Source organism: Leguminivora glycinivorella, chromosome 7, assembly GCF_023078275.1.
Source record: "Leguminivora glycinivorella isolate SPB_JAAS2020 chromosome 7, LegGlyc_1.1, whole genome shotgun sequence".
NCBI lineage: Eukaryota > Metazoa > Arthropoda > Insecta > Lepidoptera > Tortricidae > Leguminivora > Leguminivora glycinivorella.
The window spans coordinates 3,216,409-4,349,655 of NC_062977.1; the positions used below are offsets into that span (position 1 = coordinate 3,216,409).

At 38.0% G+C, this 1,133,247-nt stretch overlaps 29 protein-coding genes, 3 long non-coding RNA genes and 2 other non-coding genes across 52 annotated transcripts; 21 read left to right on the top strand and 13 right to left on the bottom strand.

The window, feature by feature from the left end:
- Positions 1-472: 472 nt before the first annotated feature.
- LOC125228321 (CD63 antigen-like) lies at positions 473-9,581 on the top strand. Its single transcript, XM_048132835.1, has 5 exons — positions 473-659; positions 5,529-5,717; positions 6,591-6,761; positions 7,884-8,141; positions 9,024-9,581. Exons 1-5 carry the CDS (start codon positions 582-584, stop codon positions 9,210-9,212), a joined length of 885 nt encoding a protein of 294 aa, XP_047988792.1. The 5' UTR covers positions 473-581; the 3' UTR covers positions 9,213-9,581.
- Positions 9,582-11,037: 1,456 nt separating this feature from the next.
- On the top strand, positions 11,038-26,230 carry LOC125228070 (CD81 antigen-like). 2 transcript variants are annotated; one of them, XM_048132519.1, is made up of 6 exons: positions 11,038-11,185; positions 12,129-12,272; positions 23,194-23,391; positions 24,220-24,381; positions 24,762-25,019; positions 25,820-26,230. In XM_048132519.1, the coding sequence occupies exons 2-6, from the start codon at positions 12,147-12,149 to the stop codon at positions 26,003-26,005; spliced, it is 930 nt and encodes a 309-aa protein (XP_047988476.1). In that variant the 5' UTR covers positions 11,038-11,185; positions 12,129-12,146; the 3' UTR covers positions 26,006-26,230. The 2 variants fall into 2 exon arrangements, with proteins under 2 accessions (XP_047988476.1, XP_047988475.1); XM_048132518.1 differs by lacking the exon at positions 11,038-11,185 and having other exon boundaries at positions 11,868-12,272.
- Positions 26,231-28,405: 2,175 nt separating this feature from the next.
- Positions 28,406-30,792, bottom strand: LOC125228072 (alpha-ketoglutarate-dependent dioxygenase alkB homolog 4). 2 transcript variants are annotated; one of them, XM_048132521.1, is made up of 2 exons: positions 30,211-30,792; positions 28,406-29,540 (listed from the first exon to the last, which is right to left on the bottom strand). In XM_048132521.1, the coding sequence occupies exons 1-2, from the start codon at positions 30,621-30,623 to the stop codon at positions 29,330-29,332; spliced, it is 624 nt and encodes a 207-aa protein (XP_047988478.1). In that variant the 5' UTR covers positions 30,624-30,792; the 3' UTR covers positions 28,406-29,329. The 2 variants fall into 2 exon arrangements, with proteins under 2 accessions (XP_047988478.1, XP_047988477.1); XM_048132520.1 differs by having other exon boundaries at positions 29,869-30,792.
- A 3,371-nt stretch (positions 30,793-34,163) lies between these two features.
- Positions 34,164-46,737, top strand: LOC125228311 (zinc finger matrin-type protein 3-like). The gene is made up of 11 exons (XM_048132822.1): positions 34,164-34,276; positions 34,421-34,535; positions 34,621-34,922; positions 35,918-36,028; positions 36,634-36,722; positions 37,159-37,259; positions 39,683-39,748; positions 41,467-41,581; positions 43,158-43,254; positions 44,213-44,269; positions 45,626-46,737. Exons 2-11 carry the CDS (start codon positions 34,429-34,431, stop codon positions 45,694-45,696), a joined length of 1,116 nt encoding a protein of 371 aa, XP_047988779.1. The 5' UTR covers positions 34,164-34,276; positions 34,421-34,428; the 3' UTR covers positions 45,697-46,737.
- A 3,105-nt stretch (positions 46,738-49,842) lies between these two features.
- On the bottom strand, positions 49,843-106,593 carry LOC125228175 (echinoderm microtubule-associated protein-like CG42247). 2 transcript variants are annotated; one of them, XM_048132634.1, is made up of 19 exons: positions 106,096-106,593; positions 72,801-72,992; positions 68,107-68,223; positions 67,232-67,362; positions 66,628-66,761; positions 66,062-66,200; positions 65,447-65,596; positions 64,093-64,264; positions 63,371-63,466; positions 57,427-57,564; positions 56,231-56,362; positions 55,651-55,779; positions 55,143-55,271; positions 54,555-54,683; positions 53,369-53,531; positions 52,692-52,874; positions 52,292-52,387; positions 52,094-52,208; positions 49,843-51,594 (listed from the first exon to the last, which is right to left on the bottom strand). In XM_048132634.1, exons 1-19 carry the CDS (start codon positions 106,591-106,593, stop codon positions 51,441-51,443), a joined length of 2,997 nt encoding a protein of 998 aa, XP_047988591.1. In that variant the 3' UTR covers positions 49,843-51,440. The 2 variants fall into 2 exon arrangements, with proteins under 2 accessions (XP_047988591.1, XP_047988592.1); XM_048132635.1 differs by lacking the exon at positions 65,447-65,596 and having other exon boundaries at positions 106,096-106,298.
- Positions 106,594-131,959: 25,366 nt separating this feature from the next.
- On the bottom strand, positions 131,960-150,265 carry LOC125228320 (28S rRNA (cytosine-C(5))-methyltransferase-like). Its single transcript, XM_048132834.1, has 7 exons — positions 150,076-150,265; positions 149,745-150,000; positions 148,320-148,486; positions 135,908-136,003; positions 135,267-135,380; positions 133,908-134,082; positions 131,960-133,061 (listed from the first exon to the last, which is right to left on the bottom strand). Exons 1-7 carry the CDS (start codon positions 150,232-150,234, stop codon positions 131,998-132,000), a joined length of 2,031 nt encoding a protein of 676 aa, XP_047988791.1. The 5' UTR covers positions 150,235-150,265; the 3' UTR covers positions 131,960-131,997.
- Positions 150,266-150,429: 164 nt separating this feature from the next.
- On the top strand, positions 150,430-189,049 carry LOC125227741 (phosphatidylinositol 4,5-bisphosphate 3-kinase catalytic subunit delta isoform). Of its 2 annotated transcripts, XM_048132052.1 has the most exons (19): positions 150,430-150,714; positions 150,890-151,138; positions 151,926-152,154; positions 153,936-154,165; positions 162,062-162,320; positions 168,848-169,026; positions 170,887-171,117; positions 172,077-172,276; positions 172,955-173,137; positions 174,704-174,910; positions 175,538-175,681; positions 176,428-176,552; positions 181,937-182,087; positions 182,816-183,004; positions 183,198-183,340; positions 184,013-184,164; positions 186,599-186,778; positions 187,675-187,794; positions 188,614-189,049. In XM_048132052.1, exons 2-19 carry the CDS (start codon positions 150,992-150,994, stop codon positions 188,734-188,736), a joined length of 3,192 nt encoding a protein of 1,063 aa, XP_047988009.1. In that variant the 5' UTR covers positions 150,430-150,714; positions 150,890-150,991; the 3' UTR covers positions 188,737-189,049. The 2 variants fall into 2 exon arrangements, with proteins under 2 accessions (XP_047988009.1, XP_047988010.1); XM_048132053.1 differs by lacking the exons at positions 150,430-150,714; positions 150,890-151,138; positions 151,926-152,154; positions 153,936-154,165; positions 162,062-162,320 and adding an exon at positions 168,305-168,546.
- LOC125227742 (UDP-glycosyltransferase UGT4-like) lies at positions 163,793-167,306 on the bottom strand. Its single transcript, XM_048132054.1, has 4 exons — positions 166,310-167,306; positions 165,913-166,135; positions 165,152-165,368; positions 163,793-164,494 (listed from the first exon to the last, which is right to left on the bottom strand). Exons 1-4 carry the CDS (start codon positions 167,150-167,152, stop codon positions 164,200-164,202), a joined length of 1,578 nt encoding a protein of 525 aa, XP_047988011.1. The 5' UTR covers positions 167,153-167,306; the 3' UTR covers positions 163,793-164,199.
- Positions 189,050-196,482: 7,433 nt separating the features above from the next.
- On the top strand, positions 196,483-219,699 carry LOC125227925 (protein white-like). The gene is made up of 13 exons (XM_048132330.1): positions 196,483-196,723; positions 207,432-207,654; positions 208,845-209,083; positions 209,928-209,999; positions 210,607-210,786; positions 211,448-211,605; positions 211,859-212,039; positions 212,300-212,473; positions 212,824-212,955; positions 214,163-214,391; positions 217,417-217,522; positions 217,988-218,159; positions 218,665-219,699. The coding sequence occupies exons 1-13, from the start codon at positions 196,640-196,642 to the stop codon at positions 218,764-218,766; spliced, it is 2,052 nt and encodes a 683-aa protein (XP_047988287.1). The 5' UTR covers positions 196,483-196,639; the 3' UTR covers positions 218,767-219,699.
- A 6,635-nt stretch (positions 219,700-226,334) lies between these two features.
- On the top strand, positions 226,335-246,187 carry LOC125227926 (protein scarlet-like). Its single transcript, XM_048132331.1, has 14 exons — positions 226,335-226,567; positions 231,664-231,853; positions 231,981-232,029; positions 233,811-233,860; positions 235,854-235,990; positions 238,439-238,609; positions 239,195-239,433; positions 241,177-241,372; positions 241,835-241,969; positions 242,276-242,503; positions 243,048-243,183; positions 243,735-243,840; positions 244,221-244,321; positions 245,943-246,187. The coding sequence occupies exons 1-14, from the start codon at positions 226,460-226,462 to the stop codon at positions 246,116-246,118; spliced, it is 2,022 nt and encodes a 673-aa protein (XP_047988288.1). The 5' UTR covers positions 226,335-226,459; the 3' UTR covers positions 246,119-246,187.
- Positions 246,188-255,389: 9,202 nt separating this feature from the next.
- LOC125228144 lies at positions 255,390-258,555 on the top strand. The gene is made up of 4 exons (XR_007177254.1): positions 255,390-255,937; positions 256,399-256,536; positions 256,998-257,140; positions 257,879-258,555. It is a non-coding gene; the product is annotated as an uncharacterized LOC125228144 (long non-coding RNA).
- A 16,224-nt stretch (positions 258,556-274,779) lies between these two features.
- LOC125228142 lies at positions 274,780-276,384 on the bottom strand. The gene is made up of 2 exons (XR_007177252.1): positions 275,542-276,384; positions 274,780-275,102 (listed from the first exon to the last, which is right to left on the bottom strand). It is a non-coding gene; the product is annotated as an uncharacterized LOC125228142 (long non-coding RNA).
- Positions 276,385-281,175: 4,791 nt separating this feature from the next.
- LOC125228347 lies at positions 281,176-286,410 on the top strand. Its single transcript, XM_048132881.1, has 4 exons — positions 281,176-281,278; positions 281,513-281,709; positions 282,617-282,729; positions 286,112-286,410. Exons 2-4 carry the CDS (start codon positions 281,533-281,535, stop codon positions 286,122-286,124), a joined length of 303 nt encoding a protein of 100 aa, XP_047988838.1. The 5' UTR covers positions 281,176-281,278; positions 281,513-281,532; the 3' UTR covers positions 286,125-286,410.
- Positions 286,411-288,036: 1,626 nt separating this feature from the next.
- LOC125227882 (rho GTPase-activating protein 21) lies at positions 288,037-827,877 on the top strand. Of its 10 annotated transcripts, XM_048132274.1 has the most exons (26): positions 341,598-341,763; positions 345,866-345,995; positions 405,695-406,053; positions 722,103-722,276; positions 723,122-723,385; positions 723,819-724,057; positions 724,483-725,034; positions 725,323-725,537; positions 726,477-726,581; positions 726,814-726,894; positions 727,355-727,564; positions 728,081-728,134; positions 728,692-728,803; positions 729,819-729,908; positions 733,519-733,621; positions 733,994-734,077; positions 819,692-819,847; positions 820,233-820,389; positions 820,653-820,864; positions 821,183-821,393; positions 822,006-822,265; positions 822,380-822,506; positions 822,933-823,173; positions 823,406-823,494; positions 823,784-823,845; positions 824,380-824,516. In XM_048132274.1, the coding sequence occupies exons 2-25, from the start codon at positions 345,953-345,955 to the stop codon at positions 823,795-823,797; spliced, it is 4,152 nt and encodes a 1,383-aa protein (XP_047988231.1). In that variant the 5' UTR covers positions 341,598-341,763; positions 345,866-345,952; the 3' UTR covers positions 823,798-823,845; positions 824,380-824,516. The 10 variants fall into 10 exon arrangements, with proteins under 10 accessions (XP_047988224.1, XP_047988231.1, XP_047988221.1 ...); XM_048132264.1 differs by lacking the exon at positions 823,784-823,845 and having other exon boundaries at positions 824,380-827,877; XM_048132265.1 differs by lacking the exon at positions 823,784-823,845 and having other exon boundaries at positions 728,695-728,803; positions 824,380-827,877.
- Positions 509,355-510,736, top strand: LOC125227883. Its single transcript, XM_048132275.1, has 2 exons — positions 509,355-510,338; positions 510,713-510,736. Exons 1-2 carry the CDS (start codon positions 509,388-509,390, stop codon positions 510,716-510,718), a joined length of 957 nt encoding a protein of 318 aa, XP_047988232.1. The 5' UTR covers positions 509,355-509,387; the 3' UTR covers positions 510,719-510,736.
- On the bottom strand, positions 754,499-758,303 carry LOC125227884. Of its 2 annotated transcripts, none has more exons than XM_048132276.1 (2): positions 757,421-758,303; positions 754,499-754,612 (listed from the first exon to the last, which is right to left on the bottom strand). In XM_048132276.1, the coding sequence occupies exons 1-2, from the start codon at positions 758,184-758,186 to the stop codon at positions 754,599-754,601; spliced, it is 780 nt and encodes a 259-aa protein (XP_047988233.1). In that variant the 5' UTR covers positions 758,187-758,303; the 3' UTR covers positions 754,499-754,598. The 2 variants fall into 2 exon arrangements, with proteins under 2 accessions (XP_047988233.1, XP_047988234.1); XM_048132277.1 differs by having other exon boundaries at positions 754,522-754,603.
- An 11,153-nt stretch (positions 827,878-839,030) lies between the features above and the next one.
- On the bottom strand, positions 839,031-858,415 carry LOC125228000 (E3 ubiquitin-protein ligase TRIM37-like). The gene is made up of 15 exons (XM_048132436.1): positions 858,190-858,415; positions 857,862-858,121; positions 857,173-857,383; positions 855,771-855,979; positions 854,780-854,887; positions 850,791-851,000; positions 849,607-849,786; positions 849,045-849,159; positions 848,710-848,903; positions 848,587-848,639; positions 848,190-848,310; positions 847,118-847,269; positions 846,263-846,432; positions 841,327-841,432; positions 839,031-839,983 (listed from the first exon to the last, which is right to left on the bottom strand). The coding sequence occupies exons 1-15, from the start codon at positions 858,241-858,243 to the stop codon at positions 839,850-839,852; spliced, it is 2,277 nt and encodes a 758-aa protein (XP_047988393.1). The 5' UTR covers positions 858,244-858,415; the 3' UTR covers positions 839,031-839,849.
- Trnak-cuu lies at positions 852,930-853,002 on the top strand. Its single transcript has one exon. It is a non-coding gene; the product is annotated as a tRNA-Lys (tRNA).
- On the top strand, positions 853,359-853,431 carry Trnak-cuu. Its single transcript has one exon. It is a non-coding gene; the product is annotated as a tRNA-Lys (tRNA).
- A 1,052-nt stretch (positions 858,416-859,467) lies between the features above and the next one.
- On the top strand, positions 859,468-867,057 carry LOC125227851 (protoheme IX farnesyltransferase, mitochondrial). Its single transcript, XM_048132229.1, is given in 9 exon segments — positions 859,468-859,624; positions 859,865-859,988; positions 860,752-860,893; positions 860,896-860,958; positions 862,443-862,638; positions 863,636-863,811; positions 864,485-864,664; positions 865,109-865,243; positions 866,380-867,057. Coding segments are annotated over 8 exon segments (1,221 nt in total). The 5' UTR covers positions 859,468-859,624; positions 859,865-859,898; the 3' UTR covers positions 866,619-867,057.
- Positions 867,058-867,110: 53 nt separating this feature from the next.
- LOC125227845 (FACT complex subunit spt16) lies at positions 867,111-881,960 on the bottom strand. The gene is given in 18 exon segments (XM_048132219.1): positions 867,111-867,314; positions 868,130-868,291; positions 868,737-869,016; positions 869,387-869,522; positions 870,111-870,258; positions 871,141-871,395; positions 871,918-872,131; positions 872,737-872,850; positions 872,853-873,133; positions 873,514-873,712; positions 874,772-875,011; positions 876,913-877,072; positions 878,227-878,371; positions 878,669-879,084; positions 879,343-879,642; positions 879,892-880,053; positions 881,595-881,705; positions 881,777-881,960. Coding segments are annotated over 18 exon segments (3,396 nt in total). The 5' UTR covers positions 881,843-881,960; the 3' UTR covers positions 867,111-867,307.
- A 206-nt stretch (positions 881,961-882,166) lies between these two features.
- Positions 882,167-883,896, top strand: LOC125227853 (DNA repair protein RAD51 homolog 4). Its single transcript, XM_048132231.1, is given in 6 exon segments — positions 882,167-882,484; positions 882,558-882,768; positions 882,844-882,952; positions 882,955-883,020; positions 883,179-883,301; positions 883,394-883,896. Coding segments are annotated over 6 exon segments (1,014 nt in total). The 5' UTR covers positions 882,167-882,221; the 3' UTR covers positions 883,636-883,896.
- Positions 883,897-884,097: 201 nt separating this feature from the next.
- LOC125227848 (TRPL translocation defect protein 14) lies at positions 884,098-936,392 on the top strand. 3 transcript variants are annotated; one of them, XM_048132224.1, is made up of 9 exons: positions 884,098-884,293; positions 884,505-884,572; positions 885,093-885,130; positions 886,024-886,061; positions 925,498-925,626; positions 931,255-931,391; positions 932,866-933,413; positions 933,679-933,843; positions 935,041-935,181. In XM_048132224.1, exons 1-9 carry the CDS (start codon positions 884,230-884,232, stop codon positions 935,048-935,050), a joined length of 1,197 nt encoding a protein of 398 aa, XP_047988181.1. In that variant the 5' UTR covers positions 884,098-884,229; the 3' UTR covers positions 935,051-935,181. The 3 variants fall into 3 exon arrangements, with proteins under 3 accessions (XP_047988181.1, XP_047988179.1, XP_047988180.1); XM_048132222.1 differs by having other exon boundaries at positions 884,099-884,293; positions 933,679-933,884; positions 935,041-936,392; XM_048132223.1 differs by lacking the exon at positions 885,093-885,130 and having other exon boundaries at positions 884,222-884,293; positions 933,679-933,884; positions 935,041-936,392.
- A 2,757-nt stretch (positions 936,393-939,149) lies between these two features.
- On the bottom strand, positions 939,150-941,113 carry LOC125227862. Its single transcript, XM_048132242.1, has 4 exons — positions 940,923-941,113; positions 940,641-940,779; positions 940,234-940,383; positions 939,150-939,986 (listed from the first exon to the last, which is right to left on the bottom strand). Exons 1-4 carry the CDS (start codon positions 940,997-940,999, stop codon positions 939,774-939,776), a joined length of 579 nt encoding a protein of 192 aa, XP_047988199.1. The 5' UTR covers positions 941,000-941,113; the 3' UTR covers positions 939,150-939,773.
- A 7,386-nt stretch (positions 941,114-948,499) lies between these two features.
- On the top strand, positions 948,500-949,432 carry LOC125227864. The gene is made up of 3 exons (XR_007177227.1): positions 948,500-948,674; positions 949,098-949,168; positions 949,385-949,432. It is a non-coding gene; the product is annotated as an uncharacterized LOC125227864 (long non-coding RNA).
- A 2,854-nt stretch (positions 949,433-952,286) lies between these two features.
- On the top strand, positions 952,287-975,728 carry LOC125227842 (chromodomain-helicase-DNA-binding protein Mi-2 homolog). Its single transcript, XM_048132215.1, is given in 19 exon segments — positions 952,287-952,374; positions 955,770-955,915; positions 956,283-956,456; positions 957,455-957,631; positions 959,150-959,338; positions 959,924-959,992; positions 959,995-960,048; positions 961,474-961,649; positions 965,016-965,139; positions 965,746-965,895; positions 966,216-966,385; positions 967,407-967,581; positions 967,709-970,876; positions 971,428-971,715; positions 972,046-972,240; positions 973,865-974,027; positions 974,621-974,763; positions 975,267-975,318; positions 975,447-975,728. Coding segments are annotated over 18 exon segments (5,655 nt in total). The 5' UTR covers positions 952,287-952,289; the 3' UTR covers positions 975,276-975,318; positions 975,447-975,728.
- A 462-nt stretch (positions 975,729-976,190) lies between these two features.
- LOC125227847 (protein downstream neighbor of son homolog) lies at positions 976,191-984,626 on the bottom strand. Its single transcript, XM_048132221.1, has 10 exons — positions 984,406-984,626; positions 984,120-984,235; positions 983,300-983,492; positions 982,516-982,649; positions 981,824-982,049; positions 981,142-981,292; positions 980,597-980,820; positions 979,679-979,882; positions 979,135-979,324; positions 976,191-976,523 (listed from the first exon to the last, which is right to left on the bottom strand). Exons 1-10 carry the CDS (start codon positions 984,487-984,489, stop codon positions 976,345-976,347), a joined length of 1,701 nt encoding a protein of 566 aa, XP_047988178.1. The 5' UTR covers positions 984,490-984,626; the 3' UTR covers positions 976,191-976,344.
- Positions 984,627-986,368: 1,742 nt separating this feature from the next.
- LOC125228001 (NADPH oxidase 4-like) lies at positions 986,369-1,033,809 on the top strand (the record flags this gene model as incomplete). The annotated part of the gene is made up of 12 exons (XM_048132438.1): positions 986,369-986,401; positions 993,454-993,549; positions 993,766-993,964; positions 998,690-998,787; positions 1,000,568-1,000,746; positions 1,001,434-1,001,548; positions 1,003,529-1,003,624; positions 1,026,504-1,026,638; positions 1,026,926-1,027,032; positions 1,032,441-1,032,563; positions 1,033,111-1,033,551; positions 1,033,652-1,033,809. Coding segments are annotated over 12 exons (1,743 nt in total), but the record flags the coding sequence as incomplete, so codon positions are not given.
- LOC125227843 lies at positions 1,008,205-1,024,179 on the bottom strand. The gene is made up of 3 exons (XM_048132217.1): positions 1,022,365-1,024,179; positions 1,010,401-1,011,214; positions 1,008,205-1,009,670 (listed from the first exon to the last, which is right to left on the bottom strand). The coding sequence occupies exons 1-3, from the start codon at positions 1,024,054-1,024,056 to the stop codon at positions 1,008,412-1,008,414; spliced, it is 3,765 nt and encodes a 1,254-aa protein (XP_047988174.1). The 5' UTR covers positions 1,024,057-1,024,179; the 3' UTR covers positions 1,008,205-1,008,411.
- A 274-nt stretch (positions 1,033,810-1,034,083) lies between the features above and the next one.
- On the top strand, positions 1,034,084-1,035,800 carry LOC125227852 (odorant receptor 30a-like). The gene is made up of 5 exons (XM_048132230.1): positions 1,034,084-1,034,796; positions 1,034,872-1,034,971; positions 1,035,151-1,035,258; positions 1,035,369-1,035,524; positions 1,035,747-1,035,800. Exons 1-5 carry the CDS (start codon positions 1,034,084-1,034,086, stop codon positions 1,035,798-1,035,800), a joined length of 1,131 nt encoding a protein of 376 aa, XP_047988187.1.
- Positions 1,035,801-1,038,999: 3,199 nt separating this feature from the next.
- On the top strand, positions 1,039,000-1,048,760 carry LOC125227854 (15-hydroxyprostaglandin dehydrogenase [NAD(+)]-like). The gene is made up of 5 exons (XM_048132232.1): positions 1,039,000-1,039,176; positions 1,044,307-1,044,546; positions 1,045,119-1,045,292; positions 1,045,593-1,045,750; positions 1,048,236-1,048,760. The coding sequence occupies exons 1-5, from the start codon at positions 1,039,015-1,039,017 to the stop codon at positions 1,048,378-1,048,380; spliced, it is 879 nt and encodes a 292-aa protein (XP_047988189.1). The 5' UTR covers positions 1,039,000-1,039,014; the 3' UTR covers positions 1,048,381-1,048,760.
- A 607-nt stretch (positions 1,048,761-1,049,367) lies between these two features.
- On the bottom strand, positions 1,049,368-1,052,949 carry LOC125227860 (vesicle transport protein SEC20). The gene is made up of 5 exons (XM_048132240.1): positions 1,052,695-1,052,949; positions 1,052,340-1,052,512; positions 1,052,105-1,052,262; positions 1,051,241-1,051,344; positions 1,049,368-1,050,174 (listed from the first exon to the last, which is right to left on the bottom strand). The coding sequence occupies exons 1-5, from the start codon at positions 1,052,839-1,052,841 to the stop codon at positions 1,050,010-1,050,012; spliced, it is 747 nt and encodes a 248-aa protein (XP_047988197.1). The 5' UTR covers positions 1,052,842-1,052,949; the 3' UTR covers positions 1,049,368-1,050,009.
- Positions 1,052,950-1,054,708: 1,759 nt separating this feature from the next.
- LOC125227850 (annexin B9-like) lies at positions 1,054,709-1,073,264 on the top strand. 3 transcript variants are annotated; one of them, XM_048132225.1, is made up of 9 exons: positions 1,054,709-1,054,901; positions 1,055,030-1,055,527; positions 1,060,913-1,061,089; positions 1,064,542-1,064,746; positions 1,069,227-1,069,306; positions 1,070,723-1,070,795; positions 1,071,130-1,071,303; positions 1,071,999-1,072,180; positions 1,073,109-1,073,264. In XM_048132225.1, exons 1-9 carry the CDS (start codon positions 1,054,884-1,054,886, stop codon positions 1,073,163-1,073,165), a joined length of 1,464 nt encoding a protein of 487 aa, XP_047988182.1. In that variant the 5' UTR covers positions 1,054,709-1,054,883; the 3' UTR covers positions 1,073,166-1,073,264. The 3 variants fall into 3 exon arrangements, with proteins under 3 accessions (XP_047988182.1, XP_047988184.1, XP_047988183.1); XM_048132227.1 differs by lacking the exon at positions 1,055,030-1,055,527 and having other exon boundaries at positions 1,054,710-1,054,901; XM_048132226.1 differs by lacking the exons at positions 1,054,709-1,054,901; positions 1,055,030-1,055,527 and adding an exon at positions 1,056,533-1,056,721.
- A 28,797-nt stretch (positions 1,073,265-1,102,061) lies between these two features.
- On the bottom strand, positions 1,102,062-1,103,518 carry LOC125227863. The gene is made up of 2 exons (XM_048132243.1): positions 1,102,836-1,103,518; positions 1,102,062-1,102,407 (listed from the first exon to the last, which is right to left on the bottom strand). Coding segments are annotated over exons 1-2 (579 nt in total). The 5' UTR covers positions 1,103,413-1,103,518; the 3' UTR covers positions 1,102,062-1,102,405.
- Between the last annotated feature and the right edge of the window lie 29,729 nt (positions 1,103,519-1,133,247).

The following is a 1,133,247-nucleotide window of genomic DNA, read 5'->3' on the forward strand; positions in this document are numbered from 1 at the left end:
TACTTAGTTACCTATTATTTTTCGGAGGAGTTGTCGAGAGTTAGTCCGATTCAGATTTAAAAACTAGTTAAAGTTTTGAAATGATTCTGACACGACATAACGGAAGCTCCACTGCGATTAGTGTGCTAATTACCAAGACTATCGTCAAGGTGTAATCAAAATCAGTTAAACGTATAACATGTTTCAAAATCTGAATCAGAAATATGATAGGATAGGATATGATAGAGAAAATACGACACTAATTATTCGCCAACATAAAACAGGAAAAAATTGCACTTATATCAAATGAGAACAGTCATTTGAAAACATCCTAATTAAATATATTCCTCTCTTTCGTACTTATTAGAAAACGTAATCATAAGTAAGAGACGCAAACACCTAAAACTCCCACGGTTATGTCAAGTTTTGCACCATAAAAGGATTTTCCATCGCCGCGCGGATCACCACATTTTCCATTCGTTTTCCTCGCGTTAGTCGTTCGTCGCTGCCCGACCCAACCGGCCGATAATACCTTATCAGCAACTGATAACAACACTCAGTGACAGTATTCGTGCACCTGTGGACTAGGACAGTGCGCCAAAATGGTGGCTCAAAACAGTTTGGAAGTGGGCATGAAGTGCATAAAGTATATGCTGTTTTGTGTCACTGCAATTTTTGTGGTAAGTACCTGGTTTATTTACTAAGGGAAGGGGCTATTTTGCATGGTAGGAAGTGTGTCTAAACAGTGACGTCACAAGGTTGATGATCGTTACTAATTTAATGCCTAAGCTTAACTACATATGTAAATTAACTTCTAATATAAGTAGAAAATACTTGTGTTGTGAAGACGATCAAGTTCACGTTTCATAACTTACATTACCACGAAAAGTAGGTATTAGTATTATATTCTACAAAACTTTAGGTACTTACTTACCTTTCTTAAGGTATCTAAATACTATAGACGAAAGAGACTTTAGTTTTAATTTAAACGTGTCGTAATATTAAGACTGTTCTATATTTACATTGCCGCATTTCCGATTAGTTCCTACCATGTCGCTTTAATGTCACGGTGAATTCCTTAGTTACTTGCTGCATTATGCTAATTCGACAAGGTACTAAAACCCTATTGAAAACACGTGATTCCGCTCATTTCTGTTAGAAAATTGCCTGTTGTTACTAATGGCCATTTAAAGATAAGATGACAAAAGAAGTAAGTAGGTACTTACATGATTTTATCTTCAACAGTAAAATCACGTTAGCTCAATGGTGAACATACCTATTGTAATTATCAGTGTAAGCTACAGCGGGGCAAATCCCGACGGGGGGGCAATTGTGACTGATCGATTTTTCCATTATTACACTATTAAGTTGAGTTCCACATGTATCCACTAAACACGCGTCCCATATTTAACCGGTGCACACTCTATTTAATAATACAAACAATGAAATACATGAAAAAAATGAACCAGTTGCAATTGCCTCCCAGTTGAAATTGCCCCGCTGTACCTTAAATGTCGCATCGTCAGCGGAAGAGCTATTTTATGTCATCGTTGCTGAATTGCTGATTCTGATAATTTGATGAACATTTGAATCAAAAGGGATTAGCCGTCACCTTTCCAATACTAGTAGGTACAGTCAATCAATTGGATCCCTAGGTCACTTACAACCATGTCAAAATGACAAGCAGTAAGAGATTTCTTACAATCTGATTTATAACGTCACTATGACATAGTTCTACAGTGGCCTAGGGTTCCAATTTGTTGACTGTACTTTCAGTTACATTAGAATAGATTTAGATACTTACATGTAGTATCTATCTACACTCTACAGGCCTCTATAGGCCAAATTAGGCCCTGTAGACTCTGTAGGGTAATTTAAATTTCCTGCAATAGAACTAACTGTTCCAAAAAGTCTACATCTACACAATCTTGTAGGTGAGGAACTGTCCGTATTGCAAAATAACTTCCTATTCTTACTTAGCTAGACTAGATTCTAGAAAAAAAATGCCATGGAACACATTGCAGTTACGAGGTAATGTCAGTAAGAACAGTATTTTCCTGTACGATACAAGATTGCGAAAAAACATAATTTATAGGTGTTTCACAAGAACAAGTAATACCTTGAGCAGAGAAAATGTGGACGGTGATAAGAAAACTTGATCGGAAACACTAATTTTATGACTAATTCAATATCAAGGAATTTACATGTGAAACCTGCGTCATTACATCCGTAAATAATATTTACAGGAAAAGTATTAGATATAGCGAGGTCACTGAGGTCAGTTTACTAAGAGTTCATTGCGTACATAGGTAGGGTAAACACGCCTCATTCGGTGACACGTCTAATTCGGTGAAACAACCAAAAATCGTCTTTCGGAATAGTGCTTCAAAGCTTGTATCACCGAATTAGGCGAGTTTACCCTACATATACATGCCGATCCCGCGTCGATAGGTTTGGGGACCATTAGCCCCTCGTATACAGCCTGTCAATATTGGTCTTGAAGTAGTGACCTTGAGATTTAAAATATTAGATTCAAATTCACAAGCACGGATCCGTGTCTAAGCATAAGAGGGGTTAATCATATTGATGACTTTTTAGCTATTACGTGCTTAGCTAATAGAACATTTTGTTTAGATTTTGAGAAACACTCTCCTAGTATATTTTAAGGAGTTACCTAGAGCACAGACTACTTAAGACTAGAGTCGTAAATCAGGCAATAATAGGGCTTATAATTTGTACCTGAGTACTTACGTAAAGCGTCAATAATTTGGCTTCCTTCCCATCAATCGCGTTTGAAACGTCTAGAGCCTTCTAACAGGCTTAAACGATGAGAGCTCATTACATCAGACTGAATACACATACGAGCACATACTTACGCCACGTGCTCGATTTACAACGTGGGCGGACTAGACGTAATGTGGTAAACAAAAACATTATTACCATAAAGTGTACAATGGATTTCACTAGTACCTACGAACTAAGTAGTTAAGTCATCAATAGAGTATGGTAAAACAAATCAATTGACACTACACTACACTAGTTTTAAGGCTATGACGTGTAATATGTATATTTTATATTTACCAATAAAGTCTGTATATCTGTACTTTTTGTATAGAGGAATAAGTAAGGGAAGAGTGGTAACTCCATACATCAGTAAATGCGGGTTATTTGTAAAGGCATAGTTAAGTGACATCTAGCGACAATCACGCGTCAAATAGCGTGAAAAAGGTTATATTAGTGAGTAAAAAAGGTTATATTTTGTGGGGAGTTATTGTTTTATCAAGAGACATATTAACGTAGCAGACTATAAGACCTTAGATTGTTCGGTCGACTAGGTACTTATAATTGTATCTACTAGCGTTTTCCTTTACTGCACCTAATATTGTTCAATACTGACAGTACGCTATGTCACATGTCTAAAAGCAACGTGCTCTAAAGAATCCAAAATACAATCAGAACACAATTTCTGCTAATAACAGCCATTAACGGCATTCAAATCAAGACAATGACCAACACAAACAAACGAAACACGTACACGTAAACGTAATGAAGCAAGGTCACCCCTACAATGGTGTATGAACTTATATTTATGGCTTTTCACTCATTATTTATGCAGGCACTAGCGCTTGCTTGCGAAAATCGATAGCATTCTACTCGGCATGCCTAAAGCCTCTAGACACCTTACTACTTTTACTTTAAATGCTAAGTAAGTAACTTTATCATATTGGAATTTAATAACCTAAGCGCAAAATTATAAAATTTTGAAAAAAACCCCGACATAGTGGACCGATTCTCATGAAACATGGCTAAGAGCACTCCCGACTAACATTCAAAGAAAAAAAAAACGAAATCTAAATCGGTTCATCCGTTCGGAAGCTACGACGCCACAGACAGATACACACACAGACAGACAGACAAAAAAGTCAAACTTATAACACCCCGTCGTTTTTGCGTCGGGGGTTAAAAAGGGTGCTGGAGCTGCAATTAAAATTATATACCTAAGCATACATTAACTGTTTGTATTTTTTTTGACGAAGACCAATATTTAAAGCCTAGTTAACCTAGTTTACTCCGTGGGTTAGAAGACAGTCGCTGATCGTAAATATTATTGTCATTGCCAAATCTTGAGAGAAATTGCTACGCGGACCCTAGCCTAGGGCTATAAGCTGTATCAATATTCCTGACAAACTATTATAATATTGTATAGTGTACCTGTTTAAAAGTGAAAACGTATTCGACTTTAGGAAGCTATGTACGTTACTCTACTCGATAATACGGCCGGCTAAACTAAAAATACACGAAGGTCAGTGTCGGGTAGAGCCTTCGAGGATAACCCCGCATTATGATGTGACGCAACACTTGTTTAGAATTTTAGACTACAACACGTACCTACCTACATACCTACTTAAATTAATCTAGGTTATCAAACCCACGACGTACATCTATCGTTCGCTTCACATAGGGGCCTACATCTAATTATCTATCTATCTATATTATATAATGTGCAATGTTTAAATGAGCAATTATAGGCTACTTGCCTCCTAGTCAAATCAGCTTCTTTTTCAGAACTGTCAAAACGAATTTGAACGATTTGTTAATATGAAATTTATAAGAAATAGAATTAAGCGACGTCGCGGTCAATTCAGTTACTTTATATATTTCTACCTGACTTATTAAATAGAAATGGGATTTAAACATAACTTCTGTCCATATTTTTCTTATAATTATCTGATGCTTTATTTCGTGCATCGTATAAAATATTTTATTTTTACTACAGTCAAGTTCCCTATTGTATCCATACATATTTATTTACATATACCGGCAATCTCAGAAACCGCTCCAACGATTTCGCTGAAATTTGTTATCTACCTAGGTGTTTTCGGGGGTGAAAAATCGATCTTAGTTTTAGGTCCCGGAAAACTCGAATTTTCGAGTTTTCGAACTCCGAGTAATTATCAAATAGGTTCTTTTAAAATATACTATTACTACTAATATACTATTACTTATTATTTTTATACAGATTTTACTTGTTTTTAGCATTTTGATGGCCGACTTTATTAAACAAAAAAAAGAACATAAATATAACTGGGACCGAATCGATAGAGACACGTCCGGATAAGATAACATATTTATGTGGAAAGTTATCAAGAGATATCGCGTTTAAAGACAAAAGCTTTGTAAAATCATGCGTCACATTTGATATCCATTGAAAATCTTTACGATGACACAATGTTTAATTGTCATACCGATACCAAGCACAAATAATTGTCATACAGAAATCGTTAGTACTGAGATAGGGATTTTCCTGAAATTTCCACCTTTTGTTAAGATTGTAGGTGCCTAATACCTACGCAAAAACAACTAGAATAAGTTACATGTTGGTTCGGTAGGAAAATGAGCGAACTACGTAATGTACCTAGTGGAGTAGCAAAACTTGTCGAAAGCCTGTGGCGTAGATTCATTTTCATTTCAACAACCAAAGCATATAGCATAATATTGAACTTGGCTCTCATTTCACACTTATGTTTTTGATGGGATTTACTTTTCAGATCACATCAGCCCTCATAATCTCAGTGGGCACCACGATCTACGCGATCTACCATGATGTGTCCTTCTTCCTGGACCCCCATTTCTTCTCGCCAGCCACGCTGGTCATCGTCATTGGGGTCATGATGCTGTTTATCTCCATGTTTGGATGCGTTGGGGCGTGGAGGGAGAGCACTTGCTTGGTTAACATTGTAAGTATTCTCACTTGATATAATAAGGATAGATTCCTCTTAAATACCTAATAAAACCAGATCACATCAGCCCTCATAATCTCAGTGGGCACCACGATCTACGCGATCTACCATGATGTGTATTTCTTCCTGGATACCCACTTCTTCTCGCCAGCCACGCTGGTCATGGCCATTGGGGTCATGATGCTGTTTATCTCCATGTTTAGATGCATTGGAGCGTGGAGAGCACTAAAAAAAGTGAGAGGCGTGGGTACCAGCATGATTTGATTGACTGTTTTTGACTCAGTTCAACAACACTTGCTTGGTTAACATTCTAAGTATATCTTGTTATGATTTATGATCATGATCTTCGAGTCTTGGAATCTAGCAAGCCAACGGAAGTCTTCGTCCGACTTTATGATCATTTTAACTATCAAATGTAGAATATGTGTTTGTAGATCATCTCCTAGTAAACATGTAGCGCTGCTACGATCGCTACGACTGGTAGCGATACACTTTATTAAACTACTTCTATCGGTTCTATTCGAACATTAAGATATGTAAAATATTAGCTCTAGGTTCGACATGGATCGGATATGTCAGTATACTTAAGTGCGTTTTCACATTATCCGATCCGATATCGGATGTAGGACCGATATCCTATACATTTAAGCCGTCATGTTTGACTTTTGCCTTTTCCTTCCTACATCCGATATCGCATCGGATTATGTGAAAACGCAGTAATATAACAACATTTGAAATGACTTTTGACAAATTAATCAAAAAAATATTCAGTGCCTGTCCATAAGCATTGCGAACCTTCACCTCTTCTACGCATTCCCATATTTTCTCTCAGGTTTAACCTAGCTCTTATTCACTCGTATATTCCATCAGTTCGCAGTAATCCTGAGTCTGGTGTTCATCCTGGAGGTGGCAGCAGCCATTGCCGCCTACAGCCTACGCTCGCAAGTCATCGACATGCTCGATGACCGTCTGCGCATCGCCTTGCCTTACTATTATGACAACCAAGAGGTCACCGATGCCTTCGACTTCATTCAGAACAGGGTAAGAAGATTTTGATAGAATTATAATAGCGAATAGTGTTCGTTGAAATCTATCTTAGATCCTTGAAGCCTTTACAAAATACTTGAGTTAGCATTTCAATTGATTCAATCGAATTTAAAGTGTGTGTCATATCATTCGGTTTAACTCGATGTAATTTTGGCACTAAACGGAGATCTAGGTTGTCCCCAAAATTCTAGTGCTAAAATGAGTAATACCGTATTTATGGCTCATGGTGATTGTTGTTGTCCTAAGGCACCTCAGATGTCTAAAAGGCCTTCACGAGTTCGCACCAGGCCTTCCTATCTTCCGCGGCCCTGGCCCTTGTAGTCTCACTCCAGCCCAGCTCAATCCGGCAACTTATCTCCGACGAACCATTTCTATGAATACAGGACAACCTATAGTGCTACTTATCGCTTCAATATTGTTGTTTCCAGCTGAAAGCTATTGTTGCATTATTTCTGTGTTATTATTTTTTATTGATTGACCTTTACGGCAACGCTACATAAATATTAAACTAAATAACAAGTTAACAACCAAAACGGATGCAATAGAATGTTCAAGAAAACTCGAAAAACAATGTTTCAGTCGTATATATTACCTGCCTGCCAATATCCTCGTAATCGCAAAGTCACGCTGATCGATAATGAGCAAAAACTGATAACGTAAAAGGTTTCTTATCATAATGGATGTATTTCTAACATATAGGGATATAATGCCTATTAATCTGTGTACAAAGCGGATTCAGGATTTGGACGCGGATATAATTCATCTTTCTACTTTACTCATCCGCAAGTATTTTCCTTAAAATAACTCACCGTGTGAAAGTGAAAACCATGTTTCTATTTTTTTTTTGAAAATCGTACGCCTTTCTGTTCTGCTCTAATACGCATAAAGCCCCATATTAATTTATGATACGATATTTTTTTCTCGTATTCGATAATCGTACGTCGGAGGTGAGAAACTCGTACCATCTAAATGGGCCTTAAAAATACAAATGTACCTTCATCAGCACATCACTAATAAGGAGAATGATAAACCGATTTTTCTTGATACATTTTTTTCATTTTCTATTTTTTTTCCGGAATATTGGACCAATATTTATTCAATCTTTTCCCATTCCAGCTGAACTGCTGCGGCGTCGACACATATTTCGACTGGCATGCAGTGGAACCACCACAGGGCACCAACGGCATCGTCGTCTCCAACATCACCGTACCCAACTCTTGCTGCGCTGAGTCCCACTACACCGTGGTCGAAGATGTTACCGTTGCTGAGTGTACTAAGCTGTTCGCCAATGGATGTCTCCCGAGGGTCATATATCTGGTGTATCAGAGCGCTGGGTTGTTGGGCGCTGGCGCTATGACCATCGCTTTCATCCAGGTTATTATGACTAATTTCGGTCAGAAGCAGCTACCCACGAGAGCCATCAAATATGACCGTAATCAACTCTTGTTCCGCTGAGTCCCACTACACCGTGGTGGGAAATGTGACTGTAGCTGAGTACACCAAGCTGTTCGCCAATGGGTGCCTCCCGAGGGTCATTATCTGATGATGTATCAGAGCGCTGGAGATATGACCATCGCTTTCATCCAGGTTTGTATGACTAATTTCGGTCAGAGGCAGCTACCCACAAGAGCCATAAAATATGACCGTAAACTCTTGTTCCACTGAGTCTCACTACACCGTGGTGGGAGATGTGTCTGTAGCTGAGTGCACCAAGCTGTTCGCCAATGGGTGCTTGCCAAGGGTCATATATCTGGTGTATCAGAACGCTGGGTTGTTGGGCGCTGGAGCTTTCATCCAGGTTTGTATGGCTTAGATAAATAAGCAGTTACTAATGAGAGTGATGTAACACCACCATACCCAACTCTTGCTGTGCTGAGTCTCAGTACTTCAGTTAGTTTATTTGAGTGCATCAATCTTTTTATTTGGTATGACAGAGCGCTGGTCTTTTGGGTGCTGGAGAACTGGAGGTATACCATAGCATTAATCAAGTTTTGTATCTAGTGATAAACGTGTCAAACTCCTGCTGTGCTGGAGGAATTCAGCAGCCTGGTTTTTTATAACCGTAATCTATCGGTCTGGCAATGAAAAATATATACTTAATTCATTTTTCATGCTGATTATGAGTCCCTATCGTTGTTTTATCTTAGTTAATACTTTGATAATACCGAAGTATTATAAATAAAAAAAGCTGATGTCGCGCTGTATGCTCTGATAAGCAAATATTACCTACTAATTGTGCTTTGTTTCTAATTTCAGTTGATTGGCATCATATTCTCCTTCTCACTGGGCAGCGCTATCCGCAAAGCTAAGACCGAACGCGAACGCAGGCGTCAAGAGATCCAGAGCAGCGTTATCAACTCGCACACCTCTCTCAACCCTGACGGAGAAAAAATCAAGCCGATTGTCTATGTCCCGTTCTACGGACAAACAGAGACCGCCGCGTAATGGCTGAATGAAAAGTTTCCTTTGTTTTATCGATATTTTTTTTAAAAGGTTTATTTTTCTTTGTGTAACATTCCGTCCTTTAAAACAAATATCGCTAAAATAAATTAGTCTATTTTTAATGTAAGGTTTTAATTAATTCACATTTTATTATATGTATTAAACTATTGCCATAGGATATAATTTGTGAATGAGCTATTGTAATAATAATAGCATTGGAAATGAATCAAATCAAATTTGAATCGAGGCCAAAGTATTTGTGAGAAGAGACATCATAATATCAATTGTAATTATCAAGACACATATTTAAATAATTATCTAATTAAGATTACAAATCATCACTTATTTTTATTAAATAAAATACCTAGTCAAGCCGTTTTATTTTTGTGTGACCAACCTGCCAATGTAATACCTATACTTACAATAGGAGTACCAATTGCAATAGGCTACTTGCCTCTTAGTCAAATCAGCTTCTTTTTAAGAACTGTCAAAACGAATTTGAACGACTTGCTAATATGGAATTTATATGAAATTGAATTGAGTGACGTCACGGTCAACTCAGTTACTTTATATATTTCTACCTGACTTATTAAATAGAAATTTTTATGCAATACAGCTAGCATATATGTATTTATTTAATTGATGGTCTTATCTTATGCATTTGAACTTAGCAGCCCCGAGGTGAGCGGGCGCAAATAGAAATTGGATTTAAAAATAACTTCTGTCCATGTTTTTCTTATAATAAAATTATCTGATGCTTTTGTCGTGCATGGTATAAAATATTTTATTTTAGCTACAGTCAAGTTCCCTATTCTATCTTGAATTCCTAATACATGCACATCTCCTGTCCTGTTCTAAATATGAAAAGCGTACCCAACTATACGTTATTGAAAGTAATCATGTATTATGTCCACCTGTTATCACAGTTATAGATTATGTTATCACCGATGAGTGCCACAAAGGTGAGTTTTCCTGAGCAAAATGGCTTTATAGCAGTAATGAAGCGATATGTTATCTCCAGGGGTTTACATGAACTTATCAGGCTAAACCTTTTGTGGTGAAACTAAGTATGTTTGTACTTTATATGGGGCAGTCTGAGTACATATAAACAAACATACACGTGTATTAACAAGAGATAGGAGAGCACATGCAACTGCTCAAGTTTCAGTGTCGCTTTTAACAATTACGTGTTGAAAGAAACCGAAATTGTGATATTGCAGTGATAGGTTACTGGCCCATCGCCCACATCACAATTGAACCTAAATAAGAGTCGACTTCTACGACACGCGTGGGAGGAAAGGGGGGTGGTGAATTTTTTTGCCATCACCACACGGGGCTGACGAGTACACATACTACTATTACGACGTATCTTAACAAAATTATCATAAAGCACGAATTGCGCCGTTAGAATCGTTCACTGCCTTGGGCACTTATAAAACCAATAGGTAGGTGCATAAAAGTAGATATAAAGCCAGATCTAAAATATCACCAATCTACTTGGTCATGCGATGCTGAAAAATAAAGGCCGCGTGTGGCTTTACTTTCCCCAAAGGGTTCTTATAAGTACTTCAAGTGCAATAAGGTCCTTTTCATCCGAAATTAAAAAATAAATTCTGATAAAAGAGGACCTTATTACTCATGCAGCATAATTAAGGGCCCTTCAGGCAAGTACCGCCACATTATGCACTGCCGTCGCCGTCATAAATATTTAATTGTCACTAACACGACTATATTGGTTAATATTTTTAAATCAATAACGTACAGTCAGAGGTCGTAGCGGTCTAGCGGCAGTAAGGCAGTTCAGGGTCGCGTTGAAATAGTCGTTGGCCCATAGTGCACAGTCGACTCGAGGACAGAACTATCGTGCGCGAAGAAAAAAAAAACAAATTGTTTGTGATCTACGACTTGTTTTTTTAATAGACATTTGGAGGTGTTGTGTTGCGTCTTAAAAAACTGTAGTCGTGGAAAGATAAAAGGTGCGAACTGATAGGTTACCCAGTCAGTGCACTTGCACTAAAGTTTTGTTTTGAATAATAATGCAAGTGGCACTGACAACCAATATTGAATAAAATTATAGAATAAACTCTGTAGGTATATGCATTCTTTTCTTTAGGGTGCTAGAGGAAAGGATACCTATAGTTTTATTAGTTCTTATTTACTGACAGACTTGTTTGACAAAGTATAGATCCTGGGCAGTAAGAGAATTGTAAAATATGTATTCTACTAATGGGTTCCCTACACTTAAGAGTTTAGACTAATCTAGCAATTGGTGCAAACATTTTAATATTTAATGCTGCTGGTTAGCCATAGGAATACATTTTCTTTCAAAGACACACCGAAATTATAGAAGCAGCGCAATATCCTTGACCTCGAAAGGAATTAAAAAAAGAGTTAATCTTGTTTATTTATTGCTGCGAAGTAGAATTCAAATATTTCAAATATCGAACGCCATTAACTGCACTAATGAACTGGAACATTTCTCACTAAACTGTGACGAAGCGTACACTCAGTTGGTAGCCATTGAATTTTTCTTGAGCATTAGTAATTTGAATATTCTGTGTAAGTGGCTATTATCTATTGTTTCTCATTGACAAAAGCGTTGACTGACTCGTATTACTACGATTCTAAAGATTAATTTCGTTAAATCCACTTGCCTTCGTGTCATACAACACTGTCGTATATTTCAGTACTTGCACTGGCGATTCGATTTGAGTGGTAGCGAAATCCAGTTTAAAGTGATCTATGAATATGTGGTAACTCTGTGCTATCAAATCCAGCTCTTAAACTGGTTATTCTGAGCTATCACTTCGCCTGTAGTAGACAGTAAATTGTAATAGCAACACAGCCCGCAAAGCGCCACTTTATGTCCTTATCAGTACTGCCAGGACATTATCACCTCGATATCGTTTCCTAAAACAGGTGCCGTTCAGTGTAGTGATGCAAATGAACAGTAAAACGATACAAGGCGCAAATATGCAAAATATGAAGTTTACGAAGACGGAGGCGGAGTATAACCTGAAGTCGATTAGGTTTCTGCTGCTTACCATCACAACTATGTTTATCGTGAGTATTATGTTGTTATTTAACCTCTTGTCCGTGTATGATAAGAATAATGATCCAGTAGTCATCTGTTTTCATCTTTTTAGAAGTTTTTTGGGCTATACCTATAGCACAACCCAACATTTACTTAACCCTAGATTTTTGGTCACCACAATAAATTAATACCTACTCGTAGCCTTTACATTAATTTTGTTAACACTGTAGTTATTCTTCCTTGCGTTATCTCTGCATTTTGCCCCAGCTCATAAAGTGCCTAAGGTCCGATTTGGCAATTAATCCCAAGATTTGGCATACACATTTTACAAAAGTGACTCCCATTTGACCATCCAAGTGATGTTTTCCTTAACCGAATAAGAACGTTTGGTAAACATCAAATAACATTCATGTTACACTTTAAGTTCTCGCGCTTTGTACACATATTTAAAGTCACACACAGGTCGAACGCGATTAATTAACATTATTTTTACCTTTTTTCCCGAACGACACACAGCACTCACAACATCCATCCATCGTCATTGTGAGTGCTGTGTGTCGTGCGGTGGGAAATAAACAATAACTAAAAGCGGGTAGATTATATTTATTTGTCTACCCCGAACATTTATATAAATTAACATCGGGTAGTTTTGTGTTGTTTACATCTCCGGTGACACTTTGCTGGGACGTCAGTCTTCCGCGACCACGGCCAGTGCAACCTGGCCGAAACGTTGGGAAAAAAGGTAAAAATAATGTTAATTAATCGCGTTCGACCTGTGTGTGACTTTAAATATGTAAACATTCATATTGTTTCTTTCAATATTATATGAAGTGGGATTTTCCTGTAACTGCCTACAGAAGTAAGGTAAATATGTAGGTAAGTACTTGTAGAGTTTATAAATGCACAAAGTGAAACAATACCCGAGTCGACGAGTAAATAGAGACAAGATAACGATCGTGGCGATTAAGAGGATACGGTAGCGAAAATGCTAAAATGGAAAGGCTTTCAACTTGGGAATTTTAGTTAAATATACAAGTGTTATTATTATTAACTAGATTTATCGAAAAAAATTGTCCATCAAAAACAACTGTCAAAAGATATTTCAAAAAAAAATTTAAAATCGAGGTTCCGCTCTCGACTCTTTCCTCCTTCAAAACTTAATCAATCGGAACGAAATTTGAGAATCTGAATAACAATGAAATAATCTATGTCGGACCGTTTAGCTTTTTTGGTTAATTGTTACCAATCTTGAGTATCACCACAGAATATATTATTTGTGCCGTTTGTATATCCGAGGTCTTTATAGAGAGTACGTCGTAGACGTCGCATCGGACCGGTAGATGGCGCCATCGTTCGTTGTAAGTCGCTCCGGCGTCACACCGCCGCGATGTTGGTAGTCCCGTTTTTCCCCACCTGCAACACAAGGCTCCCCGCGCCCCGACCCGCCACCAGCCACCCTCATTGTTTCGTCGAACGCCGAAGTGACCGGTTGTCGCGTATTCCGTTCGAACATTTTTACAGCATGGTGTCTCGAAATTAATCTTTTAGTTTCTATTTCCTTGTTATTTCTGGTCAAACCAGAGTTATTCGTGTTTTTATTTAAAAAAGTGGCTTATAATGTTTCGGAATTATGAAATTTTTCAATTTCATCCGTCAATTCTTTCTTCCCTTTTAATTTACGCTCGTTCGTCTTGAATAATGAGATATATTATGCCTCGCTAGCGATCATTATTCGTCTTTCGAGGTTCTCACTATAGAAATGAACGAGCGGTGCTTTATGATTCTACCCACTTTTTTGTAAGAAAGTTCCATGCTGCAAAAATCGTTACCGTTAATCAGTTTTCTTTTTAAACTATTCGCATTTCCGAGACTAAAGTAGGAAGTGTTATCCGCGTATTAAAAGTTTCGCGCTAGAATATAAGCGGTAACGTAGGTAAGTTGCTCCGCCGGGGACCACGTGCTCCGGGGACCACGTGCTTCGCGACCGCGGGCTGCGCGACCTGCGGGCTGCGGCGGCGGCGGCGGCGGCGGAGGGCGCGGTGGAGGAATACCGCGCTCCAAGGAGGTTTGAATTTCTCCGACGAATGGGTGAGCAGATTCATATTATTTTAGAAAGAACATGTTCGGTTTCCGATTCGGTGCGGAGGCCCCAAGCCACGTGTCGGCGCCGAAACTTACTGTAGCGCTGCGATAGCGCCGCTGACCGCGGCAGTGTTGTCCGCCGCGTCGGCGCCGCCGAGGTTGCGTAGAAGTTGCCTCCTCGTTAACGATGGCCATCTCTGCGGTGCCGCCGAACAACGTTGTGGCCGCCGCATAGGCGCCGCGTGCGACGCTGTAAGTATGTCTGCTGCTGCCCCGACGCGAGCGCCGTGCCGTTAGTGATCAGTCGTCAATAAGCAGGCTACCAGCGCGGCCACCTTCTGCCCCCGCCACAACGCCGCGAGCCTGCTGAAGCTGTCCACCAATATCGCTGGCCACCACGCTTATGCTGGCGCCTCGATGGTGATGCAGAGCGTGCGTCTGCCTTGACAACGCCGCGAGCCTGCTGAAGCTGTCCACCAGTATCGCTGGCCGCCACGCTTATGCTGGCGCCTCGATGGCGATGCAGAGCGTTCGTCTGCCGTGACAACGCCGCGATCCTGCTGAAGCTGTCCACCAGTATCGCTGGCCGCCACGCTTATGCTGGCGCCTCGATGGTGATGCAGAGCGTTCGTCTGCCGTGACAACGCCGCGACCTGCTGAAGCTGTCCACCAGTATCGCTGGCCGCCACGCTTATGCTGGCGCCTCGATGGTGATGCAGAGCGTGCGTCTGCCTTGACAACGCCGCGAGCCTGCTGAAGCTGTCCACCAATATCGCTGGCCGCCACGCTTATGCTGGCGCCTCGATGGCGATGCAGAGCGTTCGTCTGCCGTGACAACGCCGCGATCCTGCTGACTGTCCACCTGCTGTAGCTGTCCACCAGTATCGCTGGCCGCCACGCTTATGCTGGCGCCTCGATGGTGATGCAGAGCGTTCGTCTGCCGTGACAACGCCGCGATCCTGCTGACTGTCCACCTGCTGTAGCTGTCCACCAGTATCGCTGGCCGCCACGCTTATGCTGGCGCCTCGATGGTGATGCAGCGTGCTCATCTGCCGTGACAACGCCGCGATCCTGCTGAAGCTGTCCACCAGTATCGCTGGCCGCCACGCTTATGCTGGCGCCTCGATGGTGATGCAGAGCGTTCGTCTGCCGTGACAACGCCGCGATCCTGCTGAAGCTGTCCACCAGTATCGCTGGCCGCCACGCTTATGCTGGCGCCTCGATGGTGATGCAGAGCGTTCGTCTGCCGTGACAACGCCGCGATCCTGCTGAAGCTGTCCACCAGTATCGCTGGCCGCCACGCTTATGCTGGCGCCTCGATGGTGATGCAGAGCGTGCGTCTGCCTTGACAACGCCGCGAGCCTGCTGAAGCTGTCCACCAATATCGCTGGCCGCCACGCTTATGCTGGCGCCTCGATGGCGATGCAGAGCGTTCGTCTGCCGTGACAACGCCGCGATCCTGCTGACTGTCCACCTGCTGTAGCTGTCCACCAGTATCGCTGGCCGCCACGCTTATGCTGGCGCCTCGATGGTGATGCAGCGAGCTCATCTGCCATGACAACGCCGCGATCCTGCTGAAGCTGTCCACCAGTATTGCTGGGCGCCACGCTTATGCTGGCGCTTCAGTGGTGATGCGGAGCGTAATACTGTTAACCGCTGCACAGGCGTCGCAATCCTTCTGCTGCGTCTGCCGTGACAACGCCGCAAGCTACCTGAAGTTTTCCACCGGTGTCGACGGCCGACACGCTGATGCTGGCGCCTTGATGTCGCCTCGATCGCACGAGGTAAGATTGCAGACGCGGCGACCTTCATCGCGCCACCGAGCGCAATACTGCGGCTGCCGCGAAGGCGTCGCTAATTTTCCTGCCGCGTTTGCCGTGACGACGCCGCGAACTCTGTTGATGCTGTTCACCGATGTAGCTGACTGCCACGCTGGCGCCGGTGCCTCCCGCGCTGACGGCGGCGACCTCGAGAGGGCCACTGAGCACGATACTGCGTGACGCGACAGGGCATCGAGACGCCTTTCGAGCTGACGACGGCCGTCTCAATCTCACCGCCGAACATAACAGCGTCTGCTGCAGTGACAAGCTGGTAAGATTGCTGATGTGGGTCCTTGGTGCTGCTAGCCGCCACGCTGATAACGCCCGTCGCGCCTAAGATGTCACGCTCACCGCGAACACTGTCTTCCCCTACAATGGTGCTACGACCACGACTATCCAGGCTCCGTCTGCTACGGTATCGCTGCTGACCAGGCTGATACTACCCTCCAATGTGACGCCGGGCGCCGCTATCAGCTGACATCCCGTACACTATGGTATCCACTCTTCTCTTTCCAGTTCCCGTGAAGTACGACAGTATTTACACTCTATTTTGACCAAGGACTCCTCCGTCGCCGAAGTGAGAACAGATAAATTCTAAAGATGCTACGTCCTAACGTGGTTTGGACACCCATAGTGGAACGAGGTAAGACGTCAATAACCGGACGAGGAGCCGCACTGCTGCGAGGGTGTCCTGACGATGTTCGCGAGCTATCTAATCGGAGAGGCGCCTCGCGAGACGACCCTGTGATTCCTGTACATCGCTCATTGTGTAGGTCAAAGACATCGTAAAGGTTTGCGGAATTAAAAAAAAAAAAAAAAAAAAAAAATCTCTTTCAGAATGTCCAGATCTGAATTCGAGCCAGCGTCCTGCATCCTGAGCGTGCGTCTGTTTACCGGGTGGACACCAAAACCGATCGGTAATCTGGCCGCGGGGGTTCCAAGTACACGACGATTTCCCGGAGGCTTGTGGCGCCCACTGTCCATTCGAGAGATTAACTTATTCGCCGAGCCTCTAATAAACAAATTGGGAAAAATAAACCCGCTTCGCCTTAGTGAACTTGAGATTCCAGCTCAAAGCGAAAGGGGCCAGGAACTCAGGAGGACTTCAGTAGTTATCATCTGGCTCGACTATACTGAATTAATATAGTGCTTGATTCGATCGTTGAACCTGATTTCATCAATTTCACAACTTTCGTAGTCTACAGAGGAAGGTTGCACCGCTGCAGTTTCCAGCATTACCTCGTACAGCTGCCGATAGCTGTAGGCCAATCGCCCCTGTTTTGCTTGCATCTGCAGCCCGATAAGACCTTCAATAATCGGAACATTGTACGAAGTAAAGCTCTTCCGATGGAAAATAATCTTCAACAGGCGGTGGCGCTAGCGACTGAAGTGACATGCAGCCGGATTAAGGTTCGCATAGCACTATATGCTATGCACAGTTCGGTTGTATGTTATGTTATGCTGTACGATGGCAGGATTACATCTCTTCTGTTACGAGTAACTACGACAGTAACTGCTGACTCCAACAGACTGTCGTACGAGGTCAGTATGCACCCCCTGGGAGCCAAGTAAGTGACCTTCGGTGACCTCGCCTTCTTCTGCTTCGCCCGTCATCGTACCTCTTCGTCTGCGAGAGCCCTGCATTACGTCGTACAACGGTACGTATTAAGCCTCCGCCACACATAGCGCTAACGCTACGCTATCAGCGCGCTGAATGCGCGTGCATTCCGCTCGTGTCCCGCGCGCGTTGCGCTCGCAATCAGCGCTCGTTAGTTCCCGCTAGCGCCCACTGGGCGCAACGCCAGCGTTTGTGCGGTGCACCGCCATTATTGCGCTCCGCCTACGCTCTTAAAGCGCGCATGTGTGGCGGTGTTTTAATTCACCCCTTGACCTGCTACCACGACGTGTTCAGCAACCACCAGCGATGCGACACGGACGTCTCCACCTCTCAGTCTACTCTGTCGACCTTCATTGCACGAAGTAGAAATCCGTCGCATCGGGTTTTGGATTAGGTAATGGATTACCCTAAGAGTCAATGACTGACTTGAAGAAATCGACTGATACCTCCGTCCAGTGTAGTAGCAATCGACAGCGCTCGTACTTTTCATCTTCTAGGCTAGTTTTACCGAGCGATCGGTATCCTCAAATGCCCTCACTAAAAAGAGTTCAGAGTTCAGGAGTCTCGCTTGCAACCGCGCTCGCTTGACGCGAAATAGTCTGATCGAAAATACCAGTATTGTAACAAATAGCCCTTGGGCGCGTGAGTGATGACCTTTTTCTGTGTTTGATATGGACGTAAGACGTTGGACTTTAAATAGTCATATCAAAGCTAATATTGATTTAGAAAATTTTTACGAAGGGTTGACAAAAGCAGTATCAATTACGTTACCCTGCTACAGTACAGATAGTTACACTACTTTTACAGTTAATTTCCACACTCTGTGTCTGAAATTGGGTTTATAACCTGATAAAATAACGTGTCTGTTAATAATAATAGTGTATCTAAGGTTTTTGTATCTTGTTCAAGTCAGCCTCGCCTACATCTTTTTTGGTTTTGATCTGCGATGTATAATAATGTCATTTCTCTAACTATTCGCTGACTAAAGCTAAACGTCATCACGAAAATCTCTTTAGGCGTTTCTGGCACCGAGATATTCGCGGATCGAAGGCTATTTCGACTGATACATCTGTCAAATCGGTTCAACAACTGATTCACTTATTCTTCTATGCTATGCCAATAGGGCTACCAAAGGCTTGCGCGCCAGCTGACTCGCCACCAGGAGATAATAAACAGGTCTCTATAAAGACCTCGGATATACAAACGGCACAAATAATATAATAATTTTACCTTCCAATAAAATTGTTATTATTTTGCCTGGTATATCCGAGGTCTGAGTGATGCCTTCCTGGTAGGCTTAATTTACCGTCGGCACTTCTCCTCAACAATGAGGGTGGCTGGTGGCGGGTCGGGGCGCGGGGAGCCTTGTGTTGCAGGTGGGGAAAAACGGGACTACCAACATCGCGGCGGTGTGACGCCGGAGCGACTTACAACGAACGATGGCGCCATCTACCGGTCCGATGCGACGTCTACGACGTACTCTCTATAAAGACCTCGGATATACCAGGCAAAATAATAACAATTTTATTGGAAGGTAAAATTATTATATAATAGTACAAGTACAGAAGGCCCACTGCCACAGTATAAAACCAGTAATAACTCTTCTTACAAACTTCACGCCGCGCGGTGTGTCCCCCTCCCTCCCCTCGCATGCGGCGAAAACATGCGAAACTGGTGATTATTGGGCTGGACAGTCGGGGCCGCGTTTGCGCGCTGTGTTGACGTGTTGAGTTCGGGAGAAAATGACGTCAGCACCGAAGACATATTTTCGTTACTGTAGTGTTTATGGGTGTATGGAAAGTTCTCAAAATGCGGAAATGTCATTCTTTAGAATTCCTAGACACCCAGAAAAGTAAGTGGTTGTTATATATTTGCAGTGTTAGGTACATTATTGCTTACGTAAATGGCGTAAAAGTGAGATTTAAAGCTAGAATGACACATTAAAATCAATAAGGATTTATCTGTAACGACATTTAGGTAGATGCTGCGATCTATCTAGCTCGAAAGTTTGGTACCTACTTAAATATTGTGCAAACATCTATTCAAACATTTTATGTAAATATGATTTCGTCAGTATTTAAGAAACAAATACGTACTTGAATCTTTATTAGATAAAAAGGTAGAAAGAGCGTTGGTACTAGCATAGCGCCATACACAGTTACTAATACGAGTAGGACAGTAGGTACCTACGTTTCTAGTTCAAACGAATCTTTTTTTTATTGTGATGGATTGGGTGTATTCTAGAGAAAACATATAAAATGAACACTTAAATTAACGCTTTTGCAATTATTGTTACACAATCTACTATTGCGCGTATGAGAGTAATATATTTATAATGATTTTTTGTGTCTTCAATACTGACTAATGTGGTGTCATGACGTGGTATTGTTATACTAAAACCTACTTACAGTTAATAGTACCTATTAGATTTACAACAACTTACATTGTACGAAGTCGATTATAGTAACGTTGTACATGTACAACCCTGCGTGACCTTGCGCAGTAGTAACGACCGCGCCGCCGCTGCCGGAGATTAACTACTGATATATCCTTATACTGTGCCACTGCTTTGATGTTCACGAAATGCCGCTTTTTAAAATGCCTACAAAATTCTAACAAAGAAACGAGCCGCACGTGCGCAGCGTCGGACGGTAGGGTTGCCTATAGATTAAAACGAATTAATATTTACAAAAAATGTTATACTATTATATTCATGTCTTGGGTACTTTCAAGGTATATATACAGCATTTATATATTTTTGTTTGTCCCAACATCACAAGCCTTATTGAACTTTTCCGTGGGACTCAATCAATATATAGTAGATCTATGTAAAATTGTGCTATTTTATTCATGATGTCTATTTAACTAAGCTTTATTAGCCATTCCACACGCGGACATCGCATATGAAACTTAAAAAAAACTCGCGACGTAAAGTAACAATTAGAATGTGCGAACGTGCGTTCCATGAGAATGCGCGCCACCCCTGAGTAGGCCGCGAACTCGCGGCCGCCGGCATGTACCTGTAGCGCGGCGATAGGATCGCGGAGTGAGCCGCCCCTGGTATCACACCTTTTTTTGCGGTACAATGAAAAAGGCCGTTTTTGGAAATTTTTGATTGGCTCTAGAGTTTAAAAAGCAGAATATCAAAAAAATCAAAACGGTCCGACACAAATAAAAATAATAACAATGTGTGTTGAAAAAAATCATTGCTCTATCTTCAAAAACCAGGGAGGAAATAGTCGAGAGCGTTTGTATGGAGAATTGACCCCTACCGTATCGTCTTAACGATGGTAAATAGGTGAATTAGACCATGAAACCTCTGATGATGACATTGACATTGACATGCGACGTAATACCTAATTGCAGAATGTAGGAATTTATACGGTTCTTTCCCTGTAAAAAGGAAATCTGTAAACAATAGAATAACCTTGTAATAAAAGCGTTACCTGTTTAATAAATACCTTTTATATGATAAGCTATTATGATCATTAAGTAGATACTTAATGAGTTGAGTCTTAAGTTTTAGAATTAAATAATACTTATTTAAACAGATGTCTAAGATATGGAAATTATATTTCGCAAAGTACCAATTAAATTTTCTTGACACTTTGTACTCGTACTTCAAAGTCCTGGTGGCCTAGCGGTAAGAGCGTGCTTTCAATCTGGAGGTCGCGAGTTCAAACCCGCCTCATACTCGTACCAATGAGTTTTTCGTAGCATAATTATCTATGTCATTTGATATTATTTGCCAGTTGATTTTCGGCAAAGGGTAATCCTAATTCCCCGAAAGGGCCTGTTTGTCCTCTGGGTTGGAAGGTCAGCAGACGCGCGCTTTCCTAAAGACTAGTGTCTACTTGGACTACTTGCTAATAGTGGACCCCAAGCTCTTATTAGCCCAGAATATCGATAGGAAGAAAAAAAAATGGCCCATTTCGCCAAAAAATCACATACCGAAAAAAGACATTGAGTTTCAGTAGCAACAGGTAAACTTACTACTTAAGTACTTAACATACCTTATCATCGATTTATTATATTTATTTTATTCAAACTTATTTAAGTAGGTATATCAACTAACTATTTACTCTCCACAATCTTAATCGAAATATTGTATTATATTATAACATTTTAGTTAATAGGTAGGTCGTTCTTATTTCAATCGAATTCATATTTAATTATTACTCAATACCTAAATCAATAAAGATTCTAGGTCAGCGGAAACTGTTCCTTATGTGTTGATGAATTGTATTGTATCTAACGTGTTAAACATGTAGCCTAATACCTACATAAGCCTTTATCTTTGGATAAGATAGAATGAAACAAAACCCGTAGCCTGTTACGCTCCTTGTAGATATTAGAAGAAAGACCCCATTTTATTAGGTAGGTAGATACCTACCTAGTTTATTAGTAGCTAAACTGGCGAGCCCGGTGCGCAAGCCATGATGATGTACCCAGTACCTGCACCCTCTTATACATTAAATAGACAGGTCAGACTGAAACAAGATGTCAATAAGAACATTCTATAAGGGCCGGTTGCATCAAACCGTCTGTCACCGTTAAAGCGTTCGTTAAATGTTATTGTATGGGAAGTTCCATAGATATCTGCTGCGTGACGATGATGTGTCTGTCAAATGTGGTTGATGCAACTGGTCCTTAAAGAGGCAGAAAAAAACCTGAAAAACACTGTATACAACAAATACTTACCTAAATGTAAAACTGCTTTAATTTGGCTCTCTTATACCAGACTCGTACTCGTCCATTCATTATCATATTTTTTGTCGATCTCTCATTAGGTACTCGTACCTACTGAGGGCGACCGTGACTACACTACCAGTTTATTAGCAGCCCCCGTCATGTGTCACCATCGATCTCGATCTCCTGTAGCCCTCATTGCCTCCACTCAATTGAAATTGAAATTGAAATTTCTTTACTTATTGCCACAGAAACGAATTAACAAATTAGCAAGTAGGTACAAAAAAAACTTAACTAAATACTAAATTAAATCCAAGTACTAAATTTAGACTAAAGTTTAGTCTTAGTTTCTTATATAATTATGTAAATATGTTAAAAAACTAAATTAAATGTAGCTATTATTATATCTTATATTGAAGGAAAATGTGGCAAATGGTTTTGGCGTCAGCATGATGCTGAGAATGCCAGCCCACATGGGTAACACTTTAGCGCTTCAGCGCAATTGTTATTTGTTCCAAATTTTTCAATGGACTCTATTATTAAGTAAAATAAGGGCCCATTTCTCGAAGCTACATGTTACAATTTACAAGTGGTTGTCAATGTCTAATATGACAAGTTGGAAAGTGACTTCCGCTTGTAACTTGTAACTTTCAGTTTTGAGAAATGGGCCCCAGACAGATTAACTAGAGCTACCAAAAGCAACTGACTGGTTAAAATCTAATTAAGTAATTATATTTCCAGATAGTAGCAGGTCTGATGGTGGTCCTCGGCTTCTCCGTATATTCCGAATACCACGACTTCTCCTTCTTCTACGGAGCGAAGGGCGGTCGCTTCGTCACCCTATCAGCGCTGTCGGTTTTCATCGGCATGGTGCTGCTGGTCGTCACTTCCTTCGGCTTCTTCGGCAGTCTTAAGCAGAGCACGTTGTTGGTCAATTTGGTAAGTCATTTTGAGCAAAATAGTTACTCTGCCAGCGCTCTATGGTGTAGACTGTAGGTAATTGCAATAGTCAATTGATGGTCACGTGTTGTTTGGCAGACAAGCAGACCACGAGCTTGGCTAATTAAATAAACAATTGGTGACAATTATGCAGCTACGACACGATGCAACAATTAGACAATTATTGAATCGACCTCAACCTGCAGTGAATGTGTTAACATTGTACACCTTTTCTAAGGTGACTATGTTTAGCTTAGCGGTAAAACATTATTTGCTATAGGTCTATTCTAGGTGGCCTTAAACATTCAATACTCATCTAATATTCTACAACGACGCCATCACGCGACACGTGTTAATATTGAGCATAGGCCGCTATAGGTATATTTATTATATACTCGTAGTTGACAATACGAATCATGGAAATCAAAGCAAACGACCATTATTCAACATTGACATAATTATTCCGGAGACATGGATCGAGTTTGTTCTTCATCATTTACCTACAGTACTGAATTGTTCTTTTCTAGATCACCTATAAACAAATGGACACTAAAACTAGGGACCTACATATCATAACTATTCAAGTAGATTCCCCAGGCTCTTCGATAGATCCTGAAAATGAAAATTCCACCAACAGAGAATAAAGTAATCAACGTTTTTTTCACTACGTTGGGGAACTATGTTAGACATGAGAACACCCTCGATTTTCAAAGTGGTTAACAAAATGCTCCTAATCACTTTATATAACTCTGCATGACCCATACTGGCTCTTCTAATCCTATGGTTTCGGACGAGGTTTCTAACGAAATTTTACCATGTTCATTCCAGTACGCGTTCTTCCTGAGTCTGATCCTCATCGTGATGCTAGTGGTGGTGATCCTGGCCTGTACCCTGGACTCTGCAGTCGTGATGAAATACTTCTCCATCCCCATATCCGAGTACACTGCTGACGCAGAGATCCAGGCTGAGATTGACTCGCTGCAGTATTCAGTAAGTTTGACATCTTATTACTTCCTTCAGACCTCAATCATCACGGTCATCACACTTTGTTAGGGACTTTGAGTATGAGGCCCGGATCTAGCAAGAGCGAGCCAGGGCCCTTGCTCTAGGCGCGAAATTCGAACTTCGTCAAGTTCAATAATCCTGCGATTAATTTTACATGATGATAACTACAGAAAATTGCTTTTTTTAAGTTCTGAAAATTAAAGATACCGACTAAAACTAAATTTACACCTTCCAAATAATCTGGCAGTCTTTTGATTTCCTGTAAGGCGTCTTCAACCTTCATTCAATCATGTTTAGGTAATTTTAAGGAAGATCTTCATAGACCGGTTTTTTAGCAAATTTTAACACTATTCCCAATTTTCCAGCTAAACTGCTGCGGCAGCGACTCCTATCTCGACTACCTGAACACAGAGTTTACCAGCAACCACTCCACCGTCATCACCACCAAGGAAACAGATGGCGACATTGTCACTATGGTCGTCCCTGCCTCTTGCTGCTCCAGTGCCGTGGATGTCATCTGCACGAGACTTAGGACTACTAGCTGCAAGGATGCTCTTGTCAACATGGTTATACAGAACTCGACTGTCATTGGAGTTCTTGGTGTTTCCGTGATGTTTATCAAGGTAAGCCTTAAAATCTATAGGGATCACGCCCGAAGGAGTTAAAGATATCGTCACCATAGTCGTCCCTGGTTCTTGCTGCTCCAGTGCCTCGGATGTCATCCGCACGAGACTTAGGACTATTAACTGCAAGGATGCTCTCGTTAAGATGGTTATACAGAACTCGACTGTCATTGGAGTACTTGGTGTTTCTGTGATGTTTATCAAGGTAAGGCTAAGAATCTAGCAGTCTTCCAGGTCCAAAGGGTTAAATATTCATTGACTATGGTGCCCATGAATTGAATATGGTGACCACTCAGCTCTAAGGAGTTAGAGATAAACATTGTCACCGTAGTCGTCCCTGCCTCTTTACTGTTCCAGTGATGTTCATGTCATCTTCATGAGACTTAGGACTACTAACTGCAAGGATGCTCTTATTAACATGGTCAAGGTCATTGAAATTTCTGTAATGTTTATACGACTATGGGCCATTAATTATTCAGGCAATACCTAAACTCTTAAATTTACTGTCTGTCCCGAAGTCTTTATGTCCCTATTTATTTTCAGGAACATAAATGATGTCACAAATTTCGTTTGTCATGAACTCTAATTGCCACTGACTCGCCCACAGGTACTTAGAGGTCTATATCGGATGTCGGAAAAATTTCAATGGAAAAAACCCAAGATGGTGTCTGTAATGTATGGGATATCGGTCCTACATCCGATATTACATATCAGATAATGTGAAAGTGCACTAAGTTAGCCTGTATCATTTGACAGAGTTTCTGAAGTTAGTATTCTAATAATCACTTACCTTCCTCCAGCTCCTCGGCATCATCTTCGCTCTCCTTCTGGCCCGCTGCATCCGCAAGAGTAAGAGCGAGCGCGCGCTAATCCAGTGGAAGATCCGCGAACAGATGATTCTCGCGCGTCAGCACACTGATGAATTAAAGGCGGGTCATACGGGCGTGACCGTGTCTTTGGAGCAACCCACTTCTAGCAACGCGTAAACTTAGTCACCAAAAGTGATGCATCTGGGCCATTTTTTAGGGTTCCGTACCAAAATGGTACAAAAGGAACCCTTATTGGTGCCGCCCTGTCCGTCTGTCATTTTCAAAGTTGTTCACCCCACTTTTTTTGTAACATGGGTATTGTTTCCCCGTGTGGTGACGGGTTAAGAATTTCACCACCCCCTTTTTTCCCGTGGGTGTCGTAGAAGGCGACTGTGGGATATGGGGTAAATTGTGGCGTAGGCGAGAGGCTGGCAACCTGTCACTGCAATGTCACAGTTTCGTTTTTCATTCAACCCCTTGTTTGCCAAAAGTGGCAATGTAACTTTAGCAGTTTCATGTGCTCTGCCTACCCCTTTATGGGAAACAGGTGTGATTGTATGATGATTGTATGATGGGTATTTTTTCCGCGATTAATACTCAGAATCGCGAGGTCTTTCCCTCCTGATAGAAGAAAAAAATGTCCCTAGATTTCCATACATTTTTCGAACCTTCCATTCCGTTACCGCCACACAAAATGTATGAAAAAATGGTAACGGAATCGGAAAAAAACGTTGGGATACTTTTTTCTCCTATTGAAATTGAAAGAGCTCGCGATTCTGAGTGGAAACCACATAAAAATTACCCAATCCAAAAAAAGTGGAGTGGACAACTTTGAAAAAAAATGGCCCATCTAACTCTGCTATTGCTTGTAGGTCACCAACCACTATCAGTGGCCCATTTCTCAACACTGAAAGTTACAAGCGGAAGTCTCTTTCCAACTTGTCATATTAGACATTGATTACCACTTGTAAATTGTAACGTAGCTTCGAGAAATTGGCTCCGGGTGCTGTCTCTAAAATAATTATTATTTATTATATTTTTTTTTATTATTTATTATATTATTATTTATTATATTTTATAATAAAAAAAATATATATATATAATAATTATTATACTTAGAATGCAAATAAGTATTTACAGGTCCTTTTAAAACTGTAACCTCAATACACGGGTGTACTGAACCCCGGCATTGCTATGGTCCCATCCTTGATTGTTGTTCGATCGGATGGTGGGTGGTGGTCTACCGTATCTATGTCTATTAAGTAGGTACGCTACAATATGTGAGTGATGCAGAAATACGCTAACCGGTATAATGTTGCGATCCAGTTCATCCGTATAAAGCTCATTTAACGCCGCTCCGCCTTGAACGTGAAAATGCACCAATAAATATATTATTCACATACTTATTTCTTATATTTAGTTGTTTGGCACAATCTACTTACAACTAGAGCAAGACATTGTTTGTATTAGATTTAATGAACTATAAAAATGTTCTCGTAGCAATATAAAACACTGTGGTTTCTTTAATGTGATAGCAAAGGGTAATTTGAAAGTAACGGCATTGTAAATAGTATGTCAATAAGTCCCAACATAATCCTTTATTGTAAAATGAGCTTATAGGTAATTCCACTGAGGTTGAAGTGAATGATAACACACACAGCTAAATGAATATTAGTACTGATCATGTACTGATTGCAAAAAAATGAATGAATGAAATGAGTGAGTGAATGTAAAAAAACGATTAATATATTTTTGAAAAACATTATTATTTATTGATATACTTATCATTAATGGTATTAAAAGCAGTAAAAAATAATGAACAAATCCTTTCACAAACCACCGTCACTTGGCATATCTTCATCTGATTCGTTAGGATTGATTATAAGGTTTTGGTTTTCGGTTAAATCATCTATCATAGGTTCCCTTTCCCTATATCTTTCTTCGTTTTCTTGGGTTTTTCTGAAAATACTGTGAAACGTTTCTTTATCAAGTGCTGCTATTTCTTCGTTTAATTTTCTCATGACGCTATTCAATGTGAACTCAGTATTACTAGCTGGAAGTCGCGGTGGCACGTATAAAATTTTGCTAAGGACAAACAATATTATTTTATTAAATTAAATTATCCGGTGAACTTTATAGCTCGTATGAAATTTCACTTCCAAATAAGTATTCAGCTACTTATCGATGTATTTTATATCGGAAGGATGTCCCTATGTTAATTAACATTATTGCTACTGCGACTTCTATGTCTGCTAATAAGTAATGAAAAAATAGGTAAACACCATTTTAACAGCTACGATGATAAAATAAGGCAATTTATTACATACAAGATATTTTATTTTCTGTTTTGTTTGAAATTTGTTCTATAGACGTAATTCTTAACAAAATAGTAAATAGAAACTTTTTGGTCTTTCTTGCAATTTACTGTTGAATCTGCAGTCGGTATACACGGTAAGAACACTAATTTCAAAATCTCGTTGTCATTACATGACAGTGTTATAGTGTGCGTGGCCTCAACTGAGTTGAAACTACCTATACCAAGGGGCCAGCGTAACATATAGTACGGAATTGGGGTTGTATTTTATTGGTATTTTTATGTATATAGAGTAAAATATTTATTAGTTTAATATTAGCGTAATACTGGTGTATATCATTATAAATCACCTACATTCCATTTATTCTACAAATTTATTGACTTTCATAATATGCATCACATCATTTAAAAATGTAGCGTAATTTATTGGTTCTAGAAACAATAAAATGAACTAAATTAAAATGTTTTTAATTTATTTACTTACCTATTACGATAAGATGATTAAGGTAGACATTTCTCAGATAAGATAATCCTGACTCATAAAATAATACCCACTTGTTAGTTTCTCAATAAATTATAAATTGATTTCATTTCAATTATATTACAACTTACAAAAGTCACTGGAATAAAATATCACTAGTTATAGCCAGACTTAATAAGATCATGTACCTGGGCATTTTCAGAATTTAGGCCCCCCCAATTAGCTTAAGTTGTTAACAAAAATTAACTCACTGTCAGTTTTGTGACGACAATTAAGCATAAAATCTGTCTAAAAATTTACTTTTTTCACACAGTTTATTGCTTACAGTTTATGTATTTAACACAAAAACAATATTTTTATTGAAATTTCATGCTTAATTATCATCACAAAACTGACAGTGAGTTAATTTTTGTTAACAACTCACAACAAACAACTTACTAATTGGGGGGTCCCAAATTCTGAAAATGCCCATCTACACCCTACACCACAGTAAATGGGGAACATTATCTAAGAGAATGGACCGGCAATACCCAGATTAACATAAATAATTAAATATGTAGTATGCACTATGCACCAACATAGCAGTAAAATATACAATACAAAATGTCAAAATTTCATGATTCTATGTTTTTATACTTGCAAAGTTGCAAGTTCTCACAGATCTCTTAGTAAGTTGGTGCAAGGTTATAAAATAAACTCTTTCATCTTATGTTTGAATTTGATACTTCACTTTGTGATCCCAAAATGTCTTAGCCTGCCTAATTAGGTTGCCTGCCTCTTCATGGCAGCCATTTTGCATGTACGGTGGTGTGAACTCTCTGTACGCTATACATACCCGGCGAGATGAGATGTCCTCACGCAGTACACAGTGCTCCCAGTGGTATCTTGGCTCACCGTAGAACACTAGGAGTGATCTCCTGTAATAAAGAAATAAGAAATTACTGGTATAGTAATACTGCATGCATGTAACTAAATTATTTTGGCAGTAAGATTATGTTGCTTGACATGCAATATTATTGATAATAAAAAGAGCCCAAGTAATCAGTGCTTGTAGTTTGAAACTGAAGATTATTTTGAAAGTTTCCAATTAAAATTTAATTTTCAACAAAGATGTGAAGAAATTCACTTGATATCTACTAGTAGCTTTATGATAAATATTAAGTGAGGAACAACAGCTATTTGTATAAAAAAATGTCTTTTACTATCAAAAAATATATATATATAATACCAAAGCAGTATATTTACCTAGGCATTGGTATTCTGATAACAACATCCAAATCATCTTGTGATTTACTTGCTTCATAAGCCGTTTTATCAAGGTCACTACATTCCAAATTAATACTGCCATCAGGTTTAACTATCGGACAGTATTGTTCTGCACAATGCAGGTTATATTTCTTAGTATCTCCCTGATATCTAGTCATAGTCAACACAGAATCAGACAAACAGTTCACAGTGATTATCCTTTCACCCCAAATCCAACAATCATCTATATGAGGATCTATGGAAGCTCCTTTACTAGGGTCATACTCTAAAGAGCACTGCTCTATCACATCATAACCTTTCAACAAAGGAACAGACTCGAACCTATCTTGCAGAAACTTGGAGAATGCTGGAAACCCATCAAAACTGCCAGCATTGATTTTCATTTTCTTGAAATTCGTTTTAGGTCCATAGTTTTGCTTACGTCTGCCGCTCTGTGATATGTCCCAAGGTACCTCGTCTATGTTTTTCATCAACACATTTTCTTCTTCCTCTGTTATAAAGTCCAATTGAATGTAAACGCCGGGATATTCGATTGGTGTTCCATTGTGATTGGGATGTTGTTTATAGATATCAGCGTCCCAACCCGGCCATGCCTTGTTGCAAAACGGGCAATAAACATAGCTTTTAGTCTTGTCGAACTCTAATTGAATCTTGTACTTGTCTGCCCCGTACTGAGTTTCGCAAATGAGGCATGTTCTGCAACCTTTACATCCGCAGGGTCGCGGCTGTGTCATTTTACAGTACTGGAGTAAATTGGGATTTACAAACAGCAGATCGAAATGAACGTGTATAGATTTATTGCACAAAATACAAAACAACTATGATTCGGTGGCGAGATTATTCGATCCCTCGAAAATTAAACACAACACATATTCAACTCAACATTTCATTGACATTGGCGCACGGAAGTATAAGTTTATAACTAAAGCAAAAGTGACATTGACAATGACATGTGATCATAGATTTAGAATTATTAAACTAGATTGTGTAGTTAGGTCAAAAAGTGTGTCCACATGAGAGGTCATTGTTTGGGCTGGTGTCCCTCTCGCACTTACTGACAATGTCAACATTATTCAGTGACGTCATCACTGTCATACATTGGGGATACCAGTCAATTTTCAAAGTTACTACCAAATCTACTAATACCCATTTGAAAGTATTTTTTAATTATACAAATCTTTGATTTATTGGCATCAAAATAATTACATTATAATTATTTTCCAATTCTTTGTAATATATCGAAACCCTAGTTTGAATATAACACTAAAATAATATAAGAAGTTATAAAGTCAGGTAATATACAGATAAAAATACTACTACTATGGTAACCTCATTAACACTGGTCACACGTGCGAGAGGGACACCAGCCCAAAAAATGCCCTCTCATGTGGACCGTTGTCGCTAGTCTGATACGATCAACTTTCTCTCTCGGTGATAAGGTTCAATTTAGTATGGCAAAAAATGTGATTGAGCTGTCCCCTGTAAAGGTCTTTGCATGTGATAGTCTGCAACTGACAGCAGAGAAGTCGTTTTCTGTTTTCTTAAAGCCTCTACTACACAGATGTTTTCTGCCAATTCCAGCCAGACTAAATTTTCTATACGGTAAGAACAGAAAGGTATGAACGCTAAAGTACAACATTTCTAGAGCGACGTCCCTTTTACATCTGTAATTTTGTTAGGAATACGAATGAAAATTTCGTACAGTGTCTGTATTGGTCTGTATTGGTCTGTATGTTTTGTCTCCGGTCTGTGTATTTGATGTTATCTGTTAAGGCCCGCGCAGACGGGCGACAAAGTCGCTCGACGATTTTTTTACCCGACTTAAAAAAAAGGAGGAGGTTCTCAATTCGACTAAATGTTTTTTTTGTATGTATGTCGATATCTCCGAGAGTCATGGAACGGTTTTCATTCTTTTTTCAATCGTTCAGGTATAACCCCGAGATGGTCCGATGTCCCATTGACAACAAGTCGGGGTCTGATGATGGGATCTTGGAGAAATCGAGAGAACTCTTCAAATGTAATGTGCGCACACGGGAACGACAGTGACGCAACCACACACTACTAAGAAGGTACTACAGACGCAACTTTTTCTTGTTTCATGAAATTTAGAGCCTATCCGAATTATTATATTAGAATGTGTGATTAAAAATTTTGATGAACTGTAGGGCAATCATGGTCGCGCGATAGATGATAAAACATTGGGCCGTCCCTATCGCACTTACAAATAGTGCGATAGGGACGGCCTGCTATTTTATCATTTATCACGCGTCCATAATTTCCTGCCAGTTTAGAATTTTACAACCTGGCATCGTTTTTCTCTATATTATCGGAATATTCTTTTAAAGTCTTGTCATATAAAGTCGGTCTTTCCTCTACTTCTTCAATTAAAAGACAGATATCAATGTCGACTTCAACGATCGGCATTTAAAATTATATTTTTTTCGAATATTAACATACGTTCGCCCAAGCGGTTGAGTGATAATTGTCAAAATGACAACGACCGGCGACTATTTTGTCGGCGTGTGAGAGTTGACAGTTGCGTCGCAGGCTTATCGCTAGTATCTTCTGAGTAGTTTGTGCTTATCGCCGAACCCGCAGACAAAAAAGTTGAGTCGCAACGTGTGCGCACTTTCATACTAGCCCATAGACCGATCGCCGCAGACAAAAAAGTTGCGTCCCCCGTCTGCGCGGGCCCTAAAAAATAAAAAATAAAAAAGTGACGTGCCACCATCATTGGCACCAGGGAGAATAGAGGTAAGGAGGAAAATCTGTCGAAGTAGAAAAGTAGCAAAAATGACCGGCTGAGACCCTTTAATTGCAGTTACAAATCTCTCCGCTTGGAGCGCATGTCTCGCTCAATGATCAACGACGTGACATGACATTAGACTTTCTTTTCTCTAGGCTGATTTCGTCCAAATGAGCAAGTCAAGACGTAGTCCCGGTGGTAGTGCGCCGGCTTCGTATGCAGATGTTCTCAGGTTCGATCCTGACAGCGACCCTTTTGTTTTTTGTTTTTTATTTTAATTTTGTTTTTGTGTATTTTAATTGTGTTTAGTTATTGTTTTATTTATACATATATGCCAATTTAAGCCCTTTTGACATTGTTTGCCCCATCTTAGGATTCTTAGGTAATGTTGCAAGTCTTGCAAATTAATTTTCGAAAAATTCTATCAAAAGAAGCTTTTTGGATATAAAAAATAAAATAATTCAGGAAAAAATATTAGTAGAAAAAAAAATAAAAAAGCTCTCATCAGGACAGGGCCGGATTAAGGGTAGAGCGAGTGGAGCGGCCGCTCTAGGCGCCGAATGGTAAGGGGGCGCCAAAATCGTCATTGCGTGGGCGCACAAATAGCCCAGAATGGCGAAAGGAGCCGGAAATTAATTTTATTCAGCTATTGAAAATCTAGATTTGTGATTGTGATGCAGATTATCTGAAAAGTAGCACCATGTACAGCATTCATAAGGTGGGAGCTGTTGCTAGGGCGCCGTGAAAGATGTTTCTAGCTCTAGACGAACCACATTGTTGCGAGACTTGTGAGGCTGAACTACAAACTCAAAGTTACGGCGCTATCCCAACGCTTAGTGTTTATCCACAATCCAAAGCGGAGTTCCTCTTAAAGTCAAAATCTGGGCATTGCTTTTCTTTCCCATGCCTTGCCTTGGCCCTGAACTGAAGCTCAAATCCTACTGTTCTTGGTCTGCCAGAGCTTGGTCTTTGACCTCTTTTGTTTCATCACAGTCATTTATTCTTGTTCTAGTGAACACCTCAATAAATACGCAGCGCAGAAAAGCTTTAACCTCGCATACGTTTTGCCTATGAAAGATAAGGGCTTATATAGATCCCCCTCCTCCTCCCCCATAAATAATAGGAAAAAAATTTCGCGCTCGCTTCGCTCGCGTTCACTACTTCCATCTACTACGAATACATGTGATATATTTTAGTTAAATACTTAGCCAAATGGTTGTGAGGTGTCAGACGGACACAGAGAATCTATAAGGATGGCGTTTTGGCTTCGGACCCCAAAAAAAATTAAACAAGGGGGCGCCAAAACAGTATCTCGCTCTACCCTGATCGAGTGCGCGGGCCGGCGCTGCATCAGGATTTGAACCCGGGACTTCTTGCTCCGTAGGCGGGGTCACTACCGAGAAGGATAAGAGATTGTCAAACCCTTATGTACCTGCAATTGCAGCGCCACCTATCTTTTCTTTTATATGTGCACTTCTGATACTTCAAGATTTCGCTCCTTACCTCTAATCTCCATAATTGGCACCACTGGCAGTACTGGCACCATTCGTTCGTTTCGTGCCATTGCCGATTTCCGACTAACGCCGACGCCGACACGGTGTAGCATAATCAATAAATTAATAAATAACTATATTTTTCCAGGTAAATACTGCAAATTTATTACAAAATTCAATACATATCTGAAACAATGCATCCAATTTCATATCCACAAATACTAAAATACTTAATAAACCTATTTATTGTTGATGGAGCACTCCATTCCCTTAATTTTTTCTTATTTTACAGTTGAAACAATGGGAGATCGTAATTTTGTGGAAGATGTGGACTTCGGAAACGGCAACGGTTTCGCGATAAACAAGCCAATGCGACCGATAAGACCGCCAAGACGTGGAATGCCCAAGTAACCATTCTAAGTCTAATATTTACAAGTTTAATAAGAAGTAGTGAAATAGTAATTTTTACGCCTTTACAAATTCTCTTTCCAGCCATGACCGCTACAACAATGCTTATGGAAGCTACCGTGGTGGATACGGGCCAGGTGGTGGCTTTGGGTTTGGACCAAGGGGTCCTCCTATGGACGGGCCTATGGGTCCACCACCAATGGGCCCACCACCTATGGGCCGACCCATGGGCCCACCCATGGGCCCGCCCATGCGTCCAATGGGCCCTCGTGGGCCGCGCGGCCCGCCACCACCCACAGTGATGTATGGACGAGGTTTTGGACCAGGCGCTTCGCCTATGCCCCGCAAAGTTGGTCCAGAGACTCAAGCTTACAGATATCTTTTACGTGAGTACACTATGTTAATTCTCTCTTAGATGATTCTGTTTCTTTGTTTCAACTATTTGTTCATATTCTATCCCGGTTCAGTCCCATCAGGCAGCTATTTGCATACTAGAAGAATATAAGCAAATATGCTTATCCTATTATGGAAATACAACATTGTCCCTGTATTTACTACAATCCAAAATTAAAAATCGATGGAATCAGGCGTTACTTTGCGGAAATCCATGTTAATCGTAAACTTTCTAGTTTACTTTCTAGTTTATTCCTTGCGAAACCTGCGAATTGTTAACGTGCAAGTCAATCAGTGCTAACCCGTTATACTTACTTACGTATTTTTTACATGCAATTAATTTTCCCACCCTCCCACCGCACAAATAATACGCAAATAAATATAACAACCCACCACCAAAAATACAAAACTCGACACTTGTTTCGCCTCTACGAGGCATCCTCAGGATGGAGCTGATGTTGACTTTTCAAAGTTCTGCAACTCAGTCAGTCAGTTGTCAGTTGCGGAACTTCGGACTTCGGAGTGTATGGGACACTCAATTTTGAATTACATTTGCCTAAATTTATTAAGGTGACATTTAATTTTTTAGGCTAGCTCCCTGGGGAGCCGTCAGGGCTTGAAAGATTAAGTGGGTTTACAATGATGATCGTTGTGAGGAGATTGCCTTGTAGAACTGCACTCTCTGTGAATCCGGCTCATTGTCCAAATAGTGTATAAAATAACCTGAAATAAAGCTTTCACTGCAGATAAAACATTCTGTGGCTGTGGTAAAATTGTTTTGTTCCATAAGAGAGGAATTCCTTGCCAGTGGCTATATTTCTGAACTCATATAACCCGGCAACCCTCAAATCTAGGGTGAACAGGCATGTTCTGGGTGATCTCATGCCATCATAGGCTACGTCTTTGCATTTGGCTAGTCTGTGGCCAAGACTCTCATTTATAGAAAAAAATATTAAAGGTGCTAAGACTAATCTTGTTTAAATTACAGGGTGTGGTATCGCTCAGGAGACCCTCAAGGACATTCCCAAGAAGCTGCTGAAGCTTATGGAGGCTCACCACTGCGGAGTTTGCGGGTTGGACTTCGACTCGTTCACTATGTGTAAGTTACAACTAAAAAGTTATGATTTTGAAGAGCTTCTGCATGTTTCACATTTTTGGACTTTTGGGATCTGAATGTGAATGTAGAACTACATACTAGTGATGATACTCAGTAGTGAGACAGTGAGGTAGAGTTGTGCCTGCTCGTTCACTGAAAAGATCGCTACCAACTAGTACGATCTCCGAAGTGTACTAGTTCATTCTTTTAGGACATTTAGGACAGTAGTACACCGAGAGAGCGAAAGACAAATTGTGCATATGACGTACAGTAACGCTCGCTCGTACTAGCCGAGAGCTGATCGGCCGTTTTCGCGCGCTCTCGGTCGGATCACACGGATCGCTTTGCTGTCATTGTCACTCCTCGGCTCTTCGCTCCTTTCGCTCCCATTCGTTGCGCGTGTGTGAGTGTACTAAATGTACTAGAGAGCAGAATCATTTGGGAGTAGTTCGGTCTAGTACAGTGCAGGGAATCGTGTCTTTTGTACTATTAGTACATGTCCTACACAAGCCTACAGTAAGGTGATAGTGCCCCAATCAGTAAAAAAAATGATGTATCTTGTTTGGCTGCTATGTTTGCATATGTTAAAGAGTCTCTCTCTTTTGCAGCGCGTATGCATTACACTTCGCGCAATCATCAAAAGAACCAAAAGAAATGGCAGTTGCAGAACTCTGCGAAACCAACTCCTGGGAAACAGGTAACTTGATGCTTGATAGTCTTGAAATAAAAGGGATTTCGTAAGATAACATAGACAGAAATAGAAGTAGATTAAAGAGATCAGAGATTTAATACAGTAAATGCATCAACAGGCATTTTAAAAATTATTTTGTGTATAAGGCACCCAGACTGAAGTATTCTTTTTTAATATTTATAAGTACATTTTATTTGAATATTAAGTATTAATTTGTGGCAGCAATAAAGTAGTTTTTCATTAAATCAATAAATCAAGTCAAGTTACTCCGAAAAGCCTCATATCCACAGCATTTTTCCAAATTGATCTAATAATTGTTGTATATCTAACCCGCTGTCCTATTTCTACTACCCCGCTAACTTCTTTAAATCTGAAGGAGTGAGCAGGGTTTCAGACATAGGACAGTCTAATGAAACCTTTTTATGTACAATTATTTTTCTAGATTCCGCTAAAGTCGCGCGACTTGTACTGTGAACTGTGTGACGTAACTATAACGTCCACGGTTCACGCCGATTCGCACTATTCGGGAAAACCGCATCGAGCGTAAGATATACTGTTTTCCATTTTCTGTGGTGATTCTTTGTTTGTTTCTTACGCTGTGTTCACCCAATGAACTACAGCTAGTATAGTATGTATGTAAGATGTGCTAGTGTGCTTTGAGAGCTTAAAAATGAATATTATTAAAGTTGTACATTTAAACTGAGAATATATGGCCCCTAATTCATAAAATATACAAAGGTATTACATATGAGTACAATTAAAATCTCAAACAATTATACATTGTTTTACCTTACGGAGTAAGGATTATCAAAGGTAAACATGTGTATATATGGTGTGTATTCATGTCAATTTCAATGCTTTATTGCAGCGGTTCTCAAACTTATTTTCACATGGAACCTTTTTAGAAATCAAAATATCTGACGGAGCCCTTAAACTATATAAATACAAAAAATGTTTATTGCAATCTTTATTTTAATAAGTGATCATAATAGTAAAATTTAATCATTACATTTTAAAGTGAGGTATTACATGAACATGTTTTTTATTTCTTAACAATTGGTGAATATTTTTTTTTATGGAAGAGAGGTGAAGTTGCATATCAGGTAACGAAAATTCACACGGAGCCCCCAGAGAGGCTTTGCGGAGCCCTAGGGATCCGCGGAGCACACTTTGAGTATGGCTGCTTTATTTCAATTCATGTGTACACATAATGATCTTAGGCTAAGTACAGTCTCAACATGTCATGACTGTCTCGCATTAAAAATTTAAGGACACTGTCTCACTCCATAATATTCTTTAACCTTTAATAAGTATCATCTTTAAGTTTCAAATTCTTAGTTAAATGCTGGACCACGCCATTCAATACGAGTAGTCGATGCGACCGTGTTGTATGACGGTTACGCATTTTCTTCTAGAAATGTACACTAGCACTTACCATTTCTGTACGAATATTTACATCAATGAAGTTACCAAAGATGTTAAATAGTTGACCTACCGCCCGTATAAATACCGTCTATTATTCTAAGCATTCCGAGTCACTCGAGGTGCGTACAGAATTGGAATTGATGTAAGAAACAATCAAATGATCACATCAATCATATTTAAATGTTGTATTATTCTGATAGTGAACGCTATACACATATATACATTATTTCACCTTATTTCAATGAAGTAAGGTGCAAAAATCTATACATGTTTATAATCTTTACTTTCAGACTGAATGTGAACAGTTAAAGCTATACACATTTATACATTTTTTTGCCTTTATGGAACCCAGGTATTCCATAAGGTGAAAAATTATATAAATGTTAATAGCTTTGACTAACATTTTAACAGTGAAGGTCATAAACAAGTACATTTTTTTTGCTTTATTTATTCAAATAAAGTATAAAATTATATCCGTGTTTATGACCTCACCTGTTAAACTTGACTTGACCAGTCACTTTCATACACATACATACATTTTTTTACCTTATCCCTGTATGTGGCATAAAGTGCTAAATCGTATACATGTTTATGAATGTGACTGTTTCTTATTTATTTATGTTAGAATAGCCACTACTATGATAAATGTAATTTAAGAAGAAAAAACAAAGATTCATCTGTCTTGCTTTGGAGACCTATAATTTATTTTGGGTATTATATGTATACCTTTGAGACACACTGGTGGGAGACTTCCGAGGATAGGGATACATGGAAGAGTAAGAGGGAGCCTTTGCCCAGCAGTGGGACAATGTGGGCTAATAATAATAATTATATGTAATCGGACCAATCGCTGATTTAATAGAAAATCAAGTTTATATACCTACCTACCAACCTACTGTTACAGAGGCATTACAGGTTACCTGGAAATAAATAGTACTAGCTTTTGTCCGCCGCTTCGCTCGCGTTAGAAAGAGATAAAAAGTAGTCTATGTCACTCTCCATCCCTTCAACTATCTCCAATTAAAAAATCACGACAATTCGTCGCTCCGTTTTGCCGTGAAAGATAGACAAACAAACAGACACACACACTTTCCCATTTATAATATTAAGTATGGATTAAAATGAAAAATTATTGATAGGTAAACTATTAGTTATTAGGGAAGTAGGTCCAACAAGGGAATTCGTAAATATCCAATTGAGGACCGAGTATTGGTATACATAAACTTTATAAACAACGTTCGCTGTTGCGTATTCTGCATCTTAGTCTCAGAATTTTGGTTTATTCCATATTTTTGTAAAACTTCTTGTTGCGCTAGTTAGATAATGCTTCGGGAATGAATAAAAGCAACACTCAGAACATCATTTGGTGATAATTTTTTCGCGTCGATAGAGATGGTTATAAAATTATATTTATGTATGTTTCGCTTTCAAATTGTAGACATTTCTTTTATACATTGCGTATCATGGAACAATGATACGGCCTATTTAATCTCTTGCTTTTAATTACTATTTGTTTATTTATATGATAATGAATATTTTAGGATTGTGGAAGGAAAGAAGAAGCCGAAAAACCCGTATCTACTCCAAAAAGGAATGGAGGGTCGCACGTAAGTATCTCAAACTTAATTTACAATAAGTCTTAGTCAGTTGATACCTGTGGATAATAATACAAATCGCTTATCATGCGAAAATAAAAAGTTTTACTCACCACTTTCAAGCAACGTGTTATAAATGCCACCGTCCTACGCATACACCTACAACGAACAGGGCCAGCTTTACTGCGCACAGTGCGACCGGATATTTAAGACCAAGTTCGGATTCGCGAGCCATATACGTGCTCATCAGAGGAAAATGTAAAGGTCGCCGTTGTCGGATACGACATGGAGGACTATATATATATATATAAATGCCAGCATTCAATTTTGGCCAGCACTGCGTCTAGCAAAGCAACAGCCATTTAAATAAGAATAAGAATCATTTATTGAAAAACCTTATTGCTAATGTTACATTTATGCGTTTACTTATATTACGTGCATTGTTACGTGCGCCCGAACTAGGAAAATAATCCTGTATCTCGGGCAAAGAGATAATGTCCTAGTTTAAAACACAATTTGATGTAAACAAATTAAAATCATGATACATGTACTGTATAAAAGGTATTAACCCTTAAATGCATATTGTTGCCATTTGGCTACAATGCATGTATTTTTTAATAAACTAGCCAAAATATAAGCTGGACTTTTTTATTTATTTTTCTTAGATCTGTAGGATCATCATCCAGTTTTTTCACACTTTTCCGCCATTTTTTCTTAAATGGTTGGAAATAATGTTTTTATTTAAGAAAAAATGGCGGAAAAGTGTGAAAAAACTGGATGATGGTGATTTTTAGTACATGATCATTCAGGCAGATTTTTTCAGAGTTAGTAACTATTTTATGTTTAATCATTTTATCATAGGGGTTTCTCAAATAGTGTACCTTTTTAATAGTAGTAAAAGTTTTCTTATAAATTTTACTAGTAATTATATATTTATATAAGTAAGATTTAGCCTATTTTACTTCTAACACTGATTTAGTATTAAAATCGATGTTAAATATTTTTATATTATTTTTCCTAGAGTCAGAAAACCATTGTCTATCACATTGACATAAATATTATTGTACCTCTTATATGTTTGCATGCCTAATTATAATTATCATTATTGACGATCATAATGTAAATTCATATAGGTTAACGTAGATTAATTTATACTGTAATTTATCATTATGTAATAAATAAACTAAACTAAACTAAACTAAACATTATTAATTTCTAGTTAAAAGAAAAAAATCATGCATTTAAGGGTTAAAAGTAAATAAATTACACTAAAATGACAGAAAATACAAAAATAAATATAGTGAATGACAGAAGGCTGATGCTAGTAAAAGGTCTCTATAATTAACAACACGTTGAATTTCGGTGTAAATGTATGACTATTGACGGCTATGGGGAAATTGAGGAATCCTACACAAACCTACTTTGAGCATTTGCGCCTGTGAATGCTTAAGCATTGTTTTAAATATGCTATATGCGCAGACTCAAACTGATATGACGCTCAAAAACTTTAGTGTGGGGTGGTTCAACGACGTTTTAAAACACAAATAGTAAAAATGTAAAAAAATGCGCTACTCTTTATTTGAAAACCAAGCCTACTTATAAACATTCACTAAAGTTATCAAGCCGATAAAAAATAGATTGTCCCTCCGACGTATTGGTGTGATAGAAAGGGACAAACAATTTTCGATTATGAATAAGGGGGTATGTATTAAAAGTTGTGTTTGTTTCAGTGAGCAGCTGATTAACCGTGAGAAGCAACATTTGCCGGAGATCACCGAGACCAAGCCCGTCCTGGGTGAGGACAGCAAGGCTCCGCATGGCGATCTCTACTGCGATATATGCAAGGTATAATCACCCTTCGATAGCTTCAGCGTGGCAAAAAAGTGTAGAATAGAAATTTAACTATTTCTTTTATCATAGCAACACTTTTTTCCTCCGTCTTGGCTTTTACTCCTCGCTAATTTAAGCAAGGTGAATTCTGCCTATGTCGAGGTGAAGACTTTGGACTTTTTTAAACGAGAGTGTTTGGTGAAATTTTGATATAATTTTCGGAAGGATTAGCAACACTTAACTGTTCTCATAGAAAAGTGTCAAAATCTTTCAAAATTGTTGCCACGTGCAAAACGGCTGGCATAGACGGTGGCTCCCCTATTATGTTCCACTCTTTTTTGCCAGGCTGTTAGCTAGTTTATGCACTGTTTGACCGCGAAAAATTGAATGAGGGGAGTCGGCATTAGCAGCGGCTGGTCCATACAAGCCGATTCCCACAGGCTTGCCTAAATTGTCTACTAGTAAAAGTACCTAGTGTTAAGGTAGGTTTCTTTTTGCTCAGTATTGCCTAGCAGAAATTTTCACCAGTTGCCACTGGTCGGCATTTAATTTACAAATATCGTTTGAAAACTTATTATTATTAGCTCGGTCCACACGAGGCAAGTTGCTCGGCCGTGCAAAACGTACGTGCTACCTTGGAAAACGTCTACATTGAACGATTCTCGCGCGAGCACATTGCCTCGCGACAAGCCTACTTCCCTAAGCTATGCGGACCCAGCTATTTATGAAAATGTAACGGATGCATTTGATGATAATGAAAATTATATCCTGTTCTCCCTCATCAGGGGCATAGGGCCCTTAGGAAGGATTTCCACTGTTCCCGGTCCGATGCGGCCTCCTCCAGGCGCGCCCAGCCGAGGCTCACTGAGCCAGGATGCATTTATATCAACAATATTAAGGGCCAGCTGCATCAATCACATTTGACAGACACATCATCGTCACGCAGACGACTACGGAACTTCCCATACAATAAAATTTAAAGAACGTTTTAACGATGACAGACGGTTTGATGAAACCGGACCTAAGAACCTTAACAAAGGACCCGCCAGGAGACGTGAATTTTGCACAGATGCCGGACATCCCGCTGGTCGGGTAGTCGCCATACAAGCGGGCGGATATAGATTACGACCGGTTCCTGACGTAATAGTGCGCCATTTTTTGTCTGGTAGTGAATATGTTGTTAATTATTGCTTATAATTATCAGTTGTTTTTTGTGTCTTGTTTCCACTACCCAAAGGTTGTTCGGAAGAGATCGCTCTTTAGCGATAAGACCGCCTGTTGTCTACCATAGTTAAAGTTACGTACTTATTTTTTTTTGATGTCATCTTGTTATATTGGTGAGCAATAAAGAATATTTATATTATGTAGTGTATAGACATTAATACTGCCCTGCATAGCCGAGTGGCGCTATCTCAAAACCAAATGATTTTGAAAATGGAACAGTCAGCTATAGATACTTAAGTATAAGTTAGCTATGGATTTTTGTTTGAGATAGCGCTTTTTAGCTTAGGAGGGCAGAATAAACATTTCAAACTCAAACTTTGTCCATGAAATAAGAAAACAATTTCATAAAATAAAACATTGTTTGCAGACCTCCATGACTAACTCGGAGCAGATGACGATGCACCTGAACGGCAAGAAGCATCTGTCGAAGGAGAAGCAGCACATCATTCGTGTGATGAATGCACGTAAGTTGGTGAAGCAGTGACATAAAGGTCTTAAGCAGCAATATCTTCTCATCCACATGTTCCTTGCGTTATCCCGGCATTCGTCTCATGAGAGTCTACGGTCCGCTTTGACAATTAACGCCAAAAGTTGGTGTAGACACTAGTTTCACGAAAGCGACTGTCATCTGACCTTTCAACCCGTAGGGTAACTAACTAGGCCTTATTGGAATTAGTCCGGTTTCCCCACGACGTTTTCCTTCACCGAAAAGCGACTGGCAAGAGCGGCAAGTATCAAATGATCAGGCACTAATACTTATATATAGAGATGGGACGAATACGGACTTTGCCGAATACGAATATTCGGCCGAACATTCGGTTCAGCTGTTACCGAACCGAACATTCGGCCGATAATCGGTTCCGCCATATTTTAAATCCTGGCTTAGATTCAAAAACTTCTCAATTATTGGTAATGGGTACATACTAAGGCTCTTAATGTTCCTATAATTTAGTGCATAAGTAAATTTCGGTTTTTGTTTCTTAAGCTATGTTATTTTTTACTTTTTTTTACAAAATTATTGTATTTATATTTTAACGAATCTTTAACTCCCTTTGGTAGGTAGTTCTGATGCTGAAATAGGAGTATGTAGGAAGTCATTATCCGATGAATTACGAAACAACTTATTCTATTTATTTACTTTGTTTATTCGGTAAATGTTCGGCAATGTAACCGAACTATTCGGCCGAATACGAACATTTAAAAACTTGCCGAATATGCCGAATACCGAATATTTACCGAATATTCGGCCCATCTCTACTTATATATTTGAATTGACTGTGATAAGGACTCGACGAACTAAGTCTTTACTTTTGCTTTTCCTAATCATATTGTGAGGCCTAACAAGTCACAGAATATTACATTATTTATGATATATTGTATTAGTTATGGGTTTTGAATAACATGGATGACACATCTTTTCAGAGTCGCAGAACAACAGCAACGATGCCACAGTCAAACAAGAACCGCAGGACGCTCCTGGTAATTAACAACTACTATTGTTATTCAACTAGGGAACAAATCAAATCATTTTATTGATTTTTTTTCTGATTTGTTCTTTTTTCAAGTAGTCACACTACTATATATAAATTATAAATTGAAATAGATATCATACACGAAAGAAAAAACGACAAGGCCCACTCGTGGCCGAGCCGGGAATCGAACCCGAACCTTCAGCTTACGCGGCTAACGTCTTTACCACTAGACCACCCGCGGCGGCAGACTAACCGCGGGCGGGTTAGCCGCGTAAGCAGAAGACCCGGGTTCGATTCCCGGTTCGGCCACCAGTGTGCCTTGTCGTTTTTAGGGTTCCGTAGTCAACTAGGAACCCTTATAGTTTCGCCATGTCTGTCCGTCCGTCCGTCCGTCCGTCCGTCCGCGGATAATCTCAGTAACCGTAAGCACTATAAAGCTGAAATTTGGTACCAATATGTATATCAATCACGCCAATAAAGTGCAAAAATAAAAAATGGAAAAAAATGTTTTGTTAGGGTACCCCCCCTACATGTAAAGTGGGGGCTGATATTTTTTTTCATTCCAACCCCAACGTGTGATATATTGTTGGATAGGTATTTAAAAATGAATAAGGGTTTACTAAGATCGTTTTTTGACAATATTGATATTTTCGGAAATAATCGCTCCTAAAGGAAAAAAAGTGCGTCCCCCCCCCCTCTAACTTTTGAACCATATGTTTAAAAAATATGAAAAAAATCACAAAAGTAGAACTTTATAAAGACTTTCTAGGAAAATTGTTATGAATTTGATAGGTTCAGTAGTTTTTGAGAAAAATACGAAAAACTACGGAACCCTGCACTGAGCGTGGCCCGACACGCTCTTGGCCGGTTTTTTTCTTTCGTGTATGATATCTATTTCAATTTAGGGCCGGTTGTATCAAACCATCTGTCATCGTTAAAGCGTTCGTAAAATTTTATTGTATGGGAAGTTCCATAGACGTCTGCTGCGTGACGATGATGTATCTGTCAAATGTGGTTGTTGCAACTGGCCCTTACTATTGTTATTGTTTTTACACAGCCATAAACAAGTGAAAATAGCCTTCCTAAGATTTGTGCAAAAATAATTTGCTTTGCTACTTTGACCGTCTCATTTAAAACATAATCAGATAATACAATCGTTTTAAGCTAGTACTAGAAATGAAGGTACAGTAAACTGATTACAATCCTAGGCCACTCTAGAACCTTGTCGTATTGACACCGTGCTTTAAATGCTATAGAAGTCAGTTTGATTTTTACTCTCAAAGGGTTCTACAGTGGCCTAGGATTCAGATTGGTTTACTGTACAAAAATTCTCTGCATTTCCTCATTGACTTTATCTTTGTAGCCGAGCAACCGGAAGGCAATGGCAACGATGGCGGCGACTGGGGAAATGGATCTGGTACCTGGGAAGAATAAGGGTACATTATTATATTTGATCAATATTTTAATTTTTAAAACATGACTAGTTTGAGTAGTACTATAAGTTCGATCAAGTCACGGAGTCACAGATGTCCTTGTTTTTATGTTGAAGTGTGATTTTGAGAAACCTCACCTTTGATTATGCGATATCATATCAGAACCTATCTGAAATTATATAATGTTTATCCTTAAGGCTACGTTCACATGGGGCGTTTTTTTCCATATACCGTGTACGAGATTTATAAAATATCGTAGTGACAGTAAAATTTGTATGGCAACTCTGTAAATCGATCACACGATATCCATGCGAGAAAATATCATATTCGAGACATATTTTTTATCGTCTACCGTAGGGTCTTGCCGCCGGAGATGCGAGATTCTCGAAACGACTTTATCGAATGCGATGCTCAGTGGCGCTTATGTTTACGTTGATTCGTTCACGCGGACACACTGGTTTCTCGTACACATTGTTGTTGTGATGTCGTTGGCGAAGGTCTGATAGAGGACGGTTTGCCGATTGCATACGGGAATAATCCGAATGGATCGTGTACAGTAAAACCGTATACGAGAAAATATCGAATCGAATAGTCGGCGTGTGAACGTCTCCTTACCTATTGTGTCAAATTACTAATCCCTTTATTCATAAACGTTTGCTAAAGTTAATAAGTCACTAATAAAGATTTTTCGGGTTCTCAACTGGCGTAAAGGCGTTCAGACTAAGTTCGATCAAGGTATGATCTTGTCAAACGTCGCCTCTGATTATGCAATATAACTGTATCATATAGGTACCAGAGTACGTAGCCGAATGGCACAGACGCTCACGAAACGAAGCGCTCGTAGATAATTATATATCTCTATCGCTCTTGCTCTTGTATTGGCGCAACAGAGCCAGACTACCTTTCGCGGCGTTTCGTTTTCGTTTCGCGTCGCAGAAATGCCATTCGGCTACGGCACCAGTACAGATCAGTAATCAGAAAAAGTTTATCCTTATTGTTTCAAATGATTTCTCTTTATGATTGAATTCTTTACTCGTGTATCTTAACCTATCAATTTACGATAGTTAAAGTTTAATTCTATTTTATTTTTGAAGTGTAAATTGAAGTATTCTGCACAATAAATTATTCTACAAATCAAATGAGGTTTTATTGGATATACAATAAAAAAAAAATCAACCCTATTCTTGCTAACACGTGAAATATCTAAACTCATAATAAGGGATATCATAGTCGGCATTAGATTATCCAAGCGGCCAAGTTACCCTAAAGTATTTGAACTCATTTTACCGACTGACAGTAAGCTTGTAAGTAAGCTTGTTCTTATAGTGAGGAATTTACTTACTGACTTGGCTAGCGCGATAACCCAAGATGCGTTGGCCTCCGCCGCTTTGCTCGGTCTTGAGTGGTATCGCGCCAGCTTTCGCCGACGCCACAAGTTAGAATTTCACTTTGTCATTAAGATAATTTAATGGTACATTAAATCAAACACAAGAAAATGTCAAATGGTTTGCTTTATTATTCAAGTTTACCAATTGTTCTTCTTAATACTATAGTGTACATTTTATGCCGATTATTTTAATTTATTATTTTTAAGTGCACTTCAATTTAGAATTTATTTTTATGCATCTTAATCTTAGGAAATAAGGAAGTAATATTATGATTTTCTATGGGATAATTTTTTGTTGGTTTAAAACCATGAAACTTCGTCAAAATACCGTATTATTACCTAGGTACTTATAATACGTGTGGTACAAAAAATATTCGAATTATTTTTGGGTAAGACAAGAAATGTTAAATATATTATCAGTTTAATATCCATATTATTGTGCAATGCACATCGAGCTTTGACATATGTTTGCGCGAAAGACATTTCACATTGCACGATCCGATATCGGATGTCGGATAGAACTAAGAGTTAAAAAAATACATAAGTAGTATTATTTTTATACGTGGTAGTTCTACAGTTTTTTTGAAACCCGTTATGGTATGGCATAGTATACATCGTATACATTTTCTTTTACAATTATTTTTTGCAAAATAATAACGGAATAATAACGGACTTAAAAAGAAACGTGTAAATATTTATTAATAGTATTAATACCTTTTTTAAGTTTAGCAACGGTTCAATTTAGGTAATCTATAATCAACAAACAAGGACTTGATTACTGATTACATAAGTTAATTACTGCTTTTCTCTAAAGAGAATTCGACACCCGATATCGGATCGGAGAATGTGAAATCGCTCTTAATGTTACACACGTTCTGAGGAAGCTGAATGAAATCATAGATTATTTTATTTTCGTTTTAATGTTTTATAAAGTACAGTTAAATTGACATTAACAGCTACAACTACGTAAAAATGTGTGAAATTACTGTAAAATGTGATTTGGTCATTCCGACATTATTTTAATTGCTCATTATTTAATAATAAGGAAATTTATTTATATCAAGTTACCTCTTTCTATAAGACATTGCTTCATAAGTTTCATAACACAATGTGTAAGGTATTATATCATTTAAGGTAGATGACACACGTACCTTCTAGAGTGCCTACCTACACTAATGCGACCAAATTCTTCATTTCGAAAACCCACGGCACTTACGTAGGTGTGGGTATGTAACCCAACACTACTATACATAATTATTAATATCATGTGTCAACAACCTTTAATGTCTACGCTTACCCCCTAATTCATAAACGTACACTAAAGTTATCAAGCCGATAAAGTTCGTTTGTCCCTTTCTATTACACCAATACGCCGGAAAGGGACAAACGAACTTTATCGGCTTGATAAGTTTAGTGAACGTTTATGAATAACGGGGTTAGGGTTTATCTATGAGGTCTTACATATTCAAGTCATTGAAAGGAGGAATCTTATCGAATTTATGTTTGCTTTAGCCCCCTCATATATATATTTTCTAATTATTAGTTTAGACTTTTTATTTATGTAATCGTTCTGAGAGTAACAATTGAATTTGTGTCATGTAACACTACGTATTCTTTTATTCGTGATAACTGCAAGAATATTCCTTCGCCTAAGTAATTGTGTCTGAAATTCTCTACTGATGTTTAATATAACTGACAATAACTTTTAAATTTAATAAACTATATTTGCGTGAAGTATAATCACTGTTATTTTTTACAGTGAAAAAGCATGAAAACGTACAAAAAGTTGATTATAACGATTTATAGTGGCCTGCCACGTTTTGGAAGAATTAAGTATTCAAACCTTTACAATTAATCATTTGGTCCGATATCTTTTCATGGCGGATTTTAGGATGTATTTTTGTAACGAAGTAAGTACAGATGCAGGTAGTGATACACGATTTTCCTTCGTATTTTCCTAAATTTTACGAACGTGTCATGCCATTTCAGTCAGTTTCAGATCGAAAAATAGGTACTCTGACGTTTACGGAACTAATATGGTAAATACGTTGCAAAGAAAATACAATAAAAAACTATCTACACCTGTAAGTACCTATTTACTTAGTTAATAATACACTAAAAAAACTCGAGAGTTAGGCTCCGCGCACACGGGCGACAAAACTGTTTTGTCTCCGTCGCTCGGTCTATGGGCTAGTATGAAGGTGCGCACACGAGGCGACGCAACTTTTCATACAAATACGACGGAGATAAAACAGTTTTGTCTCCCGTTTGTGGGGGGCCTTAGATGTTCGACTAAAAAATCAGTCGGGGCGTATGCTTGTGCAATGCCACCGATGTTTTAATATAAAATATAAGTGGAGGTTTTTCTAAAATCCGCCATGGAAAAGGGCCACATATGCACATACAGATATATATCATACACTTATACATTAGGATAAATAGCATACCTAAGAAACGCACAAAATAGTCAAAGTATTTCGTTTTTTTAAATTAGGTATAACTTTATCACCATTCTCAGTACGAGTATCAGACAGGAGAAAAATGCAAGTCATGCAAGACAAACACGCTTGCATATAGTCAAATAGTCATCAACGAGAATGTGAAACGTGGTGTCCTTGTCGTAGAATAGATTTTATAGTCCTATAGGCAGGTAAGGCCTAGATGTCCTAGATATTGTACTATCAGCTGCAAAAGTGCATGGCAAATTTATCAATGAATTCATTCATATTTTCTCCATGCAATTTGGCAGCTCACTGTACCTATGTCCTAAACTCAATGCTGCATAGATCGTTTCACGAAAGGTGCACGAATGGAGCTACCATTTTATTAGTAATAATAATAATTTTATTAGTTAATCTGTCAGACGCGCGTACAGATGCAGTGCGAAAAGGGTTAAGGGTTTAATTTATCCGGTAACGTTCGTATTTGCCACGCTAGTTCAGTCAATGTGAGTACATCTTGTACTGAGACTGACTGAAATAGCATGACACGTTCGTTCGTTTCTGTAACAATACTAAGGCAAATCTGTTCGCACTGAATCTGTATTTTCATTCACTTATTCGTTCCATGGATTAAATTGTGGCGTAGGCGAGAGACTGGCAACCTGTCACTGCAATGTCACAATTTGGATTTCTTTCAACCCCTTTTTGCCAAGAGTGGCGCTGAAACTTAGTAGTTCATGTGCTCTGCCTACCCCTTTATGGGATACAGGCGTGATTATATGTATGTATAGTATTCGTTCCATTCGTGCCAGCTCTTCTCAACTGTAGTTCTAGACTACGTACATATTTCAAGACAATTTGACTGTCAATAAATAGTATCCTACAACTTCAATTGAATCAAGGTTTAGAATCGGACCAAGCTAATTCTGCATGGCGTTTATGATGAAACAATATGGCGGTGTCATCATAAATTTCACTAGCAAAGTACGACGTTTACAATGTCACGATACTTCGTTTGTCAGGGGCTGCAGAATTAGCTTAGACATATTCGAATCAAATATATAATATTTTTGAAATTTATACTAAAGTTATTTTTTGAAGATTGCTTCATTTACCTACACGTTATTCCATAGTTTAATGCAATTTAGAAATGGCAGTGACTTATGTAGGTAAATACATTCATTTCATAATAGATAAAATCTCCCCAATACTAGGGTATGTCATGAATTTCAATTTTTCATGAAATTCAATTCCATTTCAATACAATTCATAATAGGTAACATTAAGAGTTCTCGTACAATTCCAGATTGCAAGTGTCATAAAGTAGTGAAAATCATTATTGTGTCAAACCAGGACAACTTCGGTCACTAGCAATGGGTGCCAGTGTGTTAGCGCCTAGCGCCTTAAATAGCTAATCGTGAATTCAATATTAGTAGTTACCACTTTTGTAAGTTACAAAGACCCTTTTCCGATTTCAAGCAAAAGAGTTTCAAATGGTATGATGGCCGAAATAAATTCGTGCCGAACAGCCCATTTACTAGAAAGGGCCCAAAGACAAAAAGTCAGTTTTACCAAGATTGCTTGTTATCAAAATCTCGATGTAACTTATTTGTGGTATTTTTCGGTTCATCAGAACCCAGATCTAGAATCGTGTTCAACATAAGGAAACATGTTCCATCTGTAAAGTGCTTGAGAATTTCATTTATCATCCGTATAGCAGACGTGAGGTGTTTGAGACTTCATTTGTCCGTTCTTGTGAGCATCTATAAGGTGCTTGAGACTGCCATCCGTACTACAGAGACGTTTATTCCCTCAATCGAGTTCATCAAAATCCAGCACCCTGAAGGTGGACCTCTGCAGCGGCGGGGAGGGGGTGGGGGGCGCGACCACGACGGCGGGTGGCCGGAGCGCCTCGTGCTAGTCGTCCACCAGCTCCCACAGCATGAGGGCCGCGTCGGAGCCCCCGGCCGTGACGAGGCAGCGGTCGTTGAAGAGGAAACGGGCGCAGTACACGGAGCCGCTGTACACTTTCATCTCGTTGTATTCCGCTTTGGGGCTGGCGCAGGGGTATCTGTTGACGTGAGGACTGATGAGTGCAAGATATTATCCGGTTTAACTTCAGTAGGTAAATAAATTGGGGTGGCTATTATTTCCGATCAGTAAGGGCCGAGTACCTAATTAATCCGTCAAGCGTTTGCAGAAGATTTTTAAAGCTGTTGGCGTCCACTTACGCGGAATCGAGCCGCGTCGAATCGAGTCCTCCATACGTTTAGGTAATATTTTTTTTACATGTAAAATGCTAAAATGGTGCAATAAAGAATATTTACTTACTTACTATGAACGGTGAATTCGATTCGATGCGTCGCCAATGGACGCCGTTTAGAAATAAATGCAGAAGGCAAACTAATGAGATTCGACTGCGAGCCTAAGTCTAAGTCTTCTTGGTAGATGTGTCAATTTCTTTTAGGTATATCTTTTGCTAACAGACCAATTTAAAATATGAAATCTTGTACAGAGACACGCTTTACAATTGTAACAAAATTCAAACTTCGCAGAAATATAAGGATTACCTGAACAATCGAAGATATCCGTCGGAATCTCCGCTGATCAGCAGGTCGTGCGCAGCTGATCGACTCGCAGTCGATATCAGTGACGTCATCGGGTAGAATCTGTTGTTCCACATTCCTGAAAACACACAACTCGTTCAAACAAACCGATTTTTACGAGATACTAGATGTAGACAAAATTACGAGTGGTACAAATCTTACCGGAAACCAAGAAGCCGACAGTAGAGTTAAAAGTGGACCACTTGACATCTTTCATTGCGATCGGGCTCTTTTCTGGAGACAACGACTTTATGTCCCCTGAAAAAACGAAAACACTAAGTACTTATTAGAGAAATAATGTGTCGAAGCGGAGTGCAATATAGAAACCGCGATAGGGAAATCAAAATAGAGTGTCAGTAGGAGTTCTGCGTTTTTTAGATCTCTTCGTTTCAGCCTTGCGGATGGATCCAGGCTAGCAACCTGCTCTTACCGTTATTTCTCGAAAATACATCAGAAGAATTTAAGGCCACACCCAGGAGGATGACCACACCCGCAACACGTGAGAGTTGAAAACTCTGTTAATAATCAATGGGAAGCCATTAAAACAAGGTTGGGTACATACAGAAAGCCAAGTCATAGTCTGCCGTGACAGTCTGCAGGTAGTTGCCATCCAAACTCCAGTCCAGTTGCACTAGAGGTTGCGCCCCGCGGATTTTGTTGGACTTCTTGTAGGAGAAGCCGTCGCGGGAGACGCGGAATAGGTAGATGCTGCCGTTTTGGGAGCCGATGGCGAGTAGGTCTCCAGCTGAAATTGAATTATACTTCGGCAAATTCTTTCATCGCACATACAGTTAATTTCGGAACCTTGGCAGGCAAGAATGGTTGCTTGATGAACGATATAACATCAGGCCGTCCTTTTCGAACTATTTGGAAGTGCGATGTGCGATAAGGACGCACGCACCAACGCAATAAAGTTTATCGAACTAGTACGCTGATTGTCAATTATAGGTATTATAACTGATAAATGCAAATGTGATAAACAGGTCTGTCGAATCCAATCCTCAACTATAGGTAGGCATTAGAGTCCCTTGCCCTTGTCAAGAATTGTGATAGAGAGAGCCCGCCCACTACTGACTCCATGCCCGAGATCCCCTGAACAGAGTTTGTGTTGGCTTCAGCCAATATCCTTGTCCCTATTTAGATAGGTTACCTGAATACATCATCAAGAGATTTTCCTCGTTATTGCCGGCTGCTAGCGCCTCTCCACCTACTTGTCAAGTCCGGGACACGCATTCATACCGGAGTTATACATCAAGCAGTTAAGTGGCGATCCGCAGACGCGTAGAGTGGCTACATGCGCACCGGCATCAGCATTCAAGACCACCAGATGACCCTCTGTACTGCCGGCCGCTAGCGCCCCTCCACCAGGATGCCAGGCGAGAGATACGCATTCGTATCCAACCTGGAACATGATTAGGATTATATAAGATCGATATTCATGAAAAAATGTTTTGGACTATGCTTATGTGAATGGTCTCGTTATCAACTACTCCTCAGGCATAATGGCGGTAAATCAGCTCGCAGTCTACACCGATGTATACCGTGTAGTCTTACATTGAATTACACAAAGAAGTGACGAGGCCGACAGATTAGGAGAGCGCATCCGTCCAGACGGACCGTCTTGAAATCATCACTAAAGCACAGTATAATAAAGAGTACTATCGTATAGTATGGCCACTCCCGCTCCCCGCTGAAAGTGCCGCCCACCCTCTCTCGGTTACCTCACAGTTACCGCTTGTCAAAAACGCGAATAGTCGACCTGTCATATGTCACTCATACAAGCATAGTACTCGTTCACCTACACGAGCTTAGACTGTGTGCTAGGCACGCGCCTCTTTCATATATTTGATCGCCAGTGCCCGAGGTGTGACTAAAGCTAGGAACATACTACGCGGACATCCGTCGTCGCGCGACCGCGGACGCGGATCTGGACAATGAATATACGATTACCGTGCAAACTATCGGTCGACGGTCGTGGACGTGGCCTTGAGCGCATGGACGTCCGATCGAAATCTGGCTCGCTGGATGTTTTGGTCAGCCGAAGCCACGTCCCGAAGACCGTGCACACTGATCGGTCGCGGTCGCGGTCGCTCGACGGCGGACGTCCGCGTAGTATGTACATACATACATACATACAATTACGCCTGTATCCCATAAAGGGGTAGGCAGAACACGTGAAACTACTAAAGCTTCAGTGCCTGCACTCTTGGCAAATAAGTTGACAGTTTCGTTTTCTTTCAACCCCTTATTTGCCAAGACTGGCACTGAAGCTTTAGTAGTTTCATGTGTTCTGCCTACCCCGCGTAGTATGTTCCTAGCTTTATTTATGCCGGTGACTGTATTAGCTATAACATGTTCGAAATTGAACAGTAGCGGTAGTTCATCCCGATTCCCAGTTGTGGACCACAGTATAATTTAAACTTACCTGAGTAGCAAACACGAGTTTGTGTCCTCTCCACAGGGCGATGTTCTTATCATGTCCGGCTGTCGCGAACATTTCGTCGTCAGGGTGGACGGCTAAGCCCATGAGCTGCTTGTGGTGCCCAAAAATAACCTGCAAATTAATAGTTAAGTTTTAAATAAGTTATTTTTTTTCTTCTGGGTTCGACTAATATTAGGTATTAGGATTTTCTACAAGTTTCTGTTGGCATTTGTAAGACGAGATTTAACCTCGGATGTTTCACTGCTGAGTAAAAGCGGAGGCGCTTTATTCTTCGAAGTTCCCAAGTTTTTGTTTAAGGAGTCTAGCTCGTCCCGAAATCTCCAAGAGACCTACCGTGTGTATTACGATTTTGAAGTCAGTGTTTCGTTGGTACCTGACTGGTAAGCTAACCGCTGGTGACCGATGGCTTAGCGGTATAAAAGCTTGGATCTTTCAATCTAAAGATCGCGGCTTCAAACTCCGCCTCGCACCAATGATGTTTTTTTTAACTGTCGCTTTTCGGTAAAGAAAATTCCAGGCTGTCGTGAGCTGTGACAAAACGGCGGGATAACACAAAAAGAAGGTATTTACCTGATTGAATCGTCTCTGTAATGATCCCTCCATGATGTTATTGCGAGTGGTTCCAACGTATAGGTTGCCATCGTTGCGACCCGGCCTCTGAGGGTAGATGCTGCGTACTCCGCCAGCGGATTCTGGCAGCTGGTTATTAAAAGTTAAAAAAAAAATGGTTATAGGTTACTTTAGGTACATAATTATATTATATCCGTATAATAATTATATTATTTACATTCAATCTAACTGACGGACTAAACAGATTGGCATTCTTTTATGTAGTCGTCATCCCTAATAGGGATGATCGTCCAAAAATACTAAACACATATTTTTTCGCTTTTTCTAATTAATGGAAAAATACAAAGATATAGAGCATAAAAGTTCCGGAGTGGGGGTTTGTAACGTCACTTCTAAGTAAAAATTGTACCCAGGCGTTTACGAGAAAAAAGAAAAAATACGTTTTGTGTATTTTTTTTAATATTATAACGGTAAGATATTAAACATTGGTTAGATAGAAGATTCTTACCTTAGTCTCAGTTATCCTCTTGTAATTTTGCAGAGAATCCCAAGCGGCTATCTTTCTGTCCTTCTCTCCTCCAGAAATGAGCGTTCCTTCCGATAGCATCACTAGGGAGCTGATGCCCTTAATGTGAGCCTAGGAGAATAATATTAATGGTTGAGAATAAACACATACTGGTTCAAAAACTAATACTAAACATAAATTCTTGTCTGTGTTGCCAAGATGGGTAGGCAGAGAATATGAATCTGTTCATGTTTCAATTACAATTAAGGGGTTGATAGAAAACGAAATCGTGATATTACAGTGACAGGTTGCTAATGTTGCTATACTACACCACAGGTTTTACAATAAAACCCATATCCTACAGTCTACTTTGCCCAGTCTTCGGCATCCTGAGGTGAGAGATTGTTCTCTTCCATGTCCGCTGTCAGGACGTCCAGCCAGCGCTTCTTAGGCCTACCGCGGCCGCGTGACCTAGGGCCTTGGACGGTGAGGTTGAGGCATCTGTTTCCAAGATTCACTTTAGATCATTCCGCTAAAATAGTTAGTTAATAGAGATGATGTGGACTATGATGACTGATGTTACCTCAAACTCCATCCTCACAAAATATGCCCCGTCACTGTCGACGCTATACACAGTGATGAACCCGTCACTATCAGCTGTGACCACGTCGCCGTCTTGCTCAAACTGCAGTGCTGTCACGTGTGTGCGAGAGGGCTGGAAGACAGAAAAGCGTATCACGTTAGCTATTCGTTGGTAAAAGTTGGAATGGTATTCACTTAGAATTACCAAGAGCTGTGCAACTTCAAGATTGGAGATTCAGGAATATTGACAACTGAAGTCACTCCTCTTCACTTCTAAAAAAAAACATTGTTCTAGACCTCAGACAGATATAAAAACATCGAGTTATCATCGAGAGGATGCTGTGTCAACTTATACTTAGCTCTTCTAATATGTCGTACCTTACAAGGACTAAGACCCCTAGCTACCAGTTTTATAATATCAGGCCCCGTAGCCGAATGGCATTTCTCCGACGCCAAACGAAAGCGATACGCCGCTGGCTCTGTCGCGCCAATACGCAAGCGCGATAGAGATAGATATCTACTAGCGCTTCGTTTCGTGAGCGTTTCGTGAGCGATTGTGCCATTCGGCTAGCCACCATAACCACATAGTCCTCTCGAAAAGATGGAAAGCGGCACTTTTTAATACCTAGTATTTTTTATTAGGTACAAAGACTACTATTTACCAATTCCGGAACGCCAGGGTACGTAGCCGAATGGCACAAACGCTCACGAAACGAAACGCAGATATCTATCTGTATCGCTCTTGCGTATTGGCGCGACAGAGCCATACTACCTTTGGCGGCGCTTCGTTTTCGTTTCCAATTCCGCTTGTAATGAGGAGGTTGTCGCCAAGAGAATGGAAACTGATACCTTTTAGCTCCTGTCTGAGTGTCTTTAAAAAGTTAATTCACCATTTTATATGGAATTTGACAGATGACAGCCCACTAACCCTAAGTGGTTGATGCAAGTGGGTCTTAGTGCGTTTTCACATTATCCGATCCGATATCGGATGTAGGAAGGATTTCAAAGGCGAAAATCAAAGATGGCGGCTTAAATATATGGGATATCGGTCCCACATCCGATATCGGATCGGACAATGTGAAAACGCACTTAGGGCCACTTGCACCAACGAAAATGGAGGGTTAACCCACCATTTTATATGGAATTTGACAGATGTCAGCCCACTAACCCTGAGTTAAGTGGTTGGTGCAGTCTTACCGGTTTAATAATATCAGTCCGCTCGAAGAAGCCGTCTTTCCGCCGGTTCCAGAAGGCTAGGTGTCCTTTGCCGTGTGTGATGAGAAGATTGTCGTCCAGGGGGTGGAAAGCAGCGCCGGTTAGCTCTTCTTGTAGTGTCTGGATATGAAACAAAATAGTGCAAGTTAGTGCTAATACACTATAATACTCTCTTTAGGGTTCCGTAGTCAATTAAATGAACCCTTATATGTAGTTTAGCCATGTCTGTCTGTCCGTCCTTCCGTCCGTCCGCGGATAATCTCAGTGACCGTTAGCACTAGAAAGCTGAAATTTAGTACCAATAGGTATGTATATCAATCACGCCGACAAAGTGGTAAAATAAAAAATGGAAAAAAATATTTTATTAGGATAACCCCCCGCACGTAAAGTGGCGTGTGATTTTTTTTTCATTTCAACTCTAACCGTGTGATAAATTGTTGGATAGGCATTTAAAAATGAATAGAGGTTTACCACAACCATTTTTTGACATTGTTAATATTTTAGGAAATAATCGCTCCAAAAGTAAAAAAAAAAATGTGCCCCCCGTCTAACTTTTAACCATAAGTTTAAAAATATGAAAAAAAACATAAAAGTAGAACTTTATAAAGACTCTAGGAAAATTATTTAGAACTTCATAAGGATGAAGAGTTTTGAAAAAAATACGGGAAACTGCGGAATCCTGCACTGAGCGTGGCCCGACACGCTCTTGGCCGGTTTTTCTTCTATTTTCATCCATCCCTACTAGGGTTTTAGACTTAAAAAAGTACTGAATGGAATCATTGACATATATATTTAAATTATGCTACAATTATCTTCAAAGCAGTGGCCGCGGCTATCAGTACATAAATCTCTGTATTTGTCAACGTTATCTGTGGCGTGCCGTGCCTGCCGCCTTCTGTCCGCGACTGTACTCAATGATTTGTGACGCGACGCCGTTAGAAATTATGAACGCGAGCGTACGGCTTGAGTGGGGTGCTTTTTTGTTTAATTCTTTCTGATTTCATGATAAAAGTGTGGATGAACTAAATAAAACATCTCTTGATTTAGAATTAGAATATCTAACACGTATCTTATCATGCCAACGGAATATTTATTAGCTTTAAAAAAAATTATAATCTAGCAACACCCTTACAACCCTTCTGATATTGCGAATTGATGAAAGGTAATCGCTAACTATCATTAGGTCGCTTATGGTAATAGACTTTAAGGGTTTTTATTAGGTTTGAAATCGAAAAGAAGCGCTGGTAGCCTAGCGGTAAGTATGTGCGACTTTCGTTCCGGAGGTCGCAGGTTCGAACCCCGGCTCGCACCAATGAGTTTTTCGGAATTTATGTGCGAAATGTCATTTGATATTTGCCAGTCGCATTTCGGTGAAGGAAAACATCGTGAGGAAACCGGACTAATTCCAATAAGGTCTAGTTTACCCTTCGGGTTGGAAGGTCAGATGGCAGTCGCTTTCGTAAAAACTAGTGCCTACGCCAAATCTTGGGATTTGTTGTCAAAGCGGAGCCCAGGCTCCCATGAGCCGTGCCAAAAATGCCGGGATAACGCAAGGATGATGATTAGGTTTGAAATCGAAACTTGGTTATTGATGCTATAAGACCAAAGGCCGCTGTTGCTATGCGCAAGTTCTGCGTCATAGCAAGAACGATTTAATACCGGACTGACAAAGCCCATACAAAACAGCGTACCCCTGAAATGCATGAGCCTTTTAGGCTTAAAACTAGATGGCGCTGTTTCGCAGCCTGAAAGTGGCCAAAATCATATTTTCCCCAAATATTTCTGCGTGTTTTTATTGTTTATAAGAACAAATTACATATTTCTTTATTTTAATCATGATATCACGTCAATACACATTAAAAAAAAATAATTTGTAGTTATGATAGTATTTAATAGGTGGCGCTAAAAAACGGAGGTAAAATATATAAAATAATCCTTGGTCATAGCAAAGTTGGCAACGGCAAAATATATCATTAAACAAAATATTCAGTTTTAAATGTCTAAATACTCAGTATTAGCAAATACAATCTCAACAATTATTTTCCTCAGTTAATAGCTTTGAAAAACTTAATGACGAATATAATAAATGTTGCCTAATTATTACAGCAACAATTATAAACCACGCGACACCAAAAAACTATGCCAACAACAAACACATAAAACTGATCCCTATTTTTCACTGCGTAAGGTATTCTTGGCTATGGATTTCGTAGCACGTAGCGAGCTACGAGTTGCTACGGCGCGGCGTAGAGGGGCGTGGCCTCACTGGGGGTGTGTTGAACTCATCCAATGTCGTATATTAATGCTCTTGTCAGTTGTTTTGCAGATAGGAATATACCTACAATTGAGTTGTTAGAAGGTAATGTGATTTTAAGTGCAATTAAAGGAATTTTGATCCGAGTTTGAAATAGATATGTTCCGTCAGAGTTAAAAGTGGTTGAAAATAATAAATTTAAAAAAATACGCCTCCAGTATTTTAACACTTTCGCTACCAAGAACCCGACTGTCGGGCACACCGTTCGTAGAAGCGTAGCCGATTACATGGGGAAACCCGTATGTAGCGAAATTGTCGTAGCGCCGCGTAGAGCCCGGTTTCGAAAGTGTTAATTAACCCAATCAGTGCTAATAACGACTCCTCGTATTGCCTCTACAAGTTACAACCCATTTTCGCTACATACGGAGAAATTCATGTTATCGGCTACGACGTAGCGCTACGACCGTAGCCTAGCGGTGAACGTGTAAAGTTAATACAATACAATACAATACAAATACTCTTTATTGCACACCTCAATACAGGAAACAATATAGTAAGTCTACACAACAACTTAAGAGGTAAAACAAGAGGCGGTCTTATCGCTAGAGTACAAAATCAGAAAAAAAATCGGTTTAATAGTACAGTCACCGGCATAAATATTAGGGTGGATCAAAAAAACACTTTTTTTGAATTAGCAAACCTAATAGTTATCAATCAATGAACCTTAGTCTATGAAGCCTTTGTGCAAAATTTCAGCTTTTTTAATCAACATCTTCAGCCCCCGCATTAGGTTTGAAATTTTGAAAATCTCATACAAACCTGAAAATTCAACTTTCAGATTAAAAAAAACTTTCGGCAGTATTATGTTCAGTATACATTATTGATACATATTATTACAAGAAACTACCAAAAGCTGCGAAAATAGCGTTAAAAATCGCAAATTTTCGGTATTTTAGCGGCTATTTCGGCAAATGTACCAAAACTAGGCGAACTTTCGCGATTTTTGATGCTATTTTCGCAATTTTTGGTAGTTTCTTATATTGATATGTATCAATAACATATACTTAACATAATACAGCCGATTTTTTTTTTAATATGAAAGTTGAATTTTCAGGTTTGTATGAGATTTTCAAAATTTCAAACCTAATGCGGGGGCTGAAGATGTTGATTAAAAAAGCTGAAATTTTGCACAAAGGCTTCATAGACTAAGGTTCATTGATTGATAACTATTAGGTTTGCTAATTCCAAAAAAGTGTTTTTTTGATCCACCCTAATAAATATGTGATGATTTCTATACCTTGTCACGTTAACGTCTTGTTTGAAATGTCATACGAAATTGTCACACGATATAAAGCGATAAGGTACAGAAATCATCACTTATTTATGCCGGTGACTGTACACAAATGACATGTATTTAATTTTACATGTATTTTTCATGATGATGATCGATGGGGCCGGCTAGTATTGCTGTGGAGATCTAGATGGGAAGACGAGGTGGCGGGAAACCACGAGCCAGATGGTCGGACGACATCAAAAAGACGGTAGGGCCGACCTGGCACAGAACCGCCGCATATAGAACGGAATCGAAATCCATGAAAGAGGCATATGTTCTGCAGTGGACGCGAATTATGAAGAGAAGATGTATTTCAAAAAATATAGTGGACTTGTCATTGCTATTAGGTACTCTTGTATTAGGGTCGGTTGCACCATACCGTCTGTCAAGCGTTCGTTAAATTGTATAGTATGAGAAGTTCCATAGACGTCTGTTGCGTGACGATGATATGTCTGTCAAATGTGGTTGATGCAACTGGCCCTTAGTCTGCCTTTGCTATCCTCGTAAGTCCCAGGCCAATTTTCCGATTTTGAATTTGGCACTTAAGAGTTCAAAACTCGAATTTAATTTGTACTTATATAAGTACGTGGGGACTTAAGGCGCTAAAAGGTCAGCTCTCAATCTCACATTAAGTACTGTCGGAAATTCAAAACTTCACTTCACTTTAAAAAAACCAGTCTGTGAATGAATTTTATAATTGTAACCAAAATATTCTTACATTAAATTATTTTAGGAAATCACGAAATCAACTTAATTCATAAAATTTTAAAAATAGTTTTGCCGTCGTTCTTACGAAATGTTATAAATATTCGATTGTTACCACCACAAAAAAGGGACCGTAATCAGATCAAAACAACTCGACAGTGTTTAAAATGGGTCGTCCACACCGTCCAACTTATTAAAATACGTCTTTACTTCGCTAGAAACGAGTGGCCAGCACGAACCCCTATCCGCCATCTTAATGTGTCCCTTGACCTAGAAACTTGACAACGTTCAGGACTTACGATCCAGACGAATTATATTCTGTATTATATTACGTCTGAAGTACAGCGGGGCAAATCTCGACTGGGGGACAAATGTAACTGATCCATTTTTCCATGTTTTACATAATGCAAACAGCATTATTAAATAAAGTGTCCACCAGTCTAGATTTGTCCCGCTGTACCTTATTTCTATCGTCCACAATGACGTGGGAGTTATAGAGGATGTATAATTGTATATAGATATTTTTTATTCAAAAATGTGAATAAATAAGCGTAAGTATACCATACTAAATACGCCTTGCTTTTACTAGAAAAAAATCACACGCACACATTTTTGTCTGTCGTTATTATCATATTTATGTGTCCCTAGATAATTTGAGTAGGTAAACAAACAGATTAACATAGATTATTTATTTGAAATGAAGTAGAAAAAAGTTAAATATAATAAATATTTATTGTAATTAATAATTCGTTCGTATTTATTTTAATCATTAGTTAAAATAACTACATTCAAATATGTTCAAATTTTGAACGTTATTTTTCAATCTGACTGCACTAACTTCTGTTAGTCTTGTCTTTAATACGATATGTACCTACCTAAAAAGTTTAGGTCAGCGATCTATTGTTTTGTTAACAATTGTTGGTATAACCATTGACATCCACAAAAAAAAATATCTGCGTTTATGAACATTGTTTAATCTTAATTTAAAAATTCTGGCCTGATGACCACCCTGTATGTACTGTAGTTCTACTATGTACAATATCACAGGCAGTTCTTAAATCATATTTCAAAGACACAAGGTCCACAAAAACTCAAATAAGAGCGTTATAAGTTCGCGTGACCAAAGTACCGTATTCGTCGGTGCTTAAAGCTAGGTTTACATGCTGTATTCATTTATTTACGGGCGAGCTGGTTTGTGTGGGGCTTATATCGCGGCGGCTGGTGCTAAGAATCTGTTTTACATATTTTGATGTATACAAAGTTGGAAACAAAGGAAACACTAGTAAACATTGTAAGTTATGGATTATGGTTTCATTTAGTATGTGGTATTATGTTAGCTAAATACAGTAGGTGTACTAATTTCGTGATTTTTATTTATGAAAATAAAGGCTACAATTAGGCTACAATTTGCAAGTTTAACGCACGAGATATTCAACATTGTTTTAGCACAAGTTTATTAATACATATTATTAAGAAAATTACTTGTCCGTTTCGAACACATTTGTTGCAGATGAAAATAAAAACATAATTAGGATGATTACTTCGGTAGTGTGTCTGAGTTTTTTTGATAGTGAAGTCGGTTAAAATGGTGTTGTCTGTGGCTACATTATAATATCAGTAGTAAAGTTACTTACCGCAACTTTTCCCAGCAGATGTCCCCATTGCCACTGCCAGACTGACAGGATACTTTCGCGGCCTGCATCCACGGCCAACACGTAGCTGCCTCCGTTCTGTTCAAACAATTCAAATTTCAGTTCGAGTCTAAAGTAATAGGAATATTGATGTTTCCATCAGCGTACGGTACAAAATAATTTGTAAGAAAGGGACGTTACGGACGGACAGTACCAGTTGTGAAAAGGCAACAGTAGACAGCTGGCTTCAAAGTTGACCATCCTAAATCCATATGTGTAGTGACTGTAAGTGCGTTTTCACATTATCCGATCCGATATCGGATGTCGGAAGGATTTCAAAGGCAAAAATCCAAGACGGCGCCTTAAATGTACGGGTTAGGTCCTACTTCCGATATCGGATCGGATAATGTGAAAACGCACTAAAGTGTCCGTGCTTCAGATACCGACATGGACCTGTGCGGCGACCAGACCTAGGCCAAACAGCTCATCGCTAGTTTACACGATTTGGAGTTCCATACATAATAGTCGATTTTAAAGTAGGTACTAACCAGTTGTGAAAATGAGACGGCGGATATCCCAAAAACGTGTAGTGTCTGCTAAGTATCGGTGCTCCAGATTCGAAAGTGGGCCTGTGCGCGAGGGCCACTCATTGGCCACTTGTCTAGCTCACGGGAGGGATACATTCTTATGCTGGGTAAAGAGAAAATATGGAAAATAATACTAACCAGTTGTGAAAATGCGACGGCAGACACGCCGGCCTCAAACTCAGCCATCCCAAATACGTGTAGTGTCTGTAGAGTGTCGGTGCTCCAGATTCGAACGTGAGCCTGTGCGCGGCGACCACGACCGGCGCGCTGGCCGCTCGCTACTAGTTCACGCGAAGGATGAAGTTCCATGCTGGATAAGAAAATAAGAATCAATAAAGTCGCACAAAAAAAAGGAGGATAGACAATAGATTTTTCCCCTCACTAGCTGGAAACACGTATACCTTGACCTTGAATAAAGTCAAATTAACTGCTTTAAAATTGATAAAAGTAGGTGAATCTAGTAATAAAGATGATTTACCACCTGTGGAACTACTGGAAGCAGTGATAATTGTGATAAACGCATTTTTTGCGTTGTAGTTTCCTCGCTATAGTGAGGGAAAAAGTTTTGTGTTACACTCGGGTGCAAATGTATTTTACTTCTCGTATGTTAAAAAACTCGCAAGTTCAGGTTTCTATTCTCGAACCACTCGCTTCGCTCGTGGTTCAACTATAGAATCCTTTCACTTGCTCGTTTTTCAATTCCACACTCGGCGTTAAAATACAACTTTGCCCCCTTGTATAACAAATAACTATTGTTTTGCTTTTGGTACAATAAAATTGAAGATTGCTACTGTGATTATTTCTGGAGCGATATGAAGGAGGTGGTTCTGCGCGAACATCGACAATTTGCAAAAAGCAGAAAAGGATGGCCCTGAAGCTTTAGTAGTTTCATGTGCTCTGCCTACCCCTTTATGGGATACAGGCGTGATTGTATGTATGTATGTATGTAGAAAAGGATCAAATAAACTATTTTGTGTCGCAGATCAAGTCACTAAGCCAATGAACTTACTTATTTTAGTGAAATTTTTGTACTTCGTCATTTTTATGACAAAAACAATGATGACGATGGTGAAAAGGTATTCAAAACTTCTAAACATTTTTGCTTTATTTTGCTCATCGATTACGCACACCGCTCACACGCTTCTAATTTTAGTAGTACTTTATTGTGTACAACAGATTTATATACAGGTTACAGGAGCAGAGGTACAAAGGCGTACGTATAACTAAATTTTAATGAGGAACTATCGTGAAAATGTTGTTTTCAGGTAGCATCTTGACAATCGATATGATCATTAACGTATTAAGTTGAGGTACCTAATATTTACTTACCTCTGTATATCCTCAATATGCCCCGTATAATACCGCTGCGACTCCTCATCACTAGCGACGTAGTACAGGAGCTCTCCAGTGAGCAGCACCCGGAGGTTGCGTCGACAGTCGAAGCCTCGGTAACCGTAGCTGATGGAAGAAGAGGCTTAGTTCAATAACTTACCACTGTATATCCTCAGTGTGCCCCGTATAATGCCGCTGCGACTCCTCATCGCGGTCGTACATTATGGCTACAGCCGCGACGTAGTACAGGAGCTCTCCAGTGGGCAGCACCCAGAGGTTGCGGCGACAGTCGGATCCTCGGTAACCGTAGCTGATGAAAAAATAGAATAGAAGATGGTTTGTTCAGAAACGCTTGATTGAAACTATACTAATAACACTGACTGACCAGTATTTTTATGAGGTGTAATGTAACTGAAAAGATTTCCATTCGTTTTCGTGTCAAAGGACCCTGAATGACCTTGACGCTGGACTTCCTTGGTGACCCTTCCGAGAAATAGTGTATTTATCCGATCATCATATCTTTTGTAACACGCGTAGCATTACGTATTTAAATTACGACGGGATGATATTGCCATTGGTGTTCTTTGTCCGCTCCTATAAATTATTGGGCTAAATTATCAAAACTGAGGTTTAAAAATTTTAAGCCTGTGTCGATAGATGGCAGTCTATGCACTGTGATTACATATTTTACTTTGACAGTAACTTTCTATAATACTCGGTCCTCTTTGTTCAAGGTTGTGTTGGTTTATATTATTTTTACTTAAAAAAAACTTACACCCATTCTAGTGCAAGCTTCTTCTCTGGTGGCGTGTTGTCAATAGGTGCATGATGGATCGGCGGGTAGAATGTGCGTCTGAGACCGCGGATGGTTACGCGGATCGGTTCTTCTTTCAGCACTTCCAGTAGGGTATAATCTGGATGGAAACAATGGCCAGTGTTAATCATGGCGTGATTCAGTTGCATACGAAAATCAGCATAAAGGAGCCACTGACTATCAGTTCGGCAGGCGGCAACGGCCTGTCAATCGGTGCTGTCTCTTTTCTTTTGTTTTTTTTTCTGACTGCCCCAGACCGTCCGGATTGATAGTCATCAGTAAGATGATAGGAGATAGGAGCCTTAAGATAGGAGCCAAGAATTTTTTAGTCCAAAGTGTTTTCGATGTCCGTCGATTATGGTGAGACATCTATGAATTGAATTTTCAGGAATGTTGACTCCATAAAATCAAGCATAAAAAAAAACAAATTTCTAGAAAAAATGAAACAAATAGCACAAACTCCATCACTAAACGCCCACAAAGCGGTGTTAAATGAGAAGGATATTTGATTATACGAATTAACATACCTGAATTACGAACGATCTCTCCCTCAGGCGCGTACAGCACCCTCGGCCGGCTTTTGCTGCGCGCGCGCCGGCCGCGCACCGACACTGCGTCATCTGAAACTGGGGCTGCCGCCACGTTGCCTCGGGATCGAGATCTACGAATAAATTTTAAGCTATGATGAATAATTAATAATGCATGAAACGAGTATTATTTGTGTTGAAGTCTAATGAAAGGCCCATTTTGCCGCTTAGGCACCTACTGACTATAAACACGAGATTTGTTTGGTATATTGTGTCTATTTATATAATGGCTACATCTTTTCATTTGCCCAGGGGGGGTCACGTGGTAAAGGCCCTATTTGTATGGCCAACCTAGGCTCCAGGAGGGGGGGGTGGGGTCATCCCCCTGGATCCGCGCATGGATTCGGCCGGATTTTGGACGTAATCCGGTCGGCGTGTCTCTTCATAAAAAAATAAAGTGTCAATGCATCATAATTACACGTCACAGCAACAAGTTTTCAGGTTTTTTTTTCAGGGTTCCTGGAAAATTTTGTTTCTGCTCTGCAGTGTGTATTTTTGTCAGTTTAGTCACAACATTCTCAAGGGACCTTCAAGGAAATTTCACCTTCTCATAGGAGACTCGACTGGCAGCGGCGCGCTGACTCCGGGACTCAGGGCCGGTGCCACCATCACTGTGCCCAGGTAGAAGGTCTCCACGTCCGCAAACTCGTTGCGGAGTTGGGAGAAACTTCTCACCTGTACCAAAAAAGCCGATTTTCATCAAACACGGCTAAAAACACTCCCGACGAATCCACCTTTCAAAAAAAAAAACTATATCTAAATCAGTTCATCCATTCGAAAGCTACGATGGCACAGACAGACACACACACAGACGGACAGAGAAACACGTCAAACACGTCGTCGTCGTTGTCGATCTACCTTTCATTCGCACGAAGAGGTTTGCCTCTTCTTTCCTAATGCGAACTGCTAAGGAATGGAACATGCTCCCCTCTTCTGTATTCCCGGGCGAATACAATCTGGGTGAATTCAAGTCAAGAGTGAATAGGCTGTTACTGAACCAGTGAGCTACAACCTCGGCCTTGTCGTCACTTTCCATCAGGTGCGACTAAGGTCAATCACTGGCCAGTTTATAATAAAAAAAAAAAAAAAAAAAAACATAGGTATAACACCCTGTCGTTTCGTCTGGGGTTAAAAATGGAGCTGGTCAAAAAATAGAGATATTTATTTTACACCCTTGAAAAAAATAGCAAGTTAAAAATACAAATACCTAATTACAGAAACTCAAACAAAAACGAACATTTAAATTAACTCATTAGGACCTAACCCACCCAAAGGAACACACCATTTTTCTAATACCCAACGTACAACGCGCAGTAATGGGTTAAACATACTGAATATGATATCGTTTTCATTGGTCTCATTGTAACAGAGCTTAATGTTTATAATAATATTACATGTTATAAAAGTCATAGAAAATACCTCTTGTCCAGTAATTGTGTACATTCGTTTAGCTCCACTCATTTTGAGTACTTGTCCTAAGTCTTCCAGGACCTCCTCGAAAGGTTGTGTAGTTCGCAGGTTTAACAAAACACGGCACTGCAATGAGAAAATATATTTAAAACACATTTGGAAAACTCAGTTTTATCAAGTTAAAGAGAGGCCGATTCTAATGTACCATTTTGTTACGGTTTCAATCGTATGATATTATTACCTATATTGACGTTATATCTCGCGCACACCAATAGCGTAAGCAAATTATGACATGTACCTATAAGTACTATAAATTGGAAGTGGAAGCTACTTGCTTCAAGTAGTTTCAAGCAAGCCATCGAGTGTAATTAGTTATTGTTATTTTCATGTTTTTTTTTCATATAGGTATAGATTGAAATTTGTTAGAATTTGGATAATTACATACATACATACATACAATCACGCCTGTATCCCATAAAGGGGTAGGCAGAGCACATGAACTACTCAAGTTTCAGTGCCACTCTCGGCAAAAAGGGGTTGAAAGAAAACGAAATTGTGACATTGCAGTGACAGGTTGCCAGCCTCTCGCCTACGCCACAATTTAACCCATATCCCACAGTCGACTTCTACGACACCCACGGGGTAAAAGGGGATGGTGAAATTCTTAACCCGTCACTACACGGGTATCAGAAAGGCCAGAAGGTTTCCACAAATACGGAAATAAGATCTGAATATAATTAAATTAGAAAAGTTTATAAGAAAATAAATACTATCAAAGAAGTAGCATATTTTCGGCTACATTTGGCGCTACGCAATATGTAGCTAAGTATTTTAGTAGGTTCTGCAAGGTTAGATGCACTATGCAGTTACATGTAATACCCCTTTAGGTAGATTGGGGTCATTTACAGCGTAGTTCTACTTTATCACGAGTGCTTTGGTTACACGTGCCTTGTAAGGCAGGCTATTGAAAGTAATATTATGGTATTAGCATAATGTATTGCATGCATTCGAACGCAGCTTTTATCGACATCACTTATACGGGGTAGCTTATAAACATGGGTTACAAAGTCAATGTAACATTAGTATTTTTTTATGCACGGAAAATTGTGCCCACTGTGCGCAATACAACCAGTCACCGGGCGTAGCACAATCGCGTCGGTGCTTCCCTAATGCTCTTAAGAATCGTACGAAAAGGACGTATTGACCTGATACGCTTTATCACGCAACTATGCTTAGCCACCTGCGGGCATAGCACATCTAAATATATAAAAGAAGAAGCTGACTGACTGACTGACATATCAACGCACAGCCGAAACCGCTGGTCCTAGAGATTTCAAATTTGGCACGTAGGTTCCTTATATAGTGTAAAGGAGCACTAAGAAAGGATTTTCCAAAATTCACCTCCTAAGGGGGTCAAATGGGGGTTCAAAGTTTGTATGGGGAAACAAGATTAGTTTGACTATTTTATACGAAACTTCACAGGAAGATTCCTTAAGACATATAACTGAATACGTGTTTCAGGTTTTTTGAAAATTTAACCCCTAAAAGGGTAAAAAGGGGGTGATAAAGTAAAAAAATCAATATGGGTATCGTTTTTATGGTTTATCGGGTCGCTGATCACGATAAATACAACGTTTTTAAAATCTAACGAGGCGGAAGTGAAATACCTTCTCCCCTGCTGTGGTGCAATGGGGTTTAAATATCAAAAAAATATATAAAAGAAGATATTGACTGACTGACTGACATATCAATGCACAGCCGAAACCGCTGGTCCTAGAGATGTCAAATTTGGCACGTAGGTTCCTCATATAGTGTAGAGGAGCACTAAGAATGGATTTTTCAAAATTCGCTTCCTAAGGGGGTCAAATGGGGGTTCAAAGTTTGTATGGGGTAACAATCTAACAATGTTAGTTTCACTGTTTTATTCGAAACTTCACAGGAGGGATCCTAAAAACATATGACTAAAGACGTGTTTCAGGTTTTTTGAAAATTTAATCTCTAAAAGGGTGAAAAGGGGGTGATAAAGTCAAAAAACTAATATGGGTATCGTTTTTACGGTTTATTGGGTCGCTGATCACGATAAATACAACGTTTTTAAAATCTAACGAGGCGGAAATGAAATACCTTCTTCCCTGTTGTGGTGCAATGGGGTTAAAATATCAAAAAATATATATAAAAGAAGAAACTGACTGACTGACTGACATATCAACGCACAGCCAAAACCGCTGGTCTTAGAGATTTCAAATTTGGCACATATGTTCCTTATATAGTGTAGAGGAGCACTAAGAAAGGATGTTTCAAAATTCTCCTCTTAAAAGGGTGAAATGGGGGTTCAAAGTTTGTATGGGGAAACAAGATTAGTTTGACTATTTTATTCGAAACTTCACAGGAGGATTTCTAAAGACATATGACTAAATACATGTTTCAGGTTTTTTTGAAAATTTTACCCCTAAAGGGGTGCAAAGGGGGTAAAGTCAAAAACACAATATGGGTATCGTTTTTATGGTTTATCGGGTCGCTGATCACGATAAATACAACGATTTTAAAATCTAATGAGGTGGAAAAGAAATTTTCTCCCCTGTTGTTGTGCAATGGGGTTAAAATATCCAAAATAGCCATAAGTATAGGTTTAGTTTTTATCTTTACTTCTGGTTCAAGAGATTTCAAATTGACACGGAAGTTCCAGGAGAACTAAGAAAGGATTTTTCAAAGTTCACCTCCTATTAGCATGATAATTTGACAGGGGCAAGGACAGGGACAGGGACAGGGACAGGGACAGGGACGGGACGGGGCGGGACGGGACGGGACGGTATAGGGTTAGGGATAGGGATAGGGAAGGGATAGGGATTGGGATAGGGATGGGGATGGGGATGGGGATGGGGATGGGGATGGGGATGGGGATGGGGATGGGGATAGGGATAGGGATAGGGATAGGGATAGGGATAGGGATAGGGATAGGGATAGGGGACGGGGACGGGGACGGGGACGGGGACGGGGTTGGGACGGGGACGGGGACGGGGACAAGGATAGAGATAGGGACAGGGATAAATATAGGGATTGGGGTCGGAATAATCGGTCGGCAATCGATATCTAGGCAGTGTAAAATGCAGGTGGCTCAGTGGGAAGGGATTAGTAAGTAGGCATCGGCGAGTATCCTGCATCTGTAGACTGTAATAACTATTACATTCAATGTGCTGTAAGAAGATCGTTGTTTGCTTGCCTTTTATATGTTTACGTTTGCAATAAGTATAAGCAAAATGGAAAAAATTGTAAGCGATAATGCAAGAAAGTACTTTTTACCCTACCGACCATAGCGTCGAGATACTGGCTATGTGGGTTGTATAAAGTTTCCCCAGTATAAATATTCATATAGGTAAAATACATACATATTCGTACCTACTACCTACGCTGTGGTCGCTGTGTAACAATTCTACAATCATTGCAAGAATTTCTTTTAAAACAATAGTAATATGTGTAAGGTACAGTCGGCCAAAAAAGTGGTTTACCACTTTTCGATCAATAGAGTCGAAAAGTGGTAAACCACTTTCTTGGCTGACCGTACAGCAAATAGATCAGTTACAATGGCAGTCGAGAATTGCCCCGCTTTACCTTAATCGAAATAATCGCGGACAGATGTACCTACTTACAAAGAAACCTACGGATCCAAATGAAAATCTTATTTTTTGTAAACGTTTCAATAAGAATACTTTTATTACGCGGGCGAAGCCGCGGGTAAAAGCTAGTTAGTGTGATAAACCGTATCGCGTCGGTACGTCCCTATCACACTTACAAATAGTGTGAAAAGGACGGCCTGACGCGATACGCTTTATCGCGCTACCAATACCATGCTTGCCCGCCTGCAGTCATTAAGCTGTACTTTAACCCTTAAATTCATAGTGATGTATATATGCATCATATATTAAATAAAACACAACCGTATCACCACAACAAGCTTCAAACTTTAACCCAACCTTGTCGCAAGACGAACCTTACTAACTATAAGTGGTAGAATACAGCCCCTTACTGAATATGAATCATAAATATCGTAGCCTCGAGCACTTACGCGATTGAATCCATAGGTTTACGTCCAAGGTCTTGGCAAAGCTACTTATTAAAGCGATCCGCGAAATAAATTGTATTTACGGTAATTACAGGCACCTTTACCCTTGGTGGCGGATAAAAGACTGTTTGAAGTAATCAGTGTGACCGTTTCATTTCAACTGGTTTCAGTTGATTTGCTTTTAATTAAGGGTATGAAAAAATCAGGGAATGAGGTCAGGGCGTATACTGAAAACGTTCATAGAAAAGGTTTACTTAGCTAAAATTTTGTGAAGGCAATTAGCTGTTTGACTTGTGATTCATCTGTCAGTCAACACAGGTCGTGATTTATTTTGTAGAGCTTCCGGTACAAGCATGGAATGGCTACAAGTTTCACCTATACAATAAATACAATACGGCTTATATTAACTTGCAATGGGAGTTTACATCGGACTTCTTGCAGGTTCCAGCGCGCGACCCAATGCTACACATTCAAGTCACTTATCTTAGTGGTCCATGTTATTTATAATCCGTATACACACCGTACCTACGTAGGTACACGGCCAGAAGTCGGTTTGCCGCCGCCAGGCGGAGGTGCGTCCGACTCCGCGACGGATAGCTTGCTTGCCGGGTCGCAGTCACTATCTATACATATCACAAGTCACCTGTATAGAGTGGTCCATGTTGTTGATAATCCGTATAACGCGGCCAGAGGTCGGTTTGCCGCCGCCCGGCGGAGGCGCGTCCGACTCCGCGACGGATTGTTTGCGGGTTCCGGCACGTGACCAGCCGCTCGGGGCGGGTGCGGGCGTTGTACCACCGTACCACATGCCGTTCTTTTTGCCGTAACTTGCTGCCTGTTTGTAAAAGATGTCATTAGTTTACATGGTATCATTTTAAGTATATGGTATATCGATGGTTGTTTGTACCTTCAATATTTTGTCATCGATACGTGAGCGTCTTTTGTTCTTGTATTGAGTTTTTAGTTATATTATTTGATCTGTGTAGGAACTAAAAGATTCCAGCTTTTCTATCAAAATTATTAAAGGGGATTCTTCGGACCGGCTTAAGTCCTTCATGTGCATGCTCTCTTTGCTAACATAATAACTAATAGTCTCCTATTTATTCAGAGGCACCTAATTATCGCAGACATTTAGTAGCCTAAATATACGTAGAACAACTATAATGAAACACCTCAACTAAACGTAAAACAAGTAGAAAACTTCGCTATCTCGGCAATAAAATTTCGCTCTAAAATTTGCCACACATTCCTTCCTACTCTAACTACCCAATAAAACCCTTTTTACTGCCCTGCAAAATAAAATGCAATTAAGTATTCGTAATGCACAATTTCCTTTCAGCACTAGCATTGCTAGTAGCAATTTAGCCAAGCCCTAGCGTTCAATTGTTTCCGCGGGACCCTGACCCGGTTGTTTGATAAATGCACTGAGGCAAACATCGCCGAATTTGTGTGCATACAATAGTTGCAATTTAGTATAGAGGCTATATAGGGAAGATAGATAAGGCTACTGATGTGCCGACGGAAAGTTTCTAAAATTCTGAAATGTTCACATAGGAAAACTTCGGACACTTTCCATACTTTGTATGGACACTTGTGTGGATGGAAACTTTCCATTTCATAAATTAAAATCCTTTATTTTTCTTGAAAGTTTCGTGAATTTTTCAAGAAATTTAAGATTTTTTGGAAAGTTTCCGCAACTTGCACTAGGTAAGGCAAAGTAAATATATTTTAAGTATGTTTACAGCTAATTGTTCAGAATTGAATTATATGACATAGAACTCAAAACTATATGCATATGCATATACAGCAGAATGAGATAACATTTCACCCGTTTTAGTGGGCTATCAAGTTTATAATCGCACTGTGTTTGTTGTCCGATTCTGGATCTTGACAAAAAGGAATGGTAGACTGTAAAAAAATTGAAGTAGAGTGCCACTTATTATTACAGAACGTGTTATTAAAACAACATGTGTAGGTTGTGTGCCTACTTTAAGGTTGGTTATTAAAATAATGATCTATTTAATTTTACTTCAGAACCGCTGAGGAATTTGAATTGTATCTAATACGTGGCATCGAAAGCGGCAACAAGTTTAAAAATAAAAGTTATGATTATGATGTGACGGGTTAATCTTCTAATATAAGTAGAATTGGAATTTTGCGCATTTTTCTACTGACAAAGCAGGTTTGCCAGAGTATTGAGAATCGTTCTGCAGAAAATCAAGTATTTTTATGTAGCTACCTGTTTCTTTTCATTTGCATATAAGACCTCAATAATATAATGCACTTTTACTCTGCTGCTACGTTTGTGGTTAACTACAGTTTCATTTAAACGAACTAGAATTTATTCGAGAATTCCTCGTCTTTACGAGGGAATGCTGCCCAGTTCCGACCCGATGTTTTTTCACGTATTATATGCGAAGCAATGCATTAACCTACTTTACATTATTGGGGGCGGCAGCCATTTTATTGTTTAACGGTCGTTGATATGCATAAGAATTTTAATTTGAATGTTAGAATTTCTTACTAATTTAGTCACGTATCTATATTTGAATTAGGTCATTTGTATTTTGACAATTAATATTTTTAAATGAAAATATAACTACAGAGATAACGCTCTCTTATAAAACAAGGGCCATTTGTGCGTATTTCGTTTATATTGGAATTTTACAAAAGAATGTTTTTATTTGAAAGATTATTTTAAAAATATCCTGTTGTTTTGTCGTTTGATTTAATCAAATATAAATATATATTTTTTAATTCTATTAATTAAATATCCATACTTGCTCACTAACCATAACACTGATCCTCAAGTCCTCCGCACTTTTCGCGTAATACCGTATCCTGATTCGCGATATCTTGCCGCGAGCACACCTCGGACAATGGCGATCAAATATATGAAAGAGGCGCGTTCCTACGCACACAGTCCAAGCTTGTGTAGGTGAACGCGTACCATGCCTGTATGAGTGGGATATGACAGGCCAACAACTTTATTATACTGTGCCGCGGGCGCGCTCCGTGCCGCCCAACACAACACTGTAAACACGCTTGTTTCGACCACCGAAAGTCCTTGGCAGGTGGACTGACCGTCTGTCAAGGACGGTGCGTGCCACCAGCGTGACCTTCGCGAATACTGATAAAGTAAGGTGTAACGATCTCGTGCGGTTCGCGAGTTTGGCGCGAAAACTGTTTCAAAAGTTAATTAACTTCGTTTTCAAAATTAATAGTAGTACTACATACACAAGAAGGCATTCTTTGATTAGAATTAGAATGCAATTCAATTTATCAATTGTATATTTTACGAAATATATGTTTTAAAAAGAGTTTTAGACTTTTATCATAACATTTTTCAGCGTTTTAGGACAATTCTTCGTTCGTACCTACTATTATTTGGCTTAAATATGTAATTGGTTTTATGTAGAAAATATTTTGGCAAGATTCCAAACATGTATATGTAATATTACAGTCAGGACTTCAATCATAAAAATAAATCTATCACGTAAGTTCATCTTTGTGTATTACAAAACCTTTATTTGGCCATTTCATTCGTGAATTCTGAAGTGAAGACAAACAAAAGAACTAGCATTTGGGAAAATATTATCTCTCATACCACATTAAGCTCAAATTTAACTGGTCACCGTTTTTCGGCCAGTCATCGTGTAAGCGAGGCCGTCTCAGAAAATTGCTGCATAGCAAGTGGACTGCGGTGAATTAATACGGCGAAAATGTTGGACATTTTCATGTGAAACCACATTGTCGCTTACCGTGGACGAAATTTGCTAATATTTTTATACTAATTACCTGCAGGGCTAGCACATGATTGGCGCTAGACGCTAGAGTATGTTGTCGCGAGATAGACTACCCCCTTGTCATTAATTAAATTAGAATAAGACGTCGCGGCATACTCACGCGCCAATAATGTGCTAAACCCTGCTGCCGGCTTAGCCGAAATGACAATCGTTGACGACGCTGATCGAAATGCAGGCTCTGCTGTCGCGCCAATACGGAAGAGCGAGAAGCTAGAGAACTATAGCTACGCGACATTTTTGTAAGCGTTTGTGCATTTGGCTACGTACCCTGTTAACACTAATTCTATCGAGTGTACTTGTGCTTAAAGCGGTAATGGCCCCTTTTGCTTGAGAACGGCACAAATGTTGGACATTTTGTCGTTTAGCGGGTAATTGGTATCGGGCGCATTTATTCGTTAGCGAGGTGATTTTGTAACGTTGAAACGTTGTGTGGATTTTTTTAAATATAATAGAAGGTTTTATAGCATGGAAACCGTGAAGTTACTGCTCGGACGCTTTAAATTAGGACATCCTTAAACAAGCGGCTAGACAGTCTATCAGCAAAAACACTAAATATATCTTAACGCGTCAACTTGTTACCATAGAAATGAAGATGTGGTCCGGTTTAATTGGCACTTAAGCTTCCACAGTCTATACGATGCTGACTGTGGAAGGTTCAAACACAAAATCCCTTGTGCCATCGTGATTCGCCTTAATCACTATTGGCAAAAACCTTAGCCATTACACTACCTATATACACCTACTTCAACGCTTCTTTACGTCCAAATATTTTTACATACATATTTCATTTAAATTCATTAGCGTAGAAACTCTAGGTCCATGGGGTCCCAGCGTGAACAAGTTGTTCACAGAAATCGCGAAGCGTCTGGTTGAGGTAACTGGTGACCGAAGAGCTGGCGACTTCCTCGCACAACGTATCAGCATTGCGATACAGCGAAGAAATGTCGCCAGTATCCTTGGTACAGTCGACTACAAAGAGATGTATCCACTTTTTCACCTTAATGCATTGTAATAAAATAAGGTAAAAAAGTGGATACATCTCTTTGTAGTATTGATGAGTAGGATATTGAATAAAAATAAAGAGCCAGGTCCTAACTGAATGGTACACTACTCACCTCACTCACGAATTTCACTGTAAGTAAATTTTCGTCGTGAATTTTATTACGTCCGGCGTCCTGCATGTTCAACGGAATTTTATAACGACGTGGTATTTTACGAAAATACACTACTGGACTGGTGAAAAACCGAGAAAAACCTTCGGCCATTTGTTCATTTCTTTTACCATTAACTCTTACCTACTTTCACACTCATTACCGTATGTACCCGACGCACTGGCCACTCCACACGCAAAAGTCTTGAATATTTATAAGAAAAACATTAGGTTACATAATTTTCCGTATAAATTACACATTAGACGTCCTTTTGTTCACGTTAATTACCAAGAAACTATACAAATACTAGTAAACTAGCGAGTAATAAATATGCAAACGAATGTGAATTTTATTCGGCTCACACAAAGTTGTAATATAAAGTTTGGCTTGTTCAGCCTTGAGAAATGAGCGGTTGTATGTGGTAAGTAACTGTCCGGAAGGATTAGGAGCTAGATAAGGCCGCGTCCTGTAAATACTGAACTTATTAACTTGCAAAAGTATGGGACAAAGGCGGTAAAGTTGGCTTGGGGTTAGAGTATGGTCACGGTCAAATATTGGTGTCGGTGTTATTAGGAAAACTTGTTATCGGGAAGCTTTCCTACTAGTATTAATATATACTTAAGTAGATACTAGATTTAACAGTTTTTATAAAGCAAACTCTAAAAGTGGGTTCACGAAACGGCGCGGCGAGAAAAAATATATCGAATGACGAAGTTCTGATATCACTGCTTCAGCAGTGTAGTAGTTCTGTGAGTTCTGTCTAAGTAGCCACACGTATCTAATTAGCTAAGTACTTAGTGTGCTACAATTGAGCCTAATGGTAAAGACATAAGAAATACATTACTAGAAGAAACTATAGACAGATATTGAAGAACGTCTTCCTCTTCGTTGATGACACGATTGGGTACAAAGTTTAGATAGGTATTTAGCAGCAGCGGCTGGTCCATACAAGCCGATTCCCACCGGCTTGCCTAAAATTGATTACTAGTAAAGTACCTAATGTTAAGGTAGGTTTCTTTATGCTCAGTGTTGCCTAGCAGAAATTTTCACCAGCCGCCACTGGACTATTTAGATGCAGAATCACCGGTGAAACTTAGGCTCATCGAGCATAGAGTCAGCTTCTACCCTACGGAATCTGCTTAGTCACTTTGATGTCCTTCTCTAGCGTGCATGTGTGTATGTGTGTGTGACAGAGAGAGACTTACAGGAGGCTCAGGCACGGAGACAGGGAGGGACACGACGACGAACGAGTCCTCGCTATCCAGCATGGAGTCAGCTGCCAGCCAACGGAACCTGCTTGAACACTGTCCTTCTCTAAAGTATGAGGTGTGAGAGAGACTTACAGGATGCTCAGGCACGGAGACGGGGAGGGACACGACAACGAACGAGTCCTCGCTATCTAGCATGGAGTCAGCTGCCAGCCAGCGGAATCTGCTTGGACACTGTCCTTCTCTAGAGTATGAGGTGTGAGAGAGACTCACAGGAGGCTCAGGCACGGAGACAGGGAGGGACACGACAACGAACGAGTCCTCGCTATCCAGCATGGAGTCAGCTGCCAGCCAACGGAATCTGCTTGGGCCCCACACTTTGATGCACTTTTAAGTCTTATACGTGTAATTGGTTCGACCTAAGATTTTGCGGTTTACGGTACGGCCATGTTCGCTAATATTAGGTATTTTTAGTATCATAAAACCATTAGGTATTTTTAGTATCATAAAACCATAGTACATATTCCAATGAGTCAAAATAGGACGAGGAATATCGGTTTTAATCAATATTTACCTACACAGAAACCTTACACAACTTAGGGCCACTTGCACCAACGAAAATGGAGGGTTAACCCACCATTTTATATGGAATTTGACAGACGATAGCCCACTAACCCTGAATTAAAAGTGGTTGGTGCAAGTGGGCTTTAAAGGTGTTAGGTGAGACAAACCCCTAAAAATTATTAACTTTTATTGAAACTCGTCATTAAAAATGTGTGTTCTTGAACTTTAGAGGTAAGTAGAAACCTGAAATCTAATTTTCTACCGGTACTTATATGTATGAGATTATTATAATGAGGAAAGCGAGCGCTCACTTCTCTGTCGTTAGTGGGCATTTTCAGAATTTGGGTCCAATTAGCGTAAGTCGTTAACAAAAATTAACTCGCTGTCAGTTTTGTGACGACAATTAAGCATAAAATATGTCTAAAAATTTACTTTTGTGACATTCTGGATGTAGATTATCGCTTGAAGTTTATGTAACTAACACAAAACACAATATTTTTATTGAAATTTCATGCTTAGTTATCGTCACAAAACTGACAGTGAGTTAATTTTTGGTAACAACTTACGCTAATTGGGGGGTCCCAAATTCTGAAAATGACCTAATAACAGAGGAGTGGAAAGAAATAAGTAATCAATGATAATCACCAAAAATTAAAATTTTTATTTTCTTTTAAGACCTATAACTAGAGTTGTAAAGACTTTTAACTAGAGTTCATTCCGCACTAAATGTCAGTCGCGTTCACAGTGCAGCCAAGTTCAAGTACCTGCCGGCACTATCTCGGCATGCGGACGCTTAGCATATGCCGGCGTGACGTACTTCCCCCGTCCCATGCATTAGCATATGCTTAAAGCATGACTGGGGAGTTTAATAGACAAGTCGCTTACTGACGTATTTGGCTGATGTTTAAGATCAAGTAGTGTAGTTGTTGAACGATGATCCGCCCAAAATGAAAAAAAAAAAAAATTGCAGTCAGTGTGAAATGAGGCGAAAAACAATAAATCTTGATATTTCACAGACGTTTGGTATTAGATTGTAGTTGTAGGTGAAATATAATAAAGGAAATGTGTACCTTACAATAAAGATACCTTTGCATCCAAAATTTAAGGGATAAGTAGATATGTAAAGCCAAATGAAAAATGTTACAAATGCAAAAATTGGCATTTTACATACTAGGCTATATTATTATACTTTACACAGGTACATCCTTTACAAGTCAATGTTTAAATACCGTATCCTGACCCAGATTTGGAACACATTGTGTACAATGTATCTTAGTAATACTGAATATTTTTTTATATATAAGTATACGATAGTGTAACTCACACATGAAAATTAAATAAAGGTAAGAAGTAAACTGGATGCTGATACGCAATAATGTGTGATCCCACATGAATTTTGCAATAAAATGTCAACTCTGAGTTGACATCTTATTGCGAAATGCATGTGGGATCACACATTATTGCGTATCAGCATTCAACTATGGAATTGCAAATATAGAGGTGTTTTAATCTTTCAATCTTCGTTCGTTTTAATCTCGCCGCGGGATTGACTTTCCGTCATTATGTCATAAATTTAATACCATTATGTGATCTAAATATGTCTCGGCGAGATACAGTCAGTAAAAATAACATTAGATTTTTAACCCCCGACGCAAAAACGACGGGGTGTTATAAGTTTGACGTGTCCGTCTGTCTGTCTGTTTGTTCGCTCCCGAATGGATGAACCGATTTTGATTTAGTTTTTTTTTGTTTGAAAGCTGAATTAGTCGGGAGTGTTCTTAGCCATGTTTCATGAAAATCGGTCCATTACGTAGTGGGTTTTTTCAAAATTTTAATTTTTTGGTTATGCTTTTTCTATTCTAATTCTAATTCTACCAAAAGACGTGGACAAGTGTGACCCAGCCTAAGTGTTACAATTGTCGTAAAACCCCGCATAGTAAAGAAAGTACTTGATTTCTAATTAATTGTAAGTAGGACGCGTTTCTTTGGCTGTCGGCAGTTACCATGCGATGTTGGCACGTATGTAATGTATATGATTAATTATTGCATATGTGACGGATGGTGAAGAGTTACGTGTGGGGTAAGTATGTTAATTACCTACTTTATGAACAAAGAACTGTGACTTCAACAAAGAGTCATAGTTCTAGGTCTTAATTAAATTCTTTGATTACGAACATAATTTAGGTCGGTAATAACCAGGGCCCGTAACTTTCATGCTGATGACATCAATTTGGCGTCACGGTGCACATAGAACGATTCAAATAGTTTTATTGTAATAATTAATCATTATTCAAAAAACTTCAAAAGTAAGCTATTCATACGTGGAATAATTAATTCTGACTTGATACGGGAAAAGAAAAGAAAATAATTTGTTTTTATAATTTATTGAAATATGGTAACAAAACTACAGTCACGGACAGTGAAAACGGGTCACTTTCCATACAATGTGACCAGTATTTACTGTCCGCGAGTGTATTCAATAAAATGTATGCTTAAAAATAAACGAAAAACTTTTCACGAATCAAGTAGATATTAATTATTTCACGTATGAATATATTAGTTTTGCAGGCATGACTAAAATGATTGAGGAATAATTATTAAATAAAACTCTTGAATCATTGTATATGCAGCGTGACGTCAAATTTATGTCATCGGCATGAAAGTTCCGGCCTTGGTAATAATTGTACGTATGTATGCTTGTATGTAATAAGTCTGTAAACAGTTAAGCGTGCGCTTTCAAACAACGTTTATTAAGATGTAATACCGACATGATACTGCCAAAACGTGTCAAAACGTTACTTTAAGTGTCACATTTTACTTCGCAAAAATGTTACTTCGAAGTCTCTAAAATGAGTTTTTGACGCAATAGTAGGTACTTGTAAATTCTGACCAGAAATATATGACTATTGTCAGGAGGGCGCTGTTATTCTGATGTATGGGGTGACAGTTCAGTTTAGTATGTAGAAAATAGTTCTAATGAAATTCCGCAACATGGTGCGTAGTCATATCGTCACTACTTTTAAAAAAACTTGTATCTTCGTCTGTCAATGAAAAGAAAATTGTAGTAAGTATGTATGGAATGCATATAGACTTACTGCGTTTTAACTTTGAGGAACAGCGTGAGATACGAGATTTTTTTAAAGTAGTGACGATATATTTCTGGTCAGGCTTTGTTCGCATGTATTTATACAGGTTGTTTTTATTACTAATTTACAGTAAATAATATTCTTCATAAATGTAGTTGTAGAACCCTCTTCGCTTTATGAACGAGTGCTACGACGGCGTAGCACGTAGCACTTAAACCGTAGACTTTATATTGGGCCATATAACTATGAAGTTACATGAACATGACAAAGTCGACTTTTCCGTATATTAAAGGGGTCAACTCATGTAAACGTTATTATATGTATTTGTACACTAAAGTAATATTTAAGTAAATACAATAAGGCCCACTTGCACCAACCACTTAACTCAGGGTTAGTGGGCTGTCATCTGTCAATTTCCATATAAAATGGTGGGATAACCCTCGGGTTAACCCTCCATTTTTGTTGTTGCAAGTGGCCCTAAGAAAAACAAAAATGAACGGTCAAAAATTTGTCGTAGTTACTCAAAAAACAAATGTTAGGATTTTTTTTCATCAAATGAGGTAATCCTATGACGTATGAACTTTTCAAAGAGAAAAGTGTATGGATTTTATACGATGTCAGCGGGAGACAAGCTTACGGTCCGGTAGCAAGTTGTTACCGTAGTCTACGGGCGCCTGAAATCCCAGAGGCTTTACACACGCGTTGCCAACCGTTCAAAAATATAAACACTTCTCTTTCGAATCACCATAATATATACTGAACAAATACAGTCTGTAAGTAATTATTAAGTATGCCCCTCTAGAAAAACTAGGCTAGCTTATTTCAAGCCGGGACGTCGACGGGAGGAAATTCCTCCGCATAGTGCGCTCGATTCAACAGGATTGTAAAACTGAATTGTGGCCTACATCGCAAATTTTCGTGTCCCTATTGGCCTTTAAAGAATCTAAACAGCACGTTTGAAGCGCAATTTTTCAATTACAGTAATTACGGTAATAGTAACCGTATGCTAATATGCCGTGACCGCTTTCCGATAAGTAAATAACCACGAATTAGCGAACATGGACGGACGAACCATAACCTTAAGAAAATATCACTTTTTAAACACACTAAGGATACCTATGCACTTGGGTTTTGAAATTAGGTTTGTTTACATTAACACGGGACGGAAAGGCACGTCTTTGGTCTCAGACACCAAAGCGGGTACTAGACCCCACTATTGCAACAAACAGCTGGCTCATTTGCAGCACTAGCAAAACAATAGTGTCCCGCGCCATCGTCAGCGCAACCGACGATACCACAACGAGCCAGTGTAGATTTTTTTCCTCAATGCACTAAGGTTTAGAAGGGCTTGATGCACAACTCCGCTTACGACGGTTGGATGTGGCAGACTACTCGAAATTTAATACGGCGGTGGAACCAGGGGTGGGCAAGGTCACTCTCGGTCCACGCAACCAAGCAACTCGACTTTGTACGCGATATGTATCGGTCTCAACGCACGGCCAATTATTACTGAGATTGCTTGGACACGCGACCCGATAACACCTAATTTGGGAATACGCTAAAAGCCCAAGGACCTTGGGCCAGTTAAATCCCATAAACGCTCCGGATTGGGCGTCAACGCGAAGCTTAATGAAACTGAATTATTTCTGGAAACTGTGTCAAGTTTGGCTCTTATAGTTGTAATTTACAACGTTTATTTGTTCGTAGATTAGTTTTGTGCTTATGGAATAGACGATTGCGTAAATAAATAGCGTGCCAACTTACCAGATCTGAGACGTCTGGCTCTGATAAGGAGTAATCACGTAAAGGGTCGTAACATTCAAAACCAATAAGTCTTAAATCTAACCTTAATCTAATTTAGTATTTAGGTGGAATGTTCTAAACGGTGACCTCATTAAGGCTTGGATGGTAATTATTAGGTTTCTAAGTACAAAATATTAAATTACCTATACTTACCTAAACACAATCCATTTTGATAGCGTTCAATTTTCAGCTTGACGACAACAATTCATTTATATAATAGTATTTTATGCAATAGGCGTTTAAAGGAGGTCAAAAAAGACGAGTGGCGTGGGTAACAATTTGAGGCGAAGCCGAAAATTGTTATTAAGACGCCACGAGTATTTTTTGACTCAGTTAAACACCGTTGCATACAATACTTTTTCTACGACCATGCACTTAGTTTTTCATTGTTTTTTTGAATAATTTTCGTGAAATTCACACTGTTTCCTGTATTTTGACGCAAAGGTTTGTACTGTCAGCTCAGCTGCCGCAGTATCGTTATAACAATGCGTTGCCATGGTTACAGAGCCAAACAATGCGTTTTCAGTTTTTTCGATACTGCGCGCATGCGCTGAAAGCCGTCGGACGCTGGCTTTGGGAATAGACTTTTATGTAGGGTTTTAAAGATGTATGTACGACCCTGTAAATGACGAATAACAGTTCGGGAGTAGAAAAATACTTTTAATCAATCAAAAAGTTATTTACTGCAAATAGCTTAATTTAGAACCATTTTTTTCTTATTAGCGAATTTATCTTCGTCCATTTACTGAAAACAATTTTAAAACTTTTCTCCCATGGGCATTTTCAGGGTCCCCCCAATTAGCGTAAGTCGTTAACAAAAATTAACTCGCTGTCAGTTTTGTGACGACAATTAAGCATAAAATATGTCTAAGAATTTACTTTTTTGACATTCTGGATGTAGATCATCGCTTAAAGTTTATGTAACTAACACAAACACAATATTTTTATTGAAATTTCATGCTTAGTTATCGTCACAAAACTGACAGCGATCAGAATCAGCTGATTCGATCCCGACGATAAAAAAAATTGTCCCAAATTTTCCATACAAAATTCGAGTTTCCAATACGTTACGCTTGCAGTAAGTTCATACTAAAATCGTGACGTAAAGGAAAAAAAAATAGGACACATTTTTTTATCATCGGGATCGAATCAGTTTGTGATTCTGAGAAGAATGAGCCCAAACACGTCCAGATCTGGTGAAACTCGATATTCGGGATTTAATTTGGAAAACGCCCACTTCCCCCTTGCTGCCGATTCTTTGTGCCACCGTCTTTTTCAAAACGTTATCTCAGTAAGCTTCAACTATTGGTCAATATGGAACGTATGTAAATCTAGAGCATCCTAGACACTTCACCATGAGTATAACCTAAATACAAATATTTAGCCCGGCCTCGGCAAGCCCGTACGCCTTTACATTTAAAACTAACGTTACAATCGGCAATTTGTTGCCTGACCTAAATCCCCAATTTCGACAGCCGCTGATGCAGTGTACACGTTTGAAAAATGCATGCTTTAAGGAATTTAACATATTGCAGTGTTGAAAGTTGGATAACATCTTTTGAAAGTGTATAGCTTCGGCAATCTATGAAACATCTGGAAGTATAAAGTTTTTGGCAGTGCTTTTTCAAAGAAAATATTCATAGTTCTGTGTAGTTTTATACCTATTTATTTATCGTATGGCAATTTAAACTACAGTACACTGTATATACATGATTAGCCAGCTTATAATCTAAATTTGCATTCCTCCAAGCCAAGTAGGCAATTGGCTGCGCTCGTTGTGTTTTTAAAATCTTCCACTGGGCCATGGTACTTTGTCAGTGGGCACTCGAGGACCTATTATATCTATTAAAATCATGGATGAAATTGTTTCCTAGGGATGGACAGAAAGGAATTTTCTGAGAGTACTACGCCATGCTGGGATTTATCGAGTTTTGCACTTCAACTTTTCGGTGTTGTCATGCATCAACAGCTATGAGTGTCAAAACCAAAGGAATTGTAATTCGCGAAATGCAGCCCAAGCTGTGTTAAACATGTACTAAATAATACAAATATTTAATTACCGTGAAAAATAATAATGTACAAAAAATGTTATTTTTTCTTCTTTATTCTTAGTTTGTTTTGAATAAGCTGTATAATAATGTATTTAAAATTACAAAAACGAAAACATACTTTGCATGAAAAAACAGACAGACAGACGGACAGAGCGTCGCCATAAGGGTTCCTTTTGTACCTTTTTGGTACGGAACCTTAAAACTATTTTCCCGTTTTACATGGCAAGCTAGGATGCATTTGCATTTGAGATTATTACATCTAACCGACGTCATGTTCAGAACAAAAACGTAGTAACTATTTTACAAAACAACTCAATATAAAACCTTATCCCTTTGTAACAGGGCTTTTAAAAGATCAGTTAGTTCTGTCGAATGGCAAGATTGGCAAGGGACTTTTACATATGCATTTTTCTTGAAGGAAAAAAGTCTTAGCGTGCTTGTGGCCCTAGAAATATGTCATAAATCTAGGTATTACAAGCCGTTTGCACTTATAATGTTACTCCGCACGAATGCTATGGAAATAGGCAATGCAACACTTAACTAAAAGTACCTACAACAATCTGTATATCCAAGACCGAGAGTTAAATGTTTAAAAATACTGAAAAAATAATGTCATGAAAATAAGTTAACAAAATATACTTATAACAATCTTTCGTTAATACTGTTTTCTTTGGGCTAGGGTATAAAATTGTCACTGTTGTGAAATAGGCCACAGAGTGGCAAATGCCATATTTATTCATTTAAATGCTTAAATGTATCACTGCGATGGGATATCAAATTATCTGTGACAGTCACTATTTTTAAACAAACTTCATTTTGACACTAATGTGATCGTATTTAAATCGACTATTTGATCTGTATAAAAGGTCGAATCGGGCCGTGTGCCGTGTGGTACTATCGCGCACAAAACTAACAGACACTAGATAGTATAAGTACTATGTAAAGTAGAGGAATAGTCAGAAATGAGTTATTTAATTCCAATATGACATGCATCTCTATACATACATACATACATACAATCACGCCTGTGTCCCATGAAGGGGTAGGCAGAGCACATGAAACTACTCAGGTTTCAGTGCTACTCTTGGCAAATAAGGGGTTGAAAGAAAACGAAACTGTGACATTGCAGTGACAGGTTGCCAGCCTCTCGCCTGCGCCACAATTTAACCCATATCCCACAGTCGCCTTCTACGACACCCACGGGAAGAAAGGGGGTGGTGAAATTCATACATGTCATTTTATTCATAATTTCTGGGGTATTGGGGTGCGTAAAATTGTGGCGTAGGCGAGAGGCTGGCAACCTGTCACTGCAATGTCACAGTTTCGTTTTCTTTCGACCCCTTATTTGCCAAGAGTGGCACTGAAGCTTTAGTAGTTTCATGTGTTCTGCCTACCCCTTTATGGGATACAGGCGTGATTGTATGTATGTATGTAGGGTATAAAATTAAAAAGATAAACGTTGATGAAAGAGACGCCAATCGAAACTTCAATAATTCACATATACACGTCTTAAAACCCTCGCAACGCTCAAGATTCCACTTCTCGAATCACTCGCTAGACTCGCGGTTCAACAGTCGAATCTTTCGCTTGCTCGGGTAGTATCAATTTTAAGCTGTCTGGTAGATTTTACCTATAAATGATGATTTTGAATCATAAATCCATACTAATATTATAAATGGGACACACACTGTTTGTTTGTCCGTCTTTCATGGCCAAACGGAGCGACGAATTGACGTCATTTTTTAAGTGGAGATAGTTGAAGGGATGGAGAGTGACATAGTGACATAGGCTATGTTTTGTTTCTTTCTAACGCGTCCGAAGCCGCGGGCAAAACTAGTATTAAATAAATCAATGGATTTGATTTAGTTTGATGTTTTACAGTCAATACTTTGTTCGTGTTGGTGTGGTGAAAAATTTTGTGTTTCACTCGGTGGCAAAGTTTGTTTAGGAATCTCGGACTTAACGGAACGACAATTTTGCCCCCTTGTAAAACAAATAACTATACCTAGTTTCAAGAGACGATGCCACTTCCAACAGCTCACAAAACTTTCAACGCGCTATGTATTCAGACTTAACGCCAAGTTCATAGGTTCTGAATAAATGAATACAAATCGGCCCAGTGATTGCGGCAGTCGTTAAGGGCTTCGTTATGGTTCATTTTATAAATTGTGTACGCGACCCCTATGGCGATACGACTGCGTCGATAATTGTTTGTCAGAGATCTTAACTACTTGAAATAAAAGCATTTCAAATAGAAATACAAAATACCTATTTTGTATTTGGTATTTTGAATACTTTTATCGAAAACTATTTTGTATTTTATTTGAAATACTTTTTAGTACAAGTATTTTGCATTTTCTACCACTTCAAAATACAAAATGCTTTTTGTCACTTTTTGACGTAAGATAGATGGTACCGAGCGCGTATTCTATTTTTTTTGTCTGCCTAAGTTATGTAGGTGACCGGGACAACACGTTCGGAAGCGCTTAATTTAATGTTTTACAAAAACACACTTATTTTCAGTGCTGCCAACATAGTGGTTCCTATAATAATTAAGGTTGCAAAGCACCCTGACCGTGAACATCGATAAATCGGGGACAATCCATATCGATTTGTATACCTTAATAATACCTTATACAGCTGTAATTTATGCTTAATTAATATTAAGTACCCAGTATTATTTTAGGATTTTTTTTTCATATTTCATACATGCAATGTAACTCTTTCATTCGATTAGGTAAAAGACATGGAGACATTGGAGACAGTCCATTTTGGCTTCACTTTTTATCGTGTTAATTTTATAGATCCAGGAAGGAGCCAGGTTTCTGGGCTTTCTGGTGATTCTGTGTTTTAAACACATCTTTAAAATAAAAGCTTTACCTTATGTCAAAAAAGTATTTTATTCGAAGAAAGGTATTTTGAAAATACCTATTTTGCATTTTGTATTTCAAATACCTTTTTGTAAAACTATTTTGTATTTTTATTTGAATTAGCTGAGACTGTCCAATTGTCACGAATACCTAGATTGTAAGTTAAATTTCCTTGTATTGTATAGGTTACATATAATTTTAAGATATATCATAAGGTATAGATTGTAACGACCATGTTGTGACAATAAATCATTTATCTATCTATCTATCTAAAAAACCAAAGTATTTGCATTTTGTATTTAAATACATTGCACTACCTATTTTTTAACATCTCTGTTGTTTGTTAACAATTTATATTCAATTTATGCAAAAGAGGTCAAAAACATGCACAAAGTTTGACAGCTTGAAAAAACATGTCTATGGTTCACATGTTTTTTCTGGGTTGTTAAGTTGGTAGCAATGTAAGGTAAGTTAAAATCCAAAAACACACTGCTATAAATTCGTTTCTGGGGAATAGACTATGGACTTATTTTGACATCTTTTTATGTAGGATTTTAAAGATCAATGCGCGACCCTGTAAATGCCGAATAACGGTACGGGAGTAGACAAAAAATAAAAGAGCTGCTTGATATACCCCAGAAATTATGAATAAAATGACATGTATAGAGATGCATGTCATATTGGAACAAAATAACTCATTTATGACTATTCCTCTACTTTACATAGTACTTATACTATCTAGTGTCTGTTAGTTTTGTGCGCGATAGTACCACACGGCACACGGCCCGATTCGACCTTTTATACAGATCAAATAGTCGATTTAAATACGATCATATTAGTGTCAAAATGAAATTCGTTTAATAGTTATTTGTTATACAAGGGGGCAAAGTTGTATTTTAACGCCGAGTGTGGAATTGAAAAACGAGCAAGTGAAAGGATTCTATAGTTGAATCACGAGCGAAGCGAGTGGTTCGAGAATAGAATCCTGAACTTGCGAGTTTTTTAACACACGAGAAGTAAAATACATTTGCACCCGAGTGTAACACAAAACTTTTCCCCTCACTATAGCGAGGAAACTACAATGCGAAAAATGCGTTTATCACTGCTTCCAGTAGTTTCACAGGTGGTAAACCATCTTAATTACTAGATTCACCTACTTTTATCAATTTTAAAGCAGTTAATTTGACTTTATTCAAGGTCAAATTACTTTACCCACTAGTGGATAAAATGCGTTTTTACCCGTTGGTATTAAAGGACAAAACACGTGTTTCCGAGCTAGTGAGGGGAAAAAATAGTGACTGCCACAGATAGTTCGATATCATATCGCAGTGATGCATTTAAGCACTTAAATGAATAAATATGGCATTTGCCACTCTGTGGCCTATTTCACAACAGTGACAATTGTCGCCCGATTCACTTCGCCGTACATTGCCTGTTCGAGAAGGAAATATTGACTCTGAGTACTTATCAAACTAGAAATAGGCACCGAATTGTCAGTGTCAAGTGTAATTGTAGTAACAACCCCCTGGTCTAATAATCTATCATTTCGCTTTGCCACATTAATATAAAAAATAACAGCAAAATAAAGAGCTAAGTAAACTTTTAATTTATTATCGCCAAGATGGATGGCTTTCCGAAGGTCTAGCTTCTAGATTAAGTGTGTATTTTCCATAACGTCGCCTTATCTGGTTATTTATTACTTCCGCTATTATAGGTTTTGACAGGCTGAGATAGGCTGATGACTGCAGTGTTTGCAGTAGAAGGGGTTGACTTGGTGATTGGTAGCGAGACTAGCGAGTAATATTAAAAGCAATAATTAACGATGTGATTTAATCCTATTATTTGTATAAGAATTACAAAATATAACAACAATTATAAGGGAACAATTAATATATCCCAAATAAAAATAGAAAAGTTTAGGTAGCACAAATATTTTTTAATCCTGTTACGGCAAATTAAACCGAAAAAAATTAGGAATTTTTAATACAAATCATTGAAATCAGTCAATATTTTTTCATATTTTTAAGTGCTGATTTTTTAATTTTATCTTAGATTGTTTGATACTAACTCCAATCCAATAGCATAATAGTACATTGTGCAACAAGGGAGGTAAGGGGGTCATTAAATACGAGTGTCCTGATATATTCACGACAGCCGTAGACACGCGAGTATTTAATATCCTTACCTCCTGAGTTAGGTATACACAATGTTTTTCATCACATTTGAGAGAAAAATACAAAAAAAAAAATCATAAGGCAAGACCTTCAACGCAACGACGGCGCAAAGACCAGTAGTGTATCTTCATCTATATCAGATGATTCACATTAAATTCCATTGTTTTTGATAACAATCACATTTTGAACGAAAACAAACACGAAAATCCTGCATATAAATTAAATGCAATGTTCAAAAAAGCATATAAATCATATAATTGAACTAAATTTTTATTCATTCATTCATTCATTTTGATCTGTTGTTCTCTCCGTTGCTAGGCAACGGTGGGCGCCTCGCGCTGGCACGCGGTCAAGCGCGAGTCGAGAGCATATTGTCAGATTGTAAATTATAACGATTTATCCGAGTTAAATTTACGAAATAAATGCAAAACACACTGAAATAATTCTAAAACATAAATAAATTGCATTTTTCATACCGTATAATATCTTTTGTAGCTTAAATAGTCAAATTTTGGTTGTGCAACCAAAATCCTTGGCTGATTGAAACATCCTTTGCCTGAAGTATTGTACGGATTGTATTAATTTTTAAAACATAATCCATTATTCCCTTGGGAATAAAATAGTACATTATGCTTCAGTACACGTAGACGCAATGAGACCTTTAAACAGCAAATGTGATGAAAAATTAACATATTGATTAAGTATAAACTTAGTCATCATTTTGAACCCCTACCAACTATGAACCGGTTTTTGTTTTTTTACTTGAGAATACTATTTTTTCCGAACTTCATAAAAATGGACTACCTACAATTTCTTTAGTAACTAACGTTTAGTTTTTTTAAACTATTTGACAGAACTAAATTGAATTAAAATAAGAAAGTTCAACTCATACACTTGATAACATCGATTCTATAATTTTATTCTGTAGTACAGTCAAGTGCAAAAATACGTATCGATTTTATCCGCTCAAAAATATGTACCGAGACCTTATTCCGCCGACATAAAGTGCTATGGGACATATTTTTGATAAGTTGTACGCACCCATATTTTTACACTTGACGTACCTGTCACTGCAATGTCACAGTTTCGTTTTCTATCAACCCCTTATTTACCAAGAGTGGCACTGAAACTTGAGTAGTTTTATGTGCTCTGCTTACCCCTTCATGGGATACAGGCGTGATTGTATGTATGTATGTATTCTGTAGTATCTTCTTCAAACGGTTGAATTCAAAGATTCATAAAAGGCATTTCAGCAAGTCCTTGCCCGCATATTAAGTGCAAGGTGGTGCAATGCCCCCGTGTCGCTGCTGACCCGCCATGATATTCCTATAGCGAAATAAACATTCGTTTCAACCTAACCAGTATTTGATGACCGCTACAGGTGCAAAAAAAAAGTTTTTTTTTTAGTACGAGTAGGTAGACGTTAGACCACGATCACACCTGATGGTAAGTGATGATGTAAAAAAAAAGAGAAATCAATATGGCGCCAACTGATGGAATCATTATTTAACCCTTCTTGTTCTTCCTACCCTTATCCCACGTTATGTGGGGTTGGTACCGGTATTTTACCCGTTGCATATACTTATAAATGGTTGTAGCAAAAATGTTTACGATTATAACTTAAATGTACTACATTTTTTTTTTACAAATCATTGACTTATTCGTGATAAACAGGATACAAACACATTTCATACAATACAATATAAACACATAATTTAAAATTTAAAGAAAAATATATAAGGTACAGCGGAGCTATTCTCGACTGGGGGGCAATTATAACTAATCAATTTTTTCCATTATTACACTATGATGTTGAGTTCTACATGTATCCACTGAACACGCCTACCATATATAACCGGTGGACACTCTATTTAATAATGCAAACACTGTAAAACATGGAAAAAATGGTCCAGTTACATTTATTTGCCCCCCAGTCGAGATTTTCCCCGCTGTACCTTAACTATAATTTAGGATCCGTTTATGAGACGGCATTGATCGTACATAGTCTAGAGTCGTTATAGCCCATAGAGCATATTTAAACGTTGGCATTGGAGTCATTGTTGTACGAAACTGGGTAAAATGTATTAAAATTTTGCAAATGACAGGCGTTTTTCTGTTTTTGTTAAGAGATATCTAATGTAAAAACGCATACATAATAATTAATAACGAAGCTTTTATCCGCAAATGAGCAAACTCTAGCTCGCTTATGTCGAAAAGTGATACGCCGTGTCTTGCGTGTTGCGCGACCGTCGCCGTCGCGTCTCATCGCATCGCCTACTTCCATATCGATAAGGTTTGATGTCGTATGCGTCGCATCGCCGTCGCGCGACCGTCGCCCACGCAAGCCACGGCGATAGAATTAGGTGTACCTATCTACTGTACTGGGGACGCTATTGCTATGTCTTGTATGGGAACCCTGCATTTTATGATTAAGCACTGAGACTTGGCACAGTTGTTCATTGGGTGGCCTTGAGTAGATAAAGATCGGGAGGCATCGAGAGCCCCCCTTAATTTAGGAGGGAGGAGGGGGGGAAGGCTGGCGCCTCCGCGCTTCCTTTGAAACCATATTTCTCTAAAACTATACAAAATAGGGCATGCGATATATCATTTTCGGATAAATGAAGGACGAGGAATTCATTTTTGGAACAAAAAAGATGTATTTTAGAACAAAAATACAAAATAAAATGGGAAAATCTGAAAACGAGATTTTTTTTTATACATATTATTGCACATTTTATGAAAACTGTAATGGTTTTTTCTAAATAAAAAATAATATTGAATAGCTACATTTATCTAGTTTTAGAAAATGTATAATTTATTATAGAAATATATTATACGACGAGTGATAAAAAATAATTTACATCGCCCGATAGGGTGATTTGAATGCTCATTTCAATAAGTTTTGTCAATGATTTCAGGTATAATCACTATTTTTAACACACGAAAGCCGTAATCATTGTATTTTATGGCTATTTTAGTGATTAATGTACTTAAAATAAAAAAATACAAATAAAAAATAAAAAAAAATAATTGTGATAACTTTTTTATAACATTATCCTATTATGTTCTTTCTATACAATATATATCTAAAAGCAATAAATATGAATGAAAAGCCACATTTATTTAGTTTATAAAAATATATAGTTTGTTATATAAATATATTACGAAACGCGAGATAAAAAATAATGAAAGTGACGTGGCAGGGCGATCTTGATGTACGGTACGGGTCAGCTTGTATGAATCGATGAGGTGAGGTAAAGGTACTCAAAGCTCTCAAAAAGTGTAGTTATTTAGAGTACTTCAAATTAAAGAACATACTCCTATATAGTCTGAATTTAACTATTTATATTACATGAAATGATCGATTGATATGATAGGTCAGATATATACATCTGATCCTAATACATCTTGTGAAATAGTAGTTATCTATATGATTTGCATAATTTATGGATAATTCTTACTTGACATATTTATTATTCCAGATCTGCGTCCTGTACTTTGGTTAACGAGTGCCAAAAATAGTTATTAACCAAAAAAGAACGACAAATTAACAGCATTTCACCGACAAAAGCTGCCTTGCACCATTTTTGTAAGGGTTATAGGTATATCAAGGTGTCCATTTATGGGGTCAACTAAACCCAATTCAAAATTTGCCATTATTTGCTACTTGTGGCTGGACGAAAGTCTGTAACAATTGGGATTTGGGAGCCTACTTGCCCGCAACGTTGCCTGTTGCTGCAGAAACATGCCTCGAAATTGTCGGATGCAGGTGTAAAAAACAGTGCCGCGTAAGGTGCAATCGTAAAAAAATACTTTTTAAATTAAATGTTCGGAGCTGATGTGCTTATGCAGTGGATGTTGTGATATATACATAATTAAATTCAGACTATTCATGTTGTTTTATTTGAATAACTCAAAATAGCTACACTTTTTGAGAGCCTTGAGTACTAGCCCCGATACACATTTTTCGTCTAGTCAGACCATTTTTTGAGGTTCTCCTTTGTACAAAAGCAATGTCTTAGTTCAAAAATCATTAATGTTTAATGCTAATACGAATCTAGTTTATTTTTTATGGCACTATTGCGCAATAACTAACTATCATTGATACTGAAAGGAAGAATATGACGATTTTTATTTTATCTTTTATGGATGGGTAAAACCGATTTAAGGGGGTCCAAAGGAAGTAACTAAATTCTGCTAGTAAACTAAAAAATCTTCAAGCCTATGCATGCAGAACTGCTTTAGGAGAGGAGAACGTGATTAAGACATTTTTTTTGCAATATTTAAGTCACATGCAATTTTATTTTACAATCAAAATAAACTATATTATAGGACTTTTACAATTTTCTGTACTGGGTCGTGATATACCTACATGTGTAAACGTTATTAGAATAAGTATATTTCTGTATTACTAGACGAACTCCACTGCATAGCGGGTAGTACCTTTACCTCACCTCATCGAATAATGCAAGCTGACCCGTACATTAAAATTTTCATTTTCATTATTTTTTATCTCGCGTTTCGTAATATATTTATAATTATAACAAACTATATATTTTTATAAACTGCATAAATGTGGCTTTTTATTGATATTTATTGCTTTTAGATATATATTGTGTAGAAAGAACCAAATAGGATAATGTTAAAAAAAATAATCACATTTTTAATATTTAAAAAAAAAATTGTATTTTATTTTATTTTAAGTTCATTAATCACTAAAATAGCCATAAACTACAATGATTACGGCTTTCGTGTGTTAAAAATAGTGATTATACCTGAAATCATTGACAAAACTTATTGAAATGAGCATTCAAATCACCCTATCGGGCGATGTAAATTATTTTTTATCACTCGTCCTATAATATATTTCTATAACAAATTATACATTTTCTAAAACTATATAAATGTAGCTATTCAATATTATTTTTTATTTAGAAAAAACCATTACAGTTTTCATAAAATGTGAAATAATATGTATAAAAAAAATCTCGTTTTCAGATTTTCCCATTTTATTTTGTATTTTTGTTCTAAAATACATTTTTTTTGTTCCAAAAATGAATTCCTCGTCCTTCATTTATCCGAAAATGATATATCGCATGCCCTATTTTGTATAGTTTTGGAGAAATATGGTTTCAAAGGAAGCGCGGCGGCGCCAGCCTTCCCCCCTCTTCCCTCCTAAATTAAGGGGGGCTCTCGATGCCTCCCGATCTTTATCTACTCAGGGCCACCCAAGGAACAACCTGTGCCAAGTCTCAGTGCTTAATCATAAAATGCAGGGTGTTGTGCAATAGCGTCCCCAGTAATATCAATTTTGTAGCAGGAATTCCGTAGAAATAAAATTTAGTCGAATTTCATCGTACACTGGTTCAGTCGAGGCGGAAAGCGATGAGTTCTCCGGAGTCACGAGAACAAATGACCTGTATTTACAGTATTTGTATGTGGTGTTGGCACTTGCCCGGAATTGCGTTTTTACCCGACTGCGACGGTGCAAGAAAGTGGGGTTTTGTATGGTAAAGTTTTTCGTCTAAGGATTTAGGCATAATTACTAATACCGCTCCTTCCATATCTGGGAGAGTGAAAAATAACTAAGTATCTAGAAGTGTGGAATCTTTGAACTTGGATAGACACACTGCCGCATGTTTTGATATACAATACAATATGTACAACATTTTTACACTGTCATAATTCATCATATATTCGTAACAAACCAGTAAAGCCGCCGTCAACAGAACTTGCGAACAATGTAAACAAACCTTGTATTCAAAATGCCTTTAATTTCCATTCTGACTAATCAAATATTGGCTTAAATATGTGTTATTCAGTCAAATCATATCACCCCATGATCCTAGACCATTAAAACAATAAAAGAGTGTTGGAATATGGGTATTTCATTCATTCAGTTTGTTTACATTGTTCGTAATTTCTATTGACGGCGACTTTAGGTTCCCCCTTTTCCTGCATTAAGTCTATATTACTGTTGTTGCTTTACCGCTAATCTACGTTTTAATTACTAGACCAAACAACGTATGTACGTAAATATCCTAGCGATAATTACAATGTACTAGGACGTCTAGACTAACTAGGTCTTAATTTTGAAAGGGGTTACTATTTGCATGTTGATGTAAAGAATCTAGAGCATATACTGAATGTAAATGTTGGAATTAATTTCTTTCTAAATACTTAATGTAATGTGGGTGGTCATGCGAGTTGCCAAAAATGATTCAAATGCTGAAATATTTTGCGTTTGTAAATAAAACGGAAGTCTCAAAACCGTTACCGTCATTAAGAAGATTGTGGAATAATCATTTCATATTTCCCAACCTTTTAGCCATGTTTTGTTTAGTGTAGGTTTTTACAATGAAATAAAAACCAATACCTACACAATATCGATATATTTTAATACTAGTTTAATTAATTCAACGTCAATTATAGTTAGTTTACAACCTCGCTTGCGATATATCTTAATTTTTAACCACCGACGCAAAAACGACGGGATGTTATAAGTTTGACGTGTCTGTGTCTGTCTCCTGAACGGATGAACCGATTTAGATTTAGTTTTCTTTTGTTTGAAAGCTGTTAGTCGGGAGTGTTCTTAGCCATGTTTCATGAAAATCGGTCCACAATGTTGCGGCCGGGGGTTTTTTCAACATTTTGTGGTTAGGTTATATGACAGAAAAACAAGGAACAGTCAATTTCTAATTGGATTTAAGTGTGTTCTACTCGTAAATCTCGTAATTAGGTGATTTGTAAATTAAAATAAAATGTAGACGCATCCTTATGTCTACGAATTTTCATACGTTTATTTACTTGTAGGTAAGGTTTTATTAGGGCCACTTGCACCACCCGCTTAACTCAAGGTTATCAACTGTCTAATTCCATATAAAATGGAGGGTTAACCCCGAGGTTAACCCTCCATTTTCGGTGGTGCAAGTGACCCTTACAAAAATATAAAATACCACTACCATCACAGAAACGTCAAAAACTAACTACTACCTTCATTTAAATATTCCTTGACAATCCCATTAATTTCCTGCCCATGCGTGCGCTCAAGAAACAAAAAATAAAATCAAAGCCTTAATAGCCAGTATTTCCCGGAGAAGCCCGCACAATAGTATTTACGTAATTTTCTTGCAATTAGCCGTCTTATCGATAAGTATGAGGTAAAACAAAAATTCGGTTACATGTAATCAGCATGCAAATAGGTGCGTGCTTATCCGATGGCCCACATCTGAAGCCACACTGCCCAGGGGTATGATGTACTAAAGCGATCAGTTTAGGTCGAGAGAAAAGGACACAGCTATACCAGTTATATAGCTCCGTCCCTCTCTCTACCTAAACTGAAAAGCTTTAGTACTTCTTGGTAACCCCTCAGTGGGTAGTGGCAAGGCCGCGGCCTCGGGCCGGAGTTTATTGCAGATGACTTTATGGAAATTGGTGAGATGGTAATTTTTGAGTTACGCTTAGCTTGTGTAAAGATCATGTGGGTAAATAAGAGCGATAATACTTAGCCAGGTAAGTAAAGAGTGACACGCACTGCGCTATAAAATCCAAGGAGTGGTGTTTCTAAAACGACATACATTTGGTATATTAACGAATATATGAATATTTAAAGGTATAAATTAATAATTATTCTAAATACAAAAATTCCTATACATAGAAAGAATAAAAAACTAAACCTATGTAAACTAAATCTAAAAAAGGTCCCCGCGGCAAGGTGCCGCAGATGCTGGCTGCGTTACCTCGCTGGACTGCCAAACTGATTCGTTGAGCGAGGTAACTGCCAGCTCTACGGTCGCCAGTTGTATCCCTGAGTCTCTTTGAAAGTTTTCCAAACGACATTAGAATTTCATGACATAAACATCGATGTTTGGTACTAGCACATCTCGGACACTGGCGATCAAAGATATGAAAGAGGCGCGTTCCTAGCACACAGTCTAAGCTCGTGTAGGTAAACGCGTACTATGCTTGTATGCCAGTTGCTTGTTGCTTGGAGCCAGATTCTGTTTTGACAATTTTGATATGACTTCGGATTTTGACAAGACTTTGCAAGTTTTGCAACTAAGGTTGTTTTGATTGAGGTAAGTAATACCACACCTCGGACACTCGCGATATATGAGAATGGCGCGTTCCTAACACACAGTCTAAGTTCGTGTAGGTGAACGCGTACTATGCTTGTGTGAGTGAAATATGACAGGCGGTAACTGTGAGGTAACCGAGAGGGGGTGGGCGGCACTTTCAGCGGGGAGCGGGAGTGGCCATACTGTACGATAGTATTCTTTATTATACCAGGGGCGGCTCACTCCGCGATCCTTTCACCGCGCTACAAGTACATGCCGGCGGCCGCGAGTTCGTGGCCCATTCACTGGCGACGACCTTGGCGCGGCGCAATAGAATTCAATGTCGTCTGCACGCTTGCGGTCCGTTTGTTAATGTAGGTAAGAATTTAGAATGGCGGCGTTTTGTGAACATCAAAGGAGTGAGCCTTCTGTACTTGTACTATTATATATTCTGTGATTATACTGTGGTACTAGTTTTGTGTTGACAGGAGAACTCGAACCACAGATATAAGAAGGAAGGAGATCGCACTTGCCGGGCTGTTTGTATTGAATACGCTTGTCGCAAGTTCTTAAACCCACACAAAACAAGCGCACTTGTAGGGTACCTTTTCACCAGAGATGTGCTACGTGAATGTGTTAGGGTATTTTTTTTCAAAGTTTTTTTTGTAACATGGGTAAAGCGATTTTAAGCGATTAATACTCAAAATCGCGCGTTCTTTCGATCCTGATAGGAGAAAAAAAATGTCCCAAGATTTCCATACGTTTTTTCGAACCTTCCATTCTGTTACCGCCTTACAAAATGAATGAAAAAATGGTAACGGAATGGGGAAAAACCTTGGGACACTTTTTTACTCCTATTAGAATTGAAAGAGCTCGCGATTCTGAGTGGAAACCACACAAAACTATCAAATCCAAAAAAAAGTGGCGTGGACAACTTTAAAAAAAGGGCCCACCAATCAGATTAGTCGAACCGATTAGCTTAGCGCTGGTCGGAACGGGCTCGACGCAGCTGATTGGTGGATATCAAACACATCCACGTAGCTCACCTCTGGTGGAAAGGCACCCTGAGCCTCGAACCTACAAGGTCTTGGCCAAAGTTACATCAATGTTTGCTTAAGTTTTATGTTCTTAAAACAGTCGAATCACAAATCAAAGCGATAAAAAAATAGCCATTTCTGCGACAAAAGGTCAAATGAGGTCTCATGAAAGTGAAATAGGTTCTTAAAAGAACGATGACCTACGGATGTTTGACCCCTATTAATTAAACTTAATGGACCCCTAAAAATACTTAATACGAATTTGCTATAAAGTACAGCAGGGTAAATCTCAACTGGGGGCAATTGTAACTAATAAATTTTTCCATTATTATTATTATTTCCTTTATTTATCTTCCTTCTTAAGTTAGGTTTTGTACAATATGAGTATAAAAGTAAAATAAAAATAACACTTACAAAACAATATAAAACATATAAACACATTATAAAAAACCTAAGAACCTAGGGTGCCGCCAGCAGCGGGGCAGGGCCCAAGCTGCCGGTGGTTAGGGCTGCAGAGAGAGGAACCGTCGGACTATCCGCGCCGTGTCCAAGATCACCGCCTTCTGCATCTGGCCCTTGATCCATCCACCTAGCGAGAGTCTCTTAAGATGGTGGTCGAGACTCTTCGCTATGAGACCGTTCGCTGAAACGACTATCGGAACAATGATCGTTGAATCAACATCCCACATGGCGGTTATCTCGTGAGCCAAGTCTAGGTACTTACTGGACTTGTCCTTCTCGGCTTTCACGAGATTCTCATCATGGGGGATGGTGATGTCAACGAGCACGGCCCGGCGTTGCAGTCGATCTATTATCACAATGTTATTATTATTCCTTTATTTATCTTTTTTCTTATGCTAGGTTTTTTACAATATGAATATAAAAGTAAAATAAAAAAAACACTTACAAAACAATATAAAAACATATAAACATATTATAAAAAACCTAACCTAGGGTGCCGCCAGCAGCGGGGCAGGGCCCAAGCTGCCGGTGGTTAGGGCTGCAGAGAGAGGAACCGTCGAACTATCCGCGCTGTGTCCAAGATCACCGCCTTCTGCATCTGGCCCTTGATCCAGCCACCTAGCGAGAGTCTCTTAAGATGTTGGTCGAGACTCTTCGCTATGAGACCGTTCGCTGAAACGACTATCGGAACAATGATCGTTGATTCAACATCCCACATGGCGGTTATCTCGTGAGCCAAGTCTAGGTACTTACTGGACTTGTCCTTCTCGGCTTTCACGAGATTCTCATCATGGGGGATTATTCATTCATTATTCATTATTCATTCTCATTATTATTATTTATTATTATTTATTTAATAAAACATCTTACATAGAAACTTAAATGTAAATACAATGTCCCCCAAAACTGTTTACGCAGTTTGACTGTGGGATCTGGGTGAGTCTAACTAAAGGTACATAATTATAATTAGTTGTCATGGTAATGAATACAGATCTACATAAGTATATTGCCAAAGATGGTTAGGTAGTTCACAAATAAATGAGGCATCTAAATTTTGTCTAGGTAGTGTTTGAACAAAGCCCTCATGATGTTGAGTTCTACATGTATCCACTGAACACGCCTACCATATATAACCGGTGGACACTCTATTTAGTTAATAATGCAAACATTGTAATACATGGAAAAAATTGGACCAGTTATTTTTGTCCCGCCAGTCGAGATCTGCCCCGCTGTACCTTAACTAAATACAAATTTCTTACTCAATTAACAATAGGGTAAATTTCCAGTTACTGACCAGTGTCCAATTACTGGTCACTCTTTAGGTAGGTACTTAAAATGAATTCTCTTTTTACCTATAAACAAAGTTAATTTTTACATCAAATTCCTATTACTTTCAGTGCCAAAATGAATTCAGATTACCATTATAAAGAGTTCATTTTTAGTACAAGGTGGCCAGTTATTGAAAGGGGGCCAGCTACTGGCAATAGGCTAGTTTCATATACTTAAAATAAAATATTTTATGCAGTGCACAAAATAAAGCACCACATAATTAAAAGAAAAATATGGACAGTGGTTATGTTTAAACATAGTTTCTATTTAATAAGTCAAAGATAAAGATATAAAGTAAAGGAATTGACCGTGACGTCACTTCACAGTATTTCATAGTAATTCCATATTAGCAAATCGTTTTGACAGTTCTTAAAAAGAAGCTGATTTGACTAGTAGGAAACTAGCCTATTTACCTAGGTAGTTCAGTTTCAGTTCAGTTCGCACCAGGACCGGCAGCAACCTAAGAGTGAGCCTCGGGAGGTCAATAGACAATAAAGACATTCATTGTATTTACGAAATGACAAGATTTAACTTTAATGGAAATTTCTATTTCAATTGAAACTAGCTTTTGCCCGCGGCTTCCCTCGCGTTAGAAAGAGACAAAAAGTAGCCTATGTCACTCTCCATCCCTTCAACTATCTCCACCTAAAAAAATCACGTCAATTCGTCGCACCGTTTTGCCGTGAAAGATGGACAAACAAACAGACACACTCACCTTCCCATTTATAATATTATTGTTACGTCTATAACCCCGATATTTATTTTTCCCTTTGATGTTTGATTCTATTGGGCAATGAAAAAGAGCCAAAGTTTTTACCTTAATGTAAATGTCATGGTTTTTGAGATATAAGCCGTTAAATTTCTAAAAATCCCTTTTCATTTTGGCGTTGGGTTTAAAGACACCCGATATGATAACAGTAACGTCATGTTCAGATATGTATATCAACAATAGGCTAGATTCCTACTAGTCAAATCCGCTTCTTTTTATGAACTGTCAAAACGATTTGATAATATGGAATTACTATGAAATACTGAGGAGTCACACGGTCAATTCATTTACTTTATATCTTTCACTTTGACTTATTAAATATAAATTATGTTTAAACATAACTGCTGTCCATATTTTTTTTTAATTATGTGGTGCTTTATTTCGTGCAATGTATACAATATTTTATTTTAAGTATGGGAAACTAGCCTGTTCTCAAAAAGTTTGTACATAGCCACGTCAGCAAATTTTAATTGATCCTATTTTGTTACCAACATTTAGTGATATAAGTCGACTTTCGTAAGATATATACAGGATAATTATTATAATTAAGAAAATATAGATAGAAAATAGAGACTAGAGAACCTTAATGGAAATAAAAAAGGAATAAAAAAAAAACAAATTTAACTTTTTCCTTAATTTTTGTACCTACCAACTTTTCGAGAACTGCTGATATATTGAACCTGGCTGTTACGTTGTATCACAAAACTGCCATTTGTCACATTTTTCAAAGGTATATTATAGCAAAAGCTGCACTAGTATATAAAATACGAACACGCGACAGCTTTTTGCCTTTATTCGTCACACGCAAAAACAAACGACGTTCTATCCCTTTCACACGCCATCGCTAAGTATATAATAGAGCGAGACGCGACAAATATGCATGTGGCACGCAGCCATGAGCATATTGAGAATCGCGGAATATAATACCAATTTGATAAAAAAATGTGCTTACAAATATAAATGTGTGAAATAATATGACTAAAAGTATAACAAAAACTAAATTGAACATAAATCTAAATCTAATAAACACGATACAAAAAAAGAATCTTAAGCTAAGAACACTCCTGACTAAATAAGCTTTTAAAATAAATCTAAATCCGTTAATCTGCTCGGGAGCTATGATGCCATAGACAGACACACCACACACACAGACAGGCAGACAGTCGTCACGTCGTTTTTGCGTTGGGGGTTAAAAATATAGCTACACTTGATTTTAATCAAATCTTAAAGGCCGGCACCGCACCTCCAACACTTCTTGTGTTTCGGCGGGTGTCCATGGGCTACAGTGATCGCCTACCATCAGACGACCTGTCTGCTCATTTGCCTCCTATCTCATAAAAAAAATCCGTCACATGCACTCACCCAAAATTAATTAATTAATGTGTAAGCGTGATGGCGTGAAGGAACTACTTTGATTTTTTTTATGAAATAGGCAGCAAACGAGCACGCGGGCCGCCTGATGGGAAGCAGTCATCGCCACCCATGGACATAATTAAGCAACATCAGGAGAGCCAATTATACGTAGCCGACCTTTGAAAATTTATTTGATGTTATTGATTATTTACATATTGGATTTTCTAACTCATTCTGATACGATCTTGAAGATGGCTGACCCATCAGATTATGCAACCTAAATTAACGCCATCAATGTGCGTAGCCGATTGCACAAACGCTCACGAAACGCTTACGATAATATCTCTTTCGTAGCTATCTATCTCTATCGCTCTTGCCTGACTACATTTTTGCGGCGTTTTGCGTCGCAGAAATGACATTCGGCTACGGGGCCTGTCCCGTTGACCCGGCGTATGATAGACGAGATGACCGTCTGTCAGTTAGATCATCAAAAAATTTTGGACACATATTTTTTCTTTTTTCTCGTAAACGTAAAATTACGACAGTACAGCGCGTTGAAGTTTTGCGTGACGTCACGCATAGGTACAATTTTTACCTAACTGTGACGTCACAAGCCCCCACTCCGGAAATTTGATGCCCTGTATCTTTGTATTTTTTCATTCATTGGATAAAGCGAAAAATATGTATTCAGTATTTTAGACGCTCTAACTGACGGACTAAACAGAATGCCATTTTTTTAATGTAGTCGTCATCCCTATTGTCTGTTCGTAGGCGGTTTTCACGATGTAGGTGCTACGCATTTTCCTTTGTAATCGACTACGCTTGTAGAGCGAAGCACGCGCGTGTGAAGTGACAATCGTGCTTGAGAGTTGAGATGCACGCCAATCCACGAAGTCATTGTAAAGAGAGTGTCAAATTGAGTTAGAAACTAAATCCAACTGTCAAATATTAATCGGCCGTTTTATCAATATACGACTGTCAAAAATGTATGTTTTGATTACTAATTTTGATTATCTTGAGAATTATACATAGTTGAGACCCTGTTATCAATGGACTTTATTTAATACACTGAGAGAAAATACAACCAGTTTTCATGTTCGTTCAACAAGTTTTTTGGTTAAAATAGCGCCTACGTGCTCTTTGGTTCAAACAACAAGCTACTTGTCATTTGAATCGGCAATATATTTGAATCAACAAGTCGATTTTATAAAAACAACCTGACACATATTGTTTTAAACATACGTTTGGCTGATTCAAACGGATAAACAGCAACAAGTAGAACTTGTTAAATTCACAATGCAAATTTCTCTCAGTGTAGAATCCTGACTTGTTGACAATTTTGACTCGTTCGATGACGTACCTATGTAGGTCTAAAACACAGTGGAGTTTATTAATTTTCGGTTTAATGGTTTGTTTATTTGTTACTAGCGACCCGCCCCGGCTTCACACAGGTATAACATAATATAAATATACATATTATAAATCTTCTTCAATCTATAGGTATCTAAAAAACTTGTACAAAGTCCGTTTGAGTAGTTTTAAAGATCTAAGCATACATTAATACATAGATACAGACAGCGGAAAGCGACTTTGTAATGTCATGTAAACGCGTTTTACTAACAAATAAAATAAAATAAATACATGACATTGAATTGAGTTCATATTATAGCCTATCTGAATACGCCCCCCGTCTGCGCCATATCGCCTGGTCACTTGCCCTACATTAATTTCCCTCCGTTTCATATTCTATTTGGTCCTTTCATACTTCACTGGGTCACGCAATCACTAACCTTACTTAACCTCACTTCATGTCGGATTATGTTTGAGCTTTTCTTTTAAGATTTAAATGCAAATAGGAGCATGCACAGGATCATTATTTGTAAGTAGCTAGCAAGTTAGGTATTTAAATTTTGTTTAAGAATAGGTAGGTAAGTATGCATGACGTCACGAATGTGTCATGCTAGGTACTATAACGATTTTAGTAAGAGAAAACTTTGGTTTCGAGTTTGCGTATAAATAACGCTACTACATAAATTTATCGTTGTAAATATTAATAGTGGTCTTAGAATAAAATCTATTTTAATTCATGATTTGTTTGAAAATGGTAAAGTATAAAAGTACCTAATAACGACAAAAATCATGGAACGAAACGTAATGCGTTTGAGAAGATTTATACACAGAAAGGCATTTATGTTAACAAATAATAGTTTATTCTTACCTTGAAAGTTTTGTATGAAGACACCACGTATGAAGCGCCATCTTCAAGCTCCTCCAGTCTATACTTCCTATCGCCGTCCATTCCAAATATGAACCTCGCGCCTCTCGGCAGCTCCAATCTCTCCGATAATCTGTCCAGCAAAGCATCCATCGACGCCAGATCTCTTCCCGGCTTGAAACGGAACTCCACGCCAGGATGGAACGGGTCCCCATTTCTATAGAAAGTTACTCGTCTAGCCTTCCAAAAGTTGAGGTTAGCGTATCGGCTAGCCGGCTCGTTCCTAGGACGCGCTGTCGCTTCGGAAGCCTCAGAGATGTCGTCAGGACGCTGCGGCGGTGAAGCCGGGCGCGAGGGCCGCCAGTCGCCGGGTTCCCTCTCGTCGTCGGACGGCGCCTGAGGCTCCGGCTCCGCCGCCGGCACGGGCTCCGCTGGCACGGGCTCCGCTGCCGCCTGCGAACGAGAACGTCTCTGACGCGGCCGGAGCAACCGACGCGACATACCGCGCGACCGCCGCTCGCAGACTGCCGCGCGCCCCCTCACACACTTTCAATCAACTACTTATCTATATCAAGATGACCCATTCATGAATGAGACACGTGTGTAGCGGAGGGGTTGTCGACGGCAGTCAATTTGCGTTGCGAGCGAAATGTTTACCGTCTGAAGGCTTAGACGTAAATGGTTCTACAGTCTACGCTGAAACGCTACGTGACTTCATAGTTTCGTAAATGAGGTGTAATTTTCTAATGATTTGTCATACGAAAACTGGCTAGTCATCGATGAAATGTTTTGATAAGGTCTAACGACGAAATACAGTCATGTTTATAATAAAAAAAACATTTTTTCAGGCACTTATGATTGATGGTAAAAGTTGTTAAGACTGCATTATAATCATTATGCGCTAGGTTTTGCGTTATTTGGATACCATTTGAAATTACTCATGAAGTGAACTCATTTTATGTGTTAAGTGCACAAAAAGCTTAAGTCATGGTAATAAGATTTAGAATAATAAACTTTATGATTATTTGTTTTAAAATTGATAGTACATATTTTGTACAAAGAACATGGTTGAAACTTTTATTACAGTTGGTCATTTTACTTTGATTCGTGGCACAAAATTTTATGTAGGAATATAAGGCTTCATAAAAATGCCTTTATAGCTTCACAAATGTTTTTCACACCTAAAAGGAATAAATTGTTTACCTACCCTATTTATCTACACTACATGTGACTCTTCAGACTTGTTTAGATAAGTTATCATTGATGACCTATTGAAAATAGTATAATATATGCATCTGCATTCAATTACCTATTTAGTTTCATGAGTATATTCCAGGCATTTTAGGGTCACTCTAATAAATGGGTACATGCCCAAGTAAATATATAGGTAATATTACTATAACTATGTTATATAGAACTAGACGTAGGTCTTTGCAGCCTACATTAATTGTAAAATAATGAGAGAATTCAAACATAAGGCATTGAAATGGGTATAGAGTACCTATTCCTATTTTTTAGAACTTCCACTTTCTGTACAATTTTCTCAAACACTAAGCATTCAATTAATGCTCAAATTAAAAAAAATCGTACTCACAACAACAGCAGCCGCCATATTCTCCTCCGATGCCATCAATCACCGCATGAGCACACACAAAAACAAACGTCAATCGCGATTCCAAATTCGAATTTCAAAAACTGAAAACGCGCGAAAACCGTTTCGCGACTGTGATAAAACGTTAGTTTTAGTGAATATGTTACTGATTAGTTTTAGTTTATAGTTTCAGTGGATTTTAATATGTAAATGGTAAGGATGGAGTCGTCCGGTTATGTTTTGTGAACGGAACCGAGTGAGCAAAGGACGAGGGGTAGCGGCCAGCGCTCCCGAGCGCGTCACGCTAGCAAGGGTAGTTGGGGTGGTTGAGAAGTGTGTCAGTTGTGTTCATGGGTTGATGATTGTGGAAGGAAAATAACCTTTTAACCCGTCGCCTCATATCTCAAGAAGGACGGTTATCAAGTCGTCTGTATGTTTTTTTTAATTTAATTTTAAATTTTTTTTAATGTTTGTTCCTCGATATCTCCGTCGTTACTGGACCGATTTTGAAAAAAATTTTTTTAATTGAATGTATATGCATACAGATTGGTCCCATTTTTCTCAAAACCCAGTTCTGATGATGGGATCCTGGAGAAATCGAGGGAACTCCTCGAATCTGAAAGGCATACATATGGTGATTTTTGTGTTTTTAAAGGAACAGCATTCATTTAGGTACGGAACAGTGACATTTGGTGCAGTGGAACTGCTGATGATGGCCAGAACGGAACTCTTCAAATCTGAACGGCACGCTTATAGTGACTTTGGTATTTTTATAAGAACAGCATGCACTTACGTCCAGAACAGTGACATTTGGTGCAGTGGAATTGCTGATGATGGTCAGAACCGAACTCCTCAAATCTGAACGGCACGCTTATAGTGACCTTGGTATTTTTATAATAACAGCATGCACTTTCGTCCAGAACAGTGACATTTGGTGCAGTGGAACTGCTGATGATGGCCAGAACCAAACTCCTCAAATCTGAACGGCACGCTTATAGTGACTTTGCCATTTTTATAAGAACAGCATGCGCTTTACGTCTAGAACAGTGACATTTGGTACAGTGGAACTGCTGATGATGGTCAGAACCGAACTCCTCAAATCTGAACGGCACGCTTATAGTGACTTTGGTATTTTTATAGGAACAGCATGCACTTACGTCCAGAACAGTGACATTTGGTGCAGTGGAACTGCTGATGATAGTCAGAACCGTACTCCTCAAATCTGAACGGCACACTCATAAGTGACTTTGGTATTTTTGTAAGAAAAACATGCATTTAAGTTCAGAACAGTGACATTTATATAGTTATGTTTGTTAAGCATATTGAGTTTTCAAGTCAAAGTTTGTCAAGCTTCGATTTCTTATAATATAATATATCGGATTCATGAGGAATTGAGGAAACTCCTCAAACCTTAACGTTATACGTATATTCATTTGTGTTGCCATCTAATAATTAAAGCATTAAAAGCAGTTTTAAAAAATACCTACACATTTCTACATAATCCAACATTCGCAAGTAACTTTCACCAGAACCCGAAAGGCGACGGTTTTTTTTTCTTAAAAATTATTTCTTAAGAAATTGTGAAAATCGAAAACTTTACGACTAAAGTAAACAAAAGTGCAATTATATTTGTTATGTTCAATCGGTCAGTTCGACACTTTAGACAGTTATAAATAAATAGAAATGCACTTTTAAAGTATTTACTTTTATTGGAATAAATGAAGGCTACGACGCGCCTACGCCGTAGCACTTGTGAGATTGCGTTGCCATGATTGTTGGTTTATGTCTTTTAATCTTCTTCTAAACTCTTGAGTTTAATGAGTCGTAGACATAAGATGAAAAAAATATTTTTCAGTAGATTTTATCAATTTAGGTTAGGCTTTTACTTAATTTGATTATTTGCTTAGATGGCAAAATTCTCCAAACTTCGTTTTTAAACAAGGCATGCAAGACAATTTTAAAATCGTAGATCCCAGTTCAATTAGAATTATAATGATTTTGTGTAAGTTTGATATAAGCACAGTATGTGTTATTAGTAGAAGTTACGAACCTATTTTTATTTTTTAGACGCGTAATCTGAAGACCCGGGTTCGATTCTTAACTCGGCCACTAGTGGCCTTTGTCGTTTTTTCTTTTGTGTATGATATCTATTTCAGTTTGCAAAATTTACTCAATCTGCTGCTGCTGCTACCGCATTAACGCACGCCAGGCGTTCGCCGGTCAACAAAGCATAGTTGGCATGACTATGTAAAGCATGTAATAGATGTAGATGTAGGCTAAGGCTGTATTTTTTCGCTCTCGGCCGTGTTTGCCTTTTTACTGCTTCCAATTACCACGCGGTTTTATGCTGGGAAACGGGGTTTTGTAAAATAATTAAAGGGTCGTATATTATGAAGATAATTGGTATGTTTTTTAATAAGTTGAATTTACTACATTTTTATTCATGGGGACTTCCTGCGCCGCCATATAGGACTCGTATTTTAAAATATATTTTTATGTTTGATTAAGATTACACTTTATATGTGTCAGTTTACAGCAAAACGTCCCACTTTGCAAGCAAACATCGTCCGTATGGTAACCGACAAAGTGGGACGTTTCACTAAACATCTACACATACGTTCAGTCGTGCTCATAAATATGTGTACATTTTTCACCTTATTGCAACGAGTTAGGGTGAATAAATGTACACATATTTATGAACTGTACAGCGTTGTGTAGCGTTCACGTGTAAATGTGTCGCACTTGTAGATGGACATGATTCATTCAAGTAGCAATTTTCTCCCTTTATAAGAAAAAAAAACTTGTGTAACTATACTGTGTCAAACAAGTCTGTCAGTAAATAAGAACAAAGAAAAATATATGCATCCTTTTCTTTAGGGTGCAATAAATCAAAAGGATACCTATAGATAGATAGATCAAGAGTATAAAACCTTAATCATAATCGATAAGTAACTACTTAAATTTCATTCGTCAAACATATTTGTGTACTGTGCCAATACAAAATCGATATGCCGGTGCTCAGCAGGTTTCCGTGCTGGCTGTAATAAAGCGACGGGCTGTAAATCCTGGACGTGAAGTAGAGCGTAGATACCTCAACGGGCAGTTGAGATACATATAATTATTGGTAGGTTTTAGGCTGGAAGTAGCCTTTCTGGTCTTGCTGCAATAACGGACACTGGTTTCTTGAAAGGCTCTTTGTGGAAAAAGCCTTTCTGGTCTTGCTGCGATAACGCACACTGGTTTCTTAAAAAAAGTGATGACAAATTCAATAGAAACATGTAAGGTCAATATGGGTAAGTGTAAAATATAAATATAAATATTGGGGACACCTTACAACAGATCGACTTAGCCCCAAACTAAGCAGTGCTAAGCGACGATATACATACTGAAATAGATAACATTACATACATACATACAATCACGCCTGTATCCCATAAAGGGGTAGGCAGAACACATGAAACTACTAAAGCTTCAGTGCCACTCTTGGCAAATAAGGGGTTGAAAGAAAACGAAACTGTGACATTGCAGTGCCAGGTTGCCAGCCTCTCGCCTACGCCACAATTTAACCCATATCCCATAGTCGCCTTCTACGACACCCACGGGAAGAAAGGGGGTGGTGAAATTCTTAACCCGTCATCACACAGGGTAAATATATAAATACATACTTATATACATAGAAAACATCCACTGTGCTCATCACACAAATAAATGCCCTTAACGGGATTCGAACCCAGGACCGCGGCTTAGCAGGCAGGGTCACTACCGATTGAGTCAGACCGGTCGTCAAGTGTGTCATAAGAGAAAGTGTGTCTGGCCTTCAAATTTGGCCTGTTTAAACCAATGATCAGTGTTTATTGAGAGTTCATACGTTTAGCACTAATCGTGAGTAGCAAGTAGCAAAAGTATGAACTCGCAAAAACACCTGGAACTATGAGTAAAAAACCCGGCCAAGAGCGTGTCGGGCCACGCTCAGTGTAGGGTTCCGTAGTTTTCCGTATTTTTCTCAAAAACTACTGAACCTATCAAGTTCAAAATAATTTTCCTAGAAAGTCTTTATAAAGTTCTACTTTTGTGATTTTTTTCATATTTTTTAAACATATGGTTTAAAAGTTAGAGGGGGGGGGGGACACACTTTTTTTTCCTTAGGAGCGATTATTTTCGAAAATATTAATATTATCAAAAAACATAAACCCTTATTCATTTTTAAATACCTATCCAACAATATATCACACGTTGGGGTTGGAATGAAAAAAAAAACCAGTCCCCACTTTACATGTAGGGGGGGGGGGTACCCTAACAAAACATTTTTTTCTACTTTTTATTTTACCACTTTGTCGGCGTGATTGATATACATATTGGTACCAAATTTCAGCTTTCTAGTGCTAACGGTTACTGAGATTATCCGCGGACGGACGGACGGACAGACAGACATCGCGAAACTATAAGGGTTCCTATAGTTGACTACGGAACCCTAAAAAGGTCAAATGTGAAGGCCAGACAAACTTCTCCTTATGACACACTTATCCGTATTGACCTTAGGGTCCCCCCACATCTAGCGTCTCGCGAACGTCGTCGCCTCTCCAACGCCCGCGCGGCGTCGACGCCGCGCTCCCGCAGCGCCGACGCGACGTTGCGGCGCCTCTCGAACGACGACGTCGCAGTGGCGTCCGCGCGGCGTCGACGCCGCGCCAACGCCGCGCCCGCGCAGCGCCGCCGCGATGCCAGCGGCTACCAACGTCCAGCTAGGGCTTCCAATACCGGGATCCCAGTATCTCGGGATTTTTGGGGTAGATTTCAAAACCGATATTTAATTTTGTAATCGGAATCCCGGTATTTTTAGTAACTAACAAATTATGGCAAATAAACGTAAACTACTAATCAAAAACCTTAAATTTCTGCATCACGACGGTCGCTAGACGCGTAAATATTGCTTTTTGCTCTCGTTTCTTCGACAGATTCTCTGTTTAGTGTTTTTACAATATTTCTATGAAATGACAGTTTTTCCGATGAAGAGGAAGCAATACGTCAAACGTAGTTGATACAACACAGGCCACAGACCCTCTGTAAACGAGTTGATGCACCTACATTATAGAAATAACCTTTCAAAAAATTGGTTAAGGCATACGAACTAACGTATAAGCTACTTTTGATTTACTGCCACTGACGTCGAGGAGGCGCGGCGCTAACGCGGCGTCGACGCCGCGCGGACGTCACTGCGACGTCGACGTTTGAGAGGCGCCGCAACGTCGCGTCGGCGCTGCGGAAGCGCGGCGTCGACGCCGCGCAGGCGTTGGAGAGGCGACGACGTTCGCGAGACGCTAGATGTGGGGGGACCCTTACCCAAGAGTAAATTACGTTTTGTATGTTTTACGACTTGCTAAAATATTTGCGTTCTAGGGTATGAGTCTATAGGTACATCTAGCACGACTTCAAGTATGAAGTAATTTTTAATTTTGGAGTAGGTACCAGTGGCGGAGCGTCGATGCAACTCGATTCCCAACGGGTTCCCTAAAATTCTCTAGTATCTGTAGAAATCCATACAAAACAGATTCCAAAAACCCCTCCGGCTTTCCCAACGAAAATTTTCACGCCCGCCACTGGTAGGTACACTATAAATTCGACACTGTTCTATGTTTTTTTTTTTTTAAATTAAAAATGGGCTTACTGTTGGATACAGGCTAGTCAAAGGCAAAGACGTGAAGGACTACGAATAGTGAGCTCGCCCAGAAGATGCCTGTTCACCTTGATTACTGCTTCTAAGAAGCTTTTTTATTAAGAATTCAAAATACATTGCCATTATCCTTATGCGCAACCAATTTCAGTTAGCCATTTTAAGGCGATAACCATCATTTTACATTTAAATTCTTACTGGGTACGTGGGTAAGTCAAAACATGTCACTTGTAATCATGAGCAGGTACTCAAAATGGTAACTTCATTGTAATCACTGCCCTATATAAGTACAGTCAGCAACAAAGCTATGAATACAGCCAACGCCAAAAATATAACTTTATTGCCTGTACATTAAGGCGTGTATACACCGTGTTTTTTGTTTTCCGTTAATTTCGACACGTAGCTAGGTTCATTATCAGGAACCACCCTGTATATCACTTTTAGATACATTCACACAAAAAATTTTATCATCATTTTCATACATAATAAATGAATTTATTTGTATGAGAGACCATTAAGAATAACATTCAAGTAAGTGTCAAGTGATTGACGGCACATGTCAAAACAAATAACATTAGGAATTGGTAAAGGCTGTCACACACATGTCCAGTATCTAATTTTTTTATTTTTTCAATAACTCAATAACCGTAAAAGTTAAGACGCTAGTTTTTAGAGGAATTAATTGGATTTGATCTAAAGAATTTTCCCTTAAAGTTAACGGAATTCAATAAAAACAGGTTGTAGATATTTTTGGCACTTTGTATTCACAGCTTGGTTGCTGACTGTAGGTACCTACATATACTAATGACAAACATTTGTATGCAACAAGCGCATATTAAACTGAATTTACAGCATTAGGGCTTAACGAGAATTTTAATGATCTCTTTAAGGTTTACCTTGTTCGAAGAAATATGAATATCATTTTAAAATAATCCTTAATACTACTTCATAAAGTGTATAAGATTTTGAAACAGAAATAAACGCTGTATTTTACACTAACCTCGATATGTGGTAAGTTAAAACAATGCTTTAAATGGTCAATTATTTGGTCATTAGGAATTTTGCGAAAATGCACTGGTATACTTATATTGAATTAAAGTAACACACTAAAAAATCAAGGCAAGGTAACACATATAGGTACACAACTACCTATATATAGATATATGTCACATATGCTTCTGATTTGATGAGATATTTGTCGTGTAAATATTTTTACAGGCTTTGAGATCAATTGAAATGTAATTGTATAGGTAATAGCCCGTTAATTTCATGACTGAGTTTGTTCAATATGAGTAGTAGTACCAATGGGAACATACTTAAAATTAGTTTCGAACTTTTTTTGACGATTTCTCAAAAGTGCAATTTTAGATTGTGTAAATTTGATGTTTTTTTTTATTATGGGACTTAGGGTCATGATTTTTTGTATTAGATAGCCTATTTAACGTAGATTTAGGATCTGTGCTTAACTCAATACCTGCCATAAGGGCCCTTTAGCCATGGACGGTCACAAATTGTCTTTTTCATACGCGCCTATATTGTAAATTTCATCGAAATCGCGACAGATTATTTTTTTAATTATTGAAATGAGTATGCAAATGGGTACAAAAAATATGATAGATTATTTTCCGCGACTGTACATGCTCGTCGGTTTTGATTATTTCTGGCGCGCCCTTTCTGTTATACCCTCTCTTTGTTAATCTCTTATCATCCATCCTGTCTGACTAGGGCTGCCATCTCGAATTTCACCAAACCCGGACAAAATTTCAAAAAAAACTCGGACATTTGGCGTAAATCGCATGTTTTCCCCGGACGGGTCCGAAAATATGTTTTGAGCCTTTAATTTTCATCCATTATATTTTTAAATTTCACACAATGTGTAATTTCCAACAATCAATACAAAACAAAACAATTTTTCTAACAAAAACTTAAATTTGTCTCATTTTAGGGTTCCGTACCACAGAGTCCACAGAGGTACAAAAGGAACCCTTGTGGTGCGACTCTGTCCAACTGTCACATTACTAAATATCTCGAGAACTACTTATGCTATCTATTTGAAATTTGGAACAGTTATGAACATTGTTAACCGCTATAAATTGGAAGTATTACTTATAGAAATCTGCAATATCACAGTTTCGTTTTCTTTCAACCCCTTATTTGCCAAGAGTGGCACTGAAACCCGAGTAGTTTCATGTGCTCTGCCTACCCCTTCATGGGACACAGGCGTGATTGTATGTATGTATGTAATTATAGAAAATGGCCAAACTAAATGGGGGCCAAACTGTAAATTTCAAGTTAAGACGCTACAGGAGCGAAAATGGAAAGGAGTCCCCTTTTCAATTTGGGAATTTTAGTTTAATATACTAGTGTTATTAACTAGATTTATCGAAAAAAAAAATGTCCATTAAGAACAACTCAGTTAAAGATATTGCGAAAAAATCTTTAAAATCGAGGTTTCGCCCTCGACTATTTCCTCCTTCGAAACTTAATCAATCGAAATAAAATTTGAGAATCTGAATAACAATGAAATAATCTGTATCGGACCGTTAAGTTTTTTGGCTAATTGTTACCAATCTTGAGTATCACATATTTTTTTGTGCCATAATGTAAAAGGCCGTTTTTGGACATTTTTGATTGGCTCTAGCATCTTTAAAAATAAAAATATCAAAAAAATCAAAACGGTCCGATACAGATAAAAATAATAATAATCTGTGTTGAAGAAATAATTGCTCTATCTTCAAAAACCAGGGAGGAAATAGTCGAGAGCGTTTGTATGGAGAATTGTCCCCTCCTGTATCGTCTTAATAGGTCAAGTGGGGTATCGTTAGAAAGAGCTCAAATTGTGCATATCAAAACTATTTCTTATATTTGTTTTGTTGAAGAAAAAAAAGATTTTTGAAGGAAAGTGAAAAAACCCTTTTTTTGTTGTCTTCTCTGTTTGGCCTAAAGGTTGACTGGTAGAGAATGCCATGTAGCATTAAGTCCGCCTTTTGTAACTGTATATTTTTAATGTGCAATAAAGTTTAAAGAAATAAATAAATAAAAAACTGTTTTCCTCCGCCCCCGTTATCTACGAAGTACACCAACGAAAAATTGTGAAACTTTTACGAAACATTGGTTATATGCTAAATATTACAGGAAAAATAAAATCGAGTCTGTATCTTGGAAACTTTTTTTTAATAGATTAAAAACTTTTCAATTTTACCAACCTTGCGTATATACATATTATACATCCATATCGTATTTCAAAATTGTACGAGATTGTACCTAAAACATTCTCTTTCAAATAAAGTGAAAACTGTCGGTTAACATTATAAAGAATTATCCCTGAAAAACTATCATACTATACAGGTCGCGCAAATTGGTTAGAGAATTCACCAAGAGATGGCACTAGGCTATACACAATAATGCCCATTAGTACCTATACTGCTCAAGTCAAGTAATTAGACTTAATTATATGAGAGACATTTTTTTTTACCATTAAAAGTTTGTACGAATACGGAACCCTCGGTGGGCGAGCCCGAGTCGCACTTGTCCGGTTTTTTTATTATGTAAATAGATATTAGTTAGTCAACTTAAATTCGCTGATAAATACTAATTCAATGGGGTGCTTCCTTACATGAAAAGTGTCCGGGTTTTCCCCGGACGCTTCTTGAAACCCCGCCCGGACGGCCTCCAAACTAGGACAAATCCGGGGAAACCCGGACGGATGGCAGCCCTATGTCTGACATACCCTTATAAGTTATCTTAATATACCCATCTCAATATTCTCAATCTTTGTCACTACATCTACATCCACTCTGCGCCTCTCTCTTATCTTATCCTGTATAGTACAGTCACCGTCATAAATGTGATGATTTCTGTACCTTGTCGCTTTTAATTGCTTGCCAATTTCGTATGACATTTCAAACACGACGTTAAACGACGTTAGTTTACCTGTATCGGTTGAGGGCTGCCAGGAACCGTCCGGTATCGCCCAGCTGTTCGCGCGGAGATTCCAGGTGAGTCCCCTGGCCGCTGAGAGTGTGCTCGATACGGAAACTAGTCACGACGCTGAGATCATTGAATTTACACGTGAGGACGTCTCAAAAGTCATACTGAGTATGAAACGTGGTAAATCACCGGGACACGATGGGCTCAGTATCGAGCACATACTCTGGGCCAGCGACAAGATCTTTGTACATTTATGCCGATTATTTAATCTATGTATTAAATATTGTTACTTACCAAAGGCTTTGATGCGCACTACTGTTGTACCAATTGTAAAGAACAAAACGGGTGACCTGAGTTCTGCGTCGAATTATCGGCCTATCTCGTTAGGTACTATCCTAGCTAAAATATTAGAGCGCCTCCTTCATCCTGAACTGCTCAAGAACATTGATATTGATGACGCGCAATTTGGTTTTCGGACCGGTCTTTCGACGGATGACGCTATATTTAGCCTCAAAAACACAATCAGCCACTACACGTCTCGCAAAACAACGATCTATGCATGTTTTTTAGACCTCAGCCGCGCATTTGATCTTGTCAATTACGACATCTTGTGGGCGAAGTTACGTGCTTCTCGAGTGCCTAATAGAGTGATTAATTTGCTGAGGTACTGGTACGGAAACCAAATAAACGTTGTGAAATGGGGCGACGCAACCTCTAGCGAATTTAGGCTAGAATGTGGAGTTCGTCAAGGCGGGGTTACGTCTCCGGACCTGTTTAACCTGTATGTGAATGGCCTCATTGAGGAGCTGAGAAGCACCAAGATCGGCTGTCATGTGGGAAATGTTTGCGTGAATAACCTGAGTTATGCGGACGATATGGTGCTGCTCAGCCCCTCAATCAAGGGTATGAGGAGGCTTCTTTCGGTCTGTGAGCATTATGCTAATGCACACGGCCTGAAATATAATGTTTCCAAGACCGAGATGATGGTATTCGCGTCGGGTTCTGGACCGGACAACGTACCTCCGGTGTATCTGAACGGAGTGAAGATCAATGTTGTTGAGCGGTTCAAGTATTTAGGACATTTGTTGACGGAACGGCTGCATGACGACGAAGATATCGAACGCGAGCGGAGGGCTCTTGCTGTCAGAGGTAACATGCTCGCTAGACGCTTTTCTAAGTGTAGCAAAGATGTAAAGACCACACTCTTTAAGGCGTACTGCCTAGGTATGTACACCTCCCAGCTGTGGGTAACGTTTACAAAAAAGGCAATGAGCCGAATAAGAGTTCAGTATAATGACGCATTCCGAGCTCTTATGCGGCTGCCCAGATGCTGCAGTGCGTCGAGCATGTTCGCAGACGCGGGAGTTCCCGACTTTTTCGCGATAATTAGAACCCGCGTTGCCTCCTTCTGGAGAAGACTGCGCCACTCTAGCAACAAAATACTTGTGGTTGTCTCTGACGATATAAGAAGTCCGGTGTTTAAATACTGGAATTCCATTCACATGGACCAGAACAAAAAATGACACAGCACTGATCTAGTGCTATATTATTATTAATTTTATTTTTTAAATGAGTGGCACCCCTTTACAGTGTCAAGACACTTAATTTGATTCTTCTATTATATTTAGTTTTAAGCTAGTTGTAACCTATGGGATCATTATGCCTGAAATAAAAGCTTTTTATCTTATTTATTTATTTTTAAAGTGACAAGGTACAGAAATCATCACTTATTTATGCCGGTGACTGTACCTACCTATGTATGACCCCTATACTAAGTCAAGCATCCCTGAATATAAATTAATTGAATAATACATCAGAAGCTTAGCCATTTTTCTTCGCGTGAAATGTCGCAGACGCCAGTTAAGTGATTAGCATTGTTCAAGAAAACTGTTTAAAAATGATTCATGGCACCAATTTTATGCATGCCGCGTCTTCCCAGGTAGCATTTATACGTCTTTATGACGTCCGTTTACGGTACTGCTCGACGTAAGAGACGTCATTTCTTGACGTCGGGGGGTCCCAGCAGATGACGTCAATTTGTCACAGCCTCAAGACGTCAGTTTACAGACCTAAGAGAGACGTCATATACAGAGTTCATGGGGACGTCACTGGGCCGTACATATTAGGGCAGTCACTGACGTTGGAGTGACGTCATATACTGAATTAATAGGGACGTTACTGGGACGTCCCGTATGTACGTACATATTAAGGCAGCCAAGACGTTGGAGTGACGTCATATACTGACTTCATAGGGACGTTACTGGGCCGTACATATTAGGGCAGCCACTGACGTTGGAGAGACGTCATATACTAAGTTCATGAGGACGTTACACGGACGTACATATTAAGGCAGCCAAGACGTTGGAGTGACGTCATATACTGACTTCATAGGGACGTTACTAGGCCGTACATATTAGGGCAGTCACTGACGTTGGAGTGACGTCATATACTGAATTAATAGGGACGTTACTGGGACGTCCCGTATGTACGTACATATTAAGGCAGCCAAGACGTTGGAGTGACGTCATATACTGACTTCATAGGGACGTTACTGGGCCGTACATATTAGGGCAGCCACTGACGTTGGAGAGACGTCATATACTAAGTTCATGAGGACGTTACACGGACGTACATATTAAGGCAGCCAAGACGTTGGAGTGACGTCATATACTGACTTCATAGGGACGTTACTAGGCCGTACATATTAGGGCAGCCACTGACGTTGGAGAGACGTCATATACTAAGTTCATGAGGACGTTACACGGACGTACATATTAAGGCAGCCAAGACGTTGGAGTGACGTCATATACTGACTTCATAGGGACGTTACTAGGCCGTACATATTAGGGCAGCCACTGACGTTGGAGTGACGTCATATACTAAGTTCATGGGGACGTTACTGGATCGTACAGATTAGGGCAGCCACTGACGTCGGAGTGACGTCATATACTGAATTCATAGGGACGTTACTGGGCCGAAAATATTAGGGCGGCCGCTTTTTAACCTTTTGAACACCAGACGATGAAGAAATATGCCGTTGCCCTGATGTCACGCTATCGCATTTTTTGTTGAGCGCAATTGAACTTTGCGGAATCCCCGTAGGTGTCTATTACATTAACAAAGCTGACGTCCTTAGCCATCGTTGGCGTCCACAGCACGATTTTCCGATGTAAGTCACAACCGTCTTTGGCGCTCAAAAGGTTAAGTAAGTTATGTTAAGAGGAAAAATGTCATTTGTTTTGGATACTAAATAAAACCAATGACTTTTTAAATTTCTTTTTATTACATGTTTAAAATCTTTAAGTTTCTTTGAAACATTCAGCTCAACAGATACAAACGAGGCACAAACAAGTTTACACATTTTATAAAACAGTTGCGACTCCCACCCCGCCCCACCCAATGTGCGTTCCCATTGAGGGTCCACGTTGGAATTTCGAGCTTTTAAATGTGTCTTTAGTAAAAGTTCTCAAATGATTGTAAATTCAACCAATAATTTGTAAAAGTAAGCACTCAAAAGTTATATTCGGTTAAAGGTGGACCCTCAGTCGTGCATGTCAGGTATCCATATTTCATAATCCACTTCAAATTTACAACTTTTGTAAATGACTACTCTTAGTAAAAAAATTATAAAACTAATTTCATTAATTGTGACTCCTTTCTGCTAACTCAATACGACAAAATGGCATGCAGAATGTGGTCCCTCAATCGATCGCGATAAGTTCACATTAAGAGAGAACAATAGTATTATTTAAAATATAGGTGTGACTGAGAGTTAGTAAAAGTAGCTACTCGAAGAATTGTAAATTCAAGCTTTAGTTTCTAAAAGATGCCATTCAAAAGTTTCAATCGATTAAAGGTGGTCCCTCAATTGAAACGTTTGTCATAAAACTGAATCAATTTACGTAACAGTTGGTTGTTAAATAGACAATTGCTATAGTCTACTTGTTAGTAAAAAATATTAATTAACTATTTCTCCATAGATCAGTAAAAACAGATGTAACGTTTTACTTAAAATAATAATCATACGCCTGAGAAGAAATACTATGGAGTCTATGGACCAGGTGACCACACATTAGGAATTTGTTGGATAATTAAATAATAGTACATTACGTCAGATGCTGCGAAAGAAGGGCTTATAGGGACCATCCACACTCATGAGTTGCGGCGGAGTTGCGGCGCGCGCCATGTCTCCGCCACGCCACCTGAATGTAATTCAAAAAACATCGCGTAAGATGCGCCCCCAGGAGGCGCGGCGGAGTTGCAGTGCGCGTCACAACTTACGTCCTTCCTATACAAAATGTACCGAGGAGACGTTTTTTGAATTACATTCAGGCGGCGCGGCGGAGACGTGGCGCGCGCCGCAACTCATGAGTGTGGATAGTCCCTTACAGACTGAAGCCGAAACAGAACCAAGTCTTAAACGTAAAAGGCAAAAAAGATATATTTCTAGCAGCAGTGACGAAGATAAACACATAAGGCCACCACCGTTAAAAAATAAATTACAACCACTTCAAGCTGCTGACAATGAAGGAGATTATGGAGGTGGGTTTTATGGTCAACACTGTATGAATATGTAGTAATTTGGTTGATATAAATAACAGTCGAATCTCGGCAGCGACGAGCCAGCAACGCCATCGAGAAGAAAATTAGATATAAGTAGGTATTTTAAAGAAATTTTAAAATAATAACTTTTTATTAGGTAGCTTTAACTTTTATTTAAATTATTGAAACGTAAATGAGCCCGCTTTTAACTTTTTCAGATTTATTACTCACCATAGTTTACTCAAAATTTTCCTTAATGTTTATGGCAGAGCTGCTTTTCATAAGTACTTAAAGTCATCAAAATTATCATTATTATAAATATTATGAATACAATGCGCTCCTACTAATATTAGGTACATGGCACATACAGATACCTACGTGACGAATTAGCATTCATTTTACTCGTACTTGACATGATGATGATGGTCTCGATTTGAAGTCAGAAAAAATAAACAAACACAGAATAATATAAGTGGAATGACGACTCCATGTCTATGTCCTAATGCTACTCTCGTTGCACGCTGATAACATTGATAATGTGTGTCATAAGTAATAATAATAAAAAAAAAAAAAAAAAAAAAAAACCGCTGACACTGACGGACGTGTCTTTGGATAAATTTTCACAATTTTATTTATTTTTATAGTATTTTTATCGCCGTTCTTGGTTTTTGTGGTCCAGTTTTTGTGTATTTTCTTACGCTATATTAAATCATGTATACTAACGAACATGCAACGAATGCAATCTAAATACACGGATATCAACATGGACTGTCAAACGGCGATAAGTGCATTGTGAAAATGTTAACAAGGTCACGCACCAAAGCGGCACAAGGAAACGCACGCCCACCACCCTCGCCCGCCTCGTCCAGCTCCCCGTCCGCATCCTCGTCGGGCGACGAGTTCGCCACGGCGCCCGACACCGACGGATCCAGCGACGAGAGCGGGCCGCCGCCGCCGCCGCCGCCACCACCTGCGCGACGAGGGCGGCCACCGCTGCCGGCACGCTTGGGGCCTGCGGGACATCCTGCCCCGCCCACGGCTCCCGCTGCCGGTGGTGTAGTGCGTCGCATGACATGGACTCGAGAAATAAACGAGAATGTCATGCGCGCCTATTACGGGGCCACAGAGGGGGGAACCCGGCTATCCGCGTACCGTTCTAGAATGCTGCCTCTGTTTCAGGCACTCGAGCCATCCACCACCGTATCGGAGCAGCGTCTATCGGATCAGGTGCGCGTCATTCAGCGGTCAAAGCGGTTGGATGACGCCACACTTGATCGGCTTCGCCAGGAGGCTCTCGCTGCTCGCGCGGACCCCGCCTCGGGGCGGGATTTGCCCGCCATGTCGCCGGACCCGGTGCCCGAACCCGACCTAGCACCGGAGGCGCCGCGGGTTGATTCCGGTAACGACGGCGGGGACTTCGCGAGTCAGAGCGTGAGTGAGCCTGCTAATGAGCAACTGAGGAGGTCTTTGGAAGAGGCGATTACGCAGTATCGCTCCACAAACAATCCTAGGCCACGATTACCACGTCTGCCTATGAATAGACGCAATCTAGCGTTAATGGGAGCCTTAAACGCTTTACTAGAGCCATTTATACGGACTAGTAAAGATCTAGATGATACACACTCGATCATGTACTGCGGAGCCATCGCGGCGTGCCGTGTTGCTCGAGTCAAGTTTCCGGACGCTGACCGTGCAACTAGGACCGTCGGAGGTGTCCCTGCATGGCAAGTACGGATCGAGCGTCGTATCAACTCGTTTAGGACTCTCATTGCAAAGCTGATCTGCTTCAGAGGGGGTAATAATCGCCCCCGAGTAATGCGCTTTGTGAACCAGGCGTTCGCGGGGACGGACATCAGGCCCCGCGACTATTTAGCCAATGTCACAGAGCGCATCGACTTCCTGAAGCAGAAAGTCTATGCATGGGCAAGCCGTATTCGCCGCTACAGAAAGCGTGTGGACCGATTCCAGCAGAATCGTCTTTTTCAAAGCGACCAAAGGAAAGTATACCGAAGGTGGGAGGAAACCGACCCTCGTGTGTCTGACGTGCGGCTGCCGGATGCTACTGCCATGTCTAATTTCTGGCGTAGCATCTGGTCGGTGCCCGTCGAACACACGGAGGGTGAGTGGATGACCGTTGTCGAACGCGAGTGCGAGAACATCGAACCTATGGAGGCTATCACCATCAGCCCCGACGACGTAAGTTGTGCTACCCGTACGGCCCAGAACTGGAAAAGTCCTGGACCGGACGGATTGCACAACTTCTGGCTAAAATGGTTTCGATGCTCGCACTCGCGTTTGGCAACGCAATTTCAACAAACCCTCGATCTTGGTTCTCTCCCACCTTCCCTAACAACTGGTGTTACTTTCCTGCTCTATAAGTCCGGTAGTACCACGGAAGCAAAAAACTACAGACCCATTACGTGCTTGCCTACACTTTACAAGCTCCTTACATCCATTTTGAGAACAAAAATTAACGCGCATATTGTCGCTAACAACATTCTGGCTCCCGCTCAAAATGGATGTAGGGTTGGGTCCCGTGGTACTAAAGAGCTCCTCCTCATAGACATGACCATCTGCCAACAAGTTCGGCGGAACAGGGGGCCATCTCGGCCGCTTGGATTGACTATAAGAAGGCCTATGATTCGGTGCCTCATTCATGGCTGAGAAGGGTATTGGAGCTGTATAAACTTGATGCAGCTTTAATATCCTTCCTGGCTGCATGTATGAGGCAGTGGACCACAGTCCTTCGTCAACCAGGAGGCAGGGATGACCCCCTGGCCCGCAGGACTTCATAAGGATTGAGCGAGGAATATTCCAGGGTGACAGTTTGAGTCCATTATGGTTCTGCCTAGCTCTGAATCCCCTCAGCACGCTGCTGAAGGATTCTGGGCTAGGTTGCCGGCTTCGGAGAGAGGGTGAAGTCATCTCTCACCTTCTGTACATGGACGATCTCAAACTATTTGCACCGAACACCCAAGACCTGATGGTGCTATTGAAAACCACAGAAGTTTTCAGTACCGCCATCAGAATGGAGTTTGGTGTCGATAAGTGTGCGGTCATGCATGTACAGCGGGGGAGGTTGTAAATTCAGAAAATTTACAACTTTCTGAGACGATGTCGTTCAGATCTATCTCTGAATCAGAAACCTATAAGTACCTTGGTATGTCACAGTCGTTGGGTATTGAGGATGTTGGCATTAGACGGTCGGTGAAGGAGCGCTTTTTCAGTCGGCTCACAAAAGTCCTTAACAGTCTTTTGTCAGGAGGCAACAAAGTGCGCGCCTTTAACGCCTGGGTAATGCCTCTACTCACATACTCCTTTGGCATACTAAGGTGGACCCAGACTGAACTGGACGCCTTGGATCGGAGGGTCCGCTCACTGCTTACCACACACCGTATGTTACACCCGCGCTCGTCTGTTATGAGATTGTACATCCCACGGAAGTGCGGAGGTCGAGGCTTCCTAAACGCCAAAGATCTTCACAACCGTGAGGTGTACAATCTCAGGAATTACTTCCTTAACAACGAGTGTGGGATGCATCGTGATGTGGTGGCAGTGGACGGAAACCTCACGCCGCTCTCCTTGGCGAAACAGAACTGGCGCAAACCTGTGGTACTAAGTACTGCGGACCGCAAGGCGGTATGGGAGAGCAAGCAGCTACACGGGCGGTTCTACAAGGCCCTCACGGGACCCGATGTAGATCTGCTCGCATCGGTGAACTGGTTACGATTCGGGGACCTCTTCGGAGAAACCGAGGGTTTTGCCTGTGCAATTGCTGACGAAGTTATGATGACGAACAACTACCGGAAATATATCCTGAAGGACGGTACGGTCGACATTTGTCGGGCATGCCGCCGTCCCGGAGAGTCACTCAGGCATATCATTTCCGGTTGTTCTCATCTAGCTAACGGCGAGTACTTGCACAGACATAATCTCGTAGCCAGGATCATTCACCAGCAACTTGCTCTTCAATACGGCCTTGTGGACCGCGAAGTACCGTACTACAAGTACTTACCTGCGCCAGTTCTCGAAAATGGTCGTGCCACGCTCTATTGGGATCGATCTATTATCACTGACAGGACTATTGTAGCCAATAAGCCTGACATTGTGATAATAGATCGACTGCAACGCCGGGCAGTGCTCGTTGACATCACCATCCCCCATGATGAGAATCTCGTGAAAGCCGAGAAGGACAAGTCCAGTAAGTACCTAGACTTGGCTCACGAGATAACCGCCATGTGGGATGTTGAATCAACGATCATTGTTCCGATAGTCGTTTCAGCGAACGGTCTCATAGCGAAGAGTCTCGACCAACATCTTAAGAGACTCTCGCTAGGTGGCTGGATCAAGGGCCAGATGCAGAAGGCGGTGATCTTGGACACAGCGCGGATAGTCCGACGGTTCCTCTCTCTGCAGCCCTAACCACCGGCAGCTTGGGCCCTGCCCCGCTGCTGGCGGCACCCTAGGTTAGGTTTTTTATAATGTGTTTATATATTTTGTATTGTTTTGTATGTGGTTTTGTATTTTACTTTTATAATCATATTATAAAACCTAGCCTAAGAATTAAAATGAATAAAGAGAAATAAATAATAAATAAATATTATAGGACATTCTTACACAGATTGACTGAGGCCCACGGTAAGCTCAAGAAGGCTTGTGTTGTGGGTACTCAGACAACGATATATATAATATATAAATACTTATATACGTAGAAAACATCCATGACTCAGAAACAAATATCTGTGCTCATCACACAAATAAATGCCCTTACCGGGATTCGAACCCGGGACCGCGGCATAGCAGGCAGGGTCACTACCGACTGCGCCAGACCGGTCGTCAAAACAAATAAGTGTCATAACGTACAACCGCTTAAAAATCGCGCGCACGGGGGATGACTGCGGGGGGAGCATGAGGGGAAAGCGCGGGTTGCGGGGTGCAATCAGCGCATTTCCGATTTTATTGTTCATCGCTTTCTCGCCTTAATACATATATTATAAGTATCTACTTATAAGTAGGTACAGTCAACCAATTGGAACCCTAGGCCACTCTACAACCATGTCAAAATGACAAGCAGTAAGAGATTTCTTACAATCTGATTTATAACGTCACTGTGACATAGTTCTGGCCTAGGGTTCCAATTGGTTGACTGTACATACGGTATATTATTTTTCTTTTCTTGCATAATGTTTTTCTATGTCTAACCTTAATTACTTTTTAATAGCCCAACAATTAAGTAAATAAATACGGTACACCTACATAACTAATTAGTCTCTAAAAATACCTAAGTACAGTCGAGTTGATAAATATGTGTACATTTCTTCAACTTAACTCATTGCAATAAGGTGAAAAATGTACACGTAATAATTATGAAGTAGACTGTTCCTAAAGTAAACCAAGCGAAACAGACTGACTTAGTGCTAAATCTCAACCTAGATCTAAAGTCGGCTAAATTGGCTACAACTATGTGGCTAACTTTTACAATTCACTTACAATGTGACGTAGCAGTTCGTAGACCCTCTACGAGGTGCTACTATGTGGATTTTTAGATTGTTTTTTAATGTTATTTTGCCAGGGACATTTCCAAAACTTGGGACATAACATTAGTGAAAGTTCTTAACAAAAATTAACTCGATGGCAGTTTTGTGACGAAAATTAAGCATGAAATTTCGATAAAAATATTGCTTTTGTGTTAATTACATAAACTATACGCAATAATCTATATTTAGAATATGAAAAAAGTTGGTTTTGAGAAAAAATAAATTCTTAATTGTCTTCATGACTATTAACCGCTGTATCTACATTTAAATGAGAGATTTTTTTCTGAAATAATTCGAAAAATTAACATTTGAATAGAATCCATATTGTCGAAATAATTCGCATTTAGTACGTAGGTAGTTATATCAATCAATCAATTCGATTCTAAGCGATATATTTATTCACGAGTAGGTATATATAATTATTATTACTATGCAATTTTAACAATTTGGACCTGAAGTTGTTATATTACCAAAGAAGTAGTGGATACCCCCCTCCCAACTGAGGGGAGACTGAAATCTTCTCGAGGCTGAGGCATAGGGTTAGAGCCGGCGTAGCTTTATTTGACGTTCATATGCGCATTGTAATATAGGTACCTACTTGAAAAATAAATATTTCATTTTCATTTTCACTAACATAATTAATTATTGCAGAAGGTATTTTTAGCGTATTTGACCATAATTAAGTACGACAAATAATACATAAAACCTAGCCTTATTATCCAACTCGTTGCCACGCAACGCATCTGGGCGTGTCCACGGGGCGTTCATCCACCAATCGGCCGGATGCGCCTGTTATGACAACGTGTCAACTGTCATCGCGACAACACGCGTTCGATGTTCAACTTAGAAACAAATGAATAGCGTCGATGTTCGGCCGGGGGAGGAGATAGTGGGGTTTCCGCTATTGGCTGGTAATGATGACGTGATGAGCATTATGGCCAATCATGAGTAAGTATGGTTGGATTAGTTTGTTTTTATTGTCGTTAGGTGTTAAGTAGGTATGTACAATTTAGAGGTATGTAGATTTACTTTTATTTAAGTAATTAGGTATATACTTACTTTTATTGTGGGAATAGTGGTTAAAAATATATAATTGGATCGTTTTGTTAGTTAACTGAAAGTTACGACAATAGAACCTTGCTAAATAAACGTCATAATTTCTTAGACGAAAGACTTCTAAAATAACCCTTGCAGAGTTAGTGACATAAAAACGTTGCAAACTAAGCTTGGTCCGACTCTGCCAACCTTCGTCTATGGATTAACACAATATAAAAATATTACAAAATATTATTCAAACTTACCAAACTTAAGGCGGAAGCACGCAATATTTCTTATTTTATCGCCAACCTTGATCCGATTAGGAACAGCGCCTTAGATCCGTATGCCCATTCGTTACGCTTAAAAATAAGTTTTCCAAAAAGGTAATAAGTATATGAATATTTCATGGCACTTACCACCTTTTACTTCTGTGCACCGATATCGAACACTAGTACCATAACCGCCTTCAAGTTTGCCCTTTATCTCACTTTTCACGCATTCCATTTTCAACCCCCTGGAAAGAGTGTTAAGATTCACCGTCGATTTATTATTACTATGGAATTTGAACGAACTTAGTTTCGAGAATTCGTTATATTGCGTCGCTTAATGTAATAGTTAAGGGTAAATTGGGCTGAAAACTGTGTCAATGGCTCTTAGCACCATGGAGGGAATTGCAGGGACACATGCAAAAGCCGTAGGAATGTGAATTGCCTTTAAATACATCGTAAAAATATTGTGTGTTAGAAAAAGAAATTGTTTGAAAAATCGCATATTGGCTCAGGCATTGAGTTATATATTACTTGGTAAGGACGTGCGAGAATGCAAGTCAAATGTGCTGTCTATGCGACCAATCCCGTGCATGATGCGGACTCATCAATCAAACGCAAGTTGGTAATAGCGTACCACCAAGGCGGTTCAAATAGTGTTCAGTCGATTTTATATGAATTGCCTTATCCTTACTTTTCAAATATTTGGCTTTAGGTAAAGTTCACCTACTGAACGTTATAAATATTTTCGTGCAATAAAGATTAAATAAAAAAGTGAATAAATAAGAACCTAAGTAATTTTGCGCCTGAAATAGAAGTCATGAATTTATTAACCTTTTATGGCAGCGTTCCCACTTATGCGTCGCGTCGCTTGGCGGCGCGCCTTAAGTCCTTCCTATACAAAATGTACTGAGGAGACGTTTTTTGAATTACACTTAAGCGGCGTGGCGCGGACGCCCCTTGCGCGCCCCGAGACACGCGACGCATAAGTGGGAACGCTGCCTATGAACTATTAGCCCTATTAGGCACGGGAATATGTTTGAGATGGGACGACGTCACGAAATTAGGTAAGTAGGCGAATTATTTTTCATAGTATATTAGTGCGACCAAGCAAATTAAGTTACTATGTAGTGATTTATACAGCCCAGCTTGTGCAAATGTTAAGTACCTAAACAATGTAAATATCATATCTACAATTTCATAGAACTTTGATGTAAACCGTACCATAGGTACTTTTGAACGCGAATTGTACAAAGTAGATATTCGACTTGTAGATATAGGTACCCAATTAACATCCTAGGGCCAATAAATACTGTGTGCATTCTACTATACCCGGTGCTCGGTAATTAATGGACAACCTTTTAACCACCAAGAGGGCACCTTATACTGGTCCAGAAAATCGACATTAAGGTTTAGTAAAAGTCGATTTTCTGGACCAGTATAAGGTGCCCTCTTGGTGGTTAAAAGGTTGTCCATTAATTAGGTACCGGGCACCATGTATACATACATCTAGCTAATATAGTTTGGAATCGTATGCACATAGGAAGCTCTAAAATTAAAATTCGTCTGAAAAATATGACGTCATCAGGTACAGCGTAAGTAGGCATTACTGTTTTCTTGTTTTTCATACTGACTGACCTACCTAAATTTTTATTAACATTCACTGCCAGACAAAAAATACGCACTAGGTACTCCAGAAAACGATCGTTATCTTGAATAGCGACCACTCTAGCGGGTTGTCCGGCATCTGAGCAAAGTTGAAAAGCCCAACATGCGGATTTTTAGCGATGATTGTGTTAATTCGTTTACAAAGAGCAAAATCTGCCAAACCTATTTTCCCATCGACCTGACTGACCAAATTGAATTCCACGTGGCAAAAATATGAACGCACGAACTTCGTGACAGAATAGCGTGTGAGCCACGCTACGACAACTCTCTATCCGATACCATCATCTACAGTCAAGGTATAAATATAGATGCTGACAAACTGCCAAAAATATGTATATACAACCCTAAAATGTAAGCATTAAAGAGGTGTATACATCTTTTTGGAATTTTTTCCGCATCCATATATCTAAATAACGTTCAAAATGAACTAGAAACAGTGTTCAACCGGTAAAATTGAATGTGAACTTACTAAGGTTGTTCGTAGGTTGAAAATAGTGTGGCGCGGTGTTGATAAAACTTATGGTGTCAAAGTATATCAAGTTCTGAGAAAGGCTAGACGAATTAAGTGTCGTTTGCGATGTTTGCCCTACTTGTGTTGAGGATTTATGAGTGGGGTTTGGGATTTTAATTTTGTAATTAAATCATAGACTACCTACTGTATTATTTATAATGCGTATTTTAAATAATCGCTGTTATCAATTGTTATGTTGTTACTGAAACTGTCTGTAAATGAAATATGTAATTATGTTTTTTGATTTTGTTTTAGATTGATTGATCAAGTTCTATTTGCGCACTGCGGTTACTTTTTTTTTTTAAGATATCAGATGTAGAAAAAGATGTCGCCTTTAATATAAAGGATATCAGTCCTACATCCGATATCAGACCCTTTAGCAGAACTTGCCTTTTCGCGCGCGAGTCCATACCTACATCAAGCGCGACTTCAAGTATGGACTCGCGCGCGGCAAGGCAAGTTGTGCCAGAGGGGCAGATCGGATAATGTCAAAATGCACTAAAGGAGTCAGTATGTATTACGGCAGATCTCTTAAATGTTATATAAGATCGGGTGAAAGGGGCAATATTATTACGCTGTCTCTGTCACAGGATGTTAGAGGTATATACATAACGGCCTTATTCATAAACGTACTCTAAAGTTATCAAGCCGATAAAGTTCGTTTTCATCACACCCGCACTTTAAATGTGCTATTGCGCGCAGGCGGAGCGTGAGTTATAGAAAAATCGTTCTCCCAAGGGAATAATGAAATTTCTTGTACCGTACTTAACTTTTTTACATCTATTTACATATTTTTTACATTGTGAGTGTGATGAAAAACATTGTGTGTAACTCGGGGAGTATGAATATTACTAACTCGAGTCTTTAAATCGCTCCAGCAAGCCGTCGCGATTTAACTTACTCTCGTTAGTAATATTCAACTTCCTCCCCTTGTTGCACAATGTACTATTGTCCTTTTCTATCACATAACACTAATACGTCGGAATCAGCTTGATAACTTTAGAGTACGTTTATAAATAAGAGGGTAAGTATTTTTAATGTGGGAGCACCGTTGTTTTATCTGAGCCTCAGTACAGGCAAAGAAGTAGGTACTAAATAAATACACAAAATGGAAAAAAAGTTATTTTATTTTCAAAATGCTACAACCATGTTTATCTAACTTTATCCTTTTTCTTCTTTTTTTTCTTTTCTTTAACTTCTTCTCCAACGTCACCATCTTCTAGTTCTTCAATAGCTCCATTGGTTTCATCTTTATGTTTACCTTTTTTCTTTTTCTTCGGCATTTTATCAGTATTTTCCGTTTCAATCATTATTTCAGATACATTGACAGATTCGTCAACTTCTCTATTTTTATGTTTTTTCTTCTTTTTCTTTATTCCATCCTCATTGCCATCTGTATTTACCGTTATTTCGGATTCATTAATAACGGTGCCATTGTTCTCCTCATAGTTTATATCACCCTCAGATTTCCGTTTCTTTTTTTTCTTGGGAACATCTTCATTATTGTCTACATTTGCTGTAGTTTCAGATTCATTGACAATATTATCATTGTTTTGATCATTTTCAGACTTCTCATGTTTCCGCTTTTTCTTTTTCTTCGGAATATCTTCATTTTCCATATTTGTTGTAATTTCACATTCATTATTATAATTGTTTTGCTCACTGTTTTCAAGGCTTTCCACTGTTTTCTTCTTTTTCTTTTTTACTTTGTTAGAAGCAATTTCGCTATTATCTTCATTTGCCAGATCTGCTTTCTTATTTTTCTTATGTTTCTTTTCATTCACTTCTTCAGCCTCACTATCATTTTCATTATTTACGCCGTTTTCTGTACCTTCCTTTTCTTTATTAGCTCTCCTCTCAAGTTCCTTTTGATCTCTATCCAGCACAGCTAAGAAAAAGCCAGTAGTGTAATCTGTATCAGGTCTAGCATACAAACACCTGGTACCCATGCTTCCATACATACCAGAGCCAAAGTTGTTCCACTGGCCTTTTAATAGCTCCTTTACATCTTGCACTCTCCATTTAGATCTCGAAGCTGTCACCACATTAGTGACGACTCTTTCGTTCTCTTCGGGAAAGAGGGAGCAAGTGCTATAGACTATCCTTTTTGCGTTGGGAAAAGCGTTCATGGCATGCTTTAGGAATTTCTCTTGTAGGGATGTCAGTTTGGCTAGACGGGCTGCATCGAAGTAGTTGTGTACAGAGAGCTCCATGCCTGGAATTAGACGTTTTTGGATAAAATGCTGCTCTAATGAAAAATCAAACTAGTTACAAGTAGCGGCACCTACGTATAGCGAGGATCGTTATTGCGCAGAAGTCAAAAACAGGTGTCTCAGGGGATTACAGGGGGCTAAGGGTATGCGTCCCCATGCCCAGCTATCCCCTCCACATTTCACTCAGAGCTAAACTTACGTGCCGCTACTTGTTCACTAAACTTTTCAATAAACCAAATAATCTTTAGTGACTAGTCTACATTATAAAGAATAATATACATAATCTACCATAAAACCATTAAAAACATTTGCTTCAGAATGTCTTACTTTTAAATTTAAAGATATGTTAAGTCACAATTGGATGTATCGAAGTAGTCAACTTTCCTATAGAGTGCACCAGTTATGCCCGGTATAATATTTTTTGGATACTTTTGCGTAGACAGTTTATTCGTAATTTCAATAACGCTTTCAGTTTATTTGTAAATATTTTATGAATGAATTAACAACTGACATACTGCGCCTATTCTTTTTTTTTTAGTTAAATAGCTGCACTTTACTGTTTCTGCTCTCTTCCTTCTGAACTCTTTCGGAATTAAGTCTAGCATTTGTACATACTTTATTTGTTTCAATGAAGTTTAAATAAAAATACTAACTAAACATACCAGCACGATCTTCACTCATATTATTAAATTAAAACGGGACTTAATCGCGTGAAACTTACGTTTTATATTTTTGAGTCTACCCGTGACCACGGACGTAATGTCATGTCCGAAAGGTCGGGTTAAATATAAAACGTAAGTTTTACGCGATTAAGTCCCGTTTTAATTTAATAATATGAGTAAACATACCAGATCCAGAACAGCTAGGGTCCAGCAAGATATACTCGACGTCATCGTAGTCTCCCCTCTTCAGTGCCAGGGAGTCCTGATTGAGGGTCTGTACGCATTTGGACCCGGTCTTCTGTACGAAGTCGCAGAGAGTCCTGTATCTTTGCTCGCTTTGTTCTACTGCGTAGATTTTACCCTAGAATAAGGGGAATTTTATAATCGACTGATTATTTTACTCACTCCTTCTCCGCTCACATAAAAGACGGGGGGCATTGCAAACTTTATTAGGTGTAAACAATTGTGATAGCAGTGATGGCACCTACAGACAGTGATATTACTGACATATGTAAGAGTTTTGAATGATTCACGGTTGTTTTCATTAGACTTAATTGACCGGGATATAGACCGTGATTACCTTTTTGATTTTTGTCGAGCTCCCGATATTTCGACGCAGTTGCATGCATCATGATCACGGAAAACCGACGAAGGCGGGTGGATGTTAAAGTTGCATAGACAAAAAAGTAATCACGGTCTATATCCCGGTCAATATAAGTCTACTGACATATATGTTGCTACTCCGCAACCTAGTGAGGGTGCTTACAGGGCACTGCCACCTGAACAAGCACATGCACACTATCGGGAAACGTGCGAACGGGCATTGCAGATTCTGCTTAGAGTCTGAAGAAACGCCCCTGCACATCCTGGCAGAGTGCCCCTCTCTAATGCGTATACGTAACATGATTCTGGGCCGCTATCTAATACACGTCTTTGAATTTGTTGATCGAGAGTTGTAGTAGGTGGCGATCACAATAGATCAGAAATGGTCGCAGTGATACATAATTGACGACCGGTCTGGCGCAGTCGGTAGTGACCCTGCCTGCTGCGCCGCGGTCCCGGGTTTATTTGTGTGATGAGCACAGATATTTGTTCCTGAGTCATGGATGTTTTCTATGTATATAAGTATTTATATATTATATATATCGTTGTCTGAGTACCCACAACACTTGTACCCACAAGGCTTGCCTTCTTGAGCTTACTGTAGGCCTCAGTCAATCTGTGTAAGAATGTCCTACAATATTTATATTTATTTATATTATATATATTTATATAATACAGCATAAATGCACATCTAATGTGATGTGAGGATGAAATGTTGGCCACGATTTTTCATATCCTATGCTTCATTTTATACTAGTAATAGACTCAATTAGATTGAGATGATTATGGGTGTAAGGATTCAAGAATCTCATAGGTCTACTAGTAAAAAGCACTTATCCTATGCTTCATTTTATACTAGTAATAGACTCAATTAGATTGAGATGATTATGGGTGTAAGGATTCAAGAATCTCATAGGTCTACTAATAACAAGCACTACATACTTCGTTCCTCATATAGGCAGCGAGCTGCGTCGTCTTCATGCCTGGCGCTGCGCACATGTCTAACGCTATGCTGCCGGGGGGAGGGGCCAGTAGATGCACGGCGAGTGCTGTAGCCTGAGAAACAGTTTATACGTTAGGTACTATCATTTCCGCAGCAGTAAATATCAAGTCTCACTGTTATCTTTATATTTAGGTAGGTAGGGTAAGAACACTAAACTTAAAGTACTTTAGTAAAAAAAAATTGCAAAAACTGCATTTTTCGCACACGCATTTTAAAAGCGTACTTTTCTTTTAACAGTCACTCAATGGTGATACGAAATTTTACAGAGTTCTTATGGCCACCTTTCTGTTCCTTCATCAGATCAGCTACATGACACCTACCCTTTACACGTGATTTACACGTGTGCAAAATTTCAGCTTAATCGGAAACCGAGAAGTGGGTCAAATTTAACTTTTAGGTTTTGATTACAGACAGGCAACGGGTCAGGTGAAAGTAAATAAAAGCTTGTAAAATAAGGGCCAAAAACTAGGGTGAAAGCGGGTACAGTGGTTCATTGGTAACAATGGCTCAGTTCACGTTTTAACCGTATTGAATACTGCGAAATTGAGGTAATTTTTCATTATCTAAAACGACATGTTACCTTATCTTGCAGTATAATCTTGTTCTCCGTATACAGCTCATGTTCATGCAGTTTGGTCCCCGATGAAAACACGAACACTGTCTTCACATGATAGTCCTGTAAGCCAATAAATCATTTTACAATACATTTAGGTAAGGCTTCAATGCATTTTGCCATCTTACTCTCTGAAAACCAGCGCCCGTCTATTAGACACGGTGTACGCTGATTGGCATTAGCATGGTGTACTAGTTTAGTAATTACTTGTTGTTTTGTATTATGTATCTTTATGCCAAATAAAAAAAAAACTTTATCTTTCTCCGCAGAACATGTAAAAAGTAAATGAATGAGGGGGAGAGAAATGAGCCAAAGATGTTCGAATTGTTCGAATCATATACATATACAACAACAAAGCTTTTACTTTGTCTCAGTATAAATTGAATGGTTAATTTTTGTAGACATAATGGAATGCACCTTGTGCATATGAGAAGTCAACGCAATAGACTGTGAAGTTCCCACATAAGTTGCAGTCCATTCTGTCTGTAACCATATGGCCCCTGTACACACATGGCCAACAGTTCCACCAACCCCCTTGGCCATGTGTGTAGAGGGCTACTTGGCCGTAAGTTGGCAGTTGGCGCTTGCGCTTGCCGGCCAACCGATTCGTGTCGGTTTTTTGTCCACACATCAAAGGATCTTGGCGCCAATGGCCAACTGCGTTTACACGTTGGCGCTTCATTCAGTTGGTCGTCAGCCGTCAGAGAGGACAGTAGTGATATATTTACGAAAATAATAAGTTTATCTATGCCAATAATAGTGTAGATTTTAGGAAATAAAATAACCTTGCAAATGTTTAATGTATTTCCTAAAAAAGATAAATGTTCTTATCAGAATATTCAAAAAATTGTTAATATTGCAAATAATTTAATTTTACTACGGGGTTATTATTTTTTAATATTTTTTTTCTGACAACGTCTATGACCAAGAATTTCCTAGATTTTTTCATTCCACGTCCATCTTTCATGAAGAGCCAATGCCAAGTGATTGGTTCGCCAATGTGTAAACAGCGGCTCTTATCTTGGCCAAGGGGTTTCACAAAAGGCTGGTGGAACCGTTGGCCATGTGTGTACAGGGGCCAATAGATTAAATATAAGAGGATCATACCATCACACGAGTTCGCGGCCTAATCAGGGGTGGCGCGCGTTCTCACGGAATGCACGTTCGCACTTTCTATTGTTACTTTACGTCGCGAGTTTTTTTAAAGGTTCATATGCGATGTTCACGTGTGGAATGGCTAATAATGCATAGTTAAATAGACATCATGAATAAAATAGGACAATCTTACACAGATCTTTTTGATTAAGTCCCACGGAAAAGTTCAATAAGGCTTGTGATTAGAGTTTGCATTATCCGACGGATTTTTAATATTCGAATAATTCGGATAATACAATTTTTATTATTCGAATATTCGAATAATTCGGATAATTTCGGATAATTTATTAAATGGAACAAAATTAATGTTACAGGTGCGTATAAGCGTGGAATTGATAACGGCTGAGATAGATGAGCGCCATAATGCGAAATTTACCTACATTTTTATTTATTTTTTGCGTAAATCAGCAAACTGTAGAAATTAAAACACACCTAGCTCTCTATCTTTAGTTCTATGACTAGAATCTTGCAATCAGATAGTGAGCTTGAGTTATTTTTTAACATAATAATGGTAAAATTTTTTGAATATTGTATAACTAGCTTTATTAATAGTGTGTGAACCTGCCTTAGAAATCTATATTATTTGTGGTCATGGTTCGTTAATATTTCTTGTATGTGGGTAGCTTTTGCACATTTTAATTTTTCCTCAGTCACCCGTTGACCACGAACGCTGTAAAGAGTTCGAAACGTTGGGATGTATTTTAAATTCATTATACGCGATTTAATCCGTTTCCATAGTTTTATTTCATGAGTAACTATCGCGGTAACCGAAGACAACATTAGATAGTGAGCTGTCGATATAAGACAGTTAGTAGTAGTGATTAGTTAGGTGTTAGGTATAACGAGAAGTTTTTCTGACAACACCTTTACCTTGGAAATGGATGGTAGAGAGGATGGCTTGTGTAGAGTGGAACGTGAGACATCATTGGATATGATGATGGTTATAGGCGATACAGCGTTGTCATATTATCCGTTCCGATATCGGATATAGGAAGGATGTCAAAGGCAAAAATCAAAGATGGCGCCTTGAATGATTTCGAGAATGTATAGGAGTCGGTTAGGGTTTGAGATCCGGATATCCGGATATCCGTATTATCCGGATATCCGTTGAATTTGAGATCCGGATCCGAGGTCTCATAGGATCCGGATAAAACGGATAATACGGATCCGTTAAATATGGGTATCTATCCACGCCAGAAAGAATTTTCGTATGAAATTGATGAATTATTTCCTGTATTTTGTCGCCTAAAATGTTTATTCACATTTATTTAATTCAAATACTCCAGAATATCAAGCTAGGTTAGGTTTGGTACATTACGCCATGCGATGAATCCGTAAAACTATATGTTAACAAACTAAATAAAATGAACAGTAAATCATTGTTTTTAAAACTGGATGCATCCCGCAGGAATAACGATAAGTTATTAATTTTCTATAAAGCAGAAACGATTGCCATGGATGTTTTTCAGCTTAATGATGAATTAGAGATCATGGAAGTAATTAATATAATTATATACGTAATTATTTTAATTATAAGCTGAATTCAGATCCATTTTTTTTTGTATTTAATAAGATGGGAGGCAAACTAGCAGACAGATCGCCTGATGGTAAGCGATCGCTCCCGCTTATGGACACCCAAAACACCAGAAGGATTGGAGGTGCGCTGCCAGCCTTAGAGCTTCACTGAAAAGCGACTGGCAAATATCAAATGACATTTCGCACATAAGCTCAGAAAAACAATTGAAAATGGTACATGATAACTAAATATGTGTAACATATTTTACAGGTCTAATACGTGTAATGCAATAAAATTATATTATTTTACCTTTTTTCCTATATCTGCAATTTCGCATGGATGTATTTATTGGCTGTGGTTACGGATAGACGCCTCAGTAAAACGGAAGTATTAGTGAACAACACTAAATTACCCTGCATTAGCTTATGTATGTTAAACAAAAATATTGGCCTACTGTTTAATGTTATATGCTGTACTGTACAATGGGAGTGATATTAATTGTGTCGCTTAACTTCGAACTCGAGTAAATCCATTCTGCTTTTTTTGTATAATCATCCTTAAAACCGAATCGATTTACGCGAGTTTGAAGTTAAACGACACAATTGTATGTTAAAAGTTCGTCTAAAAAGTGAATGAAGCAATAATAGACTATATTTATGTCGTTTTGTGAGGTTAAATTATTTTATTTCAGTAACAGCAGCTTTGATTTGACGAAACCCTTATAAAAAGTGACCTTTTCAACACGGATCCGTTTTATCCGAAATATCCGGATATCCGGATCCGGCAAATCTTAAGATCCGAAATATCCGGATCCGAAAAATCGGCGGATCTTGCAAACCCTAGAGTCGGTCCTTCGCTCGATCGGATCGGATACTCATCTTATCTTAAATCTGCGGGGCCCTTCCGGATACACTTCGACCCATCGGGATCTTTTGTGCAATTACCCCCTTAGATCTTAAGATCCTTCAGCTATTCAGGAGCTTCTCGACCATCTCCACGTATCGGATGATGAGGCTCATGGGTAGCTCTCTGATGTCCTTTGGTACTAGGTAGCCTGCTCCAAAGTTCTTCATTCTTTGTCTGGCGAGGGCGTGACATTTACACATTAGATGTCTGACGGTCTCTTCCTCTTCGCCGCACATGCGACAATCTGTGTAGTCAGCGTGTCCCATCTTGGCCAACATTCCTTTGATCCCGTAATGGCCTGTAAACACCCCCGTTATAATTTGGAGTTGTCTTTTGCCTAGCTTTCCTAGCTTTTTGCTCCATCCAGATTCTACCCTTCGCATAAAGAGCTTTGAATGCTTCAGACCTACCAGGGCATCCCACTCTTTTTGGTGATTAGCCTTTGTATGGTCCTTCATAGCCGTTTTAATGGTTCCTTGTGACGTTGTCTTCAGACCTGGCTTTGGCAAGTTCATCAGCATTTTCATTGCCAATGAAGCCTTCGTGCCCCGGTATCCATACCAGTTGCACCTTGTTTTGCCTTCCAAGCTTGTTAAGAGCTTAGATGCCGTTTAATACCAGTCAAGAGTCTGCACCTCTGGGCGATGTGAAGGCTTTGAGTTCCGCCTGACTGTCGCTGAGTATATAGATATTCTTTCCTTGGGTTTGTCTAACTATATTCTTATGTACACAAGTAATTATTGCGTATGTCTCGGCTTAAAAGACAGTGACATAATTGCCCATGCTGATACTACCACTGTAGTCACTAGTCATTTGCATAAATGCCTACGCCCGTACCAGATGCCATCTTGGACCGGATCGGATACTTAATATAAAAAGTTGAAAACTCTTTTTATAGGCTCTAAACAAAAGCGTCCAGGTTAGGGTCTTAGAACAGGAATGAGCAACTGAGCATAGGTACTCGTTCAAAACAGAATAACCAAAAAAAGAGAAGAGCAATTAGTCGAAGACACTTCCTATCCAGGTGTGGATCATTTTAGACCTTAGTTGCACAGTGGCTGGTACCAAAGTACCAATGGAAGGGGAGAGGTGATAAATAAGTAAGTAAATTCTTTATTGTACCACCAACACAACATAAAATATACAAGACATAAAATTTAAAAAAATGAAGAAGGAGGAGGTACAAAGCAGGGACCGGACAACCCCTTCCGCGCTACAAGCCTTTCATTGGGAATCCCTAACGTAAGGACGACCCAATCGAGAGACTCTCCCTTTCGAACTGCAAGCCCATTCATTTGACTAGCCCTTACAAAAAACTAAGCAAAACAATAAAGCTAGCCCTGTGCATTGGCTTAGCGCTATCCGATACGGCTTGCAAGCCTTTAATAAGGGTTACCCTTATTTTAAGCGCTATTTATAAGGCTTTCCCTTTTGTTAAAGCGTAGTCGAGCCTTGCGTAAAAGAGACAGGATTATGAATCTAAGCTATTGTAAGAACAGGAAGGAAAATGCGCTGTTGCCACTCCGCACTATGCGCCCCATTTTTAATTTTACAACGAAACATGTTTTCGTTGGATAAAAGTAGAACACGGCTAGAAATTATTTTTAATGAACTGGGAGACAAGGAAGTGATGGATCGCCTGATGGTAAATGATCATCGCCGCCCATAGATCAGTATGTACGTTCGTACGTATGAATGTATGTAGGTATGTATGAATGTATGTAGGTATGTATGTATGAATATAATTATGTAAATATGTATGTATGCATGTAAATATACAGTGTTGGCCGAAAATCAATACAATTAACCATTAACATTACACATTGAAAACGTTAATTGCCAACATAAAAACAAGCCGTTTTCGTCATCCAACTCGCCTTGATGAGTTAATTGGGTGAGCAGTTCCTAAGATAGAGCTGATGCTGAACCCTGGCTTTTCCCAGGGGAACGCGGGTTTGGTTTAACATAGGCAAGCGCTGTTTTCGTCATCGGACTTGTTTTGATGAGTACTTGAGTGAGCAGTAACCAAGGTAGAGCTGATGCTGAACCCTGGCTATTCCTAGGGGAACGCGCGGGTTTGGAGTAACATAGGCAAGCGCTGTTTTCGTCATCGGACTTGTCTTGATGAGTACTTGTGTGAGCAGTAACCAAGGTAGAGCTGATGCTGAACCCTGACTACTCCTAAGGGAACTCGGGTTTCGTGCAACATAGGCAAACGCTGTTTTCTTCATCGGACTTGTATTGATGAGTACTTGAGTGAGCAGTAACCAAGGTAGAGCTGATGCTGAACCCTGGCTTTTCCCAGGGGAACGCGGGTTTGGAGTAACATAGGCAAACGCTGTTTTCTTCACCGGACTTGTCTTGGTGAGTACTTGAGTGAGCAGTAACCAAGGTAGAGCTGATGCTGAACCCTGGCTTTTCCCAGGGGAACGCGGGTTTGGAGTAACATAGGCAAGCGCTGTTTTCTTCACCGGACTTGTCTTGGTGAGTACTTGTGTGAGCAGTAACCAAGGTAGAGCTGATGCTGAACCCTGGCTATTCCTAGGGGAACGCGGGTTTGGAGTAACATAGGCAAGCGCCGTTTTCGTCATCGGACTTGTCTTGATGAGTACTTGAGTGAGCAGTAACTAGGGTGTGCAAACCGGTTAACCGGTTAACCGAAAACCCGGTTAACCGAGACTTTTTGGCCTCTGTTAAAAACCGGTTTTTATAGTCTCTAACCGGTTAATAACCGAAACTGTATTTATTTCTCAAGATTTGGAAAATTAGCCATAATAAGGTTCAAAAATACGTAATTATTAAATGTTTTGTATTAATAAAGATTTATTAATTACTTTTCATTGACAACATTATTATCTGTAATGATTTGATTTTAAAAATAAGTCCCGAGTCTACTCAATTATACATTTTATACAATACAGTAGAGTCGGTTAGTTTATTACGACGACTCCGCATAGACCTAACGTCCAACCTCTTACAACGACATAAGCACAGGTATTTATTTGGTTTTCGTATGTGATAGTATGAAAGTACATCCGTTTATTACGACTCCGATTTTAACGACCAGCCGCTTTTTACGACATATTTTACACAGAATCCGTCCGTCAAGTCCGGTTGCAACGACGAGCGACAACGTTTTTAGTTTTACTAGTAAATTGAGGAAACAAAGCTACTTTCACCCGAGCACGGCTTCCTGTCTTGCCTACAACAAGTAGCAAGATTACATTGTGGCCATGTAACTTTTTGGAGTTTTGCTTTTAAAATTTTAACAATTTGTTCGCCTCGGGTCTAATCTTATAAGCTAAATAGAACCCAGTTTGTATTTTTCGATTGTGTATAAACTAGCTTTACTTACAAATGATGAGCAAGCACACATACTAAAATGACTTTTTCTAACTAAACTAGTCACAATAAAATAAGGTATTAATACTATGATAATAATACCCTGTAAATAAAGCTATTGATTAACCTATTAAAAGAAATGAAATTCGTTTTGTACGACATCCGGTCAGTATGACGTAATATCAGCTATCCCTTGAGCGTCGTTGTAACCAGAGTGTACCGTATATTTCAAACTATATTTTTTAAAAGAAAGGTAAAATGGAGATCTTGGTTTTCTTACATCAATTGCTTGTATTACTAGCTAGGGGCTCTGGGAGCTGTAGAACTTCGCCACATGCCTAGAAAATGCAAAACTGACGTCACATTCAAACCACACAAGCCTTTTTTGCAATTTCCTCATTTTACAAAATTTCCAAAAACTGGATAAAAATGATCTTCATCGTGCAAGTAATACCTGCTACGATATCATCAACATCAGAATTCTTAAAGGTAATAGTAATTATTGCGTAGTACGGCCATTTACTAAAAATCCTCAATCCTCACCGGTTAATAACCGGTTAACCGGTTTTGGAGGAAAAGTCTCGGTTATTAACCGGTTTTTTTAGTTAACCGGTTTTTGCAAACCCTAGCAGTAACCAAGGTAGAGCTGATGCTGAACCCTGACTATTCCTAAGGGAACTCGGGTTTCGTGCAACATAGGCAAACGCTGTTTTCGTCATCGGACTTGTCTTGATGAGTACTTGAGTGAGCAGTAACCAAGGTAGAGCTGATGCTGAACCCTGGCTTTTCCCAGGGGAACGCGGGTTTGGTGTAACATAGGCAAGCGCTGTTTTCGTCATCGGACTTGTTTTGATGAGTACTTGAGTGAGCAGTAACCAGGGTAGAGCTGATGCTGAACCCTGGCTATTCCTAGGGGAACTCGGGTTTCGTGCAACATAGGCAAACGCTGTTTTCGTCATCGGATTTGTCTTGATGAGTACTTGAGTGAGCAGTAACCAAGGTAGAGCTGATGCTGAACCCTGGCTATTCCTAGGGGAACTCGGGTTTCGTGCAACATAGGTAAATGCTGTTTTTGTCAGCGGACTTGTCTTGATGAGTACTGGTAAAGCTGATATTGAACTCTGGCTGTACCTAGGGGAACTTAGGTTTGGTGCAACATAGACAAACCCGGTTTCCGTTATAGGCCCTGCCTTTATGAGGACTTGGGTGCGCAGTACCCAAGCCACTGCTGTAGCTGAGACCTGGTGGTACCTAGAGGAACTCAGGTTCGGTGCAATATAAATTAACGCTGTTTTCTGTTCATAGTATGTTTCGTGTGAAATATCTTAGACTCGTCTTTATGACTGGTACTTGGTTGAGTTGAGTAGTACCATAGAATCTGTCAAACTATTTCTGTTGATTGTTGTGAATTCTATGAAGATCGTTTGAAACAGAAATACTTTTCTGGTGGCAATCAAGCATACAGCCCGTCTGATAGTAAATAGTTACCGCAGTCTATGGACGCTTGGAACTCCAGTATTCTCTTTATTCCCTGTGTTACTATTAGTGAAATCGACTGTACTTAATTTTGATATTCAAATGGATATACATACGTATTTTTTTAGATATAAATAAAGTGTTTTATGTATGGCAAATTAATAAATTTGTTCTAACTACTTGATGTTAATATTCACTTCTGGTAGGATTTTTGTTCAGTTAATATTATGTTTTATGCCTAACTTGACATTGCATGAAATATTTCTATATTATAATGCACCGAAACCAGAGTTGCCCTAGATACCGCCAGGGCTCAGCTACAACGCTGTCTTGGCTATTGCGCACCCAAGTCCTCGTCGATGACGAAAACAGCGTTTGCCTGTGTTACACTAAACCCGAGTTCCCCTAGGCGCAGCCAGGGTTCAGCATCAGCTGGACTTTGGGTATTGCTCACTCGAGTAGTCATCAAGACAAGTCAAGAAAACAGCGTTTGCCTGTGTTACACTAAACCGGAGTTCCCCTAGGTGCAGCCAGGGTTCTGCATCAGCTGGACTTTGGGTATTGCTCACTCGAGTACTGATCAAGACAAGTCCGATGACGAAAACAGCGTTTGCCTGTGTTACACTAAACCCGAGTTCCCCTAGGTGCAGCCAGGGTTCAGCATCAACTGGACTTCGGGTACTGCTCACTCGAGTACTCATCAAGACAAGTCCGATGACGAAAACAGCGTTTGCCTGTGTTACACTAAACCCGAGTTCCCATAAGTGCAGCCAGGGTTCAGCATCAGCTGGAATTTGGGTACTGCTCACTCGAGTACTCATCAAGACAAGTCCGATGACGAAAACAGCGTTTGCCTGTGTTACACTAAACCCGAGTTCCCCTAGATGCAGCCAGGGTTCAGCATCAGCTGGTCTTCGGGTACTGCTCACTCGAGTACTCATCAAGACAAGTCCGATGACGAAAACAGCGTTTGCCTGTGTTACACTAAACCCGAGTTCCCCTAGGTGCAAACAGAGTTCAGCATCAGCTACACTTCGGGTACTGCTCACTCAAGTACTCATAAAGACGAGTTCCCCTAGGTGCAGCCAAGGTTCAGCATCAGCTGGAATTCGGGTACTGCTCACTCGAGTACTCATCAAGACAAGTCCGATGACGAAAACAGCGTTTGCCTGTGTTACACTAAACCCGAGTTCCCCTAGATGCAGCCAGGGTTCAGCATCAGCTGGACTTCGGGTACTGCTCACTCGAGTACTCATCAAGACAAGTCCGATGACGAAAACAGCGTTTGCCTGTGTTACACTAAGCCCGAGTTCCCCTAGATGCAGCCAGGGTTCAGCATCAGCTGGACTTCGGGTAGTGCTCACTCGAGTACTCATCAAGACAAGTCCGATGACGAAAACAGCGTTTGCCTGTGTTTCACTAAACCCGAGTTCCCCTAGGTGCAGCCAAGGTTCAGCATCAGCTGGAATTCGGGTACTGCTCACTCGAGTACTCATCAAGACAAGTCCGATGACGAAAACAGCGTTTGCCTGTGTTACACTAAACCCGAGTTCCCCTAGGTGCATCCAGGGTTCAGCATCAGCTGGACTTCGGGTACTGCTCACTAGAGTACTCATCAAGACAAGTGCGATGTCGAAACCAGCGTTTGCCTGTGTTACACTAAACCCGAGTTCCCCTAGGTACAGCCAGGGTTCAGCATCAGCTGGACTTCGGGTACTGCTCACTCGAGTACTCATCAAGACAAGTCCGATGACGAAAACAGCGTTTGCCTGTATTACACTAAACCCGAGTTCCCCTAGGTGCAGCCAGGGTTCAGCATCAGCTAGACTTCGGGTACTCATCAAGACAAGTCCGATAAAAAAAACCGGCCAAGAGCGTGTCGGGCCACGCTCAGTGTAGGGTTCCGAAGTTTTCCATATGTTTCTCAAAAACTACTGAACCTATCAAGTTCAAAACAATTTTCCTAGAAAGTCTTTACAAAGTTCTACTTTTGTGATTTTTTCATATTTTTTAAACTTGTGGTTCAAAAGTTAGAGAGGGGGGGGGCGCACTTTTTTTTCCTTTAGGAGCGATTTTTTCCGAAAATATTAATATTATCAAAAAGGAATCTTAGTAAAGCCTTTATTCATTCTTAAATACCTATCCAACAATATATCACACGTTGGGGTTGGAATGAAAAATATTATCAGCCCCCATTTTACATGTAGGGGGGGTACCCTAATAATTTTTATTTTTATTTTTACACTCTGTTGGCGTGATTGATATACATATTGGGACCAAATTTCAGCTTTCTAGTGCTAACGGTTACTGAGATTATCCGCGGACGGACGGACGGACGGACAGACAGACATGGCGAAACTATAAGGGTTCCTAGTTGACTACGGAACCCTAAAAAGCAGCGTTTGCCTGTGTTACACCTGAGCAAAGAAGGAGCTTATCATAACTATAAGTATTTGGTATTGAAAATTGAACCTTATTTTATCTACAGCCGTTTCCATCAAACAGAAACGCGCAAATATCACACACAGTGCCGCCGTAGGTAACGATCGTATGTTATTTCGTTCGGAGTAATGTGTGCTTTATGAGCGAGGTACAGGATTTAAACTCGCACGATATGCTATAAGGGAAAGCAAATAAAACCCAATATAAGGCTTACCCTTATGGCGTTAGGCTGACCCGATGATAAGGGTTTTGAAAGGTTATTGGGCTATTTTAGGTAAGCGCTTTCGTTAGGGCTTTAAAAGCAAAATGAAAGGGTATCGCGTCAAAAGGGTAGGGTAAGTTAAGCCTAACGAAATACCCATACAAAACCCCGTATAAGGGATAGCGGGCCGGTCCCTGGTACAAAGGCGAACTTATTTAAATATTCAAATCCAAAACGCCTCAAATTGCTCGGCAGCAATTTGATGGGTTTTAGTTTCCAAGCTGATCAGTAGATCGACTAAGATTTCAAAGTATAAGTAGTAATTAGACCGATTTTTGTGTATGAATGTAACTAAGGACTTAAAAGGAAAATGCCTTATATTTCTTAGTGAAGTGGAGGGAATTCTGGCGTACTAAATTGCCATGGAACTGATAACAGCTAAATTCGGAGTGAGGCGCTAAATTTCAATTTCAAAAAAACAAGGGACCAGGAAATCTAGGTATAAATCTCCCTTATTAAGTACGGTTTTACAGATAACTTCACGTTAGCTATTAGCAGTAATGAAAGTAGGTTGGGGTAACGTTTTCATATTAAAAAATAATACTTGAACGTTTTTCTGTTTTTTTAAATCATCCAATTAATCGAATATTTGATAATAGCTGAGTGCGTGGCGTGAGGCATTCTGCTTACTTCTTGTCCACGAATGCTTTCTTTGTTTTGTAAATATTAGTTTGATTTTGAAGATAAATAGGTGTTAACTTGTTAGCAATAACATTGTCCGTATTAAGAATTGATCGAAATTGGTTTCAGTGACGTCTATCTATTAAATATATCTTAAAATAAAAAATAATGTTTATAGAAATTATCCGTTTATCCGGATAATTTCACTTGAATTATTCGAATATTTTCGGATAAAAATATTGGCGGATATTCGAATAATTCGGATATTCGAATATCCGGATTGCAAACCCTACTTGTGATGCTGAAGGCTTAAACAAAAATATATAAATACTGTATATATACCTAGAAAGTACCCAAGACATATATGTCTACTATATGTAGTATAACATTTTATCTGAGAATTAATTGGTTTTAATCCATAGGCAACCCTAACATCCGACGCTGCGCACGTGCGGCTCGTTTCTTTGTTAGAATTTTGTAGGCATTTAAAAAGGCGGCATTTCGTGAACATCAAAGCAGTGGGCCTTCTGTACTTGTACTATTATATATTCTGTGCCATCACATACATTAAAACGTGCCTAAGAACGCGCATACACTACACCACACATAGATGGCGCCACCAAAAAATAAAATAACATTTATTAAAAGGATAAACAAACCTGCGTAAAGTCGTATTCCCCCAAGTTCTTTATCTGTTCCAGGTAGTCATTGTAAGAGCCCGACGTACATCTCACAAAGCGGTACTCCTCATCTTGAAAGGCCCTTATGGCGTCAGAGGTCGTCAGGAGATTTGTATTGATCCGAACATAACGTGGCCTGCGGACAGCTTGTAGAAAAAAAATAGCTTGAGGCTTTTGGAGGATTTTAGAAATAAATTATAAGTAGAAAATTCACTGTGTTGTATGATATGAACTCACGAAATGTTATCACTATATGTGAATAACTGTAAACAATAATAATAAATTAAAAAACATGGTACCCTAGCCCAGTGCTCTTCTATCTGAAGTACCAAGACACCATCCAACACAGTGCACAATCTAATCTTAATAGTGTCATTTGCTGACATTTCTGCTTGATGCAAAATTAATTTGAACCTTACAAAGTTTTGATATTAGGGCAGGTTGGAATGAGTGCTACTCGAAAGGATGTAACGGTGTGGCTAGATTTGTTTGTTTGCTATTTTTATTTTATTTTTAAATAGTACATAACACTCATACATGTTGATCTAGCTTTTAATCAATATCCCTATTAATAAAGAAAGTATATTTAATATTTTACATTTGTATCAAATGAAACATTGAAATGTATTTGTTTCATTATAATGCCAAATAACATATATTTCCATAGTTATGTCTTAAATACATATTTAAAAAGTTTAAGTAGGTATAGTTTAATTTTGCAGCATTTAATTTATTTCACACACATGATTGTGTATTTGTTCCAACAAAAACATATCTTCCAATCATTTAGATCACCATTAAGGTGTTCGAAAAGGTGTTCAAATTTCAAAGGGCTATGGTTATCTTTCGTATTTTCAATGAAACACAGATGTACAACACAGTTATTTAATGTACTAAGCCTCGCTACATTTATATTAAAGCAGCTTATCAAAATAGGTATCAATCATTAAACTAAAATACTTTCTTTCAGCAAAAAGGAATGTTCATGAACACATCATCAGTCCTGTTTAAGATTTAAACTGCTCTTTTCAGTCTCCGCACCAGCATCTTTATATGAATGTTGGTCTATTTCATTGCCATGCTCATCATACTCCTTCTCATGATAAGCTTGGTAAGCATACACTACTATGATCAGGTTGACCACCACCACTGCAGACACTACAGACCACACTGTCCGTGTAAAGCTGTCCACCGGGTAGTAATCAGTCAGGACATGTCGCATCCCAAAGAATGCAATGAATGGCAGGGTAAACATGGCAACACTGTACAGAAACAGATTGGCTAAAGCCAGCGCTGCCAGTTTTGTGTGCTTAGGAATAAGCGGACCCTGGTCAGATGTGTCAGCCATTGATGGAGCTTATGAGGTGATCTTAATCAATCTGAAAATAAAAAAGTAAAAATTACCTTCTGTTTTTGGATCTTCAGGATGATCAGCATTGTAATTTTCGAATTTCTCTTTGTATGACAGAATAGTTTGTTCGGGCTTGCTTTTCCCTGGGAGAGTCTTTTTGCCAAACAACAACTCAGTCGTTAACACTTTCGCTAGCCAAGGGTCTAGGCGCGGCTCATTTGTGATAAGGCCACTACTCTCAAACAATTTGTCAATGTCAGCAGCATGTTTGATTGTTTCTGTTATTAGTGCGTACAGCACATTGACTCTCTGCAAACATCACACATATTAAACTCTTCACTCATTCCAAAAACTACGAAATGAAAAGAGATGTTCTATACTCACAAAGTGACGAAGTTTCTCGTCATACAATAATGTTTTGACGCTACCGCCTTCAGTTGAAACTTTCTTAACAATATTAGCAGCAACCTTGTAATGTCTCGGTACTCTAACAGAATGGTCAAACATTTTCAAAATGTGGCAAAAAACATTGCATGATTGCATTGCTCAACTATCATCACGAGACCAATCACAATGTCATTCTTGCTCATGCTGTCAAGTTTGAGGTTGTAAACTATTTAAGCTTTAAAGAAAGCTGCTTATTTTAGTTTATGCATAATGGTCGAAAATGGATATGGATAGCTACACCAATTGAAAATGTAATGAAATTTTGAAATAATGTAATTTTGGTTGTATGTCATTATAATAATCAATACATTCATTTTTTATAGCTTTAAAATAACCATATATATAATATTTGTGCCGTCTTCTTGAACTTTGGAAGATGGTAAATCAAAACAACGGGTCTTGGCCTCCACTACTTGCAATAATATAAAAAAAACCATCAGTACCATAAACAATTTACTACTGTAGTTTATTGGTTGCACGTAATCCTTATTTACAATTTCTCAAAAACATAATTTGTGTTCGGTTCTTAGTTCACAGTTGAAGAATAAGTAAATTATGTAAAAGTTTTATGTCTAGGTAATGATAAAAATGTCGTTTATTATTTGTGTGTCAATGTTGTTTGTGTAATAATCATTGACAGTTTCATTTCGAATGGCGATTTGTCCCTCATAAAAATACCAGGAAACGCTATGATTCAACAGTGCCGCGGTTTCAATAATAATGACTAATGTGTTAAATGTAATATTTTCAGTTGAAGGAAGCGACTCGGTCGCTATGTGAGCATGTTATGAGTGAAAGGTTCTGAAATGTCGTGGGGGTAATTTGGACAATTTGGTTGTAATCAATCAAAACAATGGTTCCTGCACCGAGCTGCCCCAATACCTGGGACTACTGGACGACGTCCCCGTCCTATATCGTGGACTTGACATGTCTGCTGCCCAACTCTGTTTACATTCCTATCACACCAAATTGGGACGCAACACTGCATGACGTGAAGGAGGTTAGTACGTTAGGGAGCACCCTGGCTCCGAGTGACTCATTCGTGGTCCAAAGACCGCCTTTGAGCAGCCAGAGTTCGTTAAAGTAGGTCAAACTGTTGAGTAATATGTCTAGAGATAGCTGTGATTTTTAGAAAGTAGATCACATTGTTTACTTGTCTGTGCACTCGTTTTGAGCGTGTAGGCTGAGTAATTGCAATCTCGGTAAACAACGCATACCTACATTTTAATGATATTGATGAAAAACAAGTTTTTAGCTACTATTGAAAATGAAATCACTGATACTATATTATCTGTTGTAGAATCAAATCATGATCATTATGTTTTTTTAGAATGAAAACAAAATAACATTTTGTTATTGATGCTAGTGTGTAATAATAGAAAAATATGAAGTATTTATAAATCATATCATTCTATTTTTATTTTACTTGAACATTAAACACTTGATTGTATATTATAAAAATCAAATGTTCCTTTTAAATATTTGATGATTTTCTGTTTCAATGATTGTTATAAAATAAAATGAAATAATAATCTCATTAAATTCTTAAGATAAAGTGTGAAAGAGCCTACTACAATTATTTTGCAATAGATTTTGTAGTCACATACTTACTGATTTGAAATCAAACCTTCAAGTGGTGTAGTCTTTTATAATCAACTAATATTTTATTTTAAAATCTTATACAAACTATATGCTATAGAAATGATTCTTTACTTATAGTATTGGAAATACTTAAAAAACAAAACTTTAATTGAGAATTAAACTATAACTACAAATTTACTTTTCAGGAGCTATGGATGAAAGCAGCGAGATATCCCCTATTTGGGATGCTGCACGAGATGTCCGACTATGTGTTCCAATTCATAAACTCATTGGCGGTTCTCGAGGAGGTGAACGACGAGAACAAACGCCTCCGAGACATCAAACCCACCTTCGGGGTGCTCAAGATCGTGGAACGGTCTATGAGGCCCGGGGAACAGTTCCTTAATATGCAAATAAGTCATTTAATTGGAAAAGGTGAGTTATTATTCTATAGTTAGTTTAGATAAGATTTTCTTTGGTTACTGCGATAGTTACTCATGAAATAAAACCATGGGAACAGATTATATAGCATAATATAATGAATTTACAAGTCATCCCGATGTTTCAAACACTACAGCATTCATGGTCAACCATTTGCATAGTTTTATTTCATAGTTTAGATAAGCTTAACGTTTTCTATGAAGTGTCAAGTTGACAAATATTGTTCATACTTTTGATCACATAGATGCCAGGAGCTGGTCTTCTGTTCACAACAGCTTTTGTGTATTGACCTAGATTTATCTACTTCATATGAAACTATAAACCAATGCTAGTAAAATCCACAAGGAAACCAATATAATCTCAAAACGATTTGGGGTCCCCCCACATCTAGCGTCTCGCGAGCGTAGCGTCGGGCCAACTGTATGGAAAAAGACGCGGCGTCAGACTTTGCCATAAAGTTGGCCCGACGCCACGCTCGCGAGACGCTAAATGTGGGAGGACCCTTAATGGATTTCCTGCTAAATCCCACCCAGAAAAAGTTGCGTTTTAGTAGGTACTGTATACAGCTGAAAAGTCTAATAATAACTGAACTAATGGATACGGTTATTAGGCAGGCGTGCGGTTTTTTATCCCATAGCCCAGTATTTAGTCCATCACTTTCATCCAATAGTCCAGTTCATCTGATTCCGTTAATTCAACTGGTCCTTACACCCTGGTGGGTGTTGCCTCTGAGTGTGTCCCATGATGCGGGCACGGGTACCCCTTACATTTCATTAAAGTATCAAAAGAGCCTCTTCGCGTTGGCTGCGGCCCCGTGCACGCGTGATGGGAAAGACTAAATTAAGTGTCATGTATATTTTCCTGTTGAGGTTAGTCATAGGTGAAAGTGAATGTGCTCATACCAGGACACTTGCATAACAAGTGGGCATGTATTGTGAATATTATTATAGTAGGTAGCTTTTTTACTCTGTACTTTTAGGTACTTAAAAAAAACGTAAACTAATAGTTTGTATATGCTCGTAGCTACATTGTGGTTGACCAACCAAATACAAAACCATGTGGATCTCTGAGCAGCCTGTCTTTAACCAATTTATTTTGTTGTGTAATGTTTTCATTTAGACACAAAAGACTGTTGAAGCACCCTCGCTTAAACAATCTGTGGGTAGATTTTGTTTACATTGGTAACAGACTATGGGTAATATGGGTTACTTGTCACAATGTAAAATGGTCTGACTTTATTAATTTGTATGGTTGCTATGAGCAAAGAGGATCAAGTATCATAGAGAGTTACTGTCAAAGTAAAATGTGTAATCAGTAATCACAGTGCATAGACTGCCATCTCTCGACGCAAGTTTAAAACTTTTGAACCATTTGAATTTGGCCCATATTGTTAGCTTTATACAACAACATACAATCACGCCTGTATCCCATGAAGGGGTAGGCAGAGCACATAAAACTACTTAAGTTTCAGTGCCACTCTTGGCAAATAAGGGGTTGACAGAAAACGAAACTGTTAGCTTTATATGTGCTAAAATGGCAAATATTAATATTAGCGCCATCTAGCCGAGCGTTCCGCAAAGGTGTAACGCCATCTAGGCCACTGTACCTTTTTCTCTACGGCTTTGAGGTACGTGTTTTACTTAGACCTTATCCGTCTATACGGAGTTACAAGCAGTAGATCGAACTTATGCAGTTTCTAGTGTAAATATCAAATGACGAAAGAAAAAGGTGCTTAAAAAATTATGATTATTTACCTATTTTGTCTCTTGTCCCAGGTCTAAACGAGTTCGACAACCTCCGAAGTTCAGAAGTGAATGACTTTCGGACCCGAACCCGATACATAGCAGAAGAGAGTCTTGTAAAGCGCGCCAGAGCAACCCCACTAGAGAGGCTACGGTACCAGTGTCCGCCGAGGCTAGCCAAGAGTCACGTCGTGCATCGGACGTTGCAGAGTCATCTTAAGAGCAACAAGTTCTTTATGAGTACCACCTTCGTTGATATAGACGTGAGTAAAACCTAGAAACGCTTAAAATGTTTATAAAGTAAACTCTCTAAAGTATTTTTATATAAATATAAAATTAAAGAAATATCTAATGGGTCTAAATAACGCTACGTTTACCATCAGACTGGCTAGTATTTTTTCTATAGACGGTATAAAGTTTTGCATAACTATTAAAGGCTCAATGAAATGCAGTTATGGTGCCTTTGGTTACCTTTTTTTTACCGAACGCTCAAATGAGGCTAGTTTATTTTCTTACTTGCCAGTTTGGCGCCCATTCTATAGTATGGCGCCTATAGCCCACTTGGTCTACCCTAGATGCATGCAAACAGTTTTCCCTATGGTTATCCCGACGTCAGAGCACCGGTCTACAGCTACAGCTAACATCTAAAATCTGTAAAACGCTACCTTTTTCACTACATTAATACAAAATTATACTAGTAAAGTAGGCGTTACCTTTACATTTTCTGTGGTAAGCCCTCTTTTCTAATAGCGTATGTGGTTTTCTCTGTTCCCGCTCTAGAAATTTCCGGCGCTCGCCATACAAAAGCAATTTTCCCGTATATTCCCTGTGCGTCATCCAGGAATGCATAATCGCGTGGGGCATCCCTCGTTAGCATGAGGAAAAGATTAGTGAACTTATCAAGGTTTACACATTGTTGTTAAGAGGAAACAGTTCTATTCGTTCTGGCTTGTGCAGATTATGCAGGATGGGAAAATTAATTGCATAATTATTTTGAACCTCGAGGGGTTTAGGCCTCCGCCACACAAAGCGTTTTGATAGCCGAGCGGAATGTGCGCGCATTCGTCCGACGCACCGCTATTAAATATTGCACTCCGCTAACTCCGCTCCGCTCTTAAAACGCGCATGCGTGATTGTGTGGCCGAGCTTTTAGATAGGTGCACGACTGCTTCTGCTTTGTAGGCTTTTCTATTATGTTTCATGGAGTCAATTTAGTTCCAGCGGCCGCCGCTAGCATTAATGTTTGGCATGGCCATTAGATTACGAGTATTTGTGACAAGTGACAATCTGCGCTCCTGTTGATATAAGAAATTACAGTTACTACATGTTTTGTAGCAAAACATGTGTTATTACTACAAAACATTAGAAAGATAGTAGTTGTTATTGTAACATTGTATTATAATATTAGTAACTAGTTTTGCCCGCGGCTTCGCTCGCGTTAAATTCGAAAATTGCGGAATGGTCCATACAAATTTCCACCCCCCATGTTAGGAAAGTGGGGGGTTAGAAAGAGACAAAAAGTAGCCTATGTCACTCTCCGTCCCTTCAACTATCTTCTCTTCAAAAATCACGACACCTATGGATACAAGTGTGTACTAGAAAACAGATAGCTCGTTAGAAACAAAAACAACAGATCTATAATCACTAGATCCCTTGCTCATTTATTGTCACCTCCAAGTTTAGTTTGAACAATTGGATTTGTAGGTCAGATGCTCTAACGTAAGCATCCGTAAGTAACTATGTTTTGACCGCATTAAACACGCTAAAACGTCTATTATTTCTCCTTTAAATCTTGATTAACATCCCGAGAATTGTCTTCTTGAGGTCTACCAATACAGAGATAACTACACCCCGCATATAAATGAACACTTTCGCAACCAAGAAGCCGCCTGGTAAGCACTCGTGAACTTTGCTCCGATGCCGGACAACCCTCTGAGCCATACAAGTAGCGGTTATAGAACTTATAAGATAGGTAACGTCCGGATTCTGACGTATTGCGCAATTTTTTGTCGGGTAGTGAATGTGTCAATTTATAGATAATGAAGTGAACTAGCTTTTGGTCGTCTCTCGGCCGTCACTATATGCTTGACGTTGACTTTATTAGGTCCCTTTACAAACTTAGTAAGTACATTACGCGAAGTCTAATGTGCATGATCTGCGTTTCAAAATCTACGAGAATCTTGTTTATCAAATACTGGGACATTAGATAACGTCTGCACGTGTATTTTTCAATATAAATAGAATAAATATTAATCGGTTCTTTTAATCTGTTTCTATTTCTTGCACACGATACATTTGTGTTACATGTAACTTCGAAACTAATTTATTTGAAATGTTTCCCTTGCCAAGATTTTCCATGTTCTCAATATGTGAAGTGGGTTTTGATCATAAACATGTATTTTTTAATTCTTGTTGCATTTTTTATCGGACAGATTTAGAGCATAATCCTTTAGCATCGTATTTTTTTACGCGAACGTACAGTCGAGTTCATAAATATGTGTATGTACATTTTTTTACCTTATTAGAATGGGATGGAAATGAACACATATTTATGAATTCGACTGTACGAACGTGTCATGCTATTTCAGTGAATCTCAGTTCAAAAACTACTAACGTTTCCGAGATAATACGATGGTTACTGATTGTTCACTTGCACTACATCGTAGGTTACCTCTATATCAACATATGAAAGCAGGTGTGTTGCAATACCTCTGTATAGGCACACTTCGGGCACTGGCGATCAAATATATGAAAGAGGCGCGTTTCTAGCACACAGTCTAAGCTCGTGTAGGTGAACGCGTACTATGCTTGTATGAGTGAAATATGACAGGTCGAATGTTCGTGTTTTTGACAGGCGGTAACTGTGAGGTAACCGAGCGGGGGTGGGCGGAACTTTCAGCGGGGAGCGGGAGTGGCCATACTGTACGATAGTACTCTTTATTATACTGTGATATAGGTGTATAACTAATAAGCGTTAATTTCGCTGTATGTAGAAATTTTGAGGAAAATACCATTTTCTATATGAATAATAATTATTTATTTATGGTTCCCGGTTACGATTAATGTACAATAACAACAATACAGTTTTTGTGTAGTCAGCACCAATATACAACACGAACAATATATATAGTTGTGTAGAAGCGAATGAAAAAAGGTGCCAAAGGCCACCTTGACAAATGTAGGTAACATTTCTCAATAGAGATATTAGAGATATACCTAAGCTCACCAAGGAAGACGTTTTCACGTAAGATTTTTCGTATGACCCGCTTGTTGTTGGCCAGTTAATGTGGCGCGATCGTGACGTTGCGATGCGGCAAAATGTACTAAAATACTTGTAAAATCGTCTTTTTGAGAATGTATGATTGTACTCTTCATTAAATGCCTTAGCTCTGTAGCTACGAATACAATAGTTGACGTTCACTGACTCTGTCGCACCAATAGAAGAGTGATAGAGACAGACCGATACAATACGGAGCGTCAATTGTACTCTTCACTGGAGGCCCTGCTGGCATAGCCGAAATGACAATCGTTGACGCTAGACGCCGATCGAAACGCAGTCTGGCTCTGTCGCGCCAATACAGAGCGATAGGGATATTAGCTACGATAACGATATTATCGGAAGCGTTTGTGCATTTTCTCAAACATGGTATGAAATATTGATGGTTAAGACAAGGGTCGATAATGGAATTTCATACAAACATTGAAAGATTTGAAAGCCTGGGCAAAGTCCTCTTTTCTGATTTCCAGTCAGTGATATTTGTGACATACGTCTAGGTATTTGGCCATTTAAAAAAAAAACTATAAGAGGCTTTACAGACGTGCCGACTGCAACTGGTACAAGGCCTCGGCAATATTTGATTTTTGGTGCGTTTTGTTACAATTTTTTCTTCCTTTTTTTATTTTTATTTTTTAATTTTCTGTTTTTTATTGTTCTGTTCGGGGTTGTTAAGAGGGGAACGAAAATTTAATTATTTTTGGGCTACGACGCACCGTTTAGAAGATGCAGCCATTCAAAGTTTTTATTTTCAGTATTTATTTCATACCATGTTTGAAAAAAGCACTATACATACTTCGGCGGGAAATGGGGTTGCCCGCCTCAGACCTATCCATCTATACGTCTTCGGCCGGCAACCCCTTTTGTCCCGGCCTCTGTAGTAATGTACTATTATTAGCTACGTATCAGCTAGTTTTGATGCCGTCTACAGTGCGTAATTTTTAATTATCTTCATGTTCCTCTTGTGCTTCTTCAGGCATCTCTTCTTCATCTTCTTTTCCTTCTTCTAGCCATTGCACCATCAGGTCTTTAGCTTCCGTCCTGAAGCACGAACAATGTTAATACCATAGTCTGCAAGGCAACTGACAAGCATGTGGTGGTCGCCAGTGTCGCCACAGTATCTTGCCTACGATATGGACTATCCTATCCATTAGTACACAGACGCTCTATCGCGCGTGATACAGCAATCGCTTGTAAAACCGACGGGGAAGGGAAAGAACGCGATTTCGTGCGCTGGAACGGGCGCGCAATCGCGTTGTCTTTACACGTACGTTCATTCGCGCGCGCAACATGGCGGACATACGCTCGTGGACTAAAGAATTAGTAGTTGAATTACTTGCTATTTACAAATCGATACTATTAATAACAATAAACAATAATAACGCGGTCTATCGCGCACGATTAGCCTTTACACGCACGCTCTTTCCGTTCTCAAAAACTTCGACGCGCAATCACGAGCGAAAGAACATGAACCTTAATAGTATTTTATACAATTGTGATATAATACAAAGCTTTTTAGTCCAGTACCATGTTTAGGCCACGAAGCTTGCTGAGTGGCCTAATAGTACGGTACGAGAGTGAAAAGCTTAATTATATCACTATTGTATAGAATACTTTTTCTATGAGTCATCATCTTCATCATCAATGGACGAAAAATATCATCATTAGGGTTCCGTAGTCAACTAGGAACCCTTATTCAAGTTAAAATTAATGTTAATAGCGTCGTTCACCGTTGTATATCAACATCGAATTACCTGGCAACCAATTGTTTGTAATAACTGCCTCTGATTGGTCGATAACGCGATAGATAAAAAAAAATGTGTTTCAGATGCAGAAAAATTTGCCAGGTATCGCAAATTATATGAAGAATCAAAAATAGAACTTGTATGAAGTTCTATTTTTGAAAAATTTTCAGTTAACTAAAGTGAAGTGTAATGAAATGATTATAGTTGACTAAGCGTCAAAGACTATCCAACACTGAAAAGTCAGCACGTATAGTTTAGTCTGTGGTGTCCTAATTGACAGATTAAAGTCGACGAGTAGAAAAAAACTAATAACACACAATCGCGCGCGATTGCGCGCACAGGCTTAACCGCGCGCTATCCTGTACGGCATTTCGCTAACATTTTAACTTGGATACCGGCCTCAACCTACGTTCGGCGTTATCTGTACCCTCCACCTACCTACAGACAACCCAGTAGGGATTTGAATAAAGAATAAACTAACCTCTCCTCAGGGCTGACGACTGCCTTGTTGATCCTCTTAAGCCGCGGCAGCGTCGCTAACATTTCAACCCTAATGCCCGCGTCGTCCTCCTCACCCCCGGCTTCGTCATCCCCTGTACCGCCCATAAATGGACAGCCTTTCATTATTAACGTTTGTAGGTTTGGTAACACCTGGAAGAAGGCGAAAGTTAAAAAAATATTCACTTGAAAAAAAAAATATTTTTATTAGGAACCAATATTTTCAATGTGAGGTAGCAACCCCTAAAATGAATCGGAAAATTATGAAAAAAAAAATACAAACTTTTTTATTGGCAGAGAATATTTTTAGGGAGGTGAGACATAGAAGATTTTAATTCGATAAAATAAGCAACACCATTCACATAATCTGATATTTAGTAGCGTTAATGCTACTTCGAATTGTCGACATAAACTCAAGTCGATTGATTGATTAAGGCCGACCGATTTCGGCCATGGAGACCACTTCGACTCATGTTTTGATGCTGATGAGCCTCAAGAGATTTCCCAAAACGCAAGTACGAAAATACCAATATTACCTTCAATTTCTTTACTTGTATTAGCGTCCGCACCTTACATGCCCTTAGATTAATGTATTCCAATTTCTCGTTAGCCTCACTAAACCCAGTTAGTAATTTTATCGGGTTGCCACGAACGTGCAATATCCTCAGGTTCACCAGATTCTCCACACCAACTAGACTTGTAATTTTATTCCCAGCTAAATACAAGCTGTCCAAGTTTGGAAAGTTCAAGTTACTTATATCTTGAATCAAATTATGGCGGAAATCGAGGCATCGAATAGTTGGCATTCTATTTTCGAATTGGATCTTTTCTATCCTATTATCCGCTACTTCTAGAGTGCTTAGTTCTGGTTGGTAGACATCTTGAACCGATTTCAAGTAGTTGCCATTCATTATGATAACTTGAAGATATTTCATTCTTGGCAAAGCAGCGGAGAGGAGTAAATTCCTGTCAGCTTGTATAAGAACAAGGAAGGGGAGGTCTTTTATCACTTCTAGGGCCTGTTGCTGTAGATGGTTGTTGGATACGTCGAGAAACTGAATATGCTTAAAGCTCTTGATGGCGCTCATTTCGGTCAAATTTAGGTTCGTTATAGTAGCCTTTAAGTAGGTGTACCTGTGACAAAGATAATGATATAAATAATGGTATCACGGTGGTATTACCTATATAGACGCCAAAACGTTGCTTGCTTATGATACCTACCTACATTAGTTATAAACCTGACCTCTTTATATTTACCGCGACGTAGTAGGCCGATTTTCATGAAACATGGCTAAGAACACTCCCGACTAACTCAGCTTTCAGACAAAAAAAAAAACTAAATCGGTTCATCCGTTCGGGAGCTATTACGATGCCACAGACAGACAGACAGACGTCGTTTTTGCATCGGGGGTTAAAATGCCTGTTTGCAAAAAATCTATCTTTTTCAACTCTTCAAATACGGGGAAACGAAATATTTCTTTAACTGCATGGGGATCTTGTCTTGTTATATGGGCACCGTAATTCCTTTCTTCCTCTCGCTTCCATATTGTCCAGGCTCGAGTTAATGTTGCCTTTACTTTTACTTTCTTTACTTACCCGTCCCCTTCAGCAGTTTTCCCGAGAAGACTCAGTCTGACGCTGACTTCCGAGCGATTCAGTCGCCTCTCCGCGTATTCTGGGAGACGAAATATGTCTACTTTCTCTTCTGTAGTCTCCTCTTCCCCTACATCTTGTGTTGTGATTGTCTCTGGCTGGGGATACGAATTATATTAATCCCAATGCCTATTACGAAAAAACTGCCAAGGATTTGGAAGATTTTAAAGATTCATCCAGTCTTCTCGGTCACAAAACGCACGCTCTGTGCTTTGCCACCCTGGATACTGATAGGCGATACCTACGCTAGGCGTTAAACTAAAAATATACGGCTATCGGAGTCAACTTTGTGGTAGATTACCGGTAAAATGCAATAACTAAAGGCGATCTATTTATTATTTTATTAAACAGACGTGTATCGGCGAATACGAGTTAAACTAAATTTAGGCATGATAAACCGCTGAAAGGCAAGTGTCTACATGCAAATGTCCTTACCTCGTCCTTTTTGGGATCTGTTAGAGTTAATCGGGATTTCAACATTATTTACGCAAATTCCAAGGCAATAATTGTTTTTGTAATGTTTTGTCCCTTAAAAGTATCAAATGTAAACAACTTTTGGTTTTGGCAGTTGTCGCGTTGACATAACTGTCATGTTAACAAAACAACCTACTTCGTGATGTAAACGTAAAAGAGTTTTGATTTCTTTATAAACACAAAAAGTCTGACCAAAATCGGACAAGTGTGAAAATCATTAAGTAGCAATATTGTAAATAGTGTCGTGTCGTCCCATTTATACTTACCTAATGATATTGCAAAGAAAGAAACTACACTACAGTGCCGCCACTTTTTAATTTTTACGCTTTTGAGTCAGGCTCAGGAGTATGGCTCATTTTATTCCACATCGATGGCAAACAAGCATACTTGCCCTAAATTTTTGACAAATTAAAATAAAGCACACGGAATAAGCCGTCTCCTTAGTCCTTAGTAGTCCCCATTTTAGATTTATTTAAGTATCCCTTTGCTCGAGTAACAATACCTCTCTCTTCCAGTTTACCACAACGACAAACGCGCCAGCGATGTCCACACCAAAACAACACATAGAATACATTCTCCACAAAAAGGTCAAAGAGTACTTCATGCGGCACTCCAGCCAGGACAAGAACAAATACGTACTGAAAGTGGCGGGACGCGAGGAGTACCTCTTGGGAGACCACCCGCTGATACAGTTTCTCTATATACAGGAGACGCTGTTGAGAAACGATGTGCCGCATGTGATGATCGTGAATATTGACAAGCTGTCGTTGTCTGGTAAGTGTTTTTTTTTTATCAAAAACCTAATTTGGTCTTCTGTAGCAGAGAAAGCGTGTTTGGAAAGTCAAGAATGTATTGGACCCATTTCTCGACTCTTGACTTTCCGAACAGTTCTGTATGTAAAGATTTAGATCTCATAGCTCAAAGATAATAGGTTCTGATTATCAGCTTATCTGTCCTGCTAGCAATTTCCCATCAAACAAGTCACAGAAGCGAGTTCACTTGTTGTTTGGATATCCCATCTAGATTAGTCACGTGTTGCTCAGTATGAGAAATGTTTGTTTATCTCGATCTATACTATAGTAAACATCCTAGCGATCTCAATAATGTAGGCAATTCATTCATAGAAAAAATACTCGCGTCTACACATTATCCTCAATAAAAAAGTAATAAAATCTTAAATAACAACCATAATCATTGCGGTATTCGTACTCACGCATCGGATCTCGTGCGGTTTTCCTGTTTATCACAAAGCGCGACAAAAGGAAGTGAAAAACAAACCTTGCAACTACGTACAGTCAACCAATTGCAACCCTAGGCCACTCTACAACCATGTCAAAATGACAAGCAGTAAGAGATTTCTTACAATCTGATTTATAACGTCACTATGGCATAGTTCTACCTAGGGTTCGAATTCGTTGACTATACAGTCACCATCAGATATATCTGAACGGTCGGGGCGCGCAAAAATATCAGAACACGCCTTATCAATAGAGGCGTGTTCGATAATTGCGAGTAGCTTGGGCGCTCCCATACAAATGACAGATTACATCTATCGCAGGTTTTACTACGAATAGACTAGGAGCCCAGAGCCGCCAGACCTTCCTTACTTTCTCAAGGAAACTTTGGGATAATGTAGATTTCGTATCGACATTTAATGCCTGCGTATTACCTAGTTCGGCCCGTCGGCCATTTTTTTGTTATAAGATTTTTTTTAAACACAAATTTTAAAGAAAAACTAAATTTGTTTTTATCATGCAGAAACGTCTGCGAGCGATATTACATATTTTGACTCGGACCTGCGACCTCTGGCCTTGCCGGGGTGGAGGTGTGAATTTTTCCATTTTTCCTTTAATTTAAAAATATTTAAAGAAAAACCTTGTTCGCGATCCCGGTTGCATAATGATTATCAAAAGAAACACAGAGATCGATTGAGTATTTTTTTATTACCTATACTTCACATTATTATTGACAAAACCCACAAATGTTCAAATAAAATATATGTACCGTACTAAATAAGGATCAGGGGACATATTACACGGATTGACTTACCTCCAGATAAAATAAAGCATTAAGTAAAACAATTTAGATCTAGTTACAATTGTACTGGCGTATATCATTGTTGTAAAGGAACCTAATTAAAATTATTATTTGTTTCTGTTTATCTCTAAGCATAATTTCAGTGCATTTTTATATTAAAGGAAAAAATGGAAAAATTTACGCTATATAAACATAAAAACATAAAACATAAAACATATTTATTCAACTTTACAAATTCATATACAATATACACAGACTTTAATTACAGAACTTTGAATTTGAAAAGCAAACCCTTTGTGCCTTACCAATAGTTGGCGTGATTCCTACACTAGGCAATGCCTGTCCCGTAGGAAATCAAATTACAACCGAGTTACCATTACAGGCGCGAATTGCTACAAAAAGAGAATAGATTGACTTATATAATATCTAACGCTTATATACGCTTATATATACGCTTTTATATGATGCGGGTTCAAGTCCCGCCGGAAGCGTAAATTTTTCCATTTTTTTTCCTTTAATATAAAAATGTTTAGAATCGTTAGCAGACGTTTCTGCTTGTTAAAAATATAATTTCAGTGATTTGACAAACAATGATAAAACAATATGTATTTGGATACTACTCTTGTTTCGACTTCTTACACAAAACTTTAGTAATCAATCCCCTTACAAATTGAAATATCGCTTTTAAAATAGCGTAAATCACAAATAAGACTACAAATACTATAGTAACGATCACACAAACTACATCTAGCGGCGAAGTGTTAAACGACGATGTATTCAGCTTCTGTGGTAGCGAGGGCGGCGCGGTGCGATGCCGAGCTACATACTCCGTCCAATAGATGGCGCTGTCCATAACTGGTAGTGGCCGGGCGTGCCAGAGCTGAGAGATGCGCTTGGCGTTTGATTGCATCCTGAAAAAAAAAATACTCAAGTTACCTACCTTTAAGCGTTTCACCTTTAAGTTCCATTTAAACTTCGTTTTGCGACACCGTAATGACTGTCATTCCAGTTTATCTTAGCGGTATTTTATAATTATGTCAGTTTTTATTATAGACTTTGTCCTAAACATATTTTATTCTGAGGCGTAGTCTCGGCTAATGCTACAAAAAGTTTATAAAATGCTTGGTATTTTTTGTAATACTTAAATATTATTGTATATACATACTAGCTTTTGCCCGCGGCTTCGCTCGCATTAGAAAGAGACAAAAAGTATCCAATGTCACTCTCCATCACTTCAACTATCTCCACTTAAAAAATCGATTCATCGCACAGTTTTGCCGTGAAAGACGGACAAACAAACAGACACACACTCACTTTCCCATTTATAATATTAGTATGGATAGTATGGATGTATACAAACGGCGGGGGCGAGGCAGTTTAATCCGTCGTATGTGGCTGTCAAAAAATGTCAGCTACGGTTAGTACGTTTTGTTCTAAGGACTTCAAAGCCTTCATCTCTAATATAAGACATCAATTGGGCACCTACATTCGTACTGTACGTATACTCGTTCAGTCAGATTAACCAGTGTATTGGTTTTCTCTCTCTCACGCTTGTGTGACTACATTACCTCTCCGAAGTCAGTTCTCTAACAGCCGCCTCCAGATTCTCGCCATTTATCTCCTCAAAGAACATGGTAAGTCCCAGCCCGCTCTCCCGCGCCGAAGCCGCGTTGCTGAACTGGTCTCCGAAGAACGGGACCGTCAGCAGCGGCTTGCCGCAATGCGCCGCCTCCGACATGCTTAGCATGCCGCCGTGAGATATGAACGCGAGTACCTTTGGGTGACCTGGAAAAAATTGGATATGTCTAATACTGGTAATATAAATCCGTCGCGCCCGTGTGGTGACGGGTTAGGTTTCACCACCCCCTTTTTTCCAGTGGGTGTCGTAGAAATCGACTATGGGATACGGGTTAAATTGCGGCGTAGGCGAGAGGCTGGCAACCTGTCATTGCAATGAAAAAAATTTGTTTTCTTGCAACCCCTTATTTGCCAAGAGTGACACTGAAACTTGATAAGTTTGATGTGCTCTGCCTACCCATTCGGCATTTTATCAGGAAGGATGTAAGTACTCGTACTATTACTTGCGGTAACCTAATTAAAGACCTCAATGTCGCATTTAGTTATGATAGTATACTTATCAAGTTTGTACCATTACGCGCAGCCGCTTGTTTGTTCATTTGGTAATTGAATTATCTAGGTATGAAATAAAGCAGGAGTAGCTCGTATGCTTAGGGAAATTAATTTCTTATATCAATAAGTATTACGAGAAAAATCTTACACATACACAAATACATAATTCCGAAATCCACAGCAAGCTTAAAGTACTTACATAAAATATCCAATTGCGGAAACCAACTGCCCACAAGTAACTTGTCACTTTTCTCCGGAAAACTTTCGTTCCCCCATTTCCATATAACTTTTTGAGGAATCCTTCCAAATGCTTTGACGAACTGCATTCGCTTGTGATCGGACATGGAGTGTGACCTCAGAAGGGACCCGAAACTGATGTAAATGACGCCGTGTTCTGCTGAGGCCAGAAATTCTTCTATGTCCTAGAAATTTACATATTAAGGGCTATTAGACAATAATCAAACTACTAACAAATAAGATAATATTTAATGAGCGTTTACTATTGAATTATAAAGTCTTGTTACTCTAATCAAAGGATCCACGACAATGAGAAAGAGTACAATATATTTATAGCCTACTTTACCGTCGTAACTAACCTTCGGCATCGGCTTAGGTTTCTGGATATGAATCCCGGCTATCTCCAAGACTTGCGGCGCTAACAACCTCCCTCCCGTTATCGAATGATGCTGATACAAAAACATCATCGCCATTCTTTCCCTCGCTATTTTCTCTAAATCTACAGAAAATCCTGGAAGATGCTTAGCGAATACACCTCTTATACTCTCCTGCAAGTTCCATTTCATATAATTTTGAATCATAAAGTCAGCTACTGTTATCTGAACCCTTTGCCAAAGTGAGGGATTGCTTCCAGCGTTAAAGAAATAGTGCGGATGCGTTCTGACGTCAAACGGTAATCCCATTCGTGAATAATGCATAGGTAACATCACGTGTGAGGTTATCCCTATGATCGGAGAGTCATACATCGCCGCAGCATACGCGAACCCGCAGTCGCTCATAAACTGCTCAACAAATATTACATCGTATTTGTTTTTTTTATCCAAATGCTCCTTAACCTTTTTATGCGTGAAAAGATTTTCGCAATCGTCCGCTGTGCTACCCGGGCTCACTTTAAAATGTCTATATAAGTTATACAGAGGGACGTACCACGAATATAAGCTTTCGTAGTATTCTAAATCAGCTGTCTTAACGGCGCCGGGCTGGTACGCGTTGAGGTCAATGAACTCCAGCCCCGGCGTGGGGTTTTTGTCGGGGAAATTGTTCATGACGGTAACTTTGTGGCCCCTGTGAGCTAGCTCTCTGAATAGGGTGTTTAAGGCCATGTAGTGGCTTGGTATGGGAATGGACACGATCACTAGGACATTTAAAGCGGTGGTCTGTGCCAGCAGGGCGAGTAGCACGAGTGGGATGACGCGTGACATGATTGACGTGTGTGCTCGCCGCAAGCCGGCGATTAACTGAATGGGAATGGCTTTGCGTGTGGCCGCGGACCAAGGTCCCAGTCAACACTTGTAAAATTAACGGGTGGATGACTTGATTGATAAATTTGCGGTGCATGTAACATATTGACGCTGTAAAACAAATTTTAAACTATAATTGGTTTTTAAATTGGTTACTCATCGTTAATTCGCTTCTACTCATTTCCTCAAAGGTTGACTGGAAGAGATCCCATTAAGGGATAAGTCCGCCAACATTGTATATTACTGACTCTGTAACTGTGTCTCTTTTGTTTCCTTTATGTACAATAAAGCTTATACATACATACATACATAATTGGTCTAATTTGATAATTAGCTAATTTGAGCGAATTGTTAGACAAGACTACCTTTCGATTGCTGATGTGATTACTAATTAGAAATTTCAATGCTTGTAATTAATTTTGAGGTGATTTTGAAACCTACAATGTACCTACTCTAAACAAATACATAATAATGTATGTGTTAGGCAATGAGTAATTCCGCAGCACCAACGTAAATAATTCTTCTAATACAATTCATTAGTACATGCCTGTAGTTGCCTATGAATTCCAATAAGCATAAAAATCACCATTATTTCCATCATATATAGATTCCCCTTTCGAAATTACCCGAGCATTTCTGTCATTCGAAATTACCCTTATGCACCTTACCTAGTACATTTTGATTTTTTGAACCTCGTAAGACCATTCATTCATTCATTCATTTATTTATTGATAAAATAATATATTTTACATGTCAATGTTCTTACTTAACTTAATTTTAATTAAGTTTAAATTAGGCACTTATTATTATTAGTGTTTTACATAAGTAGGTAGATACATTATATTTTATTATTTTTTATTTATTTAATTATTATAATAAAAGGTAACAATGGTATAAAATATACAGTGCTCCACAAAACTAAGTTATAAGTTTGACTGTGGAGTCAAGAAATCAAATAATTCTAAGGTTAACAATCAGATATCATCAAAATTCACATTTGAGAAACATTAAAATAACATAAACATAAATAACATAAATATAATATTCTAGTTTTAGGTCATCGACTGCTACCAACAAATTCATCTACATCGTAGCACGCGAGGTTTGTTAAAAAAGATTTAAGTTTGTTTGCGAACAGTCTATCGCTCTGTATTTCTAGTATTTCGGGTGGAATTGAGTCGTATAATTTGGCCCCAATGACACTGAAATACTTCCGAGACTTGGCGAGTTTACATTTTGGAATCAATAAACGATCACGCCTACGAGTACTTCTGGTGTGAGCGCGCGACGCGGTATAGTTATGTAAATTGGCGCGGACGTATTTACAAGCAGATAAGATGTATACTCCCGGCAGTGTAAGTATCTTTGAATCTCTAAACAAGTCCCAATGTACATTACAATGTACATAGTGTTGCAATCTAATTTGAACCTTCCATGAACTGAATAAAGTAGAATATCCATTGTTATATTGATTTTTGAAATAAACGAAAATCTTACCAATTTATTTATAGAATAAGGTTCAAATTCAAAATGGGAAAACTAACTATGGTGGGCCTTACGAGGTTAAATATGAAATAGGTAAATTATTCGACCAGGGTGAAAGTAAGCATTAAATTTAAAGTACCTACATGCATAACCTTACTCTCTTTGTTACAGTGGGCGACTCCCGATACCTAGTAGAATCAAGAGGGCGACTAGCCTCCGAACCTCCGACCGGTACCATGCGAAGGATACGTCAAGAAGAGTACCTCTCCTCATGGAGCGTGGAACAGAACTACACCTGTACAGTCCAGAGCGTGGGAGGACTCAACGTGGACACTAACAAACTCGTCGAGGTAAGTTTCTTTAGTAGTCTGAGCCTCCTACGGGTACCTTGCAAAGGATACGTCAAGAAGGGTACCTCTCATCATGGAGCGTAGAACAAAACTACACCTGTACAGTGCAGAGCGTGGGAGGACTCAACGTGGACGAGGTAAGTTTCTTTAGCATCAGTTACCGAATATAATCAAGATTGAGAGTAGTCTGAGCCTCCTACGGGTACCATGCGGAGGTTACGTCAAGAAGAGTACCTCTCATGGAGCGTAGAACAGAACTACACCTGTACAGTCCAGAGCGTGGGAGGACTCAACGTGGACACGAACAAACTCGTCGAGGTAAGTTTCTTTAGCATCATTTACCGAATAGAATCAAGATTGAGAGTAGTCTGAACCTCCTATGGGTACCATGCGGAGGTTACGTCAAGAAGAATACCTCTCATCATGGAGCGTGGAACAGAACTACACCTGTACAGTGCAGAGCGTGGGAGAACTCAACGTGGACACTAACAAACTCGTCGAGGTAAGTTTATTTAGGCAATAGGCATCTAGAAGACGACCTTTCCTTATGGAAAATAGACCAAACTACGTTACATTTACGCAGATTTTTACTACACTAAAAATGTTTGTCATTTGTAAATCATGTTGGCCGGTTCTAACGAATACCTCTAGAGCATATCAATCTGTAAGAATGTCCTATAATATTAACAATAACGACTTTTTGAATTTGGGTAAAAATAAAATTGTTTCTACTTTTTCCTAAATAGAACACGATACAGAATATGCCTTTGAATAGATTCCCACATTTTGTGCATCACTTCCTGAATTTTATTGTAATACATCTGACATGTATTGCATAATAATAAAATAATTCGTTTTTTTATCATAAAACTGTATTATCTTAGAGTAGAGGTCATTGACTCGAGAAAACAGTGCTGATAATTGTTTATTATGAAATAGATACACAACTATGAATGTTATCCTCCAGTTAAAAGCGACAATGGACCTTAATTTTATTTAAGATAAAACTTAATAATGTGGCACATATATGTATCGGTGTTTCCCGTAGACATTGAAATATGAACTGATGAATATGTTATGCCTACACAAGAATAACACGTAATATCGATATTGAAATTTGAAATCAGTAAACAGGAAAAATGGTAACATAAATAATAGGTATAGGCAAGGACGATATATACCGGGACTGACAAAGCCTACACAAAAAAGTGTACCCCTGAAATGTATGGGCCTTATAGGGATAAAACTAGATGGCGCTGTTTCGCAGTCTGGAAGTGGGAAAAATCATATTTTACGTGTTTTTATTTTTTTATAAGAACAAATGACATATTTCTTTATTTTAATATTACGATATCACGTCAATACACATTTTGAAATAAAAATAAATTTGTAGGCATCATCAGTGTACATGTAGTGCGGAAAGGGTTTCCTTCGTATTTTTTCGGAAACGTTCGTATTTGTCATGCTAGTTCAGTCAATGTCAGTACGTCTTGTACCGAGGTCTGAGACTGACTGAAATAGCATGACACGTTCGTACGTTTCCGTAACAATACGAAAGCAAATCTTTTCGCACTACATCTGTAGTTATGATAGTATTTAATAGGTGGAGCTAAGAAATTGAGATACTATTCTTAGTATGAAGATTGTCAATCTTATATAAATCATCCTTGGTACACGCTACTTGCGAAAATGTTTCACAGTTATAGCGATGTTCTATGAAAACAAATTGTGCCCCTGGCTAGGTCCGAGTATCATTTTCATTCGTATGACACCTGTTTCAAATTAAAACAACTTTCTATATAATGAAAATAAAGTTTTATTATGAAGTATTTTAGTAAAATATATTTATCTACTCCCCAGGTGGTCTGCCAAGCCGGCATCTTCCACGGAGGCAAACCTATCTGCGAACCGCAGAAAACCACAATGGCGCCGGTTTCGAATGAGGGCGTCGCAAAATGGGACCAGGCACTCACCTTCCCGATCAAAGTACTGAATATACCGCGCATGGCGAGACTGTGCTTCGTCATATACTCCACTTCAGAGGTCTACAAGAGTAATAAGAGCAAGAAGGGGAAGAAAGACACTACCAAGGTATGTTATTAAATGTATGTGACCGTTTGAAACCACAATAGCGCCAGTTTCGAACGAAGGTGGCGCAAAATGGGACTAGGCACTCACCTTTCCGATCGAAGTGTTGAACATACCGTGAATGGCGAGGCTGTTTCGTCATATACGTCAGAGGTCTACAAGAGTAATAAGAGCAAGAAGGGGCAAAAGACACTACCAAGGTATGTTATTAAACGTGTGTGACTTTAAAACCACAATGGCGCCAGTTTCGAACGAGGGCGTCGCAAAATGGGACCAGGTGCCGTAGCTGAATGGAATTTCTGCGACGCGAAACGAAAGCGAAACGCCGCGAAAGGTCACCAATACGCAAGAGCGATAGAGATAAATATCTACGAGCGTTTCGTTTCGTGAGCGTTTGTGCCATTCGGCTACGTACCCAGGCACTCACCTTCCCGATCAAAGTGCTGAATATACCGCGCATGGTGAGGCTGTATTTTGTCATATATGTACTCAAGTTCAGAGGTCTAGTAAATACGTACATTCCGACTATTCGGTGTCCAACGAAGCTGAGTTGTAATCAAGAAGAACATAGTTGAAGAAGAAGAAAGTTGGAAGTTGGTTGAGAAGCTCCTGAATAGCTCTCTGAATAGCTGAAGGATCTTAGGATCGTAGGGGCTAATTGCACAAAAGATCCCGATGGGTCGAAGTGTATCCGTAAGGGCCCCGCAGATTTAAGATAAGTTGGTAGTTGGGTCTGTACTCTGTAACGGCTCAGCCACGATATTGGTCTAAGCGCGACAGCGGTGAGCGGCAGCCATACGTACGAATGAAAAGTCCCATCGCTGTGTCTCGCTCCAATGTGTGACCGCCGCTCACCGCTGTCGCGCTTAGACCAATGTAGGGGCTGAGCCATGAGAGCAATAGGGGCACTGGCAATGTATCCAATATATTTTATGTGTTTGTGTAACTGTTTTTTTTTTCAGGACGACATAAACAAATTAGCGTGGGCGAACACGATGATATTCGACTACAAGAACCTCCTCCGGACAGACGGCGTGACGCTCTTCATGTGGACATACGTCGCCGACGAGACGCAAGACGAAATGTTACTACACCCGCTGGGCACCGTTGTGTCCAACCCGAATACGGACTCCTGTGCGGCGCTGCAAGTGCGATTCTCAGAGTGAGTATATCTTAAAATCCTTTAAGGCACACTTGAACCAACCACTTAACTCGGGGTTAGTGGGCTGTCATCTGTCAAATGCTATATAAAATGGTGGGTTAACCCTCCATTTTCGTTGGTGCAAGTGGCCCTAAATGTTTTACGTGAAGCTTTATACCTAGAAGGGTAAAATTCTCAGTTGAACCAATCACGGCTGACGGACTGATCTACGTCATTCAACTACGCAACTACTATTACAACAAAAATATTCTCAGATTTAATTTAATGGTGATAGATGGCATGGTGCCTAAATTTTCTTGACGTCGACATCGCTTCAAACCGTTTTAGGTGCCATCGGCAACACTGTTATCTGTACATTTGTTATCCTTATTACAAGGACATAAAGTCTAGCGACGGTTAGTTAACCCTTAAATGCACAGTGATGTATACAGGGTGCCCGGTAATTAATGGACAACCTTTTAACCACCAAGAGGGCACCGTATACTGGTCCAGAAAATCGACATTAAGGTTTAGTAAAAGTCGCCTGGTTTTCGAGATTTTCATACTTTTAAAATTTTTATAATACCTAAAATTTTAAAAAGTGTGAAAATCTCAAAAACCAGGCGACTAGGGCGAAATAGGTAAGAAATACTAAATAGTCGCTTCATTTCAAAATAAAAATATTATTTTCCTTTCCAGCTATGAATGCCCGTACCAAATAATGTTCCCATCGCCGGACACAGTGCGAGAGCGCGCCGAGTTCCCCGAAAACGGCTCGCCCGAAGTAGTCGCGCGGCTAGCGAGAGACTTGGACTCGCCGCTATACAAGGACCCCCTCTATGAGATGCACGAACTGGAGAAGAAAGACATCTGGGCTTCCAGGTCAGTACTTGCCTGTAGTCTCTACTATTGACGACCGGTCTGGCTCAGTCGGTAGTGACCCTGCCTGCTGAGCCGCGGTCCTGGGTTCGAATCCCGGTATGGGCATTTATTTGTGTTTAACACAGATATTTGTTCCTGAGTCATGGATGTGTTCTATGTATATAAGTATGTATTTAACTATTTAAGTATGTATAATTATCGTCGCTTAGCACCTATAGTACTAGCTTTGCTTAGTTTGGGGCTAAGTTGATCTGTGTAAGGTGTCCCCCAATATTTATTATTTATATTTACTATTGCTGTGTCTGTGGGCAAAAACACTTCGTTGAGTCATTATTAGCTTAAAAAATGTTCAAGTGAAAAACACTTGGGTTCAGTATTACAGTGAGCTCACAATGGTTTTATATGCTATTTGCGCCTAAGATCTTTTGGCTAATTTTCGCTTTAAAATAATTTAAATTCTGAATTGTGATGTGTAGACTGCCTGCAGCAAATTGCCCGAGTAGAGCTGTAAAATTAATGGCGTTCCCTGCGCCAAGGACCTTCGATTTGAATCCATTGATATTATGGTAGTTTCTAAAGCCTATCATATTAACAGCATCGTCTTTAAACAAAATAGTATCTCATAATTACTTCACAGCTCATTGTTTCTGTGGTATTTGGCATAAAAGTTGAACAATTTTAGGGTAAAGAACTGGTTTTTTCGATCATAACTTTTGTTTTAATTACTATAAACTTAAATTCTCTTGAATTTTAAGAAAAGTCAAAGATGTCGATTTTATGTATGTAACACCCTTCACTAAAATCAAATTTCGATAAAAGTTCTTTTTTTAGACCATGTTTAAAAAATTAAAAAAAGGGTTAATTTTTTTTTAAATATGGCTCTTACAAAAAGAGATAAAAGATTGAAGAACCGATGGCCGGCCGTTGGTCTTATAATTCTATCTGTAGTACAAATTTAGGAGTTTCAACTCAAAACTTTTCAAAAATCGATGAAAACCGTGTGGAGCCCCTTAAGCTTACGCTTCTATAAATTACTGAAACTACTATAATATACTCATTTGTAACAGATGTAACAACCTCTTGCTTTGAAAAGCGTTAAATTACGTTAAATAATATTTTCAGTACAGATGGTGTCTTTTTTACGCACTAGTGCGAGAAGTGGTTCATTATATGCCAGGTCGAAACTTCGGAGTGCCATCTGTACTGAAAAACCTCGTACGATACACGTGCGAAAAGGAAATTCGTAACTCGTGTCGATTTAAAACACGATCTCGTTTCGAACTTCCTTTTTTCGCACTTGTATCGTAATGTACTATTATGGTTACCGAGTGGGACCCACGGAACACCGTAGAGGGTGCAGGCCGGGTTTCAGGCAGACCAAAAAAGAGATGGCGGGATGACTTGAACGCATTCTATCCTAGCTGGCAGAATTACGCACATGACAGGTTTGAGTGGAAGAAGCGAGGGGAGGCCTTTGCCCAGCAGTGGGACACTACAACAGGCTAATATAAAAAAAAAATACATTGTTACAATATTATGTGAAATACACTAACTTTTATTCTTCAGACGATACTTCCGCGACGCAGCACCCCAACTCCTGTCCAAACTCCTCGCGTGCGTCGAATGGGGCGAGCAAGTGGACTCTGCGAGCGTCGTCCATATGATGTCGGACTGGCCCATGCTTCCCGTTGAATCTGCGCTGGAACTACTAGACTACGCGTATGCTGACGCGGCCGTGCGCAGCTTCGCCGTCAAGTGCCTCGCCAAGATCACGTCAGTATAAATATGTTGTCTACTGTGCTAGTGCTCTAGCGTATACACATGATGTCGGATTGGTCCATGCTTCCCGTCGAGTCTGCCCTTGAACTCCAGACTACGCGTACGCCGACGCGGCCGTGTGCCGTTTCGCCGTCAAGTGCCTCGGCAAGTCAGTATATACATGTAGTTTACTGTGCTAGTGGCAGTCAGCGTGTACACATGATTCTTCGGTCACGATCACGATCTCTGACACCCCGCGTGATGACGGGCCAAGTTTCGGCACCCCCTTCCTCCCGTATCTCTGATATTGATGCTATGAAAAGTCAGAGACTACCCTAGTAATGCTCAACAATACATTATTCTTAAAATGTGGAGTTTTAGTATACTATAAATGATTGCCGCACAGCCTAAGGATCCTAATGGTTGGTCGGTTAACTTTTTAGTTTTCAATTGCCTATCCTAAAATTACATAACAGGCTATTTGATGATTCAATGCCGGTCCTAGTTCCCATAATATTCACGGACACAAATGACACAATCGTCATTCCTTAACACGCATTATTTGAAGTTTCAATCGATGGGTTTACTAACAACTTATACAACAGTATTTTTGTATTTACTAATTATATATTTCTCCAACAGGGACGAGGAACTGCTCCTGTACCTGTTACAACTTGTGCAAGCGCTGAAACACGAGTCGTACCTGATGTGCGACCTAGCACTATTCCTTCTCCAGCGGGCTTTCAACAACATGACTATTGGACACTACCTCTTCTGGCTTTTAAGGTAGAGAATTAGAGATACCTCAATTTACTAAGGCAATAGCTACATACAGTGTATGCATTATAAGGGAACTCGTGCAAGCGCTCAAACACGAGTCGTACCTGGTTGAATCAACTTTTTCTTGCCTGTTATTGCTATGGTTACCGTTCCGTGAGTCACGCTGGTTTTATGCAAAATTAAACTTGGGTAATACAAGCTATGTAGTTGAACTGCCAAAGATGTGAACTAATCTATCAGTAAACAAATCTATCATTTCCGATGAAACCTTTTTCATGTTTACGATAAAACCTTGACATGAACTCAACAAATGAGTACCTGTCCTTTTTTAGTGAAATCCTAACTGAATGATTATACTCTAAGAAATCTGTTTTACAAAACGAATAACTAAGATGTTGACACAATGTTCTGCCGTTAGATTTCAGCAATATCACACATAATAAACCATAGAGAAACTTATGCATACTGTGCCCAGTTTTTTAGAAGTTTTCATTATGACATTGACGCATCAAAGCGGCTTGTTTACTGATGACCAGCCACGAACCACGTTCCACGTGTAGCTTCCCTGTCACACTGACGTTCGAATTCACAAGATCGACAAAGGGGCAAGATGCCGAATATGGCTCTCAGTAGACCCTCCTCAATGTGTCAGCACTAGCAGCGCCATCTGCGCAGAGTTTACATAATATCCCCTATTGAAGTAATTCTTAGCAATAAACTAATACCAATTTTTCTATTTCCTGTTTATTCAGATCGGAAATGCACGTATCGTCTGTGTCGATACGATTCGGTTTGGTTCTGGAGGCGTACTGCCGCGGCAGCCAAGACCACGTGGACGCGTTACTACGGCAGATCAGCTGTTTGGACAAACTCAAGTGTAAGTAATATCAAGCTGGTTAGATCACAATACTTCTTCTTCGAAGAGGAGGTACTAACAGCGCCAGTATCGCGTTTGAGTGGCGGCCTCAAGGAGGAAAGCGAGCCCGCAATCGCCCCGTACACACCTGGAGGCGGAGCGTAGAGAACGAGCTGCGGGAGTTCGGACTGAGTCGGAACGAGGCCAAGGCGGTGGCTCAAGATAGAAAGGCGTGGGAGGATCTTGTGGAGGCCCTATGCACCTATGGGGTGCCCTAGGATAATCAACAACAACAACACAATACTGACAATAAGTATGTATTTGTAAAGTTACGTTATGTGGGGTCGGTACAACACGTCTTCCTCTTCCATTCCCCTCTATTTCGTCATCTCAACCAGGGACCGGCCCGCTATCCCTTATACGGGGTTTTGTATGGGTATTTCGTTAGGCTTAACTTACCCTACCCTTTTGGCGCGATACCCTTTCATTTTGCTTTTAAAGCCCTAACGAAAGCGCTTACCTAAAATAGCCCAATACCCTTTCAAAACCCTTATCATCGGCTCAGCCTAACGCCATAAGGGTAAGCCTTATATTGGGTTTTATTTGCTCTCCCTTATAGCATATCGTGCGAGTTTAAATCCTGTACCTCGCTCATAAAGCACACATTACTCCGAACGAAATGACATACGATCGTTACCTACGGCGGCACTGTGTGTGATATTTGCGCGTTTCTGTTTGATGGAAACGGCTGTAGATAAAATAAGGTTCAATTTTCAATACCAAATCCGTCCGTCCGTCCGCGAATAATCTCAGTAACCGTTAGCACTAGAAAGCTGAAATTTGGTCCCAATATGTATATCAATCACGCCAACAGAGTGCAAAAATAAAAAATGGAAAAAAATGTTTTATTAGGGTACCCCCTACATGTAAAGTGGGGGCTGATAATTTTTTTCATTCCAACCCCAACGTGTGATATAATTATTGTTGGATAGGTATTTAAGAATGAATAAAGGGTTTACTAAGATTGCATTTTGATAATATTAATATTTTCGGAAATAATCGCTCTTAAAGGAAAAAAAAGTGCGTCCCCCCCCCCTCTAACTTTTGAACCATAAGTTTACAAAATATGAAAAAAATCACAAAAGTAGAACTTTGTAAAGACTTTCTAGGAAAATTGTTTTGAACTTGATAGGTTCAGTAGTTTTTGAGAAAAATATGGAAAACTTCGGAACCCTACACTGAGCGTGGCCCGACACGCTCTTGGCCGGTTTTTTTATCGGACTTGTCTTGATGAGTACCCGAAGTCTAGCTGATGCTGAACCCTGGCTGCACCTAGGGGAACTCGGGTTTAGTTTAACACAGGCAAACGCTGTTTTCGTCATCGGACTTGTCTTGATGAGTATTCGAGTGAGCAGTACTCGAAATTTAGCTGATGCTGAACCCTGGCTGCACCTAGGGGAACTTGGGTTTAGTGTAACCCAGGCAAACGCTGTTTTCGTCATCGAACTTGTCTTGATGAGTACTCGAGCAAGCAGTACCCAAAGTCCAGCTGTTGCTGAACTCTGGCTGCACCTAGGGGAACTCGGGTTTAGTGTAACACAGGCAAACGCTGTTTTCGTCATCGGACTTGTCTTGATGAGCACTCGAGTGAGCAGTACCCGAAGTGTAGCTGATGCTGAACTCTGTTTGCACCTAGGGGAACTCGGGCTTAGTGTAACACAGGCAAACGCTGTTTTCGTCATTGGACTTGTCTTAATGAGTATTTGGGTGAGCTGTACCCAAGATAGAGCTGATGCTGAAACCTGACTGTACCTAGGGTAACTCGGGTTTGGTGTAACATAGGCAAACGCTGTTTGCGTCATCGGACTTGTCTTGACGAGGACTTGGGTACGCAATAGCCAAGACAGCGCTGTAGCTGAGCCCTGGCGGTATCTAGGGCAACTCTAGTTTCGGTGCATTATAATATAGAAATATTTCATGCAATGTCAAGTTAGGCATAAAACATTATATTAACTGTCAAAAATCCTACCAGAAGTGAATATTAATATTAACATCAAGTAGTTATAACAAATTTATTAATTTGCCATATATAAAACACTTTATTTATGTCTAAAAAAATACGTATGTATATCCATTTGAATATCAAAATTAAGTACAGTCGATTTCACTAATAGTAACACAGGGAATAAAGAGAATACTGGAGTTCCAAGCGTCCATAGACTGCGGTAACTATTTACTATCAGACGGGCTGTATGCTTGATTGCCACCAGAAAAGTATTTCTGTTTCAAACGATCTTCATAGAATTCACAACAATCAACAGAAATAGTTTGACAGATTCTATGGTACTACTCAACTCAACCAAGTACCAGTCATAAAGACGAGTCTAAGATATTTTACACAAAACATACTATGAACAGAAAACAGCGTTTATTTATATTGCACCGAACCTGAGTTCCCCTAGGTACCACCAGGTCTCAGCTATAGCGCTGGCTTGGGTACTGCGCACCCAATTCCTCATAAAGGCAGGGCCTATAACGAAAACCGGGTTTGTCTATGTTGCACCAAACCTAAGTTCCCCTAGGTACAGCCAGAGTTCAATATCAGCTCTACCTTGGTTACTGCTCACTCAAGTACTCATCAAGACAAATCCGATGACGAAAACAGCGTTTGCCTATGTTGCACGAAACCCGAGTTCCCCTAGGAATAGCCAGGGTTCAGCATCAGCTCTACCCTGGTTACTGCTCACTCAAGTACTCATCAAAACAAGTCCGATGACGAAAACAGCGCTTGCCTATGTTACACCAAACCCGCGTTCCCCTGGGAAAAGCCAGGGTTCAGCATCAGCTCTACCTTGGTTACTGCTCACTCAAGTACTCATCAAGATAAGTCCGATGACGAAAACAGCGTTTGCCTATGTTGCACGTAACCCGAGTTCCCTTAGGAATAGTCAGGGTTCAGCATCAGCTCTACCTTGGTTACTGCTCACTCAAGTACTCATCAAGACAAGTCCGATGACGAAAACAGCGTTTGCGTATGTTACTCCAAACCCGCGTTCCCCTAGGAATAGCCAGGGTTCAGCATCAGCTCTACCTTGGTTACTGCTCACACAAGTACTCACCAAGACAAGTCCGAGGAAGAAAACAGCGCTTGCCTATGTTACTCCAAACCCGCGTTCCCCTGGGAAAAGCCAGGGTTCAGCATCAGCTCTACCTTGGTTACTGCTCACTCAAGTACTCATCAATACAAGTCCGATGAAGAAAACAGCGTTTGCCTATGTTGCACGAAACCCGAGTTCCCTTAGGAATAGCCAGGGTTCAGCATCAGCTCTACCTTGGTTACTGCTCACACAAGTACTCATCAAGACAAATCCGATGACGAAAACAGCGCTTGCCTATGTTACTCCAAACCCACGTTCCCCTGGGAAAAGCCAGGGTTCAGCATCAGCTCTACTTTGGTTACTGCTCACTCAAGTACTCATCAATACAAGTCCGATGACGAAAACAGCGTTTGCCTATGTTGCACGAAACCCGAGTTCCCTTAGGAATAGCCAGGGTTCAGCATCAGCTCTACCTTGGTTACTGCTCACTCAAGTACTCATCAAAACAAGTCCGATGACGAAAACAGCGCTTGCCTATGTTACTCCAAACCCGCGTTCCCCTGGGAAAAGCCAGGGTTCAGCATCAGCTCTACCTTGGTTACTGCTCACTCAAGTACTCATCAATACAAGTCCGATGACGAAAACAGCGTTTGCCTATGTTGCACGAAACCCGAGTTCCCCTTAGGAATAGCCAGGGTTCAGCATCAGCTCTACCTTGGTTACTGCTCACTCAAGTACTCATCAAAACAAGTCCGATGACGAAAACCGCGCTTGCCTATGTTAAACCAAACCCGCGTTCCCCTGGGAAAAGCCAGGGTTCAGCATCAGCTCTATCTTAGGAACTGCTCACCCAATTAACTCATCAAGGCGAGTTGGATGACGAAAACTGCTTGTTTTTATGTTGGCAATTAACGTTTTCAATGTGTAATGTTAATGGTTAATTGTATTGATTTTCGGCCAACACTGTATATTTACATGCATACATACATATTTACATAATTATATTCATACATACATACCTACATACATTCATACATACCTACATACATTCATACGTACGAACATACATACTGATCTATGGGCGAAGATGATCATTTACCAGCCATCAGTCCCTTGTCTCCCAGTCCATTAAAAATAATTTCTAGCCGTGTTCTACTTTTATCCAACGAAAACATGTTTCGTTGCAAAATTAAAAATGGGGCGCAAAGTGCGGAGTGGCAACAGCGCATTTTCCTTCCTGTTCTTACAATAGCTTAGATTCATAATCCTGTCTCTTTCACGCAAGGCTCGACTACGCTTTAACAAAAGGGAAAGCCTTATAAATAGCGCTTAAAATAAGGGTAACCCTTATTAAAGGATTGCAAGCCGTATCGGATAGCGGTAAGCCAATGCACAGGGCTAGCTTTATTGTTTTGCTAAGTTTTTTGTAAGGGCTAGTCAAATGAATGGGCTTGCAGTTCGAAAGGGAGAGCCTCTCGATTGGGTCGTCCTTACGTTAGGGATTCCCAATGAAAGGCTTGTAGCGCGGAAGGGGTTGTCCGGTCCCTGATCTCAACACTAACATCTTTCTTTCTCATATCCTCTTTCACACAATCCATCCATCGTTGTTTGGGTTTACCCCTCCCTCTCCATCCATCAACATTCATCTCCAACATTCCATGTTTCATCATAATTGTGTAGAGAAGAGTTGGAAAGCGGACCCATTATGCTCGGAAAACGCTAGGTTGAAGAAAAATTATCCGTTGTACAGTCAACCAATTGGAACCCTAGGCCACTGTAGAAGTATGTCATAGTGACGTAATAAATCAGATTGTAAGAAATCTCTTACTGCTCGTCATTTTGACATGGTTGTGGAGTGGCCTAGGGTTCCAATTGGTTGATTGTACAAAGGCCTCCTTAGACAATTTTTCCAATGAATTTTCATTATCATGCATAATAGTTAAACGATCGACCAGACATAGGTCCGGGTTGACCATCACTTAAGAACCCATCAAAGACTATCATCGTATTTTCCAATCGGGCGTGAAATTAAACTTTATTGGTAGTCCGCCTTCCTTACGGCCCAGCCACGACATTGGTCTAAGCGCGACAGCGGTAAGCGGCAGCCACACGTGCGAATGAAAGGTCCCATCGCTGTGTCTCGCTCCAATGTATGGCCGCCGCTCACCGCTGTTGTGCTTAGACCAATGTCGTGGCTGAGGCGTTATGTTTTCTCTCGCCCAAGTTTAGACTTAGCTGGTTTATCAGTATCACTTTTTTTTAAACATGTAAAAATTGTCTAATAATATTAATTGATTTACAAAACAGGGCTAAACAACATGGTGAAAAAGCGCAACAAAGACAGCATAATCAAAGCGCGGGCAGCCACACTGCAGTTGCTCCAAGAGGACCACTGCCGAGAAACCTTGTGCAACTTCGTGTCGCCTCTCAACCCCAGCTTCGTGTGCAAATCTATTCGGTGAGTTAACATTAACAAAGTTCTAACAACAAATTAAATTATTTTCAAAAAAAAAATAACTTGAATTTTTAAGTATGGATGGCAGAGGGCGCCACTGGCCTTCGGAAATGTCTTCGTGTACCGATGACCGAGTGGTTAAGGCATCCGTCCGGTAAAAGGAGTACGCTGGTTCGATTCTAGCTCGGAACACTTGGAGGCTTTGGTCACTTTTTCTTTGTATATGACTTTTATTTCATGTTTATTAACAAAGTTGTTAGAGGGATGTGATTGCTTCCATATCAACCACCTAGAATGGAGAGGAACGCAGAATACCGTATGGAGTGGCGCGAACGTAGCATGGATGTCGCGATTTTTGTGACGGGGCCTGGCTGGCATTCGCTGACCGGAGGCAAAAAATACGACAAGGGTTTTTCGAAAATCTCAGTGTCGCTAATAAACTGTTGATAATGTGTTACGTAGTGGTTGGTTTTACACCATAAATGTTCGCGCCGCTCAATACTAGGCAAGGCCTTAAATCGTCTGCACTAGGCGCAAAGGCCAATGATGATAATGATGAAGACACACTTCTAATATGTACTTATTAGGTTTCATTTTTATTAAAATTGTATTGAAAACACAACTAAAATTTACAAATGGTAAACGTAATAAGTTAAGACACCAGTCAAGGTAGTCACATTTACCGTCTTCAATAAAGATTTCGTTTCATTAAAGAATTCCTTTATTCCCAGGCCAGAGAAGTGTAAAGTCATGGACAGTAAAATGCGCCCCCTGCAGCTCGAGTTCGAGAACATCGAGTCCTGCGGGCCGGATATCCGGATAATCCTCAAGATTGGCGACGACCTGCGGCAGGACATGTTCACGCTGCAGATGCTTAGGATCATGGATAGTCTATGGAAGAATGAGGGATACGATTTCCGGTGAGCCTATATTGTATTGCTTGGATACTCCGTTGACTCATTGACCTATAACGAGACTTGGCTATAATGACACTTTTCTTCATCCTGTGCATCCTGTGAATAGAGGAGAAGGGAAGAGTTGTAACTCCATACGTCCGTAAATGTGGGTTATTTGTATAGGCATAGTTAATGATAAGTCTGTGATTTGTTCTAGATTGAACCCTTACAACTGCATATCGTTAGACAACAACGTAGGCATGATCGAGGTGGTAGACGACGCAGAGACCGTCGCCAACATACAGAAGCTGAAAGCTAAAGTCAACGTTGCTTCCACCATCTCCAAAGCCAATCTATTCCGTAAGTACAAGTTTTTAAACCCCTATAACTGCAATAACTGTATGGCTCGATCGAGCGATCCGCACTGGACTAATAGGCAATTAGGCATATGTCGCACTCCATGGAGCATTTTGCGGGCACGTCAGATGGTAAGGTTCACAAATAAATGAAATACTTTTCCGAGTACTCAGAATTTTCTTTTTCATATTTTTTAAACTTATAGTTCAAAAGTTAGAGGGGGGGACGCATATTTTTAAACTTTTGGAGCGATTATTTCCAAAGTCATTAACAAAATAATTAATTGGGCTTATTATAGAGTAAGTAATGTCTATATCGATTAGCACAAGTCACATTTTTACCTAAAATAGGCATTGAAAAGATTATCCTTGGTAACTCATCATCATCATCATTCGCCTGCCCTTGGCCCAGTCATTTGGGGTCGGCGCAGCTTGTCTTTCTCTTCCATACCTCTCTATCACCCGTCATCTTATCATTCACTTGTTTCCGTCATATCATCTGTCACACAGTCCATCCACCTTTCCTCGGTTTTCCTCTCCCGTTGCTTCCTTCGACATTCATTCGTAATACCTTTCTCGTGACTTTCATCCCTTTGAGTCACATGCCCATACCATGCTAGTCGATTCGCTCTTACTTTTTCTACTATCGGTAACAAACAAAAATACGTTTCCACAGAATGGCTTCGAGAACACAATGCACCGGAATCCAGCTTCAACAAAGCCGTGGAGGAGTTCACGATGAGCTGCGCTGGCTACTGTGTCGCGACTTACGTCATGGGCATCGCTGACCGCCATCCCGACAACATCATGGTCAAAAAGAACGGACAGGTAACTAGAAAACACTAGAACATTCATATCATGTATACAACTGAGCTGACTATTCTAACGCTGGTTTTAGTATCACGCGGACTGACCGCGCGCAGCGATCTGCACCGGACTAATATGTATTAAGTTCAAGGAGCGTAAAGCGGGCTGATAACATAAACTATACACAGTGCTCGTGAGCATTGCGAGAGACTTTAAGAACATATTCCTGATCCCATTTTAAGAATAAAAAGTCATATACACTTTTCTAGATTTCGCCTAGTTTCAGAGTTATGACCAATTGAAAAAAAAAATTCTTATTGATACTCAGTACAAAAAGCTTTTTTACCGATGTTGATGCCATTATGGAGAATTATTCTCACTATCCTCATTGATAGATGTCCGAAAGTACGAAATAAAAGCTTTCAAACATGAGGTTTCTAGAAAAAAATCGTCAAAATAAAGTCAGTAAAAAAATTTTTTTTTTGGCAAAATTTTATTTCCTTTATTTATCTTTTTTCTTATGCTAGGTTTTTTACAATATGAGTATAAAAGTAAAATAAAAAAACACTTACAAAACAATATAAAAACATATAAACATATTATAAAAAACCTAACCTAGGGTGCCGCCAGCAGCGGGGCAGGGCCCAAGCTGGCAAAATTTTATTATTATTATGTTTCTCCGTTTTTAAACTCTCGGGTCTTTCGAGCCCGGTCATTTATAAGGCGTGCGTGGGGATATAGATTATTATTATTATGTTTGTTCTTTACATATCTCGGGACCATGGGGTCCCGGACCTTTGTAAGGCATACGTGGGGCCGAAGCCAACAGCGCAGAGGCCCTTTAGAACAGTTTAATCTAAATGTAATGTAACACTAACCGGCGATTATCCCTGTCCGCACTATAGTAATGCACCCAAGGACAAGCCCCGGTTAGTGTAGAACTATTGTAAGAAAAAGGTACACAAAGAAACCGGGCTATAAGGTTGAGTTGCTAGTGGATTGGTAACCGGTGCTATCGGAAGAACTATGGCACCTGCCTTGCTCATACAAAACATGACAAAATAGGCAGGTGGTGACTCGCCAACTCACTATATGGGTCCCCGAAAACGGCCGCTCGCACGGAGCGACAAGGGCACAACATAGCGTGAGCGGCTCAGGGTGTGGAGAGGTGTGCGCCGCTTTCTACCCAGTCTGTACGAAACAGCCACTGTACCAACTCGCGTCTTATGCATATTTCACTTCCACCCTGCAAGCATATAGCTCTGGCACCCCACTCTGGACGGCCGGTTAAGGCAAGCCAGAGGTGAGAGTCCTGCGGTCCCTGCTCAGTGTTCACTCCGGCCGGCCAGTGAAGGCAAGCCGGAGGGAGGGGCCTGACCGACTTTCGGGGGCATGGGACATTATTATTATTATTATTTGTCTGTCTTTTCCATATCTCGGGACCATGGGGTCCCGGACCTTTGGGAGGCATGCGTGGGGCCGAAGCCAACAGCACAGAGGCCCTTTTAGACATTTTAATCTAAAGGCAAGGGATACACGTGGCGGATACCATCCCCGAGCGCACAATATGATACAACCGGAGATGGTCCCCGCCAGGTGCAAAGACTATTGCAGTGCAGCACTTTTGTGCTGCGATGGGAGCTAAGGTCATGGGTTATTGTTTTGAAAGTTGGATGAACTGGTTAAAGGGCTATGGGAGGAGACTATCGGACACCTGCCGTGACAATTAGTCTCACAATTGTAAAAGGCAGGCGGTGACTCGCCAACTCATTGAGTGGGCCCTGCAAAACGGCCGCACGCACGGTGCGACAACAGAGCAACACTTGAGAGTGGCTAAAAGGTTGTCGAAAGGTGAGTCTGCGGTAGCTTGGTTCCTGGTGTTCCATTCAGCAGGCCGCCGGCGTTATGACATTTTACACTTCCAACCTGGAGCATAGGTCCCGCTCTTGCGAATCCACTCTGGCCGGCCGGTTAAGGCAAGTGCAGAGGCGAGGGCTAGATGGAAGTGCCCTCTGGAATAGGGGTCCGCGGTGTCGCCACTCACCGTCAGCTCGCCACAAGCTGCCCCGCGGGCTTATTATTATTATTATTTATATAATTCAGGCAGGCAGTTGAAAAAACAACTGATATGGCCTGTATCCAATTTTCTTGTGTATTAAAAAAAATCTTTCTTTTAGCCTCAGAAATGCGTGGTTAAAATCTCTCGCAATGCTCACGAGCACCGTGTATATAAATTGGTTTGTCCGCGTAACACTGAAACCAGCCGGCGTATCATGCTGCCAATTTTATCACTTATCCACGTGGATAAAGCATCCGTCACGCTTTAGCAAGTATGTCAGTGTGAGAGTGACAGATGTCTTATCCACGTGGATAAGTGATAAAATTGCCAGCATGATACGCCGGCTGTCTAAATAAAAGCTACGAATAAGATTACATAGTGAATCCTCTTCCACAGCTATTCCACATAGACTTCGGCCACTTCCTGGGGCACTTCAAGCAGAAGTTCGGGTTCAAGCGAGAGCGCGTGCCGTTCGTGTTGACGCACGACTTCATCCACGTCATCAACAAGGGCGAGCGCGGCTCCGGCGTCAACGAGCCGCTGCACTTCAAGATATTCCGCGAGCACTGCGAGACGGTGAGCCACAGATGCCACCATATACACCGTGTTTTTTCACTTATCAGGAACCAGCCTGTATAACACATTTAGTTAAATTCGTAAAAAAATATTTTCGTCGTTTTCACACATAATAAATGATCTAATGAATGTGAGAGACAAGTTAGTGTCAACTGATTGACGGCACATGTCAAAACAAATAACATTGGGAAGTGGTAAAGGCACACACGTGTTCAGTAATTATTTTTCTTTTTTTAATAACTCGATAACCGTAAGAGTTAAGACGCCAGTTTCTTAGAGAAAGTAATTGTATTTGATCTAAAGAACCATCCCTTAAAGTTAACGGAATTAAAAAAAACTGGCTGTATTATAAAAAAACGTCAACGCAACGTCAACGCATACCATGCTCAGGGACCGGCCTGGGATGGTTATGTGGGACTCCCATATAGGCTGATGAGACCCATGGTTTACCCATTGTCGATTATCCACACCAACTATAACTGAATAAAATAATGTGAACTGACCAGTTTCAGTGTTTTAACAAAATTCAGAAGTTGGCTAATGCAATTTGTGCGTGTGTCATTGGAATCATGGGTATTGCACTTGTTTAACATTTTGTCTGTGACTTGTCAAAAATGTATCATTAGTAGCGACTTTGCAGCTGAAATAATCAAATAAATATTTGCGTTTTGACAGATGCTTGATTTATAGGTATTTAAATGAATGTAATCAAAATCTGCCCTCAAAAGGCTCGTTAAACCAGTTCATAGGGGAAAAATTGCACCACCAAATAAGGTGGTTACAAGCAGGTCGCTCGGTGACAGATTTTTTTAAGTATCCAAAAGTACAAAGTATAGATCACGCCATAGACAAAAATAATGTATAGAACCACTTAAAAAAAAATTGTTTTAATACAGGCGTTCAAGATCCTACGGCGGCACGGGCACCTCATCCTGTCACTGTTCTCCATGATGATCTCCACGGGCCTGCCCGAACTCAAGTCTGAGAAGGACCTGCAGTACCTACGAGATACCCTAGTAAGTATCCTGCAGGGCTAAGATAGGCTGTCTATCATTTGTCACCATGTCTGTCACGTTCCAACAAGTATGTAAGTATGAAAGGGACGCACACTTTGGAAAGTGACAAAAACACAACCATGACACGGCCACCGGTCACGCACGACAAAAAATGTAATGGTCCAGATCTAATAGATAAAAAAAGCGTTCTGGCAGGCAAGTATGGTCGTGCGATAGATGATAAAAACATCGGGCCGTCCCTATCGCACTTACAAATGGTGCGATAGGGACGGCCAGATTTATTATTTATCGCGCGATCATACTTGCCTGCCAGAGGGATTGACACTCAGCAATCTGGAAGCTTTCTTGTCTTTACTTTAATTTGAAATGCAAATAGTTTGGATTTGCTTCATCCCATGCGATGTGTATACATTTAGGGATCCTAAAATATAGGTGAATAAGAAACTATTAAGAAGCAGTTTTAGAATTTTCATAATCATTACACCCAAAAAATGACGAAATTCAAAAGTGGCAGGCTTTTTTACAACCTTTGAATACGAATTCACTTTAAGTTACTTTTAGAATCATGAGAAGTGTACTTGCATCAAAATTTTACACATTTTCCGTCATCCGTACCGTTTTCGATTCACAAGACAAAAACTAAAAAAAAGGCAAATTTTTCCTTATTTCTTGGGATAAACAAAGTCAGATTACACGTATTTAAAACCGTATAAATATTTCAAGACGATGTGTACTAGGAAGTAATTCTTCGAAAATTCGACTGGCCTATAATGTTTTCAGATATTAAACATCTCTACAACAACCTCCTTCCACCAACAGGTACTAGACTTATCAGAAGAGAAAGCGCTCGAGCACTTCCGTCTCAAGTTCACCGAGGCCGTCAAGAACACGTGGATGACGTCATTCAACTGGGCCTTCCACAACTTCGACAAGAACAACTGACAGCGGCCCGGCCAGCGCCGCCGCCCGCCGTCCAAGTACTCGCCGCAGACGCTGTAGCGAGGGACTGAATAAGGTTCCAATTGCTGGGGGATTGAGTGCGCATTACAACTTTTTCAAATTAAATTTACCCGCTATTCTTACGTTAAAGTTTTAACTCTGCGAGTAAATGAAGATACACAATTCTCAAGAAGAAGAGCACATGAAACTGCTCAAGTGTTTGTGCCACTTTTAGTAAGTGAGTAAATGATTTAGATTAAAATTCCCAAAAATACATACGACCGTATGCAAAGAGCGTTTCTGGTGTCGCGTTGAGTCTTGTCTTTTCAACTTATGTGTGAAAGACATGTTATCTGAAGCTAGGGCCTGGGAAATGTAGAAAAATAATAAAGAGGCTTAAGAAGAAGATATCGAGTGCGGGTTTTATACTAAAAGTGTTTTGAAAAATCATTTTTAAAATACCTGTTTGTACACTTTAATGATATGTAGTAGATTGTTAAATGCGTGCTCAATTCTCCGCAGTAAACTAGTTAAAGAGCATAATGCTCGCCGCAGTCATACTTAACAGGAGAGAGGATATATAGATAAATATTCAATGTTGAGGATTTGGCTGGTTGCGTTTTTTGCGCAAATAGCCAAGTATGGGTGCGAGGAGAAGTAGACTTTATTTTAATTGTAAGTAACGTTATAATCAATGGACTGGAACTGCGGCGAGCATATCTTTAAGTCTGTTACATGGTTTGTTACGTTCTCGGAAAGACTTCAACTGTATCAAAATATTGCATTTTTAAAGCCAAGTTTGTATGAAGTTCATCACGATTCCGATAACGTAACAGAAGTATATTATGTAGTTATAGGAGCAAGAGGAGCCCGAAAATTTGCTCCAGTCGACCCGTGTAGTGCGAAGTATCGAATTTGTATTGGAGTCGACTCGGGCAGGTCGCAGCGGTCAATAGGCTGTGATAACGACGTGAGATCAGGGGACGAGTTAAAAGCCTGTGCACACCGGATGCGTGCACGTTGTAATGCTCGGACTTTTATAAGAGCCGTCACACCACATGCGTGACTTGTGCGTTAGCTCGCCCACACATGCGCGTTTTGAGAGCGCAGCGTTAGCGGGCCGCAATGATGGTGGTGCGCCGGACGGAGCAGATTGTGAGCGTATTAAAAGCGGATCGGCGACGCATCCGCGCGCATTCTACACATAACATTTTGGAATAGAAAAATTAGCTAAATGGTTAACGCATTCAGCGCGCATTCTGCTCCGATAAGGCTACGCTATCAAAACGCCCTATATTTGGCCGAAGCTTTAATGTTGTAGCTAATGTGGTGCATGTCTACCCACACGCAACCGGTGTGACATGGCCTTAACTAGCGATGTGTTTGGAGTTAGTGTTAGTAGTTGATGTGGCCAATGTAGGCAATGCGGCGAGCAACCAACACCGCGCGGTTTCTATTTAGGTCAAATATCAGATTTAACTTTTAGGTTTAGGAATTTGGATCAAAATTTTCGTTTTTCATGTAGTTATTAAGAGTTTGTGTACTCTAGTGAAATGTTTTCGTGAAAGGAAGGAAAGTGTGGCGATGTACGGACCGCCGCGACCGGGCTCCTCTCGTTGTATATTGTTACTCCATTAACTATATATAAATCATGCATTATAGACGTAATTTTTGCACATACTAGCTTTTTTAAATATGTCCCTGACTAATACAGGGTGATCGCACTGTTAAAACTAAAGATACGAAAAAATTTAGGCCTAGCGGTGTTCACATCCTGTATGTTTTCAAAGGGGATTTATCATAGTTTAGCAGTATTATATCGATCATAATGTAAGTATCGATTTAGGGTGAGAAGCTATTTTTAAGTTTTTTATAACAGGCTACCTCATGGTGTGGTGTACTAAAGCGAACTCACTAATCACTCGCATTATTTCAAGTATCTTAGTTCGCCCCCGTCACATGTATTATTTTACACTACTGTAACTTAAAGGGCCGGTTGCACCAAACAGTTTGTTAGTTGAACATTGTTTCAATAGTGGTGTCATAGCGAAGTCTCAACTAACACCTAGAGAAAGTTTCATCAGATATCGAAAGCGATAATATTAGCCACGGCACGTCGATTCCTCATCATACGGCCCTGACGCTTGCAAAATTCTATAGTTTTCTGTTGTGTGGTATGGATTCGTCAAATGTGTTTGGTGCAACTGGCCCGTAGTGGAAGTGGAGTGACAGTGTATTTTAATTGCTAGACTAATAATTGTTTCGATGACAAGGGTTATTAAGAGGGGCTAACGCAAATTGCAGAAATTTCACAGTAATTGAGATAATAGCTACTCGTAAAACCCATGCGGTAGCGATTTTTACTTCTACTTTCGTAGCTTTACGCTACCCTTATTAGCCGTCAAGCCTAAACACCTAATTGGAAAGGTATAAGGTCCACCGAACATTTAAGAGCGTATTAGTGCTATCCTTGTCATCTAAACGTTTACCTTCTGCCAGAATGTTATATACGATTTGTTCACTAAAACTGACACGTGTTTATAACCTTCTAAGGCTCACCGTACAGACTTAAAGGTTCTACCTAGAGTACAACTTGCAATAATAAATTCTTCAAAGGCCAATGTGACAGGCTCTTGTTAGAATAGACGCATTTATTTTGTTCAAATCAAGGATTATTTATATAGGATTTACGTACTTCATACTAAGAATCGTACCTCGATTTTTTAGCGCCATCTATACTACCATAACTGCACTGAGGATGCCTTCAAATTTATTTTTTTCAAAATTTGTATTGACGTGATATCTTGATTTTAAAATAAAGAAATATGTCATTTTTTCTTATAAAAAATAAAAACTCGCAAAAATATTTGGAGAAAATATGATTTTGGCCACTTCCTGGCTGCGAACAGCGCCATCTAGTTTTAAGCCTGAAAGGTCCATACATTTCAGGGGTACGCTTTTTTGTATGGGCTTTGTCAGTCCGGTATTAAATCGTTCTTGGTTATAATCAACTATATTTGCTAATTTCGACTTTTCTTGTATGGCTGGGTCTTAGGAGTATATAATCAAAGTGAATTAGTGGTATATATACTTCTGATATTTATATCATTAGTTCATTAATTCAAGCCAGTTTGCTACATGGTACTGTATGAGAAATATCTTCGCTTTGTTGTCGATTAATTACAATCTAAACATATTTTTTGGCCGCGTTGAGCTCATATCTCTTTCGGGTTTAATCCAGTTAAAAGTTATATAAAGAAATGTTGCGCGCTATACCTAAAGGATCCTAATATTTCATCTGCACAAAGAAGAGAAGAGAAAGAGAATATAAAATGGAAACATCTGTATTGATTTAGAAGCATCCCTTTAGACATAGAACGCCACAAATAGTCTCACGTTTGATATCTCGCTTTCATATAGTCGAACGAGATATATACCTACCAGTGAATTAGAATGTTTCAAATTCTACATAATCTTAACTAGTGGTGACCAGTTAGCTCAACTTAGATCACTAAATTAATGAAATTTAGCACTGAATGGGACGCCTTAGTTTACTGAACGTCGATTACTGATACGAATATGCCTTACCGATATACAGTGAAACCTGGATAATTGGGATACTTCAATAATGTAAACAAGTGGCCTCTTAGGTCTGTACCACAAATTAAATAATAATACTCTACGTGTGCCCTTGCCCATGATACGGGCAAGGGCAGCATCCGCTCGGTGTACCCCTTACATTTCATTAAAGTGTCAAAAGGGCCTCTACGCGTTGGCTTCAGCCCCGCGCGCGCCTCCCAAAGGTCCAGGACACCATTGTTCGGTGATTGGAAAGACATACAAATAATACTACCATACAGAAAATAAATTTCATACAGAACTGAAGATCGACTACGGTTCAGGGGGCCGATTTTTGAATCTCACGGCGTTCGAATTCAGAAAATTGTCACCGAAATTGCCTACTATTTTCAGTGACAATTTTCTGAATTCGAACGCCGTGAGATTCAAAAATCGGCCCCCTGGGTCCAAACGTGTTGTCCCTTTCCAATGTATTGCTCTATCAACTTTTTAATGTAATAATTTACCTTGTCTGTAACATTATGTTATCTGTAGGCCTAGCACATGATTGCCGCGAGAGTACGTCGCCGCGAGATATATCACACGTCTTCTTCTTAACTGTATTAATCACAATAAGGACGGGTAGTCTATCTGGCGGCGACATATCTCGTGGCAATCATGTGCTAACCCTGCTGCTATGCCAAGAGACGAAATAATTGCTTCGATGATGAGCCAAATGAACTCGAAGCAAACAGTTTCTGATCACTGCCATAACACAAAATTACTTGAGATTACAACTATCCAGGTTTCACTATACTTTAGATTTAAGTTATTACAACACTTAGCAAATTAGCGTTAACGATCAACGTCAGTGTATTTAATTGCTGGATTCGCGGAATATCGCATCGCATTTGGCAATTGTGAACCAATTAGAGGTTCAAAAAATAGCTACCGCATTTACTGTGTGTTAAGGAAACTTTTGTTGATATAGTTGTATTAGCTGAATTACTGTATAAATTATTTTCAAGGGCTATATCATATTCAATTTTAATTTGATGATATTAGAATTATAATCATTTTAATATTTTTAGAACTGGTATAAAATGAAAAATGACCCACAGGTTGCTAGTTTATCAGACAATATCCGCCTGTCATTTGTTTGGCTTTTTTTTTTGCTTTAAAGTGACAGGCCTATATCGTCATCAAAACGATAATGCTTAGACATCTTAAGAAATTATTCTGACTATAAAATCAACTGCAGAAAAAATTCACTGTGTTCATGTTTTAAATGTCATTGCTATTCTGAACCAAACGATAAAAGACAGTAGACACATTCAATCAATATTACCTCAATTTATGATAACATATCAATCTGCGTATAGATTAGTGCTTTGTAAAACTTTTTGCCGACGTCATATTGCCGTGAACAGCGGTATCATAAGAATGGTGTTTTACTGAGTAAGGGTATTATGAACGCCATATTCGTCTCTTGGTATACGTATAAACTTATCCTATTTGACGAAATATATTTTGTTGTCATAATAACCCGTTGGATATGACAGTTACTGGTATATTAGTCTTTTATAATTTGAGAAATCGGTGCCTGAAGTTCAGAGGTCTAAATATACTAACAGAAAAAAATGAAACTGAAGTTAAATTAAAAAAATGTTGTTTATTTGAACAGTGTCAACTTTGATTATTATTTGTAGTTTTTGGCGGTATATCAATGGATGTCAATGGCGTTCATAAAAACAGTGTCTAACGTGTTCATATAAACCTCAATTATTATAAACAGCACAGTATGATAATGTATTAATAATTTCAATCGAATTCACTAAATTATGAAAATAATTGTCAGTGACTAATAATCTTAATCATGCAGAAACGCCTGCAATACCACATATTTTTAAATTAAAGGAAATAAGGGTTCCTAGTTGACTACGGAACCCTAAAAATCATCAGTTGCTATGATCAACTTAGCCAAGAAGGCCTGCTAGATGCTTGCGATTTTTTTCATGCCTTCCATCAATTCCTACACGCCTTAGGGTGGTATATAGCGACATCTACCTTTAATATGCCAGAGCCACCGGCGGTGTGAATTTTTAAATTTTTGCTTTAATTTAAAAATATGTAATGACTAATAATGTTATGTATGATATATGTTTGCGGTGTCGCCGCTATAGACACCGCCTGGCGTCTGGAACGCTTGTAATGAGTACACTGCGGTTGTGGTTACACTAGATCAGTAAACCTTACGGTATCGAACGTGGTACCTATCGGTCGGCTTTTAGACTGGTGCTTTTTGCGTGTATAAGAGATATAAATGTATAAAATCTGCATCAAAAAGTAGAAAAAAGTCAAATAACGTCGATACGCGCAAAAAATAACGCTAGTCTGAAAGTCTTAGCCGGCATTTCGGGGCGCACTTACGACTTTAGTCCTATATTCAAGTTGAAAATACTGTTTAAGCTCAAAATATCTACCATAGCGTAGTAGTCCACTTAACTGCCATTTAGCATCGCATAGTCTGAGCATTCACCTAGAAATAATAATAGCAGTAAGTTATTGCTTTGACAAACAGTTCTCATAATCTGACACTGACTGCAGTAATTATACCAATATGTTATGTTTTGGTGGCGTCAGCAAGCTACGCATTATTCCTAGTATAGTTAGACTGAGAGTTTGCTCTGCATAATATACAAAGTATTGTCACTAAAACATCACAGTTCACTTGTCACGACTAGCCGAGTTATTCAAAGAACATAGGATAAAATATGATAGAATTTATAGCCTATACGAATGACTAAGACTTGAATATTTGTAATTTGAAATGTATTTGAATCGATCACAATTGTGTTATCGGTTTTTCGTGAATTTGTTAGAATAGAAACCAAAAGTCAGAGCAATCCACCGCGTACTTCCGTAATACCATTACCTTCCGTATGTTACAATAGAAGAGCAGCCATGCTATATTTTATAACTGATATTTAACTCGATACGCCACCGTAAGCCTATTTACCGCTAATAAATAAATAAGCAATAATTATAGTGAGATGAACAAAAACTCCAATTCGAACTAGCCTACTCGCCAGATATAGACACTAAACAATAGTATTAGACTAGAATATACATACCATAGTATCTACACCCAGTTACATATAATGCATTAATAAATAATTCCATGAATTTATAGTATAATCTTAAAATATAACGAATAATGCACGTCTTGAGATTATTGGATACGGCAGTCATATAATTACAATAGCTTAGACGGTCCCGAGTCGTAATCGTAGCACCGTCGGTTTAGCCATAGCCTAGGTATTAACAGACTCATAGACTAAAATATAACCCGGAATGCTTCCTATGTAGTGCTAAATATCTCATACGTTTACCTATAGTTTTAACACGATTACAGACATGGGTTTCGTTTGTGCAATGTAAATAATACCGTTATTTTATTTATAAATATGATTAAGCATGGTCGAGATAGCTTTCATTTATGGGTTTGTAAAACTTGGAGCGGAGCGGGGACGGCGCCGCAAACTAGAAAATTATCTATGGTGCCGTTCAGAATTCAAAATAGTACTGAATAATTATTGTAGTGAAATATACAGGGTTTTAAATTCAGACGAGACTAATTATACTATGGTTTTAAGTTTATAAAGCCTTCCCCGCCTCGCGCCACGTAACGATTACTACGAAAATGTGGAGATACTGGGAGAGAATCCCAAGGGTTATTTCATAGTAAGTAATTCACCAAATAATATTATAAATGAATGAATAAATGTTTAACGCAATGTGAAATACCTAGCCAGTAAGTTTAAAATGTAATGAGGAGTATGTTAGCCATATTGCTAAAGCATATTATTGTTAAGGTTCATAAAACATCTCAAGTCTACATACAATAGTTCCTTTGTCATGTGTCATTTATAATCATACGAGTAACGCAGAAAATAAAAAGATATTCATAAAAATATTGTATAAAATAATGTACCGATTAATTATTTGCTATCTCAAATATGATTTTTCTTGAATAAACATTTACATACGAGACTGATTGTTTAATTTGGTGTAATTAGTAAATTTTGTGCAGTTGCATAACGCCATTCTTGTTTGCAAATGTTATCACTAGGTTGTCAGGGTGCCGTGGGGACAAATAGCAGAGCTGTTTGCCCGGAGTTACAGCGCGGCGCTCGCTTGATTAGGCAACGCGCGCGCCACCATTCCGATTCTCCATCGCTCGCGCGCGCTCGCTACCTCAAAAACAAAAATATTGTGAAGTGCTCGTGACATACATTCAGTGATTTTAAAGTTTTTGGATTATTTTAAATTAAAAAAGTTTGGAACAATGACAGCAGGCAGTGAAGAGCATGAGCCCCTGATTTCATCTTCAGCAGAACATCAGCGGGTCACCTACAATGCCTCGCCACAGGTAAATACACTTTGATATATTATCATAATGCACAAACTATAATTAATATATATAAGTTAAAAAAAATGTGGTTAAATAATGTTTATGACAGTATCATATGATCGATAGATCACTGAAATTAGCTTCTTATAAGTATACCTGATAAGGGAGCTAGGAAATTATTTCAGGATTTCAGGGATTGTGTCCATAAAAGTATAATTTGACAAAGTGCACTATTTTAAGATGTTTCTACAAAATGTATAAATTTATATCTACTCATACTCATTGAAAGGGTGACCAACCCCTAAAACTAAAAATGGCAGTTCGAATGTTTGGCTAATGAAAATGAAAATGAATGAAATGAAAATGAAATATTTATTTTTCAAGTAGGCATATTACAATGCGCATATGAACGTCAAGGTGTTAACATAATTATCTTTGTAGTCTAAGTATAAGAAATTATGTATGCTGTTTGTTTTCCTAATCAATAAAATAAAAAAATAAATATTATAGCCACTTCGCTCTTGGCTAACTTTTCCGGTTGGCAGTATAAAAGCCGGTTATTTTTTTATTACAAAATAATCTACCACAAGTACCTACGTATAAGGGCACATAATATTCGTTCATTTATCTCTAAAGTGCGCGAAGGTATTATTTAAATTCAACATTTTCTAAGTCAACAAACGCAACCTACTTAATTCTTTAAACTACGGAAACTTCGGAGAAGTGAAGCAATCGCTAGACACTGGCCGAATTATAAGAAAATATGTTAAAACACGTTTTATATGCACCGGTCCGTCGAGTTTCGGAGCCTTCCGATGCGGCTAGTTGGTGACCTTTATATTTTACTTTGCCTAAAAATAAGTTATAGAAAATGTATGTTTTTTTAGGCCATAACACCGCCTCTTGTTACCTCTGTTCAATTGTTTTTGTTTCTTGTGTATTACTTGTAAACTACTTATATGAGGTGTGCAATAAAGAGAGTTGTATTGTCTTCCTACAACGTATAAGCGGTTAGTTAGTAGATAGTTTTCTTGTAGAACATAATAGGAAATTTTTAAATCTAGTTACGGCAACTATTTTAGTTTTACATGTCCAAATTCATTTAGGCTAGTATTTGACCTCACAAATCACAATGCTACCTCTAGTGAGCAACATATTCATAGCTCGAATCTAATGCCATAGGTACTAATCTTCAATAGGTAAATATTTGTTAGTTGCACTAGGCATTATAATTACCTACTTCTCACTTTTTAGACAGGTAAAACGGTTATGATAAAAAATAAAACGTACTTAGATAAACTGTACTATCTTACTTACGTCTATGTAAATAATTCTACTGTATTAGATACTTAATATGTACATAATACTAAAATGAATAATGATGTAAACATATCTAGGTAGCGTTTCCAACCTATGGTTGAGGTGAACTAAAAAACAAAGTGCTAGCATAAATTCAAAGTGCCTCCCAAGCAATGAATCTCACTGCTATCATAACAACGTACTTATAACCCAATTACTAGAGCTCGAGCCGATATCCTCAGGCCTAAATCCTCACTCCAATTCGATCAATTGCCCCTATTCACTGCAATGGGTCATATCCTGTAACTATGCAGCTAGGATAGATGCTTTATCTACTACGTATCTATCAATCACTTTCTAGAAACGTTTAACTTTCGTAGATGGAAAATAAGAATAGAGTATTAAGTTAGGTACGCATTATTTTTATACTAGGTATGTTGATGGATTGGGCGGGACACGTCTGTCGGATGCATCCGGAGAGATGGGCCAAGGTAGCGACCGAATGGGCGCCACAAATTACCAGAGGCCGAGGTAGACCAAAGATGAGATGGCGGAAAGACCTGGACTCATTTTGTGGCGGCTGGCGAGTACACCGGTCAAATCTTACATGAAAATCGGCTAAAAAAACAAAGTGTGATGTAAAGCTGGATTTTTGGTATGTTATTTAGAGTCCTTGGGGGAATGTAAGACTACATTTTGCAAGCAAAAAAAAAGTGTGCTAACTTCGTAATTTAAAAAAAAAGGAAAAAAATCGGACATTTTTTGATCTTTATTTTTTTATTAAAAAACTATGCGTTTTTGGTCAAAAGTTGCTGTGTAATGTTAAAAGCGCATTAAATTTCAAACAGTTTGACATCTTTTTTATCAATGTCCGTCAAATAGTTTTCGAGATATGAAGCGTCAAAAAAGGTTAATTTTTGACGCATTTATAAAATGTAGCGTTTTGCCAATATTTTTAAACAAATATCTGCAAAATACTTCATGATATGATATATATTGCAATATAACATTGTATAAAATTTATTTTGCTTTAGTTTTAGTGCAAATAAAGGTCAGTAAGACGAATAGTTACTTTGGTAAACAAAAAAAAATCTATAAATAGAGAAGCCAAGAGTCTGGTAGATTGGTTAAGGTAAAATAGTTTACGCTAAAAGTTTTAGGTTGAAAGTGCTATCTATTCGATCTTACTTTCTTTGATATCCGTTTATCTGAAAAAATTGTCTAAGCTAACTTTGCATCGATTTGACTATTACTAATGAAGAAATAAAATACAGTAAAATTTTGAAGTTTAGTAAATTAGAAAAATAAAACAGAATTAGTTACATTTTACTTTTCCTTTTTGAGGGTCCTGGTTCTGCATCTTGATGGCACAACTCCTGTAGTGATAGAAAGTCCACTTGAGTTGTATTTGACCACCAATTGCTGTGGAATAAACTACGGGAACGGAAAGCGCCCACGCCAATTATTAAGATACTGGAGAAGTGGTATTCCCAGCAGAAGAACGTAGTAAGATGGAAGTCAACTCTGTCCACAGCCAGCGGGCTAAACTGTGGCGTGAGACAAGGAGGCAGTATGTCTCCGGCTCTCTTCAGCGTGTACATGGATGGGCTGTCGCAGGCTTTGACCAGTACCGAGGTTGGCTGCTCCATCAATGGACAAATGATAAATCACATCGCATATGCAGACGATATGGTCCTACTAGCACCATCTGTGGGAGCTATGCGTAAGTTACTTGCAGAATGCGAGAGATACGCCAGCCAGCATAACATGAGATACAATCCGGACAAGTCTGAATTTATGCTCATGGAGGCAGCACATATGCCCACACATGTACCACCTCTTTTGCATGATGGAGTTCAATTGCGGAGAGTACACGAAGTCAAATATCTTGGCCACATCTTGTTGTCCAGTTTAAAAGACCAGGAGGACATAGAAAGGCAGAGGCGAGCCACCGCAGTAAGGGCAAACATGTTGGCTAGAAGATTCGCCAAATGTAGTGACAGCGTTAAAAAACAGCTGTTCCTCAGTTTTTGTACAAGCGTGTATACTGTCGAGTTATGGTCCGACTACACCTGCGCGGCTGTGAGAGACCTGCGCGTGCAATACAACACATACTATGTACTGATATTCGGGCACGTCCACGACAACGCTCGTGAGATTACATCGATGTTATTGACCCTCAGTGATATGCTTTAAAAACCAGTCCGTACAAGAACAATTTCGGAACAATCTGATTCAATTACTTAATGAGGGTTTTCTACTCGTAAATATTTTTTTCCGCCAAGCGGCGATCCTGAGGTCTTTCTGACCGTAAACTTAACTTACTAAATAAATGTTGATTTGATATACGCAAATATGTGTCTGAGTAATACTTGAACAGCTCCCAAATAATAATAATTCGTTCTCCGCTACGCCTCCTGTAAATATATGTAAACTATCCCATTTGGTCATTACCATCCACCGATTATTTCTGATCCAGTTATACTAGACTTATGATATAATCCTATTTTTTTAAATAACTGGCACTCTTTTGGTCTTAAATGAAAGCTAGTGAATTTTTCTACATCTTTATTTTACAATTTATGTAATAGACTGAGTTGTTTTGCTGATATCTGTCTCAAAATATTAGCAAAACGAATATTTTCATAGAAAGGGGAAAAATGCTCTTTTTTTGACGCTTCATATCTCAAAAAATTATTGACGGACATTGATAAAAAAGAGGTCAAACTGTTTGGAATTTAATGCGCTTTCAACATTACAAAGCAACTTTTGACCATAAATGCATATCTTTTTAATAAAACGGCAAAAACCAAAAAAAGTCTGATTTTTTTACTTTTTTTTTTAAATTACGAAGTTAGCACATCATTTTTTTGCTTGCAAAATATAGTCCTACATTCCCCCAAGGACCCCAAATAACATACCAAAAATGCAGCTTTACATCACACTTTGTTTTTTTATTTCTCTTTTTGACCAGTGTAGAGAGCATGCACAGAGCCGTGATGAGTGGCGGAAAACAGGGGAGGCCTTTGCCCAGCAGTGGGACACATTTATTTATTTTTTTATTTAATCTTTATTGCACAAAGAAAATACAATTGTACACAAGGCGGACTTAATGCTATAAGGCATTCTCTACCAGTCAACCTTCGGGCAAAACAGAGAAATTGTAGGCTATTAAAAAAAAAAAGGTATGTTGATGCATAGAGTCCGCCTGGTGTTAAGCAGTAACCGTAGCCTATGGGCCGTAGCATATGATAATCGTTGATGCTAGATGCCGACCGAAACGCAGTCTGGCTTTGTCGCGCCAATACGAAAGAGCGACAGACATAGCGTTTGTGCATTTGCTACGTTGTGCGTTGGCTACGTACCCTGAAACTCCATACCTGTGATATCCGTGTTTTTGCTATTTCAATTTTACTGGTAATCCATACTAATATTATAAATGGGAAAGTGTGTGTGTCTGTTTGTTTGTCCGTCTTTCACGGCAAAACGGAGCGACGAATCGACGTGATTTTTTAGGTGGAGATAGTTGAAGGGATAGACAGTGACAGGCTACTTTATGTCTCTTTCTAACGCGAGCGAAGCCGCGGGCAAAAGCTAGTGTAAAATAAGGCTAATTTATAATCTCAAATTAGCCTTTTTCGAATGACAAAATTGATGACGGCGACTATAAGGCCGTTTTCACATTATCCGATCCGATATCGGGTGTCGGACCGACATCCTACACCCGATAAACGCTTCCGATAATGTCGGATGTCGGTCCGATAAAACGCATTGTTCCAAATCAATGAAGTATGATTTTGTATCAAAAAATATTTAAAAAAAAAATTATATTTAATAATTATAAGCACTATATTTCAAATATTTTATTGTAAAATTAAAATAACGAGCATAAAAATACTCAAGTGTGTGCAGGTAAAATAAATAATTGTACATTTAACTATATCTACTAAAACATGAAAAAATTAGTATCCGCAATTCGGACCGATGAATTACAATCTTTTTCTTTCAACAGAAATTCATCATTAACAGCTGTTTAAAGCTAGGAACATACTACGCGGACGTCCGTCGTAAATCGACCGCGGACGGGAATCTGGACAATGAAATTACACATAACCGTGCAAACTATCGGTCGACGGACGTGGACGTGGCCTTGAGCGCATGGACGTCCGATCGAAATCTGGCTCGCTGGATGTTTTGTTCCGTGCACACTGATCGGTCGCGGTCGCGGTCGATTTACGACGGACGTCCGCGTAGTATGTTCCTAGCTTTATAGACGCCATTTTTGTCACGCACACTACTACAAACGTATACCTACATTATATACGCACACATAAGGTAAAATACCCCATAATGGACGGTGATGCCATTATGGACAAAAAAACACAAATCCTTAAAAATAAGTATCTAAAATACGTTTCTAAAAACTGACGGCTATGTACCATAAACTAGAGTTAATTTTGAGTTTAATTTTGAAGTTTCAATTAATTCGGTTATTTCTGAAGGATTTGGAGACAAGATAAAATTCACCAGTTTACTGAAAAAAATATCAAGACGAATTCTTAGTAATGTTGCTAAGAGAGATGAGTTCATGTATAAAATAATAAAAAAATAACGCACGGTGTAATCTTGAATGGGTTTTACTTACTGCATTAAGCATGATATAAGGTATAAAACATACTAGTTTGTTGCTCCAAAGATATAAAGAAATGATGTTATTTTGCAAGTGTCCATTACTGGACCCGAAAAACTGCCTACCTCCTATAATGGACAAGGAACAATTTACAAAACCAAAATTTACAAGAAACAATCCTATGTTAAAATAACCCAAACTAATTGTATTTATGGTGTATAAAATTGACTCATTGCGTATCAGTTGGCTTTAAAAGTAAAATTTTAAACTTATTTCACTGTCCATAATGGGGGATCCATTACTGGAGAACTGCCGTCCATAATTGGAGAAAAAACACCTAGTTTTAATTTGTTAACTATGAAGAAACCAATAGGAATATCTATTCTGCAATACGCTTGAAATGTAGAAGAAGGATAGGACATTCAAGATTTAACACGCTTGGCGGTAGAATTTTTACATTTATCAGTGAAATATCAAAAACTGGCGAATTTTTTTCTTAAACTGTCCATGATTGGGTTCGTCACCTTACAAATATTATCGGCCGACAGCTGGCGGGGGGTCCAGCATGCCAAAAATGTCGGAAGCGTCCTGCCGATATCGGCAGTTCGATGGTGCCTCAGACAAAAACTGTTGTAGGAAAGTGCCATCTGCATTAAATCCGCAATTTTTGCGTTTTATATCGTTTTTTAGTAATAATGATCTATCAAATACATAAATAAAGACCTGGAAGCGCATAAATCTTACATTTTACATCCTTCCTACACCCGATATCGGATCGGATAATGTGAAAACGGCCTAATAATATAATATTAATGTGGAAATATTAGTGTATAGGTATATAGGTATCCTAATAATTAAATTAACCTTAGGTAGTGACTACTTATAAGTAAGCAGCTTAGGTGTATTGCTAAAATTAAGTTTCTAGTTAGGTATTTGCAGGCTTAATCCGGGCTGCGGAAATCTACTTAACACTATTAGGCACATGCTCAAGTGTTAAGTTTTCATTTTACTAAGTTCTAGCCTTCTGGCACTATTTGTAATTACCTATAATTAGATAAGTAAGTACCCACTTACTTAAAACTTGTTGAGTACTTACGTATCTTAACGCTTAACAATTTTTACATATCAGGTTTATACCTTTTAGTTAAGGACACATCAGACTTTATTGTAGTAAATATACTAAATTGATTATGCTCATACATTTATTATCTACTAGCTTTTGCCCCCGGCTTCCCTCGCATTAGAAAGAGACAAAAATTAGTAAACAACACACACAAACAGACACACACACTTTCCCATTTATAATATTATATAAATAAATAATAAATAAATATTATAGGACATTCTTACACAGATTGACTGAGCCTGAGCAAGAAGGCTTGTATTGTGGGTACTCGGACAACGATATATATAATATACAAATACTTATATACATAGAAAATGTCCACGACTCAGGAACAAATATCTGTGATCATCACACAAATAAATGCCCTTACCGGTATTCGAACCCAGGACCGCGGCTCAGCAGGCAGGGTCACTACAGACTGAGCCAGACCGGTCGTCAAATATTAGTATGGATTTGTCTAAGTAAAGTTAGCAACGCTGAAGTGACCACCCTGGGGATAGTGATAAATGAAACTCTTTAGTATGTACAGTCAAGTGCAAAAATAAGTATCGAAAAAATCGACTCAAAAATATGGTACTACGATCTTATTACACCGGACTAAGGTGCTATGGGACATATTTTTGAGTAAGATGTGTACACCCATATTTTTACACTTGACTGTACCTGCTGAAGTTCGTCCGCTTCAGTCCGTTTTCACATTATCCGATCCGATAGGCATCGGATGTCGGAAGGATTTCAATGGAAAAAACCCAGAATGGCGCGATATCGGTTCTATACATCCGATATCGGTTCGGATACTGTGAAAAGTTGAAAACGCACTAACGCGTGTTATCCTACCGTCATAGAATAATTAATATCACCTACGAAAATAGGAAACCGACTTCTATTCCTATAATAGCTCAGTTCTGTCGTAAGTTTTCGGGTCAAAAGTCCCCGCTGCTAGGTAGCTACCGGTATCGCCACCCGATACCGGGCCCGGAACCGAAACCGATACCGGTCTAATCCCATCCGGTAATTAACACCCTATAAATGTTACAAGTGGATTCCTTGCTGGATTCTTGATAGGTGTATGTTTGGTGTTCATTTCTATTTAGCTGAATTGTGATCTTGACTCTTGACGTGTTCATTCATTTCCCTTGACGGATGAGTTCATCGTCATTCGCTTGCCCTAATACCAATTAGGTACTTTGGGGTCGGCGCAGCATGTCTTTTTCTTCCATACATAAGGTGCATTAGGGTAATTCCGAATGACAGAAATGCTTAGGTAATTCCGAAAGAGGAATCTTTATATTATGATGGAAGTAATGGTGATTTTTGTGTGACTTTCGAAATTAGACGACTTTCGGAATTACCCTAATGCACCATACCTTTCTATTGGACGTCATCTCATCATTCGTCACTGCTTTCCTTTCATATCATCTCTCACCCAATCCATCCACAAAATCTGCGGCTTTCCTCTCCCGCTTCCTAAGCACTTCTACAGTAGCTTTATTATCTAACTAAGCCCAAGATTTGGCGTAGGCACCAATTTTACGAAAGCGACTGCCATCTGACCTTCCAACACGAAGGGTAACTAGGCCTTAGGATTAGGATAGGAGCAATATTAATGCTTTTATAAAATACCACACTGAAGTATCTAGCTTAACAGAATTATACAAGATTAAAAATAACGACGGTAGGCAGTAGGTAAGTAGGTACGTAGTACATACTAAGGTAACGGACCCAATCATGGACAGTTTAAGAAACATTTTCGCCTGTTTTTGATATTTCACTCATAAATGTAAAAATTCCACCGCTAAGCGTGTTAAATCTTGAATGTCCTATCCTTCTTTTACATTTCAAGCGTATTGCAGAATGGATACTCCTATTAGTTTCTTCATACTAAACAAATTAAAACTAGGTGTTTTTTCTCCAATTATGGACGGCAGTTCTCCAGTAATGGATCCCCCATTATGGACAGTGAAATAAGTTAAAAATTTTACTTTTAAAGCCAACTGATACTCAATGAGTCAATTTTATATATCATAAATACAATTAGATTGAGTTATTTTAACATAGGATTGTTTCTTGTAAATTTTGGTTTTGTAAATTGTTCCTTGTCCATCATAGGAGGTAGGCAGTTTTTCGATTCCAGTAATGGACACTCGCAAAATAACGCCATTTATTTATATCTTTGGAGTAACAAACTAGTATGTTTTATACCTTATCTCATGCTTAATGCAGTAAGTAAAACACATTCAAGTTTACACCGAGTATTATTTTTTTATTATTTTATACATGAACTCAACTCTCTTAGCAACATTACTAAGAATTCGTCTTGATATTTTTTTCAGTAAACTGATGAATTTTATCTTGTCGCCAAATCCTTCAGAAATAACCGAATTAATTGAAACTTCAAAATGAAACAGCTCTACAACTCTAGTTTATGGTACATAGCCGTCAGTTTTTAGAAACTAATTTTAGATACTAATTTTTAAGGATTTGTGTTTTTTTGTCCATAATGGCATCACCGTCCATTATGGGGTATTTCACCTTACATAAGTATTAAATGTAAAATTATTATTGATACCTAAGCTAAGTACCTAATCCAGGCTATTTCTAATTCCAAAACTTTTTTGGCTTCCTTATTAAGTCACTGGTGGGTTAGATATCCCGCGAGAGGCTTATTTGCGTCTCACCATGTGCTTACGAATATCACACAAAGTTAAATTTCGCTTGATCTACGTTCTTTGTAGGTTGTCCTAAAAGTGTTAGGGCTTATGTAAGGTAGGGAAGCAGTAGCAGATATGCTCTTTTGCCAATGGGTACGTAGCCAAATATACAAAAGCTTACGATAATATCGTAGCTATCTCTGTTGCTTATCCGTATTTGCGCGACAGAGCTAGACTGCGTTTCGATCAGCGTCTAAGCGTCAGCGATTGTCATTTCGGCTAAGCTGGCTGCCAACCCCAGTGGTGTCAAATTCGCGATATCCCCCTGCTTGTTAACGTGGAAAATGCTCATAAGGCAATTTTCTGAACCATGGTGTTGCATAATTCGGTATTTACATATTTTTAAAAAGAGGGGAAGTGCTAAATGTATACCTGAGCGATTTCACACCCAAGATGGCAATAAGACGGATTCAACAAAACTTGTCAAGTGTCAACTATGTAGGTTATTTATTATATATAATCTTATTTATATATATTGTATTTTAAACATGTTGCTACTTTAAAAGTACAAGAATATAGAATAAAACCTATATTATAAACCATAAAGATAATTTCTTATCTTTTCTTGTTTAATGAAGGCTTTTTTTAGAAGAAGCACAAATGGCAATGGACTCAATTCATTTAGAATTGGATCTGAGTCACCGTCACAATTTATTATCACTGTTTGTAAAATCTGTCTATACAATCGTACTAGTAAATCTAAACTCCCTGCAAAACGAAAATGGACTGACAGTATATAGGTACCTACATAGTACGAAATGATTTTTCTTCGTATTTTTACGGAAACGTACGAACGAGTCATGCTATTTCAGTCAGTCTCAGTATAACAAGTACTGAACTGTCTGAACTAGCATGACAAATACCTACGGACGTTTCCGTAAAAAAACGAAGGAAATGCTTTTTGCACTACATGTCATATGTGCTCTACCTCTTACCTTTATAAAATATGTCCTTCACCAGGAATCCAACACACCAGAGCCTCGAATGAGCGGAGGAGAAGTGACCCTGGCCATCCCACAGCGCAACTATGGAGCCATCGGCGGCTTGGAAAAGGTCACCTACACCTGGGCGGACATCAACGCCTTCGCCACAGAAAACAGGTCCAGGAGCAGAAGGTTCTGGAACTTCTGGAAGGGGTCTACTGACCGTATGTTCCAGCAGAGGAAACAGTTATTGAAGAATGGTAGGTTAATCTTCTACCAAAGAATCATACTTTTTAGGGTTCCGTAGTCAACTAGGAACCCTTATAGTTTCGCCATGTCTGTCTGTCCGTCCGTCCGTCCGCGGACAATCTCAGCGAGTGAGTAGCACTAGAAAGCTGAAATTTGGTACCAATATGTAAATCAATCACGCCGACAAAGTTCAAAAATAAAAAGTGGAAAAAAATGTTTTATTAGGGTACCCCCCCCCCTACACGTAAAGTGGGGAGTGTTTTTTTTTTTCACTTTAACCCTAACATGTGATATATTGTTGAATAGGTATTTAAAAATGAATATGGGTTTACTAAAACCATTTTTTGATAATGCTCATATTTTCGGAAATAATCGCTCCTAAAGTAAAAAAAATGTGTCCCCCCCCCCCCTCTAACTTTAAAAAGTTTAAAAAAATCTAACCCATAAGTTTAAAAAATATGAAAAAATCACAAAAGTAGAACTTTATAAAGACTTTCTAGGAAAATTGTTTTGAACTTGATAGGTTCAGTAGTTTTGGAGAAAAATACGGAAAACTACGGGACCCTACACTGAGCGTGGCCCGACACGCTCTTGGCCGGTTTTTGTCCGATACTTTCGCACATCTGGTCGATAAGCTCTTGAGATAGCTATATTTATTAGGTAATCTTTCTCTTTCGCGGGGCGCAGAATCATTTTTGGTGCTAAAGTTATCCATAACCATAGAAAGGGGTAACGCCATAAGTACTGTGGGTACTTTGGCACTAGAAACGATACGGAGCGGGGTTTAATAACTAGTGAGTTTATTTGTAAATATTTATTTTAAGTTACATTTAATTGAATTTTCTTATTTGTCTAGGTGAGTATATTAAATAAATCTTTCTCTTAAAATAATCTTGTGAGATAATCTGAATCTTAATTGATTTAGAACACTATATTAAATAAGATAAATTACATATAAGACACGCATTGATAAGCGAATATCGGGAAACGTACCATTCATAGTATTTAAGTGCTGACAGATGCGTTTCATTTAATTATCGTAAAGCGCAATTACATTTCTCTTCAACGTTTGACCAATGAATGATACCTTGCTTTTAATAATATTAATCACGAGGCAATCAATAAAGTTACTCGTGATCAATAAAATACTTAACTCTAATCTTTAAATAATATCCGATATTGACAATTCAACTGTTTTTAGTAAATGGCGCCGCATACCCTGGCGAGCTTCTTGCTCTCATGGGTTCTTCAGGCGCGGGCAAAACCACACTCCTGAATACACTGACCTTCCGTACTAATGGTGGAGTGGTCTCCAGTGGAACTAGAGCTTTGAATGGGCAGCCAGCTACACCTGAAGCGCTGACGGCGCTGTCAGCATATGTGCAGCAACAGGATCTGTTTATTGGGACGTTGACTGTCAGAGAACATCTAGTCTTTCAGGTAAGATTTAGTAATAAACTGATTAGTAGGTATCGATTCTGGATGTGTCAATAAATTTTTCGAACACCTATCGCACCAATTGGTACCCCTGAAGCGCTGACGGCGCTGTCGGCATAGTTATGTGCAGCAGCAGGATCTGTTTATTGGGACGTTGACTGTCAGAGAACATCTAGTCTTTCAGGTAGGATTTACTATCAAATCGATTAGTAGGTAGGTATAGATTCTGGATACAACGATAACTGTCTCAAACATAGTTACACGTCTTTCGCAATAATGGTCGAGTGGTATCCAGTGGTATGAGAGCTCTAAATAGGACTTTCAAAAGTAACTGGCTATAAAGCCAGTTACCTACTCTTGAAAGTCTTGAAGCGCTTACTCAATAGGATCTATTTTACTCTGACTGTTAAACGAAAATAAATGCATCTTCTAACTCTGATGGACTTATTACACACAGTAGGGTAGAGTTAATGCAGGATTTTTTGTGTACCGCGTGTTTGACTAACATGTGGCGTTTCCGATGAATTACCGTAATAAGTCAGACATTCCACCAGAGGCCCTGGTAGGTAATTATTTACGAGTAGTTTTAAAATTAATCAAAGATCCAACACGTGACTTTAAACTATAAAACTATTAATTAAATCAAAGAGAATCAAGATTAATGAGTAACTTATAAGCGTAGTATTGCATAACATTAGATCGGAGCACAAAATTAATGATTTCTGGCATTTCGTTCTGCTAATGTGAAGCAAAAGACAAAAAATGACGTATTTATATCAACTTGAGACTTTTTCAATGATTAATGAAATGTTGTAATTTATGGTTTTAAATTGTTTTATTTCTACAGGCTTTAGTACGAATGGATCGCCACATACCATATGCGCAGCGGATGCGCAGAGTAGGAGAAGTCATTCAAGAGGTAAGTAATGATACTTTTTAATATTTAGATAGGTACTTTCTCCAAAACATTCTCATATTCAGTTGTTAATTCTCTCCCTCTACAATCCTGCACCAACTGTTTCTGTTTAGCCTAAATGTTATCTAGTGGGGAAAGCCTCAAGACTTGACATAATTATGGTGGGGCCAATATGTATTTTTGTCAAAACTGGAAATTATTAAATTGTGCTTAACAAAACAAATGATTGCGTGCCTCGCAATCTCGGATCTTCATAAGTAAACTCTTCTATGCAATATTATCACGCTTTAAAAAGATTAATTTGATACACCAGAATAATTTTACCTCAAGTTTAGAGATTAGTGAAAACTATTAAGATGCGTTTTGATAGAACCGGTTTGGGCTACGTATTCCGTTACGCGCTTCACTAGTTAACAAAATGGAGATATTATTAGAGCTTTCTTAAATTTTTATTTAATTAGAGGGTTAGTTGATTCTTTCGTTATAACAGCTAGTTTTGGTACAGGCTTTATTATAAACTACTATTTACCTACTCATTCGTCAGTATTTTTACACATGCATCGAAAATATATATCATAACCGTGTGTTATAATGATTGTTTACCTTACAGTTAGTCTTATCAAAATGCCAGAACACCGTGATCGGCATACCAGGGCGCTTAAAGGGCATATCAGGAGGCGAGATGAAACGACTGTCCTTCGCCAGTGAGGTCCTTACGGATCCGCCGCTAATGTTCTGCGACGAACCAACCTCCGGCCTGGATTCTTTCATGGCTCAGAATGTCATACAGGTTTGATATCTTATTGCAATCAAATATTATAATAAATAAATATAAATAAATAATAAATAATAATGTTATAAATGGAAAAGTGTGTGTCTGTTTGTTTGTCCGCCCTTTACGGCAAAACGGAGCGACGAATTGGCGTGATTTTTTAAGTGGAGATAGTCGAAAGGATGGAGAGTGACATAGGCTACTATTTGTCTCTTTCTAATGCGAGCGAAGACGCGGGTGAAAACTAGTATAATATTATAAATGGGAAAGTGTGTGTGTCTGTTTGTTTGTCCGTCTTTCACGGCAAAAAGGAGCGACGAATTGACGTGATTTTTTAAAGTGGAGATAGTTGAAGGGATGGAGAGTGACATAGGCTACTTTTTGTCTCTTTCTAACCTGAGCGAAGCCGCGGGAAAAAGCTAGTAATAAATATTCCCTTCGTCTCGCGAACAAGTTACATTGCAATCGTTGAACTTGGTCAGTCCATTGGATGATGCTGACTGATTTCCGCCACAGCTACTGTATACTATGAATTAGAGATTATTATATTAACAGTGTGTAGCTGTTCCAATCTTTGGTGCGCCTTTAGGAGGCAGTAAATTGTATTCAACAAACATATGAATTCTGTCTCCAGGATGGATCTGGTTCACCTTTTTGACTAAGTTTCTTCTGCGTTCAGGTATTAAAGGGACTGGCACAGAAAGGAAAGACAGTGGTGTGTACGATACACCAGCCGTCTTCGGAGTTATACGCCATGTTCGACAAGTTGCTCATCATGGCCGATGGACGGGTCGCGTTCCTTGGCTCACCAGACCAGGCTACAGACTTCTTTAAGGAGTAAGTATTTTGTGAATGGCTCCAGGGGTATTTTAAACATTTAATGACGTTCAAGAAGACACATGACTCACATGAGACACATGAACTTTGTGCACTTCTTGACATAGGTCTTTTTCGTAGGTAGGTATGAGTTGTCAGTTGAAGTTTACCTAAAACAGGCTATATGTGGAAGAAGATTTGCTATAGGTACACAAATAACCTTGGACAAGTGAAGAAATTGTTGGAAAATATTCATTGGTATTTCGCCCGCCAGGTTAGGAGCAGCCTGTCCAGCCAACTACAACCCCGCAGACCATTTCATCCAAATCCTGGCGGGAGTGCCAGGGAGGGAAGAGGCGACCCGACACACTGTGGACACAGTGTGCACGGCGTTCGCCAAGTCTGAACTAGGGTGCCAAATAGCTGCTGAGGCTGAAAATGCATTGTTGCATCAGGTGAGTTTCCTCTTTCTCAACAAATATTTACAAACCATCAACTTAGTCTCCCAATTCCTATTGCATTTGTCTCGATAAAAACGTGCGTGACTACGTGTATAGTTTTTTGAGCAACTACGAGTACGGGTGTCGTAAGTGACGCTAGAATTCAACATTCGTTCCTTTCTTGTCCATGCTAACAAAACAACCAGTTTTATAAATCGGTCAATGTTGTTAACTTATTCGTTAATGTTATATATTTTTTAAATTTCTTCAAACAGCGCAAAATTACCTCCGGCTGGACGGACTCAGCATGGTCAACACCAAGTTTGCGCTCGCGCCGCTCTCCATACAAAGTGTCATGGTGGGCGCAGTTCAGGGCTGTTCTTTGGCGATCCTGGCTTTCAGTTACTAAGGAACCCATGCTTATCAAAGTGAGGTTTCTACAGACCATTGTAAGTATCTTTGCATTCATGATTTTCTGATGATATAATTTTTATTACGAACATTTTCTACTTAATAACGTTTGTGAAGTTAACTTCTTCTGAGGCTGCTTATTTTACACGACACAACAGATGCCTATGGAGGGACCGAGTCTTCAAAAGAATGACATGGTGTCACGATCCTCAGCAATGAGGGAATGACTGAAGAAGAAGAAGATTTAGAGCTGGATCATTGCTTTTTTTTGCGATTGTTAGAAACATTGTCCTGTAAAATTTATTTATTTCTTGTACATTTTACTGCATTATCTTTCTTGAACTACTTGTTAGATTTGAACGATTCTGACCAGTAAGATTTTGTCCAGATGGTGTCCATACTGATAGGTGTGATCTACTTCGGCCAAAATTTGGACCAGGATGGTGTCATGAATATCAATGGAGCCATTTTCATGTTCCTCACTAACATGACCTTCCAGAACATCTTCGCTGTCATCAATGTAAGTATTGTTACTATTTTTAGCAGTACTCTTGTCACCATTATGATTTTCATCCATATCGTCATCGTCACCTTCATCATCAATACATTCATACAACAGATATTTACTGTCAATTTTATCTTAGGTTTATATACAAATTTACTCTTAATTATAGGTTTCTTGACATATTTTCTTTTTCCACTGCTCTTACCTCTGAAAGCCTGACATACCTACATAAAGGACATTTTTAGTATTTGTGCACACAGCACAATGTCATCGCAATTAGCACCAATTTATCTCTGGCATACTTGATACTTGAATGACGCTGAATTTCTTAATTGCTATCCTATCCCTAATTGCAGCATACCCTACTACGTTAATTACCAAGTTAAATATATCTCAAATGCCAGTGAATGTCTTAAAGTCTATTTTATTTACTTTGTGCAATGATTACTTAAATATCCACTTAAAGAAGCTCAATGCAATTAAAATTCTTTAGCTTTAATTATTATCATTAAGTACCGACACTACCAACTAATCGTTAGCAAGGCTTGGACGTCATATTTTTGGTTGACAGGTTTTATTATGACGCAGTATTCATGTCATTTACAATGACGCACTCCTTGACTCCTAATGACATGTTGCTAAAGATTAGAATTGACGAATTTGCGCGTCGTTGTGGATGAGAAGAATTAAAATAATCTACATAGACATATTTATTTTTAGCTTAGTCTATTGAACTTTCGCTTGGTGAGATTTATAAGTAACACTGCAAAATATACACACGCACGCACACTAATGCAAAAATAGAAACCCGTACATGCCGCTACGTTATTATTTATTTATTTATAGTTATGTAAATGCGAGATGCGAAAAGATTAGCCCGATTAAAAAAATGAAGCATATGTCTGCAAAATGCTACGAAAAATATGGTTATGGAAATGAAGTCATTAATTTCACATGCCTTGCTTCTGTGTGACAAATACGTCTCATATTCTTAATTCTTATTATAAAGTATTTGGATATTTAATGATTAATCGACCAATAACTTATATTTTGCATTTGACGCTCAAACATTTGAAATTTATGTCTATCATTAGATGATTTGTATTGTAAAGTATGTATTTAGGTAAGTAATTCTTCATGATAATGATCAATAAAGCGAGTTTCAATAAGTATTTAGCATAAGCAAACTCTTATTTAGAGGTATATTTCAAACTTCCTTCAGGTATTCTGCTCTGAACTTCCAATCTTCATCCGGGAACACCACAACGGCATGTACCGAGCCGACGTTTACTTCCTATCGAAGACTTTGGCCGAAGCACCAGTGTTTGCGACGATACCTTTGGTTTTCACCACCATCGCGTATTATATGATCGGGTTGAACCCGGCGCCAGAACGATTCTTTATAGCGTCAGGATTGGCGGCGCTTATTACCAACGTTGCGACGTCGTTTGGTAAGTGCTTTAAACCCGACTATTCACTCAGTGTATATTTCCTGTCGAAGACCCTGGTCTAAGTAACAGTGTTTGCGACGATACCTTTGGTGTTTACCACCATTGCGTATTCCATGATCGGGTTGAACCCGGCACCAGAGAGATTCTACATCGCGTCAGGATTGACAGCGCTTATTACCAACGTTGCTACGTCGACCGTTTGGTATTTAAACCCGATCACTCACTCCAGTGTCTATCTTCCGTCGAAGATCCTGGCCGACGCACCAGTGTTTGCTATGATACCTTTGGTGTTTACTACCAAATGTTGGGTTGAACCCTGCCCTGGAGAGATTCTTCATCACGTCAGGATTGGCGGCGCTCATTACCAATGTTGCTACGTCATTTGGTAAGTGTTATAAAATACTAGACTACTCACGTAATTAGAAATCAAACAAATATAACATTATATGAAATGATGGTGCAATGTTGCTGTGGATGAGTCTTATTTTAATAGATTTTTAACTACTTAAATAATGCAGAGAAACCGCTTTACAATAATAATAGGAAAACGCATTAAGTAGGTGATAATCGTAAAAAGTACTTTGTTCCGCTAAATAATTGACGTAAGTAATAACATATTGATTTAAACTAACACGATCTTCACTCATATTATTAAATTAAAACGGGACTTAATCGCGTAAAACTTACGTTTTATATTTAACCCGACGTTTCGGACATGACATTACGTCCGTGGTCACGGGTAGACTGGCTGGGAGTTGTATCAACATCTTCTAGCTGTACGAGTTTTTCGAACTACCCGCACTTGATTGTCATCAGTCACTTTTACGCTAGGGTTGCCACTCTGCCTACATACAACACTCACGACATCCGATGGTATGAGACGGGAAGTTTTCTCACGTTTACACTTGCTAATCACTGGATTCCACGAAGATGAAATCCCTTGCCCTTCATTTTGATTGAAATTACGATGTTTCCTGATTTCAATCGCTTCACGTACTTTCCTGCTATAGTAATGAAGACGTTCAGTTGAAAGGACTTTGGGATTATGCAGTTCAATCCAACCACTGGATTAAGTTTTACGCGATTAAGTCCCGTTTTAATTTAATTATGTAAGTAATAACATTAATAACTCATTTAACTTGTTTGGTGGAAAAATTAAGAGAAAAATTATGATGTTTAAATGTCTTAGGTACAAAATCAAGACATTTGTTTGAGCTGTCGAAATCGAAATAAACGTAGCAGACGATTACGCATCATGCCAAAGATTCCCATAATGAAAATTGATATACCAGGAGCCACATCTTCGTTTCGCTCTATAAAGTACATCTGTCATTCGTCACAATAGGCCTCCGTTAAACAACATTAATAATATCATCAGTATTGAAAACAAATGTCATAATCATTTAACAACAAAGTCTCATTTTCTACAGCACTGTAATTACTTAACATGGGTTTGTTCACATACAACTGAACTGAGGAGCGAATTTCTATTAACCGCAAGAGCTCAAATGTCTTGATACTTTATATCGGCGGCTTGCCCTTTATTCTCGACTTTCCACGGCCGAATGCAATGTCACCTCAGTCAGACAGAACTGGCTAAGACAAGAATTTGGCTTTTAATGCATCAATAACATTTGCATAACTTGATACATTAATTTTGATGGTCTCTAATGTAGGCAAATGTGATATAGTTTTCGTCGATGCAATAAATTAATTGACTCTTGTGACATTTCTTATCTTTCATTCGATCAATTTATTAAACAACTTAATACCTCTCTGTTATTCAAGTTGGCGTTTGTTAAAAACACCATATAAGCTCGCTGCTCTGGGGAAACTCATCAGATACAATAAGAGTCCTTATAATGCAGAAACGTGCAATACGTATACTTGCTGGAGTAAGAGACAGGCACCCTTGCAGAGAGCTCTTTATTTCTCAACGTATAATAACGCACTACGCACAATATATGTTTGATATACTGTTATTTGATAGGCAAAACATATCTCAATTTGCTCGCGTTGCCTGTCCGGGCAAACAGCTTCGAGCTACAGGCCGTCTGAGAACAGTCCCCCGTCGCATGGCACTTTCAAGAAAGAACCCGCGTGTCATCGGCCCTACTTACTACGAACACTTACCTGCCGATCTTAGGAATGAGCCATATGACGAAGCATTTAAGCGCAAATTGAGAAACCTTTTGTTAGATAACCCTCTGTACTCTGTAAATGAGTACATGAGATTGAATTTGTGATAGCATGCATTTGATCACACTGACTTCGGATTTTATTTCATTTCTTAATTTTATTGTGTTTTGTGTATTTCTATTTGTAAATGACGACCCTTATTGGGAGAAAATATTCATTTTATTATTTTCAATTTACACAGTGGGGCCTGTAACAAAGGCGAAGAATTGAACTGTAGGCTATTCTCCTTATACTGATCAACATTTGTTCAGTGACTTTTAAAAATTATGAAGTCTTTAAATTTTTAATTTTTCATACAAAATAAATATTAGCTTCAATGTACGCCATTATTGTTGTCATTGACGTTGTCTGTCACACTTTAGACTTAACAGAATTCGCAATACATTACCTCTTAGAAAAAACTTTCAAGGGTGATAAAAATCAAAATACAAGTTATTTTTAAAAGTCGCCGAACAAATGTTGATCAGTATAAGGAGAATAGCCTAGAGTTCAATTCTTCGCCTTTGTTACAGGCCCCACTCTGTATAATGTAATTTTCGACGATCATGATGAGAAGATAAACATAACTTTGGCATGTAACAAATTTATAGTGTAATTTTTATCATGAAATAAAGAAATCTAATCTAATCTAATCTAAGTTTTGGTGCTTTGTTCTTTTCGTGCAGCAAAATTTCTGTCAAGGGGACAAAACATGTGGGGCAGCTTGACTATTTTATCATCATTCTTGCTATTAGTTGTCCACTGCTGAGCATCTCTTTGTTTAAAAAATATTTTAAGGTTCCCATATAGTTAGAACTTAGTTGTTTATAAGCGTGCTCTTGCGCAGGTTACCTGATCTCGTGTGCAAGCAGCAGCGTAAGCATGGCTGCGTCGGTGGGGCCTCCGATCATCATCCCTTTCATGCTGTTTGGAGGGTTCTTCCTCAACTCAGGGTAAGTCATTAGTGTTGTGAAGAAATCTGAGGAACTTTGTGACTTAATTACTTGTTTTTTGTCTCGAATTAATGTAACAAGACAGTAAGAACCCTTAAACATAAAACTACGGTTCAAAATTAACTGCTAAAAATACTTGAACTAAACCAAAAGGATATTTAAATTATTATATGATACCTACTTAAATTATTTTTGAACTTGTGGACCATAGTTGCAGTACCTATTGGACTATTAATATAGGTAGTTGGGGAGTTTTGTTACGGAACTCAAATTGCATCACATCATGACGAGGCGTGTCTTTGAATACCCAAATCTCCGCGATGGTTGTTTAATCAGATTGTAATGGTCTCGATAATTTTTGTATCATTGGCTTTTCAGACCAGAGGTCACCTTTAAAACTGAAATCAATTTCATCGACTTTCCATTAGTTGCTGAGCCCTGTTCTAATTTTCCCTTCATCCGTAGGTCAGTGCCTCCGTACCTTGGCTGGATATCCTACCTGTCCTGGTTTAGATATGGCAACGAGGCGCTCCTGGTCAACCAGTGGGCCGGCGTGGAAACCATCGCGTGCACGAGGGAAAACTTCACGTGTCCGGCTTCGGGCGAAGTTGTATTGGAGACGCTCAGTTTTTCAGAGGTTAGTCTGTCCACGAGCAGGGCAGTATGCTATACAAGACAAGACAGTGCTGGTAAATTTGGGTAACCAGGTAACCACCCTCAAGTGAAACTAAGGTAAAAATCTACTACATAGTACTATCACGCCTGTATCTCATGAAGGGGTAAGCAGAGCACATGAAACTACTCAAGTTTCAGTGCCACTCTTGGCAAAAAGGGGTTGAAAGAAATTGAAAATGTGACATAAAAAAAAATGTATGAAAAAAAAACGAAAGCAATGTTTCCGCCTGTGTTGTTGAGTTCAGAGTCTTCTGTTGACATTGCTGCTCTAGTACATCGGTCTTCACATTCCATTATTAGCAGATATCGAAGAGGTAGGTGGGTATATTACTCGTGGAATCGAAATAATAGTATTACTTATAGGTTGTAGTTTTTGATAAACAAATTAAAAGTCGTGAAACTAGAAGCTCTAACTGATGATTAACCAACCCTGTTTGAAATGTTTCTCATACTCGTTTCTCCCTCAGGACGACTTCACATTCGACGTGGTCAATATGGTGCTTCTATTCATCGGGTTCCGTCTGCTCGCCTACATCGCTCTTCTTATACGAGCCAGAAGAACGAAGTAAAGTCACACAATACGTTCAGGCTGTAGAATTTGCCAATTATTTAAGAACTAGTAAAGAATTAGAAATAAGGTCATTTTAGTTAAGGGCAAGATTTTGAACGGGGAATGTTTATTTAAAAATTGCTTGAGTTACTCGATCTGAATAAATAAACCATAGAACGTTCAAAGGACAAGACGGAACAACTTAGTTCCGTAGATCCTTCCGTCACCAGCACACCCCACCTCGTTCAGCTCTGGCAGCCTTACTCACCGGCAGGAACACAACACTATGAGTAGGGTCTAGTGCTAATTGGCTGCGGTCTATATTCGGTCGGTATTTTTTGGTTAGGAATGATTGATTATGGAAGGCAAATTTGGTCTTTACCCAGCAGTGAGACAACAATAGACTAGTAAACAAACTAACTGACTAGGTACAGTAAACGGTCATAAAGAATGAACATCTGTTTTTCGTCTTCGTAGAACGTTGTCTCTTTCTTGCTTATGTGACGTTCTTTGTCTCTTTCCAAACACCGATGAGCATTCTACGGTATTTTTTTGTGTTTCAGTAAAATTATCAAAATATTAATTTTTATACACAATAGAATCATAACAGGGATTTTTTTATTTATACAAAACAAATATATAATATAAATACTTTTTAAAGGTGAATTAATATATTTGTGTTAGGTACTTTATTTTATAGTAAGTAGGTACGTATCTGCTAAATACCTCTACAGATACATTATAATAATTGCAAGGATAATTCATTGATATTTACTAAAGCTGTTTAAAAAAACTCAATTTTTGTTTAAAATTTTGCACACCAGTATTTTTGTGTAGGTTTTATATGACTTAATTATATTGCGTAAGATTTTGTACTTGTTTTCATTTGTGTATTTAAGAAAGAGTGTGTATATTTGTTATAAATATTTGTATTAAAGTTTTTCATGAAGAATTTTCTTTTGATATTGACTTCCCCAAGACAAGAAAAGATAGCATGTTTTTATCAAAACCTTTTAAAAATGTAGATTATTTAAGGATTTAAATATTTCTCTGTGAGATAATGAATGATACAAAAAATCATCCGAATCGGTTTAGCGATTTAAGACGAAGCAGGGGGGTAATTTTTCCATACGAACTCGATGTACAAACGCATCGATCTAAACTACGAAGTTTAAATCGATGTACAAACGCCATCTACCCTGGTTTTAAGACCAGGTAAGGTTGTACGATGTTGTACGATGTTTAGATAAAGTATAATAAATAAGTACCTCTTCCCAGTTTCTGTCGAGAGTTGAGAATAAGATAAAATAAACTGGAATACTAAAAAAACTGCTCAGGCCCCGTAGCCGAATGGCATTTCTCCGACGCCAAACGAAAGCGATACGCCGCTGGCTCTGTCGCGCCAATACGCAAGCGCGATAGAGATAGATATCTACTAGCGCTTCGTTTCGTGAGCGTTTCGTGAGCGATTGTGCCATTCGGCTAGCCACCCTGGCGTAATTAGGTAGTACTAGTACCGGCCAGGTTACTCAAAATGATGATCGCTATTAAAGTTACGACAGCGAATCGCTTTCTCTCAATCATTCTTCCACTTTAAATAGTGCGACAGTGGCAGTGTTTCGCTATGGAGTGTTAACCATTGGCGTAGCATTGGCTACGCGGCCTCTCCTTAACGACTGCTAGGCATTCAATGGGTTAAATGATTACATAATGACGGCCATCTTTATACCGATGACACGACACGACTCTTAATTTCTCGATAACATTCATCGCTTATCTAACTTTTTGCATCCGAATAACCAAATTGCATAATATGATTATTGTAATATTTAGCGGATACGGATCATTTTTAATCGCATGTTTAACTTTTTTGTGTATGCTCTGTATATATCGCAGATCTAATCTCGTTTTTCATATTGGTTTCATTTGGATCTTATTATTTAAGTCTGACGTAAAAATAATTTAAAAATCCCAGAAAGATTTTATTAAGGTCAAATTCACTAAGTTAATTCACACCTTTTCATTTTGGCGTTGATTTTATCTAGGCATATCTACTTGTTGTGTAATTTGTATTAAATACATAATATTATATTTTTAAATTATAAGAAAAATGAAAAAATACACACCTCCGGCAAGACATTTTACATATTTTTAACTTAAAGGATATGATATGATAGATAAGATATGATGAATATGTAATATCGCTTGGAGACGTTTCTGTATGATAAAAAACATAATATCATACCTACATTACCTACAAATTAAATTTAGTTTAAGACCAACACTGCAAAAACGAAAATTCTCTTGATCGTTCCTCTTGTAAGTACGAGTAGGTACCTATATCATCACTATCATCATACAATCACGCCTGTATCCCATAAAGGGGTAGACAGGGCACATTAACTACTCAAGTTTCAGTGCCAATCTTGGAAAACGGGTTGAAAGAAAACGGAATTGCGACATTGCAGTGACAGGTTGCCAATGTTGCCATGCCCTCGCCTACGCCACAATTTAACCCATATCCCACAGTCGACTTCTACGACATCCACGGGAAGAAAGGGGGTGGTGAAATTCTTAACCCATCACCACACGGGGAAGTAGGTTTATACCTACTACCCCGTGTGGTGATGGGTGCGGTTTTATAACCGCACCGATAAATGTAGTTTAGTCGTTCCCATAGCAACAAAAAAAATTATAGCTACCTACATCTCCATTTCTTTGTTAGACCAAGAATGTGATAGTGGAATCAGACTTATTGATATAACCTACTAGATTAAACATGAATGAATAATTTAGGCTCGTCTTAGATAAGAAAGGTAACCGAAAACGAGATATAAAGAATAAAATAAACCTGACATATTTGCTCTTCAAGAGGAATTTACAATACATTATGTTTCACCTTGGATGAGTTCGGTGGCACTTCCAAAAATTCTGAATTACGCATACTACTATATTTAAAACCCTGTGTAAGTATTTTGAGTATTTTCAGTTACTGTCAGCTGCAAAGTGCATGGCGAATTTATCAATGAATTCATTCCATGCACTTTTGCAGCTCAATACATGACGTTCATCCAAGTTCCGAATGAACGTCCAGTATGCGTGCGTAGCCGAAAGCACAAACGCTCACGATACTATCTCTTTCGTAACTATCTATCTCTATCGCTCTTGCGTATTGGCGCGACAGAGCCAGACTAAGTACATTTCTCCGGCGTTTCAGTGGCGTTTCGCGTCGCAGAAATGCCATTCGGCTACGCCCTCAGACGCCAAGGCAGGATATGTTGTCAAGTTACGAAAGACTTTTGACGGCCACTGACCGTCGCCGTCAAGTATCTTTAAATTGAATGATTTATCTCCAAATTCGATACCGTCAACAGGACTCAAAGGCGCCATTGATGCAGCAGTCAATGACCTTAAAATAAATCTAGAAGATTTTTATAGTAATAGGTACAGTCGAGTGAATAAATCTGTGTACATTTCTTCACCTTAATTCGTTGGAATAAAGTGAAAAAATGTACACATATTAATGCACTCGACTGTAGAAGGTCAACTAATTTGAATCCTAGGCCACTCTAGAACTCTGTGTTATTGACACCACGATGTATTTGTCATCGAAATTTCGACGTGCTTCGAAGTACGTTTACAGTGGAAAGGTTCTACAATGGCCTAGGATTTCAATTTATTGAATGTACGCCTAAGTAGATGAGGCACAATCAGGAGGACACAGTTCAGATAAGAAAGCACATCAAATATTTTATGTTGTGTAAAAAGTACATATTTAATGACATTGAGATTTATATTATCTTTTTCTTCTGTGACAATTTGATATGTTTTCTCTTAAGAAGAACGACGTATTATTAAATCATAATATAATTTATTGAAATTAATTTTCATAGAGTTCCTACCTAGTCTGTTAACATTTTTTTGATGAATACTTTTGCATGTTAAATTGTATCTTGTTATTTAATGCATGTTAATTATAAGATGTAATGTTTTGACAAGAAGTGGCCCGCCGAGTTTCTTGCCGGTCCCATAGTGGATACCCCCCTCCCAACTGAGGGGGGACTGAAATCTTCTCGAGGCTGAGGCGTAGGGTTAGAGCCGGCGTAGCTTTATTTGACGTTCATATGCGCATTGTAATATGCCTACTTGAAAAATAAATAATATTTCATTTTCAGGATGGCCATTTATTCAGAGTAATGTGATGATGTAGGTAATTAAGTTACTTTCACAGTGGAATTATGAAATTAACGATGTTGTAGCGAAATACGGCACTTAAAATATTTCCAGCAAAAAGAAACGATCATTGATTAAGAGACAGTATTCATTCTACTTCAGGATTCATAGCTTAGATTTAGTAAACTCAAATTGCAAGTCATCATGGAGCCAGGATACCTAGCCAATGTCACGATTGCTTACGCTTCGTAAATCGTATAGCGATAGCTCTCTCTATCGCTCTTTCGAAGAGGCGCGACAGAGCTAGTTTGCCTTTCGATTGCCACGCCACCTATCGTCAACGATTGTCACTTCAACTAGGCCGGCAGGATATCCTTAATTCCTTATAAATAGTTCCCGAATAGACACCTTAAGTAAGTGGATATCAAAAATTTATTTTTTATCATGCAGAAACGTCTGCGAGTACTTTACATATTATTTTTAAATTAAAGGAAAAAATCACACCTCCGGCCGGACTCGAACCTGCGACCTCTGGCTTTGCCGGAGCCAGGCGCGCCCCCAACTCCTCCCAGGCCTCCGTGGCGCAGTTAGGGGAGGGGCTGGCTCCGGAAAAGCCAGAGGTCGCAGGTTCTAGTCCAACCGGAGTTGTGAATTTTTCCATTTTTCCTTTAATTTAAAAATATGTAAGTGGATATCAATTAACTAGCTAGACTAAACGAATCCTTGGCGTCAGAGTTCAGTACTTAAATATAATTAATAAATGATGAGTGATTTTTAAACCTGATTTTTAAAATTTAAGGTAAATTAAACATTAGCTACTACTTTTATGCAAACTAGTATAATTAGACTAATTACATACATACAATCACGCCTGTATCCCGTAAAGGGGTAGGCAGAGCACATGAAACTACTAAAGCTTCAGTGCCACTCTTGGCAAAATAAGGGGTTGAAAGAAAACGAAATCGTGGCATTAATTAGACTAATTAAAACAAATGAAAATTAATGATCAACCCTAATTCATTTTAAATTAGAACAAATCCGAAAAGTAGCATTCATTGAGTTTCACAATTACTTGTATTGATACTAATAACTCTAATGAGTAATAGCACTAATGACTAATAATTTGTCAAATTGTTTGAGTAACCCCATTGACAAAGTATTTATAAGTATGTACCTACAAACTGTCTATTTACCATTGAATATTTAATTTTATTCGTTTGCGGTTATTTGTCTATTGTTTTAAATAGCCCAATTAAATTTGAAAGTTGCGTTCAAAAGCCTCGGTCCGAATAAAAATTGCTTTAATGTCTTAACAAAAACATTTGTCGGCCTATCCAAAGTGACAATCGTTGACGCTAGACGCCGATCGAAACGCAGTCTAGCTCTGTCGTGCCAATCCGAAAGAGCGATAGAGATAGAGCTACGATAACGATAGTCTCGTTGCACTAATACAGACCAACAGAGAGAGCTGCGTATTGTTCGCCAGCACGGAGCCTAAGGAACTAGACACTTGTCGACGTGCCCACATTCCTCTAATTTCTACCAGCCTATGTCCACCTAACATTCCTGAAACCCAATCGCCAACCGCTTTTAACCGAACCACGAAAACCAATACGGCGCTTCAAAATGAGTTCCAAATTCAAGCAGAAACATGGAAACCAATACGGCGCTTCCAAATGAGTTCCAAATTTAAACAGAACCTTGAAAACCAATACTACGCTTCCAAATGAGTTCTAAATTCAAACAGAACCATGGAAACCACTACGGCGCTTCCAAATGAGTTCCAAATTCAAACATTTTGATCCAATTAGGCCTGGGCGTGGATTCGGCTGATTGGCGTACGGGAGGCGGTTGGCAGGCTTCGGTAACTGATACGAGACGGGTCACTGAGCAATGGCGGGTGTCTCCATGCCGTTGACGGGTGTTTGGCAGTTTGGTTATGTAACGGTTCAAATCTAGAACGTATCTGGAAGTTAAGGTGGAGCTTTATAGGAAAAACTAATCGAAATGATGTGTGGAGTTTAAGCGGTTAAAGTGGGACTGGGCTGGACATGTCCGCCGCATGCGCCCGGAAATGTGGGCTAAAATGATTACAGACTGGGACCCGCGAAAGTCGGGAAACCGGCGTAACACCATTGACGGTGCAGGCCGGGATTCGGGCAGACCAAAAAGGAGATGGCGGGATGCTCAGCTGTAGAAAACTAAGAGGTTAAAAATCACGTCAATACGTTGCTCCGTTTTAGGCGAAAAGATGGACAAACAAACAGACACACACTTTCAAATTTAAAATGCATAATTAAGTATGGATGTGGATACTTAAGTTCCTAATACCTTTAAACGAAACATTTGTTATGTGGGGGTATTCATGGGTGAAAAATTGGTCCCGGGAAACGCAAATTCGAGTCTTAGAAACTTCGCTCGGTTCCCCAGGTACTTATAATATATAACCTAACCACAAAATTAAAATAAAAAAAAACCCCCGACTGCGACATAGTAGACCGATTTTCATGAAACATGGCTAAGAACACTCCCGACTAACTCAGCTTTCAGACAAAAAAAACTAAATCTAAATCGGTTCATCCGTTCGGGAGCTACGATGCCACAGACAGACACACACACAGACAGACAGACAAACAGACAGACAGACAGACAGACAGACACGTCAAACTCCGTTTTTGCGTCGGGGGTTAAAAACTGAGCAAATTAATGTTGACATCAAAATAAAACAGTTTTTGTAAAGTATGTAAATATGTACCTACCTACTATTGTATGTCGTATTTTATTGTAAATAACTCGTGCAGTTTTATGTAAATAATTATTTGGCAGACATGTTTACCGTAAGCTCTACTAGTCACTTGCACATGACACTTTGACATTTGCATTTCCTGAAAACCTGAAACTCGTGTCTGCGCATGTTACAAATGTACTTAGCTTGACTATGATAGGTTCAGGATACACTTTTTACAAGATCATCGAGAGAGTCGAAATTGCCTCGCTGTACCTTAAAATTATTTCCACAATATAAGCAAGTACCTATTCTAAATATTAGGTAATGTTTTTACTACGAGGATTTTGGAAGCAAAATCCCCATCGCATTAATCTACCTGAATAAGCTTACCAGTCTAATTTAGAAGATGTCGTGCTTTGATATTTTTGATAACCTTACTAAGACAAAAACCCAGGTTCAATGTTCTTTCATCCTTTCAGCAATGTAGGTTACAAAATTTCTTAAAACTGTGATAAGTATATCAAATATTCTACATCAAATAATCAAACAAAGAATAGCAAACAGACATCAAACTTGATGAAAACACTTTCATAACTAGTTTTCCAACTTCTATTATCACGTTGATAGGCTGCACCAATAAAACTAATCCCGTCTCGCTCTATCACGCTAGTTGTCCTTTTCTAACGCATTGACTAATGTCAAACCTCGATGGTCGGCTGTGCCCGCCGCGCGCACCGTGAAAAGGCGTCAGTAAAATGTTTACGCGCGGGTTCCTAATTTGAAATTGTTTTTTTTTTTTAATAAATGTAAAATGAGCAGAAAGTCTGGAAGTGACGACGGTAAAGTGGCCAGGAGGAACTCTGTGATAGCGACTACTAATAATACGTCGAACCCCTCTTCGCTTGGTGATGATTCCTATGTAAGTACCTACTTATTTTACTTTTCTGCTTATTAGATTAAAAAAGATTATGAAATTTAAATTGTTTTAGGGTAAGAAGTTTAATGAACGTCATTGGCGATTTTAATTCAAAACATTATTTGTTTCATGACATATTTGGACGTAGTTAAGGTAAAAGGATCCAATCCACAAAAAAATGACAATATAATTAATTTTTCCCCTCACTAGCTCGGAAACACGTGTTTTGTCCTTTAATACCAGCGGGTAAAAACGCATTTTATCCACTAGTGGGTAAAGTAATTTGACCTTGAATAAAGTCAAATTAACTGCTTTAAAATTGATAGAAGTAGGTGAATCTAGTAATAAAGATGATTTACCACCTGTGGAACTACTGGAAGCAGTTATAAACTCATTTTTTGCGTTGTAGTTTCCTCGCTATAGTGAGGGGAAAAGTTTTGTGTTACACTCGGGTGCAAATGTATTTTACTTCTCGTGTGTTAAAAAACTCGCAAGTTCAGGATTCTATTCTCGAACCACTCCCTTCGCTCGTGGTTCAACTATAGAATCCTTTCACTTGCTCGTTTTTCAATTCCACACTCGGCGTTAAAATACAACTTTGCCCCCTTGTATAACAAATAACTATTTCATCACACTCGCACACTAAATGTGATTTTGCACGCAGACGGAGCGTGAGTTATAGAAAAATCGTTCTCCCAAGGGAGATGAAATTTCTAGTACCGTATTTAACCTTTTTTCATCTTTTTACATATTTTTATATTGGAAGTGTGATGAAAAACATTGTGTGTAACTCGGGGAGTATGAATATTACAAACTCGAGTCTTTAAATCGCTCCGGAAAGCCGTCGCGATTTAACTTACTCTCGTAGTAATATTCAAGTTCCTCCCCTTGTTGCACAATGTACTATAAACTTTCTGTCAATAGGAAAAGTCATTAATTTCAATGGCATTTTTTACGATTGATCATTTTACATAAACTACGTCCAATTGTGTCGCTTCTTGAACGACATTATTTGACGAATAAATTTAAACCGGTCTTCATAAAGTAGATGCATTTTTACGTTGTCATTTAAAATACAGTCTGTGACTGTGAAAGAAAAGAGTCACACAATATATAGGACCTCATATATTCCACAATTCTTCTCTTTCTGGACAGACTATTCATCATTCTTCTAATACACAGTTATATTCTATTATGAATAATTAAATTCAATTCAATTCAAAATATCTTTATTCATGTAGGCCTAGTTACAAGCTCTTATGAATAGTTCATGAATAAATCTAAAACAGAAACCTAGTGCATAAAGATTAATAAGTCTTATACGTAGATAGGGGAATATAATAATAATATAATAATAATAAATGTTTTATTGCAGGCAAAAAAAAAACCCATACATGTCTTAAGAACTATCTATAAAACTATCTATAAACTAGCTAATATTAGTATTCCAAAATAATAATTCTATTATTATTTCCGATTCTCGTTCTGGTGAACAGATAGCCAATGCCTAAAAATATGACTATTTGGGTTCTCGCAGATTGTCTCTAAAATTTCGTTTTTGGAGTTCCTAATAGCTGTCCAAAATGAGGCAACTCTAGCTCTTAGGATCGCGAAAAAATCAGGTACTCTGGCCGTCGCAAACATGTCTGATGCACTGCAGTATCTAGGCTTTCTCATCAGGATACGATATGCATCATTATATTGTACCCTGATGCTACTGTATGCCCGTCTCGTGTACTTTGTCCACAGCTGACACGTATAAAAACTTTGGCAATATGCTTTAAAAAGCGATATTTTAACCTCATCTGAGCAACGACCAAATTTACGCGCCAGCATGTTACAACGAACGGACAGAGCCCTTCTTTCTCTCTCTATATCGTCGTCATCGTTTAAGGTCCCTGTCAGAATATGACCTAGATATTTGACCGATGTTGCAACCCGAACTGGTTGTCCATCCAAAAACACTGTGGGAATCCTGTCCGGACCCCTTCCACATCTAAAAACCAGTAATTCAGATTTGTTTACGTTATACAGCAATCCATGATTGGCGGCATATCGCTCACAAATCGCTAGTAGGTCACTGATACCATGAATCGAGGGACTCAGAAGCACCATATCGTCAGCATAGCTAAGGTTATTAAAACAAACATTACCTATGTGACAGCCTGTTCTGGCGCCTCTCAGCTCCTCGATCAGGCCATTGACATAGATGTTGAACAGGTCCGGAGAGGTTAGCCCTCCTTGTCGCACGCCACATTCTAACCTATAATCGTTAGATAGTACGTCTCCCCATCTTACATTGTTTGTTTGGTTCTCGTACCAAAATCTCAACAGACTCACGACATTTGATGCTACCCCAGACTCAAGCAGTTTTTTCCAAAGAAGGTTGTAATTAACCAGATCGAAAGCCCTGCTCAGGTCTAGGAAGCACGCGTACACCGATGTACCTCTTTGGGTGTAATAATTTACACAGTGCTTAAGCGCAAATATGGCGGAGTCTGTCGAGAGTTGGGGCCGAAAACCAAACTGTGCATCGCTTATTTTAACATTCTTCATCAGTTCGGGTTGCAACAATTTCTCAAGGATCTTACCTACAACAGTACCAAGAGATATTGGTCGGTAGTTTTTAAGGCTGGATAAATCACCCGTCTTGTTTTTAGGCACTGGCGTCACAACAGTACGCATTAAATCGTTAGGCAGGTAGGAGTACTTAATGCACATGTTAAAAAATACACAAAGTACGTTAAATATTTCATCCCCAGCATAGAGAATGTGCTCCACACTGAGACCATCAAAACCCGGCGATTTCCCATGTTTCATAGATCTCACTGTCTTAAGGATCTGTTTCGGGATGAATTTTAATTCTAAACTCCCACGGGGTTGATCAACAGTGTGGTGCGCATCACAAGATTCACATGCCGTGGGTAAGGGATCGGTTTTAAAGTGTTGAGCAAATAAATTGGCAATTTCAAAAGAATTTTGACACTTCTCTATATTGTTAGGTAGATTCGTTTTCGGATTTAGTTTTTTAACGGCACCCCAAAATTTTACAAAATTTTTATTTTTCTTATGTGTCGCTAAGATGTCTAGTTTTATCCTATCCTCGTTATCCTGACACCATTTTAACTTATTTTTAAATTGCTTGCGACTGTTATACATCTGTTCATACGAAGGTCCAAAGGGTGGCTTACCATTCATTACCCAACATTTAAAGTGGAAACGCGCCATCTCATGTAGTTCTTTAACATGGTAATTCCACCCTGTGACCTGTTTATGTTTAGGCTTACGTGCATCAGAACGAGAACCGGCGCTAGCTATAGCCGCCTGCTTTAAACATGTAACAATCATACTATATAATTTGTCAATAAAAACAAAGTGCTTAGAGCAACTAACATTACATTCTACACAGTGACTAGAATATCTCAGGGTTTTTAAACTATTACAACACAATTGCGCATATTTGTTTATTTGATCCATATCCCTGTTCCCCCATATTACTTTATTCAGTGAGCTCTTTATGTTCGTACTTGGTTCACTACATTTTAAAGCTATAGTACTGATATGAAACCACACTTCCCATTACCACTTTTTGGGCATAAAATGTGTTTTTTCTGCATCATATTATTATGCTCTGTCTACCTACTCTTGCCAGTGTAATTTAAGCAGTCATTTTAGTTCAGGTCCCGTAGCCGAATGGCATTTCTGCGACACGAAACGAAAACGAAACGCCGCGGAAATGTAGTCTGGCTCTGTCGCGCAAATACGCAAGGGCGATAGAGATAGATAGCTACGAAAGAGCTATTATCGTGAGCTTTTGTGCATTCGGCTACGCACACCAGAACACTTTCGAGTTTCGGCACACCTCGGACACTGGCGATCAAATATATTGAAAGAGGCGCATTCCTAGCACACAGTCTTAGCTCGTGTAGGTGAACGCGTACTATGTTTGTATGAGTGAAATATGACAGGTCGACTGTTCGTGTTTTTGACAGGCGGTAACTGTGAGGTAACCGAGAGGGGGTGGGCGGCACTTTCAGCGGGGAGCGGGAGTGGCCATACTGTACGATAGTACTCTGTATTATACTGTGCTTTCGGTAAAGTATTTAGCTTTTAATTTTTCTTTGCTCCTTTAAACTACGCATGCTCAAGAAAAACCAACGAAGTATAACAAAGTGTTAACTCCTTTGAAATAGGGTTTAAATAACGGTCAAAGTGACCGGAAAGTACTGTTCGCTAACGCGACACTGTAACTGATATTATTGATCTTGGTATGAAAGTGTGGACTCTACCGCAGACCTTAAGGGAGCGTTGGCCTAGACATGAATATCTAGACTAGACGGATGTGAGAATCGTGTAATTTCACATTTGGCCGATTCGAATCACGGTGATAGGATACAGCCTAGATTTAATATGTATGTACCGGAATCGCATCGGAATATAAAATGTGAAATGATGAGAATCAAGTGCGACTTTAGGATATAATTGCGTCGTTGTCAACTTTGTCGACAAAATAGGGATTAGGGAGGAATTTAAGTAGGTGTCAAGTTCAAGTTCACTTGGGATGTAACTAAAGTACAGGATTTTATTGGATTAGTTAGATTAGTCTCTAATGTAAGCTTGATAAAGTGCACAGTTAGGTTTTGGTCTTGTATAAAATAAAAAAAAATGATTTTATATGGTTGCTCAGTATGTAATAATTCAACTATAGCTACGTCATTAAATTTTGTCATGATAAAAAGCAAACCTACCGTAACCATTTACATAGAGCAATCCGTAGCATTTTTAGAATTATAACAACTAAGTTAAGGTACAGCGGGGCAAATCTCGACTGGGGGACAGTTGTAACTGATCCATTTTTTCCATTATTACACTATGATGTTGAATTCTACATGTATCCACTGAACACGCCTACCATATATAACCCGTGGACACTCTATTTAATAATGCAAACATTGTAAAACATGGAAAAAATGGACCAGTTACATTTGCTCCCCAGTCACAGCCCCAGTCAAGATTTTCCCCGCTGTACCTTGTATGTTTTTCAATAGGTACTCTGTACTGATTAGTAATAACAATTACCTTAATTTTTTTTTGAACAGGAGCTGACCTCAGCTGACGTCCTGTGTATAGATAATGGGGTCTCCAGATCAAAGTACGAGCCGCTCTTTCCTGAAGTGGAGGCGGTACTGGGGTCTCCACACTCGCCGCCACCGTGCACGCTCGTCTGGCGGGACTTGTACGTGCACACCAAGCTGAAGGATGGCAACCTTAAACGATTAGTCAATAATGGTTTGTATCTTGTTATAAATGTTATAGTTCCTTTTTGAACAGGAACCCCCTCGGGTTAACCCTCCATTTTCGTTGGTACAAGTGGCCTTAAGTATTTTATTTTAACCAAAACTTTATTTCTGTACAGTGAGCGGCATCGCTAAACCAGGCTCGCTAGTGGCATTAATGGGTCCCAGGTAAGTGATCAGTTTCAATTACATCTCGCTTACTATCACTGCCCTAGTTTTCTTGTATTGTCTTAAGATGTAGGTACAAATAGGTAGTCATACATATCTGTATTATATTTCGTTTTTTTTGTTCGACTACTTAGTTATGTCACACTTGAATAAAACGACATGGGGCTACTATTAACCACAGTGAATTGATGACACAGTATGATAACTTGATACTACCAAAAGCTACGTACACAGGACATAGTAATTTTTTTTTAAATAGTAAATTAACAACAATAAATATAACGTAGGTATTTATAGGGTTCTAAATTAAGCAGAAATTAATATGAGACTATGAAACCAAGAGAAAAATATATCACGCGCTTTTTCATACTACGCGTTACGCGTTCAGACCTTCTCGTTTGGTCTTATCCTCCGCTTATTCACCTCTATATCATTGTACTTCTTTGGATGTAACCTGCACCGATATCATGGTCGCGCGATAAATGATAAAACATCAGGCCGTCCCTATCGCACTTACAAATAGTGCGATAGGGACGGCCTGATGTTTTATCATTTATCGCGCGGCCATGCTTGCCTGCCTACTACTGAGACACCCCTGCGTTTCTTTGTCGTCTAAAATAGGCGCAAACGACAATGGTGATGTATGGCTGTAAAAAAAGGTTTTGGTTAAAGTACCTACTGTTAGTTTTAGTTAAAATACCTACCTAGTAGGGTGGTCCACATTTGTATGGAAGAAAAATAAATATGACTAATCCTTTCTCCACATGGTTCCCTTTGTTCTATTATGAATTATTAGTTTATGTACCAAATTTTAACCCATTTGCTCATTATTTACAGGTCGCTCAAGATACATTTAAAATTGGATATCTCCTATAATAAAATAAAAACCGAAATAATAAAAACATTGCAAACTGCCCGGTTCATGTTTTATTTAGCTCTAATGAAATAGGGAAAAATATAATTAAACCATTAAAATACCTCCATGTAAGATTTTTTCTTTAGTCAAGTTCATTTCATACATTTCAGTATGGCATTATTGCTTTATTTTGAGCGACCTCTAAATAAAGTCTGATTGTTCTCAAAATTGGTTGACATGATTTTAATAAGTTTTCGTGTAGAAATAACCATGTGGAGCTCAAACAATAAAAAAAATTTTTTTTTGGACCACCCTACTACCTAGGTACTGTTAGGTTAAAGTACTGTACTGAAATCATTGTGTTAAGCTTCCAGCCAGTAGTGTGGAAACTGAACATTGTATCGGCTGTATAGGGTTTCATGGCTTACCAGCCGTTAGCGAACGATTGATTGACACGCGCGGTTGCCGCTTTCTATAAAGTCGGCCTACGCGAGACTGCGAAATGTGCTTACACTGTATACAATAGAAATAAGTTAATAAATAATTTACATTTCTATACCTATTTTCTATACTTATAAAAATTTGTGATTATTTAATAACCTTTTCACTGTACACATATTTAACATCATCACTTCCAATCGCGTTTTGAAGTTATAGGCATAATAAGCATTTTAGTTGGAATAACTAAAAATCTATAGCTACGAGTACTCTGTAATTTGTATGTCTTTCCCATCACGTAAACGTAAAGGTCCTTTTGACATTTTAATGATAAAGGGGTGCACCAAATTATATATACTTATGCCAACCTAACCTACCATTCTTGGTCCATTAAAATGGCCGTTAGTTACATAATTATATATTTTTTAATATGTATACATATATGTATATCATAATTATGATCATTAAAATTATGAATTTGTTGCAGTGGCGCCGGAAAAACTACATTAATGAGTGCGCTTGCGCACCGGAGTCCAGGTAAATCAAATAATATTAAGTTTCCTACGTTTTATAGGTGTTGAGTTGAGCATCTATCAAAATTACAAGAGGTTAGAAACAGGCTGCATTTCCATTTGCGCTAAAATAGCCTTCAATTTTATTTTTGTAATTTATTTTTTCTTTTTTGACGACCGGTCTGGCGCAGTCGGTAGTGACCCTGCCTGCTGCGCCGCCGTCCCGGGTTCGAATCCCGGTAAGGGCATTTATTTGTGTGATGAGCACAGATATTTGTTCCTGAGTCATGGATGTTTTCTATGTATATAAGTATTTATATATTATATATATCGTTGTGTGAGTACCCACAACACAAGCCTTCTTGAGCTTACCGTGGGCCTCAGTCAATCTGTGTAAAAATGTCTTATAATATTTATTTATTTTCCCCTCACTAGCTCGGAAACACGTGTTTTGTCCTTTAATACCAGCGGGTAAAAACGCATTTTATCCACTAGTGGGTAAAGTAATTTGACCTTGAATAAAGTCAAATTAACTGCTTTAAAATTGATAAAAGTAGGTGAATCTAGTAATAAAGATGATTTACCACCTGTGGAACTACTGGAAGCAGTGGTAAACGCATTTTTTGCGTTGTAGTTTCCTCGCTATAGTGAGGGGAAAAGTTTTATGTTATACTCGGGTGCAAATGTATTTTACTTCTCGTGTGTTAAAAAACTCGCAAGTTCAGGATTCTATTCTCGAACCACTCGCTTCGCTCGTGGTTCAACTACAGAATCCTTTCACTTACTCGTTTTTCAATTCCATACTCGGCGTTAAAATACAACTTTGCCCCCTTGTATAACAAATAACTATTATTTATTTATCTACCCTAATTAGAACTATCATAAGTGTCAAAATAATAGCAATCAGATGTAAGGTGATGCAAGGTATGCTTAATGTTAGGTACACATCTCAACACATTATAATGCAGACCATAAAATACGCCAATGCAAACAAAAAGTATATTTAATATTGTCATATAAATGCAGTTTAATTCAGTTTCAAAGTTTACGATTCATTAATTTATTCTTATTTGCTGAGGTAGGATTTATTACGACTAAATAGTCTTAGTTTCTTATACATATGTATAACTACATAAAAAAAAAAATTGCGAATTTTTATTTGTTAAGTAATTCTAATTTATTAACACACATTAAACACCTACTTACTATAATAGTCTAGCTTGGCGAATATTTTCCGGAGAACCAATAGTTACCATGCCATTTAAAACGTTCTCGTTTTATTTTAGGTTTATTTTAGGCAGACCAATTCTGATTAAACAATTCAATACAATGAATATTACTCACGAACATTGGCGTATGCAAAATTACTCGTAAAGTCGTGCTTAAGATGTGTCGTATCAAAACCAATCAAGACAACATAACAAATTGTTATTGCTGAATCGATCTCCTTGTTCCTCACCCAACGAATTGGCATTGCGATCCAAAGGGGGAACGCAGTTAGCCTTATGGGAACCTTACCGGCGGGTTCAGACCTCGGTGACCTTGCCTAGTTAATAGGTACTTTAAATTTATTTTTATATACCCCTTGCCCTTGCCTTGCTTTTTTGCCCGTGTGGTGACGGGTTAAGAATTTCACCACCCCCTTTCTTCCCGTGGGTGTCGTAGAAGGCGACTGAGGGATATGGGTTAAATTGTGGCGTAGGCGAGAGGCTGGCAACCTGTCACTTTAATGTCACAGTTTCGTTTTCTTTCAACCCCTTATTTGCCAAAAGTGGCACTGAAACTTGAGTAGTTTCATGTGCTCTGCCTACCCCTTCATGGGATACAGGCGTGATTGTATGTATGTATGTATTTTTATATAACAATAATTTTAAAATTTTTAGGTATATATTAGTTTTAGTTTTATTGATATCTCTAAATATAAAGCTCGCGCCCCGCAACGGCTCGACTCCTCTAGAAAGCGACCAATACTTAGCATTGGCATTCGTCTCTAATGGTCAATATATTTCCTCCCACAGTGGGCACAGTTGTCGACGGAGAGATAGCGATGAACGGGCGGCCAGTGGGCGACTTCATGCATCGACACAGCGGATACATGCATCAGGATGAGTTGTTCGTTGACAATTTGACGGTCATCGAGCATCTTAATGTCATGGTAAGAACTTTTTGAATCACTCGCTCAGTTCTTGAGACGATATTTGTCTCGTAAAATCGGCCCCCGAAAGGACTTAATGTTGAGATTAAGAATAGATTTTTCCCCTCACTAGCTCGGAAACACGTGTTTTGTCTTTCAATACCAGCGGGTAAAAACGCATTTTATCCACTAGTGGGTAAAGTAATTTGACCTTGAATAAAGTCAAATTAACTGCATTAAAATTGATAAAAGTAGGTGAATCTAGTAATAAAGATGATTTACCACCTGTGAAACTACTGGAAGCAGTGAAAAACGCATTTTTTGCGTTGTAGTTTCCTCGCTATAATGAGGGGAAAAGTTTTGTGTTACACTCGGGTGCAAATGTATTTTACTTCTCATGTGTTAAAAAACTCGCAAGTTCAGGACTCGCTTCGCTCGTGGTTCAACTATAGAATCCTTTCACTTGCTCGTTTTTCAATTCCACACTCGACGTTAAAATACAACTTTGCCCCCTTGTATAACAAATAACTATTACCTACTTATTAGTCGAAGTAAGTATATCCAAGACAGGGCTAATGATCTTAAATAATTAAGGATAGTAAGAATAAAAGCCTAATAAATAGAATAAACATTGTCTGAGCCACTTTTTATTGCAATGCCAAACAGTGTAATCTGATAAGTGATAACTAAGGCGTAAAAATAGAATAAAAATATTTGCTGTACGCGTACTAGTACTACCGTACGCTTTACTACTATAGGTAAATACACATGAGCATCATCAACAAACCAGTCCTAATTTTAAATACCTACGTAGGTATTTGTACATAAAGTCATTAAATTATAAGCGACAAATCGCATTTTACAAAATAAATGCAATTGGTATCTAATGGTGCTAGCACTGGCTGTTATAAATGTCATATAACATGGTGTGACAGGAACAGCGCGATGACGCGATGGCGCGCTGTCCCTGTCACACAATGTCATATCACATTTATTATAGCCAGTGTCGGAGCACCATAAAACAGCACAGCTAATAAGTTTGCTAATTTAAAAAAAGTATAATTTACTTATAATTAACAATTAAATAATTAATATTATAAAATCCACTTGACCGTCCAGCCCGCGCCGCGCGACCATTTTCCGGTCAACCGTCCGGGTTTTTAAGCGACGCGCGCCAGATATAAAAAAAAATTAAACAAATTCAAAATCAAACACAAACACGCGGGGTTTGACAAGACACTGCCGAATATATTTTTCCATTGACTAAGTGACGAGCGTACACTGCCATATATACTTTTTGTAGCAAACTCTGTAGTTAGGCTACGTTATTGTATTAAGAGAATAAGTAAATAATGCCGCAATATTTCGATAGATGCCACTTTAATCAACTGTTTCTCCATCCCCTCCTTTGGATAGTAAGGTATCTGGGACAGTCTGCTGCATTTTTTTTGGATACTATGCTATCGTAGGACGTTCAAGTGGAAATACTTGCACATTTCATACTGGTTCATAAGAGACGTTGTCTCCTTAACACTGCTTGACCTACTTTATATAAAATTCATACTTAAGAGGTTAATAGGTGACTGATAAGTCAACAAGAATAAAGAGTACACCTTATATCAAATGACTTAACTCTGGAGCTGTCGGGAACTCGCTAAGGTGCCCGTGTGTTTGACACTACTTATGTGTCCACTGTATGATGTCCTTTACAACAAAATAGTCTTATCAGTGCCAAGTATAAAGTCATTATTTACTCTTAAAAAGTAAGCACTTTACAAATAAAAAACATTGTGTATGTAAACTATCTCGATTTTTACAAGTTTTTATTTAACTTGCCTTGTTATAGTAAGCATAAGTAGGTATGTTAGTTTGGGTCAAAACGTAGAAGCTAAATTTGACCCACTTCCCGGTTTCCGATTGAGCTGAAATTTTTGCACACATGTAAATCACGTAACAATGCAATATTATTATTATGGTATCATGGAGCTGGTCTAATGATGGAGCAGAAAGGTGGTCATAGGAACTCTGTCATGAAACGTCGTATCCCCATCGAGTAAGGAGTTTTTAGAAACGTCTCGGAGAGCAGTAGATAACTGTTGAAAGAAAGGTACAGTCAGCTATAAAAGCTTGTGCCAAAATGAAATTTCGTGCAACACGAGTTTAAATCGCACTTACTTCGCTGGCTCTAGGACCCGAAATGGATCTTGACCTCCGACACTAGATTTCGTCATCCGATATGTGCAATCCGATCCGACCCCAGGCTCTCATGAGCCGTGGCAGATGCCGGGATAACGCAAGGATGATGATGATGATGTGTGCGATGCGATGGTATTCAGTCACTTGGAGATCGCACAGATCTTACTGGACATCGTCGATCCCTTGGTACCTAGGTCATTTATTCATATAAATAGCATTAGTCTAAGATTAAACTACTGAGTCGTCATCATCTATCATATCTATTGTTCTCAGGCGCGACTTCGTATGGACCGACGTACTTCCTCCCTCGCTCGGAAACGACGAGTGAATCAACTCCTGCGCCAACTGGCGCTCTATAAGTCACGCTTTACACGCATCGGAGGACTTGATGGAGAGAAAACTTTATCTGGAGGGGAGAGGAAACGACTGTCCTTCGCTACTGAGGTAAGACCCAATACCCAATGTAATATAGTTAGTGTAACTTGCCGTCCAGATGCAGTACTCAAGAGTAGAGGCAGTATGGAAGGTGTTTTAAATTTAGGAAAAAGAAAAATTAGGAAATACTAATGACAACTCTTGTACCAACTGGCACCTGTGGCCTTGATGGACAGAAAATGATGAAACTGAGGTGAAGGTGACAAAATTGCAATGATTTGTCGAACTAGAATTATTCTAGATGCACTATTTATGATCAGTAGGAAATATTGACTTCGCCATTTAGAAGAAAATAAAGTAAATGAGCATTTATTGCTGAAAGAGTTAAGAGTTCAATTGTAAAAGGCAACATATAAGAGCTTTTGTAGTAACACTAGCGGTACTAAAAAGTTTTGTATTTTTTACAAGGAAAATGTAACTAAAGCTGGTTTCGCCGCTTAAACATGTATAATTTAGTATTATTTAATTAGTGCCTAAGTCTTCTACAACCTTGACATTTTGCTTGAGCCTTCTTAGGATATTAGTCAGTAAGTTATTATGCAAATCCACACGTGAGCTTCACTATTCTACAACGCTTGTAATATTGTATTCCAGCTCTTAACAGACCCTGGCCTCCTCTTCTGCGATGAGCCCACCACGGGTCTGGATTCCTTCTCAGCGCAGAAGCTAGTGTCCCTACTGCGAGCCAGTGCTGCCCAGGGCAAGACCGTTATATGCACCATTCACCAGCCTTCTTCAGAGCTGGTAGCACTGTTTGACAAACTAGTGCTGTTAGCGGAAGGAAGAGTGGCTTATGCAGGCAGTGCAAAAGGAGCGCTCACATTTTTTGAAAGGTACGTTTCAATTCAATTGGAGTTCGATTCGAAGTAGAGCTGTTTCCACTGTGAGCTTACAGAGCTGCGCAGGGGAAGACTGTTATATGCACCATCCACCAGCCTTCTTCAGACCTGGTAGCACTGTTTGACAAACTAGTGCAGTTGGTGAGTGAAGAGTGGCGTATGCGGGCAGTGCGAAAGGAGCGCTAACTTTTTTTGAGAGAACAGTTTTTTTATATCTGTTTTTTCTGCAATCATGATTCACCAGTTTCTTATGGGGGTTGGTAGCACTGTTTAAACTGGCGATGCTAGTTGAAGGCCCCTGCTTTCATCTTTTTCGTTGGGGCAAATAAATTTCGGTGTGAATAACACTGATGTTATTTCAGGATATGAAACACTTCAGATAGAATACCTTACTTAAGTTGTTTTTTTTTTTTTTACTGTATAATAATCCTTTATTTGGTCATTTCAAATTTCAAAATAAATACAATAAAAAAAAAACTAAATTAAAACTAAACCCAAAACCCATCCAATAAAAACAAAATAGATCGTGATCAGCAGCGCAGGCTTCGTCAAGTGGACATAAAACAAATCAGCTACAGGCCTAAGTTGTTTGCCTTGATTCTTATTTTTAACATTACGTTTTCTTTCAATCACAAATTCGTAACTTTGATATTCGGTTATATGCAAGAAATAGACATTGAGGCAACACTTTATATGAATAACAGGTATTCTAAAAATGAGATTCTACTTTTTTAGCTATAAAACCAAACTTGTTTACACCTCGTAGTATTTTAGTCTATATCAGAAAGACGAAACACTTAATTATTATGCACCTCACTCTAGTTCGTCAATAGGTCATTATCATTAAATCCGATTCAAGCTAGATTGTAAAACTGGTCTTCTAATTAACATTAAGCTGGATTTTATCTAGATCACATATATTATGCGAAAAACTTTCATATTTTCTATACCCAATAGGCATTTCTGCACAAAAAATGTGTGTACGAAATAGAAAATAAAGATTCATAAGGATAATACCTAAATATAAAGGTATAAATTGCATTTCAAGGCACGTATAAGCCGAATCTTGTCTATCAGAATCCTGATAATAGATCTATGTCTAATACCGTAGTGTAATCGAATACAATTGACTCGATGCATTTAAATGATCTGGACCGACTACTGACCCTAATAGAACATCCTGAGCTCTTGTGAGAAAGCCCTTTACGCTTACAAATGGTTTGAAAGGACTATTGTCGGGTGGAAAGTTTACATTCTTTATGCATTTCGATTAAAAATAATTTAGGTAATAAATTATGTCAACGCTTTGGTGCTTATGTGCCTAATTGAAGCGAACCCGCGCAATACAAGTTTTTTGGACTTGTATGTGTGTAGGTACTGTTAGGCTGAAAATGTTATTTTTCATTTGGCTCGAATTGAATTGTCGTTAGAAGCGTGAGACTTTCTGAAAGCGGTTACTAATTTGTTTCACTTTAAACGCCACCCAGGTTCACCGAGCATCCCAGGACTTAAGATCACGTGTAGTAGTAGGCAGTGGGTTATTCCTACGGACGCAGAATGGTTGAGTGTTATCCCTCACCAGAAAATACGGCTTTCAGATGAGATTTCCATCTTTCACGGTCCAGCGCTGTCTCCTCTAGTCCCAGCTAGGATTGTTCAGAAAATGTCTTCGAACCTTTACACCCAGTCCTTATATTTGTCCTTATGATACTTAATAATCGTGCTTTTAATTTCCAGCCTAGGCTACCACTGTCCCATCACGTACAACCAGACAGACTACTTCATAAAGGTTCTGGCGATGACTCCGGGGTCAGAAGAGGCCTCTCGACAGGCGGTGAAGAGCATATGCGATAGGTTTGCGGTCAGTGACGCCGCTAAAGAATTGGACATGGAGATACATCTGGAGTTTCACCTTATGGACCATGAGGACCAGGTTCGTTAATCAAATCAATACTAATCCATACTAATATTATAAATGGGAAAGTGTGTGTGTCTGTTTGTTTGTCCGTCTTTCACGGCAAAACGGAGCGACGAATTGACGTGATTTTTTAAGTGGAGATAATTAAAGGGATGGAGTGACATGGGCTACTTTTTGTCTCTTTCTAACGCGAGCAAAGCCGCGGGAAAAAGCTAGTATTATAAATGGGAAAGTGTGTGTGTCTGTCTGTTTGTCCGTCTTTCACGACAAAACGGAGCGACGAATTGTCGTGATTTTTTAAGTGGAGATACTTGAAGGGATGGAGAGTGACATAGGCTACTTTTTGTCTCTTTGTAACGCGAGAAAAGCCGCGGGCAAAAGCTAGTAATCTAATAATATAAAGTCAATCAGCAATGTATAATATCAATATACCAGACCAGTAATATCCAATGACCTACTTAAACTGTTTTGTTCCAGGCTAGAAAAAAACTACACAAGGAAAATTACAAGGCACCATTTTTCTTCACGAAAATTATGTGGCTTGTGTACCGATATGCGCTCATCGTCATCCGAGATCCGAGAGTCCAGTTCATACGAATTATACAAAAATTGGTAAGTCAATTTGTTCACGTTGATTTTGAATACCAATGAAATTTCAAGTTCTCTATACGTAAAGACACACAATAAACATAAAGACAACCAAGGCAGGCTCTATCTCAACGTAGGTCCTTAGTCCCTGGGAATATTGAATTTTTATAAATTTTATTAATGGTACCTATAAACATCACACGTGCACTAATGGAATTTTATTCTTGCACATGCTGTTTAAAATTCAAAATTTGTTTGAAGAAAACCGCAACCATCCTACCAGTAAGTACAGATTGCATACATATTTGATTGATCTAAAAATTTTTTCAGGCCATAGCCTTAACTGCCGGCGTATGCTTCCTCGGCACAGCACGCCTCACACAAGCCGGGGTTCAAGACGTGCAGGGTGCCCTCTTCATCATCATAGCAGAGAACACCTTCAGCCCCATGTATTCGGTGCTGCACATGTTTCCTGAGGAGTTCCCGCTGTTCCACAGAGAGATCAGAGCAGGATTGTATTCTACTCCTGAGTATTATGTAGCGAGGATGATTGCGTTGGTAAGTGTCTCTCATATTCAGAAATTCAGACTAATGTAGCTTAATGAATTTCGACGAAAAACTGTGATAACAAATTTATTGCGAGGCAATTTGACAGCATGACACCGGGAACTGGGAACGCCCTTTGTCTAGTGTTGTTAAACGACTGAGGAGAAACTGTTTTTGCGCCAATTTGAGTTACTGAAGAAGCTATGGAGTATGAAGAAATAGCGAAAACCTCTGAATAAATATACACCAGTTTTGTTGAGATTTTCATATCACCAGATAACCTGGCAACCTGTCACTGCAATGTCACAATTTCGTTTTCTTAATTGCCAGGAGTGGCAATGAAACTTGAGTTGTTTAATGTGCTGTGCCTATCCTTCTATGGGATACAGGCGGGATTGTATGTATGTATGTTATGTTTCATATTTCCACAATTTGTCCCATAAATTAAAAAACTACAAAAATCTTCCTTCATCTCATCAAATCTCTTGCTTTTCTCTTCTCATAGTTCTTTCTTGTTTCTATGACGATAGAGTAAATTTTTTATTTATTTTTCCAGTTCCCAGGCTTGGTGGTTGAGCCATCCCTCTTCACGCTGGTGGTGTACTGGATCGCGGGGCTCCGAGCCACGCTGTACGCCTTCGGATTCACCATATTCCTGTCCATACTGGTGCTCAACGTTGCTATTGCTTGTGGTAAGGCACAATACCGATTTTTTTCGTTTTTAAACTGCCATTGCCCCTTACTGATAACTGGGGGCGTAGTCGAATGGCATTTTTGCTATGCGAAATGCCACGCAAATGTAGTTTGGCTCTGTCGATGTCGCGCCAATACGCAAGAGAGTAGAGCTGGAGATAGATTAACTATAAAAGATATATTATCGTGAGCGTTTCGTGAACGTTTGTGCGTTCGGATACGCACACTAAAGTTACTGATTAACTGAGACTAATTAATGGTAATTTTAATGAACATTTCCCAAAAAGATTTGAAGCCGAAATTAGCTTTATTATGATTATTTATGATGTATTGAGAGTTACAGACTTCTGAATAATGCTTTCATTAAAGTTAGAATTTGTCTAGCCGTGACGATCTTGATCAACATTATCCTATGCCCTTTTCGGAACTGAAATATGTTTTCCTTTATTTTGAAAGAGGTTAAATATAGGCAACGTTTCTTGAATGTATACCATCCAAAAGTAATTAAGTTTCTTTATTGAGAAAATATTTTTCAAAATTTCTTTTGCAGGTTCATTCTTCTCATGTGCCTTCGGCTCGATGCCTGTCGCCATAGCTTACCTCGTGCCATTCGACTACTGTCTCATGATGACGTCTGGCATCTTCATCAAACTAAGGTATGCCAGTTTCAGTTCCTTGCAACATTCTAGTTTGAGTAAAAACACCTTCAGCCCAAATGAAAATAAAATGTTAAGTAACTTATTTTCTTTATCTTTTAACATAAATAATTGTTTTTAGTTTCAGTGATAAGTCATGTCAATTGTAAATAAAATATTAAACACTCAATTTCTAGGGTCGGTTGTACCAAAACGTCCGTTACTGAATTTAGCGTTCGTTAATTTGTATGGGAATTTCCATAGACTTCTGCTGCGTGACGCTGATTTGCCTATTACCTAAATGTGTTTGATGCAACTGGCCCTAAGATGGGTTACGTTGATAACGTGCTGGCCCGGCCCGGTCTAACTTGAGTCACCCTTATCTTTTTCTTTTATTTCAGTACATTACCAAAATACATATCCTGGATCCGGCATGTGTCGTGGCTGATGTACTCAAACGAAGCCATGAGCATATTGCAGTGGGACGGCGTCAGCAACATTAGTAAGATCATTTTACTTGACTTTTATTACTCCCATATCATTATATTGTAAGAAGATATAAAATAAACTAAATTATAGAAAAATTTTAACACAAGACTTGATTTTACCAAAGACGGGTCGACATCTATTGATACCTTCGCGTCGGTTTATGTAAAACAGAGATGAAGTTTGTTACCTATAGGTAAATTAAAATTCGACTACTTAATATAGGATTGGATTAAAATAACGCTGTTATAAAAATCACATAAAGTACCTATTTAAATATTAGGATACTGGTAATATTGCTACATACCCAATAACGGATGGCCTACGATATTGGCATCTGGTCCAAGCTTGTATTAGATCCCTATCGTTGCCCTTAATCTTGTAAAAGGAGATATAAATTGTTTTACAACCCAAAAGTAATTGCCTTAACACCAACACAAAAAGCTATCAGCTGTTTAACACCTATGTTATCAGTTGTTTGTTTCCTTTATGAAGGATCAGGTAAAGACGGCGCTAACTTGGGGGTTTCCCGATGGGATGAAATATAACAATGGAACTAATGCAGGTAGTTTGTTTATAAGGAAAAAATGTATTAGGAAAGCATAACCTTATTCTACAGGTTGAAAACTGTTCATATTTAGTATATTGAACCAGCCTATTAAGTAAGCCTAATTTTTTGTACTAACGAGGTACCTCGTTGAATGAAAAAAGTTGGTAAAGAAGAATATAAAATTATAGAGGCGCCACCGTCGATGTATGTGGCAACAATTTTGACGATTTTGCCAATAAACTTTTCAATGAGAACAGTTAAGTGTTGCTATGATAAAAAAATTGTTCTATTTCTACTCTTTTTTGCCAAGCTGTACTCTTATAGTACGGACGTACCATCCTATCTTCGTTGATTATTAATATTCGTATTCATATTCATTCATTCGTAAAATTAAAAAAAATACACGCTTGAGGGAGAGGGGTCTGGATCCTCGCTCTGGGACCTTCCTGATGCAAAGGTTATCCATCGCGGTTCAACGCGGTAATGCGGCAAGCGTTATGAGTACCTTTGCATCGGGAGGCTCACGGGGGGGGCTTGCTAGGTTAGGTTTTATTATGTATCTGTGTATGTTTTTGTGTGTGTGTAATTAGGTTAGATCTAGTTTTTAAGTGCTTGCATGTATTTGCTGATTTTGAATTGTTTTGGCTTTTGGTTTTTTGGTAAATAAAATTTATTAATATTAAAAAAAAAAAAATACATGTCAAAGGTATAATATTAATTAGTACCTAATCTATGTTAATTAAAGTAAAATCATCATGTTCAAAAATGTACACTTACGGGTTAGGGTCGCCCTTAAAATTTGTTTTTGTTAATCCTTTAACCCCTGGAACGCCGATGTTAAAAATTTGCTACTGAATTAATAAACCTTTGACTTGTTAATTAAAGTCCAATATATCTGTGACGGATACGGGACAAGGCATTCGAGGGGTTAAACGATAACATGTGTTGTGTTGTTGTTGAGTTGAGTGATTGTTGTTGGAAAACAAGATTGTTGATATTAGGCTACAAACGTGCATTTACTTACATCATCAATTTTAGTTGACATTGTGCGTTGATCGTATTGTTAATCTAAACCTTCTTGCTTCAGCTTGTGCCCCAACGAACTCCGGTACGCCGTGCCTCAGCACAGGCGACGAGGTCCTCAATGTCTACGACTTCACAACTTCACATTTCTGGACCGACGTCATTGCTTTGGCAGTGCTGTACCTGACTTTCCACCTCCTGGCGTTGCTGGCGTTGAGGCATCGGACGAGGCGGAAATAACCAATAGAACACGTCACGTTTCTAAAAACTCTCGATATATTATTACAACGACATCAATTTTTAGAACTTTATTACCACTTCACATTTCAGGCCTGCTAGCCGAATGGCATTTCTGCGACGCGAAACGAAATCGAAACGCCGCGAAAGGTAGTCTAGCTCTGTCGCGCCAATACGCAAGAGCGATAGAGATAGATATCTACGAGCGTTTCGTTTCCTGAGCGTTTCGTGAGCGTTTGTGCCATTTCCCACTGAGCATGAAACTTACAATAACTTGCAGTAAGTTTACATACCTCACATTTGTAAGTTTCGAATGTAAGGTCGGAGAAATATGACAACAACATTCAACTTATTGGTAATTTGAAACTTTCAGAAAATTAGTAGTGCTATATTATTGTAACATGACAAATGAAAACTAATATTATAATATTGCAAGGATGTTTTGATTACAAGTTATTTAAATGTTCATTTATTACATTGCTGCAACAAGGTATTAGCTATATTACATATGCAACGTTACAGCAACATTAACTTTTAAACATCAAGTTTTCAATGTTACTTCAATGTTTAAACTTAAAGTTTCCCAAATGTTCAAAATCAATATTACTGCAACTGACCACTTGAAATATTGGTTTTATGCAGTTGCTGCAATATCACAAATTAAGATTTACTTCAATAAAACCTTTTGATATAACCGGTATATTTTTTTTGTAACATTACAGATAATTATAAATACAATGTCACAGCAATTGCTTTTTTTAAAGAATTCATTTCTCAATGTTGCACCAATTTGTAATATTTATGTTTATTGAACATTTAACATCAACATTACAGTCATTGACCGTTTTAAATATACGTTTGATAATTTTGCTGCGATATCACAAAATTAGCACTCTTTCAATGAGTCTATTTATAAGGGCATAACATTACGGTAAATTATAAACAGTGTAAATGTTTAAGCTAGATTTTTTTACATTGTTTTTCTACTCCTCTTTTGGTTCATCCTATTCTTTAGGTGCGGTCGCTAGACGGCGGACGCAGATCTGGACAATGAATATACACTTAACCGTGCAAATTATCGGTCGACGGTCGCAGACGTGGCCTTGAGCGCATGGACGTCCGATCGAAATCTGGCTCGCTGGATGTTTTGGTCAGCCGAAGCCACGTCCCGAAGACCGTGCACACTGATCGGTCGCGGTCGCGGTCGCTCGACGGCGGACGTCCGCGTAGTATGTTCCTAGCTGTAATAGTTTTCTGTTCTGAGATTAAAGCTAGGAACATACTACGCGGACGTCCGTCGTCGCGCGACCGTGGACGCGGATCTGGATAATGAATATACACTTAACCGTGCAAACTATCGGTCGAAGGTCGTGGACGTGGCCTTGAGCGCATGGACGTTCGATCGAAATCGGGCTCGCTGGATGTTTTCATCAGCCGAAGCCACGGCGTGATACTCTGCAGCCGTACCACCTCGCTTTATTGTGCTCAGATTACCATGGTGGAATGTACCTCTGACGTACCTCTTGTACCTCGTCGGAAATTAAATGTACTGTACATGTAGTTTACCAGAAATATGGGTTTAAAAGGGGTCCGACTGGGGAGTACTACTCCCCAACTTGAAGTTAGGTTCTGTAGACCCTGATGAATAGGTCAGATGGAAAAGGCGGTATTCCTAGGCATGGCACACATAGTGTACCCTTGTTTCGCCGATAAACTTTTCATCGACAACAAATCATCGAAAATTTAGTTCGAGTAATTTTGTTTCAACTACTATTTATTTGAAATTTTCTTAGGTATTATAAATACTATTCCAGTATTCAACTAATATTTCGTCATCACCCAGCAGCAGATGGTTGCTCAAGACAGAATGGCGTGAAAGAATCTTGTGGGGGCTCTGCACCTCTGGGGTGTCCTTAGGATAGGCAACATAATATATGACTACTACTTTACTTTAATTCCCTCTTCTAAATATTTTATATGTACAAATAAAGGCCTTCTAACACATGTCCCTCATTGACTAAGTTATTTATGATTCAAAAATTAAAGAAAAACAGAAAACCGAGACAAGATTCATGGTTAAATACAGCATTATCAAGTTGTTGGTGAAAGCCAACTATATTGCGACATGTCCTTATTCTCATAAGTAACAATAACAACCAACCTGTCTGGCCTAGTCGGTAATACTCTTTATAATACTGTGTCGGTAGTAACTTAGACTGCTAAGCCACAGTCCTGGGTTTGAATCCTGGTAAGGGCATTTATTTGTGTGATAAGCACAGATATTTGTTCCTGAGTCTTGGATGTCTTCCAAGTGTATAAGAGTTGTATATAAGTACCTACACTACAACACAAGCCTTCTTGAGCTTATCATGGGACTCAGTGAGTCTGAGTAAGAATGTCCTATATTTATTTTTTTAGATCTGGCTGTCCCCGACTTGTGCAATAAGGTTGAAAATAAGGTTGCTTTTAATGATATTGAAAGCCATTTAATCATAAAGTAGTCAGTATATTTAGAACTTTTAAAAGAGATGTTAGAGATGCAATCCTTTATACAAATAAAACTAAAATATATTTAATAAAATATTTAGAATTTATATAGATCCTGTGGTTGAACAATGATGGTACTGAATTTGAAGTCTTCTGTTTGTGATGGTTCTACCTGATTATTACAAATATACTCTTGCCAGGGGAGGCTCACTCAACTTTTCTTTCATACATTCCGGCAGCCGCAAGTCCTGGCTTAGAGTTTGATGACCGTCTCCCTGCACAATAGAACTCAAAGTTGCATGCAGTCCGTTGACAGGTTGATGACAGTGCAGAGCCTTCTGTACTTGTACTTTTATAATTATGTGCTTTTGCTTCTGTCTCAGAACTTGCTTCCTTCAAATGATGGGAGGATCCACTGCAAAATAGAAAAGGTAGATTAACTAACAATAAATAATTATTATATTATTAGACCTGTGGCCCGTCTTTCGAGAAACGGGCCCCTGGTATTTAGCAATATAAACAATTCATACTAAAAGAAAGAATATGGTTTATACTTACATAAGGTTTTCTTTGGTGGACAAACAGGTGTTTCTTTAGCTTTCCAGAATGGTGAATTTACCAATACTGAAACAAGTCTTCTTCTTGTTCTTTGATTCTTTCCACTTCATGTAGGGCTAGGGTCGGCTATCCTAATTCTACGGCGCCAGGACGCTCTGTTCTGGGTTGTCGGGTCGGGCAGGTTTTCCTCTCAGGACATCAAAGAGAATTTATAGGCCGGCAACAGACAGTCATAAAAATGCATAATCTTAGAAAAGATTTGTATGCAAACTGACAATTCAAACTGACACTGACAGATCTGTATAATCACTACATTTTGAGTTACGTTTTGATCCACATAAAATTTCATAATATATTTTAAAAATTATTTTTGTGTCATTAATAATTGTTGTAGAAAGAATATACATTTAAAGTGAATCGATACTAAATACAATGTGATGGTAAAATATGCACTTTAAAATACTTTTTAACATTCTAGAGTGTAAAATCTGAAAATGAGTTATATGGTTTCACATATTCCGTCAATCGAAACGAAACGTCAAGGAGTTTTTGTTATGCTGACAGCACTGTAACGTAATTATAGCACGACCAGTGTTGTCAGTTCAGAGATTTTTCTCCGATTTGCGGAGAATTTGAGCCTCTGGCGGAGATCAGATACAATCGGAGAATTTCGGAGATTATGAAAAGGTCTCTAATTTTTTGAACTTAAACCGCTCGGTAAACCTGAATGCATGAATTAAAGATATCAAAATATTCTCAATGTTCTGTACATTTCTGATATAAAAGCGTTAAGTAATTAAAAGTATTAATTCACTATAAACATTTTTTTTTGTTTAAAGACGGTCAACCAAATCTCGGCAGTAAAAAAGCCGGCAAATTAGAAAAATGTATCCTAAACATTGAAGTTGGATGAACGGAATCATCGAGGAGCCATAACACTTAACATTGACCGTCTCGAAAGCCTGCTGGCGTCCACCGTCTGAAAAATTCATAATCTGAATTTGGATTTGTATGACAGATCTAGTGCACAGATTTCCATACAATTCGCAACTTTCCGTGTTATTTTTTAATATTATGTTTTTTTTTTCAGATCGATCTGACAGATTGCGAATAATCTGAATTTTCATTGCACTCGATCTGATTTCATTTTTTTTATACTACGTCTGTGACAAACAAGCATACGGTCCGCCTGATGGAAAGTGGTTACCGTAACCTATGGATGCCTGCAACTCAAAGAGTGTTACATGCGCGTTGCCACCCCATTAGAAACTTGTACACTCCCCTTTGCTGTGTTAAGTATAAGTACACAGCAAAAAGGAGTGCACAAGTTCAAAGGAGGGTTTGGGTTGCCAACGACTCAAAGGACAATAGACGGAACAAATTATTTCCTTAAGTCCTCCCGTCGTCAGCACCCCGCACCCTCGTTGAGCTCTGGGAGCCTTACTCACCGGCAGGAACACAACACTATGAGTAGGGTCTAGTGCTATTTGGCTGCGGTCTTCTGTAAGGCGGAGGTACTTCCCCAGTTGGGCTCTGCTCTAGATTCGAGCGAGACGATATCCGTGTGCCCTACCACAGAAAGCGGAATATCATTCGCTATGCCCTACCTCCTAGCGATAATATTATGATTTTTTAAGATTATGAAATGAAGACTGTATGCATAACTGACAGTTCAAACGTACACTGACAGATTTGTCAGTGTCAGCATACAAATCTTTTTTCAGATTATGATTTTTTCAGACTGTCTCTTTCAGACTCTGTTGCCGTTCTTAGTGCCCTTAGTGGATGCCAGGCTTAAGGCGGAATCGAACTGTGTCGAATCGAGTTCTCATATGCGATTCGACGCGTCGCTGATGGACGCTGTTTAATAAGAAATGCAGATGAGAGATCGCTCACGAAGCAACGCAACTTTTCATACAAATACGTAAGTTGCCGAGCAACTTCGACGACCGTGGGCGAGCTGCGCACCCTTAACAGATATGTTGTAAATAAAAATAAAAACTAGTTTTTTAAAGGTGCGCGGGGCCCGAGGGCCCCGCGGTGTTCTTTTGTGCTTTGCTTTATTGTTTTTTGCTTTGCTTTATGTTTTTTTGCTTTGCTTGTTTGATTTATTGCTTTGCTTGTTTGCGTTTTTGCTTTAGCCTTTGCGTGCTTGGGAGCACTCTCTGCCCGCAGCTCGGCCTACGGCCTCGCGTGCTTGGAAGCCTGTCAGACACGCTCCAGGCCTTCGGCCCTCCGCGTAATTATAGTGGGCGTTGTAGGGAAGTTGGAGCTTAAACACGACCCAATAGTAAAAGTGTCTTCAGCCTGCGGCCTCCGGCCCGTCGTTTCGCTTCTCTAAGCCGGTCCGCCAGAGAGCCGATCAGGGACGCTCCGGGCCTTCGGCCCTACGCGGAGCTCGACCTTCGGCCTTCGCTGGGTTTCGTTTCGAAGCTCCTCGTCGGGCCTTCGGCCCGCCGCGTCGCTTTTTAGACACTTTGATTATCGTTCTGCTTGGGAGCACAGTCGGTACGCAGCTCGGCCTGCGGCCTTCGCGTGCTTGGGAGCACTCTGCCCGCAGCTCGGCCTGCGGCCTTCGCGTGCTTGGAAGCCTTTCAGGCACGCTCCGGCCTTCGGCCCTCCGCGTAGTTACTGTGAGAGTTGTAGGTAAGTTGGAGCTTAAACACGACCCAATAGTAAAAGTGTCTTGAGAAGCTCACGACGGGCCTGCGGCCTGCGGCCTCCGGCCCGTCGTTTCGCTTCTCTAAGACACTTTTACTATTGGGTCGTGTTTAAACTCCAACTTCCCGGTCCGCCGGCGAGCCGGTCAGGGACGCTCCGGGCCTTCGGCCCTACGCGGAGCTCGGCCTTCGGCCTTCGCTGGGTTTCGAAGCCTCGCGTCGGGCCTTTGGCCCGCCGCTTCGCTTATTTAGATACTTTTTGTTATTGTTTTCTTGGGAGCACAGTCTGCACGCAGCTCGGCCTGCGGCCTTCGCGTACTTGGGAGCCTGTCAGACACGCTCCGGGCCTTCGGCCCTCCGCGTAGTTACCGTGGGGATTGTAAGATTTGTAGGGAAGTTGGACCTCCGGCCCGCCGCGCCGCTTTTTAGACACCTTTACTTATATTTTCTTGCTTGAGTTGCTTGGGAGCACTGTCTGTACGCAGCTCGGAACTTGGACCGGAGCAATGACCGTCGGGCTGTAGAACGCTCCCTCAGGCTGGTAGGGAAATTTGACTTTGTCCCCTCTCGCCGTCGTTTTTGACTTTTCCAAAATTTTTTTTTCTTATTTCTATTTTTGGCCCCCGTTCTTACCAAGTCCCAAACTTGAACGCGCTCGGACAGAAAATAAAAAAAAAAATTTCAAAGTCGGCCATTTTGAAATTTTGTAAATGCCATTCGATGGACCTCAGATAATTGTACAACATTAGTTCAAGCACATTTAACCTTTTTTATACCGTTACGGAGCTATGGGGATTTAAAAAAAACCTCCATACAAACTGGTAGGGAAATTTGACTTTGTCCCCTCTCGCCACCGTTTTTGACTTTTCCAAATTTTTTTTTCTCAATTCTATTTTTGGCCCCCGTTTTTACCACGTGCCAAATTTGAACGCGCTCGGACCGAAAATAAAAATAAAAATTTCAAAGTCGGCCATTTTGAAATTTTATAAATGCCATTCGATGGACCTCAGATAAGTGTACAACATTAGTTCAAGAACTTTTAACCTTTTCCCTACCGTTACGGAGCTATGGGGATTAAAAAAAAAGACCTCCATACAAATTTCAATTGGCCTTCAAAGGGCGCCATTTTGAATTTTTCAAAATTTTCTTTTTGTATACTAATCTTAGGGCAGCTGTCCACCCGTGTGCAAAATTTCAGCGCGCTCGGACCATTTTGAAATTAAAAAAAAAAAAAGTCGGCCATTTTGTTTTTTTTTTAATGCCATTCGATGGACCTCGGGTGACTGTATAACATTTGTTTGAGCACTTTTCACTTTTTTGTACCGTTACGGAGCTATAGAAATTAAAAGAAAAACCTGCATTCAAATTTCAATTGGCCCTCAAAGGCCGCCATTTTGAATTTTTCAAAATTTTCTTTTTGAATACTAATCTTGGGGCGACCTTCCACCCGTGTGCCAAATCTCAGCGCGCTAGGACCATTTTGAAATTTTTCAAAAAAAAAAGTCGGCCATTTTGAATTTTTTTTAATGCAACTTTTTTATACTCGGATACCTGTATGACATTTGGTCGAGCACCCCCCGGCTATCTCTTACGGTTTAAAAGTTGCCATACAAAATAAAAGTGGCCAGTTTTCCCACATTTGAGCATTTTTCAATTTTTTTTTATTTCATTCGAATCAAGGCCGCTTGGAGATTCTATGACCAAAATTTGAGCTCTCTACGACAAACTTGAAAAATCGTCAAAAAAAAAGTCGGCCATTTTGAAAAAAAAAATGGCGGCGTCAAAAACTGCCCAGGGTTCTCTATGACATTTGGTCGAACACTCCCCGGCTAACTCCAGCCGTTTGGCCAGGCCGTCCAACATTTTTTTACCCGGAACCGGTAGACCGACGGTCTGATCTATCCGGGGTCGCAGGACCAACCTCTATACGACAACACCAAACACTGCCACCTGCAAAAACTCCCTCTGCCCATTTTTTGAAAAATGTCAGTCGGGTTGTAGCTTTATATTATATAGAAAATAGAAAATAGAAATTCAGCTCTGTAGGTGACGCATTCATAGCACAGGCACTAGTTTTCATGTAAAACCAATTAAACTTGAACTCATTATTTTTATGACTTAGATACTACAGTGACAGCTTAAAAAAACTACTTGCTAGAAATCTGCCTATTCAGCTGCACGTATTAATTAAGGCACACCACGCCACAGTGTGGAAAAAAAGGTTTTTATGCAACCTTTTTTTTGTATGCAACCTGTCAGTTCAATCTGAAAATTCTGTCAGTATGAGCTGACAGGTTGGATGCAAATCTTTTTTAAGATTATGAATTTCTCAGACTGTCTATGGCGTGCCTAAGACTAGGGAATGCAATAACCGACCAAATTTCATAACCGGTTACAATTTTTTATTATGTGAAGAATAACATTTGTACCCATAGGAACTTGAAAATATTATAGAGAATAGAGAATTTATTTGCATACCTCATTCATTCTGTACACCCATGGGCCCACATACATATGTACATACATGGACCCTGATACGGGTGTAGCAAAGTGTAAATGTGTCACTTATTAATATAAATATCTGGGTGACCGAGCTTCGCTCGGTTCTGTATCGTATCATTGACATGTGTCGCCATCTAGTTCAAACAGCCTTAACAACACAACTACTCCACACGAGATTGCGCGCGTTTCGCCACTAAAACTCAAATAGTGTATTTTTCTATTCATTTTAGCCTTGACCTGTGTCGCCATCTAGTGTTTGCAATAAATAGTACTTACATCGACCGAAAGAATTCTGTCTTAACAGTACAACTACTGCACATGAGATGGCGCGCGAAGAAAAACGCATGAAAACTCGAAAATTCGCGTTTTCCGGGACCTAAGGATAAGTTAGACCGATTTTTCACCCCCAAAAACCCCCACATAACAAATTTCAGCGAAATCGTTAGAGCGGTTTCCGAGATCGTCAGTATAAATAAATATACAAGAATTGCTCGTTTAAAAGTATAAGATTGTATTATATTCCATGTACGGGCAGAAAGTTTCAATTTCTAACTAAATGTAATGTACTCGTATAGCCTTCCCATCAGTTGCTCATACCAAGCGGCAAGCGCCCCAGTCTTATAAGATGTGCTTGAATTTGATATAATTATTATTGTTGCACAGCTCAGCACATAATATGTGCAGTGCAGTGCATTCCAACTTTCATTATCATTTAATATGTTATCTTTTATTCGAGATACCGTTAGTACAAACTCCGTGTTAAAAAAAATTGAATAAATATGAAAAAATTAAAAGTATCAAAACTATTTGTCAGTTATTTCTTAATTGCATTGCATGCATATTTTACGTAAATGAATACTTCTTTAAATATACTTACTAATAAATGAGACTAATTACTAGGAAATCAAATCAAAATAGGCAATTTCGTATTAAATACCACACAAATAAATGAAATAAATACCTCGTTCTCAAAGTATTGCTTTTATACAAAATAGCGATATTTTTATACAATTTATATTGTAGCGAAAACGAAAAAGTAGTGGTAAAACATTTAAGTTGGTAACCCTGACGCCCCTTGTGACGCCACGAACAGCCGCACGCACACCAGTCCGCCATCTTTCTTACCTTTTTGATTGTTGACTTCATGACTTGTAAATTTTGTAATTAGTTTTTGCCGACGTCCACCGTGCCGTTTTTTAAGTAATTTTTGGTATTTTACAAATTGTGTTACTTTAGTGGACACGTGGAGACATGGACGCTGACTGTTGGAAGAATTCGTCAATTCAGACTGGCGCAAAGAGCTATCAGGGGTCGATGCCAGGAATTTCATTGCGAGACAGAATTCGAAATGAGGATATTCGCCAACGCAATAAAGTTACCGACATTGCAAAAAGGATTAACTCAAGTGGGAATGGACCGGCTATATTTTTCGCAGAGATGACGATCAATGGGGTCGCCTAGTATTGCTGTGGAGACCTAGCCTGGGTGGCCGAGGTGGCGGGAAACCACGAGCAGATGGTCGGATGACATCAAAAAAGGGCAGGGCCCACCTGGCACAGAACCGTCACATATAGAACGGAGTGGAAACCCACGGAATGCAGACCAGGATTATATAGTAAGTATTTTGTTTCTTAAGTTTTGTATGGATTCTTTGAATGAAATGAGTTCTATCGAGTTAACTGCACTTTGCGTTAGGCGTCCATGTGTTTTATTCTTAGTGCCAGGCAGGCAAGCATGGGATGGCCTAATGTTTTATCATTTATCGCACGACCATGCTTGCCTGCCAGTTCTGGTTATTTATTGATTTAGGTCGAGTTTGTTTGTTTGGTTTAGTTTTTAGTTATTTAAAAATAAAATGCCCTAGGTATGCTGATCTAGGCCTAATCAAGCCAGCAGCAGCGGGACATGTTGCCCGCTCTAACGTTATCCTGTTAATTAGATTATATGAGATAGATTAGATAGAATAAATTTTATGGTATGAGGAGAAAACCATTCAAATCTAATTGAAACTAACTACTTCTACTTGTGTAAATATATTAATGATGCTGATTTATTCAACTAATTTTATATTTTCAGCTTTAGGTATGAGTTTGTTACTTTTGCTCATAATAACATGGAGTATGTCACAGCTGCTCCACGGGCTGCATTGAGGGGCAACAGGAGCGAAAATGTTAAAATGGAAAGGAGCTCCCCCTTTCAATTAGGGAATCTTAGGTGATATACTATTGTTCTTTATTTGCATACCATATAATTTTTACAATATGTACATATTTGGACCCTGAAAAGGGTATAGCAAAAATCTCTTACTAGTTTGTGTTATTAACTAGATTTATAGTATAAAAATTGAGGTTCCACTCTCAACTGTTTCCTCCTCTAAAACTTAATCAATCAGGATGAAATTTGAGGATTTGAATAATAATGAAATAATCTGTGTTGTACCGTTTGGTTTTTTTGGCTAATTGTTGACCCATTTTGACTATCCTACGACAGTCCGACACATATAAATGATATATCATATATAAATGATAATAAATATAATAATCTGTGTTGAAAAAACCAGGGAGGAAATAGTCGAGAGCTTTTGTATGGAGAATTAACCCCTGCTGTAGTAAATCGCCCGTTTCTGCTGAAGTAATTATGGATTGAATAACACTGACTCTCTTTTCTCTTTTTAGGATATGCTAAGGCAAACAGAAGGAGGCAAGGAACGGGACGGGACTGCATCAATTGCTGTCTGGAACCAATCTTGTGGGATGACTTCTGGACAGGGAAAAAACAATTTCATCATCTACCCTAATACTGACGAATGTTCTAAAACGTAAGTACTTATGAACCTTTCATAAAGGGCAATGTCCATCTTTTATTACAAGCTTTTATTCAACTTGCCTTGTTAGTGTGTTAGTTTGGGTCAAAACGTAGAAGCTAAATTTGACCCACTTCCCGGTTTCCGATTGAGCTGAAATTTTGCATGCATATGTAAATCATGTGACAATGCAATATTATGGTATCATGGCGCTAATCTGATGATGGAGCAGAAAGGTGGTCATAGGAACTTTGTTATGAAACGTCGTATCCCCATTGAGTAAAAGGGGTTTTTAGAAACATCTCGGAGAGCAGTAGACAACTGTTGAAAGAAAGGTACAGTCGGCGATAAAAAAGCTTGTGCCAAAAATGACGTTTTTGCAAAAGACTTATTCATATGCGTTTAGTACAAATTGATTTAAAATACTCTAAGAACAAATTAAATTATTTTCATAGAAAATATTTTAACTTGAACTTGAACTTGTGGAGGTCGAACCATACTGTTCTACCTCAGGGATGGCAGAGGGCGCCACGAGCCTTCGGGAATGTTATATACTTGGAAATTTCGACCCTTGCCTTCGTGCACCGATGGCCGAGTGGTTCAGGCATTCGCCCGGTAAGCGGAGTACGCTGGTTCGATTCCAGCTCGGAACACTGGAGGCCTTGGTCACTTTTTCTTTGTATATGACATTTATTTAATGTTGATTTAAGATAATATATCTAAAGGTTTTCTAACATTTTATAAATTTTACAGGTGCTGTAAGGCAGACATTTCCAAATGTAACGGAGGAAAGTTTCGAGACATGTAATGGTTTCAACACGCTGCTGAGACCCAACTCAAGAGACGTCAGTTTGTACTGTTTAGTCCATTCTCTATTGGGCATGCTTGTATTGAGAGGTATATATATTGGAGTACAGACATGGTGTTTGGTATGAGTATTATATACATCCTCTTGAGTCAAATAGGACCGGTAGCCACTTTGAACTCCGTGTCCGAAAGGGTCAAAGTATGGAGCTCCCGGTACTCAGAAAAAAATTCTGGCCTATTAGTTTTGAACTTTCGAGTCAAGTTTGGTGTCATTTTTATGTAAACTATTCGTTTCGTTTTTAAATTGAAGAAGATTAAAAATCACAGTAATATTATAAAGGCAAAAGTTTGTGAGCATACTGTGTTTGTTACTTCCTCACGCCACGCCCAAGTGCCTTAACAAATATTATTTATAAAATTAAGTATGGAGGAAGTACGATATACCCTAAGTTAACACGTCACTTCTTCTTGATCGTGGGTAACACTCGGGGCGCAGTATAATGATTATTAAAAATCTTTATGCTGTCCCCTATGCTGCGATGGCGATCGTTGCAGTACTTTCAATATTTTTTTTACATCAAATATTAGAATCATCAAAGATTACTAATAAAATAGGCTTTTTAGAAATATTTTTAAAAATCATGATTAGTATAAAAATACGGAAATGAGGATTTGTTTGCATTTCGTGGCTACTAAAAATTCATTTAAATTATTAAATATTGTGCTATATTTTGCTATGGAACCCTAAAAAAGTAGTTACATAAAAATGACACTAAAATTGACTCAAAAGCTCAAACTAATCGGCCAGAATTTTTTCTGAGCAGCAGGAGCTCCATACTTTGACCCCCTCTCCCCCTTCGGACACGGAGTTCAAAGTGGCTACCGGTCTTGTTTGACTCGGGAGGACGTGTATAATACCCATACTAAACGCCAATGCTCTACTCAAAAATTCACCTTTTCCCAATAGAGAACGGACTATGTTAGACAGTGCATGTTGTTACACGGTAAATTTTTCTAGAAGACCAAATTTATAAGTTCCTTAGTTATTCTATTTTTAACTAAATAAGTTCTTGTACTATAAGCAGTGATCGGAATAGGCAGAGTAGATATATTTATTTTTAAACGAAATGACTTCCTTGCGATAGTATTTTTTCAGTACAGATGGTGTTTTTTTTACGCACTAGTGCGAGAAGTGGTTCATTATACGCCAGGTCGAAACTTCGGAGGCTCATCTGTACTGAAAAACGTCGTACGATACACGTGCGAAAAGGAAATTCGTAACTCGTGTCGATTTAAAACACTCCCTTCGGTCGTGTTTTAATTTATCGCTACTCGTTTCGAACTTCCTTTTTACGCACTTGTATCGTAATGTACTATTTTGCCATATTGGAATCTTTCGCTTGCTCGAGTATCAATATTGGCACGTGCAGTTAAACAATAACTTTGCCCCTTGTAAAACAATTAACTATTTTTTCAGTACAGATGGTGGTTTTTTTACGCACTAGTGCGAGAAGTGGTTCATTATATGCCAGGTCGAAACTTCGGACTCCGAAGTTTCGTTCGAGGCTCATCTGTACTGAAAAACGTCGTAAGATACAAGTGCGAAAAGGAAATTCGTAACTCGTGTCGATTTAAAACACTCCCTTCGGTCGTGTTTTAATTTATCGCCACTCGTTTCGATCTTCCTTTTTTACGCACTTGTATCATAATATACTATTTTAACAGCCTATATTGTGTCCCACAGCTGGGCAAAGGCCTCCCCTAGCACACTCAACGAAGCCTACCTCCTAATTCGTGTATAAGCACAGAATATATAATAGTACAAGTACAGAAGGCCCACTGCTTTGATGTTCACGACATGCCGCCTTTTTAAATGCCTACAAAATTCTAACAAAGAAACGAGCCGCACGTGCGCGACGCCCGGCGATAGGGTTCCCTACGGATTAAAACGATTTAATACTCAGATAAAATGTTATACTATTATATTCAAGTCGTGGGTAATTTCTAGGTATAAATATATAGTATTTATAAATTTTTGTTTAAGTTCCAATATCACAAGCCTTATTGAATCTTTTCGGGGCCTTAATCAATAGTAGATCTGTGTAAACATGTCCCATGGTATTTATTTTATTCATGATATCTATTTAACTAAGCATTATTAGCCATTCCACACGCGGACATCGCATATGAACCTTAAAAAAAACTCGCGACGTAAAGTAACATTAGAAAGTGCGAACGTGCGTTCCGTGAGAACGCGCGCCACCCCTGATTAGGCCGCGAACTCGCGGCCGCCGGCATGTACTTGTAGCGCGGCGATAGAATCGCGGAGTGAGCCGCCCTTGGTATAAGCGAATTTTGGTATAATTGTAGGGAATGGTGTCTTAATCCACATTCTCAAAGTACTCGGGGGTTTGGGTGGAGATAACGGGTAGAGGGGGGGTGGAAAAAGTCCCTTTTTTTTTTAGTTTTTCGTGAATACTTCTTAAACTGTGCCACGTAGCAAAAATAGTTTCAAGACACAAGTAATCTTCAGAAAATTCTCTACAAAAAAAATATGTTCACTTTTTATCTGGGATCATGAAATATGGAGAGGAAAAGATGGACAGAGAAGATTTTTTTTTATAATGCAAGTGTGAATGTTTTTACATTGTGCGTAACTCGGGAAGTATGAATATTACTAACTCGACTCTTTAAATCGCTCCAGCAAGCCAACTTACTCTCGTTAGTACAATGTACTATTATTGTCCGTCTTTTCCCCTCCATACCACCATTACCACCCCGACCCAAGAGTACTTTGAGTATGTGAATTAAGACACCATTCTCTACAACTATGCCAAAATTCGCTTATACACGAATTATTTCCCCCGACAGGCAGTTAAAAGTTGGGCGTGCTACCCTGTTTTCCGCCACTCGTCACGGTTTTTAAATTTCTTTCACGGTTTTTTATTTATCTGTTTAAAAGTTAGTGGACTTAGTTTAACAACAAGTGGGATTAGTTTAACAACGTTTTTTTTTATATTTTATTTTCGAGTTAGGTCAGTTTGCAGTGTATTTTGACCTATTTAGAAATTAGAACTATATTAATTACGGTAGGTTCCCGGGACGTTAGTTACGCAAAAAAAAGTAAGGAAGGAAGTCTACTTTTTATATGTTCTACCAAGTGTAGGTAAATGTACTCTGCCTATTCCGATCACTGACTATAAAGCTTATTAAAACTCCATCGAGACTAGACTTCAATCATTTGTAAGAATTAACTTAATTGCGATTATAATAGAGTTTATACTAATAACATTCACTAGGATAATGTGTCATATTTTTATCAAAATGTGCGTGTGTACTGACAAAAATCTTTTTCAGTACAGATGGTGTTTTTATACGCACTAGTGCGAGAAGTGGTTCATTGTATGTCAGGTCGAAACTTCGGATGGCCATCTGTACTGAAAAACGTCGCACGATACACGTGCCAAAAGGAAATTCGTAACTCGTGTCGATTTAAAATACTCCCTTCGGTCGTGTTTTAATTTATCGCCACTCGTTTCGAACTTCCTTTTTACGCACTTGTATCGTAATGTACTATTCTGCGTGTGTTATTTTCTCACCCCCGTGAATTTCGGCAGACTTTTTTGTAAGCAAAGGAGGAGCAGCTTATAAGTAGTATAAAAAGCTATTCGCTAGGTGCATGACTGGTGCTGTTCTCAATTTGTGGGCTTTTCCATATTAAATTAAATTCTATGGTTTAAAGTTAGTTTCAATCCAACGGCCGCTGCTGGCATTGATGTTGGACATGCCCATGATGACGTGTATTTATAACAATCAGCGCCACTCTGTCACGCACGTTGCCAATACTTATTAGGTTATTACGATTTAATAAGCTTGTAATCGTCACTTTTGTGATATAAGCATGTAACGATCAAAGTTTTCCTTCCCTTGTCACATCCCATAACAATTTAATTTTTATTATTATTCTCAGTATTTATTTTCTTTCTTAGGTTAGGTGTTTTACAATATGTAAGTATATAAAAATAAAATATAAAAACATTTACAAAACAATATACAATAAAAACATATAAACACATTATAAAAAACCTAACCTAGGGTGCCGCCAGCAGCGGGGCAGGGCCCAAGCTGCCGGTGGTTAGGGCCGCAGAGAGAGGAACCGTCGAACTATCCGTGTTCTGTCCAAGATCACCGCCTTCTGCATCTGGCCCTTGATCCAGCCACCTAGCGAGAGTCTCTTAAGATGTTGGTCGAGACTCTTCGCTATGAGACCGTTCGCTGAAACGACTATCGGAACAATGATCGTTGAATCAACATCCCACATGGCGGTTATCTCGTGAGCCACCTAGCTTACTGGACTTGTCCTTCTCGGCTTTGACGAGATTCTCATCATGGGGGATGGTGATGTCAACGAGCACGGCCCGGCGTTGCGGTCGATCTATTATCACAATGTCAGGCTTATTGGCTACTATAGTCCTGTCAGTGATAATAGATCGATCCCAATAGAGCGTGGCACGACCATTTTCGAGAACTGGCGCAGGTAAGTACTTGTAGTACGGTACTTCGCGGTTCACAAGGCCGTATTGAAGAGCAAGTTGCTGGTGAATAATCCTGGCTACGAGATTATGTTTGTGCAAGTACTCGCCGTTAGCAAGATGAGAACAACCGGAAATGATATGCCTGAGTGACTCTCCGGGACGGCGGCGTGCCCGACAAATGTCGACCGTACCGTCCTTCAGGATATATTTCCGGTAGTTGTTCGTCATCATAACTTCGTTCGCAATTGCACAGGCAAAACCCTCGGTTTCTCCGAAGAGGTCCCCGAATCGTAACCAGTTCACCGATGCGAGCAGATTCGGGATCGGGTCCCGTGAGGGCCTTGTAGAATCGCCCGTGTAGCTGCTTTCTCTCCCATACCGCCTTGCGGTCCGCAGTACTTAGTACCACAGGTTTGCGCCAGTTCTCTTTCGCCAAGGAGAGCGGCGTGAGGTTTCCGTTTACTGCCACCACATCACGATGCATCCCGCACTCGTTGTTAAGGAAGTAATCCCTGAGATTGTACACCTCACGGTTGTGGAGATCTTTGGCGTTTAGGAAGCCTCGACCTCCGCACTTCCGTGGGATGTACAATCTCATAACAGACGAGCGCGGGTGTAACATACGGTGTGTGATAAGCACTATAAGCAGTGAGCGGACCCTCTGATCCAGGGCGTCCAGCTCAGTCTGTGTCCACCTTAGTATGCCAAAGGAGTAAGTGAGTAGAGGCATTACTCAGGCGTTAAAGGCGCGCACTTTGTTTCCTCCTGACAAAAGACTGTTAAGGACTTTTGTGAGCTGACTGAAAAAGCGCTCCTTCACCGACTGTCTAATGCCAAAATCCTCAATACCCAACGACTGTGACATACCAAGGTACTTATAGGTTTCTGATTCAGAGATAGATATGAACGACATCGTCTCAGAAAGTTGTAAATTTTCGGAATTTACAACCTCTCCTTTTTTATTAGTATTATTAAGTACAGAGACTACATTTCTGTTTTTTGTTTATTTTTGAAGATTATTATAAATTTAAAGTGTACCCAGGTATTGACTGTTGTATTTATTTATATCTGAATGTTTTTCATGTAATGTAATGTAAATGTTTATCATGTATTTCAGTCTGAAAGTTTAAACATATTATTATGTATATTTCATGTGCTGTGGCTAGTGACGTGTATAAGAGCCCTTGTGGCCTACTTGCTGAATAAATGTTTGTATTTTGTATTTATGATTTAAAAAACATGTTTTCATGAAAACTTATGTGCGTATTAGTTAAGAGGAAACAGGAATAGTCATTTCTTCATACAAATATTCTCGACTGTATCTTTCATTGTTTTTTTTTAAGTTAGAGCTTGGTTTTTAGTGCATTCCACGAGAATATCCTTTACGAAATACGTATACATATATCGTATACATACAACTCCAATCAAGTCAGTGAAGCTCGAGAAAATACTCTTAAGTCATGAAAGATGGTCAGGCACAAAATCGCTTTCTTAGCGTTGTCAGAAGTATTAGAATAATTGTATTTTGTAAAGGACATTCTCGTGGAATGCCCCTTTTACCAATACTTCATATTGTGTCTGACTGTTTTGCTTCTTTTGATTTTATTTTGACACAGCTGCAAAGATAGGCGTGGTACCTATTCAAATCTGACATCGACTATCCAAAAAACTAAACAGTCCGACACAGACAATCATTATCATCCAGATTTAAACATTTGATTACGATTGGTTAGGTTTTGGAGAACAAAACCTTGATTTTTTCGATTTTTTAGGCACTAAATAATAGTAGTAGTATTCACGCACACTGTTTTAAAATGTGTTTGTGTGTATTATAATAGAGATGTCATTGTCAATTCAAATATGTAACACCATTAGTATAAATAAGTATTATCATTGTACATTAGCATGGTGCTGGTTTTCTGGTCTGAAGGGTTAAAAGAAAAAAAATGAAATAAATTATGTTGGCTGTATATCCATGTTTTTGTTTTATAAACATCAATAATTTTTGTGTGTGGTATTTTTAAAGTTTGACTTTATTTGTTTCTAGTTATTAAGCTGCACACGAACAGCAGCGAGCCTGGGCGAGCCCGCCCGCCCGCCCAGGCTCGCTGCGGTCCGCACGCAGCTCGCAGAGCACCTTGCGTGCATTTGTATTTGTGACGTCCTATCAACCACAAAAATTAATTTCCCTGCAATATCCCTATGTAATGTTGTGCGAACGATTCACGAGTTACTTACTCATGACGTGCAATTAGCAAGTTCTAGCAATATTATTTTTTGACTAAACTAGTAAGTTGCCAGTGATTTATTGACACAACATACCAAATGGTTTTATACCAGAAACATTATGAGCGCTACTTTTAGGTACATTACAAGTGTAACTTGCAAGGAACTTCACTAGAGTTGTTAAAGCAATGTTACATTTGTAACTTATTAAAAGGTGCCAGTGAAAAATTTATATAACATACAATTTCAAACTTTTTGGTTTATTACAAATGTAACCTTGCCGTAATGAATAGCGTGTAAGTTACGCACAAGTTGCATATGTGCTATTGTTGCAATGTACAAAAATGAACTTCTTAAAAGTTTTCGTCATAACTTTCTAGTAAGTTTATATTTCAATGTATCAGCAACATTGCTATTCAAAGTTATAGAAAGTTGTAAAAATCCGATCTGGGAAACTTACAGGGTTTATCTACAGCGCGGCCGAAAGCGTTTAACATCAATATGGCTCAAACGTTGCTCAAACGTTGCAAGCTTGCAATTGTAAGTTTCAAGCTCCCAGATGTAGCATTGAGCAATGTTACCGCAAGTTCTGCTTGCTTAACGGGTTGGCTACGTACCCTGGACAGGCCCCGTAGCCGAATGACATTTCTGCACTGAGAGAAATTTGCATTGTGAATTTAACAAGTTTGACTTGTTGCGGGTTTATCCGTTTGAAACAAAAGTATTTTAGTAAACGGAATAAATCACAATATTGATGATACAAGTCGGATTTGTTCGAACAACAAGGTCAAACTTGTTAAAAGATATTTGATTGAATCAGCCACACATATGTTTAAAATAATGTGTCATGTTGCTTCTATAAAATCGACTTGTTGATTCAAATATATTTTTGAATCAAATGACGAGTAACTTGTTGAATATACTAGTTACACTTAACAAAATCTAAGTAACTTGTTGTTTGAACTCAAGAGCACATAGAAATTCCATTCGGCTACGGCCTACAGGGCCGACGACATAGCACTTGAAGTGCTATGCCTCACCCACTTACTAGGTGTTGACGAAATGAAATGTTTTGAATCCATTAACTATTGTTTTGTTTTTTATTTTAATGGTGTCTATTAATAATTTTTACTTCAATGTGTGATGTACATAATATATTTAAATATATATGTAATTTGTATAAAAAGTTGCATTTTTGTAGCACAGCGAATCTGAGCTTAAAAACATACCTAGTACCTCCCTACTCCCTACCTCCTTTATAGCTTCGCCTCCTTCGTTGGTAGCACTAACGCCGTGTCTTGCGTGGGCGACGGTCGCGCGACCGTCGCGCGACCGTCGCCGTCGCGTCTCATACTTCCATATCGATAAGGTTTGATTTCGTATGCGTCGCATCGCCGTCGCGCGACCATCGCGCGACCGTCGCCCACGCAAGCCACGGCGTAATACGTACGTAGTACGAGTATAAGTACGTAGATGCGGACGAGGTGCCATGTATCCCCAACCTTAACGAGTAAAAAAAGTCGTGTCCATATTTTGGACAAAGTCCTTATTCATACTATAATATTATAAATGGGAAAGTGTGTGTGTCTGTTTGTTTGTCCGTCTTTCACGGCAAAACGGAGCGACGAATTGACGTGATTTTTTAAGTGGAGATAGTTGAAGGGATGGAGAGTGACATAGGCTACTTTTTGTCTCTTTCTAACGCGAGCGAAGCCGCGGGCAAAAGCTAGTTTTTAATAACTTGACTGTACCTATACATGTCATACATGTGTCTCTTTTAATTTACAACTTGTTACTGCTTTGAACTGAATTTGATACGAATTTGATGATCGTATTGCTGGTGAGGTGCAGCTGTGCGCATCTTATGCAGAACATTCACTTTCTTTTAAAAAGCGCCTATTGGCGTCGAGCGTTTTTGAAGGTCGTGTCAAAATACGATCAAAACCGTTATATAGTTGCTAAATCTGAATCGGGCTCTGTGTTTACATGTATTATGGGGCTACAGCCCACTGAGCATGAAACTTACAATAACTTGCAGTAAGTTTACATACCTCACATTTGTAAGTTTAGAATGTAAGGTCGGAGAAATATGACAACAACATTCAACTTATTGGTAATTTGAAACTTTCAGAAAATTAGTAGTGCTATATTATTGTAACATGACAAATGAAAACTAATATTATAATATTGCAAGGATGTTTTGATTACAAGTTATTTAAATGTTCATTTATTACATTGCTGCAACAAGGTATTAGCTATATTACATATGCAACGTTACAGCAACATTAACTTTTAAACATCAAGTTTTCAATGTTACTTCAATGTCTAAACTTAAAGTTTCCCAAATGTTCAAAATCAATATTACTGCAACTGACCACTTGAAATATTGGTTTTATGCAGTTGCTGCAATATCACAAATTAAGATTTACTTCAATAAAACCTTTTGATATAACCGGTATATTTTTTTTGTAACATTACAGATAATTATAAATACAATGTCACAGCAATTGCTTTTTTTAAAGAATTCATTTCTCAATGTTGCACCAATTTGTAATATTTACGTTTATTGAACATTTCACATCAACATTACAGTCATTGACCGTTTTAAATATACGTTTGATAATTTTGCTGCGATATCACAAAATTAGCACTCTTTCAATGAGTCTATTTATAAGGGCATAACATTACGGTAAATTATAAACAGTGTAAATGTTTAAGCTAGATTTTTTTACATTGTTTTTCTACTCCTCTTTTGGAGATTTCACATTCGGTTATTCTCGAGAAAATTCAAAATTGTTATTTCTTGATTAAACTATAGTCTGTCAAACAAGTCTGTCAATAAATAAGAACAAAGTAAACTATATGCATCCTATTCTTTAGGTGCGGTCGCTAGACGGCGGACGCAGATCTGGACAATGAATATACACTTAACCGTGCAAATTATCGGTCGACGGTCGCAGACGTGGCCTTGAGCGCATGGACGTCCGATCGAAATCTGGCTCGCTGGATGTTTTGGTCAGCCGAAGCCACGTCCCGAAGACCGTGCACACTGATCGGTCGCGGTCGCGGTCGCTCGACGGCGGACGTCCGCGTAGTATGTTCCTAGCTGTAATAGTTTTCTGTTCTGAGATTAAAGCTAGGAACATACTACGCGGACGTCCGTCGTCGCGCGACCGTGGACGCGGATCTGGATAATGAATATACACTTAACCATGCAAACTATCGGTCGAAGGTCGTGGACGTGGCCTTGAGCGCATGGACGTTCGATCGAAATCGGGCTCGCTGGATGTTTTCATCAGCCGAAGCCACGGCGTGATACTCTGCAGCCGTACCACCTCGCTTTATTGTGCTCAGATTACCATGGTGGAATGTACCTCTGACGTACCTCTTGTACCTCGTCGGAAATTAAATGTACTGTACATGTAGTTTACCAGAAATATGGGTTTAAAAGGGGTCCGACTGGGGAGTACTACTCCCCAACTTGAAGTTAGGTTCTGTAGACCCTGATGAATAGGTCAGATGGAAAAGGCGGTATTCCTAGGCATGGCACACATGTACCCTTGTTTCGCCGATAAACTTTTCATCGACAACAAATCATCGAAAATTTAGTTCGAGTAATTTTGTTTCAACTACTATTTATTTGAAATTTTCTTAGGTATTATTAGGTACCTACGAGTATAACGTGCGCATCCCGTACGTAGCGGCGTGTGCATCAGTGGGGTTCGAGCCAAACCACAGACCACATTAATATTATATATATTGTGGAACTGGTAAAGGGTGTGACGGTGTTCCCTTTACTGAGCGCAGACTATTTAGCTTGAGGTTCCCAATAAGTTGGCACTCTTAAAAGACGGTGAAGGGTTCAGGCCTGGCTAATTAGAACAACAGCAATAGGATTCATTAGTAGGTACTATCTAACACTAATACCGTAAGTGGTATATCTGTACACTGTCTTTGCTTACACTGAACTGCACTTTGACTATGGCCGCGACGGCAGCGGGTGGACTGAAAAGGGTCCGATATCGGAGGCAAGACCGATATCGCATACATTACAGGCGCCATCTTGGATTGTTTTCATCGAAATCCTTCCGACATCCGATATCGGATCGGATAATGTGAAAACGGACTTACTAGGAAAGATACAACGTGTGATCGGAATTGCGACCTTACGCCATAGGTACGCTATTAACTAACTGGATCTTATCTTGGGTAGTTAAGAAGCCTTTCCAAGCAAGCGTAACACACGTTTTTGTATGGGATACAATTCATGTAAAGATGGCAAACAGACAATAAAATTTATCAACGTAGCTACTCATAAACTCATTCAACATTAAGTGACTCATAAACTAAAAGAAAATACTTACCTCATAAACTATTTCAGAAGACGTCGCGTCGCGTCGTTCATAAATGTTGGAGATAAGGTAATATAATAGGTGGAAACTTGAATTCGATCTTTTACTTAGAATACATACGATTATATTTAATTTTACACAATAGGATCTACCGAACTACAGATTATTATAAAAATGCACTGCTTTAAAATGATCACAAAATAAATAATCTAAAATCGGTGCTGCTGCTTTTTTTCCGAATCAGTCTTTACACTGGCTCTAAGACCCCTAACCCTCCATAACTGACTCGAGAAAATTTAAATTTCTTAAACTGTTTTACAGTATTCAACTATGGGACTGACAAGAAACTCGCCATACGTATTTCTTTTACATCTTAACACGTTCGCCCCGGTACTGTTTTACTGAATTGCCTATACTATGCCAGTAAACATTATCTTAATCACACATTACAATACATGCTACTGGTATTCTACGAAATTCATAGTCCTATGCCACTAGCATTAAGGCTGGTTTTAGTGTCACGCGGACGGTCCGCGCGACTAATTTGTATGAAGTTGATGTTGTCGTCCGCGCCACTTTATAATGCTCCCTGAACTTCATACATACATATTACATACATACGTACGAGAACTCGCATACGAGTTTTATTACATTGCTGTATTTGATGGCTGTGCATAATTGTATGTAACATCAACAGCCCGCAATGTGATTAAAATCGCATGCGAGTTCGCACGCCGTCTAAATCAGGCCTAACGATAAACTATTTGTTGCTTATTTGGTTTCTATCACTTTCATCATTCGATATCCGTTATCTTATAATATCCATATTACATATAGATTCTAGGATTATTGTCATAAATAAGTAATGTAGTAACCGAAGACAGTATTATAGAGATTATTTGTTGAATTCATTTAGACACAATAAAACTATGGAAACGGATTATATCGCGTATAATGAATTTACCATTCATCCCGACGTTTCGAACACTTTACAGCATTTGTGGTCAACTGAGGAAAAATTACAATGTGCAAAAGCTACCCACATACAAGAAATATTAATGAAGACACAGTTAATAAAGCTAGTTATACAATATTTAACAAATTTTACATTTAGTCAGGGACCAAACGACCTGTTTTACAAAAAGTCGTCGACATCTCTTCTAAATACCTAAAACAGGTATGGATGTGTTCCTCGTTATCTCCAGATTATGAATTGACCTGTTTTAGTTTAAGGAGGGGGGGACGGGTTGAGAAAAAGGGGGGAGAAAGATGGCGGCCGACCATCATAGATATTTATTCACATCTCGAGTCCTATGGCACCAATCTGTTCGTGCAAGGTGTCGTTTGAAAGCTTATTAAACCTACTTTAATTGTTTATAAATAACTATACTCATAAAAGTAACCGTTTATGAAATATTTGAAAATATGTGTTTTTTTATCGCACATGAATTGCACAAGTACTAGAAAAAATGCGTCTAACTCAATAAACAATAACTTTACCGCAATTGATGTTATTATAACATTTTCGCGTCTATTTATGCTCTTTCTAAAAATATAAGTTTCATTGGTATATGATAATATATAACCATGTAATTACGAATTTCGTTTAGCAGAAGTCACTCTGCCCGGTCGCAGAAATGGGCGCTGACCGTAGTAAAGTATTCAATATTTTTGAGGTCCTATTTTACGGATCCATATGCGAGAGGTATCGTTTCAAAGCTAATTAAACCTACTATATTTTTTTATAAATAACTATAATCATAAAGGTAGCTGTTTAGAAAATATTTGAAAATATGTGTTTTATAGACCATGAGTCGCACAAGTACCTACTGGTAAAAAATGCTTCTTAATCAATAAACAACAACTTTTCCGGAATTGATGTTAGTATAAGATTTACACGGAATTTCGTGCGCTTTCTAATAACATAAGTTTTATTGGTGTATAATATTATATAACCAAGTAATTACAAATATGGTTAAGTAGGGGCCACAGCGCCCGGCCACGTATGGATGCTGACCGTCGCCAAATTTTCTATATTTTTCAGATCCTATTTTATTTTACAGGAATCTTTTGAAAGCATATTATGCGTACTATCATTAGTTCTCAATAATTTTAGTTGTAACTGTAGTAGCTAACAAAATATTTGAAAATATGCATTGGAACCGATGTGAGTAAAACATGCTTCTAGCTCAATGAATTATATTTTTTCCGCAATTGATATAATAACAAAATAAACGGCGAAATGTATGACCTTTTCAAATAATAAGTTTTGTCAGTATTGCATGAACAATTAATGTTAATTTATCCATCATACTCACTGCGCACCGTCATATACATGGATGACCATTTTCGTTGCCGTTTTCATAATTTTTAAGATTGTATCTTGGTGCATGACCAATAAACAATAACTTTACCGCAAATAATGTTATGATAAGATTTACAGGACATTTCATATGCTTTCTAAAAATATAAGTTTTATTGATGTATGATATTATACAACCAAGTAATTACGAATTTGGTTTAGCAGGTATCACTGCACCCCCGTGACGTAAATAGGTACTAACCGTCGCCTAATTTTATGTATTTCTCAGATCCTATTTTAGCGATCAATTTGTGAGAGGTATTATTTGAAAGCATATTATGCGTACTATCCTTACTTTTTAATAATTTTAGTCGTAATTGTAGAAGTTTACAAAATGTTTGACAATATGTGTATTTTTACTGTATATGAATAGCATTCGCACTGATACGAGTGAAACATGCTTCTATCTCAATAAATTATATTTTTCCGCAATAGATATAATAACGAAATGAACCGCAAAATGTATGGCCTTTACAAAAAATGAGTTTTGTTAGTTTTGCTTAAACAATTAATGTTAATTTGTCCACCATACCCACTGCGCACGGTCAATCGTCATATAAACGGATGTCCACCGCCGTTGCCTTAATTTTTTCATCATTTTACAGATTTTATTTTACTGATCAATTAAGTATATAAGTAAATTCGATACGTGATAGATTATATTTATTATGAATATACGATTATTGAAATAAAATCTGAAAAATCATGAAAAAAGGCAACGACGGTGGACATCCATTTATATGATGGTGCGCAGTAGGTGAGCTGAACAAATTCAAATTAATTGTTTATGCAATACAAACCAAAATTATTTTTTGTGTAAGTCATACATTTTCCGTTTATTTTGTTATTATTTCAATTGCGGAAAACTATAATTTATTGAGCTAGAAGCGTGTCTTATCAATGCCAATGCTATTCATGCACAGTAAAATATACATATTACTAATCAAATATTTTGTAAACTTCTACAGTTTCGACTTGAAATATTAAAAATAAAGATAGTACGCATAATATGCTTTCAAATGATACCTCTCACAAATTTATCAGTAAAATAGGATCTGAGTAACGTAGAAAATTTGGCGACGGTCAGTCAGCACCCAATATCGTGACAGGGCGCAGTGACCCCTGCTAAACCAAATTCGTAATTACTTGGTCATATATTATCATACACCAATAAAACTTATATTTTTAGAAAGCGCGTGAAATTTCGCGTAAATTTTATAATAACATTAATTGCGGTAAAGTTATGGTTTATTAAGTTAGAAGCATTTTTTATCTGTATATGTGCAACGCGTGCTCGAAAAAAAACTCATGTTTTCAAATATTTTGTAAACAGCTACCTTTATAACTATAGTTATTCAAAAATAATTATAGTAGGTTTAATTTTCTTTCAAATGATACCTCTTACATATGGATCCGTAAAATAAGAACTTAAATATATTAAATACTTTACTACGGTCAGCGCTCATTTTTATGCGACCGGCGGAGTGACCACTACGAAACAAAATTCGTAATTTAATGGTTATATTATCACTTACCAATAAAACTTATATTTTTAGAAAGCTCATGAATAGTCGCGTAAATTTTATAATAACATCAATTGCGGTAACGTTATTGTTAATTGACTTAGAAGCATTTTTACCAGTACTTGTGCGATTCATGCTCGATAAAAAACACATATTTTCAAATATTATGTAAACAGCTACCTTTAATACTATAGTTATGTATAAACAATTATAGTAGGTTTAATTATCTTTCAAACGATACCTCTCACATATGGATCCGTAAAATAAGACCTCAAAAATATTGAATACTTTACTACGGTCAGCGCCCGTTTATGCGACCTGGAGGATAACCCCTGCCAAACAAAATTCTTAATTACATGTTTATATATTATCATATACCAATGAAACTTAAATTTTTAGAAAGAGCATGAATAGACGCAAAAATTTTATAATAACATCAATTGCGGTAAAGTTATTGTTTATTGAGTTAGACGCATTTTTTACTAGTACTTGTGCAATTCATGCGCGATAAAAAAACACATATTTTCAAATATTTCCTAAACGGTTACTTTTATGAGCATAGTTATTTGAAAACAATTAAAGTAGGTTTAATAAGCTTTCAAATGACACCTCGCACGAACAGATTGGTGCCATAGGACTCGAGATGTGAATAAATATCTATGATGGTCGGTCGCCATCTTTCCCCCCTTTTTCTCGACCCGTCCCCCCTCCTTAAACTAAAACAGGTCAATTCGTAATCTGGAGAGAACGAGAAACATATCCATACCTGTTTTAGGTATTTAGAAGAGATGTCGACGAAAATCGTGAAGGAGACGACTTGTGGCCAAATTGGCTCTAGACTAATTACTAGGTATGTAAAAACAATTAATTAGTTAATCTACACAAAATTTGCAAAACCAAATGGCGAATGTCCAACACCATACATTCTGGGTAGATACCGCTTCTCCTTAGCAAGAAACAGCTTATCAAACTTTATAGCGTGATTGACTTTATCCATGACATGTTCAGAGACTGCAGACCTTTGCCAACGGTGCTTGACATCCGCTATGTGTTCCTTCACCCATGTGGAAATACTTCGTTTCGTCTGCCCTACATATGACAGGCCGCACTCACAGTCTAACCTGTACCCTCCTGCATTTTGTAGAGGAGTTTGACACTTCATAGACCTCAGGAATTGTGACATCTTCTTCATGGGCTTCAAATAAGTTTTAATGAAAGTCCGTTTCAAGATGTGACTGATCCTATATGTGACCCCTCTAAGAAAAGGCAAAATAGCAAGCTGGCGCTCGACTGTAGGGATCTTCAAACAGGCCTTCTGCTTGACATGCAGTATCTTGAGCTTTTTCGTCAACAGCGCCTGCCTGGCATGTCGAAGCTCCGCAGCCAAATTCTGGTTGTCACATATCCTCTGAGCTCCCTGAAACAAAGATTTGCCCATAGTAGCTAGTTGACAGGGATGGTGGTGAGATTGGCCATTTATGTACCTATCAGTATGAGTAGGTTTTCTATACACAGTGCAACCTAAGCTATTATCAGGATTCCTCAAAATGAGAACATTCATGAAGGGACGAGAACAGTCTTTATCCATAGTAAATTGTATCGTATGACCATTTAAATTCTATCCATAGTGAACTATGAAGAAAGTTGAAACACTACTTTTAGGAAGCATAGTAAAAGTGCCATCTACATATCTTTTGAATATCTTCGGCTGGACGGCAGCCAATGAGAGTGCTGTCTCCTCGAAGTCCTCCATAAAGATGTCGGCAACTACTGAAGACACAGGAGACCCCATTGTCACGCCATCCACTTGAAGGTAGAATTCATCATTCCATAGCAAGTAGCCCATATGTTCTGCTCTCGCACCCTCTTCTTGACAATTTCATTGCAGTCTTTTATATTCTTGGGGCCTTTGGTTTACTTATTTAGTCTTCACTTCTTCAATGTCATAATTTGGATTTCTTTCCACCCCTTTTTGCCAAGAGTGGCACAGAAACTTAGTAGTTCATGTGCTCTGCCTACCTCTTTATGGGATAGAGGCGTGATATCTTTTTCTAAGGCCCATATTTCCCTCTTGTGCCGTCTTCTCTTCTTCAATGGCCCATTGTAGTTATTCAGTACAATATTTTTCTTCTAAAATTTGCTTCTGGACTTTTCCAACCTGCCTTGGTTTATCTATAACAAAGTAATGTTTCAGAATAGAATTGCATAAAAACAATGGGAAAAAAATTGATAGTATATAAAATAAATATTACTAGCTTTTGCCCGAGGCTTCATATAAGTCACTCTCTGTCTCTTCCACTATTTCCACTTAAAAAATCACATCAATTTGTCACTCCATTTTGCTGTGAAGGACGGACAAACAAACAGATACACACACTTTCCCATTAGTATGGATGGGCCGGACAATGTCTGTCTCATGCACACACAGAGTTGAGCAAAAATTGCCACAATGCGACGAGTCAGAGATTGCTCAAGACCGTGACAAATGGAGATCCATGGGTGAGGCCTTTTCCCAGCAGTGGGACACTATGTAGTCTATTAATATAGCCCGAAGCTTTAAGCAGGGTCACTACACTGGCCAGACATGTCATATTAACATATAATAACTTACATAAAGCGGGATTTCGTCTTGTTCACAATGAGGCCGACTTCCTTTGAGACCATATATTATTTTCATCATCTCAGAACTAACTTCCCTCAATTATCCTGTGGACTGCAAAATACTTAGATGTAGTTTATATTATTAGACCTGAAGTTTAGAATTTTTAGCAGTATGTTTATGATTCATAAGTTAAACTAAAATTATTTTCTTTCTTTGACATTTGCATTACGTTTCATCTTCATCCACATAAAATTTCTTAAAAAAGTTGTATCATTGAACAATGTTGTAGGAAGAATATACATTTAAAGTAATCAATATTAAATACATAATCATGTATAAAATCAATAAAATGTGCAAAATTTCAAAAGGCGTTATAATATGGACCACGTATTCCGTAAATCGAAACGTGAGAAACGTCAATATACAATGTTGCCAGCTGTAACTTACAATTAACGTAGTATCTTCTTAGTAGTTTGTGCAATTAACAAATTGACAATTTTTATTTGGTAAAATAATTTATTGATTAGCTATACTTTAGTAAGACATTGTTAAACAGACCCTAAATATTTTTAACATCGTCAAAAGATTTTAACAGTGTATTCCTGACCACTTTTAGAGACTATAATGTTATGTACTTATACTTTTCTGGATATTGCCTAGCTTCAGAGTTATTACCAATTGAAAAAAGATGTTATTGTTAGTCAGTAAAAAGATCCTTTACGGGAGTTGATGCCACTATGGAGATTATGGTCTCATCGCATCGTCTACTTCCATATCGATAAGATTTGATTTCGTATGCGTCGCATCGCCGTCGCGCGACCATCGCCCACGCAAGCCACGGCGTCACTATCCTCATTGATAAATGTCAAAAAGTAAAAAGTAAAATCTTTCAAGAATGAAGTTTTTAGAAAAAAAAGTTAAAACTCGTTTCAAGTGCTAGTTTTATGAAAAACATTTACTTTTTACGTGAAAATACATTCAGAAACAAAATTCATGTAATATCTTTTTTTTGATTTACACAAAAAATGGGTGGTTAAATAGTATATTTCGGCTTATTCACTCCCACGGTGTATAAAGGGAATTAAGATATACAAGAAGCAAGGCCTTTGACACTGTCTCAGTTACCTTACCATCCTACTCAAAAAGCTAGAACATTGGGGGATTCGGGGGTCGCATTGGATTGGCTTGCTAGCTTACAGGGCGCACACAAATTGGATCACCGATCCTAAAAACCGGCCAAGAGCGTGTCGGGTCACGCTCAGTATAGGGTTCCGTAGTTTCCCGTATATTTTTTTCAAAACCTGTTTAACCTATCAAGTTGAAAATAATTATACTAGAAAGACTTTTTCAAGTTGTTGTTCAAAAGTTAGAGGGGGCACACTTATTTTTTTCTTTTTAGAGCCATTATTTATGAAAATATTAAAAATATTTTTATATTAAAGGAAAAAATGGAAAAATTTACGCTTCCGGCGGGACTTGAACCCGCACCATTAAAAAAAAAAAAAAAAATGTTTAGAATCGTTAGCAGACGTTTCTGCTTAATAAAAATTAATTTAATATTAAAAATGTCAAAAAAAATATTTTTGTAAACCCCTATTCATTTTTAAATACTTATCGAACAATATATCACACGTTAGGATTGAAATGAAAAAAAAAATTCACTCCCCACTTTACATGTACGGGAGGGTATTCTAATATAATTATATTTTTTTTCACTTTTAATTTTACTACATTGTCGGCGTGATTGATATACATATTGGTACCACATTTCAGGTCTCTACTGATAACTTCTCTCGTCTTTAATTTTTTGAGGCCCAAAAAAGGTGTTTGAGGCAACGTGAAAGTAGAGTTCCTCAGAAGTCGCATAGTATTTATTCTAGATCATTTGGCCGGGTCCTTCACCGTGCCAGAACAGTGCAAAGTGGTAAAAAAATAATCCAAAAAAGGTTCTTGAGGCAATTTGTCATTTTTACCAGTAAAAGATGAGGGTCTAAATAGCCATGGAAAAATAATGCCATGACATGAGGTGGGGTCCATACCCAGCCATTCGATCTTGAAAGTCAATTTTTTAGTTTTCCGTAAATAACTCGTAAACGGTGGCCCACAGCAAAAAAATATGGTAAACAGAAAATATCTACATTAAATTGTCTACAAGAAAGGTTATGTACGTTTTTTCGATAGGAACAATATATAAGTGGATAATTTAGTAAGAAAGTTTTTTTTAATCGATTACATGCTCCGTTTTTCGTCAATACCTCGTAAACGGTGGCACACAGCAAAAAACTTTGTTAAACAGAAAATATCTACATAAAATTTCCTATAAGAAAGGTTATTATAAGGGGTTACCCTCATCTGGCAGAATAATTTTAGTCCGAAACACACTTCGCATAACATGTTTCGCAGTAACACTTTCAGTCGAATTGTTTGTTTGTTACAATACAGTAAAACGGAGCTATTTTGCTCCCCCATGGGTAACTTTGCACCACCTTTAAATATGGTTTGATTGCCTCAAGGATCAAAATGTATGGTTGATTAGATGAATTATTCAAATCCACCCTCATACACATATCATAAAAGGGTTACCCTCATCTGGCAGAATAATTTTGGCCAAAAACACACTTAGCATAACATGTTTCGCAGAAAAAACATTCGGTCGAATGGTAATTTCGCAGAAAACTTAGTTGGCATTATTACTACCACGCATAAGATACATTTGGCAGAATATTGTTTTACAGAACATTACTTTGGTCAAATTTGATTTAGCGTGATTGTATGTACCATAATAATCTTATAGCATAATATTACAATAGCAGAATTATTACACGCTATCAAAAAAGAAAAACTGCCCCAGAGTCACTATTAGGTACGACGACGAGCGAAGCGAGGAGGAGTGTTAGGTATCTTGCATCCCAAACACATCCAACTCGCTATCAAATAGCGAATTGCAACTTTATGCCTCCTACATATTATGCACAAATGTTATCTATTTCATGTAATCTATTTCAAAAAACTTACCTACTAAAACATTGATCCTAGCGAAAAATCTTATAGAACCTTTCTTGTAGGAAATATTATGTAGATTAATTCTGTGTAACATCATTTTTGGCTGTGTGCCACCGTTTTTGAGTTATCAACAAAAAACTGCCCATGTAGTCTATTTAAAAATACTTTCCAACTAAAAAATTGATCCTAGCGAAAAAACTTATATAGGTTCACTATTCTCTGGCAGAAACTTTTTACTCATTTGATTCGTATAATAGTTCTTGGCAGAAGTCACGTTTGGCAGAAACACCTTACGCAGAATATGCTTTGGCATAAATCATTTCGCAGATTTTTGTAATACCGAATTGTTTCTTGTCATAATGTTGATGAGCATAATAGTCTTCTAGTCAAACAATACTTTTGCAGATAACATTTTTTTTTTAATGTTTTTATCTCTTTATTTACATGAACATATTTACATAATTATATAAGAAACTAAGACTAAACTTAAAAGCTAGCTAATGTCTAAAATAGGCCCTTGAGGCATTGTACCAAGGATACTGGCGACATTAAATGGGCCGCTTTTTGTTGATCGATTTTGAGATTTGAGTTGAAACTCCTAAATTTGCACTTCAGAAAGAATTATAAGACAAACTTTCCTACTAAAATATTGATCCCAGCGAAAATTCTTATATATCCTTTCTAGTAGGCAATATTATATAGATTATTTCCGGTTATGAGCCACCGTTTTCGAATTATTTACAAAAAGCGGCCCATGTAATCTATTTAAAAATACTTTCCAACTAAAAAATTGATCCTAGCGAAAAAACGTATAGAACCTTTCTTATAGAAAATTTTATTTAAATTTTTTCTCGTGAACATTTTATTTAGCTGTGGGCCACCGTTTACGAGGTATTTACAAAAACGGCCAATGAAATCTATTTAAAAATAATTTCCAACTAATATTGATCCTAGCGAAAACTCTTATAAAACCACCACCACCGTTTTTGAGTTATCAACAAAAAACTTCCCATGCAATCTATTTAAAAATACTTTCAACTAAAATATGTGAGTGTGGACGTGAAAACGTCCCACTTTGTCGATTGCTATAAAGCCACTTTGTCAGTTTAAATGCATAAAAGATACAAGTAAATCTCGCCTTAATGGTAACCGACAAACACACTCACACATTGATCCTAGCGAAAAAATGTATAGGACCTTTCTTGTAGGAAATTTTATGAAGATATTTTCTTGTGAACATTTTATTTAGCTGTGAGCCACCGTTTACGAGGTATTTACAAAAACCGGCCCATGAAATCTATTTAAAAATACTTTCTAACTAAAATATTGATCCTAGCGAAAAATCTTATAGAAACTTTCTTGTAGGAAATATTATGAAGATTAATTATGTATAACATTATTTTTGGCTGTGAGCCTCCGATTTCGAGTTATTAACAAAAAACGTCCTACGTAAGCTATTTAAAAATACTTTCCAACTAAAATTAATCTATTTAAAAAAACTTACCTACTAAAATATTGATCCTAGCGAAAAATCTTATAGAACCTTTCTTGTAGGAAATATTATGTAGATAAATTCCGTGTAACATTATTTTTTTTTAGCTGTGAGCCACCGTTTTTAAGTTATCAACAAAAAACGGCCCATGTAATCTATTTAAAAATACATTCCAACTAAAAAAATGATCCTAGCGAAAAATCTTATATAACCTTTTTTATAGGAAATTTTATGTAGATATTTTCTGTTTAACATAGTTATTTGCTGTGGGCCACCGTTTACGAGGTATGGACGAAAAACGGAGCATTTAATCGATTAAAAAAACTTTCTTACTAAATTATCCTTTTCTATATTGATCCTATCGAAAAAATGTATATAACCTTTCTTGTAGAAAATTTTATGTACATATTTTCTGTTTGACATATTTTTTTGCTGTGGGCTACCGTTTACGAGTTATTTACGAAAAACTAAAAAAAATACTTTCAAGATCGAATGGCAGGGTACAGACCCCACCTCATGTCATGGCATTATTTTTCGATGGCTATTTAGACCCTCATATTTTACTGGTAAAAATGACAGATTGCCGCAAGAACCTTTTTTGGAATTCTTTTTTTACCACTTTGCACTGTTCTGGCTCGGTGAAGGACCCGGCCAAATGATCTGGCATAAATACTATGCGACATCTGAGGAACTCTACTTTCACTTTTTAATAATTCCAGGTTGCCTCAAACACCTTTTATGGGCCCCAAAAAATTAAATCTTTAATAATTCATAGCTCGATAAAGCCCCACTCCCCAGCTGCCAGACTTGCAGACCTGATGTTGGTTATGATCAGAGAAGCATCTGAGCACCTTTACAGGTTGCCTCAAGTACCTACTCCAAAATCCTGCCAGCTCTTGGAAGTCTTGGACCATTAATTGATCATTTCACGTAAATTAATATTTTCTTCTTTAAATACTTATAAATTATATGCCAGAGACTAATTACTAAGAGGGGCCGTTTCTTATCAAATACAACTTATTATACTGTTCGCCCGTATTAGGTTTACACCCTGTATATACCCGTCCTAGCGAAATCACGATATGCATTTTCGCCACTGACGGTAACGGAACTAAATAATATTAAATATAATTTTCCCTCGGTTTCTGAACACGGTTTTAGAGTTGGCAACCCCGGACCGCGACGCGACGCCATCTTTTATTTATTCTATCGTGGTGCGCGTCCTTCTGTGAGTTAGCTGACGGAAATATGGTGAGATTTGCTATTTAATTACCAATTTACAGCCTATGTGGCAGTTAACTGTTAGATAGTTTATTGTGGGACTAGGTTGGTTTGTGTAATATATCATATTACAGAAAAACGGCTCGTCACGTCGCGGGTAGCGCTTACGCCGCCTTCGCGCCCCACTTGAATCGACGACCTACATGTCGCATCCGCGAATTATTTTTAACATTATAAATCAATATATTTTTATACTGTGTTCAGGTTCAGGGTTGTTTTTGCCCATGCCCCATCATCTGCCGCGATCCTGGACAAGTTGGCGATCAACAACAGGATCCGGCCTGCGTGCAATGGCCAGTGAAGTCTATCCCAGTGCCTGTATTATTATCAAGTCATCACGCTGTCGTCGTCGGACTCGTCGGTTACAAATGACGCGGCAGATCTCTCTTAAGCTTAGAAAGGTATGTAGTTGCGCGTTCCATTTATACGTCTACTTTGATTTCCTTTTTGACTTGTGAATATTGTCGTGAGTTCGTGGCATAATAATTAGTGTTACTTAGTATTATCAAAGCTTGTAAAATCGTAAGTGACATACAGTTAATCTAGTACAGTTGTCGGTACGTAATTGCAAAGGTTGTATTTGGTTCTAATTTATCAACACAGAGTTGTTTTCAAGTTTCCAAGTAACTTGTTATTTACATGCATATAAATTTAAAGATAAACTGAATGTTTATGAAAAAAAAATAGTGTTTCTTTGTTCAGTGTCTGCTACTTTATAAAGTTGTAGTTATCCACCTACGTAAATACGTACAGATACAGAATCAGATTTATCGAATCTTTAGTGCCTCCGTCAGACATTTAGGGCCCAGTTAAGCATAAATTCATTTAGGGCCACTTGTACCAACTGCTTAACTCAAGGTTAGTGGGCTATCAACTGTCAAATTCCATATGAAATGGTGGGTTAGCCTCGGGTCAACCCTCCATTTTCGGTGGTGCAAGTGACCCTTAGGTATGTAGTCAGTTGTGATTGCCTGATATTACAACTTGACAATATAAAGCCGTCGAGGGTACAATATTTGTATCTTGTCTACAACATTTATTTTGTGTTTCATTGTGTACCAAGTATAAAAACGTCACGTCACGTAAATAGTCCCACATGACCCTTTGATAGTCCAAGCTCAGTTTAATTAACCCAAGAGATTTGTGTAAATTAAGCATTTGGGTTCATTTAATTGCTAATTATTTGTGTGTGTTCATAAATATTCCTGGGTTTTCTTATTAACTGTTTCTGCACCTCATTAACTAACACTGCATATTTGCTTCTCCCTGTTATTTTCACTTGCTTAGCTCACGCACCGGACATTTCAGATGGTTGTGGCGCAGTGCTCTGCTACTTCGTGCCACAGGCCATTCTCCAACTGCAGATCTACGTGTCAGCGCGACAGTGCACTCACTCACCTTGTTTGGCCCGGTGGAATTTGGTTAGCTTGCACATTTTACCCTTCTCTTCATTAATTTATTTCTGTATTTTCATTCAGTAAATACAAAATGTCAACAATGACAGTAGTGATAACAAGAGCGAGGATATTGACGAAGCAAAACTTAAATAGAAATTTCCTTTAAAAATAATCTGCCATATTTTTAAACCCAATTTCTATTTAAATCTCATTGAAATTTATAATGATCATAGGAGTTGACCGTGACGTCAGTCGACACGTTTTCGTTTAATTTCCATATCAGCAAATCATTCAAATTCGTTTTGAGAGTTCTTAAAAAGAAACTGATTTTACTAGAAGGAAAGTAGCCTATAATAAAAATGTATTGATAAATAATCATCTCAATCTCACATCATTTTTAGAATTCTATAGTCAACTAGCAACCCTTATAGTTTCGCCATGTCTGTCTGTCTGTCTGTCTGTCCGTCCGTCCGTCCGTCCGTCGCGGATAATCTCAGTAACCGTTAGCACTAGAAAGCTGAAATTTGGTGCCAATATGTAATTATGTATATCAATTACGCCGACAAAGTGGTAAAATAAGAAGCGGAAAAAAATGTTTTGTTAGGGTAAAGTGGGGACTGATTTTTTCATTCCAATCCCAACATGTGATATATTGTTGGATAGGTATTTAAAAATCAATACGGGTTTACTAAAATCGTTTTCTGATAATATCAATATTTTCGGAAATAATCGCTCCTAAAGGAAAAAAAGTGTGTCCCCTCTCTAACTTTTGAACCATATGTTTAAAAAAAAAAATACAAATGTAGAACTTCACTCTAAGACCAAATTAAATTATTTCATAGGAAATATAGAATGCCTTGGTCATTTTTTCTTTGTATATGACATTTATTTCAGTTTATAATGTAGAACTTTATAAAGACTTTCTAGGAAAATTGTTTTGAAGTTGATAGGTTCAGTTGTTTTTAATAAAAAATACGGAAAACTACGGAACCCTACACTGAGCGTGGCCCGACACGCTCTAGGCCGGTTATTTTTACACTTTACTATGAATAACAAATCTCATAAGTCGATTAAATTTATTGTAGACTAGGGTGGTCCAAAAAAAATGTTTTTTATTGTTTGAGCTCCACATGGTTATTTCTACACGAAAACTTATTAAAATCATGTCAACCAATTTTGAGAACAATCAGACTTTATTTAGAGGTCGCTCAAAATAAAGCAATAATGCCATACTGAAATGTATGAAATGAACTTGACTAAAGAAAAATCTTACATGGAGGTATTTTAATGGTTTAATTATATTTTTCCCTATTTCATTAGAGCTAAATAAAACATGAACCGGGCAGTTTGCAATGTTTTAATTATTTCGGTTTTTATTTTATTATAGGAGATATCCAATTTTAAATGTATCTTGAGCGACCTGTAAATAATGAGCAAATGGGTTAAAATTTGGTACATAAACTACTAATTCATAATAGAACAAAGGGAACCATGTGGAGAAAGGATTAGTCATATTTATTTTTCTTCCATACAAATGTGGACCACCCTATTGTAGACCATGTTTCAACAAATTTGAGAGCCTTGAATTCGCTTAGGGAACGCACTGACCTGTGGGTCACTCTTATAATATATATAGTTGTCCAAAAACTGGACAGTGTAACTAACGCCGTGTCTTGCGTGGGCGATGCGACGTATACGAAATCAAACCTTATCGATATGGAAGTGTGAGACGCGACGGCGACCGTCGCCCTCGCAAGACACGGCGTCACTAGCAATACTAGCATTAAGTGGAAAGAATAGTCTACTTTCCTTTTAGTCAATTCAGCGTGTGCTACTCTGCGGCGCGGCGGCGGCGGCGGCGCCTTCATAATGAACTTCAACTAACTATATGGTAAAATGATGTACGTAATTACGTATAACGTACAATATGTACGTATGATGTTTATGACTGCACCTATAGGGAGAAACGAAATAATGGGCTTTGATTGTATCAGTACTCATAGATAGAATCTACATTATTTACTTTTTTCTTATGGAAATTGATGTACAAATGTCGTTTATTATGTACGTATTGAAAAAATCATTACTTTCAGTAATTCCGCATTACACCTGAACCTTATGAGCTATTATGCCAGGTGTACAGGTAAGTGAGACGGAGATTTGTTCCTTCCACGCTCAAAGCCCATTATTTCGTTTCCCCCTATACTTAGGAGGCCTAAGCCGAAAAGCGCTATCTCAAACGAAAATCCATAATTAACTTATAAAGTATCTATAGGTATCTGTGGAATAGGTATCGAGACAAACCTTATTGGTTTAACGATACTATGTAAATTAATTAGAGATTTATGTTTGTGATTACCTAAATAAATAATAATATCACTGACGTTTACGTTTCCAAAATCATTTGGTTTTGAGACAGCGCCACTCGGCTTAGCAGGGCAGTATAGGTATAGTCATAAACATCATACGTACATATGCCGCCGCCGCAGAGTAGCACACAAATCAGCTTCTTTTTAAGTTTGCTAATTATGGAAATAGTACGACTTTCGTGTTTAGTGACGTCAACTCATTTAGGGTGCGTTGGGGCAATTTCGAACCACAGAAATGCTCTGGTAATTTCGAAAGGGGAACATTGATATGATGGAAATAATGGTGATTTTTCTGTGACTTTCGAAATTACCCCAATGTACGCTATCAGACATATTCAATAGAAATTTGATTTAAAAATAACTTTTGCCAATGTGTTTCTTATAATTATCTAATGCTTCATTTGTAATTTTGTATGGTATAAAATATTTTAAGTACAGGAAAATTCCATGTACAAAACCACACTGCAAAGTCTCCTCTTGAAGACTTATCAGTTTCTAAGAAATCGTGCAGACGTATTGGAGACTGTGCAGGATGAGAGCAGGCAAATAATAATAATTGGCTAGTCACCGCCTGCCTATTTTTTCATGTTTTTATAACATAATATGATCAAGGCAGGTGCCATAGTCTCCCATAGTACCGGTTACAAGTCCACCAGCAATTCAACCTAATAGCCCGGTTTCTTTTATTTACCTTTTTCTATCAATAGTTCTACACTAACCGGCGCTTGTCCTTGGGTGCATTACTATAGTGCGGACAGGGATAATCGCCGGGTAGTGTCACATTACATTTAGAGTAAATTGTCTAGAAAGCACAGCCGAAGCCAACAGCACAGAGGCCGTGCTGTTGGCTTCGGCCCCACACATGCCTCCCAAATGTCCGGGACCCCATGGTCCCGAGTACTGGAAAGGACAAACAAATAATCAATAAGTTAAATCATACAAAATAATTATCATAAATCCTTCATCTCATCAGCGGCAAACTCATGTTTCATGTGTACAATCAGAATTATAGATTGAATGAATTTATTTTTTTGCAGGTATGTCACTTGAGGCGAGGAGGACTTGAGAAGGTGCGTCTGCGAACGGCCTTAGTGACGCCTCTTCAGCGCGACGGGTGGTCTCCTCAAATATGAGAAGGAGCTCGGGTCCTGCGGGCTCTTAACCGTCGTAGTATTCACGCAGTGTTTTAAAATAGTGTTTGTGTGTATTATGATAACATTTATGTTCAATTCAAATGTCTAACTCTACATAAGTATTCATATCATTTTTCATTAGTATGGTGCTGTTTTTGCGGTCTGAAGAAAAAACTTTAAATAAAATAATTATGTTGTCTGTATATCCATGTTTTTGTTTTACAATCAATGATTTTTGTGTGAGGTATTTTTTAAGTTTGACTTTTTCGTTTATAGTTATTTTGATCATACATAATCATTAAAATTATGCTGGGTAGTATCTGTAAGCTGCGCACGGATCCGAACCTGTCGAGCGTACTCGCGCGCTAGCCTTTGGCTGTCGGCTTTTGGAGAGAATCTAGCTTGTTTCAATAGAATCGCGATCGAATCAAGCGAGTTCTCTTTGAACCGGCAGCTGGCAGCCGCACGAGGCTCGCTCAGGCTCACGCAGCTTGCAGAGCACCTTGCGGGCAGTTATATTTGTGACGTCCTACCAACCACAAAAATCACGTTCCCTGAAATATCCCTATGAAATATTGTGTGAACGGTTCACAAGTAACTTTCACAAAAGTTACCAGTGATTTGTTGACACAACATACCAAATATAATCATTTCCAGAAGTTTCAAATGAAACATTATGAGAGCTACTTTTAGGTACATTACATGCGTAACTTGCAAGGAACTTCATTAGAGTTATTAAAGCAATGTTATATTTGTAACGCATTGAAAGGTATCGGTGAAAAGTCAATACAATATACAACATCAAACTTTTTGGTGTATTATGAATGTAACATTGCCGCAATGAATAGCATGTATGTTACGGACAAGTTGCATAATGTGCTATTGATGCAATGTACAAAAATGAACTTCTTAAAAGTTTTCGTCATAACTTTCTAGTAAGTTTATATTTCAATGTATCAGCAACATTGCTATTCAAAGTTATAGAAAGTTGTAAAAATCCGATCTGGGAAACTTACAGGGTTTATCTACAGCGCGGCCGAAAGCGTTTAACATCAATATGGCTCAAACGTTGCTCAAACGTTTCAAGCTTGCAATTGTAAGTTTCAAGCTCCCAGATGTAGCATTGAGCAATGTTACCGCAAGTTCTGCTTGCTTAACGGGAGGATCAGAATTATTTATTTAATCATAATTATATTACATCAAGCGCGGAGTATTGTAGATTCGGCAATGCACATGTTACACCTCAGGAGTTACAGGTGTCCAGAGGCTACGGAGAGTGCTTACCATTACCATCAGACGTGATGTATGATTATTTGCCAATGACGCGATAATCCTAACGCTCAAGATCCTTCACGATTAAGGTCCTATCTCGATCTCAGACAGGTACCATAAAAGTATGTCAAATGGGGGTCAGAAGGTTACACAGTAACCACCGAATCCTAGTTAACTATCCTGGGATAAATACTGACCATAAGCTTAAGACTTATGTCCATGTTGGAAAGGTTAAGGTGTTGTTAAGACTTAAGTGTTATGTTTATGTTCATACTCCTAAAGTTAAACTCAAACACATGTGCTGCCATCGTGATTCAACATGTGAGATAGTGAGGTGTTACTCGTACAATGTTTACTCGAAGTTGTGCAACCAAGTCGCCATCTGGAACCGTAACTAAGTTATCAGAACCAGTTACCCTCAAGTACTTGCGTCAAGTTCCGGCCTCTATCGTTAGATGGCGTTCGGCGCGCCCGTGTTTTTTTTTTGCTACCTGCCGGGCCGCGATCGGCCGGCGCAACTGGCGCAAGCGTAGTGTAGTTCAAATTCATCCGCCATATTCGTCGTGTCAGGCGGAGTGCAGCGCAGCCGTGACATGTTTTATCGTAAGCTGCACACTACTTATGACATCGAGTCCACACTGGTGCTACTCACGTTCAATAATCAGTACAAATATGCGCTCTGATGGACTCTCAGACGCGTATTCTTTTAGTTTGTTGATTCGTGCATCGAACTGTGTATTGGTGTGTTTATGATAACAGTATCCTCGGCCGTGTATTGTTTTTAGTAAATCCCATGCGATTGCCGGTGCCGAAGCTTTGTGATATTATGCAACGTGACATAACCGTGACCTTGTAGTGTTGTGTTCGTGCTTTAGGTGCTTTTGAGGTTAAAATGCAGCTTGGATTGTGAGCGACTGCGCCGAGTCATACGGTTAGTGAACAGTTTTTAACAGTTACTGATAACAGCTTCGCATTTACTTAGTTGCTTATGTTTATTTAATTTTAGCTATCGATACCCTCAATAATTTGAGTTTATTACCTTGTTACGAGTAGTAAGTTCTAATTGTTTCCAAATACTTCTAAAAACTTTTTATTATATTCTAGTTCACATCATCAAACAACTTAAATTTTAAAATAATAGCCGTAAATTGTTTCCAAAGTCACAGAACTCCTTTAAGTATAAGATGCAGTGTATAAGTTGAAGAAGCGACCGTTGCGCGCCCTGCGCGGGCGCGGGAATGCGAAGCAGGGGATAAATAAAACCAAAACGAGTAAAAACCAAACCAAAGGGCCCGTCCTTCATTACCCAAATCGTTTTGTGTACCAACGCGGTACGTTCTATTGATAATACGGAAGCGAGTAATTTAACATTTATTGGGTTAATGTTGTCGGCTAAACATTCTAAACAATACGAATGTATGCAAATGAGACCGGTTACATGTTGACATTATTAACGGTAGTCATTACAATAGTGAATTGAATGTCGGATGTTTATTGCGGCTAATTTGTGCATTAGTTGTGGATACCGGTCCGATTTATTAAGGAAGAGGATAAACACATATGTTAGGGTTTTAATAGATAAGTTTCAAAACGTCGAATGAGATGGATTGGAGTGCCCTACCGTATTTTTAAAATATGTATTAAAATATAGACAGGTGTTGGATATGAAAGATTAGCTTAATATGTTGAAGTCTTACAAAAACCTCAAAAGTATAAGCCAACCCAAATGAGTATCAAGAACCACGTAATTCTCGAGAGAATAATGCTGTTTTGACGTAACGGTGAGTAGAATACATTCAAGACAAATTAAATATGTAATCAAAAACACTAAAATATCAAAACCTCGATAGCCAGGAGTCAAACTGCACTCTAATTCCCCCGCACTGATAACTCTTCCCTCCTTATCACGGATTGACCTCCATTTCGCCCGGCTAAAACGTTTCCTATCATCGCCCGTTATCATCCCGATAAAACCACTCTAGATACGGTGTTTGGTTTCCAATGACGTCAGGCGAAATAGCGCACCGACCGCAGCTATGCAGCGGTTTTTTGCAACATGATCTCATGACACAGCAAATGATGAATAAATCGATGACGGATACCTATCAGCCGCTGTTGTTTTTATACCTGCCAGGTACGTTGTTTGTTTGATTTGTTGAAAGTAATCAAGAAAGCAGCTGGCTGTGGGTTTTAAAAGAAATGCCTTCATAATCCAGCAAGCCAGGTAGAAGACAATAAATTTTGGAAGGCGTCTCAAACTCTCGAATGACTTGACAAGAAATGTGATTGTTATCCATTTCATGTCCTCCGTTTAGCGCCTTCTCAATATGGAGTTTATGGTGAAATTCCACTTATTCCATGTTCATCAGATCCATGAAAGGCGCAACAGACATAGTCGGACTTAATTCACATAGGCCTCCTCAATAGTATTGGATAATTGCAAATCGGATAGTAAAGAAGTTCACTAATTGATTTATTGTTTCAACATAACCTAGGTTTAATCCAATTAGAAAAATCAAGACACATACCTATCAATATTTACTCATATGAACGAAGTTTAACGCCCAGAAGCTTGCATTACCTTGGCGAGTTACATTCGCCATCAATAACTGTCCAAACATCTCACACGCCCTTCTGACCTCGAGTCACGATATCTACCAATTAATATCGATATGCGTTCCACGTGTTCTACCAGGCATTGAGCTAATACACCTGACATTATTACAGTCGCCAGTTACAGATCTTAAGATTTGTATCAGTGTATTGTCTTTAGGTAACGATGTAAAAAAAATATTAAAATGTCTTGGCCTTGACTCATACTGGCAATTCCAGGATAAGTAGGTTCTTGATGATTACCTAGTAATAGTAACAACGGAATTATTATATATATTTCTTTTGATTCTGTCACCTGATTTCTTCAAAATCCTTTGTGATCCACAAGGATATTTGATACTGAAGTCAATAAGTAGGTACACTAGGTACTTGTGTCTATGGAGTTATTGACTTATGATAATAATCTTTAAATCCTAATGGAAGTGACCATTTTGAAATCTCAATAAACACCATTTAAGTAAACCAGTCAAGTTCCCGTATTTCGAATAATGTCAATTTCAATATGAAGTTCAGTTCACTCAGTCCAATTAAGGCCCTGGTGGGATGGTGCAGGATTTTGCTTAATGAGGCTAGACCAGAGTCTTGTCGGCCGGCGCGACAAGTACGGATACGATTCATTAAATCAGTGCCCGCTTACCTAGATTTCCGTTTTAACCAGTCTAACTAGTATAATTAAGTATAATACTTATCCCGCTGGTGCCCGCGGTGGCGACTGAGTTCAGTGGCGGGGTAAAAAAGGACACTAGTCTTGTAGAACTATCCTTTTTTTAAATACCTTGAGGCAGTCATTCATTTGGTTGTATGTATTTGCGCAATCATATTCGAACGATTTTATTCTGTAAGTAACAAAAATAGCGATAAAAATTTGAGAAGCACTGAAAGAATAATAGTTAATATAATATATTATTTGTTGTTTAGTAAATAAGTCATGTTTACACTACGTATGCTAAGCTACTATTTGATTACAACTTAGGAGTTATCAAACAATATTGTCGTTAGGAACTCGTTATACTTATTGATTCAGAACAGGCAATGGTCAATGTCGGGTGTTCAATGTCAATGTAGTGAAATATGCTCCAAGCTTATTATTTATACATTACTGTTCACAAATGCCAAACACATAAACAAAACAGCGAAATCAATACAGGAAACGTAATTTTAGAAGGTGTTTGAAAATTACAAACAGTCGATAAGATCAGCGAGAACAAAATTTGATTGGGCGATTACTTATCTTCAACCTTGAAGGTAAATTATTACATCCGATTTCTTCACAGGTAAATGGTAGTTTTTAGCTGCATCTCGATTGCGCCATTGCTAATCAGTCTCCGTCGGTGCAAGGTGGTCGGAGATCGAGATTGATCACGACCTGTGCATTCCCGTTACACACAACGCAAAGTTAGGGCGGCCAATGTGAGGTGAACGGCTTTGGGATGTTCACAGCTTGAGGAGTTGAAATTTAGGAGGAAATATTTGAATATCCGATGTCAATGGGTTTTATACTTATACAATGCCTAGGACAATTATCTAAACACTGTAGATAGGCTGCCAGAATACTGAAATGTGTCTATTGTCCGTACCTACATGCCAAGTTACAAAATTATTTTAATTTTTAGATCGGGAAGTTTTAAACTTCTTTGTGTAGGAACAATAAATATTTTATGACTTTTTTACTTTTCAACATGTCACCAGGTCATCAGAGTCACCGACTTTAAATGATCTTGTACTAAATATTAATGCTGATTTTCGATCGAGATAAATAAAATCTATGAATAACTAAGTGTTATTATAAAATTGTAAATTGTATTATTGTAATAGTTGATGTTAATAAGGTTCTTGTCCTATTTTTATTTTATGAATACCTATGATTTTTTTGATCTTCATGTTTTTTGTTTCATTACTTTTGTATGTTGCCTTCCGTGATTTTTCTCACTTAATGGTTTCACCGGAAGACCAGCGCTGGAAGTCGCCAGCAATATGCTGAGGTGAGGCCATTTCGTGGATCTTCATATCCCTATCCGTATGTATCGAAAATTGTTTATTGTCTATGTGCTTACGAATGAACCATTATTCTATTCTATGTTACTGTCTTAAAATAGCATACCCTAGCTCGTAAAAGCGCTTGCCTTTCTTTTTATCACTAACAAGCATTAGGAATTAGGTATCTCGGCTGAGTTCACTACAGAAACATTTGCTGACCATTTCCTGTTTGTCAGTGCCTTAGCTGGCCATTTATAAAAACTGACCGTGAAATTGAGTCATATTCTGCTTGAGCTCTGCTCTAATGACGCTTGACTGTTCAATATGCTTAACTAAACACGCACTCAAGATCTAGTGTTTTCTCAATGCCTATTTGTTCGTCAAGCTAGCTACTCGAGGAAGGAACATGATACATTGAATAATTAGCAGCTTACATTCCATGAAGGTGAAAGGAAATTCTTGCATGATTTTTTTAGTTACGTCCACAATATGTTGTGAATAATTTTGGCTGGCTGCACTCTTCTGACTGAGTCAATTACTATGGCATCGGCAACGGACAAGTGAAAGTATATAATTACCTTAAAATATGATAGTTATAATGATGCGCGACGTCCGGACGTTTTTTGGTCAATTATTCCTCAATCGATCATTAACGGTAGAGCGTTACAAGTCGTTGATAAAAAGTCGTGAGAAGGAACAGAGTGTGGAAGTATTTACTACCAGATTTGGCATGACGCGATGAAAAGTGGAACTGGTTTGATGTCGTTAAGAGTCGCCGCGTTGTCTCACGCAGTGCAACAAAAAGCTGGACCGTTTTTTCCATTAACTTACCAACCAGTTACTTCTTCGCAACTAGTATTATTGTGACCCAGAATTATACTACGACCATGCGTACGCAAAGATCAAATGTAACAAATGGTGTTGGTTTTGTAAGCGATGAAAATAAAGGTAAAGCTCGGACAATACTCGGGATGGCCTGACACTTGAATGCCGATGCACTTTACCCTAGGACGGGCCATGCTTCGTTCGAAGCCAATTTATTGAATCTGACCATAAAATAAACTTTAAATCTCGTAAGAACACGTAGGTACTTTGAGTTAAAAGGTGAAGATCTCACTAAATGCTAACAGTGGTATGCAAGTGTATAATATTAATGTTTAGGTACACTATACTGCTCATGAATTTTACTCATGAGGATATGCATAACAAGAATAATGATGATGGAAATTATAATATGATTACAATAATAGTTATCTGTGCGCACGTCTTTAGTACCTATTTCATAATCATAACATTTATAGGAATTATAGGTACTTGGCCCGGCTATAATTTTCTGAATACGTATAATCGCAAATTGTGTACGTACAACGTAAATTACTATCTTGTTATTTGGCCCACAGAATGGGAAGAGAAACACAAAAGATCTATTGTTTAGTCCCGAAGGTCCAACTGCAAGATAACGCGCACTCGAGGCAATTATTCTTTGTGTGGTTTTTAAAACGGAGGCATTTCGCAAAAGAAAACCGGGCTTTATTCTTAACTTATTATACTTTTGTATTGCGAAATATTTTGCCTTCAAGCCCTTGTGTTTTGATGTAAGATAATATATTCTGGTTTGTTATTTAGATATCGACATGTGCATCCTGCCTGTCCTAACCTACGGTGCTCAAACGTGGTCACTCACCGAGGCGCAAAAGACCAAATTGAAGGTTTGTCAAAGAGCTATGGAGCGTAGCATTTTAGGAGTAAAACGGATTGACCGAATCCGAAACTCTACGCTGCGCTCAAAAACACGCATTATTGATGTTGGAGTCAAGACCGCCAAGCTGAAATGGGACTGGGCAGGCCATGTTTGCCGTATGCATCCACAGAGGTGGGCTAAAGTAGCCACAGTATGGATGCCGCAAAACGGACGAGGATCTGGCAGGCCCAGGCGGAGATGGCGGGATGACCTGGACGTGTATCTCAACAACTGGCCGGAGATCGCCCAGAACCGGGACGAGTGGAAATCTAAGGGGGAGGCCTTTGCCCAGCAGTGGGACACAATATAGGCTTGTAATAATAATAATATATTTAGATATGTCCAACTTTAAAATCTTGCGTGGGTTGAACTTTTGTGCCGTCCACATGTCCACAAAGGTATCACATTGTCGGGCGGCTCTAAGGCCTCTAAGCCTCTTAAAAGTAATTCTTATAAAGAAATTACAGATACGAGAATATGGTACATCGAGAACGCCACATACAATATATGTCATTAAAATAAAAATAATTAGTAACATTAACATCAAGGAAGAGTTTTGGAGTGCCTTATTCTAGTACAGTTCCTTATTAGCTTATGGAGTATTTCTAATAGCACATCTGGCGTTAGTATCCAAAGTTGAAAGCTCTAAACCGTGTAACTTTAGTGCCTTGCTGAAATCACTTCCCCGTATGCTGTATTGGTATTTCAGCACTAGCTATTGTGGCGGGGGGCATCGAACTCTAATTACCCTGCAACGGTGCAGTGCAATGCTCCAGTAAAATTCAGCATAACAAGTCTTTATTGGACCCTCGGCGCCGGTTACGTCATTTCGATGGACTTTAATTTGTGTGTCGAATTCGAACTTGGGGACAAAAAGCCAAGAGTGGAATTTTGTATTAACAGTGATTGGTCTCTTAATTCTGCCCTGATAAGAAGCGGTGGACCGGTTGAAATAGATCACAGGTTGACACCTAAAAGTAAACTTCCACCATGATATTGATTTCGTGATATCTATCATGCCTGTTCTGGACGTTTGCTAATGAAATGGGTGATGGAATTTATTATAATAAGGTAAGAATCAACAAAAATGTGTGCGAGAGAGATCCTCCATTCTGATTGCAGATAGCAGTTGTCAATATTTGGATTGTATGATTTCTGGAGATTGACGGAGAGAAATTCTGGATGATTTTGAACCTCGAAAGGGCCTCTGAGAGTCAAACGGACCCTAACCCAACTTGAGTGAGTGAAACTGCATCCAAATTGCAGTTGGGTTCTAGTCCATTTGAATCTTCTGCGAACTGATCCTTAATGATAAAATAATGATTTGATTCTCAAATGCCAAAAGCACAATAAAGTTTATTAAAGACTGATAATAGTGCGTCTTGCGGACGTAAATGGCGCATTACATGGAGTTATGTATCGTAGTGTAACGCAACCTCGCTAGCCACAGACGAAGCCCGATCGCTATCGAGTGACTCGTGAATCACCGAGTGCAGCCGAAACCTTTTGTGGGCCGTTTAGGGTTCTCGGAGACAGGGGTCTAATGTTGCAATGAGAATCAAGTTTGTATTTACTAAGGGACAGGCAGTTTGACCTTTTCAAGGTTGTATTTTTGTAATCGAAATACTACATAATACATGGGCTTTTCATAGTTATGTTGAATTGCTCTAGAATTACTCTCGCTGATGCTGATGCTACCTGTTTACTCGTTTGCCTCCTGTCTCATAAAAAATAGAAGTTTAAATTTATATCTAAAACAAACTGTCGTAATACATTGCACAAAGTGATAGACTCGTCCTGTGCTTTTTACAAGATCGTCAAACCCGAGCTGGACAGAAACCAGTTGATGAAGATCATCTACTTTAGATGAGACTTAGCCACAAGGAATCGACCCAAGAGAGAGGTAGGAGGAAGGTTAGGAATCGATGATAACACAAACTAGTAAAAATTCGTAATGCAAGTAATATTTGATCTCAAAGGACCCTAAAAAGTGTATGGCCCTGGGTGCACAATCTAGATTCGCACTTGACCGAATCGTAAGTCAGTAAATTGATACGATGGATCGAAGATGATTCACCGGCGATTCCACGAATTGAGATTTTTTATTAATTTTAATTAATTCGCAGGTTTTTGAACCTTATCTTACGTACCTAGTTTTAATCCCGATATCCGTCTGCCTTCTGCTAAACATTACCGCACACTGTTCCAGAAAGTATCTTCTTCAATCTGAGATAAGTAGATAGTTTGATTGGTCTCAAACGAATGTGTGTTTTATAGGACAGTAATGGCACGTTTACGGCCGGCACCGAGTACTCGGTAACGTCGAACAATGTCAGCTAATGCTGCCGCCAATAAATAAAACCTGTTCCATTGTGCTATTGTAGGGTAGGAATAATACAGATCGCGGGTACTAGATGAAACATATCATTGGAATATTCCGATGGCATCCGGTCTGGCGTAGCGCGTAGTGACCCTGCCTGCTGCCGCGATTCGAATCCTGGTAAGGGCATTTATTTGTGTCATGGATGTGTTTAAATTTGATATCATAAAGTCACCATACACAAATTCTTTGCCAACCACCTGTGATAAGTGGTTGTACTTATTTTGATTGGTTTCTCTAAGAGTTTCCATGAGTTCATCACATAAATATGAAAAGCCCTTACCGGGCTTCGAACCTAGCAGCTTAGCAGGAGGGCGTCTTTGATATAACACCAATATTGACCTAGTAAATCCCATAGTAAAATATGAAAACACGGATGCGATGTTTCGGTTAGGTATTATCTTGCTTTTGAGTCAAAAAAATCGTCAAGGACGAAAATTACGAAGGATGATTTAGCTTCCTTTCGTCTAAGAAGTAACTGCTGTAGCTGGTAGAAGTATAAGAGCGCGATCATCGCGATTTGGCGATGCAATAGTTCAGAAACTCTGCAGCATCTAAAGAAGGTGGTCTGTCGGCATTATCGGGAGAGAAATACGTCCTTTCTAACGAGGAAGTGTGAACAAGTAATTGGACCGGGTGAAATTACACGTAAATTAGTTTAGACATTGTATATTTAAGAGGCTGTTACAATGTCTGTCACAACTGTCACGACGCACGAGTTATTTTAGAAACAACCTCCAATGATTTTACTGTACCAATGTGTAATTTAAACAAGAACTATAAAAATTAAAATTATTTCTTAAGTTTTAGAAACACCTATTTACATTTTGATATAGTATTAGGAAGCGAACAAGCCGACAGATTCCCTGGATCTTCTTTATATTAATGGACACCTGAAAGAGATTGTAGGTGCGTTGTCGGCTGATAGGTCCACTTTTCTTTCTTATCCACCCATGTTCTTCTCAATATGGTATAAATATGACGTGCAGATCTAACTTGAAGTAGTGTTCCAGTAAAGTTGTCTACTATTTTGTGACACATCATCAGCATTATAAATAGGTTGCAAGAAACGCATATCTATCTAATAATTTGTCGACACGCCCTTAAACGAACGAACGAGACATCGGACTCGAACATAATCATCCGCCACGTTTGGCGAGCGACGAGCTGCTATAAAAGGCCCGCTTAGTTAATGTGTACCGTTAGCTGAAGCTGTGACACACTCGCTAATATTCGGTCTGAACTGTACTCCGATCACCGCGTAGTGGGGTGGGGATCAGGATATATTTTTTGCTAATCTGTTCGAATAAACTTTATTTACATTAATAATTATATAAGAAACTAAGACTGAACTTAAAAGCTAGCTAATGTCTAAAATAGGCCCTTGAGGCATTGTACCAAGGATATTGGCGACATTTCCTCACTGTATCGCAATGCTGATACGTTGTGCGAGGAAGTCACCAGGGGCCCGTTTCTCGAAAGGTACAAGCCTTGTATTACAAGTGTGTTTCCATGACAACCCATACGATTTGACAGTTCGCGCACTTGTAATACAAGGCACAAACCTTTCGAGAAACGGGCCCCAGCTCTTCGGTCACCATAGTTACCTCGACCAGACGCTTCGCGATTTCTGTGAAGAACTTGTTCGCGCTAGGACCCAGGCCTAAAACCGTTCTTTTAGAACTTGAAAAGACATTCCAAACTGACCTGAGAGTCCTTCCAGACTTATTCCTTAATGCGCTTTGACACGATGTTCTTTATGTAGCGTGTATTCAGGCTTCAGGTTCAATGTGTTGGTTCCTATGCTGTTGTTGATGCTCATGAGAGTCATGAGCTTATGGCGGAGCATCTTCACGCCGCTTGCTGTTCGTTTGCTATCACAAAAAAATCAACATGTTAAACACTCTGAGAATGGTAATTCAGTTCTGGGTAAGCTTTATTAGTACTAGTAGTCGCGTATAATGAACTATCCTTATTCCTTACCTCTGGCATCGGCATGTTGATCTGCCCCTGGGATACAAAAATCTTATCTCGTAGTCGCACGCACACATCACACAAAATACATTAGAGGTCTTTTTTTACTGATTCTTTATTTCGTTCTCATGAATGCATATAAAATTGCATAAAACAGAAATTTTATCTGTATTAATGTAAACAGTTAGTTTCTTCTGGACTTTGACACTTGACATTGACATAATCGTATTTGAACACTATTGGTAACACCTAACCTCCTCTAAGTCTTTAGTACAAAAAAGTTTGGCTAGTAAAGTGCTATTAGAGTGTATTACAGTCTGTTCGAAAGAGAAGAGTCGTGAAATGTATGCGGCCCAGGCCCAATACATTCCACGACTCTTCTGTTTCCGAACTCCGAACAGACTATAAGAATCTAAATTTGTATCTCCTAGCGAGTGTTAATTTTCTTTGATTTGAATTTCGTGTGCGAAAATTTAAATTTCAATAACAAACTTATCACAAAATAGTACATTACGATACAAGTGCGTAAAAAAGGAAGTTCGAAACTAGTGGCGATAAATTAAACCACGACCGAAGGGAGTGTTTTAAATCGACACGAGTTACGAATTTCCTTTTCGCACGTGTATCGTACGACGTTTTTCAGTACAGATGAGCCTCCGAAGTTTTGACCTGGCATATAATGAACCACTTCTCGCACTAGTGCGTATAAAAAACACCATCTGTACTGAAAAATATTTTTCACCTCACTAGCTCGGAAAGGACTTTTTTATTCTTTAAAAACAGATAGCAAAATCGCATTTTATCCCCAAGAGTGCAAAGAATATTTGAAATCCGAACGTGTCATTAGTTACTTTTTTAAATATAATTTCTTGTAAAGGCATGTCCCAGACAGGACAATTTTCTCCCTGTGCTTAAATTGTCTTAACAAATCATGTGATGCGAACGTAAAAATAATTTCATATCGAATTGTATCCGAACTATCCGACTAAAAACATTAAATTCAAACAATTTTATAACATGATTTTACCATAAAACACTTGAAATCGTACAAGAAATTGTATTTTTGACTCTTCCATTGTACTTATTCAGAACGCACCTTAAGTAACATTGCAATCTCAAAACGCGTGAAACGGGACGCACCCAAATAGATTTTTCTTGATTGTTATTGTCTTGTTGACTTGATTCTTAATTTGAAACTTTTGTGGTGTCGGTCGGTGCATCGTGGAAATTGTAATAAACGCAAATTGACTTATTTCTGTGCAATTATGTTCCAGTTGTTTTTATTGCGTGTTTCCTCGCTTTAGTGAGGTGAAAAGTTATGTGTTACACACGGGATGCAAAGTTATTTTACCTCGTGTGTATTGCAACACTCTCTATGCTCAGGATTCTATTTTTGAACTACTCGCTTCGCTCAGGATTCTATTTTCGAACCACTCGCTTCGCTCGTGGTTCAACCATAGAATCCATTCGCTAGCTCGTAGTTCAACCCTAGAATCCATTCGCTTGTTCGTGTTGCAATTCCACACTCGGTTAAAATACAACTTTGCTCCCTTGTATAACAAATAACTATTTAATACTTCGAAGCCTAAAACCATCCATCGTTGACTAGAGTATCCTCATGTCAGCGAAAATTACTAGCAATTAATGCTTATACAGATTTACGTAGCAATTAAGAAGGCCTTATTAAGCATGACTAGCTGCGTATGGTATGCCCCTAAGTAGTTTTAAGCTTTTGATGAGTTAGTATTCATGGTATGAGGACAGACTATTCAGGGTACGCAATGAGGCATGTTAGCTACATACCGTACGTTTCATTTTAACTCGCTAAAATTAAAAATGTTTAAGCATTTGACAGTGCATTATTCGAGTGTTGGTTGGGTGGAGAAAAATCTGTTGCAAAATCTATTGAAGGTAATTTAATTTAAAAATCTTGTGTTGTTTAATTTCAGTAACAATTTCTGACTATGGATATATGTGATCTGCCAATCAACAGGTACGTTTCTGGGAGTTATGTAAGAATAAAGAAATCTCACTGTTGTAATCTGACTTGTAATGTAATTATTTATACTTACCGTAATCGTACGTACAATCAATCGTAATAACAAAGAACTAAGTACATAAATTCCAATGAAAAATAGTAACACAGAAATATGACTAGACTCTCTTATGTCATAGATATACCTAACGAGCCAATCCAAACATACACCGACATCAACGATAGCTGAAAGATGCCCTTCAGTCGCCGTGCGTCTCACTCTCGCCAATGCAGCAACGAGCATGCACGAGCGAAATACACGATATCCGAACAACATTCTAATGTTATCGGTAAGAATTGTCGCGTAAGTCAGTAGTCGCCCGCGCATGTCTGTGCATACAGTAAACAGATATAATTAAGGTCGCAGCGGCCATATTAATGCGCCTGATCAATATTCATGGCAGGGGTCAGATCTGCTATCATTCCATGACCGGGTCAGCTGAGATTGCGCTCCAATCAATTAGAAGCATCTTTTGATAAACAAAACGCAAATGTATCTTAGTTCTTATTTAAACATTATTCACATTCGCTGAGCAATTATGTATGTACTTTAATAAAATAACACAATAGCTGCTGATTATGCTTGAATTGTAGGGTAGTCCAGGGGCTCCAGGCCAGGGTACCTATCCGAAAAGATCATAATAATTTACCACAGTGTGTTTGCCACAGAACTTATGCATCTTGGTTTGGCACCTAGATTATCTAGCCATACTTTAGCATAGGGTACCTAGTAGGTACTACCTACGCTCTATAGCGCGATACACACTTTTGTTCTTTAATACTTGAGTATTTTTCGTCTCAAACCCAATTTACCCAATAGCTTTTGCTTAAAAAGTATTTGAACCGGTTATCCTTGTGAACATGTTCCGGGCATTTTGGCCGTTAATACTCATATTGTACATGAATAGCGTGAGATCTAACTATGCTCCATATTGTAGTCGACTCACGCGCGCCTCAGCCTTGATGCGTATTCGCAAGTGCAATGGAAACATTTTAACCAGTACTTTGGTTTTAGTCTTTCAATAATCGGGACAAAGATTTAAAGATAATTGACGTTAGAAAAGTCAAGCCGGAGCTGAGGCTTCAGAGACTCGGTTTTCTATGATCTCGTAAGTCTAAAGAGTCGGACGCCTTTGCTTGGAGCCATGAATGTCCTTGTTCTAGCGGAGGTCGTCATTTATAGCTAGTAAAAATAAGCCATACGCAATATGTTACGTATATCTTATTTTTATAGTGGCAAAAGGTGTCGTGCTGCCATCGGACTACTAAGCCACTAAAGACGATGTACCGGCACCACACATAAAATCTCTGCAACAATATCCTGCTAAGATGTCGTGGCCAATGATGATGATGAGAATTTTTCTAGTACCCACTGATGATACTTGAGCGGATTAACTAAGATCGTAAATTGTATTGTTTTTTTGTATTCATATTCGTTTAATACGCCAAGTTTTAACTGTGCAAATAAGTGTTAATAAGGTAGCTAAAAGATCAGAGCCTTTACATGAATACAGTCAAAAAGCTGAGTTATTTTAACTGTGACGAGGTTCGCCATGGGCCGTCCGTTATTATTACAAACGTGCCAAGCATCGCCATGTTTTTTGGTAATTACACTTTACATTAAACTCCGTTTATCGGCAGATGGCACCACAATCATTGATTTCTCCTTAATTCGACACGTATTTTATTAATGAGTGTGTGACATTCAGGTTTATTACTTACCTTATGAGGCGTGTGTGTTTTAACGTTGGAGATTTTCACAGACATTTACATTAATACTGAATAAATTAGTTTCACATTTTTGCCATTAACAGGATCGTTATTATGTAGAAACTTTCCAGAATTTAGGGAAACAAGAGATGGATGTTCTGCAACAACCACATTGCTTTACAAAATGCGAACGCAATGATATGAGGAAAACTGTTCCGTGTTCTTCATTCGCATACCTTGCGAAGAAATCACTCGCATACCCCATTGTGATCTAGATGAACCCTTTGATAGTTCGAAAGCTATTTTACCATGAATGAGCTTCATTTGCCTTTTCAATCGCTGCCTTCATCAGTCGACCCACTTCAATATCATTCCACATCCTGGTGGGCTTCGCATTCCGGCTATGTCGACTAGTAAATAAAACATATCAACAAAATTATCTATAGGTAGTCTAAAAAAGTTTAATATATAAAGAGTAATGTACCACTGCATCAAGGTGAATGATCGCCCGTATTCCTAGCGAGGGCCTTTCATCTTTAACACGACAGTACAAAAAAAAGATTAGTATGTAGACTTTTTGTATTATTGTAAATGTTTACGATACCTAAGACAAAACCTTGCTTATCTTTTGCTATAAAGAATGCCGCAGTCGCTGTACCTAAGATGTCAGTAAACAGTACAAAATAAGCATTTTATTTATTTATTTATTATTTATTCACAAGAACGGTTACAGTATACCAGTTACACTTGCTACTAAAAGTAAGATAAACATATTAATAGAATCTAAACAATGAAACTTATTAACAATATTTAGTCTATTAACTATTATACATTTAAGTTTAACAAAAAAATAAAAATCTATACTACTAAAAGTATAATACCTATAAGAAGCATTCATCATCATACGTCACATGTTCATGCACTCTCACAATAGGTGAGGCACCTGGAGATTAAGTTAGGCCACCGATCCATGAAAATATCCATGTGTGGATTCGTGCGCAGGAGCCCATTGAGTGAGTTTATCATATCGCACAACGGTGAGTTTCGGGGCGCAGCGGTAGCGCGCGGGCCTGTACCGTCCCACAGCTGTAGGTATGGTCGCCGACGAGAGTTATTGGGAGGTAAGTACGACTATACAGTTAAGAACATTGTGCAAATGTGCAGTTCTATGCTATCAATTTTGTTGTAAAGCACCTTACACACTGTTACTAACCGCTCGCATCCCCTACGCACCTCCATTGATTTATGTAGATGCATTCACCACGTGTAAGTAGCCCATTTTTTATGTCGATAAAGATTTTTACCAAAATCTTATCTTGAAGTTGCGTAACACTTTTATTGTGTATAGATAGACATATTCGACGTATTTTCGGCAGATTAGTTAGACAAGGCTGAATTCCCGAGACACTTGCTTACATAAATGTACGAAAAAAAATAACTAGGATAAATAAAACTTCAACTACTATTTGCCCGCATTTTATGTAGGTAGAACGCATATGGATTCCAACGTTATCTACGTGTAAACATTCATCGAACACACACTATCGGTGGCTTCGGAACTCATGGCCGGAACTATCGTTGCATTTGTCACGACTCACGACGCATTTTTTAAACCGGCAACAACATTGTTGCAGTTTTAATCTTAATGCAACCCTATTAAGTGTAAAATGGCATTGAGTTATTGAGTCATTTAAAACCCTTTCACACTTGACAGATACATGCGCATGACAAATGCGTAAACTCTTAAATTAGCATTAGAAATCCAGTTGTCATAATCAAATCAATATGACTTGTATAGGGAACTTGACTGTAATTCAAATAAAATATTTCATACCATGTACGAAATAAAGCATTATATAATTATAACATGGAGAGAAGTTACTTTTAAATCCAATTTCTGTTTAATAAGCCAGGTTGAAATATATAAAATACCTAACTGAGTTGACCGTGACGTCACTCAATTCGATTTTATATACATTCCATATTAGCAAGTCGTTCAAATTCGTTTTGACAGTTCTTAAAAAGAAGCTGATTTGACTAGGAGGCAAGAAGTCTATTGTAGCGTGTAACACAGCCTGATCAAAAAGAGTAGAAATTAAAAAGCAACATCGTAGTATATCGTCCCGTTTTCTCACACATATTGATTTGAAGAGGAGGACACTACAGTGTTGCCACTTTTTAATTTGTACTCTTTTTGGTCAGACTGTAACTTTGTATTAAACTTACTGCAGGCCTAGCACATGATGGCCGCGGGAGTATGTCGCCGCGAGATAGACTACCTGTCCTTATGTCATTAATACAATTAGACAAGGACGTGTCATCTATCTCGCGGCGACATACTCCCGCGGCCATCATGTGCTAGGCCTATTGGTGGATGATTGCTTTCTAAAAATTTCTTCAGGCTTAAAGGCAGGTGTGATATAAGTGGAATTTACAATGGTAACTGATTGATAGACTATGCAAGCATGGCAAGCATCAATGGTACTATTATTTGTATGAAATCCAGACGTAAACGCCAATGTTGTCAAGCGAAGAAGATATACTTAACGCTGAAAGCTGCGGTGTTTAAAGAAAACCGTAGCCTTAGTAAGACTGTTGTTGTTAAGTACTTCAATACATTTACGATCATTGCATTTGTATTTACTGATCTAATATTCCTAATAATAACAAAGCTTCAACACGACCGCGAGTCGCTTGCAAACGGTCATTATCTGCACTAAACGCCGTAGTGGAATGTAAATTAGAAATATTTGAAAGATTGCTGGCCTACTGGCGTCGTTGCGTGTTGTTGGATAATCTGTTTACAACCTCAGGGTACATAGCCAACCTTGCAATCGTTTACGAGCCTTATGTATCGTGACTATCTCTCCCTATCGACTTTCTGTAGTGGCGCTGAGCCAGACTGCGATTCGATCGCCACGTAGCGTCAACGATTGAACTAGGCTGGATGCACGGTTGCAAAGACACTGCACCTTGGAATACTTGGTACGTAGCTGAATGGCACAAACGCTCACGAAACGAAACGCTCGTAGATATCTATCTCTATCGCTCTTGCATATTGGCGTGACAGAGCCAGACTAACTTTCGCGGCATTTGGTTTTCGTTTCGCGTCGCAGAAATGCCATTCGGCTACGGCACCAGCTTAGGACCGAATGGTTACTAGATTATCTATTATATTTTATGTTGATGCGATGTTAGCACATTTTATACCACAATTAGTTTTAAATTGAATATATGGGCCTAATTTGAATAACTGCCTCTAAAACTGCATTTTAATGTAAATACGTCGAGTATCATACAGTAATTGTATTTATTACTTCGTTATCATAAAATAAATAGAAATATGGTTACAACCTCTTCAAAGTTTCCTTATTGTATTGTAATCAGAAGAAAACCAATACATTTTATAATTTTGTCCTTGGTGTCCTTATGTCACAACTGTCACACAAACTCCGAATTTCTTTTTGTGGAATGTGTAATGCAATTTCAATAAGATTCCAATTGCATTTTAGTTTTTTTGGAAAAAGTGTCTTGTGATATCGAATAGTTTTGCAGCTGTGTATAATGTTTTTATAACGAAACGAAGAGAGCAGTGAACTCTGTGATTGGAACATTTGGAATCGATTCTGATCTGTATGAAGCTGAGGACGAGGTAAAATTCTATTTTTACTATAAAAACATGCTTAAACAAATTAACAGTCTAAGTAGCAGTCAAAACTACTACTTACTATTGAATAAGGTTAACGAATAAACAAATTATCAATGAATATCATTCACCAAAATGTATACTTAATATTAAGTATCGCTGACGATGATGGTGCTGAAGCATCATTCTTATCTTGCAGTAGCTAATGACACCAGTGATTTCAATCACGTAACAAGTTCAATTTACATACTAGTTCAGCATCATTCAATAAAGTAGAAGGCACCATGCTGAGTTGCCACCATTTCGCCGCATTTTCAATGTTATTATGACATTTATTACCAAGTGTTTATATTTATTACAAATATTTAGAATTTTATTTCTTAATTTCGGCTGGATCGTCTACTATTGAAACGATTCATTCATGGGATCAACGTAGAATGACTTTCTTCCATATATCCCTGTCGTCTTTCATATTATCAAATATTTTAGTATGAATGTCAGTGACAGCTAATAATAAATGGTTTCCTATTTTGTGGCGCAGACAGAAACATGACCGCTTGTTTGTAGTACATATATCTACCTACGAATGAACCACACGTGTACCTACTACCTAAGAACCTACCTACAGTGCGATGCACTGGCATTATCGTACGGCTCGCGTTACCTTCGCATGACCGAGATAGCGATTGCAGTATTTGTACATGGCTAGGAATACATATTAGGCATTGCTAGGTATCTGAGGGTCTGTGAACATCACATCATATAAAATCTTTGTCTTTTACTCATGTTACAACGTAATTAGAGTGACAGATAAAAGTAGCCACAATATGCGCTTATCGGCTTTGTAGTTTGTAGATTGTACGCGGTAGGCCCCAAGGTTGAAAGTAGAAGAGAGGTTGACGGTATGGCGATAAACGTAAATAATAATGCAAGATATCTATTTATGCATAGCTGTAAATTATTTAACCTTATACTTAATGTATATTACCCGTATAATAAAGAGATAAAGTAAATAGCTTGCTTTTTTTCAATGCTTAAAAGGGTGTTATTAGTTTCTAGCTGTGTACTTACATGCCATATACTTATGAAGGCAGCCTATAAAAGATAGGTATGCATAATGTTAATCGTTTTCGTCATATTTATAACTGGATTTAAAGATGGCATGTTTTTAGAGGGGGGGAAATGCATTATGCATACCACCCAGGCGTGGGGACGAGCCTGTAATGGTTATGTGAGGTTCTCTAGGCCAGTGTTTTTCAAACTTTATGGTGCCACGGCCCATTATGACCTCTCAAATTTTTTCGCGACCCCCATACCTCGTTTCTAATATTACCTATAACTTAGTGCTGAACGATGTAATAAATTTTTCAGTACAGATGGTCGTTTTTTTACGCACTAGTTCGAGAAGTGGTTCATTATATGCCAGGTCGAAACTTCGGAGGCTCATCTGTACTGAAAAACGTAGCACGATACACGTGCGAAAAGGAAATTCGTAACTCGTGTCGATTTAAAACACTCCCATCGGTCGTGTTTTAATTTATCGCCACTCGTTTCGAACTTCCTTTTTTACGCACTTTTATCGTAATGTACTATTTCAGTACAGATGGTCGTTTTTTTACGCACTAGTTCGAGAAGTGGTTCATTATATGCCAGGTCGAAACTTCGGAGGCTCATTTGTACTGAAAAACGTAGCACGATACACGTGCGAAAAGGAAATTCGTAACTCGTGTCGATTTAAAACACTCCCTTCGGTCGTGTTTTAATTTATCGCCACTCGTTTCGAGCTTCCTTCTTACGCACTTGTATCGTAATGTACCTACTATTCATACATCTTTCAGCACATCGAATCGAATCGAATTTACAACTTTTATAAATAAAAGTTCGCAAACTCGTCTATTGCGAATAGTATGCGTAGATATGGGTGTACTTTATCACTTATAACTCAGGGGTGAGATGGCTTTCGAGAGGAAGGGTTTTAACACGCGTTATAGAGCTTCAATCAGAATTATTAATATTTTTACAATATTGTTGTTGATTATGTTACGATATTGAAAGTAGCATATCTTGCCGGTATCTTTGACCACTTAAATGTTATGATCGCAAGTCTGCAAAGAAAGGGACGAAAACATAATTAGAGAAAAAGATAAAGTTAACGGATTTCTAGCAAAAATTGAGTTGTGGACTACATTTTAACACAGCATGCAGTTTGCGTATGCGTATGCAGTTTGATTATTTCCCTTGCATGGCTAAAATCATTCAAGAAATATCATCAGATATGGTGGAGAGCTTGCAAAGTTTAAAAAACCAACTCCAAAGTTATTTCTCAACTGAAACATTGATTGGTGAAGTTGGATTTTGAATATTTTTTTAAATATTAAGTCCGTTGAGCTGGCCGATCTCAACGCCTCGTTGAAAGAAGCAGCATTTCAATTGATGCGTTCTGGGTTAAAAGAATGGCTGCATTTAGTAAAAGAAGCCCTTAAAGTTTTGATCCCATTTGCTACTTCATATTTATGCGAGCTGACGTCTTCAACAAATAAACACAATTTATTTATTTATCATAAAAATAGTTTTTTAAGGTTAACCTTTTAATTTTCAAGAATTTGACTTTTTTAAGTTAAAAAAAACGTAACAAGTTTATCATAAAGCTGAACTTCGCGACCCCCTTGGATAGATGCCGCGACCCCCCTGGGGGTCGCGACCCACACTTTGAAAAACACTGCTCTAGGCTGATGAGACCCATGGTTTACCCGCTAAAACCCTTTCATCGCCGTCTCCTTGCTATAGGGCGAGGTTCCACGAACACCAAAGTAGGTACGCTTTCGCAACTTCCTGAACTATTTCTCTATGCTACGGCCAGCAATCCTCCGGACTGGCACCTGACTTTTGGACAAATAATAACTCATTATTGAATTTGTGCCCATCATGAGAACGCTGAACGATGTTTTGTCATAGACTTGAACCGGCAACATCCGCGTCTTACGTCCTTCCTATACAAAATGAACTGAGGAGACGTTTTTTAAATTACACTTGGGCGGCGTGGCGCTGACGTCCGTTCCGCGTCTTAAGACATGCGTCGCCTGAGTGTGGATTGCCGCTGACGATGATGTGTCTGTCAAATGTGGTTGTTGCAAATGGCCCTTAAAGAGAATTCACCAATAATATGCAATGTGCTGAACTATACTTTATATTTTTATTCCTGTTATATTAAATTTGTAGCTCATACTGTTTCAATCCTAACTGAATAAGTACCTACTGATTTTTTATCGATCACTCGTTTTGTACGAGCGAGTCTAGCTCACGATCAGATCCAAAATAGGTCAGTCTTGTTCGCTGTTATCTGATCTGTCATTATTGCCCGTGTCAACGTTAAAAGCTCTATCAGGGCGCGTAGGCAAGAGGACAATCGTTTACGCTGCGTAGTCTCGATGTTCCTTTCTATTCTTTTGAAATTTTCTAAAATAGAGGAGACCGATTTTTACAGATATAATATCAGGTATTTTTGGGGTCGCTGAGCTCAGAATAGTCAAAATTAATAGCGGATTCGATCCTGATAAAATGTCCTATATAATTATTATACTGTATGGGTACTGTAGTTTCCAATAAATCACGCACAGTGGTCCTATCTTCTGACTAAATTGTCAAACATTTTGGGACTTTTTTGAATAGTGGGCCGGGAAGTGCTGTATTGTTTATCTTGAACAAAATTAGCCAAAAAACACCAGGATTTGCGAGATATTTTTATCTGAAAAATTCATTACCTTATTATGGAGCTAGAATGATTGACCTCTTGTCTATGCAGCCTGGGTACATCACGAGGTAACGGTGCCGATACTGGACGCCTTCTGACGTTGCAAGATGCGATCTTGTGGGGGTTTGGGACCATGTAATTGGATCGAAAGTTTTGAACTGTTTGATATTTTTGACCATATAATTAGGTTAGTAGTTATCAGTAGGTATTATTAATTCACCCACGGGCGTAGCAAACTGGCGTGATAAACTTCATCGCATCGGTGCGTCCCTATTGCACTTACGAATAGTGCGAAAAGGACGTCCTGACCGGATAAGTCTGAAATAATTTTACAGACAGACATGCAGTTTTTGCCATATAAAAAAAATCTAACGTAAGACGCCACGGGAGCGAAAATGCTAAAATGGAAAGGAGTCCCCCTTTCAATTTGGAATTTAAGTTAAATATACTAGTGTTATTAACTTTTTTTTTTTTTTATTACAGAAAACACATAACACAAATTAAGATTTAAATCTTCGCCAAACTGCACAGCAGTTTGTTGGCGAAAAGAGACACTCTTTTTACATATTTTAAGTAACTTAGGTATAGCTATTGTTAGTAACATTTAGGTTTTAATTATGCTATGTTAGTGTGTGACCTTAATGACTAAACTATTTTAAAGATAGTACACAAACTCCTACACACACAGACGTGAGGCAAAAACTAAAGGAATAATAAATATTATTAAATGTATGTAACTAGATTTATCGAAAAAAAATGTCCATTAAGAACAACTCAGTTAAAAGATATTGCGAAAAAATCTTTAAAATCGAGGTTCCGCTCTCGACTGTTTCCTCTTTCAAAACTTATTTAAACGGAACGAAATTTGAGAATCTAAATAACAATGAAATAATCTGTGTCGGACCGTTTAGATTTTTTGGCTAATTGTTACTGTTCTTGAGTATCACACCTTTTTTTGAGCCATATTGAAAAAGGCCGTTTTTAGAAATTTTTGATTGGCTCTAGCGTCTTAAAATAAAAATAGAAAAAAATCAAAACGGTCCGACACAGGTAAAAATAATAATAATCTGTGTTAAAAAAATCATTGCTCTATCTTCAAAAACCAGGGAGGAAATAGTCGAGAGCGTTTGTATGGAGAATTGACCTGTATCGTATCGTCTTAATACGCCAATAATTCATATATGTATCTCTTTTGATGAAGCTTACAGATAATATAGATATATTTTTTTTATAAGTAAAACGACAAAATTTAGTAGCGCTTTCTTTTCTTGATAAAGGATTGAAATTAATGTAAGCACTTGGTGGTCGGAAGTTATAAGTAGTTATACTATAAAATGCGAAATACCGACATAAATAACTTTAATTCCGTCTTTAGCTTCAAGTGAAGTTTAAAGAGTCCATTACCGAAAAAAACTTTTTAACAAAAAATAAAACCGCCTTCAAAAATAAGCGCGTTACAAAACACGGAGAAACTAAAAAGCCAAAAATAATAAACCTTTCAATTCAGATTTCTTATCGTATTGCAATAAGCTAAACATCCAAATTATAAACAAATCAATTATTTTTGTAGTCGGTACCAGACCTGTTCGTCGCCTTGCTATTGCCTGTTTGACCCACCCAACCATACACAGGCTGGTACCGACTCCAAAAATAATTGAATTGTTTATAATTTGGATGTTTAGCTTATTGCAATACGATAAGAAATCTGAATTGAAAGGTTTATTATTTTTGGCTTTTTAGTTTCTCCGTGTTTTGTAACGCGCTTATTTTTGAAGGCGGTTTTATTTTTTGTTAAAAAGTTTATTTATTTGTTGATTTTTAGTGGTTCCTAGTGATATTATATGTATCAGTCCGAATACATGTACAGTAGTGAAAGAATTATCCTTTAACTCCTAACCATTGAGGAGTTGACCTTCCATCATCAGCTCAGTTGATTTTTAGTGGTTCCTAGTGATATTATATGTATCAGTCCGAATACATGTACAGTAGTGAAATAATTATCCTTAAACTCCTAACCATTGAGGAGTTGACCTTCCATCATCAGCTCAGCCACATAAAATTATTACCATCAGACGTAAATACTGGTGTACCTTTGAAAAATATACTAAAAACATTACATGTGCCTATAACATTTGAAGAGTTCCCTCGATTTCTCCAGGATCCCATCATCAGACCCTGACTTGGTGCCAATGGGACCATCTCGGGGTTATACCGGTTCGATCAAAAAAAAATTTTGAAAATCGGTTCCCGATTCTCGGAGATATCGAGTAACATACATACAAAAAAATAATAAAAAAAAAAAACATTCAGTCGAATTGAGAACCTCCTCCTTTTTTGAAGTCGGTTAATAAACGATGGATATTTTTTTCACGATTGCGTAAAGTCAACTTTCTACTTTTTGAGAAATGGATGTTCGCTTCGGACACCAAAAGTGGCTTTCCGATACAGAAAGGTGCAACATGGATAAACCAGTTTTAACCACACATTTCTGCGGGCAAAAGAAAGGAAAAGTGTTTTTTTGGTGTATTTTGATATAAACGCCGTTAAAAATGCCTTTTTTACTGAGTAACAATAAGTTTTTTTTTATTGGCTGTAAGTATAATGTTACACCGTGTAGAAAGTAAGGACGTCTTCATCTGAGATTCTACCCGGAATTTGACCTTATTGCAAATGGAGGATAATAATTTTCAAGGATTTTTTTTTGATAACATTTTTTAAACATTTTTATATTAAAGGAAAAAATGGAAAAATTTACGCTTCCGGCGGGACTTGAACCCGCACCATTTTTGCAATCCGTGCAATGCTCTTACCAATTGAGCTACGGAAGCCACGCCGGACTTCGCAAATCTTTCCATGCCTATCCTTTTGTACACACGTCTTGGGCTTGGTCTTGGTCCGTAGCTCAATTGGTAAGAGCATTGCACGGATTGCAAAAATGGTGCGGGTTCAAGTCCCGCCGGAAGCGTAAATTTTTCCATTTTTTCCTTTAATATAAAAATGTTTAGAATCGTTAGCAGACGTTTCTGCTTAATAAAAATTAATTTATAACATTTTTTGTCTATGATTAGTATTTATGATTAATTTTGACTTAGTTTTTTAAGATTATTTTAATTCCTTAATTGTTTTTTATTTTTTATATTTTGACACGTGTTGTTTTTGACATTAAAGCGTTTGAATTGATTTGAATAAGGTTCATTCTCCACTGGAAAGTCACATAACAGTCATTACTAAGTATACGGTTTCATTGTGAGTCGAATATCGGTTTATTACGAGTCGGACCTAAAATGTACTCTTGCGATACAGTTACAGTAAAATTTGCTTATTACCATATTACAAGATAACTTGGAAACTTGAAAGGAGCAATTCTTGTAAATAATATTCAGATATCGGAATTTTATCAGTTGCAATAAAGAAACTTTGAAATGTAGAACTGTGGATTTATCTCAGAGTTCCTTTCCTTCCTTGGTACCATTGAGTCCATTACAAAGTTATGATTTTTTGTGGGAACTGTTGTTTATCTAATCATTGCAATCCCCATTTAGTTTTATCTTAGTTGGATTAAAATTTAAAATGATTGCTGAAATAAAACTATGGAAACGGATTATTTCGCGTAATAATGTATAATCCGTTTTCATAGGTTTATTTCATGAGTAACTATCGCGGTAACCGAAGACAATATGATTGCTATTAATTGGTTTATCTAATCTCCTAACGGAAGTCTATATTTTGAAATATTGTAAGTAAAGATTCCTGATAAAATTGTAAGATAAAATGCAGTGTTAAATGTTTTTTTTTTTATTGTATCTATAGCATCAAATAGTCCAAATAATTGTGGCAAGATACCCTTATACTACCAATCGGCGCATCCTTCCGATGCAATCACACCGATAGCAGATTAGCAGCACAATACCTCCATTTATCGAACGCTCTGAATTGCCCACTTGCGTAGAAAGTCCATACAAATGTCTACTGCTCACTACCATTTATCGTCCCATTACTGTGCTAATCCGTTCCAACTTTAGATGCATGATCTAAGAATAGTTCTCCAATGACTTTATAGTTCGTGATGCGATGTTTAGAAAGTAACGATTTGATACTATTCTCACTAGATCTGATAGTATCTATTGTGTCCATTTTGAGAGTTCGATGACTTCACGTTCATCAAATTGTAATAATTCATCCTTTTAAATGGTCTGTGGTTCACAGCTGGAGTTGGATGGTTTGATTTTAATAGTTTGATTTCTGTTGTGGCTCGTTGAAGACTCTCAACTCAACTGTTTCGGAGTAGTTCTTTGCTTTTACCTCATCTCATAATTTATTCTCGAATAAATTTTATACGCAGCAATTTATTTATTGAGTATAAACAGTAACTAACCGAACCTAGTTCATCTTAGTCTCTGTTACCTATTTCTCATGGTATTTTTTTAAATAAGGTTTTTTTTTTTTCAGTTTTTACCATGGTAAGTTTGGCGCCAAAAACAGAGACCACAGATCTGTAGGGTTAATGACGTAAATTATTATAGCTTCAAATGACTTCGTACTGACACGAAACAACTTTAAACTTAATATTACATTTAAAAAGGATAGGTGTGTACTTGAAGTAGGTACGTGTAGCAGATTTCAGTCAATGTGACGCGCAAAAGTATTTTTTTTTGCAAAATTACAAGTGAGGAGCGATTTTTATACTAAGGGGTCACTGACCTAAAGGGTTAGTAGTTATTATAGCGGATCTAATGACAATACTACAAGTAACTAATGGTCCATTCACACGCCAAAGTTAAAGTATGGGCTCTCGCTTTTCCGATGCGCGTGCGCCTACGACCCGACACCGTGACACGGCCATACAACCAAGGTCGTGTGATTGGTGGTCAGGTTTTCTTTCACTTTTTCACTGTTATTCCCTTAGGGCTTGGCGTGTATTTCGCCTACACTATAGCACAGTATAATAAAGAGTACTATCGTACAGTATGGCCACTCCCACTCCCCGCTGAAAGTGCCTCCCACCCCCTCTCGGTTACCTCACAGTTACCGCCTGTCAAAAACGCGAACTGTCGACCTGTCATATGTCACTCACACAAGCATAGTACGCGTTCACCTACACGAGCTTAGACTGTGTGCTAGGAACGCGCCTCTTTCATATATTTGATCGCTAGTGTCCGAGATGTGACTATAGTGACATTACACACATTATTATTATCGATACATATATGTATAGAGAAATAAATAGGTAAGCCAAGAATGCAAGGGCTCACTCCACGCTAAATACATATTCTTACGACAGTGTCCCCACAAGGGGTAGGCAGAGCACATGAAACAGTTGAAGTTTCAGTGACAATCTTAATCTATTAAGGGGTTGAAAGAAAACGAAGTTGTGACATTGAAATGACAGGTTGCCAGCCTGTCACCTATGCCATGCCTATGGTTCAGGATCCCACAGTCGACTTCCGGTGTTTATCCGGTTACCACCTTGTAAATACATTCTACCATAACTACTAGACTTTGCCATAGACAATCCACTAAGTTCTAAAGGCAACCCAACATTGGGATCGCTCTATGGACGGTAATAAAAATACTATTAATTAGACAGTTTACTGAAATGAAGCCAATTAAAATTTAATGACTTAATGTCTTGATTTTAAGCCACGTGTGATAGGGCTATAATTATTATAGGGAGTGTTAAGTAATAAATAGCTTCAAACCACTACACCGTGCACCAATTTAAGAGATTCTAAAGATAAAATTGTAACAATAAACTAATTATAGAGTCCTTCTATTATAAGTGTCAAGATCTCCTTATAATTAGAATTTTACTATTATCTACACCTATGCAACGGTAAGAACTTTTGAATCTATTCTTTATTTAGTTGATTAAGTAGTACCTACAGATTTAGTGCATAACAGAGTTGGGCAAAAAGTAATGGATTAACGATTAACGATTATAACAAGACAATTAATTAGTTTTAATCGATTAAAAAGGACGATTAATTAGTTGTAATCGAAAATCTTCGGTTAACTTTATTCGCGAATAAATTAATCGTCGACTAATTTTGACGATTAATTTTTTTTAATCGATTAATTTGTCGAATAAAAAACTTAATCGATTAATGCCCATCTCTGGTGCATAATAGTTTTCCATCGTATTATTTTCTCGGAAACGGTCATATTTATCCGTGCTAGTTCGGTCAACAATTGTACTTCTTTTTTTTATGGGATAGGAAGCAAACGAGCAGACAGGTCGTCTGATGGTAAGCGATCACTGCCGCCCATGGACACCCGAAACACCAGACTGTACTGACTCTGGCTGAAATAGGCACGTTCGTGAGTTTCGATGATCATTTCGCACTACATCTGTATACTAGTAGTTACTTTACAAGACTTTATATCTTGTCCTAAATGTATATATTCGTATACTGGTAAATATTGAGACACGGAAGGGCAGACTCAGCCTAGTGTCAAAGTCATATTGAAAAATTGCAGTATTTAATTTAGGTCAAATACGTTAAGCCTAGCGTCCACTAGGTTCACCGAGTCGAATCTCATTAATTCGCCTTCTGCATTTATTATGAAACTGCGTCCATTAGCGACGCGTTGAATCGAATTCACCGTTCATAGTAAATATATGAAGGACGATTCCGCGTAAGTAGACGCTAGGCTTCATAACAATTCTAGTCGTTAATAAATACGAGTATTACCTAAAGCCAGATCTCAGTGTTTGTTTTGACTATAAAAATAATTAAATTAAATTGATATTTATATCTGCGGGGCAGTAGTCAAATGACCCATTAAGTTTGTTTGAACAAATTGATTGGAGGAATGGAATGGATTCTTGTTTATTCATGATAAGAAATGTGGGCAATTGGTATCGTTTTATAATATAAACTGTAATAATTATAACTATCAATTACGGTTATTTTAATAAGATTGCGCTGCGTATTAAAATATACTTAACATGTTTTTCATGGAGTTCGTTTTTAAGATTTATTTTAATTAATTTTGTTTTATTACTTTCAGGTAAGGCTGATTTTTTTTGGGGATTAAGTTCTTTAAAGCTTTATGGCTCACCAAAAGGCCACGGTCTTCTCTCACAAGAAAGTATATTTTAGACATAAAATTCATTTTTTTTTCCATTTACCTAATACTCTTTCACAGTTTTAGGGCCGGTTGCATTAAACCGACTGTCACCGTTAAAGCGTTTGTAAAATTTTATGGTATGGGAAGTTCCATAGTCGTCTGTTGCGTGACGATGATGTGTCTGTCAAATGTCGTTGATACAACTGGCCCTAAAAACGAAGCGTTAATACTGTTAATGCCATAAATGTTTATAAGAGACTGAAAAATGATTATAATACCTAATTGTTTTTTTTTACTAGGAGGCAAAGTTGTTGTTTAACCTGTACGGGAAGCATGGTCGCGCGATAGACGATAAAATATCAGGCCGTCCCTATCGCACTTACAAATAGTGCGATAGGGACGGCCTGCTATTTTATCGTCTATCGCGCGATCATGCTTCCCGTGCTGCAGTGCTTATATTGAAAACCAAGCAAATGAAAGCTTTAAAAAATACTCGTGAGTAGCGATCTGTTTGGAAGTAGAATTTTGAGCGCTGTGTGAATCTAAGGACATGAGGGTTGGACATGGACAACCTTGCCTACCAATAAAACACAAACTTCCACAACGTTGCAAATAATAATACGAAAATTCAAATTAGTGACTATTGGTTATCGCTCTATGGACACCGTAACTAGTCTCTTTAGCTTTATATGTATGTATAGTCAACCAATTGGAACCCTAGGCCACTGTAGAACTATGTCATAGTGCCGTTGTAAATCAGATTATAAGAAATCTCTTACTGCTTGTCATTTTGACATGGTTGTAGAGTGGCCTAGGGTACTGTACCTACTTAATAAAATAAAAATAACCTATTTATATCTCTAACCATATTGGTCTCTGAACTAGTTCTTAAAATGTGGCATGACTAACTCCATGATGCAAATACTCAGGCTAAACTAGTCATACAGAATTGATTTTTATGGCTTAGTAATGTTTGCTGACAAGTCCATTTTTGGTGTTACCAGTTATTGAGACTCGGTCTAGCAAGTGTTAATAGTTTTATACACTTGAGAGCCGTGAAAACGGCATCATTTATTAGATCTTAATAGAATAACCTGTTCAATTGATATATAGGAATATGAAGTAAGGTAAGGTACAGCGGGTCAAATCTCGACTGGGGGGCAAATGTAACTAGTCCATTTTTCCATGTTTTACAATGTTTTCATTATTAAATAGAGTGTCCACCGGTTATATTTGGTAGGCGTAATGTAATAATTGAAAAAAACCGGCCAAGAGCGTGTCGGGCCACGCTCAATGTAGGGTTCCGTAGTTTTCCGTATTTTTCTCAAAAACTACTGAACCTATCAAGTTCAAAACAATTTTCCTAGAAAGTCTTTATAAAGTTCTACTTTTGTGATTTTTTTTCATAATTTTTAAACATATGGTTCAAAAGTTAGAGGGGGGGGACGCACTTTTTTTTCTTTAGGAGCGATTATTTCCGAAAATATTAATATTATCAAAAAACGATCTTAGTAAACCCTTATTCATTTTTTAATACCTATCCAACAATATATCACACGTTGGGGTTGGAATGAAAAAAAAAATCTGCCCTCATTTTACATGTAGGGGGGGTACCCTAATAAAACATTTTTTTTCATTTTTTATTTTTGCACTTTGTTGGCGTGATTGATGTACATATTGGTACCAAATTTCAGCTTTCTAGTGCTATCGGTTACTGAGATTATGCGCGGACGGACGGACGGACAGACGGACAGACAGACATGGCGAAACTATAAGGGTTCCTAGTTGACTACGGAACCCTAAAAATGACCCCCAGTCGAGATTTGTCCCGCTGTACCTTATTTAAAGAAAATCTATCACCACGTGAGAGTTAAATACTTGCAAACATAACGTATTTGGAGTTAATACTCCACATAGTTCGTACACACAATCACACATAATGTCACGCCTGTATTCCCAAAAGGGATAGGTAGTGCATATTAACCTTTTTTTTTTAAAGATGGGAAATGCATTACGCATATCACCCAGGAGCGGGGACGGGCCTGAGATGGTTATGTGGGACTCCCTAAGCTGATGAGACCCAATGGTTTACCCACTAAAACCCCTCTGTCGCCGTCGTCGGCGAGGTCCCAAGCACTCCAAAGTACTCGTCCGCAACCTCGCCAGCAAGCGCATTAACCTGCTCAAGCTTCAATTTATTGCCACTCACAAATTAGGAAACGAAAGGAACGAAACGAAATTGTGATATTAAAGTGACACGTTACTTAGCCTATCCCCCACATCACAACTTTCTTGAACCCATGTCCCACAGACGACTTCAACGACACTCCACATATTATTATAAATGGGATGAAATGAAATTCTTAACCCGTCACCACACGAGGTATCCCAAGTCATCATCATCATCATCCTCCTTGCGTTATCCCGGCATTTGCCACGACTCATGGGAGCCTGGGGTCCGCTTTGACAACTAATCCCAAGATTTGGCGTAAGCACGAGGTATCCCAAGTAATTGGAGTAAATACTTTCTTATGAATCTCGTTCGCTATAAGTTATTCAGTCTTGACGAAAAATAATACCAATCAACAAATGTGGGTTGACAATGTTGACATGCACACCTATGATGCGGTTGGATCAATTTCAAGGCTTCGCGGTTTAAGCACAACTTGTTTTCGGGTATTCGGGTGTTTGACTTTCGCGGCATTTTTAGGCCACGTTTAGGTATCAAATTTCTTAGCTTATGTTGTTAAAATGAGGGATATTCTAAACTAACTTAGGTAAGTAGTAGGTACCAGATAAATGCTTTTTGTGCATGTCCAGCCAGCCACAGATAGGAGCAAAAGTTCCTCGTAAAAAGTTGGATTTTTCAGGAACGTATCAATGGATAATTGAGGAAATCCTTACCTTTAAAATGAAACTTTTCAGCCTAGTTCAAAAATATTACATAGTATGTATGTGATTTTGTTTTAATAGCACAATTTACGAACATTTCTGACTCCATAATCAGTTCATCCATTGCCTTAGACTAAATAGTGATCAACTTTTTATTCGGTGGCGGTTGTTACACGCTTTCCACGAAATGTTATCTAAAGGTCTTGCAAGAAAATTTAAAATTTTATTTATTTACCCTATTCTAATAATAGAGAGACGAGTAACTAAGACTCTTTAAATTAAGTTTCGCCGCAGTTCCTATAATACTTTATTTTTAACGTTCTTTGTTGTTGCAATAGAGCTCCTTCTGATGGTAGCTCAGCGTTTCTCGACACTGTTTCACTTTAACACTTTCGCTACCAAGAACCCGACTGTCGGGCACACCGCTCGTAGAAGCGTAGCCGATTACATGGGTTTCCCCGTATGTAGCGAAAATGTCGTAGCGCCGCGTAGAGCCCGGTTTCGAAAGTGTTAAGTAAGAATTAACGAGTGCAATGTATCGCACACGAAGATGTTTTGTTTGCTTTGTTTTAATTTACAAAGAATGTCGAAACAATGCTTACTGTTCTCGGAAATTAGCGGATTCGATTTACTTGTTGCTTCACTAATTCACGGGTTTCGGCGAAGTTGTATGCATTCGGTCAGGCATTTTCAACGATTTTGCGATGTAGCATAACCATATAGGTACACAGAAATCTTAGTATACTTTATACAAACTACTGAAAGAGAGTGATGACAGGTGGACCAAAATGTTGACTGAATGGTGGCCGCTATCGGATGTAAGAAGCGCCTGGCATCCGTTGGCTCGTTGGGTGGACGACATTCAAAAAACTGCGGGGCACTTCTGGATGAGATTAGCCAAGGACCGGGATAAGTGGCGTACACGAAGGGAGGCCTATGCTCAGCAGTGGGCGATTAATGACTGAAATGATGATGATGATGATGACTGAAAGAGAGGTAGGTGTTTTTGATAATATTTGGATGGTAATCGTAATGTGTTGTTTTACAATGTATGAATTTTATTGTTACCAGAAAAATGTAACATGATTTTTTCAAACCTTTGGATGTTCCAGACAGTCTTTATCTTTGTCTGCATAATTTAGTAAATGTGTGACAACCTTAATTCTCAAAATTAAGATGGCGCGCCGAGAAAGGCACCCGTTAACAAGTCAGTCGTCACCTACATTCTGTAAGACAAGTTTTAACAATAATCTTTAATTTATGTACATTATAATACGTATTATTTCACGTTCAACGTCCCTGGCCGAATTATTTTACCATTATTATTTCTCGGCACATGATTAATATTTTTTTATCGGCTACAATTTAAAAAGCCGCCGAAAATGACTTCATCTTTGACTTGGGTGAGCAATTTGCGAAAAATTTCAACAGGCTCATGTATATTAAAGGCATTATACCAAAAGGAGACCGCATGTCAGCCTTCGCCGAGTTTGGTTTTTGACTCAAATGCTTGTCATCAATGAAATCCAGTTTTTAGCTGACGCTAAAATAATATTAATTAGTTGAGAAGTTTTCTTACACGAAACAAAAAAACAGTCACAGACATCACACATTTAACTTCATTTAAGTAAAATTATAGGTTTTGTGAACATACAGCAACTTTACTATGTAATGAATAAAATTGAAATCATATTATCCATACTAATATTATAAATGGGAAAGTGTGTGTGAGTCTGTTTGTTTGTCCGCCTTTCACGGCAAAACGGAGTGACGAATTGTCTTGATTTTTTAAGTGGAGATAGTTGAAGGGATGGAGAGTGACATAGGCTACTTTTTGTCTATTACTAACGCGAGCGAAGCCGCTGGCAAAAGCTAGTAATATAATAAAAGGACAAAATAAACCAGAAGAGCCATAATAGCCAAAAGGAAAGTAAATTGAAGGTGGTTATGCGTCCCGCTGTGTAAGGACATAAAATTATTAGTAGGTAGGTATAAAACGTATAGTAAATACAATATCCTGTGTGTTAAAACTGTGGTTAGTAACATAATACGTACTAAAAACTCAATAAAATAACACACGTATCAAAGGTAATAAAATAAGCAATAAAGAGAAAACATTATATTTAATTATATTCCAGGACGCCATAGTTATAAATACTTTCAACATCCATATCCATAGATCCATACTAATATTATAAATGGAAAAGTGTGTGTATCTGTTTGTTAGTCCGTCTTTCACGGCAAAACGGGGCGAGGAATTGACATGATTTTTTAAGTGAAGGTTGTTGAAGGGATCTCCCACCTCCCTAAAATGGGGGGTTAAAGTTTGTATAGAGCATTGAATTTAACGCGGGCGAAGCCGCGGGCATAGGCTAGTATTATAATATTTATAATGTACAAATCTAAAGGCCGCTATCGATACATTTATTCCCACAACCTTTGTGGTCCTTCCTTTCTCCACTTTATTTTTACTGTAGTCAAGGTTGATTTTAAAATGTTCGCGTAAGATTCAGTATAGGCTTGAAAAGATATGGGTTTCATATTGTTCATCTAATCGATTAAGTTTAATGCGGGTTTTAATTAGTTAGCAAATGGTGGAACGTATTGATTTGTGCTGTTTTGTTGCTGTTCGGAATGTCTTCAAACACTTTATGATTTAGTAGCTGAAATAGAAGGTACGATAAATACATACAAAGTGACAAGTTCACAAGCGACCAGTGGCCCATTTCACAAAACTGAAAGTTACACGTTACAAGCGGAAGTCTCTTTTCAACTTGTCATATTAGACATTTACAACCACTTGTAAATTGTAACTTGTAGCTTCGAGAAATGGGCCCCGTCGGGAATCGAGCCTGGGTCTTCAGCTGATGCGGCTAACGTCATTACCACAATACCACCCGATCACCGATTAATTATTAGGTACTTTATATTCGATCGAATCAGGCGTTCATTAGCGGAAATCCATGATCATATGCTATTTATGGAAGAGAAAGATGCACCAGGTGTAGATTTTTATACGTAAAATGCAACACAACTCCGGAAATACATTACGATCATATACGATCTCGGTTTCGGGTTCGTCAGCTCATTCAGGTGGTCTAGTGTTGACAATTACAATGTACACTTGTACAGTCAGCCAAAAAAGTGGTTTACCACTTTTCGAATTTGTGTTTAAAAATAGTCGAAAAGTAATATACCACTTTCTTGGCTGACCATACAAAGGATAGTAAATATTGGAAGTACCTACCTACTATAATAAATTGAAGAGAATTGAGATTAAAGTTGAATTCGACAGAAGTTTCGTTTAAAAGAATGTTATTGTCTTAACAATTCAAATAGGTATCTTTATTGAATTCGATGCGTTACAGATGTATGGGTATCCTCTATAAGGGCATTTTCAGAATTTGGGGACCCCCACTTAGCGTAAGTTAACAAAAATTAACTCACTGTCAGGTGCCGTAGCCGAATGGCATTTCTGGAAAGGTAGTCTGGCTACCTACCATAATCTTTAAGCGATAATGTACATCGAGAATACAATACAATGCAATACTCTTGCACACCTCACATAGTTAATGAGAGATTGTGAAAAAAGTAAATTTTTAGACAAATTGTATACTTAATTGTCGTCACAAAACTGACAGCGAGTTAATTTTTTTTACAACTTACGCTAATTGGGGGGACCCGAATTCTGAAAATGCCCATAAAACAGTGTAATAGTAGGCCAGGCCCAGGTCCCAGGCTCAGCTTTGTAACATAAATCGCGGCGCAACTCCCATGAGTTCTGAGTGGAATCTGAATGGTTTCTATGCATATAAATACTTAAGTAGAACCACGCGGTATCAGACTCTTCGGCCCTCCGGGTGGTCTAAACGTTGACAATTACAACATTGCGATTCTTCGGTCTTTGATATCACGCATTCAGATCCAAAGTATGTTTATTCAAATTTGTATTAAATATCTTTCGTTTAATTGTTTTGGGTACGGTTTATTTTACAGAGCTCATTCAAGAGCTATATTCGAAGAAATTGCAACTCATAATGACTAGAATGAATGCAGGGACACGGTGTCCATTAGGTACAATTATAAACAATCGCGATAATCATTGGCCATGAATGTAATGACCAATTTCCTCACAGAAATTAACAAATACAACATAATATCCAATTTATACACGTTAAACTTCCGTGAGACATATTCAAATAATTAATTGAAATACGGTTGTACTCACGTTATTATATCGCTATTGCTGCGACATGTTTCGGGCCAATTCGGAGGCCCCAATAATAGGCAGCAATAGCGATATAATAACGTGAGTACAACCGTATTTCAATTAATTATTTGAATATCCAATTTATTCTGATTATTTTTATAATTTTATTATTTCTTAATCTCACCTATGTAAACATTGACATCCATTATTCTGAATTTTGAATTTGTATAGGTATATAAACTGTAACTGTTGACGTGTAATGTATCTGTGCATTTACGAAATAAATAAAATTATTATATAATATTCTACGACATGCGTCGCCTGCAACATCGGGTGATATGGCGCGCCTTAAATATGTGGCCACCGACGCCGCTGACGAGAGATGACACTTCACGTGACTTTCACACATGACGTGGTACTTTTTGTCCTTCTATCCTTAATACAACATATCCTAGGCTTTATAAATAATTTAATTTCTATTAAACCACTCTACTTCTATTCTATCGTTAATTATATCAGGCAAACGCAAGCGGCGGGCCAACAGCGGCGCACGTAGCCAACTCTGATAATTGATTATTCCGATACATTACACAAATATGGCGCAGGCAATGTTTGTAAATTCCTGGCCCGTTAATAATGTCGGCCTGTTGTTGTGAGGGTTGGGGGTTCCGTCAATATTAATATAATTTAGGATGTGGTCAGTAAAAACTGATAGACACATGGCGCCATAAAGCTAGTAGAAATTATGTTAAATAAAAAAAAACAAGAAACTTACATGTATATGTATGTAAACAGTTTTATTGAAAAATTCGTAGTCATCGATTACTTAGTTGAAGACTCTGTAATTAATACTTTTAAATTACCAAATAAAATAACACAACACATACATTACACACGAATGCACGTTGTTTAGATTTGTTAATATAAAAGTTGGTTAGAAATGTTGGTTATAAAATTACCTCTAGAAAACCTTCGTTGTAATATTATGTGCGTACACCTCACCACAAAAATATTGTATAGAATGGTATACTTAGTTTGATAATACAATAAATAAATGAATTGCTATACTAGTTTACATAATAAAATAAAAAACCTTGTCCAGAATTGCATTAGCAGGAAAATATCCAACGTTAGAATATAACTATAATTTACCTGTTTTGCCTGATCATATTCCATTGTAATCAGTAGGTATTTATTGTTATTGTTACCTGTTGCGTTTTTACCTTCAAGGCCTGTTATTATTTCGCACCGTGGTAACTTGGTAAGTAAATAAAAAATAATTTCTTACTAATATAATGTGTATAAAACTAAGTTTAAAACGTGTTTAAAATGATTAAAATACTTTTGGTATAATTGTGACATCAAAACTTACACCATTATATTTTGAAACTTGAGGCAGTCCACAAATCATAAAATCAAGAACTACCGATTATGTACTTACCTATATAGTAAATAGCTTCATAATTTCATAAGTCGAATCTTTACTGACCTCACATTAATTAGGTACTTAATGTCATATTTGCAAATAATTACAGGTTAACATAATGTCAACTAGCCATAATCCAGAATTCCAGATAGACCAGTCATGTACTGAGCAAGATTTCCTCAGGTCTCGCTCAAGCTAAATAAGCAGCTCAACAAGGTGTGAAGAAAGCTATATCTATCGCATAGATATCGCTGATTAATAAAGTGAAGGCATATGTGGACGAGGCGGGGTGCGCCGCTCTCTCCGGCCCTAAATGGAGAGAAAAGTTTGCGCTGACCGCCCGCTGACCTTTCGCACCTCGACGTATGATGGGCCGCGGGGTTGACGTGTTTAAACGGCTGTGTAATTTGATGTAGGATACAATGTGTGCTTGAATAGTTTATTTTTGGTCCAGAAGTGCTTCAAGTTGAGACAGCGTTCGCGTAGCGAAGTCTCTTGACTTATTTTTAATTCTCACCTGCGGCAGGACTCGGACCTGCGACCTAATGCTTTGTGTGACGCCGTGTCTTGCGTGGCCGACGGTCGCGCGACCGTCGCCGCAGCGTCTCATACTTCCATATCGATAAGGTTTGATTTCGTATGCGTCGCATCGCCGTCGCGCGACCATCGCGCGACCGTCGCCCACGCAAGCCACGGCGTGAGCAGTCACTATGACCAACTTAGGCCTGCTGCACAGTAGGTATAATAAAGAGTACTTACGTGCCTGCTGGGTCCGTGCGAAGGGTGGTTTTGGTTGAGCCTCTGAAAAAACGGTTGCATCCAATAGTTTGAGCTTACAGCAAATAAGTATAGACCATCAATAAACTCAATAAAACTCACATACAACCAGGTAGGCAAGCATGGTCACACGATAAATGATCAGGCCGTCCCATCGCACTTATAAATAGTGCGATAAATAAATAAATATAAATAGTGCAATAGACTTATAAATAGTGCGATAGGGACGACCTGATCATTTATCGTGCGACCATGCTTGCCTACCATGGTTGTATGTGAGTTTTATTGAGTTATTGATGATCTATACTTATTTGCTGTAAGCTCAAATCGTTATATGCAACAGTTTTTTCAGAGGCTCAACCAAAAGAGTAATGGAGAATCATGTGTATCAGCGCTCAATTCTACAGGCTTTATACCAGTCCGTTATTATCATTATTTGTCGTTTCTTAAATTAATCTATTCTCTTTACCTCTGATATTATCTCTTCAAAGTTAGCACTTAAATAAATACCATTCAAAATCTCTTTACAAATCCTTTCTATTACCGAGTCGGTTTTTTATCAACTCCTTGCAGACATAAAGCAGCCATAGCATAACTGTTAACTTTTTACAAATCCAGTTCCCGACTGCTATCTCCTATATTGTATTCTAATAGAATAATAAAACTTAACGGTATACAAAATGGCCGAAACGTGCGGTGTTAAAAAAATAATCGACAACTTTTATAAACGTCACGATTGTGTTATAAACATGTTTTACGATACAAATAAATCGGAATTAGTTGATCGTAAACCGATAGTTTGACAAACTGTTGGGTTTATGGTGTATTTCTTTGAATTCTAAATGTAGTTATATCTTTAAGCAAATACAAATACGTGTGTGTAAATAAACTCACCAGTAGGTTTCATGAATGATTGTAGCTTTGAATATGAATGAAATAACTATATCTTTTTACGTCTTATAATTTATTTTTGGTAAAAGATATAAACCTAACTATGATATGATCAAAACTAAAAATATGTTAATTTTACGAGACTTATCGTAGAGAAAGACCAAATGGTATATGGATTTGACATGGTCGATTTTTATTTGTCAATGTTAGACAACCTGAATGTATGCATGTTATTTAGTTACCTTACTATTATGTACCTATGGCGTGTGTAAATACATACATATATGTTTCAAAGGCGCCATCGCTCAATTGTTCTTAAATCGATGTCTAGATCATAGTCAACACAACACTCGATGGAGACATCGGATCCCGTTGGGCGACTCCAAGAACACTCCAGAAAGGTTGCCCGTAATCTGAGTTCAAACATATGCCATAGGTACCAGCACATAATCTGTCTAGAGCGCAGTTCAAAAATATCTGTACGATTACTAACCATGATCCTTTCTAATAAAGTTGAAAAGTGTTACATATTTGCAATGGAGCATGCAATATTTCCTTTATTCGGTTAAGGACAGATTCTGGTTTGGGCAGATTCTGGTTACGGCAGATTCTTTTTATGGCAGATTCTTGTTTGGGCAGAAATACAATCATCGAAAAAAGTGTCTAGAACCCTAATAGAACTTTTTACAGGACTGCCCAAAAAAAAGGAGTGTATTGTTATTTCATGTGTATAGTGAGCTTACCATGAGTTGTATTCGATTACGACTCTGGCAATCGAAAGTATGCTCGTCTTGCTCCCACCAGTGTGTGCCAGAGTCGCAATCGAATACAAGTCATGGTAAGCACACATAGGTATAAATAAATCAGCGAGAGCTCGGAATCGAGATTTTTTTTAATGAAAAACTGGGACGTACATAAATTAAAAAAAAATTCTACTGCAGCTTTGGCTGGTTAGAGTATACCAACAATTTCTCAACTTATGATTCTGGCACATAATTAATAAAAAAATTTAAATTGACGTATTATATATATCTTTTGTCCCTTGAAATAGCCGATAGCTCATAGTTTACTAGCTCGCGGTGGGACCAGTGCCTAACAGATTTTGGAAAAAACATACAGGGTGCGAGAAAAACATAATTTGTGACAAACTTTTTTTATGCCATTCGATCCTATTTCCATCCAGGATCAAAAGCTAGTATGGAACCAAAAAAAAATTTCCGGTTAGAAAATCCACAAATTGAAGAAAACTTTCCCCATACAATTTGTACGAAAATGAAAAATAAAATTGCATAATGTGATTGTTCTGATCGACTTAAAGTTTTTGGTCGCGACTGCCCAATTTCTGCCCAAACACGAATCTGTCCTAAAAAGAATCTGCCGTAACCAGAATCTGCCCAAACCAGAATCTGTCCTTAACCGAATAAAGGCAATATTTTGCTGGACCGATATACAGGTCAACGCAGCGGGCGATATGCGCTTTCGAATGAGTCCGCAAAGGCGCCAAGGCGTCATAAGTGTAGGCAATAACAACATAGGTAAAATATTTATCATCATGTCTACACAATTTCTATACTTTCGCTAATTTCATGTGTGGGATAAGCCAGAAATATATCGCATTTACTTAATCAATCATACTAATATTTAATAATTAGGTATATAAACAAGGCATCTCAGTATAATGCTAAAAACCACAAAGATAGCGCTGATCTTCGGTTGCCTAATTCTAAACTATGATCTATGTTGCCATAGGTACCTATTAAGCATTTTGTTTGCAGGACCGTCATATGAGTTCTCTCGTATTTGAATACGTCCATTACCTACTTGAGACAGTTGGAAAGGAATAGCTTCCTTTCTTTTATTGTATGGATTTTCTGTGAATTCATTATTTGAAGCAAGAAAGCAAGTATCTAGCAAATCTTTAAACATTACAACACAAGGTTGCGTGCTGTATCGTTTCTTGTATCGTGCATCATTAGTTGTTCGATTAATTTTGCTTTAGGCCACTCGGTCAGGCAAGCGGTGTAAATTATACAATCTATCGCTCTTTACACGATCGCCCCCGACTTACGCGGCACGCGATATTTTAAACTAGTCTGGTGACATTCTCACATTCAATTCAGTCTAATTCTCTAGCCAACCACAGTAAACTGCTACCTTGATATCTGTGACAAGCACGAGTAAAGCCAACTCATACTAGCGTCGTCTGAAAGTCGGTATTTAGTCAGCGCTATGAAAAATGAAGACTGCGCATAGTGCGCATTTGTGCCAGTGTTTCGTCGAGCAGCAGCCTCAAAGTTGACTAAACGCTCGAAATCTAATCGGAATTTGGGAATTGGAAATTTGTTCTATAACTCGACGCCAGTTAGCTTGTCAATAGCGGACAGTGTTATATCAGACCCGGGCCTGTAGACAAAAGGCCAATCGTTCATGTTAATAGTCGTGCTTCAATCAAAATTGTACAAATCTAGAAGAGTGATAGAGAGACACGTTTTTTGTCGAAGCGATAGTGACTTGTTCGGCTGGCAGAAACATGGCGCGTGGTCTGATATAACTCTTAAACTGGTGATATAATTAGAGTGATCTTATGGAAGCATCTAGAATAACACCAGTTTTCTACTTTATCAAACACTGATCTAATTGTACGTGTCTGGATTACAACCTCAGTTATAACCAAATAAGGTTTACCATTCAATGCCACGAAATAGAAATAAAACAGGTGTGAGTAACCAATACTCGCTCTTTATTGCATAAATTAATCGTTATTATTAAATCTCATTGTAAAGTTCACTTGTACGCCCTTGTGACCAAAACGCGTGTCCGATAAGTCAAATAAATAATGTTATTATTTGTTTAATTGATTTCCAGAATGAGTTTAAGGTAGCATTGACAAATCGGTCAGGTCGATTAAAAGTGAATATTACTCGCGTGGAGGTTTGCTATAAATAACTTTATGTTGCGGTTAAGTAATAATATTAAATTCATAATAATTATAGTTATTTTTACACTTCGCTGATGACCAACCGTGCAGCCTTGTGCATTTCATTATTCGCAGATGCTGTTTTTGCTCTTGTATTGACGCAAATATGGGCTTTACGCAAGCAAGTATAAACCTGCAGAAATACAGAAAGTCTAAGGAAGGCAGGGTGAGGGATAGGTCCATATAGGTCATATAGAATTAAATGAAAGCAAGATAGATAGATAAACTATATAAAAAATTGATTGTAGTGAACGCAAAATAATAACACATACCTACAGGAGTTGAAGATTGCATACAGAGATTGGACAGTTTTCTGTCGACTTGCATCGCATGGTATTGTATAGTATACGGTCGATCCCAAGGAGTATCTTTGATTTCTTGAAACCCCTTGTTCCCCCCCACTCTTATTTATACGTCCGGGGCTATATGAAATTCATTGTGATCTACCCTAACTAAAATCCCTGTCCAGCTGTTACATAACATGAGTGCACAAATAAATCTTGTAGGTTTTTACCAGCCTTATCTCTGACCCACTGAGATAGCGTCTCGCAAACAGCTTATCTGTCTCGTCTCGAGTCTCTATCCTACTCTTGCACAAGACACCTTTATCTGTGCGAGCGGGATGCACGTAAGAAATGCAATAAAGCAATTGACAAGTGATAAAGGTTGGTGTATCCGTTGCATTATGTTTACTTATTATGTTGTTCTTTTCAGGTAAGGGCGGATGGTCTTGTGAGGTTTTTTGAAACATACTACGAGTACATAGATGCGATAGAACGTAAGTAAAATACTTCTAATATCTCGAAAACCATGACATTTCATTAAAGTCGTTTACTTTAATGTGATGTCCTTATCACCCTTTTTATCGCAATTTTTTGGCGTTGGTTTTAGGGATACCCGGTATCTGAAAATAACGTAAAAAATATGTAACCAAACGATTCATGCTATGAGTATCTAATATCAGAACAAAACGACTGAAAGCAAGAAAATGAACCAGGCTAAGTAAAATAATACCAATGCGCCAGAAACCTACAAAACCTAGTGTTTAGCGTCCCCTTTATCATTGCCCAGATATTTATGCGACATAATTGCCGGCGTAGTAAATCGCAATTACAATGGCTTCTAAACTGCGAGCAATGAAGTGGAAAAGCTGATAGAGCTGTAACTCCATACTCGTGGAGGAACAATATAACAAAGTGCAGAATGGAGGAGAGGTTGCGCCTCAAACTGACCAGTATAATGTACATTGGTTTTCAGCACGACACTTCTTCAACCTAGCATTTTACCGGCCTAGCACCAGGGCCCGCTTTTCCGTTTAGTCTTCTCCACTTTGCCCGGTCTTCGGTCCTCAGGCGTGATCTTCCAGCACGATACTATTTTCTAAAAAAGCTTTCCATGAAAGAATATTTTTATTTACGTATTTTAACCAGAACGTTCTGACTAAAATCATATATACACACTGCTCATATGCTAGAGGCGAAGACCAAACGTCACGAAAAATGTGGAGTTTTGTGACCTTCAATTCAATGGAAAATGAAAATGAAAATGAAAATGAAATATTTATTTTTCAAGTAGGCATATTACAATGCGCATATGAACGTCAAATAAAGCTACGCCGGCTCTAACCCTACGCCTCAGCCTCGAGAAGATTTCAGTCCCCCCTCAGTTGGGAGGGGGGTATCCACTATGGGACCGGCAAGAAACTCGGCGGGCAACTTCTTTTCAAAACATTACATCTTATAATTAACATGCATTAAATAACAACATACAATTTAACATGCAAAAGTATTCATCAAAGAATATGAACAGACTAGGTACTCTATGGAAATCAATTTCAATAAATTATATTATTGCTTAATAATACGTCGTTCTTCTTCAGAGAAAACATATCAAATTGTCATAGAAGAAAAAGATAATATGAATCTCAATATCATTAAATATGTAATTTACCTACACAACATAAAATATAAAATATTTGATGTGCTTTCTTATCTGAACTGTGTCCTCTATACATAATACAATTATTTTAATTGCTATTCGTTTTTTGTAGTTTCTGGTTCGGGCCATGCATGTTTGTCTGTCAAATAGTCCTCGACTCTGTAATAAGCCTTTAACATCAATGATTTTTTTAAGTAGTTCTTAAGAGCTGGGAGGGGTAATCTCAAAGCAGTGTCAGGTAACTTATTATAAAAATGAATGCATTGCCCAACAAATGACTTCTGTACTTTACGGACACGAAACTTCTTTATGGCAAGCTTATTTTTGTTTCTAGTGTTATAATTATGGATATCAGAATTCTTAGTGAAACAGTCTAAATTCTTAACAACATAAATTATACTATCATAAATGTATTGGGAAGCTACAGTTAAGATATTAATTTCTTTGAAGAGTTCTCTTACTGATTCACGTGTTCCTAAGTTGTAAATAGAACGAATGGCTCTCTTTTGTAATACAAAGATAGTCTGTATGTCAGCTGCTTTGCCCCAAACCAGAATACCGTATGACATTACACTGTGAAAATAACTATGATACACTAGGCGAGCTGTCTCAACATTAGTCAGTTGCCTGATTCTCCTAACGGCGTATGCGGCTGAACTTAATTTGCTTGCTAGTTTCTTTATTTTATTATGGTGTATCAACAATGATTAGAAAGAACCTAACGATTTAGATTCAGTACCTAGTTATTTATATATGCCTTTGTTTCGCTATCATCAGTAATATAACCAAGGAAAATAAAAGAGATGAAAGGAAAGGACGTTAACTGCTTAAGCTGAAGATCCGCGAGGAAAATTCCCGACTAGTCCGCTGCTGGACTTGGTCACTTTTTCTGTAGCCAATCTATACTTACTAATATTATAAAAGGGAAAGTATGTGTCTGTTTGTTTGTACTTCTTTCACGACATACGGAGCGATGAATTGACGTGATTTATTAAGTAGAGATAGTTGAAGTGAAGGGACTCCCCACTCTCCTAAAATGGGGTGTGGAAGTTTAAATATTTAGCATTCCGCAATTTTCGAGTTCAACGCGAGCGAAGTCACGGGCAAAAGCTAGAAATATTCCATTTTATAGCAACATACTGGTCGACCTGAAGCAAACACTCGCCTCGTCTCACCAACAGGAAGAGCAGTCCAGTCTATTTTGAATTGTTTACGGCGTCGCCATTCATGGCTAATAAAGACGCACGCGCATTGTGCCGACGAGGGTGGATGCCCTCGTCTGCCAATCGTGTTTACATTTCCATTGATCCTAACCGTAATTGATTTTCAGGATCTTAATAGGCCACTAGACTCATTATCGAATTTGGCACAATAAATAATTGTCTTCTGTAGTATTTGACATAAAAAAACAATATTTATAGATTATGGGTATTAAATGTCTATGATGACTACGTATTTTCGATTTAAATTGTGTGTAATTTTTTTAATCTATTTTGGCCACCGAAAACGCTGTCAGCGATGTAGTGACGTCATCGAATTCGAACCTTACTGCATGTCAAAACAATCACTGACATATTGAACTTTATGCCTTCATACTTAAAAAGTCAGAAAATGTTGTTTTCGAATAGAATGACCTGATGCACAGGTAATCTATACATTAATATGACTATGTTGTTTTCGCCTGATTACGTAAAAGTATACTTCAAAAATATTTTTTGCTGTTTTTAAGTCATAATAAAATATGGTAATACATATTTTATTTCGGTTAGTTAGTTGCATGTATAGTACTTAATCATATAAGACAGACTTTAAAAAAAGGTCAAGTAGCCTATTAGGCATTTGCTGGTACAATTTAGCGATTTTGAGTGTGAATTCTTTAGGATTTAACTTTCCTGGACCTCTCGTCTGGACATTTTGTGTCTGGTTTAAATAATTATGTTGATAAATAATGTCAGAATTTAATCAGTCAAACTGCACTTAGAAACGTAGGATTAAGTGTTCTAATATTTTTGGCCAATAAAGACAACTATAAAGGATGCCCTCGTCTGGCAATTGTGTTTACATTTCCATTGATTCTGAGAACCGTGATTGATTTTCAGGATCTTAATTATGTCTTTGCGGTAAAGTTTGCCAATTTTTTGTGTGAATTCTTTATGATTAAACTTTCCTGGATCCCTCGTCTGGATATTGTGTAACACGAGGAACGGTTTAAAGTTCATAATGTAAGTATTTTGATGGGATTTTTGGGGGTGACAACAGGTTAATAACACCTATTGTCACCAAAAATCGTAGGATTGTCATCTGTTGGTTGGTGGATTGGTATCTGCTGGTTTCCCTGAGTTTTTCTTCAAGTTTTCTCTGGTAAAGCCCCCCCCCCTCCGTTTCTACGCCACTTTTAGAATTTGTCATTGCAGTACAATATATAAGGTTTACTAATAATCTTTTTTCTGTATACATATACCTCAACCTTTATAGTACAATATAACAAGTATGGACTTGTGATTGTGGCTGACCATTACAAACATCAGTGGGCATAAAAGGGCAGTTGTACCTTTAACGTGGTCATTCCCGGCTTTTATTACCGTACAAGCGAGGGTGGCATTCAATTTCATACATCATGATTTTGATCTTATTTTGACTTAGAATGCATTTCTCTCGCAAATATAATATATTAGTAAGATATGAGCGAGACAAATTTTCAAATTCAGTATTTGGTTAAAACAATAGAAGTTACAAGGACTCAACTAGACGATGTATTGTAAATGAACTTTACGCGTTTGAATTTAAAATGTAGTTACTCGTATTTCAAAGTTCGTCTTCCCACAAACGCGACAAAAATTTCAAATTTGAAACGGCAGTTTGTGTTTCAAATTCTATAACAAAAGGATAATAACATAATCACCACATCAAAGGAAATTTAACAGCTCCGGCAGGCCTCGAACCTGCGACCTAATAGCTTTGCCGGAGCAGTCTATGACCAACTAAGTCACGGAATCCATTTTTCCTTTAATTAAAAAAAAAAGTATGTAGTATCGCCCGCAGACGTTTCTGCATGATAAAAAATAAGTACGAGTAAGTACAGATATAGTGCGAAAAGAATTTCCTTCGTATTTTTACGGAAACGTGCGAACGCCTCATGCTGTTTCAGTCAGTACCTATCAGTAAAAGACGTAGGTACTGACACTGTCTGTTAATTTAATATTTCTTTTTTTTGATGAATACTTTTGCTGATTAAATTGTATCTCGTTTTTTAATGCATGTTAATTATAAGATGTAATGTTTTGAAAAGAAGTGGCCCGCCGAGTTTCTTGCCGGTCCCATAGTGGATACCCCCCTCCAACTGAGGGGGGACTGAAATCTTCTCGAGGCTGAGGCGTAGGGTTAGAGCCGACGTAGCTTTATTTGACGTTCATAAGCGCATTGTAATATGCCTACTTGGAAAATAAATATTTCATTTCATTTCAAAAATATTTCATTTCATTTCAACTAGCATGACAAAAACGAACGTTTCCGGAAAAATACGAAGGAAAAGCTTTTCGCACTACAGCTGTAAAGGTTTTAAAATTGGAATGCAAGTCCAGTTTCTCTGGCGCCGTAAGTAAAGTGAAATGACCCAAATATACGTAAACGGTACAATTTGATGAGATCACGGAGGAAGCGCGCTGAATTGTCCCGCCGACGGGTTCCGCTACAACTGTTATTTACTGCTATTCTGTAATTAGAATTATCTATTGTCCTTACTGAAATGGAACGGACTATTCGTATAGACGATAAACTTTCGTGAGACATATTCAAATATTTTATGAAACCACGGTTGTACGTTATTATATCGCTGCTGCTGCGACATCGCGCCAATTTTGGAGGCCCCTCTTCAGGCATATAGGAGTTCACGCGGCGGCTAGACTCCGTGCACTGAATAAACATGTCACAGCAGTAGCGATATAATAACGCGAGTACAATGTGGTTTCATTAAATAACTATTCGTGTATTCTTTACTAGCTTTTGCCCGCGGCTTCGCTCGCGTCAAATTAGAAAATCGCGGAATACTTCATACAAACTCCACCCCCGTTCTAGGGAAGTGGTGGTTTGAAAGAGAGAAAAAGTAACCTATATTACTCTCCCCGTCTTCAACTATTTCCATAAAAAATTACGTCAATTCGTCGCTCCGTTTTGTTGTGCAAAACGGACAAACAAATGCACACACACTTTCCCATTTAAAATGTTATATTAGAACGGAATTTTTACGATATTGTAGCCACGAGAGCTTAGCCTGATAATGATAAATGCTCAGTAGAAATGGCAAAAAAATTAATATACTTTTAAGAATATATTAAGTAGCAATAAGTGCATATGGAAGTTTTTCTTTACTCCAAAATTTTGAATGACACCAAATAATATAGCGAACTTTTTCATTCCATCGATCTTAAGTGAAACATCGCCTGTTATTAGTTTTATAATAGGAGGAAATCAAAATGAATTTTTTAACGTTCAAAAATATTTATTATTTCACCATACTACAACATTAACCGCATAGCAACATCAGATCTTATCGCATAACCGACAGTTTACACTATTAGTCCGACTGCGATGTTTACATTCGCCTACAACACACTGCCCTACGTAAACAAGTGTAAACACGGCGTCCATCACTGCGATATTCACGTTTCGCTTGTCTACTTCACTGTACAAAAGGCGCTTCTTTATAGTAATAGGTTGGGACCTATGTCCTTTTAGAACTGAACGGACTTTTGTATTCTCAGCACTACAATGGTAAGAAACGGTTGCTAGGAATCAGTAAAGCTGTAATTTTGAGATCTGTAATTCCCATACATAGGTGAATGATAATAAACATCCAATGATGAGGAATCGGAATTACAGACTACAAAAAGTTACAAATATTACCATGCAGTATATGTATATCGCGCGTCTTTTTCATACTGTATGAATGAAATAAGGACTAGTAGTCTATGTCGCGGCGACATGATCGTACTCCAATCATATACTAGCCTTGCATAGGTGCCACTACTTATAGGCACAGAATATATAATAGTACAAGTACAGAAGGCCCACTGCTTTGATGTTCACGAAATGCCGCCTTTTTACAAAAACGCCTACAAAATTCTAACAAAGAAAGGAGCCGCACGTGCGCAGCGTCGGACGATAGGGTTGCCTATGGATTAAAATGAATTAATACTCAGAACATTTTTTATATTCAAGTTTTGGGTACTTTCTAAGTATATATGCTATTTATATATATTTGTTTAAGTCCCAAAATTACAAGCCTTATTGAACTTTTCTGTGGGACTTAATCAATAGTAGATCTGTGTTAGATTGTCCTATTTTATTCATGTCTATTTAACTAAGCATTATTAGCCATTCCACACGCGGACATCGCATATGAACCTTAAAAAAAGACTCGCGACGTAAAGTAACAATAGGAAGTGCGAACGTGCGTTCCGTGAGAACGCGCGCCACCCCTGATTAGGCCGCGAACTCGCGGCCGCCAGCATGTACTTGTAGCGCGGCGATAGAATCGCGGAGTGAGCCGCCCCTGTTATAGGTAATATTGCTACAGTATGAATTTTATGAAATGATCTATTCCCAACTTGCTAAACAAACGGCATTGTTTATTTTGTGCTTCGCTTCATAAAATTCATACTGTAATGCATCTTTAGACCATTTTCCTCAGTTTCTTTAGAAATCATAGGCATCGATCAGGCAAGCATTGCGAACACATTTATGTTTACATGGCGAAGTGAGAATTAAGTTTGTCTGATCTCACGCCAATGATCTGGTACATTTTGCACGAGCTCTGATGAAATGTTTGCTTTCCTCCTTGTTTATTGTTGTTACGTGGTTTAGAAACAATTGAGTGGTAGTGGTACTGTGGTATCTTAATGGAAGTGATATGATCCATTGTGTTCTCTATTTGAAGCAAAGTTATTTTTTTTTTTTTAGTTAATTCACTTATCGCAAGTTATTTTAACTCATTGAGCTGGCGGAGCCTAGTGGGAATGGGAACTCAAATAGCGGTTAGTAAAAAGCATATTTCCGTAGAATTTGTGTTGATATTAATGATAGATAGATACATTTATTGGTACTAATCATACACTGTCAAACATTGTTACAATTATGTAAAAAAAATACAATCATTCAAATAGAATTCCAATAAAATAATATAATCACTGGCAATATTTCCCGGACCTCTGTTACAATTATCTCTCAATAATGACTAAAACCTCTAGTAGGTAAGTACTAAAACTTCCAGCGTAATTTGAGCCTTTTATCTAAGAAAAACCTGTGACGCGCTCTTTCCATGGATGTGAAAATAAAAAATGACAAATGACTTACATAAACCAAGGGCTCATACACGATTGTCAACGAGCACAATGCCTATGACGTCTACCGCAACCAGTCAACCCTTTGTCAACCTTAATACAAGGCATTAAAGTCTCCAAAAGGTTAGTTTTGCATGTCTTCTTCAGTATGGAGTTGGCGTTTTGGCACGAGTTTTGACAATTCCTCGGCCACGGTTGGCCACTTCTCAACGCTCGGATTTATTTTAACAAAGTTTGTGTCAATTGTAGATGTAGATTGTATACGTAGGTATTACAGTGTGTTGTACCTACTCATTGAGAGTTTTAGGAATTGGGTTACGTTTAAGAGTTTTGTATGAGGGCCATTTGTTTCAAAGTTGTCCACCCCACTTTTTTTGGATTTGGAAATTTTTATGTGGCTTCCACTGAGAATCGCGAGCTCTTTCAATCCTAATAGGAGAAAAAAAGTGTTCCAAGGTTTTTTTCCCATTCCGTTAACATTTTTTCATACATTTTGTTCGGCGATAAAGGAATGGAAGGTTTGAAAAATGTATGGAAATCTTGGAACATTTTTTTTCTCCTATCAGGATCGAAAGAGCTCGCGATTCTGAGTATGAATCGCGTAAAGAATACCCATGTTATTAAAAAAGTGGGCTGGACAACTTTGAAATGGCCTATGAATCACGCTTAATAGTTTCGTCTATTTTGCAAAGATATACATCATTTATCCAATACGTATACTTATTATTTATTACACACGTTGACAGCTCTAATAAATTTATCATGAGAGTAATCATCCATTTCTAATACAGTAGGTACTCGTATAATTATAGATGTTGACCATTGAGCCGTTATGACATGACTATGAGTATGACCAATATTAAATAATAGGTATATCTTGTATCGAATTCCTTTGTTCTGTGCTCCAGACATTTAAAGATCTTCATAAGAATTGACAATATTGTTTACGAAGTATGTCATTTTGTTGACACGAGCGATGATGTTCCATCCATCATGTATGACGTTGAAGCGATGTAAGCGTAGACATGTCTATGCCTCACATTGTGCATCAAAACATCCCGTTGTGTCATCATTCATTGCATAGACGTCTAACCTAATATACACTTTACACAGTTATGGCGTGAGTATTAAATACAACTACATATATATATATATATATATATATATATATATATATATATATATATATATATATATATATATATATATATATATATATATATATATATATATATATATGTCAAATATAAGTCTATCTTCAAAAATATTATTTAAACTGTCAGTATCAACGTTGATGTTTGGGCCGTTTGGGGTTGTAAGCGTCCACAGATTCAGTGATCACTGACCATCACTTAATAGCAGGCGACCCGTATGTTTCTCTTTTTCGCCAATTCCGCCAGATGTTGCCTTGCATTCAAACATTACTAAGTGTTACTAACGTACATGCGCTTAAGGGTAGTTACACAAATTGCGCAACGACTCTGGATCTGCTATAATTTTAGCTCTTTACGACCCATAAAGTCTACAATAGAAACCGCCGCCGACAGCTGTTAGTTTCAGGAACTGGAGATGCGAAATGAGTTATCTTTTGCCAGTAGGCCAACGCAACTGTCTGTCAAGTGGCAGACAGGCGCGAGCGGTTCTTTCTTCTATTCCGTAGTTGAGATCACAAACTTCTTTACAAACCAACGTTCCAGATATTGTCAATTTTTTAGAGACGCGTGTATATATTTATGATATGTTGTCTTGTATGTTTGTGAACTCGATTGTTTTGTTCTAATAAAGAAACAGAACTGTAGTCATTCGTTCCTATAGCTCTCTTGATTGTCTGTATAGGGTGATGGAAGGTTTGGGTATGGGTCGCTGAGTAGGTAGTAATTTTTATTGAGTGTCAATAAATGCGCTATAGATTAGATAGTCGCAAAAGCATGCAGCACGTAGCCTTTTGACCTTATAACAGAACAAGATAAATATTATTTAAAAGAGAAGAAATCTCATACGCGATTTAAATCTTTTAGTAGTAGACTAAAACACAGAACAGTTACAGAAATAGCAAGAACAACTAAAGTATAGTTAGAAACGATAGTGCAGAAGATACAGTGGCAATAGATGTCATAAAGGTGGTCGTACTTAAATGCACTTTCTTTATTGAAACAGATGCACATCGCGAGCTAACGGCTATTACGGAAGCGACCGAAAATAACTTTATAGCGACGCTTCGAAATTAAAACATGTCCGTGTCATTTCAAAATTTATGTTATGTTTACTCATCGATGCGAATACTTTGATGTAGTGTCTCTCAAATCGCATTTTAGTCGGACGTCCATTGCTTTAAATTTAGCTGTTGTTTGTCAAGAAACCGAATTGAAAACGCCGTTGCCAAACGTCGAATCTTTTGTTGTACCGGCAAGTGAGTCACGGTGACATTTTTCGAGGATTTTTTTGTAAAGTTACGTTGCTCAAGGCTAGAGGCGTAATGGTTGGCTGTGGACGAAAATTGTTGTTTACTCAAGTCGCGTAATTAGTCATCACTCATGCCGACTGCATGAAAGAAAAACACACGGACAGAGTCGCACCGTAAGCGTTCGTTTTATACCTTTTTGGTACGGAACACTAAAATTTTAGGATGGTAGACTACTAGTATCTTGTAATTCCCGACAAACTCTACGGCCAGTGTAACATATCGGTATTGACGGCTAAACATGTCTAATTGTAAACAAATAGGTACCTAAGTCATGCGACAAAAAGTAGAGATTAGTTATGTACCTCAGCCTTGTGATGATGTTGAAATAGGTGATATTGAGATTCATTGAGTTGCAGTTGCGTATAAATATTTGGTGATCACTCATGCCGATTACAATAAAGTCTTTAATAGTGACCATTAGCGTAATAATCTGATCATTTCAATTTAATAATGAATTATTGAATACCACGCACATTATCAATTGAATGTTTGTAACCTTTTATCATCGCCTCTGCCTAAGAATTTGGAATATAATAACAACTGGCCATATTTCAACATATCCATTAAACCTCTAAGGTCAACTTTGTTCTGGATTTATTACAAAACTAATGAGTAGGCATCGAAACACCACGCCCACGATCGAACTTCGTGTCAACCGTCGACTATATGGCTGTGATATAAAAGAAAATAAAGGATTAGCAACTTCATTGTTCATAGGTCCTTTTGGCTGTGTGTGATATTGTAACGATTAGAGAACATCAAAAACACCTGTTCTGTGTCGCATATTAAAAAAGGCTTACGAGCTTTGGACCGTCCACCGCACGCAGCGTTTTAAAATCATCACGGCGCTCAGGTGGGCGACGGCCAGGGCCGGCGGAAAATATTTCGCGCTCTAATTAGTTAAAAGTATGTTAGGTATTTTAGCTCAGCTTTCTGGAATCTTTGTCAGGTGACACTCAGGTCACAAGATCGGCTATCTTCGCAAACTATAAGTATACGCCCTCAATCTGCCACAATATCCTGTTTCGTCCAAATATCTCTGCAGTGTCAAAGCTATCCACCTGCTCTTTGGTTTAGTTCCCACAAGACTAGAAGTGGTCTAGCATATATCAGTTTCCAGGCAGGAAAGCAAAATCAAAGTGTCCAAGCGTTTAGTCCATCCGGTGTGGCACTTAAGCCGCTAAACCTTACTTCCGGCGCGAGCTGGTGCAGTCATTAGCCGGCATACCACGACGTCGTGCAAATTCTACGACCCCCTGTCTCTGAATTTATAAATAATCCGGGAACGTTTCAGTGGCGGCCGCGGAGCGGCACACCGCGGACGGCGCGGACGCGCTTCCGAAACGCGATCGATATGACGATCTATGGATACATCGATCGATAAACGACGCGAGTGGTCTTGTGATCTAGCGGTGTGCTATGTGATTCTAATCAAGTGCCGGTCGAAACTTTACCATCAACAATCTTAAAAACGTATTACTAATATTTTTATAAAGATTTACTCGTAATAAAGACACTAAGATCTTTACGGTGTCACCCGATTGAGAGCAGACGTGTCACTTTCAATTTAAGAAAATATGAGTTACTGTTCGTGTCGCTTGCGAAATTCCTGTCAAGTGATTTATTTTTGAAATCTCAATTCAGCCTAATGCATGGGCCATCATAACCATTAAGTTTCATATTAACTTTGTATTGTTTACGTTGTGCGTTTATATTTCGCGACGTTTCATGATTTACATTCGGTTAGTGTATTTGAAAGTCTAATTTGGTCTGTCGTTAGTTTCCTGAGTAAAACGAGAAGTACGTACGCAAATACACCGAGACGGTCAAGTATGTCAGTAATGCTGTCTACTGGACAATAAGCGCATGATACGCTGCGAACAATAATCCTATATTTAACAGGGAAGAAAATGACTTGCAAATGGCTAGAAGCACAAGTTTACCCTAATAATTTATAGGTTATAAAAACTTATATATCCACGTAAGTTTTTTAGAAAATTGGCGGGAACATTCGAATTGAAATCACAGTCAAGTAGGTAACTGTGTCAAGCAATATTTCGCGATTAATAAAGAGACAAGTAAAACAAACGCTGTCCATCACAATTCTCTAAGCTTCAATGGCGTCATTCTTCTTTCCATTGATTTCGCAACGTCTTTCATGTGTGGCTAATTTTACTGTACATCGCCGGTGTCTCATTAGTGTCTCCATCACCTTGCCATTGGCGTCTCTTTAATATTCAGACTTCACGGAGAATTTTAACGCACCGTTGCTACCTTTGTCTGTATTATTAATGACGTATTGTTATCATTTACCTATTCCAACAGACGTCGCTTTAAGAGTTATATGAACTTGAAAAGTATCATTTTAATTATGTCCTTTAAAAAGAAAGTGCATCTTTTTATTGGACTTTCCATTTGCGGGATTTAAGACGACATTGAATTATGTATTACCGCTTAAATCCGTACAGTTTTATTGCCATCTTTATTTGTGTTTTTTGTACATGTCACCGAGAGAACTTAATGATGCCGGTCGCATTCAAATTGTCTTGTTGCCTCCATTGAAATATAGTAATGTATCAAAGTAGGCATACAGTGTCTGAAAAACCAACACACAAGATGTCTCGCATGATGAAGACAAACGAGCGTAAATTATGATGACGTTTAATAATTTAAGGTTTTTTTCTTTTATTGAAGAGGTAAAGGAGGTTTTAAGTTTAAAGTGATTTACATAATATTACTTAAAACAGTAGTGTTTCATCCTTATTTTATCAAAGCTTTCAAATAGCTTTATAGTTGAACTAATTGAGTTTTAATCTAATGTGTGTTTGCCCCACGCAATACTCAATCTATCGACCACCTTGTTCAATCAATGCACCGCTTATATCTAAGTAGACTTAATAATAATTACAAGTTTGTGTATCGGCTGTGAGATTAAGATAAAACCATAGACCGCTTACCCGTTAGATTAGATGAAGGATCTAAACGGGTATTATGAACCGACTTCTTTTGTACTTTGATCGTCTCTCCCGAAGCTCCTATGCTTCCTGCTCCTTTAATAATTAAATTTAGAATAGTTGCTCGTTTTGAATCCATCCAGGTTATTTAAATATAATTTTATAAACTTGAAGTCAGTTAGTATTGGGAAAACATCGGTTAAAACTGACCTCCTTTACAACGAAAGATTAAAATTGTAGTTGAGTGTGGTTACGCTAGTAATTACGTTTCAAACTACGGATTCTACAGAAGATAGTCTACAGGTGAAACCTTTCGGGTGCTCCCACACGCACTAATTATTCCTGTTCTATCGTAGGTACGACACGACGTCTTCGACGGTCAGTTCCGTATTTACGCCGCGTGGGCGGTTTTCGACGTATGGTAACAGATGACCTTGTGTTACTATTGTAAAGATAAACCTACATTTTCCATGTGTCGGTATTTTGTAACTTTTCCTTTTTAGACTTTCATGTGCCGCGGGCGTATTATGGTTTTATGGCGTCGCTAACGAAAAGATAAAATAAACGCACGTCTTCTGAGCACCGTAAGAATAAAACGCTATTGTGAAGAGGTCTGCGGACGCACTTTTTCTGCCAGACATTAGCATTGTTAAAAGTGTAAAAACCTAGTTCCAGTTGCGGCTAGACTTTTGGTTTTCTGTCTGTAACTGTGCAACCTAGTTAGACCGAATGTCCGAGTGTAATTGCTAACAAATAGTTACGCAAAACTGATTGATGATAACGATCCGGGCATTTACCGTTACTTCAATTTGGCCACTGTACTGTCTATCCGAAGGTCAAACACCTCGGGCAGTCTGCAGAAGAAGTAGCTAATATAAGCGGGCGAGGTGTCTCGACTGATCTGAATATGGCTTTACTATTGAGTGTAAAACTTGCATGAATCATTTTAAACATAAAATGGACGGACACTACATGATCTGCGGGCCGATTTTTGAGTCTCACGCGTTCGAATTCAGAAAATTGTCACTGAAAATAATAAGCAAGTCACCGTTTTGAACCGGTATTTTAGTGACTAAATCCCGTATGTGAGATTCAAAAATCGCCCCCCAGATGCGTGTTTTATTATTTCAAAATTTACAGTTTGTTTTCGGCTAATCTAATCGAGATATATAAGAATAATGGATTTTAAAAAATATAAGTAGGCGTACCTTTTCGTTGATAAGTTTCTTCTTCCTTTTTGCAATGAATAGCGAACTACTAAAGACGAATTCCTAAAGCAAAAAAAGTACCTCTTTAATATAAGTACGTGGACTAAGCAAGTGGACGTGTAAATCCGACATTTTTAATGAAAACGTAGGTAGATATTGTAAACAAAAGTTTCTTTTTAATTGCAATTGATATAGGCAGGCATCTAAATAAGGTGACGGACCCATTCATGGACAGTTTAAGAATAAAATTCGCCTGTTTTTGATATTTCACTGATAAATGTAAAAATTCTACCGCCAAGCGTGTTAAATTTTGAATGTCCTATCCTTCTTCTACATTTCAAGCGTATTGCAGAATAGATACTCCTATTGGTTTCTTCATAGTTAACAAATTAAAACTAGGTGTTTTTTCTCCAATTATGGACGGCAGTTCTCCAGTAATGGATCCCCTATTATGGACAGTGAAATAAGTTAAAAATTTTACTTTTAAAGCCAACTGATACGCAATGAGTCAATTTTATATACCATAAATACAATTAGTTTGGGTTATTTTAACATAGGATTGTTTCTTGTAAATTTTGGTTTTGTAAATTGTTCCTTGTCCATCATATCATCATATTGTCTTCTCGAGGCTGAGGCGTAGGGTTAGAGCCGGCGTAGCTTTATTTGACGTTCATATGCGCATTGTAATATGCCTACTTGAAAAATAAATATTTCATTTTCATTTTTTCATTTTCATTTTTTCATTTTCATTTTTTCATTTTCATTTTTTCATTTTCATTTTCATAGGAGGTAGGCAGTTTTTCGGGTTCAGTAATGGACACTTGCAAAATAACGTCATTTCTTTATATCTTTGGAGCAACAAACTAGTATGTTTTATACCTTATCTCATGCTTAATGCAGTAAGTAAAACGCATTCAAGATTACACCGTGCGTTATTTTTTATTATTTTATACATGAACTCATCTCTCTTAGCAACATTACTAAGAATTCGTCTTGATATTTTTTTCAGTAAACTGGTGAATTTTATCTTGTCTCCAAATCCTTCAGAAATAACCGAATTAATTGAAACTTCAAAATTAAACAGCTCTACAACTCTAGTTTATGGTACATAGCCGTCAGTTTTTAGAAACTTAGATACTTATTTTTAAGCATTTGTGTTTTTTTGTCCATAATGGCATCACCGTCCATTATGGGGTATTTTACCTTACGACCTTAAAATAAGATAAAACGACAGGTCAATAACAGATGAATGGTATAAATATTGTTTTTGCAACTCGCCTTGACCGTTGAGGACCGGGACAGGTCTGCAGACAGGTGGAACGAATGTATTCGTCCCGCGAACATGCGCGAATGAAACGTTGTCATCATTTAATGTTTAATTGTAACCGTGTGAATAATATAACCTCATTTTAGAATTGGACGTGGAATGCTCGGCCATGGTAGACATGGCTGACTAGTCATTACATGTGTTGTGTTGTGGTGAAGTTATAAGTGATCAAAATGATGCAAGGATTGTTGGATTCGCTGTACAAGATCTATTCAGGTAAGTTTTGGATTATTTTGAGCAGATTTAATCCTTATATGCCTGACATGAAATATCTAAACTGAATACTCACACTACAAAAAAATTACAGTTAAAGTCTATTTAGAACTTCCAATAGGGAAGGAGAGATACCTATATACTTACCATTTGATGCTCGTAATTTTTAATGATTACTGCTAAGGAATAGAATTTGCTTCCATCGTCTGTAATCTTTAACAAGTCTGGTTACCTTTAATGCTATGGATATTTTTTCTGATTAGGTACTTATATTTTATAGTTTAACTTGCTTCCATAGAATCTCATCCCGTCGTAGCTACTCCTAACAAGCAACTCAAACAAACTTGACTGTCTACTTACCATCCGAATGAGGGTGCTCTGAATGATTTCTTCACCTTTCGGCGATATTAAATTGACATTTATTTGATTGGTGGATTTTGCTGTCGAAAACAACGATTCAGAATTGATGAGGCTATGTAGTGATAATTTTAACATTACGCAACTATGGGAACAAATCAAATTATTTTTAACAAATATTCTGATTTGTGTTTTTCTGTAGTCACACTACTATATATAAATTAAAAATCGAAATAAGATGTCATATATTAAAGAAAAAATGACGAGCACCACCAGTGGTGAAGGCCGGATTCGAACCGGCGTCTTTTAGCAATCCGGGCCAAACGCCATCACCCCTAGCCACCCCGCCACCAGGCCAGGCGCGTTTAATTTTAACATTGTTAAAACTTGAAATGATAGCGCAGTATCTGCCAGCAACCGTTCCTACGTGGAGTTCGAAACGTATTTTTTTAACCCATCGACCGCTACTTACTAGCTGAGAGACCAAGATTTATTACCGAGAACCACAGTTTGATCCAACTATCCAATTAAGTGGGTGTGCGCACATAAAGTATCTCAACTATTTTTGCGCATAGAAATTCTCGGTGAATACCTATTTATTTCGTCTAACAGGAACCTGGGTCACGACCGGGCTCCGAGCGGGCGTGGTTCCGTGATGAATTAACGTTTAAGTAATAATTTGCGTTTTTTTCGTCCGCCATTTTGTAGAACTAAACTCTTGGATGAGGGCTTTGACCCCGCTTTTTATGATGAAGGGTATTAAACATTTTACGTAATTACTTTTTAAATTGTATGCCTGTTTTGAGTTTTATGCACGTCATGTCGAATCCTTAATTGGCTTATTTGTTAGGCAATATACTCATATGTATGTTTATTATGATTTATACAATGAATAATTATTTTCTAGTGCGCAAAAAGCTTTTACCTACTAAATGAATAAATACTTCGATTTATTGTAGGTATGAAGATTTCTCTACTATCACATTTTTATTAAATTGCGTAAACTGACAGAGCAGCCCAAGAATTATTTTATTTTACTATGTGAATGTGAGCGGGAATTTCCTAAGCCTTTAAAAATCCAATCGGAACGTGCAGCATATTATCGTGTCTATTTGATTTATATTTAATCGTATGGCGAATACTTGTAGACAATTAACATTATAAGTCGACATCCAGGTTAGGTACGCAACCAACCGTTCGCGTCAGGTGTCAAGTTGGTATAGAGATCCACCGGGCTGCCTTGGAAACGTCTCTTGGGACATCGTTCGACTATGTGCTGGGTAGTTTGATCCTCAAGGCCGCAGTCACATAACGGATTCTCGTTCCATCCCCATTTGTATCGCATGTGATTGTATCTGCCATGGCCTGTGCGAATTCTATTTAGGCGGCACCAGTATTTCCTCGGCAGCGAAAAGGCTTCTGAGTAGGATTTTGGGTACTTTTGTAATGGCCAGTTGCCATCTCCGACCATTCTTCCTTCCATGCCTGCTCTAGCTGGAACCCGGCAGCCCCCAGTTTTCATCCTGCTTCGCTCGTAGGTCGGCGTGATGTATAATATTTGATGCCAACTGTACTCGACTTTTAAATTGATTAAGCACATATTATATCCTTGCCTGAGTATCACTTATACGGTCCGTCGCCTCAAATATCATCACCGAATCTATTGTCTATTCCCAAACCTTATTACAAACAAAACCATACGTGTTAGCTATGTTGTTGTTATTGTTATGTTAGAACCGATTGACATTTACCATTAACACTGGTACGAATTTCGCAACCCATACAACTGCAGCACAATGCAATCGCCGATCTGACCCGGAGGTCAATGTCAAGTTTGGCACAGTCGTGTATTAATAAACGTACATTTTGTAGACCGTCCGTCTTAGAAACAAGGTTGCGTATTGGGCGGATATTTATGACAATTGAATGAGTATCATGCCTAAATGATTCGATGAACGATAATGTTGAGATGGTAAAGGTAGTAAGTTTTTTGTGAATGATTGACTGTATTGGTATTATTTTTCGTAACGAGTATGTTGGTCGTATTTTGAGAATGATTCACGTGTGATATGACTGATATGTTTCTATCTCTAAAACATTATCGGGGCAGATGCGTAAAAAGCGGAGAATATTCCATATCTATTAGGTTTTTAATGTTTTTATTTATAAAAAAAACAGAAAATATGATCAAAAATTCGGAACGGAGCCCACATATTGGGTTGTGTTTCCGACACGTAAGCGTATTCATACTAACAAGCGGTTTTTCGTCGACTAGACCCGATTTCGCGTCTATATTTGGGGAAACCCTTAAAACATAGATATTTGTTCTATATAATTTTTAATCATTTCTCCTTCTATAAACGAATGAACATTAATCACCTAGTTCAATGTTTTATTGACATACTATACCAATATTCCAATTATATGTACAGCCAACCAATTGGAACCCCAGGCCACTGTAGTACTGTCACTGTGACGTTATACTCGTAAATCAGATTGTAAGAAATCTCTTACTGCTTGTCATTTTGACATGGCCTAGGGTTCCAATTGGTTAACTGTACAGCACCTAGTTAAAATTAAGGTCATTTGACTAGTTGTCTTATTATGTGCTACCAAGTGTCTTGCAAAATCTGATAACGATACTATTATTTCAGTTACACAACCAGACAACCACCCTTTCACTATCCGCATGGTTTGACAAATAATGTAATTTTCTATATCTTATCTAATTATTTATTTACTATCAAGGTTATTGTTCTACGCTCGGGTCTAAGCGAATACTTATTATGAGAAATTAAGTGCATATTACCATAATACTCGTATTATACCTACATAGTAAATTGCTGCATTGCCGGTTTATTTATCCATACTATAATATTTATTTAATACCTATTTAATATTAATATTATTTATAAATGAGAAAGTCTGTGTAACAGACTAGGTAGGTAGTAGCAATCCGGGGTCGCGGGTTCGAACTTCGACTCGTAGCAATGAGTTTTACGGAACTTATTTTGCGAAATATCATCCATACTAGTATTTTAAATGGGAAAGTGTGTGTGTCTGTTCTGTTTGTTTGTCCTTCTTTCACGGCAAAACGGAGCGACGAATTGACGTGAAGTTTTAACTTTTAAGTGGAGAAAGTTGAAGGGATGCACGGATGGAGAGTGATATAGGCTAGCTTTTGTCTCTTTCTAACGCGAGCGAAGCTGCGGGCAAAAGCTAGTATAATAATATAAACGGCAGGGGATCGAACTTTACATTCATACATACATACATACAATCACGCCTGTATCCCATAAAGGGGTAGGCAGAGCACATGAAACTACTAAAGCTTCAGTGCCACTCTTGGCAAATAAGGGGTTAAAAGAAAACGAAACTGTGGCATTGCAGTGACAGGTTGCCAGCCTCTCGCCTACACCACAATTTAACCCATATCCTATAGTCGCCTTCTACGACACCCACGGGAAGAAAGGGGGTGGTGAAATTCTTAACCCGTCACCACACTTTACATTCAATTTATATATTTTATTTATTTTAATGACCCTGTAACTAATTATTGAATATCATTTGCTTGGTGATCGTTTCTATTTATAAATTAAAATGTGTTGAAGGTATATGATTTTCTTTTAATTCATATATTAATAATTATCTAAAAAATAACGATTACAGTTTTTAAAGAAAGTAATCGTTTTGACTATTTACTGATTGACCTACTAATCGTTTTCTTAGACGTAATAGATTCTTTTTTAACGCCAAAATAAACAAGAGCCACCATAAACATTATGATTATCAATGTCATATACGTACAAAAACAAAAAGTGACCGATTCGATTCCAGCTCGGCACGGAGAGCCTTGGTCATTTTTTCTTTATATATGACACTGATTTAATGTTTATAATATAATAGTAGTGTGACTACTTAAAAAATAAAGTTGAAGTATTTTCTATGAAAATAATTTAATTTGTTCCTAGAGTGAAAAACCACCATAATCGAATAAGCGATTCGACATTAGATACCTACATTTTTTCGCTCGAGTACTTTTAAACATGTGGTAGATTTTTGGAATCCAAAATTGTACATCACGATACATGTGCGGAAAAGAGGAAGTTCGAAACGAGCGGCGATAAATTAAAACACGACCGACGGGAGTGTTTTAAATCGACACGAGTTACGAATTCCCTTTTCGCACGAGTATCGTACGGCGATTTTTAGTACAGATGGCCCTCCGAAGTCTCGACCTGACAAGAAATAAACCACTTTTCGCACTAGTGTGTAAAAAAACACCATCTGTACTGAAATAAAATTTTAAAAACAAAACTTCAGAACGAAATTAAAACTTTGAAAACGGTTATAAGAATTTTGCACTTTTTTTAAAAGGAATTTACAAGCGCTACCTCGTGTTTAGCCATCTCTTGCAGACTGCAGGCACAGTATAATAAAGAGTACTATCATACAGTATGGCCACTCCCGCTCCCCGCGGAAAGTGTCGCCCACCCCCTCTCGGTTACCTCACAGTTACCGCCTGTCAAAAACGCGAACAGTCGACCTGTCATATTTCACTCATACAAGCATAGTACGCGATCACCTACACGAGCTTAGACTGTGTGCTAGGAACGCGCTTCTTTCATATATTTGATCGCCTGTGTCCGAGATGTGCTGCAGGTGTGCAGAGTCGTGATCTAAGCAGCAAGGTCGGATAAGCGGCAAAACGAGCAAAACCGTGTCTTGTTCTAGAGTTTACTGGTAGGTTTACACGGGCTTAGTAGCTAACTCTTAGTACTTGTCGCTAATCATTGTTACATGCATATTATAAAAATAGCAGAACAGTCTTATTATGAATACAACTGTTAGTGTAATTAGAATAGATTCTGTTTATTAAGCTAGAAGTGCCTACCCCCAGCTGAAAATTACTAAAACTTGTTAGGCAACACGGAAGATCTTGTAACTAGTACTTACGCACCTCCAACTGTTTTTGTGTTTTAGTTGTCCATGATCGGCGGTAAAATTTGCTATCAGGAGACCTGTTATGTTGTTTGCCTCCTATCTAAAAAAAAACGAATACCTAAATACCATTCATACTATGTAAACGACTACTTATTACCAATTGTCAGTCGGTGGTCTAGCACAGCTTGTGTTTTCTCACGCAATTTCAAGTATGTACCCGCGCGCAACTTGCGCTAAAGCCAGGTCTTGGTTATTACCAGTCCCTAATCTTACACTTGTAACATTTGTTAGTTAGTTTTAGTATTTGTCACCAGTGTAAGATCTTTGCGATCCAAAGGGTATCTTAGCCTCCAAAACGAGGGCACACCTCTTATCCCGATCCTGCGCAGCTTCCTGCCAATTATCGGCTTGTAGCTGACGCAGATCCGCTACGACACTGTCTCTCTTAATGACAAATACTAAGCCCGAGTAAACCTAGCATTTAATCGGTAGTTACTGCTGTGCTCAGTGAAGGTGATGCAGAGTGGATGCATTGTGTGAGCAATTAACGTGCCGATACGGGTACACTACCCCATTGTCGGCGAGCGTGGTAATGCGCGGATTGATGTTTGTTCTTGGACTGTGTGAATTGGAGTTTCAACACAGGTACAAATAGGTATGCTTATCTCCTCGTGTAAGCATACCCGCTACAGTAATAAAATGTTACTGTCATTTTTGGAGTTACGGGATTGGTATTGGATTATTTCCGACTTATTACATCATACTATTTGAAGTGACATAAAAAATTGATCGTATAATAATTAATATTTACAATTAAACGTGCCAAAACTCGCAGTTTTGCTCCAAACGTTTAAACCCAATTTTGCACCTAAATAAGTACTTACATTTTTATGAACCATAAATTTTGGATGTTTTCATAATCGTTGCTGATTTAGGAGCTTGATTTTTTGACGTTTTTGACTACGTTACTCAATACTGTAAACGCGTCATTTAGGAGCTTGATTTTTTTACATTTTACTCGTGATTTTTACAGTAACGAGTAACGTAGTCTGTTACTCGATACGTAAACGTCACAAAAGTGTTTGTAATTATTGGGCCTCTTCATACAACCATCAAAATCATTTAATTTTCCGTAACGATATTGGCTAACGTACTCTATTAGACGACCGGTCTGGCGTAGTTGTTGGTTGGTGGCAGTATTTATATCATCACCTAGCACCCATAGTACAAGCTTTGCTTAGTTTAGGGCTAAATTGATCTGTGTTATCTGTCCCTCAAGATTTATTTATTATAAAACGTTCAAAAACGCACGGCCGGTATATGCTCCGGTTGTGTTCCTGCCAATTGACGTCACAAAACGGCCACAAATCAGCCGTAGTGGGACTCTCCTGAGAGTGTTTTGACTCGCGGGAAGTTTAAACAAACCGCTATAACTGCGTGATTTGTTGAGGTGGACCAACAATAGATTTCAGGTCAATATTTCGGAGAGAAATATCGACGTGTTTTAGGTAGACGGTGGAAAAATGGTGGACATAAATTATAAATGGAAGTAATAGTTAGTTGGTGTCAGGCTACGTAGCCAAATGCATAAACTCTTACGATGATATCGCTTCCGTATTGGCGTACAGAGCCAGATTGCGTTTCAAATGTTCCCATCGGCTTCTAGCGTCAACGTTCGTCAATTTTCTGATGATGCTCATAAAAGTTAGATTAGTTTTAATACTTATGGAGGTTATTAAGAAGGAAATAATTTTCTTAATTCTTTCCATATAAACGTTTCTGAGTGATAAGAAATATTTTGTCACACATACAAGACTGCACATTACGTAGAAGATTATACCAGTATCATAATTTTTGCAACAACATTTATTAAAAACATATTAAAAGCCAGTAATAATATTTCTCACGAAACCTCCACGCGTGGCTTTTATCGCTTTCAACGCACTTTATTAATTTAAACAATAAATTATTTGTTTATAAACGCGTCGTTCTTGACCCTTTTATAAGTAAATGACACAGGATATGAGTAATATTATTTAGCTCTTTAATTGCTATGTAAATGAAAGCAAGTTGAGCGTACACCGGCCTTACATGTATGCATGTCTGTATTTATGTATGTATGGTAGTACCGTTGGATGGGATTAATTAAACTGCAACTTTGTCACAGTCTGGTATTGGGGCAATCTCTGCTAAGATTAATGAAGATAAGAAGATTATAAATCAGCTGCGTCTCTTTCGAAAAAGGTTCATTAATGTAATGTATGTAGATCTATGTACTGTTTAATATGTCAGATTAATCATTTTAGATTATATGTGCAATAATCACGAATTTCTCTATAAAAGGCTAGGTGTTCATATTTTGTGGTAATACGAGTACATGCTTAAGGATCCTTATGATTTATCTCCAATAATTAAGGAATTTTCAGATAAAAATGTATACACGTTAAACTTTCGTGAGACATAATAATATTCAAATAATTAATGAATCTACCTTTGTACTCACGTTATTATATCGCTTTATGCCTGAAGAGGGGCCACCGAATTGGCTCGAAACATGTCACACCAATAGCGACATAATAACGTGAGCACAATCGTAGATTCATTAATTATAAAAATGTCCTTATTCAGAAAATATAACCATGAGAGGATGCATGCGCGAATTGCCACATTTTTGGTGCGTTCGGAATATTTGTTGTACTTTTCCTTTGACTAATAATTGTTGACGTTTCGTTACCAACTTGTGTGTTTTTATCACTTTATTTTGGACAGTTGGCAGCGTATCGTAAATACCTTATAGGTTTTTCCTCCGGATTTACTTGTATTTCTTTCTAGTACGATCTGCCGTTCGATAAATAATAGTAATGTATAATTGATATAATTATTTGCAATAAAATTCGATGACCTTACGAGTATCAGTGAGTAATTGTTGTTGAAAATAAATAAGTCCCCATAGTTAGCTTTTTAATGGTTTTTCCTAAGAAATTCATTATTCAAAAATGTTATAAGTATGTTACTAAGTATGTGTATATTTGATAGTTGATAAAATAAATAAAATATAAGTAAAAAAAAACATTACCAGCAATAACAGCAACCTTTCTACACTTGATCTTTGTAGGTACCACGATCTTAACTTAAAAATGACCATTAAGTAGGTACCTTTAAGTGCGTTCCAAGTGTTCAAACAAATATTGCGGGGACACCTTACACAGATCAATGCTGCAATGCTGCTATGCTATGTGTTATGGCTGGTACAACTAGCACTAAGTGGTTAGTCTCTTGTATCACGCATATCTCGTAAATAAGTACAGTCAAGTGGTCAATGACTTTGCAACAAATCTGGAGCATATTAATGCAGCGTAAAGGTCAATATTCAAACTGGCGTAATGCCACGCACGCCATGACATTTGGACAGTCGTGAAGGAAACTGTCGTGCTCCGTTTAGTCGTGATATTTTATCGCAATTACTAGGGTGTTAACATTTGCTCTTGTTTTGGCATTATAGGGTCTAGGGCACTTAAAGAACAACGTTGACAATTGGATGTGTGTATAATTTAAACTAGTAGCAGCATTTAGGTTTTTTTTCGATTAGTGTTTCGCTTCTAAGATATTCCTTTTCTACAATTAAAGCCAGCGATTGTCATATTATAAATAATTCTTCGTCCAGAGATTTTGAGTAGGTAGGTATTTTACAATTGGCTTGAAGAGATTATAACCGGCCAAGAGCGTGTCGGGCCACGCTCAGTGTAGGGTTCCGTAGTTTCCCGTATTTTTCTCAAAAACTACTAAACCTATCAAGGGTACTAATAAAATATTTTTTCCACTTTTTATTTTACCACTTTGTCGGCGTGATAGATATACATATTGGTACCAAATTTCAGCTTTCTAGTGCTAGTCACTGAGTTTATCCGCGGACGGACGGACGGACGGACAGACAGGGCGCAACTATAAGGGTTCCTAGTTGACTATGGAACCCTAAAAAGGGTAAATACCTGCATTTATTGTCAAATAAATAGAAGGTGTAAGACTGTAAGTGCTTCGTAAGGAAAGGTTACTTTGTAATACGATATATAACATATAAAATACATACATATTAATTTCTTATAGTAAATATTAGGCAAAACCTGGATAGAATTACAGAAAACAGCAGTAATCAGTTGCTCTGTACACTTCGTCACTTGTAGGTACACTTGTAATGTCTTATCTAAAGTACAAACAATTCTTTCTTGTACAATAATCAGTAACGCTCCGTCTTGCGTGAGCGACGGGCGACGCGACGCGACGCGACGCGATGCGACGCGATGCGACGGCGATGGCTCAAGGTCATCGCGTATCCATCGCGCAAAACTTCGGCACTAGCATTTTGGTGATTAGAATCACAAGATTCGCCGTCTTTCACAATGTGCAAATGGTCTAGCGGGTTTGACTTCTAGGTGGAATCGTTTGCGCCATGGGTGTCGTGAGTTCGAATCTCGGCTCACGCAATCTTTTTGCATTTTTATTTACTTTTTTCTTTTATGTTCTACTAGCTTTTGCCCGCGGCTTCTCTTGAAAGACGGACAAACAAACAGACACACACACACTTTCCAGTTTAATCAGTATGGATTATTTGATTTTGTTTACCTGCTTATTTCTTTCTCTAAGATTCTACTTTCTTATTTTTTTTAAGAACTCCGGGTTTTATACTAATAAGGAAAGTTTTAAGTAGCACACAATAATACTGCATTTTGTTTTTATTAACTTAATGTTTATTTTAATCCATACTAATATTATAAACGGGAAAGTGTGTGTGTGTCTATTTATTTGTCCGTCCTTCACGGCAAAACTGAGCGACGAATTAACGTATACTATTTACTTATAACGAATGCTATTTACTTAATGTTGAAATGAAAAAATGTCATACAGTGTAACCCAGTGTTTTTTAATGCTGCCATCTAGTGTCGACTGGCATAACCACTACACTAAGAGCCCTTATTCCTTAGAGCGTTCATCAATTTCGTGAAATAGCCATTGATAGATGGCGTTGGCGCTCGGTACGCGATTTGTTAGACCTGTCCGGCTATTATGCTTCCAATTTTATCACTTATCCACGTGGATAAGACATCTGTCACTCTCACACTGACATACTCGCCAGAACGTGACGGATGCTTTATCCACGTGGATATGTGATAAAATTGGAAGCATAATACGCCGGCAGTACCCCAAAAGCATAAAATTGTTGTAGTAATTCACCGAATCGCATTTCACCTTGAATGAAAAAGATATCACTAGATTTTTTTACTTGACGCACTTTTTCGTGTAGCTTTTGACATTAGTAGAATTAAATTGTATTACTTATTACATTTTTTGTATAGTATGTTACCGTAGACGCATTTCGCCGTGATCGACTTTTTCGCGTAGCTTTTGACATTAGTATAATTAAATTGTAGAATTGATTTTTTTGTGTAGTATGTTACCGTAGACGCATTTCGCCGCGATCGATGTTTGTTTGGGACTCTAATTAAATTGATACGTTAATTTACGTTTAATACGTTTTCTGTTGTGTTTTAGTTTAAGTAGCGTAGTAGTAAAGCAGATTTGTATTAGTTTAAGAAGATAATTAGGTTTCTTTTAAGGAGTAATAAAGCAGCTTTGTGTCTTAGATCATTTGTTTTGCTTTCTTTAACGCCAAGTATCCGAAATTAAGAATTACACCCAAGTCTACAGAATCATCAATCTACTCAATCTTCATACTGTTGCGTTGAATCACGTCGCCAATACAATACACGATCGAGGTGAAATGCGACTAAAGTAATTAACGATTGAGTCATAACGCGAAAGTTAAATGCACGGTCGAGGTGAAATGCGACTAAAACTAATAACGACTAAAATAATAAACGATTGAGTCACAACGCGATATTTAAATGCACGATCGAGGTGAAATGCGACTAAAACTTACAGCCACTTGAAAAAAAAACTATTAAGACACAATGCGAAAATTAAATATGAGATCGAGGTGAAATGCGATTCGGTGAATTACTACAACAATTTTATGCTTTTGGGGTACAGGTCTAACAAATCCGGTACGCGAGCCACCGGTAACGCAACACACAGGCAAGAATGATCTTGATAGTTTTGAATTTAATTGCTAGTAACAATTCTTTTGGTTTCATGTGTTAACTTTTGTAAAGTTTACAAGAGATAAGAATATATTATTATTATATGGTACCTACTAATTGTAAGTAACTTAAAATAAACAGTTTCAAAGAGCTGAGCTGTGTGCAAAAAATTACATGTGTTATTGGCCCGGCTAATGAGATCAAACATGGTCGAGTTACGATAAGTAGAATAGCAATTCTGTTATTCATTTCCTTGAGATCGAGATCGACGCTGCTCATCAGCCCAAATGTAATAAGCCCAAACATAGTGGAGTTATTATGAGTAAAATAGCAGTTTTGTTGACCATATCCTGACTCCACCATGAAAACCAGAACCTCATCCTGGGGGCCGGTTTTTGAATCTCACATATGGGATTTGTCACTAAAATACCGGTTGAAAACAGTGAATTGCTTAGTATTTTCAGTGACAATTTTCTGAATTCGAACGCGTGAGACTCAAAAATCGGTCCCCTGGTCCCGAAATATAATAATAATTCAAACTCTCATCAGATTTCAAGTAAAGTTTCTTGGATAAAATTGCATGTGTAAAAATCAGGCGGACCGTATGCCTGTTTGCCACCAACAGGATCAAGATTTGTTTAGTCGCAGTACCTATACAGCACTTCTCAGAACTATCTAGCTGCCTACGCTTACGAGAGCACGGTGCGCCGGACTATCGAACGTAGCTCCACTGTCTATGAGCGCTGGGCGCAGACTGAACTGGCCCCGTAGCCGAATGGCATTTCTCCGACGCCAAACGAAAGCGATACGCCGCTGGCTCTGTCGCGCCAATACGCAAGCGCGATAGAGATAGATATCTACTAGCGCTTCGTTTCGTGAGCGTTTCGTGAGCGATTGTGCCATTCGGCTAGCCACCGGTGGCTAGCCGAATGGCACAATCGCTCACGAAACGAAGCGCTAGTAGATATCTATCTCTATCGCGCTTGCGTATTAGCGCGACAGAGCCAGCGGCGTATCGCTTTCGTTTGGCGTCGGAGAAATGCCATTCGGCTACGGGGCCTGAGCAGTTAGCGGGCCCGTGTCAGCAGTGTATTTTATTCGAATTTTATGTGCTTTAAAATAGTACATTACGATACAAGTGCGTAAAAAAGGAAGTTCGAAACGAGTGGCGATAAATTAAAACACGACCGAAGGGAGTGTTTTAAATCGACACGAGTTGCGAATTTCCTTTTCGCACGTGTATCGTACGACGTTTTTCAGTACAGATGAGCCTCCGAAGTTTCGACCTGGCATATAATGAACCACTTCTCGCACTAGTGCGTAAAAAAACACCATCTGTACTGAAAAATATCTATCGACACAAAGGTATGTCTTATATGTATTTTTTTTTTATATGGCAACAAGAAGTTCTGGTTTAGGATAATATTATTATTTAAGAGTTACAATAAATGCAGGAATCGCAGGAATTACAATGAACGCCCCTTAAAGAGTAGTCTAATTATATTTTTTTTGTATGGGTACCTTTCCTTGTTAGTATAAAAGCCGGAGTTATTAAAAATAAAATAAAAATAAGAATGAAGATTCTTACAGAAAGAAAAAAGTAAACAATCAAATAATAGAAAATAAAAGAAACAAAAATAAAACTGCAAAAGCACGCCTCAGCCGAGGTTCGAACTCACATCGCTGGCGCGGCATCCAGACGTCGAAACCGCTAGGCTACGAGCCCGTTGTAATAACTAGTTAATTTTGTGATCCTATTCACCAAAGTCAAGTGCTAGTAGGTACATATATCGTAAGGTCATCGCACTAGTGTTTCATATTTTTAGTTCACACTTAAATTTTAATATTTTACGCAGACAATCTCGTATCACCGTGCACATAATCAAAGGCTGTCAATACAAGTTGCCAAAGTTGTCATTTCCTTACTTTTTAGACACATTACTCCTTTGGTCAACTTATGTTAATTTGAATATTTTGAATTTTTATTATAAGAAAATATAAAGAATGAAATGTGAGACTAGTAATCAATCGTTATTTCTCTAGTCCGACCTCTCTACGTATTGAATTTGCTTCTAAAAATCAAATAGCTTGATCGCGCGCCCATCGCCATCGCATCGCGTCGCATCGCCGTCGCGGGCCGTCGCGGGCCGTCGCTTACGCAAGACACTCCCATATGAACACAGCGGTTTGATCGCATCGCGTCGCATCGCGTCGCTTAACATTCGCATGTTCATCGCTAGTTCGTCGCGTCGCATCGCCGTCGCGTTCCGTCGCCCACCTAAGACAAGTCCATTGAGATAGAAGGTTTGATTTCGTCGCATCGCATCGCATCGCGTCGCCGTCGCGGGTTCGTCGCTCACGCAAGACGCGGCGTAATCGTGGTCCTACATCCTGAGGTCGCAATACATTAACCACAGATAAAAAAATAAGGAACCTATTGCGAACGCGATCATAAAAATACTGATGACTTAATTTAAAAAGACGTTGAACCCACACGGCCGTATTGCAGAAAAAAATTAAAGCGAGTTTCGCGCCAAAAATTCTCGAGTACTCCTACACAATGTGTGGCGAAGCGTTCTTATTTTAAGTTTTTCGTTTTGATGGGAGCTTGTGCTCCAGTTTTGGACAGTTTGATATTAGTTGGGTAACTCTGGTGGAAATGCTGCTATCAGTTTTGACAATGCTAATTAACACAAGTTAAATTATTAAATCTATTGAAAATATTTCAACTTGTGCTATCTTAAAGTAGTCAACAACACTATATATATAAATTAAAACCGAAATAAATTACACATATGAAAGAAAAAGTGACCAAGGCCCCTGGTGCCTGAGGCTGGAATCGAACCAGCGTACTCTGCAATCGCGGCAGATGCCTGTTTATCCGCTCGGCCATCCAGGTCACAGTTTGCTGAGGTCGAAATTATCTGTTATATGAGTAATCTATACAAGGACTCGTAGCGCCCTCTGACCATCCCTAGGGTAGAACGGTATGGTATGGTATTAGAGGCCTTGGTCACTTTTTCTTTCATATGTGTAATTTATTTCGGTTTTAATTTAGTTTTGGCAATGTTTCATAAAATACGAGACTACGAGTAGTAAAAATGTATCTATTCAATATTTATCTAAAGTATTCGCAAATGAGCGTTATAAGAAACGCTTTTCCTGCATTTTTAACCGTCGCCTCATATCTCAAGAAGGACGGTTATCAAGTCGTCTGTATGTTTTTTATTTTTATTTTTTATGTTTGTTCCTCGATATCTCCGTCGTTACTAGACCGATTTTGAAATTTTTTTTTTGATTGAATGTATATGCATACAGATTGGTCCCATTTTTCAGAAACCCAGTTCTGATGATGGGATCCTGGAGAAATCGAGGGAACTCCTCAAATCTGAAAGGCATACATATGGTGATTTTTGTGTTTTTAAAGGAACAGCATGCATTTAGGTACGGAACAGTGACATTTGGTGCAGTGGAACTGCTGATGATGGCCAGAACGGAACTCTTCAAATCTGAACGGCACGCTTATAGTGACTTTGGTATTTTTATACGAACAGCATGCACTTTCGTCTAGAACAGTGACATTTGGTGCAGTGGAATTTCTGATGATGGTCAGAACCGAACTCCTCAAATCTGAACGGCACGCTTATAGTGACTTTGGTATTTTTATAAGAACAGCATGCACTTTCATCCAGAACAGTGACATTTGGTGCAGTGGAACTGCTGATGATGGCCAGAACCAAACTCCTCAAATCTGAACGGCACGCTTATAGTGACTTTGCCATTTTTATAAGAACAGCATGCACTTTCGTCCAGAACAGTGACATTTGGTGCAGTGGAATTTCTGATGATGGTCAGAACCGAACTCCTCAAATCTGAACGGCACGCTTATAGTGACTTTGGTATTTTTATAAGAACAGCATGCACTTTCGTCCAGAACAGTGACATTTGGTGCAGTGGAACTGCTGATGATGGCCAGAACCAAACTCCTCAAACCTGAACGGCACACTCATAGTGACTTTGGTATTTTTGTAAGAAAAGCATGCATTGAAGTTCAGAACAGTGACATTTATTTAGTTATGTTTGTTAAGCATAAGTTTTGAAGTCAAAGTTTGTCAAGCTTCGATTTCTTATAATATAATCAATCGGATTCATGAGGAATTAAGGAAACTCCTCAAACCTTAACGTTATACGTATATTTCGTGTGTCATTTGTGTTGCCATCTAATAATTAAAGCATTAAAAACAGTTTAAAAAAATACTTACACATTTCTACATAATCCAACATTCGCAAGTAGCTTTCACCAGAACCCGAAAGGCGACGGTTTTTTTTTCTTAAAAATTATATCAGTATTAATTTTATTCGTTGTTTAAGACAGCGTGGTATCTATTTATATTACGAAATCGTTTAACCTCTATGTACCTCGACATTTAAATAAGTGTGCGCTGGAGTGTGAATGTGTAATTTTACTACAATAGCCTCATTAAAGTATTCCATCGCCAAAAACGATAAAAACACTTTTATTTACAACACAAAAGCTGATGTAATATTAAACTATTATCGATGGTGCAAGGTATTAAATATAGATGCAGACAAAGCGCCAAAAGTATGTATACATGTATACACAAGTATGTATGTATGTTGTCGTCTGACTGTCCTCCAAGACTATGCAGGACTGCAGGTACAAGGTCCCAAGATTTTTAACAAACTGCCCAAAGACATTACCTGTATAGAATCTTCGAACCAATTCACACGAGCATTAAAAAAATGGCTTCTCATGCCCATGCTTTTTATGACATGAATTAATTTTATATTTTTTAAATTATTTAATTGACATTCACAAAACATTTTATTCTAATATTATATAATGCTCAATGTTCCTTAATACATGCATTCACGCCTGTATCCCATAAAGGGGTAAGCAGAGCACATAAAACTACAAAAAGTCTCAGTGCCATTCTTGGCAATTAAAGGGTTGAAAAAGGAAACGAAAATTGTGACATTGCAGTGACAGTTCCTTAATGTAATTCAAAAAATGTATTAACATATTTCGACATATCAAACTACGAATACTAATACAATAATTTTAATATACCATATATTAATTATGTCCCTAAATCAATTGTGACGTGTTATATGTAATGATATTATAAATAAATGAGTATGAGTATGAGTACACGACTTTATCGTTAAACTTGTGGATACATACTTTTTAACTCTGTCCGCATCTGCATTTTATACCATGACTGTGTGCGTAACCGAATGCACAAACTCTCACGAAACGCTCACGATAATATCTCTTTCGTAGGTATATCTCTATCGCTCTTGCGTATTGGCGCGACAAAGCCAGACTACATTTCTGCGGCGTTTCGGTGACGTTTCGCATCGCAGAAATGCCATTCGGCTACGGGGCCTGGGTACGTAGCCGAATGGCACAAACGCTCACGAAACGAAACGCTCGTAGATATCTATCTCTATCGCTCGTGCGTATTGGCGCGACACACTGAGAGAAAATACAACCAGTTTTCATGTTCGTTCAACAAGTTTTTTTGGTTAAAATAGCGCCTACGTGCTCTTTGGTTCAAACAACAAGCTACTTGTCATTTGAATCGGCAATATATTTGAATCAACAAGTCGATTTTATAAAAACAACCTGACACATATTGTTTTAAACATACGTTTGGCTGATTCAAACGGATAAACCGCAACAAGTCGAACTTGTTAAATTCACAATGCAAATTTCTCTCAGTGCAGAGCCCGACTATCTTTCGCGTCGCAGAAATGCCATTCGGCTACGGCATGTACAGTAGTTTTTAAATATAACTACGCCACGGGCGAAGTGCCATAACTACGTACACACTACCTTAAGTGCGTTTTCACACTCCGATCCGATATCGAATGTAGGACCGGTATTCCATACCTACATTTAAGCCGCCATCTTTTTGCCTTTGAAATCCTTCCTACATCCGATATCGGATCGGATAATGCGGTAGGAATAAGGTCGTGTATACGTATTTTTGGCAGTTTGTCCGTGTCAGTATTAATAGTTTGACTGTACTTTCAAATAAATATTACGCCACGATATTTTAATTAGGACTGGTGTCTCCATTACTGTCATCGTGATGGACGTAAAGAGCTTGAAGCATCTCCTTGATGTAATTAATAAACAAACGTTTGATATGACTGACATGAAAGGACTTCTCAGTATACGATTTCATAATCATACTCGTAATTATTTAATTAAGTAAATTAAGACATAATCGATAAGACTATAGGTACTTAGCTGTACGTATAACGTTGAAGTTGGATCATCTATGTATGAATGATAATGGTAGGGAGTTAGGTATAGGTTATCCTAGAATGTATTTACCTATATTGTCATTTTGTATTAATTAAATCAACTATGTATCAAGTTCGAAAAAAAATTTAAACTTTGAAAGGCTTGATCTCGTAAACTATTGGTTCTAAAGAGACAACTTTAGTATCAGGTTGTAGCAAATTTAGTCTACTTTAAAACTGTCCTCAAAAAGGCCAACATTTGAAAAGAAACGATTTCTTTGCGGTTTTTTCGATTTTTGACAAAGTTGCGTTCGGCGCTCTAGGTCACAAACTTGGATTAATCATTAGGCCAACATCATAAACAAGTCAGCAAAAAATCAGTACTACCGGATATGACGCATACGGCCCCATGCATTCAGGCGACAAAGTTGCTCTACTATAAATATGGATTTTTTGTATAAAATTCAAAATGATAAGGAAACTAATTGTTGTGAATAGAAATTTAGCGGAAAACGAACGTTTCCGATACTGTGAACTGAACAAATCTGTTCAAATCCTGGAACCCATAACTGTAACGCTTTTACGTTCCGTTCCACAATTTATATGTCTGCCATAATTTAGTGGGCATTTTCGCGTTTACTTTCACAAACTCGTATATCTTTGTATTTTAAATGTAAACTTTGTTGTGCATGATATATGGTTGCTTTTGTTTTAGATTGATTTAGTAATAAGAGTATAAGGAAAGAGCAAAGATTTCAAAAGTAAGGATTAGGTTAAGGACGCTACAATGCTATTGTCTGAGTTCGCATCACGCACGCAATTGTCGCATGGACTGCACGCTTGGCTCGCTTGGCACCGCTGTGAGGGCACTATTTTGGGGCTCGCGTTATTCTAGCCGTACTACACAACATACAAGAAGACAACGAGGAATAAGAAAATGAGACACATCACGCAAACTTTACAGACGCAGCGGCGGAGATGCTGCTGACGGGTCTTCTCACATCATCTATCTTAGAATCAGTTGCACCAATCCGTCTGTCAACGATTTAGCGTTTGTAAAATTGTGTATGGCGTCATCCATATATTACGTCACAGTGTAAGGGGGGGGGGGGTGTCATACTAAATGTGACAATCCCTGTTAAAGGGATACAAAAAAGCGTGACATAGGGGGGGGGGGGGTCCAAAAACCTGAAATTTGGTGTGACGTAATATGTGGATGATCCCTATGGGAATTTCCATAGACTTCTGGTGTGTGACGTTGAATTACCCCCCCCTAAGTGTGCTTTTTGCAAGTTTCATTGTTGTGTGTTCGATACACGTGGCTTTTTGATGCCCCGTCTTTACGATGGAAAGGAGTAGATTTTGGGTTTTTGTTAGCATCGTTCGGCTGTGGAGCGCTCGGGGCGGCGCGTGATGGAATGCTCCAGAAACGATTGCAATTGTTGCAACAGTTGTTGTTGTTACGACAATTGTTGCGGTGATTGTTCCTCTTATGTAGAGTTATGTTACCGTGGTATTTTATGATTGACGACTTGTCTTTCTTGAAATTTGAAAGATTATATATTTACCGCAGAAATGACAGTTTGAAATCAAAAATAATGAAGTAATTAAATCGCATAAAATTTAGTCCATCCTTACTGTATGACAGTAATACAGTAGTATTGGTCAATCTAGATGTTAACAAAATCTTATTTTTTGTTTCAGGTAATTAATTACACATGAATATTTACTCCTAGCCTGGCGAAGCTAACGTAACGTAACGTACACAACAAACTTTATACATAACAACACAGGACTATTTTTATTTGATATTATTATACCTACTTCTCGAACTGGATACTTACAGTAATATTGAAACATAATACACACTTTACTAGTGGTTTGCATCATGAGCAAACACTAAAACGACTCTTACGCACCGTGAGGAGTTGACGAGTCTGACGCATGCGTGGAGAAACAAGGTCGCGCCTCTCGCACGGTAATGCCCTTACACACGAGTGCCGGCCCGCTGTGATTATTGAAAAGTAGATTTAATATTATCCAGTCAATAAAATGATGTTAATTATCAGACATCGTAACTTTTCTTGCAATTTTGGTGCAGCATGTTAAAAAAAAGGATTTCATAGAATTTACCGTTTTCTAGGTAGATGATCACTTAAGGCTCATTTTACTGGTTTTAATCCTAATTAATTATTCCAGCTGGCTTCGGCGGACATTTGTAAATATTCTTTTAACGCGACAATGCTGCACCAACATTTCTGGAAAAGTTACGATGTCTAGATATTATAAATAAACAAATATGAAATAATTCTCGTACAGGCACGAACATTTTCCGTTTCCAAATGAAAGTTTTTTCATTTCCTCTTTAAGACCTGCCAACAACTTCAAACATTACAAAAATATTTTTAAATTTTATTGTTATAGTTGAAACTAGTGGTTTATTCTAAACAAACAGGCTAATTAGATTAACCGACCTAATAAGGTAATAAAAATAACCAACATGCATCTAAGGTACCCTAAACTATCTTCTCCACCAATTTATAGTAGACATGTTTTCGTGAGCCAAACATTATCTTACAAACGTTCTCATTAAACAATCGTGTAAAATACCTCTTAAAACTGGCCTTGTATCAGCCCTTCACGGTTCGACCTGATTTCTGATTTGTGTAGTAGATTAATGCAAGCACATCATTGTTACCAATTCATCATCGTCGAAGTACGCAGTCAATCGTGAGCAGAATGTTATCGCATCGCACTGTTCGTGTGAAGCAGCTCTTAGCGCTGACCTTGTGGTGTCAGCCCTTCGGTTTCGGCCTGATTTGTTTTTAACTAGAGTAATGCAACGTTCCGTTCTACGCATGATTGATGACTTGCTTTTTTAGTTGTCAGATAGATTATAGTATTGTTTTCTTTTATTTAAATTGTAGGTGGGTACTTAGAGAGCGCAGGTGTCTTATAACAAATATTATTTTGCGCTATTTTGATCTTTGTTTTTTTTTGTACTTACTTTTTAATGGATCTAGTTCAGTATTATTTACCTCAATTTTATTACAAATGTGAAAAGTATCGATGCAATAAAAATTACAGTTGATTTTTCGTTTATTATTTTCTGATTTTCCCGCTACCCAAAAGGTGGTCTGGACTGGAAGATATCGCCTTTTAGTGTTAAGACCGCCTGTTGTTACCTAGTTAAGCCTTTACTTTACGGTGTACATGTGCAATAAATAATATTTACTTTAGGTACTATATAAAAGGTTGCACCACAGAGCACTGTATAATAAAGCTTAGGTACATATCATATTATAGTTTGAGAAGTTTTTTTATCATCGGCTAATGTCTATTACTTGATCATTTTCCTAGTTTCTATTTGTATATTCTTTTGAAACTTCAGCATTGTTCCAATTTTCCCGCGGTTTACCTGTCCACGTTAATTTGTCCCACGTCACATTTCACGATGATGGATGGCTTGCATTGTATTAATAGCCAGTTAGTCGGTGGTCGCTCGTTCATTAGCGTTCGAGATCTCTGTTACTAATACGCTACAATCTTTAAGAGGTTGCGTGAAGCCAGGGAATTAGAGAACTAAATGGCGCGTCGCCTGGACGTTGTCACGTAAGACTGGCCACGGTTTTAGAGTCTAACTACATCATGCTGAACGTCACAATTTTCTACGTTTACACACTTGTGCCATCAAACACGGTGTAGAGTTTCATCTGATTCCAGCTATATTTTTCATGGAATTAGTTTTTCAAATCAAGTGTGAACAGGCATCTTCTGGGTGAGCTCACTCCATCGTAGGCCACGTCTTTGCCTTTGGCTAGTCTGTGGCCAGGAGTAAGCCCATTTATAATGATAAAAAAAAACTAAAGAAAAACTGTGTGCGTAGCCGAATGCACAATTTAAAGTCTACTATTTTGCGTTAGCCCCCTCTTAACAATATGAATACTAGCGTTCGAGTTTTAGTTAGTATTCTAGCGGTTTACACAACTTGAGGCCAGGAGCTGAAGGCCGTCGCTGCGATTCTGGGTTGATAACCGATTAATTGGCTGCAGTTTAATTATTGTCTAATTCTATAGTCAATATAAACATGGATAAATAAGGATACGCATTTGGCATCTATTATGTAGGTACTAGAGTAGTGTAATTTGTATGGTAAGGGAAGTACTAGTCAAACTTTGCATAGTAGTTTTACAGAGTAGGTACTTATGTGGACTCGATTTGGTTGTCTAGTAGGTATTTGTTTATAATTATAGTTAAATAAATAAAACCTTATTAGGCATCTTCTTAATTCACTAACTTTGTATATAAAATACTCTGACAGTAAAATTAAAACTTATACTTACATATGACATATTAATCTATAGACTGGATAATAACAAAAGAACATATATTATTCTGAGATTTGTTACTTAAGTATCTATATGGCTGTCACATAATATCACATAAGTATATGCAATGTTTAAATCTCACAAAGTCACACAATAGCTCGTAAGAGTCGTAAGATGTCCACGCTTCGGCTTTGTTTATGTTGGCTTAATAGAACTGGGTGGCTAGCCGAATGGCACAATCGCTCACGAAACGCTCACGAAACGAAGCGCTAGTAGATATCTATCTCTATCGCGCTTGCGTATTGGCGCGACAGAGCCAGCGGCGTATCGCTTTCGTTTGGCGTCGGAGAAATGCCATTCGGCTACGGGGCCTGCTACGCCAATATATGTAGAACGTAACTTACTTAAGTATATTAGTAGCATAGGACCTTTTTGACTGCAAAGAGCTGTAAAGCCTGTAAACCGAGGCTAGATTCAGGTCAAAATCGATTTTCGCGTCTTTGATTTGCAAATTATACATACATATATTCCTGTAGGCCTAGCACATGATGGTCGCGAGAGTATGTCGCCGCGAGATAGATGACACGTCTTCTTCTAACTGTATTAATGACATAAGGACGGGTAGTCTATCTCGCGGCGACATACTCTCGCGGCAATCATGTGCTAACCCTGCTGGGATCATACCGCGAAAGCCGAATTTCGCTCTGTCACTTGTAAGGGAAAGATGCTTTGCAATTTATTCATTTCGTCCTTCGCGGTAAGCCCTCTGATGGACTAGGCGCTTACGCTATGTCACAAATTCTCTTCAAAAAGACGAGATGCAAACTTTGTGCATTATAGTCGGTTTTCATATGAAGCTACAACTAACATAGGCCATTTTTGCCTTGACAGCGTTCTTCATCGTCAGGATATATGAATGCTAGAAAATTTAAACGTTGTCGTTTTTGTATCGAAACCAAACTCGTGGGAAGTTGCTGAGATACGCAAGGTATATAGATATCTATTGTGTTTGTTTGTTTGATGTATGGTCTCGCAAAACAATGGGACGAATGATTTGTGATGTGTTTGATAGGACTGTGATCGCTACTAATCGCTTCTGTGAGTTGTGTTCTGACACTTTTGGTCGTAGGTATACCTTTGATTGTGTTATTGTTATAAAAATTCGTCTCTTTGTTTATATTTTTGACTATTTACTATGGAAGTATAGGATATTTTCCAATAGTTTTCTAGAACTTATGTGGGAAATGAAATGGTTTATATTTATTTACCAATTTCGTTTCGAAAAGGAATAACTTCACTTCCTTAATGTTCCCCTATTTACTCGAATCCGCATTGACATTATATACGCATATACATATAAGAACTAATTGTGCTTTAAATAAGAGTAGGTGTTTATCATTTGCGTTCACCGAAGCAACACAACATCGATCTAAATACAACCGATGATGAAACCCGTACAAAAACAGTTGTTGTCAGTATTCACAATCAACTTTTTATGCAAATCACTTTGGCCAACAATCACGTATGCTTTTGTTGGCGACTGTACTCGCGCCATTGTGCGGATAATTAATGTTTATCTTATAAAAAGTCATTTGGACGTGGCTGTACGTTTGACTTTTTGCTCTGGTTAACTTTGGAGGTCGCTTTGAGAACTGAAATGTAACTAAAATGTTCCACCAAAATGTATAATACCTAATAACTTACGTACATACATATCTAATTCTCGGTTAAAGCTTTTGATTAGTTTTGACACATTCAAGCTAAGGTTTTTAGTTTTTACTATACAAGTTTAGTCTTATAAAATAATCCGTATGCCACTTAGGAAATAAACAGAAATGGAAAGAAAAAATAATCGATTGGTTAAATGTAAATTTCTGAGTACATTTCTGAGGTTGTGCAATAAAGTGGATTTGTATTGTATACATATAGCAAAAGGTGTTGTCGCTAAAGTATCTTACACTTATCAAACAACATTCAAAATGCCGAGAAAAATAAATCGGTCAGAAAAGAAGCAAAAATAAAGTAACCGAGCTATGTGTTAAAACATAATCTGTAGCGTACTGCTCTTAATACTCTCACTAATAAGTAAGAAAGAATATGTTCAGTTCATTTTGAAAATCAGGTAGCTAATGAAAACTGCGAACAGACTCAACCGACATTACCAAGGTGATTTACCAAACCTCATGGCCCAAATTGGAACCGGATTCGAGTTAATCTTGATGCACTATAAACATTCGTCACATACTTCCTGACATTTGACAGCCTTGGCATTGACACCGTTGAGGCCACTCGAGATCCGATAAATTAGCACCTCGTGTGTACACACCTTTATCGACGTTCGTTTGGTTGGCGGTCACTTACCTTTGCGTTGATATATAATATACGGCAAACAAGAGCCACCGAAATGGGTTACTCTGTATAGCAATTGATATTAAAAGTGACCCGTTTTCGATGGTATGTACCTACTCCGTGGATTTTTATGGTATCGGGCCCCTAACAGGTTGATACGGTTGTCATATTCGTATAGCAAGGCGAAAATACCGCTCGCTTCGCTCTACCGGCAATCTCACTCTTTCTATTCCTCTTCACCGTACGGGCTTCATGTCATACTCTTTCGCCATTCAGGTCATCCGCCTCTGGAACGGTCCACCACCTAACATTACGAAATTACCCAACAAATACGTTTTTAAAAAATCTGTGCGCGACTTCTTTGCTGGCAGCTTAAGGTAGAATTGAATGTTATCTTTCTGACAGGTAGTCTTCAGTCTCAGGTCTAGGTTAGTAATATATATATATGAGTACCTATGTATTACATAACCTATCGTTATTTATGTAAAAATAGTATGTAATTGTATGTACGTTAATATATTATATGTCTAAGCTTTTGATTGATATTTCAAAATTGGTCTCTTAATGCACCGCCTACAATCTTCTCTGCTTTGCCCAAAGGTTGACTGGTAGAGAATGCCTCATGGCACTAAGTTCGCCTTTTGTACATTAAGTTGTTCTTTTGTGCAATAAAGTTTAAATAAATAAATAAATAAAATACAAGAAAATATTACTTTAAATATTTTTTCTGGTACCTAGCCAATATTTCTGAAATTAGTAACTTGTTTACTAAATATATTATTAGATTACACTTACCTAGAGTATTCTAAGAATAAACGGAGTTTAAAAAAAAAACACTTATCAGATTTATTACAATTACGTTGAATATTTTACGTAGAATATTTTGTAAATACACTTTTGTTAAAATTGTGTGTGATTTGAACTAGTAAAACTAATCTAGATACTTTACAAGCAACTGGAGTTATTATAGTAGGTACTATGTAGTTGTAACTCAAATCGGGTAGCCAAGCAAAAACATATAATTTAAACATCGCCAAGCAATTACGCCCGCAGGCACGACACGTGGTCCCAGTTTTTATGTTATGATGTCATCCTCGTGACTAAGGCATTAAACACTATTGAAAGTGTCGTTCTTAAGCTAAAGGTACTGTAAGAGGTTTCATATTCGGAATGAAACCTTTTACAGCATTTGATGTTCGGTGACAGTCCCCGATTTGAATTTAGAATAATATTTATATATGTAATATAAACGTCAAGGAGAACGAACACTTGACGGGGCATTGAATAGAAGCAGCGATTGATTGTAGTTGATTATAATTTACCTCCCATGGAATAAAAAAAAATAGTTTAATTATACCATTTGAAGTGTTCTAATGGATGCCCTTCACCGATAGGCCGTCTCTCTTACAGTGCCATGCTTAAGCATGAGGAATACCAAACAGGTCATTCGTATAAATATACGATCAAATTTTGTTTTTATGGTAGGCAAAATTGTGGTACCTTTTAAGTGCGAATGTCAGATGCTTCGTTCGCTGAAGCTTTGATACTTGTAGGATTATCGAACTGTCTGTCAAGCCTTTATTTGTATAAAAAGTCTGAAAGAGGACTGGTTAACACCTTCGATGCGGCAATTAGTATTATTTTTGATTAAGCTCACTTTGATGTAAGTATTGTACCTTTAGTTAGTATATTGATAAAGTATCAAAGGATTGGAAAATACATTTAAATTAGGTTTTGTATAATTTAAAAAAAAAACATTTTACAAAACGAGGGTTACGTTTACTTAAAGAAGAGCTCCAACTTTATTGATTTAAGGTTCTTAAAAAATATTGTATGCTATGCTTATATAAAGCTACATTTTAAATGCAGTTTCCCGGGTCATTAAATTATCAGAGAATCTTGTGCCAGACACAGGTAGGCATCAAATTCTTCTTCACGAGAATCGATTTGCGATTAGATTAGGTGCATTTAGTGGTTCGGAGATGCAATCGATTACTTCCCAACAATGATAACGGAGCAGCGAGCGAGATATGTCGTCTTCCAGGCAGTATAAGGCTTGCCAATGTTTCTGATAATTCTATCTGTATTATTGATTCCATTATCAGGATAGGTTTAGCGGTATATTAATACCGTAATACCTGTTCGTTACCAATCCGTAGTTGACCTTATGCGGTTTTTAGTGCAAGAAGGTTTCTTATGTTTCAAATCCAATAACGTCTTCTCTAGTCGATAAATTAACAAAAATAGGACCAGGGGCCCATTTCTCAAAAATAAAAGTTACAACACTATGGAAACGGATTCCTGACGTATCGAACACTTTCCAGCGTTCATGGTCAACGGGTAGTTTTATTTCATGAGTAACTATCGCGGTAATTAACCGAAGACAATATTATGAATGGTACAAGTTTAGTATCTTTCCAACTTGTCATATTAGACATTGACTTCTTCTTATTTAAGAGCTATGTAGCTCTTGTCAGTGGAGTATGCACAATATTTTCCTTTTCTCCGCTTTCCTCTTTAGTTCTTGATACGACATGACACCGGCCTTCTCCTTGAGCTACCACTTGTAAATTGTAAACTTGTAGCTTGGAGGAGGCATGAAAGCACCACATTTAAAATACATGCGATACAACCGAAAATAGTTTTACGGCTCTATCTAGGTTCTGAGTTGTTTGAACACACGATTTAAAAAACTAGATTCATTCATGCACAAAGTTTGCACTTCGAGTTAGATATTATTAGCTAATAAAAATTGTTTGGCTTGTTAGTATTATTTTTTGTGGAATGCTGTTAATCAATATTTTGCAGTTTTCTTTAACATTTATCACCCTTATACTTATTTGTTTGAAGTGGTGAATAATGCGTTTTTGTTAAAGGTAGTTTTGTTAAAATAGAGATGGGTAGGGGTGAGTAAATACTGAGTATTTACCCGTAATTTACTCAAAGCACCGAGTAAATACTCGTATACTCATTTTACTCATTTGGGTGAGTAGAAACTGTTACCTAAAAATAATTAAAAAAATGAGATTTAAGTACTTAGTCGTGTTTATTTTAACTGTGTGGACATGTTTAAATGAGATTTATATTATTAGAAGCTTATAGGAGTCTTCGTTTATCGAAAAAGAGGCAATCATTGTGAGAAAAAAATAGTGATAATGTTTAGTTAGCAGTTTTGTTTTAAAAAAGCAGGTATTTACAGTAAAAGTATGAGACTTAAATTAAATTGATGTTCTAGATAACGGCATGATGTTCGGAAGTGATTGTTAATGTGGCACTTACGACCTTTTATTAAGGGTTTTCTAAAGAAAACTCAAAAATGGCTCAGCTGATGACGTTTAAAGTACTAGTTTTGTGTTTTGTATTATATGGGCAATAATTTGACGGTTTCTGGATATTTTTCCAACAACGAATTCGAAAGTTATAAAGGTATAAACATTATTTCGGCCTTAATTATCGTTTTATTCCAAAACTGTTCATATTATTAAAAAACTTTTTTAGAAACATTCAATTAATTTTTAAAGACCTATCAGATGATGTATAATACACTGGTAATTTCTGAATTTTATTTTTGTGAAAAATAGTTACATGTATGGAGAGCACGTCTTTAAAATAAAATTCATATAAATTTGATTACTTAACTTAGTAGCCGATAACAAAATACACCAATATTTCTAATTTGTATTTCCATTTCAGCATGCTAAATAGTTTATACCCACCAATTTGAGTAAAAACGAGTAAATACAGGTATTTTGAGTAAATACTGAGTATTTACTCGATATTTACTCTTGAGTATTTACTCACTACCCATCTCTAGATCTCCATAAGTCTTGGTTCCTGAGAACAGCATGTCTCTAGAAAAACCAAAACCGGAATGGTTTACGCTCTAGTCTTCTCCATTTTCATCTAGTCTGAAAAAGGCTGCAACCGCATTGACGTTTTCGAGATGTGGTGCTAGATGAAGATTTTGCAAATATCCTGAATTGCCTTCCGTACAAATGTGTCTATCTTACGCGAATTGAAAATCAACACCAGGTTATCAACCATCTATTTACGTAGAATTTTGGAGTTTTTGGAGGGAAAAAGGCCACAACCTTGAGCAACTAATCATTACTGGCAAGGTTGATGGCTAACGATCCAGAGGTCGCAAGATGGACAGATGAGATCCTTTCTATCCTCTACACCCAACTTCAGAACCGGAACAGAAAGTCAGAATAAAACTGATTATACACTATGTAACATAATTGCCGAAGATAAATCCTAAGCTTATACATTACCTTCTATAGTACCTTTAATTTTCATGGTGTTTATTTAAAAAAAAGGAAGTGGTATTCGTAACCGCTATTCGATACCGGTTATGCTCTTAAATGGATCACCAGCATTAATGTTACATCCTGTATTGGGACTTCACGACCCTCAGCAATGAAGATACCATGGCGAGGAGGAGGGGGTCTTATCTTAAAAGCTAATCAAATATTTAAATAACAATGAGTGAATTAATGGTCTTATCCTTCATTCGGGGTCTAAATTTGGAGTTTATAAACCCAACTGTGGATAGTGAACTGATTATCCACAATCCAAACTTGTTGGTTTTAAAGAAATCAGGTTTTTTTTATCTTGGAACCGACTATGCAGGCACGCACAGTGCAGGCAACAATGCACGGACTCTAGCCGCTGCAAGAGCTCATGCCTGATGATGGATCTCCATACTCTCCATATGCCACGAAACATGTCGGCAGACATATTGTACTTAGGTACGTTTATGAAACGACAACCAGTCATCCCTTTCGCGCGTATTGACTGTCGACGTATTACATTGGGTGAGATATAACAGACATGTTTTCAATACCACAATATATATGTCGCAGTAAGATAGATAAAGCCGTTATATAGTTATAACCCTAGGTATATAATTATATGTCGTAACATAGTTAAACGAAAGCGATTTATTGCTATCTTACTAGGAATATAACTATAATACGTTACTAGTTTAGTCAAATAGTTATATAACTGGATTCAGTTTAGTGAAATGATTGTAGACAGGAGTGCGGCGGTGCGGCGGAGGTATAGTTATAACCCTAGGGATATAATTATATGCGTTAAACAAACAAACCACAGTGAAGAATTGTTTAGGGCAAGAATTCGTTAATTATTTCCAATTCAATGTACTTATTCTCTCTAAACACACAGACGGATGGACAGAGTCGCGACATAAGGGTTCCTTTTGATTTTTTTTTTGGTATAGAACTATAAAGAACCGGGACACCCGGTTCCAGTCCCACTTAGAGACGTATTATAATTATATCCCTAGACTAAGTTTAATCCAGTGATATAATTATATAACTAAACTAGTACCGTATTATAATTATATTCCTAGTAAGATGGTTATGAATCGCTTTTGTTTAGCTATGTTACGGCATATAATTATATCCCTAGGGTTATAACTATACCTCTGCCGCACCGCCACACTCCTGCCTACAATCATTTCACTAGACTGAATCCAGTCATATAACTATTTGACTAAACTAGTAACGTATTATAGTTATATTCCTAGTAAGATAGCAATTAATCGCTTTCGTTTAACTATGTTACGACGTATAATTATATTCCTAGGGTAATAACTATATAACGGTTTTATCTATCTTACTGCGACATATACATACAAAAAATAAACGTTTTCATGTAGAAAACGAATTCTTACTAAATAAAGTGATTACCAGAAGTATCTACAAGTGTTTATTTACGAAGAAACAGCGACAGAAGTGCTTTTTGTAGTAATTTTTAAGTAAATTAAAATTTTGGTAAAAGACCGGTTTTTGAGTATATTTACCGGTAATTTACCGAACCCAAATTTGGCAAAATTACCGGGAAACCGGTAAACCGGTTTACCGGTTTGCATTCCCTATTTGTAAAATACTTCGGAATGTTCATAAACAAAAAGCAATTCTGACCAAAAATCACGAGATCCGGTTTAGAGAAACACGGCTTCAGATGCATGGTCGTTTATAGGTATCGAAACATGTTAAGTATTAAGTTTTTTTTTCACCGACGATCAAAAAATGGAAATAATTAGCTCTTATTGAGAGGTGCGGAATATGGGTCGGGTTATTATTAGTGTTTCCTCAATTTAGCTTATTGCACACATTCTGAAACCCGTTCTGCTATTCCACACATGTATTTTGGTCAAATGGTCATCAGTTTGGCTAAGCCAATGTTATTTCACATGAATTTTAATATACCCAAGGACCGATACAGGCGCAACATGGAATGCAAATGAAGAACTCTAGATAGGTAGGTAATTAAAATTGTGGCGTTTCATTAGACCAATTTCTGAACATAATGTTAAAAGAAGAATCTAAGGAACTTAGTTTGCTCTCCATCTGCCTAAGGCTTGTGCGTTTTCACATTATTTGATCCGATATTGGATCGGAAGATGGCAGCTTAAATGTATGGGATAGGTCCTTCATCCGATATCGGATCGGATAATGTGAAAACGCACTTAAGCTAGAGAAGCGGTAATGCAAATTCAGCTTCGTTTTTCCAGAAGGCCTTTTGCATTTTTATTTCGTTTTTGCCGGTGGTTTTTAAGCTAAAAAAATAATTTATACTGGTAATACCTACGAACGTTTACTCGCCTACTCGAAACGAGCGTATGGAATAGCAAACGCTGAATAGTTTAATGAGCGCGTTTTACAGAGGCAGCAAGTTAACGCTTGACTAACCATTAAATTGTGAGGTGATTGACCTTGCTAACTGTCGTAGGCATATTTGAGATGTAACGTATCGTTAACGAAAAATACATAGGAGGCCATACATATACTGGATGGTCGTTCAAAAATGCGTTGCAGTCTTTTATGTTTGTACCACGCGAAGACCGTGCAGTAAATTGCACTTACATGTCACTCACCTGGACCGTTAAAAAGCACTTACTTGTGATTCTTTTATTTACTTTTATCGTGGCTGACGTAAATTTGGACACGGCATTATTGCTTTGCGATGGACCGCTTGCGTTGTTCGCTTGAGCATTCGAGACTTCGAGTTCACAAACATCTTTACTAGCCAAGATGCCAAAACGATATATACACGAGATACACGTCTCTAAGGCCTTGGTCGTTCTGACCCGTTTCGGCCGTCGTCCGCGGCGTCTGTATGCTAAGTATGTTTGAAAATATTCGGGAACGGTCGTTTGGCCGCTGGACGTCATCCGCGACGGGTAGGGCTTGCAATATCGGACGGTTTTCAATTCCGGAACTGGTTTTCGAGATTGGACTTCAATTCCGGAATTCCGGAACTAGTTCCGGAATTGAAAAAAATTTTTTGGTTTGGTTTTCTGGTGGATTTTTGATGAAATAATACAATTTTAAACTGAAATTTGTTATAAATCGACGTTTTAGACAATAACTCCGTACCTGAAAGGCATATAACACTGAAATTTTGATTTTAGTAATTTTACAGGAAAGCCCATTTTACGTCAAAATCGGTCTTACAAGATATTTCGGACTACAGTTAACGATACAAACGAGGTTTTAGTGCCAGTGTTCTGATAGTGGTCAACGTTAAAGTTATTTTTTTATCCATTGAGAATCGAAATAATATAAAAGTAATAATTTACAAGAATTGCATAACGTTTTGTTCGCATAACGTAATAAATGAAATATTGAATTACCTTTATCAGACTCGAGTAGGGACAAAAGATATCCAAGCTAGTCCAAAAAGACAGATTTTATGATTTATTCCTAGGTACCTACATGTACCTAAACCTTAATTTTTTGTAAAAAAATAAATCATTCTTTTATATACATCATTTTCCATACATTTGCTTCTCAAATCTTTTGATTTTGTGGTAAGTGGTAAGGTAAATAGAGTTTAAGGACTTAGATAGAGTTTAGTAAAATATGCACACGTCTTTGTGAAAAGTGTATAAAGTAACTACGACGTTATGCTTGTGAATGAATGTTATACCAAATACTATGATTTGCTTCTGAACTTAAGACTTTATGCCTAAAATATTCAGTGCTATGAGAAAAGAAGTAAAATTTTGAGTTTATGCCGCTTTAATACTGAATTACCGATTAATTTAGATTATTACTTGATTGAGCAAAAATAACGCCAATAAAATAATAATATTAATAATGTACCTAATATTATTTATTTATGTTTAATTGTCCTTCAGTATTCGAGCATAACACTCAACTCCCGGCTAGTAATTTTAAATTATCACAAAACAAAACTTTCTACAACAAATATTTACTTTAAAATGATTATATATTTCACTTATTAGCTAAAACAATTGAGAGCAAAACCAGAAAGTGACAATGACAATATTAGCGATAATATTAGTAATAGCAATGATATATAATAGCAATATTAGTGATAATATTAGCGGGTTAAAACTACACTATCTCGCTCTAACTATTCCTGGATGCAACCCTTTAGTCATAAAATAGGCACTACTTGAATCCGAGGAGTGTCTAACTTAATGAATTTACATATCTTTTATAGACGCGGTGGTAGTTTTGTAAAATAAACAGGCTGATATTACACGTTTTTGTCCAAAAATATATCTTTTTTCAATTCCGGAATTTTCGAGATTATGTGTTTCAATTCCGGAACTGTAATATCGGAAAAATTGTCCGAAATTCCGGAATTTCGAGATTCCGGAATTCCGGAATGCAAGCCCTAGCGACGGGTCAGAACAGAAGCACCAAAGCCTAAAAAAATGAAAATAAGAACGTGTATACATATATTTGGAATGTTGCTATGTACAGATGTTTGTGGAACTCGACTGAATCCACTTATGTTTACAGCTGTGCCACATCTTGATTGTGTTTTACACGAGGGTCTGTAATCGATGTTTATTGTTGTTCTCATTTAAACAAACAATTTAACAAACACATGCTTTGCACGCATTGCAATGTTGCACATTGTCCCATTACAAAATCGACAATAGAGGTCCAACGAAGATGATATAGTTATTTGTTATACAAGGGGGCAAAGTTGTATTTTAACGCCGAGTGTGGAATTGAAAAACGAGCAAGTGAAAGGATTCTATAGTTGAACCACGAGCGAAGCGAGTGGTTCGAGAATAGAATCCTGAACTTGCGAGTTTTTAAACACACGAGAAGTAAAATACATTTGCACCCGAGTGTAACACAAAACTTTTCCCCTCACTATAGCGAGGAAACTACAACGCAAAAAATGCGTTTATCACTGCTTTCAGTAGTTCCACAGGTGGTAAATCATCTTTATTACTACCTTCACCTACTTTTATCAATTTTAAAGCAGTTAATTTGACTTTATTCAAGGTCAAATTACTTTACCCACTAGTGGATAAAATGCGTTTTTACCCGCTGGTATTAAAGGACAAAACACGTGTTTCCGAGCTAGTGAGGGGAAAAATTATAAATTCTGTCGAATTCATAGTGGCCTAGGCATCGTAACTATTAATATGTACCCATCTGATAACATAGGTTAATATTTATTCATGTTATTAATGTACAACCTATCAAACTAGAGTATTTATTTTATGACCTATCCAATTCATTATAATTGTCTGAGATTCTTTTTTTCACCACCTTTATGAAATGTGATATTTTTGAAAAATAAATATGCTATTTCTACTCAGAATCACTAGCTTTTTCAATCCTAGTAGTTAAAAAAATTGTCCCATACGATTTTTCTTATTTTGTTACCATTTCCGTACTTGTGGTGTGGGGTAACAAAAGAGGAAAGTAACAAAAATGTATGGATATTCTGGGACACTTTTTGTCTCCCAGTACAATTGACCTAAAATTCCCTAAAAAAATCAAAATAAAAAAAATGCCAAAAAAAAAGAAACGCTCACCTCACCTAGATGGTTAGGTAGGTTAAAATACCTCCAATATTTTGTTTTCGTATAACTTTATTAAAATTTTACGTTTAATGCTTAATTAGGTATATTAACATTGGTGGTTTCTTTCTTTTCAGGTAAGTCGTGATGATGGAGATAACGACAGGAACACAATTGTGGTGTGGTGTAAAAATTACATTAGTAATACTTCCGCAAGATAATCTTTCAACGTTTAATTTTATTATTTTCTTATGTTTTTTTTTATGGATTCTCTATTTACCCGTTACCATTGGAGAATTTGATCTTTCACAACCAAGGCTTATTTTCGTTTTCAATCTAAATGTAGCAGCGTTTTCCATCAGGGCCGAGTGTTGCCATCGTAAACGCGAGAGGATCGTATCTGTGCTTTCTCCGCGCGGTCCTAATTGGGCCAAATTGCCAGTTGCGTCTAGCTAGGGTTGCCGGCAGTTATAAAATAACCTAACCACTAAATTAATATTTTGAAAAAACCCCCGACCGCGACATAGTAGACCGATTTTCATGAAACATGGCTAAGAACACTCCCGACTAACTCAGCATTCAGACAAAAAAACTAAATCTAAATCGGTTCATCCCTTCGAGAGCTACGATGCCACAGACCGACACACACACACAGACAGACAGACAAACAGAAAAAAAGACAGACAGACACGTCAAACTTATAACACCCCGTCGTTTTTGCGTTTTTTTTGGAGCTGTTCCAATTATTCTCACATACTTCGACAGATGTAATTTCCGTGGACATATTTGTTTTGATGTTTTGACAAGGTTTGATATTTATTCGCACGATTAGAAAGAATGATCGATTCTAAATAGAACAATAAATCATTAAATTTATTTAAAATTAGTATACTATATTATGATTCTATTTTTTTTTTGTCGTTGAGACTCTGACCGTGCCTATCTACTTTTGGATGGTGATTCCGAATGGTGCCATGTGTGGGGGAAACGAGCGATCCTTTTCCAAGTACTGCACGGGTAGCATGGTCGCGCGATAGACGATAAAATATCAGACCGTCACTATCGCACTATTAGTAAGTGCGATAGGGACGGCCAGATGTTTTATCATTTATCGCGCGACCATAATTGCCTGCCTCGTTTCTAAGTAATAGCTTAGGATCGATACAGACAATTGAATTTCGCGCATTGACTTTTTTTTGGAATAAGTAAATATTTAAAAAGACCGTGTGTTTCGTCCCGGCTTTTGATAACCCTATATCGAGTCTATATCTATTTAATTTATCTAAAGCTTCACAAATAGCGATTCGCGTGATTGGCAACGGGCATTCAACACCCGATTTGGACCATAGTCTACCACTTGATGTTTACTTTGAAATACTGATTTTATTTCAAGTTTATATTTGCACAGGAAATCTTGGTACTTAAAGTGAGCTGATGGATCTCCTAAATATTCATTATATTGTTACTTAAATGAGAGAATACAGGGTTCTCTGGAAGAGATCTCTCTTTAGCCATAAGACCGCCTAGTTATGTGCATTTTTGTGCAAAGAATATTGTCTTAATAACATAACATGATTTTGTCAACTAAGTCTGAAAATCAAGAACAGGAACAGACAGAACGGAAACAGAGATACATTTATGACAATTATGACTTCTCCAAATTTGGTACAAACAAAATCATCAATATCGTAAAACCAGAATGGTTATTTAAAGCGATGTTTTGATGAATTCCTTGATTTGTTTGTTTCGCGTAGGCTCCGACTGTAGGCGGGGTTATTACGAGATCGCGGTTTTCGACCGCATTTCGAGACATCGACTCGTTTCTCTCGACCACAAGGAGTCGTGATCGAAGAAAGAGTGGTTATTAGTTATTATCTTAAACGTTTCTAATATGAGTGGTTTTCTTAGACTTTACTGTCTAACAAAAAAACAATAGCGAAAACATCCATTATGAACCGATTTAAACGATCGAAGTTTTTCTTATAGCCATGACCTCATGACAGCTCGTAGCTTTGTAATTTACAAATTAATGCGTACCTATTTATTTAATAGGTATTTGAGGATGCGATATACCTACTGAATTTTCTATTGGTATTATGACCTGTTCGGCGGTCGTTCCTAGTCACACCTGATGGAAAGTGAAGACACTGAAGACAGAGTCTATGATGGAGCTCACCGGTTCAGTAATAGCCTCTTCACTCTTGCTTTATAGACACCAGGGTACATAGCCGAATGGCACAAACGATCACGAAACGAAACACTCGTATAAATATCTATCTCTATCGCTCTTGCGTATTGGCGCGACAGAGCCAGACTACCTTTCGCGGCGTTTCGTTTTCATTTCGCGTCGCAGAAATGCCATTCGGCTACGGCACCAGGTCATCATTTTTAAGTTTTATTTTTTTATTTAAGATTTTTAAGTATAATATGTACGCATATTACAATACAATACAATACAAATACTCTTTATTGCACACCTCAATACACGAAACAACATAGCAAGTATAAACAACAACTGCTTAACAACATATTACTTAGTGTACTTAGTTTTTTATGGTTGATTGAACTAAGATAAACTTAAAAGCTCTCTAAGTATTTATATATTTGACTCAACCGAGTCAGTAAGTTCGTATCCCCAATAAAGTGGGGTTATAAAGAGTTTTATGAAAATTAAAATGATTACCGATCGGGCACGCATGATGGCTTCATTAGCCCTTGATTAAAATAACTCCTAACTGACGTTCTGTATAGGGTTGGTGCATCTGTTTGGTTCTTAATGAAATTAAAGTCATTAAGTCACAATATAAAACTATATAGTCAGTTTGAAATTTTCATAAACATATATCGCGGACTGATCACATGGACAATAGTAACATACCTCTAGCATTTGAAGTATGGCTACTTTTTAAAATAAATAAATAAAAATATTATGAAAAAAAATATCTCTATAGTCGTAGCCACAGAACTTTATTTATATAGAAGAAACAAGTTCATCTATTTGTATAGGGGCCGAGCGTGTCAAATTTTGTACTGAAGTTGTTTCTTGCCTGTAATTTTAAATATGTCTCAGGCTCTTGATTGTTCATAATTATTGTGTTGTTGCAATTGAATATCACGTAACGAGGCATTTTTTATGTTTTGATTGACTTCAACTTACAAAAATTGACGCCCGAAAGCTGCAAGCTGCGATTAAAGACGGACAACTCAGTGGATTTCACTGAGTTCATTTGACACGCTAAGTAGACACGATTGCTTGATCTATGGTATATATGACATCTGTGGTCGTAGCAGTCTAAACTTTTCTGGATGAATCTTTATTTCCTTTAAATATTGTGGTTGGTACGAGTTTTGTATGATTACGTCTCTATTTTATTAGGGCATTTATTTGTGTGATGAGCACAGCTATTTGTTCCTGAGTCATGGATGTTTTCTGTTTAAGTATATAACTATTTGTATATTATATATATCGTTGTCCGAGTACCTGCAACACAAGCCTTCTTGAGCTTACCGTGGGACTCAGTCAATCTGTGTAAGAATGTCCTATAATATTTATTTATTTATTTATTTTTATTACGTACTTATGTAAGACTAGCTTATGCCCGCGGCTTCGCTCGCGTTAAATTCGAAAATTTCGGAATTCTCCATACAAACGTCCACCCCCCCATTCTAAGGAAGTGGGGGGGTTAGAAAGAACAATAACGTAGCCTATGTCACTCTCCATCCCTTCAACTATCTCCACTTACAAAATCACGTCAATACGTCGCTCCGTTTTGCCGTGAAGGACGGACAAACAAACAGACACACACACTTTCCTATTTATAATATTAGTATGGATAATTGAAACAAACATTCCCTTTCTTGACCATAATATTCTTTGCAAAAAGTGTACGATTTGTACGAATTATCACTTAAAAAACGTGCTCGATTGCCCTTCAATACCAATAAGTCGAAATGCAAATATCTCGCAACAAAATTATTAATTACTCCCCCTTGTTAATTAAGTCGATGAGCGCATCTATCTTGACGACGCCGAGTTGGGCCAACTTGCCCCCTAGTAGGGTTGCGCCCTTGCCAGGATGCACCCTTGCACTGGGGTGCAACGATCGAGAACTATAGTTTCTGGAAGAGACTAGTTGTTTATTCATTGTGTGAAAGATACTTTCCGTTTTCTATTTCAACTACCGAGGCTATATATGTAAAGCAAAGTTTTATTATAAATAATAATAAATATTGGGGACACCTTACACAGATCAACTTAGCCCCAAACTAAGCAAAGCTTGTACTATGGGTGCTAAGCGACGATATACATACTTAAATAGATAAAAACATACTTATATACATAGAATTATCAACCTAATTCAACCTCGGCGAAAATTAATATTGTATCAAATTGCTTATACTTTTAGTTAAGTTCCACAAAATAATTATAAGGTCATCGCAGTCTTCATTTTTATCCCTAAATAAATAGTTATAACCATGGTATTAATACCACCGATGATTTGGCATTATCTTCAAACGTTGATTCAACTAACATGTTTAAATGAAACATCTTTTTCATTTAAAAAAAATTAAAAAAAAATATGTTATTCAAATATTTGGACACAGAATCACGAGTATTTTCTATCTTCGAGAAAAAAAGACTTCTGAGTTCTGACCCGAAATTTCTTTAAGCTTTTTGTTTTTAATAAAAATGTCCCAATTGTGAAAAAAGTTACAATGGACAACTTTAAATAAAATGGCACATGTATATAAATGTATGTATGTCCTAAGTTGGTTTGTCCATATTCTACATTATTTTTACACCAACTGAGTACACACACAGGACAGTCTCTTCCAGAATGCATTAGCAGGTAATGCATTCCTTATTTGGTGCAAGTGCATTTAATGTCCTCAGTGTGAGTCACCCTGTCTTCTTCGATATATACGGCTGGCGTGGGCAAGATAAAGCTTAGACATATAAATCAATGCTAAGTATCATGACTATATTACTTAGAATTTATGACTTTTGATAAGAAAAATGGTAATGAAAAATTTCAAATCTGCTAACCAATATACCATAAAATTTGAATAGACTGTTAGATTCAAATGGCTGATTGGACTTGTTGCCGACTCGCGTTGTATCGAATAAGTAGTATTTTGGCTAACTTTAAAACGTCAATCTCATTGTTTCCTCAAAACTCTGTAAGAATATTAATACCAATACTTTATCGTAGAAAAGCGCTGGTGGCCTAGCGGTAAGAGCGCGCGACTTTCAATCCGGAGGTCGCGGGTTCGAACCCCGGCTCGTACCAATGAGTTTTTCGGAACTTATGTGCGAAATATCATTTGATATTTGCCAGTCGCTTTTCGGTGAAGGAAAACATCGTGAGGAAACCGGTATAATTCCAATATGGCCTAGTTACCCTTTCGGTTGGAAGGTCAGATGGCAGTCGCTTTCGTAAAACTAGTGCCTACGCCAAATCTTGTTATTAGTTATCACAGCGGACCCCAGGCTCCCATGAGCCGCGGCAAATGCCGGGATAACGCAAGGAGGATGATGATGATGACTTTATCGTCGAAGATAGAATAGAAGATATTCTGAAAGTAAATAAATATTTATTAGGATACATTGTATATGGATGTAATGAAAACAAGACATAAAGGGCCCAAAGTAATTCAACGCAGCAAATAAACATAGATATCTGAAATGTTATGTAATCCCACTATCACCGTAGTTACAAACTAAGCCTGTAACTTATACATGCAAATAAGCATTATCTGAGGGGTTCGCCAGGATTACTAGGGAGCCAGCATTGTCACCCCTCGCAACAACGTATTCAAAACCCAGTCAACTGGTAGCTTTCAACCCTTGTTTATAAACCAATAGGTTCAGAATCCAAGAGTGTGGAGACGAGATGGGAGGTTCGGAAAGTAAGATGGGGGGCGCGTGGGCGTCGCATTGTTTGTGTTTGAGTGTACTTGGGAGATTGTCTTGTTTTGCGTATAAAGTGGGCACTTGAGTTCGAGTTGTTCGAGTATGCCACTTATTAAGAATTTTAATAAACAGTATAATAAAAGTTACTAAACATTGAATATGTTTTGGTTTATATTTCAGTTGTAATATTTCGCTGATGGGGTGTAGCACAATACAAATGTATACCATGTTTTTGCACTGATATATCGTACTTAATTATGCCTGTGTTATACATAATGGGAAGTATACTGAGGTGCATGAATGTATTTATTTTTAACGTTTGCTTTAAATATGTCCAAACATCCTGGATAATGAAAATATGATAATAATTTTCATAATCGCTTCCTCGAAAAATTTTAATACTACATCCATGGTGATTGTATAAAAAACTACAAAAACATTTTAGCTTGGAAGTCCCATAGAAACGTAGAAAACGATAGGCATGAATTATTTTGAACGTTTGTCTAATATAAGTAATATAACGGCCCAAACAACACATCTCGGAAAAGAATTCTTTAATTCCTAGCAGATTACTCCAAACAGATTGATACCTAACATATACCGTATGGTCCTAATCTCTGCACCTTTGCACCTTGAAACCGAGGTGCAATCGGATGCGCCTAACGACTCTCATTAAGGCTTACAAGCGTTACAGCTTCATTAGACATCAGTGCTATCTGATTGTTGTACCGGGTTGCACTTAAAGGAGGTATATAGCAGATATTTACTTACGCTCTTTTAGGAGTGGATGGAAGTTGCGCTAGCTTACTGCTGATAGTTCACACTTCACTGTGTTGAACTTCAAGTTCAAACTTTCAAAAGTTTTACATCCAATTTCGGAAATGTCGTGTAATTTAAATACGATAAGTTTTTATTAAAGTTGCTGAACAATAATGGCTGTGTAAAAAAAATATGCTGACGAATTTAAGAGTCATGGCACGTATTTTTGAACATTATTTATACGCATATATTTTTACACTTTACTGTACCTATTTCGGGTATTTATTACTCGATTAAGATTTGGACTGTCGCCTGCATTATTTCTAAACCGATACGATTTTCGCAGATATTGTAGGGGTGGCGATTCACATTGTTTAAAAATTAAAAATAACTCAATAACCCTAATGCATTCTTATTTAATGTACTGTGAAATAGGCTAATTTCTTCCAAGTCAAATCAGCTTCTTTTTAAGAACTGTCAAGACGATTTTGAACGACTTGCTAATATGGAATTAATATAAAATCGAATTGAGTGACGTCACAGTCAACTGATTTACTTTATATATTTCTGTCTAATTTATAAAATATAAATTGGGATTAAAAATAACTTTTGTCCCTGTTTTTCTTATAATTATCTGATGCTTTATGTCGTGCATGGTAATAAATATTTTATTTTGAGTACAGTCAAGTTGACTATTGTGAACTAACCGATGTTAGTTACTCTACTCTAGCCATCGTCTGATCGATGTGCTACATGTAGCGTATTTAGATAGCGATCGGTTTTCAACTCCACTCACTGCCTTTATTGTTCTATTAAAGACGTTACTGACGAACGTGATTTGATCAGTTCATCTCGCAAGAGTACATAATGTTGTTTATAAATAATCGTCTTTTGCTTATAAACGCACAGTTATAATGACAAGATTAAACGAACTTACCTGAAGTGAAGTTCAATCTTGATTATATGAAGTATTTTGTCCTGGATATAATAACATTGTAGTTATCCCGCGCCAGCGCTACAAACCTCGCGAATCGTTTATAGATGCCAAAAAGAAAAGAATTGACACGAACTGTCACCCTGACGTTTCATATAGTTTAGAGTAATCACGCACTAAATGGGAAGTGACCATGGACTCATGGTTACTCGAGGAGGGTGGGACTATCCCCTATCCAGGACAAAATACTTCATATAATCAAGATTGAACTTCACTTCAGGTAAGTTCGTTTAATCTTGTCATTATATTTGTATTTTGTCCTGGATATAATAACATTGTAGATGTTTAGAGGTAATGAAATAATTTACAAAACAATTTATCTCAGAAATCCATTCAAAAAGCCCTACAATCTTGTATTCCTGACAGGCATTATGGTTGTATATAATATATATACATATATCATGATATACAAAATCAAATTGTATCGAAAGTAAACTAAAAAGCAATAGCATTACTTGCTATGTGAAATATTTCAGGTAGAATTGACTCGAAGAAAACAGAGTCTGCAGGGTCTATCCTGCTATTGTAATAGGTCCTTACTAGGAGCAACCTGTGTGTGCAACCCATCTACTGAGTTAAATATCTTAACCTGTATAACAAATATTGATATATAATATAATAGATTGGTAAATTACAGTTATCTGAAGCATCCCATGCGTTACCAAACCTTTTATTCACTGTTAAGCAGTGTCTTCATGACTTTTACCTTAGGTGTTTAATGTGAGACATGATAATTGTAATTTGTAATATGAAAAGAAATAATAGAGATAAATTAATACCTAATCATTTAGTATTAAGTAGTCTATAAAACATACATAAAAAGAAAACACGGGCATTGTGTGCTTGTTACCCTTGTCAATTATTTAATATGTTCGACATAAATGATATATATGAAGTCATAGTTATACCTTGTGTATTTATATTCCATACAAACATAGCCTCTGGGTATCACCCATTGACCTAAGAATATGAAAGGTTTTATTATTACTCTTTATATATATATAATCTTCAGAGGATATCACTGTCCTCGATAAACTTATTTTACCCTACCTACCTACCTATACCTACTAGCCATATATATGAATAAATAAATAAATATTATAGGACATATAATAATAATTCGAGACTATAAGTTTCAAAGTCTTGATTTAATTGTCAATAAGTAGACTGACCTTGTATCTGCTGTATGCAGGTACTAATCGTTGATTGTATATAATATTAATATTCTAAGATGGGAACAAAAATATTTTCCCAGTCCTGGTGCATCCTGAGGCATGTTTGGAGCTGAAAGTCCATCACCTAAACCTCTATTTAAAACCTTTGTCGCTATACGGTGACTTGAGTATTTAGACCAGATAGCCTCTGTTTGGTTTTAAAAAGCATTATTTAAAAGTCGTTAATTAATCACTTAACCAAGCAAAATAGTCCCTTACTTACAAACTATACCAAATAGTTAGTCCGTTACTTCCCAATTAATCCATTAACTTGCTAGCTTGCTACCCTAGCTAAACCTAATTCCATTGTGTTGTATTTATGTAATGTTTATATATATAAGTATATTTAAAAATATGACGTTTTAGGTATTAATCACTATTTTACTTATTTGTTCTAGTATTTCTCACAAAAAAGAAATTTATAACACAATACGAGGAGGTAATCACTAGCAGGACAGCATTATATATAGACCATATAATGTAATTATTTAGGGGCTGTGATAACTTTAACCACACTCTTATGTTGATGTTTTATGCTTATGTCTGCAGTAAGATTAATAAAGATCATAATTAGACAACAAAATGTGCATAAGCTCCTTGAGATTAGCAAATCCTATACAGATATTGTGGAAAACAGTAAATGACAATTCTCATTAAATTTAATAATTACAACTGTATACAATCCCTTCTGTTTCCAATATATTGTCATGTCTGTAAATATGTTCTACTTGAACAGACTAATAAGCTTAGGTTGGACCTTTAATCGATGACTAATAGAAAAGTATCTTAAGTAGATAAACAAAATGATCCCTTATGGATCTTATTAGGTCTAGAATTCAATTATTATTGAGATAAAATAATAAGATAATTAAATTGATTGAAGTAATCAATAAATGAAAGTAGTATATAATAATATATTGCTCATTATGACAAAAACATTTATAGGTATTAAAAAAATCAAATCCTCTTTCCTGGTCTACTATAGATAATTGGGTGGTCACTGGTCACCCACCCAAGAACTGATCTCGCCCGACAATGCTATTTTGGTGATTGAACGAGAACTGCGATAATCCACGTGCAGTGGGTGTTATCTTATCATCATATCAACTTTATCCCCCAACCGTTTAAAGTCGGTATGGTATGGAGTAGTTTCTAAAATAAATTTTGAAGTACATACCAGTTACAGTGCTATTTATTCAAAGACCTCAGGATAGTTAAGACTCTAATAATTAAAATCGAATGATTTCTGCTATATTTGGAAAACAAGTCTGTGTTTGAACCAAGATCTCAATATATATACCTATTTCATACCAACTCAATAGAGTTGACTTAGCTAAATCTTTCTAATTATCAACCTACATACTTTACTTGATCCATTGACCCATTTCTAACTTTATATGACAGCTGAATACAAAATGGTCACTATTGGCATGAGCTTGTGCTGAATCGCACCCTATGATAGCTAAAAAACATTGTGATAGGGCTCTAAACCATTGCGGGGTAGATTGTACCCTTGCCATATGAAGACATACAAGTCTAACATTTAAATGAGAGTTTGAAGCCTTGGGATTGCTAGGTATTTATAATAATTAAATATAATTTTGTATTAATATGAACATCTCACTTAACCAATTTTTGTATGCTTATTCCAATGACTGATTCTGGTTGATCCCAATTCCAGTGTACCTTCTTTACCTATCCTTTTATATTTAAAACAACATATTGAATAATAATTCAAAATTTGAAAACAATAATAAAGTTTTAATCACATTTTATTGACACATTTTTTTTTTTTTTTTTGAAGTAAAAATAAATAAATCAGTAACATTACATCAACTTCACCAAAGCCAGTTGAGCTATAAGATCATAAAATTCCAATGGTCAACTGTCCATTCTAACAATTTTTATCAAAAATTGACATTTAAATATGAATCATGATACATATACTTATGTTAAAGTTAAAATATATGGAGCGAGCAGCTCCTAAGCATATTATGAGGTTAAGTTATGATTGTGACATTTATACTCTTTATGAGGGTGCCAAAATGATTTTGCAGCACTTAGAGAATTTATTTTACCTTATGACATAACACTAACAGTGTATGTCCTCATATAAATATATATCAATTTGTCAAATTGTACAAAGGGATAAATATGAATATTCATCATTGTAATATGATATGAACTAGAACAGAATTTTCCAGAAATTACCTTTTTACGGTAGTATTTTATTCATTTTATTGTATTAATCAGAACGAAATTTTTGTTGTAGAGGAGTTATAAAAATTACCTATACTTATAGTAAATAATTTTCTGACTTAACTGAGCCCAATCTATACATAGATTATAGATGTTCAACATAGGACTTACTGCAGAGACCATTTTAATTGCAACTAGAATACTGTTTTATATGTAAACAGTAAGTATATGAGTATGTACTTAATTAGAATACAATAATGTTTAATGTAGCATGCTTGCCTGAGGACAAAATCTTGATCAGATTGTGCTCTAGTCTAGACATCTATAGATCTAGTACATGTTCTACATGTATATGTAAAAAATTTCTGCAATTAAACATCACTGGCTATAAGAAATTCGTTAGGTATAACTATACCATAACTGTCAGTCATCCCACGGATGAGGAGCATTTCTTGTTCCTTATTATTAGATTTCATTATTGAAAAGTTGGCACACTTGGTTGCCGAACGGGAAAGGCTACACTTGCTAAAACATTTATCCCGTGAATGAGAGTTTACATTTGCTAGCCCCACGGGCTAACAGGAACATTCTTAACTACCCATCGGTAGACTTTATGCCCTTGTAATAAGGATTACAAATGATCAGTTAACAGTCGCCAATAGTACTCTTGCAGCATTGTTGTATATTTGGTAGGCACAGCAGTAGCATGCCTAACACATTAAGTAGCCTCACAGGCATTAGCATGTCTTAACACATTCATCCCACGGATGAGAATTTATTTTTGAATATTTAGCATATCTGATTGCCCCACGGGCTAAAGTTACAATAAGAATTTTATTGGGATCCAAATATCTTCATTCCACGAATGAAGCACAATCCACACGCGAATTGTGATGTCAGATGCGTATACAGAACTCCTTTATTATATTTGTCCAACGACAATTGACGATGAATGTATAAAAAACCTTACCAAATCTCCGTAGAGGTTAGAATGTGAGGTTAAATATAGGTACTAATTAATATATTATACCTCTATGTTTCCCCACGGGAACACTTTTAGTGAATTTGATAAGTTCATAATTCATAACTAAGGAATGTTCTTGTTAAAAATCCAATTGACAAATGTTGTAACTTGCGTTCATCACTCTCATCCCAATATTTATTACATTTCGGTTGCCATGTAAACACCGTACACCACACACATGCTGCACCGTATTTTGCACTGAATAATACCGTTTTAAACATAATTGTATTTATTAAAACTACGAAAAACTTAATAAAAACTCGAAAGCTAATAGTTTGCATCCAACCGCGTGGAGCGCGCGCGAAAATATATGAAACGTCAGGGTGACAGTTCGTGTCAATTCTTTTCTTTTTGGCATCTATAAACGATTCGCGAGGTTTGTAGCGCTGGCGCGGGATAACTACAATGTTATTATATCCAGCACGGGAAGCATGGTCGCGCGATAGATGATAAAATAGCAGGCCGTCCCTATCGCACTATTTGTAAGTGCGATAGGGACGGCCTGATATTTTATCGTCTATCGCGCGACCATGCTTCCCGTGCGGACAAAATACAAATATAATTACACGAAATGTTTCAGTTTATTACAAATACAGATTTATGACGGCCAGTACATGCACATTGAAAACAGCAGGTAGCAAATCTGATAAAATGGAAAATTACCTATAATCGCAATTAGGTTATTTTTTTTTAAATCAGTAAATACTTACCTTGTTCCAAAATCAAAATTATTTTATACATTTTGTAATATATAGTATCGCCTTAGTTGCAAAGAGCATATCGAATTACAGTACAATTTGAATCTTAAAGCCGAACCTTTTCCTTTTTTTTGTGGGGGGCTTTTGCCCCAGCATGATTTCGCTACAATCTCTCTACAGTCTTTTTGGACCCAGGAAATAATTGTGCCCAGCCGCATCATCAGAAACAATAATGAGTACTGCTCCCTGCATTCCTACACTTGCTCCACTGTAACTACGCTACTATCATAAACCATGTTCAGAGCTAGAATTAATAACCACCACAAAGCTGCAGGTGTACTCCATTAGATAGTCCTGCACAAGTTGATAATTGTTTCGCGTCAGCTGTTGTAACGGTAACGGTGCGCGCGCGCCGGTTGGCAAGCCAATTACAACTTGCACTATACGATTAAAACATCTGAAGGATTTCATTCGGATATCGTGCATTTCGCTCGTGTTTGCACGTATATGTATAAGCGCGAGCGAGACGCACGATATCTGAACAGCCGGGTCCACACAGACCGAGGCACGTCACAAAACTCACAAGCCAATGTGCTCACGCGGCAAACCTCCAATGTAGATGTAGCAAAATGCTCGCGCTGCCTTGACCGAGGCACGTCTACAAATCACGTTTGCCGCGCCAGGCGATTGCCTCTCTCTGTGTGGACCCGGCTAACGACATGTTTCAGATATCGTTCTTATGTTTGGTTCTTAAGTTTGAATTGGCTTGTGGTATTCGACCAAGCTGCGATTTAATAAACTGGCAGGAAGAATTCTTAGTTACAAAGCCAGTAAAGGGCAGGTTATGGATCATTTGTGACCATTTCTGATGGAACAATTCGTGTTGTTGAAGTATTGCCTCTACGGTATTTAGTGACATAAAAATACCAGTCATAGTAGTATCAGTGATATCAATATCATACAGTATTTTAAAACTTAAGGTCATCACATCTCGAACACTGAATGACGATCAAATATATGAAAGAGGCGCGTTCCTAGCACACATTCTAAGCTTATGTAGGTGAACGCGTACCAAGCTTGTATGAGTGAGATATGACAGGTCGACTGTTCGCGTTTTTGACAGGCGGTAACTGTGAGGTAACCGAGAGCGGCACTTTCAGAGGGAAGCGGGAGTGGCCATACTGTACGATAGCAAATCTTTATTATACTGTGCTTAAGTATCATACAGTATTTAAGCTTTAAAATTAAATTTGATTTGTTAGGACAAGGAAAAGGATTAGGAAGTTATACGCGGTGGTTACTTCCGAAAGCCCTTTCGCTATTTATTATTAATACCGACTTACCAACTAGTGCCAAGATTTACTTCACTTCTAATTTGAATACACGGCTTCCTACTCCGTAACTAATACAAACAAACGTGACAGAAGAACGATAAACATGCTTTATGAGAAGTCTCGACATGACTCCAGCTTATCTCATCACGATTATTTTTCTACCCACCTCGGGACTAATCAATAGAAACTGCATAAATTTTGCATATTATTTTCATGATTGATTGAACTTCTTGTTTTTGTTGGAATTACAAATTAAACTAGTCATTTGTCAGGCTTTAAATGCGCAACCCTTTCGTTTTAATGCAAATGAGGCTGGGGTTGGGGGCTTTGAAACGTCCTAATCACATAATGTAGTATTTGCTAGGGTTGTCACAAAAGCGTACAGAGTGTTTCCATTGCTATTCATAGACGATGCTTTTAAATAAACCAGTGTAGCTTGTGAGATCTGACCAGCTAAGAGTTGGGTTTTCGTACGCGAACCCGTACTTGAACCCGTGCTAGATGTATGGAATCACGTAAGATTGGTAGAAATCGTCAGGTGCGATAATGGAACTCTTGCTATCTACTCTATTAAGTTATGTATCTTTATCAGGAGCCCAATATACTCTTGTAAGGCTAGGTGATTCACATACAATGGATTCGGCAAGCAATTGTAATATAACTTTAGTTACCGGGCACGTAATGACAGGACATGGTGATTCGGGAGACACGTGGGCCCGTCAGGCCTATTGTTTGAAATAGGGAATAACGAAATGCAAATTTTGTGTAGGCGCTTTTTGACTGTTGCGAAGGTAAATTTGTGGGAAATGGCAAAGAAATGTATGCTGACGAGATGACAGTCCGTGTTTAAATCAGTGCGAAAGCAGCAATAATGATAATTGCTAGGTACTGACTTTTTAAATCTACGAATAACTCGTGAGGTTGGCGATTTTTCGTAAACGCTAAAATTATCCGATTATAATGTCTAACTATGACTGAATTCCGACACAATATTTTTATGATATGCACAACGAATATAACTGGGTGGTGATTGTGTAAATGTGTATGCTTCCCGAGAAATCACCTATACGAGTATTTTAGCTCACCTGGCATTAGAAAATCAGCACCTAGTTGCATTCAGTTTCGTCAGCATTGTTATTCAGTTTCAACACGTCGATATCTAATTTAATACACCTTAACCCACTGATCATGTAGAAATCCGGCAATCAGCAGGGTACCTAGTCTTCGGCACCGCAGGCGGAAGGCAACAATTCTAGCGCTATCTGCAATTCGATCGTACAATCAAATGTCAAAACTTGCAAATTATCCACGTCGTGACTGAACTTTAAGCAATCACTTCAACGCAACGCTCATCAGTACGTGTGCGGAGCCTCGGGTGTTACTTCTCTAATACAGGGTTACGTATTTTGAAATAATCAATTGCTATGAAAATTGCGTTGTATTAAACAAGGAAATGTTTGTAACCTGTGAACTTCAAATGGCACTTGGACATGTAGTTAGGGAAAAAACGCGCAGCAATTTTCTTGTTTGAAGGCAATTTGGGCAATTACGGAAATGCCTCTCTTTACTTTGTACTTTCCTTTGTTCTCTATAAAATACCTACCACTGCCGACATCAGTAGGTAGGTAATGTAGGTATGTATCGTATACCACCGGTACCTGTACTGGTGACGTCTCATCAAATTGATACACGTGTTTCATGTGTTAAATGTAGAATCATGGTACTATAATGATACATATCACTTTTTTATCTGTCTGTTGGTAAGGTATCTAATGTTAAAACTGGCAAGGTTTTCCAATACATTCATGGCCAGCAATTTGTATTCGTACATAGATGAATTTAGATTTAAAGTGCATTTAGTCATTAAGTCATCTTAATGTTCTCCGAACAACAAACATGCAAATACACCTTTCACAATCCCAATCCAATGGTTATTCACAAGTTAATAACTAGTGTAAAGCTAGAGATCACAGATCAGCAACACCTCCAGGTCGTGCCTCAATTACCGGAGACGTGACCGGCATCTGAGGGATCGGATTTGAATAAGTAAATCACGTCGCATCCCGACTTATTTGTTGCTGAGAGAAAGGGCACAGCTTCGATTCTTGGCCGTGCAATCGCTGCATCTACTCAGCGGAATCGTCATGGGATCCCAACGGTTTTGCAATTTCGTTATTTTCGAATAATGGACTGTGGAAAGCGAGAACTGATCTGGGTAATGTTTTCGCGATGAAATGCAGTGCTATGCGGAGCTGTATTAGTCGGAAGTGTGTTTTTGTTTCTGAACCTAACAAATAACTAGTAGAGGTTAGAGACGTCTTTCTCATCTTCATATTTTCAGGTACCTATATGTTGGTTACACAACTCTCAGGATTGATAGTTAGTGATGAAGATCTCGAAAAAGTGTAGGATTTGCTTTCATAGTTGAAGCTCAATGTAAACGCAGACATTTAAACCACTGAAACAACAATATGTTCTAACAATACGAGATAAAACTAGCGAATAAATTGATACTTTGTCGTCTTTACAAGTTTTACAACGTACGCGTTTTGATTTATACAGACCATTTCCACTGTCTAAACAGAGATGGTAGTTTAGACTCAGCCAATGAATAATTCGTAAACCGTAGGTGTTTCCATGATCATAACTGTTTGTCACTGTCGGGTGTTTTAACATAATGCCCAGGACACTCTTGAGAGACATCTGAAGAGAAATATGCTTTTAAAGCAGGTTTACGCCCCTACTTTTACTGCATTATGCATTTCTCTAGACTGAAAGCTGATTCTAGATTCGACTTCCGTCACCTATGTTCACCAAGTTTCACTTGAGTCGTTCATGACCTTAAGTCGACGTGAGCATTTTGGCAAATAGTCCACAACGTTTTGAATTGACTCTAGTAACTACAAAAATAGTAAGGTGGCAAATAGCAACATTTAAAGCATAGTGTCATTCCTTAACTTACTTGATGTTGTCATAATTACAGAAACTGTATATCCAAGCAGTTTCCAACTGTCAGAAATATGTTCAAGTCACAATTAGCCGATTATCAGTTGATAACGGGGAACGGATATTAACAGAGAAGTACCGACCCCAATTGGGACATTATCCTTACGAAGCAGGTATGTCAACGGCAACATAAAAATTTTATCATCTGGAGAAAGCCGAGTATTAAGGTCGTACGTGAATTTTTCGTATCGCATCACGATCACATCGCATTGACGATTTTCACGCGTGGATGTGCCCTTATCTGACCATAATTTGCATCCATATTTGTTTCTCTCTTAGCATATTTTATTTTTATAAAGCTTTGTCTAAATACTTTCTAAAACAAAACAACTGTCAAAATGACGAAGTGACCTCAGCTTCCGGTATTTAAATTTCCACATAATCTGTGATTAATTTAATTTACATAGTTTCTTTGTTCCCGTTAGCTATCATCAATCAAGATTGGGGGCATAATAGGCATAGGTTTTTATTATTTATGAGTTATGTTTGCATGGTAACAATAATATGGATACCGTAACAATGATCCATAATAGAAGCAGTAAGAAATAAGTACCTACGAATTTGGTGGCAGATGGTTGTGATACTTGTGATCTTAAAATTTTAACGGGGAAGGAGCAAAGCATTGCACTCCTATTTCGTGTTACAGGAACCATTCAGACAAGGCAAAACTCGAACTTAAAAAAGAGGCACCTAATTTAAAACATTGTGAAAATGATTTACAAAATCTCGAAAATAATGGTGACCTCACTCTTACAACGAAGCCCAGTATCGCGACATCTGTCGCGCGTGAGATGTTAATATGCCTGACGCGACAGCTTTGTCGCGCCGACTCGGAAGTTTTATCCGCGCCACCATCGATTTCACTTAACGCACTTTAAGTTTACCGTTGTGGGACGACATGCGTTTTTTTCACATGACTGATTAAGATAACATTTGTCATTCATGGTACCGTAAACCTCCCATTAAGCCCAATACAGCAAGACTATAGGTCCACAAGATCAAAAATTGAAGTATCACATTGCCGCTTTTGTAAACTACGACAAACTTCTTCTGGTAGGTATACACGGTGCTCGTAAGCATTGCGAGAGAACTGCATATTCCTGATCCCATTTTAAGAAAAAAATTTTTTTTTCATTTCCTCATCAAAAATAGTTATTTGTTATACAAGGGGGCAAAGTTGTATTTTAACGCCGAGTGTGGAATTGAAAAACGAGCAAGTGAAAGGATTCTATAGTTGAACCACGAGCGAAGCGAGTGGTTCGAGAATAGAATCCTGAACTTGCGAGTTTTTTAACACACGAGAAGTAAAATACATTTGCACCCGAGTGTAACACGAAACTTTTCCCCTCACTATAGCGAGGAAACTACAACGCATTTTTTGCGTTTATCACTGCTTCCAGTAGTTCCACAGGTGGTAAATCATCTTTTTTACTAGATTCACCTACTTTTATAAATTTTAAAGCAGTTAATTTGACTTTATTCAAGGTCAAATTACTTTACCCACTAGTGGATAAAATGCGTTTTTACCCGCTGGTATTAAAGGACAAAACACGTGTTTCCGAGCTAGTGAGGGGAAAAAAATCTTTCTTCTGGCCTCAGAAATGCGTGGTTAAAATCTCTAGCAATGCTCACGAGCACCGTGTATGTAATTAACTACAACATTGTAATTAATAGGCATCGGTACCTGACCGGGAACAAAATTTATATGAGTTAACATCGGACAAAAATTAGGAGCTATCGTATTTATTCTAAAACCGTAAAACCACTCTGAATATGCTTCCCAAATCGTCAGCGATCCTAATTTTATCGAGGATCAACAAATTATATTGTTGGGTACTTATGCACCATTCAAATATTAAATTTGTTGATATGAATCATTTCTTACGCATCAAAAAATAAGTAGCTATGTGTTTTGATTAACTGCTACCGATTCAATAATGGTTTTGTAAACGTGTCGTGTTGGTTTCTCATTCACGAAATTAAATGAGACAGTCACAGGGACTGATTGGGTGATGGTGCGAAAAGTTAATAAAATGGCAAATTGCTTTTTTAGCGTACTCGATAACTGACCATAAATAAACCTTAATGCGAGTAGACAAGGCTTACCAAAGACAAACTGGATGTGTTGCTAGCTTTTTTGTGTACAATAATGTGGGCGCCACATAATAATGCGTTCAGCTTTCGCCTTTTTACCTCTGTTATGAGACGGGGAAAGGCTCCATCAAAATGCAAATCAAAGTTCTCATTCGTAGAGATCGATTTTGCAAAAAAACCTTTCATTGTTGTTAGTGAAAGCCGAACTTCAATAGCGTTTACACCACATATCATTACCGTTTAGAAACGCAAGTATTTGTAAACGACACCATATGTGATTTGTACTCAATGCGAAATTCATCTACACATAATTATTTGCAAAGTCATTTTCCACTATTGTAAGCAAAAAGGAATATCAATCATGCGGTAGACCTGCAGTTGTATAAGTAGTTTAAAGGTGCAAAGCACCGCACTAGCAAAGACAACAGTAAATGTGCCCCCTAACCATCTTTACACGTGGTAAAACATTTCAAAATACATTCACGCACGACGCACCCAATTGACTAAACCTTCTTCTCGTGTCGTCTTTAAATATTCACCGTTAGCAATACATCAACCCTTTGCTGATATGTTATTCACCGCACGTACCACACCGGGGTGGTCCCTACCCTTGCACATAGTCCTTATTATAGTGGCTATAGGATTATTATTGTGGACAGGTTGCGCGTATCTATATACGAGTGTTCATAATTATCTAGGATGTTCGCTCACCTAGCACAAGCATATTCATTCGTAAACTAATATAAATGCACTCTTAGATTACATTTATTTTATACAGAGTTCGAGGTCCTAATACACTGTTTCCATAAAAGTAGGAATGTACAATTGATGCGTGCACGTGATAATGACAGTTTTTGTGCTGTCATTATGTCGCGAAGGGCCGATAATATCTATAAATCTACGTGTGGTGTGTCTGGCATAAATAATTAAGCATATTTCACAGTGCGGTTGGTAGGTGGGTTGGTAGGGAAAGGGCAGGAATTTAAATTATTTGTAGTAAAATACCTACACGTAATTTATTGTACATTTAATAACTCTAACTCAATAATTTATATATTTTTTTATCTTTTGTGTCATTAAAATAATAATCGAAACCAGGAAAAGTTTTTGCATCAGCCAACCGCAAAATGGCAAATAAATTTCGTGGTCGCATAAAAAAACAATAAAATATTTTTATGATATATTCATATCGTAAAATCGCTTTCACACTATTTGTTCAGTTAGTGGTCATTATTATTTTATTGGCGTCCTGAAACTGACACAATTTCATTAAAAAAATATATTGTTACGGACGGTTATCAGTAAAGTACAGCGGGGCAAATCTCGACTGTCGGCCTATTGTAACTAATCCATTTTTTCCATTATTAAACTATGATGTTGAGTTCTACATGTATCCACTGAACATGCTTACCATATATAACCGGTGGTAACCATATTAAATAGAGCGTATTTAATAATGCAAAGATTGTAAAATATGGAAAAAATGGACCAGTTACATTAGTTCCATATCCAAATAATCATCTGCTTGATCTGACCATTTAGCCCGAGTGCAAAAATGACAGTAGTGTAGGAGTCTAGGATTATCCTATAAAACATTATACTTCATTGTATCATAAGAGTGTTTTTAAACACCTTTTGCAATTTCAAATCTGCATGAGAGCCCTTTAAATTTAGAATGCCACATATTAAATATAAACCAAGGTCAAAGGTCTCCGTTCCGTCTCCGATCACGTCAGATTCATGTTGAAAAGGTTACGGCATTTCAAAACGCAGTTCCTTAAGTCTCTTATTCATTTAAAAAAATATGTTTCGAGAAACTGTTACATTTACATAGAACAGTGAAAAAGTTATCTTAATAACATCTTATTAGTCGAAAAAATATAACAACCAAATTTTATTGTTGTGGGAGCGCGTTATTGTATTCAAAATTTATGGCCCATACATTTTTCCGCTTGAATCTGGTTCATTAACAAGTTAACAGTTTTGCGTTTTTGTGGTGCCATTGTCACTTTTTTGCTTGAGATTAAGTTGGTCGAAAGTAGAGTTACGTTAGGAAAACGATAAAAAAGTTGGCAACATTATTGGGAATCTCCAATCTAAATAAGTACTCACATGCGTAGCATAATTTTTCGTCTTGCCAATTTTTTGTTCTATTTGTTTGGAAATTGTGTAAAATATTGTAATCTTAGCTGGGTTCCAAATCGGTTATTTAATAGGAACCCAAAAGTACAAAAAAAAAGTATTTTGTCGTTTATTATAGAATTGTGTTCAGATTTGTATTAAAATTTTGTTTTTATGCAATCATGGTCCATGGTTTAAATTCAGTATTACAAAATTACAGTATTAGAAAATGGAGTCATGTTTATCTTAACTCAATTATGATTTCCAAACCCCAAGGGGACGTCCCTTGTCAAAACCCTCTACCCTACCAGCATTAGATTTTTTTCTATATCTCATTTAAATGCATACAAAATCTTAATTTACAGTCTTTGATCTACCCTTATTTCTTTATCTACAGGGACCAGGATTAACTTTGTCAGAAATTTACCAATCAAAGTTTTGCTTCATCTCCCCAGAATATCTGCGAAAAGTTCATTTTCGAGGCGATACTAAGAAAACTCGTACAAAGAAAATGGGTAACATTTCCCCCTTCGAGCTATATATTCGCGTATACATTTTAATAATAAAGGAAAATTGCTACCGCAGGCTACTATCAGAATCAAATTGCGTGGGGCAGAGCACGCGACCCTAAAGCAGTCGATTTTGTGCAATAACAATACCGAGTTGTATTGTTGAGCCAATAGGTCTCAAATCAGAACGTAGGATTCGTATTAAAAAGGTTGTATACATCTCAGAGCGCATGCGTTCGTTTTGGAGCGAAAAACCGTCCACAGTGTTGTCATAGCAATGACGCATATTGCATCGCGCGAGCTCTTTCTACTTGTAATTTCCTTTGTAATCGATGTGTTTTCTTTGTGATCGTTGTTGTATTGGTTATCGGTTTATAAATTGCCAGTTACATTGTGTTTAAGATCAAAGCCTTTGTTCCATTCAAGTGTGGGCAGTGAGTGAACTCTGCGGGTTATTTACGTTTGAGGTAAATAGTTTATTTGCTGCATCGGTTTTCTTCGACGGTTGTTTTATCGGTTCTGTTATCTTCTGTTTGTTGATCGGAAACGATATCTTTGTACAGTTTGTTTAGGAGTTCATCAGTGGTTCGTCATGGTTGTAAAAGGTTATTCAACTCACACGTAACCGATATATGGAAAATATTCCACTGTTTGACTGATTTTAAACGGATTATTGTTATGGTAGTTTTGTGAATTGTTTTGTTCAGTGACGTGACCAAAGTGAATAATTTTTCGTCGTATTTTCAGTGTGATGTACAGTGCTTACATTTACCTACTCTCAAATATTCTATAAAATACCGCCAACGTACCTGTTATGCACCTGCTTAAAGTACCTATGCAAAGAGGGCAGCACCTTAATCGTCCATATCAGTCAGCCTAACCCGTCTGCCGCCATAAAACACAAAACTAGTTCCAGCAGGGCTGTTAATTAGCACATAATTAATTCCTCCGGCTCAACCTGTCCTTCCAACCCTTCATTCACTACTATTCCTTTAAAAAAGGCATATCCCTTTCGAAATGGGTTACCAGTTATTCCTTTTTGGGTGCATGCATGATTTCCTCCTTGTCGAACAATGTGAGCGGACACTCGGACAGGATAAACAAGCTTTGGCGTTAATTTGTGGAGCCTCGGAATTTGGGATGGAGTTGTCAAATGACATTGATTGAAATGCATTTTCTACTTGACACGAATTTTTTGTCCTAATAAGTCTTTAATGTTTATTTTTCTTTCGGTGTCAACGCTGCAAGTTCTTATTGATTTTAGAATACGGTGTAAAGTACCTAGCATAAATAAAACTATTTAGCACCTCTTGTAAATTTAACAAAATTATATCCTCGAAATAAGTGGGGTGGCAATGGTAAGTGGTAACAATCAAGACCCCTCTAGTAATTTAATTAATATACTTAGTTTAAAACGGGAACAAGGTCCTTAAGGGAAAAGTTTAAATTTGTTTTTACTGAGATCAGAATCTATTGCTTCATGCAAATCCACTAGGGCAGCATGATTTATAAAAACGGCTCTGGGACTAATAGAACTCGCTACGTTAGTTCATGTTTTATTCAATACGAAGGAAGAAGTTGCCCGGATGGGGTGAGTCGTTGCGAAAAGTTGTGTAATCTATGGGAAAACATCTAGTTTTTGGTATTGGACGTAAATTACAATGTTTTTACACATTTTTAATGGCAATCGTATTTGTTAAAAAATACAACAAAACAATATTTGTAACATTCAAGCTTTTGATAACAGTTGGTCAAAATGGTAACAGTTTTAAAGCTCATACAAGCCAATACTGGTTCCTAGAAACAGATTCGCTTAAAAAAATACTACCTATCACTTCTTCATAAGTCTGGCTTAGTTAATTAATAACGGTAGGAACCTTTAGCCACATAACAGGATAACAGAAACCCAAAAAAAGTTCAATAACGGCTAAAATTTGAACCCGTCGAGTTCAAAGCCGCGAGCGATCCGGTTTCCGAAACTGCTCGCAGACGCAGTGTCGCCCGGTGCAGCGCGGGAAACTCGCAGCCACGTGCACGCTCACCGAGTTCCACACCCGATGCATAGATGGCGCTATATGTAATGTACTTAGCTTTAAGGGAAGGGAAAAGCTTTCAATATGTTAGAAGCCGATTTTTAGGCATCTCGTGAAAAATGGAAATCATTTTTTTATTACCTAAGTCGAATCCTCACTCACTCAATAAGAAATACAAGTACTTAGTACTTAGTTACAAGATGAAATGTTAACCACTAGTTAGTAGTTAGTTTAAATCTTCATAACTAGTGAATTTATATGTCATGAAAGCATTATGCTGAAGTGGCGAAAAACAATTTAAAATCAGCGGCATCACATTAGCCCGAATATTTGTTACCTACAAAACGGACAAAAATATTGCTGGTATGGTAGTTAAAATTTCAGCCTGTAAACCAATAAGAATCTGCTAAGTTTACCAAGCAAAGTTATTTTTTTTTTATAAAAACGAAGGCGTGATTTAAAATAAACTATAAACGTTACCCCTCGGTATGGGGATCGCATGATACATCGTTATTTCAACTCAAACAAATACTTGTCAATCGCTCCCTACTTCATTTCAAGTGCCTTGTTTATTCAGTGCTCAAGGGAATGTTTTAATAGCCTAGGTTTTTTTATTATTCACCTGTCAAATCACACACGGCTTTATTGGCATTACACACGCACTTTCTACGTTGAATTGGTCAGTAGTTTAGGTCTAGTTAGGCACTAAAGGTTTAAAAGGAAACTATTAAAGCTTAATGTGAACCTTTCACGCTTTAGGTTATAGGAGCTTTGACCTGTGTGGAAACTTATCGAGACTTTGGATTAGATAGGCAGTGAAAGGTTGGTAGCAAACGGTGGAACTTTAGTTGTATTAGTTAAGTTCAGATAATCTCATCAGGAAAAACTGATTACATATAGGTATTTAGGTAATGAATTAAGATGTTTGACCTTATAAAATTATTACAACAAGACCGTGCGAGCTTTGGTTTTTCAAAACAAGACAATTAAAAAAAAAGCGTAGGTACTATTGCATTTCTAAAAACTCATATAGTTATAGGTATTAATATCTTATACTATTAAACGAGCAATTCTTGTATATTTATTTATTTATTTATTTATTTATTTATTTATTTATTTATATATACCGACGATCTCGGAAACCGCTCTAACGATTTCGCTGAAATTTGTTTTGTGGGGGTTTTCGGGGGTGAAAAATCGATCTAGCGTAGCCTTAGATCCCGGAAAACGCGAATTTTCGAGTTTTCTTGAGTTTTTCTTTCGCATTTGTAAACGTAAAATATGGTCCTTAATTTCGCCGCGCGCGCATCGATTCCGCGTAGCTCAGTCGCACGAGGTCGGTCTAATGTACGCAGATAGATCGTAGGTGTCAGGGTTTCGAATCCCGGCCAGAAATTAAGTTTTTGTTTTTTGTCTTTTTTTTTGTTTTTGTATTTATAAGAGTTTTTTTTTATCTAAAGACGTGATATATTAAAATAGAACCGAGCGAAGCTCGGTCGCCCAGATATTTATTTTATTATCTAGACAGAAACCTACTTCATTTTTCTAATCGTCTATGTTTGTTATAATTAACCATGACTTTCAAAATGTATCAAAAATACTAACCAAAAAACTGTCATTGTCAACAGATTGGCGCGCACCAATGGCCGACGAGGAGGGTCGGTCGCGGCGCGCGCCCGCGCCGCCGCCGCGGCAGCCCGCGCGGCCGCCGGACCCGCGCCCGCGCACCCTGCCCCCCGACACCCTCCCCGCTCCCCCTCGCCTTATCCGCCCCTCCGAGCACCTGGCGCTAGTCGAGTGGTCGGAGCGGAGACCGCATCCTTTATGCCCTACCGTGATCATCCAGGGCCCGAGGCCTACGGTTCCGCCGCCCCCGCCTGTGCATAGGCACGTCGCGCCCCCACAGCCCAGGATGCCGGCTCCTGTGCCTCCAGCTCATGCTAACCAGCAGGTCATGAGGATGCCGCAGCAAAGGAGAGATATTCAGGTAGGCCTAGTTTTTAACCCCCGACGCAAAAACGACGGGGTGTTATAAGTTTGACGTGTCTGTCTGTCTGTCTGTCTGTCTGTCTGTCTGTTTGTCTGTCTGTGTGTGTGTCTGTCTGTGGCATCGTAGCTCCCGAAAAAAAAAAAAAATAACCGTGAATCATTCAAAACTCTTATCGATTTCGATTTAGTTTTTTTTATTTGAAAGCTGTGTTAGTCGGGAGTGTTCTTAGCCATGTTCATGTCCACTAGGTCGCGGTCGGGGGTTTTTTCAAAATTTTAATTTTGTGGTTAGGTTATTCACTTATTAAATTTAGTAATTAGGTTGTCTACTTCCACGGTTCGCTCAATTATCTATGTTGCGAGTATGTATTTATTAAGAAAGTTTGATTTTTGATTATGTGGCTACTTACGTCACCTTTATCGCTGCAATAAGCACACAGGATTTTCCATGTACAGGTATGCCTGCTCTACTCATAATTTTCTCATACCTGTTTCACGCAGACAAATAGAAATACAGGCAAATAGGAAGTATGCAGTAATGCTTCATAACAACAGCCATAAAATAGCGTGAACTTTTTCATATTCGAAAGTTTAGGACCGTTTACTAAAAAATACGAAACGAATGCGGCCATTTCGTAACGTTATTTGCAAAACTTTCATGTCGAGAATCCAACGGGGAGAGGAATAGTCTGTTAAAAGTTAATAACAATGCTGAGCTTTTTTAATGCGAGGGTATAACTTTTCTCGCGTATTTTTATCGCATAAACTGCGTCTACCGGCTTACTGGGTTGTCATTGCGATTGGGCGCATGAGAGTCCAACACTTGAATCAACCAGTGTTTATGAATCTTGTATTTATTAGAAAACATTTGGAATTTATCGAAAGATGCCAAAATGTGTGTAGGAATGAAATCTGCAATTATAGAAAGAAAAAAATAAAACTACTTCAACTGGTGTCGGATCGTTGTAGCAAAGCCTACACTGTAGGTATTACTATTATAGGGTCAGCAATAATGAAAAACTGACTAGCATTTCCATATTTTGTTATTTACAGGCGCAAAACTAGCATTAGAGAATATTAACGGCCCAGCCACGCCACGACATTGGTCTAAGCGCGACAGCGGTGAGCGGCGGCCATATATTGTAGCGAGACACAGCGATGGGACTTTTCATTCGCACGTATGGCTGCCGCTCACCGCTGTCGCGCTTAGACCAATGTCGTGGCTGGGCCGTAATTGCGTGCACAATAGTTTAGCGTTGCCGAGTATTATTTTAAGGACATGCTTTTGTGTGCCAAAAGGCAAAGCATAGTGCAGTGATACCATATTTATAATTTAATCCACCACTGTAAATATGTATACTGTATACTGTTTTACAAATAAACACTTTGAATTTGAACTTGAACTCGACCCAGTTATTGCTAATCAACTGGTAATAAGTAGTTTGAAAATCTTGGTGTAGGAAAGTTCATCGTTATTCTACAAGATTTGTCATTCATTGACAAATTTCACTTTCGTCTATATGACTAAGTATCCGCTGTAAGGATAATTGCACTTTCGTCTATAATGACTAAGTATCCGCTGTAAGGATAATTGCACTTTCGTCTATAATGACTAAGTATCCGCTGTAAGGATAATTGCACTTTCGTCTATAATGACTAAGTATCCGCTGTAAGGATAATTGCACTTTCGTCTATAATGACTAAATATCCGCTGCAAGGATACCCTTGAATCTTATGAAGTATAATAAATACAATTCAAATTGCTACTGCTAGCACTAATTTATAGGTAGCATTCTATATTAAGCATGAAACGTTACCCATCTACCGAATTCGCGCCTTGCAATATTACAATCAATCAGTAAGAAAACTTGCTTTCCGAAAATATAAGCATTTTCAAGATAAGATAAGATGTGATTTATTGTAAAACTGTGTACATGTTTACAATACTACAATTTGAGAACCAACAGTTTATCCATCACGGACAATATTATTTCCTTACTTTAAATTATAACTAATTAACAACATGCAATGCATACCAGGAAACTAACATATCGGTGTTCACGTTCAGTTATGAGTAATCTCTTTGGTAAACCTACAAAACGCGTAAAATAGCCCAAAAGTCACTTAGTCACTTATTATAGGTACCTACTAGGTACATATGTCAATAATTCCTACAAAATGAATTACCTGATTTTCACAATTTTACTGGTTTTGTGTAAATGTTCGATTCTGATCCGCATAACCATTTGGAATAGCACTTCTGGCAGCCACGTTCGTAATACGGTAGCCGGTTTAATTCGTAACGGACATCAGATACACAGCACATGCGCAAAAATGGAGCAAAACCCGCCTCGCCTTTTACGGACGCTTTGAATGCATTTTGATGTTGCCTTACTCACTTTTTGACTTTTTCTTTGCGTTTTAACAATGCTATCTGCTCTCGGTGTCCCATACATCTTGGATTTACCAATTAGCATAATGTTTGATGCTTATTGGGGTTGCCTTTTGTTGGTTGGAATGATGGGGCAAATCGGTCGTGATCTGAATAACGGTTGCTGTATTGCTGTAGCGATTTTGATATCTCAAACTGCGTACGTGCTGCTGCACTTAAACGGAAATCTTCTATATAATTATAGCATTGGGAACTTTTTTTTTTTTTTTTTTTTAATTTATTTATTTACTGTAAGGTTTACTTAAATTACATTTACAAAAAGTGCCACTATTGTAAACCTCTGGGGTTTATGTAATAGTTGGCGAGATCGCGCGGTCCGATCCGCGTTTGCTTAAAACTTAAAACAATTGTTAGGTAGTTACGTTATTTTCCTGTTGAAGCCGTCATTGTATTCTTCACTGTTGTTAATTTATTTAAAGACGGTCTTAAGTGTTATGTATAAGGATCAATTTATAATGACGGCTCTTACAGGTGCATGTGCACTTAACACTCGCACTGTCTGTCTGAGCTATCACTGCTGCTAATTAAATTAGGCTTTCCGCAAACCTATTGTCGCGGAAAATTTTTGGTCGGCGAAAGCGGATTCCGCGTCGATAGGTTTGGGGAGACCATTTTATAACCTTAAAACCCGAACCGAATAGTTACACGCGACGCGGCTTTACACAATAAAATCCATCATTTGTAGGAGAGTTTGTCATTTGCTATAAACTGATGTCAGGGGCATCATTATACACTTTTATATGTATGAATATTGCTTACAGAACTTGCACTAAGTGTATTGCGCGAACATTTCCAGGATGTTTATAGAGCCTTTGTCAAACTTTCGATTGTTTTGACTGCGACACGGCGTGGGCGAGTCCATTCTTCTAACCGCATGTATGCTAATGATCTGTTGACGATGATACGGCATGTTCGCGATCGATACGAAAGCGATAGATGTGACTCACTGTTATACAACACATTGTTCTGGATGTTGTTGCGATTGCTCAAAGGAACCTAAACCTGATTGTTGTTGTCGATCGGCACCGTTGTCTGAGGCGATTGCCTCAAAATCTTACCACAAGCTTATAAAAAATGTAAGCGCTGGTGCTGGTAAGAGCATGCGACTTTGAATCCTGAGGTCACGGCTCGTACCAATGAGTTTTTCGGAACTTATGTGCAAAATGTCATTTGATATTTGCCAGTCGCTTTTCGGTGAAGGGAAACATCGTGAGGAAACCGGACTAATTCCAACAAGGCCTAGTTACCCTTTGGGTTGGAAGGTCAGATGGCAGTCGCTTTCGTAAAACTAGTGCCTACGCCAAAATCTTGGGATTAGTTGTCACAGCGGACCCCAGACTCCCATGAGCTGCTGCAGATTCCGGTATAATGCAAGGAGTGTAAATAAAGCTTATAAAACTTTCGAACGTCACGCGTGACGCCGTCATTAAGCTTTCTAATAACTTTAACGATTTTCTTACGAAAATTTAATTTTTATCCTGTTGCTGTTGTTCGATTTGTTAGGTCGTAAAGAAAGTTTCGTGCTTTTAATATGATAAAAATAATAAAAAGTTAGGAATTTTCAACATCAAAATTTTTATGGACAACTTTCAAGAATACACAATTTATTCCATTCCATTTATTCCAAGTTTCCTAGAATTTGCTAAAAACTCTCTTTTATGGGAGATTTCTGCAATATACACATGTCCTCTTGTCCTATTATTGTTTGATAGATCACAGCAGACTGGTTTGACTAATCATATATATACTTCGACCGCATCCGGCGAGCGTTGTGAACAAATGCGTTGGCGCCACGCGAAAAACGTGTCTTGTAAATCATTATACTTTACACGTGATCGCAAATCTTCTTTGTGAATCATTGTTTTTTTCTTACATATAAATTAGCTGCGTTTCACTTTGACTTATTGTTGTGGCTATAAACAGACGCATACAATTATATTATGTATAGTCCTACGAAAGGCCTATGAAACTCGGATGTCCAAATTATACCAGCATCGAATCCTGGTTTATTTCTGCCATTGACTCTTAAGTCAGACCCTGTTAACACTTCATAATATTTGGAATAACAGAGTGCGATATTATCATCTTTAACTACTTAATGTTATTTTTCATTTCTCACTATTTTGTTCACGTTCAGATAAAATGGTTTCGGAGTTCGGAGTATCTTCGCCAAATTGTCAGTCCATTTTGTGTGAGGTCTGCCCCGTATTCGCTTATCCTGGAATAGCCGACCAACTCAATTACAGAGTAATCTTTCACGCGAAATCTCCGTCATTAAAGCGGCACTAAACATCATGTGTTTGAAATCTGGCTGACCCACATAAAGGGCCCTCCACACACTAATGACGCGGTCAGACAGGGCGGAGTTGGGCCTTGGCCTAAAACCGCTTTGGAGGGATCTGGCTGTTCCCTTTGATGTGCGAGTGCAGGTGAATCAGGGTCAAACTTAAACCTCAATAATAGCAGCGTTTTACCTGAAATAAAACGCATATTAAATACTTACCTCACTGGAAGCTTTATGATTGAGAGAGCATATCCGTTTCCGTCTAATTTTCTATAAATTTTCATACGAATTTGACTAGAATAACCGGCTCAGTGGCGACACCTGGCGGTAGCGCGCCCGAAGTTATTTAAACGATGTCGAGCTACCTTCCGTCATTGGCTCAATTACACCAGGCAGAAATGAAGTGAAAGCTTCCAGTGAGGTAAGTATTTAATATGCGTTTTATTTCAGGTAAAACGCTGCTATTAAATAGCTTGACCGTCACTGGAAGCTTTATGATTGAGACCTGTTTGTTATCGCCTGGTGGAGCCACTCGAGATGAAATCATAAAGAGGAATTTCGCCAATGTGATGTAATAATTTAAATAAGAACACGTCATTTAAAATCAAACAATTTTAATAAAGACAGTCTTAAATTATCTCGATTATGCATATAATATGATTACAAAAGCATTGTTTTATAAATTTTATAATTATTTCAACATTTTAGAATTACAATTCTTTCAATACTTAATTAGCTAAGCTTATTACATGTTCATCGAACAACCTAGGTGATCATCATACTAGTTTCAGGTAGGTAGATACACAATTATATGTTTAAATCATCACTAAGCTAGTAATGGTTATATTATTAAACATTATCACTAAATTAATCGTATCAAATTGGATTGAATAAACTTGATATACCATTTGTATCATTTTCCTTAATTACCTCACGTCTATAAAATCTTTGGAAGGTATTAACTGACTGCCAATTTCCTCGAGCTAAAATATCTTCCAGAGAGTGGTTATTTAGCCAACTTTTTGAAGCTACCGCCGAGCGGGTACTTCCTGGGGCTGCTTCAATACCAGCTTCTTTAAATAGGGTTTTCACCCAACCTGCTATTACTGTGCGGGACGCGGCTCGTGCTTCGCCCCTGACCGTAACAAACAAATTAGACGTTTTGGCTGCGTTACGTCTTTCCTGCAGTAAATTTATTGTTTTTTGTATCCAAAATAGTGGGTCTAGATTATGGTCCTTAGCGTTGGACAATAATTTCCATCCCGATTGTCTATAATTGCTAGTAAGTATCGGTTTTCGACCCAAATTTTGGCCAAAAAACGATATTATCATCTGAGATAATGCAATGGCTAGGATCTGTTGCCAGTAGCGTTAAATCATGAATACGCCGTCCTGAGCAAAGTAACAATAAAATTGCGGTATGCCGCGATGTTTGAAAGGTATTGTTTACATCTATGACGTAATTAGCCAGAAATGACGTCAATTTATTAACATCCCATATAGGTGGTTTCGATAATGACGATTTTGGGTTTTTAATCGCAATTGACTTTAAAATATGTTTTACTAAAACATGTGAACTAAGCTGACTTGACCTTTCAGTGTTACACAAGGTAGACACAACAGATTTGTGCAATAAGACCGTGTTATACGACAGTTTATTAATTAGATGTAAATCTGACAAAAACTGAGCTAATTGGCCGCCGGACGGGTGTTGAAAATCTATACTTTTGGTTTTACACCAGGACATCCAACGCTTCCAAGCTACATCATATGTTTTTAATGTGGATTTACGCCAAGATTTTTTAAGTAAATCTCGCTGCTCATTAGTCCAGGACGCTAACGTCTCGCCCCACCCCCACATTTCCACACTTCGAGGGTGATGTCCTCGACTTTCGAGGGTGGTTGACCCGTCGATGTGTCGATTAGGTGACGATGTAAGCGTTTCAGGGTCATTGGCGCTGCGAGTGCTCTGGCTTTTAGATCGGCGCGCCAAAATACCATCTTCCAACGTGGTACTACCACTAGGAATATACCCGTCGATTGATTCAGATGATTCAAGACTTTTGGAACTAGAAACGGCGGGGGAAACACCCACGCTAAGGGGTAATTCCAAGGTACACTGAACGCGTCGTGAAACAGGGCTTGGCGATCTGTCAGGTCTCGTGTCACATAATTGCTCACTACATGGGCTGTCGCCGATGCGAACAGATCTATCACTGGAACACCCCATTTCATAAACACTTTCTCCACACCGGCTGGTAACAGATGCCACTCCGGAGGTCGGCGGTGGCGTGACAAGTGATCTGCTTGATTGTTGTACCTGCCTGGGAGATACTGTATGTTGAAGTGAATGTGATGCATGTCCAGTAATTCCAGTATTTGATATGTAATATTTATGAGGGCTTGGGATTTTGCACCCCCTTCTTTTCGTAAGTAGGCCACAGCTGTCCTGTTGTCGCACTGTATTAGGATCGTGCTGCGACTCAGCAGGTGAACATGAGCTTGTATGGCATATAGTATCGCTAGCATCTCTTTTTGGTTGCAATGGAGATCTTGTTCCTCTCGTGACCAAAGGCCCGAGATGGCTAGGTCGTCTACTTGTGCACCCCAAGCCAGATCTGACGCATCCGTTGCCAGAAAATGCGTCGGCGGTGGATAGTGCAATGGAGTTGATAATGGACAATTCTGAATCCACCAATTCAGTTCTGTTATGACTTTGGGTGGAATTAGGAATTGTCTCGTCGAAGGATTTGGTATTGTGTTCATGAACATTAACAACTGTCGGTGGTTGAGCCGGCCGCGTGGGACTACAAAGCTGGAAAAGTTTAGGAGACCTATTAACCTTTGCACATCTTTCAAGGTTATTCTCTCTTGTTCGAGCACATGAGTAACTTTCGTGCTTATGGACACGACTTTTTCGCTTGGTAGAGCTTTTGTATTTTCCCAAGAGTTCCACAAAATTCCTAAGAAAATTATGTGCTTTTGTGGACAAAGCACTGATTTTTCGAAATTTATTTCCCATCCTAATCTTTGTAGTGTCTGCACTGTGAGATGTACCTGGTCGCGGAGTGTGTGATAATCTTGATTTACTATCAAAAAATCGTCTAGATAAACCAATATCCTTACGTTCCACCGATCGCGTAATGTTTGCGCCACAAAGTTCGTCAACATGGCAAATGTTTTCGGGCTTGTGGACAGCCCGAACGGAAGACAGGTCATTTGTAGCAATTCCTGATTGTAAACAATTCTTAGAAAGCATCGGTGTGATTTTGCTACTTTTAGGTGAAAATAGGCTTGGGACAGGTCGATTTTGCACATCCAGTCGTTGGGTTGAAGGAAATCGGGCACGCGGTGCATATTTATAAGATGGAAGGGCTCCGTAATCACATATTCGTTTAAAGCTTTGAGATTGAATATTGGTCGGGCTGTCCCGTCGGTCTTTGGTACAAGAAACAGGGGGAGACAAAACTTGGAGATATTTGGACTGCCTGTAGAATATGTTGTGCCTTCATTTTTTGTATGATCGATGTCATTTCTTTTGTGACGGGTGTATGAAACGGACCCTTGGTTAGACTTGGGCGCAAAAGTGGGGGTTTTAGATAAAATGGTATGCGATAACCTTTTATTAATTTTAGGATTATTTTTGGCGCCCCCAATTTCTTCCATGCATGGTAGAACTGCGTTAATCGACCTGCCCGAAACCGCGAGTCATTTTTTATATCTTTTTTGGTTTCCTTTGCCTTTGGGTGCATACGAGCGACCTCGGCTACCTCCACGTTCAGGCCGCGAGCCTCGGTTATGAAAGGTGCCCCTACCAACGGCATGGTAATCAGTTTGACCATTAACTGCTTGATTTTTATATACATGGGCATAGGCAGGGTTATGGTGACCACCCCGCGAGGGTGGGTTGTAATAATTACCATAATTTTGTGGTAACATAAATTGCTCATGATACTGAGGGTAGTTTAGAGTTCCACGCGATGGAACTGTTGGTTTTCGAATGCTTTGCCCCCGCGAGGGGCCGTTATTTATTTGACTCGGCTTCGACTGTTCGGCTTTAGGAGGCCAAAATGCTTTACGAACTCCGCCTGCTTTTTCTATAGCCTCTGTGAAGGGCTCGGATTCAAAAATGTACGTCGTTGAAGGAGGTATTCTATTTATTTTTGCCTTTAATAAAGGATCTTTTATTTGGCTCGAAATTGCTTCTCGACGCATTTCGATTGCCTCGGCTCGATGGCCACAAGCCAATTGCAATAAATCAGAAGTAATTTTAGCTAAATTACCCCTCTGAAATACCTCCTCAACTTTTTCACTCAAATTTTCAACATTTACATTTGTTGTTTTAGCCCAAGATAAGAGACAGCGAATAGCCTCTTGCAGAGTCTCTTTTTGTTTAAGAATGCCGAATGTCAGGGCAGCATAGGATTTGTCAGCGTAAGACAGGTGACGTAAGGAGTCATAATTTTTTACCTCCTCGTTTGTTTCTAACTCAATGAATCCTGGAGTATGATTATACATCTTTTGTGTGTCAGCATATCTTACTTCTGACCAAGCCTTGCTGCCCAAGTGTTGCACCTCATCAAGCATTTTAAGAAATATAACTGGAGTTTTGGGAACAGATGGTTCCTTCAGTTTAGTTTCTATATCAAACGTAAATGAGGCCGGTTCAGATATAGGATCATCTGCAGGCGGTTCCGGTTCGTGAGTCGCCAGGTGTCCGTATAACTCGCCACTAACCCCAGAGCCTATAGATACATTGTCCGGATACTCGGGCTGTACTGTACCACAATTTGAATGCACTTGTTGCCTAAGCTCGGCCATTTCTTTAAGTAATTTGCTCATTATACGGCTAGAATGCTTACGTTTACTTTTCTTTCGGCGATGGCCGCGAGATCGAGCGCTCTTACTCGAGCCCGTGGAGCTCGACGAGCTGCTGCTGGAGGAGGAGCTGCTGCTGCTGCTGCGGCTGCGGCTCCGCTTGCGCTTCTTGCGAGCCATCCCGCTGCGACCCGCCACGGGCTCAGCGGCACCGCCTTCTTTACTATTCATTACTGTAATAACCAATAATATTAGTACATGCACACGTTTAATTTAACCTCATAATTGTAGGTAGTGAACCGAACGGCAAAAACCGTTAAAATAATGTTCACTTAATTCAGTACTACAAATAATTTAATAAGTTACTTACGTGTAACTCGTTCACAATTTGGAATAATGATTCACTTATTTAAACACTTAGTAATTTCTAAGAGTATTAAAATAAAATTCCGCAGGAAAAGAATTCCGTGCGCAGTAGTTACTTCGACGGAATCGAAAACGCCAATGACGGAAGGTAGCTCGACATCGTTTAAATAACTTCGGGCGCGCTACCGCCAGGTGTCGCCACTGAGCCGGTTATTCTAGTCAAATTCGTATGAAAATTTATAGAAAATTAGACGGAAACGGATATGCTCTCTCAATCATAAAGCTTCCAGTGACGGTCAAGCTATTTAATTGAATCATTTAACTTATTCAAATTTCATATTTTGTGCAAAGGAAATAGTTTATATTTCCAAAGAAGGCCGAGTGAATTGACGTTTTCAACAGTTATCTAGCCAATGCCTATTGTGTTAATCCCAGCAATTGAGATGGAACTGCTAACCTAAAATAATTCTTAACAAAAAATTTGCAAAATTATTGCGCATAGGAAGAAAATAGTCACACAATCAGTCAAAAATTTGGCAAATAGAGAAATACCTACACTGAATAGGCCAAGAGTAGAAAAAGTAGTTTTGTATCCCGCGTAACTTCACTGAACGAAAAGTGTATATAGTACAAAAATTGGCATATTTTTATTTCTTCGCTGCACTACTTCACATATGGTTGGACCTACCCCGGAATCGCCTGATTCTTGGAAAAGAGATTGGAATTGTTCTCCCTGGCCCAATTTCGGCCAGTTCCGGCTGTTTTGGTTGTTTTGTTTTGCCAATTTTGAGATACCTTTCTAATACCCATCACGGTTCCTGAATGCAATAACTTGGACGATTAGCAAGATAGGGTTTTTTAGAACAAAAGGTTTTTTATTAACGTGCCAGTTAGTAACTATAATCATATGCTCCAATGGTACTTTGTTCAACTAGGTCTTATGATACTTTTGACTGTTCATCAGGTCATCAGTAGGGATTCAGAATATTATAGTGATATTATATTGATTCACTCATTTCATCATTTATGAGATGCGTGAATCCTTTTCGAATCTCAACATAAAGATAAGACGGGATAAAGGCAAATCCTATGCCATAGAATATAATTACACTTTCAAAACCACATCTATATTTTCGATTTTTATCACCAAATTGCCATCATACTCCACGTGATAAATCGTTTTACTCTCAGCCTATCAATATGGAATCAACAATGCAATCAGTACGAGTTGCTTAATCTCGTCAAAGTTAATTAAAATTTCTATTTAACCTTTTTAATTGGCAGCTCTCGTCTGGCGCTGACTTATCTCTCGATATTGAATCTGTGACCCACATAAGGGCAGGGGCTATTCCATAACCTCACCGATTCTTAGTTCCATTGAACCAAAATACGTCCGATCTAATGCCTTCATTTGTTTATTACGGATCTTGAGATTAAACTTCGTTCATTTTGTACTGGTGAGTGTCGTTAAAGCATTTTTTTGGGAAACTGGAATGTATGGCCTGGACTGCACTAATTTCTCGACCTACTGCGTTGTACAATGTGTAAAAGTACAGTTACGTTCAATATTATTTAAATGAATATTCCTTTTTTTAGAGAATGTTTGGTGAAATTCAACTCAAAAAGCTTTAGAAAGAAATGTCAAACGAAAAGTGGAAGCCTTTTTTGACCATCCACAATCAGAAATATTTTTAGTTTATTACTTTTTAATTTAGCTTAATTTTCCAAGTATTTACTTACAAGTAAAATTTACATGACAACGACACTCCACACCATGAACTGCAAATGAGTTTAAATAAATGAATATCAATGATCATTTGTACCGCAGTGTACCCTGCTCTGCATCTGACAGGCAATCAGATATTCGACGACCGTTTGTCTTGGTTTTATTGCACTGCAATTGTTTGTGAGTAATCGAAGCCTCGATGTACTCGTACTCGCAATACTCGTACCAGGAGTAACGGTGATTTTGTTGGCTGTCTCTAGTACGAGTAAAATCTGAAGTAGTGGGACTTTCGGAGAGTATCTATTGTAATAAAACTACATACGCAGCTGACTTCAGCTTTAACAGTAGCCCGGCAATACCGAATAGGTATTATAATGCACTTTTGTTTGGTATTAACCTGGGCGTGTATGCTCCATAATTTTCCTGCATTTATGCAAAGAGTTTAATTGTCGAAGCATTCGATTGGTATATTCTCCTTGACGTAATACCATTAGTCTTACCTGTAAACGCTAAACTTGAAGAGAACCTAATTTGCTACAAGTTTTAGAAGATATTGCTGTTATTTTCATAATTACCTTTTTTCTCTCAGCCTGTCTTGCGTGTCCCGAAAGTCCCCTCCTTTCTTCCTCCACTCAAGCCTATCGCTTGTACTTTCCCACCAATTCGGATAAGATTTTTTTTAAATATTAAAAAAAACCGTAAGTCAACATGAAGCGACATGTGTTTCTGTACACAGCCTTGCTTTCTGGGCGAATCAACATTTTGACCGACATTTTTGGTGTCTCTGGCGTTACTCAAAATGTCTCTGGAGTTACCAAGAAATCGAACTTCTAATGAACAAAGTTTCAGTTTATTGGATTTAACAGTTAGGGTTATGTTTTAATATACAGGGTAAAGTGAAAAATACCAATAAAATTCATTATTTAAGGGTGAAATTTCACAACTATTTTAGGAATGTGCGGACAGATTTGAGTCGGTCAAAAAGTTGATTCGCCCTTCTAACTGTTAGTCTGACTCTCCTACCTACATGGAAGTAATAAAGAAATTATTTCATAATTAGCAGTTTAATAATTTGTTACGATTATCAAGCTGCCTGGCGAAAGCTACACTTTTCCCGGAGCAATGCCGTCCACAGTAGTGTTTCTGTAACACCCTACTGTGTGTTATTGCTACTGAGTCTTATTTCTGAGCCGAACTTAGAGAAGCACCAAATATAAGAAGCCAATTAAGTACTACCTATGTACGGTCACGGACTTTAATTGTTGATCGACTTCGATCTCATTTTATACTCGACATTTCATAATTAAGCATAGTAAATCTATAAATTTCCAGTATAACAAGAGCTAGAAGTGGATCAAAAATTAATGTCCGCGACTGTACCTAATCAGAGCGGCCAAAGCACACAAAATACCTCAGCGTTCTGCAACGTTTTGATTCTTGAAACAGTGTATAGATACGTATTTGTAAACTGATTGCATTTGTAAGTGTATACTTTATTTTGCAGGAGTTCTTTTAACAATGTTTCGTTAGGCGTGAAACGTGCAATATTTAATGTTTTTCTAATGAACTTCGGCATCTCTCGTCCATTTTTGTCCATCCAATATCGACAAAAGCCTTATCGTCCTACGCTGACTCTTACTTCTACATACCTCTTTTTAATCTGGTTATTTCAAGAATTGGACTCAACTTGCCCGGCTGTTTAGTAAAATGAGTCTGAATAAATTCCCACTAAGTGTACTTGTTGCTGTTAGCACATAATTGCGGTGAGGAATCAGGAGAATCTTTGCCAATTAAAATGCAGGCTACTGTGGGAGCAAATTACACGATGTTGTTCCGTGAATGTAATTGAGGAACCTCAGCTTTACGCTTATTGAAATAATTGTTACTACATTGTCCCGAGGATTGCAACAGTGTCTCTCCCGTGAGATAACCTACCACTTTTTTAGCATTGGATGGGCATATACATCCCTATAATTCAATTTTTTTTTCAGAAGTATAGTGACAGAGAGACAGTAGTCGAAGTTTTACATATCGTGTTTCGCGGTGGGCATTTTGAGACGCAGCCATCAACTTGTGATTTTGTACTTTCCTTGGAGAAAGTCACATGAAAATTAACAAGGGATAACATAACTCACCATTATTATCAGTATTATCATACATCTTACTTAGTAACTTCATTATTTTAGACGAATAAGGCGGCTTAGAATACGGTCCAGAAGTAATATTTCAACTTGGCAACTTATAATTCTTCATTTAAATATGAAACAGACTCCGCGAGGCAACTTATAGGTGGGTCTTTAGTACCCATTTATCATTACTCTTCGCGTCACTGAAATATCACTTTGTCAGCATTTGAATCGAACCGAAGTCGATGTAATGAATTCAAATGGGGCGTATTAATAAGCCTGGCTCACAGAGAACCTCCTATAGAGTAGCAATCTTGTATATTTTGTTCGCGATACGAGTCACCAGTGCCAGGGGTGCGAGAAGCGGGCGGGGAATATGTTAAGCGCGCTGTGATTGGCCATTTCAAGGACGGCGGGCAGTCGCGCCAGATGAAAGGGACTGTCCCTCTACTGACGCGTAATGGCCAATGTAAGTTGACCTATGCCGGCTCTGAATAAATTATAAATATGACTTTTATGTGGAATGTAATGACGTCTGTTTTTAAATTTGAGCTTCTTGTTACCTTTCCACACCATTTCACACTACAGGTGGACATCTTTAAGACATCAAAACACCCTTTTTCAATTTTTTTACTGCGAAAAACACGCGCTGCTTTCCGGTCTGTTACTTGGTCGCTACTGATCGGGCACGGCGAGCGCCCGCGCTTATATCAGTGCAAATACTAGGAAGGCTGGCGACCGTGAGTCGTCTTGTAATGGATGTCTATAGGGGTTGGTCTGTGGCCTGGCTACACCTACGCGGGCACACAATGGATTAGATTGTCGGACTATTGATATTATTTGTTGTTACCATTAGTGGGTGTATTAACCTTTTAAATGTTTGTGTAACCCGTGAGTCCATCTGTTAGAAAAACAAGCGCGTTTTTCAATTGTCAGCCGCCGCGTGCGGTTTGTCACTACATCGCAACAAATGAGACTCGACTTCTACCAGGGGCGGCTCACTCTGCGATTCTATCGCCGCGCTACAAGTACATGCTGGCGGCCGCGAGTTCGCGGCCTAATCAGGGGTGACGCGCATTCTCACGGAATGCACGTTCACACTTTCTATTGTAGCTTTACGTCGCGATTTTTTTTAAGGTTCATATGCGATGTCCGCGTGTGGAATGGCTAATAAAGCTTAGTTAAATAAACATCATGAATAAAATAGGACAATCTTACACAGATCTACTATTGATTAAGTCCCACGGAAAAGTTCAATAAGGCTTGTGATGTTGGGACTTAAACAAAAATATATAAATACTGTATATACTATACCTAGAAAGTACCCAAGACTTTGATATAATAGTACTTATAACATTTTATCTGAGTATTAATTCGTTTTAATCCATAAGCAATTATCGTCCGACGCTGCGCACGTGCGGCTCGTTTCTTTGTCAGAATTTTGTAGGCATTTAAAAAGGCGGCATTTCGTGAACATCAAAGCAGTGGGCCTTCTGTACTTGTACTATTATATATTCTGTGCTTCTACTTGTATCTACTATGGCGAGAGCGCCGAGAGTAACTAAGGCTGCCTTATTTCCAATTTTCTACAGTAGGAGATGAGCAAAATTAAAACGAAGCCGTATTTACCTACAGGAATAAACCACTTGGTTGTAGGTAATTTGTAATCCATCGAAAAAGTGACTGTGTCAATTAGTTGATTCTTGCACTGCTCTTCTCATCTGCACCTAAGTTGGACTTTACATTAACTTTCAAAACGCTTCATCAAAAATATTTGATCACTTTTTTCATAATAATTGGTAATACAGAGATAGCTTATCAATTCAAGATAAAACTTTGCTAAAAAATCTTCCAATATTTTATTATTCAGTCACAAAAGCACCAAATTATTTAAGCACTTATTATATTTTTCACCCAACACACCCATGTGCTTACGCCATCGAATCCCGTCTCACAAACATTGACAGCGAAACTCGCAATGATTTAGTAAAACCCGCGAACAAGGAAGCCCGAGTCGACTCAATTTCGCAACCGCGAAGGCAATCCGAGAAAGGCATCAAATCGCCTGCAATTGAAAAATAGCTTATTACCGCCCAATAAGCTCGTGGTAGAAAGTGCATCGAGATCTTTGCAATTCCCTTTGCAATAATTCGTCGGTTGGATTCTACGGCTGACGGCAGCGGCGTTATCGCTGGGGCGACCAAGCTAGACGTTCTGAGGATTATAAAAAATAAATTATATTTTTATAACAAAAATAAATATACTGGGTGAAATGAAATGGACAAGCCATACTTCGCATAGTGACTTTGGTATGGCTGGCAGGCATGCTAGAATCGTGAAAAAAATTTGGCCTTTGCATAGAAATGAGCAGCAATAGCAGCATCACGTCAGTTAGAATGTATGGAACTGACCATTTTTTCGCGATTTCAGCATTGGTCCTATAATAAAAGCTATCTATTATGACCTCAAAAGTTACTATGCAAAGTTTGGCTGGCCCTTTTTATTTCACCCTGTACACAATATCGAATATATCTCTGATAGCTTTGAATGAATTATTGAAATTGTTGTTTTCGAAATCAGCATGCAGGTGATATTTTCATCGCATTCTGTAATACCCTTACAAACTGATCGCCTAGAAAATTAAGACAGGTATTTCAGATAAGTATCGTAAATAAAAAGTGATCAAAGTAATGTAAAATAAGTTTAATGACACTGATAAAAAGTTACCAAATATATTTATATAAAATATATTTTAAACAGAGACTTAGAAATTACTGTTATACTTTCTTACTTTAGTGCCATCCAAGCTAAATAAAATAAACTCATATGTCAACAATCCGCCACGATTCGTCGTTTGATTCGCGGCGCTAACTGATGTTATGGTAGCCATAATAAATGTTATGGGCCATCCAACGACATTTCACATTACTTTTCGATTTATTGCTACACTTGCGCCAGATTCTACGTTTTTTCTTATTTTTAGCATCACCTTTAATTTATTGCGGGTAGGTAAATTTCCACGAGATATAAAGTGAGCGATGAAATAGTACATTACATCAGAGGCCGGGAAAATGAGGATTTCCGGCCAAGTGGATATATACGAGGCCGCGCGGATAGGGATACGAGGCCGGGAATCCGTTTTCACGCCGAGGCATGTATAGTGCTTTTCTCAAACATACAATGAAATAAAAAAAAATGTTCTAAAGGACCATATTTTATAAAAAAAAGTTACTTTGCAGGCCTAGGCCTAAAAAATAATATGAAATCCCTTTACAGTCCTCTCGAGTTGTTGCGCTCAAAAAGCGATACTTCCCAGCCCATTTTAAGGAACGTAAAGACAATATTTCATTGCATGTTTGAGAAAATGTGATTTTTGCTTCTTCGGTGTTGATTGTTAATGTTGGTCGATTTCTATTAGCACTTTACTAGCAGGACTAATTTGTAATTAGTTCATTTTAGCCCTCAAAAGTTGGCCACAGCATAATACACCGTAGATTTTATTCCAACTGCCGTAAGAGCCACTGACTTATCAGTTGAGACAAACTTTGAATTATTACATAGGTTTACAAATCTTAAGGTCCGGTTACACTGGTTCATCTAAGAACTCAAAGCATCTGCGCTCGTGATACAAATGAGAATACGTACACAACAATCGCCTTCCTTAGGGTTACCATACTGCAAAAATTTTGATGAGATGTCAATAAAACTCTGGAAATACTGTTAGAAACATGTTAGAATAGCAATATAATTTGATGGGATTTGGTATTACCAGGTAAATGTTTGTGACTATATTATGATACATTTCTTTTTCATTGTTAATAATTCATATGCTTAAATATAAACATATATGTAGATTTTTCCTTTTTTGTTGTGAAACGTACTACTTTATAAATCGCAAATTATAAATGCAGACATCAATCGCAATGAAAAAATCAACAGTGATCGACTCTGGCCAACGTGATACTCGAACCTACATCCTTGGATTGCCGTACCGGTCCAATGCGTTAAAAATGGCGCTAGCCGACCGACGAGAAAATAATAGGAGCACCACCGTCTATTTAAACCGTTTTGCATGTGGCAACCATTGAATCACTTTTATATGAGAAAAGTAAGTGTTTCTATGATAAAATAAAAAAAATTGCCAAGCTGCGAGTTGCTGGCGTCATTCTTTGCCATCGAAGTACCAGCAACTTTAAAATAACCCGATAACCTTCAAATCAAGAGTGAATAGGCATCTTCTGGGCGAGCTCACTCCATCGTAGGGCACGTCTTTGCCTTTGGCCAGTCTGTGGCCAAGAGTAACTCCATTTATAATAAAAAAATACTAGTTTCTATGATTTTATGGCAACCCTATTGGTAGTTGTCGCTTTCGCCGAGTCGGGCGGCCGCGGGCGCCTCTGATTTACTGCGCACTGACCGATTCATTATTATCACCTGCTCTCTGCGCGTGCCAACCATTGTGCTAAAGGTAAAAGGGCTAGGAGGGCACATTGGGCTGTTCTAATGGCATAGTTAGACAAAGTTATTGGAAACTAATGCCACTTGTGCTTAAAAATGATGATCATGGAAAAGATCCATGCTTATTAGGTGATTATAACATGGGATGATGCTAACTTGTCACTCTATCACTAAAGTAACACTGATTAAACAAGTGTTTCATATTACCCCTGCAGCCCTGTAAGTCTTCTACCTTTAAAATCCTTCACTTCTTTGATACTTATACCTACACGTTAAACTTTCGTAAGACATACATTCAAATAATTAATGAATCTACGGTTGTACTCACGTTATTATATTATCGCTATTGCTGCGACATGTTTCGGGCCAATTCGGAGGCCCCTCTTCAGGCATATAGGAGTTGACGCGGCGGCTAAATTCCGTTTCTTTGATACTTGCCATTATTGAGGCTATTTTGAACTTTGAACTTTTAGTCTCTGGAATCGTCAGGATTAAATGCCCGTTATTGTGATTGAGGCACATCAAACGAAAATCGTCGTAAAATATTCCTATAACCCTATGTAAATATATTCCCGACACATTCGTGGCCCTAATACTCCAGTGTGTACCATTGTTAGGACTTTCGCTATACCCTTGACATCGTTTCAGGCTCATCTTGATGCACTGCCTGTAAGTATAACGAATTACTCACCAAGCGCAAGCGAGCTGACCATTCATACTAGGCAGCGAAGTTAATTCGCTCTAATTTTTCACTTCTTCTTCTTTAAACTTAAGATGGTCTTGTCGGTGGAGCAATCTCCAACTCGTCCGGTCATCTGCCAACTCTAAATAAGAGTGCATATTTTAGCGACATTTTGCGCACTGAATAAGGTACGTACGAATAGGGTCCAGTGCCTATTGAAAAAAACTGACGCATTTATTTTAAACTAGCTTTTACCCGCGGCTTCGCTCGCGTTAGAAGGAGACAAAAGTAGCCTATGTCACTCTCCATCCCTTCACCTATCTTCACTTAAAAAATCACGACAATTCGTCGCTCCGTTTTGCCGTCAAGGACGGACAAACAAACAGACACACACTTTCCTATTTATAATATTAAGTATGGATTGACACGCTATGTTCTTAGCATGAACTTAGCGTGAACACTGTCTGATTACTAACCTGGTGTAGTGTCCCACTGCTGGGCAAAGGTCTCCCCTAGCTCCTTCCTTTCAACTCTGTCACGTGTGTAATCCTGTCAGTGGATAGAATGCGTCCAAATCATCCCGTCATCATTTTCGGTCTGCCTGAAGCTGAACCCCGGCCTGCACCCTCTACGGTAAAAAAAAATCTGAACAAATCTAGTAAAAAAATAAATTCTAATTTAATAGTTAAGTAAGTCTAAGCTAAGGCAGCTGCTAGGCTTGTGTGGATTGTCTAGGATTCTAAACTTAACAAATAGCTACTGCAGAAGCACACATAAAATGGTTCAGTCGATATCTTGACTTTCTCACCTTAGGAATGCCACCTGAGCATTGTGATGCGAACATAAATTCCAATGGGGAAATAAATGGTTATTACTATTTCTAGTTCGAAATTGCAAGACATGTCTTCGCATTGTATGTAAGATTCTTTGAGGTGAAAATGTTTCTATGGCTGGCATACTTTGCATGTTAAAAACACCTTCGATTCCAATCATTCTCGATAGATCCAGTCTTTAGATCCAAAATGGATCTAACGAAACTTATTTTTCTTCATAGATCCAAATGTTATGTTGAAAGTTAGATACTGGATCTACAGGAAAAATACTTAGTAACGTTAGATCCATTAAGTTCTACTATGATCCAGATGGATCTACAGAGAATGTTTTCATCTCAACATAGACATACAAGCTGACATTAACATTCTATTGAACATACTCGTACCTCACAAAATCTTAGAGAGATTACGGATATTCTCTTAATAATTAATATATAAAAGTTAAAGGTTACAAAAAAACAAATCTATCTTTATTTGTACGTCAAAAAGCGTTCAGGAAACCCAATATTTTCGAAACAGGACACCAGGATTACCGACTACTGGTGGACTTTAAAAATAAACTCGTACGCAACACCACTGTTTAGAAGTGAAACGTCGTAAGTGCCTCGTAGTGAGTGTGGTGGATTTGCTTTTTGGATCTGGGCGTCGGAATAAAGAGTATCGGTTTTCAGTTAAGTAGAGTTACTGAACTCTGTAAACGTAGACGATGAAAAGTGCATTTTATTTTCTAGTAATTATGTTAAGGTTCAGCATTTTTATGAGGACTTAATAATAGATTAACGAAACTCAAAAACAAACCTAAAATTTAACCTGGCTAGTATGACTAGACATGGAAGGCTATACGCTTATACATATCTATAAATAAAAATACATGTATTGAGTAACTAGATAAATAACTATATAAATATTCTGTTCCTTTTCATCATTTTAACTATAACATCCTGATGTCCCTGCAGCTTCCGCTCTCTGCTTCGAATATCAAAGCAGAATACATATATATTATTTCGTCAGAAATATCGACATACGACTAATATACGACCTATTCGATATATATTATGTCACATGACTTTTATCGACCGGGATGTAGACCGTGATTGCCTTTTTGTTTTTTGTCGAGCTCCCGATATTTCGACGCAGTTGCATCACGGAAAACTCCGTGAACGTTTTCCGTCAATATAAGTCTAATTAAAATAACCGTGAGTCATTCAAACCTCTTATTTCAACTCTTATTTTATTTCAAAATTTACGCGGTGGTCAAGGGACGTGATAATGAGCAAAAATGATTGACAAAAAAAGTAAATATAAATTTAATTCAAATTATTTAATCTAAAACTCTTTTACATTTAACTTTTTTAGTTCGGTCTTTTGGATCTTGTCACAAAAATGTCTCTTTCGATTCTGTAACTATCCAACTTTCTCTTCTATTAATCATTAAACGACTACACACATTTCGCGTCTTTATTTAAAATTACCGTACCTTTAGCCCTCGTAGATCCAGCATGAATTAGCACTTTCCATTGGCACGAGCACCGCCCACGCGCCTCCGCCGATTGACAGCTGACGGCGTGCGTGCGCACGTGCATGATCTATGTGTAAACATGTCTATTTTATTACTATATAAATTAATTAGGTTGACCGTTAAACTACTGTATGCAATGAGCGATGGTTCTTAATGAACAAAATGAGTTGTTTATGATTTAATGGCGAATAACGACGAAATAAACGGTGTAATGATCAAGAAATAGTACTCTAAACAAGTATGAGATCTTCATTATTTATTCAAATTGTAATTTTACGTTAGTATAGCGATAATTATTATCTAGTCTTGCAAAATGTTTGAAGCGTTTACACGTGAATGCCTGAATTGTCTATTACATTACTGATAAAAGTTTCACATGAGGGTTTCAGATCGTCCACGCATCAACAGTCATTTGTTTTCCCAAATAACGTTTAATAGGCCATGATGTAATAAATGCATCTTCTTATACATGTTCTAAAATCGCGAAATTACAGCGAATTAGAAAACATGTCATGCACCTAAACCATGTCTTGGGAACTTGATTTTTCATTCTGGAAATAAAAAGTTCTTGCGAAGTAAAAATCTTTTTCCATAGGTGGTTGAAGATATGTAAGTAGTTAAGTACATATGCCCAAATGGGAATTACATAGTTACGTGTAGTCATTTTACGTATCGTCCGTGACAATGGCAACGAGCCTATAATGAACCCCACAGCCGATAATGCTAATGCGACAGTCAACTCTGATCCCGCAAGCCTCGATTAACGCTAAACGCTTTTGTATTATTAGAGGATTTCTCCGTCATCCTCGTCAAGCGTTGATGAAAGTTGTCAATGATGCTTTTCCAAATAATTATACGGTGATATACTAGTGTCGGCAAGCTAGCCAACTTTGCTTCTATAATTAACTAACTTTAAACTCTTGTTAAAATTAAGATAAAATAGTTTTTTTGGTAAAGTTACTTTTATTTTCTCTCGTCAAAAGTATTCAGCCTCGCCATTAAAATTTGCGAAAAGTATGTTAAGACGCTACGGGAGCGAAAATGCTAAAATGGAAAGGAGTCCCTATTTCAACTTGGGAATTTCAGTTAAATATACTAGTGTTATTATTATTTACTTAACCTACCGATTTATCGAAAAAAAAATGTCCATTAAGAACAACTTAGGTAAAAGATAAAGCGAAAAAATCTTTAAAATCGAGGTTCCGCTCTCGACTGTTTCCTCCTTCAAAACTTATTTAAACAAAACGAAATTTGAAAATCTGATTAACAATATTTGAAATAATCTGTGTCGGAATCTTGAGTATCACACCTTTTTTTGAGCGCATATTGAAAAAGGCCGTTTTTAGACATTTTTCATTGGGTCTAGCGTCTTTTAAAATAAAAATAGCAATAAAATCAAATCGGTCCGACACGGATAAGAATAATAATAATCTGTGTTGAAAAAATAATTGCTCTATCTTCAAAAACCAGGGAGGAAATAGTCGAGAGCGTTTGTATGGAGATTTGACCTGTATCGTATCGTCTTAAAGAACTATAAAAAACTGCGTGCGTAGCGGAATGCACAAACGCTCACGAAGCGAAACGCTCGTAGATATCTATCTACCTCTATCGCTCTTGCGTATTGGCGCGACAAAGCCAGACTACCTTTCGCGGCGTTTCGTTTTCGTTTCGCGTCGTAGAAATGCCATTCGGCTACGGAGCCTGATATGCAAATACAGCAAGGCTAATTTGTGCAATGCATGTCGGGGGATATATATAGGTAAAATATTAACTTGCCATTTTGTAGCAAAAACTTCGTGTTCATTGTGGAAATTAAATACAGCTTAATGCATGGGAAAGTGCAAGCGTAGCACGTAGGCGCTTTAGAAATGTAATTTTATCAAATTGGTTATTTTACGATGAAGGTTTATTGTTCAATAATGTTATTTCCAGTCCTATATTTTTAGTGAATTTATTTTATGCATAGTGATGTTTATTTTTCAATAAATTTATAAGAAGATACGATGAATTTGCGTATGATAACATTATGTAGCAAATTTGCATCGTTAAGAAGGCCTACTCAGTGCTGAAGAGAGGCGTAAATTCTAACGCGGAAATCATTAACGTCACTTTATGTCAAAGTTTAACGAGTAAATGCGTAGGTACCTTGAATACGTATTACATGATCTTTCACTATTAACATCATGAATTTATCTTATGTAAATATTTATGACCATAGTTATATTTGCAGAGAAAATCTGAAGTTCAATTCGTGGTTTGCTCAAATAAATACAGCAATGCTCCGATAATAAGAATTGTTCATTTTGAGTCACAATGCAAAGTATGGTTGGTTCTTTTTATTTCAACCTGTATAAAACTCTCAAAAAAGTAGTACCAGGATTTAATCTTCTACGGCTCATTTACTTCATACCCATTCATGCATTTACATACACGATTAAGCAACATCTAAACACCCAAACATACATACTTTCACATGAACATTAGCAGGATTACTCGAGTTGCGATACCCGTTCACGTCGCTCACCATTATTCGCGATCGATAATACAACGCAATTACAATCGAATTAGAAATCGGACGTCGGATCGGATCGAATTATTGGTTCTGTGCGATTTGCTTGCATAATGGGATTAGACGTGAGGTGGTTTGCCAGTAGAAGCAGAGCTAGTATTTCAACACTTACCACTGTTTATTTATAGACAGTAATATTTGTAGGTACTATTTATTCCGTTCTAAAATGAATAATATAATATCATGCATTATCTTAATCCGTTCCACAGGTGTTTAACGCATGGATCGCATGTTAGTTATGAGGAAAAATGAATTACGTGTAGTACCTAACATTCAATATTTCCATTACCAAAGCCTAAAGACCCTTGTAAATTCAACGTTTTATATGCACATTGCCGTCCCTTCAAAAGCAGGTTCACTTTTAAAAAGTGGATTGTAGTCCTTCCAAAAATCCTCGGCAGATTGTATTTCTTAGGCTCCTTCATTCCCTGTAGCAAAGTAGCAAATCCCGTTTTTAGGCCCCAGAGACCCTCAGCATCAGGAATAGTCTCTTTTGAGATGACAAAAAGCGTCATTAGATTCTTACTTATCAGTTCCTTGTTAATACAAAACTATTATTAGTTTTATATCTTACCTTTTGCGAATCTTCTCCATACCTTCAGTGTAGCACAGCCCTACAGAGTTGCCGCTTGATTGCGTTGAGTCACTTCCAATCATGAGGACTTCACTAGTTCGCGCACACGTCTGTGATATCGATACTATCGAATTATATCATTTCTAATTGCATACCCGTGTCATTGGTTGTAGTCGTTTATTTTTTGCGGACTTTTGCGAGTTAATGAACACCGTTTTATTGCTTCCTATTTAATTTAATCTTCGATGTTAGTTCCGATTCTTAGAGTTCAGAGAGCAGGGAGGAGGGAGGGGTAGGAGAGAGCGGGTCTAAAAATGCCAGGGTATTGTTCGGAAACGAAACAAAAGTAAACAAATAAAGCGATTTGAGTTTTGTTCTTCCCGAAATTTAATCAACAGGCAAGACTCCAAAAAATCGTGAATTCAAACCTCATCGTCATCCTGTTGTCTTAAAAAATCTGTGCAAAAAAAAAATACAAAAAAGAATCGTAACGGGTGGTATTTTTTGAGATCAGTATCAGTGCCATATATTTTTTTCCTGTAAATATTCCTTGCATAGAAAACATTCTGTAAGTTGCACATACCTACTAGATAATTAATTAGTCTATAATTTGGTACTATGTCAGTTTCTCTTAAGAAACTTTGAGAAAAAAATTACCAAATTAGAACAAGTTATAGAAATACGTACAGACGCAAATGGTCTACTGATGTCGTAATGAAACACTTTATTTCCGTACGTATTATCGCCTTACGTTTACGATTATTACGATTGGTACATAATCTCTGAAAATGAAACTTGAGACGTTTATGACAATTATTACGAGGGATTTTCTCGAGAAGTCGTAAAGTATTCTCAAGCAACATTTATCCCTTACAGTTTTAAATGTGGAATTAAAATTTAAGCCTGCTTATTCAAATCGGGTTAAAAATGATACTTCTACCTTTAACTGCATTTTATTTTTTGTTATTGTGCAACTGCAGGTAAATATGTAGGTATTTCTTACATCAAACATATTTGAGGTACAAGATAAAATGCATGATATTAAATTTATTTTTTATCATGCAGAAACGTAGGCGAGCGATATTACATATTTTTAAATTAAAGGAAAAATGGAAAAATTCACACCTCCGGCAGGACTCGAACCTGCGACCTCTGGCCTTGCCGGGGCCAGGGGCCCGAGGCCAGAGGTCGCAGGTTCGAGTCCTGCCGGAGGTGTGAATTTTTCAATTTTTCCTTTAATTTAAAAATATGCATGATATTAAATAATCAAAAACGCCAAAGCACTCAAAACAATACAAGAAATTTTGTTATGTCTCTGTCTCTGCAACACTCATTTTATGTTAATCAAATAGCAAAGTAAAAATATAATCAATATTATACCTAGGATAGGTCTATAACTAAACGTTTTCGTATTGTTCTTTATATTATGTCTGGCGAAGTGTCTATGAATGGTTTAATCTAACTTTTGTATTCCGTACGTTAGTACGGTACGAAGCTTTGTGTCCTTTTCATCATTCCTACACAAGTATCGTAGTAAATTGATACTGACAAGCTAAGCGTACTTCCGATTCAATGGGCAGGAAACTCGATGATAAATTTAATGTCATAATTCGATTATGTAAATCGATTCCGATTGAACTTTCGGGTTTGACGCAGTGCGTAAAAAACTGCCGTGTCCGTTATCGTGAGCTACTGAGACAGCTGGTACATTAATCTTACTCAATGTTCAATTTCATTTCATCTGCTATCTTTCCTAGTTTGCAAGTTGTGTGCTCGTAAATAACTAGTTATTGGCAAGTGTGTAGACTGAGCAAAGAAACAATTGATCCTAAACGCAGGAAACTTATAGAATGTTAAATGATTCTGGCTGGAATTAATTTTATTACATAAGACAAGTGTAGGCGTCTAAAAAAAGAAATACGCACCATTAGATTTTCTTTTTTAAAATAATTTTGTGTCACTTTTACGCATAAACGTATGATATGACGTTATCAATTAAAAAGTTGTCAAGAGGAATAAAATTGTCTAAGTACATTACAATGCTGTTATCACAAAAACCGACAATTTCTTCTTTCCTTTATTTTAACCTTGTTGTCTTCTGTTGACCTGTAGTGTAGGGCTCGAATCATATTCCGCTATAGACTTTGTTTGAAGGCAGCTTGCATACGAAATCAAACCTTATTGATATGGATGTATGAGACGCGACGGCGACGGTCGCGCGACGGACGCAAGACACGGCGTCGCCTGGGGCGCGTCTTACGTCCTTTCTATACAAAATGTACTGAGGAGGCGTTTTTAGGGTTCCGTAGTCAACTAGGAACCCTTATAGTTTCGCCATGTCTGTCTGTCCGTCCGTCCGTCCGTCCGTCCGTCCGTCCGTCCGTCCGTCCGCGGATAATCTCAGTAACCGTTAGCACTATAAAGCTGAAATTTGGTACCAATATGTATATCAATCACGCCGACAAAGTGCAAAAATAAAAAATGGAAAAAAATGTTTAATCAGGGTAGGTCCCCTACATGTAAAGTGGGGGCGGATTTTTTTTTTCATTCATCCCCAACGTGTGATATATTGTTGGATAGGTATTTAAAAATGAATAAGGGTTTACTAAGATCGTTTTTTGATAATATTAATATTTTCGGAAATAATCGCTCCTAAAGGAAATAAAAGTGCGTCCCCCTCCCCCCTCTAACCTTTGAACCATATGTTTAAAAAATATGAAAAATATCACAAAAGTAGAACTTTATAAAGACTTTCTAGGAAAATTGTTTTGAACTTGATAGGTTTAGTAGTTTTTGAGAAAAATACGGAAAACTACGGAACCCTACACTGAGCGTGACCCGACACGCTCTTGGCCGGTTTTTTAAATTACACTCGGGCGGCGTGGCGCTGACGTCCGTTCCGCGTCTTAAGACATGCGTCGCCTGAGTGTGGGTTGCCGCTAAGGTGTACGCACAATCGTCCGCCCCGCTGCTCGCCCCGCCGAGCTTCTACTCAGGCCTTACACTACATGACTACAGGTTACAGTCAAGTGCAAAAATACGTATCGATTTTATCCGCTCAAAATATGTACCGAGACCTTATTCCGCCGACATAAAGTGCTATGGGACATATTTTTGATAAGTTGTACGCACCCATATGTTTACACTTGACTGTACCACAACAGGGTACGTAGCCAAATGGCGGATAGTCTCTATCGCTCTTGGGTATTGGCGCAACAGAGCCAGACTACCTGTCGCGGCGTTTCGTTTTCGTTTCGCGTCGCAGAAATGCCATTCGGCTACGCCACCTGGTTCTCCACAAATGCCAAAAATTGCGCTCGCGCAGACCACGATAACGCACGGTCTGCTTTTAACGTGATGGCACGATAATGCCTCCCATCTCGAAATGGGCTTCCTGCACCGAACAATATGTGACGCGAATTATTTGCAATTATCTTTATGGCATTTCGGTGACCACACGTGTTCGGTGTCGACGAGAGAAAAGTATATAAAAAAATATTTTTCGTACTTTTTTGGGATGTTTATCGAATACTTAAGTGAGTAATTATTTATTTGTTTTTAAAATGTGTCTGAAATTGTAAGTAGTTCTTCTTCTTCTTATTTAAGAGCTATGTAGCTCTTGTCGGTGGAATATGCGCCATATTTTCCTGTTCTCCGCTTTCCTCTTTAGTTCTTAATACGACATGACACCGGCCTTCTCCTTGAGCCGGTCAACAAAACTCTTCCTGGGTCTTCCTCGACCTCTTCTTCCTTTTACCTTTTTGGCCCCCGACGCAAAAACGAAGGGGTGTTATAAGTTTGACGTGTCTGTCTGTCCGTCTGTCTGTCTGTCTGTCTGTCTGTCTGTCTGTCTGTCTGTCTGTCTGTCTGTCTGTCTGTCTGTTTGTTTGTCTGTCTGTGTGTGTGTCTGTCTGTGGCATCGTAGCTCTCGAACGGATGAACCGATTTTGATTTAGTTTTTTTTGTCTGAAAGCTGAGTTAGTCGGGAGTGTTCTTAGCCACGTTTCATGAAAATCGGTCCACTATGTCGCGGTCGGGGGTTTTTTCAAAATTTTAATTTTGTGGTTAGGTTATGTCATAAGGGGAAGTGTGTTGTCTCATTTAACCCTTTTACTCATAGTCACAGGTGTTTTTGCTAGTTCATGCTTTTGCTACTTGAATACGGTTTGTGGTAATCGTATGAACTCTCAATAAACACTGATCATTGGTTTAAATAAGCCAAATGTGAAAGCCAGACACACTACCCCTTATGGCTGGCTCACTTACCCATCACCATCATCATATCAGCCCTTTATCGCCCACTGCTGAGCATAGGCCTCTCTTCTAGTACGTCACTTCTCCCTTTCCTTTTTCACTTTTTCAATTTACAAAAACAACAATGAATGGATCGTTTATAAAATCGTTAACGTGTTTTTCTTCATTGCAGACATTAAAATGAGTAAATAATTATGTACTTGTTGAAATAAATATATGATTGAGTTTGAGTTATTATACTTTCCGATTTTTCGTTTTTCTCTACTAGTATGGAAATCTGTCGAAAAATCTTTCCCAAAAAAACTTACCTTTTGGTCACAATATTCCTTTAAGGCCGTTGAGTCATCCGATGATGGTATCGGTTCGGTTATAATCAATAAAAGTATCGATTTTTCAAGCGGAGATTATTATCTTTGTTATGTTTATCGCGTATGTAATGGCCGTGTTTACACAACGGCGGCGCGAAGGAAACGGGTATGCAAAGTGAGTGTTCGTGCCTTAAATGGACATTGGATAGTTTGTAGTATTTTTAATAATCGTAGGCCTGGGTACGTAGCCGAATGGCACAAACGCTCACGACACGAAACGAAACGCTCGTAGATATCTATCTCTATCGTTCTGTGTATTGGCGCGACAGAGCCAGACTACCTTTCGGGGCGTTTCCTTTTCGTTTCGCGTCGCAGACATGCCATTCGGCTTCGGCTTCTGGTTTGGCAGAAGTTAAAATATCGTTTTAAGTTTTAGTTTTGAATACTTAAACATTTATTTCATTTACATTTCATCTCTCGTAGGCTTTCAACAATGAGAAACGTTCTCACACAGTCCACACAGACAAGGCAAAATTACTTTGTCAGTGGTCAGACGAAGCCAGCCTGGAATGGTTCCAAATCGCCTAGATGAATATTTATTAGATCAACCAACCGAACGGATGCAATCTCTCTCAACCCTCTACAACCTATTTATTAATAAACAGAGTCGTTGTGAAATATTGCAGCTTTTCAGAGTTCCATTATGTACTTACAAATCAAACCTTTCGAGCGATCTCTAGAATTCCAAATTCTTTATGTTGAACCGCATCCTATTTATTTATTTCTTGACAGTTTCGGGTTCAGGAATGCTGACAGTAAATCTTGATTAACTCAAACTAGAAAAATAGAGGTTTACAATGTTTACAACTATTCCAAATTTCAAGTTGAATAATATTTATTAATGTGACAGACGGACAGACAGACAGACAGAGTCGCACCATAAGGGTTCCTGTTGTACCTTTTTGGTACGGAACCCTAATAAGACCATTATGGAACTTCAGACTTATGAGTTTTTTTTTTACGAGATAGGAGGCAAACGAGCAGACAGGTCGCCTGATGGTAAGCGATCACTGCTATCCATGGACACCCGAAACACCTGAAGTGATGGAGGTGCGTTGCCGGTCATAAAGTTGGGTGGACTCTCTTTTCTTGGAGGTTTTCTTGAAGGTTAGGAAGTTATTCTTTTTTTCTTGAAACTGAAGACATTGCATCCATATTGTTAGCCGGGTTCTAAACATACCCTACTGACAGCTCTGCTCTGCTGTCAGTGGACGAGAAGGAATCAATGGCCGCCCGAATCACAGAAGCGTTGTCTTACATTTAACGTTGAAATAAATTAATAATTCAAGACCTAGTGCGTTTTACTGTTATTAATATATTACATGCTTTACAATCTTATAAATAATACATTGACGCCTTGAACCAAGCTCCCGCTGGTGTCAATGGTGGTATTAAAATGATGTTTTACAATCCGGATACATAAAGTTTGTTGGTCGCTTCCGAACTTATTTGCATGCTACACTGTAAATACTGTAACACAATGTTGCAAACGGCGACTACTTCAGTTTTACTTCTGTAAAAAATATGGATATTGGGAAATTTTATTTGAATCATTTTGCAATCGGCATGATATCTACTTACATGGTACAGCGTTCAGATACGTTTACATTATACGGGAACAAAACACAACTCTAATATTATGAGCATACTCGTAAAAGCGTGCTCAGATATTTTTGTACGAGAAAGTGTGGAACTGTAAATACATATGAACGCGACTATACTTTGTACTAACAATATTGCACTCTATGGTGTAATATGGCTTATCTCTTATATAGCTAGGTTAATTGAAGTTTATGTATAGAATAGTCCAATGATAGTATTTATTTTAATTACTTAGCGACAGTTGAACTTAGCAAACATGGTTTAAAAGTTTGAAGTACAACTAATTATATTCCTTTTGACTACTAGACTTTGACTACTTTGACTACTTGGTACCTTATACTACTAGTATTCTGGTATTTCTGGATCTTTGCTGTGTAAAATAAAATAATAATTACATTTTGCTATTTTTGACATACATCTATGGTACAATCAAGTTCTGGTGAAGAAATGTACAGATATTTATGAACTCGACTGTATGGTAGTGAGCATAGGATCCCCCACCGCACACATAATAATATTACTTACTTCTCTGTTTCTACATATCAACAAAAAGGTACAACTAAAAATTCTAGTGCAACTTTACCGTAAATGTAAATGCTACCTTAGAAGCTTTAATTAATTCAACCCATAACTAATAAATAGTGGACATTCTTCATACCTCAGTCGCCGCGAGCACCGGACGGGTTAATAGATTTCTTCATCTACGGGCCTATTAAGCGGCATTCTGATTTGAAAGTATGATCTCGATCTGATATTACTCCCTGCGTCGTCGATATGAAATCAATATTTCTGGAGATTAATATCAAATCTATATTGTGTATTGGGAATATGAATGCATCTTTTACGGGACATCCGCGGTGTATAGCATTGGAAATCTTTGTAATTTCCCGTCTAATAAAGAAAGGGTTTATGCACTAAGTAAATTGTTAACTTTTATTTATTTAATTTGAGGTGGAAAAAAAGAGATTTTCACTATTTTTAAATAAGCATACCAACTTAAAAAACACAGCATTTAACCAAAAGATACAAACAATGTTGTAAGACATAGGTAAGAGGTATTCCATACTCACCAAACAGAGTCCAGTACTGCTTGCAAATTCTTTACCCATTTAGATACCTCATGTATCATAAAAAACATATAGTAGAAAGTATATTTATACGAATAGCAATTACACTGACACGCCTCTTGACATTTGAATCCTCGCCAATGAAGACGGAAAACGTATCACAATACAATCCAAATGTTAATTCAATTACAATTACATCTGACAGTGACGAGTGAACCTGATGTGATGTAATCGTCGTGTTAATACTTAAATCATCGGTGGATGTTTGTTTTGTTACACAATGGAGTAAATGGCGTTCGATATCGACTCATGTGTCTGTTGGTAATGATATTTTAATAACCGTGTTTGAATAAAGTTTCTGAGGTATCATTGCGATGCGACACTATTATGTCAGTGTTCAAATTGATGTTAGTTTAGACTTAAAATCACTTTTGGTACTGATAGAATTTAATTGTATCGCAGTGACGAGTTGTAAGAATATTTCGAGATTAATGAAAATGATTTTTTCGTCTGATTTTAGGCGAAAAGATCATTTGAAATTATTCGTAATTTATTACATTACGCAGTCATCAATAATATAGCGTCGTAGCATAATTAGTAGGTATATTTAAACACCTCGTAGATATACCTACATAATTTAAAAAGTAGGGATGACAATAGTCATACAAAATGTAACTATCGTAATACAAACTAGAATAGTAACGTGTACCAATCTCACATGACATGTCCCGGGATCTGGTGAAACATTTAGGTTGCCAAAAAGTTGCCAAACGTTGATTTGGGATCGCTACTTGTCACGCAGGTTAATAATGGCAATAGTTTAGCTGAATGTACCAATATTTTAGCTGAATTTACCAATAGTTTAACTGCATGTACCAATCGTGCCTCCCAACTAGAATTACGCCTTGGCCCATCTCGCATGTCCACAGATCTGTAGAAACATTCCGGTAGCAAAACGTTGATTTGGGATCACCACCTGTTACTCAGCTTAAAGGATATGCTTCTCACAAAAATATAATAATTCAAATAAGGATTGTCAATAGTACTTATGTACCTACCAGTCGTACCAACTAGAAAAGTCACTTCTAGAATTGTAGCAATATCTTATCTAGTGAAACACTCCGGTTGCCAAACGTTGATTTAGGACCACTACAAGCCGTGCAGGTTAAAGGATATGTCCAATTAGTTGCGCTTGATGTATTGAAATGGGGCTCGGGGCTGTTATTTCACAAGTAGCTAATGTAGGGGAGTAATTGTTTTTGAACGTGTAAATATATAATTAGTGTAGGAGTGACGTAAACTGCTTACGGCACTCTAAGAGTCATGCAGTCAATCATAAATACGCAAGGTTCGAGTGGTATTGGGCCGAATAAAGCGAATGCATCCAGATTGATGGGCTAAATTGGCTACTGGTTGGACACCGATTATTAGCCGGGGCAGAGGCAGACCAAAGAAGAATTGGCGGGATGACCTCGACGCATTTTGCAGCGACTGGCCGGAGCAGGCGGCAAATCGTGATAGGTAGCGAAAGAAAGGGGAGGTCTTTTCCCAGCAGTGGGACACAAAAATGGGCTAGAAAAAAGGAGATAATATCGTCACTACTTTTAAATAAACTTGTATCTTCGTCTGTCAATGAAAAGAAAATTGTAGTAAGTATGTATGGAATGCATATAGACTTACTGCGTTTTAACTTTGAGGAACAGCGTGAGATACGAGATTTTTTTAAAGTAGTGACGATATCTAAAATTTACTGAAGTTACTGATGAAGGTGATAAGTACTGCACGCTACGATAACGATAACCCAACCCGGTATTGAAACAAATTATTTATTTCAATTCACCAAGTCTGAATGTCTAAGAATGCCTTCCATAATACTGAAGTTGCCGTGGTCGGTAACGCTACTAATTATCAAATCAATTAGTATCGCTTGCAATCTTAGTCTGGGTGGCTGAGGCGTTTCCGCTCTCGAGAACGGCGCGAGCGATGAGCGATAGCGATTTTCCCTTGTTTTTAACCCCCGACGCAAAAACGACGGGTGTTATAAGGTTGACGCGTCTGGCTGTGTATGTGTCTGTCTGTTTGTCTGTCTGTCTGTGTGTGTGTCTGTCTGTGGCATCGTAGCTCCCGAACAGATAAACCGATTTGGATTTAGTTTTTTTTTTGTCTGAAAGCTGAGAAAGTCGGGAGTGTTCTTAGCCATGTTTCATGAAAATCGGTCTACTATGTCGCGGTCGGGGGTTTTTCAAAATTTTAATTTTGTGGTTATATTATTAGTTTCTTACTTTAATCTCGTCTAGTTCATTATTGTATCTATTACCGAAGTACAATCATAATTACTAATGCAATTTTCAACTAAATTAATTACCTGCTATTTACTTAATTAGACACTATTTCGTAGAATAAAATGAAAAAAAAAAAAAACGTTCGTATATGTTAACGATGGTTATTTTTGGTTTCAGGTAAATAATATCAATCGAAGGACCCCATACTACAGCTCTATGACATATTGTATTATGCTTATTAATGGTAAGTACCTATAAAACTCTAAAAAGTTTGTGTTTTGTACCACAAAGAATTCGCATATTTATTTTGTCGCTTCTACGGTCTGTGCGATGATTTGCTTGAATTTATAATTGCCTTAATGGATTTTGAATGGCTTTTCATTACATGCTGTCTGCCTTTGTAGTCAAGAATATACACTAAATCAAATTTCATGCCATTTAAATACAATATATTTATACTATAAGCTTAAAAGTAGCTTAAGTAGCTGTTAAGAAGCGTTTAACGTGAATGTATTTGCAATTTTGCATTACATTGCGGGCCGAATTATTTTGTATAGATGAAAATTTCATTTTAATTCTAAGTCAATAATATTTAAGCTTTCTTTATTATTAGAAAGAAAGACATACTACAGATTATACTATTAAAATTATACTATACTTAGAAAACTAAAACTAAACCTATCTAAAAAATAAAAATAAAAGTAACAGTAGGACACCCGCTCTTGGCAAGCAGTTGTAACGACCACTGAACTGACACAGTACCCCAATTGCGTTTGCGCAATGTTTGTGTTGTTAATTGACGTAAACCGTTTTTTGGTAAGTAACGATTTTTGTAGATCTAAGATAAAAAAGCACTTGTTTTTGCCTTTTGCTTCTGTAACAATTAATAATCCAGACCGTTTTTATTTCATTTATTGTGAACCATTTTTCTATGGGTACTGGTACAGAATCAAGGCTTCTTGAAACCATGACTTTTAGTCACAAACACCTTATAAAAGATTAATTGGAACTAAATAAAAGCACATCTCGGACACTGGCGATTAAATATATGAAAGAGGCGCGTTCCTAGCACACAGTCTAAGCTCGTGTAGGTGAACGCGTACTATGCTTGTATGAGTGACATATGACAGGTCGACTGTTCGCGTTTTTGACAGACGGTAACTGTGAGGTAACCGAGAGGGGGTGGGCGGCACTTTCAGCGGGGAGCGGGAGTGGCCATACTGTATGATAATACTCTTTATTATACTGCGATAAAAGTCTCTAAAACTGGGGGCGGTGAATATTGCAGTTTGCGGCACCTTCGGCTGTGCTCCCAAAGTTAAATACCACATAATGATTGACAAGCAAGTTTAGTGATGTCAAAACTATTTACATCAAAGACAAAGTTCCAATTGTACTCCAACAAGTCTCACCCTAAACTTGAACAGCGAAAGTCCTTAATTGGCCTGAAACTAGTTGAACTAGTTTCATATCGAGGCGTCATCTTGAGTGACACTGTCTCCTTGTCTTGTCCCCTTGTTCCCTTGTCAGGGTTTCGCTTCATTAGTTCGGCAGTTTTTGCAGATAGTGACCCGGTTATACCGGATTGGCGTGATTCATAGTAATATTAGTCAGTGGAAGAGTAAAAATAATTCAACGGATAGGCTTGCTTTCGCAATATTGATCTGCGTGGGTCCACTGTCCGCAGCTCGGCCTGCGGCCTTCGCGTGCTTAGGACCCTTTCAGACACGCTCCGGGCCTTCGGCTCTCCGCGTAGTTACTGGGGGTTGTTACGGTCCGCCGGCGCGCCTCGCAGGGACGCTCCAGGCCTTCGGCCCTACGCGGAGCTCGGCCTTCGGCCTTCGCTGGGTTTCGAAGCTCCGCGTCTTCTTACAATGTATTAGCCTGTACCTTTAAGGCACGGCCTGCCAGTGCTTCAGTGATATCACTTTTTTGTTCTATTAAGACAGAACGATGCCGTCCGGCAAAGAAAATTTTATTCCTCTTTTGATCAGATACAAACAATGATCATTTGATCAGAAAAGTAAAAATATTAGAAAGAATACTTTCGCTGTATTCTAAAGATAAGTAATAAACCACTTTTGACTTTTACAGTTCTGCACTTCACGTTTTGGTCGCGTCCATTCACAGATTACGATCACAAAAAAAAACGAGCAAACTTTATTTATTCATCAGTGACGACCTAATTCCCATTTTATTTACTATTTAAGCTTCTTCCCGCGGCACCGCCCGCGTACTATTCTAATCTTGATTTCCAATAAAAACTTGGGACTCCCATTTCATCCCTTTAGGAGGTGAATTTTGAAAAATCCTTTCTTAGACCTCTACACGCGTCAAGTTTGGAATCTCTAGAACCAGTGGTTTCTTGTTTATATTTAGATATACATATGTGGATTCAGCTTAGTATGTGAAGCCATAGTACCTAAATAGTTAATTAGAATTCAGTATGCACTACACGGATCTACGTACTAGAGGTCAAACATAAAACATTTAGCCAGACTTCTTAATTGCACTTTAATTATTGCCATTAAAAGAAACCGACCCGGTGTACAATATAATGCTGTCACTTGGTAGAATAACATGCATAAAGAACATAAAGTGTCCACGTCAGCCTGTATTTATCTATTATGTCAACGAGCTTAAGTAATAGCACTGTAAGAATAGGCCACGGATAAAAAATAGTTATAGCGTGCTTAATTTGTTTTACAGCAAAAGGAATTCATCAACTATATAAGACTTTAAGTTCTCGTGTTTTGTACATAGGTCGTACCCGATTAAATTCCATTTTTGTACCTTTTTGACATTTCGGCCAGGTTCCACTGGCCGTGGTTACGGAAGACTTAGACCTGATTTAGACGGCGTGCGAACTCGCATGCGATTTTAGTTACATTGCGTGATGTTGAGGGTACATACAATTTTGCACAGTAATCAAATACCGCAATGTAATAAAACTCGTATGCGAGTTCTCGTACCGTCTAAATAGGCCCTTAGGAAGACGTATGCAGACGGAAGAAGGTCTTTAGCTTTAGCTAGAAGAAGCTTTACTAAGAAGCGTTTGGCCTTCGAAATGAGATATCGCCACCTGTCCCGATCCTGCGCAGCCTCTTGCCAGTCACTGACTTGAAGCTGACGCAGATCCGCCACCACACTGTCCTCCCAGCGATACTTGGGTCTACCCGCCGGACGGCCACCAGCCGGTCGACCCAAGAAGGCTCTCTTGACAGCCCGATCGTTTCCCATTCTAAGTAAGTGACCAAACCAGCGAAGTCTGGGCTTTCGCAATCGTCCAAGTAGCTCGAAAGTAAATACCTCCACTTACTATAATCCCGACTTTCTCAATACAAAGCAGACATTGCGAATGATTTACGCGGTACAACACTATCATCGGTAAAGGTGCGCTTCCGCCCAATCCTGGCATTGCGATCGCGAGACGAGTACGCGTGAGTGTTTGCTCGTAAAAATTTGAAAAATGGTAACAAATTGTAACTTCCCAGAAATGTCCAAATTGACAAAAAAATCGTGCGGCGTAAAAATACCCCGCATAAAAACTGTGGAGTCTGAACATAGTAAAATCAAAATGTATGATAGTTTTTATTGAAAACATTTTTTTTCGAATTTACATAATAGTACATAATCCAATTATGCAAAAGGTGAAAGTTCGTATAAATCAACCTGTTAATTTATGTGTATTAGCTACGTATTTGCGCAAGGCCAAGTTTTAGGTTTTTTTTATTGTGAAACAATATTTTTCTGTCATGGAAAGGTGAAAGTTTCGTATTCTTGAACATGTTAATCAAACTAACATGAAATTAAATTTTCTACATGTAGCTGCTCTCAACTTTGATAATACCTCATCAGAGGTCAAGTTACACTGGTCATTTGTGGCCCAACTGATTCACCCCACCTGGCCTACCAATGGCAACACTCGGGCAGGTTCACGTGTACTATAAATTTAACAGCTCCGATCGACATGCAAATAATGGCTGAGCATCACGATTCCTATGACGTGGGGTCAACCGCAGATATGTTTTTAAATAGATGCCGGCGACTACGAAGTTAACGCTCTATAATTAGTAGAATTGTTGGTAGATTTTTGTTTATGAAATATAAGAAGAACAAGCGTGGTAAGCGACAATATTCCCAATTAACATTATTTTTCTAATTTGTATAACCATGATTGTAAGTATTGTAACAGCCAAATTAAAAATAACACAGAAATATCTTAACGTTATTTGATTACTCTTACAAAACGTTTATATTTAAAAGATTTACAGCAATAAACTTTACTTAAACAGCAATAAATGTTCATCAAAATCTTGCAGTTAGCAAAAGTACCTTAGAAAGTATTATCGTTTGCACATAAACCATTTATCTAGTAGACATTAAATTGGTAAATGTAGTATACCTATTTATAAAAATCACCTCGCAAGTAAGCAATAATAATATCAATAAAATGTAAAAATTAACGCGCATATTGTCGCTAACAACATTCTGGCTCCCGCTCAAAATGGATGTAGGGTTGGGTCCCGTGGTACTAAAGAGCTCCTCCTCATAGACATGACCATCTGCCAACAAGTTCGGCGGAACAAGGGAGCCATCTCGGCCGCTTGGATTGACTATAAGAAGGCCTATGATTCGGTGCCTCATTCATGGCTGAGAAGGGTATTGGAGCTGTATAAACTTGATGCAGCTTTAATATCCTTCCTGGCTGCATGTATGAGGCAGTGGATCACAGTCCTTCGTCAACCAGGAGGCAGGGATGGCCCCCCTGGCCCGCAGGACTTCATAAGGATTGAGCGAGGAATATTCCAGGGTGACAGTTTGAGTCCATTATGGTTCTGCCTAGCTCTGAATCCCCTCAGCACGCTGCTGAAGGATTCTGGGCTAGGTTGCCGGCTTCGGAGAGAGGGTGAAGTCATCTCTCACCTTCTGTACATGGACGATCTCAAACTATTTGCACCGAACACCCAAGACCTGATGGTGCTATTGAAAACCACAGAAGTTTTCAGTACCGCCATCAGAATGGAGTTTGGTGTCGATAAGTGTGCGGTCATGCATGTACAGCGGGGGGAGGTTGTAAATTCAGAAAATTTACAACTTTCTGAGACGATGTCGTTCAGATCTATCTCTGAATCAGAAACCTATAAGTACCTTGGTATGTCACAGTCGTTGGGTATTGAGGATGTTGGCATTAGACGGTCGGTGAAGGAGCGCTTTTTCAGTCGGCTCACAAAAGTCCTTAACAGTCTTTTGTCAGGAGGCAACAAAGTGCGCGCCTTTAACGCCTGGGTAATGCCTCTACTCACATACTCCTTTGGCATACTACGGTGGACCCAGACTGAGCTGGACGCCCTGGATCGGAGGGTCCGTTCACTGCTTACCACACATCGTATGTTACACCCGCGCTCGTCTGTTATGAGATTGTACATCCCACGGAAGTGCGGAGGTCGAGGCTTCCTAAATGCCAAAGATCTCCACAACCGTGAGGTGTACAATCTCAGGAATTACTTCCTTAACAACGAGTGTGGGATGCATCGTGATGTGGTGGCAGTTGACGGAAACCTCACGCCGCTCTCCTTGGCGAAAGAGAACTGGCGCAAACCTGTGGTACTAAGTACTGCGGACCGCAAGGCGGTATGGGAGAGCAAGCAGCTACACGGGCGGTTCTACAAGGCCCTCACGGGACCCGATGTAGACCTGCTCGCATCGGTGAACTGGTTACGATTCGGGGACCTCTTCGGAGAAACCGAGGGTTTTGCCTGTGCAATTGCGGACGAAGTTATGATGACGAACAACTACCGGAAATATATCCTGAAGGACGGTACGGTCGACATTTGTCGGGCATGCCGCCGTCCCGGAGAGTCACTCAGGCATATCATTTCCGGTTGTTCTCATCTTGCTAACGGCGAGTACTTGCACAGACATAATCTCGTAGCCAGGATTATTCACCAGCAACTTGCTCTTCAATACGGCCTTGTGGACCGCGAAGTACCGTACTACAAGTACTTGCCTGCGCCAGTTCTTGAAAATGGTCGTGCCACGCTCTATTGGGATCGATCTATTATCACTGACAGGACTATTGTAGCCAATAAGCCTGACATTGTGATAATAGATCGACCGCAACGCCGGGCCGTGCTCGTTGACATCACCATCCCCCATGATGAGAATCTCGTGAAAGCCGAGAAGGACAAGTCCAGTAAGTACCTAGACTTGGCTCACGAGATAACCGCCATGTGGGATGTTGATTCAACGATCATTGTTCCGATAGTCGTTTCAGCGAACGGTCTCATAGCGAAGAGTCTCGACCAACATCTTAAGAGACTCTCGCTAGGTGGCTGGATCAAGGGCCAGATGCAGAAGGCGGTGATCTTGGACACGGCGCGGATAGTCCGACGGTTCCTCTCTCTGCAGCCCTAACCACCGGCAGCTTGGGCCCTGCCCCGCTGCTGGCGGCACCCTAGGTTAGGTTTTTTATAATATGTTTATATGTTTTTATATTGTTTTGTAAATGTTTTTATATTTTATTTTTATATACATATTGTAAAAAACCTAGTAGCCTAGAGAGTGAAAATAAATACTGAGAATATCAATAATATATTAAACTTCATCAAAGCGTCAAAAGGATCTCTACTTGTTGGCTTTGCTCGACTCCCAACAGCCATATGCCCGTAATGGGAAAGACATTCAATCAATAATTTAAAAAGAAAAATAATTGAGAAATCCTAATATCCTTTATTCAGATATATGTCTGTGGGGTCACCGATTGAGTCGGGGTCTAAATTGGCGTCCGTAACGCGAGCCGCACAGGCGATTTGTCCGCGTCACATTGGTTTACGGTGACCCAGTGGGAATGTCAAATGAGTTTTATGGGATTCGCAATGCTTAAGGCTTAGATTTATTGTTTGCATCTAATTCCCATCTTAAATGCCGGCAACGATTATGTAACACCTTTTGAAAATTCCATACGTGACGGTTATTGCTTATCTTTAGTAAATTTTAATGCACGCTTTCCTCCTAATTCTCAGATGAAAAACTGTGAGTCGTTCATAATAACACAATCATTGGTTTCAACCGTTAAATTACCTAATTTACATGTCATTAGGTTACTACTTAATCCTACAACATATACCTATTTTGGTTCGCATCATTTTAGCTATGTTTTTGGTAAATTTTGATATTCTGAGCGATTAAATTTTTTTTAACGTAGCTAAGGTATGTGCCGCGTCTGTCATTGTAAGTGCCATTTTGGATTTCAAAATTATTGATTGTATGAAAATTAGAACTGTCGCTAAACTAAAATTCTAAGCTATATCATATTTTAGCTTAAAATAATATTCATATTCATTTATTCAATGCAACCATGGTATTTTACAGAGGTGTTTACAGATTGTAGGTACAAACATGGACCCCACTAGGGTGTAGCATTTTTACATATTATAAATAGTACAACGATACAAAACAAAAACAACATGCACTTACAGCTAAGTTTGGTCTCCTAGGAAGTCATGCAAGGAATATGGGCACAAATTCAGTAGATAGGACTTTAGTTTGTTTACTAGATCACCTAACGTATCTAACGTACTCCACTTTCACTACACATCGCTATTTGAAACGACATTGTATGTCAGTTTTGCAGGTAAATAATATCGATTTAGCCAAACCATGTCAGATCAATCAATCAATCAATCAATATTTCTTAGAATGTGGTACATTGTAGGTTGGTAATACATTTTTTGATCAGCACATCCTGCCACATACGGCATAGAAATAATAATGTATGCATGTCATAAAATCAAGTCACTTGCTTATATAAAAAATATTCTCTAAATATCAAAATTATTAATTTTAAATAAAGTGTAATTATATTCAAGTTTTATAATAAATGTATTTTTATAATTAGTTCATATTCATATTATTTACAATTAGGCGGCATCTAAGAACTCTTTAATGGAGTAATAACGTTTTTCAATTAAATATGCAACCAATTGCTTTTTAAATTGATGCAATTGAAGGTTTTTTATTTCAGACGGTATTTTATTGAATATCCTGGGTGCCATTACAAAGAAGCTATTTCGCATTAATGCTGTTTTCATGAGTGGAACATACAACTGACCCTCATATTGAGGACGTATAGGTAGCCTACGTTTCTGTGTTACATAAATAAACAAGTCAGGATTTATTTTTACAAAGAGAGCCACTTCAAGTATGTATATTGAAGTGTTAGAAGTCTTAATGATTTGAAAAGTGGGTGATACACGATGTATGTCATTATCGAGCTCACGCTAGACGTTAAATGTTATGTTGTGTCGCACAAAACATGAAAATTTCTCCTCAGGGTATGTAGCCAAATGTACAAACGCTTCCGATAATATCTTTGTTACTAGTTAGCTATCTCCGTCGCTCTACCGTATTGGGGCGACTGAGCCAGACTGTGTTTCGATCGGCGTCTAGCGTCAACGATTGTCATTTCAGCTGGACCTGGTGTCACAGCATGGCTATATTAGAGAGGTTAGTATTCGAGAAGATTATATGAAAGCTTGTGATATTTCTAATTCGGTCATGAAAGTATTAATTCTTCCTTTTGATACAATACTATTTTGTTAAATTGTTAGAATAACTATCTACACAGATGACGGCTACAGTTATATCTAGTAGTCACAGAAGTTTAAACTATTCCTAACCCATATATGCCCATAGGGTCGTTTCGACCCACTGCTGAAAACACACTACTAATTGAAATAAGTAGGAGAATGAGGTGGTCACCTCAAAAATAGGGAAAAAATATATGTGTTGTGCACATATATAGGCTAAGCATATCTCTTAAGAAATATTTGTACTTTTTCTCAGTAGAAATAATTTGTACAAAGCGTACACAAAATAGCAACATAGCAAATACAGCTTTGATTATCATTATTAGCATGTTCTTGATCAATCGTTTCTCATAAAGAACAATTATTATATTATACCTTTAACCTTGGGATAAGTAACAAAACCTGCTATCTATTTCACTAAATATTATTTCCGAAAGCGGAACTGAATCGTATCTAAACTAGGTACCTAATAATCTTGTATACCTCTATTATAACGTGTAGATAAGTTTGTATCATGACAATGTCACTAGCTGTCATAAAATGGTCCGAATAGGGTCGCAGTGGCTATATTAGGTTAATTTAGCGATAGTGCCGTGATCGATGGCTTAACGCGTGCGCCGGCGCTGCGCTTGTTGTTCCCATTGCTCGTGGAAGTCGTGGAGTAAAAGCTAATCAAAGATTCAGTCAAACTACGATATAAAAAAATCCCGACATAATGGACCGATTTCGTCAAACATGGCTAACAAATTTAACACTCCCGACTAAGTAATTAAGCTTTCAAACAAAAAAAAATCCAAATCGGATCATCCGTTCGGGAGCTACGATGCCACAGACAGACTCATACACACATAGGCAGACATACAGTTAGACAGACAAGTCAAACTATAACACCCGAAAATGACAGTCACAGGCCTGAGGCAGTATTTTCTAGTGACTAAAAGATCAAATTCATCGAATTTCAGACATAAAAAAATTACCGATAACCGGTCATTTGAGTTTCCTAAGATGATGAGATCAAACTAACGTGGTCTACCCGAAGTGTCTACGGCATCGCAAGCAAAGACAACACATGCTGTCAGAGGTTAAACGCCCACTTTGCGCACGATCGCGCGCTATTGATTCAGCGGCCACGACCGGGATATCGGGATATCTCGGACTGTTTGCGTTGACTGATGTTGTGTTGCGGAGATAAGGGTTTCGATTTCACTTGTTTTCGTTTATTTTGTAAGTTCCGTGTTCGATATATACACTACACTAGCTTTTTGCCCGCAGCTTCGCTCGCGTTAAATTCGGATATTGCAGAATGCTCCATTTAAACTTCGGATCCCCATTTTTTTTAGGGATGCGGAGGGGTTAGAAAAAGACAAAAGTAGCCTATCACTCCATCCTTTCAACTATTTCCACTTAAAAAATCACTTGATTCGTGAAAGACGGACAAACAAACAGACACAGACACTTTCCCATTTATAATATTAGTATGGATTGAATAAGATTAAGTATTATTACTGACGCTTGTTGTTGTTATTGCATTTTCCTGGACAGTAGAGATAATAAATCTAAATTTTTTGGTATTAAACTATTTCATCAGGCATTTTTGTGATAGTCATTTCTATAGGAAGCATTTTACTAGAAATATTATAAAAACTCATATTTTTGAATTTGGTAATTACTACCTAAATCACTGTAAATTGTTTATGCTGATCCGACTCATAATCTCATAATATATGTAATTTTATGAATTCTGATACGAAGAATTTATCTAAGAAAACCGTAAAATCTAAGTATAACCACTAAAGTCCGGACCCATTCATCATAACCATTACCTTAGTCCATAAATCTAAGTAAATCAATGTATCTACGTGTAGCGAAATAGAGGAGAAAATCTCGCAAACAAAAGAGCAATGCTCGGAGCGACTGGAGGGTACATTCTCAATTGTCCGATCCGATTAGAAATGCAATTGAAATTGAATTGGCAGTAAGTGTCACTAACACTTGCTTGAACTATTGCCACGCTATATTGCACTGAGTTGGAACTCCTCTTCCATACTGCTCTCTTTACGTTCCTGTATTTAGTTATAGTACAGAAATTGATTTAGATATATATTAAGAAATAAAGGGAAAATAATTTAAGCATTACTTTTGAAATAGGCTACTTGCATCCTAGTCAAATCAGATTCTTTTTAAGACATGGAATTTATATGAAATCGAATTGAGTGACGTCACGGTCAACTCAGTTACTTTATATATTTCTAACTACTTGACTTATTAAATGGAAATTGGATTTAAAAACAACTTCTGTTCAAGTTTTTCTACTAATTATATGATGCTTTATTTCGTGCACGGTATAAAATATTTTATTTTAACTACAGTCAAGTTCCCTATACTCGCGTTAATTTTTTTCTTCTTAAAACAAATGAAACTGGCAGACATGGAGCGCCATATACGCCACATATGACGTAAAAGTCGTTCTAAATGAGAATAACTCCGATTGTACTGTACTGTACTGTATTGGAGAAAATAGGCAGGGCAGCAAGTTTGTCTGCCACTCAAGTTCAGGAAAAATATTGTCAAACTTACCATTCCCACAAGAGTATTATATATTAGATTTCTAGATAGATTTCTTTTATCTTTGTATCTGTTTGCACTTTCTTTATGTATTGATTATAGTTAGTAATAATATGACATTTAGAGACTTTATACATCTCTAATTCTATATCAGTGTATAGCTACTTTGCTTATGATTAATATTTTTAGTTAATATTTCTATTAATTTCATTTGTTTAACTTTAATGAATACTCTGTAATGTCGACATGTAAAAGTGCCCCCGTGGCCTATTTGCTGAATAAATGATTTTGTATTTTGTATTTTGTATAGTACTTTACCTACCGATGGTAATAAAAAAACTTATTTTCATTGAAGTAATTGAATTTGTTTCCGAATGTCCCCGATTCGCGGTCAAGGAATATTTACTTGCGTGGGCGCAGCCGGCAATTTTCTTTATAGCTACATTATCTAATGACGGACACGGCGCATAAAACACTATCTTTCAACGTATGATAAGGAGGAAATTGCTCAAATGAGCCCTAAACACATTACGTCACTTCCGTGTTAAGTGACCATTTTAATGATTAGGTGGGCGAATCAACTTTTTTACAAAAAATGTTTCTGGATTTACAAAGAAATCGAATTTCTAATTAACACATTCTCATTTCATTGGGTTTAACAGTTAGGGCCTTACATTATTTTTTAAAAATATTTTGAGATTTGATAAATCGACTGAAATAGTGACTTCCTAGTCTTATTTTACCTTTTTGTAGTAGGAGTTATTTGCCAAGAGTGGCCCTGAAGCTTTAGTAGTTTCATGTGTTCTGCCTACCCCTTTATGGGATACAGGCGTGATTGTATGTTGTTGTCAAGAAATATAGTTTTGAAAAGAACATCTGTTTTACTGATGTTGATATAAGTAGACTTAGGGCCAATTGCATCAACCACATTTGACAGACACATCTTCGTCACGCAGCAGACGTCTATGGAATTTCCCATACAATAAAATTTAACGAACGCTTTAACGGTGACAGACGGTTTGATGCAACCGGCTCTTAAAAATGGAAAACTGAATATTTTTCCTAAAATATGTAGAAATTTTGTTTACCAAATGATTCCATGATATCTAAAAACATAACAGTTTTATTTCGTGAAAGCCGCAGTGTATTTTAGGCCAATCTAATATAAATGTCTGTCTGTCTTTCTGTCAAAGTTTTGGTGCTAGCAATTATGAGAGAGCTCTGTCTAATTTGATGCAATGCAGCTTTTCAGCCTAAAAACATTACCAGCTAGTTCTGTGAGTGAACAGAGAAAACTTCACCATATAAACTCGTTTAGAAAATTAGATACAAAATTCAATGATGTCGATATACTACATACACAAACTAACGTTACGCCTGTATTGCCACACGTAGTAGGCAGAGCATAAAAAATTGCTCAAGTTTCAGTCTCGTTGAAAGAAAACGAAGTCGTAACTTTCCAATGACAGGTTGCCAACCTGTCGTCCACACAACAATGGAATCCATATCCCACAGTGGACTTCGAAGACACCCCGGGAGAAAAGGTGGTGGTAAAATTCTTAACCCGTCACCACTCGGGGAATGATTTCGATACTAATGTGTCCAAATATGTGCCTTCTTTTCCCACTTAAATTCGCCCATTTGATCGTCAGAAATAACCTTTTATTTATCTTATACTTTTAAACGAGCAATTCTTGTATATTTATTTATTTATTTATTTATTTATACATACCGACGATCTCGGAAACCGCTCTAACGATTTCGCTGAAATTTGTTATGTGGGGGTTTTCGGAGGTGAAAAATCGATCTAACTTATCCTTAGGTCTCGGAAAACGCGAATTTTCGAGTTTTCATGCGTTTTTCTTCGCGCGCCATCTCGTGTGCAGTAGATGTATTGTTAAGACAGAATTATTTCGGTCGATGTAAGTACTATTTATTATAAAGACTAGATGGCGACACAGATCAAGGCGTCGCATACGAAACAACAAACATTAGGTAACTTATAATTCGCGGGCGAGGTGTTATAATATTTTCAAGTCTTTATATTAATGAAAAGAATACTTAACACGAATAGAAAAATTCACTATTTGAGCTTTTGTGGTGTAACGCGCTCCATCTCGTGTGGAGTAGTTGTATTGTTAAGACAGAATTCTTTCGGTCGATGTAAGTACTATTTATGAGAAAACTAGATGGCAACACAGGTCAAGGATACAAAATAACAAACATTGACTAACTTATGAATTTTATGATTCGCGGGTGAAAACACTTACGTATTCATTAAGTGTTTTAATTATTATTACGAATTTTAAGCTTCTTGTATTATCTCAGTACTATTTTAAAACTCAATACTTCAAACAGATGTGCTATTACATTCTAGAATTATCTGGAAATAATAGGCACATACCGCCATCTCTATTTGAGCTTTCGTGGCAAAACGCGCGCCATCTCGTGTGGAGTAGTTGAGTTGTTAAGACAGAATTCTTTCGCTCGATGTAAGTACTATTTATGATAAAACTAGATGGCGACACAGGTCAAGGATACGAAACAACAAACATTGACTAACTTATGAATCTTATGACACGGTGTTTTCAGTCAAAGGAAATAGTAAATCCGATGTACTTTGTATATGTTTAGGAAAATTAACGATAGAGGGCGTGAAAAACAATTTTATGCCGTAGTGCAAGTTGTTCGCTAGATGTCACTGTTACCCCCGCAAACTGGGTAATGATTGTTATCGTAAAATGTATAAGTATTTTTTGATGTCCAAAATTTTCGCTAGATGTCGCTGTACCACCCGCAAACTAGCGAACGGCATTCTATGGCCAATTACATGTATTAAATTGTAAATTTTGTTAATGTCCTGTTTTATTGGCAAATAAGTTAGCGTTCAAATATATACTATTCAATATACTCTATGTCTTATGATTCTCGGGTTATAAAACTTACGTATTCATTAAGTGTTTTAATTATTATTACGAATTTTAAGCTTCTTCCGTTATCTCAGTATTATTTATTTTAAAACTCAATACTTCAAACAGAAGTGCTATTATGCGTTATGTTGATTGTGTAAACTGTCAGATAATTATGTTTAAAGTAAAATAAAGTACCTATACAACTATAGTGTATCAATTATTTGTTTATTTAAGTGATTTACTGTTGATTTTTTCATACAAATTTGTTTGGAAGTGGTAAGTCTGTCATGTAAAAAACACAAGAAGTATAATAAAATAGAACACCGAGCGAAGCTCGGTCGCCCAGGTACTAAACTATTAAATGGATAAGTTATTTCATGACTTTAACCAATCGACGTGCTTTGAATGTACTTGAGTGTAATAATAATATTATGGAGTGCTAGAGTGCTATTTCATAACCATAAGAAGGAAATGTTAATCTTTGTTACCACATCCTCGTTTAACCACGTTTCTATGCTTAAAATTATAAGTACCTACCTATATGTTACTAATTGCCAACATTGTAAATTAAAACGAGTACTGTGTGTTGAATTCTGCGTTCTTTTCGACATGTGGATTTTTATGACCTTATTTCTCAAAAAAATCATCTGACAGTGCTATCCCTGGCTACCAACAAATGAACAAAATCAACCATTATCATTCACTTGCCCTTTTTCCATTATAGTTGGGGTCGGAGCAGTAGATCTGCCATTCCTCTTTATCAGCCGTAATTTCCATACTAACACCTTTCACTCTCATATAAATCTTCACACAGCCCATCCATCTATTCTTAGGCCTTCCACTACCCTTGTATCCATCCACCTTCATATTTACCACTCGTTTTGTAATATTGCTTTCATCCCTCCGTTAATAAATCGAGTGTAATGCAAACGTACTGAGCTAACTAATAGTAGCTCAGTACGTTTGCATACAAACTTCCACAACTTCAGTCTCGTCATAAAAGTGGACTATTTCCAAATATCTGCAACATAGTAGTTAAAACTATTTTATCTTTACCAATAGGCTACTTGACCCTTTTTTAAAGTATGTCTTAGATGATTAAGTACTGTCCAATTAACCGAAATAAAATATCACCATATTTAATTATGACTTAAAAACAGCAAACAATATTTTTAAAGTATACTTTTACGTAATCAGGCGAAAACAACACAGTCATGTTAATCTATAGATTCTGTGCATCAGGTCATTCTACTCGTAAACAACATTTTCTGACTTTTTAAGTATGAAGCTTGCGCCTGTGTGGTGACGGGTTAAGAATTTCACTACCCCCTTTCTTCCCGTGGGTGTCGTAGAAGGCGACAATGGGATAGGGGTTAAATTGTGGTGTAGGCGAGAGGCTGGCAACCTGTCACTGCAATGCCACAGTTTCGTTTTCTTTTAACCCCTTATTTGCCAAGAGTGGCCCTGAAGCTTTAGTAGTTTCATTTTCTCTGCCTACCCCTTTATGGGATACAGGCGTGATTGTATGTATGTATGTATGTATGTATGTATGTATGTATTAAGTATGAAGGCATAAAGTTCAAAATGTCAGTGATTGTTTTGACATGCAGTGAGGGTCGAATTCGATGACGTCACTTCATCGCCGACAGCGTTTTCGGTGGCCAAAATAAATAAAAAAATACACACACTTTTAATCGAAAATACGTAGTCATCATACACCTTTAATATCCAAAATCTATAAATATTGTTTTTTTATGTCAAAGACTACATAAGACAATCATTTATTGTGCCAAATTCGATATGAGTCTAGTAGCCTATTGAAATGCCTCACAAACCCCTTATTCCTCAGCTTGTCCAACGTCCAGCCCTGTCCTATTGTTTCCCGCTCGTATGGCGGTCACCAGATAAACCGAACCTATAAATAACAGTATTATGTCGACTGTAGTCGCTACCGATTTTATATGTACAGCTTTATTTATTACCCCGATCGATATTCCGATTTGCATTGTCGAATCGAAATTTGCTATTGTGATATGTGCAACCGTCGTGTGGTGTTAAATCAATATAATTTATGGGGCATTGACCTCTCAGTGGAACTGGTTAGATAGATTTGAAGGCTGGTTAGATTTATCTATGAAATCGTAGGCCTGAAAAACAATATACGAATTTATAGCCTAAGAGCGGTATAATTATATAGATAATTAATTTCTCAAAATCCAAAATTGTGAAATAAAACTTAGTAAATTAGGACTTTTACAGACTACTGATAGTGATAGGTGCATACTTATTAATTAAAATCAAATAAACCGAAATAAATGTGTCTACTAAAAATACAAATTAAATTATTTTCTATGAGGATAAATTAATTTGTTTTAGGAATAAAATGAAATAGTATTCCCCTTAACTGCTTGAATGGTCAATGCCATTTAAAGACATTTGATGGCTTTGCTGTTGATAATATTTTGCCTGTTGTAAGAAGATGTAGGTATACCATGAGAATACGACAAATATTTGCAAAATATCTTCACCACCAATAACCCCAATCATAAATAGCTCTCTTTCAACAGCATATTTCAATATCTCACTCATTGCGTTCGAACATTAATGTTCCATTCACGTTACCCGTAACTCAGTATTAGTGTAAATACCCCCGTTGTAGGTAAATGCCCCATAGTTTACCGTGTTTGCGTTTCAAGTAAAGACATTAAGCTAGAAATGAAACACGACTTACACATTCAATGAGATTTGCGAACTTAATATAGCTTGAATAAGCGCAAAGGCCTATTATTATTCAATAACAACCATTTGAAATCATATGTAAACGATCTGGGCTAGATTTTATATTTCCTTACGAGATATTAGACTCGGTTCCAATGGGTGGTTTTATTTGTTCGACCACCCCGGTGGCATTATCCGACTTCCTTATGCAAATTATTGCAAATGGTTACTTTCGTCAGCGGAATAAGTATGCGGAGTAGGTGCGCTTGCCAGTGGAATAGTGTTGGTGCACTTAACTTGATAGCGGCTGTTTACCATGATAGAGATAGTGAAGGAAAAATATATTATAAAATATATAAATAATAAAACCCCGGCTAGTACCAATGAGTTTTTCTGAACTTATGTGCGAAATGTCATTTGATATTTGGCCAGTCGCTTTTCGGTGAAGGAAAACATCGTGAGGAAACCGTACTAATTCCAATAAGGCCTAGTTACCCTTCGGGTTGGAAGGTCAGATGGCAGTCGCTTTCGTAGTAATAACTAGTGTTTATGCCAAATCTTGGGATTAGTTGTCAAAGCAGACCCCAGGCTCCCATGAGCTGTGGCAAATGCCGGGATAACGGAAGGAGGATGATGATGTATTAGATCAAGAGCCCAGGCCCGCCAGACCTTCCTCAAATTCTCAAGGATGAATCTTTGGGACAATGTAGAGTTCACATCGGCGTTTAATGTGTGCATATTTTCTAGTTCGGCCCATCGGCCAATTTTTTGCTATCAAGTGATGAAGGTGAAAAAAAAAAGTGCTTACTTTCCTTAAATTCTCAAGGCTGATTTTTATATATGTGTTAGAGCACATTGTTAGAAATTGGTTATCATCAATGCCAGACCGTTTCCGCCGGCCATAACTTTTACCAGACGCGACAAAGTTGGCAAAAAACGACTCTAACTTACCTCATTTTCTCAAGCCTGATTTTGATATATGATACGCAGGGACCTATAACTAGGCCGTTTGTAAGCAGCCAGACCAATCGGATGGACCCAACCATCCGCCAGACCGACTTAAAGTTTCGATATGAGCATTAGTAGAATTGAAATATTCCGGGTCTATAAAAGCTAAAAACTTGAATTTTCTACATTAAGCTACGTGTTATATTGTATACTTGACGTAATAAGCGACTTTCAAAAATTTTACTTCTAAGGAAATAAAAAAATGAAAGTTTATATGTGGTGCAAGATTAATTTTAAGCTATGAATTTTATTTACACTGCGTAAGTACATGTGTATTTTATTATAAATATAACTTTTACCAGACGCGACAAAGTTGGCAAAAAACGACTCTAACTTACCTCATTTTCTCAAGCCTGATTTTGATATATGATACGCAGGGACCTGTAACTAGACCGTTTGTAAGCAGCCAGACCAATCGGATGGACCCAACCATCCGCCAGACCGACTTAAAGTTTCGATATGAGCATTAGTAGAATTGAAATATTCCGGGTCTATAAAAGCTAAAAACTTGAATTTTCTACATTAAGCTACGTGTATATTGTATACTTGACGTAATAAGCGACTTTAAAAAATTTTACTTCTAAGGAAATAAAAAAATGAAAGTTTATATGTGGTGCAAGATTAATTTTAAGCTATGAATTTTATTTACACTGCGTAAGTACATGTGTATTTTATTATAAATAAAACTTTTACCAGACGCGACAAAGTTGGCAAAAAACGACTCTAACTTACCTCATTTTCTCAAGCCTGATTTTGGTATATGATACGCAGGGACCTGTAACCAGACCGTTTGTAAGCAGCTAGACCAATCGGATGGACCCAACCATCCGCCAGACCGACTTAAAGTTTCGATATGAGCATTAGTAGAATTAAAATATTCTGGGTCTATAAAAGCTAAAAACTTGAATTTTCTACATTAAGCTACGTGTATATTGTATACTTGACGTAATAAGCGACTTTCAAAAATTTTACTTCTAAGGAAATAAAAAAATGAAAGTTTATATGTGGTGCTAGATTAATTTTAAGCTATGAATTTTATTTACACTGCGTAAGTACATGTGTATTTTATTATAAATATAACTTTTACCAGACGTGACAAAGTTGGCAAAAAACGACTCTAACTTACCTCATTTTCTCAAGCCTGATTTTGATATATGATACGCAAGGACCTGTAACTAGACCATTTGTAAGCAGCCAGACCAATTGGATGGACCCAACCATCCGCCAGACCGACTTAAAGTTTCGATAATTATGAGCATTAGTAGAATTGAAATATTCCGGGTCTATAAAAGCTAAAAACTTGAATAACGAATTGAATTTTATATTATAAATAACGTAAACAAGGAAAAAACAAATTGGTACAGTGCATTATAAATTAAATATTCAATTCAAAGAAGTAAACAATCAATGTTACAACGGTATATAACTAAACGAATTTCCTTTCTCCTACAAAACATGGTAACATACCTAAGTGACGAACTTTAGAATTACAAGTTTAGGAAGTTTAAACATTTGTACTCAATACGAACATCATCAACCCCGTTATAACCCATGTCGGAGATGCTGAATTTTCAGACACGAATACATTTTTGGCATTCTTCAAATACATGTATGCCGTTATAAAAAGTTTAGAATACTTTACGTGTGTACACAACATATACACTTATACTTTCCACCTCATTTTAACTGAACTTATATAAATGCTTAAATAACTTTTGTAGTATGCGAGGGATTTGACATTATATGCAACATACACATAATGCCTTTATACATAGTGTGAGGTCCCTCGCCCACAAATTAAAAAGGATCGATCTTAAAACTAATTTTAAACCACCTTGTTCGACGACCGAAAAAAAAGTTTAATTTACTTTTCTTCTTTAAATTTATAATAAAATACACATGTACTTACGCAGTGTAAATAAAATTCATAGCTTAAAATTAATCTTGCACTACATATAAACTTTCATTTTTTTATTTCCTTAGAATTAAAATTTTTGAAAGTCGCTTATTACGTCAAGTATACAATATACACGTAGCTTAATGTAGAAAATTCAAGTTTTTAGCTATTATAGACCCAGAATATTTCAATTCTACTAATGCTCATATCGAAACTTTAAGTCGGTCTGGCGGATGGTTGGGTCCATCCGATTGGTCTGGCTGCTTACAAACGGTCTAGTTACAGGTCCCTGCGTATCATATATCAAAATCAGGCTTGAGAAAATGAGGTAAGTTAGAGTCGTTTTTTGCCAACTTTGTCGCGTCTGGTAAAAGTTATATTTATAATAAAATACACATGTACTTACGCAGTGTAAATAAAATTCATAGCTTAAAATTAATCTTGCACCACATATAAACTTTCATTTTTTTATTTCCTTAGAAGTAAAATTTTTGAAAGTCGCTTATTACGTCAAGTATACAATATACACGTAGCTTAATGTAGAAAATTCAAGTTTTTAGCTTTTATAGACCCGGAATATTTCAATTCTACTAATGCTCATATCGAAACTTTAAGTCGGTCTGGCGGATGGTTGGGTCCATCCAATTGGTCTGGCTGCTTACAAACGGTCTAGTTACAGGTCCCTGCGTATCATAATATCAAAATCAGGCTTGAGAAAATGAGGTAAGTTAGAGTCGTTTTTTGCCATCTTTGTCGCGTCTGGTAAAAGTTATATTTATAATAAAATACACATGTACTTACGCAGTGTAAATAAAATTCATAGCTTAAAATTAATCTTGCACCACATATAAACTTCCATTTTTTTATTTCCTTAGAAGTAAAATTTTTGAAAGTCGCTTATTACGTCAAGTATACAATATACACGTAGCTTAATGTAGAAAATTCAAGTTTTTAGCTTTTATAGACCCGGAATATTTCAATTCTACTAATGCTCATATCGAAACTTTAAGTCGGTCTGGCGGATGGTTGGGTCCATCCGATTGGTCTGGCTGCTTACAAACGGTCTAGTTACAGGTCCCTGCGTATCATATATCAAAATCAGGCTTGAGAAAATGAGGTAAGTTAGAGTCGTTTTTTGCCAACTTTGTCGCGTCTGGTAAAAGTTATGGCCGGCGGAAACGGTCTGGCATTGATGATAACCAATTTCTAATAACGTGCTCTAATACATATATAAAAATCAGCCTTGAGAATTTAAGGAAAGTAAGCACTTTTTTTTTTCACCTTCATCACTTGATAGCAAAAAATTGGCCGATGGGCCGAACTAGAAAATATGCACACATTAACCGCCGATATGAACTCTACATTGTCCCAAAGTTTCATCCTTGAGAATTTGAGGAAGGTCTGGCGGGCCTGGGCTCTGGGTCTATATATAAATAATAAAAAAAATCTGCTAAAATACCAAGCAAAATAAAACCCAATAGTAATATGAATTTTCACGCTGAATTCTATGAAGCATCTAACACACTTTTACTTCAAAAAAAATATGAGGATAAACACAGAATCTCTCGTAAGTAACGTGTGTAACTGTGTTCGAAAGTGGCAGTAGGCATTATATCAAATAATTCTTCAGCACAACTGCACAAGCCATTATACAAGCCAATAGGTCAGTTCCAACTGATAGTGAAAACAGATCAGCAATAAAAACAGTCCAGTAAAAGCTGGCGTATTTCCTACGTTATGGTGGTCTCAAATGGGTTCACCGTTGAGGAAGTGAGGCAAGCGTTCGCTAGATATTTTGATAGCTTAAGTGTTAAACGATGTACAGTGATTTAGACGCGATTGTTACTAATTTGGTTGGAGAAAACTATTGTTATCTGTGCCTTACGTTTTACTTAATCTTACTTTCATTGCATTTTGATTTTGTGTAATAGCGTGAATTGCTTTAGCTTTATCATAATCATTTTTGAAAAAGCCTTTGTAAATGTTAAGAATATATGTGCTTATTTTAGGGTTCATAGGTACTGCCTCATTAAATTATTTATACATATTGTTTGACTGGCTGATAATTTTACAATTTCTTTCCGAACAACGAACAAATAAATTATGAGTCAGATCAAGATTTTTTAATATACTTTAAGACTTTGGGTTACTGGTACACTTCATAAATAAACGTAAACCGTAAAATTCAATTATCCTTGCCACTGCCTTATCTACCTGTATATCGAAACGGACCGCGAAACTCAAGTGTTATCTCACGCGGGTAAAACGATCTTCACTCGTTCCGAATTCGCAGTTTCACTAGTGGGTCAAACCGTAAGTACCCGGAACACGTGATGAACATAAATATAAATAACATTTTAAATTTCACTAGTGTTTTTTGTTTATACAGTGAAACCTGGATAAGTGAGACTTTAAGGGACTACAAAATTTATCTCACTTAAAGAGGTATTCCACTTATTCAGGGTCTCAGTTAGATAGGTATAATACAATGTTTGTCTCACTTACATAATATAATACCTATTATGATGGTTAAAGAAAATGGGCGCAGAACATTTTACAAAGAATGTACGTATTTTCTAAATTTGTTTTATCTTTGTGTTTACTGTTTAAGTATACGTAATAATTGGCGAGCTTTCTGGGAATATCTGTAAAGGAAGGACTTGGGTTTTACCAGAGACCATCAGATAAGTGACACACAATAGTCGCCTTCCTTTTCGTTATTATGGTTTGTGTCACTACTATAAGTAGAGTTAGAATGTGTCATTTAACAACTTGAAACTTAGTAACGACAAGTATGGAGCAAAAAAATTTAGGTTTTGTCGCATTTTCTCATAGCTTATGTACATGTACAATACATCAGACAAAATGTTTATAATAAAAGTTCTGATGCTGACCAGTACTGATATAAGGGTAACCGGTTAAAATATGGAGATGGAAAATAATAAAATGCAAAGTAATTTGAGCGTTGTAAATAACTATAATGGTGGAGAAGTTAAGGACAGTTTAAAGTGCCTTGCAAAATAGAGCTAATATATCGTCACTACTTTGAAAAAATCTCGTATCTCACGCTGCTTCTCAAAGTTAAAACGCAGTAAGTCTATATGCATTCCATACATACTTACTACAATATTCTTTTCATTGACTGACGAAGATACAAGTTTTTTTAAAAGTAGTGACGATATGTACGACGCCGATCTGCAACATTGTTGAGGAAGACAGATTTCAAAGGAAACTATTTATTTTATTTGTGTCTCACTACCTACTACGATACGTATCAGTTCTCAGCGCTTTTTGTTATCTGCCCGCCTTTTCTAGTGAGAACTCACTCCTGACCCTATCGCGCTCCCTTTCCCGTTGCCCTTGATGCCAATCTTCGCTACATTCACTTACCATCGTCCGCACCGAAAATATACACCTTCATAAACCTTACACAAAAGACATTAGGTCTACCATTGGTCAGCGAAGCTAGCATTGGTTGCAGCGAAATTCTTGAAAGGAAAATGTATGAAATTATGTATATTGCGACATGCTGTTTATAATCGACTTTCAAATAAGGAATTAAGTATGAAAGATAACGGATTTGAATAAAATAGCGCTTGAGTACAAATACTATCTTAGGTTGGCAGGTCATAACTGGGTACACACCAACCATTTGTTTACGAAATGCTAGTTTAATTTGAGGTAATATGCAACATAAATTTTGCGTTAAGGATTGCATGTTTAGATACCTACAAGACGTACAAAATCGCTTCTGCAGGGTTTTTTTTATTTGATACTGATAAAAGTGTTCAAATGTGAATACGTCATTTTTGACACTCACGTATCGGTTTCGTATACAATCTGTATATTAGCTATTTAAGTTTGAATCGGGCAGCATGTACTCGTATCATGTACAAGAACACTTGTATAAGTATCCGTCTACTTTACGGGTCAGTTGCATCAATCACAGACACGTCCGTGTCACGCAGCAGAAGTCTATGAAAATTTCCATGAAAAAAAAAATGCGAACGTTATATTCGGTGACGTACGGTTTGGTGCGATGTTGTCTACATTGGAACTGCTACCAGTTTCATCAAAAATGTTTCATCCATCAGCAAAGGCAAATCGTTGGCCCAAGCTGCAAGCGCAGTGGTGTGAACATACCTTTACAATTACTCAACCACAGATAAGCTCATCTTGCAAAACACAATACACCTGCTTGCCTAGCCTATGAAAGATTCCATCGTTATCCAACATCGGCGTCCGTATATCAATATCCTCATTTCCGGCTGACATCTAATTAAAGCTCAAAGCTGGGAAAAGGATATATAATATTTTATCTTCTACGGTTGCACGCTACTGCATGTGGGCGTTTGTTATCTTTCATTGATGTATAAAAGGAAGAGCTGAACTCACATAATTTCTAAAATTTCAGTTCTAAGAATCACCCTCTTTAAACCTACTTATCTTATCTTAAATCTGCGGGGGCCCTTACGGATACACTTCGACCCATCGGGATCTTTTGTGCAATTACCCCCTACGGTCCTAAGATCCTTCAGCTATTCAGGAGCTTCTCGACCATCTCCACGTATCGGATGATGAGGCTCATGGGTAGCTCTCTGAAGTCCTTCGGTGCCAGGTAGCCTGCTCCAAAGTTCTTCATTCTTTGTCTGGCGAGGGCGTGACATTCACACATTAAATGTCTGACGGTCTCTTCCTCTTCGCCACACATGCGACAATCAGTGTTGTCGGCGTGTCCCATCTTGGCCAAAATTCCTTTGACCCCGTAATGGCCTGTGAACACCCCCGTTATAATTTGGAGTTGTCTTTTGCCTAGCTTCCCTAGCTTTTTGCTCCATCCAGAGTCTACCCTCTGCATAAAGAGCTTTGAATGCTTCAGACCAACCAGGGCATCCCACTCTTTTTGGTGACTAGCCTTTGTTTGGTCTTTCATAGCCATTCTGATGGTTCCTTGTGAAAGGCCCACATAAGGTTCCGGACCTATGAAGTTGTCTTCAGATCCGGCCTTGGCAAGTTCATCAGCGTTTTCATTGCCAATGAAGCCTTCGTGCCCCGGTATCCATACCAGTTGCACCTTGTTTTGCCTTCCAAGCTTGTTAAGAGCTTGAATGCCGTTTAATACCAGTCTAGAGGTAACTCTGGGCGATGTGAAGGCTTTGAGTGCCGCTTGACTGTCGCTGAGTATATAGATAGTCTTACCTTGGATTTGTCTAACTATATTCTCATGTACACAGGCAATTATTGCATATGTCTCGGCTTGGAAGACCGTGGCATAATTGCCCATGCTGATACTACCACTGTAGTCATTTGCATAAATGCCTGCGCCCGTACCAGATGCCATCTTGGACCCGTCTGTATACCAGATGATGGTGTTGTCATCAGGGGTGGGTGTCTCCAGACCCTCCTTCCATTCGGCTCTAGTATGGACTTTGGTTTTGAAGTTTTTGTGGAAGATGAATTTCGGTTGCATTTTGTCGCAGCCCATACTCATCAGCCTTCCCATAGAATTGTTGTATTCCATGCTTGTGTGTTTAGTCTTCGGCATGCTATCGCTCCAGAGGCCTGTTAAAGCCAGCCGGTGTAGCGATTTCAGTGCCTCAGACTGTATCACTAGATGTAGCGGCGGGAGATCCAATAGTACCTCCAATGCTGCTGTTGGCGTCGTTCTGAACGCACCCGTTATAGCCATGCATGCTGTCCTTTGTACCTTCATGAGGACATCCTTGCATGTGCTCAGTAATGTCCTTGGCCACCAGGCCAGGCTTCCGTACAGGATTATAGGTCTCACCATCATGGTGTAGATCCACCTTAGTACCTTTGGGTTTAAACCCCATGTTTTGCCGTAAGCTGACCTACACATTCCAAACACTCTAAGTGCCTTGGCTGTGGTCAGTTCGACGTGTCTTTTCCAGTTCAGTTCTTTGTCTAGTGTTACCCCTAGATATTTCACTTCATTGGAAAGTTCAAGTACCCTTCCATAGAGCCTTAGTTGCTCCATGCCAGTAAGGGCCCTTTTCCTGGTAAACGGTACTACCACTGTTTTGCCTGGATTGATGGAGAGTTGTTGGTGGTTACACCACCTCTCCACTTGCCTCAGTGCTGTATTCATGATTTCTGACACCGTTCCCGGGAATTTCCCGTTTATGAGTATCACTAAATCATCTGCATAACCCACTGTATATACTGGGCCCTTATTTAGTTCTTCCAAAAGTGAGTTCACTACCAGGCTCCATAGAGTCGGAGAGAGAACCCCACCTTGTGGACAACCTTTTGTTGCTGTGGCTAGTAATTCTTCCCCCATGAGGGAGGACTTAATTAGCCGGCTGTTCAACATATTACCTATCCAGCGGCAGATGGTAGGTTCTATGCCATGTTTGAGTGCAGCATTATTGATTGCACCATATGTGGTGCGATCAAAGGCACCTTCGACATCCAGAAATGCAGCAAGACATAGTTCTTTGTTTTCTATGGCCTGCTCCGCTCTAGTTGTCACCAGGTGTAGTGCTGTCTCCGTGGACTTGCCCGGCTGGTATGCACATTGCAAGCGGTGTAGTGGATGTCTCTTGAGCGGACCATCCCTGATGTGTCTGTCCACCAGTTTCTCCAAAGTTTTAAGGAGAAATGATGATAGACTTATGGGCCTATATGATTTGGCTTCTGTGTAATCCTCTTTGCCTGGTTTGGGCAAGTATGTTACCTTTACTAACCTCCATGCACGTGGTACATGTCCGAAGGCAATACACGCTTTGTACAGTCTACTCAAGTGGGGTATAAGTACGTTAGCGCCTTCTCGTAGTAGTATGGGGTAGATTCCATCTGGCCCCGGGGCTTTATATGGCTGAAATGTCGATAATGCCCATTGTATTTTGTTGTGGTCTACTACCTTTTTCGACGTGTCCCAATTATGCCTGGTCGTGCGAGTGCACTGTTCCGTAGCACTAATTGGTTCATCGTCTGGTACACTCTGATTTATTATCGAGCCTGGAAAATGTGTGGCACACATCACCTTGAGGGTCTCTAGCCCCGTTTCAGTCATTCCACCATCACTCCTTCTAATAGAGGTGAGTGGGACTGACTTCGTTGTGGCTAGTGCCTTCGTGAGTCTCATGCCTTCCGGAATGGAACCGATTTGATCGCAGTGGTTTTTCCACGCTTTCCTTTTCGCTTTCCTCACTGCCTTGCTATACTCTGTGAGTTTTCGCGCGTAGAGCTCAAAATCATTACTTCTTTTGGCATCGTTGAAGACAGCCCTAGTTTCTTTCCTGAGTTTTGCTATCTCCGGATTCCACCAGGGTACCTTCTTCGCCAGGATTTTCTTTTCCGGGCAGTTATTTGTCCAAGCCGTATGGACGGCTTGCCCTATTTTGTCAGCTTCAAGTTCTATGTCAATAATAGAGTTTAGCTTACCATTGGGGTTTCCCAGGTCCGCCTTAAGGTCATCCTTGAACGATAACCAGTTGGTATTCCTGGGATTCCGTTTTAGTATAACTTCTACTTTGATTTTAGTGGTATACCTAAAGCATATATATCTATGGTCCGATAAAGAAATCTCCCCAGAGACATGCCATGAACTAACTTTATTACTTGCGTTGTTGGACGCTAGCGTTATATCGTTACAGTGAAGTTAAACCTACTTACAGTGAAGAAAAAGCGATTAGTCCACTGGTTACACCGGAAATGGAAATTTTGGATCTTCAACTTACAATAATTAGATCACCCGACGACCCACATATTTATAATTTGAAGTGTTCTCTAGTAACTAGTTGCATAAATACCGTTCCTTGATACTATTTTTGAATATACAGTGTGGTTATTTAGGCAGCTATACCATAGATTAAATATAAGAAGATCGTACCATCCCATTCATTAAAATGCGACCGCCTAAGAACGCGCATACTCTACACCACACATAGATGGCGCCACAAAAAAAATCTTGTTACCATCGATTATTTGTAGATTGGCGTTAAGTGTCACTATGGAGCCATAAGTCTATGTCAAAAGTGACACTTAACGCCATCTACAAATATAATCAAAACCTACAAGACATTTTTTGTGGCGCCATCTATGTGTGGTGTAGTGTATGCGCGTTCTTAACCCCGAAATCGAGAAAATAATTAACTGTAACTGGTTCTGTAGCTACGTGATCCCAAGGATCTATTTAAGCTCAATTTCACAATCTATCAATATCATTGAACAGTTAACAAATCCTTTAGCCCATTGACAAGTGTATCGTGAACCGTGGGCGGGCCAGGAAGTCAGCGGGCTCCCACGAGCTTTCATCACCTTGATTCATAACCGCTCGGTTCGTTTAAGATCGTCAGACATGGGGTGCGTGACGGTGGCAAGATATCGCAGATTGTTTGCGAGTGCAAAATGATTAATGTGCTAGTGCCTCGATAAGATTCTTAACACGAAACAAAACGCATTACTATAAACTGTCAAAAGCAACCAACAACAAGTTACTAAACATGAAATGTTTGTAATTTACTTAGTATTTCGTTTTTGATGCAAAGACTTCAATCAATTTTATTTTATTACCAAAGTTTATCTATAAATGTATTCTTAGTACTAACAAAAGATCGGTTAAAATACTTAAACATTTTATTATATTACTTTTATACGCACTTAAAAATTATGTTTACCTCTCCTTAGAATCAGTCCACACAGCAAACCGCAAAACTCAAATCGAAATTTAGTTTTAGCCTCTATCGCGTTTCCCTTTTCGCGCGAGAGACATCAATTTCCTTTTTTGCTGTATGTCTTCAGAATCTAAAATTCGCGCTAAATTAACTATATTTATTGTAAGAATATATTGATGAAGTAAATATCTCTACCAGCACTGTCTGATTCCATTATACATCAGTTCCAAGAACCAATAGGAAGTTCCTACCGACTTTTACTGTGCCCTAGCTCTTCGCTCGGCTGCCTTCGACATTAACCGTTTCCGTTTCTTTGCCATTGTCTGCTGGATTTATGTTAGGCATAGATTTGCATCTAGCTTTTATTTTTCACGCACGCCTTTGGTTTAGCAACTTCGTGTATTTAAAGGGAAATACGTTTTATGGAGGATGCTTTCTAATTATAAATACAATGTGAAGTGAAAACTGAGGGTTTATGACAAATTGTATATTGGCTAGAAACAACGACGTGAATATTAATTATGGTTGATTGGCTATTTAAAAGATTGGATATTTAAATTGGCTATTTAAAAGAAACATCACGTTCTAGTCAAGAGTCCTATTTTGTCTTAACCGACAAGATTTGCTTGTATCATTATAATTATGAATAACCTCTTAAAGCCTCCTTATGGCAAGCGACAAAGTGGTGCTTTTCACTGTAACATAAAAAATTGCTCAAAGGTTAACTGGAAGAGATCCCTTAAAGGGATAAGTTCGCCTTTGTACTAGTGATAGGTAAGCTCTTTTCCTTGTGCGTTGTATTATTTTCTGGTACAATAAAGTGTTTTACTACTACTACTACATAATTGTATAATATGATGTGCTGGCTGGATGTGACAGCTGTCTAAAAAGTTAATAATTGTCAGCATTATAATTTATAATGGTAAGAGTTCCCTGTTCCCATATTTAGCAAAATAAAGGAATTCAGCTTTCAAATGCACCTGCAGGCGCATTAAATCACACTTTGATAAGCTCCCAGTCACAAAAGCTAAATCGCCTTATAAACCGCGTAAAGCGATAGTATCGACCGTATCGATAGACGAATCATCGAGATTATCTACGTGCGTGCCGGCCCGGGGACATTTTTCACCGCGCAATTGAGAAGCGAAATTATAGGGTTTTTACAAGTTAATGCAGCCATAAATAGGCGATAAGCATCGCGGGCTGGAGCGTAGCACGCGCGCGCGACGCGCAAGTCACAAGCAATTTATATGACTTGTTTTTCTACACTCGGCGCCACTTACCCCCAATAGCCCACTTGGCCCGAATAGTTTCCCCTCTGACTTGAAAGGTCATGCGGCAAAAACCTACATACTCGTTTATGTCTGCCTAGGGCATGTTATTGTTCAGTTGATAATTTTTGATGTTCTGGATAATAATTTACATAAAAATATTGATGAAATAAATTTGGTAGTAATAAAGTTATAGAAATTCCAACACTGAAAACAAGAAGCTAAATTATACGTGATGGTAAAACCTCATTTTGGTCTTCCTCAGTAATCGTACATCAAAGAAACCAGAAAGTTTTCCTTACTGAGTGCTAGACCATGCCCCCTTTTCGAGCATTTTTAGGTTCAGTTATCGGCAATAACATCGCACAAAAATATCTGATACAATGTAATTTCTAGAGCCATTAATTAAGACCGTGTCAGATGTTTTTGCAGCCTTCTTTTGTGCGATGTAACTGTCGATGACTGTCCCTATAGATGCACTTTCAAACGTCCTGTGTAAGTAGACGAATGCACAAACGCTCTCAAAACGCTCACGATTGTATCTCTCTCGTATTGGCGCGACAGAGCCAGAGTACATTTCTGCGGCGTTTCGATTTCGTTTCGCGTCGCAGAAATGCCATTCGGCTACGGGGCCTGATGTCCCAATGGATTAATTTACTATTATCCTTTGTCCCCGCTTTCGTCCATGCCTTCAGCCGCGCTAAAGCCCGGTAGCCGCTTTCACCCGCCGTCAGCACGAAATTCGACTAATAGCTTAAATGATTGCCTGCATATAGTGCAGTGAAAGGTTGAGTGCAAATGTGACGCAACCTTTATGAATCATTTGATTACCCATTTCGGGTCAATGACTTGTTTTTGGAACGCTATTAGTTGCATATTTTAATGGTGTTTTAATGTGCGATAGTAAAAAAGACCGCTATCTTGGCGCCAGCACATTTGGCACATAAAAATACATAGGTACACGGCGTATATTTGTGTAAGTGTTAATTGTTTGACTCATTGCTTATTATTATAGATCCCGGTAGGGCATGTGGTGGCCATGTTTATGTATTGGGTTGGTAAGAAAGTAATGAGCGAATCATAACCAATATTGTAATTTTTATTTAATTTTTTATTTTAATCATTTATCAAAAATATAACGGCCTTCGTTATCTACTATTTGTCTCCATCGTTCTGGTAAAGAATGAATAGCATCGGTGAAGAAGTTCTTAGGTTTAGATTCAAAAAACTCAGCTATGTACTGTTGTAGATGGGCTTGATCATCGAACATTTTTTCATTCAAGGCATTGCTTAGCGATCTGAACAATGCGTAATCCATAGGTGCCGAGTCTGGAGAGTACGGTGGATGAGGTATCACTTTCCAACCTAGCTCCAATAGCTTTAGCCGAGTCACTTTTGCAATGTGTGGGCGAGCATTGTCGTGTAAGAAAAAAACTTTAGCATGCTGTGGACGATTCTGACAGATCTTTTGGTTTAAATTTTCAAGCTGATTACAGTATACTGTTGCGGTAACAGTCATTCCACTTGGTAGGAGTGCCCAGTGAATAATACCATGAATATCCCACCAAACGGACAGCATAACTTTTTTCGGGTGAGGCTCTGTTTTTGGTGCCTCTATTCCTTTTTCGTTTGGAGCTAGCCACTGACGTTTGCGTGTGTGATTTATATATAAGACCCATTTTTCATCTCCAGTGATAACATGGTCCAACCAGTTGAATGTGCGGCGAAAAGACAGAAGTTGTATGCAGATATCGGCACGGCGGTTTAGTTGATCTCTATCAAGTTCGTGCGGTATCCAAACACTGTATTTGTAGTTTTTTCCCAACTCGTGTAAATGTGTTTCTATGGTGACATGAGAGCAGCCTAACTCGGTAGCAAGAGTACGACTCGTTAGCCTCGGATCTCCTTCAATTAAGGTTTTTAATTTGGCTACATCAATCTTCACCGGTCGACCAGACTTAGGTTGATCTGATAATGAAAAGTCGCCACTACGAAACCGCTGGAACCATCGTTTCGCCGTGGCCTCAGACACAACTTCAGGAGCAACACGCTGACATATATTACGCACTGCTTCGGCGGCTGAATGGCCAGACTGAAATTCATATAGTAAGCAATGCCTTACATGCACTTTTAATTCGTCCATTTTCTTCCTTATATTAGCTCGGCGACAGCTAGTGAATGACTGACGAGAAACTGTGCGACTCGCCCTTTATATACTTTCGACCATAGAAGATTCTAGAACTCTCTCAAAAATTTTATGTGGAATTCAATCGATCGCTCATTACTTTCTTACCAACCCAATATATCTACATATGTTAGGCTTAGTAAGAGTTAAAATGTTTCTACCAGCTAAAAAGTAGGGCTCTGGATACACGTGATTCACGCCGAACCGTAGCTACGTGATCTTAACACCGGCGGTACTAAGATCACGAATTTCACGAACACGGCAAGGTACGTACCTCGTACGTACGTACGTACGTACTTGCCTTAGCGCCCGGATTCACGTGACACGCCGCGCGCCGTGATACGCCGCCGCCCGAACCTATGTTCGTATGTAGAGCTTCGGGTGTCGGTTCCCTTGGGTACTTATCGTACGTTTTACGTACGCCCGGGAGAAAACCAAATAATGACTACTATTGATTACCACTTAGTACCTATACTTAATACGGGACGAAAGTTTTTTCATGTGAATTAAACTTATATTTATGTTTTGCTTCGATTTTTATACAATACTAGCTTTTACCCGCGGCTTCGCCCGCGTAATAAAAGTATTCTTATTGAAACGTTTACAAAAAATAAGATTTTCATTTGGATCCGTAGGTTTCTTTGTAGGTACATCTGTCCGCGATTATTTCGATTAAGGTAAAGCGGGGCAATTCTCGACTGGGGGGTCATTGTAACTGATCTATTTGCTGTACGGTCAGCCAAGAACCTTACACTGCTTTTTGGCTGACTGTACCTAACACAAATTACTATTGTTTTAAAAGAAATTCTTGCAATGATTGTAGAATTGTTACACAGCGTAGGTAGTAGGTACGAATATGTATGTATTTTACCTATATAAATAATATACTGGGGAAACTTCATACAACCCACATAGCCAGTATCTCGACGCTATGGTCGGTAGGGTAAAAAGTACTTCCTTACATTATCGCTTACAATTTTTTCCATTTTGCTTATACTTATTGCAAACGTAAACATATGAAAGGCAAGCAAACAACGATCTTCTTACAGCATATTGAATGTAATAGTTATTACGGATGCAGGATACTCGCCAATGCCTACTTACTAATCCCTTCCCACTGAGCCACCTGCATTTTACACTGCCTAGATATCGATTGCCGACCGATTATTCCGACCCCAATCCCTATTCTTATCCCCGGCCCTATCTCTATCCTTGTCCCCGACCCCGTCCCCGTCCCGTCCCTGTCCCCGTCCCTCCCCTATCCCTATCCCTATCTCTATCCCTATCCCTATCCCTATCCCTATCCCTTACCTATCCCTATCCCTATCCCTAACCCTAACCCTATCCCGTTCCTGTCACTGTCCCTGTGCCTGACCCTGTCACTGTCCCTGTCCCTGACCCTGTCCCTGTCCTTGCCCCTGTCAAATTATCACGCTAGGAGGTGAACTTTGAAAAATCCTTTCTTAGTGCTCCTCTAAGGAACTTCCGTGTCAATTTGAAATCTCTTGAACCAGAAGTAAAGATAAAAACTAAACCTATACTTATGGCTATTTTGGATATTTTAACCTCGTTGCTCAACAACAGGGGAGAAAATTTCTTTTCCACCTCATTAGATTTTAAAATCGTTGTATTTATCGTGATCAGCGACCCGATAAACCATAAAAACGATACCCATATTGTGTTTTTGACTTAACCCCCTGCACTTTGCACCCCTTTAGGGGTCAAATTTTCAAAAACCCTGAAACATGTATTTAGTCATATGTCTTTAGGAATCCTCCTGTGAAGTTTCGAATAAAATAGTCAAACTAATCTTGTTTCCCCATACAAACTTTGAACCCCCATTTCACCCTTTTAAGAGGAAAATTTTGAAAAATCCTTTCTTAGTGCTCCTCTACGCCATATAAGGAACATATGTGCCAAATTTGAAATTTCTAGGACCAGCGGTTTCGGCTGTGTTGATATAACAGTTAGTCAGTCAGTCAGTTTCTTCTTTTATATATTTTTTGATATTTAAACCCCATTGCACTATAACGGGGAGAAGATATTTCACTTCCGCCTCGATAGATTTTAAAAGCGTTGTATTTATCGTGATCAGCGACCCGATTAATCATAAAAACGATACCCATATTGTTTTTTTACTCTATCACCCCCTTTTCACCCTTTTAGGGGTTAGATTTTCAAAAAACCTGAAACACGTCTTTAGTTATGTGTTTTTAGGATCCCTCCTGTGAAGTTTCGAATAAAACAGTGAAACTAACATTGTTTCCCCATACAAACTTTGAACCCCCATTTCACCCTTTTAAGAGGAGAATTTTGAAAAATCCTTTCTTAGTGCTCCTCTACACTATATAAAAAACCTACGTGCCAAATTTGACATCTCTAGGACCAGCGGTTTCGGCTGTGCGTTAATATGTCAGTCAGTCAGTCAATATCTTCTTTTATATATTTTTTTGATATTTAAACCCCATTGCACCACAACAGGGGAGAAGGTATTTCACTCCCGCCTCGTTAGATTTTAAAAACGTTGTATTTATCGTGATCAGCGACCCGATAAACCATAAAAACGATACCCATATTGATTTTTTTACTTTATCACCCCCTTTTCACCCTTTTAGGGGTGAAATTTTCAAAAAACCTGAAACACGTATTCAGTCATATGTCTTAAGGAATCTTCCTGTGAAGTTTCGAATAAAATAGTCAAACTAATCTTGTTTCCCCATACAAACTTTGAACCCCCATTTGACCCCCTTAGGAGGTGAATTTTGGAAAATCCTTTCTTAGTGCTCCTCTACATTATATAAGGAACCTACGTGCCAAATTTGAAATCTCTAGGACCAGCGGTTTCGTCTGTGCGTTGATATGTCAGTCAGTCAGTCAGTCAGTCAGTCAGTCAGTCAGCTTCTTCTTTTATATATTTAGACATATAACGGCCCTCCCCGGCTACGCAGGGGGATTATCATAAAAATGGTTATAATAAGTTATCAGTAAAAGATAGACATATACCATCGCGGATTTTTTTGTAGACCTATTAGAGAGACACAATTTCCCTATACATTGTTTTGATATAGCTCAAACGATTTGGGCAGCGATTTCGATTAAAGCTCTCAGCCAGCGGGATTCTGTCCGACTCGATTAGAAATTTTCATATTTCAATCAATTCAAACAAAACTTTAACAAATTATATACCTAAACTTTCCTCAAGGATCACTCTATTCATAGGTGAAAACCGCATGAAAACCCGTTCAGTAGTTTTTTTTAGTTTATCACGAACGCACAGACAGACGCGGCAGGGGACTTTGTTTTATAAGGTGTAGAGATAGAGATGATTTTAATTAAGTGATTTATGGCGTTATTCCGTTTTCGATTTTATTGAAATCAAAACTAGCGAACTGCCCGTTGCATTACACCTCCTATATGGTAAATGTCAACCTGTTTTACATCCTAATATTGTTTATTTTGACATGTGCCGTCAGATACTTGACACTAACTTAAAGCCTGACCTGTATGTGGTGACAGTTTATTATAGTATGGAGTAAATAGTATATAAATAGTTTTGATGAAATTCCGCAACATGGCGCGTAGTCATATATTTCTGGTCAGGCTTTATTATGTTATACCCTTTTCACACTTATTATTTCTTATTCTTTCATTTATTAATTTTATTATGTATGAAAATTAAAAAGATTTTTATAAAAAGTTATTTACCTACCAAGTGGATTTAATTAATGAATATTTAAACTTGTTACTATACAAGAATATAACGTAATCTTAAGTGTAAACAAGGCAAACGGCAGTGTAGCTGAACAAAAGAGCAAGTTTCTGCGAATCTTTAGAACGTATGATACTATACTCCAGGCAAAAAAATATGAATACATGTGCGCGGGGCCACGGCTAAGACAAAAAAAATCACACCTGCAGTTCTTATCAGTTTCGGCACATTAAAGAATACTTTTAGGTAGTAATAATTACCATATTCTGTTAACGCACTCTATTGTTTAACGAACGAGGTCAGCTAAGTAAGATATAGTGGTATTTTGTAGATAATAAGTGCAGTTTAACCACGTGGTAATAAAGACTATAAGGTTTACGAGCACTACGAGTAGTCTTTGTACGTGAAGCTGATTGAAGTGAGCGATGTGTTGTTTTTATTTCTTGGGATTTTTTTTTATTTAATCTGGACGGGGCAGTTTAGAATTTTAGTTTATTTCAATTAGTCACTTGTAAGATCCCAGTTGATCAATACTTGAAGCATTACTTTAGCTGTGAATTTCAAAGTTATGGTCGTTGTTGTTTTGTTACTGTTAATGTTTGAATCTCTTAACAATAAAGAGAAGTTTGGTGTGGAGATATGCCACGATAAGATATGTCGTGGTGGCACTACAGGATCTATCGCGAGGCATTTGACATCAGTTAATTTGAAATCTTCTGTCACGAGTGTCACGACATCAAACTAGTACGAGTAAGTCCATTTTTTAAATATAATCAATAATATGTAAAGCAGTGCAAATTATCTTATATATAATAATATGAAAACTTAAGTTTTAAATACATTTCTATGAATGAGACATTGGACAACCTAAGTAATTGTCGAGAAAATATTTTATCGAAATTTAAAATTGTTTTGATGTCACGTTACTTAATAATGGACGACGAAATATTTTATGATATTTTATGACTCAACAACATAGTGGTTATTCAATAATAAGTTGAATTTCGAATTACAACTGTTGAAAACCATGGGTAGAGTAAATAACTGAAATGACTGGAGTTTGTTTTCATAAGAGGTTAATTAAGTTAACTCTACTTATCTGAAACGGTTACTAAATCAAGCAGTTACCCTTACAAAAGGTAACCTACCGATATCGTTGGGGTTTTAATAAGTTTAATAACCACTTCTAAAATAAGCCCATCGAAAACCCCGGATATTTTATAGTTTGGTTATATTTGAATATTCATATTTGAAAAACCATACTATTAAAAATAAAATTTAATTGAAAAATAATTAAGAGCTACGCATAAGAAAACTCACGATACATTTTTATTCATACCTCTCAGAGACTACATCCGATCGTATCTTCACTAAACGCCGCGCCGCTGGCGAACTAATCGGACGTGTCACGTGAATTCGTGTCACGCCTACACGGATCTACACGGATTCACGTACCCTAATTTCACGTGATCTAATTTCACGTGACGAACGAACCAGAAATCCGTTGCCGTGTATCACGGCAACGGACGTACGGCTACGTGTTCACGATACACGGTCACGACCGCGAGCCCTACTAAAAAGAGGGACACTTTTCAATCCTTTGATCACGCAATTAGTAGCACTAACAGGACGTGAGTCTGATTATATTCTTTGAATTCACCACAAACCAAAATTGTACTGTGTGGTCACAGTAAAATTACTAACCCTTTGGACATTACCGAGCCGCAATGAAAAAAACATTTCCTTTTTTAGGGTTCCGTACCTCAAAAGGAAAAAACGGAACCCTTATAGGATCACTTTGTTGTCCGTCTGTCCGTCCGTCCGTCCGTCTGTCAAGACCCTTTTTCTCAGGAACGCGTGGAGGTATGAAGCTGAAATTTATATCAATTACTCAGGTCTACTGTCCCTTGAAGCTGTGAAAAAATCAAACTTCTAAGCCAACGCAATCAAAAGATACAGCCGTTTATGCCGCAAATTTTCGACACTTGCAAGGGAATCAAAACCTACAGGGTGCTTCCCGTGAACTCAGAATCTTGAAATTTGGTACGAAGCAACGTCTTATAGCATAGATAAAGGAAAAATTACGAAAACCATAAATTTTTAGTTACATCACATAATATATTTTTTTTTAATAATTTTAACCTTACTACCCATTTCCTCATAAACGCGTAGAGGTATTAAATTGAAATTCATACCAAATACTCAGGTCTATAATACCTTTAAGCTGTAACAAAATCAAACTTCTATGTCAACGCAATCAAAAGAAACAGCAATTTAAGCTGCATATTTTGAAACTCGCAAGTACTCGCAAGGGAATCAAAACCTAAAGGGTACTTCCAGTCGACCTAGAATCTTGAAATTTGGCATGAAGCAACGTTTTATAGCACACATAAAGGAAAAATTCCGAAAACCTTAAATTTTTAGTTACATTACAAAATATATATTTTTTAATAAATATAAACTTATTACTTTTTTCCTCATGAACGCGTAGAGCTATCAAGTTGAAATTCATATCAAATGCAGGTTTGTACGGAACCCTCGGTGCGCGAGTCCGACTCGCACTTGGCCGGTTTTTTGAATACCCGAAAGAATACAGAGTTTGCTCCAAAAATATATGTACGTTTTTGCATCATATTCCATTGAAAAAAAAAACGGTAAAATATATCCATATTTTTGGAGTGGGAAATACATGCTGATAATAAATAAAACGAGCAGATTTCATAAAAACAAAAGAGAGTGCAATTTGCATTGCCCATTGTTTCCCAATTCGTAATTTCGAATGCGTTTCGGTATTTTTTTTGCATTCCATGTCTTTATTTCGGCGTTAAGTTACAGTGCACTGTGGGATGTGGCATTATACAACGTCTCTGGAGTCTCTGGACATTGACCGGGATCTCAATTTCAGCAATTTAAAAAAAAGGAAAAAAAAAACAAATTTGAGAAACATTTACCTCGGTTTATTTAGGCTCCTTGCGCTTAGGTAGGTACTAGTTTTGTATTAAAGTGACCACCAAAAGGAAGATTCTTTTCTACACATTATTAAAATAAGAAAATGGTTTTCTAACAGGTGGGCTGTATCCACCAGCTATACCGCCAGAGTAAAATATAAAATGATTACATAAATATGACGTATCTTACTCGTATAATGTGTGTGGGTTCTAGATCTTGCCACAGACGTATTCAATACGAAGCATGTTCGATCTCTTTCCTTCTTATTTATTTATTTATCGTATGGCATATATATACACTCAACGTCACTGGATTACAATCATAAAATGGAAACTTAAATAAAATTAAATGTTTGCCGTTGCCAGGTATACGCTACTGCTTCGTCTGACAAGGTTTTAAAGTCGACTATATGACCTGTGTATTTAGTTAGGGGGCATTCCCGAATGATGTGGTTGATAGTCTGATCATGGCCACAGCTGCAGGCAGGAGAGAAATTCCTTCTTATATCTGTGTGACAGATAGATACGACACACAGAACGTGCAGAGTGGTCGAAACAACAGATACATGCAGCTGCGCTGCACTCAAGCTGCAGTTTACCACCTGAACGTCACCTTTATACTTCTTAGCATCGAAAATAATAACAGCCCTGCGGCCCTGTGTCAATATAATTCATCTCGCATGTCCTCAGTGTATGTCACGCCTCACGTGCCACTCATATTGTCATATCGTTTAAGGTTGGATGTGACAGTTCTGCGCGTCAACGTGAATGACGTGAACTGAGGCAATAATTCACACTCGTACACTTACGGGGCGACAAGTAGAAGGCGATATATACTGCAACCAAAGATTTCAAATATAAGGATAATGCGTTAATATAATATCGACTGGACTTTCCAGTTTGATGCGCCCTGGTGGGCTATAACGCAATTAGTTGAAGTGTCGTATCAGGCGATAGGCACTGCGTTAATGCACAGCATCGGTGATACTGGCATCGCACTATTTTAGGTGCCCTTATGCCACGTCCTTGCGTATTAATAAATAAGTCAATAACTGCAACAATGTTGCTAATGTTGGGCCAATTATTTCAACATTTTGATCGAAGTTATTTTTATACCTTAATTAGACTTTTCAATGCCTTAATAAATCGATTACAACCAGCCCTGTAATTTTTGGGAGAAATAAATATGGACACGAAGGTATGTTCTACGCACTGGTTCGTAAATTTTGGATAATTTTAGGTACCCGTTATTGATTTACAATCAATAAATTATTTTAGTGACCTAGACCTATTAAGTACCTACGAGTCGCTCTGTCTTGAGCAATATCAAAATAGGCAAAGTAGGGTGCATTAGGTATGGGTATTCTGTCTCCTTTTGCTAATATGGATACTTTATTATTTTATCTCGTTGGTTCCGATAAGCGCTGCTATTCAGCGATCAACTTTAAAAAAACATCAACTCATCAAATATAACTCGCAATTAATTTCAATAAAGTACCGGTCAATAATCTGACGGAAGCTATTGACTGAAAACATTATGGTTTAAATCACGATATCAACACAGTTACTGTATCGCCCAGTATATTAACTCGTTGATTTATTTAATATTTAGCACTAAGTAACACGTCGTAAAAGACACGATGTCGATATCTATATAAATAGAAAAAAACAACCTTTTGACCCTTTCGACATAATAAGAACACTGAAAGAAATGCATTTTTGATAATTTTAAGTACACGCTTTATTCTGTTGTAAAACGAATCGCATATACACCGAGTAAAAATATAAAACTACCAACAAGTTACATAAAGACTTAAATCTCATAATTGAAAGTATAAATTACTAGCTTTTGCCCCGCGGCTCTGCCCGCGTTAAATTCGAAACTTCCACCTTCCACTTCAGATTTTAGAGAAATGGGGGGTTAAAAAGAGATAAAATATAGCCTATTTCACTCTCCATCCCTTCAACTATCTCCACTTAAAAAATCACGTCAAGTCGTCGCTCCGTTTTGCCGTGAAAGACGGAAAAACAAACAGACACACACACTTTCCCATTTATAATATTAGTATGGATTTTTCATTTTAGTCCATTGCAATTAGTGATGGGTCGTCGGTAAAATACTCGTTACCAGTATTTTTCCATTTGGGAATATTACCAGTAAAATACCAATCTTACCGGTAATATTACCAAAACCCGGTAATATACAAAATTTGCGATTTTTATGAGAGGCGATGGTTATTTTTTTAATTATGTATTACTAAGTCGCCATCATAAAACTTAAAAAAACTCGTAGAGTGCCTCGGGGAGTAAATTACCAATCTTACTAGTAATATTCCCAAAAATACCGAGTAAATTACCAGTCTTACTGGAAACATTCCTTTCCTACATTGTCACCAACTGCAAATATACTTCGTATAATTTTGTGGTATCATGTGGCAGATATATCTAATATTTGAATATTTGGTCCCTGTTCCATAAAATATAAAAACTATTTTATTAAACTTATAACTTTGCACACATCAGGCTAAATAGTAGGAAATTGACAGCTTTGGTTAGAGTGGAACCTACCCAAATTTATTTATTTTGACAAAAATTGTACTCGACGATATTAACGTAATTAGCTAATTACCGTAAACTGGGGTTACTTTGATACTTGGGGTTACATTGATAAAAACTTCGTTTTTTAACGCATAATTCTACATGTCCCAACGCATCTGTCCATTTTTTAACGGCGTTGGCACTATTGATAGTTACTTCCATTAGTTGCTCTAACGCAGCGAAAAAGTATAGTCGTGGGCAGTACAAATCAGGTGTCAAATTATAAGTATAGTTTATCGCTATTTATCATGTTCAAATAAATTCTAAACTAACTTAGTGGGTATTAAAGTAAAAGGTTCACAGTGAATATTAGCTTGCTAGAAATATCATATTTTAGGTATATCATTGTATTGAGTTTCGTGTTAAAGTTCAAACTAGGCATTTTATTACTAATTATTTAATTTGTGGGGTGTCTTTGATCACCTGCATGGGGTAACATTGACCATACTTACACAAAGTTGATTATTGTGTATTATGTCAAGGTACTTATTGAGGCTGATAATTTGATCTCTTTTTGTGATAAATATTGAGACAATCTTACATAAAGTTGATTTTTCGAAGATGGTAATTTATATGTTTGATCAAAGTAACCCCAAAATAGCATTAAACAGTTGTAACTTTTGTACCTGCGAACCGATTTTTATGTTTCCTTGAGATAAAATACTTCTGTACGGGGTTACATTCGATTACCAAAAAAAAACCTAGTTTTAGTTTTTTTTCTCCGTACATTATTTTATTAGCATTTATAGATTTTTAGCAGCGAAAGACTAAAAAAAGTTGATGTTAGAGAAGTTTAAACTTTGAAACTGATCAATGTAACCCCAGTTTACGGTACCTATCTATTGTAATACAATTGCAAGTCTGCATTAGGTACCCAATAACTTTGTGTTAACTATGTGTGTGTACCGAATAGGTAATGTGAAACAAAACCAGCAAAGTTCGAGTAGGACGGCCGATTTTTTTCTCTCTTTTTTACTCTGAGGTAAAGTAAGAAGTGAAACTCCATTATCGGACCATTTTTCTACTATTTACAGTTTAACGAAAATTTGTTAGATGAGATTTAAGCAAACATAAAATACTACCCTATTAATTTTCTATATTTACAATACATAAACTAATCTGTGTGCCTACGGCTGTGTAACCCTGCCTTACCAACTTTCGGTTCTATGGTCCTGGTGATAGGAAATTTGGATATTTGCAGGAAAATTTCTATTATTCCGCCTTCCGGTTCTGCGGCCCTGGTACTACAGGTGATCAAAAATATGGTGTAGCTGGGAAAAATTATAAATGAAAATGTTTATACAGACAGACACGTTGCTACAGATGTAGTGCGAAAGCCGAAAGGCTTTTCTTTCGTATTTTTTACGGAAACGTTCGTATTTGCCATGCTAGTTCAGACATTGTCAGTACGTCTTATACTGAGACTAGCTGAAATAGCATCACACGCTCGTACATTTCCGTAAAAGTATGAAGAAATTTTTTCGCACTAAATTTGTAATCTGTGAGTAGCCTCATTTCTTAAATTATTTCTTAATTAATTAAAAAGTATATATTCTAGTATAAGAAGCTCTTTGACGTGATATGTAAAACAAACTTTCATTTAAAAATCTTTAATTTTTAATTTTTACATTACCTAAAGTGACCCCTATGATAGAAATGTATTAATGTAGGGTAAGGTGGGCAACAGAGAACCAGTGGTACACAAGGAACCAACGGTTTTATTCGAAAATGCGACGTTGCCAAACTGCACTGCGAACATAGGCACGCGCCGCTAAGGTTCCCCCGCTCGCTCCCCAGTCGGCGGCCGGTCCGCGTTGAAATTGCACGTGTAGTGGAGTATTTTGTGATTTTGGACAAGAAAACAAAAAAAAAATAAGTATTTAGTTTTTTTATTTTCTCAGAATGTAGTTATGTTTGATTTATCTAATTAATCAGTTGTGCGGAGTGACTATTTCTCTATCTTTTTGACATTCACTGATGCGGCTATCTTGTGCCGTTTATTTTTTACCGAATTTAAAAAGTGAAAATGTATATATAGCACACATTGAACCACAAGGCTAGAGTACTCAATGAACCAGGAGGTTCTCTAGGTAATTCTCTAGTTAGCCTTTGGAAGGTCTATTTTGTACAACTTTTGCCATGTTTAAGATTTAATATAAATATATCTAATATAACGTTACTATATAGTACAAAAATATATGATAATACATATATTATTTAAGTTTTTTGAAGTGCAAGACTTTATTTTTCATATAACGAAGAATATTGTGACGATTACATTAGTAAACTACTCTTAGTTTAAATAAATAAGCATTTTTGACATTGTAAATGTTGTATTTATTAAATTGCCCCATATTTACCTAAATCAGTTTGTATATTTTGCAATTATTTATCAAAAACTATGCAATTATATAATGGTAGGTTCATTGTGTACTAGGCCGGTTCATTGAATACATAGTACCGGTTCAGTCTGTACCAGAGATTGTACACAATGAGCCATTGTTCATCTTTTAAAAAAACTAAAATATCTCGACTTCTATTCAGTTTTATTAAAAAATAATGATGAAAATTTAGAGCTAGATAAATAACAAATGCACTGCATAAAAAAAATTGAATTTGTACCTATTATGACTGACTTATTAAGATTTAAATTTTTGGTGGCTCATTGTTGGCAACCTCACCCTACGTTACATGTCCGTCTTTGGGTCATAAGGTTACATACGTCTATCAAATTTAAAGTTATTCGAATCCGTAGTTTCGGAGAAAATTGGCTGTGTCTGTGACAGACGGACGGTGATCCTATAAGGGTTCTGTTTTTCCATTTTGAGGTAGGGTGAGGTTGCCAACAATGAGCCACCAAAAATTTAAATCTTAATAAGTCAGTCATAATAGGTCCAAATTCAATTTTTTTTATTCAGTGCATTTGTTATTTATCTAGCTCTAAATTTTCATCATTATTTTTTAATAAAACTGAATAGAAGTCGAGATATTTTAGTTTTTTTAAAAGATGAACAATGGCTCATTGTGTACAATCTCTGGTACAGACTGAACCGGTACTATGTATTCAATGAACCGGCCTAGTACACAATGAACCTACCATTATATAATTGCATAGTTTTTGATAAATAATTGCAAAATATACAAACTGATTTAGGTAAATATGGGGCAATTTAATAAATACAACATTTACAATGTCAAAAATGCTTATTTATTTAAACTAAGAGTAGTTTACTAATGTAATCGTCACAATATTCTTCGTTATATGAAAAATAAAGTCTTGCACTTCAAAAAACTTAAATAATATATGTATTATCATATATTTTTGTACTATGTAGTAACGTTATATTAGATATATTTATATTAACTCTTAAACATGGCAAAAGTTGTACAAAATAGACCTTCCAAAGGCTAACTAGAGAATTACCTAGAGAACCTCCTGGTTCATTGAGTACTCTAGCCTTGTGGTTCAATGTGTGCTAGATATACATTTTCACTTTTTAAATTCGGTAAAAAATAAACGGCACAAGAAAGCCGCATCAGTGAATGTCAAAAAGATGGAGAAATAGTCACTCCGCACAACTGATTAATTAGATAAATCAAACATAACTACATTCTGAGAAAATAAAAAAACGAAATACTTACTTTTTTTTGTTTTCTTGTCCAAAATCACAAAATACTTCACTACACGTGCAATTTCAACGCGGACCGGCCGCCGACTGGGGAGCGAGCGGGGGAACCTTAGCGGCGCATGCCTATGTTCGCAGTGCAGTTTGGCAACGTCGCATTTTCGAATAAAACCGTTGGTTCCTTGTGTACCACTGGTTCTCTGTTGCCCACCTTACCCTACGGAACCCTAATACAACAAATTAAAACTGATTTAACAATTTTTTGTTATATTTTCGCCATATTATTCCTTAATATTATGATTCATTGTAACTTTCATATCATACTACTATAGAAATATTACCAGTAAGATTGGTAAAATACTCGGTAGTATTGGGAATATTACTGGTAATATTGGTAGTTTACTAAATGACGTTAGGTAGGTATTATTTTTTGTTATAATACAGTGCAACATGTCTCCTTTGTATCAATAAACACAAAAGAAATATTTTTTATCTATTTTTATGTCTATATTTCTCTAAATTACCGCTAAGTGGTAATATTACTAGTAACATTACTGGTAAAATACTCGTTTTAGTAATATTACTGGTAATGACCCATCACTAATTGCAATGTTGCGTGCGGACTGCGCAGCGGGTCACATTTCTAATGTGGAACAACCATTGGTTGTGTATACTAGGTAGGGCGGCATGGCTAAAATTTCAACATAAAAGTTAAATTACTGTAAATTAATTGTATTGTGCACTGCATGAAATACTTAACGAAGTATGTAATATTAATAAATCCAGTCACCAGGGCCGTCGTCCATTGTATTTACGACGTAAGTTTTTTGCTCCATTCATGTTTACAATCGAATTTTAATTATCATAGTTATTGATATAGCTTACATATACGTGCGTAATTGCTGTAAATAGCACAAAGAAAATGTTTAAACATTTAATCGTCGAGACTTTTGTATAGTTTTAATTGCAGCTTGTGTAAATAACAGGGTTCATCTTTATATTATTTATGTAACATACAATTTGTACCACCATAATACCACTTTTACAAAATACGTAAAAAAACTGCTGGTTGGTTTTCAAAGTTAAAGAACAAAATCCGTTGCAATTATTTTTACATGTATAATTACGTTCAATTACATCTAGACATTAATACTATTAAAAAATATAGGTACTCGTAATTTTAGAGCCATATTTTGTACGCTTAATTGGTCTTTTTAATTGTTTTGCTGGTGTAATATATGGAACGCGACTGTATATAAGCTGAAGGTTGGAAGAGCTTAGCTTTTTATGGTCTCTAGTTCGCTCCATCGTAGGCCACGTCTTCGCCTCGGCTAGTCTGTGGCCATAATGTAAGCCCATTTATAATTTGAAAAAAAAAAAACGAAACGAAAAATAGACAACTGTTTTTTTTATAAATGTACCGCTTTAAGGTAAAATACAGTGATTGAATCCACTCAGAAACCAGCTACAGTCACCAGCATAAATAAGTGATGATTTCTATACCTTGTATATTAACGTCTTGTTTCAAAAGTCATACAAAATTGTCAAACGATTTAAAGCGTACAAGGTACAAAATTATCACTTCTTTATGCCGGTGACTGTACTAAAGACACAAATATTACAAATACACATTTAATTTAGCGTGTCGTTTTCTCATAACCAGATTGCGTCACTCCTACAATACGCGGCCTATTTTCAGTCGTCCCTATTCCAGCCAATCCCACTCTACCCCACTTTTCTGCCTTGACCGTGTGACCTTGACTCGCCTAGCCGTTTCCCAATTATTGAAGGCTAGCGAATTACCTACAAGTTTTTTTGCGAACCTGTACATTGTGGCCCCTAGAATAGTACCTGACTATTATTTAATTTGTACTTTTCTGGCAAACCAGTTCATCGTGACCTGGAGGATAGTAATGATTTTTAGGGTTCCGTAGACAACTACGAACCCTTATAGTTTCGCCATGTCTGTCTGTCCGTCCGTCCGTCCGTCCGTCCGCGGATAATCTCAGTAACCGTTAGCACTAGAAAGCTGAAATTTGGTACCGATATGTATCTCAATCACGCCAACAAAGTGCAAAAATAAAAAATGGAAAATTTTTGATATTTATTAAAATGAATAAGGGTTTACTAAGATCGTTTTTTGATAATATTAATATTTTCGGAAATAATCGCCCCTAAAGGAAAAAAAGTGCGTCCCCCCCCCCCCCCCCTCTAACTTTTGAGCCATATGTAAAAAATCACAAAAGTAGAACTTTATAAAGACTTTCTAGTAAAATTGTTTTGAACTTGATAGGTTCAGTAGTTTTTGAAAAAAATACGGAAAACTACGGAACCCTACACTGAGCGTGGCCCGACACGCTCTTAGCCGGTTTTTTATATTATGAAGATATAATTATCTACACAAAAACGGTTAACCGAGCTATGAGGTGTCAATGGTGTCATATATAGCTAGTTACCAATTGATTTAATAGAGGAACTGTAATCATTCTGAATTGGGTATGACAGTATGACACTCCATCAAAATGTTAATGGCTCCTGAAAGTGAAAGAAACCTCTGTCCGGGATCTGGGAGTTGAACACACAACACAAGCTTTCCTACACTTACGAATTAAACACCATTACTAATTAGCAATTGTATTCCATTCTGTAAGTAGTTACAGGCCTTAAAGCAAGACCAAATAAAGATTTCCTGAGGGATTACCCTCTTCTTCTGTCTGTTATTACCCTCCGTGAATCTTTCTCACTTGATGGTCTCATCGGAAGATCAGCGCTGGAACTCACCAGCAACACGCTGAGATGAGGCCATTTCGTGGCACTTCATTCCTTTCTGTTTTGTTGTTATTATGTGTATTGTCTTGCCTGTTTTCACGAATGAATGTTTATTCTATTTCGACCTTTATAAGGGCTTCCCCAAATCTATCGACATGGAATCGGCTCTAGCCGATCAAAAATCGCTCGTTTGTATCAAGACGCTTACGGCCCAGCCACGACATTGGTCTAAACGCGGCAGCGGTGAGCGGCAGCCATACGTGCGAATGAAAAGTCCCATCGCTGTGTCTCGCTTCAATGTATGGCCGCCGCTTACCGCTGTCGCGCTTAGACCAATGTCGTGGCTGAGCCGTTACGCGTCGTTGTCGCTGAACGCATTGTCGTCGGTGAAAGCCAATTCCGCGTCGATATTTTGGGGAGATCCTTAATCGTCATATTAAAGTATTGCTTTATCGATTAAATACATTGTATGTCTGTATAATCTTATTTCTGTTTCATTTAAGTCTTATCGCTTAAGCTCTTTAAGCTATTTGCGACGCCCTTGACCTTCGTAATTAACCTTGTGGGATAATTCGGTGCTCTTCAATGATGTATAGACAGTTTGTACAGTATAGTTGTTTAATCAGCTTCCACAAATGCAGATATAGGTACAGAATTCGGTATGTAAAAATAGTAAGTAAGATGCGCTTGATCGGAGCGTCGACAGATCGGTAATGAATGTGAGGTAATTAGATGTAAAAGGTCATATGTGCTCCTCCCGCGCGCCTGACCCCTCGTTCGTCCATTAGCAGGTAAGGGTGAGTGTAGACATCTTCCCCCCCTCGGAAACTGTGGGTTTTCGAGTAGCTTCTTCGCACTCATCGTTAGGTAGGGGGCATAGATTTGTAACAGCGCGGCGAATGAGGCCCTTGGACGTGTTCACATCGGCGACGCGTGCGATGCCGTCGGCTCCTGGATACAGTCGATGGATGCGGCCCATGCGCCATTTGAGTGGTGGTAAGTTGGCCTCCTTGAGTACCACCATATCGCCTTCAGCGAGTTTTCCTTGAGTGATGCGCCACTTCGATCGTTGTTGCAGCTCGTTCAAGTATTCGGTGCGCCATCTCTCCCAGAATTGTTGACGAATCTGCTCAATTTGTTCATATTTTCTGAGACGGTTTGGATTGAGTTCGGTGAGCGCCGGAGATGGCAATGAAGTGAGCGGTTTACCGATCAGGAAGTGCCCGGACACAAGGGATAAAGATCAGTAGGATCGGCTGATAGGGGAGTTATAGGTCGAGAGTTTAAAATTGCCTCGACTTGTGCAAACAAAGACGATAATTGCTCAAAAGTGAGGTTCGTGTTCCCTACCATTCGAGTTATATGATGCTTAGCAGCCTTCACACCGGCTTCACTAAGACCGTTAAAATGCGGTGAGTAAGCAGGTGAGAACTTAAACGTTATGAATTCACCGGCAGCGTAAGACGAGATGGATTCACCGCAAGATTGTAAGAATCTTTTAAATTCATTATTTGCGCCCACAAAATTTCGACCGTTGTCACAATGAATTACGCTGGGCTTTCCTCTGCGAGAGATAAAACGGTTCAAACACATGATAAATGCCTCTGCACTCAAGTCTGATGCAATTTCCAAATGAATTGCTTTGGTTGCAAAACAGACGAATATACATAGATAGCTTTTAATAATTTTGCAACCGCGTCCCTTTCGATCACGAGTTGGAAACGGACCAGCGAAGTCGATGCCGGTAACCTCGAAAGCGAAGCTGGGAGTGACTCGAGCGGAGGGTAAGTTTCCCATTATTGGCATGACAGATTTAGCTTTAAGTATTCTACAGATTCTACAGTTGTTTACAGTAGATTTCGCTAATCTTCTTCCAGCCACAGGCCAGTACAGTTGCCTGACATTAGTCAGTAGTAGCTGTGGACCTCCGTGGCATAGTTTTTTATGTTCGTGGATGAACAGTAGTTTGGTGAAAACATTTTTTGAATCTAATATAATCGGATGCATTTTACTAAATATTTCAGATGAATTTTGAATGCGTCCACCTACTCGGAGGATGCTTTTCTCATCAACGAAAGGTCTGAGAGACAGGATTCGCGATTTTGAAGGTAAGCATTTTTTGTTATTTAATAGATGTAGTTCATGCTCGAAACATTCCTCTTGGTGTTGTCTAACAAGATGATGCAATGATAACTGTAGTTCGTCTGTAGTTAGATGACCGTAGTTTATTATTTGAGTGTCGTATGTTGTGGATAAAACGCAGTGCATAGGCCAAGCTGCGTAATAATATTGTAAATTTAGAGAAATTTTCGATATTTATTAATTTGTCACAAGTTGTAGATGTAGGTACTGTTGTAGTGCATATTATAGGTATAGTAGTTTTAGGTTTAGAATTAGTTTTAATTTCAGGTATGTTGGCACTAGGTTTAATAACCTCTGGCCAGGCCGATGGTCCTTCTAATAGGAAGCAGGGACCATGCCACCATAGGTCAGCATCGGCTACTTGTGCTGGACTGACACCACGGGATGCTAAGTCCGCGGGATTTTGAACACCCGGGACGTGTCTCCAGGATCCATTAGCTGTTAGCTGCTGAATCTCTGCGACACGATTTGATACAAACGTTTTAAGGGTTTGTGAAGGTGAACAGATCCATCCTAGAACTACAGATGAGTCTGTCCAATAATAGATATTTGTGACTGTAAGTCGCAAAGCTTCGATAACCTTTGAGCTCAGACGTGCAGCTAACAAAGCTCCACACAATTCTAGACGCGGGATGGTCTGAGCTTTCACGGAACTTACTTTCGTTTTAGCGCATAATAGGTTCACTGACACGTTACCTGAGCTACTAATTGAACGTAAGTAGACGCATGCTGCATACGCATCTTGAGATGCATCACAGAATGCATGCAATTCGACGATTGCATTGGGATCGTCAGTAAGGACAAATCTGGGTATTTGAAAGTTGGTCAGGCTCTTAAGGCCTTGAACGAAATTAAACCATGCTTTCGACAGTTCTGTGGGAATAGGATCATCCCAGTCTAGCTTGGTTAGCCATAGATTTTTTAGAATGATTTTGGGTACAATAGTACATAAGCTTAACAACCCTAGAGGATCGAACAACCTAGCAGAGTTCGATAAGATTGATCGCTTGGTGGCTACTGACGATTGTTTTATATCGACAGGAAAGTTGAAAGTGTCAGTGCTAGGGTCCCATTTAAGTCCTAGCGCGCTTGATTGTGAACTGAAATCTAGATCTTTCGGTATCAATGAATTAGAGTTGTCTTGGAGGACGGAACCGATGTTAGAACGGAATTTACGCAATGGCAGGTGCGCTGAATGAAGAACTTCCGTTATTGAATTTATTATGTAGCACAAGTCCTCCTTTGAACTGCTCCCTGTGATAACGTCATCTACATAGAAGTCGTGTTTGATTACATCAGCAACTCGTGCATCACTGCACTCATTCGCGAGCTGCACAAGGCACCGCGTACTTAGAAATGGTGCAGAAGAGGTACCGTAGGTAACAGTGTTAAGTTGATATATTTTAATTGGCTGATCAAATTGCTCACGCCATAAAATCATTTGGAGATGACGTTGTTCGGGCTTTACTAATATTTGGCGATACATCTTCTCCACATCGGCTGTTACTACATATTTGTGTTGCCTAAAACGAAGCAATATGGAGAAGAGATCGTCCTGGACTACAGGTCCGACATGTTGTATTTCGTTGAATGACACGCCAGATGACGTTTTTGCTGACGCGTCATAGACAACTCTCAGGCGCGTAGTTTCGCTAGATTCGCGAATTACAGAGTGGTGTGGCAAATAGCACCCACGCTCGGGTTTAGGTACTTCACTCATATGTCCTAGGCGCTCGTACTCTTGCATAAATTTAGTATACTCTTGTTTCAATTCAGGTTTTTGTTTCATTTTACGTTCCATTTGATGAAGTCGCCTTTCGGCTATTTTAAAAGAGTCGCCTAAGACATCTGGTGAATCACGAAGAGGTATTTGTACACAAAATCTGCCATCTTCGTCACGCTGCGTAGTTTCTTGAAAAAGAGCTTCGCAGTATTGGTCGCTATTTGAAGTGGGCTTGTCTTTAGGAACTTCTTCTAGTTCCCAAAACTTTGTAAGTTGTTGTTGTATGTCCTGACTGAAATAGCAATAAGACTTACTAGGACGCTTTGTAATTTTCCAGCTATTGCGGCCACCAAGGATCCATCCAAACTCAGTTTCATGGAGGACTGGTTTATTTGGTCCGAGCTTTATTTGAGAAGTGCCCAGAACGTCCCAGAAGATATCTAAACCTAGAAGTATATCGACATCTCCAGGGAGATGGAAGTCAGGATCAGCTAATTGGATGTGACCAGGGATGTCTAATTCCTCAACTCGTATCTTGTTTTGAGGAACAATCCCGGTTACGACTGGCAAAATATAACATTTGACATTCGTAGTGTATGAGGTATACGTAGACCTAATTTTTATGTTGCAATGTTCGACAATATTTACTGATGCATTTTTAAGACCGTACACGCATTCGTGTTCTTTAATTATAGGGCATCCTAACTTAGCTCGTGCCGCCTCCGTTATAAAAGAAGACTGCGCGCCGTTGTCAAGAAGAGCGCGCAGTTTGACAATGTTGCCATTGTTTGACACCTCAACTATGGCCGTGGAGTGAACACCCAGGCCTGAAGAGCCAGCAGACAGTGTAATTGCCGGACGCGGACAAGAAGATGCGTTGTCAGTGTTGTTGGTAGGTATTTCAACATTAGACACTGAACTGGTAGGCATAGATGTAGACGTAGACGCTTCTACGTTATTTTGTGCATCTTGTCGAAATGATGATGATGATGATTGTGTTTGGTGCGGTTGAGAACCACTGGGTAGGTTGTTTACTTTGTGAAGTAAAGTGTTGTGCTTTCTTTTACAAATGCGGCAACCTGCGAGGCGGCAATGGTATGTCTGGTGGTCACTACGTAAACAATTGCTACATAATTTCCATTGATAAACCTTTGCAATACGTTCTTCCACAGACATTGATTTAAATTTGTTACACTCATATAATTTATGATCTTGTTTACAAGCTAAACAACAACCACGGGGGTGTGAATCGAGCGAAGAAGAAATGAAGGATTTAGACCTATTTAAGGTTTGACGATTTTCAACCTTATTATTATGAGTTTGAGTATTTGAGGTTTTGGCGGCGTAGACTGTTTCTAATACAGTTGCCCTTTTACGAAGAAAGTCGAAAAAATCGTCTAAATTATTAGTCTCTAATTTGCTTCGATGTTCCTCCCAATTTCTCGCGGTTACCGAGTCTAACTTCGATGAGCCTATATAAATAATAAGCGTGCCCCAACTGTCAGTCGGTTCGCCTAATAACTTCAAAGCACTTAAATTTTTTGAAATTGCATCAACTAAGTTGCGTAGGCCCCGGTCGGACTCTTTAGATAGCGCCTCAATTGAAAATAGACATTTAATATGTTCGTTAATTAATAGGCGCTTATTGTTGTACCTGTCGCAGAGCAACGACCAAGCAATTTGATAATTATCACTAGAAACGCTGACCGAATTAATAACCGCCAGAGCGGAACCCTCCAAGTATGATTTTAAATAATGAAATTTGCTTATGTTATCTAAATTGTCATTATTATGAATGAGAGATATGTACATGTCTCGAAACTGAAGCCATTTATTTGTATCACCACTGAAGGAGGAATTTTCAGGGGTGGCAGTTTAACGTGATTCGTAACTGATGTGGAACTGCCACGACATGAAACCTCGTCACTTTGTTTAATTTTGCTATTGGTAAACGCATCTAAATATTCTTGAGCCGTGCCAATCAGCTGGAAGAACTGGTTTTCTGTTTGCTCCCTTTCTTCCATCTGTTTTGACGTATCACTATCTAAAGCCTCAATTTTAGTCTGAATTTCATCGAAAGTGTAACTCAGCTCTTGGAATTTAGACAATCTTAAACTTAATTCGTTGTTTATTAATTTATTACGCTCAGTTACACTATCGAGACTCATTAATGGCGTTAAATATTTTTCAAATAATGTTACGCGGCCTCTAACTGTGGCCCTTTGCTTTAAAAGATCCTTTAATTCGGTCATTTTGTAGGCGAAAATAACGAAGATGTTAGTTATAAATAATTAAATTGAATCCAACCTCGTAAAACGATGAGTAGGTCAGCTTATCGCCGACAACAGCTGTGCACAATAGGTACCGGCCGGGCAATGCAACTCGACACGGTGTGACTCGGCTCCGCTGATGGAAACCGCCGCTGCCAAAATCACTAGTTCTCACCAGCCTATATCCCGATTTTCTCCTGAAATAGTCGGCAATTATGTTTAACTACCTATAAGTACTTGTTTTTATAGCGGGATTAATGTATTTAAGGAAAACTAGTAACTTTAAAGATGGAAGTTGGACACGGTGTTACACTGTGTTAACACACGACTTTTAAGTTGAAATTTATGGAAGATTTAATTAATTTACGGTACCAACACGTATGTAATATTTACTTTAGAAGTATAAAGAAGCTATTTAAATGCTATTTATCGATAAGGAATAGGTAATTATGAAGTTAATTTTATTATTTTGCAAACGGTGGTACCTACTTAGACTTAACTCACAAACCGCACTAATTTGCACGAGAATTATCGCACTTTAAATTAACACAAATCGAAAACAATTATTTTTATAGGAAAGATGAACAGTGATAGGAACGGGCGTACTTCCTTCGGATCCAGTAGGTATTCACTCATTCCGGGATATCTTCGCCTTCCAGTTGCATCATCCACATCACGTCGGGGTCACCATCAATTGTGGGATAATTCGGTGCTCTTCAATGATGTATAGACAGTTTGTACAGTATAGTTGTTTAATCAGCTTCCACAAATGCAGATATAGGTACAGAATTCGGTATGTAAAAATAGTAAGTAAGATGCGCTTGATCGGAGCGTCGACAGATCGGTAATGAATGTGAGGTAATTAGATGTAAAAGGTCATATGTGCTCCTCCCGCGCGCCTGACCCCTCGTTCGTCCATTAGCAGGTAAGGGTGAGTGTAGACAAACCTTCTTGTTTAATAATCCCCCTTTTATGAGAGGGTTGAAGGCTGTCTCGCCTCGCTAAATTGTATGAATATTTAGTGACCCTCTTATAGTAAACTATGGGCATTAATAAAGTAAGAGTATCCTAAAACTAGAAACGATAGCAAATTTAGTTCTTAACAAACATTAGACCTAATTCGAAAAAAAAAACCTGCATTGTAAGACACAAATTTAATTCCTAGATAGAAACTAAACACGAAAAAATTTCCAAAGTACCTACTACCTACCTAATATTTCAAAGCCATTATATTTATTTACTTACGCCTAACAAACATTGGTAAATGCTAAATTACACAAAGTGATGTTGCAAGTGCGAAAATCTATACATGTAGTCTTATAAGACAGCTTTCAGCCGGGTGATATACAATATCCCATATTGTATATCACCAGTTTATTTTAATAAACTTTCGGACAGACCTTAGTCGAGTACCGTCAAATGGGGTGAATAGGGATGCTGAGGTGAATAGGGACGAGGCATAAAATGTGATTTGCCCTCCCATTTCTTTAAAAAAATCTACAGAAATTGTATCATTCAATTGTTATAATACACTTTGTGTTAGTAGGTATTTAGTATATGTCCGGTAAATCACATAATAAGTCTCGTACCTATCCACCCCGCCATCCCTATTCACCCCGGCATCCCTATTCACCCCATTTGATTATAAAGCAAATAATGCACACTGTGCGCACTCTAGTACAATTTACTCGAAGAAACTTCAAAAGTTGCAAAAGTGAACTTCAAAGACAAACCCATTACACATCAAACATTCATATGAACGATAGCACTAACAGTTCAAGAAATCGATTTAATAACTCCAAAGCAACCCTGACAACCCTGTACTTAATATTAGTTTCAGTCCAAAGCAGACCTTAGAGCCAAAACTCTAAGAATTGAAACGAAATAAAGACATATAGTTATATTGATTAGTTGGTAAGCACAGATGTCTAACCATGTAGACAAAGGATATAAGGTAAGTCGTGTTTAAGAGTAGGTATGACTAGGATTACCTAGTCCGATTCTCACGGCTCAGCCACGACATTGGTCTAAGCGCGACAGCGGTGAGCGGCAGCCATACGTGCGAATGAAAAATCCCATCGCTGTGTCTCGCTTCAATGTATGGCCGCCGCTCACCGCTGTCGCGCTTAGACCATTGTCGTGGCTAGGCCGTCATAGGTACTAAGTTGAATTTTAAAAAGATTACCCTAGTGGGTTTCTCTATCAGTTACTTACTCCAGTTATGGAAACATTGGAAACTGTACGTCTTACAACTTGTATACCTCTTACTAGGTGGAAACTTTCCAAGAAAATTGAAATGTTATATAGGTTTTGCAAGAAATATAAGGAAATTCAAATTTAAGAAATCTCCATACAAAAATGAGGGAAGGTTCAGAATTTTACCTATGTTGAAAATTTCAGAATTTTGGAAATTTTCCTTCGGCACATCAGTAGGCTGTGGCGCGACGCGAGACCATACATCAAACACGAATTAAATTATGGACTCGCGCGCGACAGCGCAAGTTATGCTAAACCGCCAGGTACTATTTAGAGGACGCACATGTAGAATCCATAGAGGGTAGTCTATATCGGTAGATATGGCACCTTGAACTTAACCTCGCCCTTGGGGCCAAATGACGCCCTTACGTTTTCCGCGAGTCAAGTTCACACCCGATACTAGGTTGAGGGGTGCTTGACGTGTATACGCGTCACACTCGACGTTCACATTTTTGTTCATTACTATTGGAGTTGGGGATAGATTGCACCAACGGCTTAAAAAGGTAAGGATTATTAGTGATGTAATTTGGACGAAGTTTGTTGCGGATGCTATTTTGTACCTACGCGTTTGACGAAACCTGCGCTGTGAATTTGGATGATGGTTTGTATGTTTTGGATTAATAAATTTTATGTTTTGTAAAAAAAAACATGCTCATATAAAAAATGTAATTAATTTTACTTGAGTTAAGATGATTTAATATTTTTGACATCAGATTTTGACTTCCCTCGCATAGAATTTAGCTTCAAGCCAATAAAGGAACGTCAATATTTTTACTTTTGTACTAGTGTCCGTCTGAAGGAAAAAATACAAAATAATAAAACCTAAGTACAATTTTCAGTTAGACTGAAAAATATAGTAAAAGTGTTTTTAATATTTTCAATTTTAATATTTTGTTTTTATTTGTTTCAGGTAACGATTACGCCAGTAAATATCAAACACACCATCGTAGGCCACGTCTTTGCCTTTGGCTAATAGGTACTCTGTGGCCAAGAGTAAGCCACTTTATTAAAAAAAAAAAAACACCAAACTTCCTAGCAACATTAACGCAATAGTAAGTATTTTTTACCATATCCACTGTCTGTAGATAATGTTATGAATAATGACATGGTATTTTCTCAAGTTTATTTAATGCTTTCTTTTTATTAAGACGTCAGTATAATAATAAATCACCGTGCGCTCCCATTTCTCGCCGCCGTTTCGCACCAGTTCCGCACAATATTCGGCCATTTCCGCGCCGGAACACAGGCCAGTCATTTTAGCCAGTACCTTGACATTTGCAAGCTTTTGACTGCTGGCCCGGGAAATGAAGTTAGAAATATGTTTAGTAACAAAGAGGCTTTATAGATATAGACGCAAATGGCATGAGAACTACAAGCCGGTATGAGAACTAATATAATTGTAATTGTAATAAAATTTTTTTTTGTTTGTAACTCGGTTGTATCGCTTAGGTTTAACGGACGATAAGTTATTGTTTAATATGAACCACAAAATTAAAATTTTGAAAAAACCACCGGCCGCGACGTAGTAGACGGATTTTCATGAAACATGGCTAAGAACACTCCCGACTAACTCAGCTTTTAGACAAAAAAAACTAAATCTAAATCGGTTCATCCCTTCAGGAGCTACGATGCCACAGACAGACACACACAAAAACAGACAGACAGACAGACACGTCAAACTTATAATACCCCATCGTTTTGCGTCGGCGGTTAAAAACTATGGAAACGGATTATATCGCGTATAATGAATTTATAAAATTCATCCCGACGTTTCGAACACTTTATATACAGCGTTCGTTAATCCGTAATCCGTTTCCATAGATTTCATGAGTAACTATCGCGGTAACCGGAGACAATATTATTGTTTCATAGTTTAAAGCATTTTAGTAATCTATATATTATATACGTAACTACTGCTTTATCTCACTTATATATATATTTTAATGTAATATTGGCTATACCTACCCTCAAAGATCAAGTTGCAACTGTATTTCATCATATAATATCCTCTACGACTATAAATGGCTCTGACATATCCCAAAATAGATGTTGCCAATGTTGCATATACCTTTTAGCACACACGACACATCATTGCGAAGATCGCTAATCTCCCTATCTCGAAACAGGCGTGACTATAGTAAAACAAAGGATGCGAATCGCAAATCTGAAATTTGCATAAAGTCAATATACTGATTGTATTGCAAGCTTGTCAGCTTTTGGAGACGCCCACGACAATCTTATGCTTATCTGAGCGGGGCATCGGTTATAACATCATCAACTGTTGACTGACCAGTCCTGAACTCTATTGAAATGGCTTATGGTTGAACGATGAGTTGCGTGTCGTGTTATATAACGCAATCCTCCTGGCTATCGATATCGCAACGAGTCATCTCAGACTTCAGACTGACTGACGTAAAAATCTGGATCTCGACCGCATTTTTTTATCTGGGTCTGAGTTCTGCAACTAACAATTACATTTTAGCACTGATTTTAGCAGAGAAGGGATCGACAATTATATTGTACTTATGTATTTTATGTCGCTTGATTAAATTTATATCTGACATTTATTATTTTGCGAGAAACGTATCCAATAAGTAGTTAAATTACAAGTGAAATCCTTTAAACGCAAACACACGAAAAACATCAAGCGACCAGGTCCACCGGCGATCAAGCCGGGAATCGAACCCAGACATTCAGCTTACAGTTATGTCATTATACACCTAGACCATCCGGCCGCCAGGAACCCTGTCGTAGTTGTTCTTAAAAAATCGGTTATGAGAGGTCACCACCGCACAAAACAAATTTGTCTTCATTTTGATAGGTACTTCGTGGTAAATTTGATCAGAATAAATCTTGATGTTGTTAATTGATAGGCGTTTGTAACAATTAGACAATCAGCTTAATCTGGCATGCCATTAAATTGACCTGCCCCAAATGATCACTCAATTTAGAACCAAGGAAAACGAAATAATTTACAGTTTCGGTTATCCCAAACATTTTATAAGACAAACACGAATCGATTTCACGGATAACGCGATGATTTCCATTCGGGACAAATTAACGGTGTTTCGTTCCTTTACTAAATTGCTACCAGTGTAAATTGGTCTTTTAGTGTCTCCTGAGTTCCCAGTGATCGTTTGAAGGTGACTAGGAGGGTGGTTCTCTGTACGTTGGTTTCGATAATTATGCACAGTACCTACCCACGCCTCCTACGTACTTCCCACCACCATTGTGCCTCCTAGCCTGGGTCAACTTGGAACAATGCTTTCACCACCTCTCCGGTTTAACATTTCTGCTAATTAATGATCGTGCTAAGAAACTGTTGTTCGGGAATAGACGAAACTTATGCAATTAAGCTGTTTATTGGCTGTTACATAATGATGTCAATACTTTTAGGAAGTCGTGTCTCGCTTCGCTCGAACTAGGGTTTGGTGCTGCTAATAGTCTAGAGCCAATTTGGCCACAAGTCGTCTCCTTCACGATTTTCGTCGACATCTCTTCTAAATACCTAAAACAGGTATGGATATGTTCCTCGTTCTTTCCAGATTACGAATTGACCTGTTTTAGTTTAAGGAGGGGGGGACGGGTCGAGAAAAAGGGGGGGAAAGATGGCGACCGACCATCATAGATATTTATTCACATCTCGAGTCCTATGGCACCAATCTGTTCGTGCGAGGTGTCATTTGAAAGCTTATTAAACCTACTTTAATTGTTTTCAAATAACTATGCTCATAAAAGTAACCGTTTAGTAAATATTTGAAAATATGTGTTTTTTTATTGCGCATGAATTGCACAAGTACTAGTAAAAAATGCGTCTAACTCAATAAACAATAACTTTACCGCAATTGATGTTATTATAAAATTTTCGCGTCTATTCATGCTCTTTCTAAAAATATAAGTTTCATTGGTATATGATAATATATAACCATGTAATTAAGAATTTTGTTTGACAGGGGTTATCCTCCAGGTCGCATAAACGGGCGCTGACCGTAGTAAAGTATTCAATATTTTTGAGGTCTTATTTTACGGATCCATATGTGAGAGGTATCGTTTGAAAGATAATTAAACCTACTATAATTGTTTATACATAACTATAGTATTAAAGGTAGCTGTTTACATAATATTTGAAAATATGTGTTTTTTATCGAGCATGAATCGCACAAGTACTGGTAAAAAATGCTTCTAAGTCAATAAACAATAACGTTACCGCAATTGATGTTATTGTAAAATTTACGCGACTATTCATGAGCTTTCTAAAAATATAAGTTTTATTGGTAAGTGATAATATAACCATTAAATTACGAATTTTGTTTCCTAGTGGTCACTCCGCCGGTCGCATAAAAATGAGCGCTGACCGTAGTAAAGTATTCAATATTTTTAAGTTCTTATTTTACGGATCCATATGTAAGAGGTATCATTTGAAAGCAAATTAAACCTACTATAATTACTTTTGAATAACTATAGCTATAAAGGTAGCTGTTTACAAAATATTTGAAAACATGAGTTTTTTTTTCGAGCACGAGTTGCACATATACAGATAAAAAATGCTTCTAACTTAATAAACCATAACTTTACCGCAATTAATGTTATGATAAAATTTACGCGAAATTTCATGCGCTTTCTAAAAATATAAGTTTTATTGGTGTATGATAATATATGACCAAGTAATTACGAATTTGGTTTAGCAGGGGTCACTGCGCCTTGTCACGATATTGGGTGCTGACTGACCGTCGCCAAATTTTCTACGTTACTCAGATCCTATTTTACTGATAAATTTGTGAGAGGTATCATTTGAAAGCATATTATGCGTACTATCTTTATTTCTAATATCTCAAGTCGAAACTGTAGAAGTTTACAAAATATTTGATTAGTAATATGTGTATTTTACTGTGCATGAATAGCATTGGCATTGATAAGACACGCTTCTAGCTCAATAAATTATAGTTTTCCGCAATTTAAATAATAACAAAATAAACGGAAAATGTATGACATACACAAAAAATAAGTTTGGTTTGTATTGCATAAACAATTAATTTGAATTTGTTCAGCTCACCTACTGCGCACCATCATATAAATGAATGTTCACCGTCGTTGCCTTTTTTCATGATTTTTCAGATTTTATTTCACTAATCGTATATTCATAATAAATATAATCTATCACGTATTGAATTTACTTATATACTTAATTGATCAGTAAAATAAAATCTGTAAAATGATGAAAAAATTAAGGCAACGGCGGTGGACATTCGTTTATATGACGATTGACCGTGCGCAGTGGGTATGGTGGACAAATTAACATTAATTGTTTAAGCAAAACTAACAAAACTCATTTTTTGTAAAGGCCATACATTTTGCGGTTCATTTCGTTATTATATCAATTGCGGATAAATATAATTTATTGAGCTAGAAGCATGTTTCACTCGTATCAGTGCGAATGCTATTCATATACAGTAAAAATACACATATTGTCAAATATTTTGTAAACTTCTACAATTACGACTAAAATTATTAAAAAGTAACGATAGTACGCATAATATGCTTTCAAATGATACTTCTCACAAATTGATCGCTAAAATAGGATCTGAGAAATACATAAAATTAGGCGACGGTTAGCACCTATTTACGTCACGGGGACGCAGTGACACCTGCTAAACCAAATTCGTAATTACTTGGTTGTATAATATCATACATCAATAAAACTTATATTTTTAGAAAGCATATGAAATGTCCAGTAAATCTTATCATAACATTATTTGCGGTAAAGTTATTGTTTATTGGTCATGCACCAAGATACAATCTTAAAAATTATGAAAACGGCAACGAAAATGGTCATCCATGTATATGACGGTGCGCAGTGAGTATGATGGATAAATTAACATTAATTGTTTATGCAATACTGACAAAACTTATTATTTGAAAAGGTCATACATTTCGCCGTTTATTTTGTTATTATATCAATTGCGGAAAAAATATAATTCATTGAGCTAGAAGCATGTTTTACTCACATCGGTTCCAATGTATATTTTCAAATATTTTGTTAGCTACTACAGTACAGTTACAACTAAAATTATTGAGAACTAATGATAGTACGCATAATATGCTTTCAAAAGATTCCTGTTAAATAAAATAGGATCTGAAAAATATAGAAAATTTGGCGACGGTCAGCATCCATACGTGGCCGGGCGCTGTGGCCCCTACTTAACCATATTTGTAATTACTTGGTTATATAATATCATACACCAATAAAACTTATGTTATTAGAAAGCGCACAAAATTCCGCGTAAATCTTATACTAACATCAATTCCGGAAAAGTTGTTGTTTATTGATTAAGAAGCATTTTTACCAGTAGGTACTTGTGCGACTCATGGTCTATAAAACACATATTTTCAAATATTTTCTAAACAGCTACCTTTATGATTATAGTTATTTATAAAAAAATATAGTAGGTTTAATTAGCTTTGAAACGATACCTCTCGCATATGGATCCGTAAAATAGTACCTCAAAAATATTGAATACTTTACTACGGTCAGCGCCCATTTCTGCGACCGGGCAGAGTGACTCCTGCTAAACCAAATTCGTAATTACATGGTTATATATTATCATATACCAATGAAACTTATATTTTTAGAAAGAGCATGAATAGACGCAAAAATTTTATAATAACATCAATTGCGGTAAAGTTATTGTTTATTGAGTTAGACGCATTTTTTCTAGTACTTGTGCAAATCACGCGCGATAAAAAAACACATATTTTCAAATATTTCGTAAACGGTTACTTTTATGAGTATAGTTATTTAAAAACAATTAAAGTAGGTTTAATAAGCTTTCAAACGACACCTTGCACGAACAGATTGGTGCCATAGGACTCGAGATGTGAATAAATATCTATGATGGTCGGCCGCCATATTTCTCCCCCCTTTTTCTCAACCCGTCCCCCCCTCCATAAACTAAAACAGGTCAATTCGTAATCTGGAGATAACGAGGAACACATCCATACCTGTTTTAGGTATTTAGAAGAGATGTCGACGACTTTTTGTAAAAGAGGTCGTTTGGTCCCTGACTATAAGTTCAATCGTTCACTGCCGAAAGGGATTGGATAAGCAATCACAAGTCCTGTTATTGAAATCAGTTTTGTTGTTTAGCTACGTAGACTAAAGCGCAATGGATCAGATCATGCAGGGCAAATGATCCGGTTTGGCTCTTCCACCTTGGTATTCTTGATATACTTGATAATTTTTGGTAAATCAGAATCAGAATAAATTCCACTTTGCTATCAAGATTTTCTTCAAGTAATATGTCAGTCCCTGAATTAGTTACATTTTCAGACACTAGTGTCGTAGGTGCTACATATCTAATTGAAGATAACATGATAGATTTTTAATTTTAAGAGAGCAAGTAAAATTGTCGAAATCGCATGGATCTTTCTAAACGTTTTCTACGAACTACTTGAAATCTAAAACTCTTCCAGCCCTACTTGGTAAATGCACTTTGCGAATGTCAATTCGTGTCTGATCCTTGGCAAAACCCTGATTCCATTGTTATTCAAAACAAGCCACTTCCCCAAATAAGTCTTAAATGTATCTTGTTAGAAACAATAAAAGTAATAACTCCTTATATAGAGAGAACGACCCGATTCTAGTTGCGAATGGTATACAAGGAAAAATGACGTGGATGGGAATGGTCGAGGGGAAAAGTTTTTGCGATCATCCGATGATAAATATGGAGATTTGTTTGATCCACAGTAAGGGGTGATAGATTTATTGTATTGTGACCTGAGTATTATCGATAAAATATAGACTTATTGACCTGGATATGGAAAATGATTAGGTAAATATCGGGAGCTCAACAAAAATCATAAAGGTAATCCCAGTCAATGTAAGACTAATAAATCTAACCGTGAATCATTCAAAACTCTTAGATACGCATTGTATTTCACTAACGTATTATTTCACACGCTGTATGTTTTGCTTGGGGGATTAATTCTGTTTGTCACAAATATTCAATATTTTACAGCCTAGGTTTATGCCTATACTTATAATTTAATAACCAATAGCAGATCCTAATCTTAACCATTCATGCTAATGGGGCATGGCTTGATTTCTCTTTTAATTATGATTTCTAATGAATACAGTAAATGGCATAGTCGCTAGAGAATCTTGAGATCGGACAGATAACGAGACGGCTATAAAAGGTTCGATCGCGCTACCAAAGGTCGGCAGGTGAGTTATCTGTACAAATTGACCTGGCACCTACCAACTTGAGCTTCAAATGGTTGGATATTCTCTGAAGCTATATTACTCTCGTGAAAGTGAAACATGGCATCAAAGTTTTTAACCCGCGACGCAAAACGACGGGGTGTTATAATATTTATAAGCCAGAAGCTGTTTGAGATTTAGTAGAATTTATTTGTATGAAGTTGTAGTCAATTGAAGTAAATTGTAGGTACACCTAGTGATACAATTTAGATGCCTCATTTATTTGTGAACTACCTAACCATCTTTGGCAATATACTTATGTAGATCTGTATTCATTACCATGACAACTAATTATAATTATGTACCTTTAGACTCACCCAGATCGCACAGTCAAACTGTGTAAACAGTTTTGGGGGACATTGTATTTACATTTAAGTTTCTATGTAAGATGTTTTTATTAAATAAATAATAATAAAAAAATAATAAGTTTGACGTGTCTGTCTGTGTATGTGTCTGTCTGTCTGTAGCTCCTGAACAGATGAACAGATTCAGATTTAGTTTTTTTTGTTTAAAAGATGAATTAGTCGGGTGTGTTCTTAGCCATGTTTGATGGAAATCGGTCCATTATATCGGGGGTTTTATCAAAATTTATTTTTTTGCCTTTGATTTTTCCAAACTCCTGTGCCATCTACATCGGCTAGATAATGTGAATTTGTCACAATACAAAATAACAAAACTTGTCAGATTTCCTGTGATTGCATATTTATAAGCCAGAAGCTCTTTGAGATTTAGTAGAATTTATTTGTATGAAGTTGTAGTCAATTGAAGTAAATTGTAGGTACACCGTGATACAATTTACATGGACTTGTTCTACCTGTAGTACAGCAAAGCTAATAATTATCAATTGTGAAAGTATCAAGCTTTATAAGCTCCTGTAATTAACTTATTAGTTTATTAGTTTATTAAGTAGCATTTAAAAGTCGTAAAAGTGAACTTGATTTTTGCTGTAATAGTCGTTCGCGTAATTAGCGGTAAAGAAATCTAGTAAATGACATGTGAGGAGGTTGAAATGTCTATAAAATATGAGATGCCCTCAAGATTAACCTGTATTTATATACTAGATTCTTCAATTTTCACTATAGATAAGAAATACAAAGAGCAAATACTACTACGGTTAAAATCATAATCCTCCTTTTGCGTTGCCATAGTCGGGTAAACCTTGCCTATTCCTTATTTTAATAAAAAAAAATATTTTAAATGAAATGTAACTAGGTAGGTACTAGGTATCTGGTACTAGGTATCTAATATTATATAGTAGCTTAAAAGTTTTAATTACATACTCTAATTCTTCTCTAAGTATATTGACAATAATCACAATCAAACAAACATTTGCTGCAATTAAAACCTAAAGTCCTTGGAGCTTAATAATAGCACAAAAACATCATTCGTTAGTTAAAATACCAAGTACAAGGCATTATAATCGTGTCCGATAAAAACATGGGCAATTAAAATAAACACGATTTGGCACGCGTGGTTACTCCGTGCTCAATGATATTTCCACACCATAATTAATCTAAGCGAATAGAGCCCATAGCCAAGTGGCCAATGGCTAACGCTTCGTAGCGATAAGCCAACTGTCTCTGTCGTACTCATAGATGTAGCTGTCATTTACGATGATTCGTATTTGTTCGTATTCGTCAATAACATGACGATTACGAACTAAGGCAAGCGTCTTCGTGATAAAACTATCTATAGGTACATATAGACGTTCAACCAAATCTTTGGCGCTAGAAAAAGGCTTAGTCAGCCAATTGTCTTCCTAAACATTAACGTTGGTGGAATCATTGACAAGCTATAACCTTAAAAACTGATTGAAAATGTAGGGGCGAAGGTTTAAACAGTGCCATAGAAAATTTGAATTTCGCGCCATGTTTTTGCCAAGATTTGGTTGACCATTTATATAAGCGACAGCGATAGACAGAGTTACGCTTCGTACGGTGCTAATCATTTACTATTGGCGACTTGTCTATGGGCCCTGAGTCGATTATGTTTTTACACCCGGAATCAGGCAGGTGTAAAAAGGGGGAAACGCGCTTAGTTTGCCAATTAGTTATTATTTATTACATATTGAAGATTTAAAGCTAGGTTAGGATTACAGTTTTTCACGCATCATTGTAAACGTCTTAATGAGACTTATCTTTCTACCTTTTATATATTTACATTATTTGATTTTTTTTTACAATATGAACTTTCCTCTGCGTATTTTAGAAAATTCGACGTAGTTGCATGCAGCATGATCGCGGGGTGTTTAGATACTATTCGTCCACCTAACGTATGATTTCTCAAGCTTAATTAGATATTAGCTAGCTTTTAAGTTTAGTCTTAGTTTCTTATATAGTTATGTAAATAGAGGTATGTTCATGTAAATGGCCTCATCGGAAGACCAGCGCTGGAAGTCGCCAGCAACATGCTGAGATGAGACCATTTCGTGGCACTTTTCTCTCTTAGCCGTTTGTGTGGATGTATGATTATTTATGTGTCGGTAATTTTTGTGTAAGTATATATTATTGTTATCGTCGTTGTTAAGTGCTTACGAATAAAAATATTTCTATTCTATTCTATTCTATTCTATTCTAAATTAGAAATTTAAACGCGAAAATTACATTTTTGTACCACACAATTTCTCCGTCCCTTCTCACGTTCATATTTATTTGTAACAGCGATCCCTGCCGATGCTCAGCTGCCTGCAGTTGCATTAATTACGGCTGTTTCGCCCACTCGAGAAAGCCCACCTCATCAGAACACGAGGAAGTTGCAAATTGGCTATGAATTATTAGACTTATAGATGAATCAACATTGCTTGTTACATTTAAGGCGGTTTGCGTAACGTGTTTACAGGCCGGCAAGAAATTGTAGAAAACCCACAATGTTCGTCCTGGCGAATATGACTATTGACCCTCTTTTTGTATTTCTTTTCTAATTATTGTTATTTCCTATTAACGGACATGTTTATAAGTGTGGCAACATTGTAGTGTCGTCTCTTTTAAATAAAGAAAACAGACCCATTGTATTTTTAATGACATAGAAGGCAAAGGAGCAGACAAGTCGTCTGATGGTAAGCGATCACTGTCGCCCATGGACACCCGAAACGCCAGAAGTGTTGGAGATGCGTTACCGGCCTTTAAGATGGGTGTACGGTATTAAAGGTTTGAAGGTGGTATCGTGTACCTATACTACAATCCAGCTACTTTTATTTCTTGTGGACTGTAGATCGGGCAATGTACTGTTAATCTGAGGACTCTGAGGAAATAACTAGTCGACAGTAGATGTTGCGTCCGTAAAGTTTCCAAATTTAATGCTTGTTACTTTTAAAATCTTTGATCAAATTAAGTAGCGTGAAATTTATCTATTTACGAAACTGCCTTCTGATTTTTTATGCCTGAATAACTCGCAATTTGTATTTTAATTAGAAGTCGAATATTCATTTTAATTACAATAGTGTTTTACCGAATGCGGCTTTGATAATTTAAGTGTCACAGAACACGCAAAATATTGACTAGGTTAAATAATGAATGGCCGTTTCCCGATCATTACTGTCGATAGCTTTTGATAGAATTATGTAAGAAATTGTGACTGCTTTAATTCATTGCATAAAAGTTTCAATATCGAGCTTTCTACGACTTGATTAAGCCATTACTCGACTATAATATGGTTTAGTCATTATGGTACAACTCTGTAGATAGTATCGGAGCGAATCAAGTGTATCGAGTAATATCGATCAAGTCTATCGATTAAGTCGAGACTATATCGGAGCAGCTCTAGTTTTTGTTGCCTAACTGTATTTACTGCTAATTTAGATACAGATTATAACATATAATGACTCCGAATCGAGGTCGAAAATATATAAACTACTATACGAGAGACTTTTTATAATGATAACAATCGTAAACTTAATTCACCGTGTCTTTTTTGTTTTCCGTTAAATTCGATATATCATTTCATTAAATTCGCAAAAAAAAAATAGTTTTCATACATAATAAATGAATTAATCAGTAAGTATGAGAAACCCTTAAAGATAACATTCAAGTTAGTGTCAAGAGATTGACAGCACATGCTAAAAAAATAACATAAGTAAGTAGTAAAGGCTGTCACACACGTGTTCACTAATTATTGTTATTTTTTTAAGGACTCGGTAACCGCAAGAGTTAAGTTAAGACACTAGTTTCTTAGAGAAATTAAGTAGTAGTAGTAGTAGTAGTAAACACTTTATTGTACAGAACAAATTACATGTACAGAGAATAATTATAACTGTAATAATTAATTGTATTTGATCTAAAGAACCTTCTCTTAAAGTTAACGGAATTCAATAAAGACACGGTGTAGAATAGACGACTGTAATCGATAAAAATAAAATGCATTGTAGCCGTCGGCAAGGCAATATAACTCGTTCTTTAGGTGCCAATGTAATTATTAAATACTATTAAATGATTATGTCTTAATAATATACCACAATGGTCGTTGTTTGATTACGATTAGATACCGGTGGGAGATGAAAAAACTTTCTAACAATTGGAGCTACTTGTTAACACATTCACTGACGGTATGATTTTGTACGAAGATGAACACAAGGTATGTGCTGCTGGCAGTGAATGTGTTAAAATTATTAATTTATTTCCTTCAAGATTATCAACACATATAAATTTGAGATGTTCTTATAAGTGGCTTAAAATCTTAGACATTTCTAGCGATAGTTTATCCAAGATACAATTCAGCGTATAATCACAATGCGATTTTCCGCGTGTAATACGCACTGCATCAAGCTCAGAGCGACGGCTGGACATTTAGCTTTGCGCGAGCGCAGCGCGCGGTAAAGGCGAGAAGTGGCTTAACAAAATAGATATCGATACCTTTGGGTTCAATTGGCGTAAAGGACAAAATGCAGGTTTTCAGGAGAAGCAAAAAACAACTTTTTTTTTAGAAAAATGTTTATATCTTTTTTGTTTTTTGACCTATATTTGTGACGTATATAGAAAAATATGTAGATTTTTAGTATCCTTAACCTAGTGTAGCACCTGTAGTGATAAACTAAACGGTTTAGAAGTTAGATGGTTGTAAAGGACATGTCAAAATGCTATGAACGGCCTTTACACCTGTTATGTGGGTACTCATAATATTGTAGATATACCTTCAGTCTGGAAATAAGCATCAGCTGTGTTAACGTACTCCCGTTGTTTTAATCAAACATCTCATTGGCGACGACGGTGAACAAGTGAAAAGGCTATTTATCGCAATAATAGCTAGTGAAACGCGTGCAAAACAATATAAAATATGTCTATCGGCAAAATTCGCGAGTTCGACATTGAGAATGGCAATTGGGACTTGTACTGTGAACGACTCGAAATGTACTTTAAAGCTAATTCTGTGGACAGTGATAAACAATTATCGACGTTAATTGCTGTGGTTGGTGATCGGTGTTACGAGTTAATGACAAATTTAGCGAGTCCTAAAAAACCGTCGGAGTTATCTTTCACGGAGTTAGTAGCGTTAGTGCAAGGTCATTTAAAACCGAAGCCGTCCATAATGGCGGAGCGATATCGTTTTCGGCTTAGAAGGCAGGCGGCGGGCGAGTCTATATCGCAATATATGGCGGAGCTGAAGAAGTTGGCGCGAACTTGTGATTTTAAAGACAATTTAGCGGACAACCTTAGGGACCAATTTGTATGCGGCGTGAGTGGGGACGTTATACGGCAACGGCTGTTTGCGGAAGAAGATTTAACGTATGCCAAGGCGGTGACCTTGGCGTGTTCGTTGGAGGCGGCAGAGCGTGATGCTGCAATCATGACGGGCGGCGGCGGCGGTCGAGCCTCCGGGGAGCCCGCGGGAGCGGTGCATCGCGTGGCCAGCGCGGGGGGCGGCGCGGGGCGCGGGGCCGGCCGGCGGCCGCCAGCGCAGCGCCAGCAGAAGGAAACAGGTTTTAGTGCGCGGGAAACATCTGGAAGTATAGGCGGTGCAACGCATTGTACTGCCTGTGGCGCCACAGATCATTGTTTTTCTACGTGCAAATTTAAGGAATACATATGTAGTATGTGTCGGGTGCAGGGGCATTTGCGCCGGGTGTGCCCCAAAAGGCTGTCTTACAATGAAAAAGCGGCCCGAGGGCGCAATGGCGGCCGACCACGGGCCTATTTTGTTACCGGAGGAAATAGCGAAGAGGAAACAGACGAGTCAGAGGAAGAGGAGGAAGCGTTATACAGAGTTTCGTTAAGCCAGTACAAGCCGGTGAGTGTACCTATTTGTGTTAATGGACAACAATTAATGATGGAAATTGATACGGGCGCGGCTGGCTCATTTATTAGTAAAGAAACGTACGATTTATATTTTAAAAATGAGACATTAAAAAAACCTAAAAGTGTATTTAGATTTCTGGACCGTACTAAAATGAAAACATATGGTGTAATAACAGTTTCCGTAGCCTATGGTACAATAACAAAGAATTTAGATTTATATGTTGTAAAAAATGGCGAAACCAGTTTACTAGGCAGAGAGTGGTTAGCCGAGTTACGGGTGGAGATACCTATAATGAAGCGTAGCCCTGTCAGCAATGTCAATTCCGTTAGCAGTATTAATAGCGATTTAAATGTAATTCTCGACAGATATAAAGAAGTTTTCGATGGGGGCTCGGGTGCTACAACGGTGGGACGGCGACGCTGCGCGTGCGCGAGGGGCGGCGCCGGTGTACCGGCGCGCGCGACCGCTGCCCTTCGCGCTGCGAGGCCGCGTCGACGCCGAGCTGGACGCCATGCTGCGGAGCGGCGTCATCGAGCCCGTGGACTGCGCCGACTGGGCGACGCCCCTGGTTCCGGTAACTAAGAAGGATGGAGGGTTGAGAGTGTGCGCTGACTTTAAAGTGACGCTTAATCCGGTTCTTATGGTAGATAGGTATCCATTGCCTAAAGTTGAGGAATTATTTGCCAATTTATCAGGGGGGGAGTTATTTACTAAAATAGACTTGTCGCAGGCGTATAATCAGATTTGCTTATCGGAGGAGTCAAAAATGTTAACAGTTATTAATACTCACCGAGGGCTTTTCAAATACAATAGACTTCCGTATGGCTTATCATCAAGTTCGGGAATATTTTGTAGAATTAGTGAGTCAATAGTGAGGGATATTCCTAACGCTCAAAGTTTTTGTGACGACATTTTGATATTTGGGAAAACTCGGAAGGCTCATTTAGCTACGTTAGAGGCTGTATTAAAAAAGTTAAAAGATTTAGGTTTGAAATTAAAGAAATCCAAATGCACGTTTCTTGCCGAAGAGGTCTGTTATTTAGGATTTGTCGTTAGTAAAGACGGGATAAAACCGGATCCTAACAAAGTCGCGGCGGTAGAAAAAATGCCGCCACCATCGTGTGTGACGGAGGTGCGCTCATTTTTAGGTATGGTTAATTTCTATTCTAAATTCATCCCTAACGCGAGCGATATTTTACACCCAATACATAGCTTACTTAAGAAGGGTGCGCGGTGGGATTGGACCACAAGTTGCGAGGAGGCTTTTAAAAAAATAAAATCCTTGTTGATAGGAAAGCGGATACTTGCGCACTTTGACCCCACACGGAGAAAAAAGTCTCGTCCATGATACCTAAATAGTGTAATCTGAACGAGAAAATCTAGTAAATTCTGGGACAATTGTTCACATAGTATAAATAACTAAACCAGTCTGTTTAAATGCGTTGAGCTTAGTGAACTAGTTATCTTGTAATTGCCACACATTAAAATAGCGTGTATTACTAGAATTTTTAGTAATCATAACACGTGGACCGTACAAATAAATAATATTTTCTTGCAGAGCTTAATAAATGAAATGTAAACTTGACAATATATTCTTGTAAAGGTAATATATACATTACGTATCATAAAATAATAATATTATAAGGGTCACACAGTCAAATTGTGTGTATTACTAGATTATTCAGTATTTATAACAAATGGAGTGTCTAAATAAACAAAATAATGTAAACTCCACAAGAAATTCTTGTAAAGGTTATAAAACTTTAGTTAGGCCAATAATAGGTATCGTTAAGAATACAAGTCATCTGATATATATTACATTCTCTTCATTTATGTAAACTTATTAAATGGTTGATAGAACAAGAAAGTTAGTTACAGCAACTGCATTTATGGTACTCTCTAATAAATATACAATTGCGTTAACGTGTTATATTTTTATCGGTACCTATGAATTTGTCTGTGCACTGTATAGACAACTAACATTTCTTGTAAATGTAAAAGGTTTGTTGTCTATACAAGGTGGTTCAGTAGGATTAAAGGCTGAGTCACGCCAGATACGTGTACGTAGACGTGTGCGTGGCGTGCGCGCTGTAAAGTACAAATCTTCAAAAGAGATGATACACCGCTGGACACACACGGGTAACACGTCACACAAGCGGTGTAATCTCTAATGAGGATTCGTCATTTACACCGCGTACGCTACGCGCACGTCTACGTACACGTATCTGGCGTGGCTCAGCCTTTAATCCTACTGTACCACCTTGTATAGACAACAAACCTTTTCTTACATTTACAAGAAATGTTAGTTGTCTAATACAGTGCACAGACAAATTCATAGGTACCTACCGATAAAAATGCAGGTTGCTAGGACCAGTTCCAAGAGACAGAAGCCTAGAGTTGAAACTGGGATCTGGAAACCTGGGTCACCCAGCATATGGAATGGATGCTATGAGCGGTGAAAATTGGTGAATCTGAAAGTAAATAAAATAATTATATAATTTGTTAAAAAATATATTTCAACGATCCTTAGTGCAAGACTTTGTTCATATATTCGTCAGTGTTAATAGAACCGTCCTTTATTTCCTCCAAAATTTATATTTTGCAGAATTTTTCCACTTTTGTTCCACAGTATGGCATGGGTCACAGGAAACTTGCAACCATTGTTAATCATCTGAAAAAGACATTAAAATTTCTATGAATAAATTTTACAATAAGTAATATTCTACGTCCACTTCAGATATATATACTTATTAGTTCAGTATTTAGATTTTGCCCACGTAATGTCGTATGAATTTGTATGCAATGTAAAATGAATACAACATTAAATGCCTTTTTACTCACCATTCTAATTATCTACTAAGTTCTACATGGACGGCACATGACTCACCTGCTTTTGCCAACTCTGCCATCTCCCATCCTTGTAAGAGTTTTTGCACCTCTTCATCCATTTCCTAAAATGGAAACTACCAAACGAATGGATAATACGTAGTGAGTACGTTTAACGATAAATAATATAACCTATTGCGATCCGCGTCCACGCGTAATCTCTCATGACACGTAAATGGCCGCCGACCACGCCGCGAGCGCTATGACATTGCGTTTCGTTACACAATCAAAACATTTATTTATGCGGACAATATTTTTGTTATAACAATTATTTTTCGGTGTATATTACGAGAATTGTTATTTTTTACAAGAGGCGCAAAGTAAAATCAACTATACTGCTATAGCATTCACTAAGATATACAATGGTACTTAAACATGGCGTTTCGTTACAAAAACGAAACACATATTTATAGTAACTAAATACTTTTTCAACAGAACTATTTGTTCACCAGTATACATTACGAGAATATTATTGTCATTATTTACAAGAGCTGCAAAGTAATACCAACTTATAAAACAGTCATATCAACTATACTGCGATGGCATTCGCTACGATACAAATAATAGAGTTGACAGCGATGCGCACATATTTATACAAACTTAATATTTTTAAATATAACTCTTCGTTGAGTTTACATTACAAGAATATTCTTTTTATTTCTTTACGAGAACTACAAAGTAATGGCAACGTATAAAAAAGTTACAGGAAGTATACTGTGATAGTAACCGCAAAGATTAAGATTGTAAAGATAATTTTTATTTTTTTGGCATTACAAGAAGTTTCTTGTTAATAGAATTATCGTAAACTTTATTCAATTAGTTGTAAATAAAACTAGAGTTCTCGTATATGTAATTCAAACAGAACTGTTTAGTGCATATTAATGTTTGCTTAGTTCTATTGAATTCAAGATATAGTAAACGTAACAATACAGTTGTTTTTCTTACGAGATTGTAGTATCAGTTACGATAAATCTATTTTACTAAACGTTCTGGTAGTATTGTTAAAATTTATTTTTTCCGTGCAACAATCACGTGACGCTAACTTGTGACGCCAGCCCGCGCGGGGTCGCTGGCGTGCTCAGCCAGCCCGACGGGCGGGGGCGGGAGCGGCCAGTGGCATATATATCAAGGAAACTCAATGCCGCTGAACAAAATTATTCGCAGATACATCGAGAGGCGCTCGCGATTGTTTATTCGACTCAAAAATTTCATCAGTATTTATATGGCAAGAGGTTTACCTTAGTAACTGACCATAAGCCCTTAATAAGTATTTTTGGTCCGCAAACTGGCGTACCCAGCATGACTTCGAGTCGAATGCAGCGATGGGCATTATTGTTAATGGCTTATGATTTTGACATTCAGTATGTAAACTCAGCGGAAAATTGCGCAGACGCGCTGTCGCGTCTACCAATAGGGCAAAGTAGGGAATTCGATCCCCCGGAGCAGTCTTACTTGCATTTTGCGTCCGATATGTTCTTTTTAGACTGTAATGATATTCGTTTGAAGACAGCAAAAGATCCATTGTTAGGTAGAGTAGTCAATTACATAAAAAACGGTTGGCCGGACAGTTCGGACATTAAGGAAATGCAACCTTATTTCAATAGGCAGAAAGAACTATATTTAGAACTCGATTGTGTCATGTGGGGTCATCGTGTTGTAATTCCGGAAGCGTGCCGCGAGATAGTGGTGCGGGAGCTACACGAGCCTCACATGGGCGTCGTGAAGACCAAGGCCATGGCGCGGAGCTACGTGTGGAGTGGACGAGGCCGTGGAGGCGCGGTGTCGCGCGTGCGAGGCGTGCGCGGCGGTGGCCGCGGCGCCGCCGGCGAGCGCGCCGGTGCCATGGCATTGGCCGTCGCGGGCGTATGAAAGAGTTCACATTGACTTTTTAGGTCCTTTAGATGGTCGTACCTACATGGTATCAATTGATGCACGATCAAAATGGATTGAGGTGTCGTGCATGGCACGTACGACCGCCGATAGTGTAATAAACAAGCTATTGGAATCTTGGTCAAGGTGGGGTATTCCAAAACAAATAGTCTCTGATAATGGCCCGCCATTTTCCAGTAAGCAATTTAATGACTTTTTAGAAAAAAATTGTGTACGTCATACCTTTTCGGCTCCTTATCATCCAGCGTCTAATGGGGCGGTGGAGGGGGCGGTAAAATTGATAAAACGTGTAATTAAAAAAGCCAAGCACGAGAGGGTTAACATTGACAAAGCCATACTGAAATTTCTATTGCACTATCATAATACTCCTCATTGTACCACCGGTGAGACGCCAGCTCGGTTGTTGCAGGGTCGCGACTTACGTATTCGTTTAGATGCCATTAAGCCAGATAGATCCGCTAAAGTCATCAACGAACAATCGAAAGTGGTAGAAAAATCACATAGACCATCTAGGCATTTAGAAATAGGTGAGCCCGTGCAGTACCGAACATTCGGACAGGATGCAAAATGGGCGGATGGTTACGTAGCCAATAGGTTTGGGAAGTCTGATTATACGGTTGCGACAGGTGACGGAACTACACACCATCGACATATAGATCAAATGAAGCGCCGATACTTAAGAAACTCGAACGCTTGTCCTCCATCCAAGAGTGAAACCGAACCAGGGTGTGTCGTGCAGAACGGCCGGCCAGCTAGTGTTGATGGCGCCGTGCCCAGCGTTGACATTATGGCGAAGAGCTCTGGCGTCGACGTAAGGTCTACCGCGGGGCAACCGGCGTCGCCGCCAGCGCCCGCGACGCCTGCGGGGTCTCGCAGCACGCGGGGGACGGGGAGCTCAAGGTAGTCGAGGGGGTGATCCTACACGAGTAAAACGTGTCGACCCACCGTTACCAGTATTAGAAAAAGAATACCTAAACAAGTTAAACGCTACGGATTTGAAATTGATTAAAATGTAATAATAGTCAACAGGTACATCCGTAATGTCATGAATCGTGTCATCATTACCTGAATTGTTCCCTGCCTAATTGTTAATTATTATGTAAATACCTAAACCTATTAAACTAGGTAAGTCCTGGCTTGTCACACATTAGTAGTAGATATTAAAATTTGTTGTTATTTTCTGTTAACCACATAACTCTTTACCCAATGTAATATGCGTTCTAATGTAGGAGCATTACGGTGCATGATATTGTTATGTGCATAACTGTTTACTACTTTTAACTAGCCTAGCCTTGTTACGAACACCGATAATGTGAATATGATTAGGGCACACAACAATGTACAATTTCATACACCTACCTAGCTTAAGTTATTTTTATCATTAGTAAAAAACTAGCGCCGTTTAGACTTAGTGTATGTAGTCGCATTTTTTTAAATGTATAATCTTACTATGTAATATTAGAATAAGTGTTGGGGTGTTATGTGGGTACTCATAATATTGTAGATATACCTTCAGTCTGGAATAAAGCATCAGCTGTGTTAACGTACTCCCGTTGTTTTAATCAAACATCTCAACACCCACGATTTTTTTGAACAATTAGAGTTGATAGGGTCGTAAATGACGGTCTTAGATGATTTTTATACAAATTCGGGGCGTAAATGTAACCGGAATGGTACAAATGGCAACTGTTTTTAGCTTAGTTTACAATTGAAAAACTTGAAAAATGTATCAAAACGTAGTTAATATGCCATAGAATAGCCACAATAGTGTTACAGTGTATATTTATCTAAATATTTAGCAAAGACAAAGAACAAGACTATTTTATACCCAGTTTTGCAATAAAGAAACAACATTTGCTTAAAAACTATCTAGTATTTTGGAAAGTTATTATTTTAGTACTCGCCGCTGTCTCAACTCTCAATAAGTACGCATTCAGTATTTAATTCTAGCAGGGAAACGCTTTCGTAGTTTAAGTAAATATAAAAACACTAATGGTAATCACGTCAACTTTAATCAGCAACTGTGAACAGTAGACTATATTAATACGACAGTAATTTTAAGTCTAAAGTAGAAAGAAGTTCTAAGAATAACTAAGAGTTAAGTACCAATTTATAAACGCAAGTTAGGACGCGTGCGTATACAAACTGTGACCAACTAATAAATAATAGTAACTGTAGTCAAGACTACCTACTATGTTGATTCATATTTTTGATAATTTTAAAACAGAAGATTGTTATTTAGTCTTTAACCTGTTAAATAAGAATAATCTTAATTATGAGTTCAATCCTAGAAATATTATAGTCAATGCTTTAAGTACCTGTGGGTACATAGCCAAGTCACCAATCGCTAACGCTCATTCGCTAGCGAAACGCACCTGTTATTGTCGCACTAAATGTTAGTATAGTCTACTGTTAAAGTTTACTGGCGGCGTAGCTGAATGGCCATCGTCGACGCCAGACGCCGACAAAAATGCAGTCTGATGCAATACGCAAGAGCGATAAAGATATATAACTACGAAATAGATATTATCGTGAGCGTTTGTGCATACGTTGTGGGTACGTACCCTGATTACCATAGTGTTTTTTTTAATTACCTACATGTCGTCGCAGTATAATAATACTACGAAAGCGTTTCCCCGCTAGAATTAAAGGCTGAATGCGTAACCTACTGACTATTCAACAGCGGCGAATACTAAAAAAATAACTTTGAGCTTGTTGCCAAAGTATTAGTAGATCGTTTTTAAGCAAATATTGTTTCTTTATTACAAAACTGGATATAAAATAGTCTTGTTCTTTTTTGTTTCTAAGATAGCTTAGATAAATAATACACTGCATTAAACTAATGTCTATTCTATGCCATATTAAGTACGTTTTGACACATTTTTCCAGTTTTTAATTGTAAACTTAGCACAACATTTGTACCATTTCGGTTACAATTACGCCCCGGTTTTGTATAAAAATCATCTAAGACCGTCATTTACGACCCTATCAAATCATGGGTGTAAAGGACGTTAATAGCTTTTGACGTGTCCTTTACAACCATCTATCTTCTAAATCGTTTAGTTTATCACTACGGTTGTTACACTAGGTTAAAGATACTCGTAATCTGCATATTTTTCTTATACACGTTACAAATATAGGTCAAAAAACCAAAAAAGTGGGTTTATCTTTCTCTTGGAAACCTGCATTATATGTCCTTTACGACAATTGAACCCAATGATATCGATTACAGTTGCGGATAAAATATTTTTGGTGCTGGTCGTAAAGGACGAAGAACAAAAAAACTTGTCCTTTACGCCCAACTTTACCACACTACTATAGAAAGTGATCCTTAAAAAGTCAGGGCTTAAAGGGCAACAATATATATTAAGGTGACTTACGACTATATTTTTATTTGTAGATTTCCTTTACGACACAAATAATAATTTATAATTAATGACTTGATATTTACGCCCCTTCAGAAAAGCTATTTTTGCAAATCCATAGTAGAAAATCTTGGTCGTAAAGGCAACTTTTTAAGAGATATCGAAATTTTAACTACACAGATCGATAGCGCTTGAAATTCTGAACAAAACTGTATATATAACTCATTTTCGCCAAAATGTCCTTTACGCCAATTGAACCCAGAGGTATCGATATATGAAAACAAATCGTAGCATTTACTGTAAGTACTGGTAAAAAATATAAAAAAGGTAAACTAACAATGACCACTAACATTTTATCCCGTCAGGAGGTGCCTGTGCAAGTGCCTAGGCATGTCACTGTCATTCATATGTGAGAGAGAGAAAAATCAACTCAAATCAATCTCGCTCTCACGTATGAAATTCTTTATCTGTGCAATGGACTAATAAGGTGGCGCTATCTGTCATAACCTTTGAGTGTGCCTCCTCATTTTATTGGCATAATGATCGCGCTAAATACTTTCTGACAGTTAAAAGTTAATTCGCAGTCATTTCATAAATATTATAATTTTCCCAATAATTCGCAGTCTTCTGCTTAAATTGTTTTGCCTTGTCGGTATAAAAATAGCTTCTTTAAATAATAATTTTCATAATTAGAATCAAAACACATAGCTATCAATCCTTTTGAGTTATACCTACATTAATATCTATATAGTTTAATATGATGAAATTCTAGCTTTATCACACTAAATGTTACAATGTTGTACTGCAAGCATAACATAGTATTAATTGAAAGGATAGTTCAGGAAATGTTGAGCCGAAGCAGAACATTGGAAGTTTGACCTCCAACCTCAACAGTTTCCCCTAGGACTATCAAATTACACCCAGCCATTAACCCATAACACCATTTTACGACTAGAGTACCTATCTTACTGAAGATAGTAATTGTACTAAAAACAACAATATTGTTGTTGTTGTTGTATGTCCTAAGGCACCCCATAGGTGCATAGGGCCTCCACAAGATCCTTCCACGCCTTTCTATCTTGAGCCACCGCCTTGGCCTCGTTCCAGCTCAGTCCATATTCCCTCAGCTCGTTCTCAACGCTCCGCCTCCAGGTGTGTACGGGGCGTTTGCGGGCCCTCTTTCCTCCTTGAGGCCGCCACTCAAACGCGATACTGGCGCTGTTGGTAGCTCCTCTTCGAAGGGTATGACCGATCCATCTCCATTTCCGCTGAGCCACTTCCTGGGCGATCGGAGGTTATTAACAATATTATTGGTATTTAAATCCGAGTTTGCTTTTGCAGGAACAAAATTTAAATTTGTTTTCAATCGCTTGCAGAGCGCAAGCTCGCAGTAAAAGGTTCCAACGAACCATGGTCAAATTTTACGTAGTTCTACTGCTGGACGCTTTTCTTTGAACTCATGTATAACGGGGAGTGTTTCGAGGAATTGTTCGAATTAATCCCTGCCGTTTCTTTCCGCCATCGCCCTACGCGACAACATTTCCATCTCCATCATTTAGATGGCTGGCAGTCCTCAACTGTGCGTTTCTCCAGAAACTTCCTGCTCCGCACAGCTAAACTGTGGAATGAATTGTCGCCTGCTTATATTTCCGGTCCGATACGACCTTCAAGAAAAGAGCGTACACCCATCTTAAAGGCCGGTAACGCACTTCCATCACTTCTGTTGTTTCGGGTGTCTATGGGCGGCAGTGATCGCTTACCATCAGGCGACCTGTCTGCTCGTTTGCCTCCTATCCCATAAAAAAAATCAAATAATGCCGTACGAAAGAAAACTGTAAAAAGGTAACCTCAGCTTAAAGTATCCAGGGTCTCTGGCCAAGAGTACTATCGTTGCCGCTTCGTGGGGAACGATACGCAACTGGGTGGCTAGCCGAATAGCACATTCGCTCACGAAACGCTCACGAAACGAAGCGCTAGTAGATATCTATCTCTATCGCGCTTGCGTATTGGCGCGACAGAGCCAGCGGCGTATCGCTTTCGTTTGGCGTCGGAGAAATGCCATTCGGCTACGGGGCCTGGCTCTGTCGTACCAATACGGAAGAGATACGTAGCTAATCACATGCTATGGAGCGTCAAGGATCTTAGGTATAGTTGGGAACAGCGTCGACTGTTTTCGTCGTCGTTTTTTCTTTTATCGCACAAATTTTATTCTATTGTGTCACGCATGCGCTGCGCAGTTAAATTACTTAAATCAAAATAATGAAATCATTTTCCAGTGTTGGTTAAATTTTAAAATAACAATGATTTATTCTGTAGTTGCCTTAGCCATATTACACTACACTGGTTCACCCCACAAAACCCAAACTCGCACGCCAGTGGCGAATACTGCGGTCATCCATTTCCGCGCCGTTAGCCGTCAATTTATCGTCGCTGCGCCTACGCAGAACTGATACCCGTGTAAATGCGCCACTATCTCCGTTAAGCCTAATGTACACAGTGTACAGAGTGTCTACTGAAAATCTAGACACGAACTAAGTAGGCATCTTTTCTTTAGTTTTGATAGCTTTGTCACAGATTCTACTTTCATTCACAAATAAATAACTAATTTTACATAGTAGGTAGGTAATTATCTGGGCGACCGAGCATCGCTCGGAGTTTGGAAGCTCGAAGATTCGCGGGACCTAAGACTAAGCTAGATCGATTTTTCACCCCCAATTACTAATTTTCAGCGAAATTGCTTGAACGGTTTCCAAGATCGTCAACATTTGTAATATGTATATAACCTAGGTTTTATACCGTACTTCGGGCTTTTGCAGTAACATAATATATAAAAGAATTGCTGGTTTAAAGGTATTAGATTTGTACTTAATGGAGACAGTTGCGTTCTCCTCCTTATCTGTATCTGCTCGTATCATCAATTTTGCTCCATGCGTATGCGCCACTCAACTTACGTAGATACGTATATGTAGGAGTCGGTTCGATCTAATAATGGTTTTCTGAAGCTAATGAGGTATTACTGGAAATTAAATATGAACTTGTAAAAAAACCTTAAATACAATGTTACACTAAGAGAAAAAAACAACCAGTTTTCATGATCGTTCTACAAGTTTTTTGGTTAAAATAGCGCCTATGTGATCTTTGGTTCAAACAACAAGTTAGATTTTGTTAAGTGTAACTAGTACATTCTACAAGTTACTCGTCATTTGAATCAACAATATATTTGAATCAACAAGTCGATTTTATAAAAGCAACATGACACATATTGTTTTAAACATATGTTTGGCTGATTCAATCAAATATCCTTTAACAGGTTGTTTAACAGGTTTTTAACTCCTTGTTCGAAAAAAATCGACTTGTATCATAAATATTGTGATTTTTTCCATTTACTGAAATACTTTTGTTTCAAACGGATAAACCTGCAACAAGTCGAACTTGTTAAATTCACAATGCTAATTTCTCTCAGTGTACAGGTTGCTATGTTATTATAACCTTAGATGCATCTAAGGGTTAAAACTAAACGTCACAAAATGTCCTTATTGCCATATAACCTTTGCTAATACCACAGTATAATAAAGAGTACTATCGTACAGTATGGCCACTCCCGCTCCCCGCTGAAAATGCCACCCACCCCCTCTCGGTTACCTCACAGTTGCCCCCCTGTCAAAAACGCGAACAGTCGACCTGTCATATCTCACTCATACAAGCAGGTTACGCGTTCACCTACTTTTGTTTCAAACGAGCACACGAGCTTAGAATGTGTGCTAGGAACGCGCCTCTTTCATATATTTGATCGCCAGTGTCCGAGGTGTGCTAATACGATAAGATTCCGCGTCTAAATGCCTGTCGACTTAGGGCGTCCAGGCTAAAACCCTGGAGTTTATTCAAGGAAGACTGCCAGATTGCCATAAATTTTACAGGATAGAATCAGGATGTGCTATGAAAATGCTACATTATGATTGTAGCGGGATACCCACTACCCACTACATACAGAGTATTGCCACGATTCTCACTAATATTAGAGCAGTTCTCAAAAAGTTTTTACATAGCCACGTCAGCAAATTTTAATTGATCCTATTTTGTTACCAACATTTAGTAATAAGTCGACTTTCGTGAAATATATACAGGATAATTGTTATAATTAAGAAAATATAGATACTAGTGAACCTTAATGACGAAATAAAACTTACTAAAATCTCTATTCATCAAAAAAATCTTGGTAACAAAATAGGAATAATAAAAACAAATTTAACTTTTTCCTTAATTTTTGTACAAACTTTTTAAGAACTGCTGATTAACCTTTTTTTAGCTTATAACAGTTGCGCTTACCAAACTTATATGTAGCTAAAACCTCTACATATTATGATTCGATTTATGATTCGCTTTATATTAATAAATCCCACAGCGTTAATGTAACTAATGTTTTGAAGACATCATTTTCGTGTGGTTTACATATATAAGTATTTTGTTTGTATGCATCATTTAAGTTTCAGTTATCATATTATAGCTTTCCACAGCGAAAGAGAAATCTGTTTGCAATCAACCTAGGTACCTAATAAGAGTTAACTCATAAATTTTATCACTCTAAGAAAGTCTCATAAAACCTAAGCAATAACCACAATAAAGATAAACACAGTAAATGAAGTATGAAATATGAAAGCCAAATGTTATTTACATTTTGCATTTTATTGTGATTGCAATAAGATGAAAAATGTAAATATATTTTCACATTACCGTAATCATGCAACCCGTCTAGACTCGTTAGGTATAATAAAATGCAAAAAGTTGCCAAAATACGTCAAGTGAAGCGAAAGCGCGATTTGCCAAGATTATTATAATAAGCCTTTTTTGGTCATTTAGATGTTTATGTAGTTTTGTTACTTATTTTGGAAGATTGTCTTTGCTTGATGGTTACAATCATGCGGTAACACTCTTTATGGGTTATATTATATCAAAGGGGCCACATGCACCACCCGCAACTGTCAAATTCCATATAAAATTGAGGGTTAACCCCGGGGTTAACCCTCCATTTTCGGTAGTGCAAGTGACTCTAAAATTTATTTTTTCTACTCGTCGACTGTAATCTGTCAATTAGGACACCACAGACTAAACTATAAGTGCTAACTTTTCAGTGTTGGATACTCCATGGCAGTTCCGACTCAACTATAATAATATATGTAATCTCATTATAGTTGACTTTAAGTTAACTGTAATAATTTCAAAAATAGAACATCATACAATTTCTATACTAATTTGCGATACCTGGAAAATTTTTCGGCATCTGAAATCTGAAATACATTTTTTTTATTTGTCGCGTTATCGGCCAATCAGAGACGGTTATTACAAACAATTGGTTGCTAGGTAATTCGATGTTGATACAAAGGTGAACGACGCTATTAACATTAATTTTAACTTGCATGAATGATGATATTTCCGTCCATTGATGATGAAGATGATGACTCGTAGAAAAAGTATTGTATACAATAGTGATATAACTAAGCTTTTCACTCTCGTACCGTACTATTAGGCCACTCAGCAAGCTTCGTGGTCTAAACATGGTACTCGACTGAAAAGCTTTGTATTATATCACGATTGTATAAAATAAAATACTATTTATTTAGGTGTCCGTGCCTTCGCTTGAACCACTAATGAGATTAACACCTTCATTTCATAACTCAGCCCTAATCGAGTGAATTCCTCGACTAGTAGCACCATCTGGCGCGCCAATCAAGTACTAGTGTCGCCCGGTTACCAGCGCTCGGCTGATTTTTCCTCAGTACGCTTCACACTGAAGAAATACACTATGATTAGAAAATATGTACTGTGCTACTGTAGTTCTTATTCTCAACGAATGATAATAAGTATGACTATAAATACTACACGAATGAACATTTGTTGTGACATTTAAATATTAAATACCTAATGTTATTAATGTATCCAATTGTTATTCTGATTATTTTTATAATTGTATTATTTCTCATGATTCTACTTATGTAAACATTGACATCCATTATTCTAAATTTTAAATTTGTATATATAAATTTTAACTGTTGACGTGTAATGTACTCGTATCTGTGCATTTACGAAATAAATGAATATGAATATGTTATAATTGACTAACGTCTTGACAATATGAATATTATTTAAACCTTCTGTTACATTAAAAGGTACTTTATTAACCGTGAGAAAATAACTATCAATAAAAAGATGCTTTTCTCTGGAAACGATGAGCAAGCACACATTACTTGAATAGAAGTAAAAAAGGTAATGTGCTAAGCTAATCAATTATTTTTCTCTTAATCGTTAGAAAATACGATAAATTGCGACGAAGATGACACAAGATTAAAGGTTGCCGAGATATTTATTGGTCGTATTGTGAACTGCTATCTCTCTGATAATGAGATGTAATGAGCCAGAATAATTTGGTTCATTTTTGTTGCCGCTTTTTTTGTTTTTTAACCCCCGACGCAAAAACAACGGGGTACCTATTATAAGTTTGATGTGTCTGTCTGTCTATTTATCTGTGTGTGCGTCGGTCTGTGACATCGTAGCTTTCGAAGGGATCAACCGGGTAAGATTTCGTTTTTAGGGTTCCGTAGTCAACTAGGAACCCTTATAGTTTCGCCATGTCTGTCTGTCTGTCCGTCCGTCCGTCCGTCCGTCCGTCCGTCCGTCCGTCCGTCCGTCCGTCCGTCCGTCCGTCCGTCCGTCCGTCCGTCCGTCCGTCCGTCCGTCCGTCCGTCCGCGGATAATCTCAGTAACCGTAAGCACTAGAAAGCTGAAATTTGGTACCAATATGTATATCAATCACGCCAACAAAGTGCAAAAATAAAAAATGAAAAAAAAAGGTTTTATTAGGGTACCCCCCCTACATGTAAAGTGGGGGCTGATATTTTTTTTCATTCCAACCCCAACGTGTGATATATTGTTAGATAGGTATTTAAAAATGAATAAGGGTTTACTAAGATCATTTTTTGATAATATTAATATTTTCGGAAATAATCGCTCCTAAAGGAAAAATAAGTGCGTCCCCCCCCTCTAACTTTTGAACCATATGTTTAAAAAATATGAAAAAAATCACAAAAGTAGAACTTTATAAAGACTTTCTAGGAAAATTGTTTGGAACTTGATAGGTTCAGTAGTTTTTGAGAAAAATACGGAAAACTACGGAACCCTACACTGAGCGTGGCCCGACACGCTCTTGGCCGGTTTTTTTTTGTCTGAAAGCTGAATTAGTCCGGAATGTTCTTAGCCATGTTTGATGGAAGTCGGTCCACTATGTCGGGGTTTTTTTTTTTTTTCAAAATTTAAATTTTGTGGTTAGATTATTAGATATGCTAGCTAACACTCATCACCCTGACTGTGACAAAATGTATCTAATTCATACGTCAAGAGTAAATGTAGATAGTGAAGACCAATGGCAGATAATCATTAATATCGTTCAAGCTGTACATGATATGATATCTATTCACTACTTTTCCGATATCATATCTCTTAAACTTTGTATTATTAGGTACTGAACTATAAGCATTGAATTGCATACAGAAAATTATTAAGTTGATTTGGCTCATAAAAGCTCCAGTAGGTACTAATATTGTATTGATGTTGATCTGCAACGTCCATTTGTCATAGTAAATGTTTAGTTATTAGTCAGTAAGTAGTTTATATTAGGTATCTCTTCTGCATCGGGGCTAGTAGGTACATATTATGATTAAGAATAACTTCTTTAACGTTTTTGTATTCTCTCAGTGTTGTGGCAATAAATGAATCGTCATTCTTTCTTTCTTTCAAAGTGTTAAATTGTGATACGTCAGACATAGTGATATGTTTTGAGGCAGATAATTGCTGTCTAGGATCGGTTGTTTATTGTTGTCTGACGAGGATATTTGGGCCGAGGTCAATATTCTTTGAACTCTCGTCACTGGGTACCGTCAGCAAATAAATATATGAAACTATTACGAGCTCAGTTAATTTTAGTAAAACATAAAGCGACTACTCGTACTTAATGTGACAGGCCAATAAAACATATGTATATTATGTATGTAGTATTTTACCAGAATAATGTCAAATTTAGGTAAGCATTTACATATTGAGTAAATATTTTGAATGTAGAGTTACAATACGAGCATCCAGTTCCTTATTATTAGACAGGTTTGACTCTGTTATGGAAAAGAAGAAAAGGCTCCGTTCTAGAGCTCCTCCTCTTGACTAGCGTTTCACCTGTGACAGATGTGGCAAAAGGTGTCGGGCTGCCATCGGTCTACTAAGCCACCAAAGACGATGTACCGGCACCACACAATAAAATCATGGCAACAATCATCTGCTAAGATGTCGTGGCCAATGATGATGATGAGAGTTACAAATGAACATAATATAAATTACTGTACTGAACGGGAAATCTTGGCCGTCATTTTCAATAAATGTTGTGTAGGTATAACTCACTGGATGGATCGGCTAGGCTGGAATACTTATGAATGGGCAATTGTGCATTCTACGTTCAAATGAACGTAGTAAGGCCACCATTATCGTTCATGATTTTCGCTAGCTTTATCTGCCATAAATCGAATTAAATTGGCATCTTGATGTCATATTTAATACCTTTTCCTGTAATATTAAGAATCTAGAAAGCCAAGCCATCAAACCAACTACCTATAGAATTTCACAAGGCATAAACTAAATCGTAAATCATTCATTGGATTCTTGCTAATTTTATTGCTGCAGTTAATTCGTCTGCTGACGCTACGCGAGTCGAGTTCTTAATACGCTTTCACTCCTTTTGTTCGCTTAAAGGCTTTAATGTCACTTTTTTGCTGAAATACGTACCACGTCTAACAATCGAAGCTGTAGGTATGTTAATTTCTAAGAACTCTTAAGTTGCTAGGAATTTAGTAGAAATCGGAGTTGTTTATTACTCTATAGTGTCTCCAGACAATCACTCGGGTTGATTTCGATCAATGGTCAATGTCTGATTTCATTATATCGTTTTTGTTGATATCCATGTAATATAAAACTGTTGTATAATACAAGTAATTTTAGAATATGTTGTTTAAAATCACGCACCAAGTTTAATATTTTCCCAAACATCACCGCTTATCACCGATATTAAGTGATTAAATATTTTGTTCAAAAGTAAAAGCCACTTCTACTCAGATTCAAAGCTCGATTTAACATTTTGTTCTAAAATATGTCTCTGTTTTAGATGATGAGAGCAAAATCCATGTAAAAAATATTTATGATGATGCAATAAATTTCGCCAAGAAATTTACATTAAAATGTCTTTATTTCCTGTCAAATACATTTATTGCATAGATTACATAAATCGAGCGTGGCAATCTCGTGTCACTGCTTCCTCTCAATACTGGTTTTGGGCAAAATGAAACATGTTTGGTCAAATCGTACATTGCTTAATATTATGTCTAATGTCTCCTACTACGCTTGCTTACTGTGTTTCAAAAACTGTTTATGAAGTGTGTGTCCTTATCTGCTAATTCAAGTCCCAAGATAAAGATTGTTTTGCAAAATTAGTAATGTTCTAAAAGTACGTTAAGTACCTACTTCTTCTGCAAATGGTTGCCATAGGACGTAATATTTGTCGTATTATTGTTCTCAGTCTGTGGCTCAAATCTTCTTCAACCCCACGTAATATTACCACTATTATACTAGTATAAAAGTACAACAGTTGACGCTCCGTATTGTATTGTAGTTATCTCTCTATCGCTTTTCCGTATTGGTGCGACAGAGCCAGTTGCGTATCATTCGCCACAGAGCATTAACAATTGTAATCTTGGCTAAAAGCCCTGAACTTCACACACATCAGTGGTCAAACAAACTCGCTTCAACAACTCGCTAGAAAGCACTCTCGCGTTTCGATGGTACGGGCTGCTTTAATTAATTGATTAATACACTGACAGTAGTACGCGTCTCTTCCGGCGATTAGTTTGCCCATTAATCCACATTCCAGTTTAAAATACATCCATTTTATTTATTTACCCGTTAGGATAGATCCTAACTATTATATAAACGTAAAGTAGGTATTTTAAATCCTTTCTCTCATTAGTGGTTAGAATGATGATGGATTTGCTCAAATTTAGTTTCTAAAGATACAGAGGCTGCAGAAAACATAGGTGTATATTGTGTGTGACAACATTTTAAGTAGGCATTAACCTACTAAAATACTAGTCACTCATATAAAATGATTGTAAAATTTTGAAAGCTTTTTTGAACCGTTATTTAAATTTCTCATATTAAGCTATAACTTCTTTTCACTGATACAAAGTCTTATAGCTTCAAGCGTATGTTTATGAACAGTTACAATCGCCATATTAAAGTTAAATACAAAATACTTAGTGCTCGTAACGATTTTACGATTCATCCAAGACTGTCAACTAACCCCAAAAACAATTCAAGTTAATTCAAACATCTTCGAATCGAATTTTAATTATCCCTTTACATTGTAAAATACCGCATATTTCCCACAAGCCGCAAAGTTCAACGCCGCATTACTGAAATGAATGGACAGCTCGGAGCAGGGTGAAAAGCTGGAGGTATTTACTGGCAACACGAGCCATATACCCTGGCGGACTAGCTGAAGTGACAATTGTTGACGCTAGACGCCGATCGAAACACAGTCTGGCTCTGTCACGCCTATAGAAGAGCGATAGAGAGAGCTAGCTACGATACGCTCGAACCATAAGCGATTGTGACGTTGGTTAAGTACCCTGGCCAGTTAACGCCTGTCGGCAGGGCGAGCTTCTGCCTTGACAGTGGAAAGTTACTTGCTGTATTTGCACGTTTGCTTTGCATGCCAATAGTTTGGATAGGCTAAGACTATTGGTAGGTACACTAATAGGTATAAAATATCTGTTGTGCGTAAGAACGGAAATGTAGGTAACCTGGAGATAATTTCAAATCTTCAGGTTGACTGTCTTGATCTTGACTACTTTTGTTCCAAAATACTGTGTACCTACTTTTTTCGAATATAAAAAATATAGGTACTAAGAATTTTGCGTGCTTAGTAGTTTACGATGTACTTACAGTTCCCGAATGGAAAACTCTCGATGATAAAAATATTATGTTTATTTTATCCTATTATTTTCAAGTAGGTTCAGTATTAAGTAGTACGGCTACTTCTATTTTGACACTAATCTTCACTAGCGTCTGCGTAGGCAGAACTACACACTAATATGCCAGTACGAGCAAGATGCAAAGAAAGTAAGTTACGCACACGTCCAAATATATCAGTGTCAAGCTCATGGTAAGGGTACAGGTGCGTCACATAATTACGCGGTCGTGGTTGTCATTCACATCTGCGAGCCATTTAAATAAGTGTCGTGTTTTTATGGACAATATTTAAATTACACTATTTGCGGGAAAGTCCTATTATGACGGTTTAAGTCAACTATTTGACTAACACAATCACCTTAGAGCTTAAATTGTCGCATTGCCATTAAAGAGGAAATTCTTCGCGAGGACGCTCCGCTTGTGAAATGAGTTCCCTTGAGGTATTCCGAGGGCCTTCAAAAAATGAGTATACAGGTTTTAAAGGGTCGGCAACCCACACCACAATCACCACCCATATAGTTGCAGGCGTCCATAGTATAGGGTGTCTTCTTACTATCAGGCGGGCCATGTGTTTCTTTGCCTTCGACGTAGTATAAAAACATCATGACGACAGCCATTTGACCAGCACATTCACCAACAAGTACAGTGTGACGCAGACCTAACCATGCGCACGCCAGACAATCGATCTGATCGCAGATGGCGATATCGCAGCGATACGATACAGAAACAGGTGCTGCCCATTGTTCGGCCAATTTAAATGTTAGCCGTTTGTCTGCTGACCACTTACTTCTAAATAATACATAGTAAGGAGACCGTTTTGCACGCTGCGCTGCTGCGATAGCATCTATTTCTAATAATTTTGGACGGCGGAACCATGATCAACAACAGACAACTAGCTGCCTGAAAATTAAATAATGCAAGATAGTCCGTGGCGATGTTGACTTGTTGGCCTAAGTATAGATAACTAGAGGTGATCTTGGCGTTTTTAGGCTACAGTTTCATCGTTTCTTTCCAGGACGTGCCGACTTTAGAATAAGTCATTTCTTGAGGTACCTACTCTTTCAATATAGAAGGGATCCTTTGCGCTACACGACACGAGGTCTTGAAGAAGAGACTGTTCAGGGTTTCGAGGATTGTTTACGCATATCTCCTCAGATTAGGCGACGCCGACGTTGCTGCCAATTGCAGTTCGTCTGCTGACTTCCAGAATCCATTTGAGGGAGTCTGTCCATTTAGCAAAGGACACAGCTGATGCTGTAATGCTTTTGTTCAATGCGGGGACAAGTGAGAGTTTCTTGGGTTCTTATCTTCAATTGCATAATGTTTGCATTTAGTAACAAATATGCTAGATATGGAGTTGCGTTCCCTTTCTATGGCGTGCGTAATAAGGTGAGTTTACACTTGTTGTTTATTAGCCAATTTGTTTTTGACAGTATCAGAATCAGCGACGCAATTTGTGACGAGTGTAACTTGCCTTGAAACGTTGAAACTCGATCATTAGTATTGCCGTTAAGATGTGGTTTTCCATCAGACATGTAGTTAACGAGGATCTGTTTGATAATGGATTTGGTGAATGTGTTTTGTTAGTTGACTTCGAAGTTTAAAAAATTCCGTCGCTATTTTTCGACATTCGCGATTGCTATCAACGTCATGACATCACACTGTACCAGTGACCCGAACCACTTCCTCTGTACGAAACAACCATAAATCAGCCCTCATTATATACCTTAAATAACGCAGTAAATTTTATTTAGTGCAATATTACTGGACACATGGTTGAACGCTTATCACACTAAAGTTGTCATCCGAGTGACCCTACTGCTGCGAGTTGCGACCTTGTCATGTGTGTTGTCATCTGTCAATATCTTTGATAAAGTGGGTGACAAATATCGAGCATTTGCTAAACTGGTCGACAAATCTAAATCCTACCACTGTCAGTATTAAAATCACTGCACCATAAGTGTTTCCATGGAACAGTGTGTTTCCGCTGCGATCATATCGCGATTGCTTTCAGCTCCATGACATCATACTGCACCAGTGACCTGAACCACTTCCTCATAAGACATGGCAATAAATCAGCGACCTCATTATAAAGTTTTAATAACGCAGTAAATTTTATACACGATGACAGTATACGAGGTTTCTTAAACGGTTATCTCAACTGCGAGCGCATGGGTCTGTTGCAGCGATGTGTGTTGCCAATATTTTTGATTTGAAAAGTGACAAAATGAACGTCATAACAAATGAAGTTGAAAAAATTGATACTCGTCACTGGAGTTTGCTAGTTGTATATGTTTGTGCCGGTTGGGTAGTGTGGTAATTGGTTCTGTTACAGACTTTCCTTATTAGTTCCTGAAGGCGACCCAGCGAGAGAAACGTTATTCGTTCTTGCTGAGATTGTCTCTTTTCACGCTCAGAATCCGAGAGAATCGTAGATGTAGCTAGAGATCCTAGGATATGGTTACAGATTAAATAGCTTCGATACGTGCTTGCTTGCATCTGCCCATCAAAGACGTTAGCGCTGACGCTGAAGTGAGAGTGACGGATCGACAGTAAACGCGACGGCAATAATGTCACCGCAATATTAATGGGTTTGCATTGTATGAATTGGCTTAACCACATAATTTGTACTATTTTATCATGACAGGTGGTTAGGAGTCATCTTTCAAAGTTTACATTTAGTCTACTATAAAAATACCAGTGCAGTCAAAACCTAAAACTGGCCCGTATTTTGGGCTTTTGTCTGAAATAACATTTGTGTATAAACAAACACACACATAATAAATATAGGAGAGTTTAAAAGAGGCCACGTATGTCACGTCGACTTGGTTAATTAAATGTTGATGGTATCGCATATTGTTTGGGGGTACTTTCGAATTTCGACCAGCCTCGGCGCGAGGTCTCGCCAGCATTGGAACTTTATTTGAGCCTCGTTACTGGGAAACAAATCAAATTATTTTAAAAACATACAGACAAAAGAATACATAGATACTCTCTAGATTTATAGTGCACACCACTTGTTGATGGACGCTCCTATTGGCCGCCTATCTGTGTATTTGCGAATGAGCAGCCATTCATGTCATCACGCACACACACAACGACAATTGTATGCTCAATGAGGAAACTAAAGAACTACAACTGTGACATTCGTCCGCTCTTGTCCGCTCTCTAGTATTATATGCTCTGAGTCCGAGGCTCTCTTTCCGCACAGGGTACATAGCCTAATGGCACAAACGCTTAAGAAACGCTCACAAAACGAAACGCTCTTAGATATCTTACGAATTGGTGCTACAGAGACAGACTACCTTTCGCGGCGTTTCGTTTTCGTTTCGCGTCGCCGAAATGCCATTCGGCTACGGCAGCTTATCGCTAAATTTTCGGCATAAGTTTCGGCACGTATCTAATAAACACGTTAATCGGTTTAGCTTTGTTTATTACCGTTCTACCTAAACAAATTCATTAAGCACCCCTATTCGGCGCAAATTATCTAACACATTTACCTCCGCTCAACAAACAGCGAACAATTTTATTACAATTTGTACCAGCAAATTGAATTTCCCAAAAACAGCTACACGCGAACGTAGAACGTGCGCAAAAACATAATTTGCTTGTAACTTTCCAAACCACGTATCTAACGATTCATTTTCCTTCAATTAACAACTTATAAGTATACACAATAGAGTTTCATTTTCTAAATAATTTCTAAGCGAGATGCAAGATTTCATCAGAGGGTACAGTTTCGTAAGAAGTTTTTGTATACACTTGTAATTTATTACGTGATCCTATTTTCTAGCAGATTGTCTAAGCTTATTAAATTTCGTTTTTGTACAATTATGCTTGTCGCCTGAGGTAATTTTAACTGTGTGACTGGGAAGCTTGACGACTGTAAACACAAATCGTGTCTTAGATATATCTATTATTTAAAGGGTGAATTTCTCAGCGTGATTTTTTTGTGGCGGAGCTGATAATCATTGTGTGGGCTAATTGTTTCCGGGTTTTTATTTTTTTTATGAAAACCCATCCTAAAATACTACCTTCGGCAACATTGCAAATTGTTACAAGTGTTATGTATATTTATTTAAAAATAATTTTCCATCGAAATTCTAATTTTGGTGTAGCGTCCAGAGCCTGTTTTTAGCGGATTATTGCTATGGTAAATCCAGTAAATCCGCAGCTATAAAGAAAACTTGCCATAACTTCATTCTTTATTACATAAAGTATATTTTAAGATGACATAAGTCAATGTTATTATACAATTTGACACTTATAACTGAGCACCATAAGTTGTCCGGGGGAAAGAACCAATTTTGGTGGTAAGTATTGAAATTATTTTTATGGTTAAACGAGACGCAGCAAGACGAACAAACGTGTCGTAACATGACCATTCAGGTTCGTTCTTGCATTTAGACATGACACAAGCCTTGCTGGATTGGTCCGCCCCACACAAAAATATCTAATTTTGGTGGGTCGTAATACTTTTTCCACCAAAATTGCATAAATTTTGGGGGTGAACAAATTGAGGGCAGTAACGTTTTTGTTTCTATTTGAAAAGTATTTATTACATGTTAAAAGTTTATTATTTCAAGTAGAAAATAATAGAAAAATGAATAAAAGGCTTTATTTTTGATTTTATTTTTTATTTTTGTGGGTAGACCAATTTTGGTGGCGACCATGTCATTGAAATCGTAATTTCTCTAAAACGGGTCCATATTGGCTCATATAAAATTATTTGTTATAAAATTATTGTTTATACCGATTTGTGCTCCGAATGATCATTTCTCATAATTTTACTTATCATAATTTTGTTTCATTATTATAAATAGTACTACTATCACTGTTCATAATAATCATTTAGTCGAAAATTTTTAATCATAAATTCTATACAAATATTTAATAACATTCATAATTTTGTGTTTAAGAAAATCATTCATCATAAAATTATTTAAAAAGTTTTGGGGAAGTTCTATGAAAAACTTGTGCCATTTATAGAAGCGCGCTTGAAGCTTTTACAGTGACACATACAATTTACATTAAAAATTCGTTTCTGGTTCGCTCACGGTCAACCTAACACGCTCCTCCTCGCTACGCTCGTCGTCGCACCTAACTGGATTGTCACATGTGATGTCTGTTCTGGTAACAATAATATAACGATAATAGTAGATTATACACCAAGGGAATAAAACACTGTTTTATGTCACGGGCGCGACATTGAATCCTGAACGTAACGAAGGACTGGAGCAGTTTTAATTCCCGAGCGAAGCGAGGGAATTAAGACTGAGTCCTGAGTGCAGTGAGGGATTCAAGCGCCCAAGACAAAAACAGTTTTATTCCCGAGGTATAGGTATACTCTACTTTTCTCACCTTATGCGAGACAAGAAAAAACAGCAAATTCTTGAAATGGAGCTATAAAATGATACCGCCGCAACTTGTCACAACTCGTTTCTGACAGCATTTCAACAAATGAAGATCATGCGTCAAATGAAAATCGAGTCGGTCGCGGCTTCGGTTTTTGAAAATCGAGTTGGCCATGCCCGCCGCGGGCATTACGGCTTAACGAAATTAGACTTTATCGTCATAGCAATAAGGTGCAATTATTTGGCAATTACATTATTGCGCCGTGTGTAATAATGAATTTTCATACAACATTATATCACGGTTGTTGACAAGGGATATAATGTCATGCTTTCCGTGAAGTTCTAATGACATATAATCCGACTTTGTCGAGCATGAGGTGTGAAAATTATATTACTCGCGATCGTTATGATCAATAAGTATATAAACATAAACATTAGTATAAAACGTATTTATGATGAATGACATTATGAAGATACCTAAGTCATTCGAAGTTACGATAGTTATTAACATAAAATTGTTATAAATAATGATCATTATAATGTAAAATTGTATGAGAAACATTTTCGGACTACCAATAAGCTATATAACAATTTTATATGAACTTTGGCGCACCCCTCTAAAACTACTTATTATAATGAAAGGTCATTAATACATAACATTGGTAATAATTAGTTATGTAACATCAGTACAGTCATAATTTCAACAAAAATTACAAAACTAAAAAAATCCACCAAAATTAGGCAAATTTCGAGTATGTTGAAATTCACCCTAAAATAAACCAGTGATAATGCTGATAATTTAGTTAGTTAAGTGTTTAGTGCGCTTATCCTCATTGTAAAAGGTTAAGTAAGATTAGACTGAAGTTCTATATAACTCATTAATATTTAACAATATTTTAAGCGGGTTATTCACGTGTTAAGTCGATATAACGTTCGACATGTTTCGATCCATTTCCGAGGATCTTGACCCCGCCTTTACATGTCGAGAGCACGACGCATACTGCGTGCTGAGTCTTTGTGCTGAGTCTTACGGGAGTTTTATAGTTAAAATAACTCATTTAGTTAAACTTATTAGATGTGTAATATAAATAAATAGTTTGCAAGTTGCATTGTCCGAGTAAGTAGTGACAAAATATTGGGTTACTCAACATAATTATGTCAAACCGATGCCCAGACACGAAGCCCCAATTACTGCAGACAGTGGATCTGTGTCAAACAAGCAGCCGACCCACAGGGGCGCGACATTCTACCTACCTAACTTCAAAAGGCCTTATATCTCTTGGTGACTGCTGGAGATAGGACTTTTTGGAATGACAGGGTAGAATTCATGTCTGTCGTATTAGCGCACGCGCTGCTGCTGTTGCCAACGCGAAACGAGAGCGGGCGAGCTTTCGCCTCAAATGAAGCCGGGGATCTTCTTAGCCAACGTCCAATGGCTATCTCTCCATCGCTCCTTTGTATAGGCTTTGTATAAGGCTATATTTCCATAGCCCTGAAGCATTAAATATTGTGACTGGCTAATTGCTATATAGGTACCTTACAGCTACGCCGTGATTGTATCTTCGATAGGGAAACTGTAACGTTCGGTGGTAGGTTTCAGTTCAAACTTCGCTTTTGCCTTTGGTTCTCCTCTAATTAAATAAACTTAAAATGCTTATAATACAGTAGACTGAACTTATGTGGTGACGATCCTACAATATTGGTAGTCTTTCGTAAACGGAACTCTCGACAGCTCAGCTCCTGCGCAGCGAAACAATAAGCATATTGTGTACATCTGGGTGCCTAGCCGAATGGCACAAACGCTCACGAAACGAAACTCTCGTAGATATCTATCTCTATCCCTCTTGCGTATTGGCGCGACAAAGCCAGACTACCTTTCGCGGCGTTTCGTTTTCGTTTCGCGTCACAGAAATGCCATTCGGCTACGGGGCCTGTTCTCTGAAATGTATTATTAGGTCCAATATTGCACTGAGAGAAATTCGCATTGTGAATTTAACAAGTTCGACTTGTTGCGGGTTTATCTGTTTGAAACAAAAGTAATTTAGTAAATGGAATAAATCACAATATTGATGATACAAGTCGAATTTGTACGAACAAGGTCAGACTTGTTAAAAGATATCTGGTTGAATCAGCCAAACATACGTTTAAAACAATATGTGTCATGTTACTTTTACAAAATCGACTTGTTGATTCAAAAAAACATAAACTTGTAATAATTACAACCTGGTGTCATGTTAAATTAACAATATTGTTTGGTTATTTCAACAGTATCGAATCGAATATCAATTTTGTCACGTGCGGTTAAACAACAACTTTGCCCACTTATAAAACAAATGGGTAACTATTATGACATGAGGGTAGACAATTAAACATATATTATGGTCATTTAAAAGCTCCTGAATTTCACAATCTCGCAAGGAAATGATAGCATCGTATTAATACTCAAGTTCCTCTTAACACGTTTAAACGTTTCAGTAACAGTTAGCAAAAGTAATAGTTATTTGTTATACAAGGGGGCAAAGTTGTATTTTAACGCCGAGTGTGGAATTGAAAAACGAGCAAGTGAAAGGATTCTATAGTTGAACCACGAGCGAAGCGAGTGGTTCGAGAATAGAATCCTGAACTTGCGAGTTTTTTTAACACACGAGAAGTAGGTAAAATACATTTGCACCCGAGTGTAACACAAAACTTTTCCTCTCACTATAGCGAGGAAACTACAACGCAAAAAATGCGTTTATCACTGCTTCCAGTAGTTCCACAGGTGGTAAATCATCTTTATTACTAGATTCACCTACTTTTATCAATTTTAAAGCAGCTAATTTGATTTTATTCAAGGTCAAACTACTTTACCCACTAGTGGATAAAATGCGTTTTTGCCCGCTGGTATTAAAGGACAAAACACGTGTTTCCGAGCTAGTGAGGGGAAAACTATTTTATTGTACAGCCACCGGTGTAAATATGTGATGATTTCTATACGTTCTATACTTTAACGTCTTATTTGAAATGTCACAGAAATCATTACTTATTTATGCCGGTGACTGTGCAACATTCGAAAACAAAATCTTCCACCTGGGGGGGTTACCATGAAGTGCTAAAGCGGTTCAGTTGAGGTTGAGAGAGAAGGGCGGACCTACATAACTGGTATAGCTGTGTCCCTTTCTCTCGGCCTGAACTAACGGCTTTAGCGCTTCATGGTAACCCCCTGAGTGCACTGTTCTCACTTCATCGCCAGCGCACCGCAGCCGTTTGTCACGACCGATATCTCGTGATTTATTCGCGACGACCGGTAGAGGATTTGTCGAGAAGCGAGATGAATAGCGATATATGCTGTGTTGTCTGTCGACTCTTTTATCTATTAAGTACGATGTTGCTTTTTTTCGTACCTAGCGAAATGTTGAATTTGCTAGATGAAAGGGACTGTATTCTCAAATGTAAAACTGGATTTGCGATGAATTAGAGATCGGATTTTTGTGCGTCATCTCATACTAAAAGTCATTAAAATGACGTAAGTCACTAAGAATGTCGCAAATCCGTCCTATCTCTGATTATAACAAAAGATATATTATTATACTATAAGAAAATTCGACTAGTAAACATAATGTATGATCCTAAGATGGTCAAAGTTGAAAAAAAAAAACTAGTCACATTCGTCCCTACACTAATAACCAGGACAATTCGAACAATGTTTTTAGGATGTGATCTGTCAATGTCAAAATTGACATTTATTTACCTAAAAATGTCGCTATTGACTCTGACGCGTTAGTATTATACTGTGACATCTTAAGATGCAAATTTCACTGTAAATAAAAATACCTATTGAACTAGTCTTCACCATTCTAAACACTCATCAGACGATTTATTGTACACCACTATCTGCAAAACATGGATTCTTTGAAACCACCTTTCCCTTTAAATAAAGCCTGTATCTAAGATGCATCTACACAAAACGACAAAAAAATAGTTCCAACGAAAGTACACAAGATTTAAATGCGCCGACTGGTTCTAGAATATGGTCTTATTTCAAGTTTTATTCTTTTTTAACAGAAACTGGGCATCTAGCCAACGTCACAAAATCTTACTTCGTAGTCGTTTCGGAACGAGCTTTCCCTATCGCTCTTCTATTCTATAGTGGCACGATCGAGCCAGACTGCGTTTGATCGCAACGTAGCGTCAACGATTGTCAATTTGCCACTTCGGATAGGCCGGCAGGTACTGAATGCGATATTCATTTGTTGGCAATAAGAACATGCGCACACATACAATTGTAATTGATGGATTCTTAAAATACATATCATAAATATAATTTTATTTTTATTTATTTCTTAGATACTTGTAATTTTCTCGATAAAATACTGATGTGTTCGTTTTTGTTGCAGGTACGTTCCAGTTTTGTCTTCGCTTACGGTATAGTTTGTTATGTAATTATTTTATTGATGGTAAGCGGATAAACATGATTATAGTTATAACTGACAATTTATACTTAAACTGGGTACTTACAATTATGGTTAGTTAACCTAGTTATAAAAACACTCAACAGGTTTAGCACATGATCGACCGACAGCATCTTGCCGGGACTTAGACTACCTGTCCTGTATCTACTTAATATTAGTATACAATGTCGTGTAGTCTAATCTAATACTGTCGTTCTAATCGTGTGCTAGCCCTGCTGAGCTCTTAGACAGACAATTTCTACACACCTACAATATAACGTCATACGTGGTAGTGAGTGTAATGTGCTGTAATCCTCTTGCTTAGCAATCGTAGAATTCTTATTCCCCTCAAATCTTACATTATCTGGGATCAAAATAGTCTGAGTCCCATTTCCATAGCTCTGCGTCTAGACGAAGATTTCTGCATTTCTACTGCATTTCTAGGTGTCATACAGCATACATACACACAATCACGCCTGTATCCCATAAAGGGGTAGGTAGATCACACGAAACTACTCAAGTTTCAGTGCCACTCTTGGCAAAAAAGGAGTTGAAAGAAACGATATTGTGACATTGCAGCTTGGTGCATCGCTAAGCCCTAGGTGTCATATTTTTTATAAGTGCATATAACTATAATTAAAACAAAGAAAGGACATTTTTAGACAACTGCAAAGCAGCTGCATCGCTAGACTGATCAGATAAAATGCAGCCACCCGACATTTTTAAGGTTACACCGGGTCTTTGTCGCATCTGCTTTGGAGGACCTTTTTATAGTTTTTATTATATAATGAAATGAGGATACTGTAGTTGACCTTTGAACATTAATCTTGGTAAATAGGCACGGAATTTTCAGTAAATATACGTAACATATTCTGTAGTTTAAATAAGCAACTTATTTTGGGAAAAAAAACAGGAAAGGGTTCAGTTCACCCTATTTATGTAAGGTAGGTAATATTAAATTTAAAAGTGGAAAATGTCTGCCTTGGGTGAGACTTGAACTCACGGCATCTGGCTTGGTTGAAGTCTTGGTGGCTCAGTTGGCAGAGCGCTGGAGTATCGATCCAGATGCCGTGAGTTCAAGTCTCACCCAAGGCAGACATTTTCCACTTTTAAATTTATTCTAAGCCTAACGGCATCGATTGCAGACGTTTCTGCTAATCAGAAGTTAAAATTTAGCATGGTTAGCGCATCGTAACTGGTGAATTTCCAATATGACTTGGAACTCCGGTTGCCGTTTAAGAAGTTTAACACTCTTACGGTAGATGTCGCTACGGGTCCCATTGACCTTAGTAGTGGAAAATTTCGCTGGCTTGGTTGAAGTCTTGGTGGCTCAGTTGGCAGAGCGCTGGAGTATCGATCCAGATGCCGTGAGTTCAAGTCTCACCCAAGGCAGACATTTTCCACTTTTAAATTTATTCTAAGCCTAACGGCATCGATTGCAGACGTTTCTGCTAATCAGAAGTTAAAATGTAGGTAATATTTTTAAGGACTTACGATTAAAACAAGTTTGTACCTAAAGCTAAAATTCTTTTTTGGGGATGAATTAGATATTTATGTAACAGAACTGTGACATAAATATCTACTACTGTAGTACTGTAACAGTACTCAAAAGAGAACCTCTAATTGGGTCTGTAATTCTATGCAAGTACTTATTCCCTTATTTACTTCCCAGTTTTTTCTAACCCCACCTAACTGTGGCACGTACTATTTTCAACATTCCCAAAAGACCAGGAATTATTTTCAGTCTCGTCGATGTGTAATATAAATAAATAGTTTGCAAGTTGCATTGTCCGAGTAAGTAGTGACAAAATATTGGGTTACTCAACATAATTATGTCAAACCGATGCCCAGACACGAAGCCCCAATTACTGCAGACAGTGGATCTGTGTCAAACAAGCAGCCGACCCACAGGGGCGCGACATTCTACCTACCTAACTTCAAAAGGCCTTATATCTCTTGGTGACTGCTGGAGATAGGACTTTTTGGAATGACAGGGTAGAATTCATGTCTGTCGTATTAGCGCACGCGCTGCTGCTGTTGCCAACGCGAAACGAGAGCGGGCGAGCTTTCGCCTCAAATGAAGCCGGGGATCTTCTTAGCCAACGTCCAATGGCTATCTCTCCATCGCTCCTTTGTATAGGCTTTGTATAAGGCTATATTTCCATAGCCCTGAAGCATTAAATATTGTGACTGGCTAATTGCTATATAGGTACCTTACAGCTACGCCGTGATTGTATCTTCGATAGGGAAACTGTAACGTTCGGTGGTAGGTTTCAGTTCAAACTTCGCTTTTGCCTTTGGTTCTCCTCTAATTAAATAAACTTAAAATGCTTATAATACAGTAGACTGAACTTATGTGGTGACGATCCTACAATATTGGTAGTCTTTCGTAAACGGAACTCTCGACAGCTCAGCTCCTGCGCAGCGAAACAATAAGCATATTGTGTACATCTGGGTGCCTAGCCGAATGGCACAAACGCTCACGAAACGAAACTCTCGTAGATATCTATCTCTATCCCTCTTGCGTATTGGCGCGACAAAGCCAGACTACCTTTCGCGGCGTTTCGTTTTCGTTTCGCGTCACAGAAATGCCATTCGGCTACGGGGCCTGTTCTCTGAAATGTATTATTAGGTCCAATATTGCACTGAGAGAAATTCGCATTGTGAATTTAACAAGTTCGACTTGTTGCGGGTTTATCTGTTTGAAACAAAAGTAATTTAGTAAATGGAATAAATCACAATATTGATGATACAAGTCGAATTTGTACGAACAAGGTCAGACTTGTTAAAAGATATCTGGTTGAATCAGCCAAACATACGTTTAAAACAATATGTGTCATGTTACTTTTACAAAATCGACTTGTTGATTCAAAAAAACATAAACTTGTAATAATTACAACCTGGTGTCATGTTAAATTAACAATATTGTTTGGTTATTTCAACAGTATCGAATCGAATATCAATTTTGTCACGTGCGGTTAAACAACAACTTTGCCCACTTATAAAACAAATGGGTAACTATTATGACATGAGGGTAGACAATTAAACATATATTATGGTCATTTAAAAGCTCCTGAATTTCACAATCTCGCAAGGAAATGATAGCATCGTATTAATACTCAAGTTCCTCTTAACACGTTTAAACGTTTCAGTAACAGTTAGCAAAAGTAATAGTTATTTGTTATACAAGGGGGCAAAGTTGTATTTTAACGCCGAGTGTGGAATTGAAAAACGAGCAAGTGAAAGGATTCTATAGTTGAACCACGAGCGAAGCGAGTGGTTCGAGAATAGAATCCTGAACTTGCGAGTTTTTTTAACACACGAGAAGTAGGTAAAATACATTTGCACCCGAGTGTAACACAAAACTTTTCCTCTCACTATAGCGAGGAAACTACAACGCAAAAAATGCGTTTATCACTGCTTCCAGTAGTTCCACAGGTGGTAAATCATCTTTATTACTAGATTCACCTACTTTTATCAATTTTAAAGCAGCTAATTTGATTTTATTCAAGGTCAAACTACTTTACCCACTAGTGGATAAAATGCGTTTTTGCCCGCTGGTATTAAAGGACAAAACACGTGTTTCCGAGCTAGTGAGGGGAAAACTATTTTATTGTACAGCCACCGGTGTAAATATGTGATGATTTCTATACGTTCTATACTTTAACGTCTTATTTGAAATGTCACAGAAATCATTACTTATTTATGCCGGTGACTGTGCAACATTCGAAAACAAAATCTTCCACCTGGGGGGGTTACCATGAAGTGCTAAAGCGGTTCAGTTGAGGTTGAGAGAGAAGGGCGGACCTACATAACTGGTATAGCTGTGTCCCTTTCTCTCGGCCTGAACTAACGGCTTTAGCGCTTCATGGTAACCCCCTGAGTGCACTGTTCTCACTTCATCGCCAGCGCACCGCAGCCGTTTGTCACGACCGATATCTCGTGATTTATTCGCGACGACCGGTAGAGGATTTGTCGAGAAGCGAGATGAATAGCGATATATGCTGTGTTGTCTGTCGACTCTTTTATCTATTAAGTACGATGTTGCTTTTTTTCGTACCTAGCGAAATGTTGAATTTGCTAGATGAAAGGGACTGTATTCTCAAATGTAAAACTGGATTTGCGATGAATTAGAGATCGGATTTTTGTGCGTCATCTCATACTAAAAGTCATTAAAATGACGTAAGTCACTAAGAATGTCGCAAATCCGTCCTATCTCTGATTATAACAAAAGATATATTATTATACTATAAGAAAATTCGACTAGTAAACATAATGTATGATCCTAAGATGGTCAAAGTTGAAAAAAAAAACTAGTCACATTCGTCCCTACACTAATAACCAGGACAATTCGAACAATGTTTTTAGGATGTGATCTGTCAATGTCAAAACTGACATTTATTTACCTAAAAATGTCGCTATTGACTCTGACGCGTTAGTATTATACTGTGACATCTTAAGATGCAAATTTCACTGTAAATAAAAATACCTATTGAACTAGTCTTCACCATTCTAAACACTCATCAGACGATTTATTGTACACCACTATCTGCAAAACATGGATTCTTTGAAACCACCTTTCCCTTTAAATAAAGCCTGTATCTAAGATGCATCTACACAAAACGACAAAAAAATAGTTCCAACGAAAGTACACAAGATTTAAATGCGCCGACTGGTTCTAGAATATGGTCTTATTTCAAGTTTTATTCTTTTTTAACAGAAACTGGGCATCTAGCCAACGTCACAAAATCTTACTTCGTAGTCGTTTCGGAACGAGCTTTCCCTATCGCTCTTCTATTCTATAGTGGCACGATCGAGCCAGACTGCGTTTGATCGCAACGTAGCGTCAACGATTGTCAATTTGCCACTTCGGATAGGCCGGCAGGTACTGAATGCGATATTCATTTGTTGGCAATAAGAACATGCGCACACATACAATTGTAATTGATGGATTCTTAAAATACATATCATAAATATAATTTTATTTTTATTTATTTCTTAGATACTTGTAATTTTCTCGATAAAATACTGATGTGTTCGTTTTTGTTGCAGGTACGTTCCAGTTTTGTCTTCGCTTACGGTATAGTTTGTTATGTAATTATTTTATTGATGGTAAGCGGATAAACATGATTATAGTTATAACTGACAATTTATACTTAAACTGGGTACTTACAATTATGGTTAGTTAACCTAGTTATAAAAACACTCAACAGGTTTAGCACATGATCGACCGACAGCATCTTGCCGGGACTTAGACTACCTGTCCTGTATCTACTTAATATTAGTATACAATGTCGTGTAGTCTAATCTAATACTGTCGTTCTAATCGTGTGCTAGCCCTGCTGAGCTCTTAGACAGACAATTTCTACACACCTACAATATAACGTCATACGTGGTAGTGAGTGTAATGTGCTGTAATCCTCTTGCTTAGCAATCGTAGAATTCTTATTCCCCTCAAATCTTACATTATCTGGGATCAAAATAGTCTGAGTCCCATTTCCATAGCTCTGCGTCTAGACGAAGATTTCTGCATTTCTACTGCATTTCTAGGTGTCATACAGCATACATACACACAATCACGCCTGTATCCCATAAAGGGGTAGGTAGATCACACGAAACTACTCAAGTTTCAGTGCCACTCTTGGCAAAAAAGGAGTTGAAAGAAACGATATTGTGACATTGCAGCTTGGTGCATCGCTAAGCCCTAGGTGTCATATTTTTTATAAGTGCATATAACTATAATTAAAACAAAGAAAGGACATTTTTAGACAACTGCAAAGCAGCTGCATCGCTAGACTGATCAGATAAAATGCAGCCACCCGACATTTTTAAGGTTACACCGGGTCTTTGTCGCATCTGCTTTGGAGGACCTTTTTATAGTTTTTATTATATAATGAAATGAGGATACTGTAGTTGACCTTTGAACATTAATCTTGGTAAATAAGCACGGAATTTTCAGTAAATATACGTAACATATTCTGTAGTTTAAATAAGCAACTTATTTTGGGAAAAAAAACAGGAAAGGGTTCAGTTCACCCTATTTATGTAAGGTAGGTAATATTAAATTTAAAAGTGGAAAATGTCTGCCTTGGGTGAGACTTGAACTCACGGCATCTGGCTTGGTTGAAGTCTTGGTGGCTCAGTTGGCAGAGCGCTGGAGTATCGATCCAGATGCCGTGAGTTCAAGTCTCACCCAAGGCAGACATTTTCCACTTTTAAATTTATTCTAAGCCTAACGGCATCGATTGCAGACGTTTCTGCTAATCAGAAGTTAAAATTTAGCATGGTTAGCGCATCGTAACTGGTGAATTTCCAATATGACTTGGAACTCCGGTTGCCGTTTAAGAAGTTTAACACTCTTACGGTAGATGTCGCTACGGGTCCCATTGACCTTAGTAGTGGAAAATTTCGCTGGCTTGGTTGAAGTCTTGGTGGCTCAGTTGGCAGAGCGCTGGAGTATCGATCCAGATGCCGTGAGTTCAAGTCTCACCCAAGGCAGACATTTTCCACTTTTAAATTTATTCTAAGCCTAACGGCATCGATTGCAGACGTTTCTGCTAATCAGAAGTTAAAATGTAGGTAATATTTTTAAGGACTTACGATTAAAACAAGTTTGTACCTAAAGCTAAAATTCTTTTTTGGGGATGAATTAGATATTTATGTAACAGAACTGTGACATAAATATCTACTACTGTAGTACTGTAACAGTACTCAAAAGAGAACCTCTAATTGGGTCTGTAATTCTATGCAAGTACTTATTCCCTTATTTACTTCCCAGTTTTTTCTAACCCCACCTAACTGTGGCACGTACTATTTTCAACATTCCCAAAAGACCAGGAATTATTTTCAGTCTCGTCGATGTGTAATATAAATAAATAGTTTGCAAGTTGCATTGTCCGAGTAAGTAGTGACAAAATATTGGGTTACTCAACATAATTATGTCAAACCGATGCCCAGACACGAAGCCCCAATTACTGCAGACAGTGGATCTGTGTCAAACAAGCAGCCGACCCACAGGGGCGCGACATTCTACCTACCTAACTTCAAAAGGCCTTATATCTCTTGGTGACTGCTGGAGATAGGACTTTTTGGAATGACAGGGTAGAATTCATGTCTGTCGTATTAGCGCACGCGCTGCTGCTGTTGCCAACGCGAAACGAGAGCGGGCGAGCTTTCGCCTCAAATGAAGCCGGGGATCTTCTTAGCCAACGTCCAATGGCTATCTCTCCATCGCTCCTTTGTATAGGCTTTGTATAAGGCTATATTTCCATAGCCCTGAAGCATTAAATATTGTGACTGGCTAATTGCTATATAGGTACCTTACAGCTACGCCGTGATTGTATCTTCGATAGGGAAACTGTAACGTTCGGTGGTAGGTTTCAGTTCAAACTTCGCTTTTGCCTTTGGTTCTCCTCTAATTAAATAAACTTAAAATGCTTATAATACAGTAGACTGAACTTATGTGGTGACGATCCTACAATATTGGTAGTCTTTCGTAAACGGAACTCTCGACAGCTCAGCTCCTGCGCAGCGAAACAATAAGCATATTGTGTACATCTGGGTGCCTAGCCGAATGGCACAAACGCTCACGAAACGAAACTCTCGTAGATATCTATCTCTATCCCTCTTGCGTATTGGCGCGACAAAGCCAGACTACCTTTCGCGGCGTTTCGTTTTCGTTTCGCGTCACAGAAATGCCATTCGGCTACGGGGCCTGTTCTCTGAAATGTATTATTAGGTCCAATATTGCACTGAGAGAAATTCGCATTGTGAATTTAACAAGTTCGACTTGTTGCGGGTTTATCTGTTTGAAACAAAAGTAATTTAGTAAATGGAATAAATCACAATATTGATGATACAAGTCGAATTTGTACGAACAAGGTCAGACTTGTTAAAAGATATCTGGTTGAATCAGCCAAACATACGTTTAAAACAATATGTGTCATGTTACTTTTACAAAATCGACTTGTTGATTCAAAAAAACATAAACTTGTAATAATTACAACCTGGTGTCATGTTAAATTAACAATATTGTTTGGTTATTTCAACAGTATCGAATCGAATATCAATTTTGTCACGTGCGGTTAAACAACAACTTTGCCCACTTATAAAACAAATGGGTAACTATTATGACATGAGGGTAGACAATTAAACATATATTATGGTCATTTAAAAGCTCCTGAATTTCACAATCTCGCAAGGAAATGATAGCATCGTATTAATACTCAAGTTCCTCTTAACACGTTTAAACGTTTCAGTAACAGTTAGCAAAAGTAATAGTTATTTGTTATACAAGGGGGCAAAGTTGTATTTTAACGCCGAGTGTGGAATTGAAAAACGAGCAAGTGAAAGGATTCTATAGTTGAACCACGAGCGAAGCGAGTGGTTCGAGAATAGAATCCTGAACTTGCGAGTTTTTTAACACACGAGAAGTAGGTAAAATACATTTGCACCCGAGTGTAACACAAAACTTTTCCCCTCACTATAGCGAGGAAACTACAACGCAAAAAATGCGTTTATCACTGCTTCCAGTAGTTCCACAGGTGGTAAATCATCTTTATTACTAGATTCACCTACTTTTATCAATTTTAAAGCAGCTAATTTGATTTTATTCAAGGTCAAACTACTTTACCCACTAGTGGATAAAATGCGTTTTTGCCCGCTGGTATTAAAGGACAAAACACGTGTTTCCGAGCTAGTGAGGGGAAAACTATTTTATTGTACAGCCACCGGTGTAAATATGTGATGATTTCTATACGTTCTATACTTTAACGTCTTATTTGAAATGTCACAGAAATCATTACTTATTTATGCCGGTGACTGTGCAACATTCGAAAACAAAATCTTCCACCTGGGGGGGGTTACCATGAAGTGCTAAAGCGGTTCAGTTGAGGTTGAGAGAGAAGGGCGGACCTACATAACTGGTATAGCTGTGTCCCTTTCTCTCGGCCTGAACTAACGGCTTTAGCGCTTCATGGTAACCCCCCTGAGTGCACTGTTCTCACTTCATCGCCAGCGCACCGCAGCCGTTTGTCACGACCGATATCTCGTGATTTATTCGCGACGACCGGTAGAGGATTTGTCGAGAAGCGAGATGAATAGCGATATATGCTGTGTTGTCTGTCGACTCTTTTATCTATTAAGTACGATGTTGCTTTTTTTCGTACCTAGCGAAATGTTGAATTTGCTAGATGAAAGGGACTGTATTCTCAAATGTAAAACTGGATTTGCGATGAATTAGAGATCGGATTTTTGTGCGTCATCTCATACTAAAAGTCATTAAAATGACGTAAGTCACTAAGAATGTCGCAAATCCGTCCTATCTCTGATTATAACAAAAGATATATTATTATACTATAAGAAAATTCGACTAGTAAACATAATGTATGATCCTAAGATGGTCAAAGTTGAAAAAAAAAACTAGTCACATTCGTCCCTACACTAATAACCAGGACAATTCGAACAATGTTTTTAGGATGTGATCTGTCAATGTCAAAACTGACATTTATTTACCTAAAAATGTCGCTATTGACTCTGACGCGTTAGTATTATACTGTGACATCTTAAGATGCAAATTTCACTGTAAATAAAAATACCTATTGAACTAGTCTTCACCATTCTAAACACTCATCAGACGATTTATTGTACACCACTATCTGCAAAACATGGATTCTTTGAAACCACCTTTCCCTTTAAATAAAGCCTGTATCTAAGATGCATCTACACAAAACGACAAAAAAATAGTTCCAACGAAAGTACACAAGATTTAAATGCGCCGACTGGTTCTAGAATATGGTCTTATTTCAAGTTTTATTCTTTTTTAACAGAAACTGGGCATCTAGCCAACGTCACAAAATCTTACTTCGTAGTCGTTTCGGAACGAGCTTTCCCTATCGCTCTTCTATTCTATAGTGGCACGATCGAGCCAGACTGCGTTTGATCGCAACGTAGCGTCAACGATTGTCAATTTGCCACTTCGGATAGGCCGGCAGGTACTGAATGCGATATTCATTTGTTGGCAATAAGAACATGCGCACACATACAATTGTAATTGATGGATTCTTAAAATACATATCATAAATATAATTTTATTTTTATTTATTTCTTAGATACTTGTAATTTTCTCGATAAAATACTGATGTGTTCGTTTTTGTTGCAGGTACGTTCCAGTTTTGTCTTCGCTTACGGTATAGTTTGTTATGTAATTATTTTATTGATGGTAAGCGGATAAACATGATTATAGTTATAACTGACAATTTATACTTAAACTGGGTACTTACAATTATGGTTAGTTAACCTAGTTATAAAAACACTCAACAGGTTTAGCACATGATCGACCGACAGCATCTTGCCGGGACTTAGACTACCTGTCCTGTATCTACTTAATATTAGTATACAATGTCGTGTAGTCTAATCTAATACTGTCGTTCTAATCGTGTGCTAGCCCTGCTGAGCTCTTAGACAGACAATTTCTACACACCTACAATATAACGTCATACGTGGTAGTGAGTGTAATGTGCTGTAATCCTCTTGCTTAGCAATCGTAGAATTCTTATTCCCCTCAAATCTTACATTATCTGGGATCAAAATAGTCTGAGTCCCATTTCCATAGCTCTGCGTCTAGACGAAGATTTCTGCATTTCTACTGCATTTCTAGGTGTCATACAGCATACATACACACAATCACGCCTGTATCCCATAAAGGGGTAGGTAGATCACACGAAACTACTCAAGTTTCAGTGCCACTCTTGGCAAAAAAGGAGTTGAAAGAAACGATATTGTGACATTGCAGCTTGGTGCATCGCTAAGCCCTAGGTGTCATATTTTTTATAAGTGCATATAACTATAATTAAAACAAAGAAAGGACATTTTTAGACAACTGCAAAGCAGCTGCATCGCTAGACTGATCAGATAAAATGCAGCCACCCGACATTTTTAAGGTTACACCGGGTCTTTGTCGCATCTGCTTTGGAGGACCTTTTTATAGTTTTTATTATATAATGAAATGAGGATACTGTAGTTGACCTTTGAACATTAATCTTGGTAAATAGGCACGGAATTTTCAGTAAATATACGTAACATATTCTGTAGTTTAAATAAGCAACTTATTTTGGGAAAAAAAACAGGAAAGGGTTCAGTTCACCCTATTTATGTAAGGTAGGTAATATTAAATTTAAAAGTGGAAAATGTCTGCCTTGGGTGAGACTTGAACTCACGGCATCTGGCTTGGTTGAAGTCTTGGTGGCTCAGTTGGCAGAGCGCTGGAGTATCGATCCAGATGCCGTGAGTTCAAGTCTCACCCAAGGCAGACATTTTCCACTTTTAAATTTATTCTAAGCCTAACGGCATCGATTGCAGACGTTTCTGCTAATCAGAAGTTAAAATTTAGCATGGTTAGCGCATCGTAACTGGTGAATTTCCAATATGACTTGGAACTCCGGTTGCCGTTTAAGAAGTTTAACACTCTTACGGTAGATGTCGCTACGGGTCCCATTGACCTTAGTAGTGGAAAATTTCGCTGGCTTGGTTGAAGTCTTGGTGGCTCAGTTGGCAGAGCGCTGGAGTATCGATCCAGATGCCGTGAGTTCAAGTCTCACCCAAGGCAGACATTTTCCACTTTTAAATTTATTCTAAGCCTAACGGCATCGATTGCAGACGTTTCTGCTAATCAGAAGTTAAAATGTAGGTAATATTTTTAAGGACTTACGATTAAAACAAGTTTGTACCTAAAGCTAAAATTCTTTTTTGGGGATGAATTAGATATTTATGTAACAGAACTGTGACATAAATATCTACTACTGTAGTACTGTAACAGTACTCAAAAGAGAACCTCTAATTGGGTCTGTAATTCTATGCAAGTACTTATTCCCTTATTTACTTCCCAGTTTTTTCTAACCCCACCTAACTGTGGCACGTACTATTTTCAACATTCCCAAAAGACCAGGAATTATTTTCAGTCTCAGCTACTAAAAAGGTACTCCTGATTCCTTGATGTAAATTAGTACGTATGTAAAACACATTCACATTTATTTTACATTCTTTATCACAAAAAACTTCCGCGGTAAAATCGAAATAAAAGGGCAGATACAGCAAAAAACAACGTTCGCACTGCGTTCTGCTTGGTCACTTTGGTCAGTCTTGTACAAAATTAGTCTACACATATGCACCTTTTCCCTTTATAATAAGGTTAAAACGTGTACATGACTATAACATGGAGTTAAACCACATCCATTTACTTGACCCATTGTTGCCAGGGTAACGAGAGAAAAAAGGTTTTCGTTGTTCGACGTGTATGCGCTTGCACAATGACCATAAACAAAACACTTTGGTATTCCGATTCGCTCCAATTTTGAATATCGAACGACCGGTTTGTGTTTCGCGCCATTTTAATCCATCTCTTTCGATGGGATTCGTTGAAGACTGGTACTACGAACGGCAGTTTTTTGTACATCACAGAGGGAAAATGCTTCAATAAACTCTATAGATTGATATGTGCTGTCGTTTGTTAAATATACGATTACCTATCGTGTTTGAACGTACTATAATGTTGTAAATTCAGTTATACTCAATAAATCCATACTTATTTCTTATTGCAAATATCTTCTCAACTTTTCCCATCGATACGATTCATAATTCAACACGCTATAACCGTAAATCAAACGATTCTACTTCCAACTCATTAAATGCTTCAGGCATTTTATTAGACAAGTCACTCGGCGCCGTGATTACAGGTTTAATGTACGATAATTAAATTGCATTATCCAATCAAATATATAGACATTTAACTATGTTATCTGATCTAACGTCTGCGGGAGCACTTATTGGGACTTCCGTGTCATGTTAATGGGTCGGTATTGAAGTAAGTCGTGCAAGGTAGCGGCCGAAAAAATAGGTAGGTAGTAGGTACCTACCTACTGATTAGGGTTTTGCAAGAATCTTATTTGTTTTAATATATTACTTATATGCATTCGTGTCTAGTAATATACTCGTTTATAGATAAAATATGTTTTTTTTTCGGGTTCCTAAATATTCATACCATTTAAGTAGTAAGCACGGTAGCTTATACTACTGTAGGTAACTACTGTTACTGTAATTAATGTGGACAGATTTCATTACATTCTCCTGTTTAAATAATATCATCGAAAGTATACCTTTTGACCTTTGCCTCGCCTTGAAGATCAATATCATATCTCATCAAAAACTGCGGTCTAATATGTAAGCAAGGATACAAATATTGAGGTCTTACAAGTCCGCTTTTGTTTTACCAATCGATTCTGCAGCAAATGCCATCCAATTCTGCATGTACCATGAACTTTTTCACCTGCACCGCTGACCTTTGTGAAATAAAACTATTGCGCCGTGTGATTCTATACCTACCTGCCATTGTTCTGAAGATACGAGTATCTATTACATTGTTCTCAGCGGGGTATCGATCAAGTTTTTGCGAAGCATTTGTGGCAAACAACTTTTTACCGATGACAAGATGTTGGCGCCACGGCATATAAGTCACGTATTACAATTGCAAAACAAATAAATACGCAAATAGTAATGAGATTGGTAGAAATTATAGTGTCGCTCTCTGGTTCCTTTGCGAAAGATCATAATAAGCCCAAGTTTCATACAAATATAGGCTCTTTTAGATAAAGACATCAAATTCGTTGCAAGATATCTGAGAACTTACTTTAGCTGGAATTCAGTATAAAGTTTTTCTTAAACACTTAATGAGAATGATTAAGCCATGGGTGATTAGTTGATTAAGTAAATGTAAAAAAAGTATCCAACTATCCACCTAAGCATTCCGGTATTCGGAATTCAAAGAACTGCTGGTAGTGGATCAAATAAGGCACTTCTACAAACGGCCATAAAATTATCGTATCTATTGGATTCAATTAAAGGGATGTCTGGTCTTACCTGTTTTCTTCGTAAAGGTTGAAAAGTGTCGCAACTAACTCGCATAGATATTACGCTATTCATTCAGGAAGCCCTTATTGATACCACAAAGTTTGTAAGAACAAAGCGCTGATTAAAATCTACAGCCGTGAGAAACGCCGTTAAACCTCACTAGGGCTGCCGGAGCAAATCGTCAGTCCTAAATAGGAACCAGTGACATCATGTCCACGCACCTCGAAAGGGCAGTGAAAGCGAAGGCAATCAAATTTTATGATGAATTCAATGCGAAAGCCTACGTTATGGCGTGCATTAGAGTAATGTGACAGGAAATTTAATGTCCAAGCGGACTGCGTTATTAATGCGTTTACATATTACATTAATTTTCACAAAATGTGCATAGAATTTACGTCGGTTTCCTTGTGCTGTATATTCTCTCTGGTTACCTATGTACTTACCTCTATAAACAGGAAACGATCAAATGTATAATATATTTAAATTGAAAATAATTGTCCTTCCCGGTAAGGGCATCTATTTGTGTGATGAGCACAGATGTTTGTTTCTGAGTCATGGATGTTTTCTATGTATTATCTATTTAAGTATGTATATCGTCGCTTAACACCCATAGTACAAGCTTTATACATGTTAACACTATATACACACAGCAATAGCGATATAATACGTAACCGTAGATTCATTAATTAGTACAATACAAGCTTTGATTAGTTTGGGGCTAAGTTGATCTGTGTAAGGTGTTCTCAATATTTATTTATGTATTTTATTTATTTATTTCCTTACCATACCAACATGGTTAAGGTAGAGCTCAAGATTCCAACGAGGAAGCGAGGACCAGGGAGACGCCCTGCCACCTGGCTGATGACAGTTCAGCGAGACCTGAAAGACACTATAGACGTCAATCTTGCACTCAATCGTGCATAATGGAAGAAAAGAAAGGGGACGGCCGAACCCATATTTATTAACGAGCAAGCGACTCGGACTTAGATTTTAGATATTTACCGGTTCAGAACATAATAATAATTATCTGTCTGTGTTTTCAAGTTTTTGACTTTGAAAGCAATGAGGAAAACTATCTTGATAATGCACTTGTCCTGTATGCGGTAAATATTTTTATTTACATTGAAAATATTAAAGCAACAAATTGCACACCAGTACCATATTCACCATAAATCAACTTTCTAGCAAACTTAGTACTTATAATAATCGAAACCATATCAACAGTGCCTCTATATACGGTAGGACCGAAAAGGGCCAGACACGATGCGCGGGAACTATAAGGACAGCGAAAGTGACTCTCACGCACTCTTCAGTACATAATACGCTAAATTAGTTTTGAGATCCTTCGCCAGGTTGCGATATGCTTATACGTCGTTTTAATTAGCTTATTATAAACTACCGCTAACATGTATTTTACGTTATGGCTTTATTGTTTAATGAAATATTGTCAGATAGAAGGTCGTTTGTCGATAAAGGTAGGTAAGTACGAGTATCGTGAGAAAGAAATGAAATTTAATATGTAACTCGAGAAATCCTCGATGCGTTTTGGGCTCTCGTTTAATTCTTTTGATGTATAAGTGAGAAGTGAGGCCAATCACTAATAGGCTGAATTGGTGTATTTTTCTTTTACTATTTTGGCTGACGGCACGGCATCGGATAGCACAGGACAGGAGAGAATGGCGAAATCTAGTGACGGAAGCCAAGGTTAAATTCAGGTATTACATTCAGAATATTCCATCCGACGTCAGAATCACCCCAAAAATACGTGAAACGTAGCGGCTCCCATACAAACGGCAGATGACCGACAGTTGAATCCTGACTTACCTAATATGAAAGTAATGTATTTTCCATGGGCTCGCATTGCGGCCTCGGTCCGACCACCCACCCGAAATTGACTACGCATAATATTACCATCAGTTATTAAAACACACGAGCGGGACATGAAATAAGATGACTTTTAAAGTGATTTTATTATTTATGCCGCGAACGTTTCCGCGTCTGTCGATTTTACTCCTCGATGATATACGGACGTATTGGAGATAGCTTACTGATTGTTTATTGAATTACATGCACTCAAATACGAAGTAACAAAGAACGAGATAATTTATTATGTGTACTGGTCGAATAATTTTATTTCTCTTTCCGTATTGCGCTGTCGCTTTTCATCTTTTATCTCGCGGAAACTGAAAGAGACATCGAATACATATCAATCAAAATATATTTACGAGTAGTTCATAAAACTGAGTTATTGATAATTGTTTCAATACTTACTACATAATATACTACGCTATATTATAGCATATCATTCAAGTTATTATCAAATTATGAATGATCAAATATATGAAAGTGGCGCGTTCCTAGCACACAGTCTAAGCTCGTGTAGGTGAACGCGTACTATGGTTGTATGAGTGAAATATGACAGGTCGACTGTTCGCGTTTTTGACAGGCGGTAACTGTGAGGTAACCGAGAGGGAGTGGGCGGCACTTTCAGCGGGGAGCGGGAGTGGCCATACTGTACGATAGTACTCTTTATTGACTTTATTAAATTATTATACTGTGTCAAAGGACTTTTTAGAAAGTTATAGCACGTCGGGCAGTCTGTCGGGCAAATATGACGTTTTTCGCCTGATTGTTGACAGTTCGTCTGTCTAGACAGTGTTGTGTAAACTATTGAGAATAGACGTGTTCTCTGTTACGATGAAACTTAAATGACTTCGACACAATAACGACCGGCGTTTTCTGAAACTATTAAAACTTTCTTTTCTATTTCTATTGTAAACGTTCGTCACTAATTGCTGTTATGAAATCATCATTTTCACATTCAAACAAAAGCGTATAAGAATGGATAGTATGTTTATTATTTGTGTCGCTTAACTTCAAACCTGAGTAAATCCATTCTGCTTTAAGGTATCTGAAAGATAATCAATCTGATAGCAGAATGGATTTACCCAGTTTTGAAGTTAAGCGACACATTTTAGAAAACATTTAATTGTATTCATACAGTTCTGTAGTACTCTATGTCGTCACGAATAGTTTCCTTGCGTGTGATCTCCGCTCGAGATGAGTTCTCCGAACCAACGATACAGCTGCGGACAGATTCTGTGAACTACGGCTAAGTAGACGAATAAGATTTTTTTAGACCAATTTATTTGCGTAGCGTACAAGTAGAAAGGAATGGCGTTTCCTGTTCGTTAGTATAGGAAATGTATAGAATTTATGAAGAATATTTTGCTAAATTGTATAATATGAATTGTTCTATAGAACTCGAAATTTTACTAACACGGAAGGACTCGGAAGAGTGAGAACACTTTTACCTAAAAGACTTTTAAAAAATTGAGAACTTCGCGAAAAAAGTGGTTTGTCAGGATCGTAGTAGGTAAATGGAAATCCGTGATCTCTGCCTACCCCTCTGAGAAACAGGCGTGAGTGTATGTATGTATGTATGCATGAGATCTTCGAAGGATCCATAGGAATGGTTAAAGCTTAAAGAATATAATATGATCGGTGATAATGTTACTCCAATAATCTCAATAAAATAGATATAAAACAGGACTGAGGACAGAGACCTTTTTCACCTTTCATGCACAATTTTTTTATTTTTTGTATTTCATTACTATACCGATAGATTAAAAAAGTCAATATAATGAATATTAATGTAGGTACGTCAAACACACAACACCGACCATACATCACCATCATACGTCGCCATACGGTGCGCTTGCGCAACCAAGTAGCCAACAATAGTCGAAATAGACACTAGAGTCGTAAACGGCATTTTGTAATGGTTTATTATAGGATATTAACTAAAGCACGGGTTACTTATGGCGAGCTATATAATATATTGTCAAAATGGACGTCTTAGGCACTGGTCTCACCAAAAACGAGTAAGCTACAGTATGGAGTCCTTCAAAAAAGGAGTGTACAAGTTTCTAATGGGTCGGCAACGCGCGCGTGACACCCCTTGAGTTGCGGGCGTCCATAGGTTACGGTGACCGGTTTCCATCAGGCGGGCCGTATACCTCTTTGCCACTTTTTGACACAAATCAAAATAATTTATTCAGCAAATAGGCCACAGGGGCACTTTTACACGTCACATGTACATATTTAGAAAATATTTAAAATTGAATTGAAATTACAATTGATACTTAATTATATACTAATTCTAAGTTCTAACTAAAGTTAACTCTATAGTAGTCTATACAATTAATTAGAGATGTAGAAGGTCTCTAATTGTCGAATTACAACCAAGAACTACACTAAATATAAAAAGTACAAATACAAAAAAAGTCTAAAATTACTTTAGAGGTGCAAATGACTCTAAATGTCACAACTAAAGATAAAATGTATACTTTATCTAATTCTCCTTAGAGATGTATATGGTCTCCAAGAGTCAAAATCATATATATAAAATATTCACTAAAAGAAAGGAAACAAACGACAACCGAACAAAGTGTCCTAATTTAATAAAAATTAGAATTAAAGTTACTAAGTTATAACAGCCCCAGTAAGCTTAAACAGACCGGTCTTCACAGACGGCACCCGGAAATATGTATTGAACAGTCGCGGGCTTAAACGCGAGTAAGCTATGACTGCTATGAGCTATAGGCAATAGAAACAAACAAAAGATAGTCACTTCCGTGTAAATAAATGAGAGAGCGAGCGATTTACAGTTCATCGCTCGGCGACGAACTATAACTTTTATTTACACGGGAGTTACTGTCTTGTGTTCCTTTCTATCGCCTATAGCTCATAGCAGTCATAGCTTACTCGTTTTTGGTGGGACCAGTGCCTTAAAGATGCCAAGTACCTTTTTAAGAGCATTGCGCATGGTATTTTGTCATTGTCAGCAGCGTCCCCACTTAGGCGTCACGTGTCTCGCGGCGCGGAACGGACGTCTCCGCCACGCCGCCTGAATGTAATTAAAAAAACGTCTCCTCAGTACATTTTGTATAGGAAGGACGTAAGACGCGCCCCCAGGCGGCGTGGCGGAGACGTCCGTTGCGCGCCGCAAGACATGCGTCTTATGCATGAGTGTGGATGGTCCCTGACACTTGGACTGATATATTAAAGCTTTCGTTAGTCTGTCTACTGTTGAAAGCCTCGATTTTATTAAAGCGCTAGGTTGCTTTATGTGACCAAAACAGCGATGAACATGGAATCACGAAATGAGGAAATATGACAATGCGCTAACAGCCGCATTCGCCACGTAAACTAATACACGGTATTAATTTTTTTAAATGTAATTTTTCATGCATATTTATATTTTCAACGCCGCTGTGTTGGTCGCTTGAAACAAAAACCGGCCAAGAGCGTGTCGGGCCACGCTCAGTGTAGGGTTCCGTAGTTTTCCGTATTTTTCTCAAAAACTACTGAACCTATCAAGTTCAAAACAATTTTCCTAGAAAGTTTTTATAAAGATCTACTATTGTGATTTTTTTCATATTTTTTGAACATAGGGTTCAAAAGTTAGAGGGGGGGGGACGCACTTTTTTTTCCTTTAGAAGCGATTATTTCCGAAAATATTAATATTATCAAAAAACGATCTTAGTAAACCCTTCTTCATTTTTTAATACCTATCCAACAATATATCACACGTTGGGGTTGGAATGAAAAAAATATCCGCCCCCACTTTACATGTAGGGGGTACCCTAATAAAACATTTTTTTCCATTTTTTATTTTTGCACTTTGTTGGCGTGATTGATATACATATTGGTACCAAATTTCAGCTTTCTAGTGCTTACGGTTACTGAGATTATCCGCGGACGGACGGACGGACGGACGGACGGACGGACGGACGGACAGACAGACATGGCGAAACTATAAGGGTTCCTAGTTGACTACGGAACCCTAAAAACGAGTAATAAGAAAATATTTGATACCTTCATAAATACAATTTCATACGTATACTAACTACGTGGTTGAAAAAACAACCACCTTGTCTAAGCATTCCATCGCCTCTCATTTAAAGGAAGTAATTATCAAACAAAACAATCAAAACGGATACTTATCCTTCAACTGCACAAAGCAACTTAACCGCTCTATAAGTGACGGAGGAGCGATAAACAAAAAGATTGGAAGATAAACTGCCGGCCGAGCCGAAATGACAATCGTTAGCGCTACACGCCGATCAAAACGCAGTCTGGCTCTGTCGCGCCAATACAGAAGAGTGATAGAGATAGCTAACGATAACTATATTATCGTAAGCGTTTGTACATTTGGCTACGTACCCAGAAGATAAACTGGCTCTATTATTAGCGCGAGGTTGAGTAAGGAACGGCCTTAGATTCCACCGTGAAAGCGAAAGTCCGAGGAATGCCAGGCACTCGCATCCTTTTCGGTGGCTGTGTCACGACATTTGGATGGTCCAATCCACTTGACACTGCCTAATAATGTTTAATTTAAGGTTGATAGGTTATTTGGCAGATTGTCAGCTTACAGGATCCCTTAATGTTAAAGACAGATTTTGAAAATACCTACGTCTGTAACATATCTAGTCAAATGTTAAATACATTTTACGGATACCAAAAATACACGCTTGATGGCGGCTTGAGATGCTCCAATCGTGCCATAAGTTATAAGTTCTTTGGTGTCTTTATATCTAACTTCTTGACCAATGCCAAAAATATATATTTTTCTTATAATTTTAAAATATAATAATCTTTTCTACTTCGGCCTTATTTGTCTCTTTGTAAGTTTAATGTACTTAAACACAACCTGCATGATGCTTTTAAAGATTTTACGCTTGGCTGCCCAAGCGTAGGTATAACATCTTTTAAAAGTAACAGTTAAATGCTAATTTTCAAATTTCCTTTTGTTACACAATAGGTATGTTGATTGTAGTAACATTTTCAATTCTAAAACGTATTACAACTTTATTTGTTCTACCATGTGTCTTACCTTGCACTAAGACTTACTGTTACTTACACACTTTGTGTTACCTTGCACTTTAGTTCATTTAGTCGTAATAATTAACTTCCTATTAATGATTACTTGCAGTAGCATAAAGCCCGACTATACTTGCCGGGCCAGAGGACCAGGAGGCACAAATCAATGGCTACCGAACGGCTACAAACAACTATCGCTTTCTTCATGACTTATGACCATCATTCGGCCAGCGGTATCAGTGATTAATACCGAATTGATAACGTTAATAAGCTAAGCGTTTCGCTCAAAGTGGTTGCAATCAATATAACTGGTTTTTGACACAAATATGTATTGAACAGTCGCGGTCTTAAACGTGGGAGCGACATGGTATCAATTTGTCGTCTTGTTCTAATCGGGCGGCGGTGTCATTAACTAATAACTGTGACGATAAGGCTCGGACTATATGCATCCGGATGTCTTGGTCTTGTTGGCCAGTTGTAAAGTAGCCGCGGCTCCAATTCGGCTTGTCGTAGGTCCGGTTTGTGTATACCTAGACAGTTTTTCATTAGTAGTTTAGGTGCTGGCATTAGAAATGTCATTGCGCACGGCTGCGACAAAATTGCTTCTTTATTAAGAAGTAATTTTATCTTTCGAAATTTTTAAAAATCTCGAATACGAGTGCATTAATTTAAGCAATGGCCAAAAAACAGTTTTTGAAATTTAATACACAAGTCCAAAATCGTGCATAATGAAGTTTTATCAGCATGATCCGATAAAGTTTTTATAAATTGTGATTTTAACACATTATCTTAAAATCCTTTTAGGCGGAATACGGTAGCGTATTTGGGCATGATTCTGCCTTGCGGGAAATTTATGTGATGTTTATTTAAATGACACCAGTTTGCATACAATCTCGGTGAAAGCTGACCATTGGTTTAATCAGTCGGGTTTTCGTGCGTGCAGCCGATATCTCAATCGGGCTGAGTTGTATATTGATTTCCTTGACGCTGTTCTATGAACTTGTATTGTCTGTTGTGTAAGAGTGATGGAGGCAAGTGCGTGCCAGAGCGACGCTCGAGGTTGCATAGGCGCGATAAGTCAATACATAACTTGGTTACATTACAATTTATACGCATTGTTTTATGTGTGGTACGTGTAGTAATGTAGAAATTGCAGAACATTCCCAAAAAGCGGAAACCTTCTTGAGAATGTTCGCAGAACATTCCCGCAACATGCAATTTATTATTTAAACAAGAGAATATACTTGAAATAATGTTTAAATGGGCATAATATAAAACTATATGTTATTATAGGTATAATATTGTCTATTACAGTTAGCTATTTTGTTGATAAGTGATAAATTACCTAAATTCTCACTATAAGTTGCTTAAATTCTCACTATACTTCAGGGAACATTTCGACTTTCAGACTTCACAGTTTTAGTCCTGACTTTTTCAAATTAGGTACCGAACTATTATTTCTTGATGCCTGTTTTTGGTCATGCCAATATATGTATATACAAAAAAAAGCAAATAAAATAAAAACAAAAAGATCAATGTCAGGATTGAACCTGAGAACATCGGCATACGAAGCCAGCGCACTACCGCGGGACTACGTCTTGACTTGCTGAGTTCGACGAAATTATGGTATAAACTAGGAAGTTACTAAGTATTCTGATAAATTCTCGTTCTCGAGAACATTCTCAGAAGTTACCGAAAATTCTCATGAGGAATGTTTTGCAACTTTGGAAACTTCTCGACCGTGCATTGCTAGGTACGTGTACACTGTACATGTGAATTATAATATGGGACATTCTTAAAGCATAATTTTATTTAGATAAGTAGATATGTTTAGATAAGTGGTATTTCCAAAATATCCCACTAAACGCACAGTTCAAAATCCTACATGAAATGAAGCTTACAGAAACGACACTATAGAAGCACACCCGGACACTGGCGATCAAATATATGAAAACGCATAAGAGGCGCGTTCCTAGCACACAGTCTAAGCTCGTGTAGGTGAACGCATACTATGCTTGTATGAGTGAAATATGACAGGTCGACTGTTCGCGTTTTTGACAGGCAGTAACTGTGAGGTAACCGAGAGGGGGTAGGCGGCACTTTCAGCGGGGAGCGGGAGTGTCCATACTGTACGATAGTACTCTTTATTATACCGTGCTAGAAGTACTGTAGGTACACGTTTAATTTGTCATCCAACATAAAAATAAACTTAAACCGCAACATACTTTACTGTGAACAACGAGTACAAGACGCATGAATACATTATAAATTAACCTTTAACAATTACACGTTAAATCTTCTCTTTCGATGTAAATACGATGTTCAAGAAATGTCAATAAATTATTCTCTTTAGCGGCGAAATATCATGCTAGTGAATCAGTGGCTGGTGCTCCACGCTGACAGGTCTATCGCTTTTTCTTCGTTTTGTACATGGTGGTTACAACTTTTATTGATGATATTTTATTTTATTTTATTTTATTTTATTTTATTTGTTAGGAAAACTTACAGCTAAAGTTACAATAAGGCTTATAACATAAAAACAATGAGCCAATAACAAGTTTCCACAGATAGAAACTGGGCAAAGTACATGCGTGCAAAGTTACAGAAAATTTTGAAATATATTTGAAGATCTAGTACTACATATGTATCAGTAATATCAGTATTTAAAGTACCTACAGCAGTAATGAGTTTGAGCAATGATTGAAAACAAACAATACTTAAGAGAATAAGAGAAAAAGCAAAAAAAAAAAACATTTATGTGTTATTTGAGAATTAACAGTGGGAGAAGTCATGGATATTTCATATTAAGAAAGTTCCCGATTAAATGTGCTTGTGAAAATACCTATTTATCCGTCAGTATTTTAGTCTAGTCGATATTAACACTAGCCACGAAGCTGAAGGGTTCAGTTTCATCAAAACACTCTCTAGCTAAATTGGCCAATATACCTAGTTAGTTAGTCAGCTGCCTTTGCCTTATTAAGTACATATATCCATAAATACGAACACGTGTGATACTTCAGCAACGCTTAGCTACACGACGACTAGTTACCCGGAAATATTCAGGCGCTGGTCCAAACGGATCCAACGTTCATGCGCGTGTGCAGACGAGTCGATCTGTCCACCTAACCAACGTAATAAGACCTAGTGACAGTAGTGACCTAAATCATCGAGGTATAGTCGGAAAGATGAACTTAATTTTTATTAAATATATTGCTATCGAACAGATTTCGTGACTGCGAAATATTTTTGGTAATCGGAGTACTCCTTACAAGTTTCTTTTGTTTTGTGTTATTATTTTTTAGAACTTTTCCGCCTATTTCCAATAGGCTACTAGACTCTTATCGAATTTGGCACAAGCAATGATTGTTTCCTGAATCCTGTAGTATTTGACATACGAAACCAATTTTTATAGATTTTGGGTATTAAAAGTGTATGGTGGCTACGTATTTTCGATTAAAAATGTGTGTAATATTTATTTTAACTTTGGCCACCGAAAACGCTGTCAGACTGTGTAGTGACGTCATAGAACCTAACTTAAGGCCGAGTCAATCACTGACATGATGAACTTTATGCCTCATAACTTAAATGTCAGAAAATTTTGTGCTCAATTCGATTTACGTCATGCGCAGACAATCTATAGATTAACATGGCTAATGATGTTTTTGCCTAATTAAGTTAAAGTAAACTTTATAAATGTTTTTTGTGGTTTTCAAGTCGTAGTAAAATATGGTAGTATTTTTTTCGGTTAATTGGAAAGTAATAAGTAATATAAAATAGACTTTAAAAAAACCGGCCAAGAGCGTGTCGGGCCACGCTCAGTGTAGGGTTCCGTAGTTTTCCGTATTTTTCACAAAAACTACTGAACCTATCAAGTTCAAAACAATTTTCCTAGAAAGTCTTTATAAAGTTCTACTTTTGTGATTTTTTTCATATTTTTTAAACATATGGTTCGAAAGTTAGAGGGGGGGGACGCACTTTTTTTTCCTTTAGGAGCGATTATTTCCGAAAATATTAATATTATCAAAAAACGATCTTAGTAAACCTATATTCATTTTTAAATACCTATCCAACAATATATCACACGTTGGGGTTGGAATGAAAAAAAATATCAGCCCCCACTTTACATGTAGGGGGGGTACCCTAATAAAACATTTTTTTCCATTTTTTATTTTTGCACTTTGTTGGCGTGATTGATATACATATTGGTACCAAATTTCAGCTTTCTAGTGCTAACGGTTACTGAGATTATCCGCGGACGGACGGACGGACGGACGGACGGACGGACGGACGAACGGACGGACGGACGGACGGACAGACAGACAGACATGGCGAAACTATAAGGGTTCCTAGTTGACTACGGAACCCTAAAAAGGGTCAAGTAGCCTATTCCAACTAACATGTTATTTTGGCTTAAATACATAATTGATACAGTTAAACGTTTGCAAATTTGATGTAAGTTTTGTAAACAATTGGAATAACACCCCAGTGCATCGCGTTTCCTGTTTCCAGCCGATATCATTGCGTTTGCGACGTTACAGTAAATATTGCTACATTTGCTCCGCCAATACCCTTCCGCAATGCAGATACTTCATATCTTTACTTACGTACGCAGTTACGCACATGTTAATATTATACGTTGCAATTATAGTAACATGGTCTTCGGTCGCATTTAGTGGTGTCAATGTCACCCTTGCAACATGCAACATTAAAAATTCAATTAGTAGTGAGATCGCGATGGTAATTTCTGATATGTTGTGGAGTATTGCGGTCTTTTTGCCTTTAAATTATAATACCCCCACAGTCCGCTTGTCCATTACCTAGTACCTCAGGAAACTGTATTTCAAATCAGCCACAGTTAGAATACTTACAATAATATATTTATTGACTGTCCTACGACTTCTCAAGCTTTAGTTTTCAATTTTCTTTAAAATTTTTGATTGCACATAATGTATTTTATTGCTTGTTATCAATTGCAATTCAAATGGAGCCCATATTTCTGTTTTCTTACTTAATAGTTGCAATGATATGGCGCTGTGCTCGTAATGTAAACAAGCTAATTTGTAATGTATTTCTGCAAATTACATTCAGCTGGAACGAGGCACACCCCTTTATGAAAGTTGTGGAACTGGAGTGCAGGTATTGTCCTGCATGTCATCTCTGTTTATGTTAAGGGGTAGTGTGTTGTGTTCCTATAATTTTTAGAAAGATAATTTAATTGATTATCGAAAAGGAATAATACTTGTACTAGGTATGTAACATAGCTACTTCCCAAAAGTACATATGCTCTTTATATATAAATATATATACATAGGTACTCGTATAATCTCGTTTCATATACTGCATGTGCCCCTTTGCGGTGGTAAGTATACATACAGGTGGAAGAGAAAGGGAATAACGTAGTAACCAGCTATATTTCTTAATACATTCATAATATTTTATTTAAAAAGTTACTACAACGGTTTACTTAAAGCGTTTTTGAAATTCGGTTGATATCGCAATTACAGCCAACGATTAACTCTTACTTTTTTTATAGTATTATCATTTTACTCGTTTCGATTTTATTGCTTTGCAAAAATGTACATAATATCCTACGAACATTGCTCACAACCAAAGAGGATCGAGTATTATAGAGAGTCACTGTCAAAGTAAAATGTGTAATCACAGTGCATAGACTGCCATATCTCGACACAAACTTTTGAACCTCAGTTATGACAACTTGGCCAATATTGTTACCTTGATTAGTGTTAAAATATCAAATATTAGATGGCTCTAATATTCATAGCCGATCGTTGCCCAAAGGTGTAACGCCATCTAGGCCACCGTACCTTTTTCTCTAGGGCTTTGAGGTACGTTTTTTTCTTAGACTTTATCCGTCTATACGGAGTTACATATGTCTTTGCTCACAACTAAACGACATAATGCGATTTAGTTCCCGAGTTCCTGGCAATATACGCGAAGCTACCACATAAATATGACTTAGCTATAAGACAGGTACTGAGCGCTCGATGTTGATTTACTGTGCGCCTGAGTTCAGCCGATTAGCGACCACTTAAACTGGGAGACTGGGCTTTGATGCAATTTATTTTAATAGGAGATATTGTATCACGGTTGCATATATTGATTTGGTTGAGTTATAGTTTATATTGTTTAGTGGTCAGATAAATATTTTGAAATATAAATGTTGAACAGTAGGCCTAGCACATGATGGCCGCGGGAGTATGTCGCCGCGAGATAGATGACACGTCTTTGTCTGATTGTATTAATGACATAAGGACAGGTAGTCTATCTCGCGGCGACATACTCTCGCGGCCATCATGTGCTAGGCCTGCTGTTTGGATAAGAAACGGTAGCTGGTTCGTAGGAAATGTGATAAGAAAGGCATAGCATCAAATATACTTACTATCTAATCTACCATCCGCTGTACTTGAAATTCAACAATATTAGGCAAAGTTGACCCTATATATAAATTTTCGTACATAAAGATCCGTTCCTTGTGGTATTCTAAATTATAATACCTAGATATGGGAAGGCATCGAAGTTGGGTTTGATTGTAAATTACATATGTCCTAAAAATAACTAAGAACATGAAGTTTTAAAATAAACGCTTGACCAGTATAGTACGTAGCCTATAACTAAATAATTTACTAAGCATACGATACCATCTGACACAAAGTTGTAGCCGACGTAACATAGTACCAAAACGATCTTTACCGTGAGTTATAGCACCTCCAGTTCGTCAGAGTAACGCGCAAGCATTAATATCTAAAGCTGTCGAAAGGTTACACTGCCTTGAAACGAGAAATGTCGTATCCTCATAGGAATAATGTGCGAGTTACGACCTTTTGTAAGAGAGTTGCGCGAACGCTGGCCCATACAACTATGAATAACGCAGTTTCCGGGTTACTGCTTAAAGACCTGTAAATTGTGCTTACGCAACATGTTGCTTTGCAATTCCGATTTATAGAAAAAAAGTTAGAATTATGTATGTTATAGTAGTCGACGTTGTCGTTTCCTTTTTACCTAGGAGGGAAACAAGCAGGCAGGTCACCTGATGGTAAACGATCACCGCCGCCCATGGACACCTGAAACATCAGAAGAGTTGGAGTTGCAGTGCGGTACGCACTTTTTTTTCTCCTAACCAAAATATTAAAAACCTCTGAAGATCGATCATGCGGTTCTGGGACTGTTTACAATTTTGGTACAATATCTATCTGATGTATCTGGTGTACGTAGGTAGGGTCACTTGGGACTCAACAAATAAGCACTAGTTAAACAGTAATTTTCTCTTACTGCATGCCACCTATCACATTTCCATTCCTATCAGTAACTAAATGAGACATAATAGAAATCTCATTGGAAGTTGCTATTAAGCAAGAAGCTCGTCAATATCGTAAAGCACGAGAGAAAGGCGCAAATGTATTATTCACACGACTGAAATGGCGAAATTGCTCATTAAGAACCCTAGGTTTCACTGTCACTATAATAACGTGAAATGTGCGAACGTGATGCAACGAAAGGGTGAATCGTGGTGATATATTTCCCAATTTTATTGTCCAACTCTGCACTGCAATTCAGCGCTAGGTGGTTTGGCTGTAGGTATATATGCGTACCTTACTTACGATGAAATAATATAATAATCTAGATTGATAGAGATCAGTGGTAGGAAATAGGATATAAATGACGTATAAATGTATTTCTAAAAGGGAGTTTAAACAGTAATTTTACGGTAAATTGTTTTAAGTTTCAGATCAGGCATGATATATGTAACCAGGATTAGGTATAGTTAGTAGGTTAGGTATCCCTATTGCAAACAGGTTGCCTGGTAAAATTGATCGTGTTACACGATTAAAATTGAAGAATTCTTAATAAAAATTGTAACGATTGATCAAGTTATCATTGTAAATTTTCTTTTTCTTTTTGCAGGTACTTACTCCATTTACTCATAGCTGACGTTGATGCTGCAGCAACAAACGTAAGGCATTTTTTATCCTCTTTTCTCTTTGTGTCTTGTTATCTTCTACGTACAAAAATACTTACATTGATATGCATTTAAGTATGTATAAAAGTAGGTTCACATAGTAGGTGTTTTTTTTACAACATTTAAATAAAGACTGCGGTCGAGCTTGAAGGCACTAGCTAACGTGAACACAGAATGTCAACTCATGGCATTGGCTCTTGTAACCCCGAAAACTCACCACTAAATTACGGTTTTATGCTAAACATACATACCGAAGGTATCAATTTCACGCATTCCAACTTGATTGATCTTACCTTAAACAGCTTCAGTAGTTATTCCCATGACATTAATATACATAATTAAAATAAATCATAAATTTGACAGCTGCTTGTTAATAAAAAACTAGTTTCAGTTTCAGTTGCATAAGATAGATAATGTTATTAATACACGGTGGTGAAATCTAGATTCGATTTAAATGCCCGTATCATATTAGGGCTGCATATTGATCGGCTTATAAGTATAAGCTGCAATCTGGTTCCATATCATAATCCTTGCATTTAATTAATGTTAATTTTGTTAGTATTTCGAGCTCACATAATGTATCATTATGTATTATGTGCTTACCTAGTTTTCTATCGAAAATAACTTAAATGCTCGTAGATATGAGCGAAAAGTGGGATTCGCCATCATTGAAAATGTTCATTTTCCCGAAGACATCACACACCCGTGTAAAAGTTATTTATTTATCGTTTATAATTCAACGGAATTTAAATCAAAGGAACTGTTTTTGTCATATGTTGTTAGCTGTCATTGTCATGTGAGTATAAACTATAAACGTTTTCTCAGATTTAATTTAAATCAAAGTTTACATTATTTTTTTCTAATTTAGATATTTCTTCATTAGGTGAAACTGCAGTTTAATACATAGTAGTCACCGACTACCCGATTCCCAGTTAATATGCAATACCGGATAGTTCACTTCATTTCAGCGGCAGATTGAATTTCTAAATGATGTGCAAAACTCATTTGCAAAATGACAAGAGAAATTGCCGCTGCCATTTTGCAGTGCTTTCACGGGCTGCGCAGTGACATTTAAGTTTGTATCTAGATGAGCCCAGATTATCTCTGCTAGCCATCTGTGCAGTACTGGACTCGCTTTTATCTATTTATTTAATGCTTCCTAATGGGTTAGTGGTGTTAAATATAGACAGGACAGAAACTAGTCGGATTCTAGAATCTAGTGACATTTTTAGTTACGAAATGTGAAATGCAATCAGTTAAGTAGGTACTTATGCTCGATGTTTAGACTGGACTTAATGTTATACCTATCGTAAAGTAATTAACATATATTTATCCACAAATAAGGAAGACATGAGTTTAAGGGGAAGCAGGAAAGTGTAATGAAGTAGCTAGAAAAAACAATCACATCCACATAATTTGTTGAAAAGAGCGCTATTGTACCTAAAAAAGTAAAAACATTGAATTTAAAGGCATGGTATAATCTGCCAAAATAAAAATAAGTTACGATGCTTTAATCTTCAGATTGCCGTCGTTTAGATCGCTGATTCTCACGATTAAAATACATTATAATAAGTGAGGATTAGCACTAAAAAGGTACCAATAATTTGCATTCTAATCTAAACTTGCAAATAAACCAGACTAACCCGGACTCTGTAAACATTATCATTACCCGTCACCGTTGTCCCAGTCCGGCAAATGGTCAGTTACGGCCCTATCCCTCCATTAGCAACTTAGTCGCCTAAGTGCTTGGCGCTTCTTAAAACAATTTACATTTAATAGTGTTGTTCATTTGCATATCGAAAGTGGTTTGAGGCGTACTTGTTATCCAAATGTTTATAAACAGTGTGGCCCACGCGTTACGTCAGACTCGTCACGCGTTACGCTTCGAGCCCAGACATGTATCTTGATGACGTTGCATGTATTGACTCATATGTGGACATTTATATGTGACGTCGATTGGACTATGAAGTAATAGGAATATGTCAAACGGTGCTCGGAATTCAGGAGTTTCGCTTATGGATTAAAAACCGTTAAAATTTCCTTTACTAAAATACAAAAACTGCTCACCAGTTTTCTACTGCGGTAAAGCACACACATTCGTTAGTCGTAACGCTAGCAGCTTAGTACTTTTAAGGCTCTGCTTTCCAAGCATGTTGACTTGTTTATCTCAGAAAAATACAATTGGTTTCTATCACATAGGTACTTCTATGGTAAGTAAAGTTGCATCAATGCAATTTGCCTACGTTTAAATTTATCTATCCTCAAGTGTCCCCGCAGCGGCCGCACAAGCTTTGATGTCTCCCAATTTACGATACGACTCGCCGTTTCACGCATCTGACGCACTTCACGCTTCCTTATATCCTATTCTAATTTTAGTATTAATTTGCCCCTCAAATTGAGCTGTAAATTTGTTAGTAGGAAACTATATTTTTCGAAATATTAATGGATTGGATCGGGTTCTTTTATCTGTATTTAGCATGACATGTTTTTCGTGAAACTCGTGTTTTAAAGTGTTAGTAGCTGTAGTTGGATGGAATACTTTATTCTGCGAATGTCATAATTCAAAGCAACGCAAATCGATGTAAAAATAAACAATCCTTTGTAGTTGTGAGAACTTTGAAGCCAGAAATAAACTTGGGCCGCGGTCCGCTAGCAAAACCTGAGATTGTTGATGTGGTTACTTTGAGCAGACCTATTAAACGGAAAGGGCAGTATATTATTCCCACGATAAAGAAATTTATCCAAACAATTAAAACTGCAGATTTTTTTCCTGGGTAGGTATTTCAAATAAGGAAATAAAATTTACGTGAAACCGTGAAAACTTGAGTGAGAATTTTTTATTTTATTAATATTTACTGTAATTATACCTATTTAAAGTACTGTAGCGGGCGTGCGCGCGGGGAGAGAAGGGAAAGCCAAAATAACGTGTACGTGAACTTATATTCACACAGTTTTACAATGATGACGAAGCTGACGCGTTCCCCAACCAGTTAGAGAGAGAGAGAAATGGAGCGGAAGCACGTTTAGACAGACGCTAATTCACTATAGTACGTAGTTCCACAAGGGACTATAGGTAAAAATTGTCTGTACCTACCTATGATTCGATACATAGTAACTTTCAAGCGGCGAGCCTAACCAAATCGTAAAAAATCTTAACACCGCGATCTACAAATTCTATGGGACCTTGACAGCGACATCTAGCCGTAGCTAGTAGCTAGTGTCGCCGCTCGGCGTTAGTCGGTGTAATATTTGGTGATGTTACAGTGCCTAATATCAATATTTTTCTAATGACCTAATTAATATGGTTCTGGGACATAAAATATTATTTATACGTATTAATAGTCTTTGTTTTGTTTTTTAAAGTAAAAAATCATCCAAAATAAACATTACGGTATGTTTTGATTAATTTGAGTAAGTATAAGAAATGTCGTTTTGCATATTCGGTCGGCCTACCTCAGTCAAAATAAATCATACCTATTGAAAACAGTGCAAGTAGGGAGTATACATTGGTTACATTTTTAGGTAACTGTTACATATTATAACGGCAACACATACCGCTTTACTTTTACGTCTAAATGAGACCACACTAACCTATACTTATCTATCGAGGCTGAACTTACGAGTTAGTATGGATAAATATTATGTTCAATGCTTAACTACCTTCACTTTGCATGATAGTCGTAATGGTTTAGCAATCATAGTTATCGAATTTAATGGAAATTATTCATGACACTTATTTGCAAAATTGCAGCATGACAGTAGGTAACTGGGGTATTATTTCATGTTTGTTTGTCCCTCCTACCTTTTTATCGAATAGGAAATAATGGTAAATATTTTGATACAATTCAAGCTCATGAAAACGTAGACGAACATGCGTAATTGTGGTTAAAACAATCGTCTTTTTGCAGCGAGAGAGCTGTTAAACTTTCAAAATTCAGCAATACCTACAATTAAAGCGTTCTAACCTGCAACCCGGCTTTATTTTTCCCACAGTCAAACGCGGTCTAATTCTAATTTGAAACGCTTATAAATTGAACAATCAAGTGTTATTCATCGTATCGACCATCTTCTGCCTTCTATTGAGATAACTCATGAAAAACTTTCATTACTGAGAATACATATACCCTTAACCTTAACACATTCACGGACGGCTAGTTTCGTCATCTGTCATAGGCCAAAGGAAACAAAAGACTACGCGTATGCTATAGCATGCGTGTCCGCGAATGTGTTAACATGTACCTTGATTCTCCACGATTAGCGAACCACTGTTGGTGGCCTTCCCACGCTTCAGCTTCCGCTGGAAAATCTAGTCTACAATATATAAAGATAAGCAAATTAATAGCTCATTTCTCTCATTGCGCACGACATCTGTAAGTGCATATAGCAATATCAATAAAGCAAACAGATTACCTTCATATTAGAACAGCAGTAATGGATTGTAGAAAGCACTCGGTCGGCGATAATCATCGCGCGCAGGGTGCGTAGCCAATGTGCCAGTCGTCTATCGCAGCGAACGAAATGCAACTGTCACTAAAGATGGGAGATAGAGAGACACAAAGCGTTTGGTTATTGTAGCGTCACCTTGCCTATTAGACCGCCATGTCTACGTGTGGCCGCCGATTGTAATTTTTTTTTTTTTTAGTATGAATAGGTAGACGTTTGACCACGATCACACCTGATATAGTAGCTAATAAGTTAATGCAAGTGCTGAAAAGTTCACTCAATATAAAATTTGAACGGTGATCTATACTTGTGGGTATACAAACCTTGACCTTTTTCAGGCAAATTTATTGTTTCTCGTCTTTGCCTTTGGCTAGTCTGTGGTCAAGAGTAAGCCCATTTATAATTTAAAAAAAAAAACTATTAGATAACATTACTTACCTAAAGTTTATGATAGTTTTGAGGCCCGAACGCGAACAAGCTACAAATTTACACGTCGCATTCAAATTATGTAATTGTCTTACTTGCATACTTCCTCGTTAAGAGTACCTCTGTAGTCGCTGCAACTATCGTCTGAAAAGAAGAAATTAATAATAATCAATATCATTTCCATATAAAACAAGGAACTATATCGATAAGAAAAATAATTTGCCTTAAATATATGGGGCACCCGGATCCGATTTAAGGCTCGCCGATAAATCAGAGGAGTCGTTGTTTTGCATACAATATGTAATTATATGAATTCGGCCGAATGCACAACGCAACCATGGCCAGTGGCCAAATGGGGGACTGCAATTCATTCGTGTACCCAATAATGTAAATATACTAACTTATCTGTAAATGCTTACATGCTGTAAAATAAAGAAAAGGTACAGTGGGGTTATTTTAAAAGCGCAGTAAGTTTAAAAATGGCTTGGCTATTAAATTATTTTCTTCATAAATATTTTGATTTTGTGGTTCCTTTAGCTGAGGGTAGCACGACAGGGGGCAACTTTACTGTGATGAGCCCAGAAGGCTTCAAGTTCAGGCTTTTGTCGCCTGAACGGAGTCTGCTGCTATTTTTATTACCGCCCGGAGCCGAGGCCTTAATTGTTCATTTTATTTAAAAACTTATAAGCTTGTAGTGCATTAGCAACTTTGACGCTTCAACAACGCTTACCAGGAGCATTTCATTACTCCGAGCAATTTTCAGAAAATTCCGCGTTTGACGGAACAAATAGTCGACCTATTTCATGGAATGCTCCACCAATGCATCTTGCTTATTGTTGCCTGTATACGGCGACATTTTCAAAATCATCCCTCTTTTGAAGCTATCCATATGGATTTTTATTCCAATTTTACTTTTTATTTTATTTTTTATATATCTACTCGTATATTTGAAATACTTTCGATGACGTCGCTACAAGGTCCGTCTGGGGGATAATTTCGCAATTAGTCTGGATCAAAAGGTGCCGGTGACAAGCAATAACGTCACTCTCGCTGAGTCAGACCGTGGTTACCCCCGTGGGCGAACGCTGGTTCAATTAAAGTGACGCCCACAGGTGGGCTGAAACGGCTACAGAACCGGCTCGGAGAAAACTAAGTTGTGAAAACCATTGTAGACAAAAAGGCTGAATAGCACGAGATGGACGTGAATGGGTGCTACTCTTGTCATCTCAATCTCAATCACAAGTTAATTGTTTTAACAAAATAAATTAAATATTTAAATGTCCTGTATGTATGTCCTGGATGTGCTTTGCGCTGTAATTATTGATGTAGCCGTTTGGCGTGTCGCAAGATTTTTGCGATTATGAATTTTTATTATAAATATTTTGCTTCTTATTAATACGAAACTTGTCTGTGGTAAATATTACATCTCATAGCCGGAATATACCTGGATGTTCATACTTTTACTCTTATTATTATTGGTACTTCAGGCAATGCTTTATTTCCTGTCTTGGTCTGCAATTATTACTACCTACAATTATCTGACGCATTTATTTTATCGTTTCAAAAGATAATAAAAAGCGACATTATCCTGTACCGACATTAAGACATAAATCACAAAACCATAACATCATAAATCTGACGTGCATGCGAAAGAAAAGTGAAATCATCCTCGATACGTCTTGTTTCATGGAACAATGGGGGTACTCGCGGCCTAGCAATTTTTCTGTCAGCGCCCGCCAGCGGGCCTTATATGGACTTTGACGCACGTCATTTTTTTCAGCCTGAATATAGATATATCCACGCTCATTTTCGCAAACGCGTATCTTACCCACTCAACTTAAAAAAGACTAACTACTGCAGCAAATGAAATAAAGTTTATATTCATAGTTACAATGAAAGCGAGATGAGAATAAAAGATGATGAACGAACAATATTCGAATGACGGATCGGGCTAAAGGCCAGCCCGATTATTTTAATCGAGATATTTATCTCGATCTTTATTGTTTTTGAGTTCCGCGGTACAAAGACATCTTAATCGGCGAGCGGTTTTGGAAGCACAATTTATTATCGTTGATCTACGATTGGTGCAAGTGAAGGAAACAATGATTTTGCATGTAGATGTCGATCGAAAATTATACGCTTTGGGTGGGATTACCCATGCAGTGTAAAGAAACACCAAGTCTTTCTTTTTTCCCTTTATTCGTTGTTTTGCGCAGAATGTTTATATTTATACAGCTCAGCGATTCATTTTATGGTGTTGAAGATTGCAAGAAATGTTTGCAAGGTTTTTATTACGAATAACTTGGTTGATTGAATCGTTTCTTTTACGATTCACTGAAAAAAATACAAAAGTCAAACTTGAAGCTTAACAAAAATGCCGCGAATATAACTTGTAATAAGCGTTGTCTGCAAAAAATACGTATTGCTAATATGGAATGTTCAGTTAAGTGTCAGGTAAAAATGTCCACTTTTTGTCACCAATTAAATAGTTATAAACCAGTTTAAGAGAAATCTTTGAGATTTATATTAAAATAACCTGATTTGTGTTATTGCATATTTTGTAAATATGAACGGAAGAATCGTTAAAGTCCAAACTTAAAATTTAAAAACACTAAATTAAGTGAAATTATTTGAACGTCGTCGAGTATAAGCGTTCGGTCGCTTACGTTATTCCAATTATTCAACGTCATAACAAAAAACAATGACAAAGAGAATCGGGTTGAAAATCTACTATCGAAGTAAAATGTATAGTCACAGTGCAAATACATACCTACTATCATCTCTCGACATAGTATCAAAACATTTGAACTCATATCCTTAATTGTCATGTATGTTTAAAATTCGTCAAATATTCATGTTACCGCTATCTATCCTAGAATCAACCAACCGACCTTCAAACCTTCAAGAAAAGAGCGAACACCCATCTTAAAGGCCGGCAACGCACCTCCAACACCTCGGGTGTTTCGGGTGTCCATGGGCGGCAGTGATCGCTTACCATCAGACAACCTGTTTGCTCGTTTGCCTCCTATCCCATAAAAAAAGGGTGTGGTGAGACGCCATCTGAATCAGCATTTATAAATGCATCTTGAATATCTTGATGTTTCCGAGGTATCTGCGTTTTTCTTAGATTTTATTGGTCTTGTACGGACTTTATAATTATGTTTTTAGTATTAATATAAAATATCAGATGAGATGATACTTCACTTTCGCTGTGTCGCCGCAGTAATTTCGCGTTCGCGCCGAAGCGGCGATATGTAGATTTCCACGACTAATTTGATATGGCGCGTGTGCGCATGCTTTCACTCTCGAACCGACCGGTCTGAACTTTGAATAAGGATGAACTACGTACAGTGCGAATGTATTATTATATTATTACAACGGCGATCGGTGACTGAACATTTGGATCGAGTCCATTTTTTTCAGACTGTATTGTTGTAATCGAGTAAAGAAATCCCTATGCAAAGCTTTAGATCTCATTTCAAGCTGTTTCTATAGCTAATAACCACAAAATTAAAATTTTGAAAAAACCCCCGACCGCGACATAGTGGACCGATTTTCATGAAACATGGCTAAGAACACTCCCGACTAACTCAGCTTTCAGACAAAAAAAACTAAATCAAAATCGGTTCATCTGTTCGAGAGCTACGATGCCACAGACAGACACACACACAGACAGACAGACAGACAGACAGACAGACAGACAGACAGGCAGACAGGCAGACAGGCAGACAGGCAGACAGACAGACAGACAGACATACACACAGACAGACACGTCAAACTTATAACACCCCGTCGTTTTTGCATCGGGGGTTAAAAACATACATACATACAATCACGCCTGTGTCCTATGAAGGGGTAGGCAGAGCACATGAAACTACTCAGGTTTCAGTGCCACTCTTGGCAAATAAGGGGTTGAAAGAAAACGAAACTGTGGCATTGCAGTGACAGGTTGCCAGCCTCTCGCCTACGCCACAATTTAACCCATATCCCACAACAAAAAACAAATTGCACTTAAATAAATAAGTAAAATGTTTTAATTACAATTTCATGCAGCAGATTCCGTGGATCGAATTGACCCAATATCAGTAGGTACAAAAATCGCATGAAAATCTTTTTAACCCCCGACGCAAAAACGACGGGGTGTTAAGTTTGACGTGTCTGTCTGTCTGTATGTCTGTCTGTCTGTCCGTCTGTGTGTGTGTCTGTCTGTGGCATCGTAGCTCCCGAACGGATGAACCGATTTAGATTTAGTTTTTTTTGTTTGAAAGCTGAGTTAGTCGGGAATGTTCTTAGCCACGTTTCATGAAAATCGGACCACTATGTCGCGGTCAGGGGTTTTTTTTTTTTCAAAATTTTAATTTTGTGGTTATTAACGTTTAGATTTGAAGCCAATCAAAGATGTGACTTTACATAGGTACTTTGATATTCAAGTAGAGATGAAGCATTAGGTGTACGAATGACCCTTTGGCTTACGCATCGGACGTAATGTGTTAGACGAATTGCCCCTAGGGTTTTCATGTCAGAGAGCAGTGTTTTCCTTTGGCCCTTGTGTTTCGCTTTCATTAGGCCTGTATAACATGACCGGATAATATAATATGTATGTAAATCTTTGACATTTTCCATTATTAATCATTTATATTTATGACAATATAAGATCTTCTCTCAATATTTTTAGCCCCCGACGCAAGCAAAAACGACGGTGTGTTATAAGTTTGACGTATCTGTCTGTCTGTCTGTTTGCCTGTCTGTTTGTCTATCTGTCTGTCTGTCTGTCTGTCTGTCTGTCTGTGTGTGTGTCTGTCTGTGGCATCGTAGCTCCAGAACGGATGAACCGATTTAGATTTAGTTTTTTTTTGTCTTAAAGCTGAGTTAGTCGGGAGTGTTCTAAGCCATGTTTCATGAAAATAGGTCCACTATGTCGCGCTTAGGGGTTTTTTCAAAATTTTAATTTTGTGGTTAGGTTTTTAATAAACATTACTAGGAAACTCTCCATAACCCAGGAAATTCTTCTAAAACGGTGTAGTTATCTAACTGTTATCTCATTTGCACATCGGCAACCGCTAAAGACTTCACATGATAATTAGAGAGGTGGTGAAACTCGTAAGCTAACAACGACATGATAACACAGAATTGACCACAAAATAACACTAGTCCCTACTAATAGCATTGTGTTTCTATCGGTGAGTAAGGTTGCCGGAGCTCAACGAGGGTGCGGAGTGTTAGAATCGTCAACGTACATGTAATACTTCTGGAATTAGAGTCTATAGGCCATAGAAGATGCTTGCGATCAAGCTTACCGTATGCTTACATGACACACATGTAGTAAAAAATCAAGAAATGTTACCCATAGTCAACCTAGCTCATTATAACCATAAGAAAATGTTAGAAAAAATACACACAGCATCATTTTATTTTTATCATTGAAAATTTACATTAAATGTGGGTTAAACAGGCACACAACTGACATAACACAACTCTCTCTCTCTCTCTCTCTCACTCACGCAAATATCACGTGGAATTCTGATTGACAATAATCTCCACATTCTCATACATTGATAAATCATAAATCATAAATCATAAATCATAAATCATAAATCATAAATCATTTATTTGCGTGAATAGGGTCAGATTACAGGTGTTACATAATACAAAATGTTCTCCTTATTCAACCGTCCACAAACAGCATGCAAATATTGTTCTTAAACTAAGTATTCACTACAATACCTAAGTATTATTTTATATACATAAGGTACTCTATAGGTATTTATAATATGTTAGTAAGTTATATTTATATGTATACGTTTTAAGTTCTGACCCCACGTTTGGTTAGTAAACAAAATCCGGTCAACTGCACCGATTTACTTTAGTATATAATTACAAATTTCACTGTACGAGGTCACGGGTCAAATGGACTTTGTCTAAAAGAAAGTATACAATTTAGTTAAATTAAATCAAGATGAACGCAATTACAGTAACCCATCTAGTTAGAATTACAATAATACGAAGATAATAGCAATTTTGAATGCTTATACCAGTACAATAATCATTGTAATAATCTATTCGGCGTTACATAAACGTACAAAACGCAGGCTTCGCTACGGTTTGCCGTACTTTTTACCTAGCCAACGTCACAATTGCTTACGAAGTGTAATGATACAGGCAGCAAACGAGCCTGATGGGAAGCAGTCATCGCCACCCATTGACATAAGCGTCAGGGGAGCCACTAATACTTCGCCAACCTTTGAGAATCCTAAAAGGCCTACTACAGCTAAAACGTAATAATTACCTATTTGTTTTTAGATATATTTTGTTGTTATTTACTGTTCTTGTGTTGTATGTTTTATTTTATGTAGTTAGCAGTGATTTAGTTTCGACTGTTGTGCTGTTAACATGTTTCGTAAATAAAAAATACCTGCTTTTTGATTCTTCAATGAGCTTCTTGATGGGGTTCTCCCCAGCATGTCATAGCGCAAGGGAAACACCTCAGAACGTAGCTCATTCCACAACATGCACTTTCCGGAAAAAAAAACAAGCGAGAGGCCCGTTTGTTCTTAGTTATTGTATCGTGGCTATAATATGTATAGTCGCTATCGCTCTTCCCTAATGGTGAGACAGACTCAGATTGCGTTTCGATTGCCATGTAGCGCTAACGATTGTCACTTTGGCTAGGCCGGCTGATATTGTATGACAGATTGTGTGGGTGATCTTTAATCGATACCGTGTAATCGCATTACCATTCGCGAACTGTTTCAAATTTAAACTTTATCCAATTGACAGATAGTGGGATATCGATAAGCAGATGGTTGTTTTTAAAAATGTTGGTGCAGAACATTAGTCGTGTTGAGTCATAATATTTTGATCGCCGCGAAGTAAACTGAAATAATCGGGACATTTGACTGGAGTCTTACGGTCCCGGAACTGTAAAGAGTAACTTCATGTGAATCTTTATAAAATATTATTAAAATTTGTAACTAGTGCAAAATGCTTCTAAACAGCTGCAAGTAGAACGGGACTTAATCGCGTAAAACTTACGTTTTATATTTAACCCGACGTTTCGGACATGACATTACGTCCGTGGTCACGGGTAGACTGGCTGGGAGTTGTATCAACATCTTCTAGCTGTACGAGTTTTTCGAACTACCCGCACTTGATTGTCATCAGTCACTTTTACGCTAGGGTTGCCACTCTGCCTACATACAACACTCACGACATCCGATGGTATGGGACGGAAAGTTTTCTCATGTTTACACTTGCTAATCACTGGATTCCACGAAGATGAAATCCCTTGCCCTTCATTTTGATTGAAATTACGATGTTTCCTGATTTCAATCGCTTCACGTACTTTCCTGCTATAGTAAAGACGTTCAGTTAAAAGGACTTTAATAATATGAGTGAAGATCGTGTTAGTTTAAATCAATATAGCTGCAAGTAGGTTTAATACAGTGCTCTGTAGCTTCTAAAATAAATAAATATTATAGGACATTCTTACACATATTGACTGAGTCCCACCGGTCCCACGGTAAGCTTAAGAATGTTTGTATTGTACTATTCAGACAACGATATTTATAATATAACTATACATAGAAAATGTCCATGACTCGGGAACAAATATTTGTGCTCATCGTACAAATAAATGCCCTTACCGGGATTCGAACCCGGGACCTCGGCTCAGCAGGTAGGGTCACTACCGATACCGACTGATCCCAGACCGGTCGACTCTAAGACAAAAAATATGTGATCAACTTCGCAGCCGATAACCTACAAAAGGACATCTGTCTCATCGTCTCATCGATTGTAAATTAAATTTCGATAATTTTTCGTAGTTCAAAAAATAAAACGTTTTGGAATTAAGTACTAACCTATGCCGAACTGCCGAATGAGCTTACAATAAATGCTAGTTTTTGTATATTTTTATCTTTATTTTTCCAGAGTTGAGATACGAAAGCTCTAGTTTGTTAGATCAAACATGCAACATCTGAAACCATACCGTACTCTACTAATTTTATTCGACCAACAATTCACTATGAAATTGATATCAAATTATAAAGTAAATCGTAGACGTATTGTCTACGCCGGGTATCGAACCCGGTAGACACGAGGCATGGCGCAAGCGAGCCGTGTGGGCTGCCGCCGTGTCACGCTTAATTTCGATACGGCCCTAAGGTCAGCCGCGATCGGTCAGAAGGATCTATGACAAGAACCTTTGCAGACAAATACTTGGGCAAAATAGGGCAGTTTGCGTACAAACTCGGAAGTGGGTTGTTAGTTCGGTGCGTTAGTTGCTGCAGAATATGCCTCTGTTTATGGTATGTTCTCTGTGTCTCTCGTGCATTGTTTAATTTTTGATTATTTAGGTGTACGTCTAGTGACGGGTCACGAATTTCGCCACTGTGTTTCCTCACTTGGGTGCCGTAGAAGTCTACTGTGAGACAAGAGTTAAATTTTGCTGTGGGCGATAGATACAACATGTCCCTGCAATATTACATTTTTTCAACCCTTTAATTGCTAATAGTGGCACTGAAACTTGATGAGTAGCTGTTGATTAATGTCTGTACGTATTCGTTTGTATTGTAGTGCATTTTCTTACAAAATACTGTCTGTGCTCATGTACCTAATAAACCTACAGCTGGTTTGAAAGTTGAGAATTTGTTATTCTTACCACAAACTTTAAATGAACTTTCATTCAATGCTTGCTAAACTAAACTATCTAACAAAAACACACGGCTCGTAAAAACGCTCATCGATTTCCACGGTTGGAACCAATAACCATAAATCGTGTTACACAACTGGATTCGTATTAATGTTATCAATTGAGTAGCAATTAAAATCGTGGCGGTGCTAACAAAATTAATGTTTCGACTTTCGAGCCACCCGCGCCGCTAGGAAGGACGCGGAACTCCGTCCGTGTTGCCAGGAGGTGTTAAAATCACACTGTTGGCGTCAAACATGCTTATATTTTTACACCTTATTCCTTAGTAACATAGCTCAGAAATGTATACAAGTTTATGATGTCAACAGTACAAATATTCGTGCACAGAAGTTTTTGTGTGGCCCAGTTGGAACGCGACTTCGTTCGCTAGTATTTTTCGCTGTAAATCATATGATTTGAAAGGCGATTGCTCGCTAAAGTTTTTGCCACGGTTATTGCTTTGCGAAAATATTAACTTGTCTATAGTGTGGAGTTCGGAAGAGATTTATAGTAACATGAAGAAACTATTTGACCTAGATACGTGTTTGTTAATTTGGTTGCATTGTAGACGTATTTAACTTTACATTGCCATTAGTCGTACTTAGCTTCTGCCAAATCTTACGCCGGGTCAAATGTGGCCACCTTTGTTACATACATCTTCATTGATTTTCGTAGTTCCTGTATTGTATATAAAATTAGTGGCATATCCTTGGGACTAGCGATACATGGCTGTTGCAAACTTTTTTGTGTCTGTGATCGCAAGTGTCAAATATTTTAAATTTATATTTTTATTGATTCTTTATGTTTTTTCTGTATGTAACTCACTATAAAATAAATGGCGAAACGTTTTGAGATAGTTTTCTTCCGGCTTATATTCTGCTTAGTTTCCTACACATAGCAGTCATCAGATTATCAACCAGAGCGCCGCCAATGGGGGATGTCTGAAAATTTTAAAATCGCCTGATATTTTTTCTGGTGATAGGAATAAGCATTTCTATTTACAGAAAAAAGTTACAGATTTTTTGGTAGCACCATACATTTTATAAAAATAAAAACGTGTTGCTCGACTGCGCGTACGACACACTTCGGCAGTTATGAGATTTGTCTTAGTCTTTAAAAAAATTCCATTTTGAATCTGTGCTGGCCACAGACACTGACAGTTGATTGTCAGCTTGACATTTTTCTCGGAGAATTCATAACCATATCTGGTGAACTATTTATTACTGTTTTCGACTCATTTTCTCTCCCTGGCCTCTGATTTTGCCTCCTTCTACGACTACCTTCGCTCTCGAACCCCGGACGTTGATTTTACTGGCTTAAAACGACGACCTTTGATATTAACCTCTGGACCTGATTCTGCTTGCATTAACGAAGACGTTTGCTTTTAAACACTGGACCTGATCCTGCTGAACTGTTTACGATCCGTTTTGCCTCCCTGACTTCTGATTTTGCTTGATATAAGGACGATCATCGCTTTTAAGTTCCGGACACTATTTGTGTTGCAGACCGCGTCCGCAAAGCTTCCTATCGACGGCTCGAAGTGGAGAGAATGTGCTGGAGCTCGTGCGACTCACTCTTTCGTCCCGGGCCTGTACCTTGAGCTTCGATGTCGTCCTCAGCAATCAACCGTACCGATTATGATTTTGGATTAAACTAACTAAAAAACGAATCAAATCAAATGGTTTATATTTACAAAAATCAACGACTCTAATTTTAACGCGGTTATAAAAATACTCCTAAGCTAATATCCTAACTTGATCCTAACGAAACGCTCGGTACGGACGATACGTCGCGATGCTGTCGTTTTCTGCTGCTGCCGCTACCCGTCGTGGAGGGTGGCTGGCTGCTGGCTGTAGGCTGCTAGCTGCTGGCTGTAGGCTGCTGGCTGCTGGCTGCTGGCTGTAGGCTGCTTGTAGTAGGCTGCTGGCTGCTGGTTTTCCTTGGAGGCTGCTGGTTCTTCTTGTTCCGGTCGAATTCGAATGTCCCATACCGAGCGATCGTTCCTTTTATACCCCTTTTCAGAATGCGCCTACGCTTCACGGAAAGAAACATTTCAATTTATTCGCCCAATCACGACTCGGCTGAGCGCGAGGCTCCGTGCGATAGAGAGGTAAATAATTGCGCCCGATAGGCGACGGATGGCGCGTCGTGATTGGTCGAACGCGTTACGGCGCTCGATTACGTGAATTTAACGCTATCATTTTTCGTTCAAATCCTAATTACTTATAAACTAATTAGGCTATCGCTTCGAAATTACGTAACAATGCACCTGACACTAGGGTCATTCACCTCGAGTGGAATGCACCTGCGTTTGTTTACGTTTTTACACAATAGAAGAGGTGATTAGCCGTCCGGGCCATACAATAGACTGGTTTCTCAGCTTGCCTTGAGCTCCATTGTTATCGATAACGGTATATTACTATGGAAATGTAGGTTATCGTGTTACGTAAGTTCCCAGCTACGTTTTAAAACTATTTACATCTTCATATGTCTTATAGTTATCGAGTTATTGGCTTGGATTCGAGTAATCCTAAGGCAATTTTCGGGTGAAAGGAAAATGATTTCGGAACTTTAAGGAAATATTTTTAGCCAATCAGAGGAGAGTTCGGTTTTCTCGCTCTAAGCCTCTCACGTTAGTGCTTATTGGCTATTAATCGTAGTCCAATGGACAGTCTGAGTTTAGATTGAACTTTGGACTCGGTTTCCGCGACTTGGGAAGGAAGGAATATGGGAATTGCCTGCTATCGAATACATCACATATGAGTCTTATTATCATACTTAATAATCGGAATTGACAAAATTAACTTAACTAACGCAGTTCTACCCGTTTCCTACCTACGAAATAATCTTTATTGCGAATACAGTCTTAATCGAATTCTTATGCTATTTTACATATATTTCGACGCGTCGCTAACATTTTGTCCCCGCAGTCGAAGACTCCTGGTGCATGGGTTGCGACGCGATGACCGCCAGCCTGCAGCTGGGCCTGCGTAGCGTCCCGTGTCTCGTTCTGATGTCAGCGGAGCGGACCCGTCCATCGGGTCCCGGGTAGGTAGTCTCGACGACGCCTCGGGGCCACACGCTGCGTGGACCATTGGGTTCAGCGACGATGACCACATCGCCTGGTTGAAGTTGCCGCCCTCCGTCGTGGGACGACTTCCTCGGTGCCAGTAGAGGAAAGTACTCTTTGGTCCAGCGCCGCCAAAAGTGGTCGGCAAGCGCTTGGGCCATCTTCCATTGCTTCTTCTCGTTCTCGTCGTAAACGCCAATCATCGGTAGGTTAGCGTTATGAAGAAGTAGAAAGTGTGCTGGAGTCAAACTTTCTTCGGAGTCTGGATCGACGTTGACATGTGTAAGTGGTCGTCGGTTGACGATATTCTCTATCTCGGCGAGTAGAGTTTCGAAAACTTCGGGTTTCGGTGCTCGTTCGTTGAAAGTGTAGGACATCGCTATCTTAACTGTCCTTATCATTCGCTCCCACGCGCCCCCGGCCGAAGGATTGCCAGGTGGGATGAATTTCCACTCCATTCGGTTCTGAGTGGCGTAAGTTTGCAGTACAGGCAGCCATTGCCGGTACGCCTCACGTAGTTCCGTCGCCGCCGCCCTGAAGCACGTCGCGTTATCGCTGTACATCGTCCTGGGCCATCCTCTTCTCGCGGCGAATCTTCGTAGTGATAGTAGCGCGCTGTCGGTTGAAAGACTGTGCACGCTTTCAAGGTGAATAGCGCGCGTCACTAGGCACGTGTATAGACACACCCAGCGTTTTTCTCTGCGCCGTCCGATCGTGACGAACATCGGTCCCATGTAGTCTTGTGCGGTGTGAGTGAAGGGACGTTGATACGCCTGTAGTCGCTCGGGCGGGAGATCGCCTAAGGGCTGCGCTCTCGGTGTTGCTCGTCGTAGTGTGCATAGCGCGCAGTTTCGAGCTACAGACTTCACGGTCGGCCGCAGATGTAGTATCCAATATTCTTGTCGCAGTTCGTTGATTACTGCTTCGTTGTGAATGTGCGCTGATCGTCGGTGAGCTCGCAGGATGAGTAGACGGGTGAACGGCTCGCGGCCATCCAGTATTATCGGTTGTAGCGCGGTGTACAATACTGGAGCGCTGCCCAGCCTCGTCTTCATGCGTAACACGCCGTCATCGCCTAGCTCGGGTGCCAGGTCGTATAATCGCGATTTGCGATCGATGAGCCTATTCTGGCTTAAGGCTCGAAGCTCTTCGGGAAAGCTTCGTCGTTGACTGTATTGCAACCACATGTGTTCTGCCTTTCTCAAATGTCTGACTTGTAGCTGCAAGGCTTTATTCTTCGTTCTCGTTTTCTCGATGAATAGCAAGACGTTCGCTGTCGCGTTCAACAGTCTGTCGTAACTGCTAAACCGTCTCACGTCTGGCAGTACGCTCGAAGGGTCTGGCTTCGCTGAGATGATCGCCAGTGATGTCGCGGTTGACGGCCTCGCCTTCCTCTCAGGCAGGTCGTCTGTTCGATTCGATGTGTGACTAGGCCATGATGTCTCGGGTCCATAGAGAAAGCGCGGTCCTTCGTACCACTCGTCCTCGATGCGCACGCTCTGCGCTGGTTGACATCTCGTCGCTCGATCTGCGGGGTTCTGAGCGGTTGGTACATACCTCCACGCGTCTCTATCTGTTTTCTCGGCGATCTCCGCAAGTCGGTGTGACACGTACGGACGATAGTTTCGCGCGTCATCGCGAACCCGTCCGAGAACAACCATGGAATCTGTCCAATACGTCACCTTTGTCACAGGATAACGCTGCTCGCGTAAAATTGTCTCCGCCAGCCGCACGCCGACGACTGCTGCGGTTAATTCGAGCCTGGGAACTGTCATTACCTTTAGCGGGCAAACTCGGCTTTTCGCTATAGCTAAGCTCACTTGCGTTTCCTCCTCGTCGTTCGATACTCGCCAATAGGCCGCCGCGCTGTAGGCCTCGGTCGATGCATCACTGAAAATATGCAGTTCTCTTCTAACTGCACCGGTGGGCGTGGCGTATCGTCGGGGTATTCGCAGCGCGGACACGTCGCTCAGTGCCCTCAGCCACCGGAAAAAGTCCTCCGCTTCCTCCGCCGGCAGCCGCTCGTCCCAGTCCGTGCCCTTTGTCCACACACGTTGGAATATGATCTTAGCGCTTATCATATACTGCGCTATGAGGCCTAATGGGTCGTAAACTGACATTACGGCACTCAAAAGTTCCCTTTTAGTGGGCGATCGCTCATACCTTTTCACGTCGTCTGGCACTCGTAGCATTTTCGTGTTGTACCCCAGCGTATCCGTCTCTGGGTCCCACGTCATTCCGAGGACGGTCTGTTGCTTTTCTCCGAGATGAGAAGGTCCCGTCGCTCGCTCCTCCGGATCGATGTTTCGCATTAACAACTCGCTGTTGCTAGCGTAGCTGCGCAGCCGAAAGCTAGCCTCCGCGTGTGCTAGTCTCACCTGTGTCGCTGTTGATATGAGTTCCCGTTCTGTCTCATATGATGCCACATAATCGTCCATGTAGTGATTATTATGGATATCGTAGACCGCGTCCGGATAGCGATCCTTGTTGTCCGTCGCATTCCTATTCCGCACCGAGTGTGCGAGAAAAGGAGAAGAGATGTTACCGAAACATACCCGGTTTAGCTGGTACGTCCACGGTGTCACGTCACGCCGCGATCCCCTCCAGATGAAGAGCTGACTATGCCGATCCTCTCTTCGCAGCTGTATTTGAAGGAACATTTCCTGTATGTCCGCGGTGACGGCGAATTCCCACTCACGGAATCGAAGTAGTATCCCCAGCAGGCTCTGTAGTAAATCCGGTCCCGCGAGGATGAAATCGTTCAATGCACATCCCTGACTTTTCGCGGCGCAATCGAATACAGCGCGATACTTTCCTTTATTTAAATTGTAGACGCTGAAATGGGGCAGAAACCACATCCGATCTGACTGCGGTGGTTCCATGATGCGCTCTGCGTACCCCTTTTCCAGAAGCTTGTGTATCTGTGCTTGATACTCGTTGGCGAAGTCAGGATCTCTCGACATGCGGGCTTCTAGATTGCGTAATCTCGCCTTCGCCATGTTGAAACTCGGTGGCAGCTTTATGTCGTCGGCAGCCCATAGTTGGCCGACTTCGTATCTCTGTCCTACCTTTTTTACTGTTCGTTCGAATGTATCGATCGCTCGCTGGTCGTCGGGTCGAATGTTGTCCTTTGCCGTTATGCCAAGCGCCTCGACTGCCCAGTGTTTCTTGACCTGCTCCACGAGATCACTGTCGTCACTGTGGCAGTGCATCACGACCTGCTCGTTATTTGGTACATACCTCGGCATTCGCCCGAAGAAAACCCATCCTAACGAGGTTTTAACTGCGCACGGCTCGTCCTCGCCGCCCTGCCTCACCTCCGTCGGGTTTATAAGATGACTGAAGTCTCCGCCTATTAACATCTGCGGCACGCCCATGCCCGTGTAGCACTCGTCGCCCAAGTCCGCCAGATGTTCGTATTCCAATAGACGCTTCTTATTTAATGACTGCGAGCGTATCCCTAGTCCGTCTACCGTTTTTAGGGATATATCGTATGTCAAGCCGCCACGAGCGGGGCTTACTTTAGCCTTGACCGTCTGTGTCACTGAGCTAAGTTTCAACCGCTGAATACCTCTTATGCATAGCGGCTCGTCTTGACCGACCGCGCCGATCTCGTCCGCGACGTCCTGGTCGATCATTGACAAGGTGGATCCATCGTCAAGGAAAGCGAAGATATGCGCCGTTCCCTTTGGACCTGATACGGTTACGGGTAGTACCTTTAGCAGCACGCTGTAGTCCGGTGTTGACGACACGTACACGCGGGCGTCGTTCTCGTCGTCCGCAGCTCGCGGCTCCGTCGTGTCCGCTGGCTCGGCCGATGACGTCACTGCTGACGATGTAGGTACTGACCTGATTTCTTGTGTTAGCACCATAGCCGTATCCTCACGCACTTCCTGCGGCGAGTCCGCATGAAGCAGTCGATGGTGTACGTGAGGACAGCCTGCAACGCCGCACGCTTTGGCCTTGCATTGTGTTTTCATATGCTTCGCGTCGATACAGCGATAGCATATACGATTTAATTTCGCCCACTCCCATCTAGCGCCCACGGATTGGGCGGCTAACTTGCGGCAGTCCGGCGTCAGGTGACCGCCACCGCAGAACAGGCACGTCGTCGAACGGGATGTTGTGGCTTGACGTGTCGCGTACGTCACTTTCTGCACCTCGTGTTGACGTCCTGTGGGAGCTCTCGGCGGGTTGTGCGTTGCGGATATTTTCACGCGAGCGCCGGCTGCGCGCGCGTGCGGCACTGATAACGGCGCCTGCGCTCGCCTCGGGGCGGCGCGGGCGTGACAGAAGGACATCTCCTGTTCGCTCTCCTCCATGAGGAAATCCGCCAACTGCAGAATCTCCGGGTCCTTGCTGTCTCGATGTTTCTTCGCGTAGTCGCACCATCTGCTTCGAAGATGCGGCGACAACCTGTCCGTAACCTCTCTGATGAGCATGGGGTTATCGGCATAGTGCCTTCGATCGATATCCATAACTGTAGATACCACGTTCATTATTTTTATCGCGAAAGTGTTGAGGTCGTTCGCGGTAGGCCCCAACTGCGGCAACTTTCGCAGGTCGTCAATCGCCTTGTCTAACAATACCTCGCTGCGTCCAAACTGCTTTTTCAGTATTCTCACGATCATATCGGGTCTGGTGGCTGTCGATAACACGTGAGACACACACGTCTTTGCGTCCCCGCGTAAAGCCATCCTGAGCCGCGCCACGTTCTCGTAGTCAGTAAACTTATACCGCTTCGATGTCTCTGCGTAGGTATTGTAGAAACTTCTCCACTCGCTGACGTCTCCGTAGAAATGCGGCAGCTCGAATATATCCTTCGGGGCTGGACGGGCCGCCATCTGCATCCTCTCGAACAGGTGCAGCATGGACTCTGCTACAGTACCTTCGGTGGCGCGCGTGTGCGCCGTGTGCGGAGTACGCGCGTCCAGCTGTGGCGACGTCGATCGCTCGCGACGCGCCGGCGGCGTCGTCGATCGCCTGCGTCGCTCCGGTGGCGATATCGATCGCCTACGCGACTCCGACGGTGGCGATATCGATCGCCGATATACCTGGCGGTCCGGTGAGAGGCCTCGAATATGCCGCTCCGCCTGCGCAGGTCGTCTCGGAGTCTCGTACTTGGGTAGAGGTTCGTCGGTTAACCTCTTACAAATGGGTTTTGACGTCGCGTCTCGCGAGTTCTCTAGCCATTCGTCTAATCGATCTTGATTCGAATTTCGCACGCTACCAGCAGATTCGTGCTCGTCTGCGCTATCCGCATTAGCGCGGATCTGCAGTTTTCTGGCGTCTAGCCGTTTACGTACCATGTCCGCTTCTAGCTGCAACTCCCTCCGGGATATCTCCGCTAGCCGTTCGCTGGCCTCGAGCTCCGCCTGAGACAGCTGCGCTTCTATCACAGTGCGACTGCTCGCATGTGATCTGACGGACTGAGCTTTAATAATTGGTTTATTTACCTCCTTGGTAGTTTCCTGCAGCGACTTTCGTTTCTCGGTAGTTCTGTCTATGACGGCAGCCTTGGGATGTCTAGCTGGGATCGGCGTGGGTCTGGAACGACGCCGTAACCGCTTGGCTAAATCCCTTCGCCATAGCAATGTCGTGTCGTAGGACGGTGACCTCGGTGTCTCTACGGTTAATCCATACCTGAGCGTGCTGTTAGCTGTCGCCGCGCCCATCGGTTGCGCGCCGGCGACGCTAAGCCCTTCCGTTACGCCAGCGGGTCCGGAGGGAGGTGAGGGAGGGCGCGCCGCGTCGGCGCCCATCGCCCTCTCAGCGCTTGCGCGTGCGGCCTCTCGTTCGCGGGCCGCCGACGCGCCTTCGTCGAGTAGTTGCTGCCTCTCCTCTTCGCTCGTCACTGACGCAGCTCGGTTGGACCTGGACCTCGTCCTTACCATCCTGTCGTCGCTCATGACAGGTACGTCGCTGTAGACCCGTAGTCCGCACGAAGATCCGGCTCGAAGGACCAGAAACTGTTGCAGACCGCGTCCGCAAAGCTTCCTATCGACGGCTCGAAGTGGAGAGAATGTGCTGGAGCTCGTGCGACTCACTCTTTCGTCCCGGGCCTGTACCTTGAGCTTCGATGTCGTCCTCAGCAATCAACCGTACCGATTATGATTTTGGATTAAACTAACTAAAAAACGAATCAAATCAAATGGTTTATATTTACAAAAATCAACGACTCTAATTTTAACGCGGTTATAAAAATACTCCTAAGCTAATATCCTAACTTGATCCTAACGAAACGCTCGGTACGGACGATACGTCGCGATGCTGTCGTTTTCTGCTGCTGCCGCTACCCGTCGTGGAGGGTGGCTGGCTGCTGGCTGTAGGCTGCTAGCTGCTGGCTGTAGGCTGCTGGCTGCTGGCTGCTGGCTGTAGGCTGCTTGTAGTAGGCTGCTGGCTGCTGGTTTTCCTTGGAGGCTGCTGGTTCTTCTTGTTCCGGTCGAATTCGAATGTCCCATACCGAGCGATCGTTCCTTTTATACCCCTTTTCAGAATGCGCCTACGCTTCACGGAAAGAAACATTTCAATTTATTCGCCCAATCACGACTCGGCTGAGCGCGAGGCTCCGTGCGATAGAGAGGTAAATAATTGCGCCCGATAGGCGACGGATGGCGCGTCGTGATTGGTCGAACGCGTTACGGCGCTCGATTACGTGAATTTAACGCTATCATTTTTCGTTCAAATCCTAATTACTTATAAACTAATTAGGCTATCGCTTCGAAATTACGTAACAATGCACCTGACACTAGGGTCATTCACCTCGAGTGGAATGCACCTGCGTTTGTTTACGTTTTTACACAATAGAAGAGGTGATTAGCCGTCCGGGCCATACAATAGACTGGTTTCTCAGCTTGCCTTGAGCTCCATTGTTATCGATAACGGTATATTACTATGGAAATGTAGGTTATCGTGTTACGTAAGTTCCCAGCTACGTTTTAAAACTATTTACATCTTCATATGTCTTATAGTTATCGAGTTATTGGCTTGGATTCGAGTAATCCTAAGGCAATTTTCGGGTGAAAGGAAAATGATTTCGGAACTTTAAGGAAATATTTTTAGCCAATCAGAGGAGAGTTCGGTTTTCTCGCTCTAAGCCTCTCACGTTAGTGCTTATTGGCTATTAATCGTAGTCCAATGGACAGTCTGAGTTTAGATTGAACTTTGGACTCGGTTTCCGCGACTTGGGAAGGAAGGAATATGGGAATTGCCTGCTATCGAATACATCACATATGAGTCTTATTATCATACTTAATAATCGGAATTGACAAAATTAACTTAACTAACGCAGTTCTACCCGTTTCCTACCTACGAAATAATCTTTATTGCGAATACAGTCTTAATCGAATTCTTATGCTATTTTACATATATTTCGACGCGTCGCTAACATTTTGTTATAATGAATACAAGTACATAAACACGATATAAGGATCCCAAAACATGCTTTATACCAACTTGTTCTAAAACCAACCAGAAAAACCCAGATTTAAAATTGTTCATATTAAGAAAGGAGCTGAAGGAAAGTTGGTGTCAATAGGTTGGCAGGAACTGCCCAACCAGAGTGTGATTTTGCTGTGAAGACCACCTGAGTGTAAGATACCGTGTCTTGTTTACCAACCTTAAAATGCAGTTACACGCTGGCAATAATATCATAAAAAAGAAAGCCATAAATATCTGACACGGTGGCATTTTATAAAATGTGTATTTTGTTGGATAGACCAATAGGAAAAATATGGTAAAATACATTTTTTTTTATAATTTGCAATGTCCTATAATAAAATACAATTGATTTATTTTATTGTGTTGTTTTATTTTACTTCTGAGTTGTAGGTGTGTGTCATGTGTGTCGAGTTACTGTCAAGTTACTATCAAATTCAGTCGGCTATGGCTTTCCATATTCTTCTATGGCCCTCCATACTGTTAAAGCATGATTAACAGCACTATAGTAGATTGTGTTACGAGGGAGCAAAATTGCATATTTATAGCGAGGATATAAATTGAATTGTGAACAAAGTGAAGTATTCTATATGTAATTGAATACTGAGTGTAGTGACTGGGATTCGAAAAGAAAGGGTTATTTTCTTCCCTGCACTGCGAGGAGGGTGCAAAGAGGCACTTTTCCTCTTTGCTATTAGGGACCAAAGTGATACTTTTCCCTTCAAGGACACATTTTTTTTACATGGTTACATAACATACCATTTTTTATGTTCATATAACATATCATTATATATAAATTTCCTAAAAGTTCATATAACATATCATTATATATAAATTTCCTAAAAGTTGATGTTAATATGTGTAGCAAATTTAATTCCACCTTGTGTCTTAACACTTGAATCCCTCACTACGCTCAGGATTAAATTTAAGAATACCTTGCTACACTCAAGATATATATCTCATTTTTCTCCCTTGTTGCACAATCTACTATTGCTACCATTTGACACTTTTTTTTTCATATCATATAAGCAAAATACTAAAATATGAATCAGGTCTGTTGTAAAAATATTATGCACTTAATCGACACAATTTTTTTATACATAATATTAAAATATGTTGCAACATAAAAATGTTCTCATAGCAATATAGGTATTAAGATTTATAAGATTATAAGTATTAAGATTTTTAGTTATTAAGAACTATATTTGCAGTGCCCTTACAGGGTTCATAGCTGTGCTATACCTACTGAAATGTACCAACTTATGTACCTATGATAGCAATAAAGAATTACTGATTACTGATTATTACTTATGTGCAAACACTTTCCGTGGCGTTAATATTTTATACAGGCCAGACAAAGTTATTGAACAGAAAAGTGTCACTTAATTCCCTCCTAACAGGGCCGAAAAGTACCCTTTCTGAATGGGTGATGTGAAAAGCAGTAGGCGTCACATCGCAAACTCATTTCCTTTTTGAGCACTAACTACTTAAAGCAGACAATAAACCAACAATCTAAAGTTATTTGTTTAGGGCACAGGTCCTTCTCTAGTTCTCATCTGTAGGCAGGTGCGCTTATGAATCACTACTAGGAGTTAGCCTGTTTTCACATTACCTGATCCAATATCGGATGTCGGAAGGATTTCAATGGAAAAAATCCAAGACGACGCCTGTAATGTATGGGATATCGGTCCAACATCCGGTATTGGATCGAATAATGTGAAAACGTACTTATGGGTGCTAAAATGAGTAATAATGTTAATATAGATCAAGACAAATTTATGTTTATTACACTCTAATAACATGTAGTTGCACTTTTCAAAATTAATGGGATACACATTCTCTGTCCAAAATATCTCTGCATCTTTCATCAATTTCTTCTTCACAGGCATTGTGTTTGTCGCTGTTCCACATTTTGGCAAATTAGATGAACTAGCTCTTACAAAATCGCTAGTACCTATCCACGTTTTCCCAACTCAATGGGCTTAAAAATTGTAATCAGGTCCGGGGTTCAACGCAAAGGCCGTCGGCAGCAAGCAGGGCAAGCACACGTCTTCGTTAATGCAAGTAGAATCAGGTCCAGGGTTTAAAATCAAAGGTCGTCGTTTTAAGCCAGTAAAATCACGGTCCGGGGTTCGAGAGCGAAGGTAGTCGTAGAAGGAGGCAAAATCAGAGGCCAGGGAGAGAAAATGAGTCGAAAACAGTAATAAATAGTTCACCAGATATGGTTATGAATTCTCCGAGAAAAATGTCAAGCTGACAATCAACTGTCAGTGTCTGTGGCCAGCACAGATTCAAAATGGAATTTTTTTAAAGACTAAGACAAATCTCATAACTGCCGAAGTGTGTCGTACGCGCAGTCGAGCAACACGTTTTTATTTTTATAAAATGTATGGTGCTACCAAAAAATCTGTAACTTTTTTCTGTAAATAGAAATGCTTATTCCTATCACCAGAAAAAATATCAGGCGATTTTAAAATTTTCAGACATCCCCCAATGACGATAACGACGGATCTCGAGCCGTCCGCATGCCGAACATTGCTGCACATTTGACCCCATTTTTAATGGATTCGCATCTCTGTTTTTAACTAGCATTAATAACCAAATACTTACATAAAAAACTAAGTCACCTCTACTTACTATGAAAAACGTATCTTGTAAAGATCTGTGGTATTAACAAAGAATAAGGTATAGGTAAAAAAAATGTATTAGGTAATCCACAAAAGCGTGTAAGTATGGATCCATCTTGATTCCACTACCTACGTACTTACTTTTTAAATTTACAAAAACCCGACATTCTATGGATGCATCCTATGGCTGCTCTAAACATTGTACATATATGTACTACATAAATAATGTTAGATACTACCCATGCCAAAACTAAATCGCGGAGCGCTCATTTCAGGGAAGCGTCACATTCAATCAAACTACTTATTTCACTGTGCAGTTTAGTGCAAATTACCGCCTCAGTTAATTAAATAATCCATTAAAGGTCTGCTGCTATTGATCTACGGTATAAGGCACTTCATGCCCCGCTCTCGTCAGCGGCCGCTATATTTGGAAGAGGAGTACTATTACGTAAGGCTCGGGATAGACAGACGCACCAAAAGTGGCAAAAGTATTGACCGTTACGCCATCGACGTACTGGGAAGGTATTGCCTTAGTTTTGTAAATGGATACAATGTATCATGGCAAATAGTTATGCTAATTAATAGAACTTGAATAGAGAAGAATAAACTTTGTTGGTATTTCCGGGAAGTCGCTGTTGAAATAGGTACTAAAATCATTAATCAGCATGGGAAGCATGGTCGCGCGATAGACGATAAAATATCAGGCTGTCCCTATCGCACTTACAGATAGTGCGATAGGGACGGCCTGCTATTTTATCGTCTATCGCGCGACCATGCTTCCCGTGCAGCACCAATACCATGGTCGCGCAATATACGATAAAACATCTGGTCCCACTCCCACTTACAAATAATGCGAAAGAGACGGCCTGATGTTATATCATTTATCGCGCGACCATACTTGCCTGCCAGGTTAAGAATTTCACCACCCCCTTTTAAATTCCTCCTATGGCCTGTGGGTGTGTTAGAAATAGAATTTCGGATATTGGTTACGTACGTGTTACGTTACGTGGTGCGCGATAAGTAATCTGTGACTGTATCACAATTGAGTTTTATTTCAACCCCTTAACTGCCGCCAAGAGTGGCACTGAAACGGAAACTTACAATTTTATGTGCCCCTGCCCCGTTTGAGAATATAGGCGTTAGTGATCTTCTTATATAAATACCTACAAGTCAAATATAAATAAACATGACATCAAAACAATATCATACATAACATGCCACTTTAACTTGCTGTCATTTCAATATTAGTACGCGCTTGTAAACGTTTAGTTTCATAATCAGGTCAAAAGAAACACAAATTTGATGCCACAAACCTGTACCTGCTAATTATTTTGAACTAGGTAATGAGGCTCGTAATAATTTAAATTGTTATAATAATACACACAGCCAATCACGTTTGACATGAACTTTTTCTTTCTCGGGGACTCGACCAAACCAGAGTGACTCTTTGATTTGTTTTGGCCGAGTGGTCATGCAAGCCCATTACTAACTGGCCGAGATAAACTGTTAATACGAAATCGCCCTTTTGACATGCAACGTTCCAACAATGCTTATTATTTTGCAATAGAACCTGTGGATTTCCAAACGATAGCAAGTAATTGCGGCGCCGAAACAATTCGGCTTTTCTCTCTTTACATTCCCTTTATCTGGCCTCGGATCTTAATAAACTTTGTTCTTTGTGGTGTAACACCATTATTTTATTTGGATCATGAGTCAACCGCAAGATTTCACACATAACGTCTTATTGAACCAAGCTGTATTTCCCACGCGTGCGTCTGCGTACTAGATGATCTTGAAAACAAGTGCAATGACTTTATGTATCTGCATGAAATATTAGCCGGTCTCGGCATTGGGTTTCACTAGGACAATAAAATTGTGGACGAAAATACAGGTAAAATACGTCAGAAACAAATATTGGAAATATCATTCGAAAACATGTATCTATAATGCAGGAAATAATTTCCCTAATAAATTAATATTATTAATAAAGAGGAAGCTGAATACGGAACTAATCAACGGTGTGCCTATTAATCACTGACAAGGAATCATTATTAGAAATTACCGAAAGCGTCACGAACCTTGGTGGAATATGCGAAGGTATAATCGCAGTATTGATTTAATTATAAAACAATTATGGACCTTATTACTCTTTGATTGAGCTTAATTTGTCGTTAGGTATAGCGCCCGATTAAAGAAAGGCGTCTGTAATTAAGTGTCCGATCCGCGGCGGACATCATTGTAAATCACTCATCGCCGCCGACAATGGTTTCATCCGTTCATAAATAATGCGAGCTTTCTACGCTCAGGAGCACAATCCGACGGTGCAGTCATTAGTCCGGTATTACACATTCGTCGTGCGACGATTCCTCACTTTCACTGATAATTCGAGGCCAATTATGCAATTTATTCTAATTCGACGCATTGTTGCGTCAGCGACGTCTCTCCTCTGATGATTTATATTACAACCGGACCCTACACCCGCCGAGCGAAAACATCTCGAAGGCGCTGGCGCTAGCTAACGGAATAAAATTCCTCGCAACACTGTTCCTGTCATGTTGCCGTCTTAGTTACACCCGGCGGGTTATTTTATATCGTTGTCAACCGGGTGCTGTTGGTAATACATTTGCATCCGCGGATCGTGATTCACGCGGCCCAGAGGCTCGGGCGAGGATGAAAGTGCCCGATGCCGGGTGCCGGTGTGTGGTCCGAGGCGCTAATTACTTCTCGTGTCCGGTCAGTGTCGCCGAGATCACCCCGCTGATTTGGGCAAAGGGCGGCCACACACGGTATCGCGAGATCGCGCCGCACGCGATTGGGTAACGAGACCAATTACGGGAAATTGTCGAAAACCGTGAGACTTGATTTATCGACCGAGATGATGGCTCATTGCGGTAATTTGTAACGAGGGGCTACTTAAGACTGATGGATGCCGATTCGAATTACGCTTATCTTTACTCGTAGCCGTAGCATTCGCGGTGTTTTATGAACACGCGAGAGCTAAAAGCATGCATCGTTTGTCGTAATCAATTAAAAACAATAAGAGTTGTGGAGGAGATGGCGGCGCGATGTGCGCCCGCTGGCATATCACGCGACCCCGAGCGTGCGCGCTCTATCAATACTCGGATATCGCGGCTGCAAATTTTACAAAAGCCAATTGTCGCCATATCCGCCAATTAAAATGTATTTGTTTGCAATAAAACAAAGTTAATGGCCCTTTTCTTTACCTTAATCGGGGCCAATCCCATATGATTTTAATATCATAAAACGATTTTAAATATTGCCCTCCAAGTGAGCGGTTCTCGAACAAAAACTTTATAATGGGCACGAGAAGTCCATAAAAAGGCCAATTAAGTATTCAGATTAATCGGTAGTCTTACGCGCGCAGTATGTTTCAGCGAACTGCTCAATAATTTGAGAATGAATTCTTTGCCCATTTAACGTACACAGAAATGCAATTCATCTGTTTACTTTATGTCCAATTGTCCATAGTTAAGTTATTATACTGTTATTGGTTAAAATCCTGTTTCATATAAAGATGTTGAATTTATGGTAAAGGGAATGTAATTTTATTTAAAAGCCCCGTGGAATCTTAGTTCGCAAAATATTTGTTTCGGTTACTCGAAAAGGAATGCGTATTGCAAAATATGAGGCCGCAGCTATTCCCGGTATGTGCATATGTTATTGTTTACCAAAAAAAAGATAGTGTTCCGAACTTTATTATGATCTGTATATTAGAGTCGGTAAAACTCATTTTGGGTTGCTCGTTTTTACTCATCTTAAGTTACAGAGGGACCTTGACCATTATAGTTTGCTTTTCGGCCTGCGACATTTCCATCGGCTATCCTCGAAACCCAGGAATTTTGTCTTGACAACTTTTTTTGCCAACTGTTTTAAACATGGAGTCCGGGCCGAGGGCACATCGGTCGACGTAAATCAAAACTTGAAAATGTCGGATTGGTTTTAAATCGTTTATTCATGAACAATATGGCTGCATGTTTGCTGCTTGGTGCATATTTACATGTGTTTCGAGATGTCTGGGGATTGGAACAATAGCTTCTGGACGTCTTTGTCACTTGTTTATTTGCATAACTATTTTAAATTGTCAACAAGTTTACTTGAAACCATGGTTGTTCCTAACTGTCAAATAGATATTTAAAGGTATTTTCTTATAGTTTTTATTAAAAAAATAGGTTGCAAATATGAAAGGCTCGGTTGTCATCCAAATAGTAAACAAATTATGCTGCTACAATTTCTGACATTTTCATACTTCCCTTAAAACTGTACACACATAATGCCCAATAAGATAAATAATACGCCATAAAAAGTACATTACGGGTCAGTTAACGAGGATCTCGGCTAATTTCGTGCGACCGATGAAATTACGGATATTTATGGATACTTAACCGTAAGTATGGGTTACTGGCGACGTTGATCAATTTGACGTTTGGGTTCCGTGTTCAGTCAATGACACCATGAGTACCAGGGCTCGTCAGCGTCAATCAAAGTTGTCATTGGTGATTAAATATTTAACCTTTTACATTATGTTTATGATATTTGAGATGGATGACTGAAAAGATAACTGACGCTGGCGCATTTTATTCTGTCCGGCCTCCGGCCACTTTATAAAAAAACTTTTTTACGATTTCGTTTTGTTCTTAAAATGGAAAAACGGTCTTGTCATAGTTGTTCGCATTATACCTTCGGTGTAATTCTCTGGATAACATTTTTGCGATGAAATCTGTTCTTGCTTCAAATCAATTCAGGTGATTTTTAATCGTCTCAATGTCAATGCGGTCGCTATCGGTGTGCCCTGATCATTCATATCATGAAATATAAAACTATATGTATAAAAAATGTGCAAATGACATATAGGTATACATATTGCTTCGTAAGGATACAAAGACAAAATCGTCAACCAGTCGCATTGTAGCGTTCCAAGGCGCATAAGCGCAACAGGTACTCTCGTACCCAGTACTTTTTTTTTGTTTTTCGGGTCTTATACGATAGATACTCAATAGAGCACAGCAACACGACTTCTTCTGGCAACATTTTCATGCGGTGTGTGTGGAGTAGGTCATACCGTAAACAAAGTTTCCACCAACTTTGTGCCAGTTGTTCATCAAAATTGATCAACTGATGCTAAACAACAAATGTATACCATAAATACGGGGCTTAATGACAATGTTCAATAAAAATTATATCAATTGTCCAGTCCTTACTTTTGAAATCTTCGCTTCCAGTACTTTGCTTCTGAACATGCGTATTTGCATTTGAATATGGAGCGAGGCGACTCGTGTCCTTCCCACGCAGACAAAACATTTCTGCGTAAATCAAAATACTACACTACTCAAGAATGTTCTGATGCGTAGGTAGTATCATGAAAAAAGTGTAACTTTACACTAGTATTTTACGAGACCCTTGCTGCTAGTTCGTTCAAAAATTTCAATCAACTCATATACAGCAGCCGCAATAACCTTTCTTTAATTAAAATTGGTATCAATAAGTCCGGTTGCATAACATAATAGCTCCTCACCCAAGAATGGGTGGCCAATGACCACACACTTAATTACAATAATTACAGATAAATTATGAATGGATTATCGGTATAAATCAAAATTTGAATTGATTAGAAACGCGAACGCTCTAGATTCGGTTTTGATCAACATGTTATGCAACTTATGCGACATTGTGGAAAATTTAAAGTTATTTTACCGTAACTTTTTACACAAAAATGAATTATGACTTCATATTTGTTTATAAAAATTTTAAATTGAAAGAATTTAATGCAAATTGCCGTAGGGCACTGATGATCAGAAATGATTTGTGGTAATTATCGTAAATCGATATAATGTAAGATAAAAACGATATGATATGTAATTAATATTTATGTGTTTGTTTGCAGGTATGCAAATGGATAATGGATGGCATGGATCTGTTGTGAGTATGCAGTTAGTTTTTCCGTGTGACGAAAGAGTACCTAGTGAATGATTCCACGGTACTCAACTTAGATGTAATTTTCTTTATAACTGAAGTAGAGCAAAAGGCTGGTACAAGGAGCCTTTTGAGGGTAGATTTTGTTTACATTTATTTAACTACCTGAAAATACAGACTATATATATCAGAGCGATTTGAACGCGATCTATCCGGATTGGGGGGAAAGTAAAAACAACAGGGTCTAGTATAGAAAAGGGGAAGCCTATCCCGGGCATTGATCTTCTAAACTAGTCTAATAAAGTCTGTAGGTAAAACCTTACACGCTAAAGCAAGTGACGCATCCATGTTTACGCCAACACAACAGCCAGGAAAAGCATTAGCATAATCCATAAAAAGCATTAAGTAAATACTCTCGCAAACTCGAGTGTGAGTGCTATGATGCCACTTATCGGCAGTTCATATGACTTGCCAAACATCTCGTGGACTGTCAAGTGGCATTCAACTATACAGAAGCATGTGTACCAACGTAAACAAATCTGTAATATGGTTGATATGTACATTCAGCATCAATAGTAGTGAAGGGAGCAACACACCAAAAATATCTGAAATTAGTGGTCAGAAATTTCAAAGTTTAATTATTTTTCGGTATAGGCATAAATAAACACTCATATCTTTGTTGAACTGTTACAGAATGGTAGTTACTTTTAAAGCGTTATTTCATCCGCTAATCTTAATGCTGACTGTACCTGTACAATTTTGAGAACAGTGAACTTTTAAAGGAATTTGTCAAATGAACTCTTATTGTATTATAGGTCACACCTATAATAATATCAACATAGTCTTCTTTGATCTTATTCATGTTCCTCTAAGAAAGGTTGCTTCGAAATTTTCAAAAATATGGCGGCTTAATATTATTTGCTGTTAAGTTCCAGATGTAAAAGCTGACACAGTTGTCAGTAAATTTTTTGGAATGTAAACTGATTATGGTAATTTTCATACTTAACGAGACTCCCAAGTTGTTACGTTAAGCTTCCTATACACGTACCTGTTGAGTGTTGAACACCTTATTTTACATAAATATACGTAGTGTAGGTATGCAATTTTTATTAAATGCAGTTGGTATTTTAACGCCTGCTAGTTTGATCATAAATGGGTCATACTCGATTTTAAACAGACTCTGAAACTATAGTATCGTATAGTTAACAGAACAGGAACACCACAAATATCAATATCTGAAGTACTTAAATCAAAAGAACGTACTAAGCAGGTTTTTTACAATTTTAGGGCTGATATTTATTACTATCTCCCATAAAGATATTAGAAGCTCTTAGCATTTTTTTGCTATATTTTCTTCTTCAGTCACCTCTGTCACCAGCAATAATATGTTACTGTTCGAAAGCCGCAAAAATACCGGACACGATCTTATTCTTAGAGCAGTTTAAGATTCTGTCACATATTTTTGCAGCCTTCGATGAGTAACATAATATAGCCGGTGACTGTAGGTAGGTGTAGGTACCTAAAGGCTGTCCCGGAGAAAACCCTATATAACGTTAAGATCTCCTACTTTACATTAGCTCTGTCTTATAACTTTGATTATTGTGAACTAAAGGGGATTTATATTGTAACTCACTTTTGCTCGCGGCTTCGCTCGCGTTAGAAACAGGCAAAAAGTAGCCTATGTCACTCTCCATCCCTTCAACTATCTCCACTGAAAAAATCACGTCAATTCGTCGCTCCGTTTTGCCGTGAAAGACGGACAAACAGACACACACACACACTTTCCCATTTCAAATTCAAATTATTTATTTATAAGGTACAAACAAACATTTACAAGGTTTTGTGCCTATCCTAAGAATATGTACATTTAATAACAAATGCAGACCACCACAGGTACCACAGGTAAAAAATTTACAGAACCGGTTGCTCTGGTTCCTACACTAGGCTCAGCCTGTCTCGTAGGTAGCCCAGACTCCAATGAGTTAATGTCAAAATTTTAATATTAGTATGGATTTGGACGTTGCCATGAGTGTGTAGCCAGCTTAACCTAAAGACCAATTAGCGGTGACTCAGTTCCGCTCAATCGAAAGTGAGAAACCCGATCCAAGGCCCCAGGTAAATTTTACAGCTTATTTTTAAATTTCTTTGGCGAATAAATTGCTATTTGATTTTATTTTCGTTCAAAATTTATACCGTCTTTATAGTGATTCAGGTTGACTGGTGCAGGATTAATCGTCTCGGTGGTCGTAAGGCTGGTAATATATAGCTCGAGCGTCAAGGGCAGACGTCTAGTGCTCGCAGCTTGAGGCCAGAGTTGTCATATTTGAATGTCTGATAGTGCAGTCTGTGCTCTAACGTAAGCACTTTTCCTGTAGCTTGTAGGAGAGAAGCGGGGTTTCGAATTAACAAATAACCATTTGGCTAGGTATACTTTTGAAAACATAACTTGAACAAGAACAAAAGTTTTCAAAATAATATGTGAGTGTGCACGGGAAAACGTCCCACTTTGTCGATTGCTATAAAGCCGCTTTGTCAGTTTATTCATATAAAGATAAAAGTAAATTTCACCATAATTGTAACCGACAAAGTGGGTCATTTTACTAAACACACTCACATATAGTATTTAGTTGGAAAAATGAAAAGTTTAATTTGATAATTCAGTAAGACCGAACATCAATTGTTTCTTATTAAGCTTTTGAGAACGTAAAGTCAGCTATGCTTTGTAGGATTTTGCAAGACTTTTTTCTACAAGGACCTAACCAAATAAACATACCCAATGTAGTTTTTTTGCTCCTTTGAAATCCCCGTAACTACAGAACGTTTCTTGATTCAAAATGGTTTACCAACAGACCCAACAGTCTGTATGATGTAGATGAGTTTACGACGAGTTCGCGTCAGACAGGCGTATGTAGGCAAATAAGTTGTTACCAACAACAATGTGTTGTTAGGTGTTATAAGGTGTTGTGTTGTTATGTGTTGTTGTTAGTTGTGTTGTTACTGTATACCTAAAAGTCTAACAATTTCACATATGACATTATACTTAGTTGTATAGTAGGCGAAGTGTGGATGCAACATGTTTTAGTGTCCGTACTTTGCTTCAATAAATTTCAAAGATACTCTAGCCAAACCGAGTAAAAAGTCTGCTGTCACAACGGTTTGGTGCGCCCTGCATGCTGTGATATATCGCTCTGCGATAGATAGTAATGTTTGTTTTATTGCAATAAGAAGTAACAAATGTATCCTATGTATGTTAAAATAATACGTACATTTCGGTTTGACTAGCTTGTTGCAGGTTTGGCGTGATATTAATAACTTCATCTTTTCAGTTCTTTTAATTAGGTACTTGTAGTTGTGAGGTTCTTATGGTAATCACTGATTACTAACTTCAAAGAATTAATAATACACATTTTTTTTTTTGCTTTTCTACAAACCATGACAACAACAACCATCTTCATAAACTTTGGTTGCCCTATAAAGAAAAGCCGCTATTACGTCACAGGCGTAACGTGCGCGGGAGCTGTCGTGAGGCACGCTCGGATGCGCCCGGCTCGAGATACGGGCTAATTGGAAAACCGACGCGAAGTTTAATGAAACTAAGAGTTGACGAAATCTTCGTGTCAATGGAAACTTTGGTTGTCCTGGTATCACATAAAGAAAGGGCGCTGTGACGTCACAGGTATGTCTCTAAATTATGAACAATTCTACAGTCATGTGCTAGTATAAGTAAAAAACCGGCCAAGTGCGAGTCGGGCTCGCGCACAAAGGGTTCCGTAGCAGCAAATATAATAAACCAATAACTTAACCAAAATTACAGTTAAATCAACCTATCTCAAAAACTATAAGAGATACTTTGATCAAACCAAAAATCGTTGAAAGAGTTAATTAGCATGCATCACCTCTATTTTTTTTAGAATTTTATACCCCGTAGTTATAAAAATAGAGGGGGGGGGACATACTTTTTACGACTTTGAGAGCTGATATCTCAAAAACCGTTCACTTTAAGAAAAATGTTTTTTAGAAAACTTTATATCATTTTAAAAGACCTTTCCATTGATACCCCACACGGGTATGTACATCGAAAAAAAAATTTTCATCCCTCAGTTACATGTATGGGGGCCCCACCCCCAATTCTTTTTTACTATTTAGTGTCATAATTTTGTAGCGGTTCATACAACACATATTCCCATCAAATTTCATCACTGTAGTACTTATAGTTTCCGAGTAAATCGGCTGTGACAGACGGACAGACGGACAGACGGACAGACGGACAGACGGACATGACGAAACTATAAGGGTTCCGTTTTTGCCATTTTGGCTACGGAACCCTAAAAAATACCAAACCAGCGAAAGAATAATAATTAATAGTCGAATTAGTTTAACTACTTACTTGAATGGAAAAAAAAATAAGTTTATTAATGTAAATGAATGATTAAGTAATGTTAATTTAAAAAAGAAAAAATAAGAAATGTCTTGAACTCTTGATAAATAATATGAAGTCGAAAGTGTCGAAACCAATAAAATACATGCAGGGGATTCAAAAATTAATTGTGCTGCAATATAATTCAAAAAACGAACCACAGCACCGAGAGTAACCTATAAAATGTAATTTTTTTGTGTGTTAGTTGTCAAAAACTTAAAAGGTAAGTGTTCCTTGCATGTTACAGAAAGTACTACTTTAAAACAAGCATACAATTAATACAACTGCATCTCTTAGATCGGAGCAAGCTGCTGTCAATTATGCCTTTATTTACAAGTCGCAGAGGTCACAGAAGCGACCTAATCGTGGGTCCGCATATATTTCCGCGATTCGTTAGTGTATGCAAAATCAATTAGCCGGGGAAATGAATGTTCGCTACTGCGACTTCAGGGGATTTGTTGCAATTGCTTACCAAGTCTGTAATATGATCTGCAGTAAGAACCTCATCATCATCCTCCTTGAGTTATCCCGGCATTTGCCACGGCTCATGGGAGTCTGGGGTCCGCTTTGATAATTAATCCCAAGATTTGGCACTAGTTTTACGAAAGCGACTGCCATCTGACCTTCCAACCCGAAGGGTAACTATATAGGCCTTATTGGAATTAGTTCGGTTTCCTCACGATGTTTTCCTTCACCGAAAAGCGACTGGCAAATATCAAATGACATTTCGCACATAAGTTCCGAAAAACTCATTGGTACGAGCCTGGGTTCGAACCCGCGACCTCCGGATCGAAAGTCGCACGCTCTTACCGCTAGGCCACCAGCGCTTCAGTAAGAAACTAATTATGCATATTTTAGCAAAATTCATGCCTTTAGTTTCCCCAAACCTATCGACGCGGAATCGTCTCTAGCCGATCAAAAATAGCTCGTTAGTATGAATGAAGACGCATCGCGCATACTCGCGTATGTTCATACTAATAAGCAATATTTGTTCGGCGGTAGCCGATTCGGTGTCAATATGTTTGGAGAGACCCTTTTGTTTTTGTAAAGCCTTCAAATGATCTTCATTCAGATAGCAATATTAATTGATCAAAACTATTCAAAACATTAATTAGTAAGTCTGACAATTTGCTTTTGTATATCCAGATGTTTCCTCTTATGCGACCAGATTATGAAATCTCGATCAAAATTCAGATCGACAAAAAAATATGACACATTGATTTGGTAATTTTACCTACTGCGAACTAAACTTATCGCAAGCTCTTCATATAGCTCATAGAGCAATCAGTAATAATAGGTAGCACATACAGGGAGACCATTTGCAAAAAACTCTGCTCTGTTGGCAGACCACCATATCATTTTAACAATAAGTACACCTAGACGTATTCATTAGGTTATTACATGTTTCTGGCCCTAAAAAGCCAAAGAAAGAAGAAAGAAATTAAAGATCAGTTAACAGCAACCACAATTAACATTGTCTATGAAAATTCCCATACGAATAAAACTGCGAATGCTAAATTCGTTAACGGACGGTCGGTGCAACCGACCCTAAGAGAGCTCTTGATTCAAACTTGCTTGTGAATATGCTATGCGCCAGCACAAGCTCTATTAATTGGCGACATTATCACCGCTACGTGATATGCTATTTCCGTTTTGAAAATGGAACTGAGCGACGGTTACGTTTGAAATGTCGTTGCGAAACGTCTAGACTTGCTCTTGTTTCTCTCCGAAGGTTGTGTGTGGGTTTCTTGCAAGTCTTGCAACTAGGCTTTCTTAAAGAATACACTTAATATCTCGTTGGTCTATTTGTAAAGTCGTTGGTAGCTGCTTGAATACAAATCACTTCGCTCCATCTGTATTTTGAAGGTTGAAACGTACTAAGACTTTATGTAAAGATAATATTTGTGCTGCTTTCTTAAGCTCAGTCAGATAAAAGTCCGTTTCATTCTTTCCTATTGAAAGGTTTCATTAATCCGCTGCAGGGTCGTGGAGAAACTTGTTTATGCCTTTGTTAGCGTCTTGGGTTCGATTCCCGCGTCGTGTCGCCGTTGTCAAACGATGCGTGCCCGATAAATCGCGACTCGACACCTCCGATAAAACAATGGGAGAAAGTTACCATCTCACGACAAAAATTGCGTTTTAAAGGGTTTCTGCAACGGTACTGTTTACTTTACAGGGCGCATTGCATGTAAGAGTTACTTTATGTTAATACACCCACTATATACAATGAGCAGTAAGTCCGATAAAATAAGAGGATAAAAATAAAGCGCTTAAATTTTATGCTTCATTACACCAAAGCCTAAGCTGTAAAGTTTTTTCATCAATTAAGTTACCATTCGAATATAGTGGAGCCATATAAAGATCCTATTAAATATGAACAAAAAAACAATCTTATCTAATCACTCAACGTCGCGTCGCGTGGTATTCCGTCATCCATAGTCCATAAAGTAGCTAATAAAGCAATAAAATTTTGAACGAAGAGCGACGAAAGTTCGAGCGAGCATTCGTGTCTCAGCGTAATAAAGCAATAATTGGTCCACACAGAACGTAGCAAACTATGTAACGAGATAGAATACTCTGCATCCACCGAATGCTCCTGCGAGTTCTTCAAACGACATCGCCGCAAGCAACCGGACAAATAAAAACACACCATCACTGCACTAGGACGTTACGAAGTTAAACATCTCCTAATCTGGTCACGTAACCAGTGATTAATACGCGCCGATGTGACCGGGTCCTCTGGATTCCTATTTAATTGTATCTGCTTTCATGCATCTCTCGTCTATGGGAGACATTATCGTTTCAATCGTTTCAAGTCAGACGATGCATTCTGCGCGCTTGGATTCCTCGCCAACATTATAATTAAGATTTCCTTTGGCGTAGCCGATAATCGGTGAATCATAGAGATAAGAAAATTAGCTATTAAATCAAAGACTTGCAATGCTCTTCCTTTTATGGAGTAGGACAAACATCTAATGTTTGCGACGATGTGTTTATTCATGTGGCCTAATTTGTTTAGAAACCTTAATAGTTATCAACCTCCTTCGGTTGTTCTTGAAACCCGGCCGTGTGCTGCGATTATTCAAATAAGCGTCGAGCATGCATATCGTGGCAGACGGCGGGTACCGTTGCTCCTACGTGATCCTAGCGCCTAGCGGCACTGACGCCCGTCATTACCCATCCATTAACTCAGTTTCAGGATGTGGCACACTTTCTCACTTGTAACCTATTCGCTATCGACCTACACCATGATGACGACGTAACGGGAAAATTCTCAAATTACTTCCAAATTCCTCAACGTAACATGCTGATCTCGTGTCAAAAACGATATTCAGGTCATTGACCGATGGTCCACTAATGTGCTTTTACTTTCATGCCACCAGTGACATCTCTCGATAAACCGCTCTTGGATTATCGGCATATTATGTTTAATTACAGTAAGTCTTTGCATTCACGTGAGAATAATCGAATAGATTACTGTTTACGCGTCGTAAAAGGCGTGAATAATTACTTGGGCGACGGAAAAAGCGGTCGGATTCCACGACTAAAACGCAAAGTTGTCCTGCACGGGTTGCAATGTTCATGTTTTTATTGAGGTAAAAAAAATATCTGTGGAAGGAAGCGGCAGGGTTCGGTTGGGGTTGGGAAGATGCTTGGGGCCTGCTGGCCGGGACTGCGGTGATGCGGTCCGTCAGTCTTGCCGTGCTCGGTGCGTACAGCGGTCGTGGAGGGGCGTAGCGCCGCGCGCTCGCGAGTCTTCTGTTGTTCGCGGCTAGCCGTCAAGAGCGCACGTGTTGCCGGCGAGTAATGCTCCGATTCTGACGCGTACACCTGTGACTGCGCAAATATTTGACGTGATGTGAAAGACCATTGTTGGTTCTGTAGTGTTTATCAAGAAGTCAAACCGATTGTGTTAACGTGCTTAGTTTTGTGTGCTTGTGTTGAAGGGATAAACTCTCGTGTTCTGAAGAATTTGTCGGTGCACGCGTTTCGGCGACAGCCAAAGCGTCCGAATCCACAGTTGGATGAACGCCAACATCCCCGCTGCTAAGGTGAGCGAAATCTGAACCCTCGAATGCAAATGTAAATTTACAGGAAACAGCTATAAAACTGATGTTTTTCAGGCTTATCTGCAGCTTTGCCGCTTATCGGGTCGTTCCGTTCCGCCTGCCTGATATTTATGTTATTAGTACGTCTCATTCATATTTTTGCTGCGAATTCACAGCATTATCGGACAGTTATGAATATTCCTGTTTACTGTTATTTATCATATTTATCCGGTTCAAAGGACCAAAAGCATTAAATAAACTTTAACTGACCAATCTAGTACTGCACTGTTAAAATATAATATCTAGATTTTTTTTTCTTTTCTTTTCTAAAAATGTATGTATGTGTTCAAGCTGCGTGACCCAACTAACAAAAATTAGTCTTATAGTGGCTTATAATGCCAAAAATAGTACTCTTATAATAACCTTGTAAACCCTTTACAAGAGGGCATTTGGGCACACCTTATATGGCCAAAAACCTTATATCCCCCTTGTAGTTGCTATATTATTAGCTTTCTTATCTTGTACGTGCTTTATTATGGCATGCAATAAGAAAGTTAACCTTATAATGGCAAGAAAAGTGCTTTTAAAAGGCTAATGTACTAATAAGAATCATATTTAAAGCTTTAATAAAGGCAATTATACTTGTAAGAATCATATTCAAAGCTTTAATAAGGGCAATAGCTCTTGTACACGTTTTGTGATCATCAGATATAAGGGAGTAAAACTCATAACGGCGAAACAGGATGCTGTTTTAAAAGTTTATTGTGCTTTTCGTAGTGATTTATGTGTACATCATCATCAAGTCATCCATTTTGCAAGTTAGTAAACGGTAAGTTAACTTTTACATATTACAATTATTTGCTTATTTATTATGAAAACTGTGTGGGAATCCAATTTCATGGTGAAATGTGATATAAAATGTGTTGTATTATTAATGCGCCCTTGTATTTCAACGGTTTTGTACTAAAAATGCGGTTAATTAATTTTGACATGTCTTGAGCAAGGCTGTTATAAGAGTAAAAGCAGTAAGCACATCATTTACAAATACTCTATAAGAGTAAAAACTTTATAATAGCCACCGGTGTTACTTAAGATTCGCCATTTTATATCTTTAGGGTTCCTTCTCACAATTAGTGAAATCCCGAACCTTACCATCTAGTTAAATATTTGTAACGGATACCAGTTAAAAATTCATAACGTTATAGTTAGAGAGCAGATTTCATGTAGCGATTTAAATATTAATATTATGAATATGACTCGCATACAATATTTATTATTTTTTCTACACACGAAAAAATGTATGGGAACATAAAAGTAAAACCCTTTTTGGATGCTTTTGTGAATATTGGGCAAAAATTATAATGATAATAAATAAAAATAAAAAAAAATTATATTTATTTATACTTATTTCTTTAATATTTCTTCTGTGCATTGCACAGTAAAAACTTCTATTATGGCTCAAAGAATATAAAAATGAAAATAATTCCCTTCTTATATATATTTAAATTGAAAGTCCATTATTTAGAATAAAATACTTTTTTTTTAAATGTAGTTTGTTGAAAAAATAACATTAATTTAATCTAATTATTCAGTGAAGTTTGTGGTGTGCGATGTAGGTAATAATAATAGATTATAAACCACATGACATGTATTTAAAAAATTGCACTAGTCATAGTAGTCATATCCATATTAATATTTAAATCGCTACCTGAAATCCGCTGTCTAGTTATCATGTACTTGGCGCAAACCTTTGAAATTGCATTTTTGTTCGAAAGACCGTTCTTTTTAAACCGGTATTTTGGGGAACGCTTTGATAAAGGTTTGGTTCGATTAACCGGAATAGAACAAAATAAAACCGTGTAGTCCGCAGCATGTCAGGTAATACTGATATTTTCAATATTTCATTAGGAAGTTATACCTAGAATTTTCAATTTAAAACAAACTTGTGCTTCGGAATATTTAATCTTCTGGTGCCTTATTTTATTACTTCCTATTGATTTATTGTAAATGCTGAGTCAAATACTCTATTTGATATTTATTAACTATTATGGTTATTGTTACAGAATCTGTGGATGAGATACATAGTCAGCCGTTTTTAGTGACGTGAAGATGACAACTCTTCTCCTCCTCTTAGTAAGTAAGTGCTATTGAAAACCACAGACGATTTCAGTACCGCCATCACAATGGACTTTGTGTCGATAACTATAAACAGCCTAGCCTAAGACTTCGAATAAATATTTTTTTTTTTTATTACAGATGAACTACAAAACGGCACATATTCTGATGGAGAAAATCAGTCACAATCATTACTTACACCCAAAAATAAGCCAGGAGTGGTGGATCAAAAAACATGCAAAATGGAAGAGGACGCAGGAAATAGTTTAGGTTGTAAGAAAATCACACCAAGCAAAGATGGCGCTGATAATTCAAAACAAGAAAACGAAAATCAATATATCTTTTGTGAATTTGATGAAGACCTCGATAAAAGAAACTACTTATTATTTTGGAAATTTACTGATAGGTTAATTACAATTTCTACCACCGTGTAGGCGCTCTGAAGAATATATTAATATTTTGAAGTATGTAGACTCATTGAAACAGCAACATCGTGAGCAATAGAACTGAAAATATTAATCTTATAAAGTTACTTGTATCGGTTTGGTTTCGTTGCACATAAATAAATATCTTAAAAACAGTGAGTTTGTCTTTATTTGTCCTCAATTTTAATCTGTCTTAGTCCCAAATGGACTACATATAAAATCGGTTTCTTCTTAAAATAGCCGAACATTGTATTCACTTATTCAGATCGTCCAACATTCACAATGATAATCCGCAATAAAAGATTTTTTTTTATTTCAGACCAAAGTCCATAAAGTAAGGAATACACTTTTGGAACTTATTCTAATAAAGTTAATCTTAAAAATTAATATTAGTAGGTACTGATGGATAAAAAAACTAAGTGCCTTGGTAATAGTCTCTTATACGCTCAGTTATGTATAATTGGCTACCTCCGAGTGCATGCTAGTCTGGTATACCCGGTGGACACTCTATTTAATAATGTAAACATTGTAAAACATGGAAACAATGGACCAGTTACATTTGCCCTCCAGTCGAGATCTGCCCCGCGGCCCCGCTGTATATACCTTAACATTTTTCACCGCAGAGCTACAGACACCTTAAATAAGAACAAAAAATATAATTATAGAGCTAAATCCAAACTCAATTCATCATTTAACGATATACCTGTATTACTGTCACTGCTGCTTGCCTGCATATTCTTATAATAATTATTCCATAATGGCATCCTCTACGGAACCACTAATCGATAAGTTGGGATCAGATTGTTCACATTCGCTGGATTTTCAAAATGACGAATCAAGTTTTATAAAAACTTTTAATACGACACTTTCAAGAATAATGCCTTTATAATTATTGTATAAGAGAAAATGTATTGCTTTAATTCTTTTAAACATTTTATAAAATGCTATAATTTGTTTGCTGGATAGACGTTTTATAATATGCTCCTATGAGGCATAAAGCATCATAGTTATCTTATGCATTACTTTTATAAGAATAATTGGCCATAACAAAAGCTTTTATAGTGCTTTGAATATTATACAGAGAAAAGGCATTTTAAATGGCTTCTATAAGAATACATATTTTTAAACCCTTATTGCAGTCATATAAATTGGACTTATTAACGTGTACATGGCCAAGTTATAAGAGTAAATGTACTATTGGCCAAATCCTCTTATAATGAGCTACTATAAGAGTAAATATTTTTAAACCCTTATTGCAGTCATATAATTTGGACTTATTAACGTGTACATGGCCAAGTTATAAGAGTAAATGTACTATTGGCCAAATCCTCTTATAATGAGCTACTATAAGAGTAAATATTTTTAAACCCTTATTGCAGTCATATAAATTGGACTTATTAACGTGTACATGGCCAAGTTATAAGAGTAAATGTACTATTGGCCAAATCCTCTTATAATGAGCTACTATAAGAGTAAATATTTTTAAACCCTTAAAGCAGTCATATAAATTTGACTTATTAACGTGTACATGGCCAAATTATAAGAGTAAATGTACTATTAGGCCAAATTCTCTTATAATGAGCCGCTATAAGGAACTCTGGCATAATGAATGCTATTTTAAAACTACTATGAGTGTTAAGCCCTTATAGATTGATTTTATAAGGATATTTTGTTTGTTGGGGAGTCTATTGTCTTAACTCTCAACAATTGTTTAATTGCCGCTCAATGATATATTATAGTTAAAGTACTTCTCATTCATATCATAACGGTAAATGGACTATAGTTAGAGTTAGATACCTACAAAAATTACAATGATGATTGAAATTTCAATCATTTCAACATTATACATACCTCTAGAACACGCATAGAACGAAGTCATTACCCAAGGCAGAGCCTTATCGCTGCAGAATCGTTTGCCTCGACACGCTATGTCGCTATTTCAGTTTTTTTTTTTTTTTTAAATTAACATCAAATACTAATAAGAAAAAAAGATACCAACTTTTAAAAAATACAATAAAATCATGATTGCACACATTATTTAGATCAGGCTCTGTTCTGAAGTTATCGCAATTAACAGATTGCAACATTCGCGTTTTTTTTCACACAGTAATAATCCTTAATCATTTTTGTGCTGTCTGAGTCAAGGTCAACATAGACGAAGTCTGTTATTATCTATGGCTCGTTATCTCTCAGTTTCAAGGGCACAGTTACAAACTACGAGTTTATCTCGGCGTTGTTTAACTCTTATTACTTATATATCAGCTTGTTAATCCGATACAAAGCGTTTAATTGTTTCGCTCAATGGACGTCAACATCGTACGATGTCGGATGATGCGACCTAAATACAAGTTCTGGGTAATGCTAATTATTAAATGTAATGAGCGAATTGACTGGCTTGGTATGGTCATGTGATGGGAAGGGATGAATGTCATGAAAGATGTTACGAATGAATTTGGAGGGAAGTAACGGAAGAGATACCAAGGAAAAGGTGGATGAACTGTGTAAAAGACGATATGAAACGAAAAGAAGTGAATGATGAGATGACGGGCGATAGAGAGGTATATAGATTTTATGAAGAGGAGAACGTGCTGCGCTGACCCCAAATGTCTGGGATAAGGACAGTCGAATGATGATATACCGTTTAATATTCAATCATCAAAATGCAATTGCCAATTTACAAAGATAATGTTTTTCAAACCTGATATCGAGAATATTACGATATGAAGAACAACGTTATTTTACAAATACCTAACGGGATTTCTTGATAGCTGAATTGCAGTTATAATATAAATGCCTAAATAGAATTTAAACCAAAACTCAATAACTGTGTCGGTTGGGTATGAGACTGTCTGCAATAAGGACCTTTTTATCGGAGTTTCTGTTAGAATTTCAGATATATATAAAACGCTATTGTACTCGAAACATCAGGATTTAAAAAATCTTTATTATTCTCTGCACTAAATGAATTGAATATGTATTGGTTCGAAATACCATAAATTTATTTGCTTAGTGATTTACAAACCACAAATACCTGTACACTCAGCAATTTCTCTTCCTTTAAAAAATATATCACCGCGATATTCATAAGAAATGGGATTAGCTAGAAACGGGAAAAAATATATCTATCTCTCTGTTGACAAATGATAACTCGTAACTCTTGCTGCCGATTAATTCTTATCAGCGATTCCGTCAGACAGCGCGCCGCGTACGTGACTCCCACAAGGGGCCTTTACCTCCCTGGTCACGTCTGACACACTCTCGAACAGGAGCTCCTAAGTCCAAAACAAACCCAACTATTAACGAGTATTTGCTTACATCACTAATACTGAAATACGCCGAGTGCCATCCTTATCTATCAAGTGTATGCATTTCTCTAGCTTCAGTAGCTTTAAACTCTCAAGTGCCGGCGCCACAGACTCAGGGAGTGCTTCAAAAAATCCAACCTCCCCGAAATACTAGATCTAACGTGACTGTCTACCCCTGATGGGTTTTTCGTCTTTGCGAATCGTCACTCATTCAATCGGAGGCGGTTGGCCTTTTGCCAGGACATCACGGATGCCAAGGTTTGATCCACTTTTACAATCGAGCTTGGGGCAGACACGAGTTGTATTTGCAGAATAAAATCGCGTCATTTGCAGTGGCAACGGTGCTTGACCCGGTGTCGGACGCCCATAACACTATATTTATTCTGTTCACATTGCAGTTGCGGTGAAAATAACTTGTTAGCGATTTTATGGTGACACATTACGCATCTGGGAGTTTTGGGCGTGCAAGTAAATCTGCAGACTGCAACCTTGCGGTGTATTTAGGTGCAGCCCCGTGTTCTGGCGCATTTCTCAGCGGTTGCAGCGAGCCGGCTCTCTCGGTGCTGGACTGAAATTAGTTTTACGAGTGACGGCCGCGGCTATGACGCGGGTGCTGCTCGCATCAAACGCGAGGCAACTCATTGTTACGTTTATTAATAGTTTCTATGCGCCGTTTACATTACACTCGTGTGTTATGCTGGTTCTCGTTTCGTTTTCGTAACCCCAGCCTGTATTTTGTAAGCGCATAATTACTCGCACCGTCTAAACAAAAATATTCTCCGACAGTTTCCGATTGGTCAACCGCGTCTTTTGTTAGTTCCGATTTGAAAAGAAATGCATTAAATGGTCTTCGGTCGTCGTCTTGCTAAATCAATATTGACACAATAGAAGAAGCTTCACGAATACGAAGTTCACATTGTGAACAAGGATTTTTATTGATGTCATGAGGCCAGCAGCTGTCGAACAATGCGCTCGCTCTACCAAAATAATGCTTAATTATTCATGTCATGTCGCCAAAAAACTGAAGCGAGAAATTCACGGCGACCGGGCTCGCCGGGCGACCTATTCAGGCTTGACTAATGGCACTAATTAGATACCGATTTGGTTGCACTTTCTGATCCCATATCGAGTCGCAATTTCGCTTAATCCGTGAATAGCCTTGTGTCAGTTTCAGTTTCGGCAAATCAATCTCCCAGCTTTACCACTTTCGGTTTGCGTTGAATAATTATTTGCAATTAATTCGTTTGCCGACTGACAAAAACTATTGAGGTCTCATTTGTTTTGGCTAAAGATTTAATGACTGTAAATATTGGTTAAGAGGTCGGTTATCGGTAAAAACGTCGAACCGACGACAATGCGCACAAGTTAAACAGACAACTTGGCGCTCCTCCGAATAAAATGCACTTAACATTTTAGTGTTGCATTGACACCAAAATGTCACGCAGTGTAGGGCCACGGGCCGGGCGAAAAAGTGGACAAGTGTGATGGTGCTAGAAAATCGGAACAAGACGGTTCGTAAAAGGAAGCAAGAACTGGTCGTTTACCATTGTCGAAGTTGAATAACGGTTCTCATGGGATAAAAAACCGTCCCAGTGTTTCCATCCTGCGTAATTGGCAGGTTTCATTCGGAATGCTGCCTGACGAACACATCCCAAAAGGACAGACAGTGTGCCATATAAGGCCAAACCGATACCCGTATTTTAAACTGTAATTTCAATTAGTCATCAACATAGAGAGGAAAATGCTAATTACTTACTTTAATGCCTTGTCTATTTTATTACTCCAAGGTATTACCTACGTTGGATGTGAACGAAATGACCGTTTTACTAGATTTATTACGATGCTTTAATAGACTAGATTTATTACTATAAATAAATTGATTTGTCAAATGATTTATGAAGGCAGAGTTATTTAGTAATCAGGTTTGCACCGTTGTCTAATATCCACGCCGATCGATCACAGACTAATAACTTTTTAAAAAGGTTTGAAAACGCGTCTAAATCCCTGTCGGTAATGGCGTCGTATCGCGGTCTAGATATTTAAATGTCGTGACATTTATGCCCCAGTCACTTAGGCGGCGTGTTTTAACGGTAAAGTTAATCATAATCCAGGTTCTCGGTAATAACAAGCTGTGGAGTGGAGCCCCTTAAACTGGGAATGTGTGTTAAACGCTTCTAAACCGCTTCCGAGAAAGTCTACCCTGGTTTCTATTACATACATGGTGAAAAAATGTTAAGGGTTTCTAGGCTACTTGACACTCGGCTCTAGTATTATAAATTTAAAGATCTAAACCTACGTACTCCGATGTATTCAAAATTGTTTAGTTTGTTGTATCAATAAAGTTTTATGTGAGAGATCATCAACCTAACGCGGGAACACATTAGAGCAGACGATTAGTGGTTTGTCGCGAACACACAAGCTGTTTGCACAATTGATTGTCTACTGTTATCGTTCTCACCATTCTCAGCTCGTAACTAACGCTCGCAACAATGTAAATAACATTCATCGAGCATTTGTGTAAGTTTACAAACACTCAACTTTCTTTTACTCCAGTCACTCAACATTAGGCTTGTCAATGCTCTTAGTTACTAGAAAGTGTAAGTTAAAGTTTACATTCGCCATTACATTCTAATGTTACTTTCGTTTTTTTGCCATGGTTTTTGATACGGCCGCGAGATTTTATATCGCGATTTTACAATGCAACGCAAAAAGCCGGCTAGTCCAGGTGAGCCGCACGAGCTCTTTTATGGTATCATTGAAAAAACGGCAGCTGGCCCTCCCCATATTAGTGCACTCACGGCGAAAGGTGTCGCAATCTGCACCGCCTTACTAGCATACGGGTAACCCTTGTAAATTAAGTCGAGCTGTAAGATCCTAAGGCAGAAATTAATTTACATGACACATCAACTCGGCCGATTAATTGCACGAGTGGCCTGTATCCGTTTCGGAATAGAGTATGTTTTCGTGTAGTGGTCTAGCGATGTTAGTGCTAAGCAATTAATTAAAAACACATAAAGATTTTTCTACGAACAGATTAGCTGCGAGAAAAGAGAGAAAATCGCTTTTTATGGGGCCGAGCGAACTTCGAGACCGCATTAGCGGAATTCTTGTTACTCTTGCGATGTCGCGATGGATGTTAGCGTTTGTTCGCGAATCGCTTTGCTTTATTGGACACAATGTTTATTAGCCCCTTCTGTAGCTGACATGTTTATAGACCATAAGTCACACACATCTAAATCACAAATCATCGCTTCCTCGATTGCTCATCGCACACCCACAGGCAGGGTTGGAGAAACTTGTGAAATATTGCAGTGCATCCATTATTCATTAATTAACCCAGTACTGCCGACTCCATATCTGGTGCTAGGCAGTGGTTGCGCTCATCACTTAGACGCAGGACATCTAACATTTCCGGAAGCTCTCGCAAGTCGTGTATCGGTTATTTGACACTAGTACTCGTAGTTAGCAATGAATACCGCAGTATCTCAGGGACTAAGTATTTCTAAATGGCAATGTGAAGCTCATTTTGCCTTCCGCATTCTGTGCTCTGTGAAGAAACCGCTTTTATTAACCAAATAATTCATTTTTTTGTTTAAATTCGCATTTCAGGTTTGTTATGCAAACTTACGAACAACAATATTATTCGTTCTAGAAATTTCACAAAACTTTTCCTCTTGAATGAGTCACTGTGTACTTACGTATCTACCACTCTTTGAATTTTAACAAAAAGTCCACCAAGGTTCTAGGAAATGCATGAAGATCATTACCGCGACACTCTGCCCCGATAAAGCAATTAGCGGTATCTCAAAATCAAATGCATTTGAAAATGAAAATGTCATTTAGAAAACTTAAGGTTAATTTAAGGTAAGGTTAATTTTATTTCGGATACCGCCAATTGCCTTATGAGGGAGTCTAGTAATGCGAATGTCATTTAGCGAATTCATCACGTCTCAAGACAAATATAGGATTTATGCTTTTGTTTTGAAACGTTTACGATGCTCTCGTGTTTTGTGACTAAAAGTGCATCTGTGCCAAAATACTTGGAGCTGACCTAAAATTAAACCAGTGTTAAATTCGCTGCACAAACACCTCTGTTGGTGTCGGGGAGGATAAATCAAGACGTTCCCTTAGTTAACTCCTGACTTTTGAACTCGAATACCACGAATCTACGGCCCGGCCGTGTCTTGTGTTCGAACGGCTCGGAACCGTGTAATGATCGCATGAACCGCAAACCCATTTATATCGATGTCGGTGGGTTGTCGTGTCGTGTTGGCTCCGTCGGTCACGACGGCGACACGACACTCTCACGACACTGGCAATTAACACGAGCGCAGCGGGGGGGTGAAACCCGTTGCTGGCTAACAGTGTTGACTTTGACATGGTTATGTTTTGCGACGGTGCTCTAATTTTGGAACTGTCCTTGGGCGACGCCGATGAGTCACAGTCTCACCACGTTTATGTTAGATATTTTATTGACAATTAATTACTGATCTTACCAATATGTTAATTAATTCTCCGTTACTTTTACGATATCTTTCTTAATTATATTGGTCATTAATTAGGAGTTTCACACCGAGACCGTTATATAATGTTGTTATTAATTTTAAGATATTACGTATAAAATGCACCAGAAACACCGATTTCTCTGATCTCTCTTATTTATGTAGATAATGAAATCTTCATTTCATATGTCTTCTTTTCATGTCCTTAAAGTAGATGTTCCTACATGGATCTTTAAGACACCTGAATTTCAGATTTTACATAGATTATTGCATTGCTTGTTAAAAGCTTGTATTTTAAGTACAAGTCAGCTAGACTAGTGTAGCTAGACCACAATGGATTTATAAGATTAGTCGCATGTCGCATGTATAGTCAGGCTCAAAAGTAAAAGCCTATACAATTCGTGTATGAGCCTTTAGCTTATTTTACACAAAAATATCTAAATCGGCTTAAACGAGCAACTGAAATCTAGCAGACAAGGTGGGGTCTTCGCCCTCGGTCAGCAAGTCTGACAGTGACGGCCAGTGACTGACCGGCTAGCGGCTGTCAATTCGATTCGGAAACATTATCGATCAATCAGTTGACGTCTAAGGTGAAATTTAGACCGCCAAGGCGAAGAAAAAGGAATTTCTATGTATACCATGACCTAATATCGAACGCCTCTTAATGATTTCGGAATAAAAAAAATGACATGAATGTTTAAAACTGGGTAGATTTTTGATCTTGACACTTTAGATAAGATGTACCCTTTATAGAACATAGCACCCGTACACAGAATCCCAATAAAGCAAAAGAGGTAACATAGCAACGTAATTGCAAAAGTAATCCTCGACTCTCTGGCGTTGCTCATATCCAGAAGAAGAAGAATGTCCCTGTGCAGCCAATGCACGTACCTTATCGACATCCATCATGGAAATTACAAACGATAACTCGTTATTGAAAACCGATGAAAGTCACGAGGTTCTCTACTCCCAATTATTCAATTCGCTGAATGTCGAGCCGATGACATGCGGGCTCCAAATGATACGGGACCATTTGAATAAACAAATTACCTATCCACTGCCGGCGTAGCCGAAATGGCAATCGTTCACGCTAGCTGGCGATCAAAACGAAGTCTGGCTCTGTCGCGCCACTACAGAAGAGCGATAGGCAGAGCTAGCTACGAAGAATAAGCGATTGTCAAGTTGGCTAGGGACTCATGTTGATTTATAACCCTAGCGCACGCCCGCGGCCTTGCCTATATTCATACAACAATACTGAATCAAGAACTTGGATGACTTCGTTTGAAATGTGACTTCTTGAGTTGTATATTTAGATTGCGTGCCTTATTGCTCTTCATTTTAAGATCGGTATTACTTAAGCTGTGTTGTCAATAGGTTTGTCCTTAAGCGAACCTTGATCCTCGATATTAATGCCTCAATAGGGCTTGCGTGCATTCTAATTTTATAATAAGTGAGTAATAAAAATATAACAAAATTACATCATCTAACCTACTGTGAAATTGTATTCCAAAAACCACGTCGAGTTATGCAGTTAACAGTCAAAGTAGTAACTTGACACCTGTCTCGTTGCAAGACGAACTGACTGCATGCACGTCCAAAGTTACGACAAACTCAGTCACAACATTACTAAAGTTTCATTTAATTAAACTTGTTTTATTAAGATGCTTCAACTTGATAATGTTACTAAGACCCTGCTGCTTTCTGATAAGATTTAGAATCTCCTGCATATGAATTTCTCCCCGAGCGACCCACTTTGCGCATGGGCATTAAAGTTCCTTTGGGTAATGAAATGAATAGAATGAATACAGAGTATGTTTGAATAGCTGTTTAGTTCATCAAGTCTTTTGAAACTAGCTTCTATGGTTTCATATTATATGAGAGTTGGATTTGCAACGTACTTGATTCGCAGTTTGTTCATTTTTATGTTAGGAATTGCTGCTTTGAGGAGCAATGAGTTTGAAAATTGAGTAAAATTTGTTTTTTTGCGATTTTGACCAAGCAACGCCTGATGTGGCTCGGTCAACATCAGAATCAACCTACAAGAGAGATATTATATACGTACCTATCTGAATAACATATTCTTGTAATGTATTCCTGTAATATTTTTTTTTTATATGAGTACTAGGAATTTAGAGCAAAGCTCTATCATATCCACAAATTGGACGCCGGGATGTCCCTTCGGGACATCCCGGGAAAATTCCTGTATTAGTGGCATGGAAGATAGTAAATGACATGGACCGTGGTTTTGAAGATATACTAATTTTGATAGTAAAGCTTTTCATTTGATCACACCTTACTTACTATTACATAGATAAAATGTTTCTGCCACTTAGTCAAGTATTAACGCCACGTCAAACCCACACACTGGACGTTCTTGGACGCTCTCCAAACTTTCAAGGACGTACGAAAACCATGGCAAAAATGGATTATCGCTGGCACGGATTCCCCACTTACATTATATCTTAAGAAGAATAAGTACCTCTCAAAGTACAACACGTTTTAGATGAACAGGTCTTAGCAAATGTAATCCGCTTCCCCGAAACGGTCGTCAACCTTTGGCGACGCAAAAAATGTTCCGTTTTAACCGCATTGCAATTATTCGCGCCTACATCGGGGTAAATTACGCGCCTCGATCCTAAACGCACAGTTTTAGATAGTTGTTTGAACATGTTCGAGATGTTGATCAGAACATTTTTTGTACCCACTTTGTAACATTTGATTGATGACACGTTAGTGCCAATATGTTAATCACCTGAGAATTCATATTACTTTTTAAACAGAAACCTTTTTTGTTCAAGCAACATGTTGAGTCACAATGAAGGCTGTTCAGAGATAGTAAAATTGTATGCACTCCCTGGTCGATGTAAAAAACATACACGCTTGCCCTTTGAATTGGTGATGCGGATCTTTCTTTTTTTCGCTTTTTAAATTGTAGCTATTCACTTCGCTCTCGCTCCTTTTGGAAGTTGTGCTTATTTGAATGCTGGATGCTGAATTCGCCTATTTTTGTTGGAGGTACAGACAGTGATGCATGTCCTAACAAAAAGATTAAAGTGGTTTGGGCTTTTATTTTATGAAAATGTTTTGTTAGGTACTAGTTTCTATTTCGTCTTCACTCTTCTAGGACAATCTTACTGTCAGATGATACGTTGTGTTTTATTTTATCTTTTTCTATAAACGCCAGGCGCCAGTATGTTTTCAAAACATATCAATCATTTTTATCGGCTCTTGCGACTTGTTATGAGAAAATGTTTTTATCATCGGCGCTTATAAAATTATATACTTTGCAAATCCATACAAAGATAAGTGCCGTTTTGTCATTTAAGAATAATTAGTTTATTTTTAAAAGAAAAACTCTGGTTAACAATTAACATTGTTCGATATTGTACGGCTCCACATTAGGTTATGTCTGTCACGTACCTTTATACAAATAAGTACCTAACTACCTTACCTACTGATAGATAAGATGTAATTGTGAGCGTTTAACAATAAGCTACACTTATCAGTTGATAAGATATTATCGAACAATCAGAAATATTAGTTCGTAGAACTTTTTACATAAATACACGAGTATGTAAAGTGTATCTTCCAAATAACGTAATTTTGAGTTCCTATACTTGAAATATATTATGCAATAATATTACTTAGTTGCTTATATTTTTTCACTCTCGTCATTATGTCATTAAAGTAACCGAGGCGTCACTTTATTCCTCCAATTTGTGAGTTTAAAATGGAACAATTGTCGAGCGAGTGAGGTTATTATCTCATCATAATATGTAGGTGAGTGCTCCGTGGACGCGATTCCTCTGCTCGCCGGAGGCAGGTCACGGCTCCTGAGGCCGCCAGACTGATAGTGATGGGTACTGAGAATTTTTGAGGTTAGGAATAAATTGATTCAAAGTGCTGGTGCGCGATTGGCACTAAACGTCTAATTTCAATTTAAAAAGATGTTATTCGGCGTATCTAACACGCCACTATCGGCATGTCATCCTGATCCATCATTGGCACCTTCATCGTAATTACAATCATTGTCATATTAAACGGCATCTACTCAAATAGATGCCAATGATTGGTTATTTTTAATGACAATACACTGGTCAGTAAGTTTTCACTGACCACTAGTCACTCTAGTCAGTGACCATATTTAAATGGCTTACTTGACTTAGTATAGTGAGAGTTACTAAACTGTTACGTGGACAAGTACAAAGCGTTATTGTCAAGGTAAATTTTCCACGGAGTAATCAGTTACGTTTGTTTGACGTCACCTTCACTAAACAGTTACGAAACTGCGCTCATCACTTGTTTTCATTAATAGACAATTGTTTATTTTTCGTTATCTTCACCCGTAGTACTACACTGTTTGAGCTACGGATAAACATGCACGTAGGTAAGGCAGAGTGTTATGATTCAACAAACCTAGTTCTGTTTACATCGACTTTAAGGTTTTGCGGTTAGCTAAGTCATTCAATGGATATTGGTTACGATTTCACCACTAAAATTTGTCAACATATCATCCATACTAATATTATAAATGGGAAAGTGTGTGTCTGTTTGTTTGTCCGTCTTTCACGGCAAAACGGAGCGACGAATTAACGTGATTTTTTAAGTGGAGATAGTTGAAAACTTGAAATGATGGCGATTGACATAGGCAACTTTTTGTCTCTTTCTAACCCCCCACTTCCCTAAAATGGGGGGTGGAAGTTCGTGGAGCATTCCAAAATTTTCGAACTTAACGCGAGTGAAGCCGCAGGCGAAAGCTAGTATAGTATATGTATATGTCGCAGGGAAATGGTCAAAACAGAGATTTCATCAAATCTCTAAGGGATTTGATCAAATCACGCAGTATGTCAAAATGGCGAATCCATTTCATCATTTCTCTAGAAAATTTCAGTCATTTGACTAAATCCCTGACTCTGTTTAGTGAAATCACAAAATCGGCCAATAGACACGCCACGTTTTGTCATTTCACTAGATTTGTTTAGGGATTTGACAAAATCGCTGAACCACGACAGTGAGTTGACGAAACGAACTCAAAAAGTCAACTAGTTTTAACATTTCCCTAAACAAATTTAGGGAAATGATAAAGTCTCAACTGGTGATTTGATCAAATGTCTGAACCGGTTTCGTGAAATGACAAAGCCAAGAATCTAATATATCCAATTAGATTTATTAGACCCTTGCCTTTGTCACTTGATTTGATTGAATCCTTAACTAGATTAGTGAGATGGTAAAATTGAATCCGTTTTTAAGAGTTTTTGGTTTTCTATAAATAAGAAAAAAAAATAGAAAAAGTTTAGAAACAAAGCTAAAAATGTTTCATTTTAAATTATTTTCGTATTTATTGAAACATTTTGTCTTTTCACTGAACTTGTTTAGCGAAATGATAAAACTAGTTGACTTTATAAACTCGTTTCGTCAACTTACTGACGTGGTTCAGGGATTTTATCAAATCCCTAAACAAATCTAGTGAAATGACAAAACGTGGCGTGTCTATTGGTCGATTTTGTGATTTCACTAAACAGAGTAAGGGATTTAGTCAAATGACTGAAATTTTCTAGAGAAATGATAAAATGGATTCGCCATTTTGACATCCTGCGTGATTTGATCATATCCCTTAGTGATTTGATGAAATCTCTGTTTTGCCCATTTCCCTGCGACATATACACTAACGTCACTAACACTTAACAATATGTATTTGAGTCTAACGAGTTACCTACATGTAAGATTTGAGGTTGGTACCTCATATTTACAGTTAGTCAACATTAACCACAGCACTACGCCACGACATTGTTGGCACTTGCTCGATCTGACTCACTGTCTGTTTATGTCCAATCCGATAAACAATTCGATAACTTTCTATAGTAGACAGACTTTATCGATCTAACCTCGTGATTACTGGAGCGCAACCTTACGTTATTACCAAATGATATGTCACATTATTTGTTCATATCTATGATATGAATCACATCACTTTCAAGGTTGCTTAGGTAAATGAGAGTACTCATATCAAAAGTTATTGCTTTTGGTATTTCGTAGATAAGAATCACATACGTTATAGTTATAGTCAATTGGTCTTGTTTGTTATCATTAAATGTCAAAGGTTACTTAAACTTTTGCGTTTGATTATTTTTTTTAAGTAGATACGCTGCGCTCAAAAACTCGAATAGTTGACATAGGGGAAAAGACCGCCAGGCTGAAGTGGGACTGGGCAGGCCACGTCCGCCGCATGCATCAGGCAGGATAGGTGGACTAATATAACCACCAAATGGATGCCGACAAAGAAGCGGGGACATGGCAGGCCTAGGCGAAGATGGCGGGACGACTTGGACACTTTTATGAGTGACTGGCCGAAAAAAGCACATCAGAGTTGTGGAAATCAAGGGGAGAGGCCTTTGCCCAGCAGTGGGACCCTATAACGGGCTAATTAAAAAAAAAACAGATACGTGTTAAAACTGTCAAAAGTATAAAAGCAATTTTGAAAAACTTCGGTGCTCTGTTGGTTAAGACAACTTGGAACCTTTTCTATACGTCAAATCTAGCCTCTAGCTTCCATTTTTCCTTTATTTACAAAAAAATCTTTCGTTATTAGTTTAAAAGCTTGTAAAGTTCTTAAGGGAATATTTGTGAGTGAGCCGGAGACCCACTTGTCGAAGTAGGATAAATATTTGAGCTTCAACCGCCACTGACGACCATTGAAGTCGATTAGGGCCATTGCCATCGCTCACTGACCCAAAGAATTGGCTGCATTTCTGTACTTACCTACATTTAAAGTGACCCAAACATAGTATACATTGCGTAGGGTACATATTAGTATTTTTGTAAATTGTAGATTTTTAAATGCCTGAAGAATGAAATTTACTTTTTAGCGTTATTAATCTGGTGCTTCTTGTTAGGCCAAATCTGTCAATAGAGACCACCCAAAAAAATTTAATAAAAATAAAGATACAAACTAAGAAATCTACTTCTAAGTATGTACTTACGTAAATAATAATAATACAAGTAAGGTGCACCGGGGCAAATCTCTTTAATAATGCAAACATTGTAAAACTGGGAAAAAATGGACCATTCCTTAACACACTACTTACTTAACACAGCAAAAGGGAATGTACAAGTTTCTAATGGGGTGGCAACGCGCATGTGACACTGTTTGAGTTGCAGGCGTCCATAGGTTACGGTGACCGCTTTACATCAGGCGGGCCGTGTACTTGTTTGCCACCGACGTAGTATAAAAAAAAAAAATTACATTTGCCCCCCAGTCGAGATTTTGCCCCCATGTAGGTAATGTACAGACCTTACCTACATGTTAAATTCCGATCGGCCCTTTGGTTGTACAGCAGCAACGCAGTCATGCAGCAAAGATCTGTGGCTAATAATGATGGTGAATAATCTCACCCAAAAAAATGGACTAATATTGTAGCAAGCCTTTACATTTGATTCGGACACTTAGAATTTAATTTATATATAAACTGAACCCATTGTTCTTGAACGTACACTAGTTTTGAAGGCAGCTAACAGTGGCACGGTTACAGTTAGTACAGGATGCGGTTTAATTGCATGCGGATCACGCTTCCGCTGCGCCGGCGCACCGATTAGTGGCCAGAGTGTTCAGCGGGGAATCGAACCCGGAACACGACATCGACTACTTGAAACTGAAGTGAACTAAAATCCTAACCAGGAGCATACCATTAAATTATATACCCTTGTGCACGAACACGATATTTCTGATAATTGGGTGTAGGTAGTTTCGTTTTGTCACATATACAATCGTCAATATATGCACAGAAATGAAATTGTTTCTGCTAAACAACGAATAAAAAAGTCATAACACAGAAATAAAATGCATTATGTACTGGACAGCCCGTGGGATGCTCCATCAATGCATTGGGACCTAGAGCATTATCTTCAGTCACTTCAGTCAGGGAAATGTACAATTAAAAAACACATCAGGTGCATTTAAAAATATTGCATAAGGAAATCAATAAAATTCCCAACCGAAAGTGCTCACCCCTTTTTTTAAAGCTATATTCCGATTGTTATGTTAATTCAAAAGCAAATCGAACATTTCCCCTTTCCCCTCCCGTTGCAATAAATTGCGTCGTCCGTAATGTTCGATATTAAAACTGCATCTCTCTTTATACACGTTAAAAAGTTACATTTGCAGAGCGAAATTTAAAATGTAATAATCCCTTTAACACAATTTAGCCTAATTAATTGAAATACGGTTGTACTCACGTTATTATATCGCTATTGCTGCGACATGTTTCGGGCCAATTCGGAGGCCCCTCTTCAGGCGTATAGGAGTTCACGCGACGGCTAGACTCACCGTCTAGACCGTATTTCAATTAATTATTTGAATATGTCTCACGGAAGTTTAACGTGTACAATTTAGCCTGTAAGACAAAGCAAAGAAGGCTCAATATTAGTTGTGTAAGACTTACGAGCGTGCAACATTTTTCCGTTACAAAGTCTACAGAGGCATAGCAGAATCCCTCTCACGGCAAAGAAGGTATTATAATATTGGTTTTACCTATGTCGATACGCCCTTTTGGAATAAATGTAAAGTTTCGAAATAGGATTTAAATAAAGGGTTGCCTATCCTAGCCATACAGGGTGTCAATTTATTGCCTATTACATTACAATGGCGAAGGAGAATTTATAACGTGGTAACGTCCGCTGGGCCCTTTACGGGCTTGTAATGTGATTTTATAAATCCGGTATTTCAGAGCTGTCGGCGAGGATCAGCTTAAATCATTTTTATTGTAATATTATACAATAACTTGTTGATTTGTTTACTCCAAACAGCTTTGGATATCCTCGTACCTTTTTTACGTATAATCTTCTAGATATAATATTGTCTTCGGTTACCGCGATAGTTACTCATGAAATAAAACTATGGAAACGGATTAAATCGCGTATAATGAATTTAGATAGTTAACCATAATAATTATAATATCCTTTTTATAATAATCCGTTGTCAAAACTAAGAATGAGAGAATACTCTTTCAATAGAACTAGACCTAATCTAAAAAGCCGCTAACCTTTGTGGGCCCCATCCGTACTGACAATGCCATCAGGCGGAGACATTATACCGAATTTTTTGTCGCCTATTTATTTTTAATGTCAATGGCCGCGACTAGACATAAAAACCAGTACCTACCATCTTTACCACAGCATCTTATCTCCCATCTATCGCTCAGAGATAACACATTGTACCTCCAATACAATAACAACCCAGGAGGCCCCCTAAACCAGAGGCCGGAGGGCGGAGGGCCAAAGGGTCGCCACGCGTGCCCGGCACGTGTGTGCAGCGTGTGCTTTATGTGCAACTGATGTGTTTATTAGTGTGCGGAAAATGTGATGCAGATTCTGTGTGAGCGGTTCGTTCCGTGAGAATGAGCTGGGTTTGGGATGAATGAAATGCGGAATCAATGAACTGAGAATCAGAATTTACGATTAGTGCAATTGCATTTTGTGAAATTAAATGCTTCGGTTCACCAACGTTGATCAATTGATCAAATATAATGATTTTGTAAGCAGTGTAATCAAATTAAACACATTCCTCTACATATTTTTTTATTTATTTATTAAAAACAAGAAGTACAACATAATGACAATATTGACAATGCTATGCTCCACAAAACTTAGTTTGATTGTGGAGTCGTTTCAGTATCTTTTTATGAATCTGTACAAAATGAACCGTACAGATACAGTCTACCAATTAGAATCTTAGGCCACTCTAGAACCCTGTCGTATTGAAACCGTGCTTTATTTGCTATAGAAGTCAGTTTGACTTTTACTGTGGGGTTCTACAGTGGCCTAGGATTCAGATTGGTTGACTGTACTCATTACGAGAATACTGCTGAACAGTATGTTCGGAACTATCTAGTCTGGGTAGTTACCTACTTACGCAGACGTTGTAAAGGTTACGTCCAATTGACCCAGATACGTTGAATAATTTTCCCACTAAAAATATAACGCGAAGCAATGACACTTCGACCAGCGATGATTAATTTCGTCACCTCATTGTTGTAGACCATAAAGCGTAACCCAGCCTCTTATTCAATCGTTCTAGACACGACAGCAGTCCCCCTCTCTCCCGCTGTGAGTGACAAAGACAGTGAATCAGGGGCGATTCGTGGGTCAATTGTTTTGTGCAACGGCTTTATTGGAAATAAAAAGTGGAATAAAATATTCTGGTGCCCTGGTTTCAAAGAAGCGTACGCGGTATTTATACAGGGCGACGCTTGAAACGAGGTCAGAAATGAAGAATTAGTATAGACAATACCGTTAAGTTTTTAGGTTAATTCCTACTGCTTACTTCTGAGGATTAGGTATATGGATTTTACTCCCTGGACCCTGTCCTCCTGGACCTCGATCCTGTAAGTAAGATCCTGTAAGTAGAAATGTGCCACAAAACAAAACTCACCAATATAACGGGCGTAGTGCATAGTGTGCTATTTAGTTCGATAAACTTTATCGTATCGGTGCCTCCCTATCGCACTTACAAATATTGCGAAAAGGACGACCTGACATTGTATCGTTTATCGCGCGAACATGCTTGCCTGCTAGGATTAAAATAGAGATCGCAAAGATGTGTTTTCTATGTTATATTTATTATGTTCTATTTTGTTCTAACTGTTATATTAAAAATGGCAAGTTGCTAATAGTCAGCAAAAAACGATTCCTTTAATCACCCTGTTTTGACTGTTTGGTCTTTACGCCATTTTTATTCCGACTGTTGCTATTATGCACCGGTTCAGCGCATGCGTATTGTGCATTGTGCGCGAGGGCGGAGATCAGACGCTCCCCTGATGCGTCTAGTAGGGTTGCCATAGATACGCGGATGACAAGCGGGACAACTTTTTTACGCGACTGGAGGGCAAAATAGACATTTTGCCAGTGGTTGGCTAAATACCTAGTCGAAAGGGACAGTGTCATGCATTAGAAAGGAATAACAGGATTCGATCCCGTGTGCTGTTAAACTTGGTTATTGTAGGATGTATCCTTACTGTACGTTAGACTGATTATTCTGTACTTTCAGCATGACGGTCGTTCGAACAGTAATAGAATATGTAGTTTGCTCTACTGTACTTCGAAGAGTATCTTAGTAATCAATGCTCTGGATATTCGTTACTACCCGCCGATCCGTGCGCCCGGCCCCTTAGCCCCGGCGGTGCTAATAGACGGAGAGCTGGCAGGATTTTGGAGTAGGTCCTTGAGGCAACCTGGAAAGGTGCTCAGATGCTTCTCTGATCATAGCCAACATCAGGTCTGCAAGTCTGGCAGCTGGGGAGCGGGGCTTTATCGAGCTATGAATTTTTAAAGATTTAATTTTTTGAGGCCCAAAAAAGGTGTTTGAGGCAACCTGGAATTATTAAAAAGTGAAAATAGAGTTCCTCAGAAGTCGCATAGTATTTATGCCAGATCATTTGGCCGGGTCCTTCACCGTGCCAGAACGGTACAAAGTGGTAAAAAAAAAAATTCCAAAAAAGGTTCTTGAGGCAGTCTGTCATTTTTACCAGTGAAAGATGAGGGTCTAAATAGCCATGGAAAAATAATGCCATGACATGAGGTGGGGTCCGTACCCTGCCATTCGATCTTGAAAGTCATTTTTTTAGTTTTTCGTAAATAACTCGTAAACGGTGGCCCACAGCAAAAAAATATGTTAAACAGAAAATATCTACATAAAATTTCCTACAAGAAAGGTTATGTACGTTTTTTCGATAGGATCAATATATAAACGGATAATTTAGTAAGAAAGTTTTTTTTAATCGATTACATGCTCCGTTTTTCGTCAATACCTCGTAAACGGTGGCCCACAGCAAAAAATTATGTTAAACAGAAAATATCTACATAAAATTTCCTATAAGAAAGGTTATATAACTTTTTTCGCTAGGATCAATTTTTTAGTTGGAAAGTATTTTTAAATAAATATTTGAGCCGTTTTTTGTTGATAACTCAAAAACGGTGGCTCACAGGCAAAAATAATGTTAGACAGAATTAATCTACATAATATTTTCTACAAGAAAGGTTCTATAAGATTTTTCACTAGGATCAATATCTTAGTTGGAAAGTATTTTTGAATAGATTTCATGGGCCGTTTTTTGTTAATAACTCGAAATCGGTGGCTTACAGCCAAAACTAATGTTTCACAGAATTAATCTTCATAATATTTTCTACAAGAAAGATTCTATAATATTTTTCGCTAGGATCAATATTTTAGTTGGAAAGTATTTTTCCAACTTCCCGGACCGCCGGCGAGTCGATCAGGGACGCTCCGGGCCTTAGGCCCTACGCGGAGCTCGGCCTTCGGCCTTCGCTCGGCTCCGAAGCTCCACCGTCGGGCCTTCGGTAATAAAATGATATAAAATTTTTTTGAAAAATGCTACAAATGTGAAAAAAATTTCCACTTTTTTTGTATGGCAACTTTTAAACCGTAAGAGATAGCCGGGGGGTGCTCGATCAAATGTCATACAGGAGCCCGAGTACAAAAAAGTTGCATCAAAAAAATTCAAAATGGCCGACTTTTTTTTTCAAGTTGGTCCGAGCGCGCTGAAATTTTGCATGCGGAAAGGTATGGGCCCCTAGAATACAAATGTCAAAAATTTTTTATCGAAAATCCAAGATGGCCGCCGTTATGGCAAAATAATTTTTTCTAGTATTTTCGCGAGCCCGAAGGGCGAGCTTCAGGGTGGGAGGCCTAAGGCCGACCCCGCGGAGGGCCGCAGGAACGGAGCTCACCTTTAGGCTCCCACCCGGGCCAAATCCAAGTAATTTCACTGCGGGCATAAAGTGCTCCCATACAATTTCCTTACAAAAGTGTCTTAAACAAGCGTAACCGGCGGGCCGAAGGCCCGACGGTGGAGCTTCGGAGCCGAGCGAAGGCCGAAGGCCGAGCTCCGCGTAGGGCCTAAGGCCCGGAGCGTCCCTGATCGACTCGCCGGCGGTCCGGGAAGTTGGAAAAATACTTTCCAACTAAAATATTGATCCTAGCGAAAAATATTATAGAATCTTTCTTGTAGAAAATATTATGAAGATTAATTCTGTGAAACATTAGTTTTGGCTGTAAGCCACCGATTTCGAGTTATTAACAAAAAACGGCCCATGAAATCTATTCAAAAATACTTTCCAACTAAAATATTGATCCTAGTGAAAAATCTTATAGAACCTTTCTTGTAGAAAATATTATGTAGATTAATTCTGTCTAACATTATTTTTGCCTGTGAGCCACCGTTTTTGAGTTATCAACAAAAAACGGCTCAAATATTTATTTAAAAATACTTTCCAACTAAAAAATTGATCCTAGCGAAAAAAGTTATATAACCTTTCTTATAGGAAATTTTATGTAGATATTTTCTGTTTAACATAATTTTTTGCTGTGGGCCACCGTTTACGAGGTATTGACGAAAAACGGAGCATGTAATCGATTAAAAAAAACTTTCTTACTAAATTATCCGTTTATATATTGATCCTATCGAAAAAACGTACATAACCTTTCTTGTAGGAAATTTTATGTAGATATTTTCTGTTTAACATATTTTTTTGCTGTGGGCCACCGTTTACGAGTTATTTACGAAAAACTAAAAAAATGACTTTCAAGATCGAATGGCAGGGTACGGACCCCACCTCATGTCAAATCGAAAAGATGGACTCGCACCACCAAGTAGATGCGATATACTTCGATTTCAAAAAGGCATTCGACTTGGTCGACAATGACGTACTACTGCAGAAATTTGCAGCACTCGGTTTCACCCCAAAGCTCTTGTCGTTGTTTGCTAATTACTTGAAAGATCGTAGCCAATACGTGCAAATGTCGAACTTCCGGTCTAGAGAATATTATACGCGTTCGGGAGTTAGCCAGGGGAGCAACTTGGGTCCGACACAGTTTCTTATTATGGTAAACGACCTTTGCAGTAGTATTGTTGGGGCGCATTTTCTCCTCTTTGCTGACGATCTCAAGTTAATGTTGCCAATAGATAGTTCCTTGGACTGCGACTTTCTCCAGCAGATGGTGGATACAGTGTCACGGTGGAGCGCTAAGAACAAGCTGGAGCTTAACGCTAAGAAATGTAAAGCCATCACATTTACTAGGTCAAAAAACCCGATCACAGCGAGCTACCATCTTTCTGGCGTTCCGCTGGAGCACGTTTCCGCCATCCAAGATCTTGGTATTGGGTTGGATACTAAGCTCAACATGCACGATCACATCATAAGCATTTGCAAGAAGCCTAACAAGACGTTAGATTTTATCATGAGAACAGCCGCACAATTCAGTGACGTGAAAATTGCCCTACTATTGTATAATGCGTATGTCAGAAGCAAATTAGAGTATAATGCGATATAAACGCGTATAAACGCCCATCTGCTCGCAAGAATATCAACATTAGGTGCCACGTCTAAAAACTCATTCACTATTTGCAGTGCACGAACTAGCGGTTACTTGCGGCAAAACACGGTTCGAGCGGCCGGCACCGCCAGTAGGGGTGCCTACATTCACGAAAAGCATATTTCGTCACAGAGAGAACAAATAGACGGACCAGCTGGGATACTAAAACCGGGCAATCTGACTCCCCCTTCAAAATACCACATGCAACAGACATCAGCACGACATTACGCCTAACTTCTAACGAGAAGAAACCCAACGTCCCCAAAAGGAATTTTGTTGGGTACAAGAATCGGTAATACCCGTACATTTTTTTATAAAAGAAACGCAAAAATGTTTTTTGGACCTTTTCGAGCAGCAGGATGTAGGGCGCTTCATGGGGATTCCAAACGGCTGAGGCTGTCTCAAGCTTACTTCTCACCAGGGTAGTATAAAGAAGCTTTATGTCCCTGGGATTGTCAAATTCTTTGGCGTTGCGGACAACAAACCCAAGCCTGCGGTAACAGTCTGCAGCAAGCATTGTCATGTGCTCATGAAAGTTAAGGTGGGAATCTAAAACATAACCGCACAGTTGTCAACATTGAACTGAAGTTTCAGAAGTTTGTTTACAAGACTCAATTCATAAACCCGATCAATATCACTTTGTAAAGATTGTAAGTCAGAATCTTCCTGGACCCTGTAAATTAGTTTCAGGTCGTCAGCATAGAGTAGGCATTGCGCATGCTTAGGCACCAAGGCAAGATCATTGACCATAACACCAAAGAGCAGAGGACCCAGAATAGAGCCCTGACTGACCCCGGAACGGGTGGGGTAGGCACTCGACACAAAGCATCTGTGCTGCACATATTGCCGTCTATCACGTAGATAACTAGCAAAAAGGCAAAGCAGTTTAGGCGAGAAACCAATGCTGCATAATTTGCTTAAGAGTACGTCGTTATCTACGCGATCAAAGGCTTTTTTTAAATCAAAGTACAGCACGTCCACCTGCATCCCTCTATCTAAGTAGCGCGAAACGGAATCAACCAAGGTTAAGAGGCCTTATTCTTAAAGAAGACCGTTTTTTGCAAAATGTAACATTTTTCATTCAAAACTATAATGAAACTATACTTAAGTGATTATTAAAAAACTGATAATGTTTCTAAAAGAACATATCTTAAGCTAGTTAATCATAATATAATATTTTAAAATATGTTTTTTATACTTAAAACAAATCAGTTTTTTCGGTAGACGTTTTCAAATTTCGTAGTGGGATCACTCGTTTAGAATCGTGATTGTGCTGTTAAATATGTTATTTGGGGTAATAAATGATCACAAATCACAATCCTATTTGTTATATCCAGCACGGGAAGCATGGTCGCGCGATAGACGAAAAAATATCAGGCCGTCCGGATATCGGACTTACAATTAGTGCGATGGACGGCCTGCTATTTTATCGTCTATCGCGCGACCATGCTCCCCGTGCTGTACGAGGTAATCATAGTTTGACATTTTAAGATTTATTTGAAATGGTGGATAAATAACCTTCCGTATCTTCCCCATTTTTTCGATAAAAAGAGGTTTACATTATGTATTTTTCCTGCGATTCCTGCATTTATTGTAACTCTTAAATAATATTATCCTAAACTAGAACTTCTTGTTGACATATAAGAAAAAAATTATACATATAGGACATACCTTTCTGTCGACAGACATTTTTTTAAAGCACCTAAAATTCGAATAAAATACACTGTTGATTCGGGCCCGCTCAGTCTGCGCCGAGCGCTCGTAGACAACGGACTTGCGTTCGATCGTCCGGCGCTCCTTGCTTTCGTAAGTAGCTAGATAGTTCCGAGAAATGCTGTATACTGCGACTTAACAAATCTTGATCCCGTGGGTGGCAAACAGGCATACGGTCTTATATATATAGCTGCAACCCCACTGATTTCTAACCTCTCCCTATATCTGGAGAACGGCTAAACCGATTTCGACGGTCGAAGTGTCTTTGTATAGAGGGAGCGGGGAGACGTGTGGGAAAAATATTGAATTTGGTCTGCGACTCTTGGGTCAAAAAATGTTGGACGGCCTGGCTAAACGGGGGGAGATATTGGGGGGGTGCTCGACCAAATGTCATAGAAGACCCTGGGTAGTTTTTGAAGCCGCCATTTTTTTTTTCAAAATGGCCGACTTTTTTTTTGTCGATTTTTCAAGTTTATCCTAGAGTACTCAGATTTTGGTCATAGAATCTCTCTAGGGTATTTTTTTCCGTTTCGCGCTACTTAGATAGAGGGATGCAGGTGGACGTGCTGTACTTTGATTTAAAAAAAGCCTTTGATCGCGTAGATAACGACGTACTCTTAAGCAAATTATGCAGCATTGGTTTCTCGCCTAAACTGCTTTGCCTTTTTGCTAGTTATCTACGTGATAGACGGCAATATGTGCAGCACAGATGCTTTGTGTCGAGTGCCTACCCCACCCGTTCCGGGGTCAGTCAGGGCTCTATTCTGGGTCCTCTGCTCTTTGGTGTTATGGTCAATGATCTTGCCTTGGTGCCTAAGCATGCGCAATGCCTACTCTATGCTGACGACCTGAAACTAATTTACAGGGTCCAGGAAGATTCTGACTTACAATCTTTACAAAGTGATATATATTGATCGGGTTTATGAATTGAGTCTTGTAAACAAACTTCTGAAACTTCAGTTCAATGTTGACAACTGTGCGGTTATGTTTTAGATTCCCACCTTAACTTTCATGAGCACATGACAATGCTTGCTGCAGACTGTTACCGCAGGCTTGGGTTTGTTGTCCGCAACGCCAAAGAATTTGACAATCCCAGGGACATAAAGCTTCTTTATACTACCCTGGTGAGAAGTAAGCTTGAGACAGCCTCAGCCGTTTGGAATCCCCATGAAGCGCCCTACATCCTGCTGCTCGAAAAGGTCCAAAAAACATTTTTGCGTTTCTTTTATAAAAAAATGTACGGGTATTACCGATTCTTGTACCCAACAAAATTCCTTTTGGGGACGTTGGGTTTCTTCTCGTTAGAAGTTAGGCGTAATGTCGTGCTGATGTCTGTTGCATGTGGTATTTTGAAGGGGAGTCAGATTGCCCGGTTTTAGTATCCCAGCTGGTCCGTCTATTTGTTCTCTCTGTGACGAAATATGCTTTTCGTGAATGTAGGCACCCCCTACTGGCGGTGCCGGCCGCTCGAACCGTGTTTTGCCGCAAGTAACCGCTAGTTCGTGCACTGCAAATAGTGAATGAGTTTTTAGACGTGGCACCTAATGTTGATATTCTTGCGAGCAGATGGGCGTTTATACGCGTTTATATCGCATTATACTCTAATTTGCTTCTGACATACGCATTATACAATAGTAGGGCAATTTTCACGTCACTGAATTGTGCGGCTGTTCTCATGATAAAATCTAACGTCTTGTTAGGCTTCTTGCAAATGCTTATGATGTGATCGTGCATGTTGAGCTTAGTATCCAACCCAATACCAAGATCTTGGATGGCGGAAACGTGCTCCAGCGGAACGCCAGAAAGATGGTAGCTCGCTGTGATCGGGTTTTTTGACCTAGTAAATGTGATGGCTTTACATTTCTTAGCGTTAAGCTCCAGCTTGTTCTTAGCGCTCCACCGTGACACTGTATCCACCATCTGCTGGAGAAAGTCGCAGTCCAAGGAACTATCTATTGGCAACATTAACTTGAGATCGTCAGCAAAGAGGAGAAAATGCGCCCCAACAATACTACTGCAAAGGTCGTTTACCATAATAAGAAACTGTGTCGGACCCAAGTTGCTCCCCTGGCTAACTCCCGAACGCGTATAATATTCTCTAGACCGGAAGTTCGACATTTGCACGTATTGGCTACGATCTTTCAAGTAATTAGCAAACAACGACAAGAGCTTTGGGGTGAAACCGAGTGCTGCAAATTTCTGCAGTAGTACGTCATTGTCGACCAAGTCGAATGCCTTTTTGAAATCGAAGTATATCGCATCTACTTGGTGGTGCGAGTCCATCTTTTCCAACATGTAATCAAAAAAACAGATATGGTTCGTGGCAGTAGACCGGGCTATACGAGCGTCATGTTTTGATTTTGCTGTTTATTTAATATTTAATTTTGTGTTACTTGTTGTAATGTTTATTTAAAATTCACGGTGCTTTAGTTTTGTATACTGTCATACTGTGTAATTTTCTTTGTGTAAATAAATAAATAAATCTATTTAAATATTATTGATCCTAGCGAAAAAACGTACAAAACTTTTATTGTAGCAAATTTTATGTTTGTTATTCCCGTTGAAGATTGATTTAGCTGTGGACCACCGTTTTCGAGTTATTTGCAAAAAACGGCTCGTGTAATCTATTTAAAATACTGTCCTACTAAAATATTGATCCTAATGAAAAATCTTACATAACGTTTCTTGTAGCAAATATTATATAGATTATTTCTGTTTAATATTATTTCTGGTAATGGGGCACCGTTTTTGATGTTATTAACAAAAAGCGGCCCATGTAATCTATTTCAAAATATGTACTTTCCAACTAAAATATTGATCCTAGCGAAAAAACGTATAGAACCTTTCTTAAAGGAAATTTTATGTAGATTTTATTCTCGTGAACATTTTATTTAGCTGTGGGCCACCGTTTACGAGGTATTTACAAAAAACGGCTAACGAAATCTATTTAAAAATATTTTCCAACTAAAATATTGATCCTAGCGAAAAATCTTATAGAACCTTTCTTGTAGGAAATATTATGACGATTAATTCTGTATATCGTTATTTTTTGCTGTGAGCTACCGTTTTTGAGTTATCAACAAAAAGCGGCCCATTTTAAAATACTTTCCAACTAAAATATTGATTCTAGCGAAAAAACGTATACTTAGAACCTTTCTTGTAGGAAATCTTATGTAGATTTTTTTCTCGTGAACATTTTATTTAGCTGTAGGCCACCTTTTACGAGGTATTTACAAAAAACGGCCCATGAAATCTATTAAAAAATACTTCCCAACTAAAATATTGATCCTAGCGAAAAATATTATAGAACCTTTCTTGTAGGAAATATTATGAAGATTAATTCTGTGTAACATTAGTTTTGGCTGTGAGCCACCGATTTCGAGTTATTAACAAAAAACGGCCCATGAAATTTATTTAAAAATAATTTCCAACTAAAATATTGATTCTAGCGAAAAATGTTATAGAACCCTTCTTGTATGAAATATTATGTAGATTAATTTTGTGTAACATTAGTTTTGGCTGTGAGCCACCGATTTCGAGTTATTAACAAAAAACGGCCCATGTAATCTATTTAAAAATACTTTCCAACTAAAATATTGATTCTAGCGAAAAATGTTATAGAACGTTTCTTGTGGGAAATATTATGTAGATTAATTCTGTATAACATTATTTTTGGCTGTGGGCCACCGATTTCGAGTTATTAACAAAAAACTGCCCATGAAAAATATTTAAAAATACTTTTCAACTAAAATATTGATTCTAGCGAAAAAACGTATTAGTTCTTCTAACGTAGTACATTATTTTTGGCTGTGGGCCACCGTTTACGAGGTATTGACGAAAAACGGAGCATGTAATCGATTAAAAAAAACTTTCTTACTAAATTATCCATTTATATATTGATCCTATCGAAAAAACGTACATAACCTTTCTTGTAGGAAATTTTATGTAGATATTTTCTGTTTAACATATTTTTTTGCTGTGGGCCACCGTTTACGAGTTATTTACGAAAAACTAAAAAAATGACTTTCAAGATCGAATGGCAGGGTACGGACCCCACCTCATGTCATGGCATTATTTTTCCATGGCTATTTAGACCCTCATCTTTCACTGGTAAAAATGACAGACTGCCTCAAGAACCTTTTTTGGAATTTTTTTTTTACCACTTTGTACCGTTCTGGCACGGTGAAGGACCCGGCCAAATGATCTGGCATAAATACTATGCGACTTCTGAGAAACTCTATTTTCACTTTTTAATAATTCCAGGTTGCCTCAAACACCTTTTTTGGGCCTCAAAAAATTAAATCTTTAAAAATTCATAGCTCGATAAAGCCCCGCTCCCCAGCTGCCAGACTTGCAGACCTGATGTTGGCTATGATCAGAGAAGCATCTGAGCACCTTTCCAGGTTGCCTCAAGGACCTACTCCAAAATCCTGCCAGCTCTTGGACCATAAGCGTCCGAACTACCCGAACCCGCCGAAGTCCGTTCCCGTGTAGTGCCGTTCGCGCGTGTAGTGCCGAATCAGCGTTCGGGGCCGGACGGCCGGACGCACGGACTTCGGCACCGTTCGGGTATTGAACACACGAGGCGGCCGGCGGACCGATCGACTTATTGCCGTGCCGGTTTGTATTTAAAAAATAGGTGAAATTTAAAATTTATATTAATTTAGCGAACGAATACGAATTGGTTTTATACATACTCGTTTTATTTTGATCAATGACGTGTTAACTATATTTTTTGTACTTGTTCCCGTTACGTTGTAGGCTACTCGTACAGATTAGATAATATGGTGATATTCAATACAAATATTACAAACGTATTCCTATTCCTATAGGTCCATAATTCGCCAGGCACACTAGTAGTCTACTGTTTTTTTTTTACTGTAGGTTAATGGACTTTATTTGTCTCTAGGATAACTAATAGAAGTCTAAACAGGGTATTGGTTTGTGTGAATAATACTATATTAGTTCTATTACTTGATTGTTTTATAATGTTCATGGTGCCTTACTATAGGGACCATACCACCTATAGTATAGTTATATCTATATCTCATAGTTGTAAAATAAATAAATAAATATTGGGGACATTACACAGATCGACTTAGCCCCAAACCAAGCAAAGCTTGTACTATGGGTGCTAAGCGACGATATACATACTTAAATATATAAATACATAACTATGGAAACGGATTATATCGCGTATCCGTAATTTACTATTCATCCCGACGTTTCGAACACTTTACAGCGTCCTTGGTTAACGGGTGACACTCAGTTTCCACAGTTTTATTTTATAAATACCTTTCAAATTAAGGAAATGTATTTGAACTATCGAGTTATTCGTTTTTATCTAAGAAGTTAGTAGAATTAACGTCGCATGAGAAGACAAAGGTAATAATAATGACTTGTGGGCGGCACAATAACCAATAACCGTGGTGTATTTTACTGATAATAATGACACTCAAACCTCACACTCGGCTTCCCTTTGACATGGACAAACCTTTTGTTTGAAAAGTTCTAGATGTAGCCGCGCTGTTTTACAAATACCTAGTTAAGAATGGTATTTTTTTTTTGTTAATTTGGAGGGAACCACTTTGAAGTGAATATGTATCCATAGTCCTGGTTCTTAACTTGAGCTAGTCGGATAGAGTGTGACAAAAAGCATGAGACTTGACATGTATATAGATAACTTACAAACACTTAACAGAAAAAAATAAAAGTACGCAGACGCCGAAGTGTCAATGTTTCCCCTCTTTTCCCTCATTTTTATATCATTATGTTCATTTAAATACCTATGTACATGTGACGTGTAAAAGTGCCCCTGTGGCCTATTTGCTGAATAAATTATTTTGATTTTGATTTTGATTTTGATTTCAGTTTTTTTATATTGTCATGAAAACCGTGAAAGCTATAATCACGATATTTAGGAAAAGTATTATATATTCTCCATAAAATATTCTCCATAAAAATTTTCTACAATACTGTCTTTTAAGGTATATAGCTTTAACTCATCATTTTCAAATTATGCTTAAGTCCTCCGCATAATATTTGTGTTTAACTACTAGTGGGATGAGTAGGGGTAGCACTACCGACTGTTAGTAATATACTTAAAATGGAAATATTGTAGAGAATTTCATGGTACTTCTCCTAGACATATTTCTGGTAAGTACCTACTCGTAATATTTACTTATCAAAACCTTTAATAGTTTTCGTGAAAATTTTAAAACGCTAAAAATGGGATATAATAGTGGGGGGAAGAGATTGACTCCTCGGCGTGTTTCTAGTTTCTACTTCTATTTATTCTTATGAACGTCAAAGCTATGTGCATACCAAGTTTCATGCTTTCTGACATCATAATAATTTAGGCCCCTGATAACGCGTGCCCTATATAATAATACCTAAAATGTAAAACATGGAAAAAAATCGAGTAGTTAAAATTTGTCCCCCAGTCACAATTGCTCCGCTGTCCCTTTCTCGTTTTAGTTATTAAGGTTTTATCATTTTTGGTTCTTTAAACTGATTTTCATATTCGCTTGAACCAAGAACGCGAACGATCATCAAGCATCACTATACGTCGAGAACGGATCGGACCCGCGGGTTTTTAGAGTCCGTCGATCCGGACACACGGACTACACGGGTACCCGGACTTTAATTACACGGTCCCTAATTACCCGTTCCAAACGGGCCAGAAATCCGGATTCGTGTAACACGGGAACGGATACCCGGCAACGGGTACACGAAACACGGACGCGACCGGGAGCCCTAGTACTTACCTCGCTCGCTTAAAGCGAGTCGCTTTCAAACAATCTCACTCGTTACCGGGACATTCACCCCTTCACAGCAATACCGAGACTTAAAACGGGGACATGTCCCGGTGTACCGAAATATATGGTAACCTAAAAGTCGCGCATATTTTATTTTGGATTCTCACGAGCTGAATATTGCACTAAAAAGGAAAATTATACGCATTACAAAATCGACCCAATACTTTTATGGTCCTATTGTGTAGTAACACATGTTCTTCCACACATGTAATTTACACAGAAATGTATGGACAACACATGCCTTATCATTCTTTGGTGTTTGACCTTCACTACAGACATGCTGTGCAAAATGGTACAATCTAAAATACTACATTATCTTAGACTTGACGACGTGCCTATTGTGACTTTTGGCCATGCTTCGGTAGTTGATAGTATAGTATACTGTTTCACAATTGGTTGCAAGCTTCCCTTGTCAGCTATGTGGAACTGTATGTCGCTCTCGCACAGGCTGTTTAGCCACCAAAAGCGATGTTTCTCGGACATTGCACCATAAATCGTCTGAAATAGACGCTTGGGCCAGTAGTTGTATACCTATTTAATGTAGCATTTGTAGTATTAAATTTAAAAAAAAATCAGGTACGAATGGGAAGTTTTTACTGATAACTTAGTTGGCATGATGATCCAAACTGAGTCTCGGCCTGTGACACACGAGCTTGCCATATTTATTGATCTTGAGCAGAGTCGCACCAGCTGTTACCAACACGGGGTTTATGGAGATCTACCTCCACTCTATCCGTCCAGTTTCTGCTCATAGATGATGTAAAAAAACAACTCCGTAAAGAGGTAGTAGAGAATTTAAATATATTCCTAAATATAATACACAACACATAGTATTTGTTTCTGCAAAATGTAATGAAATACTCCTAATGCTTTACAATTAATCTTATTTACCGTACATTTCACGCAACCATTAATCATAAGCAAAACATTGTATAATCAGCTCAGCCCACACCAAACATACTCCCGCTGTTTACCGCATTCCGATATTTGCTTATACAAACTAATTACTGGTTGCAGGATACGTGATTACATTGTGATTTAATTGGTGATTTCATTGTACGCGTGTGAGCTCATCAGTGGTAGCGAGACGTGTTCTGAGCTTCTGAGTTGTGCGATACATGTTTGATTGTTATTTGGTACTTCTGTTGGGCCCTGTTTGACCTTCAAATACTTCAATGTTGGTCCAACACGTATAATAAAACTTACCAATACTACTTACTGTGTTGGCCCTGTCTCGCGATACGAGTAATATGGTACCACCCTAAGTCAGTGTTTTATGCGATTGCAGCAGTCCAATGATCATCTATTTTTAGTGTTTATAAGTATTTAGTTATAAAAAAGCACCATTTTGATGTTTTTTTATTTCAAATATCTTTATCCAACAAGCCCAAAATGTTTCAATTGTCACGAACACGAATAGGTAGGTATTATGTTATGATATACCACAAAAACCTCTGTAAAAAATGACAGACAGTAACTTTATTAACACTTTGCAAATAAATAACGGAGTATTTACCTTTGTATTATTTTGCCTTTTAAATACAACCCCTATTCAGACATTCACTGGTTTTTAACAAAAATAAATTCGTTTATAAATGGGGATAAATCGTATCCTACCGTATTCTATCTTGATATTGGATTTAGCTTCAATATTCCCCATTCGTCACAGAGACTGTCATCCTTAATTGTCCTGATCGCGACACACGGAATGACGTGGGGTAACTTTTTAAGGGATAACTCTCTGTGGGATAGCTTCCGTTATACGGTACCTTCAAAGTTTATGATTATGTTCCGAATCTACACAATCCATATTTACTATACTTACTAATATTATAAATGGGAAAGTGTTTGTCCGTCTTCTACGGCAAAACGGAGCGACGAATTGACGTAATTTTTTAAGTGGCGATGGTTGAAGGGATGGAGAGCGACGTAGGCTATTTTTTGTATCTTTCGCGGGCAAAAGCTAGTGTAGATATACTGATATATTTACTAAAACTATCGAGCTTGAAGTGTAAAGGTCAGAGAGGGATTTTAATTAGAATTTACCACGACAACCCTTCATGTTACATCAAAGCGAATACCTCCACCCGCATGGCATGCCATAGCATAACCTCCCCTGAGGATACAGTCCGCCGCACACCCTACATCTCAGATCTACCTTTAACCCGCTTCAAACACATATGTAAATTCAAAGCAGTACACGCTTACGCTCTTTTCGATAACGGTAACACTGTAACACACTATCGATATGTTGCAGTCGTTACTGCATCGATACAAAGGTTATTATAGCTTGGTTTGGAAGTGGAACCCTCGGTGTTCGAGCACCGTGACTGCACATGCCGCATCACCTGTTGTCAAGTTCCCATGGATCGGTGCGTTTTGAAATAACAGGGACACCGTCAGTAGGGTAAAATGTATACTTTTGTCTGGATGGCATTGTGTGAGTCATCGATTTTATCTTGTTATTATGACGTAATATTTTTTTGCAGTAATTGCGTTAGTTTTGTTTGGTTTCCACGTTTAATCACAACATAAAACATTTGCGATTTTATGTAGCAATGTGTGTCTTCTTGTCATGATAAAAACATTAAAAACGTTTCTCTCTAGACTTATCTGACAATATATTTGGAATACTTTTATTAATAACTGCACCCACTACCTACTAAATACAGGGGTTAGAAAAAAAGCTTCAAAAAGAGGTAACGAGTGTATAGGTCTGGTTAGGTTAACGCTCATATACCTAATCCCTCTGGAGTTGCAAGGCGTTGGCTACGGTCACTGCCTTATGTTTACCATCAAGTCACATGCTTCATAAATCATATACTGGGATTGCTGGGTCATATGCTTGTTTGCCGCCGCGTTATATAAAATAAACTTATCGATTTACTAAACATATCGACTCTTAAATTCTTCATTATGTAAATGTGCCCCCAATTAGAAGCTGATGTTTCCCTCACCCGAAATACGGCAGTTTGCAAACATCCTCGAGCAGCGGCTACGTAAATATTTGGACTGCAACCAGTTAGCATTGAATCGGGTCCAAAAGCGCCCAGTAAACAGCTTGCTTTTAATTGACGGGAAGAGAAACACCTAGGAATCTTTACCTGGTAAATATAGGTTAGCTATTACCTAGTATTTATATTTAAAACGGCGGGTTGCGATACGTATTAGGTTTACATATCAGTCCTGATTTCACTCGCGTTGCTCATCATAGTAAAATAACTATTATTACCAAATAAAGAAACAAAATAAATCCCAGGGGGCAAATTGAAACCTACATTTTGCAATCTTCGTAGTTATTTTCTATATTTTCTAAAAATGTTCGAATAAACATTTAAGTAAATAAATGATATCAAAAAGATGTACATTTTGTGCATCTATTTCGAACTTGATAAAAACAGCGGTTGTTTCTTTCAGAAATCAGCGAGAGCGATAAAATTCAGAGGCATCGTACTTCGCAGACGATCCCGAGCGAAATTACCTAGCTCAGTTTATTCAGTGAAAACGCTATTGCTGCATAAATTGATTCTTTGAATTGTGCCAGTCATTCATAACACCAAGAACCATGTAGGTCAACATTACGTGAGAAGCCACGACTGTCTAACGTCCACTATTGTTCTTTCCTATCAACAAATCTTCCTAGAATCAATATTATCGTCTTCATTCAGCTTTTCCAACGCTACCGTAAACCCGATCTCACGACTAAAGGGTTATTCATAAAATAATAAATTTATAAACCAAATTAATTCTGACCCGCGCTTATGCAAAGTTGGTTCCAACTTGGATCTTTTCTACGCATTGTCTGTTTAGTTAGTCGTCGTTATGAATGGCTATACTGACCATTCCCATAGTTTTCAATTATTATTCCCACGGTACTATTATCCAGCAATTTAAGCGACTAATTGCTGAGACTGCATGCAAGGTTTAAGTATTGCGAAAACTAGCAATCTAGCCAAATCTAGCATTAAAATTCTGACGCTGGCGGCATCGTAATTTTAGGACTTTGATGTAGATCTGAGTTGTGTTGTGACCTAGATTGTTTAGAATAACTTGAACTTTGTAGTTGCATTGTACCTGACTTTTACGTGTACAAGTGTATAGTATCTACATACATAAGTTTACATACATTATGGTCTCTGATGATATTAAGATATGTACTAAAAGTTTAAGATAAGTACTATATTATATATACAGAGGTTTTAAGTCGTGTTGTTTTATTTTATTGCATTATTTTTCTGTGTATCAAAAGCTTCATAAAGAACTTTGTTTCATGTCTCAAAAAATTGTGATGAACCTCCCTAAAACCATAGATGCATTCTATAATATATGAAAGAAGTTCTATTTTAATATTAGTATTTGAGACTGAATCGCTAGCGAAAACCCTTCAAAAATATATAATAAACCTGGTTTAAAGCTTTATTTAAAATATTATTTATGCGTTGAATTAATCAATATTTCGTGTGTTTAGCATTTTCTTGGCAGCTACATTTTAAACTGATCTACTCAACCATATCACCATTCGCGTACTTAATTAATGCTCTAGACAGTTGTCACACGAGACATCCTTTAATAGATCTTCATTTCTGCCTCTCAATTATCTTGGCAATTCGCAACTGCTAATAAACTTTGCATATAAATAGACCAAGTTTAATTATAAGTCTTTGACATTAAGAGGCTCACTGCACCCAGTGGCCTTGAATTAATGTTACTTACGCACTTTTTTAAGGAAAACTGTTTTTGTTTTCATTAGGTATGTTTTAAATAACATAAAATGACTTTAAGCTCTCGCGCTTTGTACACATATTTAAAGTCACACACAGGTCGAACGCGATTAATTAACATTATTTTTACCTTTTTTCCCAACGTTTCGGCCAAGTTGCACTGGCCGTGGTCGCGGAAGACTGACGTCCCAGCAAAATGTCACCGGAGATGTAAACAACACAAAACTACCCGATATTAATTTATATAAATGTTCGGGGTAGACAAATAAATATAATCTACCCGCTTTTAGTTATTGTCTGGCCGAAACGTTGGGAAAAAAGGTAAAAATAATGTTAATTAATCGCGTTCGACCTGTGTGCGACTTTAAATATAAAATGACTTGATTCATGATTGGCTTCTAAGACTTTGTTTTTGATTATGGGTCTGCAATTCTAATCACAATTTTAAAACGTACCCAAAACACACACCTAGTATTTTTATTTTATTTTATTCTGCTACAAATATACACTGTGCACAATTAAGGTAATGTAGCACACTAAGGCCTCAGAAACATTTGTAAAAATTACTTACCTACATAATTAAGGACAGATGAGGAACTCGGTGGAATAAGATGACGATATTCACCTCTCATTCTATAGTAGGTACAGCTGTTCCTACATAAGTGAGTAAAACAAGTCCTTAACAAAGTGTAAGAAGCGTGAACTTGTCCCTCATTACAAAATCGGCCCATCTCGAGCATATGTCACGGTGGCATTAGGGTAACCTTTGTTCCGGATCGCGCAATTTGTAATGATCCGCCATCCCTGGCTGCCTTGACCTAAAATCGTGCGCCGGTCGTTTGCTGCGGCTTCGTGCAACAAAACGTTTAAGGGTTAGCAAACTTTAAAGAAAAATAACTGTTTAAAATTATCATCACTTTTTAGTTCAGTACCTAGCAGTGGCGGCTGGTGAAAATTTCTGCTAAGCAACACTGAGCAAAAAGAAACCTACTTTTACATTAAATAGGTACTTTACTAAGTAATCAATTTTAGGAAAGCCTGTGGGAAACGGCTGGTATGGATCAGCCGCCGCTAGCACCTAGATGAACATTAAACAATTTAAACATCTCAAATCTCAAGTCAGTAAATATTAGTATTTCTTTCATTTCCGAAGACTCATTTGTATTTCAATAAAAGACGCATAAAAATCACGAGTCGAAAACCGAAAGGTGAAAAAGGCAAGGTTTGTGGTATTTTTTGCCTCCTTTGTAGAAAGTAACGTTATTACAATTTTATCATAATTCCTTTTTGGCTTTCATAATGTTGTCGGAAACTAAAGCATTACTACGTTATGAATGTATGAGATGACACTGAAATCTTAAATAACGAAAACAATAAAACTTTCATTGCTATCATTAAGTTTTATCCGAACAGTAGTATATCAAAAAATAAATTATTACATGTTGGCGCCCGAATCGTTTTGGCATAGTAAAACATAACGTAATCTGTATTTACGAATTAATTTTGCTTGGCTATATCTTTGGGCGTATAAGATTTATGCTTTCAGACGTCAGAATATTTATAATATTACGCTTATGCGAGTATTTCACGTAACCCTCCGCTATCAAAATAACCTTTGGCATCCTCGTGGTTTATCACAGCGCATTAATAATCAGACGGAGCACATTACTCGGCCTGCTGAGGTAGATAGCATTGTCAATAACGATCCACTGTCCATTAATTCTCTTACGTCACAACCTTCAGTCACTGTTATGTAAACAGTATCATTTTCGTTTAATAACACCTATCCGTGCATGTTTACAATTGTTTTGTAGCCTTATGAAAATGCGGAACGATGTTGTACCTACACAATAGTTAGCGAATGGTACTGCAAACAACAAAGATGTGAAAGGGTGTGATTAATGCGTGAATAGCAAACGTGCATGTTCAAAGTAACTTTTTATGGTGTATAAGTACAGTGTCAGCAAGGTTATTATTATGATGAAAGTCTCAGCGACAAAATAACAACAGTGCATGCATCAGATTCGCGCTTTTATCATCGTCGACATCAAAGAAACCGAAGCAGCGTGTGTTCTCCGAGCGATCACCCCGCGTCGGGCATGCGAGTGTAACAATTAACGTGTATCTGCGTGACTCACGACTGCTCCTGTGCGGGAGCGTGCCACTACTAATGTATGCAGCATTGCAGAACACAGCTCATATTTTGCATAGAAAGTGTCAAATATGATCCGCGAATCCCGCGACACGTGATAAATAGATTGAAACAGATGGTCCTACTTCTACTCGTACCTAAAGATATTATGGTTTAGTAGATCTATTTCCGAAGTAAATATTGACCCAAAGGAAAATATCGTACGATATCGTACTTTTAGCTATTTTGAAAGAAAGTTTGAATGAATAGTTGCCACGAAAGGTTTGAGGTAAGGAAGTAAAAACGCTGATTTTAAGTTAAACTTTTTGAACTTATCAACTAATGACAAATTATTCAGGGAAGTAAGAGAAAGTTAACCTAATATACTGGTTAATATCGTAACCGTATTACGTTACAGGTCAATTTGCATACTGAACCTAAAGGGTACTATAAAATAAATAAAATACGTGTTTAAGAAACTATAATAACATTGCCACACCTTCAATTATACTTAATTGTATGTACGAAATAAAGAAGTCGTTTTGTTCCGATATAAATGTGTGTAACATTGAACATGACACATCAGTATGTGTCAGTTTCGTGTTACGTGATTAATAAAAACAAATCAATCATTTAGTTGAGACAAGTGAACACAAACATTGCCTAACAAACACACACGGATTGTTAAACACGCATCACAATGGAAAAGGTATTTTGACTCGCTCCAAGACTCCCAGCATTTTCATGGGTAAAATATGCATTCACTTGACCATAAAAATATGCTATTACAATATTCACTAAATAGACTCGTGCCAAAAATACTCTGAAAGTTTGCAGTGAAACTGACAAAGACAAATTACTGTTTTGATGGCTTCTTACATAATGGTCCGTCAACAAGCCCCATAGAAATATAGCCTGATAAGGAACTAGTAGAATGCCAAGAATATCTGGAGCGCCGGTGAGATCTGGTCCGAAGAAAGTTCGACAAGCTTTGTTTACGTAAGCGTAGTTTTATTATCCAATTGAAGAGCAAAGTCATCGGAACCGCGATCGTATCACGAGGTTTCGTAACGTGCTGCATCGAGAAGTGTATCGAGTGGTGCAAGCTGAGCAAATCGTCCAGGTTGTACTGGACGCTAAAGGTGTTCCCGTCCTAGTAGTATAATGCACATTCCACGTGTCCTTTAAAAAATTGATAAGTTTGGTGTCTGATAGTTTCCTAGTAACAGTTTTGAATCCTTCGATTTTTACTAATGATCGTAATAAATTTATTCAACATTCATAATATCAGTTCATAAGAATATTAATAACTCGTCAACCTTCTCAATTACGTAGATAAGCTACACAACATATCAATAGTTCAGTGCGACGGTGTGCACTTTCGAGAACTAATTACTAGAAAAATCTGTAATTGATTATCTCACGTCACGTAAAATGACAATATTTCGTAGTGATCATTACGATTATGGGTTTAGCAATTGAACGTGATTATGATAACAGTATTAATACAATCATAGCTAAATATAGATTCATTGTCGAACTTTTTAATCGAGACATATTGTTTTATCACTAGTTTGTTACTTATCAGGCACTCAAACGCATGTTCGATGCAGTGCTGCTTAAACTGGTGGTGTTTTTATTGAAGTTTTTCATCGCTTATGACTTGTACCTTTCCTGTCCAAAATTGCGGCCATTAAACAATTCTTTTGTACACGGTGACTTGCAGTCGACGTCGCATGCCCGCTGACAATTCGTATATTTGTTTACTCAACATCTCCACATTAATTACTGGGATACTCGCACAATGGTGAGAATTGGATGCATTAGGCTGACATGAATGGTGTCTTTGATAAGTGACTTGACAAAGAAATTTGAGTTTGTATTTAGTATGAATAGCTAAATAAGTTTGAATTAAAAACCCTCACGGGTCTATCGTCCCTACTGTTTAGGGCAATTGACTATTACTCTGTCTCAAGTCTTGCATGAACTTCATTTACATTTTCAATCTCTGCTTTAGGCTCGAAATTATTTTTCTCAACATTGTCTCCTTCATTTTGTAGATCCTTATTTATATAATAACAAAAGTGTGTTGCAATGTCTTTGGTCATTTCAACAGTTTATTTCTATTCATCGAAGGGTCATTACATTACTAAAGCAACAGTCAACACTGTTCTAACTTTAATAATGACCCGCGGTGCATATTTGACAGCAAAATCATTTCAGTCATTGCAAAACGCACCAGAAACAATCGAAAAGCATTATGTTCCGGCAGACAAAATGATTGGAAGTAAAAGTATAATAAGTGATGCAGATTGTATCGCGCTTGGTAAACCGTTATTTGGAATCCTCCGTACGCCACTTACAAAGTCGATTTAAATAAAGTATTCTATGTTCAAACAAAGGTAATTGAAAGTGTTCGCAGAATATTTACTAGTGTTAAAGAAAGGTCACATGTGTTTGCACTAAAAGCTAGCCAAAAAGTAGATACTATGAAGAAGTTTATTTCATTTTTTTTTCTTAAATGGAAGATATATATTATGTTGTTTCCCTATATTCAAACTACAGTCAGTGCATAATTCCAACAAATATGATCTTGAATAATTTTCTTTTAGCTTTGATACACAAATAAATCTGTAATTCTGTATTATACTGCAGAAAAAAATATTTCGTGCCGTCCTGTTATATGCATTCGTAATAGAAACGAGTATTCCTCGTATCAATGATTGGAACTATTAAGATAAATCCTTTGTTCCGAGCTACGTTACTGTCTTTATACATATACTGTGTCACTGCCGAGATAACAATTGTTATCCTTAGATATCTTAGGTATTCTTTCTATTTATAGTGATTGCATCAGCGAATAAGGAAATTCTGGTCACGTTGCGGCCCTTGCGCGAAAATAGATCCTCTGTTCACTATATATTGTGGATTTTCAATAGAAAAGGGTCTTTATGCTTCTAGTACAAAAAAAGACGTTTTTTCTGAAGTTTTAACAGATTTTCGTCCATATTTTTAGATACAAAAGCAGGACCTTTTTCCAATGGCAAGTCACATTGTTGATAGACCGTTGTGATTTAGGAGGCTTGTTCAACTTCTGTGTGTTCAGATTCGTTTAGTTTATGTCGTCGGATTACTAATCTTGGATCTCAATAAATTATCGTTGTCAAAACGAACTACGGCGATGTTTTGACTTACCTCACCCACTCGTAGGATTTCATTCAACATCTATTAAGACTTTTAATCCTGGATATTTATTCGTGTCTGGCACTTCTGGAAGGGCCGCCGCCAAAAGCGTTCCTATGAAATAATATATGTAACTATTTTATTTAGGACTATCGACGATCTATCTACGATTTTTCCTGTCTTGGACTCTTTGACTAGTACAATGTGCTGTCTATACTGTATTTACAATTGGTACTTTTGGCAGAGTGGTCCATTCATGATAACGTTTGCAAGTTGTGCAACTGAACAAATACGATTTTACGCTAAAGTGTCTTAGCCTTATTTGTAAGTTTACAAGACACGGCCCACTGGGTAGGAAGCTGAAGTTTACGCATTGCAAATTGACACTAATCGTCTTAAGTGGCCGCTTAAACAGCGAGTATCGTTATAAACATTACCTCATGTACGTTCTGACACTTCTGACAGAATGCTATTCAGAGTATAAACGTGTGCAAACACTTCTTTAGTCATTGACAATGCTCTGGAGCGTCAGATTTGTCAATAGAAAAAGTCGGGAAATTTCAATAGTTCCGGCCCAAAGAATTACCCCCGGTACAATTTTGAATTTATGCCGGCCTTCTGGTCGAAGATTTGACTTCTTGAAATTTCTTTATCTACTTACGACAAGCAAGCCGATCCAAAATTGTTGTCCAAAACTAAGTTCCTACTTATTATAAATATTATAATGTTCGCTCAGGTATATTCCATAATTTCCATATTCCATTCACGAACAGCGAACTATACCCGTAAAGGTTCATTTACCTATTCATTCATAGAAACGTGCAGTTTACCAACATGTTAATCATTATTAATACACATATCGCAAATATATTATCTCAATTCACTCGTGCAATCTGTGAATTTAAAAAGATTCAAATCCTAATGAATGAATTAGGAATAGACATGTGGTACGTGGATTTCTGTTGCTACCATTTAAGACGCTACGGGACGAAAATGCTAAAATGGAAAGGAGTCCCCCTTTCAATTTGGGAATTTCAGTTAAATATACTAGTTACTGTTATTAACTAGATTTATCGAAAAAAAAATGTCCATTAAGAATAACTCAGTTAAAAGATATTGCGAAAAAATCTTTAAAATCGAGGTTCCGCTTTCGACTGAACCCTCTTTGAAAACTTATTTAAACGGAACGAAATTTCAGAATCTGAATAACAGTGAAATAATCTGTGTCGGACCGTTTGGATTTTTTGGCTAATTGTTACCAACCTCGTATCACACGTTTTTTTAACCATATTGAAAAAGGCCGTTTTTAGACATTTTTGATTGGCTCTAGCGTCTTTTAAAATAAAAATAGCAAAAAAATCAAAACGGTCCGACACAGATAAAACTAATAATAATCTGTGTTGAAAAAAATCATTGGTCTATCTTCAAAAACCAGGGAGGAAATAGTCAAGAGCATTTGTATGGAGAATTGACCTGTATCGTATCGTCTTAAATCCTGAATTAATTCCATTACTAAGCTATCTCGATTCATGTCTAAGTTTAGCAGCTTATTATTACTTCCTACGCCATATCGTCAGATCTACTATATATTTGAAGTTCGAGGAAGATGATGCAATGAATGTGTTTTGTTTTAGAAGCGCAAACATAAACATTTGATTTCATTCATAAAATCCCCGTTTTTGTTTTGTTTGGCAACAATGGGACGAGATAAAAATAATCTCTCTTCAGGTTTCTGACTAGGTATTATCTTGTTTACTGTTAGGAAAAACCCGAGGTTTTGGGATTATCATGTTGAGGAGGTTGTGATTCTCTTGGTTTGTTCCAACATTTTCATTGAGTGATTGTTTTGTTCCAACATAATATTTATTTTTGTGTTTACTTTAAGCATTTTATTTATTACTGTATTTTTTGTTACAGGTACATTATGGCTACATTTCACAAAGTAGTTCACCGCGTCGAAAATTTGAACAATGCAGGTTTGTGAGTCAATTTTTGCACAACTCCGCGTAACGGGGTCGTTGACCCCTCCGCTGCGTGTTGTTGCCAAATGATTACGGAATATTAAAAAGCTGAAGGCAGAGGTTATCAGACCTCTGAAATCAGAAACAATGTCCTTTATCAGATTAAAAAAACGTTTCGTAATGATTTTATTATGCGGTATCGTACAGTACGATCAGAATTTCAATAAACATGAAAGTTGCTTCTTGGCTTTAGGATGTTCGATAAATATCAAGGAAAATTAGCATTTTTTTAATCACAAATTTAACCGCAACCCAAATAGTTGTCCCAGTTACTGTCATTCCTTTGGTTCAGTTTAGGAAGTTAGATTGTATTTATTATTTAGTTGCTTATTGCTCAAGCATCACGGTGCCTAGAAGTATCTTGAATCTTAAAATGTTTATTTGGGTACCTTCTTAATAAACCACTAAACTACTACTCACTGTACTCCAAATATAGTTCATATTTGGGGATTTTTTTATTACATAATATTATGTTGGTTCATGGTTAAAGTATCCACAGTGCCAATATACAAATATATGTATAAAAGTATGTAGAATGTCCATGGTTATAAATATAATATTGCTTCACGTCGACATGTATTACACATGATGAGGCATTTTTATCACCTGATTGCCGACATTTATTTCACGCCTTTGACAAATAATCTCATTCTCTCAGAGACCTTGCATCTTCAAGATTCTCTCCACATTACAAAACACTACGAGGGATTAAGCTACTTACTATATTTAAAATGTCACGCTAAGTTGCATTTATGAGTCACGTTATGTGTCGTTTTATTTTGGGGCATTAGTATTCACCACGAAATCTATTGGCTTGTGAGTCAGGACAGTGGCATTCTTGAATTACGCTGAGCAAAAAGACAAAGTCGTTATTGTTGGTTTGACTGTCGAAAGCTGTATTATTAAAATCAATTACGCAGCATATATATATATGAAGTATATATGGGCATGAACTTTTATAATTTTGATTTTCCAGAACACAGATTATTATTATTTTTCTCTGTGTCGGACCGTTTTGATTTTTTTGAAATTCTTATTTTTAAAGACGCTAGAGCCCACCAAAAAACGGCCTTATTGATGAACACAGGTATTTGTTCTTGAGTCATGGATGTTTTCTATATATATAACTTATATAAGTATGTACCTATCTATCTATATAAGTATTTATATCCTCGCCTAGTACCCATAGTACAAGCTTTGCTTAGTCTGGGGTAGGTGATCTGTATAAGGTGTCCCCCAATATTTATTTATTTTATTTATTCATTATGGTGCAAAAAAAAGTGTGGTATTCAAAATTGGTAACAATTAGCCAAAAAAAACTAAACGGTCCGACACAGATTATTTCATTGTTATTCAGATTCTCAAATTTCGTTACGATTGATTAAGTTTTGAAGGAGGAAACAGTCGAGAGCGGAACCTCGATTTTAAACATTTATTCGCAATAACTTTTAACTGAGTTGTTCTTAATAGACAATTTTGTTTCGATAAATCTAGTTACTGAACTAGAATTCCCTAATTAAAAGGAGGGCTCCTCTCCATTTTAGCATTTTCGCTCCTGTATCGTCTTAACGATCGTCGAATTTGACAAAGACTTCTTCTAGAAAATTTTATAAATAAATTTGCCGTTAAAGACTGACTAAGAAATTGTAGTCCTTAAGTTTCTTATCAGTAGCTTATCTGTTTATCTCGATTTGTTTGTCATATCATTATTGACTTATCTATAAAACTGACGTATTTGCAGAAAATATTTCTTAAAGTCTCTTTTACAAAACTTATGATTTACGATAGCGATTATTTATTCGACGAAAGTGTTTTCATGCAATTCTGAATAGAAGTGTTCAAAGAGCCTTCATGATTAATGGGACTATACAAGTTTTTTTTATCGTTTTTACCTTTTCCTTAAAGGTCGACGATCTGCGATCCCATTGAAAAGCTGCGGTTGAATCGGATAGCGTTTACGCGATTATGATGAATGGCTTCAAGTTCATTGAACCTTTGTTACATTTTCGTTTCTATTCACCTCTACGCACTTTGCGTTGTCGTAAGTGCATAAAGGGAAATATTATTCTTTTTTAATGTCCGACGCATTTAATTTATTACTAGTTCTTATGCATTCAGTAAGTTTGTTCAACTCTTCGTTGCCTAACTTGATGAGTTTTAATTGTTTACTATACGCAATCGTAATCTGTGGATACAATCTCGTTACCAGTGTTGTTAAATCGACCGCTAACAGCGTCGAAATGATTAATTTTCAATCGAGCGAAGCCTCTATTGGTCTGTCGGCCAATTAAAGGTCCCAACACACGGTATTGTGCAACTGGTGTTACGGGGAGTCAGTGCACTGGAGTATCACTATCTTAGACTTATTGTAGAAATGTGTGTAAATAATGTTGATAAACATTAATAAAAACTACAGATTCGGAGACAGGACAAAAGAATATCCTATTTTCTATCAGCAAGACATTGACAACATCAACTCAAAACCATAAACAATCAGATAGAAGATACATAATAATTATCAGCTCCTACTAGGCTACAGTATGACCATTTACGAATGTGTGCAAGAATAAGTCGCGCGAAAGACGTGCCTTGCTTCATGAGCACCCCTTTACGCGTGCTTGCTGCAAAAAGCGAAAATCGCAATCTTCATAATATATTTTTATATCATTGAAAATGATTGAGCAAATTTGAGAGGTAGATATTGGAATTATGACTTTCAGTTTTTACGGTAGGCCATCAGAATATGGCATGGAATATTAAATTTGTCCGGCTGGATATACTCTCGTTGTCCCTGCTTCTATGGTACGAGTAATCAAAGCAGAGTGACTTGGCTCTTTCTTAACGAGATCGACATGATAACCAACGTGTACAGGTGCTGTCTAAACGCCCTTCACATTATACTCTCTAAAAACAAATAATAGCTGCTATGACAATACACGAATATTTTATGCTTATTATATAACTTAATAGCCAGGCTTCCTACTTTTCATATTACGTATTTAAATAAGTATGGAACAACAGTTTGGTTATGATAATACGTACTTGTCCGGTACTTATTCAAACTTTCTTCGGACAATGACATAATGTTTTGGACTAAGAACTCTAAGAAGGTCGCTTTGCTGTTATGACAAAATATTTGACTAGTCTTCATACAAAAGAGTTAGAAATAATCTATATTCAGTTTACCAACTCACCTTTCAACCTGAACGCCCTACAAATTATACCAAACAGTATTTTATAAAGGATAGTGACTTTTACTATTTATACGGGTTACATTAGCATGTTTTAACATTCGGTTCCGAATAACACAAAACAGTTGCGTTTAGCCGTTCGGCTACGCCGTTCAGTTCAGTGTTTTACATAAACATATGTAGGATACAGATACGCTTTCCGTTCGTTGCTCCTACCACATGTTCTGTTCTAGATTTTCTAGTCGGCAAGTAATTTTAGATTATCATTACTATCATTATACAGGAAAGGGGTAGTTTTTTCCCCTCTATCTATTCTCATATGTATTTAAGGATGTCTCATTACCCTTACTCGTATATGGGCTACTACACATGTTAGGGTTTCATCTCTCTAAGGTCATTAAATTAAAAATGGTTTTAGCATTGATCCTATGATAATAGTACAAATCATATTTTTTTCGATATAGTATCACAAAGTAACAGAACTGTTAGTTACCTACATTTTTGAACGATTCACGCTCGGACGAACAAGAAACTATAAAAATGGTAATTACTGTGTATCTAGTAAAACTATTGTTTCACCAATGACATCAGAATTCTATTAATAACTTGAGTCTAACCCCCTTATTCATAAACGTACTCTAAAATTATCAAGCCGATAAAGTTCGTTTGTCCTTTTCTATCACACCAATACGTCGGAAAGGGACAAACGAACTTTATCGGCTTGATAACTTAAGAGTACGATTTGAATAAGGGGGTAAATGTTTACCATTAGTAAGTACTTCTACACATGTGTAGCCTAACCTAACAAAATTACCATTAAAGTGGTCGTGGAAATTTCAACTTCCGCGCGCGGTTCAGCTCTGTTTGACAAGTAGCTAATTATTACGCACCAGCCTTTTTTGTTCTCGTTCTGCCTAATTCTAATTTACAAAACATCAGGGTCGTTGAACTACTTCATCGTACTACCAAATTTGCGCAATTAGTTAACGATTAATTTTACGGTTATGTTAATTCATTAGCACATTTTTTCGTGGGGTAGTGGGGATTTATTAATAAGTATATTTGTAATTTTAGTTTACCTATGTCTATTGTACGTCTGTTTCTCTTGCTACGTTATCCAAATTTGCATCAGTTCCTTTAAAGACTTTGTATTTTTACTGTGTGCTAAAAATAGTGTTCTGTATTTTGTACGAGCATCTCCAAAAAGCAACTTTCTGTAGAATTACTTGTACTACTACAATGCAAATAGGTAGGTACACTTACGATCCCTACCTGTATGTAATATTTTTTCAATACGCGATGGCCACAACACTTGTCATGTTATGATAAGCCGGCACCACAAACGGGCGTGATGGGCACGTTTTCGCGCGTCGTTTGCATCACGCATGACCACGTGTGCGCTCGCCTTATCTATACTCGTGGCTATAATGAGCTCTATGCCAATGTTATAACATCTTTAGCATACGCTTTTTGTGTTGGTCAGCAGGTACCTGATGAATCATTTGACAAACATGGAAACGTAATCGGATGTACGTTTTGAAATCGCCTAAATAATGATATGCCTTTGAAAGGGTAGTGCCCAAACACAGTTTTAAGATACCTATGTGACGAATACTTTTGGTATGGACAACACATGATTTAGCTTTAAACGGAACTGAAATTCTATAAGCGGTACGATTAACTGGGCCTTATGGTTCTCTATAGTCAATTGTTATTACATTAAATAATGTTTCTTTTTATTTTATATTTATTTTTACAAGTGATTTTCAAACTGTCGAATAGGTAATAGAGGTAGATGTCCGTCATTTATAAAACTTTGCTGTTTAAGCCAGCGTTCCCACTTAAGCGTCGCGTGTCTCGGGGCGCGCAACGGACGTCCGCGCCACGCCACCTGAGTGTAATTCAAAAAACGTCTCCTCAGTACATTTTGTATAGGAAGGACGTAAGACGCGCCCCAGGTGGCGTGGCGGCGGCGTGGTGCGCGCCGCGCCGCTTGGCGGCGCGTCTTACGTCCTTCCTATACAAAATGTACTGAGGAGACGTTTTTTAAATTACACTCGGGTGGCGTGGCGCGGACGTCAGTTGCGCGCCCCGAGACACGCGACGCTCTGATGTGGCCGGTCCCTAATAGCGCGATGATTGATCAATCCGGTAATAAAAGTGACAACACTGTTGCATTCATGCATGGGCACATCATCATAAACAATAGATTTTGATTTAGTAAGTCAATGCGTACCACTTTTTGCTTCAGGATTATTGGTAGGAAACTAGAAAATTTCCCTCACAAATGAGTTCCAGGTAAAATACTTGTGTAGCAACTGTTACAGTTTTTTTGTGAATCGAGTGTTTTTACAAGTTTTCTGGTTTTATTTATGTTACCTAATTCGTAATGTTGGCACATTTGTGCTACTTTAGGACAGATATATTTTCTCACAGCTCTAATTATGTCATACTTGTCATAGTCTCATAGTAATTTTAAATTGCAAAACAATACCAGATCACCTTTAACATGTCCATATCGGCACGACAATCGTAAAATGATCACCTTATTATCTGTAATAACGTAAATAATACTTCAATTGAATAAGGCTAAATAATCACATACAAATGTATTCGTGTCCTTTAAGATATAGACAATTTACAACGACGTGTCACCTAAATCCATACTAAACACTTAATCTGAGGCGCCAGACGCTTCCACGCCGCGTTGATGAGAATTAATACTCATATTGCGGACTGAATACCTACAGAATTGTCAGTTCCACCGAATAAGACCTAAAGACCAAGTTTTAAGAGCTTATTGTCAAGAATCTTAAGTTCATTTTATTTTAGCAGTATATCATTATTCCAGTTTCGCGTACAAACTACACATTAATTTTCATTGCGCTCCGCCGATCTATTTTAAGTCCAATTAATAACAATACTGAGTCAATATGTTCTAAAGCAACCTATAAAATATGTCGGTTATCATGTTAAAACGAAGCTTGACTTCGATTATTTCTTGCAAGCCGATCGCAGATACCTGAATAAGTTTTTATAAAATTGGCAGTGCCATTTTTGTTGAGCAAGATATTCCGGTTCAACATTCGTAGCCATATTGCAACATTGTTGCTACTTACTTTGACTACTTTTTTTGGGATGAGCTGATTTACTGCGCCGTGTTAATTAGATAGAATTTTAAAGTTGTATCTATTTAATCTTGGATCTCAGATGTAAGTAGCTTTACAAATCTAGAGGTTACGTCTGAGACGACCGTCCCATGTCCACTACCCAGCAATATATGGTCAGAAGATGTCTAGATAAGTTACGGCATGTTACAAAGTATGTTACAGAGAATTCTGGACATGGAAGATACAATCACTGACGCTCCAGCAGTATTCGTTATAACGATTACTGAGAAAGGTGTTTCTGTACATTTCTAACTAGCTTCATAATCTTTAGTCGGTGCTTTTGAACCCATGTAGAAATTATTTAAGGATATCATCTCTCCTTAGGACTAGCTTAAACATCACACTTTAATGCTATCCTATTATTCTATAATCATCTTTATTACTAAGTAAAGTTGTAAACTTAGATCTGAAATTACTTCTTACACAAGTTTCGGACTTTACTTCTATTAATGTGCAAGTATCAGCGTCACTTTTGAGCATAATATTGATTGTTTTAACACTTTCGAAACCGGGCTCTACGCGGCGCTACGACATTTTCGCTACATACGGGGAAACCCATGTAATCGGCTACGCTTCTACGAGCGGTGTACCCGACAGTCGGGTTCTTGGTAGCGAAAGTGTTAAGTAACGTAGAGCTATTATTATCCTCAGTTTTACCCTCCTTTCTCTATTGAAACGATTAAGCCTGACAACATGAAAAACGTTGTTAACAACGCTCGACTCGGACAAATTTTCTACAGCGTTAACTCTAGCACAATCTCATTGTCCGCGTAATAACGAATGAGCAACAAAGTAAAGTAGTTAATTTAGATAACTGTAATACACTTCACCCGCCATGCTAACCCCGCTTTCACTGATTTTATTGTTGAATATTCAGTGTGCTGTGAAATTGCACCGGTATTATGAAACTTCCTATTTAGATTAATAAATAATAATGCGCTTTCCGTACCTCATTCATAACATCCATAACAATGTAGTATTGAGGTATTACATGTTTAGTAGAAACGTACTTAATTTGCACTTGGGTACTTTTCTGGGATGGTGATAACTAGATTCTGACAATATAATACAAGTCACCACTATAATTTAATCATTTTTCTTTCTTCTGTCTAGGTTTTTAGTAATTATTTAACATCATTGCCGATTTTGAACCTGTCCATTACCTATCTTATACAATTCGTCTATTTCTTTGATTTCTTCGTAATGTCTGTACCTGTACACCTAAAATTTACTAACACCTTTCTTGTTACAACTTTCATCCCCAATTGTATAATACTAATGTACTCATTTAAAATCAAATCAAACACAGTAGCCCAGTCTCACGAAACAAAACGAACGATGATTGACACTGCTGATCTCACCAATTCAGAGCATGACTCACGCCGCACGCGCACACTTCTGTTGTGGAGTTCAGTATCAATGGATCGGTGGGCTCTCGTTGACATGACGTTTAAAGGGTTAATATATAAAGAGAGTGTGAAAAATAAAGCTTTTAATTTCAAATTTGGACGTGAAAGGATTTAGAACACAAACGGTGTTAAATCTTGTAATTATTTGAATCATTTCCAGCAGTAAGTAGAGATATTTCTATTTATGTAGCGAAGAAGACGTCACCCGAATGATCTATTGTTTGTCAAACATGTATTATATTACCTATGTTTTAAACGTCCCACCACTGTAGATACAAAATGGGTTTCTCTTCTGAACTTCCTGACGTCCATTAGTCCTGGGAGATGATCTTCATAGCAAACTGCATATATGTAGCAAAACTGACTGAAATCCTGATTTCGATACCAAAAGTTGATTATCGGCATATCACTTACCTGTCAACTTATGTAAACTATGTCAAGTAACGGATCACCGCAACGGCGCGAACAATTTCATACTCTCGATTAAATTAATCTCCAATTATGAGTGTTATGTTAAGACTAATTACCGCATGCACGTCAATGAAGCCATTTTGCGTGCAATTAGCGGCGCCCGCGCACCTGCTCTTACGCAGCTTTTGACGGCTAATTTGCGTAATCATGTCCGAATTATGAATGGAGTGACAGATCTGTGAAAGTTTATTTTTTCAGGTTTTACGTGTAATTGGCAGCTCCTCAAAAAAATCACAATGCAAGCTGAAGCACGATGGGGTTACGTACTTTAAAATCCAATATAAGCTTAAAATAAGAAAGTAGTTTTCTTAATAAAATAATACAGTCTCGTCAACGTTATAAATTGTTTGGGAAAAAAATGATAAAAGAAAAATAATAAAATAGTTTACCTACACAATTTATACACACACAATTAGTACACATATTGCCATTTAACATAAATATCATATGACTTGAGTACCCGAAAACAATGGACCAACTTTTTAGAATTCGCAGAGCTGTGACGGAAAACGATATTCAATATTAAAAGCAACTTGTCATCCGATCATTTTCGTTCCACGATTCGAATTCTCTGAAAAAGGTTAATCATTAGTCAATATCGATACACAATGAGTTGCGTCAGTAACGGTCGAGAAATTATAAGCGGAATGCCATATAAGTCGACGGGTGGATGGCAAGAAATTCGGATACGTCACTTTATCGGTAGCTCACACCGGCGCCCGGGGGCTTGAAGTGACCGCTTTTATTGAAATTTTATCGGGTACTACTTGTAGGGTCCATAGATAAGAGTTGGTTAAAGTAGTGGTCATAATATGTAGGTACGATTGGAGTATGTTTTATTTTGCAGGCTTAAATTCTTGGTAATTTTAGTTAAAATTTTCTAACTAGGTATATTGGTTGAATAGGTTAGGCTTAAAGCTCCTTTCGTAAATCATGTCTCCTTTTTACTTCATCATAAAGTGGTAATTTTTGTTATTAATCTTATTCAGCCCCATATTTTATATTTGTAAGTAAAACCTTTACATCTAAATCAAATCGTGATAGTGACAAATATAAATCTGTAAATTATTAAATAAGGAATAATGTGCGGGTACGAGTATCTACCTACAGTGTACACGGTACAGTGGTACGGGTGCTATACCTTTTTTAGGGTTCCGTAGTCAACTAGGAACCCGTATAGTTTCGCCATGTCTGTCTGTCCGTCCGTCCGTCCGTCCGTCCGCGGATAATCTCAGTAACCGTTAGCACTAGAAAGCTGAAATTTGGTACCAATATGTATATCAATCACGCCAACAAAGTGCAAAAATAAAAACCGGCCAAGAGCGTGTCGGGCCACGCTCAGTGTAGAGTTCCGTAGTTTTCCGTATTTTTCTCAAAAACTACTGAACCTATCAAGTTCAAAACAATTTTCCTAGAAAGTCTTTATAAAGTACTACTTTTGTGATTTTTTTCATATTTTTTAAACATATGGTTCAAAAGTTAGAGGGGGGGGACACAATTTTTTTTCCTTTAGGAGCGATTATTTCCGAAATTATTAATATTATCAAAAAACGATTTTAGTAAACCCTTATTCATTTTTAAATACCTATCTAACAATATATCACACGTCGGGGTTGGAATGAAAAAAAAAATCAGTCCCCACTTTACATGTAGGGGGGGGGGGGCAGCCGCCCACGTGCAGCTTCTCCGCGGATGCCCAACGGCCCTCCACAATGAGTGCGCCAGGTGACAGGGCGCACCTTCCTCCTCGGCCGCTTATAAGTACAGTGACGGACCCCCTCGAATCCGCCACAAAGAGGCCATGGGCGCCAGAAGAGTTCCGGCGCCCGGCGGTGGAAATGGTCTTTGGTTCCACCGCTAACCAAGTCGGCCGCAAAGGATAGGGTGAACGGCGCACCGTAATACCGGCACTCCTCTTCCCTTGCGGCCCCACCAATGCCGCTACAGCGGAGAGGCCCCGCCAAGGTCGCAGGGGGTAGGGAGAGTGGCGCACCGCTATACCATCACGCCTCTCCCCCTGCGATCCCACCTCGGCTACCGAGGGAGGGCACAGAGCGGCATCCCATACTGCCGGATCTTCCCTCCCACGGCAGTCCTCCCAGAAGCATCTCAAATGGGCTTTAACAAGCCCACTTGGTGCATCCTCCTCGGGCCAGCTCGCCCAGCAACAAGACGGCCCTGGTTGCCTCTTCGCTTCACCGTGGGTGACCAAGCCACGGTTACTAAGCCCCTCCACCACGACAAGGTGAGCAACCTGCGGGGGGACGGGTGCTATACCTGCCTCAACGGTTGGGAATGATTCAAGTGATAGAATCGCAGCAAGGCACGCACCGTTGCACCTGCCGGCAACCGTTTCTTTTATTTGCGTGTAAATCTTTTTTATTACGTGGAGTAGTTACGCACACGGTGCACGGTGTTTAAGGCAAAAACCATTTGTAAAGGTTATGAACAATTCATCGTTTATAAGACAAGTATTTTGTACGCCTCGCAAAAAGTGACGTGAAAAGTTTGGCAGTTTCTTCAGTAAAAATAATTAACTCCAAAAAGTAAAAACAAAACAGGAAATACTGCAGCAGCTGTAACTTTTTCCTTTAGCCGTACTCGAATTTCACGCGCATCGCAGAATTTAATACTTATCATAAATTATAAAAAGTCCCTCGTCATAAATTATAATTGTTTTTATAGCCGCTGCCAGTTTGATGGGCAAACTGAAGTCTCCGTAAGTAGCAATGCACATTGCTATGCAGAAGATGTCACCTGCCACTGCCATCAGGACATCACATCAATTTACTGTAATTTTCTGTAAATTCAACTTATGGCATGCAAAAACTAGGCAATTATAGCGTAGAACATATTAAGTGCATATCAAATGGTATGGTATGGCAAAAATATGACTTTTTGACCATTAGCGCTTATACTTTATTTTATTAATGATCATCCAATAATAAATCGACGGTTGGAGAGGTAAGCGACAATCTCACTAAGTTTCATCTTGTACGTAATATGAATTATACTATGCGACACCCATATCGATTGGTTGCTTGGCAACAGCAGCTCTGACTAAGTACGAAGGTCGGAGACGACCCATTATTATTTATTGCCTTATAAAATAATGCTCTACGAACTGTCGGGCCTTATTACAACGTAATAAAGTTTCCTTCAGCTGTTCCACGAGTACAGAAACATCATTAACTTAGAAGCAGTGAGTCACATTGTGATTGAGTGAGTGTGAACTATGCTTCTATAAATAAGCATTAAGCGATAGTTATTATAATTGTAGCTGACGGTTTCTTCTAACAAGCTTTTATTCGTGTGTGTTTATTTAATATTTATAAATACTTGTCACTACTTAAGTACATAATATTATTCACCTTGAAAACTTTAACTCTTTTTTGAGAGTACAAGAAAAATAAGGGTTCCTTTTGTACCTTTTTGGTACGGAACCCTACTAGTTAAACTATAGGTAGAGCTCTAATAACAGTTTCATGCAGGGGGATTACGAATCTTTGATTTAATGGATAGGCAAAGACAATACAATTTGACTACCAAACCGATAGAAAGCAAAACAACGTAAAACATTTACTTTACGGCGGTCCAATGAGGCGTAGTATGAAACATGAAAAAATCATTTCCTGTTTTGAGTGCTTCCCTACTTAGTTATGATCTAGTAACTGTACATAACGGTGAATACCCGAGATAACCCGCCTGAGAAAAAATAAACCATACATTTTATTAGGTAAAGACATGTTTCATAGGAAATTAATACAGGACAGGTAACTAATACCGAGTAACTATCTGAACGTATATTACAAGTTTTTAATGTGACCCGATTTGGCTATCGCAATTAAAAGCTACTCTCTACTTCTAAATACAAGCAGTGGTTAGACATAGTCCCGATCGGATGATTCCGGGTCCATTCGGCTCACATTGCTACGTAGCAATTAGGGTTGGTTGATATAACTTGACGTCCGTTTGTGTGCGCTACCACGGAAATTGCTTGATTTTTGACAACCCTAAATATTCGAAGGGGATAGAACGATTCTTCTCTGAGCTGCTGTCAGTCATCGTTTTTATAGAAAGTGTCATTTCTGTGCGTTAGATTAGAATTAATTACTATTATTTTATAAGTGCTACAAGCGGTATGTACTTATATAACTCGGTTGTGACGAGAATGGAATTAGCGATGACAGGTTTGCCATAAACATACTACATATGTCAAAGTTTCTATGAACTGACAGCTATCTCAATCCCAAAATCGCTGTTCAGTAATACCTCTTACTGTTAGGTTGGCAGTCCTGTGTTCTTTTTATAAACCACTCCCGGTAAATATCCGTTGTCGGCCATTTTATTTGTAGTTCAGTAATGTGTTGATTGCTGTTCTAATGCGATACAAAAAACAGATGCTCAACTACCACTTCAGAAGGTACTGTTTCGTTTTGGTATTTAAAGGATTTTTCCCCTCACTAGCTCGGAAACACGTGTTTTGTCCTTTATTACCAGCGGGTAAAAATGCATTTTATCCACTAGTGGGTAAAGTAATTTGACCTTGAATAGAGTCAAATTAACTGCTTTAAAATTGATAAAAGTAGGTGAATCTAGTAATAAAGATGATTTACCACCTGTGGAACTACTGAAAGCAGTGATAAACATTTTTTGCGTTGTAGTTTCCTCCCTATAGTGAGGGGAAAAGTTTTGTGTTACACTCGGGTGCAAATGTATTTTACTTCTCGTGTGTTAAAAAACTCGCAAGTTCAGGATTCTATTCTCGAACCACTCGCTTCGCTCGTGGTTCAACTATAGACTCCTTTCACTTGCTCGTTTTTCAATTCCACACTCGGCGTTAAAATACAACTTTGCCCCCTTGTATAACAAATAACTATTTTATCCTAGTTTGTTTAGTTTACTGGAACTGAATTTCGATTTTCTACAGTCTGACCAAAAAGAGCTGAAATTAAAAAGTTGCAACATCGTAGTGTCGTCCCGTCCCGTTTTCCCACAAATATTAATGTCAGACTATATACAGAGTTATTGGCGTTTTAGAAAATGTCACTCGACACCGTAAACATCGCGAAAAGTGTACGTAATATTTTATTAAATGAAAGCAAAAATGGTTGCAAAATCGCAACGATATGAGCTGTGATTAAAAACCGAGTCCTTTTCCACTTCAACACTACGAATACTACGCTACTTAAAGCTTTTAAGTGCCATAATAATAATAAAAGTGTATTAGATACACAATAAAGGCGGCATGGCACAGGAGGCGCACTTTACTGAATGCGTTTCAAGGGTAATATTTAAGGAGGTCTTTACTAAAGGGTGCTGCAGTGTCAAAGGGCCTATTGTGCACCATGGCACTTGTAGGCTCTTATCATATGCCCGTTAGAGGGGAAATGTGCAACATCTTATATCAAAAGCGGGGCATAGGTCCTGTTGATTTTGGGTTTTATATCACAATAGATAATAGTTATATATTATTTATTTATTCAAACATAATTTATACAGTATAACAGACCAAATAACTGTACAATTCAGACTTAAGATACTAGAGTAGATTCACAACACAACACTTTACAAATACAGTTTTACAAAACAGCACTTTTATATTAAAGTACCTACATATTTTAAATAAAATAGAATAAGGTTATGATAATTCCCGTACTGTTTGTTACCTTAAAACAATACAATAATATCTTTCGTAATCGTCAACCCCTTCGATTCCTAAAATTATTACTTAAACTTGAGAAGTTGATGTGCTTTGCCTTTTAAAATCTATATTTAAGAATATTATGTATGTAGTTACAGTAATTACATAAACTACAGCCATTATTAACAATTCGTTTCCCTTAACAAACCTTTTTTTGGCAAAAATTTACATTGCAAATATTCAGTGTGAAAAAAGCTATTGCATTTTTATAACAGACGTCACACTGCTCTAACTTTATAAAGAAATTATCAATTAAATAAATAATCCTATAAAAATTAATGAAGTCATTCACCGGTTTACTGACATTTCTTTAATTAAGATGACGTTTACGCTTCACGATTGGGTAATTAGTTAAAAACTTACCAACTATGTTTTTTACCCAATTAAAAGAGGTTGCCTTTAAGGTTGAAAAAACAACGAGCTTGACTCTCGGACTAGTTAATTGCATTTTTAATTAAGGCACTTGCATATTAATGTCCCTTGCACTGGTGAGGGATACCCACCATTAAGGTTGCTAGTCTGAACAAGGGCTCTTACTTTCGTCTCGAGCTTGCACGGTCTATACAAACATATACGGATTCCACATACTCGTACTTACAAGTCTTACCACACGTTGTTAATGGTATTTGTTTTAGTATTAATTGCATGAGACTAGACTGCACAGCAAGTGCTTAGATAGAAATAGAGGTACAATATATGTTTAAAGGTACCTAGAATAAATAATTACAAAAGTTTCCTGTTAAATGAAATGAATCACTCGTTCTTATATCATTAAATTAAATATTTAATTGATATATCAGACTTTTAAATAATTTGTTACTCCGATTATTACTCGTTTTTCGCTGTAGGTACCAAAGGTTTCTATTTTTAATTAAGGTCTTGTAGCAAAACTCGACTGGGGGGGGGTTAGTAGTAGTTACATTTGCCCCGCTGTACTTTATGTAAGTATTCAAATGTACAAGGCTCTCTACTTTTCTACTTTTATTGCCGAAGTTTTACTACCTACCTTGATTTATTTATTTGCAACATTCTCTTGCCCTATGCTATTATTTCATATATTGTTATCTATACATTATATCACCTGCTGAGATGAAGCATGAGTTATTGCCTTTTATACTTTAATTTATTACGATAATGTACAGTCAGCAACATATGTTTGGATTATTTTTGTACTGTATATCTGATAGTGATAAAGTCTGGACATATTTATGTTGCAGATTGTACATCATACCATCCGGTTCTCTAGGATGAATTGGCTATTAGTTTGTGCACTTTACGGCGTTTAACAGCGATGTACTTAATATGAGCTTCTTCGTTATTATTAAACGATGTCGTAAACATGTGTTGTAAACTAACATGACTATTTATTGAGATGTGGCTTCATCGGCTTCGATACAACAATGTTTTACTGCTAGTACATTTAAATATAATATAAAATACGCTAAGTTTGCCTTTGTACTGAAATTAATAATAATTTTAAATATTATGTATTGCATTCTTTTTTTGTACAATAAAGTGTTTACTTACTTACTTACTAAAATACTGCGACGGCACAAAATTAAGATAAAAACATGTATATTATTTTTCTTAATTTGTCTACCATCACCTATCATCACCTATTTTTATCTAACTATTATACATGTTATACCTATATATTTTCTCTGCACGAAACTCTTTCTCAATTTTCAATAATTGTAGGGGCATCTGTCAAAAATATTTTAGAAAATGATTCACGTCCAGTGTAAGACAAAATTTCAACAACAACAGCCGTACTGCGGACCCATAATAAACAGCTATAAATCCTAAGGGGAATCGTAGACGAAGCTGCAAAATGCATCATTGGCGCGACAGTAGGTATCTGACCGGGACATAGATCACGTCTTTTTCAAATCGTATTCATCACATAAAGACAGGTAGTACATATTTCTTCTTGTGCCAATCATGTGCTAGCCTTGCTTTTCTATAGTGATACACAAAACTCATGGCCATATTTCAACACACCAGGGTGTCGATTGCCTCCCCGTCCCCCCTATGACGCAAATGCCGTAATCTCATTCAGAGGATTAACGACTATTTGTATTGCTGGCCTGTGCACCAAATTGCGCCCATTGTCGATGTTTTAGGTTATCTCTTGAGTGTTATTGTTGAGAGCTCTCCAAAACATGCTCAAATAAACGACATATAATGTCCTGTGTTATCACCGTAAGTGTTAAAACAAAAGTGGTTTGTTTTTGATGATATACAAATAAGGTCCATAAAATCCTTTATGTTTGTCATAAAGGAATGAGTGTTTCTTTTTTCAAGTAGACAATCTTTGTAAAAATAGTTACAAAAAACGTAAAACTTAAAACATTTCTAGTTATTCAATAGGAGCTCCTGTTTAATATTCCAAGTCCTACAGTAAATGCTTCTACACGTCCGAGTAATGACCCAGTCTGACCTGTTCTACTTTCATATCACAAAACATTGATATTATGACTTTTATATTAAAAAAAGACATGTCTCATATCTATTTAGAGCAACAGATTTGACCTCATAAGAGTGCCGTATCGCCTAAAACAACATTACTTGCGTAAGGCTGACATCGCCGAACAATATTTTTATCGCGACCTACGACAAGGCGGGTCGTTGCCCCTCTGCCCACTTGTCGCACCCAGAGACTCCTCAGTGTACCCTAACTTCTGTCACTAACGAGCACATCGCTCCCACACCGATGTAAATGTGACTATTAAATTTTCAGTCTTTATGGAAATCTGAGATCATCTTACACTGTTCTCACTCGAGGTGAAAGCTCGGCAAAATGGAAATAGCAGTTCTCGAGAGATGGCACAAAAGAGCTGGCTGGCGCTCGCGATTCTATTTTTAAAATGATGATGCATTTTTTCACAGTTGCATTTTTAACGAGGAACAGCCAGGGAGCGAAACGTGTCGATTTCGTTTTGCTAGCACTGTAGGCTTTGTAAAGATTTTATATTCATGCAGCTCTGAATATTCGTTACAATACTGTGGATTTTATTTTGGATTCTTTCTTTCTACATTGTTTCTTGGTTTGATTTTGCAAGCATTTTTGAGCTCTTCTGTTATTGTTTTTAATAACAATAATGACTCATTGAAATAGATACACGAAAGAAAAAACGACAAGGCCCACTGGTGCTGGGCGGGTGGTCTAGTGGTAATGACGTTAGCCGCGTAAGCTGAAGACCCGGGTTCGATTCCCGGATCGGCCACCAGTGGGCCATGTCGTTTTTTCTTTCGTGTGTGATATACATTTTAATTTATAATTTATATATAGTAGTGTGACTACTCGAAAAGGAACGAATCAAAAAATATTCAATAAAATAATTTGATTTGTTCCCTAGTTGGACAGTAATGACTGTTAATTCTTCTTGTATAATTATTTCATTGTTATATAATTTGTTTATTGTAAGGAAAATTCATAGTAGTATTTGTAAGCATACAAATGCCATTAAAATGAATAAGACATTAATAACTATGTAAACATGCAGAATTTGAGGATGTTACGTAACGTAAGGTTATAAATGAACAAATATGTAACTGGATCGTTCTGACGGAAGGAAAACACTTAAATTTATATAAATACCACAACTATAAATTTCTTGAATGTAACACCAATAACATTCATCATATAATCATTTAGCAATACAAATTATACAAATCATTTCCATCCGGTGTATATTTCCAGATTCTAGATCTAGTGCCACCGCTTCTATATCTTAAATTATCAAACAGCGGTAAAGAAAACAAATCTGCATACTATTATTAACATCGCAAGCTACCACGCCGGCTTAAGTATAGAGCTTCCGCTCTATTTACACACATTCAATGTACCGGCCACTAATGAATTCACTCCGCATATTGCATCCCATGTCCTAGCATATCCGAGTCTATGTCTCCAGATTAACCAGTATAAAGTGACCTAAGAGCAGCAACGTTTATGGGTAAACCGGGAACCTTATACTAGTTGATCCGACCGAACAGTTTGATCGCGCTCGTCTATAGGAATGACTTCCCTGCACTTGGGAGATCAAAAGATATGCACGTCCATGCCTGGAGCTGCAAAATTCTAAATGCCTTCAAGACACGCTAGAATCAACCATAAAGTACACGCAAGTTAAGTCGAAGAGGACTGCATTTCTTCACAAAATCAATCGATATGTAAATAAAGGCGCTTATGATAACGGAAAATGGAGCTTATGCGGATGCCGAAAGAGCTGGACAGTTTGCATATCCTGTGCTAGAATGTATGTAAATCAGTGGTGCTGGTAGCGGATACTTTATTGCTGTGCGGTTGATTGAAAATAAGCCCTTTCATACTGTTGTAAATCTTCGCCTGGACAGTATAATGCTACAGGTAAAGAGACAGTGTCATAGAAAAAACCTATCCGCGAACCGTGGGCGTATCTACATAAGTCAGATTATATGTGTCATTGAGATTATGGCCTACGTGGAAAACGTATTTCTTAGCTGATATAAATGTTTTGTGCGATACTCAATTAATATTATTATACAGATAAGGAAACCGATAGTCTATAACAGACGTCATTTTGAGAAACGAAAGTTAAAAATATCAGTCTAGAGTTTGTTCTTACAACTGATAGACAACCGACTGTAAATTATCTTTTTTGATCCTGTCCACTAGGAAGTCATCTGATTATGTAACATCAATGCAAAGAAATTATTCAAATGTCGTGAGGGATGACCCGACTCTTCAAAATATAAAACTTACACAAAATTACGTTCAATTATTCACTGGGACTCCCAGACAGCCAACGACCTCCCGGGCAAAAGATATAATATCTTGGGGATCTTAGAGCCAGGTCGCGTGAGGATACGGGCCATAAAGCAGCAATGCGAACCACGTCCCTACTTCCGGAGCGGCGTCTGCCCGCGGCGCGGGGGGTGCTCCGGCACTGACCCTTTCCCACGCGTCTTCAGCAACCTGCTGGATTTTATCTACTCTAAATTATATAATTATTAGCTTTTGCCCGCGGCTTCACTCACGTTAAATTCGAAATTTGCGGAATGCTGCATACAAACTTCCACCCCCCATTTGAGGAAAGTGGGGGATTAGAAAGAGACAAATAGTAGCCTTATGTCACTCTCAATCCCTTAAACTATCTCCACTTGAAAAATCATGTCAATTCGTCGCTCCGTTTTGTCGTCGGACAAACAATTAAACAGACAGACACTTTCCGATTTATAATATTGTTTACAATTCGTTCCAAATATTAATCAACTAAAACCACTGACAAACTCACGTCTAACTGCCATGCCAATTTCTGTCGGGAAAAGAGATCTTTTGAAGACTGGGAAACCCCGACGACGTATATGATCATTCAACTATAATTATTATTTATGTATAAATATTGTTGTTTAAATATTAAACACGAATGACACAACACAATACACTTCTAGAAACAAATTCTAGTAAGACAGTGTTGTCAGTTGTTTCAGTTATTTCAGCATGTATAAGTAGACTTAATCATGTTAGTGGAAGTTACAATAAGCAGATTAAAACGTTTCACTTCGTGTAAACCCAATAATCTTGTTACCTACATATTTAGTTACTTAGAATGATTACAATAATTATGTATTATGCTTGCTGTTGTGAGTCTTCGAGACTGTGTATTTCAGTGTTATTCGTAGTCTCCTAATGATACAAATTGTGTTTTTTAACAATTGCATGTGAACTAATGTCTGTTGTTTGTTTACAGGTAAACGCTAATGGACGACTTGGGAGCTGATGTGCTGAGCGTATGTAGATCGTTATGTATGTGTATTGAATAATTCGGAACAATTCGTCAGCAGTCCATATTTGTAAGCCGTTTTCGCAGCCTTGGTACTTTTCGACCACAGACCACATAGTCTAACAAGGAGTCGCCATAGGCCGGCAACAGACAGTCTTAAATTTCATAATCTTAAAAAATCATAATCTTATGAAATCAGTACGAGTGCACGGATTCCCATACAATTTCTCAACTGTCCACACACAGTCTTATTTTTTAAGATTATGATTTTTTTCAGATTGATCTGACAGATTGCGAATAATTTGAATTTTAACCCTTAATTTGGCAGACATAGAAACATTAAAAATACCGTTTTTTTTTTTGTTGAATACTATTTTTATGGGTCATAAGGAGCCCCGAAAAAATAATGAAAAAAATCATAATCTTTCAGTTTTTCAGGAAAATTATGTTCGGTGTGGCAAGCACTGCCAGCTAATCAAGAATTAAAAGTGTGAAATAATTTGCTATATAAATGTTAAGAAACATACAAATTTTTCGTAGAAAATGAACATAAAAGTATTGTCTACACTTTGTGTGCCCTTTTTGTACTTTGTGACCCCGAAACTAGACCTCCTTCGTAATGTTGACACCGAATATCCCGGTACTCTTGGAGACGGTAAGGGGAATGTCCTGGAATTTAGGTGCTATGTTATGTCAAATGGGGTTTTATATGCGGAAAATGTGCAAAACTTCTCACTGGGGTTCAACTAGACGAGATTATGTTTACTCCACTCGGATACCTGCTCAAGAGAGGCATCGATTTGAGACACAAGTTGCATTCTGCTTTCCAAAACCTGCTCACGATAGGCATTTGCACGACCTGTGTACTGGCTATCATCTGTGCTGTCATCCGCATAGCAATAGATATTGCTAGTTTCTAGCTTATCATTGATATGAAGGATGAACATGGTCGGTGATAGCATAGATCCTTGGGGTACACCTCCGTTAATGGGCCGGATTTCTGCGTATTGATCGTCGATGAAAACTGAAATGCTTCGCCCAGGTAGAAAGCTGGCGATCCACGTGCAAAGCCTTTCTGGGAGCCCGTACGAGGGTAGCTTGGGGAGATGCGTCTTATGATAAACTCTATCAAAAACCTTAGGTAGCGATATCTAGGCTAACTGCCAGTGCCTTTCCCTTGTTCTCAATGGCGGTGGCCCAACTATAAGTATACCAAAAGAACACCAGCGCCACGACCATGGCGGAAGCCGTATTGCCGGTCACTATAATCTGGTGTTCTTTAGGTACGCCAAGAGCTGGTTATTAACCACTTACTTCATTGCCTTGGAGAGAAGAGAGGTTCTCTCATCTGGGCCTCAATAGGCCGACAGTGTGTAGGGTTTGTGCGATCACCCTTCTTTGTGGTTGGATGGACTCAAGCAGTCTTTCAGGATGACGAGCATTTACCTGAGCAGTATGAATGCCAAAAAACGCGAATTAAAACTGGGGTAAGCTCCGCAGCGCACGTTTTCAGCACAATAGCTGGAATACCATCAGGCCCATTGGACTTATTGACAACGAGGGCAAAAAGTGCATGCCTAACTACACTTTGAGTGAAGCGAACTTCGGATGAGAGCATTGTAAATTTTTTACTTGGATATGATGATGGATGAATCTACTCTTAGAAAGTATTTTTGGGGAAGTGGGAAGACTCGTGAGGAAAAGGGGTCTGAATCCTCGCTGTAGGATCTTCCTTATGCACATCCATCGCACTTCAACACGGTAACGCGGCAAGAACAGTGGTAGGTACTTCTGCATCGGGATGTGCGTAATTAGGTTAGAGTTAGCTATTCATTTTTTTTATTTAGACATCATATTAATGTAATTTAATTTACTTTTGTGCTCTTTTGTGAAATAAATATTTTGGTATAAGGTACACCGATAAGTTGGCAATGTTCGTCACACCGAACATGCAACCCTGGAATTCAAACACTGCGTAGCTGGCGGTGTTCGCCACACCGAACATGCAACAAACCTACTATTTCACTGTGAAGATGGCAGTGTTCGGTACCACGAACATGACTTTTTAAGTGTCACTGTCACTAAATTAAGACTTACACTAAACTAGAAACTCTTTAGTACGATTAATTACCTCATTGGTAACCGATAAATGTCGTTTTTATTAATGTGACACCATAAAAATCTAATATAATGTCATAAATAACTTGATGATACTTCGCGGTTGCCGTCTTGCCGCGATTTTGCGTGCACTGCTGACATACGAATATTGTGACAGCAATGAATTAATTTTCTGTGTTTTCTACCAATTAAAATAATACAAAGCTACAATTTGAGTCGAAAGAAATATAAACAAAGATGAAAATGTGACCAGTAGATTTTTTTGAAATGTATGTTCGCCACAGCGAACACTGTCCAATTAAGGGTTAAGAATGTGGGTGGCAAGGCAGTCAATCTTATTTTATAAGATTATGAAAATTAAGATTGTCTGTTGCCGGCCATAGCCGGATACGGTTTGGACGACGATGATGACTTGTCGATTTGTTATTTACATTTAAGTATAATATATTTAGATAACATGCTGGATATTATCCATGGTGTTTTAAAAAAATATCAGCTATGGCAAAACTCACTTATGTGTATCTGTACTCCTCATAGTCATTGTTACATAAAACATAACTGTTAGCACAAAAATACTTTCACGTTATTAGTAAACCTTAGCCCGGATATAAACTACGATTATAGTCACGCAGTGGGAAAATAAAACCATGCAAACAAAACATTTCCAGTTACATTGTATGTTTGAAATTAAATTAAGTACACGAACTAAGTTCAGTAAACTTAATGGTATTTTTGAACAGTTTCCCTCTACTCAAAAGTCCGTGTCTATCGATATAAACATTCGCGCACGCCGCACGCCTCGCGCCGCGGCGTCTGCGCAAGGCCCTATATTTAACATCTCAAGGGTTTCCTGCTCGAAATGTTATTAATTTTGTACCATGTAAAACATTTGTTTACGCGCTGCCACGTGGCCGGGGCAACGAACTCTTGAGGTATTTATGAATTTTCGCTTTTATAAACTTCAGAGAAATGGTTTGTTTAGCACTTTTTAATAGAGTTCGATAAACAATCGCACGTTTTGAAATATGGAATTAAAACCAACCTGCGAACACTAACAGAACCGATTTCTTACGCTAGCGCGGACTTCTCTCCACGGTGTTTGTATTGCATTAATTGGATAATTTAAACCGATATTGACCAAATCCTATTTCAAGGAATAACTTCTTCCGTGCCACTTTCTTTTAAATGATCCCAAGCGGCCAAACTCAACTTACACGTCTAAAACAACCTCCGATGCGTATTCTTATTATCATCTTATTATACATTCAGCAAACCCAATCAAATGGGAATTCTTCCTCTCGGGGTAATCAAGCTATCTGCCTAATGACAGAATATTGGCAGGTGTAAACAAGCCGGCATCGGCTTTGCAAAATGACATAAACTACGATATGTTATCGCCGGTGGCCATATCGTAGGACCTATTAATATTAAGCGGATGTATAAAGAAGTTATAAATGCAAATTAGTAACTCATAACAGTAATAACTAGTATTAGTAGAAGTTGTGTGCCTATTTTTAGAAACACTGGTAATATGCAACTACATATTTATGCAGTGATATTACATAATGATTCCGGGTATCCATAATCCATTGGTGTTCCGTACGTGGGGGCATTTGACTACAGTTTCATCTGATGTTTCATCAAATCAGCAGTTATATGCTCATACTTGTTTATTCGTACAATCCTATGATACTAGTCGCGTCAATTCGTGGGTAGCCGCAGCTAACATGAATAAAAGAAAGTGATTTGTTGCGACACCCCGCCACAAAATTATCCACCGTCATTACCACATACTCTCCCATTGTCGTCGGCCCTAACACAATACACGAAATCGCACCATAATTACATCCACCTCATTCAACTCTGTTATCTGATGCTCTAACAATAAGGGCCACTTTGTGTTGCGTGTTTCACAAAAGTAATTATTTGAAATTCGGTATAGTTCATGGAGTTCGAAAGAGCGTAGCCGTGTTTGCATAGAAAATCGGCCCTTTCGCCAAATGTTCACTGTAATTTTTTTTTTAAAGAGCTCTCATGACAAATATTATTTACTGTAAGTTTGAGGTTTCTATCTTTTTTATTTTCTGAGATATGATTTTTTTATTAATTTACATAATATCCATTTTTTTCAACATTGGCTAATGCGATTTACTTGAACTTTTGGGACAATAATATACATGTAATGACTCACATGTTCTAGCAATAATATTTAATAGTGCCGAAAAAAATCTTGGCTTAAAGTAGGAAACAAATCTTCAGTATTTTTTTTCTCGCTTTTTAGAAAAGCGACACCTATAGTTCTTTGTCAAGTAATTGCTTATATAAAGGCCCGCAATATATATTTTTTTCAAAATAATCCAGGAGGTACTTCATACTAGAAAATGGAATAATAAAGGATACTACCCATACCGCAAACGAGCTACACAGTAAATAGGTGAATTTTAGTCGCAAACCTCTTTATTATTAACAATATTGGTACTGGAAGATTGCATTCATAAAGGTATTACGACTAAAACTAAGGGGTTTTGAAAAGGGAGTATTTATGTGAAATTATTTGCACGAACCGGACATAGTCTTATGTACCTATGAGTTCTTATTGAGTACCTATTGGCTAAGCAGTTATCAATGAGACAATCGAAATTGCATATGCAGAAATACAAGTATGATATGAGGGAGTCATAACATTTCTATTCTCTGATGACGTACAAAAATATGCCTTGATCAAAAGTAACTTCATCCGCTACTTATTACAAAAACAGTACTTTGTTTCCCGTCGTTATGGCAATTGTTACATTATTACATTGCCCATGATTACGTTTAATGTTATTATCACAGTCAACAAATCGTTGTTAATCTATATGGTATTAAAAAACTTCCTTTGTACAGTTTGTTTCTCAGACGATCAAAAACAAAGCACAATTGAGTGATAGCACCGAAGAGATTGATGGGTAAAAAATTACCGAGACATAGCCACAATTTTATTCGCCGCTCATTTATTACAATATCACATTTAAAATGGCGGACATTTGAAAGCTCATTCGATCAATCAAGTCATTGTTCGGGACCGCCAGACAATTTGACGCGTGATGTCACACCTTTTAATGGCCGTTGTATCCGCGTATCAGCGTAGTGGCCAATTATCATTCATTGTCTAAGCATTGTTGGTAATTGTCTCTCATATCATACTCTCTACATAATAAATGTCTACCATAGAAGATAATATAAGCCTATCTCAAATCATAAAAGATTCAAAGGTAGTATTTAACTTATTTCTCTTAAGTACGATGAATAAGTACCTATAAAGAAAGGTATAGCGGAAACTAACAAGACGTATATTAATTAATTTAAAATACCAGTGATCAAAAGCTCCAAACGATCGTGACCGCTAGCCCGAAGTCACGGAACCAACCTTGGACCAACTAGTTGTAAAAAAACCTCGCAAAAACATAAGGGCATGTACCGAAAACATCATTAAAATTGATTAGGTTTTTTATGGTGTTCCTATGTGGCCATTCCGTTTCCAAATGGAGATAAATGAAGATAGTCAGATGGCTATGAATCATGGTAGTAAGGTGTCATTGAACCTAGAGTACAATAGTTTTTACTGGCGAAGCCTCATTGAGTACACCATCGATCTGCTCGAAGAGTGTTTTTTACGAGACAGCAAAAAGTTGTTTTTACGTTCGAGCGTGAGGAATGTTTTTGGAAATGGTATGACACGACACTTTTTTTATATCGGCATTTCGCTAAACCCAGCTCTGCTCTTCACGTACTTAATTAAAATCCTTTAACTCTTGAATAGTAAAATATTGATTTCATGGTTTATAATTATGTAACTGTTATACCTATTGCGAATCGACCTAGGTAGTGAAGCGGTCAGGGAATATCCATCAACCATTTTACATTGATAATACCTAACAAAAAATAAGTAGTCTACGTAAAATGTTTGGCAACGGCATTGTAAAAACATCATAAATATGCGAGCACAATGTTTCACGAATTCCAACACAAGAAGTGGAGCCGAGTAAAAAATAATGGAATTGGTAGTGAAGAACGATTATGCATTGGTTTCGGTCCGACTGTTGTAATTTCGGGGTCCGCTGCGCGCTGTTGACGTAACACGCGGGTCCATCGAATATGTGAGCCGGCTACAATACATAAGCATTATACAGTGTGATTTTGTAGTAAATAGTAGACAAACTTTACATAGTGACTTTTGAACTTTGGTCACAATGAACAACTACTATGGGACCAATGAAAAGAGCGAAATAAAATTAGGCATTACATTTCGACTGATGTGATGCCGCTCATTTCTATGGAACAGCCATTTTTCACGATTTCATCATTGGTCCCATAATAAAAGTTGTGCTAGTAGGTACTTACAAAGTCACCCTGCAGGTATATTTAAGGCGTCAAATTCAGGTTGGAAAGTAGGTACATAGACGGGGGAAAATAGTTAAAGACGAGAGAGAGTTTGATATTGCCATATGTTTATGTTTTTATATTGTTTTGTAAATGTTTTTATATTTTATTTTTATATACATATTGTAAAATACCTAGCCTAAGAAGGAAAATAAATACTGACGATACTCTCGCATTTGGGTTCCCTCTATTTGGCATAAATTTAATTGTCCGAAACGATTTTCGCATAACAGACTTCGCATAATCGATTTTCGCCGAATGTTAATTTGGCAGAAAACTTATTTGTCATAGTCGAAAATAATACGAATAACACATTGTCCGAAAATAAGTTCGCATAATTCTGTTTACGCCGATTGTTTTTATGAATAAAATTAATTCGCATAATTGTATTTGGCATATTTCTTAAAATCAGAATATCCACCCATACTAAATGCTGTTAAGAGAGTCGGTTTGGTTAGGTTAGAATTGCGACCTCAGCAAATAAAACATTTTGTCAAGAATTTCGATTAGGTTAGGTTAGAACTGCAACATTAATATAGTAGTATTACCTATGATAAAAATTCTGCGTAGTAAATTTCCACTAAACCATGTTATGCAGAAATAATTTATGCATAAAAACCATTCGGCGAATAACCTTTATGCATGAAATATATTCGGACAAACAAAAATATGCCTAGACAAATTATGCGTAACTATACTATGCCATAACAGATTATGCGAAAGGTGAATTATGCCAATATAGATTATGCCAAAAAGAATTCTCGATTGTAAAATTATGCCAAAACAAGGGGAGCCCTCGCATTTATTTGTAGCTACACAGTCATTATTCGCTCATGCACTAAATCTCGGGACAGCAGAAGAAAAGCTTTTTCCATGTTGACTGTATTCTTTTGGAAGTAATGTTTTAAGTGTTACCCTTAGCATCATGCATTATTGGAAGCCTACTGGTACCTATTAATAGTCGATCTAATCCGTGCTAGATGCATAATTTAATGGATGACCTTATTTCTCCGTTGTGCACGATGGGCGATCAGACGGAAGTGAAGGTGTGACGGGAGCGATAGCAAATCAATTTCCGGACGTCTCTAGCTGTAGAGACTGTAGAGTCATATCTAGAGTCGTTTGAGAGGGAAGGATGTATCAGCAGGACTGCAGGACGCATTAGCTGGTGGCCTATTATATTGACAGTTTTTGATGGAAAAATGTGGGTTATTTAATATAATCACAATTGTAATCATGGCGAAAGTAGTTGTTAGTTTTTAAAACTTTAGACCGTGTAGTCCCTAAAATATTAAAATACAACTTTTGAAATAGAAAAAATAGAAATATTTTTATTCATGGCAAAATAATACAAAAAAAAAGACACAAATACAGATCAACAACAGAGAATTATTTACACACATAACATCACAAAAAGGTAAGTAGGTACACATAATTGCCATGAAGATGGTCCTGACTCAGCATGGTGTTAGCCTGGGTGGCCAACGCTGATCTTCCGTCAGGGCCATACCGAATGATACCACTACTCCTCAACTAGATAGTAGCTACTCAGTGAGATACTCTTTTTGCTCAACTAGATTTGGATTCCATCTCATAAGTGCTACAATTTTAGTTGCTTTTTATGTTTAGTGGGAAGATATCCCTCATAGAGATAAGCTCGTCTTTAAACTTTTTAATATAGGTAGGTGAGTGTACTTCTGTCACCGTGCAATAAATTTAATCTTACTTTCTAAGTACCTGAACATAGATATTAATAAAACAAATACTCTAAGAAAGCAAGACTAGTGCTGCCCCCGTTCCATTCGCACCGGTTCCTCGACCAACGATAATTGCGCTCGCTAATCGATGCCTTGTTAATTCTCTCTCACAATTTATATGCGCACTGTCACACGCAATTGCGCTAATAAAGCTATTTTTCCGGGCGATTTGGCCGCCGCTATTCGCCTGCAGGCGCCCTTAATAACTCACTAATTGCGTCTGCTTCGCTATCTTTGATCTACCGCCAGGTTATTTCGAAATGCGTATGTAAACAGTTCGAGCCTTCGAACAAATCTTATTAAATCTACCAGTTATAAAGGTTAGATTACCGTGTAGATCCAAAAGGATTCATGAGCTGGCCACGGCAGGTAGTTACGCCTTTGAGCTAGACAGTTTACGTCTCCGCCAATTAGAGTTTGCTAAATAAGCGAATGCGTGCGATAACGATTTGAATGAGCGTAAATTTACTGTTTTATTTATAACCGGCTGTTAATTTCCTCTATGGGATTGGCTTGCGTAATCTCTATATAGAAGATATATTAAGATCTTGCGAAAATCACAAGCGGAAAACAAATAGGTTTCGTCGTTTACGAGTCGCTCGTTTATGGCAAATTCACAGCCGTAAAACAACTGTTTAGTACGCGATAAAGCGTTAATGAATAATGTCTAAACAAAGTTGAATAAGTGATTTACGGTCGATTATGTTTACGATGGGTATCTGCGTCGAAGCTGCGCCACGACACGCATTACGAGATGGGATGATGTTTATCGATAACTACCCACGCTCATCGTCATAACCAAGTACAACACTAAAATTGATTTTATTAGTTTACGTAACTAATGGTTAGTCATAAGCTTTATTATCGCAGACACTTATTATATTCGCGAGAAACTTTGCGAACTTTCTCATAGTAATAAAATGTTCAGATAGCTCCTTATCTGTCTCTAAAATATTTTCCTCATCGTTTCACATAAAAACATACAAACCTAGTGGGTCCGAAGATCGGAAACCGACTGCCCATATAGGGCTGAAGGCACGACATCTGACGCTCTTATCCGACCTACTTTCCAACCACTCTTACAAGTAATAAGAGGAAAGCGATTCAGTGGACGGGATAATGTGGTGAATGTCTTGTAGGCTTGTCGGAGAGAAGAAATCTACTAATAATTACTGCAGAAATAGGGCTGCTTTCGAATACACAAAACCGATCTGAAAACATACTAACAAATTCCAAGGGCAAAATGAATGGCCAAGTTCACTCTACCAGCTTGCAAGCCTTGTATGAATTTATGATTAGGGAGAATCAATACTACAATCTGACTATCAGTAAAGTCGAAATAAAATATTAACAAAAATCTATGACAAGTCGATTCGATTAAACATGCATTGGAAATTGGAAGCAAAGAACATTATTTTATTTAAAATTATATTGTCAAATCAACAGTATCATTACCACGATCATTCACCTCCCATCCGCCGCTCAGATTGTAATCCGACGCCCGCTGCATCTCGTCGCTTTTAATCAAAACATGACATTAGTTGCCACCGTTTGACAACACAGATTAGCTTTCTTTCTGGCCACTCGCTCCACTGGCGTTTGATATACGATAGCACAGATAATTTCCCCTCTGGAGACGAACTTTTTGCTAGCTGAGATGGGTATTGTGTTTCCCATTTATGAATGAAGTTAGATGAATAAGTTTCGACTTGAATACTTCGAGAGTAAACAATGGTTTTTTTTTTTTTTTTGTCAAGGATTCTCTGTGGCCAGTAGTACGAGTTGGAGAACATGTGTTCTTTTGTGTTCATGTCTTCATGAACTGAAGAAGTTTCGTTCTTTTTTCGAAGTCTCGTCTGTTTTTCGTCAAATTATTTTTTGAAAGCTACTTAAGTAGATATACCCCTATAGTATGTTCGTGGGTTAGTTTGAATGGGTTAGTGGATTCAAAGATTGCGGTCAAAGATTAGTTAATAGGATCGACACTACACCCTGAATTGATTACCGACAAAGCCAATACTTGTAGGCCTCACATGTCGAGAAAAGTAAACAGTTTCTCTAGAAATCTATAGGACACCTGGTCTCGCCTCCAGTCTATCCATCAATCAGGCTTGAAGTAAAGTTGCCAATTGCCGGCCACCGGTTTGGCTGTAATAGGCAAACCTGGTGCACTTTACTGACACCTCTATTCCCTCACACATGCGCAGAAAATGCAGCTTTACTACTGACATGTGAAGATTTAGAATAGAATAATGTTGATAGACAGATGGTAATATAATTCTTGTTGACGATAGTACAAATCACGGCTAACACGTGACAATTCACGCTGATCTTACCTTAACTGTGCATCTGTTTTTTTTACGCTGAACATTTATAGTAGTAATGAGGTTTTAAATGGGATAATAATTTATTTGCGCTCCAGACTGTCTTGTTATTTTTTGTATCAATTACGTTTACATTATAAACCTTCAGTTTTGCATCCATTATCCTTATTCATGTTTCATCAAGAGTAGATAGGTATATTTCCTTCCTTCCTTGACCATGTTCATAATCGTAAACATTGCTACTAAATACATGTAAATCTAAAATGCACCTTAGCGTCCTCTTCACACTATCATCTTGCATGTAATCAAATTAAGTGTAGGTAAACAAGAGAAATTCATTACGCGACCACGGCCATAAATCGCCTGTACTTTATGTAACACTCTCCCTGCATGTGTGATAACCGGGCAAGATTGATCGCATATACTCAGCATAATTGAATCGATCTTCAATGAACCGTACAGCAAAGAGATAAGGGTTGCTATTGGTCAGATACGTGTGTTGCAGCTTAATTGACATTATCAGGTGCATCGCGCGCCATTCGTCTTAAGTCTCCGTTAAGACTCTTATGTAATGGGGTTTAAATGTGTCCAATTAATAGGGCTAAATTAATCGTATGTAAATGAGAGCTTATGTAGCATGCAGGCGTGACTAGGGCTGCGACTAAACGAGTTGGGCCAGAAAAGGCGGCTTGCCAAAGGCAATTTGCTACATGATTTCTCTTCGGTCTTCCAAAATTACAAAACAACTGACCTAAATCATTATTTGGAAGTATCAGATATTAAGGAAATACAAGAAATGGAAAGACGGATCCAAAAGTATAAGGTACAGCGGGGCAATTTCGACTGGGGGACAAATGCAACTGATCCATTTTTTCCCTGTTTTGCATTATTAATTAGAGTGTCCACTGGTTATATTTATATGGCACGCGTGTTAAGTGGATACATGTGGAACTCAACTTAATAGTGTAATAATGAAGAATATTTATCAGTTACAATTGCCCCCCAGTCGGGATTTGCCCTGCTGTACCTTATACGAGTAAGATCTTCCTGATTGGTTTGACTTATTTTTTTGATATATCGTATCGTAACATACACCATGAGAGAGACCATTTTACGTCTGACTCGGAACACCGGACGGCAACTAATAAACTTTCCTTGCAAATTCTTAACAAGATTACTGCTACAATTTGAATCCATAAAAATCCAACGAGAAAAATAATACGCATATTAAACATGACATCATCTCCATCAAAACAGCTTAACACTGTATCATTACTTAAGCACAAGAAAAAACATATCAGAATATTTTGTATGATCCCATTAACAATTCATCATTCCGCATTAACATTAAGCCAAATTTATACTCATACGTAAACGACGTATGTCTCTTATATATTCATACGAAAATCACCACTTCGCATTCAAACAATACGAACATTTTTTGCATACGAGACTATGCTAATTTTGCCCTAGTGACTAGCGATAAAATGACACACCTTGCCTAAGGACACCGTTATAGTCCTGTACATGCGACCTTATTGAAATAGATTTTAAATTAGGAACAAAAACTGACAGTTCAAGTTCGCGAGTCAGTGACCCCTTGCGTAAGAGTACCGTAGTGCCTGCTAATCATAGAACACTTACTCGATAGACAGAGCACGTAAGAAGATACGCTTACCACGCATACACGTTTATGGCTCGCTTAGACATAAAAACGAGAACTAAAACACTTGAGTTTTGATATTTAAAAAAAGATTACCTGTCTACTAAAGTAAAAGAAAATACTAAAATACCTTAATGTTCTGAAATTGGATTTTTTTGCTCCAACATGGTGCTTGTTAATAGGTTATTCATAATATTAAAGTTTGAGGCTATTAACTTCTTTTAGTTATTTTTATAGATTACGAACTATGCAAATCGAGACAATATAAATAGGCTGTAGTAAAGTATAAAACAATTGGGATACAAGTAACATATGATGATTTTTCGACTAAAGTTTTAAAAGCCATTCGTCATTAAAATGCATCAGTGACTCCATCACCACTATCACCAGTAACTGTGAAACTTCGTAAGTACCTTTTCCCCTCACTAGCTCGGAAACACGTGTTTTGTCCTTTAATACCAGCGGATAAAAACGCATTTTATCCACTAGTGGGTAAAGTAATTTGACCTTGAATAAAGTCAAATTAACTGCTTTAAAATTGATAAAAGTAGGTGAATCTAGTAATAAAGATGATTTACCGCCTGTGGAAATATTGGAAGCGGTGATAAACGCATTTTTTGCGTTGTAGTTTCCTCGCTATAGTGAGGCGAAAAGTTTTGTGTTTCACTCGGGTGCAAATGTATTTAACTCTCAGTGTGTTAAAAAACTCGCAAGTTCAGGATTCTATTCTCGAACCACTCGCTTCGCTCGTGGTTCAACTATAGAATCCTTTCACTTGCTCGTTTTTCAATTCCACACTCGGCGTTAAAATACAACTTTGCCCCCTTGTATAACAAATAACTATTGTGACTTTTCACTCTATAAAAGCATTACACGAATCATGTGATATTCTTCTCCATGTGTGCAGTCTATGGAAGGTGATCTTTATTACTAATTCAATCAGATACGAACGCCCGCGCACAGTATTAGCATAATAGGCCTTCGATATTATTGTTAAGACATCAATGAATGAGTGTTTGTAATATATTGTGAATATGTTAACATCTTCAGTGTTAGTATATGTTATGGAGAGCGGTAATATAATGTTAGCGATGATCGTAAACATAACATTATCGATTATTTAATAGCTACGCGATAACGGCAGTGTATTGACTCGAACTATGTTGAGAGTGAGCTTACCTATATGCATATATAATACAATCACGCCTGTATCTCATAAAGGTGTAGGCAGAGCACATAAAACTCAGTGCCAATCTTGGTAAATAAGGGGTTCAATGAAAACGAAACCGTGACATTGCAGTGACAGGTTGCCAGCCTGCCGCCTACGCCACAATTTGACCCATAACCACAGAATATATAATAGTACAAGTACAGAAGGCCCACTGCTTTGATGTTCACGACATACCGCCTTTTTAAATACCTAAAAAATTCTAACAAAGAAACGAGCCGCACGTGCGCGACGCCCGGCGATAGGGTTGCCTACGGATTAAAACGATTTAATACTCAGATAAAATGTTATACTATTATATTCAAGTCCTGGGTACTTTCTAGGTATATATGGTATTTATATATTTTTGTTTAAGTTCCAACATCACAAGCCTTATTGAATCTTTTCGGGGGACTTAATCAATAGTAGATCTGTGTAAACATGTCCTATGGTATTTATTTTATTCATGATATCTATTTAACTAAGCATTATTAGCCATTCCACACGCGGACATCGCATATGAACCTTAAAAACAACTCGCGACGTAAAGTAAAATTAGAAAGTGCGAACGTGCGTTTCGTGAGAACACGCGCAACCCCTGATTAGGCCGCGAACTCGCGGCCGCCGGCATGTACCTGTAGCGCGGCGATAGAATCGCAGAGTGAGCCGCCCCTGCCATAACCCACAGTCGACTTCTACGAAACAACGGGAACAAAGGGGGTGGTAAAATGCTTAACCCTCTACCACACGGGCACATTTAACCCTACTGTATAGAAAATATTAAACCAATCTAGGTAATAAATCCGATAGAAACTCCTGCACAAAAACCGTGTTTGCTATTGATACCTTACATACCTACAACTACATGTCGCGCCAATGCCTGTTCTGTGTCAAGTGCACTTGTAACAAGCATTCCGTGCCGCGTAATTTACAACACTACTGGCAGATGCCCTTATACGAGCGGTAGAGATGGGCTGTCTCTTCTCTTAGCATGCACGTATTTTTTTGGTATTGAGATTTACACCTCATTATATTAATTGACGACCTATTTTGCAAAGTCCCTCGAGAAATTTTCGGCAGAAAGGGGATGCAGAAGACTTTCTCATCTTTAAACCGTTTCGTAAAAAATTTCGAAAATTTTATGACATACAATAATAACAAGCAAAAGATGGAATTGATAATATTCATGCAGAAAGTGTTGATGAGGAAAGTATGCGAAATACAATATTTATGTACTGCTTAGGTATTATTTTTATTAAGTAAATATGCTTTTATAACGCTGCACAGCCTATCAAAACAATTCATTCAATTGTGTAGGTACTTAAGATTATAACTTCATATGATGGCACAATTTCTACAAATATATACCTAATCCCACAATAAGCCTAATAAGGCATGATTTTTGGGAAAATACGTCGCAAATCATATTAAAACAGATAGAACCGCCAATTTATTGCACCGCATCCCTACACTTGACCCGATGACGTTGGACGCGTAATGTAGACATTAAAATACTTGCCCTTCTTAGTCTATCTCCACCGGTCGTATTTGATCAGCATACATATTCAACATTTGTTTCCGACGCTTCCAATACGACATATATCGAAAGCGTCGATTACAGTCGCAAGCTCTTATCTCTATTTCAAGAAGACAAAGGAATATGGGATTTAATCGATTAAAATATAAAGTCGCAAACCTTTTGTATCTTTAGGCAAAGCTACGAGGTTTACAGCTTAAACTGATGCGATGTGACTTGTTTGGCGTTTATGCCTTATGGGCCTTGGGGATGAATATGTGGGCTTTCGCGAGCCAGATGGTCTTTAGAGGTTAGATAACCTCCGATACATGCATTACGAGTATTGTTAGATGCCTTTAACGATGCCTGGTGTTATAAAACAATTTATTCTGCACGGGAAGCATGGTCGCGCGATAGACGATAAAATATCAGGCCGTCCCTATCGAACTTACAAATAGTGCGATAGGGACGGCCTGCTATTTTATCGTCTATCGCGCGACCATGTTTCCCGTGCTGATAATGTTTTTCTCGTCAATTCTTGCTGCAAGTGACCTGTTTTAGACAATTATACTTCGCTTACATGTATAGAAGTCAGTTACTGCGAAATCAATGATTAATAAGCTAATACATATCTGTACTATTATTTAAAATGTTAAAATAACAACATATTTGTCAATCTGACCTCTAACCCTTAGGGGTCTGTAAAAAAAAGTTCATCTAAAATGGTTCAGATGTTAGCATCTGAACCATTTTAGATGAACTTTTTTTTACAGACATTTTGCGGCTGGGGAAAGGACGCAGACAAAATCGCGTGGTAGAAACTGCATACGTCCATATATTATACATAAGTGGAGGAAAAATAAGAAGATGGCTCATCGCTTACTCTAAGCTACGGCATAACCTCAGTGCATAAAAATACGACCCCAAGATCTGTAACAACTCTATTAAGTAACAAACACCACAATAAAAGTTCTCTACTTAGAGATTCTCCCTAGTTTCTTTAACTAAAGATACCCACGATCCCAGCTCCTCGCTGGTGGGCCCAGTGACAGCTACATTTCCAGACCGGCGCGTGAATCAGCGTAGACATTTGGCTTGGAGCCGAGCCAGCGGGACGACCTTGGGCCTAACAGCTGATTGACGCCTACTCTTCAACGAATGCTGGGTGATTTTCACTGATATTCCGCTGATAAAATAATTGGATGTTACGTATGCTAACGAGGTGGGATATTTTAAGAGAGGAAGCTATTGCGAATATGGAATACAGTTAACATCCGTCATCTTCATAATGTTACTACCATTTTTCACGAATGACGACCGCACTCATGTAGTCTCTCTTATCCTTTGTCTTTATAATATTTTATAAATTTTCTTTGAAAAAGTGATTTTGGACCGCAACTAAAACACATATGTAAGAAGCAACACCATGATATGTAAGAATCCACAGAAGATCACAGACTATGAAAGACGCTGAGATACCAAGGCATAATACATGCTTTGTTTACCTGCACCAGTTTTAAACGTATCTATACTATCTACTCCTAGTTATATACTAGTATTCTACTTGCAGCCATATCTTATAATTATATTAAATAAATAAATATTCAAGCCGTACACTGAGAGAAATTTGCATTGTGAATTTAAGTTCGATTTGTTGCGGTTTATCCGTTTGAATCAGCCAAACGTATGTTTAAAACAATATGTGTCAGGTTGTTTTTATAAAATCGACTTGTTGATTCAAATATATTGCCGATTCAAATGACAAGTAGCTTGTTGTTTGAACCAAAGAGCACGTAGGCGCTATTTTAACCAAAAAACTTGTTGAACGAACATGAAAACTGGTTGTATTTTCTCTCAGTGTACTTACCCCTCAATGTGCACGGAGTTTCGCCGCAATTGCCGCAAAGATAGGCTACGTTAGCCATCTTCGGGCGCATGAGTGTCAAAATATTGTACGAGTATAGGGGCCGAAGTGGCCGAAATCGGTCGGACTCAATCATATTAAATTGCACTAAAAATACATAAACGTGTACCTATCGATGTCGGGGACAAATAGGACGTCATTCGCACAAATGGCGGATATGCGGTTTTGACAGAATTTTATGTAGGCATAAATCTATTTCGGCAAGCTGTAAATCATTACTAACCTTACCTAATCTCATCTCATGGAATGCGTATCCAGTCGGCCTTTGAAGCTAAGTAGTAATAACTACGCAGTACACGCCTCTGCCTAAAATAATAGGGACACTTGGACTCTTGGTGGCTTCTGCGCAATAAAATAACCTTCAAGCAATTAAACAGACATGTTATTTTCTTCATTCATCAATGTGATCTGAATGAAATATCATTCGTTATTCGACTTAACGTCTTTGGTTTCGTCTTATTCTCAGTTCGTATGAAACTACGACTTATTAGGTTGCACCAAACTGTCTGTCACCGAATTAGCGTTCGTAATTTTTTTTGTATGCGAATTTCCATAGACTTCTGCTGCGTGGTGTTGATGTGTTTGTTAACTGTGATTGATGCAACTGGTCCTTAGAAAAACATTGATAAAATAGCGGACAAGCCCAAAGGTGATGATGCATGACGAATACCGAGATTGCCGAAATAAGAAAGAGGGATTCAAGAAAATTATCAAAGACGACTAAGACTACTGGCGAAAATGATGAATGAGGAATTCTTGACAAAAGCGGAATAAGAACTTGTCAAAAAACTAACGGGACGATCCAAGATAATAAGTATTTATTTGGTCTACATAAAGTTTTTGTTACCTATATTCGCAAAAGTATTACGCTCTGCGCACCTAAATGCGAATGATTAACTTTGAAGCTGTCACGATTAAATTATAAATAACTTTACACAACGAGAAAGCAATTTACGATTATTCATAATTAGATCGACTTTTCAATAATACATTACTGTCACTTAAGTCATTCTCATCAAAGCGCACAATGTTCAGTCACGTCTCTCAACAAAAACAGTGACGAATCGAGCTGTCACATGCAATTGTTTCAGAAGCGTGGTTCGCCGAGGATGTTGAACTCACGCACGATTCAGTTACTCGGACAGCGGTGTGGGGAAAAATGACTTCCGAAGGTAGAATTACACGTGTCCATACTGGACTTATACTCGAGTGTCATCATGCCTTATGAAAAAAGTCATCAACACTCTTTAGTCTCGATAGATCTAGTGTATGAACCACAAAAAATATGATTACGTTAACCGTATTACGAATACGGTTAACGTAATACGTACGTTTTTTTTTTAAGAACGATCTTTGCTGTGAAATTTATCAAAGTTGTTACTGATATGCTATAGAACCTGTGTATTAGAAATAGTTGTGAAATAATAATGAAACTACATAATCGGTAGGTAAATTTTAGAAAGTAACTACGTACTTTCTAAAATTTTTCTCTTTCCGCGCAGATTGTATCTAGTAATTTTTTCTGATGCTTATTCCGACATCGTTTTGACATATGATGTCATAGTACACATTAGTCATGACCCCTAGCACTAGTGAAAAGTTTAATTTCACAATCGAAAAATTCAACAATCGACACGACATCTACAAAGTTTATCGACAAGCTACCTTCAACAAGCTTCGTACCAAATGTCACAAACAACTCGTCAGGTAAACCCGCGTGAAATCAATACCATCAAAATAAAAATCGATTGACGACATCACACACCGCGTCCCACATTACCGCATGTCAACGCCTTTTCGGTCCCATCTTCGTAGTGACATTGACCATTTTAAAGTTCAAGTTACCCCACAGTTGCGTAAGCGTCGTTGATGTTATATTTTATTACGTTACGCGTAATCCCCGGGAATCTGTGCGTAACGCGACACTTCTGTGATGTCTCTCACGCCTCTGATGTTAAGCGATATAGGCTGAATAGATTTATCGTGATTTGTGAGGGTTTTATACTGATGTAAAACGTAGTCAACCGTGGGCCGCGGTTAGTTCGTTGTTATACATTAAAACGTGCATTTAACATGAAATGTTTAGGAGTATGCGCAACACAATAAAAAACTGTCATAAATTACTACTCGATAACATGCAAATTACTTGTTCAGTAATTGAAACGATTTTTATGTACTTATATCACGATAGAAACACTCGTAATTATTAGCTTCTTGCAGTTTAAAAATTATAGTTAAAAAGACAATCTATTTTACTAGGAACTTGATCTTATGTCTCTACCTATTCTACTCGAATATGACTAAGTTCATTTGTAGATGACCTCAGCTTATACCTCTCCACATTAACAAGTTTAGTGTCATGAATTTCTGTGTATATCTTCATTAACAAAGCAATTGGGTGTCATATTACTTTTCTCTCGCGTAAATCGGATTCAATAACGTCTTCAAACGGTGTCGAGTGTTTTATTTGTCGGCCTGTCTTACTCACCATTACAATTAGACTTCTGAAATACATCGAGACTGATTGACGTCAGCTACGGTTGCCGCAATAAAAGACTGTCAGACGCCCTTCGTAGAGGATCCCGTCCTGAAGGTAACGATGTAATAAATACTAACTGTGTGCTCGTTTATGTTGTTCTTAAAGTATTAAAAGAAGCATAAAAACATACGATAAAAGAGCGCTTTAAAAGTCATCCTAAAATTACAAAACTTAACCAATTGCGAAACCATTCTCTTAGCGTAAATCACCGCTTCTTTCAGTAATATTTCACTCGGAGCAACAATGCGAATTAGCGTCATGTCAGAATCTGGAGTAAAGACGGATAATGGCTAGACGCCGTTATTTACGGACTCCGATTCGAAGGGCAGCTAGGATTTTGCTTTCTAAGCTTTAAGTTACGACCATCGCATCGAAGCGTTGTTCTCCAGTCCTTACACAAAAGGCGGTACATCTATTTCAAACTCGTACAATCATACTGCGTTTTTCATTTGGACTGTTAGCGTTCGTGAGTCGATAGGTTCCATTTTCGAAATAGGAACACAGGTGTCGCTTTGTTCGGGATAATGCCCGTCACTTTCTCCTGATTCGTTTACGCAACGTTTTGGTTTTAACAGCGCTAATCCGCCCTAGATTCCTTGCTCGTAACGTTTTACGACTCCTGTATTCGGCTGTAGGTACACGGATTGAGATTTAGTTGACGCCCATTGTAAAGCTATTGTTGGAGTCGGCGTCTTTATTGAATAAAGGGATTGATAACATTTCATAACCTCGTAGGATGTCAAATCGATTCTAACGATCACAGCGTATTAAGGTTCGTTACGCCTTAACGATGGCTCTATACTGGTCAGGCCATATGCCGTATAAAGACCAATCGTGTTGACATGTCGCCGACAGACTGATTGCTTGCCTTCACAACAACAGCTACTAGAAATAAGGGTACTCTTCTTTAGTACTTCTTAATCCATATTGAAGCAATATCGTTTTTTGCAATATCGCTTACAGGTCGTCTCTGCCTAAGTGCCTACCTATGTTACATATCAGCAAGGCAGATATGATTTTCTGTGATCCTAATTGCAATAAATATACATATACTTATAATATTATCTAATTAAAGCACACAGAAAGTTGCAAAATACGGTAGCTCCAATAGGTACACGAATATTAGTAGCGTCTCCTGCGCTTTAGCACAGAAGTAACACAGTAGTCACAGTACTTCAACAATATACCTACTCATAGCCTAAGAGGCGGGTAGTGTTCAACAGTGCCCGCATATGTCGCTGCAATCGTCACTATTCCATTAAGTTGTTAGATGGCGCTGGATCGCGTTGCGACACACGTTGCGCAGACGCTGTCCTGTCTGTGTCGCAAGCCATGACATGCAGCGATCAATCGGACAATAATAGACTATTGGGCCTGATATCATGGGCTATTAAGGGCTCTTGATTGGTAATAGATAAAGGCTATTTCATACAAATCATTGACTCTTCATACCTGTAATAAAAACAAGTACGAGCTTACGAGTTAATGTTCACTGTTTATCCATATTGTGCCAGAAAATCAAGAACAATCATTGTGCTTCGTACAGTAAAGTGGCCCAACTTATATAGATAGGTATTTAGGAACCATGTGGGTTTCGCCATTCAAATTTTTTTGATCTTTCGTTAGTGCACTACACTACGACACAATTATCTCATCGGTAAAAACGAATTTACAATATTCATCACGCTCGAATGAAAATCTGTAGGAAATTACGTACCATCTACGCTGGATTACATATAAAGCTTGCACCACATCCTTAACATATCAACAGGAGCTCCTGCTAAGTGGATAATATCAATTGCCGGGAGTCATTCCGCATTCCACCCGCGAATGGGCTATTTGACATTAATGTAGGGCCATTAATTCATTAAGAAGTGGTGCGTCTGCAACTGAATATGCTGTGTCGCGATTTCAGGTCGTAAGTGACATTACAGTAACTCAGATACAACCTTATGCAAACCCTATTGTAATAAATGTAAAGATCTAATTACTAACGCTCTTTTAAATCTGTTACAATGAAGATACGTCGTTTTAGGCTAGGAATAGTATGAAGGATTGAATGAGCTCAGCGTGGGCGTGTGAATGAACTGTAGGTATCTAGTCTTGTTTTGGATATTACGTCAGTTATGTGCTAGACTGAATTGGACCGTTCATAATGATGAATAACCATTGAAATAGAGAGAATAGTGCATTTAAAAATAATGCATTAACTGTAATGTAAATGATTGTACATTCGACCTGATTTATTTGTAATAGTCACAGGATATGTTTTGTTTATTTGAAATTAATATTTTAAGATTTTTCTTAAAACTAGTTAATCATAATGCGTTACAAACGAGCTTTCAGACACTTTTCAATTACTCAACGCTTATTAAAACTTGAAAATTCTTCAGAACTTACTCCATTGAAATTTGAAATGACGTTGACATCTAGACCTAAATAAATGCCACAAATAATTCCGTTGACCTGAATAGCGAAATGTCGCAGAAATTATGCCGAATGACTTTTCTAAATTTAATTTCTTGAGGTTAGTTTAAAAGCCGGTTTACACTGAGTGAACTAAGTGAATTTCCTTGTAATGCGCTGAGTGTTTATGTGTGTATCCAATTTAATTTAATGTGGGGTAATAAGGTACGTTTTGAGAGCTGGGGGTTTATTCTGCAATCACTGCACTGCAGTTTTCGCCATTAACTAAATAATAGTTATTGAACGTTTATTTTTACTAGTCGGCAAGTGCCGTCCCTTTAGTACTTTGTGATGGACTTGGAGAATTCTCATTCTGACTTTTAAAAAAATTACTTGTACCTATTGTAGTATTTTTTAAGTAGATACCTAATTTGTAAGTAGATAATGAAATGGGAATTGATAAAAACACTCGTATTGGTTATATAGATTAATCTCAGACTTTGTTATATTAACAATAGTATGTAGCAATACACAGTCGTATGTGAACGTTAAAGTGCTGAAATATCGACGTGTTATTTTATGTAACGATGTTTTCATAATATCCCATATCTTACTTATTTCTGGACGTGAGTTTTCTGTTGTTACTTATTCGTATATTTCGTATTACGATGCCGTAAAGTGACAATCGTAAGTTGAACTCAAAGTTGTTTTTATCGGATGTAATGCTTTATTGATTTTATTTAATACGAAATCTTATAATATTATTATAATTATGTAAGTGACATTGAGTGTTGTGTATTTCCTTTTCTGTTGTAAACAGTTTTTTATCATGATGTGGTGCTATTGTTTATAACAACAATAATTATCTTAAATCATGCGTCAAGGTCAATAACAAACCTTAATAACATTAATCATTCTTATTTCATCACGCCCATTATTCGTTCACAACGCCCTAAGTGCCCTTGCGACTGTTCTCTAAAGTTTTGAAGTACAAAGTAGAAGGGTTTGAGAGTACCAAAGTCATTGCAGCTTGCGCTTCTTAAGCGTATATAGCTCTCCCTATCGTTTTTCTGTAGGCGCGACAAAGCCAGACTGCGTTTCGTTCGCCACGTAGCGTCATCTTGTCACTTTGGCTAGGTGAGCTGAGTAGAAGGGTTTGAGAATAGAGGCCGGTAATGTGTGGCCACTGTGGCGCAACGCGCAATTAGCCATTAGCGAGGGCAACGAGGCTGCCCTTTAGTTCGCAGCACTGACTACACACAGTCCAACTGGAACGTGCACCTGACATCAGACCTATATTTGAATCATATTGAAATCAGATAAGTTAGCTGTCATTCGCACGATCAGCTCCCGACATCTATAGACGCCCGCGCACATGATATTTTGAAGTGGTTATGAAGAAAATGATGTCACCACATATGTCACTTGTTATTACGATTAAAAGAGAAGAAGTAAGTTGTATGCTTAGGGATACATGGTTTAGAGCAATAGAATCACCGAACGCTGAGCGAATAAAAACAACTGAACTAGTTGGTGGTTGGTTGCAAAGCAGCCCAAAACGTACTGTTTGTGTATATGTACTTACCTACGTATTTTTACTTTATCCAAGGACTTGTCGTTGTTATGATCGCTTTAAAAACGATGTGATCGGATACCGATCTAGTATGGGTGCGAACACTTATATGTGTGTTGACTGCGATGGTTGTATGTACCCCGCCTCGTACCTGAGGTGTTCTATTCGCAGTTACGCCCTTATTACCCAACACTTCATCCAATTAGCAACTAACGCTGTTGTTCTTGGTTTCAGGTAATTCATCCCGACATTCTTGAGAGACAATGTGGCGCTCGGAACTCGGTGGCACGTTAAGTATAATTGTGTTTTATGAGCTTATTGTGGATAATTTACATGCTTATTCCTTGATTGCGAGTAATATCACTGTGGTAATGTGGTATCCATAGAAACTTGATATTACCTTATCATTGTGTCTGTCGCTATATAGATAAAATCATTTTTTTAATTTCAGCTGACTTTAAACAAACCAGATGTCTCCAAAACCAGAAGCAATTGTTTTGATTTTGAATTTAGAACCTTAACATAATCTATGAAAGTTATGAAAACTGTGAAATATGTACACTCAACATCGAAAATATCGTGATTGCCAAAACCCCAAATATACTGAATGAAACACATCGATATATTTAGCACATTCACTGTCGCAATGTATTTGATGCTGACTGTACAACAATTGGCACCTGGGATCTCAGAATAGTAACACTGCTAAACACGAAACTCTTCAATCTGTTCTTTGTCGCAATAGAATTCGTGTGTTATAAAAACAGTAGACCTATTTGTGGCGTGACGAGGTGTCACGACACTTGTAAAATGTCCAGTGGCAAAAGCTATTACGCACGTAATAGGCGTGAGGTGGACGTGCACTTGGCAAAACGGAGCCTTGGGCTATCATGGAACCATGTCAAATTGGCAAATACCAGTTAAACTCTATAGTTTATTGTGTACGTGGACCATTTCAATAATGGACCAATTATTTCTTCAGAAAACTGTCATTGACTTATCCTCTTCAGTCCAAAAAATGTATGTACGTATTCCTAAATCTATTTTTTTTTATGTAACAAAGGAATCTAAGTTCAAAAACAATTGCTTTCGGGGGCAGGCAATGTCACACTTTCGTTTTCTATCGACGCCTTATTTGCCAAGAGTGGCACTGAAACTTGAGTAGTTTCATGTGCTCTGCCTACCCCTTCATGGGATACAGGCGTGATTGTATGTATGTATGTATGTATGTATAAATCGTTTTATCAACAGATAAAAATGTAAGCTATTTTCCAATATATCTTGCAATGTTAAAGTAGAAAATAAGGAAAAACTTTAGCTCGTTGTGACTCAAAACTAGAGGACATACAGATGTTTTTGTTTGATATAACCTCACATGAGTCCTTTTGCCTCAAAACTTTTCTCACGTCCGAATATAACCGCGCTAATTGCGTTACAGTTCACGCCGGGACCCGAACCCGGGGCGGTATTTCGAGAGTTTACGATCGCTCGATATTGATTCCGAAGTGCTGTTACGCACGAACACACTTTCGTCTCGGTGGCTAGTGATGTGACAAAACTGATACCAGTTTGCCGATTCCATGTTTTTCTGGTGCTTTGATGCTTTAATCCTGTGAAACCAGCGAGTTTAGCAGAGAAAGTGTTAATTGTCAATAATGCACGTGATGGTTCCCGCAGTCTTACGCGTGTATATTCGTAGTGGAAGTGGTTTTGCGCGATAATAAACGTCATCATAATATAATGATAACGATAATGTGGCAGTCTAATGGTTGTAGCCACTATATTAGTGCTATTTCATTCGCTAAATCTATCCGATCTAATTCTAAGGACATTATCGTATCACTTTATTAATATCAGTCTATGACTTTAAGAAATTTCAAACCGATACAGCATAACTGAGCAATTCCCAATATATTTCAAAGTACATTTGGATGGTCTTCGATATTGATTAAAATTGGTAGACTGATAGAGTTCATGATGCTGGTATGCATCTTACCAGCATCATGATATCTGTCAGCCTGCCTTTTTTTTTCAATACATATCTAAGACTTGAGCCAAATGTACAAACGTTTTGGGAACTACTATATAACTCGTACTACTCTGCTAGTCGTGCTACTGTATAGTATGTGACTTGCGTCTGCGCACCCAATGAGAATAAAACACAGGTTCAGTAATAGCACTCATCGTAAACTGCGTACGTCACTCGGAGTCGGCCGTTAACTGAAATTCTATTTACACCGCGAATATTATTTATGTGTGTCAACTTTGGAGTTTGGGTATTTTCGGAGGCGCGAGTGCAGTTGCAGTGCGTGTACTGATGCAATGGGTTAAATGCGGGTGGCCATTTTGAATTCACAGAATATTAAATCATTTGGTGTCTTTAAAGATTTTTTATAATAGATGTAAAACTGTCAACAAATACGGTACGGTAGTTTAAGCCTAGTTACATATCGTCACTACTTTTAAAAAATCTCGTATCTCACGCTGTTCCTCAAAGTTAAAACGCAGTAAGTCTATATGCATTCCATACATACTTACTACAATTTTCTTTTCATTGACAGACGATATGTACGAGTATAGATATCTGATAATAGTTATCATCGAACAAAAAAGAGGTTTCTTATATGCTGCCCTTGAGGAGTGGTCATTATATTTTTTATTTATCTATAACCTAATATTCGGACATACCCAGAGAAGTCGTCGATAAATAAATAGGCTCCTAGGTTCCTTTTTAAACTGACACATATAGATCCTCCTACTGTGGATTATAGCTAGTGATTCATGGGCGGGAAATAGGCGCATTTCTAAATGTTAATGAAGCGCGAAGTTGAAACATCGCCGCGCGTTTATCACTGAGACGCTATCTGCGAATCCATCATGCGCAAGTCGGCGTAGGTAACATCAGCTACAACATTACCTCGCCTTTATCTATTAATGTGCTGTTGCAAATTATGAGATTATTATTAAAACAAATTATTTTCTTATTAAAAAAAATGGAAAATTCCAAAATGTTTTTTTTTTTTCAAAAGGTTACGGTATACGCGAGAGATGTCCGCTTTTGGAGTCTTAATCTCGACTATATTTGTACATGCAATAAAGACACTCAACTCAAAGGTTATTCCAGTTGCGTCCCCTATTTCTGGTTTAAAAATCGTACCTCTGCGCTGTTTGTATAGTTAAATTAACGAACCTAAAGAAGAGAGACCACAAAAATTCATTAAAAGGTGAAGGAACCAACACTTACCAATTCTGTTGACAAAAAAGTATAAATGAACTAATAAGTAATAATGGTCCTATATTTTTATAGTTCTCTTGTGTACTCTTAAATCTGTAGCTCACTGTACTGTAATATTTTGTACCAAAAATATATGACACGTAATAATTCGTATGTATCTGCGAATAAGATATAAGATTGTGTCAGATATGTAATTTGCGTTTCATTGTGCAAGATGCGATTTTCAGGCATATTAAATTACTGTCAACTGTACGAGTAGGTACCTACAGAAACGATGCTCATAATTTAAAGCGAGTCCAGCGAATAATTTATGTTTATAGCAAGGACGTTTTCTAATATTTTATTGTCCATACTAATTGCGACCCCGGAAACTATATTTCATAAGTGAAATACAGTTGTGGTTATTTCATAATCTAAAGTGGGTTTATCCCTTGGCCTTAAATGAATACAAGCAATTCGATGTCAACTGTAATATACTCATATTTGACAGACTAGCACAACTTGCCCTGTCGCGCGCGAGTCCATACATCAATCGCGACTTAAATTACCTATGTACAGTTAGCTGCAGAGAAAAGTAGACCCCCTGCCAGGGGCGGCTCACTCCGCGACCCTTTCGCCGCGCTACAAGTACATGCCGGCGGCCGCGAGTTCGCGGCCCATTCAGTGGCGACGACCTTCGCGCGGCGCAATAGAATTCAATGTCGTTTGCACGCGTGCGGTCCGTTTGTTAATGTAGGTACGAATTTAGAATGGCAGCGTTATGTGAACATCAAAGGAGTGAGCCTTCTGTACTTGTACTATTATATATTCTGTGCCCCTGCATACAAATTCGTATACAAAGGGGGCTACTTTTCTCTGCAGCTGACTGTACTCGCCCGCGTCAAGGCAAGTTGTGCTAAAGGGGCAGAAAAAGCTTTTGCTATTTATTCAGAAACGTTCGTATTTGTTATGCTAGTTCAGACAGTGTCAGTACGTCATTTATTTATTTATTCAAAGAAAATGTTACAACTATATAGCTTATACTGTACTGAGACTGACAGAAATATCATGACAGGTTCGTACGTTTCCACAAAGACATATGTATTAACTCCGTATAGACAGCTACAGTCTAAGAAAAAAACGTACCTCAGAACCATATAGGAAAAGGTACGGTGACCTAGATGGCGTTACACCTTTGGGGGACGCTCGGCTAGATGGCGCTAATATTAATATTTGACATTTTAACACATATGAAGCTAAGAATATAGGCCAAATTGTCAAACTTGAGGTTTAAAAGTTTTAAGCTTGTGTCGAGAGATGGCAGTCTATGCACTGTGATTACATATTTTACTTTGGCAGTAACTCTCTATAATACTCGATCCTCTTTGGTTTCCATAAGAATACGTAGGAAAATCTTTTCGCACTACATCTGCAAAGTCACACGTCGAAGCGATCAAATATCATTATTTCACCTTTTTGCGACGTTTCGGCTAGGTTGCATTGGCCATGGTTACGGAAAAAAGGGAAATAATTATATTTAATCGCGTTCGACCTGTAAGTGACTTAAAATTCTTTGCACACAAGGCGAGAAGTTAAAGTGGAATATTGAAAATACTTGAAATGGTTCGTTGAGAATACATTTTGTAATTTAGCTGTTTTATTGGTCACACGGCGAGTTCTGGTTTATGATATAATTTTGTTTACAAACACTGTCGTATTGTGAAGTTTATCGCCGCATGTTGACAAGCTAGAATGAGAACATTCGTATAATAAAGTATTGTTAGGAACGCTTTCTGATAAATATAATGCCACGACATAATTTAGCAGAAAACATATGAATAAGAACGAGTTATTATTCTGTCTGTCTAAGATTTTTTATTTTTTAAAGGTTAAGGAAATCGTAATTTAGGTAATATATACCTACGTCCAATAATCTAAATTAAAATTTAATTTTTATTTACTGCAAATTCAGTAAATACGCAAAACCCAAACTATATTCTTACCTGCATGTGTGATCGCTGATGCGTTCGTATTTACCGTTCAGCTGTAGGAAAGTCCGACAGGCTCAATCAATTTTGATATAGACCTATGTTTGACATTTTTTTTTTTTTAATAATAAAAAGGTTTACTCATGGTCTCTGAGTAGGCGAGGCGAAGACATGATCTACGATGGATGTATTTACATATATAAAATTCAATAGTAAAATCCAATGTCCGTCATTAACAAATTCATGAATTAACTAAAACCTTAAACGTTCACTGTAACTGCCACTCGCTTCATAACTGTGAGTTGTGACAACTCCCGTGACAGCGCGTATATGGGTCGTCGTCCCTCGCGCGGACAAGTAGAAAGTGTTAACAGAACACATAAATCACCGTGATTGACTGTGACGAGACTGGGCTCAGGCTGACTCGATCTAGGATATGTTACCTCATGAGGTACATAGTGCGAGCCTGCAGTCAGAACTATGGTCAAGACTAACAGGCACAGTCTTCTCAGCTGCCGAATACTGTGCCCCAGTATGGCTGAATAGTGCACATGTTCAGAAAGTGGATACTAAGCTGAATGAAGCCATGCGTTGTGTATCAGGCACAATAAAATCTACGCCCCTTCATTGGCTATCGGTTCTTAGTCATATTGCTCCGCCGCACCTGCGTAGACTACAAGCGCTAAAGAGGGAAGCAGAAAAAATACAAGCGCAGCAGTCTTTGCCTTGCCACCAGTCCTTCTGCCATCCCCCATCCCAACGTCTTAAGTCTCGCCACCCAGCATGCGTTACAGCCCAAAAACTGACTGATTTTGACCTCGAACAGAGTTGGAAATACGAGTGGAGTAAAACTACTGCTGGAACTATACTGCCAACCATGGATCCCATAGCGAAACCAGGTGGTTTTGACTTGCCACGAAAACTCTGGTGTCGAGTGAACAGACTGAGGACTGGTCACGGGCGCTGTAATTACTTCCGCCATAAATGGGGTTGGCGGGACTCTGCGCTCTGCGAGTGTGGTGAAGAGGCTCAAACCATTGAGCACATTATACAGCGCTGCCCTCTGCATGCTTTCCTAGGCCCTCCGGAAGACCTGTTTAAATTAACACCTGACGCAATCTCGTGGCTTGGGACCCTGAATGTGGACTTATAATTCTAGCTACATATTGTTTGAAAGTATATGTAAATGCGCCATACGAATAAATAAATAAATAACTTATAAACAATCAGGTATCAGAACCCAGTTCTGGAGAAATCGAGAGAACTCCTCAAATCTTTAAGGCATACATATGGTGATTTTTTGTGTTTTTATAATCTAAGAACAGCATGCATTTACGTTCAGAACATTGACATTTGGTGCAGTGGAACTGTACAAATCCACTCCCTTGAGCGCATTTATTGCACCTGACTAGTTTATTAGTAGATTGATACTTAAGTAGATTAATCGTAATTACCTACTATCGAAACGAGCTATTTACCTCTTTTTTTGTATCTTTTTAAAAGGATGGAAATTATTGCCGTCTTTACACTACTCTAATTCTGTATCCATTAAATCCATTTCCCTTCTCCCATACAACATTTTATCTAACTAGTAGGCTTTCGTTTTCACTGGCTAATGACAGTTTGGTGTGACCGGGCGTCATTACGCGACTGTCAACTGTCTCTAATGAGATTACGGCCGACGTCGACAGGCTAGCGCGAGATATGGAAACTGGTATGGTTCCTAGATATCACAGATTGCGGTTTACACTGTCCAGATAGTGGTTAATTTGGTTGCACAGTGACGGCAGGGGAGGTTACAGCAGTTGCCGTGGCCGAATCGGCCGTTGTTGAGTTATTATTTTTTGGTTGAATTGTTATTTGAAATTTTAATACACTGTTGATTTTTGTGCTGGATGCAGCCTCATTTATCATGCAACAAACAATTTAAAACTATTTTTTTTTAATTAGCCTTTTTTGTGTCCCACTGCTGGGCAAAGGCCTCCCCTCGCTTTCTCCACTCGATCCTGTTGTCGGCATTTTCCCACCATTTTGGGTACGTAGAATGCGATTTTTGAATCTCACGCGTTCGAATTCAGAAAATTGTCACTGAAAATAATTGGCAAGTCACCATTTTCAACCGGTATTTTAGTGACAGTGAGACTCAAAAATCGGCCCCCAGGTCGTCCCGTCATCTCCTTTTTCAACTAAACATTGATCTAATTTGTGGGGGTTCAAAACACGACGAAATGGAACAAGAAAAGGTAAATGGTGACCTCGCGCTTCGCTTGGCTCGTCTTGGCAAGGGCCCTTCCGTGTCTCCAGATGTTTCCCTCAATCTCACATAGTTGCTTAACCAATCAAATGTACATCGGTTCGGTTATGTTGTAATTTAATTAGTTGTTCTTTTATTTATTCAAACTTAATTACATTGCACACAGTCTTAATTCCATGAGACATTTTCTACCACTCAATCATACGCAGCAGACATTACCTGTTTGTGAGATATATTTCCGTATATATGGCACTTACCAACACACCTATGAGGTTGGCCATAAATCTACTAAACGAAGCACATACATATCCCAGTTGCAGTGTCACAGCAGAATATAACAAGCTCTCGCGTGAGTCGCGTGTAAATGACTGAGGTTTAAAGGAAATTGCCCGCATATTACATGTTACTAGTGTATGTAGTTACAGGAGTGACATGCGGTCAACTCAACGCATGTTTGTCATTCCGAGATCATTACGACTACTCTCGTTATTATAAACACGTTTCACTGATGAATCTACTATCACGCAATCTGTTTCAGTCTTGTAAAAATGTTTTGAAACAAAAATATTTTTATATCGAGACAAACAACAAAAGTTTTGTTCTATATAACAGTGATTTTTAGAATTCCATTCCAAAACGACATTACAGGCTTACGATTGTCTCGTTTGTTTTTTGAAAGATATTTTCTTTCGAATCCATACTAATATTATAAATGGGAAAGTGTGTGTGTCTGTTTGTTTGTCCGTCTTTCACGGCAAAACGGAGCGACGAATTGACGTGATTTTTTTAAGTGGAGATAGTTGAAGGAATGGAGAGTGACATAGGCTACTTTTTGTCTCTTTCTAACGCGAGCGAAGCCGCGGGAAAAAGCTATTATTTTATATTTTGAAGGTCCTGTTCCTCTTATAGGTACATATACTTACCATAGAGACAAATTAGTCTTTGAAAAGGTGTGTATGTTCTAGATATGTTACAGTTAACACAGCTTTGACGATAATATAATACATAAGTGGACATCGTGTAACGGCATGTCCACTTACGTACCCTATCTACGTCCTTACCTACTCGTAATTAATTTTCACTAATAAAATCAATTGCTTTGATAATATTCATTTCATATTGCTCTTGTATGTAAATAGGTACATGTATGTACTCGTATTTGCACCTTACTTCTTGGCCATAAAGTTGTAGTGCATATTTTTGTGACCGCACGTACTAGAAGTAATTGACGTTATCAGATAGTGGTTGCGAGTGGTTAATAAAGTGACCGGCTGTCTCGCTAATAACTTATTTAATCTACGACCCAGACAGAAATCTACATTGATTTGCTGATAAGTTGTCAATTTGGAGCCTGGTACAAGATTCTGTAAGTTAAATATTGTTTCCTTGTAGTGACAATAATGTGTACACTGTGACACGGGATTTAGAGTGTCAAACTATGTAAAATGCTAATCAATGGGTATAAACATAGTGTTCTTAAATAATTTGTTAGTAACTGAAAGTGTTATAAATTACAGAGTAGCGGTAGGATACTTTTACAAGCAAGTTTTTCTATTTTATTTCTAATCTGTTGATAAGGACTGCATCAATAGATTTTTAGGTATTGATTTTACCAAAGTAGCGATTTGTTTACTATCTAAGTAGCACCTTATTTAATTGCAATAAGGAGAATAAATTTAACGTTCGTAATATATTTTGCTATAAATCTGAGACATCATTATTACTGTACAATTTATGATCTAACTACTCACCTACACTGATTGATATGGACATTAAGTGGCATTGAAAATTAAAACTTTCATGGGTTTGAAGCAAAGACATATTATAACTCCGTATAGACAGATAAAGTCTAAGAAAAAAACGTACCTCAGTACCATACAGGAAAAGCTACGGTGGCCTAGATGGCATTACACCTTTGGGGTACGCTCAGCTAGATGGCGCTAATATTAATATTTGACATTTTGACACATATCAAGCTAAGAATATGGGCCAAATTGTCAAAACTGAGGTTCAAAAGTTTTAAGCCTGTCTCAAGAGATGGCAGTCTATGCACTGTGATTACACATTTTACTTCGACAGTAACTCTCTATAATACTCGATCCTCTTTGGTTTGAAGTAAATCTAAGAATGCACATGCATTTATTTTTATCTGTAGAAAATCTCGATTTGCCCGATCGTTAGCCTTACGCTAGTACCTAAAGTGTTCTGTCCATTCAATCTAGGATTGTAATTTGATAATGATAAATATACCTTTAAATATTTCGCGATTTTACACGTTGAAGTTGAATTGAATTGAATTTTTAAAATTAAATGGCCTCAGTCCATTGCACATTGGTGGGACTATTTTGCCAGTGTCAAGGTAATATAAGCAAATTGTTGTTGATTTTGGTACGGTAAGTAAAGTACGACAGTGTTCGGTAGTCGGCATTTGTAAATTGATAGCTAACGTTAAAATACGGTATAAACATATTGCTAAAGATGACAGATATCAGTGGCCTACGACGACCCCAATGAAAAGTGCTAGAGGAGGCCTTTGCCAAGCCGCACACCGAATTAAGAGATACAATACGAGTATACTCTAATTCAGGAAAATAGATAGATCGCTAATCACGTTTTAATTCAGTAAATTAGTCAACGTGTATGAGATTTTATCACATTCAGAATGAGCGAGATCTCGCTCCACATTTGGTGTTCTAACACCCTAATTAAAACCAATCCAGTTCAATCGGCGCGATCGTCACACACGATCGTTCTATAATCAAAATAATAACAGAGCGGCAAATGACAGCCAATCAGCGGTGAGAGCAGACACGGGATTGGTGGAAATCGAAAGTCGCCGGCTGATTATTGGTTTTTACACAAACGCTGTGCGGTCGCCGTTTACGACCGGTAATGATGGAGTGTTCATGGCCAAGTGCAACCGTAGTTTGCTGAGGCCTTTTTTATGGGTAATACCACAGGTAATACAATGTCATTTTGTTTTTGTTGTTATTTAAAATGAAATTGCAATGTATGCACATAAAGCAACAATGTGGCATGATAATGTAATACATAATTTGGTACTCGTAGTAGTTATCATACAATTCGTAATCATCTCAGTTCGGAAAAGGTGAGCTATTTGCCTTATGATTTAAGTTATAACATTTAAAGTCAATTACGATAAATAACATTGTTTTACCTTTTTTCACGACCGTCGTCACGGAAGACTGATGTCCCAGCAAAGTTTCATTGGAGGGGTAAACAACACTAAACTACTCGATATAGTTTTTGTTTAATGGTTATTGACTATAAGAACAGCGTATCTCGTCCGAACTCTGCTAATACGTTAAAAAGGTTAATAAAAAAAAAACCGGCCAAGAGCGTGTCGGGCCACGCTCAGTGTAGGGTTCCGTAGTTTTCCGTATTTTTCTCGAAAACTACTGAACCTATCAAGTTCAAAACAATTTTCCTAGAAAGTGTTTATAAAGTTCTACTTTTGTGATTTTTTTCATATTTTTAAACATATGGTTCAAAAGTTAGAGGGGGGGGGGACGCACTTTTTTTTCCTTTAGCAGCGATTATTTCCGAAAATATTAATATTATCAAAAAACGATTTCAGTAAACCCGTATTCATTTTTAAATACCTATCCAACAATATATCACACTTTGGGGTGGGAATGAAAAAAAAAATCAGCCCCTACTTTACATGTAAGGGGGGTACCCTAACAAAGCATTTTTTTCAACTTTTTATTTTACCACTTTGTCGGCGTGATTGATATACATATTGGTACCAAATTTCAGCTTTCTAGTACTAACGGTCACTGAGATTATCCGCGGACGGACGGACGGACGGACAGACAGACATGGCGAAACTATAAGGGTTCCTAGTTGACTACTGAACCCTAAAAACAGTACCAACCAGTGCTCAACACGCTAACGCCCAGTAGATGAAACCATTCTGTCACATTTATTGACAATGACTTAACGTTGAATGTGGCATCTACTGGTACGCACAGTACTAAATCTAAGTAAAATAACCTGAATCGTTCTAATGATCTATTAGCGCCTTGCCCCAGGGAAAGCCGGGCCATAATTGCAAAACGATTTGCCGAGGCCTGAGGCATCCTTTATTCAAAGGTTCACACGCATTACGCGATTAGCGATATTAAGACGCGCACAACGTGCGTTCATATCCCTAATAGTGCATTTACTCAGCTGGATTCAACACAAGCAAATTACCTTGTGTTCTGGTTCTTACAATGTAATGTGGAGGGGAACAAATAGCAGTAATTCACTAAGAATGTTTCTATTTCGAAGTATGTAGATTCTAAAATTTCTTAGCTGCTTATATTTTATTATCAGTTTGTTTGCCCTTTGCACTTGTCGGGTGTCCCAGCAGCAGGCAAATCAATATCGGGAAAGTGGAAATAGTTTTAGAATATTTTAAGTTCTGTCAACGGAACATCAAGTTCAAATTCGATCCCGATATCCGACAATAGGAACAATATGCTATTACGTTCTTAATATGTGCCCTAGATAGATGCAAATAAATAAACGCGTTGGGTTCTGTCTGAGTATTTATTAGATCTGTCCATAATTTCTGATCTCAGAGAGTTTTAGTAAGTGCCGTTACTTAATTCTACATGTATTTTCGTCAAATGTAGGTTAAATAGGTATATATCGATAACAGTATTTACCGAGAAAATTGCAAATAGTAAAACATTTTTCCACGGTACTTTTAAAGCCCTGCGCCAGCGATCGCAAACCAGATCAATTTAGTGATAAGATCGCTCCCACAGTTATTAACAATCTCTTGTGGAAAACTGTTACCGAGCGGGATTGATTGACGACCGCTGGAGCTACTGGTACGACCAAAGGTTGGTGAAGGGTGTCCTGCCTGAAAAAGAGAACGTAATATTAATATCTTTGAAGAATGTAGGTATACAGAGTGTAACAAAAATGGTGGTGATCCGTTTAAGGGCGTACTCACTACTCAGTATCGTATTCTTATCAGGAAAAAGTAGAAGAAAATTTTTTTTTCGCTAAAAAAATTTTCACTTTTGTATGAGCCGGGCCGCGCGAATTGGTCGAATCTCCATACAAAGATAAAAAAAAATTTTTGCGAAAAAAAATTTTTATCCTACTTTTTCCTGATGAGAATACGATACTGAATACGCCCTTTAACGGATCACCACCATTTTTGTTACACCCGTTGAGCCGTATTTAATAATTTTACTCCGATAATAAATGTTGGAAATTGTAAGAAAATTGGAAAATGGCAACTGGTGTGCACATGACTAGATATGAAAGACAGGGGAAATATTTGTCCAATAGTATATATTATTAGTATATGTAATATTTATTTCTAGAACTCTACCCAAATATGTATCTGGCTAAAAGGTTAAAGTGTCCTAAATTGTTTATAAAGCTATCCGATTTTTCTAAGCGAGATAATTATCGCAGATTTCGGTTTTAATATACGTATTTGTGTAAAAAAAAAAAACAAATTTGTCCGAATTTATGATTAAATCAATCCACGTTTATTGAATAAATAAATACCCAACAGAGTTTATCAAATAAGCTGTAAATCAAACTGCTATAAAAGTTTACGATAACTTCCAGGTTAACGAGTGAACGAGAGGTAATTTGCCAGTTTATCGTGTAACACCTTCCGGATACACATAATATATCATCTTTTTTATTAGCGCTACTGCAATACTAATAACTTTAATATCCTACGCAAATTCGTAATAGGTAAATCATCATTCGCTTGCTCTTATCCCAATTACTTCGGCGCAGCATATCTTTTTCTTCCATACCTCTCTATCGCACGTCATATCATCTACATCATTCACTTGCATTTGTTTCATATCATCTCTCAAACAGTCCATCCACCTTATCTTCGGCTTTCCTCTCCCGCTTCCTTCTTCCGCATTCATCCGTTATACTTAATTGTCTCTAACATGCTGATTTTATTTCATATTTTTTATCTTTATCTTTAATTATTGTAACTCACATGAAGCGCTTACCACCCACTTTCTTCCCGTGGGTGTCGTAGAAGGCGACTATGGGATATGGGTTAAATTGTGGCGTAGGCGAGAGGCTGGCAACCTGTCACTGCAATGTCACAGTTTCGTTTTCTTTCAACCCCTTAGTTGCCAAGAGTGGCACTGAAGCTTTAGTAGTTTCATGTGTTCTGTCTACCCCTTTATGGGATACAGGCGTGATTGTATGTATGTGTATGAAGCGCTTAATTTGCGGCAAGTATACGTTAATTTGCTAAATATGGATACACGCATTGAAACGCATTAGATTTAACATTTTAAAATAAATACAGAGGTAGTATAAATATGTACATATTTAGTATTTCACCGAAAATTCATTTTTTAACGGAAGTCAAATAGTTCCCAAAACGGCCGCCACTTATCGCCACGCATTTCCTTGCACCGATAACATAATTAAATGAAACCGACACCTCATTATCCCCTATTATTTGTTTACCACTCAATAACAGACAGTAAGTGAATGGAAAATGAATATTAAAAGTTAAAACATGCAATACTGAGTAATTGCATTGGAGAACATGTCATCTCTGTGTTTATTGGCGTGTCGATGCCTTGTTAAAGCTTCCGTGGTGTCAGAGACAATGTTGTAATAAAGAATTACATACTGGACTTTAATTGGTTACATTCTTTATCCATGTTTTTAAACAAACTTGCGCAAGATTGGGTATTAATATCCATTATAAAATTGTCTAATATTAAGGCTATCCGAATGATCGTTCGATCGATTTTCAGTGTTCGCGTTCGAAAACAGTTGGTTGACGAAATATCGAGAGCACGACAAAAATCAAAAAGGTAGTAATCACGGTTCACCAATGACCAATCAATGTAAGTCTAATGAAACTGGTTAGTTGAGTAAATCCTTCAGAACTCTTATGTTACGTTTCTAATGGTTGATTTTGGTCATGAATATTAAAATACTAGCTTTTGCCCGCGGTTTCGCACGCGTTAGAAAGAAACAAAAAGTAGCCTATGTCACTCTCCATCCCTTCAACTATCTCCACTCAAAAAATCACGTTAATTCGTCGCTCCGTTTTGCCGTGAGAGACGGACAAACAAACAGATACACACACTTTCCCATTTATAATATTAGTATAATATGGATGTTTTAATATTTTCATTTCAGTATTTGTCTTTGATGATGTATTCTTTATTTACGTTGAAAGTGTAGGTAATTAGCTTGGACCGCCGACGGCTGAAGGTCGGGCTAAGTCCGGGCCTTATAAGGAGTTGCGGTCGGTCAGGCGACACGCTGGCTGTTTTGAAAGAACCTACACTGTATACGCTTTAGACTTTAGAGCAATGAAAATCGACGAACGTATGAATTTTCCATAACTTCTATTTCTTTTAATTTTCATCTAGGGATTGTTATGCCTCTTTTTTTCCCGATTGCATTCAAAATAATATCCGTGCCTTCCCTAATTCTGTTAGTTAGTGTTAAATTTTTACGCATTTACTTAGTTAATTTTTAATAAAGAACACGTTTTAAATAGAAATGTTACACCCCGAACTGCATTTTTTATAGATTTCTTATTTATAACCTTCAATTTACTTCAATTCTCTGCGATAAATTCTAATGTAAATCAGTAATTTCAAAGTTCAAATAAGGCTGTCGTTGGGCGAAGGTCGGGCTAAGTTCGGGCCTTATAAGGAGAAGCAGACGGCGGCGACACGCTGGCTGTTGCGACATTAGACTGTCTAGTCTAGCCTCGTAGAGTATGCTGTGGGGCCTTATTTTTTATAATAAGTAGGTATTACATCTTATTTATTTGTTAGCCTGTTGTTTTCCACTGTTGGACTAATAATTACCTCCCTCTCTTTCTTTCACGTCTCCGTTTAATGACAAAAAAATGTTTACTGAAATGCTTGCTCTGCGTAATAAATTTGAATAGATAAAAAAGACTACTAGATCAGACACTTGTATTGATACAAGTATCAAGAACAAAAAATAATAGGCTCTTCTCCAAAGTAGATACTTGATGTTGTAGGTAGAAAAAAAGTATTATCATCTTTTTTTATCTTTTCAAATTTTATTAAAATGGCATATTACGTCAGTTACCTATTGAATACAAAAGCTAATTGCCTTTATGTAACTTAATAATACCTCATAAAAATTACCAATAGCCATTAACATTATAAGAACTATTATCTCAGCCTAAAATTGTAAGACATACGAGTATGTAATCTTAGTTTATTGCACAAATCAAAATAGGAACAATGGGTTGCACAAAGCTGCAATTTTGCGGCGCAACCATTTTCAAAAGACATGTGCAATGCATTGCTTATACCTATAATAAATATAAGTATATATATGTATATATCTCATTGTCTAGTAAATACAGTCGTACGCTGCATGCACGTTAAAAGAGTAATAAACTGTAGTATTATTAACTATTGGAAGGATTGCCATTTTTTTTCTTGTCTTAGGAAACTAGATTTTGAGCCACTAAGTATTTTAATATGATTTAATGATATCGGATGTATGAAAAAGGACAATGGCAAATTTCAAAAATAGCTCGTTAAATATATAGGATATAGTCCTACCTCCGATATCGGATCGGACAATGTGAAAACGCACAGACTCCCGCGGCACACCTAGCTACTCGTGAGCAAAAGTCAGTAGTAAGCGGGAACAAGTGTCATAATCAGAAGGTATCATTCAACTGAGTTACTTGAAGTGCATATTCTAGTTCCAATTACAATAAAATCTTTTTAGGTCTCGCAACAGAATCACACTATTGCACAAAACTTAGTGCCTCATAATATTTTAACAGCGTGAAATAGCGGCTCAAATGTCACGCCTCAGGCAGTTTAGCGCAGAAGGAAACGTGATATTTTTGAGGTGCTAGCTCACCTGAATAGCGACAGTGACACGTGCCTCAAGGTTGTTCGGTTATTTTAGCGCCGATTTGCGGTGCATGGAGTTGCGTCAATGTTGAGTGTCATTGTTGAGTGCATCTAGTTTTAAAATATCACTCCTGCGCAATACGTTCTAGAGGTGATTAATCGTTGTAGGTTACGTTCAATAATTACATAATAATAATAAAATAACACATGTCAAGTTCAAGTCAATGTAAAACATATTCGCCGAACGCATTTAAACTAAGCAGGTATTTTTATTTTATTGTATCGCAAACGAGACGATTTCTACCGAGCTTAGTATTAATCTCGCTTGCTTTATTAGTAACCAATAAGCAACTAATACCTGTCAGTAATGCCATAATTCCAAGATTATGCCATTAGCTCTAAAACTTAAAACCTAGTCTAGTATCTCGTCGACTAGACCAGGCCAGTACTGTACACGACTAACACAGCTATCAAACCATACGCCGTACATGAACATTTAATTATTGAATTAAATAAATGCACAAAATAACTAATAAGAATAATAAAATTAAAGTACCGCCGCTTGAAATGGTCCTATCACCGCTTGTCAAGTGTTTGTCTGCACATTACTAGGCGTCTGGGCCTTATTAGTTGTGATTTTTGCTCCAAAACTATAACTGTATAATCCACTCTTCCCTATCTCTATGACTTATTAGGTTCACAGGAAGAGAAGAAACAATTTTTTTTAATCAAAATATTTCTTAATTCTAATCAATATACTGGGAGTAAGTTTCACTGCGCCGATAGCATTCCTCGGGTCCTATCACCGCTTGTCCAATTAAAGCAAGTGAATGTTTGTCTGCGCATTACTGGGTCCAGTGGGCCTCCAGTTTCCTGGTGTAAATCAATCCGTCTAACTGCTGGTGATTAGTAGCCGTATCGTGGACTACGCGGATGCTTGGTGTTTTACATTATCGCGTTCGAGGAATCGTAAGGAATAAGGATTTAGATGGATCGTAATAAGGATTCAGTAAATAAAAACTAGAGAAAACCTGACGATGAAAAGGCTACATAAATGAAATCAAACCATCAGGACTGTAAACAGGATATCTTTTTAAATCCAAAAACCTAAGAAGAAGGAGTTTTAAGTTTTAGAATTCTCGTTTCATGACACTACTTATGCCGATCTCCCGGGATAAATCCAAATAAACTTAATTTTTTTTTTCTGTGTCACTCTAATGACGCATTTTTTTAATAAATGCGTCTTAAATATTAATAAAAATGCAAAATAGATCATTTTTTAGAAAATCTTAATAAATTATTGTTAGATGTTTTCAGAGTAAAGTAAAAAATGTCGCGTGAAAAATTACTTGCATTTGGTTGTATTCTGAACGTTTTTTTTTTTTATTATAAATGGGCTTACTCTTGACCACAGACTAGCCAAAGGTTAATGTTAATGTTTACGCTGTTAATCAAACGAAGAACGGTTACCTACTGTTATTGACCAGTGTAAAAACTTCCTAGCAACAATGTGAATACTCACTTGACACTAGAAATAAATAACTAGAGGTGAAATAACGTTTCCTTTCTTAGCTCTAGTTTTTGTGCCTGAACTGAGATTGTTAAGATTACAGACTCTGGAAATTTAGTGGGTGATAAATTTTTACGAGTTCACGCCGAGGGTTGTTACGTTACAATGTTGTAAAACGTAAAATGTTGTCATAACACCAACAATCTGTTTGAGTAATAAAAAAAAAACCGGTCGAGTGCGGTGCATTCATTAAATACAAATTGTCCAAAAATGTAACGGTACATTTTTCTTATAATTTTCAGGACACATTCTAAAGATGTTCTGGCCACTCAACATCAAATGATAGTAGATCATACGCTGAACCTGACTAGCCGAATGACAATCGTTGACGCAAGACGCCAATCGAAACGCAGTCTGGCTCTGTCGCGCCAATACGGAACAGCGATAGAGATAGCATTTGGCTACGTACAGTCAACAACACAGCTGTGAATACACCTTAATTTTATTTTTTTATTTTACTTATTTGGGTCAATGTACAGGCAATAAAGTTCTGTATAAATATTTTTAGCACTTTGTATGTGAAGCTGCGTTGTTGACTGTTCCTTTTGTGTCAACAAGATACGAGACTGCATAAGTATTACCTATCAATTATCCGTGACAACCCTAACTACACAGTTGTAACAAAAAAATTTGTAGGTCGATCGTGCTAAAATGTATGCAATTTCCAGTAGGCGTGTTATTCTGATCCCGTCTAGCTCGAACCACAGTCCTTATCAGCCATTTAGCGTTTTTTCAAGCCCACTGCGCCCGCGGACATACTTAGCATAACCGTTTTACATAATTACCTACGCGGAGGAAAGTTTCTTGGGATGTGATCGCGAAGATATTATCACAGGTAATATTGTTAAGCATTTTATAGTACTTTCGCATTGGAACTGCTGCTGTGTCGTTGGAAATTGTCCCTGCGGGCTAATGTTTGTTTATTGTTTAATTATTCCTAGATGTTCATGTTCACGCAAGCGATTTTACAGTCTTAGCACGATTTCTCACTTAACTCGTAATGCCACATACAATGTTGAAATAATTTCTGAAAGTTATTTTAGTAATACCCTTTGACGAAATCAAAATCTGATGCCACGCTTTTCAATTTCGAGTTCTGAACCTATTTAGACTCAAAGTAAGAGTTCAAACTATGCTTCTGATTAAAATTCATGCCTTTTGATAAAAAAAGGTATTGATTTATTAGAGCCCTTACCAATTAATCAGTCCTACAATAATTGCATCCACCTTTTCCCAAGAGAGAAAGATGTAAACTAATCACACCAATAAAATAAACTTTACGGTCCCGCTCAACAGAAACTAGCCAACTTCACAATCGCTTACGCTTCGTAGATCGTTCTTTTGTAGTAGCGCGACAGGGCCAGGCGCTATTATTGCAATTTTATCACTTATCAACGTGGGTAAGACTCCTGTCACTCTCACACTGACATACTTGGCAGAACGTGACGGATGCTTTATCCACGTAGATAAGTGATAAAAATGCAAGCATCGTAGGCCTAGAGACTGCGTTTCATTTCGATCGCCACCTATCATCACCGATAGTCGCTTCGGCTAGGCCGTCTGTAGACGATGGGCAGTAAATTTAAATACCTATTACTAGTCAAAGGCTGACCCGGACCGCAATTTGTTGTCAAGTTACATGATTTACGAGGTTCCGAACGAGGAAACGGCATACGCGGCCATCGTTACGTTCTATCTGTTATATCTGCATGCTAATGGGAGTTATGCGATTGAAAGGTTGATGTATCCTGTAAGTTACGTCTAATTTTGTAGCTATGTTTTAATAACAAACATTTAAAAAAACCATTAAGACGAATTGATAACCTCCTCCCTTGTGAGCTTAATTTTAAGACATTACATGGCTAGTTTTAGCAATGACCTGTAATTGACTTGCTAGATGTAACGTGTTTTGTTACTTAACCAAATAAAGAAACTTGAGATATGGAAGTCGGTTAAAAATAATCGGTTAGTCGGTTTTTCAGCTCATTGTACGTACTTCTTCTGGTGCTTTATTTTATGAAACAAATGCCAGCCTACTTATCTCAATAGAGACTATTCTAAGGCACTTTCACACTAATTTACGTCTAATGTTTGAAGACAAATTATAAAGAAAGCCTGCCTAAAATTTGAAACACACACGAGGACTAACTTTAACACTCCCTTTATAAACATATTCAACTAAAGTAATATGGTGCAGCCGGGCAAAATTAACCCTCATAAGTTCCACGATATTGAAATTTCAACTTGATTACCAGATGAGACGAACTAACGAACAGACAAAGCAAGTCAACTGAAAAGCTTTTATACGTGTGTATCATTTGCCCTTAATTTTTAATGCCATCCAAAGACAAAAATGGGCACGTGTACGGAGAAGCACTTGTCCACTATCCTCTTAACCGTCAGCCCTGAGCTGCAGCTGTTAAAGGTAACCCCACAAAGCCGGAAAGAGTGAATCTGATCGGCGTAATCGTTGTAACCTGACTCCGCCCGTGCTTTATACGCGATTGTGCGGCTTCGGTGCGTTAACTGGATTTTTATGTCTGTCAGTGGCTTTATTAGGTATAGATGTGGTAATGCGTAGTATACAATTTTTATAGTATTTTATGCCATTTACATCTAATTTCCTGAACATGATTAGTAATTACGGTTTCATGAATTTTAAAATAGCCAATTTGTCATTAAAGTGGTTCAATCATGTTATATTTATTTGTTTTAATTAGGAGATCAGAGCCACTAAAGAAATTAGATTTAGATTTTGGTCGACTATAATTTTTGACCCAAACTAAAAACGTTTTAATCTATCTAAACGTATTCTTTTTAACACAGGATTATGTACAAGCAGGTTGCTATTACTATTCCAGGCAAGGATTTAACTTTCATTTGAAAGCACATGTCAGTTCCTTGTTCTGGCGTATCCGATGCGAGCTGAAGTAGACTTAACGAACTGACAACGTCAAGCCTTATTAAAATAATCCTGATCCTGCCCGTGGTTAATACAGAACTGTCATCGTAAAGGACACTCCATTTCAAAAGTCCTTGCTATGGACGGACACTGGCCCTGTCATGTAAATATTTATAAATAGTCTTTATTGCTGAGGTGTAAAGACCGTGGTTTCTATTTTAAATTGTACGTTTACAGTTCGATTTACTGGGGGGTTACCATGACGTACTAAAGACGTTCAGTTTAGGTTGAGAGAAAGGGACACAGCTATAGCAGTTACATAGCTCCGTCCCTCTCTCTCAACCTAAACTGAACGGCTTTAGCACGTCATGGTAACCCCCCTGATCACACGAATTTAAAAATAGTTATTGTACACAAAAAACGATGTTATAATATATGCAGAGACATCAATACTGGTTTAACTTTCGCGATTATTTACTTAGGGACTTAATCAGTAGTCCAGGGTTCTTTAGTAGACCAGGTGTTTTCTTCTAGACCATGGGGTCAACGCCGTCCCTGAAACATTGGAAGTTAGTTTTAATGTAGGGTTACACGTTTAGTTCCATATCTTTAAAGATAGGTATACATACATATACAGTTATTAGACTCCTCAAAGCTATGTAACTAATTTTCGCTTTATGCGGGGAAATAAGATTACCGTTGAGCAAGTTGCGGAAACTTTCCAAAAACATGAAATTTTCTTGGAGCTTTCATGAAACTGTCACAAGAAATAAAGGAAATTTAAATTTTATAATTGGGAAGTTTCAATCTCCAAACAAAATTGAGGGGAGTTTAAAATTTTTTCCTATGGTAAAAAATTTCGCAATTTTGGAAATTTTCCTTCGGCACTTCAGTAAATAAGATGCAAATGTGTAGAGATATTAAATGTGGTGTACAATCCGCTTCATTACGGCGATTAGCGTCTGATCCGCTATTTATGCGAGCTATCATACGCGTTGACGGGCGTGGGCGTAAAGCCGCGTGCTATTAGGGATGTGGTCTTGTGTGGTCACCGAGGTAAATATTATCATTATAATAGTTGTCACTGGGAGTTAGATTACATACAATTAGTTCATAAATGTAATGTGATATTAAATAAAGCCTTTATATGTCTAATGTCTATGTCTAAATGTTTTGCTAGATAGAATCCATAGAAAAAGCTGATCAATTGCCGGTGACATTATTCATAACTTCACGGTATTTAAGTATATACTATAGACTATACTATATAAATCTTTGTCATTGCTTAAACACCATGAAATTATTAATAATGTCACCGGCAATTGATCAGCTTTTTCTATGGATTCTATCTAGCAAAACATTTAAACCGCGAAAGCTGATGGGGGTACCACCCAAGATCAAGAAAAGTGCTTTGCGTTAAAGGCGAAAAAATCATTTTCGCTTATCGCATTCCAAGTAAGACAAAAACTCCTTACAAACTAATATAAGGGCGTGACATTTCAGACTTTATTGAAAAGCTCAAGATTCTGAACAGCTGTACTTAAGTACAATGTTTAAAAACCAGAAGCTAAGTAAATAATTCGCTCCTGCTCCTACCTGTCAGTTATAGCCTGATTTACAAACATTCCTTCATGAACCCCACAACAGTGCAGTCATAAAACTAGTACATTATATATATCCCTTCGTTACCCAGGGCGTCGTCAGTCTTCCCTCATCAGAATCTGCCAGTAGATTAGTTCGAAAGATGTAACAGCTCTGTATTTATGACATCCGCCATTCGCTTTTCGAATTGTGACTGCCACTGTCACTCCGCGGTAAATTAGTTCCCGTAACTGTTTTGATAAGCTGGTCATGTTATTCCTGCAGCTCTTGCGTACACACTATTCGCTGAAACCATCACAAGTGGTACACGAAGTTGTTCGGGTGTTGGGACCAACTTTACACTGGTTTACTAGACGCGACTGGTCGGAAGGCAAAGGGAACAGCTCAGGACTTGTACCTTCCATTCCAGTGGCACTATTTATGAGACCTATAGAAAGGCAGAAGCGACGTACTTCAAGTACTAACTTATATCGTCTTATACTCGTACAGGAGATGTAGTCCTATTGAGACTGGATGTTGTTTGGCGCCTGTGTAAAGGATTAGTGATGCCTGGATGGATAGGAAGATTTTATGTGCCGACATACAGTTTCCTCTTGGCTTTTACAATTATGTAGCTCCTGGATTCTGGAAGGTGGTGTTTTCAATACATACTTATTGTAAAAAGAGGGCTAAAATTGAATCTGCAACAAAGCCATAGAGCTCTTTTCTATATAAGGTGTTAACAAATTAGTCACAGATATTTTAAGGGAAGTTAATCAACATTAAAACATAATATTGTCTTCAGTTACCGCGATAGGAAGGATGAATCTAGAAGGGATGAATTTTAAATTCATTATACGCGATTTAATCCGTTTCCATAGTTTTATAACATTAAAACAATTAACTTCCACTAGGAATCAAATCTGATAGCCGTAAAAATATCAGTGACTAATTTGTTAACATCCTATATTGTGATGACCTGAAAAAAAATTTGTACCTAATGATGTGCCTATTTTCTAAAAATATCATGAGCAAATTTGACCATGGCTAATTTGTTATCATGCCAAAATATTTGACTGGAAAAACCTCTAAATATTTAACAAAATAATTCCTCAACGGACATTTTATATCATTGTTAGATAACAATACGCGGTTGCGCGCAACGAGGATACAATAGGTTGTTATTGGACCTTTTTTTCACTTGTCCCTAAATAGTTTGTTTTTTATTCAAGGTTCAACTGGCCACGTTGTTTGTGATCTTTGTTGGGCAATTGCGCGTTATATTTATAATGAAAAAGCGTTATGTTTTGCCACGAACTTCGACAAAAACTTGTATTTTATAATTCATCAAATAGCCTTACCTCAATAATAATACCATAACATTTTGACGAACGGTCTGGCTCAGTCGGTAGTGACCCTGCCTGCTGAGCCGCGGTCCTGGGTTCGAATCTCGGAAAGGGCATCTATTTGTGTGATGAGCACAGATATTTGTTCCTGAGTCATGGATGTTTTCTATGTATATGAGTATGTATTTATCTATTTAAGTATATCGTCGCTTAGCACCCATATTACAAGCTTTGCTTAGTTTGGGGCTAAGTTGATTTGTGTAAGGTGTCCCCAATATTTATTTATTTATTTATTATTTTGTAATTCATTTACATAACTGAATTTGTACCCAATACATTTTTATGTCTCTGTCATTACTTCTTGAAATACATGAAGCGAACAGGCGAGCTGGTGTTGTTAAAAAAACACTTTCAATTTGTAGAGGTTAACAATGTTTTTAATGTTAAATCGATAGCGATACTTTTCGAGATGTTTAACGATGTGACAGACATACAGATGGACAGAGTCGTACCATGAATGTTCCTTTTGTACCTTTTAGGTACGGAACCCTAAAATACATACAATGAATGTCGCTGATCTACTATATATGTCGATCAATCGCCGTGAACGGATATTTGCTAATGTTCTTTCCTCAAAAACAAATGCAAATCTATCGAATTCATCAATTAATTTAATTCTTTTTTTGTTCGCAGCCCCCACCCGTCGCGCATCCCCCCCTGGCCCTGCCCGCGCCCACGTCTGCGCCCGCGCCGCCCGCCTCGCTGGCCGCCGCGCCGCGCACCATCGTCATCCAGCGGCCCGACGCTCGCCTCGGCTTCGGGTTCACATTGCGGCATCTCGTCGTCTACCCGCCCGATTCATTGCAGGTTGGTATTCAACAGGTTGCTCAACAAGCAAGAGACACTCCTAGATTGAGTGAGCCAAGCGATATCAACGTACACCTTCGCATCATCAATCAATGTAAAATCTGGGACAAATGTAGATTTGCTGCCTCATCATCATCCTCCTTGCGTTATCCCGGCATTTGCCACGGCTCATGGGAGCCTGGGGTTTGCTTTGACAACTAATCCCAAGATTTGGCGTAGGCACTAGTTTTACGAAAGCGACTGCCATCTGACCTTACAAACCGAAGGGTAACTAGGCCTTATTGAAATTAGTCCGGTTTCCTCGCGATGTTTTCCTTCACCGAAAAGCGACTGGCAAATATCCAATGACATTTCGCACACATGTTCCGAAAAAAATCATTGGTACAAGCCAGGACCTCCGGATCGAAAGTCGCACGTTCTTACCACTAGGCTACCAGCGCTTAGATTAGAGTAGATTTGCTGCCTAACATGAATAAAATAATCCATTCATGAGAGTGTGTTTTCCCTAACTTCTTGATACGGGTTGATACCCAAGGCTTTAAACGCTAAGTCGCTTCAAATTCGTTAACACTTTTTCCAATACCTACCAACCTTCATGGATCAAGGCGCGATGCTGTAGTTTTCCTTGGCTAATCTTGCTGTTGGTCTCCACCCGACCCGTCAATAGTATCGACAGATCGTGATATTGACTCAATACCATACCAAATTCTGCATATAGATAATTTTGTCCCTAACCACTTCCTAAGATATGTATGGTTATGAATGCCAACATTAAGTGGGATAGCCAGAACTTAAAACACTGGAGAAAATTTCGTAGTTAACACAATAATTGTTTCTATTTCCAGGAGTTGTACGAGGATGCGCGCCACCTTGCGGTGGGCGCGGTCGGCGCTCCCATGGACACGATCTTCGTAAGGTCTGTGCGGCCGGGCGGGCCGGCGGCCGCGGCGGGGCTGCGCGCGGGCGACCGCGTGCTGGCCGTCAACGGGGAGCCGGTGGCCTGCGGCCGCAGCCGCGCGCCGTATGCGAGGGTCGTGCAGTTAGCTCAGCGGGAGCCCTTCTCGCTCAGGCTGACGGTTGTGCCGAGAGACCACGATCTCTTGCAGAGGGTGAGTCCACTTGCTGTCTTTGGTACCCTACTTACACTGGGCGATATTGTGCTAGCCGTAAACAGGGAGCCGGTGTCCTGCGGCCGGACCCGCGTGTGATTATTGTCCTGTCCCGGCCGTCAAAATCGTGCGGTCGATGTCGATGAGAATCATCCAGCTAGTCATTTTATCATTCTTATTCTGAATATTAAGATCTGACGTCTGTAAAACTATGCATACTTGTACTGGCTAAATATTTGAAAAAATACTCATGCTTGAGGAGTGTCTTTTCAAAAGGACTTATTTCTATAAGTCGACAGAGGTTATTTTCATCTATGTCTTCCTTATTACCTCTGTTGACTTATAGAAATAAGTCCTTTTGAAAAGACACTCCTCATATAAAATCCTTGGTCAATTTTATTGGTGACAATAATAACGTTTCATTTCTTTTCAGTATTTCAGTGAAGCCGCCTACAACCCCGAATCGAACCAGCGGCACATTGAAATGCCGGCACCCATAACCGAGCACGAGTCTCGCCTGTTCGACGCGTACCGGAGGCCCAGGGCCGCGCTGCCGGCCCCGCAGGCGCCGCGCCGCGAGGACCCGGAGTACGCGAGCGTGGCGTCGCTGGCGCCCTCGCGGTACGACGTGCCAAGGCTACCCACTACACCCCACCATTTGTTGCACGATAGGTAAAGATTTTTCACATGATTCACTAGTAATTACTTACCGGCGGTTGACCCGTATCTACCAAAGTTCTCAAGAAGAGATCTGAGGTTTCTTATACTGATATACTCGAAAAACACCTGGAAATAGATACAAATGGTTTCAATAATAATGGTTTAAATAATGATCGCTTAAATACAATCTGGGTGTATTTACATAAGTCAAGAGTGACTATTAATACTATTATGCTATTACTGAACCAGTCAGCTACAACTTCGGCGTTGTCGTCACTTTCCATCAGGTGCGACTAGACTAAGGTGAATCACTGGTCTGTTTTTAATTTTAAAAAAATCAACCTAGAAATCTCACTCAGCCCCTGAATTGTCGGAATAAGTACCTTTACCAGTATCTTTTAAGACACAAATGTTCATAATCATTATTCTTGTTACAGTAGAAGAGAATCAGACACATCGCTACCATCATCGGCCACAGAAAGCAAAGACAGCCTCGGCTCCTTCGACTCGAACTCAACCCTAACCGGCAGAGAACTAGACGACTCGATTATCCTATCCCGAATACGAAAGAGTCTCGAACAAAAAGAGGCTTTCCTTAGACGACCGAGCCAACCCACCGGTTGGGTCACCCCCGACGTCCCACCGCCCATAAAACAAAAGGAGTTCTACGCGAGGCCACAGAAGCTACAGAAGCCGGCGTGGCCTCCCCCCTCCTCTCCACCTCTCGCGGCATCTCCCCCACCCTCGTTACCCCCTCAAGAAATCAAGAGAGATGATTGCTCCGCGAGCGTCGACAGCGGAACGTATAGCGGCTACGGAGAAGTTAACGGAACTCCAAACGACAAACAGAGGCTAAAACAGGACAAGAGTCAATTTGTGGCAACACTATCGAAGATACAGGAGACGACGCCAAGCAATAATGGGTCGATGAACAATGGATCTTCTCCTGAGTATCAGGAGGCGGCATCGACAAGCAATACGGATAGCAGGTAAAGATCATAGTCATCGTAACATAAACCATTTATTCTAACCATCACATGTCTAATAATTTGGATTGACGTCGTTAATCCTTTTAGTATGTAACTACTTTATTAGATAATACATGGTCCATTCACATAATAAGTCTTGGCCTATCCGTGTGAACATTGTATGTCTGTGACTGTGAATGACTGTAGTTGATCGTCAAGTTGTTGGTCGAAATTCCCTTTATTGCCTAATGAAATCATCATCAGTAGTACTTTTTAACGTCATCTACTTACATGTATTTCTCGTTCCAGATACCCAGTGCCCGAACTCCAGCTAGTAACAGCTCGGACGAGGCAGCTCGAGGAGGCGCGAGGCGGTGGCGAGCGGCGCACAGAGGTCGCTCGCAGCGAGCTGGCTCGTATGTCCGCGACGCGGCTCGAGCCAAGCGTAGCGCTGCGGAGAAAGGAGTTCGAGACTAGGGCGTCCAGGAGAGAAGCCAGGTCGCTCGACGTGCAACCTCAGCAAGGTGAGACATGAAACAATAGTAACATTCAAGTGTAGCGCTGCGGAGAAAGGAGTTCGATACCAGGGGCCCGTTTCTCGAAAGGTACAAGCGTATTACAAGTGCGCAAACTGTGAAATCGTATGGGTTGTCATGGAAACGCACTTGTAATACAAGGCTTGTACCTTTCGAGAAACGGGCCCCAGGACGTCCAAGAGATTAGCCAGGTCGCTAGACGTGCAACCTCAGCAAGGTGAAACTTGGATCAATGAGAAACACGCTCGGACCAGGCACGTTGAGGAGGTGCACGGAGGTAGCTCGCATCGAGCTAGCTCGTAGGTTTGCGACGCAGCTTTGATTTAAATCAATCGGGTTTTGACCGTAACTGCATTTTTAACCCCCGACGTAAAAACGAAGGGGTGTTATAAGTTTGACGTGTCTGTCTGTCTGTCTGTCTGTTTGTCTGTCTGTGTGTGTGTCTGTCTGTGGCATCGTAGCTCCCGAACGGATGAACCGATTTCGATTTAGTTTTTTTTTATTTGAAAGCTGTGTTAGTCGGGAGTGTTCTTAGCCATGTTTCATGAAAATCGGTCCACTAGGTCGCGGTCGGGGGTTTTTTCAAAATTTTAATTTTGTGGTTAGGTTATGACTTACGTGTCAAAAGACATAATGGCGCAGTCGGTAGGATACGAAGCTACATCATGCAGCACTGTAGCTACTAAAATGGGGTACCAATCTTACAATACGAAATGTGTAAATGGTGTCTTATTATGATTATTGGACTTTATACAACATCAATAAAAGTTTTGAATGATTCACGGTTATTTTCATTAGACATACCTATTGACCGGAATATAGACTGTGATGATTAACCTGTTTGATTTTGCCGAACTCCCGATATTGTATTGTTTTGAATGTCTTACAAATTACCAATTCTAAATTATTATTGTTCTTTTTTTTTAGATTTAGAGCATGAGTTACAACTCGGCGGCAGCTTGTCAGGAAACCAGTTGATGATCACCGGCAGTAAATACCTACATTGTCCGCCACCTGAAAAATATGTTCCCGGTAACTACCTTTTTCTAATAATTATTGACTTATTCTTCTTACCATCTGATTTTGGGCGACTTTTTGTCTCTGATGACTACGAATGTCCTCTGGATCCACCTACTAATATTACGAGTGCCAATCATACTGCAACTGTAGCCCTGGTAAAGTTGTTTCTCTTCAGCTGGACCCTTTAAAATGTCGTAAGTCACTATAAAAACCTTTTGAAAGCAACCTCATTTTTATATTTCAGAAACAGAAAAGGTTCAAATGCGAACAAGGTCAAACAGTACAGGCAGTGAAGGATTACCTATTAGAAGACATCATGCCACAGGTAATCTTTACAAAATCATTATTTTCTTTTATAACTTTATTAAAACACAATTTCACTTCACCCTCACTTTTAATTTATGAAACACAATTAGAACGATAATCGTAGGTACTTTTTGTTACCGGTAAGTATATCAATGAAGCGATTATCAAACTTAAAACTATTGTGCTGCGTTTTTCAATGCACTTAACCAAATCATCAGCTTGAGCACATGTGCTACCTTACAAATAAACCTGGAGTGGATCGCCTGTGGGCTATCGCGTATAACTTCTTATCTAACATTCATATTTACGAAACCTCGTGTCCGAGAAGACATCGAAGAAGCCTCGGTATCGCTTCTATGTGGAAGTAGTAGAAATCTCAGCAGGCTTTTCGAGTGTCCAATATCAGTCGCAACAAAAACGCAGCACAAGTACACAACACGCGGCGCTCGAAGCACCTCTAATAGCACTGTTCGCTCAAGATGGCAGTCACGCGAAGAGACGAATGGGGCTGAACCGGGAGCAAATGGAGGCGATGAACCGGGTGTCGCTGCCCGGCGCGGCCGTGCGGCCCACGCAGCTCAGCCTGGCGCCGCGCGCCGCCAGCGCCGCCAGCTCGGCCGCCGCGTCGCCCGCCGACGCCGACGCCGACGCCGACGCCTCGCCCACGCCCAGCACGCCCGCCGACTCAGGTCCCCGCACCCGCTGAGTCTTCTTCTTGGAATGTTCTCGCTCCCTCTGAATCGCTCGCTGGGTCGCATTAACGAACCGTTTTGATCTGATGGCAAGTGTGGTCGGTGCCGCCTGAGATGCATTACCGGACTCGCTTGGCTTCGGCTTGGCATATTCTTCTGATACATAAAACCTTGGGCCTTGCTTATCTTTGGTATTCGTCATACCGTGTCATTCAGTATGTCGATAACCTTTGATACCTAACATTAAAAATGACTTTTATTAACTAACCTACAAACTTACCATCATATCAACAATTTCATGACCGAGCTTCAAAACTGTGTCTTTCTTCCAGACACAGCTTTGAACGCGAGAGGGAGCGACCGGTCTAACCTTCTCTTCGTACTAACGGAATGATGAGTGTGCTTCTAGGTGTGCTACTAATGGCGACTAATCGTTCGTGAACATCGGTGTCTAATGTACTAATGGTGTCGAATGGTGCACGATTTGTCCCTAAACGAGTTTTCCGTCGACAGGTTTTGCTGACGACTTGGTGACAAGGAGACAGAAGAAAGATGCTCAACTTGGTGGTCAGTATTTTCAACAAATAATCCAAAGTAAAATAATGTCTAACGAACAAATATTACTAATCCCGTAAGGAATAATATTGCTATAAGTATGTGCAATGTTTTTCCGCCAGAATGGAGCACAAACACAAAGCGCAAACCATAGCGCTCTAGCGCAACTATGCCATGAACAGATTTTTGACAAGTACCTACTTATTCACGTGGCAACCCCCAAAGCACTGTTTTGCCTGTACGAATTCCCCATTGTAATGTATATTTCCCATTGTTAAATTGCATATTTGACAACATCAGTAATCGCTTGTAGAGTACTACATGTAATCTATGTAAAGATTAGATAATAATTATAAATGATTTAGATAAAGGGCCTCTTACTATTGTTTACATTCAAAGCTACCCTGATTGTTGCTTAAAATAGTAATTTAGCAGGTAAACAATAAATAGCTCCAAAAATAAAAGTAACCTTTTGGATTTGCTTCGATAGGCGGCCTTCTTTTAAACTGTCAAACTTTGAGGTTATATTTATATTTTTACCATACTAATTTGTTTTACTGACTTGCCAGCAGAGGAGGAGCGCGCGATGCGCCGCGTGTCCTACCTGAAGGCCACCTGGGGAGACCGGCTTCACCTGGACAGCGATCCGGAGCCAGACGCCGACCATCACGCTTTGAGAAGGTACGTTCCGATACACGCTCATATTTAGTCTATGGTTACTACCAATGCAAGCGCGCGAAAGAGAGAGAACGTGGTCCTTTCTCTTTCACGCGTAGCGTAGAGTTAAAAGTATCTGAACCGTCCTGGTCAGTGGAGAAGAGAAAGGCGCGAAATTCAAATTTGTCACCTATCTTTATTTAAAAGGCGGCTGTGCCAGTAATTTAAATTTAGGAGGTGTACCAAGTACAAATTCTGTACGATGCCATTACGTTTAGAAAACTTGTAGTATTTTTTTTATTACTAATTTTCTCCTTTTAGTCCTGCAATTTAAATAATTATTTATTTAGATTCTAACATTATGTTAGTGCAAGATGTAGAATTCATTGTCAATGTCCGTCAATAACTTATTGTCCTATTAGTATATGTATGTTATCTTGTAGTTTTTTTTGTAACTACCCTACATTTGATTTGTAGATAGATTTATTGTCCTGTCCATGTTACGTCTTAGAAAGTATATAACAAATATAATAATCCCAGTATAGTATGTAGTAGTATGTACATAACAAAAAACATCATCACTAAAGACTGATTTTGATTTTAAATACAGGACTCGTCTGTTATGTCTGATTATGACTAAGGGCCCATTTAGATGGTACGAGAACTCGCATACGAGTTTTATTACATTGCGGTATTTGATGGCTGTGCAAAATTGTTTGTAACCTCAACATCCCGCAATGTAACCAAAATCGCATGCGAGTTCGCACGCCGTCTAAATCAGGCCTAAGTTTGAAGTTTATTTTATTTCCTGGTTGAAAATCAGTCTAGTGATTCTACAATTTGAAAATAAAACAAGGGAAGTGCGATATCCGAATAAGGAATTACAACGAATTCTACAAACTATTACTTCACAATACTATTTTATCTTATCCAGATTCCTTTTTCGGAAATCGCACTTGTTTAACACAACAAAATCTACAACAGTAAAATAACAACAAATAGGTAAAATAAAATTAAAGTTGGATTCAAACAAAAACAGTGTATACCGCAAGTGGCGTCCTCCTCGCTTCACCGAAGACATTACGCCGCTGCTGCGCATATTCGACCCCCACGCGTCGCTCCCAGTGCGGTACGTCGCATGACACCGCGGTCCCGGCGACCGACACTAGGTGGCGCTTATGACAATGTGTGCATAGTTCACGTTTACAGCAACAGATGGCGCTGCTAGTTGGCATTTTGAGTGAAGATGTGGCCCCATGGATGCTGGGAGCATCCGTATTTTGATCAGGGCCAAGCCTTAGTCTTGTTTAGCGACTCATTAGATAACCAGCAGAAATTAAAGTGAAAATACGCGAAGTATTAATGCTGCCAAGTCACGTAGATACGCTCGGGAATTTTCGTATTCAGTTCCTATAGAAATATTTATTTACGAACACATTGCACAGAGTTTGAAATTAGCTATGCATCAAAAACTCTATAACAATATGTAGTTACATAAATTAGAACTACCTGACCCGCCTGAAAGATTACAGTCAACCGCAAGTTACTAATTTAAAGTGTATTTTCATTTTATTTCAGCCAAAAATTAAAGCCACACACTTAAACATTCTACTCTAACTACCATAAAACAATTTTCAACAAAAACACAACAAATTAATTTAGTACCTGAACACGAACAGCATGAAAAAAAATGTGCGCATGACTGAATGAGTGTACGCTTTTGAGCATTTTGTAGCAAAGTATTACGATGTAGGAATGTGGTACTCGATTTATGGCCCAACACGAAACTTTGGCTATTTTTAATAAAACAGTTATAATGCTGATACGATAAAATTTTAGTTTATGTTTGACACATGGTTCTTATGCATTCGATTATCTATCTACAGAAACATTGTAGATCGGAATAAATATATTTTGATTATGTGAGAGTAATATTACATATATATGAGAACCATCTGTCAATAATATACTGAATTTGAAAATACCTATGTGTTTTAGACAATACACGTGACTGATATACGTATGAAGACTGAGTACTGTGTTTTAGTATTACTTGTGTAGCATGTTCGTTGTGTTATATAATTACTAGCTTTTACCCGCGGCTTCGCCCGCGTAATAAAAGTATTCTTATTGAAACGTTTACAAAAAATAAGATTTTCATTTGGATCCGTAGGTTTCTTTGTAGGTACATCTGTCCGCGATTATTTCGATTAAGGTAAAGCGGGGTAATTCTCGACTGGGGGGCCATTGTAACTGATCTATTTGCTGTACGGTCAGCCAAGACCTTACACTGCTTTTTTGCTGACTGTACCTTACACATATTACTATTGTTTTAAAAGAAATTCTTGCAATGATTGTAGAATTTACACAGCGACCACAGCGTAGGTAGTAGGTACGAATATGTATGTATTTTACCTATATAAATATTTATACTGGGGAAACTTCATACAACCCACATAACCAGTATCTCTATGCTATGATTGGTAGGGTAAAAAGTACTTCCTTGCATTATCGCTTACAATTTTTTCCATTTTGCTTATACTTATTGCAAACATAAACATATAAAAGGCAAGCAAACAACGATCTTCTTACAGCACATTGAATATAATAGTTATCACGTATGCAGGATACTCGCCGATGCCTACTTACTAATCCCTTCCCACTGAGCCACCTGCATTTTACACTGCCTAGGTATCGATTGCCGGCCGATTATTCCGACCCCAATCCCTATCCTTATCCCCGTCCCTATCTCTGTCCTTGTCCTCGTCCCCGTCCCCGTCCCCGTCCCCGTCCCCGTCCCGTCCCTGTCCCTCCCCTATCCCTATCCCCGTCCCCTATTCCTATCCCTATTTCTATCCCTATCTATACCTATCCCTATCCCTATCCTCGTCCCCGTCCCCGTCCCCGTCCCGTCCCTGTCCCTCCCCTATCCCTATCCCCGTCCCCTATTCCTATCCCTATTTCTATCCCTATCTATCCCTATCCCTATCCCTGTCCCCGTCCCTGTCCCCGTCCCCGTCCCCGTCCCCTATCCCTATCCCTATCCCTATCCCTATCCCTATCCCTATCCCTATCCCTATCCCTATCCCTATCCCTATCCCTATCCCTATCCCTATCCCTATCCCTATCCCTATCCCTATCCCTATCCCTATCCCTATCCCTATCCCTATCCCTATCCCTATCCCTATCCCTATCCCTATCCCTATCCCTATCCCTATCCCTATCCCTATCCCTATCCCTATCCCTATCCCTATCCCTATCCCTATCCCTATCCCTATCCCTATCCCTATCCCTATCCCTATCCCTATCCCTATCCCTATCCCTATCTCGTCCCCGTCCCCGTCCCCGTCCCCGTCCCTGTCCCTGTCCCTGTCCTTGCCCCTGTCAAATTATCATGCTAGGAGGTGAACTTTGAAAAATCCTTTCTTAATGCTCCTCTTATGGCTATTTTGGATATTTTAACCCTATTGCACTACAACAGGGGAGAAAATTTCTTTTCCACCTCATTAGATTTTAAAATCGTTGTATTTATCGTAATCAGCGACCCGATAAACCATAAAAACGATACCCATATTGTGTTTTTGACTTTACCCCCTTTGCACCCCTTTAGGGGTCAAATTTTCAAAAAACCTGAAACATGTATTTAGTCATATGTCTTTAGGAATCCTCCTGTGAAGTTTCGTATAAAATAGTCAAACAAATCTTGTTTCCCCATACAAACTTTGAACCCCCATTTGAGTCCCTTAGGAGGCGAATTTTGAAAAATCCTTTCTTAGTGCTCCTCTACACTATATAGGGAACCTACGTGCCAAATTTGACATCTGTAGGACCAGCGGTTTCGGCTGTGCGTTGATATGTCAGTCAGTCAGTCAATATCATCTTTTATATATATTTTTGATATTTAAACCCCATTGCACCACAACAGGGGAGAAGGTATTTCACTTCCGCCTCGTTAGATTTTAAAAACGTTGTATTTATCGTGATCATCGACCCGATAAACCATAAAAACGATACCCATATTGATTTTTTGACTTTATCACCCCCTTTTCACCCTTTTAGGGGTTAAATTTTCAAAAAACCTGAAACACGTATTCAGTCATATGTCTTAAGGAATCTTTCTGTGAAGTTTCGAATAAAATAGTCAAACTAATCTTGTTTCCCCATACAAACTTTGAACACCCATTTGACCCCCTTAGGAGGTGAATTTTGGAAAATCCTTTCTTAGTGCTCCTCTACACTACATAAGGAACCTACGTGCCAAATTTGAAATCTCTAGGACCAGCGGTTTCGGCTGTGCGTTGATATGTCAGTCAGTCAGTCAGTCAGTCAGTCAGTCAGTCAGTCAGTCAGCTTCTTCTTTTATATATTTAGATGTAGTTGTTTTATGTCTAGATATAAACGTAATAACTACAAGCCATATTGTATATATTCAGTTCATTAAAATATATGTTTTTGTCCTATTTGTTAACAACTCCCTTAGAAAATCCTATTAAACCTTAACATATTAATTAATCCCACTATTTACAAAAGGATTAAGCGAGAAAAAACGTACAAAATGTATCAATGCTAAGAAAACTCATACTACCTACTGTAACAAGAGTAAAGTGTAACTATTCAACACTTATTTTATTTCCATTTCTGTCACATATTTTAACAAAAAGTTCATAAGCCTTTACTTCACGCTTCTGAGCATACTTTTCTTTAACACAAATAACAAATATTTGTTTTGTTTGGGGCAGCCCTGAGAAGAAGGGGGAGGGAACTATCGAGAGCGCAGTGGAAGCGATCGAAGGAGACGTGCAAGGAAACGTGCAGATCAAGATGGTAGTCAGCAATGGGAAGGTGAGAACATTATATATCCTTGAATAATATTTTATTTAATAATAAAACTACCGTGAGATACTCGTAGGTAGGTAAGTAACTTCTTCTTCGCAGGTTTTATTACTTGATGATGAATATGAAGAATTAATGAGATTCCTTTATAATTATGTAGGTACTTTTCAAATTCTGTAATAGTATGATACATGGTTCTTTTCTTAATACCGTTAAACAATGAGTAAGTATCTACTCGCTGATGCTAAAAAAAGTCTGCTATTGCTTCAGCTAGACAAAAAACGTTCGTAAAAGTATAACGAAAAACCAATGAATCCCGAATAGTGAAGACATCGACTTTATTTTAAGTTTATCCTTTTATTAAATAAGGATTGTTTTCAGCGCGCGAGCGACCGTTCGTGGAAGCAGGAGTGGGCAGTGCTGCACGGGACCAAGCTATATCTATACAGACATCATCCTAGCCAGGTTAGTGTTTATTCCAGTATTGATGTGGCGTCCAAAAATTACCGAAAAATACCAAATGGGAAATTTTCCAAAGTCTTCTATGAAACTTTCCGAAATTTCCATGATAGTTTCAAATTTTTCAAAGTATAGAACTTATCTAACTTATTGCGCTGCAGTATGTAAAATCTGATCTGTGATCCAAGACTAAGGACAGTAAGCGCTCTTTGGAAAAGTCACGATTCCCAAACACATTTTTTTCACCCAAGTGATTAAAATTTCAAGAGATTCACGGGATTGGCACGGGCTGGCTTCTACCAGCTGCATTTATGATCCATCGAAGTTTTTTTTTTGTAGGTCGAGTAGGGTAAACTCGCCTCATTCGGTGACACGCCTAATTCGGTGAAACAACCAAAAATCGTCTCTCGGAATAGTGCTTCAAAGCTTGTATCACCGAATTAAGCGTGTCACCGAATGAGGCGAGTTTACCCTACGTAAATGCAGGACAGTTTTGGATCAAATCTGTTTATAAAATGGCTGGGTGCGTTGGGAAAACCGAAGACGCAGTGACAGTTTATGTTCCTGAAGCCACTCATTTCTACGACGAAGTTCAAACGAGTAGGTACCTCGTAAAAATCATAATATTTATTAATTGACTCGTAAATAACTACTTAATGATTAGTTTTTATTGCAAAGATATATCATTTTACAAGACTTACAGTGCATTTTTTTCACATGAGACGTAATATAAATCTTTCAGGTAACCAGTCGTAAAATCTTGCGGTTACTGTAGGGTTGTAAAATTATCTGCTTAAAGTTTTCGTCGAAAAGTGGAAATAGCATTGTGGTAGGAAAAGCCATGAATTACGTGCGTCAAACTGTATATCATACCGGCTTATTGTAATGTTTCTTGGATTCTTAAGACTAGGGATTACTCGTGTTCAGATTTTTTTCTAGGAATGAATATGAAGTTTCAATATTAGCTATCTATGTACGAAATGCGTAGTGAGGTGGGGGAACAAAATGCGTCTAAAATGCATAACGTAAGGAAATACATCACTGTAAGCTTAAGCGGCCACTTATCAAGTATCTTAATGTTGAAAATTATAGTTATTTGACTCATCACCACAGCAACGCACACGACACACTAAAATCTGCAACTTGTTTACATATGACAAAGTTTTCCCTATTTACTTTACCTGCTATCCATCCTGAAATATAGCCCATAACAGGTGCCGTAGCCGAATGGCATTTCTGCGACGCGAAATTGAAACGAAACGCCGCTAAAGGTAGTCGAGCTTTGTCGCGCGAATACGCACGAGCGATAAAGATAGATGATAGATATCTACGAGCGTTTCGTTCCGTGAGCGTTTGTGCCATTCGGCTACGCATCCAGTTCGCATAGTTCCTAAATGCAACTTAGGTGAACCTCGGTAATAATAGGGTAAATATTCAATTCCGACTATTGGAGATAAAGGTCATGGAATGTGTAAAAGGCAAATATTTTCAAACCACGGCGCTTTAATGGAAAACTGTTTACGATGCGTAATACGTAGGTAGTACTGTAATATACCTTTACCTATATATTACGCAGTAAAATTTACCTTGCGTAGTAGCTTTCTCGGAATATTTGTAGGTAATTTGTTTTTTTCCTCCACCCATTTGGGCGTAATATCATTAACTATTTAATTAAATTATTATTTCACTACACTGCGTAGATTCGTAAATGGTACGTCCGCATTTTTTTCCTTAATGGATTACATCTTATTTTAGGACTGTTTTTATTGTAAAATGCGTCATTGCATGCCTACGCAAAAATATTCTGAAAATGTTAAGTGTCATAAAAAAATCCTGGCCTATTACTTTGTCGCTTATATAATAAGTTGAACGGTTAACGCCGGTTTAAAAGTACCTACAACTTACCTAACTCTGTGTTTAGCATTTGACCCCGGGCTAATTGCCTAACCCGAATCAGGGTCCAGGCACAGAATACATACTAGTACCTGCAAGTCCAGGCCCCGTAGCCGAATGGCATTTCTCCGACGCCAAACGAAAGCGATACGCCGCTGGCTCTGTCGCGCCAATACGCAAGCGCGATAGAGATAGATATCTACTAGCGCTTCGTTTCGTGAGTGTTTCGTGAGCGATTGTGCCATTCGGCTAGCCACCCAGGCCACGTCGTCCTTCGTGTGGTCAAGGATGATTTATAAAGGATTGACAATCTTCATACTAAGCATCGTACCTCCATTTGTTAACGCCATCTATTAAATACTATCATATCTACAATAATGAGATTGATGAGGCCTATTTTTTTTTCGAAATGTATATTGTATATCACTACAATATACATTTCGATGATATGAAAATAAAATATGTCGTTCGTTCTTAAAATAAATTAGAAAGAGTAAAAAGACGCAAATTGTACACTTCCAGGCTGTGAAACAGCGCCATCTAGTTTTATCCATGAACTGTGGGAGTGTGGGCCGCTTCAGAGGTTAATTTTTTTGTATGAGATTGTGAGTCCCGGTATATATTGTCCTTGGTGTGATCGAAAACATTCCTATGATAAATACATTTCAACAAAGGTTGCTGGGGGGGGGGGGGGGGGGGTATTTATCTCTGTTTACAAAGTGATACACTGCTTACAGATGTAGTGCGAAAAGAGTTGCCTTCGTATTGTTACGGAAACGTTACGAACGTGTCATGCTATTTCAGTCAGTCTCAGTACAAGATGTACTGACATTGACTGAACTAGCATGAAAAATACGAATGTTTCCGGATAAATACGACGAAAACCCTTTTCTCGCTACTGTAGCTACTTACGTCTTTCTGCCTCTCTATACCCGCTGTAAAGTCCGTTGCCAAAGAATTAAAACATAATAGTAAATATCAACGTGACCAGCGTTTTAATTAGGAACCATCCCAATTGTATCGATCTAAGATAAGGCGGCGAGCCATATGCGCCCGCGCACCTGGTCAGTGACGGTGACAAACGGACTTCCTTACGAAAATACCTCGTATCAGATAAGAGGTGTGAAATGAAGGCCGGTATCGCATTGGCTTTTTTAGGGTTCCGTATCTGAAAAGGAAAATCGAACCCTTGTAGGATTAATTTGTTGGCCGGCCGTCGATCCGTCCGTCCGTCTTTCTGACAAGATCTTTTATCTGGGGAACGCGCGGAGGATATCGAATTAAAATGAAAGCGATATAGGGTAAACTCGCCTCATTCCGTGACATGATACAAGCTTTGAAGCACTATTCCGAAAGACGATTTTTGGTTGTTTCGCCGAATTAGGCGTGTCACCGAATGAGGCGAGTTTACCCTAGAGGTCTATTTCCTTGAAACTGTATCAAATCAAACTTTTAAGTTATCTCGAACAAAGACAAAGCGCTTATGTCGATCAAAACGAATGGGGTGGAGGAAAGGGTACTTTCCGCTGACTTGGGAATTGGAAATTTCATAATTTGGCAAATAGTATTTTCTTATACTATACACATATGATTTTTTTTCTGAGCAGGAAAGCGGACCCTGGCCCTATGCGAGGAAAACGTTAAGTTGAAGAGGAAGATAAAATAAAAAAGTAGAAATAAGGTCAATTTGTACGGAATCCTTGGTGGATGGACTCGCGCTTTTTCGGTTTTTAACTGCTAGAAAATGCTTCGAAGCATGTCGAGAACCAGGGTTATGGGCGGAGTGATGTCGGACTTCTTACCTTGTCTATTTTGAGTCATACGAATTATCCACCTAAACCCTGCTGCTAATAAATAATCAAATCACTCCAATTTTGCTTATCAAATAATCAAATGATGCGGTTGATATATCTATATAATATTTGTCCTAAGAAAATAGGTTGACGACGACTGCTTCTTTATTTACCAAATTTCTAATCCTAAAAAAACGAGGTATAATACTCAAACTTTGGTTTCGATAAAGCGCTCATAAGCTAATTTAGTACGTAAATCAACGACGAGTAGCGATTCCTATAATGACTGTATCTCTATCAAGAATTTTTTAGGTACCAAAATAAATAACAATCCAATAATAACACACTATTGGAAGCAGCCATTCATAAAGTTTAAAGTACTTGTCCTAATAATAACATTAGTGGACGTGAATGAAGCCCGCACCGCCCACTCGCGCGTCGACACGCTTATAAAGTTTACAAGCCGTTGTCGCTTTTCATACTTCTCGCACTGTTTACTTGTATAACGAATTGAGCTACCTGTAGTACTTGTTGAAATGAATTTACAATAAGAGTTAAGAATTTCACTACCCCTTTTTCTACCGTGGGTGTCGTAGAAGTCCACTGTAAGATACGGGCTCAATTGAGGTGTAGGCGTCTATAATTACAATATGTATTAAGTTGCTATGCCCTTACAGGGTCTGTATTACCTGCTACATTTATATGTAATGTGTAATATTACTGCAATAAAGATATTTGATTTGATTTGATTTGATTTGTAACCTGTCACTGCAATATCACAATTTCGGAAATACATTTATTTTTAAAAATAATAATAAAAACGGCCAACCTAACACAAGCGGATGCGCGCCTCAAGGATTCCATATAGCGTCGCTTTGTTTTTTCCACCGTTTTTATTGACTATATTGATAGTTTCAAATATTACGGAAATAATCAAATGTACGGTATGGTTCTGAATTGTATTCAATCTTTCTTAGGGCTTCTACAGACCTGCGTTCAGTTACCATAAAACATTGCGTCTCTACGAAAACCCTAAATGTCCGGGAAAAGTCGAGAAAGGTGTGGAAGAGCGATTGCCGCACGCGCACGCGCACGGCGGCCGCAGAAGGCTGTTGCCAACGTCACCCATCCGTTTTCGCGTCAGCCCATAAATCTTGAAGTGATATATTTTCGGCGAGACGGCCTTTCGAAAAAGCCGACGTAAATGTCACGTCGATTGAACGATTAAACTCGAGCGCAAGTTGCGCGTTTTACTCTATATTTTGTGTTTTTCCTTATATGTACCAAAATTAATTTCTTTTATAAGCTTCTTAAAGCAGGTAAATTGCCTATTATCCAATCAGCTTCATTAAAAAAAGTAGCGGTAAAGTCGGTAGCGGAACCCAAGGATCACCACTAACAACCATTTCATTCGAAATGACTTGTAAAGGCGACAATTTCATGAAAAACCGCCTGAAAAGTCAGATGGAAAAGTAGGTGTTTCGTAGGCGTAATCCCGGCCATAATTGATATCAACTATTAAATTAACCGTGCCTACTATCCGTAGCCAAGTATCATAAAAATAAACACGCCTCCGTAGACGCACATTTCCTGCACAATGTATTTCAACCATTAACTATCAAAGGACATGTCTCTTCTGCGAAATACGTCCTACGTCTCTATTAAGTTCATCTATTTCCTCATACTAACGCACTGGCCGATATCCTTTCAGTTTCTGTGAGCAGCCTTGTAGCCAGGGCAGTAAAAATCAAAATAGTATGTAATAGTACATTTACTGCGCTTTCACGAAGCTACGAACCAAATGATACTTTCTTGGAAATGAAGATGTTAGTACTGGAGCATTTATAACATTATGTCAGTCGACTGCAGTTTTAATATTCTCAGATAGGAAGTTACGGGAGACATTCTCTGACATACGCTAATCGGTGACATATTATGTTTGCAAATATTTTCTCCCATTCTAAATCTAGTTTAGCGTCCGTTAATACTTGTAATAAGGAAAACATCATAAATCTGTCATAACCATAACTGAGATATACGTAGTATGAAATTAGAATTAAGAGAGGGCAATCTCAAAGCTCTTTTGTAAATCATGTTGGGAATGGACTGATGTAAAATATATCGGTTAGACATATTACGAGTATATCGAGGAAATGGGCAGTCTGATCGAAATGGAGCTAAATGTCTCGTTTTCTATTTCTGTTTTAATAACAAATTCGATATGGCTAATATATTTATTTATTTAGACTTTATTACACAACATAAAATTGTACAAATGGCGGACTTAATGCCTTAAGGCATTCTCTACCAGAATATATTAGTGTTAAAGCTATTTAAAATGTATGCAGATAGTTTTTATTCATTTAGTTCTAATACTAGTGTTTAGTTTATTGTAGTCCCGCGTGGTAGTACGTAGAGTTTCAATGGACATCACTAAAAGGGCATTTCTCAGAGCGTTTAAATTTTTTTGATTTCGGTGTCAACAGTTTTACATGAATCCTGTAAGAGTCACATGAAATTCTGTCAATTTAAATAGAAGTCGCGGATTTCTACGAGAAACAAAGAAAACTCATGCTACGCTTACGGGGTTCGGGTACTAATGCTGCCACCGAAATCAAAAAAGTTGAAACGCTATGAGAAATGCCCAAAACCGAATAGATTAGCGTTTAGCAATTTTTACTATTTTGAAATAAACGAAGATCATAGCAATTTACTTAGGTACATAAAAATACGGGTTAAATAAAGTTTGTATGGCGAGCCGTAGTGCGTTTCCACATTATCGGATACGATACCGAATATAGGAAGGAACATCCATTATTGGATCGGATAATATGAAGACGCACTTACAAGAGTACAGTGATACAGTTCGCCTCAAAGTACGTTTAATTTACAATATCTTCTCCTTAATGTTGACATCGTTTATTGTTTTCCAGAACCAGCATTAATATTCCACACGTGTTTTTATTTAACCAGCGACAATTGCGCCGAGTTCATACACGAACATATAGGAAGCGAATCGTCTACCACGCCGCTTTATTGGGCACTTCGTTAGTTTGGCAACTTTACAGGCTGACTCATATCAAACATATTTTTCAAGTTTATTTTAAATATTTTTATTGGCCTTAATTGCTTTTAAAACACGTCTTTCATTATTTTGTATAATTATTGAGTGGCTTGAGATTGTACTTTATATGTTTTGTATTAGATATGTTAAACACCGCGTCTATCGTGTACGTCGCATCTACATTTAAGTTTTATATGTTCTATATGTAAATATGTCCTGCATTTTGCAATCAAAAGCTTCGTACTGAACACATCTAGCAACAGATCATGCATTCTACACGAGTAGAACATCACGTTTATAGTAATGCTTTCGCATAAAGCAGAACTGCGTTTGATTCATTTCACCGAAGGCGTTAAATTGAATTGTTAAACACATTCCTATAAACTAGACTTGATTGCAAAATGATGTCGTAATGTTCAACTGGCATACGTATATTATTCGGATCCACGCGATGCGCTCCGCCGGCATTTCCTCGCTTCTTTCGCAATGAATAATCTAAATAAATGTACATTTATAATTTTATTTGCATGCAAGAGTATCGAGTTGTGTACATTTTTTTACTTGAGAATATAACAGAATATAACATACTTAGTAGCACCAACATTCGTAATAATACTAATAATGTAGCTGTCAAACTAGATTAAGTAGTTCGTCAACAATACAATGCATGTACCTCTAGTAATAAAAACTAAACATATTAGCATACATTACCAATTGAAACAAATCAAGCTATTCTTATCAAGTCAGTTTTTCATCAAAGTATAGAGTGCAGTCAATTTACTAGTTTGATTTGCATAATATCAATTAGGTAAATAAAAGCCACGTTACGAATACATATTTATTAACTTGACGCTTGACGAAACGTCTAAGTATCAATAAACATTTATTGCACTTTAAGTCAATCGTTTATTTATTGGCATGTAACTTATTTATCATCTCAATTGATTTATTTACTTCAAGTTATAAGACTTGAGACATTGTGTATTTGTGTTACAGGTGATTGAAAACTGAAAGATAATAAGGCCGCGATTAACGTTACATCACATACCTAAAACTCAATGGTAAACAAAGAGGAGCATATTGAAACGGTCACTGAAACTTGCTTTAAAACGAAGTATAAATATAATATGTAAAACTTATGTCTCAATAGATTGACCCTTTACATATTTTCCACGCTCTTTCTGCAGTACCTCATTTGTTGGCTCTTATGTGTTGGTCATAAATCGCTCAAAAGCTGGTTATCTCCCAACTCCCACACATTGTCCATGCTTCGGCTAGCAGTGCCGGCAACATCGAATCGAAATACGTAGGAAACGGAATTGAAAACGTCCGCCTAGTAAATTATATTGCTGACATATTTTACAATTATGTAGATAAACACCCTATTAAATTGTTGCTGGACACTCACTAGTAGGTATCTGACCAAGAAAAGCCAAGGGAAGCACAAGGGCACTAAGTACCTACCATTCCTTGAAGCATTCCGTCAGTTTTTAACCCAGAGTCTGGGCTCTGGGCCGTACCAGATAATCAAAATTCTCGGGATATGATGCCGAACTCATTAAACACGCTTAATTTCAAATGGCCGTCATATCTTCCTGATATTTCACATTGAGGATAACCTTATCTTTCATTTCAAAGTATACTAGAAAAAAATATTAATTATAAATAAACATTATACATATGCACGCAAATCCCCATTTTGTCGGACATGTTTGTAAATTGCAACAAAATTGATATGTCAGTTCTCGGTTACATTAAATATTTTCAATTTCAGTTTATTCTCGTAGTAGGGAACATACGTTTACAATACAATATGAGTTCTCGCGGGGATCTGACTGAAATTGAAATTCTGTCGAAGGTATTTAATATGATATTCATATTATTTGCATTAAAATTGTTAGTACGAGTGCTCGTATGAGTAGATATTCCTTTTTAACCGTTTGAAAGTTAGTCGTTATGGGACACTAGAATATTTTAATCTGCACAACTATCTTACTTTAAATAAGTTATTATTTTTTCCTATTTTTAAACTAAATCCAACGGGCTGGATTTGGTAGACAATGCTTTGTTAACTTAACAACAGTGATATTCTTAATAATCTATGTAAAACAGTTAGACATTGCCGATTCTGCCATATTTATTTTATGTACAATAAAGAGTTTATACGTAGACACGTATTCCCCATTATTATTGATACCTACTGATGAAACGTAAAACAACCTCTGTATGAAATATTTTTCAGTGCCTATCTTTTTACCCGAACTACGTGCTCACTTTTCTTTGCTACTAAGTGCAGGAACAATTTATTAACAAGTTCTTTATTTTGTAGCCAACTATCGCCTATAAAAAATTATGGCAACAGGTCTTCAAGGTCAGCTGCGGAGCGTCTCGCCTCCGGCTTCGACTAATATATGAAAATTGCACTCGCATACATTTCACCTCCTCACTTTCACATGCCCGTATAAGTAGCACTCGCCGTACTCAAAACTAGACCTTATTTGGAAACGGAAAGATTTATTTTCCAAGGTTAAGGCTGAAGGAAGTAAGAGCTTTCAAAAGTTAGGAGTGGATTTATTACTGCGTTTTGGCTGTCGGTCAAGTATTTTTCATTATCTTAATGCGCATACTGATTTCTAGAGCCGATATTGATTAGTTTGCGAAGCGTTGACGCTCTACGGAAATGGAATAGACGCTTAAATCACCAAGCTTTTACTATGATTCTAGACGATAGGAACATAAATTCTTTGTTTAATATGTTTACGTGCTCAACGCCCGTGTGTACATTTATGACATGATACTTTTAGATAGTCTACGTTGTTATGTAAGAAAAACAGCCCATAAAAATACTGTGGAAATATTTTACAATTACATATGTCGTAGAACAACTCAGTTGTATGGGCCACCTACGTACAAAGTGCAATAAATCTCTTATAATAAATGGCGATTATTGACCCCACAAAACGACACTATATTTTAACTTCGGTCAACCGGCCAGGATATTTTAAGGATATAGTAGTTTGCAGACATTTAAAATGCATGCTCACAGTCACAGCTCTCACACAATAGTATATTGTGCAACAAGGGGAGGAAGTTGAATATTAATAACGAGAGTAAGTTAAATCGCGACGGCTTGCCGAAGCGATTTAAAGACTCGAGTTAGTAATATTCATACTCCCCGAGTTACACACAATGGTTTTCATCACACTTGCAATGTAAAAAATATGTAAATAGATGTAAAAAAGTTAAGTACGGTACAAGAAATTTCATTATTCCCTTGGGAGAACGATTTTTCTATAACTCAGCTCCGCCTGCGTGCAATAGCACATTTAAAGTGCGGGTGTGATGAAAAATATCTTTACCCACGCAAGAACCATTTAATACTGGAATGACAAATACAAAAAAGCGTACCCCTGAAATGGGCCTTTTAGGCTTAACACTAGATGGCGCTATTCGCAGCCTGGAAATGGCCAAAATCAAACAAATGACATATTCCTTTACTTTAAAATCATGTTATAAAGTCAATACACATTAAAAAAAATTGTAGGCATCATCAATCATCAGTGTAGTTATGATAGTATTTAATAGGTGGCGCTAAAAAATCGAGGTACGATTCTATGTGTAGTGATCTTGATTAAAACTCGTGATTCACATTTATAAGAGATATGACAGATATGACATTTATAAGAGTGCGTCCATAAACGTCACTCTGTTACAGTATGAAGTATGTAAATCCTATATTAACAATCCTTGGATAACTTACATGTTGCACCTTATTATAATTAAAACAAGCTTTCGACATATCGTCACTACTTTAAAAAAAACTTGTATCTTCGTCTCTCAACGAAAAGAAAACTGTAGTAAGTATGTATGGAATGCATATATTATAGACTTACTGCGTTTTAACTTTGAGGAGCAGCGTGAGATACGAGATTTTTTCAAAGTAGTGACGATATGTTTGTCATAAACTGTATGGACCTTTAATGGTCCGCTGTACAGTGTAATGCACCGCGCCATCGCCACTCTGATCCAGCCTGATTCTGATTTCAAAACCCAGCACTTCCAGTCACGGTATGGTTGTTGCATTCTTGCTTGCGACATGCATACCTTTGTTACTTTTCATCACACTTGCTCATAAATTGTGGTGTTTCACTCCGGTTTAACAGGAGAAATAGCCAAAATCGCTTATATGTAGAACCATCTGTTAAATTGATAACTATCACAACTAGGGATTGCAATCCGGTCCGGCGGATCCGGTAATCCGGCCGGATCCGGTGCTTTTTTCATGCCACCGGATCCGGTGAAATTCGCCGGATCCGGTACCGGATCCGGTAATGTAACACGATATGTTAAAATAGTGCAAAAATAATAATTTTACGGCAACATTTGAACGTCGCTCAACAGGTGGTTGCATTCCGGTCTGATTTCCAAGCAAAAAATATTTTAGTACGTATGTTCTTTGCATTCGCAGGACGTTTGGAAGTCAAATAATGTGCTCAAGCAACGCGTTACACTTTCCGTTTTGGAATCCGTAGTTGAATCTGTGGGATTGTTTGTTGGGATGCATAATGTGGAGTGACAAATAACCATGGTCTGAGGTCGATCCTTCGCGTTTTCTGGCCAGACACTATCCGAAATCGAGACCTATGGGAGTATATAGCAGCTAACCGCGACACAAAAGGAACATTGATGGCACACTATTCAAAGAGGGGAACGAAATAACGCAACCATTGCTTTCGGCTGAAAACCGCAAAATGCAAGTCGTGGCTCCGAGCGCCCTGGAAACTCATGGAAACGGTCCGTTGAGGATGGACTACGAGCGACCGGGTCGAGCTGGAGCGAGACCACGAGGGTAGCTGAAGATAGGAAAGCGTGGCGCGAGCTCGTGAAGGCCCTTTGCACCTCTGTGGTGACGTAGGACTTCAAGATCAACAACATGTTTTCAGCATAATATGAGAAGTGTGAGAGCATATTGCTACGAGAATAATAAAATTAAAAGCTTAAAAATAAACATTTTTAAAAGGTAACCAGTAAGATTGTTGATTCAGCAATAGCAAATAATACTTACTAAGGTCATTATTCTTGCTGGCTTTAATTTAGTTACTGTAGTTTTTCTTAACCGATACTGGATATTTTTATACAGACTGAGAAAAGGTTACGCTTTTAACGACTTTTAATAGCTATGCTTACTTAATATGATTGTGATACAATTTTTTATTCTTCTTTTCATGTGAGTAAAGTTACCTGTAAAATAACACAATACAGGTTTTTTTTAAATACTGATCTTATACTCATAACACATGTATGTTTGTAGGTATGTTATAATGTCCGCTCTTTATCGTATCTTAAAAGCTCTATAGGTACCTATTACTATTACTGTAAAACGTTACACTAATAATAATTTTGTTATCCTATCAAAGTTTCAAAAGAACGAAATAATTTGATTTGCGACTGATTATTATAGTAAAATTTACTTGTTAACTGGTAAACAAGTTGAATTCTAAGCCTTTAAACTGTTGGTTTATTAATCGTGATGCAAAATACCATCATACTTGTCATATTATGGTGAAAACATTCAAAAAAGGCACTATTTGGGTACCTTTAGTCCTCAAGGCCAATCCGGCCGGATCCGGCCGGATCCGCCGGATTGGGGTCGAAATCCGGCCGGATCCGGCCGGATTGGAAATCAGACCGGATTGCAATCCCTAATCACAACTATAAATAATGTAGATGTTTCTTTCATGTAATATTCATCATATAAATCCTTAGACGAATTTGAGCGAAAAGGAAGGCTAGTTTTCCTTTTTAGGGTTTCGTACAAAAAAGGTGCAAAAGAAACCCTTATGGTGCGACTCTGTTCGTCTGTTTGTCTGTGTGTTTTAACTATAGATAGCTTGACAAACATTCCTGGTGCCGTAGCCGAATGGCATTTCTGCGACGCGAAACGAAAACGAAGCGCCGCGAAAGGTAGTATGGCTCTGTCGCGCCAATACGCAAGAGCGATAGAGATATATATCTACGAGCGTTTCGTTTCGTGAGCGTTTGTGCCATTTGGCTACGTACCCTGAGCGCACCCGATAACATTGTATTTCTAATAATTTTAACCCTTCTCATTTGTCACTCTGAAGTATGAAAAGTTGTAAAATAAAATATCAGTATCAATGTATGTCTCATATTGCTAATCCCCTTTTCACACGCAAGGCTGCGCAGACGCAGGATCGCGATAAACAATCGCGGCTTGTGAGTTACTATCGCGCTTGTAATTGAAAAACTTTGCCTGATCGATGGTCCAGTGGCGTAAAAATAGGTTGGACATTGGTAAACGGTCTCATGTCGCCATTAAAAATCATGGCATAGTAATTGTGGTTTTGACGTTGATATTTAGTTCTTTGTTATTTTTTTTATTTTCAACAGTTTACGGGCATTTAGATTCATAAACATAACGAAATGGGGCGGATATGATACAGTTATTGCAAAAACATAAGTAATTTAGGAATACACGTCTTAATTAAAATTATTTGTGATGTTATCTTTTTAATGACGTCTACAGATACCTATGATGTTCAATACAAAGAAAGAACAAAGAAAAATATTCGCAGACGATATAGGCGGAAAAAATCTTCTTGCTTCATTAAATATTTCAAGTAGCTAATGAAGCGATACTACAAAAAAAGGATGAATTGTTCACCACGGCTTACAGGGAAAGTCCTAAAATGGCAGTGAGTGCGCGGGCGTCGATCAATCGCGTTTCACCGCCAAGTTATCTTAAGTACTGATGGTTTAAAGTAGGCTTTATTTTGATAGAGAGGAGGTAGCAGTCAGCGGCATGGGTATGGTAGTGTACCGATGACGCGTTGATACCTCGATAGCCATCCTGGCAGCCATTGTGTTGCGCGTCATCGGCCAATGCCAGCCAGGTGCAAGGAATTTTGGCGTAGGTACGCGACCTCAGCAGAAATAACCGCTTTGTTACATAGTGGATCCATTGTTGTTGGAAATAAACGCGTCAAAATAACGTTAACTCAATGAAAATAAACTGAAAATAGCTGTGACAAATACGTTTATCATTTAGGAGAAAATACATCTTTTGTCCTTTTGTCTTCGCGGAGAGACTCCGTCTTAATCCGTTCGATTAACCTAAACGGTTATTGGGATTAAAAGTTTGACAAACTCGTACACGCCTGATGCTACCAATCCATTCTATTATAGGTACATGGATGTTTTACCCCATGTCGAATTCAACTAAATAAACATTACAAACGTAAACGTAAACAAATGCCGTGTCCCGCCGAATCCCTAAGCGATAATAGAAAAGTTGACACCGACCGGATTAAAAGTGGAATTGATATTCGCTGTAACATTTTATTATCTGGTGTTTCCACTTCTATTTTTAAACGAGCTTTAGCTGCAGGCGATTTATATTTAAGCGTTGCAGCGCTGTCAAAGCGCTAGCCGGAGTTCAAACGCAAACTGGCAAAACCACCTGACGCTTTAAATTAAAACTGAATTGATGTTTCTCTGGGCATTTCTGTTGCAAACTAGTTACGGTACAAAAATAGCTTTTCATACGTCGGATAGGGGTGAAAGCGCAAAGTTCAAGCTTTGTTACCTTTGATAAACGTTTTCGTAAATGTCTAAAACAGGCCAAATCGAGCGTACAGTACACTGTTATCAGAATGAAATTCAACTTTTGTGTTTAAAATTTGAAATATCCTGTAAGTATTTCACCTGTGCTTGACACACGTTAGCTAGATTATTTGATTCGAAGATCGTTCTGATAACAGTGTCTTTTTGAAATCATATGATAATTTTATTTTTCAGGTATTACGTTAGTTATTTACATATTATTATTCGTACAACCAATGAAAGATAATTGCTAACCTCAGCGGACAATACTGTGCTTTTTATGTCATGTGAATTTTCACATAATTATCCTATTTGACAATTCTATTATAAATGGTGCCGTTTGAACAATGCCACTGACCATACAGGTTAATAAACCCCGATAATGTGTTAGTAAAATTGTTTCTCTGCTAAAGTAAGGTAATAATAACTACTGGTCCTTTAATAAACGAGCCTTACAGACTACACGTGTAGACGTAGCGTCCTATAAAATTAAATTAAGAACAAAAAGAGGCTTACGTCGAGCTAGGACCTGCAGGATGGCCTAAGCCTGAGCGGTGGGGTGGGAATTATTTATAGTGTCCGGCCTTGGAGACACCAACCCGGCACCGCCTCGTCCGCTCTAGAAACAGAAATAAGTCTTCTAATATGTGAACATTGCAACTTGAGAAAAATCTACTTCCTGCTATAAAACATAAATAGATTATCATAATCAATTAACTAGGTGCGAACGAAACGTGACGCGTGGAATATGATATGAAATTCTCGGGGTGAAAAACCGCCGCCGGAAAGTTTACGTCGAACGCCCGACGATTCCTTGTGGGACGACATTCAATCTATTTCGTTTTTCAATCATCTGTAGTTGACAACGAGAGGGCTTTCACCTTCAGTGTCAGGGTGAACGCACCGCGATAACCATCAATGGCTGTCAACTCATAATTCCACAAAATATAAATGTCATTTTAACGAACACGCGATCCGATTTCGAAGATGTGTCAATTAGGACCCGTCGAACTGCATTGGATTATCGATGGTCACTCGGCGCCGTAAACTGTGCAGTTTAAAGTTCAAAATGCCTTTTTGGCCGGCGCCCGTCCATCAGCCCGACAGAATCGCCTGTCACCGGTCAAATTGCTTTATTTTGGAGAACGTGTGAGGCGCGCCCTCTTATTAAACGCGCCGCCTTCGCGGGCCCGCGGCCGGTTCCGACTTCCTGTCATGGCAATTATTAAAATAAACAAGAATCACTTCCTACGGCGTTGAGGCAGGTCGTTAAGCAGTGACGACGGCGGTTGCTTAATTTGAGGGCGGTGTTTCGATTTTGCGTAATCGGCGACGTCGTGTGTGGCGCGGGTGCCATATAGGGTGCGATCGGGGCCCTCGACTTGCCCGAAATACATATATGCCGCGGCCATCAACAAGTAATTGCTACTTTATCTATCAATAATAACACGATTCGCTGTAAATTAAGTGCGTAAAGATTAAATTGGAGTCGTTAAGCAGAGTTTATTGTGTCGTTGGCGGTTTTCGATATTGGCTAGAATCATCGAAGCGGGTTAACGGCGGAGTGTTAAGACAATAGCCTGACCGGAGCATCGCAATACCAGCGACCGCAGCTTTATTAAATTCCTGTGAAAAAATTCTTTCGACGATCGAAGCGATAGCCATTATAAAAGCTTATATAAAACAAGATTAAAATACTTTGAAAAACACACAATGTGGGTCACGGTTCGGATGTATTAACACACTAAGGTAGTCAGATTTCAGTGTCGAGCTATAGTTTATATTTACAACAGACTAGCGGCAAGCTACTTAGTGGCCTGGGTGCGTAGCCGAATGGCACAATCGCTCACGAAACGAAACGCTAGTAGATATCTATCTCTATCGCTCTTGCGTATTGGCGCGACAGAGCCAGACTGCGTTTCGTTTTCGTTTCGCGTCGGAGAAATGCCATTCGGCTACGGGGCCTGTACGACTTAACCCTGTGCGGAACATTGAGAAATGCCCTCCTACATTTTTCCACTTACGCGAAGTGTAGCGATTTGTTAAGGAGACTTGCAACTAAATCACGGCGTTCGACGAATGGACAGGAAGTTTGTAAAGATCTTGCGTACGATAAGAATGTATGTCGTTATTAATTGAGCTTTAATAAGCTGCAAGCGACTCGACTGAAGGCTCGCGACCCAATTTTGAACTCAAGCGCTAAATACTTATTAGGACTTGTTCTTCAGAAGTTTTTGCCGTATAGTTACGAGGAACTAGTGGAGGAAGGTATTAAAATATTAAGCACCTACTCGTAGTCTCGTAGGTATGTAATCATTGGGATATTCGACACTCACTTATATTCCGAGTCTGGATATTAGTTCCATTATTAATACAAGCTATTTTTTAAATATACCTTTATTGTGTATAATTGAATAGTTACTCGTTAATTTCACACAACATTATAAGACATTAAGAACCGAAACGACGAGTGGAGGAACAATCAGTCAGACATGCAAAAACATCTCTGCCCAAACTAAAACCCTTTGAGCTCGCTTAATGAGGCACACGATGGCAGAAATTAATAACACGAGCGCACGTGTGTTCGTGTTATTAATTTTTCACAAGAAATCATTACATCGCCGTTAACAGACCGCAAAGAGGGGTCAAATTCGCGGCCTCAGCGACCCATTTTCAACCGAACGACTCCTCTCGGCCCCGTTTTCTCTGAAATGAGTCGCGCTTCGACACTCCAAAAAGACTTAGGTGCACTGGAGGTTTAACCTACATCACGCTTTTCCAAGCCGTCAAACGACTACCAAATCTTATTTCGGCACGTTATTGTTTATAGAATAAACACTCTCGTCTTAATGGTTTGCAAATTTTGCTTTAATTGGATTGTCCTGGGCACGTTTGTTTCGGATAAGAAAGTAAGGCAAACTTTCGTCAAGTCTTTTATGTTGAAATTTAACTTATTTCTTCGTGTATAAACTTGGTCTTAATGAATCTATTTTTAGAATGTTCTTACTTTGTCCTTTACTTTGATTAATTTAGGTGTCTCGTCTAAAAATTTGGAACACTGTAAAGAAACTTAGTTTAACTTTGCTTGCAATCAGGGACACACACAATATACGAAAAGAGACTCTTTCAAAAGCGTGGCATTATTATTACATTTATACCATATATTAAAATACCCTTTCCTTGATTACATAAATGAAATATTGGTTTCCTTACATACTTCCGTCCATATACGAATTACCATTCCTTGGAATACAACAGGAAAACTGATACAACAACTCCGTGTTATTAATACAGAAGATACAAAACGCACCTTGCAATGCAATTATATAACAATTTACCTATTCCTCGTCGTTAATTTCACGTTGTACGAATATAACACACTGTACGACATTTAAAAATAAAACAAAAGCTTGTGTACAAAATTTAATGGAGTTCGCGTGTCCACCAATTATTCGGAATTCGCTTCGAATACGTATCATTGAATAATGGCAATATGTAACGGACGGAATGGAATGACAAGTCACGGACGAAAATAGCCCGATGGGATGATCGCGTAAGCCATTCATCGAAAATTGCCTTTCTACTTATTATTGTTGAAATGTTTTGATGGAAAAGGGAAAAACAAAATGTTGCGCAAAAAGGTCAATGTGCTTTCAAATCAAGTAGCAGTGGACACGTGCCCTCAACGCCCGTCTCGCACCTTACTAGATAGATAAGTTTAATATTGTCGCGTGAGAAGCAAACTCCTGGTGGTCTAGCACAATTTGCGCTCTCGTCCGCGAGTCGCGCTTGATGTACGAATATGACCTCTCGCGCGAGAACGCAAGTTGTGCTGTGCTAAACCGCCTGGTTCCATCCCATTCAATGCTTAGGAGTTATCATTGAATATAAATTGAAGCAATGCTATAGATCCCTTCAGGTTGACTGTTGAAAGTAAACAAAAAAAATTTCAATTGGATACAGCTCTGTATAAGTTAAATACTTTAGAATTTATTTAAACTTGTATTGTTTATCAAGTGTACCATCAGAATCATTTGTAATTTGTTGTATTTTCCACCGACCCTTGACTAAAGCATTTAAATAAATAATAATAAATAAATAAATATTCTTACACAGATTGACTGAGTCCCACGGTAAGCTCAAGAAGGCTTGTGTTGCAGATACTCAGACAACGATATATGTAATATACAAATACTTATACACATAGAAAACATCCATGACTCAGAAACAAATATCTGTACTCATCACACAAACAAATGCCCTTACCGGGATTCGAACCCGCTCCCGCGGCGTAGCAGGCAGGGTCACTACGCGCTAGGCCAGACCGGTCGTCGATTTGTTCTCCTTCTTATCTTCCTTTGGCAACAACATAGGTTTATATTTTTTATGTAAGCAAAGTATATTTTCCTACGCAAATTCCGGCACATCAAGATGCTTGTGCGAACTAATCTCTTTATCGCTCGAATTTTTCGGGAAACACCGTCTGGAATAGATGTTTCCCACTCCGTTTCTGTGTCACTAGGGTCGTAACGCGTTACACCACTATCTGGGTGGACATGGCATCTACAGGGGTTGTCTCAAATACGTTAATCTGATCGTTTAGTCACCCTCTCCATGCTTTCATGCTTGTTAGCTTCAAATTACGTCCCAAAAGGAACGTTGTTTGCCTTTGTTGGTTTGGAAAGAAAAGCGATAACCTTTTTTTTTTTTTTACTAAATGATATTATCGTTTTGCCTTTACATATACTTTTTTTCACATTAGGTAGCGCTTCGGCCGTAGGTCAGCGTACCAGAAAACTTTTAAATTCTTCGGGCTTGTCACTAACAACTAATATTTTTTCAATCAAAAGCGTCAGCTGTACCTAACAAATCGGTCCGATTTTTTAACCGACTTCTTTACCGAAAATAAAAAACGAAGGATGTTATATATTAGGATTCATGGTTTTTTTTCCTTTTTATGTATTTGACAGTTTAATGATTAGTTATAATGATTGTTCGTATATGGCTGCATGTAGCAATTATAGAATGATAGCGAGTGATTTTCTATAGCTTCAATTTTCTAAAAGAACGCCTTTGTTATACGAACATCAAATTTCCTTACCAGATAAAGCCATTTATTCACGCATCCACACGACGTCCTTAGATCGGAAGACTGTCAACAGATATGCCCCAGATCTGAAGGACGGCCTGGAACGTTTCCACTCGTGTGGCGGACGCGTTTATTGTTTTGTTTTTCATCTTGTTTTTATTTGTTTAGTAGGTTTAATTAATTGGCTTGCCATTGGAGAGCTCAGTATCACGATAAACAACCATACATTGAACACGTTTAGAGTTATTGCATTGACTTTAATAGAAGTAATAGAACAAAGTGAAGGGGTGTTTAATAGTAAACGTAGTAACATTATATTTTCATAGGAATTATGTCTTTTAATTATCTCAGTTGCATTGTGTTGTATTTTGGGTAGGGCACGAGTGAAACAACCGATGGCTATAGACACACTGGTTTATTCGCGTAGCAATGTAAGCGGGGTTGTGCGCGCACGCACACATACATAACAATCCTCCCCGTAGTTTTCAACTAATCTACTTATATAACTAATTACATATTAACTAAAAATAAGGTTTATAATTAACCTTGGGACGGTTTCGTTTGACTCTGTCCTGCCCGACAGCGACCGACGGGTTGGGTACCCCTGGATTCTCGGGCCCTTCTACTGGGGTGTTGTCGTCCGACTTGGCGTCCTCAAAACTGTCCTGGGGGTCGTTGTTGAGATCAACTATTTGACCGTCTTCTCCTTCCCCACTATTTTGCACCTCACTGTCGGTACCATTTAGCACCTCGCTGTCGGTACCATTTTGCAACTCGCTGGTATTCTGTGTCGACGGATGTTTTTGATCCGATGAAAATAAATCTGGTAGAGAGATGTCATCAAGAAACGAACCGTCCCCTTGTGGTCCCTTGTATAACATTAATTGATCTTTATGTTTTTTATGGTTGTCTGAATTTTCACAATCTCTTACTAAATATACAACTTTACCCAACTTTTCTAAAATTATTCCCTTACACCATGTAAACTTATTAATGTTAAAGTTCTTTTTATATAACACTTTATCGCCTATATTGAAGGCTTGTTTATTGTTACCGTTATACGCTTTACTCTGTAAACACTGTTGATTTTTTACATGATTATCCAATGACGTGGGCGAGGGAGACGCCGTTGAAGGGTTAATTAAATCAAGGCGTGTCCGAAGTTTGTGGCCAAACACTAATTGAGCTGGCGAATGGCCCGTGGTGGAATGTATAGAATTCCTATAGTCAAAGAGAAATTTTTGTAACTTATTATTACAATCTTTAATATTGCGGCTATTTATTAAACAGGATTTAATCCCCTTCTTGGAAACTTTTATCATGCTTTCTGCCTGGCCATTGCTGGCCGCGTGGTACGCCGGTGACGTCACCGCAGTTATGCCATTTAACAAACAAAAGTCCTTAAACTCCTGTGACGTAAATGCGCACCCGTTATCACTAGCTATCACTTGCGGTACCCCAAACCTAGCCATAAACTCGTACAACTTTTCGCACACAGCCGACGTACTAGTACCGTTCTTCATACTATACACCTCAATCCATTTACTGTGGGCATCTACAATCACTAAGTAGGCGATACCGTTAATTGGCCCCAAAAAATCCAAATGGATCCTGGCAAAGGGTTCTGCAGGGAATTTCCAAGGGGCTAACGGTGCACGACTGGGAGCGGGCCTCAACTTAATGCACGTCTCACAAGAAGCTATCATTTGTTCAATCTTTTCGTCGATCTTAGGAAACCAAAACCTGGACCTGGCCTCCGCTTTGGTTTTTACTATTCCTAAGTGAGAATGATGTAACTCCGATAACGCGCGGGATTGCAAGGTCGCGGGAATTATGACCTTATGGCCTCTTAGCAAACAGCCGTTTTCATACGATAACTCTAATCTACAATTAAAATACGGTTTTAGCTTATCATCGTTAATTTTCTTAGGCCAGCCTGTACAAACGTAACTTACAATTTTATTTAAATCTGGGTCAATCTTTGTTTGTTTACGTAACTCGTCCATAGTTAACGGTAAGCATCCTTCGATAACAAAATTGATGTACGACGCGCGATCATCTGGTATGAACGGGTCCTGCCCCTCCCCGCGCGCGCGCCCGCTCTGGCCCTCCGCTGTTATCGCTGTTGTCAGGTAAACTAGCTCGAGACAAATAATCTGCACTATTCATTGCACTCCGAATGTACTCAATTTTATAATTATATGCGCTTAAAAAAAGGGCATACCTTTGCAGTCGGTTAGCCGTAATTTCGGGAATGCCTTTATAAGGGCCAAAAATAGAAATTAGAGGTTTATGATCGGTTCGTAAAATAAAGGGCACCGACCTCCCGAATAAATATTGATGATAACGTTTAACTGCGAACACGATTGCCGTAGCTTCTTTTTGAAGTTGTGAGTAATTTTTTTCTGCCGCGTTAAGGGTACGCGAAGCAAACGAAATAGGCCTTTCACTGTTGTCTGGCTGAATTTGACTTAAAATAGCCCCAAGGCCATAGGGTGACGCGTCTACGGTCAAAACTAGGTTAGCGTTTGGGTCAAAATGGGCTAAAACCTGATCCGAAGCCAAGCATTTTTTTATTTTTTCGAATGCTTGGTCATGTTCCTCCCGCCAACACCACTTGACCCCTTTCTTCAACAAATCATACAAAGGTGAAAGTATCATGGACGCCCCTTGCACAAAATTACGGTAGTAATTCACTAACCCTAAAAAGGATTGCAATTTATTAACATTTGTCGGTACCGGGGCTTCCAGGATTGCTTTGACCTTTTCAGGTGATTTGTGAAGGCCGTTCCTGTCGATTATGTAACCTAAATACTGCACTTGGTCTTGGAAAAATACGCATTTTTCTTTTTGCAAAGTTAACCCTGCATTTTCCAACCTTTTTAAAACTGCGTTTAATCTTTGCAAATGTTCCGTGTCGTTTTTCCCCGTTATCAATATATCGTCAAGTAAACACAGTACTCCTTCCATACCACTAAGCAAATTATCAATCGCGCGTTGAAATATAGCTGGGGCACTAGCCAACCCAAACACGAGGCGTGTGTAGAAAAACAACCCCCGGTGCGTATTTATGCAGGTGAGGTGCTGCGACTCCGGCGTCAACTCCAGCTGAGTGTACGCGGAAGATAAGTCTAGTTTTGAGAACGTTTGTCCTCCGTGTAATTTTGCAAACAACTCTTTAATTGTAGGTAGCGGATATTGTTCTACACACAGCTGCTTATTAATGCTGACCGAGTAATCTGCACAAATACGCATGGTGCCATTGTTTTTTAACACCGGAACTATTGGAGATGCGTATTCGGAATATTCAACAGGTTTTAAAACACCTAGATTTATTAAACGGTCTATTTCTTTGTCAACTTTTCCTTTCAGTGCAAAAGCTAATGGTCGCGCCTTAAAAAAAACCGGTTTCGCGTCTGGCTTAAGCTGCAATCCAACCTTATATTTATTAAATAGACCCAAACTATCCGAAAACACTGTTGGATAACTACTTTGTAACATCTCTAGTTCATCCCGCTGTTGTGTACAGTAATTAACTCTATTAACAACTGTCGTCATCTCTAAATTAAATGATGAAATAAAATCGCGGCCTAAAATCGGCGCGCCAGCATTGGGAATAATGTAAACATCGATCAGCTGTGTGCGCCCCGCGTATTCCATAGGCATTGACGCCATACCTACGCAAGCCATATTAGAACCGTTATAAGAAGCTAGATTTTTCTTAGGTGCGCAAATTGTCACATTAGGGAAATGCTTTTTGAAAAACTGTGGTGACATCGCCGTGACCGCCGCCCCGCTATCCATTTCAAACTGCAACGGCACGCCTTGAACGGTGACCCATTCTACCATGGGTTCCCCCTTTACAGAACGAATATTAAACAACTTACCGTCGTCTCCCTCGCTCACGTCATTCGCCATAATGCACTTTACCGTTTTGCACATTCTTTTTAAATGGCCTTTACCGCGGCACTTTTTGCAACGATAATTAGAAAACCGACATTCGGCCGTTTTATGGTTTGAATAACCGCACACTGCACATTTTTCACGGACCGTATCCTTGGTCTCGCCGGTGATCTTGAACAGCTGGTCGCTCGTCGAAGCCACCTGTCCCGCCCCCGCCGACACCTCCCGCGCGCAGCGTACCGCGTTAGCCAACTCCACCGCCTTAGTGAGCGTCAGCTCCTTGAGATCCTGCGTGAAAACCTTGTCCCGTTCCCGTCCCGGCAGCATGCCCATCATAAATCTGTCGCGAAGAACTTCCTCTACATTTGTGAAGTCGCATTCCGCTGACAAACCACGTAGCCTTGCCGCCCATTGGGTATGTGTTTCTCCACTTTGTTGAACGGCCGAATAAAATTTGTACCGCTCACTAAAACCAAACACCTTTGGAACAAAATGGTCTTCCAGCAGCTTTAAAACATCTTCATATGGTACTTCTTCTATCTTCTTAGGCAACGCTAAATCCGCTGCGAGTTTATAAGTACCGTCAATGAGTGTGCTAAGTAATATCGCTCGCCTTTGTTCTCCTCCCGCGTCCGTAGTGTCATTTACTTTATTTGCCACAAACCATTGCAATAAGCGCGATTTAAACGTTTTCCATGTTTGCGAATGGTGATCAAACGTAGGCAAAATTCCAAAATGCGCACTAGACATTTTTAATTTCGCTTGTAAGTGGGTAGATCGCCGCCAATGTTGTATTTTGGGTAGGGCACGAGTGAAACAACCGATGGCTATAGACACACTGGTTTATTCGCGTAGCAATGTAAGCGGGGTTGTGCGCGCACGCACACATACATAACACATTGCAAATGCTATGCAGCTTTGGGACCTACATTGTATCGAATCAAGGTTCAAAAATGTATCTTCTTATTTTCCTCCTTCTGTATATAATTTAAACGAAGTTCAAGAACGTTCCGGAAATATGGATTCTGAATAGAACACTAAATAATTTTCACTATTTGGCAGACCAAATGTTTACACAATCCGTCTAGATTCTGCAAGTGTTTTATTACCGAGAAACAGGAATATTCCAAGTGACGAGACGAGAACAATGATTAAGGAATTGTGTATTACAACTTAATGTTTTCGTATTATCAAAAACATAGTGCTAGTACGTATCCAAAAGTTGGTTTTACTGAAGATAATATGTTATTGCTGGGGCAAAGTTAGCTTATTATATATAATTGCACATTAAGTTCGAAAGTTCCTCAAGCACACCTGCCATAATTAATATGTAGATTGATTAAGTACAAAAATTGTCCTTAAAGACTCATTAGCATACAAACAAAGAGCTTTTAACGTCAAGAAAAACACGGGCACGCAACCTCTGCATAAAATTATCACTTAATATATATTTTGATCTGAGTTGTCATAAGTTTGAGTTATTAAGCGGCTTACGGCGGGCAACCGCATTCCTGAGTGCCCTCATTGCCTTGCCTTTCTTGACTTTCCAGGACGCATATTTGCGTCAGCGACCTATTTATCTCAACATTCTCAACCTATTACTTTAGATTTTGTAACGGATTACTCAATTTCGCGAGAGATTAACGTATCATTTGTTACCTAATTCTAGCGTGTCCGCCTGACAGATCCGGGCGCTTCCCTTGACTTATTTCGCCAAACAAATGACTACATCGCGAAAAGACCTATTTTCTTAGATTTTAACGAGAATTCGATTTTAATTTAAAAGTGGAATCGGATGTTTTACCGTGGAAATATTTTTGCGAAACTGACCTATATTTTAGTAATCCATGCCTCATTCTACTATTATTAATTGCAAAATAATCTCTTTCTGTCAATTGGTCGCTCTAAATCGATTAAAATGACATTCTATATACAAAGTAACTATATTTTTGATCTTGTAAGGTATAGACCTTGATAAAATAGATGGGTTTTTATAAAAGAGTGGGCCCATCAAGTTGTCCGCAAACGAAAACGCGGTCAGTAACAATGACACACAACTGACAGCACGTACTAGTTAAACAGCTACTTACAAAAAAACAACAATAGAAACAAATTAAGTTAATACCTAAGTAGAGAGTGTGTACTTACTACAAAAAATAGTTTGCTCTCACCCAATCACTCTTTGTTAACCTTGAATCGAATCAAGTATTAACGGACCGGGTGTCAAAATAAACACTTAACTTACGAGAGTGGGTCGTCTGACTTAGCATTTGTGTCATACGTACATTTTAAACAGATTTCGAACGTTAACTTTATTCCTAAGGAACAAGGTGTAGAATTATATGAGTTTTGAAAGCACTTGCGGTGATTGTGGGTAGCTTTAGACGTTTCCGCAGCCTACATCGCCGAATCAATCTCGGAAGACCCACTTCGGCGCGTGACACTTTTGTGACTAGAGTACTACTCTGTGGAGAGGGTTGATTTGATTAAAAAAGGATTTTTGCACATACGCTTCTTTTTTTCATAAATACAAATTCAAAAGGAATGACAAAAATATGGCTAAGCACGCTACCTGTTGATTATTAGTGATGACAGTCCAGTCAGAAATAGTGACATGTGTAACAGGAAATAATGTCTGAATAAGGTGGTGCAAGCATTAGACAATTAACGTGCCGCATTTAAATTAAGTAATTAGGTTTACTATTTTTTTAAAACGTGATATCGTGTATGCGAACGTAACACGAGACCATTAGTCCATTATGTTTACTACGCATTTTTCACCATACGCCTGTCCACCCCCGCGGTGCAAGACAAATATTTATCTAGCCCCAAAACCTGGCCACGGCTGACCTAAAATCGGGGTTGTTTACAAAGAAAAGGTCACCCACGAGGGTTACCAGGCTCGACGTAATCGATTTTGGGTCATTGCGTAATAACTCTGAAACCATTAATCAAATCGCAGTGTCCATCGCACTGGCGCAATAGTGTATCAATATAAAAGGGCGTATCGTATGCTACTTGCTATATTCATGGTACCTTTTTCTTTAGGCAATGGATTGATGACGTAAAATCTTGATCGAAACATTAATCTTCAGTGCTCATCACTCCGCGACTGAATTACCGTAGTAAACAATCCATGTCAGCAATGTGTTAATAATACACTCAATATGAATGAAAACGAGTAATTTTTTTATGTAATTTATGTACAAACTAACCCGATTCCATCGCTTGAGAGTTATTTTACAATTGGGTCGAAAGAAGCCGATCCACCAACAATATTAAATCATGCTTTACACTATGCGCCAAAAATCTCATAAAGTGTTTCTATTTCCATAATGGACCAGGAAACCGTTTTATAAAAACGACCGCACCTTTGCGAAGCGTAAACCAACTCATATGTTTTAAATTCACTTCCTCGCGCCAGTGTTTTCCGGAGTGGATCATACGAGCGATTCATTTCGGCAAAATTATCATATTACTTAGCTGCGGCAGAGCTCACCTTGACGCGTAAGCAGAGAGACTGTAATTGAACAAATTCAGCACGTTTGTTTGGTGTTTGAAGTAAACGGATCATCTGACCGACCTAGTGAGACGGTGACCGTCTTCGTTCTCGTAAATATTATGCTCATAATTGTGCGGTTGCGCGGCCGATGAAGACAATACGCCTCTGTTTACTTCCTCCAAGCGTGTGCGGGCTAGTTAAAAATAAAATGACATCAGTTATCTCCGCAGTGAAATATCATTACGTGAGATTCAAATCGGAAAAGTTACGTTACAAGGAAGAAATTATATTTCCGCGATTTCCGACGCTGTTAAAGTTGACGATTGTGGTGAAAATTATTATATTAGAAAGGTATTTAGAATCTGTTTATTTATTAGCAGTTTCTATTCATCTTAGGTTTGATTGCGCGTAAAGATAATCATGGCGTGTGTCGTGTCTCAAGCTTGTCGAACAGCTGGATGTCCGATGGTTTTCCGCCATATTTTACTGATAGTAAAGCTCCATAACAGGTTAAGAGTTTTAAATGACTGTCGGTTAGTTTCACTGAATCTTATCGACTGTAATCTTAGTGATTAAATTTTGGTTTTTAGTCGAGATCCCGATATTTCGACGCAGTACATGCATCCGTATCCCGTAGTTAAGTTATCCGTTACCATGATGCAATGCTTTGAAATAGCTCTACAGAAAAGAAAAAGCTCTCTCTCAATGTAAGTCCATAATATGTAGGTTATATTTAAACCTTATAAAAGACTGAAATATTGCACAAATGTTAATGATGTTGCTCCAACAGTGTTAGAGCGGAAGCGGCTGTGGGAGGGAAATGAGATCGGTGGCGGGAACATAATGAGAACTTAATTAGGCCACCGGGAGTTTTTGACACAGGCTGCGACGGCAAGCCTCGGCTTTACTTGACTAGTTTTGTAATTAGTTTAAAACGTATTAATTAGGTTTTCGAGCAGTTTAACCGACTTAAAAGAGAATTAGGTTTTGAGCTGACAATACTTATTGATTAATTAATTTAATGAAACGAAATTTCATAAAATAAAGTAAATAAACCAACTTTCACTAACCTTAAGTTGTATTAACGTATTCATGCAAATAAATATTTCTATTCTATTCTATTCTATTTAAAATCAGCGGTATGCCTAACAGATACATTCATTGTTTATCGGGCATTTTCAGAATTTGGGACTCCCAATTAGCGAAAGTTGTTAACAAAAATTAACTCACTGTCAGTTTCGTGATGATAATTAAGCATGAAATTTCAATAAAAATATTGTTATTGTGTTAATTACATAAACTTGAAGCGATACTCTACATTCAGAATGTGAAAAAAGTAAATTTCTAGACAGATTTTATGCTTAATTGTCGTCACGAAACTGACAGCGAGTTAATTTTTGTCAACAACTTTTGCTAATTGAGGGGGACCCAAATTCTGAAAATGCTCTATCATTCTATGGAAGCACTGATAAACAGTAGAAGACAACTGTGTTTCAGCTTGAGCATAAAATAACAGTTTCAGCTCGACAAAAAATATTTCGTATGTTCCGTTATTCTCCTCTACCGATCACATTTTGTAGCGAGTATCCACTAGTGAAAGTCGCGTGCATGTTCGATTTACACAATTCAGTCTTCGGATAATTTTGAAAATCGCGGAGTAGTGTTGTGAATTTAAGCTTTGAGGCGTAAACTACAAAACTCGAGTCGCGACTTCTGAGTCTTAAAGCCTCGAACCTTAAAGCCTCGACCATAAAAGCCTCAACCTTATAAGTTTGCGTTGCTGCTTACGAGCACAGAATCCTCGAGTCTTTAGTCCTCAAGCTTTAAAGACTCCTAAGCTTTGAAGGTTTAAGTCTATAAGGTTTGTAGCATTTAAGTCTTAAGAGCTTTTAATAAACTAGATCCTAAGGTCAACAGAAGTAAAAAAAAAACAGGCCAAGTGCGAGTCGGACTCGCCCACTGAGAGCTCCGTACTTTTTAGTATCCTGAGATACATGAGATACAGCGTGGTGACGTGACCGGGCGGACGGATATCTGAGTCTTAGTAATAGACTTACGTTTTTACCCATTGTGTACGGAACCCTAAAATCTACCAAACCGACACCGTCAAATTAAGGGTTAAAAATAAATACTATCTGCCTATAAAGCTCGTTGTTTGAGCTCTCTATGAAGCCCGAGTCTTAAACACTCACTCTTAAGAGCTCATAAAAAGCTTGAGTCGTTAAGGTTCTGAACCGTTTCTGAGCTAAAACCTTTAACGCTTGAGTCTTTAAAGCGTGAACCTTTAGGGTTTGCAAGTCTTTAAGGTTTAAAAGTCTTCAAGACTAGTCTTATAACAACACTATCGCTGAGGCTCAGAATCTCTTAGTGAAATCTCTTTCCATTGCAGAAGGGACTGTATTGTGTATACCTTCATGAGCAATAAAGGACCTTTCTGAGATGGAAAACCACACATTTATAATATAATAATCATATATGTTTGATAAACAAAGGAATCTCCCCCATTGTCGCAAACACTACGTTCACGTTGTCCGCTTCTTATAACCTAAAATACCTTTTTCTAGGATGCGTGGAAAATACAGTTTTTCACGTAAACATATTTTCTATCAGACGACACACTATTAGAGGAAATTTACTATACATAGTATACCTAAATAGAGGCTTCTTCTGATTGCAATAATAGTCATTTTAAAAATATGACCTTGTTGTGTGTGATTAAATTAGAAATGTCAACATTAAAAGCAGACTCGCGAATTTGCTTGTTCATAAACTTAGTTTTCTTGTAATGCCTTTCATTATGAATGTTGTATAATATGTATTAATATTGTATTTTTCTGTTACAGGTAAGCTTTTTGAAGGAATGTAATTTGGAAACACGTAAGTTATACCTTCTAATTTCTGTGATAAAATCATACTTATACTTACTGAATTCTCTTTTAATTATTATCAACCGTGCGGAAAGCGCTAATTTACCAGTTAAAGTTTGACCTACATTGCAAATACGCCGCAAAATGTATCGCATAAACGGAACAATTAAACTGTTCCCAAGTAACTTGGTAACAATTACAACAGCCCAACTTGATGTGACGTCATAGGCAGCTATAGCGCCCAATAAACCATTGTACTATCTACAATGACTGAGATATCTATAAAATAATTTAGGCAGTTCATGCAATGTGCTTGTTTGTCCTAATGGCAATATGAGAATTTTAAGACACGTCATTAATTAACTGGATCGGACATATCGTTGTCAAGGATCGATCAGAAACGTTAGATACTGATACGTCTATATCGTAATCTAATATGTACACTAGAACTTCGACATTTTAAAGTTTAAAACGGGTCCTAAGTTCCCTGTTGTCAATAATGTCGTTGAAAAATTGTTTTGACTGTAAGTAAGCTTGGCTGTTCCTAACTCTAATCCGGTTTTCTCCGGACCTATCTTTAAGATGATTGCTTCGAAATACATCGTTCCTAAAAGTAAACCTTCTATTTACGAAACGACGTTGGTGGTTTGTATTTTACGGTTCTTGGTATTAATACTTCATCTTGTGATTTATAGCATTATTTTCCGATGCGCTTTTAACATTTCATTGTAGTTGTATTTCAGTGTAGTTTAAACTTCCTCGAAAAAAAGTATATTACGGAGGTAGAAAGAAACGTGTTATTGGGTAGTCGGAAATATAATAAGTGAGAGATTTATTTATCTACTCATATATTTATCTATGCATATGCGTAGAGTTTATTACGGAAACTGACATTAAGGCCTGATTTAGACGACGTGTGAACTCGCATGCGATTTTAACTAGTTACATACATTGCGGGCTGTTGAGGTTAAATACAATTTTGCACAGGTATCCAATACCGCAATGTAATATAACTCGTATGCAAGTTCTCGTACCGCTTAAATGGGCTCTAAAAAGGGGCCAGTTTTGAAATGTCAACGAATTGTCTATATTTTTATACATATCAAGAAAATCGAATCAAAATGTCGGCAGAAGATTGTAGCCCTTGGACTTGTATGTAATATAACGTACCAAAGTTTTTATACATAGGTATGTAGTATGGTTTTGGTTTATTCAGAACAAGATTAGATTAGATTAGATTTCTTTATTTCATGATAAAAATTACACTATAAATTTGCTGCATGTCAAAATTATGTTTATCTTCTCATCATGATCGTCAAAAATTACATAATAAATTCCAAATAAAAATAATTGTGTCTCCCAAATGAGGATCGTCATTTACAAAGAAAGAAAATACACATGCCAAGCTAAATAAAATTAATAAATTAAGTTACAATATCATGAAATTATCACGAAGCAAGAAAATATTATATAACAGAGAAATATAGGTATAATTATATCATCGGTCATTAAAAATTCAAATCCATGTACTCATTTACAGAGTACATGGGGTTATCTAACAAAAGGTTTCTCAATTTGCGCTTAAATGCTTCGTCACATAGCTCATTTCTCAGATCGGCAGGTAAGTGCTCATAGTAAGTAGGGCCGATGACTCGAGGGTTCTTTCTTGAAAGTGCCATGCGACGGGGGACTGTTCTCAGACGGCCTGTAGATCGAAGCTGTTTGCCCGGAAAGTCTATGCGTGCAAATTGGGATATATTATGTCTAACATACAGCAGTACGTCGAACAGATATTGTGAATAGTGCGTCATTATACGTTGAGAACCGAAGAGCTCTCTACAAGGGTACCTGTCTTTTACACCGGCAAGTGTACGTATTGCGCGTTTCTGCATTATAAGGACTCTTTTTGCATCAGTAGAATTGCCCCAGAGCAGTGAGCCGTATGCCATGATAGAATGGAAATGCGCAAAGTACACCTGCTTTAAGGCTTCTGCCGAAATAAGAGGCCTCAGTTTTCTCAACTCAAACGACGCACCACCCAACCGATCACAAAGATTGTCTACATGGCACTTCCAATTTAGAGTATTGTCGATCAGGAACCCTAGAAACTTACTCTCTTCGCACATGGTCATTGGAAAGTTAGCCATGCAAGGTGGTGGTTGAACCTTTCGACCAGAGAATAACATTCGATTTGGAATAGTTAAGTAACAGTCCATTTGCTGAGAACCATGACTGCAATTGGTGGCAAGCGTCATTAATGTTTATTGCCAGCTGGTCATAAGAACTTGCACTAACCAATACAGTCGTGTCATCCGCAAACAATACAGGCAAGCCAGCTTCAATGTTCGACGGTAGGTCATTTACAAATAACAAAAACAAGGTATTTCCAAGGGACGAACCCTGTGGAATACCTATATATTAGACAATGTCAATATTAGACTTTAACGGAGGACTTGCAATATTCAAACACTTTTCCAATTGAATAAGTTTTGGTGCTGCCGGAACCGATGTTACTTGTTTCATATAAAAGTTTTTTGTATTCCCTAAACATTGTATCAGAGTAAGTAATTTTGATTATTAAAAAGTCTAAAAGTCGCTATTTTTACTCTGATGCCCTGAAATTATACCATATTAAAATGTTTGGAGGGTCATTGACGCATGACGGTGCTGACGTCACTACACCTGACATAGACAAAGGGATATTTCGAAACAGATTTGGACGAGGGTTCAGAAAGTCCTCTAAATGTTTTGTGGAGTGTCCAACTGCCCACTGACAGCTATAAATAATACCGAATCGCAAACGCATAAATTATAAATATATGTAAAATCAGAGGGCTTAGGCTAATTATAGCGGGACTGGAATAATCCGAACCGCGGCCGTGTTTGTTTAGGTTCACTCAGTTAATTACTTATGTAGATTTAATACAATGTTTTGGTGGCCATAATTTGAAGGCGTGTTACATTTGCATGAAGTTCGTTTTTGTCTTTGACTTACGGCGACTGAATAAAGCGAATAAATTTGAAGCGAAGCACTTAATGATTACGCTTAATCAATATATGTACATCAAGTTGACCGGTTAAAGAGGTTATTTCATCTTTTCTTTATTTTACTTGGTTATTGATCCTTTACTTAGCTTAGCTTAGTTCCAGCTTCATAAGTGATTTACACATGCAAGGAAGTCTTTTGTTTTTGGTTTTCTGTGCAATAAAATTACCTATATAATATTTACCCTGAAATTCAGGTGCTTGACGTACCCCAAAACAAAACCAGGCCTTCTTTATCTCTGCAAACTATTTAGTACATTTAATTTCCTATGCTGGATGCACATCTGCAGTGACCTTTAGTCTCTCCTCCCATTCACTCCAGACATCAAAACTTTGACCGAATCTCGAACTTTCGCCAGTTAGTAGTTTGTTTAGTAAATCCCGGTTTGTTTTAGTTAGTCTCCCAGTTGGCACGTGTGGCAACATAATAGTGTTATGACAAACTGTAAAGAGTTGCTTAAAATAGACGGCTACCAAAATAACGAAATGCAATATGCAAATATGCAAATGGGTATTTTCGTGATGTTTGTGCATAGTTTTCTCGAGCCACATACTTACCTATATGTACATTGTTAGATCGTCTATGTATATAATCACGCTAAAATATATACAATGAGGTATTTTTTTGTTATATATCAACAATGCTTAACACCATTTTTCGTGGTAGGTTTTTAACAATTCTCTCCCTTTTTCGTCTATACTCACATCAAAAACTTTGGGTAAATATTTTAGATATTTGAAAGGTATTTTAATTCAAGGTCTTAATGATCAATAAATACCTAAACTGCATTTATATCTTTAAAACTTTTACGTAACTAAAAGCTTAATTCATGTCTTACCTTTTACCAACTGTGACAGAATAGATTAGTAACGCTACCTAAGTTTTAATGGCATCTAAATATAGCTACCAGCTTCCAGCCCGAACCAATTGCCGGTAAGCCTAAATCACTATCGCAAAATAACCTTTCATAAACTAAGTTACCGCCAATTCCTATGAAAGGTATTCAATAAAACCTCCGGTAACCTCATTATTATCCCGCCGAGCTTTTATCGGCGAGAGCCTCCCGAGGCTTTTCGGACCTTGAACTACTTTCTATCTTTCGCACAACAGAATATTCCATTATTTTCAAATGTCAACTTATTTTTCACATGGCAAGGTCGCTTTTTCTAATGCACGATTGAGTTATGTACGAGGTTCTGAAGGTAAAGTAACGATTTTTATTGGGATCCTTATCGCTAAATCGGGGATAGAGGTTGTCGATTCTCAGTACCGTTTTTACGTCACATCCATTTCTGAACTATTTTTGGATTCACACGTAACGATGTAGTGATAAAAAGGGATAACGTATTTTTAGGGCGTTGTTATTCTGCTTGACAACCCAGATTTCATAGATATGTTTATATTTAGGTACATATTTTTGTACACATTCATTTACTCCGGCCAAGTTCCGCAAAGAGAATTCCACGCTGAAAACTTAGTTATAGTGGGATTGTATTTTATCTGTTTAAAACAATTCCACAAAGGTAAAATGTATATCTATCATTCTGGTTGACATTGTAATATTTTATTCAATCAATCAATCAAATAATTTATTTGCCAGAATACAGTTACATTGTGTTGGTGTTACATAATTTTGTGTTCAGTGTATTCGGCCCACATACAGGCATGCAAATGTTGATTTAAATATAAACCTAACACATAATTTACCAAAACATTTTTAAATTAATAATATAACATAATATTTTCAATAACAATAAATCAAGTATATTCATATTATATATTATAAACAGCCTAGCCTAAGATTTGAAAGAAATAAAGAGAATCAAGTCAATAAAATGAAGTCCAGCAATAATTAACATCAACCAATACATTATACATGTAGGTACATATGTACTTTTAATTCATGTAGGTATGTACTTTTCTGTAATAGTGAAGACGTTTCGATGAATGCATTTCGGGATTGTGGAGCTCAACGCTGTGATTCAGGCCCGACTGTAGCGTAGAAACTACAAAGACCCAATTCATTTTTAAGTATTAATAATGAAGCAAAATTATACAATTAGAATCAATTTTTTTCCTATTAAGCCTGAAGAGAAAACTACTATAGTCAGTTTTCTTGAAATTCTCCCAGATAAAGCGTTCTAACTTACAAATACAAGTTTTGCTATTATCCCTGTAAGTTTAAATTGCTTGGCATACTTAATCGGCTACAATAATGTTTCAAGTTTTAGGTTGTTTTCCTTAAGGCTTAAGCTTAAGTATGTCGACATAACTTCATGAAAAGCTATTGAATTTACTCTATACAGTTCAATCACCCGGGAAGGGTGAAATTCTTATTACGTCATTCCATCGTTCCTAATATTAATTTACAATTATTCAATTTGTTTGAGCTTCAATTGCTGATTAAAAAACTCATTAATTCTTAAAAAAAACCGAAAGGTTCGTTTTATTAAACGATGCCAAAATTGTCCAGGCATTTAAATAGGTAATAATATAAATTATATACCTACCATCTTACATGCAATAATACTTACTGATCTTATGACCAATGAATTTAGAATGGACAGAAATGACGGACAAAAATGAATGTCTCAAATCCTATCACCGAAAGCTCCTCATGCGAAACCGCCGGTTAAAGCTAGTTATTCCCTCGGAATTCCCTTGTCAACCTCAGCTGGCCTAGCTGAAGTGACAAGCGTTGACGACGTGATCGAAACGCAACTGCCTCTGTCGCGCCAATACGGAAGAGATAGAGATAGAGAGAGTTATCTACGATAGCCACGAAGCGTAAGCTATTGGCTAGGTACCCAGGTCACAACCTCACGACCTGCGAGGATTGTTTAGATTACATTATTTGATCAGAGGATATTTGCACAGGACCCAGGCCATTGACTTTGGAATAACTTGTTTATAATTACCAAATTTTGCTTACGGAATTGTTAAGATTAACAAAACAAGTTCATTCTTTACTTTGACGTTTCAAGGGGAATTACCCTAATCGTGAGTTTTGATAAAATTTAAACATGAAGTAAATATAAATACAGTTGAAGTTGAAACCCTTTTAATCAAAATTGTCTGAACTACGTATGTATTTCAGTTACTTCATTTCGACTGTTCTTATATGAACCTTTAAAATTAGTAGTATTAAGTACTTGGTATAAGTAGGTATTTAAAAGTCAGTTGAAAATTCTGTATCTAGAAATGTACCCGTTAGTGGTGATTTAGTATACCTACAATTTACTTGGTTTTACATTACGAATATCAGTTAGTGTAGTTTAAACTATAGCTAGCGGCACCACTATTTAAAAGTACATTCACAGGACTTCAATTATTTCCAAAGTTTCCAAACCCGAACGGTATCGATATATTTAGACCGGTCAATGTGTGACAGACAGACGGTGTGATAAATCCAATTAGCGTCGCGACCTGCCGCCCAACCGTATAAATACTGAACTTGACAACTTTTACAGCCGATTTTCCTCGAAAATGCTTTTTCGAACAATATTTTTATACTCGAAACGCATTCTTGCGCAGCTAATGCTGTAATTTCTGACTGGCTTTAAAAAGGCTCTAAGTAGTTAAGGTGAAAAGCGTTTTACGTCTTTTAAGATGAAATCCGGGGAGTAATGCGAGAGGTATGCGCTTTAGAGTGCATTCTGTGTTAACACGTGTCGACGCGATTTCTTGAATTTCCTCATTTCAGCAGAACAATTTTCAGGAACATACGGTTGACCTTAAACGTTTGACATTTAAGCAACTTATTATTTTGCAATAAAGAATATTTACTTACTTACTTACTTACTTATTTTAAAACGAATATACTTAGGTATCTCATGAGCCGTGGCGAAAGCCGGGATAACACAAGGAGGATGATGATAACTACCAAATTTTTGCCATAACTAGTCCATGTCAATCTGACTACTTGTTATATAGACAGTTTTTATTCTAAGCTAAAGCATTGTGTTTATATTCAATAAAAATATGGTTAAATGCTATAAAACGGCAACAAATAACAATGATAATCAGATTTAACATTCATACATTTATTAGTTAAGTGTAGTCGGAACTTTGTAATATTTTGGAGAGCCGTTCACCGCGATCCTTGAGGTTCGCTCGTAGTTGGCTCATTAACATTTCGCCTACTGAATATTTTGATGGACGTGCCTGATAAGCGCTTAGGCTTAATTAATACGTTTGATTATATGGCTTAACTAATAGCAACATAGCAACTGTTTGTTTCCTTACTAATATATTAGGTATCGTAGAATGCTAAGAAAAATCCAATTATGGAATATTTCGATTTAAGTACATTAGTTACGTATACTTTTGTACAGAAGGTATTTTTAGATGATACACTCACACCTATCATAAGACGTTCAAACGTACACAAAACTGTTGTTCTCTTTAAACTTTATGCACCTTCGCGAAACTAATAACTTTGAAATTACAAAAATAATTCTGATTAGTGTATAGATAGTTTTAAATTTTGGATATCATAGTTTCGCTCATAACAAAAGACAAATGCATTGCACAATATATTTCCACAAAACAAACCTATTTATACTGCAAATTTTGAATTGGAATTCTTCCATAACTACATACTCGTAACTATTATTCACTTCAACAAAGCGTGAGCCGAATTCCTAAGAACAGAAAGAAAAATTATGCAATATAGCTGTAAATACATGGCAGTATATTGTGAGTGCGATCCGAACTCTCATCGGGCCGACTTAAATCCTACAATATTATCGTAACCCAGTTTAAATGAGGCACCAATTGCGATGAATCGGTAATAAGGCGAAGTGTAGGTACTCGGATTCTTTTTTTCTTGAACTTTCCGACGAGTTGCTTCTGAAAATTAAAGGCGTGATTAGGTCATGTATTTGAGACAAGATATTTATATTAGTCTGCTAAAAATTCTAATAAACATTTACCGCCAACTTTAGTACCTTATTTATTTAGCAGCGTAGTAACGCTACCGGTTCTCGAGAGCGAAATTATTGTGTAAGTGAAGTGATATCGACAAGATTAATAAAGTGAAACATCTGAACATTTCTGTTACTATTTATATGAAGAGCTGAGAATAACGCTTTGTTCACTCTAAGTGCGTTTTCACATTATCCGATCCGATATCGGATGACGAACCGATATCCCATGTATATACGCCGCCATCTTTGATTTTATCCTTTGAAATCTTTCCTACATCCAATATCGGATCGGATAATGTAAAACACACTAACGTTAACGCGTGAAAATGATGATTAAAATTTATCATTAAGTGGTACACGCATGTACTTATGAAGTTATGATTAAAACACACAAGATGATTAACCAACTCCATACAGTCAGTTGATAGGAGCATACTTCTAAATTTAGCCCAGGGTTCCATCCTCACCGCTCCATCAACTTCGGCTCCCGTCACTATGAGCCGCTCCAACCGAAACTGGAATTAACCGCGAACTTGATGACAGTGACGGAGAGCATAACTTTCCTGCATTAATAGTTTATTACTCGTGAAACTTGCTCCGATATAGTGGCCTTCGGATACGGGGAAGCTAGAGTTGTATATCTTCGACAAAAGGTCAGTCTTAGTTGCTAGGTGTTGCTACGAGCAACCTCGTTTGATAAAAGTGATATTATTACATTATCTTCTGGGACTATAGAGACTACCAGACTTGTAGCCATTTCTATTTAACGAGCTTACGCTTTAACGTCAATTGTATCTATCCTAAGCACAATGTCATTTGACGTCAGATCAGCAGCACTAAACACCAGGCAGCGCTTACCTAATACATTATCAAATCGGAAAAGTATCTTAACATTTTTACTGCAAACTTGTCCTATCATAGCAATTGAAAAAACTCATATAAGTAAAATTACGACGTGCCCTCAAAGCTTACACGCTTTAGAAATACCTAAACTCCATTCATAAAGTTCCAATTTCGAGGGACATTACCGTTTCGAGATCAGCTTGTGGTCACTGAGCCTAATTCAGGCTCCAGAGTCCTTCAAACCCCGATTGAGTGCGGCGTGACGTCTGCTGACGTAACCGGGCCGCCGTAAACCTCTCGCAACCCGCCAAACAAAAATAACAACCGTTAAAACACTCGTTAAACGATCCATCGACCCGTTTTCCTCTGTTTACGTTGTCCGTTTATGTACTAATTATGAGTAAATTAGACGCGGATTGACATTTATTGAGTGGTATCACTTTTTAACGAGAAAATGTTTAGAGTCTGTTCGGGAAGAGAAGAGCCGTAAAATATATGGGGTTTGATACATTCTGACACTCCGCACATATTTTATGTAACGAGTTTTAAAGACGGGAGTATACGGTTAGAGACCTATTTAAATGCTATTGTAATCGCAGTGCTTGGTCACCTACTGGACTAGTAGTTTATTACGTGCGACCTGATTTAATAATATGGTCTATAAAGTCTACGTAACTGATACCTAAGAATCCATTTCTTCTAAATATTTATTTAAAAGTTTACTTACCCTGCAGTTTACTTTTGTTGTTATGTAAAGAGATAATTACTGCATCTTTCCATGCAAGTTTTGGTAAATGTTTTTGCCTTGTACGGCAGCTACTTCAACGAAATCCGTAAAGCTCGAGAAAATACTGTCATGAAAGATCGCCATACACAAAATCGCTTTCTTAGCATTTTCAGAAGTACTAGAAGAATTTTTCGTAAGGGACATTCGTAGAATGCCTCTAAAGCTCGAAATATAGGACAAATTATATACACAAACCATTGCAACATTTGCAGCGTCGACGTCAATCCCCGGTCCCGGCGACTGATTCAATGTTTAGGCTGCGAGTGCGAATCAGACCGCGCCGCTGATATCAGTGTACCGCATTTTGTAACACTAACAGTCCAAATTATACACCACTGACTGATGCAACTGAATTTCATCCACGCGCTTCTGTGTTGAAACAAAACAATTTTCACGGCAATAGAATCTAAAATTTCCACTTAATATTCGTTTATATTCGTAGTTTTATTTGAGTAATAAAAGCTATTCTTTACATAACTATGACCCAGCCTAATATTAACTAAACAATAAACGTGTTAGTAAATGCATAATCCTCGTTTTAGATTACACGAGAATTCGCAAGAGCCTCTTGTTAACAGGCAATAGAGTATCTAGTTTAGTGCTTGGACAACTATAACAGAGCTTGAGTAGTCGAGGGATTTATTATCCATTTATTCTAATTTCGCGAGCGGCGTCTATTTATAACGGTTAAATTTGCATTTTGTAACTAAATTATACAGCACAGTGAATGAGAATCACAGTGTGGTGGTAATTATAATCAGGCGATGCGCGGGGGCGTGTTTGCGCGAGTCTCTTTAGGAAGCACGCCTTCTCCGCACCCAAATTTTCTATGTACACAGAGTATTTGAATGCCACGTGTCGAGCCCGAAATAGAACAGTTTACCTGCAACAATTTATTCATCAAAGCGTTCCATTTTTCTGAAAACATACCTCCTTTTCGCTGTTAAAGTTGGCATGGCTTGTACAACGTTTGGGAGCTACGTGTAGCCATGATCGTGTGTTATTGTGATGACAGTCCGCGGGCGTTAACACCGCGACATGCCCCCGCGCTCAGACTTTCTGACATAACTCGGCCAGACATTTTGCAACACGATATCTATTTATAAAGCTCGCTATTTGCTCATCCCAAATTAACAATGTTTGTTATAGGCGTCCCAACATTGGTAATTATAGTTCGGTGTCTTCAACCGCTAATTAGGCCTAGCCACAGAATTGCGAACAGAAATAATTTTAATCTGAAAACAATTCTGAATCATGATTACTCAACCCGAGGCATCCGCCCTACAAACTTTTGATTTTCGGGTGAAAGGACCAGTAATAAATTGGGGGCGTCTTAGTGAGAAATCAACGCAATTTTCAGAATGTTTCGGAATAAGAAGAAAAGGTAGGGAGCGAGTGACCCAGTGACATTAATTTAAAGTGCGAAGTGCGGACGTAACAAAGAGAACAATTAGAATTTAGAGCGGAGCGGGAAAAATGTTATCTTTGCCGCGGACAATGCAAGCGACATCGGCACGTAAATAAAACGTTTCCTGTTGCTGGACAGCTAGCTCAAAATACAGCTCATTCGAAATTACTGGGATTCACTATCTCTACACTCCTTTATGACACGTTTATTGAGCTTAAACGCAACAACAGAGTATCTCCGCTGTCCTTTTTTTCTGTTGTCTTTGTCCTGCAAAGAATCATGCAATAATTGCTGATGCACGTGCGGCTCTTACTAAATTATCTCACCAGTCTCGAAGCTGGCACCAAGATATAAACAACTTAGAGTCCAAAGGTAATTAATCGCTGATCAAAACGGATAGATGCCTGGATTATGTGCATAATTCCGTTCTGGATTTATTACTTTACGATTTCAGCGAACGGGCTTAGCGTCGCTGCTTCTTACAAACTATAAACCTACATTCTGATTCCCTTTTCAGCATACGGGTTAATGTTGAAATCTGATCCTTTCGCTTCCTAGCATCTTCCACTATTTATTAACTTTATTGAACAATACATACAGTATGTACCATGAATTTTACTCTTTATGGTATTTTTCACCTGTAGGTATACAATTAATAATAGACACTCGGGTAGCCCGGCCGGATGATCTACTGAACTTGACGCCTAAAGCTGTGCAGTGGTTGCAAACCTTGGATGTTGCCTTTTAAGTTTTTATTTTGCCTATTTGTACACATCGCCATACGATGAAATAAATCGATAATAGTGGTAATCGACAATAAACAAGTAGGTATATTTGACACCGCACAAGTTCCTGATTATATTGGGTCACTAGTTCCTTACATTATACTAAATTTACGTGTTTAGTGTTAAAGATGCTACTCCATATGTATAATTGCTCTGCTTAAATAAATCAAATATATAATTAATAAATCATAGTAACTTGTACATACTCCTATGTCTGGTGACCGACCACGCGCTCTTTTTTAGGGTTCCGTAGTCAACTAGGAACCCTTATAGTTTCGCCATGTCTGTCTGTCCGTCCGTCCGTCCGTCCGTCCGTCCGTCCGTCCGTCCGTCCGTCCGTCCGCGGATAATCTCAGTAACCGTTAGCACTAGAAAGCTGAAATTTGGTACCAATATGTATATCAATCACTCCGACAAAGTGCAAAAATAAAAAATGGAAAAAATGTTTTATTAGGGTACCCCCCTACATGTAAAGTGGGGGCTGATATTTTTTTTCATTCCAACCCCAACATGTGATATATTGTTGGATAGGTATTTAAAAATGAATAAGGGTTTACTAAGATCATTTTTTGATAATATTAATAGTTTCGGAAATAATCGCTCTTAAAGGAAAAAAAAGTGCGTCCCCCCCCCCCTCTAACTTTTGAACCATATGTTTAAAAAATATGAAAAAAATCACCAAAGTAGAACTTTGTAAAGACTTTCTAGGAAAATTATTTTGAACTTGATAGGTTCAGTAGTTTTTGAGAAAAATACGAAAAACTACGGAACCCTACACTGAGCGTGGCCCGACACGCTCTTGGCCGGTTTTTTTTAAATAATAATGGACTTACTCTTTGTAAGCAATGTCTGTGTAGTATGTTACATACATACTCCTCTGCCTTAGGTACTTGTGTTTCTGTCGAAGTAATAACTTTGTCTTCGTGTATTATACTCGAATTGTCGTTGAACTCACTTGTTCGAACAATTGGAGTTCGTTATTACCTTTGTGTTATATGTGTTCCCACTACACATACTCAGCTACATCATATTTTTGTTTATATCTAAAATCTAAAAAAAAAATAACACTTTAATAGTAATCTATAAATAAAATAGATATAATAAAACAAACATTAACTCATCTTTAAATAACCTACAACAGATTTTAGTAACAGCATAAATATAATGTAGTATCCAATATTAATTAAAATAGATCTGTATTAATACTTTTGCAAACAGGTCTATTTTTATATTTCCATCAAATCACAGGCACCGAAAAGAGAAAAACTCAATTTGGAATCCGAAGAAACAGACGTTAATTTTCTACTAGCTAGGTAAATGTATTTTAGGTCTTATTTCATCTCCTATTTTCCCAATCTGTGAAATGCTCTGACGTCAATGTAGGGACAACAGATGCATTGAACTTGTAGACTGTCTCAGCACGTTTCGAATTGGCTATCCACTTGCCTGACCTTTTGCAACTATAAAAGGAAAAATAAAATTTGTCCACGTCACACAATAGCCATCAATCAACTCATCAGTTAACTTGAAATAAAAGCTAAGCAACATTTCTTACGCCTCGATTTACATATAAGTAACAATGTTTTTCATGACACTTGAAATAAATAAAAAAATACATAAAGATAAAAAATAATTATAACGGTTCTAGTAATTCCATAACTCCCTAGGGAAAAAGCTTTTTCTAAAAGTCCCGTTATGTTTGCATGCAATTTCATACTTATACTGGGCAAGTGAGATGAAAACTATTAAATATAAAACAGTGTACTGGTTTTTAATTGAGGTTTAACACCCAGGCACTGATGAAAACCCTCTACGCCTGTGTAAATTAACGCAAGCAATAATAATTACGGGTAACTAAGGGATAATAAAGGGTAACTAACGACGTACTGGTAACATGTGTCCTTTGACGTCAGAGATTCTGGGATGGTTTAATACGTATAAATAAAAATATAAATATTAAGTATAGGACATTCTTATACACAGATTGACTGAGCCCCACGGTAAGCTCAAGAAGGCTTGTATTGTGGGTACTCGGACAACGATATATATAATATACAAATACTTATATACCTACATAGAAAACGTCCATGACTCAGGAATAGGGTTGCAAAAAAACGGTTTTTTTTCTGGCTTGAAAAAAAACATGAAAAAAACCGTGAAAAAAAACAGTTTTTTTTCTGGAGTATGTTTTTTTTCTAAAGTACGAAATCTCAAAATTTGCAAAGTAGTTAATACTCCTATACGGGTTTTTAGACTTAATGTTAACTATTAAACGAATTTAATCAAATAACTTTAATTTCTGGTCTTATAAGTTATAAAAGTAACATTTACGAAATCTGTAGTTGGTAGTTATCACTATTTACTGTTGGCAACACCACCGCTACACGCAGCATCGGGGATTCCCCAATAAACGTTTGTACACTGAATGTTAATTGAATTAAAAAGTATGTTATTGTTATTGAAACAGGTTACAACTCACGAAAAACCGTTATTGTCGTATTATGTGTTCATCTGAAAAAAAACCATATTTAGAAAAAAAACCATGGTGCTCGGTTTTTTTTCATGTTTTTTTTCACAATTCTGAAAAAAAACATTTGGTTTTTTTTCTATTTACAACCCTACTCAGGAACAAATATATCCTGTGCTCATCACACAAATAAATGCCCTTACCGGGATTCGAACCCAGGACCGCGGCTCAGCAGGCAGAGTCACTAACGACAGAGCCAGACCGGTAGTCAAACTACATAAGCCACCTATGAATGACATATATAGGTGGCTTATGTAGTTTTTCTTTATTGTAGTGGCGTCGTCACCAGGATACGGGGAGCCTTGCTCATGTGCATATCGTCCGCATGCGGTTTTCTCTTAGCCTCATAAGACACCCACGGGACGAGATGGGGTGGTGCTATTCTTTTTTAATGCCGGCACCACACGTTCATGACAAAAGTCTTCTAATAAAGTCACAATTATTTTAATACCATTCGAAGAAGACAAAGAATATCTGGCTTATCTGCTGATTAAAGTAGCAATGCTTATATTAGTTCATCCAGTTCACAGAGTTACTATATTTGCAATTTTCACCGACACTGCTGCAACGTCAGCCCCAAAATGTTCAACGTAGGCGTAACTAAGGGATACTTCCACGTCACTGTCGACTAAACACTACACTAGCCTTTTGCGACGTCACCGCAAAACAATTAAGAGTCTTCGTACAATTAGGGACGGAAATAGCACCTTCGGCCAGGGCCACGCGACCCCTACACCGCAATTTCATTTTGAAAGAACATCACCGCGGAATCCGGAATTGGGTTTGCGGTCTAGGGTTCTATGGGATAGAATGTCAAGGACACAGATGGTCAAGGATGATTGATCTTATTATAAAGGCGATCTTGTATTATTTTCGTGGGATGACATTCTTATTGGATAAAGGCAAATTTCAAGGCCGTTTTTCGAATTGGTTGTAAAAGGAAATATGGCACTAGAATTTAGTTTATCCCAGAGTATCTCCAGATATATAAATAAAACTAAGACATTTTTTTAACAACGTGTTTTTTAAGCAGTTAAAGGTTTAGGTGCCCTTTGTCATACTAGCATAAACACAATTCGATGTATTAAGAACCTTATTCCGAAATTAAAATCAGCTCAGTAATTGTGACGCCATCATCAGTGGGAACACATAGGTATAGGTACATACTAGTACCTGCTAGTACTAAAAATTGAATTTGTAAAATCTATGTTCAGTCAAAGTGCAGTGCAGTTAATTAGCAACTAAATAAGGTAAACATTTCATGTTAAATATAAAACAAAGACACAAGACATGCAGACAGAAGAACATATTTGTACAATCAAAGGGCAATTAATTTAATTTGAAACATGCGTCTTAAAACCACATTGTAATTTATAGCCACATTTCCATTCGGTGTTGAGACGTATGCATAATAAGGAATGCTGATACCCAGTTGTATACAGTTTTGCATTGCCGAAGCATCGGGCTGCCAAAATATGAAGACCTAGTCCTTATGTCATTACGATACAATGCGTAAAAAGAAGTTCAAACTCGCGGCGATAAATTAAAACACGACCGAAGGTGTTTTAAATCGACTACGAGTTACAATTTCGTTGCACGTGTATCGTCACGTTTTCAGTACAGATGAGCCTCAGAAGTTTCGACCTGCCTAAGGTCATATAATGAAAATTCTTAGGTTGACCCATCTGTATTCTTTAGAAAATTCTTAGTGATCTTCATACCTTATAGTGTATGAAAACGCCATGTGAAACTGCAATAAAGAACAGCTTCACATGATTGACAATCTGTATTATTTACCTGTCTCTGTCTAACGCATGAAGTGTGAAATCTTTATTCGATAAAGACAAAGCGTTCACAAATACATGTTTACGAGCGAGTGTCATTTGTTTAATTTCGTTATTTGCAATAAAACTGCGACGTGTTTTGCTGAAGGTGTTTAAATTGTCACATAAGATTTGCGAGTGTTTTGACTCCGTTCTTTAAATAGAGACGTTTAACTAAGCAACATTTACTAAGAAAAGCGAAATGCGAATCCTATCTTTTACATTTATCGCTTGCGCAATAAAACGTAATATTATTTTTAAAAAGGTTGTATTTAAAAATTAAACTCGACTGTAAAGTTCAAATTAGAAAGCTTAGTTCTAAATCTCCTTCTTGATTGCAAAACTGTCTGGGTTTAAAGTGCTTGCCTCGTGTGCGCCCGATCTTACGACCATGTTCATCAGAGCACGTAAAGTACATAGATTTCTTAAAGGTTAACTTTTTTGGTTGAATTTAATATTGATTTACTTAAAGCTACCTCGTTATGACTAATAAAAAGAAGTTTAAAATTTTAAAGTGACTCAAATGGACTTGTGATATTTTAGCTACCTACAAAAACACCACATGTACAACTTACATATCCATACTAATATTATAAATGGGAAAGTGTGTGTGTCTGTTTGTTTGTCCGTCTTTCACGGCAAAACGGAGCAAGAAATTGACGTGATTTTTTAAGTGGAGATAGTTGAAGGGATGGAGAGTGACATAGGCTACTTTTTGTCTCTTTCTAACGCGAGCTAAGCTGCGGGCAAAAGCTAGTAATTCTATAAAAGCAATAGTAAACAAATCCTAATTATTTTGTATTCATTTGTAATGAGGCTATCGGAATCTAAAGCTCATAACCTATAGCCCGCGGGCTTATCGAGCCCACGCGCCAACATACCATCCGCTCGAACTTGAACCGATTGTCAAACCGATTACGATTCACGATGGCCGTTAATCGGTTAATCATATCATTACATCACTCATCACGTATATAAAACTGTCAGCGACACTCTTTTTCGCCACGCTTTACGCAATCCGTACTCTCTGATATTTTAGTACAGTCATCAATCAGGAATCAAGTCCATATGCGAGTTTTAAATGCGAGCGTTCCTTTGAAGTGCGGCTTATTGTTGATGAGCGTATCGTGCATATTGTTATACACGATCGCCATCGAATAGTTATTTGTTATACAAGGGGGCAAAGTTGTATTTTAACGCCGAGTGTGGAATTGAAAAACGAGCAAGTGAAAGGATTCTATAGTCGAATACATTTACACCCGTGTGTAACACAAAACTTTTCCCCTCACTAATAGCGAGGAAACTAAGATAACGCAAAAAATGCGTTTATCACTGCTTCTAGTAGTTCCACAGGTGGTAAATCATCTTTATTACTAGATTCACCTACTTTTATCAATTTGAAACCAGTTAATTTGACTTTATTCAAGGTCAAATCACTTTACCCACTAGTGGAAAATGCGTTTTTACCCGCTGGTATTAAAGGACAAAACACGTGTTTCCGAGCTAGTGAGGGGAAAAATATCTGGACGTGTTCTCTAACAGTATGTTACTAGTTTTACACACATACAGTACATTTTACTAACCTGAGCACAGTTTAATAGATATCTAAAAATACAATGTAGTATAACGTTTGTATATAAAACTTGTTACACGTCTAGTCTAAGTTTTCGTAAACATTTGTTTGGATTCTATTTTTAACACAAAGCCGTCTACAAAGTTTAAGACTGATCAAAATAATTCGTTTCAATGTTTATATATTTGTAAGTAATAAATACTATATTGACAAGAAAAACAAACTTTGATATGATAGGGAATCTTCCGTGTGAAACTCGCGCCATACTCGAAGGCCGGAGGATTACCGTCCGATACGTAATAAGAACTTTTGTAGAACTCCGGTGAAGATGATAATCTTTTCGTTCGGATGCTTTTCGTGCTAATGTTATATTGAAAACAGATGATGGCCGGTTTCCGGCCGCCGGCTTCGAGAACTCATTACGGTTTTTGTAACGTTTTGTACCAATTTTGTTATGTCATAGGTACCTATAAGTAGATCTCGCCTTAGTGGGGGTTCTCGTGGAGTAGCGAATTTGCCATAATATTTGTAAAAGTTTGCTTTGCATGCCAACATATTTTTTTGCGATAGATAAGTATTGAGTACTTGTATCTTAGTCACATCAAAGAGCGTAGGTATTAAATCTGACCGCGTTCAAAGCGTTTCTATTTTCGCGAAATGCGAATCTAAGCCTCAGACTAGACTCAGATTCAGACTCGCGTTCGTATTCCTAGTCCGATAAATCGTTACATAACGGCCGTGTCCGATCCGATCGCTTCCTGATCCGATCGTCGCCCACGCGGTTGCATAATGCATTAGCATACAAGCGCACTCGATATTTTGAAGCTTGTGAAACAAACTTGACCCCTTTACTTGTGTCACTGTAATATTTTAGTCTGTGTTATCTAAGATACGTAATGAGATTAAAATCTCTAGTAAATTGATTATGAAGAATAGTTTTGACATTTTGTGCATTGAAGCTTATAGTCATATCGGTGCATTAATAAACATTATAAGGCGTGTCACTACGATTGCGTCTAAACATTGCGTGGTTTTGTTTTCACGTTGTGGCCTGGTTTTAACGTTTAAAATTACATAATATTATTAAATTCTGGTATCGTTTATCGCTCAGCCCTTGAAAGCGACTCAGTAAATAATATAATTGCAAAATTTGATTTTGAATTGCTCGACTACAAGGAGAGCAAACTCAACAGCGCGAAACGCCAGATTCTAGTTTCTATTTTTGCTAAATAAAAAGATTCTTGCTAAATCACGCGAAAGTTAAAACCATTTCCCCTACATTGTGAACCCCAACCGCCTGTGACACGTTAGTCTGTCACAGGACTAGTTTATTTAACAAAAACCAAGGTGCGTTATAAATATATGTCTATTTTGACTTTATTGTTTACGTGTAACCTATATTCGCGAGTAAAAATAATTGCGCGTTGCGCTGGACGTTACGCGAGTTACGCGCGGTTAGATGCCATGTGGCCGTGAAGTGGGACGTGGTTCGTATGGGATGCTGGCGATGGTGTTCGTTTTATAGGAAGTGGGAATTGCGGTGCATTCAGAAAAAAATATAGGGATTTGCGCGATGTTCTGACTCAGACGAAAAACATCGGGCCCTTTGCGTAAATACGAAAAATATCCAGTTTAAATCCCATAGTGTCCGGTCACGTTGTCGAATTCTTTGTTTTGTTGAGACCACGTGCAGACCTCGTTCACGAAAACGTGAAAATTTGTAAACGTCTTTTCTACAGGTTGCACGTGACGTCAGAACCCTATACCACTTCCTTGGCTTCGTCTCGTGGTATCGAAATAACATTTATTTTTACTTCTAATTCGAACCGCGGGCTAGGCTAGAAAATAAGTACTCAAGTAAATGGCAAAAATAAAACTTACCTATAGGCAATTTGAATCCTAGGCCACTGTAGAACCTTTGAGTAAACGTCAAAGTGACTCCTGTGACAAATAAAGCAGTGTCAATAAGATAGGGTTCTAGAGTGGCCTAGGATTCCCATTGGTTGACAAATCTCATAACTCATAACGCCTCAATTTTTAAAATTTACACCAAAATAACTAAATATCCGATATATGTTATCAAATACGACGAACAAAAAAATAAGAAAGGCATTTCCTTTTCACATGATAGTAGGTATTTTTCGTTGTTTGCAATGCGAATACAAAAATCTTCCGCCTAACTTGTAAATTGTAGATGTACCTACCCATATAAGCGACTCATATAATAATTTATTATCTTACGAAAATCGATCATGAAGGTCTACCCCAAGTAGGTTACTCATTTTAATCGAAACCTCCCTTTGACATTCAATCTCCTTGTTTCTAGGAAAGTTCCAAAGTGAAATTGAATTTCCCATCAAACCTTTTGCCTGTCCTACATATCTTAATGTCTATTGGCTGAAATACGTCACGCTGTAACTCGATAAAGGCTGCTCCGGCCTTTTAATTAACCTTTCTGGGTATCTACGTCATTGGATTGGAGGAGACATAATTACAACCTATTTGTATCAAATTGGGGGTTTATAAAATTATTGAAATTTTATTTTTCATTTGACAGTTTGTAGTATTATAGAAGTTAGAAAAAGCTGCCGTTGTAGCCGCCATCGCGAGAGGAGTTAAAACAAGGTATGTAGCTTAAGAATTAAATACTTCACACAATATTTTTTTTTTTTAAATAGTCTACCTACTTCCTAGTTACAGTTTTTTTAGCATTTTACCTATTACCGGCCTATTGTCTTTTTTAACCAAATTTATTTGACATGACATGAACCAGGACCTTCATGCACTCTCAAACCATAAATAATATTCTGAGACCACATGAATAGCCACCTCACTTGTTCTCTTTGACTTTAGTACACTGTTTGATTGACAATATGGCCCATATTATAAAATATGACTGTAATGTCACTGGCATCCCTGTCATTAGCGTCGTCATCATTCAACTAATAAGGACTGTGCAAATTATTTAACTTCTGTAAACAGAAGGCCTACATAATTTTGCCTCTCTGTAGCCCTTGCAAATTCGTTCGTAATTGCGACAGAGAAACAAAACTTAACTCAAAGTTCGCGGTAAACCCTCAGACAACCCTGAGAATACAACGGCGCGTCTTTACGATATGATTTCAGGATTGACATTCGGTTTAATTGTCCTTCGTCTAGCTAGTTTCGTAGTTGTAATATGGCTTGAGAATCAATAGGGGAATATGTACCTATCAAATGAACTGTATTGGTGAGCAAGCTGGGAAATATGAGTTGTTGGGACAACTTTTTTTTTCGCACCGTATAACGTACCTATAAATATCCTAATAAAATATATTCTATATCATTTTCATGATCATTTTAATTTTTGTGTTAAATAGGAGCGGTAATTGAGAATTATCTTTGCAAGCTTTTATAGGGTTAGGTATCTTTATCCTGGTTCATAACCTTCAATAAAACATATCTCTTATCCGTAGTTATACTTCCTTATCACGTATTTATAAACGATGTCTCTTTAAAATAAGTAGCTCACCTGAAATCAAAATATGAATTTTAATATATTTCACGAGCTTTCTCGAAGGCTCTCTATTTAATTTCAAGGCTTAGCCAGCGTTCGACGAAACCAATTTCCGTCAGCTTTCGATTTGCGTCAGTGCAGTAGGAGGCATGATCCAACACAGATAGATAAGATAAAAAATTATCAAACCAGGCATTTCTTAAGTTGAATCTTATTGACACGGTATTTTTTATCTGTATGAGATGTTTACCACCACAACACACATTTACCAATGTCGCTTCGCTCGGAGTTCGAAAACTTGAAAATTCGGGTTTCCCGGGACCTTAAGACTAAGGCTAGATCGATTTTTCACCCCCGAAAACCCCCGGTCCCCCACATAACAAATTTCAGCGAAATCGTTAAAGTGATGGTTTCTGAGATCGCCGGTATATATAAATAAATAAATATGCAAGAATTGCTCGTTTAAAAGTATTACAGCTTCAGCTTACAGTAGAGTTCTAATAATGACGATGATGATGATTTGATTAGTGATATAATATAAGTTATCCTATATCATTCCTTAAGCGTCAAACTATGTCCATATTTTATTTTAATATCTTGAGCGGTTTAAAATCAAAATAGAATACATCTTAGTTGAAATCTTTGTGAGTAAGTAATGTAAATAACACGACTTATTTATTTGAAAGATAGTCCTGAATTACGACATGACTCATAAGTGACTTGTCACTGAATAAATTTTACTCACATTTATAAAGGAACCCATATAACTAAATATTAATTGAGAGTTGTTATTATAAACAGGTCTTGTTATTATAAAAGGAACCCATATAACTAAATATTAATTGAGTTATATTTAGTTATATGGGTTCCTTTATAAATGTGAGTAAAATTTATTCAATGTAAAATTTTATAGACTAACCCCCTTATAAACGTACTCTAAGTCTAAAATGATCAAGTCGGAAAGGGACAAACGAACTTTATCGGCTTGATAACTTCAGAGAACGTTTATGAATAAGGGGGTAATAAGTAGGTAAAGTGTCGCTGACTGCACACCTCAATGTGTATTGGATTGACGCCGTTGCCTACATTTCGTCAACATTTGGCAGAGAAAGTGTATGGACACGGACAATTGATTAAGAACTACGGGGCAATGTGCGTGCTTCACGGCAACTTAGATTGATACACGAATTTTCGAAAAAAATACTTTTTATCGAAGAAATTTTGATGTGAATAGGCTAGTTTATACTTAAAATAATAGTACATTACGATACAAGGGCGTAAAAAAGGAAGTTGAAACGAGTTGAAAGAAGAAACGAGTGGCGATAAATTAAAACACGACTGGAGGGACTGTTTTAAATCGACACGTTACGAATTTCCTTTTTACACGTGTATCGTACGACGTTTTTCAGTACAGATGGCCCTTCGAAGTTTCGACCTGACAAGAAATGACACACTTCTCGCACTAGTGCGTAAAAAACGCACCATCTGTACTGTAAAATTATATTACTTCTTATACTTGTAAAGCTTGATTTTCTGAAAGTTTATCTCTTACATTCAATAAGTAAGGAAGTAATCAAATTTAAACTGTTGTGAGACACGTGAGCCATAACCAAGGATCGGACAAACGCCCGTCATTTCGAAAATGTAACCCTGTTCCGTACAGCAGAGACTTCCTTATGTTAATAAAAAAATTGTAAGTGTTTTATAAATTTATTGGACCATATAATTTATATCCAGTGACAAATTAGTTAATGATTATTATTACGAAAATTACTTTCGCCAATAAAATAGAATGACCAAAATTTTTTCTAAATTTTCAGGTGTGAGCCTATAATGACGTGAATTTAGGACCCATTTATGCGTTGAAAAAGTCCGTTCACAGTCTACGGACGTCATAGGCGCATATGTAATCGTTGACATTGGTATATTGTTCTCCCAATATGATTGTGCCGCGGAGTTAATTTTCTCATGAATTTCGAAAAATTTGTTTCCGCAATTCGAAAGATTAAGAAATTAATAAAAATCCCCAGTTTAAAAAAAGATTTTCTATACATAAAAAAATATTTCCAAGTCATCCCACAAAAAATTCTTGAACTACAAAGGACGAAGTTACACATAAAAAAAGCATTTAAAATTGTTAAGGACATAAGGACTTTTACAAAATATTCCCGGGAGTTTTAGATCTACAGCTATGTCAAAATTTCAAGCAATATTTAATAGGAATCCTGACTACATCACCGTGAAACAAATTCATGAGAAAATTAACTCCGAGGCACAATCATATTGGGAGAGAACAATATACCAATATCAACGATTACATATGCCCATATGACGTCCGTAGAGGCGTAGACTGTGAACGGACTCTTTCAACGCATAAATGGGTCCTAAATTCACGTCGTTATAGGCTGTTCCTGAAAATTTAAAAAAAATGTTGGTCATTCTATTTTATTGGCGAAAGTAATTTTCGTAATAATAATCATTAACTAATTTGTCACTGGATATAAATTATATGGTCCAATAAATTTATAAAACACTTACAATTTTTTTATTAACATAAGGAAGTCTCTGCTGTACGGAACAGGGTTACATTTTCGAAATGACGGGCGTTTGTCCGATCCTTGGCCATAACTAATAAACCTAAGCCAAAAAATATATTTGCCCGTCATGAATGCTACTCGATACTCTCGAAATACTCGAAAATAGAGGCCTAATCTCTCCAAGAAATGTGGAATGTGTGAAAAAAATTTAAACCATTCTTGGTTTACTTAACTAAGGAAGCATTTTTTATTTCTTCAAAAAACGCACTATTGCAGTTTAATATGTATTTAACTTATTGTTATTTTTGTTACAGGTAATAATCTGAAATCTTTGCCAGTACTCGTACCAGGCTACCAATGTTACAGTAAAGGTAACTCAGATCTGTATGCCTAACCCACAGTTCGTTCCGCTTTACTACTCATAAAAACAAGGAAACACGTGTACTAGGAATTCATAGACAGTTAGTACTTTCTGAAGTGATGTCACGCACCTGCATACCGGGACCTTGTCACTAATAAATCTCGATCCTATTTTTAAAATGTACGTCAGTCGGAAGCCGTTTTAAAATTATATTGTTATTCTCGTATGCGCCGGTTTGGAAGTGATAACAAGGTTTGCAGAAGGCCGGGAAGGGTTGAGTTACATTTGGGTAGTTGCTAGGGACTGGGACAATTTAGCCAAGTGGCTTGTGTCGTTGGACGAGAAACATTCAGTACATTGTAGTAACTAATAGATAAATCACTAAATACTGTATAATTATAGAAAAGGCCTTATAAAATTAGTAGCTCCGTTTATTATTTGGTGTCATGTACTTTTTAGGAAAAACTAAACGAGAAATTATTATCTTCTACTTGTCCTAATAAGATCTTGAATTTGCCCTTACACGGATTCCCACTATTTTTATTTCACGCTGTAAAATTTGTTGTATTACTTCGTTAGGTACCTACGATCTACAGCTACAGTAGAGATCGGATCATTTTATTTAGTTCCTAATACCTCACAGTTCAGTTTTATTTACCCATAAATTGGGACCATTTTCTATTCTTTCTAATTACAAATAATGTAAAAGCTGCCCATGAAATCTTCCTTAATAATACATCATAATTCGCACGGAGCATCTTAAATAAATAAACTAGCTTATGCATAAACCATAGACACAACCATAGACATAGAAACGAGTGCATGTATGTGTTCGTGTGACAATGACGAATCACACATGTAATGAATATAGAGTAACTGCTGCTGTAATAACGACTTGAAATATTCGATTGTTAGAGACGCTTTAAAACACTGCCCTTGATTAATCGACTCGTTGATTCGAATGAATCTAAAAGAGTTTATAATTAAAGATATTTTTATTTTAGGAAAGCACCAAAATAAAATCAAAACAAAACCTTTAGTTCCGCATTATTTAGTCAAAACGCTCGAATGTATACTTAATCGCTTCGACTCGCGCTCTAAACTCGATTACTTTGTGAAAAATGTCGCATAATAATTAATCAGCGTTCAAAATAAGACAAAGCACAGTTATAGGCGCGTTAGTGATATTTATCGCACGTTTATATGTCTACTTTATTTATACTCCACGTGGAGAGCGTTGTGACGCGCGGTGATATATGTCTACTGCTACTCGAATACACGACTGGGCGCGGGAAAAAACTATAATTTATTGTTTTATAGCTTAATATACAGTATTTTTTGTCAAGTTTTTCGCAGCAATAACCATAATATCATGACAAATTAAATTGATGTAAATTTAGGACCTTTCAAATTCGTTTGTCCCTCAGCTCTAAGATCTTGTATTGTGAGAAGTAGCGGTTTCTATGCTTTAAACGAAATTCCTACTAAACTATCCTCACATCAGAAACTGTTAGACCTTGCAGCATTCTAACAACTTGACTGTATTACAATACCTTAAGAAACCCATGAATTTTAAAGTTTAGAACTTTCCAAAACGTCTTATTGAATCCTTTACTCTTGTTTGGAATTGTAGCTTTAGTGAATATACTAAGGTATATTCTGAACTGACGAGTGAGATAGATGTAAGCTGTTGTGGATAAGTTGTAGCTGACTGTGGCAGGTGCAGCGTGGGCCCGTGACCTAGGCCTCCCACGCGCCGCGCCGTCTAGCCTAGCCTAAACAAGCCCTAGGCTCTGCCGTGCTCGTGACCGAACGGTTACAATGCATTCACGAACTTGATAAACAATGTTAATATAGAGATGTAGAATAGACTGAACAGGGATCAAATCGGCAAGTAACGGCGTCGTGACAGGGACGCGTAAAACAATGATATCCCGAGTCACACTGTCAGCGTAAAACAAACACAATACATGTCTCATACTGTACATTTTTGGCACCTTCTGCTTTTGTTTTTCTTGTTTAGGTGCTTTCCCTTTATTCTATTATATTTTATTCTACTGTAGTTGGTATGGAGATCGACTAAAAGATATACTGTACGAGTATATGGCTCCCTATCAGAGAAGGTTTATATGGATGCCCACAATTGCAATGCCCACATAGAGAATAAGGATTTTAAAGCTATTTGGCACCGATACTTGAGGTCCATAAATACACACGTACATATATGCTCCTTGTGTATAAAATAGGAAAAGTACAATAAATATGCTATTAAATATGGAATGGAATAGGTAATTATATGAATTCTATGGGGTACTTTATTATATTAATATATAACAATCTAATTTGCTAAAGAAATAAATACTTATCGAAACGTGTATCATTTTACACTTATAACTCTTATAAGCGATAAGTTTTAATCTTTACACCACTGCCATCACTATCGTCAAAATTGACCTCGCATTTCAATTTAGATCCCAGTTTAACCATAACTATTAATTGTAATGTTCATCTAAATCATGGTTAATTATTAAGCAGTAGCCGTTAATTTACTCTGTTGCATTACAGTTACCTTAATTTGCCTATCTTGATTGCCAACAGCGATATTTCTTATGGTTTATTTACATAAATATGTACTAAATGAGCTTCTGAAGATATCCCTAAAAAGATATGTACCTACTATGTAAATATGTATAGGTAATACACGAGTTGGTACAGCTTGAAAAAATGTTGATATCATGGAATGTATAAGGAAAAACAAATAACAGCCCAGCGGTGAGCTATCAAAATCGCCGTGTCTCTTTTATTTACACGGGAGTGCTTGTCTTTTGTTCGTTTTTATAGCCGATAGCTCATAGCTCGCGGTGGGACCAGTGCCTTATGTACTTAATATAATTTGGGTCGAGGAATGAAACGATTGGAATTTATAATTATTTCGTTTGAGTAGACAAAGCTAAAAGGGACACTTAAAAGGTCGAGATTGTTTCGGAAAATTACACGTATATGGGACACCTCGTGTGTATACGGGCTGAGAATGTCAGTAGAATTCAAAGGCAATTACTCCAGGAACTCATAGGAATTTGACACTAAATCCATCAGTATTTATTTGATCATCCTGTTTATTTGATCCTTTCAATCTCGACGAAACTCGGATACAAAATTGTAATTGGTTCCCCGCGATACAGGTGTAACCTAGTGCAGGGGCCTCTGGTAATAGCTTGTAAAACTTTTAGAAAATAAACTGTTCTTTTCTATTCTATTCTATCATTCTATATTTATAACAAAGGGTTACAAGTCTGTAGTATCGTACCGTAAAACAATAAAAAACAATGCCTTATCGTAGAACAAGTTTCTAATTAACGGCCTACGCAAGTTGTGTTATTCAGTTTTCCGATTATCTTTTCACTTTTGAGACACGATAATTAGTGAAGAATTTTCATAAATGTTTTGTAAGGAAAGAAATGTTAATAAGGTATTTTTAATTAGCTGTCGTAAACATGATGGGAATTCAATTATTACAAGAGTTTAATAAGTAAACAAACCTTATGAATTATTATAGTTTAGTACATAATAGCTTACAGAAAAGCGTACTGAAAAGCTTTTGGTATTTAGGTGTGGTTAATAATAATATGTACAGTTTTGCGGTATCTTCAGGTTTTTTGACAAATTCTTAAATTATTCTGAATCTGCATAATCAAAGATTCATCATTTTCGTCTGTAATCTTTGTCGTCTTTCATCATAATAATATTTTGTTTGTCATTTTCTTATTCCGGCTCATTCTTTATTCAATTTATTACTTGTGCCTCAATAACAATCTTTGGTAAGTTGCTCGAGATCGACACAGTTTTTATTTAATTAATTAGTAAAATGTTTTATTTTCTAAAAACAAGGTACTAAAACACTCCTGAACAGGTGTTGTTGGAGGAAGTAACAACGTAATCATTAAACAATCACAAGGCGAATCCGAATTTATGTGCGACCTCGCGCCATTTCGCAATCGCTGCGCCCATCACGCCATAACACGGCTTTTATTAGTGTAATTGTATCTTGATGGATTCCGCTGTAAGCTTGATTAAGAAGTCTAGGCGTGAACTGTCTAGTCTGAATACTGCCCTTGACACCAAAAGGACCATTTCTTTTATTTAAATAGTTCATTTAAATAAAAGTGGGTTTAAAAAATTAAACTAATAGAATCGCATTTACATTCTAGTTTTCGCCTTGAAGAAAAGTAAGACTAATTTGATTTATCAATGAAACAGGTTATAACATAATATATAACCTAGTAAATCTGATCTAACCACCATCACGGTGACTTAGCTCAAGCTTAAAACTTGGCGGCAAGGCATGCATATTCCATAATAACTATGCATCCTGTAAGCTTCATGATCAACTTAGGACTTGGCATGAAATCTTAGCATGTAACTACATCTATAGTCTCTTTATCCGAATTATATAGCTAATGCATAGGTGTGTGTCCTTACACTCCTTATAACCGAGACACGTTTTCCTCTTTGTCAATACTGATGAATGTGAGGACACGCCATAACAGTACCTAGTACCTACGAGCACTAGAGCTGTGGACTATGAATTTTAAGTGATTTCAGATTGACGTTACATCGTGTTGACTGTTCCTGTCATGAACGTGACTATTGAAACATTGTGTATACTTATGTATCATCAATAACAACGCACTTAAAGATCCACCATGTAATACATTCCAAATAGAAATGTTTCTAAGTTTGTAATAAGCTAATTCTATGTTACATAGACCAAGAGACCATCACTTTTTTCAGTTATTTAGAGAATAGGACGTATAGTCTGATTCGCTACTTTTGATGCTTACCTACAGTACTTATAGGTTAAGATCTTTAACGTTGCGCAAAAAGTGTGCTATCTAACGTCTTTACTGTAATTCCAATATATATTGGTTTACAATATGTATTTCTTATACCTACTGCTTATTACAATGAATCAATTAAATTATCCTCTTTGCTTCGTCTTCTAGGTTAGAAGTTTCTTCTAATAAGTAGTTTAGCTTGTCAAGTTACGATCAAGTATACTTACCTACTAAACCACGCTGCCACTCCGAAGGTCGCACCGCAGAAAATTTCAACAGTTTCCGTTTAATCTGATCAAGTTAATTAGCGAATGCTCCGCTGAAGCCATTAATTAATATAAATGCCATTCCATTCTGTCCATTATCGGTCCGATTCTATTTTTAATATATGGCAAGATATAAGGTCTGTATGCGATATGGTTAGGATCAGTCCGTGTCAAATTGAAGTTTCTTAAAACCAAAATGTAACTTTTGACATTGAGGTATCCGAACCTGCAACCTATTGAAGTATATCGGTCCAATATCTCTGACCAACTGAGCCACGGAGGCCGACCACGTACCCTGTTAAGATTAGGTAGTTGTAGCTGTACGCCTCCCTGATACTTTTATAAGCATGGAGAAAAACATGGGAAACTTCGCACACATCTGATAGGCCTCTATGGTTACACTGATACAGACCAAGACAGATTGACAGAAGTTGTAAGTACATATTATAGGAACTGACTTTCGGAACTCCGTTAGCGCATTGTAGGATCGATACCGACAAGTTTCCGCAGCTACCTTCTAGCAGACGTTAAGCGCCATCTGTTAGAATATTATGGCACAAATATTTGGCAATAACAGAGGAGGCGCGACAGATATATCCGATTCGTATCTTATCTAGAGCAATTTTTTGTCGTATCTTAAAGTTCAAATCGGGTCGTCTGTTTCGTAAACAACAACACAATAAAATTCACGGGTATCGGCTGAATTTGTGCATCGCGTGCCGATTTGCCCAATGTCAGGGGTCGAGGGAAATGCGTAAGAAATAAGAATATCTATAGAATAACATACATAAGGGTATAGTGAAATGGCGTCTGACATCTGAGTAGAATATAAGCATTGTTACGAAGTAGATAGGTATAATATAAGCTTAATTCTTGGGCAACAGTTGACAGCATAGGTGATACAGAGAACGTTCCGTCGTGCGCAGTATTTTCTTTTGCGCATTTAATAATATTGTATCCGAATAAATCAATATATGTAATATGGGATTATTCTATGGCATTTTAAAATAAACGGAATCGTAATATCTTTAATCTATCCTAGTAGCTATATTGAAAAACCTTTTGTAATCCTGCCTCGACATTAACGGCGCAATTAATTCCTAGCTCGCTCCAATCCGATTAGCCGCTAACAATATTGGCATGGCTGAGATATAGTCTTAGATTACCTTCCTTAGATCTCGCATTGTACCGCTACAGTACCTACTACTTTTATAAAGCCATAGCCTAGTGTGGAGTATCAGGCTCTCATTTTAAATAAACTATTCATATGAATATTATTTTCGGTTAGCGCGATAGTTACTGTTACTCGAAACGTCTGGATGTATTGTAAATTCATTATACCTAATACGCGATATAATCCGTTTCCATAGTTTTATTTCAAAACTATTCATATTCTTAAATACTGTAGAATAGAAACAGAACAAACACTTATCACACACACACTTGTCTTTCCCATCACGGAACAATGGTGTTCCGGACCTTTGGGAGGCGTGCGCGGGGCCGAAGCCAACGCGTTGAGGCCCTTTTGACACTTTAATGAAATGTAAGGGGTACACCGAGCGGATGTTGCCCTTGCCCGTATCATGGGACACACGCAGAGGCAGCACCTGCCAGGGTTACACAAACTTATTATTTAATTAATTCATCTAACTTATTACTGTATACTTATATATAGGTACATTAAATGCGCCTAACTAGATTAACCAGTTCATTAATAGTTATTAAAAGTGATATAATTATGTTTATATATCAGTATATCACGTAACGTAAACATGATTATATCGTAACATTCGTAACTCTTTTGTTAGTGGAAGAAAAAGAAGAGCGTTGAATACATGCAAAATTATATATATGTATAACAAAAAAAACATAAATAAGAGAAAACACCACGTTGTTCTCATCCTAGCTTGTTGCTGGCGACTTCCAGCGTCAATCTTCCGAAGGGAACGATGAAACAACCACGATAGAAATGAACCTATTAACTCCTGACATGCTGTCTATATGCTCATTCTTCAATGAGTGATCTGTGCAATTACCAATGCGTCAAGCACGTGCCATCCCCGACCGGATGTGGGCAATCCGCGGGCTATTTCCGGCAGGGGCGTGTCCGACCGCGGTAACTATCGCTCGTGAAAAGATCCGCAAATGTTAACCACCCGTTAGGGTTTCCATTAAGGCTTTATGTTTGTTCAAATGTCAGATTAGTTGTAAATGGTGGTGTGCTTTTCTTGGGTTGCACGTGTTTTAAAGTTTTTTTATAAGCTTTAATCTGCAGATTATTGACTATGTGCTCTCCATACTAATTAATGTTTATATTTTAAAATTACATAACTGTTTATGTTTTTGTAAGTGTATAGAATATTTTTTTTTCCTACCTTTTTTAAAAATTTACTGTTGAATAAAAACGGTTACTACTTATTATACATACGAGTACATATGAATCAATAAATAATATTTGGATAATATTTATATGAATAATATTTGGGTATTATTTTTTAAGCAAAAACATAAATAATCGTTGACTTTCGCTGAAAACCAATTTAGTTCTATACCTAAAAATCACCTAGAATATCATAGCCCATTCCATCCAAAACCGACGTCACCACGTCAATCCCGACACCCATACGACACTAATACGATTCCAGTAAACGTGCGAATAAAAAGCCGCCCCAGTTGGCAGGGCGGGCGGCGAGTTTCCCGCCTAGCACTCCGCCCGGCGAGCCGCCAGCCCGCCACTCGTCAACGGGACGCCGGCACGAACGCACGCACCCGACACGCGAACCGTGCGCCCGTGCACAAACGTGTTCGACGCGACATAATAAAAACAAAAGACTATCAAGATAATAGAACAATTTATGTGATAAATAAAAAACATTCAACTGAGATATATGTAAAAATTGTGTGTGAACGTTAAGTGACTGTGTTGGTAGTAAGATGACATTGGACAGGGACTTCGGTGGTAAAATACAGCCGGCCGCGTCCGTGTCGTGCCTGTCACAGTGTCAAACCATTTTCGGGAAGAGGCTTAAGCGCTGGGGCTCCACCGGATCGTGGGTAAGACGTTTGACAGTTTGGATACGATTATAGTTGGTATACTGTGTTTGACAAACAGACAGAAGCATCGGTTAGTTTTTTAATCCGATACGTTGTTTTTATTTTACGTAGAAGCAACAATGCCATCAATATTTTAATCGTACAACTACAAATTGTACTATGTGATTGACAGAGCTTACTTGGTTGGTGACAAGTCGTATCCTCTGAATTCTTGGAAAATCTATAGAAACATTAATTACTAACAATTTAAGAGAACCTTGCTTTCCTTTTATTTAGATATAGAATACGTTATGTTATGACGTAACCCCTTAGGTTTCGAATTTATAACTAAAAAGTCTATTCAAGGTGTTAGTTTTTATTTCCCATATTTTAAAGACATCTTTAAGATGGACATATGTAAATCAGTAATAAAATTAAATGTCACGTATGCATTCGACAATCCAATCACAATAGCCACGGACGAAAGGTTTAACAAATATAAAATGTTGTTACCCCACTCAACGTACAAAGATGAGGTATAATATAAATACAAACCCTGAATTTCAGAAATCCTGAAATTGATAACCATTTCTTGCTAAACCTGTGGGATTTGTGTTAGGATTAGGATGTAGGCTATAAATACGATTTAATGTAAATGACATACACGTAAATATTATTGGCCTGTATTTTGTTCTTTTTTTTAAATAAGTAAATAATATAAAATAAAATTCCTCGTTTTCCCGCAAAATAATATATCTAAACATATTTAAATCGTACAAAAATGGACTTAAAGCCCCAACGTATTCTCTATTCTTGCAATCTTACAATCTTGGCTGTTGTCAAGCAAAAAAAAACACACCTAAAAAGCACTTGAAGTCTGAAATGACTTGTGTGAATTCGGTGATTTATTATTGCAATCTTCGCTTTGCTCTTGGTGTAGGTAAATCGAGTTTATTTATCACCTCAAGCGTATTGAGAATCGGTCTTTTTGCGCGTATAATAAATATTCTCGTATAATTTGTTTCAAAGCCTCTGACAGTAATTGGTTTTAGAAAATGATGATGATTAATGATTGATATATTTGTCAGTCTCGATTCTGCAATATTTCAAAACGTCTGCCTAGCAACTAGAAGTATATGAGTAAAGTGTCTATTTTAAAAGTCAATTAGAACATTTCAATTAATCTCTAATCATAATCAGCATAATCTCACGTTAATTATTTCAATAAACAAATTATCTAACTCGAAGCGCGTCTCACGTAGTATTAAGGTGACCCAAATGCTTGCCTTTCAAACATTCGCCTATCAAAGTTAGTTAACTCGGTACTTCGTAGTACCTTGCGGAGATTATGTCACATTAAACTTGATGTAGCCTCTATAAACAGCAGGTACAATGCTGTACATGTACTAGCGAGGTAAAATTACTAGGTTAACAACTTCCCTGTAAGTCTCGTCTGGTGTTAATATAACCTTTACAGCCCAGTAGGGCCCAAATGTTATTAGACGGCGTAAATTATACGGCATATTGTTCCTTGTAAAGATAACGGGGGCGTTATAATAATCGTAATTTATAGCGTTTTGTTTATTTATAGAAAGGATCTACGGTTGTAAGAATCTGCGGCCTATTTGCGTAATGATGCCGGATTCGGAATAGACGAAAAGTAAAATAGAATTAGGATACGTAATGTTAATAATATGGAAAAATTAGGACTCGTATATCGAATTCTTAGAAGCGTACATTTATATCAGCTTGCGTCGATAGATTCAAGACGCGTAAAGAGATCCCGCATGTTACCACATGTCACTATAAAAAATAGTACTTAATACTAATGAAAAACAGATGTCTATTAATAACCGTTAGGAATTCCTACCTATATGCCGTAACGAATGTCTATTACATTACAACAAGCTCACCCCCTACGTCATGTCTCTCGTCATAGTTATGCCATTACACGCGCTGGACACGCGGCGCTCACGAGAGTACACCCCCTTCGACATTCGGCCCCGTGTGGCTTCCCTATATGAGCTACTACATAGTAACACAAGCCCGGGAATAGTTTGCTTTCTTAGTCTGGGTTGGGTACGATTATATGTAATATATGCACAAACCATATTTGTATTAAATTATACATCTTGGAGGAAAGTTCCTTTGTCTGAAGCACTGTTGAAACAGCGATTTAATGAAATAATAACATCTGTCTTGATACAAAGGATTTTTATTAAGACATGTTCCATTCATTGGCTTGCAAAATAATACTTTTGTTTATACCTATAATAGATGGTTGCATGAGCGGCATGGTTTAGTATAATTTGTTCATTAATCATTGTATTACATAATGAAAATGGCGTAATGAGGCTTAATCTAAGCCAATTTTAACAAGGTATCTTAGTGTATAATTATCGATTATTTTATCGTATCTAATAGTCGTAAAATAAACAAATGCGCGATTTTATAGTGCTCTAAGCATGTGTTGCACTGTAAAACAGCCGTTATACAAAAGTACCATTATACATTACGTACTCCGGCAAAGTTGGATAATTACATGGAGCATTTCGCACATATAAAAGGGAATACTGGGTTATTATTGCCTTCGCATATGAACAGATATGAATAATGCAGCGGCGACCGATTTATCGTGTCAGACAAAAACCACAGAGTATTTTTATTATGTCCGAAAACGTATATTCGCATTATTAAGTCCATGGAGCTTCCGAGACGTATCTCATGTTTTCATCGGTGCTGTGTCGGTATAATTTAGCTGCGGTTAATCGCGTCGTAAAGTCAACCATTTTGTTTTACTTATCCGTTTTGAAAAAAGAATGCCGTATAGCTTGAGACACCGCTAAACATTTCTGCACGAGTCTTTCCTTTCTCCTTTTTCCTACATATACAAGAAAAATTAAAAGAAATTATAAAAGATGTGTTGACATCCCTCGAATGGCTATAAGTTAAAGTTGCTAAAACTTTTTTCATGAAAAATACGGCATATGTCATGATCTTTCAAAAGAATTTAAAGGAGAGTCATATATTCATTTTGAAGTCAATTATTTCAGAAGTTGCAAAAAGAGAGGAGCAAAGAGATAAGTGCGACAATTCTCACCAGTGTCTAAGTCTAGAACGAGTCGGTGGCAACGTTCGGCGCCGGCGCTGCGCTGGAGTCTCGGGTCTATGTCGGGACCTTGCTCGCGGCGAAACTGGTCCGGGAACTGGTTCTAACATCGCGCCGTCAAGTGCCCGAGACCGTTTACGTCATTTGCGAAATTATAAACGTAAGACATTCTAATAAGGGTATTTATTATTTAAGATCTATTATCTAGGTGAGGTTTCGTATGAAGGCTTGTCCTGTTCAAAATTTTCCGGTTCGGAAGGAAACATAACATCCGTAGGTATATTGTTTGATTCAATCTACAAATGATTAAAAATATATCGTTACAGACACTGGCAATACATTAACCTCGTAAGCCCCGGAGTGGTAATTTGTTTTCTTGTGTAAACTTTCTTTAATTGCTTAAATTAAGGTCTTATTAACGTATTATTACTATATCGGCACCTTTGTTATAATCGGCAAGTGCAAATAACCGCCTCGATTGAGTAGTTTCACAAATACAGTAATAATGAGTTTAATTGCACATTACCAACGAGGCAGCGTAGCGCGAACATAGCGAACTTATAAATTGCTGCAATAAACGCACTTGTTAAGTAAACTTGTACATAAAAGCCTTGCTCGTGTGTAAATGCTTCACGTGGGACCTCGTTGCTTTGATCAAGGGCTTAAAATAATGTTTTATACAAATATCTAAGATCATTTAGTGGTACATTCTGTACCACTAAATAATAACATTTTGGATTTGTAACTCGGTCTATTGTAAATAGATTGAAAAAGCAGCATATTTCCTATTTAGTAATACTTATTTACTCTTTCACTTTTACTTTTAATGGTCTTTTTGTGAGCACTATGCTATTTTTATATCAAGTGTCTCCATGTATCTTTAGTCTACGAACCTGGCTGTTGCGTTGTTTTGTAAATACTATACTTTATGATACAACTTGTTGCACCAAAAATAAATGCAGGCGACGCCCGTTCATCCGAGCCTAACGAGACGTTAATTTTGAACCGAGTGCATATAAATAAAATCGAATCCCACGCACCAGTAAAACTAATATGTCAAGGTTTGCTGAGGAACTGTTTATGTTTTCATACGCGTGTAATTAACGGATCCGGCGGCTGACGCGAGTTTTTAACGTCTCTATAATGAACTTAACGATGATGTTGTAAACATTCGTTTTCCGCCCTCGGGCCTCGCGGTTTTCCTGCTTTTGACGGTATCAACAGATAAGCCATGAAACTATACTAACAGACACAATTGCAGACTGCATGGCGTCAATATGAAACACACATAATCATCTACTGAAAACGTTTTAATTTATTGTATGAGTGAAAAATTTAGAAAATAAAAGGACGAGTAAAAAAGGAATCATCAAAGGAAACATGCATCGCTTCTCTTCCTACTATCATACGAGGAACGATTCAAAATAGTCTCGGTCGGTTCATCTCGTTCCAAATTATAGGTGCAAGTGAAAGTGGCTTCAGCTGCTCCCGACATCAAAACAATAGCGATGCTATTAACGCGTGCATTACGATTTCCCTCTCTTTTTGATCTCCAACAATGCTCACTTTGATCGCTGTCATGCGATACTTCAACGATAAAACCTATAGTTAACATCGAACACATGAAATAGCAATCGAGCAATCGACACCCACCATCTTCTCGAGGCATGTTTGTGTTTTTTCAAGAAACAAAAACACAATACCAGCCTCGGATTGCTTTCCATGTCAAAAAAGTAACAAATGGTCCCACTGTATCATATCCAGATAAGCATTGTCTGTATCATCTCACACCCATTGTTTCGAGAATTTTGCAATATTCACTGTTGATTTCAGCGAAAGTGATGATAATAGTTACTAATAGCTATAAAAGTGTTGCACACCATCGTGTGCAATACAAGAAAACTGCGGAGAACAGCATTTTTCAACTGACCGGCTTATCATAGAAGTATAATAAAGAGTACTAATAACTAAGTATGTATAACTTATTTTTTGACCTGAACGGAAAGACAAAAGCAAATAACCAAAAATTCCTTCCTAGATACAGATAAGCAAATGTTCCGTATTTGATGTTACACCAAAGATTTCATACCTACAATATGCCTACAATATTTGAATGTGACTTTTGTCAATATTCTGAACACGTTTTATAAATAAGTTTAGTATCATGATATTGTAAATTCTTTTTAAATGGCTTAATAAAGAAACATACTTTAAAAATACGGCACACGAACGTTTATTTGTATAAAATCAATATTGAATTGTAAATAGGTACACAATAAAACCAGATTTGGTCCTGTGTACGGTCGGAACTACAATATTTGCATATTAAAAAGGCTCCAGGTGTGCCTTACGATGTTATCTCTGCTCTTGACCCCATAAAAGTCAACGATTGGAACTGATATCTCCGAACTGTGTAACGATTTAAAAACGTTTGTGACCCCTAAATTTTGAAGACAATTTTTTTTTCCACATAAATTGGTATTTATATTTATACCTACAGTTTTGTTTATAGGTACAATATGACATGTCGATTTTTTTTACTACTTACATGACTACTTCATTTAAAGATGCATTCGCGGTAGTAATATATGATATTTTATGGGAAATATATATTTCCACTAGTATTATTTTCAGTTAATTACATAGAAAGCAGGTCTCCAAGCATTTTAGTTTAAGGTCAATATAACTAACAGTTACTCATGCTCCATTTCTAAAAACTTTTTGTAATACTTCTACTAGTTAATACGTAGTTACAGTAGTTTGTAATGACCGCTAACGTCCGCCGTTTAATGTTTCACTACTCTAATGAGACCGCTAACTATAATACCACACAATTAATACCCCTCGAGCTCACAACTGCCAACTAATAACACATTATTAGACACACATTCCTTGTGAAATTCAGACCGCAGGCCAGAATTCGTCCATTCAATATGCGGGAGATTTCCTCACGTACAGAACAGAAGCTAATGGTCAGATGTCCAATAAAATGTAACCATTGTACGAACTGTGCGGTTCCGACTGTTCCGAGTACCTCCAGCTTGTGGTTTGAGCCTAGATGTGTACGTTACACAACGTAGTTAGCGTGGTCTTCGACCCATTACTTGTCCGAATAAAAAAGCCGTATGTGCATAAAACAAGTAACACTTACACGACGTATTGTTTCAAGATGGTAGCATTATTACGGCCTAGTTAGCAGTGGCGCAAGCCTTACATGTGTAACCCTAATGTTTTACTTAAACAAATGATGCGAAAATCTTATTGAATGGGGTATAATATGTTAATTGAAATCGCTATTAAGTTATTGAGGAAGCGCCGGTGACAAGTCATTGTTCCGCGGGGAAGTTCGGTTCCGTGCTTTTGCCGATAACTTAGATAAAATACACGATTGTTGTGGCTTAGGTTTTTAGTTCAGAATTAAAAATGCAATTTCCGTTTACAAAGTTTACCACTATCTATACGGTTTTAAGGTTAATGTTACCAGACACACGATATAAGCTTATTTAACGATCGCCTGTTAACTGTAAATTCTGTAAAATAGACGACGCATGCGAAAAGGGTCTCTTTGCAAAAACAACACTGATTTTAGGTATATTCTTTCCTCCTTCACTATTATCTTTCACAGTCACGTCCCTGTGCTGCACGATCATGCAATAAAAAGATCGTAACTTCGTACACACTGGAGCATTATCCGTACATTGTTCCCTTGGATGACGGGGTTGTACAAAGGGTGCTCTCAGACGAACACTCGAGCGTTAGTGCTCAGCCACATGTCCTTACGACTTGCTTACACGACAGTTCGCTGTTTGCGACCTGCACTTAAGGCCTCTGTGATAGTCGGTTGCTTACCGTCTACGTACTCTACATATACATGAACATGAGTGCTTTACACAAGTGGCGCCAATTTGACTCTGGTGGCTATCTTACGCTTTAAGGTTGCTATCTTAAGTGCGTTTTCACATTATCCGATCCGATATCGGATGTCGGACCGATATCCCATACATTAGAGGCGCCATCTTGGATTTTTTCTATGTAAATTCTTCCGACATCCGATATCGGATCGGATAATGTGAAAACGGCCTAAGTCTGAGTACGTTAACTTACCTGTTAAATTCAATTATTTTTTGCAGAATTTTATTTTATTTTATTCAATTAATTTATTGTGTCGAGACCTATCAGTTTATTCTTTGAAATTGATACCAAATACATATTTTTATATTATTTATAAAACAGCGAAATGTACCGAGCGAAGCTTTTGAGTACTTACCTACCTAGTTTATGAATACGTAATACTAATAATGTACTTGTCGGTGTTATGTTGTAAAATTCTCAGTAATATAATTTTCTTTCTCCGCCTTCCTTCAAATTTGCCTTATTTTCACAGAAACCATTGAAGCAATTTGCAGTACCTTTAAGGAAATGAAAAAGGTCGATGCCCTGCCAGTTTTAAAAACCTTATTATAATATTGCTGGCGTATTTCTCACATTGTTTGGATTTCATCAATTTTATTCAAATCTTGAGGTGTTAATACCCTGAAAGAATTAAGTCTGGAGAAAATCCCTCAGAGGACGACGACCCTGCTTATTAAATATGGAAAGCGGCACAATTATTTCTAGTGAAAGTAATTGACAACAGTGTTCAGTGCATCGTAATAACTTTGCTCAGGGGTATTGTTGTGCGGCGGCATCTCGTGCCATTGCCGTCACAATACCCTGTTAATCAGAAGCGAGTATTTGTTTCATCGTTTACGACAAATGTATTCGTCAACGTCGAGCCACAAAGCGTATAAATCTTCAGCACAACATGACGTTTAACGTACGAGTAGCCGGTCTGAGCACACAATACAAAGATAGACGTTTCTTATCATTGCCAAACCGATCTCACAGTGATATTCAAGCTTTACTAAATGAACTGAGAAGTCACGGCCACCCGAAAACAATTGACGTTCGGAAGAGCCGACTATCGATAGTCGATAATTATTGTTCATCGTTTAAAAGGAAAGCTCACGCAGCCTTGCATACTGCCCACGGAGGTCACATGTCTATGAGCACATAATGGGCGCGAGATGACAGCCGGGATAAGCCTGTCAGCCGAGGACTGAGTGACGTCACGCAAGTCCTAACTACGCACTCGACTCCGTATAAGGCTCATTTTTATCCCATTGTGCTCAAGCCAATTGATGATGAAGGATGCGACAGATTTTTTTATCCAAAACCCGACCTTTACCCTTTAAATTCATAAGATATTCTGAATTGTAACAGGATACTTGATGGGATTTGAACGTTCTTGATGGCAAGAGGATGAGTAAGCAAATAGTTACTTTTGAATACTTAAGCTGTTATCAATTAGGTATATCGCTTCAGAAAAATAATCATACCTCTTCTAATAGGTATCCCGCTGTGCGTGTAGTTTTTTGTGATGCGTTATAATAATCTTTTCAAGGATGTCCATGGATTCCAAAAACATACCAGTGATAGATTATAATTAAATATGTGCCTATCAAAATACCAACCAATTATAGTACGTTGGTCAAAAACACGAAGCAATGCCGGTTCGCAACAGTGACGTTGCTATCTTTTTTGCCCCCGCTCCGTCTTCGGAAAGCTCAGCGCGTCAAAAACCGCCGGCCATTACCGAACATAGCGCTGCCTTCGCGCGCAATTCTTTTATTAATTGTCAGACCAATTCAGTGGAGGATATGACGCCATAGCGGCGGCGCACGCGCGTGATCCACCTGCTAATGATCCTGCAAAGGCACGCAATCGGTATTCATCCTTGAATAGTTTGAGGTAGAAATTGTATTGTTATATTATTGTTACCGCACGCGTGCCAACGGGCGTTAGTATGCTGAATTTCGTATGCACCCCTTCGTGATTCACTATCTAAATAGGTGGCAGTATATTATTCAAAACGTAACGGCAGCGATGGCGGCGCGTACCGCTTGCAGTTACGCCATTGCAGCAAGTTTCGATGTTTCCCACAGACTCCTAATGGCATACTTATCAGTAGCAATCCATTACTGTCGCTGAGAAAATGAAGATCGAATAACTCTTGCCTCACCTCACTTGACTATTTTTCAACGCATGCCGATAGCTAGCCGATGGCATAATTAATTCTTTAGACTGATGGCTTTTAGGTTTTAGGAGTCGATCAGATCAAACAGATCGAGCTTCGATATTACAAGGGAATTTTGCCCGATAATGTTCCCATGCGGCTTGCGTCACATTCATCGATTTTGAAATATGAAGGTCTGAGTTTGAAAACGGCAAGTTGTGATGACAGCGTTTAAACTGCTCTCGTTTAGCCAACGTACATATTGATTTTATTTATCAGATCTAGAGTGTTCTAAATGCCACGAGCGTTGTAGCTGTTTATTTAGTTGTGTTGAAACACGACTGTTACTATAAGAGTTTTATTACTTATTTTTTTATCAAACATTCGCCTATACAACGCTTTTCTTATTTTGTCAGCTGCCGTCGGTGACCTGCGTTATGTCACGACACATGACACTCGCGATTGGTTTCATAATGCTCATACTGTTTGCATTCAAACGGCTTGCGCTGAGGCCTTCCGAGTATCGAATCGCAAATCAATTAAAGTTGGAAGACTATGTGTCTCGCGTCTGATTATGGTTGCACTTCTAAGTGCTTCCATTGTTCAGATAACATTACCTAGTTGACTCTTCATGTGTTGCATTATATACAGCTACAATCAGATTGTGTCAATTAGAAGCAACAGTATGTTGTCCTTAGTAGATTAATTTTAATCTACCTACCCGATCAATAAGTTTAATTTCAATATTCCCATTATTTTTATCTACCAACTCTCTCATGTGGAATTCAACCGAGTTTCACTAGTAAGCTTAGCTGACATGGTGGCATCTCATTAAGGAGAATTTAATGGGTTTTTTGCGCTTGCCTACGATCAGTCCTTAAAGAACTTCTTGATTACCTACCGTCCGCCTTAGTGATATATTAATGATTCGCCGTACCTCCTCATTAGCGGGTAAATATTTACCTTCTTGGTGAATTCAATCAATGATGCGCTTAAAATATTGTATCACAGGTATGTAGTTCATAAAAGGATTTGAGTTTATCTATATGCAACAGATTGGGTTGAGCCACTTAGTAAAATGCGGCAACAGCTTTACCAAAAGGATTGCAGAACCATTTCGAAATCAAATATTTTGAGAGAACTATTAAACCGTATAAGAGTCAATAAGCGTTTATCACCTTCACAGCTAGTTTGCCGCTTGACCAAAACCAATCGGATTGTCAATCAGGCCCATTACGATATTTGCGTTCGTTACGAAATTCTATAGCTTTCCTCGGCGGTTGGCGTTATGCGTACGCGCCGTACAGACCAACTCCAAAATGTCATAACTACATCAACTTTATTGCACTGTTGTTGCATTATCTAATAAAACGCCATAGGACTTGTCGATTTTCTATTTCGCAACTATGGCGCCGCTGGTTGTAAACAAACGTCACTCACATTACTACATTTTATTGGTGATTTCTTTGGCATCGCCTCCTAAGTGTTTCTTAACTCAGATCCAGCTATTTCGAAAAGGCCCTGTCAGAATTATGTATCTGCCATTGACCTAATACTGGTTTTGATAAGTCGAAGAAATTAGATTGGAACAACAAATTGTGAGACTTTAATGGAGCCGGTGGCGTTAGCCTTTAGGGTTATTTACTTTAATTGAACAGCGATAATATTCATTCCGAAGGGCAATCAAAGTCATTTAAGTAATAAACTTGTTTCTTTTAGAAGTCGATACATAACGATAAACAGAATCAACGCGACTTTTTCCCAAGCTTCTAGTCATACCACACAGAATATAATATAAAATAGTACGCATCACTCAGGCAGATACAAGAATAGTGCATTGCGAACCGCATCTGATTTTAACTATGTAAACCTAAACCGGTTGCTTAGTCCAGAAGCGTAGGGCAAGACCCGCAAAACAAATGACAATCGCGGGACATTTTATCAAGCCAAGCATCATCAATGGCCCCCGCAGCGGCTGTCGATGTCGCCGTCTCTCGCCGCCACCGTCCATCACTCCATTGTACATTGTGCGTCCGTCTGTCTGTCAGTGCAAGCCCTGTTGCCACGAGTAAAATCGTTGAATATGTCTCTCTATCGCTCTTCCGTATTGGCGCAAGCGAGCCAATTGCGTATAGTTTGCCACGGACCGTCAACGATTGTACTCTTGCTAGAGGACTAGCGTCCCCTGGACCGCGCGTTCCTGGAACGGATGCCGGCGCGAGCGCCGATGAAAATGCACACACCATTAAAGTCTATTAGACCATGTTTTGTATCATAGTGGAGTAGCGGACTATCGACAGTATTCGACAGCTGTGAAATTTCCGCTACTTTTTCTTTAATTGCGTTGTGAACAACGGAATAGCGTTGCGGCTGATTGATTTGCACTTCGTGATGCATTGATAATTCAATGAATGGAGTTATAGTCAATACCTAATAACCGAACAATCTTGTCACGTATTCTAAAATCTTGTGGTAAATTAACAAAAGATATGAGTAAATGTTTCTCGATAAAAATCAGATAAAAACGCTATACTACTTAGATAAAAAAAGATTCGATGGAGACATATATACGTAGATGATAACGTACCGGCTACATTTACATGTGTAAACTAAGTATAAGTGAAGAAACTTCCAAGTATCCAATCAAAACCAAACACAACACTCAAGCAATTGCAAGAGCAAGCAAATATGGCAAACCATAAAATGATCAACGGCCATATGGCGAGATCATCCTCCTGTGCTAAAATGAACTTCGTCGAGTGCCTAAATCATTCCATTTTAAACCGTACCGTATGCAAGTTAAAGTATTAGTTAAATAAATGGCCATTACTTACGTTTGATTCATTTAATTTAAATCGCGCTTACAGATTTAAAATGAGTCAAGTCCCAAGTAAAATGTATTTGACTTTCGATCTTAAGAGGAGAATTTTAAGTTTTAAAGAGGAGATGCTTGTTTGAGGTTTGGATGTTCTTTTGGATTGGATGTGAAGTGTGCGATATGGAGGATCCGCCAGACCGAGTGTCTGCGATGCAGCGTGCACGTTATGCGCACTATTTGTGTCCATTTGTTTTAAATTACGGATGCGTGGAAAAACTTTGCGTAAATAATTGCAACGGATTTGTGTTCCTTACGTTAGTTTACTGTGCATGGCATGTAAGAAGAATAATACTCTATAAACAAGTAAGGCAAAGAAAGCATCACTAAAGAAACCCTTTGACATTTGATTCTTGAGGATTTATGAATAACATACACATGGGTAGTTTATGGGGTCTGAGTTTAAAAGATCCGTTAACTGATTGATTGAATATTACACTGCCATATCCAATGACAATGTAACATTTATGGTAATTTTGTTTATAAACTTATTTAATGGTGTTAACGGTGTTTTCCACCGATTTCTTCACCGATGACCTGTCGTGCGATTTATTTTACATATCTCACCGCGTCATTTAATTCAATGGGTTTTATAATGGGTACATACATATATCGACAGATTATGCGCTTCATTAATATTGACTTCCGTATTCTCAAATAACATCGATAATTCAACATGACCATCTATCACAGTTGTACCTACACTCGTATAGGGTAAACTCGCCTCATTCGGTGGCACGCTTAAGTGCGTTTTCACATTATCCGATCCGATATCGGATGTCGGATCGATATCCCATACATTACGGGCGCCATCTTGGATTTTTTCTATTGAAATCCTTCCGACATCCGATATCGGATCGGATAATGTGAAAACGGCCTAATTCGGTGAAACAACCAAAAATCGTCTTTCGTAATAGTGCTCCAAAGCTTGTATCACCGAATTAGGCGTGTCACCGAATGAGGCGAGTTTACCCTACTTCTCTTCAATATATTCGTTGGTAACTTTAGACCGGCGGGAGGTTATCAAAATAACAAAACCTTATAGTTTTTCTTGTTACATATTACCGCAACAAGCAAAAAAAAACATATATCTTTGTAAGTTTGTACGTTATTAAATATGGTTCCCCTTGTTTTGGCATAATTTTACAATCGAGAATTCTTTTTGGCATAATCTATATTGGCATAATTCACCTTTCGCATAATCTGTTATGGCATAGTATAGTTACGCATAATTTGTCTAGGCATATTTTTGTTTGTCCGAATATATTTCATGCATAAAGGTTATTCGCCGAATGGTTTTTATGCATAAATTATTTCTGCATAATACGGTTTAGTGGAAATTTACTACGCAGAATTTTTATCATAGGTAATACTACTATATTAATGTTGCAGTTCTAACCTAACCTAACCGAAATTCTTGACAAAATGTTTTATTTGTTGAGGTCGCAGTTCTAACCTAACCAAACCGACTCTCTTAACAGCATTTAGTATGGGTGGATATTCTGATTTTAAGAAATATGCCAAATACAATTATGCGAATTAATTTTATTCATAAAAACAATCGGCGTAAACAGAATTATGCGAACTTATTTTCGGACAATGTGTTATTCGTATTATTTTATAAATTGTAAAATGCGTGTAACAGGACGTAAACAGTTACCGCCTGTCCGGGAAGTAGCTACCTTTCTTACTGGGAGAAAAAACGGCGGATATTTCTATAAGTTGCCTCGTTTAAGAATGAGGAATAGTTTTACTAAGTCCGAGGTTGATGTCCCGTCGTAAAACTTAGTAACAAATCTATCGAATGCTTATCCTCCTGTTAGATCGGATTTGATTATATTATAGATCGTTTTGTCAGTTATAATCTACTAAGAATCGATTAAAACTTTATTACCATATAACGATTGCAATAAAGCCTGGCGTCCACCAGGCTCGCCGAGTCAAGCCTCTTTAATTCGCTTTCTGTATTTCTTCGTCCATTAGCGACGCGTCGAATCGCATTCAAATGTATGAGAACTCGATTCGACGCGGCTCGATTCCGCCTCAGTGGACGCCAGGCTTGTTCCTTTTTACTGCTGCTTACATTTAAATGCGCATTCTGCGTCGATAGGATCTCGTTCGTGGCAAACGTGTGCGGCTCGCCATGCTCGGCATTCAGCGGTGAGTACTGAGTCCGGGCTGTATCGTTTATCCCACCATCACTTGTCTATGCTATGCGTCGACGCAGTGCAGTGCGTCCGTCCGCTGCCGGGGTGAATGACCTGCCTAGGAAATATATTTACTGGAAGCGAATAAGGAAAGAAGTGTGACTTGAAAAAGTATTTACATATCAAGGAGTTATATTCAAAGATATTTTTCATACCTATAGAAAATCAGGGACTGATTCTTAGAAATATTTGTGGAAATTGAAAAGTTGCTTAAAGGTCGTGAACTCACTTTGATATTAGAATGTTTGATTTGACTCCTGAAATAAACTCTTTTTTATAAAAGATCGATAAAATCTCGTTTGTTTTTATAAACACCGCGGAAGTTCTTTGATCTTTGATTTAAAGCATATAAAAATCTTAAGCGCTTAAGAACTACTATAAACTTTTTTACAAAGTTTTTAATGGAGTTGATAATTGTTAAAATAACCTACTATTATTGGCGCTAAAGTATTGTTACCTGTAGTTGGTAATATAGTTTCCTATTTCCATTTCCTCCGGTCACCATTCAAGATTCACTATCAAAATAGCGTTATAGTTTTTTTCTCGGAATTATGTCAAGCATTTAATATGTAACCTCAATGAGCTCATACATCGATTATGTCAAGCACTATTACTCCATATCCCTGCACAATGCAGACACATAATCGGCAAGACAATCCCACCCACCGCTTCCAGCCGTTTCCGCATGAAAGCCCCGTGGGCCGAATGCATTGCCAATTATTGTTTACTTTCTACACCTAATTGCATATTTATTTCGGCCGCGGATCCATGATTCATGCCAGGTGTCGGATTACAATGATCGACGGAAACAAACGGAGAAGGATGTGGATGCTGAATGGTGACTTGCTTTTGCATTGCTAAACATAACTACTACTTTCTAACTTGTAAACACCTATTGGCAAGTTAACAAAAGATTTGTTGTTTATAAGCGCTAGATATATCTTCTTCTTTGTGGCTTCGCTCTTGACAAAATGGTCGTGATCATCTTTTTTGGCTATTGGTGACGACCTTCACAAGACTCAGACATTGTTTTTTTTTAACTACCATATTGTGAATACGGAACCCTAAAAATAAAAAAATAAACGTGCATGGGACGTTTGATAATGGCGGTTACAGAATCGGTTGTTCACCATGTATCAAACAAACGATGACTACAAAACTTAACACTTCACAGATATCCCAAAATCGAGCACGATTAAAAGCTATCAAATGTATAAGAAACAGTTGTACCATTGGTACTGACAGCCTATAAACGGATAAATGTAATCAATAGAGACATCAAAGCAACAGGCATTCGAGAGATCTGTTCCGGTGGAGCGCGAATGATGCGTTTCGGGGTCGCCGGCGCACGCTTCGCTGCCTGGCAACGCACGCTATCCACTGTGTATACGGTGACAATATGGAAATGTACTCATAAATATTTGCAAAATATCCATTATCATACATTTGAATAACTAGTACCCGCTTTTAGCAGCGGGTATTTCCGGAAAATTGCAGAAGACGTTTTGACTTTATATTATTTGATGTTGGCAATAGTACCTACATCAAACAGAAACAATTTTAGTTCTTTTCTATTTATTTAAAAAATTGCTCCACTAGGTTCCATTAATCTTATACTATTAAACGAGCAATTCTTGTATATTTATTTATTTATTTATTTATTTATTTATATATACCGACGATCTCGGAAACCGCTCTAACGATTTCGCTGAAATTTGTTATGTGAGGGTTTTCGGGGGTGAAAAATCGATCTAGCGTAGCCTTAGATCCCGGAAAACGCGAATTTTCGAGTTTTCATGAGTTTTTCTTTCGCGTTTGTAAACGTAAAATATGGTCCTTAATTTCGCCGCGCGCGCATCGATTCCGCTTAGCTCAGTCGTACGAGGTCGGTCTAATGTACGCAGATAGATCGTAGGTGTCAGGGTTTCGAATCCCGGCCAGAAATTAAGTTTTTGTTTTTTGTTTTTTTTTTGTTTTTGTATTTATAAGAGTTTTTTTTTAAATCTAAAGACGTGATATATTAAAATACAACCGAGCGAAGCTCGGTCGCCCAGATATTTTTATTAATTCTAAATATGGTTGTAATAATTAAATGTTGATGGATAATTCGGCAGCCATAGTCGCGTATACTCGTGTTTGCGTATTGTTTTGTTTTTTCACGCATTATAGAATGACACTAAACTTCTCACACTTGAGTTATTTTTATCCGTGACCTGATATACAGTACGTTTGTTCTGAAAACGTAATAATAAATTATTTTCGGCATTTAAAATCACAAAGCTGGAAGTGGGGCAGCGCGGTGATTAACATGAGGCAGGTTGCACAACGCTATCGTTTTACTAGCTAAATAATACTCGAAAAGAGGCTATCAGTGATCGCCTCAGTCTTAAGTACCGCATAAAAATACTAATTGCGAAGTGTAGATTGATTATTTAGGTCCTACGAGCCTTCGTCGCACAACTAAGACAGCCGGGTCAACCGCGATTGAGGGAAATCAGTGTTCTTAAACTGGTGTAACTTAGACATTTAAATTATGTACCTATGCATACCTACTCTTTGAGTAAGACAGTCTTCATCCCTGTTCATACATATACATACAGATATATAACCACACATTTTCAAAGCACAATACATGTTTAAAAATAATGAGTAGGTACCATGTGCATATTGTTCATCGTGATTGTTCTTATTTATGATGATATAGTAGTGAAGAACTAGTCTTACTTTACATCACTTGGTGAACCAGTACCTACCTCTTACTTACAATACTTACACAGCGTACGCTGAGACAATCTGCTGTTTTACTCGTACAAGTGTAAATCGACCTGTAGCAATCAAATAAATCTCTGATATAATGGCATTACATAAGTCACGTAATTATGGTTTTATCTATAGTTGTGGTTATCGTACGAAACAACCGTGCCAATGACCGATTTTCACGAACGAAGTATTACGTGAACCTACTTGTACCTAGCTGTATTAATCATATTTACATCAAAGCATGACCTTAATAACAAGCGTAATAAGCTTCTTTGCCTACCTGTACTTAACCCGCCTTTGATTATTATTAAATTAATGCTTACCTACTTTTGCGATTCTCGTTAATAGTAAACTTACGTTACTAGCGTTATTTTTAGATTGTAAGTAAATCTAATTTTACTGCCAACTGGCAGACAGAGTATGGTATTATGAGTAATGCAATTTATGCAATCGACGGGGCGTCGAACGTGGCAGACCATACTGCGGACTGACTAATGCGTAATGTGTCACAAGTGTGGACGTTAATTGAATTTGGTTGACGAAAGAGTCTTCAAGTGGTCTGTTTTGACAGTTACAATACTTACAATGTGCTTACAATCATATATTTGGGCCATAAACCAAATTATAACTTGTAACAGATGTGTAATATCTGTATCTAACAAGTAATTACTAATAATATAAATAACCAAAAGTACTAAATTAGAGTATACTTACGTTAGTATCAGTAGTATCTACATATATCTAATATCCTTAAGAGACACATGGCTGACATGGCATATTGTTGTACGAGCACGGTGTGTTTTTTCAAAGTATTAGGCCAAGGACGGTTCTCATCTGGCTGGTTTGCTAAAAAGCTCAATGTTATTGCATTGAAATATAATTTAGCAACTGCTGTTACGTTATCTCATAACGTTGTTATAAAACAAAAATAGGCTGTAAACTATGATTGTATGGAGAATCTGACCCAAATGCGATCGTGACGCGCGCACCTGACGCAACCCGCCGATATCGGGACGTCTGGCTTCTGTGTTCTGTAATACTTCAGGCCTGGCCCACGAGAGCCGGATGCGATCACACAACTCACACCTTGTAAGCACAAAGTACACAGTTTGCGCAAACTGTTCCTTGTAAAGCCTTCGGTATTTTCCAAGTATAGGTGTTTTCTCCGACAGTTAGTGTATGCTAACTATCGCGTTTAATTACCCACCTACTTGCTGTTGCGACAGTGAAGCTCTATGAATCATAGTCACTTTAGCACCGTCTACAGGACGTTGCTCCACTTATTCTGGCCTGAAAAAGAAAGTAATAGGTACCAAAATTACAAAACGCAGTTTAGGTTACCTTATGCAATACACAATCGATTACAGAGGATATCATGACGATCTTTCACGCAAAATAGCACTCTTAAGCAGCCTACAGGCTTTCTAGCGCATTACGCAATGCGGTGAATCATATTTACCAAAATTAATGCAGCGAAGCCTTCCAGGCCACTTCTGCAGTCGTAAAACGGCGTTGAGTCATCCGATCGTAGCAAAGTTTTATTGTTCATTCGGCACTAAGCGCTTTCAATTAGATAAAATGTCAGCTCAAAGTGCAGAGCGAAGTGCCGCAATAGTTACGTAAAATATAAATGCAAATATTACGGAAATAAGTTACCTACTTATTTCAAAGAAAGCTTCGTTCAAAATGTCCAAGTAATGGTGACCTAATGGGCTATTCACTTCGCCGTCAATCATCTTCGTCTCTCACCCGAAATATATTAGGAAGTAAACAAGTACGTACGCGGCAGCGTTTTACAGTGTTTTATGACTCTGTAAGTGTCCGACTATTTTCGCAACTTCTGAAAGCAAGTTATGACTCTGTAAATCAGTGTTCAACAAGGTTTCTAGAAACTATTAGAGTCCTTCTTGCAAAGGAGAATTTTCACCGTAATTTTATATCTTAATTTACTTGAAATGTCATATAGCTAATAGCTACAGCGTAACTTTTGACCTCTGTGAGATGTGTTACACACCTCTAAGTACATAATTTGTGTCTTCTATTGTGTAAGAATGTTTATAAACCGTGACTCAGCTACCGTGGCACTTGCTGCTGTGCCTGTGGTACGGAAGAAAAAATTCTGTTCTTAGTTCGTAGTGTACATAAAACTACTACTGGATATCAAGGAAAACAATATTTAGTCATGTACACGGAGTCAAAAAACTTTTGATATCTCTGAAATCAGATACCTACTTCGTAATTCTTCGAATGAATTTGGCATGAATTTGCCGTTTTACTGTCGTCATAGGATTCAGGAATCTGTCGAGCATTAGTAATTTTAAATACGTGATTTTCGACAATTTTCAAAGTTCGTATGAAATCGCGCGGGAAGAACCGGTGATTTCTCCAGATGTCACTGAAAATTGTATCAAGTTAAATTTTTGAGGAAAAAATGCAGCTTGGCAGTCAATTGTAAGAACGTTGCAACTCTTAAGCCCTTTTCTTATAAGCAACTAATTAATTGTCAATCTTATTTTTATTTTTAATATTCATGAATTCTATTAGATATTACGTTAGATATAATAAATATTGTGTGCCCTAACAGGGTGTCATGAATTGCCTACTTATACCTGTAACACCTTATTATGTAAATATGTTCATGGCTATGCAATAAATGAAATATGAAATATGAAATTTCTCGAAATCTAAATTTAATTGCAATCGAGCGTGTAGTGAAAAAAGTTGAACTCTCTCAATTGCTGGTGGCAGAAGAAAAGTATGACAAATCGGTATCGTTCGCTGCGGATGAATTTATGGCCACGGCGGTCGTTCGCGGCTGACCATAAATTACAACAAAGAAACGAGCTCGAAATGAAAACTACGACTGAAGGCTGACTTTCAATAAACAGTCTTGTAAATTGAATGTTTTGGTACCTACATTGTTGTCTTGTAATTTAAAAGTTTCAATAAAAAAATATATTATGAGTGCAAGCAATTATTCACGTTGAAAATATACCAACGTATATTTTCACTCGTCAAACACGATCCTTGTACGTGAGCATTTTCAGAATTTGGGTCCCCCCAATTAGAAAAAGTTGTTAACAAAAATTAACTCTCCGTCAGTTTTGTGACGACAATTTTATATAAAATCTGTCTAAAAATTTACTTTTTTTCACATTCTGAATGTAGATTATCGCTTAAAGTTTATGTAATTAACACAAAAACAATATTTTTATAGAAATTTCACGCTTAATTACATACACATACATACATACATATAATCACGCCTGCATCCCATAAAGGGGTAGGCAGAGCACACGAACTACTAAGTTTCAGTGCCACTCTTGGCAAAAAGGGGTTGAAAGAAATCCAAATGGTGGCATTGCAGTGACAGGTTGCCAGCCTCTCGCCTACGCCACAATTTAACCCCTATCCCACAGTCGACTTCTACGACACCCAAGGGAAGAAAGGGGCACGCTTAATTATCGTCACAAAACTGACAGTGAATTAATTTTTGTTAACAACTTTCGCTAATTGGGGGCTCCCAAATTCTGAAAATGCCAACGCACATGAACTCGGACATCTAAATAATTTTCTTAGTAAAATATTAGCTAAACACATAAATAAATTAAGTTTATCAATTAAAACCGTTAACCACATACACATATGAGAACTGTGCAACATGCACCCAATGTGGAGAGCGATCTGTCCGGAAAAAGCCATCAATTTCCGAACCGTGAAAACGGCGATTTGGCAGACGGCGCGGAGTCTGCGCGGGATCACTTTCTCCCGCGCAGTCCTTCAGACGCGCGCGCGCCGCCCGCCCGCACGCTACTGGTGTTTCCGGAAATTCTATTTCATTAACGTTTCACGCATCGATATTTTAATCGTGATAACTGCCGATGCCGAATGATTTACAGTAACGGAACACTTTCAAATAGATAGATCCGTGTCAATCATCGACGATATTTCGGAAGTTTGGGTCGTTGCCCGCGTTTATTGCCGGTAGTGTTTTCGTGTGAATCTCCTGGATGCAGTGAGGGAGCACCGGCTATGAGTGCATATTGTGCAGGGCGAGGATTAAAGGCCGCGATGTGACTTGTGACGCTTGTGGACTGCAGCCAAGTCATGACGCTCTGGTACACAGATTTACTGGTGAGCTTGTCAACACTAAAATTGTCATTTGCTTCTTCAATGCAATTAAACCAGTATTGTATACTCGTACAACAGTGGGTGTTGTGATATTTTTGACAGCCTATTTTGACGAAAATAACAGTGAACAAACGACATACATAAGTATAACATGTACTACAACCGAACAACAAATGTGTGTATCTTGTAGATACTTACGAGTAAAGGTATAATTATTTGATATACCAACACTTTCTTTAGCTCTACCAATAACGCTATTTTAATTTCAAAGCCATGGATAAAACTCCAGCTGTGATGAGTTGCCAGCCTTTTTAAAAACCTGCATGGTACAAACCTATTGTGTGAACAACCTCATTCTCCAAGATAAACATCCATAGAAAAGCTCGACAGGAAGCTCATTCTACTTGTCATCCAATAATTACATATTGACTTAGGTCAGTTTCCAATATCTGAAAGTGACGGTCAAATTAGAACTGAATTGCTGAGAAAGTAATTAAATTTCCAATAAAGCGTGTTTTGACACAGACCCCCAATCCGGTGTAGACAACGAGACACTAAATCAATTACAGCCAGCATGAAGACATCGTTAAACTATTAAGAGTCGTGCAATTCTCTCCTATAGGTAATATGGGGGCGTTATAGCGTCTCACAATCACTATCATTTGAAGGTACAGGCAATTGACCTAGAAGCAACATGTTATTACATATCGACGCTTCGGGCGCCACTCCTGCCTAGATATCTATCTATCAGGTCAATTGCTTTAGCTAGTTTCAAATTTCTTTCGTTTACTTTCTACATAATGATTGCGGCCGGAGTCTTGCATCAGGTTTAATTTACCGAGTGATGTATGCTCGTTAAGGGTCCCTGCTAATTTGCCACTAGTTAGTGCGTTTCCTGCGGAGGTGCTTGGCCCTCGCCGACGCTCGTTACGTCAGCGTCCCACTTCTGAGTTCTGACGCCGCGCCGCTGACCTGCTAATTGCTCTCATCTCAATAGGTTACGACCGTGTAATGTTGTCACCAAAAACATACATGTCTCGTTTTGTTTATGACGGAGTAAAAGTTAGTCTTACGAAGTTATATTGCAAGTCCTTTTGTAATTTTCACCAAGAGTGTGATCATCGCTAACTTTCTAACAGAATCCGCAAAATAGAAATCTCTTTGTTACAAGTTTGGTTTCATGAGCTAGTTTGTTACCGAATCGTCGTTTAACGGGTAGACAATGTCAACCGTGCTAATGGAGCTGTCGAATGATGATCGCGACTTTTTCTCACGACAACAATGAGATCGACAAGCTCGATGATTATATCAGCTCATGAAAGGTTAACAGCCATTAGGGAACATATCATTTAGTTTTGACAATAATAAACGGGCTTTCACTGTTAAAAATAGAAATTAAATATAGGTACGTCTGCGAAATAATTTACTGCAAGTTAGAGTTGTTTGTTTTGAGCATTGTTATTGAGTTAAAGGCCTTCTAAAAATGAAAGGGTTATTTATATCCGTCACATGAAATATTCTTGTAATTATACTGATCGTTATCAGTCGAGGGCCGCGGAAGACGCGACCGCGACCGCATTCGGTCGTTTGCACTTTCGATTTCCTGCGGCACCGCGGCCCGGCCTCGGGCGCAAATAGACAAATAAGCTGCTTACCGGGACCGAGATCTATACAGAGCATCAATTCATCTTTAATCGAGCGTAGGCGCCAGTCAGAAATCAGGGTTCCTTATTTATGTTGTTAAAAGTTACTTGCAATCACAAATATCTTACTTTCAAACAGCACTCTACTTATCACTTCCAGTAGTGTCAAGTTCTCTGCAGTGCGACTGACTACTCGACTAAGTAGACACTTTTCAGCTCATAATCAGATCTGGGTACTTTTAACATTTAGAGATAGTCGTTTCAGCTAATAAATACTATAGTATCCATGATAGGTATATGTAAACCGATGCAAGGATCATATTATTTAAATGCCAGCGATAAAGAGACAAGATGGTTAAGAGAAATGTCCAGAAACGTCAGCAAACATTAACGCGACAGCAGAATTTCTCTTTAAACGGAGCACATAATGGAAAGACATTTAATTCAGCGACAGAGACCTCTCACGCTACACGCACTTGGCCTTATATTTTCGTTTAATAAGCCGGTGACCGAGTCAGCGTTTCGCTCGCTTGATTAATGCCGCCTTACAGAGATAATGGCGCCGAATCTCGAGCACTTGTCTGATTCACGTCTATTCAGCGGTACACGTAATTAGGGGTGAAAGTGAACTTTTTAGATTAGATCCGTGAGTACGTGACTAGATTGGATGCTAACTTGTTTTTGGGAGTAATTTCTAAAACCATTACTTGACTGTTCATAGAAATAACCTTGGTCACATTCAACTAGAAATGTTTAAAAACAAGTGATATAGGTAAATAGGCATGTTATAGGTTTCCATTTCCAAATCAATAGGATTGTTTGTCGATGTCTTGCTTATCTGTTGTTTGTTTGTTACAGAGCCCAGGCGCAGTGAGCGGATCCACACCGGGTGCAGAGAGTTCGCGCGACACACTCGACATGCGGTACTCTCTGGCGGCGTTGGCCGATGACTACACCAAGCGGAAACACGTCGTGCGCGTCACCACTGCCGCGGGGGCTGAGCTGCTGCTACAGGTGAGCTTCTAGACTTACGGTTAGATGCTTCTAGAATGTCGTGTAAGTTTCTCCCCTCCCGGACCATGCAGATGACCATGTTAGATCATATTTCGCCTGACTAATAAGCAGTTTCTGCTAAGAAAACACCGGCTTGCATCAATCCCTTCATTACTTAATTATAAATAACAAACGAGAATTACTTTTAAAGCTAGTGAAGTGCGCTAGCTTTAGTGTGACTAGATTGATGATTATTGGCCATAGATTCATTCATAAGCGAATGGTTTTGACAACAGAAACAATAAATAAAATCGTCATTATCATAATTTTAGCTTCCCCTTCATGTTAAACATAACCACCACAATGATCATCATAATGACATTAATGACCACATGTTGTGTAACAGGCGGAAGGACCAGAAGACGCCCAGCGCTGGCTGGCGGCGCTCCGCCGGCACTCAGCCGAGCCTCCGCCAGCTGACACCGCGCCAGTGCAGCCTGACTGCCCTTCGCCGCTGCCGCCACAGCGCAGCAAGAAGATCGGCCGCAATAGGTCGCCCACCGGTAAGTCTCTCTCTATAGACTTTATTACATAACAGTTGGCTTTAGGTTAGCTACAAAAAGGAATTTCTAAAAAATACTAATCCGACTCAGAAGATATTCTGATCAGACGAAGATTCAAACCAGTTCAGCATTGAATTTGGATATCATAGTGTTCGATGATCGAACAGGTCCATGTTACGAGTAAATCTTTGCTACCAGATTCTAACACCTTTTACTTCTATTCCCTCATACACAGTCCATCATAATGTTCCTTAATTCTCCAGGACCGCCTACACCGACCCTTCCATCATCGCCGAAGAACAAAACATGGAAGGGCCGCATGGCGAAGCAGCTCCGTCGCATGCACGGCGGCGGCGCCGCGGCCGTACCGGCACCGGCTTCAGGCTGGCTCGGCGCGCCGCTCGAGCGCTGCCCTACCGACCCGGAGCACCCGCTGGTGCCGAGAGCGGTCACACTGCCGGCACATGCTGTAGAGGTATGTACCAGCCAGTACTCCACGCAACAGTCATTTGTTTTTGTTGCTGTTATGGAACCAGAAGTGAGGAAAAGAGGAAGATCATCTGCAATATAAATTTCTAAGTTGATCAAAAGGCGCCTAGCCTTATCAGAGATAACATACACTAGAGAAATTTCGTCAGGTACCACGGCGGATGGGTGGTCTAACTAGTGATAATGACGTTATCCGCGTAAGCTGAAGACCCGGGTTCAATTTCCGGCTCGGCCTTGTCGTTTTTTTTCTTTCGTGTATGATATCTATTTCAATTTATAATATAATTTTCTTTGTCGTCCACAGGCCTTTGGTCTCCGAACAGTAGGAGTTTACCGCGTGCCAGGCAACGCGGCTGGCGTAGCGGCGCTAGCAGCTGCTCTGGACCGCGGAGAACCTCCACCGGAGGGCGACCCGCGGTGGGCCGATGTTCACGTCGCCTCCAGCCTGCTCAAGGCTTATCTGAGGCGGCTGCCTGACCCGCTGCTCACGGCTGACATGTATCCCGCTTTTATTGGTAAGAATAAAACACGATTCAGATATACTCTCCTATACATTCGTATTCGTCAACAGCTCAAGGAAACATTGGCACTTTTCTAGTAGGAAATAAAGTGCTTGCATTAGTTTAGTTAGGAATCAGATACGCTTTGTCTGATACCTAACAAACGCGGCTCGTGTGCCCTAAATTATTAATTATTTTGAAGGAGAACTCACTTGTGTAACAACCGTAATGCCAGAATTCTTCTTGCAATTAAGAGCTCAATTAAAATTGTCACCTACTGCTTTAAAAATATGCAAACCACTTCTAAAGAGTTTACGGTCATGTATATCGTACCAGAATATATGAAACTGGTAACAAATTATCTCCTACATGCACTCTTCACAAGTTCGTCGAAAACCTAATGAAAATGTTCCTATCCAAACGCTCATTAATTTTAGCAAATTGTTGGCAATGAGCCGTGGCTTTTCATCTTAGTTGTAGCGACTCGAGTTATTGTTAGTAGGTACCTACCGCAAGCGGTGATGAATGGTGCGTCTCAAACCGGGATATCACTCGACAAGTGTTCAGTTTACTTTACCAGCACTTTAAACATTGAATTTTTCTGGAACTTTTTACTTGTGCTTTCAGCGGCCGATCGCTCACCTGAACGAGCTCGGGAGTTACGCCGTCTAGTCCACGCTCTGCCCGAAGCTCATTATGAAACACTTAAGTACCTGATCCAACATTTGCGCAAAGTCGTCGCGCATTCGTCACACAACAAGATGGAAGCGCGAAACTTGGCCATCGTGTTTGGACCAACGTTGGTGCGCGCCGCCAGCGACGATATGCTCGCGATGGTCAATGACATGTCCAGTCAGTGCCGCATCATCGAGTCTTTTCTGTCTCACGTGAGTCTTGCGTATTTTCACCTTTAAATATTTTGAGTATCTACGTACTGACTGACGTATGCATTTTTTTATTTGCTGTCCGGCATTCGGCCTAATTATTGTTTATTTTTGCAGTATGACTGGTACTTCGAAGAGGAGGAAGGCGAGCCCCCCGTGGAACCCCCGACGACGGCGGAGGAGCTGTCCCCCGCCCCCGCGCCCTCCCGCGACCTCCTCATCCACAACGTCAAGAAGATCGAAGGTAATCCAACATGGCTCCCGGCCAATCACCTTTGCCAAACCCAACATCCGCGGTAATCATTCACTAGTCGCTTATTAACAGGACAATTCATCATGAGCATTTTAATGTTCAACGGAAAATCCCTAGTCTCATTCATTCTTGCCTGGATGTCGTCTCTCTGCACTATTTTATTTCAGCTTGTCCCGTATGGTTTCCACGAATATACCTAATTAATTTCTAAGAAATAGTTTTTCCTCCGGATTTTCTAAAAGCTATTTTCCGCACAGATACCTGTGCTAATTTGCCTCTGCGTTTTATACTCACTAGCTTCCCTTCAGCGGAAAACGGCTTTTAGGAGAAAATAATAAATTCGACCGTTGTCTTCGAATGAGGTGTCCACGTGCAGTGTCTTGAGAATATTGAACAAACGTAACACTCGTTCAACAGGAAAAGACGTGTCGACCCGCGACATCGTATCCTCGATCATCTCGGCGGCTAACCGCAAGATCCAGCGCAAGCCGCGCTCCAAGCCGTCGGACAGCAAGAAGTGGGAGGCGGAGAAGCGGGCCGAGGCCTCGCCCGGCGCCTCGCCGCCCAACTCGCCGCTCACGTCGCCGCCGGCGCACCTCACCACCACGCTCGCCGACTACGACGGTCTGCCGCACAGGTTCAACCAGGGAGGCAACAAGTTAGTACCTATCACCTTGTTTGTGATGCCAACTATATTTTAGTCCAATCTTTTTGAACTACAGAATCACTTTTTTTCATCAACATCACCGTCCTAGCTTTAGGATCTCTTGATCCCTGGAATCTCTGGATCGAGAATCTCATAAGTCTTACTAAATTGTCATACTTATTGGTAATTTTTTCTTGAGCATATGACATCTACTCCAGTTTATAATATGTTGTTGTGTTTTTAGAGTGGAGATGGAGTCAATATCAGTGTTGGGCCGCGGTCGCCAAGAGCTCTCGCGGCACACACACACGCTACAGAGCTTCTCCATCGATGGTGAGTGTGCATTTTATTTCTACAGTGCTATTCGATTTTCTATCAATGGAAATAAGGATTTCTTTAATGGTAAACACTTTCATTGTGATACTACAATTCGTTTATAGTTATACCATAGAGCAAAAAATCTTGTGATGACCAAAGCATGTCCCAAAATGATGATCATTAATTATGCAAGTCATTGTAATTGAAAGAGTATCCCTAAAACAAGCTCACAGGTTTGACTTGGCCATATCCATTGTTTCCTTTTGTCCAGTCAATAAAAATTGTCTACTATTTGCCCCACTAGGTGTGCAGTACTGACGTCAGAGAGTAGACACAGCAATCCCTTTCTTTTGTCCACATTAAAAGGTATAGGAATGTGAGCGTGCGTGTTGCAAGTGTGTGCGTGCTGCGTGTACGCATTCGGCTCCGTTAACACGGGCGATTTGTTCGCATCTCTACTGAATTTCTTGCAAAAAACAGTTAACTTCACTGTCAGCTCTCACGCGATTAATGATTTAAGTAACAATTGATGTACAGATTTAATTTACCTTCCGTTGAGAGAAGTCAGGTGAAGTTGATGAGTTGTTGAGGCAAGTTAATCAATGGAACATGCCAACAAATAGCGGCTCCGATAAAACTAACGCTTAGAATCGACGCCTGCTGACAGCACGGCTTCATGCTCGAGCATCCGACGTCCGAGCGATCGCCATTCATACCTACCCATATCGACGATCATCTCACTTCATTGTCACGCTCTTAACGTGCAACATTAACACGCTTCAATATTCGTGTCCGAAGGTAACTCTAGACGAGCGAGTCGTCTAAATATATCTTCTCTTTACTAAATCTACGAATAAACAGCCGCAATATCGTAACTAACTTTGACTCGATTTGTCGTAGGAACCGGAGATTTGGTGTCGTCTCTGACGAGCACGTTCGACCAGAAGCTGCGCACGCTGAACAACTCGTCGCCGCTGGACGACGGCAGCATCCCGTACGCGGACGAGCCCGAGCCCGACGAGCTCGAGACCGAGGGCAAGTCCTCGTCCAGCTCGCCGTCCGAGCACAGCGAGCGCGAGGAGCGCGTGTCGCCCGCCGCGCGCGCGCAGGAGCTCAAGGCCGCGTGGCTCGCGCGCGACCTGCGGCACTCCTCCTCCTCCAGCGACGAGCCCGACGCGCGCTGGCCCCGCGTGCGGCCCCGCGTGCCCGACGACGACGACTCGGAGAAGGAGAACTGCATCATTCCAAAAAAGAACGACGAGGCCCGCAGCACCGAGGACGAGAAGGACGTCGACACCCGCTCGCAGGTGTCCGAGACCATGCCCGACAACGACAAGACCCTCGACCGGCTGCTCTACCCTTCCGCTTACAAAAACGGCCTGCGCCTGTCCAACCCGGAGTGCGTGAAGCGCAACAGCGCCGCGCTCGAAAACGACAGCGAGAAAGACGTCGACTGCTCCAAGCTTAAAAGATCCGAATCTCTGAACAGAGATCCGGAGCGGAGCGAAGCGCGCGTGCTGCGCTCCGAGAGCCTCAACTGCCGCGTGGAGTCGCGCCTGCAGCGCTCCGAGTCGCTCAACAAGGGCGAGCGGCTCAGCAAGCTGGAGAAGGGCGAGTGGAACATCGTGCGGAGGCGCGAGGGCGCGTGGCGCTCGACCAAGCTGAAGCGCAAGAACGGCATGCCGGAGCGCGGCATCAAGCGCCGCCACACGGTGGGCGGCACCAAGGACTTCGACAAGGACGGCTGGAGCGCGCGCCACACGCGCACCTCCTCGCCCGACCTCAGCGCCGCGCCCGGCGCCTGGCCCGCGCCGCTCGTGCCGCCGCCGCGGCCGCCGCTGGAGAGCCACGTCTGACACAAGGCGCACTCCCTGTAGAGGACCGCCGCCGACCCCGGCCCGGCAGCTGCGTACGCGTTGCGGGTCCAAATCGATTTCGGGAATCGCATCGGTTGTAAATATTTTGTGGCGCACTAACGCTTTCGGTCAAGACATAGTGAGCCCCCGACCGCGCTCGGCGTCGGCGGGGGACGGGTTTCGACAGAGACTTTAAGCCGTTTCTAGATATTTAAGCGTCTATGGACTTAAGTATCGAATGATGAATGGGCTTCGAAGTACATCGTTTCTTCGCTAACTGGACTCTACTATATGGGTGCCTAATGTTCGGGTGGTGCTGTTTATTTTATACCTAAGTAGTTTTTTTTTTCTAATGAAGTGGGTGAATCAAAAATTTGGGTACCGGAAATCAAGAAAATATATGTTTTAAAATCTGATTACATGCAGTACCTATCATATTTATATCTTCCACTGACAGGAACTTTCGCATCGAGAGAGGCTATTATTTTGATTCGACTCAATTGACTGAATAGATTAGGTCACAAAAATATCTAATTATATATATATTATAGTATGAAATAAAAAGCTAATACTCAAAAGTCATTTACATCATATTATATCGAAAAATCATACATAGTAATAAAAATATTCGAAACTTATATTGAAGCAACAAAGACATACGTTAAAATTTGTATATGAGATATAGGACAACGTATTACTCATTGAAAATAATAAATCGTACAGTGCAATACAAGTTATATTAGGTACTTGAATAGGAAAAATGTTTAAGGAAAGAAACAAATGAAGGCGAATGCCGCACCAGCTAGCCGCCCTTGTACGGTCGCGGACCAAACAAAGTAAACGGGGTTCTCGGTCACCAGCGGACGGCTAGCGGCGGCGGGCGTTGGGACAGTGCCGTGCTTAGCGGGGCGGAGTGAAACGTTGTTGCTCCGAACGTAGCTTATAAAATTATGGTGCGAACTACTAAGCACGGCACTGCCTCAATAAAACTTAAGCTCACTAAATAATGCCAAAGAATGATAAGGAAATCGTCAATTTTGAGAATGCGAGGAGCATACTAGAGTGAAGGCGCGACTCTGAAAGGAATGGAAGGATTATGTATCAACGAACTACTGAGTTACTCACCATATCGAGGCAATACGCACTGTACCTTGTCGCGTCACTGCGCCCCCGTCATACTTATAGTACTCCCTGTGTAGGTTTAGAACTACTCTGTGCGGAGTTGAGGGGCGCAAGCAGACGTCGTGATAGTGCAAACGAGCATAATACAACTAATATTAGTGCTAGTAGTAGATAGTACATACATACAATGAATGTTAATTAGATACTACGCCCAGGCGTAAGTTAGTTTAAGTATAATTATGTGCCCGATCGGGTGAACATGTGACCAGACTACTATAACACCATGTAACTTTAAGCATTATCGGTAAGAATTACATAATAGGTACTCGTCGAGTTATATTGATAGCGATTATCAGAAGGAATTATAAAAATAAATAAAAGCATACATCACCTACTTGCCTTTGCAATAGTTTTAGCGGATTTGAATTAAATATGCACAATTCTCAGATTAAAATAGATTCTTTTTAATGAAGTTACCTAGTAGACTCGTCTTCTCTGTAACGAATTGTACCTAAACAAATATTTTAAATGACTATTGGAATTAGAAATTGTAAAACTTTGACTTAGTTTTTAAATATTACAAAGTGCGACTTGTAAATAGTGGATTGATTGTGCGTGTCCCTGGCTGGCGAGGAGGACGCGGCACACATTGTACTAATAGTAGCCGGGCCGACGCAACGGCCCGCCCGTATCGACTAACCGACGTAACACTCCTACAGTGATAATAATAAAAGTGATTCTCTAGCTTTGTATAAATTGTACATTTCTTTTTATGATTAATTTATATTAAATTTGTTATCGTAGCTTTGTTGAATGCAATTATTTTTTATTGTTTTGTTTATCAAAGAGAAGTATTTTAGGCTAAATTCGATTGTTATTTATTTGCGAAAGCTGTAAAACGTGATTTGGCACAATTCTTTTAAAATTGTAATTATATTTTGTAAATAATACATCGGCAAAATGATGTTTTAGACTTTCGTTCATTAACTATTTTGAAAATTTTATACCATCTTTACGTTAAGGCGATCTCAAGTTTGTTGAATGTTTGCAAAGCGTTCCTTTAAAGTTTTATTTGTAAATATATCTTTTAATGTAGGAACAGTGAATTTACTAATTGTAACTGCGTCATATTGTAAGTAGACGGTAGATGGCGGTAGGGGCGGGTCGGGACGGCCCGGACGGCGCCGTCCGGCGGTCCCGCCTGCTCGTTAGGTACATACATATAAAAGACATGTCTCGCTCGAGTGTCTGCTTGCAAGAGAATTGTATTCAAGTAATCTAATTCATGTCCTTCGTGTAATCAGCTATGAAATTCAAATAAACACCGTAAGACATTTGCAAACGTGTTCTGATTCACGTTCAATATTCATTGTCATTGTGTATATTTTGGAGCAATGGAATAAAATACTGAATCAATTTAGAAATTTGTTTCCTTTCTACCTTTAGAAATTAAGCAGTTTTGCAGGTTTCACGGCGCGTTGCAATGATAGGTCTTTAGGGTCGGTTGCACCAAACCGTCGGTTACCGAATTTAGCGTTCGCAAAATATTTTGTATGGGAATTTCCATAGACTTCTGCTGCGTAACGTTCGCGTTTCTGTTAACTGTGGTTGGTGCAACTGGCCCTTAGTACGTAAGAATTGCAATGAAAGGGTTAAAACACGCTACATTTCTGCTCATCCCCATACGAGTTTACAGGCTGCAGTAGGTAGGTAAAGTAGTAACTTTAAAGATCGAATCGTGAGACAAGTTTCACAAGGTGTCGGGTCGGGTGTAACAAACTGAATTCAGCAGTAAATATTATGTACTAGCTTTTGCTCGCGGCTTCGCTCGCGTTAGAAAGAGACGAAAAGTAGCCTATGTCACTCTCCATCCCTTCAACTCAAAAAACAAGTCAATTCGTCACTCCGTTTTGCCGTGAAAGACGGACAAACAAACAGACACACACACTTTCCCATTTATAATATTAGTATGGATATATGAATATATCTGACGGAGACAGTATTATGGGTGTTTCCTGGCAAAAAATTAAAAAACAAAAATAAATTATCATTGTTTTATTAAGCAATCCACTGCATACACTCATAAGTAACGTTCCTCATACAACAGATAGTAACAATTTTGTTAACGGTTTAGAAAACAATTCAAAATATTTTGTACCAACAATCAGCTCACCTACACGAAAGGAGAATTCGCATTAAGCCCAATTATAATTTATTATTTTAAGAATGTGATTACAAAATTGTATTCAATTTAAGGCCTAATTCCAACAAATATCGTTTGTACAACTGAAAAGCTGATCAAATATAATATCAAGTGCTTTGCCAGCGCAGCGTGCTAATCGTTTACTTTTCTATATCTATCACTCCTCCGCTGCGACAGCGTCGATTACGTTCGCTACAGCGCAAGCGATTGGTATGTTGGCTACGCGATCGGAAGTCCTAGCCATGATGACAATCATTAATAGAAAACGCCAATAGAAGTGAATATAAACAGTCACGCGACTTTTCGCAGGATCTATCATCCCGATACATCTTTACTATTCGTTTAGCGATTGAGATTGACATAAGCAAAAGTGCTTATTAAAGTGCTTTTAAATTAAAGAATTTAAAAGACAATTACATAATATATTTTCTAAAATATATATTTCACGGGAAATAACATAAGAGCCGTAGCCAGAAACAGTTAAAATTATTATTAAATAATTATTATTTTAACAGTAAGTCACGTTCATACGAAGCCATAACTAATCATATCTTCAGGATCACACGCGTTTGAACTTTTCAGTCGAATCATTTAACTAAACTAACAACTATCTACGGAATATTGACTGTACATTGATCTAAAATAGAGTAGCGCAGTAGGCGATAATTTTGTCAAGCTTTCTGCCCGTGTTCATATTGCGTTCTACACAGTTCTACTAAGTACGTAAAGCCTCGAAGAAACCATAGATTAAATATAAAAAGGTTATACCATCTCTCATACATTAACGCGCAAAAACTAAATGGCACCACTAAAAAAATGCCTTGTTGCCATCGATTACCTACACTAAACTTGTAGATGGCGTCGTGTCACTTTTGACATAGATTGACGGCTCGAAAGTGACACCGCATTTTGACGGGCATTTTTAGTGGCGCCATCTAGTTTTCACGCGTTTTAGGCGGTCGCATTTGAATGTATAGGATGGTATGATCTTATATTAAATCCATGAGGAAACGTAAAAGTAAATATTGTAACTTTTGAGTTACCTATTTACTTCACCACATAATTTGACAAAACTATCGACTTTACACAATATAATAGCTACTTATTTCAATGAGCCTTTAATGCAAAACTATGCCAGTAAGTCAACGGATTCCAATACTAGGCCACTTTGAATCTTGCAATTCTTGCGCACGAGTATAACGCATACGCATCTTCATTAGACTATATAAGGTGTTTGGCTGACCATTTCTTTTATAAATGGAGGTAATGAGGAGGCACACTCAAAGGTTATGACAGATGGCGCCACTCTATTAGTCCATTGCACAGATAAAGAATTTCATACGTAAGAGCGAGAAGATAATATTTTTTTCTCTCTCACACATATGAATGACAGTGACATACCTGGTGCCGTAGCCGAATGGCATTTCTGCGACGCGAAACGAAAACGAAATGCCACGAAAGGTAGTCTGGCTCTGTCGCGCCAATACTCAAGAGCGATAGAGATAGATATCGTAGATATCTACGAGCGTTTCGTTTCGTGAGCGTTTGTGCCATTCGGCTACTTACCCTGGGCACTTACACAGGCGCCGCCTGGCGGGATAAAATGTCAGTGTGCCTCCTCATTGATAGAATTCAAAAGGGCCCACAGTTCGTAATGGTTGACCATACATATAATATTTACTGTGTATAAAAAGTACCAACCCTATAGTCCATAAAGAAAATTTTACCAATGAATCTTTTGAATGGACACGTTTTGAGAAATTTTGGATAAAATGAGATAAAACTCCAAAACTGTAACAGATGTTATAAATGAATGAGGACTCTGACTTTGAGTTAATATTGGTATACATTGTTGTAGACACCGATTAATTTGAGTAAATAAAATAAGCTTTCTTATAATTTAACATTAATTATGTTTCACACTATATTGCAATTAGATCTATTATAACCTAAAAAAATCTTGCGAAGGACCCAAATTAAATAAACATTTGGGATACAAGCAATAGAGCTACAGTTAAATATCAATTGTCTATCTAACCACTTAACAAATACCACCAATCATTTTCGGACATTCACCATTTTCATATTCAGTATATAATTCAAATACATATTATTAAATTCGTATTATTAAAAAATATATAATCAACTTTGCTAGAATCATACTGAAATACATACATTCAATTAGAATAAACAGAGATCTTTTACAATTTTGAGTCTTCTAATAACATAAATACAAATGCCCATAATAAAATATTTATTTTCGCCACACATCGCAGTCTTAGCTCCGTCGAGTAAACTCATACAAAATATACTATAATACCGTGAACCACTACTCACCGATAAACGACGATTCATACCTGCCGAATCCTACGCCGAGTCAGACGACGCAACGGAGCCACGCTGTTACGTCGTCGCCCAGTTTAATTTGTTTATTTTTTGTATGTCTTTTGTATTATTTTTTTTGTAAGTCTTGTTTTGTATTTTGTAGTTTCACAGTGCCTTGGTGTAAACTGTAATGCTGTGTTACTTTTTGATTAAATAAATAAATAAATAAATACCCTTAAATTAATCTATTGAGTATGTACCGCAAACGCACGACTATAAAAAACGAGAAAAGCAACGAATGAAATGGTATGAAGCAGGTCACACAAGGCGATCGACGTTACCATACACCATACATACTTCGCTCTAACAGATGTCTGTTAGGCGGTCGTCTTTAAAATGCTACCTGAAATGCAAGAATAGCCTTGAACACCGTTTTCAAAGCCTGAGTATAGACTCGAGATTTGTATCGATTTCGAAGAGAAATTAGGAACCAAGCGATACACTAACACATTTGTAACAACCAGCGTCTGTATATGAAACATACTTCCACGAAAGAAAGCATCACTACAGAAAATCATCAACAAAACAAACTCGCTTGGACACACTATAAACCTTAGCTTAGCTGCGTCACTCTTTCTAAATTACGAGTGAAATTCGCAAAGCGTCCAATTATTTGAACATTTATCATTATTTTAAGAATATTGATTTATTTTCTTTTTCGAGCTATACGAAAAACATGTTTGGCGTAGTCAGGCCGTTACGCCATCGCCACCTGAGCGTAGTCGTTCCGTAATCTCTATTACCTTTAAAAGAGTACATGCCCACAGCAAAATTATCAAGGATGTTTTTTACTCTTACTATACATATTTCTAATAAAATACCAATAATATTTTGACCGATAGTGCCCATTTTAAACATTTCGTTATTTTTTAATACCTACAAGGAGAAATTTTGGTTCGTTACTATCGCGAGTTAAGCTACTCACTTAGAACGAGAAAATCTACTCATTTCGTTCGAATTTAGAACCGAAACCGATCCTGTTCAATGAGCCTCTTACGCAAACCGGCTTGCCAATGCTAAGGCTAGGCTTATAGTCATTAGTTGAATTGCAGACGAGAAAACCCACCATCATTTTTCTATGGGTGCCCTAAAAACCAGCGCCATGACTAAGCAACTTAGTCATCGGCGTATGCCGAGTGGCGTCCATTTTGGTGTAAGTTCATACTAAGTTAGTCTAAGATGAGATAACGTAGGCTAAGTTAAAATTTGACACCAAAAAATAATTTCTCTCTTTCTAATATTTTTTGCCAAAAAGGTCATTAATCAACGCCACCCGGTATTTTTGCCGCATCGGTGCCAGCATCACGAGCGGTATGCGCGCGGCTCACACAGCGGTTAGCTCGACATTGACAGGCTATATTTAAAGTTGTCGAAACATCAAGTCTCGCTAGACGTGGTATCACCGTCCCTCGGCGTGAGGCGTCTCGCACGGCAGCATGAGCGCTCTGTGAGGAGATGTGGAAGCGATATGAATAGGTCGTCAGTGCTGGTACTCCCGGCGCCGGAGCCGGCGTCACTCGGCGTCGGCGTCCTTGTGCGGCGGCGCGGGCGGGCACCACGGCGCCACGGGCGGCGTGGCGGGCCGCGCGTCGCACGGCGAGGAGATGGACAGGCTGTTTAGCAGGATGTCGAAGATTGTGTCCTAGGGAAGAGACAACATATTCTACACTACATGTATTTTTTTTTTTTTTTTTTTTTTTATTTAAACTTGGGAAACAAACAAGCAAACTATTACATCAACAAAAAAGATAATTTAGGTAATACATAGCCAAAACAGTTTCCACTTATAACTAATAACATTTGTGATTGCTCAGACAAGACTTAAGTTATTAGGTTACTAACAGATATATTTTTTAACTATATTATTAAACAATATACAATATTTTCAAACTATACTGTATATATATTTACTATATTACTACACTATTACACTATATTAATATAAAACAGAAACGAATGCTCAGTTATTTATTAAAGTTAAACTTAGATATTTTTTAGCTTTTTTTTAATTGCAGAAACAAACTGTTGGACGGACATATGGTTTATATCATAGTCAATGTATTTATCGTTATAATTTTTACAAGCCCTTATTAGGAACCTATTTCTTGCATACGCTGTACGACATGACGGAGTAGCAAACAAACTTACAGAACGAGTACGCCGACTCGGACACCTATATGAGATTTTTGAGAGGAGATTAGGAGAATCGATCAAACCATTCAAAATTTTGTATAGAAGTAACTGGTCATTGACTTCACGACGCTTACTTAGAGGTTCAATATGTGTACTATCAAAATCCCAAAATTTATATTTCAACCTTCTAATAAATTTGTTTTGAATCTTTTCAATTGTATCAATATGTACGTTAAAGTGTGGACACCAAATTGTACTAGCGTATTCTAAATTTGATCGGACATAAGCATTATAAAGTAGTTCTAATGTTTTGGGGTTTTTAAAATCTTTACTTTGTCGGAATACAAATCCCAACATTTTATATGCCTTAGCTGATATTTTATTTATGTGAGAAATAAACTGCAGTTCGCGATCTAAAGTTACACCTAAATCCTTGACTTCAGTTACGACTTTAAGAGGCTTGTTATCAAGAAAGTAGTTGAAAACTATAGGATTACTCTTTCGAGAGAATGAGATGGCACAACATTTTTCAACATTTAAAAAGAGCTTATTAGCTGAACAGTAAGAACTTAATCTATTAAGATCGTTTTGTAAATTAAGGCAGTCATTTTCAGATTTAACAATAGAGAAAATTTTGGTATCATCGGCATACAACAGTAGTCGAGAATGTTGAAAGCATTTGGCTACGTCGTTTATGTAGATGTTAAAAAGTAAAGGACCGAGGTGAGACCCCTGTGGAACACCGGATGAAATGGGAACGAAACTAGAAATGTAACCTTTGACAGCTACAGCCTGGGTTCTATTACGTAGGTACGATGTAAACCATCTTAGAAGGGCTTATTATCCACTACAGGGTGTATTCTGAGCTATTGGATCCCGTGCCGCTACGCGAAAACGGTCTTAGGAGACCGTCCCTCGATTTCAAATCAATGAAGATTGGTTTTTACAGGTTTGGGAAAAAAACATTACAGGCTGCGAAAAACATGACATTTTTTTATGCCAATCGAACCCATTCCTATTCAAGATCAAAAGTTTGAATGGGACCAAAAAATACGACCAAAAAAAGTCTCGAATCGAGTGAAACTTTTCCCATACAATTTATATGAAACAATTTTTTTTTTTTTACATTTTTGAAAGCCAGTCGACTCCATTCCTATCCAGTATTAATTTAAGGCACCAAACCAAAAAGCCAAACTACCAAAACTGCCACCACCACTGCTGCCACTGCTGGTGTGTACTGGTACCAAAAAGCCACAAACCAATGGAAACATTTTCCATAAATTTTATTGACTGTGGACAAAACGTGGAAAGTTTTCTTTAATTTGTAGTTATATTTGTACTCACATTGTAATCTAGCATGGAGTCGACATTAGCGACTATTTCCGTGGGAGAGGCGACGCACGGCCAGCTATAGTCGCTGCTCGCCGGCGAGGGTTGAGCGCGTTCGGGCGTACCCGGTGGGCTCAGGAAACATCCTACTGCTCCTGCAATAAAATACAACAAAATAATTGGGATACAATTAAACACTGTTCGCCACTACTTTTAACGCCAAGTTCATTAGTGATATTTGTAAGTAGGAATGTACCGACAATAACCGTACGTAATGAGAACGCTTCGGATTACACCAGCAATGGGACTCTGCACAGGGCCCGAGCTATTCACGTACTCCTAATTTCGCTTCGTGGACGTGACAGTTACGGCTCAGCCACGACATTGGTCTAAGCGCGACAGCGGTGAGCGGCGGCCATACATTAGAGCGAGAGACAGCGATGGGACTTTTCATTCGCACGTGTGGCTCGTGTGGGCGCACCAATGTCGTGGCTGGGCTTTTATGGGAATATCTTACCACAAGTCGGTCTTGAATCAGCAACCCTTCGTAGCTGTCCCGGTGACGTAGGCGGTCGCGGTGGTCTTCGCGCTCGCTGTGCAGCTCGTCTCGTGACGCCGGCGACCGGTGCGCTTGGACTTCGAACTGGTCCCGAGCCGTGAGCGTGCGCCCAGTTGCGCTTCGTCGATATGTCTGATGTGGGGATGGGATCGGTGAATTCCGATGTGGGCTTTGAACCTAAAAAAGAATTCACATTATAATCCTAATTTCAGTCCCCGATTGAAGTGCCCCTCTTGACTCTTGACTTACCACTTTGTAAATACAGTGAAACCTGGATAAGTGAGACTTCAAGGGACGACAAAATTTATCTCACTTAAAGAGGTATTCCACTTATTCAGGGTCTCAGTTAGATAGGTATAATACAATATGTTTGTCTCACTTACAGAGGGTATCACTAATAGAGGCCAGAATAGGGGGATGTGTCAGTTATAGAGGTGATAAGGTGTTTTTCATATAGTTATTATTAGTTGCATACTAAAAGAAAAGGTAAATAAGCCTTGTCTTTAAATAAAATATAAGACTTTTAATGTCATTGTGTCATAGAAATTTTATATTATGAAAGTTATATTTTTTTATAATTTTTATGTTACAAAGCGAAATTTTAGTTTTAATTACTTAAAATAACCTAGAAAACCCTTAACTCACCGAAAGACAAAGAATCAATCGCGTAATTTACAGATGGGCTAAGAATTATTAAAAATATGGAAATAGATTTTTAAATTGATGAGATGATTAAAGTCCAAGTTACAGAGGTCATAGATTGACTGTATCTCAGATACAGAGGTAAATTTCTATAAAATTCTTAACAAACAATTAAGTGAATAAACATTTCAAATATAGTCTCAGTAATAGAGGTAAAATACACACTCTGTCTCACTAATAGAGGGAAATGTGACAAAAAAATCGAAAAGGCTAATCTCAGTTATAGAGGTCTGTTTTGTCTCACTAACAGAGGTAAATCGGTGCGAAAGTGTCGGGACCGCACCTTGGGTCCCAGCTAAAGAGGTTTCTCACTTATCCAGGTCCCACTTAACCAGGTTTCACTGTATTAGATTATAGTTTTAGTTTATACACTTACCTACCATTTGACTTATCACTTTGTAAATAGATTATAGTTTTAGTATAGATTTCTAAGCTCATCATTAAAATGTTTATAGAGTAGGTTTTTTTAATGCATGCTGTGTTCACCTATAATTGGTGGCGCAATCACAATTTTTCTAATCACAAAATGGCGGACCTTGGTCCGCATCCGGACCAATTTGAACCGCATTTCGTTGTATTGTATTGCCGCCCCACCGATATGATCGGCTTATTCTTAACAATCAGGACCCGGTAGACCAGGTAGAGATCACGAATCAAGAAACGATACATTCTAATGTATCTATGTATCGTTTCTTGATTAGTGATCTCGGCATATTTCCTAAAGGTGTGGGACTCTTTGAAACCGGACTCACTATGTTTGGTCTTGGTGAGGCCGTTCATCCGCATCAGGTTGAGGAGCAGCATGTCGGTGGCCTGCTCGTCGTGGCGCGCCTCGGGCACGCCGTGCACGGCGCACAGCAGGCGGCTGATGATGTCGGAGCTGGCGGCCGACGGCAGCGCGCACGCGCCTTCGATGTCGTTCTCGCCTGTACAGATATTATGGACAACTTTATGACAGGCACTATTAGCCAGGAACTTACTTAGACACTTGTCCAATCCAAAGGCTTACAATGAGCTATCTAAATAACAAAAGATAGTCGCTTCTGTGTAAATAAAAGAGACGTAATGATGTCTCTTTTATTTAAACGGGAGCGACTATTTATTTGTTCCTTTTTATCACCGATAACTGATCGCTAACTCGCTTTTGATGGGACAAGTGCCTTAGGTATTATGCCACTAAGGGCCAGTTGCATCAACCACATTTGACAGATACATCATCGTCACGCTGCAGATGTCTATGGAACTTCCCATACAATAAAATTTAACGAACGCTTTAACGATGACAGACGGTTTGATGCAACCGGCCCTTTAAAGGTTATATTTGGATAATTTACACGTCATGGTAAATAACACAGTCTAAAGTTTAAGGATTATTTGACACGGGAATTTGAACAGGACTAAAATGTCTGCAGATGGTTTAAATGACTGCCATTTGATTGCAAGGTACACCAATATACCTGATAGGTATTTCAATTCAATTACTAACCTACGAGTACATAAATTAGGGACCATTGAAAAATACTCACTAGCAGCTTAGGAATTTTCAGCATACCAAATGAATAAAACTAGAATGTGATTATTATTGTATTTATAACATTAACAGCATTTTCTCCACTTGTCTATCCAACACATTATTGATAGCTTCAATTCTATGCCTTTGTCGGTTAGATATTTGATGGGTTTTTTTTTATAAAAATACATAATCAACTTAAACAGTATTAACATCTCATTTGCTTAAGCAATGATAAATGCTAGTAAATATTTCAACCTGTCGTGTTTTAATGGCGTGTCAAGGGTTTAGGATAGTTTGTCATTTATCAGCGCATGAGCATACAAGAGATAAGAAAAAAAATGGGGTTCTCAAAGAGGGTTTTCTTATAATAACAACAATAATATTAACATCGCTTGTTAGGTATTTACTATAAAATACGCCTCCTTAATTAATACAATAATTCTTTCGGAAATAGTATCGGGAATTCGGGACTGAAATTATTCAATACTTTGTTTATTTTTACCAAAAATAATTTATCTTTGTAATAAGTTATCAAAATTAAAAACATATTATAACATAACACTTCGCGACTTCCTCTTTATATTTGCTTGTTAAGACAATAATTAAATCCAATTAAGACGTTAACGTATATAATCAGTTTTCAATTGCTTTTACATATTCGCCAAACCTCTACAAGTTAAACGTATAGCTCGCTACACACATCGCCACAAGAAAGCATGCCCAAACCCAATACCCCGTGTATCGACGAGCAAATACCTAATTAAAAGATACATTGTACTCCTCAAGCTAGAAAACTTTTGTTCAAATTATTTAAATAATTATGAAGTATTTGCGTTTTCTCTATTTCATACAAATTATATTTTAAATGTACTTTATCAGTGTGATTGAAGTACTTATCACGCTTTAATCATTTGCAATACATTTCATTTCAAATTAACAAAAGTCTCTGAACAAATGTTGGCCTGCTTGAGGAGTAGAACCTAGTTTTATTTAAGTTACAGTATTAAAGTGCCCATTCGGAAGGAATCCCAAGAACAACTATGGTTTCTCATAGTTTTAAAGCCACATTTACGCGAAAAACTAAAAAAAGGGACCTTTCCACCCCCCTCCACCCGTTAGCTCCTCCCCTTGCCATCAGTACTTTGAGTATGTGGATTAGAACACCATTCCCTACAACTATGCCAAAATTCGCCTATACACGAATTATTTCCCGCGAGATAGGCTTCATTGAGTGTGCTACAAGTTAAACGTATAGCTCGCTATACACATCGCCACAAAGAAAGCATGCCCATAGCCAATACCCCGTGTATCGACGAGCAAATACCTAATTAAAAGATACATTGTACTCCTCAAGCTAGAAAACTTTTGTTCAAATTATTTAAATAATTATGAAGTATTTGCGTTTTCTCTATTTCATACAAATTATATTTTAAATGTACTTTATCAGTGTGATTGAAGTACTTATCACGCTTTAATCATTTGCAATACATTTCATTTCAAATTAACAAAAGTCTCTGAACAAATGTTAGCCTGCTTGAGGAGTAGAACCTAGTTTTATTTATAGTTACAGTATTAAAGTGCCCATCCGGAAGGAATCCCAAGAACAACTATGGTTTCTCATAGTTTTAAAGTCACATACGGGTCGAACGCGATTAATTAACATTCTTTTTACCTTTTTTCCCAAAAATAATGTTAATTAATCGCGTTCGATCCGTATGTGACTTTAAAACTATGTGTACAAAGCGCGAGAACTTAAAGTGTTAAACTATGGTTTCTGTTGACCACTGTACTAGGCGACTGCGATGCTTAACCCCTCGTATGGGGCCTGTCAATATTGATTATTAAAATGTGACCTTGACATTTAAAATTCTCACGCACGGATCCGTGTCTGAGCATACGAGGGGTTAAGTAAGCCGTTAGTGCCATGATCAATCTATCTATTGGACTCCACACTGTCTTTTTTTTTCTCTGCCGAGGCTTGGCACTCCCGTGGCTTGCAGATGGTATTATGTAACCCCTCAACTCCACGACTTCTGCATTGAGAGACTTCTTAAGGCGTTTCTGACTTATCATCGTAAAACTTTTGAATACCCGGAAATGGACATACAGCCTGGTAAAACAGAGTAAAAAATAATAGGGGCGCCACCGTTTATGTAAATTGTTTTGTATGTGGCAACTATTGAATCACTTTTGTATGAGAAAAGTAAGTGTTGCTATGAAAAAAAAAATAGTTCCATTTGTATTTTTTTGCCAAGCTTTAGAATAGTTTTTATGCTTATATCATCCGGTGAAAACGAAGGTGCGCGACAGTGAATTCCCACCGTCACCGTCTGATATAGAGACGGTGGGAATCTACCTTGCTAGTTTCTACGTCGACGCGAGCTCGCTAAGCTGGGAGTCGAGGGGATCATGTGTGTGTCTATTGGTCCCGCTGTGGACGTTGCCAGCGCGCAGAATAGATATCCGCGTTGCGGTAGATTCCCTCCGTCACCATTCTATTTCGTGACTACCTAGGTAGCCTTTCTATCGTCATTTAGCTATGCAGGGAGTTGAGGGGTCGGGATATGTCTATTGGTCCTGCTGCGGGCGCTGGCGGCGCGCCGAGTAGGGCTGCGCGCGGCGGCGGTGGCGGTAGGCGCAGTAGACGCGGCGCGGCTGCTCCGCGCACCAGCTGCACGACGTGCCCGTGCCCGACGACACGTCTGCGAGGGGAGGGGAGGGGAGGAGTCACGACCCGGCACGACAAAGCTGAGGCAGCGTCGATGGTGGGAACGAAAGGTCGGATCGCTGTGTCTCGTTTCAACCTAACAGTCGCGCGATATCGTGGCCGGGCCGTTGGGATTAGGGACGCAACAATGATTCCACCGGTTCCTCCCCTCCGCGCTCCGTGACGGCTAGTTTAGGTTTGAAGCCTCGCGTAAAAATATCGAAAGAGCGAACTCGCATCGCCGCCTGTTCAATATTACTTGGCATCTTTCGGCTAATATAAAAAAAAAAAAAAATAAGGCTGATCAGCTACGCCTATCGTAATACAACGCAATTTACAATTTCAGTGGAGCGTACGCAATGTGCGAAGCGAAGTGAGGAACCGGAAGATTCATAGGATTTCTTGTTGCTTTGGGGGTAACATTCGAAAAAGGATTGGAATGGAACGGCAAAAGGAGCGTTTTAAATAAGGGATAAAATATAGATAAACTCAGCATAAAACGTAAACATAATATCCATAAACCTGAAATTTCGTAATGAGCATACTCCAGGATTTTGGGTGCGGGGAAAATAGAAACATCAAACAAAAACTTTATTACAAGGAATAAAATTGTTCTTAACCCGGTAACCTTCAAATCAAGAGTGAACAGGCATCTTCTGGGCGAGCTCACTCCATCGTAAGCCCCGTCTTTGCCTTTGGTTAGTCTGTGGCCAATAGTAAGCCCAATAAAATAATCAAAGAGCGGAATTCTTCATAACAAAAATCAAACTGTCAAAGGGATTGACCTAACTGTTTTATCGACTTATCGATAAATATTTGTCACTTAACGAAACAAAGTTAAAGTAATGAAATTAGGCTAAGTGACTTTCAACACAATGTTTCTTTAGCTGATGTAAATGAACATCACATTTGGAGCAATATATTGTTGAAGAATCTTCTTTGAAACTAAGAGAAGAATCTTTCTGTATCCATTTTTTATTGTTTTTCTTTTAGGAATATTAACCATTTTAGTAACACGGCACGGAAATCACTCATGAAAACTCAAGTGACATAAATGACATATGTAACGCTGACATGATTTACTTTAATATGCAGATGCAAGTTGCTTATCAAAAAGGTCAAATGTTACAGAATAATCTTTTAAGTTGATTATGGATACCTAATGCGATATTATTCCGTAACATCGATAAGTCGATAAAACAGTTAGGTCAATCCCTTTGACAGTTTGATTTTTGCTATGACGAATTCCGCTCTTTGAAAATAATAATAATAAAAACCGCATGAAAAACCCCGGATTATGATAATGAGGTGCTAAAATAGTCGTATAACAGTTCTTACCTGACATGGTTTCTTCATCTACATCGTTCTCTTCGTTGGAGTTGTCGTCCGCGTGACAGGGATTGGTCTCATCCGTGAACACTTCCAGTTCGCTGAACATCAGGTCCTGTAGAGAGATACGAAAACTATGTCAACAAGTTACCCTTTAACTCCTATTGGCTCACTATTAAGGTTTTCATATCAAGCTGTTCGTTCCACTTATTTTAATTTTAACACTAATGTGATATTAAATAAAGCCTTTCTATCCTTTCTATTTCTATGTCTATGTCTAAATATTGCGTCGAAATAATTTTCGTTATAACCTAACCACAAAATTAAAATTTTGAAAAAACCATCGACCGCGACATAGTAGACCGATTTTCATGAAACGTGGCTAAGAACACTCCCGACTAACTCAGCTTTCAGACAAAAAAAAACTAAATCTAAAATGGGTTCATCCGTTCGGGAGCTACGATGCCACAGAATGTGCACTGAAAAACGCAGCGATTGTTAATATACCTAGATGTCTAAAGAGCTCTCAAAAATGACCCCACAAATATTGTGCCACGGTAGGCGGGGCCTCAAAATTGTGCCACGGAGCTTGTCAGTGCGCTAATGGCGGCCAGTCGGAACAGTCGTAGTACGGCATATTTAGAATATATGTTTACAAAAAGAATATGCCGTACTGTTTTGTAATATCATGTGCTAGTCGTTCCAACCAATACGGAGAAAAATATGGGATTGAGTTTCATGTGTAATTTGGCGAGATCCAAAATTATTTCGATTTATTTTGTACGAGCTACTTTTGTATGGGGATGATGTTATGCAATATTTTTAATAGCCATTGATATTTAAAAACTTTCATTTTTTTGTATAATTTTATTAATATCGCGCGACCATGTTTGTCTGCCTGCTGTGCGGCCGACATAGGCCAGTAAACTTGTTTAAACACACGTTCGTGTCAGTGGCATAGGAGTTCGATTATTTTGATTACAGACCTTGTGTCACCGGCATAGTGGTTTAAATGGCCAATCTGAACACATTCGTGGACACGTATGGTATAGCATACGCGTAGTCATTTGTTTCCTTTGGTCTATGACAGATGACGTCACTAAGCGTCCCTAAACGTGTTAATTTAGAAGGTTGTAGAATAGAAATAGACGTGACCTGTGGTCCGGTGTCAGTACGGCGTATTATGATCTTGGAACCACTTGTCGGCTGGCATTTTGTTTGAAAGTAGTGTTCTATGTTATTATCTTTCGGTGGCGACATCTAAGTAATTACATATTTAAGGACCGGTTTTTCAGTCGCCAGATAAATCTGCCAGATAAAGTTATCACTATCCTTTTCATCACACGTATAAATTACAGTGACAGCTGACATTTATCTGACAGATATTATTTATCTGGCGATTGAAAAACCTGACCAGCCCTAAAAAGGTAAAATTTATAAAATGAAAGCCTACGTTTAACACCTGTTAACAATAGATGGCAACTGACAACAACCTGAACGTGACTACATTGATATACAGATATAAATAAATAAATATTGGGGACACCTTACACAGATCAACTTAGTCCCAAACTAAGCAAAAGTTGTACTACGGGTGCTAAGCGACGATATACATACTTAAATAGATAAATACATACTTATATACATAGAAAACATCCATGACTCAGGAACAAATATCTGTGCTCATCACACAAATAAATGCCCTTACCGGGATTCGAACCCAGGACCGCGGCTTAGCAGGCAGGGTCACTACCGACTGAGCCATACCGGTCGTCAAATTGAATTTATCTAGCCATAAAAATACTTATTATAGCGGAATACGTGTACGACATAATTATTATTTTCATATGTAGGCTGTTACTTCATAACAACAAATTAATTATGTAGTTATTTTTTAATATGCATAAAATTAAAATTATTTCTGCTTGGTTCTTTAATGTATGACATAAGCCTTATGCCCCATCCCCTCCTCCTCCTTGCATGCTGTATGACCCATCCCTTTTCGTGTCAAATTTTAGTCAAATATGAACCGCGAATTCTTAGCTGCCAGTACGTACAGCAAGAAGGTTTTTAGCCGAATAAAATCCCTGATTGGTAGTTAGTGGCATTATATGCATTTCAGCTACACTTATCTGTGTGCATTAGTATAAAAGAGATGACTATTGTTTTGTTTACCAGTTTTGATTACAGGGCCTGTAAACGTATTGTCTTGTGTAAATGTAGGCGTAATTGTGTATGTGTGCTAAACGGTGCCAAGAATTTGAACGGTAATGTTCTTAAAAGCTGCTTCCATGTTTATCTTACTTCGTTGGAAAAACGGAGGTTTCGACATACCAAACTTAGTTAAATCCAATTGTCACTAGAAAAACACACAATTTAAGTTTGTACAAATGCACATTTGTACTAGACCATCGCTTTGTACAAATTTTTTTTCGAATTTGCCACTTTTTCTACTGACCAAATCGGCGCCAAAGTATAAGTGCGTTTTTACAGTATCCGATCCGATATCGGATGTCGGACCGATATCCCATACATTACAGGCGCCATCTTGGATTTTTTTTTTTTTTTTTTTTTTATTTATTAGGCACACAAAACAGCTGACATTTACATGATATAAAATAGTATACACATAGGTTTTAAGTTAGAATGCCACCCAAAACATGTATGCGCAGCATGAAATAAACACATGTAAGGAACGAAAACTATAACTATTTACAGCTTATACTATAGCTACACTGAATTACACAATAAAACACAATAAATTAATAAATAATAAAAATTAAAAAAAAAACATTAGAGAACAAATGAGACACATATAATAAAATAAAATAGAAACCAAACTTAACATAATGGTGATGGCGATTTTTGGCTGAGAATTTCCATAACTTGTTTCCGGAATACTACAAGCTTAGAGTTGAAAATATCAATATGACTTTGTTTTGATACTAGGTCGTTGTACTGACGGCACATTCGTATAATCGGGTTGTAGAAGGAGGTATTATTTCTATACACTTGCAGAGCAAATATCTTTGGAGCACGAGACCTAAAACGGGGAGTGTTAAATGTAACAAGGGACAGTATATTAGGGGAGTCAATTTTAGAATGTATAACTTTGTAGAGAAACAGCATATCATGAAGAACACGACGAGATTCGAGGGAACAAACATTAAAAGTGCGTAGTCGCTCGACGTAACCCTGGCGTACAAGGGTACGGTTGTAGCGGTATGAAAGGAGCTTGAGACATCTTTTCTGAACCTTCTCGATATTATTTGTGTGTAGCATATAGTACGGTGACCATACATTGCACCCATACTCAAGAATACTACGAACAAGACTTTGAAACAATGTTAGCAGGCTTTTAGGTCTTTTAAAGTCCTTGGTGACGCGGAGAATAAATCCGAGCATTTGGTTAGCTTTTTTTGTAATGTACTCATAATGATATTTAAAGTTTAATTGATCATCAAACCAAATACCAAGATCTTTAGCCAACTCTTTGCGTGAAAGTTTCCGATCGAATATGCTATAATCATGGTATATTTTCTGTTTTTTCTTCGAAAAAGTTATCACAAAGCATTTGTCAACATTTAGAGTCATACGGTTATTAGCACACCAGTCAGAAACAACATTCAAATCGCACTGCAGCTCGAGACAGTCTGTGGTACTATTTATTGTTTTGTAGATTTTTAGGTCATCTGCGTAAAATAGTGAGGGGCAAGACAAGAGTTCTGCCAAATCATTTACAAAAACAATAAACAGCAATGGCCCCAAGTGTGACCCCTGAGGTACTCCTGAGGTAATGGGTACAGGATCAGACAAAGATCCGTTGACAGCTACGAGTTGGCTCCTATTATTCAAGTAGGAACATATCCACCTAAACAAGTTTCCATGTATTCCGTATAGTGCGAGCTTGTGACAGAGAATATTATGATTTACCTTATCAAAGGCTTTGGAAAAATCCGTATATATACTGTCGACTTGACCTCTTTCCGCAAAGCTAGTACATAGATAATTTTTGTATTCCAATAAATTTGTTACTGTAGACTTACTTTTTACGAACCCGTGCTGCTTGTCAGATATTATTGTTCTAAAGTGGCTATATAAGTTTACGTAGACAATGGATTCAAAGAGCTTAGCCATACACGAAAGAATACTAATGGGCCTATAGTTTTCACAACACGAATTATCTCCCGATTTATGAATTGGAACGATATACGCCGTCTTCCAAACTTGGGGAAAAATCCCTGACTGCAAAGACTTGTTAAATATTAAACATAGTGGAAAGCTAAGCTCTCTGGCACAAGACTTTACAAACGAAGGGGGTATACCATCAGGCCCCGAGCCTTTGCTTCGATCCAGCAACATAATTTTCTCAGTAATTGTATCAGTGGAGATAGAAACATTACTTAAACATTCATTACTCAGTATTTGGTTGTTTAAGGATGAGTCGGGTGTACTAAGTGATGTTGGTGTACGGGGCTCAAATACTGATCCAAAATAAGACGAGAATAGATTACATATACCCGGGGCATCAGAGGCTGTTAGATTGCCATAACTCATTTTCTGTGGTATTGATTTACGACTCTTCTTGCTTTTTACGAAGCGCCAGAAAGACTTAATATCATCGTGCAACGCGTCCTCAACCGACGACAAAAAATCTCTATAGCACCTTTCCATCATTAGTTTAGACCTCTTCCGGAGCATTGAGAAAACATCATAATCGCGTGGATTCTTAAATTTTTTAAATAATTTGTGATACTTATTTTTTTCCTCGAGGCAACGCTTCAGAGCATTGCTGTACCAAATTGGGTATCTACGTTTAGATGTATTCTTATGCAAAGGAGTATACTTCTTAATTATGGTGAGTAACTTCTAACAATTTTTTCCATTGAAATCTTTCCGACATCCGATATCGGATCGGATAATGTGAAAACGGCCTAATACTGACCCCGGCATCGCTGCTAGACTCTGAAGCTAGAGGCTGTGCGGGCGCCTCGCGTGGCTCGGGCGCCGGCTCCGGGCCCGCGCACGCGTTCAGCTCCGGCGACGACATCGACGCGGACAGGCCCGCCTCCGTGTGCGCGTGCGGAGTCTCCGACACCGGCACTGACGCTACCGCTGCAACAAAACGCTCCTTAGTACAACTGAACGTAGTTACGCAGAAACGTTCCAATCCACATGAAGTTGTCATTAAGTTTTAGACCTTGTATGAAAAACAAAAGTCTTTCATTTCAATGACAATTTCAGATGGATTGGAACGTTTCTGCGTAACTACGTCCAACTATCTGTCTATTTAGCCCATGAACCGGCAATAACATCGCACAAAAAGAAGGCCGCAAAAATATTTGACACAATCTTATCTCGAGAGCCGTATGAGCGTGTCATATATTTATGCAGCGATCTTTATCTACAATGTTATTGCCGGTGACTGAACACAAGCGCAACGCAGTGGAACAAAATAGATCGCAAATAGTTCGCTAGCCCTGTCAATAGGCCACGAACATCGCACGCTACGCATTGGGTTCGGTTCGGTTCGGTTAAATGTGGGCTGGAATGTGGGTTGACGTCTTTACTAGTCGTTGCAAAAAGTGTTGCCAATGGGGTTGGGAACTGTGTAATTTAGCATAGATGACGCTATCATAGCTCGCCTTTATCTTTAGTTTCCTATGAGATTTGACTTAAAAGCCTGGCATTTAATCTAGCTAGACCATAAAATTAAAACTATAAGCAAGGCAAACTGCGCCACATAGAATACATTTGGGCCGGCTAACCCCACGTATAGCGGGCGGGGTGGGATACCCACCGGCGAGCTCGTCCTTGCTGGGCGGGTGCTGGCGCGGCAGCTTGCTGGGCACGCGCGAGGGCGCGCGCGGCGGCGCGGCGGCGCTCAGCAGCGTGTGCAGCGACACCAGCGCCATGTTGTCCGCGCCGCCCGCGCCCAGGGAGTTTGCAGACCTAAACCACAGATTAATAACTTACTAACGTAACAAATCCTTCACTTACCCGCAAAACGACCAATACCCACGCTTTATTTAACTAATACTAATAAGTTACTACGTAAAACTCAGAAGAATAGTAGGTACGTGCCATGCGACTTCACAGGCGGGCGCGTGGTCTCTCGGCCATTTGTTACCTCGAGGCAAAGACAGAACTCCGTATAGACAGATAAAGTCTAAGAAAAAAACGTACCTCAGTACCATACAGAAAAAGGTACGGTGGCCTCGATTGCATTACACCTTTGGGGTACGCTCAGCTAGATGGCGCTAACATTAATATTTGACATTTTAACACAGTAGGTATATCAAGCTAACAACATGGGCCAAATTGTGAAAACTGAGGTTCAAAAGTCTTAAGCTTGTGTCGAGAGATGGCAGTCTATGCACTGTGATTACACATTTTACTTTGACAGTAACTCTCTATAATACTCGATCCTCTTTGCCTCGAGGCAACTGCTAGCGGGTAGGTACCTACTTAACGCGGGACCGCGAGCGAGTGATGTAAGCTTGCAGAAACATAAAAAAAAAATATTGGGGCTGGAAACGAAACTCGGCCGACGCTGTACGCACTGGTTGCAAGCAATCCGGCGTTGTACTTCAGTCGACTGACGAGTCGGACCGAGAGCCGGACCGATAGCAGTGTGTCGAGTGTCAACGCAGGAGCACTTTACATCTTTATGCACAGCGACTATCATACAGATTTTCACTGTGATAAGATACGAAATGACTTGTAAACAAATTCTTTGACTGAAGGTTACACCTAGGTCCATCCAAAGTCAGCACAGACTGTCGTTAGAGTACTATTTCCTGCCAAAATGAGTGGCAAACGGTCTTGGAAACCAGTTATTTTCTCTAATTCTATAGATAAACCCCACGTACCTGGAAGTGGACGGCAGGTTGAGGGGCAGTCGGCGGTCGGCGTAGTCGCCGTAAGCACACGCCCCGGCCGACGACACGTCGTTGTTGCGCGACTCTTCGAACAGCACGGGCGTCAGGGATCCTGACAAAGATATGAGAATTCATTTCGATATCAGTATCACCCAAGTTCCTCAAGTATCTTGACTTTACCGGAATAAAATCATTTCTAGGGTTTTCATGGTAACATCAGTTTTTCATAAACAAAATTAGGACCACCGTCGCAAATAGCGTACAATACGAAAAGGACCTTTTGACTAAAGGAGGAGGAGGAAGTTACGCTCGTATTTGTCTAAGTGTCGCTTCTTTCAATCAAAACTGAGAGTCAATATGTCACCATAGGTGCTTGTTGACAACAAACCTGGGCTCATCAGTCGCTGCCCGCTGACGGTGGCGTGCGGAAGAGTATTTCCACTGGCCACATCGGTGACTGTATTTCCGTCCACTGGTTTGTTCTGCGCCGGGTTGTCGGTGTCTAACAAACCTGCGTCCCGCTGACGGTGGCGTGCGGGGAGTTCCGTCCACCAGTAAAGCGTCGCTGACGGCGTTTCCGTCCACCGGTTTGTTCTGCGCCGGGTTATCGGTGTCGTTGGTTTGAGCCGTGGCGGTGGCGGGGGCCGCGGTGGCGGGCGCGCGTGTCACCGCCATTGAGTTGCGGGACATTTCGAGCGATAGCCGCTGAAAGAGAAACAATTGATAACCAATGGAATTGTAGGACAATAATGGAATATATTCTCCTTTGTAGATTAAAAATAATGATTCAATTGACGATAAAAATCAAAGGCGGTCTGATTAATTTTTAGTATTTTGGAAATATACCTCTTTGAGATCGTTAATTTGTAGGATATGCTGGCTACGCATGTTGATAAGCTGGTTGATGTACCACTGCTGGTCGCGGCAGCGCTGATAGAACGTCGGCGGCCGTACTTGGAACCTGTCGAATACAGTTTTTAGCAATGACGTACTAAAACATCGTTTTTTTAAGTATGTACTTTTAGGTTTAGTTTATCGACGATACATGTTGCGGATTTTCCATTGTTTTACTTTTTGACGAAGCTAATAACGAAGCCTGTATTCACCTGACGAAGTCTGCGTTGTGGATTTAAGAATATGGTCTCTGAATAAAAAACATCGAACAATTCTTGAAGGATTAGCAAATGGAGACTTCCATTTTGAAAAGTTAGCTAAGGATTTTTTTTACTCAACATAAAAACGTCTCTCTTGTCAGCATTTCTAAGTAACGTCTGCTGCATCCGCCAAGAGTCTCGGGGTGGATCTGTCAACGAGTCTTATATCAACTTTTATTACTAAATCGCCAAAACGACCTCAAAGGCGGTTAAGTCGCGCAAGGTGTTCTTAAATGGGAATCTCGAACACAAACCTCAGTATAAGAGTATCGGTGTCCGGGTTGAGATAGCCCTCGCTAGCAAGCAGGTCCAGCCGGAAGAATCGATTGTAGCCCCAACATTCACCGACTTCGAAGTCGGACGCGAACTCGCGGACGATGTTCTTGGACGGGTCGCGCGACACTTGGTGGAGCATTTCTACTCGGTACTCGTATCTGCGTAAAAATATAATATTTATTAATGATCCCAGAAAAACAATAATAGTCACCACAACAAGTTCAACCCGACACACATCATGAGGGTTATATATCTGATATATATCCAGCGGGGTTTGACGATATATATCAATGGATATGAATATCCGATATTTGTCATTTGTTTATAAAATATTGCAATACAAAAATGGTTTTTAAAAATCTAATATAGTTTTTTTGTGTTTGTTACTGTTTTTCTACTAAATGTTATGTTTTTTAGTAGAATTTTCCTTATCTAAAGTTGTACTCATAAATAATGCAACAAAATAATAATATGCCTTCCATACAAAATGGATATATATCAAAGTTGATATATATCCGATATATATCATAAATATCCGATATTTTGATATACATACATACAACATACATACAATCACGCCTGTAGGTGATCGGGCCGCCGACGGTAAATAAAACATTAAAAACTTTATATGTACAGTTTATATACACCACATTATTTACATACAAGGAAAAAGCACAGGAACATATACAAAACAACACTATTTACACATATTATTTACAGAAGACGTGTAAAATAAAACATTCGTAGCCCATTTACATGACAGAACAGCAGAAAAAATATGTACAAAAAAACAAAGGACGCGCGCTGGCAGCGGCATCCGCACCGGCCAGGCTGCCAGCACGCGCGCAGCACGGAGGTTGGTAGTTCCGTCGCCTACAACGCCTGTATCCCATAAAGGGGTAGGCAGAGCACGTGAAACTACTAAAGCTTCAGGGCCACTCTTGGCAAATAAGGGGTTAAAAAAAACGAAACTGTGGCATTGCAGTGACAGGTTGCCAGCCTGTCGCCTACACCACAATTTAACCCACCACCCCCTTTCTTCCCGTGGGTGTCGTAGAAGGCGACTATGGGATATGGGATATTTTGATATTTATTATAAATATCGGATATTTTCGAACCCTGCACATCATAGAAGTCATACAACAGTTAAAAATCAACTCACTTGGAAGTCTCAGGTAAACCAGCGCTCAGCTCCAAGAACACAGATAGGTAGTTCCCTCGCACCACACCATTGCCATCCGGGTACACTTTCAACCGCCAACATAACCCGTTCACGTGAAGTGGCGCAGAGTAAACTGGTGCGGCCGCGTGCTGGAGTTGCGTAAAGTTGGTCAGCGGGAAGGTACTGCTGTCGTAGCTCGGGACGATCTCGCTGTTTAATATTAACAAAATGTTAAGCATTGATTGAGTGTATACGAAAAAGTAGCTGGTAAGTTGGTTCAACTTTTTTCACGTTTTCAATGTAGATTTTTGCTTATAAAATAGTTTTCAGTACAGATGGTCGTTTTTTTACGCACTAGTTCGAGAAGTGGTTCATTATATGCCAGGTCGAAACTTCGGAAGCTCATCTGTACTGAAAAACGTCGTACGATACACGTGCGAAAAGTAAATTCGTAACTCGTGTCGATTTAAAACACTCCCTTCGGTCGTGTTTTAATTTATCGCCACTCGTTTCGAACTTCCTTTTTTACGCACTTGTATCGTAATGTACTATTATGTAATTAACACATTATGTATGGCCAGATTTTATTACTAACATTTTTATTAAAATTACATATAGGTACTTAAATATAGTTACAAAACTGACAGTGAGTTAACTTTTTATCAACAACTGACGATTTCAAGTTAATCTGTTCAGTACATTGATCTATAAGGGTTCCGTTTTTCCATTTTGTGGTACGGAACCCTAAAAACGAACCCTAATGCGTCTTACATGCATTTGTGAGAATCAGGTTTTCAATATATTTTTTTTCTAAAACTGCATAGTCGCAATCTAAATATACATACGATTCTTTCGTAAATACGGTTATTACTCGTAACCTAAATTAACACAATATATTAGGTATTTTTAAAGCGAGGCATAACTTTAATACCTTTCTCTCCACTTTCCATCGAGCATTTTCTAACCGAGCGACTAATTATACCTAAAATACCTATTCCGACATTGAACTACTAAAGATAACGGGCTAAGGGACAAGGGATGTGACCCTCGGTCCGGATCGTACCTGGTCCAACAGATCTCATTGGCTATTCAGCGTGGTAACGCTGCCGGTGTTATGGGGACATTTGAACCAGGTACGATTCGGGACGGTTTCATTTAGCTTAAAGTTATTATTTTATATATGACGAAGCCTGTTGCGGATATCATCATTGGTTTGTTTGACGAAGCATGTTGTTGATTTGGATTTGTGGCCACCTGACGAAGCCTGCGTTGCGGATGAATTTTCACATGGGAGTAGTGTTAAGTACTGTTTTATTTTAAGGTTGGAAGTGTAATTTTTGTACCTACATGTATTCTTATTTGACCCTAATAAATTTTACTACTAAAGATTCAATGATTAGATATCATAAAACCACGAGATAGAAAAGAATACCTACCACAAATCTTTGCATACCTCTCCTTGACATCAGTTAGATTCATTTATTGATTTGCTTGTCGTGTACAAGATTCGCGTGACAACACAAAATTTATGAGTAATAAATTCGGTTCATACGCACGCATGTCGCATGTCAAGGTCGTGAGAGGCAATTTAACTGTAGCTGCCCATTTTACTCACAAGTACAGAAAATAAACTTATTTTATTGAGTATTAATATCAATACCATACGTAGGTACAATAATTGTATGGCCAAGCACTGTACAATCCGGAAATCGCGACTTGAAGAGGTTAACCACGTGTTGACTTACAAAACTGAATTCTAAAATTAATAATTATTATTACAAGTATTATCTATATTATTTTAAGCTACAACAACATATTAAAATTTGCAGATTATTTATATCTTTAGAAGACTTGACAGCATGTTTCAATTAAGTACATAATAGGGGTGTGTTCGTTTTCGTCCAACGCTAGTTTGCGTCCATTTGAAGAAATTATAGTACAAAAGCACCTTTACCGCACTTTTTACTATTTTTATTGTCAAAAAAAGTAATCTATCTACATAAAAATATATTATTATTTGCTATTCCGAGTGTGGACAAAAACAAGTAAGTTGACGGAAACTAGCACATTTACCCTACCTATTCTTAGTCCAGGGTATCATTACGCAAACAACGGCTAATTTCGTCGTCTTACCCAACAGCCCGGCTAGCTCAGTCGGTAGAGCATGAGACTCTTAATCTCAGGGTCGTGGGTTCGAGCCCCACGTTGGGCGCATCTTTTTTTGTGACGGTCTGACGAAATGCCAATGTAACACTTTATTTTTATTTTTATTTGACAGTGATTCTTAATTAAAAGTCGATTTGCAAGATTATTGAGTACATAAAATTAATTTATGAAAACTAAAATAAAGGAGCAATTATAAATTTAAAAAATAATACACATATATTAGGACTAACCTAATGGCATTTTCAACGACAAAGTATAACGTTATTACTTACTGATTTTTTTTATATTTACGTATCCAACAAATAGGAAAGCAATCGATACATTTCAGTAAAATCACTATATTATGACTCGGCAAAAAGGACGTAAGGTCCCTGAATGCAAATTTCGTCATCAAACCCAACAGCCCGGCTAGCTCAGTCGGTAGAGCATGAGACTCTTAATCTCAGGGTCGTGGGTTCGAGCCCCACGTTGGGCGCATCTTTTATTTTTTTTTATTTTTAACGATTTACCAGACGATGAGTAAGGATTATAATTTTAATTTATAATTAAAGCATTTCACAATTAATTGTTTTCGAGGTTAATGGGATTACTTATATACGAATTCCGCTGGATAGCGCTGTTATAATTATGATAAACCTGAATAGCGCTTTCAAGATTTTTCTTGTGCTTGATAATTACTGAAATGCATGCAATATTTGTTTAGTTCGCGAACTCCACGATAGATGGCGTTGAGCCCTATACCTATAATGCAGATTCTGAATCAATCTATTTTTTTTTTTGTTACCCTTTTGCAAAGGCATGCATTGTCTGTTAAATTTAAGTGTTACGCTAGATGGCGCTGATATGTGTTGTAAACAATCTCCTCTACTCGTTTGCTGTCTATATGTATGTATATAAAAAAAAAACTAAATCGCGACAAGATTTTTCTTGTAATAGTTGTGATAAGAAAAGTACCCCAACGTATACACTGTGTTTCCGTTATCACTCAAAACCTCAGACACCCCAACTGATTTTTATTTTTTTAAACTTATCTAGAGTATCCATTTTTTAATCTGATGTTTATTTATTTTTTAAATCGAATGTTTAAATTTCTGTGCAGCTCTACTCGACTTTTAACTCAACTCAAAAAAATAATTGCTAGCTTTTACCATCAAAAACCTTAAAACTATTTATTTGTGTACGTTACTGCAACGACATAAGGTTTACCATATGTCACTGTAAAATACTTTAGAGCTTTGTCACAGCAAACTTCAAATTGGACAGGTAATCTCAGTAAGCAAATTTAAACCCAACATTTAAAATAACAAGGTTGTAATTAAGTACGAGTTCAATTTGTTATGACTTATGACTTATTAGAGGTAAACATTAAAATTAAACTGACAAACAACGTCAAACTCGTAGCGGAAAAAATAGTCGTCCAAATAACCAGCCAGTATGAATACCCCTAAATACTGAAAAAGGTATACAACCTCTAGCAATGCAATATGCACAATGTTGTATTACGAATTTGTAGAATGGGCACGTAAAAAATAACTAATAATACAAACTAAAAAAAAAAATATTACCCCCATCAAGATATAGCTCAATCGATTCTACTATCGATTCTGAACAAACGGTTTTCAGGTTTTTAGTGTTAAGTGAAACACGGTGTATAATACAAATACACTAAATGACACTGGGGCTCATCTATGTGCTGAAATTCGTAAATCACGCTATCAACGCTTCTTTTTATATTGAACTCAAATGCATTTAATGTTCCTTTTAGCTTTTAATGTAGCTTGGTTTAAGTCAAATTCAACACGCAAGTCGTTAACATAACTTACCTGTGGAAATCCGCAGGAACCGGAGCAGTGACAAAGCTCGCCATAGGCTTCTTGCGCACCTGGTGAATCATCTTCGACAGGTCACTACTCTTGGCTATTAGTTCAGACCTGTTGGTAAAATATACATTAAAATCTAGTTGCGTAAATGGTTTGCCATGTTTTAATGCTAATTAAATATCAGTCCTGATAAAGTGACGGAATGTTTATGTTAATTTTATGAATGTGGTTTATATACTTATTTTACTACTTCATTAATTAAGTCAATAATGAATGATGGAATGACACATTTGGAACGTAACGTGTGGTTTACGAGACAATGAAACTGATATTATGTTCCCAACATCTTGACATATTTTACTACTTCATTAATTAAGTCAATAATGAATGATGGAATGACACATTTGGAACGTAACGTGTGGTTTACGAGACAATGAAACTGATATTATGTTCCCAACATCTTGACATATTTTACTACTTCATTAATTAAGTCAATAATGAATGATGGAATGAACATTTGGAACGTAACGTGTGGTTTACGAGACAATGAAACTGATATTATGTTCCCAACATCTTGACATATTTTACTACTTCATTAATTAAGTCAATAATGAATGATGGAATGACACATTTGGAACGTAACGTGTGGTTTACGAGACAATGAAACTGATATTATGTTCCCAACATCTTGACAGAATATCGTATTTGTCTTCGCATTATTGGGGGTAATTTTTAAGTGCTGAGTTGGTGACTTCTATCCTTAAATATCATAGCCTCATGGCGCCCAATATACTTTCTAAAGTACATAATGGTTTCAATGGAATTTTAACTTTCATGTAAACAAATAAAATATAATTTCTTTAGTTTATAAATTTTTCGAACAAATGAAATTGAATTCAATCTCAAGCACAATAAGAATCAAAATTCCCTAGCATAAATTTTGTATGGTGGGCGCTACGAGGATAGAGTAGATAGGTACAACAGGAAACCATACCTAGTGCTAGCATGTAGCTGATGCTCAATCTCCTGCAGCAAATGCTCAAGCTGCTCAGTCTCCTGGGTGAGGCTGTTCTTCTGGCCCATGAGCGTGAGGAGCTTGGCCTTGAGCGCGGAGTCTAGACGAGAGATCATCAGTTCCACGGCGTTGCGTATCTCGCGAACACGCTCGTCTTTGGCAGCCCGGACTGATTCTACGTTGCGCTCCTATGGGGACAAAAAAATAGATTGCTACCCCATAATGTACCCTATTCTGTTTATACTCGTAATATGAGTTTATATCCTTATTTACTATTTTAATTATTTTCACCTTTGTTGCAGGTTTTCACCATTGTTTCATGTAACATAAAGTTCACAAAACATTCTTTGATAATTATGTACTCGTACTTATATGATTCAGAATGATTCAATTTTAAACATCAATAAAATTTCAAATTTATTTTTGGATTTTTGGAATTTATTATTTAAGGTATTTCTTATGTGAAAGATTGTAAGTCAAATGGCTATATTATTTGTAACACAATTTTAAACTTTCCCATTGCAAAGTGACATCCTTGCCAAATATAAGTTATGTTTGTGCATGCACAGCACAATGCATTCACTAAGGAGGTCACAGGGTCAGTGAGAGTAGCTTTTGCACAACACAAAGGATTTGCAAAAAATACATTTGTGACACTTTTGTACACTTTCAATGCTATACTTGCTGTGGGAAATACAGTTGACATAATATATGCATCAATCTTTCAAACATTCCCGCTCATTGACTAACTGTAATATAATATGCTCTGCATTTGTCTGCAAGTTATTAATGATGTGTCCTTACATTTTAACCCCCGACGCAAAAACGAAGGGGAGTTATAAGTTTGACCTGTCTGTCTGTGTGTATGTCTGTCTGTCTGTCTGTCTGTGTGTGTGTCTATTTGTGGCATCGTAGCTCTCGAACGGATGAACCGATTTTGATTTAGTTTTTTTTGTCTGAAAGCTGAGTTAGTCGGGAGTGTTCTTAGCCATATTTCATGAAAATCGGTTCACTAGGTCGTGGTCGGGGTTTTTTCAAAATTTTAATTTTGTGGTTATAGAAGTAGCTCTTTAAATAAATTAGTCTTAGTATGTAATCTTGCCACCCTAAATCAACTTGGGAGGATTTAAAGAAGAGAAGAAGAGAGTATGAAATCTTGATTTGCAGGAATTTGCAGAATGCAGAGTGATTGATTGTAAAATAATGTATTGTTTCAAATCACTTATTGACACAAACTTTATAATTATTTAATTAAAGATACAATATTTTTGTAGTATATTGGCAGAATTGATTAATTTCTTAACCAATGTTTAATGGTTGTATAATTTATAAATAATGAGTCTGATTTTTTAATTGACTTATGAATTAGCAAACCACTTACCACATCTTGCACCAAACTGATCAGCTCCATGAGCCTCCGTCTAAGCTGAGACACCTCATCTCGTATCTGAGTCACGTGTTGCTCGTAAACCTCCTCCAGGGGCTTGAATGTGTGGCCGGAGTGGGTGCCGCCCCACAGAGCACATTGGTGGCAGATGCATCGGCGACAAGTCCAACAATATACTGTGAGTTTCTCTTGATGTGTTGGGCATCTAAAAATAATAATATATATTTCAAAATTATTCTAGTGTTTTTTACTTAGTTGTTAGGTCACTATTTTATCTCATAATTTAATACATAGTAATTGGTGCCCCTACTCATGATGTAAAATTATATCTAAATAAATAATTTCTGCTAGTAATAATATAATGAGTTTAAGATGTAAAACATGACTGTGTGGAATGTATAACAGGTATATTATAGTCAAATTTATGAAATATATTACTGTAAGAAAGGTGTACAAATTGGATATTAACTACCACACTTAATTCCAAACAGAATTTTTACTTATAAGACTGGTTTTGTATTGCAGAGATTAAAGATTATCAATCAACAACTATTTTGCAGATCCATTTACTGAACAATAAGATTCTATCTTTCTGCATTGAAAAGTAAAGGTCAAGGATAAACAATGCAATCCTTTCACACAAACTACAGATTGCATATTCCATAGCAACAACAATTGTTTACCTGTCTCTAAAGCTCTCCCTCTGGGTGGCAGAGTTGGTCTGTTGCATGGTCTCTATCTGCTGCGTGACCTCCTCCACCCAGCGGCAGTTCACCAGCTCATGGAGGTGCAGGGAGGCGCGGCAGTGAGGGCACTGCGAGCGCTGCTCCGTCAACCACCGCCGAACACAAGCATAACAGCACAGCTTCGAGCAGTGCGGACACAGGTGCGCGTCCACCAGCTTCTCCATGCAGATGAAGCAGCGGAACACCTCCGCCAACGTCTACAAACAATCCCAAACTCGTAAAACACATCCCCTAACTGTTCAACAAAATCTAGGCCAACAATTACCTCCACAATCTGCTCCTCGCCATTTCCATTCCCTTTGTCTCCCCTCGAGGCCATATTTAGGGATTTACTTTCCTTATTCCGGATCCAAACGGTTTATCACCATAATTTAGACATTAATTATCATACTTCTGTTCGAAAAAAACAATTAGACATTTCACAATACTCTCGTCAACGAGTTCATACGATGCAGTACGAAAGGAACCGAGAAACAAACCAACTACTTCCGTGTTCGAATCGCAATCGAATCAAAATAAAAACAAAAAGAAAATGTTGCCCTACTTGTCCGTCAAATTTCCCTTAATAAGTACGATTTTAAGAATGGAAATCGATCGCCAGTACCCTTTCATAATATTTTCGCATACAGCTCTAAAAACAAAATGTATAACTGACCTATTATATTATTTACATTTGGGTTTTTGATGTTATGTTAATGTAATGTTTTAGGTCGATGTTATTTTATACTTTAAATTTCAATTAAATTATGACCTTTACTTCTTTTTGACACTTTAATTCACGTTTGTTCTATTAAACCTTAGCTTCGGCTGTCTTCTTATGATCGATGTTCAGCTGGTATACAGGATGGCTCATTCAAATCGGTCAGTTTGGGGAAGTCTGAAACTGTAAGACATACGAAGATCTGTTCTTAGGAACCATGTCATCGATTTTAATAAAAAGAAAAACTGCATTGATACATTTGAAAAAACAAATACTGTACCCAGCTGGGAAATCGAACCCGGTTGTTTTGAAAAAAAAAACTTACATTTTTTTCTATTTAAATATCGATTGTGTAGGTCTTAAGCTGTGAATATTTCTATGAAACATGATGTTCAAAATGAATTGTTTTCACAAAATTTAATTTATTTTAGTAGATGTTCGATTCGAAGTAACCAACGTTAGAGTATTCAACAGCTTCTTTTTCAAATGCATGAATGCAGTTTTTCTTTTTATTAAAATCGGTGACATGGTTCCTAGGAACAGATCTTCGTATGTCGTATAGTTTCAGACTTTCCCATGCTGACCTCTTTGAATGAGTCACCCTGTATACTCATTTTACCTAGCTGTAGCTAATAAAATTACCTAAAATCATGGGAAACTTAAGTGGTATCACTACGTTTTTTTTTAAATGTTGCCATTTTTTTAGCTGTCAGTTACAATTCAGCCAGTGTAGATGAGTCTTTAAAGAAGGAAATTCGTGTATCAGTTGGCAGCAATGCATTTTATTTAGTTTTCACAGCAGTTTTGAAGTTTCATCGTGGTTTCATCTGTCACTGTCACTAATTTTGTGACGTTTTTCTTATCGTGTCGCCCTCGTCCTTCACGATTACCTAAATAACCTCAAATGTTTATAAGATCAATTTTTCCTAAAACTTTTTTAAAAATTGATTATAAACGTAATATTATACTAAGATCTTGTTCGTCGCATAATTCTTTATAAGTAAGAAATTTTATTTAACGTCTAATTTACAATTAGTGGAGTGTATAATGTGTAGTGCTTCATCGCTATGTTTATTGATTGATTTTACTACTATTGTGTAATTTATTTACAAAAGCAAAGCATAATTATGTTCTCTATTGTGTTGAGAAATTAACAGCTATGCCGTGATAGTTTGTAACTTTGTGTAGCGGCCTGCTATTTATGAGCATATAGCTTAAATAGGTACTTATTATTTTTCAGGATGTTGACGTGAAGAATTGTTCTAAAGGGCAACATGTCTTATATAAAGGTGCTCCACTGCACTTTCTGCCTTAAGCATGGAGTGGCCGGTATATCTACTAAGTCTGTGCTCATGAAAATAGGTGTAAGTAATGTTAGTTGTATACTAATAGGACAAGTATCCACATTGCATTAGCAATTACTAAGACATACTAAACTTATTCTTACAATAAATGCAACATGAAATGAGGAAAATTGAATACCTATTGGAATTAATCGAATAACACATATTTATCTGTATAGTTTGATTTACCTGTTTATGTGTAATAAACTTATTATTCAATTTATTAAAACATTTAAAACTTACGGATTTTATATACCTAACAAATACCAAATACACAATTTTGATACATAAATTGTTGATAGACAAATGGACCATGCTTAAAACTCTTTTTTTTATCTAACTAAAACTGTCCTTTCAATCATAATTTATCATAACATACTTTCACTTCATAGTGGGTTTACAATGATGAGTAAATACTTCATGATTATGGAGATCCACAAAAGACTACTCATTCCTACCAATATAATGAGAAATCAAATGGATTGGTCTTGGCATTGGTGTTTTATCTACAAATAAAGGATTATATTAAACAATTGATATTTACTAAATCAACTATTCCTCATAGGGGCCACACATCTTTCCTGGCCCTGCTAAACCCTTTAATTAATATATTATGGTAGTAAACACAATAATTGTACCTGTGGCCATCATCTCTTGGCTCCTTTAGTATTCTTTGCAGACGTGTCACTTGGTTGTTCTTAGAATAGGCCTCAGTCATATTCCTCCTCTCCAGTATTTTCACTAAAACTTAACTCATTTAAACTATGTCTATTATTCATTTCAGAATGGCACCTTATCACAACAGCTGGTTAGAATATCAACATCAAGCAGTTGGCAGAGCAAGCTCCCGCTCACAACGCAGAGTCAGACCGCAACTCCGGCGAAGAAGGCTAAGAATGAGGACACCAGAGTGTGGAAGGAGACCCCGCTCATGACAGGACCAATAATGTTGGCCAGTATTGCATGATGCTGTCTAAGTTTAGATTAACATGTAAGTTTCATTATGTGAATAACTTGTCTAAATTAAATCTATATGTTGTGGTCAGAAAAACGTCCCACTTGCAGATGCTTTGGCAGTTATAAAGATACAAGGCAATGGCAAAGATAAGAAGGCAAAGGACTGAGTGTGTTTGTTTTCCAGCCAAAATCATTGGCGATTAATTGAGTGAGATTTTGTTTATCCTTATACTTTGATAAGGTAAAGTGACAAATCAAAATGGTGGCTTATGCAAGCAAGAATCTGTAGAATAGAATAGAATCATTTGTAGAATACATTTCAATCAATGAGTAACTGTTATTGGTATAAGACATATTGACGGTGAAGTAACAAGAACTCCTAAGTACAGTCGACTACAGAGATATGTATAGGGTTGTAAATAGAAAAAAAACCAAATGTTTTTTTTCAGAATTATGAAAAAAAACATGAAAAAAAACCGAGCACCTTGGTTTTTTTTCAGATGAACAAATAATACGACAATAACGGTTTTTCGTGAGTTGTAACGTGTTTCAATAACAATAACGTACATTTTAATTCAGTATACAACGTTTATTGGGGAATCCCCGATGCGGCGTGTAGCGTGGAGAGGCGGTGGTGTTGCCAACAGTAAATAGTGATAACTACAAACTACAGATTTCGTAAATGTTACTTTTATAAGACCAGAAATTAAAGTTATTTGATTAAATTCGTTTAATAGTTAACATTAAGTCTAAAAAACCGTATAAAAGTATTAACTACTTTGCAAATTTTGAGATTTCGTACTTTAGAAAAAAACATACTCCAGAAAAAAAACTGTTTTTTTTCACGGTTTTTTTTCATGTTTTTTTTCAAGCCAGAAAAAAAACCGTTTTTTTACAACCCTAGATATGTATCCACTTTTTCACCTTATGGCATTGTAATAAGGTGAAAAAGTTATACATATCTTTGTAATCGACCTGTACTTAGGAGTTCTTGTTACTTCACCGTCGATATGTAACAATACTTATGTAAATTGTATATTTACGTATTGTATGTTGCTTTAGAGTCATCATCCTCCTTGCGTTATCCCGGCATTTGCCACGGCTCATGGGAGCCTGGGTTCTTCTTTGACAACTAATCCCAAGATTTGGCAAAGGCACTAGTTTTTACGAAAGCGACTGCCATCTGACCTTCCAACCCGAAGGGTAACTAGACCTTATTGGAATTAGTCCGGTTTCCTCACAATGTTTTCCTTCACCGAAAAGCGACTGGCAAATATCAAATAACATTTCGCACATAAGTTCAGAAAAACTCATTGGTATGAGCCGGGTTCGAACTCGCGACCTCCGGATCGAAAGTCCCAATGTAACAATACTTATGTAAATTGTATATTTACGTCTGTTTTTATCCTAAGTAAATACCAATAAATAAATAAATCTATCAACATGGTTGCCTGTGCCTTAGTTGCTTTAGAGTATGACTTTTATTTCAGTTCATAATCAAATGTTTGATTGTTACAGCTCTAGTAGTAATGACATCAATGGCGGGCTACGCGCTAGCGCCGGCGCCGTTCAGTCCGACCACATTCGCGCTGTGTGCCGCGGGCACGGGACTTGTCTCTGCCGCCGCTAACGCAGTCAATCAGTACCATGAAGTACCATTCGACGCACAGATGTCCAGGACCAAGAATAGAGTGCTTGTCAAAGGACTTTTAGAGTAAGTTTCCATAATTGCTATGTTTGTTACATGCCGTAGAGACAGGGATAGTCTTCGGGGCAACTAACGCAGACAATCAGTACCATGAAATACTATTCGACTTTCGGATGTCCAGAACCAAGGAAGGACTGGAAGGACTTCCAGAGTAAGTTTAAATAATTACCATGTTTGCTATACGCTGCGGAGACGAGGTTGATCTATGGTCTCAGCTGCCGCTAACGTAGTCAATCAGTACCATGAAGTACCATTCGATTCGACGCACAGACATCCAACCAAGAATAGAGTGCTTGTCAAAGGACTGTTAGAGGAAGTTTCCATATTTACCAAGTTTGCTTTCCGTCGCCGCTATCACAGTCAATTCAGTACTTGCCACAAACTACTTGTCAAGGGACTGTGAGAGTAAGTTCCCTTTTTACCCTAATGGCCTAATCTATAGGTATAAAGAATATTTTGAATCTTGAATTTTTTTCCGAAGAAAGATTTTTATTGGTTTTAGGAGACTACTACATCTAAGACACTGGCGATCAAATATATAAAAGAGGCGCGTTCCTAGCACACATTTTAAGCTCGTGTAGATGAACGCGTACCATGCTTGTATGAGTGAGATATGACAGGTCGACTGTTCGCGTTTTTGACAGGCGGTAACTGAGGTAACCGAGTGGGGGTGGCACCTTCAGCGGGGAGCGGGAGTGGCCATACTGTACGATAGTACTCTTTATTATACTGTGGCTATACAGATACACAGAAAAGGGGTCCGTATACTTCAAGTGTATATGTTTTTTTTTCTGATGGAAATATCCTTATGTTTTCTAATATTGGTTCAGGCGGATTACAATCCTACTGCAACTTATATAGTCACTGCAACCCAACAGTGCGTGTGCAGTCCCATACACATTGCAGTTGGGTTACAGTTTGTCTGTAGCGGCCCTTATTTGTTTTAGAGCTTCAGTCATATTTCATTTCATTTCTCGGGAACTTATATTATAACTCTTTACAGGCCAATACACGCAGTGAGTTTCGCTGCCGTCACTAGCACTACTGGTCTCAGCTTACTCTACTTCGGCGTCAACCCTTTGACAGCTGCCTTGGGCGCCGGCAACCTTATACTTTATACGTCTGTTTATACGCCAATGAAGAGGATGTCCATACTTAACACTTGGCTTGGATCTGTGGGTATGTTGTAATATTTATTTTGGAATTTTATTGCACATAACAGAGGTACAAATGGCAGACTTAATACTTCATAGCATTCTCATCAGTCGACCATACCAGTTTAAGATTGTAAGACACTTGTCCTGTCAAAAGCGAGTACCAACTATGAACTATCGGTAATAGAAACGAACAAAAGAAGATATTCGCTTCTGTGTAAATAAAATAGACACAATTATGTTCTATAGTTCATCGCTGCTTGTTTACTTTGGTGTCAACCCTGACTACCAGCTCTGAGCGTTGGAAACCTCATACTTTACATTACATGTACGCCAATAAAACAAAATGTTCACATCTAATATTAATAGCTTAAAATTAAAATAATGTATTCTCTGGCTTCATACCACCCATTAGCGCCATCTGTTGTTGAATGTAATAACTATCCTAAAAACGAACGGGGTCACTAATGTAATGTCACTATCCCTATAAAAATTTTAATAGCGCGATTCAGAATTGTTACTACATGTAACAGCGCTATCTAGCGCACGATACGTACAATATCTATGCACAGTTCCTTCCGCGTAGACTTAAAGTCACGGCCGCCCAAGCGCCGTACCGCACCAAGGTCATCCCATGATCAAAGATAATATATATGATAATGTAATATGGTCCTAAATAACCTGTACCATGTTTTCAGTGGGCGCGATCCCCCCTCTAATGGGCTGGGCGGGCTGCACGGGCTCGCTGGACGCGGGCGCGCTGGTGCTGGGCGTTATTCTCTACTCGTGGCAGTTCCCGCACTTCAACGCGCTGTCGTGGAACCTGCGGCCTGACTACTCTAGGGCCGGGTATAGGATGATGGCTGTTACTGATCCTGGTAAGTTGCTGTGGTTGTTTAGTACAGTCAAATTTAAAAATATGGGAGTGGTTTACTCGAGTTGCTTGAAAATATGTCCCATAGCTCTTATGTCGGCGAATTAACAGCTATTAAGCTATAGGAAATTTAATTACATCCACAAACAAAAAAAAATACCCTTTTTATGGCTGGTAACAAAAAATTGAAATGTACAATCACCATTAGATATATTGGAGCTGCCAAATATCTCTCAAATATCGGACCACACACTTCAACAACTCGACAATAGAGGCATGTTTCGATTGAGATTTGTGAGAGCTTTGGTAACTCTGATATATATAATGGCTACTGTACAGTTTCAGACATTATTCCTAGAAGTCAAAGAAAACTTATTTCTTGCACAATATTACGACTTCTCGCTTCTATCCTCACCTCCTCAATATATTTATATTTATATTGTTACAGCATTGTGCAGAAGAGTGGCCCTCCGGCACACTGGTGTGATCACCGCGACTTGCCTCGCCTCTTCCTACCTCGGCGTCACCAACACGTGGTTCGCGTTGGAGTCACTGCCTCTCAACGTTTACTTTATGTACTTAGGTATGTAACGGTTCTGAATCGAACGTTATGATTTGATTGATTAAAACTGAAGTTGCATGATCCGCAAAACAAGTGCCATCTAATGAGCTATTTTGAATCTAATTCGAACTCGGGGTCATTACCTCGAGAAAAATCAAAGATTTTATAGCGCGATTTAGAATTTTACTGCGCGGACCAGTGCCATCTGATGAGCAATAATAGAACTAATTCGAGTCCGGGGTCTATATCTCAAATAAATCTAAACAGCGCGATTCAGGATTTTTACTGCACGGATCAGTGCCATCTAATGAGCAGTATTGGAACGAATTCGAGTCCGGGGTCATTATCTCGAGAAAAATCTTAATAGCACGATTCAGGATTTTCACAACACAGTATAGCGCCATCTACCGTGAGCATTGGCTTCTTGTTCAGAAAATTTACTATGCTAAATTTTAATTGCGATTTTATTATTCACAGCCTGACACGTGTTTCACACACATGCTAAGATACATTTTTAACCCCCAACGCAAAAACGAAGGGGTCTGTCTGTCTGTCCGTCTGTCTGTCTGTCTGTCTGTCTGTCTGTCTGTCTGTTTGTCTGTCTGTGTGTGTGTCTGTCTGTGGCATCGTAGCTCCCGAACGGATGAACCAATTTAGATTTAGTTTTTTTTTGTCTGAAAGCTGAGTTAGTCGGGAGTGTTCTTAGCCATGTTTCATGAAAATCGGTCCACTATGTCGCGGTCGGGGGTTTTTTCAAAATTTTAATTTTTTTGCGATGTGTTGTTGATGATAGATATCTTGACTTAGGTAGCTCAATAACGACCCAAGTTCCTTATCGGCTCTTTGCCAATAACTCGCGCTAGTTTTGTTGGCAAGCTGTGTCCTAGTGGCCGATGCTAGTTATTTTGCCGGATCATTGCTCTCTCATCAGTTAATGACTTAATTAATTGACAAAAGACTTACAGCTAGCTCTCAATTCAATAATTATTTTAGATCTTACAATTAAATTAAAAGTAATTTAGCGCACAAAGACCAAAGAATATTTCCACACCACTATAATATTGGCGCAAGTTATAGAACATAATTTGAGCAATTTTGCTCGTCTATTTAATTTCTTAATCTCAGATGGCATTTTACCCATTAATCTCTTTTTTCAGCGTATGAATTCTACAAAAAATCCGACAGCGGTAGTTCCAGAAAACTCTTCAGGTTCTCTCTAATACACCTACCAGCCTTGATGTTGCTAATGTTAGTCAATAAGAAGTACTGGAGCACTGGCGAAGGACAGGATCAAAAGGACTCCATAAAGAATATAGACGTCAATAAATTGCCGGGGATCACGGTTATACCACGAGGGCCGGTGGTAGCTGCCCAGGAAACGGACTTAGACAAATAAGAACACGTTTTTTTTAGTGAGGTTATGAATTTGTAGAAGTTTTATTTATGTGGACGTTTTGCGATGGCAATGTCACAATTATGTATAAACTTGCCATCTGCCGTTGTGTTGGCACTACGGAAAGGGATGGATAGCTTATTTTTTACATGATAATATGAGACTGTTAGTCACCACCATCTTTATAACATCATTAATATAAGGTCTACCTTATGTATTTGCAATAAGGTTTACGAATTACTAGTTACACGATGGTGGATTTTTTGAACTCCATGATACCAGACCAGATGAGTTTGACCCAAACTACAAAATTCCGTGTTCTGAATATATTTAATCTACAAAGCTGTAGACAAGTATTTTTACTGTAAATAATGTATAATTAATTATGGAATTTAGTGCGCTTGTGATAAGTTAATAAATCAGTTGAGATTTGTTAGACTAACTTATTGTTATTTATTTTTCGCGCGTCATTGACAGAGAAATAAAACATGATGATAATGAAATCTTACATTTATTTCAAGTGTTCTTTATAAATTAACGTAATGGAATCGAATTGATCTACATACATACAAACAGGCAACCTGATTTTGAACATACAGACGGACATGGTAAACTAACAATTAAAATTAATTAAGACGCGAGTCGTGCGTGGATTGAGACCCGTAACTCCGCTACTGAGATAGTTTCACATCTTATTTCCTGAAACAAGCAATAAGTCAATTACAATTTAGGGATCATCCACATATTACGTCACACCAAATTTCAGGTTTTTGACCCCTCCCCCCCCCCCCTATGTCACGCTTTTTTGTATCCCTTTAACAGGGATTGTCACATTTAGTATGACCCCCCTCCCCCCCCTACACTGTGACGTAATATATGGATGACGCCATATGCTTATACATCAAACTTAGAACCTTAAAAACGAAAAAACCGCACCCAGGATATGAGATATTGTAGGCACAATAATGCTAGCTTTACCAACATTCCTAAATATGGGCATTTTCAGAACTTGGGACACCCCAATTAGCGTAAGTCGTTAACAAAAATTAACTCACTGTCAGTTTTGTGACGAAAATTAAGCATAAAATCTGTCTATTTTTCACGTTCTGAATGTAAATTATCGCTTAATGTTTATTTAATTAACACAAAAACAATATTTTTATAGAAATTTCATGCTTAATTATCGTCACAAACCTGACAGTGAGTTAATTTTTGTTAACAACTTACGCTAATTGGGGGGTCCCAAATTCTGAAAATGCTCATATACTAATTGTCTGTACAGAAATTCAAAGATGTATTTATTAACATGTGGGGACTCATAGTCGAAAGCACTTTCCACACAGAACGAACAGCGTCGCGGCGAAATGTCTCCGTTGCGAGACCTGCCTCGATCATTTTCATACGATGCTCGCATTGTGTGGACCTGCCTATACTGACTAGTATACGTGACACTACGTGGAACGTTTACTACGCAAAATATGAGCACAAAATGAATACAGAGTGGTCATGCTTACTTCTGCTTCTTGGAGCTGCGCTCCTCGCGCGAGTCGTCCCGGGAGCGCTTGTGGCGGTCGCCGGAGTGGCGCTTGCTGTCGCCGTTGGACTTGTGGCTGCTCGACTTGTGGTCGCGCTCGTGGTGGGACGACTTGTGGTGCTTGTCGCGGTTCTTTGATGGACTGGAAAATGTACAAATATTGATTAGACTACTAATTGTCAAGTGTACTGTTGGATCTATTTAGATGCTAACTCTACAGTTGTTTTAGAAAAGTAAAGCCTAATATTTGGCTGAACTCGTCCGCATGAGCTGCGACAATTTGATCCTTACTTGCTGCAACTATGTCTCGAGCTCTTAATAGGATAGGAAGATTTCTGCGTCTAAGGACAATAAGCGGATACACTTATGTCTCGAGCTCGAGTTTATATGATTGAATTCTAACTCAGATTGGTAATTTATTGCTGTAGCGCAACACCAGCATATCACGGACACCCTTGCATTTGTTGACAAACTTAGTAATATTTAGCTTAGGTTTCTTATTGTCGTAGCGCGATATGTCACGGCCACCCTCGAATATTCTGACACAGTTGGTGTTGAATATTAGTTACTAATATTTTGACTCTTACCTGCTGCTACTATGTTTCGACGGACTCTTATGGCTCGAGCTCTTATGATTGGAACTCGAACTCTTATGATTTGAGCTCGAGCTCTTATGGTTGGAACTCGAACTCTTATGGTTCTTATCATGCTTGGACTTCTTGTCATCATAGCGCGATATGTCGCGGCCGCCTTTACGTTTGCGGTCGAAGTCTGCGTCGCCGCGTTCGTAGTTACGTTCCTTTTTGTCTTCTTCGGCGGCTTCACGCTCTAAATCGGACCAGTCTTTGCCGGATTCCTCTTCTTCTTCTGTAATATTATATTAAAGATTATTCTATCAGTACTTTTTAAACTGATTTACACTTAGGTCTAAAATATGAGTTTATAAGCACCTACGTTCGCATCTCTTCCGTTGGATACGTGTTTATTCGATAGGAGACAAAACAATCTGCATATTTGCATAAATATTATTAATTTGTATATTTTACTCTTCAATTAATTGACAGACCGTCATCTTCCGAGGGTTTCTATCTTTGCGCACTCAGTTGTTGACAAATATTTCTTACTAGTTTACAAGATTTAGGACTCAGTTTCTAATGGTGCTCTAACTGCACGCCTAAGTTACAGATGGGTTGCAGTCCGCCCAACTGTGTCGGCCATAAAATGATGAGAATCTTACCTTCTCCTTCACTGGAGCCGTCAGACACGTCAGAGGCCTCGGAGTCGTACTCTGAATCATCGTCAGATTCTTCCTCTGATTCAACATCGGTAGGCTCGTATGCATCATCCTCTTCTTCTGAATCGTCATCCGCTTTCTGAAACACAAACACGAAGCTTTAGTATGATTGAAGATACCAGTAGGCCTAGCACATGATTGCCGCGAGAGTATGTCGCCGCGAGATAGATGGCACGTCTTCTTCTAACTGTATTAATGACATAAGGACGGGTAGTCTATCTCGCGGCGACATACTCTCGCGGCAATCATGTGCTAACCCTGCAGGGCGCAGAAAACAGGCTGCGCTATTTGTCAGAATTACCTAATTGAAGTGACAATTGCGGAATGCTTTAACGAAGTGTTTAGAAAAGAGATTAGAATCTATCTAGTCTAGTTAGTAGTCTAATTATATATTTAAACGGTTTCACTGAATATTCGAGACAGTTCGTGGATGCGAGGTCCAGCGAGAAGCTACTATTGAAACGTGAAACGCAACTCAGCCTAGCGAAACACTTAAATCCTGGCATTTGATAAATCATATATTGGAAACAGATTCATAGCTTTTTAGTACTGGTGACAGTGGCCATCAAACCGTGATGAGTGGAGGGAAGAAGGGGCGGCCTTTTCCCAGCAGTGGGACACATGTTAGGCTATTAAAAAAAACTTATCTAATAAAGTTGAAACATACTTGTGCAGCGCCCTCTTCGTCAGATTCAGGGTCAAGGAAGGACCAGCCGCCGTTGTCAAAGAAGCCTTCGATGTCATCTGTGATGGTCTTCATGACTTTGGTCCAGTTGAGAGATTGGATGCCCTCCGAGTAGCGAATGTCACATGAACTGGAAACATACATCAATTTAGTTAAATAGGTAAACGTGCGCAGCTCCATGCCTCAAAATAGCTGTGTATGGTGGTTTATGGACAAAGATGTTATTATGTATGAAATAGTGTTCTTAATTTTTCGAACATTTCTACATATTGGCCGATTTCACTAAGATTCGAGGGATTCAAATGTAAGACGCTATCGTATTTGCCCCATACAATTAAACTCCAACTGACCAAAACCATATTGAAATTGAAGTAAGATTGAAGCAGCTATATGCGTTCAAAGACGTTCTACAGATTTATGAAATTAATGTTGCTAGGTCATTCTATGAGATTGGGAGATGGGTGTTACAGACATATTCAATCACAGACCAACCCCTATAGACATCCATTAAAAGACGACTCGCGGTCGCCAGCCTTCCTAGTATTTGCACTGATATAAGCGCGGGCGCTTGCCGTGCCCGATCAGTATCGACCAAGTAACAGACCCGAAAGCAGCGCGTGTTTTTCGCACTTAAAAATTGGAAAAGGGTATTTTGATGCCTTAAAGATGTCCACCTGTAGTGTGAAATGGTGTGGAAGGGTAACAAGAAGCTCAAATTTAAAAACAGACGGCATTACATTCCACAAATAAGTCATATTTATAATTTATTCAGAGCCGGCATAGGTCAACTTACATTGGCCACTTACGCGTCAGTAGAGGGACAGTCATACTTCTGTCCCTTTTCATCTGGCGCGACTGCCCGCCGTCCTTGAAACGGCCAATCACAGCGCGCTTAACACATTCCCCGCCCGCTCCTCGCACCCCAAACACTGGTGACTCGTATCGCGAACAAAATATACAAGATTGCCACTCTATAGGAGGTTCTCTGTGTATTCAATATTTAAGTACTCACTTGAGCCACTCCTTAACATGATCCAGCATGTTCATAGGCACAGCATTGACCATGGCGACCTTCTTAGCGTAATCCTTAAACACGAACACCATATCGAAGTTCTTGAGATGGAACTGCACTCGCTCAAAGTGGACCAGTTCGACGTCTTCAAGTGCGATGACGAACGGAGGCCATTCAGTGAGGTTGACGAGCGCGCCTGATGTGGGTTGCAGGAGGACTGTGCTGCGGAATGGTGCACCGGGGAATCCGAGCTCTCTGTCGAGGAAATTGTGCTTTAGAGTACACACTTACAGAGGCATAAGTTACAGTTTTTAGCGGCACAGTTTGTAACAGGTGAGAGTTTTGAATGATTCACGGTTATTTTCATTAGACTTATATAGACCGTGATTACCTTTTTGATGTTTTTTGTAACAGGTGACTTAGTAAGTGGGTGATCACCTTTAGGGCTGATTAAGACGGTTCGGAATATCGCAATGCAACGCGGAATTTCATCGGTCGGCTGAGTGGAATGTAACGTCAATACTTCAATAGTCGGAATATATTTAAAATCGCATACAAATTCTCGTATCGTGTAACTTAGCCCTTATTGTCAAAAGATGCAAGTTAATTTGGGGCATTTTATTGAACTAGCTACTTCAGCTACAAAGGGTGCGGCATCGTACACGTAGTAGTTACTGAATTACCAAATATTATCATGTTGTTATCACCTGCGTGATAACCAAAATTATTCCTGTTCTTCTAGTTACTACAAATAGTACAAATTAATGTGGGAGTTACCTGAATGGCGTGTCAAACTCAATCTCCTGCTTAGTCATATTCTCGACCCTCTCGCAGAAGCTCTTAAACGCCACCTTGAGCTTATGTCTCAGTTCTCTCTCGCTCTGTTCCGCGGCCAGATCGTCGCGGTCGTGCATGTGCTGGTGTTTGCCGAGATCGGTCGTGATCTCACCCACTTCTGTGTAGAATTGTACATCCACGTGCTTCTTTTTACCTGAAAATGTGAGGTTATGGATAAAGCCAGGCACACACTTCCCAATAGGTATATTTTTCTTCAATTCCACCGCTTTATAGGTTTACTATAATATAATACAATGCCTGATAATACGATGATGATTATACTGTTTAACCTATCTTGGTTTTTAAACAGTATCTTACGTGTGGAGTGTTATTTAAAGAGTATTTTGTAAACGATAAGTATCGTTATACAGCGTATTCTATACTAGAATGGTAAGCCTCTATATATCTACAAATTGCTACACACCATATTATGCAAAAAATAACTATACTTTTTCAAGTAATTTCCTTTAGGAATTACTTTTTGTTTAAATTTTGAAAAATATAGACGTTAATCGCGACCGTCGAATATGAAATTTGAATATCGTGCCCTTTTCTATTATAAACTTGTTTCATGTACTAAAGAAAACATATCAACTCAACTTTTCGTCTTTATATTCGCACCCTTTGCCCCACAAGTACAGGACAAAAGATTGGGTTGAAGGACACGGTGACATTAATATTTGACTTTCTTAAGGTCTTACGAGACAGGTTTGGACATAAAATGGCTTCTGTTATTAATAGATTGAAATGATATCTTACCAAACATAATAGCATGTTTCAAATGGAAATGTAACAATATGATCATTTCTCCATCACACGGCTGGAAGAACGCATTCTTTATATTATTATATAAGATATCCACTTTGTCTCCCTCACTGAAGTGAATCTGAATCCATTTGTATGCGCTTCGAGTGACCCACTCATTCTCTTTGTAACTATATTCGGTCTTATGTACAGGTCCTTTAATTTCGGGTTTCCTTTGCTCTGTGATAATACTAGTGTGTCTTGTTTGACTAAGTCTTCTTTTTCGCGTTCTTCTGCCTCTCTTGTTTTGAATTTCTTTTGAACTTCTTTGATAAGTCGGAAGCCGGTGTTTAAGTTCGCTGATGGTGGGGAGATTTCGCCGGGTTCTTTCGTGTTTGTGCTGCGGTATGTGCTGTAATACAAAAACAAAATAAATAAAACTTCTAAATGTTAAAAGTATCAAATTAGAGCTCAAAAGATTAGGTCGAGAGATATGGCGTTGCCTCACGAGGAGATCGTCGCGGAACAACTTGTTTATGCAAACATGCCTTGCCTGAGTACAGTCAACCAATTAGAACCCTAGGCCACTCTACAACCATGTCAAAATGACAAGCACTAAGAGATTTCTTACAATCTGATTTATAACGTCACTATGACATAGTTCTACAGTGGCCTAGGGTTCCAATGGTTGACTGTACATCGCACGCAAAGTCGCATTGCCTCAGCGAGTCACAACGGAAAAGGTTACGATGGGCGGCAATTTCGCGAGGCGGCTCCTTCGAAGTTACTTACACTTCTTTAACGAATGTGGCGTCAGGCTGGGCGTAATTCCCGCCCTCATTCCTGCCCATAGTGGCTCCAGGGTGGAAGAAGTTGATACGCAGGTACGTGTAGTCGCCTTCCACAGACTGGGAGATGTTTTTGATGGTGGAGATGTGGAATGGTACGGGTACGCCGAATACGGGCAGGATAACCGTTTCGTATTTACGATCTGAAAAGGAAACGAGAAATGAAAGAACTGCTGCAGATAGCAATTTTAAAACTATTATTTGAAACTTAAAACCGGCCAAGAGCGTGTCGGGCCACGCTCAGTGTAGGGTTCCGTAGTTTTCAGTATTTTTCTCAAAAACTACTGAACCTATCAAGTTCAAAACAATTTTCCTAGAAAGTCTTTATAAAGTTCTACTTTTGTGATTTTTTTCATATTTTTTAAACATATGGTTCAAAAGTTAGAGGGGGGGGGACGCACTTTTTTTTCCTTTAGGAGCGATTATTTCCGAAAATAATAATATTATCAAAAAACGATCTTAGTAAACCCTTATTCATTTTTAAATACCTATCCAACAATATATCACATGTTGGGGTTGGAATGAAAAAAAATATCAGCCCCCACTTTACATGTAGGGGGGTACCCTAATAAAACATTTTTTTCCATTTTTTATTTTTGCACTTTGTTGGCGTGATTGATATACATATTGGTACCAAATTTCAGCTTTCTAGTGCTAACGGTTACTGAGATTATCCGCGGACGGACGGACGGACGGACGGACGGACGGACGGACGACGGACGGACGGACGATATACAACTTCGACTATCTTGTCGACTAAACTGAAACTTGAACTTTCATATAAACAGGTAAAGTAGCATTTCTTTTGTCTCTAAAATTTTTGGAAAACTTGAAACTCAAATCAATTTAAAATATAACAAGGACCAACATTATCTCGTAAAATGATTAAATGGCATAGCATGAGATTATAATAGAGCGACTCTGATCTGTATGAATCGCAGGCCGCATGAACCTACGTCTTCATTGAACATTTACATAGCCTGTGTGGATCCAGCTTACGACAATTTCAGAAATCAAATGTAAGGCTGGTTTTAGTGTCACGCGGACCGACCGCGCGGAGCGATCCGCACTGGACTATTATGTTAACTTCAGGGAACGTTAGAGTGGCGCGGACGTTCGGGCCGACGACAACATCAACTTCATACTAATTGGTCAGCATAAATTATATAATTTAACATAAATATGTTATCGAATCTACTTACCAACGTAAAGTTTAAGCTCTTTCACTTCATTTTCCCTCGGCATCTGACTAACACTTTTATACGACACCGTACTCTTCCTTATCTTCTCATTGTCCTTCCCACCAGATTGCTTCGCTAGACGCTCCTTAGCTTTCTCGTTTAGAGCGATCGCGAGTTCCCTTTGGTGCTCTTTACGTTTTTCTTCGGAAGAGTGCTCCGTGCGAAGCTTGGACTCGATGACGGCTGTGCGTTTGCCTCTGCCTGAAATTGCGACTTAAATTAGTATGTGTTAGCGCAGTTGAAATAGAAGCAATAATGTATTGACTGTGTTTTAAGAATGTGTAATCGTGCGTGACTGTAAAAAGATTAGGACACAAAAGTATGTTGCTTATGAAATGCGTTTTGATTAGAGTTCAGATACTCTGTGATGTTTGCTATGTTTATAGAAAATGTCCACTCCATTTCTAACCTTTTAAAAGTATTTGTTTATGTTTTTATTCTGAAATTAGGAAAGGCACAGAATCACTGATGATTTCTGATACTCAGGTGGTTATTAATATTAATACACCAAAGAAGGAGAAAACGAGTCATTATTGATGATTTACTTTACAGTTTGACACATTTTCATTTTATCTGAGAGTATAGCCGGGTCCAAAAAAAGCAAGGCATGTCGTGATCAATGCAAGTGGCAATGTGTTCAATATACGATGTCTGACGTACAGTCGAGTTCATAAATATTTCTTTCTTCACCTTAATTCGTTGCGTTAAGGTGAAAAATGGATACATATTTATGAACTCGACTGTACAGTCGACTACAAAGAGATGTATCCACTTTTTCACCTCATTGCATTGTGATAAGGTCGACTCTACCTCGGCGAGCAAAACGCGCGCAGTGACTCGGCCGAGGCATTTCTGCATAGCACGTTTGCCGCGCGAGCAAATTGCCTCGCGACGTGCCTCGCTCGGTGTGGACTGGGCAAGACTATTGACTATCTTGTTACGAAGTATTATGCATGTTGGAATTGGTTGGGTTACACGCCGTGCAGCTGACGCATGCTTATATGGGGGCTTATATTTAGTCATATAAGCCAAGAAACTCACCTCCATTCTCTATCCGTCCATGATTGCATGTAAGTAAATAAAACAGTATAAATCACACAGCTTTAGTCAATGCAATGCACAATATTTAACAATATGTTAAAACTTTGGTAAAAGCTACAACCCGTGAATGATATCAAGATAATACAGTTTTTTTAATATTGTCAAGTGGAAGTGATATGTTATTTTTTATTATGCCAGTTATTCTTCATATCAAAACGAGAAATTAATATTCGCCTCTTGTTGATATAAGTTTTAGTTTAGTATGTCTGTTTATAGCTTGAACCAGTGGTTTTCAACCAGTGACCAGTGGACTACCAGGGGTCCCTGGAAACACTTGAACTTTGATCTATGAATTTGTAAACGGAACCTCCTTTGTTTACTGAATTTCAGCACTAATTGTACTATTATATATTCTGAGATTTCAGTAAAAATTCCAGCTAATTGGTAATAAAAAAAATATTAAGTGTAGTCCCTCGTCTTTACGTTACTAAAAAGTTAGATTCATGTGGTGTTTTCGTCACTTCTCTTTGTCACAGTCAAAACAAAGTCATGAGACCAAAGTTCGCGAGTCCCCATCAACTAAGTGATTTGCCAAAATGAAAGATTCGAAACCACTAAGTCCATTATAAGATTTATAAGAGATCGGACAATTGGGCGTCATTTGTTTGGCATTTTCAGACTAATAATTAACCTTATGTGTTGCTAACTTAAAGCAGAATGGATCTACCAGAGTTTGAAGTTAAGCGACACTTATGTTATAAGAAATGACGCGAAGAGTCCGATAATAACTGATGTAAGCCACACATTCAGTATAAGGCTCGAGTGAACGTCAATCGTCGACGTGTGCACTGTGCAGAGGGGCGGGTTATGCAGCGTCAGCGTGGACTGAGGACACTTGTTTGAGCTTCAATTGTTTGACATGCACGCCGCACGCCCGAGCCTCAAGCCTTACGGCCCAGCCACGCTTGCACGCCAGCGATATGAGTGCGTGAAAAGTCCCACGCTCTCGCTCTAGTACCTCACCGCTGTCGCGCTTACACTCTGAGCGCCACGCCACTCACCAAGTATCTCAGTTTTGTTCTCCTTTTCATCCTCTTCATCCTCATCGTCGTCCTTGAGGAAGATACCGATGTTCTTGATCTTCTTCTTTGACTGTGTGAGTAGCGAGGCCGGCTGCTCTTCGTTTACAAGGACCGTGTCTCCGATAAAGAGTGCGTATGTCTGAAAGTTGATACATAATCATTTTTAACCCCCGACGCAAAAACGACGGGGGTGTTATAAGTTTGACGTGTCTTTCTGTCTGTGGCACCGTAGCTCCCGAACGGATGAACCGATTTAGATTTAGTTTTTTTTTGTTTGAAAGCTGAGTTAGTCTAGAGAGTTCTTAGCCATGTAACTCAAAAATTTTGTTTATTATTTGTATAAGGTTAAGTAGTATAATTTTGTGTTATTAATCTAAATTTACATACCTACTTCTAAGATAAACAGTGTATACCGTGGAAGAGCGGTGCTCTCTTAGCACAAGTGTTTCCTCACTTAAAAAGAGGCACTAGCGCAGATACTTTGTAAAACATTTTTGTTGATACAGAATAAAACATTTTTATTTTATTTTTTATTATTTTATTTATGTTTCATGAAAATCAGTCCACTATGTCGGGGGTTTTTTTCAAAATTTTAATTTTGTGGTTAGGTTAGTGTTTCAACGAATGATATTGGAAGTATCTAAAATCTATACCGAAATATACAGTTTACAGTTACACTATGCGATACTCATGAATCTTATGATTTTCCCGATATGCTGACGTCGTTCGTGGCGGAGCGCTCGACGACAATGAATGTTTAAATTTTGGTTGATTTGCTTTTAAGTGTGTGCGGCGTTTTCAACACTGTCGTCCGAAAATTCTCTGCAGGAAACCAGGGTTGAAATAGGTAAGCACTTGCACGATTTGCCAGATTGATGCCTAATATCCATAAGATTAAATAAATAAATAAATATTAAATAAATATTATAAGGACATTTTTACATTGACTGAGATAAGCTCAAGAAAGTGTTATGGGTACTCAGACAACGATATATATAATATATAAATACATATACAGAGAAGACATCCATGACTCAGGAACAAATATCTGTGCTCATCACACAAATGAATGCCCTTACCGATTCGAACCCGGGACCGCGGCGTAGCAGGCAGGGTCACTACCGACTGCGCCAGAGCGGTCATTAAAGTATAAACAGAGTTTTTCGATTCCAATAAACATATCATTAAACCGTCTACTTCCGCAATATTGTGTCCAATTTCATGAAAATAGATCAAGAATTTTTTAACATCTATTATTATTTTTATTCATTTTATAAGTGGAGTAATATTTACCTTTCCTTCTTTATCGGTAGCAGCACTGTTTGTGAGATTGGACAGTCCAATGTTGATGTTGAACACCATACCCTTTTTAGCCACCACATTCGTCTTGGGACCAATGACGATGGAACTTTCTCGAAACTCTATACCCATTGAAAACCTGAAACAAATAAAAATAACAATAAAGAACTTAGAATAATAAATGAATCTATATGTTCTTATCACGTACGTTCGTACGGAGCACCATTCATTCTAATTGTATAATATTTTGATTTACTTCATACAATCATACCTAACATTTTACCTAGGTCTATAAGGACTTACCCCCTTATTCATAAACATTCACTAAAGTTAACAAAACAGTAAAAATCGTTTATCCCTTTCCATCATACCAGTAGCACACAGCTTCTTTAACTTTTTTTCATTCTTAGAAAACATATCTTAAATTATTACTCACCCAAAGGACTTTGTAAGATTATCCACCAAATTCGGCTTCTCTTTCTTAGCCAGTTCCAGCCCGGCCTCATAAACCGCCGACAGTTTTGCGCCAGCCACCAATTTCTTCATCACCTCTTCTTCCAAATTCAACAGGAAGTTATAATTGCTCTGGATGTCGTCTGAAGGATTGACCAGCAATGTCCGGACTATGTTAGAGCAGTATGATTTATATCGAGCGCCTAGAGAGCATACTATTGCACCAAAGTGTAGATGGTTCTTGTCGGAGATTGCACTGAATTTGAGACTGTAGTGGCCTCCGGATTGGATGATGGCGGGGTAGCACATGTCCACTTGGCTTGTATCAACGCCTGTGACGTATTTTTTGTCTGATATTGCTGCTTCCACGCCTTCAGCTAATTTTGAATGTTTTACTTTCTGTAAAGATATAGTACAGTCAATATTAAAAATATTTTATCTTTGCACCTTACTCCTTTGTAATAAGGTAAAAACTGTAAATTTATCTTTGATGTGTGTATATATTTAATCTGATTTTCATTCAGTTGTTTATTAATAGTTTCCTTTCACTGGGTGCTCATACTAGCGTTAAGACAAAGACAGTATGATTTTATCGAGACAGCCCTGAGCCTAATAATAATTCCTTTTACAAAACTAAAAATAATTATCACAACTCACCTTATCTGAATCAATAATCTCCATGATCTGGTCTTTTAAATACTTCGTAAACACATCCACTGTGACCAGACACGCTTTCTTCACTGTAATAATCTCAGAATCCTCCTTTGTAGCCATGAGATTAGCAAATGAAGAGCTGACATCCACATTCTCAAACTTCTCAGCTTTGAGAGCCGCTTTCCAGCTTTCACAGAATTCACCGGGGAAGTTATCTTTGATGAAGACACCTACTGCTTTGCCATTTTTTGATTTTTTCATCTCCTGTATAAGTTTGTTGATGTTTTCTTTGTCTTTGTCTGTCTGTAATGAGAATAACATGTTTGTTAAGGTTTAGTCATCCAAAATAACAATTCCTAAGGTAAAAACTTACATCTTAATCTCATAAAGCTTTTTTACCCACGGCACGGAGACAATACCTATAATATATGCATCATGCTCATAATTGGCTCAAAATTTTGCTATTAAAATAATATAGTTACAAGTTCCTGATATGTCCCAATGGAGCTTAAAAAATTAGAAATGTCTGTACAAAGCACAATGTAAACTTACTCTGTCCCGCACAAGTAACTTAGCCGGAGGTAGGTCTGAGTCTTCTTTAGCATTCTCTATGGGTTTGAGGAAGTCAATTTTCTTCTTGCTGGCCAGGAAACACATAGCATCTTCTGTGAGGACTGTGATTGTGTCTGGCAGCTCATAGCCAAAAAGCCAAGTCTGTAAGTGTTTTGCACAAAAACAAATATGTACCTCATTGGTCAAATTATTAAGATAAGGAGAGGTTGTTTACATGTTTAACCTCTTTTTAGTTCTGGCAACAAATGTGTTACAAAGTGCTGTTGCACAATATTTTGAAACAAACTAATAGCAATACTGACATACATTATATACCTTTGATGAAAATTAACACATTCACTGCCAGGAACTTATCCGGTGGCCACACGGGAACTTTGACATACGAAAGAAAAAACGACTAGGTGGCCGAGCCGGGAATCGAACCCGGGTCTTCAGCTTACGCGGCTAACGTCTTCACCACTAGACCACCCGCCCGCCATGGTACCCAACGAAATTTCTCTAGTGTATGTTATCTCTGATAAGGCTAGGCGCCTTTCGACCAACTCTAAGGGCGAGCAATTAGTGCTTGCACCTCCTATACGAATCCTTTTCAGGATTACGACATAGCGAGAGAGATGGTGCTGCCATCTATACAAATAGGGAACAAATCAAATTATTTTATTGAATATTTTTTGGGTTGTTCTTTTTTCAAGTAGTCACACTACTATATATAAATTATAAATAGATATCATACACGACAAGGCCCACTGGTGGCCAAGCCGGGAATCGAACCCGGGTTACCCAGGTCTTCAGCTTACACCTTCACCACTAGACCACCCTTAGAGTTGGTCAAAAGGCGCGTAGCCTTATCAGTAGGCCTAGCACATGATGGCCGCGGGTATGTCGCCGCGAGATAGATGCCATGTCTTCTTCTAACTGTATTAATGACATAAGGAAGGGTAGTCTATCTCGCGGCGACATACTCCCGCGGCCATCATGTGCTAGGCCTACTGAGATAACATACACTAGAGAAATTTCGTCAGGTACCACGGCGGGCGGGTGGTCTAGTGGTGAAGATGTTAGCCGTGTAAGCTGAAGACCCGTGTTCGATTCCTGGCTCGGCCACCAGTGGGCCTTGTCGTTTTTTCTTTCATGTATGATATCTATTTAAATTTATAACAAACTATTTGTTTCAATATGAAGGAATTGAGAACATAAATTTGTTATTCTAAATGTTGTTACTAATGCATTCAATGTAACTATGTTAAGAGGAGGATGCTGAGGTTGTGTAGTTTACCTGACTAGACCAATGGCTTTTCCAGAGATTTCTTTGTATTTAAAATAACCTATATTCATTCTTGATTAGCACTATAAGTAAAATAATTATTATTAATATTGTAGCCACTGATATTTAGAGTTCAGTGTTGAATTTTAAATGTTTATGTTTACTGAATTTTCAACCTCCAATATGCCATCTTTGTCTCACGCTACGATATGTCAGCTGCAGAAAAGAGATGGCACGTGCGCAATAGGCTTTCGCGCACAAGCGTGTTCACACCATTTTATAAGGGAAAAAATTGTATTTATATAACTAAATATAAGTACTAACTGCGCATAAAGGTTGACCTTTTGAATCCCACGACGCAATTTCTAATACAAAGAAAAGAGGCCAGCCAGAATAACATTCAACATAATAAGCAAACCTGTAATGCTGTAGACTTGCTGTAAAGTGTTTCCTCGTCAACTCCAACGCATGAGACAATACAATCAACTTTTCCCAATGCATCTTCGCTTTTTGAGTCGGCTGCAGCACTCTGTAAAACACATATTTTTATCAAATCTTGCCGAAAACGGTGAATTTTCGAACCAACGAAATGTAACCCACCTTCCACGCAGAATACAGCTTCTTCATGCGTCGAAAAAATGCGTCTTTGTCGAGCGTTAAAGACATGATGGTAAAAACTAAATTATAAACTTAACTTATAAGAATATCTAAATTAAGTATGTTTCGATCTCCTTAAAAATTATTCACGACATCCGTCTGTGTTTTTGACAGCAAACACAAATGGCGGGCGTCGGCGGGATTAGAGGGGTGCTCTATTACCAATACTGCCAACCACAAAAGGTAAACTCGTTCCGTTCACTTCATTCGCTCTATTGACTTCTTGCAATTGTAATGTTGTCTACACTGTAATTAATACAATCTTACGATGTAAATTAGTGTTAACTGTGGTATTTAACCGATTGGGAACTGTCAGTGTCAAACAAAAAAAAAAGCAAAACATTTGAATTTTGAAAACGGGAAATATTAATTGAGAATTTTATATAAAATGCAAAGATTAAAAGCCGAGGAACATAAGAACTTAACGGGGACTGTGTTAAAAATTTTAGCACAAAATCGCATTACTACGATTCTAGAGTTTCTACAAGAAGATGCTGGAAAGTTATCAACCCTCACAAAGTTATCTCTACCTCAAGTCCTGGACATTAGAAATGCTATTCTAAACAAATATGCAGCACCTTTAATCAAACTGGGTTCATTAAAACTGGATACTTTAGATAAAAGAAAATGTTTGAACACTGGTATTCTTAGGTGAGTAAATCCTTTATTATTTTCCATTTATTTTGTGTAAAGTAAAGCTATCTTATACAGTTTTTTTTTTCAGTTTAGATACTGCTACAGGCGGTGGGATACCAATAGGCTTTATTACAGAATTGTGTGGTCTGGCAGATTCAGGGAAAACACAGCTATGCCTTCAATTAGCCATAAACTGTGTAAAGAATTCAGAGAGTAGTGTACTTTATATCGATACCAAAGGGGACTTTTCTGCTACGAGGGTCCAGAAGATATTGGATGCTTATGGCTATTCACATAAGGTATTTTTACATTTTGTATAATTTGTATAATGTCAAAAACATTTTCGCATAATATACATATAATTTATTTTTCAGGAAATGGCTTTGATAATGATCAAAATTAAAATAGTCCATATATGGACAATGGAAGAGCTATTAGATTTCCTCAAGAAGCTTAAAAATCAGACAATATGCGTTGAAAACTTAGCCTGGTTATAATAGATTCATTACCTTCGCTGATGTTTCAGTACCTTGGTGATGATAATAAAGTTGGTAAGATATTTTTTCATTTAGCAGCATCTGTGATAGGCAAACCTTAGTATCTACTCTACACATAAAGTATTGGCTGCATCTCTTACATCTCTACAAGAAAGAATTATCCATTGCTATTTGTGACACCTTTTTGTTGATTATTATTAAAATATTTTCAGGTTTGTCTTTTTTGAACAACTTCGTGAATTATGCAAGATACATGGGCAAACACTTCAATATAGCTTTAATTTGTGTGAATATACAAACACGATGGGTAGATCAAGAAAATGCAGATTTGGAAGGTATTTACATATTTCTTTGCTTAAACTATATAAATCCACATTTAATTTATTTATGAAAATATAAATCATTGGTTTGTATTTTTTTATTTTAGATGATAGAGAACAGGCTACTTCATACATGAAAGAAGCTCATTACAAAGAGAAAAGAAACCGCTGCCTTGGTAAATACTGGCAAGGAATCCCAATGATGGTTATCTTCCTGGAGAAGCAAGAGAGAAATACTGAAGATGGGTCTCCTCATGTCTGTTTAAACATAACTGTATTAAACAATGGCCAACTCTCAGATAAATGTAGTAGTTGTAATGTTATTTTGAATAATTTAGGTGTTACCTAGTGTGTTTAAGTCTAACTAGTAATTGGTAGTCTTATTACGAGGAAAATGTTACATATTTCCACGCTGATTTGCATTTAATATATGAATATATTTTACTGAGTTAGCTAATGAAAATTGACACATAAAATCCTATCAAAATAAACCATACTGTGTTTGTGTTTCGGTAGTTTTATCTCTTTGATATAAAAATAGACACGCTGCTCAATGTTATATTTTAAATCACGAAAAGTACAAAATTTTCAGTATAGAATAGTCCAAAGAATATAATACTCATAGTCTTGAAACAAATGTAATCTTTTTATAATGTGTACCAATCCCTTTGTATTAATTAAAAATGTTTATCGTGTACACTAGCTTTTGAAAAATCAATTGTAGTCGTTGGCCAACTTTAGCATAGACTATAGACTTCTTCATTCGTTCACACTTCGTTCAATTTGCTTGCTGTTCATAATCTCATTCATTTTATTTTCGCACGCCTGACAGGCGCTGCGTGTCGTACTGTGATGGCTTTTAACACTTTTGTAAATTCAATATTTTTATGATATTTATGTGTTTAGTAACAATAGTTCTGTAATTTAATTTAAATCCATATTAATGTGCTTACACAAAATGGCGAACCAGACGCAGAAAATCGTCTATAAGCTTGTACTTACTGGAGGTGAGTGTCTGTATTTAATTTAGCCTAATTTATTTAAATTTCATGTTGTAATTATTTTGTTTCTTAAGTTACAGTACAGTGGGTTGGAAATACCTCAGTGATTTTTAGGTATATCAGGTTACTAATAGCCCTCCTCGGTAAAATTAATTTTAAAAGCAACACGTGGATCTCCTAAATCTTCCCACTGAAACCATTTCATGAAATATTTTAGGACCCTGTGGCGGCAAAACTACCGGACAGTCTCGTCTGTGTACATTCTTCGAGAACTTAGGATGGAAGGTGAGCATTTAAAACATTCAGTTTATTTTATTTGCAATTCTTTTTTTGCTTGCTCTATTTGTCATTTAGCAACTAAAATAAAGGTTAACTTAGTGAATTAAATTATTACAACTCATAGGTATATAATTTAAAATTCATTTTAAAAGCTTACATATTCTTATCAATATGTAGTAAATTATAGAAATAGTGCCATCAATACTTTATAAAATTTATGACTGTGATGTGCCAAATTATTTTTAGAATAAAATTATTCCTATTACGACTCTGTTTTACATTATCATAACCCAAATTGTTTATTTATACATTTTCTAATCAGGTTTCCAATTATTTGGCACATCTCGTTGACTTTATAAAAAAAAATATTCAAAATCTTATCTATGTCATGGATCAGCTGTTATTGCTCAAAATTAACAGTTGAATTTGTATTGTTCGTAAATGTGACCGCACAGGTCAAAGTGGTTTTGGCTTCTCCATTTGGGGATCCGCAAAGATCGTCGATCCACGTTGTGTTTATTTGCAGGTGTTCCGGGTGCCGGAAACGGCTACCGTCCTCCTCAGGTACGAAGTGTAACCTACACAAATTGATACAGTGCATGTTACGCGAAAATCGCTAAATGTATGTTTTGGGTTCCAAAATTGAATCTTTTCAAACAACTTCCAAAATGATTCTTAATTCAACTTTATAAGGTATCATGAAATTCGTGAGGCTAAAATAATCATTTTGTTTTGAAGCCAAACTTAACTATTACTAATTACACAGACAGTTGTTAACTAGGATTATTTTAATAAAATGCAGCAGCATGTATCTTCTACTGAAAATATTATTCAAATAGAATCTCTGGAAGTTTGTTTTTATGTAGAATTTAATGGTATGTTTTCTATATTATTAATTGTGTTATTACTTTGCCAATGTTGATAGTGAATTAAGTAGACAGACAACTATCATATCAAATGCTGTGTAATAGTTGAGTCATTAATGATTAAAGTACATCAAGTGCCAAGGACAGTATCATTTTCCGTAATTGCCTATTATTTGTTTGTTTATTAGCAATTAATATAAAGTTACAAATTCTGTGAAAGCTATTGTTTTTTAAATTAGTTTTTTAAGTAGGTATTCTATAATCTTCATTATTGAGGTATTTGGTATATTAACGTTAATTCCATTATTATTCAAGTTTGAAACCCAAACATTGGACAATGCACTGATTTAATGCATATTTGGACTGCAAAAAGAATGGTTCACTTTACTGTATTTTGAGTTTATTTCTGCCTCCGTCGGTATACAATATTACCGACAGGATGGTGATTTGAGGATCATCACCTGTTATAATGTTGTATGCGGGCTCAATTTTAATATGTTGGGAATACATTATTATGAAATTTATACAAATACAAAACAGTTAATAAGTCCATGAATGTGTCTCCATTTTATGCGTTTCTTTTATTTGCAGTGGAGGGATCAAGTTTGCAGATCTCACGCCAGATGAAGGTGAGTTTTTTCATTACATTTTATATTAAAGTATACCATTTAATTACTTAGCTATCAAAATATTATTTTTCTACTCGTCGACTTTAATCTGTCAATTAGGACACCACAGACTAAACTATAAGTGCTGACTTTTCAGTGTTAGGGACCATCCACACTCATAAGACGCATGTCTCGGGGCGCGCAACGGACGTCTCCGCCACGCCGCCTGAATGTAATTAAAAAAACGTCTCCTCAGTACATTTTGTATAGGAAGGACGTAAGACGCGCCCCCAGGCGGCGCGGCGCGCGCCACGCCACCGCCACGCCGCCGCCACGCCACCTGGGGCGCGTCTTACGTCCTTCCTATACAAAATGTACTGAGGAGACGTTTTTTGAAGTACATTCAGGCGGCGTGGCGCGGACGTCCGTTCCGCACCTCAGGACATGCGTCTCTTAGATGTGGCCGGTCCCTTAGATAGTCTTTGACACTTAGTCAACTATAATATTTCATTACAGTTCACTTTTGGTTAACTGTAATAATTTCAAAAATAGAACTTCATACAAGTTCTATACTAATTTGCAATACCTGGCAAATTTTTGTGCATCTGAAACACATTTTTTAGGGTTCCGTAGCCAAAATGGCAAAAACGGAACCCTTATAGTTTCGTCATGTCCGTCTGTCCGTCTGTCCGTCTGTCCGTCTGTCACAGCCGATTTACTCGGAAACTATAAGTACTACAGTGATGAAATTTGATGGGAATATGTGTTGTATGAACCGCTACAAAATTATGACACTAAATAGTAAAAAAAATTGGGGGTGGGGCCCCCATACATGTAACTGAGGGATGAAAATTTTTTTTTCGATGTACATACCCGTGTGGGGTATCAATGGAAAGGTCTTTTAAAATGATATAAAGTTTTCTAAAAAACATTTTTCTTAAAGTGAACGGTTTTTGAGATATCAGCTCTCAAAGTCGTAAAAAGTATGTCCCCCCCCCTCTATTTTTAAACCTACGGGGTATAAAATTCTAAAAAAAATAGAGGTGATGCATGCTAATTAACTCATTCAACGATTTTTGGTTTGATCAAAGTATCTCTTATAGTTTTTGAGATAGGTTGATTTAACTGTAATTTTGGTTTGCTGCTACGGAACCCTTTGTGCGCGAGCCCGACTCGCACTTGGCCGGTTTTTTTATCAATCGCGTTATTGACCAATCAGAGACGGTTATTACAGACAATTGGTTGCTAGGTAATTCGATGTTGATACAACGGTGAACGACGCTATTAACATTAATTTTAACTTGAATGATGATATTTTTCGTCCATTGATGATGAAGATGATGACTCATAGAAAAAGTATTGTATACAATAGTGATATAATTAAGCTTTTCACTCTCGTACCGTTCTATTAGGCCACTCAGCAAGCTTCGTGGCCTAAGCATGGTACTCGACTGAAAAGCTTTGTATTATATCACGATTGTATAAAATACTATCAATTTACCAGCTTCATAGAAAAACAATTAATTTTGTTGTGTTTTAGGTTTTATTTTCCTAGAGAAGTAAATAATCCGAATGTTTGCATTTAATCGTAATAACTCCAAAAACAACTTGTATGTTTAAATAGATAAAACTCCTTTCAGATTCTAAGTGTGATTCTAGAACAGTAAAAGGCAGTCCAACTTGTTTGCAGTCAGTCATGTTTCCGTTTGTCACCATTACTTTGTCATGCTTGTGTTTTTGTGAATATTATAGTGAACAATTGGTATTCATTCAGATTCGTTGAATGATGCTCTGAAGTGTGAATAGAATAGGTACTTTCGTTATATAGGTAATTAATAAGGTACTTACCTACTAATGTAGTTTTTCCTAATAGATCTCTAAAACCATACCAGTAGCGAAAAAACCGCATTTAATTTATGGAATATATCCACAGAAATCTGTGTTCTTATTGGCTTTGGAACTCTACCAATCGTAATTATTTACTGAATACCTAGTCTTTCATGTGAATTGTGAAATTCGGGCGGAAATACTACAGTTCACTGTTTACTAAAATCTTGCCAAGATAAATCACAAGATTTTTCGCGGCATTGTCACGCCCTCCCGCCAGTTCCGCCCGAAATAGTTTCCCTCCAAAACTATATGTAACTATAGACAACGACCTTGACCACGGATAAAACTGCTATCGCTATTTGATTCGTCTCCCTAATAAATAACCTTTCATATTTTTTCGCGCCATTATTCACTTTCGATCAAATAGGCTTCCCTTGAAAAGTATACCCATGTTAGCCATAGACGATGACCTTGATCATGGATAGCTGCCATTTGCATAAAATACGCATTGACTATTTGATAATAAAATCGAAGTCAATGACCCCTGTTCGGCGAATCTCGAGATCGAATCGTTGATAAGACCGACCAATGCAAGAGGCACTTCGTAATTAAGTCTTATTCAAGTTTTAATATTTGCTTTATCTCTAACGATAAACTTTTTAATTAGTAATTACTTAATTAGGTATTTATTTCTAAATTCTTCATGTTAGTCGGAGAAAGATAAACTGGGCTATGTAATTATTAATATAACGAGTCCCAAATGTCCTCCCCGTTGTTAAATAACTAGGTTGGTGTTGGTTGACCGTTCGTATATTTTTATGATGTTCTTATCAAAATTGCATTGCGTCTGGTCTAAGACTTACTTATAATATTTTATGTTAATGTATCGGATTTCAATGACCTCTATTTTGTGACATAGATATTTTTGCTAGCTATTCTACTCTTACGTTCGTCATTGACTATCTAAATAGTATGAGTCATTCAGGTCAGTTCATAACATGAACTATCGTTTTCTGAGTATACTCAATACCTTCAACAAACCAGTGTAAGAACGCTTACCCGGTTCCGTAGAGATAGTACGGGCCTCGAAGTCACACTTATTCTGGTCTGCCTCTGATCTAAAATGATGAGAAAATTGTATTGATGACGTGTCACAAAACTCTTTAAGTCACGATTCCATTCAGCACATTACGTTCACATATAAAGTGGTAATTTTAACCTCAAGTAAAATTGCTAAGAGATCTCTCAGCCCATGCCACGAACTTATGACGTTGCAGTCATATGAGTTGGGATGGATAGCGGCCATTCTCTGTGCCAACTCGGTAATTGCATTTATATTGCGAAATACTGACCCGTTTACTACGTAATATTATTTTTGGATAATGATAAGTCTGTCCGCAGTTCGTAGTCATTTTCAGTCGTTTTATTCCCAACGTCAAGCGACTGAGTCGACTAAGAATCTGAAACCATCATTCACCGTTATAGCGTTCGCTAAATTTTATTGCATAGAAAGTTTTTTGGACCTATGCTGTGTGTTGAGTCTCTGTTAACTGTGGTTGATGCAACTGCCCCTAAGAATAGCTTATAACTGTGCTGTAGGTACAATTACGCTTGGGCCTTGCGATTCTTTAGGTCAGTTTCTTAAGTGCATTCGCCTCGTTTCTTCTGTAAGCTTTTATATCAACAACTCTATTCTGCTACTACTATTACCTCCGCTCTATTTTCCCTTCCCTTATAGATATCGATGTAACACTTTGTATCTGTAGACTCAACTGAAGTATTTTGGTTATATGATAACCCCTCCACGAGCCTGTATATGACAGAACGTGGAACTCGGTGTTGTTATAGCTTATAACCTTATAGATAAGCATGTGATAATAATTCACACGTATTTAGAATAGTAACCTCGCAGTTTCGTTTTCATCTCTCTCATTGCCAAGTCATAAGGGCCGAAGTCTAGCTAGGTGACTTGATTATAATGTGACGTTTAGCGTGTACAAGTCATAGCCAAATTCATATTAAATTTCAAGGAAGAAGTCTCTACAGTTAACTGTTTTAATCTTAATCCTATTTCACAAACTTCAGTACAGGACTCACGTTTATTATAACATTTAGAGGTGTTATAAATATTTATATACTTCCCTAATGAGAGTAATGAGCGACACACGACACCAGTATTGAGTTTAACGTACTATAATAGTACCCATCTGATAACGAAGTGCGCGAAGTATGAAAACAGCTACAGATTCTCCGAGGTTTCGTAGCTATGACTAACCTTCTTAGATATAGAACTAACACATACATATATTTATACTAAAATCTTTACACCCTCATAAGAATAATTTTCCAGTAACCGCTCGAGAGAAAGAAATTTGCTCTAGATATAAATGCCGAAGTTATCTTATGTGACGCAATTCTGCGTATAATTCACGCACAATAAAATTGTTAGCGGTTACTCGTTTTATTTTAGTTCAACTATTCTCAGCTAGCTGGCTCGTAGAGATTGCCAGTATCGTGCAGCATCAAAATGATGTACATTTTTCGCCTTATTACATATTATTACATAGCCTCCACCACCATACAGTGGTAGCTCTGCTAACTTTATATGTAAATATTTTAGATTTAGGCTCCTACTAACCCTTAATTAATTGTAATTTTCATTCATGTATGTACTAACAAAATATGTACTTCGTCGCCTTATACTTGTTACAAAGAAGTGACCATTTTTACTTGAAATAAATAATCATTAATTACATTATAGCGTAACATCCTAGGATTTAACCGGTAAATCCCAGCTTTTACCGATTTTGATCGCCAAAAGCCCAAATATTACCTAAAGAATTGTTGTTCACATGGGTTCGCTTTTACCAACGTTGATTCGATGAATCCTAAGTTTTACCATGGCAACTGTTCTAGATTATACTGTGGTTCTAGTGACAGGGCAGCAAATTCGAGCCCAATTTAAGACCACATTCTCTTCCCTAGCTTCTACCCGGCTTCCGCCTGCTGTGATCTTGCAGCTCTCCTGACACAGTTCTTGGCAGTAGCTCAGGCAATCACTGCCTTCCACATATAGCCTAGAGTTCAATAGGCTTGCTGTAATTCGGGCTTTTACAGTAATATAATACATTATAGTGGATTACTGATACAACTAAATATATACCTACAGTAAAAATATTTTTTTGTCACGCGTTAACGGATTATCGATTAACTTTAACTTACGTTAAATTTGTTGAAATGTATCGCATTAACGATTAACGAAGTTAACTTTTTTAGTAACGGATTAACGATTATCGAAGTTAAATATTTGATTAACGGTGCCCGGCTATGCACATACCTATTGAAGAGATGACTTACCTTTTTCCTCTTGTAGCAATCATCCGGTTATTGCGTTGTTTTAGTTAGGTACTAACTGTAATACTTTAAATTGCTTTTGAAATCAATTTGGAGTTTTTTTACCATTCATTTAAAATACACCATTTAAGCTAGTTTATTCCAACTACAAAAATATACTATTTTTATTTTATCTCAAAACACAAATAGTACGTTGCTTCTGGAAAGTTATGTATGAAAATATTGGCATAATTAATGGAAGATTTTTTTTGATTGGGATATGTACATTATAGGCCGAAGTTATTTTTCATCAACCCTCCCCATCTCTCCCCCTCTGCGTCACCCCTCTTCCCCCCTTAAATAGCCGAAAATGCGGTTTTTCGCGATTTCTAACAAAACAGTTGAAGATACAGAAAAAGCGTGTAGAAACAAAGTAATCCTTAATAAATTTACTACAAATCATTCATTGAAACTTTGGTTCTAGCACTTACAGTTTTCGCGTGATCCATCACGAAAGTTGGTCCTTTGCTGCAATTTTCTTTAGTGAATGTTAAGTTTTCTCCCAAATTGCTTACGAAATCTGTTTGATATTACTAAAATATTATAAACTGAAAATGAATTTCAGGGGGAAAAATCACTACCATGGGTGGAACTTGAACTCACGGCTTCTGGATTGAAACTCCAGGGCTCTACCAACAGCTACCAAAAGCTCATCCCCAGTCATCGATATACTATATGGATCAATGGTACTCCTAGCGACTACTACTGTGAAAATATTACGTCTTAAATAGTTATTGGAATTCCAAGACATATTGGAAATTCCACTCATGGTAGTGATTTTTCCCCCTTAATTTTATTTTAGTCATGTGTTACAATATTTTAATCATATCAAACAAATTTCGACGATTTCGTAAGCATTTGGGCGAAAACTTAACATTCAATAAAGAAAATTGCAGCAAAGGACCAACTTTCGTGACGGATCACGCGAAAACTATAAGTGCTAGAACCAAAGTGTTAATGAATGATTTGTAGTAAATTTATTAAGGATTACTTCGTTCCTACGCGTTTTTTCTCTATCTTCAACAGTTTTGTCAGAAATCGAGAAAAACCGCATTTTCGGCACTTTAAGGGAGGGTAGAGGGGTGACGCAGAGGGGGGAGGAGTGGGGAGGGTTGATGAAAAATAACTTCAGTCTATAACGTACATATTTCAATTAAAAAAACCTTCCATTAATTATGCCGTAATTTTAGCTAATTTCCCCTACTAAAATCACAGCAATAACAGTTGACAACGTCTAACAGATTTTTTTCTGTTATGACAGCTCATTCTCATTCATTTCATTTCAAGCAATATTTTTTAGCCGCATTACCTGGCCGCTACATATTAAGGTGGATGATACACTGGCTCCGGTTGTGCGATGCGAATCGGAGCCAGTGTGACATCCACCTAATCAACTACTTGTTGCACGATTAGAGTGAGATGGAGCAATAGGTAGAGAAGGAGAAACATGTATTGCCTCACTCTATCGCTCTATCTCACTCTAATCGTTTCGGTTTCCTTCGCCTAAGTTTTGCACGGAGCGAATGTAACTATTTATTTGCGATGGTACCGGTTCATCACTACTTTTGTGAAGTATAAAATTAATAGCTGTAACAAACTGTCAGATTTAGTTCGAGTCGGACAGCGGATTTAATTCGCTCCGAACCATATCCGGCCGTCTGTAGATTACGCGGACCAAATCCGACCGGTCCGGCCCGAACCAAATCTAACCGTCTGTTACAGCTATTAGAGAAAATTTATAAATCTGGCAAGCAATTTGACAATGACAACTTCATAGACTACTTAAAATAGCTGTAACAGACGTGTGCGTTCCGATTTAGTATTATTTCTTATTTCTTTAACGGAATAATTACTAATTTTCACATTATTTTGCCATCACAATGCGTTTGGAACGCATCCGTCATTAATGTAAGTTTGGAACGCACCTGTCATTAACGTCACGTCATTGGCAAGTTGTCAGGTAGGAACAATTTGTATGGGAAAAAAGAATCACTGTTTTCTAATTATCATCACAATATTTATGTGTTTTTACACTGCCTAAACCTTCTGCGGTCTAATACAAACATTTCAATACCAAAATTACGTAAATCGGTCCAGCCGTTCTCGAGTTTATAGGTAACTAACAAACGCATTTCATTTTTATATATATAGATAATAGGTAGTAGAATTCAGGTGTTAATATTATTTTACGTCGTCTAACGGAGATTAGCTGCGAGGATCAATAGCTTCTGATCCAATTAGGGTTCACAATTCAGAATCTTAATTAACCTTTGAGATCTTCAGATTCAGACACGATCTTCCTTTAAGCTACGGAAAGTGTATAATGAATTTATTAGAAACTTTATTTATATATTTGAATAATTATTTATTCAGGTTATGCCTTAATTATTTTATATATCATTTGGCTCACAATTTAAGCCAGTACTCGCAACCCCGTTCCTCTTGTACTTCGTTTATTAAACTGCTACTCCGTCAGGGAAAAAAATCTAAGTGGGCCGCTAGCTAAGCTATGTTTGATATATATCTGATAAGACTGCCATTTTTTGTGTTAATCGTACAGTGACTGTCATTCATCACATATGCAACATACATACATTGTATGTGTGTGTGTATGTACTTAAAATGAATAATGACGTATTTCGATAGGCAATCTGTTATATATGCAATATATTTGTATAAATCTACATGTGTGGTGCTAGACTCAACTATTCATAGTGTTTACCCACACATCACTTATTCATCGAATATGACCAACGGTTAATAAAATCCGAGTTGTTTACCTAAACAACAGCAATTTCACTCGAAGATAAAATATTAGCATTCGCTTACATAAACATGGAATATCGCTTAGAACCTGTCACTTTATATAAAATGCATCGAAGCACTTAGCTTGCGCCATGCAACCCTGGAAATCTCCACCCCACACCCTCTTTGAATACATTTTCCATCATAATCTTCTTATAAAAATAGAATTAGCCTCGATGGTCTGCGGGATAGTTACGGGGCTTCCATGTTTTCACGTGAGCGTGTATGTGTGTGTGTGTGACGCTCACGGTCACGTTCACGGCGTGTCTTGAAATAAAATGTTGCAACGACGGATAATAATGGAATTGTTAGCGGAGATTGAATTGCGCGCTTCATCGATAGGTAATATCATTAATGTAAAGAGGAAGATGGGATTGCCGGTATATTCATTAAACTGAACTGAAACTCGCTTTAGCGTTTCCGTGACTCTGGTCTGGTTTTAAGGATATTTGAAAAAACAAAGACAAACCCGCTAATAGGTTATTCTAGGCTTTTTATTAAATGCATAGGCATTCAATCACAATCAATAGATTCGACATGCAATTGAGGGCGCCAGGGCGCAATTAGTATAACATAGTGTCCAACGGTTGAGCTCCAAATACTATCACTGACATTTCAAATAAGAATGGGCACACTAATAATGTCCCTACCTATTTATAAATGCCCTGATTTTCTATTGATCAGCATTTCAATTTCATGTTCAGCTACTAGATTTATCCCTCCGCTTTGCGCGATCTTCATAATCCATCACGTGTTGCAAGGTATTAGTTTTATAGATACCTACAACAACTATTCGTATTAAAACTCCAAAAACAAGTTGTAGGAATTACCTTTCAAGTGACGCTACCCAACTAAACTACGACTTTGTTTTTCAAAACATATTAGATAAGGAAACGTGTAACATTCATAAAGTGAGCGTGACCAACTATCCGACCGAGGGCACCTCGTTGTTTTCATAATTTTTCATTTTAAATCCACCACAACATAACAAACTTCAACCGACGCAAACACGTCAGGAGTCATTAATAATTACAAACTTCCTCGCGTTTCACGCTCCCCTATGAGCATATTGGAACATACATAGCCTCCAGTCAGGCGTTGTTTTTACGTTACATTACCTTTGTAAAGATTCATTCTGCTTGAAGTTACTTTGATTAGCATTTACGGATTGTTGTATTTATGTGTCGAGGCGGAGCGTATCAAAATACTTGAAATCCATGCTAAATTAATTGTACTATGTGAATGTGACTAAGTAGTCTGTAAAAGAAATGTCGACAGATTGGTCTAATAAGAATGGCTTCAGTGGTTTGATATTTTCGCTCACTGTTGACGATAGAAACGTGACTTCGATATTTGATTTCTGATAATGAAAAATAGTCAACTAGGAACCCTTATAGTTTCGCCATGTCTGTCTGTCCGTCCGTCCGCGGATAATCTCAGTGACCGTTAGCACTAGAAAGCTGAAATTTGGTACCAATACGTATATCTATCACGCCGACAAAGTGGTAAAATAAAAAGAAAAAAATGTTTTATTAGGGTACCCCCCCTACATGTAAAATGGGGACTGATTTTTTTTTTCATTCCAACCCCAACGTGTGATATATTGTTGGATAGGTATTTAAGAATGAATACTGGTTTACAAAAATAGTTTTTTGATAATATTAATATTTTCGGAAATAATCGCTCCTAAAGGAAAAAAAGTGCCCCCCCCCCCACACACTTTTGAATTATATGTTTAAGAAATATAAAAAATCACAAATGTAGAACATTATAAAGACTTTCTAGGAAAATTGTTTTGAACATAATAGGTTCAATAGTTTTTGAGAAAAATACAGAAATCTACGGAACCCTACACTGAGCGTGACCCGACACGCTCTTGGCCGGTTTTTTTTTTAAATACGGGACCCTACCCTACACTGAGCGTGGCCACACACGCTCTTGGCCGGTTTTGTTAATACAATTTGATATCTGTTTTATTCAAAATATTTCACGTCAAATCGCTATAGTGATATTCATATACAAGTACAACTGGATTCATATACAACTAGATTGGATATAAAACCAATAAAGCATTGTTTATGGCTCCCATCTGATCCCCATTTATTACTCCTAACATAAATCCATGCTAAGATATAACGATACCTACAGTTGGCAACAAAATGTGTTGTCTCTATTTACAAACATCAAAACTTTATATATCTTTAAATATTGTGGTTTTCTTAGTTTAATAGGTACTGTAAAATGGCATATCCTCTAATATCTGAATTATTGTTAGTGTTGTTATCAGTTTTCTGCGCTTCCATCAGTCAGCGTTACAATAAGTTTATTTACATAGGTATGAATTTATCTTTAACACTATATTTAGATTTTGTGCAAAGAATGTCAAGCATTGTGACGCAAGTTACGTATTAGCATAACAGAAGATTTCATTTCAACCTATTTTATTGTTATCAATATTATGTTAAATGAACTTAAATGTCGTTTAAAATGTAATTCATGTTGTTCTTCAAGAATTTGGTCTTCTGGCATACTTAACGAGGTTGTAAACAAAAGGACACGCAATAGGTATTGAGAAATATTATCGAATAATGTCGGGGTTATTGACATAGAATTGGTCGAAGTATTGAAGGTTGCGCAGCCTGCATAGAACTATTAGACATAATGAAAACGTGGTCAATCAACGTAACAAAAGAATCAATTTGTGTTGTTGACAAAAGGTTTACTTTTTCTAGCCTGTGTTTCGCAAGCTGATACAGTTGGGGGACCTTGCTCTCGATACCTTTAAGTTTAGAGCAAGTTTGATTGTAGGTCTAGGTAGATGTTTTCGTTCATTATAAAGTTCAATAGTCGCTCATTTAAATATGACTATAATGGCAAAATAAGTTTAAAAAATAACCCAGGTTTTCTTACCTTCTAAGATCTATTCAAGGCTGCCCTCGCAATGCCCAATCTTTTTATCCGCTTTACATTTCTTCTTAACTGATGAAGCTCTAAAGCGGCTGGGAACTAGGAACTCTGAAAAAACAACACGACCTCGTCCACTGTATTTTCAAATTGATCATTATCAGAATATGATTCAAGAAAGAACCAAGCATCAGCCAACAACTTGTTTTTAACAGAAATCTTAGCTACTCGTAGTTTCACACTTCATTTCATGGCACTTCAAAATCTTTACTAATGATGTTGTAGCTCAACGTGTTACAGGCGACGTATGCCAGACGGCTTGCAAACGTTGCACCGCCGCGGCCGTGGCTCAGGCCACCCAGGGTAGCAGCGGTGAGTTGGAACTTGAACCCGTAACGAGCTAAACCAGATCATGACTCTGAAATCCAAACCATTAGGAGCTAGATTCGAGTAATCTAATCATGGTACCTTCTCATAGTCATATCATACAACAGCTCGTTTGGTCCGTGAGCAGCTTGTTATGCACTTTTTCAAGAGAAGCCAAGCAGGTGTAAACAACACCTGAAGTTGTGCACGGAGAAAAAAGTCTCGTCCATGATACCTGAATAGTGTAATCTGAACGAGAAAATCTAGTAAATTCTGGGACAATTGTTCACATAGTATAAATAACTAAACTAGTCTGTTTAAATGCGTTGAGCTTAGTGAACTAGTTATCTTGTAATTGCTACACATTAAAATAGCGTGTATTACTAGAATATTTAGTAATCATAACACGTGGACCGTACAAATAAATAATATTTTCTTGCAGAGCTTAATAAATGAAATGTGACCTTGACAATATATTCTTGTAAAGGTAAAATATACATTACGTATCATAAAATAAAAATATTGTAAGGGTCACACAGTCAAATTGTGTGTATTACTAGATTATTCAGTATTTATAACAAATGGAGTGTCTAAATAAACAAAATAATGTAAACTCCACAAGAAATTCTTGTAAAGGTTATAAAACTTTAGTTAGGCCAATAATAGGTATAGTTAAGAATACAAGTCATCTGATATATATTACATTCTCTTCATTTATGTAAACTTCATTAAATGGTTGATAGAACAAGAAAGTTAGTTACAGCAACTGCATTTATGGTACTCTCTAATAAATATACAATTGCGTTAACGTGTTATATTTTTATCGGTACCTATGAATTTGTCTGTGCACTGTATAGACAACTAACATTTCTTGTAAATGTTAAAAAAGGTTTGTTGTCTATACAAGGTGGTTCAGTAGGATTAAAGGCCGAGCCACGCCAGATACGTGTACGTAGACGTGTGCGTGGCGTGCGCGCTGTAAAGTACGAATCTTCAAAAGAGATGATACACCGCTAGACACACACGGGAAACACGTCACACAAGCGGTGTAATCTCTAATGAGGATTCGTCATTTACACCGCGTACGCTACGCGCACGTCTACGTACACGTATCTGGCGTGGCTCAGCCTTTAATCCTACTGTACCACCTTGTATAGACAACAAACCTTTTCTTACATTTACAAGAAATGTTAGTTGTCTATACAGTGCACAGACAAATTCATAGGTACCTACCGATAAAAATGCAGGTTGCTAGGACCAGTTCCAAGAGACAGAAGCCTAGAGTTGAAACTGGGATCCGGAAACCTGGGTCACCCAGCATATGGAATGGATGCTATGAGCGGTGAAAATTGGTGAATCTGAAAGTAAATAAAATAATTATATAATTTGTTAAAAAATATATTTCAACGATCCTTAGTGCAAGACTTTGTTCATATATTCGTCAGTGTTAATAGAACCGTCCTTCATTTCGTCCAAAATTTATATTTTGCAGAATTTTTCCACTTTTGTTCCACAGTATGGCATGGGTCACAGGAAATTTGCAACCATTGTAAATCATCTGAAAAAGACATTAAAATTTCTATGAATAAATTTTACATTAAGTAATATTCTACGTCCACTTCAGATATATATAAAGACTATCCACGATAAAAAGTGGTCATATATAACATGGTAAATCTTGAGAATAATGAGAATTTATAAGCAGCATGTTTGTCAAATAATTTGTAGATATTAAACTACATTATAAAAATACAAACAAATTATAAACTTTAGGTGGCCTATGAATTTTAGCAGTATGTATCTCATGATAACAATATTTTTTTGTACAGTGTCTTCTTGCAGTCTTTAAGTACAACAGTTTTAATGACAAAAATATTGTTTTTTAATGTTTAATTATATTAGCCAAAATATACCCTATTACATACTGATTTTACGATAGTAAAAATTTTTCTGATTGTAATCAGATTAAGAAAGTACTGAGATTTTCTAACTTTGCTGAATTCGAATTTTTGACACTTTTTGGCTCTCCATACAAAAACAACTGTCAGTGCTTGGAGTAGAAAGTCTTCCTGACTACCAAAAGTCGAAATGAGTTTCAAAAAGTATTTTTTTGTCTGCTAAGATGTCATTCTAATGTGTGTAAAACTATAAGTAAAAATATAAGTATTTATAAAATTGTGCCAGGAAGCGTGTGAAGTTTGTTAAAAAACTGTACAAGAAATGAAATGCTTGATGGTATACATTCGGCGAAACCTCAGACACACTAAAGCATTATAAGGAATAGCTTTAATTATTATATAGTTTTATGTATACAGATTTATCAAAATATAATATTGCTTCAAAATGTGCATTCAGGAAGAAAGATTTATCATGTTATGTATGACCACTTTTTATCGTGGACAGTCCTTATTAGTTCAGTATTTAGATTTTGCCCACGTAATGTCGTATGAATTTGTATGCAATGTAAAATGAATACAACATTAAATGCCTTTTTACTCACCATTCTAATTATCTACTAAGTTCTACATGATGTACGGTATGTGACTCACCTGCTTTTGCCAACTCTGCCATCTCCCATCCTTGCAAGAGTTTTTGCACCTCTTCATTCCTAAAATGGAAACTACCAAACGAATGGATAATACGTAGTGAGTACGTTTAACGATAAATAATATAACCTATTGCGATCCGCGTCCACGTGATCTCTCATGACACGTAAATGGCCGACCACGCCGCAAAACATTGCGTTTCGTTACACAAGCAAAACATTTATTTATGCGGACAATATTTTTGTTATAACAATTATTTTTCGGTGTATATTACGAGAATATCATTGTTATTTTTTACAAGAGGCGCAAAGTAAAATCAACTATACTGCTATAGCATTCACTAAGATATACAATGGTACTTAAACATGGCGTTTCGTTACAAAAACGAAACACATATTTATACTAACTAAATACTTTTTCAACAGAACTATTTGTTCACCAGTATACATTACGAGAATATTATTGTCATTATTTACAAGAGCTGCAAAGTAATACCAACTTATAAAACAGTCATATCAACTATACTGCACTGGCATTCGCTACGATACAAATAATAGAGTTGACAGCGATGCGTACATATTTATACAAACTTAATATTTTTAAATATAACTCTTCGTTGAGTTTACATTACAAGAATATTCTTTTTATTTCTTTACGAGAACTACAAAGTAATCGCAACGTATAAAAAAGTTACAGGAAGTATACTGTGATAGTAACCGCTAAGATTAAGATTGTAAAGATAATTTTTATTTTTTTGGCATTACAAGAAGCTTCTTGTTAATAGAATTATCGTAACCTTTATTCTATTAGTTGTAAATAAAACTAGAGTTCTCGTATATGTAATTCAAACAGAACTGTTTAGTGCATATTAATGTTTGCTTAGTTCTATTGAATTCAAAATATAGTAAACGTAACAATACAGTTGTTTTTATTACGAGATTGTAGTATCAGTTACGATAAATCTATTTTACTAAACGTTCTGGTAGTATTGTTAAAATATTTTTTTTCCGTGTGCCACTGCTCGATTTTTAGGCCCTTTGACTTGGTACGTAATCATGATCTACTGTTTGGATAGAATTCTGCGCTGGGGCTCCCAACCTATGTCATTCAATTTTCTCATTAATCAGGCTAAACTGCACACTTCACTGATACCGTACAATTTAAATCCATGGTTGCGTGTCTACAAGAAGTCGTGTGTGGCCTCTAACGATGCTATACTCAGTAAACGAATACCAACGATTCGTCTTGGCATTGTCGGCTACTGGGATTCGGTGTCCATGTCCGCTCATTATACTCATTATTTCTGTCATCATCATTAACGATGTCTTTGTTCTCACATGTGACACGTGTTTTATTACTTGTATTAGTTATCCACGAGTCACCTAATGAATTGGTCATTTAGTCGTATTTACGATAAAATTTGGTACCTGTTACATCACATGTGGTAAAGTAGAAAATAATAAATACAAGACAGGCTACATTGTATACATCGTAATTGAATTTTTACGACTTAACCATACTATGTACTTTTATACTGCTGTAATCTGCTCGCATGACATAAGAATAAGATCGTAATTGTAAATACCTACAGGAAAATTGCTTTTCACGATTATGAACTCCACGAGACATGGTTCTTAAGAAAGACTATGTATAATCTAAAGAGATTGAATTGGAACTGTAAATGTGTATAATTTGGTTAGACTATAAACAGTATTACAATATTTATTTTCTCGTTATTGCCTCGGTACTTTTACTTTACTAAAACACGTCAACACAGGTGACATAAAAATGCTAGGCGTATTTAATCTAATTGGCGAGCACTAGTAACGCTCGACTTACTAATTAACTTTAATTATCCATAGGTTGTAATAATACTTCTTAATACGCGGTACAAAACCGTCCCACATACGTCATCGGGGGCGTGTGGCTCAGGCCAATGTCCATAGGAACTTTGCCAAACTAATTCATATTCACGAATATCCGTCCGGCCTCCCGTCTGAGCTTACTCCATTGAGAGCAATTGTAATTTCAAAATCGTTGACGTCATTCCAGCCTCACGGGTTTAGAGTACGTTGACAGTCCTCCTTCGTCGACGTCAAACGTTATTGCCATCCTTAGTTCCGGTTGCCGTGGTTGAGGCCCATGATGTCTGTGACGTCTGTGTATAGTCCCCGCCTCCTCTGACCGAACGTGCAGTTGTATTGTATGTCTCCAAATGTATCAACTTCTCAGACTATTTATCGACTTCCTTCAAGTTCAAGGCTCGTGTGATACGTCATTTCTTAAAAAAAGACATGGTTTATTCATTAATTACATACATACATACATACAATCACGCCTGTATCCCATAAAGTGAAACTACTATTAATTACTTAACCGATAACACGGTTATCAAATCCTAATTAATTGAAGTTGCTTTATCCATAAATTGATTGATTGCTTAAACCCCAAACGACACAGCAGATAATGATAATGGTTAATAAACGGTGGATGCAAATTATACCAATGTTTGTGTTTACCCGAGCTGTAATAACTTAGCCATTGTGGGTAATTTACTTCCAGTAATGGAAATCGAACAATGCACGAAAGTTGACGATAATTCGACTCTAACGGAATCAAAACACGCGACACGTTCGTATAAATTACGTTATATTTGGCTTACGTCTAACTTAAATATTTTATATTTCATTTTATTGTTCATTAAAAGGAAGATTGCAAAGACATCGCAAGAGGGTTGAGGAAGCAAAATTATAAGTAAAAGGAAAATCGAAAAGCTTTGTTTTTGTCCGGAAACGACACGACACTGGTATAATTTAGAATTTTAGATGTATGCGTGTTCAGATTACATTCTAATTCAAATATACGTGTCATCGACATTCTAACTCTAATCAGTATTGATAGGTACTCATAAATCTGTAACATAACTCAAGCAAAGATTACCTACTCAAAGATAAGAGTGACCTGTACGCCTGCTATCTACTTCACAAAATATTTTGACTAGAATGTGAGGCTTTACCTTCACTTGATCTCTAAATACATTACAGCTACGCATTGTGGCGTATCATACTCATATTGGTTCCTTCTACAAGCAGTGTGAATAACTGTCCTGGACTGGACTTCGATCCAGTTTGAACTAACTAAAGTGATAAACTACAACTTATTGCCCGCCGTTGTTGGTCCCGTCATAATATTTTAAGTGCCACGCCGGCACATTCAGGCTCGTAATGGATTCTGTTTGATTACGATACGTAGTCGTAAAACTTTCATATAGCCTCGTCCTTCGTATGAAAGTACCGTCCGACCTTTAGAAACACTATCAATAATCTAGTACGCTAGCTTTGTCCTTTCAAACAAAAACAACCTTATTTTTCTTCAATAAACCCTGACCTTGTCTAGGTCTTATCCTGAAATACGACTCACTACATAAATAAACTAGAATTGATTTTACTCTGTCTCATTCCAGAGCGTTTGCTTTTATTGAAAACGTGCTAAGATTTTCCTGGTCTTTCAATATTGTATTTCCTTTATTTCGTTAAATTAAAATCGCCAAATCGTTTCGTGAACAGGAAAACTTTTTATAGGAAACAGGAAATTGCATTTTTCTTCTATTTAAGGTTGGCAATCCTTTGAAGTGCCGAGTTGAATGATAAGTATGCTAATTCCTTCCGCCATTTTACATAACCTATTTCTCAGAAGAGTTTTATATAACTGCAGAATTGTGTGACGCGTTAACTTACAGACAATAACCAATTGTATATTATGTAGTCATCGTTTTGTGTACCAATGGCGGATGCCTGAAAAAGTTCACGGTCATGGTTATCAACGATATTGTCAATGTTAACTTAGCGCTTTAGATATAATTCTGACGCTGTTATATGGCTGCTGTAGTGTTATTATGAGCCCATAAATAAAACAAGCGTATAGTAAACTCATGGAAACGAGTACAAATTAACATAAATCCCTATTGTACACAAGACAGTTAAACATTAGACTGAATAATATTTATGAATCAAAATCTGCAATTTCCATCGCTGTTTTACGACGATTATATTCGAATACTGGTCATAGCATTCGTAACATGTAGAATGTAAATAAAATGTTAAGATTGTTTTCAATGCCTCGTAAATCTCTTCACGAATCTACGCAGCTGACGTCCGACGTCTCGACACGGCATTTAACTTTTTTTTTCATTATTTCAGTAATATTCACATGTTTTTGTCGGCATAAAAACGTCGTTTTTAATAATGTATCACGGCACGTCTACGCTTCCGTGTGCTTTTTACTTATGATGATGATCCCCTCCAAGTAGATAGTTACTATGTTTAGCTACAGTTTCCCTCAATTTTACTTTCAGTTATATTAAATGTTCTTAAATCAAAAATGAGCCTTGCGATTCAATAAGTCCAATTATTCCTGTTTGCCATTCAAAGTGTAGAGTCCTATTAGTCCAGTCTGTGATTTGCATGCAAATATCGTTTAGATGCCATCCGTGTCTATTTTTTTAAGTAAAATTTCATAATACTTGATAAAACATAATACTTCTTACCGATTATGTAACCCGATCATATTAATAAGACCCGTTGTTTGGAGTTCATTGGCAAGGTGGCTGAAAATAAAACTCGAGCAGACATCACGGCCGCGCCTCGCGGACTTTGAAAACGTATCGAATAATGCTCGAAATAATGTTAGCCTCTTGTCACATGACAATCGTGTTTCGACATATGTCGGCACTATGTAGTAATGTAGTAACTTACTCTCTAAGTCTCTACGCGGACACTCAGAGAGATTAAAGAAGCATAACAATATTTTAGTTAGCTAAGGTCGTGGTTGCGAATCCTGTGCATGCCAAGCCAACCAATAAGGTTACAGAAATTATCCACTCCATGTAATTTTATAATGACAATTATAATGACTGTACTTTCATTTAACTATTGCGGTTTTACAATAAATGTACAAGAAACTAGCATAATATAGTTAATTATTATTGTCCAAAGCGCACGTATCACAATATCCATGTGAACGGTATGAGCATTACTTTCTTTAAATGTATTTTCCCCTCACTAGCTCGGAAACACGTGTTTTGTCCTTTAATACCAGCGGGTAAAAACGCATTTTATCCACTAGTGGGTAAAGTAATTTGACCTTGAATAAAGTCAAATTAACTGCTTTAAAATTGATAAAAGTAGGTGAATCTAGTAATAAAGATGATTTACCACCTGTGGAACTACTGGAAGCAGTGATAAACGCATTTTTTGCGTTGTAGTTTCCTCGCTATAGTGAGGGGAAAAGTTTTGTGTTACACTTTGGTGCAAATGTATTTTACTTCTCGTGTGTTAAAATACAACTTTGCCCCCTTGTATACCAAATAACTATAAAGGGACGCTAATGACCTATCCAAAGTGCCAAAACGTCTTCTAATTTTGTACAAGTACACGTCAAAAAGGTGAAAACAGTCTTGCGTGCTTGCATGATGCATCTTATTCCTTTGCAGTAGGGCGTAACTTGTATCCATATTAATGTCCAAACAATTTACGATTTTGGCTTAGATGATAATGGAAAGACGCGCTTCCTTTCATTAGTAGACATTTAAATCTACGTCTGTCATGTTAAAACCGCACATAACATTTCATGATTACCCCTCCCAGCTCTTAAGAACTACTTAAAAAAATCATTGATGTTAAAGGCTTATTACAGAGTCGAGGACTATTTGACAGACAAACATGCATGGCCCGAACCAGAAACTACAAAAAACGAATAGCAATTAAAATAATTGTATTATGTATAGAGGACACAGTTCAGATAAGAAAGCACATCAAATATTTTATATTTTATGTTGTGTAGGTAAATTACATATTTAATGATATTGAGATTCATATTATCTTTTTCTTCTATGACAATTTGATATGTTTTCTCTGAAGAAGAACGACGTATTATTAAGCAATAATATAATTTATTGAAATTGATTTCCATAGAGTACCTAGTCTGTTCATATTCTTTGATGAATACTTTTGCATGTTAAATTGTATGTTGTTATTTAATGCATGTTAATTATAAGATGTAATGTTTTGAAAAGAAGTTGCCCGCCGAGTTTCTTGCCGGTCCCATAGTGGATACCCCCCTCCCAACTGAGGGGGGACTGAAATCTTCTCGAGGCTGAGGCGTAGGGTTAGAGCCGGCGTAGCTTTATTTGACGTTCATATGCGCATTGTAATATGCCTACTTGAAAAATAAATATTTCATTTTCATTTTCATTTCATTTTCATTTTTCATATTAAAGTCAAACTCTTGGACTAAAGGCAAACTTTAGCCATAAAGCTTGTCATTTGAGACAAAAGTAATGTGTAGGTAAATAAATTTACGCATCGTAGGTACTTACCTCAAGGTGTTCTCATCTAAGGAGCGCGGTGGCATTCATGAAGCGATAGGAATAATATCTCTTATTAATATTTTTCTCGCTTGAGATTTTCACAGAAGAAGTACCTACGTTTCTTGTGCAAATTAACCTGGCGAACTCTTTGTAGTTCTGCTTTCCATTCAGTTTATTAGCACAGAATATATAAAAGTACCTACAAGTACAGAAGGCTCACTCTCAACAACCTGTCAACGGACTGCATGCGACATTGAGTTCTATTGCGCAGCGTGAAGGTTGTCAAACTTTATGGGCCGCGAACTCGCGGCCGTCGAAATGTACGGAAGAAACGCGGAGTGAGCCGCCCCTGTTATTAGTTACGTTTTGGACATTGATCCTTTGTGCTCTGTTTACTTCTAAGGCAATCCTTTCGTATTTGTATGCTCAATCTATAAAGGCTTAGTATGAAAGCTTGCGAGGTCTTTGACAACGTCTTCTAACTCTGCAAGACAGACATGTTAATATTAGTTAGGTCTGAGGGTCTGACCCTTCGATTCGTCAGCGAGATTAAAATAATTTCCGAGTTCTGACATATGTGTGTAATTGTTTATGAACATGATCTTTATGTGAAGTCGTTGGCGTGGTGACAAACCATTAAGATGTACAATGGGTGACGACGCTCTCTGAATCGAGCTGAAATGGGAATCATCTTACAGAAACAAGATCGCTCGAGATTTTCAATTATGTACTTGTAACATTAACCAGTACACACGAGTAATCATTAGACATGATTCTAATGTTCTACGCTTCTTTTTCATTTAAGTTGGCAACAGATTCATCATGGAGTTGTTTTCCAGTTGGCTGTACTCGACACCACGCTTCATTTGTTTTTGTATCTGTCTGTAAACACTGTGGTTTTAATTATGGTCAATGTTGTTTCCGATTAGTTATCATTGAATGTTATCCTCATATTAAATTGGCTGCAAAATAGATCGGGCGTCATAGATATCAAGCCAACGACGGTGACTAAGTGCGAATAGATGTACTATTAGAAATGGAATAGTGTCTTTGGAGGTCGTATCATTCAACATATATGTTCCATTTAAGGAAGGCGATAAATGAGACGCCTTTATTCGCGGTTTTTTTTTCTAAATATCATCACAAATATTGTGGCCAATGAGCAATGACCATTTCGTCTAGAGCAGCAGGATCTTAAATTATTGTAATGGTTACGTTTCACTGCTTCACTTAGGTAACGTTTAACACATATGACCGTTATCATCTTTCTAAAAACTTTTCAGTTAGTTCCCGCCTTAGACTAGAAAATAAATATTGCAGAACAGATGGTATCTATTGTATGAAAGTATTTTCAGACTCTACAATTTTATTTATAACAGAATTAGGTAATTGACCTCGCATATAATTTATGGCCGGCCGGGCCAATAGAGAAAAATCCTGTCAGTTTCACGAAGATTATTTGATTTTTATGTCTCAGTATTATAGTGTCTGCTAACATTTAGTACACCTACAAAAGAACTGATATACTAATTCAGATTTTAGATAGGTAAATAAAAAGTAGATAAAAACAATTCTTGGTGTGCCCTGTTCGGTGAATATTTCGACGCCAACTAGCGTTTAATAGAACAAATCATTTAATAGTTCCTAATCTTACATCTACGATTCGTATAGTGTTGCGATTTATCGTTGGCCCGTGAATTTTGGCATAAGCAACAATGACATGGATGGTGTGTCGGTCGTTACCGGTGATTTGTAGGTGATAATGCGTCCGCGACGCGCGGACCGGCGCTTGCGTCACGCGCACGTGGTTTTGTTTAAATATGCGAATGCGTAACGATATTACTCGATTATGCCGGTTTTGTATCAACTCTGTAATAAGCTATCTTGTAATGCTGGTTTAAAATATGACTGGTGGACGATATGCCGGATATGTATAATTTACTTATGCATTTTTGTTGTGAACACGTGTCTATTTTAATATTTTTAAAGAGCAAAGATGGTATACGACCATAAAGCATTAGTACAATCACAGCTGTCTAAAATCCTTAAGTTTTGCATATATGATTATGATATTTTTTCAGAATGTACAGAATATTAAAGCTGCTAATTTATACATATTGATAATGCCGCGGCACACTAATGCCCAATAGATAACACCATCCTGTCACATTTATTGATAATTAGAAAATTTAAAGTGACATCTACTGGGACTTGCAATAACTCAACAAATTACTTAACGGGAATAAAAGATTAAACATTTTACAACACGATTTGGGCTGAGGTCCCATTGATAATATATCGCATTTCCAAAATGTTGGACAATTTGCAAGAATAGGGTCGTGATTATATTTGTAGGGTTGAAAATGAGGACTATTGCGGTCAAGACATCCAATCTGATTTTATTATCTTGCCAGCAGATTGGCTGCTATTTGGCACAAAGCTACCAGATTAAATACAGTTATGAGCATGAACATGTAAATCGACTAGATGGTTGCTTTCATTTGCGAATCATGGAGGCAAAACGATAAATTTATAAGTATAAGTGTAGTTTAGGGTTTATATAAAAATAAATAACGCTTCGATTCTCTCGCAGTTTAATTATTGTGCAACCTTCTATCACTAAAACCGAAAGTACCAAAAATCACTAATAACTTCTAAACCGATTACCTTAGTTACAAAAATTATATTGTTCCATTCGTTTTAGACCTAAACCTACCAAATTACACTAAAAACAGCAAAATATCTACACAAACAAAAAAACATGTTTTCAAGTTACGTAATATTTGGTTGGTATACCTACCTACTACTATTAGCTAGGTAGTACTATTTAGAAGGCGAAACACGATGAATTTTGAATCGTGACGTTATTTATCACTCACCCCTTCATAGTTTGTAGTAGGTTAATGTAATAATAGTAGGTAAATAAACCCTTCATTTCATAAAAACAAAACCATTCGTTTTAGACCTAAACCTACCAAATTACACTAAAAACAGCAAAATATCTACACAAACAAAAAAACATGTTTTCAAGTTACGTAATATTTGGTTGGTATACCTACCTACTACTATTAGCTAGGTAGTACTATTTAGAAGGCGAAACACGATGAATTTTGAATCGTGACGTTATTTATCACTCACCCCTTCATAGTTTGTAGTAGGTTAATGTAATAATAGTAGGTAAATAAACCCTTCATTTCATAAAAACAAAATATAATACCTATACTGACCTGTCATATTCATTTTTTTGCCAATATCATTCCACGCCTTTTCCACCACATCTTTTCTCATATATTCTGGCAGCTTATAATTATACAAACACGGATAATTTTCCACTTCTTGGACAAATCGAATATTAAACTTTTGATCCACCGCCATTTTTGTTTGCAACGTGCATGCGACTCGAGTAGCGTGCGACCAGGGTGGCTAGCCGAATGGCACAATCGCTCACGAAACGCTCACGAAACGAAGCGCTAGTAGATATCTATCTCTATCGCGCTTGCGTATTGGCGCGACAGAGCCAGCGGCGTATCGCTTTCGTTTGGCGTCGGAGAAATGCCATTCGGCTACGGGGCCAGCAATGACAGTCGCGTGCGACTGGTAGCATACGGGTCGTAGACGCGTCTCGTCGTGTGCGGAGCGACGTTAATTTGTATGCAGGCTACTCACGAGCGACGCGTATCATACGCGTATGAGACGAAAGTCGCTTGAGAGTAGCCTCGTGAGCGGAGGGCCTAAGATGCTACACTGGCAAAATGCCTGCGATCTTTCACCCCAACGGGGTGAACACACCAGGGACCGGACAACCCCTTCCGCGCTACAAGCCTTTCATTGGGAATCCCTAACGCAAGGACGACCCAATCGAGAGACTCTCCCTATCGAACTGCAAGCCCATTCATTTGACTAGCCCTTACAAAAAACTAAGCAAAACAATAAAGCTAGCCCTGTGCATTGGCTTAGCGCTATCCGATACGGCTTGCAAGCCTTTAATAAGGGTTACCCTTATTTTAAGCGCTATTTATAAGGCTTTCCCTTTTGTTAAAGCGTAGTCGAGCCTTGCGTAAAAGAGACAGGATTATGAATCTAAGCTATTGTAAGAACAGGAAGGAAAATGCGCTGTTGCCACTCCGCACTATGCGCCCCATTTTTAATTTTTCAACGAAACATGTTTTCGTTGGATAAAAGTAGAACACGGCTAGAAATTATTTTTAATGAACTGGGAGACAAGGAAGTGATGGATCGCCTGATGGTAAATGATCATCGCCGCCCATAGATCAGTATGTACGTTCGTACGTATGAATGTATGTAGGTATGTATGTATGAATATAATTATGTAAATATGTATGTATGCATGTAAATATACAGTGTTGGCCGAAAATCAATACAATTAACCATTAACATTACACATTGAAAACGTTAATTGCCAACATAAAAACAAGCCGTTTTCGTCATCCAACTCGCTTTGATGAGTTAATTGGGTGAGCAGTTCCTAAGATAGAGCTGATGCTGAACCCTGGCTTTTCCCAGGAGAACGCGGGTTTGGTTTAACATAGGCAAGCGCTGTTTTCGTCATCGGACTTGTTTTGATGAGTACTTGAGTGAGCAGTAACCAAGGTAGAGCTGATGCTGAACCCTGGCTATTCCTAGGGGAACGCGGGTTTGGAGTAACATAGGCAAGCGCTGTTTTCGTCATCGGACTTGTCTTGATGAGTACTTGTGTGAGCAGTAACCAAGGTAGAGCTGATGCTGAACCCTGGCTACTCCTAAGGGAACTCGGGTTTCGTGCAACATAGGCAAACGCTGTTTTCTTCATCGGACTTGTATTGATGAGTACTTGAGTGAGCAGTAACCAAGGTAGAGCTGATGCTGAACCCTGGCTTTTCCCAGAGGAACGCGGGTTTGGAGTAACATAGGCAAGCGCTGTTTTCTTCACCGGACTTGTCTTGGTGAGTACTTGAGTGAGCAGTAACCAAGGTAGAGCTGATGCTGAACCCTCGCTTTTCCCAGGGGAACGCGGGTTTGGAGTAACATAGGCAAGCGCTGTTTTCTTCACCGGACTTGTCTTGGTGAGTACTTGTGTGAGCAGTAACCAAGGTAGAGCTGATGCTGAACCCTGGCTATTCCTAGGGGAACGCGGGTTTGGAGTAACATAGGCAAGCGCTGTTTTCGTCATCGGACTTGTCTTGATGAGTACTTGAGTGAGCAGTAACCAAGGTAGAGCTGATGCTGAACCCTGGCTATTCCTAAGGGAACTCGGGTTTCGTGCAACATAGGCAAACGCTGTTTTCGTCATCGGACTTGTCTTGATGAGTACTTGAGTGAGCAGTAACCAAGGTAGAGCTGATGCTGAACCCTGGCTTTTCCCAGGGGAACGCGGGTTTGGTGTAACATAGGCAAGCGCTGTTTTCGTCATCGGACTTGTTTTGATGAGTACTTGAGTGAGCAGTAACCAGGGTAGAGCTGATGCTGAACCCTGGCTATTCCTAGGGGAACTCGGGTTTCGTGCAACATAGGTAAACGCTGTTTTTGTCAGCGGACTTGTCTTGATGAGTACTGGTAAAGCTGATATTGAACTCTGGTTGTACCTAGGGGAACTTAGGTTTGGTGCAACATAGACAAACCCGGTTTCCGTTATAGGCCCTGCCTTCATGAGGACTTGGGTGCGCAGTACCCAAGCCACTGCTGTAGCTGAGACCTGGTGGTACCTAGGGGAACTCAGGTTCGGTGCAATGTAAATAAACGCTGTTTTCTGTTCATAGTATGTTTCGTGTGAAATATCTTAGACTCGTCTTTATGACTGGTACTTGGTTGAGTTGAGTAGTACCATAGAATCTGTCAAACTATTTCTGTTGATTATTGTGAATTCTACGAAGATCGTTTGAAACAGAAATACTTTTCTGGTGGCAATCAAGCATACAGCCCGTCTGATAGTAAATAGTTACCGCAGTCTATGGACGCTTGGAACTCCAGTATTCTCTTTATTTCCTGTGTTACTATTAGTGAAATCGACTGTACTTTGATATTCAAATGGATATACATAGGTATTTTTTTAGACATAAATAAAGTGTTTTATGTATGGCAAATTAATAAATTTGTTCTAACTACTTGATGTTAATATTCACTTCTGGTAGGATTTTTGTTCAGTTAATATTATGTTTTATGCCTAACTTGACATTGCATGAAATATTTCTATATTATAATGCACCGAAACCAGAGTTGCCCTATATACCGCCAGGGCTCAGCTACAACGCTGTCTTGGCTATTGCGCACCCAAGTCCTCGTCAAGACAAGTCCGATGACGCAAACAGAGTTTGCCTATGTTACACCAAACCCGAGTTCCCCTAGGTACAGCCAGGTTTCAGCATCAGCTCTATCTCGAGTACAACTCACCCAAATACTCATTAAGACAAGTCCAATGACGAAAACAGCGTTTGCCTGTGTTACACTAAACCCGAGCTCCCCTAGGTGCAAACAGAGTTCAGCATCAGCTACACTTCGGGTACTGCTCACTCAAGTACTCATCAAGACAAGTCCGATGACGAAAACAGCGTTTGCCTGTGTTACACTAAACCCGAGTTCCCCTAGGTGCAGCCAGAGTTCAGCAACAGCTGGACTTTGGGTACTGCTTGCTCGAGTACTCATCAAGACAAGTCCGATGACGAAAACAGCGGTTGCCTGGGTTACACTAAACCCGAGTTCCCCTAGGTGCAGCCAGGGTTCAGCATCAGCTGGATTTCGGGTACTGCTCACTCGAGTACTCATCAAGACAAGTCCGATGACGAAAACAGCGTTTGCCTGTGTTACACTAAACCCGAGTTCCCCTAGGTGCAGCCAGGGTTCTGCATCAGCTGGACTTTGGGTATTGCTCACTCGAGTACTGATCAAGACAAGTCCGATGACGAAAACAGCGTTTGCCTGTGTTACACTAAACCCGATTTCCCCTAGGTGCAGCCAGGGTTCAGCATCAACTGGACTTCGGGTACTGCTCACTCGAGTACTCATCAAGACAAGTCCGATGACGAAAACAGCGTTTGCCTGTGTTACACTAAACCCGAGTTCCCATAGGTGCAGCCAGGGTTCAGCATCAGCTGGAATTTGGGTACTGCTCACTCGAGTACTCATCAAGACAAGTCCGATGACGAAAACAGCGTTTGCCTGTGTTACACTAAACCCGAGTTCCCCTAGATGCAGCCAGGGTTCAGCATCAGCTGGACTTCGGGTACTGCTCACTCGAGTACTCATCAAGACAAGTCCGATGACGAAAACAGCGTTTGCCTGTGTTTCACTAAACCCGAGTTCCCCTAGGTGCAGCCAAGGTTCAGCATCAGCTGGAATTCGGGTACTGCTCACTCGAGTACTCATCAAGACAAGTCCGATGACGAAAACAGCGTTTGCCTGTGTTACACTAAACCCGAGTTCCCCTAGGTGCATCCAGGGTTCAGCATCAGCTGGACTTCGGGTACTGCTCACTAGAGTACTCATCAAGACAAGTCCGATATCGAAACCAGCGTTTGCCTGTGTTACACTAAACCCGAGTTCCCCTTGGTACAGCCAGGGTTCAGCATCAGCTGGACTTCGGGTACTGCTCACTCGAGTACTCATCAAGACAAGTCCGATGACGAAAACAGCGTTTGCCTGTATTACACTAAACCCGAGTTCCCCTAGGTGCAGCCAGGGTTCAGCATCAGCTAGACTTCGGGTACTCATCAAGACAAGTCCGATAAAAAAAACCGGCCAAGAGCGTGTCGGGCCACGCTCAGTGTAGGGTTCCGAAGTTTTCCATGTTTCTCAAAAACTACTGAACCTATCAAGTTCAAAACAATTTTCCTATAAAGTCTTTACAAAGTTCTACTTTTGTGTTTTTTTTTCATATTAGCGATTATTTCCGAAAATATTAATATTATCAAAAAGCAATCTTAGTAAACCCTTTATTCATTCTTAAATACCTATCCAACAATATATCACACGTTGGGGTTGGAATGAAAAATATTATCAGCCCCCATTTTACATGTAGGGGGGGTACCCTAATAATTTTTTTTTCCATTTTTTATTTTTACACTCTGTTGGCGTGATTGATATACATATTGGGACCAAATTTCAGCTTTCTAGTGCTAACGGTTACTGAGATTATCCGCGGACGGACGGACGGACAGACAGACATGGCGAAACTATAAGGGTTCCTAGTTGACTACGGAACCCTAAAAAGCAGCGTTTGCCTGTGTTACACCAGAGCAAAGAAGGAGCCTATCATAACTATAAGTATTTGGTATTGAAAATTGAACCTTATTTTATCTACAGCCGTTTCCATCAAACAGAAACGCGCAAATATCACACACAGTGCCGCCGTAGGTAACGATCGTATGTTATTTCGTTCGGAGTAATGTGTGCTTTATGAGCGAGGTACAGGATTTAAACTCGCACGATATGCTATAAGGGAAAGCAAATAAAACCCAATATAAGGCTTACCCTTATGGCGTTAGGCTGAGCCGATGATAAGGGTTTTGAAAGGGTATTGGGCTATTTTAGGTAAGCGCTTTCGTTAGGGCTTTAAAAGCAAAATGAAAGGGTATCGCGTCAAAAGGGTAGGGTAAGTTAAGCCTAACGAAATACCCATACAAAACCCCGTATAAGGGATAGCGGGCCGGTCCCTGGAACACACTACAATAGATTACTCAGCACTTATTTGTGGTAACTTTTCTTATTATTTGGGTGAATCAACTTTTTCTTGATGTTATTGCCATGGTTACGGTCCCCTGGGTCACCCTGGTTTTATGCAAAATAATGCTATTTAAACTATGCAAACATGCAGTTTTCTGGTGCCACCACAGAATATATAATAGTACAAGTACAGAAGGCTCACTCCTTTGATGTTCACAAAACGCCGCCATTCTAAATTCTTACCTACATTAACAAACGGACCGCACGCGTGCAGACGACATTGAATTCTATTGCGCCGCGCGAAGGTCGTCGCCACTGAATGGGCCGCGAACTCGCGGCCGCCGGCATGTACTTGTAGCGCGGCGAAAGGATCGCGGAGTGAGCCGCCATTTTGCTCTTTGCTCTTTTGCTTCATAATCATAAAACTCAATTCTAATCTCTATATGTAGTACATATAACTGTGAACATAAAAAAAACTTCCCTATTCCAAATGTAGAATTATGTAGTTAGTGAAACAATAACCAAGAAACACGGAATAAACGCTAATTGTGTTGTTCTCGTAAATAAGTTCAGACCCGACCAACATCTTTAAATTCCTTTAAACATAACCTACAGTGTTGAATTTCTTACATATTCGGAAGTTCTCAAGAAATCAGGCTTTTAATTATTTATTTATTTAAACTTTATTGCACAGCAAAAAAAAATGTACAAAATGCGAACTTAATACCAAAAGGCATTCTCTACCAGCTAACCTTTGGGCCAAACAGAGATCAATAAGAGCTAATATGTGCAAGAAATAATTATGGAATATTCGTACCTAATACAAATTTAACACTTAGGGACAGGTTTGTCGGTCAAAGTTGGAGATATCAGTAATTCTTTGTAGACAATACCTACCTGTGAGGAGTCAAAATAACATATTTTTGCTCCTTGAACTAGCATAGACCTTAAAATAGGACTGTATTTAATCATACGTAGACCAGAGTCAATTTACTATTCTGCAGATACCTATGTGCTTATAGATGGATGTGTCCCACGTTTCAGTAAAACGTGACCATTCCGCAAATTCATTAAAGTGGATAATATTACGGCCATTATTGGGGGTATAGTGGTAATTGTATGATTACGTACTCACCTGATTAATGGATAAACGAATCATTTCATGACTAGGCGAAATATGAGCAGGAAAAGTCTAGTTGCAATGTTTGTTGAGCAAGAGATATTGATAATGATATAGGCGTAGGCTAGGCAGCGATAACTATTATTACTATGTTGGGAATGTGTTTATAGGTACGCCATATGATTCTAATATGCACGTGTCCTCTTTACTTGTGATTCAGTTATTTCATTATTTAATCAATGTCAGGGATTTCAATATAAGGAATGTTAAATAACATATAATATATCTGGAGCTCCTTTAGGTTCACAAGCCCACTTAACGTTCAACGAAAGTAACGAGAAATCTTAGTTATCATTTATTGCAGTATGAAGTCTAAAATATCCGTTTACTGGCAGCCAATATTCAGCGGACAATTAATCCACACACTGGCAATAGGTTTTACAGATTTATTGTTAAAATTGCCCTGGATTACGATTAACTGTGTTAAGAATTGGAGGAATGCCGAGTGCCGACACAGATCTCTGAAACAATTTGCAATGTTTTTGTGCCTTGGCTTCCGAAAGATCTGATACGAAAATAAAAATTCGGTTTAAATAAGATTATTATAAATAAAAAATCTCTTAGATAAGGACAAAATAACCTTGACATAGGGACATACAGAGGCCATTCTATAAGTAGGTACATACTTTTTTTTTCTGGACAGTATCTACGAACCACAGACTACGGTGACTATATCACTTGAGAGACTTGGTTTCGTGAAACATGTCAATTCAAATTATTGACTAAAAACATTGTTAGAAACAACAGATGTTTTATGTTAGCGATAAACACGGGTCTCATAACTGCCAGTCCATTATCTCCCGCCAGAGGGTTTCATACTAGTTTGCTAAAACATTAGAAACCAGCTATGTATGTATGGTGTCTTGGCAAGGAAACACCATCTTATTACCATTGTAATTACCGCATTTGCTACACTCATTGTGTTTTGGCTTTTATTCAAACGCCATTAGTGTTATAAATTTGAATGAGCAAATCTCTGGATAGTCCTCAACGACTTTCAAGTTAATTTTAGTTGGTTTAAGGAAAAGATTCACGGGTGCACATTAAATACAAAATTTTAATAAAAGGTGCTTCCAACAGTTAGAACATAAAAGTTCTTCAATAAATCGCATGATTCAATGTTCTTAGAGTTTGTTTAGCCTCCCGTCAATCTTTTCAACAGTGCAAGCTAGTAAGAAATTGATATGTCACACGCCTTTAAAATCTTTGTACCGGGACCTGCCTGACGAATCTAAATCTTAGTGATAAGTGATCACAGATTACGCTTAGTTGTAGCGGATCTATTAGTGCTATTCTCACGAAATTTACAAATAGTTTTTCTACCATATGGTCACATTTTTATTTATTTAAATAAAATCTGATATTAACGTCTACAAAATAAAACAAAAAAACATTAAAATCAGTTCAGTAGTTTTTGAACTATACGCATTGAAAATGAAGCGCGCAGGTTTGAAAGACGTCTTTGCACTTGATATGTGATGCATCGTATCGTTTGGTACCGCTATACACGCAAGACTGATTATTTATTTTGGTCACAACTTACTATATTACTATTCAGAATCAATGTTTTTAGTATTTATATACATTATTAGTTTTTTATTCCGAGTTTAGGTATATTTAGACAACCCCCGTAAACTTGAGCATCACATAATTTTTATTTTAATACGTAAAAGAACTTAAATGCACATAACATAACATTTGTATTAATAACAATTGTCCTTTCCGAGGACTCCAGAGATAATTTTCGACAATTCCTGTAGGGGGCTACGGAAACATATATTAATACAAAACATATTTTTTGCTTCTCGTCTAGGTTATACTGAAAGATAAAAGAGATACAAAATAATATCAAACAAGGAAATAATGATAACATTATTAATACATTGCATTATTTGCATTGCGCCGCGCAGGGTAGACCCACAACACGTACAGCGTATTGTTTCGCAGCCTTTTTCACAACCGCAATTGTCCAAGTATACATATTCATACCATATCTCCCTGTTTTCAGACCACTGCAGTACCCAACTATCATTGTACGTCTTCCAACCCCAGGATGATGGCATAGGCACAGAAGTAATATCCAGAATATGGGGCGTTGTTATACGACACGGAGTGCTGCCGATGTTGGTTAGGTACTAATTTATTTTCGGTAGTAAACAGTTTCTTGCTCAGCAAGTTGAACTGGAGTGAACTTTTCAAGCATGGCGATTATTCCTCCAGCCGGCGTATCATGCTTCCAATTTTATCATTTGTCAACGTGGATAAGACAACTGTCACTCTCACACTGACATACTTGTCAAAGCGTGACGGATGCTTTATCCACGTGGATAAGTGATAAAATTGGAATCATAATACGCCGGCAGGAAGACTTTGTAGTTACTGCGATGTTTCTATCAAAGCTGGTATAACTTAACTTAACGTATCAGACGTAAAAGCGTAAAAACCACGAATAGCAGTAGTACCTTATACTCCGGTAGGTTATTCTTATTTGAAGTCTTAAGAAAATATACTAGATAAGAATTGGAAATTTCCCAATATAATTAGCTCCATAGATCACATGCTTAAATGCCAAATTGGGACCGTTCTTAACACATATTTTAGTGAGCAAGCATGGACTCAGGCCTGTTTACCGGTATGGTTTGGCGGCTGAGGCACTCGTAAAGTGTCGTTTTGCCGTCATTCCTGCCTCCATTTACATCACGTCCGATCTCGCACGTAACGCCCTGAAAGCCTCCACGGCTACAAACTGCGAGATAAACTCAACGAAGGGCATGGCACACTCTAGCATCCGTTACCACCCTGAACTCACTCGAGGTCTCACATGAGGCAAAGACCTTTCAAGGCTCTAAGCTAGGTCCAAACCCGAATCTGGCCACTGACTTTACGTCTATCCTTCACCCGAAGACTCCAGTGGTTTTTATTTAAATACCAAGACATCTGTATCGGAAGATGTGATGATACACGTGAGTCCCTGTTCCGCCATATCTTTTGCGCGAGGTACAATGAGGCTATCAGCTTCTTCCGGTTACGTTCCTATGGTTTACCCTGAAATAGCAGAGCAAATGTTCTCTGAGGAAGTAAATTGTTTAGAAAAAAAAATCACCACACTTATAACATCAACAGGCTATAGTTTCTGGAAAAAGTATTGTTGGTTGTCATGCTGAACAGTGTATTCCTGGAGGAATAATGGCCAAGCTTGAAAACTTGATCCGCAGACTCAACATTTATCGGTTAACTTGGTGCGCAAGGAACTGTTTCCAACCAAATTTAATAACCAGCATCCCACCAACATCGCCAGCACTACAAAAACATACGCTCCTTGTCGCAGAAAACAAGTTATTTTATACATAGATATTTCTGAAGCCCCCTACAGAAGTTGTCGAAAATTATCTCTGGAGTCCTCGGAAAGGACAATTGCTATTAATACAAAATGTTATGTTATGTGCATTTAAGTTCTTTTACGTATTAAAATACAAATTATGCGATGGTCAAGTTTACGGGGGTTATCTAAATATACCTAAACTCGGAATAAAAAACTAATAATGTTTATAAATACTAAAAACATTGATTCTGAATAGTAATATAGTAAGTTGTGACCAAAATAAATAATCAGTCTTGCGTGTATAGCGGTACCAAACGATACGATGCATCACATATCAAGTGCAAAGACGTCTTTCAAACCCGCGCGCTTCATTTTCAATGCGTATAGTTCAAAAACTACTGAACGGATTTTAATGTTTTTTGTTTTATTTTGCACATGTTAATATCAGATTTTATTTAAAAAAATAAAAATGTGACCATATGGTAGAAAAACTGTTTGTAAATTTCGTGAGAATAAAAAAAAATGAAAATTTCATATTTTTTTTATTATTCGGCCGCCATCTTTATTTTTTAAATGATTTAAATTTTTATATATGTCGGAGAATGACTAAAATGTGGTTTGAGACACGTTTTATGACGCTATATTTGACAAATAGAGCAAACAAGGGTTTACAACTTTGTACAACCTGGCTGGTATTCGACTGAGTTCTGCCAAAACGCCAGAGAGGACGCTATTGTCTAAAAGAACAGAATCGAAAAACAGATGATGAACAGATGATTGGAGGCTGCCGATCGAGCTGCAGGCAAAAATGGTTGAGGAGTGCTGGCGTTGTTGGAGGTTCTTCGGTCTAATCCGGCAGTTTGCTCGAAATAATAGGCGGGATGTAATCTATAACGTAATTTAATTTGTAATCGATTTTGTGAAGTAAATTCTGTGAAAAGGACATGGTATTTCATTGAAAAGCTCTCATAAACAACTACAACGGGTCCTGACAACGGTTTTGGTATGATACGCCCACGATCCGACATCAGAAGCTGGGCCGAACAACTGGAATTCGCTACGGAATTCCTCCTAGTAGCCAAGATTTGGCAAATACCTAACGATGGTCTGAAAGCGGAAAGAAAGCTGGTATTCCTAAAGTCAAGTCAAGAGTTTTTATGCTGAAGATAATGAAGAAATCCCATGATTATGCTGGTGAAAAATACGGAAACGTTATGATGAAAAATACCCACTTGACATATTATGACAGTTGACGTGAAAATTTTATGAATTGTGATTTGTTGTGATTTATTTCTGTTGTGTTAATTTATTTGATGTTGTGTAATGCTAATTACTAATTAATATTGTTGTAAAATCTGTATCTAGAGAACGTAAAAAAAAAAATTATAGGTACCGCACCATGACCTATGAAGATAGAGTTGCTGAGATGGGAGCTAATGTTGCTCAAACGATGGTTGGTTCCATACATTCATTACAGAAACCGTCAAGATCCCACTGGTTGCCATATTGCTACTGTAAGCTTCTGCCAGACTGCTAAATGATACCGTGAGTTGTTTCTATTCTATTATGATCTGTTACTGTATTGGTTCAATTGGTTGAATGTACCTCACAAGGCTAACGACACGGGATTTACGTAGGAGAGTATGTGAACTGATGTTTAAAATGTTAGTACAGAAGTTTCGATACGTAGACGTACTGAAGAGTTGGTTTAGCCGTCTTAGCTCAGTGCCGTGTGCATTTAACGTGGTTTACTTGTGGAAAATGCAATTTGAAATAGAGTATTCTTACGCAGCGTTCATTATAGTACCTGTATACCAACAATTATCGGGTGAAGCTATTACAGTGAGAAATAATTTTGATTAGTACAATTTTGTTTAGATTGATTTACCTATGTCTGTTTAGTGTGTGTGCTATCTTAGTACCGCAACGTTAGCTATTGGTAGTTAAGATTTGGTTTACGATTATGAGTAATTAAAAACGAGCTTACAAAGTCAGGCGAGTTCTTAAATTTGATGTGACGCGGCTGGCTGGAGCGCCTGCTGGCATCCGGATGTTTTAACCTGAGTCCTGAGAGGACTGTTTATTGATCTGATTGAATTAAGATAAAATCGAACGAAAGTGCGATAGTTTTAGGTAAACGCGTGTTTTTATTTAGAGTTAACTAAATGACTGGGCTTACAAACTGTACCAGCGGCTTGATTTCAAAAACGTAGCTGCGTAGGTGTCAAGGGTTAGAAGTTGTGCGATTATAATTGAACAATAAAGTTAGAGCTTTCCATGCCATAGCCAGAAGTTTTTAAAGTTTGAAATAGTAATCCAAAAAAAATGTGCCTATATTAGGATTTCAATTTTCAGTTTCCAATAAAAGTAACTTCATGGTTCAGTGATATTTTGTTGGATGTTTGTATCTCTAAAAAGTTTATTCAATGTTGATAGTTACATTCAATTAATAATGAAACATAAGTTGACTAATTTTTGATTCTAATTGTCATTAAAATGAGGTACCTACTTAACGAATGACTATATTTTCCATGAAACACAAATGACAATAACTAGGTTAGCATGTTATGATTTGAGAAGGATACTAAAATTTGTTGCTCAGTTCATACAATACATTAAGAATTTTACCAGTAATAGGACAAAACAAATTTCTTCGCGCATATCCTTTTTATTATGTCGTTGGTATAAAAGATAACGCGTTAAGGCTACAACCCTCTCAAAGTAATAGTAACGATAACATTTGATAAAGGTAGGTGAGTTATTTTAAAAAATGATTTGGCGGTCGCTACCGGAACCTGAGTTCTTCAGAGGGCGTTTGAGGGCTGGTTGCTGGAGGGCACAGACTCAATCGTAACTGGAACTTAAGGTTGGTAGCTGCACGCGGAGCCTTGGTTGTTCAGAGGGCGTTTGAGAACTGGATGCTGGAGAGCACAGTGTCATTCGTAACTGCAACTTAAGGGGTTCAGACCGGGCGAAGAGGTTAGCGATGTGATGTCTGTTACGAAGTCTGTTATTTGGCACTTGGTGTTGATTTTATAGGCATTGGCACGTGTGACCCATGTGAAAATATATTGGTTACTAAAATAAAATAAAATTGCTTTTAAAGTTTTCCGTTTACTATGAGCAAAATGTGTTTTCTTTTTGAGTTTTCACTTGATACCAAAGGTTGTAAACATATCATACGAGTTCCTCTATTAAAAATGAAACGGTCCGTTCGGTTTAATGGTTACGAATTTACAGATGTTATTGTTGAAGTACATAATTAGTTATCCCAGTTTCAAGAATGAAGATCCATTATGATATTCCTGTTTGAAAATAAATACGCAAAATTGTTAGTGGGTAGGTACCGTTACTTGGAGATTTTAATTCGTCTGGTATAGAGTCAACTACGGGGAAGTGACACCCTGTGTTATGATCTGAGTTTATATTCAAGTGATTTATAAGCGAATAGTCGTTATTTTTGACTGTTTCTGACTTTAATGTGGTTTGAAACATATCTAGGTAACGCGAAACCAATTAATTATGCACAGTATTTTTTTTTCTGTTAATGTATTGTGTTCTGTACAAACACCTATCTTTGAAAATATTCTATTACTAAGTCTAGCAACGCCAAGTTCATCAATATAATGATATTCGCATTCGTTTAAAAAAAAATGAGTTGTGAATTCTTTATCTTTTAATGTTTTCAATGCATGTTTATCCTTTTTGGGCATGTCCTAAAGCTGTTTGATTTTGAAGTAATGACTGTGTCAGTCAGATAATGTCATGTTAGTATGTAAATTTCTAGTTACATTTTATCATGTTTTCTTGTTCAATTGTGGAAGTGGTTTAATGATAATACTGGAATGAAGTACCAATCTGTAATATTTCATGTTTTGATAATTTGTGCTTATGGAGAATAACGGGAACTCGGTTAGGACAGTAAACTAAACGGAACTACATATTTTGGTACGTGTTATGGCAATCAAACAAGTAAGCTGTAGGTTCTATTCTAAAACTTAAATACCTTGGTACCTATTTATTGGTAACTAAAATTTGATTGTGTTTAAAAATCAGCATGTAAACATTCAACCAAAATATTTGAGTTATGTCGAAAAGCCGCTTTTAAGGGGCTTCACACGGTTTTTATCGGTTTTTGACAAGTTTTGAATTAAATAAAAATAATTTGCACATAGATAGAACTGCTTTTGGTAGCTATAGTTATACTTGATAATAGAGTTAATTGAAAATTATAGAGCAATTGAGTGGCTAATACAAACGACCATCGGGCCTTCAATCTTTTATCTTTATTCGTAAGAGCCATATTTTGAAAAAGAAATGGATACTTACTTTTGATTGTGATTTTGTTAAACATGGTCCTTTTTGAAATTTGATTTTAGTGAAGGGTCTTACATACATAAAATCGTCATGTTCCGATTTGCCTTTAACTTTTCTAAAAATTCAAGAGAAATTTTAATCTTAAACTAATTTGTCAATGTGATAATAGCCTTTAGAAATTATCATAATATCAATGGATTCAAATCGAATGTCTAATGACATTATGTATGCATCTAATGCGCAGGGGCGATGAAAGCCATGTCCACTAAACATTTTATCCATCTAAACAGACGATATTAAAGCCTCTCGGTTAGAAATCGTTGAGCGTTCTCTGAAATCGCAACTAAATTTTTGGAATAATGCTGGCCAACAACGCTTTATTAATAAGATAACAATTGAACAAAACGTTAAAAAAAACCCCTACCATGAGTTAGGTCATCGTCGTTGAGATAATCAAATGTACCTAGTGAGTAAGAAGTAGTAAAAAAGTAAACTATGGGAAATTAGTGAAGGATTTAATTGAAATGAGAGTTCTACGGCAAGGTTCTTGCAAAGGCTGTTTTGCATATTGTTCGGAACATTATTTTCACGCTGTTTTCTTTGGAAATTTTGGAATGTACCCCTTGTGCGGCGAAAATTAGCCTAACTGTATGTTACTGCTTAAATGTTTTATTTGATGCTAAATAATGATCTTGTGATTGTTAGTGCAGTATTAAATGTTTGGGTTTTAACAATTTGCTTGGCAATAAAAAAAAGAATGAGAATGTTCTTCAGGTCAGGGAGGCCGAGCGATGAGCTTTGATACCTCAGATTGTTGTATTCTGTTCACAGATGTACGTTGCGGTGACGTACACGATGTTAGAGGATGCTGATGCTGTGTCGGAGAAGTAGAAGTTACCTGAAAATCGTCGACGCCAGACGCCGACAGAAATGCGGTCTGGCTGAGAGCGATAGACAGCGAGAGAGATAGATAGCTACGATACAGATATTGTCGTGAGCGTTTGTGCATTTGGCTAACCTGTTAATCTTTTTGCAACTGATGGAGTCCACATGCGAAAACTACAAAGAACTTTCTTCAGGGAGATTGTATTCGCAAGGGACGCGAATATGTCAGGTTGGCCGTGTCGGAGAATGACTAAAATGTGGTTTGAGACACGTTTTATGACGCTATATTTGACAAATAGAGCAAACAAGGGTTTACAACTTTGTACAACCTGGCTGGTATTCGACTGAGTTCTGCCAAAACGCCAGAGAGGACGCTATTGTCTAAAAGAACAGAATCGAAAAACAGATGATGAACAGATGATTGGAGGCTGCCGATCGAGCTGCAGGCAAAAATGGTTGAGGAGTGCTGGCGTTGTTGGAGGTTCTTCGGTCTAATCCGGCAGTTTGCTCGAAATAATAGGCGGGATGTAATCTATAACGTAATTTAATTTGTAATCGATTTTGTGAAGTAAATTCTGTGAAAAGGACATGGTATTTCATTGAAAAGCTCTCATAAACAACTACAACGGGTCCTGACAACGGTTTTGGTATGATACGCCCACGATCCGACATATAAATAAATGTTTTAATACAAACTGATAGCTACCCCAACCATTAAAATCGGTGCAGCCGTTATGATTCCAAAATTGTTTACATCACGTGCGAAAATTATAGAAGAATTCAAACAGAACATAATTTTTAACCATTCCAATAAATGAAATCTATGCCTCAACCATCAAACACATTTTCCTTTTCCTCATTTCTAAACGTTTATTTGTTTGTTACAGCGACAAAATTCCAAGAGAACCTACTGAAGACCATGATTCAGATCGAGAACACATTCTTCGAGCTGGGCAGGACGTGTCAGCGGAATTGTCTTATTATCTGCGACAGGGGAGCTATGGACGCGAGTGCATGTAAGTATCTCTTACTCTCCGGTCAAAGTTGCTATGCGAGACTAAAATACAAAATACAAAATCATTTATTCAGCAAATAGGCCACGGGGGCACTTTTACATGTCAACATTACAGAGTATTCATTAAAGTTAAATAAATGAAATTAATAGAAATATTAACAATTAAAAATATTAATCATAAGCAAAGTAGCTATACACTGATATAGAATTAGAGATGTATAAAGTCTCTAAATGTCATATTATTACTAACTATAATCAATACATAAAGAAAGCGCAAACAGATACAAAGATAAAAGAAATCTATAATACTTCAACAGTTGTAAAAGACTGAATGTTACAAGTAAACATATTATACTTAATCAAATAATCCATGGAAATGTATAGAGTCTCCAAGAGTCAAATTTTATAAAATTATCATATTTAAAAGTAAAAACCTTTGTCAAATCATACAAAAAAAATACAGAAAATGAACAGCTAAATTACACATTTCAAGAGATGTACAAGTCTCTAGTTGTCAATCATTAAAGTAACAAATCAAGTTTCCAAAAAGATATAATCAAAATCTCAGAGATGTATAAGGTCTCTAAGTGTCCAAAAACTAACATTAACTTAATCAAACGAAAACAAGATCATTAAAGTAAGGAATCTATTTTAAAATGTGTCCAAAAGCTAAAATTAACTAAATTAAACGACAACGTGATGGTCTCTAGTGTCATCCTTAAGACATTACTTACTTAAGTTTAATTCTTACAAGAACCGAATGTAGTGTCTCGCCATCCGCTCAAAAGTAAAGTTAAATAATCTAACAAAACATGTGGCCCAGGTAAGCTTGAACAGACCAGCACCTGTTCACGAGTATGACGCGTATCTCAGCCATAAAAGAAGCCCTACTGCAAAAAGTAATGGCGGGATAAAATGTCAGTGTGCCTCCTCATTGGACCAAGCCATCAACTGCTGACAAGTGAAATTATATGGTCAATAAAATTCCTAAAAAGTCGTAGATATGTATTATGTCGTTGATATTCTATTAGGTACCTAGTTGATACAGTATGGACAGGGGCGTTGTCATGCAGAAGCAAATTTGATTGCATCCCTTAATTGACGTAGAAGGTTGGCGTAGTACTGTCCTGTGATATTGACACCTTTTTCTTTATAATCGATTAGTTAAACACCTTCACAATCCCAAAATATTGTGGCCATGACCTTGCCAGCTGAAGGCATGACCTTGAACTTCTTGGGATGAGCTGAACCCTTAATGTGCCACTGCATGGACTCCTGTTTACTCTCTGGGTCATAATGATGAACCCAAGTTTCATATCCAGTAACAATCTTTTGCAGGACCTCATCAGGATTTTCACCGCACAGGTCAATAAAATCGGAACAACAAGCGGCACGCATATCTTTTTGAAGCCGAGTCAGTATTCGCGGAACCCATCAGGGATCATCCACATATTACGTCACACCAAATTTCAGGTTTTTGGACCCCTCCCCCCCCCCTATGTCACGCTTTTTTGTATCCCTTTAACAGGGATTGTCACATTTAGTATGACCCCCCCCTCCCCCTTACACTGTGACGTAATATATGGATGACGCCTTGCACTTACTTTTGACATATTAAGATGGTCATGGATAATATCATGTATGGTACCAATAGAAAGATTGGTTACTTTAGCTATTGATTTTATCTTAATTCGCCCATATTCCAATATAAGTTTTTCCACCTTCTCAATATTTTCTTGTGAAGTGGCGACTACAGGCCGACCAGGCCTAGGGTCATCTTCAATACTCTCCCTTCCACGTTTGAATTCGCTTGACCACTTTTGAATAGTAGATAAAGAAGGAGAAGACTCACGGTAAACACAATCCATCTCCTCTTTTATGGTTTTTTTATTTTTACCCTGTTTAGTCAAGAATTTTATAACAGATCGATGTTCTAATTTCGTCAACATTGATAATTCGCTCATGGTGTGCGTGTTTGTTTGGCAATTGCAGAAAAACAAAAGAAAATCTCGGTTTGAATTATACTTTTTTTTAATGTCAACGAATGAACCTTAGTGGCCAGTAACAAAAGAAATTGTAAAAGAGGTTGTAAGATATCAATACCGACAATATATTGAACGCCCCTCGTAAGCATGCTGGAAACATTTGTTTGGGTATTAGGTATTAGATAAAAAAGAGTACGCGATCGGTGTGTTGTTCGATATGACGAAAGCCTATGAAAAAGTAAAATTTAATATACTGCTCGATAAACTCTACGGTATTGGAGTGCGAGGCATTACGCATAATTGGTTCAAATCCTATTTAAGCAACCGGATGCAGTACGTTGATATCGAATACACGAATGACAAGTCAAAAGAAATTAGCACTATCAGGTCAGACGTCCAGCCTGTGTCGGACTCTATACCACAAGGCAGCGTGCTCGGCTGTCTGCTGTTCATCATTTACATTAACGACCTTCCAAAATCTCTTGATGAAAAATGTGTAATGTTCGCGGATGATTTTTCGTTGTTGTTATCATGTGACGGCAGTATAAACCTTAATGAAAAACTAACGGAGAAAATAACTAACATTATAAACTGGACAAAAGACCACAACCTAGAAATCAATTTTGAAAAAACTAAAATTATGCAATTCAGGCCCCACCAAAAACAAGAATTAGACATAGATTTTGAGTTCCGAAATAAAAAAATAGAATACGTGCCCTCCTTCCCACTTCTCGGCATAACAATTGACTCTCATTTGAATTGGAAAGACCATGTCGAAAAAATAAAAACAAAAGTTAGCCAATTTATTTACGCCTTGAGACTATTAAAAAAGACCACTAATTTACAAACTGCTCTCACAGCTTACTATGCATTCACCCAAGCATAGCTTTGCTATGCTATAATTTTATGGGGAAACAGTACAAACGCACAAGACTTGCTAATTCTCCAAAAAAAAATGCGTTCGAATCTTGGCGAATATCAAGCTACCTGATAGTAGCAAGCCTCATTATAGAAATCTAGGAATTCTCACAGTACCTTGCCTATACATTTTCGAATTATGTAAATTTGTTAAAACGCACTCTGAGTTCTACACTAAACTTGGTATAGCTTCATTGCCGGCCGTATAAATGTAAATACATATATTGTATTGTATAGTAATCTTGTATATAGTGTTATTAGTTACTTAGTTTTAGTTTGTTACTTTATTGCAGTGCCCTTACAGGGTTGTGTTGAGTCATTACCATTTATAAGATCTTATGTTGTACACACAAAGCAATGATTAAATGAATACTGAATACTGAATGAATACTGAATATCTACGGCTAGACAAGACTGTAAAGAGATAAGGTAGACTGAAGTGCTTGTGATATTCATATGTTACATATCTATAATCGTTTATACACAAATACTAATAATTTAGTAAATAAGCCACAGAGGCACATTTACACGACAATATATACATTAGAATTGACATTACAACAAATAATATTAATTCTAACTAAAGTATTACACTACTATAATAATTAATTAAAGATGAATAAGGTCGAATTACAACTAAAAACTTTAAATAATATAAAAAAGTACAAAGCAATAAAATCTAAAATAGCTTTAGAGGTACAAATAACTTTAAATGTCACAACTAAAGTGTATACTTAATTTTAATTATAAGTGGATCCAAAATAATAAATACTTTTTTTAATAAGTATATTATAACAATGTGATATCGTTACCTCATCAATACTCATCATATATGTATCTCAAACGTTCGTTAATTTATAAGTATGAATCAACAAGAACAAACAAATGCATCACAACTGATAAAACAAAATCCCATTAAACATATTATGACTTTAAGTCGCAAATAACGGTGTATCCATACTAATATTATAAATGGGAAAGTGTGTGTGTCTGTTTGTTTGTCCGTCTTTCACGGCAAAACGGAGTGACGAATTGAACTGATTTTTTAAGTGGAGATAGTTGAAGGGATGGAGTGGAGTGGAAGTGACACATGCTATTTTTTGTCTTTTTCTAATCCCCCACTTCCCTAAAATGGGGGATGGAACTTTGTATGGAGCATTCCGCAGTTTTCGAATTCAACGCGAGCGAAGCCGCGGGCAAAAGCTAGTAATATTATGTACCTGCAATTCTTCATGTGGTTCTAATATATACAAGATGGGTATATTGGGTATATGCTGTTGTCGCTATTTTGGGATGCTATCTTACATGTAAAACCATGTGTTTGCTTTTTAATTAGCGCTACAATAATATTTACCCGAGCATATTAAGTTTGCTTTCTTTCCATAATAACGACCATGGTCTCGTTTTGAGCCACTCGTTTCAATAATAGTCGTAAGGAGTACCTATTATATAGAGGATTGGACTAGGCCGACGTGTAAAATTGTTCCCAAATATTTATTTAATCATAAACCCGGTTCAAGGTCGTCTGGCTGGAACCGGCTATCGTTCGATCGGTTGCTTTCTAGCGACGCACACACGTGGTCCATGGAGCTCGTTTCCCAATTTGTAAAAAAGTGTACCTAACTGTATACATCCATATGGAATGTTGTTTTGAAGGGTCCCCCTAAGCTCTCTTGTAATGAATGCATATTGTTATTGTTTCTCAAAACCGAATTGGAGGCATTTTCAGATATATATTTGAAACGGGTATCGATATGACCTTTCAGCTGACATTGATCTCCGTAACCTTTTCATAACAAGATAGTTCACATCCGCCCTTTGACCTTAAAAAGGGCATATTAGAATCATAAGGTATGTTGCATACGGTGGAACTTGGTTTACTTCACAAGAAACACGGGGACTGACCGGCCCCTGGGTGTAGGGACTTGATTACAAAGCGAGTTATATCTGACTTCTGGACGGAATTTTCCTGTGATTGTGTAGCAACAATCATGCACGCATAAGCATTAAGATGTCGGGGATTCCCTGCTATTTCGATTATTTTTTATTAAGTACTGGTGAATAAACAACATAACGAAACTCATAGTAAACAAACAATTCATTCATATGACAATCAACAAATATTCGAAACAACGTTTAGAAATATAATATACAAAGAACCTATGATTTTACGTAAGACCGCGGATAATTTATTTTTACATTGTCTTCTCAGTTAGAAATATGCTCTGAATAACAATACATCAGCATGTCATAGTTGTTCATACAAATTAAATGTAACGAACGAACCAAACAACGCTTGCTACATTTAATGCGCAAATAATTCTCATCTACACCTACACCTTTGGAAGGGTTTTTTCTGTACTGACTTATCCTACTACTACTTCACTGGGTCAGTGACCCAAAAAGGATCTTAACCTCCGACACAAAAGATCGCCACTCTACCCTATCCTGAGCCACTTCACGCCAGTGGGGCACACCGAGAACGGAGAGGTCTTAGGGCTTCTTCGCCCCAGCGATATCTGGATGGGACACCCCGCGGACGTTTTCCACCCGGGTGTCCGGGGTGTCCCACATATATGGGTGACGTGTCCTAGCAATTTATATTTTATTGTCCCACAGAAGAACCTTACGATTCTCATGTAACCCTTTCGCGACATAAAATCAAGCCCAAATTTATAAAAATCTGTTTACTATCGTATCGTAATCGGCTATAATTTCAATTCCAGTTATATCAAAGGAGAAGTGGGAGGCGATGCTGAACGCTAACAGCTGGAACAGCGTAGAGCTGCGAGACAACCGGTACAACCACATAGTGCACATGGTCTCCGCTGCCAACGGCGCTGAGGACTTCTACTCCACTGAGGTAATGAGATTTCCAGTCTATTTGATGTTGAATTTAACACATCAGCCAAAAAAATTACATTGATCTTGAATTTGGATTGTTATATGATCTTCAGTTCCCAATTCCATTGCTGATAGTGTTTAACTGCGACTGTTCAGTTACCGTCATAAATAAGTAATGATTTCTGTACCTTTTTGCTTTTAATCGTTTGACAATTTCATATGACATTTCAAACACGGCGTTAAAGTGACAAATTGACAATGTACAGAAATCATCACTTATTTGTTCCGGTGACGAATAAATATCTGACCACGTTTTTATGCTCAGCTCCAGTGTTATATTCATAAAAACACCATCTGTACAAGTGTATGTCTTCCTATCACATAAATATTTATAAATTGCTGTATATAGCGGTTATCAACTGCTTCTTAGAATTGGCTTCTATTTTATGACTAAATACGTTCCGTTTATTACGCTAGAAGTAATATGCACTTGGCGCACTCCACAGCGCTTTTCTAGATAAGATCATCATAACATTCATAACACAAATAAAAGGATTATTTGGCGGGCCAAGATAAGCAAATCCGAAACATTCCGATTTACGATAATATTGATAATTGAAAATAGACTTAAGCCACTACGAAGGTAAATTGTACCTATGATGAGATAGGTAAAACCCCATTGTGAGGAAAGGTAATGGATTTTTTATCAAAACAAATACGATATGTAACCATGTGATAAGTCTATGTATTTACACAGAAAAGTAATTAAATTATAAAAACCGGCCAAGAGCGTGTCGGGCCACGCTCAGTGTAGGGTTCCGTAGTTTTCCGTACTTTACATGTAGGGGGTACCCTAATAAAACATTTTTTTCCATTTTTTATTTTTGCACTTTGTTGGCGTGATTGATATACATATTGGTACCAAATTTCAGCTTTCTAGTGCTTACGGTTACTGAGATTATCCGCGGACGGACGGACGGACGGACGGACAGACAGACATGGCGAAACTATAAGGGTTCCTAGTTGACTACGGAACCCTAAAAAGATAAAAGTACTACTGACAGATAAAAATGTAATTAATTATTGTTTTACAATGTCATGAGGACTGGCACTTGATCTGGCTTCGTTAAAGAGGAAACACTATCCATCTCTCTATATTAATACAGACCGAAAGAGTGGAGTGTCTTCTCGACACGTCTTCTCTAGCCCTTTAGATAAGTTATATCTTATCAGATCGTATGATTCAAACTGTGCCTGTGAAAAATGCAAGCAATGTTTCCACTTAATATGACATTGACGTATCGTTGGCTTATAGCCATTTTCCCGGCGATAAAGTCTTATCGACAGTCTCACACCATGACCACGTGAAGATAACCATATCGCGATCGCGTCTCGTTTCAAGGCCGCGAATAATAAAAACAATGAATTAGTCAACATACGTCATCACTCAATCGACAAGCAAATAGTAAACGGGAGCGTTCGTTCGTTTACAGGACCACGCGTGCCGGTCGGAGGGCGTGGAGCTGGCGCGCGAGCTGGACTACAACGCGGCCGCCGCCTGGATCGGCCACCCCTACTTCGACGTCATCGACAACTCCACCGACTTCGACAAGAAGATGAACCGGCTCATCGCCTGCGTGTGCCAGAAGATCGGCATCGAGACCGGCGACCGCCTCAACGTCAACTCCAAGAAGCGCAAGTTCCTCGTCAGGGCGCCGCTGCCGCCCGACTCCGCCTTCCCGGCCTTCCAAGACTTCGACGTCGTGCACAACTACCTGCAGAGCGACGTGCGCAAGGCGCAAGTCCGGCTGCGCAAGCGCGGCCAGAAGGGCCACTGGTCGTACATCCACACGCTGCGCAAGTTCCACCCCAGCAACGGGCAGTCGGTGGAGGTGCGCACGCAGCTCACGCACCGCGACTACCTGAACATGCTGCCGCAGCGCGACGACGCGCACTTCACCATCTTCAAGAAGCGCCGCTGCTTCATCTTCAACAACCAGTACTACCAGCTCGACATCTACCGGCAGCCCACTCATCCGAGGTGATATGTCGTTCCTCTATCTCTATAAAATATGTTTACGTGTTCTCACTAGTATATATGCATTAATTACAATAAAATTGTTGTCGTTTAGAGTATTATTATTTTCGACCTCGAACAAAAATAGCAGCTCAGCTTTACACAGGTAAATTTTGGCATGGGCTTGACTTCGTAGTGATAGATTAGTACCTAGGTCTTATATTTTTATATTATTCTATTTTACTTATATGATTTTTGTGCGTTACGTTACGGTTGTTGAACGTCGCAGGTGCCGCGGGCTCGTGCTGCTGGAGACGTACAGCGCGGCGTACGACCAGGACTCGCTGCTGGCCACGCTGCCCAAGTTCCTGAGCATCGAGCGCGAGGTCACGGGCGACCCCGCCTTCTCCATGTACAACCTGTCGCTCAAGGAAGACTGGAAGACCTCCAAAAGGTACTATGCTGGACAAAAAGACAAGGGCACTGAGTGCCATGGTGAGTTCTTATGCTTTTATATCGTCCTATGTTGCCATTTACATCGTTTCATTCTCTGTCATCCCCTCCCTACTTTGGAAAAAACTGCTTCTGTAAATGAAAAGACAAATGTAATAACAATGTATGGGATGTATATATGATGTTGCAGCGTTTCAAGAGTAGCAGTGTGAGATACGACATTTTTTTCAAAGTAGTGATGATCTCGATTCCATTTGAACTATTTGAATGTGCATTTGCCTCGACTCCATTTGAAATATTTGAATGTGCATTTGGTTGGAATTCGTGTAAGTTAAATAAAACGTAAAATGTAAACAAATAAAATAACAGACTTAGACACGATTATTGAAATGTCGGTGATGTCTTTTCATGACTCTGAATTCCACCCATTTGGTAACTTGGTTTTACAGCAATATGTGGAAGGCTGTAGTAGCTGATTGACTCCTCTAATTTCCCTAGATGTAGAACGCACATATTGCTGAAAAATTACTTTATTCCCTACTGTTCCAAACAAGAAAATATTATAATACTGAGATTACTGAGGTTGAGTTTGAGTAACTCGACGGTCCTGAAAGTTGACATTCTTTATAGGGTTTCGTCTAGATACGAGTAAATGTAGAAACGAAACCAATAGCGTTATTTCTAAAATTAACAATTATTTCGGGTTACAAACTTCGCCTTTCAAATTAATGATAGAGTTGCTCGAATGTTTGCATGACCATATTATAGAAATATAGAATCTTAACACTGGCGTAATTGTGATAGATTAGCTAGTCACATTAGTGTAGAGAATTAGTCATAGAAAAATTTTATTTTTCCTAATTAAATTTATATTTTGTAGCACCTTTCAATGTCCCGCACCGTAGTGAGTGTCGTGCAAGTGACTTTCCTCTCGCCCCGCGATGGCGCCCTTTAAATATTAAAGACGCGTAATTTTACAGATTCGAAAGCAGTTATTCTGGGACATAAGTTGTCCGATAGCAATTCGAGCGATACCTCTAATATGGACAACACGAATTTACGAGCGGCAACTAACCCCAGATCGAGTGATAGTAAACGTTAGAAAGTGTAGTGTTCCATACGATGTGACTAACATTATTCCGCCAGTGTTCAGATGAGAGTGCGAGGGGTTAAACGTGGTTTTCTTTTGGTTTATCAGGGCAGGCTAAGTGGTCGATGAATGGTCACGCTGACAAGCTCAATGGGCATGCGTGTAAGGTCAATGGGCATGGTGAAAAGATGAACGGCCATGCGAAGGTCAACGGATGTGGCGAGACTGTGAACGGCCACCACGAGAACGTCAACGGCCAGGCGCTCGCCAACGGCCGCCACGACTCCCTCGATGGCCACTCCATGGATCTCCCGTCACCAAAGATTCCTAAAAAGGTCGCTGTTAAGATTTAAATCGCCTTTATGTACCTCTATGTACTAGGTAATTTTAGGACTATAATTTTGACTTTTTCCACTACTCGATGCTAAAATGTAATAAAGCGGATACTTGAAATATTTAAAGAAACAGTAATATTGACCCATGCTGTATAAAATGTGTACTTATTCGTTATGAATTTATAATTGTATAAATTGCCAAATGAAACTATTTTTTATAGAAAGTATGTATCAAATGAAATACCCAATGCACTTAAAGTGACTCAGGATACTTAAGACATAGCTTAACTGTTTCATATTGTTTGTGCCTTTACAACAAGTTGTATATTTGAATATATTTCGTGTTTATATCATCTATGACATGCAAAGTTTTAGTACTTAATTATTGCAATAATATTATGGGCTTAGTATTGTTGCTGTACGATTTAGATAATTGTGAAGTATTTTAGGTTTTATTTTACCTGATACAATATAGCATTTGTTTTGTTGTTTTAAGACTTATCAAAAAGGCAAACTCGAATAAAATTAAATTTTATATGAAATCAACACCACAATTAAACTTGATTGTAGATCGACTAGTAAATTTATATGTCTTGGTGTTGTAATGTGACTAGAATGTTTTACTTGAAATCGTTTTAGGGGTCCAACGTGAACTTCAATCACAAAAGGTACAAATCACCCCTAATAATTATAGTGGCCTTTTACCAATGAAATTCATATGCTAGATAATTTATTTTTATGACAGACAGAGTTACTATTGTGTGGCATAGTAAGTAATCTACGTAGAAATTGATGTTGTCTAAAGATATTTTTGTTGTGTCGGAATCAAATGAAGATCATTTTATAGTAACTTAAAAAGTATTGAAGCCGTCAGTAGTGTAATTTATAATTAAGATGTGAGTATTACTCCAACGGATTCTGCTCAGCCCAGAGCTTGGCCACGGTCCAGGCTATCTAGATGGCTGTGCTATGTAATTTTATGATTGATAAATATACCACCAATGTTGGCTGTAAAATCTAAAGCCAAGTTAATGTATGTTGTAAGCTTTTTGGACGTAAAAATCTCTAAATTGCATGTCTATCTGCATTTTATCTTCTTGATTAAAGAAAAATGCGACCTTTTAAGCTTTGTTTTTATTTATCCCGTAAGTAATACCAAGATTGAGGAAAAGAAAAATATCTGTCAATAAGAAAAGTTAATCTTGTTTTACAAGGAGGCTAAGTTGTTAAACAGCTTGTGTCGATATGATATACCCGAGCAAGCGAAAGAATCCAATATTAGCGAGCGTAGCGAGCGGTTCAAGAAGTGAAATCTTGAGCGTTGTGATCCATTGAAATCGTACATTCAGCCTTGCATCAAATGAGGTAGTTCTAATTTTTTATACATATTGTTAGGGATGAAAGAGTGATGTCAAATCCGAGTTTTCCACCTCGAAAGCCCACCGGGTCATTATTAAATACTTGAAAAACCATGACTTTTTTTGGTTTTTCTCATATTTCACCATCAAAAACTTTCTTAAGGGCTGAAGTCATTATGAACAATTTTTAGAATAATAAATTACCAATAAAATAATATAAAAGTATCTTTGTTGCCCCAGTAGTTTCTGAGATACGCTTAGTTAAAGTTTTCACAATTTCATAAAAACACAGTGTATAGTCATATAGATAGATAGATAGATAGATATATTCTTTATTCATACCCACAACATACATGGCATTGACATACTGAGGGTGAGCTAATGTTATGTCCTTAAACTACTTAATAGGACACGGGCATGTCCTTAAACTACGACAACCAATGTTAGTAGGTCCCGCAAGGGGCCATCTGGTCTGCTACCACCCTCCCGCCGAAATCCAGGCACCAAATAGCCTTGCTGCGTTTCATCTATGTACAGTGCCAGTGCCTTTCGATGATGATTGGGTATCAGGTATGTTGCTTACAGCTAGTCATTTTGGATCCTAAAGTTTACCGGACCCAGTAGCTCACGCTGGAAGGTAGCGAGATCCGAGGCACGGTCTTGTCGGTGGCTGACCGCAGGAAGGTGGGGGCTAAAGCAGTAAGTGTAAACACCAGCGGCACTTCCTCTTATTGAAATTGCACCTCACCAACGTGCATATAGTGCGATCTGTTTCTCCACCATCTTGAAATCGAAAAGCTCATCAAAACATCATTCTCCTGGCTCTGCAATGTATCCAAAGCGGTGAGTTGGTATTTAGCTGAGCCGTCCCGCAGGTGGCTGCAATACTACGTATATGATCGGAGTTGAGCTTTGTAGAGCATAGAGAGTGGATCCACATGGATTTCACCAGACAGTGGCCGGGTCCCAGTGGAGCTGAGACCGAAACCGAGTGCCTGTTTGGATCAGTTGTTAGCAGAAGGTCACTTTCCTGGTTCCTGCTGTACGTCGGTAGACACAAGCATACGATCGCTTTCTCAGAACCCAAGTAAATAATTATCCACAAAGCGGACCCCTCACCACCCTGGACCCGGTCACCTCAAAGAAACAGAGGCGTTGTAAAAAATGCCGTCGCGGATGTACACACAGACCCCAGCATCTGCTCTGAACTTGTCCTCCAGTGAGTAGCCTGGGTAGTTGATGGACGCCGCGTCCGCTTTGTTTTTAATTTGCGTATTCGTCAAAAATAATATGTGCGGCTTTTCGATTTCAGGATGGTGGAGAACCGGATCGATACAGTGCACGTTGGTGAGGTGCACTTTCAATGAGAGGAAGTGCCGTTGGTGTTTACACTTACTCGTATTCTTTTTTCTTTTTCGTTTCATGTTGTTGAAGGGTACGGGGTGGGTGAAAACTGGTTGTCAAGGTGTTGCGTTCACTGCTTGGATCACTTGAACTAATCAGAACAATGAGGAGCTTACTTAGAGATTGCCTCCTCCTCCCATCCAGTCGCCATATCTGGCACGGTGGAGCTATTCGCGGATTTTTCACTAGGTGGCGGGGCAGCCTTTTGCATGTGGCTGCCGTACAACTGGACCTCAACTTCTTGCGGTCGGCCACCGAAAAGACCGTGCCTCGGATCTCACTACCTTCCAGCGTGAGCTATGAGGTCCGGTAAACTTTAGGATCCAAAATGACTAGCTGTAAGCAACATAACTGATACCCAATCAACGTCCAAAGGCACTGGCACTGTACATAGATGAAACGCAGCAAGGCTGTTTGGTGCCTGGATTTCGGCGGGAGGGTGGTAGCAGACCAGATGGCCCCTTGCGGGACCTACTAACATTGGTTGTCGTAGTTTAAGGACATGCCCGTGTCCTATTAAGTAGTTTAAGGACATAACATCAACTCACCCTCCAGTATATGACTATACATTGTGTTTTTATGAAATTGTGAAAACTTTAACTAAGCGTATCTCAGAAACTACTGGGGCCACAAGGATCCTTTTTATATTGTTTTATTGGTAATTTATTATTCTTAAAATTGTTCATAATGACTTTAGCCCTTAAGAAAGTTTTTGATGGTGAAATATGAGAAAATCCAAAAAAAGTCATGGTTTTTCAAGTATTTAATAATGACCCGGTGGGCTTTCGAGGTGGAAAACTCGGATTTGACATCACTATTTCATCCTTAACAATATGTATAAAAAATTAGAACTACCTCATTTGATGCAAACCAACCCCCCTGAAACATACGATTTCAATGGATCATTGCTGGGGTTTCAAAGCACGAAGCCCACGAAGGTTAATTGCCACCGTGTGAAACAAAATTTTTCACCACACCAACAAAAGACTGACCAAGCGCGGATCCAGCTTCGTGCCCAGGGGGGGGGGTCACGTGGTAAAGGCCCCGGCTCCAGGGGGGGGTCACGTGGTCTATTTGTATGGCCAACCTAGGCTCCAGGGGGGGGCATGACCCCCATGACCCCCCCCCCCCCTGGATCCGCGCATGAGACTGACTAATAAATAAAACATCAACTAAATTAAAACCATCAATGTATTCAAGCATCATTATTTCTAGCTAATATCTACCAGCCAGCTTAAGACATCAAGTTAAATTTGTATGAAATTACTTTGCATTGTTGTGGATAAAACGCAATTTTGCTATCTGTTTTCGAATATCAAAGAGAGCTTTTATCAGTTAGTGTGGTGAAAAATTCTTAATAGCGTAATTCAAGAATTTAAATTCGTAGCGCCATACAGTGATCATTTCTTTTGTACACTGAACAAAATGTGTAAGAGCTTGGGTCCATTTCGCAACAAAAATCTTAATAGCGCGATTCAGGAATTCAAGGTTTAGCAACAGCACCATCTAGTGATCATTTTATATACTTACAAACTGGCGAGAGGAGACACCAAATCGGGTCTATGAAATCGGGAGTTGTAAAATCTTTGTCTAGTAGACGGCTGGCAGTGGAAAGAAAAGATGTGGTCACTCAACATTATACAAGTTGCTCCTAAGCCATGCACGTTGGCAGGAAACACTTTAGTAAGTAAAAGTTTGCCTCAACCATCATGAGAAAGTAAATAAATAAAAAGATGTATTGTATTCAAGACTTTTTAATGCTATCCCGAATTTTTTGCTCTTTGTACATTTTTATGACTTTTTTGCCTGGCACTAAACCTTGGCTGAGGCCAGGTCTCTTCATCTTTCTCCTGTCTGCTTCACCCTCCCATGTATCTTCCTCATTATCCAGAACCATCTGTGGTGGTGGAACAGAGGACATTGTTCCCGAACCTTCGCAGACAACTGTTTTCAGTTTCTGAAATGAAAGAAATCAAATTTAATACAAGAAGAAATAGGATGTGGTATTGTAACGAAGAGCCTGAGATGTCTGAAATTATGCAAAATTATGAACCTTGTCCTTCAGAAAACAGTTCAAAATCTGGTGGAAAATATATTCCATCTGCCTTACAAAGGTTTGATTAACCTACTAAAATGCCTTGTGATAGACAAGACCCAATTTGATTTGTATGTATGAATTATTTATATTCTTTGTTTTCATATACCTGCTTTTCCGCCTGCAGCTCTTCAGCACTTTTCTGAATATCAGAATCATGTGCATATTTGCAGTTGTGTCCAAACCGGCATCTCCCTTTCCGGTAGTTCCAGCATATCTTCTTCCCATTGATCATCTGTGTGTTGTCTTTACCTGGAACCTTAACAGTCATGGCCTATGTACTTGACGATTGCATGCACAATTAGATACAACGTTTTCCTACAATTATACCTATTTCTGCAAAGTTGTATATTGAATCCACAAGTTTTTTATAAAAAAATTGGTTATCATGAGTTGGAAGTAAACTTAACCATAACTGTACTTAAATGACTTTGGGGATTACTCTGTTGGTGTTAGCTTAGACTTTCTAGGAATCTCATAAGATTAGTTTGAAAGCAATAGAAAGTCAACATATACCATTTTGACGTGTTTCTCCAATATCGCTGCTTTTGCCAATTCAGCTTCGACGAATGGGTTCGAAAACACAGAAGTTTGCAACGAGCTCTCTCCGAGGGCTGGTTTTGGTAACTTTGGTTTGGAAGCATCTTCAGTGGGTCTACAAAAAACAATCAAACCTTTAAACAAAACGATTATGTCCACAGTCAAAGGATGTTTATTTAAAAACACCAACAATAAATAGGTTACGAAAGCATGAAGATTTCAAGATTGTGCAAGAGATGCATTGAGTACTAAACTCACTTTTCGTCTGGTGTTTCTTCGTTATCCTCATCAGAGCTCCCCGACGAGGAAGTACCATAATCTAGTAAAGCGTTCATTTTCACAAAGCTTCAGCTAAAATTCCGTGTTTTCATTCCAAAGCGACTAGTTTAATATTTAATTTAAATGAAGCTGATGGTTTGTTTATGCTTTGGACACGTGCACAGATTATATTAGGCGTCCTAGAGAGTATTTTAGCGAATCACGTTTATTTGGAAAATGAAATAAAAATAGTTCTGCCAACCTATGAGGCGAAAACAATTCTGTCTATGGATTAAAAAATAAAAGTGTCATAAACAAAGTAATGCCACAGCAAAAAAAAAAGGGTGCATGGTAGTTTTAGTTTCTGTATCTTTGATACAAGTGCGATGGTAAGTTCAGTTCAGTTCAGTTTTTAAAATTAAATGGCTTCAGTCCATTGGGACTATTTCGCCAGTGTCAAGGTGATATGAGCTAATATTAGTAATTTTTGTACGGTAAGTACGACATTGTACGGTGACTTAGCACTTGTAAATTGATAGCTAGATTTTACAAGAGCACGTGGACTACCGGCCGTTTACGACAAAAAAGAGGCTAAACGCGTTTCGAGAACAATTCTTCATCAGCTTCTCACTACACCATTAGTTTACTGCATAATACGCTATCAATATTACACTTTAAACAACATTAATGAGTAAAAGAAAAATAAATTATTCACGACACGAAACCGCTATGATGGCGTCCCAACCGGAAGTCCCGATGGTAAGTTACAGTCTGGCTTCTTAGGCACGCCACAGACGTCAGACAGATCTGTCAGTGTCAGTTTGAACTGTCAGTTTGCATACAAATCTTTTCTAAGATTATGAATTTTTAAGACTGTCTGTGGCGTGCCTAAGGCTTCCCACAGACAGTCTTAAAAATTCATAATCTTAAAAAAAAATTGTATGCAATCTGACAGTTCAAACTGACACGGACAAGACACTGACAGATCTGTCAGTGTCAATTTGCATACAATTTTTTTTTAAGATTATGAATTTTTAAGACTGTCTGTGGGAAGCCTATGACTGTCTGTGGCGTGCCTTAGAGGGTGCGCCCACGGGCGACTTTTCGAAGCGAAAACTTGTCGCCCGTGGGCGCGCACCCTTAGTAGTCTGTGCAGTCTGGCAAACACAATTTGTTAGTAAAAGTGGATAGGTACACAATTGTATTACATTCGTTTGTAATGTAGTCAGCTAACAGCCTATTACTTTGGACTACGTTGATAATTTAGTCCAGCGGCGAGGCAACTGAACACTAAAAATTTTGTAGTAAAAAATTAGTCAGTTATCTAGTAGGTCGAGTGGATACAATTCTATTTATTCTGTGAGGCTTCATATTTCATTTGGACTCGTTTAGTGACTAAATACTAGTGATCGACCGAAGTTTCAGTTTCGGTTAAGTTTCGGTCAAAAAATCTTGTTTCGGCCGTAGTTTCACTTTCGTCCATAAAATGGCTGAATCTTTCGGCAAGGCCGAAATTTACAAAATTGTGCTTTTGGGTGGCGTGGCGTTGGGATCACTTTTCCAGAATTTTGAAAGCTCCTGATAAGGTGATAAGAGTTTAAAAAGTAACAAAATGACAAATTGCGAACTCCAAAAAAACTTGCATAATATACAAGACTATGAGTAGGGTCTAGTAGAGAAGAGTATAAATTCGATTTATACAGTTTTTTGGCGATTTTAACAAATCTTCTAAAGTTTCTGTTTCGGTTTGGACCGAAACAAGAGCCAAGACCGAACCTTCGTTTTCGGTTTCAGTTACTACCTCCTAGTGAGTATTATTTTCTTTGATTACTACTAAAAACTCGATATTGGATTGCGTTACCTTTGTCCAAGCCGAAACAGTGTTTGATTTTATGGGGTGCCCTCTATTTCGCCTATCATTAATTCGCATAATATGAATTCGCATAACATAATTGTTCATAACATTGAATAAGCATAATATTAAAAACGCATAATACTTATCTCGCATAACAATGAATCTGCATAATTGAAATTTGCATACTATTATTACCTATAAACATTAAATAAATGTCATATACAAAGAAAAAGTGACCAAGGCCTCCAAGTGTTCCGAGCTGGAATCGAACCAGCGTACTCCGTTAACCGGACGGATGCCTGTAAAACCACTCGGCCATCGGATCACGAAAGCAAGGGTCGAAATTTCCAAGTATATGACACAATTACCGAAGGCTTGGCGCCCCCCGCCATCTCTGAGGTAGAACCGAAACTAGTTCGACCTCCTAACTGAATCAACACATGTGATTACGAGCTAGCGAAGAGAGATGGCGCTGCCGTGCAAATCTTAGAACAAATTAAATTATTCTCATTTGAAAATATTTTAATTTGTATTTTTAAGTAGTAACACTACTATTATACTATAAACATTAAATAAAAGTCATATACAAAGAAAAAGTGACCAAGGCCTCCAAGTGTTCCGAGCTGGAAATATTATTACCTATAACTTTAATTATCATAAAATGATTTACCATACTTAATGTATGGAGTAAGAGATTAGATCAATCAGGGGCTGATTTATTTATTTAATTTATTCATTCTCCAATTTCGAGCGCTCGATTCTGAGTGTTTAATTTTATACTGTCTCATTTATGAAGCATTACTTTAAGCATTTTTTTTATGCCAAAAGATCCCATTCCTATCGAGGATCAAAAGTTTGTACTTATGTGAAATAAAAAAAATATATTTTAAAACATAAATTTAATAAATAACGTGTTTCTTGATTTGTGATTTGTTTCTAGTCGGATATAGGAATGGGATCGATTGGCGATTGACCTTTTTCTCGCACCCTGTATGTTTTTTCTAAAATCTATAATTTTGATAAATTTAAAATCGAAGGAAGGTCTTCTAAGACCATTTTTGGGTGGCAGCACGGGATCTGGTCGCTGCCTTTACTGACCCGCTATCAAAATACACCCTATACAGGGCGTCCCACGGCGATGCCACATGGAGGGAAAGTTCCTTAAATATCATCATAGATAGCATATTTTGCTGAAATTTTATTTTTGAAACTTAGTGAAATTGCATTCATATTTTTTAATTTTTTTTTTTAATTGTATGGAAAAAAAATATCGCGTCGTCGGAGGAAAGTAAAAAGTAAAAAAATATATAATATAAGTCCTCATAGTAAAAATTAAAAAAAAATTGAATGCAATTTTACTAAGTTTTAAAAATAAAACGAAGTCTTCTTTCAGCAAAGTATGCTATCTATGATATTTAAGGTACTACTTTCCCTCCATGTGGCATCGCCGTGGGACGCCCTGTATAGATGAGATATTGTAACGTTATTTACTTGACATTAACTTTAATTTTTTTTAAAAGTGGAAAATGTCTGCCTTGGGTGAGACTTGAACTCACGGCCTCTGGATCGATACTCCAGCGGTCTGCCAACTGAGCCAAGGCAGACATTTTCCACTTTTAAATTTATTCTAAGCCTAACGGCATCGATTGCAGACGTTTCTGCTAATCAGAAGTTAAAAAATTAAGTTTTATGTTATTCTTAAGGGTCTCACACACTAATTAATTAATTTAGGTATTATGTATGAAAACGAAAACATTATTTTTCGAATTTAACAAAACGTTGTATACGGGTTCGATCCTGATAATGAACCTAACGACTTGTCGAATTTAACGGAAAATAAAAATGAACACGGTGTATAACATCACACAATCAGTTTATGTGGATTTTATTGAGATATTATTAGTATTATTACGTATTACAAACATTACAATCGCAAGGTATTTTTCATTAAAAATTATTTAAGTATACTTATTTCACTGTTTTTTTACAACTTCAGCCAGTCAAATATAATTTTATGGTATGCAATTTAATCATTCTACGAAGCAAAGTTATGCTTATTATATTTATCCTAATTCATCGTTATAACAATTTACATTATGCGCATTAGCATTATACGTAATATATTATGCGAAATAATTATATGCGCATTCAACGTTATGCGTAATAAAGGTTATGCCAATTCATATTAGGAGTATTAAGTTATGCGAATTAATATAGACCCGTTTTTATGATGTCATATTATGATCTAATATATACAGAAGTAGTGTGAAAAGATTTGCCTTCGTAAGGTTACGGAAACGTACGAACTACGAACGTGTCAGGCTATTTCAGTCAATCTCAGTACAAGATGTACTGACATTGACTGAACTAGCATGACAAATACGAACGTTTCCAGAAAAATACGAAGGAAACCCTTTTCGCACTACATCTGTAGGTATGTAGGTAGGTTTATTTAGTTGATCGCTTAGTTAGAGTAATCTAAATATTCACGAATCACCACTCGCCTAATTTACTATTACAGTTTTCAAAACTGTATCTGGGCCTGTAACAGCATCCACTGAGTATAATTGGACGTAGTTACGCAGAAACGTTCCAATCCATCTGCAATTGTCATTGAAATGAAAGACTTTTGTTTTTCATACAAGGTCTAAAACTTAACGACAATTTCATGTGGAATGGAAAGTTTCTGCGTAACTAAGTCCAATTATGTTTACAAACCTCATCAATATGACAAGCGATTTTTGTCGCCAATGTATCGAAAATTGCATGCAATTATGATTATGGCTTGATGACCCAAAAGTGCTGATGCCTGCCGCTATTTACCACTTTAAGTGCCAACATTTGGCTGACCGTCCGAACCGACCGAAAACAAACTTCCATGAAATTATGGCACGCCACAGACAGTCTGAAAAATTCATAATCTTAAAAAAAATTTGTATTGCAACCTGTCAGTTAAAACTGACAGAATTTTCAGATTGAACTGACAGATTGCATACAAATCTTTTTTAAGATTATTAATTTTTAAGACTGTCTGTGGCGTGCCTATATCGTTTATGGCCTAGATCTGTCAGTGTCAGTTTGAACTGTCAGTTTGCATACAAATCTTTTTTAAGATTATGAATTTTTAAGACTGTCTGTTGCCGGCCTATAACCCTTGCAGAGGTTGAGCTATCAAAATCGTTATCAACTTATTTTAGGCCGGCAACAGACAGGCTTAAAAATTCATAATCTTAAAAAAGAATTGTATGCAAATTGACACTGACAGATCTGTCAGTGTCCGTTTGAACTGTCAATTTGCATACAATTTTTTTAAAGATTGTGAATTTTTAAGACTGTCTGTTGCCGGCCTTAGGCTTCCCACAGACAGTCTTAAAAATTCATAATCTTAAAAAAAAATGTATGCAATCTGACAGTTCAAACTGACACTGACAAGACACTGACAGATCTGTCAGTGTCAATTTACATACAAGTTTTTTTAAGATTATGAATTTTTAAGACTGTCTGTGGGAAGCCTTAGCCCATCTTAGCCTAAAGCTAGGAACACACTACGCGGACGTCCGTCGTAAATCGACCGCGGACGGGAATCTGGACAATGGAAATGCACATAACCGTGCAAACTATCGGTCGACGGACGCGGACGTGGCCTTGAGCGCACGGACGTCCGATCGAAATCTGGCTCTCTGGATGTTTTGTTCCGTGCACACTGATAGGTCGCGGTCGCGGTCGTTTTACGACGGACGTCCGCGTAGTATGTTCCTAGCTTAACTCTTCTCCTTTGTTGTGTGCCAGAGTATAAAGGCACGTATTTAACCGGGCGACTAAATAACCATAGAAATGGGTATCAAAAATAATACTTTGGCGACTAAAATGTGGCCTCAAATTATTTAAATATGAGGTATCATTTTAATGTCATTACGGCTACGGTTTATTCAGACGCGAGTACCAACTATTTATTTGGCAACTGAATTATTATATTGGAAACAATTTAAGAGGTACAGTTTAATAGGAAAACGGCTCTCTATTAATATAAAATATACAGTTCTTTTAAAATATTTATATAGCAAATTAACATAAAAAAGTACATTTAAAATTTATACATCGGCACTCTTCACCTGAGCTTTCATTTTAATAAAAAAAAGGTCGACAAAATATTATACTTATGGGTAAGAAATTAGGTGTTTGGGAGTGCTGGCAACTTCGTCTCTATACTATGAATTTAACTTTTCATTACGTTTACTCTATCGAATCTAGCCGGCCTTACGCAGTCTTAACATCACTCTGAAAGATTCATTTTTTTGGCAGGAAAACCTTAAAACATTAAATAAATGTCATATACAAAGAAAAAGTGACCAAGGAAAACCTTACTCAGAATATGCTTTGGCATAAATCGTTCCGCAGATTTAAAATATCGAATCTTATGCTGGCATGATGTTCATGAGCAAAATAATCTTCTAAATTAAGAGTACTTCCGTAGATTTTTGTTTGCATAATATTTAGGCGGTAAAAAGTAGTCCATCTTTTTCCTATTTCTGTTTTGATAGCGAGTCATGTGTGTTGGGGATGCAAGATACCAAACACTCCTCCTCGCTTCGCTCGTCGTCGTACCTAACGGTGCCTCTGGGACTGTATTTCATTTCCTTTTTGCTATCGTTGTTTTGTTTATACAAAGTATCTAAGAATCATGCCATAGCAAAATTTGGTAGGACTTATATTCTACTAAAAAAATAACCTAACCCTAACCCACTTTTCTGCTAGCAGTAAATAATTCTGTTCTTGTAATATTATACTACACGATTATCATGGTAATGTTTTTAAATACCAAACTGGCAAACAAGCATACGATCGGCCTGATGGAAAGTGGTCACCGTAATCTATGGACGCCTGCAATTCAAGGGGTATCATATGCGCGTTGCCGACCCATTAGAAGCTTATACACTCCTTTTTGCTGTGTACTTATTATAAAATGATTTGGTACGCGTTCCCTTATAGAGATATTTAAATACTACTTGTGGTTTACGGGTCGCAAATACGATATTTGAATAGAATAGAATAAACATTTTTCACGAATAAATACAGGCAAGACAAAATATACATAATAACAACAAGACAGAAAGGAATGAAGTGCCACGAAATGGCCTCACCTCAGCGTGTTGCTGGTGACTTCCAGCGCTGATCTTCCGATGAGACCATCGGTACGTAGCTACCTTTCAATCCGTTTTCATAAAGAAACGATTTTATATGTGTTTTAAAAAACCTACTTCCCAATTAATTTTTTTAGTTGCCTCCGCAATTTAAATACTACTTTAAACGATGAGCTAAGTATAATTATTTAGGTGCTAACATCTATTATATGACTACAAATATTAAAAATCTTACGCTTTACAATACTAGGTGCCAATTATTATTTTAGTCGCCAAAGTATTGTTTAATGTTCCTCGGAAATATTTTTGTCGCTTGAAATTTGCTGCCGTTTTTTCAATAATAATGATGCTTAATATTTGAGGCTCATATATTTTTTTTTGTCGCCACAATATTAAAACACAGCCAAATTATATTAATGTATGCCCGACTTAACTTCCCGTTTAATATTTTAGTTATCATTATAAAATCTAATGTTATCATTATAAAAAACTACCAAATTTAATAGTAATAGTAGATTTTATTGTATTTGGGTGGTATCCCTAAAATTTCTTCTTTTTCTTGTGCAAGCGAGACAGCAGATAGTGCCAGTCTTCTCCTCGTAGTGAAGGCGGCATCAATTTCTGAATTAATTACCATTTGTCGCGAAACTGCGCGTCCTCTATCTTTTCTAGACCTAAATCTCAAATCTTATCCCTGCTTGTGTTAAATAGTGTTCTAAATGGCTTCAGATGATGAAGTAGACGGTTCATTTGCAGGTAAACGTTGAATATCTATTAGCATGTCATAGGTAAGCCGCGAATAGCGGTATCATGTGTTTACTTGCGGTATAAGCAATTAAAATTTTGAAGATTTTGGCTTTCGAATTGAAGTGTTAAAAAACAAACAGCAACAATCGGCGGTATGTGTACTAAAACCATCTAATAGTGCTATTCAATGGTGTAATTGTTTTCGGTGGGTTGTAAATATTTTGTGAGTGGCAGTTCGTGACAGAAAAGAACATGCAATTCTGCTCATTACTACTTAACAAAATGGACGCCGCCAAACAAAGGGATTAGTGACCTTAACCGCTAGGAGCGCGCGTGTTTCGGAAAATACTTGGTTCTCGTGGGTTTGCCGGTTCTGGACAGGTGGTAAGCATGGTTGCAGTGGTTTGACCAGTTTATTTTATTTCGTTTTAGGCGACGAGGACGTGGAGGAAGGTGAAGGTCAGAATGAAAATTCTGGGGAAAGTGATGAAGCACCACCTAAGGTAAGAGGTTAATTTTATTGTTAGATCATTTCTTAGTACATTGCATTAATATTCAGCATTGGTCTATTTGTAAACAAAATTGATAACACTGTGTTGGCACCTTCTGAAGTTGATTGAAGAGGTCCCTGTTGTGCTAAAAAATAATACTAAGAGCATAAAATCGTTTCACATCTCAACTTTCATTATTTATTATTAATTAAAATAAACTGTTCCTAGGAGGATGATGACTACTCCCCAGAAGATGGCAAAAAGAAGAAGAAAGGGTCCCTGTTGTGCTAAAAAATAATACTAAGAAGAATCTCAACTTTCATTATTTATTATTAATTAAAATAAACTGAAAGGACCCCCCAGTGGAGAAGAAGAAGAAGGAAGAAAAGGGCAGAAGACAAAAAGAAGAAAAAGAAGAAGCGAAAGAATGAGAGTGAAGATGTAAGTCCTTGCCTTTATTTTTATCTAGCCTACCTTTTTTCCTGACTAATGATGCCTGTTAAAGTTTTTAGAGTTTTTAAAGTTTAGTTTTAAACTATGGTACTTTCATTTTAAATTATCAACAATACAGTTAACATATTTGATACTTAGTCAGTACTGCTACACAAAAGCAAAGACATATGTAACTCCATATAGACGGATAAAGTCTAAGAAAAAAACATACCTTAAAGCCATAGAGAAAAAGGTATGGTTGGCTAGATGGTGTTACACCTTTGGGGACTGCTTGGCTAGATGGCTCTAATATAATATTTGACATATTAAGACATATCAAGCTAACAATATGAGCCAAATTGTTAAAAGTGAGGTTCAAAAGTTTTAAGTTTGTGTAGAGAGATGGCAGTTTGCACTGTGATTACATGTTTTACTTTGACAGTAACTCTATATAATACTCAATCCTCTTTAACAAAAGTTAACGTTTAGTTGTCCAGATTATCTGCATGTTCTGGTTAACAAATATCGAAATGAAAAAAATAAAACTGCCTAAAACATCCATGGTCATGCAAAATTATTTAAGCACCCTAAGCCATTAAATGGAATCATTATCCTTATGAGATTATTACCTTCATGTTACAATGGCTCCTGTTGTGTCAGATAAACAGAACAAGGAAACATTTTTCAAATCATTTCATTATAAACTTAGCCACAGGTGTTTTATTAAAATTAATTCAGTTGAAAACTTATTTTTCAAGGCTGCATCTAGTTACCTTTGTTGGTCCTCTAGAATTATCCAGAGATGATCTCATTGATATTTCTGATTTGCTGAAATAATGTTTAATAAAATTACTACATTGGATTTTTTATTTATTTATTTAAGGTTTTCTAATAGGTGTAATACTACAATCTTGCATATAACCAGAAAATAAAATAGCTTGCTTTGGTATTCACATTCACCCTATTACAGGCAAACACTGCCAAGCAAAATTTGCACTCCATACTAAGTTAGACAAAATTAGAGATGGGCCGAATATGGACTTTGCCGAATACGAATATTCGGCCGAACATTCGGTTCTGATCTTACCGAACCGAACATTCGGTCGAATATTCGGTGCGCTATATTTTTAAAGCTGATGATTTAAAACTTTTAAACGAATGGTAATGAAAACGTAACGTTACTAATGTTACTACGGCGCCTACTGTTCTTATCAATAGATGGATACTTAAAATTTTGTTTTTTCTTGACCTATATTTTTGTTATAAAATACAAAATGTTATTGATATTTTTAAGCATATATTTAGCTCTATTTTTGTAGTTCCTTGGAATGCTGAAATAGGATGGCATTATCCGCTGAATTACGAAACAACTTACGTTATTTAACACTGTTTATTCGGTAAATATTCGACAATGTAACCGAACTATTCGGCCGAATACGAACATTGACAAAGTTGCCAAATATGCCGAATACCGAATATTCGGCCCATCTCTAGACAAAATTATAATGTTGGATATGCTGTGGCAAAGGCACTCCCAAATTTTTATGGGGACACAGAGGCCTTATAGTTTCGTTATGTCCATCCGTCTGTCTCTTTATAAGTCACAGCTATTTGACTCTGAATTTACATTTAAGATAAAACGCATTTTAATGTATGTACTATGTACATGACTAGATACAATGAATAAATGAAATGAAATCGTATCCAAATTCGCCTCATGTATTTATTTTGTATTGTAATTTGAATTTTGTGTAGGACTCTAGACTCTACGCATTTTAACGCTTCCAGAACTGATTACGCAACTAGTTAATAAGGGCTTGCATATTTGACCAGGATGACGAATTCGGGCTGGAAATTGAAGCGGAAGGTGACAGTGACTACGCATTAAGCGCCATGACAAGCAAGAAGTCGCGCAAGGGCCGCGGCAGCAAGCACAACACTACACCCTCCACACCTGCCGCTTCTGACTCTGGCTCTGGTGAGTTTGTACATAGCTTGGCTGGAGTGTAAGTTAGTGAGTGTTAAGCGTCATGACAAGCAAGAAGTCGCGCAAGGGCCGCGGCAGCAAGCACACCCTCCACACCTGCCGCCTCTGACTCTGGCTCTGGTGAGTTTGTACATAGCTTGGCTGGAGTGTAAGTTAGTGAGTGTTAAGCGTCATGACAAGCAAGAAGTCGCGCAAGGGCCGCGGCAGCAAGCACAACACTACACCCTCCACACCTGCCGCCTCTGACTCTGGCTCTGGTGAGTTTGTACATAGCTTGGCTGGAGTGTAAGTTAGTGAGTGTTAAGCGCCATGACAAGCAAGAAGTCGCGCAAGGGCCGCGGCAGCAAGCACAACACTACACCCTCCACACCTGCCGCCTCTGACTCTGACTCTGGTGAGTTTGTACATAGCTTGGCTGGAGTGTAAGTTAGTGAGTGTTAAGCGTCATGACAAGCAAGAAGTCGCGCAAGGGCCGCGGCAGCAAGCACAACACTACGCCCTCCACACCTGCCGCCTCTGACTCTGGCGAGTTTGTACATAGCTTGGCTGGAGTGTAAGTTAGTGAGTGTTAAGCGCCATGACAAGCAAGAAGTCGCGCAAGGGCCGCGGCAGCAAGCTTAACACTACACCCTCCACACCTGCCGCCTCTGACTCTGGCTCTGGCGAGTTTGTACATAGCTTGGCTGGAGTGTAAGTTAGTGAGTGTTAAGCGCCATGACAAGCAAGAAGTCGCGCAAGGGCCGCGGCAGCAAGCACAACACTACACCCTCCACACCTGCCGCCTCTGACTCTGGCTCTGGTGAGTTTGTACATAGCTTGGCTGGAGTGTAAGTTAGTGAGTGTTAAGCGCCATGACAAGCAAGAAGTCGCGCAAGGGCCGCGGCAGCAAGCACAACACTACACCCTCCACACCTGCCGCCTCTGACTCTGGCGAGTTTGTACATAGCTTGGCTGGAGTGTAAGTTAGTGAGTGTTAAGCGCCATGACAAGCAAGAAGTCGCGCAAGGGCCGCGGCAGCAAGCACAACACTACGCCCCCCACACCTGCCGCCTCTGACTCTGGCTCTGGTGAGTTTATACATAGCCTGCTGGGTTGGAGTGTAAGTTAGTGAGTGTGTTAAGCGTCATCACAACCAATAATCTGTATTATATCTATATGGTTTGTACCCCTTTTTAGGGTTCCGTAGTCAACTAGGAACCCTTATAGTTTCGCCATGTCTGTCTGTCCGTCCGTCCGTCCGTCCGTCCGCGGATAATCTCAGTAACCGTTAGCACTAGAAAGCTGAAATTTGGTACCAATATGTATTTCAATCACGCCGACAAAGTGCAAAAATAAAAAATGGAAAAAAATATTTATTAGGGTACCCCCCCTACATGTAAAGTGGGGGCTGATTTTTTTTTTCATTCTAACCCCAACGTGTGATATATTGTTGGATAGGTATTTGAAAATGAATAAGGGTTTACTAAGATGGTTTTTTGATAATATTAGTATTTTCGGAAATAATCGCTCCTAAAGGAAAAAAAAGTGCGTCCCCCCCCCCTCTAACTTTTGAACCGTATGTTTAAAAAATATGAAAAAAATCACAAAAGTAGAACTTTGTAAAGACTTTCTAGGAAAATTGTTTTCAACTTGATAGGTTCAGTAGTTTTTGAGAAAAATACGGAAAACTACGGAACCCTACACTGAGCGTGGCCCGACACGCTCTTGGCCGGTTTTTTTTATTTCATTATCGTATCATTCGGTTACATTACCGTTCCTACGTGGGTAAACGCAGGGGCCATAGTCTAGTTACATTATTATTTTCAATTGGTATCTTCAGCGTGCATGATACAAATCTTCAAGTGGCCTGTACCTAGATAAAATCTAAGTAAAAATGCTTTCAAATCATTTTATCGAACTACAAATCCACGATCTAATATCAAAGTAAATTCTGCAATATGTTGGTTCCAAACATAAGAAAAATAATAACGTTTTTCTGCTTATGATTGCAATTGAAACTTATTGCAGTCTGAGTAAAAATATTCAAGGTAAACATGATGTCCACGTATTACTACATAATATTGCTTTGACCATGGTAATTAAACCAGACACGATTATTTTCCCATCATACCAAATCTGATTTCATCCAACATCACATAGCAATTATGATGACTGAACTGATTCGCTCCCGCAATGTTACCTAATGGAACTATTGGCGTACGAAGGTCGGGGTCGACGACCTCTGGCGACGAGACTAGAGTAACAATTATAGAGCGTTTATTGTACCTGCGTAGCCTTCGCGCTCTCACTGAGATGACCGCTTTTCTGACAAAAAGTAAACAAAATGATTTAATTCGTTTTTTTATATCATATCATTAGGGTTTGAAATAAGTTTGATTTTGATAGGAATAGGTACCAAAAAAACCGGCCAAGAGCGTGTCGGGCCACGCTCAGTGTAGGGTTCCGTAGTTTTCCGTATTTTTCTCAAAAACTACTAAACCTATCAAGTTCAAAACAATTTTCCTAGAAAGTCTTTATAAAGTTCTACTTTTGTGATTTTTTTCATATTTTTTAAACATATGGTTCAAAAGTTAGAGGGGCGGGGGGGGGGGACCGCACTTTTTTTCCTTTAGGAGCGATTATTTCCGAACATATTAATATTATCAAAAAACGATTTTAGTAAACCCTTATTCATTTTTAAATACCTATCCAACAATATATCACACGTTGGAGTTGGAATGAAAAAAAATATCAGCCCCCACTTTACATGTAGGGGGGGGTACCCTAATAAAACATTTTTTTTTCACTTTTTATTTTTGCACTTTGTTAGCGTGATTGATGTACATATTGGTACCAAATTTCAGCTTTCTAGTGCTAACGGTTACTGAGATTATCCGCGGACGGACGGACGGACGGACAGACAGACATGGCGAAACTATAAGGGTTCCTAGTTGACTACGGAACCCTAAAAAGTAAGAAAACGAAAGTTTTTAATCTTGTTGGATTGTCCGATTTATTCAGAGTAGAAAAAGAAATTGTAGATCTTGCGGAATTCAGAGGCTGACCTTAGATTAAAAGACGCGATCGAGGAAATACTTTACGGTATAAATAAACGAAACAGCCGGCGTATTATGCTGCCAATTTTATCACTTATCCACGTGGATAAGACATCTGTCACTCTCACACTGACATACTTGCTAAAGCGTGACGGATGCTTTATCCACGTGGATAAGTGATAAAATTGGCAGCATGATACGCCGGCAGATCGCAATTGACAACATTTCATATTTTTGAGTACTACTTTTTATTGTTTGGTTTGAAAGAACTCAATACTAAAAGATACACGTATTTTTTTATTTTTCCAAAAACTGCTATTTTAATGAGAAATTCCCTTTTTATTACTGCTTCGAGCAGAAAGAGCGTAAGTTACAAACGTCAAGACACAGCTTCGTGACGTCACATGTGTTGTTTCATACACCTAAGAAAACGACAAAATCATTCCTAAAAAAAAGTTTTAACAGTCAGCTTAAACAGTCCGGTATGTCTGACTGTCAAGTGTCACTGTCAACCACTAGTGAATGACTACGAATCATAGACTAAGCCATGACTTTTTTAATATCTTTGCTACGAACTGTGATAAGTTTCACTGTCAAACTCAAGTGACATCCCAACTGGAAGATTTTTTTGACATAGTGGCAGCTCTAAATCAGCTATTTGACGTCACTTCCCCTGTAAACTATTTTTAAGATTTTTTGTACTAAAAATGCGGAAAAAAAATTAAAAAAATTATTTATGTGATCTACAAGCGTATATCTCGAAATGGTTTTCGATTTAGGGACATTGAAAATTTTGAAACGTTGTCAATTAATAATGACATCGAGATCACTTGTGAAAGCATTTCTGCACAAGGTTAAATAGAGACGTTCGTATCGCTTGACATTTAAAAATTAAAAACCATTTTCTACAACTGATTATTTTATCAATTACATTATACCTACTACCTTTTGCAATTCAACAGACAAATTTCGTTTATGGGCGAATATGGCTGGCTCATATATATTTCCCTATGGCTGGGAAAACCAGCGGGTCTAGCACACTATATTGTGAAAAGTGCAAAAATGACACACTAACGCGAATGCGATAGGCCATATCACACGACCGTGCGTATCAGGACTGTTTTTTTATTTACTTATTATATTAGCTTTTATTTTGCAGGCATGCCGACAGTCGAGGAAGTTTGCTCCTCGTTCGGACTCACAGATGTGGACATTCAGTACTCGGACGCGGACCTTGAGAACTTGACATCCTACAAGCTTTTCCAGCAGCATGTTCGACCATTGCTGGTTAAAGAAAATCCTAAGGTTATTATTATTCATATTTTTTTCTACTAGAATTAGATGTTATCATTATTCTCAAAATGGGTAATAACTAGAGTACACTGGTTCTTTATTGACGCGATTTTCCTCTTAAGATGTTTTTTAGCGAAGTTGTTATATTTTTCTAATCATTTTTCCTTTTCTTTTATTCCTATTCTATTAGTCAAATCTTTATTAACTTCCCTTGATTTTAACGCGCTAAGATGTCTGGTAACTGCCATATACTGTTTTTTTTCGTGAACCCTAATGCTGCTGCCTGGACACAAGCAATCGAGAGCGATAATACAAGGTGATTTGCGCCTATTCTGCGACCTAACATTTCACAAACTCTAATAACCTTTATGTCGATCAGGTGCCAGTATCGAAACTGATGATGCTGGTAGCGGCCAAATGGCGCCTGTTCTGCGAGACCAACCCCAACCTGGGCGGCGGCTCCAACATGGGCTCGGAGGAGAACACCAACACGTCGACGGCCTCCGACTACGTGCCTAAAGGCCGGCCTGGACGCCCGCCTAAGGAACCAAAGGTTAGTGTAGACTTGAAATTGGTTTTACTCGGTATAGTCTCTGAAATATGTATAACAAATAACTGATAAACTGATAAAGTAAAAATGCTAAATTTGTTCGCTGAAGGCAGGGGTCTCTAAACCCTGGCCTGTGTGCTTATTTATAGAGGTCTGCGCAAAATATCTGAGGAGCTATATAGCCCTGAGGCAAAGCTTCTACTAGCCCGCATGGGACGCATCACAAAACATTCATTCAAGGTGTGTCCGCCGAACCGCATCGTACGTCAATATTAGTGCAAGTGCTGCCCATGCTTACGATTTGGATATACATGTATAAGCCAGATTTATATAAATACAAATAAATATTATACGACATTCTTACACAGATTGACTGAGGCCCACGGTAAGCTCAAGAAGGCTTGTGTTGTGGGTACTCAGACAACGATATATATAATATATAAATACTTATATACATAGAAAACATCAATGACTTTGGAACAAATATCTGTGCTCATCACAAATAAATGCCCTTACCGAGATTCGAATCCGGGACGGCAGGGTCACTACCGAAAACCGTTATTTTTATAAACAGTGGCGACATTTAGGCGGCTGAAAATACAAACTCTCTTAATGGTCTGAAGATGTGCTTTCGATAGTCACTGGCGCCGTCATTTAGGCGGTTGAAAAATTCTGAGGCTTTAGTGTAAAAGGGTACAAGTCTCGCGGAGCGCAGGTGAAAAAGGGTGTAAGTCCCATATATGACTTATGCCGTTTTTCACCTGCGCTCCGCGAGATTGGACCCTTTTTCACTAGACTAGAGCCACAGTTAATAGTCTTCGTCTAAGGGCCAGTCGCATCAACCAAATTTGACAGACACATCATCGTCACGCAGCAGACGTCTATGGAAAAATTTAACTAACGCTTTAACGGTGACAGACGGTTCGATGCAACCGGCCCTAAGCCATGATTGTATGAATACATTTTTCCAATTCATGGTAACAATGAGTATTATACGACAGAACGACGACACAGTAGACGACGTGGAGGAGGAGGAGGAGGAGGCGGACAGCGACGGCACGCCGGCGCCGCGCAAGCGCGGCCGCAAGGCCAAGCACGCCGCGCGCGGCAAGCCCGGCCGCAAGCCTAAAGTGCCCACGCTCAAGATCAAGTTCAGCAAGCGCAAGCGGACTAGCAGCGTGAGTACCAACTCTGACACTACTACTAATGGGAAATTAGTTTTTGAATTTTGTATATTCCTCAGTTGGACGTAGTTACGCAAAAACGTTCCAATCCACATGAAATTGCCACTAAGTTTTAGATCTTGTTAAGAACAAAAGTCTTTCATTTCAACGACAATTTCAGATGGATTGGAACGTTTCTACGTAACTACATCTAATTATTTCTAGGATGGTAACAGGGTGATAAATATGTGTTGAAACTAGGGCATGCAGAACCGGACCGGTTCCAAGAATTTCATTTCCCGGTTCTAAGTGGGACTGGAACCGGGAGTCCCGGTTCTTAGTATTTTTAGGGTTCCATACCAAAAAGATTCAAAAACAACCCTTATGGCACGATTCTCTCCGTCTGTCTGTGTGTTTTGAGAGAATTAGCACATTGGATTGGAAATAATTAACAAAGTTTTGCCCTAAACCTTACTGTTGTTTGTTTACGTTATACTGATAAGGAAGTACAATAGTACCATGGTTTGCAAGCAATGTTGCAAATTGCAGTATTAGCAATGATTATCATGTTTATCTTGTCAGATTCAACTTTACTAATAATTTACAAATAATAAAAATGCCATTGCACAAATACAAATAAATAAATAATAAATAAATAAATATTATAGGACATTCTTACACAGATTGACTGATAAGCTCAAATGCAGATAACGAATATAAAAATAAATAATATACATAGAAAACATCCATGACTCAGGAACAAATATTTTCATCACACTAATAAATGAAATTCGAACCCGGGACCGCGGCGCAGCAGGCAGGGTCACTACCGACTGCGCCAGACCGGTCGTCAATTCAACGTCAAATCAACAAATGCAGATACAATTAAAAAATAAATAAATCGGTTATTTTGAGAAGAACCGGGAGCACCGGTTCCTAATTTTTAGTCCCGGTTCTTTCGCCACCATCAAATTACCGGGAAATCGAGAACCGGGAAATACCGGGAGCATGCCCTAGTTGAAACTCAAATTTAGCGTTGGTGTTTAAATAATTAAATCAAGACCCTATGAAATAAGTATATGTGGCTTTCCATGGCTCGAGGGTTCTTATGCCTCTTCTGCAATAAGAATGAAAATCTGCTGGAATTTATGATGCAAATCTGTTGTAGTAAATGAATATACTTATTGTAATTGAACTATAACTTTTCGGTGTCGGAAAGACACATATGTCCAAATAATATTTAAAATTATGCATGTCATATAATGTGTAGCAAAAATAATACATTTGATTTGCTACGTGTTCAGTCGTATAAATCCGAATATAATATGTTAAGATTCATACTAATTAATACATTTCAAAAGTTTTCATGCTCAGTGAATATTTTAATTAAAATAATGCACCCTCGTTTTTAACGCTTTTTCAGGGCAAAATTTGCACGGTGGTGGAGCGTTCGCTTTGTTATACGGCTCGTGTGTGGCTACCGAAACCTTTATTTTTATCAAGTTTACTCACCGCTCTCCCCGACTTATTTAGATCCATTCGTCACAGGAGGAGGACCCGGAGGGCAGCGCGGGCGCCAACTCGGAGTCGGACGCGGAGTTCGAGCAGATGCTCGCCGAGGCCGACGAGCCCGCGCCCGCGCCCGCGCCGCCTGCCGCCGGGCCGGCCGGGGTAGCCGGTGCAGCCGACGACGCGCCCGCCGCCGCGGACGACGGCACGCCGGTACGTAGCCCCTGACGTCACGTACTAAAGGACAGAGCTATAACAGTTCTATATCGCTGTCCCTTTCTCTCGACCTAATCTGAATCGCTTTAGTACCTCACGGTTAGCCCCGGTACTGATACTTCTCATGGAGGCACCGGCCCGCTTAGCCGAGTGAACTTCACGCATTTTGGCGAAGGAATACAAATGAGTGATATAAAAATAACTTCGCGACGGAGCATCGACGACTCACCTCGACGAGGCTTACAGAATAACTACTAGTATTTAATAGACTTGCCACATTGCTTTTTGTCCTCGACTATAGGGAAAGAGGTAGGGGTGAAGCTATCACGCCTTACATCGTTTTATATTTATTTTGAAGGCCGATATTAAGCTATCACATATCTATCAGAGAAATAATTGTACCCTTACTGTGTAATAGGATCTAACTTCTATTCTATTCTAGGCTATGTGAATCACACGAGTACTACATTTATGATCACAATTCTATGAGTCTAATATCAGCCTAAGTAGCAGAACCTACGAAAACAGTAAAAACTTCAAGTCGTTATACTGTTCTGTTTACGAATGACACATTGTTTACAGGCGCCCAGGAAGAAAGCCAAGACCAAGATCGGCAACAAGAGCAAGAAGAAGAGGAACAAGCTCAAACCACCAACAAGTTCCCCGACGGCGCCGAGGGCGAGCAGGAGCACCAGGACTATTGCGAGGTACTATCATACCCTCTTATTCATATAAAAGTTACTAAACTGATTATTGTCCCGGATTTTTTAGAACCTCTTTTTGACACATTTCCATTGAAATGTGTAGAGATGTGGCTAAGACGAATCGTTTGCAAAATCTAGCGATTATTTACGAATTGTTTGAATTGATTGTATGATGGGATATAATTGAAAATATAATTGAAATTGTAAACTAGAAACGATTATTAAAACTAAACTTAACAAAGCACCGATTGCTAAAATCTTGTCACTGAAATAAGCCGCGAAATTCAAATTTTCTTTGGTACGATAAACGATTTGTTCGTTAGTATTAGTAATAAACCTGTTTTCATCTTATTTAATTTTATTGTAATTTTTACTTCTTTAAAGTATCGTATATTATAATAAAATAATCGATTTCTATCAACTGACGGAAATGTCATTTGAATCGAAGTGATAGACTCTGCTACAGCACTAGTTTAAAAATAAAAATGAACGATAAATGACATGATAAGTAAATGCTGTGTGATAAATTAATATCGTAAAATACTTACCAACGAAGATCCGCAAAAATATAACATGTGTTAGATTATGTTTAAAGTAAGCGAAATATTGTTTTTAAGTACTTGATTTTTTTAAATATTATTACACGATTTTATTTAAAATTTCATTAGGTGGCGCGAGTTTACGTTTTGTGGACGATGTCATGTGTCAAAAAGAGTTTCTTACAAATCCGGGACAATAGTTAAAAGTGTTTTGTCCTTTTCTCACAAATTCATAAGTCAACAAGAGAGATAATGACAGATAATGAGATTAATAGCTAATTCGGGTTTATTACACATAACCCTTATTCATAAATATCACTCACTAAAGTTATCAAGCCGATAAAATTAGTTTGTCCCTTTCTATTACACCAATACGTCAGAAAGGGACAAACGAACTTTATCGGCTTGATAACTTTAGTGAACGTCTATGAATAACGGAGGTAAAACAGTAATTTCTGAGTCCTACCTTGAGGAATTTTTGGTTCAAAATAGTGAACCTTATAATTATAACACATTTGAGCCCATTAAGACGGCACGAGAACTCGCATACTGTAATGGCTGTGCAAAATTATATGTAACCTCAACAGCCCACGATATAACTAAAATCACTTGCGAGTTCGCACGCCGTCTAAATCAGGCCATAATCGTAAATTACCGTGCTCGATAGCGGTTCACAGCAGGCTAATCATGATAAGGTGCTTTCTCCGATAGTCATTGAAGAGCAGTGTCACGGAATACGAGCCTTTCCTTATGCCAATATGGAATTGACTTTGTTTATCCACAGGAGAATTTGACGGTCGGAAAGCTACAAGGATACTCTATAGGATAAACCTAGATTCTCCATTTACTATTTTAAATGATCTTCTTCTAACAAGATCTTCACCAACAGGTGTGCCAACAAGGTGGCGAGATTATCCTCTGTGACACATGCCCCCGCGCCTACCACTTGGTGTGTCTGGAGCCTGAACTGGAAGAGACACCCGAGGGCCGCTGGTCGTGCCCGCACTGCGAGGCCGAGGGCAATCAGGACCAGGACGATGATGATGAGCATCAGGAGTTCTGCAGGTCTGTACAAGCAATTCATATCATTTCGACTGATCATTCCCATTTCAGGCACTTGTTTTACCAATAGCAAGTAAGCTATCGGTGATACGAACAAAAGCACACACTTCACACGTGAGCGACTTTCTCTCTGTGTGTTGACTCTTTTGTGTTCGTTTCTATCGCTGATAGCTCATCGCTTAATCGTTTTTGGTGGACCAGCGCCTGAGGCGCCTTGGTGAACCATGCCAGGCGATTGCATCACACGTACGATTGGTCGCTTAGACTGCACTAGGGAATGCAATCTCGACGAGATTGGGGCCCAAGCGAGATCTCGGGAATTCATGAAACCAATCTCGCGAGATCTCGCCAATTTCGAGATCTCGCGAGATTGGCCGGTTTGTAGTTTTATTCTTGTAAATAATCACAATATAGCAATGAATAAGGATAACAATAATAAGAAAGATTGCTATTATGAAACAAATATTATTCTTGCCTATTTTTTCATATTTTTTAATGTATTTTACATTGTTTAACATAAGTTATGTACCTCACAACTCACAAACTTATTATATTAATCTATACTTCAAACTTTTCATAAAAATTTGCAGTATAGATTATCATGTAAGAAAATAAAATAAAATTATTCACGAATGAGTAGAAGCGTGCCAAATTCGAATTCGTTGCCATGCCAACCGCGAACAGTAGGTACACAGTAGAGACTACTAAAAAATTCCGCAACGTATGCCTTTATTGATGAAAGGATAAAAATTCAAAAGTCAAGGTTATCCCTACCATCATAAAATAGACTCACATAAAAATATTACCTGTCCTTAATTAATTATGACTAGTTGACTACTATTAAAATATACCGATTTGAAATGTAATTTAATTCTTAAACCCGACAGTTAAATAAGAAACTAAAATAGAAAGAAAAACAGAAATAAATATATATAAATATAATTAAATAAATATTACAGGACATTCTTACACAGATTTACTGAGTCCCACGGTAAGCTCAAGAAAGCTTGTGTTGTGGGTACTCAGACAATGACATACATAATATACAAGTACTTAGATACATAGAAAACATTCATGACTCAGGAACAAATATCGGTGTTCAACACACAAATAAATGCCCTTACCGGGATTCGAATCCGAGACCGCGGCGTAGCAATCAGGGTCACTGCCCGCTGGGCTAGGCCAGACCGGTCGTCAAAAATATAATAATAACATTGCCTCTGCGTGTGTCCCAATGATACGGACAAGGGCAACATCCGTTCGGTGTACCCCTTACATTTCATTAAAGTGTCGAAAGGGCCTCTACGCGTTGGCTTCGGCCCCGCGCACGCTTCCCAAAGGTCCGGAATACCATTGTTCCGTAATGCAACCGAAATGAGCCGAATGGAAGGAGGGTCTGGAGACACCCACCCCTGATGACAACACCATCATCTGGTATACAGACGGGTCCAAGATGGCATCTGGTACGGGCGCAGGCATTTATGCAAATGACTACAGTGGTAGTATCAGCATGGGCAATTATGCCACGGTCTTCCAAGCCGAGACATATGCAATAATTGCCTGTGTACATGAGAATATAGTTAGACAAATCCAAGGTAAGACTATCTATATACTCAGCGACAGTCAAGCGGCACTCAAAGCCTTCACATCGCCCAGAGTTACCTCTAGACTGGTATTAAACGGCATCCAAGCTCTTAAGCTTGGAAGGCAAAACAAGGTGCAACTGGAATGGATACCGGGGCACGAAGGCTTCATTGGCAATGAAAACGCTGATGAACTTGCCAAGGCTGGATCTGAAGACAACTTCATAGGTCCGGAACCTTATGTGGGCCTTTCACAAGGAACCATCAGAACGGCTATGAAAGACCAAACAAAGGCTAGTCACCAAAAAGAGTGGGATGCCCTGGTTGGTCTGCAGCATTCAAAGCTCTTTATGCAGAGGGTAGACTCTGGATGGAGCAAAAAGCTAGGGAAGCTAGGCAAAAGACAACTCCAAATTATAACGGGGGTGTTCAACTGTTCACAGGCCATTACGGGGTCAAAGGAATTTTGGCCAAGATGGGACACGCCGACAACACTGATTGTCGCATGTGTGGCGAAGAGGAAGAGACCGTCAAACATTTAATGTGTGAATGTCACGCCCTCGCCAGACAAAGAATGAAGAACTTTGGAACAGGCTACCTGGCACCGAAGGACTTCAGAGAGCTACCCATGAGCCTCATCATCCGATACGTGGAGATGGTCGAGAAGCTCCTGAATAGCTGAAGGATCTTAGGATCGTAGGGGGCAATTGCACAAAAGATCCCGATGGGTCGAAGTGTATCCGTAAGGGCCCCCGCAGATTTAAGATAAGATAAGATAAGATTGTTCCGTGATGGGAAAGACATATTATAATATATAGTAGTGTGACTATTAAAAAAAAGAATAAAAAATATTTAATACAATAATTTGATTTTTTGAGTGTAAAATAGAAATTGTTATTGGTTACCTAACAAACGACAGCCGCAGTAAAGTTGTTGTAGGCTTCTGCTCTCTCGACATCCAACAAAACTCTGTGCATGAAAATTCGTAAAATAGATGGTTATATACACATTACACACAGCCGTAAGTGTAATATATACCATAATGGCGAATCACGCAAATAGGCCTGGCTGACACCCTTAGAATTATTGCGAAACGGTTCAATCTGTCATTCGTCATTCCGAACTGAGATAGGTAAGTTATTGAGCGAAATAAGAGTTGACGAGTTCAGTTAAATGATATAGTTCATATAAATCACTTACAACTTGCGAACAAAATATGTCTAGTCATTTCGTGAGCTTCGAATAAGACGTTTTATGCTTGAGTTCAATCTCGTTGATCTCGCGAGATCTCGTCGATTTTTCGGCCGAGATCAATCTCGCTAAAAATGACCGAGATCTCGTACAAAAGAGATCTCGCGAGAACGAGATTGCATTCCCTAGACTGCACGCTTGCGATACTGATACTGTTTGTAATCATGATGTTGATTTGTCTAGAGTGAGTATTCTTGCGCGCGAGTCCATAGCTGATGTCGCATTGGACGGATGAATTCACGTGCGAAATAAAATAAATTAGATTTAATTAAAATAACTTATAAATAAAAAACCTCACCCAAGTCGCTGCCACCGGGCAGTGTGCCCAGAAGGCTGGCCGCATTGCCACGTTGGATACATGCATTAGCAAATTAATATTTAGCTTTTCTAAAATGGTGCTTATTCCATTAGATCGTAGGCTGTGCCAGAACTCTGATATTATGCTGGTTCTTGTTAATGTAAATACTTTTTAACTCAACCAAATTTTAACTTTATAATAAGTTGCAAAAAATAAAGTTTTGATTGATTTCTACAGAATTTGCAAGGACGGCGGCGAGCTGCTCTGCTGCGACTCGTGTCCATCAGCTTACCATCGCTTCTGTCTCAATCCACCGCTCGAGGAGGTGCCGGACGGGGAATGGAAATGTCCGCGGTGCAGTGTAAGTTTATGCCGAATTCTATGAAGCTTATTCTTGAACCATTTGAGGGCCTGCGAAGAGGAGGGAAATTGATCCTCTTACGTCTAAAAGAACAAAATAAATTCGAATATTGAACTACAATGGAAATAATTAAAGTATCAAATTCAACAGTGCAAATGAATCTGAGGAGGAGAGTTGAATGGTGGAATCACACAAAAAATAAAATTTACCAACACTCCTTTCCCGAAAACGAAAAAAGGTGAAATAGGTTATTTAAAATGAATCAATCCTCAATAACCTGCTAAATAACAATTTACAGATCTAATATTGTCTTCGGTTACCGCGATAGTCACTCATGAACTAAAACTATGGAAACGGATTAAATCGCGTATCCGATAAAGTCCATTATACGCGATTTAATCCGTTTCCATAGTTTTATTTCATGAATATACAGATCTATTTTCATCACAAGAATTGGTGCGAGCATTGGTTATTAAATCAACGTTATCATAATTCAGTTTACTCTTTTTAAATTCCTTGCATCATAAATACTGTTTTAACACCTAATATTGTTCAAATATTTGTTACTCATCCATGCAAGTTGTGACATATTACTTTAAATTTTAGTGTCCACCAATAGAAGGCAAAGTGAACAAGATTCTAACATGGCGCTGGAAGGAGCACTCGGCCAAGTCCAAGGCGCCGCGCGAACGAGAGTTTTTCGTCAAGTGGCTCGACCGCTCCTACTGGCACTGCAGCTGGATCTCGGAACTGCAGGTACGTGTCCAAAATAATTGACAAGCGATAGTACTTTTTGTCAATGACATAACTGGCAAGATCCCAACATGGTGCTTGAGCACAAGTGAGTCGAGTCACTTTTATGTTCTACATGCTTCTCTGACGGAAACATTGAGCATAAGTCCAATAATCCTTATTTGATGGAAAGGTTCTTTATCCAGTCTACGTGCTTCATATGTATTGTCTACCATTAACGCTTGTCAACCTAATTATGTTTTGGTTTATTTTTAATTACACTGATATTGCTGCTTAATTTGTCAGGAAAAGATAATAAACATGTTTACAATTTTTGTTGACAGTTGGACGTGTTCCACCCGCTGATGTACCGCTACTACATGCGTAAATACGACACGGAGGAGCCGCCGAAGCTGGAAGAGCCGCTCGACGAACAGGACGGCCGGTACAAGCGCATCAAGAGCAAGCAGGGACAGGACTCCGACGAGAAAGCACTGGAGGAGAAATACTACAGGTTGGTGCAGCTTATCAAAAAAAGAGTAGAAATTAAAAGTGGCAACATCGTAGTGTCGTCCCGTTTCCTCAAAATTGATTTGAAAAGGATGACACTACAATGGTGCCCTTTTTAATTATGTATTAATTTACGCATTTTTATTTTGGTACAAGGCGTCATCCATATATTACGTCACAGTGTAAGGGGGAGGGGGGGGTCATACTAAATGTGACAATCCCTGTTAAAGGGATACAAAAAAGCGTGACATAGGAGGGGGGGAGGGGTCCAAAAACCTGAAATTTGGTGTGACGTAATATGTGGATGATCCCCAACTATTAACACGTTGACTGCCAGTAGGTATGATTTTGTAGAATTAACACAAGGTCTGTGTTGTTGGCAGTGAATGTATTAATGTTTTTATAAAATGTAATTCATTAGTAAGCGCAGCATTGAAATTACTTGCGTGCAATTGGTCTAAATCCAATCATTGAACGTCGCGGGGGCTTTGTTAAGCCGCGGTCAGATTCAAGAGCCAGAAACAACGATTCGACTTATAGTCGCTGTTGCCGGCCTGTAAGGCACTGGTCCCACCGCGAGCTAGTAAGCTATGAGCTATCGGCTATAAAAACGAACAAAAAATAATCACTCCCGTGCAAATAAAAGAGACACGGCGATGTTTATAGTTACTCGCCCAGCGGTGAGCTATCAATATCGCCGTGTCTCTTTTATTTGCACGGGAGTGCTTATCTTTTGTTCGTTTTATAGCCGATAGCTCATAGCTTACTAGCTCGCGGTGGGACCAGTAGGCCTAGCACATGATGGCCGCGGGAGTATGTCGCCGCGAGATAGACTACCCGTCCTTATGTCATTAATACAGTTAGAAGAAGACGTGGCATCTATCTCGCGGCGACATACTCCCGCGGCCATCATGTGCTAGGCCTACAGTGCCTAATGGTGGACTAACGGCATATTCTGTAGCTTTGGTTACACTTTTAAAGTTAACTAGCCAAAACAAAGTTCTGAATTGAAATGTTTGTTGTAGATACGGCGTGAAGCCGGAATGGCTGATCGTGCACCGCGTGATCAACCACCGCACGAGCCGCGACGGCACCACGTACTTCCTGGTGAAGTGGCGCGACCTCTCCTACGACCAGGCCACCTGGGAGTCCGAGCACGCCGACATCGTGGGCCTCAAGCAGGCCGTCGATTATTATCAGGTGACTACTTTCATTCCATTTACTCCAGATACATTTACCGTAGCGAGGTATTAACAGTTAACTATATTAATAATAGTAATCGTCACTATTTTATTGGCCACTTTTATTAACGTATTTTTATTTGCAGGATATGCGCGCATACATCACTTCGGAAGGCAAATCGAAGGGAAGCAAAGGCAAGAAGGCCGGGCGCAAGAGCAAGACGCGCGACCCCATCGACGACGACGAGAGCAGCAGCGGCCAGCAGGTCAAGGTGGCCGGACACAAGTACTGTCCGCCGCCAGACAAGCCCGTCTCCAACCTCAACAAGAAGTACGAGGAGCAGCCGTCCTTCGTCTACGAGACCGGCATGCAGCTGCACCCCTACCAGCTCGAGGGGCTCAACTGGCTGCGCTACTCGTGGGGGCAGGGCATCGACACCATCCTCGCCGACGAGATGGGGCTCGGCAAGACCATTCAGACCGTCACCTTCCTCTACTCGCTCTTCAAGGAGGGCCATTGCAAGGGGCCCTTCCTCGTGTCCGTGCCGCTCTCCACCATCATTAACTGGGAGCGCGAGTTCGAGCTGTGGGCGCCCGACCTCTACTGCATCACGTACGTCGGCGACAAGGACTCGCGCGCCATCATCCGCGAGAACGAGCTGACCTTCGACGACGGCGCCAACCGGGGCGGCCGCCCCTCCAAGATCAAGTCGCAGGTCAAGTTCAACGTCCTGCTCACCTCGTACGAGCTCATCTCCATCGACGCCACGTGTCTCGGCTCCATCGACTGGGCCGTGCTGGTCGTCGACGAGGCGCACAGGCTGAAGAGCAACCAGTCCAAGTTCTTCAGGCTGCTCGCCGGCTACCACATCAACTACAAACTTTTGCTCACCGGCACCCCCCTTCAGAACAACCTCGAGGAGTTGTTCCATCTTTTGAATTTCTTGAACAAGGACAAATTTAACGATCTCGCCGCGTTCCAGAACGAGTTCGCGGACGTTTCGAAAGAGGAGCAGGTCAAGAGGCTTCACGAAATGCTGGGACCGCATATGCTGCGACGACTCAAAGCCGACGTGCTGAAGAACATGCCCACCAAGTCCGAGTTCATCGTGCGCGTCGAGCTGTCTCCCATGCAGAAGAAATATTACAAATACATTTTGACGAGGAATTACGAAGCTCTCAACCCGAAGAGCGGCGGTCAGACTGTGTCTCTGTTGAACGTGATGATGGATTTGAAGAAGTGCTGCAACCATCCTTATCTCTTCCCGGTGGCGGCCGAGGAAGCGCCGCTAGGACAGCACGGGAACTACGACACGTCTGCTCTGATCAAAGCTTCAGGAAAACTCGTACTTTTGGCAAAGATGTTGCAGAAACTTAAAGAGCAAGGCCATAGAGTTCTTATTTTCTCACAAATGACAAAGATGTTGGATATCCTCGAAGATTTCTTAGAAGGCGCCGGTTACAAGTACGAACGTATTGACGGTGGTATCACTGGACCCACCCGTCAGGAAGCCATCGATAGGTTCAACGCACCAGGCGCCCAACAATTTGTGTTCTTGCTATCCACGAGAGCAGGTGGTTTGGGCATTAACTTGGCCACCGCCGACACTGTAATCATTTACGATTCCGATTGGAATCCTCACAACGACATCCAGGCGTTCTCGCGTGCCCATCGTATCGGTCAAGCGAACAAAGTGATGATTTACCGCTTCGTTACGCGTAACAGTGTAGAGGAGAGAGTCACACAGGTCGCCAAGAGGAAGATGATGTTGACTCACTTGGTCGTACGGCCCGGCATGGGCGGCAAAGGCGCCAACTTCACCAAACAGGAATTGGACGATATTCTCCGGTTCGGTACCGAAGAGTTGTTCAAAGAGGAGGAGGGCAAAGAAGAAGCAATCCACTACGACGACAAAGCAGTGTCAGACCTGCTCGATCGATCAAAGGAGGGCATCGAATCCAAGGAATCATGGGCTAACGAATATCTTAGTTCCTTCAAAGTGGCCAGCTACTCCACAAAGGAAGGTGAAGGCGAGGAGGAAGTCGACACGGAAATCATCAAACAGGAGGCCGAGAACACCGACCCGGCGTACTGGATTAAACTCCTCCGACATCACTACGAGCAGCACCAGGAAGACCAGGCGCGAACTCTCGGTAAAGGCAAGCGAGTGCGCAAACAGGTCAACTACAACGACGGCAGCGTCGCGCAGACGGAGAACAGGGAGGACTCGACGTGGCAGGAGAACGGCTCCGATTACAACTCCGACTTCTCCCAGGGCAGCGAGGACGACAAGGAAGACGACGACTTCGACGAGAAGAACGACAACGGAGACCTGCTCAGCCGCCGCAGCAAGCGACGGCTCGAGAGACGGGAGGAGCGCGACCGACCGCTGCCGCCGCTGCTCGCCCGCGTCGGAGGAAACATGGAGGTGCTCGGCTTCAACGCCCGCCAGAGGAAGTCCTTCCTCAACGCGATCATGCGGTACGGCATGCCGCCCCAGGACGCGTTCAACTCGCAATGGCTAGTCCGAGACCTCCGCGGCAAGTCCGAGAGGAACTTCAAAGCGTACGTGTCGCTGTTCATGCGGCACCTGTGCGAGCCCGGCGCCGACAACGCGGAGACGTTCGCCGACGGCGTGCCGCGCGAGGGCCTGTCGCGGCAGCACGTGCTCACGAGGATCGGCGTCATGAGCCTGATAAGGAAGAAGGTGCAGGAGTTCGAGCACATCAACGGCTACTACAGCATGCCGGAGCTGATCCGCAAACCCGTGGAGCCCGTGAAGATCGCGGGCGCCGCGGGGGAGAGCGCCGCGCCCAGTCCTGCGCCTTCCACCGCCACGCCCATCACCTCTGCCGCGCCATCACCGGCTCCGTCGTCGGCGGCCGCGCCTGCGGCTGAAAACCCAGACAAAGAAAAAGAAGAGAAACCGAAGGAGGAGAAGGCGGATAAGGAAGCTAAAGACGAGCCGATGGACACGAGCGATAAGGAGGAGCGTGAGAAATCTGCCGAAAAGGAGACTCCCAAGGAGGAGCCGGCGGAGGCTAAACCCGAGCCGGAGCGTCGCATGTCCGTCGACGAGGAGCCCGCTAAGGAAGAGGAGAAGCCTAAAGACAAGGAGGAGGTCAAAGAGGAGGCTCAGGAAGACGCCGAGAAGGAGAAGCCCAAGGAGGAGGCCAAAGAAGAGGATAAGAAGGAGGAGGACAAGAAGAGCGAGAAGGCGGACTCCGAGGCCTCCGAGAAGCCGGGCAAGGACGAGAAGAAGGACGACGACGACGACGACGTCGTGCTCGTCAAGGAGGAGGACGATCTCAAGGTTAGTCTAATGAAGAACATCCTATTCATGCTAAAGCTTAATTCGATTACACATTATAACATTTCATTTAATTTTTAATTATCCTCTTGCCGCCCAATGTGCAATGTACATTCGGGTTCAATGGAATTTTAACTCTCATGTGAATAAATAAAGTAGCATTTCTTTTGTCTCTAAAATTTTTCGAACCAATGCAACTCAACTAAATTTAAAATTCAATTTAGGATCAAAATTCTTCAGCATTTTTTTTGTATGGTGGGCTTTACGAGGTTAAATATTTCGGAATAACACGTGAAGCGAACATAAGATCGACCTGACAATGACATACACTAATCCATGTGCTAATCATTGAGGATATGTTCAATATCACTTGAAGATTCAAATCTTTTAATACAATATTCTAAGCAAACATCTAACTTGAGCTCAGTAACCGTCAGATTTATGAAAGTTTTTTTACACAGTTGCGTTAATTATCTTAGCTCACTAGTTTACCTTGCTCAAACGCGCTTACAAATTCATTCGTGTCCTATTAATACTCGTAAATTGATGTACAGGTGGAGCGACGCAAGTTCATGTTCAACATCGCCGACGGCGGCTTCACGGAGCTGCACACGCTCTGGCTCAACGAGGAGCGCGCCGCCGCGCCCGGCCGCGAGTACGAGATCTGGCATCGCCGCCACGACTACTGGCTGCTCGCCGGCATCGTCACGCACGGCTACGGCCGCTGGCAGGACATCCAGAACGACCTGCGCTTCGCCATCATCAACGAGCCCTTCAAGATGGATGTTGGCAAAGGCAACTTCCTTGAGATCAAGAACAAGTTCCTTGCGAGGAGGTTTAAGGTAAGGGTCGTCGTTTTCATAAAGATTCGGTGCTAGATCCGACTACTGGCTACTCGCTGGTATTCTTACACATAGCTCCGGTCGCTGGCAGGACATCCAGAACGATCTGCGCTTTGCAATCCATCAACAAGCCCTTCAAAATGGATGTGGGCAAGGGCAACTTCCTTGAAAACAAGAACAAGTTCTTTTCGAGAAGGTTTAAAGTAAGGATAATCCCATTCTTGGTGCTAGCTTTACATACCACCAGGTTAGAAACCACTGTTCTATTAGATGTTTACATTTCTTCTTATAGAAAAAGAGATGACTTACTAAGAATTGTAATGTTTTCAGCTGTTGGAGCAAGCGCTGGTAATCGAGGAGCAACTGCGGCGAGCGGCGTACCTGAACCTGACGCAGGACCCCAACCACCCCGCCATGTCGCTGAACGCGCGCTTCGCCGAGGTGGAGTGCCTCGCCGAGTCGCACCAGCACCTCAGCAAGGAATCGCTCGCTGGCAACAAGCCGGCTAACGCCGTGCTGCACAAGGTACGTGCCGTTATATCCTGTTCTTTCTTCCATTATCCTGACATTTCGCCACGGGTCGTGAGAGACATTTTGGTAGTCTATCCTAGGATTTACTGTAGACACTGGATTACTAAAACCACTGCTGCTATCTGATCTTCGAGCAAATAGGGATTAGTCTGGTTTTCTCACTGTTTCCCTTTACTGGAAAGCGACTGGCAATAACATTTTCTACAAGTACCAAATTCATTCCATTGTTCATTTGTCAATTGGTGTTTACAGTGTCTCACGCTTTTACTACTACTAGGCTACCAGCACTTAAGATGAAATTGATTGAATTCAACCAAAAAGTAACCAATGGGAATATTGCTTCTATACAGCACACACACCACACATCTTTTTCTTGCTACAGCAGTGGCGTAGCGCAGCTAAGCGTAACCGAAACTCTTCTTCGCTCAAGGTTTCACAGGAGCCAACGATTTTTATTATCTTGGGGAAAAGGGCAATGTGACTTCGTGCATAGGGTAGGATTTACTCTCTGTGGAATCTTAAGCTAAGACGTAGGGTAATTCAGTGATGCCACTGATGCCCTGCTGATTTTTACATATAGTAGGGGGAAATTAGCTAAAATTACGGCATAATTAATGGAAGGTTTTTTTAAATTAAAATGTGTACGTTATAGACTGAAGTTATTTTTCATCAACCCTCCCCACTCCTCCCCCCTCTGCGTCACCCCTCTACCCTCCCTTAAAGTGCCAAAAATGCGGTTTTTCTCGATTTCTGGCAAAACTGCTGAAGATACAGAAAAAGCGCGTAGGAACGAAGTAATCCTTAATAAATTTCCTACAAATCATTCATTAACACTTTGGTTCTAGCACTTATAGTTTTCGCGTGATCCGTCATGAAAGTTGGTCCTTTGCTGCAATTTTCTTTAATCTTGGAATTCCAGTAACTATTTAAGACGTAATATTTTCACGGTATAGTCGCTAGGAGTACCATTGATCCATATAGTATATCGATGACTGGGGATGAGCTTTTGGTAGCTGTTGGTAGAGCCCTGGAGTTTTAATCCAGAAGCCGTTAGTTCAAGTTCCACCCATGGTAGTGATTTTTCCCCCTGAAATTCATTTTCAGTTTATAATATTTTAGTAATATCAAACAGATTTTGTAAGCAATTTGGGAGAAAGCTTCACATTCACTAAAGAAAATTGCAGCAAAGGACCAACTTTCGTGATGGATTACGCGAAAACTATAAGTGCTAGAACCAAAGTGACAATGAATGGTTTGTAGTAAATTTATTAAGGATTACTTTGTTTCTACACGCTTTTTCTGTATCTGCAACGGTTTTGTCAGAAATTGCGAAAAACCGCATTTTCGGCTATTTAAGGGGGGGAAGAGGGGTGACGCAGAGGGGGGAGAGATGGGGAGGGTTGATGAAAAATAACTTCGGCCTATAATGCACATACCCTAATCAAAAAAAATCTTCCATTAATTATGCCAATATTTTCATACATAACTTTCCAGAAGCAACGGACTAATAACTTTGAGCTTCAACACGTGGTAGCAAGTGGCTGACGCGGTATTGGGCACATTCCGTGATCTTTTTCATTCGTAGCTCCCATACGAATGTAGTACTGTGTCGCTCCAGGTGCTGAACCAGCTGGAGGAGCTGCTGTCGGACATGAAGTCGGACGTGTCGCGACTGCCGGCCACGCTGGCGCGCATCCCGCCGGTGGCGCAGCGCCTGCAGATGTCGGAGCGCTCCATCCTGTCGCGCCTCGCCGCCACCGCCGGCAACCCCGTGCCCGCCGGTAACGAACCTGACTATCGCTATATTACAGCTTACCAGACGAAACTTGGAATTAAAAGTAGCCACACTGAGATGCCGTCCTTTTTAAATTACTTTTCCTTCGGAGACGAGACGACACTGCACTGGCGTCGCCACTTTTTGTACTCTTTTATGCCACGACATCGACAACTGTTAATTAATCATGTTTCTTGTAAAATGTTTCTCGCTCTCGGTTTTCTATGCTCGCTAACTTGCCACATTAGTTTTAAGAATTACTACTCTGAGCGTTGCCATCTTTCAAAAACTAGAAAAGGAAACATTTATTTCGATTTTGATAAAATATGAATTGCGTCATTAGATTAATTATAATTAGCATTTGTTGCAGTGAATTAAATGTTCCAGCGGATAGTTCACATGAAAAAGTAAAACAAGAATGTACCTACCATTTTCACTGCTGTAATATCATTCTTTTCGGCATATTTGTAATTGCAAAAATAACAAAGATCGCAATAGTTATGTTTTTTCTACATTATCTAGTATGCTTTCTTAATGTTATAGTACTTATGTCCGGAAGTAAAGCTATGTTTTATGAATTGTAAAACATTTTTCCTCCAGCGCAAATGGCGGCGTTCCCGACCGGTTTCGCGGCCGGCGGCGCGCTGCCCGGCTTCGCGCCCGCGGCGGCGGCGGCGGCCAACTTCGCCAACTTCCGCCCGCAGTACTCCGTGCCCGGACAGCCCACCAACTCCAGCTCTAATGTAACTCACACCACCACATACCTTTACTATCGATACCAAATATTCCTATACGTATTCGTTCGCGCCTAACCCAAGTGTGTGCACGAAAATTATGAAAAAGTTCGCTGGTCTTTGATCAAGTGACAAAGTCTACCGAGCTAAAAATTATATGGACGTGTCGAAAATTTGGGTTTAGATTAAAATGCACAAATTTTGTTGAACTGTAAACATTTATCATAAAATGTTTTGTAAGAGTTAATAGCCGGGTCCACACAGAGCGAAGCATTTTTTCTCGCGGCAAACAAGCTATACGTACCTCGGCCGAGACAATGCGTGCGTTTTGCACGTTGTAAGTTTGACGCGCGAGCATAATGCCTCGCGACGTGCCTCGTTCAGTGTGAACACTTGATCGAATTTAAATAATATTAATTTATTATCAATTGAAAACCTCTTGATCGGACAATAGTTTTAGATACTACAAATTATACGTGTACCCAATGATAATGAAACTGTTTCTTTTGCAGAAATCATAAACCCGCGTAACTTATCCACCGCAATCGAATTGGCCAACTTCAGGTAACTATAATACATTTATTTATATTATTTAGTTAGTAATATAATGACTTATGATTTAAAAAAATTGTTATTGCAAAGATATTTTTGCTATATTTAGAACAAAAACTAATGATGTTTTTTTGTTTCAGTGAGCAAATTATGGTCGAATAGATAAATATTCTAGATGTAAGCTTTCCAAGATTCCTGTTCCATGTTGGGTTGAAGTGATAACTATAGTGATTAGTACATTATGCGTTAGGTAACATATTTTATGGCGTTTGACAGACTCACAATACTATTTATTTCATCCTGACCTGTATGATGTCGATAATATTATATTATGTTATAAGTGATTGTGGATTTTTGTTTTATGAATTCATTATTTTTGATTTACCAAAAATGAGAAATGAATAAATCATATTATTAAGTGATGTTTTCGTATTATTTAACAATATTTACCCTCACATTAAGGTTAAGCGTCGGTGTCTAGTCAGTGCTATGAAAAATGTACTCTCGTTTCGTACTGAGGAGCTACTTAAGCGGCGGCGGCGGCCACAAAGTTGACTAGACCTCGACGCCGTGGGCGAAACTAAAACATCAAGGAGGCTGTCTGTTAAATTGCCTAGTCTGCTGTGTTGGAGCAGATGTAGATGACTGGAGTGCTTCCTGCATGCGATATGAGCAATGAAAAAAGTAATTTATTTTTGTACAAAAATATATATTACATTCATGATCATTTCAATACAATTCACACAAAAATCAGTCGGTCAAAAATAAGATTAGTACCCGAACCGCCGGATTTTCGGTTAGTAGGATTTTGAGGGTAACAGTAGCCTAAGCACGACTTTGACACAGACATACTCCCGCTCGCAATAACAGTATTGCGAGAGGAATGATAAAATAAAAAAATAGCGAATCTCAGTGTCAAATCGTGGTAAGTCTACCTAAACTGTAATTTTTCAAAAGGCAGTTTTTTTAGGAAACGACGACAGTAAAGGAATCCGGTGAATCGGGGACTAATCAAAAATAAAATCATTAAGAAACAGGTCACCACGTGTAAGTATTGTCTTCGGCGTTGTACTTGACGCTGTCCAGCGGCTTCACTATGCTCGGGTCCGAGGAGCAGAAGTGCTGCAGCATCTCTTCACTGATCCCGCAGTCGGAGAGGTTCTCCTTATTGAATGCTTTGGCAAAGTGGTTGGGCTCGTTCTCCTTTGAGGACTCGTCTGAAAATGTGTGTGATGTTACTGAGCTGTTCGAGGAATTCAAATAAGACAGGAACATGTTGTGCAGGTAAAAAATATTTCAGACCCTATTGCAAAAAATGTCAGGGCAAGGTTTCAACACCAAAGTATATTAACCCATTCATGGCCACGCACTGTCGAGCGTACACATCACGCCGGGCCACCATACAAACCGTTTTTAGCTAAAACGCGTGACTCAGCTCATGGGTCTCTGGCCTGGCGCGAACGCAAAATAAAGTGCCGCTTATGAATCCGGCCAGTTGAACAATGTTATGCAACATTTTTACTAACCAACTGTTTTCTGTTCATATTAAAAAAAATATTTATTTTATAGCCTGACCAGAAATATATGATTGTCGAGAGAATGCTGTTATTGTCATATAATTAATTAATTATACGGTTGAGAAAAGTATTTAAAAAATATTTATAATGAAATTCCGCAACTAAGCGCGTGATTATGTATATTTCTAGTCAGCCTTTACTTTTTAATCCTTTCAAGCGAGTGGTGTCAATTAAAAGTGTATTAATGCCTATGTGGCGACGTCCAATAGAAAGCTCTCGCTTAAAAGGGTTAACCAATTAACCATAAACAAGGTTGCTGTCAGGTCATGAAATGAAACAAGGTTTTTGAAATAAAACATTTATTATAAACAATTTAAAGGCATAGAATACAATCAAATATAATAATACATATTTACAAACTTAAATACTACGTTACACTACCTTTCCGTCGAGCTTATCATGGTAATCAACAAAACATTTTCCTGGGCACAGACCTGGTTTGCTTGGGCATATAGGGCAATACTGTGTAGTATTAACCCTTTTTTTATTATTCATGTAGCACATGACGCATCTTTTTCTCTTCACTCTATTTTTGCCGTCACGCGGTAATTTAAAAGAAGCGTGACGGAGGCTGGATGAAGCTATAGCCCTTGGCAAACTATCTACTGTGCCGCTTTTTACCAATAGCCCTATAACAGTTTGCCTGAAATCATATAGGCACATAGGCTTCTCGCCAAATCTGTTCCGCCTAATTCCGTAAAACTCATTGGTACGAGCCGGGGTTCGAACCCGCGACCTCTGGAACGAAAGTCGCACGTATTTACCGCTAGCCTAAAATGCTACGAATAAGAAAATTTGAATTAATCAATAATCACAAGCAAGAAAAATAACGAAATCCGTTTATCTAAATGAGTTTGGATTGTAATTGTAACCCAAAGATATCACAGTAATTAATAAAGAATTAACTAAAAAAATATGTCTCTTACCGGCAGGTTCAATCACATCCACACCCATGTCGTTGTTGTTTATTTCTTGCATCATTGCTGTTAAATCAGGATGCATATCATTCAACAAAGGCGAGTTCAGGGTTCCAGTGTTCGAAGCCAGGCCGTTCGGGTGAAGCAGGTTCGGAGTCCAGTTCATAGCACAATTGTTTAGGAGGTCAGGAGGATTCAAATTCCGGGCATCCATAGCCAAGGTCACAAAAATCACAAAATACGAAATCACTTAAGTGCACTGGGAGGAGTATAAAGTCGCCAACGAATAAATCGTGACTAAATAGAATTTCCCATATTACTCTGAAATACATCCTAATAGAGGGGATGGGAAAAATAATTTCTTGAGTTTTTGTAAAACCGCGTGAAAGATAAGACGACCGCTTAATTCGCCGCCGCTCAGGTGCATTCATTGTTTATTGGCCAAGTGTCACCGATAATCTTACATGTGGCCGGTCATGATCTTTGTTTTGGTGAACGTCATTATAATAGACACAATAGAGCACTTAAAAACTGTTATAAACACCACGCAAATGTTTAGAAAAAAGCTTGTCTTGTAAATATTTGTCACACACTTTTATGATATACAATACAATTACTATTTAGTATGTGACTGTTTAAGCCGCCCTGTTTTTGTAATGAAACAAAATAATACAGCATGGTAATAAGTTTGGTTCTTAGAAATGTTGCTTGCTGCCATCCAAACAGCAATACGTTGTAAAATGGTACAAGTTGCAAGGAATTTCGTCATGAAATAAGCTTTAAAACAATGCAATAAAGTTTATTTTTGCGTGCTACGAAAAAATGTGTAGTTTTTACAAGTAGCGCCAGGCCACGGCGACCCATACCTTGAGTCGTGTCTATAACTTCAGGCATATATATATTATTTATATTTTTGAAATGTGGATTCATCCATTTGCTTGGAATACGTATGTATCTCGAATTTCAGAATATTTACTATATTACACTTATAGTAAACCAAACTTGAATATTCTAGACCCCATTTCACTAAAAAAAAAACAACTTTATATTTTTTTTATTCATTACACCTAATGAAAATGGTTGTTAGCTCAAATTATACTTACATTATTACGTTTTATTACGTTTTGTTTATGTTTAAATCAGAATTTATTCAGGACTCACATGCGAGTCATCGGCCCTGCGGAACTGTTCCGTCATGACTCATAAGCTGAGTTGCTGGCCATGAATGGGTTAAAAACTAGTTTCCGGACTTCTTTCCCACGTTTCGGCCAGATTGCACTGCTGAGACGTCGGAAAAGTTAATTTAGTGTTATTTTGTTTCAATGAAAACACACCTTGTGCGATGCCTTTGGCCGCCCACGAGAAAGCCACAGTCGGCGTATGATGCGCGAAAGTGGCACTGAATTGCGCGCCGGAGTCTTTCAGCACGTCAAACAGAGAGTGAATGGTGGTTGGGAGGATGGGCCCTCGCAGCTCGATCGAGAAGTACTTCTTGTTGTCCGAGTGTAGAACACTTTCGCGGACCTGAAGACAAACACGATAAAAAATAGGACTATTGAAACCGGATACAAATAAAAAATAAATAAAAAGATATTTATTTACCAACACAGCACGAAATGGAAATGTAAGAACTTATAAAAACTTAGTAAGTTTGAAAAAGATTGCTATTGAAACAAGATACAAATAACAAAACTGCTATTGAATAGGATTAATACGAATATTATATTTTTTTATTGATGGGGCTAACAAGTAGGCGGTATACTTTGCGAAGGAGCTACAATTTTATTATTCTCTTACCAGGAAGTTGATCAGCTCAAACAACAAGTCTAGTAACTAATAAATAGGAAGTGTCGTGATACTTGTGATGTCCTCACTTACGTTTAGTGATTGCAACGTCCCTCCATGGAACGCAGTAGGCGCTAGTAACGTAGGCGGGACACCAGCGAGCGGGCCAGTAGCCGCAATGATGGATTTGCAGTTGAGCAGGAAGTTGAACAGAGCTTGGGCGTCGGCGCCTCGAGCGAACACGAGCGATTCGGCCGCGCTGTCGACGCTACTCTCGGCTGTCTGGACTATTCGGGCCTGAAAATAAATCATCCGATTAAAAAGAGTCCATAACCAGTATCTTCCATCAAGAGACAGAAACTATATAATTAAACCGGAATCAAAAACTGTTGCCAGTTCTATCAATTTGCTCTAATGTTCAGGGAGAGTGGAGACATGGCAGTTCACACTGTAAAACATGAAAATATTTCGATTATTGAAATTTCGCCCCATATTCTGGTCAGAAGTAGCCATCTTCAAATTCACTCTATAAATGGAAACAATGTGGGCAAAAAAACATTATTACCCAGTTGTGACAGGAACGCATCAGGACCCTCGTCTCTCGACCCTTCATCTTGAGCCTCTTGCTTCACGTTAGTTTCATCCATCATGTCATAGCAACAGTCTACACACACACAACTGATAATTATGATAACTACGAACCACTACGAACATAAATCTTAGAACAAATTAAATTAAAAACATTTGAAAATATTTTAATTTGTATTTTTAAGTAGTAACACTACTATTATACTAATACACTACTATTTTAATGTTTATAACTACGAACATTTTCCGAAAAATTAGTGAAGTTTCTAATGGGGTGGCAACGCGCATGTGACAAAAGGCGTTAGGTTACACCGCTTATCAGGCGGACCGTATACTTGTTTGCCACTGACGTAAAACTTATTAACAAAAATTAACTCGATGTCAATTTTGTGACGACAATTTTGAAAATGCTTCTACACAAACCTGCTGGTTATTGATCCTATTCAGCATAGCTGTCTCCAAACCCAGTTGTGACAGGAACGCATCAGGATCTTCGTCTCCCGATCCTTCATCTTGAGCCTCTTGTTTCACGTTAGTGTCGTCCATCGTGTCATAGCAACTGTCGAAGGAGGAGTTCTTTGGCCGGTCTTCGTCTGATGTGTTTAGCCGCTTTTTGTCGGGGCGGAGGGGCATTGTGAATTCTACATCTATAAGAAAAATAATTTTATAAAAATTGTGTTGTATTTAACGCTACTACCGCTAGTAAAGCGGGGATGTGGCAAGCCCAAACGAAGATGAAGTGGCGGGACGATTAAAGATAAGTGACTGGCCAGAAATAACGGCAGCCGTGGAGATTAAGAGAGGGACACTCGAAAAATTTGCTTTGTTTTTAATTTCATAACGTGTACAGCCAGCTGCTGTGGTTTAGTCACAGGTTACATTTTCAAAATGATTTTAGGGTAAGATGGGGTAAAGCAAGTTGTCATATTGGGATTTTTAGTTTCTCAAATGAAAATGTGCCACTTTACCTTCTTGCCGCAGCGTCTGCCTGAAGCCCCTCGTGGTCGGACTGATGAGCGCGCAAGGCTCGGACACGCCACATAGACCCGCGGCTCGGAATAGACATGTGAACGTATTTGCACACACGTAAAAATATGGACAGTGGCGAGCGCGAAGCAACTAAAAGAAATTAAGCACTTGAAAAATTTCATGATTCATATTTAGGGCAATACTGAGTCTGGGCAATACTAGGGCAAGTTTAGTCTGAATAAAAACTAAAAAAAAATTAATGCAGCTGAATAATACCTACTTTTTATTTAGTTTATAGAGCATACACAATTACACACATACATACAATCACGCCTCTATCCCATAAACGGCTAGACCGAGCACGTGAAACTACTCAAGTTTCAGTGCCACTCTTGGCAACTAATGGGTTGAAAGAAAACGAAGATTATAGAGCAAGCCTCTTAACGGCTCAGCCACGACATTGGCCTAAGCGCGACAGCGGTGAGCGGCGGCTATACAATGGAGCGAGACACAGCGATGGGACTTTTCATTCGAACGTATGGCTGCCACTCACCGCTGTCGCGCTTAGACCAATGTCGTGGCTGGGCCGTAAGAGTCTTAAGTATATGGCACACCAATGATTAAATCAAAATGGGATAAACTACTAAACGCATTTGCAATCTAAAAACAGTTTTTTCTCACCTGAAAAAGCGATCTAAAGCTCTCAGTCCACTCGGTATGCAGAGCTTGCTTGACTTCCTCATTACCAGCTAGGAAGCTAGTCGCAGACACGCGGCCCGATGATCGGGGGAACAACTCGAGCCAGGGGAGTTGTGGGTGCTGCCAGTAGAGGCATGTTTGGTGGAAGCGGGCTCGTGGTGAGGTGTCTAGTGTCGATGAGGTGGTTGTGTCGAGGCAGCGGACGAACCTGATATAATCAGTGCATGTTATCTATTGATTCTTACCAAATAAAATAATCAACATACACTGTAACATAATAACACATTTACTAACAGAGAATAAATGGCGCACTGTGTCACTGTCAGAAACCAGTCTTCATCTATAACCGCCCGCTTTTATGGCGACAACCCAGGGGGTTCACGAGTGCCCACCCACCAGGCGAGTTCTTGGTTGAGGAAGTAAAAATGACAAATGTGATCAAGGCTTTCAGTGCTAAAAACTGGGATCAAACCAGTATTGTCTACTTTCTCAGCAGCAGATGCCGTAACTAATAGGCCTAAAATCATTTGATTTGTTTCATAGTCACATCTTTGATATTTTCGCTTTTCGACATTCATTACATTGATAAATGTTAATGTAGTCAATAATAGATAGGCAATGCAAATCTATGAGATTGTGATACTTTATCAGTCTTTCTCAAAATATATGCATACCCTGTTATCCCTGATGCTTCTTCGCTGGCTTTCAGTTTTGCGGTCCACGCAAATGGCTTTGGTGACATTAACCTAAGTTTTGATTTGAGGGCCCAGTCTATTGGCAGATGCTTACACTTCTTTACAGCAACATCCTAAAAATTTAAATAATTTATTTACACTTAAGTATAGTATATTAATACAGTCAGGAACAATGAAAGCAGTAAATTTTTCAACCCTATAATTTCAACAAATCTTCCAAAATGAATAATTTAATTATATTGCTGTAAATTGCAAAAATAAAAAATGGAAAAATATGTTTTATTAGCCTTCCATTTTTAATGATTGTACAGTGTACATGTTTATTGCATTCACATTTTAAATAAGTTTGGGTAGATGTTTTAACTTTGCTAAGGTACAATAGGGTAAGACAAACATTGAGACAAAGCTAAAATTTGTAGGGAATCTTCATACTGCTCTTGTCTCGGATAAAATAATCTAATTTAGTCTAGGCCGGAAAAACGCTAGGTTGAAGAAGTCTGATCCCAGAACTTTTTGTCACTAACTGTTCTTTTCTTTCCACAAGCAACAATCAGATCAGCTCAGCTAGATGGTATTATAATATTGCACTGTCAGAAAACTGACATACTTAAGGTGGTTAAATGAGTGCTTTCATCAGGCAGACCATATGCCTGTTTGCCACCAACATGGTATAAAAAAAATTTGATACACGGACAATGAGCCAGATTAAACTTAATAAACTACATAGTTAACATTTTAACCTACTTTTTAAAGTTTTACTTACTGGTTCTACGGAATGTTCTGCAGTGAATTTTTGCAATAGATTTGAGAATGTAGATAATTTGTTTGTGTCCAATTCCTGTGGAGGCTTCTCTACCTTTGCAGGTAGCTTTAAAAGTGCAAACAGTGTTTTGTCATTTGATTCATCTAGTTCTGCAAAGTCAGTCTTTGCCTTTTTTGTTTGCTGAGGATTTGACCTAAAAAAAATTTATAGAATGATAGATTAGGAACTAATGACCTGCTTTTTTAAATTTATAATTTGGTTATTGTAATCTGTCTCTTTCTACTTCAGCGTAACCAAAATGTATGAAAGGGTAGTTATAAAAACCATTACAATTATTTCAAGAGTAGTATGAAAGTAGTAACTATCAGACCAAGGATGAAAGGTTTATCCTATATGATTAGTCAAAAACATTATCATTTGTAGCAGCAAACACTATTACAAAATGTGGCCATAAAATATAGTATAGAAGTTACAATTTGATTTGTTTCATTATAAGATTTAACAAAACAAAAGAAAAGCAACTCTTTCCATTAATTATTAATTCAAAATTATTTTGGGAATAATAATTGTACTGTGTTGGGATGTTAGTGATTAAAGAAACCATAGATATTGATTATTGTGTTAAACTCACATTTCAATTAAATAAGATGAGGTTAACATGAATAACATGTGTATGCTAATTAAGCCTACATGTTATGGAAAGTTCAGTCTAAAAATATCAAGGAAGCAGAATACAGGCATATACACTTTATAAGGGCAATATCTTATAAGGTGGACAAAAACAAACCTGAAGTTGAACCAAGAATCAGCATCAACTTACTTTGAAAATGGGTTTTTCCTCTTGTCTCCATCTAACAGCCTAGAAAAATCTAAGGCACTGGTTTCTTGATTACTGGGTTCCTCACTAGTTGATACTGAAGGATGTTTCATCCGTTCCTGCGGTAGATAACATGGATATAAACAAACATCACAGCATCCATTGCATGCATCATAGGTACATCAAAATTATATGCATAAAACACGAATTACAGAGGTCCTAATAGAAACAATATAACATCGAAATGAACTAGGAGATAATAAATATTATACAAAGAGTAAATTTATACCTGTAAAGCTAGTTTTCGTTTTTTCAGCTTGTGCAGCTGCATAACTTCGCTGGGCCTTTTCCATGGCGATGGAGGCGGGTTCATTTTCCTTAGCTTTAAACTAGATTTGACTGTATATCACTAATTACTAAAACATGGTTAATTAGGTTGAAGTCGCAGCTTTATTTCAAAAAATTGGAAGGATAAATAAAACAATAGAAACAAGCATCTTCTTGAGCTGTCAAAAACTGGGTTGCCACTTTCGGGACTTGCCATGGTTGTTATTGCCAGGACAACTTTATGTCCTACGAGTCCATTTAAAATCCGTATGATTATAAAAATTACCATAATGAGATTAATGAGAATTATACCAATTATATTACATAGTTGAATATGAGTAGACTCTGAATTCATAATACCGTTTTTATGCATCACTGTAGTGACACACACCGAGCTTGTCAGTAGAAAAAGGCGCGGTATTCAAATTTCCTACGGGAAGTCAACTATTTTTTTTTATAGTCCAGGACACCAGAAGGGGTTTCGTAATTTCTTGAACACGCCGTTCGTTCTTTACACCTTACTATTCTAGACTCTTTTGATGCTTTGACAAGTTGGCTAGTAGAATAGAATGTTAATTTTTAATCATAATTGTTTTACATTTAATTTTCTTCTCATTGATGATATAATATGTACTTATGTGGTGAAAAATTATGTGTTAGGCCGGCAACAGACAGTCTGAAAAATTCATAATCTGAAAAAAGATTTGTATGCAAACTGACACTGACAGACTGTCTGTTGCCGGCCTTACACTGTCGCACTTACATGATTCCATTTTTCGAACCACCTGTTACGCTCAAGATTAAGAGCCCCCACAGACGGGAGACAAAACTGTTTTGTCTCCGTCGCTCGGTCTATGGGCTAGTATGAAGGTGCGCACACGAGGCGACGCAACTTTTCATACAAATACGACGGAGACAAAACAGTTTTGTCTCCCGTCTGTGGAGGCCCTAAATATTAGAAGTTTCGCTCTGACTTCAAACTGACACTACAAGACACTGACAGATCTGTCAGTGTCAAAATTATTAGAACGGGGGTTTAATATTAGAACGGGCGGTAAAACAGCAACGTTGCCCCATTGTATAACAAATAACTATAGCCACCCCGTAGAGTATTATATTCTTTGCCGTATAGAGTCTAATGTCGGTTGCATTAAATAATTTGTTGCCGAATATATGTAAAGTCAACCAATTGGAACCCTAGGCCACTCTACAACCATGTCAAAATGACAAGCAGTAAGAGATTTCTTACAAACTGATTTATAACGTCACTATGACATAGTTCTACATCACTGTTAGCTATGTTAACCACTGTTAGCTATGTTGAGTTGAGCCCTTGGTTGGGTAATAAGATTTAACGAATCGCTAATTGTGGTAACTTGGCAAATGAATCGTCTTTATATTCTTGATAGTTATTACTAGTACTTATTAGGTGTTAAGCGGCGAAATTATAATATTAGGATCTGGGCATTTTAATAAAATGTTCATAAACTTTGCTCGCCTAGGCTTTTGATACCTACTTACAGTATACAGCTGTCATGTGGATATTCAACCTTCTGCCAAGCGAACATAAAGCGCTGTGCAAAGCGCCCTTTAATGTAAAGCTGTGTTTATGAATAATGTCGTGAGATGAGATGACCTACCGAATCTCAGCGCGTTTCAGTACGCGAGTCCCGCCGCTAGCGCCGCCCGTGTCCGCCGTACGGCAGTCACTGGATGCAAGTTATCACACGCTGATTCCAATTTTGAAATTTAAACTTCATAATGGCATTCGAAGAATACAAAGGAAAACTTTAAAAAATAAATGAGCGGGAAATCATTTCAAGAAAAATCGGAAACAAATTAAAAGTAAAATGTGATGATTAATTTTAATTACCTGCTGGAAAATTAATTGACATAAATTGTATAATGGCAACAATAATCCGTGTTTTATACGAATTTTCAATCAGGCGCATTTTTTGGTAAGTTATTTTTTAATAAATATTTCGTAACTTTTTTTCCATTGATGGACACTACGCTAAACAATAGAATTGTAGCTTATATACCTATCAACCTATCATTATATCAGGGTATCACCTATCCAGTACTTAACTAAATTAGTTTGACTCCGCGCATAGCCCGACTTCTCTTAAAAACTCGCTGCATTTCAGACTGTAGAGTTGTAGACTTGTGAACCGTGAATGGGTCATCTTTCCAAGAATCGCACGGTGACGCCAGCGACCTTTCACAGCGCCCAATGCCGCATACATTACTACATCAGAACACACGTAATAACAAGAATATCCTATAAAACCGGCAATGTATAACGCATTGTTGCGAAAGGACGTGTCCCCAGAAACTGGGGGTCAGCGTGAGCGAATAGTTTGGTAGCATTCTACTAAAGGCGGCACGGTTTACGGAATGTTAAGATTTAGGTTAATGTACTTTGATATTATAAATTGTTTTAATGAAAAAGACAAATTAATTTTAAAGCATGTACGCACATTCGTTTTAAATTTATTTAGATATCCTTTAATTTTGTACGTTTGTACGTTGTAGGTTTGTAGCTTCCTTAATTGAGTTAATAATTATAAAGAGATAACCTTCCTCGAAGAGTTTGTAATATGTAGTTACCTTTAACTAACCGTAAGTTCATATTTATGTAAGTAGTATTATTTAAACATAATCAAGTGAATATAACTTAGGGGGCCGGTTGCATCAATCCCAGTTAACAGAGACGTCACGCAGTAGAAGTCTATGTAAATGCCCAATCGCTCTTACAAAAAAATGCGAACTTCAATTCGGTAAAAAATAATAATCAGTCAATATTTATTTTGACTGGTGAAAACATATTGATTTCTTCCAAAAAGGTTTCAACGTGCCCAATTTAACGTCAACGTCAGTAACATTAAATAATGATAGAAATTAATTACGTGCATTGCATGTGAATGGTTTTATTCATTTCATTCATCATAGCGTCGGCGATTACGAGCGAGTAATTATAGCAATCGAAAAACCTTACATATTTTTTTAAATTTAAATTTATTATATTAGGTATAGGTATTAAAAAAATAAATGTACCTACCTGTAGAGGTATTATAGATAAATCTGTATATTTCGCATAAACACTATTAATTTGACACATTTAAAATATTTTTGTTCATTTTCTTGCAAAGTACTTTATTCAGTGTGTATGGTATGGTATACCAACATTACCAACTTGAGTTCAGTGACAATTATTTAATTGAATGTAGGTAATGTTTGTTACCTACTATTATTAAGCCGCATATCATTTTATTTTAAAAGTACACTTTCCTATTTCTTAGGTATTTTCTTTAGTTATATTTTTATTAAATCGTATAAATTCGGCATTAGGGCGATCAATAGGTACAGGTAAGTAATAGGTTTATGCATAATCTGCTTATTTTGTTTTAAACTGCCGTTATCTCGAGCGTAGGTAATCCAATAGAATAGAGCAAAGACGCGTGATGGATTGTTTACATAGTTTACTTACTTGCTTTTGGTAACTTTACCAGCCGTGACTCTTATTACCTAGGTAATAGACCTTATCATAGTTAATATAAGAGGGTACCTAGCCAACTGCATTTTGATCGCCCCGGAGCGTCAACGATTTTGCGATTGGCTAGAGGGTCAGCCGTCCTAGCCGAAGTGAAAAGCGATCGGGAAAGCTAGCTACGATACACTTACGAAGCGTAAAATGATTGTCACGTTGGCTAGGTATGTAACCTGGCATGTGGACAATCACAGTGTGTCGTATATCAACCTATTAATCAATTACAGTAACTGGCAGTTGCCTGCTGGCTGCCAATGTGTTAGGCTACTACTATAAGGCTTGAATTACGCGTGATAAGATCTAGCGTTAACATAGTCATTATTAAGTACATCAGTGATAATGTTCGTTAATTATATAATACTTATAGTAAACCTATTTCAAGCATAACCAACATGTGCGAGTCCCAGATATAGTTAGTAAATTGACCTAAGTTTTATATGTTATAAATCATAATGGGATCGTTTTTGGATCTCTAAAATTGTAGGTATTTATAACGCGCAAACCCCGTAAGGGACCGGCCACATCAGAGCGTCGCGTGTCTCGGGGCGCGCAACGGACGTCTGCGCCACGCCACCTGAGTGTAATTCAAAAATGGGGGGCCCCACCCCCAATTCTTTTTTACTATTTAGTGTCGTCTCCTCAGTACATTTTGTATAGGAAGGACGTAAGACGCGCCCCAGGTGGCGTGGCGGCGGCGTGGCGCGCCCCGAGACACGCGACGCTTAAGTGGGAACGCTGGCTTAGAGACAAACTCCGAGATTTATTTGCAAATAAATAGGTAAATAAACATTATGACCATTATTTATTTTCAGGATAGGTACGCCTTCACAATTTATCACCGGAAATTGTATAGTTTAGTTTGTTATGGAACATTAATTGTCTAGTAATTATGTTACCATAGTATAAATATGGATCTACCTGCCCACTCTGCGAATAGAGCGACTAATATAGGCACAAACTCGTAAAATGAATCGTTAGGCCAGCTGTTTACAAGCGTTCGTAATTAAGTTGTAAATCCCTAAAATAACCGGCAGTTCATTTATTTCTATGTATTTGTTTCAAAGATATGTAGGAGGCCGATAATAAGGTCATGAGTTGGTTTTATTATAGGACATAAAACAATGGCACTGTGTGTTACTCCCATCATAATATATATTACATACACATGCGTACCTACATATGTAGGTTATACCTATATATATTAAACTAAACGCCTAAAGGAGAAGTTTCACTCGCACTCAGCAATTAAGTAAGGGGTTAAAATCAAAATATATCACAATGGAGTCCATATCCCTGGCTCAACTTTAACGACACCCACGGATGGATGAAATCCGTAAAATTCTTAACCCGTCACCACACGCGGGCGTCATACATTATATTATATAATTATTTATCTTATCTATCTATCACATTACAGCCATGATTTGAAAATCTTCCTAGCCTCGCGAAGGTTAAAGTGGTTTTTAATTCAGTCAAGACGCGCCGCCTAATGTGGACCAAGTACCTACGAGTAGGTGCGACATGACATGACAGGAGTGAAGATACCCATAGCCACACCTCGGACACGGTGTGTTAGGTGTAAGGATTGTATACCTAACAAAACATTTTTGATATTCGCAATAGGCTAGTTTCCTATAGTTAAAATAAAATATTTTATGCAGTGCACGAAATAAAGCACCACATAATTAGAAGAAAAATATGGACAGTAGTTATTTTTAAACACAATTTTTATTTAATAAGTCAAAGAGAAAGATATAAAGTAAATGAATTGACCGTGACGTCACTCCTCAGTATTTCATAGTAATTCCATATTAGCAAATCGTTTTGACAGTTCATAAAAAGAAGCTGATTTGACTAGTAGGAAACTAGCCTATTTCATGTACCTAATATAAATATACTCTTACGAATTCTAGTTCTAGTCTAATGTGTTGTAAACCTACTAAATAACAAATATTTGCCTTTGGCTAGTCTGTGGCCAAGAGTAAGCACATTTATAATTTAAAAAAAATATACCTCTATATACCTACATATATTTAACGTAGGTAAATTAGATTGGTTTAAAATTCCTAATTCGGTTTACCTTTTGCTTTATAACTTTAAAACACTAACATTTTCAGAACAAACGAGATCTGTTTGACGGCTAGAATCATCCTTTGCCGTTAAACTCCTATTGTCAGAATAACCCGGTAGTGTGTAGTTGTTCCTGCCATTAAACTTCATGAACATTGCACACGGAACTGGGTCATCTGGGATTAGTCCGCTTTCTGAAACAACCTCTGTATGTTTACTATTACGAAGATAAAAATTTATGACACCAGACGTTAACCGATATACATTATATACCATCTTATAAGTATACATTATTTGAACTTTTAATCGAAACATCTGTATACAATAAACCACATCGTACCCATAAACTGCGGAAACTTTACAATAAACTGGGTTTACTTTAGGCCGATAGTCCACTATCATATTATGTTTAGTAGTAAATATATTATTATGTGTTATGGACCAAGTGATTAATAACTAATAAGGGCATTATGTGTGTGATTGATAATTGTCTAGACGCCATTTTTTATCACATTGCCCGGTCATTATGATACTGCTACGTGATCGTTGGGCAATTTGATTATAAGTGTAACAAGTTTGTCCAAACGCCATTTTTTATCACATTGTCCGGTCATTATGATACTGCTGCTGTGATTGTTGGAGTTGTTGGGCAATTTGATAATTAGTTTAATAAGTTTACCTAAACGCCATTTTTTTTGTCACATTGCCCGGTCATTATGATACTGCTACGTGATCGTTGGGCAATTTGATAATAAGTTTCACAAGTTTGTCTAAAGGCCAATTTTTATCACATTGTCTTGTCATTATGATACTGCTAGGTGCATTGGGGTAATTTCGAAGTACAGAAATCCTCGGGTAATTTCGAAAGGGGAATCTTGATATCATATATATAATGGTGATTTTTATGTGACTTTCGAAATTAGACGGCTTTCGAAATTACCCCAATGCACCCTACGTGATCGTTGATGGGCAATTTGATAATAAGTTTATTAAGTATAATGAAATAATGAAATGTAAATTGAGCTGCTTGAATGAGGATACTTTTGTTGAATGAGAAAAAGGGAGGCATACAGACCTATGATCATATTTCTATGATAAACATATGATAGTGGACTTTCGGCCTTATACAAATACAAGTATGAAAGATTAAATAGGTAGGTTAAAAGATAAAAATTCCACTCGATAAAATTAAATGGACATTTCACTTTCTATCCAAAAACAAAAGGTTTCACCACTTTTGACAACTGAAAGAGGCGTCCGTTCAAAAATGAGCTTGTCAAAAATGCAATCACCGGCCGCCAGTCCGCGCACCCGTTGACGCATGTGAATGAAAATGATAGTGTAGCACGTCCACACTATTAATTAATGCGAGAACACTCCAGATCCGCTGTCATCGACTCGCATCGGCTCTATTTAGTTGTTCAATGGGAGCTGCTTTCAAAGGCGGTGCATACAGAATGCAGTAACGCATACCCTGAATAGTGTCTGTCTGAAGTAGGCTGCTATACTTGTGTACTTCGGTTTATATTTCAAGACGTCGGTGTTAAAGGGAGGTGGGCAGAGGCCTATAAGTAATATTTTTAGGGTTCCGTAGTCAACTAGGAACCCTTATAGTTTCGCCATGTCTGTCTGTCCGTCCGTCCATCCGTCCGCGGATAATCTCAGTAACCGTTAGCACTAGAAAGCTAAAATTTGGTACCAATATGTATATCAATCACGCCAACAAAGTGCAAAAATAAAAAATGGAAAAAAATGTTTTATTAGGGTACCCCCCCTACATGTAAAGTGGGGGCTGATATTTTTTTTCATTCCAACCCCAATGTGTGATATATTGTTGGATAGGTATTTAAAAATGAATATGGGTTTCCTAAGATCGTTTTTTGATAATATTAATAGTTTTGGAAATAATCGCTCCTAAAGGAAAAAAAAGTGCGTCCCCCCCCCCTCTAACTTTTGAACCATATATTTAAAAATTATGAAAAAAATCACAAAAGTAGAACTCCATAAAGACTTTCTAGGAAAATTGTTTTGAACTTGATAGGTTTAGTTAAGTTTTTGAGAAAAATAAGGAAAACTACGGAACCTACACTGAGCGTGGCCCGACACGCTCTTGGCCGGTTTTTTTTGATTGGATAACTGCCTATTCTTATTTTAATTTCGGGCGGACACATACGTAGAAGGTTAAGTATTTATATTATGTGCTACATCATTCGAACTTGAATTAAGAGCAGGGCGTTGTTTTGTATTATTTTTATGAAATTATTTTATTTGGGTTATTATTAAAAACATTCAATAACACATTAAAACAATAAAAACACTTATACTAAAACCTTATAAAATATAAACACTAATGCTAAAACCTTATAAATAAAAAAAATATTTATTTTTCATTTGGGTTGAATATGAGAAACTTTGTATTTGAGGAATCAAGACACAAGGAGAAGAAACAATTCAGGGAACTCTTAAAATCTATATCTTCGCTCAATCAAAAATTATTAAATATCACTTCGGGTCGAAACTTCACCTTAATATATTTTATGCTCTTTGATTTGCGCTGGTCACTTGGGCTATTCATAGATGCAGTTAAAAGCTGCTTTGTTTAACGATAATTCTATCTTTCAGCTTTGGCATATATTTGGCATTATTCTTCTATTCTATTCAGCTTTGGCATCGATGAATGAATGGTTATTTAATATGTATTTCATATAGATAATAAGTAGGTACCTATATTTTCTTTCAAGCTAACTTACAGAATCAAGGTATATTTTTAATTAATGTACCTACTTGAATTATAGTCACTATAGGTATATGGTTGCTAAATTACCTCAGTACAGTGCACCAATTACCAAATGTTCGATGCGCGATTGTGCATAATTTGAATTCGGATTACAACCGGGGAATGTAATGGGAATTCGGTTCCGTCTCGTGAAATCTATGGGCTATTTATTGCCTATGTCTAATTATAGGTATAATCTATTGTTCTTAATAGCCCCCAAAACAAGAAAAATATGTTCATTTTACATCTATAACTACAAATATGTTCCAACCTAATTTTATTCTACTTATCCTGAATTTTACTACTGAATTAACTAAAACGATAATAGAAATGCTATTGTTTGTATTGTAACGCTCTCAAATTCTTTAGAATACGACCCGGTGCGGTGAGCGCCTATACTCAGGTAGGTTAGCGGATTTTATTTTAAATTTACAAGCCTAAAAACAGCACAGATTGACATGCATGGTTAATGAAAAGAAAACAGTAATTACTGGTGTACAGGTTACTAACTATTATTGAAGTATATTGGTACACGACACGTGAACTTTACGTGTTCGTCTAGCATCGGTAATAGCAGAGTGACACGACTAACATGGAGTTTCTGTTTGTTCCAGATATCATGGATCTCACTAGTCATTTATGTGTTTTATACAACTTTTACGTTTTACCAAACTAGTCGCCAGTTTTACTACTTACGAGAAATATTAGGGGTAAGTTGCTTAGGTTTGTTTTTGTATCGGTCGTCCGAAGCGCCTGTGGTTAGCTCGAAAACGAGCACACCTTGAAAGAACATTAAAAAGTTTGATTATGTTCTCAAGATACGCGGTACATCGCCTGTCCATAAAAAAATCCTTAAAACACTATCCCACTATCCCCCTGGGGAAAACTCTTTACTTCATACTCACCGCAGCTTTCTTTGTTTTTAGATCGGTCTATGTATTTCCCGTGGGACTGCAACGGTTCTAAATATATGTTGTGCACTCGTTTTACTTCCCTTGTGCAAGAAGCTCAACCAAGTTCTTTATCGAATTTTGTCGAAACTTTGGCCGGGACTTTTCTTTTTCTGGCTGGAAAAAGCGAAGAGTTTTCACATGTCCGTTGCGATAACCCTTGTTGTGTTTGCTGGTAAGTATCGTAAGCACAAATCACATTGAATGCATTGCTATTGAGTTTGAAAATAAATTAGTATCATGAGGTTGTGATTTATTAAAAAATCTGCAGTATTCCGATTTCCGGCTAAGGCCGGCAATGTTTTTAATTTTGTTATAGTTAATGATACATCATACCCACTTGCAGAATAATCCAAGATGTGATATATAATATTAAGATGTGATATGTAATATTGTTGAGAGCGTTTTCTGAAGCCGGGCATTTTCGCGAAAAAAAATCAAATAAGTACTTTTTTTTTCTAAAATAGGTTGATGTTTTTCCCAAATTTAATTTTTCCACTTCGTTACCATTTTTCAAACACTATTTACAGCTGTTACAAAGTGGAAATGCGAAATAATAGAAAATTTTGGGACCATTTTTTGTGCTAGATCGAAACGCCTCGTGATTCTGAGTAGGAAAAATATAAATATAAAAAAAAATTTTTTGGTGATTCTTCTCGCGAAAATGCCCAGCTATGAATTTGACAGCCTCTGGCTATGTAATAGAAGTAACGACGTGAATGCATTTCCATCTTAATTCATAGTGACCCCATCAGTCCCTTGTTTCATCGTCAATTATTACATTTATTACAACAATGTATATTCCATTATATATCGAGGCAACATATCGTAGGCATGGTATCAATGTCAATAAGTCCGGAATATCAATAAATACGCGCGAGCTACATCAAAGCCGTTCGGTTACATCGGATCGGACATCCGTGCATATGCATAATTGACGGTGTAATAAGGCAGCTATGCATGCAACGCGCTTTGATTTATACACATGTACCTACATAAAATTCCTGTAGCCCGGAATGCATCAATACCGTACCATAAATTCATAGTAGGCGTGCAGTTAACACGGCTTGCTTTCACAAAGCGATACAGCCCTAAATCACTTTAAAGCTAAAAGGCCCCGGTCTGGGAGCACCATTAAGTTCTTGAGACGGGGCTAATGGTGGGCACCTAGATGCTTAGAATTTCGAGCTAGTTTCGCAGTTAGTTTTCGTAGGAAGGTGCTATTTAGATTTCGCGATATAACTTGTAGTGTGGTGTGACTACTAATGTGCCGTTGCTTTTAAGTAGGTACAATAATTGGTAGTTTGCACTGTATAGTAAAAGTACTGTTATTAACATGTGTCTGTGTAAAAATGAAGATTTTATTTGTAAATTTTAATTGTAAGTTAAAGTTCTTCCGTTTTTCAAGTATTACATACTGTTGATGTAAAAAATATCACTTTTAAATAGAATTTTTGTACCATGGCTAAAGCGTTATATATAATCAGGGCCCGTAACTTTCATGCCGATGACATAAATTTGACGTCACGCTGCATATAGGATGATTCAAGAGTTTTATTTAATAATTAATCATTATTCATCAATCATTTTAATCATGACTTCAATACTAATCTATTCATACGTAAAATAATTAATACCTACTTGATACGTGAATAGTAAATTAAATTATTTGTTTATTTCTATACATACCTTTTATTAAATAGTTTTGTTACCATATTTCAATAAATTATAAAAAGAAAACAAAATTGTTTCCTTTTCGTTTCACGTATCAAGTAGGTATTAATTATTTCACGTATGAGTTGCTCACTTTTGAAGTTATTTGTACATGATTAAATTGATTGATGAATAATGATTAATTATTACAATAAAATTATTTGAATCATCCTATATGCAGCGTGACGTCAAATTGATGTCATCGGCATAAAAGTTACGGGCCCTGGTTATAATGCTCCATGTGCAAAAGGATCTTTTTATGTGGCTTTGCACAGAGAAAGCTTAATAGTAAGGCGGCGGAATTGAAAAAAGTCGTCTAGTTTTGAAGTTGACGTGACTGGAGAGTATACTGCTGACAAGTGGTATCGTTGTGATCGGTAGACTTTACTGAGTACGAAATAATGACTTGTCGCATTCTCAGACTGTGGGGGGGTTAACTATGACGTCACAAAAACCGCGGTCCCGGGTTTAAATTTTTTGCCAATTTGTCTAGAACCCCTTATTCAATTTTGAAAAATGAGGTGTCGATTGAAAGCGTATGACATGCTGATTAAGATTTCTTATATGTGAAAAATATATTTTTGTTAGTTATTTTTTTATTAACAATAATGCAAAAAAATACTTTTTTTTGACTCTCTTTTTTGACTTTTGTGACTAAAAAAGGCAATGAAAACGGCCACTTAGCTAAAAAATATGTTATATAAATCATTTAGCTACATTATTAAGCTATTTGTTACTTTTTAAATTTCTTCAATCGGATAATAAATAGTCAAACTATAAGCATATTAACCGCATTCGAGGCACACCGTTTGACACGCGTTCCCATACATTCGGCGTCAAACAAATACACCTCGAGCAAATATTCGTTTCAAGCAAATACAGGTCTAATCATATTCATCGTAGCCTATCAATATTGGTATCATTTCAAAGTACAATTAAAGTCCTTTAAGAAACAATATCTACCATTTTCTTAAAATCAATAATCGCCAGTCTACGGTGGTTACAAAGAAAAAAAGCGGGGATGCGATTTGAGTGGTTCCCTAGGTTTGATACCCTAGACGAGTTTAAAAGGGGAGGTAAAGGTGACATATGGGTTGTTCTCTGGCCTGAAAGCTACACAGAGGGCCAGGGGAGGAAAAACTAGGGTTAAAGTTTAATTTAAAGTTATTATTTCTTTTATTTGTTGATTTTATTTTGTTTAATTTTTTTGTAATTTTATCAAGAATACACGTTGGTTTCTTTTGCTGAAAATTCCCTTTTTAGGGTTCCGTAGTCAACTAGGAACCCTTATAGTTTCGCCATGTCTGTCTGTCCGTCCGTCCGTCCGTCCGTCCGTCCGCGGATAATCTCAGTAACCGTTAGCACTAGAAAGCTGAAATTTGGTACCAATATGTATTTCAATCACGCCAACAAAGTGCAAAAATAAAAACTGGAAAAAAATGTTTTATTAGGGTACCCCCCCTACATGTAAAGTGGGGGCTGATATTTTTTTTCATTCCAACCCCAACGTGTGATATATTGTTGGATAGGTATTTAAAAATGAATAAGGGTTTACTAAGATGGTTTTTTGATAATATTAGTATTTTCGGAAATAATCGCTCCTAAAGGAAAAAAAAGTGCGTCCCCCCCCTCTAACTTTTGAACCGTATGTTTAAAAAATATGAAAAAAATCACAAAAGTAGAACTTTATAAAGACTTTCTAGGAAAATTGTTTTGAACTTGATAAGTTCAGTAGTTTTTGAGAAAAATACGGAAAACTACGGAACCCTACACTGAGCGTGGCCCGACACGCTCTTGGCCGGTTTTTATGAGAAATGTGATGAATTTCATGGCATTTTCGGATAAACATTATAGGTAACTTCATTTTAGTAATTTAATGTGTATAACGACCGAAGTCAAATCGTTTGATTTTACGATTACTTTTTAATACTGGGTCAAAAAACCGCACCTCTTAGTCGTTTGAGTTCAAGCGGTATTACCCTTAATATTATATAAGTAAAAGTATGACTATATGGCCTTATTTGAAAGTTAATTTTAGTCTCTATCAGAAAGTGCCATAAAATTTGTCACATTTTTCATAAAAAAGGGAATTTTCAGCAAAAGAAACCCACGTGTATTCTGGGTAAAATTACAAAATAATTAAAAACAATAAAATCAACAAATAAAGGAAAAAATAACTTAAAACTAAACTAAAACCCCAGTTTTTCCTCCTCTAACCCTCCGTGTAGCTTTCAGATGAGAGAACGAGCCATATGTCACCTTTGCCTCCCCTTTTAAACTCGTCTAGGGTTGAAACACCTAAGGAAGCACTCAAATCGCATCCCCACTTTTTTCTTTGTAACTACCGTAGATTGGCCATTATTGATTTTAAGCAAATGGTAGACATTGTTTCTTAAAGAACTTTAATTGTACTTTTCAATGATACTAATATTGATAGGTTACGATGAATAAGATTAGAGGTATATCTGCTTGAAACGAATTTTGCGCTAGGTGTAATTTGTTTGACGCCGAATGTATGGGAACGCGTGTCAAGCGGTACTTGCCGCCTACGGGTATGTGCTTGTCGTTTGCTTGTTTATTATCCGATCGAAGAAATTTAAAAAGTAACAGATAGCTTAATAATGTAGCTAAATGATTTATGTAACATATTTTTTATCTAAGAGTCCTTTTTATTGCCTTTTTTGTGTGACAAAAGTAAAAAAAGACAGCCAAAAAAAAATATTTTTGCATTATTATTAATAAAAAATTAACTACAAAACTATACTTTTAACGTGATACCAAATCTTAAAGGGCACTGTATTAGCTTTCAAATGACACCTCATTTGACAAAATCAGATAAGGGGTTCTTAGTCAAATTTAAACCCGGGACCGCGATCTTTGTGACGTCATAGTTAACCCCCCTACAGTCTGAGAATGCGACAAGTCATTTTTTCGTACTCAGTAAAGTCTACCGATCACAACGATACCACTTGTTAGCAGTATACTCTCCAGTCACATCAACTTTTTCCGAAACCCTCTGGCCGCTCTACTATAAAGCTCCGTGCAAAGCCACATAACTTTCTTACGCTCCTATAGTTTGCTGTTTTTCTTTCTCAAGTAAGATGATTACTAAACAACACAACAATGCATCAAAAACTTCTACAGTTACCTTACCTGTTTGTCCATTAAGTTGCAAAGAAACTTTCAGTCATACATTCCATTTCCCACTTCGTGAACCTGTGGAACTTCTCGCGGCACTACGACCGGAGCCGGAAGGAAATCAACTTCGCGAGCTACAAGAATGAGGTGAGTGCACTGAGTGTTTTGACCCCGGGCTTTCATATCCGATCCGATATCGGATGTTAAACATGTACCTAATGAAGACGTAGACATGCGACATAGGAATAAAAATTACTAACGTCTCCAGTACCTACCTTCCTATATATTTTTGATAAGTTGAAGACATTTGTTATTCAAAACAATGCGCTGACGCAATAATAAATCAAGTCGATATATGCCTAATGAGCAATCTTGGACTGATTATGACTTAATATAGGGCATCAGCTACATTTTCTTCCAAATGTAAACCATACGATGGTATCGGATCGGACAATCTAATTTCGAAAATTAAAGGACATTGAAGAATTACATATTATGGTACTCGCATGAACTAGAATAAGAAGCTGCCTTGGTGTATATACCCAACAAAAAAATAAATGCATACCCATCTAAATGACAGCCACAATAGACACTAAGTACTTGTCTTTATTAATCATTTGACGGTAAATAGTAGGTACCTATAATAGGTAACAGTAGGTAGTAGTACCAATAGTGAATTTCAGAACTCACAAATGTAGGTACATTATTTCCTTGCTGCGACTATTAGATAAATCTATATCTTTTAAAGCGCGCATTCTAAATTAACTTCTTACGCATGAATGGATAAAACAGCTGTTCATAAGATTAGTGGTCGTAAATACGCTCCGTTAACAGATTTGTTGAATGATTGATTAAGTAAACAGTCTTTCAAATAGATAAATTGAATCATGATTCAGCGCTGTGCTCACAGCTTAACACAGAAATTGAATGCGCTAGTAGGTAGGTATATCTATAAATCTACATTCAGTCATGAACCCATGGACTGGAGAATACGCGGACACCACATCGCTAAAGGCCTGTTTAGACATGGATTTTTGTTATAAGACACGAATCCATATAGCATCGGTAAGAGAGTAGTATGAGACGGCAGACGGCAGATGAATGTACGAAATTTTTTGTACTTAATAATAAAATGTTATCCTTGAACGATACATATTAGTCATGCTCATGCTTACCCAGCTTACCCTTAAGGTTAAGTGATGAATGGAACTATGCGCGTTTACAAAATGTTCATATAAACTCTCTAAAGAATCTAACGGAATGATCAAACACCGCCAAATAATGCAAAAAAATGTTGATAAAGTGTGTAGAGACCCTTATTTATAAAATCACACTCGCATCCGTGTCTCAGTCAGTCGAGACTCGAGAGTCTGTGCATTCTTAGGTCCATGCATAAACCGACCCTATTAGGTCGCGTAATCACATTCGAATAAGCAAAGGACCCCTTACCATGGCTATTGTGCAACCGTCATGCTCAATTGTCATGTCATCCGGGATTATGTCCAGTTGGATGGATCGGAAAACCTTAAGTTTCCGTTAATAGGTAGGATAATTATAATAGTTAAAATAACTAAATTGCGATTTTATTTTCACGAAAGTCAATAAAAAGTAAAACTTAACTAAGAACTTCTGAAGTTTCATTAATTAAAACAAGTATATAGAAACCGTATAAAAAATCGCGACTGAAATGTAATTTTGTATCGATTTGACATAAATAAGCACCATTTAGTTTCAGAATGACGCACGTGTGATCGAAAAACAGTAAGGTTAGATAAATAACAACTGACAATATAGAGCCGTGATGTATCTATGATTGCGTATTTAATTATTTATAGCACAGCTGTTAGAAAGGTGTATAAATTATGAGATAGCTTAGATACTTCGATACACATTTTCTTCATACATGATTCCACGGGTATGTTTTCAGAACCCGATTTTTCTACTAATGAGCCCAGCAGGCCTTACCGGTGCGGGCATGCTTGCTATCATCATTTTTATGGGGCTGACGTCGCTGCGTGTGGTTCGAAGGCGTCTCTACAACTGGTTTTGGTATACGCACCAACTCTACTTGCCATTTATGGTTTTGCTGATAGTTCATCCGTTAAGGTAAGCTTTTATCAGAATTGTTATATTGAGAGCAAATCGTTACGTATATTAAAATGAATAATGACTCTACCATATGTTCTACTGGACGTAATAATAATTCCACCTACTTACATTAATATAAGAAACAACAACATTTCGCGTGTACATTATGTGAATTACCGTGGTAACTTAGTGGCTATCTACATGTACGTAAGAGTCCGACAACACTGTAACAAATGTGAACGAAATCGTGACTAATAGATATCATGTTCTTATAACGATCCACAGTAAGGTTTATTGTTATTGTTCCTTTCTCGTGTCACAGATATCAAAGTTTTTAATTTATACGTTATTTATGTCAATCGGTAGAATTCGAACGTTCGTTAACGCTTGTCCATGTGTCCAATTATTAAATCCTCTTACGTGACGCCATGACCTTAATAAAGGCTTGTTTCATAATATTAACAGCCAATGGATGTGGAACATTTGTTGTTAAAATAAAGTTAAAAGCACGTAACGTATGTGCTTACATTTGATATTTTTTCACCATAAACGATATATCTAGTGGTTCAATGCCGAGATAGACTTAAGCCTCACGTTACTATAACGTTTTTACATTGCAGTAAATTATTTATTGAATGTTTCACTACAGCACTTTGTGTTGAGTTTATGTTTGAAAATTCTCAGTGAGATCACTTTTGTTTTCAGCGGCGTGCTGAAAAGGGAGTTGCTACCAGAAGAAAGACTGAATTATGGCTATGAAACTAATAATAAGTTCAACTCCTTGGAGGATTCTCCTGTTTTTGTTCCTATACAGTCAAAGGTGAGTATTAATGGGTAGGTTAGTAGGTAGTTAGTATATTGTATAAATCTGTACCTACTCTATGAATTCGTTTCGCTCACGAAGGCGCTGCGCTATCTAAGTACATATTGTACTCGTGGTATGAAACATGAATTATGCTTGTCACTATGCAATTTATAATGCCAATTTTATTAACTGCACTAAATCGGTGTTTGAAACTATTTTGGTGTTCAATGACGTGTAGCTCGTTTTTTATGAACTTTGGATCAACGTATTGTTATTTAGGTTGGTAACTAGGTACTAAACGTCTGCAACAATATTGTAATATACAAATACATATACAAATGTAACAGTATATTGTTAATATTATACAGAGTGGGGCCTGTAACAAAGGCGAAGAATTGAACTCTAGGCTATTCTCCTTATACTGATCAACATTTTTTCGGCGACTTTTAAAAATAACTTTTATTTTGATTTTTATCACCCTTGAAAGTTTTTTCTAAGAGGTAATGTATTGCGAATTCTGTTAAGTCTAAAGTGTGACAGACAACGTCAATGACAACAATAATGGCGTACATTGAAGCTAATATTTATTTTGTATGAAAAATTAAAAATTTAAAGACTTCATAATTTTTAAAAGTCACTGAACGTGAACAAATGTTAATCAGTATAAGGAGAATAGCATACAGTTCAATTCTTCGCCTTTGTTACAGGCCCCACTCTGTATGTATAAAATATAGATGGAATGCACATAGGATACCTACGTATTTCCCAAATCATGATTGAGCTTTGATGTAAGTAATAAAATGATCAACATTCTAGACTAAGTTCAGATATTGTACCAAATTTGCCGACTTGGTACAAATTCAAAACTTAAACTAAGATATAGATAAAATATTAGACGGGTTGTCTCATGAATCATGATTGTCTGTCTCGTAGAAACGCACTTTATTTCGTGGGTATTAGAACATTTTATTTGTGCGTCAAAATCTATATTTTTTGGAGATAAATTTTCGACCACTTATCACCTTCAAATCTTCTCAATTCTGAAAACCTACATGCGCGGGCCTAAAGACAGTTATTGTTAGTACTACTAGTACTAGAGTGTCAGTGTCAGACACCCACTCATGTCACCATGACATGTTTTTATAGTGAACATTGGATTGATTCTTTGAGGATTGCGCTCTTCAAGGAATTGGAATAACAGAATTGAAAATGATGATGCTTCCTATACCGCGCCTCCCATTGAATGTATTCATCAATGACCTCATTTAGCTATAATGACAAATTGATTAAGAATGCCAATTTGTTACATTTCGGCAGTAATGCAGTATGCTTTATAATAGGCCCATTTATATTTGTACTATCAAGCTCTTGAAGTCCATGGTCAATGTAACGTTTGATTGAAAGAAAAATGCGTTAGCAATTTAATTTACAAAAAAACATTGCTTAGCATTATGAAACGCAGAGACCTACTGGTATAGTTTTGTTTAGGAGTTTCATTTAGTTAAGTTTTGTTTTCCTTTTACCTGTAATCTTTTACAACCCTCGTACGCCTAGAAATTTATTCTAGGTGCGTGTTAGGTAAAATTAAGGTAATGGAAAGGGAAATGTTTTGAAACTTAGTCCCTAATAGCTTTTGTCTGGGTTACTTTTCACCTTGGGCGGGACTTTTTTGGCCTAAATGTATTAGTTTCTGAACTAACTCGAACGTAACCGTAAGTTACGGTAATCGTAACCGCCTTGATTACTAAGTTTCTGTTAATACGTAGGCAAGTTTCGTTATTTCGAACTATTAATAAGTACATAGGTACTTACAATATATAAGTAGCACACTATTATCTCTGTCTTTAGGTACATTTGCGGGTGTACCCTTAAATTTTGAGCAACGTGCTTTGAAAAAGTCTGCAAACTTATTGCATATGTTTGCATCTATTTATTTAAATTAACGCCGCTAAAGTAATGTTTTATATGAATAGAGTTTTTTTATTCTAATTTCAGACTTGGATTTGGATGGTCTTTCCTCTTTCGTGTTTCTTCCTTGATCTCCTGTGGCGGGTTTTATCAAGAAATCGAGGGCGAGTTGACATCATCCAGGTCAGTTAGTAGAGACACAGAAATATCACTATGTCGTACACGTACGAGAAGAATTAGGTCCAGTTAGGAAGACATCGTGAGGAAACCGGACTAATTCCAATAAGGTCTAGTTTACCCTTCGGGTTGGAAGGTCAGATGGCAGTCGTTTTCGTAAAACTAGTGTCTACGCGAAATCTTGGGATTAGTTGTCAAAGCGGACCCCAGGCTGCCATGAGCCGTGGCAAATGCCGGGATAACGCAAGGAGGATGATGACGAGAAGAATTAGGTCCTATCCGAATGGCGCGCTTTTTGTGGCATGCATTACCTGTGAAACAAAGGCTTCACTTTAGATTTAATCTTGCATACATACCTATCACGCACAGAAGCACTTTATTGAATAACATAGGGTCGACAAGTCTATGTTCCTTAACTCGTCCGATGTCAACACTTATAATTGCCACTTGTTTGAAACTGCTTACTTTCTACATTTCTAAAACAAATGCAGTCCTAAAATCTAATTTTAATTTACTACCGCTAACTCTTAACAAAAAAATATTTTTATAAATCCGCGGCCCAACATTACAGTACAATTTATCGACCAATTAATAACCATAAATAACAGTATAATACATAACTATTCTAAATGAAATTAGTAAAATACTGGCGCTGTTGCCGGCGTGGCGTTATTTTGATAAAGTGTATGAGCCGGCATAGCCGTTACACTAGGGGGCAATTCGCAACGCTTAATCTGCTGCAGGTAGTCTAGACTCGCTAACACGACTGTGTTTAGTTTATGTCTAGTCAGACAGTAGTAAATTAGTCGAGAGTATAATTTTCGAATCATCGTTCTAGCTATGACGCTATTTATTACTGATAAAAAAAACCGGCCAAGAGCGTGTCGGGCCACGCTCAGTGTAGGGTTCCGTAGTTTTCCGTATTTTTCTCAAAAACTACTGAACCTATCAAGTTCAAAACAATTTTCCTAGAAAGTCCTTATAAAGTTCTACTTTTGTGATTTTTTTCATATTTTTTAAACATATGGTTCAAAAGTTAGAGGGGGGGGACGCACTTTTTTTTCCTTTAGGAGCGATTATTTCCGAAAATATTAATATTATCAAAAAACAATCTTAGTAAACCCTTATTCATTTTTAAATACCTATCCAACAATATATCACACGTTGGGGTTGGAATGAAAAAAAATATCAGCCCCCACTTTACATGTAGGGGGGGTACCCTAATAAAACATTTTTCCCCTCACTAGCTCGGAAACACGTATTTTGTCCTTTAATACCAGCGGGTAAAAACGCATTTTATCCACTAGTGGGTAAAGTAATTTGACCCTGAATAAAGTCAAATTAACTGTTTTAAAATTGATAAAAGTAGGTGAATCTAGTAATAAAGATGATTTACCACCTGTGGAACTACTGGAAGCAGTGATAAACGCATTTTTTGCGTTGTAGTTTCCTCGCTATAGTGAGGGGAAAAGTTTTGTGTTACACTCGGGTGCAAATGTATTTTACTTCTCGTGTGTTAAAAAACTCGCAAGTTCAGGATTCTATTCTCGAACCACTCGCTTCGCTCGTGGTTCAACTATAGAATCCTTTCACTTACTCGTTTTTCAATTCCACACTCGGCGTTAAAATACAACTTTGCCCCCTTGTATAACAAATAACTATTTCCCCTCACCAGCTCGGAAACACGTGTTTTGTCCTTTAATACCAGCGGGTAAAAACGCATTTTATACACTAGTGGGTAAAGTAATTTGACCTTGAATAAAGTCAAATTAACTGATGTAAAATTGATAAAAGTAGGTGAATCTAGTAATAAAGATGATTTACCACCTGTGGAACTACTGGAAGCAGTGATAAACGCATTTTGTTGCATTGTAGTTTCCTCGCTATAGTGAGGGGAAAAGTTTTGTGTTACACTCGGGTGCAAATGTATTTTACTTCTCGTGTGTTAAAAAACTCGCAAGTTCAGGATTCTATTCTGGAACCACTCGCTTCGCTCGTGGTTCAACTATAGAATCCTTTCACTTGCTCGTTTTTCAATTCCACACTCGGCGTTAAAATACAACTTTGCCCCCTTGTATAACAAATAACTATTTTCCATTTTTTATTTTTGCACTTTGTTGGCGTGATTAATATACATATTGGTACCAAATTTCAGCTTTCTAGTGCTAACGGTTACTGAGATTATCCGCGGACGGACGGACGGACGGACGGACAGACAGACATGGCGAAACTATAAGGGTTCCTAGTTGACTACGGAACCCTAAAAAGAGGATTTAACTCTTCTGACCTCTTACATGCGCAAGCAAGTGATACGTTTGTAGTTAGTTAGTTCCTGTTCAATTAATGTTACATCGATTCTCGATAATATTAAGTTATTTTAAGAGAAAAAAGTGGGATCGAATATTCTGTCACAATAGTTAAAATATTAATCCGATTATTGCGATTTCCAAAAATATTCATAGGTACCTATAACGTAGTAATTCTCTTTGTTCCTAATAGCCTCGCGACACGGAATGGCACCGATAAACTATTTGGTGAATATAAAAAGGGTTATTTAAGTTTCTTAATATTTTTATTGATATGATACTTGTGCAAATTACATTCTCTATTCCTCGGAATTGAACTAGAAAATAAGAACTAACCAGAGGGCCACTGAATACAACAAGTCTAAGCGTGCACGATTGATTTACACAATTATGATATATACGTAGAGTCTATGGTGCATGATGATGTCATTATTGTACACAACACTTTTGCCGTAATTAACATACCTAGGTAAGAAAGTATCTCAGTTCACGAGAAGAAAGTACAAAAGATATCAACGCTCTTCTTATTCATGAAATAGTAGCGCGTTGATGTCTTCTCTTCTCACCTTTAGGTACACCTTTCCTTTTTCAGCTTGGACAAAAATGTAATTAATGTGATCGTTTACTCTAGGTTTCTTTATCAGTTAAAAATTGAAATAAATAGTAAGTAAGTTTATCAGTTGTTATAGTTCGTTGGGAGCCCATAGTGAAATGTATGCGATTACAGTTTGATACTAGAAAACTTAATTCAGTCAGTAAAGTAAAGTCTACAAACAGAAAATAAAACAAATGAGCGATGAGCGTGTAGCTGGCGTATTATGCTTCCAATGTCACTCTCACACTGGCATACTTGCCAAAGCGTGACGGATACTTTATCCTCATAGATAAGTGATAAAATTGTAAGCATGATACGCCGGTAGCTCTCGAAGCAAGATTAATATACATAAAAATCAATGTCAGATCACAGATAGTAAAAATCTGAATGCCGCTTCAGGCAGTTATCCCGCCATCAGTCGCAAACGTTCCGCTTCCGCCCGCGATTTGGTCCAATAACCGATTAAACTTTGCATAATCCCCAACTACGTAGATCTGAATACATTGTATGGCTTCCGGGGCGTGATTTTAAATTGAAATCGCACTAATATTGGATTTTAAAAGCTATGGAATTAGGCCCGATAGTTTTGATCGACAAAAGCGCTTATGAGGCAAATTGCTATTTTCTCAGTCGTGTTGCAAAATCAGCAATGAAAGTAGAAGTGCCTATAGTTCTTTCATTAGGCTCTACCTGTTAAATAACTTCGCATAGATACTTGGCCTCAGTCTGCATAAATATTTTTCAAAAGTTTATATGGATAGGTAATTAATAGAAGTGACTGCCTACGTGGCTAAAGCATACTACAAAATTGTCCGGAAACACAGACGCCAGTAAGGAACTCCACAACTTCCTCGCAAAGTGGCTCGGGTAATTATTTGTAAAATAAGAAGCCTATTTCAAAATGTTAGCGGAAATGGAAGGCAAAGTCAAAGTCAAAATATTCTTTTCTCAAACATGGTATGAAATATTGATGTTATGTGCCTTATAATTGGCAGCGAAGTATGACGTTGCAGGTGCGGCTAGGACGATTGATAGATAATGGATTTTCATACAAACCTTGCAGGCCAAGGCCGGCAAAGTCCTCTTTTTTAATTTTCAAACACAGATAATTGTGACATAACATCCAGGTATTTAGCCAATAAAAAAAAACTATAAGGGGCTTTATAGACGTGCCGACTGCAACTGGTACGGGCCCTAGACAATATTTGATTTTGGTGCGTTTTCATACAAAAAAAATTTTTTCGATTTTTTTTGAATTTTTTTTTAACTTTTTGTTTTTTATAAGCGTATACGGATACGGGGTATCAAAGGGGAACGAAAATTCGATTATTTTTACGCTACGACGCACCGTTTAGGAGATACAGCCATCCAAAGTTACTATTTTCAGTAGACTTTATTTATTTCATACCATGTTTGAGAAAAGCACTATACATACCTCGGCGGGAAATGGGGTTGCCCGCCTCAGACCTATCCATAGTCTATATGTCTTCGGCCGGCAACCCCCTTTGTCCCGGCCTCTGTAGTAATGTACTATTATTCAAATAGGCTTACAATAAGCATCAAGCACTTTTAAATAGTCAACAATGTACAATATTCATTGAAGGCTTTGTAGGTTCATTCACGATGAAGAAAAAGTCAAAATTAGGAATCTACTTATATTTTTGTAGAAGGCAGTACATCCACAAAATACTAGCGATAAGGGACGTGCGGAGAGAGCAACAGCGTATATCGACTGGTTTAAAAATTGCTCTAGTACGGTTAACTATCAGGACCGCTCCCGCGCCCCGCGCGTTCTCCCCGTTCGTCCCCTAGCTTTAACAAACGTAAAACAGGTATTCAAAACTTAAAACTAATTGCGTCGCTCACATGCCCCACCCCAGTGGTGCTGCCCCCTAGCAGCACTCTTCTCCAACAGGTATTCGAGCGACGCGTGCGGCGGACCGGGTAAGGACACCCGTTTTCGTCCTTATTCTAACCATTCTGGTTCGTCCGTCTCGCCCTGGCAAGGTCTGTTCGATGATGCCTCGTGGCCAGACATTACGGGGCCCATCAGGGTCGACAATGAGAACTAGGTCTCCCACTTGCAAGGGCCTCTGCTCTTTATTCCATTTCTGTCGAGGCAACAAATCTGGTAAAACTTCTCTTACCCAGCGTTTCCAATATAGGTCGGCAAGCCTCTGTGCAATCCGCCATTGTTTTCTCAGGAAAAACTCGGAATTATCAAAGATGCCCATCTGAGGTAAGTTAGACGACGAGCCCAATAAAAAATGGTTTGGTGTCAAGGTCACTGCACTTCCAGCTTCCACAGACACGTGCGTTAGAGGTCGGCTATTAACAATATTTTCCACCTCGGCTAACAGCGTGTTATAAGTCTCTTCTCTGGGCGCACGTTCTTTCAGGACAATTTTCAGCGAGGCCTTTACACTTCTTATCATACGCTCCCATGCCCCAGCCCAGTGTGGACTAGCGGCGGGAATGAACGTCCATTTGGTCCCGTGATTCATGGCAGCGTTGCGTACCTCATCATTATTTTTCAGTTCCTGAAGTGCCCTTTTCAGCTCGACGTCGGCCCCACGAAGATTCGTTCCGTTGTCAGAGAAGATTTGTTGAGGCCATCCCCTCCTCGCGGCCATGCGTCTGAGGGCCATAATTAAGGCGTCGGTAGTCAAGGACGCGACGGTTTCTAAATGAATAGCCCTGACGGTTAAACAGGTAAAAATGACCCCATACCTCTTCTCTCGTCTTCTCCCTATAGCGACTTCTTGCGGCCCAAACAGGTCTATTCCACAGAAGGTGAACGGGCGCTGGTGATGAGCCATCCGTGCTTCAGGTAAGTTTCCCATTCTGGGAATTTCAGGTCTGCTTTTCTTTATTCTGCAGATCATACATTTCGATGCAATATTTTTAACCGTTGGGCGAAGTTTAGTAATCCAATATTTTTGTTTTAGGTTGTTCACCACGGTTTCTTGATTTTGATGAGCGGCGCTGACATGGTAAGACTTCACAATCAATCTAGTTATGTAATCTTTTCCATCTAGGATTATTGGTCTTTTTGTTTCAGGTGACACGTCGGCAGCGTCATCGATTCGGCCCCCGACGCGCAGGACTCCGTACTCGTCCAGGTAAGGTGATAAGGTAAGTAACTTACTATTTTGGCATTGTAAAAACCATGACGCCCCTCTACCTCTATGAAAAACTAACTTTTTCCCAACGCCATATCCGGGGAGCCATTCGTCTTCTTTGCCCTAGGCACAGCACCGCAGCATTTCGTGGCAGTTTTAAATACTCTGCCACGAAGTGCTGGAACAATATTCCTCCACCTATAAGAAATTCACCATCAATTGGATCATTTAAATGTAAATTAAAAAAACATATTTTAAATTCACAAAAAAAAAAAAATTAAACTCAGCTGGGCCTGTCCAAATGGAAAGAGTGCCCCCTTATATTGTATTATATTACATTATAGCGTTAAATTCTACTTCACCTTTAATGACGACTGTTTCGGTGCCGTAATTTCGTAATTAATTTCGTAAATTCTTTCTTTCTTTGTGGTCTACATTTAAATTGTGTGTGTGTGTCTTTGTGGTCTACATACCAAATTAAATTTTTGAAACTCTTTGTGTATGGTATCTTTGGTATCTATTTCAGGTTTTGCACTTACCTATATATAAACACTATTATGTACTTTAGCATGTAGTTGCGCTCTCTCGGAAGGGTTTCCACGGAAGACCAGCGTCGAGATTCCTAAGTGGTATCTTGACATTAAGCTGAGCGGAGACCCTTTCAGTGACGCTTAACAATAAATTAGTACTGTCTATGTAATTCCTAAATTTAAGCGTTTTCTGAATAAATTTCTTCTATTCTATTCTATTCTATTCTATTTTTTTCTATGTATTTTCCCTCTTTCAGGATTTTAATCTCATCACTAAACGACTGGGCCTGTGATTGTCTTATCAGCAGGCGCTCGGCTTCCTCCATTGTCTCGTTATTATTATCGGTAAGTTTTCGACATCCTTTTATAAACTTCAAAACAGCGTGAGTACTTCGGAGCAGACGCAGCCACGATGAAAATCGCGCAGGCTCAGGTATAGGTATCTCATCATTTACCATTTGTATAATGTTAACACACTCTAATTCATTTTCATTGATTACAGGTTGTAAACAATCCTTCGGCCAAGTGCGCTCATTATCGCATAAGAATACCGGTCCGTGTAGCCATTGACCTTGTAGGATAGACTCCTCATATGTTTCTCTGGTTCCCACGTCCGCTATGTTAAGGTTCGTCGGGACGTACCTCCACTCATCACTGCAGGTAAGTTCATCTATTTCGCCTAAGCGATTAGCGATGTACGGCTTATAGGTGCGACACTTATTTCTTATCCAGTGTAAAGTTGTCGTTGAGTCACTCCAGAATATTTTCCGTATAGGTTTAATTTTATGTTCCTTTATTATAGTGTCAGCCAGTCTAGCAGCCAGGACTGCAGAGTTCAATTCAAGTCGCGGGATCGACGTAATTTTATTTGCAGCAATTCGGCACTTGCTTGCCACAAATGCAACGTACACATGCGCGTTGCTTTCCCAGCGCCAGTACGCCACGGCACACATAGCCTTACTAGACGAGTCGCAAAACAAGTGCAATTCCAAGTTCGCGTAGTCTGTTGTGGAGTCTACGGGTGGAGGCTCTAAGTCCAGCGGGTTGTAACATGTCAGAAACTTGCTTCCATGTTTCATCATATGCAAGCATAATAATTATATATATTTTTTTTCTTTAGTTGATTAAATTCCTGTTTCAGTCTCACGATACTTAAAATTTTGTTTATCTTAAGTAGATCATATTTTAAAAATACTAGATAGAGAGCTTAGAGATTTATAGTGGACCAAAATATTTAGATACTTATTTATAACTCAATTTGAACCTTGTTTCAAAGTCATAAAGGTTTTTGCAGTAAGGGTTTTAAGAAATGTCGCCTGGTCAAATTCAAATCCACAAAAAGTTGTGTCAAATTTCAAACTTTGCAATTAAATGTTACTAGCCAATAAAAACAAATTTAAGCCATATTGAACCATATTACAAAGAACGTTAATTGAGACAATTCGTAAAACATGTGCAAATAGAAAAAAGTCTAGTTCGGCCACACCCTATGAGTAGATCAAATTGGACCTTATTCTAATCAGGAAATAAAACATATTTTATTTAAATATTGTATGAAATTATGAATTTCAGCGTTGGTTAAGAAATACCAATCAGGAGTGAGGAAGTGGGAGCTAGTGGGGATTTCAGAGTCTTGGAAGGGATATTTGAAATGGGATGCAAGGATTGCATGATTATTCATTCATTGGGATTCGGGGATTAGAGAGCCTTCCGCTCGACCGTCAGACTGGTTCTATTTAGGTTTATTTTGGTAAATCTAGATTACCTATATTATGCTGTAGCCTAGATTTGCTAGTATTTCAGGATACTGGTATGGTTTGGGTTGGAGGATAATATAGAGTATTTTGTTAATAAGCGTATATTTCAGTGTTTAATTGGTGTAAATTTAAGTGTCTTAATTGTTATTGTTTTGGAGCTCGATCACTGCTAGTATTATAAAGTGTATTAGTAGAGTTTAGAGTTGTAGAACAATAGTGTTGCTAAAGTTTTAAAGTTTGGTTAGATTTGTGAGTGTTTCTTATTAGTTAAAGAGTTAATTGTGTTTTAATGTGTGAAATGTTTTAGCTTGGATTGCTTTAGTGGTATTTTACGCTAGAATAATCTTTGTTGAAGGATTTCATATATTACTTAGTTCTGTTAGTTAATTAATAACTTTTGTAAATAATTATTGAGGTAGATTATTTTAGTAGGATGAACTGGTCTGATATTTTGCAGTTCTTTGGAGGGATAGGGCGGGTAACCTAACGGTGTTCAACTACAGCCCTAGTCAACCAAGGGACATTTCTTGGGTTATTTTAGTAGAGTCCAAGTGAGCTCTTGGCAGTTTCCTGCGTTTATTAAGACAGGATTTTGCTCCTGGAATCTGGACGATTTGAGTTGTTATCTAAACTTCTTAAATTTGCCAGGTTCTTGTCCAACTTTCCTATTTTATTTTACCCGTCTGGCTGACTTCTTGCTGTCCCAATCCCTAGTGTGAGAACCAGCCCACGTGAAGAAATAGGGTGACAGGTCTAAGGGTTATTCTTCGCCCGTCTTAGTTAGCTTTAGCTAGAGATTTTCCATTGCACTTTCGGAAAATCACGCGAGTAAATTAAATGTGCGATCCGGATCGCTAGTTTGCTAATATGTCGGTAGAGTAGATGGTTAGTTTAGCTGTTAGGGCTAGGATTTTGTTTAGTATAGGAAATATTACTATTAAAATTGTTTTCTCCTTTTCAAGTCTTTATTCATTTTCTAGAAAGTTCAACTATACATTTTTAACACGGGTTTTGGCTACTTAATATGTTAGACTTTAACTGTGTGTGATTTTTAAATTAAAAATAAATAAATAAATAAATATTATAGGACGTTCTTACACGGATTTTATGAGTCCTACGGTAGGCTCAGGAAGGCTTACAGTTAATAATGTTCAATTATTGATTTGGGATTAGTAGGGCTTATAGGAATTTATATTAACTATGTTTATTTATGACAAAATGACAAACTTGACATATACATTTATGACTTTATATATATTTTTGATCCCTTGTATACTTACTGGTAGTAAATAAATATATTGTGAGGAAATTAAAAATAAATAGCTCATAATATAATGTAAGATTGTAAATTCATTTTGTTTTTAAAATAAAAATGTTTATTTTTAATTAGCTTGTCCCTCAGCAGTTTGCCTGTCTATTCTGTTATCTATGAGTTTGTAATTTTTACATACCTAATGGCTTTCAAATATAAAGTCATATTATTCCAAATACTTATCATAAATGATTTGTCTAGACTGGATCGAGGCAGAAAGTTGCAAGATCGTGGTTTATTTTGGTCCGAAAGGTGATACAAAATGACTACATTAACAGTTTGGATAATATTATTTTGATATATATCTACAAAAAAACAATGATGTACAAAATTACAGAATTCTGGAGAATTGGAGTGGTCAGATACACTGCTCTACTACCAGTATTTGATATTTTAAATTTTCCCTTTGAAAATCCTCTCTGTGGTGATGAAAGTGTCACAACATAATGGCTCGGGCAAATGAAAGTAGTCCTGTCATTATGAAAAGATGTCCCTTCAGGACCACAAAATAGTTCCTTCAGAACTGGGGCAGGGGTCTGACCCGTAACTGGATGATGGCCATGGACTGTCGCGGAGGCGGAGCGACATCTATAACCCCAAAAATAAAATATTTAAAATGTATTATATTTACTATTGGTTTTCTATTTCTAATAATATAGTGACATTTTAGATTAATTACTGACAAACATTAGTTATTTTAATTTTGACATAATTATGCTCATTTATTTATGTTCTATTTAACTATTTCACAATCCGATTATATTTGATTAAACTCCATCTTTTAATTACAACTTATTATTCACTCTGATTTTGGTTGTGGACTTAATCCATTTATTTTGGTATACATACATTATAGGATTATTAGGCGTAATAGGGCATTACTGTTTCATAATATGCGAAAAGGACTGGTTACTATTTGCGGCTACAACATTGGGTTCTACATAGACACTATACGATCACTACGTCAAAATACTGATCCAATATAAGATATTAACTTAATTGATTGATTTCGTTTCATGGTAATTAATTTTATTTAATACAATTTAGAGTTTCAATTTTTGTATGTTTATATTGGTTAACTAAATAGATAATTGATGTTAGTTAGGTATTTATAGGGTCAGAATATTACAATTGGTGCCGTGACCAGGATATATATGTATATATATATATATATATATATATATATATTTTATTTACTGTCGTGACTCGGGATGTACATAATAGTACAATTGGCGCTAGCGTGCCAGGAAATACATATATATATTTTATTTGGTACCATAGGAAATCAGGATGTACATATTATAGTATATTTGACACCAGCGTGACTGGGATAAATAGATTTTGATTAAAATGGTTAGTCTTTTATAATTAATTAAATATATAAATCTTAGATTTCATTTACATTGGTATTCATTATTTTTAATTTCTTCATTTTAGTTTTTATAGTATTGAGTTATATATCTTGTATTGGATCAAAGCTGTTGTTATAGTTGATTCGTGTAGTCGATTGATTATAGCAACACAATTGTTGTTGTGAAGACGGATAGCATATTATGAAATAGGTACTTAATTTTATTATTTAAAATTTTATTCATACGTCTATTTAGTAGGTATACCAAGTCAACTGTAATTCATTCATACTCATATTGTAATTTGTATCAGATATTGTTCAAGTTTAAGTAAAGTTTCCTACATGGGGAGGCGTACATAGAAGTGTTTTGAATAGTTTATTACGTTACGTTCGTACATAGAAGTGTTTTTAATAGTTTATTACATTACGTTCGTACATAAAAGTGTTTTAAATAGTTTATTACGTTATGGACGTAGTTACATAGAAACGGTTTAAATAGGATACTACACGACGTACATTTTAGTATATTTGCGTGTGAAATTATAATTTTGAAGTAGCCCAAAATGAAAGTTACCATTCTGAATTGTTATTTATGGCATCTTTGTTGGCGTCACTTAAATTCTTGAGAACACTTATAGTTCGACTAGACGTCGTGTTACAATCTTAAGTCCCTTTGTTTTTGTTAAACTAACAAAAAATTGTCGCGCCAACCACTTGACCATTTGTCGACGATAGAACAAGTGTTATAAATGGTTTTTGCATAAAAACGTAAGCGTTTGTTAGTTAGCTTGATTATTTTCGAGTAGGGAATATTATTTTTTATGTTTTATACTTGTTCTTACATGTTTAAATTTCGTTATACCTATTGATTACTTTGTAGATACTCAATATATAACTAAATTCAGTATGTTAATTTGGACAGCGGGATACCAATTTTTAATATAGTATTTTTTAGGGTTCCGTAGCCAACTGGGAGCCCTTATAGTTTCGCCATGTCTGTCCGTCCGTCCGTCCGTCCGTCCGTCTGTCTGTCCGTCTGTCTGTCTGTCTGTCCGTCCGTCCGTCCGTCCGTCCGTCCGTCCGTCCGTCCGTCCGTCCGTCCGTCCGTCCGTCCGTCCGTCCGTGGATGATCTCGGTAACCGTGGGCACTGGAGGGCTGAAGTTTGGTGCCAATATGTATATCAATCACGCCGACAAGGTGGCCAGTTTTTTTTATATACTACGTCTGTGGCAAGCAAGCATACGGTCCGTCTGTTTTATGTTGAAATCAGAAAATAATTGTAATAATAGTTGCAGTTATAGTAATAATAGTAGTTGCGTTTAGTTTAAACGAATGTTTTATTTCAGTTTCTGAAGTAAAGATAAAGGGAAGGTTATATTTAGTTGATTAGTAACACTTTGTGTTTCATGTAATGAAGTAAAATATGCTCGGGCCTCGGATACATAATTTACAGTACCTAAAGTTATAAAACATTTGAGAGCATTTTTAGGCTTGTGTAACTTTTATCGACGGTTTATAATTAGTTGTAAGGAAGGAAATATATAAAATTCAATACTTATATTATTTGAATTATCAACAAAAAAAAAATGATTTTTGGAATTAGGGTTGTATTTCACAGCAGGCATTTTACGAAGTAAAAGTTAAATTTATTAACGTAATTACGTATAATATTGTATAACGTAATTACTTATTGTATTAATACAATTACATAACCCAGACTTTAGTAAAGAATTTTATTTGCAAACCGTAAGCACTACCATAGTTTTAGTAGGGGTTTTATACCAATTAGACCATCAAGGAAGAAATTACATTTTTTATTGAAAGGTTTTCATAGCTAAGCATTGTGTGACAGTTTTGATAATTATATATTATATTTCAAGTCAGATAATTCACAAGAAAATGTCATCTATTTTTCAGAAGTTTTAAGAATAGATTTAATGAGCAGATACATAAAGTAATGAGTCACCAAGGTATGTTATGTACAAAGTTATTAAGTTTATTAGAGATTGGTTCTATTAGAAAAGCAATTGTACCATTTTAGTAAAACGAGTTATCCTTGCGTGTCATGACTGGCAATTAGTAAAAAGCGACGTCGTTAAAAAAAAAAGTAGGACCTTGCCAATCTATAATTAGGTACTCAAAATATTGAAAATATGGTAATAGTAAATTTATAAGGATCATTGATTACTGGTTAATTTGGTATTGGCGGTACAGGATTTGTTTAGTGAATTGGTTAAATTTTATAAATTAAGGAAAGCTACTGTTTTGAGTTAGAGGTTCATAATTGCGACCATAAAACATTTACGTTTTATGTATATAGATTTTGTTTCTTTAAATCATTTATACTTTTGTAAACGTCCTTTGCTTTTTGAAGTAGTTAAAATGCTATTGTTTTGTGTAAGGTCCTTTGCTTATGTGGGTTATACATAATATATTAACGTTTATTTTTATTTGAGAAAGTTATTCAAGAATTTTATATTCATTAGTGTGTATTAACTGTTTTTGGAGGGGTTGTGAGGCGGCTTCATTCCATCTTTAAATTCAATTTTATTTTAAGTTATTAAAATATATAAAAATAAATACACATATTCATCATATCACTGACTTTTAATGCTAAATTAGTAATGAAGCGTTTATTATATAGATTATATTATAGCAGCATTTTATTTCTTCAAACACGTAGATTTTTAAAAATTCTATTATATTTAAAATCAGTATTTTAAAAATAATATTATTCAAATTAGACAAAACACATTCCTAATTTAAAAAAAATACTGTTTTTAACCCCCGACGCAAAAACGGAGGGGTGTTATAAGTTTGACGTGTCTGTCTGTCTGTCTGTCCGTCTGTCTGTCTGTCTGTCTGTCTGTCTGTCTGTTTGTCTGTGTGTGTGTCTGTCTGTGGCATCGTAGCTCCCGAACGGATGAACCGATTTAGATTTAGTTTTTTTTGTCTGAAAGCTGATTTAGTCGGGAGTGTTCTTAGCCATGTTTCATGAAAATCGGTCTACTATGTCGCAGTCGGGGGTTTTTTCAAAATTTTAATATATTAATCAAGTTGACTGACCAGCATGTCTAAAGATTATTTTTAACCCCCGACGCAAAAACGACGGGGTGTTATAAGTTTGACGTGTCTGTCTGTCTGTCTGTCTGTTTGTCTGTGTGTGTGTCTGTCTGTGGTACCGTAGCTCCCGAACGGGTGAACCGATTTCGATTTAGTTTTTTTTGTTTGAAAGCTATGAAAACCGGTCCACTATGTCGCGGTATTTAAACTATTTAGCTATTTCTTATTTTACAAAGGTTTATTGCTATTGAACTGGGCTCTCCATATTTCTTTTTTCTTCCTTCTTCTTCTTGATTTTAAATAGATCATTTTGGGGAACATTTTCCAATAGATATAAAAAAAAAGAATAGTTTTTTTTTTAGTATATCTCTATTATAAATATATTAGGTATATGTTTGCTAATGGTAGATTTTCTTAATAATAAAATAATTGTAATTTTTATTTTAGTTTCAATTCTTTAAAAGGGAAAAGTTTTGGTACATTTTCGGGGATGTGTGAAAGTGAGAATGAAGATGAATAAATATGATGGTTGTCAGAAAACATGTTAAATTGCAAAAAAAAAAAAAAAAAAAATGTTTTTATTTATGCAGGGCCCTGAAAAATTAACAAAACTAAACAACGATATATCTTTTGACATTCTGACCGGAACACACACACACACATACACAAAAGAGGTAATACGGTAGTTTGGAGTTAGGTTAGGCTCGCTAAAAAAAAAGAGCATATTAGCAGGTTTAAGCTGCCGCCGTGTTATCTCTATACTACACACAACATCAGAACAGGAAACACTACACACCCATCAGTAACGAGATGTTTAGTACTCTCTCATATGGAAAAGCATAATCATGAAGTGAGCTTAGTATTTTCTTATAATATTCAGTAATTTAGCTCGTTTCGAAAGATTCGATTTGCAATCTAGTTGTGCTTTTTAATTTGTTAGTACTATTTGTTTAGTGATTGTATAACAAACAATTTATTTATCAGTTTATTTGTCATTTCATTTGGAAATCAAAAGTTTAAGCATAGCATAGCTTAAACTTTTATAATTGACATCCCGTTATTGATGAACATGCTCCAGACTAGGAAAGGCTTTTTGGGGAAATAAGTCATCAGATACGGTGTTGGAATTAAATCTTTTAAAGATAGTAACCCCTCGAGTGGCATAGAATGCTCCTTGGTAAAAGGTTCAATTTTGTCTTAAAAAGAGGTACCGTTTGATTCCTTTCTTGGTCGCTAAAATATAGACTCAAGTCGGAAGCTCTCGTATGTATCAGTCGGATCGGTAGAAGGGTAGGCCATTGGCATACACAGCACAACTTCTATTCTTTTGTTGAGGCAAAATTAACTGGCTGCATTTTTAATTGTTTATTTCTAACATGAATGGCCCTGTAAACTTATTCCTTCAGAAATGTTCATTCTTCAGTTTGGTATAAACACACACTACACACACACAGCCGCAAAAAAAAAAAAAAGGCTTACACGAAGGGAAGAATGTTAGAAGAGATTTTTATTAATAGTTTTACTTGCAGTAATTTATAATTTTTGTTCAGAATTTTGTATACTTTTGTTCGAAAATTTACTTCTGCAAATATATATCCTTAATATATTTAAGCTACAGTAAATTTTGGGAGGCGATTGTAACATGTCAGAAACTTGCTTCCATGTTTCATCATATGCAAGCATAATAATTATATATATTTTTTTTCTTTAGTTGATTAAATTCCTGTTTCAGTCTCACGATACTTAAAATTTTGTTTATCTTAAGTAGATCATATTTTAAAAATACTAGATAGAGAGCTTAGAGATTTATAGTGGACCAAAATATTTAGATACTTATTTATAACTCAATTTGAACCTTGTTTCAAAGTCATAAAGGTTTTTGCAGTAAGGGTTTTAAGAAATGTCGCCTGGTCAAATTCAAATCCACAAAAAGTTGTGTCAAATTTCAAACTTTGCAATTAAATGTTACTAGCCAATAAAAACAAATTTAAGCCATATAGAACCATATTACAAAGAACGTTAATTGAGACAATTCGTAAAACATGTGCAAATAGAAAAAAGTCTAGTTCGGCCACACCCTATGAGTAGATCAAATTGGACCTTATTCTAATCAGGAAATAAAACATATTTTATTTAAATATTGTATGAAATTATGAATTTCAGCGTTGGAGGATTGCATGATTATTCATTCATTGGGATTCGGGGATTAGAGAGCCTTCCGCTCGACCGTCAGACTGGTTCTATTTAGGTTTATTTTGGTAAATCTAGATTACCTATATTATGCTGTAGCCTAGATTTGCTAGTATTTCAGGATACTGGTATGGTTTGGGTTGGAGGATAATATAGAGTATTTTGTTAATAAGCGTATATTTCAGTGTTTAATTGGTGTAAATTTAAGTGTCTTAATTGTTATTGTTTTGGAGCTCGATCACTGCTAGTATTATAAAGTGTATTAGTAGAGTTTAGAGTTGTAGAACAATAGTGTTGCTAAAGTTTTAAAGTTTGGTTAGATTTGTGAGTGTTTCTTATTAGTTAAAGAGTTAATTGTGTTTTAATGTGTGAAATGTTTTAGCTTGGATTGCTTTAGTGGTATTTTACGCTAGAATAATCTTTGTTGAAGGATTTCATATATTACTTAGTTCTGTTAGTTAATTAATAACTTTTGTAAATAATTATTGAGGTAGATTATTTTAGTAGGATGAACTGGTCTGATATTTTGCAGTTCTTTGGAGGGATAGGGCGGGTAACCTAACGGTGTTCAACTACAGCCCTAGTCAACCAAGGGACATTTCTTGGGTTATTTTAGTAGAGTCCAAGTGAGCTCTTGGCAGTTTCCTGCGTTTATTAATACAGGATTTTGCTCCTGGAATCTGGACGATTTGAGTTGTTATCTAAACTTCTTAAATTTGCCAGGTTCTTGTCCAACTTTCCTATTTTATTTTACCCGTCTGGCTGACTTCTTGCTGTCCCAATCCCTAGTGTGAGAACCAGCCCACGTGAAGAAATAGGGTGACAGGTCTAAGGGTTATTCTTCGCCCGTCTTAGTTAGCTTTAGCTAGAGATTTTCCATTGCACTTTCGGAAAATCACGCGAGTAAATTAAATGTGCGATCCGGATCGCTAGTTTGCTAATATGTCGGTAGAGTAGATGGTTAGTTTAGCTGTTAGGGCTAGGATTTTGTTTAGTATAGGAAATATTACTATTAAAATTGTTTTCTCCTTTTCAAGTCTTTATTCATTTTCTAGAAAGTTCAACTATACATTTTTAACACGGGTTTTGGCTACTTAATATGTTAGACTTTAACTGTGTGTGATTTTTAAATTAAAAATAAATAAATAAATAAATATTATAGGACGTTCTTACACGGATTTTATGAGTCCTACGGTAGGCTCAGGAAGGCTTACAGTTAATAATGTTCAATTATTGATTTGGGATTAGTAGGGCTTATAGGAATTTATATTAACTATGTTTATTTATGACAAAATGACAAACTTGACATATACATTTATGACTTTATATATATTTTTGATCCCTTGTATACTTACTGGTAGTAAATAAATATATTGTGAGGAAATTAAAAATAAATAGCTCATAATATAATGTAAGATTGTAAATTCATTTTGTTTTTAAAATAAAAATGTTTATTTTTAATTAGCTTGTCCCTCAGCAGTTTGCCTGTCTATTCTGTTATCTATGAGTTTGTAATTTTTACATACCTAATGGCTTTCAAATATAAAGTCATATTATTCCAAATACTTATCATAAATGATTTGTCTAGACTGGATCGAGGCAGAAAGTTGCAAGATCGTGGTTTATTTTGGTCCGAAAGGTGATACAAAATGACTACATTAACAGTTTGGATAATATTATTTTGATATATATCTACAAAAAAACAATGATGTACAAAATTACAGAATTCTGGAGAATTGGAGTGGTCAGATACACTGCTCTACTACCAGTATTTGATATTTTAAATTTTCCCTTTGAAAATCCTCTCTGTGGTGATGAAAGTGTCACAACATAATGGCTCGGGCAAATGAAAGTAGTCCTGTCATTATGAAAAGATGTCCCTTCAGGACCACAAAATAGTTCCTTCAGAACTGGGGCAGGGGTCTGACCCGTAACTGGATGATGGCCATGGACTGTCGCGGAGGCGGAGCGACATCTATAACCCCAAAAATAAAATATTTAAAATGTATTATATTTACTATTGGTTTTCTATTTCTAATAATATAGTGACATTTTAGATTAATTACTGACAAACATTAGTTATTTTAATTTTGACATAATTATGCTCATTTATTTATGTTCTATTTAACTATTTCACAATCCGATTATATTTGATTAAACTCCATCTTTTAATTACAACTTATTATTCACTCTGATTTTGGTTGTGGACTTAATCCATTTATTTTGGTATACATACATTATAGGATTATTAGGCGTAATAGGGCATTACTGTTTCATAATATGCGAAAAGGACTGGTTACTATTTGCGGCTACAACATTGGGTTCTACATAGACACTATACGATCACTACGTCAAAATACTGATCCAATATAAGATATTAACTTAATTGATTGATTTCGTTTCATGGTAATTAATTTTATTTAATACAATTTAGAGTTTCAATTTTTGTATGTTTATATTGGTTAACTAAATAGATAATTGATGTTAGTTAGGTATTTATAGGGTCAGAATATTACAGGGTGCACGTGCGCGCGCGCCTCATCCTTATCTTGCGCGCCATCCTTGTCTCGCGCGCTGGAGGTGCCGGCCGCCGTCGCGATCGAGTCTGTCTCTTTCGCTCCCGTAGGTTTCGTATGCGCTGCATTGTGGTAAAATCTGGGAAGTCGTATGTTGCGTAATGACTTTAAGCAACTTATCCATTTGCACCACTTCTCATATATTGTGTTAGGTATTTCCATATCCCAATCTATGTTTTCTTGCCAACATAATTGTATTATCATTTTCCCATGTACAGTAAACGGAGATAAAAATCCATAAACGTCAAATATAGACATCACAACACGTAGAATGTCTCGTTTTGTCGGTCTCTGTGTTCCGTTGATAATGTTTTCAGGAATCTTCTTAAATGAAACGTCGAACCCCAGTACATCTTCATGTGGAAACCAGATCAAACCCAGAGTTCGCTCGCTTTCGTATTGTTCTCCGGTTTTGAACTTTACAGCTGCTTCGCCGAGAGTTGATTTTGGCATGGACTCGAGAACTTGTTTACTATTTGAAGTCCAGTTACGTAACTCGAAGCCACCTTGCTGATGTATGGACTTTATATCTCTTATCAACTCAATAGCGGTTTTCTCATCTGGCAGGCTGTCTATATAATCGTCCACATAGTGTTGATTGTATATAGCTTCGCAGGCAGGTAACATCGTAGGCTCGAAGCGCTGGGCGTTCTTGTTTTTTATATATTGTGCTACGAAAGGGCTACAGTTAGCTCCGAATATTAGCGAAGTCATGACGTAGGTATTTACCGGTCCCTTAGGGTCGCTTCGGTATAAAAATCGTAGCGCATTCTGGTCCTCTTCTCTGATTTTGACGCGTAAGAACATATCTTTTATGTCCGCCGTCACACCAATCCTCTGCTCTCGGAACCGCAACATAATTCCAAACAGTGACCTCAGTAGGTCGGGGCCCTTAAGTAGGTAATGGTTTAGTGACAATCCATTCGTTTCAGCGGCGCAGTCAAAAACGAGCCTAAGGCGCTTTTTATTTTTGTTATCCACTCCGAAATGTGGTAAGTACCATGTTTTGCTGGTTACTGCTGTATCCTTTAACTCTTGTGCGTAGTCATTGTCAAACAGGTGTTGGACGCGTTCGTTGTATCTCTCTCTATAGCCATCACATTTTTCCATCTTGCGCTCCACTCCCTTCAGACGAGACGTGGCGTGAGGGAAGGAGTCAGGTAATTCACATTGCTCATTCTTCCAAGGGAGTCCAACATACCACCGTCCATTGACAAGTTTGGAGGTCTTGTCAAGTTTTTTCACGACGCATACGTCGTTATAGTTCTCACGGGGTTTACTAGTTACGCCCAATGAGTCATACGTGAAGGAACGACGTACTTCTTCATGCAGGTCCTGCAGCAGCCGTTTGGTTTCGCTCGCGTCGTCATCGGTGACGTCACTATGGCAGATAAACAGGGTCGAGTGCACCGCGGGCGCAGCTGATGACGCGCCGGGAGTTCTTCCATGTATGCACCAACCAAGAGGTGTACGAGTGGCGCAGGGCTCCTCGGGGCTACCGATGACAATCTCCAACGGTAACTGTAAGTGGTAGTAGTCTTGACCTATCAGTATTTCTGGTTTTAAGTTTTCACTGCAGAAATTATTTTTAAGTCCTTGTAAATGAGTATATTTATCACAGTTCACTAAGTTCATTTTATAGTTCGGTAGGTCAAGGTCATTAGCACTTTGCGCGGTCAGCGTAAACTTTTGTCCATTTTTGTTAGATATAGTTATATCCACGAGATAAGATTCGCACACAACTTCAGAGTTCTTCCATGCGCCACGCACACGCATGCACTTGCGGCGGCCGCGCGCCCCACCCGTTTTGCGAGGTCCGCGCTTATCATAGTAACCGAGCTGCCGTCGTCAAGCATACAGCTGGTGCTAATCACGCCATAGGGTCCATGGATATTTATAGGCACTACCTTTAACATACCCCTTCGAATAGAGTTAGAGGATGAGTTCAAGTTCGCCACTACTTCCGAATTAGGCACCGATTCGATCTCGGTCACTTGCACTGTACTATTATTGTCCTCATTATGTTGATCATTAGGCACATAATGCAATAACCGGTGATGCGCTAATCCACAGTTGTTTACGTCGCAGGCGGCGGCCGGACAAGTGTTTCGGTCGTGATGCGATAACAAACACTTGTAACATAAACCGCGGCGTTTAACATATTGCCAGCGATCTTTGCGTAACGACTTCTTGAACTTTTTACACTGCGGCAGGTCATGTTTAGCTGTTTTACAGTAACGGCACATGTTATTTAGTTCACTCTGTCCACTTTGCACTAATACAGTCTGCGCGTTAAAGTCATTCTTATCTTGATATTTATTACGTTTAAAATTGTCCGCACGTGTGTTTAATAAAGTAGCACTACAGGTAGACACTTTGAGCGCTTCTTCGTGAAGAAAGTTAGCTAATAAGTCGAATCTTGATGTAGTACCATCGGTGATGCGTTGATAACCGTAGTCGGCCCATTTTGATAACAATATGGTAGGCAGCTTGGACAACACAATAGTGACTAGACTCATTCCTTGTAGGTATTCTTCACGTTTTAGGGCACGTACGGCGGCCACGTAATTTCTTATCTTGTTTGAAAACACAATGATTTCTTTATGGTAATCAGGGGTCATTGTGTTTAACTTTTTAATTTCGTAGACAATCCGGGATAATATGACGTCAGGGTTCCCGAACTGTAGCTCCAAGGTTGACATAAGTATTTCTGGAGATGTAGTACTGATAAGTAGGGCATTCACTGCGTCCTTGGCGGGTCCACGAAGACATTTCCTTAGGCGCCATAGGTTCTCACTATCGCTAAATTTGCACACTCGGGTAGACTCGTCGAATGCAGATTTAAATTGAAGCCACTCCATTGGGTCTCCAGTAAATATTGGTAGCTCTTTAGGGGTGCTGATGCGGCTTAACAAATTAGAATTGTTGTTTTGATTGCAAACAGAAGTGGACATCATATCCTTCAGTACACAGGCTAATTGTTGAATTGGACCATCGGTGCCGGGCTCCACGTCGGCCGGCGGGCGCAGCGAGCCTGAAGGTTGACCTTGATCGGCGGCGCGCTGCGACTCCAACTCTAAATTGCTGTGTTCTACCCACTTAGCAATCTCACTTCGATTATCGGATTCTGACTGGGGACTGTATTCATCTTCTAATTCGGCAAGTTCCGCTTCCAAGCGTTTATCGATAAGCTGCATTTCTATTTGTGCTTTCTTTTCGGCCGCCTCAAGCTCTAACCTTTTTCTACGAGCCTCGATGGTAGATGTAGATGACTTGCGTGACAAAGACTTGTGTGAGCCAGACATGTTGGACTTTGCACTCTGGGCTTTTAAAACGACTGTTTTATCAGGTTGCACTACTTGTGATTTCTTTTCGGCAGACTCTAATTCCAGCTTTCTGCGAGCATCCATAGAAGCTGTATAAGATTTCTCGGACACAGGTTTGTGGCGGCCAGGTACCACTTCAAGGTTAAACATCTCGGATTTCACACTTCGTACTTCCAACAGCTTGTCGTCCTGTACTTTAACTTCACCATCTTTAGCTGCACTTGTACTCGGCTCACTTTGAACGGCTTCGAAAGCTTCCTTTCTCTCCATTTCTTTTCTTAAAGTTCTACGAGTTTTGACCATTATCTTCGACGGCGGCGTGAAGAACATCAAGATCCGGTTTGAAGACCACTTTGAAGGCTTTGTAGGTTCATTCACGATGAAGAAAAAGTCAAAATTAGGAATCTACTTATATTTTTGTAGAAGGCGGTACATCCACAAAATACTAGCGATAAGGGACGTGCGGAGAGAGCAACAGCGTATATCGACTGGTTTAAAAATTGCTCTAGTACGGTTAACTATCAGAACCGCTCCCGCGCCCCGCGCCTATGGAATTGAACCATTTCGGATATGACCCGCTCCTTTTTGGTAACATGGCGCAGTCGGTAGGATACGAACTTACGTTTCTAATGGCTTTTTAACCTTACTACCAAGTTCTATACATATATAATATTTTCTAATCCCGAAAATATGAAAGTTTCTTAATATAATTGTCCATTAATCTGCTGTTAAGGCTATATATTTAATATTTTCCAGGTGACTCACATGGAAGGTCGAACGCTCAGCCTGACGCTGGGTTATGAAGAATTCAGCTGCCGCGCCGGTCAGTACGTCTTGCTGCAATGTCCGGATATCTCCCGCCTCGAGTGGCACCCGTTTACTGTTGTCAAAGTGAGTAAGCAGGACTATGACTTCAAGTATAGTTATCTCTGAATGTTAAGTCGGACTTTGCTGCATTCTCCCGATGGCTAAAAATGTCGCCAATAATAAAATAAGTAGGTAGTTATGAGCTATTTGCTTGGACATAAGACATAACCCTTTATTCAACGTGTGAACTAAAGATTAAACTTAAAAATTCTTCTGTATTTTTAGCTAAAACAGAGTAGGTTTAATAATAATTATCACGTAAGCTGAGCCCATAACCTGAAACAACTTTCAATGTTTGTTTTGTGTTACAGGTTCCTACATCTAGTCAAAGAAATTTTATTGTTTGGATAAGAGTGAAAGGTGATTGGACTGAGGCGTTAGAGAGGCTACTATTGCAGAACGGACCAAATAATGTCAGGTAAGTTTCGACCACAAAAAACAAGGAGTTATTAATAAATAAGTATATATTGGGGGACACCTTACGCAGATCAACCACAGCCAAACTAAGCAAAGCTTGTACTTATGGGTGCTAGGAGACGATTTATTTACTTATATAGATAAATACATACTTATATACATAGAAAACATCCATGACTCAGGATCAAATTGCTCATAACACAAATAAATGCCCTTTATAGGGACCGCGAGTTAGCAGGCAGGTTCACTACGCACTAGGCCTGACCGGTCGTCAAAGTTGAAAAGGAAACAGATTAACATTCAAATCTTTAAATTTAACTTTTCTATGTACAGTCGACTACAAATAGAAGTATCCATTTTTTCACCTTATTGCCTTGTAATAAGGTGAAAAAGTGGATACATCTCTTTGTAGTCGACTGATGTCATACGACTTTAATTTCACTCAAAATATGACATACCTATCTGTTTATGGCCTTATATTTAGTTATATTTATTATGAGGGTAGGCAAACAAACAGAAAGTCATAATTTGTAGAGCTCTCTAAATTTTTATTTTGAAAAATAGTTTTATCAATAATTTAAATGTAATTTACACTTACATGTGACTACTTTCACCTCATTGCTTCCCCTTGCTAGTTATCACCACAGTTTATCACTGATCCGTCTAGCAATTATATAGAGCTCAAAGGTCACTCAGTGTTGAAGTTTAACGTACATCACTTTTTGCACAATGGACAACCTGGTTCGCCTGCAGAAGAGCATTGATGACATCAAAGTCGTGTTTGAATCCAGGATGACCTCTTTTGAGAACTCGGTGTCAACCCATAGAGCCGAAGAATTGCCAGGCGAGTACATAGAATTTAAATCTATAATGTGGAAAGCTGTAGAGGCTCTTCAAAACCAAATGTGCATTGTATTAAAGACCCTGGAAGACATGGAGACTCGGACCCGGGCAAACATTCTATTACTTCATGGTGTCCCGGAGGAGGATTGTAAGGATGTTGTTACATGCACAGTGGACATACTCCAGCAGAGCCTCAAGATGCAGTCAATATCAGCGCATTCCTTTCTGGCCTGTTATCGTCTTGGCAAGGCTCGTATACCATCAAAACCGAGACCTATTTTACTTAAATTTGCCTGCCATAGAACCCGGGATGCAGTTTGGACCGCCAAGAAGCAGCTCAAAGGCTCTGGCAGAACTATCTCCGAGTTCCTAACTAGTTCCCGGCATGCGGTATTCGTGGAAGCACGCAAACAGTACGGAGTCACAGGTAGCTGGACGAGTGAGGGCCGCATTGTGGTCCAATGTCACGATGGAGTGCGTCGCAAGATTACGTCGCTGGCCGAACTTGAGGCGCTACCGGCGCCCAAAGAATCTGCTGCTCTGGCGGCAGAGCAGGCCGCAGGGTCGACGGCGGCGGTGGGAAGTCATGGTGTTGGAGGACAGGCGGGGCCTGCGCCTGCGCGCCGGCCGAATCTACGTCCGCGATGAATATATATGGGTTTAACTGTGTCTGTGCTTATTTCGTGGTTTTACATTTGTGCATTCTGTGTGGTTTTTAAATATTTTGGCCTTGAACTTCTCCGGTTTTTTATAATATAATTATTATTACATTAATTTTGTTACTTCCGAATTAAGGTGTTCATAAAAATGCTAATGACAGCGCTGTCACCCCAAACTGTCAGTTTGACATAAATTATGACGTACAGACGTATTGTTGCTGCGTTTCGTTAATGCTGGGGTGTTCAGGCTTATTTTTCTGTTTAAGATTTCTTGCTGTTCTGTTTAAATATTAATTCATGTACTTTTATTTTTTCTCTTTGTATCTATTTTAGCAACCGGCGAGCAATTGAGGTGTGTTGTAGGTTTCTTTTGTGTATTTTTACTAGCATAGCTGAATATATCTGTTACATATTATTGTATTTGTATTATATTTTGAATAATATATATAACGTATTTTTATTTTTTATTTATAATATATAATGGTACTCACGATGTCCAGTTTGTCCGATGCTTCTAATGCCAGTTTAGATAGTGAATTCTTCTCACTTTCATCTTCAAGTCTATATGACTCCTTGAGTGACGTGTCTGACGTGCCTGAGCTATGTGAGCGATTGCATTGTACTTTTGACTCGTCAGTGAAAAACTTCAACGTGGTCCATATAAATGCACAGAGTATACCAGCGCACTACACCGATTTACTAACTGCCTTCAGTGATAATAAAAATATACACGCAATACTCATTTCGGAGTCTTGGCTTAAACCCACGCTTCCGTCTACTTTGTATCCTTTGCCCGGGTACTGCTTGATTCGCAATGACAGGACTGGTTCTAGTAATGGCAGATCAGAAGTTCGCGGGGGCGGTGTTGCCATTTACATAAAAAGTAATCTCGCTTGTCAAGTGGTTTCTCATTCTCCTTCTCTTAGTGTCTACTCCAATTCATGTCCAGAATATCTTTTCTTAGAGGTTGTCCTGCACCATTCAAAAGTTCTGCTTGGTGTTTTTTATAGTCCCTCTTTAAATGTTGACTACTTTGACATATTGCAAAATAACCTTATGGATCTTGAGCCCCGATTCGATCACACAATTATCATGGGTGATTTCAACACTTGTCTCCTCAAATCTGATCTTCGCTCATCTAAGCTTTATTCTCTTGCTACCTCATTAAACCTTCATGTTTTACCTCTCAATGCCACACATTTTCCTCACAATGGTCCCCCTTCCCTTTTAGATCTCATCCTAACTACTTCTCCAGATTTGGTATCATCCCATGGTCAGTTTAATGCTGCTGGTTTTTCCAATCATGACTTGATTTATGCCTCATTTAATATTCGTCCACCAAAAAAAAAACATAAAGTAGTGATGCGTAGGAATTTGCGCGATATAGATCTGCAAGCACTGCATAGTGATTTCTCACAGGCTGATTGGCAAAGTGTTGAACTTGTTAACGATATTAATTTAAAGGTAGAGAACTTCAATAGAATATTGCTTGCCATTTTTGACAAACATGCTCCGTTAAAACCAACTCGAGTGAAACACTATCCTGCGCCGTGGCTCTCTCCGGATATTAAGCAACTCATGGCGAAACGCGATCGAGCACGTATAAAGCTGCGCCATGATCCATCAGACGGTAATCGTGAACATTATATCTCACTCCGTAACCGCTGCAATAAAATGTGTAGGGATGCGAGGCGCCGTTATATCCATAATTCGATCGAGGACTGTCCACCGGCGAAGCTATGGAAATTTTTAAAGTCGCTCGGAGTGGGTAGAAACCAACCAGCTTGCTTAGGTGAGGTTGATGTAGATGGTATAAATAAACATTTTAGTTCTTCTACAGTTCCTCTTGATCCATTGACTAAACTGTCTACATTATCACACTTGGCCAACACAGTACGCTCTAACCTACCTACTTTTGAGTTTAGTAAAATTTCGCCTCAAGAGACTCTCTCCATTATCAAATCTATAAAGTCCAAAGCCGTCGGTGAAGATGATCTCAGCGTGGACATGCTCATGCTTGCAGCGGACTTTATTCCTCCTATCCTTTCTGATATTATTAATTTTTCTTTGTTATCAGGTACTTTTCCTTCGGCGTGGAAACATGCACACGTGATTCCTCTTCCTAAAACTTCCAATCCTATCTCTTTCTCACAGTATCGCCCCATCTCAATTCTCCCAGTTTTATCCAAAGTCATAGAGCATCACGTAAACTGTCAACTTCTCTCACACCTTAATAAAAACTCCTTATTTAATGCCTTCCAATCCGGATTCCGCCCCGGACATAGCACTGTGACCGCGCTGGTCAAAGTCACCGACGACATTCGCCTTAATATTGAAAACAGGAAACTTACCATCTTGATTCTTCTGGATTTCAGTAGCGCATTTAATACAGTGGACTTTGATATTTTACTTGGCATCCTACAATCCTTAAACTTTTCACATATCAGCCTTACTTGGTTCCGCGACTACTTGTTTGGAAGGCGACAGAGAATTAAACTAGATGAAAGGTTTTCTGATTGGTGTGAACTCTCCGCTGGTGTTCCACAGGGGGGCGTGCTTTCTCCTCTGCTGTTTTCTATGTTTATAAACGGTATCACGACCTCCCTTAGATCCTCTTATCATCTTTACGCGGATGACTTACAGATTTACGCAGCGGCTGGCATTGATGATGTACGTTCCCTTGTCAGGCAAATGAATGAGGATCTTGAGTCGATACGCATTTGGGCATGTAATTATGGTTTGAAAGTGAATGCACAGAAATCACAAGCAATTATTGTTGGTAGCCCTTATTATATTAGAGAGCTTTCGGAAATGGTGGTACCCGACATTCTTTTTGATGGTATTCCCATCGCTTTCTCCTCTACTGTTAGGAATTTGGGTATCACCATGGATAGGACGCTCTCATGGGCTGCGCATACGGCTGAGGTGAGTAAAAGGGTGTTTGCTTCTCTCCACTCTTTAAAACGACTCCAAAACTTTCTCCCATTTCACACCAAGGTGACGCTTGCACGATCCCTTTTGTTACCACTTTTAGATTACTGTGACATTGCATTTTTGGACCTGAGGGAGGAACTGCTTGATAAGCTAGAGCGCCTACAAAATGTATGCATCCGCTACATTTTTGGTTTACGGAAGTATGACCATATCTCTGAGTTCCGTTCTCAGCTTGGTTGGCTACCGATTCGTCGGCGTAGGGACGTGCACATTTTGACATTGCTTTTCAATGTCCTGTTTAATCCAGCCTCTCCTCCATATCTCTCCGAGAGATTTACATACCTGGCAGTTGGTAGTAGTCATCGCTTGAGATCTAGTGCAAACCTGACTCTTGCTGTACCGTCTAACAAGACCCGGACATACTCGGAGTCGTTCACAGTGCGCGCTGTACAATTATGGAACAAATTGCCGTTGTCTATTAGACAGTCCCAATCGGTAGCATCACTCAAGAGGAATTTGCATAAGTTATGGCTATCTAATGACTTGTGTACTGGTTGAGTACTAATTATTTAATTTAATTATGATATTGTATATATTTGTATTTATGTATGTATATATATATATATATATATATATATATTTGTTTAAATATAAGGTATATATGTATATTTATGTATTTGTATATATTGGTATAATAGGCTGCATGTTCTAATTATTACTGGGGTAATAATTGAATTGAACTATTTTTTCTTTCTGTACAGTGTTCGTTTGTCTATCATGTTTTTATTACTTTTTTCCTCTCAATTAGCTCAAAGGTTGACTGGAAGAGATCCCTTATAGGGATAAGTTCGCCTTTGTACACCATAACTATACTGTATTTCTATGTCCTAACTTGTCTTATGTACAATAAAGTGTTTACATACATACATACATACATACATATTTTGACTAAATTGTAACTATCTTATTGCAGTATCCTGGTGGACGGTCCGTTCTCATCTCCTATAGAATCAGCTCGGAGAAGACGGGTGGCGGTGTGCGTGGCGGCGGGCGTCGGCATCACCCCATTCGTGTCGCTGTTGCACAACATGCTGCTGTAAGTTTCTTACTGCAGTCCCATAGTCTCCTAAGACTTGTCTCCAGTTCACTCTCAGTTCTTGCCTCTAAAGGAAGTGGCCCGAAGACGAGTGAAATCACTTTCCCTTCGTATCGCTGTTGCATCACATTATGCTGTAAGCTTCTTATTGAAGTCTTTTAGTGGACGGTCCGTTCTCTTCTCCTATAGAAGTGGCCCGGAGACCATGTGTGGCGTCACTCCTTTCGATGCGCTTTTGCATCACATGCTGATGTAAGTCTTATCTTATTGCAGTCTCATAACATCCGTTCTAATCTCTGGTGACACACTGGCAACTAGTATCGTACCAGATATAGGCGTGGTTTATATTTCGCGACACGAGGCTACTTATTTCAGTGCCCTATAAAATTTGCTACAGCTTATCAAGTAGCTACCTTCTCATATTGCGTGACTCAGACTCTTTATCAACATTAACATCATAAGTCTAGGCGCAGAATATAAATTCCTACCATTCCATATTTTGAATTCGGATACTAAAGTTATCTATTTTCAATGTTCTTTGTTTCAGAAATCCAACAAGTCGCTTACCCGGGCGAATCCACTTACTATGGATAGTCAGACACGAAAAAGAACTGACTTGGCTCACAGAACTCGCTACCAAAACCCTCATAGAACTCAGAAACGCTAACAAACCTGATCGGCTGCACCTACAACTCTACGTTACGAGTACAATTCAAAAACCAACGGATTTTATTACCAACAAAAATCAAATTTCAACGCACGTTGTACTCGTCGACGAAAAAGGCTCTCTTACTCGTGAAGTTATTAATGAAAAATCAACTCTTCTCACCCCGAATAGAAAAAGACGAGATTATTTAAATTATGATATGAAAGGAGTGAGTGAAGATTATCGTATAGCAAAAGAGTTCCCCCAATTGGCATGTCGGGTGCGGAGAGGCAGGCCTCATTGGGATCAACTGTTTGATTCTTGGGTGCATCTATACCCCGAGTAAGTCTATTTTATTTATTATCGTTACAAATACACTACAATCTCTATACCATGTAAAATGCGCTATTAAGAATTGAAAAAATGTTGTCTTTTTTTACAGGGATCACCTTAACTTATATTGCTGTGGACCAAAGAAATTAGTAAAATTGTTAAGAAACAAATGTAAACAGATCTCAAGAGGCAAAACAAAATTTACATTCGTACACGAAGGATTCTCTTGATAAGTATTGTGCTTACATTTGTATTAAAATTGTTTAATGAAAACAGATTTCTTTTTTCTTTTTTACCTATTACCTAATAAAATCAACCAATACTAAAGTTTTCCAATTGCACACTTATGTGGAACAGTAATAAGATGACCTTGATGAGCTTTTGCAAAATTACACCAGTTAATGTCTGTGTAGCATTATGCTAACTACCTAGTCCATTAAACTTAGTAAAAGTCAAATTAAAACTTTCACTAACTATATCACTGACATTTTGCATTCAAATTATTGAATCATTTCAATCTACAACTTAAAATGCTTTCAAGATGTTCGGTTCACTTTTAGAGTTGAGCGATAACTTCTTTGCTTATAATTTAAAATATTTGTTTTTTGTTGGATTATGGCCGGACGATCCTTGGGCCAAGGAGAACCCAACTCTGTACAAAATGTACGAAATAACTACACACATACTGTCAGTTATTTTCTTGATCACTACCGGCATCGGGACCTACCAAATAAAGGACGACGTAGTTCTGCTCATGACCAATTTGGACAAGTGTTTGGTAGCGTACAATTTTGTCGCGAAAGTAGCCATTTTCGTTTCCAAACGCAGGCAAGTTGAGATTCTTATTTCGGAGATTGTTAATTCTGGCGATCAGATAGCTGAAGAACGTAAAAAGATGATGTTGACGATGATCGTAGTTATAACTGGATTTTGTACATCTATAGTGGCTGCATTTAGTGCTTTAGCTTTGTATCACAACGAATTATCTGTGGAGGCTTGGATGCCTTTTGACCCGATGGAAAGCAAGATGAACTTGTTGACGGCATCTCAACTGTTGGCTATAACCATTGTGGTCCCGGTGATTTGGCGAGCTATAGCTATGCAAGGGATCGTTTGCAGCATAATTATGTACTTGTGCGATCAGCTGGTTGAATTGCAAGAAAGGATCAGGTCGCTGGAGCTCAGTTCCATGACTGAAAGAGCTGTGAGAGAGGAATTTAAGGATATTGTTAAAAAACATGTTCGGTTGATGGGGTAAGCTGTTTTACTTCAGACTCATGATAGACACACATAATAAACTTGTAAATCTATGAATTGCAAATTTTGCAGGTACAGTCAAGATATGAATAAAATATTCGAAGAGTATTTCTTGATCCAGAACTTAGCAGTCACTTTAGAATTATGTCTCAATGCTCTGATGGCCACAATGGTAGGTCCCATCAAAGAGATAACGAAATAAAATATTAGTAAATTAGAAAAAAGAGATCATCTTAGCTGTGCTGTGTATAATTTGGCAACGCAGTCTTAAATGGTTGTCTTATAATATGAGACAAAGGGTACCTTTCATTTCGGCTCATATTTTAAACATACGCAATTGTATTATTTCAGGTTGGTTTCGAGCAAAAAACTCTGTTGGTTACTTTCTTTGCCTTTTTATGTGTCGCGTTGATGAATGCATACATTTATTGCTATTTGGGTAATGAGATGATTATTCAGGTTGGTACTTTCTTTCTCTATGGTGTGTCGAACTACTTGACCACTTTGGCTGCTACAATGTATTTGATACCGACAGTACAAGAATCTCCGTATCTTTGATTTCATTGTAGAGTGGAAATATTGCTTTGGCGGCATACGAGTCTTCGTGGATATCTTGGCCACTGGACTTGCAGAAAGATCTGGTGATTCTCCTGAGAGTAGCCCAGAAACCGCTGTATTTGAGTGCTGGAGGCATGGTCGCCATGTCTATACAGACTTACAGCCAGGTGACTAACGCAATCAGTATTAGCTTAGGTACATTCGCTTGTTAAACACAAGCCCCCAAAAAAAGGTCGATAATATACGAAGTAAAATATTGTTTGGTATGTGTACCTACGTTTCGAATATATTACCAAAATTGTGATCATGATCATAGATAATTCGGGTCTTACTGTGCATACTTTCAAATTATATCAACTTACGAAATAACTTAAATATTTTGTTTTCAGACGCTGTATAATGGCTACTCAATTTTTGCCGTATTAAACGACGTCGTCGCTTAAGCGGATAAAACTTCTAGAATGTAGTTGCAATTTAGAGTAAAACTGGTTTAGTTCATTATTTGAAAATAAATAATCAGTATTAACATTTATATATTTTGTTTATTATATAATTGCCGCCGTGGTTTTCAATTTGGTCCTGCTCACCTCATCTCTCTTAATAGAGAGGATGGATTTAACTTTATCGTCAACTTGGGGCCGTGAACCAGAAATCAGTGAAAGTATCAATAAAATGTGTAGTGGCTGAATTCAAATTCTACCCTCGCGGTCTACCCCAGACTTTTTTTGGGGTAGGTACAGCTAGCTACATAAATGTAAATATGCCTGGGACTTAACTAGGAAAAGACTTGTTTAGTTGTTTTGATTTTCTTTAAATAACCAGTTAGCACAATGAATAATACAATTGCTTAAGAAAATAAGTACGAAAGAACACAATGTCTGTTCAAACTTGAACTTTAACTTCAAAGTGCTGTGGATGTCATAATCTACCTTCTACTTATGAGCAGTCATAAAGAGGGTCAGCAGAAACGATCAGTTTTAATTGACCCTGTACCTACTGCGTACTTTTAATTTCAACTGCACTTCATAGCAATGATCGAAGGACAGTGAAAATCTTTGTTTTAGCTTGAGCACAATTGCTTTGTTATGACTTTAAGGCTGTTATTTTTAAGTCGGTCCAACTCTCGTCTGCGGGTAACAGATTTAAATGGTAAATACTCGCTTGCGAGTTTAATTACAATATATCATTTGATGGGTCGGCTCAATTGGATGTAAGGTCAGGAATCCGCAATGTACGAGTAATTAAAATTGCACATGGGTTCAGGTGCCGTATTAATTGGCCCATAAGGATACCTACACAAGACATTTTTGTTCAGAAGACCACATCGGTTGACTACGTACCCACTTTGTTAGTATATGACTACAATTATACCTAGCCTACAATCTGACCCCTTTCAAATGAGACTGCCTTAACCACTGGACCTAGTAACTAGACTTGGAAATTTTGTGAAAAACAACAACACAACAGCGTAAATATTAGGGTGGGTCACTCATGTATGGAGAAAAAAAAGTATTATATTTTCATTAGGCACAGTAAACAGTATTTCAAATTATTTTGCAATTGGAATTAATCTTCTGCCTCCGGATCCACTTTGAAGTTTTCATATATTTTTTTGTACATTTTGTGTGGTGTGCGGAGTATACGAGTATGTATGTATTGTCTTTTAATTTGAAATTTTACTATTAATATATACCATTATTGGCATCGTAATAGCATGCTAAAGGTTCAAAGAAAATAAATGAAGAAAAAAACCTCAAAAATTTAAACCTTTTTTACACCCTACTCCATACAAAATACAAAAACTTCAACTGAAATCTGGAGGCAAAAAATAAACATAAAAAATTAAAAAAAAATTGTACACTAATTAATTACAAAATGGCATCTTTTTGTGACTGTGCCCCCTAAGAAAATAAAAAATGTAAAAATGACCCACCCTAGTAAATATAACACACTCTATCAAAAACTTATTGTAATAAAATACTATCGGGCGTATTCACAATCACAATGAAGTCGAATAAAAAGGATACAATTTCAAGCGAATGTCGGGAGTACAAGGCTCTTCCGAATGACCCTGCTATGTATAATGCTATGTTCTTGCAATGTCCTGACATTAGGCCGAGTTTCACGCCGCGCGCCGTACGGATGTTTAATCCATGTTGCGTTATCTTATGATATTTACTTTGTAATTAGTATGTACGTATTTTCGGATCCACTTAATATTTTTAATCGAGTTATAGAAGTTCAAATAGAATAAATAAAATATGTTTATAAAAGAAAACTATAGTTAGCTTATACATTATAATATATTGTTACGACTCTTGTGACTTACGAGGCTTGAATATTTAGAATATCACTAGCTTTTGCCCGCGGCTTCGCTCACGTTAGAAAGAGACAAAAAGTAGCCTATGTTACTCTCCATCCCTTCAACTATCTCCACCTAAAAACCACATCGATTCGTCGCTCCGTTTCGCCGTGAAAGACGGACAAACAAACAGACGCACACACTTTCCCATTTATAATATTAGTATGGATATATAACTTGCAATAATATTTTGTGATTTATTTTTGTACAAACAATTATTAAATAAAAATCAATTAGGTGGCTCCGACTTAACATGGCACTGCCTGGCTGAGCTAGCGCTAGTCTTCCGTCAGGACCATGACATGAGAGTGAGCAGACGTTTCTGCTTGTTAAAAATAAATTTAGTATGGGTTAGCACATTGTTACTGGTGAATTCTCAATATAACTTGAGACTCCAGTGCCGTTACAAGATGTAATAGTCTGTCGGTAGATGGCGCTAGACGTCACCCCAAGACGTGTGTACATAAGGAAAGGCATGGAAAGATTTGCGATGTCCGGCGTGGCTTCCGTAGCTCAATTGGTTAAGAGCCTTGCACGGATTGCAAATGATGCGGGTTCAAGTCCCGCCGGAAGCGTAAAAAATTTTTTTTCCATTTTTTCCTTTAATATAAAAACACTTAGAAAGTCAAATTTTAACTTGTCATGATATGATGACATTGATCTGATGACACTATCTACATAGATACACAATTTTGAAATTCAAAACAGTAGACAATAGTAGAGTCAACTTTAAGTTTGTCATCAGATAATGAGTTGATGACTTGACAAGCTAAAATTGCATCAGATGATCTTTCACTTGTTATTAACGACATACATAACGTAATACCTATAATTGTAATAAAACATACATAGGTACCTACTCATTTTGAATTACCTATTTTTACGTGCTTCCTAAATTTACTTAGAGACCTTTATCAGAATTATACATACCTACTATGTATTTACTTTATAAAGAGCCAAGATTTGCGTACAAATGCATCTCTCAATAGCAAAATTGACAGTCAAAATAAATTTTTAGGAAAATTTCGTTGTGCTTTTTTTTTTAATACTAAATCGGTGGTAAACAAGCATACGGTCCGCTTGATGGAAAGCGGTCACCGTCACCTGCAACTGCAACTCAAGGAGTATAGGCAGAATAAAACTTCCAAGCTTTATTTCGGAAAAAAATTGGAAAAAGTCGCAAAAAGCGTCAGTTCATCATGCGATTCGTGCGTAAATAAAAGTTTCCATATTAATCCGACTCGCACTTGCCCGACCTTATCAATCGGATGATTGTGCGAAATTAGATTGCAAAAATGTTGGATGTCTTCGCGCATTCAGCAGCCGTTCGCGGAGCGGCGCGTACGCACGCAAGCAGCATGGCGCACGATTTGAACGGCAAGGTCGCGCTTGTGACGGGCGCCGCTAACGGCGTGGGCGCAGGGATTGTGAAGCTGCTGCTGGCTGAAGGAGCGAAGGTGAGGAGATGGAGACATTTACTAATGGGGTTGAAATAGACATGCACGTCTCACGTCACGTCATGTCGTTAGTTTTGAATATTTAACAAAATATTTTTTTGAAGAAATATTAAGATGATAAGATGATAAGATGATAAGATAAGATGATAAGATGCTTTATTTGTTAACATGAGTAAATTAAAATTATGATGTTGTATACAGGGTAATAGTCCTTCATGATATGCCTCTCGGCGTACAAATGCTTATTCTACTTATAATACATCTATAACTCTATATAGTACCTATACAGCAGTCTAGCTTTTACGCATGCCTTAAAATTAATTTACAAATATAATATAAATTATACATTTGACTTAAAAGCTAACATCATTAACAAAATCATTTACATTATAATAACATTTCTTTAATAATAAATTCTTTAAATGTCGCTTGAATAAATTAATACTACTATCCCTAATTTCCTTTGGTATCTTATTATATATTCTAGGTGCTGTACCAAGTATGCTTTTCCTCAACAAGGCAGTATTAGCAAGTTGATTATGAATTCTGCTGTTATCTCGTTCTCTTAAAGAGGCACACACCGAGTTTTGCCTCTGAAATATGTCAGGGTTATTTTTGACAAATAAAGCTACTTCGTAGATATAAATGGAGGGAAATGTCAAAATATTATATTTTGCAAAATACGGTCTACTACTATCTAGCGTTTTCAGTCCAAACATTGCTCTAATACATCTCTTTTGAGATTTCAGAACACATTCTCGGTCGGTACTATTCCCCCAAAAGATAACCCCATACCTCAAAACAGATGCTACTAACGCATGATATGCTGATATGACTACCTCTATGTTTACTATTTGTCTCAACTGGTTAAGTGCATATGCTGATGTTGCTAGTTTTGAGCAAATAAATTGTACGTGACTTTTCCAGTTCAGACTTTTGTCAATGTGCACTCCCAAAAAATTTATATTTTCTGATTCATCCAATTTGCAGTTTTCGTATGAAATATGAATGCTTGGTATGTTAGGTTTGCGTTGACTAAAATGCACTACCTTCGTTTTAGTTAGATTTACTTTAAGATTATTATTTTCTAACCATTGGATGATAGTACTTACTGCTAAATTGATATCGGTTTTATATGTCGTTCTATCTTTACATTCTATAATTACTGTACTGTCATCAGCAAATAGAGTCATTGGATAATCTACTATTTTCGGTAGGTCGTTAATATAAATGATAAATAACAAAGGACCGAGCACAGACCCTTGTGGTACTCCATACTTAATAATGCGGCTCTCAGAAAGGAAAGAAGTCTCTTTTTTAGATTTTTGATCTAGCCTAGTTATTTCTACATATTGATGTCTATTGGTCAAATAAGATTGTAGTAATTGAAGAATATTCCCTCGAATTCCATAATTATTTAATTTATTAAGAAGGAGGTTATGGTCAACAAAGTCAAACGCCTGGGTCATATCCATGAAAACACTACAAACTGGCCTTCTTTTGTCCATGTTTTCTGTGACGATTCTGAGCAGATTAAATATTGCCATTGTTGTGGATCTCTCTTTACGGAATCCTTGTTGTTCTTTTGTTAATATACTTTTACTTTCCAAATACCTGTACAGTTCTTTGTGGATATATTTTTCAAATATTTTTGCAAATATTGACAAGAGGGCTATAGGCCTATATGATTTTACGTCTTCTTTATCATCTTTCTTAAACATTGGCTTTACAATGCTTGTCTTGAGAACATCAGGGAAAACACCTTCACTTATACAGATATTAATAAGATAACTTAAATGTGGCGAAATACAATCTGCCACATGTTTAATTACTATCGTTGATACATCATCGTGCCCTACACTTTTCTTATTCTTTAATTCTCTTATGATTTTGTATATATCCATTGGAGTACTTGGTAACATAAACATAGATGCCAATCTGTTACTAATAAGGTTGTGGTTGGTCTTACTACCGCTATTTACAGTTGCCTTTTCAGTATAATAACTATTGAATGCATTTGCTATGTCTTTTGGATCACATATGACAGAGTTTTCATATTTTACCTTTTTAATATAATCCTTAGGGCGGTTAAGCTTTGATTTATTTATAACTTGCCATGCCGTTTTAGTTTTGTTGTCAGACGCAAGAATTGTTTTTGTATTGTGCATGCGTTGAGACAATTTAGTGATCGCTTTCAATTTGGTGGAATAGTTTTTTAATTTTATTTTATTTTCCACCGAAGAATTAGTCCTGTATTCCCATAAAAGCTTTCTTTTGGTTTTACAACATTGTTTGATGCCTTGTGTGATCCATGCAGGCCGTTTTGTACTTCTTATAGTAATTGTATTCAGAGGGAATTAGAAAGATTAAGCATAAGCTTCGTGTGTTTTAGTCCTATAAAATTATTTGGAACGCAAATAACTTCTAAATTAAAAGCGTTTTGTTTCATTAAGTATATATCGCAGTTAGCAAAAAGCAACAAAAACTTAGGGCCAAAGCCGGATAGATGGAATCTCAAGAAAGAGGGTTATCAATAGGTACGTCTGTTTTTTTTTATGTTTATACCTCGATATTTAACAATCCAACTTCCTAATATCGGAATGATAAAATAATAAATAATAATTTTTAAGAAAAAAAAACCGCCTTCCTTTGGGGTTTTGGTGATGAATACTTTCAAATGTTGGATTATGTTATCAATTCGTCTGTATATTTTTTAATGTTTGTTATTCGATATCTCCGTCATTTCTGAACCAATTTTGAAATTTGGATGATTCTGAAGTACTTACAGATGATAATGATTATCAAAACGGAACTCTAACCAGGGGCGGCTCACTCTTCATCAGCAGTTCCACTGCACCAAATGTCACTGTTCTGGACGTAAGTGCATGCTGTTCTTATCAAAATACCAAAGTCACTATAAGTGTGCCGTTCAGATTTGAGGAGTTCCGTTCTGACCATCATCAGCAGTTCCACTGCACCAAATGTCACTGTTCTGGACGTAAGTGTAAGCTGTTCTTATAAAAATACCAAAGTCACTATAAGTGTGCCGTTCAGATTTGAGGAGTTCCATTCTGACCATCATCAGGAGTTCCACTGCACCAAATGTCACTGTTCCGTACGTAAATGCATGCTGTTCCTTTAAAAACACAAAAATCACCATATGTATGCCTTTCAGATTTGAGGAGTTCCCTCGATTTCTCCAGGATCCCATCATCAGCACTGGGTTCTGAGAAAAATGGGACCAATCTGTATGCATATACATTCAATCAAAAAAAAATTTTCAAAATCGGTCCAGTAACGACGGAGATATCGAGGAACAAACATTAAAAAAAAAAAAAAAAAAACAAAAAAAAAATACAGACGAATTGAGAACCCCTTCCTTTGAGATTTGGAAGGCGGTTAAAAACAGGAAGACCAAGACCACATACCTCTTCCAGAAGCAACTGCTCAGGAATAAATTTATGTACCTTGCTACGAAATACCTACGTACTAGGGATTGCAATTGCTGGATCCAGCATCCAGCAATCCAGCTGGATCCAGCGCATTTTTCGGTCTGCTGGATCCAGCAGCCAGCGCTGGATCCAGCGCTGCGGATCCGCAAATAAAAAAATGTGCAATAAAATGCGTAATTAACTTCAATAAACTTATTTTCCGTCATGTTTAAAACGGTTCCGCGTTCCCGCGCGTAGCCCGTGGCCGCTTAGCACAAAATAATTCTATTTCGCTACAATTGTGAGTTTTTTTTTTCAAAAACGTAAGTAGTTTGAAACTGTATTATAACTACTGAAGATCTCAAAATGTATTTATAGTATTTAATTATTTACTGTTACCGCAAAATTTCTTTTAAGTGTCAACTTATGTTTAGATCAGAATATTGATTGATGTTTGTCTACGTATAATGTACCTACATAGAGGTTTATTTTTCATAAATATTAAGTAAGTTAAACTAAGTACTAGTAAGTAAATTAGTAATTTTCAATGTGAACTAGTGAATGCCCAAATGTTGTGCCAAAAAAGCAGGCCATGTCTGGTTGATAGCATTATTTATGTACAATACTTATTGTAGTACCTTCACTTCATCGTTGTTACACTTTTAATCACATTTTTTATTTATGTAGATTGCTATAAGGATTAAAAATGGTTACAAAAAGTAATGCCAACTTTTTACAAATAAATTTTAACTTTTCTTCCCTGTTAGGAGGGAGCAAAGTAGCAGTTTTCTGTTCACGGACAATGGTGGCAGTATAATCATATATGACAGAGTCCAGTTAGGGGCGACGACGAGCGAAACGAAGAGGAGCGTGTTAGGTTTACCGTGAGCAAACCGGAAAAAACTTTTGAAATGTAATAACAATAAATTAAACAATATTCTTGTAAAAAAAGAAAGTAGGTAAGTATTTAAAAAAAATATACGTAAGTAAAATACGTAATTGCATCCCTGTCAATAAATTTACTTCATATTTATCGAAATACGCCATAGATATTGTCGGTCTTCAATAAAACATTTGGTATATACAATAAACAACTAGTTAACGTCAAGTAAAACAGTAGATGACATGAAAGTTTGGTTTTTAAAAAAAGGCCTTTTGAAAAACCCTAAAAACGGTCAAACTTTAAATTGGTAGATAAATGCAAGGTTGACTAATTAAAAAAAAATAAAACAATATGATAATTTGGGAAATGAACATTCGGCGGAATAAAATTCCGCGAAACGTGCGTTGGGAAGTGATATTCGGTCGTACAATTTTCGGAGATAAATAAGAGAACCGTTTTAAGTTTTTTTTTTAATAAATTATGATTACAAAAGTGCGCGTTTTCATCCTTCCTTTCACTATTTCAAATAATTTTAGTAATAACAGCCCTATAGTAGAGAAAAATGAAAATTTTTTTTGGCATTTTTTCTACTTGCTGGATCCGCGCTGGATCCAGCTGGATTGGCGCCGATCCAGCAAAAATCCAGCTGGATTGAAAACACTGCTGGATTGCAATCCCTACTACGTACCTACTATTAAGTAGTATTTACATTTCGAAAATCGATGTATAACACACTTTTTAGTAAAGTTCAAGTAATCGCTACGTTACTTGAACTTTACCGTTAATTCAACTACATATTAGGTACTTGACTTGCAGCACGTCGCCATTCTCGACATCGATGAAACCAAAGGGACCGAGTTCCAAAACGAGTTAAACGCAGAATACGGCGCCAACAAGAGCAAGTTCTACCAGTGTGACGTCACGAACGACGATCAGCTGTTCGAGGCGTTTCAGTCCGTCGTGGGAGGCCACGGGGGCTTAGACTTGGTAGTCAACAATGCTGGTATCATGAACGATGCCCCGCATGTGTATAAGAAAGAAATTTCGGTTAATGTGGTAAGTCCATGCGCTTGTAATTCATATTTCGAATTATTCCACTTACGTCACCTGCCAATTAGGTTAGATTTTATTTTTTCATACATCAAAATTCTAGAAATTCCATATAGGTCAGAAAATCAAAACCGCTGACGTAAGTGGAATATTTTAATGCCATTTTCGTCAGGTCCAATTAGGACAGAAATTTTTATTCCACTTATGTCAGTTTCCAGTTAGGACAGATATTTCTTATTCCAGCTACGTCTGATTACAGTTCTATTAGGCCCACTTGCACCAACCACTTAACTCAGGGTTAGTGGGCTGTCATCTGTCAAATTCCATATAAAATGGTAGGTTAACCCTCGGGTTAACTCTTCTTTTTCGTTGGTGCAAGTGGCCCTTAGAGAATCACATTGCCGATGGTCCCGGGTTCGAATCCCGGTAAGGGCATTTATTTGTGTGATGAACACGGATATTTGTTCCTGAGTCATGGATGTTTTCTATGTACGAGTATATACGTATGTATGTATATATATTACTATCATATCATATCGCTGTAGTTATTAAGTATTTCATAATATATATTTTTTCAGACTGCTCTGATCACCAGCACATTAAAAGCCCTAGAGCTGATGCGCACAGACGAAGGTGGTAAAGGAGGCACCGTCATCAACATAGCTTCAGTCGCCGGCCTTTGCCAGTTTTCCTTAATGCCCATCTACTGGGCCACCAAGGCGGCTGTTATCCAGTTCAGCAACTGTATTGGTGTAGGTATTTTTCAAAGTAGTTATTAAAGTAACTGTATAACTTTGTTACTGCAGTGGGTGCGTCGTGATCATCACTCATATCTCATGTTCTCTATTCGGTCTTCACCTTGACTAGGCGAGGGTTTGAGGATACCATAAACTCGCTGAAATCGTTCAGTTGAAAGATAGCGCAAGTCTTTGCTCCGCTTAGATGTTCCTTTTGCATAGGTAGTTTGTGATTTCCTCGATCTACGTAATTTTTATGCTCCCTGCCAAAACTACTTAGTTGCACTAGTAACACTGACGTAATAACAATTTCAGAAAGAGGACTACTACGAGAAGACTGGCGTCCGCGTGCTAGCAGTTTGTTTTGGAGCCACCGAAACCAGTCTCATCAGCAGCCAGAAGCTGGGATCGCTTGACAAAAATGTGGCCAGCGAAAACCTCGAGAGCCAAATTTACAAATTCTATGTACAAAGGTATGTACTTACCTACAGTTGCGAAGGCACGTGGTGGAGTGACGCTGGTTATCAGAAAGACGCGCAATCTTTATCAATGCACGAACGAACGAATTCTCGCTCAGAACTGTTCAGGGTGCGTAGCCGAATGGCACAAACGCTCACGCAACGAAACGCTCGTAGATATCTATCTCTATCGCTCTTGCGTATTGGCGCGAGACCGACGACCTTTCGCGTCGGAGAAATGCCATTCGGCTACGGCACCTGGGTGGCTAGCCGAATGGCACAATCGCTCACGAAACGCTCACGAAACGAAGCGCTAGTAGATATCTATCTCTATCGCGCTTGCGTATTGGCGCGACAGAGCCAGCGGCGTATCGCTTTCGTTTTCGAAAATGAAACGTAGTCCGGCTCTGTCGTGCCAATACGCAAGGGCGATAGGGATAGATATCTACTAGCGTTTCGTTTCGTGACCGTTTGTGCCATTCGGCTACGCACCCAGAACACTAAGTGAAAACGCAGCTAGACAGCCGTTGTGACTAGTTTTACTCCATAATCATTAACATAGATAATTAAAAAAAAAACCGCCGCTTTTGGGGTTCTGGTGAAAGGTAGGTACTTGCGAATGTTGGATTATGTAGAAATGAGTACCTAGGTAATTTTTAAAACTGCTTTTAATATAAATCTTTGATTATTTGAAGGAAATAGTTATTTGTTATACAAGGGGGCAAAGTTGTATTTTAACGCCGAGTGTGGAATTGAAAAACGAGCAAGTGAAAGGATTTTATAGTTGAACCACGAGCGAAGCCAGTGGTTCGAGAATAGAATCCTGAACTTGCGAGTTTTTTAACTCACGAGAAGTAAAATACATTTGCACCCGAGTGTAACACAAAACTTTTCCCCTCACTATAGCGAGGAAACTACATCGCAAAAAATGCGTGTATCACTGCTTCCAGTAGTTGTACAGGTGGTAAATCATCTTTATTACTAGATTCACCTACTTTTATCAATTTTAAAGCAGTTAATTTGATTTTATTCAAGGTCAAATTACTTTACCCACTAGTGGATAAAATGCGTTTTTACCCGCTGGTAATAAAGGACAAAACACGTGTTTCCGAGCTAGTGAGGGGAAAAACAAATTTAATGAATATAAGTATACCGTTAAGGTTTGAGGAGTTTCCTTAAATCCTCATAAATCCGATATCCGATTACATATAAGAAATCGAGTTTCACAGAATTTGACTTGAAAACTCTATTGAGTTTTCAAGTCAAATTCTGTGAAACTCGATTTGTTGTAAGCATAACAAAGAGAACAAATCTCCTAACAAATAAATGTCACCATTCTGAACTTAAATGCATGACGTTATTATAAAAATACGAAAGTCACTATAAGTGTGCCGTTCAGATTTGAGGAGTTCCGTTCTGATCATCATCAGATGTTCCACTGCACCAAATGTCACTGTTCTGAAAGTAAACGCAAGCTGTTCTTATAAATATACCAAAGTCATTATAAGCGTGCCGTTTAGATTTAAGGAGTTCCGTTCTGATCTTCATCAGCAGTTCCACTGCACCAAATGTCACTGTTCTGGACGTAAGTGCATATGCTATTCTTATAAAAATACCAAAGTCACTATGAGTGTGCCGTTCAGATTTGAGGAGTTCCGTTCTGATTCTGACCATCATCAGTCGTTCGGCCGCACAACAATGTGGTTCGTCAAGGGAGAATCCTCCATTTACGGCGCCCTAGCAACAGCACCCTTATTAGTGTTGGTATATGTTGGCAATGTGGTGCAACTTTCCACTTAATCTGAATTACAAATCTAGATTTTCAATAGCTGGATTCATTCCCGACTCCTCTCGCCATTTTGTGATATGTGCGCGCCCACGCAATGTAGGTATATTTTTTTTGTATGGATCCACATTCTCGATTTTGGCGCCTAGAGCGGCCGCTCCACTCGCTCTACCCTTAATCCGGCCCTGTGTATGCCTTTCAGATTTGAGGAGTTCCCTCGATTTCTCCAGGATCCCATCATCAGAACTGGGTTCTGATAAAAATGGGACCAATCTGTATGCACATTTGATCAACAAAAAAAAATTCAATTGATAGAGATATCGTGGAACAAACATAAAAAATAAAAATAAAAAAAATACAGACGAATTGAGAACCACCTTCCTTGAGATTTGGGTGCGGCGGTTAAAAAGCCGGGAAAACGAGGGCGAGACCTAGCGAATAAGCACTACTTACACTCAAACGTAACCTAATGTGACGCCCTAACGGAATATAACCATAGTGTTCTAATCACGGGTTACGTTGGTCTGGTAATAGAGCGATTAGTTCCGCATACGTAATGCAAAATTACTTAGGTCTATGACACGTGTTTTCTGGCCTGTCTCGAGGTCGTACATTGGATCACGAGTCACGAGTGATCCTTGGACACTGAAAAGTAAGAGGGGACCCATGTTTACTTACTGTTTATTTTTTATTTGTATGTCTATCTCTTTACAGAATGGAATCAGCAGCCCAGGGGGTGATCGATTCTTACAAGATTGGCTCCAGTGGAAGCACCTGGATCGTAACTCGCGACCTTCCGGCCAAGGACATCACGGACAACGTTGATAGGGCCTATGAGATCTTGGGTGAACATATGTAACCACGTACAGATATAAGTAGTGCATAGGATAGTTATCCATCGTAATTTCTCGGAAACATTGATAGTTGTCGTGCTCGTTCGGAACCGAGACTGACTGAAATAACATGACACGTTCGTGAGTTTCCATGAAAATCCGAAAGAAACACATTTCGCATTAACATCTGTATGTACAGCGATCTGCAAAATTGCATGGACACATTAGTGTACGAATGAAACACATTCAGCGACCATGCACTTGTACCTATAGATAGAACTGTACATATAGACAATGTTTTCCAATTCTAGAAAATTCGGGAAATTAAGATGAAAGCAGCATAAGGAGGTTGCAGGGTTTTACATTAGTATTAAATTAAGTATCTAAATAAATAGTTTTAGGTAAATGCTAGTTTTATTTCAGGTTAAAAGTACCTATTTTCAATTCCAGACAGGTACCTTTAAAATTCTTATGTGTTTTAACGATTTTATATTTGCCGTTGTTTAATGTAACTTTTAATTAAACCGTACCTACTTAAAATTTAAATATATTAGAGATGGGCCGAATATTCGGTAAATATTCGGTATTCGGCATATTCGGCAAGCTTTTAATTGTTCGTATTCGGCCGAATTATTCGGTTGCATTGCCGAATATTTACCGAATAAACAAAGTAAATAACTATTGAAGATCTTACGTATTCCAGTGGATAATAAGCTCCTTTTTTAGTGGCTTTTTAAGGAACTGCTAAAAAAAGAGAAACCTATGCGTCAAAATATAAATACAATTGTTTTAAAAAAAGTAAAAAACCGTAGTTCAAGAGTTGAGAAAAATTCAGAGTTGTTTTAACTAAGTTTTAGTCTAAAATATATATATGTATGCACCTACTTGAACATTTGACGTCCCTCCGTAGTTCTGACGAGCTTGTAATTATTCGAACAGCACCATTAGCGTGTTGATTAGGTAAGTAGGTAAATAATTACCTCTATTTGATATCTTAAAAATTAAAACAAAAGTCCTTTAAAACGTACTGTATTTAAATGACCTATATTTACAAAATATTTACAAATAAATTGCAAAACTTAGGCATAATAATCATTACAAATTAAAATAGCAGTCCATCATACATAATAAATAATTCAACAAATGCTGGAAAATACATGAGCACACAAAAAATATTTTCAAAGATACAGTCGCACGTCGGGATCCATACAGTCATAGACAAATAAAACAATAACTAACGTTAGGATATTTTTTTTACAATGAACGGGCCTACTCATGACCACAGACTAGTCGAAGCGAAAACGAGACCTACGATGGTGCGAGTTCGCCCAGAAGGTGCCTGTTCACCCTGATATAATATATGTATTTATGTATTAACCCAAGTTTTTAAGAACGAATATTATTATTTATTCTGCATTTTTAATCTATGTAAGTGATATATGCAGTTTTATACTACTTACTTACTTTTGATTTCGTCAGCTAAACGGAAAAAAGTGGCTACATATCCCCTTAAGGTAAATAGGCATAAAATAACCAAAATTTAACTATGTGATGTGACTAATAACACAACAAGTTTAGTATATTGGATTGTACAGAAATAATCGATAATTTGTCTATAAAAGTATAGTATCAAATTAAGTCATTCAATATTTAAACTAAAACAGTCTCTTCTGAACGATGTAAAGACACACAGCCAGGAAAAATAGGAATGCAAAGAACATTATGAGTTTGTCTGTGAACTCCCGGCGACCGTACTTCTTCAACAGTTTGCTGGATTCTGATATAGATCCTGCCGTGTTCTGGAGCTCTGATTGTGTTCCCTGTAAGTATACAATTGAATGATAGTATCAAGAATATCATCACTACAACGTGTTCATTGATTTCCGTTAACTGTAAGGGAAAGTTCTTTAGGTGAAATACAATTAATTTCTCTAAGGGCCACTTGCACCAACAAAAATGGAGGGTTAACCCTCCATTTTATATGGAATTTGACAGATGACAGCCCACTAACTCTGAGTTAAGTGGTTGCTGCAAGTGGGCCTAAGAGACTAGTGTCTGAACTCTTGCTATAATCGAGTTATTAAAAAATTAAATTTACTCTAAAACAAATTATTATTGTTTATGAATAAATAAATGAAATAAATGAAAATTCAAATATTTTCTATGAAATATTTTCTATGGCTCAATAATTGTAGTTACGGGCTATATTAACTTGTTAGAGTATTATTTATTATGACATGTGACGTCAGTTACTTCATACTTTAACTTGAATGTTATTCGTAAAGATTTCTCATACTGATTAATTAATTTATTAATTTTAAAATAATTTATTTTGAATTTAACAAGAAGTGATAATATAATAATAGGTGGTTCCTGATTATGAACCTAACAACGTGTCGAATTTAACGGATGTTGCGAACGCAACCTTTTATTTGTATACTTATCGCTCGGCTAGTTCCGTAAGATTTATCTAGAGCCAATAGGAGCGCACCACATACGAATAATCGCGGCCAATGAGGCACCTAAAACTTAACCAACGTTTTTAACAGCTCAAATCTTGCAAATCACTCTTTCATCATCTTCGCTACCTTAAACACCACTTCCATACTTAACCGTTTTAGTCAAGTCACCCTTGTAAACCAGCACCTATTTAAAATATATTATAATCTACTTATATTGAAGTTTTTATAAGTCGTCGGCTCCTGATCCTGCACGGCGGCTACAACGGACAACAAAAGATTGATTTTCTTCCTTGTTCATAAAGTACGCTTTATAATTATTATTACGATTGATCGGCGTATTTTTACTATTGTTTAACAGAACTTTAACATGTAGTTATCCACAAAAGAGCTTACTACTATATGGGGTATTAATAACTGCACTTACATGCACAGTAGAACTGGATGAAACTAAACTGTCTAGTGTATTCTGACTCCTCTGTGTAGTGTCAGCTAACTGTCTGCTGATTTGTAGCAGCTGTTCTGTCACTCCTGAAAAACAAAATGGAGAGGAAATGGTAAGAAAAGGCAATTGAAATGTGACTATCTGGGTCATCATCCATGCTCCTTGCGTTATCCCGGCATTTGCCACGGCTCATGGGAGCCTGGGGTCCGCTTTGACAACTAAATGACCACCACCATTACCATTACCATGTTACATTTTCTTATTTGTGACTTTATCTGGGTAAAGGACCTTATTGTCGATGGCGCTTACGTTCCGCGGCGTCGTATTTGTACGCGAACATCGCTCATAACGCCGTAAGCGCCATCGATAATAAGGTCCCTTTGCCCAGATAATGTCACAAATAAGAAAATGTAACATGGTAATGGTAATTATTAGTGTCATTGAAAAGAGAGACATGAACAGGACAAATATATAAATAATAAAGCTTTGCTCGACCCTTTTCATTATTTTTTCACTATGACATATTTTTTTTAAATAGAATGGTTGAAGTTAGTGTAATAAGGTGCAGATTCATTATTCTAATTACAGTAATAGTTTGTTATATTTTATTTAAAATATATGTGCAGTTTAAAATTAAGTTATTATTGTACATTGCTTTAAATATTTTCTAACCCTCCCTGTGGCCCTTTAACTGTTTACAAAATTATTCGAACCGTTTGTACCACCATGGTTGCAACAAATAATTACTACGGTTTTTAAGCCCCCAGGCTAAAAGGTGACCAAATAAATATAAAAGGTTACATAGCCCCAAGAGAGTAAAGAAAAATGTTTTCGTGTGACACTTACCTGAAGATTTTTCAAGCAATGCATCACGGTCAACTTTTTTCTTTCTGTTTCTGAGAGCCGATTCATCTCCTTCTGGTGGCTTGAGCAGTTCCTCCCGCTGAGCCTTCTCTATCGCAAACATGCTAGAGATGTTCGCATCTTTGAACTCTTTTAGAAGGCTGCAATAGGTGGTATATGTAAAATTTAATTAGCAAGTTATGATACTTATGATACATGTGTAAGTACAAATACGTACATAGCCAATTGTTGCCTCTGAGAAACTAGTTCCGCAGCATATTTTTCATCGGAAGCCTCCTTCCCATATAATTCCATATTCTCTATTTCATCTCTTAACAGATTTATCTTTGCTCGACCCTTTTCATTGAGCTCACTCAACGCTTCCATGGATTCTCTACATTCTAAAATATCCTGAAATTACAAAACAAAAAGAAAGGTAATAAATTATCAAATTTCATTAAGGTGAATAAACATTCAAATATGTAAGTTTCCATGCAATCACAATGTAATGAAAATGGAAGGCATAAATTTTAGCGATGCAAATTATTTCTTGAGGTAGTGATTGTGATATTGTTGTTAAAGTAACTTATTACCTGGATTGTAGCTTTGACTTGAAAGTGGTACTTGGCCAACTTCTTTACAAAATTTTGAAAAACCACGTCAGGGTTATCTATCTTAGAGAATAATTTTTGATAGCTATCGATGCTGCTTAAATCAGGTTTGATATTCATTTTGTGCATCTCATTTAATAAATAATTACTTTTTAATGTTATAATTTGTAAGCCCAATCCAATCTCAGTCCATTGGTCCAATACTACAAAAATCACACGTCAATATATTGAACTGTCAGCAATGACAACATCAATCTGTCATTACTGTCAAGTCTAGTGTCATTTCTTATATGTAGGGTTACGTTCAGAAATAATGTTGTAAGCGGTTTTTATACTAAAAATTGGTTGTCTGTAAAGTCGGTTTACGGACGGTAGTTTAACGTGATAACGTCAAACATTACAGTAGTATTGAGTAGTATAGACAGGGGCGGTCAGAGTATAGCAAAAGGGGCCCGATTCTGGGGCTTTTTTCACGGTTTTTTGTTCTTATTTGAAAGAATGCATTAAAATAAGCATCTTTTATAAATTAATTTTTTTTAAAACCTACTAATTTAGGAGTTAGAGTGGTGCAAAGTTGCAAAATTTTCCCGTAGCATTACTAAGGCGCCAGAGACAGAAAGCGATATCGACGGAGCCCCGCTTAGGCGGGGCTCCTATTCTGTGCAGTTTGGCCTTCGGCCGTTTGAAGATACCTAACGAACCTAACCTATACCTATATAAAAGTCGTCATTTTGTATCCTAGACCGTTTGCGAGACACGCGTTAATTTTATTAAAGTGCTAGTGCCATTTATTAATCTTAGAACCCTAATATCTCAGTTAATATTAATGGAAAAGAAAAAGTTTATATAACAAAACATCCTTATTTAAACGTGTTCGGCTCCCCACAGACAGTCTTAAAAATTCATAATCTTAAAAAAAAACTTGTATGCAATCTGACAGTTCAGATCTGTCAGTGTCTTGTCAGTGTCAGTTTGAACTGTCAGATTGCATACAAGTTTTTTTAAGATTATGAATTTTTAAGACTGTCTGTGGGGAGCCTTCTATATGATTTATCAATAATTAACATAGGTTATATTGGTAAAAAAAAAAATCATCGTAAATTTTCTAAGTCTCTGGCGCCTTAGTAAATACTATGGGAAAATTCGCAACTTCGTACTGCTCTAACTCCTAAATAAGTAGGTTTTTCAAACAACTTCATTCTATAAAAAACCGGCCAAGTGCGAGTCGGTGCTTATTTTAATGCAATCTTTCATGTTTTTAAATTACAAACACTCAAAAATAATAAATGAAAATTTTTCACAAAATTTTTGTAAGTCCTAAAATCGGGCCCCTTTTGCTTATACCCCAACGGTCCATACACAAACCACTTGCTCTCGCTTGCGGGCCTTGCGGAACGGGACAATGACGTCATCCTATATTCTGTGCAGTTTCTGTAATAAGCGGGGCTCCGTTGATATCGTTTTCTGTCTCTGGCGCCTTAGTAATGCTACGGGAAAATTTTGCAACTTTGCACCACTCTAACTCCTAAATTAGTAGGTTTTAAAAAAACTTTAATTTATAAAAGATGCTTATTTTAATGCATTCTTTCAAATAAGAACAAAAAAACGTGAAAAAAGCCTCAGAATCGGGCCCCTTTTGCTATACTCTGACCGCCCCTGTCTATACTACTGTAATGTTTGACGTTATCACGTTAAACTACCGTACCGTCCGTAAACCGACTTTACAGACAACCAATTTTTTTTTTAGGATTATGAATTTTTGAGACTGTCTGTTGCCGGCCTAATTCTATCCTGGTTTTTGGTGGTGGTTTTTGAACGAACCTTCACCATGACGTTGACGTCATTTTTCTGACAAATTCAGAATAAGTTCAGGACGTTGAAATAAAAAAGATCTTATTACATTGTAGGACAGGCTTTTCTTGCTTGTAGAATATCACAACTTGGATGACAACCAAAGAAGTCTTGTGAATCACTAAACCAGCACTAAACAATACCTATAATCTCGTCACACGTCACAAAAGCGGCTTCGGTGAAACCCACGACACGTACCGTATTACCGGAAAATCGCGGGAAGTAATTGTGTCGAAATTTCTTAAACCAGCCTCATTCCTGTGTGATAGTTCACCAAGTGCAGTTTAGAAGTGCGGATTTAAGTGTTTTTTGTATCTAAAATGAATCCCTACCAGCAAGTAAGTACTTGGTTTTATCAACTTTCTCTTGGCTCTAGTTATTGAAACGAATCTTGTTATGTTTATCACAATGAAGGTCACTTTTGGAACCGGATTTCGTTATAATTGCGTTTTCATTTCATTTCAAGGGCCAATCGGGATATCCTCAGCAGCAGTATATGCATAATGTAGGATTTAACAATGCCGCTCCGCAGTCGTTCGGCAATCCTATGCCTATGCCAGGCATGCCAACCATGGGGTACCCGGCGCCACCTTCAGGGTACCCTCAGTCTAACCCTGGATATCCCCAGTCCACAGGGCAACCTGGTTACCCACAGTCTAATGCTCAATATCCAACATCTGCTCAAACTGGGTACCCTCAACCAGGAGGATATCCTAGTGCCAATCAGGGATACCCAGGAGCCAACCATGGCCACCAAAATGCCAATCAGGGGTATCCCAGTGCCAATCAAGGTTACCCCAGTGCTAATCAAGGGTACCCCAATACCCAAGGTTACCCTAGTGCTTACCAAGGCTACACACCAGCTGCCCAAGCGCCGCAAGTGCAACAGGGGTACCCTCAAAGCCACTCTCAGCCCCATAGCCAACATGCTTATGGTCAATCAAGCTCAGTACCAACACCAAAGGTATGTTTGTCTTATTGTATCACCTCTTTTTCATCCTTCCATTAATTAGATGGCTTTTTCTATTTGTGATAAGCAAAACAAGTGCTTTTTTACTTATTTATATACAAGAGCAATGAAAACTAGATTTTTAAATTTGTCTCTTATGTTTCAGTAATTTGCCATAAATAATAATTTTAACATTTCCTGCACAAATTGTTTACATTGCTCTTATCAGTTTTTTTGGCCAGGATGTTATCAATGTATTAAGTATTTATTAACATAATATTATCACATATTTTATATACAAAATTATTATTAAATGTGCATTCACTTTTTCAACTTCGATTCATTGTGATTTAACTTTCATATATTATTACTTTTGATACTATTACACATAAATGTTTAATTTTGTTTATAATGATAATTTAATTTTTAATTCATCTTTTCAATTGTTTGAAGATTCTTGTTTTTTTTTAAAGTAATATAGTAGCAGCAACCATAGGAACAAGCTATGGCTGCTGCCACTAATATCCTCATTCTTATCAATGAGCATCTGTATGAAACTTGTAATTATAACTCCAAATGAACAATACCTTAATTCATCAGGCAAATCTTTGCAATTAATATTAACAATTGGCTTTCTATGACCACAAGCTAGCTACATGAGACTTGAGAACTCTCTTACCTGTAAATGTAATACCACTAGCATATAGGACTTATTCCAATGACACATCAGGCCAGGCTTACCGGCGAGTTGAGCACACAAGCCACCAGTATAATAATGGTTCCCATTTACTTAGAGTTGCTATGGATGCTCAGACCACAATCAAGATGGTTTATCAGACTCTCAGTTAGCTATAGGAATACACAGTCAGCTCTATTCAAGAAGTAGTTGACTGCAATTACATTGTTATGCTCACTTCATCTCCACTGTACACTTATCACCGAGTCAATAATTCAGTCTCAACTCTGGCCCCCGCTACAATGGATGTAGCAGATTCAAACCTAATAGAAACCTTTTCGTTCAAATCTTAAACAGTTTAAAAAGTGTTAAACAGAGTGATGTCATTGATTGGTTTTGGAAGAGAAAAGTATTAACGGTGCAAGCCAGTGCGGATTATTGATATGTCCTCTGTTACATCAAATTCAAGTATGCGTAGTGCCTATAGAGCGACAATTGGTGTTCGGCGTGGGTTCAAGTCATTTCGTTATAAGGTACATGTTCTGTTCTCTTTTGTTCTTTTTTCTAAGTTTTTAGAAAATGTTGAGTAGGTAGGGTCTTCTGATATTTCGTCCAAATTGCATTATGTAATGTTATGAATTAATCATGCATTTTTTATCAGTTAGTGATGAGAGAGTTCCTACTACATGCTGGTGGAAGACATTCTTATTTTCTTTCCTGCTTTTACTAAAATAAGGGGCTTATTTGGCATATATGATATCATCAATGGGTGTGTCTACACTTGTTATTACAAAAAAATATGCTTTCCAAAGTATAGATAAGTATATCGTACGTATTTCCCCAGTAATTTAAAAAGTAAATGTTTGAAGGCTTTTTATTTGATCAGTCGGTATGGTATACCTACACAAAGTACCTAAATACACAAAATAGGTACCTACTTAAATGGATTTTTAGGATTATATCAAACTGTTCATAAGTCCCAGTCCCAATAGTAAACTACAAATTGTTCCAAGTCCAAGTTCCAAGTTGTTATAGTTGGTGCCTACACTTCTACTCTAGAGATCTTATCGCAAAAGTTTCGAGTACAAGCAAGATTATCGAATAATAACAACATAAATCTTGTTCCTATTATAGTATCTACTTATCTACCTATCAGTCACTTTACATTATCTGCGACAGTTCTTGTATAAACATTGTTCTCTTCAAAACACTTGCAGTACGTAACGTTGGGTACTGGCAACCAGTATAAGTCTAACCCTAGTTTACGTGTCGACGTTATGAATATAGGAGTCTGATTTTGCAAGTACTAGGTCATGCCTGAGAACAAGATGTTTAGGAAATACATCAGGCCACTAGTTAGTCACGCTACTTATATTGTGCAATTTTCTAAGTAGTCATCATACTCGTACATACCTCAAACTCTTGATATCACGCTGCATCGTTGAGCGATGTGCCCGTGTGGTGACGGGTTAAGAATTTCACCACCCCCTTTCTTCCCGAGGGTGTCGTAGAAGGCGACTGTGGGATATGGGTTAAATTGTGGCGTAGGCGAGAGGCTGGCAACCTGTCACTGCAATGTCACAGTTTCGTTTTCTTTCAACCCCTTATTTGCCAAGAGTGGCGCTGAAACTGGAGTAGTTTCATGTGCTCTGCCTACCCCTTCATGGGATACAGGCGTGATTGTATGTATGTATGTATATATGTATCGTTGAGCGATATATGGCATTCTAAATATAGTATTTAAATAGAAAAGTAATTATACTAAACACAAGTATCGTTAATAATTACAGCAATTTAAATTCATCATTAGATAATGTTAAGTAAATATCTTCCTCGCATCTTGGTAGACTAACTAGATAAGTACTTAGGTATATTCGTATTTATAATCAACTAGCTTTCGCCCGCAGCTTCGCTCGCTTCGCGTAAAATTTGAAAATTGCGGAATGCTCTATACAAACTTCCACCCCCCATGTTAGGAAATTGGGGGGTTAGAAAGAGACAAAAAGTAGCCTATGTCACTCTCCATCCGTTTAACTATCTCCTCTTAAAAAATCACGTCAATTCGTCGCTCTGTTTTGCCGTGAAAGACGGACAAACAAACAGACACACACACTTTCCCATTTATAATATTAGTATGGATTAAGTGGTCTGTTTACATACTAAGCCGGATACATGCTACTTTTCACACTAAATAGCTTTATACACAGATAACTGAAAACTGTAAACATCAGTAAACTGAAAATTAAACTGTAAGTATGCAATCTGAAAAACGGAAGTCTAATGCAATAGAGTGTGACTATTTAATACTTCACGAACAATCAATTTCGCGTGTATTAAACCGTTTCGCGACCGAGTGTAACAGTAATTCAAAATATAAATCATCACTAATAGAATCCATTTTTAAACCCCCGACGCAAAAAGAGGGGCGTGTGTCTGTCTGTAACACCGTAGCTCGTAGCTCCCAAAGAGGTGATCCGATTTGAATGTTGTTTTTTTTTATTTGAAAGAGATTTTTCTAGCGATGGGTCTTAGACATGTTCTACCAAAATCGGTCCAGCAATTTTCTATATTTTATGACATGTGACATGCATTGTGTCAGCGTACCCTTAAATTTTAAATATAGTCCAATTTGTTACTGCGATATTCTTAAAACATTGAAAGATGGGGAAATTAAGCATACTTGCAAGAAAATATAAGCCAAAGTAAGTAGAAATCTGTTATAACTACCTATCTTTTTATTTTAAGGCTGTGTTATGATTTATGATGAACATCATTGGTAGTTATCTTTCCTTCTAAATAAGGGATTTTCCGGTTTATTATCAGATTCAACCAGGTACATTAGTTATCAGTACCACATTCCTAGGCGTTTAGAGTTATTGGTGGGTGATTCATGGGATTTTATTACTTACTAGTTACTAATCTGCCAATGCCCCTAGTTTAGTCGACCAGTGACTTTAGAAGTGTACTAGTACTTCGGGATTTACCCATTGATATGATTGATCTGGGCTAAGCACAGAAGCATTTTGACATTTGCCCGTGAGATTGATTACCCGTCTCTCTAGTAACTAATTAATTCTTCTCCAACATTCTTTTATATAGAATCAGTCCCCATTGGAGTAATTCTATACGTAGATATTCGGCCTAAGGATCTGTTTACACTGCACAGGTTTGACCCTCACCTTGGCGGTCGGCACCAAACAACAAAGCCCAACCAACTCTGACCCTGGATTCAGCTGTTTAAATTAATTTGTACCTTAAAAATACGTACGTTAGGAATAAATTTGCCTTATTGGGATTATTTGGAGATCATTTATCTATGTGGCAATAAATGAGTCATAGGATCGTATACTTTGTGCCTCTATTTATGTTCACATACACCGAAACACTATTGTTCCGCGATGGATGGAATTAATAAACTGGGGCACCTAAGTTAATATTGAGGTTTCACTTTATTCCAATAAGCGTGGGCCAGAGAGAAAATTTGTATTTAGCATAATATTTATTAGATTTTATCACAGAGTAGTAATAGAATTCTAGGTTCATGGATTTTATATTTTATTTATACACTAGCTTTTGCCCCCGACTTACTATACACTGGCCTATGTCACTCTCCATCCCTTCAACTATCTCCACCTAAAAAATCACGTCAATTCGTCGCTCCGTTTTGCCGTGATAGACGGACAAACAAACAGACACACACACTTTCCCATTTATAATATTAAGTATGGATTTAAACAATAATATAGGGACACCTACATATAATTTATTAAAGTATTGCTCATAATGGTAATTAAATGTACTATACAATTAACAAAAAATAAAACCGCCTTCAAAAATAAGCGCGTTACAAAACACGGAGAAACTAAAAAACAAAAAATAATAAACCTTTGAATTCAGATTTCTTATCGGATTGCAATAATCTAAACATCCAAATTAGAAACAAATCAATTATTTTTGTAGTCGGTACCAGACTTGCTATTTCCTGTTTGCCCCATCCAACCATACGCAGGCTGGCCCCGACTCCAAAAATAATTGATTTGTTTATAATTTGGATGTTTAGATTATTGCAATCCGATAAGAAATCTGAATTCAAAGGTTTATTATTTTTTTGCTTTTTAGTTTCTCTGTGTTTTGTAACGCGCTTATTTTTGAAGGCGGTTTTATTTTTTGTTAAAAAGTTTATTTATTTGTTGATTTTTAGTGGTTCCTATTGATATTATATGTATCAGTCCGAATATATGTACAGTAGTGAAAGAATTATCCTTTAACTCCTAACCATTGAGGAGTTGACCTTCCATCATCAGCTCAGCCACATAAAATTATTACCATCAGGCGTAAATACTGGTGTACCTTTGAAAAATACACTAAAAACATTGCATGTGCCAACATTTGAAGAGTTTCCTCGATTCAATGGGACCATCTCGGGGTTATACCTGGTCGATTGAAAAAAAAAATTTGAAAATCGGTCCATGATTCTCGGAGATAACGAGTAACATACATACAAAAAAAAACATTCAGTCGAATTGAGAACCTCCTTCTTTTTTTGAAGTCCGTTAAAATGTGGCCCTTTTTCTTGTTTCGAAAAATTTGCAAAAAGCTATATTACGAATAGTCGGTATTCCTTGGACATACCTGATAGTAGAACGAAATACCGTCGACCGTTCTTCATTAAAAAATGTTTAAGTATGAATAGGATCGCCTTCTAAAATTTTCTGCCATTTCAGTCAAAACCCACGGTAGTCCCCGTGAACCCCTTCGACCCCCGCGAAGATGCGGCCGTCCTCCGCAAGGCGATGAAGGGTTTCGGAACAGACGAGAAGGCCATCATTCAAGTGCTCACGCGCAGAAGCAACGAGCAGAGGCTGCGGATTGCGTTTGAGTTCAAGACGCTGTATGGAAAGGTAAGACAACTACAAGCCCGCCGTAGACGCAATAAATGCAATCAAGTTCTAAGGCTGTCCTCCGCGAGACCATAAAGGACTTTCGAAAAATCCAGGTGCTCACATGTCGGCGGAATGAGCAACTACTGCGCCTAATCAATCACGATTTCACATAGTTAGACACTGTTCTTGGTGTATGTATATGTAGTACTCATACTCAGGCTCATTGATGAAAAATAATTACGATCTTTGTGTACAAAGAACCTAGTCACTGATGTTGACAACTCGCGTGTCTGGTTTGCTAATAACAAAAGAGGGTTTTCTTTCTTGTAGCTATTAGTCACATTAATTTATTAACTAGCAGAGTCTGTAGGTACTGTGTTTAATTAATTTCAATTACCTACTCGTTGTTTATTGTATGCATTACTTGGCATTACCCACTTATCACAAATACGATTATATCAGGTCACCCCCCACCTTATCACTGACTTATATTATTATGTTTTATTCATTTTATTATATAGGAATGGTAACCAATCATGTTATTAAATGAATAATTGAGAAATTTGACGAATTTTTCCTGTCTATTTCTGGATCGGTAGGAAGTAACATCACATTTTTATTTTTCTGATTGCGTCATAACTACTTCGAGATGATATAAACACGGAAATGTAGGTGTGTGTTCGGCCGAAATGGGTGTGTAACGGTATTTCCTGAGTAATGAAAACAATGTTATCACTATATTTTTTAAATGCCCTTGGCCATTCCCTTATGCACATATATTAAATTTTATTACGGTTCTCAATTAACCTAATTGACTGTAATTGACAAATATCATACTTGTAACGTTTCATCGATCCCAGGGTTCCATTTCACTTTCATAGGAGACTCGCACAATAGCATTAACCAGAAAACATTCAAATATTTTGGAACGCGTCCAAAGACTTTCGCTTCGTATTTCGTGAGACTTTGATGAATCAATACATAGTCGAGGAAAAGTTACTATGAATACTGATTTAACCAGTTTTTCCCGTTGGGTTGAGTTTGGCCTAAATTATTATGTCGCTTCAATTACAAGGAAATGGCTGTCGGATATTGTTTTCCGAGTGCATTATATTGTTTGATAAGTACAGCTTTTATTCATTTAAAATCGTCGTTTAGGCTATTTATAAAATGAATATAATTATATGTAAAACTAAAATGCAAGACGTTTCACAACATAATTTAGAAAAAAAAACCATAAAATAAACACTTTGTAAAACCTAACGTAGTTCGCTTCGCTAGCAGCTGATGGGGGCAGGCCTTGATACTGCTTTTGTTATATGAGATGTTGTTTCAACTGGGTTTATACTCACATATAACCTATATAGATATATGTAGTCACTGTTAAGCTAGATGTATTTACATACATATAAACCTTTACAAATAAATTTGTTCTGGGGATACGCAGGTAGAAGTAATTAATAAAATAGGCTCTTTCGTAGATATAATGTATGTAAATATACATTTACGTAGACTTGTTATTTACGCAATATCAATGTCAACGTCCCGTATATTATTAGAAAATTGCTGTAATTTGTACTTAGCGTAGTGTAAATCACGACGATATGATGAAAATTGTATTGACATAATACGTTTCATTACATTAAATAACACATGAAAGGTATTATGTCTAACGCCAACTCCATTGGAGGCTTACTTGACTGCTATGTTTAGAAAAGTCTAACTCCTAAATCAATTGAAAGTCCGCACGATGTTCTATTATAATACCTGTACAGTGCAGGCTGCACTGTTAGCGTGTCCTGAAATAAAGAAAATGCAAATTCGAGTCATGCATGCGGAAATGCTGCCTGTAGTATATTTTCCTATGAATAATAAGGACTGTATCGTTAAGTATAAGGACAAAACAAACCTCGTCTAAATGTTGACATGTGCATAATTTTGTATTATTATGTTCCGAGAGTATGATCTGAAGGTATTGGTAAGCACTATTTGATATAAGAAGGTCTGATATTTTTTTTATTTTAGGGACTTTATGGTACTTTCATTAAGGTCTAGCAAATAAATTTCGGACAACCCCTATCTGGCTTAATTTGAGAATATTTCAATGACTCTTTGTACGATTTCAACAAACAAAGGTTAATATGCTGCCAAAATATATTCTTTATGAGTCCTCTTCATGGTTTTCCAATTGGGTACTTGTAGAATAAATGCGGTGAATTGATATAAATTAATAAAACGCAATTTTGAGCAACGTTCCGGATTGCCGTAAATTTTTGATGCGAGCAGGATGAGAGAAACAGATAAAAAAATTAGCCATAGGCCAAAGTCTAATTGACATTCATGGTGTTTGAACAGTGCCTAAACCAGATCAACATTAACAGTGTATGATAGTCGAATTCGACATCAAAGTCGGAGTTAGAGTAAGCACCATGCCACATTCTCTAAATGGCCGCCATACACAGATCCTGAACTTTATTTTTTTAAAATAACAGTGGCTAGACTATGTCCAGATATTCTGCTTTGTGGATCATGTGTCGTTGAGGTTCGCACCGTACAATTTTTTTTCGCAATCGTATCGTCTTTTACGCACTTTGTGAATTTTCTAGTAGCATTTGTCCGGAATCGTAATTGGTACTCGGGAGGATTAAGTCAATACTGTCTAAACCATATGCTTTACGTCGAGCTTCTAGGACAAAATGTGTACCTTATTATGTGCCTTATTAAGCCCATGTCTTGTTATAAGAAAAAAATCTAATAGCAAATAAATACGGCTACTCAAAGTTGTCTTCATACTTAACGATACAGTCTTTACATAATTTTATTTATGAATCTTGCAGTTTTGTGATGCCAATGTCAAGGTGCTAGTGGTTCACTTCAATGCGGCTCTTGATCTATAATTCTTCTTTATTAATGAGGCCGAGATACTTATTGACACCTTGACTACGCAATCAGGTCCTAAACTAAAAGGTACAATCCTGTTTAAATGATCCGGGTAGATTTATTTTACACCGGAGGTGGTCCTCCGTAATTCTAAGTACTTTACATAATACTCGTACGAACTTTATAGGACATGTGAACTGCGGGCGCTGAAATGTGCGACAAGTGATAAAATTGATAAATAAACATGCATGTCGACTTATCTCGTCCACTGCATTTTCGCGGTTGTTACAGGTAGCTACTTACGTAAGAGTGTGTCAAGTGCTCTGAATGCACTAAAGTGGCTAAATACTAAATACGAATATACTTACCAGTCTCGAACCTTGATATTGACGCACAACGGTAACGTTGTCATGGTCATTGAATTTACGGGAAAAATTCAGGCGAAATTGCATTTGATTATGTTGTTCACATAAATAAGCAATTTCAAATGATTTACAGAAATTTCCATCGTTTCCTACTAGTATAGCACTAGAAAAGTATTACCATTACAACAATTTTACGCAATTAACTTTCGTCCATCTTCTTTTCAGGACCTAATCTCAGACCTAAAGAGCGAAACCAGTGGCAAGTTCGAGGACATTCTAGTGGCGTTGATGACGCCACTGCCCCAGTTCTACGCCAAGGAGCTCCATGACGCCGTGGCGGGCATCGGCACAGACGAAGACGTACTCATCGAGGTCATGTGCACCATGTCCAACCACGAGATCCAGGTCATCAAGCAGGCGTACAATGCCAGTGAGTATATAACATGTTACGGGCTTTCATGACGCCACTGCCACAGTTCTACGCCAAAGAGCAGGCGTAAAATGGTAGTCAGTGAATGACATGCTAATAGCGGTATTCTCATATTGTTAAAAACTTCTGATAAAGTATGAAGGGAGTCTAAGTTGAAATCGAGAATACGCCATTTTATGTCGGTAATTTAGCGACGTATCAAGGTGTGAACCACGAGGGGCGCGGCGGCCAAGAATGGAGGGACTCATATAATTTCGCTGCGTTACGAAGCTTGACAAACGGTGATTGACACGAACTTAAATCGCTAGTTTTCTTTGAGCGATTTTCTTGCTCTGACACGTGCTGATCCGAGGGCACAGACTCGCAACAACCGACGATTTCAATTTAAAAGTAAAATACGTTAGTGTCCGGGACGTTTCGCGTTTAAATACCTATTTAATAAAAACCTTTAAATATTTTTGTACACAATACATAATTATGATCACATGTCTGTTGTGTATGTAGAATTATCAATCCTTATTTTCTCCCTCGAGTAGGTACGGTATGTACGCATGATTATTTGCTACAAAGTACAAATACCGCAAAAAATACTTGCGCCTTTTTAATTTTTTAATATTTTCTAGTAACTGCATAATGTCAGTATACCATGTACTTAAAACGAGCATCAAGGTTAAGACACAGTTAAACACAACATCCATACTAATATTCTAAATGGGAAAATGTGTGTGTCTGTTTGTTTGTCCGTCTTTCATGGCAGAACGGAGCGACGAATTGACGTTATTTTTTAAGTGGAGATCGTTGAAGGGATGGAGAGTTACATAGGCTTCTTTTTGTATCTTTCTAACGCGAGCGAAGCCGCGGGCAAAAGTTACTAGTACTATAAATACAGCCAACAGGAAAGAGCAACGCGCACAGAATGCTAAACATAACCTGTACACCACTGTACTTATCATGAGAGTAATGCTTGGTATACGAGGAAAAAATAGTTATTCCACATGAATACATTCCAGTTATTTAATTTTTACTTGTTCTCAAAAGTTGTTTTTCTTTGTGTCCTACTAAAATCCCTTTTTTGTGCTAGTACAATTTCCCAAAAAGAATTAGATTCAGTGACATCATGTGGATTGTACGTGTATCATGGGCATAATTGGGCAAGTGATCGGTATAGATGATTGGCTAGAGTATCATCATCATTTTCCTTTACGTCTCGTCTATTACAGGCGAATTACGCATTAGTCATAGAGACATCATTTGTGATGCCTGAAAGCCCATGCGAGATTGGCCAGAGAATAAAATTTCATTCATAAGGTATGACTGTTATGAGTCATCTGAGGCTTAGCCAAGATGACAATAGAAAATTACATAGGTGACCAATATGACCATAGACAATTATTTAAGTTTAAATTGGCATGTGTTATCTTAAACTACCGGTACGCGTTTCTGCCTAAGGCCGGGGCCTAGGAGCTCATACAAACAAGCAATGGTTTTATTTTAAATATCAAGAATAGGTATTCAAGAGCCAATGCTGCTGCTGCTGGCTATTGGGCATCTACTGTATAAAGAAGAGAGGAACCTCGACACGAAAAGAAGAAGAGCCTATATCTTCAAATCTGGGCCGGATTTTCTGAGCCCTCTATCTTTTCTGCGACATAGTTATAAGCTTCATCTGTAACACTATTAAAATTGTGTGAAGCTCCAATTTGTCCTCGGACAGTTGCTCCTGTTCTTAATGAATTGCTTCCGACCGCCGCAGAAATAAGACGTATCACGTATCATACTGAACTGTGCTTATTTTGTCATGTTATCTACCATCTCACGGTGTAGGCTTAATTACAGATAATGGGCACCATTACCCCATTTAGTTAGTTCAGTTACCTGATATGTATTGATAAGTGTAACACGGTGACTACCATGAAGTTTACCAAGTTTGACGCCGCGAGTACTTGTAATAAATATTCATTATTCATTTATAATCATTATAATTATAACATATAATCAAGTGCAATGAATGAGTATAATTTTCATAATTAAACCGTAATAATTATATTCGCACTATATTACTAATACGAATTTATAATTATGAATATTAGGTCTCGCGAAAATTAATAAGTTGGAAATTTTATAGGTACTGGGGACCGAGCTTTGAATCTCCAACCATGAACCTACAATTCTAAGGACGGATAACTCCGAAGAAAAACCTGTGATTCCATCATCCACATTGATAGCTTTGTCTATTGGCCGCTGTACACACATGGCCAACAGTTCCACCAACCCCCTTGGCCATGTGTGTAGAGGGCTACTTGGCCGTAAGTTGGCAGTTGGCGCTTGCGCTTGCCGGCCAACCGATTCGTGTCGGTTTTTTGTCCACACATCAAACGATCTTGGCGCCAATGGCCAACTGCGTTTACTGGCGCTTCATTCAGTTGGTCGTCAGCCGTCAGAGAGGACAGTAGTGATATATTTACGAAAATAATAAGTTTATCGATGCCAATAATAGTGTAGATTTTAGGAAATAAAATAACCTTGCAAATGTTTAATGTATTTCCTAAAAAAGATAAATGTTCTTATCAGAATATTCAAAAATTTGTTAATATTGCAAATAATTTAATTTTACTACGGGGTTATTATTTTTTAATATTTTTTTTCTGACAACGTCTATGACCAAGAATTTCCTAGATTTTTTCATTCCACGTCCATCTTTCATGAAGAGCCAATGCCAAGTGATTGGTTCGCCAATGTGTAAACAGCGGCTCTTATCTTGGCCAAGGGGTTTCACAAAGGGCTGGTGGAACCGTTGGCCATGTGTGTACAGGGGCCATAAGACCTCATCCACTAATCTCCCGTCAGTCGGATCGAGGCGCCCTTGGCGAAAACATCTCCAGAAAAATAAGAAAATATGCCTACATGCGTTGTCAAATTGTATAAAAATTACAACAATCGAAAGAAAAAAAAAATACGGAGCAACTTTTCATGCGTAATTTAAAACTTTATCACGTTATTATGCGTAAAATCACAATATTAATTAATGTTCATAATCGTAAACCAACAAACTGAAAAACAAGAGTGTGACCAGTATTTTTTTAAATAGTGTTTGCACACGGCGCACTGAGTCATTATTATTTGTTAAAAACAAGATATTTCTAAGTTTCAAGTAAAATAATTAATTTTTGATAAATTAAGTGAAGAATTGATTTTCTTTTGACCTGAATTATAATTATTTTGATTTTAAATCGTGTTTGCACATCGCAAACCGTCTGCCATTGCTGGCTTGAAAGGTCGCCACCTAAAGCCATAAAATAAAATAAAAAAAAAAACAAACGTCCGCCATTGTTGGGTCACAGCCGGTCTTCAGTGAAACTCCCTCTGTTCTATTACTACTCTGTGTCTCGAACGCATGAATTCGCCGTTCGAAAGTCGTAGCATTACGTCGTTTTCCACAGACTTTCGAACGGCGAATTCATGCGTTCGAGATTCAAAAATCGGTCGGTAAATTATTGAAAAAAAAAGTACCTAATTGTTATTTTTCTGCTGACATTTAATCTTTTACTGCTATTTTACGTACCCATTTTTAGGGTTCCGTAGTCAACTAGGAACCCTTTTAGTTTCGCCATGTCTGTCTGTCCGTCCGTCCGTCCGTCCGTCCGTCCGCGGATAATCTCAGTAACCGTAAGCACTAGAAAGCTGAAATTTGGTACCAATATGTATATCAATCACGCCAACAAAGTGCAAAAATAAAAAAAAATGTTTTATTAGGGTACCCCCCCTACATGTAAAGTGGGGGCTGATATTTTTTTCATTCCAACCCCAACGTGTGATATATTGTTGGATAGGTATTTAAAAATGAATAAGGGTTTACTAAGATCGTTTTTTTATAATATTAATATTTTCGGAAATAATCGCTCCTAAAGGAAAAAAAAGTGCGCCCCCCCTCTAACTTTTGAACCATATGTTTAAAAAATATGAAAAAAATCACAAAAGTAGAACTTTATAAAAACTTTCTAGGAAAATTGTTTTGAACTTGATAGGTTCAGTAGTTTTTGAGAAAAATACGGAAAACTACGGAACCCTACACTGAGCGTGGCCCGACACGCTCTTGGCCGGTTTTTTAGAGTTATTTATTAATGATATCATTTAAATTTTAACTGTTTTAACCAAATTAGTTATTAAGCATCCAGCAGCTATCTATGAACAGAAACCGAATAAAAAACTGTAGTAAAATAAAAACAAATAGACGATCCGCTTGGATTTTTTTTGCTCTTTGCTTGCTGCATTAGTGTATTATATTTATTTCGGTTTATAGATCTCCTTTTCTCTTGTAATTTGTATAATTTTGACAAATTGCTGCCTGCCTATCTACGCAACTTTCGATGTCTGAGCGGCTAGATACTATCGGATCTAGCCGACGCCATAATTACCTAATAGCCTTGTTGACTAGATTCCCGTTTCAAGGCCACGCACTACAATTGACGTTTTGTTACAGTGTACGGAACTCTGCTGGAGGACGACCTCCGCGGAGACACGTCTGGAAACTTCAAGAGGTTGATGACCTCGCTGAGCATGGTAAGAATGTAAACACTTTGTAGCGATGAAAACGAGCACATCGTCACCGTAGTTAACAATCGTACTAATTACACGGAAAAATGGTTGTAATAAAGATCTTATGTTTATGAACTAAGGTACTAACTACAACGTAATTTTCATCTTAATTAGTACAACTGTGAACTACGGTAACGACATTTTGTATGCAGAACCGTATTAACTTGGTTCAGTTTAATTTTGCTGTTAGCATTATTTATGTACGAATAGACATTCTTACAAGTAGCAACAAATAACGTGAAAGTTTAGTGTGTAAACTATACTATACAAAATTAAGATTCTATACAAAAAAGAATAGTTATTTGTTATACAAGGGGGCAAAGTTGTATTTTAACGCCGAGTGTGGAATTGAAAAACGAGCAAGTGAAAGGATTCTATAGTTGAACCACGAGCGAAGCGAGTGGTTCGAAAATAGAATCCTGAACTTGCGAGTTTTTTAACACACGAGAAGTAAAATACATTTGCACCCGAGTGTAACACAAAACTTTTCCCCTCACTATAGCGAGGAAACTACAACGCAAAAAATGCGTTTATAACTGCTTCCAGTAATTCCACAGGTGGTAAATCATCTTTAGTACTAGTTTCACCTACTTTTATCAATTTTAAAGCAGTTAATTTGACTTAATTCAAGGTCAAATTACTTTACCCACTAGTGGATAAAATGCGTTTTTACCCGCTGGTATTAAAGGACAAAACACGTGTTTCCGAGCTAGTGAGGGGAAAAAGAGATTTCCACATTATTAAGTAGAAAAAAATGTTTTGACGATCGAACCGAAGTTTCATTGTATGTTAATTAATTAAAAAAATTTTTTTGTTCAGTGTGGCCACCTTTTCGCAACTATTTTCACGCATAATATACGATTTTATCTGCGTTATCAATGAATCTTTCATTTGAATAAAATGATGACGTCATTAAAATTTGCGTCAGTGCATTGCTAATGTAAAAAAAAAAAAAAAAAACTCATTGCCAAACAAGATGATTAAGATCGGTACCACCTAGTGACGCATTGTGACGATAACTGTCAAGCCGGTGACGAATTTGCTCCCGTTCGAGTTGTATGATGAAATTTGTATGTTTGTAAATAGGTACGACTATATTTGACTCATCGTTCATTTATATTGATATCATTAAGGTGATTCCACGAAATCTGCCTTGACGTGACGTGAATTAATGACGCGATTTTATACGTCACTACCTTGGTCACTACGAGTAGGATGTCTAGGGATGAATGTGTATTTATAACTTTAGATATTCACAAGTAATTTTGTTTCAATAATACAAATTTACACAGTTTTTGTTTTTTTGTTTTTGAACCTACTTGTAGCTGTGTTAATGATATATGAGCAGAGGGATAATATACCTATGGTTTTTTTTTGCAGGGCAACAGGTCTGAGGAGTTCCAGGTGAACCAAGATAGAGCGAGAGAGGATGCCAGGAGCTTGCTACAAGCTGGTATGTATATCCTTTTCTAATGGACTTTATTTTAAAGCACAATATAGATAGTAGCTTAACAACAAAGAATGACGGCCACCTTGAGCCACTCTCAGGTTTGGATGACTATTTTCTCCTTTCTTTATTAGTTTGATCGACAAAAGTCTATAAATTCATGATAATAAAAAGTGTTTAGAGTGGCTTAGTTTACTAAAGGAACTTCTAGTTCTGCAATGCTACTACTATTGTCCTCTTCTTCACAAGACTTCCTTCACAAAATCTCAGTTCAGTTTTTTTCAATTTGTAAATTATCATTGGATAAAAGATTACTTACATGTGTTGTCTGCCGTTACAGGTGAGCTGCGACTCGGCACGGACGAATCCGTGTTCAACGCTGTCCTTTGTTCGCGCTCGTTCACACAGCTGGCCGCCATCTTCCAGGAGTACCAGTTCCTCACCGGCCATGACATCGACGACGCCATCAAGGCTGAGTTCTCTGGCGATATGGAGAAGGCTCTTCGTGCCATCGGTAAGTGCAACACTTTTATTGTACTGATTGTGTCGAGTTCCTACCAGTAACCAGCATCCGTTCCTCACGGTCCATGTTTTCAAGGTTCACGGCTCACGTGACCACTGACCAGGGCTGACTTCTTGGACACTATCGCCCTTACTTTAGCTTTAGTTCTATTCGCGCTTTGGCTGCCATCTTCGGAGAGTACCAGTTCATCACCGGCCATCATGATATCTACGACGCGTCAAGGCCGAGTTTCGAGTCATCGGCAAGTTCCTTGTCTAATCTCCTTCTAATGGTTGGATCGTATCTGTAGTTAACTTTTTTTTGACGGAGTCTTACGCAAGACGTACCGCCGTTTCTTCACCGGCCATGATGAGAGGACGACAACAAACCCACTCCGGCGTTTCATCCTCTGCCGCAAGGGCGCGCTGGGATCGATGTATGTCATTCACCACGGATCTGAAGGTAACAATGCCATTTTCCAACGTTTCCATTTCCTCACCGCTCAAGAACTGAAGAGGAAAGCGAAAAATAGGGTTTTATCGGCGCAATATGGAAAGAGCCGTATTAACGTAACGGAACAATGTATTTTAACGTTTCTTTGTTTCCTAAGCCTACGGGCACCACCAATCTTTGCGTGTGCTATGTTGACGAAAATTCAGATCACCTTGACAAATTAATAAACCTAACCCCTGAATTTCTCTTTTCAGTGAAAGTGGTCCGCAACAAGCCATTGTTCTTCGCGGAGCGCCTCCACAAGTCGATGAAGGGCATGGGCACCAACGACCGCCAGCTCATCCGCATCATGGTGACGCGCTGCGAGGTCGACCTCGGCGATATCTCCGACATGTTCCAGGCCAAGTACGGCGAGACGCTGCAGAGCTGGATCGAGGTGAGATCATTATCATACGAGTATCATATTATTTATCTCGGAAGTCGTCCATTGTTAGTTGGACATATTTAAAAAGGCCTGGGTAGCCACAGGCCACTTATAAAACGATCAGCAGCGGCTGGTCCATACAAGCCGATTCCCACTGGCTTGCCTAAAATTGATTACTAGTAAAGTACCTAATGTTAAGGTAGGTTTATTTTTGCTCAGTGTTGCCTAGCAGAAATTTTCACCAGCCGCCACTGAAAACGATCTATGTATTTAGCTCTCGCTCGCGCTCTCATGCATTAGCTCCATGTGTACTCAGCCAGATCGTCAGACTTAAGAAGAAGACCGTCAGACCAATGTTCAAGACGCTGCAGAGATGGATCGAGGTGAGATCCTCATCTTATCTTCCGAAAGTCGTCCACTGGCGGACATAGGCTTCCTCCAGGTCAGGGTCTGAAAAGGATCATAGTGCCATTTACACAACAGACAGTCTTAACCGCTCTCAACCAATGGCTCTCTGAAACTTTGATCGGCTCATCAGGCTATAAGCAGGTAAGATCGACAGTCAGAGATGTACTTCAGCTCGTCGTGGTAACCTGTGAGTCAACCTGTGAGGCCAAGTACGGCGAGACTCTGGAGACCTAGATCGAGGCTAGATATTTTTATTTGGCATATTATATCGTATATCACAAAAGTTAACCACTGTTGGAGATCCCTGAGCCATCTACACAACGATCAGTCTTTCGCTGACTCTCATTCATTGGCTCTGCGTGTTCAACCAGACCAGACGATAAGATCCACAGTTACATTTTTGTCAGTCCATCAACCTCTAAAATCTGTCTATCGTCAGTCATAACAGAATCAAATGAACACAGAATATGTTGGGTACCTCTTTATCTTGTTATATTTTTTAACATAATTAAAATTTCATTGTTATTTTCAGGGTGACTGCTCCGGGCACTACAAGAAAACTCTCCTGGGCCTGCTCGGCTTATATTAATCTCTAACGAATCTACTTTTTAAGCATCATTTTATAAAGAAGAAAAACATCTGTATGTTGTGTTACATTTTAGTATTACAGGCGTCTACAGAAGCGTCATTGATTTATTATTTAAAAATTCTGTATTACCAGAATCTCAATGATTAGTATATTCAAATAAAATTATTTTGCGTATCAATTCGGTTTCATACAAATAAAAACTAATTTTACGAATTAGAATGAAGAACGATTGAAATTACTTTTTACTATTATCTGCTTTTGCAGCTCATTGGAGATTATTTCTCTCTTATAGCAATTTATATTGTAAACCTTCGCCACTTATTTCTACTATGTATATGGCGGTTGTTTACAATAATAAAGTAAACGAGATTCAAATTTTTTTTTAAATGTTGTCTTTTGACATATAAAAAACTCATCACTTTGCCTCAATTTATGTGCCTTCGTATTTATACAATATAAACAAACTGCTATATAATATGAAACATAGACTGATGAGTATGACTCGGTTTACAATAATGAAAAAAAAGTTCAGCTATGACAACACGCATGTAAAATAATCAGTTTAGAAAGCGATACTTAGTTAAAGCAGGGCCGGCTCACTCCGCGATCCTTTCGCCGCGCTACAAGTACATGCCGGCGGCCGCGAGTTCGCGGCCCATTCACTGGCGACGACCTTCGCGCGGCGCGATAGAATTCAATGTCGTCTGCACGCGTGCGGTCCATTTGTTAATGTAGGTAAGAATTTAGAATGGCGGCGTTTTGTGAACATCAAAGGAGTGAGCCTTCTGTACTTGTACTATTATATATTCTGTGGTTAAAGCCAGATCAGAAATATGACTATTGTCAGGAGGGCGCTGTTATTCTGATGTATGGGGTGACAGTTCAGTTTAGTATGAAGAAAATAGTTCTAATGAAATTCCGCAACATGGCGCGTAGTCATATATTTCTGTGTGCTTAGCCGAATCAAAGAGGATCAAGTATTATAGAGAGTTACTGTCGAAGTAAAATGTGTAATCAGTGCACTCTGCCATCTCTTGACACAGGCTTAAAACTTTGAACCTCAGTTTTGACAATTTCGCCCATATTCTTAGCTTGAGATGTGTTAAAATGTCAAATATTAATATTAGCGCCATCTAGCTGAGCGTACCCCAAGGTGTAATGCCATCTAGGCCAGCGTACCTTTTTCTGTATGGTACTGAGGTACGTTTTTTTCTTAGACTTTATCTGTCTATATGAAGTTATATACACTATGTAACATAATTGCCGAAGATAAATCGTTTTTTCTATAGTACTTAGACTTTTATTTTAAAAAAGGAAGTGTCTATACGAAGTTATCACCAGCATTAATGTTACACCCTGTGTCTTTGGCCGAATACACAAACGCTCACGATAATATATCTTTCGTAGCTATCTATCTCTATCGATCTTGCGTATTTGCTCGGCAGAGCCAGACTACCTTTCTGCGGCGTTTCGGTGGCGTTTCGCGTCGCAGAAATGCCATTCGGCTACGGGGCCTGGTCAGGCTTTATACAGGGTGTAACATTAATGCTGGTGATCCATTTAAGAGCATAACCGGTATCGAATAGCGGTTACGAATACCACTTCCTTTTTTTAAAATAAACACCATGAAAATTAAAGGTACTATAGAAGGTAATGTATAAGCCGTAGGATTTATCTTCGGCAATTATGTTACATAGTGTATATGCATAATATTATATTGAAAGATTATTGCTAGCGTTTTTTTCTTTTATTAGATCCTACTGTAGTATACAACAATGTTACATTTTATAGAAGTAAAGCTTATCCCTTAAAGGGATCTCTTCCAGAGAACCTGTCGAAAAAGAAGGATATGTAATTAGCAGACATCGCAAGTTTTCTAGCGATTTCGTTTCATAGCATTGTAGCGTTAAAGGCATATGTATGTCCGAATACGAATATGTTAGGATTAATAACAGTACCACAAGTTTCTATAAACTCCTTTTTTTTCTACCACGCTGCACTGAAATTGCTAGAAAATTTACGACGCCTGGTAAATAAACTTTAGATTAGTACTATCATCGTTATTCCAAACTGTTCACCAAAACACGATCGGCTTGCATTTTGATTCTTTCATTCACCTTTTGAACGCCTAGAAAGCCTAAATGTGTTTTTAAAATTTTGTTACAAAGAAGTTTTTTCTTATACATTTTATTTTAATAAAATTATTTCTTTTAATTAACCATATTTTCTGATACACTCACATTTGTTATATTTCATGTTGGAAACATTTAAAATATACATAACTCGAATATATTTTAGCCACATAGGTATTTATTGTCAACAAATGATTAAGATTAACAATTGAAAATTACTAAATTTATTAACAAACTTCTGGTTCCTGTCAATTCTTATGTCATAAATTCTCATTATCGATGTTATATTATAAGTCTTAATATTTTCAAGCATTTATACCATACATATCCTGAATACAAGGCATGCGAGATTTGAATATCTATCTTATACCTTTACGAGCAATTCTTGTTTATTTATGTATATATATACTGAATTTTCGAGTTTTCATGCGTGTTTCTTTTGCATAATAAACGCAAAATATGGTCGCTAATTTCGTCGCCCGAGCATCAGCCGCGCATAGCTCCGTCGTAAGTGCGTCCGTCTAATAGTCGCAATGCACACAGGTGTCAGGGTTCGAATCCCGGCAAGGAATAAAAGTTTTTGTTTTTTTTTGTATTTATAAGTTTTTAATATCTAAAGACGCGATATAATAATAAAATAGAACCGAGTCGAGAACTCGGTCCCTCAGGTACTAAATACATACTATTGTAAGTAGCATTTAATTGCGCTAGGCACATTTGACGCCCATACCTACTGATATGATGCATGACTTACAAATATACTCTACTACGACATGAAGGTATACCTAAATCATGTAGGTATGCGAAACCCAAACACTATACTTTTACCATGTTCCTTGTATTCAGGTATCATAATTTGCTATAGCCCACCTCTATGCTAAGAACACGCCGTTATAGACATAAGTACAAGTAAGTTTTTAACTGCTTCTGTGGCTTAAATGAAATAGTACATGTGGCCAAAATTTCTCAAATATTATTGTTATAAAATGTTATATAAAGTATACACTTAAATTGGTCATGTGCCTATTTTAATAAATGGTCTAATGAGAATATTATTCGTTTTATTTGACTGTTTTATGAAGGTGTCCATTTCAGATTGAGAAAAAATGATTTCATTATGTCCGTTTGTTTCCTTGGCCGCATTTGCTTTTTACATTAGTTTCCATACGGAAGGACTGTGGATAGTATTATCACATCTCCGACACTGGCGATCAAATATATGAAAGAGGCGCGTTCCTAGCACACATTCTAAGCTTGGGTAGGTGAACGCGTACCATGCTTGTATTAGTGAGATATGACAGGTCGACTGTTCGCGTTTTTGACAAGCGGTAACTGTGAGGTAACCGAGAGGGGGTGGGCGGCACTTTCAGCGGGGAGCGGGAGTGGCCACGATAGTATTTTTTATTATGCTGTGGTATTGTTCTCACTTGTCGCTAACCATAAAAACGAGATGTGCTTGTATCGTTATATGATTAAACTGACAAAGCGGCTATATAGCTAACGACAAACGGGACGTTTTACTAAACTCACTCAGAACGGTATTTTATTTTTAAAGAGCTTATTTGGACCTCGGAGTGCTTATTTCTAAAATCATTATACATATACACCTTGCGTTATCCCGGCATTCGCGGCTCAAGCCTGGGGTACACTTTGCTTATTTCCAAAATGATTTCGTAAAAAACATACGAGTATCTACCTGTTCGTTACTGTGAAATCTTATTGACGATTCAAACACAAAGGATTCAAGTCAAAAAATCCTCCCACTTTTTAGGGGTATGTAGTGAACCCTAATTTTTAGGATTGCCTATTAGTTTTTATTTCGGCACTCGGTCTGTGTGATTGACATGCAAATCTCATCCCAATTACAGCTTTCTGGTACTAACGATCACTGATACAAAAGAAAGTTTAACCATTTGCTATTCTCGAATCCAATACCAATATGATTGCTGATTTAAAATTCGAGACCATTTTAATACATACTTTTTCCACAAAAACAAGCAAAATGCTCGCTTATTATTGCTTTGCCGAGTGTCGAGGAAGTGAGGTGAGACTTTGTTAGTCATAAATACTTATTAACATTACCTAATCGCAATTTGATATTCCACCACACTAATTACGCTCTGACCGACGTTTCCAGCTTTTCCCGAGATTCAATCAATTGAACGAAGCCAAGCAAGCCTTAATTAACAATTCGCACCAACGACAATATTGCTTGGAATTATAATAAACGGCACATAACAAATCAAGTGTTATTCACGGAGCGGGCTCGAAATTACAATTGTTGAGTTAATTATTCCAGCCGTACAAATGCTGACTTTGTGCTTCATCGTTCCGGTGCATGGAACGGCATAGAATCGCGGTAATGCCGACGGGTATTAAGCCGATTTACGATAATAGACACACTATAGTAACTCTATGATAGACTCCATGTAGTTGTTAGCTAAGAAAGTACCTAAACGCCATATTCGGTTTCAGTTTGATACACTTATGGAATGGAACAAGAAAAAAAAATGTTTTCGACATTGAATTTTAGGAGGCACCACAATTGAACCCGTATCCCACAGTCGACTTCTGCGAACCTACGGGAGGAAAGGCGAACACGTGTTCACATGAAAATAAAATGTTTGTTTTTGGACAGGACACGAACCAAATAAATGTTATTAAAAAAGGTCTTCATAATTAGATTAGAAAATTAAAAAAAAACCGTTTGCCAAAACGTTCACTTTGAGTTTAAAGTAGGAGACGGAAGTGTAATTAAACAGCTTTGATTTTTTCCATAGCAAAGAGTGTTCGACTGAAAAGGGTGTTCCGTCTATGGCTGTTATTATTATTTACTTTGACCCTCCAACTTCATCATATCTCAGTACCTACTATTGTTTTTATCATATTAGAATATTTTCTCTAAACAAGCGCTGGTGGCCTAGCGGTAAGAGCGTGCGACTTTCAATCCGGAGGTCGCGGGTTCGAACCCCAGCTCGTACCAATGAGTTTTTCGGAACTTATGTACAAAATGTCGTTTGATATTTTCTAGCCGCTTTTCGGTGAAGGAAAACATCGTGAGGAAACCGGACTAATTCCAAAAAGGCCTAGTTACCCTTTGGGTTGGAAGTTCAGATGGCAGTCGCTTTCGTAAAACTAGTGCCTACGCCAAATCTTGGGATTAGTTGTCACAGCGGACCCCAGTCTCCCATTAGCCGCGGCAAATGCCGGGATAACGCAAGAAGGATGATGATGATTTTTTTCTCTATTTACTAATATCCAAATAAGTAAAAAAGTTCTTGTTGGTTATTTATTAGATAAAAATTATTATTGCCACGATGATTTTCTCAAAGAAAACATGCAGGAGCAAAATTGTTAATTAATTAAAAATAGTTATTAAGTATTTTGTAAAATTTTGCATGCTAGTATTTTTAAATACATATAGCAGAATAAGCAACAAATTGTCAAATTAACATCTGTAGACATAAATCATGTAATACTTATTCTATGCAAATAAAGCTATTCTATTCTATTCCACCAAAAGCAACTTATACAGTAGGTATACAGGCAAACCAAAGTTTTGATTTGTTTCACGTGCCCGCCGTGCTTTCCGAATATGAGACCGCGTAGCAGCGATAAAATGTCGTACCGTGCGATATAGTGCCGTGGTCGTAAAATGACGCGATAGTGCTCTTTCGAGAGCACGTTCCGAATTCTGAGCCTGATGGTGGCATACCAGAAGAAAATTACATGCTGTGCAAATGATCATCTCAGGGGATAAATCCTTGTTTAACTATTTGTCTAATAAAGTAGGTAAAAATTTAAAATTGGCTAGTTTCCTATTATACTTACAATAATAGTTATTTGTTATACAAGGGGGCAAAGTTGTATTTTAACGCAGAGTGTGGAATTGAAAAACGAGCAAGTGAAAGGATTCTATAGTTGAACCACGAGCGAAGTGAGTAGTTCGAGAATAGAATCCTGAACTTGCGAGTTTTTTAACACACGAGAAGTAATAGTTATTTGTTATACAAGGGGGCAAAGTTGTATTTTAATTTTAACGCATTTTTTGCGTTGTAGTTTCCTCGCTATAGTGAGGGGGAAAAGTTTTGTGTTACACTCGGGTGCAAATGTATTTTACTTCTCAAAAAACTCGCAAGTTCAGGATTCTATTCTCGAACCACTCGCTTCGCTCGTGGTTCAACTATAGAATCCTTTCACTTGCTCGTTTTTCAATTCCACACTCGGCGTTAAAATACAACTTTGCCCCCTTGTATAACAAATAACTATTATCACTGCTTCCAGTAGTTCCACAGGTGGTAAATCATCTTTATTAGGTACTAGATTCACCTTCTTTTATCAACTTTAAAGCAGTTAATTTTACTTTATTCAAGGTCAAATTACTTTACCCACTAGTGGATAAAATGCGTTTTTACCCGCTTGTATTAAAGGACAAAACACGTGTTTCCGAGCTAGTGAAGGGGAAAAATATTTTTCCCCTCACTATAGCGAGGAAACTATAACGCAAAAAATGCGTTTATCACTGCTTCCAGTAGTTCCACAGGTGGTAAGTCATCTTTATTACTAGATTCACCTACTTTTATCAATTTTAAAGCAGTTAATTTGACTTTATTCAAGGTCAAATCACTTTACCCACTAGTGGATAAAATGCGTTTTTACCCGCTGGTATTTTTCCCTCAAAAGGACAAAACACGTGTTTCCGAGCTAGTGAGGGGAAAAATATTTTATGCAGTGCACGAAATAAAGCACCACATAATTAGAAGAAAAATATTTATGGACAGTAGTTTTTTTTAAACATAATTTTTATTTAATAAGTCAAAGAGAAAGATATACCTAACGTAAATGAATTGACCGTGACGTCACTCCTCAGTATTTCATATTAATTCCATATTAGCAAAAGTTCTTAAAAAGAAGCATAAAAACGTGTCAGATATTTTAGTGGCGCTCATAGAGTTTAACATGTTAATGTTATGTGCAGGTGACTGTACCTTCAGGTATAGGTACCTAATCAATTATTTTTGTGAAAAATACTAACTAACAAAATATTAATAAATTAGCCTCTTAGTATATTTTTGTTACGAATTTTAACCATACCTTATTGAGGACATAGGTACCTACATATATGATATACATACTATAATAATTAATAATATATTGCCACGCTCTTTGGGATCGATCTATTATCACTGACGGGACTATTGTAGCCAATAAGCCTGACATTGTGATAATAGATCGACCGCAACGCCGGGCCGTGCTCGTTGACATCACCATCCCCCATGATGAGAATCTCGTGAAAGCCGAGAAGGACAAGTCCAGTAAGTACCTAGACTTGGCTCACGAGATAACCGCCATGTGGGATGTTGATTCAACGATCATTGTTCCGATAGTCGTTTCAGCGAACGGTCTCATAGCGAAGAGTCTCGACCAACATCTTAAGAGACTCTCGCTAGGTGGCTGGATCAAGGGCCAGATGCAGATGGCGGTGATAGGTTAGGTTTTTTATAATATGTTTATATGTTTTTTATATTGTTTTGTATGTGTTTTTGTATTTTACTTTTATATTCATATTATAAACAGCCTAACTTAAGAATGAAAATAAATAAAGAAAATAATATATTAAATACTTACAGTTTGTTTCACGTATCGCATTGTGAACGTTTCTTTGCTCATTTCGTTTACCTGCTTGAAATACGTGTTAATTAATTAGTCCCAGAGCTCGCAGCTCATTAATTACACAAACCAAATAATTAGGTAAGTAATGAATGTAATGATTTTGCATAAATTATACCTGATGAAGCCTGAACAAGTCGGCCTTTGAACTTACAAATTTAATAAAAGCGACATTCGTAATTTAATAAATAAGTTTGCCACTCGCTAGGCTCGCGGTATAATATTGGAATCTTTTGATTGCCCGTGTGGTGACGGGTTAAGAATTTCACCACCCCCTTTCTTCCCGTGGGTGTCGTACTCGCTGGCAACCTGTCTCAATGCGGTATAATATTGGAATCTTTTGATTGCTCGGATACCATGGCACGTGCGGTTATAAAACTTTGACTCCTTATAAAATATATTGTATAACTATTATCACTCTCTTAGTATTAGTCCGTTTTCACATTATCAGATCCGATATCGGATGTCGGAAGGGTTTCAAGGGAAAAAATCCAAGATGGCGCCTGTAATGTATGGGATATCCGTCCTACATCCGATATCGGATCGGATAATGTGAAAACGCACTTAGATTGATTAGGGGGTAGAGGTAAATATTTCGATTTCCGTTTTTCGGGGTAGCCCTACAAAGCTAGGCTAGCTGTATTGAACTCTGTATAGGCACATTACCTTCCCTACTTTATCAGTCAGGTGAAAGCGGTAAAAGCCAAAGCTTTTCAGTACCTAACTAATAAGAAACTCAATTGTGCTTCCAAATTCTCGACAATAGTGATGGATCGTCGCAAGTATAATAAAAATTTCATCAAAGAAACACCGGGGTTGATGAATGAGGCTTCGGGTATGCAAACAAAATGCACCAATCAACTCTCGGTTGCTTTAATAAAGAGAGTAACAAGATATCTGACTTTCTTGGGAGCTTCAAGCGCGGTAATGACAGAGATTGTTTTTTAAAATAACTGGTTTTTGCAAACCAGATTCTGAATTCACAATTTGATTGGATTTGATGCGACTTTAAACACTTTCGCTAGGTGGTGCAGGTATAGAATGTGGTTGTCTTGGACTCAGGACTCATCGTGAGTGGTCTAAATGAACTAATGATGGTTCCTCTCTTTCCGAGCCTAACCACTGCCAAATGAGGCCTTGCCACTGTGCCGGCACCGTCAGATTTTTAATTTGTTTTCTCGAGCCCTTGTGGTTCATCATTCATCAATCAGATTATGCTATACTAGCTTTTGCCCGCGGTTTCGCTCGCGTCAAATTCGAAAATTGCAGAATGCTCCATACAAACTTCCACCCCCATTTTAGAAAAGTGGGGAGTTAGATAGAGACAAAAAATTAGCCTATGTCACTCTCCATCCCTCCAAGTATCTCCATTTAAAAAATCACTTCAATTCGTCGCTCCGTCATACTTTCCCATCCATACTAATATTAAAAATGAGAAAGTGTTTGTGTCTGTCTGTTTGTCCGTCTTTCACGGCAAAACAAAGCGACGAATTGACATGATTTTAGTTGAAGGGATGGAGAGTGACGTAGGCTACTTTTTGTCTCTTTCTAATATGAGCGAAGCCGCGGGCAAAAGCCAGTTTATAATATAAGGATGAAAATATGAAATTTATTTCAAATTATAAAATCCGAATCAGCTTTCTTTCTCGTACCGTTTGAGCGAAAAAACATTGACTGCATAATATTGAAAAATAAATATATTTTCGGTTGTTTGTTTCAATTGTCCCTGTGTGTTTCTGATTTCTTATTTACTCTCATCTGAAATATTTCGCACTAATTGGAAATACGTACCTATGAAATTGTTCAAATATGCAACAAAAGAGTTTAAACAGAAAGTGAAGTTAAAAGGGAAAGGAAATTGAGTGTCTCAGCAACCAGAATACTGTGGCAAACAAAATTCCCACTTTATCGAAGATGTTTGGCTAAGGGCTCCTCCACACGTCACAAGGGCTCCTCGTTAACTTGATACACGTCGCCACTAATGAGTAAGCAAAATATTCACCAAATTGCGTGTGTGTTTACATGCTTTAAGGCTTTGGCTTCATGGGACTTCTGGGGTGAGTTAATGTAATCAGTATGAAAATAATTTCTAATTTTCAAAAATAAAATTAAATGACAGAAATAGTGTCTTATAACGCTGTCAGCAGTGTCAGCCTGTCGCGTAAGAAATATAGGAGCCATATTTTAAAAGTATTTGTCCTTTTAGAAAACCTACGTTAGATGTTCAGAAACATTATAATTATTTATAAAATAATACAAATAGCATCTCCATAAGAGTTGAACGTGCTTGACATTTCAATTAAATAAAAAAAAGTTATTTAAGTATTTATAATAAGTATTTAAGTTCCTGTTTTGTTTGACCTTAAGCATCAGCAACTCACACATTATAACAGCATAGCTTATTAATAAACTTAACTATACCGAAAACCCATTCGAATTCGTTCAATATGCACCGCCCCTAACACACGTAGCTGTAGCACCGTAGCTCGTAGGCCGCCTTAGAGGCCTTTCACATTATCCGATCCGATATTTGACATCGGAAGGATGACAAAGGCAGAATTAAACAATGACACATTATCTGATCTCATATCGGATGCAGGACCTGTTATATCCTATAGTATATTAAAGGCGTAAACTTTGACGTTCTTTCTATATTCGATACCGGATCGGATAATGTGAAAATGCTCTTAGGGTGTTGACGTACCGCCGCTGCGAACGTTTACAACACAATTTATAGCAACATACGAGACGACTCCGCGAATCGCATTAATTAAAACTGATACACGTTATGTATGGACATAGTAGACATAGTTTTAACAGTAAGATGAACCTGCGGGCTATACCTGTAGCCGAAGTTACAATTTTTGACGCTACGTGGCGCTTGAAACTCGGTCTTGAGTCTTGACTATGTCGCACCATTACATAAGAGCGATAGGGAGAGCTAGCTAGAATACGCTTACCAAGCACAAGCGAATGTGACGTTGGCTAGGTACTAGAGGGCCTGCGTGCGTACTTGCGTAGCCGAATGCACAAACGCTCACGAAACTCTCACAATAATATCTCTTTCGTAGATATCTAACTCTATCGCTCTTGCGTGTTGGCGCGTCAGAGCCAGACTACCTTTCGCGGCGTTTCGATTTCGTTTAGCGTAGTGGAAAAGCCATTCGGTTACGGGGCCTGGATCGGATGTCTAATCGTTGACGCTCCGTGACGAACGTAACCCATATGGTTCTGTCGCAGCAACTATATGGAAGAGCGGAGGTACGATACGATACAGAGCTTCATCGAATGCCTAGCCGGTGACTCTGAAGACAATAATTTTTAAGAAAAAAAAACCGTCGCCTTTCGGGCTCTGGTGAAAGCTACTTGCGAATGTTGGATTATGTAGAAATGTGTAAGTATTTTTTAAAACTGCTTTTAATGCTTTAATTATTAGATGGAAACACAAATGAATATACGTATAACGTTAAGGTTTGAGGAGTTTCCTCAATTCCTCATGAATCCGATTATATTATAAGAAATCGAAGCTTGACAAACTTTGACTTCAAAACATATGCTTAACAAACATAACTAAATAAATGTCACTGTTCTGAACTTAAATGCATGCTTTTCTTACAAAAATACCAAAGTCACTATGAGTGTGCCGTTCAGGTTTGAGGAGTTTGGTTCTGGCCATCATCAGCAGTTCCACTGCACCAAATGTCACTGTTCTGGACGAAAGTGCATGCTGTTCTTATAAAAATACCAAAGTCACTATAAGCGTGCCGTTCAGATTTGAGGAGTTCGGTTCTGACCATCATCAGAAATTCCACTGCACCAAATGTCACTGTTCTGTACGAAAGTGCATGCTGTTCGTATAAAAATACCCAAGTCACTATAAGCGTGCCGTTCAGATTTGAAGAGTTCCGTTCTGGCCATCATCAGCAGTTCCACTGCACCAAATGTCACTGTTCCGTACCTAAATGCATGCTGTTCCTTTATTAACACAAAAATCACCATATGTATGCCTTTCAGATTTGAGGAGTTCCCTCGATTTCTCCAGGATCCCATCATCAGAACTGGGTTCTGAGAAAAATGGGACCAATCTGTATGTATATACATTCAATCAAAAAAAAAATTTTCAAAATCGGTCCAGGAACGACGGAGATATCGAGGAACAAACATAAAAAATAAAAAAAATAAAAAACATACAGACGACTTGATAACCGTCCTTCTTGAGATATGAGGCGACGGTTAAAAATATACCTAGTAAGGATATCATATATTTGTATATTACGATAGAAGTGCGGAAAAGAGGAAATTCGTCGTGTTTTAAATCGACACAAGGTACTAATTCTCTCTTCGTACGTGTATCTTACGACGTTTTTTAGTAGGTACATTTAGCCCTTGCGAACTTATGCGGGAAAAACACCATACCTAATTATGTAGGTACTTACTGAAAATATGTATTTGTGTGACATTTGTTCCTGAGCTACTGGTATTTTCCTTTTTTTTGGTAATAATAAATTAATAATATATTTCAGTGTTCCTACTGTTTTACTGCAATATTTACTGTTATTCTCTAAGCCGAGTAAATTGCTGACGAGATGAATTACAGCATAATACGGCGGCACTAAAGAAACACTTGACAATCGTTACGGATTACGAACGCAAATCATTTTATGCGCACTCGTGCCGATGTGAATCTCGACACATTATTGTCGTGTATCTTTGTAATAGATTAATGTTTTGGAACGAAGAAATGAATAAATGCAGAAAAACCTCTGCATACAATGATTAGTGACACCACAGTATAATAAAGAGTACTATCGTACAGTATGGCCACTCCTGCTCCCTGCTGAAAGTGCCGCCCACCCCCTCTCGGTTACCTTACAGTTACCGCCTGTCAAAAATGCGAACAGTCGACCTGTCATATTTCACTCATACAAGCATAGTACGCGTTCACCTACACGAGCTTAGACTGTGTGCTAGGAACGCGCCTCTTTCATATATTTGATCGTCAGTGTCCGAGGTGTGGTGACACACTACTAGGGAATCGATCTTGACGTTTTTCTGAAGAAGTGACCGGCGGAGGAAACGGAGAATCGGGAGTGATGGAGAGCTAGGGGAGAGGCCTTTACCCAGCAGTGGGACACTCAAATAGGTAGGCTAAGAAAAAAAAAACACAAGGTGCCACAAGGGAGCATTTTTGGTCCCTTGCTCTTTTTGTTATATATTAACGACTTACCAAAGGCATTATCTCACGAATGTATATTATTCGCTAATGACACAACTGTTTTGATAGAAGGGAAAGATATGTCTACTTACGAAAATCAGGTGAATGATGCTTTAAATCAGACAGTAGACTGGTTATCAGCGAATAATTTAAAAGTGAACATAAATAAAACCAAGTACTTACATTCAATTTCGATGTGTTCAAAGTAATGTAGAAACACTGGACGTCCACTATCAGGGTGAAACAATCCAAGAAGTACAATCTACAAAATTTTTGGGCATAAATATAGATTGTACTTAATTGTAATTGGAGTGTTCATGTTGAGGGAATATGTTCTAAACTGAATAAATTTGATCACGTGAACTTCGTCCTCAATACAAACATAAAATTTTCAAGCCATGCGCAAGGTTAAGGTTGACATCAGATAATACTTACTCGTATATGATGTGCATCGCAATATTTAATAGGCTACCAGATAGGTTTAAATTAAAGACCAGAATCTCAGCAGATTTCGAAAAATTACTAAGCAGTGGCTGATAAATAAATGTTATTATAGTTTAAATGATTTTTTTAATGACAATGATACTAATGATTTAGAATAAGGACTTAATATGTGTATAATGATAATTTTAATTTTTAATTGAGTAATTTAGTAGATATGTGGGCCTAATGTGTGTATACCAGCGTGGTAGGGTTTGGAGGATAACATTATGAGCTATTAGACCTGCAACCATTGTAACCTAAACTCAACAGTCTCAACACACAATAAAATATTTCATTTCATTTCAATCTTGTAAGTTTGCGATCGATGCCACCAGGATAAATTTAAACGTGGAAAATTATTGCCTTGTGTGAGACTTGAACTCACGGCCTCTGGATCGATACTTCTTCTCTTAAGATCTATTAGCGAGACGCTGTTAAAACTAAAAGCGCCGTGTTTGATACTGAAAAATTGGCATTGGTTGGTGGTATTGGTTGGTTGGTTGTATCGCTGTTACATCTTATGAAGTTTCTGCAAACCATTAGGCAGATAGTCTATTTTTACTTTTAGAACAAATATGTATAAAAAAAAAACTATCAACAGAACCCTTTTGGCTTATAGGTACGGCACGGCACAGGTCACATAATGAGACGACCTATAAAAATGAGACCTGTAGAACACGCTGTACTGTACCTACAATGGCGTGACCTAATTCATTTGTTTTTACAAAAAGTTGACTGAAAGTTGGAGAGGTTGTATTGAGGAAGCAAACACGTACAAAAAACAAATCCCAGTGTTAATAATACACAGCCCTATTTAGTATTTAATATTTTGAACTTTATGTACGTTGACTTGTGATTCAAGATTAAAAGGAGTACTTTGTGTATTGGAACTTTATGGGCTTAAGCAAGCGAAAGTGTGGTCAAATGTAGGTGAGGTACACAAATTGAATGTTTGTTGACAATCGGCGAGTCATTGACTGATTTACGGATGGAAATTGGTTGTGAAGTATTGGAAATATATTTCATACATTTTGTTACTGTAACGATTAAAAATATTCTGATTTTTGTTACGTTTATTGCATACGTCTTCATTGCTGACGAGCGCGGAAATCTATGAAACGGAAATAACTAGGTAGTTTGAACGTTTACGAAACAATTGAAAATTGACGATGATTAAAAAATACAAGAAGAAATAATAAATTAATATAAATTAAAAGACTGTTTATGTTTAAAATATAGTTATGTCATGGCACTAATGACTATTCCTACCGTTTCTGTTAAACTTAATTTATAAGTAAATCGTAACCACAACTAAGTAAATCACTAAAATTAAATAGTTCAGTAAAATTTTTAAACAACATTCTTACGCAATTTACAGTTTAGCTATAACAGCATATTTTCTGTAACACGAAACAAATTATGAACATACCAACTTATTTCCACCAATTTACACGTAAATATGAATTTCATGCATTAAATTTGCAACCAGAATTTAGTGATTGGATCGCTTGAATAGCAGCCGGCAGCCATTGTCCCGCAGTCTCCGAGTATTTGCATTTTGGACAAACCTCTTACGCTCGGAGGCTGGCCTCGGGCTGCCCCCGTTAGGTATTTAGATTATAATAAGATCAAGACGGAGGCTAGGCGGGTTACCAGCTAAACTTAGCAATATTAGAGCGTGTCCTATGAACAATTTTGAAATGCTAAAATTGCTACCTGCATGTCTGTGATATTTTTCAAAAAAAATAATATATGATGCATGAAAGCACGCACTGATCTAGTATTTGTGAGTGTGTTTAGTAAAACATCCCACTTTGTCGGTTACCATTAAGGCGAGATCTACTTGAATCTTTATATGAATAAAGTGACAAAGCGGCTTTATAGCAATCGACAAAGTGGGACGTTTTCCCGTGCACACGCACATTGAGACATCTAAAGGTAATAGGATATCGTGCATTTCGCTCGTGTTTGCCCGAATCTGTAGCGCTGACGCAGGTAAAACGCATTAAGACATGCCTTCTAGCATTAAGTCCGCTATTTTAACTTTTTTTGGATTGCGAAATAAAGTTTAAATGAATAAATAAACATCGTTTTGAGTTCAGCATACGTTTGATTTAGTCTGAGAGACTATTGGAAAAATAAAAGTTTACTTACTTAAAAATGTGGAAGGTATATTCTATGAATGGGGTGTTGTTTTTTTATTATCCGGCAGCGCTATCTACAGAGTATGTTTAAATGAGAAATGCAATGTTCTAAATATAATTTTGAATATGACATGATGTTCAAGACATTGTATTCTAGTTGTCACTCAATAAATCATCTTCGGAGCATTTACATATATTTAATTAATAATAATAAGGATTTTTTTTAAGTTTTTGACTCCCAAAATCTCTACCGTGTCCATGTTTCTGTGAAACGAATGGGGCCATTACTCCTATTTTCCCTATGTAATAAGTTAAAGACACTCGTTTTATTTATTTCAACGCATACGTCGTTAAATGTAAGTAGAACCCTTAAAAATTCTCTCTACCGCGATAACTTATAGAAACGAAACTATTACAAGCCATCTATTTATATTGATTTGCATAGTTTGTTTTACCACGCACTGGAAGCAGTTTAATTGCGTTCCATTTACATTATTGGCCGCAATCCATCCCGTCATATTTGCTCTCGCATTTACCGAACCTGTAATTAATTTATTCCCAGTGAGTGCGAGTTGACGTATGCTAACGTGTTGAATGAATACATAATAATAAATCCTTTAATATGGAAAATGCAATGTTATAGTTCATTAGTTGCGTTTACGGTAGGCGTTTGTGGGTCTATTTGGCGTGTTTTCAAAATATTCGAAATTAATAGCAAACGTGTTCATTATTGGAGTCAGTCGTGTTTCACTGCTGGGCAAACACTCTTTCAATTTCTCCACTGATCCCTATCCAAGTACCCGGAAACTTCAAGGAGTCCAGTTTACCCCGCCATTGCTGACGGGGTCTGAGAGATCCCCGTTTAGAGATTTCGCACTCCTACTATTTACTCAATTTTCCCCACAACTCATTCGGAATTCGGCAGACGTGGTCAGTCCAGTGTCATGTTAACTTTCAAATATGTTATTTTTGCAAAATATTATATGCTATCTTCATTTTATTTTATTTCAAATATCCTTCAATATCTAAAAGAAATCCCTTTATTTAAGTACTCAACATATTTACATAATTATATAAGAAACTAAGACTAAACTTAAAAGCTAGCTAATGTCTAAAATAGGCCCTTGAGGCATTGTACCAAGGATACTGGCGACATTTCCTCGCTGTATCGCAATGCTGATACGTTGTGCGAGGAAGTCGCCAGCTCATCGGTCACCAGTTACCTCAACCAGACGCTTCGCGATTTCTGTGAACAACTTGTTTGCGCTGGGGCCCCATGGACCTAGAGTTTCTACACCAAAGGGTACAAAAAGGTATTCTTTGCCAAGACTTTTGTATTTATTACGTTTCAAAATTTCGGCACTTTCTGCCGCTGCGCCCGCTTTTATCTTGGTCCGTTGGAGGTGAGACGGTGCCAATGTGTCTACGCAGGTAGCATCCCACACTAACATTCGTCCCATACTCCAAGGGACCAAGGACACTCCATCAGGCCTCTTGCCATCATCTCTGATTATGCCAGTCGGCTCAAGGAGAGCAGGCACATTGATGGTTGCAAGGGACCGACGGATAATGTCATTAAGCGACGCATGTCTCGAAAAACGGCCTGCACTTTTTTGACAAGATAATCCATGGTGTCCCAGTCGGTCCACGTCCGTGCCACAAGAGCATATGTGTGGCGTACACACCGAAACCCCAAGTCGCAGGCCAATCGCCAGTCTAAGGGAGGTCGGATCCAAGAAAGTACCAGTGTTTGGTGAGGGATGGGCATGTAGCCAGTAACCGGCTTCCCGGGCTCCGACCGCCAAAAGCCTCGCGTGTTCTGGACCTGTGAAGTTGTTTAGAAGAGTATTGTAAGCAAATTGCAAAAGAAATTATAGCAAATTATCTAGTGAATTAAGTAGATGTCGTAGGACTTTAAATGTCTAAAAAAATTTGTCCACCTAAATAACGTATACTTTTCAAGAATAATCAAAATAAGAGCAAACACAAAAGATTATTAAAATAACAAATTGAAAGGAACACGTCAGCAGGCAAGCCGCGGAGTCGGAAGTTGTTAATTTAAACTCTGGGCCACGTCCCGAAGTTGCGCGCCTCGGTCCGTGACCCTCGCTGTAAATTATAACAAATATGCAACAAATGCGTCAAACAATAGTTCTTAAGAAAGGGAAGGAAGGGATAGCTTGACAAATGTGATACAGACCAGTGAGCTTTCAGTGGCCTATTTCACAATAATGACCATTGTCGCCGAAAGTGACACTTCGCCGTTCAGTTGCCTGTGGAGCAAAGAAATATTGACGCTAAGCAACAATGTTACTTATCAACCCAGAAATAGGCACAGAATTGTCAGTTCACTGCGTTAAAGTAGCCCACAGCGAGATTTCCGACCGGCACGTGAGATAGTTTCGAACTATTCTCTCGATCAAGAAAGTAGCGTGTGTTAATGTGTAGAAGCTTGATTCAGATTCCGAGAAAAAGAAGACGCGATTGAGATGTTCAGCAATCTTAAAAAAAATTACAGGGTCATGTCAAAAACATAAAATGTTATTGATCTTTTTATACCTCTAGATGTTCATTATGGGTTAACTTTTATTTTTCATGAAAATTGGTCAAGATGTAGCTACTTATAGAAAACTGTATGTATCCTCCTCAGCCTTCGTGTACTATTTTTTGTATATATTATACTTAATGCAAAATTTATTTTGAACTTTTCAAAAACAAAGCAAATGCTTTTAAGACTCGGAATGACCGGGCCAATGCTTTTCTTAACGATATTGCTAATTATTAAAATTTTAACCATTTTAATGCAGTGGCCCAGTTTGGTAGTGACTGCATAAATAATTGGGCAGCGATGGGTTGACAAATATTTGTGCAGGATAATTTAATTAAGAGGCCTTCGAAGTTCGAACCATTAGAAACTATAATAAGTAACTAACAACGATGACAACTTCTAAATAGTAGTTAGAACTCATCACCATACGGAAGGTCCGTGGGTTATGAGACTTATGAGGGTTCATCAGCACTATCAGATGTGTCCCTGTAATACGAGTAACAAAACAAGGTAAACTATGCATAGGCTTTACTTATCAAAGTGACTAAAAGTTCAGTGACTTCTAAAAATTCTTCGTTGACTTTAGTCTTATAATATTGTGGGGTTAACCCCCTGACCAGCCTGATTTGCTTTATATATTATCTAAAGTGCAATCTGCATGTTTATAAATGCGTAAATTGAAACGTGATCATAAAAAAAGCTTTAAAATTACATATACCTACTGGGAATATTACAGTTGGTAGACATTTACAGAGTAACATTTTTACTTTAGAAAAGCCCGTCATATTTGCCCAATACGCTTGGAATTACACCTGAAAAGCGGCAAGCGGCGAGGAAAGCACAATAAAAATGTCCTGCGGGATATTTGCTTTCTGTTCGCCGTTGTACGGGGCTAGTATTGAAAGACCTAAGTTCATCGAAATATTATGACAAGATTAAACGAACTTACCTGAAGTGAAGTTCAATCTTGATTATATGAAGTATTTTGTCCTGGATATAATAACATTGTAGTTATCCCGCGCCAGCGCTACAAACCTCGCGAATCGTTTATAGATGCCAAAAAGAAAAGAATTGACACGAACTGTCACCCTGACGTTTCATATAGTTTAGAGTAATCACGCACTAAATGGGAAGTGACCATGGACTCATGGTTACTCGAGGAGGGTGGGACTATCCCTATCCAGGACAAAATACTTCATATAATCAAGATTGAACTTCACTTCAGGTAAGTTCGTTTAATCTTGTCATTATATTTGTATTTTGTCCTGGATATAATAACATTGTAGATGTTTAGAGGTAATGAAATAATTTACAAAACAAATTATCTCAGAAATCCACCCAAAAAGCCCTACAATCTTGTATTCCGGACAGGAATTATGGTTGTATATAATATATATACATATATCATGGATCAAATTGTATCGAAAGTAAACTAAAAAGCAATAGCATTACTTGCTATGTGAAATATTTCAGGTAGAATTGACTCGAGGAAAACAGAGTCTGCAGGGTCTATCCTGCTATTGTAATAGGTCCTTACTAGGAGCAACCTGTGTGTGCAACCCATCTACTGAGTTAAATATCTTAACCTGTATAACAAATATTGATATCTAATATAATAGATTGGTAAATTCCAGTTATCTGAAGCATCCCATGCGTTACCAAACCTTTTATTCACTGTTAAGCAGTGTCTTCATGACTTTTACCTTAGGTGTTTAATGTGAGACATGATAATTGTAATTTGTAATATGAAAATACATAATAGAGATAAATTAATACCTAATCATTTAGTATTAAGTAGTCTATAAAACATACCTAAAAAGAAAACACGGGCATTGTGTGCTTGTTACCCTTGTCAATTATTTAATATGTTCGACATAAATGATATATATGAAGTCATAGTTATACCTTGTGTATTTATATTCCATACAAACATAGCCTCTGGGTATCAACCATTGACCTAAGAATATGAAAGGTTTAATTATTACTCTTTATATATATATAATCTTCAGAGGATATCACTGTCCTCGATAAACTTATTTTACCCTACCTACCTACCTATACCTACTAGCCATATATATGAATTAATAAATAAATATTATAGGACATATAATAATAATTCGAGACTATAAGTTTCAAAGTCTTGATTAAATTGTCAATAAGTAGACTGACCTTGTATCTGCTGTATGCAGGTACTAATCGTCGATTGTATATAATATTAATATTCTAAGATGGGAACAAAAATATTTTCCCAGTCCTGGTGCATCCTGAGGCATGTTTGGAGCTGAAAGTCCATCACCTAAACCTCTATTTAAAACCTTTGTCGCTATACGGTGACTTGAGTATTTAGACCAGATAGCCTCTGTTTGGTTTTAAAAAGCATTATTTAAAAGTCGTTAATCTTATACTTTTAAACGAGCAATTCTTGTATATTTATTTATTTATTTATTTATTTATTTATATATATATTTATTTACACTGACGATCTCGGAAACCGCTCTAACGATTTCGCAGAAATTTGTTATGTGGGGGTTTTTGGGGGTGAAAAATCGGTCTAACTTATCCTTAGGTCCCGGAAAACGCGAATTTTCGAGTTTTCATGCGTTTTTCTTCGCGCGCCATCTCGTGTGCAGTAGTTGTACTGTTAAGACAGAATTCTTTCGGTTGATGTAAGTACTATTTATTGCAAACACTAGATGGCGACACAGGTCAAGGCTAAAACGAATAGAAAAATACACTATTTGAGTTTTTGTGGCGAAATGCGCGCCATCTCGTGTGGAGTAGTTGTGTTGTTAAGGCTGAGAATTCTTTCGCTCGATGTAGGTACTATTAATTTTTGAACTAGATGGCGACACATGTCAAGGATACGAAACAGAACCGAGCGAAGCTCGGTTGCCCAGATATTTAATCACTTAACCAAGCAAAATAGTCCCTTACTTACAAACTATACCAAGTAGTTAGTCCGTTACTTCCCAATTAATCCATTAACTTGCTAGCTTGCTACCCTAGCTAAACCTAATTCATTGTGTTGTATTTTAATAATTTATGTAATGTTTATATATATAGGTATATTTAAAAATATGACGTTTTAGGTATTAATCACTATTTTACTTATTTGTTCTAGTATTTCTCACAAAAAAGAAATTTATAACACAATACTAAACGAGATGGTAATCACTAGCAGGACAGCATTATATATAGACCATATAATGTAATTATTTAGGGGCTGTGATAACTTTAACCACACTCTTATGTTGATGTTTTATGCTTATGTCTGCAGTAAGATTAATAAAGATCATAATTAGACAACGAAATGTGCATAAGCTCCTTGAGATTAGCAAATCCTATACAGATATTGTGGAAAACAGTAAATGACAATTCTCATTAAATTTAATAATTACAACTGTATACAATCCCTTCTGTTTCCAATATATTGTCATGTCTGTAAATATGTTCTACTTGAACAGACTAATAAGCTTAGGTTGGACCTTTAATCGATGACTAATAGAAAAGTATCTTAAGTAGATAAACAAAAAGATCCCTTATGGATCCTATTAGGTCTAAAATTCAATTATTATTGAGATATAATAATAAGATAATTAAATTGATTGAAGTAATCAATAAATGAAAGTAGTATATAATAATATATTTCTCATTATGACAAAAACATTTATAGGTATTAACAAAATCAAATCCTCTTTCCTGGTCTACTATAGATAATTGGGTGGTCACTGGTCACCCACCCAAGAATTGATCTCGCCCGACAATGCTATTTTGGTGATTGAACGAGAACTGTGATAATCCACGTGCAGTGGGAGTTATCTTATCATCATATCAACTTTATCCCCCAACCGTTTAAAGTCGGTATGGTATGGAGTAGTTTCTAAAATAAATTTTGAAGTACATACCAGTTACAGTGCTATTTATTCAAAGACCTCAGGATAGTTAAGACTCTAATAATTCAAATCTAATGATTTCTGCTATATTTGGAAAACAAGTCTGTGTTTGAACCAAGATCTCAATATATATACCTATTTCATACCAACTCAATAGAGTTGACTTAGCTAAATCTTTCTAATTATCAACCTACATACTTTATTTGATCCATTGACCCATTTCTAACTTTATATGACAGCTGAATACAAAATAGTCACTATTGGCATGAGCTTGTGCTGAATCGCACCCTATGATAGCTAAAAACATTGTGATAGGGCTCTAAACCATTGTGGGGTAGATTGTACCCTTGCCATATGAAGACATACAAGTCTAACATTTAAATGAGAGTTTGAAGCCTTGGGATTGCTAGGTATTTATAATAATTAAATATAATTTTGTATTAATATGAACATCTCACTTAATCAATTTTTGTATGCTTATTGCAATGACTGATTGTGGTTGATCCCAATTCCAGTGTACCTTCTTTACCTATCCTTTTATATTTAAAACAACATATTGAATAATAATTCAAAATTTGAAAACAATAATAAAGATTTAATCTTTTTTTTTTTTTTTTTTGAAGTAAAAATAAATAAATCAGTAACATTACATTAACTTCACCAAAGCCAGTTGAGCTATAAGATCATAAAATTCCAATGGTCAACTGAGCCATCCATTCTAACAATTTTTATCAAAAATTGACATTTAAATATGAATCATGATACATATACTTATGTTAAAGTTAAAATATATGGAGCGAGCAGCTCCTAAGCATATTATGAGGTTAAGTTATGATTGTGACATTTATACTCTTTATGAGGGAGCCAAAATGATTTTGCAGCACTTAGAGAATTTATTTTACCTTATGACATAACACTAACAGTGTATGTCCTCATATAAATATAGGTATATCAATTTGTCAAATTGTACAAAGGGATAAATATGAATTTTCATCATTGTAATATGATATGAACTAGAACAGAATTTTCCAGAAATTACCTTTTTACGGTAGTATTTTATTCATTTTATTGTATTAATCAGAACGAAATTTTGGTTGTAGAGGAGTTATAAAAATTACCTATACTTATAGTAAATATTTTTCTGACTTAACTGAGCCCAATCTATACATAGATTATAGATGTTCAACATAGACCTTACTGCAGAGACCATTTTAATTGCAACTAGAATACTGTTTTATATGTAAACAGTAAGTATATGAGTATGTACTTAATTAGAATACAATAATGTTTAATGTAGCATGCTTGCCTGAGGACAAAATCTTGATCAGATTGTGCTCTAGTCTAGACATCTATAGATCTAGTACATGTTCTACCTGTATATGTAAAAAATTTTTGCAATGAAACATCACTGGCTATAAGAAATTCCTTAGGTATAACTATACCATAACTGTCAGTCATCCCACGGATGAGGAGCATTTCTTGTTCCTTATTATTAGATTTCATTATTGAAAAGTTGGCACACTTGGTTACCGAACGGGAAAGGCTACATTGCTAAAATATTTATCCCGTGAATGAGAGTTTACATTTGCTAGCCCCACGGGCTAACAGGAACATTCTTAACTACTCATCGGTAGACTTTATGCCCTTGTAATAAGGATTACAAATGATCAGTTAACAGTCGCCAATAGTACTCTTGCAGCATTGTTGAATATTTGGTAGGCACAGCAGTAGCATGTCTAACACATTCAGTAGCCTCACAGGCATTAGCCTCACAGGCATTAGCATGTCTTAACACATTCATCCCACGGATGATAATTTATTATAGAATATTTAGCATATCTGTTTGCCCCACGGGCTAAAGTTACAATAAGAATTTTATTGGGATCCAAATATCTTCATTCCACGAATGAAGCACAATCCGCACGCGAATTGTGATGTCAGATGCGTATACAGAACTCCTTTATTATATTTGTCCAACGACAATTGACGATGCATGTATAAAAAACCTTACCAAATCTCCGTAGAGGTTAGAATGTGAGGTTAAATATAGGTACTAATTAATATATTATACCCTTTGATTAAAGTAAAATAGCGGAAGATACGGCACGTCATACTAATTGTCAGCTATTAAATGGCACTACTGTGGGCACTACACACTACTACATACAAGCAGATACACACAGCTATGTAAATTTACGCTATTGAACGACAGAGACACACCGATTTATTCCGACGGTAGTGCGAACGAGACAAACGCGCGCATCGAGATGAGCCTCTTTCCTAGTGTCATGTCTAAGCTCTTTAATAAAGATTTAAAAAAAAGAAATGTCATTGCAAATAATCAAGAAGCGTCAGCAGACAAATTGGAGTATAAGAATTATGCAACATATTTTTTATGAAAACAAAATAAATTACTTATTATTTATTACTTTACTATTTTGCACTGTGGAGCGATGTTTGGTTTGGTGTAAGTAGGGTTACTAAAAAAAACATAATTATAAGTTTATTTTTTAATATTTATTACGTCTTATTTTTAAACTAAATTATGAACTTATTCACCAAAATTTAGATGAGGCACTTTTTGCCACAACTGTCAACAATATCTTATTTGATACAGACATTAGAAAAAAGCGCGTGGAGTTCCTCCGCGTGAAAGAAATGAAACTTCGTAAAATTGAAATGAAAATATAAGAGCTTGATGACATGTATCTCACTTAGGGTTGCAAAAAATACGGTTTTTTCTGGCTTAAAACAAACATGAAAAAAAAACCGTGAAAAAAAAAAGTTTTTTTTTGGAGTATTTTTTTTCTAAAGTACGAAATCTCAAAATTTGCAAAGCAGTTAATACTTTTATACGTTTTTTTAGACTTAATGTTAACTATTAAACGAATTTAATTAAATTACTTTAAGTTCTGGTCTTATAAAAGTAACATTTACGAAATCTGTAGTTGGTAGTTATCACTATTTACTGTTGGCAACACGACCGCCTCTCCACGCTGCACGTAGCATCGGGGATTCCCCAATAAACGTTTGTATACTGAATGTTAATCGTATTAAAATGTACGTTATTGTTATTGAAACACGTTACAAGTCACGAAAAACCGTTATTGTCGATTTATTTGTTCATGTGAAAAAAAAACATATTTAGAAAAAAGTATCATAATGCTCGGTTTTTTTTTTTTCATAATTCTGAAAAAAAAAACATTTGGTTTTTTTTTCTATTTGCAACCCTAATCTCACTCACAACACACTATTACTTTTTGAAAATAGAATAGATGGCAGAAATTGATGGAACTAAAATAGTGACCTCATATTTTTTCTTTAAGACAAACTTTATAAAAATTGCTTACGATAGGGTACTTTCCTATACTTAGAATAATAGTTATTTACAAAACTTTTCCCCTCACTATAGCGAGAAAAGTCGAGGCGTCCAGTCTGGCTCTTGTCGTTGTTTACGCACTACAATACGCCTTTTTTGTCTGACAAGTTCATCTCCAGGAAAACTAGAAAACAAATAAACATATTTGGTGCGAGTGAATTAAAAAAAATCTTGTTGATAAGGCAAGCATTTTTGCAACAAACTTTAGTTGATCATCATTTTATTATTTGTAAATAAAAATAACAAAATAATGTACTACTAAAGTTTGTTGCAAAAATGAGGTCAAATATCATTTAACAAAAAAATAATATAATCAATCAACAATCAATACCAGGTAAAAGTATTATTATATGAATTATTTATTATGATCAACATTTTATGCTGACGCTACCGCGAAGGCAAATCTCAAAAGGCAATCTTTGAGCGTCATTAATGTATCATGCGTATTTGGTCGCACGTCAATGAAACTTATATTTCTATCCCGCTCTGCAAAATGGCCGTCAAAACAAAGACTGAATTTATAAATTATCTTAGAAAATATTTTTTTTCATGTACTTACGAGTGAAATGTGATTCCCTGCGATTTGTTTTTCCTTTTAGAATGGTTTGTGCAACGCATAAAAGCACACGAAAGCATTTTGGTTACGTTTTACCAATAAAAAATAATTTATAATTTCCTCACGTCACACGTCTCACGACATCCGATGCGCACGCAGTGCCGATTGCAACTGAAAGCAATCAAGCTCCCGGAGCTTGATTTTTGAGGGCCACATTTGAGTGGCGCGTCACCTATCTTCCGCTATTTTACTTTAATCAAAGATTATACCTCTATGTTTCCCCACGGGAACACTTTTAGTGAATTTGATAAGTTCATAATTCATAACTGTTTAATCACTATGAATATATATATAAAATAATAAGACAATGATTGTCAAGCCATTATTTATTCGACTGATTCAAAATACGAATTCTACCATAAACTAGAACCATAGATAACGTAACATTCCTCTCCTTAATAAAATTATAACAAACACAAACTACAAAGATTCAATTAGCCTCGATGGGGGCTTAACTATTCGCCCAGACCTAGTTTTATACAGATCAGGATTTCTTTCCGGAGCAACAATGATTTCAGTGTTGTTTTGGCTTACATCGCTTGTATTTATGATCTCCTGATCATCAGCATCCCTTTCCTCTGCTTCATAAAAAGAATCAGACTCACTGTCATCACTGTCATAATTTATAGCATAAGGGTTAGGGTTAACAGACTCGTTTTGAGTAGAATTAGCATGTTCAAAGCCGTTTATGCTACGCAGAAATTGCCTGTTCCTCCTGTATTGGCGACCTTGTTCGTCCTCTACAATGTAAGAACGAGGAAAATTAGCCTTATTTACAATAGTGCCTTTTTGCCAGCGGTCATCTGAAAACCTTTTTTTAAACATGATACTCTGTCCTACTTCTAATTCTTTCAGTATTTTAGCTGCTTTATTATAATGGTATCCTACCTTATGTTGCAAAGTTTTATCTATGTGATAGTTTCTAGTATATATTTTAGGTTTTAAATAATTTGCAGACACAGGACAACGATCATTAAGGTTTCTATTAAACAGAAGATTAGCTGGAGAAGGGCTATTTTCCTTAGGACTATTTCTAAAATTTAATAAAGCTATGTAAGGATCTGTGTTATCCTCTTTACACTTTTTGAATAAAGATTTCACAATTTTGACACACGATTCTGCTAATCCGTTAGACTTTGGATAGTCAGGAGATGAAGTAATATGCTTAAATCCATATGCATCTGCAAATTCTTTAAACTCTTTACAAGAATATTGCGGGCCATTGTCACTTACAACCTCTAATGGACATCCATGTCGAGCTATCATAGACTTGATGTGATTGATAATGGTTTTGGAAGACAAGTCATTTATTCGAACCACTTCAAAAAATTTGCTGTAGTAATCCACAACTATCAAAAAATATTGCTTATTAAATTCGAAAAGATCCGTGCCTAGCTTTAACCAAGGATGTCTGGGTATCTCATGAAAATGTATTGGTTCTTTGGTATTATTTTTTCTAAACACGGCACATGTTTGACAGTTATTGCAGAGTTCTTTAATTTGACTTGTCAATCCAGGCCAAAACATAACATTTTTAGCTCTTCTAAGACATGTATTTAATCCTAAGTGACCTTCATGTATAATTTCTAACATCATTTTCTGTAATGTCAATGGTATCACAACCAGATTATTTCTTAAAATAATATCGTCAACTACAGACAATTCATTGCGAAAATTCCAAAAAGGTTTTACTGAGTCATTCAAATTATTTTTAGAAATTGGCCAACCATGATGAATATAGTTTTTTAAACAAGATAGTGTAGGATCCTCAGTAGTTTTCATCGCAATGAGCTGTCTCTTTTCGCTAGAAATAGGCAGCAAATCCATCATAATCTCTACATGACAAATTATTTCCTTATTAAAGTCTTCATCAAGTTGTTTTGTTTCATCATTTTTATCGTTTAGAAATGAGCGACTGAGAAAGTCTGATATGTACATTTGTTTTCCGGGCACGTACTTGACAGTAATGTCATATCCTTGTATTTTAAGCATCATTCTCTGTAATCTTACAGGAACTAAAGACAGAGGTTTTTTAAATAAAATTTCTAAGGCAGAATGATCGGTTTCAACTAAGACATGTTTTCCTAAAATATACTTATGGAATTTAATGCATCCAAACACAATAGCAAACATCTCACGTTCAACCTGTGCATATCCCTTCTGACATTCGGTTAGTGCCTTTGAAGCGTATGCAACAGGCTGTCTGTCTTGTAAAAGGCAAGCGCCTACCCCTTCTGAGCTACAATCTACTGATACAACAATATCTTTATTGCTATTAAATAGTTTAAGTGTCGGAGCATTCGTTAATGCATCCTTAAGCTTATTAAATGCACTTTCATGAGAAGGAAGCCATTTAAATAATATATCTTTTTTGAGAAGCTCACGTAACGGGCTTGTAATAGTCGAATAGTTATTGATAAATTTTGACAGGTAATTTGTCATTCCTAGAAATCTTTCAAGTTCTTTCTTGTCATGAATGCATTTCAGTTCAGAGATAGCCATTACTTTCATTGGGTCGGGTTTAACCCCTTGGTCACTTACAATCATACCAAGAAATGAAATTTCTTTACGCAGAATTTGAGATTTCTCCCTGTTGAATTTGACATTACATTCCTGAGCTCTTTTCAATACATTTAGTAACACTTTATTATGTTCTTCCACGGTGTTAGCGTAAATAATTAAATCATCCACATAAAATTGTACATTGTCGATGTCACTGAACGTCTCTTCCATACGTTCCTGAAACGCTTCCGTTGACACGGAAAGTCCAAATGGCAATCTTTTATAGGAGTAATTTCCAAACGGAGTAGAAAACGTGCACAACTTTGAACTCTCCGGGTCAAGCTGTACGGTCCAAAATCCACTGCTACAGTCGAATTTGGAAAAATACTTAGATCCTGATAACTTATCTAGTATGTCATCGACAGTTGGCAACTGTTTATGCGTTCTTATAATAAACTTATTTAAATACCGGGGATCAATACATACGCGAATTTTATTGTTCTTCTTTTTGGTTACAACAGTAGAGTTGACCCACTCCATCGGATCCTCATTTTTGGTAATTATTTGTTGTCTCACCATATTTTCCAACTCTTCTTTAAGGTTTTGTCTTAGTGCTATAGGGACCCGACGAGGTGGATCGGCTCTGGGAATTGCATTTTCCTGTAATACAATTTTATAAGGTTTTTTAAAACAGCCAATGCCATTGAACAAATCAGTATATTCCGACATAATTTTATTTGTGTCGGTGTTATCTGACACACGAATAGTGTCGACCATGTTCCTAGTAACTAATTTCAATTTCACGCATGATCGTAGACCTAGGATAGTCATGCATTCTGTATTCACAATAACAAATTGAATATTATCATACTTTCCATTTTTGAGGTAAGATTTAATGGTGCACACACCTTTGACAGGTATGCATTTATCATGAAGTGTCACCAATTTAATGCGCTTACTAACTATGAATTTTTCATCAAGATTGAGAGACTTGTATGTAGCTAAGGACATGCAGTTTACTTGGGCGCCTGTATCTAGTTTAACATTTATATTTTTATTATTAATAATGAATGTCTCAATCCACTCACATTCACACTCGCTATTGATGCAGCCTACGAAGTAAGTCTCCTCGCTGTCCATGTCGACGTCCTCACTTGGTTGTTGCACTATCGCTGCAACTTGTCTGTTCCTGCAGACTTTTGCAAAGTGATTAGGGATGCCACACTTTTGGCATTTGCAACCCATGGCTGGGCATTGATGAGTACGATCCCAGTTATTGCCACAACGATAGCATTTTCTCATCTTGATGCTTCTTGTTCTTGACGTGTTGACAGGATTGACGTGTTTGACGTCGTGAATCGGCGTTGAGCTGACGTTGAGCACGGAGGTTGCAGGTATCTCGTTCGTTAGTTCTGCGACTTGTTTTTGGGATAATTCGGCCGCTCTGCACATAGTGATTGCCTTTTGGAGGGTTAGATCTTCCGTGCGCAGTAGCCTCTCCTTCATAGCGGAATTGGCTAATCCTATTACTATGACATCCCGCACGAGTTCTTCCCTCTTATCACTAAAGTTGCATGTCATGCTTTTATTTTGAAGGTCAGTAAGAAATTCATCAAATGACTCGGTAGGTCCTTGTGCCCTCGTGAAGAATTTGTGGCGCTGCATGGTAATATTAACTTTTGGGATGAAATAAGAATTGAATTTCTTTAGGACCTCATCGAAGGTTTGTTTTGTATCTAAATTAAATGAGTTATATATCTCTACTCCTTTATCACCCATGTTGTGGAGTAATAATGCGACCTTACGATCATCGGAAACTGTTTCCAGGTCCTCGGCAAGAAGATATATTTTAAATTTTTGGACCCATAGTTTCCAATTCTCCTCCATGGATTCCGTAAATTCCAGGGGTCGGAGGAAGGCATGCCGCTGTGAGTATTGTGGACGGGGTGGGGATTGGGGAATAGTAGGAATAATAGTATCTTTGCTCGACTGTATCATCCCACTTCTGACACCATGTTTAATCACTATGAATATATATATAAAATAATAAGACAATGATTGTCAAGCCATTATTTATTCGACTGATTCAAAATACGAATTCTACCATAAACTAGAACCATAGATAACGTAACAATAACTAAGGAATGTCCTTGTTAAAAATCCAATTGACAAAAGTTGTAACTTACGTTCATCACTCTCATCCCAATATTTATTACATTTCGGTTGCCATGTAAACACCGTACACCACACACATGCTGCACCGTATTTTGCACTGAATAATACCGTTTTAAACATAATTGTATTTATTAAAACTACGAAAAACTTAATAAAAACTCGAAAGCTATCGGTTTGCATCCATCCGCGTGGAGCGCGCGCGAAAATATGAAACGTCAGGGTGACAGTTCGTGTCAATTCTTTTCTTTTTGGCATCTATAAACGATTCGCGAGGTTTGTAGCGCTGGCGCGGGATAACTACAATGTTATTATATCCAGGACAAAATACAAATATAATCACACTTACGCCTCTGCGAATATAAGTGATTGTGCTTGAAGAGAAGCCGAATTCGACATGTTCTAATGTTATTTTGTGACATGTTTTTCCACTTGTGGTTGAATAGGTATTTGTTACTACTTAATTAGGTTATTCACTAATACCTCTGAGCATATCTGTGAGTCTAGTGAAAAAGGGTATAACTCAAATTGACTCGGTGAAAACTGACTCGGTCCCACCTTGGACTTGTGACCTTTTTCACCGAGTCAATTTGAGTTATAATATTTTTCACTAGACCCACAGATTTATTTATTTATTAATTTATTTTATTTATTATTCAAATAAGTTACACAGCATAACAGTAAAAACTAAGGCACTGTGAAACTAAAAATAAAAAAAGAACAATATATATATCACATATTAAAAATACAAAACAGAGAGAAGAAAAAACAAGAGCGTGTCGGGCCACGCTCAGTGTAGGGTTCCGTAGTTTTCCGTATTTTTCTCAAAAACTACTGAACCTATCAAGTTCAAAATAATTTTCCTAGAAAGTTTTTATAAAGATCTACTATTGTGATTTTTTTCATATTTTTTGAACATAGGGTTCAAAAGTTAGAGGGGGGGGACGCACTTTTTTTTCCTTTAGAAGCGATTATTTCCGAAAATATTGATATTATTAAAAAACGATCTTAGTAAACCCATCTTCATTTTTAAATACCTATCCAACAATATATCACACGTTGGGGTTGGAATGAAAAAAAATATCCGCCCCCACTTTACATGTAGGGGGGGTACCCTAATAAAACATTTTTTTCCATTTTTTATTTTTGCACTTTGTTGGCGTGATTGATATACATATTGGTACCAAATTTCAGCTTTCTAGTGCTTACAGTTACTGAGATTATCCGCGGACGGACGGACGGACGGACGGACGGACGGACGGACGGACGGACAGACAGACATGGCGAAACTATAAGGGTTCCTAGTTGACTACGGAACCCTTTTTTTTTTTTTTATCTTTTATTTTATAGAGGCTTCCGTACACTCGTGGTGACGATGCCAGCCTCATAGGAGATTTCACATGTGTACCTAACGCTCAGATCTTAGTGCGAGATATTTTTTTAAATACGTAAATATTTTCTCAGCCTCTTTTGTCAAAGGCTGTGAAAGCCAGATATTTAGGGATAAGGCACTATCTAACATATCGCCTAAAATGTTTCTCCGCTCATCTAGATATCCGGTGCATTCTATAAATATGTGGACCAAGTCTTCTATTTTGTTGCAATACTCACAGAGGTTTGTATCCTTTTTCTTCATGAGGTGATAAAATTTATTACATGGTATATGTCCCGAACGCAGGCGTAGTGCACATGTTACCATCTCCCTAGTGAGTCTGGCACCATCAAACCATGGAATCCAACCAGGTCGTCCTTGAACACTACTGTACCATATACCCTTTACAACAGAATCTTCTTCGAATTTCCTCTTCCATTTTTCTAAGCATATGGTTCTTACTTTCGGTATTAATTCTGTTGCATAGGGTTTACAACCAAGGTCTGTTCCTTTAAAAATAGATTCATTTGCCATGCCGTCAACAATTTCGTTACCTCTAATACCTACGTGTGAAGGAATCCACTGGATTTTTATACTTATGTTTTTATGTTGTAAATCATTTATGATTTTTAGTGCTTGGTAGGCAATCGACATTCCTCGGTTGCCCGAGACACATCGAGCCAGGTGTTGTAGTGCACTCTTTGAATCTGATAAAATGACAATATCTTGAGTGTTTGATAGTTCCTTGTAATAATCTAAGGCTTTTGCGATAGCCAATAATTCAGCTCTCATTATGCAAGACTCTTTAGCTAACTTAAATTGTCTATTTAATTTCTTTTGTGGATCAAAAAATGCACTACCAACACCAAACGAGGATTTAGATCCATCTGTATACAATTTATAAAAGGAATTATATTTAAGGTCTAAGGCTTCTAATGCTTTCTGCCTCAGTAATACACTATTAATACTCTTTTTTGGGGCATCAATATCCGGCAAGTTACATTCTATACATGATTTAATATTTATATAAGATACCCATACACCTAATTCAAACATATCCAGAATATTATTTTGAGATCCCTGAATCTCTTCACGAGCAAGTTGTTTATTCACATTAGATAAAATTGGTTTGGTTTTATTGGTCCAATATCTATTTTCACATAAACTACTAAGTTCACCTAGTTTACATTTTAGGTTCATTTCATCTAGTGTCGAAATTTTAAGTAGATATCTAAAAGCTAACCATTCTCTTCTGACACTTAATGGAGGTAGACATAGCTCACTCTCCATTACATGAATGGGTGTAGTTCGAATGAAACCCCCACATATTCTCATGGCTCGATTTTGGAGTACATCAAGTTTTGTCAAGTTGCTTTTAGCGCTAGTACCATATAAAAAGCTCCCATATTCAATCCGGCTTCTAATCAGAGATATGTATAATCTGCGAAGATGTTTCTGATGAACTCCCCATGATGCTCCTGCTAGCTAGCACCTTTAGAATGTTAAGATACTTATATATTTTGCTGCAGGTTTCCCCAATATGCTTAGTCCATCTTAACCCAGTATCGAGCCAGAGACCGAGGTACTTAATTTTGTCTACATTTTGGATGATTTTATCTTTCACTTTTAATTTAATATCTTTTTTCTTTCTCCCTCTTTTAAAAACACATACTTTAGTTTTTTCTTCCGAAAGTGACAAACCAATTTTATCTAAATCTGTAGACAGATTAGTTAATGCTAATTGTAGTTTTTCCTCAGAATCACAATTATCAAGGTATGTATAAATCACAAAGTCGTCTGCGTATTGCGAAATCACGACATTAGGAATATTCCTACGTATATTTATAGTGGCAATATTAAATAATAAGGGAGACAAGGGATCTCCTTGTGCTAAGCCTATTCTTGTTGATCTAACGTTATAACAAGTTCCTGACATTTCTAGTTGTCGATTTGATAAAAAATGCCAAATGTAAACGCAAATACTCTTATCCACACCTAAGCTATGTAACATCTGAACTAAAATTTTAACATTCACGTTGTTGTACGCACTATCAATAAAAATACAATATTCTATTTAGGCGACGACGTAACAGCGTGGCTCCGTTGCGTCGTCTGACTCGGATATAATACTAGACAGCGGACGAACCGCGGGCGGACGTGTCATGTCGAAGTAGTTAGCTCATTGAGCAACAGGGTGGCTAGCCGAATGGCACAATCGCTCACGAAACGCTCACGAAACGAAGCGCTAGTAGATATCTATCTCTATCGCGCTTGCGTATTGGCGCGACAGAGCCAGCGGCGTATTGCTTTCGTTTGGCGTCGGAGAAATGCCATTCGGCTACGGGGCCAGTTGTCGTTGTGTGCGTGCGTGATGACACGACTCGCTGCTCGTTCGCATGTCATGTATTTTTTCAATATAAACCGCACGGTATGTCCGATCTCCTTCCTTCTTATATCTGTGATTATATATATACCTACAAATGCAGAATTTGCTAGATAAGAATAACTAAAGTGTAGTGAAAAGGAGTGTACAAGTTTCTAATGGGTCGGCAACGCGCATGTGACTCCCCTTGAGTTGCAGGCGTCCATGGCTTACGGTGACCGCTTTCCATCAGGTGGGCCGTAAAAAAAAGTGAACTGTAATACTGCAGTTTTGGAAAACAAGTTTCATAGATTTTATCAATTGAAAAAAGTAATTATCACAGTCAAGTTAACGATGGTTTTAAGCGCTATTCACGCTATTGGCGCATAAATCTATGGCAATTTCCATCCATTTATGGCAATTTCCCCATTTTGAAAAATCCAAAAAATGAATTGACAAAAAACTTTTTCAGATTTAGTTTAGTACCTACTCGTACATGTTCAAAGATGGCTAAGGCATTTGAAGCGGCAATCTCCTTATATTAATTGATTTTGTATCAATATTCCTGACGAGCCAAATCATTATAACAATGTAGAACAGCGTCCCACCGGTATTGTGGCCGCGTGTTTGCCGAGCGCTCCACGGCGTCTTGTAGAAACAACGACTTCGCAAACACCGACAACTTTTACTTCCCAACCCACCATTTAATTACAACCACCATATCAACTCTTGTTCCTTAACGCTAAGAGTGAGTATTCATTGATGGAAAGTGGTTCAGCTCGATGATGTCCCTTAAAAATACACTTTATTTCCGCTTAATTTAGTCCGTAGCTTTGGATAGGTAAGTAATTGGTTGACAGGGTGACGTGAAATAATTATTTAAGTGACTGGTGAGATATGTAGGTATTACACCCTGTTTTTATTTAATTCCGTTAACTTCAAGGGATTCTTTGAAGTAAAGAAGAAAGAATACAATCAATTTCTCTAAGAAACTAGCCTCTAACGGTTATCGAATTATTAAAATAATTACTGAACACGTGTGTGGCATCCCTTACCACTTCCTAATGTTATTTGTTTTGACATTTGCCCTCAAACACTTGACAATGTCTTTAATGTTATGATTAAGGTCCTCTCATACTAATTAATCCATTATTATGTATGGAAATGAAAAAAATATTTTTTTTTCGAATTTAACAAAACTGATATACAAGATGGTTTCTGGTGATGAGTGTGTTTCGAAGTTAACGGAAAACAAAAAAAAAAACAACGTGTATAATGAGAGGCATTAAAACACAAGTGTTGTTTTGTGACACTCAACTCATTCAATCTCTGTAAGAATGTCTTTTAACATTTATTTTACTAACTTTGATTCCGGCGTTTTCATTTTATCATAGGACATGGGGTAAAATGTATTTGTACAATACAGTCAGTAACAGAAGTTTCTAATCAGGCGAAATGTACAGAAAGATCCAATTCCAAACAAAACTTTATTCTCAACAAGAACACGAGTAGGTCCCTCACCTCTCAAGCTTCACTACTTATGTTGTTGACTGTATAAAGGACCTTACCAATCATTAATTGGCGCCCACCGCAGACCGATTCTGCCGGGGGCTACGAGTAATAAGGACAAATGTGATATCTTTTAGCAATTATCTACAGGTCCATTTATCACAATAAAATAAATCAATGTACCTATTGCATTTGATAAATGAAGATTGTTGAAAAGTAGAAAAAATACTGCCTTTTGTATAACTTTTTTGAACATGAATGAATTTTACTGCTGTCTATTGTTGTACCTATACTTTTCAAGCCAACTTTGTTAGTAAAAAAAGAAACTCAATTCTTCACATTTTCTACAGACAAAGCTAGCTCGCTAAATTATGAATGTATTGATTTCTTGACGCATAAAGTCTATTAACAAATATACTGTTTAAACTGTAGCAGTTGAGTAAAGTCAGCTGAAATCAAAAATACAGTAAGCATATCCTAACACTTACCTACTTATAACGGATTATAAACACATTCGCGGTCAATTGTCAACATAATACTTAGCTTCCTGCTTTACATTTTCTACAGACAAAGCTAGCTCGCTAAATTATGAATGTATTTATTTCTTGACGCATAAAGTCTATTAACAAATATACTGTTTAAACTGTAGCATTTAAGTAAAGTCAGCTGAAATCAAAAATACAGAAAGCATATCCTAACACTTACTCATAACGGATTATAAACACATTCGCGGTCAATTGTCAACATAATACTTAGCTTCCTGTCCTCAAATAAAACCTTTTACCTTCCGCCATCTAAAAACAGACTCTACGTATCTGTTTAAGAGTTATAATTCGCCGGCAAGCTTAATTCTCCGGTCCCGGGCACATCACGTAGTTGCTGGTTAAACAATACGTGTTTTGGGATAACTGAGAGTGGGATAAGCTCTTACTTCCATTATTTATTTGTGAAAACAACCCGGCATACAGGAGACCCTGGAGGTAAGAAGTGACTAAAACGTTTTGGTCGACTTCTAATGTTCTGCTTCGAGAATGTCTGAGAGCGACATCAGAGTTTCTTTCGCAAAAAAATGCGCAAAAGTATGAGGAAATTTTACTAGGGTTGCAAATAAAAAAAAAACAAATGTTTTTTTTTTCAGAATTATGAAAAAAAAAACATGAAAAAAAAACATGGTGCTTCGTTTTTTTTCTAAATATGGTTTTTCTTCAGATTAACAAATAATACGACAATAACGGTTTTTCGTGATTTGTAACGTTTCAATAACAATAATGTACATTTCAATTCGATAAACATTCAGTATGCAAACGTTTATTGGGGAATCCCCGATGCGGCGTGGAGCGTGGAGAGGCTGTGGTGTTGCCAATAGTAAATAGCGACAACTACTAACTACAGATTGTGTAAATGTTAGTTTTATAACCAGAAATTAAAGTTATTAAATGTAAATGCGTTTAATAGTTAACATAAAGCCGAAAAAACCGTTTAAAAATATTAACTGTTTTGCAAATTTAGAGATTTCGTTCTTTAGAAAAAAACACTCCGAAAAAAAAAACTGTTTTTTTTCAAGCCAGAAAAATAAAAGTTTTTTTGCAACCCTAAATATTACTCGTAGTTACTGGTTGCATTTTGGAGTATAGTTGAAAACAACGGCATCTCACTGCAATATATTAGATCATTTTCGACAGTTTTCGCATGGTTCTACAAGAAACCCGCCACTGTGCACTGTAAAAATGTCCGACTGATACGGACAGCGTGTCAAACACACATGGCCATTTCTCAAAATTTTGGCACCGACAGGTGAAAGATTTGTTTTTTTTTAAATGTCGCATTTTAAAAAAAAAAATTGTAGGGATCGTTTGAATGCGTCTCAAACATTTCAAAAATGTCAAAGGCACCGATATCAATTAATTATTTTAGAAGTTATGATCGATTAAAATTCAGGTGAACGACATCATGATCAGGTGAAGGATAAATATACACAGGTTATCGACAACAGCAACAGGTTAACGACAAATTAGTACAAATTTGTATGACACATTTGACAAGTTAACGACAAGCGTCGCTAACCTGCGTCCGTAGTCGATCACCTGTAGTTTGGTGGTCATTCACCTGATATGGACGTCATTCACTTGCCCATCAGCAAGTATTAAAGAAGAATATATTTTTTTTATATAAAAAATTGATTAGTTAAAATAACAAAATTTTAAACAATCAAATAAAAATTGGCCGAACCCTCAAATTGCCGAGGGTGCTGCTTAATTGGTGTATTTAAAGCTACAATACAAGTGACATACCTACCTCATATTGAAGGCAATATAAGGGCCATTAATATTTTATACCCGACCTTTAAATAAAATTGTAATATAATAGCTACTCTGAAGTATAATGAAGTGACTTCACTTCAAGCAAGCACTTGCTAACTGACATGGTATTTAGATTATAATTAAGATTTCATTTTTTAAGGGATGCAAAAAACAAATGAAAAAATTAAAATATGTAAATAAATCACAGAAGAGTTACTTTTAATTATAAAAATATAAGGATACTCATATTCTAGATTATGTTTTAATACTCATTATCATTACTTATTGATCCGATTGATCCCCCCTCGTAATGGTTCATCTGGCTTATGACAAGTGATCGACGTGTCGGTTTCCTGTCACTGAGTCGTTCTCCTGGCTTTATCGCACAGGTGAAGGACACACACCGCAAAAAAGCAACAATCCTTTGAGAAATGCAGCCTAAACCGATATAACAGTAATACTTTTCTCATTTAACGCACAAAACAAATATTGAAGGTGTAAAAAAGTATTATTACGATTGGTAAATTTATCATTATTGTCGTCACCCTGTCCCAAAATGTCGTTCACTTGCCTATTTTAGCCAGGTGAACGATGCACAGGTGACCGACAAAATGCCAGTTATTTCGCCAAAACTCAAAAAGTATTTGCCGAACGAACTAAATATTTAGGTGCCTAAAAATTAAGCAACAAAATACGAAACATATGTTACAGTTAATGCAGTATCTTAAACAATAACCAGATTATGATTGACAGAATAACGACTACTTACCCGTTACAAACTCCCGTTCGAGGTAATTAAAATTTTCTATTTTCTAATCAAGGCGTAGTGAGCACGTGCCGTTGCTTGCAGGTGATGGCCGATACTGGCGGCTTCGATTCATGTGGGGTGGGGCGGCAGAGGTGGACTAGGGATCGCACAGTGCTTGCGAGTTTGTCTCGACAGGTCAACGACAAAAACGGCCGTGGACAAACTTTAAAGCCAAATAACTTGGAACATAAGTGTAATATTATTATCAGATAGTCTAGTTTTAAAAGTTAAGGATATATGCAAATAAAATAAAGCAATAAAGGTAAGTAAAGTTAATAATTTGTGTACTTTTAACAACTCGAAACATGAGTACTCCGCGTTGGGACACGGAAGGTGAACGACAAAACTTAGTTACAATTATTATTTATTTCATTAATATAAAATAAATCGATTTCAAAGCATCAGGCCTCTATGTAAAAACTGTCTTTTAATATGTATTGATAATTTATTTATGAAGATATTGTATACTAAAAAAAAAGTTCTAACATAAACGTACTGACAGGTGGGGGTGGCAAAATTTTGAGAAATGACCACATAGAGTAGAGCTAACCGGACACTAGAATTGTATGACCATACATTAATAAGGTAGATAAATAAATTATACTGACACATATTTTACTGATATTTAGAACCTCTTTCTGTATTGGTGGACTGCTTCAGCAAGCTTTTGATGTAGGTGTGCCTTTTTTTTCAAAGTTGTCCACCCCACTTTTTTTGGATTTGGATTTTTTTATGTGATTTCCACTCAGAATCGCGAGCTCATTCAATCCTGATAGGAGAAAAAATGTGTCCCAAGGTTTTTTTCCCATTCCGTTACCATTTTCTCATACATTTTGTATGGCGGTAACGGAATGGAAGGTCTGAAAAATGTATGAAAATCTTGGGACATTTTTTTCTCCTATCACGATCGAAAGACCTTGCGATTCTGAGTATGAATCGCGTAAAAAATACCCATGTTACAAAAAAAGTGGGGTGGACAACTTTGGAAAAAATGTCCCAGGTTTTTTTTTATGGGATAGGAGGCAAACGAGCAGACAGGTCGCCTGATGGTAAGCGATCACCGCCGCCATGGACACCCGAAACACCAGAGGTGTTGGAGGTGCGTTACCGGCCTTTAAGATGGGTGTACGCTCTTTTCTTGAAGATTCAGGTTCTCACTATTGTTCACAAATAATTTTCATTTACTAGGAAGCTCTTGGTAGATATTCCGCTAATTCGCACGAAGCGCTTTGCTTCTTCTTTTCTTATACGCACTACCAAAGAGTGGAATTCCTTGCCGGTGGCTATATTTCCGAGCTCATATACGGCCACGTTTTTGCCTTTGGCTAGTCTGTGGTCAAGAGTAAGCCCATTTATATATATAAAAAAAGCTCTTAGCATCCTGGTTTTAAAATCAGAATTTGCAATATGTGCGCATACTCTGCTCACACTGAATTCAGTCCACAGACCGAATAGCTAACAGGCATTACTACGGTTGACAAACGCGGGAATCTATCACAGAGTCGCATGTTGAATGCTATTTATCTATTAACGGCAAATAGACTCGCAAATCATGCAGCTGTCCCCATCAGTTCAGTTTATTTGATGCGGGGGAAACACACTGTGGAATATTGTAGGGTAAATTGGTGGATGGCGTGAAAAACTAGATAATATAAATTAAGATTTTTCCTTTCGAAATTTTAAGAACATTAAAATTATAAATTACGTCACCATGTTTTGTTCCTTACGAAGAACTTACAAACGGGATCGGATCATGGCATTATAAGTGCGTTTTCACATTATCCGATCCGATATCGGATGTCAGACCGATATCCCATATATTTACGGTACCATCTTTCATTTTTTCCTTTGAAAGTTTGAAATCCTTCCTACATGCGATATCGGATCGCATAAAGGTAACTTCGCCGAGTAAGGTAAGGTAATTGAATTGTATTTTATGTTATTGATTTATTTTATATTCGGGACTTCGGGTAACGGTTTTATTCTCATGGAACGGTATTATGATTTTCGGGTTAGGATGTCTTAATTTTAACTGTATTTTATTTTGACATGTAAATTGGCTTTATGTTATGAATAATTAATAAGTGACTATGAATATGTGTTTGACACAGAATACAGGTTATTTCCCTCGGGAAAGTCGGGAAATCGGATCGGTTGCTTAGGTTCATGCATCTTCCCGCTACAAAAATACTTTTACATATTGCTGTTTTATGACTTTTTTGAAGTTAAATGTAAAATTATCCTTGGTCCAATGCCCCAAAGGGCTATTATAGTCATTAGCTAGCATTTAAGAGTCTTGTAGTCGCCGATATCCTGGTACAATGCCTCAAGGGCCTATTTTAGACATTAGCTAGCTTTTAAGTTTAGTCTTAGTTTCTTATATAATTATGTTCATGTAAATAAATATATCATAGTATTTAACGATATAGGTATCTATTGTTTAACTACAATTAAACAATTAAACGCGAGGCATGGCAAACCCAGGCTTAATCAAAATAATTTACGATCAGAAGATTTTTTTTTTGTCTCAATTTTTTTCTCTTTATGCAAATAAATGCGGTATTCGTAGCTCCTTGTTATAAGGCCCCGAATTATTTTTATAAGGGCCAGAGCTTTTCACACGTTCTAATTTATGGAGACCCCTCGGAGAGGACCACGAGAAAAACGATCCGGCGTTAATAATGAAAATGTTATTTTATTAACATTTTGATTGTACGCTCTGAACTCGTTTGAATTTAAAATTGGTACGATTATGGGTAACACACCAATAGTTTCTGTAGCTTAATAAGGTTTTTAATTCTTTATATTCCAAATATTTTTGTACCGCACTTGACAAAGTATTCCGCTTAGAAAATTTACTGCATATTGTGAAACTTGCACACACGGCCTCGGCTCCGCTGGGTTGGCCAGGGCGGCAAATTCGCTACGCACTACGGACCACTTTGTTCCCTTCATATTGTGAATTAAGTCTTTGATAATCTCCAGCCTGTACACTATCAAATTGTTTGTGATTTTGGTCATTAATATAAAACAAAGAGGATCGAGTATTATAGAGAGTTACTGTCATAGTAAAATGTGTAATCACAGTGCATCTGCCATCTCTCGACACAAGCTTAAAACTTTTGAACCTCAGTTTTGACAATTTGGCCCATATTGTTAGCTTGATACGTGTTAAAATGTCAAATATTAATGTTAGCGCCATCTAGCCGAGCGTTCCCCAAAGATCTAACGCCATCTAGGCCACTGTATCTTTTTCTCTTTGGCTTTGAGGTACGTTTTTTTCTTAGACTTTATTCGTCTATACGGAGTTAAATATGTCTTTGATATAAAATGAATGACTGAAAATATTAGCACAGCTTTAAAAACATACAAATGTAGTGCGATATGTTTTCCTTTCGTGTTTTCACGGAAACTCAAGAACGTGTCATGCTATTTTAGTCAGTCTCAATTTCAGTACAAGAAGTATTCTAACGTTGACCGAACGAACATGACAAATACGAACGTTTCCGAGAAAATACAATGGAAATCAATTATGCACAACATTTGTAGGTACTATTGTTACATAATATAAAGAAAGAGATGCCAAACGGTTGAAGCCCATTGCCAAGTAAACAATACTTTACAATTTGCAGGAAACGTTAATTAAGCAAACACGGCGATGGCAATGATTTATTCGGGGCGAATTGAACTGGTTGATAAACTGCCCACGCCAGGATTGCATAAATATAGAATATTTGCCTCTGTGATTGTAAAGGGCACGTAGCCAAATGCACAAACGCTCACGTTAATATCTGTTTCGTAGCTGGGCCATTTTTTTCAAAGTTGTCCACCCCACTTTTTTTGTAACATGGGTATTTTTTAAGCGATTAATACTCAGAATCGCGAGCTCTTTCGATCCTGATAGGAGAAAAAAAATGTCCCAAGATTTCCATACATTTTTTCGAAACTTCCATTCCGTTACCGCCATACAAAATGTATGAAAAATGGTAACGATATGGGAAAACAACCTTGGGTCACTTTTTTTCTCTAATAAGAATTGAAAGAGCTCGCGAGTCTGAGTGGAAACCACATAAAAGTAAACAAACTTTCACTGTTAAACTTAAGCATGTCGTGTTTGCCTGTAATTGGGTGAATACCAAAGCAAGCTATTTTATTTTCCGTTTAAATATGTAAGATTATGTATTATACCTGTTGGCGTACCCTAAATAAATAAAAATTACCAAACCCAAAAAAAAGAGGGTGGACAACATTGAAAAAAATGGCTCAGCTATCTATCGCTCTTGCGTATTGGTGCGACAGAGGCAGACTGCATTTCTGTCGGTGTCTGGCGTCGACGATTGCCATTTGGCTACGCCGGCAGGGCAGGTGGGCCATATTGTTTAAAGTTTGTACTTACTACAGTAGACTTTTAACTGTGGACTTTTTGTGAATGTTTTTTTTTAAGTACATTTTTTTTACATTAACAAATTTACATAAGTTAATTAGGATAGTTCCGAAAGTTGTCTAAATTCAAAAGACGCATAAAAATCACCATTATTTTCATCATATCAAGATTCCCCTTTCGAAATTACCCGAGCATTTCTGTTATTCATAATTACCCTAATGCACCTACATAGAAGCTAAGATTAAGCATAACACTTAATGGCTAGCTTGTATCTAAAATAGGCTCTTGTGGCATTTTACCAAGTTGCTGGCGACATTTCCTCTCTATGTACATATAATGAAATTTAATTTTCTTATGCGCCCTGCCAAGGAGTGGAATTCCTTGCCGGCGGCTATATTTCCGAGCTCATATAACCCGGCAACCTTCAAATCAAGAGTGAACAGGCATCTTCTGGGCGAGCTCACTCCATCGTAGGCCACGTCTTTGCCTTTGGCTAGTCTGTGGTCAAGAGTAAGCCCATTTATAATTAAAAAAAAAAAAATTAAAAGTTATGATTAATTATGATCGGCAAACAAATTCCGATGTAGGGGATTCAGTTTTCTTTGCTAACTTTCATCACTATCGAATGAAGTTTGTAGGTAGATTACTTCGGTAAATATACATATATTTCACTAAATTGAATTGGTATTTAAGTATTTAGCTCTAATCTGGTTAACAATGACGTATGTTACACCGTTACCTTTCTTGACTGGAGCTGGATCGCTAATTTCATTGAGATTAACAACTTCTTTGATTTTGAATGATAACTACTTATGTACATATCAAATAAGAACAAAATACCTAAATATGTATTAACGTTAAAAACAAGAAACTTAAAAAAAATCTTACCTAATGATTTTGATATCGTACATTCCTTTTTATTTAAATCAAAAATATCATGAATAAAGTAATAGCTATCAATTATAGCAAACGAAATTATTTACGTAAGTACTTTCTAACTTTGCGTGTTCGATACCTAAGCTACATACCTACCTTCTTTCATTAATGTAGTTTTTAGGGTTCCGTACCAAAAAGGTACAACAGGAACCCTTATGGTGCGACTCTGTCCGTCTGTCTGTCCGTCTGTCACATTGTTAAATATCTCGAGAATTACTTAAGCTATTTTATTTTCCGTTTAAATATGTAAGATTATGTATTATACCTGTTGGCGTACCCTAAATAAATAAAAATTACCAAACCCAAAAAAAAGAGGGGTGGACAACATTGAAAAAAATGGCTCAGCTATCTATCGCTCTTGCGTATTGGTGCGACAGAGGCAGACTGCATTTCTGTCGGTGTCTGGCGTCGACGATTGCCATTTGGCTACGCCGGCAGGGCAGGTGGGCCATATTGTTTAAAGTTTGTACTTACTACTTTTTGTGAATGTTTTTTTTAAGTACATTTTTTTTACATTAACAAATTTACATAAGTTAATTAGGATAGTTCCGAAAGTTGTCTAAATTCAAAAGACGCATAAAAATCACCATTATTTTCATCATATCAAGATTCCCCTTTCGAAATTACCCGAGCATTTCTGTTATTCATAATTACCCTAATGCACCTACATAGAAGCTAAGATTAAGCATAACACTTAATGGCTAGCTTGTATCTAAAATAGGCTCTTGTGGCATTTTACCAAGTTGCTGGCGACATTTCCTCTCTATGTACATATAATGAAATTTAATTTTCTTATGCGCCCTGCCAAGGAGTGGAATTCCTTGCCGGCGGCTATATTTCCGAGCTCATATAACCCGGCAACCTTCAAATCAAGAGTGAACAGGCATCTTCTGGGCGAGCTCACTCCATCGTAGGCCACGTCTTTGCCTTTGGCTAGTCTGTGGTCAAGAGTAAGCCCATTTATAATTAAAAAAAAAAAAAATTAAAAGTTATGATTAATTATGATCGGCAAACAAATTCCGATGTAGGGGATTCAGTTTTCTTTGCTAACTTTCATCACTATCGAATGAAGTTTGTAGGTAGATTACTTCGGTAAATATACATATATTTCACTAAATTGAATTGGTATTTAAGTATTTAGCTCTAATCTGGTTAACAATGACGTATGTTACACCGTTACCTTTCTTGACTGGAGCTGGATCGCTAATTTCATTGAGATTAACAACTTCTTTGATTTTGAATGATAACTACTTATGTACATATCAAATAAGAACAAAATACCTAAATATGTATTAACGTTAAAAACAAGAAACTTAAAAAAATCTTACCTAATGATTTTGATATCGTACATTCCTTTTTATTTAAATCAAAAATATCATGAATAAAGTAATAGCTATCAATTATAGCAAACGAAATTATTTACGTAAGTACTTTCTAACTTTGCGTGTTCGATACCTAAGCTACATACCTACCTTCTTTCATTAATGTAGTTTTTAGGGTTCCGTACCAAAAAGGTACAACAGGAACCCTTATGGTGCGACTCTGTCCGTCTGTCTGTCCGTCTGTCACATTGTTAAATATCTCGAGAATTACTTATGCTATCGATATGAAATTTGGAATAGTTATAAACATTGTGAACCTCTACAAGTTGAAAGATTTTTTTTTTTTAATTAATTAATATAAATGATAGAAAATGGCCAAAATGAAAGGGAGGCAAACTGAAAATTTCAAGTAACTAGGTCAAGTGGGGTATCGTTAGAAAGAGCTCAAACTGTACATATGAAAACTATTTTTTATAATTTTTTGGTTTTGGAAAAAAAATGTTTTTTGAAGGAAAATGTAAAAAAAAATACCGTTCCCCCCCTTATCTCCGAAGTTTACCAACATAAATTTATGAAATTTTCACCAAACATGGCTATTATAATGAACATTACAGGAAAAATAAAATCGTATACGTATCTTGAAAACTTTTTTTTTAATTTATAAAAAACCTTTCAGATTTACATTTTCAATTTCAACACCCTTGCGGGTGTTTATTATACCTGTATTTTTTAACAAAATAACAATGAAATTACCTGCTTTCAAATAGAGGAAAAATGGTTAAAATCGGTTCACGCAATAAACAATTATTCCATAAAAATCATCCTCCATACTAGCTCGCGCGCATTAGTTTACTCAATTTGCCGATAGATGTCGCTGTACGTTGAACGCTCATTTCCTACATCGCGTTTTTCCTGATATAATGAGGTCGGTTCAGGAGCGTCCTTGCGACATGTCGTAAGTCGTAAACTATTGAAGTCGAATAGTCTTGATTTTATTTGGACGTTGTCTAACAATAAAATTGTATATTAAAATATTACTTGTTATGTGGGAAATTGAGTTTTGAGGGATTTAGTCAAATCTGTAGAGTTCTATGAATAACATTTTGATGATTTAATTATTGAAAGTTTGTACGGAACCCTCGGTGAGCGAGTCCGACTCGCACTTGACCGGTTTTTTTTTTAAATTAAAAACATTTATTAAATGAGTGGCATAAGTAACTAGCGATTTAAGAACCCTTTGTGCGTAGCCGCCGAATGCACAACCGTATTAAACCAGCAGTAACCGTATTGCGTATTATGTTTGTATTTGTTTTTCTGCCGACCACAAATTCAACGTTAATACCGTAACTGTAACCTATTTTAAAGTTAAATTTACTTTTCACTCGTACTTTATATGTATAGTTTCATAACAATATAAAAACATAATTATAATTTCCACTGCTTCGCAAAATCGATTTAAATCGAATAAGGAAATCGCAGCATACATGACGATATAGTTCCGTGGTGCACCACTATTCTTAAGTTCGACGTGAGTTCGACGGACAAAATAACAAATCTACCTTCACTTTGTCTCGACAGTTTGAATAGCCTATTTTTATATCGCTTGTTTTAAACGCACGCCAAGTCGGACTCGTTAAATTAAAGCCGCAATGGAAAACTAGTTTGACGGCCGTACGTCAGCTAATGTTTTGATGATAAAAATAGGAAAATTGTGTTTTTTATTTAATAAAAAATATTTTAGGACAAATGATACTTACCGATGATAGGAAACACTTTGTTTAACACCCTTGCTTTTATTGGTGGTGTTTGAACAGTTAATTATAATAATTTTATCACTTATCCACGTGGATAAGACATCTGTCACTCTCACACTGACATACTTGCTAAAGCGTGACGGATACTTTATCCACGTGGAGAAGTGATAAAATTGGCAGCATGATACGCCGGCAGACTGACTTGCGCGGCGAACAATGTTGCTCGCTATTTAACTTTTCCGCACGCGAAGTAGATACACTTTTTCCTTCTATCTTGATTTAGTTCTGTGGCACAAACGCTCACGAAACGCTCACGATAATATCTCTTTCATAGCTTAGCTATCTATCTCTATCGCTCTTGCGTATTGGCGTGACAGAGCCAGACTACCTTTCTGCGGTGTTTCGGTTTTGTTTCGCGTCGCAGAAATGCCATTCGGCTACGGCTAGTTTAGGTATTTTAAGTACTATTAGCTGCAAAAGTGCATGGCGAATTTAGCAATGAATTCATTCATAATTTCTCCATGCACTTTTGCAGCTGATAGTACATGTCTTAAGCTCGGCACGGTGTGATATAAGTCATGTAAGTCGTCTTTAACTAGTGAATCCCATTCACCTGTCAGCCATCCTCTAAGTTGCCTGTCGCCGACAATCCGCCGCGCGAACTCTCGCGGTTGAAACTTTCCACTGATTTACACTTGCGTTTGTTAAGGATTCACGCCTCGTTTGTTATTGCACTGCACTGTAAATTGCATTTTGTAAATTCCTACTCAGAACCTAGAATCCGTCAGTGTCTTCTAAATTGAAATAAATCTGATATCATACACGAAAGAAAAAACAAGGCCCACTGGTGGCCGAGCCGGAAATTGAACCCAGGTCTTCAGCTTACGCGGCTAACGTCCTTACCACTAGACTTCAGTACTGTCAGTATGTCTTGTTGAAGAAATATTATCTATCTATGCTCGAAGCTCATATTTGACCCCATTTATAATAAATAAAAATAACACACATTTTCACATTTATTGTAGGTAGTAGGAAGGTAGGCATTGTCATATAAAGTAGTATCCTCCGAGCCACGGTGTTTTCAGTAAAAGGAAATAGTAAATCCAACTTGTTGTACTTAGGATATATTATGTTTAGGAAACTCAACGATAGAGGGCATGAAAAACAATTATACCCAACTTTTTTGGCAAATAAGTCCGTGTAGAAATTGTTATTTATGTGACTGGTTCGTGAATGATTACATCAAACCTATTTCAAAATCCCGCCATAAATATGTGGCGTTCCATGTTTAAAGGGTTCACATGCTTTATGTGCTATAAAGGAACTTCTAAGCGTGGAAAGTCATATGAAAAGTTGTCTTAACTTAGTAATAAATGGCGCTGCATTCGTAAATCTTGACTGCTAACTCTATACCACACTATTCTATATACTCTATGCTCCGAGCTACCTACCTACTATGAAGTAATACGAGAAAAACATTAAATTTGGTCAAAGCTAAATAGAAGTACCTAAATATACTTCAATTCAAAGCACTTGGACCGATTTGAATACAAATAATAGCACCCCAAGGCAGAACAGGTTGCGCCCAACCGAGTTGACCCGTGACGAAGTTGAATGGTGAAAATTCATATTCAAGTAAAGCTTGGTCAGCAATGGAAGTTTATTATGGTACAAATATATATAAAAGACATTGAAAAAAAAACCTACTTACAAAATAAAAGTTACTTAAAGTAATAAACTAAAACTACCTAAAAATAAGACTTAAAATAATAAACTAAAACTATCTAAAACTAAAAATTTAAAATAAGTTTGTTTGCAAAAATGACATTTTTGGCACAAGCTTTTATCGCCGACTGTACCTTTCTTTCAACAGTAATCTACTGTTCTCTGAGACGTTTCTAAAACCTCGATGGGGATAGGACGTTTCATAACAGAATTCCTATGACCACCTTTCTGCTTCACCATCAAATCAGCTCCATGATTGTAGGTAACTAAAACCAGTTTAGCCTAGAACTCGTATTTGTAACTGAGTTAAATGACTTAAGAATTTGGGTGCTCGGACACTCGAAATTGTTTTTTAGCCGTGCATTTCATACCTTTAAATATTGAAAAGCTCATCAAATATTGTTTCACACGAGTTTTCATGCCGGTTCTCTGTTCAATTAGAATACGGTCTCATTCACAAAACTTCTAACCAGGATAAGCCTGGTCTCGGTTTCGGTACAGTTGTTAAGCCAGAAAATCTATTGGCAAATAGTTTTGAAAGGTGTCCCGAGGCGAGTGTAAACATTACGGGGACACGGGAAATATGTACGTAAGCACATAGAGGAGAAGGGAAGAGGAGGGAAGAGTTGTAACTCCATACATCGGTAAATGTGGGTTATTTGTAGTGACATCTAGCGACAATCATGCATCAATCACGCGTTAAATAGCGTAGATTATCAGTACTGCTACTTGTCAATAGATGTCGCGACGAACGAAGAGTCTAATGCTCACCATTTCTTAGCTAATATTACAATAGTATTAATCAGTATTCTGTTTTCAATTCCTTCTGCTTGTAATATAAGTTGTAGTAGGTAGTTACCTCATAAATTGCGTATACAAATAGTTTATCATAAGTATTTAATGATATTTACGTGTGGTGACGGGTTAAGAATTTCGCCACCCCCTTTCTTCCCGTGGGTGTCGTAGAAGGCAACTGTGGGATATGAGGAAAATTGTGGCGTAGGCGAGAGGCTGGCAACCTGTCACTGCAATGTCACAGTTTCGTTTTCTTTCAGCCCCTTATTTGCCATGAGTGGCACTGAAACTTGAGAAGTTTCATGTGCTCTGCTTACCCCTTCATGGGATACAGGCGTGATTGTATGTATGTTGTATGTATGTATTTAATGATATAGATTATTTCATAATATAAGAGAGTAGAGACTGCACGATACCACAGTCTAACCGTGGAAACTGTTTTGTGGGACACTGTATTTGTAGAAGCTGTATACTTTTATAATAAATAAATAAATAAATAAACTGTTCTAATATTACATTTACGGCAGACGAGACACTGTTGACACCTAGTATCGAGTAGTGGTACTGATAATTTACGCTATTAGACGTGTGATTGACGCGTGAGTGTCGCTAGATGTCACTACAAATAACCCGCATTTACTGATGTATGGAGTTAGATTCAGATTCAATAGTTTATTGAATATTTAATCTGAGTTACAACTCTTCCCTTAGACCGTTTTCACACTATCCGATCCGATATCGGATGTCGGAAGGATTTCAATAGAAAAAATCCAAGATGGCATCTGTAATGTATGGGATAGCGGTCCGACATCCGATATCGGATCGGATAATGTGAAAACGCACTTACTTACTCCTCTATGGTAAGTACGAGTGTTTGTAAACTACTCTTGAAAGTTTTAGTTATTTACGTAGTACATTCAAACTATAACAGAGCATCGATGCGATATATTTTACCTTTTGTAGGTTAGTAGAACTCGACCCTCTCGAATTGAGAGAACATTTAAATTTGAATTTATATGTTGTATGTAGCTGTCAAATATAGAAAATCTTGTGCCTGTGCCGTCAGCTATAAGAGATACAAGGTCATTAATATAATTATATATTTTTATTTTAATGATATAAATTTTTATTTTACGATAAATGTACCACTTTGGATAAATATATCAAATCTATCTATTGCTAAGCTATTATCTAACTATCTAGTGAAGTTTGTTCAAAATGTTTATCATAGGTATTATTTAGCACTATGAGAAAATGTATTACGTTTAGGGCTCTAACGAGAGGCAACAACTTCAGACATTCGCTTTATTTTGTGTACTTTTTATTGTTTCATAACAATTCTTGAAAACTATGCGGAGACTGCCAACTCGCGCGGATCTAGAGAGGATTTTTAGATTGTTTCATACCTTAATAGAATTTTTATTCAAATACGATAACTTGTTTGAGAAAAGTCCATCTTTACAAAAAATTGGGATCATATAATTTTGTTTTATGTGTGTGGTGTTGGTGTCCGTCCAATACGCAGTTTTGTACTGAATCCATGTGTGGCGGTGAGGGAATTCTTTATTTATGAAATACCGAAATGTAAGGCCCAATCTGGCAATTATTGGCTATTGTGGTATGTCCTCGGTTTGCACGCTCGGAAGCCGATATTGGGCTGTAGCGGTGAGCGTCTGTAGACATCTTTGGTTAGAGATGGTCAATTGGTCAATTAAACCTTACCTGAAACAATGAACATTCATTTAAATAAATAAATATTGGGGACACCTTACACAGATCAACTTAGCCCCAAACTAAGCAAAGCTTGTACTATGGGTGCTAAGCGACGATATACAATATACATACTTAAATAGATAAAATACATACTTATATACATAGAAAACATCCATAACTTAGTGGGAAACTTATTTAAAATACAAATTTGGTTACATAAATTGTTTTTATTACGCTGCAAGTTGAACCTAGGTACCACTGCGCCTACCACTATTAAACAAATAAACAAAAACAAAGCAATTTTAATTATAAGCACACAAGCTTGAGGATTTCCCCTATTCTCCCAGCGCGACACCGTCGGTCAACCACACAACGTTGACAAATAATGTTGCGACATTTTGCATTCGCCCGCTGTCCTGCAACACCGGGCGGGAAATAGGTAAAGTTGTCGGGGAAAGTAATGATATTGAAACAAGTTTGCCGCGTTGTGTATTTGGTGGTAATCTTGGACAAAGAAATGTGGGGAATGTGTCTGTATGACCTTTCACATTCTCTTGCGTCTGTTCTATAATTTGAATTTGGACCTACAAACCTTTTACCAGCACCTTGACATTGATATATTCGTTGGCAACTTTCTTTATATGCATTTCACTTGTGCTGGCATATTAGTGCAGTATTCTCCATCTCGAAGAGCAAGTTACGCAGGTCGCAGACGTTATCAAATTTATGTCAGTGTCATTATGGAGACTAGAAAAGTCGAACTATAGTTTTACCATTACAAATTCGAATGACGTAGGTATGTTTATTCATATGACAGTTCGTGGCATATGTCGATCTTCCAATGATCTTAAAATTTTAAACAAAATGTGAGTCTAAAACCAAAACCAAGTACCTACCCAAGTCTATTTTCTTTCAGCATTATGCTTCATAGTACGCATCTATATTGGCAAACGCCTGCAGTGTTATCGCACGCCGTTTCTGCTCCAATACCGACAACCGCTCTGCATTGTAATAATTTCCAGTAGTTGTAAAATCTGAGGGAGGTTTTATTAAAGCATTAGCATATTCCTGCAAAAAGTGTAATATAACGTTTTCCGAGTTCAAACTCGAAATAAAAAATTGCGGTTACAAATTCAAAGATAGGTACAAAGTATGTACCTATAGTACTTTCGTCATCAATTGCGAATAATTTAAATTGGAGGAATCCATGGACGTCCAACTGAGTGCTGCTTTGTAATACAAATGAAAAGAAAGGTATTGATGATGATGATGATGATGGCCTCCCAGACGTTTCCGTCGACGGCGGCATCCTGACAATTTTAATTATTATTATTACTAATTTATGAAACAAAATTGTTAAAAGCGCACGAGCGTGACTTTGCAAATCCCAATTGTATTGGAAATGTGCTTAATTGTATTTTCCAACACAAATCGTTCTTATCTCAATACAACGAGTAAGAAAGTATTTTATCTACATCCATATCATAGGTTCTCTATAATATGCTTAGGATAAACGAATGGCCTGTATTAAGAAATCTGAATCTCCTAGTGCATATTAATTTTTAATTTACGATATATGCAACCGATACTATTACATTTATGTGACTGATTGTTCATTTACTTAGTCATAAATCGCAAACGTTGTTCCGGTTTGGCATAGCGCGTAGCGACCCTTCCTGCTAAGCCACGGTCCTGGGTTCGAATCCCGGTAAGGGCATTTATTTGTGTGATGAGCACAGATATTTGTTCCTGAGTCATGGATGTTTTCTACTCGTATGTACATGTACATGGATGTGTTCTGTATGTATGTATGTATTTGTATATTATATTATATTCGTTGTCTGAGTACCCGCAACATAAGCCTTCTTGAGCTTCCCGTGGGACTCAGTCAATCTGTGTAAAATGTCCTATAATATTTATTTATTTACTTTTATTAATTTATGAAACGAGCCGAAAAGTGAGTTTCATAATAAAATAAACACGAGTGTTTTATTACCTAATTATGTCCAGTTGCATACGTGACTTTATCTATCGTACATCCATATAATAAGTTTTCTACAATTTTAACTATAAAACTCCCGTGAGACTCATACATATTTAAAAATATTTTAAGCGGGTATGCGTCGCGCTCTCGACATGTAAAGGCGGGGTGTCGCTACTCTTAAGAAAGGTTCTCGAAATTGAACCGAAACATGTCGAACGCTATATCGACTTAATACGTGAGCAACCCGCTTAAAATATTTTTAAATAAGTTTTCTACAATATTTATGTACCGGGTACGTAGGCGAATGGCACACTCACGTAACGAAACGCTCGTGGATATCTATCTCTATCGCTCTTGCGTATTGGCGCGACAGAGCCAGACTACCTTTCGCGGCGTTTCGTTTTCGTTTCGCGTCGCAGAAATGCTATTCGGCTACGGCACCAGATATAGTCTAAAGTCGACTGTGGGATATGGGTTAAATTGTGGCGTAGGTGAGAGGCTGTTAACCTGTCACTGCAATGTCACAGTTTGTGTTTCTTTCAACCCCTTTTTGCCAAGAGTGGCACTGAAACTTAGTAGTTCATGTGCTCTGCCTACCCCTTTATGGGATGACTTACTTGAATTAATGTCCTATGTCTCCTAGATGGCGCAGAGGGCGTCCACAGTGCGTCGCCATCCCGAACGGTTTTGAGCTTCGCGCTTTACTTCGCTCCAGGTCATCCCTACCGCCTTCGCTTCTGCAGTGATCGTCCGCCGCCAGGACTGCTTACGCCGTGGCTTGCGTGGGAGACGGTCGCGCGATGGTCGCGCGACGCATACGAAATCAAACCTTGTCGATATGGAAGTATGAGACGCGACGGCGACGTTCGCGGGACGGTCGCGCGACCGTCGCCCACGCAAGACACGGCGTTAGGGACGCGGCAGCGTTTTCGCTTTCTCGCTCCAATGGGGCCGCTCACCGCTTCGCGCTTAGTCTCGTGGCTGAGCCGGGGGCGGGCACGTTTTCCTTTCGTCTAGGGCTTGCCTCGGTATGTGGTCGGGTCCTTTATGGCATACAGGGTGTGATTATATGTATGTATAGTCTAAAATAGGTTCTAAATGAGTGCTATCGTGATGGATAAAAATTAGGTTGCATAACCAAACTTATCTGTAGAATTTTAAAATTAAAAATATTTTTAACTCTTACTTGAGCACTGTGTAGCGATCTCCAGTTTTAAGTAATTATTATTGGCTTTACAAAGTATTTTGATAACATTTTTTCCTAAAATAATTTCAAAGAATTCCAATTAATACTTTTAATAAAGTTTATTAAATAAACGGTCTTGGGCCTTTGTGATAACTGAAAGTAGGTTGGTTTTTATAATTATTAGATTAACTGTTCCTGTCTTTAAAAATATTGGTTCTGACGTAACGTAAAATCATTTAGAAGAGGTACAGATGAAGTGGGAAAAGATTTGCCTTAGTATTGTTACGAAAACGTACAAACGTGTCATGCTAAATATTTCAGTCAGTCTCAGTACAAGATGTACTAACATTTATTGAACTAGTACACAACTAGTATGACAAATACGAACGTTTCCGGAAAAATACGAAGGAAACCCTTTTCGCACTACATTTGAACCTAAATCAACTTTTTAGAGTTACTCGTTGCCATGGTTATAATTAGTTAAACAGGAGTCAAATTTATCATTATCAAATCTTAATTTAATAATGTTTTATTATGTTATATATCAATAAGTAAATACCATTTAAATACGATACATTTAATAATTATGTTTTTCTTCCCATAACAGTGGGAGGTTTCAGAGGCTGCTTTTCATATGGAAGTGGCACGAAGGCAGTTGCATGTGCTCTGCCTACAGGTATTATATGAAACTTAGTTTTTCATGTGTGCTTTGTATGGTTTTTTAGATGTGTGCTTGTAGGTTTTTTTGACAAAATTAATTTATGAAATAAAACTATGGAAACGGATTAAATCGCGTATAATGAATTTAAAATACATCCACCCAAAATACAGTCACCCGTTGACCACGAACGCTGTAAAGAGTTCGAAACGTCGGGATGTATTTTAAATTCATTATACGCGATTTAATCCGTTTCATAGTTTTATTTCATGAGTAACTATCGCGGTAACCGAAGACAATATTAAAATTAATTTATTTTTATCGTTATTTTTTTATCTTTACTGCATGCAATAACAACAACATGACTTTGCAGATTACTATTACGCTGAAAACGTTTTATTATTACACTACACGCCTTGATAAAAACACAGGTTTAATTGAAATATATTGTTGTAATCTACATATTATATTTCAAAACATCCTTTAAAGTATGCAATATTTATGTAAAAAAATATTTCAGAATGATTTAGTAGTTTCGGGCAGCTGATCCAAGAGAAGGTCTCCAAAGACAAACTTACTTCAGACTACGTGAGTGTCGCCACTGGTCAAGGGTACGTATAATATTTATATGTGTCCACTTTAGTTCCAGTTTTGACCACTGTAAGGATAAGTTTGTCAAGTTAAATTGTTTTATGCTGGCGAGGACTCAGCATAGGACAAGATATTGAATGAATCTGTTTGAATTTATGAGTAGCTTATTGTAACTGTTATTGAAATAGAAAGGTTAGCGGCATGGGTTATATATTATAACACGAACAATGTAGTATCCGATGGTATCATAGTTCTTTTGTTAATTTTAAAGATTGAGTTTTAGATTATTTCAAATGATTAAATATATTTAACTAGCTTCTGCCCGCGGCTTCTCTTCCTAAAAAATCACGTCAATTCGTGGCTCCGTTTTGCCGTGAAAGACGGACAAACAAACAGACACACACACTTTCCCATTTATAATATTATGTATAATAGTATGGAAGTACGGATTTTCGTTTTGTTTCTGTACTTACTAATGTATTTATTGTAAACCGTTTGAGGTGTCCTATAAAATGTATAGTACTGTAACTTGATGCAAGGGCGACGCAACGCTGCGGTTTAATCGCATGGTATCATATTGATGCGTTGCGTCTTGATTTCTTGAATGTATAGCTAAACTATGGACGCAGCGGCGACCTTATTAGTGTTATTACAGAGATTACTTAGTGTCCGTCAGGATGGCGTGAGAGATGTCTGAATAGTCACAAAAGTTACACCAAATAACTGTACCTAAACTGTAGTAAACTGTAACTAAATATAGCGAAGAAAACTGTACCTCAAGAAATTAAGCATTAAATAGATTTTACATAGACACGCCGTTCTGACGTCAGCTTGGCGCGCATAGCCGTGTATCGCCCCAACGTGTGGGAACTATGTTCTGAAACATATATCAATAAACCACACTAAAGCATGTACGAATACAAACTCTTAGCTTTAAGGAGGGAGAGAGGGGTTAAAAGCTTCTCTTCGACCTTGATATGACATCGAACATAATATATACGGATATTGGGTGTATAGTAAGAACAAGAATAACTTTATTAATCAATAAAAACAGGGGTCTCTCAGGGGGACCCAGATAATTACAGTTAAAATCTTTGAGCTTAGTTAAACAAAAAATAACTTAAACGAACTAGGTAACTTCGTTGAAAATAGTACATTACAGCAAAGGCCGAGAAAATCAGGATTTCCGACCAAGTGGGCATATATGATCGATCGAGCATGCGAGCGAGGCCGGGAATCCGTTTTCACACCGAGGCATGTACAGTGCCTTTCTAAAACATGCAATTAAATAAAAAAAAAAATGCTCCAAAACTATGCTCCCGATATTTTAGTCTGACAGCGTGACAACCAACCTTTAAAAACAAAACCCGTTTTTAGTCAAACCAGCCAGCAGGTATGAATGGCAATGTCCCAGGCCTGGAAAGTAATATGAAATGCCTTTTCAGGCCGAGATATTACGCTCAAAAAGCGATACTTCCTTCTATTCCTTTCCATTATGAGGAACGTAAAGACAATATTATTTCATTGTATGTTTGTTAAACAGATTATACATGTATAAGGTACATAGGTGCAAATGGGCTCGACTGGGGGGCAAATGTGACTGGTCCATTTTTCCATGTTTTACAATGCTTGCATTATTAAATAGTGTCCACCTATTATATATGGTAGGCGTGTTCAGTGGACACATGTAGAACTCAACGTCATTGTGTAATAATGGAAAAAATGGGTCAGTTATAATTGCCCCCCGGTCGAGATTTACCCCGCTGTACTTTAAAGTGTAAATAGTAGGATTTTAATATTGCAAAGTCACTTGACTGTCACTGTCACAGTTTGTTACCTTATCGTTATTTTGTTGGTTTATATTCGAAATTTGAGAAATTATCTAAAGCGTTATTTGTATAAGTAGGCATACAAACGGTTTAAAGTTTTATAATAGTACATTACATCAGAGGCCGGGAATCCGTTTTCACGCCGAGGCATGTATAGTGCTTTTCTCAAACATACAATGAAATAAATAAAAAATGCTCTAAAGGACAATATTTTATTAAAAAAAATTTACTTTGCAGGCCTAGGCCTGAAAAATAATATGAAATCCCTTTACAGTCCTCTCGAGTTGTTGCGCCCAAAAAGCGATGCTTCCCAGCCCATTTTAAGGAACGTAAAGACAATATTTCATTGCATGTTTGAGTAAAAGTAATTATTTATCATAAAATTCATAAATATCCTCTTGGCGCCCAATGTACATTCTGAAGGTACATTTGGTTTCAATGGATTTTTAACTTTCATGTAAACAAATAAAATATAATTTCTTTTGTTTCTAAAATTTTTCGAATAAATGTAATTCAATTTCAATCTCAATTAGAATAGGAATCAAAATTCCCTAGCAAAAATTTCGTATGGTGGGCGCTACGAGGATATAGCGAAGTACAAGAGTTTCGCGGGTATCGTATACCTAAGTAAAGATCTTATTTAGTTTAGATTTCTAATACTCAGCTTAAACATTTCTGGTTGTTTGCTAGGTATTTTATTATGTAAGTAGGTTAAGCTGTGACATACGGATGGACAGACAGATGGGCAGACGAAACAATTTTAGCCCATTTTTGCTGCGGTACCCTAAAAAAAACAGTATGATACTTTTTAGGGTTCCGTAGTCAACTAGGAACCCTTATAGTTTCGCCATGTCTGTCTGTCCGTCCTTCCGTCCGTCCGTCCGTCCGTCCGTCCGGATAATCTCAGTAACCGTTAGCACCAGAAAGCTGAAATTTGGTACCAATATGTATATCAATCACGCCAACAAAGTGCAAAAATAAAAAATGGAAAAAAATGTTTTATTAAGGTACCCCCCCCTACATGTAAAGTGGGGCTGTTATTTTTTTTCATTCCAACCCCAACATATGATATATTGTTGGATAGGTATTTAAAAATGAATGAGGGTTTACTAAGATTGTTTTTTGATAATATTAATATTTTCGGAAATAATCGGTTAAAAGAAAAAAAAAGTGCGTCCCCCCCCGCTCTAACTTTTGAACCATATGTTTAAAAAATATGAAAAAAATCATAAAAGTAGAACTTTATAAAGACGTTCTAGAATTGTTTCTTTCTAAAATTGTTTTGAACTTGATAGGTTCAGTAGTTTTTGAGAAAAATACGGAAAACTACGGAACCCTACACTGAGCGTGGCCCGACACGCTCTTGGCCGGTTTTTACTGCTGAGGATAACCATCTTATCTGCTATATGATAAGTTTTTATTATATGTACGCTACTTACGTATAAGGGCATTTCTCAGGAGGCGCGTTTTTACGTGTCCGAGGCAAAAAACGTCAGAACAGACTGTTCTAAAAATCTGAATTAATTCAGGCATAATCTTTAGCCTCTGTTCTACTCGGTACACTATAAAATTATTTATTTATTATTTTTATAATATAAGTAATAAAATATTAAACGCGAAAAATGACCTTCGGTGGGCGTGTCCCGCACCCAGAATTTGCAAAACAAAAAATCATAACTCAAGATGGAGTTGTTGATCGCAGTTGATATAGATATTCACGTATAATGTGTTAGTTAACCTATAATATTTTCTATATAAAAATAATATGTTAGCTAAACTCATCGAGTAAAGACAAATTTACGATGTGTCCCGGGCTAGTGACTGATTTCGGTGTAATTTGTTAAACATGACAGTACTCTTACAAATTAGTAGATCAGGGACATAGTGGCACAAATATAGTATGTCTTAGCTATGTTTTAACCATTCAGTGTAAAGGAGATGCAGTAGCGTTTCATAAAGGGGACTTTTTAAAGGTTTCTCAGTCATTCGGTGGGTTTGGTCCCATGTTTTTTAAGATTCGGTGGTTCAATTTACTCTCACAGTTTTAGTGCATTTGTCGTTATGTAAGGTACTAATAAATCCTTGAAAGGATGTTATTTC

Excerpts from the sequence above, each read along its gene's own strand:
- LOC125228321 (XM_048132835.1), top strand. The coding sequence starts at position 582 with ATGGTGGCTCAAAACAGTTTGGAAGTGGGCATGAAGTGCATAAAGTAT. Across the intron at positions 5,718-6,590 it reads GCACTTGCTTGGTTAACATT|TTCGCAGTAATCCTGAGTCT; the intron begins GTAAGTATTCTC and ends ATATTCCATCAG. Across the intron at positions 6,762-7,883 it reads TCGACTTCATTCAGAACAGG|CTGAACTGCTGCGGCGTCGA; the intron begins GTAAGAAGATTT and ends TTCCCATTCCAG.
- LOC125228070 (XM_048132519.1), top strand. The coding sequence starts at position 12,147 with ATGCAAATGAACAGTAAAACGATACAAGGCGCAAATATGCAAAATATG. Across the intron at positions 12,273-23,193 it reads CCATCACAACTATGTTTATC|ATAGTAGCAGGTCTGATGGT; the intron begins GTGAGTATTATG and ends TTATATTTCCAG. Across the intron at positions 23,392-24,219 it reads GCACGTTGTTGGTCAATTTG|TACGCGTTCTTCCTGAGTCT; the intron begins GTAAGTCATTTT and ends TGTTCATTCCAG.
- LOC125228072 (XM_048132520.1), bottom strand. The coding sequence starts at position 30,623 with ATGACACAGCCGCGACCCTGCGGATGTAAAGGTTGCAGAACATGCCTC. Across the intron at positions 29,541-29,868 it reads ATCAGAATACCAATGCCTAG|GAGATCACTCCTAGTGTTCT; the intron begins GTAAATATACTG and ends TCTTTATTACAG.
- LOC125228311 (XM_048132822.1), top strand. The coding sequence starts at position 34,429 with ATGGGAGATCGTAATTTTGTGGAAGATGTGGACTTCGGAAACGGCAAC. Across the intron at positions 34,536-34,620 it reads CCAAGACGTGGAATGCCCAA|CCATGACCGCTACAACAATG; the intron begins GTAACCATTCTA and ends TTCTCTTTCCAG. Across the intron at positions 34,923-35,917 it reads AGCTTACAGATATCTTTTAC|GGTGTGGTATCGCTCAGGAG; the intron begins GTGAGTACACTA and ends TTTAAATTACAG.
- LOC125228175 (XM_048132634.1), bottom strand. The coding sequence starts at position 106,593 with ATGTCGCGTCGGTTGCTCCGGCCGCGTCAGAGACGTTCTCGTTCGCAG. Across the intron at positions 54,684-55,142 it reads TACAGAGACGATTCAATCAG|GTTATTTTTGGGCACCACAA; the intron begins GTAAATACCTTC and ends ATTAATTTGCAG. Across the intron at positions 52,875-53,368 it reads CTGCTTGATGTATAACTCCG|CTGGAGACCTACTCGCCATC; the intron begins GTATGAATGCGT and ends ATTCAATTTCAG.
- LOC125228320 (XM_048132834.1), bottom strand. The coding sequence starts at position 150,234 with ATGCAATCATGCAATGTTTTTTGCCACATTTTGAAAATGTTTGACCAT. Across the intron at positions 150,001-150,075 it reads ACGAGAAACTTCGTCACTTT|AGAGTCAATGTGCTGTACGC; the intron begins GTGAGTATAGAA and ends TGATGTTTGCAG. Across the intron at positions 134,083-135,266 it reads CTGCCTATATGAGGAACGAA|GGTAAAATCTACGCAGTAGA; the intron begins GTATGTAGTGCT and ends CCCTTATTCTAG.
- LOC125227741 (XM_048132052.1), top strand. The coding sequence starts at position 150,992 with ATGGTTCCTGCACCGAGCTGCCCCAATACCTGGGACTACTGGACGACG. Across the intron at positions 152,155-153,935 it reads AAGTCATTTAATTGGAAAAG|GTCTAAACGAGTTCGACAAC; the intron begins GTGAGTTATTAT and ends CTCTTGTCCCAG. Across the intron at positions 174,911-175,537 it reads AAGTGCCTCGCCAAGATCAC|GGACGAGGAACTGCTCCTGT; the intron begins GTCAGTATAAAT and ends TTTCTCCAACAG.
- LOC125227742 (XM_048132054.1), bottom strand. The coding sequence starts at position 167,152 with ATGTCACGCGTCATCCCACTCGTGCTACTCGCCCTGCTGGCACAGACC. Across the intron at positions 166,136-166,309 it reads AACCTAAGCCGATGCCGAAG|GACATAGAAGAATTTCTGGC; the intron begins GTTAGTTACGAC and ends GTAAATTTCTAG. Across the intron at positions 164,495-165,151 it reads AGAGAACTGACTTCGGAGAG|GATGCAATCAAACGCCAAGC; the intron begins GTAATGTAGTCA and ends TTTTTTTTTCAG.
- LOC125227925 (XM_048132330.1), top strand. The coding sequence starts at position 196,640 with ATGACAGCAGGCAGTGAAGAGCATGAGCCCCTGATTTCATCTTCAGCA. Across the intron at positions 196,724-207,431 it reads CCTACAATGCCTCGCCACAG|GAATCCAACACACCAGAGCC; the intron begins GTAAATACACTT and ends GTCCTTCACCAG. Across the intron at positions 211,606-211,858 it reads GCTACAGACTTCTTTAAGGA|GTTAGGAGCAGCCTGTCCAG; the intron begins GTAAGTATTTTG and ends TTCGCCCGCCAG.
- LOC125227926 (XM_048132331.1), top strand. The coding sequence starts at position 226,460 with ATGAGCAGAAAGTCTGGAAGTGACGACGGTAAAGTGGCCAGGAGGAAC. Across the intron at positions 226,568-231,663 it reads CGCTTGGTGATGATTCCTAT|GAGCTGACCTCAGCTGACGT; the intron begins GTAAGTACCTAC and ends TTTTTTGAACAG. Across the intron at positions 238,610-239,194 it reads GACTGTCCTTCGCTACTGAG|CTCTTAACAGACCCTGGCCT; the intron begins GTAAGACCCAAT and ends ATTGTATTCCAG.
- LOC125228347 (XM_048132881.1), top strand. The coding sequence starts at position 281,533 with ATGCCCCATCATCTGCCGCGATCCTGGACAAGTTGGCGATCAACAACA. Across the intron at positions 281,710-282,616 it reads TCTCTCTTAAGCTTAGAAAG|ATGGTTGTGGCGCAGTGCTC; the intron begins GTATGTAGTTGC and ends CGGACATTTCAG.
- LOC125227882 (XM_048132264.1), top strand. The coding sequence starts at position 345,953 with ATGATGCAAGGATTGTTGGATTCGCTGTACAAGATCTATTCAG. Across the intron at positions 725,035-725,322 it reads ACAAGCAATACGGATAGCAG|ATACCCAGTGCCCGAACTCC; the intron begins GTAAAGATCATA and ends TTCTCGTTCCAG. Across the intron at positions 726,895-727,354 it reads TAGAAGACATCATGCCACAG|ATGGCAGTCACGCGAAGAGA; the intron begins GTAATCTTTACA and ends TGTTCGCTCAAG.
- LOC125227883 (XM_048132275.1), top strand. The coding sequence starts at position 509,388 with ATGTCTATCGGCAAAATTCGCGAGTTCGACATTGAGAATGGCAATTGG.
- LOC125227884 (XM_048132276.1), bottom strand. The coding sequence starts at position 758,186 with ATGTCTAGTGCGCATTTTGGAATTTTGCCTACGTTTGATCACCATTCG.
- LOC125228000 (XM_048132436.1), bottom strand. The coding sequence starts at position 858,243 with ATGGCCTCGAGGGGAGACAAAGGGAATGGAAATGGCGAGGAGCAGATT. Across the intron at positions 848,311-848,586 it reads GCAGCGACTGATGAGCCCAG|GATCCCTGACGCCCGTGCTG; the intron begins GTTTGTTGTCAA and ends TATCTTTGTCAG. Across the intron at positions 846,433-847,117 it reads CAGCAAGGACGAGCTCGCCG|CGGTAGCGTCAGTGCCGGTG; the intron begins GTGGGTATCCCA and ends GTTTTGTTGCAG.
- LOC125227848 (XM_048132222.1), top strand. The coding sequence starts at position 884,230 with ATGTGCTTACACAAAATGGCGAACCAGACGCAGAAAATCGTCTATAAG. Across the intron at positions 884,294-884,504 it reads TAAGCTTGTACTTACTGGAG|GACCCTGTGGCGGCAAAACT; the intron begins GTGAGTGTCTGT and ends GAAATATTTTAG. Across the intron at positions 886,062-925,497 it reads AGATCTCACGCCAGATGAAG|CGACAAAATTCCAAGAGAAC; the intron begins GTGAGTTTTTTC and ends TGTTTGTTACAG.
- LOC125227862 (XM_048132242.1), bottom strand. The coding sequence starts at position 940,999 with ATGAACGCTTTACTAGATTATGGTACTTCCTCGTCGGGGAGCTCTGAT. Across the intron at positions 940,780-940,922 it reads GAAGAAACACCAGACGAAAA|ACCCACTGAAGATGCTTCCA; the intron begins GTGAGTTTAGTA and ends TGTTTTTTGTAG. Across the intron at positions 939,987-940,233 it reads AGCTGCAGGCGGAAAAGCAG|AAACTGAAAACAGTTGTCTG; the intron begins GTATATGAAAAC and ends CTTTCATTTCAG.
- LOC125227847 (XM_048132221.1), bottom strand. The coding sequence starts at position 984,489 with ATGAACCCGCCTCCATCGCCATGGAAAAGGCCCAGCGAAGTTATGCAG. Across the intron at positions 984,236-984,405 it reads AACGAAAACTAGCTTTACAG|GAACGGATGAAACATCCTTC; the intron begins GTATAAATTTAC and ends TATCTACCGCAG. Across the intron at positions 981,293-981,823 it reads GCTTTAGATCGCTTTTTCAG|TTGCTTCGCGCTCGCCACTG; the intron begins GTGAGAAAAAAC and ends AATTTCTTTTAG.
- LOC125227843 (XM_048132217.1), bottom strand. The coding sequence starts at position 1,024,056 with ATGAACTTAGTGAACTGTGATAAATATACTCATTTACAAGGACTTAAA. Across the intron at positions 1,011,215-1,022,364 it reads AGGCGCGCGCGCACGTGCAC|CCGCTGGACTTAGAGCCTCC; the intron begins CCTGTAATATTC and ends ACATGTTACAAC. Across the intron at positions 1,009,671-1,010,400 it reads GGGAAAATACATAGAAAAAA|ATAGTAAGTTACTTACCTTA; the intron begins ATAGAATAGAAT and ends TACAATGCCAAA.
- LOC125227852 (XM_048132230.1), top strand. The coding sequence starts at position 1,034,084 with ATGTTCGGTTCACTTTTAGAGTTGAGCGATAACTTCTTTGCTTATAAT. Across the intron at positions 1,034,797-1,034,871 it reads AAACATGTTCGGTTGATGGG|GTACAGTCAAGATATGAATA; the intron begins GTAAGCTGTTTT and ends CAAATTTTGCAG. Across the intron at positions 1,034,972-1,035,150 it reads ATGCTCTGATGGCCACAATG|GTTGGTTTCGAGCAAAAAAC; the intron begins GTAGGTCCCATC and ends GTATTATTTCAG.
- LOC125227854 (XM_048132232.1), top strand. The coding sequence starts at position 1,039,015 with ATGTTGGATGTCTTCGCGCATTCAGCAGCCGTTCGCGGAGCGGCGCGT. Across the intron at positions 1,044,547-1,045,118 it reads AAGAAATTTCGGTTAATGTG|ACTGCTCTGATCACCAGCAC; the intron begins GTAAGTCCATGC and ends ATATTTTTTCAG. Across the intron at positions 1,045,293-1,045,592 it reads AGTTCAGCAACTGTATTGGT|AAAGAGGACTACTACGAGAA; the intron begins GTAGGTATTTTT and ends TAACAATTTCAG.
- LOC125227860 (XM_048132240.1), bottom strand. The coding sequence starts at position 1,052,841 with ATGCACAAAATGAATATCAAACCTGATTTAAGCAGCATCGATAGCTAT. Across the intron at positions 1,052,263-1,052,339 it reads CAGAGGCAACAATTGGCTAT|CCTTCTAAAAGAGTTCAAAG; the intron begins GTACGTATTTGT and ends CACCTATTGCAG. Across the intron at positions 1,050,175-1,051,240 it reads CATCCAGTTCTACTGTGCAT|GGAACACAATCAGAGCTCCA; the intron begins GTAAGTGCAGTT and ends GTATACTTACAG.
- LOC125227850 (XM_048132225.1), top strand. Across the intron at positions 1,071,304-1,071,998 it reads GAAGGCTCTTCGTGCCATCG|TGAAAGTGGTCCGCAACAAG; the intron begins GTAAGTGCAACA and ends TTCTCTTTTCAG. Across the intron at positions 1,072,181-1,073,108 it reads CGCTGCAGAGCTGGATCGAG|GGTGACTGCTCCGGGCACTA; the intron begins GTGAGATCATTA and ends TGTTATTTTCAG.
- LOC125227863 (XM_048132243.1), bottom strand. The coding sequence starts at position 1,103,412 with ATGCAGCGCCACAAATTCTTCACGAGGGCACAAGGACCTACCGAGTCA.